General features: G+C 45.7%; 9 protein-coding genes, 5 long non-coding RNA genes, 1 other non-coding gene and 1 pseudogene across 91 annotated transcripts; 6 read left to right on the top strand and 10 right to left on the bottom strand.

Moving 5' to 3' along the window:
- Window positions 1-227880: 227880 nt before the first annotated feature.
- LOC104001367 (uncharacterized) lies at window positions 227881-305054 on the bottom strand. 5 transcript variants are annotated; one of them, XR_010147345.1, is made up of 10 exons: window positions 304901-305054; window positions 291118-291319; window positions 273091-273441; window positions 272218-272766; window positions 270809-271530; window positions 254069-254338; window positions 253508-253815; window positions 246812-246967; window positions 228844-229017; window positions 227881-228175 (listed from the first exon to the last, which is right to left on the bottom strand). It is a non-coding gene; the product is annotated as an uncharacterized LOC104001367 (long non-coding RNA). The 5 variants fall into 5 exon arrangements; XR_008537903.2 differs by lacking the exon at window positions 254069-254338 and having other exon boundaries at window positions 227922-228175; window positions 272218-272760; XR_008537902.2 differs by lacking the exons at window positions 254069-254338; window positions 272218-272766 and adding an exon at window positions 250724-250819 and having other exon boundaries at window positions 227926-228175.
- Window positions 305055-305617: 563 nt separating this feature from the next.
- On the bottom strand, window positions 305618-306742 carry LOC107967364 (uncharacterized). Its single transcript, XR_001707710.3, has 2 exons — window positions 306068-306742; window positions 305618-305833 (listed from the first exon to the last, which is right to left on the bottom strand). It is a non-coding gene; the product is annotated as an uncharacterized LOC107967364 (long non-coding RNA).
- A 14069-nt stretch (window positions 306743-320811) lies between these two features.
- Window positions 320812-323489, bottom strand: LOC101059748 (putative uncharacterized protein KIRREL3-AS3). Its single transcript, XM_016922498.4, is given in 2 exon segments — window positions 320812-323298; window positions 323300-323489. Coding segments are annotated over 2 exon segments (726 nt in total). The 5' UTR covers window positions 323393-323489; the 3' UTR covers window positions 320812-322665.
- Window positions 323490-323495: 6 nt separating this feature from the next.
- KIRREL3 (kirre like nephrin family adhesion molecule 3) lies at window positions 323496-907638 on the top strand. Of its 5 annotated transcripts, none has more exons than XM_016922483.4 (18): window positions 323496-323584; window positions 325965-326380; window positions 768208-768285; window positions 804408-804557; window positions 809611-809760; window positions 857617-857774; window positions 867879-868029; window positions 874729-874834; window positions 881981-882129; window positions 884263-884390; window positions 886041-886167; window positions 890584-890684; window positions 894128-894326; window positions 895846-895881; window positions 899623-899730; window positions 901843-901952; window positions 905408-905494; window positions 906110-907638. In XM_016922483.4, the coding sequence occupies exons 2-18, from the start codon at window positions 326326-326328 to the stop codon at window positions 906551-906553; spliced, it is 2337 nt and encodes a 778-aa protein (XP_016777972.1). In that variant the 5' UTR covers window positions 323496-323584; window positions 325965-326325; the 3' UTR covers window positions 906554-907638. The 5 variants fall into 5 exon arrangements, with proteins under 5 accessions (XP_016777972.1, XP_016777968.1, XP_016777973.1 ...); XM_016922479.4 differs by having other exon boundaries at window positions 899623-899805; window positions 906110-906641; XM_016922484.4 differs by lacking the exon at window positions 895846-895881.
- On the bottom strand, window positions 647939-674168 carry LOC101058507 (uncharacterized). Its single transcript, XR_010147705.1, has 3 exons — window positions 673929-674168; window positions 671312-671388; window positions 647939-648260 (listed from the first exon to the last, which is right to left on the bottom strand). It is a non-coding gene; the product is annotated as an uncharacterized LOC101058507 (long non-coding RNA).
- On the bottom strand, window positions 871597-975961 carry ST3GAL4 (ST3 beta-galactoside alpha-2,3-sialyltransferase 4). Of its 17 annotated transcripts, none has more exons than XM_054661165.2 (12): window positions 975278-975462; window positions 950202-950280; window positions 924933-925008; window positions 924546-924630; window positions 924080-924160; window positions 923754-923851; window positions 923468-923528; window positions 922905-923000; window positions 922603-922792; window positions 921688-921831; window positions 917436-917579; window positions 916446-917123 (listed from the first exon to the last, which is right to left on the bottom strand). In XM_054661165.2, exons 3-12 carry the CDS (start codon window positions 924946-924948, stop codon window positions 917037-917039), a joined length of 1002 nt encoding a protein of 333 aa, XP_054517140.1. In that variant the 5' UTR covers window positions 924949-925008; window positions 950202-950280; window positions 975278-975462; the 3' UTR covers window positions 916446-917036.
- On the top strand, window positions 975566-981366 carry LOC134807285 (uncharacterized). Its single transcript, XR_010147344.1, has 2 exons — window positions 975566-975678; window positions 980118-981366. It is a non-coding gene; the product is annotated as an uncharacterized LOC134807285 (long non-coding RNA).
- A 3894-nt stretch (window positions 981367-985260) lies between these two features.
- On the bottom strand, window positions 985261-1025032 carry DCPS (decapping enzyme, scavenger). 2 transcript variants are annotated; one of them, XM_016922497.4, is made up of 6 exons: window positions 1024503-1025032; window positions 1022041-1022215; window positions 999568-999713; window positions 992683-992796; window positions 987597-987707; window positions 985261-985667 (listed from the first exon to the last, which is right to left on the bottom strand). In XM_016922497.4, exons 1-6 carry the CDS (start codon window positions 1024701-1024703, stop codon window positions 985401-985403), a joined length of 1014 nt encoding a protein of 337 aa, XP_016777986.1. In that variant the 5' UTR covers window positions 1024704-1025032; the 3' UTR covers window positions 985261-985400. The 2 variants fall into 2 exon arrangements, with proteins under 2 accessions (XP_016777986.1, XP_016777985.1); XM_016922496.4 differs by having other exon boundaries at window positions 1024482-1024940.
- Window positions 1025033-1031186: 6154 nt separating this feature from the next.
- On the bottom strand, window positions 1031187-1049135 carry TIRAP (TIR domain containing adaptor protein). 9 transcript variants are annotated; one of them, XM_063782575.1, is made up of 7 exons: window positions 1048782-1048902; window positions 1042142-1042294; window positions 1041374-1041497; window positions 1040998-1041156; window positions 1035707-1036285; window positions 1033922-1035091; window positions 1031187-1031872 (listed from the first exon to the last, which is right to left on the bottom strand). In XM_063782575.1, the coding sequence occupies exons 4-6, from the start codon at window positions 1041062-1041064 to the stop codon at window positions 1035072-1035074; spliced, it is 666 nt and encodes a 221-aa protein (XP_063638645.1). In that variant the 5' UTR covers window positions 1041065-1041156; window positions 1041374-1041497; window positions 1042142-1042294; window positions 1048782-1048902; the 3' UTR covers window positions 1031187-1031872; window positions 1033922-1035071.
- LOC107967375 (uncharacterized) lies at window positions 1034498-1037395 on the top strand. The gene is made up of 3 exons (XR_008537899.2): window positions 1034498-1034631; window positions 1035476-1035520; window positions 1037281-1037395. It is a non-coding gene; the product is annotated as an uncharacterized LOC107967375 (long non-coding RNA).
- Window positions 1049136-1050186: 1051 nt separating the features above from the next.
- On the bottom strand, window positions 1050187-1050284 carry LOC112204931 (small nucleolar RNA U13; annotated as a pseudogene).
- A 3531-nt stretch (window positions 1050285-1053815) lies between these two features.
- On the bottom strand, window positions 1053816-1065187 carry FOXRED1 (FAD dependent oxidoreductase domain containing 1). Of its 23 annotated transcripts, none has more exons than XM_016922489.4 (11): window positions 1064822-1065187; window positions 1062447-1062667; window positions 1061026-1061136; window positions 1060649-1060767; window positions 1059080-1059174; window positions 1058673-1058774; window positions 1058231-1058307; window positions 1057882-1058042; window positions 1055414-1055543; window positions 1054768-1054872; window positions 1053816-1054507 (listed from the first exon to the last, which is right to left on the bottom strand). In XM_016922489.4, exons 1-11 carry the CDS (start codon window positions 1064904-1064906, stop codon window positions 1054253-1054255), a joined length of 1461 nt encoding a protein of 486 aa, XP_016777978.2. In that variant the 5' UTR covers window positions 1064907-1065187; the 3' UTR covers window positions 1053816-1054252. The 23 variants fall into 23 exon arrangements, with proteins under 23 accessions (XP_016777978.2, XP_054517690.1, XP_016777980.2 ...); XM_054661715.2 differs by having other exon boundaries at window positions 1054768-1054869; XM_016922491.4 differs by having other exon boundaries at window positions 1064697-1065059.
- On the top strand, window positions 1065101-1080535 carry SRPRA (SRP receptor subunit alpha). Of its 5 annotated transcripts, XR_010147343.1 has the most exons (15): window positions 1065154-1065425; window positions 1066027-1066110; window positions 1066401-1066564; window positions 1066778-1066938; window positions 1067191-1067350; window positions 1067484-1067637; window positions 1067835-1067926; window positions 1068032-1068150; window positions 1068290-1068376; window positions 1068669-1068841; window positions 1068937-1069150; window positions 1069570-1069733; window positions 1069820-1070013; window positions 1077218-1077644; window positions 1080043-1080535. XR_010147343.1 is itself a non-coding variant. In XM_016922487.4 (14 exons), the coding sequence occupies exons 1-14, from the start codon at window positions 1065309-1065311 to the stop codon at window positions 1070191-1070193; spliced, it is 1917 nt and encodes a 638-aa protein (XP_016777976.1). In that variant the 5' UTR covers window positions 1065101-1065308; the 3' UTR covers window positions 1070194-1071171. The 5 variants fall into 5 exon arrangements, 4 of the variants coding, with proteins under 4 accessions (XP_016777976.1, XP_063639572.1, XP_054517689.1 ...); XM_016922487.4 differs by lacking the exons at window positions 1077218-1077644; window positions 1080043-1080535 and adding an exon at window positions 1070065-1071171 and having other exon boundaries at window positions 1065101-1065425; window positions 1069820-1069918; XM_063783502.1 differs by lacking the exon at window positions 1077218-1077644.
- Window positions 1071452-1122867, bottom strand: FAM118B (family with sequence similarity 118 member B). 16 transcript variants are annotated; one of them, XM_016919873.4, is made up of 10 exons: window positions 1122701-1122791; window positions 1105651-1105719; window positions 1099835-1099927; window positions 1094751-1094940; window positions 1093872-1094124; window positions 1083366-1083593; window positions 1079659-1079787; window positions 1077236-1077521; window positions 1072624-1072683; window positions 1071462-1071988 (listed from the first exon to the last, which is right to left on the bottom strand). In XM_016919873.4, exons 3-10 carry the CDS (start codon window positions 1099863-1099865, stop codon window positions 1071975-1071977), a joined length of 1191 nt encoding a protein of 396 aa, XP_016775362.4. In that variant the 5' UTR covers window positions 1099866-1099927; window positions 1105651-1105719; window positions 1122701-1122791; the 3' UTR covers window positions 1071462-1071974.
- LOC112204955 (U4 spliceosomal RNA) lies at window positions 1120049-1120194 on the top strand. Its single transcript, XR_002938684.3, has one exon. It is a non-coding gene; the product is annotated as a U4 spliceosomal RNA (small nuclear RNA).
- Window positions 1122868-1122883: 16 nt separating the features above from the next.
- Window positions 1122884-1150167, top strand: RPUSD4 (RNA pseudouridine synthase D4). Of its 3 annotated transcripts, XR_008537897.2 has the most exons (9): window positions 1122893-1123081; window positions 1123476-1123641; window positions 1124807-1125008; window positions 1128784-1128877; window positions 1128953-1129097; window positions 1130237-1130334; window positions 1130909-1131335; window positions 1147772-1147921; window positions 1148426-1150167. XR_008537897.2 is itself a non-coding variant. In XM_009424455.5 (7 exons), exons 1-7 carry the CDS (start codon window positions 1122893-1122895, stop codon window positions 1131146-1131148), a joined length of 1134 nt encoding a protein of 377 aa, XP_009422730.1. In that variant the 5' UTR covers window positions 1122884-1122892; the 3' UTR covers window positions 1131149-1132569. The 3 variants fall into 3 exon arrangements, 1 of the variants encoding a protein (XP_009422730.1); XR_008537898.2 differs by lacking the exon at window positions 1147772-1147921; XM_009424455.5 differs by lacking the exons at window positions 1147772-1147921; window positions 1148426-1150167 and having other exon boundaries at window positions 1122884-1123081; window positions 1130909-1132569.
- Window positions 1150168-1153433: the final 3266 nt, after the last annotated feature.

The raw sequence follows: 1153433 nt of genomic DNA, 5'->3' as shown, positions 1-1153433 counted from the left end.
GTCCAGAGGCCTATAAGGGAAAAATAATTTCCTAGGCCTGGCCCAGGGCCCCCTGCTATGTGCAACCTATGGATTTGGTGTCCTGCATTCCAGCCGCCCAGCCACAGCTAAAAGGGGCCAAGGTGCAGCTCAGGCAGTGGCTTCAGAGGGTGCAAGCCCCAAGCCTTGGAAGCTTCCATGTGGCGTTGAGATTGCAGGTTCACAGAAGTCAAGAATAGAGGTTTGGGAACCTCTGCCTAGATTTCAAAGGATATATGGAAATGCCTGGACGTCCAGGAAGAGGGGCCCTGCAGGGGTGGGTCACTCATGCACAACCTCTGATAGGGCGGGGTGGAAGGGAAATGTGGGGTTGGAGCCCCCACACAGAGTCCCCACTGGGGCACTGCCGAGTGGAGCTGTGAAGAGAAGGCCACCATCCTCTAGAAAAAAAGTTAGATTCACCAACAGCTTGCACTGTGGGCCTGGAAAAGCCCCAGACACTCAACACCAGCCTGTGAAAGCAACCAGGAGGGAGTCTGTCTCCTGAAAAGCCACAGGGACAGAGCTGCCCAAGACTGTGGGAACCCACCTCTTGCATCAGCATGACCTGGATGTGATACATGGAGTCAAAGAAGATCATTTTGGAGCTTTAAGATTTAATGACTGCCCCACTGAATTTTGGACTTGCATGAGGCCTATAGGCCACATATTCCCCTAAAATGTGGAAGCGACTTTGGAACTGGGTAACAGGCATAGGTTGGAACAGTATTGAGGGCTCAGAAGAATATAGGAAAATGTGGGAAAGTTTGGAACTTCCTAGAGACTTGGAGGGCTCAGAAGACAGTAAGATGTGGGCAGTAAGACTGCCAATTTATCCCATTTGGAATGGGTATATTTACCCAATGCCTGTACCCCCATTGTGTCTTGGAAAATCACTAACTTGATTTTTTACTTTACTGGCTCATAGGCAGAAGGGACTTGCCTTGTCTCAGATGACATTTTGGACTTGGACTTTTGGGTTAATGCTGGAATGAGTTAAGACTGGTGGAGTCTTGAAAAGGCAAGATTGTGCTTTGAAATGTGAGGACAGGAGATTTGGGAGAAGCCAGGGGCAGAATGATATGGTTTGGTCTGTGTTCCCACCCAAATCTCATCTCTAATTGTAATCTGCATAATCCCCACATCATCGAGGGGTGGACCTGGTGGGAGATGATGGGATCATGGGGGCTGTTCTCATGAAAGAGAGAGTTCTCACAAGATCTGGTGGTGTTACAAGGGACTCTTCCCCCTTCGCTCCTTGCACTTCTTACTCTCCTGCCTCCATGTGAGAAGGTCCAAGCTTGCTTCCCCTTCCCCTTTTGCCATAATTGTAAGTTTCCAGAGGCCTTCCCAACCCTGTGGAAGTGTGAGTCAATGAAACCTCTTTCCTTTATAAATTACCCAATCTCAGGTAGTATCTTTATAGCTGTGTAAGAACAGACTAATACAGAGTGGAAAGGGCAGAGACTAGGATAAACAAATACAACTAAAATAATGAAAACAATGAAGGCCTAAACATCAATACTCCAAACACAATGGTGGACTGGCATATTGTTATATTGAGGGGTATGATTGGGCACTAACACCATTTAAGAGAAGCTATTTCATTTATAGTGTACTCTTGAGTTATATATAAAATTATAAAAATATAATTCCTACAGTTTTATTAATTCAGCTCTGTCCTTTGGACTGAATAAAATGAACTTTATTCTTAATTTATAGAACATCCCTGCAAGAATTTAAATATAACAAACCCGTGTGGCTAAGTTTACAAAGCTATTTAAGTAACAGAATAGCAGGGTTGAACATGAGGTTAGGGTTCATATTGTTCAACAATTCATCCACAAAATGCATTTTTTTCATCTAGCCAAAACACATTGCCTCAAAAAGTGAAGAACTCATGAATTTCCCAAATGGAGAACACCACGTGGCAGAAATAGCTAGAGACTTGAGATAATACTAACACAATATTTCTCAATCATGGCTGTGGCTCTATATCTACACCATCCTTGTTAACAGTCAGTATTGCCTCATAGATACTAATAGTTGTGACTAATTTCATTAACTTCCACCATTTCTCTCTGAAAAAGCTTGGTTTGAGTTGATTAGGAAGAAGCTAATAGGAAAACATATTTCATGGAGTATCATTCTAACAACAAATTTTCCACCTGCCAATCTAGTCCAGCAGTCTTTACCTTTTCACAAGGAGGAAATCTTTTCCAATGACTTAATACAAGGTAAGGCATACTTGGCTATGAGCATGTGTGGATGTCTTCCAAAGCAGAAAAGGAAGAGTGTGGAAAATTCTAGGACCCACATTCTTTTAATACATAATTCAGATATTATAATTAACCAGTTGGGGTGCTCTGGCATAACCTTTTGGCTTGTTATGTTTTCAGCTTATTACTTCAGAGAATAATTTAGAAGTTTTTATAAGTATTTACAACAATGAGGTCACTCATGACTCACTATTGCCAATTTAAGAACCCTGAAGCCTTGGTTTGAGGCTCTAGTTAATTGCATTGAGCTACTTAAGTGAAAAAAATTTCAGTTCTCCATACTCTTTGCAAGTTGATATTTTAATAGTTTTTTCATATTACCTATTTGGCAAGCAGCTAGGATACTTCCAACTCAGAAGACAATTAGACCTTTCCCAGAAAACTGTGGGGTGGCATGCTAAAAGGAAATGGTACATTGAGTCTTAGAAAACCTACTATTTCATTTGGTATCAAAGGGATTGATAAGGTTTGGCTGTGCCCCTACCCAAATCTTAACTTGAATTATATCTTCCAGAATTCCCACATTTTGTGGGAGGGACCCAGTGGGAGGTAATAGAATCATGGGGGCCAGATCATTCCCATGTATTCTCGTGATAGTGAATAAGTCTCACGAGATCTGATGGGTTTGTCAGGGGTTTCCACTTTTGCTTCTTCCTCATTTTTCTCTTGCCACCACCATGTAAGAAGTGTCTTTTGCTTCCTGCCATGATTCTGAGACCTCCCCAGCCATGTGGAAGTGTAGGTCCAATTAAACCTCTTTTTCTTCCCAGTCTTGGGTATGTCTTTATCAGTAGCATGAAAACAGACTAATACAGGGATGTTTTCAGAGTACAGGCATAACCTATACTCTGGATGTATTATCCAGAATAATTTTCTTCTGCTTGTTTCATTTCACCAAATCCTACTGAGGATATATAAATGTTCAGTCTCTTCCAAGATGTCTCCAATAAATATTCCAGAAAATTTACTTTTTAATATTTTGTTTGCTTTTTTTCCCAATCTGTTTACCAGGCTTGTTTTGTTTTGTTTTGTTTTGTTTTAGAAATTGGCTTACCAGTTGTCCTATAACATACAGTTTAGAAAAATGTACAGTCCCACTAGTAGTGGATTAACACATGTCATGATTATCTCCAAAGCTACTCTATAGACAAGTTCCAGTTCTGATTAAGATAGAGCAGGCATACTCCATTCTATCTCCCCCACTAAATGCAACAAAAATTACTGGATAGAATGCACAAAGCAGCTATCTAAAGGCTCTAAAAAGTAAATGGCAGCAGATGCATTGGACAAAAAAAAACCCCAAAACTTTTAATCCAATAGTCCAATAGATTTGACAGTGAGTACCCTAGATTGTTTTTCCTTCCATATCCCCCATTGTTGATTCAAAGGCAGCACAAATCCCAGAGTTGTGTACCACGTGTATACAGAAATAGCTCTAAAAGAAGACTCCTTATTCTGATCTACCAAACAGAGAAAGTAGGATAAACTCTTGTCTTGTTTTCTTCTCTTTTTCCAACCCGTCTCCATTCCCAAAGTGCAATTATTCCACAGCAGTCACTATAGTACTATAGTAGTTGGACCTGACCTTAAAACTGCAAGGGAAGAGGATCATTCTTTCTGATCAGAGAAACTTGGTCCAAAGACTGTGTAGGGAATTTATGTTGCTTTTTTTCCTGTCACTGTCCTCCTACCACTTGCCCCTGGAGGCTGACCAGATTAGGGAAAGTGATCAGCAAAGCACAGAGAGACTAAAGTACCATTTTTTTTTTTTAAATGCCTGGGTGCCAAAGAATGTGAGTGAGATAGCAGAGAGTGCAGAGCTTGAAAAATAGAAAATCCTGGATTCATCTCAACCTGCTCATGCAAGGATATGTCCATAAATGTGCCTGAGTAGGCTCTCAAAAAACCTGAACTGTGCCACTGCTCAGATTTCAGATTGCTTTTGGAAGATGCAGATATTGTACAGATACAAATAACACTCCAAAGCCTTTGAAAACAAAACTTACATTAGAGCTGTAGTCCATGGAAGGTGAGTTTGAATTTTTGATTTGAACCGAACCAGATTGGTTGATGGATAGAAAATAAAAACCAAAAACACAATCTCCATAAGACTTGCAAAAGACTCAGATTTACACAACATATTTTTACAAACATCTAGTATCCAATACAAAAATCACAAAACATACAAAGAAACCAAGAAAATTTAACAATTCTTAAAGTAAAAGACAATAGCAGAAACCAACCACATTTTATCAGATAATTTGAAACAGCTGTTGAAATTATCTGATTAAAAGTTTTAAAGTAGTTTTTATAACCATGACAAAGTAAAAATAAATACTATTGAAACAATCTAAATGATAGGAAGTCTCAGCAGCAAGAAATAGAAGCTATAAAATAGAATCGAGTGAAAATTTTAGAGTTGAAAAATATAATAATTGAGATAAAATTCAGTGGATTGACTTAATAGCAGAATGGAAACTACAGATGAAAGAGTAAGTGAACTTGACAATAGAGCAATTATAAATTTTCCAATCTTTCAAGTGTTAAAAAATAGAGTGATTTTGTATTTAAGGAATAAAGCCTTAGGTACCTGTGAGACAATATAAAAAGAGCTAACACTTATGTTATCAGAATTCCAGAAGATGAGAAGAAAGGTTTTGGTATAGAAAAGATATTTTAGGAAATAATGACTAAACACTTTTTAAAATTTGTTGAAAGACAAACTGGCAGAAAAAGAAGCCCAACAAACTGCAAATAGGACACCTTCAGAGCAATGCATGCCTGGATATATTGCAATCAAAGTGCTAAAATAAAAGATAAGTAAAAACTCTAAAAAGCAACCAGATAAAACCAACATGTTACATATAAGGGTACACCTTTAATTGATTGCAGTAAATTCAAATGACTGCAGATTTTTCATGAATAATCGAGACCAAAAAATAATGGAACAATGTGTTTTAAGTGCTGAAAGCAAAGAACTGTCAACCCATAATTCTATATTCAGTTATTCTATTTCTATTCAGAGATAAAGTCAAAGTCAAGAAATTCTAGGATGAAAGAAAACCAAGAGAATCATTACCAACTGACAACTTCTGAAAGAGCTATTAAAGAAAATTCAAGTAGAAGGGAAATGCTGTTAGAGAGAAACTTGGCATTTTAAGAATGAGGAAGAACAATAGAAATTTTAAATATCTGAATATATATAACAGACTAATTTTCTTATTTTAAATTCTCAAAATGTACATTACAGTTAATGTAATAACCAAAAATAAGTAAGGAGATTGAACCAGCATTAAAAAATCTCCAATCAAAGAAAAGCCCAAGATTTCAGCTCTTCATTGCTGAATCCTACCAAACATTTAAAGAAGAACTAATATAAATTTTTTTCAAACTCTCCCAAAAATTAAAGAGAAGAAATACTTCTAAACCCATTTTACAAGGCTAACAATACCCTGATACCAAAGCCAAAAAAGGACACTATAAGAAAAGAACAAGCCAATATTCCTGAGCATAGATGCAAAAATCCTCAACAAAATACAAACAAACCTGAATCTCTAAGATTAAATGAAATTTATCCCAGGGACGTAAGAATGGTTTAAAATACACAAATCTATGTATGTGTTACATCACATTAGCAGAATGGACAGAAACCATAGGATCATCTCAACAGATGCAGAAAAAGTGTTTGACAAAACTCAACATCCTTTTATGATAAAAACTCTCAATAAATTAGGTATAGAAGGAATGTACCTCAACACAATGAAGGCCATATATGAAAAATCAACAACTAAGATTGTGCTCTATGGTGAAAAGCTGAAAGCTTTTTCTCTAATTTCAGGAACAAGATAAGGAAGCCTATTCTTTCTACTTATATTCAACATAAATACTGGAAGCCCTAACCAGAGCAATTAGGCAAAAAGGACAAAGCTGGAGACATCACACTATCTAATGCAAAATATACTACAAAGCTATAGTAATCAAAACAGCAGGGTACTAATTTTTCAAAAACCTAGTTTTAAAAATTGGGCAAAAGATTTAATCAGGCACTTCACCATAGAAGATACGTGAGTGAAAAAGAAGAACATTAATAGATGCTCAACATCATTAGACAAATTAAAACCATTACACAATGCTAATATACATTTATTAGAATAAATAATTAAAAAGCAAGTATTGATGAGGATGCAGAACAATGAGAACTCTCATATATGTTGGTGGGTATACAAAATGATATAACCACTCTGGAAAAGTTTGGCAGTTTCTTATAAATATAGAATTACTGTATTACCTGACTTACATTAATTTTTAAGGATAAAAACACAGTGTATTTAATCCTTAAAACTTTAAAAAAAAATTAAAACTTATGTTTACACATTCAACAATCAACTTGTACATAACTGTTTATAGTAGCTTATTCATAATTGCTAGAAACTGGAAACAACCCAAATGTCCTTCAGTGGGTGAATAAATGGAACCATTTTTAATGGAATAATACTCAGAAGTAAAAAGGAAGTGACTATCAACACACAGAGTTTGATGAATCTAAGTGAAAAGATCTAGTCTCAAAAGGTTGTATACTGTATGATTCCATTTAGATGATACCTTGGAAAAGGCAAAACTATGGGGAGTGAAAATATGTTAAGTGATTGCATAGGGCAAGAGGCAGATTACGAAAGGACAGCACAAGGAATTTTGTTTTTTAATTGATGTAACTGTTTTGTATCCTGATTGTAGAGGCAGCTACTTAAATCTATACTTGTGTTAAAATTCATAGAGTTTCTCACAGAAGTTAATTTTACAGCGCGTTTATTTTTGAAGTGACATTACAATCTCTTTAATGATTACATCTCTTATTTATACCTCAGGTAAAACTAACAATACTGAAGTTCGTGCTAAGAAAAAATTCATCTATTTCTTTTAAAATTCTGAATAGACAACCATGCAAAAATTGAAACAATTAAATACATATAAATATTTTAGCAGTGCTGTCAAGAAAATTATATTAAGTAAAATGTATAACAAAGTTAATTTAACATGCATTACTGTTATAAAACATTAGTATTGGTTTCCATGGTATGCAGTCCATTTAAATGACTGAATTAGTATTACTTTTCTAATCAACCTGTTTAAAAAATTTCTCTAGTATCTATAATCATTGTCAATATTTTTAATACTAATGCTCATCACACACAAAATTCCTATATTCATATTTGACTCATGAAAAATACCCATATTTGGCTCACAAAAATGAAATATGTCTTATATTTGGGGGCATAAGAAACAAGAGAAAAACTGGAAGTCGCAAACAATAATTGAAGCATCGAGCTATTCAAAAGAAATGTTGGATTGGGTGAAAAAAAAGGAGTTAAAACTTAAAACTTCTATTAACCCACAATGATTTACTGCTACCTACTTCATAAAAGATAGGCTGTTAGAAAATTAAGGGGATACAATTGCAAATAATCAAAAATCTCTGACCTTCAAAGAGAGTCACAGAAGAGTGAGAAAGATACAGTCCATGAAATGGCAGATTCGAATTTTGTAAATTTTAAAGTGTTCTGTGAAATAAAAAAATTATACAATTCAGGTTTTAGTATATGCTATTTCAGACATAATAACAAAATGTATAGGTTTTTATAAAAAGAAGAGATGATTTCTAATTGGAAAGATGTAGGGACTTTTTGGGAAGGAGTGATTGAGTTGAACAATTAGAGGCAAGAGCAGAGTTCAGGCAGAGGCAACAGTGAGCTACAGCACGGAAGTCAAAGAAGGCAGAGCGGGTTTGGGAATGAGTCAGTAGTTTGGCCTGGCTGCAGGGAAAGAATGAGATGAAGGTTGTCAGTGACAGTCTGATGTGAATGACAAGATAAGAAGTCTAATCTTTCTTGTGAGTATGATTGGTGAACAGTAAAGGCTTGGAATGGGCAAATAGTGTGCTCAGAACATTTTTCAGGCAAACTTTGTGGCAGTGTGAAGAACAAATTATAAGAAAGACCAGAGGACTCAAAATTAAGGGACCAGTTGGAAGGTTCTCTAAACAGTTCACATGAGACCAAATCATCCTTAATTAGGGAATTGTCATTAGGAGTGGGCAGGAAGGGAAAGAGTGAAAAGTATTGCAAAAGAGGCGTTGCCAGGTTTTGTGCCAGCCTATCTTTGGCTGGATGAGAAGAGGAAGGGTCTAAGATATTTTAGGATATCGAGACTGAGCAATGGCAACTTGTGATGTCCCTAATTGTGTTAGGTGGCATTGAAATAAATGCTGAAAAAGATGAGTTTGATTGGAACAGGTTTAGTTTTAGGCATGGATTAGGTGGAAATGCCAGTCAGAAGCCCAAGCCTGATGTGAAAGGAGGAGCTCCTGTCCTCTCACATAGAGGCTACAGTTAAATAAGTAAATCAATCAATAAATGAAGTGGAAATGAAAGAGATCATCCTGAAAATGGATAGAATAAGAAGAAGAAAGATTGAACAAACACCTAAATCATATGGATTTTCATAGGAGAAGGAGTCAACAACATAGGTTGAGTGATGACTGGGGTGGTAAGAAGAGCCAGGAAAGTTCACCAGAGAGTTAAGAGAAACCATATAGTATTAAACCATGCAGGATGCTGCTGACTTACTTTTTATAGGCTGGAAGCCAAATTTCAGGTAGACAGAGACATAATGAGAGACAAGAAAGCAAAAACACAGGGCAAGGAGGTTTTAAGCATCAAGTGTGAAAAGCTTTACAAGGACATTACTCAGCCTTAAAGGATAACATGACCTCAACCCACAGCTGGATTACATAAAGAATGGCCCCATTTCTTCTTGGAACAAAATATCTATCCATGCTTGGCCACCAGTACAGAACCATTAAATACCTGTGGCTGTAGTGGAACAAGATCAGGGGACAGGAAGTCACTGTGGGAGGCACTTTTTTTTGATGATTTGCAATCTTCTGGGGAGAAATAATGAAAACAGAAACATTGAAAGCAGGGTTTATCTTCAGCTGGGACCAATTTCCCCACACTGCATTAAGGCAACCAACTTGAGACCAGCAAACTCAGATTTGAGCTCCAGGTATATCTCATTCCCCAGCCATGCGGGTATAAGAAAGCATCACATCTTTCTGAGGTCATGATTTGCCTTTTGTTTTTAAGAACACAGTTACATCATCCATAACAGATTCCTTGGAAAGTTTGTCAGCAAGGTTTTGTGACGTAGTTTCAAAGTTCAGCCTGCAGACTTTGCTATGACAAAGTATTTTTTTTTTTTTTTTTTTTTTTTTTTGAGACGGAGTCTCGCTCTGTCGTCCAGGCTGGAGTGCAGTGACGCTATCTCGGCTCACTGCAAGCTCCGCCTCCCGGGTTCACGCCATTCTCCTGCCTCAGCATCCCAAGTAGCTGGGACTACAGGCACCCGCCACCACGCCCAGCTAATTTTTTGTATTTTTAGTAGAGAAGAGGTTTCACCGTGTTAGCCAGGATGGTCTCGATCTCCTGACCTCGCGATCCTCCCGCCTAGGCCTCCCAAAGTGCCACAGGCGTAAGCCACCGCGCCCGGCCTCATTTCTTATTTGCTATCACCTTCTCTCTAATCAACCAGAGGTAGAAACACTCACCATTTCTGGGGGAAATTATGGATGTGCAAGGTAGACTGGAGAAACTGGAATAGACATCTCTATGGAGCCTCTTTTTTCAGCAGTCACACAAGACAGTGCCCCCATGGGATAGAGTAAGACATTTCACATCCTAAGAAAACAGAACAAAATGCCTCTCCTTTTATGCTGCATCAGTCTCCTCCCCCAGGACTTGACCACTCCAAGACGATAAAGTGGAGTGTTCTTATCTGTGTTTTTGTTTCATTTTACTGCAGTTTTATTTTACTTCTTTGGAGACCTCGCTTGAGGATATTGGAAAAATGCTAAATAATAATCAGGCTGAGAAAAAGAAATGGATTTCCCAGCATAGTGGGTATAAAGAAAACAGGCTTAATTATTGATTCTCACTCCTGCCTTGTTCACACCTCGGCTCACATTCAAATAACTTGAGGGGAAAAAAATAGTTCAGAATCTAGTAAAGCAGAAACTATTCTAAGGCTGTTAGGGTGTCAATTCCATCTTTCTTTAATTTGGAAACGTGTTTCTATGACGTTGTACTAGATCAATAAAGAAAATAGAGGAAGGAAGTTTACCGATATATGATCTGCTGAAGTTGGAGCTTGCCAGATGGCAGACAAGGAGGGATCAGACAGCCTGGCCCATGGGAAGTTGTGAGGCCACTTTTCTGTAGGATTTCCACCTGGTTTCTGTTTGGAAACTGTATTTAACTACCAATTAGAAACCTCAGGGAAATCTTTGGGGTAGTAGCGTGAATCTTGCTTTGGCTTTTTATAACTCTGTGTTTTGACTCTCCCTAGCTTTTTACTAATGGGACCATATTAAAAATTAAACTGTTTCAATTTATGAAACCCATTCCAAACAATCTCCTGGTATATAACGGTCAAATCCAATAAGTTCATTTGGAAGGAAAAATGCATCCGATAGGCATATTATCTTTTCTACTTTCAACATGAAACAGTGGATTTGGGCTTTCAGTGAAAACAAGAAAAAGCCTGAGCTTTATGAATAACAAGAACATGTTTGTAATTGTTCCACAAGCTTGACTTTCAAGATGTTTCTACAAAAACAGAGTGAAAGAAGAGAATTGAGGCAATTATATAGTCAATCTACATGTCAGCTGAGGTCGTCTGTCCTTTGAGACTTACACGAAATTAACTTCAACCACTACTCTCATCTTTAATAAGAAGTCCAATATCCTCTCTGAGATTTTTGCACACATCTGAAATGTACCTTCTCATGGTTATCTGTATTTTTTAATTAACTATTCCCATTGAACTTACATCTCTTCTTTCATGACTGTCCTCTTCTTGTTGCCCGGTGATAACTCATACACCAAGACAGCCCCTTATCCCTTTATTTCCTGAAACTCTATTCTCACAAGGCAGTTCAGTATAACCAATAGCTATTACACTGCAGCACTAAACAGACATGATTTTAAAATTAAGTGCAGTAGACATATATGTTCCTAAACTTGCCTCAGCCATCACTGCCACCAGAAAATTCTCAATGCACATCAATTCTTTATGAACTTAATCTCATATATACCTGAATTTAAGTTGCTTAGACCTGTTTCTTTTTTTCAGAAGACTTCCCCTGTCCTGACATCTGGTTTTCTCAAATAAATGTTACCTTTCATGCAATGTAAATTAACTTTTTTTTTTTTCATTTCATCGTCTTCTTTAGGAGCTGAGGCTGATCAAGATACTTTGTTAAACAAAAGGTGATCATCTTAGGAAATACCACTCTGCTAGGAGCCAAAATGGCAATTGTTTATTATAATGTTCTTAATTGTTTTTTTCTATGTTACATATAGATAAAGCAGACCACAAACTCAAGAATACCTCGATGTCTAGCTATTTTAGACCACAGATGAAGATAATCTCAATTAATTAATTATGTTCCAAATCTTCATTGTATATTTTGTGCTTAGGCCCAGACTCAGACAGCCAACTGTACTAACTTGACCTGTGAAAATAATATTGAATTTGATGTGAGCTCCAGTTAAATACAAATCACTATATATGCGATCCTTTTTCAAGAGCTAAGCAGATTAAATTTTTATTTATATTAAATATAATAGGGAGCAGAGTTTTAATTTGCTAGAGAAAAAGAAAATGTTTCACTCCTTCTTGTTCTTCATGATTACAGCCATATTATATTAAGGAGCCTTGAGAGATATCCCAGCCTCTGTCCCAGCCTCATTCCCTGGCGTATTACTGCTAGCTAGCAAATCATAAACTATTAGTATTTGAAGAAGCCACAGAGGATATCAAATCTTATCTTCCATGGGACTCCCTATAAAATACTTTCTGGGCTTTTGCTAGAAGAATGACAATAGTGTATTTGGAGAACATTAACTATTGGAAAGTAAGGTATAAATGAGTATAAAAACTGTATAATATATTGTATATAATATAAGCTTAGCAAGTGAAATGTCAATTCCTCCTCATTCTTTCCCTAATCTCTTAACTGAGATGAATATTCTTTTTCCTCTTTTGAACTTCCTTCCTTTGTACATGGTCCTACCTCCTGAAGAGAGAAGAGAATCTCTATTTTCTGTTTCTCATGAGAACATTTCAGATTCTTAAAGATAACTGTTTTGCTTTGCTTTATAATTTCTTCAACATTATTTTGCAGCCTTAACTATTCTAATTCTCCAACTCTAATTGTTTTCCTTGGTGCCTAAGACTTAGAAAAAAAGCTCCAAATTTTGTCTAACAAGCACAGAACACTACTTTGTGTCTACAGCTATTAGCACAACCCACATTTTAGGAGTCATATCACACTGTCGGCTTTATCCCACAGTTAAAGTCATCTAAATGTAAATATTCTTTCTTTTCCACCGATGGATGGTTGTTAAGCTGTATTTCCCCTACTCTGCATTTAATGCAGCTCATTTTAAAAAATACAGAAAATTTACTTATATATTTAAACTTCATCCTGTGTTATTTGTCCAACTTGTCAAGACCTTTTAGAGTTTTAATTCTCTTATCCAGAAATTGATTTATTCCTGCTTTGATTTATCTGAATCAGAACCATGTTTTAAATATTTTCTATGATTTTACAAATAATGGTGAACAACACAGACAGCAGCAAAGTCTTTTGACAAGCCCCTACAATCTTCTATTCAAGACAACTAAGATAGCCACAAAGACAACAGAAGCTTTTCTGGCATGTGTCGCTGCACACCAGACACTGTCTCAGGCAGTTTCCATGAGCTCACTTTAATCTTCGTTATTTCCACCTAACATAACTATCCACACTGAAAGATGACAAAACTGAGGTTTGGCAAGAATGATGCAACGTGTCCAAGGTTCACAAATGTAACTAGTATGGTAATGTAGGTAGGTCCATCTGGCTCCCAAACTTAAACTCTTCTGCTGCTTCAACCATGTACAACCTCGTTTGGATATGGTTGCTCAACCAACCCAAACCCTACAATCCCTAACCCATACTTGCCATATTATTTAAAAAGATATCAACACTGTATTTCATATACCATATATTCTTATATTGATATCCAAAAGGATATCAAAGTAAGTTTTGCTAAAATTCTAGTTGCAAGTGAAAATAATCTAAAATCTAAAGCATTATTGTATTAGCTACGTTTTTAATCCTGCATTTTTTAATGACTTGAATTTGGTATAACTTAATTTCTTAACAATCTAAAAATTCTTAGTAATCTTATAAAATTCAAATTCAATTCAGTTGTCTCCTATGCTAAGCACTCATATCATTATTTTATTTTAATTTCCAGGGATTACTATCAATAACCCTAGTCTGTAGTCTGAAATGTGTCTTTTCTCTGTATTAAATAATTAGACAGCTTTTGTCTGTCTCAAGCAGCCTCTGGCATGACCCCAATCCTCAAAGTACATCACAATTGGTTTCCCAATTGATTTTACCATTTTTCCCTATACTCTGGATGTAATTTGTTTACACCAAGTAACTTGAATACAATTTAAAGTTATTCTTTTATCAGCTCTATTGATATTACTGTTTTCCTCTCCTTTCTTCACCTCTGTTCTTCTCCTCTTTATTTTATTTTCTGATTATAAAAGAATAGGGTTAAGCAACAACCCATTAGACAGAGAAGACAGTCAACATGAGTCTTTTTTTAATGGATTGTCTCTAATGTTTCATTATGAAGTATGATGGTAGCTGTTGATTTTCAAAAGATACCCTTTTGCAATTGAAGAATTAATCTTCTAAAACTTGTTTCCTCAATATGTCTGTGGTTTTTTTTTTTTTTTTTTTTTTTTTTTGAAGGGGGAAGGGGAAGGGGAAAGGGAAGGGGAGGGAGAGGGGGAGGAAGGAAGAAAGAAAAGAAGGAAACAAAGAGAGAGGAAGGAAGGAGAAAGAAAGAAAGAAAGAAAGAAAGAAAGAAAGAAAGAAAGAAAGAAAGAAAGAAAAGAAAAGAAAAGAAAAGAAAGGAAAGAAAGTTAGGTGGCATATTGATTGCTATTGGACTTTTTACAGAGTCCTTTCAGATTACTCTGGGGATTTTTTGTACTGGGCTAAGTGGTTTTGTATATTATAATCATGTCTCCCCTGATAATAAACCAGCTTTTCAATCTGCAGACAAATCCTCCTTGGTCATGGTGAATGATTATTTGAAGATTTGATTTGCTAATAGTTAAAGAGTTTTGCATTAATATTTCTCAGATAACTCATTTACAGTTTTGTCTTTTTTTCCCCCCTGGCAGGCGGGGGTTTTCTTGTACAGGTCTTTTGTGGCTTCAAGCTGAAGAAAATGAAGTGGATACCACTCTGTCTTTTTCAAAGCTTTAGATCAGTTTATGTAGCATGGGAATTATCTGCTCTTTGAAATTTTAACAGTAAAATTATTTGATCATGGGTCTGCTACTGAAGGATACTTTTTGATCATTTATTTTCGGTTTTTGTTCAAATCAAAATTTCTACTTGTCCTTAACTTAATTTTGGGCATTGATTTTTTTCCCCTAGGTAATCATTCACCTAGTGTAGTTTTAAAATTATTTAAAATAGCTTGTGTGTAGACTTAAAAAAATTATCTGCTATTATATCCTTATTTTAAAACATATTTTTGCTTTCTTTTTCATCTTGATTGTATTTGTTTTTTGCCTTTTTTATTAATATTACTGTATTACTGTTGTGTTTAAAGAAACAACTCTTGGATTTATTGAGAAATTATATTTTGTTTTTAAATTCATTAAATATCTGTCTTTGTAATTATTACAGGTTCTTCTCTGTTTCCTTTGGTTTATTCTGTGGTTGCTTTTGTAACTTATTCCACAGATTACTAAATTCCTTTATTTTATTGGTATTTTAATAATGAGAGCTTTTAAGATTATTGCCTCAGAATAACTTTGGCTGCATGATACTACAATAATAAGTAATGTTTGTTTTATCTCTATTATTTTTTAAATAGTCTATTATTGTAATTTTGAATTTTTTGTCCTAATAGACTTTTTAAAGAATGTTTTAAATTATCAAATTGCTGGGTTTTATTTCTGTTTGTTTTTTAAACTTTGATTATTAATTTGTGATTTATTATATTGTAACTGGACAATTTTCTGCTCAGTTTCTGATTTAATAATTTTATTTATGAGTAGAATATAATCAATTTTTATACTTATGAAATTTGAAAATAATATATATGCTCTTTGTATACAAAGTTCAATATATCCATGATTTCAAATTTGTTATATTAAAGTCATATTATGTATTCATATTAAAGTTGTTTATTTATTTTAACGTTTCCTATAACAGCTATGTTTCTGTCAAGTTCTCATTTATCTATTTAACAAGTGTTACTAAGCACCTGCTCTGTGCTAGGCTTATTTCTAGGTGTTGGGGATGCAGCAGTCAACCACAGGCAGGAGGACCTCTTGGGACAGGTGGCACTGAGAGGGCAAAATAACTGTTCCAAGGTCATCCAGTAAAGCATATGTAAGGCAGACATATGCGTATGTACATGTATACATACACACATGCGTGCATGATATAAATGTCTCCTTTTAACAGAAATGGAAGTGCTTCTATCAATACTGCACTTTCTATACACATTATTTTGTATTTGGCTTTTTATCATTTTTCTTTTCATTTTAGGTTTCAGTGTGTCTTATTTTATTGTGTCTTTGTAAAAGAAGCTGGGACCACCAGCCAGGCATTTTTCAATGGCTTCAATCCTCCCTCCCTAAATTTTGCCCAGCCTATCCTTTTTAGCTTCATGCTTTTCTTCCCTTCATGTAGAAGTTGTGGCTGAGCTGTTTTACTTTCCCACTCTGCTCTCTGGGTACATGACAATATCCTCAAGCAAGTCACCGCCCTTCTTTATCATGCACCTTTTAGACAAAGCTTCAGGTCCTCTAGGTCCCGTCTCTTACTCCAGCCACAGCTGCAGCAAGCAGCTCCAAGAAGGATTGCACCAACCTGCATCACTGCACCTGTGCGCTATGTCCCCTCCTTCTTGCCTAGTGTCTACTGTGACAACCAGAGTATCCAGTTTTGGTTCTCAACTAGCCACAAACTGCTAAGTGCAGGAGAATGAATATCCAGGATGCCATCCCTGACCACTGAAGGATAGGAACAGATGGATAACACATCTAGCTTTTAGATCTAGGGCAGACAGACGTGAGATCCACCCCAAAGGCACTTCAGTAGCCGCCATTTGGGGTCTCTTAACAGTGACCAACTCTATAGTGCATCTCTGTATGGCTTTTTCTCCTTCTCTGCTTCACATTCTCTGTGCCTAGTGCCTGTTCCTTGGGATCACTTCCAAAAATATTACCTGCATGCAAGCCTTTGTACCAGGCTCTGCTCTCTGGGAAACCCAGGCTAAGACGTCTTCCTTGCTCAATTTCTTGCTCTGCACGAAGCTCTCAAATCTCCTTATGCTTTTTAAAGGATCTTTCTCAAATATTTGTCTTAACACTTTGGCTACTGAACATTATTCCTACAGCCTGGTGCTTTTCTTTTGTGTTTCTACTTTGTGTTTATTCTCCTCCTTCAATATTTAATGTAAGTCCTTTTATAATAGGTGCTTAAGTTGCAGTTATACCAGTTTGTTTAGATTTAAATCTTTTTGCTTTATTATTAGAATAATTTCTGATTATGTGGAATTTTTTTTTCCTGAGTTTTTCTACCTTTCTATCTCTCTTAAGCCATGTTATTGTTCAAGTCTCTTTCCTTGGAATTACACACATACACACACACACACACACACACACACATTCCGATTATTTTTGACTTTGCTGTTCTGAAGTCAAGTCTAGGACTTCAGTAACATCAAAGGGGTTACTCTCTCCAAGGTCCCTGCTGCTCTCATGACATCAACCAGTTTTGTCTCAATGATTAGAATTAAATCCATGCAACAATTTCCTCCTTGTGACTTTCTTTTTCATTTAAAAAGTAAAATAAGAGCATTTTATATTATGACTATGAGAAGATGCTCCACTTTTAGATGTTTCAGACTCTCAAGAGCTGCCCAGACAAATCAAAATATTCTCCTAGGTCAGTGTGTTTCCCTTCAGAAGTTTTGTACTATGTTTAAGATATGCTGAGTCTAGAGTCTGTAGCACCCTCTGCCATTGTTAAACTTCTATTCATTTCTGCTTTTATCTCACATTCAAATATGAGACATCATGTTTCCAATCTTTGACTGACAGATTTCTACAGATATGCGTATCTTAACATGAGACACTATTCTCCTGCCCTTTCAATTAGATCACCTTTGTTTAAATAAGGTACATCCCTCTATTACTACCTTGTAGTCATATTCAAATCCCACTAAATTTCAGTGATACTTCAAAGAGGTTTTATATATATATATATGTGTATACGTGAGTATATGTGTATATACATATACGTATATGTACACCTACACACATATATGTATGTTTGTATCAAAATATAAAGCCATATTTTATTTATGGAGAATGTTCAGTGTCTGGCATATTGATGTCGGAGGCCCACTGATATTGTTTCTATTATATTGATTATTTTCTCATCATTCCTTCCCCACTCTAAGGTACACTGTTTGCTTTCCATAGCATTAATTTTGCAGTTTAATTGAAGCCTTCCTCTCTGACTTTTCTTAAAATGTGTATTTCGTTTATTCTTATCACATTGATGAGTATGTTTCCACATTGTTCCAGGTTTTGAGAAATGTCCTCCACCATTTGCTCAAAGAACATCATTCTTTTATAATGAACTGCGATCCAGAAAAAGAATTTTTTCCTTATTCTCAGTCAGCAGATTATTTCTCATATTTTCTGTTTGGTAATAATAAAATAACAACAATACAGTTATGAATAACTGAATTTCTTCTGTGCTTCCACCATGTTTTTCATGTACATTACATCTAATCCTAGTAAGAACCATAATAAATGAGGACTTTTTTGCCCTTTTTTAATTTAAGAAGACTGAGTTCTCATAACTAGTAAGAAGCAGATCCACCATTCATGCTAAATTTGGCTCCAAATCTTTTGCTCTTTTCACTATCGCAATATATGTACTGATTATACTTCAGAAATTGTTTTAAGGTCCCTTGCTTGTTATTATCACAGGGAAGATAGGAAAGAAACATGTTTTATAAAACCTATGTGTTCAGTCTCTTATCATGGTTTCAGATTCAATAAAGGCATTTTCTAGTTGTCTTTTAACCATATTTTTTTCCTTGTAAAACAAATGAAACAAGTAGTGCTCTGAGTATTTGTTGGTACAGGTGCAGCTTGCCCTGTTGTATATGCGCTGGCCATTTCTGTGTCACCATTGGCATTGTGCTACTCCTATATCTTGTCCTTTTGGGCTCATAATAGGATTCCCTATACCTGCTATATTGCTCTGGGTACCACAGGATGCTGCTGCTTTTGCAAACATCTTAGCTTAGTCCTCTATTGGAAGATAATCTAGCCCCTTAGGTAGCCCTTTTGAGGACATTATATTTACTGCCCAGGGATAGAAGTACAGACAGAAAGATGTACCACCAGTGAGTTAACTGATAATGAAAATAGTTGAACATTGTGAAGTGATGCCCAAATAGAAAACTTGGCGTCAAATCTCTCCAGCCCACTAGCAAAAGTACTTAAGGGGATGAAGAATTATGTTCTATGTTCTTTCCTTACATTAATGCCATTGTTACCTAAAATTTCACTTAATTCATTCTCCCAAGTGTCCACAGTCTGAAACTGGATGTCTACACTGTCAAACTGAGTGTCTGCTGAGCCAAATGGATGCCAAAAGTCAAACAACCTTAATTCATTTTGTGAAGCTCATCGTAGATGAAATAGCTTTGCATGGGATTCAGGGTTTCACCACTTACTAGTTATGTGTTCTTCACCAAGGTACTAGCTTCTCTGTGCCTCCTTTTCCTCATCTTCTACACAGTTGTACCTTAATGTTCATAGCTCCCATGTAAGTCCAAAGCCCCCTTAGGATCTCAAATGTCAATGAACTGTGTGGTTTGAAAATCGGTGAGGATTTCTATGGGTGGTCTAAAAGTTACCAGAAGCTTCCTATCTATTGATACATTACTACAGTGATAGTGAGACAGCTATTGGCTCATGAGTTTGCTGGACATTGCAATTACGTTTTTGGAGGAGAATCCATCTGACTGCAGACCTCAGTCTCTGTCTCTGAAATGAATGCCTACTGTCTTTTGCAGAATCTGCTTTGTCTTTCCTGTGAGAACAACTTTTTCATACCCAATAAACAAGTTATTGGTTTAGTTTTCTTTCCAAAAAAAGGTGAAATACTTTTTAATTTTTTTTAGTTTCCATAAGTTATTGGGGAAAAGGTGGTGTTTGGTTACATGAGTAAGTTCTTTAGTGGTGATCTGTGAGATTTCCATTCATCCATCACCCAAGCAGTATATACTGCACCCAATTTGTAGTCTTTTATCCTTCACCCCCTTCCTACTCTTTCCCTTTGAGTCCCTAAAGTCCACTGTGTCATTCTTATGCCTTTGCATCCTCATAGCTTTGCTTCTACTTATGAGTGAGACCATACAATGTTTGGTTTTCCATTTCTGAGTTACTTCACTTAGAATAATAGTCTCCAATCTCAGCCAAGTTGCTGTGAATGCCATTAATTCATTCCTTTTTATGGCCGAGTAGTTTTGTTTTCTAGGTGAAAGAGGGAAGTAAATATAAAAGGAATTAAGTAACCTTCCCAAAGTCATATGGCCAATAAGTGAGAAAACCAGGATTTAAACCCTAGTCTTCTACACACTAAACCCTCTATTTTTAATCCTACAGTATTATTCCTGTGGAAAACCCCTTTGAAAATATATTTACTAAAAAATAATGCTAGTGCCATACCACAAGGCAAATAAAGTTTAAGAGGAAAGTAGGATTTTGGGAGAATGCTGGAATGAGGTGTGGGAACTTAGTTCTATGTGGAATTCCACATGGGCGAGTAGGACTATGATTTGTACACTGGGAGCTCTGAGGAGGAAAGCTGCAAGAGGAAAACAGCAGCACCATCAGGTAAAAGCTCTATGAGGACAAAATTAACCAATTTTACACATTTTTCTTAGGGTGATGGCATAAACTCTTGAGATTCTTGTTGGGTCAATACCCAAAACATTATCCAGGAGAGTTTACCCTCTGTTGCTTATATAATCAAACTCCAGTCTTACTTTGTAGGAAAAACAATATGTGAAGTGCCCAGTAATCACTATTCTTAATATATATTAACGGATGAGGAGGGGAGAAAGAAATAAAGATAGCAATGGTGTTTGGCCTTAGGACATCATGCAGAACCCACCTCTTTAGTTTCAATATCCCCAATGGACTAGATACTAGTTTTGCTGCATTGATTGCTGTTTCATAATATAAAATTTAATTATCTCTATTATTTTACCATAAGCTTTTCTGCCTTGGGGCCTCTGGCACAGGGTACAGTTAGTAAGAAATCTAATAAATAAAGAAATAAAACACTTCATTTCCTTTTCAGAAGGAAGTTGTGTTTTGCTCTATATGCTTGGAGCTTAAGGGAATTCACTTTAGCTTTCCCAAATATATTTGTTCTTTGGCTCAGATAGGGCAAAGACATCTTCTAGAAGATGTATTTCAGAAAAGCTTCCATTCTGGAGCTCTGAGACTCTAAGTCATGGGAACTATTGTGCTCCTTCCAACAGGGATTGAAGTAAATATGCGTCTCCACACAAGCTCTCAAGGGCTGTTTCTTACTCTTCACATCTTTATTACTGTATTCCCCCTCATTACATTTATGTAGCCCGAGAAGCATAGAATTAAAAGCCCTGACTCTGATTAATACTTCACCCACTTCTACTTTGTTTACCCAATTGTTTTCTTTCGAGTGAAGATTTCAAGACTTAGACAAATGCAGCTTAGCAAATAAAAAACACAGCTTTTGAGAGATTAAAAAAAATGCTATTGAGAATGTAATTGAAGTCAAGCACTAAGCAATGGCCTAAGCAATGAAGAGAAAGAGATGAGATGTATTTATTATTGAACTAGCTGGGTTTTGGGGAATATGTAATAAAGGGTCTGCCATTCAAATATATACTGTATTTCTCAACATCATGTATTTAATAAGTTATTTTAAAAGAATAAATTATGTATATTCTTTAGGCCTGGTGCTATTGAAGATACAAAGAAATCTGAAACAAAAACTTTGCCTTCAAAGGACTAATAAAGCAAGAGTAAATACAAGAAAAGATGCAAAATTGTATTACAAAACAGAATATAGGAATTCCTGAAAAATAAAATGTTGTATCAAAGAGCATATAGGCTGTGACACAGGGATTGGGAATATTTCATGGAAGAGATGATACTTACAGTTAGCTTAGAGAAAGGAATGATCTACAATTACATGTATCAACAGGAATGAATAGTGAACATAATACTGAACAAAGAAGCAATTCCAAGGAAAATATTCAATACAGGTATAGTCTATTTTATAATTTTCAAAAATTAAAATATGTTGTTTAGAATATGTGTTAGTCCGTTTTCATGCCGCTGATAAAGACATACCTGAGACCAGGTAATTTATAAAGAAAAAGAGGTTTAATGGACTCATAGTTCCATGTGGCTGGGGAGGCCTCACAATCATGGCAGAAAGTGAAAGGCACATCTTACATGGCAGCTGGCAAAAGAAAATGAGAGTCAAGCAAAAGGGGAAACCCCTTATGAAACTATAAGATTTCATGAGACTTATTCACTACCACGAGAACAGTATGAGGGAACCACCCCCATGATTCAATTATCTCCCACTGGGTCCCTCCCACAACATGTGGGCATTATGGGAGCTACAATTCAAGATGAGATCTGGTAGGGGACATAGCCAAACCATATCATTCTGCCCCTGGCCCATCCAAAATATCATGTCCTCACATTTCAAAACCAATCACACCTTCCCAACAGTCCCCCAAAGTCTTAACTCATATCAGCATTAACTCAGAAGTCCACAGTCCAAAGTCTTATCTGAGACAAGGCAAGTCCCTTCCAGCTACGAGCCTGTAAAATCAAAAGCAAGTTAGTTATTTCCTAGATACAATGGGGGTACAGGCATTGGATAAAAACGCCTATTCCAAAAGGGAGAAATTGGCCAAAACGAAGGGGCTACAGCCTCCATGCAAGTCTAAAACCCAGCAGGGCAGTCAAATCCTAAAGCTACAAAATGATCTCCTTTGACTCCAGATCTCACATCCAGGTCACACTGATGCAAGAGGTACGTTCCCATGGTCTTGGGCAGCTCTACCCTTGTGGCTTTGCAGGGTACAGCCTCTCTCCTAGCTGCTTTCACAGCCTGGTGTTGAGTGTCTGCAGCCTTTCCAGGTGTATGGTACAAGGTGTCAGTGGATCTACAATTCTGGGGTCTGGAAGATGGTGACCCTCTTCTCACAGCTCCACTGGGCAGTGCCCCAGAAGGGACTCTGGGTGGGGGCTTCAACCCCATATTTCCCTTTTGCACTGCCCTAGCAAAAATTCTCCATGAGGGCCCTGCCCCTGCAGCAAACATCTGCCTGGACATCCAGGCATTTCCATATATCCTCTGAAATCTAGGCAGAATTTCCCAAACCTCAATTCTTGACTTCTGTGCACCTGCAGGCTCAACACCATGTGGAAGCTGCCAAGGCTTGGGGTTTGCACCCTCTGAAGCATGGCCTGAGCTGTATCTTGGCCCCTCTTAGCCACAGCTAGAGTGGCTGGGATGCAGGGCACCAGTTCCCTAGGCTGCACACAGCAGGGGGTTCCTGGGCTTGGCCCAGGAAACCATTTTTCCCTCCTAGGCCTGTAATGGGAGGAGCTGCTGCAAACGTCTCTGACATGCCCTGGAGACATTTTTCCCATTGTCTTGGATTAATATTTGGCTCCTTGTTACTTATGAAAATTTCTGCAGCTGGCTTGAATTTCTCCTCAGAAAATGGGTTTTTCTTTTCTATTGCAGTGTCAGGCTGCACATTTTCCAAACTTTTATGCTCTGTTTCCCTTCTAAAACTGAATGCCTTTAATGGCACCCAAGTCAACTCTTGAATGCTTTGCTGCTTAGAAATTTTTTCTGCCAGATACTCTAAATCATCTCCCTCAAGTTCAAAGTTCCATGAATCTCCAGGGCAGGGGCAAAATGGCACCAGTCTGTTTGCTAAAACATAGCAAGAGCAAGAGTCACCTTTACTCCTATTCCCAACAAATTCCTCATCTCTATCTGAGACCACCTAAGCCTGGATTTCATCGTCCATATCACTTCAGCAGTGTTTTTTGTTTTTTGTTTTTTTGAGACAGAGTCTTGCTCTGTCCCCCAGGCTGGAATGCGGTGGCATGGTCTCTGCTCACTGCAACCTCCACCTCCCAGGCTCAAGCGATTCTTATGCCTTAGCCTCCCAAGTAGCTGGAACTACAGGTGCCCACCACCACACCTGGCTGATATTTTCTATTTTAGCAGAGACAGTATTGCACCATGTTGACCACGGTTGTCTTGAACTCCTGATCTCAGGCAATCCACCTGTCTTGGCCTCCCAAAGTGCTAAGATTACTGGTGTGGGCTACTGTGCCTGGCCCATTATCAGCATTTTGGTCAAAGCCATTCAACAAGTCTCTAGGAAGTTCCAAACCATCCCACATGTTCCTGTCTTCTTGTGAGCCCTCCAAACCGCTCCAGCCTCTGCTTGTTACCAAGTTTCAAAGTCGCTTCCACATTTTTGGGTATCTTTACAACAGCACCTCACTCTACCAGTACGAATTTACTGTATTCGTCTGTTTTCGGGCTGCTGATAAAGACATACCCGAGACTAGGTAATTTATGAAGAAAAAGAGGTTTGGGCCACCGCGGTGGCTCACACCTGTAATCCCAGCACTTTGGGAGGCCGAGGTGGGCTGATCACGAGGCCAGGAGATCAAGACCACCCTGGCTAACGCGGTGAAACCCCGTCTCTACTAAAAATACAAAAAATTAGCCGGGCGTGGTGGCGGGCACCTGTAGTCCCAGCTACTCAGGAGGCTGAGGACGGAGAATAGTGTGAACCCGGGAGGCGGAGCTTGCAGTGAGCCGAGATCGTGCCACTGTACTCCAGCCTGGGCGACAGAGCGAGACTCCGACTCCGTCTCAAAAAAAGAAAAAAAAAAAAAAAGAAAAAGAAAAAGAGGTTTGATGGACTCATAGTTCCACATGACTGGGGAGGCCTCACAATTATGGCAAAAGGCAAAAGGCATGTCTTACATGGGAGCGGGCAAGAGAGAATGAGCCAAGCGAAAGGGGAAACTCCTTACTAAACCGTCAGATCTCATGAAACTTACTCAATACCAAGAGAACAGCATGGGGAAACTGCCCCCGTGATTCAATTATCTCCCACCCAGTCCATCCCACAACATGTGGGGATTATGGGAGCTACAATTCAAGATGAGATTTGGGTGTGGACACAGCCAAACCATATCAGAACACATATACAGATGAAATTAGAAAGAAGAAGAAGACGAAGAGGACAACGATGAAGAAGGAGGAGGAGGAGGAGGAGAAGGAGGAGGAGGAGAAGGAGGAGAAGAAGAAGAAAATAGATGATTATCACAAAAATCAAAAAGTATTATTTTAACTCTGGGGAGAGGCAACAAGATTGGGTTTGTGACCCACAGGAATGACTTCTAGGGAACTGACTATCACATATTCTTAATTACGCTGATGGTTAGTGGATTCTGCTTTATAATTACCCCTTAAATTGTATATAACTCTCTATATGTATGTAAACTACATATATATATGTGTGTGTGCTTTAGACTCTTCTGTATGTACGATGTATTCAAAAATAAAAAAGGTTAAAATATACATATGTTATAATTAAATTTTTAAAATAATATTATAAAATGAAAAATCATTGACCATTGTAAAGATCAAGCTATTTGGGACAATAAGATTATATCATAATGCTATTAGGTCTATATAATTAAAATGAAATTGAACTGAAAAATAATAATGTAATCAATTCGTATTTTAGCATGAGGGGGTGAGCATTAACACCTAAACTAATGTCAACAGAGATTTAAAAAATAGAGAGAGTGATTCTGAAGCTTTGAGGATGGACAAAGCATATTAGTTAGAGTTTTTCTTAAGTCACAAAAAATCCACCAACTATCATAATAAAAAAGAGATGTTATAAGGTTATAGGGATACATCATGAAGTCAAGAGATCTAAATACTGTCAGATCCTAAAAAGACGACCTACACAGTCTGTTTTTCTCTATCTCAGAATCTCTGCATCTACAGAATGAGACTTAAACTATCTTGGTTTAAGCTCCAAATCTTTGAGTACAGCACCCTGGTACATATGCAGGATATTCACATCTTTATCCAATCAATTATGGCATGAGTATGCTATCCAAAAGTAGCCTTCATTTTTGAAAACCTTATTTATTTCTCATGTACCCCAATCTCTCAACTATTCAGCCTCATCCCTTTAAATGATCTTCACCTCTATTATGCTTCAACTATCCACAGGATGATCAGCCACTGTATGTTATAATAGCTGGAAACTCTTGGTCCTCAATAATTTTTGTAAGCAAATCCTGAGAATATGTTATTAGAACATGATTTTTCCACTGTTATCTAGTAGTACTAGTTGACGTATCCATCTATAAAAGGCAAATGTCAGCATGCTTTCTTCAAGATGTATCATAAGCTATTTTCTTTCAGTGAATGGAAGTGTTTGACAGAAAAACACCTTTGTAAGCAAAGCTTAAGAATATGTTATTAGAACATGTTTCTCTCTTCATTGGTACCTATTAGGACAAGTTGACATATGAGGTTATAAAAAGCAAGTATAATCATGCTTTTTAAGATTTGTAAACGTAAGGGGTACAAATGCAGTTTGTTGACATGGATATACAGGTAGTGGTGAAGTCTGAATTTTTAGTGTTGCCATCACACAATGTACATTTTACCCATTAAGTAATTTCTCATCCCTCACACCCCTTCTATGCTCTCATTCTTCCAAGCCTCCAATGTCCACTATTCCCTACTCTTTGTCCATATGTACACATTATTAAGCTCTCACTTATAATTGAGAACATGTGGTAGTCAACTTTCTGTTTCTGAGTTGTTTTACTTAAGATGATAGCCTCCAGTTCCACCCATGTTGCTGCAAAAGACATGATTTCATTCTTTTTACTGCTGAATAGTATTCCATTGTGTACAGACACCACATTTTTAATCCAATCATCCACTGATGGAACCTTAGGTTGATTCCATATCTTTGCTATTGTGCATAGTGCTATAATGAACATACAAGTACAGATATCTTTTTAATAAAATGATTTCTTTTTCTTTGGGTAAGATTTCCAGTAGTGAGGTTATTGAATTGAATGGTAGTTCTACTTTTAATTTGAAAACACTACATACTATTTTCCACAGAGTTGTACTAATTTACATTCCCATCAACTGTATAAAAGCATTCTCTTTTCTCCGCATCTTCACCAACATTTGTTATATTATTTACTTTTTAATAATAGTCATTCTGATTTGTGAAAAAGGATATCTCACTGTGATTTAAATTTGCATTTCTCTGGCAATTAGTCAGGTTGGGCATTTTTTATATAGGCATTGTCCATTTCTCTGTCTTCTATTGGAAAACATCTATTCACATCCTTTGCCCACTTTTTAATTGGGTGATCTTTGAGGTTGTTGTTGAGTTATTTGAGTTCCTTGTGTATTCTGGATATCAGTCACCTGTTGGATGCATAATGTGCAAATATTTTATCCCATTCTGTCAATTGTCTGTGAACTCTTATTTCCTTTGCCATTGCAGCTTTGTAGTATAAAGTCCCACTTGTCTATTTCTGTTTTTGTTGCTTGTGCTTTTGAGTCTTAGTCATGAATTATTTGCCTAGACCAATGTCCAGAAGAGTTTTCCCTAGGTTTTCTTTAGTATTCTTTATAGCTTCAGGTTGTCCTTTCCCCAGTGTATGTTTTTGTTGACTTTGTTAAGTATCAATTGTCTATAAATATGTGGCTTTATTTCTGGGTTCTCTATTCTGTTCCATAGACCTGCGTGTCTATTTTTTTTTTTTTTTTTTACCAGTACTATGCTGTTGTGGTTACTAGAGCCTTGTAGAGTAATTTGAGGTCAGGTAAGGTGATGCCCCCAGCTTTGTTATTTTTGCTTAGGATTGCTTTGGCAATTTGGGCTCCTTTTTGGTTTCACATGATTTTTAGAATTGTATTTTCTAATTCTGTGAAAAATAACGTTGATATTTTGATAGGGGTTGTATTGAATCTGTAGATTGCTTTTGGAAGTATGGTCATTTTAACAATGTTAATTCTTCCAATCCATGAGCATGGGATGTTTTCCCATTTGTTTGTGTCATTCACATTTTTTTTTAAATCAGTGTTCTGTAGTTTTTCTTGTATAGAATATTCAATTCCTTGGTTAAATATATTCCTAGGTATTTTTTTGTAGTTATTGTAAGTGTAATGGCCATTTTGATTTGGTTCACTACTTGATTCTTATTGGCATATAGACATGTTACAAATTTTTGTGTAGTAATTTTGTATCCTGATAATTTACTGAATTCATTTATCAAATCCAAAAGTTAGAAGAGTCTTTAGGGTTTTCTAGGTATAAGATTATATTTTCAGCAAACAAATAATTTTACTTTCTCTTTTCTAATTTGGATGTCTTTTCTTTCTTTCTTTCTTTTTTTAATCTGATTGCTCTGGCTAGAACTTCCAGTACTATGTTGAATAAGGGTGGGGAAAGTGGGCATCTTTGTCATCTTCTAGTTCTTAGGGGGATTAATTTCAAGTTTTCCACATTCAATATGATATTGACTGCAGATATGTTGTTTGGCCTTTATTATTTTGAGGTATGTTTCTTCTATCCCTAGTTTATTGAGGGTTTTTATCATGAAGGGGTACTAAATTTTATCAAATGATTATTCTGCATCTGTCAAGATGATCAGACAGATTTTGACCTTCATTCTGTCTATGGGATGAATCACATTAACTGATTTGTGTATGTTGAACCATCTTTGCATTCCTGAAGTAAAACCTACTTAATTGTATTATCTTTTTGATGTACAACTAGATACAGTTTGCTAGTATTTTGTTGAGGATTTTTGCAACTGTGTTTATTAGGGTAATTATTTTCTAGTTTTTCTTGTGTTCTCACATGGCTTTGGTATAAGATTTTATTTTCAGTGAACAGAGGTGATGTGACTTATTCTTTTACAGTTTGGATGACTTTTATCTCTTTCTCTAGCCTGATTGCTGTGATTAGAACTTTCAGTATTATGTTGAATAGCAGTGGTGCAAGTGGGAAATTGGGGTGATAATAACTTTATAAAATGAGTTAGGGAGAACTCCCTCCTCCTTGACTTTTTGAAAAAATTTCAGGAGGATTGGTATTAGTTCTTTTTTGCTCATTTGGTAGAATTTGGCTGTGAATCTATCTGGTCATGGTTGTTTTTGTTGTTGTTGAGAGATATTTTTAATTACTGACTCGATGTTGCTACCCATTATTGGTATATTCAGAATTTCTAATTCATTCTATATCAATGCTGGGAGGTTGTACGTTTTCAGGAATTTATCCAGTTCCTTTACGTTTTCTCAATTGTGAGCATATAGTTGTTCATAGTAGTCTTTTGTGGTTGTAATATTTCCTTTTTCATTTCTTATTATGTTTATTTGGATCTTCTCTCTTTTTGGTTATTCTAGCTAGCAGTTTATTAATTTTGTTTATCTTTTCAAGGAAACTTTCTGTTTTGTTGCTCCTTCAGGTTTTTTTTTTTTTTTTTTTTTGGTCTCAATTTTATTTAGTTCTACTCTGACCTTTGTTATCACTTTTCTTCTGCTACCTTTGGGTTTGGGTTGTTATTGTTTTTCTGCTTCTTTGACATGTGGCATAGGTTGTTAATTGGCTATTTTTCTATATTTTTTATGTAGGCACTTAACACTATAAATTTCCCTCTTAGCACTACTTTTGCTGTATCCCAGAGGTTTTGATATATTGTGTTTCCATTCTCATTCATTTCAAAATTTTTAATTTTCCATCTTAATTTTGTCATTGACCCAAAGATCTTTCAGGAGCATATTGTTTAATACATATATTTTTATAATTCTGTAAGTTTTTCTTGGTATAGACTTCTAGTTTTATTTCACTATAGTCTGAGAAGATACTTGATATAATATCAATTTTTAAAAATTATGGTCTGTCTTGGAGAAGGTTCTGTGTACTGTTGAGAAGAATGTATATTATGTGACTTTTCCATAGAATGTTTGCTGTAAATAGGTCTATTTAATCTGAAGTATAATTTAAGTCTAGTGTTTCTTTGTTGATTTTCTGTCTTGATATTCTGTTACTGTTGTGAATGGAGTGCTGAAATCTCCACTATAATTGTATTGCTCTCTATCGCCTTATTTACGTCTAGTACTTTTTTTTAAATTAATCTGGGTGCATCAGTGTTGGGTGCATAAATATTTAGGATTGTTACATCCTCTTGTTAAATTAATTCTTTTACCATTATGTAATTAACTTCTTCGTCTTTTTTTTTTTTTTTAACTCCTGTTAGTTTAAAGTCTGTTTTATCAATGTTAGTGTAGTTACTCCTGCTTACTTTTGGTTTTCATTTGCATGGAATATCTTTCCCACCTCTTCACATTCAGTCTATAAGTGTCTTCACCAGAAAGCTGAGTTTCTTGTTAGGAGCTCATAGTTGGTTCATTTTTAAAAAAATCCATTCCACCAATCTATATATTTTTAGTATTGTATTCAATCCATTACATTCAAGGTTAATATTAATATGTGAGGTTTTATTCCTGTAATAATGTTAATCGTTATCTGTTTTGTAGATTCATTGTTTATCTTTTCTTCTGTGTGTTTTTCTTTGTAGTTTGGTGGAGTTCTGTCATGTTACCACTTGATTTCTCTCTTTCTTCATTCTGTAATTATTTTATAAGACCTGTGAGTTTTACACTTTTGTGTATTTTTATAATGGCAAATTTTGACCTTTTATTTCAATGTTCAGTACTCCTTTGAGCATTTCTTGTAGGGCTAGCCTAGTGGTGATGAATTATCTCAGCTTTGCTTCTTTAGAAAAGACTTTAAAATTCTTCTTCATTTATGAAGCTTATTCTGGGAAGAGATAAAATTCATGATTGGCAGTTTTTTGGTTTTTTTTTTCCTTTAAGCACTTTGAAAATAGGATTCCAATCTCTTCTGCCTTGTAAGGTTTCTGCTGAAAAGTCTGTTGTTAGACTAATGAGGTTTTTTTAGAAGTAGCTAGGTGCTTTTCTTTTGCAATTTTAAGATTTTTTTCTTTATGTTGACTTTAGACAATGTGATGACTATTTGTCATGGTGAAGTCTGTTTTGCAATGTATTTTCCTGGTGCTTATTGGGTCTCCTGTATCTGGATATAGAAATCTTTTGATAGACTAGTGAAGTTTTCATCAATTATTTCTTTAAATAGGTTTTCTAAATTTTTACTTTTTCTTCTCACTCTGGAATACCCAATGACATGTATGTTTGGTCACTTTATGTAGTCCTATATTTCTCAAAGAGTTTGTTCACTCTTTTGTGTTCTCTTTATTTTTGTCTGAGTGGATTATAAAAAAAAAAAAAATGTCTTCAAACTCCAAAGTCTCTTATTCTGCTTGGTCTAGTCTATGATTGAAGCTTTCAACTGTATTTTGTAATTCCTTCAATGAATTTCTCATTTCCAGAAATTCTGTTTTATTTTTTAAGATATCTATATCTTTGTAAATTTTTTATTTATATTCTGAATTGATTATTGATTTTCTCATTTCTCTATATTGGTTTTCAGATTTCTCCTGAATATCACTGAGTTTCTTTAATGTCAATATTTTGAATTCTTTATCCAGCATGTCAAAACTTTCTTTTTGGTTAGGATCCATTACTAGAGAATTACTGTGTTCCTTTGCAGGTTACACACACATTGCTTTTTCTTTTTTCTTTTCTTTTCTTTTTTCTTCTTCTTTTTTTTTTTTAACGGAGTCTTGCTCTGTCATCAGGTTGGGCTCACTGCAACCTCTAACTCCCTGGTTCAAGCAATTCTGCTGACTCAGCCTCCTGAGTAGCTGGGATTACAGGCACGTGCCACCAGGCCCAGCTAATTTTTGTATTTTTAGTAGAGATGGTTTTTCACCCTGTTGGCCAGGATGGACTCCATCTCCTGACCTCATGATCCACCTGCCTCAGCCTCCCAGAGTGTTGGGATTACAGGTGTGAGCCACTGTGCCCGGCCCTCATTGCTTTTTCATACTTTCAATAATATTATGTCTTCACATATGGAGAAACAGTCACTTCTTATTTTTGAATTGACTTTTTTTCTTCTTGAGGGTGTGACTATAATATATGTTGAGTAGGGCCATTTAGGCTTCACTTCTGGGTGTGTTCAGTGGTGAAAACTCTACATGATTTCCTTAGTTACCAGTAGCCTTAGTGATGAGTATGGTGGCTTTCTCAAATGCTGGTTATACTGGCAGTGCAGGTGGGTGAGCAAGCTTATGACCTCCTGGGTAGCTGGAGTGGTGTGGAGAATGGTGGTAGCAGAGGTCATGAGAAGCTTGTCTGCTTTCTAAGAGCTGTTCGCTTGTGTCAGCAGATGTTGTAATGGCCTCTGCAGGTTGACCTTCAGGCCAGTAGGCGGTGCTTGCAAGTGAGAGATAGTTACAGCGGGTGATGGCAGTAGGGCTTATGCTTGACCCTTGCCAACCAGGAGAAGAATTTGGGTGTCCCAGGCAATGGGTTTGTTGGTGGAACACTCAGTGGTCTGGGTCCCATGCTCTGCCTCTGAGGCTAGAGGCGATGAATCTGAGCAGGGCTGGGGTGGTGAAGCCTGCAATCAGGTAGTTCAGTGCTGGGCACAAGTGCCAGCCCTTGCCCAAGTCAGGGAGCAGTCCTCTGAGCCATGGAGAAATGCCCCAGCAAGAAGCAAGGCAACTGCTGCTGTGCCCATCAAAACCACACCTGTTCTGCTCTTTTCCCATGAAGAAGGAGAACACCCAAATCCAGATCCCATGACTGGAGCCTATGCCATACTGTACTGTCCATTCTGGCCATGAGGGCTCCTCCCCTGCTCAAGTCCAAATCACAATCCCTAGCTCAAGATGCTACAAACCATTCCTGCAACCCCCACTAGCTGGCGGGTTCCTATACAGCTTGCTATGAGCTAGAATCAGGAATGGCTTCCTTCTGTAGGAGCCCACGTCTGGGAGTATATGTGGGACACTTCCCAGTGCTGTTCCTTTTCACAGTCTCCCAGCAGTCCACCCAGTTAAATTGAAGGCTTAGAAGGTTCAAGGCACTCCCCTGTGACTTAAATTGCATGGTTACCCAGTAGAAATGTGTACTGTGGAAACTCTCTCTCTCCATTTCCCCTCTAGGGATTCACACATGGTTTTCAGCCAGAGCTCACCACAAAGGCTGTGCCCACTTTCTTTTATCCAGTATCTGAAGTTTTCTTTTGTTTTTCTGTTGAACTCCCATGTTTCTTCTTGGATAAAAGCTCACAATGTGAGTCTCTACAAACTATTTTGTTATTAATATTTCCAAGTGGGTGAAGCATACTGACAAAACCTCTATTCTGCCATCTTGGAAAAAAGTAAAAAATAAAATCTCAATATTTTATATTTAATAAATCTTTTTTATGCCAATTTCCTATATTTCTATTTCTTCTATAGCCTCTCTCCTAGTTAATGTGCTCCTTGACTTTGTTGAGAATTCCTGTTGCTTTATTCCACTAATCCATTGTATACTTATGGAGCTACTTGCTTCTTCTACATGATTGGACCCTTAGCAAGCCATTTTACTTATCTTTCCTAGTGTCCTAGAGTTCACGTTCTTGAAGTTTTGTTACACTCACTTAGCTATCCCTAAACTTGGAAAAATGCTACTGTTTGTTTAACAATACCCATCTCTGTATTGTGTGTTAATTTTGGGAGTCTACATTTTAGGAATCTGACAGCCTTCATTCATCTTATCCTGTCTCTTTCCCTGTTGGCCCAAGTTGGCAGTGCTTCTGCTGACATGATATTCTCAAAAATCTTGTGGATTTTCCATGTATGAAATAGGGATTCACATCATTAGAAAAGAGGGTTCTTCACAGATCTTTCCTGTAAAATTCCATCTTTATTCCTTGCTTCTACTAAAATGGTTGAGTGGATCTATTTATTATATACCCAAATATCTTCAGAACAAGATTGTCCCACCATACTCTTGTCCTTCTCTTTAGGGCACACTTTCCTAACAGTGAATCTCCTAATTTTAGCATCTTTTTCAATCTTGATATATTGAAAAATTTCCAAATCATCAAATGCTGGTTCCTTGTGCTTACCAGTTCTTTCCTTGATTCATCTCTTTTCTTTCACATTTTACTATAAGCAACACAGAGAAACCAAGCTGCACTTTCAACACTTTCTTTGAAAATGTTTTTAGCTAAAACTCTAAGTGTATCACTTAGAAGTTCTGCTTTTCACTAACTGTAAGATATAATTCAGCCAAGTTTTCTGTCACCATGTAACAAGGATTCCTTTCCTCTAGTTTCCAATCACGTTTCTTAGTTTCTACTAATCCCTTACCAGAATGTATTTAATGTTCATATTTATAACATTAGATAGATAGATAGATGATAGACAGACAGATAGATAGATAGATAGATAGATAGATAGATAGATAGATAGATAGATATAGCTATTCTCTAAGACTATAGAAGCTTTCTCTACAGTGCTCCTAAATTTTCTGAGCCTTTAACAGATAATTGCCATATTTCTGCCAATTGTCTCTTCAAGGCAATTTAGGCTTTTTCTATCATGCACCTCAAAATTTCTCCAGCCTCTAGCCATTACCCAATTACAAAGCCACTTTCACATTTTTAGATATTTGTTACACCAGCACTGCACTTCCCACTACCAAATTCTGTATTGCAGTCCTAGGACTGGTGTAACAAATTACCACCAATTGGGTTGCTTAAACCAACAGAAATATATTATCTCACACTTCTGGGGGCCAGAAGTCTGAAATAATGTGTTTGGCAGGACCATACCCCTCTAGAGTCTCTGGGGAAGAATCTGTTCCATACCTCTCTCTTAGCTTTTGGTAGCTGCCAGCAATACTTGGCATTTCTTGGTGTGTGGCTGCATTACTTTAATCTTTGCCTCCATCTTCATAGTGTCTTCTCTTCTGTGTATGTGTTTCATTTTGTTGGTTTGTTTTCTGTGTGTTTATCTCAAAATTCAAAATCACTTTGCCTCTCTATTATAAGGATGCATGTGACTGAATTTAGGGTCTACCCGGATAATTCATGATAAGTTCCTCCTTTCAAGATTACTAACTTAATCATATCTTTTGCTGTATAAAGTAGTGTTCATCAGTTTTAGGGATGTGGATGTGGACATGTCTTTTGGGGGCCACTAATCAGCTCACTACAGATTAGATGGAACATATTTCTGAAGATAAAATTATAATCATGCATATTGGAATCATGATACATTTGCATCTTTTTTAAGGAAAAGCTGACCTCTAGTCTGTTTATCTTTTTATTTCCTCCTGGATGACTTCCTACCTCTTTACTTAGAGCTGGTTCCAAAATCTTTTAAAATAAAGATTCCTCAATTCCTGGACTGGAGCTTCCATATTTATTATTTCTTCCATATTTCTTTCATATTTCATCACTTGAATATTACTTTCAGCACATGACCTTGCCTCATATTTTACAAGAAAAATTAAGTCTACCCAGTACAAGTTGCTTAGGATTCTCTATTATCCATTAATTCAATTCATTTGATAAGATACCTAAACTCTTCTAAGTGTTTAGCACATGTTTGTAAATTAAAATTTTTTGAAAAATTAACAAAGTCACATGCTCATAAGGAGCTTACATTCTGATAAGGGGATAAAAAGTAAACATAATAAATTACTAACGTGTATATTAAATGATGGTAAGTACTATGGTAAAGAATAAAGGGCATGGGGGGTTCCTGGGGGCAGGAAATAATAGGTATTGAAATGGGAGTTTTATGGGTCTATTGAGAAGGAGAAATTTTAGCAGGGAGATGACGGAATTAACTAGGTAGCTATCTAAGGCAAAACCATTCAGTCATTTGAAAGGAATAGAGCAAAGGCCCTGTGATAAAAGGATGCCTGATGTCTTTAATAATCAACAAGGAAGCCAGTGTGACTATAGGAGAATAAGCAAAGTGGAGAGTGGTGGTAGATGAATTCAGAAAGACAAGAGGAATGCAGAGAAGGCAGATCAAGTTGAGTCTTTCAGCAATTGTAAGGACCTGGGCTTTTACCCTGACAGAAATAAGAAGCCATTCCAGAATTTTGAGAAAGGGGTGACATCATCTGACACTAATTTTTAAAGGACCATTCTGGTTGCTGAGTTAGAGTAGACTTTGGAGATGAGAAGGTAAGTGTAAAAGCAGGGAGACTGGGCCAGCCTGGTGGCTCATGCCTGTAATCCCAGCACTTTGGGAGGTTGAGGCGGGTGGATCACGAAGTCAAGAGATTGAGACCATCCTGACCAACATGGTGAAACCCCGTCTCTACTAAAAAAAAATACAAAAATTAGCTGGGCGTGGTGGCACATGCCTGTAGTTGCAGCTACTGGGTAGGCTGAGGCAGGAGAATCGCTTGAACCCAGGAGGTGGAGGTTGCAGTGAGCTAAGATGGTGCCACTGCACTCCAGCCTGGTGGCAGAGTGACACAAAACAAAACAAAAAAATAGGGAGACTGGTTAGGAGGTAATCACAGTAAGTCAGTTGAGAGATGATGGCTTGGACCAGGTGGTAACTATAAAGGAGTAAGAGGTAGCTGGATTCTGGATATGTTTTTACGGCAGAGCCAACAGAATTGCTGATAAGGTGTTGAAAAAAGAAGAGTTAAGGATGGCTTGAGCAACTGGAAGGATGGAGTTATTCCCATCTGAGACTGAGAAGCTGAAGGTGAAGTGGATCTGAAAGTGGATTGAGATTTGTAGTTCAGTTCTGGATGTAATAATTTTGAGGGATCTATTACTCAGTCAAGTGGATAGGCTGAGGAGGTAGTTAGATATATGAATCTAGATATAAAAGTCCTAAGTGTGAGGGAGAGTCCTGGACTGGAGTTTCCATATTTCTTATTTTCTTCCACATTACTTCCATATTTCATATCACTTGCATATTTCTCCTATGAGTCCTTTCTCCTCTCAAGACCAAGAGAATTAGTACTCTTCCCAGTTCTAACACATAAGCTATATCCTTGATCCCATTCTTCAGATCTCTACTCCAATTTGTTTACTTAGCTATTTTCTGTTTTCTTTTGAACCACAAAGCCTCTAGTTCTACTTTGGCTGTTTTCCCTGTGCCTAAAATCAAATCCAGGCTTTTCTATCCAAATCTATCCCCTTCTACCTACATTACACAGAAAGTTTAAAATCTCTGTTATTCCTGATTTGTCCTCTTCCTTGACTGTGTCTGTCTCCTGTCTTGCAAGGTTCAAAATATGGAGAGTGTTGTTGTCTATGTTTGATGTCTCTCATTTCCCTGCTTGGCTTATAAAACAGTGCACCCCTGAAGGACTTCCTGTAGTCCAAGATGACAGTTTCATACACTGATTTTTTAAACTGCCACCAAACTAGGAATATGACAAACAGTAGACAATCATCTCCTTTATCCAATGAAAATCTTCCCACGTTAGAAGGAAGACATAGGAGTGGTTCCAAGCAGTAGCAAGTTTAAAAAGTGACTTTGATGCTTTAGAATTAACTGGAAGAATCTGACAGCCTCTCCTATTGATTCCCTCTATTCCAGCTACTGTAGCTTCCTTGATAACCTCAACTACTCCAAGTTCAAGCCTCAGTGCCTTTGAATGTTCCGTCCATTCTTTCTGGCACTCTTCTCCCCCCAGACATCCCCATAGTTCACTCTATCATTTCACACAGGTCCTTGCTCAAATATGCACACAACAGAGAGGGCTTCTCCACCATTTTGTCTAAACTAGAAACTCTATCACTTCTCATCCTTTTACCTGCCTTTCCCCACTTCATCAGCATTTTTAATACCTGACATTTCATATAGTTGGGTGTGTGTTTTATCTGACTCTCCACACTGGAATGTAAACTCCATGAGAGGAGGGACATTGTCTCTTCTGTTTGCTGATGTGTTCTCAGCATTTGAAATAGGGCCTGGCATATAATAGGGCATAATAACTATTTGCAAATGAATGTGCTTGCAGTTGAGGGATCTTGACAGATGTAACAGGTCTTGTGCCCAATGAGCTGAGAGAAAATCTGACCAATAAATACCCTGAATTTCCTCCTTCTTTGATTTCCCTAACGGCCATTAGGACACTACATTGGATGACATCTGAAATGAAAAATCAAGGAGAACAGCAGGACTAAAAAGGAAAATTCCTTTTTACTTCAAATAAGTCTTATAAAGGATCCAGAATTCCTAGTTTATCTGAGAGAGCACCTAAGGTGGGAATATCCATCATTCCTCAAGGATACCTCAAACAAACAAAAATCAAACAATCAAAAGCGGCTTGCAATGCATATGTAGATTCAGGATAAGTTTCATTTTATCCACCTTTCCTGCCAAGCCTCCCTTCCAACAACAAAGTTATCCTTCCATTACAAAAATTCAGGAGCCATCACTATCGAAAAGGTAAGTAAAATACAGTCTGACTTAGTTGAGCATGGGGAAGCTGTTTCAAGATTCAGATCTGATAAGAAAGGCAGCTCAAGTGTAGGGGTGGAGAGCCTCTGAGGTTCACTAGAAGAAAGAGAACTGACAAGGGTGGAGTGTAAATGAGAGAGATTAGGAGAGAGGAGGAGGAAAAATTAAGGGGTGTCTAAGAACCAAGATTATGAGAAGTGGAATGAAGAAGTCGCCTACTAATGGATGTTATTTTCAACCTTCAGTTCTACATATAACAAAGACTCTCTAGGAGACTGCCTCTTTGCCCCCATGCCAATCTGCCCCTTCACTTCCTACCAGCATCACATATAAGCCACTGATGCATGTGGCTCATTTTCTTTGAGCTTTTATGAGGTTTTGGTTGGTAAGACCATCCCACTGTGTTCACATTCTGTTTACCTACAATACCACTATATGGTATTCAATCGAAGGGCATTTGAAAGTGGAATGAAAGGAAATGAAAGCTTGTCCTCACTTTGAATCACATATCAGGAGCTGAAATTAGATCCCACCCACTGAGAAGGGAGAGCCTGTGTCACCCAACAAACTCAGCCTCCTTGGCGCATCCAAAGTTTCACATCCCTGCCCCCTGGGCTTTGGCACCAGGGGTTCCATGGCTGTGCCCAGGATGAAAGCACTGTCCTTAGCTTGCTCTGAGGCAAAAACAGCCTGCTTTTAATTAGAAGCAGGAACCGTTGTTAGATTTCTATTTTTCTATCTTTTTTTTTTCTATGCTCGATGGCATGATGTGTGTTACATATTTAATTAAAGAGGATCTAATGAGTACTTCTAACAGCCCTGGGGTCAGAAGAGCCACTGCAGAGATTCATGCAAATGAGCCAGGCTTTATTGCTTCCCTAGTGAGCAGCAGTGATGTTGTCCAAAATGGCAGAGTCAGGGGGGAGCCCATCAGCTTTCCAACTTCCACAGGAAAAACCCGAGGGGAGGCAAACAAAGAGGTGGGGAGGAAAATTTGTAGGCTTTGTGTATGGGCCCAGAAATAAGTCTAAATATATAATAGTGATAAGTCTAAACTTCTGAAATAAAGTGTACAAATAAGCCAAATGGGGCAATGGCCTAGGCCAGACAACAACCCAAAAGAACCAAGACTCAATACACAGGGACACACTTTTTGACATAGGAAGATAATTAGAAAAGAAGAGTGAAAAAAGGAGAGATAAAACAAAATGTGCTAGGTCACAAGTCATTTGAATTTTATTTTGTGGGAAGTGAGTCACTAAATGTGCTTGCTTCACCAGGCTCTAGTTGTTTTTTTTTTTTTTCCTGAGACAGAGTCTCGGTCTGTTGCCAGGCTGGAGTGCAGTGGTGTGATCTCTGCTCACGGCAACCTCCGCCTCCCAGGTTCAAGCAATTCTCCTGCCTCAGCCTCCCGAGTAGCTGGGACTACAGGCATGTGCCACCACACCCAGCTAATTTTTGTGTTTTTAGTAGAGACAGGGTTTCACCACGTTGGCCAGATGGTCTCGATCTCTTGACCTCATGATCTGCCTGCCCTGGCCTTCCAAAGTGCTGGGATTACAGCACGCTCTATTCTTATACCTGTTATAGCACTTGCCTTGTGAGTTACCAACAGACATATCTATTTCTCCATTATAATCTGAAATGACTCCTCAGCACTGAGGACCTGGTATCTCTCTGCTCCCATGACTCCTACTAATTCCTTCCATGATATCAGGTATCCCACTATATTACAATTGCCTGTTGAGTTTCTGTCTACCCTGCCTGAGTGTAGGTTGATTGAGTGCAGGGATTTTGTTTATTTTTTTTCTCCATTTTATTTTTGTCGTGTTCATGCCTAGCATCTAGCACAGTGCCTGGAATATAATATGACCTCAATTAGTTATTATTGAATGAATGAATGATTGTAATGTAATCAGTTTGATTTGAGGCTATTCTCAGCATACTTAGGGCATCCAAAACAAAGGCACACTTCAAATTTGTCCCTGCAAGCACTAAAGAGTTGTTTAGACTTTTGCTGAGTCCACAGTTTGGCAAATGGGGAATGATATCATATTGCATATTATACCAGAAGACTTTTAAGAAACTGCCCTTTACCTAAGAGACAGAATAAGAATTTTAATGCATTGTCCTTTATTGGAACCCTGTTTAGAAAATAAAATTTAAATATTAAAGACATTTTTTAGATAATTGGGAGATAATTGATATTAGATGAAATTCAGAAAGTATTTTTGTTAGATGATAATGGAATTGAGTTATGTAGAAGACTGTTTTATGGTGATTTTTAAATATAGCTACAAATCCTTTCACAGTCACATTGAAGAGGGGGATCTTTGTCCTTTCCACTTGAATATGAGTGTGCTTATGCCTACTTTGACTGTCAGGATTCAGTGGAACTGATGATTCATAGCTTCCGAGGTGATACCAGAAAAGTCCATGCAGGTTCCATCTGGTTCTCCTAGAACATCCTTCTCTGAAATTCCCTTTCTTAAGAGGCTCCCATTCTGAACCCAAACACATGATGTGAGATGCCTCCCTTCCACGACTGTGCCCAGGATGAAAGCACAGGGAGGGGAAACATTTGGCTATTCCAGTCCACAGGCCCAACTAAACCCAAAGTTTGAATCATTCCTGAGCTTATTTGCCCAGAATCTTCCAGATAATTTCAGTCCCCAGACATGTGAATACTCCTAGCTGAAATTCTAGATATTGTGGACCAGGGACAAGCCATTCCTCTGTGCATTCTTGATGCATAGAATGAGTGTAATGAAACAGTAGTTATTTTGTACCATTAAGTTTGGAGGGGTTTGTTAAACAGAAAAAGTAACTCAAACTGTCCCCATGATATCTTTAACTTACTTTTAAATGGTTCCAAATAAAAGTGGGTAAAGATAGCCAGATAGGTATATTGAACTAATTCAACAAAAGATTGATAATTGTCAAATCTAGATGCAAATATATTGTTATGCGTTGAAATATTTTTCCAACCATTCTGTAAACTTTAAAATTTTCATAACGAAGTTTTTGTTAAAGTGCTTTTAAAAATCTTTCTTCCCCCACCCCTCAAGTTCTTTTTGTCACAGAAACCTACATTTATGACTCATGTATCTCTTTGATTTCTCAGAAATCTCTTTCTCCTACTTCCCTCAGAGCCATTTTCTTTGGTGTCTATGCCTTTCCCAGTGAAAGCAAGAAAAACTTTCTCTCTTCTTTGGTATCTGTTATTTTACAAGGCAGAGGGTTTATTAGGAATGTAAATACTAATACTAATACATCCTTTTTTTCAAATTAATAAAATAATTTTTAAAATTTTAGAAACTACTATGATTAGTAAAACAGAAGACTTTCATTAAATTTGATGTTTATTGGTAAACCTACGGCAAAAACTCCCTGCATTCAAAACTTAAAATTTTCTGAAGCAATGCTACAGATTACTATTCTCGTGAAAGATAGCAAAGCTTGTTTTTAACTGATTACAAGTCAAATCAAAGGCAAAAATAGGGGGAAATGATCTAATTAAAAATGTTTCTTTCTCTGTCCTCTCCACCCCGTATTTCCTTTACTGCATGATTAACTCTTAATAGCCCAGCAGAAATTCTTTCCTCCTTTACCAGCCCCTGGTCACCTCCCCAAATAATTGTACCCCTTACCTCTTGAAGAGCCCTGCTCCCCTGAGGAGCAGAACTAGGGTGAACCTTGGAATCCCAATTCTGTTATAGACAAAATCCCTTACATCTTTGATACTTTCTTTAAGTACTCCTCCCCATGTGGCCACATAAATTGAAAACTACTTTTCTCCTTGATAACACCACTTCCTTCCTATATATCCTTTCCAATAACATGAAGAAGAAGAGGAAGAAGGAGGAGAGGAAGAAGAAGAAGAAGGAGAAGAAGAAGAAGAAGAGGAAGAAGAAGAAGAAGAAGAAGAAGAAGAGGAAGAGGAAGAGGAAGAAAAAGGAGAAAAAGGAGAAGAAGGAGGAGGAGGGGGAGGAGGGGGAAGAAGAGAAAGAGGAGGAGGGGGAAGAGGAGGAGGAGGGGGAAGAGGAGGGGGAGGGGGAAGGAGAAAGAGAAGGAGAAATAGAAGAAGAAGAAATAGAAGAAGCAGCAGAAGCAGCAGCAAGCTATTTTTCACTGAGTACATACCATATGGTGGGTTTTATGCTACTCTCTTTTAATAATTATTTTAATCAATCATCACAGCAATCCCATGAGGTGAGTTCACCATTATTGCTGCTTTAGAGATGAAGAGACTGAGGCATAGGGTGACTGAATAGCTTATCCATGTCCACCCAGTTGGGAAGTGACAGAAACAGGATAGAAACCAGGTAGTCTGATCAAGAACCCATGCTTGTAACCATTACACATATTGTCTTCCTCAGAGATCCTCCTAATAAGCTCTATTTCTCCACTCTGCCACCCTGATCCTGGACACCCAGAACCAGAAGGGATCATTCTGTGTACACCGCAGCATCCAGAACAGTGTCCCTCACCATCCCCAGACATCTGCTACTACTTGAAGCCCATACCATAATGTCCTCACCATCAACCTAGCTCCAGGACACTCACAGCTTCTCCCTTGACATCAGCATGTGAATTCCATTATGTTTCTGCCATCTTTCCCTGGAACTATATGCCAACATTTATTCTTATGATCTCATCACTCTCTAGCACCTTCAGAGACTAGCTAATATATCTACGATCACAGCTGCACATCACCACCACTAAGGTTCTTGAACTTGCAACAATTTTTAAAAATGATTTCTCTCTTCTTATTCTCTACTTCTCCTTCACTGGCACTTCTACTGAACTGGGTTTCTTTCCTAGCCACAAGTTCCAGTAACCATGCCTTTCCTTATTCTCTTGTAACTCCATTCCTGGCTCATTCCTCTTCCTACTCACCTTAATGTTATATGGAGTCATTTCACCACCACTTTCCAATGCCTCACTTTCTGTGACATTTTCTCTTTGATAGTTCTCAACTTTAGTAAACTACCCTTTGCTTTTTCTGTTCGCCCTCCAAGGCTGTAAAATGCAACTAGAGAATTGCATGAAAATATGTTTAATTTTTGTTAGCCATTTTGCTAAAAGGTTAAGTCATTTGAATTGAACTCAGCTGGCCTTTCCATCTCATCTTAATCTCATCACCTCCTTATCTCACATCAGCTCCACATTTCATTCTCCCTGGTAGTTACCAATGCTCCTATTTCTTCATCCATCCAACCCACCCATTTTCTTACCCATCTCATCCCACGCATCTCACTCCCAGGCGATCCTGAAAATTATGTGCTTGACCTGCCATGAGCCTAGAATGCCTTTCTTTGCTCTCTCTCATTCAAAGCTCCTAAACAGAAGCAGTCCATGATTCCTCTTAAAAGAAAACTCACCACCTAGGTTGTTTTCCTACCACTTTCTGCTTTCACAAAGATCTTGCTGTATCAAAAACTCCCCCACCCTTTGTCTCATAGCTTGAGCCATTCTCTCTGCTCTAGCTGTTTTTGCTTTATTTACGAACATATTTCTATCTCTCTTTACCTATAAAATAAAATTCCCTTCTGCTGTCTTGCTAATCTATCTCTTGCTATTTTTAAACTGCTATCTATCCCCTCAACAAAGTTGTGTGCCCCCTCAGTGAAGAAAACTGCATTCATATCCTAACCATCCATTAACTCTTTGCAAGATAGCTTCCTCTTATCAGTCTCTCAAAATGGTACTCCCAAGGATGCCGGTGATCTCTACATCACTAAACCAACAATTGTTTCTTAGCCCTTATTCCCTGACTTTTCTAAAGAATTTAAATCTTTCATTATTCTCTTTCTCATGAAATTTTATCCCACATGGATCTCTTGTTCTCTTTCTTTCTTCTCTTTCTTTGTAATTCCTCTTTCTCAAAATAAGACTCCTGAGGTCTTTTATCATCTGGTTCCATTAGATCCCTTGCTTTTTCTAAGCTCCTGCAAATTGGCACCTCTATGCAAATTTACATGCAAATGCATATTTTCAGCCTCTGCCTACTTTCTCTGGATCTCCATTCTGGAATTGCCAAAGTGCTCCCGGATATCTCCATAAACTGCACACACATTTAAGACCCAACATCGAAACCTGGACCCCCAAAGTTTTTACCATAACTAGCTGATTGCTGTGTTTGAGACCACACACTCCTCAGTACAATAAATCACGAAGTTCTCAAATTTTGCTTTGGAACTCCCACTCCTACTGAATTCTCTCACTAGCCCTTTACCTGGATGTCAATAGCCCATACAGTGCAGCTGTCATCATAGCACTCCTCTGCTCAAGAGCCTTCAAAGGCTTTCTACTGCCACCACATCAAGCCCAGCGTTTTGAACTGTCAATTTCTTCCAGGTTTTATCCACCCTAATTTTTCAGCATTATCTCATCTTCTATTATGCACTTATTCACTTACCTGATAGACTAGTGTTTGAAAAGTTTAAATTATATTAAAAGTGTGTGTCAACATCGTTTATAAAACAATGGTGTCTATCGCAACATACCTCTAAATATTCTGCAGGAGAGTGTAGCGGTTAAAGTCATGGGTACTATTGTCATAATAAAGAAGTTTAGAGTCCTAGTTCAGCCCATTTGGAAGTTGCATGCCCTGGGAAAATTACATAATCTCTCTAAGCCTCAATTTTCTCATCTATAAAATGGGTGCTTTTAAGAATTAAATGAAATAGTGCAAGCAAAGTGCTGCCCACAGTACCTGGCATGTAAGTAGTAGTTTAAATGTTTACTGTTTTTGCCATGTCAAATTGTTTTATAATAGTATCTTTGCTACTTTAATCTGGGCCCCACCCAGAGTTGGCCTCATCCCAAGCCAACTGCATAAGCAAGCAATGCATTTCTATAACAGAGAATTTGGACTGAGTCTCATCAGCCAGTGTCCTATTATCTTTGGTTGGAAGAAACTAACCATGTGATTTACAATCTCTCACTTTTCTGAAGGTCACTTAATTTGATGAGTACAACTGTCCAAAACCAATAAAACCAGAAAATGAGCATCTGAATGTTCTGAGCAGCCAAATAGAAGTACAAGGTAGCTCCCTTACCCAGTGGAGGTTTTTTCATTGGTGTTCTCTGTCCTCTTTAACCCCCAACCAGCTGACCAGGTTCTTTCTGAATGGGAATCAAGTATCTGAGTTCTAGTTCTGAATATACCAGGAGATCTGTGTGTGACCAGGTGAAGGAAATAAATTTTCTGGGCTTCAGTTTTCTTATCTGTAAAATTAAAAAAACAATTAGAAGAATTTTCCCTACTCTCACCTAAAATCCCCAGGAATGGCACATGTTAGGTAATCAGCAAACAATGTGCTCAGTGAATAAATAGCGATGTGAGGCCAGATGAGTTATTAAGAGCAATCACCCTTCAAAATATGGAACAATAATTTAAATCTATATCACACGTTATTAAATACCAGATGATAAGTACCCCGAACGCCTAGGTTCAAAGGATTTAATCATTTCAACGACACCTCTCCATCTTCCCAAAACCCTCGGCCTCTCATAAGAGCCCTTCCTAAACTCTTTATGGCAGCAGTGAGCAGAAAAAAGCAAGGCAGCCATCCGAGTGAGCCAGTCTCTGTGCATTCCCAGCACTTGGGGATCTAACTAAATATCAATAATTTCTCCAGGATGCCCGTTACTCATTCCTTTTAGCATTCAGTGAGGTCATAGAGCGAGGGAGGTCCGTGATGCAGCGCGAGCTTCTGGCTCCTGTCACCTGGTCTGTCTGCTCCTCATGTAACCCCAGCCCGCAAGCAGGCCCAGAGGTGCCTCCCGTGCACGCAAGCCCCTGAGCTCGCTCCAATTGGCTCCAGGAGTCTAGGCCCTCTCTCGGCTGGGAGGCGATGACTGAGGTAAACCTTGGCACCACAAACCCCACAGCCATAAATTTCACTTACATCTAGGAAAAGCACAGGCATCCAATTAAACCCATAATCCTATAAACTTGCCAGCAATCAAGCTCACAGTTTAAAATGAAGACGGACAGGTGCACTCAATCAATACCATCGAGGTTACAGCCTGCATTTTGTAGGCTGCTCCTGTGTTGAATCTTCTGTTGTTCTTGTTGCTGTTTGTTTTCTGCCTGGGAGGAAATGCTCTTGCTTAGTCCTCTGTTACATTGCCCTGTGCTTTGGAGTGCAGCTAAACCCTGAGGCTGACCACATGTGGAATGTGCAGGAGCAGAGAGACCCTTCTTGGTGTGGTCCTGCTCTGCACCCAACCCCATGACCCCCAGCCTGGAAGGCCACTCTCTGGCCAGACCAATGACTTAGACTCCAGTTGCCTCTAAGATATACAGGTAATTTTCTCAGCCTGGGCTTGGGATCTCTGCCCCAGGGGCATCTGACTTTTCCATGGATTTCCTTGACCCTCTAGCTGCCATCATGGGCTGCTACCCACCAGGAACAATTTACCCTGTGTTGGGTTGCTATGACTATGCAATTTACAGGGGAGTTGATATAAAGATTAACATTTGAAAGAGTATTTTTAAAAAGTTCATCGATTAACATTTCAACAGGCAACAGCCCCCTGAAACTACAAGGGGAGAAGGTGTGTGTGACTCCCAGCAGCTTTCCCCAGATGCATCTACCGTCTCTGTGCGTCTTCCTCCATCTCCTTTATCGACTCCATGCTTCTCTCATTCTCTCCCTTCTGCATGACTTTCACTCTCTTCCCCTCCCTCTACAGGTCTCTTCCTTGTTTCCTCCCACTCTTTATTGATTTGACCAACGCATAAGCAACATCTACTCTGTGTATGCCTCTATTTGCATCGCCCCTTCTCTTCCTCTACCCTTGCCCAAAATAAACTTACCTCACCTGATTATTAAATGAAAGTGAAGTTATAGCTTTATTTTCACAGTATCGCCCTTTTTATAAGAATAAAGAAAGTGTCTATACATGCCTCTCCATAGATTTCCTTGATGTTGAATTATCTCTCAAAATTTTTCTTACTTCTCTTATCAATTGAAATAAAGATTCATAATGGAAAATGTAAATGATCAGTAAAGGAAAATACATCTAAGAAACAGACCAGATCTGCCCTTTGACAGAATCAAAAGAGATTTTGGTAGCTAATGACTTTTTTGTCTGCAAATTCTAAATTGCATTCCTAGTCAGGCCTTCTGACTATTGGCTTCCCTGATATGGATGTTCTCTGTTGGCTCAGGTATCAGGGCCCAGTATTTGCCAAGTCTTGTTCATTATCCTGGGGGCATGAGTCATTACAACATACAGAAGAAATGTTCCTGGCAGAATGGAAGTCTGATACCTGCAAGTAACAACATCAAAGAGATAGGAAGGCATTGGAAGAAATCCAAGCCTATTTCTTATGTAAGCATCTATGTTTCTCTTGTCCACAGTTCAGGCAATTCTTGAAGTTGAGGTAAAAAAAAAAAGTGGTTAGGTGGCATAAAAATGATTGCTAAGAAAATCCAATCACGTAGCAATATTCTGTCTTAAAAAGTCATACAACTCACACTCATTAAAAAATTATGTATATTCTCATACCAAGATGATGTTGCTGAAACATGATCCTCACTGGTTAGATCCTCACGCTGGAAGATAACACAAGAACAAGTCTGCTTTTACACTCTCTACCTCCCAGCAGGTAAACCAGAAAATAAACCCTACCTGCTCCAAGTCAAAGAAGCTGATTTGAAAAACATAACTGCAAAATAGGTCTTCAAATGTCAGAGACATTAGACTAACATGAAAAACCACCAGAACCAGTGGTCTACTCCCCTAACCTGGTGCTTCAACTCACATAGTTTTGTTTAATTTTTGAGACAACCTCATGTCTTTAATATTATTGCTATTTCCATTTTGTGGGTGAAATGTCAGGGCCAGAAACGAGATATAAACATGGTTTATGCACCATGCTGCCCCTCCTGGGCTTGGACTGACTTGACATGGATGAGAACTAGTCTAAATGCCATTGGCAAGTGGGCAAAAGATGCAATTATCCAGCACACTCGGTGCTGGAAGAGTAACTGAGCAGCTCTTTTCCCCTCCTGCCTCTCCAAACCTGATGACAGGGCTAAACCCTGCAAAGAGGGTAGACTTCAGCTAGTGTGGATAATCTCCTTCAGACACTGGTGGATGGGAAATATATAGATATATATACTCTGTCATTAAAATAGCCCTGTTTTTCTAAGCTGCTAATAGGATTATTCACAATGTTTAAAGCAAAATCCCAAAGCCTGTTATTGGTTTGCCAAAGAAACTAAGTCCTTTTTTAAAAAAATGTAATCTTTCTATGAATGTTGATTCTGAGTCAGGAAAACAAATGGGCACCAGTTTCTCAGCCATGCCAGGCACTCAGCATCCAAGGACTTCTCGAGTCTAGTGTGCTTCCCCAGTGTTTTCACTAGGCATTGGTCCTTCTGTTGGGCACCTCCTCTTCCTCTCCGTGCCTGGACCGCCTTGCTCCTTCCTTGCACCCCCACAGAAACATGGGATGCATCAAATGCCAGCTCAGCAAGCCTTCCTAAGGTACCTATGCAGATGCAGCCAGTAATTTCATTCTTCCACTTCACACTCATTTGGGATGGTAAGAACACGCAGCTGCCTGAAGGTTATTTTTTAAGTGCTCTTCAGTCACTTCAAGTTAGCATGTTTTCTCCATTAATGAGATTTTAAGGAATTTGAGGACTAAGACAGATTTCTGTTTCTTTATTCTGGATTATGCTATCCCTCTCTCTTAACTCCAATTCTCCATCACCACCACACCTCATGATATGGTTTGGATCTGTGTACTCACCCAAATCCCATATTGAAATGCAACCCTGAATGCTAGAGGTGGGGCCTGGTGGGAGGTGATTGCATCATGGGGGCAGTTCCTGATGGTTTTGCACCATTCTTTTGGTGCTATTCTCATGACAGAGTTCTCACGAGATCTGGTTGTTTAAAATTGTGTGACGCCTCCCCCATCTCTCTTCCTCTTGCTCTGGCCATGTAAGACAAGCCTGCTTCCCCTTTGCCTTCCGCCATGACTGTAAGTTTCCTGAGGCCTCCCTGCTGAAACCAAAGTGCTTACATCCTTCTACTTGATGGGTCTCATATTTTGCAGTTAATGGTAGGAAACTACAATTCTATAATTACAGTTATAGAAATTATAGTATATAATGATATTTCTTTTTATAATATTACTTCTCCTTTTACCTTATTTTATATAGTTGGCTAGCCACTATGCTTCCTGTATGGCCTGCAGAACTGTGAGCCAATGAAACCTATTTTCTTTACAAATTACCCAGCTTCAGGTACTTCTTTATAGCAATGCAATAATGAATTGATACATTTCATGAATATCCCATGTGTTGGCATATGCAAAATACACAGTGCTGATTGATTAGGAGAGTGCCAGGGTCAGGTATCAGCCTTGGCAGAAGGAACTGCTTTTCATCTGAAATTGTGATCATAAGTTCGATTAAACATGGAACATCTTTTTGAAAGAGAATATCCAAGCGAATAAAGACTAAAGAGTGAGCTGCATAGAGATATAATATCTAGAGTGGTCAAACAGTTGTAGACATAGGTTTACGAGGTCTTTTATAGAAGTTATTTATGAAATGCAGAGCAGAGCACCTCTCCAGGTAGATGAATCACTCCAGCATGTTTCTTCTGACTCATCTCTTACTTCTTTTCAGGCTCCATCCTCTTTCTCACCTATATGCCCTATGCCATGGCCACTAATATTACTGAGTATTGCTTAAACATCACCTCTTCTATAAATACCTTCTCTAACCACTGTCTGCACTCCCCACACCTCCACACGTCCCCTGACAGCTGTAGAGCTGTCTCTCGTGCATCCAAGTTCCCATGACACTTTGAGTTGAGCTCTACTTGATCTTCTATTATAATCAATTCATATTCATTTAAAAAATTTCCAATGCCAAGAACATAAAGTAGGACCATAGAGCACATAATAAGTGTTTAGTGAACATTCGAGATATGAGTTGCTGAATGAAGCTGACTAGTAAGTCTTATTTCTCCTAAGCTGGGTTTTATCACCATGTCATTCTCCTTTATGTTTCTACTCTAAGCACAAACTGCTGAAACTGGAGTCCTTCCCTCCTTCTACCTGATGAGCCTCCCATTTTGCGATTAATGGTAAGAAATTACAGTTATATAATTACAGATACAGAAATTATAGTGTATAATTCTATAATAATAGAATATACTTAATAATAGAATTATATAATAGAATATATAATAGAATTATATTTCTTTTTAGAATATTAGTTCCCTCTTTACCTTATTATATATATACTCACACACATAAAAACTCTAGTATGATATAGTTGCATTCTGCCTAGGTGGATGGGGAAGTCCTCTTGGATTGTGTTTGAAGGGTTAGGTAATTTGTCTGAGACATTTGGGGAGAAGAGTTGATATTATGGAGAAAGAGGCAATTAACATCACAAGGTCATTAAACTGGCAATGGAAGAAAGCACTGATTTACATTCCCCCAAAGCAATCTGGGTGCCTTAAAATAGGAGACAGTCAGTAATGAAAACAAAAAAAAAATCTGAACATACCCATTTTGTAGACCCCTTGGGTTTGGATTTCAGTAGAATCTGCATCTTGGGAGGACTCTGAGTCAGTCTGCTACACTCCGATGCCTATGTTTTCAGAGCTAAGTGACACCCAGAGCAGGAAGAGATGGCAGACGTGCTAAGAGGGGAAGGGGAAGTTAAAATGCCAAGAAGAGCAAATTGAAAAAGTGGCTACTCAGTGAGAACTATAAGCCAAACAAAATCTGGGGTTTGGAGACAGCTGGAGAAGAAGATATTGGTTTTTAAAATTTTGCAACAAAAATTTTGATCAGGCAGTTCATCTTATATTAAGAAAACAGAAGCCATCACATATAAAGCCCCTCATCCTCTGAACATCATATGGGCAAATACATTTTTCCTTTATTTATCTTCTTCTTCCCTCATGTAACAATAAGCATCCCATCTACTCATTTACTCTAGTTAAAAAAACAAAAACAAAAAACAAAACAGTTATCTTTGATTCCTCTTGTCTTTCTTCCCCATCAACCATTGAAACAGTAAATTCTTAATACCCCTTGAATCTGTTTCCCACATGGTCCATCTTCACAGTCATTACCTTTATCCAATTGGCCTTTCTCTCTCGCTCTCTAGCCTGGCTGCAATGCTGCTAACCCTTATGCATCCCTAAGCTTTCCCTAACTACCCTATCGAAAGCAGATCCCTTCCACAATTGTCTATTTTTCATAGACTTCTCACAGATTGCAATTATTAACGTGTGTTTTTTAACACACATTATGTTCCTAGATCATACATTAAAATGTAAGCTTCCTGAGGACAGGTGCCATGTGGAACTGTATTGTTCACTGTGTTATCCCCAGAGACCACGATTGTGCCTTGGACATAGTAGGCTTTCGGATAGTTGAGTGAACTCAGGCAATGCAGATAAATTTTAAAATAAAATGTGAAAGTATTGTAATCTTTTTACAAGGGAATGCACTTCTATGACTTTCAGGACATATAACATATTCCTGATGAGACCTAATGTATTGAATGGATAAGACTCATTTATAGTTGGCAGCATCTATTTGTACCCATCTGCATCCCAGTAATTAATGCCAAGTTCTTAGAAGCAGTCTGCTCCCTTAAGGAGGCAGAATTTATGTTTAAATCTGATGTAAGTGGACTGAGTAATAGGATAACTTGACTATATATTGTTTTGAATTGTTCTCTAGCTGTCTCACACGTGAGAGCCTTTTCAAACTGATTGTAAGATCCTCAATAGGGAGGAGTTTGCCCTCTAATTTCTCTTTATTAAAATTCTAGAAACTGCAAACTATTCTTTCCTCTAATTCTAAACAAAGAGCATGCATGAGGTAAGGTGTGTGTGTGTGTGTGTGTGTGTGTGTGTGTGTGTGTGTGTTTGATCGCAATGCTCCACTGCCAGTGTCCCAATCATGCCTATGAATAATGTGCGAGAATCTCGTAGGATCTTTTAATCTAAGTGAAGAATGCATTTCTGCTGTGCTTCCCTGTTATTTTCTATTGCTATTCAGAATAAAATTGAAAAGAAAATGTGGCATAATTTCATATAAATAGTCTGAAATATTAATTCTATGACGACAAGAAACAACGTCTGTTTTGTTCATTGTGGATTTACCAGTCAGCACAGAGCTTCATGTCTGGTGCATTGTAGGTGCTCAATAATAGCAGCTGAACTGATATAAAAATTCCTTCTGGTTTGGATGCTTTCCATAGAATATTGGGTCTTCTTCCTGGCCCAGTACTTACTTCACTGGTCTCATAGTAGGCACTTGCAAAATAAACTCCTGTTGATTTCCTTTGACAGCTTGGGTTCCATCAAGTCAATACCTTCTTATGGGTCCTGTCTCTCCAGCTAAGCTCTTTTGGGGAAATGATATCTTCCCAGCAGTTTCAGTGGCTATGTAGTTTATCTGTAGGCAGCTTTAAAAACAGGCCAAACAAACAAGGGGCTCAGGGATCTAAAAGGATCTTTAATATAGCCAAGCTCATGGGGGCATCCTACAGGTCTGAGCCCTGCAGGATACTCAGGGAAGGACACTGTCCATCTCAACTCCCTCTGGCACTCCCAGAGTTAACACTTTAAGCCTTTATCCCTGTACCTTTTCTGTTCTTAGATAACTCTGAAATGGCTGGATTAAGAATGTCAAACTTGGCCTTTAGGTAATCCTCAGTGCAGAAGTCAGCAGAGTTAAATTTGAAGGGAAAAATGGTTAAAAGATAAAGAAGTTCTGAAGCAGCATGAGGAGTAGGCACTCCTCATTTTGGAGGGACACGGAGACATTTTCAAAAGGCTTCACATCAATTAGGAGGCTCGGTATTTTCCGTCTATTCACCACAGCCCCTGTGGTGTGGGCTGCAGGACTACAAATCAGAAGGAAACCCTGAAGACCTGCCACATTTGGAATCTCACAGCCAGGGGGATCTCTCCATTTTTTCAGCTCTGGCTCTTGGTTCAACAGCCTGGGCTCAGGTCCTGGTGCTGTCACTGGTGAGCTATATAGGATCTTGAACAAATTGCTTCACTGCTTGGAACTTGTTTCTCGCCTGGAAATTGGAAGCGTTCATAGTGTTTATGTTACAGAGCTGTTGTTGTGAGTTTACCCAAAACAATACCTCTTAAGGGGCATGGTGCATATTAAGTGCTTATTCAATGTGATCTATGCCACCACTGTCATCATCTTCTTCATCATCACCTGGAACAGTCCTCATCCCTTTCCTCTCCCTCTACCAGCACAACAGCATGGCCTATCAGGACCCACCATCCTGTCTGGCAGTAATGGGAGGGGGAATCGCTCTCTCATTGTTCTTCCCTCCTGCTATTTCAATTTCAGCACCTGCCAGCTATAGCCTTGATTAGGACACCAGCTTTGAGCCTGGCTACTTGGCATCCTGAACCTTTCCACCCTAAATTCCTCCTGCTCACCCCTTTCTTTTTCACCTTGACTCCAGCTACCCTTCTAAATGCATCTCTACCACTGTGGTCTATTTGGATATCTCACTGTCCCAATTAATGTGTTTGCCACACAGCCCTTCTGGTGTTTTCTGTGTGTGTATGTGTGTGTGTGTGTGTGTGTGTGTGTTTTGAGTGTATGTATGTGTGCACACACACATGAGTGTTTGGCAATTCATCTAATAGACCATCCCTGTAAATACAATAATTAGATCTCTCTAGGGATCTTAAAATTGACTTCCAATATCGAGGTGCTACAAAGACTAAAATTCTGCCCTTAGAAATATTTTCATGTGGGTTAAGCATTGGACTCACCCAGCTGTCTTTTTTAAATGCCAAAATCCTGTATCGGGATCACTCATGTCTTAATATGAATTCAATTTTCAGGTATTTTTTCTTTCATTCAAAGACCCAGTAGGCTAGGCAGGGAGTAGGTTTGTATATGTCAGGGAATGACAAGCTAGAGTCTCCAGACAAACTTCATCTAGGGCCTACTGAGCACAAATTCCTCCTTGCAATAGTATCATCCTTGTCCAAATGTGTTGTTCTAATACTACAAATCTGTCAAAGCTGTTCATGCTGCCACCCCCAAAGCTTCAGAGCTCTGGGAGAGGAGGCTGGGTGCGGGCCATTAACGTTCATTTTTACGACCCACAATATCCATTAAGTCCTGGCCCTCCAGCCACTGCCGGGAGATAGAGGGCATTTCTCTAGAGCTAAGAGACAGTGCGATTATTTTTATGTAACTATCCCTATCCACAGTGAGACACTGTACAGGGCCAAAGCCGTGGTGCCTACTCGGCTCAAAACAGAGGGCAGAGATCTCTGCAAGATCTCAACACAAAACGAAGGAAAACAAATGTTAAGTTTCCAAAACTCAGTCTGAGAAAACTTCATAGACCATTGCCAGCCCAGAAGGGTTGTGGTGTTGTTGTTCTTTGTTGCTTTGTTTGCTTTTTAAACACCCTTAAACTAAAATCCTCCTCCTACCTTTATGTTTGTTGTTTCATATGATAATGATTTTTTGAAGAGTCCCAACCAGTTGTTTTATAGAAGAATGTCTCTTGTATTAGTTTCCTATTGTTGCAGAAGAAATTACCCTAAATTTAGCAGCTTAAAATAACACAAATGTCGGCTGGGCATGGTGGCTCATGCCTGTAATCCCAACACTTTGGGAGGCCGAGGTGGGCAGATCACCTGAGGTCAGGAGTTCAAGACCAGCCTGGCGAAGTTCAAGACCAGCCTGGTAAAACCCCGTCTCTACTAAAAAAAAAAAAAATTAGCCGGGCATGGTGGCGGGTGCCTGTAATCCCAGTTACTTGGGAGGTTGAAGCAGGAGAATCGCTTGAACCCAGGAGGCAGAGGTTGCAGTGAGCCAAGATTGTGGCGTTGCACTCCATCCTAGGCAACAAGAGCAAAACTCCATCTCAAAATAAATAAATAAATAAATAAATAAATAAATAAATAAAACACAAATGTGTCACCACAGGCAGTTTCCGCGGGTTGGAATTGTGGGTCTGGGGCCTCTGCTTAGGGCTTCACTGGACTGAAATTGAGGTGTTAGCTGGGGCCACCTTCTCATCTAAGGCCAAGTAAGGGCCTTCACCCAAGCTCACTCATTGTTAGAAGTGTTCAGCTCCCTGCGGCTGTAGATCTGAGACTGTCAGCTTCTAAAGGCCACCCATTGTTCCCTGCCACGTGGTCCTTTCCATGACACAGCAGTTTGCTTCTTCAAGGTCAAAAAGAGACAGTCCTGCTGCTGCTTCACCCCCAAGGAAAGGTCTAAACCCTTATTTAAGACCTCCTACTGAATGAGTCAGATCACCCCAGAGATTTTTCCAACTGATTATCTTAAAGTCAACTGTTTAGAGGCTTTAATTACACTTGGAAAACGCTTTCACTTTTGCCACGTATATAACATACTCAAGGGACTGACAATCCATCCCAGTCTTCACTGGGTCTGCCCACACTCAAGGGAAGGGGACTGCACAGGGCAGGAGGAAGCAGGAATCTTGGGGTCTGTTTTAGGAATCCGCCTATCACATCCTCCACTTTAGAGTTGTCTGATTTGTTTGATCTATTTCCTCCTGATTAAACTCAAATTAAACACATTTGACAAGGTTACTGATAAGGTGTTTCAAACAGGGTTTCTTATTCCCAGTGCCTCTGGTTTCTCTCCCCAGCTTCCACTCACATACACAGTCCACTCATCCTATCAGAGGCTATGAGGCTCCATTACACTTCTCCTAAGAACATAACAGGAGGGAAAGGTTCCTCACCAAAGCTGGTCCGTGTCTGTCTAATTGCTCTAATCCCACCATGATATTAGCTGACTTGAATGGACACCTCCCCACGGTGTCTCCCATAATAGGAAGTACCAGATACTGATGGATAGTGTAGACCCTGGAATATGACTGTCTGAATTTGAATTCTGACTTCAGCACTTACTAGCAACTGATAGAACTCCCTATTTTCCCATATGTAAAATATAGGTATTGATATCTCTACATCACGTCCACCCTCAATATTTTTAGGGCCTAGAGAACGAGTACAAATGGCAGCCCGTGCATCACATGTCAAAACACTCAAAAGTAGAAATCAAGCCAACAAAGCACTAAATAAAACATGCTCTATCTTCCACCTTGACAAATACACATTAAAAATGACCTGGAAACATAAGGTTTGAGTTCAGCATTCTTGCACCCCATGGAGTTCCTCTCGAAATATGATGGGGTAGGGAAAGCACCCCAGGCTTTTGCCCATAGCTCACTGTCCTACCCTTTTCTCCCCACCCCAGCTCCATCCCATATCACAAGTCATGCAAGCCAGTTGCTGACAGTCCAGCCCATATGAAACTTTCTGTCCATAAGCCACACAGATGGCCAGCCCTTGGCCTAAGGACCTAAGATCATGCTATGGACACAGTCTACCAACAGGATGAACCCAGGTAAGAGGACTGCTCAGAACCTGGATTGGGCTTGGGGATGTTAGAAAATGGAACTCCAGGGTGCCAGGCACCTGGTGGGTATGTCCTCTTGGCCCCATGAAGCAGCTTCATCCCCTTCATACCCTTGGAAAAGGACACAGCTGGAGGCAGGCACACAGGCCAGCTGGAGCGGAGAGTGCAGGTGGGGTCCTCTGTTGTTGGAATCTAAGGGCAACTCTGACTTATCTCAAAAGGTTGTGGTAAGAAATAAATGAGAAAATATATGTTGCTTGTATAGACCAGGGTCTACACATGTGTTAAAAACTTACACGTACCAGGCCAGGTGCAGTGGCTCACTCCTGTAATCCCAGCACTTTGGGAGGTCGAGGCTGGTGGATCACGAGGTCAGGAGATCAAGACCATCCTGGCTAACATGGTGAAACCCCCGTCTCTACAGAAAAAAAAAAAATACAAAAAAATTAGCTGGACGTGGTGGTGGGCATCTGTAGTCCCAGCTACTTGGGAGGCTGAGGCAGGAGAATGGTGTGCACCCGGGAGGTGGAGCTTGCAGTGAGCAGAGATCACGCCACTGCACTCCAGCCTGGGCAACAGAGCGAGACTCCATCTCAAAAAACAAAACAAAACAAACAAACAAACAAACAAAACTTACATGTACTAGACCCTGGTCTACACATGCAACATGTTAATATTGCAATGTACTAAGAGGCTAACTCTTAGTATGTTCAGGTCATTCATCTAGGGATTGAGAATTGCAGAAATAGGTGGGCATATTGCCAGATTCTCCAGCATCTGGCCCTGAATCCCTCCCTTGCACTTCTGCATTTTCTAGCTTCTTCTCAAACCTGAAGGCAAACAGAGAAGGAAATCTGCAAGCAAGATGTTGTATTTTCAAATCAATTTCTGCAGGCAGAGATGATGTTCTGTTCTAAACCATGCGAGTCAAATTAAAATCCCTACATACTCCTCTACCTCAAACAGAGCCTGCCTGATCAAACCAGTGATCACAGACAGGAACAAAACACACACCTCACCGTGTTTGACATCCCAGATCCCTTCTTCATTTGGCCAGTATTCATTCTCTGTCTCTCTGAATCCCTCATTCTGTTTGTGAGTTATCATTAATTACAGAGTAAACCAAGAATACATATTAATCTAGGGGATCTCTTCTTTGAAATGCTTCTTTCTGCCTTCTCAGTTTATAGAGAGCTGTGTTGGGAAAGAAAATGCATCCCTGGCTGGCAAACTTTGTCTTCCTTAGAATTTAGGTGTGATCTATATTCAAATGACAGTTTAATGAGTCTTTTCCTATTTCCAGAAACCTTATCACATCATTAAAGCGTAGAAATGAATAATACATCTAGCAGTTGAATTAAGCTGAACTTGAGACCTGACGCATCTTCAAAGGGGGGAAAATGAAGCAGAGGCAAAATTGAGAGATGTTGAGTTAAAGAGAAGGGGTTAAATGAGGAGGTCACGAGGGGCTATTTTTATTCTGATGTATCAACATAGGTAAATGTCACCAGCATTTTTTAAAGTCTTAAAGTGGCATTTCTATTTCTCTGGGCATGGGCTATAAGAGGATTTCGGAAAACGATCTGCTGCAGCCATCATGGCTAAGGATAAAGCATTTACCTGCCCTGATTTCATTGTGAGCAAGCTGCAAGCTGCCTGCATTAGTGTCCATGCTAATTCTACCCACCTTCTCAGGGCAGGGGAGCTCACAGTGGCTGGAGGCCTCAGCCCTAGGGTCAGAATCTTGCTCAGTCTTCTGGGAGCTGTGTGTCCTTGGGTTGAGTAGCTTGACCTTTTTAAGCCTCCACTTTTTCATCTCTAAAAAGAAAATATAAGTATACCTGCTTTGATAGGTTGTGGAGAAGATTCAATGAGTAATTCTAGAATGAATTAGCGCAGTGCTTGGCACACAGTAAGAGCACCACACTTTTCAGCTATTATTTTTCATTCTGTAATATCTACACATGCAGTTTCCTATGCTGGGAATGATCTCCCTCCTTCTGCCCTTTGCCCAGAGCCACTCTCTAGCCTCAGTCTTCCAGCCCTTTCTCCTTCTAAGAACTCCTACTCATCTATCAAAACCCATTTGAGCTGTTCTCCACTATCACCCTCCCTGACACCCACAGTAAGATCAAGTGCTTCCTTCTCTGAACCTTCTAGATTCTGTTAACATGTTTTTGTTAAGGGAATTAACAAAATCTCAGCAAATTAACACTTTGCTGAGATATTGTGTTTTACGGTGGGTTCTTAGTAAATGTTAGTCAAATGAATCTATATTAATTTTTATCTCCTTCCTGATATTTAGGAATACAGAGGTGACAGTACGTTTCCACATAGCCTCAGGGCTCTCTATGCAATGCCATCAGATGGACATGTTGGTGGCACAAAGCTCCTTATTGCCCCAGAGGGAAACTGTTTGGTAAATATGGCCACAACAGCACATGTTCAAACCTCAACCATGCCACACTCAGCATGTTGGCATAAGAATGACAAGTTGAGTCCTCTTTCGATTTCACTATCCCGGATAAATGTTCTGAAGAGGTTGTAGCTAGGTGTGGTGGCTTATGACTGTAATCCCAGCACTTTGGGAGGCCAAGGCAGGAGGATCACTTCAGTCTAGTAGTTCAAGACCAGCCTGGGCAACATACTGAGTCCCATCTCTACAAAAAATAAATAAAATAAAAATTAGCCAGGTGCAGCAGCACACGCCTGTAGTCCCAGCTACTTGGGAGGCTGATGTGAGAAGATAGTTTGAGCCCAAGAGGTCGAGGCTGGAGTAAGCCATGACCGTGCCACTGCACTCCAGCCTGGGCCACAGAACAAGACCCTGTCTCAAAAAAAGAAAAAAACCCAAAGAGGTGGTAGACCTGAAAGTCACCACTGACTGCTCCTTTTGTCCTACACACCGCACTTGGGGAGCTGCCAGGATCTGTTGGCTCTACTCCCCCACGTTTTCCCATCTTCTTTCTCTGCATCCCTCTTACCACACTCCTGGGATCATGTACTCAACATTTCCCTCAAGGTTTAATTTCTTCTAACTGGCTCCCATCCATCTTATATGGATATGAATAACATCATTCTTATACTTTTAAACACCATCTTTTTTTTTCCTAACAAAAGGAGCCCACACTTCTAGGCTGAGTTAGAAAACCCTTCACACTCTGACCCCAGCTTTCCTTTAGATTTGTATGCTACTACTTTCCTTTGTGAATGTTATGTTGAAGCTAAACCTCTGTGCCATTGTATCTCTGCAGCCAGTGATCTTTTAAATACATAAGTCAGATCACGCTGCTCCTCTGTTTAAAACCTTCCAGTGTCTTATATAATCACATTGGAGCACTGTTTGGCAGTTCCCCCAAAGCCGATCATATGAATACCCTCTGACCTTACAATTTCTCTTTGAATGTATACCCAACATAAATCCCCGCACAAGCTCACCTAAAAAACGTACAGAGCTCTTCAGAACAGCACTATTTGTAGTAGCACCAAACTGAAAACTTCCTAAATGCCCATAACTGTGTAATGGATACATTAGGGATAAATTGTGTTATACTCACACAATACTATACAGCAATGACAATAAATTTTCTAGAGCTATATGCAACAATCTAAATGAATCTCACAAATAATAATTTTGAGGAGAGAAAAGACAAATGCAAAATACTACAAACTGTATAATTCCATTTGTATGAAGTAGAGAAACAGGTGAAATGGGGCAGCATTACCCTTGAAGAAGGTGGTAATTAGAAGGGGTCTGTGGTGAGTTACATTTCTCAATATTTGTGAATTTGAGATTATTAGGAAATAGGGTTTCTAAGCATGCAATTAAGTTAAGGATCTAAAGACGAGATCATTCTGGATTTAGGGTGGGCCCTAAATCTAATGACTGGTCTCCTTAGAAGAGAAAGGAGAGGGCGATCTGAGCCATGCAGAAGGAAGACCATGTGAAGATGGAGGCAAAGACTGGAGTGGCACATCCACAAGTCAAGCAATGCCAAGAATTACTGAAAATCACAGGAAGCCAGGAGAGAGGCACAGAACAGATCATCCCTCAGTGCCTCCAGAAAGAACCAACCTTGATAGCACCTTTGTTTTACCCTTCTGCCCCCCAGAACTGGGAGAGAATAAACTTCTTTTGTTTTAAGCCACCCAGTTTTGATAACTTTTATAGCATTCCCAACAAATATAAGGACACAAGAGGGGCTACTGAGATGCAGATTAAAATTCTGGCTTTTATTCTATGTGAGTGAGTATATTAAGTTTGTGAAAATTCATTGAGCTGTACACTTTCTTATATGTGCACTTTTCAATATGTATATATATACATACATATTTTACTTTAAAAAAGTAAAAAGTATATGTAATTACTCTTTATTCCACTTGAAAGAAGTTTAAAGTCATCATGGTGCAGCGGTGAGGATAAGATAGGTCGCAACAAATGATTCCAGAAAGTCCATGGCAACCGAAGTTTACATCTCACCCATGCAATGGGTCTTTGGGTGATGAGCTGCAGCTCTTCTTCATATCATCTTCACCAACCAAATCCGATTTTAACTCTGACATGAAGCCTGTCCAGAATTCTCTAGGCAGACAAGTGATACAGCAGAAGTGTCTTTCTCCAATTATATTACTTTTATTTTGGCTACTTGCTTGCACATTGATTCCTGGTAGTAGTTGTGAATGCCCGGATCACAAGAACATTGTCTTCATAGAGTGTAGCTTAATGATTGGACACACATATTTTATTTTTAATTTTTTTTACATTTTTAAAAACTTTTTTTGTTGATTTCTAATTGACACAGCAATTGTACATATTATGGGGTACAGATTGCTATTGCGATACATGTATACAAACTGCAATGATCAAATCAGAGTAATGAGCATACACATCACCTCAAACATTTATGATTTCTTTGTGTTGAGAACATTCGGAATTTGTTCTTCTAGCTATTTAAAACTATGTAATAACCTATGGTTAACTGTAGTCACCCTACAGTGCTGCAGAACACCAGAACACATTCCTCCCATCTAACTGTAATTTTGCATCCATTAACCAACCTCTCCCTATCCCTGGAAGCACATATTTTTTTTTCTCAGACTTAATATCAGATAAAGTTGGGTATGAATTCCATCTCTAGTGACCTCAAGCAAGCTAATTAATTTCGCTTAGCCCCAGTTTCTTCATTTGTAAAATAAGGATAGTACTATTATTAAGTTTTTAATATTTTTGTGAAGATTAGCAATGATAGCACACATGTCAAGTTCTTATAACCAAAGCATATATAAGGGGTTCAGTAAACACTGCTTATATATTTAATATTATTGCATATCTACTACATGCCAGGCTCTGATTTAAAGTTCGGGGTTTAGTGGTGAACAAGACCAAGTCCTGGCCCTTAGTGGACTAGGCTGTCATCATTACTATTATTATGGTTATTATTAATTATTACTGTCATTTGCTTACCCAGTAGCTAGCACAGTGCTCAACACCTAGTAGGCCCATGGTAAACATTGTTGAACAAATGGTACCATCCTCTGACTCTGAAATACTTATAACTTCTAGCCCTTATCAAATTTATTCTTAGTATTTTTTCTTCCTTAATCTTGTTCTCATTTTTTTCATGAGTCATCCCTTTAAAAAATTAGTTTTTTGGGTGAGTGTCCGAGCCTAATCATGTTAGCATTACATCCATAATAATCCATGTTAACAGATGCCCTATTTAAAGCAACGATGTGGGGAAATTATTCATCTCATGTTTTTGTTGAAAAAGCAAAACACACAGTAAATTAAGTCTGGTCTTCTTGAAATTATGCATTTTAAAAAAATTGTGATGGGAACAGTGGTGTACACTTTGTACAATGTGGCATTAATTATTCAGTCATTCTGAATACGGTTTCAATTGCATTACATGGAAAAATGTAAGAGCCCTCCAGTGGCCAAATAATCCCTCTCAGATCCCAAGGGTTATTTGCTACAGACAGCATCTCTAACTGAATGAAATGCCTGCTTCATCTTCTGTAGGCAAAGAAAGAGGGCAAGACCTAGTACAGTCCCATTTTCCCATTTTTAAAAAGAGTCTTGTCTGATCTCCAACACTCAGACAAGTTTGAAGCAAATTGTTTTATCTTGTAAGAAGAAACACTCCCTCCTCTCTGACAGCTAACCGTTACAATCTGATAACGCTTTTTTATTGAGCACCTACCGTAGGTCCAGTACTGTACTGAGGGACTCTGTGCAAGAAAATAGCCTATGGAGACAGAGAGAAAGATGCTAGAACACAGAGGTTCTAGCATCCACGGACTGTCCAGGAGACAAAACTAACTCATTTGGGCCATAGAATGATCATTTACAGTGCTAACCTTGATCTTTCTTGTCAGAAAGCATGTTTGACTCTCTCTGCAGGAAAGGAGAGAAAAACTGCCTCATATGAATAAATGACATTTTATTTTCTGTTTACTGAGGGCATTTACTTTGCTAGGTATTGGGGACCACAGGAATAGCAATATAGACATGGTGCCTGCTCTTGGCCCTTCCAGTCTATGGGGAAGAATAACAGTGAATAAGCAATTGTAAAGAGGAGTGATAGATGCTGGAACAAGTAAGTACAGCAGCCGTGAGGGCACATGGAGGAAGCATGGAGCCGAAACTGAGGAGGAAACAATGGTCAGGGAGGGCTTCCTGCAGGAAGTGACATTTAGACTAGTGCCTGAAGTGAAGAATCAATCATTAGCCAAGTGATGAGGTTGGGGTTAGAATGTTCTCGAAAGAGAGAACAGAGAATGTGAAGGAAGAGCAGATGGTGAGAGGCAGGGTGGTTGAGAGGAGGGGAAAAGGCGTGCAGAGAGAAGAGGTGGAAACCACATCAAACGAATGGCAGCTACAGCTAAATAATGGATTACTAGGTGCCAAACAAACACATCCTTCCATCACCCTCCACCCAATCACCATGCTGTCTCATCAGACTTATTTTTTGGTTCTAAATCTCAAATAAATATATGTTTTTATTTTTGACCACGACTTGTCATCCAAATTCAACCCCATCCTCAGGTCAACCCTTGGTGCCAACCTGTTTCTGGTTCCCAGTCTTCATTTTCACATCCAATCCTCCTTTCAGATGGGCATCTTTCCATCACTCGTCTTGGTGGTATATCCCCCAGCCAGCCCAACCCTCCTTGATGATCAGTCCACACCCTGGATGAGCCCCTCTCCTGGGCACAGCCAGAGTTTCTAAAAAGAGTCATCAGTGGCCAGGTGTGGTGACTCACGCCTGTAATCCCAGCACTTTTGGAGGCCAAGGCGGGCAGATCACAAGGTCAGGAGATCGAGACCATCCTGGTGAACACAGTGAAACCCCATCTCTACTAAAAATACAAAAAATTAGCTGGGCGTGGTGATGGGTGCCTGTAGTCCCAGCTACTTGGGAGGCTGAGGCAGGAGAATGGTGTGAACCCAGGATGCAGAGCTTGCAGTGAGCCAAGATCGTGCCACTGTACTCCAACCTGGGCAACAGAGCAAGAGACTCCATCTCAAAAAAAAAAAAAAAAAAAAAAGTCATCAGTGAGGCCTGGATCAGGCAGGAAGGACAAGCTGTGAAACACCCAGAAGGCCAGCAGTGTTGACACCTCCGCCACTCCAGGGCGCTCATTGCTGCTTTCAATATCACCACCAGAATCACCAAAGCACACTGTTGAAAGGGAGTGGCCCCACATCAGTCTTAAGGCTGCACAGAAGAAAATCAGGCTGGTTTGGGTGTGTAATTTGTCAATGGATGAACAGAAAATCTGTTCGTGAAGTAACATTCCTATCTAATGTCACTGTGCATAAGTCCTTCAAAGTTTGAATTAAACCATAGAGACAAGAGAGGGCAACACCCTCTTCCAGATCTGACATGGTTCCACGGCAAACCTTTCCAGGTCTCCGGCCGACCTCATCCTGGTGACTATTAAACCTTCCCATGCTTCACTGCCGTCCAGAAAATGACCCTCAGCCTTCAATATGGAAAAAAGAATGGTTCTCAAAGGAAAGTAAACACGTTTTCTTCTTTCATCACAGAAAACACTTTGCAGGGATGATGAGGAAGGTTACACCTTTGAGCTACGTTAGCCTGAAGGGTCAGGATGACAGGGTCACTCATTCAAACTTGTGCAGAAAGTAATTTGGGCCCAACAGCTTTTTCTCAGTGGAAGGCAAACCCAGCAATTTCCATCAGCCAGAAACACACGTTACCTGCTGCCAGGTGACTTAGCCTGCTTGACACAGACCACGGTGATGTGGGCTCCAAAGGGAAGACACAAGTGAATTTCACCATTGAGGAGGATTTTAAAACCGTCAACAGCACCCCCGGAACTTACAGATCCTCACATGGTGACTGCCCAAACTTAAACGTAAATTGAGCTGTTATCTAATTTCCTCCACGTGCAACTGATTTTTTCCAGGACAAATTTTTGACACAAGGGCTGGTTCAATCTTCAGTAACAAGACCGAGCAGGGTAAGGACCGTGTAGATTCCAGTCCAAACAATTCCAGGTTTTGCTACCTTGTCTGAGGATCCCGGAAAATAAACGTAGTGTTAATTTCATCATCCTCTATTGATTTCATCTTCCTCTCCCTTCCTGTTTTCTGAAATTGTGGTAAGAACACTTAACTTGAGATCTACCCTCTTAACAAATTTCTACGTGCACAATTCAGTATTGCTAAGTTTAGGCACAATATCGTAGAACAGATCTCTAGAACGTATTCATCTTACATAATTGTAACTTTATATCCATTCACAACAACTCCTCATTTTCCCTCCCCTAGCCCTGAAAAACCACTATTCTACTCTGTTTTAAGGATCTTGAAGGAACCCCTACAACTCGATAGCAAAAAAAACAAACAGCCCAATTAAAAGATGGGCAAAAGAACCGAACAGACATTTCTTCAAAGAAGACAGACAAATGGCTTACAGATGAAGCGACATGCAACATTGCTAATTATCAGGGAAAGGCAAATCTTCCCCCTTAGTTTCTGAGTCATCTTGAGGTCAAAGGAGGAGAAAGAGAAAGGTACCAGTGTGGCTCCGGATCTAATGATGCCGTCAGATCGTGTGTGTACGCTGTCTGTATAGAAGAGGGTCAGTGGACGGAGAAATTGGGAGACTGGGATGAGGGGAGCAATCGATTCCAGAGAGCCTACAGTTTATGTATACTGAAAAAATACATACTTTTTTCATTTGCCAGTCAAAGGCTTGAGTCCTGCCTTCTGAGGCTTAGCAGTTTTGTAACCTCAACCGAATCAAGTATTCTCTGCCAGCCTCAGCTTCTTCAACTGGAAAAGGGGAATAGTAATGCCTGCCCCTAGAGTTATTGTGCAGAATCACAAATATAGTAAAGGGGTCAAACACTCCAAATTGACAATAGGACCCAGGCAATAAGACAAACATTGAACTCAGCTGGGTATAACATAATAGTAAACCGGGCACTGGAGCAAACTGCAAAACACATGCTCCACATGAAGGGTTTTTAAATTCTATTTAAAGCAAACCGATCGGTGTGCGTCTGGTTGTCAATCATGGTCTACAGCCCACCAATTTTTAAGCCACAGGACAATGGCTTGCCCTGAAAATGAGGCTGTGGTTGTTTAGCTGTTGCTATTTTCTCCAGAGGAAGCCCCAACTCAGACATTCCAGACCCCTCCAAGGATGGCTGGCCTGCAGCAAAAGCCCGCTTAGAAACCTGGCTGCTTTCTATGTCTCATAGAGTGTGAGGCCTTCCCTCATGGAGCACAGGAAGAACTGCTGATTCACAGCTGAAGCCTGATGACGGCTGGCAACGATCTCTATGTCCACATGCTTCCATAGCTTCCTTTGGCTGCAGCAGCCCTGTGCCTCCCTCCTCCCTCTCACTCCTTCTGTGAGGCCCAATCTAGGGACTGAGAGGATCACTGGCAAGGATGCCCAGCCGAGGACGCAGACCTTAGTGGTCTACAAATCAAGCCTCTGCTCAGGGACGCCTCTGGTTTCCTCTTGCCTGAATTCCTACAGATCAGAGCTTGACCACACCATATGATTAGACTTTCAGGAGAGAAGCTTGACTGCGTCTAGCTATCCAGGAGCTGGATTGGAGTCTTGTAGCAATAGACTGCTGACCTGTAGACAAAGCCAGGAGCAAACTAGGTGAAATTTGCTTTCTCTGTGGAAGAGCCTTTTATCCTGGAGGTTAGAAACTCAAAATAGCCTTTGACTCATGCTGACCCTCCCTGCATGCCCAGGGCTTCCTCCCACTCAGAGAGATCTTCTAATGTGAGGCCCAGAACGAGAAACAGCGAATAGCAGAGGATGCTTTAGGTGTTAACCTTTTGACATTGATCACATCATTATGCCTCATGGTTTTGGAAATACTCAAGCATCTTGTGTCTGGTCTTCACCTGTTATTTCTTCTGGAAGCCCTGAGGTCCAAGAGATTAAATTGGCTGCAAGGGATGATGTTTCATGTAAGCTTGGTGGTTCCACATCCTTGCAGACATATTATCTGGGAGATTTTCAAGGTTAGAATAGAAAAGTGAGTATGGTGAGTCTTTCTCCTGACCTGGGGATTTCCTCCAGACTACAGGAGAAACTCACTCACTCTATCCACCTCCCTGCCTCCACCCAGACGCCATTCCTCCCTACAACATCACTGTCAATCACCAGGGGCTTTAGAACTGTGACCCTTTTATTTATTTATTTATTTATTTTTGAGACAGAGTCTCCCTCTGTCACCCAGGCTGGAGTGCAGTGGCATGATCCTGGCTCACTGAAACCTCCTCCTCCCCCGAGGTATAAGTGATTCTCATGCCTCAGCCCCCTGAATAGCTGAGATTAAAGGTGTGTGCTGCCATACCTGACTAATTTTTGTATTTTTAGCAAAAACAGGGTTTCACCATGTTGACCAGGCTGGTCTCAAACTCCTGACCTCAGGTGATCCACCTGCCTTGGCCTCCCAAAGTGATGGGATTATGGGCATGAGCCACCATGCCTGGCCAGAACTATGACGCTTAACAATGGGCTTCTTCAAAGTCCCCAGTGGAAGTTGTGCAGAAAGCACATGCTTTAGGACTCCCCATGGAAATTCTTACCCAGAAGCCGAAGGTGGAGGGTGCATTTTTTAAAAAATGTCCTGTGGTGGCTGGAACAGGAGCTCATGACTAAGAATTGCTGCTTTAGAGAGTAGAGGAGAGACAAGGGTGTGCCCTGGTGGCCTCTCACATTCTGAGCTTTAAGAGCCAGGGACCATGCCTTCTTAACGTGCCATAGTCATTAGAACCTGTGCAATCTGTTTCACTGGATTGGTCTTTGCACAGCAATTGCTTAATAGATGTATAACCCAAGTAATCAAGTAAGCCGATTAAATCCTCCTGTTTCCTGCAGAAATCATGAGTACAAATAGAGGGGAGACAAAAGCCCTCAACTGAGATGTGTGAGTCTGGACTTGGTCCTATCATCACCTACCCAGATGACCTTGAGCTAGACAGGCACTTGAATTCCTTTCTAATCTTACTTCTTCACCGACAATAAGCTGGAGTTGGAATAAATGATCAGGAAGTTCCTTAGTAGTAGCAAACTTGTGTAATTAAGCAATTATGTTATGGACCTTTAATGAATTTAATTTTTCCTTTCTTTTGGAGTATCAGTCCTTGGTTTCACTGTCCAGCAGCAAAATGATGACCTGGGGACAGTTTTAACTCTGTCATCAGGTTCCTCTATGACCTTGGCTAAGTTTCTTCTCTTCTCAGTGCTCACACGTCTAAGGGAAGATGTTACAGGAAGTAATAAGTGCTAGAAGAGCACCAAAGTCACCAGAATTAGTAGTAAGACAGGTGTGTGTGGAGTTCATGCTCTGACATCATTGACAATATCCTGGCTCAGTCAAGGTAAAGAAAAACCTTTGCTGAAACTCCTGGCCAAGCAAGATTCCTTTCCCTTGTAAAGATTTTGCAAAATAATAATAATAATAATAATAAGGGACAGGGTAGAGGGTAGAAAATGGCTGTATTTGAAGTAGAATCGTGAATCTAAAGAGAATGTTTTCAAAGATTTCTATGATGCATCAGCAGCTCCTTAAAGTAATAGCAAACAGTTTAGATCCATTATTTAGTTTCCGAGGAAAATAAAGAGCAGGTTCGAGTAGAATAGTAATAGTGGATTTAGCTCTTAGTCTCCATTCATCTTCTGTGTCCATACATTTTTAAGACAGGAAAGCATTTTCTCAATTATAGCTGATACATGAAGGAGAGAAGGAGGTGAGCCGGCTTGCCAGGCGCCTTGGTTGTGTCCACAAAATCTGGGATAGGAATGGATGTGTTAGTGGGTGAGATGGCAGCTGAGAATCATTTCTAAGGTACCAGGGGATACCTGGTCCTCTCTAGGCAAGGCCAATCCCTGAACTAGGCCAGGAGGTCTCAGAGGTTTACAGGCCCACTCTGACTGTGCTGGTGCAGCAGAGACACCCTGTATCTGAATTTTGGGGATCTCAGAACTGGAGGGAGGACCTCCACTCTCAGGCTGTGTGCACTCACTCCCCATGTGCACATGGGGTGCTGGGGAGGAGGCTTGGTGTGTCCAGATATGCCTGTTCACAAACCAATCAAACTGCGCAGTGGCCCGCAAAGCCTAGCACAAAGGCCTCCCTGTCCCCTGGGCTACCCTCTATAGACAACAGTTCAGTTGCCTCCTGGAAAGCAAAGTGGGGGATTGGATCTAGCTTTGTGTGCTTCCTTAGCTCGAGGACATGCTGGAGCTCCTGACTGTGGTCTCTCACTGTCTGACCACACTTCCTCACTTAAGAATAGAAATGACTTCACAAACCCAAAATAGCAGTAGCTGTGAAACAACACAGTGAAGTTCAGGCAATAAGAGCCAAATCAAAAAATGGAAAACAAAAGTTAAAATGAAATTATCCACCAAGCATCCAAGGTGGGGTAGGGTCCCCTCATGAGGCTGCAGCAGGAGAGCTGAGGTTCTGGGACTCAGGCCCCCACAATAGCTCTGTCCTAATGAGGCAGCAGAGAAGTCAGATTTATTCATTCTAATACCCTGCTTTGGTCATTTTGTCAAAAGCTTTGAATATGACAGTTTTAGTATTGGATAGAGTTGCTTGAGATTTTTCTACAATCAGGGGCACAGGACATCGGGAATTTCAAAATTTATCCCCTCTTCTGTGTCCAGAGGGATCCATCATCCCCTGCCCATGAACATTAACCCTGGAGGAGGGAGCCAAGGCATCTCCAACCTCTCTCATCTCACCTTTCAGTCCCAATTCCTGCCTAGTAATTATTGCTTGTGATTCTGAGTGGTAATACCTAGTTATCAGCAAGCACACAAGGAGGTTAGCAGAACAGGGCGTCCCCCCGTAGCCTCTTTATTATGTTTTTATGCGTTACTTTGCCCTGTGACTATTTTGAGACAGTGATCTCCTCTCTGCAGGGTGATCTGCTATGTCCAGTCCATTATGGACTACTCCACTACCACCGCAAGCAGGGAAGACTTCAGGAGTCTAGACTCTTCCCTGGAAGAGGTAAAACTGAGCCCCCTTGTTTCCTTTTGGAGTAAGATCTTCACTCTTGAGTTTCTCCTCCAAAACTCACCAGCCCGTGCAGCCTGAATCCTTGCTTTGTAGTTAATGAACTGAATGGTTCTAAGACTTGATCGTTTTGTCGCTCAATTTCCTCACCTATAAAATGGGAATCAATAATATCTACCTCATAAGGCCTCTGTGAGGATTAAACTGAACATGCAGAAAATAAATAAGTCACATAGTAAAGTTTGATTTAGCATCTTGTGTCTTATCACAGTTCAGCAAATAGTAGATGATATTATTATTATTTGCTGTGGTTTTGCTGTACAGTTTAAAATAACTGATATTATGCCCGAAACAAGACTCAACACATGCGCCAGCTGCCCTTCTCCCTGCATGGGGCCACTGTCCCCCAAGCAGCACACCTCACCTGGGTGGGGTACCTGAATGTTGCACACTTCTCCAGCTCAGCCTTCCAGGGCATCTCTTACGTACATGTGACTTTGTCAGTATTAAGGAAAGAACACTCGTTTCTCTCCTCTGCTTCTATCTCTGCTCAGCTCTCACAAACCAGACTTCCAAGGAGAGGAGTTGGCTGGTCAGAACCTGCACATTTACGAGGCACCACTTTAACAGCCAGAGATAGAAATCTCTCATGTTTCTGGGTTTAACCTTTATACCAGCCCCATAAGAGGATATTATTATACCCATTTCACTATTTTTTTTTTTAAGATGGAGTCTCGCTCTGTCGTCAGGCTGGAGTGCAGTGGTGTGATCTCGGCTAACTGCAACCTCCTCCTCCCGGCTTCAAGCGATTCTCCTGCTTCAGCCTCCCGAGTAGCTGGGACTACAGGCATGCACCACCACACTCAGCTAATTTTTGTATTTTTAGTAGAGACAGGGTTTCACCGTGTTGGCCAGGATGGTCTCGATCTCTTGACCTCATGATCCACCCGCCTTGGCTTCCCAAAGTGTCGGGATTACAGGCATGAGCCACCGCGCCCGGCCTTCGCTATGATTTTTAAAAGGTTAGTTTCGTTTAGCAACTTGTCCTAGGCTTCATGCATAACATTTGAGTGGTAGAGAAGGATCTGAGCCCTGTGCCTCTGAGAGGATCAGAGGAGATGAAGTATGAGGAATGCTCTAGCACCATGTGGAACATGCAACCTTGGTAACCCTTCTCCTCCTTCCCTTATGAACTCACATCGTGCTTCCTCTCCTGTCTCTTCCTGCCTCACACCCTGTGCCCAGCCACTGAAAGCTTCTCCCCAGCAGCTGCACCTTTCACATGTGTGTTTTGTCGGGGCAATCCTCTTCTTCCTCTAGCGACCTTCCCCACTCTCCATTTCTAAAAACTCCTCTGATAAGAAACTTGCCCACTTTCCCAAAGGACAGTTGGCCATTTTTTTACTTGGCTCCAATAGCAGATTCCGACTCCACAGCTCTGATGACAAATTCTCTCATTTTTTGATTCTCTCTCTTCCTGGACTCAGAATCTTGAATGCCAGAATTTATGGCTGATTCATTTTTGTAATCATGGCCTGTAGCAGAAAGGCTGGTGCATAGTAGGCACTTCATATATAGTTGTTGAATAAATTGAGGCTATTGAATACAACTTATAGATTCCCATGACTTACTGAGTCTCTGCTGACACTCTTGAGCACAGATAATGAAGGCTGAATTATTAGAGGAATAGCAATTGAGAATCTGGAAAGAAATCCGGTAAAATTCAGGCCCTGCTTTAGGAGTTATCAAATTAGCGCATTGCTTCTCCATGAGCAGGAGGGATTTCAGTTCTGTACAGCTCCCTGAAAACTCTAGCCACCTCCTTCATAGATAAAAAGAATGGTGTGTCGCCACTGCCAATAGCACACAGAGCAGGTCCTGGCATCTTCCAGGGACATCCCCATTGGCTCAATCAGCCTGAAGACAGCAGTGCAGAGCGCATGCGTCAAAAGGTGAACTCCTCCAGGTCTGACACTATGATAGAAAGTTATTGCAGACACTTGAGGGAGGCTCCTTAGACAGTAATCCTGGCTGGGTTTGTGTGCAGCTGCAGAAAACTGTGTGAGCTCCACGAGGGTGCATTGGCATAAATGTACCAAATTCCTATTTTTCTTTTTTTTGCTCTCTGTACCTATTCTCTGAAAGGTCTAGGATGCTCACAAGTCCCCAGCAGCATTGCTGAAAGGCAGATCATGGAAAGGAGAATTTCAAAGGCCAGAAGACGAAGATAACAGAGACTAAGCAAAATAAACAACACATTGGGAATGTATGGACATGACAAAACCAGGACTGAGTGTAAGGAAAAGAGAGTGGTCCAAACCAGTGGGCTGGGAGATGGCACCCTTGTAGCTATTTCCAGAGCTTGGTTCACCCTCTCTGAATGAACATGGACTTAGCATGTCTCCTAATCTATTAAATTGTGAGAGTAGCATTTCATTGTCATAGAAGAAGAAGGAATCCCGGTGATCTATTAGTCCAAAATTCCTAATTTTAAAGATGAGGATACAAAGGCTCAAAGAAATGAAGTGATTTGCACAAGCTCACATGGCCAGTTTGCAATAGACCTGGAATAAGAACCCAAATATCCCTCTCTCTCAACCACCAGGTTTCCTCTGAATCGCATTTCAGATTCTTAGAAGACAACTCTCTCTGCCAAATAAACTTATAGTCTTGCTCTCTGTCAAAACTGGTGACTACAAGGAGTTAAGCACCAACTCCAGAAGGCCAAAGGCTGCTGAGATCATTTGTCTAAGGTTTGTGCCTCTGAATTTGGGTCTGTGGCCAGATGCTGTATTGAACACTGAAGTCAGGTAGTCTCAGGAAGATATACCAATCAGGTATTTGTTTCCTTGTTCATGCTCTCTAACCCCAAACTTGATGAGGTCTCTGGGGATTATTTTCACTGTGGTTTCATTCCTTAAGCCTTTACAATTTGACTTCCCATCAGCTCCGGCCCTGCTTGCCCTGGCTCCACAGATTTGCATGCCCACCCACCCTTACCAAACAGAAATAACTCTTATCCAATGGCCATGCTGCAGATTGCTTCTAAACAGCTGGGCTCAGGGAAAAGCTCTGGGGATGAGTTTGAATCAGGAGTTATCTTCCCTAACATACTGTTTCTAGATTTGCATACACGTGGGCTGGATGTTTTAATTAGCGCTGTCAGCCTGTCTGGTCACAGCTCCCCACTGACTGCTTCACTTCTTAGGTGAGTGGTCAAAGACTATTCTTCAGTGATTAAGTGCTCTGATTTCTACAAAGGGAAAACAATGCCTGGGTGTCTGCATCTTATTTGTTGATTCACGTTCAACAACTGTTTGTCAAGGCCCTATTAAATGTCTGACATTGGGCTAGAATATGGGGATTCTAAGGGAAATGAGACATAGCCCCTGCTCAAAAGAGATCACAGATAATGGACATCCTAACGGACGTGTTGTAAACAGTTAATAGATGATAAACGTGGAACTGGGATGAGTTATGGAAGCACAGAAGAGGGGCATTTTAGCCTGTCCTGAGTATGTGGGGTCGGGAGAGGAGGGTGACCTCCAGTGCTAAGAATCAGGGCTTCCTGGAGGAGGAGATGTTCAAAACGAGTCCCAACGGAGAGGGAAGAGGCAGTGAAGCACAGGGTGTGGTTGGCAAGCCTTCTTGGCAGACAGAACAACACGAATAAGAAATGAAGAAAGGCACCAGCACAGTTGCAGGGTGGGGCATAGGCAATACAGGTTGGCAGCTGAAAATAGCGTTTGGGAGTGTATGAAAGGTAGAGAAGGGGAAAGAAACAATACAGGCAGAGAACTCATCCGTGACATTGTCTAGCATTTCACAGTCTACTGCCTTTATATGCTTTGTCTCATTGGCCCAAAAGCAGCCTCACAAAGCTTATGTAAGAGGTGTGCATCCTTCCTGAATCCCCCAGGGGGCCCCTAATTGCCAACCAAATGAGTCACTGTCCCTCTTCATCCTGCTCTGCAGCACTGCTGCCTTGCCCACCTCCCATCCTCTCTCAGCCTCCAGGATCTTAGTCACAACTCTCTGGCTTTTCTCCTCAATCTCCTTAACACTTATCTGCCTCAGTGGAACCCCCGAATGTTCCCTTTCCCAGGGATTTATCCTTGGCCCTCCTTTCTCCTCGTTTCCATAGCTGCAGTTGCACCCATGTCCTTATAATTACAAAATTCAAACCTCCAGTTTCTCTCTGCTGAGGTCTGGTCATGACTCGCCACCTGACCAAGGGGACGTACACCTGAGTATGAAACAACACGTCACTGAGAATGTCCAGATGTGAACTTGGGATCTCTGCATCAGACCTTCTCTTTCAGCTGTAGTGCTGATTTTTGGAAAACTACATCCCATACTTAATCTACCCAGTCTTCCAAGATGGGAACCTATCAATTACCCCTGAGTCCTCCTTTCACCCCAACCCTCTTCCATCTGCAAGTTGCCTCTTCTAATTCAGAGACGTTTCCCAGGAAAGCTCTTCTCCTTCCGCCAGCCCACCTGCTGCTGCCATGGTGACAACGCCCTGTGTGGATGCCTTCCTTCTGCCACCTTCTCCCCGGGCTATCATGTCCAGTTTCTGAGGGATCTTTCTTTCCATCTCTCACTAGCCCCCTTCCTTCCACCAACAAAAGCAAGAAACAAAGTCTCTTATTTAGCCTGTTTCTCTGATTAACAGTCTCCATTTTCTTCAGATTAAAATTCAAACTTTTAACTAAGCCTGTGTGACCCTCTACAGTGTGCCCTTTGCATTGTTTTCCAGCATCCCCATCTGCATGTGTGTCCATAAACACTGTGCTCGGGCCTGCTGAGCCCTTTCAGGATTTATCATCTGGACACAACCTGTTCTCTCTGCTTGAAGTTCTACCCCTCCCCTGGCGGTCCTCCTGCGTGTACTTACTGCAATATTTTGTTGCATATAGTAGTTGCCTCTCTCCCCAGTAAGACTGAGCATTTTAGGAATACTATTTTCGTCTTATTCACAGTTACATACCCCAAGCCCTGCGTAGTAACTGGTACATAGTAGAAACACCACACACACACACACACACACACACACACACACACACACAGAGCAGTAAAATTAAGTTCAATCCCCCGTCTGGTTGTAGGTCTTCAAGACCTGATTCAAACGTCACCTCTTCTGTGAAGCCTTCCTTGATTTCACCAGGCACCCATAGCAATTTTTCCAGGTCTTTGCTACTCTGTGTGTTATATTGTATTATTATTACCTTTTCTATTAATATATCAATGCACTGAGTTCCTAAAGTATCAAGAACACCACCCAACAGTGCAGCTAGTTCAAAGCTGGAACTCAAAAAATTAGCTGATGTATGAATGAAACATCAACTTACAGAAAGAGAAAGTGAGAGTTGGAGAAATTGCATAATTTACAAAGAGTCCAACAGTGATATATCTGGAACTAAAAACTCCTGGCTCCGGGTTCACAGATACTTCTTTTACAGCAAAAACTAGAATCTCTCATTCCTCCACATAGCACCATCTCTATGGAAACTATCAGCCATCACTCCTCTTCAGGGTAGCAGAACCCTGCAGTGGGCTCACACTGCACCGCACATGGGGCACCCAGCTGTCTACTGGGAGGGATACAAGATACTGACAGCCCCCACTGTGTGCAGCAAGTTATGCTTTTCTACACCCTCTTAGAAACAACTGTGCCTCCTAACAGATACACAGAGCCAGAACCTGCACTTCTAATCTCGACTTGAACCTACATTTGACTCCAGCTTTGCCACTTACCAGCTTCAAGACCCTGAGCAAGTCACACATCACACTGAGCTTGTGTTTTCTCCACAACAGGAATAAAGACAGCCACCCTTCACAAATCTTGTGAAGAAAACAGACGGCAACAACAGTAGTCATATCTACATTTTTCATATATCTTGTTATTGAGTCTCTGTAAATATACTGGCATAGCAGGAGCCCAATAAAGGATAGCCATGAGTGGCATCAAGCTATTCTTGGTCTGTACAACAATCTGTTCTCTTTTTAATGATTTCCCTCAGCCCTGAATTCTCCTTGCCTCTCTTTTTTGGCCTCCTAGACCTTGATGATGTAAGGAAAGAAGAATTCCAATTCAAGTAATGAGCATATTTAGAGCCACCTCTGATTCCTTGTGGACCCACCATGGACACGTCCCGTTTAGCACGGCTTTTGCAAACCATATCATGGTCACTTTTAGCAAAACGTTTTGATATTCTCAGGAAAAAAGACATCAAAAGAAATCCAAGAGTAATGAGAGGTAAACGGAAACCTACCGAAGAGGGTTCAAGGCATTTTCCCAGATGGACTGTGTGGATACAGCTTTTATGCTTCTCCACAGAAAGGACAGGTACACCCCTGGCAGTAGAAATTCAGCCATTTGGTCCGAGTTAGGTATACTTCAGGAAATCCTCACAAATCCTCACAGGCTTAGACACCCCAACTATTATACGGTTATATATTATAAACCAAAAGTTTCCAACTCATGCGCCAAGTGCCCTTGAATGATATGGAGTTATTGCAAGCAATTTCAAATTTGAGTGCTCATTAAGTGTTGTCTCTTGCCTGAAAAAATAGCGCTTTGTGAATACGCCGCACTTATTTTATTTTCAAGTGTATTATATATTGTTACAACAGAAGTTTCTATGTGAAATCATTACTGAATTTATAATAGCTGTTTGCCATTATGAATTTCCCTACAACGTTTGTATTACAAGGATTAATAATAACATAAAATTTTATTGTGGGGGAATTGACAAGGGGTGTGTTCTGCAAAATGTTTGACATAAGAAGCAGTGTCAATACTAGAAAGGTTTGGGGAATCACTCGTATACGTCAGAACCTAGGGTATTGGTGTCAAACTGAGATCTGAGTGGACCTGGAAGGTGGCTTCCCTGAGCACTTCACAAGCACGTGTACCTCACAGGGTGACCTTGAAGAAGATTCTCCTGCTCCAGAAGATGAAGCTATTCAGGTCTCTCTGCCAGCCTAATCCACCACACAGCCCTGGCATGAGATGCAAGGAGAGCTAATCTTTCCTCCGTTCCAGCTGGGGGGCTCAGGGGGTGGGAGGGTGGGGGTGTAGCAGCAGCTGTCAACCAAGAGGATGAGCAGGAAAGGGCAATGGCAGCACCACCCAGGCAGACGTGAGCATCTCTCTTCTGTTCTTCCCGGATCCCTCTCCATCAGCCCCAGATGACAAGTCACCAGCAGAAAGAAAGTCCGGCCAGGAGAACACAGCGGTAAAGAGCAAGGTGACTAACCTCATCAACCATCACAAATTAAATGCCGTCTGTGCAGGAGAGTTCATCCCAGCTTGCTCTGGGAACAGGAAGACAGGATTTTCCATGCTCCGGCCAGATAAGAAGAGACTACGAGCCAGTCAGTCAGCCTAGAAGAGAAAGAGAGGCATGGACTGCACGCACAGTGCGCTTTGTGTTAGGTTGGCAACTAATTGCCAGCTGTACACACTGGTCACTCAGGCAGGTCACGGCTGCCACTTCAGTGACACAAATGTGGATGCTGGTAAACTCACTGAAGGCTCCTTTCTTTCCCACTGAGTGGCAATTTCAGAATAACAAGTCACCGCAAGCCACAGAACTCCACCATGCCTTTGTGTCAGCACTAGAAAAAGGGCGCTATTAATACCTGCTTACCTTCCACAGGGGGGCCGCAGGCTTAATTAAGTGTGGTTTGTGAAGTGCTCTGAGGTTGCCCGATGAAAGCTGAGCTCTCAGTGCAAACTATTATTGTTAATTAATTATTGTCAGCAGAATTATTTACACTGTTTTTTCAGGTCCAGGAGCTTGTGTTTACGGGTAAAAGAATGTTCTCTAACCATATGTCCTGTCCTTTCCTCCCAGCGAAACTATGGCCTATCATCTCTGTCTGTCTTTCTCCTCCGGCTTTCTTCCTTTTCACCTTTCTCATGTTCCTAATGGGAGAGCAGCATATTTAGCCTCGCCTCCTACCCTGGACATAAACAGGCTTTCACAAAGAGAAGAAGATAAATCCTTATTAATGTAAACGTAAGCTGGAAAACAAGAGAGGGATCTGAAATAAAAGATCTGTAGTGTCGGCTAGAAACAGAAAACACAGGATCCCACTGGGGAAAATGTGCAATTAATCCTGGGCAGTACACAGAGCTGAAACATGGAGTTTTTCCGCTAAGATGGTTTCTGCCAATGCATGATCATGACCTCTGAAGAGCAATGATACCCACGATCGGAAGGCATTGGAAATTCTCAGAGCTCGTGAGCCTATTGACAGAACCAGGCATCCTCCTTTATACCACTCCCTCCAACACACACAAAAAAAGCCAACTCAACTTTAATTTTTATTTTCAATTAGTTAGGATAACAATCGTATAGAATTTCTAGAATAAAGCATGCCTCTGAGATTAAAAAGAGGGAGACCAGAGGCATTAGAGGAACAAAGCAACCTGGATGGAACAATGCATGTCTTCCCTTCCTGGCTGCCACCTGGTGCTCACCAGGCTGGCATCTGAATCAAGGGCATTGTGGATGCAAGACAAGAGAATCCCCAGTGAACTGTAGCTTTTATGAATAAATTGTACTTGCCAAAATTGGTCGGTTGTTTGTGGACATTGATTTATTTACTCTGATTCTTTCTGACTGTTATATTTTGGATGGTGCTTACTGATGTGAAAAAGCCATCTAGTACTGCTGATAAATCTAGAGATAACGGCAGAGGTCAGAAAAGTGGGAAGGAAGGAAAAGAAGCTGAGCCTGCCATGCAACAGTAAAACATTTTTATGTAAAGAGCAACTCTCCATGACCATTTCCATGCTATTTTGCCTTATTACACAATCGTAAAATTAGTTGGGTCATTTGCTTGTCTTACTTTTCCTTCTGGAGTTAAGGAAAGAATAGAGAGTGGAGTGGATGGGCTTTGTTTTATCTGAGTGTTCAGACCTTCTTGCTGGATTCCTTTGTTATTCCTTTTCCTTTCCCTCCCTTGACTCTGTGCAAGCATGTGTGTCCATGTGTTCGCATGCATCTGGCTGTGATGGGGGGTGGTGGGAAAGTGGAGAGAAAAGATAGAGGAAGTTTTCAGCATGGCAATGGCTAGCACTGCTAGAGAATGGGACATTTTTCTTGTACTGCTTTGAGCATGCACACCTAACATTTTCAAGGTCGTGTGGATGGAAGTATTCAGTGCCTTCAAGGTGAGCCAGAGCCTCTCTGATTCACTCAGTCCCAGTGCTCCTTTCCACTAGAGTCCCAGTGCCAAGCTTGCATCTGGCGGGCTTTCTAAAAAAAGAGTATTGAACTCAGTTTAACTTCCAGGTGGGATAGTCAGGCTGTCAAGGAGGAAATTTGGGGAGGGGAAGCCAGGACTGAGAGGGTGGCAAGATGCTGCAGACTGACTCCATTTCCACCTCTGGATCACAACTCCTAAAACATTACACCTAAAATAGGTCAACAGGGATTTGGGATAAAGTGGGATAAGCTTCAGTTAATTATCCCAATGAGCAAAATGCCTGCTTTTAAATCCTGAGTTGGATTTAATCACAGGAGCTGAGATGATCTTCCAACATCCAAATCCATTTGGAAATTGACTGGAGGGGCACTCTATCCAAAGAGATAGCTTGTTCAATAATAAGGTAACAAATGCAGCAATTGCACAGGGGCAAGAACTTACAAGGGCTCATCCACGAGCTGACTCCTGGTGTCATTTTAGGTAGCGACACGCCAGACAGAATTAAAGGAGCAAGTGCTGGCTCTGATCCTTCTCCCACAACCTCCCTGACAGGCTGGATCTCCTCAGCAGAACAAACCTCAAATTCAATACAACAGAGACACAAGAAGAGACAAGGAACAGCTGAAATCAATCGTTGCAGAGACATTAATAATAGACGTGCTGAAAATGGGGCAGGAAAGATATTTTAAAACCTCACTTTAAGACACACTTTGTATTTCAAGTTATCTTTACTTTCAATAATCTTACATGAACAAGGGCACAGTATAGCCTGCCCATTTTAAAGAATATGCATTCTCCCCAAGTAAATTGCTGCTAAAGTGCTGACGTTTGCCGTAGATCTAACAACAATTTAGTTTATTTCAAGAACAATTTGAAAATCACCATAGAAAACAGTTTGGTTTCACCTCTGTTGAGGGCTTTCTTATAAAGCTTCCAATTACCTTAATGAAGCAGAGATATCCAGGCCAGAGAGCTTCTGGTGGATTCTTTCCTCAACCGTGGTCCACTCGGTGACGCACACATGCCATCTCCCATTCAAACAGGTATTGTCCATGGAAATCAGGTGTTGAAACTCTACCACTAGGTCTTCTATTGGTCTGCTGGCTTTATATTTTAAATATGGGTTTGTCTGCAGCCTTGCTATGCACCTAAAATCGCATGTTTGTGGAGGGCAAGAACCATGTCTATTTAGGTTTTTTGGTTCAAAATCTCAAAAAGTTGTCCTATTGCTTCAAAGAGTGCTAGGCATGTAGCTGTTGTTCAGTAAGTGGTGATAATGAAATGAATTGATCTAACAAGCATTTATTGAGCACTCAATTTACACAAGGTATTACAATGTCTACAGAAGTTCAAGAGTCTTTTTCCTCAGGAAGCTTTCAAGCTAATAGCAGAGTGGGGCATAGCAGAAGACATATAAATTAGGATGCTAGAAGATAAAAGCAAATGAGTGCTACATCAGTAGTCCAAATACCATGCTATCAGAATACCAAGGAAGAAGAAATTCAATGGAGAAGACAAGTCAGGGGCTTCGCAGAGAAGGTGGCATATGAATTGGATTAAAGCTTTGGTAGAATATGGCAGGAAAGGGATTCCAGGCTGCAAAATCTGGATGAATAGTAGCATAGAGAAATGAAAATGATGGTGAGGCCACACTGTAGTCCTGGACTACTGTCTACTTCCACATAGTGTACCTAGATGGATGTGGTGAGAATCATTCTTTCCCTGCAGAATCATTTCACTGACCTGCTTCTAGAATTAATAAAGTCTCTTCAATACCCAGGAATCAGGGTCACTTGCAGAATCACATGGTTACTCCAGAGCAGGGTCCACAAAGTGATCGTGGGGTCCCAATTCCCAAATACCATGCCAATGAGGACCCTAAACATCCTAGACCTCATTCCTATTAAATCCCTAGCCCCCTGACTCCCACCCCCATGGGCCATCTGAGAGGACTTACACAGTCACAGATACAGAGCTTTCTGCCAGACATTCAAAACAAGAATTTCACCTCTGAGGTGAGAACGGATATGAGAAATTTCAGCCCAAAGAGTGATTTTTGCCAAGGCTGTCATGAGCGCCTGAAAACAGGGGTTTATAATGGAAGTGCCATCGCAACTACAACTACATTGCCGTGGAAGCGTGACACTGTCCTCAAGTACAAGCACTATAATAAGAAGAAGCATTTAAATGATACTTGGAAGGATAACCAGGATATGTAGTCATCTCTTTCTAGATCATCACCTCTCCCAATCTCTCACATTTCCACCTAAAAAGACATACAAGTTTCATGGGGAAAAACTTTGTGCAAGAACAAAAAGTTTTGTAACTGGAGAAAAATCAATTATGAAGGACACTGGTCTCTGACTTGAGGCAACTGTCATAAGGAGGCTGTGATAACCTTGGGGCTCTTGGAGAGTTCACTAGGGTTCAATTCCCTTCTGGCCAGCCCCTGAAACTTTGAGCAGGGCCTAGGTATGGTCCTAGAGCCAGTTATCTTAACATTCCATTGGAGTTTAGAACCAAGGGGACGGGATTCAGCTCTCCTATTAAACAGCACAAAATAAAATGCAATTCTTTGCAAAAGAGCTGTTGGCAATATTAACATCAAAGGGGATTCTTTCTCCAACAATCATATAAACTAGACCTTTGATTTACTTGCATATACCAAGATCATATGGATCATATGGAGCTTCATCAAATTAGTAAAAGTGTCCCAAATCACAGGAGGGAAAAATGGAAATTTACGTGGAATATCAGCTAGAACAAAGTAAGCAGAAAATAAAAATAATCACTTTATAATCTGGAAACTATACATATATATATGTAGTATATGTAGCATGTTGTGTATGTGTGTGTGTATATACATACCATATATATATACATGGTAGGTATCCATTAGTAGAGTTCCAGTCCTCTTTGAATGGCTTACTACTTTAGAGAATAAACCCCTCCTCCACAATTAGTTTGAGACAGAATTTATCAAGGCGGGTTTGATGTCCCAGGAGAAAAAAAAAAGGCACATATATTTGGCAAAGTCTGAGTGGTGAACAACCTCTTACAGTGTATATTTATGCATAATATGGTATGCGTATCTATATATATACATGTATATATGGTATGTATATACATGCACGCACACACATACATACACACACAACACACTACACACTTGTGTACATGTACTCACACCCATATGTGTATGCGTATAAATGTATATATCTATGTATGCACATACATACTTTATACATATGTTTGGTTCAAAAGCTATAAAAAAAACTCTGCATTGCACGTGTCTTATACAAATATCCTTGTGATATAACAGAATGCCACACCAAAATGTCAGTTTCGGTCTTTCTCTCATGCTAGATGAGGACAACTTAGCTAATTTTTTCATGACTTCCTTTCCATTAGCAGAGTTCCAGTGTTCTTTGAATGGTATACTAATTTAAAAAATAACCCCCTCCTCCACAATTAGCTTGAGACAGAATTTGCGAAGGTGTGTTTGATGTCCCAGGAGAAAAGAAAAAGCACATATGTTTGGCAAAGTCTGAGTGGTGAACAACCTCCACTTACAGCATACGTTTATGCAGTATTGGCTCAGAGAAATCCTAGAAAAAAAAAAAAAAGCCAGGCTTGTTCAAACTTGTTTTATTGTAGTCATTCCTACTTTGCTTTTACAATCATTCACAAGAATGCACATGGAAAAATACTGATGTATAGTCAGTGTATACATTATATGCAAGTATCTTGTAGAATTAGAAGCGCAGGTGACCAGAAGTCGGCGGTGTTAAAGAAGCCACATCACTTCTCTGGCTATCTGTTTCTATGTCTTACACTAGAAAAATGCACCTGGCTTCTCTCTCTACCCCTCATTGCATTTGCTCTCTTTCATACCCCTATGGGAGAGCTGGGGGCAATGACAGTGAGTAAAAGGCCCGTAAGTCTGTCTGTTTCTGGGGTGAAGTTAGTGCTCTTGGCAGTAAGTCTAAAGCTATAGTCTCTAAACTATTTCCTCTCCAAATAGATAAAGTTTTAAAATTTCATCTCTGATCTCTGTATCTACCCTCAAATGGTCCCAAACTTGGGAGAATAGAAGGATAATTGTTGGTCCACTAAATTTAACTAACAACAAAAATACTTATTTTCCCCTAAATTCAGTAACATTGATACCACAATATTCAGCTCACGTCATAGGGGTACCATTGAGCATGGCTTTTTTCATAACTGTAGAATGATCTCAGGACCAATACGGTGAACAGAACACATGGAAAGCTCTCCAAGGCATTATTACTCATGAAATACATAGTTTACTGGGCTATTAATGCTTAAATTAAATTATTTGACTTAAAATCCTTTTGAAAACTTCAAATGCACCTCAGAAGTGTGCATGGTAAGCTTCCATTGACTTTCCTGCCCTGACATGAATAAACTGATCACATCTCTTCTTAGAAACAGGTTTGGGGGAAGGAGAGAAAGCAACAAAGCCCTAGCAAGATATTGTAGGGTTGGAGGCAATGTAATAGATGGTACTACTCAGCAGAAGGATGCAGATAAGGAAGGGTGTTGCAGAGTACTCAGAAAAGATAGCTTGACTCAGGCAAGGCACATGCCAATGGCCTTTCCAGACCACATGCCTGTAGGTGCTTCAGAGAAAATCAATCCCTCAATCCTCTTTTCTATTAATAGATAAACTATTCTTCAGGCATAAGAATAATGTCTAAAGCCAAGGTCCCTTTTAAAGAGGATGAATGAAGAATGAACACACATACAAATAAGAAGCTATGCTAGAGATGCAGGTGTCAAGCTCTTGCTGACATGCTTGATAAGAGGGTAGGCTTTGGGGACCAGGAGCTCAACTTCAAATTCCAGCTTCACTGTTTTGCACATGTATAATCTTCATCAGGAAACCTTTTTCTAAGCCTCAGTTTCCTCATCTGGAAAATTATTATGGGTAATCATCTTGTAAAAGTTGTTATGTGGAACTAAGAAAGAACATAACACATGCAAAAGACTGGGCATGTTTTCCAGCAAACAATATGAGCTTAATAAATGTTAGCTGTTATTATTAGTACTTGTACTGACAGTAGTCATAGCTTGAGCAGCTATTGCCACTGCATCCCATTTCTTAACTAGACACTTTGGGTGCATATTCTATAAATGGTGGCTCATGAGAATCATCTTCATATTCAAAAGTATCATTAAGCTTATTCTTCCCAATCTACATATGAGGAGGCCAAAGCTCACGGAGTTTAAGCAACACATCCAAGGTCAATGTTAACTGAGGGAGATTGACACTAAACTGTGATCCTGTTATGGTATCTCCCCAGCTTTCCCCTCTGCTCTCCTCCACTCATTCAAACCTGCTTACACCATCTGGCACAACAATCCAAGACCCTGGGGGACTGTTCACATCATAGAACCCATCCTCAGTGGTCACTTTTAAGAATGCAATAGGCTTAATGCCTGCCACATAGATTTGAAAACTTAAGAATCTGCTTTGAGTTTATAATTCTGCATTATTTTTTGTATTGAGCTTTTCTTAATTGCCTCATTGCTTAGTCATTAACAAATATGATAAGGCCTGGTAAGTTCTTAACTTGTTTTGCTTTGTTTTTGCTAAGACATTCTTTTCTCCCATTTACTCTGGGCTAGATTTTATTTATCACTAGAATTTTACTTGCCAACTACCCTGGCTTCGATCTGGACAACTGCCTTGTTTCTGAAGGTGAACACCATACCTCCTTCCATTGGCATTTTTTTTTTTTTTTTTTGGTCTTTTTTTAAGAGACAGGATCTTCTTGCTTTATAGCCCAGGCTGGAGTGCAGTAGCGTGATCATAGCTCACTGCAGCCTTGAACTCCTGGGTTCAAGCAATCCTCCTGCCTCAGCCTCCCAAGCAGTTAGGACTACAGGCACATGCCATGCTGCCCAGCTAGTTTTTTTTTTTCTTTTTATGGAGACAGGGTCCCACTATGTTGCCCAGGCTGGTCTTGAACTCCTGGTCTCAAGTCAGGAGTCATAAAATTATAACTATATAACTATAATAATATATAATATACGTATTATATAATCACAAAGGACTGGGATTATAGACCTGAGCCACTGCGCCCAGACCCCCCTGGCATTTCAACATAATGGTGATCACTTTGCATGTGGATAAATCTATGGTTGATGGTCAACAAATTATAATTTAAATGAATATCTTCAGTCCATGGCTTCTTTCTCTGAATAAAACCCTTGTCAGGCTGCTCTTAAAACCTCCTGTGGAAAACAGGGACTAAGAATCTGATCTCCTTAAACACTGCCTCTCTTCTTAATAAAGTCCGGGATGAGGAAGCTATGTCATAGTGACATAGTGGTTCTCAGCTGGGGATGATTTTGCTCCCTAACGGGACACCTTGCAATGTCTAGAAATATTTTTGGTTGTCACAACTGAGGGTGCTACCAGCATCTCGTTAAGGACAGTTAAGGGTTAAGGATAGAGATGCTGTTCAAAATTCTGTAATTCTCAGGACAGCCTTCCTTTCCTGAACAGAATTATCTGGCCCAAAATATCAATAGTGCCAAGGTTGAGAAACCCTGTATTAATATGATATTCTAGAAACCACAGACATTTGTAAAGCACTTTAAAATTTACCAAAGGCTTTTGACCATGCTCCCTCATTTGATCTTACAACATTTCTCTGAAGTAAGAAGCATCGAGTTCACAATATTCGTTTAGCTGATGAAGAACAGCCTGAGATGGTGGCAACTTAGCTGCCCTGACGCAAATGCGGCACCAACACTAGAACCCGTGGGTCTGGATCCCCAGTCCACTGCCGAGAGTGTAGACCCACATTACAGTATGGCCGTGCTGTTTCACACGCTATGTATTCTATAACTGCCTCTGTCCAGAAAAGTTTGTGTTGTTGCAAACTCTTCCAAAATCCTATGAATATAACAGGGACCAAATGTTTATTTCATTATCGATAATGTGATAGGGCCTTATAATGTGAAGTTTGTGAGGCACATCTTACATAAATATAAGTTCTACTATTTATGTTTTAAATCAACGAATGCAACCTCACCAGCAAGCAGACGCAATTTAATAGTTGCCTCTCTTCCTTTCATAGCACATGTTACTGGCCGGTGGGAGAAATAATGTTAGTTCATCTGTCAGATTTTTAAAATTCCCACCTGCAAAAAGACCTTCAGTTTTTTGTGTTTTGTTTTTTTTTTTTTTTTTAATAGAGATGGGGTTTCTCCATGTTGGTCAGGCTAGTCTTGAACTCCCAACCTCAGGTGATCCGCCCACTTCGGCCTCTCAAGGTGCTGAGATTGCAGGCGTGAGCCACCATGCCAGGCATCCATTCAAATCTTATGTCACTTCAAATGAGATACAAAATATATACAAGTATGCATAATTTGAAAGAGTGCATATAAAGTGGCATGACACATGTGTCAACATGTGACAGACACCCTGCTCCATAAATATGGTCAGCATGAACTAATACACCCGATCACTGATGTGAGTGACCCCACCCCAGCCACCAGCCCTGGGCATAAAAGGCACAGCAGGCCAATCTCACTGGAAGAAGAGGTGAGTTCAGAGTGGAACAGCACCAAGCCACAGAGTCCGGTGGAGTGCTCCTTCTTAGGTCATCGTGAGTGAGCTCCTGTTAGGGGGTTCATGGACTCCAGGCTCAAGCCCTGCCCGTCACCTCCATAACTCTGCCTGAACTAACTCTGGGCTAAATAAACTCCCTGGCTCTAACCCTGCAGCATTAGGATATTAATTAGGACACCAAGAAAGCTGTAAAAGGTACAGAGATCAGCTCCAAACTTCCACTCCAAGATCTAGCTAAATGTGGCCTGTGCCCAGCAGCTTCCTACCCAGCCCCTCCGCAGGCCAGGCAGGCCTCAGGGGCCTCTCTGCAGACATCCTCTCCTCCCCAACACCACATACACACAAGAGTCCTTCCTAGGGGAGGGCAGCAGCAGCCCCGCCCATTGCAGGAAGCAGGGCTCAGAGTGTATGTCATTTTAAGTCTGCACCATCTGTTCTGGGCCCTCATTATAAATTCATAATGAACATATGTGACAGTTACATCTGTAAAAGGAAAAAAATAAGATTTTTGTGATTTAGGCTCAAGTAGATGCCTTTTGTGCAAGCCAGCATATATTTGAGGTGGATTTTTCTTTATTTTTTGTTTTTATTTATGTTTTGTTTTTCTCCTAATACTTGAGAAACTGTTTGCCACAGATAAGTATTACTTCTAAGCTCTGCCATTAAGCTTAGAGGGATCAAAAATGAGATTCTAGAGCTCCTCGCCCTAAGAATAAGAAATACAACAAAATGAAATAAAAAATAGGTTCCTAACAGAGAATGACAATTGAGTCAGGATGCAACAAGTAATTGTGCTGGAGAGCACGGGCCATGGAGTCAGACACACAGGGTTTGAGCCACTGCTCAGCCACTGCCCAGCTGTGTGAACTCAGGCGAGTTGCTCCAGGCTTTATTGTTCCCCACTACATAGCAAAAATGACACTAGCAGCTCTGTCACAGGCTCATGAGGAGTAGGTGAGAGGAACTAGATGGAGTGATGAGCACAGTAGCAGGCACACAGAGAGGGCAGGGCAGACCCAGCAGCTTTCATCACGGTTCTCAATTCCCCCATCTGGGAGGAGGGTTGGCATTTTATAGATATGCACTAGGAAACAGATCTGGCCTACACCTTCCAGAGGCTTAAACTCATCAAAAGATAAACTGGAAGCTTTAAAATGTGGACAGGTGTTGGACTGTGTATGTGTGTAGGTAGGTAGGTAGATAGAAGTAGATAGACAAGCTAATAATGGATGGGTGGATGGTTGGAAGGATGGATGGGTGGATGGACAGATGAAGGAGAGATGTATCCGTGAGTTTTCACACAGGAAAAATGTGAAATCCAGATGTATCATGCTAATAATGATTATCTCTGTTAATGTAATTGGAGAGACAGGGGAAGAAGAGATTTGAGAAAAACAAACAAAAAAATCAACCTGAATAGGGGCTGTAGGAAGATCTTGGAGACCAGTTCTGGAGATTCAGGGGCTTGACACATGAACGAATGTAACTGAGACAGGGTCTCTGCACCTGGCAGACAGCACGGGGGGATATTGAAGAATGCCCTGGATTCATATGCATATATGTAAGTCAGGTTATGTATATAGGAAACTTTAAAAACATGAGACATAGGATTCACTACCTCACTCACATCCCTCAGGATGGTTTGCTAATCTGGAGAAGCACTAGTGAATCCCCTCCTAACTAGCAGACACAGGGTACCATGAATGTGGCTGGGAAACTGACTACACATTCCCCATCAGCAGCAGTTGTCAGAATGTGCTGAGTCCAGGGCAATACCTGTGTAGGGCCACAGAGCTAGTTAATCCCATCTGAGCACTACTGAGGGGGAGATGTTCGCCTCCTGGAAGCAGGTAGAAAAAGACCCATGACATGTTCATACCACATGGGGTAGTTTTAATGAGCTTAATGCTTCAGTCAGTTGCTTCTGCCCCTAAAAGCAAAGAAAAAGCTTAGAGCCACCTGGTGAATGGTAATTGCTAGCTCTCCATTCGGGAGAAGATCAGGCACAGCAATAATATATTTTTTTTTCCAAGAAGAGGTAGCAGCAGACAGCCAGCAATGTTCAGCAAATACAAGCTCTGCAGCACCAATCAGCACAACGTCGTGCCGAAGGTCAGGACACAGGGCTGAGACAAATCTTACAGTGGTCTATGCACCCAGGGAACTGCACACTGAGTTTGGAGGTGCACTCAGTCCACTACGGTAGCAATAGTGTTTACAAATGGGGAGTCAGAGGTGGGATTGATCCAGACACTGTTGATGGTGACACATGCTTGGGCCTTCCTATCTTTCTCCTCTTTCCTTCCAGAGACCTGATCAATGGAGACACACAGAGATCACCAGCAAACTGAGAACTGAAGAGCCCTCTTGTTTCTCTGGGCAATAACCCTCCCAGCCCAAAATGCAAGGCTTTGAGTAATGGTACAACACAGCTTTTTTGTTGATGTTGAAGTCAAAATGAAGTATCCTACTTCCTACACTATATCAACACCTTGTCCAAGTGTGCAGGGTGCCTGCACAGAGAGAGGAAACGAAAGTCCACTGCACCTAAGCCTCCAAGAAGGCCACAATCAGGGAAAAGGACATTGCTGAACTGACCCCTGCTTTCCAGGTATGCAACTCTATACAATAGCAAATATGGTCTGTTGACCTCAAACTTGGAATATTGGGCTTAACTAGTTCTACTCACGTGAGAGAGGAGTGGACGGAAGGGTGGGGAGTGATTTCTACAAGATTTCTCTGGTGTGGGAAGAGACAGAAAATGTCCTCTCCTTTCTAGAAGAGAAAGCAGGGAAGATTAGTTTCCCTTTCCAACATGGTCACCCCAACCAGTCAGCAATTAAGAAGATGGGGATGCACCTAGAGCTTCCTCTCCTCTCAGGGTCACTTCAGAAAGTGGATGCTGGAAGACTTTGCTGCTCAGAGAGCTATTTCCAGGCTCAGAACATTTTTGACTTCTTCTGCCAGGTTGAGTCCCTCCCTTCCTTCTAAAGTGCTTTCACCCTGCAGCCAAGTAAATGGGTGCCTGGGGAGAGAAGCCACGACAAAGTCAGGGCCCAGAAGACTCTGAAATCCACAGTGAGCTCTGGTTTGTTTGGGAACGAATTCAAAGGTTAATTTTTAGGGAGAACTTCTTGGTATACATGCACACTTGCTCACATGCAAAAACCCACATGACATTTTTTTGTTGCTAGAACTTGGGTTATAGTGCTACAGCTATATCTTAAAGATCGTCTAGTTCAATCCTCTTTCCCAGTTTTATAAGTCAGAGAAATGAGTCCTCAAAGGTGAAATGCTTTGCTGAAGTTCACCCAAGAAGTTAACCTCATTAGCAGAGCCAAGCCAGGATGCAGGCTTTCTAAACCTTGTGGGGTGTTCTTGCTGCCTTGCTGATGAATCTCTCTCTTTCTCTCTCTGTCTCTCTCTGTCTCCCCATATATATTGTTATACAGTTGTATATGGTTACTATATATATATATAAACTTTTGGTCTACATTTTCCATTTTTGAGGGATTAAGTCTTGTCTGCTCCACGATGTTGCTCAATATTCAGCCCCAACTTCTTGCTTCCTTGTCTGCAGTATTCCTCCTCACTCAGGAAGAAAATCAAAAGTGTGATCGGATTAATTTGGGGTGGGATGGTAGGAAAAGAGGATGAAGAATGAAGTCTTACTGTTTTTCCTCCACCACATTTTAAAATTATATGTGAGATGCACTAAAACAAACCTTGGACTGGATGTTTTTCTACTTATCCCCCATCTCCCATCTCCTCTCCCCCCATACCGTGTGCAAATCTGATCCTCTTGGTCCCCTGTTTATTGATCTTTTATGGCTTTTCATGTGACCTCAGGTCTCAGCCCCTGAAGGTCCTCAGACATAATCCAATCATTTAGAAATATTTTAGATTTATGTTTTTATTTAATATAAATTTAATAAATTTCATAATTTTAAATAAATTTTTAAAATAAATTTTATAATTTTAAATAAATTTTAATAAATTTTTAAATAAATTTTATTAATTTTATTTAATATAAAATTAATAAAAGCATATTCTGGGTCATCAGGATGGTCACCTTCATATTACAGAGTACTGTCAGGCAATTAAAGTGCTTGGGATTGTGTTTGTGTTTACAATAGTGATAGTGACAAGTTGTACTTCTTTAATATGAAAAGCTAATGAGAAAGAGCAGAGGCTGGCTAAATACATAAATAATGCTTTCTTTCAAAGTGAAGGTCAAATGACCTCAATGTTCACTATAGGAATAAAGATTTCCCAGTAATTTAATCACAGAGATCTGGTGGGAGAATTGAGTCACCACACTGGACATGGCGATAGATTTATGCCAAACACAAGGGAACTCACTCCATGATTATCAGTAACCCACACATAACCGCAATGTAGTTTAGGCAAACAACCTAGTACACCATATTTAAGTATGTTTTAAATGTTTATTTCATTTGGCTTTTAGTTTCATGTGTTTTCAGTAATACATTCCTTTTGCTTCTCTAGTTTTACTAAAACTACAAGGATGGCATGTTTAATATGTTTGTACATATTATAATACAAACACTTTAGTTACCATTGAAGATCAATGGGTAGGTCAGTCAGGGTCCCCACAAGAAACAGATGGCACATGTAAAAGGATTCACCTGAAAGAAATTTAGTGAAAGGGCTATTCACAGAGGTGTGAGTGAAGTTAAGAAACAAAAACAACAACAATAAAAAATAATAATAATAAAGGTTGGTGAGGAATCCAGCAACTAGCATTGAGAATCCATTGTCACCCTGGGCCTGAAGGGGCAAAGGGAAGCCTTCTGGGGAGCAGAGCTAGAGCAGCCAGAGAAACAGAAGCCAGCCCAGAGCACACAGCCTGGGAGACTGGGAGGAGGCACTGTGGTGCCTGCATATTTCTAGGGTGGCACTGGAAATATTGCAGTAATGCTTCTCTATCACTACGTTCCTGAAGGGCAGGATACCTGCCATAATCACCTTTCTGTTCACACCATTTAAGAGAGTCTGTCATACAATAGAACTCAATCCAAGGAAAATGGGGAAAAGGGAAGGAAGGAAAGAAGGAAAGAAGGAAGGAAGGAAGGAAAGAAGGAGTAAATGAGACCATCTGTGTATCTAAGTTTTGCCATTAGATGAGCTTAGATAATTTGTAGCTTCTCTGGGTCTCATCATTCTTATCAATAAAATGAGAATAACAACAAGGAAGTTCTCATAGATCTTGAGAATACTAAGGGAAGAAAGAAAAGTACAAGCTTCTAGCACAGTAACTGACTTATTAGAGGTCAATAAAAACGCCCATGTATCTATCCACCCACTGTCTCCACACACCCACTCTCTTCTAGAAACTGAAAATATTTGAAAGTCTGATCCAGCCTGTTACCTGGACCTACTTCTGGGCCTCATGAAACCATTGCATGGCCACCTTAGACAGATCTGCTTTGGGGTGTTTGTGTTTCCCCTTGGGAACGAGGAATGCTGCTTGCTTCTTGGCTGAGTGGGAAGGGAAAAAGCAAGATGTTAAAGATACATGGGTAGAAACATATGTTCTTCCAACTGAAGAGCAAAAACCCAGCAGATATTTTTTTCAAATGACTGACTGAATGAATGAATTTTCTTCATTGAATGAATATACTACTTGCATGACTGGTACCCCTACTACACAGCTAATTTTATCCATGGAGGGAAATTTTAGACCAGCACAGAACCCAAAAGAACGTCCGGCCGTATGGGAAGAAACAGAAAGAAGTCAATGCCTGCTGCCTAAAATCAAGTCAAATCAACTCAACCATTAAACTTTCACCTACAAGGTTATTCACTGCTCTGAGACAGCATCCCAGTAATAAGCCAGAACAAGAATAAAATTAACTTAAAACAAGAAGCACTTGAAGAGGCCCTAAACTCGTTCCTGAATTTTTGCTTTTCATGTGAATTCCCAGATGTCCAATGTACCTCTATTCACTGATGCATTTCAGCCAAAAAGTCCTAAATGAATGTCAAGCGTTACTCTATGGGCAGAAAAGGATTTGCTCCCAGACTCATTCTGTTGCAGACATTGAGCCAACCTTGTAAGTCTCTGTTGTAATGAGATAACTCTATAAATACCAGTTATTTTTCAGTAGACTCGACACATTACATTTGAAACTGTGTTGGCAAAGTAGGAAACTTACTAGTTTATATGACTTGGATTTCATAGGTGTGTATGCTGCGGGTACACCAGTAAGTTTCACAGCCCCTCCTGTAGAGTAGGGATCTAAGTACAGCTCCTTTTTATATAATGTAAATGACAGGAGAAAAAGAATAATCCATCTGAGCAAAGAGGGTACAGTGAAGAATTTTTCAGGGATGGAGGAAATTTCTCTGACCTAAAGATATGTGATGTTGCTACTTTTAAAATCTCTACATCTTCTTTAGAATGTCATACTTGGCCGAGTGCGCTGGCTCCCAGCACTTTGGGAGGCCGAGGTGGGTGGATCACATGAGGCCAGGAGTTCGAGACCAGCCTGGCAAACATAGTGAAACCCCATCTCTACTAAAAAAAATATAAAAATTATCTGGCGTGGTGATGCACGTCTGTAATCGCAGCTACTTGGAAGGCTGAGGCACAAGACTCGCTTGAGCCCGGGAGAAGGAGGTTGCAGTGAGCTGGGATCGTGCCACTGCACTAAAGCCTAGGCAACAGAGTGAAACTCTGTCTCAAAAAATTAATAAAATAAAATAATGTCATATGTAAAATCCTGATAACACAGGGCAAGCTCTCATGGAAAGAATACTTTAAAATTTTACAGTACTGTGGCACTTCTATTTCTATCCCACTGGTAGCATCTTATTGCTGATTCATCCATAGCTTGTAAGTGGGTGTGTACTTCAGGTATTTCCTTTGATATGTCCCAGGATTATCACACCTTTCATTTATATTTTGGTTTCTGGCCTTGAATGTACTACTTTGTACCTCTTTTCAGTTTTCCTACAATTTTAATTTGTCGAGCTTATTTTTAATCTTCTTTTTTTTTTCTTTGCAATCAGGTGCATGGTAGAATTATTTTTACATTTTCTCACTCTGTACTTGAGACCTGCAATGATTAGACTATCAAATAGGACCTCTCTCTGAAATGCCACTTGAAACGTGCCTCTGGTCTGCTTGACAATCACTACCTTTCTGGAATGGTCTTGTAAAGGATGATTCAGTCAACAATCAAGATAATAAGTTTTAAACTTATAGTTGATAATATCGTATTCAACACAATAAAAAAACTGTATTGGGACTAAGATCTTTGTCTACTTCATCTGAGAGCCATAATAGGAAACCATGTTGGCTTAGATGACTCACTTTTCCAAGTTCATGGACAGAGTAAGCATCATCTGGAAACATCTTAGAAATGCAGACTCTCAAGGCTGATCTCAGACTTACTGAATAAAAATCTTCATTTACAAGATCCTGATGATTCATAAGCATATTCAAGTTGAGAATCACTGATCTAGATGACCTTTTTATACAGTATCTTATGCTTTCCGGAGAGATTGTAAATTGATAGATTAATGATTTGCCTTATCAATGCCCAGGTATTGATGAAACTGCAATTTTGAAGGTAATTGTTTTTCAAAGATGTCATCACATTTGTCCTCCATAAGGCTTCAGGTAGTTTTCTAGCCCTATACGATTTCCCTATAGAAATATTTAGAAGTTCTGCATCATGAGCTGCATGTATTTCAAACTTTCCTTCCCCACACTAAAGGAGCATTTTGAATAGTTTAAGAGAGTATTTAAAGAAAAAAAAAGAGTGCAAAATTCTTAACTGATTGAAAATAGCAGTGTTTAGAAAAAAACACTCATAAATACACATATTCACATTTACACACACAGTAACTTCATTCATAAGATCCTGGCTCTTGCAATAGCTTTCCCATGATCTCATGAGCAATCACTCCACTTCTCTGGACTATTGGAACTTCCCTGTGTAATGTCAAAAGTGTGGGTTTGGAGTTAGAGCTGGGTTGCCATGCTAACTTGGTTACTAATTACATGATCTTTGGTGTGTTGCTTAATCTCCCTAAGCTTCTGATTTACCCTCTGTAAATAGAAATAATAAAACCTACTTCATATATATTTATGAGAATTAAATAAAATAATGCATGAGAAAGCAGCCCTCTGGATCACGTGGCACACACAAAAAGTAGTTCCTCTTGTTGTTGTTATAAGGATTATAAAATATCATCAAGGTGTGGTAATTAAGAACCCCCAACTCATTTAAAATTTATTCCCAGTACATGGCATTTAGCAGGGGCTTATTAATATAGGTTGAATTAATGAGTAAATAAATGGATGGATGGATGAATGGATGGATCTGAGGTCCCTAATCTGTAAAACTAAATGATTACTAAATCATCTTCTAATTCTGAAATTTTGATCTAAATTTTACCTAATCTCTGGGTTGGGGTTTACTGCTGATTTTCAGAGATGTCTCAATCTTAGAAATAAGAATATGGGCATATTCAGGAGAAAAATTGTGTTATGGGCCTCTGATAAACTTACTAGGCATTCTGGGGGAAGCCAAGGGACAAAACTGTGATAGTACCAGGAAACACATTCAGCCAGTCATTCTGATTGTGAATGTCATCCATTGTTGCTTTCAGCAAACCAGGGATCCAGAAAATAGGTAAGTGCTAATGACCCCAAGGAAAAAGCAGCCTATCTATTTTCATATGCACACCTAGAAGAAATTACACCTTCCTGACAACTTGATTTAGATGAAATGTCATGAGAAAAAGAATGTGCTCAATTTTTCAGCAGGGAGGGAAAAAAATCAGTAGGGAACTCTGCAGGTCTTGGGGGTGAAGTTTTCTTGATATTAAGCTGATGATGCCTTGTATATAATAACAGCCCTTTGACTTTTATTTGTATAAAAATAGTTTTCTTCACAGGCTCATTATTTGTAGTCATTGTCCATGCCTTATCCTGTGCAAAGCAAGAGCTTAGAAAATATTTATTCAACGAAATTATCTCATTTAACCCTCACACTACAATTCTGCATAGTAGCTACAACAGATTTAGGTGTTTTAGTTTACAGAACAGGGTATCAAAGCTCTGGTAGATTTAAAATGTCTCAAGTGCACATGGTAAACAGTAGTAAAGTCAAGTCTTTGGACTCTGGTAAGTCTAAAGTCAATGGACTGACTAGTGTATCACACTACCTCCTGGAGTTACAAAAGCTGGATTGAGACCAGGATTCATTGATTCTATTAATATTTATTGAGAACATGCTAGATACTAAATATATAATGGCAAACAAATCAAACATAATTGCTGCCCCCGGGTAAAGTTGTTAAGGAGCTATAAGCTGGAAAAGGACAAAGAAATATTGCCCACCTCTTACCATGGCTATCCTTTGACAATTAGGCAATTCATTTTAGTTTGAAAAAACCCCATAACTCCTCAAAGGACCCAGTGATAGACTCCCAAGTGGACTAGGCTTATGTTTTGTAACCAAGCAGGTTTACATATGAAACTATCCTCTGTCACTTTTTGGCTACTAGACTTTGGGAAATTCAGGAGTTTTACTTTTCTGAACATCTGTTTCATCATCTGCAAAAAATTGGTACACACTGTATATTGCGGTAACCATGAAAACCAAGTGAACTTTAATACAAGAAAACCACTAAGGTAACGTTTGTCACATAACAGGAGTTCAATACACTTTATTTTTGTTCCCATTACCACATTCCATCCTAAAAGTCAATGGCAAGCACCCTGATTTTCTTCACAGGCATAAAGTCTTATATAGTTTTATATAAACAAACAAAAGAGGAATAGAAAGAAGAAGCAGAGTGATTGGATGTGTACTTGGAATATGACTCTACATTTCAGCAAAGGAGACCAGACGACATCTCTTCAGCAGCCCCTGAGACACCTGAACAGGTGCCCAAAAGAGTTCTTGCTCTGCTGCCCCTGCAGAGCTTGAGCATGGGGTCAGTCATGATTTCACATCTAAGGGCTGCAGAGATAGCTCTTCCCAGAATCCAGAGAGCAGAGTGGACAGTCGCCAAGGGTTTCTGGCTCCAATTCTTCCGAGTGCCTACAAAGAATTCTGAGACTCTCTGATGGGAATATGTTTATTAAAAATGACTACAGTGCTTCTATGATTTGTTCTCAATCTGTCTGTCTATTCTGTCCCACTTTTCTTTTCTCTTTAAACAACCTATGCTCAATCCAAACTGAATTACTCGATTTTCCTTCAATTTGCCCTCAATTTTCATGGCTTGGATGGTGCCGTGTCTTCCCCATGGAATGACTTTTTTCCTTTGCTATGTCAAATCCTATCTATCCAACAAGACCCAGACGAAACACTCCTCTCTTCCAACAAACTTTCCCTGAATACACACCTCTTACCCTGCTGCCAGCTGAAAATAATCTTATCTTGCTCTGCTCTCTTTGCACTTCATACCTACTCCATACTGCACTCTCATTTCCTATCCTGTATTAATGTTATTTCTGTATGTGTTTTATCCTCCCTTTTAGATCTGAACTTCCCCAATGGTGGGAACCACAATTGGATTCATTTTTATACCCTGGTGGAGCCAACCACAGTGACTAACAAAGAAGGCTAATCAGGTGTTCACAAAATGAATGGAATGATGACAGCAGTGACGATGACGATGATGATGATGATCACGACGATGATGATGATGAGCAACTACCATTTAGGAAAGGTTTACTGTGTGCCCACAAACCTACAAACCTACTCTTGGGTTCCTTATACTGCTCATTACATTGAATCCACTCGGCAAACCTTTGCAAGAAGCTACAGTTTTTACCTTTGTTTAATAGATTACAAAATAGAGGCTTAAAGATGTCCAATTACTTACCCAAAGTTACATAGCTAGGAACAGGAATAATAAGGATTCTAACCAAGTTATATTTCTTCAGAGATAATACTAAGAACTATAATAATTACCTTGCTTACCTTCTTTCTTGTCCTCACATTCCTATAATTTTAGGAAAGCACTCTTATAAGTTTTAGAATGATGAAGCCTCTGAAGAAAACTTTCAGACTCCTTTTTTTCCTTTCTTCTTTATATTCCTTTTTCCTCCTGTGTTTCAAAAATAAGGCTTTTAACAACCACTTAATGAAAGGACATTTGTGGTCAATTCTGACCAGAGCAAGACTAAGAGAACAGTGCCTGCTGTGCAGATACATACCTTTGATGCATACCGAGTTCTGGCTGAGTTAAGTGCTTTCAACTTCCCTTTAAAAGGAGTTATTCCCACAGGATTCTATTTAAAGCCCTGCAGATATTCACAAAAGCAGACAGCATGAAGCAGCACTGCATCCCTTGAGGATGGCAGGAGAGGAGGGGAGCCCCAAGTTCCTCTCTTATCCCATAAGTCAAGTTAACACAGTAAGCCTTGTTGCAGAGTGTGGATGCCTGAAAGAAACGGGTCTATGTTCACAGCAGCCAGTGGTCTAATGAGGAGACCCATGGTTACATATGATTAGGGGCCAAAATGGGTGGTTCCAATAAGCTGCAAGCAGAATAACTAGGGAAGGGGAGTTGAAATTATTTTTAAAAAATTAGTCTGGAGTCTAGCGTAAGTTAGGGATGTGATGGTTAGGGTGTGGGATTACAGGATTCTGGAATCTCTGAGCTCTCTTCAACTCAGCTTCCAAAGATAGAATGATCTTTAAAGACCATTCAAAGGAAAGCAGAAGCAGTATAATCTGGGGGGTTGTTAAAATGGTATGGGCTTCATTTCCATTAAAGATCTTAATGCATAGATGGAGAGTTAGGATCTCAGTCATTTCTTGACTTCCCCTAACCTTTGTTGCTCTCCCGTATCCCAGTGTCTCACTTTTCACTGGGTTCATTTTTTAATCCAGGGTGCCATTTTCTTTGTCTTCTGTATGTCCTCAGCTATTTCTCCTCATACTCTCCATACATGAACACAACACATGGGCTTACACTTCGTAGGTGCTCAGGAAATATTTACAGGGGTGATTTGGCAGAGATATATAGTCTCTGTGTCCTTAACACATAGTACATGTTCAATAAAGGCTGATTGGAATGGAATGAGGAGTGTATGGTCAAAGAAGAGTCTTTGGAAGCTCAATGAGCTCGGTTGCCTGATTTTGGATAGCTGTTTTGCCTTGGAAAGAAGGCATCTATTTCCAAATTTGAAGCATAAATTCCATTTAATCTGTGGCATGAACTAGATGGCCACAGCTGCTGTTTCTTGCAGTGGCCAAGGGCCTTGGGGGAAATGGCACCAGTGAGCAGGGGTGAATCAAATGGGCAGGGAATGGAGTGTGGTGGGCACGGACAGGCTCTGCAGCCCTCGCTCCACTTGGTGGATTTTGCCCCTCATGGAAATGATGTCAGAGATGCAGAGACACATACCTCCTGGCACTTTGGCCTTTAGATTTTCCCCAGAAGGGTCTTAGAAGCCCAGTAAACTTTCATTTTAAAAAAAATTATCTAAAAGAGGTACAAATATGCAAAGAGGATCTATGAAGCAGTAGAGTTTAGTGGACTAAACATAGAATTTGGAATCAAAAGCCTGAGATTAACACTTGGCACCATCTTTACACACTAGCCTTGCACCCTTGGGCAACGTCCTTAATGGTTGAGGACCTTGGTTTTCTAACATGTTAAATGGGAATAACAATTCTGGTTCTATCTACCTTTACAGTATACTGTGGTTAATACATGAGTTCATAGAGAGATAAGTGTTTGGCAAAGAGTAAGATATTATATAAATGCAGATGACTTAACAAATACTCACCAAAAAATAACCCTATTGGGGACTTGCTTATAATGTCATTCACACACATCTCACAATACCTCTGTACAGTTAGCATTACCCCAATTTACATGGGAGGAAACTAAAGATACGTATTATTTGCGAGCAATCACACAGCTCACACCTCTGGATTTACAATACCTTACTATCTTTCAGCCCTTTCCCATCTATTTTTTTGTCCATACACCAGTGTAAATGGAGCAATGGCCCCTCCTCTATCTAACTTTCCCCGTGGTTAATGTATGAACTTAATGTTTGAAACTGCAATATGATTACCAGCCTCTGAACTCCTAGGCTTGCTTGACATTCAGGCATGATTCATTGAGCTCTAAGGCATTATTTTAGGCTCTGTAGAAGATTTCAAAATGTATTAGCAGCAGCCTTTTCCCTCAAGGAGCTTACATTTGAAGAAGGAAGACAAAATGAGAAAAAGTATTCATGCACCACACACCACCGAAAACTACCATCACCTGGGGTATTGGATGTTTACTATATTGACTATATGCCAAACTCTCTTCTCAGCATTTTACATAGACTGATTGCAGAAATAAATGAAGACCACTGAAACAATAAGCAATTTATTCAGAGCTAGCTATAGTGAGGGAGTCAACCACCACCACTGGTGTTTAGCAGAGGCAGATATAGGTGGAGGGAAACCTTTGTAGAGAAAACAAGAGAAGGCTTCAGGTGTGTCCTACTTGGAGATTGTTGGTGTGAGCAAGCTGGTGGCAGGCTAACTGAAACAGGGCACCTATGTTACTGGCTAGGGGAGCATAGTTGCCTTTTTCTGGTTGGTCCTGGCTGGAGGTCAAAGCAACAATTAGGGAAACAGTCAAGTACTGATTTGGGGCCAAGATGTAATCAGTACTTGATCACTTCCCTAATTTTTGCTTCGACTTCCAATCAGGACCAATTGTACAAAGAATGTGTCTTGGCTGCCTGGCCTCATTATTGCAGATTGTGGGTCAGAGTTCTATTTGTATTAATGATCTGGCCATTGTCTGTTTGTATAGTGCAGTTTCTCATAATTCATTTAAGCATTACAATAACCACATAACATAAATACTAGGCTATCCAGAGGAAACTGAGGCACAGAGGGATTTATTAACCTGCCCAGGGTCATACAGTTAATAAGAGGCAGAAACATTATTCTAGCCAGACAGTCTCTTCCAGAACCCACATCCTTACCCACTACACAAATAAAGTTAAATAGAAAAAGAGAAACAACATAAAAAGAAATAAGCAAAGGACCTGAGCAGAGAACTTACAAAAAAAAGGAGTGCAATAACTCTTAATATAAAAAAGGATGCTCAGACGCAATCAAATTAAGAGAAACAGAAAATAAAATTACAATCAGATATGTTACTTACCTATCTGGTTGGCAAATATAAAAAAGTTTGATGGAGGGGAGGAGCCAAGATGGCCGAATAGGAACAGCTCCGGTCTACAGCTCCCAGCGTGAGCGACACAGAAGACAGGTGATTTCTGCATTTCCATCTGAGGTACTGGGTTTATCTCACTAGCGAGTGCCAGACAGTGGGCGCAGGCCAGTGGGTGCGCGCACGGTGCGCGAGCCGAAGCAGGGCGAGGCATTGCCTCACCTGGGAAGCGCAAAGGGTCAGGGAGTTCCCTTTCCGAGTCAAAGAAAGGGGTGAGGGACGCACCTGGAAAATCGGGTCACTCCCACCCGAATACTGCGCTTTTCAGACCGGCTTAAAAAACGGCGAACCACAAGATTATATCCCACACCTGGCTCGGAAGGTCCTACGCCCACGGAATCTCGCTGATTGCTAGCACAGCAGTCTGAGATCAAACTGCAAGGCGGCAGCGAGGCTGGGGGAGGGGCGCCCACCATTGCCCAGGCTTGCTTAGGTAAACAAAGCAGCCAGGAAGCTCGAACTGGGTGGAGCCCACCACAGCTCCAGGAGGCCTGCCTGCCTCTGTAGGCTCCACCTCTGGGGGCAGGGCACAGACAAACAAAAAGACAGCAGTGACCTCTGCAGACTTAAATGTCCCTGTCTGACAGCTTTGAAGAGAGCAGTGGTTCTCCCAGCACGCAGCTGGAGATCTGAGAACGGGCAGACTGCCTCCTCAAGTGGGTCCCTGACCCCTGACCCCCGAGCAGCCTAACTGGGAGGCACCCCCCAGCAGGGGCACACTGACACCTCACACGGCAGGGTATTCCAACAGACCTGCAGCTGAGGGTCCTGTCTGTTAGAAGGAAAACTAACAAACAGAAAGGACATCCACACCGAAAACCCATCTGTACATCACCATCATCAAACACCAAAAGTAGATAAAACCACAAAGATGGGGAAAAAACAGAACAGAAAAACTGGAAACTCTAAAAAGCAGAGCGCCTCTCCTCCTCCAAAGGAACGCAGTTCCTCACCAGCAACGGAATAAAGCTGGATGGAGAACGACTTTGACGAGCTGAGAGAAGAAGGCTTCAGACAATCAAATTACTCTGAGCTACGGGAGGACATTCAAACCAAAGGCAAAGAAGTTGAAAACTTTGAAAAAAATTTAGAAGAATGTATAACTAGAATAACCAATACAGAGAAGTGCTTAAAGGAGCTGATGGAGCTGAAAACCAAGGCTCGAGAACTACGTGAAGAATGCAGAAGCCTCAGGAGCCGATGCGATCAACTGGAAGAAAGGGTATCAGCGATGGAAGATGAAATGAATGAAATGAAGCGAGAAGGGAAGTTTAGAGAAAAAAGAATAAAAAGAAATGAGCAAAGCCTCCAAGAAATATGGGACTATGTGAAAAGACCAAATCTACGTCTGATTGGTGTACCTGAAAGTGATGGGGAGAATGGAACCAAGTTGGAAAACACTCTGCAGGATATTATCCAGGAGAACTTCCCCAATCTAGCAAGGCACGCCAACGTTCAGATTCAGGAAATACAGAGAACGCCACAAAGATACTCCTCGAGAAGAGCAACTCCAAGACACATAATTGTCAGATTCACCAAAGTTGAAATGAAGGAAAAAATGTTAAGGGCAGCCAGAGAGAAAGGTCGGGTTACCCTCAAAGGGAAGCCCATCAGACTAACAGCGGATCTCTCGGCAGAAACCCTACAAGCCCGAAGAGAGTGGGGGCCGATATTCAACATTCTTAAACAAAAGAATTTTCAACCCAGAATTTCATATCCAGCCAAACTAAGCTTCATAAGTGAAGGAGAAATAAAATACTTTACAGACAAGCAAATGCTGAGAGATTTTGTCACCACCAGGCCTGCCCTAAAAGAGCTCCTGAAGGAAGCGCTAAACATGGAAAGGAACAACCGGTACCAGCCGCTGCAAAATCATGCCAAAATGTAAAGACCATCGAGACTAGGAAGAAACTGCATCAACTAACGAGCAAAATCACCAGCTAACATCATAATGACAGGATCAAATTCACACATAACAATATTAACTTTAAATGTAAATGGACTAAATTCTCCAATTAAAAGAAACAGACTGGCAAATTGGATAAAGAGTCAAGACCCATCAGTGTGCTGTATTCAGGAAACCCATCTCACGTGCAGAGACACACATAGGCTCAAAATAAAAGGATGGAGGAAGATCTACCAAGCAAATGGAAAACAAAAAAAGGCAGGGGTTGCAATCCTAGTCTCTGATAAAACAGACTTTAAACCAACAAAGATCAAAAGAGACAAAGAAGGCCATTACATAATGGTAAAGGGATCAATTCAACAAGAAGAGCTAACTATCCTAAATCTATACGCACCCAATACAGGAGCACCAAGATTAATAAAGCAAGTCCTGAGTGACCTGCAAAGAGACTTAGACTCCCACACATTAATAATGGGAGACTTTAACACCCCACTGTCAACATTAGACAGATCAACGAGACAGAAAGTCAACAAGGATACCCAGGAATTGAACTCAGCTCTGCACCAAGTGGTCCTAATAGACATCTACAGAACTCTCCACCCCAAATCAACAGAATATACATTTTTTTCAGCACCACACCACACCTATTCCAAAATTGACCACATACTTGGAAGTAAAGCTCTCCTCAGCAAATGTAAAAGAACAGAAGTTATAACAAACTATCTATCAGACCACAGTGCAATCAAACTAGAACTCAGGATTAAGAATCTCACTCAAAGCCGCTCAACTACATGGAAACTAAACAACCTGCTCCTGAATGACTACTGGGTACATAACGAAATGAAGGCAGAAATAAAGATGTTCTTTGAAACCAACGAGAACAAAGACACAACATACCAGAATCTCTGGGATGCATTCAAAGCAGTGTGTAGAGGGAAATTTATAGCACTAAATGCCCACAAGAGAAAGCAGGAAAGATCCAAAATTGACACCCTAACATCACAATTAAAAGAACTAGAAAAGCAAGAGCAAACACATTCAAAAGCTAGCAGAAGGCAAGAAATAACCAAAATCAGAGCAGAACTGAAGGAAATAGAGACACAAAAAACCCTTCAAAAAATTAATGAATCCAGGAGCTGGTTTTTTGAAAGGATCAACAAAATTGATAGACCACTAGCAAGACTAATAAAGAAAAAAAGAGAGAAGAATCAAATAGACACAATAAAAAATGATAAAGGGGATATCACCACCGATCCCACAGAAATACAAAATACCATCAGAGAATATTACAAACAACTCTACACAAATAAACTAGAAAATCTAGAAGAAATGGATAAATTCCTCAACACATACACTCTCCCAAGACTAAACCAGGAAGAAGTTGAATCTCTGAATAGACCAATAACAGGAGCTGAAATTGTGGCAATAATCAATAGTTTACCAACCAAAAAGAGTCCAGGACCAGATGGATTCACAGCTGAATTCTACCAGAGGTACAAGGAGGAACTGGTACCATTCCTTCTGAAACTATTCCAATCAATAGAAAAAGAGGGAATCCTCCCTAACTCATTTTATGAGGCCAGCATCATTCTGATACCAAAGCCGGGCAGAGACACAACCAAAAAAGAGAATTTTAGACCAATATCCTTGATGAACATTGATGCAAAAATCCTCAATAAAATACTGGCAAAACGAATCCAGCAGCACATCAAAAAGCTTATCCACCATGATCAAGTGGGCTTCATCCCTGGGATGCAAGGCTGGTTCAATATACGCAAATCAATAAATGTAATCCAGCATATAAACAGAGCCAAAGACAAAAACCACATGATTATCTCAATAGATGCAGAAAAAGCCTTTGACAAAATTCAACAACGCTTCATGCTAAAAACTCTCAATAAATTAGGTATTGATGGGACATATTTCAAAATAATAAGAGCTATCTATGACAAACCCACAGCCAATATCATACTGAATGGGCAAAAACTGGAAGCATTCCCTTTGAAAACTGGCACAAGACAGGGATGCCCTCTCTCACCACTCCTATTCAACATAGTGTTGGAATTTCTGGCCAGGGAAATTAGGCAGGAGAAGGAAATAAAGGGTATTCAATTAGGAAAAGAGGAAGTCAAATTGTCCCTGTTTGCAGATGACATGATTGTATATCTAGAAAACCCCATTGTCTCAGCCCAAAATCTCCTTCAGCTGATAAGCAACTTCAGCAAAGTCTCAGGATACAAAATCAATGTACAAAAATCACAAGCATTCTTATACACCAACAACAGACAAACAGAGAGCCAAATCATGAGTGAACTCCCATTCACAATTGCTTCAAAGAGAATAAAATACCTAGGAATCCAACTTACAAGGGATGTGAAGCACCTCTTCAAGGAGAACTACAAACCACTGCTCAAGGAAATAAAAGAGGATACAAACAAATGGAAGAACATTCCATGCTCATGGGTAGGAAGAATCAATATCACGGAAATGGCCATACTGCCCAAGGTAATTTACAGATTCAATGCCATCCCCATCAAGCTACCAATGACTTTCTTCACAGAATTGGAAAAAACTACTTTAAAGTTCATATGGAACCAAAAAAGAGCCCGCATTGCCAAGGCAATCCTAAGCCAAAAGAACAAAGCTGGAGGCATCACACTACCTGATTTCAAACTATACTACAAGGCTACAGTAACCAAAACAGCATGGTACTGGTACCAAAACAGAGATATAGATCAATGGAACAGAACAGAGCCCTCAGAAATAACGCCGCATACCTACAACTATCTGATCTTTGACAAACCTGAGAAAAACAAGCAATGGGGAAAGGATTCCCTATTTAATAAATGGTGCTGGGAAAACTGGCTAGCCATATGTAGAAAGCTGAAACTGGATCCCTTCCTTACACCTTATACAAAAATCAATTCAAGATGGATTAAAGATTTAAACGTTAGACCTAAAACCATAAAAACCCTAGAAGAAAACCTAGGCATTACCATTCAGGACATAGGCATGGGCAAGGACTTCATGTCTAAAACACCAAAAGCAATGGCAACAAAAGACAAAATTGACAAATGGGATCTAATTAAACTAAAGAGCTTCTGCACAGCAAAAGAAACTACCATCAGAGTGAACAGGCAACCTACAAAATGGGAGAAAATTTTTGCAACCTACTCATCTGACAAAGGGCTAATATCCAGAATCTACAATGAACTCAAACAAATTTACAAGAAAAAAACAAACAACCCCATCAAAAATTGGGCGAAGGACATGAACAGACACTTCTCAAAAGAAGACATTTATGCAGCCAAAAGACACATGAAAAAATGCTCATCATCACTGGCCATCAGAGAAATGCAAATCAAAACCACAATGAGATACCATCTCACACCAGTTAGAATGGCAATCATTAAAAAGTCAGGAAACAACAGGTGCTGGAGAGGATGTGGAGAAATAGGAACACTTTTACACTGTTGGTGGGACTGTAAACTAGTTCAACCATTGTGGAAGTCAGTGTGGCGATTCCTCAGGGATCTAGAACTAGAAATACCATTTGACCCAGCCATCCCATTACTGGGTATATACCCAAATGACTATAAATCATGCTGCTATAAAGACACATGCACACGTATGTTTATTGCGGCATTATTCACAATAGCAAAGACTTGGAACCAACCCAAATGTCCAACAATGATAGACTGGATTAAGAAAATGTGGCACATATACACCATGGAATACTATGCAGCCATAAAAAATGATGAGTTCGTGTCCTTTGTAGGGACATGGATGAAATTGGAAATCATCATTCTCAGTAAACTATTGCAAGAACAAAAAACCAAACACCGCATATTCTCACTCATAGGTGGGAATTGAACAATGAGATCACATGGACACAAGAAGGGGAATATCACACTCTGGGGACTGTGGTGGGGTTGGGGGAGGGGGGAGGGATAGCATTGGGAGATACACCTAATGCTAGATGACGAGTTAGTGGGTGCAGCGCACCAGCATGGCACATGTATACATATGTAACTAACCTGCACAATGTGCACATGTACCCTAAAACTTAAAGTATAATAAAAAACAAACAAACAAACAAACAAAAAAAAGTTTGATGATACATAGTAGGTGAACTTGTAACTTGAAAAATAGTCTATAAAAAGAAATTTAATAACACCTACCAAAATTAGAGATATGACTTCTTGACCCAATAATTTCATTGCTAAATATTTATTATACAGACATGCTCACACATGAGTGAAATGACATACCTACAAGGATATTTCTTTGTCACATTTATAAAAGCAAACACCGGGAATGACTGACATGACCATCAACAGTGGGCTGGTTAATTTGTGGTACACTCATAATGGCAGGAGTCTATTGACACCCCATATGCCACATGCAGGAGTCTATTCACACCACATGGGCCACATGGAAGAACCTATTCACACCATGTGTACCACATACCTGAGGCTATTCACACCACATATGCCACATGCAAGAGCCTATTCACACCACATGTACCACAGACAGGAGCCTATTTACACCACATGTGCCACATGTAGAAGCCTATTTACACCATGTGTGCCACATGCAGGAGCATATTCACACCACACGGGCCACATGCAGGAGCCTATTCACCCCATGTATGCCACATGCCGAAGCCTATTCAGTCCATGTGTGCCACATACTGTTCTAGATGTTTTACATGTATTGACTCATTTAATCCTCATAACAATCCTATGAGGTGGGCGCTTTCATCTTACCATTACTAGATGTGTCAATCAAGGTATGGAGAAGTTGAGTTGCCCAAGGTCATACAAAACAGCATTTGAAATCAGGCAGTCTGCCTCCAGAGCCTATGTTCTTAACCACCATGTTATGTGGACCAATCAACAGCTGTTAAATAAATGGCAAGGTTCTATATGTCCTGATATATAATAATCTCCAAAATATATTATAAAGTGAGAGAAAAAAAGGGTGACAAGTTGTAGAATGGTATTTATGTGTGTTCATTCAATATATCCATATTTAATCCTATATATATATGTATATATACACACACATATATAAACATATGCAATATATATAGAATACGTATATAGAGTATATACAAAAGGATGTACACCAACCTGGTAGGGGAGATAGGTGGCTGAAGGCCAGAGATAAGGAAACACCATAAAAACTCATTTTTTAAATTTTGGAGCACAGACATGTTTTCCTATTAAAACGTAATTGTCAAAATGTAATCAGCATGTATTACTTTCCTTCTGTAAATCCTTACATTGCTTCCTATTGCACTTAGAACAACCAGCTCCAAACTCCACAGCATGGTCAACGAGACATGGCTGAGCTACCCTGCTGTGTCTAGTCTGTGTAACTCTCCCTCTGGTTCACCCTGCCCCAGCTTCTTGGCCCTCCTTTCCTAGCATAAACATGGCAAGCTCTCTCCCACCTTGGGGACTTTGCCATGGATATTTCTTCTGCCTAGCATTTATTCTCCCATGTTTTGCAACTGCTTGAAAGTGTCTCATACTACAGACCTGAATTCAGCTTCCTGAGCATTCAATGAAAACATTTTTTTCCCTGCTCTCATTATTATCTATCCCGGTACCCTGTTTTCTTTCAGTGTTTTTTAAGTAGCACTACTCACACACTGTAATTATTTTGATTCTTCTTTAATAGTGCCTTTTTAACTTTGTTATTTCCTTTCCAGAATAGGACTTAATGTGCCTTTTTCACATGTTTCTTTTGCATCTAGCACAGTGCATGGCAAATAGTAGGTACTCAATAGTATTTGTTTAATTGTTTAATTAATTAACTGATTAACTCTGTACTTCACATAGAAAGAACCCCAGCATGTAAGGAGATTTGAAGCAAAGGATTTCCTTTGTCAGCCCATGGCACAAGAGGTAGGAGACAGGACGCTATTCATAAGAAATCTTTCATTCACTTATTGAAAGGGGTCCAAAAATCATGAACTGAAGTCATTGCACAGTCTGTGGGGGAAAGATAAGTGCATAAGCTTTGAAGTTAGACTGGCCAGAATCAAATTCCTGTCCAGCTGCAAGTTATGTGGCTTTGGGTAAAAATTACTCAATACCTATGATATTGAATTGCATCATCTGCAAAATTAGGACTATGGAAATACTATGAGCATTGACTAAAATAAAATTCGTAAATCTTGCTTCATGGTAAGTCCTCAACTAATGGTAATTATAAGGACTTCCTCCCCTATCCCTTCCTAAGTGCACACATGGCTTCAGAGGCCAGAGACTGGAGCTACTGATAGCAAAGCCTACGTCAAGGCGTGGTGTCCCTTGCAAGGGCCTGAAAAGAGAGTCTGTTCTTAAAGACGTTATTGCTGTTGCTCTGGGCCTGATGATGATGATGATGGGGCAATGGAAAACCCTAAAGTATGAGAGTCCTTTCCCCATCTCAGGCCCCATTGTATTCTCCTTGCACTGCAGAGCTGCATTTCCATAAATAGCGCATTGTGTTCTAGCAGATAGCTATTTCATTAGTATTTCCCAGGTTCTGTTGTAGTAATAAATTTGGAGCACAATGACTGCATGTCAGGTCCTTTCAAATGCTTTGATTAAAGAGGATTTGGATGTCATTTTTTTTTCTTATTCTTATTCGTTTTCTCCTTGGGCTGTGGAACCAAAGTTGTCCGGATCTTATAAGGCAACCAGGTTATCCGACCTGCCTTATCCCTCCATCCCAGAAGATCAGGGAACTTGAGCGCACCTCAGAGCAGCAGGCTCAGGGATTTCAGGCAGGTCTGGGCACCAGGGCAAGCTGTGCCTGAGGAGAGCTTGAGCCACTCGCACACAGGTCACACTCCCCCTGACAGTCTGTTTGTCATGACTCAGTGGAATAATCAGAACAAGAAGCTCTCTGTGGCAGTGCCCTTGGAGATGGTGCCCTTCCAGCCCATCTGGAAGTATATAATACAGACAGAACAGAGAAGAGCGATGCTGAGATTTCCCGAATGGATTTGCTCAATGCTAGAGGAAGGATGTGAACCCCTGGTGTGCTGTTTTCCTAAATCCAACTTCCAGCCTTTAAGACTTCTTCCCATCATTCCAGCAGGAAGAACTAAGTCAGGGAGCTAGCCAAAGAAAGAAAGAAAGAACTCTGCCAGCCAAACTCATCGGTCTGTCTTCAGATTCTGAGAGCGTGAAATGGAAATGGATGGTATCCAGTGAGCCTGCTCTGATTTTATTATTTCAAAATGCTGTGGACACAGATTAACTCTCTTTGCTTGGTATTTAGCTTTTTTATTTTTTTTCTTTCTTTTTCTTTTTCTAGGGAATGGGAACAAGATGCTCTGTGATAAATTCATTGGACAGCACTATGTCTCCACCATAACTCCTTGGCATGCCTCTCTCATCCCTTCTGGACAGAAATGTTCCATCTCAGCGCCATGTCCCTCATTGAATCAACCCAGACACACTCCTTCAATGCCACCCCAAACAGCCAACTACACTAATCAGGGAGCAGGAAGGAGGCCGCGATAGCAGGGTGGCCATTCCTCTCAGTGCAAGGGCGGATAGCACACATCAATCTCCCAGCAGTCTGTTCCCCATCCTATTGGGATTTCCATCCACTTCACAGTGAGGCAGACAGGCTTTCTCTGGCAATGTTCAGCTGCTTTGCTTCCAGCACCTTGAGGAACCCTGGCAGGAGGTGGGCCACCTAGAATGAGTGATGACACTGGCCTACTCCAAACTGCAGCTGAGGGGAGTCACACTAACACTCCTGACACCATCTGTGCAGGACACAGATGTCCAGAAAGTAGAGAGTTCATCCTGCAAAGCAAACATCACAATGCCAAGGGTTAATGGGAAGAAAGCTATGCTGGGCATCAAGCACTTGAGGCCTCCTCCCTCAATAACAAATTCTCTAGAGTTACTGAGAATATGTGCCAGCCTCAGTTTCTCCATCTCTTAAATGGACTGACTCCAAATTGAAAAAAAGAACATTCATTTTTATTTGACATTTATCATACATTCTTTTGAATCTGTTTTTAATATGTGCAATATATTCTCTTCCCAGGTAGCATAGTATAGTAAAAAAGCAGAATAACAGCTGAGAATAACAGCTCAGTCGTTTGTCAAATGACCTCGGACATTTTTTTTTTTTTTGCGTGCCTCAGATTTCTGTTATTAAAAGGAGATAAGAATTATCAACCCTGGGCCAAATGAGATGATTATTTGAAATAGCCTAAGGTAGATATTCCAAGCAGAAGCTACTTTTGTTACTAACATGCACGGAGGAACTGACTTTACATAAATTTCCAATCCCTTTCATGCCTAGCAGAGTGTTGGCATATAGTAGACGCTCAGTAAATATTTGCTAATTGTTACACTTTCAAACTTCAAGGCAGAATAGAACTGTATCCAACAATGGTGTCAGTCTTGCAGAATGATTTTATAACCCCGTCAGTTTGAGAGAGCTAAGTGGAGCTAAAAATGTTCACGTCAAGAGTTGTAGTATCCAGGCCACTAAAACATTTGATTTTCTCCTTTTCTCCATCAAGTGCCAGCATGTGAGTGAATTCATCTCTATTCTCCATTTTGATGTCTGTCTTGACGTGAAACCCATTCTGGGAACGAGCTGATGACACCCAAACTGTATCCTATTAACACATCCTTCTTTCAGAAACTGCTGCTATTTTACAAAATGCCTTTGGGTGTGTTGCAGAGAAAATGCCTGCGACAAAGGAATTCAGGCTTTGATCAGAATTGTTTTCCTGAGCACTTCTTTTTAGGCACCACAGGACGTGTACTCTGACAACAGATTGACACAGTCATTGGTGATTTTCATCAAAAATCTTGTTATTGCTTCTGTTACTCCCCAAACCTCTGGTCCCAAATACTGTTCCTGTGGTTAGGAGCCACACAAGCGCTCTTGTCCTGGAATGTGCCCTGTCCAGCTCCAATCCCCTTGCTGCCAAGGCTTTAATAGTTTCATAAGGGTTAGTTTATTTCCCGGGCCCCGAATATTCCTGGCCAGGGAAGCTAGGGCCATTTTGCCACCATCTGCAGGTTTAGCCCTACCCCAGCCTCTAAGACTGATTCTGTCCCTAGGCAAGAGGAATACGAGTTCCCTGATTCAGCACCAAGTCAGTGTTTCTGCAATTTCCATCCTAATACAGACAGTCTGTAAATCAGTGACCGGCATTATCTCAGTTATTCTTCTCAAAAACCCTAAAAATAGGTAGTTGTGTAATTCCTATTTTAATTTTGAGAAAACTGAAGCTTAGACAGGAGAAATATCTTGTCAAGTTTCCATAGCCAGGAAGCCAATCTGTCAGACACGGAGCCTTTGATTTTAACTGCACACACCACAGCCTCCCAGCCCTGCCTCTGGTTGTCCTGTAGCAGTTCTGCATGATACCAGTCCTCAAGACAGAGTTTCGCTCTTGTTGCCCAGACTGGAGTGCAGTGGCACTAGATCGGCTCACTGCAACCTCCACCTCCCAGATTCAAGTGATTCTCCTGCCTCAGCCTCCAGAGTAGCTGGCATTACAGGTGCCCACCACTGCATCAGGCTAATTTTTGTATTTTTAGTAGAGATGGAGTTTCACTATGTTGGCCAGGCTGGACTTGAACTCCTGACCTCAGGTGATTCGCCTGTCTCGTCCTCCCAAAGTGCTGGGATTATGGACATGAGCCACTGCGCCTGGCCAAGACTGCATTTCTTGATCCTGATATCTATGCAGGGTGATGCAAACTTTAATAAGCAAAGGAATTGGTGATTTGGGGAATGAAAGAGCTTTATAAAGAAGTTGGCAGGGGTGAGGTGAATTGAAAAGGGAATTCTAGACAGAAAAAAACAGCAGAAATGAAGAATTAGAGAGAAGAGGAGCACAATCATTGGGAGAACCTGAAGTCGCCAGGCTCGTCTAGCATCCAGTCTTCCATAGTTCCATCCTAATAACATCCTAATAACATGGCCAGGGCAAGATTTTTAAGAGAGGACGCTAGAGATGGAGACAGAGCCTGACCACTTAGAACTGCAGGCCACATGAAAAGAAGCCAGAAGTGGGCTATCTGAGCAAGGAAAAACAGCCATAACTTAATGGCGAGATGCAAAGGCAAGCCTGGAACTTAATTAAGATCTATTATTTCAAGTTTCAAAGTGAATCTAAGATCCAGTTTGTCTTCCCCAGGCAGGGTGGGCCAAGCCATGCGGTAGGTAATGCAAAGCTTCTGGCAGGGGAGCAATTTTTGATTGAGACACTGGCAGTCATTCCTGGTGTCCAGCCCTGCATTGACCAGATTCTTAATGGTCTGTGACACAACCTCACCTCTGTGATATCCCTGCCAATAATACCTATTAAAATTAATTTAAGAGAAAATATCAGACAATCTCAAACTCAGGGACATTCTACAAAATAACTGCCCTGTACTATTCAAAATTGTCAAGGTCAAGAAAGACAATAACAGCTGAGCAATCGGTCTAAAATATAAGAGACTCAAGAGAGACAACAACCAAATGCAATGCATGACCTTGGTTTGGATTTTAGATCAAGGAGGACCAATTGCTATAAAGGACATTATTAGAACACTTGATATGAGACTATGGCCTGTGGATTAAATAATTGTTACTTAATATTGATGTTAAATTTCCTGATGGTGATAAATGTAGACTATCCTCGCTCTTAGGAAACATATTCTCTAGAATTTAAAGCTAGAGGGGCAAATGTCACCAACTTACTTCCGAACAGTTCAGAAAAAAATTATATATAAACATGTAGAGAAAAAATAATAAATCAAATAGTGCAAAATATAAACCACTGGTGTATTTGAGTTTGGGCAAACGTACTATTTCTTGCAACTTTTATGTAAGTTTGAATTTGCTTTTAACTATCAGGCTGGATTTTATTTTGTTTTTTTTAAAAAGAGACAGAGTCTTGCTCTGCTGCCCAGGATGGAACACAGTGGCACAATCATAGCTCACTGCAGCCTCAAAATCTTGGACTCAAGGCTCAGCCTCCCAAGTAGCTGAGACTATAGGCACACATCATCATGTCCAGCTGTGTGTTTGAAATTAATACCAACATTTTTAGTTATATAAAAAAACCTTGAGACATATAAAATTGTGGTTCTTTAATCAGCAATTTATTGAAAGACAGACTTTCAAGCCCTATCCCAGACCCACAGAATCAGAATCTACATTTTAACAAGATCCTCAAATGATTTATTTGGATGCACATTCAAGATTGAGAATCTTTGCTGTATCACGTCCAAGGCTAGGTACCCGGTTCTAGCTATCAGGCATCTCAACCACAAATCACCTACAGGCCATGTCCCAAAGTCCTATTCATTCCCAAAACACAACTCAGAAATCACCTTCTCTGTTAAAATGTTTCTTATCTCTGCCCACAGCTTTTTTTCCAGACAATTGTGCTGTATTCAGTGTTTTCCACAGAAATGTTTATTGTCACACATTATACTAAAATTCAGTTTCATTTCTTTAGTAAACTGAGAGGTATTCTTTGTTATATCCTTAACACTGGATCAGGCAAATACTAGTGCTTGAGAAACTTTTGAGAGTACATGAATAAATAAATAAATATTTAAATGAATAAACTCTGCGTTTTCAATCTGCATGTAATATTCACGGCTCCCGAAAAATACTCCTGGAGTCTCAGAATGGACTACAGGTAATTTAGGTTTGAGCAGATACCAGCAGGGAACAAAGGAGCTGGTGGGAAGAGGAGTCACAGCACATAGACGTTCAGCCTCTCAGCCAACGTCGTTCCAATGCACAACAAAGATAGCTAGTTTCAAATTTCCTCACAATTCTTAGCAGTCGTATAATTTCTAGCTGGCTTTATGACCCAGTAAAGCATTGTTACAGTAACAACGCATTGGTCATGTCCCCTTGCCACAAGATGTGTGAGTGTTGTGAAAATACACTAAATAACAAAAGCTAATCTTAGCCAATATAATGGTCAAATCACAGTTGTTAGGGAAAAAAGAAGAAAGGCCAAAGTGGCAGATATGAGGACAGGCTTGTTTGAAAGCACGTGGCATTGTTATCCTCAAGACAGCTCTTTTCTCAGCTCCGGCAGGCACCGGTGGAGATACAGGACAGGACATCAGAAAGCTCGAGTGACTGAAAGGAAAGGCGAGGCTTTGGTTTGGGAAGAATGGTCTCCTCCTCTTGTCTTCAAATGCACAATAAGGAATGGATTTATAATGAGCTGTTTCTATCCAAGAAGTAAAGCAAATCTAAAAGAACCTACTAGTTACAATCCAGCCTCCCCGGTGCTTTCAGTGAAAGGATAATTTGAGATATCAAACTGAAACGTCCATGGGCTACGTAAGGCTATGTGGACTCCAGGTCTTTCAACACAGACAAGGTCTGCTACCATAGTACTTGCAGAAAAAATATTTTATTTTAACTCAACATGGGACTTTTAAAGAATTCCCCCAGGAACAAGGTTTTGCCAAAAACCAGAGCTTAATTTAATGAGGGTGAAAAGTTTAAGAAAGAAATATAAAAGGAAAGTCCTGAAAGGACAGAAGAGATTTGGAGCGGGAACCTGTGCCCAACTAGTTGAAAAATATCAGCGGTGGCAGTGGGCAGATTCAGGCCATTATGAGGTTCTGAGCATCTCAGGGAGATTATCTTCAGCCTGCTGCATGTGCAGGAAGCTTCTCAAATGAGCAAAGCAGAGCCATGCAGAATTGCTTGAGGGTGTGTCTTTTATTTATTTTAACACCGACTATGTGCCGGCTAACTTCATTTGAGTCTGTGAGGTAGGCACCATAACCACTTTGCAGATATGAAGGCCGATAGAGGCTAGAGTTATCTGTCCAAGAATAGACACATAGTTTTCAGAAAGGTCCCAGTTCCCAGCTTGAGGGAGGCCACAGCAGCCTTTGAAAAAGGTATCTCTGGCCGGGCGCGGTGGCTCACGCCTGTAATCCCAGCACTTTGGGAGGCTGAGGCGGGCAGATCACGAGGTCAAGAGATGGAGACCGTCCTGGCTAACACGGTGAAACCCCGTCTCTACTAAAAAAAAAATATAAAAAATTAGCCAGGCGTGGTTGCAGGCGCCTGTAGTCCCAGCTACTCGGGAGGCTGAGGCAGGAGAATGGCCTGAACCCAGGAGGCGGAGCTTGCAGTGAGCCGAGATCGTGCCACTACACTCCAGCCTGGGTGACAGAGCGAGACTCCGTCTCAAAAAAAAAAAAAAAAAAGCTATCTCTTTGTTTATAGAGTAATCACGTCGCATCTCTTGGTACCCCTTCCTACTTACTCTCTGCACTGCTTTGTCCTGTCTGGCTTGCAGATGCCTGCTGTGAATCTTCACGTTGGACTTGTTTGCCTATCTCTTATAAATTTCTCATGTTATTCTCCTCCTTTGATTCAGTGCCCCCCTTAATTCATGACGTGATTTCAATTCCTTTTGGTTTAAACAGAAAGAGCCAAGAGCCCAGGCACCCAGCTCCTTTGTCCATTGCTGGTTCCCAGAGCACCAGCTGAGAGAGAGTGGGTTCCTAGTCCACAGTAAGCCAGGATTTCAATCCAGATATCTAACTCCAAAGCTCAGGTTCATTTTTGTGCCATTCCTTTTTGGACAAGTGGGATTTTGTTTCCAAAGAAAGAACAAGAAGAAGCTCAGTTATGCTAAGTGTGCCAAACAGGATTCAGATTCTGACAATGTTTTGAGAACTTACATTTTGACACCACTGATTAGCAATATGGGATTACTCAAACATTGGCAAGCCTGAAAATTACCTTGGTTCCACTTATGGAGAAAGAAAATCTGGGGCCAGGCACAGTGGCTCATGCTTGTAATCCCAAAACTTTGGGAGGCTGAGGTGGGCAGATCACTTGAGGACAGGAGTTCGAGACCAGCCTGGCCAACATAGTGAAACCCCACCAAGATTGCCTCACTGCACTCCAGCCTGGGTGACAGAGTGAGACTGTGTCAAAAAAAAAAAAAAAAAAGAAGAAGAAGAAAAAGAAAGAGAGAGAGAAAGAAAGAGAGAAAGAGAGAGATAAAGAAAGAAAAAGAAAGAAAGAGAAAGAAGGAAAGAAAGAAAAATATATTAAGCAAGTGAATGATAGATATTGCATCAAAAAGGAGGAGAAAAGAAGGGCTTGGGCAAGGCTCAGCCTGCTCTACTGGTCTACTGGGTAGTAGCAATCTAGAACTGAGTAGAATAGAAGTGGATGAATGAAAAGACCACATTGGGGTCTGATAATATCATAGAAAGGGGAAAAAGAAGGGAAGAAATCAGGGGCTTCATTATTTAATTTTTCTTTTTAAAGATTTTTTTTTTATTATTTTAGGTCCAGGGTTACATGTACAGGTTTGTTATATGAGTAAATTGCATATCTCAGGGGTTTGGCGTATAGATTGTTTCATCATCCAAGTAATAAGCATAGCACCTGATAGGAAGTTTTTCGATCCTCACCATCCTCACAACCTCCACCATCAAGTAGACCCCAGTGTGTGTTGTTGGCTTTTGTTTCTGGTTCTGTTTATGCAGTGAATCACATTTATTGATTTTCATATGTTGAACCAAACTTGCATCCCAGGAATAAAGCCTAGCCTACATGGTTGTGGTACTGGTTTGGGTTTGCTAGTATTTTGTTGAGGATTTTTGCATCAGTGTTCATTAGGGATATTGGCCTGAAATTTTGTTGTTTTTGTTGTTGTTGTTGTTGTTGTTGTTGTTGTGTCTCTGCCAGGTTTTGGTATCAGGATGATGCTGGCCTCATAGAATGGGTTAGGAGGAGTCTCTCCTCAGTTTTAGCTTTTTTTATACAACTGGTAGAATTCAGCTGTGAATCGGTCTGGTCCTGGGCTTTTTCTGGTTGGTAAGCTTCTTACTACTGATTCAATTTCTGAAGTCATTATTTGTCTGTTCAGGAATTCAATTTCTTCCTGGTTCAATCAGAAGGTTATATGTTCCAGGAATTTATTAATGTATTCTAGGTTTTCTAGCCTGTGTGCATAAAGGTGTTCATAGTAGTCTATGAGAGTTTTTGTATTTCTGTGGGATCAGTGGTAATGTCCTCTTTGTCATTTCTTAAGGTGTTTATTTGGCTCTTCTCTCCTTTTTTCTTTATTATTCTAGCTAATGGTCTATCTTATTAATTATTTTTAAAAAAACAACTCCTGAATTCGGTGATTTTTGCATGGTTTTTTTGCATCTCAATTGCTTTCATTTTAGCTCTGATTTGGGTTATTTCTTGTCTTTGGCTAACTGGAATTGGTTTGCTCTTGTTTCTTTATGTCCTGTAGTTGTGATGTTAGCTTGTTAAGAGCTTTCTAGTATTTTGATGTTGGCTTTTCAGGCTGTAAACTTCCCTCTTAACACTGCCTTAGCTGTGTCCAAGTGATTCTGGTATGTTTTATCTTTGTTCTCATTAGTTTCAAAGAATGTCTTGATTTCTGCCTGAATTAAATTATTTACCCAAAAGTCATTCAGGAGCAGTTTGTTTAATTTCCATGTAATTATATGGTTTTGAGTGAGTTTCTTAGTATTGATTTCAATTTTTATTGCATTGTGGTCTAAGAGTGTATTTGTTATGATGTCATTTGTTTTTGTTTTTTGTTTGTTTCTTTTTAAGTTTGCTGAGGATTGTTTTATGTCCAATTGTGTGGTCAGTTTAACAGTACGTGTCTTTTGCACATGAGAAGAATGCATATTCTGTTATCTTTGGGTGGAGCGTTCCATAAATATCATTAGGTCCTTCTGGTCAAGTGTCAAGTTCAGGTACTGAATATCTTTGCCAGCTTCCTGCCTTGATGATCTGTCTAGTACTGACAGTGGGGTATTGAAGTCTCCTGCTATTTTTGTGTGATTATCTCAGTCTCTTTGTAGGTCTCTAAGTACTTGCTTTATGAATGTAGGTTCTCCTGTGTTCAGTGCACATATATTTAGGATAGTTAGGTCTTCTTGTTGAATTGAACCCTTTACCATTATGTAATACATTTCTTTGTCTTTTTTTTTAATCTTTGTTGGTTTAAAGTCTGTTTCATCTGAAATTAGAATAACAACCTCTGCTTTTTAATGTTTTCCATTTGCTTGGTAGATTTTTCTTCATCCCTTTACTTTGAGCCTATGGGTGTCATTGTAGTTGAGATGGGTCTCTTGAAGACAGCACATCGGTGGGTCTTGCTTCTTTACCCATCTTGCCACTCTGTGGCTTTTAATTGGGGCATTTAGCCCGTTTACCTTCAAGGTTAGTATTGATATATGCAGATTTCTTCATGTTATCATGTAGTTAGCTGGTTACTATGTAAATTTGTTTATGTAGTTGCTTTATGGTGTCACTGGTCTATGTATTTAAGTGTGTTTTTGTAGTGGCCAGTAGGAGCCTTTCCTTTCCATGTTTAGCGCTTCTTTTAGGACCTCTTGTAAGGCAGGCCTGATGGTTAAAAAAAAAAATTCCCTTACCATTTTCTTGTTTGAGAAGGATCTTATTTTTCCTTTGCTTATGAAGCTTAGTTTGGCTGCAAATGCAGTTCTTGGTTGAAAATTCTTTTATTTAAGAGTGCTGAATATAGGCCCCCATTCTCTTCCAGCTTGTGTGGTTTCTGCTAAAAGGACCACTGTTAGCCTAATGGGGTTTCCTTTGTGGGTGACCTGCTCCTTCTCTCTAGCTGCCTTTAATGTTTTTATTTTTTAAATTTCTACCTTGAAGAATCTGATGACTGTGCGTCTTGAGAATGGTCTTCTAATGTAGTATTTCACAGGGGTTCTCTGCATTTTCTGAATTTGAATGTTGTCCTCTCTAGCATTGTTGGGGGAATTTTCATGGACAATATCCTGAAATATATTTTCCACATTGCTTGCTTTCAGGGACACCAATGAGTCATAGATTTGGTCTCTTTACATACTCCTGTATTTCTCAAAGGTTTTGTTTATTAGTTTTTATTGATTTTTTTCTTTATCGCCATTTGGCTAAGTTATTTCAGAGAGCAGGTCTTTGAGCTCTGAGATTCTTTCCTCAGCTTGGTTGCTTTTTCTGTTAATACTTATGATTGTATTTTTAAAATTCTTGAAGTGAATTTTTCAGTTCTATCAGCTAAGTTTGATTCTTTCTTAAAATGGCCATTTCAACATTCATCTCCTGTGTCATTTTATTGTATTTCTTAGACTTCTTGGATTGAGTTTCAACTATTTCCTGAATCTTGATGATCTTTATTCCTATCCATATTCTGAATTCTACTTGTTAATTCAGCCATTTCAGTCTTATTAAGAACCATTGCTGGGGAACTAGTGTGGTCATTTGGAGGTAAGAAGACATGCTGGCTTTTTTTGAATTGTTAGAGTTCTTTCACTGGTTCTTTCTCATCTGTGTGGGATAAGATTTATTCATTCTTTGAAGCTAATGTCCTTTGGATGAGTTTTTTTAAATTTTTTATTTTATCTTCTTTGATGCCCTTGGGGGTTTGATTATGTTATAAGGTGGGTTTTGTCAACTGGCTTCAATTCTAGTCCACTCTTGGGTCTTGGAGAACCCCCACCAATTAGTGTCTTCATGCCTGCATTGCTCTTTTTGGATGTTCTGGTCCACTGGGCTCCCTCAGGCAGGAGGAACTGCATTTGGCAAACAAGCCATATCCTTGCTGGGTCAGTACTAAGCCATATCCTTGCTGGGTCTGTTGTCTGTGTGCTTCCTGGGGAAACACAGGGTTGTACCTGCCCACAGAGTTCAGGCAGAAGCAAGACCACTGGATTGAAATTTCTAGCAGGTATAGTCCATCTAACTACAAGAGGCAGGGTTGGGTGGAGTTGCCTATTCTGCTGTTTGGGTGTTTCCAGGGCAACAGGAGGCTGCACCCCTTGGCAAATTCAGGCAAAAGCAGGACTGCTAGGCTGGAAGCTCTAACAGGTACAGCTCACCTGGCTACCAGTGGTGGGGGTGGGTGGGGCCACCCACTCTGAAGTCTGCATGCTTCCTGGGACAACAGGAGGCTGTACCTACCAGCTGAGTTCCCACAGAAGTGGGACTACTGAGCCAGAAGTTCTAGCAGGCATTGCCCACCTAGCTATCAGTGCCAGTGGTGGGTGGGGTCATGCATCCTGCCATCCAGGTCTTTACCAAGACAAGAGGATGCACCCTCCAGCTGAAGTGGGACTCTTCCCACATAGAAGTGGGACCACTGGGCCAGAATTTCTAGCAAGCATTATCCACCTGGCTACCAGTGGTGGTGGCAGGTGGGGTTACCAGATCTGCTGTCTGGGTGTTTCCTGGGGCAACAGGAAGCTGTACTCTGCAGGTGAATTCATACAGAAGCAACACCACTGGGCTGCATGCTCCAGCAAGCATTGCCTACCTGGCTACCAGCTGTAGGGGAAGGTGGGGTCACCCACCCTGCCATTGTCTTTCCTGGTATAACAGGAAGCTGCACCCTCCAGCTGAGTTCATACAAAATCCAGACTGCTAGGCTGGAAGCTCTATCTTGTGTTGCCTGCCTGTCTTCTAGTGGTGAAGGGGAGTAGAGTCACCCATCCTGCCATCTTGGTGTTTCCCAGGACAACAGGAGGCTGTGTCCTTCTGCTGAATTCACATAAGAGTGGGACCCCTGCGCCGGAAGTTGTAGCAAGCATTGCCTCCCTGGCTACTAGTGGTGGGTATGGATAGAGTGGCCAGTGAGTGCAGTTCAAAGCTGGACTATTGGGTTGGAAGCCACCAGCTCCGACTGGCAAGTGGAGATGGAGCAATCATTGCTGCCAGGCACCACAAGTGTGGCCTCTATTGGGTCAATGGCACCAGTGCTGGTCTGCTCCAGCACTGGTCCTCTTGGATTCAAAAGTTGCTCCTGCAATATGTCCAGGTAGCTCTCTGCCTCAGGCTAGAAGTACGGTCAGAGAGTGCAGGAGAGCCAAGGGAATTCTCCCATTCCCAGTCTTGCACAGGTCCCTGTGGAGACTGTGAATGCCCCCAGGGGTCTCATTCACTCACCCCTTCCCATGTTGAAGAGTCTCTCTGACTTCCAAATGAGTCCAGAGAGGCCAATGTCCAGCTTTGCTCCTCTTTGCTCTTTGTGACTTCTGCTGCCTTGATAGATCCTGACGTGGTTTCTCATATGATTGGTTCAGTGTTCACTAGTCTTTTTGTTTCCTCCCTGTGAGAGCAGCTCATGTGAGCTGCTCTAGGCTGCCATCTTGTCCCCCACTTTAAAAAAAATTTTTAATTTCTTTGGTAGATATGGGGTCTCACTATGTTGCTCAGATTGGTCTCAAACTCTCAAATGATCCTCCTGCTTTGGTCTCCCAAAGTGTTGGGATTATAGGCATAAGTCATCATACCTGGCCTAGGAGCACCTGCTTAACCTACTTCAGAGAAAAAAAAAAGAGGAGGTTTTCCAAATATTATACATTCCATGTTTTAAATATTTAAATATTCTTTTATTTATTTTTAGTTCTAAGGAGATAACTGAAAGTTTTGATTTGCACAGTGCTATGTTCTGAATATTTATGATCCCTGAAAATGTATGTTGAAATCCTAACCTCTCAGCTAATGGTATTTGGAGGTGGTGCTTTCATACTGCCCAAAGCAATTTGCAAATTCAATGCTATTTCTATTAAACTACCACTGAGATTCTTCACAGAACTAGAAAAACTATTTTAAAATTCATCTAGAACCAAAAGAGAGCCCTAATATCTAAGGCAATCCTAAGGAAAAAGAACAAAGCTCAAGGCATCATGCTACTCAATTTCAAACTACACCACAGAGCTACAGTAATCAAAACAGCATGGTGCTGGCACAAAAACAGACACATAGACCAATGGAACAGAACGAAGAGCCAGAAATAAGGCTGCACACCTATAACTATGTGATCTTTGACAAACCTGACAAAAATCAAGCAATGGGGAAAGTATTCCCTATTCAATAAATGGTGTTGAGATAAGTGGCTAGCCATATGCAGAAGATTGAAACCGGACCCCTTCCTTACACCATATACAAAAACAAATTCAAGATGGATTAAAGAGTTAAATATGAAACCTTAAACTATAAAAACCCCGAAAGACAACCTAGGCAACACATTCAGGACATAGGAATGAGGGAACATTTCATGACAAAGATGCCAAAACCAAAATTGAGAAATGAGATCTAATTAAACTAAAGAGCTTCTGCACAGCAAACTATCAAGTCAACAGGCAGTCTACAGAATGGGAGAAAATATTTGCAAACTATGCATCTGACAAAGGTCTAATATCCAGCACCTATAAGGGACTTAAACAAATTTACAAGAAAAAAGCATTCAACTCCATTAAAAAGTGGGCAAGGGACATGAACAACACTTCAAAACAAACAAAAAAAATACACATGGCCAACAATCATGAAAAAAAAAGCTCAACACCACTTGCCATTAGAAAAATGCAAATCAAACCTACAATGGGATACCATCTCACACCAGTCAGAATGACCACTATTAAAAAGTAAAAAAATAACAAATGCTGGCAAGCTAGTGGAGAAAAAGGAATGCTTATACACTGTTGGTGGGAGTGTAAATTAGTTCAAACACTGTGGAAGACAGTGCGGTGATTCCTCAAAGACCTGAAAACAAAAATACCATTTGACTCAGTAATTTTATTACTATGTATATACCCAAAAGAATGTAAATTATTCTATTACAAAGACACATGCTTGCATATGTTCATTGAAATACTATTTACAACAGCAAAGACATAGAATCAACCTAATGAGGTCATGTCCTTTGCAGGAACATAGATGGAGCTGGAGGCCATTATTCTTAGCAAACTAATGCAGGAACAGGAAACCAAATACTACATATTCTTACATATAAGTGAGAGCAAAATGACGAGAACACATGGACACATAGAGGGGAACAACACACACTGGGGCCTATTGGAAGATGAAGGATGGGAGGAAGGAGAGGATCAGGAGAAATAACTAATAGGTACTAGGCTTAATACCTAGGTGATGAAATAATCTGTAAAACAAACCCCCTTGACACAAATTTAGCTATATAGCAAACCTGCATAATGTATGCCTGATCTCACTTATATGTGGAATCTAATCAGGCAACATTTTTCTTTCTATGCAGTTTCCCAGCACCATTTATTGAAGAGACTATTCTTTCCCTATTTTGTACTCTTGGTGACCTTACTGAAAATTAGTTGACCATATATGTCTGGGTTTATTTCTAGGCTCTCTGTTCTGTTTCATTGGTCTATATATCTATTTTCATGCCAGTAGCACACATATTGATTGCTATAGCTTCCCAATATTGTTTGAAATGAGGAAATATGATGCCTCCAACTTTTTTCGTCTTTCTCAAGATGGTTTTGGCTATTCAGGGTCTTTTGTGTTTTCATGTAAATTTTGGAATTCTTTTTTTTATTTCCATGAAAAATGCCATTTGAATTTCGGTAGGCATTTCACTAAATTTGTATATTGCGGCTGGGCATGGTGGTTCATGCCTCTAATCCCAGCACTTTGGGAGGCTGAGACAGGTAGATTGCTTGAGCCCAGGAGTTTGAGACCAGCCTGGGCAACATGATGAAACTGTCTCCACAACAAATATGAAGATTAGCCAGGCATGGTGGTGTGTGCCTGTAGTCCTAGCTACTTGGGAGGTTGAGGTGGAAGAATCCCTTGAACCCAGGAGACAGAGGTTGCAGTGAGTTGAGATCGCACCACTGTACTCCATCCTGGGTGACAGAGCGAGACCCTGTTTCAAAAAACAAATTGTATATTGCTTTGGGTGGTATGGACATTTAAACAATATTAATTTTCCAATCCATGAACATATCTTTCCATTTATTTATACCTTTTTCAATTTATTTCACCAATCAACATTTTCTAATTTTCTAGTGTGGCAGATCTTTTACTTCTTTGGTTAAATTTATTGCTAAGTATATTAATCATTTTGGTGCTATCATAAATGGAATTGTTTTCTTGATTTCCTTTTTGCATAAATTGTTATTGCTGTAAAGAAACAAAACCAATTCTTGCATATTGATTTTGTTTCCTGCAAATATACTAAATTTGTTTACTAGTTCATGTAGGGATGCTTTTTTATCTTGGAGTCTTTAGTCTTCTACATATAGGATGATGTCATCTAAAGTAAAAATAATTTTACTTCTTTCTTTCTTATTTGGGTGTCTTTTATTTCTTTTTCTTGTCTAGTTACTCTTGCTAGTACTTCCAGTGCTAGGTAGAATAGAAGTGAGGTGGGTGGGCCTCCTTGCCTTCTACCAGATCTTTGAGAAAAAGCTTTCAGTTTATCCCCATTGATTATTATTATCTCGGAGTCTTTCATACATGGCTTTTATGGTGTTGAAAAAAATTCTACACAAATTTGGTTGAGAATTTTTATTATGAAAGGATGTTGAACTTATTCTGTTAATGTCCTTTATCACATTTACCTATATATTTTAAACCAAACTTGCATTCTAAGAATATATCCCACTTGATCATGGTGTATAACTTTTTGATGTATTGTCAAATTTAGTTGGCTAGTATTTTTTGAGAATATTCACAACTATGTTTATCAGAGATATTGGCCTGAAGCTTTTGTTTTCTTTCTTTCTTCTGTCTTTATCTGGCATTGGTATCAGGGTGAAGCTGGCCTCATTAAATTAGTTTGGAAGTATTCCTGGTCCTAATATTTTTTTAAAGAGTATAAGAACAATTGGCATTAATTCTTCTTTCAATGTTATGTAAAATTCAGCCACAAAGACTTCTGATGCTGGACATTTCTTTCTTGGAAAGTTTGCCCAACAATTTGTTCCGGTTGTATATTTATTGTTTTGTTTTGTTTTTGTTTTTGTTTTGTATTTTGAGAAGAGTCTCGCTCTGTCACCAGGCTGGAGTGCAGTGACACGATCTTGGTTCACTGCAACCTCTGCGACCCGGGTTCAAGTGATCCAACTGCCTCAGCCTCCCGAGTTCGGTTGTATATTTCTTAATTCCTTCTTGGCGGGTTGCACGTTTCTAAGAATTTCTTTCTTTCATCCATGTTATCCAGTATGTTGGCATGTAATTATTCAAAATAACCCCTAATGATTCTTTTCATTTCTGTGGCATCCATGGAAATGCCTCCTCTTTCATTTCTGATTTTATTTATTTGCCTTCTATCTTTTTTTCTTAGTTAGTCTAGCTAAGGGTCTTCCAATTTATTTGTTTTTTAAATAACTGGCTTCTCTTTAGCAATCTAAGGCTCTGGTGCAGTGCTCCCACTATTTTTTATAATCTGAACATCATCTCTTTTTGAGTTACTGAAATGAGTTCTGTGAAAATGCTCAAAAGTCATCTTCTGTATGATGTTTTATCTAATTTTTTCCTTCTTCTGCACTGTTGAGGAAGGCTTGTTTAACTCTATTTATCCCTGATTATTTTGTCTTGAGTTGTAGTTTTTTACATCATGCCTGGGCTTCCACGGGATGGTGAGCAAGTGGGTGCAAGGATCCCTTCCCTCCCTTTCCTCCATTTTCCTTCCTATTCATATATTAGAGAAAAATCTTCTCCTGTATGCTGGTGCTGGGCTTGGCCTCAGGAATGAAGACACAATAGGGTCCAGAGTTTAAGGAGTTCAATTGTTGTTGGGAGAGTCTTGTACATTGAAAATTCTAATGCAAGGTGATGAGGGATATAGTAGATATTGATTTGAGTTTTATTGGCTATTATAGCAAAGTGTTTCATCCTGTATTGGGGTTCACTATAGGAAAGGAAAGAATACACTATTATAAAGCTTATTCTTTATTTTTTTTCTTTCATTCTAACCCACAACTCTTGTGAATTAAAAGAAAAATCTTTTCTTCTTAAGGTATGTTTTTATTTTTGTTCATCTCAAGATACTTTTTAAATTCCCTTTTCATTTCTTTTTTGACCCAGTGTTCCTCTTGTATTTTGACTAGCAAGGCTCTACTCTTCAAATTTCACCTCCATCAGCTCCCCTGAACCAGTATTCTCAACACCTGTGCAGATAACATCTCTTTGCTATGTAGTTTAAGTTGCCTTGCAAATTTCTTTATCTTTTTTAGTGAATGTCTGGTCTTTCCAATAATGTTAGAAAAAATGTGGCAGCAAAACACATGTTTTGTATTTCTTTATATAGGACCCTACATGAAATAGAACTAAGCAAACAGTAAGAATTCAATAATTTTGTGAGGTTAGAGATGATAATAATAAAATATTTACGCAATTATAAATTCAAATGTATCACATCTAATACTCAAACTAGGACACCTATGTTATTATAAATTTCTTCATGGTTCTGAAGAAGAAGTGGCAGTTAAACTACAGAAATTGACGTGAGGGGCTGCTGTATCATAATTTAAACATATATTTTCTTTTTTTTTTTTTAAGTTCTGCTCTCTTCTTTTCCCTTCTCAATGTCAACTAAGAATGTCCTGTGCTCTCCTTTCTCTGTTTATTGGTAATCAAATATATTGATGTGTCTGCTTCTCTGCTCTCAGGAACTTATCTTCTAAGTTACAAAGCCTAATTCTCTCATGTTCCACAAACCAAATCCAAGAATGTTCCTGCTCATATTCCATTGTTTTACAAATTTTCGAAGAGCCAAATGATGTTCTATCATAGACTCCATAATATGCCATTAAATCCAAGCCTTGATACAATTCAAGTCTTCAAAAAAAAAATATAAACTACTCATTCCTGTCACATTTTCAACTGAAAAAAGGTCCATGTCTCTGACACTCAAGGTATGAGGTGGACTCTTGGGAAGTGAGGTACTGGTAGGGCTAGAGTGAAACTGTTGAGTCAGAGCATGAATAAGTCAAAGTTTTGTGTTTCCCAAGGAATTCAACATAACAAGCTTAGGCAGTATAGGGAAGGTTTTGGCACATGATAAAACCACAGATAGAACGTGCCAAAGACTGAATGCTGACGCAGCTGTTGTCCTCACTAGCTTCTTTGTGAATGTCACCTTCAATTCTTCATGCTGTGTTTCTCCATGAGGCTGAACTCAAGGCGACTGGTAATTATAGGACTTACGTCTTCTCATCTTTACAGCCAGAGTGTAAGATAATCTCTTTCCTTGAATTCATTTCAAAAGAAAGGCCCAGAGAAATATTCTAACTGGCTCCACTTAGGTTACATGACCATCCCTGTGATCAGTGGGATCCAATAGCAGCATTGCCCATGGATGGGGTTTCATGGCAGTTCCATAACAGAGGGGAGGCAAACTGCAGAAAAGACAATTGACCTCCACTACATGCCTGTAAGAGAAAGATTTGTTTTTGTTTTTGTTTTCTAATTCGCAAAAGTTATTGGTTAGAAATAAAGAAAGAAAAAGCTTTACAGTGGTGTAAAGGGTGTGTTCTTTTCTTTCCTATGGTAAGCCCCAATACAGAGCTGAAGCATTTTGCTATCATAGCTGATAAAACTCAAATCAGTATCTACCATTGCCCTCATTACATTGCATTAGAATTTCCAATGTACAAGGCTCTTCCCAACAACAACTGAACTCCTTAAACTCAGGACTCTATTTTATCTTTATTCCTGAGGTCAAGCCCAGCACCAGGAGAAGCTTTTTCTCTAATATATGAATAGGAAGGAAAAAGGAGGAGAGGGAGGGAAGAGATCCTTGCACCTAACTTGCTCACCATCCAGTGGAAGACCAGCCATGATGCAAACAACTACAACCCAAGACAGAATAATCAAGGATAAATAGAATTAAACAAGCCTTCCTCAACAGTGCAAAAGAAGTGATTTATTCTCTGGGAAAAATTAGATAAAACTTCCTAGGGAAGATGACTTCTGAGCATTCCTGTTGAACTCATTTCAGTAACTCAAAAAGAGGAGATGATGTTCAGATCATAAAAAACAGGTGACAGCCCTGCACCCAGCCTTACATTGCCAAAAGGCAGTTGCCCTTCATGGCTTATACATAGCAGTGGGTGATTCCAGGAGTCATGGAAGGCCTCCTTTCCCCTTACCTTCATAAAAAGATCTCCCTTACCTAAATGTATTGCCTGAGCATTTTTTTGTAAGGAATAGAGTTTTTCCATCCAGATTAGAGATGCAACTATGCCTTGGAATAGAAACAGAACAGTTATAATAAGAAGTAAGTGACTGATAACAGTCTTGTGTAGAAGCTAATTTTGATAGAAGGAAACTGAGGGAAAAATTGGAGGCATCAGGTACTGCAGATCAAAAAAAAAATACTGCTTCCATGCTCTCATACTCAGAAAGGCAACGAAAGAGGAGATACGATTGAACTAGGCTGGTGGCTGCTGCATTGTCTACTGGGCTGGGAGCTCAGAGTGACATTCCTCCAGAAGCCAGGCCTCTCTGATAGAAAGTAAAATAAGCAAATATTAGCTCCCACCCTGAGTCAGTTTTAGCATGTCTGAATTCCAGCAGATTAAACGCAGGTAGGGGTGCAGCCTGACACTGGACTCTGTGCTTCACCATGTCAGTGGGGATCAGCATTTTATTGAGAATCAAATTAGATCATAAAAAGTAAAGAGGTGTTTTGGCTTAGTATATCTTTTGTCAGAATAATGCAATATAATAAATCCAGCACTTAAAAATAAACTTTTGTCACTGTTCTCAGGTACATGGAGCGATGGTTAATTTTATGCATTAGCTTGACTAGGCTACATTGCCCAGTTTCCAGTCAACAACAGTCTAGATGTCACTGTGAAGATATTTTTTAGACACAATTTAAATCTGCAATCAGTAGCTTTTAAGTAAAGGCGAAGACCCTCCATAATGCAGGTGGGCCTCATTCAATCAGTTGAAGGCCTTAAGAGCAAAGACTGAGGTTTTCCAAAAAAGAAGGAATTCCGCTTCAAGACTGCAACATGGAAACCCTGCCTGAATTTCCTACTTGCTGAACCACCCTGCAAATTTCAAATTTGTCAGCCCCTACAACCGTATGAGCCAATTCCTCAAAATCTCTCTCTCTCTCTCCTCCACATCACTTTTGTGTGTGTCTGTGTGTATTTTATATATAATATATATATATAAATGATACATATATAAATACAAATATATATATGTTCTATTTCTCTGTAGGACCTAATATCCATGATCAGGTGGGTAATTCTTTTAGAGTCTCACCTAAGCTCATTCATGTGATTCTGCTGATCTCCACTGGGCACTCTCACATGTCTCACATGAGATGCCTGCAGACTGTATCTCATGCTCTAGCAAAGTAGCCCAGGCTTGCTGTCAGGCTCCTGCAGGCATCTTATCACAGTGAAGGTGAAGAAGCTAGAAAGTGAACGGAAGACCTTCTGAGGCATAGACTCAGAGACAGCACACCATTGTTTTCACCACATTCCACTAGCTGAAGTAAGTCACAAAGGCTAGTTGAGATTCAAGGAATGGAAAATAGATTCCACCCCTTGATGGGAAGAGTGGCAACTCACATGGCAAAAATTGTGGACCCGGAGAGGCCATTAATTGGAGCAATTAATGAAGGCAATATTACTCCTTTACAAAACAGGTCAGCAAAATCTCAATAATAATTCAGTTATGATCTGCAACCTAATTTGATGACTATCAACCCCTTCTAGTGTTAGGAGCATGTAGCTGTCCTCTGAGTCTTTCTTGAGTAATATCTGCAGCCAGGCTGTGAAAAGAAGAAAGTACTTTCTGGTCAAAGTACCTTGAATATAATAATACATTGATTTTATAATCCTATATATTGATACAGAATTCAGCAGTTTACAAAGCATTTTTACATTTATTATAATCTTTGATATATAAAACCAGGGAAATTCTAAGTGTATAAATGAAACTAAGGAAAAAAGTGAACTAAAGAGAAAGGAAGGCAAGAAGAGAGAATGGAGTACAAGCTTAGAAGTATTTTGGCCTAAAGACAAATGCTAGGAAGGGCATTTCTATGGAGAGTCCTGTGCACATAGGGGATAATTCTGAATTGGACTTGGAGATGGATAGTGAGTACACGGAGATGACGGATAACATAAGGAAAAGTATATGGCACTGACTCTTGGAGCAAAAGAGCAAAACAATATCTTTGGAAGAATTTCAGGAAGAAAATTTTGGTAGGTGTAAGCGAAAGTACATTAAGTGTGGATATGTTTTTATTTGTTCAGCATGAATTTATTTATATCTCTCTCCCCTTTCTCAGAAAAAGGGAGCCATGGTGAGAGAACAAAAGATGTACAGAGAGAGTACACAAGAAGAAAGGAGAAGGGAAAGTCATGCAACAGTTCCTCTGCAAATTGCTGCATTAAGCACCTCAGAAAGGCTGGGTTGTGAGGTCAGTGGGGAGGGATGTGAGCCACGAGGGTGCTGAGCTGCCACATCAGAGCGCCAGTGAACCTGTGAGCTTGCTGTAGCATGCGACTAGGAAAACAAAAGCAGCCTGAGATATTCACAGCCAAGGTTCACTCTGAAATGACAAGAGATTTAGGCAGATGTGTTGGGAGTTTGAACATCACTGCCCCAGTTGGCGTGATGACGGAAGTCCCCTAACAGCTGTCCCCAGAGGAAGTTCAAGTGTTAAAAACGTACCCAGGATGGAACTGTCTGATCACAGCACGCAGGCTCTTCCAATTGCTCAGGAATATCAGGGCAGCAGTTTGATATTTATTAAACACCAGCAGGGTGTCTCTTAGAGTACCAATCCCTATGAAAGCTCAGGTCCCAGCCCAGAGAAATCTTAAAGGCACAGAGCAGAAAGGGAGGCTGGGTCTGGGCAGCCACTATCACCATAAAGTCAGGCTGAACTTTTATGAGCTAGTCATTGGGCAGGGAAGGGGTTGGTTTTAGAAGGGAATGTTTTATTAACCTTCTCCTTGGAAACTTTCCTGCACTCAGCCATCAGAGACAACTCGAGATGATCAGGAAAGGATGAAGCATTTTCTACAGTGGAGAGTGTGAAAAGAGATTGGAAATTAATGATGTTAGAAAGCAGCAGCCACCACAACCCACCCATTCCGGCACGCATTAGTGACAGTTGCTGGCCTAGAGGGAGAGGCTCTGATGAGGACAGATAGATGAAAAAATTAGGCTAAGTGAAACCAGACAAGGAAGTCCATATAAGAAAGCCCAAGGAATGAGAAGTAATTTGCAAAAGTATATCCAATGCTATAGACAAAAATAAATGTGGATGCAGCATTATACCGGGAAAGCACACAAAACTGGGAATTAGAAGAAATTGGTTCAGATTCTGGCTCTGCCACTTACTAGCTGTTACTTAATCTCCTTGAGTCTCGGTTTCACCCTAGTAAATGGGATAATAATCCTAACATGATTATTGTGAGCATCAAAGGAGAAAAGACCTATGAATGTGCCTAGTAAGCTATAATGTAGCTATTCAAATGTTAATGTCCATTAATTGGGATTATCATTATGTTTGATAAAAAGGTGATTCTGACACATATATTTGCATATTCATTAAAAGCTGCAAAAATGCTGATGTTGTAACTGTTGCGGCTGCTGAGGAACCTGTAGCAGTCTAGATGTGTCAAAAAGAAAATTACAGAAACATGACACAAGTAGACCTGCCCTCCCTCTAACGCTGATAAGAAAAATGAAAAACGGACTATATCTTTAGCAAGAACGTCCCTTTTACTGTCGTCAAACTAAATATTCATTCTCGGCAACTATCAGAGCTATTCTGAGACAAAGCAGAGATCACAGTTTATCTCTTGGGCTTTTAATATCCCCCATTTGTATGGATTGAAAAATTGAGGCGCGTGGAGATATAAAGCAGCTTGCACCAAATCCGTGTCTGCTGGAAACAGCCAAGGCTTTTTCCACCCCAGAGAATGCCCCTTCCGAAAGCCCAAGCTCCAGGCTAGGAGCAAAGCACAGAAAAGATGTGAAACATTAAACAAATAAAGGGCAAGTAGGGAAAAGAAAAAGACCATATTCTGAGACGTATTTTCAAAATAAGAGAGATAAATTCTGAGAGCAAAAGATGTTGGGAGAACAAAACAAATGGTAAAATAAATATGAGAAGAAGACAAATTTCTTCTTATAGAAATACAGAAAGTCAAATTCTAAAATGTTAGACAGTGGTTGAAGAAAGGTAAAACTGGGAGAGGAAGATAAACACCAAAGGGCAATAAATCATAGAAATAACACTTCTGAGGATTGTTGTGAATAAAACACACCCCACAAAGCAAGCCTGCAAGAGTAAGACAAATGCAGTGTGACTAACAAATACAGATATCATGACAAGGGTGGAAACCACTGTTTGGAAGATAAATACCCAGACTACCACTGACCGCACTGGCCTTCCCTAGGGAATCCAATTTACATGCATTTCCCTAAACTCTTCCTCTTGAGTTGTTCTCCAGTCTCTTTCTATTCAGTACATGGGTGGAGGTCACCTCTCCCTTTCCTGATAGTGGCTTTCCTTTCCTTTGTTAGTGACAGCTGGGCACCATCCCTGTAGAGAGACTGATCTCCTGCTGTCACTGATAACTTCTCCCTCAGAAAAAGTCAGACCCTGCTCTCTTATTCCCATATCCATGCCCTGTGACATGGAGGTGAACCACTTCAAATATGGCACACGTCATCAGGCAGCCAGGCCACTTTGCCCCCAGCACTGTCTTGCTGCCCTGCCACAGGGCCATCTGAAGCAAGGCTTCAAGCTAAGGTTCTTCACAAGAACTCCACTGCAAGAATCCTTGGGCAAGAAGAGGGACGGTAGCTTCTCATGATGAAATCAAGGCAGTCTTTGAAGTCAGACATACCAACACTTGAAATTCTGCAGAAGTGTAGATCAACTGTGTGACCTTGAACCAGTTACATAAACCCTCTGAGGCCCCTGCTGCCTCATCTCTGAAATGGGAATCATACTCAATACTTTGAAGTAACCAGAAAAACGCATGTGTAAAACATCCAACTGCTTTTTAGGACTTGAAAATGAGAGCGTGTGCAATAATTATGATTCAACACAATCACAGTCCTCTCCTTAAATGTAGGATTTGGGTCCTGATGGCCTGGGACATTGCCATCTCAGAAGGGTCAGAAATACAGAGATTGGGATAGGGAGGTGACACGCCTCTCCCCCTTCAAAGCAGAAATGAGTCAAATTAAGGAAATATGCAAGCATTCCAGAGCACAGCGATAACCATTATGCCTAACCTCCCTATCACACATTACAAATCTACCAAGTGCTGTCAATCAAAAAAGGGTGTAGACTTTGGATATTGGGCATAAATAACAGGATGATAAGAACACATTTTTACTCTGGGAAGCAGCTTCACATCCATTGTCTCACATCGTCATTACCATCCTGTGAAGTAAACGGAGCAAGGTGTATGCATCTCATTCTCATCCATGAAGGACCTGAGGCCCAGAGAGGTTGTGACCTGCCCAAGGTCATACTAGGTCATGCAACCAGTAGGTGGCAACTAGTAAATGGCTCCACATCCACCGCAGAGGATGCCCCTCCCAGCTATGGCCATTTCTCTAGAAAGAGAAACATTCACTCGTGCTTCATCAAGAGAACCCTTGTAGCTAAAAATACCTCATGCAAATGAATTCTCCTTGAAAGAAGATAATGTAACACCAAACAATCAGTGAGGGTGTAAATGCATTTAACACAAAAATGGAGAGCTGAGCAATTGCCTCTATTCTGGCCCTCAGAGTGTGGTCTCCAAGCCAGCAGTACCATGGTCACCTGTGTGATTGAACCAAAAGAGAGGGTCACTATAAAAATGCAGAATCTTGGCACCCACTCCAGACCCAGTAAATCAGAATCTGCATTTTAACAAAACTCCCAAGTGATTCATATGCAGATTAATATTTGAGGAGCACTGGTCTAGAATAAGTCAGAAAGGAAATTATTTTGCCCTAGATAGTCTTGAATTCACCTTGTCAGGGAAGAGTTCTACTTTAAACTACTGGATTTTTAGGATCTACCTAGCTAATTGCCTACATTCACCCCTTCCCTGAGCACATCCATTTAATTGTCTACTTCAATTTCTCTACTTCAATCCCAGTTGGCTCTTTCTTGCCCTGACAAGGCATATGCAATGAGTCCATAGCTGGGGGAAACTTTGCCTTAGAAATAGACTTCAAAGAGCTAAAAGAGGAATGAACTAGACCTAACCTAGACCATCTTAAAGGTATCTTGCATACTGAAAATCCTATGGTACTATGTTTCTATGTTGCATTCTTGGTGTGAGTTCCTTGCTCTATGTTGCTTTCAGAAGAACCTTTACTTGCCTGGATATCTGACACCACCCTACCCTTTTAACCTATTTACCTTGGGAAAAATGTACATGCATAACTGACTGCTCTCCTGGCTACTTTTGCCCTGGATAGTCTGAAGAGTCACCCAACAGCAATTTTCTCCAGATGGTCACTCTTATTTGCACTGCTGCATCAGGGGCCTAGAGCAATGGTTCTTTCAGAATATTCTTGCAAGATGTAGACCCAGTTTCATTTGTTTTGCAAAATAAGGCAGCTATACCTGGCTCTTTCTTCTAATTATATGGGGCCACATTACATCATGCGTGGGGAGGTCTCCAAAGGTCTCACACAAAGGTGCACCATTATTGCACAATATTATTATCCTATTGTCCTTCAATTAAAATAAGTGGTGCTTCAAAATACAGTAACAGCTGCTCCCAGCAGCATCTCCTTGCGGCTGTGTTGCTTGCTTGCTCCCCCAGCTATGGACTCCTTGCAATGTATTTGTGTTCTCAGTTTTCCTTTTTCCCTACAGCCTTTTACATCTTTGTTTAAGCTGTGCTTCACACTCACCATTGTGAAATCCACAGGAATCCCAGAAATGAAATGCCCAATTCAATCCAGAACCAAAAAAAAGCTCAAGGACCAAGAAAATGCTATAGAGTTCTCATACCTGGACCCTGAAGGGCCTTTGCTCTAGGAGCATTTTGCAGCAGTAGCTTTAGGGGGTCCTCCTGCAGTGCAATCAAACTCACAGGCTTCACACGTGGGTCCTACATGAAGCCAGAGGCATGCAGTGAAAGGCAACACAATATGTCAACTACATATGCTTACCACTGGGGAAAAAAACCCAAATGTATCTGACTCAAAAGAAAAGATCTTCATGCTTATTTTCCATGGTATATTTTATGCCATAAAATAACTAGTGTCTGTGATATCATGTTTTATAATAAGAAATATATATTTTGGTCTTCGTCCCATTTCCTGGCATACAGCTCCTAAAACCCTTGGCATCTCTGAAGTGATAAGTGTCTTTTTGTATGCTAATGATAATGGTTAGCTGGGGGCTCCTGGATAGCCTCAGGATGGGGGCTGGTTGCCATGGGAATGTTCAGCCCTACCTCCCACCCCACCCCAACTCCTGGAGCGGAGAAGAGCTGAAAGTTGAATTGATCACCAAAGGCCAATGATGTAATCAATCATGCCTACATAATGAAGCCTCCATAAAGACCCAAAAGGATGGGGTTTGGAGAGCTTCCAGGTTGTTGAACATTTGGAGGTGCTGGGATGGTGGTGTGCCCCAAGAGAGGGTACAGAAGCTCCGTGCTCTGTGCCGCTACCCCCATACCCCTATGCATCTCTTCCATCTGGCTGCTCAATTGTATCCTCTGTAAGATCTTTTGAAATAAACAGGTAAACATAAGTGATGTACCTTCCTGAGTTTTGTGAGCCATTCCAACAAATGCTTGAGCCAGAAGAGGGGCTTTATAGGAGGCCACAATTCATCTCCAGTTGGTCAGAAGTTCAGAGGCCCAGACTTGCCACTGGTATCTGAAGTAGAGGGCAGTCTTGTGGGACTGAGCCCTTGATCCGTGAGATCTGACTCTAATTCCAGATAGACAGTGTCAGAGTTGAATTAAATTTAGGACACCGTGCTGGTGTCTGCCAGAGAATTGCTTGGTGTGTCGGAGTAGGGAGGGAGGACTACACATCACAGAAGTAAAGTCTTGAGAGTATTGTGGTGAGAATGCAGCAGGAGAAAACAGTCAGTGTGATGTTTTTTCCTATTTTACAACGTCAAATTTGGAAAGTAAAAAATAATCAACAGAACCGTTAATAGGTTAACTCTTCATATCTTCTATTCTCTTCTCAAATTTCCAACTACCCCATCCTCTTTTTTACTGTTCACTGATGACCTGGCTTCGCATTGCTCTAAGTGCTCTCAGAGAACTTCCATATACCTGTATCGACTCACATCTGGGCCCTGATTCTGCCCTCCCTTATGTTAACTATTGATGAACAGGGCATGCTACTAGCCAAAACTAACCCCTCACCCTCGGTACCAGATCTCATCACCTCTCCCTCCTCAAGGGTATCACTGTGGAAGTTCTACTCCCATGCATTGTTCCTTGTTTCCTGGGCCATTCCCATTTCCATTCAAACATAATGGAATTTCCACATTTAAAAAATATCTTTAAATTATACCTGCATCTCCTTAACATAATGACCCTTTGTAGTGCACTCCTTTACAACAAAAGTCTCTGGAAGTGTTGTCTATACTTACTGTCTCCAATTTCTCTTCTTGTGTTCCTCCTTGAACACTTTCCAATCTGGATTTCACTCTGTCTGCCTCTAGTAAAACTGCTCTTACAGGGTGAACAATGACCAGAATGTGGCTAGATCCAACTTCTCATTCTTGGTCATTTTTTGGTCTTCATTTTATTTGATCTATTGGCAGCATTTGATAGGATGGATCACTTCTTCCCCCCTTGATAACACCTTCTCCACTTGGCTCCCAGGACTCAAAAGAACACTTTTGGTTTGATCCTCACCGGTGGATCTTTCCTGGTCATTTTTCTGCTTCCTCCTCAACTCTCCAAACTCTAAATATTGTTTGAGCATCCCAAGACTTGAGCCTTAGTTCTATCTATGATAATTCTCTATCTAGATAGATTCTCTATCTATAATCATTCCCTTGATTATCTCATCCACTAGCATGGCTTTAAATGTTATGTGCGTGTGAGTGACTCCCAAATGTATACAGCCAACCCAGACATCTACATTTAACTCCATGCCCTGGATACTCAGAAGACATTACAAACTTAATCATTCCAAAAGCGAAAGCCTGATCTTCCTTCTCACAGATGCTCCTCCCACAATTATTCTGATTTCAGTTCATAGCAGCTCATTCTTTGCTCAGGCCAAAGCCATAGCTTCATTCATGACTTCTTTCTTTCTCTTACACTTCACAACCAATCACTCAGAACTTTTGTTTTATTTGCCATCAAATTGTTGAGAATGTGACTGCTTTTCATCAACTACCCTGTTCTCATCTTGGTCCAAGCTACCATCACTTCCCACCTCCTAAATGACCTCTGGGTTTCTGTCCCTGTCCTCTACAGTGCACACAGCAGCCAAAGTGATCCTTTTTAAAAATATGTTGCATCATGTCACGATTCTGCTCAAAACCTTCTGATGGCTTCCAATCTTGGTTAGTAACTGGGTCAAGTTATCTTGTTTAGAACTCCATTTACACATTTATGAAATGATGATAATAATGGTACCTACCTCTAGGATAATTGTGCAAAGTAACTGCATTAATGTCTGTAACTTACTTCTGACAGTTGCCAAGATATTCAAAATGCTGAAAAGTGTAAACTATCATCATCATCATTATCATGAATACATTGATAATATATTTAACCAATAGGATTAATAATATTGCATGTCCATAAATTATAATAATATCTAAAAGTAAAACAAGGAATTCTGTTCTACTCTTGGTCTGCTTATTTCTAAAGAGCCAGACTTTGATATCAGGCAATGCGCATCGTGAGCCCTCTTGGGCATGGGGCATCTTGAGGGATAAATAAGATTACTCGGCTGGCAATGAAGGTTTCCAGCAGTGGAGACAAAAAGGTGATGACAGTAATAATAACAAAGCCTGCAGGGGAGAAGTCAGTGACAGCCACCAAGAATTCAGATGAGAAATTCATCCTGCACAAGTCTAGGGACATACAATCTCCCGAGCTCCATGATGCCAGCTGTAACCTGTGGCCGCTCTGCCCCCGTCCCATAGGTCACAGAGAACAGTCAGACATCCTCCACGGTCTGTAATTAGACCTCTCCAGTCCCATTTGCTGCTTTACCCCCGTCCTCTCTCAAGCCCCATTTCTGGCCCCTTCCCTAGTCCCCCTGTCCAGCCCCCTCTCCCGCTGCACTGTGCCTACCCTCTGAGAAGAGCTGTGTCAGCTCCTCGGTACCAGCTGGCAGAAAGACCCCTGTGAAAAGGTGAGTGCCTCTTTGTGCTGGCATCTGGCATATTTTTTCTCTATGTGTGTGGTTTCTCTTTTCCCCTTAAATTGACTATTACCATTTTGCTATTTTTTTTTTCTATCCTATCTGAATGGTGTCACTAATGCAGTAAAAGAGAAACAGAAAAAGAGCCAAAGCCCATTAAAACACAACAACAAAATAAACCAAAGCTCAGAATGCTGCGGTGGCTTGAAGGAGTCCTCCTCCTCTTTCCCATGATCTCAACCACCTCCCCACCTCACCAGTTTCTCCCTTCTCTTTTCCTCAATGCTTTCGTTTTCCTTATTTGGCTAACTTCGTTCTCATTTTCCTTTCCCTCCTTCCTTTGTGCCATCTTCCTTCCTTCCCTCCTTGGAAAGATTTCCCTTCACAGCCTTGGTCTCTGTTCCTTTTAACTATCTCATAGCCTATTATTTTTCCTGAGACTGAGTCTTGCTCTGTCATCCAGACTGGAGTGCAGTGGCACAATCTTGGCTCACTGCAACCTCCGCCTTCCAAGTGCAAGCCATTCTCCAGCCTCAGCCTCCCAAGCAGCTGAGACTACATGTGTGCATCACCACGCCTGGCTAATTTTTTGTATTTGTAGTAGAGACTTGTTTCGCCACATTGGCCAGGCTGATCTCAAACTCCTAGCCTCAAGTGATCCCCCCACCTTGACCTCCCAAAGTGCCAAAGGCAGTAGCTCATAGGCTATTCTTACAAGGTCCTAGATCTACTAATTCTTAGAAAGAACAGCATTCTGAGGATACGGTGAAGACAGATATGAACGAAGAGCAAAGGAAACAGGAGACTAGCTAGTGATCCTCATAGAAACCCACTGGACAGAGGCAACAGATGATGAAAGGCAGGTAAAAAGAAGGAATGGGACCAAGAGCTCAGCCAGGGAGAGAGTACTGGGGAGAGCAAAGGGCACAGGGTAACAAAATGGCTCGGCTGCTGAGTTGCTTAGTAGCTAATTACACGTCATTTAACTCTGCGAGCCTCATCTGCAAAATGGGCATCATAAGCCCTACCCATCTCTCAGTGAAGATCAAATGAACAGTGCGTGGCAAAGTTTAATATAAACTGTGATATAAAAGAAGGTATTTATTATTACTAATGAAATCTCCTTTGACAACAAGATATATGTTTACTCATCCTGTGACTCTAGAATCAACAGATGACCTTGCACATGGCAGGCTGTTAAAATACAGATTGAGTATCTCTTATCTGAAATGTTGGGACCAGGAGTGCTTCAGATTAAGAATATTTTCAAATTTTAGAATATTTGCATATACATAACGAGATGTCTTGGGGATGGGACCCAAGCTCAGGAACAAAATTGATTGATGTTTCATATATACCTTATACATAGGACTGCACATAATTTCATACGACATTTTTAATACTTTTGTGCATGAAACAGAGTTTGTGCATATTGAACCATCAGAAAGGAAAGGTGTCACTATCTCAGCCACCCATGTGGACAATCTGTGGTTGTTTGGCATCACCGTAATTTCTTACTTTGAATTTATATGTTCCTCATAAGCAATCCTTTTCTTATACTTATTCACACATAAGTACTTAACAGTAAAAAAAAAATGACATATCATGAATACAGTGAAAAAAATAATGTGTTCAAGGTGACAGAACAACACGGTAGCATCACCAGGTATCTGTGCTGGCTTTAACAGCAGCAACAAACCACAGCAGGCTTTGGTCTCCACGTCGGTGCTCTAAAAAGTTTTACATTTGGGGGCCTTTCAGGTTTCAGAAATTCAGACTAGAGATGCTCAATATGTATTGTTGTCAAATATATCGAACTGAATTCCTCCCATTCTTATGCTCTGGAACCTCTCTAACTGTTTATTTCAACAATAACCATATTTTCTACCTCTCAAAATTACCAGTATTGAATCAAACATGTGCCGCCCTATCATGAAATACCTTCTATGCAGCTCTTAAAAACTGCCTTGTTAATGAGTTTGAATGCCCTAGCAAAATCCTTCTGCTATATTATTGTTTTAAAAGCATGATACAAAACCGTCTCTTTGGTAGGAGTCCAATTATTAGTGCAGTGTATGTATTTAGTATCCAAAATATTAAAACTTCAAAATATAATTATTTTAAAATTTTGATATCCATCACTTCTGCATTGAAAGGTTATGGTCGATTTTAATATTTTTGTCTTTTAAGAGTTTTTGACTGGGCGTGGTAGCTCATGTCTGTAATCCCAACTCTTTAGGAGGCCAAGGCAGGAGGATTGGTTGAAGCCAGGAGTTTAAGATCAGTATAGGTAATATAGTGAGTTTAAAAATTAGTCAGATGTAGTAGCACATGCTTGTGGTCCTAACTACTCAGGAGGCTGAGGACAGAGGATTGCTTGAGCCCAGGAGTTCAAGGCTGCAGTGAGCTATGATGTGTCACCGCACTCCAGCCTAAGCAACAGAGCAAGAAGACCCTGTCTCAGAAAAAAAAAAAAAAAAAGTTTTCAATAATGATTAAGTAACGCTTTCATAATTTAAAAAAAAACACAAAATGCAATTTTAAACAAAGATTACAAGTGCTAGGAACGACTATATGTGCACCTTCTCAATCCTTTCTTACCAATAGCACTGCCTTCTTCTCAGATGATGAGTAAATGTAGGGACAGAAAACCTGTAAGAGACCAATAAGCATGTGAGTTATTTTATTTCTAGATCATGCCTAATTCCTAATGCCTTCATTTTCTCAAATACTGACAACTTCATCTCTTTGTGCAGAAAAACCGGGATTTCATGTTGGTGAATATAAACATGGGACCCCACAGAGTAGAAGACAGAGGAAGAAGGAGGTGTCCACATTCATAATTCACATGAACTTTCTAATGTCTTCTCTCACTCATTTGACAGCTAAGGTCAATAGGTAATTTATTTCTACTTGTCCTTGAAGGAGACATGCTCAGTGACCATTGAGGGAAGTTTAGCAGTTGTTTTAACAGTGCAGGGTTGGCAGAGCCAACATATCAAGGCCTTGTGCAAAGTAAATGTAACCTGGGTAGAATATGGCACCCGACAGTGGACAAGGAGGAGACAAGGTTTATGAGAAACAATTCCTTTCTGTGCAACAGCTGTATTTTGATGTGCTCATTGCTCTTTTAAAAGATATAACTTCTATCCAAACACTGGCTGGTTCACACCAAGCCTCCAATCTTTCCAGAGAGAGTGGGAAAAGCTCTGTCATACTTTTTTTATATTTTTAAGTACTTAAAGGTATCAGTCCTCGCAATCGAACCATACTGGCCCCACTATTTGCGTATCTGGGACCATTTCTATACTAGGTGAAGTATACTGAGAGTTTCTGCTTCAACATAAGTACACAAAAATATCTTTCTAAAAAGAAAGGTTACATATTTTAAACCTTCCAGACACTGTGCGCTGAATCAGAAGAAACTGCAATGTAAAATTATGGTCACAAAGTAGGTCTCCTATGAAGCTGTGACTTAACATGTAACTCAATTACTTTATGGGAAGCTAGCTATCGGTAAAATCAAGTGAGTGCTCTGAAGATAAAGAGAAGTTTCTCAGACTCCACAATTTATCCTGTTCCCCAGAGACAGCATCCGTGCAGAGGAAAACTCATTCTTAGTCCTACCTTTTCTGGAACTCTCTCCCTGGTAGATAATTTTTAAAGCCTCTGAATGAAAATATGCTTATTTTCTAAGGAACCACTTTAGCCCCAGACTCCTGTTTCTTAACCAGAAGAATGGCTTCAAACAAGAGGATATAATCTCAGGTAATATACTTTGGTGAATATGGGATTTACTAAGCTTTAATTTTCTGGAAGACCTTTGGAAAGGGAATGCTGGTTTATAGTTCGAACCTAGAAGTTATCCTAGGTCTTCTTTACATCCAGGATACATTTATTTTGGCGTGACTGCATGTTAGGTATATGCCACTGGGCACCCCACCTCACCTGCCCTTCTTTCTTTGACACTGAATTAATATAAGGAAAGTCAAAGAAAAGTCCTGTGACGGAATCCCAGCCCTGCTGACAATAAAAGTTTCCATGAACATTTTCCCTAAGGCCATCTGATATGTAATATATATCTACCACTCCTGGTGTGTTATTTTTACTTCAAACTTTCACCCAGGCTCACTCAGCTCTCACTAATACCTGAGCCATTTATCTTAGCTTGGACTCCAAAAAGAATTTTTTAAGCTTGTAAGCTTTCAAATTTTGGTTGAATACTGCTCCTTGGACATGTCTCAACTTTCAAAATAAATCTCTTTTTGGTATTGGGTCACTAGGTGCTTTATACCTTCCTACAATGCCATTTATCTTAACCAGTGTGTTTTCTCATTGGCTGTAAAGACATATATGTTGTCTTATTTTGTTCATCTTGCAGTTGACGGCAAAAATGAACTCTGACAGTATAACTTGGTTATTCCTCTTCTGCCATAGTCACAGGAAGAAAAAATAACACATAGAATGTCAAAACCCAGAGAACGCCTGAAGTGTAAAGCTCTTTGTAACTAGATTTTACAACATAAACCACTTTGAGAAGCTTCCAGAATAGCAGGCACAATAGTAAATCGACAGTGCCATCTGCCAAATGGCCTGGAGATGCAGAGAACCACTGGACTCATTAATTATTGATGACAATCAGAGTCAATTTGACTTCATTATGGGCCAAGAAGAGGAAATCATTGAGGAGCTTGTTCTTAATGGACCTGAGTATAATGGGGGATGTTATGGGGGTGGGGGATTCTGTCTCCTCACCTCCTCTCCTCCATCTCTTTGAGAGCAGCATTGTGACCAGAACTAGTTGAAATATCTAAATAATTTAGGCAAAAGTCAACTGGTGGGAGGCCCTGAGTTTCCAAAACCTAATATCTGCCTCTCGGGCTCACAGTTCATTAGATAATTATACTATTCTCGCTTGCAAGGGAGGAGATTGTTAAAACAAAAACTGGGTTTCTTCATGAATGTTTACCTCTGATTTTACGCCCTCTCTCCAGGAGATAATGCAAGCCACCTATCCGAAGATGAGAATGAGACTTAAGACACGCCATTCAAGTGTGGGGATGGAGAGAGCTGCAGGGAAACACTGAGGCTCTCTGTCACAGTTACTCAGCTTCCTGGGCCTTTCACCCAATCCTTGCGTGCAGCCTCTATTTATCAGAGCACAGACATTAGAAAAGAAATGAAGCTGAGTACCATATCTGATTGGAACTGCAGGGGGCTTTCAAGAGACAGGATGCAATTACTTAACTTGGACGGCAGCCAGAGCCTCCACTCCTGTGATCACTCTGATTCCTTTGTATTCCTCCAGCACCTTCTCTAGCACAGTTCATTGCCATCTTCCCATTGGGGCTTAAGAAACGCTTTTGCTTTCCTATCGGTTTTCCTTTTAAGCAATTTCTTCTAACGGAATAGCACCGACCTTGTGATATTCCCTATGTTGCGCAAGTCATTTGGGGAATTACAAGCAAAATATAAGGCGTGATCTATGGTGATCAAGAAATCTGGTCTGTTTGAGAGCAATGGAAAGCAAAAGCAAGTACAAAACTGAGGGGCTACAAGCTAATGCTATTGCTATGCCCAGAAAAGAAAGGGAAGCATACACTCTCTTCTTGGCTACAGGGGACATAGAAACTGATTTTCTTTTGGTCATAGCAATACATTGAAAAATTAACTGGGACAGTGCAGGTGTGGTTTGATTATCTATACTCTCCCCATTGATTTCTCAGTGTGTAGAATTGTTCTCGCTATTTAAATCTACTTCTAAAGAAACAGTTTCCCTAGGATCACTGTTTGGCCAGTGGCTTGCTCAATGTGATATGCCACACAGCAGATCTTCACTCAAAATGAATACGTTTTGACCTTCTAAACAATATGCATTCAACTTGGTCCTGAGCATGGTGGCATTTCACTCTTAGAGCCTGATGTCTACTGACGTTCCTCTCTCATTAGGAACTGTAATCAATTAAATCACAAAAATCTCTTCTGCTCATTTGTTAAGTGTCCTGTGCATTTCACTTATATTTATTCTTTGAAGTCATTAGTTCAGGTTGTTAAATGAACATAAAGTTAATTTAACATTATTGTTAAATCTAATAAAAAGCAAATAAAATGATCAAGGAATGGCTGTACTCATTACTGCCCACTATACAGCTAGTATGGTCCTTCCCAAAATCTACACTGGAAAGATCATGCTCCTTTGGACACTCTTCTTTTGAGACAGGGTCTCACTATGTTGACCAGACTGGAGTGCAGTGGCCTATTCACACACACAATCATCGCACATGAGAGCTTTGAGCTTCTTGGCCCAAGGGATCCTCCCACCGCAGTCTCCTGAGTAGCTGGAACTACAGATACATGTCATCATGCCCATAAAGATCATGCTCCTTTGAAGAGCATGGTAGGAAGACTACCATTTTTAAAAAATATAATAGAGGATCTTCATCACTATTCAAAGTTCTTGCACAGGCATTATTGTATTTGATGATCACAGACACACTCTCAGGCAGGTGTGGCATGTTTTATTATCCCCAGATTCATGGCAAAGAAACTTAGGTTTAGCAAGGTTATGTGACTGGTCAAAAGTCACACCATTAATATCACAGCCAGCTATACTGACTCCTGATCCACTCCTCTCTCTGCTACTATCTCTCACAACATTCCTAGATGCTGGGTGTCCAGAACTGAGAAATTAAGTGACACAGTTTGTATCCCATAGGCTAGCCTGCCACAGCCTCATGAATGCTGCCAGAAGACAGAAAACCCCTGGTTCAAAGATGAAAGTTTATTATCCACAGCAATAGCCACAGCTAGAATAACATCATTTTGTCTTCAGCTCCCATAACCGCAGTTCCCTAAGGATGACTCCTGAACATACAATAAGTTATATTACAAAATAATAACTCTCATTATAGGGAACCCAAGCCTTCTATAGTGGGCATTGAGCATGTTTGCTTTTTGCTCTGAAGAAAGGAAGAAACCTACCTTTCTTTCCAGAGAGATGTTTGTTCTACAAACATCATTTTAAAAGAACAAAGGCAGTCAATATCTCTGTCTGCAAAATGTGCTAAAAAAAAAAAAAGACTGATGGAGAGTTGTCTCACAATACTAAGTGGAGCATGAATTATGGTTTGCTGGTTTGCTCAAGTTTAAGTAGCCTATTCTGTGGGACAATAACTAGTAAGTGGTTGGCTTGGGATTTAAACTTATGCCTTTTCACGCTACATTCCATATTCTACTATTCTATGCTGCCTCTCCAAGACTGAGGCAATGTCTGGAAACAATGAATATTGCTTCATTTATTAAATCATACCTTCTAGTCAACTACATCTCCTTCAGTACTGGTGTAATGGAAACACCAAACATTAACTTCCTATAGATGTATGTTACTCCCCATAAGTAACAGAAGAGATAAAAAGAGTGGATCATGACAACAGATGGACTGTTTTTTGTTTTTGTTTTGTTTTGTTTTGTTTTTTTGAGACAAAGTCTCACTCTGTCACCTGGCATGATCTCAGTTCACTGCAACATCCACCTCCCAGGTTCAAGCAATTCTCCTGCCTCAGCCTCCCGAGTAGCTGGGACTACAGGCGCGTGCCACCATGCCCAGTTAATTTTTGTACTTTTAACAGACACGGGGTTCCACCATGTTGGCTAGGAAGGTCTCGACCTCTTGAGCTCGTGATTAACCCACCTTGACCTCCCAAAGTGCTAGGATTACAGGCGTGAGCCACTGCGCCCAGCCACAGATCGACTTTTGATCTGCTGAGCTATTTGTCAGTAATGTGAGTCCAAGTTTTAGAGCCAAAGAAAATTAGATTGCACTGAATAAAAGAGTAAGCAGACACTATAGTAAGGGGAGGGGGACCAAGACGGGTGGGGAAACACCTGGGGCCTAGGGATTGAATGAAGTAAAGGTAGATACTTACAAGAACAGATTTATGTAGTAGAATATTTGTTTTTATCTTGTACCCTACTGCTTTTGTAGGAGTGGATTCTTTAGGAAAGAAACTGGCAGAAGTACTAAATTTCATTTCTGGGTCTCTATGGTTTAGAGATAGTGGCAAAGCAGTTTAGAGGAAAAAAGAGTCAAAAGATCATACCTCTCCAGAAACTCATCCAAGTCTCAGGAAGGCTTGGGATGTTGCCTAAGATGCTTTGTGCTGCCAAAAGTCAACTTGTATGGCCTGTATCAATGGGGTCTCTTCCTCTTTAGCTTCTAGGTGGGTTCAGCCAACAGGAAGAACTGACAAAAGTCCACAGGGCAGGAGAAGACTACCACCAGAATATTTCCTCTTTCGCCAGCTCTCTCTACCAATTGGCTGCCTCCCATTACCTAAGTTCACCATGCTTTTTTTTTTTTTTTTTTTTGAGACAGGGTCTTGCTCTGATGCCCAGCCTGGAGTGCAGTGGTGTGAACACAGCTCTCTGCAGCCTTGACCTCCTGGGCTCAAGCAATCCTCCCACCTCAGCCTCCTGAGTAGCTGGGACTACAGGTAGGTGCCACCATGCCTGGATAATTTTTTTAAAAATTATTGTAGAGACAGGGTCTCACTATATGTTGCCCAGGCTGGTCTTGAACTCCTAGGTTCAAGGGATCCTTTCGCCTCAGCGTCCCAAACTGCTAAGATTACAGGCTTGAGTCACCATGCCCAGGCTACTCAGGCAGGCTTCCTTGGTCACTACTCTCTGGCTTCATACCTTGACCTCAAGGGAAACCTTTGAGGGTATGCTGCCATCAGAGTAGCATGGAGTAAAGTTCCAGCTCTTGGGTTGTTAATTGGCCTTCACTACTTGTTAGCTGTGTGACCTTGGGTGACTAATGAATTTCTCTGTGCCTTGACATTTTCTTATGTAATATTGCACTAATAATAGTACTTATATTAGAGGGTTGTGTGAAAATTAAATTAGAAAGCCCTTAGTATAGCGCCTGACATGTAATAAGAAGTATTAGTTAATTTTTATCATTGTCATTATTGTTATTGCAATTGTTGTTTTTCAACATCAGTAGTGTAGATAAAGAAGAAAGTTTTGTTCTCAAAGGCCCATTAACTTCTAAAACTGAAAGAACTAGCTAGGTATCCAGTAAATGTCAGTGAACATATGGCCCTGCTAAAATAGAAAATGTATAGGAACTATCATGCTCAGAGTAGCATATTCAGAGTATAGGTTGCAAGTGTTTCAACTGGCATGTCAAATATTAATAGCCCATGTTTAAATATGTTCATTCAGTTCTAGAAAAGATGTCATCTCCATATCAAGGGATTAATATCATTGCGTGAATGTTTCCTCTAAGCTGAGATTTCTTTCACATTATAGGACTCTCTATGATTAATCATTTTCTTTAATATCTTAATAATGTGATAAGAAAATCAAATTAGGCTGCTAGAAATTTCCCATCAAACTGTATTAACTTTGCCTAGCAAAGAGTTCCGTTTTCTTCCTAATGAGAATGCTAACAGCCAGCTGAGTTGGCACACTGCATGCATCAGACAAGCTTCAAGCCACTCTTTTTTGGAGCATGTACTGGAGTCATCTAGGAATGTTTTCCTTTTGTTGTCCTTTGCGGTCAATTAGTTTCCAATGCTTGTCAATTCTGCCTTTAATTTCCTATTATCTGTTCTCTATAACTTCTCAGAGGCCCCCACCAATTCTTATCTAGACTACTATCATGGGCTTCAACAATGGCCCCTATCTGGTTTGTTAATACTCTAATCCATCCTCCATGGTGTTGTCATATTAATCTCTCAAGGGCACATCTCGCACTATGTCATTTCAAAAGTCATCTATGCCCATTACCTACGAAAAGCAGGAGTAGAGGGTACAAGTTCTTGGCGTTCTGTGTGCTGGGTCCCAAATTGCTTTTCCAACCTTATCTTCCACTACTCTCTTCATCAACTTTCTTTGCTAGTCAGACGAGATTTTTTGGCTCTAATGAATATTTTCCCTTTGCATATTTGTGCAATATTTTCCAAATGCATGCTCTACCTTCTCCACCCTGCTGCACCAGGAAGCTGACCTGTGGAGGCTTTCTTGCTCTCGGGATTCTAGCTGGGTTTGGTCATTGGAAACACAAATAAGAGATCAGAAAGTTGGAAGAAAGTTAATATAGGGTTATATATGTTCCTCTACTAAAAGCCACAGGTGCTGTCAGGATGTCTTTCCTGTAAGCTCTCTCTGTATTCTCTCTATTCATGTTCTAGAACTAATCCCTCTCCTTGCCCTTCAGGCAACACCTGGAATTCTAGACCATCCCTTGTCAGGTTTCCTAAAGCCTGACCACCCTTTTTGTACACAATTCCTTTATTAAACTCTCTTTAACTACATAGTTTGAGTAATTTTTACTCATCTAGTCCCTGCTGGGACTCTGGTTGATATGGTAACAGGTACCAGCAGTGGCTCCAAGAAACCAACCCTCAACTGTGATTCAGGGGATGGATTTGAGGAGCACAGGCTAATCTTGCAAGAGGGAAACAGAAACTGATTATCTGACTTTCAGTGGCATTAGGATAACTCAAACTAATACCTGTGGTGGCATAAAACAGGCAGCAGTCAAGGAGCTGTGGGGCTGTAATGACAATAGTGATTCTAAAGCTGTGGGATTGGATGGCACTGCCTCTGACAGCCATACAGTCTACAGGGAGAAGGACATATTGAAGTCCTTCCACTTCCAGCTTAGTACCTGGGTGAAAAATCAAAAAGGCTTCATGACACCTTTGAACACACTTCTCATCCCTGTAGTTGCTGGGCAGATATGGCTGAGCAAAGTCACAGCAGCAATTAAACATCAAAACTTGCCAGGTGTCTTCTGTCAAGGTAAAGACATTGGCGGAAAAGGAGTAGAATCCCATGGCATGAGATGGGGACATTTGGCAGATAAATCAGAAGAGCCTGGGAACTCTGAATCTACAAATCCCTCTGAACCTCTCATTTCCACCCTTATCTAATAGGACCTGCCTTCCCCTGCATAAAATATTTTAGTGACTTAAATGAGGCCATCACTTCACAAGGCAATACTGATTTTCCTGAGGAATCTTTCTCTCCAACTTCCACCACCCACATTGCCTCCAGGACCACAGCAGGAGTTAGATCCCAGACAGAGAAGTATGAGGCCTGACCCTGGAAGGCTTAGCCCACACACAGGAGGAATTGAGGATATCACCTGTTAGTATCGCAGAGTATATAAAGAATGCATGAGACTGGCATGGTGGCTCACACCTGTAATCCCAGCACTTTAGGAGGCCAAGGTGGGAGGATCACTTGAGCCCAGGAGTTTAAACCAGCCTGGGCAACACAGGGATACCCTCACTCTACAAAAAAATTAGAAAATTAGCCTGAGGTAGTGGCACATGCCTATGGTCCAGGCTACTTGAGAGACTGAAGATGGAGAATCACCTGAGCCCAGGAGGTCGAGACTGCAGTGAGCCATGTTCACACCACTGCACTCCAGTCTGAACAACAGAGCAAGACCTTATACCAAAAAGAAAAGAAAAGAAAAGAACTTATGAGAGCAGATTCTAGGTCAGAGTTGCCATTGATAATTTCATCCATCTATAGAAAGTCACAGTGTCTGTGAGGCAGCCTTCTTGCTACAGCTCCTCTCTGAGTTTCAGTAAGGGCCCCTCTTCCCATGCCCCTCGGGCTCAGGGGTGCTGACTCCACACTGCTACTCGCCCCAAGGTACTGGCTGGCTATTCCTTGTTGACTTCTCTTAACCCGGTTATCCCTTGCTGGCTTCCCTTAACCCTGACCACAGCCCTACAACTTTGAGGTTTCCTCAATTATCCTGGTTGTGAGTGTTAATTCCTGCCAGGCCCTGACTGATATACTTTCAAGTTTCATGGTTTCTTGCCATGGTGCTTTCTCTTTGTGCTATTCTGTATAACTGGAAGAAACCTGTTTTTTTTTTCCTTTTACATTCACACTCAACACAGAATATTTCACCTCTGGTCAGCAAAACATGTGTGGGTTTTTCCCACACTGATCAATTCTGTGGACCCTAATAGTTGTCCTCTAGTTCAGTTTTGATTCTGACACTGTGTACCTGGAGTTAGAGTCAGATCCCACAGATTGAAGACTCAGTTGCCCAAGACAGCCTCCCACTTTAGATGCCAATCACAAGTAGTAGGTTGTTCTGTATTCTTTTTTTTTAGAGATAGGGTCTTGCTGTGTTGTCCAGGCTAGTGTCAAACTCCGGGGCTCAAGTGATCATCTCACCTCAGCCTCCCAAATAGCTGGGACTACAGACACATGACCATGTCCAGCTTGTCACCTACACTTGTGACCAACCAGCTATTGAATCAGGGTTCCCACGACCCCCTCCTTGGGTTTTGATTAATTTGCTGGGATAGCTAACTGAACTCAGGGAAACATGTTTACTGGTTTATTATAAAGACACTACAAAGGATACAGATGAACAGCCAGATAAAGAGGAACATAGGGCGGTGTGTGGGGAAAGGGTCACAAAGCTTCTCTCCAGGGGGCACCCTCTCCAGGGGGCACCACCCTCTAGAAACCTCCACATGTCAACTACACAGTTCTTGAATCCTGTCCTTTTGGGATTTTATAGAGACGTCATTGAATTAGCCATTATCAATTATATCATTGGTCATTGGTGGTTAAGTCCATCTCCAGTTCCTCTCCTGTTTTTGGAGGTCTGGGGTGCAGGTAGGACTAAAATTTCCAACCCTCTAATCAATTTCCCTGGCAACCGCCACCCTGCAGCTATCCAGGAGCCCACTACAAGTCTCATTAGAATGAAAGATTAGATCTCATTGGAACAAAGGATGCTTCCTATCACCCAGGAAATTCTAAGGGATTTAGAAGCTCTGTGCCAGATGTTCCTATTACTCAGGAAATTACAAAGACTTAGGAGCTCTGTGTCAGAAACCAGGGTCAAAGACCAAATATTAGAACAAAAGACATTTCTAGTGCCTCTGTCTGCAAGGGTTTTCAGGAACTCTATGTCAAGAACTGGGAGCAGAGACACATATGTATTTCTTATTATTTCACACACTCCCTCTGCTCAGAATCTTTCCCTGCTTGTCCTTCGTTAAAAGCTCAAAAGTCAGCTTTTAAATGAAGCTTCTGTAGCCCTGAAGGTGGTAGTGATTTGTCCCTCCCCGAAGTCATATTGCACTTCCTATATACACCTTATATATTCTTAGCAATTTCTTCTTTGCCTAATGGTATTTCTAAACATGGTGTATTTCCTTTCCCCATCTACAAGCATCCTGAGGGCAGTATTCCTGTTTCATTCTTATTTTATTCTTAATGTTTAATAAATAGTAATAATAACTTTGTTTTTTCTTGTGTTTCAGGTTCTATGCTCCTTGCATGTATTAACTTATTCAATCCTCCAACAAACTTTAGAAGTTACTACTATTATAAAATCTATTTTACAGAGGAGAAACTAAGGCCTGAGTGACTTGCTCAAGGTCACATAGCTAATAAATGGCAGAACAGGCTTCAAGCCCAGCATTTTGGCTGTAAAGCACATGCACTTAACTGCAGTAATATACAGCCTTTGTTACATGAGTGGAAACAAAAGGAAGGATATTCTGACACATGCTGCAACATGGATGTACCTTGAAGATATTATGCTGGAGAAATAAGCCAGTCACCAAAGGACAAATACTGTATGATTCCATTTAGATGAGGTCAAATTCACAGAGGCAGAAAGTAGGATGGTGGCTGTCATGGGAGGGGGATGGGGAATTAGTGTTTAATGGGTACAGTGTTTCAGTTTGGGAAAATGGAAAAGTTCTGGAGATCAATGGTGATGATGATTACATAACACTGTGAATGTGCTTAATGCCACCAAACTGCACACTTAAAAATGGTAAATGTTATGTTATGTGTAGTTCACCATATTAAAGAAAACTAAATATAAATGAGTGGAAAGAAAGAATAAAAAAAGAAACAGACAAATTAAATAACGATGACAGTAGATTTTCGAGTCAATAGTTACAGAAAAAAAAACCTGACAAGGTGAGGCAAGAGCATCTCTTCCCTCCAGTTTCATTGTTTCATTGGATAATCCAGGTAATGCCGCTGCTGTGGCCATGGCTTAGGTTGTGATGTGGAGGCACTGATCTTCCTCATTTGAGGCCACCACATAGCCTGAAGGAGAACCCCAATCACCTACTCCCCACCAGTGACGTAAATGGTCAATTGTCCCAAACTATAAAAGAATTAATCCAAGTATATCCGATTTTCCTCAAAGAATGGTGTTATTACTAGGACCATGGAGAATGAGGGTAGAATTTTATGACTTTTAATCAGTGGATTCCCTTGAGTAAGAGAAAGGCCCCTAAATCCAAATATGGAAGAGTCAGGATGCCTCTTGCTCCCTCTTCTCTCCTATCATCTACCAGCTCTCCCTGGAGATCATCCTGTTCAGTGTTAAATACTCCCTACCTGCCAGTGAGTCTCAAATCCACATCTTCCAGCCTGACCTCTCCCTCCAAGTCCTCCAAGTCCAAGTATATTTCAACTTCCTACCTAATATCTCCACATGATATCTAAGAACCATGTTAAACACAATCTGCCCAAACAGAACTCTATTCAGTCGCTGTCATCCTTCCTCTTACAGAAATCTGCTACTCATCCCAGTCCTCCCCAGCAAAATAAATGGCACTGCCTTCCAATGAATTCTTCAAGCCTTAAGACTGCAAAGTATCTTTAATTCTTTTATTCACCGAATCAACCCACTAATATTGTGACATGCGAGTTCTGGCTACCCTACTTCTAAATCTTATCTCAAACTCTACTACCTCCACCTTATCCGATCCACACTCATGGCTCCCCTGAACTACTGTGGTAACTCCGAACTGGTCTTCTTGGTTCCACTCTTGCCTCCTGTAGTCCATTCTCTGCACTTAGAAGCCATAGATAAAATTTTAATTCTAAAGAATATGATGGCTCTCTCTTGGCTAAAATTCTTCAATGATCTCCCTTTGGATTTAGGTATAATCCAAATTCCAAATGCTGCCTTACAGAACTCGGTGTATTTGGACCTCACCTGCCTCTTACATTTCACCTCTTACTATTAATATTTGTCCCTTTGCCATTACACTGCAGCCTTGCTGGCCTTTTGACTTTCTTCAAGAATGGCAAGCTCATTCTCGCTCTAGGGCCTTGACACTGTTTCCTCTGCCCATACCACCATGCCCCCTCATTATTCCATTCTGCCATCTTTATATTATCCAGACTTTAGCTCAAATATCTTTCTTCAAAGAGCCCTTCTTGGCCACCAAATCTAAAGTAGTCATCTACTTACTTATTAATTTTAATTAATTTCATTGTCTTCATAACACTTGTCATTACTCCTTTTCCCCTTTTCTCTTTCTTCTCCTTCCTTCTTTCCTTCCTTCCTTCTCTCCCTCTCTCCCTGTCTTACTCTGTCTCCCTCAAATAGAATAGAAGCTACATTTGAATGGGAACCATCTGTATCTTAACCATATTCTCCACAATATCAAATAGTGTTTAATACATAACAAGTACTCAATGTATGTGTGTTGATTGTAGAAGGTATTTTGACTTCTGATAAACCACTTGTTCAAATTTAGTATATAATCATACATTTAAATTTATATTTGTGCTCCATTGGGCTTTGAGACTGGGAACCAAACAAGTTACACTCTAGTGTAAGAAATTATTCATAATAGCCAAATATGGAAAAAAGACTAAATACCTATCAACTGGTAAATGGATAAAATGTGGTATGTCTGTAGTATGGAATATTATTCAGTGATAAAAAAGGAATGAATACCGATACATGCTACAACACGGATGAACCTCAAAAACGTAATGCTAAATGAAAGGAACTAGACATAAAGGACCACATACTGTATGATTCCATTTATATTAATTGTCCAGAATAGATGAATGCATAGAGATAGAAAGTAGATCAGTGGTTGCCTGCGGCTAGAGCGAAAATAGGAATTGACTATAAATGGGCATGGGGAATCTTACTAGGGCGATGAAACTGTTCTAAAACTGGATTGTTTTCATGATTGCACAAATGGGTAAATGTACAAAAAATAATTGAATTATTCACTTAAATTAGACAAATTTCATGATACATAATTACTCAATAAAATTTTTTAAAATTAAAAGCATTACTTCCCACCCTCCCAAAATAAGTTTTTTACAAAAAGTAGAAATCCTTGAAAACCACTCTCAAGTAACACTTGTTTTAAGATATGGTCTCTTTTCTATGTTTAAATAACTAAGTAAGTAAATATAATTTTTCTTCAGTCAGGAATCTACAGTTTTTCCATTTCCAGTAACGTCATGCTTAGTTCATCAACTTTTCAGCTTTTCCCTTTCGCGGACACTTGGCACCTCTATTGCTGTAACATAACACAGAGTAAATTAGTTGTAGCTGCAATTTTTAAGGCCCACAGGAAGAGCAACAGATTCCCAGAAACAGATTTTGAAGCAATAACATGTAAAAATATCTCTTATTTTAATAACTGGCATTTTCTAATCTTATCTTTACCAAATTAGTAAAGAGCTACATCTTACGACATTCTTACCTTAAACAACAAAGATACATTTTTTAGTAGGTGCAGCTACCGTTAACATGTGACATCACAAGTCCTGTCCATGATCAAACTCCAAATAACAGGATCTTAAGTGAAGCCTCCCCAACATGAACAGATGAAGTGAGAATGCAGGAAGCATGTGGGGTCAGGTGATCCTGGAAGCATGGAAGACATCTTTATAGCCTTTGGATAAGCCAATGGAGTGCAAAAGGCATGCAAGATACAAGAAACAAAAAAGCCTGGAGGCTAGGAATTGCTTCAAAATGCCAAGAAAGGAGAGTTATCAATGAGAGATAATCCAAGGTTCTCATTGAGTATGACGCTCTTGGTATATTGCCTTCCTGTCTTGTAAATCAGGGGAATAAATATTTCCTTGTCAAAATATTACCCCTGGGCCCAATGTTCATTTATACAATGAATATACACTATGAGCCTACCATATATATCATGGAAAGCTCAGTGGTGAAGTATAGGAGAAACAGTATGGCACGTTTGTTGAGTACAATTGAGAGTCAGGCTCCTCAAGATCAAGTTTAGGCTGTTCCATTTAATAACTATGCAACCTGAGGCAATTTTCTTAACTTCCGTAAGCCTATGTTCTCACTGGCAAAGTAGGGATGGAATATGACCTCTCTCAGAGGAACATTTGGAGAATAAGATAATATGTGTGACATTCTTAGCACAGAGGGTAAATAAGTACTCTGTAAAAGTTACTTTTTATTTCCTAAAAGAGTTCATGAAGACTGGTATTATCTTTTTCCTTAAAAGTTGAAAAAAATTACCAGTGAAACAATCTGGGTCTGGAGTTCTGTCTGTGGCATAATAAATTTAATTTCTGTAATAGATAAAGAACTATTATGATTTTCTATTTCATCTTGCATTAGTATTGGCAACTGCATTTTCCAAAATATTTACTTGTTCACCTAAGTTGTTAAGTGACCTTAAGTTTTTCATAATGTTCCCTTATTTTGAATGTTTGTATGTGTATATTTATATATACTTTGTATATATTTATATGTATATTTATATATTTTATATAGTTATATATTTACATATACATATTTATTTATACATTTATATATTTATTTTTTATATATATACACATATATACATATATACACATATATACACATATACACATATATATACACATATATATACACATATATACACACATATATACACACATATATATACACATATATACACACATATATACACATATATACACATATATACACATATATACACATATATATACACATATATATACACATATATATATATACACACATATATATACACATACATACACATGGTTAACCCTTGAGAAACTCATATTTGAACTGTGTGGGTCCTCTTACACCCTCTTACACTATAGAATGGATTTTCTTCTGCCTGTGTTACTCCTGAAACAACAAGACCAACCCCTCTTTTTCTTCCTTTTCCTCTTCAGCCTACTCAACGTAAAGATGATGAGGATGAAGACCTTTATGATAATCCACTTCCACTTGATAAGTAGTAAATATTGGGTAAAGGATTCCCTATTTAATAAATGGTGTTGGGAAAACTGGCTAGCCATATGCATAAAACAGAAACTGGACTCCTTTCTTACACCGTACACAAAAATTAACTCAAGATGGATTAAAGACTTAAATGTAAACCCAAAACCATAAAAACTTTAGAAGAACACCTAGGCAATACCACTCAGGACATAGGCATGAGCAAAGACTTCATGACTGAAACACCAACAACCATTGCAACAAAAGCCAAAATTGACAAATGGGATCTAGTCAAACTAAAGAGTTTCTGCACAGCAAAAGAAACTATCACCAGAGTGAACAGGCAACCTACAGAATAGGAGAACATTTTTGCAAGCTACCCATCTGACAAAGGGCTAATATCCAGAATATACAAGGATTGGATCACTTTTTGATCCAATCCCATCAAAAAGTGGATGAAGGATATGAACTTCTCAAAAGAAGACATTTATGTGGCCAAGAAACACAATACAAAGCTCATCACCACTGGTCATTAGAGAAATACAAATCAAAACCACAATGAGATACCGTCTCGTGCCAGTTAGAATGGCGATTATTAAAAAGCCAGAAAACAACAGATGCTGGTAAGGTTGTGGAGAAATAGGAACGCTTTTACACTGTTGGTGGGAGTGTAAATTATTTCAACCATTGTGGAAGACAGTGTGGCAATTCCTCAAGGATCTAGAACCAGAAATACCATTTGACCCAGCAATCCTATTACTGGGTATATACCCAAAGAATTATAAATTATTCTACTATAAAGACACATGCACACATATGTTTGCTGCAGCACTATTTACAATAGCAAAGACTTGGAACCAACCCAAATATCCATCAATGATAGACTGGATAAAGAAAATTGGTGCATATACCCCATGGAATACTATGCAGCCATTAAAATAAATGAGTTCATGTCCTTTGCAGGGACATGGATGAAGCTGGAAACCATCATTCTCAGCAAAGGAACACAGGAATAGAAAACCAAAACTGCGTGTTCTCACTCATAAGTGGGAGTTGAACAATGAGAACACGTGGACACAGGGAGGGAAACATCACACACTGGGGCCTGTTAGGGGGTAGGGTCAAGGGGAGAGAGAGCGTTAGGATAAATCCCTAATGCATGCGGGGCTTAAAACCTAGTTTTGACGGGTTGACAGGTTCAGCAAACCACTATGGCACATGTATAACAAACCTGCATGTTCTGAACATGTATCCCAGAACCTAAAGTAAAATAAAAATATAAAAATTAAAAAATAAAACAAAATAAATAAATAGTAAATATATTGTGTCTTCCATATCATTTTCTTAATAACATTTTCTCTAGCTTACTTTATTATAAGAATACAGTGTGTAATACATATAACATACAAAATGTGTGTTAATCAACTCTTTCTTTTTGTTTTTGTTTTTCAAGAGCACTCTGTTGCCCCGGCTGGAGTGCAGGGGTGGGATCATAGCTCACTGTAACCTGAACTCTTGGGCTCAAGCAATCTTCCCACCCCAGGCTCTCCAGAAACTAGGACTAACACAGGCCACCACATCCAGCTCTTTCTCTAGACAGGGTCTCACTACATTGCCCAGGCTAATCTACTGTTTATGTTATCGGTAAGGCTTCCGGTCAAAAGTAGGCTATTAGTAGCTATGTTTTGGGGGAGTAAAAACTTTCTTTTGGATTTTCAACTGTGCAGGGGGATTGGCAATCCTACTCCTCATGTTGTTTAAGGGTCAACTCTATACAAAAAACTTATAGTGATATCCACTCTTATTTCTGATGTTGGTAATTTTTCTTTTTTCTCTTTTCTTCTTCATAAGTCTAGCTAGAAGTTTATCCATTTTCTTGATTTTCTTCATAGAATGAACTTTGGGCTTTATTAATTTTCTGTTTGTCAGTTTTCTTTTTCATTGATTTCTGCTGTTATCTATTATTTCCTTCCTTCTACTTATTTTGGGTTTACTTTGCTCCTCTTTTTTTAACTTCTTAAGGTGCAATATTAGGTCATTAATATTATACCTTCCTTCTTTTTCTATAGATGCATTTTAATGTCATAAATTACCTTCTAGGTACTGCTTTAGCTGCAAACAAATTTTAATATATTGTATTTTACTATCGTCAAGTTATATTTTCCAGTGTCCTCTGTGACTTCTTCTTTGACAATAGATTATTTAGAAATCTGCTTTTTAATTTCCAAATATTTAAGTTTTCTATATATCTTATTATTTATTTATAATCTAATTCCCTTGTGATCAGAGAGCCTGCTCTGTATGATTTTGATACTTTTAAGCTACTGAGGCTTGATTTATGACTCAACATATGGTCCATCTTGGGGAACACACCATGTGCACTTAAAAAAATCTATGCATAGTTGTTTGGTATAGCAGTCTATGAATATTAATTTGATCACAATGATTTATTGTGTTGTTGAGGTAATTCTATATCTTTAGTAGTTTTTTTTTTTTTTGGTCAAGTAATTCTAGCAATAACTGAGAGAAGGATGTTAAAATTGTGATATAAAATTGTGAACTTTTCTATATCTCCTTTTAATTCTATCAATATTATATTCATATATATTAAAGCTCTATCATTAGGTGCACAACCCTTTAATATTGTTATGTATTGTGTTATGTATGAATTCACCCTCTTGTCATTATGAAATGTGCTATTTCATCTCTGGTAATACTCTATCTTAAGATCTTTTTTCATTTGATATTAATATAGCCACTGTAACTTCCTTGTGCCTACTCTTTGTATGTTATATCTTTTTCATTCATTTTTCTTCAAATCATCTCTATCTTGACATTTAAAGTGTATTTCTGGTAGATAGTATATAGTGGTATCCTACTTTTTAAATTTATTTTTATAATTTCCACCTTTTAATTGGAGTGTTTAAAGTCCGCTTATACTTAATGTAAGTTTTAATAACTTTGATTTAAATCTATCACTTTATTATTATTATTCCTGTTCATACCTCTGTTTCTCGTTTCTCATTTTTTCCTTTCCAGACTTTTAAAACATTATTTTCACTTTAGAATTCAATTTTTACTTGCCCATTAGCTCTTTTGGTTATATCTCTTCATTTTATAGTAGTTGGTAGGGATTATGATATATATCTTTAATTTTTAATAGCATAGTTAGATTTAATATCAGACCATGTTATATAATATGTAAGAACCCAGCAATTATATGAATCTATTTACAACTCCCTGGTCTTTTGGGCTTTGATTGCCATATGCATTACATACACATACATTATAAACTCCACAATGCAATATTATAATTTTTACTTAGTGATATGTATTTTTCGAATTTAGATTAAAATCAAACTTGTATATTTCCTCCTATACTTACTATTTCTTGCCCTTTGTATCTTCTGGAAAATCCAAATTTATATCTGAGATAGTTTTCTTTCAGCCTGAACAACTTCATTTAATAGTTCTTGTCATGTATATCTGCTCGTGATAAAGTCTCTTAGTTTTTGTTTATCTATGAACGATCTTTATTTTGTCTTCATTTTAGAAGGATACTGTTAGAATAAATGCTGGTTGGCAGGTTTTGCCTTCAGCACTTTAAGGAAAATTTGTAGTCATCTTATATAATGTTTCTCCAAGTGTTGTGTCATTTTTCTCTCATTGCTTTGAAAATTCTCTTAATCTTTGGTTTTTAACAGTTTGAATTAATGTGCTAGGTGTGATTTTTTTTTTGGTCTTTGTCCTCCTTAGGAGTTTTCAGAGCTTCTTAAATCTGTGAATGTATGTTTTTACCAAACTTGAAAATGTTTTAGTTTTAGTTTATTCAAATAGTATTTCTGCTGCGTTCCCTTTCTCCTCTCCTTCTGAGATTCCAATTACATGCATGTTAGAATTTTGCTATTGCTCCACAGGTCTCTGGGACTTTTTTTTCTTTTTAAAACTATGTTTTCTCTATGTTTTTCAACTGGATAATTTTTATTCCTCCATCTTTAAATATACTAGCACTTTCTTCTTTCTCTTGTCATAGCCAATATGCTGTTAAGCTTATCTGTAGATTTTTTTTATTGTAAAATTTTACTTTACTGTGTTTTTTATTCTAAAATTTTCATTTTATTCTTCTTTATAATTTCTCCTTCTTTGCTGAAATTAGTTTTACTCATTCATTTGTTATGAGTTTATTTTCTTTTACATTGCTGAACACAGTTGTAATAGCAGCTTTAACTCTTTATCTACTAAATCCAATATCGGGTCCAGTCCCCATTGATTGTCCTTTCTATTGAATACAGGTTGTCACATTTTCCTTTTTGTCCTATGTCTGTAAGTTTGAATTGTATTCTAAACACTGTGTGTAATGTATTGTTAAGACTGTAGATTAGTTATGTTTCCACAAAGAGTTTTAAATTTTTTGTTTTAGTAATGAATTAACTGGACTCAGACTCAAAGCTCAATCAATTTTTTAGTGGGAGGCAACTGAAAACTCTGTTCTTTTCTTTATGCCATAGCTGGGGTCCTTAAAGTATGCTCTTTGAATGCACATTTCACAGGTGGCTCAGCTATTTGGGCAAAGTTTGTTTATAGACAGAATGTGAGGCTCCCCCTCTCTGGCTCTCTCCTTTCAAGAATCCCCCTCCTCTTCAATTCTGGCTGCTGCAAATGCTCTGAATTCTGTTCTCTGGTTCTTCAAGATAGGACGATTGAGGTTTTCTATCCAAGTTTATCCCACCTTACTGGAATATACTAGGGTCTGAGCTCAGGGAAAAAATTAAAACAAAACATAAAATTAGAAATGGGATAACGGGTTGAGTAACATTGCAGAAATTTAACTGACAAACCTATACATTAATTAGTAATGTGGGAGAAGTCAAAGATATACACCCAGTGTTGCTTTTGTTTAAAAAGACTTTTTCCTCCTTCCACACACATAAAAGCCAATTCATCCCTCCAGGCATAGCTCAAGCTTCCTTGCCCATTCCACCGTTTCTCATTTCTACGAAACATGAGGCTGGCACTGCCTTAGATTGCTTTTGCACAGCATATATCTTGCATTATCCCAGTTGATTTCAGTCTCTCTGAAATTAGGCAACATGCTTTATACATTTTTGTACAGTTACAATGTCTATCACAGAAGAAGTACTCCATAAGCACTTCTTGATGAGTTTATTATTTCACTAATCTTACTTCATAGTGTCTCTGATAATATAGCAAGAGCTCTGAGGCATCGCTAAGCCTCGCCATGATTTGTATATACTTGCTGAACCTCCTCTCAGAAGAAATTGCTACTCCTAATATCAAAGTTTGTTGATCGATTTATAGTATCAGGTTTTGTCAAAGTTACCCATTTTAAAGGGACAGAAGAAATACAGCACTAAGAAGAGGGAACTATTCTATTTGAGTAGCTAAAGATCTGTAGAAATCTACTGGACTGGTAAATATGTCTCTTTAGAATGGCTCTAGCAATACTATGCTTGTCTCGGATGGGAAAAAGTGAAACCAAAGAAAAGCATTGTCTGTAGCTATAGGGCACTCCCCTTGGCCCTTACCTGTTGACATTGGTGCAAAGAAAATTATATGCAACTCTTAAAAATGTTGATGCACTAGATTGAAGATAATGAATGTTAATCTGCAGCTGTTCACACCCAAAGGCTTCTTAGTATAAATAATGAAATGCAAAATTGTAATAAATGGAGACTGTGCACCTCTGGAAAGTTTCCAGAAGGCAGCAAATTGAAACAGCACAAACCCCAAAGCAGTAGTAACGGAAGAAAAAAAAAGCCAAGATGCCTTGGATCTCAGTGCCCTGAAGAGCTCCCAGTGAGGCCAACGGAGAAGGCAGCTGGAATTCTTTATGGAAAAGTCCATGTCTAGGTTACAATTTGGTGGAGCCTGTTCTAAGATTACATACACACACATACACTTTGTCCCCTCTTGCAAGGAATAGAAAGTAGCTAGTCTTAAGACACAAAAGTCTACAGCCCTCAGCAACTTCATCTCTTCATAATACCATGGATGGCCCAATCGAAGGCAAAGAATTGTTTAGAAAGCCTGTAAACTAAGGACAGATTAGGGGAAGAGCAGAGGCAATGGTGAGATAAGAACAGGAGCACTGCAGGTGAATTGCCCTCCACAGCACTGCCTTACACAGCTCCCCTAGCTACACAGGTGGCAATGCAGTTGAGTGTCCCCTCCGCCTCTCCTGGATTTTGACTAGTGAGCCCTGTATCCACTGTTTAGGAAATAACACCTGAAGGGAGAACCAGGGAGAACATGCGGGATCCTTCTTACTCTAACCTTACAGAATCCTCCAGGACCCTAGGGTGATTCTTTGTTCAACGCAAAGAATCAATTTACTTCCTGGCCTCACTCTCCACTACTTGACAATGAGCTCCATAAGGATATGGGATCCACCTAAGTCATCCTTGTTACCATCGTGTCTAGCAGAACAGAACTTGGCACAGAGCAGGCACACAATATATGCCTCTTAATAGCTTCGTGTCTTGGTTTCCTTATCTATCTTTAAGCATGAATAATTAAAATACTTAACTCACAGGATCTCACTGTTATGATGCATTAAATGAATTTAAACATTTAAAGCATGAAATCAATGCTAGGCCATAGTCAATGTCCAATAAATGATATTCATTATTTTAATAGTTGATATTACTAGTATTATTATTTTGAGATGGAGTCTCACTCTGCTGGCCAGGATGGAGTGCAGTGGTGTGATCTCGGCTCACTGCAACCTCTGCCTCCTAGGTTCAAGCTATTCTCCTTCCTCAGCCTCCCGAGTAGTTGGGATTAAAGGCAAGCACCACCATGCCCGGCTAAGTTTTATATTTTTAGTAGAGACAGGGTTTCACTATGTTGGCCAGGCTGGTCTCAAACTCCTGACCTTAGGTGATCAGCCCGCCTCAGCCAATATTACTAATATTATTACATTAAGTCACTGCAACTTGTCCTTTATGAAAAAAAAAATTGTGATTTTCAAGACACACAAAAAATCCCTCTTTTTAAACATATCCCCCTTATTGAAATCAAAATTTTAGGTAAAGATTAAATATCCTTCGTTAAGAAATTTTCTCCTTTAATTATTGATCTTTCTGAATACAAAACCTTTGAGTGGAGAAACATCTTAAGTCTCTAAAACTTTGGTAAGTTTGAGGGGGGGTTTCTAAATTAATTATTTATTTTTATTTTATTTTGGATTCAGGGAGTATACTTCCTGAATGAGTCACACATTTTCAAGGAGCAGCGAGTGATTGTAGGACCAACATAAAATTATGCAGATTCTACTTTCCCATCAATCCCACCTCCAGAGAAAACCCACCCCGAACTGTAAAATATTGCATATTCCTCAAAGAGCAATTCAACAATTAGGGCCAGGAAAGATTACCAAAAAAGGGCTGGTGTGACATCTAAAGACGCAAATGAGACCTCGTATATAACATGGCACCTGGCTTCGCTGAAGGGGCCCAGATTCTCACTCAGTGCCCCCGAGCCTGGCAGGACCCCAACACGGTTCCAGGCTGTGCCCACATTCTGTTTTCTGCCTGCCGGGAAGATGAAGATTCCCTGTGGGTATTTTCAATCATTCAGTCTCCTCACCTCCAGACTTTAGAAAAACAAGAGGGGGTAGGGATAAGGTTAGAATACCAAGCCTTTCCCCCTACCTCTTTAAGCTTTTCAGCTAGAAAAAAAAAAAAAAAAAGGTAAAAGTGAAATGTTTGGGCTAATATCCAAAGCAAAAAAGAAAGAGCTGAGGCCCTGCAAGAAAGGGTACAGAAAAGGGCCTCTTCTCTCCAGAGTTGAAGAACGAGGCATTTATGCTTGCCAGTGGAATCTGAAGAAAATATATATTTGCTGAAGAGCTGCCCAGGCCCCTGGGCTTCTTAGCTCAATGACCTCATATTGGCTGTTCTGGGCAATCTAGCAAATTCAAACACATAAGTGCTACAAATAGGAACCAACCTACCCCTGACTGTGCCTTCCAGCCCTGAGTAAGAAATGGCAGGAAGAAAGATGGTTCATAAGTGCCGGGCCAGGGAGCCCTGGGCCCCAGTTGTGGAGGATGTGTGCAGCCCTGCCAAGGATAAAAGTCAGGGAAGCTTTAAGTCTCATTGTAGGCCTAGAGGAGTGCAAGAACCTTGGCCGTGACAGCAAAGGTGGGTCCACATAGAAGGGGGTTCACTGAACCTAGTCTGAGATGATGCCGAGTTCTCAGAGGGATGTGCAGGGCTGAGCTAAAAGGCACACGTTCATCCAGAAAGGGGATGGCACTAGGAGGGAATGGAAGCTAAGCCATTGCCGCTGGAGGATCAGAGAGGAAGGGAAGACAAACGGAAGCTTCCATTTGTGAAACAATAGCTGGCAATGGGGCCACCATGGGAAGAGCAACCACAGGCTAAAGCTCAAAGCCAGGCTTTTGGATGACAGAGGCAACCAAATACCCACTGAGAGTGAGTGTTCGGTGACTGGCTCTCTACCTAGCATCTTCCTCTAATCTTCCTAGGGGTCATTTAGCAAAGAATAGAAAGTGCTGGGGCTGAAGAATGACTTTCCTGGGGAAGGCTACTGCAGGGAAGCTGTTTAAGTTCCATAAAATCTGACTCCGATCAGTACATTATTTGCAGCAATATGGCAACAAACCACACATTGTTAAATGTAGAGGAATTTAATAGATTTTTAACGATAGAAAATCAGGGAATCTCTAGACACAAAGGTTTGTTAAACAGTAAATTTAGTCGAAGGATTATAAATTAATAAATGACCCGTGCTGAAAATGAAACTGGCTCCAGAATTTATTCGAAATATATTTGAGTGTCTTCAGAAGCGGCACACATTTTTCAGCCTCCCAATTCAACACAGTCCCCACCATTGCCTCTTGTAATGTCTATTACCTACCCAGCATTGTTGGTATTTGTTCTTTTTTTAATTGATGAGGACCCTGCAACCCAGAGAGTTAGGGGCAGATATGCTTTCACTTTAGTTTGCTTGCTGCCATGCCAAGACACGTCGCTTCCTCTCTGGTAAATAAATACCTATATTACTTATTCTAGTCTCCCAAGGTTTTCATTTCTATACTAAGAATTGAATCATTTTTTGCCTCAAAAATCTGGCAGCACCATTCCTTCCTTTGCATTGACTTTGGGACAGCATTTTTCCCCTGTAGACTGAAGCCACAGCAAATGTTCTGGACTTGAATGAACTTTTCCATCTGGGTCCTTCTGACCTTTCCTGCATTCCTCAAATTCCACCAGATTGTGGAAAAGGTAATAGTGCCTTTTCTCTATTCTGTTCTCACAATTCATTGCCTGGTCCTCAATTCAAGTCTATTACCTTTAAAAGGATCTTGAAGAATTGTTTTCCTTTAGTCAAATCTCAGTTGAAGCAAATACTCTTATTCAAGAGTGGGCTTGAGTCTTATTAGCTTCATCTCAGTATCACCTATTATTAGATATTTATCTCAGCAACTTTGGCAACTAAGTAACTGGCAGTTTGTGGAGAGTTTCATTTTTTGTTACTTAGACAGTCTCTACTTCAGTACCCTTTACTACCCCAAATTAGCAGGTACTTGGATAAAATGTTACAGAGATGAGGCTTCCTTAAAAGCTATAAGACGTGTGTCCATTACCTAAGGGCTGCACTCTTAAAGCAGCTTTCAGAGAAAGGCAGGAAATTTGCCTGAGTTTCTGATCTTACAGCAGCCCTTCTATGGGTGCCTCCATTATTTGATCAAAAATCAAATATTTGAAATCTTTGTTTCACAAATGAAAAATTTAATGAATGAATAAGCACATAAATGAACACATGAATAAACAAAAGAAACAGATAATAAGGTAGGATAGACTATAACTAATAAGTTGAATTGTTCAAACTATCAATTCTATAGTCCTTAGAGTTTAGAGATGAAAGGTGCTAAGCATTGCTTAGGGTGGCCGAAGAGCTTTAGGATGGAAGTGATATAGTTTGGATGTGTATCCCCACCCAAACCTCATATTGAAATGTAATTCCCAATGTTGGAGGTGGGGCCTCGTGGGAGGTGACTGGATCATGAGGGTGGGGTTCTTATAGCAAAACTTGGCTGCATTGTGCTCCTGCCCTAGGAATCTGTGGAGCTTTGAACTTAAAAGGGATGATTTAGGGTATCTAGCAGAATAAATTTCTAAGCAGCAAAGCATTCAAGATGTAGCCTGGCTGCTTCTAACAACCTATACATATACATGGCAGCAAATAAATGACTTTAAGCTGGAACTTACATTTAAAAGGGAAGCAGAGCATAAAATTCTGGAAATTTTGGCAGCCTAGCCATGTAGCAGAAAAGGAAAGCCCTTTTTCAGGAGAATTCAAGTGGGCTTCTGAGAAATCACTTGCTAGAGAAAGCTGCATAACTAAAATGAAGGCAAGTGCCAATAGCCAAGACAATGAGAAAAAAGCTTTGAAGGTATTTCAGAGACAGAATGTTTTCATGGACCAGAACCAGGGCCCAGCTGCCCTGAGCAGCCTTGGGACATGGCTCCCTGTCTCCCAGCCACTCTACCTCCAGCAGTGGCTTAAAACAGCCCAGGTATGGCTTGGGCCACAGCTCCAGAGATTGCAAGCCATAAGCCTTGGTGGCTTCTACATGGTGTTAAGCCTGTGGGTACACAGAGTGCAAGAGTGAATGAAGCTTGAGAGCTTTGCCTAGATTACAGAGGATGTATGGAAAAGCCTGGGTAACCAGGCACAAGCTTGCTGCAGTGGCAGAGCCCTCACAGAGAATCTCTACTAGGGCAGTGTGGAGGGGAAATGAGGGGTTGGAGCCCCCACATAGAGTCCCCACTGGGGCACTGCCTCACGGAACAATGAGAAGAGGACCACTTTCCTCCACAATCCGGGACAGTAGATTCACCAGCAGCTTAAACTCTCAATGTGGAAAAGCCACAGGCACTAAACAGCCTGTGAGAGCAACCTCCGGTTGCCCCCGCGGCAGAGCTGCTCAAGGCCTTGGCATCCCAGCCCTTGCATCAGTGAGCCCTGGATGTGGGACATGGAGTCAAAAGATATTATTTTAGAGCTTTAAGATTTAATGACTGCCTTGCTGGGTTCTGGACTTGCATGGGGCCTGTAACCTCTATTTTTGGTTGATTTCTTCCTTTTGGAACAGGAATATTTACCCAATGTTTGTACTCATGTTGTATCTTGAAAGTAACTAACTTTTTTTTGATTTTACAGGCTCATAGATGAAAAGGATTTTCCTTGTCTTAGATGAGACTTCGAACTTTGGACTTTTGAGTTAATGCTAGAATAATTAAGACTGAGGGGTTATTGGGAAGGCATGACTGTATTTTGAAATGTGAGCAAGATATGAGATTTGAGAGGGACCAGGGGTGGCATCATCTAGTTGAGATGTATGTTGGTGGTGGGGTCTGGTGGGAGGTGATTAAATCATGGGGGCAGATTTCTCATAAATGGTTTAGCACCATCTCTCTTGGTACTGTCCTTGTGATAGTAAGTGAGTTCTTCTGAGATCTGGTCCTTTAAAAGGATTTAGCACCTCTCCTTCTCTTCACCATGTGACTTGAAATCTCCCTTCCAAATCTTGACCTTCCACCATGACTGGAAGCTTCCAGAGGATTCCCCAGATGCTGATGCTGCTACGCTACTCATACGGCCTGTGGAACTGTGAGCCAATTAAATCCCTTTTCTTATAAATTACCCGGTCTCAGGTATTCTTTACAGTGACGCAAGGATGGTCTAATACAGTAAGAAAACTTAGAATTCAATTAATCATCTTCCTTGTTTCCCCGTAATGTCACGTGTCTTATTCAAGCACTCTAAATCTAAGTCACTCAGTTAAGGGAAGATATGGGGAAAGAACCCAGGTCTCTGACTCCCAGGCCAAGGGGCTCTCTAGCTCCCTAGGTGTCTTTCCAGCTGGAAAGATAACAGGGAATTTCTGAGTCTAGCGATGCAAGCATTCCCATTGCCACCTTACAGCACTTTTTAAAAAGTTTTTGTTTTTGTTGTGTTTCTTATTGCAGATGTCAATCTGTGAAGGATAATGCATCTCTTAAACAAAAATTTCACCTGCCATTCTCTTCTCAGGGAACAGCCAATAAATACACATTTCTCTAAAACACATATAAATGGTATAAAAATGATTACCTATCAAGTCAGCTTGGCATCAAAAAGAAAGGTTTGCATTACGCCTCATGCTCAATAGACTGGGGTCATTACAGATATCTGAAGGCTTGACCTAAAAACTATTTTCTTCCTCAAAGAAAAAAAGGCTTTAAACTCGAGGACATATGGCAAGGTAGCAGCAGATAAACTGCAAAGAAAACTGATGTGACTGGAGTCACACATGTTTCTGAGACTGAGAGATAGAGTTAAACAGGGAAAGGTGATGGGTCATTTGACAGGTCAGGAAGGAAAGTTAAAATTATCATGGTCATCTATTCCACTGCTTGCTGTGGACACATTTTCTCCCCTTCCCCACAACTCCAGAGAGGCCACCGTGCACGCAGAGGCCTTCGATCTGGCCTAGGTGGATCCCACCATTCCTTCACAAGGGCTGACAGTTTGATAGACAGATGGCTTGCCCATCGATAGCCCAGACACCCAGCTCTGCAGCCTCACTGGTCATCATCAGCACTTTTAGAAAGGATGCCAAATATATAGAGGAAACAAAGAAAGAAAAGAAGAAGCAACAGTTTTCCTGGAAAACGGTCACAGAATTTGCTGTGGGTGGAGACCTGCCCTTCCTTGCTTACCTTTAATGCCAGTTGAACTTAGGCTTTCCTGGTGAGATGACCTTGACCTAGGGCTATTTTACATCCTGCAGACCAGTAGGGGCTGCTGATCATCTTGTGGGTCATCCTGAGACTGGCTCAGGCCTTGATCTCCTTCTGCCTTCTCCTGGCTGACCCCAGCACACCCAAGAAGCGTGAACTTCACCAGGAACATGTGGCTCACATTGTCGCCATGTGTTCTCCCAGCCTGAGGCTCTTAACCCACCCCTCTGATCAAGGAACCCTCAAGATCCCAAGAAGCAGCCTATGTCTGACTTGTTCGGTCATAACCAGTGGGTAGAAGACTGCAGACATAGACAAGGTATTCAGATGCTTGTTAAATGAATGAATGAAGGGTTATTCCTGTGGGATTCAATGGTGAATCTGGAATTCCCCATCTCACAATCTAATCAGAGCTGCATGGAATATCACCTGTCTGAACCCAGAGTTTATCTATGCTTCCTATGGAAGTTGCCACTCTGATTTACTATAGTTATTTTTAACTTAGTAATGAGCCCTTTAGAGCAGAACCTGTGCTCAATTCATCTTTACATCACTCATGGGATACATGTTTATCAGATACTCAGTGTTCTAAGGGTTTTAGAGAATAAAAAGACAAAACAGGTCCATGCTGTTTCCTCTGGTGTAGATGTCATTGGGGTGGTGGTGGGAGAGAAAGTGTCCCTGATTGAAAGGTGTGGCGAGTGAGTAGAAGTGGATGAGAAGTGAATAATCGTACTAATCACGTGTTTGTTGAGTGCTTACTGTGTAACAGGTTCCTTATCAAATGCTTAGACTCTCAAGAAATAGACATTAGTATTATGCCCATTTCACAGGTGAGGAAACCAACCCAGGCTCAGAATAGTTAAGTTATTAGCAGCGCAAAAGAGCCAAGAAGACATTTCTGATTCTAGAACCCATTTATTTCTCTCTCTTTCACTCCATACATACATGCATGCATGCATGCACACACACACACACACACAATTTTGGCTGAATTTGTCTTTTAGTGACAGTAACCTTTATATTATTTGAAAGACAGTCTCATACGTATAATAAAACACTAATCAACATAGTATTACCTATTTTGTTGAATAAACTGACTTGATAATGTACGACCAAAAGAGTAAATGTGCTCTTTCTTCCACAGTCCCTAAAATAATCACTGTGGATGAATATTTTCTATCCCTGGGGTAAAATTTCAAGAAAATCTATAAGCTGTCTAGGCTCCTTTTAATCACAAAAGCAGTCTCAATGTAGTAATTAAAACACTCAGTCCACTGTAATCATGAAAATGCCATACTTCATTCAACTTAAGAATTCCCCTTAGGGCCAAGTCTGGCTTCCTTTAGGGGCAAAGCCTGAAGTGGGCCGTGGGTGCAATTTCCCTACCCTGCTCTCCCCTTCCTATACCCCACTCCCTGCCCAAGGTGAGATGAAATTAGGAGGAAAAGACACAGTGTTTCATGTAAGGTACAGTTGTAATCTGGACATGAACACTCTCTGAGTAACAGATGTATGATTGCTAGCTTTTTTACTGTTTGTTGAACTTTGTTTAAAAAAAAATTCCTGCTGAGACCCCTGATGCATCTTTCTTGATATGAGCAAAGTCTGTATTCTTGGGGTCAACCCAGGACTTTCCTTTCCGAAACCCAGCCCAGCCAGCTCCCACTGTGGGGATTTTGCTCCCTCCAAGCAAAATTTTCTTTAAACATCCCCAGGCCAGTTCTTGCTGTGGTGTTGACATTTGGGCCCTGGGAAGTATCTTGCTTTGAGGGGAGGGAATAAGGGAGTCATTCCTAACAGCTTCTTTGTGCTGGCACCAGGCAACCGGCAACATTAGCCTTCCTTGGGCAGAAACCAAACACCATTCCTAGATTTCCCAAGTTCTAGAGGGCTCCCAACAGGCTGTCTGAGTAGCCCCTTTGAAGCCTTTCTCATCTGCTAGAAGATAAGAAGAAAGAGAGATGCCTCCTCACTCTAAAAACTCCCTCCTAGCTTCTCAACCTCAGCTACTCCTATGGGCTGGATGTGGGTAACCCCTTCCTATGGAAGAAGCAGTTTCACAGTCTCTTAGCTGGTCCTGAGCAGGTGGTCTAGTACTCCCTCCTGAGGCAGAGCTGCTGGGGTCTGGCCTATGTTCCTCAGCCTATCAGGCCTCAGGGAAGACTGAGCCAGGAGGAGGCTGTTTTACCATCCTGTTACAGGTTTGTATGTGAGACCCTTCCCACCCAGCACACATATTTAACCACTAGTAGCACCACTGTCTCACTTCTGCAGGTGCCTACCCCAGAAAGCTATGTGCATTTCCCTTTTAATATTGAGGTCCAGATTCTTAGCCTTTGCTCTCTATCATGTTTCCACTGCTTGCAAGGGCCATTTTGGCAGCAATATCACAACAAGAGCCACCTCTGAGAGATTGATTGCTCTTGGATATCAGTGTAGTCCATGCTTCTAACTACTAATCAGGTGGGTGAAGTTGGGGTTACCTCTTTATGGCTCTAGAATCCAGAAGGTGGAGAGACGGGAGAAAGAAGGCAAGCAATATGAGAAAGGCTCTTGGGTAAGTAAGGCCAATATTCCTGGAAAAGTTTGGTGGAACAGAAGTGCAGTATGACTTTACTGGCTAATTTGTATCCAATATTGATCTGCCAGACATTGCTCTGACCACTCTATGTGCAATAACTTGATTCTCACAATACTTCTCAGAGGTCTCTACCATCTGTATTAGCTCCATTTTGCAGATTAGAACACTGAGGCACAGAGAGTTTATCTAACCTGTCCAAAGGTAGTAAGTGAAAAACGGGCAGTCTTTCCAGAGCCTGTGCTTGGAAGCACCTCACTCACCTGCCTTTCATAGATACAGTGGTGGGAATTCAGGGGCAGACTGTGGAAGGCCCCTTGTGCCATAAGGAGTTTAGGATCATCCTCTGTCTCAGTAATACCAGGTTAAGAAATGCCTCTGTGGGGCTCTGAAGGTGGGTTCTTAATGGCCTGTTTTTATATAGGCCATGAGCTAACAATGGTTCTTACATTTTTAATGGATTGTTGAACTGTTAGGCAGAGCCAGTGTGGGCATGCAGCTTACAAAGCCTAAAATATTTACTATCTGCCCTTTATGAAAAGTTTGCTGACCCACCGCTGAGCAATGATTCTCACGCTGTGTCATCTTGAATGATTGGGATCTGCAAGGATTCAGTGACCACCGAGGCACCAGAGGGTAGAAGCTGCTAAGGGGAACTCCTTAGCAGGAATCCCAGATTTCTCCTCAGAACTCCCTAAATCGAAAAATTCTGTATTTAAAAAATTTATTTGAGTTCTGTATCAATATTTTGTTTACAAGGATTCTACCACAAAAAGAATGCTGAAAATCCATAGTATGAGTTATAGAAAACCACTGTACGTCTATCATTGGGGAACTGGGCCACAAAGCAGAAAGAAATAGGGGCTGGTAGTGGTGTTCAGGATGAACTAGAGGATGAGAAACTCAAAGTGAGAAAAAAAAAAGTTAGGAAACTATCTTGATAATCCTAGCATGAAACTCTGAAGGAGGAGGACAAGAGTAATGATAGAAAAAAGAAGGAGAAATGTGGGGAACTGGCAGGCCTTAATTAATTAGCACACATGAAGAAATTGAAACCTCAAGGATAATACCACAATTTCATATGTGGGTACCAGAAAGAAAAGGATTCTCTTGATGGAAGTAGATAATATTAGAAGGAAAACTTAGTTTGGATGAAAAGACGTTGAACCGAATTTCATCTGTGTAGTTCAACCTCAGAAGAGAACTCAATGGCTGTCCCTTCTATTGTCCAACCTGGGGATGAAAGGACAAGAAAGAAGAGAGCCACAGAATACTAACCTCGAAACCCAGTCAGCATGGGGCGGTAGGGAGGACTAACGGACACTGTAGCACCAAGATGGCCGGCCATAACCAATTTTCTCATCATTCTCCTTTTCAGGAGAAAAAGGTAGGGTTGGGGCTTTAAATCTTTCTTTCATGTTTTCTTTTTCTGTTATTACTGGTAGATAAAAATATTTTATTATGTTATCAACCAATAATAACAGCAATGACAAGATCAGAAGTTTAATCAGCATAGCTGAAATTATGTTGGGTGTGTTTTACCAACTCCCCACTCCTTCTCCTACACAATGAACCTAAGAACTTTCTCTTCCCTTGAGAGACGGTAACGACCTGCAATAGGTCCCTGATACTGGATTCAACTTCTGGGAAAGAATGCAAACCTTCTAAAGCCAGAAGACTTCAATTCTCTGCCATTCCTTTTAGATCTGTGCCTGTGTCAGCAGGGTACTATTACAACAGGAGACTTTATTACATCTTATCCAACTGTTGGCAAGTTCTGAATCTTAAAGAGAACTGTTTGTAGTACAAAGATTAGAGTGCTCCATAGAATACTAAAAAGGGAAAGAGAAAAAAAAAACTAAGTCATCAAGAAAACTTTTTAAAAACCCTCTCTGCATATGCTTATTTGAAGAGCCTGTATTATGCACTTGGAATTTACTTTAATTATTAACATTGAAGGAAAATGTTCCTTCTAAGCATAGAAACTTCAAAAGGTAAATAGTCACCAGAGTTCAGGTGCCTTTTCCTTAAAGTGCTGTCATAATAGCAGTTGCAGCAATGCAGCTATTTGGACGTTTCATTATAGTTGTTTGTTTTATTTTGTTTTCACTAAATAATTGCAAAGTGCTTTATAAGGAAAAAAACAATCAATAAAGCTTCTACCGGGCTGGGGCAAACTGAGACACGAACTATGATTTGGCCAAAAGTCATTTTGCCAGTCCTCAGGGAATGCTCCGCTCACTACAATTGCCGAGGACTGAGGAGCTGGCTTCCAAGGGAAGACTACAAGAAGGGGTGTGTGTGTGGGTGGCAGCTTGTTGAATGATGAGTATCTGAGACATGCCAAGTATACCAATGCCAGGAGGAAACGGATTGATTAGTGAGACCAAAGAGGGGAGGATACAAAGAGTTGATAGAAACTGCACAGAATCCAGCTGGAAATTTACATATGACCTTAGATGTCCTGTAAATGACATGTGGTTCTCCAAAACAGTCTCCATCATGGACACAATTTAAACCTAAACTGAAGAACACACCAGCCTTCCTTCCCCAGAGACAAGAGAATGACCTGCTAGTTATTTGCCATTTTCACTTGTTTACATCTGCAGCACTGGGTGGCTAGGGTTAGACTTCCTGTTGTGAAACAATGGCTCAGAGGTCAGAGAAGCAGTCTCAGGTAACACTGACCTCTTGAAAGAGGTCAGCATCAATTTTTTAGCAATGGGGCAATTATTTTCCCATCTTGCTCATATCTGGCCACATTTCCTTGCACTCCTCAAACATCCTTTTTCACCTAGACTGTCTTTAACCTTGCTACTCTAAGCTGAAGGATTTCTTTTCAACTGTAGTCTCATGACCTTGCCTCTGTCCATTACATTCTGCCTGTATCTCCAAGAGTGATTTACATAGGAGAGTGTAACATGTATGCTCATATGTCCCCAAAGGTTACCCAGAGATCTGTCACTAGGAAGTCACCTACTTGGTTCAGTTGGGAGATGTACAAATTTATACACACACAAAGTACACAACATATGTCCGTGTTTTTCTATGATTGAATAATTGATGGGTTATTTTGCAGGTGGCTGAATAATAGAAAAGAAAAGACAAAACATGGACAACACTGAGCATTTGTTCACTAATCATTCATTCAACAAACATTTGTTGAACTCCTAAACTCAAAATACTCACTTGTACAGCTCATTCCTCAATGAGCTTGGTTCTACACAGAGTTCAGCAGAAGCAATTATCTAATGAACTTGAGCCTCATTGATTGACAATCTTGGCTAAGCAAACCTTATACCTGCTCTTTTGTTGAATATTTTGCCTTAGTTTTTAGATAAATGCAGCAAAGAATTCTAGTACCAGTTCTCCTTCCAATATCACACACTTGGCCTAATTTCATACTTCTTATTCTTAATAATGCCATTTAATTGGTGCCATCTTAACTATTGTCATTGTCATCAATAAATATTTATGGAGCCACCACAGGATATCTTGTACTGAACCTAAGTCCTTAAAGATTTTATAACCCAGAGGATGTGTAGCCCCTGCCGTCTAGAAGCTTAAGGAGGTAGGTGTTAAACAGAGTACCGAATTAATGGCAGGTGCTGTTAAGAAACTACAGAGCTAACCAAACCCCCTAAAAAGTGTTCTTATATGTAATCAGTTATTTTGACTTACGGAAAATATACTCTCTTCCCCTCCATAACAAGCAGGGAAATAGCTATTTTCTGTTTCGCCCATAGGGATATCTGCATACAAATAATTCAAACAAAACTAAACTTTCAAACTTCATGCTTTCCCAAGGGAATCATCTTTTCTTAGAAATAGTCACTTCAAAGGTTTGAATAAATGTGAGGGTTTTTTTAAACACTGGAAGCAATTTACATTTTTGTGTGTACATTCTCTAAATGATTCTGATCAGATTCAGAGACTTTATCCTGCCAGAAATGTTATGAAAGTGTGAAACTTCTTAGCACAGGGATATCAACCAATTAGTGACAGAAATCGTCTGAGTGTTCAAGCCCCCAAATAAACTTTAGATCAGATGATTTTCTGACTCGAATTCAAGAACTGAAAATAGGAGTGTGTGTTTAATTGGAACCTCTTCTCCAACAATAGCAAGGTCCTTTAAAAGCATAATCATTTCTGTCAAATGTCATTTACAACAATAATTTGACACTATCTTTATCACCTTTACCAAAGTTTACAAAATACTTTCTCACCCAATGTATTTTATTTATGCCCTCTTTAAACAATTCTATGAGTTTGATCCTGTTATACTTCTCATTTTATGATGAGAAAACTAAAGATCAGGCTCAACAAGAATTGCACAGCTAAAACATGGAAGAACAGAATCTTGAAGGCAGATTTTATTTTAATATATTGGAATCTATCCTAAGCTGTTTGGGCCTGAAATTTTCAGATGGTTCTATATCAAGCAGTGTGGGAGAGTAATGGTGATGGTAAAAGAAACCTAAATGATTCAGAATGACAGTATATGCATTACAAATATTCTAGATTAATAGTAACCTTTTTGCATGTCTTGATGCTAAGCTGAACTACATCAATAAAATTTTTAAATTGCTAACTAGTCTTGTCTTAGTAACCATTGAAACCAAGTAATATGAATAAACTAGCAAAGACCTGAGACTCGGGTAAAATCCAGGGCGGATGATCATGGGTATGCATTGATACAACTATGCTAATTGGTAATGTCTAGCTTCCTTTCTGATTAATGAACACTTGCAATTAGATATTAAATGATGTTTTCTATAAGCCTGACTCTAAGCTAGACAGTTTCTGATACTTGAGCTCATGAAATCTTTACAACACCACTCTGCGATAAGGATCAGCCTGTTTTTGTTCCTTTTTTTTTTTGGCACATCTTAAATAAATTGCAAATTTTGTGATGATGATGTTCTGTATCTCACACAGCCTGTAAATAAATTGCAAATTTTGTGATGATGATGTCCTGTATCTCACACAGGCTGTAGCTGTAAGGATACATACTAGAAAAAGCAGAAACCAGCTATATGTAGGTAGAAGAGAGTGGCAGTAGGTATTTCATACTTGGAGCAATTATAATCTATTGTATAGCCATTGCAAGAGAGATTTTTTTAAAAATCTGCTTATCTTCCATTTAGGCTTTATTTGCCTTTGACAAGACCTCTCCCTTAGCATGGTTTTGCATGATACACAACAGAATGCCGATGAAGCATGGACAGCTCTCAGTGCTAGAAATCCTTAGGAAATCATCAGTTCCCCACAGGGACTGGAGTCATTGATTCCCTCCTGGGAACTGCCTTTAGAAAGAAAGATCTCAGAGGAATTTAGAAGAAGCATTAGCTCTGTCAGTAAGCCCAGAGGGAAAAAGTAGAGACAAATTCTACTCTCAATTCAATTTAATTCAGCAAGTATTTATTGAGCCTAACACAGTCTTCAGGATACAAAAGTAGAAGAAGAAGTCCCTGTCCTCGGGAAGCTTGACAGTTTGGAGTGGGGGGAAGAGAGGCTTCTCCCTGAAGGTAGTCTACCTCTCTGAGCCTGTTTCATACAGAGTGAATAAATATCACTTGCCTCTACATGACTGTCTGGATCAAATGACATAATGCATATCAAATACCTAACATATGGTGAGAACACAGCTAAGGCTGGTCATCATCACACAATAATTAAATATCGTTGCTTTATTGACTTGCTGAATTCTTGTGTAAACAAGAATTCTACCATATTTATGAGAAACGAAATGGGTTGCTGATGTGGTGATTGTAATTTGCTTCCTAGCTTAACTTTTGATGACAAAAGAATAAACAAACCTGTTTAAAATGGTCACAAGTAGATCTGCGCACCAAGGATGAACAAGACATATTCCTAAGTGTTTGGGATATATCTCAACATGGCCCACTGGTATTTTCCAGCTGTTCTCTGCCTGTTCTTTCCTCTACCTTGTTCATAATGGTTTGTCAGCTCTTCCTTGTTTGCTATGCACACTTGCTTAGCATTGCAAACACAGATAACCAGAGTACAGTGGTTCTCTAACCCTCAATGGTCTCTCTCTCTCTCTCTCTCTCCCTAAAAAGAATAGAAGGACCTGGATTTACTCTTCCCTTTGCAGTTGTTTTAACTTGGGTTTGTGTTGTGCCTACACATGAATCAAATTTCCGAATATTAAATAAACAAAGCTAATAAAGAATGAGGTTTAGTAGAACAAAGAAAGTCTGTTATCTTGAGCCAGTGACTCGGATAAGAGTCTTAAAGACCAATTAAGAAGGATAATTTTGAAGAGGGAAAAAATAATATGAGCTTACATTTTACCAATGAATGTGAGATGTGTATGCAGGTTAGAAAATACCAGTTGGATGTACTTTATTTTCTTGAATTGGAAAATACCAGTTGGATATATGTCAACTTCACACACACACACACACACACACACACAAACACACACACACATATACCAGCCAGAAGTAGACTTACCCTAAGTATTTTGGGGCCCTATTCAAGAAGAGAACCACATACATGTCTCAATATTTAAAAGCTTTAAACAAACAAAAAAAAACAATTAGTTAAAATCTGTTTCTTTCTGCTACCTTAATAAACATAATTTACAATGACCTGAAATGTCAAGATTTGAGCTTAGAATTGTGGGACTTCTCTGAGTCCACTGTTGCAACCTGGCACTAAGGGAGAACTGGCACCTAGCCTATACTGTCCCCTTCTCTTCCTACCTCTGGATTTGATCCACATGAAGCACCTCATGCACAAGTCTATGGCTCCCCTAGCCTGCACACCAAAGTTCCATTCACACTCACTGCCTAAAGTCTTCCCTGGTCACCTGCAGGCCTAGTAGTGTGCAGATCAGTGGCATAGTACATCCTCAAAAGACACACCAAGGAAGAGGCCCTTTCAGGTGTAGTAAGTGGGCTAAAAACATCTGAGCAGAGACTTTTCGAACCCTCGGTCCCCATAGAATAATCTATAAAAAGGGGTACAGGCTCCGGGTATGCTGAGTCCCTTGCCCCACAGACTCCTTGCTCCACAGAGAGAAGTAGGACTCACTACCTCCTCAAAAAGTAGTCCATAGATTAGCATCATTCACATCACGCAAGAGATTCAGAACTTAAATTTTTAACAAAATTCCCAGGTAAATTCAGTGTACAATGATGGTTAATAAGTGCTGTTCTGCTATTCACAATTGCAAAGACATGGAACCAACCCAAGTACCCATCAACCAATAAGTAGATAAAGAAAATGTGGTATATATACACCACGGAATACTACTCAGCCATAAAAAGGAATGAAATAATGGCATTCACAGCCACATAGATGAAATTAGAGACTATTATTGTAAGTGAAGTAAGTCAAGAACGGAAAACCAAATATTGTATTTTCTCACTTCTAAGTGGGAGCTAAGCTATGAGGACACAAAGGCATAAGAATGATATAATGGACTTTGAGGACTTGTGGGGGTGAGATTGGGAATGGGGTGAGGGATAAAAGACTACATATTGGGTATGATGTACACTGCTCAGGTGACAGGTGCACTAAAATCTCAGAAATCACCACTAAAGAACTTACCCATGTAACCAAAAACCACCTGTGCCCCAAAAACGATTGAAAGACAAATTTAAATAAATAAGTAAATAAATTCCAGAAAAATATAAAAAGAAGGGCTGCTCTGAAGTGTGGAGCCCCACAGAGGTCTGTCTTACCTGCATCTAGGGACAATACTTGCCGTAAGCAGCCTGTACCTCTGTCACTGCACTAAAGATGTATGTACACGGAGTACAAAACCAATGACCCAGGATTCTTCCTGGTGCCTAACCTCCCCCTCCTGATGGTTGGTGGCTAATGATCAATCTGATTTTAGCTGTGAGTCATTCAGCCCCAAATAAGGCTACCCAGTTATTTCAAGTCCATCTTCCTGCCCTTTGAATGGAAGTGGGAGAGCATCAGAGATGATCACAAGACACACAACTTCAATATCAAAGAACATGCCCTCTTTGCTATGATTTTTGTGACTCCAATGCAAAGTAGGTCAAGAAACTCAAAAATAATCAATGTATTTTAAACTGAGTATCAGTTCCCAGGTATCTAATATTGGTTTGCAAAAGCAGGTTTCTTTCCTATTTAATTTCTTTTGGTAGGTACAGGTAGAGGGAGTCCTACTTTATTCCAAAATATCCTTGAGTCATAGCCCCTGGAATCCAGTTACTGAAAACATTACAACATTGAGCAGAGCTATGATTCTGAGCTAAAGGATGGCTATTATTGGAAGGCCCTGCTGCTAGGCAACATTAAGAGTGCTAGAGGGACTTTAAACGGATATTAGGAGGCCCTAAGACATGAAACAGCTCCCCTGACTGTCATGACTCTGATACACAGATCCCTGAATGGGAACAGGTAGAGAGGGCAAACATCATGTAAGACGAGGAAGACCCTGACTTAGAAGACTCTATATTTTAGAAAGATTTCTTTCAACTTATTAAATGCTTGATGCTAAGGTTTTCTGAAGGATCAAAAGGACTTGACCTCAGGTCTTCGAAAATTATCTTCTATTCCAGGTATATCCCTTCAGCTCTAGGTAAGGCAGAAAGGCTGTTTTTGGCATTTCAGCATTATCATCTTTTATGAGCAATTCATGTATACATTTTCCCAAAAGCACAGGATTTGCCATCTTCATTCTCTAACTCGTAACGAAATAGAGACATTTGGAAGATTGAGATTTTGTTTTGATATTTAGAGTGGGAAGACATGTTCCAGAAGGTCCATTTTTAGGAAAATGACTAATTATTTGATTAGCATCATTACTAATAGAACAGGTTGACATAAAGTGGAAGGCAGGGAATTATCAAGTTAATTTATAATTCGGCCCAAATGTGCACCAGAATGACTGCCTTAAAATCCTAACCCACCACATCAATGGTTCTCAAAGTATGACTCCTAGACTTGCAGCAGTAGCATCACTCAGAAACCTGCCAGAAACACAAATTATCAGATCCCACTGAATATGTACATGGTCAAAATCTCCAGGGGCAAGGTCCAGCCATCTGTGTTTTACCAAACCCTCCAGGTAATTCTCATGCATGATAAATTTGAGAACCACTTTGCTAAATCACTGGTTATCAAGCCTAGATACTCATTAAAATCACTCAAGGAGCACATAACAAACACCAATGCAAGGCCCACCTTAGACCAATTAAAACACAACCCATGGGGTTGAGGCCCAAGCTTCTCAGTAGTTTTTAAAGTTTCCTAGGTGGTTGTAATATGCAGCCAATAATTGAGAACCTCTACGCTGAATAATTTTAGGTTTATAAATCTTGCTCTCATTTACTGGTAAGCAAACTTTCATCCATGAATCAGTAGGCCATTTGCAAACAGGGGCATGCTGTCAAAGGCCTATGCCACTGAGGCTTGGTCACAAAGTCAACCTGCACTTTAGATATAACCTAGCCCAAATTCCTGTGTTCCAGGCTATGGACCATCATTTGCACAGCTGCAATTATTTCAACCACGGTTAAAAATGAGAAGGGAATTAAATTAGCCTGCAATCTTTTTGCATGTTTCCAGAGACCATGTCACCTGTCATTTGGAATGAGATGTGCCTCTCCCTCTCTCAGGATGTGGTATAATGAGGTCTCTCTCTGAGCTCTGAATGCAGAAATGTATTTATGGCACAAAGGGAGACTTATGTATTTTCTAAAAATCCTGGCAGCCAATAATAGCCTTGACTGACTCTCTGGGGCTCCAAATGCAACTAGATTGTATTTGGATATAAATCTGGATGCATTGTAATCTTAGCCCTGTTTCCCTCCACTAAAGGCCAGATGGGGCACTGGGGCTTGGAGGGGAAAATAAATAAAATTATTGATAAAATGCATTTAAAAATACTAAACCAGGAAAGAGCGTTTCGTTATAATCTGTGCAAAAATCTCTAAGATATCATGTGTAAGTCCCATCTTGGTTAGTGTACTAATGAATTCTGGGATAACAAAGCTTCTATATAATCATAGCTTGGTGATAACTTATATTTTTTAATGTCATAGAAAGTTGTAGGGAAAATATATTCTGTAAAGAATTTGTCCCAGGGTAAGTAAGAGATTCCAAAACTGTTTAAACATTTGCCATCTGATAAGTCCCCTCACCTCCATCATTTTATCACTCAAGGAAGTATGAATAACAGAAAGAAAAGTTAGAAATGAAACTGACATGCATCAGGCCCAGGTCTGTAATGCATAGGATGACCCTAGTGCTCAAGAAGACCGAAGGAAGGGCAGGTGACAAGCAGTTTTAGAATCACTCTGGCTCTGGGGTGTGGCATAGATTCTGGTAGTTAAAAAGAGTTGACACAAGGCGATATATGAAAATGTTCTCAATAAGTAGCACAATCACTTTAGGAATTCAGAAGAGGAAGATGCATTGAGAGTTGGCAGGAGAAAGTGATTTTTTTTTTTTTTTTTGAGACAGGATCTCACTCTATTGCAGAGGCTCGAGGGCAGTGGTGCAATCACAGCTCACTGCACACACTCCTCACATCTGAGCCTTGACCTTGTGGGTTCAAGGGAACCTCCCACCTCAGCCTCTAGAGTAGCTGGGACCACAAGTGCATGCCACCATGCCCAGCTAATTTCTTTTTTATTTTTTGTAGAGACTGGATCCCACTATGTTGTCCAGGCCTGGTCTCCAACTCCTGGGCTCAAGTGATCCTCCCACCTCAGCCTCCCAAAGTATTGGAATTACAGGCATGAGCCACAGCGCCCGACCAGAAAAAAATGGAATTTGTGTGACATTCTAAGTAGTACCAGGAAGTCCCAGTCCAGTAAAGCATAGCCCCCACTCCTGGCCTTAGCATTCTTGGAAATAATTTGTTTCTAAAAACTAAGCATACTCCTGCAATGTTTGATCTTGACAAATTATATTCATTACTCGTCAGTTGGAACCAGTTATAGATTTGTGATCACATACAGGAGGACATCAGCAGAGGACCAAAGCTGCAGAAGCTGGGTGAGAGAAGCCCAAGGGCTACTGTTCGGTGCCCTGGCAGAGATGGCAGATCAGTGCTGCCATGATTCTTATCCTCCTGGACGAGGGTGACCGATATTCATTTTGGCCACTGCCATTTGGAGACTTGATAAAAACAAAAAAGTATCTGTCCTATAGAGCAAAACCAAGAGTAGCACAAATGCCCTGAAGACATTTTTTTCCAAATAAACTACATGCGTTTGTTTTTCACCATGGGGGTCAGAATCGAAAAGCTAACAGGCTCCAGAGGGATAGTGCATGCTAATTCCGCTGATGGTAAAGGTCCTTTAAAATGCCACTCACGCCTGAAGCGCTGATGAGTTTGCAAGTCGCCAGGCTGGAGGTATGCTGTGCTCACTCCCATTGGAACCCATTAGATGGCCTACAGATAGATGGGCGCTGAACAGTCACACATGCATACACGCCATTCAGAAGTTTAAAAAAATTACTATGCAATTACACAGATTTTCCAGCTCTAAAAACAAGGCTAATGGCAGCCCATTTGCAATCAAGTACAGTAGATTAGTATGGCACAAAGGCAGCTAAACTGTTTAGCACCAGGCTCAAAGCTCCCATAGAAATTACATTTAATCACAATTCACAGAAAATGATGGGGAGGGGTTGTGTTTTATGTCACATACAATGGCTACCACACACCCACTGTGGATGCAGACCACACCCAACCCTCAACCTTACGTACTAAAAGCTACAGAGATGCTCTCCCAACCAGCCTACGGAATATACAGACTCTTCAGGTACTTGTAAGGAAGCAGAGACATTTATAGCTGGAAGTAAGCTTCATTTGACCACTTCCCAACATATGCACGAGACTTCGCATTGTATGCATAAACACATACACATGCACACACACATGCATCATGCTAGAGTGACCAACTGTCTCAGTTTTCCGGGGACACATCTTGCTAGGGTGACCCACTGTCTCAGTTTTCCTGTTTTAATACTAAAAGTTCTATGTCCTGAGAAACCTCTCAGACCCGGGAAAACCAGGTCACCCTAATATACCTTCTCCTGCAATGAAACCTACCGAATCTAAAATGCTAATGTTAGAGCCCCTTCCAAGGAAGCGTGATGCCAACAAAGTCCTGTTCGTGGGAAACACAGCCCTATTACGTAAGTTGGGTTCCTTTTGGAGCTAAAAGCACAACATGCAGATACCATATGAATTTTTACCTGTTCTTGCATAAATCAGATCATCATAGCACTTATTAGAGTTGTAATTAACAATCTATTTAATCAATTGTTTGCTTAGTATCTGTGACTTGCTGCTGTAAGCTTCATGAAGGCAAGGTTGTGATCCCAGGTTTGTTGGCTATTTAATGCCCAATGCCTGAAACAGTGCCTGACTTGCCAGAAGCATTCCACAAATATTTGTTGAATTGAATGAACAAATTCAGAAGAAAAGTCTGTGAGAGTTGTGGTGTGGTGTGCAGAGAGTTTAAACTGAGCGGCCCTGGTAAAGCATACCCTCTCTCTACAATTGACAACAAACCCAGAGAGTCCATGGTTGCTCCTTCACAGGCCCCCATCCCACCCTGCAACCCCAATATCAATCTTTGTTTACTGTGAGGGCTACTATTTCTTCTAATAGTCATAATAATAGCTATAACAAGAAAGTGGTTTGTTTTCTACATGGCAATAAAGTATAAGGTAGAGTCCTCATCCTGTCTCAGAGCGGAGTCACCATTCTTGTGGCAAAGGATATTTGGAGCAGGCTTGTCACCTCTCCACTGTGCTATAAGTCTTTGGAAGGGACAGGCCAGATTCAGTGCAATGGGCTAAAAGCCATCACTACTCTGTTATAAAATGCAGGACATGCAAGCCCAGGCCTGCGTCTGACTCTGGAGGCTGAGCTCTTCTCAGACGGGGCATTTGCTGTGCCAGCAACTCCAAAGCCTAGAGGACCGGTCAGTACTGAGCAGGAGTACAGTGTTGGAGAAATGTCTGTTGGTGGTAAGCGGGAAGATGTAAGAAAAGGTGCTGACTGGAGGAAGAAATAAATGAATGATAACGAAGAGCACCTCGGGCTTACTTTGTCTCCAGTCCTTGCATAGGAGACAGCACATGGTAAGTGTGCAATGACACAAATGGAATATTGGAATTTTCCATTCAAAACTCCACACCTTCCTGAAGTCAGAGGGGAAGAAAACAAAATCACGAATGCTGTGTTTCCTCACATAAATGAAGAAAATTACCTGGCCCCATCAGTTCAGTGGATCAGCTAAAGTCTCATGCTGTGATACAAGTTTCACGTTTGACACAACCTTTTCCTTCTGTGCCCTCTCCAAGAAACCTCAGCATCCAATGGCAGTCTGTCCACTTTATTTCTCTCCTCGTCTATTTAATTTCCTCCTGCAAGACCAGCTGCAGCTCAATTGTGGACTATGTAATTCAATAGATTCGCAGATATGTCTTGAGTCAATTTTAATTCTATTTAAAGGACAGTTGATAGAGTCATCTCTGGGGCTTTTGGAGACGAATTTCATATTCCATACACTGAACAAAGTGGAAGGGAGAAATGTACTTCTCTTTAAGGATATAATGGTTAGGTTTCAAAATGTACCATGTCTGTCCCACTTCTCCAATTCAACAAGATTCAGGCTCAAATTTGGGAAATAATTTAGGAAATGTGAATGGCAAGGGAGGTAGGCATCCATGAATAGAAAGCAATAGGCTGACCATTGCCTTTTGAGATCATCAAAATGGAGCTGGTGGTCACTGTCCTTCTCAGGGATTCCCTACCCCTTACAATTGTTGACTTTCCCTGCATGCAAGCTCTTCCCTCCACCAGGGTGCTAGAGACGCTATTCCTTGCCTTTCCTTTTTTCCCCCTTTCTTTTTTGTGTTTTTAAGGACAGGACCTCACTCTGTTACCCATGCTGGAGTGCAGTGGCGCGATCATACATCACTGCAGCCTTGAACTTCTGGGCTCAAGTGATCCTTCCACCTCAGCCTCCAGAGTAGCTGGGAATACAGGCAGGTGTCACCATGCCTGGCTTTTTTTGTCGTTGTTGTTCATTTTTTGTAGAAATGGGGTCTCCCTATGTTGTCCAGGCTGGTCTTGAACTCCTGGACTCAGGCCATCCTCCCACCTCAGCCTCTAGAGTAGCTAGAACTGCAGGTGCATGCATTCCTTGCCTTTCACGTGTTTTCATCCCTCCATGAGAGCTTCAAGATCCACAGAGCTTCAAGATCCAGCACAAATACCACAGCCACCATGAAGCTGTCTTTCTGTCCCTCCCTTCCACTCATCCCCACACTCACACTGGAAGGAAACTTTTATTAATATTACTTCTCTTGGGGTACTTATCATGTTTTATCTCATATTTTTTTCATTGAATGTATTAGCTTTATTTCCCCAGCTCATGTCCAAGTTCTTTGAGTGCAGGGTTTATATGTCTGATTGATTTGGGATCCTCCTGTGTTAGTCAGGTGTTTTGGTTGTTGGTTTGTGGTTCTAATGGTGTATAATGAATATGCCCAAAGCTTCACTGGCTCACAAGCATAACAGTGACTTTCCTGACTTGGGTTTGAAAATCAGCTGGGCTGGGTTCAGGTCTGCTCCACAGATCTCTCAACCTGGGACCCAGTATAAAGAAGTAGCAGCTACTTGGAGCAGGCTATTCCTGTGTGAATAGCAGGAAAGCAGGAGGTCAGGCCACACCATCAAGTACGTTGAAAGCCTGTGCCACATCACATCCCATGCCACTGGGCAAAGCACGGCACATAACCAAGCCCGAAGTTAGTAGAGAGAGAATATATACTTTGCACTGCAAAGTCATGTGGATGCATAACTTTATTCTATTTACCATACCCCTACAGCCTGACAGCTTCCCATGGTGCTTAAATAGGTATCCAGGGAGGTCAGAGGAGGAGGCACCCACTCCCAGGAAGCTTAACCATGGTGCTCACTGCCTGTCCTTGGCCCAGCACAATTCTAGAGTTTGAGAGCTCAACACACAAGCAAACGAGCAGGGCCCAGTAAATGACTGTGTGTGTAATACAGCCTAGCTCTTGATGTTCCCCCAGCCTGGTGGGTATACAAAAATGGGGCAAGTAGGTGGAGGAGGAAGCAGAAAGCCATTGCTGAAATCTGGCTGAAAAGTTTTCGGGGAAAGTAATTCATTTCAAGACGCTGGTACTAGTGAGAGCATTGCCACTGGCCTTTATTACTGGAGTTCTAGAGACGAAAACAAGATCTTTGCTACTTAAGATTTTCATCCTTTCCTGCTGCTTCTTCCCACGTGAAGTGCTAATCCTCTGCCAGTCGCGTCAGAGCTGCCTCCGTGGCAGGACTCACTGCCGAGTCCAAATACCCGATTGTGGGTTCAGGTGGCGAATGACCAGCAGGTGTGTCTGAAACAGCCAAACAACTATAATCCTGATTTCTCTGGGACTATAAAAAATAAAAAGAGGGAAAGAAAACCGATGCTCTGAGGATGGGCTTCTGCATATAATCAACTTAGCTAAATTCAAAATGTTCTCCCTACGTTCACCCATGATGACCGTAGAGCAAGTAGAGAGAAAAAATGGTTTGTACCCACTTGCTCTCCCTCAAAGAATAAAAGAGAAGAGCCCCAAAGAGGCATGTCATTTTTGGAAGGTCAACAGGGATTCAATGCTTGGGCCAAGTCTAGCGTGCAGAGATGCTGACTTTCAAAGGCACTGTGCTTGTCACCAGACTTCACTCTGGAAAGTGTTATTGTGAAAGCACTTATTCCGCTATTGGATTTCATTCCAGGCAGTGTTCAACTAGGTTTTTAATTGTACAATAAAGTCCATTTGTTTGATGCACGATCCCAACTTTCTAAATTGTGTTTGCTCCTATAGCCTCTAATCCAGGCTGCTCACTGCTCAGTAATTAGTCAAGTCGATCCTAGCCCTTACTGCAAATTAACAAGGTTCTACCAGAATAGGCTTCTGAGGTTTTGATGAGATGAGAAAATAGTTCTCTCTCTCCTCCTCCACTCTCATGATATATGATCAATTTATTTAACTCAAATTGCATTTTCAATAGCCCTGTCTTTCCAGAGTCAGCATGTCTGCTGTAACTTACACTTGCGAAAGGGAGTCAGTGACAGGGTAGTAAGGCTGGAGATAAACTGGGTGGAAATAGAAGTGTTTTATTTTATGCTACCTTGGACAAGCACAGTGACATTTTGAGCAAAGACAACAAAGTCAGTGGTAGCCACAGTCCTCCTCAGCCAGCAACAATTATCAGGGGACTACAGTGTTGTCTAGGCTTTCTGTCCGCTCTCCTAATGCGATGTTATTGGAATAATTAATGTATCTCAAAGTGGAGCTTAGTCCGAGTGGGCATTTCAACAGTATACCGTGTTCCCTTGTCAGATGGTTTCTTTTTAACTACATAGAAAGCCCAAGTGAACATTTACTTCCCTATTATGCCTTAGAAATGAACTTAGATGGCACTAATAATAGCATCACTTTAAAATATAAAGTCGAGAGAACATATTCTCCAGTGTCACCAGTGTGGTATATTTGTCTTCTGCTTAATTTGCCCTCACTGTGTATTATTAGGAGTTAACACTGTAGTTTTGTTTAATAACCAGCTTCACCGCCCATGGCTGACTCCAAACTGATCACTCAGTCCTGCTGATGAAAGTCCTAATTCATCCTTGTTAGAGCAATTAGAGGGAAATTGGATAACCGTGCCACTTCTTGCAAAGGTCTACGTGCAGCTATAGCCTATCCCCCAAGAGGTTAAGCAAACGCTCACTTTAGCTGCAAGTGAAATAGATACTTTCCCTGTAAGTGAGATAGGACCAAATTAATTTAGACTTCAAGAAGTTTTTAAGTGGGAGTTGGAGCTCAGCTTCTTTTCTCCTCCTCGCTCCGTTCCTCTCTCTGCGCACGGCCGGGTTAAATGTTCTCTGCCATTAGAAATCAATTATGATTCCCTGCTATATTACACGCGCTGCCGTGGCAGAGCTACACCTCGGCACGCTGATTTCAGATGCCTTTTCTTCTTGCCCTTGACATTCGAGTGGTAATTTGAAAGTGGAAAACTTCTCAGAGGATACAACACATCCTGTCTCAGACCGATCATGTTTGCCTGATGGGAAGGTAGCCATAGCTGCCTTGGCTTCTGACTGGGAAGATGGTGTTTCTTCTGTAGATGGATTTTCAATCTGATTGGGAAGATTCTGGTGTCGGGGGAGGGCTGTAATGGGCCACAGAGATTAGGGATGGGAGGATTAATGCAAACATCACATAAAATATGTCTGTCAGCATTATGGCAGAGTTGGTTTGAACCCAGAGAAAGTAAAACAAAACAAAACAACAACAACAACAAACAAGTGCCATCAAAGAATCACGAATTTCTAATCCGTAGACCAGCATGTCTGCTATTTTTTTCTGGGAGCCTTAGGTATGTCATTTAACTTCTTAGGTCTCAATTTTCTAATCTGCTAAATGAGAGTCTTGTGATCTCCAGTTCTTCCTGCTTCTGTAACAGTTAGGAATACATTTTATGGCAAGTAACAGAACAAATGGGTTTCTTTGTATCACATTACAAGAAATCTAAAGAAAAGTGGCTATTGACCTTGGTTCAGCAGCTTGAAGTCATCAAGGTCAGCATCTCTGCAATTCTTTTAGATTTTTTTCTGATCTTGCCTCAGGTGATTACCGAAATGGCCACTGCCTTTCAGGTGTGGCATCCATGTTTCCTACAAGAACAAATGGACAAGTAAGGACTCTTCTCCTCCTGAGACTTCGTCTTTCTTAAGCAAGAGATGCCCACCCATCATACTGCTGTTTTACATTTTATTTCCCCAGAACCTGCATTTGGCAACCCATGATACAAGATATGCTGGAAAGTCAATTGTTCAGTTTTCCAGACTCTGTAGAAAAGGAGCCAAAGTAGAAAAGTAGTTCTAAGACTGGGTGCCAATTCAACATGCAGTACCTGCACCCCAGCTTGCCTACTACGCTACCTGTCTTACACACACAGGATAAGGGGATATTTGCTGTTTTTCTCTCCATCTGCCATAGTGGAGACAGCACTTCCCCACCACATGAGGCCAGGTACAGCAGCCAGTACCACGCATGCAGAAGTAACATGTGTCAGCAGCAGATGATGAAAACATTTATGAGCCAGTGCGCACTTCTTGGTGTCTTCTCATCTCTCTACATCTTCATCTAGAGATGTTCCAGATGGTGGACCCCCCATCAGCCCAGATCTGAGGGTGAGGATGAAATGAAGCAGAGCCCCCTGATGGCACACGGTGGATCTACAGCATGAGTGAGATTTAGGGGGGGTCTTGTTATCGCAGAATAACAAAGTACCCTCACGAAACAGGTAGGAAGAGAAGATGTAGTTATTGCTGAAAACTCTACAACTATTATTAGATCTCAATCTGGAGTTTTGCACCTCCAGCTTTTCCTGAGTATGGCCATTCCCTTTGCCCCTTCCTTCATTTCTGTCCTGCAGCCTTAAGAGCTTTGCAAATGATCAAGCGCTACACTGGCCATGGAGACATGATGACAGTGACAATTTGCTGAGATGACTTCCTTTTAGAGCTCTGCAGTCTATGTTGTGATGTGGGACCACATGGAGGGGTTGCTTTCAACATCTTTTTGTTAGGCTTCTCTCTGGCTCCTCAAAGTGGGAAGGGAATGAAATTCTTCCTGGGCTGCAGTACTTGAAATCATTTTTTGTGCTGCAGCCAATGTGATAATAATAACAGCAATGGTTTTGTAACAAAGTTCTGTGGGTTCCATTATCACCATCATCATTACCACCACCAGCACCATCGTCATCATTATTATTATTGTTGCCTCTAATAACATTTGACACCCAAGGAGCCCTACCATAGGGCTGGGGACCTGAAACATACAATCTCTTCCTACTGAACATGTATCTTTGAAAAGCCACTGGGAAAGGCAAGTCATAGAAACCCCAGGAAAGATGCATAATCCTCACCTACAAATGCAAAGAAAGGTGGAGTAGGGGTTTGGAGAGAGAGTGGATTAAGCATTCAGGAAATTTGTTCCTTACTCATTTGTGGACTCCCTCTGTGACCCTAAACAAGGCTCTTGTCTTTAAAGTTCCAATTTCTCCAATGTACTATTAAATATAAATAACACAATGCACTTTCGTATTTTAATAAACTCAGAGAGAAAAACGTTGACCTTAGAAAAATCTAGCTGGTGGTCAATTTGCCGAAGCCAAGTCTGTGGGTGTAGTCAGGAACTTCACAGGCATGGGTTTCTCTACATTGAAGGAGATCCAAGGCTGTGCATATACTTTTCCTGCCCTGTAGGAGCTATTTGCTTATTTGCAAAGAGAGAAATGAACAGGCAAACAGGAAGGGCTAAATAACATTAGGCTATTTATTTGCAAATATGTACAGCCCTGTGGTGTCTGTGTATGCAGGAAGGTATTGAATAGGAAAGACCCAGCAGGGCTGGACGCAGCAGCTCATCAGCCCAGAACTCCTCATTTCCGGATACACACTGTCACACACCGCTCAGATGCATTAAAACTTCATGTCCCTCCCTATGTAGCTCGGTAACAGTCTGAGGTTGGCCTAGGGACATGTCTTACACCTGTACAAGGCAGACTCAGAGGCCCCCTGAGTATTCTCAGGAGCAGCCTGCTTCTTCCCAATCTCTATTCCAAAAGCTGGCATATTCCGTGGGTAAATAGAACATAAGGGTAGTTCGGTCCCCTAACAACTTGCAAGTATCCTCTGGAGGTCAGTTTCCTTTTGAAAGGAAATATGGTATTATCCATCCTTCCTAAGATGCTTCTCCTTTAAGAAGACTAAGGTCTTTTGGGGTTTTTTTCTTGATTTTCCCCCCCACTATTAACTAAGCCATAGACTTCATTGCTATTTCACCAGTTTTTCCATTCGTATTCTGTTTCTGCTTGAAGATACCACACTGCATTCAGTTAACCTGTTTCCTTAGTCTCTTTCAATCTGAAGCAGTTTCTCAGTCTTTCTTTGTTTTTCATAACCCTGACAGTTCTTAAAAGTACTAATGAGGTATTTTATAGAATGTCCCTCAATTTGGATTTATCTGATATTTTCCACATTATTAGACTAGAGTTATAGTGCCGTCTTATCACATATCTGTGGATATGTGGTGACATGGTTTGGCTGTGTCCCCACCCAAATCTCATCTTGAATTGTATCTGCCATAATTCCCACGTGTAGTGGGAGGGACCCTGTAAGAAGTAACTGAATCACGGGGGTGGGTCTTTCTCATGCTGTTCTGGTGATAAGGAATAAGTCTCACGAGATCTGATGGTTTTATAAAGGTTAGTCCCCCTACACAAGCTCTCTTGCCTGCTGCCATGTAAAACATGACTTTGCTCCTCACTCGCTTTCCTCCATGATTGTGAGGTGCCCCCAGCTATGTGGAACTGTGAGTCCATTAAACCTCTTTCCTTTATAAGTTACGCATTCTCAGGTATGTCTTTATTAGCAGGGTGAGAACAGACGAATACATGTGGTCTCAGCATGACTTATCACTGGTGATATTAGCGTTGATCACTTACATGGTTAAGGTATTGATTTCCAGCTTTCTCCACTGTAAAGTTACAAGGGTTCCATGTTCATATTCTATTCTTTAGAAAGCAGTCACTAGGTTCAAGCCACACGAGGAGGTGAATTAAGCTCCATCTCCTGAAGAGGGTGTCTACATATATTATTTGGAGTGCTTCTGTAAGAAAGATTGGCCCCTTCTCCACCTTTTATTTATTTATATCAATATGGATTTCCACATATATATATTTTAGACTTTGGGTTATAATTCAGTACTATGTTATTTCTTTCTTGCTCGGAGTGCTTCAATTTTGGCCATTGGTAGTTCTTTCAGATTGACCCGTGTCCTTTTAACATGTCTCTAGTTTTCTTCTTTCCTACTGCCCTCCTTCCCTTTCTTCTTTTCTTCCTTTCTTCCTTTTTAAATCTTTTAGCACTTTCAGGCTTTCTTGCACTACATTATACTCCAAGCTCATCTTGCCCCAGCCCTATCAGCAGACATGTCTCCAAGGAGCCGTAGTTCCTTTTATTGGAGAATGATATATATTAATAGAAACCAAGATATGGATACTGGCTGTGTTCCTTGCTACTGAGGTGTCGTTGCTTCTAGACCACCTCAGCAAACTGAGCTAGATCATATATAAAAAACTAACCCATGTATGCACACATATCTGCATCTATCTGTAGGTACGTGTGCATACACATATGTGTCTATATACAAACATGAGTTAATACTGTCTCTTGTCCCTGGCATGAATCCAGCACCACGGGGTTTATTCTAGCTTTCTTCCACTTAAAAAAGTTACTTATTGGTAACTTTTTTCTCTGACAGTGAGGAATCTGGCACCCATTACCTAAAATCCATTTACTCATTTGTTACACTCTTAACTTCATTTGAAATCTCCCTAATCCTTCAGTGTCAACTGGGTTCCTGAGTTCTAACCTCTAAGTGCATCATCCACATCTCACTCACAATATTCGCAAGCGTGTTCAAATGACTATCTATTTAATGCCTGCTCACCCTGCCGTGTTGAAAGTTGCCCCAACAGCTGGACCATACCAACTCTTACACCCTGCAAGTATTTACCGGATAAATTAAGGAAGTGGGAAGGCTGACTAATGTGACAGCTGCTTTTTCACAGGTCCTTCTGCCCAGTCCTCATTTGTGGTATTGTCCTCACTATGACGTCGCTCCCCGGGCGGAAGGTTTCTCTAATGAATCCCCAACACTCGATTGCATTATCCTATTTTGTCATCTTCAAAGTGGTCACCATTATCTGCTGCTATCTTGACTGTCTGTTATCAGTCTCCCCACTTAGACAGTAAATGCCACACTGACAGAGACCTTGCTCATCTTATTTACCACCACATCCTAAGGACAGTATATGATCCGAAGCAGATGCCTAATAAAAATTCACTGCAGATTAGCAGCAAGGAGGAATGTTATTAAGATTATTGGTTTTCTCGTATCAATGCAGACATTGACTAGATATGTAATTAGTATTATTTGAAATGTTATTTTGAAATGACTCTGACCATAAATTGTAGACACAACACTATAATAAATGATTCAGGCTTTCTACTGATGTTCTTTGCCTTTTCTCATGGGTGAGTCATTTCTGTAAAATAGGCAGTAAACCTTCTGATGTCACTCATCTCCTCTAGAACCCTACTTAATTTTTAGCCTAAAAAACTCCATCCAAACCAACTACCCTGACCACAAATCTTTTTTTTTTTTTTTTTTGAGACAGAGTCTCCCTCTGTCACCCACGCTGGATTGCAGTGGCATGATCTCGGCTCACTGCAACCTCTGTCTCTCAGGTGCAAGCGATTCTCCTGACTGACTCTCCCAAGTAGCTGGGGTTACAGGCACACACCACCACACCCAGCTAATTTTTTTTGCATTTTTAGTAGAGATGGGGGTCTCACCATTTTGGCCAGGCTGATCTCGAACTCCTGACCTCAGGTGATCCACCCATCTCGGCCTCCCAATGTTCTGGGATTATAGGCTTGAGTCACTGCGCCTGGCCCACAAATCTTATATGATAAGGTGACCTTATCATAAAGATGGAAACAGAAAAAGAGAGTGGAAGGGAGGAAGGAAGGGAGGAAGGGAGAAAGGAAGGAAGGGAGGAAGGGAAGAAGGGAGGGAGGGAAGGAAGAAGGGGAGTGAGGGGGGGAGTGAGGGAGGGAGGCAGGGAGGAAGAAATAAGAAAACTAAATGAAAGTCCATGATAGCCAATGTTAGGCTTCAGTAAGAAAACAACTTTTAACAGATGTAGATTTAGAAATACAGAAAGATCACAGTTTGTCATTTACAGCCTGGTTGGGTTTTTTCGGCATTTTTCTACAATGCTTCTCAAATTTGCATGACATTGTCTGCACAAACTGCTGTTTTATACCCTTTCCTGTTTCCCTTCCATCATCTATCTTTCTCTCCTTTGAAACTTATGAAACAATATAAATCATTCAAAATGCAAACTAACTGGAAATGTGTTGGCTAAAGTAAAACATGAAAAGATTTATCAAGGGGTAGAGATTGTGGGCAGGTTTGCAAAATTCCCTGTTCATAACTAGAGTCCTTGGTCTCAAGTCCTTGGTCCTAAACCTAAGTCTTTCTCTTCAGGCTTTGTTTCATTTATCTGTAAATGCCAGCACTTTCAGAGTTGAAGCTTATTCACTTGGACATTCTCAAATCAACTTTAAAAAAATTTAGAAGGACACCTGGATAATGTTTACTTACCACCACCCCATCAACCAAAGAAATTGTTTCCTGCACTAGTGATGTACTACCCAAGCAATACATCAGAGTCACCTGAGGTATTTGTTTTTAAAAATACAAATTCCTGGAAATCACCGCAGACCTACTGAGCTAGGTAGAGCCTTAGAATACAGGCTTTGGAAACATTCCCCAAGTGGTTCTTATGCCAGCTGCACAGCATTGGGCTGGGCCAAGTACACATAATAAGAGTGTAAATGAGTTCGTAGTGGCACTGTTTAAACTAAATAATAGTCTATTTTAAGAATTAGAACTGTTTATTCAAACCACTAATAAATCAATGTTTAAGTATTCTTTGAATAAAGAAAGTCAAACTTGTTTTCACCACGACCTATGGTAAGAAATATATTTTACATTACATTCTGGTACACTCACACAACACATAGATGTGTGAAATTGTATACAAGCAAATTGAAAAATTCACAAAATAATGCTTATATAGTAGATGATGGAGTAAAAATGCAGTAAGTATCAAAAATGATGCTGATATGATCAAATAACAAATAAAACACGAAAAATGTCCCAAATAAAGAATACAAAAAATAGTCTAGTCAAACCCATACATATTGATTTTGTGACCCACTAACGAGATGTAGTCTGAGGTTTGAAAAATACTAAGTCACTATCTGGAGAGCTTGGCTTCTTCTTCCCAGGTATCTCAAGCACTTAAAAATAACAAAACTGCATTTTAAAAAATCCAAAATTTAGAAACTCTACCCAAATAATGAGGTGCTAGGGAATTTATGAAACAGCTTCAAGCACTTCGGATAAAAATACACTAGTTACGATGTTTGACTGTTTGGAGCACCATTATGTTTAGAAGCTCACTTACAATTTTCCTGTGCCCCACCACTATTTCCCTGCTACTTACTACATTTCCTCCTTCAGTTTGGATCCAGACTTATCAAGTATTATTTTCTCTGTGAAGACCAGAGTCAAACTGACTCTGACCATAAATTGCAGACATAACACTATAATAAACGATTCAGGTTTTCTACTGATGTTCTTTGCCTTTCCTCAAGGGTGAGTCATTTCTGTAAAATAGGCAGTACCCCTTCTGATGTCACTCATCTCCTCTAGAACACTACTTAATGTTTAGCCTAACAATCTCCATCCAAACCAACTACCCTGACCACAAGTCTTTTCTTTTTGCCTCCCATGCAAAGCCTCCCTTGTGCCTTTGTGTGCTGTTAGCTGTGCCCATCTGACCGCTCAGGTTTGATTCTTCATCTGCCCCTCCTGTTGTAAAGTTCATGGGGCCAGAAACAATAACCTCACCTTGACAAATAATGCCAGAAATGCTGATAATGATGGTGATATATTGAATTCATGTTGCTTCCTCTTCCAGCACCTTGGGAGGCCCCAAGATGACAAAAATAGTAGATACAAAAATCCTCATTATTTTAGACCAGAGGAAGTGGGGGAAGGAATTCTGCATTCTCTAAAATCTGAATTAATGAATTAATGAAACTTTAAAATCTGAACATATATAATAAAGTAGTTCTGTTGGATAAAAATAGTTTCTTTTAAGTATGATTAACAATGAAACTCAGGTTTAAAAATCGTTCTTGAATAGAGCTCCTGAGGGACTTGCTTTCACATAAATAATGCTATATACCTAGCATTTCACTGTTTATTCCAAACCAATTTTAAATGCTTGTTTTTATAAGTAGTAATGGAAATAACTAACTTTTATCAGATCAGACTGTTCCCATTTGAGCCTAACAACTGTTCATTGTAATTATCCCGCTTTACAAAGGAGGCAACTGAGATTTCAAGAAGTAATCTGCCCAGAGGTGCACAGCTAATAAATTCTGGGACACAAACTCTAATGTCAGAGGCACTTCTGTCCTTAACACCCCTTCCTAAAGCCTTATTTATGTTATTAACTTGCTTTGAAACCCCTATAAAAGTAAGCTCAATTTCAAACTCTTATGTAACTCACTGGGAATTTGAAAGGAGGTTGGTCAGATTTGGTGAAATGTTACCATAATTGCCTTGGGATACTGGAAATAAAGGAAGGAATTGCTAGGAACAGTTCCATCATTTTAGCCTTTGAGAACAATTCCCCTCTGGACCTTTATTTCCAACTCTTATAAATATTACTGGACCAATTCTTTGGAGGAGGCCACTTGCTCCCACCTCACTTTGACTCAGAGGAGAGTTATTTGCAAAGTTTCAACCAAAGCGGAAGTGCCCTTTTTGAGTTACAGGCCTGAGAAAAATTAACGCGTTTGGGTTTGCTTGGGCATTTTTTGTTTTGTTTTGTTTTGTTTTTAAAAAGTCAAGACCTTTTTTTTTGCTAGCTCCCCCATAAGTCACAAATAGCTTTTCTTTCAAAGTTCAACCTTGTCAGGCTGTTAATCCTCCATGAGGAAAAGCACACGTGATAAGTTTACAAAGGCTTAGCTTTCAAATAAGGAAGTTATTAACTTTTCCATTTCTGTTTGGCCCCCTTCTCAATAGTTCTGGAAGTCTCTTGGACTAAAGAGGCCAAGTGAACCATTTTCTCTGTGACCATTTGCTCATAGCTCTCTACTTTCTCCAGGAGAAAGTGTGCCCAGGATATGAGAAGTCACCATAGACAGCAGAGCAGGACAGGGAAAGGGCAAACCTCAGAAAGGATGCTCTGAGGCTCACCAGACACCTGGGGGGAGGTGGGCTGGACTGGGGGCTCAGGATCTGGTTGGAGACTCTGAGAGGAATGCTACTCATATGGGCTGAAGACATAGTTGAGGCCTCAAATATTACTTGGGCATATTATCTTTCAGAGTCATCATCCAACAGTTAACTAGGGTATTGCAAGAACTAGACTTTCAAGGCAGCTTCAGAAGGGGTATGAAAAAAGAATGAGGGCTGAAATTCAGAAGATCTGATTTTGACTCTCAGCTCCACTTTAGACAGGTCAACATTTCCTGAGCAGGTGTTTTCTCACCTTTAAGAATCCCCACTTCTCAAGACGTTCATGAAAATAATAGCAGCATTGATTGGGTGTCTACTATGTGTCCAGCATTGTGTTGCATGTGAGTTTCTTATTTAATTCTCCCAGCAATCCTAGTAGGTGCCCACTATGATGATCCTCACTTTACAGACGAGGAAGCTGAAGTTTACAGATTAGATAACTAACTTTCAAGAGAACAGAGTTGGTTTTCCAGTTGATACAGTTTAGAAGAGTCCCATTCACTTAGCCATGGAATTCACTGCCTCAAAAAAGGTAATGGGCATGAAAGCATTTTGTAAATTCTAAGGGACTGCACAATAATGCTTACTTGTATTGTCTTATCAGTATGTGACATCCCGAGTGTAATTCCCAGCTCTCAAAGTGACCTCAAAACAAACCCAGTAGAGAAGGGGGAACCATTAACCACTGACTGGTGCAGTTGCTCTCACTTTAGTAAGCCTCCAAATCACCTGGAGAAATTGCGGAAACACAAACTACTGAACCCCAGGCCCAAAGTTTATGATGCCGTCAGTCTGGGGTGGGGCCCCCAAATTTGCATTTCTAACACTTTCTCAGATGAAGTCAATGTTGCTGGCCTGGACCACATTTTGAGAACCACTGGTATAGTGGTGCAAAGCTTCTGAGGGAACTCAGAAGTCAGGCCTGCCCCTTGCTGACTTAATGAGTTTGCTTGCATCTTAATTTTTCTCACCTCCAAAATGTAAATATTATCATTGAGACAGCCAGGTGAGAAGAGCTCCCTCGCAAAACTCCAACCGGCCCGTGCACTCGGGTGCCTATCGGGATGGAGCCACAGAAGTCCGCACCATTTGCAGTGGGGAGGAGCCTGGCCCCTCCTCTTCCTGGGTGGTACCTGGAATTCAATTGGCTAGGTGGGAAGACCACGGGAAGGAAGCACAGTCAAGCTCGCTAAGTCTCTGTTTCCCTTTTTTCCTTTTTGCCCAATAAATTCCATTTTTCTCACTCTTCAAATTGTCTGTGAGCCTTAATTTTCATGGCCGTGTGACAAGGATCCCGCCTTTAGTTGAATTAAGGAAAAGTCCCACAACATTAATATCTACCTTGCAGACTTTCCATGAAGATGAATAGTATGATACATGCCAAGTCCGTAGACTCTTATCTGGAACATGGCGAGCACCGCTGTGGCTGTTTGCATCCTGCTCTCGGCAGGCCCAGCTTTGTTTTCTTAGCAGTTTTCATACCAGATCGTGCAAGAGTTAAATAGACCATCTTAAATCTGTGTCTTTTAAAACCTGTACTTTCATTTTTCATTGAAAAGGCGATGAAGTAACACTAACACGTTCCATCAGTCAGGGTCCCAACAGAAAACAGACGGTATACTCAAAATAGGAACATTCCAGGAGGGTTTATAACAAAGGGACTGTTTACACTGCGTGGGTGTTGGGGGAACCACAAGGGACAGTACAGTAAGCTGGGGCTTAATTGCAGTTAAGCTGATAGCGCCCCTAGGCCACAAGGAACAAGGAAGGAAAGAAGAAGTTACTAAGCCTGGTGAGAAGGAATTCTTTAGAGTTGGCTGCCTTGAAAGAAGCAGTTATCTTTAATCAGGGGACACAACCAGCTCCAGGGTACTTGCCAGGAAGAGAGCCCAGGGTATTAACTCCCTGACCTCACTCTTCTTCCTCCTTCCATCACCTGCCAGAGCTCCCTATTGACTGACTGCTCAAGCCAGAGGCCATGGGAACGAGGGATGAATCCAGTATGGGTGTATTTACTTTCATTGTATTGATTGATTCTGACACCAGCCCTATACTACAGATGAGGAAAAAGGCAGTCTAAGTAACTTGCCTCATGCCACACTGTTTGGGAATGGGTGGGTAGTCAAACCCAGGTAGTCTTATTCCAGAGCCTGTCCACTGAGTCAGCTCAAGAGAGGAAGCCCCAGGAGAAAAAGAAAAGAAAGTGAGATGCGTATTTTTGATTAATATAAAAATATTATCCACTGCATATGGTGGATATTACACAGTTGTGTGATCTAGGGCCTCAGTGACCTCATCTGTCTTGTTAAGTTTAAAAACAAAAATAAAAGTGAACAACGCTGTCTCATTGCTACCATTGCAAGTAGGTAAAACATGCATATGGTAACTGATAATATTGGCTATAATAGGACATTAGGATGATGAATGATATTCTTTTGATTTTCTTCACTTTCTGAAGTTCCAAAATATGGCCAGATTCAACTTACATCTTTTTAGCAAAAAAGCAATCAAATAAAATTTTAAAAAATAAAGTAAAATGGAAGGTGAACCAGGCAATCTCCAAGTTTTGATGAATGCTTTATGTGCCTACAATCTTGATGTCAATCTCCCTGTCTCCCATCTTTTAACATTAAATTAATCCTACAAATATGAATAAAGGTCCACAGAATACATGCCAAACCTGGGAGACTCACACTTTAAGAAAACTCTGGTGGAGGGAGTGAAATGAGCAAAGTATAGCACAATTGCAGTGATGCCCTCTGGAGTGGGAACAGTTGCTTGTACCCTCCTGTTGCATCTGATCCATCTTCTGTAACATTTCCTTGACCTTTCTGAAGGTCATGGAGATTTAGAAGGAGGCTGGGCAAAACTTCGAATATGGGCAGATAATCTGTTTTTGAGGCATCCCTGGCGGACATTGCCACTGAAGCATTCTGGAAATGAGAGTTGGAGTGTCCTATAATGGGTATCCTGCTTGCTAGATAAGCATAAATGTAAATGGCTTAGAAAGAAAACCCTGAGAGGTCAGAGCATGACATTTCAGAGATGCCCCACAAGTAGGCCACAGAGTTCCTACAGGCATGAGGTCATCTTCCACAGGAGTGTACCTGCAGGTGGGTCATGGAAAACCAGACCCACTGCCTCTGTCCTGAAACAGCAAACTGCTCTGTAAGGACCATGTAAAGTCAAGTCTTTGCATTTCTAATTGTGATACCAGATGTCATAATTACAAATATGAGAGGCTAACATGAGTCTATCAATTCTTAATATAGTTATGGCATCTTTTCCTTACGTTCTAACTTGGACAAGTGACCACTTATGTCTAAAGCAACTTCGCGCTATTCTTAGCAGAGAGATGATTTAATCTGGTAAATTACCCAATTTTCACTCAGCATCTCTTCAGGGCACTGAGTCGATGGCCACTCACTGACCATTTACTTTGTAGCTCTTCTCAAACCATGTTTACATAAGAACACTAAATTCACTACAGACAAGGAAAGTGTCTTCTACTTTTTAAAACTTGCAGAGTCCCCAGTGTAGGACTCTATAGTTGGGGAAGACAGGGGGGACTATAACCAGAAGTTAGTAAATCTTAAACTTCAGTGAACTTCAGTGCCTCTCGCAAGAATCTATTCCTATGCTCCATAACGGATTTCATGTTTGTAATTTTGCATTTTTAAAAAGAGTCCCCCAAACTGTATAAATTTCAGACATCACATCCATTACACACTGGATCTACCTGGTGTGTAAATCTAAATATTTCAGACCATTTGTCGGGGGAGGGTTTATATTTCAACTATGTTTAAATAGCAAAAGCCCAGGATATAGGCTCCCTTCATTTATTCAGGCTGATATAACAAAGTACCCTAGACTGGGTGGCTTATAAACAACAGAAATTTAATTCTCACACTTCTGGAGGCTGGAAGGCAAAGACTGAAGCACTGGCAGATTTGGTATCTATCTGGTGAGGTCTCACTTGCTGGTTCACAGCTGGTGCCTTCTCACTGGGTCCTCACATGTAGAATGAGTTCCTTTGAGCCTGTTTTATCAGGGCACTAATCTCATTCATGAGTGCAGAGTTTCCCATATCTTCCCAAAGTTCCCACCTCCAAATACCTTTCAACTGAGGGTTAAGTTTCAGCACATGAATTTGGGGAAACACAAACATTCAGTGCATTGCACAGGCTTCCTCTCCAGAGTTTTCCTTTGCGTTCCCCACAACCTCACCAAGTAGTCAAGGAATGGAATAAGAAGAGGAGCTTCGGTTACCTAAACAGTTTAACGCTGAAGGGTGCCTATACCGACAGACTGTCCGTTAGTAATCAGGTGGGAAATGTGGTCCAACTGATTAGAGACAGTGAAGAATGGGAAGACAGAAGGGATGCCCACCAGGTCCCGAGCTCAGCTCCATGAGTGAGGCTAGCACGGCGGTGAAGAAAGTGAGCTCTGGGTGTGAAACAGCCTTACTCCTTACCAAGTCTGGGACCCTGTGCCTTGTTACTGAAGTCTCAGTTTCCTTATTTAAAAAATAAGAATGAGAATGCTTACCTCTTGGGGTTTTTACAAAGACAAAATGAGATAATATGTGTAAAATGCTCAATGTGGTATCTGGCACATTATAATTGCTCTGTAAACAATAGCATCTGCAGTTATCACTAAACTAGACAAGACAAAAATAAGATCATCTCAGAGAAATGCAACACACTATGTGATATTTTACTTAGCATCTTATATTATTACTCCTTTGCCCCCAACCCTTCTCATGTCTTTTATCAGTACCTCATAGTTATTATAACCTCATGACTATCTTATAAATAGAAAATATGCCACAGAATTAAGGAAAGAAATAAAAAATGATTTTACATGTTGATACAAAAAACAAATTATAAAATCAGAATAATAAATTATATTCCTAGGGAGCCCAAATAGTTCATGGTGCCAATAAAACTTATTTCAGCTTATATTTATTGAGCACTTACTACATACAAGGACTTTGCTGAACACTATGGGACAGTCAGAGATAAAAGAGATTCCCTACTCTCAAAGACTATATAATACACTAGAAAAGAGTTCCCAGAATGAGTTCTTTCCATGGAATACTAGTTAACAGGTGTTACATTAAAAAGGTATATTGTGAACAAATAAATTTCAGAAGCTTCAGATTAAACACAAGTATACAGGCTTTTTCACTATCCAGCTTCTCAGAACCGTTGCCATGCTGATATACCTTGCAAAGCTTTAAGAAAAGAAAAATGACTGCAGCACTTTGCAAATTTGTTTGTTTTTTTGTTTGTTTGTTTGTTTTTGTTTGTTTGTTTGAGATGGAGTCTTCCTGTGTCGCCAGGCTGGAGTGCAGTGGCGCGATCTCTGCTCACTGCAACCTCCGCCTCCCAGGTTTAAGTGATTCTCCTGCCTCAGCCTCCCAAGTAGCTGGGATTACAGGCGCGTGCCACCACACCCAGTTAATTTTTATATTTTTAGTAGAGACGGGGTTTCACCATGTCGGCCAGGATGGTCTCGATCTCTTGGCCTCATGATCCGCCCGCCTTGGCCTCCCAAAGTGCAGGGATTACAGGCGTGAGCCACCGCGCCCAGCCTTGTTTAAGTTTTGAACTCTACTAGCATCATATTTCATAGGCCTAGGGTTCCAGGAAAACACTCTGGGAAACACTGGAGTACATAACTAAAACAAATACACAAATGACTCTAGGACAGATTGAGTGAAGTTCAGTATGTAATAAGAGCTGAGTAGAAACAGCAAATATCCTAGTTAGTGAGATTCTGTAAAGGTGTCGAGGAGACATGGTTTGAGATGGGCCTTAAAGGATGGATCAAATGTTATGTTATTATACCCAGGCATGAGAATTCCATGTAGCAAGGCTAACACAGACAAGGAGAGGCACAAGGCCAAGAGTGTGGAACAGTGGGTTGGCTCCATCCGATTAGCTCATAAAATATTTGCAGTCGATAAGAAGGAAATAAAGTCAGAGAGAGAGAGTGAGCCATGATGTGTAATAGCATGAAACCCACAGCAGAGTTGTTGGAAGTAACCGGGAGAGCTGATCAGAACTTCAGGAAGAAAATTCTGACAAAATGGAAAGACTAGATTGGAGTGGGGAAAGTTAAGAAGTGAAGAAACCGAGCAAAGATTATCTTAACCTCAGCAAGAAGTCATCTGTCCTGAACCAAAGAGGTGACAGCTAAGCAATGAGGGCCAAAACATTTCAGAGAGAAATATTTTAGAGATAAAATCTTAAGAGATTTGATGTCTTCTGTATGTTTTATCATATTGGTGACATCTTCATATAGTTGTAAGTGGTCAAGTTGTACTTACCGAGTTTAAGAGGTTGAACCCAATGTATGTTATTCTCTGCCAGCGTGGTGTCGACTAAGGGAATCTGATCAAGTTACTCATGGATAGGTATCTAAATTCTTACAATAGAAGATTTCACTGGAGGAGCCAGTGACACTGTCTGGTCAGACAATGACAGACTCCTCTGATCCCCAAAAGGTGATTTCTAGGTAAAACTGATCAGAAGGTAGAGCTGAAATCCAATCTGCATTTCTCTTTCTTAACACCTTAGGCTGTTCGGACCTGTGAGGAGCACTGAAACACCAGTCACTTGGAATTCAAGGTTCTGCAACACTGAAACTATATTTAAAACTGCTCCCCACACCATACACAAATAGGCCCTTAGAACAATGCAAGCCCCGGGTCTCTGCCCCCTTGCAGACTAATTGGACAAGGTACAGCATGTGGTGTGTGAGTGTAATTGTTCAGAGGGGCAGCAGGCTCTCTCAGGTCTCCTGACCTGGACTGCACAACCCAGAGGTTGTCACCCACTGCTGCCTCTGCTGAGCACACATGAACAGAGAGGCCTCATACTTCATCCACCAGATGGAAACCTTGCTGCCCCATACTGTGGGTGGCAGATGTTTTCCTGCTTAATTGTTGAAGATTAAGATTTGCAAACCAAAAAGTAAAAATACTTCCCCCAGGCAATTATGGCCAATCAAATCACAGACTTCGGGAAGAAAGATGATGACTACTACAGCAATTCCTCACTTAACTTTGTCGATAAGTTCTCAGAAACTACAACTTTAGGCAAAACACCATCTAACAAAACCAATTTTACTGTAGGCCAATTGATATAAACAAGAGCAAAGTTCCTACGGCATATTTCTAGTCACAGAAACATCACCAAACTTCTAAATAAAGACCCAAAACACTTCTAATAGTAAACATTGAAATACATGTGATCTATGCATTTCAGAAAGATTAGTACAAACAAGTAAGATACGTATTTACCCACCTTTTGGTGAACCAGGGAGTGTCAGCAGTCATAGTGGTGGTGAGTTAAATCCAGGAACAAATGTTTGCAAAGCGGAAATTGTCAGAGAACCTCCTACCATCATGCAGTTCAAAAACGATCAGAAACATGGTGGGCTCCCTGAGCACTTTTATACAGCATCGTTTTATTGTTGTGTATTTGTATTACTATCATAGAATTTATAACTTTTTATTTTATAATTATTGTATTCATTCATTCATTCATTCATTTCCCAACCCGCCTAGTCCAGTCCAAGGCACCAGGTGGTAGCCAGCCCTGGACGGAATGTTCTCTCATGGCGGGGTGCCCATGTACACACACACACACGCATGCGCTGAGACCGTGTAGACATGCCGGTGAGGCTATCAGGCACATCTCTGGGATGTGGGAGGAAGTCCACCTACCCAGAGAAAACCCTTGCAGACATGGGGAGAATGTGCCAACTCCACACAGGATGGATTTCAACATTATAACAAAGGCATATTGAAAGAAACAACGTTATTCTAGGACCTGCTGTACGTCCTCCCTCTCCTTGTAAGTAAATTGCACTCCCCTGAGTTCATTTGGCCACACGTGGATTTGAGTTTCCTTCAGTGTCCATCTTCTTTCCACGTGTCTATTCCAGGAGCTGTGGTGTCAGCCAGAACAGGGAGACTAGGCACTTCTGTCCTCAGGAAATTCATTTATTCAAAAAAAAAAAAAAAAAAACAACCATATTGTAGCTGGGTGTGGGGGCTCATGCCTGTAATCTCAGCACTTTGGGAGGCCGAGGCAGGCAGATCACTTGAGGTCAGGATTTCAAGACCATCCTGGCCAACATGGTGAGACTCTGTCTCTACTAAAAATATAAAAATTACCAGGGCATGGCAGGCATGGTGGCGCACGCCTGTAGTCCCAGCTATTCGGGAGGCTGAGGCAGGAGAATCGCTTGAACCTGGGAGGCAGAGGTTGCAGTGAGCTGCAATCATGCCACTGCACTCCAGCCTGGGCGACAGAGCAAGACTCTGACTCAAACAATAAAAAAGTAAATAAATAAAAAATAATTAAAATACATCGTTTTTATGTCCCAGTGAAAAGCACTGTGCTAGATGCAATGAGAGATAAAAGTGGAGAAGCAAGTGTTAGAAAGATCCCTTCTAAATGAGAGAAACCAGGGAAGTGATCTTTGAGCTGCACTTAAAGACTAGGAAGAATTTTAATAGGCAAAGATGAAAAGAGAGGGAGAGAAATAACAGAGGAAAAGAGGAGGCGAGCAATTTAAAGTCATATTTGGGGTTCCGTATAGTAAACCAGACTGAAGACTTCATGTGAGTAATTATACACAGTTAATGCCTGAATTATGTGAATAGATGGATCTTGGATTATTTGCATGACTGATAAAACAGCAATAAACCTATTTATATTTTATGGAAAATTTGTACCATTTAAAAAGGCTTCAAAGAATTAACTTGGTTGCAGAACAATGCACAAAATCAAATTAGAATTTAAAACACAATCACATATACACACAAACTGTAATTGTCCTATAAAAGGAAAGAATTGATTTATCAGCGATTGTTCCTAATTAGACAAGTCCACTTCACTGTCTGGCTACCCAGCTGGCAAACATAATAATCTTTACACATCTACACTTTGCAAAAATGAACTACAGTTCATTTTAAATCTTCCAGTTTGTTTTTGAAGCCTATACACACACCCTTTTGGATATAATGAGATACATTCTGAATGATAAATATCAGTTGATTAATGTATGCAGAGATTCAGTTTAATAACTGTTTCACAAAAAAATTATTTGACTATTGTTAAATCTTAATAAATGTTTTAAATAATAAATTGGCCTGTATTAATGGCTAGCTATTAGCTCTCCTACTTGTTATTATCTATTAACGTAACTCTTTAGATTTAATACGGTATTTATCATTGTTTATTTCCACAGTTGTTGCTTAGAACTAGTAATGCATTTTCCTTCCTCCAGATTCTCAGAGTTCTTTTCTAATATTAACCATGACTTCTCTCTTTTTCTAAACCTCTGATGACCTCCACCCAAACACAGCTGCACAACTGGGCTTCTTCAAGGAATACTTACTCAAATAAAGAATCTGCTTGCAGAATTCTGCCCAGACTCTCTTTCTAGGCCACGGCTTTGACTTGGTTTCTATCTCAATGACACTTCAGAACGGGCTGCAACCAGTGACTCCTCAGGGGTGACAGGCACCTGTCAGAGGGTCTTCTTGCATGGACTCACCATAAATGTGAACTCCTCTCCCCAGTCCTGTTTTAATAACCAGGAGATTGAAGGGTGCATCTAATGAGAAAGCTTCTGAGGCATCTGGGCACAGAAGTGGTCAACAGCACACACGTCCCATGGTGCCAGGCTGCAGCCCCCTGCTGGCACACCTTTCCCACCTGAACCCTCAGAACAGGTCCTGGCTCCTTTAAGCGCCTCCAGTGAGAATTCAGTAATTGTCTCCGTGGAAAGTATGAGTTCCCCCCAGTGCAGCGTGATAAATCACGGATAATAATAGCTCTTTCCAAAATAATCCTTAGGCAGAAGCAAAATCCAACCGAGAAGGTTGTTCAGAGTCAAAACGTAGGACCTAGATCTGCCGTTTATTTAGCTCTATAAATACATTGAGTGTTTCCTTTGTCACCGCTGTTGACATAATGTATTATTATTACTATTCAGCTATTATTCCCTTAATGCCTATATTTTTGTCTCTCTATTTCCTGCTAGGCCTTCATTCAATGGGTTGACCATCCACTTTTAACCCTCAGTCTTCTACTGACCAGATTTCAGTTCTAAGCCTCTCCACTTTTACCACCAAGAGTCAGTACCATACTTCAGGGAGATTTCTAGAAACAACATCCTAGTGTGAGTGGAAGAGATCCAAGATTCTAAATTTTGCTGATTTTCTCTCCATAGTGTCAGGAATATCCAGAGACAGATTTTTTTCCCCCAGGCATAATCCCCATAATATTTGTTCTGTCATTTTCACTGTGTAAGAACAAATGGAACTTTTTATGTCTATACACAGGGACCCTCAGAATGACTCCCAGCACTGTTCGAAGTGGAACTTGTCATCCTGAATTGCCTGGGACTGGTTATAGTGTGATTCAATTGGCAGAGATATGGAAGCTTTTCCAAAAGAGTAAGTAGACAGTGATTCATTATCTTGTTCACATTCATGATCCTTGGTGGATGCCTTAGCACTCTCTGGAAGACCTGGCAGCCCATCCTGGGCCCCTGCATCCTCTACATTGCTGCACATAAAATCCCGCCTATTATCTCAAGTATAGCTACCCATTGCTGAGTAGGTCAAGTCCCAGCATTGAGTACTTAAAGCTTTAAACCTAGGTTTCCAAGACCCCAGGTTATTACCTCACCCACAATTTCATGCCTTTCTTCTTTTCGATTTATGGAGAAAACCCGAATCATAATTCTATTTTAAAAGATCATAAGGCAGATTGTTTAGTTTTCCTTCTTTAGAGTGTAATTATTCCTAATTCCACAATTACTTTGCAAAGTGACAGTGTAATGATTAAGAGCACTCTCTTTGAGCAAATTTTTCTTATCACCAAACTCTATAAAAATTTAACTTCCTCCAAAAATTATGATGTTGTTGGGTAGTTTTTATTAGACAATTTTGGGACTTGAAAATTCTTTTTGACTAGTTCTCCTATACTCCAGCACATATATAATTATAACTAATTGCTTCTCTGCACATTCCCCTTTTCTCTGGAAGGAAAGAAATAGTTTTGGGAAAAATAAGAACAGTGGGAAAAGGAGGGAGGAGCCCTTTTCTTTGTTAATTGTACGGGGCTGACTGCATGTCTAGTGTACAGTTAGCATTTCAATCAGCACATCTTTTCAAGTTGTGGCTCTGAACAGCTGGAATGTGCTATGAAACATAGGCCAGGATAAAAGGCCATAGCATTGTATAGCTTCAAAACCAGCAATCAATCAATCACATGTGCTCCTGCAAGCGCACACACACACACTGGGAGGTGGAATTGAACTATCTCAGGGGCTGTCATTATGCTGAATGATATGTGCTTTACAAGCATGTGAGTTGGCAAACCTATGCTCTTGACCTTCTTCAAATGCCAAGTCAGGTCTGAAATCCAAGTCAGAAAAAATGTGGAAAAACAAGTAGCCTGATCGATCAATCAGGTATGTGTCTCCCAGTGACCCCATCATTGATCAGACACACTCACGGTTTGGAAAATCAAGCTGCAAGGTTTAGGTGCGTCACCCAAATGTGAGCCTGTGTTTGAAGATGACAGATAAGGTTCAGGCCTCAAGACATATGTCCGGAGAGCCCATGGCTGTCAGAGGAGCAGACTTGCTTGGCCATTAGCTTCCTCCCATTACCACAACTGAATCAGCCTCTGTTTTGGGGGCAGTTGTTGCAGGTTAAGAACAGAGCTATCCCTGCTTAGCCAATTATAGTGGAAGGCTTACAGAAAAACACATAGCCCGGCATTTGATGGAGACCAGAGAGATGAATAATTCCTTGTACTTGGGTCTCTTAATTATCTGAGATCCAATGAACTCTGGTTAACCTTCTCTTCATTATTTCTGACCCCTACTTTCTGACTTTGGACACTAGAATTGGGAGCTAAAAACTGAAAGAAGGGCAAGGAGCACATTCTCACACAATTTCCAGGAGAAAGTGCCAGGAAGCTTGTGAAACTTCCATTTTAGCAAGCCTGAGAGGTGGGAATAAGCCTCCCACCACCCGTGTGTGCATGTGTGTGTGTGTAACTGTGCTGAGTTCTTCCTAGACATTAGCTCATGCAGCCTCCCAGTCCCCAGTGAGGCAGGTAAAAAGCTCTGATGCCTATTTCACATGCATTGAATGTCAACAATGGAAGTGTATCCATGCAAACCTCAGAGAAATTCACGGAATTGAGGGAATCGTTTTTCTTGATACTCTAAGATCTCACTGGCAAATATGGATTATATCCCAACTGTGTGCATCAAATTGTTCTGAGTGAAATTGACATACTGGGAAAATGGGAGATACAGTTTTTCTTCTTGAGGATCTAACACTCTCAGGTTGGGAAATAAAGCAATATACATATGTAAGGCAATTAGAGAAGAAAATAGGGCAACATATCTCTATGTGTGAGAGTTGGCGTATAGGCGGAAATTGCTGCTGAAATCCCACTGCCACGCCTCAGTAGAAGACTGTTGTGGTCCTTTTTTGTTAATGCCACAAATACATTTGTTATGTATGGGCTTCTTCAAAGGACTGCTGTCATAGGACTGCTGTCATGACTTCTATGAGAGCAAGACTTCCGCGGTTTTCTTTTTGAGACTGTGGAACTGCTCTCCACACTTGATCTCTGTTGGAGTCCTCCAGCCCAAATACCACAAGGACAAACATATGTCCTAGAAATGGCTGGTGACCCCGCAGAGATGCAGTTGGCACCCTGAGGTGTTCCCGAGTGGGCAGCTGGTGGCCTCCAGTTGGGAGGGCGCATTTCTTCCCGTGAACTTGCTTGCCTCGGTTCTTCCATTAATGAGTCCATGGGTCAAACGAGGGGCGAAGGTGAAGCGCGACTCCCCGCTGCCCTCGGCCTCCCGCCTTAGGGTTGCGGAGGGGAGCCCACAGGGCCCAGCTAGGCGGGGAGAGGCGTTCCCCCCTGTCTCTCTGTCAAAAAATAAAATAATAATAATAATAATAATAATGTCGATGATGAAAAACCCATTATGGCTTGAGGGTGAAAATAACGTTTTCATTCTAAAGTCCATGTGAGGCATCAAGGCATCTTCTGATAGAAAATCATGAACTTGCACATCAGGAAGTGCAAAGACTATTTAATCAAAGCCTTAAAGAAGATCAAACCTCGTCATAAGATGTTAAATATATATATAATGAAAGCAGATAAGAAGAGTTTTGGGCTGTGTGACCTGAATCTGAAAATCGGAAAAAAGCCTTTTAGGTTCTTCCACTACAAGGGAAATATGTCGTTTTTTTTCTCGCTCAGCAATCCAATTTACTCACTGCAGTGGGTACAAGATACGACTTAAGCAGCATTGCCAGTCGGATAGCCTGGAGAACCAGAGTGCTCTCACATGTCCCTTGTTCTCCACACGGTTTGTTATTGACTGTCCCTGTTTTCTTATTTTGATTCATGTTATATATGACTTTTAAATGAAAGAGAGACAATGAGGAAATTCCACAATATGTGAATGAGTAGGTGTCATGGAAAGAATAAACAGGGTCTAAGAAGGATATGGGGACCCCTCGTTCTGGCTCCTCAAGTGGCTCCAGGGTTCAGGTCTTCGCTCTTAAGACCAGGCCAGGTTCAGTTTCACAGAAGGTAGCTAGAGGGATGCAGGAGCACGTAGAAAGCTTGTAGAGAAATCAGGGGGACAACAACACAATGAGGGCAAGGGCAAGGACTCAGGGTGGACCACGGTTTTAATGCCAGTGATGTTTGCATTTGTTATTATCATTAATATGTTGGCGTGATGGTAGGTCATCAATACCATTGCTGGATACTGTGGGTAATGTACAGTGGGAAAATATTAATACCAATAGTTATCATTAAGCATTTACTATACACCAAGGATGTGCTATACACTTTTGTAGGTTATATATAATTCTCTCAACAACCCCTCAAAATAGGCATTGTTTAAACCCATTTTGCCCGAAGTGTCAGAAAAGTGATGTAACTTGATTGAAGTCATATGGTTAGAAAGAGCAAGACCTGGAATCCACCTCAGATAAGCATAATTACAGAGGTTTTACTCTTTTTTTTTTTCTTTTTTCCTTTTTTTTTTTTTTTTTCCTGAGATGGAGTCTAGCTGTGTTGCCCAGGCTGGAGTGCAGTGGTACAATTTCAGCTCACTGCAACACCCACCTCCCAGGTTCAAGCAATTCTCCTGCCTCAGCCTCCCGAGTAGCTGGGATTACAGGCTCCTGCCACCACGCATGGCTAATTTTTGTATTTTTAGTAGAGACGGGGGTTTCACTGTGTTGGCCAAGGCGGTCTTGAATTCCTGACCTCGTGATCTGCCAGCCTCAGCCTCCCAAAGTGCTGGGATTACAAGCATGAGCCACTGTGCCTGGCTTTACTTTTTTACTTACTAAATAATTCCCACAATTATTTTCAAATATAAGCAAAAAAAAAAAAAAAAAATCTAGAAATAGCCAAAGAAATCTATAAATTGTGCAGAAAAGTAGTTGTGTTTTCCTGTTTACAGTCTACAGGCAATACTTGGTGTGTGCTTACATTCTCAGGCCCTAGTGGCTGCCATTCCTTATCACAAATAACTTATTATCAAATCCATCCCAGCAAAGCCAAGGTGAGTAATGGGCAGGGCTTGGCACATTCTGGCTCCCACGGCACTTCCTCATAGAGAAGAGCAAGGGTCAACTAGCAAGTAGGCTACAAGCTGTGGCAGCAACCCCATCCCTCCTGGCGTACCTCAAGCTTGTTATTCTTTTGTAATGTCTTTTTCCTGCAACATGTTGCCAGATGACTGTTTTTCCGCTGTTTGCTCTCCAGGCTCCCTTGATGAAGGCAGCCGCTGTTGTTCAATCAGATTTTACCTGTAAAAAAAATCATGGGGTAATTTCCTAAGCCTCTTATATCCTGCTAGGAATGGCTCTATGTATGGTTTAATGGACAGGCAAGCACGTACACTCCTATGAGGTATCAGTGCATATAATACATACATATATATGTATACACACATATAACACACATATATATGTGTGTGTGTATACATATACATACATATGTATACACACACACATATATGTATACATATAAAAATACCCATATATGATACGTATTAATAGAATTCATTATTACAGCATAAAAATTTACATTTACATTTACATTTAGATGTGCTAAGGAGATGGAACAATATGGAGGAATCGTAGCCATTCAAAATTATTTGAGGAAGTTTTACTGGTGGAAGAAAATGAGTTCTATGCAGATTTTGAAAGGAGGAGAGAAAAGATAAAATGCACATTCCCACCATGAGAAGTAATCATCAAGTAGTAGTGAATCAGGCTGACTATAGAACATGAGTTTTGATATGTTTACAATTTATCTGAGGACAATAAATAATCCATGCTTTAAAAAAAGAGAACAAAAGTAAAGCAAACAATATAAGACATCCCATAAAATGCACTGCTAAGTTTTGTGTTCTACATGAACTTTTTCTTTCCTACCACCTCCCGGGGGAAAGGACTCCTCTGCTGTGGAAGGAGAGAGACGCAGGACAAATGCTGGGCTTCTGCCCTTCTTTGGCTTCCTTATCTGGCTTCTTCTGAGCCCAGGTCAGACCCAGGAGATCCCTACAGGAGATACACGCAGGACACATCTTTCTAACCTAATACTTCTTTGGAAGTTATCAATGTACTGACTCCTACCTGGAAAAGGGTGAAAGATGAAAGTAAGAAATGCTATAATATCTGCCTATGCCTCTCTCTCTCTCCTGCTCCAACCTGTCACCTCTGACAAAGAGAGTGAAAACATGTAATGACAGCCTTGGGAAGGGGAGGATGGTTGCTGACTGGGCTCTGCATTCTGTGAGCAGTGGTGTTTGTCCCTGATGCCTGGGCTCCAGGGTGGATAGGGACCACTGCAACTTTGGGATAGTTCTTCTCACTCTCCTGGGAAATAACTTCTTTTTTATAATCAGCAGATATACCCGAGGGCTCACAGAGCTTTAAAACTTTCATCAAGAAGCCTCCCGCTACTTGAGGGAAGTTGCCTTTAATCTTCTCATATCACACACACATAATCAGACGCACTCAGAGATTATGGATCCAAATCCTACGGAAAGCCATTAGCACACTGGTGACCAGAATGAGGAGCTCTGGATGCCACCATATTTAGACACATTTCTTATCTTTCTAGGGCTTCTTGCTACTTCCTCATCTCTGTAGCTAGATCTGGCTTGGGGAGAGAAGGCCACCCAGGTTTTCTGAGTACCTCTCTGTATTAAATCCTTCCACATTTGTGATCTCACTTAATCCTTACAACAAGCCTTCAGGGTAGATAATACTATTATCAGCCTTACTTTATCAAGGAAGAAACTACCTTGCCTAAAATCAAACAGCCAGTAGGGGTTTGAGTCAAGGGCACATTGGTCTGATCCATGCCCCAGACCCCTTCCACCACAGCATGCTGTGAAGACAAAAACTGATGCTAGAACAGAGTTAGCCAAAAGAAAGGCATTGCCGATGTCAGGCAAAGCACTTTGGAAAAGGAATGTCTGGGTAAGTGGGGGTTTGATGAATCAAGCATTCAGCACAGGTCAATTCAGGATTGTGGAGGCAGAACTGGCCCCTGAGCTGAGGGTGTGGCACAGAGCAGAGTGCCCAGCTCCAGCAGGGTCCTAGGAACACTCTGGTGCCCTGTTGAATCACACTGATCCTTCTCTAGCCCAGGGCTCAGGTCTTTGTGCCTTCAGCAAGACAGTGAAGCAGGAAAGCTGGACCTTGATACATCCTTCCACCCAACACGCTACCCTCTCTTTCCCTCTCTTTTCCCCTCCCATGATTGTTTTAAAGATGCATCCCTAGAAAACTCTTCACCTGTGTTGTTTTTATCAACGTTTTATTTTGTTGGATGTACTTAGTCTTTGTTTCTGCTCTTCTCCTAACCTTGGATCTTTTTTGCATCCTTCTCATCATTGCCCCTTTTGCTTTCTGAAATATCCCCCAACTTCTTGCTCTAATTTCCTATCTATTTTTCTCTTCTGAAATACGAAGGAGAACAAAAGAATAAGAATGGGAGCCATCCTTTGCATCTCCCTGAATGATTCATTATTTGATTTTTTTTCATTACATTCTTTGAATGAGCTTCATAAGATCTATGGTAACTAGATACCCCATTTGTGTCAACTGTTCTTTTGATATGTTGGCACTGTCTAAATAAGCATTTCAGAGCACCTTCATTCCCCTGTTTTTGTTTCACAAACCTGGTGGTTGGGTTTCCAGCTAAAGGAAGAAGAAAAGAAAGAAGAGGTTTGCAGAAAGATCAGACAGGCAGAGAGCAAGCCCTTGTCTAGTCCCTAGGTTACTCAGGCCTTTGTTTTGTTTTTGTTTTTGTTTTTGTTTGAGGGGAGGGGGGAATTGGACAACAATTCACTGTTTTTGTGTACACAGACACTTGCACACCCACACACATTTCAGACTGAGAATATCAGTGTTGGACAGGTACAAAATCATATAGACCAGACCATTCATTTCAGTGATGCAGAAACTAAGACCCAGAGAAGCAAAGTAGCTTCTTAAGATCATAAAACCAACCAATGGGTAAACTGGAACTAGAATCCAAGCATCCTGACCCCCACATTTCAGAATTTTTTCTACTGACCTGTCTAAAGATGGAGCTCTGAATCTTTCTGACTTCCCTTTTAGTGATCATTTTTGGCTCTATTATCCATGAACTTATCTGAAGTCTTCTGGAAGCTATTTCTGTTTTCAGTGTCATGCTCCCAAGCAAGAGTCTGAAACCACTGAGATGGAGGAAGATAAGAATGTGAAGGGGTTTATTTTTGTGCATTCTCAGATCCCTGACCTCTTTCCTCCTGAGGGAGTCAAGGGCCTTACAACTTAGGAGAGAGATATAAAGGCGAAGGACTTTGTTTTGGGAGGGGCTTCAGGGCAGGCCCTTTGTTAGCATTTCCTGGGAAACCAACAATCTTCCTCCCATAGGTAGCATTTGGCAGCAGACACAGATATAAAAGGGACTTTAATCTGACTCTTATCTTGGACGCCTGTCCAGTTCTCACATCGTAACCCTCAGTGAGCTTCGTGTAGAAGAGGCAAGTCAATGGATGTTTCAGCCAGAGCCTGGCTTGCTTCCCCATTCTCATTTCCTCATTACTTCCTGGCAGACTTGGGGCCAAACTGCCCAACTAGCTTCTAAATATTGTAGGAACACACAGTAGAAACCAGCCAGTTCCTTCCCCAGGACGAGATCATGAAAGAGTCAGGAACAGAGCCCCAAGGGCCCGGATTCTCAGGCCACCAGAGCAAGCTCTGGCTTTGTTCTGGGAGAGGTTGTCTTTGCCTTAGTCAGCTGCTCAGAACGGAGAGATTTTCAAATGTCTCTTGAAAATCAAAAGTTGGGAAAGGTCTTCTTTTTAATGATCTAGGCCCCCTCCTGTTAATTTCCCAGCAATGTGGCCTTTCATCTTTCCTCGGGTTCAATATAAAAGGGCCCGGATCTGGTGGAGAAATAATAGGAGGAGGGAGATAACCGCAGGACTTGGGGCTGGATTTTTTCCATTTAAACTAGGAAGATACTAGCGGCTTGGGAGATTTGCATAATTAAAGGAGCCTATCGATGCAAAAACTGGGGTGACTGGGGATGAGAAAAGCCACGTAAGGGGTGTGGGGGGGACAGAAAGAGAGGAGTGCTACAGTAAAGAGAAATGACAGCTGGTGCCATGGGGAAATGAACCAAACTGTTCTCTTTCTTCTTAAGGAAAATTATCATTTCAACTTTGCTCAGTCTTCTCTGTGACCACTTAGAGGAAGGAAGGCTCCCAATCTGCATGTAAATGGAATGATTTCAGGGAGCACAGGACAGAGAGTAGACTTTCCCCCTCCCACTTCAGGAGAAGGCCATGAATACATTAAAATTGACAGCCGTTCTTTGCAAACGCAGAGGGTTACACTCACCCATTTCCAGCGGCCCTGACAGGCCACAGGCTTCTGTGATTTTGTTTTAGGGATAGAGAAGGTCCTTTGCTCAAAGGAAAGGATCAAATGCTGTCTGGAACTCTACCATTCAATGTAATTGAACTTCTTCCATGTCGCTTTGATCTGTTTTTAAAATACTGATGTCCCAGGAGAAGAGGCAAAGCTCTCAGCTGTTATCAGTCCTCTACATCGAGGTATGATTGGGAGCTTTGAGAAGAGGTTTTCATTCCTTTAACAAATACTAAAAGCAGCAGCTGGAAGCCGGCATCGTGCTTGGTTCTGGGGATGCCAGAACAAGGAAAAGTCCTGGCCTGAAGAAGTTCACAGTCAGTGGGTTTTGCTACTCAAGGAAAGGGAAGGGGCGCCAAGTGGAGAAACAGACAATTTGAGCTCTATGGAAGGATGGAAGGAGCAAAAACAGGGAGCAGAAGAGCACCGAAGATATGCTTTTTTTTTTTTTTTTTTGAGATAAGGTCTTGCTATGTTGCCCAGGCTGGTCTCAAAGTTCTGGGTTCAAGCAATCCTTCCACCTTGGCCTCCCCAAAGTGCTGGGATTAAAGGCATAAGCCACTGCACCTAGCTGGAAGATACACTTTTATGACATTTCTATGCTTTTCCATTTGTGTCGCAAGCTGGTCCCATTTCTGATAAATGGCTCCCTGTTTGACTTCCAAGGATATAAAGCACCTCTGTCCTTATCCCTGCTGTAACTTGAGAGAAAGGCAGAAGGAGAAAGGAACTGTAAACACACACCTGGACTTTTTTTCCCCTAAATTTCCTCCACTCCCACCCCTCAGGGCTGCTTTGCTGCTAAAAGCAGAGTCCTGTCCTCTTATGAAAATCTCCCCTCCATTTTGCTTGGTCAGCATTAGAAGGACTGAGGACTGTGCCTTTTCATTAAAATTATTTCTATTTCTGACAGTCCCCTAGGTGGGTCACAGGACAGGCACCTCCATCCAGGGCTGACTGATGGTCCTCCTGCTGCCTGTTCTGCCTTCATAATTACTTCTGGAGCTGCCACATGACAGCCTGCACAGCCTAGGAGCCAGGGCACCCCGTAAACCCTCCAAGTGTCCACTGGAAATGCATAGAAAGGTCTTGAAGTTGAGGGTGAGTGGGGGCTTATGGGGAGAGGCACACGCCTCTGTTTCACAGAGAGGGTCCGTGTGAAAGAACCCTGGGGAGCCTCCCGTCCTAGGCTTCCAGAAGAGATGAATCAGGGCCCACAGTGTGTGTGGGGGGGCGGGGGGCCTCAGGTCCTCAACAGCCTGCAAAACTCACCACCGCAGCAGCACATCCTAGCAACATCGGCTTCTCATGTCACTGCATTGGCCCCACAGGAAAGCTCCTTATTTCATGCCTTCTGAGAGATGTATTCTGAGTTCTGGCTTTGCTGTACCGGACTTAGAAACTTCCAGAGGTGTTAGAGACTCTTCCATGGGACAAAGCTCCTTGTCAGGGGATGGCAGAGTGTTGGCACCATGAGTCCTCTTGGAATGTCCCAGGAAGGTTGTTATCCTTTCCCCTGACTATCTAGTGGGGCATTGCAAGGACTGAGCCGTTTGCAAGAACTGAGCAGTTGCCAGGTAGATCAGCAGAATTTTGGAAGTCAGCCTTATTTTAGAGCAGCCAACATTTTTGGCACCAGGGACCGGTTTTGTGGAAGACAGTTTTTCTATGGACTGGTGTGGTGGTGATGGTTGGCGGGGAGGGGTCAATGGTTTCAGGATGATTCAAGTGCATTACATTTATTGTGCACTTTATTTCTATTATTGTTACATTGTAATATATAATGAAATAATTATACAACTCACCATAATGTAGAGTCAGTGTGAGCCCTGAGCTTGTTTTCCTACAACTAGATGGTCCCATCTGGGGGTGATGGGACACAAAGACAGATCACTGGACATTAGATTCTTATAAGGAGCAGGCAACCTAGATCCCTGGCTTGCATGGTTCACAGTTGGGTTTGAGCTCCTATGAGAATCTAATGTCCCTGTTGATCTGATAGGAGGCAGAGCTCAGGCGGTAATGCAAGTGATAGGGACCTGCTGTAAATTCAGGTGAAGCTTCACTGCTTGCCCGCCTGCCACTCACCTCCTGCAATGCAGCCTGGTTCCTAACAGGCCATGGACCAGTGCCAGTTCATGGCCCCAGGGGGTCAGAGATCCCTGTTTCAGAAGCATAATGGAGCTTCTGAAGCAGCTTTTCTTGAAGAAAGGCATTTTTCAGAGGGGCTTCTCCTACAAGTCATCTCTATCTTGATACAGGTGCCAGAAACCCATGGCCATGAGCCGACTGTGTTTACTCACTTATTCACCCATTGGTTTGTGTTAAGCAAGTCTGAACCAACTATGTGGGTCCAGTGGAGGATGCAGAGATAAACAGGATGAAGACCCTGCCCCCTAGAAGTTTACTACCTAACAGAAGCCGAGACATCACCGTCTCCCTCCTGGAGCTGATCTTCATAGAGCAAGCTCTGGGCACTGTCCTTCCTGCTTCACAGATGTTATGTCCTGACCCCAGGCAGATCCACGAAGCAGGAACTGAGTAGCCCAGGGTTGCAGGGTTTGCCAACACTAAGGTTGGAAGCTGGTTCTCTGCCTAAAGAGCTCTTGCTCCTAGCCATCATTGAACACAGACAGTGAGGTAGGAGTGGAATCAGGTGCCCACAGAGGGCTGTGCCCATTCAGAGAAAAGACCTGTCACTCATCACTTCCGCTGCCACAGTCTCTGTCAGAGGGCTTTGGAGAGCTGTTTCCGGCTGCTCCACCAAAAGCACCTGGCAGCTTTCCTGGGCCAGCATACAAACAGGGACAAAAAGACACGCCATTTGGATTGGCCCCTGTGTCCAAGAACAGGACATATTTTTCACTCCCTGGCTTCCCAAATACCCCAAGCTCTCTGCCTCCTAGAGGTGAGATAAACATTTTAACTGGGGGAGGCCTTAGAGAGAACCTAGTCAAGTTATTCACTCACATCCCCTAGTTCACAGGAAAGGAGATTGAGACTCAGGTGAGCTTACCATGGGCCATAGTCAGAGGCAAGGCAGGACCTCTAGCCCTGGGTCCTGGGCCCCAACCCTCTGCTAACCCCCCACCTGGAGCTCACCAGAGAAGTCTTAATGCAAAGTCGGACATCTCAAGAGACGGGAGTGACTGGCTTTTGTGTGTGCTATCTACTAAGTCAAATTGGGCCATAAGCAGTGATTCGGGGGTCTGAGCTCTTGTCAATCTTGCCTCTTCCCAAGCCTGACACTTCCCAAGCCTAACACCAGATTCTGAAAACTCCCACTTAAAGGAAATCTCCCTCGGCTGATTAGCTCTCTGCTTTATCCTAACCAACAGCCTTTATTGAACACACTCTGCTAAGCTAAAGGTCTCTGGAGAATTGATTGTACAATCCTTGCTCTCCTATTCATAGCCTGGGTCTCCGGGAACACCTGGACTGGAATTCCCCTAGACGGTCTGGTTTCCACTTTCCCTCTTCTCAGCCCCATCAATGAACATGCAGCAATGAGAACTTGGGCATGTTTTGAAACTAGCCGGATCTGGCAATCTGGAGAGCGTGTCTGTAACATGAGCTCCCCACTGCCACCAGTTTCCTGAATGAGGACCCAGGGCCATGCTAGTTTCGATTTGGAGAGAATGCCTTACCTAGGGTCATCTTCTTAGCAGGAGAGGTTGTGGAAACAGCAGGCACCATGACATGAGGGGATGGCTGGGGTGGAGATAACATCCCCGACCTGAACAGCAAGCGAGTGATTTACAGGCCTATGAGTCTGGCACCTGATTCAGCAGAATCCCTTTGTTTTATTACACCCTGTGAAATTCAATCATTCCCAGGGAAGGCCTTTTGCCTGGGAAGGGGGAGATTCAGGCTCTGGTTAAGTTAGGATTAAGTTGCTGATTTCAGCAAATGAAAATTAATGACAGCTGCTTGTCTCCCATTTGTGGGGGACACCTGCCGAGGTAACTCAGCCTCCCCAGTGTCAGGATGAGGGCTTGGATAAGTTCTTGAGGCAGGTGATGCCATTTGGATGCTTTAGCGCACCTCGCCCTTACCTCGTGGACTCTGACATTTCAAAGGGTGAGTTTCCTGCTGGGGCTTATTTTCTTCCTGAGTCGGCACAGAAGGGAGGTGAGGGTTGTAGAGCCGAGCTCGGGTTTCTCAGGAACTCTCCCCCTAGGGCTATCGTGCAGACTTTTGCAGAGGTGGCAAATCACTTACATGTACATAGGCATCACTATTTTCTTTGTGTAAAGCTTGGAAACATCTCCTGCCACCTACCCCGCTGCAAGGGTTTGTGCAGTCTTCGTTTATTCCTGCTCAGGACAGGGAGGAAGATGGCTGCTCTCCTTAGGGGTGGTATAAATTTTGGTCTCCGGGTATCTCCATCTGAAATGCAAATACAACTTAGGCCAATGCCTCATCAGGCAACACATTAGCCTGGCTTAATAACAATCAACTGAGACAAAAAAATGAAGCTTAGCATCCACAGTAATGATAGTATCTATCATCTATTGAATAATTACTATGTACCAGGTGCTATGCTAAGCTCTCTACAAACAATATCTTTCTTTCCTTTTTCCCTTTCCTTTTAATCCTTACACAGCTCTGAGGCAGGTATTCCATTTTACATTCAGAAAGGTTTAGCAATGCATCCAGAGTTACACACCAAATAAGTGCAGAGTCAGGAGTTCAACCCAGGCAGTGGGACCCCCTCACCCTTTGCTACAGGTGCTTAGGGTTGCAGGGAAAATTAGGAGAAAGAAACAGAAGAGGAAGGGAGATTTTGCTTCAAGGGGAGATGGGAAGGAACAAAAAAGAGCTTGATGTGGTTGAACAATTAATGTCCTTAGGGTCACACAGACCCTTGTTGATACCTCAAAAGGAAAAGCTCCTCCTGCTCTGTGGGAGCTTAGGCTGTAATTCACTTGTCTCTGATTGTCACTTTCTTTATCATGGTCCCCTTTTCCCTTAGCACTACAGTGGGTGGCTCAAAAACACTCCTGCTGCTGGTCCCACATCAATACTGTGAAGCAAATATTATATTATTCCATTTTTTTAACAAGGATCCTGAGATTAAGCTGGGATAATTAACAGGCTGATAGTTACCCAGGAAGTGAGGAATAGATTTATCATAATGATAAAATGAATTCAAGACCAGTATCAAGCAACGGCAGACCTCAATCCACTCTTCCTGGTCTCTCCCTTAGCGTTTTTTCTTTCTTTTTTTCTTCTTGGTCCAGCTTTATTGAGGTATAATTGACACATAAACCTCTGCGTAAGGGTTACTTTCTCTTGGTAGCCTCCCTGATCTTTCACCTCTTTTTATTCTCTTCTAAAAAGCTCATGGTATGTTTCACACTGTATTTTAGTACCCACTCAATTGTACCTTTAGAGTCAGGGAATGAGTCTTTTCTACTGTTATGCATTCTGGACCTCATGAACATTAAATGAATGAATGAATGAATGAATGAATGAATGAAAAAATGAATGAGCTTACAATGAGAACTAAAATAACATGGGACACAGAAGACATTCAAGAGATTAGCGCCATTCACTCCCTTGGCAAGAGGTCAGCCTCAATGGAATCACTGCTGAGTGCCTCCAGAAGGTGAAATAACAGCCGTCTAGGACAAAGAGACTATTCAAAGATATTTCCCAGTGTTGGCGACTCTGGTTTTTGGTCTAGGGCAGAATTGTCCAGTGACAATGGGGTGCTTAAAATGTGGAGCTTCTCAAAGGCAGCCAGCAACTTCTTCAGCCTTGCACTTCCCAGTCATGGGTGAATGTTAAGTTGACCTGAAGAGGTGGCATTCCTCCTTAGTCATTGTACGTGCTCACCAGGATGCTAACCTCATTCTGAACCAGTGCTGAGGTCATGGCAGCAGAGGTGAGTGACCACAGCTCAGCTGTGACAAGAATAACTACAGCCCAGCCAGATGGTAAAGAGCAGGTGAGTCTGTGGGAAGGATCTGATCCATGGAGCCATCAGCCCTAGGACCTGACACTTTCTGAAAAGGAAGGGCCTACGAATAGTATCCCAGGAAGGTACGGGGGAGGCGAGTGGGGATGGAGGGACAGGACAAAGACATGCTCTGTTACCACTGCCCTTATGCAAGAGTCCCTGTTATCTTCACAGCAACAGAGTGCAATGGTTAATGTTATGTTTCAGCTTTTTAATTTTAGTGCCAATTATCCCAGTTATTATTTATTCAGCCTAACCTTTGCACCTCGCTCTACAGCGGGTGGCTCAAAAACTTCCAGTGCTAGGCTCTGCAGCAATGCCATGAAGCAAATATTTATATTATTCTTTTTTACAAATGAAAATCCTGGGATTAAGCTGGGATAATTAACAGGCTGATGGTTACCCAGAAAGTCAGGAATGGATGCGTCAGAATGATAAAATGAATTCAGGACCGGTGTCAAGCAATGGCAGACCTCTTTTCACTCTTCCTGGTCTCTCCCTTCACTTTCTTTTTTTAAATGTCCAGCTTTATTGAGGTGTATTTGACACATAAAATTTGTATGTATTCAAAGTGTACAGCATGATGAGTTGATATACATATACATTGTGTAATTATTACCACAATCAAATTAACACTTTCATCACCACACATAGTTATCGTGTGTGTGTGTCCGTGTGTGTGTGTGCACGCATATAGGACACTTAGGAGCTACTCTCTTAACAAATTTCAAATAAACAGTATCATATTGTTAACTATAGTTAGCAAGCTATACATTAGATCCTCAGAACTTATTCATCTTATAGCTGAAAGTACTTGCCCTTTAACCTACTTCTCTTCCCTTTTTCCCCAAACCCCAGGCCCTAGTGATCACCATTTACTCTCCTTTTGAGGGTTTGACTTTTTTTTTTTTTGATTCCTTATGTATTAACTTGACTAGGCTAAGGAATGCCAAGATAGGTGGAAAAACATTATCTCTGGGTATACCTGTGACAGTGTTTCCAGAAGAGATTAGCGTTTAAATAAATAAACTAAGCAAAGAAGATCTGCCCCCACCAATGTAGGCAAGCATTATCTATTCCTTAAAGGGCTTGAATAGGACAGAGAAGCAAAAGAAGGATGAGTTTGCTCTCTCTCTCCTTCAGCTGGGATGTCCGTCTTATCCTGTCCCCCCGACAGTGGCACTCCTGGCCTTTGGGCTTCGACTGAGTTGCACCACTGGTTTTCATGGGCCTCCAGTTTGCAGACAACAGATCATGGGACTTTTCCACTTCCATAATCATGTGAGCTAACCCCTCATAATAAATCTCCTATGGGTGTCATTTCTCTGGAGAACCCTAACTAATAAACAGAACAACCACTTAAGGACCAATTCCTCCTCTTCAACTTCGTTTCCCTCCCACATCACTCCTGCCATCCTCCCAGCTAGTTTATCTCCACATCATATGTATCCCCTCAACTACTCCACAAAGAAATATGTGGTGGAAATACCAAGAAAATGAGTAAAGCAGAGATTGCTATGTGTCACCCACTGATCTGAGCTCTCACCAGAACCAAGAGAGGTAGGTACTATCATTCTCCCCATTTTACAGGTGAGGAAATCGAGACTCACAGAGGTTAAGTAATTTGCCCAAGGTCTTTCAGGTGAGGAAGCTTGGAATCAAACCTAGGCGGTCTGGCCTGAGAGTCTGTGTCCATGAGGGAGAGGAGGAGAGGGCAGGGAAGGGGTAAGGGGATGTTGTATAAACAGGAAAATGAGAATGCTGGTGAGCAGGCAGAGTGGGTCCCAGGAAAGACACTCTTTAGCCTCAGCCTCTCATTTGTATACATCTGTTTCTAGCACCAGCTAGTGTGTTGCTTCTTAGGGAGCATGATGTCAGGTGTGTTCTCTCCACCTGCAAGGCAGCAAATGACGAACTTTGTCCTCCAGGTAAATGTAAAACTTATTCCCTCACCTGTCAAGACCAGTGGGTAGAGATGCCTGGCTGCCAGTCTACATATGCATTCCACAGAGCATGCTGGAAGTGAGCTCAGGCATTGAGCCTCCCAGTACCTACCTTTCTCCTCTGTACACACACACACACACACACACACACACACACACACCCCTCACCTTAGGGCTCTGCCACAAACATCAGCTGCTTCCCCTCAGCAGGGAATGGCGAGGGTCACCCTGTGTCACGAGGACAACCTTCCTTCCTGCGTCCCTTCCTCACCCACATTGGCTTTTGACAACCAGGCAGATATATTTCAAATCACTTTTGTTTTTCACTGAACAAAGAAAAAAAATGTCCCTGTCATTGTTCACTGTGCTGTTGCTTCCTCCTATTAGCTCTGCTAAGATGCACCCAAAGAAAATACAAGTGCATACAATTAGCAATGGAAATTATTAATAGGAGCAAGAGATTCAGTCCATTCTACAAGTAATTCTGTAGTGATTTTAGTAATTGATAGTAATTAAACACTAATTAATTCATTTCCTGACTAATGTATTTACTTTATTTATGGGTATTCACTTTAATTGCACTTGTTTGCATTCCTTGGGTTAAGTAACACAAATTTACTGTCTTTTCTGAAAATATTTATTTGGGCTTCTTTAAGTCATTCTTTGAGAGTGTGTGAGAACAAAGACTAATTGCTTTGAATTGCAGCTAAGCACATTGATTTCTTACTTTGGAATGTGGAGCTAATGAAAAGTGAAGCTTTTCTGACTTCTCGGTTGGGCCTTATCTTCTTTTACCTCATTCTGGTCCAGCTGTCTGGCAAACAGTCTCTCTGCTTTTTTTTTTTTTCAGAAAAGATCTGGGAATAAGTTGCACGTGGACCTGAAACATCAGGGAATAACAGCCCCACCTTTGGGCCTCACTTGCAATAAGCAGGATGAGCCCGGAGAGACATGGCAGACATGTGTCTGTTCTTTGGGTTGAGTGGTCATTAGCTATTTCAGTAAGACTCCCAAGACTGGAAGCAAAGCGCTGAAGGCCACCCAGCCCGCTTATCTCTCCCTATTGGCCATGTGGTCTGTCTTCAGACACTGCTCCTGAAGGGCACTCTCTTGATATTTCACCTCTGAGCAGCTCCAACTCTTAGAAATCCTTCCTCACACTGAGCCTACATCTATCACTTTAAGATGATCTTCCTCCCTGCCCAGCCCCACCCGGACCTGCTCTACTCATAGGGCCACAGAGAGTAAGTCCAATCTCTAATCCAAAGACCAGCCTGTCTGACACCTCACAATTTACATGGTGGCACCAGGCACTCCAATTTGTTTAAGTATTCTCATGTAGAATATTTTATTCTACAGCATCCTGTTTGCTGAAGGAACTCCAGCCTATTTGCATCCTCCCTAAAAGATGTGACTGGCTATGATCTGACTATCGCAACAAAAAATAGAAATGATCTCTTTCAGTCAAGACTCTGTATTTCCATTAATGACTGCATTAACTTGGGTTGTTCATATAACAATAACTCCTTTGAGTTTTTAGCAACAGGCAGTGTGATGAGGGTTCCTGAGATCTGTTATGAATAATAGGTAAGTCAAAAGTATAAAAGAGACTCTAGGTTACAGAAAAAGTTTAGAAATTCTAGCCTGGACATCAGCTCTACACAAAGTAGTTACTCCTTTTGGCCCATTTTGCCTTCCTTTTTAAAAACATTTTGAAATATTTAATTGATAAATAAAGATGGAATATATCCAAGGTGTACAATGTGATGATTTGTTATACATATACATCGTGTAATGAATGTCACAATCAAATTAATTAACACATCCGTCATCACCCATACTATATAGTAGAGCGCCAGAACTTGTTCATCTTATAACTTAAAGTTTGTACCCTTTAACCAACATCTCCTCAATTATCCCAAGCCCTTGACAACCACTATTCTACTCTCTGCTTCTATGAGTTTGACTTTTTTAGATTCCACATGTAAGTGAGATCATGTGGTTTTTGTCTTCCTATATCTAGCTTATTTCACTTAGTTGTCCTCTGGGTTCATTAATGTCTTCAGAAATGACAGGATTTCCTTCCTTTTTATGTCTGAATAATATTCCACTGTATATATGTACCATGATTTCTTTATCCATTCATTTGCTGATGGACACTTCGATTGCTCCCATATCTTGGCTATTACAAAAAAGGATGCAATGGATATGGGGTGCAAATATCTATTTGAGATACTGATTTCATTTCCTTTGATTATGTGTCCAGAAGAAGGATTGATGGATCATTTGGCAATTTTATTTTTAATTTTTTGAGAATCCTTCATATTGCCTTTGATAGTGGCTTTACCAACTTACATTCCCACCAACAGTGTGCAAAGATTTTATTTTCTCCTTACCCTCACCAACACTTCTTTCTTGTCTACTTGATAACAGCAATCCTAAACAGCATGAGGTGATATTTTATTGTGGTTTTGACTCACATTTCCCTGATTATAAGTGAGGTTGAGCATAATTTGTTTTATACAAAATTATGTTCCACCTCAGACTGCCCAGGAGCAAAATTGATGAGGGGCCAACAACTGGCAGAAAACCTGCAGGATGAGGGTGGAAAATATGTCTACAGTCACGATGGATTGTTTTGGCAGCAATGTTGTCCTTTCATTGTGCAAGACTCCAATTCTCCCCTTCATCCTGGGAAGAGAAGGAAGACAAGGTAAGAGAGCAGTGACTGAAACCAGAAGGGACAGGAAAATTGGGGGTGGGTCTGTCTTCTGGGAAGTCCTGAGATGAATGTCTGTGAAAAGTACATGACAATGATAAAAGAGGAAATCTCATATATACTTAATACCTACACCTCGGGGGCCTCCCCATGATGCCAAGTTCACATGCATCATTTTTTTTTTCACTGTGGGGCAGTGGAAGGGCTAATTGGTCTGGATGAAGAGACAATGAGAAATGAAGGCTCTGCAGCAGGCTCATTGCTCATTCACTGGCCTCTGTAGCTACTGGGGTCCTTGTATCTGATGCCAGAGCCTTACCAGAGGAAGGGAGTGGAAGGCCAGGGAAGAAGAAGCCAGAGGCTTGGGCCAGGAACTGTCCAGCCAGGAAAGTGCTGAATCAGCCCTCACCTCTGAACATGGAGGGTCCATGGAAGCTGCTGCCAGGACCTAACCTCTGGAAATACACCTTTCCAAGGTGGGTAGGAAGTGGTGGAAATAGCCACACAACCAAATTATTACAGAGTCATAATTGAAGTTTAAGCTGCTAAAAGAGTTATGTTGGAGAACGGAGTGGGCTGCAGTGATGGAAGAAAGCCCCATTCTAAGCCTAGGGAAACACACGTTCTTGATAGAGGTTACCTGGATACACAAAGGAGCAGGATGGCAGGAGTGATCATAATTTCCTTCTGTGGTTGATGGAGCTTCTTCTCCATTCGGAAGATAGTCCTTGACTTCCAATTTCCTTATTATTGCTTGGCCCCATAGAAATTACTTCCATTCTATAAAATAACTCCTGCCTGGCTATCTTTGAAGCTGCAAAAGGAAGGATTTTCAACTATGTAGAAGTGAATGTAGCAGTAATACAGATGTGTGTGCATTTTAATAAAAATAGTGTGTATGTGTGCATGTGCACACCATCTATAGATACACAGATGTGTGTGGTTTGGTCTTATCAGCATTCAGTGTAGAATTTGCATCTGCTAATCAGTTCAGGATACAGAAAAGTAGCTCTTCATAGAAGAATTCCATTCCTAGCCAGCCGGCTGTGAAATACTGTACCTGTTCCATAAAGACAGGCCTGTTTTCATCCCTTACGCGCACACACACACACACATACACACACACTCATGTGACCCAGGCATGCCACAAGGGAAATCAGCTAAGAATTCTCATGACAAAGTCTGTGAAGAGGGAAAAAAAAATCAAGGTTCTTTGAATTTAGTTTTTTTATGAACTGGAATGAGGTTTCAGGACCAGAATCTTTAACATGTTGTTTTATAATTAAAGAAGGAAGGCAGGAAGGCAGGCAAGGTGAGGGGAGGGAGGGAAAGGGTGGGAGGAACAATGGGAGGAATGCAGTCACAGAGGAGTGTGCCTCATTCAATAACTGTTAAATGAAAAATAATAATTATGGGAATAAAGTGCGCATGACCAACATATAGGCCAAATCATCTCATCCTCTTTGCCTCTCTCATCATCTTTGGAAGAGTGGCATTTAAGTATTGACTGGAGTTACATCCCCTGAGCCATCCCTCACTGGGATTGGGTTCTGAGAGTGTAATGTTAACTAAACTTTAAGGAAATGAGAGCCTGAAAGAGAAACGAAATCAAATGCAATATAATAGAGAAAAATGATGAGACACTATTAAGAATTAAGTCCATTATCCTATTTGTTGCTAAGGAGGATTCTTTGCCTTGGTTTCTTGTCCCAAACTAGTTCCTTTCCACATTCAATATGAATTATGTATTTGACTAAATTTAGGTAAGAAGATTCCTAACCCAGAAAAATAAGCAGAACACAGTCCATCCTATTTAAAAAGAATAATTCAAATGGGTAATAAAGTGCCATCCCCACCATTCGGTAGAGTATATGCTGGAACAAACTAAATACTCTGACCAGCCTTCTGCTCAAAATGTGTTTCATATTCAAGAGACTAATTACTGAAAGGCCCTCATTGACATGAGGAAGAACTGGAGCAAAGCAAGTCACCTAGTAATTCCACACCTATTGAAAGACTCGAGGCCTAAAATGAAGCAAGATTTGCTGAATACACCACACAGAATCAAATCAAGGTTCAGAAACCAAGCTCAGGCTTTAAGGAATCAAAATAACCATGAAGAAAACATTTTGTTGGATATCCATTTGTTCTGATATATGATGATTCTTCTTATTGCTGTCTCCTGATTGACAACTTCATCCCATTTCTTTTCTAGTCCCTACTTATATAGTACCTTCCCCCTCAAAACACTCAGATATACACTCACAGGCATGCACGTGCTTGTGCCCATGTAAACATACCATCTTCATGCACAAAACTAGCTGTTTCTCTTCATGTATTGCTCTTCTGTCTATGCTTGACACTATCAATCATCCTCCCCTCCTTGGTTACTGAGACACTATCTCTCTTCTGTTTTCTTCCAACTATGTGAAATTGAATATACCAGTAATCTTAATATGTGTGAATTTTAGTCTAAACTGTGTGTGTATGTGTGTGTGTGTGTGTGTGTGTGTTTGCGTGTGTGCTCATGCACAGGCTAGCTAGAGACAATATACAGATGTGTTTCTACCTCTTTGTTCTCCTTCCTCTTTTCCCTCATCCTGAATATAGATATTTAACTCTGCCAGCCCTTTAATCCTTCCTCTGTATCTTTTCTCTTAACAAGGCATTCACTTTTAAGGCTTCCATTAGCCCCTCTGTAAATATGATCGTCAAATTTAACTTCAGTTCTGAAATCAGTCCCGAGTGCCACTTCCAAACGTTCAATGATTTGCTGAAGTTTTCCACCTAAATGTTCCCACCAGCACGGTAAACTCAACACATGCCAAACTAAACCCACCTTTCATCCTTTACCCCAATCAAAAAAGAAATAAGCTTTCCAGGCTGTGTTCCTTATGTGTGTTATGACATCTCCATCATCTCAAGCCCCATACCCTCGTCATCATCTTTCCATTTTTTGAGCTTTGTCAATGTTGAGTCATTCATATTTCCTTTACCAACCTCTGCCACCACCCTAATTCACACAATCCTTATTCATCTGGATTACTGTAATAGCCTCTTAACTACTTTTCATGCCTCTAGTCTTCTACATCTCTAATTTGTTTTACAGATCCCTACAAAGTGATCTTCCTAAAGCACTACTCTGATTATCTTACTGATCTGTCTCAAAAACATCCCATCTCCTGATACACAAGATCCAAAATTTAAGCTTCCTTAATTTGAACCCAGAGTTCCCCACAATCTAACATAGACAGATCACATCTATCACCCTCCCTTCACCCAGCCCAGGTGTTTCGGCCAGGCTGAACTTCTTGCTATTCACTATATATCAGCATTTCTAGGTATGTGCCATTGTCCCACGGGTTCACTCAACCTGGAGAGCAGTGTTTATTTCCACAGGTTCAAATCCTTTGCTCAAATTCCATCTCCTCCTAGGAGTTATCCCTGATATCCAGCTGAAAGCAAGGTTATATCCCTCTGCTCTCATTTTATTTATTCCTTTCCTGACCCTAATCATTTTCTTGTTCTTTTCAACTTTTATTTTAGATTCAGTGCATACATGTGCAGGTTTTTTACCTGGACATATTAAGTGATGTTGAGGTTTGGGGTACAAATGATCCCATTACCCAGGTACTGTGCATAGCACCCACTAGTTAGTTTTTCAACCTTTTGCCCATCTTGCCCTCCCCCTTCTCATAGTCCCCAGTTTCTGTTGTTGCCATATTTGTGTCCATGGGTACCCAATGTTTAGCACCTTCTTATAAGGGAGAATATGTGTATTTGGTTTCCTGTTCCTGCATTAATTCACTTAGGATAATAGCCTCCAGCTGCATCCATGTTGCTGCAAAGGACATATTTCATTTGTATGGCTGCATAGTATTCCATGGTGTATATGCACCACATTCTCCTTATTACATCATCGATTGGCACCTAGGTTGATTTAATGACTTTGCTATTGTGAATAGTGTAGTGATGAACATATAAGTGCATGTGTCTTTTTGGTATAAATGATTGTTTTGTTTTGGATATATACTCAGTAATGGGATTGCTAGGTCAAATGGTTGTTCTGTTTTAAGTTATTTGAGAAATCTCTAAACTGCTTTTCACAGTGGCTGAACTAATTTACATTCCCACAAACAATGTATAAGCATTCCCTTTTCTCCACTGCCTCACCAGAATCTATTGTTTTTAGATCATTGTTTGAGATAGATCTTGCTCTGTCACCCAGGCTGAGTGCAGCGGCATGAACATGGCTCACTGCAGCCTTGACCTCCTGGACTCAAGCAACTTTCCTGTCTCAGCCTTTTGTGTAGCTTGGACTATAGGTATGTGCCACCACACCCGGCTATTTTTCTGGTCAATTTTTATCTTTTTTTTTTTCTTTTGGAAAGATGAAGTCTCATGATGTTGCCCAGGTTGGTTTTGAACTTCTGGACTCAAGTGACCCTCCTGCCTCTGCCTCCCAAAGTGCTGGGTTTACAGGCATGAGCCACTGCACCTGGCCTTGACTTTTCAATAATAACCATTCTGACTGGTATGAAATAATATCTCATTGTGATTTTGATTTATGTTCCTCTGATGATTAGTGATGTACAGCATTTTTTCGTATGTTTGTTAGCCACTTGTATGTCTTCTTTTGAGAAGTGTCTGTTCATATCACATGCCCATTTTTCGATGATGTTATTTGTTTTTATGCTTGTTGAATTGTTTAAGTTCCTTATAGATTCAGGATGTTAGACTTTTGTCAGATGCATAGTTTGTAAGTATTTTCTCTTATTCTTTAGGTTGTCTATTCTGTTAATAGTTTCTTTTGATGTGCAGAAGTTCTTTTGTTTAATTGGGTACCACTTTTCAATTTTTGTTTTCACTGGAATTACTTTTGAGGACTTAGACATAAATTCCTTCCCAAGGCCAATGTCCAGAATGGTGTTTCCTAGGTTTGCTTCTAGGATTCTCATAGTTTGAGGTCTTACATTTAAATCTTTAATCCATCATATGTTGATTTTTGTAGATGGTGAAAAGTAAGGGTCCAGTTTTATTCTTCTGTATATGCCTAGCCAGCTATTCCAGCACCATTTATTGAGAGTGTCCTAAAAAAGGGGAGTGTCCAAAAATACTGTCTATTTTTGTCAACGACAGATTGATGTAGGTGTGTGGCTTTATTTCCAGGTTCTCTCTTCTGTTTCATTGGTCTATGTGTCTGTTTTTGTACCAGTATTATGCTGTTTTGATTACTGTAGCTTTATAGCATAGTTTGAAGTAGAGTAATGTGATGCCTCTGGCTTTGTTCTTTTTGCTTAGGATTGCTTTGGCTATTCAGTCTCTTTTCTGGTTCCATATGAATTTTAGGATAGTTTTTTTTCTAGTTCCATAAAAAACAACATCAGTAGTTTGATAGGAATAGCACTGCATCTGTATATCGCTTTAGGTAGAATGTCCATTTTAATGATACCGATTCTTCCAATTCATGAACATGGCATGTTTTTCCATTTGTTTGTGTCATCTATGATTCATTTTGGCAGTGTTACGGATATTTTAACTCCTTGGTTAGTTACATTTCTAGGTATTTTATTTTTTGTGTGGCTATTGTAAATGAGATTGCATTCTTGATTGGGCTTTCATCTTGAATGTTATTGACGTATAGAAATGCCACTGGTTTTTGTACATGGATTTTGTATCCTGAAACTTTATTGATGTCATTTATTAGTTCCTGGAGGCTTTTGGCAGAGTCTATAGGGTTTTCTAGGTATAGGATTATATCATCCATGAGGAGAGATAATTTGACTTTTTCTTTTTCTTATTTGGATGCCTTTTATTTCTTTCTCTTGCCTGATAGCTCTGGTTAGTACTTCCAATACTACGTTGAATAGGAATGGCCAAGTGGGCTTCCTTTTCTTGTTCCAGTTCTCAAGGGGAATGCTTCCAGTTTTTGCCCATTCAGTACGATGTTGGCTGTCGGTTTGTCATTGATGGCTCTTATTATTGCGAGGTATGTTTCTTCAATGCCTCATTTCTTTGCGGGTTTTTATCATGAAGGGATGCTGGATTTTATTGAGAGTATTTTCCATGTCTATTGAGATGATCATATGGTTTTTGTTTTTAATTCTGTTTATTTAGTGAATCACACTTATTGATTTACATATATTGAACTGACCTTGCATACCAGGAATAAAGCCTACTTGATCATGGTAAATTAACCTCTTGGTATGCTGTTGAATTCAGTTTTCTAGTATTTTGTTGAGGATATCTGCATCTGTGTTCATCAGGGATATTGTAGTTTTCTTTTTCTGTTGTGTCTTTTCCAGATTTTGGTATCAGGGTGATGTTAGCTTTATAGAATTAGGGTGGAGTACCTCCTCATCGATTTTTTTGGAATAGTTGCAGTAGAATTGGTACCAGCTTTTCTTCCTATGTCTGGTAGAATTAGGCTATGAATCCATCTGGTCCAAGACTTTTCATTGGTACAGGCTTTTAATACTGATTCAATTTTGGAACTCCATATTAATCTGTTCAATGTTTTAATTTATTCCTGATTCAGTCTTGGGAGGGTATGTGTTTCCAGGAATATATTGATTTCCTCTAGATTTTTTAGTCCATGTGCTTAGAGATGTTCATAGTACTCTCTGAGAATCTTTAATATGTCCATGGGATCAGTTGTAATATCACCTTTGTATTTCTAGTTGTGCTTATTTGGATCTTCTCTCTTTTTTTCTTTGCTAATCTAGCTATTGGTCTAGTGGTTTGGTTTATTTTTACAAAAAAAAACAACTTTTGTTTTCATTAATTTTCCTTGCTACCTTTGGGGTTAGTTTGTTCTTGTTTTTCTAGTTTCTCTAGGTGTGATGTTAGAATGTTAATTTGAGACTTTTCTAGCTTTTTGAAGTAGGCATTTAGTGCTAGAAACTTTCCTCTTAAAGGCTTTTGCTGCATCCCAGAGATTTTGGTATGTTGTATCTCTGTTTTTATTTACTTCAAACTTTTTTTAAAAAAATTCTATCTTAATTACATTGTTTACGCAAAAGTCATTCAGAAGCAAGTTGTTTAATTTCCAGATAATTGTATAGTTTTGAGAGATATTCTTGGCATTAATTTCTATTTTTATTCCACTGTGGTCCAAGAGTAGAGTTTGTGCGATTTTTTTTTAAGTTATTGAGAGTGCTTTATGGCCAAGCATGTGGTCAACCTTGCAGTATGTTCTCTGTGCAGATAAGAGAAATAAGTATTCTGTGTTTGATGGGTGGAGTATTCTGTAGGTATCTATTATGTCCAAATGGTCAATGTCAAGTTTAGAATTTCTTTGTTAGTTTTTTGTCTCGATAATCTGTCTAATGCTGTCAGCAGGGTGTTGAAGTCTCCCACTATTATTGTGTGGCTATCTAAGTCTTTTTGTAAGTCTAGAAGTTTTTTATTTTCTATTTTTTATTTCAGTAGTTTTGGGGGAACAGGTGGTGTTTGGTTGCATGAATAAGTTCTTTAGTGGTGATTTCTGAGATTTTGGTGCACCCATCACCCACACAGTGTATACTGTACCCAGTGTGTAGTCTTTTATCCCTTACCCCCCCACCCTTTCCCCAGAGTCCCCAAGTCCACTGTGTCATTCTTATGCCTTCGCGTCCTCAGAGCTTAGCTCCCAATTACGAGTGAGAACATATAGTTTGGTTTTCCATTCCTGAGTTACTTCACTTAAAATAATAGTCTCTAATTCCATCCGTCTTGCTGTGAATGCCATTATTTTGTTTCTTTTTTATGGCTGAGTAGTATTCCATGGTGTGTGTGTATGTGTGTGTGTGTGTATATACACACATATATATATATCACACAATACATATATATATGTGTGTGTGTGTATGTATGTATGTATATATATATATATATATATCTCACATTTTCTTTATCCACACTTTGATTGATGGGCATTAGGGCTGGTTCCATATTTTTGCAATTGTAAATTGTGCTGCTATAAACATGCATGTGCAAGTATCTTTTTCATATAATGACTTTTTTCCTCTGGGTAGATAGATACCTAGTAGTGGGATTGCTGGATCAAATGGTAGATCTACTTTTAGTTCTTTAAGGAATCTCCACACTGTTTTCCATAGTGGTTGTACTAGTTTACTTTGCCACCAACAGTGTAAAAGTGTTTCCTTTTCACCACACTCACACCAACATCTACTATTTTTTTATTTTTTGATTATGGCCATTCTTGCAGGAGTGAGGTGGTATCACATTATAGCTTTGATTTGCATTTCCCTTATAATTAGTGATGTTGAGCAATTTTCCATATGCTTCTTAGCCATTTGTATATCTTCTTTTGAGAATTGTCTATTCATGTCCTTAGCCCACTTTTTGGTAGGATTGTTTTATTTTCTTGCTAATTTATTTGAGTTCTTTGTAGATTATGGAAATTAGTCCTTTGTTGGATGTACAGATTGTGAAGACTTTTCTCCCACTCTTTGGGTTGTCTGTTAACTCTGCTTTACGGCCAGCTTTTGCTGTGCAGGAGCTTTTGAGTTTAATTTCGTCCCATCTATTTATCTTTGTTTTTGTTGCATTTGCTTTTGTGTTCTTGGTCATGAAGTCTTCACCTAAGCCAATGTCTAGAAGGGTTTTTCTGATGTTATCTTCTAGAATTTTTATGGTTTCAGGTCTTAGATTTAAGTCTTTGATCCAGCTTGAGTTGATTATTGTATAAGGTGAGAGATGAGGACCAGTTTTATTCTTCTACCTGTGGCTTGCCAACTATCCAAGCATCATTTGTTGAACAGGTATATTTTCCCCATTTTATGTTTTAATTTGCTTTGTCAAAGATTAGTTGGCTGTAAGTGTTTGGCTTTATTTCTGGGTTCTCTATTCTGTTCCATTGGTCTATGTGCCTATTTTTATACCAGTACCATGCTGTTTTGGTGACTATGGCCTTATAGTAGAGTTTGAAGTCTGGTCATGTGATGCCTCCAGATTTTTTTCTTTTTATTTAGTCTTGCTTTGGCTATGCAGGATCTTTTTTGGTTCCATATAAATTTTAGGATTTTTTTTTCTAGTTCTGTGAAGAAGGATGGTGGTATTTTGATGGGAATTGCATTTAATTTGTAGATTTCTTTTGGCAGTATGGTCCTTTTCACAATATTAATTCTACCCATCCATGAGCATGAGATGTGTTTCCATTTGTTCGTGTTGTCTATGATTTCTTTCAGCAGTGTTTTGTAGTATTCCTTCTAGAGGTCTTTCACCTCCTTGGTTAGGTATATTCCTAAGCTTTTTTGTTTTTGTTTTTTTGGTGGGATTTTTTTTTTTTGCAGCTATTATAAATGTGGTTGAGTTCTTGATTTGATTCTCAGCTTGGTTGTTATTGGGGTATAGCAGAGCTACTGTTTTGTGTACATTAATTTTGTATTCTAAAACTTTGCTGAATTCATTTACCAGTTCTAGAAGCTTTATGGATGAGTCTTTAGTGTTTTCTGGGTATACAAACATATCATCAGCAAACAGTGACAGTTTGACTTCCTCTTTATTGATTTGGATGCCCTTTATTTCATTCTCTTGTCTGATTGCTCCTGCTAAGACTTCCAGTAATACATTGAATAGAAGTCATGAAAGTGAGCATCCTTGTCTTGTTCCAGTTCTCAGGGGGAATGCTTTCAACTTTTCTCTGTTCAGTATAATGTTGGCTGTGGGTTTGTCATAGACAGCTTTTATTACCTTAAGGTATGTCCCTTCTATGGTGATTTTGCTGAGGGTTTTAATAATAAAGGGATGCTGGATTTTGTCAGATTCTTTTTCTGCATCTGTTGAGATGATCATGTGGTTTTTGTCTTTAATTCTGTTTATGTGGTGTATCATATTTAATGACTTGCAGATGTTAAACCATCCCTGCATCACTGGTATGAAACCCACTTGATCATGGTGGATTGTCTTTTTGATATGCTGTTGGATTCAGTTAGCTAGTATTTTGCTGAGGATTTTTGCATCTATGTTCTTCAGAGATATTGGTCTGTAGTTTTCTTTTTTTGTTATGTCCTTCCTTGGTTTTCTCTATCCTGTGGAATAGTGTCAATAGGATTGGTACTAATTCTTCTTTGAATGTCTGATAGAATTTAACTGTGAATCCATCTGGTCCTGGACTTCTTTTGTTGGAAATTTTTCAATTATTATTTCAATCTTGCTGCTTGTTATTGGTCTGTTCCAAGTTTCTACATCTTCCTGGTTTAATCTAGGAGGGTTGTATGTTTCCAGGAATTTATCCATCTCCTCTAGGTTTTCTAGTTTATGCACATAAAGATGTTCATAGTAGCCTTGAATAATCTTTTGTATTTCGGTTGTATCAGTAGTAATATCTCTTCTTTCATTTTTAATTGTATTTATTTGGATCTTCTTTTCTTTTCTTGGTTAATCTCAATAATGATCTACCAATTTTATTTATCTTTTCAGAAAACCACCTTTTTGTATTTTTGAAAAATAAATCTGAGTGCTCCAATGTTGGGTACATATATATTTGTAATAGTTACATATTCTTGTTGAACTTAACCATTTATCATTATGGGCCCCTGATCTCACTGTCCGTTTTTAGTGTAGTTCTTTAAAGTTTGTTTTATCTGATATAAGAATAGACCCCTGGTATTTTTTGTTTTATTTTTGCATAATAGAATGTTCCTCAACCCTTACTTTGAGCCTGTAGGTGTCAGTACTTGTGAGATGGCTCTCCTGAAGACAGCAGATGGATGGGTCTTGTTTTTTTAGCCAACTTGCCACTCTGTGACTTTTGAGTTGGGTGTTTAGACCATTTACCTTCAAGGTTAATGTCGATATGTGAGGTTTTGATCTTGTCATAAAATTATTAGCTGATTGCTTTGTAGTTTCTATTGTGTGGTTGCTTTATAGGGTCTGCAAGCTATGCACTAAGTGTGTTTTTGTGGTAGCAGATTTCTTTTCTTTTTATGTTTAGAACTCCTTTAGGGATCTCTTGTTAGACTAGTCTAGTGGTAACAAATTCCTTTAGTGCTTGCTTGTCTGAATACACTTTTATTTCTCCCATGTTTATGAAGCTTAGTTCGGCAGGTTATACAATTCTTGATTGGAATTTCTTTTCTTTACAATGCTAAAAATAGGCCTCCCATCTCTCCTGACTTGCAATGTTTCTGCTGAGAAGTCAACTGTTATCCTGCTGGAGATCCTTTTGTATGTGATCTGACCTTTATCTCTAGTTGCCTTTCAGATTTTTTTCTTTAGCATTAACCCGATGACTATATGCCTTAGTGATGTTCATTTTGTGTTGTATCTCATAAGTCTTCTCTGGATTTCTTGTATATGGATGTCTACATCTCTATCAAGATTAGGGAAATTTTCTTCAATTATTTTCTCAAATATGTTTTTGAGGTTATTTGCTTTTTTCTCCTTCTCTCTCAAAGATTTTGTTTAAAAAAATTTTCTCTGTATTTTTGTCTGGCTGAGTTAGTTCAAAAGACTGGCCTTCAAGGTCTGAAATTTTTTCTTCTGCATAGTCCTGTCTATTGATAAAGCTTTAAATTGCATTTCAAAATTCCTTGAGTTTTTCTATTCCAGAAGCTCTGATTGATTTTTCACAAGATTAATCTGATTGAAGTTTATCTCTTCTTTCCTTTCCTGGATTGCTTTGGAAGTTTCTTTGTGTTGATTTTCAACCTTGTCTTGGATCTCATTGAGCTTTCTTGCAATCTATGCTTTGAATCTTTTATCCATCATTTCTGAGTTTCCATTTGGTCTGGGACCATTGCTGGAGACATAGATAGTGTGATTCTTTGGTGATGTTACTACATTCAGAGTTTTCATGATGCCTGAATTCTTGCACTGGTTTCTTCTCATCTGCAGATGCTGGTACTTCTAATTTTTTTAATTATTTTTGTGCAGGTAGGATTTTTTTCTTTTTCTTTCTTTCCCTACTGTATTATTTTTTCCTTCCTTTTCCTTTTCCCCCCTCCTAGAGGGTGTGACTGCAGAGGATGCTAGGTAGTGTCTTTTGGCTTTGCTTCTATAGCCCTATGTATTTCTTTTGGTAGGTTTCATATTGGGCTATGCCATTTAACCTATAAGCCAATATATGGCACTTATAGATATAAGCCTGCTATGGCCAATATGGCTGGGGATATACTTTATTCTGACAGAAGATCTCTGTTGCCTCTGGGTTGATTCATGGAACGCACCATGGTCTGAGCCCCCTGCTCAACCCCAGGGAGGGCAGGAGCCACAAAAGGCAGGGTCAGACTGGGAAGGTCCACCTACATCAGGTCTTATGATGGCAGGCACAAGCACCAGCAATGAGGGAGAATCCAGTGGGTGGCCACCAAGTGCCTAGAGGTGTACTTATGCATGGAGCTGAGAAACCTCCTCAGCACCAAAGTCTCTGCATGGGGATGAGGGCAGCCTAAACTCCATGAGAGTAGGTGATCCAGATGCCTGGAGATCTGCCTGGGCATGGAGCACAGACAGCCCCTGCACCAAGATCTCTGCACTGGAGGGTTGGAGTGACTCAGGCTGCTGATGCAGTCAAGCAGGTGTTTCAAATGCCTGGAGATCTGCCTGGATGTGGAGCACAGAGGGACACCCCACCCCATACCAAGATCTTCACACAGGAAGGGTAGGGTGGGTCAGGCTGCTGATCTAGGTGAGGGGGTTCTTCAAATGCCTGGAGATCTGCCTGGGCATGGAGCAGAGAAAGCCCCGCTGCACCATGATCCACGCCCAGGAAGGGTAGAGTGGCTCAGGCTGCTGCTCCAAGCAAGTGGGTGCTCTAAATGGCTGGAGATCTGCCTGAGGGTGAGTTGGAGAGGGCCCCATGCACCATGATCTTAGGGGAGCAGGCTGGGACACCTAGCAATGTCACATGCAGACTGGTTCCAGGTTGCCAAACTGGCCCTGGCTGCAAGTCGCACCACCCAGGAGAAACTGCAGCTCTAGTAGCTCTCCTCCCACCCCCAGTTTGCTATGGGCGAAGAGGATAACTCCAGCACCTACTGCTGAAGCACCTTCCACAGTTCTGGCTGTGGAGGCTCCTATCCTGCTCAAGAGCAGGTGATCCAATCTCTGGCCCGAGACTAAAATGCCTGCATGGCCATGATGCTAGGTCACCAAAGAATGGCTGACTTGTTATGCTCCTGGATTAAAAACGGCATCCTGCTGTCAGTCCCAGTCTGGAAAAATGCCTGCAGCTTCCCCCAGTGTCTTTCCCTCACAGCATCTTGAAGCCTCTCTCCAAGTTAGTTCCAGAGCTTGGAAGAAACAAAAGTGCACCCCTTCCACCACCCCTTAGCTTGGGTTACTTGGATCCCCAGCAGAAAGGTGAGTCAGACAGAGGCTCTTTTCCTCTCTTGTGTACTGAGGCTTCACCGACTTTTATCAGCCAGTCACTTTTATTTCGGGCGCTGTTTGCCAGTGTTCTCCTTCCTGGGATCTGGGATGTCCTTCATGATTCCAGTGGATTCTCATTTTCCGTCTTGAATTAAAGCTCACGTGGTTGATCTTTATGTACTATCTTGCTATTTCCAAGTGGCTGAGGGATGCTAAAAATCTCTAAACCACCATCTTGGGAGGAAAAAAACTCAACTTTGTATGAAAGTTGCATGGAAATATCTCATCCCCTTTAGGAGACTAAAAGCCCTTGAAAGAAAAACCTGTATCTGTATGTGACACACAACACTTGAACACATTAGTGCTTAATATGTACTGAATGAGCACATATTAATGCATGCATGGATTCATATACTTGTATGAATACCATGCCTTGCTCACTAAACATACGGTCATTCATGGAGACAAAAACATAAATAAATCACCGTATAAATCAATCACTTAACCATGCATTTACAATATGCTCATGGTAAGAGCTGTGCATTTGTAATTGCATGCCCATGTGTACTCGTGCTTGAAAAAAAAGAAAAATGAACCCTTTGAACAAATGGGCAATGACTTTCTCTCTCTGAGTACTTCAAGTCATCCTAACATAGGCACCTGTATGAAAGAAAATGAAAACCCTGGTGTTGCTCTGAAAATGCCAGGTCAGATGAAAGAGCTGCTGGGACTGGAAGAAATCCATATGCATTGGCTACATGTAAGGACTGGGGCCAAGACAGGCTGCCACTGACGGGGTAAAGTAACCCAAGCTAAGGATGTGCTTAGAGGGAAGAGAAGTAAACTACAGACAATTCCAGAATGGCTCTAAATGGCAAACATCCTCCCAAATATACAGCAAACAACATTGACATGGCTGACGTGTAGAGGTTGTGTGTGTGTGTGTGTGTGTGTGTGTGTGTGTGTGTGTATTCATGGTGGAGAGGAATACGAGAATGAATGAATGAATGAATTCAGAGCACCCTGATAAATTCCCCCAGGATAAAATCCAAAGCATCTGCTTCTAAGAGATAAACAGAAAGCTCTGCTCCTCAGAGGCATGGCCAGTGGCTGAACACAGAGCTAATCTCCTCTGCACTGGGTCCCAGGCACCATGGCAAATGTGTGTCAAAAAAAAAAAATATGGAGGTAAAAAAGAGAATCTCACTAAAGGCAGTAATGTGAATTCAAATACTCTTTGCAGTTTGGATGAAAGCAACCAAAAGTGATGTTGTTTCAAAAAGACTAGAAGCACTAGAGCAGAGAAATAGATTAATTTTGGCTGTGGAGATGAAGAGGACTCCCTGGCTAACAGGGTGGGGCCCGGCCAGCTGCCAATGAGCATGAAAATGCTGTGCATTTTCCAAGCACTATGTGTTCCTCCATGGGCTTTCCCATTTGTTGTGTCATTTGATCTTCCAAGCACCAAGGTGAGCAAGCAATACAGGGGTTGTTACTCCCCTTCCATGGAATTTAGCTGATGCCCAATATCCCCCCAGCCTGGAATCCATCTCCTTTATGACCAATCCGTGATTCAGGGCAGTGCTTCTCAAGCTTTAATGTAAACATGACCTAGAGTATGCACATACTGAAATTCAGATTCCAACTCCACAAGTGTGGGATACGGCCTGGGATTCTGCATTCTAACATGTTCCCAAATGAGCCCCTTGCTGTAGGTGTGGAATCATATAGCTTTGGACACCATATCCATGAGCGCTGGGTTTCCATAAAAGGTTATAAGCTTTTCATTTGGTCAGACATTTTTTAAGCTACTAAAATCCTAGGCCAGATGTCACAAGTAGATCCCAGTTAGGACTGAGTTGTCTTTAGCTCCCAGATGCATAATCACCTGCAGAAGACACCTTCTCAATCCCAATTTAGGACCCTGGAAAAGTCCCAGCCCCTCTCTAGATTTCCATTTCTCCATTTGTGCAAAATCAAAGCACATCATCTCCTAGGCCCCACATGAAGAAGCCCAGAGAGGATTTCTTGTTTGGATTTATTTGACTATGATAAAGCCCCCCAAAAGGTCCTGGAACACTGAGACTCCATAGAGAGCTCATTTCCATCAACACACAAGGAAAACATGAAGAACCTCAACATACTCCATCACCATCTTCATCCCCCACCCAGGGTGAAAGAACAGGCACGTTATCACCATCCAGTCTTTCCTGGGAATGACAGAATGCCAAAGGCGGATCTTACTCGGCATCCCAGAGCAAGGTAAAGATTGATCCGAATGCCCTGATTTGTGACCCTACACAATAGCATTAAGAATACAGAGAAGGTCCACTCCAGATCCTGTTTGCCTGGGTGCCACCAGCAGGGGCTGCAGAACAGCAAAGCTTTGCTGCCTGATTCTTCCTCTGGAAGCTTCATCCCAGAGGGGCACCACTAGATGCCAGCCGGAGCTCTCCTGTATGAGGTGTCTGTCAACCGCTGCTGGGAGGTGTCCCCCAGTCAGGAGGCACGGGGATCAGGGGCCTAGTTGAGGAGTCAGTCTGTCCCTTAGCAGAGCTCGAGTGCTGTGCTAGGAGATCTGCTCAAAACCACAAAAAGATATCATCTCATGCCAGTTAGAATGGAGATCATTAAAAAGTCAGGAAACAACAGATGCTGGAGAGGATGTGGAGAAATAGGAATGCTTTTACACTGTTGGTGGAAGAGTAAATTAGTACAACCATTGTGGAAGACAGTGTGGTGATTCCTCAAGGATCTAGAACCAGAAATACCAATTGACCCAGCAATCCTATTACTGGGTATATACCCAAAGGATTATAAATCATTCTACTATAAAGATACATGCACACGTATGTTTATTGCGGCACTATTCACAAGAGCAAAGACTTGGAACCAACCCAAATGCCCATCAATGATAGATTGGATAAAGAAAATGTAGTACATATACACCATGAAATACTATGCAGCCATACAAAATGATGAGATCATGTCCTTTGCAGGGACATGGGTGAAGATAGAAACAATCATTCTCAGCAAACTAACACAGGAACAGAAAACCAAACACCACATATTCTCACTCATAAATAGGAGGTGGACAATGAGAACACATGGACACAAGGAGAGGGGCAACACACACCAGAGCCTGTCAGCCGATGGGTGACTAGGGGAGGGATAGCGTTAGGAGAATTACCTAATGTAGATGACGGGTTGATGGGTGCAACAAACCACCATGGCACGTGTGTACGTGTATAACAAACCTGCACGTTCTGCATATGTATCCCAGAACTTAAGTGTAGTTTTTAAAGAAAGAAAAGAGTACAGAGGAAAGACCAGTTCCCAAGTAGCCCCCTCACTGACCAAGCACAATGCCTGCATTCCATATTAAAGCATAGTCCGTTAAGTCCTTTTCAGCCTCAGAAATGTATTTCTACAACTATAAACATTCCTGGGAGGACTGTTTAATACCTCTGAACCTTAATCATTTAACAAGATCGAGGGCATTTATTTATTATATTTCTTGTGACAACTAGCTGACACAAAGGCACTCCTAGAACAGAACGAGGAAAGGGCACAAGGGGTAAGAGAGGACCCCTAAAAGTACCCACCAGAAGTCACCAAAGACTACCATTGCCTGCTTCTCAGCTTTGCGTAAAGTCAGACCTGTTTATACGCTTCCACCAATACCACCCTGAGTCTCTGGATGGTCTTCAGAACTCACAAAGATGCCCTGTCCCGACACGGCCTTTCTTCTACCCTGCCCCACCCATGCTAAGGCTGAGCTATGCTTGTTCCAGCTGTGCAGGAGACTCCGTGCTGTTTCACAGGACGTGGCTTGGGGACAAGGAGATGCAGTTCCCTGATGCAGCGGCTCAGCACTGCACAAGCGCCCCCTCATGCAGCCTGTTCTCAGCAGGGCCCACTGAGAAGACGACAAAGAATGAGAACTCCAGCATCCTGATTCCCCACTCCAGGGCCCGCCGCCTTGGCCTCAGAGCCAGCACCAGACGCCCTTCAGAGACCGCAAACCTCCAGGAAAAATTAAATCCTCACAAAACACCCTTTAATTTTATCCACTTGCCTTAATGAAGGTTCTGGTATTAATGACCTCAGAGGCTTTTTGTCTGACAGTTCTGCTGGTAACTAAACCCTGTGCTATTTCCCCCGCCCAACAGCCTGAAATCTCAAGCGTCGCCTCTAATCTTATTTTCTATTTCTGGGCTATATTGCATTAGCACCTTTTTATTTCTCCTGGCATGTTTGACAGTGAGTTCAGGCTAGTGAGAATCATCTCTTTGTGCTGGCAAATAGGGATTGCATCGGCTGTTTGAGAATAATGACTTATAGTTAAAATTACCCCCAGGATGTCATAATTACATGGTTGCAGCTTTCTTCTTTGACAAGTTGGAGAGGCGGAGTTCAGGTGGCCTACGGGAAGTTGCTTGGGGTGGAGGAGAAAGATGGATAAACAAATGTGTACCCAGAGCCCCCCAGGAAGCTTGAGGACCTAGAACAGAGCCTGAAGCTACAGCATGCTGTGAGCAGGCAGGAAAGAGCTATTCAGCCCCATCTGCCCACCTCCTGTGCACACACGCACACACACGCACACACATGTTCCTTCTGCCCATCCAGAGTTAAAATGAAAGGGCCACTGCACTAGCTTCACTGAGGGTGGCATGATTTTCAGGATCCCCCAGACTCCCCATAACCATGAACATCACACCCTATGGGGTTTACTGCAGTATCTGAAATTTATAAATGAAACACCCCTTTGACCTAACTCATTAAACAAAAGGTCTCTGCTAAAGCCAAGCATTATTTGGGAAGGGTTTCATCATTAACATTAGCAGTAGGTTAGGTTAACTCATGGTATTCTGCGACCAATGTTTTCACACTGGCTTTTAGGAGTGAAATAAACATTCTTTTCCATGAACCACATGGCAGAAGACAGTGGGCACATGGTGCTGTGGATGAAACTCTGCCCACTCAGCTCCCACTCCACCCCACCCCACCCCAGGGACTTCCAATGGGGGAGGCTGCTGGGATTCTGGCTTGACAGCCGTGCTGTCTAAGCTTGTAGCAGGGCATGTGGGGGAGAGCTATGGAATTGATGAGTTTTGATATCCAGAGACTAGGAAAGGCAAATGTTGAAACGATGATTCCTGTGAAGGTAGGAGGACGTCAAAGGGGAAGGCCCTGCCACCTGCCAGGATGATGAAGGTCGTGGGCCAAGGGGGAAATGGTGAAGGGTCAGGAAACAACTAGAAATAGGACCAGAGATGAGAGAAGCACACCTTAGGAAGGGACAAATCACACCAAGGGGCTGGGACAGCCTAGTGGTTGTGAACGTGGCCTTTGGCTCCATTGCCCGAGTGATGGAATGAGGCGGCATCGACCCGAGTGTCGGCAGGCAGATTACTTAACTTCTCTGTGACTCAGTTGCATCATTTCTAAAATGAGAAGGATAACATTACCTAAACGTGTTAGTGTAGGTGAAGTGCTGAAAACACTGAGGCCCATGGCTTGTCCTTAATAAGCAAATGATATTAATATTATTTTCATGTAGCTATTATTGTTAAAACTGCTCCCCCAGATTCCCAATTTTTATCTTGCTCTTCTCCCTTGGAAATCTCCAAAATGCTGCACCCGCCCCTGAGGAAGGGAGACAGGGGAATATTCCAGGGGTGATATGGAAGCTGAATTGGTTGAGTACCAAGGAGCCACAGTGAGGCACGAATGAGTGGATCCCAGGCATTTATCTGTCAGGAAGGCGAACAGGAGCCACAAGGGGCCCTAGGAAGTGAGGTGGGGCACATGGGAAAGAGGATTTTTTAAGCACTATTTCTAATCTGTGTAATTACTGCTGTTGCGCCAAGGCACAAGTGCGGAGGAACCTTGTAGCCCATATTTTTGTTGTCGTTGTTTTTGCCTCCATTAGAGAGACCTTGAGACCTCCCTCAGGTTTTGAAAGAAAATTACATTATTTTCCTGCAGCAGGGCAGACGCAGCATGCAGGAATAAGCCTGCATTACAGCCTCCCAGGATTGGCAGTTGAGGCTTCAGCAGACACAAGTGTGCGTCAGGCCGTTTTTGCAAATGACACTAATTAATATGGGGATTAATGAAAAAGCAAATGCACTTCGGCTCCTTGATTGAAATCCTAAATGCTCTCCCAGACACTCCCGTATTTCCACATGGGCTTTGGCAGCCGCTTGTGCTGGGACAGCTGTCTGACAAAAGACGCACCTCACATGGTCCACAGTCTCCTTGCCACTTCTGTCACTCCAGCTAACCTGTCACCTAAGGGCCTGACCCACGTTTCAGCTGGTCTCAGATCATGGAGGGTGCAGCTACAATCAGCACAGAGGAAAGAGGCAAAGAGGTGGTATGATCTCATGCAAGGATCCGGAAAACACAATTGTAAGGCCAGCTTTATCTTTTACTATTCAGGGTACCTAAACTGAATGTCCTCCACTGTTATAATAATAATGACACTGCCCCATGCACCTTACAAGTAATGGGGAAGAACTGTGGCAATGGGTGCTGAAGAGCTTTTAAACCCCAAAGCATTGCACAGATGTGATTATTTGGATGGTACTCAGAGACACAGAAGGAGGGGAAAATCGATCCTGCAATGCCACAGAGCACAGTGGAAGTCTTGGTAGAGTAGAAGGGGAGAGTCTCTGGCTAAAGCGGAGGTCAGGTGAACAGTAATTTATCTAGTGACAGCTGTACAACTGTGGGACTAGAGACAGCCCCAGAACAGGCCAGACCAGCCCTTTTTCCTGACGATGAAGATGTCCCCACAGAGACCTTCCTCAGCTTGCCCTTCCCTGATGCTGCCCTGAGGACCCCAGTCCACAGGGAGCTCTGCCCCCACCTCATTGCAAGTGGTCAGTTTTCTTTCTTCTGTGTAGATATCTTGCTACCTCTCATGTGCAGTAAGATCTCTGAGCCTCTGTCTGCTGTATGCTGTTCATTTATTCGTGTTGGAATGCCCCTGTGACACCAAGCCCATGGCCTGGTGCATATACTAGGCTAAAACGCAGATATTAGCCAATAGCCTGAGCTGTTCTCCCTCATTCTTGCAGCACCTGGCTATGTAAGGATGCCCTGGCCTCTCCGTTGAGAAGCAGATGATCTGCTTTGCTATAGCTCCTTGCCTGCAGAACCTCATTGAAAGCTTGACCCAATCCCCTTACCAAGATGCCTCTGCTCCATCACTGCAAAGGCTGGGCTGGGGGCAGGAGGATGGGCAAAGGCTCTACACAGGCACAGACGTGCTCTTCTCTTGAAGAGAAGTGACCCCTTTCCCCCACCCGTCCACACCCTCCAGAGAAACAACTAGGACAAAGCTTTGCAGTATGGACATATGAGGAAGTGGTCATTAAAAGATGCGGCCTCAGGTCAGCAGACCCAGGTCATGATCTCTTTATCATTAGGGATCATTCTCTCTTCATCTCTCTGAGTCTTAACTTCCTCATCTGTGAAATGAAGGATCTGAACCAGGTAATCCCTGCAGTTCCTCCCACCTCTAAGATTCCTTGACTTACCAAGGAAGATGGGAGGGCAGCCAGGAATGACATGAACCTGGGTTAAACCGAGTCTGTCCCCACATGTTGGGGCTTTATTTCTGCAGAATTCTCCACCCCAGTCCCTTCCCAAGCCATGGGCAAAAACAGCTCAGGTAGTAATGAAGGTGTGGCTATAGCTGAGCAATTGGATTTAAATCCCACAGAGCCATGGTGCTGGGAAGAGGGGCTGCCCTGGGCAGTCTATCAAAAGACCATTCCAACCAACCGATGTCTTATACATGGGTTTACACACATGCCCTTTATTGTGTCAATTACCCATCAATAGCATTGTTGAAATCTGAAAAAGTATGACTTATGAAGTTGTGCTAAGAGAACATCTGCTTATTACTTATTTCCCATCCTTTTTTTTTTTTTTTTTTTTTTGAGATGGAGTCTCGTTGTCACCCAGGCTTGAGTGAAGTGGTATGATCTCGGTTCACTGCAACCTCCACCACCTGGGTTCAAGCAATTCTCCTCCCTCAACCTCCCAAGTAGCTGGGATTACAGGTGCCCACCACCACTCCTGGCTAATTTTTACATTTTTAATAGAAACTGGTTTCACCATATTGGCCAGGCTGGTCTCAAACTCCTGACCTCAGGTGATCTGCTCTCCTTGGCTTCCCAAAGTGCTAGGATTATAGGCGTAGGCCATCGCACCTGGCCTTCCCCATCATTTTTGCAATATCACTTTGCTATTTGTATACAGGCCAGAGGAAGAAGAGGATTGCGTAGGAGGCTTTATCTACACTCCCATTCTCTTGCTTTGTTATGGCTGTGAAATAAATCACATGATACTCTGAAAAAAGAGGGTCAACCCCTTTTAGGGTTGGCAGCTGGTGTTTAAATCCTGATTTTGCCTCTTTCAAGCTGTGTGATTTGGGACAGGTAACAATTGCCCTGATCCTCAGTTTACTCATTTGTTAGTTATTTGTTTATTCATTTGTTAAATTCATTTGTTAGATGACATTTATACCCTATCAGATATGATCGTGGTGAAGATTAAGTGATACACTTGGCCCCCAGCATATTGTAAGTGCCCAGTAAATGGTAGTATAGGTATAAAAGTAGAAGCCAGAATTGCATGTGGAAGTCAGACCGGGGCCACCTTAAGTTTAACCCTCCTTCTGAGTTCCAGCCTCTTATTGTGAAAGCTTTTAGGTCACTTTGTTTTAAATGGAATAAATCTTAGAAATTATCCTTCAGGATCAAAATTATCACAGGTGACATATTGGGGTCCAGCATTAACTAGGCTGACTCCAAATCTGATATTCCCAGGCTTCTTTGGGTTGCTTTTTTTTTCCCCCCCATAATACAACCTCTTGCTCCATTTCTTCTAAAGTAGGACCTTACACCCTGTGCTCCCTGGGCTTCCATATCATGCTGCCTCCCAGGCCCCAGCTCCAGGCTGTGACCCCTCTATTCCAGAAAAATGCAAGCAGTCTGCTCTCTTGGCATATTAAAGTTGTGTCATAACACTCTTGAGATGGCAATTTCTTTTCTGTTGTTCTGTTGAATACATTTTTAAAGAAGATTCCCTCGGCTGCTGGCTCCTCGCTTTTCTTTCTGGTTAGATGCAATAACTACAATCTTGCACATACTTACAAGTCAATTTTCCTTTAATGATGATTTTACCTGCTCTGAAGCTTATCAGAAGGAGGGTTCATGCACCTCAGGTCTCGGCTTGAAGCTTTCAGTGGGCCGCGGCAGCTGTTCTATAGGCAGTTGCACCTGTTTTGAATGTCATCAATGTAATGCTAATATGCAGAGCAATTTGTGATGCAAGAAGCCAGAACCAACAGTGAAAGAATTGTGTTTAGGATTATAAATCACTTCCCCATCAGCTGCTGAGCTTCCTTTGGGATTCAGCTGAAGAGGTTCTGCAGGCAGTGGGACCCTGCGGCATTCCCTCTACTAACTTCTGTTCTCTGAGAGAGGGGTTGAGAGGGACCTTGTTAAATCTGGGCAAGAAGGAAATAGAGGTGGTTAAAGTGGAATAGAGACCATAAGTGGAAGTAGGGAGGAAGGGAAGGAGAGCACATATGAGGCATAAGTCCCCAAAGAAACTTGCTGAGATCTGCTTTAGCAATGGCTGATAGCATTTGCAGAGGTTTGAATGGAGAGTTACAGAAGGGCTGCTCTACGTCTTCCCAGGAAGAAAGGCTCCATTGGGGTTCATTCGAAACTAAAGTCTATAATCCTCATCTCAAGCAAGGCTCCACTTCAAAGTGTTGCTCTTGTGACTTTGAATTAGCCTATTTCCATTAGCAAAACAGGAGGGGTAAAAGTTCAGGGTGCAGAACGAATCAGTGATAGTCTGGTTAGTTCAGAAGCTGAACTTCTTGACTTCCGTGGTCCTCCTAAAATGCAATCAGGGCATGGCTGCCTCAGTGAACAAGTCTGTAAAATGGATCCAATCAATTTAATGAGGGACCAGGCCTGGAGAGTTTCTCTCTAATGAGAGCTTTGCTGTTTATTAGGACCAAGCTCACCTCCTCTCTTTTTCTGAGGAAGAATGTGGCTGGATACAGCATAAAACAATACACAAGCACAGGACGTAGCTCTCAAACAACCACCCTTTATGTCACTTAAGTTGCATGCTCACCACAAATTCAAAATAAGTTTGGAATTAGGCTGGAATACTTTAGGCCCAAGCATATAATTCACCCTGGGTTTGGCAGTGCTGGTAACCCAGAATTTTTTGGAAAGTTGTCAGAGAAGATTTGGGTTTGGTGTGACAGACACAACAAGCTGAAGAGGGCAGGTAGAGAAGCTACTTTATGTCTAAGCTGCTCCTATGCAAGAGTTAAATGATGGTTGCTGTAGTCCATCAGCTTCCTGGGATAAACAAGGTGGGGCTATCTGCTACATGCAAGATGCCCGTCAACATTCTGCTCCCGCAAGAGCTTCTGTAGCCATTAAGAGCTAAATAAAAGCATGAGGTGGCATATCTCAAATGCAAGACATTGGTGCTTGAGTGCTGCAAGATTTGCAGAGAAGAACTTTTAGTCGGGGAGGGAAAGAGGAACTGAAACCTGATCTGAAATGTGAAGAATTACAGTGGAAGTAGGGGAGGGCATTTCAGGCAGAAAGAGTGGCGTGAACACAGTGTGGCGATAAGAATGAGTATCACACCTCAGGGAGACATGGGGAGGGCAGTACAGCCTAGAATGAGAGAGGCCTTGGTTATGGGGGAGCAATCAGGGCAGGCTACCAAAAGGGTCATGAAGTCACCATGCAACACAAAATTAGAAACCCTAAACCATCGGTCTCAGCACTGTGGGCCTGAGATGCAGAGAGTGGGGCATGGGGTGGGGCACCCACTCACAGATTTACCACCTCAACATGCAAGTCTGTTCCCACAGCTGCAAATAGTCTATTCTAATCAACACTAGAGGGGGTTAGCTGCCAGCATGTGAACCCTCAGGTGTCTGCAGTAAGGCAGCTGCACTAGCGCCACACACTCCCAAGCTGACTCATACTTGTGTCTGGTGACAGCTGGGTCTCATCTGTCCTGAGAACAACAATGAGAATCACCCAGAGAGTCTGTGCAAGAATGTCTCCTAGTCCAATTTCTGGTATGATTGTTTTCAAAGCTGCAATAGAACTCTAGTCCCCCTGGATTTCTTGAGGAGAAAATAACAGTTATTTACTTATTGAGTCTATTAAAAATGCACCCATTATCTGAATGCCTCTAGGCAACCGCACAAAAATACATTTTTAAAAAGATGAGAATCCAATTAAGCAAAGATGCAGATGCTCCTGCAGCAAGTAGGCCAACGAGGCTGTTCCTGAAGGGTGGATGACAGCCCAGGAGCAGGATACCCTTGCTCGCCAGTCAGTGCACCCAGGTTCCTCTAAGCCAGAAGGGGAGGAGCTGCAGAGATGCAACCGTCCACCCTGTGGTTTCCCATTCTCGTGCTCTGTTTCTTACCAGCCTTGGACTTCTACAATAGCACTCAGACTGAGCTTAGTGTCTGTGATGAGGTCAGGAAGGAATGCAAGGTAGCTAAGGTAGAAACACCTAGGTGGGAGGTTTGGAAAATGCTGTTAATTAGCTGCCTTGTATGTTATTTTGGCTTCTTGCTCAGCCACAATCTGAAACAGTTTTACAGTAGGCTCTACTGTTCCTACAGAAACCTTGTGAGATAGTTAGTTATCTTGCCAAAACTCGCATCTGATGATGTCACTCCCTACTGAGACTCTTCCCGGGTTCCCGATGCTTTAGGGTCCAGATCCCTCCCTCACATGGTATGTGTTGCACTTTGTGGTCAGACTCCAGGCTAACTCTCCTCACACACCCACCCCAACCCCACTCTAGTCACACACAACTATCTGTAGGTCTTCAATCTGTTTCAAACTAGTCTACACCTCTAGGTCTTTAAAAGCTATCTTATCTCTATATTATCAGTATCATACCTTCTGCAACTGGACACTTTTTCCTCACCCTTCAGGTCAGCAGAGGCGCCATCTACTCCTGGAAGACTTCCCTGGCCTTCCTTTCTGGAACAAGTGCTCCAAGTCCCGGAGAATCTGAGCACACTGTATTGTAACCTCTTGCTGACATGTCTGTCTCTCTGGTCAGAACGTGAGTTACTCAAACAGCAGGTCTTGTCATTCTGCTTAAGATTCTCTGTGCCTAGCGGAGAGCATCAAAGCTAAAATGAAGTCTTCCTCTGAGACCTAGTACTGAACCTTGAGTTCTTGAAACGTCAGGCTCTCCTCTCCTGTAAAATAGACATTATAATATTAACTGCTGCCTCATTTAAAAAACTGTGAAGATGTAGTGAGACATTAAATAGAGACAACAAACCTCAGCATCTTGTGCCTGGTGCATGACCATTGTCGACAAGACAGAGGGAACAGATACGTAGCATATGTCATTCACTTTTTCCAAAGAAGAGACTGAGCTCAGAAAAGCGAACTTACTTGCCTGCAGTTGCACAGTAGATAAGAAAATGGCAGAACTACAATACAAACCTGGCCTTAGCTGGCTTCAAAATCCTCCTCATTTTCTGTACCATTCACAAGCTCTGCAGACCAGAGATACAACTCACTAGCTGATCTCTGCTCAAATGGCAAACCCAAGGCAAAGTCACCCCCTCTTTAGGAAAATTCAGAGTTTTGGGTTCTGCTGGCTGAAGAATTCAGAAAACTTTCTTCGCCTTGATTCTCTATGGCAGTGATTCCAAAAACATTTGTTTATTTCTGTAGACATAGTTGTTCATATCTGGGAAATAATTTTGTTTACTGAAATAAGCAATGGACAGGGAGTCAGCTACTACTCAATAAAATGGCATTATTTAATCAATTTTTTCCCAACCCTTCCTTTTCCCCATTGTAAAATAAAGATTTTGGAATGAATCACCTCTATGGTCCCATCCATCTCTAAACATCAGTTACATATGTGAAATAAGACAGTTAATGCATCCCAAAACTAAATTGTTCTTGAATTGCCCATTCTACCAAATAACACACATTTCTGCTTCCCTCCTTGAGTTTCAATTATCCGCACCTATGAGTTTGTTGCTGCTCTCCACCAAGGTGAGGTCACAGTGGTGAGGTCAGCTAGGGAGAAAACATTCGTGTCAAATACAGATGGGTCAAGCCTCCCTAAGCTCCACAGTCTCCTGGGGAGAGAGAAGCAGGTGCAGGACATGGAAGCTACACTTTTCCCCAGCATCCTGCTCAGAGGCCAGCTCTTCTCTGCTCCTCAGGTCCAATGAGGGGATTATCCTGGAAAAGGAAAGACTTAGGAGAACTGACACCTCCCATCAGCTACACTGCACAACATTGATTCGACTGTGGGTCCAGCAATTGCTACTAAGAGACCATTCTCCACGGGGATAGCAGCTGTGTTTGCATTAACTGTCTAGGGTGACCTGCCCTCCCCAGGGGCTCCCGCACACACTCAACCCCACAGCCCTGCTCAAAGAGGGTTTAACTTTCAAGGAAAGAAGCATGTTTACCACCGATGTGATCATTCACAGAGGGAGCCTGAGACCTGCGTCACCAGTGTGATCGTTCACAGAGGGACTGGCTTTGCTGCAGCTGTGAATATCATTGTCATAAGCTTGTCTCTGTCTGGACTGGATCATGGAGAGTCATCAGATAACCCTCCTTACTTGTTGTTAGAGTCAGGGAGCTACCATTGAGATCTCACATCTACCCTAGGCTGCCCTTTATTTACTGAAGAGAAAGCCCCTGTTTGCCGGCACCATCACTGTGGCTCGGCTCGGATGATGCACAGATTGCTCTGTCTACCATCACATCATCAGCATTTCTTCTATTCACACTAGTTCCATCCATCTGGATAGGTTTGTAGTGGAGATGAAATAAATTAATACCTGCAAAGCCCCTACAACAATGTCTGGTACATAGTAAGCGGTACAAAAGTATTAGTTGTTATTTTTATTTATTCACTGCAATGACTATGTAGGGAGCACTTACAAAGTGTTGGGAAGTGTACCAGGCATTGAAAATATAGCAGTGGACAAAGGCGGCCTGCTTCCTCCTAGCCCTCAAGGAGCTTAGATTCTATGGGCAGAATCTATGAGCATTCACAAAGACTTTCCCCAGAGGATAAAAAACCTGCCCTGTGAAGTGAGAAGAGCAGTCATTCAATTTCCTACTTCCCGAGGTGAGATGTGAGCTCAAACTGACCTGCTGCTTGAGAGGCAGGGGAGGGGACCCACCCTCTGAGCCTCCCTTTGAGCTTATCAAGGCAACCGACGTCAAAGCTGGTCCCTTAGACTAAAAGCCTATCCCATGTTGTTTCAACCTCATGTTTATCTACTGAAAAACCAATTTTCGTAAGACCCCCAGATTGTGTCTCCTAGCAGAGCCTTTCCAGTTAGAATTAATCCCCAAAAACAACCCTTTCAGCAAAATTCTCCGTGAGAGTTAATATTGTCAACTTTATTGGATTGAAGGATGAAAAGTATTGCTTCTGGGTGTTGCCAGAGAAGATTAACATTTGAGTCAGTAGACTGGAAGAGACAGACCCACCCTCAATGTGGGTGGGCACCATCCAATCAGCTGCCAGCGTGGCTAGAAAAAGCAAGCAGAAGAAGGTGGAAGGGGCAGACTTGCAGAGTCTTCCAGCCTTCATCTTTCTCTTGTGCTGGATGTCGAACATCAGACTCCAAGTTCTTTGGCTTTTGGACTCATGGATTTATACCAGTGGCTTGCCAGGTGCTCTCAGAACCCAGGAGGCGGAGGTTGCAGTGAACTGAGATTGTGCCACTGCACTCCAGCCTGGGCAACAGAGTGAGACTCTGTCTCAAAAAAAAAAAAAAAAGGAACAGTGTACACCTCTCCCCACTCTGGTTTGGCCAGAGACTGAAGGCTGCACTGTCAGCTTCCCTACTTTTGAGGTTTTGGGACTTGGACTGACTTCTAAACCAATACTGGTTTCCTTGCTCCTCAGCTTGCAGACAGCCTATCATGGGACTTCACCTTGTGATCGTGTGAGTCAATTTTTCTTAATAAATTCTCTTTCATATATACATATATCCTGTTAGTCCTTTCCCTCTGGAGAACCCTAATACGTTGTCCTTTGTCAATAAAAAAAATTGAGAAAATGATCCCATGGCCACTCTCAATCACCCCATTTTTGGTGCCCCATAAAATCTTATTATTAGGTGATGACTTGATGTTAAAAGGTCAGTCTCTCCACTGCAGCTAAAACATTTCACCCTGGTCTCCTTTTCACCAGACATGGAGAATAGCCACTCAACACCCTTCAGTGAATACCCCTGGGAGGAGCGCCCAGACCTCTGAAATGCCAAGCATATATCGCCTCAAGAAAGTCTGGAATTCCTCTTAGGAATTGATTTTAATTGATTCTTCATTCAACAAATATTGAGTACATAGTATACGCTAGGCAGTAGGGAGTGAAAAAAATAATAAACATTTCTTCATTCAAGTAGCTCACATTCCTGAAGGGAAGAAAATGTAGACAACTTACAATACAGTTGAATGAGTTTGATAATAGAAATATGCATCTAGTGGCTCCTTGTTGCAGGGTAATTTGTTAAAAATGTTATACCATTGTTGACAGGCTTTTCATCCTCAACTACTGCTGCTGCCCATCTTCTCTGGCAATTCCCTGGATATACCATGTTGATTAATGCCTTCACCTGCCATGTCCTTCCCTACTGCTCCTTGTCCATATAGCAAACTCCTATTCATCCTTTAAAACACTTTTCAGACTATTCCAACCTTTTTTTTTTTTTTTTGAGATGGATTCTGGTTCTGTTGCCCAGGCTGGACTGCATTAGTGTGATCTTGGCTCACTGCAACCTCTGCCTCCCAGGTTCAAGCGATTCTCCTGCCTCAGGTGCCCGAGTAGCTGGGTCTACAGGCGCACACCACCACGCTCAGATAATTTTTTTGTATTTTTAGTACAGACGGGGTTTCATCATTTTGGCCAGGATGATTTCAATCTCTTGACCTCGTGATCTGTCCACCTCGGCCTCCCAAAGTCCTGAGATTACAGGCTTGAGCCACCACGCCTGGCCAACTATTCCAACCATTTTAAGCGTTCCCTTTTCTATACTATTGCTTTACTTTTCCATGTTTCTATTTTCACACATGATGTTCTATAAACTAATGAATTATTTGCGTATTCACATTCTTTACCACACCATATGTTTCTTCAGGGCTTAATACAGTACCTAACCTATAATAGATATTCTTAAATGTTCATTGATGTATATAAGATACAATAGTAATACTACTATGACCACCACCAATAACTACTATTTTTGGAATTTTTATTAGCCAGGCATTATGATAAGTGGCTCATGTGTATTTCTTCAGTTTTTCCTCAAAACAACTTTGAAGTATCATAGATGTCATCTCTAGTCAGTTATCTTTTACAAATAACGTGTTGTATAAATTATTACTCTCCTCCACTTCTCTCTCTGTCTCTCTCTCGTACACATACATGCAATCTTATAAGCCATCTCAGAACCTCATTTACTATTTTTAGGAGTTCATAATCTGACTTAGCTACCTCACTTCTGTATTCCTACCGTACCCTGTATATGTCCATGTAAGTGCATCTTAGTCTAGTATAACTATTGATTTGGTTGTTTGCTTCCTTCTTTAGAATGTAAATTCCTTGAAGTCAGGCATGACCCCTTCCCTTTTTTATCCCAAATGACTATCATGGTGCCTATAATATAATAAGTGTTGAATAAACATGTATGGTAAAAGGAAAGAAGAAAGGAAGAGAGTAAATAAGGGAGAAAGAGCAATATTTTCCATGGACCAGCTGAGTTGGTTCATGGAAAACAGTCAAGCAAAGGAAAAACAGCAAGATCAGGTGGCGTATTGGTATCTTTAATCTATAGGTAGCTTCTAAAAAATTTGGACATTTATAAGTAGTGAGTTATCGATCACTTGCTATATGACAATCATCCTCATTTTATAGAGAAAAAACTAGGGAATTTTGGTGAAACAAATAACCTTCATATTCTCAGTTGACCTTAGACAAAGAACTCTTTTACTTCTACCCTATTGCTTTAACTCTTGGATCCAACACTTCTCACTGACAGCCCCATTGGTCTCTTGCATGCTTTATTTCTCCAAGCAAAAGTGGGCAGGACCAATGGAAATTGTGTATGTATCTATTTGTTTAATAACATTTCTTACTACCAATTCTGTTCCAGGTCCTCTACCAGGCACTGGGGACACAGGATGCAATCCTGTAAGAGCTTTTCAGAAAGGTAATTGTACACCATTTTCGTGCAGCCTACGATTGAGACCATCCAAAGTTATCACATCAATGGTGGAAACACCTATGTGCTCAGGTAGCCAATACAGCTTTTAAACCTACTTAAGAGCAAGCAAAGAGAAAGAATAAACACCTGACATTGAATTGGCCTGGGATTTTCGCCTATGATTTGGAGTGACTTTGGGGGAAACAAGTTAGGCATAGACAAATAAATGTAACGTGTCCACATGATTTTTCCCACATATATTAAGCTATCATTTTATCTATGATAAGTGCATTTCCAGAGAAAATCTCCAGATTCATTAGAAGCCACTTACAAAAACCAGGCAACTTGCAGTTCCTGCTACCCATATTTTGTTATCTGACTTGTAGCCAACCTCCTGCAGATCCCAAAACTCATCATTTCCCTAAGACACAGAGGGAGGGGTGGGTTGAACTCATAGCTCCCCATGGAGGAGAATACTCAGAGTGGGCCCACAGTCCTCCCCGGATCTCTTTCTCCATCTTTTCCACTAATAGGTACAATGCAACAGGTGCATCACCCTCCTCCCAGTTCCCAACTTCCACGCGAGGCCATTTCTCAAGGTTGGTCTAGTCCCCAAAGAGCCACTCACTAACTCCCAACTGGTTAGTTTTACATGGTCAGCCAGATTCCCACCTAAGCTGAGGAGAAGGAAATCCAGCTCCTTTGGGGGTAGAAGCAAGCACTTTCCACCCCTCACCCCGCTGCCCCATCTAGAGGCACTGATTCTCTTATCCTTCACCCTGTGACCTCTCAGACACCTGTGGGAAGGCCCCAAGCAAGTATCAATGGATCACCCAGTACCTGATACCCAAAGCGCTCCCCACCCACCTGGGCTCCTCAGACAGCAGGAAGGGGATTATAACCTGTAATTTCTCATCTCGGTTAGCAGGTAACAGGCTCCGATAACATGGCATCCATATGGCGTCACCCCTTCTGTTGAGCACAATTTTAGGGCAAGATTCATACCGCTTCTCTCTGCGCTCAAAATAGATGCCCAAAATTGGGATAGAATTTACATAAGTTGGCTGAAGAGACTGTGTTCAATTAAAAAGCTTTTGTTGCCAAGGAATTTTTTTAGTTGATACATATGCTCCTTTATTGCAGTCCTTTGGGGGGAAAGATTTCAGCACTCTCTCTTCTCTCTCTCCATCTTCCTCCTGCTCTGCCTCCCCCACTTAGTAAATAAGGAGGGGGGTGGATATCTCCCCGGAAGCTGAATGAGCAGCAAATGAAGAAACCACCCATATGGAAATAACAGGAACCCTGACCCATGAGAAACAGAAGCCAGTGATGCCCTCTTGCCTAGCCTGGGGCAACGCAAGCCAAAAAGCTCTTCTCTGTGTGTATTCTGGCCTCTGCCCCAGAAAGAATGGGTCCTCCCACTTGCAAGCACCATAAATCCAATGGGATGTGTTTTCCACGGCACTGACACTGAAGTATGCGTTTAAAAATATTAAGTGTGTTTTTTCAGTCATGAAATGATACCGTTCTTGTGCAAAAATTTGGGAAACAGAAAAGTATAAAGGCAGAAAAAATTCACTGGCAATTTTACCATTCAGAGAACTCTTAACACCTCGGAGTATTTCCTTCCAGCCTTTAGTGAAACTGTGTATATTCACACAAATCTGGGATCGTTAAATATAAATACTTTTGCATCTTGGCGTTTTTGTGGAACATCGTATTGTAATTTCCTGAGCATTTTTCTATATCAAGTACGTTTTAGGAACAGCACTTTTAATAGCAAAAAACTATAAGGTACTTAACCATTTCTCTATTGTGGATATTTATGTTATTTCCAATATTTTGTTGCTATTTTACTTAAATATTGCTGCATTTAACAGCCTTGACTCTCGGTATGCATCTGGGGTTACTTCTTTAGGATAAGTTTGCATGGGTTATGATATTCCATAGAGAAGACGAGGTGCCCTGAGCTTTTTACTTGCTGCAGGATTGGTTCATCTTATGATTAATGTGTGCATTTTTTACAATGCCTGTTTAGCATCAGAAATGATATCAGTGTTAAAGAAAGTAGTTTGGTTGTGGAATATTTTCCCATGAAAAGCTAAATAACCCTAGGTCAGATATCTGTTGTTCTTGCCTGCTCAGCCTCCATTCCCCTCATTTCTGTTTAAGAGTGTACACTTCGGCAGGGCGCGGTGGCTCACGCCTGTAATTCCAGCACTTTGGGAGGCCGAGGTGGGTGGATCACGAGGTCAGGAGTTCAAGACCAGCCTGACTAACTTGGTGAAACCCCATCTCTACTGAAAATACAAAATTAGCCGGGCGTGGTGACATGCACCTGTAATCCCAGCTACTCAGGAATCTGAGTCAGGAGAATCTCTTGAACTCTGGACGCGGAGGTTGCAGTGAGCTGAGATTGTGCCACTGCACTCCAGCCTGGGCAACAGAGTGAGACTCTGTCTCAAAAAAAAAAGAAAAGAAAAAAAAAAAAAACAGAGTGTACATCTCTGCCCACTCTGCATTCTTGCGGTTCCAATGGAGCCTAGTAAGCCCTCACCTTCAGGTTTGGAAGTAGCTAATCAGGTCACAGTGAAGGGTGGGCATTGGAATTTTGTCAGGAATAGGACAGAGGCTCTCTCATTCCTCTGAGATTATTAATCAGGTGGAACATAAGCCCAGCAATGCTAGGAACCATCTCTGCCCCCACATGTAAAGAGTCTACTCAAGAACCAAACCAACCTTGACAAAAACAGAGCTAACAAATTGAGATAAACAGACTCCTCACAACATTTATAAACTCTGATCTACCTGTGCCTACAGCTAGCAAAACTACACCCAGAGATTTTGCAGTTACGTGAGCCATGAAATCCCTGTTATTACTTGAAATGATTTGAATTTGATTTCCATTTGGTACAATCAAAAATGTCCAGCTAACACAGACAAGCTTCAAGGATCAGAGGTTTGGGCTCGTCATACCTGTGTCATCTGCAAATAGGTTACAGACAAACTATGTGATCATCTAACACCTGCTGTGAGTGGGGTTCTGTGCGAAAATCTGCAGGTGAAACTTCAGTAATTCCAGCTCCAGTCTTCTAGAAGTGTAAAGTCTGGCAAGGTGACAGGTTAAGAACACAGAAAACAAGCTAGTGCAGAACATGGGACCATGAGGGAGGAACAACTGGATGTTCCTTAGGATGGGCCAGTCCTGCTGTACTGAAAAATCATTTTGTTATGGTGGGATTTAATTTAATCCTTGACATGTTGGTGGAGTTTTCATGAGTGAAGGTAGCAAATGAAGGAATAGCATGCCAACTAAACGAAGCAGGAGCGAAAAGGCAGAAGCTGGAAAGTACTACTGGTAAGCTAACACTGAGTGTGGAACTCAAAGGGACCTTTGTCTCTCCCTTGCAAAGTGTCAATAAGCCATTAACTAAAGAGGGAGCTAACCATTACCTGGAGTGTTATTATTATGAGATTATAACTGCCCTGAATTACATCTTTCAATGACGTATTTCAATTATTTTCTCACCTACTAAACAGAAGGCTTCTTGAGGTTAGGCATAGCCTTTACTCTGTACCCCCAGCTCTCGGCATATTGTCCTATATTCTGTGGGTGTTCCCAAAAGATTCATTGACCACAAAGTAGCTTAAAGCTCATTGCAATGTTCAACTGAACACAATCTAACAGACGTTACAAGATAAAAACGTCACCTTGTGTCAGAACTTTTCTTGGAAGTAGAGCAGGCAAGTGAGCACATCCGTTGTTTTCAGCCACTAAATGCTCTTTGGCTCTGATAAGTGTCTTTCATTTTCCGAGATGATACTCCTGACCCACCATGCAAGACCTAATAAGCCACCTTGCTTGTAAATAAGAATGCAATACCAATGTTGCAAATTAAATTAATTACCCATGGGCTTTGCTTTATTTGTTCTTTTAGTTCTTCGAGCCAGCCACACTCTTTTCCCACTTCCTGTCATGACCTTACTAGATGTTTCTATATAGCTCTTCTAATATCTGACCAGGTGCAAAGCTGATTGGTGAGTTTTCTGGGCAGAATTTTCTGGCCCAGGGTTTCCTAGACATTTCTGATCATGAGAATCACCTGGGGAGCTTGGTAAACATGCAGATTCCTGAGTCTCACCTTTGGAAATCCTGATTCAGTAGGCTTGGATTGGGGCTGAGAAATCAGAGTTCAAAACAAGCACCCGAAGTGACACTTTGGATAAATTTAGAGAACCCGGCAACTCAACAGAGCTATGCTGGCTGTAACATGCTAATTAACCGCAATCATGAGCAAGTAGTTAATGTGTATAAAAGTAGTCCCATAACATGGAAAGACAACTGTCAAGAGAATCAGATATCATAGACTCAGATTCTGACTCTAATAATCACTGGCTGGGTGACTTTGAGCAAATTACGTAACCTCTTTGAACTTCTACTTCTGCCTTTGTCAAATGCAGAAGGCATTACTTGCCTCTTTCCCTCCACGGAATCTAATTAGCTGATGCATGTAAAAGTGTATCATCTATGGGAGGAATTGTCAGTGTGCAGTCTTGGCTGCCAGCAGAAGCCATACGATGATGTGTTTGGTGGAAGAGATGAGATAAGCCTCACCACAGTTGCCAGGGATTTGTAAATATTAGCTCCACAGAACCACTCATGGCACACTTGTCCAATTTTGTGCCAACACAACAAAGCTGGAAGGTCATCTCCATAAATAACAATTAGCATTTATTGAGCACTTACTCTACAACAGGCATGATTCTGGATTAATTATTCAGATTCATCAATTTAATCCTCATATAAGCTCTGTGAAAAAAAGTCCTACTTTTACTGCCATTTCACAATTGGAGAAACTAAGCTGTAACTTGGCTGCAGTTAAATAATCTACCTGAGGTAAAACTGAGGCATAGCTAAGTGACCTATGAGAGGTTGCACAGCTGTCAAGGAGCAAAGTGAGGCTTTGAACCCGGTCTGGCACCAGAAACCCTATTTCAGTCCCACTAAACCAGGGTGATTTCTCAAGGTGACGGATACTCCCCACAAGGAAGGGCAGAATGTCCAAGGTCTCCAATCATCTCTTTCATTACTCCTCTAAAAAAAATGCCAAAGGTGGTAATTTCCTATAGACTACCAATTCATATCCATTTGCCATCTCTGGAGTTCAGTTTTTCCCCCAAGTGTATCTCAATAGCTATTACAGAATATTGGATCTTGGGCGGGCACGGTGGCTCACGCCTGTAATCCCAACACTTTGGGAGGCTGAGGCGGGTGGATGACGAGGTCAGGAGTTCAAGACCAGCCTGGCCAAGATGGTGAAAACTCATCCTACTAAAATTGCAAAAATTATCCAGGCGTGATGGCGGGTGCCTGTAATCCCAGCTACTCAGGAGGCTGAAGGAGAGACCAGCCCAGGTGACAGAGTGAGACTCCATCTCAAAAAAAAAAAAAAAATATTGAATCTTAATGGAATGTTAGCAAACATTTAGTCTTGGTGGGTCTCAAACTACAGCCCCATATACAAGTGTTTTCCTACAAATTGGTACGGCTCTTGTTTTTAGAATAGCACCTGCCTTTCAGAAAAGCACACACTATGTACTGTGGCATTGTCTATACCTGGACATTTCACAGCTGTCTGGCTCCTAAACATACTTGAATGTGCTCCTTTAATCAAGTCCCACCCCTCAAAGAGGAAACAAAGAGCCCAGACAAATGAGAAGGATTGCCCAATTTCAAAGCAAATTAATGGCTGAATCTGGAATAGATCCCAGTCTCCCAACTCTTAGATCACTGTTCTTCCAATCCATGACGGGAGAAATCATGGCAGTTTCCTGGCCATCCCCCCAAAAACAGGAAGCGCAGCAAGAAAGTGTGATGACAGCTGGAGACAGGGGACAGGGAGCATTTCCTGGTTCCCAGTGAATAGACTTTTGTTCATTCTGATGGAAGACAGGACAGGACAGGAGCCCAGAGAGCAGCCACTTGCCCCAGACAGTGCCCAGTAATTGTAATGGTGCAGCTGGGAGTCATTATTGTCTTCCTGGAAAATGGGAGCACTTAGGAAGGGCCCCCCACCAGCCCAAGGAGGCAGGAGAGTCAAGGCTGCCAATGCAATTGCAGCATTTTAATTGAAGCCTGCAAGGAAGAATACAGGAGACTGGCCGCTTTCTCTTTGGCCTCGCAAAGAAAGGAGAAGGGGGGAGGAGAGTGGCACAAAGCCGCCTCTCCCTGGGCTGCGTTCAGGTTGCCATCTCAGAGAGGCTTGTAGCTCTGGAGAACTTTTAATAGAATTCTGCCGAATGAAATGGGCTACAGCTGTTTGCCTTGATAAATATATTTTATGCTACATGCCTCAGCCGCCATCTGTTTGCTGATATGAGCACTTCTTCGTGGCAACTAAGGAGAAGTCATCAAAAGGCATAACAGGAGACGGGTTTGGGAGCAGGTAGGGAGGGTGAGGAGAATGGGACAGGGGAATTGTCTTCAGGCCAGAAGGAGCCAGCCTGGGATAAAGAAGATGGGTGCAGGCTCAGAATAGGGAAGTGCACTGGGCAAGGCAGATAATCTACCTCCCATGCACTCTCCAGTGAGCTTTCGGCATACCCTCATTGTCTTCAGTCTTTCCTCCCTCCACCGCCTGCCTTTAGCCTCTAAAATTTAAACCAAGATGAAGAAAGGAAGTATAACAGTGCCACTTCCCAGCCAGCACTGGCCAATGGCAAGCATGCCCAGTGGCCCCTGGTAAGAGCAGCTGCTCGCCTAAGTCAGTCCCAGCCAACGAGGGGTCTCGGTTCCCTGCACCTAATTCCACTGTTCACTGAGCAACAGCTTCCAGCTCCTCTGCTCATGGCTGAATGCCCAACAAATATGGATGGGGCAGAAGCTAATGCCCCTGCCTGCAGGTAATGCAACCTAGTCAGGAGCCAAAGCAAATCAAGGAGAAGTTTTGGAGCTCTTCTGCCAAGCCTTGTAGCCACACAGCTACCCACCCCTGCGTGGACTGGAGAGATGGTTCGCATATGCTTAGAATGGATTTGAGGTGGGAGGCGGGTGAGGGATGAAAAATTACCTATTGGGTAAAATGTACACTATTTGGGTGAGAGTTACACTAAAAGCCCATGCAATATATCCGTGCAAGGAGACTGCACTTGTAGCCATTAAATCTTTAAAAATAAAAAAAAATAAAAATAAATGGGACAAGGTATAAGACAAATCACATCATATGCTTCTGTCTCCAAAGCTGCCTAATTTTTTAAAAGGCAAATTCTGGTTACTATGAACGTTAAGCGTATCCTGAAAGAAAAAACAAAAGGAACCACAGTGGCCCTTGAACAATATGGGAGTTAGGTGCATTGACTCCCTGCACAGTCAAAAATTCACTTATAACTTGACTTTCCTAACACTTCACTGCTAATAGGATACCATTGTCCGGAAGCCTTACTAATAACATAAGCACACAACTTTGGTCTCTAAAATTAAAACCAAGATGAAGAAAAGAGTTGTAACAGTGCTACCTCTCAGCCAGCACTGGCCCACAGCACTGGTATACACATATTTTGTATGTTATATGTGTTATATACTGCATTCTTACCATAAAGTCAGCTAGAGAAAATACAATGTGATTAAGAAAATTTTTTGAAAACAAGAATGGCTATGAAGCAGGAAAGATGTACCCATTATGGGGCTCTAAAATATTTTCATGAAAGACAGTAGATTTGCTCACTCTTGAACCATCAAATCAAGAAAACACAGGAATTACCTTAAGAGAAACCAGCATCCTTGGGGAACGGCTAAGATATTTAGATATTTCTGCTTTCTGAGCGCAGAGTCTACATGAACTTGCCTTCCCTCCCCTCGCTTAGGAAAAAATGTGAGAGGCCCGTGTGACTCACGGCTGTCCTGAGTGTTTCCTATTTCTGGCATCCCATGGCATCACCTACCCATCTCTGTCTCCCACATGCCAGCCCCTCTGCTGTTCCACTCAGAGAAGCTGAGCCTGCCCGGAAATGGAGTAAGTGTGTGTGGATCCCACATAGCACCACCCAGGAGCAAACTGAACCCCCAGTGTGTCTCCCTGTCCCCTGCTCCTTCCTCTGTCCCTAGCTGAGTCATGGGATTGGGGAAGCTACCACTCAGATTCCTCCTGTGAGCAGCACAGAGACAGAGTGTCCGTACAGCTGCATCCCATACCCTCCTTCCATACCCCATTGAGGCTATGAGCCTCTAAAATAGCTGGCTGTGGAGCAGGTTTTTGATGCTTGAGGTTAGAGAGGTTATTATTCCTGGCTGTGAAGAACAAATGGACAGCTCAGAGACATGCAAAGCAAAAGGAAAACTGGGTAGCTGAAGAGGGGGTACAAGCTTCCAAAAACACATTAGTCACAAACAAACTGGACCGCGTACCCGCTGCTCAGTGCCACCTCCTCCGAGGACGTGGGCAGGGTGACTGCTGGTGACATGCTCTGAGAAGCTCTGACAGAAGGCACTAAATCATTGTGTACTGAGCATTGTGATTTTGGGTCCAAGAAACCAAATGCTTTGGATGAGCTTCAGAACTGCTGGCTGTTCACCGCAGCCAGAGCAAGCCTCCGGCTCCGTCGAAGCACCAGCCCCTGGTATTAATAAGTGTTTCCATGGCACTTGATATTTTGCAATTATCTTTTCTAACACGTCTGCCTTAGCAGAAGTAGCAGGCCAAATGTGCATTCTTCTGCCCTCCCTTCTTCCTGCCAGCTTTTGAGGAAGCCATCCTGGCTCCCCTGCACACTGTGAGAGGGGATGAGTAGGGGCCACCACTGGAAGGGGCCCTGAGTCTGCAGCCTCCTCCATCCCCACTCACTGCCTGGCTCCACACCCACCTCTTCTTCCACTCTTTCAAGGCCAGCTGAAGCCAAACTCCCTCAATTCATGCTTCTATTTATTCATTCAGCAAATACGTGTCGAGCACTTACTGTATGCCAGGCACTGCTTCAGGCATCAAAGATACAGCAGTGAAAAAAAAAAAATTCTCTGTCCTCATGTAACTCACATTCAATTAGGAGGTAGATCATAGGCAGTTAAATATTTAATGCTATGAGTAAAAATAAATCTGGGTAAGGGGTAGAGAGGGATAATATTGTAGATCTAGAAGTCAGAGGGCTTGAGATCTGAGCAGAAATCTGAATAAAATGAGGGAGCAAGATAGGCAGGAGACCAGGGCCCCTTTGCATAAAGACCCTGAGGTGGGAGCACAGCAGGTGTGGAGAAACAGCAAGGAGGCCAGCTGGGCTGGACTGGAGCCCTTGTGGGGAATGTGTTGTCATGGTAATAGATGTGGCCAAAGAGGGAGCAGGGACTCTGACCAGAAGGCTTTTCTTCTCTAGCGATGATTGGACGCCCTTCTTTGAACTCCTGTATTAGCCCTGCCCCAAGTGGTTCATTTGGGCCTTGTCTGACACCTGCTTCATCATTTCATACACTTGTGCGTTCTTTACCCAAAGCAGTTGAAGTTCCCCCAGATTTCCTAACAGATCTTTTCCAAGCCCCATGGTCACCCCAACCCTTCCTCCTTTCTAACTTGCCAAGCTTCTTTCCATTGCCTCCTGGAATCCAGATGTTACGGACAAAGCACACCTCCTGGGTTCTATGGTTCCTTGAACCCACCCAAGCGCTTAGCAGCACTCATACTTTCAGCTTTCATTTTAATCAGACAGTAGTTCCACTGTTCAAATTAATCTTAAACAGCAATCTGTCTTTTGAGAAGGCATTTATGTATTCAGCAGTCATTAATTTATGCATTTAACTTTAAATATTTTTAAATTTACTTTGTGATTAAAAAAAGAAGCATCTGGAAACTATGCTAGATGCTGAGGATAAAGGGATGAGCAAGATAGCAGCAAGTCTAGTGGACAGATAAATGAGAATTAGAGAAGTAAATGCTAAACAAAAAAACAAATGAAGTGCCATGAGGCCACAGAGGACAAGGCGATTCGTATTTGATTATTTTTGGAGAAGACAAGGGAAGTTTTACAGTGGGGACTGACATTATAGGTAGGGATTCAAATATGTGTAGGCTCTTTCCCAAAGCCGCCCTCCTACTAAAGCAAAGTATCTCTCCTCTTAGTACTCCTTCCAGACAAGGGAGTGCAAGACATTAGAACAGGGGTCCTCAACAGGCAGTGATTGTGTCCCCAGGGACATTTGGCAATGTCTGGAGACATTTTTGGTTGTCATGACTGTGGGCAGGAGAGTGCTACTGGCTTCCAGTGGGTAGAGGTCAGAGATGTTGGTAAACATCTTATAATGCCCAGAACAGTTCCCCAACAATGACCTGGGCCCAAAGGTCAGCAGTAGTGCCAAGAATGAAAGACCCCATGTTAGAAGTAAAGGGAGCAACAGGAGCAGAGGCATCAGGTTGCAGAACTGGCCTGGCAAGTCAGAAGGGCCTGGCAGGCCTAGGGAACAGTAGAAGTTCAGGTGTGAAGCAGAACTATAGAGTAAACGAACAACGTGGTAGGAGATGAGGCTGGAAATATAGGTACGAGCCAGAGAGAGAACGGTCTTATTCACCAAGCTGTGACATTTTGCTCCATAGGCAATAAGGAGCCAACTAAAGAGAAGGCTGAAGTAGGTGAGAACAACAGCTGGCAATTATTGACCCGCTACTCTGGGTCAAGAGCTTCATTACATTACTTACTCCTAACAAGAGAGGGACACACATAGGGCAGTTATTATTATTCCTACTTTACACATCAGGAAATAGAGAAACCAAAGCCCATAAAAGGGGAGTTGCCTGCCCAAGGTCAGCCTCAGGTTTGGTTACAACAAAGAACCCAGATTCTGGCCAAGATCTATCTAGCACCTGGGCCACTAGCCTTACTGAGCAGAATAGCCTCCACCAGTCTGGCCTCTGCTGGGGCTGTGAATCCACACTGGCTTTCATAGAGAGCCATCCCCTCATCCCCAGTGAACTGTAGCCACAGTGTTCTGTACACAGAGGTGCTGAACAAGACCCTTCTGAAGGAAGGGAATGCTGGATAACACATAAATCCATTTGGAATCAATGACATTCATTGATTCCATTCTTCTACCAATTGACATATTCTGGGCCTCAGAAAACATGTTTTAATTACCTCTAGAGAAAAATTGAGCATTTACTGGCCTTTTCTCTTTTTTTCTTTCCTTTTCTTTCTCTTTTTCTTTTTGTTTCTTTCCTTTTTTCCTTCTTTTCTTCCTTCATTCCTTCCTCTTTCTTTTTTCTTCCTTTATTTTCCTTTCCTTCTTCCTTTTTTTTAGGTGTGGTTGGCAAACTATGATGTATTCACCAAAATTAATTTCCTTTTCCTCCTGAGCACATACCCAAACTACACTTCCCAGCGCCCTCTGTGGCCATGTGACTGAATTCTAGCCAATGAAATCTCAGTGAATGCTGACTGTGCCTCCCCCGGGCATGGCCCATAAAACCACTCATGTACTAGTCCTGCTCACTTTCCCCAGCTGCTGCCACACAGAAGATGTGAAGGGCATATGGTTCAGTAGAGACACAGACAGAAGGACCACGTGTCCCTGGGTCCCAGGGAGGCTGCCGGCCAACCAGTTATGTATGCATTTGTCTCAACATGAATAACAAACTTTTGTTGGGTTAAGCTACTAATATTTGGAAGTTGTTTGTTACAGCAGATAAATTTACTTTCCCTACCTAATACAGGCAGCATGGGCGAGAGATACAGCACTTAGAATGGAGTTCCTTGCATGCACAGAAAATTCAAACAAGTGGCTTCTTACACTGAAGTCCAGTCATAGGCAGATACAGCAGCCATCAGGTACCAGTGTCCTCCTAAACGTCTGCTTTAATACCTCTAGGATGTGATTCTGTCATCGAATTTGCCTCAAGATCCAAACAGATGTCCACATATTAGGCAGAAAGAAGGAGGAAGAGAAAAATCGTCCCCCAGCTGAGTCAGCTTCATTGAAGAGCTTGCCTGAAAGCCCCACCTGATGACTTCTACTTACCTCTGATGGATGGGCCAGGCCCACTTGCAAGGGAGGCAAACAAGGTGCATCATTTTCCTTGATATCTTGTTTCCCAGGGGGAAGAAGTCAACATTCAATTAGGAAGAAAATGGAGACTGCATATTGGGTGGGAAACTAGGAGTCTTTGTTAAAAGGGAGGGAGGGAATAATGGTTTAGGCTGAGAAGATACTGCCCAGACTAGTGATGTCATTTTCCGCTCCCCTCTTAAGTGCTGGGCTGTTTCTGGCTTCAGCAGCCTATGGATGGGGAAAAGGCGTGGGTCTCTAAAATGGCTCTGCCCTGGAAGGAGGGGCTAGAGAGCTGAAGTGCCTGCCACCCCATCCTCTCTTGCTTGATTGCCTCTAAGACAGGATGCATCCCACTTATCTCTTGCACTCAGAACAAGCTCTCTGCACACTCACTCTCGCGTCTCTTTCCCAAAGCTGCCATCCTACTAAAGGAAAGCATCTCTCCTCTTAGTACTCCTTCCAGCACATCTCCCACAAAGGGGAAGCAGCCGGGAAGGCTCCTGGGAAGGAGCTGCGTTGGCGCTCCTGATCACTGGCTGCTTTCACTCCTTCACACTTAACACCATAAAAACACACATCTCCTGCCACGAGACTGAGCCAATTTCCAAGTCATATGTGGAGTTATTGCTGCTTTCTCTGCCTCTCCTGCTTGATGTTGCTAAATGCTGTTCCCTGTGGCACTCAGCACAGGCCTGCAGGGAGAAAATAACACAGAATTAACCCTGAACATAGGTGTGGGGGTGCAAGAAAACCAGATTTACCAAAATGAAAATAATAAAGGGCCAGTAATCACCCCCTTAATGTTAGCTCTTTGGGGTGCCACATGGGGGAAAAACTGTGCTGTATTTTCCATTTATAATCAAATGCACTCAATTAGTCCCTCTTCTTCCCACCTGCATGCCCAGGCAGTAATGGCAAAGAGGCAAGCTGAAGAAATGGAAATCAGCCTGCCCTGGCATCTGTCCCCCAGGTAAACAAGCATGGAAGGAGAAGGACCATCTAACTGAACAATGCACTGGTCATGAGCCAAGGCTGGCTCCAATAGCTTTTGCCCTGGGCACTCGTATGCTGAGATTTCAGGCATAGACTTTACATAGTTCGGCATAATTCAAGATTTGACAGCAGGTTGAACTGCCTCTGTTTGTCTTCTCTTATTTCTATTTCATCGTGTCTGATTTCCTTTTATCCCTCTGCTATGAGAACCATCAAGGATACTTTGGTAATCTAGGGCAGCACTTCCAAATTTTTAATGTGCTTATACACCACTTGGAGATCTTGTTAAAATGAAATTCTGATTCAGTAGGTCTGAGGTGGGTCTGAGATTCTGAATTCTAACAAGCTCCCAGGTAATGCCAATGCTGCTAGTTCATGGAGCATACCTTCACCTTGATGTTCTCGGCAAATAAACTTGTATGGGGTGAAGCAAATGAGATTTGGAGATCTGTTTGTTAGAACAGGATCTAGAAGGCAACCAGGACCTTGGATGGAAGACTTGTGCCTTTTAGAATTGCTGATTCCTGCACCTCAAAAGTTCATGTGTCTTAAGACTTGGAGGTATATTTAAAGCCAGAGCACTCTGACAAATGACTCAGCCATGCAACGTCAAGATGTCTATGAGAATAGACTTGTTTCCAAGAAGCATCATTGATTTTACACAGGCTATAAACAGGTGATTCTTCACTGGATGGTAAAACTGTGGAGAGTTCTGCCTGCAAGTGGCATCCCAAGCAGAGGGGCCAAAAAACCTTATGCTTCATTCCTTCTTTGATATCATCAAATGGCTTTGTCAACAGCATCTCAAAGACTGATGACCTGCTAGGCACAGTGGCGCACACCTGTAATCCCAGCACTTTGGGTGGGTGGGGTGGGAGGATCTCTTGAAGTCAGGAGTTTGAAGCCAGCCTTGGCAACAAAGTAAGACCCTGTCTCTTGAAAAAAAGAAAAAAAAAATGAGGACCTTGGGGAAACTAAGGCAGAACACAATGTGCTCAACAAAGCACAAAAATCTGAAGGCCTTTTCCATGTAAGCTAGCCTCACAAGGATCACCTGGCAATGTTAGGAATAATAGAGTCCAGCCCAGTACTACCTTTCAAAGTGCCCATGACCACCTTACAAGCACACGTCAGCCGTCACGTGAAAGGGCCTCTTGAGTCTGGAGCTTCTTTAAGGACAATATCCAGAGCCACTCACTCCTCCCAGTTTTTTGCTACTCACATAACCTTCTCCCTCTTCTTCTAGCCACTGCACTCACCCTTTTTCTCCCAGATCTTCCCAGTTGTTCTTTGGTTTGTCCTTGCTTCACTCTTGGGATATGACACACTCTACTGTCTTCCCAATGACAAAACCCTGTAACTTCAGCTTCTCTTGTCTCTATTTCAGTCTTTGGAGTAAGAATTACATCTTTCGGCCACCTCAGGGAAGACTCTTCCCACACCAGATTCTCTCCAGGTTATATCATCCGCTCCATCATTTCAGTTATCATCTGTGTGCTGAGATATCCCCAGTCTACATCTCCAGACCAAACTTGTCTTCAATGTTCCAGACTCAAATATCCACAGGCACATCAAATTCAACATGTTCTCAGCTGCACTGATCAGCAAGTCTGAAAGAACAAAAAGAAGAGAGGAAAGCAAGAAGGAAATAAAGAACTCGCTTTTTCATCCCTCACCTTGTGAAATGACTCAGTGGCCCATGCAGCTGCTCTGCCAGACCCCTGGGAACAATTGGCGCTCGTCCCTCCCTCATCCTCTGCCAGGTCAACCCACTTTTAAGTCCTGTGACTTCCATCTTCTAAATTGCTGAGAATCTGCCACGTTTTTGACTACTTTGGGGTCTTCACACAATGCTTCCCCCATTACCCCTGCTTGGGTACTTTTCCTTCTCTTTTTAAATGGTTTACTACTAATCTGCAGGGCTATGTTCCAACTTGCCCTGACTCTGCTACAACGCATTATTTATTATTATTATTATTATTATTATTATTATTATTACTGAGTGAGTAACATGAGAATGTGATAAATGAATGCTAAGTGAGTTGGAAAAAGCCATTAGGAAGTTAGACATTTTAACAGGAGATACATTGCCCTTGGCATTCATGTCATTTAAGCAACACTGCAGGGGACATGGATATTTTCCCCAGGAGTATGATTCCCAATTATTCCAAGAAAGAAGAACTGCCCCCATGACTCAGCACAGAAAGCAAACTCTGTCCACTGGTGATGCCTTTTTCTCTCCAGAGATCAGGTCCCTGTAGGTGAAAGTTTACCACACAAATTCCCCTCTGACTTATTTCTGGTCAGCAGGGAGCTAGGAGAGATGAGCAATTATATAGAAGAGGTTAATGAGCCCATGTGCTGGCTGTTTCAGACCATTGTTTCTCACCCTTTCTTTGTGCCTCTCATCCTTCTGCCTGGGAACACCTCTCATGTAAATCATTCTAGTCCATGAAATGCAGCCCAGTTTTCCATGGCGCCTTATACTGTCTGCCTGAAAATGCTTTATAGAAGCTAATAAACAAGGCAGACAGGTTGCATGATGTTGCGTGAACTAGATTCTCAAGACTTGATTCCCAAGTGCTGAGTCTAATACTTACTCATGACATGAAGGTGGGCGAGCTCCTTAATATCCTCAAGACTCAGTGCCTCCATTTATAAATCTGATCCCTGCCCATCACAGTTATGCTAATCATCAGAAGTAATATTGACATTTTATAAACTCTAAGCCGTGCTGCAAAAATAAACGTTACTACTACTGATGATAATTACAAATTATAAATAAGTTTTTGTGGGGAGCTGGTTACAAATTGTTCCAAAATTATTAAACATGATCAGAGAAAAAAAATGAAGCAGAGGGAAGATGACAATGAGTCATAAGAAGAAGAGAACAAAGATACCAACATGAGAGAGTTTGGTGGTGGGAAGGGGCTGGGGGTGTCAGGAGGTGGGGATAGAGAAGCAAGCAGCGTCAATTCATGCAGACCCTTGTAGACCATGTGAGGGAGTTTGGATGTTTTTCTAAAGATCATGGGAGAAATCAAAGTGTTTTAAGAAAAGGAGCATCTGGATAATTTTTCTTTTTTACTTAAGAAAGTCGCTTATGCTGGGCGCGGGTGGCTCACGCCTGTAATCCCAGCACTTTGGGAGGCAGAGGCAGGCGGATCAGGAGGTCAGGAGTTCGAGACCAGCTTGACCAACATGATGAAACCCCGTCTCTACTAAAAATACAAAAATTAGCCAGGCGTGGTGGCACGTGCCTTTAATCCCAGCTACTTAGAGACAGAGGCAGGAGAATTGCTTGAACTGGGGAGGTGGAGGTTGCAGTGAGCTGAGATTGCGCCACTGCACTCCCTCCTGGGCAACAGAGTGAGACTCCGTCTCAAAAAAAAGAAAGTCATTTACACTGCAATATGAAGATTAGACCCGAGTGAGGTGAGACCAGAAGCAGAGAAACCAATGGAGGACTCTAGCAGTGACTCAAGTGAGAGATGGCAGTGGCTGGCTCTGGGAGAGTGGCACTGGGGGTGAAGAGAAGTGGATGGATTCCAGAACTAAATGGGCAGTAAACTTCAGACATCACAATCTCCTCTCAGAAATCTCAGCTCAGCAGCTACAAAGTACTCCCACTAGGAAGGCAGACTGGATTAGCAGGGAGACAAGACACCAAACTTGTAATTAGAAAATCTATATTTGATTCTTTGACTTGCAGTTGATTAATTAATTCTTATCATTAGCTAAGTGGATTAGGCAAGTCACTTAACCTCTCCAATCCTCAGTTTCCGCATCTGTAACATGGGCATGATAATAATTGCCCTGCCCCACTTGCTAAGGTGGTTGTAAAACTCAAACCAAATATAATGAATGAAGATGTGCTTTGTAAATTGCCACACACTGCATAATTGTAAAGCAGTCTGAGCATTCTTCAGAGACCCAGTCAAACCAAACACAAAAGGAATAGACACAAGAGGAAAATGAACATTCAGCTTCTAATCTGGTCCTCTTACCTGATACTTCCTTGGCCTATCTTGATTTTGTAATAGGCCAAGGTTTATTTCCATGGTTCCTTATATTTTATAAAGCTTTTTGTGGTGAGAAAACTTTGGGAAAATCTTATTAGATACAGCAAAGATCAAAATCAGCACAAAACTCACATATAAAAGCCTTAGCAAAAAAATAAGGATTTCTCTAGAGGCTCTATATGTGCTTAAATGGTGCAGAGAGCTAAATTGTGAAATTACAAATGAGATGTGGAATGGCATATTTGATTATACAGAGTCATCTTCAATGCCTCATAACATGTAAGAAATTTGAGAGACTGTTTATCCGGCACCGAACGCCAGGAGGAATCTGCAGAAGAACTGAGCGAGTTCTAATAGGGCATTGAGAAGACAGAGGGTAGGTTTCCAGAGGAGCTGCATGGGCTCTTCTTCATGCCTGAGGCCCTAATCCCACTTTCTCCACCATATTTCAAAGGCTCACATGGACATTATTTGGTTTGACTCACTGGAGAATAAACAGAAAGATTAGCTCTGTTTTTCACAGGTAATGAGACTGTGTCATAAAACAATTATAAGGCATGGTCTGTACTCTCAACCAATTTATGACCTAATAGGGTCCAAAGATAGCCCTGTGATATAAAGAGCTGCCCTACTCAGCCCAGTGCTAATGTGGTGTTCTATACCTGGTGGGAGACAGGGCAGCAGAGGCTTTGCAGCCTGGCCACCCTGGAATTAAATCCTGACTCTACTACTTACTGGCCTTGAGGACTCGGATTTCCTCAACTGTAAAGCAAGGATAGCAATGCTTGCCTTAAAATGCTGGTATAACTAAATGAAATATCATGATACATATAGGGTGCATAGCCTAGCGCCCCCACACTGGCAGTGTTCCATAGCTATTAACACACCACGTGTGTTACAGACGGCCCTTATGACTAAGGGTGTAGTGGAAAGCATCCAGTGACCCAGGGGCTGAAAAGAAGGGAGGACTTGGCCTCCTTTGATTCCTAGGTGGCACCTGAGTCCTAGCTACAGTATCCCAAGATTCAAATGTTATAGTAACAATGTTGACAACTGAAGAATTCTGCATTTCTCCAAGTAGAAGCCAAGACAACCAGACAAAAGCAGTTGCCCTCCCCCCAACACCCAACTTCTGTTGGAGCATCCAGAGCCTATCTTCTGTCCCCACTTATAACCTTCACTTTTCTGTCTCTGCCTCTGGCCATGGGACCTCAGAGGAACCAGAGCTGCTGTGCCGGGTCCATCTGCAGCAGACCAGCCCCTGGAGCTGCTGACGCTGCAGCAGCACCCAGCAGGCAGGTGTGTGAGAGGCACACACAGAAGAGAACAGATTGAGAAGTGCTTTGGGACGTCTCTGGCACAGATGCAAAGGCAGAAGGGGAACTTTTCTCTGTGCTCTCTCTTTCCACCCCTCCTAGCAATTCAAGGAGAAGGGTGAGAGATTGGAGATTGGAGCTGTTCGTCTGAATCCAGCAATGTCCTGTGTCTCCTCTTCAAATCCACGCAAATGATAATGTGACCCTGGAGGTCGACATCCATGCATATTTATTAAAGCCCATGTGTAAAGGTCCATGCCACTCCCAACCACATAAATTTATATTTTGACTATAGAGAGAATATATTAACTCAGCACAGAAGACAAAATAAACAATAAATCTATGTGTGTGGCCAGGCACCGTGGCTCACACCTGTAATCTCAGCACTTTAGGAGGCAAATGCAGGCGGATAGCCTGAGCTCAGGAGTTTGAGACCACCCTGGGCAACATGGTAAAACCCCGTCTCTACTAAAATAAAAAAATTAGCCAGGCGTTGTGGTGTGTGCCTGTAGTCCCAGCTAGTCGGGAGGCTGAGGCATGAGAATTGCTTGAGCCCGGGAGACAGAGGTTTCAGTGAGCCAAGATGGCGCCACTGCACTCCAGCTTGGGCTACAGAGTGAGATTCCATCTCAAAAAAAAAAAAAAAAAAAAAAAAAAAAAAAAAATCTGTGTGTGTGTGTCTGTGTGTGTGCACAAGCTCATGCATATGTTGAGATAGAAGGGATGGGGAGATAGGACACTTACATATTTTAATTTTACTTTACTTCTTAATCAGTTCTAAATGAATAAGGATGGGACTTACAGATAATGAAGAAACAGGACAAAGATATAAAGAGAAATATTTCTTCTACTGGGCCCTCTTGCTTTTCTTCATGCCATAACTACTTTCCAAGAAGAGTCCACAACAGCATTACAGCATTTCCTAAAATTTGTTGCATTTTATAATTCTTGCACACACACACAGATGCACACAAAATTTAAATGCCATTTCTCAGTCTGAGGAGTTTTCAGACTCTGCCTAATGTCTCAGCTAACTCAATCAATAGGTATATGCTAAACACCTACCATGTGCAGCATACTGTACGAGACATCCCAGAAGACACAACACAAGAAGGCACAAGATTTTCCCTGTGCTTATAATCAGTCACGAAGCCCCACTGATTTGCTCTGCTAAATATGTCCCTAATCTGCCAATCCCTCCCTGTGCCCTTATCATCTTTTTTGCAGACCTCCTACCAATGAGCTCGGCTGCCACATCCTCAATCCCCATGGTCCTGACTCAGTCCTCTGCTTTGCTTAATATTCCTGTTTGCATCCTCAGAGACCTTAGGCTTATGTTTTCTGTAGCACTTACCATATGGTATTAAAATCATGTGTTTTCAGATCTGCTGCTCACCCTACACTGATTGTAACACCTTAAAGGTCTTTTTACCCCTTTAGCACATAGCACAGTATCTACCGCTGTCAGTATCTGCTCCAGTAATGACTGCCCACCGGTGCTCAGCCTCCATCCAACACGTTCTGCCATGTGTTTTATCTGCTCATGTATCCAACAACCTCCCTAACATGTAGGGACTCCTCAAGGATAGGACCCAATTCATCTTGGAATCTCCCGTGCCCAGGTGGCAGCAGGCTGCAAGACTTCTCTGCAGATTTGTTTGAGGCCTGGGCCATATTGGGCCATGAGGCCCCAGGCAACTTTTGTTATATCATGCTGAGATGTGAGGAAAGGGATGAGCTGAAAGGGAAGGAATTCCAGTTTAGATGCTGGATAATGACATAATTTATGGATGAACTAATGTCAGTTCATTGTATTTTCCCCAAGTTTGTATTTTGAAAATTTTTAAACCTGTGGAAAGTTGAAAATATAGTGAAAACCCATCTTTCATTCCCCTTGATTGCTAACGTTTTGATCTGTTTGTGTTCTCTCTCTCTTTCTCTCTGTGTTTGTGTATTTATCTCCCTCAGTTGAATATTTTTGCTAACCCATTTGAAAGTTAGTTACAGATATCTTAAATTTTCTAAGAACTAGTTATGAACAAATGAAAGCATGAATGAAGCCACACGTGAATCCATAAATTTCTGAACTCCTTTCGAGTTCTCTATGGCTCTTTTTAACTCTAGGAGTTGCCGTGTACCACAAGAGCACACCGAAAATAAGCACCCACATTTCACAGGGTAGGGGATGGAGGAGATAATTTTCAGCTAGAACAGTTGGGAAAGGTTTCAGCTAGGCCTGGATGGGGAAGATTTGAATATACTTACGAAGAGGGGAGAACATTCCAGGAGGAAGGGAGTGCAGCAACAAGGTACAGTGGGCAGGAGAAGCAAGCCCTCCAGGCACCATGCTTACTCACTATCTGATTTGTGTGGAAAATGAAGAAATGAGGTTGGCTTTTTTACCCTTCTCATTTCTCTTCATCCACTTCAGAATTCTCAGAGCTAGCATGTTATTCAATTCTTTCGTCACATGCGATTCTTCATAACATAAAGTTTCTGTGGTAAGGTGGGAGGGTCATAGGGTGACCCATGGTCCCAGTTTGGCCAGAACTAAGGGTTTTCTGGGACTCAAGACTTTCAATGCTAAAACCAGGCAAGTCCCAGGCAAATGAGGATGAGATGATCACCCTAGCCCAACTGCAGAGATGGAAAAAAAATGAAAGAAGCCTGATAAAACTTTTAAAACCAGTTTTCACCCCTCTCCTACTGTGGGCCCTAGTTCCTGGTCTGTTTTTAACTTTGGGGACAAAAGGAAACAGTTTTAAAAGTGAAAGAAAATATTCTTTCTCTCCAAGAAGTTTTCTCTCATGCCTTCCCCTCCTAATTTAGGTTAGGTGCACTACCTCGGTGCTACAATATGAAAATTGCTACCATGCATTTACCAATTATTGTGTGGCAATAATCTGTAGTCTGTGTTCCCCAGATACACAATCCACTCTTTTTTTTTTTTTTTGAGATGGAGTTTCACTCTTGTTGCCCAGGCTGGAATGCAGTGGCGCGATCTTGGCTCACTGTAACCTCCGCCTCCCAAGTTCAAGGGATTCTCCTGCCTCAGCCTCTGGAGTAGATGTGATTACAGGCATGCGCCACCATGTCCTGCTAATTTTGTATTTTTGGTAGAGACGGGGTTTCTCCATTTTTGTCAGGCTGGTCTCAAACTCCCGACCTCAGGTGACCCGCCCGCCCTGGCCTCCCAAAGTGCTGGGATTAGAGGCGTGAGCCACCACGCCTGGCCAATCCATTCTTTAGTAGAATGGACTGTGTCTTATCTTTGCAGCTCCAATATACAGTACAAAGCAAGCAACCCAGCACATATGTGTTGAATGAGTAGATGCATTTATTGGTTGGTTTATTGTCTGGTTAGATGGTCATGGCTGGTTATGTGAATATTCCACAGTAATAGTGGACCCATCCAAAAGCAGTTGGTGGGCCGGGAGCAGTGGCTCATGCCTGTAATCCCAGCACTTTGGGAGGCCGAGGTGAGTGAATTGCTTGAGGTCAGGAGCTCGAGACCAGCCTGACCAACATGGTGAAACCACGTCTCTACTAAAAATACAAAAGTTAGCTGGACATGGTGGCACACGCCTGTAATCCCAGCTACTCAGGAGGCTGAGGCAGGAGAATCGCTTGAACCTGGGAGGCGGAGGTTGTAGTGAACTGAGATTGCCCCACTGCACTACAGCCTGCGTGACAAAGTGAGACTTTGTCTCAAAAAAAACAGTGGTTGGTGTACACCTTTCTCCTGGAAACAATGAACTTTATTTGCAGTCTCCATTTTATAAGGAAGGCTGGGGCAGCTTTTGCTGCCGAGCAGAAATCTGTCCTGTTACCCCAGATTTTAGTCTCAGGCATTAACTCTCTAAGCAGCAGGGCTCATGAAGTCTTAGGCCACTGAGGCCCTGAAGCTCCCCAGACACTCTTTTAGGTTCAGTGATGAGCCAAACAGCTTCCACGAACAGTCCCTGCTTGTGCAGCAGCAGAGCCCAGAGGTGGCAGCAGGCTGCAAAACTTCTCTGCAAATTTGTTCGAGCCTGGGCCCCACTGGGCCATGAGGCCCCATGCAACTCTTGCTATATGATGCTGAGATGTGGGGAAAGGGATGAACTGAAAGGGAAGGAATTCCAATTTGGATGCAGGATAACGACATAATTTATAGATAAACTAATGCCAGTTTATCATATTTTCCCCAAGTTTTTATTTTGAAAATTTTAAAACCTGCAGAAAGTTGAAAATATGGTGAAAACTCATTTTTCTTTCTCCTTCATTGTTAACGTTTTGATCTGTTTGTGTGTGTGTGTGTATGTCTCCCTCAATTGAATATTTTTGCTAAACCATTTGAAAATTAGTTACAGATATCTTAAATTTTCTAAGAACTAGGGTATTATCCTACACAAGCATGATGTTTTTTGCATTACCAAGACATTTACTTCCCAAGATATTATTACAATAATATTACCTAAAATACTGTCTATATATACATTTTTCTAATTGTCTTAATAATGTTCTTTATAACTCTTTTTCTGATCCAGAATCCAGTAAAAAAAATCATCTATTGCATGTCATTGTCTTTAGTCTCCTTAGTCTATTTAATCTAGAATGGTCTGTTACTTATTTTTTTATTTCACTTTATTTTATCTTTCATGGCTGATAGTTTTGGAGTTCAGGCCAGTTGTCTGGTAGAATGTCCTCTAATCTAAATTTCTACATTTGTTTCTTCATTATTGAATTCAGATTAGACATGTTTGGCATAAATACTACCTAGGTGGTGTTGCATATTTTTCATCCCAGCACATCAGGAAGTTCACAATGCCATTTTGTGTCAATATTGACAATAATCCTACATGGGTGTCAAAAGTTCAGGAGCAGGAACTAGTGAGGCAGTCATTTCCTTCTGTTACTTGGTTAGGGTGATGTTAGCCAGATTTCTCCACCATAGATGCTCCATTACCCTCTGTAGGTAATGAATAATCCAGGGAGTGAGACGATGGGACTATCCCATTCTCTAATAGCATTCACTCATGCATTAATGACCTTTGCCTGAATCAATTATTCCATTGGTTGCTGCAAATGCTACCTCTTCTAATTCTATCACTTCTACAAGTAAAGGCTGAAATTTTTCCGTGAAGAATACCACCACCAACACACATACACATATACTTTTTTTTGTTAACTTTTTATCTTGAAATAATACTAAGCCCACAAGAAGTTGCAAAAATATTACAGACAGATCCAGCGTACCCCAAACTTATCTTCCCCTAGTGATAATAACACCTTCCATATTATGTTATCAAAACCAGGAAATTGACTCTGGCACAACGTGATGAACTAGACTACAGATCTTACTTGGATTGTACCACTTTTTAAAATGCTAACTTTAATTTTAATTTTTTAGTATCCCATTGGACTCTATGTTTATTATGCTATACTCCATTACCATCATTATTCTTTTTGATGCTCACATTGTCTCAAGTTTAACTAGCGAGGACTCCTTCAAGCCAGCTCATGACTTTTTTTGATAAGCCTCCATCTGTCTTTCAGCTCTCCTTTGCTTTCTGGGACAAGAAGATGTTCCAGGCTGCAGAACTGTAATTAGCCCTGTCTCCAAGAAGTGTTGGTTTCTTTTAGCAGGGAATGGTATTTAGGAACTAAGATCTGGGTATTCTGGTAACCATAAGTTCTGATGTCCAGGCATATGTCCTGATCCCAGGTCCCATATGCCCACTGCTTACTGGACATTTCCATGTGTGTAAGCACTACAAACTCAACATGCTAAATACACTTTTTTTAATCCCCAAACCTGCTGTTCCTTTCATAAGCACAAGTCAAAAACCTCAGAGCCAGCCTTGATTCCTCTCTAATGTGTGATCCATATATCCAAACATTGGGTCATGTATGTTTGTCTCCTAAGTCTCTCAGCACTTGCCCAGTTTTCTCACCTCTATTGCCACTGCTGTAGTCCAAGTTGCCATTTCTTGTCAGGATCATCTCAATAGTCTCCTGGTTTCTTTACTGCCATTCCTGTTCCCTGTCCTTGTTCCTTCAGTCCACCCTCCATGTAATAGCCGGAGTGATCTTACTAAAATATAAACACTTTGATGCTTTATTGGCTTTATTATAAAAACTAAGCTTCTTAACAAAACTTGCAAGAACTGCCACACATCAGGCCTCATCTTTACGTCCTAGTCATATAAACTTATTTCTAAGTTCTGTCCCACAACTTATAAGAAGTGTACTTCTTTCACTCTCTTCACTCGACTAGCTGCTTTACTCAGCCTTTAGCTCTCAGCTTAAATGATCCTTGCTGCCTGCTGTTCATACCCTCATGTAGTCCTGTCTCGCTGAATCATGGCTGTTCTGTGTGATCAACAGAATACTGTGAAAGTGACAGTGTGGGACTGCTGAGGCTAGGTCATAAAAGACATCCCAGTGTCAGCCTTAGCCTCTCTTGGATTGCTCACTCAGTTGGGGGATGCCAGCCGCCATGCTGTGAGGGCACTCAAGCAGCCTGTGGAGAAGGGCATGTGGGCAGACACTGGCCTCTGCGCAGCAACCTGCATCATCTTGCCAGCCATGGGATAAGCCATCTTGGAAGTAGATCCAGCCAGCTCCAGGTCAGCCTTCAGATGACATCGCAAAAGATCCTGGGCAAGAACTGTCCATCTATGCCACTCCCAAATGTTTGATACACATAGACTATGAGGGTAATACATGTTTATTGTTGTTTTAAGCCAATTAAAAACAAGAAACCAAGTGTGAGTGTTAAGTGAACTGATTGCCACTGGAGTTTGTTGCTTCTAGGCCATTTCAATGGACACATCTGAGTTTAGACTGATTCTTCTCATTGGAATTAAACATCCAGGATTCTTCCTCATCTTTCCCTATCCTATGTCTGCATACTCCTTCTCTCTGATTCCTAACACCATCAATATGTTTAACTCATTGGCTCAGTCCTACAACATATTCAGAATAGTTTGGGGATTACTGTACCAAAACAACTACCAACAACAAGCTGACTAAATACATTTAAGATGCTGTTACAGATCTTTTTTTTTTAGACTATCACCCACTAAGAATGTACAGTCAGAATGCTGCATTCAAAAGTTTTTGAATTAGTTATTCACTTTCTGTACAGTTAGGTTGTCAATTTGATATATAGTTGGCTTTCTTTGTTTCATTTTATATTCAGCTTTAAGATTTGCTTTGTATTCACCCTTACTGATTTGATTTAATTTCATTTTAACATACGGTATATAAAACATTTATATGATTTATATGTCAAAGTTATATTAAAAGGTATATTCAAAAAAGACTCAGTACCATCCCTAACCCTGCCACCCATTTCCCACACACCCGAAATAGGCAACCATTTTCATCAGACTCTGTTTCATGCATCCTACATTTTTTTTTGGAAAAAATAAGCAAATAAGTACATGGATTTAGAGGGTTTTTTTCTTTTTTTCTTATACAAAGGATAACATACTATATGTATTCGTTAACATCTTGCTTCTTGCCCTTAACAACATATCCTGGAAATCATTTCTTATCAGTTCATAGACAGATGCTTTATTCTTTTTTACATTGTGTGCATTGTGTTGTATGGATGTACCACAGATATGCAACTTATCTACTACAGAAGGGCAACAACAATTCCAACATTTTGTTACAATAAATAACGTCTCTAAAAATTACCTTATCACTAGTGGTTCATGTTTGTGGAAATGTATCTCACAGTAAATCTCAACAAGAAGAAGTGCTAAGTCAAAGGGTAAATGCATAGTTTTCCTAGCTATACCACATTCTTCTCCCTGGAAACCGATCATTTTACACTCTCTGCAGCAATTTATGAGTGTGTCTGTTCCCTGACAGACTCACTGAAAGTGTGTGTTGTCAACCTTTAGAATTCTGCCAATCTAAGAGGCAAAAAATAGTATCTTAAGTGTAATTTTGTTTTTATATCTCTTATTATAAGTAAGTTTGAGTAATTTTTTGTATGTTTAAAAGCCATTTGCATACATTTTTCTGTGGAACAGCTATTTATTTTGCTTATGTTTCTTTCAAGTTTTTGGACTTTCATCTCTTGATTTTCAAATGTTCTATGTGTATTAGGGGGATATTAGCCCTTTCTCTGTAATGGCTATTGCATATACTCTTTCCAATTTAGTTACTTGTCTTTTGAATTTGTGAAGTTTTTGCCATGCAAAAATTCGGGGCGAGTTTGTTTGTTTGTTTGTTTGTTTTTTGAAACGGAGTTTTGCTCTTGTTGCCCAGGCTGGAGTGCAGTGGCGCAATCTCGGCTCACCACAACCTCCGCCTCCCGAGTTCAAGCGATTCTCCTGCCTCAGCCTCGCGAGCAGCTGGGATTACAGGCACGTGCCACCATGCCCGGCTAATTTTTGTATTTTTAGTAGAGATGAGGTTTCACCATATTGGTCAGGCTGGGCTCAAACTCCTGACCTCAGGTGATCCGCCTGCCTCGGCCTCCCAAAGTGCTGGGATTACAGGCGTTAGCCACCGCACCCAGCCAAAAATTTTGGGTTTTAATACAATGAAATTTGTCAGTGTTTTCATATATTAAATCTGGATTTTGAGTCAGGGTTAGCAAAGCTTTCTCCATACACATAAAGTAATTTATCCATGTTTTCTTCTAGTTCATAAAGTAATTCAACCATGTTTTCTTTAGTACATTCATGGTTTCATTTTTTTTTTTTTTTTTTACATTTAACTCTCTGATCTGTTTGGAGTTTATTTTGGGAGAGGGTGTAGGATATAAATCCACTTTTTTCTTTTCCCAAATGGTTATCCAGTTGTCCAACCCTTTATTACTTAAAGTCCATCTATTTCCCAGTACTTCTTAAATTTGGAGGGCTTCTACACTGCAAGGTAAGTCCTACAGTGAATATTTGTCATGTCAAAAGAGAAACCAACACATGCGGGATTTTCTTTCTGTGCCTGTTCAATATGAAACATCCAAACTGAAAGGAAGAGAGGATACTGATAAAAAAGGACCAAGAGTTTGGAACTTAGAATTTCTAAATGTACATACATTGCTTAATATTTTTAAGCAATACATGATCACGGCAAAGATTTCAAATAGTATGAAAGTTGTACAGTGAAAGGTAAAATCATCTTTCTATATCAGATTACAGCCTTTCTAGAAGCAACCGCTGTTGTCAATTTCTTATGCATCCATCCAAAGATGATATATGCTTTTGGAGAGAGAGAGAAAATGAGAGAGAGAGAGAGGCTTTAAATGAAAAAGGAGAAAAATGAATGAATTCATACCTAATGCGAGACCCTTGGGTATTAAGCACACACACATTATCACACTTTATCTCACAACGGTCCTCCTGCTTCTATATTTTTATTCCATCTCACAGATGAAGAATTGAGGTTCAGAGAGGTAAAGTGACTTGTTCAAAGATCTCAGCTAGTAAGTATAGGATGCAGATTTGAATTTCCACTGTCTTCTCTGTACCATGATGTGAACATGCAGGGAGTGGGTGGTCACCACATGGAAATGGCTATTTGGAACTCTTGGAGGCACACTAAGAGCAGCGTTTATAGCCCCCCAAAATGATTTGTCAGTAGGAGGAAAGGGGTATCTGAGCTGCGCCAAGAAATTAACATATTATTTCATATTCTTGTGCTACTTGTCAGGAGCTCTTGATGATGGTAAGGGTGGCCTGAAACCTCCCATCCCCAAACACTTTGAAATTTTTGTAAGCCTTGCTACCAGGAGAGAAAAAAAAAAATCAAAAGAAAAACTGGATTGTGTCAAGAAATGTTAGCAGCTATGACTCAAAGATATATAGGGGGGCAGATCTGTTGACTCAGAAGGGTCCATTTCTTAGTCACTTAGCAGCTTTTGCCACACTTTAATATTTTAGAGAAAGAAAGAGATTTACAAAGTGGTAGGGGGAGGTAAAAATAAAAGATTGCAACAGAAGGATTTGCTTCACAACAGCAGTTCGTGGCAGCATGCAAGGAAAATATAGAGGAGAAAGCATTGTTATGCTATTCCAGAGAGAGGGTTTTTGAATAGGAAGCAGACGGGTGTCAATTTCTGTATATTAAAACATTCAAAACACGGTTCCATTCTCACAGAAGTTCTCTCTATTGTAGTGAAAATGTATTTTCTTTCTTATCCTTATGAATTACAGACTCTGTAGAAAAGTATGCATTAAAAGCAGGGGTTATGGGATGTGGGGGATGCACCTCCCCTGGAAAGTTCACAGGCTGTTTTCAGCTCCTTGGGGATTTTATTGCTGTAGACTAAGATCCTTGAACTACTTCATTCCCTAAGATACTGGAATGATTTACTGGGATGGGACCCTCCAATAAGCACTTTATTGGGCAATGTCAGAGATCAAGTTTCTTGACCATCCTGTCTATTCCCATCCAATCCCCTATCTACCAATCCCCAATTGTCACCACCACAAAAGATTTTGGAAGCAATAGAATTCAAGATTCTGTCCCTGAGCTTTACATGTCTTCATTATGTCTATTCTGTTCCCCAACTCCAACCTGCCTTTCTCTTGCCTTGCATGGATGCCCATCTTTGCATGGATGCCTACATTTGCCTGGATGTCTATCTTTGCCTGGATACCCATCTTTGCATGGATACCCATCTTTTTGCACGGATGCCCATCTTGTTGCATGGGTGCTCATCTTTGCATGGATACCCATCTTTTTGCATGGATGCCCACCTTCGCATGTATGCTCATCTTTTTGCATGGATGCCCATATTTTTTGCATGGATGCCCATCTTTTCATAGATCTCCATGCAATCAGCTGTTTTCTCAAGGGCAGGCTCTACCCCAGCATCTACCCTCTGATCTCTCAGCCTTCCATTAATTATCCTTTTCTCCACCCTTTACCTAATTTCCTCCAACTTCTTCTCTACTCAGATTCTAGCCAATGAAATATGCTCTTCTCACTTAGATCTTCTCATCTCTACAGTCAGGAGTATTTCTCTGCTCTTCCTAGCAAGGCTCCACCCCTCCTTCCCATTTAAAAATTCTGCTAAAAATCCATGATTTATAGTAAATATCCCTCGAATTTTCCAAATGTTTCAAATAACTCCATTCTCACCCCTTAGCATCTGTCTATCAATCCATCAACTAGCATATTTATTAGACACTTGCTATGTGCTAGACATTGTGCTAATATCAGGGAAAGTGACATTTGTACAGTGCTTTCCATTTGGAAGGCATTTTCACATCACTTTTCCTACTTGATCTCCACAACAACCCCCAAGGTAGGAAGGGCAGAAATAATTGCTAATCCCATATTGCAGATTAGAAAGCTAAAGCCCAGAGAGTCAGATGGCTGCTAGGAAGTGGCAAAGCCAAAATTACAAATACACATCTTGTTTAAAAGCTTAGGACTGGGTATCAACCATAAAGCATTATGCATGTGCCCATGCATGTACCCCTCCCCCTAGCCCCTACCTGACACACACCATCTATTTTTATAGTTTTCGTTAGTTGTAAGCATGTTTTTCTCCGTTTTTCTAAAGTGTTTGTTCTGTCTTCCCTTTAATCAATGAGGTCCCCGTGGACTGGAGCTCAGAGTGGCTCTGTGAGCTTGGTGCTGAAAGGGGTAAGGCAAGACAAATAAATCCACAATTCTTATGGGCAAAGTTGGATAAAGGTTTCAGTGTGCACAGATGCACTCCCATCTGAAACGGGAGTGTGAGGCGTCTCGAGCCAGTGCAGGTGGGCTCCCTGGTGTTTTACCCATTTAATAAGTATCAGTGTTTTCTGGAGCAATTTCCATTCTGTCAACACAGCACTGAATGAATCAGCTCTGCAGTCTCCATCACAGTCACATTCCCTCCCCTTCACACAAAAGCTAGTGTACATGAAAAGCCCCCATAGTGGGCATATAATTATCATCCAACTGCAAACCCATTTCTCAAGGATCCTTCCCCATTGCTAGAGAGCTGGATTAATCAGCATGGCTCGCAGTGGCTTTTGCATCTCTTAATTTACTACCAAGCACTCCTTGTCTCCTGAGACGAGATGTTTTGTTACGTGTAATTAGACCATGCACGCAATCCTACATGGGACTTGTTGTTTTTGCACAGGAGGATTACAGAGCTGTCTCCAGGTGGGGAATGGTGACATGCTGTATGAACAAAGGTATGCTGCGTGTTCATTTGCAAACCTCCACCGGTGTGGCACAGGCTCTGTTGGGGAGATGTTAGGGCTGGAGACACACGTGGGCTCAGCTCCTCCGATTAATTGTCTGGGGCCCAGAGGTTCAGAAGATAATGGCTGAAGCATATGGTTTCTCCTGCTTCTAAGGTTGTCTGTCTCCTGAGACCAAGGCCAGGAACAGCCACCACAGGGCTGAAGGGCCTGGCAGTGACTTCAGCACCAGCCTTCCTGGGACATAGGCAGGGGGCTGGAAAATCCCTGAGTAGAGCCGCCTCTGATTTTAGGGAAAGTGGAGGGGGCTGGGCTTTGAAGGGGTGTCCCTGAGGGCCTTGCTCCCTGATCCTGGGACTTTTCCTTGTGACAGTTCAGCCCTCTCCTAATACTCAGCATCCTCTGAAATGAAACTCTTGAAGCGCTCTATTACACCAGAAGGAAAATGAAAAGAAAGGACTGAAGCACTCCAGCCTGTTTCAAAAACTCTTCACTGACTTGCTTGAAACCTCCACTCATGGCTCAAATTGTACTAGAAAAAGCTGTTTGGCATTACAGCAAGTCAGTGAAAAATATGCTATGTTTACTTTTTCCCTCAGCTGTTTTGATTTTCCTGTTAATGATCAAGAAGAAGGGTCTCCCAGAATCACTTAGGATCCAGTGTTTTACAGAAGCCAGAAGCACGCTGGTGGGACCGGAGGAGAAAGACATTCAACACCAACCACCAGGCCATCATTAGGGGGCACTAGGCTGTAGAAACGCTTCAGATCAGAGGTTCCTGGTTCCTACTTCATCACTCACTAGCTGTGTGACCTTGGGCAAGTCACCTAGCTCTCTGGGCCTCCATCCCTTCGTACATCTGAGGATGATAATAGCAGTAGCATCTGACCTACCTCTGGGGCCTTGGTAAAGATTAAATGCGATCATGGAAGTGAAAGAGCTTTGTAAACCATATTCCCCTATACAAAGGACTGTCCTTGTTATTAATAATAATGGCCCTTCCTGCTGATAATAGCTCTCATCTGGGAGGTGGGGTGGGGTTGCTTTTCCAGCAATGCCCGTCTCCATTACAGCAGAGCCCTTTGTGAAGAAACAGCACCGAGGAGTGACTTGCATGTGCCGTGTCACTCACCAGGTGACATCTCAGGAGACAGCAGTCCAAGGTGCTGAGGAGAAGTGCTACGGCATCCTGTCCCTCAGGTTTGACACAGCATAATTGTTTTGACATAAGATGGAATTTGTCCTCGCATGGGTCAGGATAAAAGCACAATACTGATGCTTTTCATCTAATTTCAATTACAGTCATTAAAACCCTTACTCCTGAGTCAAACCTTTCCAAAAAGCCATCAATGACAGCCCATTACAGATGAGTTATTTATAGTGGTGCATGTTAATTTTACAGTACCACAGACAAATGATTCATGGCTTGGCATTAGTGAGAGACATCATTCACTGGGCTGAGTGATCCCTGACATAACAAGCACCGCTCTGTATCTCTACAGGGACGATTCAAGGCCTCAGACTTAGAGGTCAGCCCCTGTCTGGCACAGAATAGCCAGGGCATCTGGGCCTTGACCCACTACCCAAGGAGACATTCTGCTCTACGGAAGGAAAAATGGGACCATTTGCTTGGGGATTGGAGTGTAACATCCAGAGGATATCTGGCTGAGATGATATTTGGCTTGAGCCAGACATTTGGCTTTTCTTCTCAATTTATATCTATTCGTATGGGCCTTTAGGAGACCTCATATTATTTGCTACTATTCAATAACTTGGAGGGGATATCTGATACTAACCTGGACTTGATGGAAAAAGATGTCTCTGGGGCCATAGAAAGCCCAGAATCCTTTTATCCAAACTGCTTCAACCTCAGGTTCATAAGTGCCACTTTGACTGATCAATAGCGGGCCTCTTGATTCTTGGTCTATTTGTAGCTGAAATTCTCCCTGTTGATTAAAAATTCACCAAGAGGCAGCCTGATGTGACATTTATGAGTTCCTGGAAGTCCATAAATGTTGAATGTTAGAAATTAGCACCAAGTTTTTGAGATGATAAAAAGCAATAAGCAAGCAAGAGGACTAATACTCGACACTCCTGTATTTTCACTGTCTATCTGTGCAACCTCAAAGCAAAGTGGAACTAAAACTTGATACAAAGCACTTCTGTGTTTGACTTAACCTTCATGTCAATCCCTACCTCTAATTTAAACCCCCTTCTGAATAAAGTGGAAATAGGCCTGATGAAACTATCTGACTCCCCTATTTCCTTCCAACTTTGTAACACTTTGTCAAATAGTACTTTGCCCAAGGTCCCTGCTCTATTTTAATACCAGCCATGATAACAAACGTGGAAATTGATTACTTCTCTTTCTTTGTATAATAGTATCTCTGCAATCATTGGGAAGGTAGGTTGGTAAAAATAAATGTGTGACCTCATTATTTTGGAGTTTTCAACCACAAGACTGCTTCATACAATACCTATGAATATTTTTTTTCAAGTTACTTCCTACCCACATCCCAGCCCTTTCCTGAACCTCTGTTCCCTTCTTTTAGTGGTTTCTTCCGATATTTCTCTAACGTTCCCTCTGTAGACCTTCTTAGGCATTGATCATGTTCTGGGATCTTTCTGCACTGCCTGGGAGGCCTTGTCTAGTCCAGGTTGGAGTCAATGAAGAGAAAGAGAAAGTTAAATACTAAAGCTCTCATCAAGTAGCCCAAATGCCATTCTACTTATTTTACCGCATGTCCATCCAGAGAGAGGTTTGTACGTGGAATTTCAATTCTGATGGGTTGCTGGTATATTTTACAAAATATAATGAAACATTCTTCTTGACTCTCAGATGTGAAAATTTAGAAATATGTTTCATTATGTCCTGATGAAGGAAAGAGCAGTGATTAAGTGGACTAGAGCCAAGTATTTGGGATTGACTCTAAGCTCTACCATTTACTAGGTTTATGACCTTGTTCCTCGACCTCTCTATGCATGAATTTTGTCCTCTGTAAAATAGGGCTATGATAGTACCTGTCTTATAGGGGGTTGTTATGAGAGAGCAATTGAGCCAATATTTGAGGACATTACCCAGCAGGTACTAAATACTGTATAAATGTTTGTTAAATAAGAAATTTTTAATTTAAAAAATATTTTACAAAATACCACTGCCCACTGTAAGACATAGTGCTAGGCACTGTGAAAATGTAGGAACCTGACAAAACATTATGTCAGCCATTGAGGACGGTTTCTGGAGAGGGAGAGAAGAACACTCAGATAACTGAAAGAGCCAAGCTGGCATGAACTCTGTGCAGGTCTACTCACACAAATGCAATGAAAATACAGAGTAGGGTGGGACTGCTCAGGCTATGACTGAGAAGATTGCACAGAGGAGATGGCATTCAAGTTGTTTCTTAAAGGATGAGCAGCATTTCCAAGGGCAGGATAGATAGACAATGGGGGGCTGTGGTAGAAGGCTATTCCATGTGTGCCCAGCACGAACACAAAACCAAATTGCTACCACCCTCCACATTTATCAATCCCATATCTATCTCCTATACCACCCCCTGCCAGGTCTATCTGCCTTTCTTCCTTGTTTCTACCTGTTCTTCCACTTGCAGCTCTACCCCTGGCCTCTCTTTTCCTCCAGTTATTTTCTCCTTATTTTATCTCTCTTGTAATCTCGAAACCAATGCAGGCAATTTTTAAATAAATCAAATAATATAGAAAGGTATACAATGAAAAGCAAAATCTTCTTTCTCCACCTCCTACTCCCTAGAGGTAAGACTGTGTCACAGGTATAAAACATGGACACAAATTCTTGACACTTCTGCCTCTGAAAGGCAGAGTTTATTTCCCTCCCCTTGAATCTCAGTAGGCTTACACTGCTTCAACCCATGGAGTAGTGTAGAAGTGATGCTGTGTCTTCCAAATCTAAGTCATAAAAGACCATGAAGCATCTACCTTGTTCACCCAACACTCTCTCTGGGAGCGTTGAGCTGCCATATAAAAAACTCAGCCTTGTTGGAGAGGCTACATTCTGGCACGCTGGGCCTAGCCTTTCAACCCCAGTACTTGTATAGCTACTTCTCTTAGTTAACATATTCCATTACACAAATACACCACAATCTATCTAAACACTCTTCTAATGATAAATACTATAGTAGCTTCCAGTTTTGTGCCATTATCAATATCAATAATTCAGCAATGAACATTCTTCTCCATACATTGTTGTGCATTATATAAGTACTTCTGCAGGACAAACTCCCAGAAATAACATTGCTGAACCAAATAGTATGTGATTAAAAAAAAAAAAAATTGGATTGATATCATCCAATTGCCCACCAAATAAGCTGTGCCAATTTAGACTTCTGGTGGTACATAAGAATGCCAGTTTCCCTATAACCTTACCAACACTGAGTATTATCAAACTTTTTAATCTTTATCTTTCTGATGTTGTCTCTGCCTTCATTATGATGTGCCACAACTGGATGCCTTGTAAGCGAACTATCCTAAGTATAATGTGACCTTACCTGCAAACCCATGGAGCTCAGGTACATATGGGAGGGGGGTTATTCAAGATGGTAAAGGAAAAAGATAATGCAAAACATCAAGCTATCAATATTTCAGGTGAATGAGCACTAATTTAGCATAAAGATGAGCCACAGAACATCACAGACTTGCAGGGCAAATGTGTCAGGACATAATGAAATTCAGCTCAATGACATTCTGTTAATGGCAAGTGTTATCTGAAGTCCAGAATGACCCAGTTGGTTGGGGATGTAAGGAGTGGGGGAGGGAGGAAAAAAATGAAGTTCTCTCAGTTAATCAAAATGCTCACTGGACAGCTGGCTATAAATGGAACATTTTGCAATGATTGATTTCAACCTGGATGACTCTGAGGGACATTCAAGAATAATGCTTCTCAAACCTAGCTGCCCAGCAATATGACCTGGAGTGTTTTTTTTTTCAGAAAAATATAGATATTTTCCTCACATTCACCCCCAGACACACATGCACTCAATCACCATAGATTCTGATTCAGTTGGTCTGCATTTTCAACAAGCCCATCAGGTGGTTCTGAGACAGAACAAAGACAGGAACTCACTCCGTTGCCCAGGCTGGAGTGCAGTGGCATGATCAGGGCTCACTGCAGCCTTGACTTCCTAGGCTCAAGTGACCCTCCCGCCTCAGCCTCCCAAGTAGTTGGAAGTACAGGCATGCACCAACATGCCTGCCTACTTTTTGTAAGGAAAATTTGTGTAGAGTAAAAAATTGAGCTTACATCAGAATCACATTGGAGATTTATTAAAACACAGATTGCTCAGCTTCATGGCCAGAGCTTCTGATTCAGTAAATCTGGAGGGGTACCTGAGAATGTGCATTTAAAACAAGCTCCCTGATGATGCCAGTCCCGGGACGCACCTTGAGGACCACTGACACACCAACAGCACCAGCAGCAGCAGCAACACCCGGGAGCTTCCCGAAAATGCAGAATCACAAGCCCCTACCACTACCCATGATGCCTGCCAGTAAAGGCAATCATAATATCCTTTCTACTTCACTCAGTTTCTGATAAGCCTATAGAGTGGTGCTTCCCAAACTTATCTGTACATGGGGTCACCTGCAGAGCTTCAAAAATTAGTAATGCCTGTGCCTGCTCCCCCAAATATTGTGATTTAATTGGTCTGGGGTGTGTCCTGGGCTTTAGACATTCTTTTTAAAGACCCTCAGGTGATTGTAAAGTGCCAGCAGGTTTGGAAATCACTGTTATAGGCTATATTGATTGAGTGCAGACAATGAGGTGGGAGAGAAACTGTTGTCTTTTGAAAACTCAAGCGAGCCATCTTACAATTGATTATTTATTTATTTATTCATGTGTTTATGTATGCAACAGATAATTACTAAGGACAGACTGTGCCAGTGCTATGCTAGGTCAAAGAGGAATAGTACAGCCCCTGCCCTCATAGGGTTTCTAGTCTAGGAGAGGAGATTCAGATGGGTAAACAGACAACCAAGTCATGTGTAATTGTTCTATGGTAGTGCTGTGGGACATACGAGGGACAGGCACAGAGCCGTGAGTCTTGCATGCAATTACATCTCTCAGATTCAGGAAATCAGGTGGCAGTTCTGACATGAAGTGCATGTTGTATTCACTCATTCATTTTTTATTCATTCATTCAACAAATATTTAATGAGCATGGGTGTCATGCACCTATCATTGAGCTAACTGCTGAGTAAATTACAAATGAAGCGGCAGACTCAGTAAACATAGAATCTCATGCTCCTCTCAGAATTTTTGAACTTTCTAGTAGAGTAGATATTTCTTGTCTTTACCTGCTTGTCATTCATTTTTCCTTCTGGTACCAGTACTGAGAATTTCTTTTGGGAAACAGCTTGTCCACACTCCATGTTGTCTGGGGAATCTCCTCTATTTTCTCCAGACTATCAAATCTGCTTGACTCTTTTCTTATCTTGGGAATTAAACCAGGTATGTGACTTTTGGCTATCTTGTGACCAATGGATGGAGGGTAACAATGAAGCCAGCATGAAAGAGAGAGCCAGGAAGCAGAGACTGCATCTGATGACACTATTTGCCCAGAGGAAGCCATGCCTCTATCTTTGCTACACAGGCTAATAAATTCCCTTGGGGGCCTAATCCAGTTCGAGTGAGCTATTCTGTTATTTGCAACTCGAAGAGTCCTAACTGCTCGACCTAAAATGGATTTTTCAGGAGTATTTGCTTTTGTGATTGAAATATAAATAAGCCCATTAATATCTGTTCATGAAATGCTCTGTTTCCTGTTTTATAAAAATATGTTTTGTAGAGATTCTATTCTAATGTCTTTAGGTGTATAAATGGTATTCTGTAAAGTAAATCAGATCATAAGCTCAAGATGTTCTTAAGAAAAATTATTTAAATGATGCTACACCTAGTTAGCAGCTGCCAGCCAAAGCTCAGAGAGCATATGGAGAGAAAGATTCCAGGTTGTTCTACTCGCCTTCTAACAAAAGCCTGAGAAACCTTCTAGGTTTGAAGAGAGTGGGCTGGGAGCTTTCACTTTCTGGGTAGCATTTCTGTGTGATTGGGAATCACAGAAGAAGAAGGGGGCCAGCGAAATGCTGGGAAGATTGTGAAGTGAGCTAGAAGACAGATTGTTAAACTAAGGCTATCTCTTCACCAATATTGCTGGTCCTTCTTCTAGGCATCTCTCAAATTGTTCTCTCATTTCCAAACATCCTCACATTTTTGTCCAAATTCTCATCATGGTTATCTTAAACTAATGTAAAAACCTTTCAATTATTCTTCCTCATCTGAAGGAGTAGCATTTCCGCCTCCAGGCACACTCTTCAGTCCTTCCTCCACACCGCTGCCAGAGTGAGCCAATCACACGACCAATGTAGAAACCTTCATATTTGTCCCCTCACCAAGAGAATAAGGTCACGATTTCTGCCAAGGTATATTTATTTTACCTCTATCTATCTATCAAACCACTACATCCAGTTCCCAGAATGTGCTAGGCTCTTTCAAGTATTCGTGCCTATGGTCATTGCATCCTTACTGTCTAGAAGCCCACTAGGAAAATTCCTCTTCACTCTTAAAAAACACATTCAGACATTCCTTCTTTAGGAAGCATTTCCTTGAATCCCTCTACCCTTAAAGTTAATCCCCCCTCCTCTGTACTTCATTTATAATTTCTACGTATATTTTTATTCCCTAACATTCTGTTGTTATGTGTTTGTCCTTTTGTCTAAATTTGAGCCCCTTTAAGATAAGACAGTTTCTTATTCATTTCCCCATCTCTAGTACTAAGAATAGTGCCTGATATATAGGAAGCACTCAGTAAATATTCAATGGGTGAAGTTGCTTGCCTCTGTCTCTGAGTCAGTATTAAGGACAATTTAGAAAGGAGCATTCTAGCAATCTAAGATCAGATCAGAATTAAGTAAGGATGGAATGGATAATAGCTAAGAATTTGGAATGGATAATAGCTAAGAATTAGTTATAAAAGTTTATCCACATGTTGTCTTCTCTAAAAGATGATCTAATTTGTATGTAAGGCTTACTATATTTTGCTTTTGCATTGGAAGCAATATATTGTGACTAATATCTAAAAACCATGTATTTTTAAAGTGTGTAGGTTTGAGTTGAAATCTGCATAGAAATTTCAAAAACACACATACGTATACCCAAACATCTTCTAGTTCATTCTAGGAGAAAATGAGATTCTAATTACTTACTCTAAATTAAGTAAAAATATCTAAGAAAAAAATGATTTTTTTGAAAAAAAAGACATTGCCTAATTCCTGTGTATGCAAAATTAAAATTAACTAGTTGAGATCATCTAGGCTGAATCCAGAAAGGTCAGGATGAGCAAAGGAAGAGAGCAAACCCTTGTCATGATACTGCCATCGGATTCAGGTGACTGGCTTCCTGAGTGGTGATGTTCAAGCAATCCTGCCTAGAGACAGGGGCATAAACCACATGGCCCCTCAATATTTCATCTGCATCTACATTCACTCTTGTTGGATGAGCATTGAATCTGGTTTGTGTTCATTCCTGGTAGAGTTACAGTATCACGTTAAACTAGCTTCAGTAAAACAAGGAAAAAAAGCAAGCAATAGGGAAATGGAGATTGCCTTGTAAAATTGGCAAGGACTTCCACTTGCTTTTTCCTGGCGCGCTTAAATTCAAGGCTTGTTTTAATGTTCCAGGAGCCCTATTTTGCCACTGACTGACACTCAGTAGAAAAGACAAGGAGTTTAGGGGGCAATTTTTCCCTATTTTACTTCTTTGTTTAGCATGTAAATTTCCTGGTTAACATAATGAGATTAGCTTCGTTCTGCAGTGAAAGTGTGGCTTCCCCCATGCCAAGACCACGAATCATGTTCATAAGTACAATAAATACTTGTCTAAAAATCCAGCAATTAAGAGACAAATATAACGACCTGGAATTTCTGGATTCTCCACCAATCTAATTACAATGGCAGTGAGAGGACATGTATCTAATTAAACTGCCAATCACACCAAAATTATATGCATCCTATTTATGCAAATATTTACTCTCGTGGCTGGAATCAGCCATTTTGGCAGGGGAGGCAGCAACTGGTAATTAAAAAACAAGTGGAATCAGGTGTCTCCACAAACAAACTAAAGTGACTTTGCTCTACTTAGAGGCTAAAACACATCTGATTCTCTTTTTTCTTCAAAAAATTTTATCTTTTTAGTAAGGAATGCACACACCATAAGTATATTATGTGGCTCAATCAATTTTTCCAAATTGAATACAACCATTTATTAGCGCCTCACAAGTCCACCTATTTCCCTTTCCAGGAACTGGCCCTTCTCTTCCCAAGGATAACAACTATCCTAACTTCTATTAGAACGATTCGGTTTGGACTGTTTTTGTCCTTTACATGAATGGAATCAAACAGAATGTGCTCTTTAAATGTGTGTCCTCTCTCACTCAGCATGACATGGTGAGGTCTATGCATGCTGTTGTGTGTTACATCATTCACTCCCACTGCTGAGCAGTCTCACTGCATGGCTGTACTACAGTTCCTTTATCAGGGCTGCTGTTGGCATTTCACTTGTTTCCTGTGTGCAATTCTTGTAAGTAGTGCTGTCATTAACATTCTAGAACATGCCTTTTGGTGAAATATGTTCACAGGTCTGTTGGGTAGCTACATAGGGTGGTAGTTACTGGTTCATAGGTAACTCATATCTTCAGCTTTCACCAATGTTGTCACACAGCTTTCCAAAGTGGCTGTAGCAATTCATGCTTCGACAGGCATGGTGATGCCAGCTACCATTTGAACGCTTCCGACATTCATCTTCACAGCAGACCCATTTTCAGATGAGGAAGCTGAGGTTAGGGGATGTGTCAAAGATAATACAAGGTAACAGCTGGGGCTGCAACCTGGGCCCTTGTCCCTGGAAAGCTGGAGCTCTTAATCCCTGTGTTCTTGGCCTCCCAGATGTTTTGATTTGGTGTAAGGTACTGAATACACCTTATTCTTCATCTATCTCCTGAGCTCCTTTCTCTCTTCTTTCTGCTTTATTTCATTCTGTGGGGTTTGATGACTTTACTCACCTCTACCAATCCTTTTTATTCTCTTAAATTTCTCAATCCAAGTGACAAAAACTTCACTTGACTTGCAGGGAACTAAATTCTCGTTTTCCTTCCGTCTCAGCTGCCTCCTTCTCACTTCCTCAAGCTCTGAATGTGGAAGTGCCCCAAGACTACCCTTTGGCCACCCTGCCTTCTCCCTTGGTGACCGTGGTGACTATTACTACCAAGTACTCCAAATGTATCTCCCTCTCTGGCTTCCAAGTGCATGATTGGGTCATGTTTCCTGTATCTCCTGACACCTCCTATACTTGGCTAGGGCCATGTGGCTAGTTTTGTCAATGATTTGTGAGTGAAAGTGACACATGTCTCTCCTGAACTAGAATTTCATTGCCAAAGCAAACCCTCCCAAGTTCTCTTCCCTCTCCTTGTTTTATCTGCCTGAGTCCTGGAGTGAGAAAAGTGGGGCAGAGCTCTAGTCAAACCAGGTGGACATACAGTATAAACAAGAAAGAATGATTTTGAAATTATAGGCCATTAAGATTTGAGGTGGATTCGTTGCCATAGCATAAACAAGTTTATTCTGATACAATAAAAACATTTAGTATTGTGAATTTAGTTATAATCTATATTTTCATGGTTCCCAAATTGTATCTCTTGGTTGATCCTGAGCTTTGAACTCCAGACCCATTTATTCTACTGTCTTCTCTGAATCCTCTCTGGGAACACTAATATACAACTCAAACTTGTCATGTCCAAAATGGAATTCTTGATCTCCCACCATCCCCCAAACTTGGACCATCTATAATCATCCATATCTCAGTTAATCACAGCTAAAATATTTTCATTGCTCAGGCCCAAAATGCAGGGGTATTCTTGTCTCTTCTCTCTTGCTTATGCCCCACATTGAATTCATCAGTAAATCATGCATGTGGGCTTACTTTCAAAATATATCCTGAATCTGACCCCACCCCCACCTTGGTTATCTAATTCTAGATACCATGGCTTTTTCAAAATTCATTCTTCTACATAATGGCATTTTTACCACCCTTTCTTTGAAACTTTCTCACAACATTCCATCTTATTCTGCCCCCAACCTTTGTGCATGACATTGTTTCATCCTGGTTCTTGTTTCTTTCTTTCTTTGTAATTCTCAGGCCACTTTTTCTCTCTCACTTTAGCTTCCTAATCTTTCCAGAATTCTATTTCCATGAGAAAATAAGTGCTCTATATGGCTCCAATTTTTATTTTTATTCCTGTCTCACAAAATGTATGTATAACAATGATAGTACTGGGAATGATTTTAGGAGGTATATGAATGAATATTTGTATTTTAACAGTCATGATTTTACTTTAATGTGTCTGAGACAAAATATAACTAGCATATAAAGCCCGAGATTTTACAGATATTATTGCTTAGATGGAGGCAAACAAATCAGTTTAAGTTGAATTAAAGTAAAAATTAAATCAACAATGCTACAGTAGGTATGAGATGGGGAAAATGTAAGTAGTACACAAATGGAGATAAGGAAACTTCAAAGAGTAAACGCAGTCCATTCTCTTTAGTGGATCAATAATTCTGACGGTCACCTGGAAAGATCCACTGGGGTGGCCCTCCATACCCTCAACATTAGGAAATAAACCTCAGATTAGCTTTTCCTCTGAAACCAGTTCCTCCACTTATTCAATGATGCCCTTATTTTAGTAGGTCAAGTCCAACAACTAGAAGTCATTTTGGGCTCATTTCTCTCTTGTGTCCTTTTTATTCACTAAATGTTTAAACACTGAAATGTCTATCACATTTGCCCTTTCCTTTTATTCTCATTAACATCATTCTAAGGGATGACCTAATTACCTCATACCAAGATCATTGCAATGACCTCCAAACAATTCTCCTGCTTCCCTCTGAATTCAATTGCATTCTGCCAGTGCCCTGGAAACATCCTTCCCATGTTCAAATGTTCTGGTGTTCAGTAGCTCCTTCCGAAAGCCATGTTTGTGATCCCTAACCCCATGCTAGTAATAATGCACATTTATTGAGTGTTGTGTGCTGAAAGACTTAACAGGAATTTTCTTATTTAATCTTCATGACAACCCTGTGAAGTAGCTACCATAGAAAAGGAAACTAAAGTTTACAGGTTAAATGATTTGCCAAAAGTGGATACATGACAGAGCCAGAATTTCATCCAAGTAGCATAAGACCAGAATCTTTACTATGCTGCCTTTCAATAAATTTAACATCATTCCTCATATGAGACCCTCTGTGTCCTCTATTCTATTTTATTTTCCTTCATTCATGAGAGTCTCATTTCTGCAACTATCAGGCCTTTGTCAAGATCCACCTGGGTTTTGATTTGCTACCCCTCTTACACACACACACACCACACACCGCCTTCTGAGACAATCTCCAAATTGTACCTCTCTTTTGAGACCCAGCTCAAGTTCAACCCTTTTAGTCTCACTAAAACCAGAGTTACCACTGGAGTAAATAGACGTCTGTCCTTTCATATCCAAAGTTTATTTGCCCCTGGTCCTGAATTACCGAGCTCGAGGTACCTGATATGAACTTGACACTGTGGACAAATAGGGCAAAATAAAAACAGCGACACCCCCATGCTATGAATAGCAAGCAGGTCCCTTTATCTCCGAATTAAGAGGATTTCAAAGTAATGCAAGTGGATGCAGTTCAAGGCATTGCTTTTCAAGTTTTTAATGTGCACAGGGTCTCTTTCAGCTTCTAATTCTTTGTGCTTACTAGACACTCAGTAACTGTAATAACACAGGTTGATTGCCAGAAGTATCAGTATTTCACAGAACAAAGAGCCGGATATGAGTCCTGCCCAGAGAAATCATGGCTTAATGGAACATTTGGTTGAGCAGGACACTTTTGGCTCACTGATCTTTTTTCAGTTGGTAAACTCATTCCTTGAAGTGTTGTCCACAGAGAGCAGGAAAAGAAATATAGATGGTAAAATAAGTGGTCTCTTCCGTCCTTTTTGTGTAATACAATTGCCACAGAAAATATCATAAAATTAGGAAGAAACTTGGATATCATCTAGTCCTCCGCCTTCATTTCAGGAATGAGAAAACTAAAGCTCTGACAGGTAAGTGATCCACACGGTCACATTCATGAGTCGCAGATTCAGAATCAGAACCCAGGACTTTGAGTCCCAGTGTGGCTTTTAAATCCTGACTACACCTAGTAGAGTTATTAGCTTTGTAAACGCAGACAAGTTACTTACTCATTCTGTGTCAGTTTTCTTAGTTCTGCAATGAAGGTAATATTAATGATTACACACATTTTAAAGAATTGTCATAAGAATCCAGTAAAGCCAAATGAAACAAGTAGTGAGCAAGCATCAGCACATAACAGGTGCTCAATAGATGTTCATTTATTTCCTCAATGGTTAAGTCAGCTGATGTCCAAGAAGACTCTAGAAAACACATGTTTTAGGAAGGTGATGTAAATGTTGAACATATCACACAAAGTTTCTGCAAGTCTAGGAGAACCTTGAATTCGGAGGGGAAAAGGGAGGCAGCAGGGAAAGGGAAGGTGTTGAATGGTGAAGGTGTCTGAATAGCTTGCTTTTAAAAGGAAGAGGTGCATGTCAGCTGGGTGACTCATGAAACACTAATTATATTTTTTATTTTTGTTATACCTGCAAAACAAACAAACCACTTTTAGCAAAGCTAAGCTTTATGTAGACCCAAGAAAAAAATTGCCTAAGTCTCACATTAATTGCTTTTAAGAAATACTTTTAAGTTTTTGATTTCTTAAGCTGTTATGTGAGTGTTAGAGCCAAGTCATAAGGCAGGTGGTGACTTCTAATCTAGGGTGAAGACAGGCAGAGCCAAGGGAAGTTGTTCCTGACTCTTCCCCACTATTGTAAGTTAGGGTCTCAGGCCCCATACAGCATCTGTGTTTAGCACAGGGTGGGCATGGTGCCTGATCCTGGCTAGGCTGCCACACTCCAATCTACGTTTGACTTACTGGGGCCCCTTCAGAAGGCATTTTCTCTGAGTGCCTCTTTTGGCCCTCTGGAGAATATGAATACCTGCCCTTGTTTGCTCTGGAGAATATAAATACCAGGACAGGGGCTGTGAGGGCTGACAGCAAATGGTCAGGAGAATACTGATCTTCCAAAATATTTTGAGATTTTAAATTATAAAAAATGTATATATACATGAACGTATAGAGAATAATTTAGCATATACCCACATGACACTCAGATTTAACACGTTAATTCTTTGTTCCCATCTGCTTTAGAAAAAAGTCTGAAGTAAAAAGTCACAGATAAGAACTTCCCTCTTATCATTTCTTTTTCTCCCTCATCAAAGGTAATCATTACCTTGAAGGTGGATTTTCTTTATATCCATGTTTATATTTTTACTACTTAGGTATTCACAAACAATATATAATATCAATTGGTTCCTAAATAATTTTTAAGAACACATAACCTTTTTGTAACTTGCCCTTTTCACTCAACACGTTTTTGAGATGTATCTATATTGATGGAGTTAAGTCCATTAATTTTAAATTCTAGAGAATGTTTCTTTATATGAATGGACTATACTTCACCCATTACCTTATTGACAGACATTTAGCTTGCTTCCAATTTTTTTGTGATTACTAAGAAGACTGCAATGAATATCTTTGATCATATGTGTTTGTGTACACAAACAAAGATTTTTCTCTAGGATATACATCTAGAAGTCAACTCCTGGAATGTAGGGTGTGCCCATCTACAGCTTTACTAGATATGGACAAACTATTCTCCAAACAGGCTGAATTAATTTACAGTCCTTTCCCTAGTTTATGACACTTCCTCCTCAATGCTTGATATTACAAGATTTTAAATTTTTTTCCTAATTAGATAATTGTAAAAATGACCCCTCTTTCTTTTTGACTAAGAAGTTTGCACATTTAAAAATAATTATTAGCATTTGAACTTCCTCATCTGTAGATTTCTTGTTCATGTTTTTTGTCAATTACACACTTGTATTTAAATATGCATTTGTACACAAATAATTTTGATATTCTGGAAAAGACCCCTTATTAACTGTGTGATATTGATTTCCATGTTCCTGAACTTTTGATTATTCTATTGAGCGGATTCAAATGTGAGAGCAGCCATGGATTCGCTCTCATGTTCAGCATTGCCCAGGTACAGTCTGTATCGGGCAACCACGGGAGATCTGTAAAACAATTTTGCAGAGTGGTTACAGCACAGGAGTAGGGCTCAGAAGCCCCGATTTCCAATCTCAGTTTGATCACTGATTATCAGAGAGTTCTTAGGAGGCTTTTTCCTCATCTGTAAAATCACAACATTAATACCAGCCTCAAGAGCTTTTGTGAGAAGTAAATCAGAGATATAAAATCACCTTGCAAAGTGCTATACAAATGCCAGCCATTATTAGTAGCAGCAACCCAAATGCAAGTTCATCGTATTAGTCTGCTCAGACTGCCATGACAAAATGCCACAAACTGGGTGACTTAAGCAACAGAAATGTATTTTCTCACAGTTCTGGAAGCTAGAAGTCCACTATCAGATGCCACCGTGGGGGGTTCTAGCGAGGGCTCTCTTCCTGCTTGCAGATGGTCCTCCGCCTTCTCACTGTGTGCTCACGTGACCTCCTCCTTAGTGCAAGCCGAGAGAGGGACAGCTCTGGTGTCTTCCTCTTCTAAGAGCACCAGTCCTATTGGGTCAAGGTTACACCATTATGATGTCGTGTAACTTTTATGACCTTCTCACTGGCCCTTTCTCCAAATCCAGCCACACTGGGGGTTAGGGCTTTAACATAGGACTGTTTAGGGACACACAGTTCAGTTTTCATAGCAGTCATGGTAGATGGTTGCCTGTTCATTTGTTTCCAAATAGACTTAAGTTTCTTAATCTTAAATTCCTTCATTGGGGCTTGGAGACCTAGATACGAACACCATTAATTTTGTGAAGAAGTTATCTCTGGCTTACTCCCTTCAAAGGCATTATTATTATCAAACCAAGGGTTGACCATTTCTCCAACTGTCGTCCCGAAGGAACAAACCCTGATTGTCAGCCATCACCCTAGACAGTGCCAGCTTAAACCTGATTATGTAAAGAGACACATCAGCACTGTCTTGTAGCACTTTCTGTGCTGATATACACGGCCTATAAAATGGTTTATGAAATCTGCACTGTCTAATACAGTTGCCATTAGCTACATTCAGCTATTAAGCACTTGACACATGACCACTGTGACTGAGGAATTGTATTTTTTATTTTATTTAATTTCAATTAATTTCAACTTAAATAGCCGCATGTGGGTAGTAACTACAGCATCAGGCGGTGCAGGTCTAGATCATTTGTACTCCCCAGTCATGAAGTGACTCCTTCAGCCACTGATTTCTCCCTTTCATTGTGTGGTCTTAGATCCCAGAGTCTGTGCAAGGTGGTGGCTGGTGTCTTCCTATTTTCTAACAGGGACATGTGATGACAAAAAAGAAAAAGAATGGAAGTTCGGAGCTGACATCAGTATTGTGAATCAGTGGATGGGTGTGAATGGACTGAGAATTAGGAAGTCAGAGAATGGCATTAAGGAGCGATATAAAGTAAGGAAGGAGAAAATTCTGTGGAGATCGTCTGCGTAGAAAGTGCAGCACTAGCGTATGCTCCAAAGGTCAAGCATTTGGAAAACATCAAGTTTTTACCTTTTCCATTTTTCTTTTACTTTCAGGAAATCTGTGAACTAATCCTTAATGATAGAGGGTTTCCAGATTCATGATGAAGAGGCCCCCGTGCAACCACTCTGAACTAAAACTCAGCATGCCTGAAATGAGAAGAGAAAAAAAGCAGTCATTTGTTACTTCAAAACGTTTCAGCTTTTAAAATGATTTTCCCTGGGTCCCAAATAGGAACAGCTCACAGAGGGGGATCACGAAGGCTGGACAATCCAATCACAGTCAGCCAGTGACACCTGCCATCCCAGGCTTCCATTCTGCCCCCAGATTCCATTAGGAACAGGCCAAGGAAGGTTCACAAATGCAAATTCCCAGAGCATCTGAAACCAAGACCAATCTGTTCAAATGAGCAAGGTCCCCTAGGCTCACTGATGAGAGAAAACAATATCAAAGCCATTTATGGAAGCCATGATTCTGAATTGTTGGTCAAACCAAAAGACAGGATGGCCCAAATATGCTCTGGAAAAGCAGGTTGTAAAGCACCAGCTTTTTGATCAGGTGAATCTCTTTTTTCCCCACGTGGAAGAACATTTAGTGGTATGGGTAAATATTCATGATAGAAAGCAAACTAATTTTTCTTTGACCTCAGCCATGTTGAAAATTTTGCATAGGAAAATATTAGGATACATCAATACTGCAGGTAGTTATCTTATTTTCAGTTATTTTCTTAGAGAATTTTTTGGATTTTAAACTTTTCTAAAGTGTACATTTACTTATATGACAATAAATATATATACAAGCATAAGATGACTATATTCTGTTTATATTTTTTGGAAAGTTCATTTTCCATTGAGACTTTGTCTTTTCTTTTTCATGATACTTCTATAAAAATGCCAGTTTCTTTAGAACCAATCAAAATATGCAGAATAATTGGACTCTTCTTTTTTTAAATTTTTATTTGTTTTATTAATTGACAAAAATTGTATCTAAGGTGTAAAACAGGATGTTTTGAAATATGTTTCCATTGTGGAATGACTGGATTAAGCTAATTAACATATGCATTACTTATCTCACATATTATCATTTTTGTGGTGAGAACGCTTAACATCAATTCTCTTGGCAATTTTTAAGTATACAATGCAATGTTATTAACTATAGTCACAAGGTGTTCAGAATCTTGAGAGCTACTTCTCCAAATGCTCAGCCTACATTTTCACCCCCGTCTCCTCTCTCTGGCTCATGCCTGCCACTCACACACTGGCAAATCGTGTTTACTGTATTTGTGATTGAGCAAATGCCTTTGTGTGTCTGACAACACAGGCATTCAAATTATGAAAACTCTTTATTGTGCTCAGATCGATAGGCCAAACCCACATTTACTTTTTAGCTCAGAAAAAGCTTTCCGTGTTCCCCACTAATGGCCTTTAACATCTGTGCCAATAACCGTCAAGCCAGGACTAAATGTCTCAGAGCTTGAGCAGGAAGGTGGGACGGGGGCCACAGGACCAGGTACACCTTCGTCTAACTCGTTAGAGTTTTAAAGATTCAGAAGTCCCAGAGGAAACCTCCCCTTCCAAAATATCCACTCCTCAATGCAGCCACTCATCCACTCCCTCCTTCCTGCTGAAAACACTGCTGGGGGCCGCCCGTGCCCTTGTCTTGTGTCTGGCACGTCACCAAGCCTTTCCAAGGCAGTGCCAGGATCCAGATTACCACCGTGACACAATCTGGGCCCACATCATAGAGGAACAAAGGCTGTAGGGATCCAGGTGACTTTTCCAAAGTCTTGTTCTAACCCTATTACTCACTCAGTGGGCCCAATTGCCATTGTTATTTCTTACCACTCATCCTGGCTTCTGGTCTGAGAAGAACAAGAACAAGCAAAGTTTGCAGAGTGATTTACAATTAACCATGCACTTTCTCAAGAATTCACTCTAGTGGCCACTCCCTGCTCCATTACCCTGGGCCCTGGACAAACCACTCCCTCTCCCAGCCACTGTTTTTCATCCATTTTGTGGGGATCATAATAGTCAGAGACCCCATATGGGTATTGGAATATTTGGAAGAGATAACATATTGTGTCCTTAAAAGGGCCACTGTGGCCAGGTGCTGTGGCTCACACCTGTAATCCTAGCACTTGGGGAGGCCAAGGTGGGTGGATCACTTGAGGTTAGGAGTTCAAGACCAGCCTGGCCAACATAGTGAAACCGTGTCTCTACTAAAAATACAAAAATTAGCCAGGTGTGGTGGTGGGTGCCTATAATCCCAGCTACTTGGGAGGCTTAGGCAGGAGAATGCAGTCTGGGTGACAGAGCGAGACTCCGTCTCACAAAAAAAGAAAAAGAAAAAAAAAAAACCACTGCAGGGATGAGCGTGTGCTGAATTTAATTCCCCATCTCTATTAAAACTTACAGCGAGGAGTGAGGTAGAACTGTTTTTTCACCACCCCATCTCTCACCTCATCTCAATAACAACAAATCATAATAGACTTAACACTATCCATGGTGGCATTGGGGCATGTCTTGCGCTTATAGATTTGAAAAGAAAAGAAAGAAGGGAAAGTCTCAGTTGGACTGTAAAACAGTGGGGCGGAGAAGAGCTCAGGGCTGTGTCATGTCTCAGTTCGGCCCAGCCTGGGCACCTTCCACATTTCTCTCTTCCCTCATTCCCTGACTAAATTGCTTTAGGAACTCACCTGCCCCTCTGAAAGTCCAGCCTGGTAGGGTCCAATGCCCCTTGCATGATCCACAATGACTCCTTAGTGTTTCCCTAAAATCCCAGGTGTCCTGTCGTAGCCACAAATTTGCAGACCCACGCATACCTCCAGGTGTTGCCATCTCCTTCTTGCAGGCGTCATCTCAATACGCAAAGACAGCTGCGGAAGACAGGAGGGACTAGGCTCTACTTTCAAAAATGCATGTCACAGTGGAGGTAAGCAGCTGAAGTATTTTTTTCTTTGAAAGATACAGCACTTGTCCCTCCCCACCTCCTATCTTCACACGCTTTGGGGTGACTGACCGATGACTCACTTGTTCATTCTTCCTGGCGATTCCTAAGACTGTGCAGGGCCTATCAGTAAAAATGTTGGAAATCTTGCAGTGCTGAGCAGGACTATGTCCACCTACTGGTGAGAAACAGGAAGAGACCCTCGCAGGAGCCCAGCGAGGGAAGGCTCAGGCCATGCAAGAAACTGTCAAGAAAACCGGGACATGGATCATCAGAATAAAAGAAAACCAGACAAAGAAAGTTATTCTGAAAGGAAAGACAGTGTGTTTGGGGGTAGAATTTGCTTCGAGTTATCATTGCACATGGAAGATTTAAAGGAATTTCTTTCCCAAAAGGCCTGAATTTGAAACATCAGATTCAAATGTATAAAAAACAGGGAAGGTGGAAAAATCCAGTACCACAAAATTGTGGATTTTAGCAAAAAACTGATCGTATTGTCTGCTTAGATTTTTAAAAATTGGACAAACATTGAATGCATCTTTGTTCTTCTGAAAAAGTCTGGCCACCAGGGATAATTTTCAAGCCCGTCTAAAGGACCCGAGCTTCAGTCTCTTGTGTATACTTACCCCAGTTGTTACATACCTACAGCATGTAGGCAAGGCCCCTTCCCAATCTCCATGCTGCAAGTAGGAGAGAGAGCTATTTTTCCCTACGCATATGTTGATATGCAGGAAGGAGGACAGCACTACTCAGTGCAAGCTGTCCTATTGAAGCCTCGTTTCCTGTCAATCTTCCTTTTTTTTTTTTCCATGAAGCTTTAATTTTTTGCCACAGCGCTTTCTTCATTTTAGTTTCCTGCAAACCTCAGGAAATAGACTGAAATTAATATCGTCAGATGCTTCCGAAAGTGCTGGCTTGGCGGCATTGCAGAACGCTTTCGGATGCCATTTTGGGATCAAAATATACCAGTTATGCACCATTGTTTGTAAGAGAGATCTGGGAAAGAATTGTGTCTGAGATTGGACCAAATTGAAATGTAGGTTAAAAAAAAAATAGGAATAGAGACCTGAGGTCTCATAATAGGCAAAGTTGGCAGGTAAGCAAACTGAAAGAGCAAGCTAAGAAGAAAACACCTTCGGGGTCACAGTGGCCTCGCAACGCCTCATCAGTGTGGGAAACTGAGGCAGGGCACCTTTGCTCCTGTTTTCCATATAAACTCTGATGCTTTGAGTAAGACATTCATGCCCTAGCGCCTCCAGATCTGACTCCAGAGAGAAACATAACGTGTCAAGTGACATAAAAAGAGATAAAGATATTCTTTATTAGAGCATGCACTCTGGAACTATTAATGTGTTGGGGGACAGAGCTCCCAAATCCTAGGTTTTCTCATGTCTCACAGGCCTCAAGGAGCACCCAGTCAGGGATGAGGCTGGCTTAATTCCTAATGCCAGCTCTGCCCCTGGCTCACCTTCACACTTTGAGCAGATCCCTGCTTCTTCAGATGGCAGTTTCTCCGTCAGGCTAATGGGGAGAGATGACACACACCTCCCTTCTTCACAGTGCAAGGGCATTGCAATGATAAACTTGCAACAATTATATAAACATGCTTGGAGTTCTTGAGGGGAAAAGTGTTAACATGAATTGAAGTTATTTTTATTGTCGTTGGCTTCTACGTCTACGGCTTCCTAAGAGTGATAAATAAAGCCATGCACAATTTCTACATCTCCAAAAATCTATTCAATACCTTTGTAATATTGAAGAAGACCCAGTCTTTTTATATTCTTTGTATTTTATTCACTTTTTGGATCAGTCAGCCACAACTTCTCCACAGAGCACAGCCCCCACCCAATCAATCTGGGAGACCCAGTGATTTCACAACCAACACCTTTGTCTGCATTTCTATGCCCCTGATTCACGATCTCACCACCTTCTACCTATCCAAGCATAATAACTACATCACTGGCTTTCCTGCTCTGAGCTCTCATCTCTGCAGGCAGCCTCCACATTTCCACCTGCCATCTTCCTAATATGTTGCCCCAGTCAGGAAACCATGGAGCTGGATGATCCTTCAGAGAATTTCTAAGAAAATCTGTATTTTCTAATTGAGGATGCAATTCCCAGAAAAGCTAAGTGAATCACCTTGAGTTACCTGGCTATCCTCGGATAGAGCTGAGCTCAAAGCAGCCAGATCACCTAACACCAGGTCTTTACTTACTATGTCTAGGGATAGAGCTGAACTACAGGTTAAGGCCCCTGACCCCATGTCTGTGCTATTACTTCTTAGGCTTCAGTGGTTCCACATATCCTATACCATAAACTCAAGCACTCAAGCACTGAGCTAGTATATGCAGCTTCATATAGCAGAAATATGACCACAGAGGCTGGAAAAATTGGGCCTTATTTTTCTCACCTAAGAAGTCCAAAGGTAGGCCTTTTGGGATGGATACTGCTGTTATAGGAAGTCATCAGGAACCAGGTTCTTTCTCATTCCTTTCCTGCCCTCCCAATTGTGAACTTTTGCTTCAAGGTCACAGGATGTCTGTTCTGCCTCCAGGCCTTGGTTTTGCATTCTGGATAGGAAGATGGAAAGAGGAAAAAAGAACAAAAGCCATGGGCTATCTGAGTCCCTTTTTATCAGTCATACTACAGCTTTCCCAGAAACCTCACCTAGTAGATGCCTGCATACAGCTTGTAGGTAAGAACTGGGTCACATCATGCTCCTATACCTACCTGCAAGGGTAGCTGGGGAAGTTCATCATTTTAAATGAACATGAGGCCACTCTGAAAAAACATGGATGGTGTTCTGTTAGTAAGGATGAAGCTGGGAATGAATACTGAATGGGCAACTGCAATCTCAGTCCCAAATACCTTAGTGTTGATATTCAGTATTTTATGGTCCAACCCCAGTAGACTTTTCCAGTCCATTTCTCACCCCCAGTCACTCAGTCTGTACCCCAACCATTCCAGGGCCATCCACATCTCCCACACATGAGCTGTGCCTCTTCGCCTTTCTGTTTCTGCCCACCTCCTTGCCCCCACTTCTTTAAGACCCAACTGAAATATCACTCTGCTTTCCTTAATATTCACCATAAAGAGTAACCTTCCACTTTTTTATTCTCCCATAATATACTGTATTTATCTGCATTACAACACTAATCACATCTCAGTTTAAATTATAATTTGCTTTGCACGTATCTGTCTCATTCAGCAGAATATAAGCTTCAGAAAAGCAAAGAGCATATCTTGTTTATATCCAGGACAAAGTCTAAAATTTTGTGTGTCCCATAGTAAATTTCCAAGTGTTTATAATTTAAATGATTTTTTTCACTTTGCTTGCATGGTGAATAATGAATCAAAACTCACAGCTCATAAAATGGTGTGAATAAAAAGACTGAGACCTCCCATCTCCCTGGAATAGTCTATCAATGCCCTCCTAGAGGCAGGGGGATGAACCCTGGGTGGGTTTCTCTCCCAGCCCATGGAGTCTATGATGGTGTCAACACCCAAAAGAGCAAGACTCTCCAGGTTCAGTGACTGGTACTTTACTCTCCACCCTTCAAGCCCTAAGGACATGAGGGTGACATGGACAACACTTTCTTTGCCCTTTTGATTTAATCCTGAGCCTAATGAAATTCTGCCAAGGTTTCCTTTCCTGAACTGTTTTCATCTCTAGTCTGAATCTCTATTAGGCTGAAATGATGGCTATTCTCTGTATCCACACCCACCATCACACCATCACTACCACCACCGAAATTCATTATCTGACCTTCTCCACTTTGCTCTGTGCCCTGAGGTGCTGATCCTGTGGAATTCGCTCCAGATTTCTTTTCTGTCTGATTTCCAGTTGGGCTCAGCCATCAGTCACAAAGTGAGATGGGAATACAGGAGGAGGGGGAGGCAGGAGTATTTCTCCCGCTGCTCCCTTCCTGCTTCAGTGCAGAGTTATGCCATTGGCTGCATCCTGTCCCTCTAGGACTATAGCTCCTGACAGGTGGCCCTTCCCCAATGGCCACAGTCTCAACAGGCTCCAATAACACTCGTTCCTCCCTCACTACTCCAGGGCTTACGATTGTTCCTCGTCCCTGAGTGCCTCAACACCCACTCTAACCCTGCCCACACCTCTATAAAGAGTCACCTTATGAAATGTTATTCAGAATCTCATCTGAGCACACCTTATTTTATGCCAGGAATCAGACTGACATGGCCACCGAGGCTTTTGCTCCAGACTTGCGTTAAACCCTTCCACATGATGAGAATCATTCCAAATTTTTAAACTGGCTCCATAAGCACATACCCTATGCTGGTTTCCAGAGAAGCCCTGAGTAGTGATTTTCTTGTGTTCTCCCAGGACTGAGTGAATCATCACCAAAGACTTGATTGTTCCTACAACTGCATCAAAAAGTCTTGTACATTTAGGAATCTCCTTCTCCGATACAAAAATAACAGCTCTCCTGCATAATTTTATTGCTTATGTTTTGGAAGATGGGGAGGGGGATAGTAGATAAGGACCCAATGGATGACAACGTATCTGATTCATTGGGTTTGAAACCAAATAAATTTAAGAATGCTTCCTCAAAGACCATCTCAATCCAGAGTAGAATAATTTGAGTATAGAAAGTTTACCTAATAAACATCAGATGATCATACCATAAACTCAGAATAAACCCTTTTCTGCCTTGTTTGTGTGCTCCTGGAACCTCCAACGCCTCCATAAGAAGAGCACCTTAAAACTCCTTCCTTCCTTATTTCCTTCCCTCTTCCTTTCCTTCCTCACTCCTTCCTTCCTTGCTTCCTTTCTTCTTCCTTCCTTCCTCCCTCCATCCCTCCCTCCTTCCTCCCCTCCTTCCTCCCTTTCTTCCGTTATTTTGTCAGTAAAGGGGCAGTAATGGGCGGCATACCATTAAAGTACTTGCACATTTTTGCAGGTAGATAATGACCAACAAATGTGGGCTTGATCATGATTAGTTTGAGGTCAGGATTGCCTTACTCCCTGAGGCCAGCTGATCATTGTTTACCTAAAAGTTTCAAGAATTAATGTTTGGTCTCTTTGCATTCCCTACATTTGGGCGAGGCTGGAGACTCATTGTGGCTCATGTTATTTTCGGCACCCTCACCTTTTCCCTTCTGCCCCCTTTCCCTGACCTGAACAGCAATTACTGCTTTACTGGGAGGCTGGATCAGATGTGGATGGATGAAAGAAGCAAGTCTACCCTGGGAAAGCAGAGCACAAAAGGAAATGAAGACTTCAATTTCTGTTTCCTTCAGGCATATTTAAGCAGGTTATCATTAGAAAAACCTGCGAGATATGCGAAATTCGAAGAAGATGTAATTGCAGAATAATACATACTATTTCTGATTCTATTTATGCATGTGCATGTAGAAACTCCTTCTTCTATATGAATTCAAATACATAACAAAAGACTAGGAAGGTCCACACCAAACTGCTGATAATGGTTACCCCTGGGAGTAGATTTGGAATGAGGGTGAAAGACATTTTTTTCAGTATTCACATTCAGTATTCTTTTGTAATCATTGATTTTTTTCAAAATGAGATTGTCTTTTTTAGTTTTTGCTTACATAAGTAATATACGGATTCTATCACCAGTAGTGAATTTTTTAACAATTTTTTAAGTATTTTCTTTCCCTTATGTTCTAAAAGGAAGGACCAAATTATTCAAAAAGAAAGTTTTAAAAATTAAGATTTCTTCATTTGAAACACATCCTCTGTCATTTTGGGGTGTCATTGTGCTTCCTGATCATGATTTAAAATAGATAGTAGTGAATCATCTTCCATAGCAAGTTTGACTCAGTCAAGTAAAAATGGTTCAAAGGAAATCAAAATTAGGAATTAATCTTCTCCTCTATTACCACAGTGATGCTTCTCCCATAGGGTTTTAATGCTTGTGTTTTGGAAGATGAAACATGAAATGGAGAACCATGGGGCAGTGGGTATCGGGGTCTTTAATTTAACTGGGACTAATGTCAGATTTGAATCCTGTTTCTTTCTGCTCTGAGGCCCTTGGTGAAATGCTTCTGTCCAAACACAGAAAATGCTTCCTTTTCAGAATATCTGTGTCACTGGATCACTTTTAGTTTCCCTTAAAAGCTTATACTGTTGTACTTTATAGCTCACCGGACTATAACAGATTCCTTGAGGACAGAATGGATATCTTTTTCATCTCTGTGTTGCAAGTGCCTATATGAAGCGCCTTACACAAAGTGGGTGCTCGAGAAATATTTGTGGCATGAACATTTGAGTGAATCAATAAATGGCTGGCTGAATCCAACAATCAGTGCCTCTGTGTTGGGTCTTCAACTGCGTTGGAAGGTACTTGAAGTCAGAGGACTATACGTCTTGAACCTTCTGCATCCCCTACAGTGCTTTGAGAAAGTAAAAATTCAACAAATGTTTGTTGATCAATTTCCCTATTTTAACAGATGATAAAATATGTTCACAGAGATTTATATTTTGATTTGTTTACCAGCCTACTGACAAGCAAGCCAGGGAGAGAAGCATTCTTTCCCTCATTTTGTAGATAATTCAAATTCAGATGAGGCACAGAAAGGTAAGATGTTTGACAAATGCAGGGAAGGGAGATTCACCTCCTGAACATTTCAGGTTACTTTCTGGCGACCTTTCTGGCCCCCTCAAGAGCCTAGTGTTTTCTGACTATGTGCCTTTTCCTTTCCCATGGGGAGCAGGCCAAAGCTCAGTAGAGGGTCCATTGCTTGGTAATCTCAGAATTTCAGGTAGTTAAAGTGGAAAGTGGCAATTCTTAATTAGGTAGTAATAGCATAATTATTTGAAAGTGCCTTATAATTACATGCCTCCTCTCCAAGCTCCTTAGCTGCCTTGACTGGGATCTCAAGTTCCTGTCTCCTGCCAGTCCCATGTCAACACAATGCCTGGGCCAGGCATTTACCAGAGATGGTTGTGTCTTAATGAGGGAGAAACACTCCAATGGATTCTCTCTCAAAAACTCAGAACTCATGGTCTATCATTGCTACCACACGGAAAGCTCTAGTTCAAATCATCTTACACACTGGCCAGATCAATGAGATGGGAAGTTGAGAGATCGCTGTGGAGCAATTTAATCCAGGTGCCTCTGGAATATTTATTACAAAGGGACTCAATGACCTCATTAAACCATCCCAAGGATTCCCCTCGATGTCATGTGCAGTTCTTCATTATTTCTAACTTCCCGTCCCATGAAAAATGGGCTTTCTATTGGTTTAGACTTAAAAGGAAAGAAAAATCACCATCACTCTCCAGCACAGAAAATCTTTCTACATTTTTCCTTCCTCTTGAGGTGGAATGTAGCTCCAAACTGACAGCCTCTGAGCAAGCAACATACCCAAATATCAGGGCAGATTGCAAAAGCAATCAGCTCAGGGGAAAAGCAAGGGAGCTGTCAGTCAGTAGCATCCATCTCCCATTTTGAAACATGGCTGACTGGATGAACACCTCTTCTCAAGAAAGGAAGGACCAAGGGAGTCATTAATGAAAGCAAGAAACTCAGCTTTACATCTCATTCAAAAGATGGATTCACTCCCCTCCTCCCGATCCAGGTGGGTGAGTTAGTTTAGTGTGGAATTCGTCTGCCCTCACTGAAAACTCCAGTTAGGCAATGAATTATTCCAAGTAAATTAAGTGTATTGATCCCCTCCCCTTTCTGACACTTTGCAGATATTGCTATCAAATCATGCTCCGTGCAAGTGTCAGTTTTTGCCACAGACATCTGAAGAAGAGAACAAATATTCTCTTGAGTTTCTCAGAGTGTAGTAAGTACTTGTGGAGTATAATAGGACATGAGCAGACCAGGGAGTGACATATGCCTGTGATGAGCCTAACTGGCTACCTTGTAATCTCTGCACACTCAGCTTATGAGAAGAGGGTCACTGGTTTACCCCTGGGTTCTTCAGGTAAGATTAGGTCAAGGTCATGGGTTGCATTTTACCTTTAACCACTTTTTATACAAATGCAAATGGATCAGAATGAAGATCAGGCAGAAGAGTATAGATAAAGATTGTGAATCTATCACAGTTCTGGGGAAACAATCAGATCACATACTCTATGCGTAGCAGGTAGTGCAATACTTTTATAAATGGTAAGGAGTCAGTCTCCTTCAAGGTGAAGGCATACATTATTTTGCCAGGGTCTCAGTTGAGGACTTGCTTCTTGTGGGTTCATTTTTCTTCCCCATTGTTATGGACTGGATGTTTGTGTTCCCCCCAATTGCATGTGTTGAAATCCTAAACCCCAGTGGGATGGTATTAGGAAGTGGAGCCTTTGGGAGGTAAATAGGTCATAAGGGCAGAGCCTTACAAATAGGATTAGTGCCCTTATGAGAACAGACAGGAGAGCTTCCTCTCTCTTCTCTCTGCAGCATGAGGATACAGATGGCCACCTGCAAACCAGGAAGCCCTTACCAGACAGTGGATCTGCAGGCACTTTGATCTCGGACTTCCAGCCTCCAGCACACTAAGAAATAAATTTCTGTTGTTTAAGCCACCCAGTCCATGATATTCCATTGTAGCAGCCTGAACAGACTAAGACTGTCAGATTCATCTTTTAATAATGATCAAACTCATCCTTTTTAAAATAATAAACTCTTAATCCTCCAAAAAAGAGGTCCTTTTTCACTATTATCCAGTTGAACTGTCTTTTTTGACCCAAAACTACCATATTAAGGCTGTTGAGTATTCTAAGGATGAATGGTCTAAGGATAAATCAGATATCTGACAACCGTATACTATGAAGTATTATTTCCATCCATATTAAAGCCCTTATCGCATGTGGAAATATTACGAATGAAAGGATATGATATCTGAGTTTGCTTCAGAATAATCCAGTGAGACAGAAGGAAGCAGGGAAGATAGATAGAACAGTATTTGCCATAGCTTGGTTATTGTTGGGGTCAAGTGATGGCCCATGGTGGTTCTAATAACATTGATTCTCAAATGTAATATGCATCAGAATTATCTAGGAGTTTTGTTAGAAAACAGGTATCTGGGCCCCACCTCAGAGGTTTTGATTCAGGAGGTCCCAGGGTGGTGCCTAAAAATTTGCAATTCTCAGGGGATGTGATGCTGTTGGCCCAGGGACCCCTTGTTGGGAACCACTGTATTATTCTATATCCTCTATTTTTATACGATAAAAAAAACCAATTTTGTTGTGCCAGTAAGAGCTAGCACAACAAAACAAAATGAAGGAGGAGTCTCTGCCTCTGCCTGCTCCCAATCTCAGGCAGACAGCAGCTGAAGAAGACAAAGAAGAGACGCAGACCTCAGAAAAACACTGAACCATCAACTCAATTCAAATTGGACTGAGTGTGGAAAAAATCAATGTTGGCTTTCCTCATTTACTTTGAACCTATGTCTGCATAATTGTTATACAGTATGATAGCTTCTCAGCTGATTTGGGATTGTGCCATTAAGAAATATGAATAAGCCGGGTTTCTTGTTTGTTTGTTGTTGTTGTTTTAATGCAAGAGCTAGAGTTAGGCTCTTGTATAAATCTTGTGATTTATACACACGGATGGCACCACTACCCACATTTACCTGAACGTGGGTCGGGTTCAAAATGTATAGTCAGGAATCTTTCTCTCCAGTCCTTCAGCTGCGTATCCAGAAGATGGATATGAAATTTCCTAGATCTAGTTTGATCTAAAGGCATCAGCTGATGAAGAAAGAAAAGTTCAAGCTTGGGATTGGATGCTCACAGGAAGGACATCAGGAGTTTTTGCTGAATTTTTCTTTATTTAAACACCATTAGCAAGCAATTACTATACGCCAGGCATTGGGCCATATATACTCTAAAACAGGCAAAAATAAATTCTGAAAGGTGGTCCTTGGCCTTAAAAATCTCATCTCTAGTTTGGAAGGTAAACATGTAAATAAATAGTTAGCATATTGACAGTTCTATAATAAGAGTTTATAAGAATACTGTGGAAACCTAGATGAATAGGCAATTCGTTTTTGACTGAGGAGAGGAAGGGGTGAAGTGAAGTTCTCATGGATGACATTCCAGCTGATTCTCGAGCAATTAGTACCTATTTACTAGGCAAAAAGACACAGGAAAGGAGAAAGACACACCAGGATGAGGAAACAAGTATAAGAAAGGTATGGAAAAGTAACAGTGTCTGCTGTCTCTAATCAATAAAGAGGAATTTGGCAAGGCTGAGGTTCAGGCTATGAAGGAGGGAACTGGCAGTAGGACAGGAACGCTATGTTGCTTTGACACTCCCTATATATCATGATAACAAGTTTATGCTCTATCTTGGTGACTACTATGAACTGAATTGTATCCTCCTAAAAGTCATAGGTTAAAGCCCTAACCTCCAATGTGACTGTATTTGGAGCTAGGGCTTTTAGGAGGCGATTAAGGTTAAATGTGGTCATATGGGGGGGGGGGGGGTCCTAATCCAATAGGACTGGTCTCCTTATGAGAAGAGGAGGACAGACAGATGTCTCACATTTGAGGACAGGCCATGTGAGGACACAGCGAGAAAGCAGCCATCCACAAGCCAGGAAGAGAACCCTCACTAAAACCTGGCCATGCTGGCATCCTGATCTTAGACTCCCAGCCTCCAGAACTGTGAGAACATGAATTTCTGTTATTTAAGCCATCCACCTATGATATGTTGTTATGGCAGTATGAGCAGATCAGGGCAGAAACCATCCACATTTTTAAGCAAGGGGATGATATTACAGAACTGCATTTGGAATGCACTTATGTGGTAGAACAGTAGGTTAGGCAGTGGAGAGGGTCTTTGTTAGTCTGCAGACTAGGCAGTGAGTTGAGGATGCTGTAAGTTCAGGTAGAGATGATGAAAATCTGGTCTAGGGCTGAGTAATTTGGAATATTTGGGTAGGAGGCACATTGATTGCTAGCATGGTAATAGAAAAGTTTTTGGGTGTGTATGTAAAGTTTTGTGTATATATGAACTTATATAACTTTGCATGTTACATATATTACTTAAATCTAATACGCTAATATATATAATTTTATTATATAAAGATGGGAAGGAAAAAGGAATACTGTATGTAATAAAGAAAAAGAAAAGTAAAACTTGTCATCTAAGAAGAAAGCCTAAAGGAACTTTGAGTGAGATCTTTCACTCCCTTGGCTGCTATAAAAGTTTACTAATTTATAACATAGGTAGGGGGTATGGGGGATGGTTCAGGGGAGGGGCATGAAAAAGAAGAATGGAGGAAAAGAATAAATGCAGTATAATTTCTAAGACTTTGAATATCACAAATGAGTCATGTAACTGGAATTTCACTTTGTCTTCCAATAATTTCCACATAATTAGCCTATTCATATCCACAAAAAGAGCACATGGCATATTCCAAAATGACACACAACCTGTTTCAAACCCTGAAGAATGAAGCTGAAGCTTGCCTTTGGTGCCATCCCCAGAGCTTGTTGGAAGGTCCTGGCCTACGCACCCAGCCAGCAATGACACAAGGCATGGAGCACTGCCATCTCCTTTCATAATATTTCTTATATCTTTTCTTCCCTGTAAATTACACACTCTTCAGGTATTTGCTGAGATAGAGAATGCAGCTCCCATGTGAATTGAGTACCCAGTGCCCTGCATGCATGAGCGTGTCAAGGCTAAACAGGTCTATTGTTCTTAAACAGTGCTGCCGGAGAATTGTATCCTTGTGCAGAATGATGCTGAAGAGATAAAAATATCTTTCATTTCTTTAGTGCCATGCCTCTTAAAGTGTGTTTCCACATTTTGCAAACTATATATAGGCTAAATTCATTACCCATCCTCATAAAATACAGCCAGAGCAGTGGCAGGCACATGCCAGATGTTTGACAATGGTTTAACAACAGAGGGAAGAATAAGTTAAATTGGATTCAGAAAACAGGAAATAGAATGTGGGGCACTAGGTAAAACTTTACCATTCATTCAGCAGTACGTAGTGAGAGCCTACTGCCTACCTGGGTAAGAGCTGTGGAGACGGCTGTGAACTAGAGGGGCGCTGTCCCCACCTTCATGGGGCTGCCAGGGTATCAGAGAAAATACAGGATTAAACAATTTTTACTGTAAAGTGTGATTCACATTAAGACAGAAGACGTACAAGGCATCCTTGTCCTCGCTCCCTTTAAAGGAAGTCTTTTCCAGTTAGCCACTCCGGCATCACCACTCCCTTACTTTAATAAAATGTTTGCATTTTGCATCCAACATGGTTGTAGATGTATGTTGAAGGAAGTCTGTCCTGGAACCCAGAACCAAGGCTGGATGTGGGGTCTGGTTCTGGGGAAAACAAGGAGATAAGGGAAAGACAATGAGTTCAGTAAGTTGGGGAAAGACTGAGGGTGCTCAGACTGAGTAGAATGAACACAAAGCAGTTTGAGGAAAGGTCAGAACCAATGACAGTGGAGAGGCCCACACAGATCTCAGGGTTGTCACTTGCTCACTTGTTTTTTTGGGGATGGAGACCCACCACTCGAAATAATCTGCCCTAACACTGATGGCATTAAAGAGCATTTCCATTTGTCTCCATGATGAAAGGTGTGGCCTCTGGAACAGAAGACAATGTGATTTTAGGATTCTGAAGAATCCTGGAGATCCACTGGCTCAAACACATCATTTAATAGATGAAGAAAGGTGTGCCCAGGTTCATTAAGGGGCCACATTGGTTAGCAGTGGCCAGGCCAGCGCCACATCAAAAGGCTCACCAGACTCCCTCCATGAGGCCTGATCCTCAATGAATCAGGGGAGCAGACAACCTGCCCTTCAGGGGATGCTTCTGAAAGTTGAATATCTGGTTCTCTGAGCCCTTTCCCTCTACAATGGAAAGACCAACTGCAGGGAGCAGGGGTTAAGGTCTCGTAATCCACCTACACAGAAGTAAGCAAGAAATCTGGTTCAGATAAATGAAAAAGAAATAGGCTAGAAGACTGTGACTGCCCAGGTCATAAAGGCTGCCACCCAGCGAGGACCTCTGACGACCATCTGGTCTCTGGAAGTGTACGTAGCTTGGAGTCCTTATTAACTTACCTACGACTGGAGAGTCAGGTTACCCTGAACTCCCAGTAGGAGGCTGTTCAAAATGTGTTAAATCCCTGGACAAAAGAGGTTTAACCAGTACTGGCAGGATATATGAAAAACAAAAAGGGAATGCGGTTTCTAATGTATCTCTGCAACAAATACTGTGAAGAGGCATTAAGCAGGCAATTCTCTGTACATGATGACTGCCCATCTCTTAAAAGAGCCGCTCCCTCTTCTTGGTGATAATGGTGTCTCATGAACACAGAATAGCTGTGACTGTGAGCCCGGCCAGCATGGCAGTGGGGGAGATGGAGAAGGATAGGACAGTGGGGACACTGGGCCCAGGTGGGGGCCCTGGACTGTTGCCTCATCCTGCAGCTTTCCTGCAGGGCCCCAAGCAAGCTAACCTAGAAGGATGCATCTCTAATGAAAAGGAAGGGCCCAGACAGATGCCATCCAGGGCAATTTCTCTTATTAAAATGTCAGTGAGATGTTTTATAATATTTTCCCACATACAGACCTGTATATACCTCTTTCCAACTAGAGGACAAACTTTCCAGGAACAGGAATTCTCATAGTCATTCCACATGTCTTTAAGTATCCAAAACAGGCCTTTGAACAAAGCGAGGGAATAACACATGTTAGACATTGGGCTGACAGCCACGAGGAAGGTCAGGAGAAAGTGGCGGTGAGCTGAGGTCTGCAGTGTGCCCAAAAGCCAGCCTGCTCCGAGCACTCGACAGCCGTACCCCTCACTCCTGCACCGGGACCCAGAACCTTGCGCATCACTCTCTTCGTCCCAGAACTCAGAAAACCCTGGGGGCAACAGGCAGCAAGGCTTGGAAGAGCAGGAGAGCAGGGCTTGGACGCTTTCCGGGGGAGCCTTGCCCTCCTGTCACTTCTTGGCCAGCCAGCAGCAGAACCTGGGGCCGGCCGGCATCCTCTGTAGGCTCCCGCCTCCGCGCGGGTCTGGGCCATCCAGCTCCGGCTCGCCCCGCTGGCGGAGGTGGGGGGCGGGGCCAGGGGCTCACAGGACCCAGCACTTGGCACCCGAGGCTTGGGGAGGGGGCTGGGGACTGATGGATTCGGCCTCCGGACTCCACGCCTGGCGAAGAAACGCTGGAGAGGATGCCACCTGCTGGCATCCCACCGGCTTGCACGGTGGGCACAAGAGACCTGGAGCCAGCCTGGATGTGCAGAAAACCAGAATTCGGGCGGTTTTCCAAGTTGCTGGCTTTCGGCTGTCTCTGTAGGGCTGCTGCCTCCACCGACTGTCCAGAGACCCCGTCCCCCGCGCGCCGCCCCCCGGACGCGAAGGCTTCCAGCAGGGGCGGCGGTCTCTCTCCTCTCCCCTCTTGCAGCGCACTCCGAGGTCTAGGGACTCTCCGCGCTTCTCCATCAGGTGGAGCCGTCGGCTCCTCGCCGCCTCCCTCCTCCTCCCTCCCCCGGAGCGAACCGCGCGCAGGCCGCCTTGCAGCGCCAGGAGGCTAACCGAGCCCCCGGAGGAGGTGAGGCCGCGGGCAGCCGGGCGGAGATGGCGGGGCCGCCGTCGAGGCTGGCGCCAGAGCCCGACCGGCTGTGGGTCCTGCAGGTACTGCTCGCGTTCTCTGCCCCACGTGGTGGCTGCTGAAGATTGCCGTGGGTTTTCCGGCACTCAGGCTTGATACGCCTCCTGGTCCTTTTAGAGGCGGGCAGCTCATCACTTAATCCAAGCTTTTTCTTTCTTTCTTTCTTTCTGCGGGAGACGGGAGGTTACAGGGAGGGAGTAGAGGGGAGTGGAGAGGGGAACAGCCCCAGCTGGCTGGGTGGTGGGGGTGAGGGGGATGCCTGGAGCCAGTAAGGGGGCCATGAGGCCAGTGTTGGGGGCCAATGGGAGAGCGAAACAAGATCCTTCCAACCTGGATCTCCCAGGCCCACCTCTTCTTTCCAAGAGTCAGTGCGAGCGTGGAGTGCAGACGCCTGTACGTGTGCCTGATTATTGCGTATTGCACACTTCACTAGCCTTGTGACCCTGGTTTTGTAATAGTTCCCTCGGGGGCTGAATTAAGCAAATCTGGGCCCTGGGCCATTGAGGAATTAGCACTCAAAATTAAACAACAGCTTAAAGGATAAATCTTTAGTTAAAACATCAAATGTTGCTACCTTTGATAGAGAATCTGCATTCTAGTGTTTGTCTCATTCCCTGCAAGAATGGCACGCAGACACCTGAAATTTCTCCCCAATAACCCCATAGGCTTAATGCAAAGCTACTACTAAGGTGACGGCGCTATACATAGAGTTATTTTCAGTCTTAATGTGTTATTTGGCATATGTTATTTACAATTATTTTTTATCTCCTCTGTGTGTTTCTGATTTGCCTCTTCCATTTATTGCATGATCTGTTACACCAGGCTAATGGACTCAGGCTCAGCTGACACTACTTCAGTAACTTGTTTGTTAATTTAGCTAATGGGCTGCCTCTTTTGTGTCCTTTTAGTTTCTGTTGCTCAACATTTCTGTTTCTCCTCCCAAAGTTTGCTTACAAATTTCCCTTTGTTATGTTTAACAGCCTCTAAGGGATGCAGTTAAATAAACTATTAAGTTAAGAATAGAAAAGTCAACAAAGCAGACACCTACTAATTTGTAGATCTTTGGTGTCAACTACCAGGTGTCAGCTCCTACAAGCACACTTCTATATGCCCCTGCTTCTTTCTTTCTTGTTCACAAATACCAAGGGATAATTTTTTAAAGTTAACATCCGCATGGAAACTTGGAGTTGGAATGTGCCTTGTAGTGAGCAGAGTCCTCAAAAGATGTGCTACTACTGAAAGAGGAAAGGCTAAGAGTTTCCCAAAAGACCTCCCCAAGGTCCAGGGACTGAAGACAGTAGTGATTGATTTTAGAATTCAATGCTAAATGGCACGTCAGCGGAGCGTCTTTCATTTTCCTCTCCTCTCTCTTTACCTCTCCTTCTCACAGTGCATAACGTTGAATATTTTTCTGTGTTGCTTTGTTATGTCCTTAGAGTTTGCATCTTGTGTGTATACTCTGCTTGCACACTAGATTATGAGCTTCTGAAGGCATGGTCTGTGCCTATTATTTTGCTTCCCTCCATGGCCTGCTTATACCAAGCATGCCTAAATGTCTATTAAGTAAATAGACCCAGATAAATTCATGTTGATATCCTGGAGGAAATCGAGTTTGATTTGAGTGTGGAGTGTGAATTTCATGATAGGTAAAAGACTTGAAGATCCTTAGGAGGCAGTTGCCTATGACCTTGGCCTCTCCTTCGCAATTGGACTCACAGCACCTCTTGGAGAAAAGACAGGCTCAGAGTGATGGAGCGCTCATTAGAGGAGAGGCTCTGAATGCAAAGACAGGCTGCTCCCCTGTCCTCGTTAGGAAATGCACAAACCAGGATAATGATAATAAATGGGTGTGTGTCACAAGCCTACTTGCCTTCCCTTTAGTTCCTGCATTTTGTCTTCCAGGAGCAGTGCAAAGCAAACTAAGATCCAAATGTTCAGGTTTTATTACCTACCCCCCCACCACCACAACCACCCACCCACCCACAGGAAACTCTCAGAAATGCAAAGCATGCTTATCTCTCCTCCAACTCCGAGCCTCCCGCTGCACACATTGGCCAAGTCCTTCCGAGGGAAAGATGCGCACCCCCCCTTCCTAGTTCCCTTTCAGCCCAGTTTCCAGTTCCTTTGCAAAGGCAGGGCATGCATGTTTTTGTGCACATGCATGTGGATAGTCATCCTTAACTTCACTGTTAAACAGGACATCATGTGGACAGAAAGTCACAGCTCCACTCCAAGCTCAAGATGCCTTTTGGTCAATAATGGTGACAAAAGCTGAATTTTTCCCTATTTAGGGAAAAGAAAGAACACAGCCGTTTCCCCCACTGTCCGTTTTGCATAGATCTCCTTTTTCCGAGTGTTTCCTCTTTAATTATGACCTGTCTCCCCTCCCTCTCCCCTCCTCAGCTTCAGTGAAAGGAGTCCTTCTGTCACTCGTCACTAGCTCGCTCGCTCACTGTGGGAGGAGCCCGCCTGAGGAAGCCGTGTGTCTGGGATGCCAAGAGCCAGAGAATGGATCTTCTCCGAGTGGGGACATTGCTGACAATCCCGGCTTCCCGAGGCGGCTAAGAACAGGCAGTTTGTGTCGGCTGGCTGCAGATACCCAGAGGCACAAAGAGACCGAAGCCACCCGGAGGGACCCACGGACGGACAGATGGTAGGCGCGAACCCGAGAGGACCGGCGGAGGCTGAGCACCGAGAGCCGCCAAGGAAGAGAAACTAACCACGGCCAAGTTACCCCGCCGGCTTTCCTTCGCTGCGCTAAGGAATGAAACCCTTCCAGCTCGATCTGCTCTTCGTCTGCTTCTTCCTCTTCAGTCAAGGTAGGACCCCTGCGCTGCTGGAGTTGGAAGAAAGTCGGCTGGGTTGTCAGGGCGCGGGAGGCTGTGGGCAGGAATGTGGGCAGGCTTCGGGAACTCGGACTGATGGATGCGTCTCTCGGTGCCGGGCTGAGATGCCCTGGCATTGCCTCTTTGCCTTTGCGAATGCAACAAAATGGTACTGTTTATTTTCCTTTGGAAAGAAGGGGTATGGGAGGGGAGGGGAATGACTTTCTCCTCTCACTTGTCAGTATCCAGCTCAAACTCTCCAATGCAAATGAATTCTTTATGCTTCTGGTATGTTAATTAGGTAGTATCTCTGTGGTTATGCCGCTCTGAACTTCTGGGCACCTCCTCTCCTTCAGACCCAGGCCAGGGAAGGAGACGGCAGGGAGGGAGAGCTTGGTTTAGGTGGATATTTCAGCTTGAATAGGGTCTGACTTGCACAAGTGTATTCAAAAGCGAATGTGTGTGGTTTGCACCGTTGAAAAGGGGGTTGCAATTACAGAATGTATTGTGGGGGGTAATTTGCAGTGGTTGGGAAAAGCTTGTAAAGAGTTTCATTGAACGTCATCAAGTTCCCTAAATTAGGTTGAATTCTGAATCCTACACAGCACTGAATTCAGGGTATAAAATGCAGTTTCGCCCGTGGTGCTGATTGTTTCCTTTCTGCAGCCTAGCAGGGGCAGAGAAGCAGGTGGACTCTCCAGAAAGAACTTTGCCACCTCTAGGCTCCTTGCCACTGGGAGCCCTGGGGCTGGTAGTGGTGCAGAAAGGAGAGGGAAATTCGGGAGAGGGAATGTGAGTGCCTAGTTAGCCAAAGGCATCGAAAGTCACCTGTGGAATTGAGTTTGGAGGGGCAAGTACATGGGTTCCTTCCCACTCTTTTGGAATGCCAATGCACCTCTGCCATCTGAGGCTGCATTTGTGCCAACCAACACAGCTCTTAGAGGTGCAAGACTCTCAGAAAAAATCCACAACAGAGCACGTCCATCTGTTGATTAAATGAAGGGTAAAAGTTTTCGAGAAAGCAAAGCACCGCCATGGGTGGCTGGCTTTGCAAGCAAACAGCATGTCTTCTGTTTCTCCCCTGTCGGGGAGAAGCCAAATATAAGCAACAACCTGGCTTCCTTCTTCTGCTCTTCCACCCGTGCTTGTGGTCACTGCAGACTTTCTCCTTATCTGTGCAGTTCACACTTTGCTTCTGGTCCTCCTGATGAAACCGAAGGGGCTCCTTCTTCATATTTGTATGTGCATACTAATGCCTGTGTATAATGATAATGTATGTACACACACACACGCACTCATGTGTTCATATGGTTGTGTGCTTCTCACCAGGGCTCCCTACAGCAGCAGGAAGATAAATTGCCTTCCCCAGAGTTTCAGGCTGAATGAATAAGAACTCTCTCAGAACACTGGTATAGAGACAGGTTCAGTTATATCACCATTTGGTAAGATTACCCTCTTTCTTGGATGTGTATGTGCTTGCTTATGAGCACACACACACACACACACACACTCCCATTCGTCTTTGCTTCTTACCAGTTCACTCAGGAAGTTTTGATATAGAACCCCTGAGAAGGAGGGAATCTTCCAACCAACCCCCCATAAACACACGAACTCACATTTGCATGGGACCAGTGCATGCTTTAATCAGCCTTTTGTGTATTTAGAAGCTTGATCCGTGATACTTATGTAGATTGGCATAAGAAGGCTATAGGTGTCTAAGTACCTCCCTGGCCGTCTGAATCATTACAGTGTACATCTTCTGTTGTGCTTATTTCTTTCTTGGTCTGGAGCTGTTTCTTGACTGCTTCATGTGAATCTTTAAATATTTACCTATGGAGGTTAAATGCTCTGTTTTATCTACCCCGAGTCCTGAGAGCGCTAGGAAGAAACCATAACATCATGCAGTTCTTAATGCCTTGTGCTCCTGGAGTGTTCTGAGCTTGGCCATCACTGTCCACCCTACCAAATGGTAGATACCTGGTCCAGAGGCTGGAAAACAGGTCTAAGCAAAAATGAGGAGACCCAAGTGGACATGGCTGGTCAGATACCCTGCATCCCTGTACATGGTGTGCTTCTTGAATAGACAGTGTCCGCCTATGGGAATTAAGGGGTCCAGCCATCAAGTGGGAAGGTGTTTTATGGACTTCACTGCAATGTGATATGGTTATCTTTTGCCTTGATCTGTGGAAATTTGTTCATGTGGATGTTGTTTTGAGCACTATGAATTCCCCAGAGGATTCTATTTGACCATCTTCACATATATGCTTAGCTCATTTACTGTGCCCCACCCCTACCCAGTGTCATGCATTCATCAACTTATTGGATAGAATGCATCCATGTCTAACAGGTCCTGGGAGGTCTAGCCCACATGGCTCTAAATGGCTTCCACTGTGATCCCCCGGAATGAGGCCTGAGGTTACACCCACCCCCGGCACCCTCACACAGCCACCTGCTTGACCCCTGCCTCCTGCATGCTGGGATGCCTCTCCCAGGAAATGTGAAGAGACTCAGGGGATGGCCTTTCCCTCAGAGACAACAAATGTCCAGGGTTGTTTTTAGTGCCTTATCTGGCACTCCGATGACATGGCCATCTGCTGTCCAGCACATCTCACCGTGGGAATCTGCATGGCACTTAGGAGTTTCTGGGAACAAGATTCCCAAGCTCCATGCTCCCAGTATCTTGGTCCCCGTGCAGACAGAGTGCTCCAAGCAGTGCTCTCAAGATAAAAATAAACTCTTAAAGTCCGTTCCAGCCATCCTTTTCTTCCTAATTTGTCAAATGTTTGTTTACCTTTACTTTTTCTTATAACCTTTTAGAGAGACAGAGAACAGAAATCAATGTATAATTAATATCAGTAATATGGTGGGTCCCTATTCTTTGAAAGTTTGGGCTTTTTATGTAGATTGAAATCAAGTATTTCTTTATCTTTCTTAAGGTGGCAGTAGTAAGGCTAAATAACATTCCTCCCGATTCCACCCCTGCCAGAGTCCCCAGGCCTGGCTCCCAACAAGGGAATGGAGAGCTGCCAGTGTGTATTGCTTGTGGGCTTCTCCCTTGCTGTGGATGCCTCTTCCCTCAGCTGTCAGGACGGTCATGCTTTGTTCAAAGAGGGATAATGTCACAGCACAATTTGCCTGCTGCTGAGAATAGACATGTTCTGCCCCTGGGTGAAAAAATAATCGATTCTTTTGTCATCCATAAACTTAGAGCTTGCTATATTTTTTCCTGTTTATCATTGCAGTTCACCCACAACTATTTCCTTCTGTGCCCTCCTTAAGCTTCAAGCCCCATCCCATCCAGCCTGCACATGCACAGCTTAGGTAGCTTGGAGGGAATAAGGTCCTAGAGGACTGATGACTCCCTGCCTCCAGGGAGATCTCCGATCTCCACCTCGGAGACAGGGGAGACAGACAGGGGAGCCACAGTGGCAAGAACTTGGCGCCTTCTACTCCAGACACTCGCTCTTAAGAAAGGTGGTCTCTTCCCCACTCTCTGGCATTTTGCTCAGGCATTCCTAGAGCGGCCTGTCCTGCCTTGTGATTCTGTGGTTCTGAAGGTTCTAGTTCTGCTGAACCCAGATCTTTTGGCTTTGCATGCACACTGTACTGTATTGGGGTAAAAGTGAAAACTTGCATTTACCTCTTAATGGCATCCCTGAGCTAAGGATGCATTTGAGGTACCATCTCCCTATTGGGAAGAATCTGAGCAGCCCACTTGCTCTCCTGCCTGGCTGGAAACACCAAAAGGGGCTGTCAGCAGCTGTCAGAGGGCAGAGGGTCATGGTGATCTGAATCTCCTAGGGAATAGAAAGGCATCTAGTAGACAGAAGGGTAAAATAGAGTGAACAGAGGGAGCCAGCCAGGGTGAAGGGAGCCATGGAGATGACAAGAAGCATGGAAAAGGAGGAGCCACTTCAAGAGGCTTGAACTAGCAAGGAGTTCCCTTGGGAGGGGCAGGGTTGGGGAGGCATCGGAAGAGAGCCTGAACACATCAGAGGTGGCCTAAAGAATGGAGGGATCATAGGGGGTACAGGCAGAGAAGGAATCAGCAAACAAAGTGGGGAGTGAACAGCAACTTTGGAAACACTTACACTCACTCAGAAATGTCATAAAGCAAAAGATGAGGGAAGTAATGTGTGTTTCTCCCTCCTACCAGAACCCCAAGTGGGATGACGTCTTGTCTAGAGGAAGAAGAATCAGTTCTTTTGTGCCAGAAGGTCAATGCACAGCTGCCAAGGGTGTGGGACCACTTCTTTAACAAATCTTCGGGTGGGGAAACTGGGGCATGTCTGTTGGAAATGGGGGTGGTTGCGTGTCTGTATCCCAGTAGGGAGTCCTCAGTTGCCAGCCAGACCTATTGAGGATGGAAAAGAAAGTCCCTAGGGGGAGGACGAGTGGGGTGGGGTCAAGGCCTTCACATTGCTCTAAGAGGATACCATGGGGTCCCCCTCTTGGGTGTACAGAGGAGGATTTGGCTTGGAACAGGCAGCGGCAAGCTAGGCATGGTACCAAGGAGCAGCCCTGCCTGGTGTGTGCCTGTGTTGGTGGAAGCCAGGGCCAGCAGGAGATGGGGTGGAGGAGGATATTAGGCCCGAAGATGCAGTTTTTCTTTTTTGTTCAGCCCAGTGGGGGTGACTTAGGCAGCATTATATTGCAGACCCAAAAAAGCACATGAATAATCCAGAGCAAATTGAAGAGATTTCAATAGCAAAATAATAACAATACTAATGATACCTTTGATTTGTGGAGTACTTTTCTTCCAAGGAGATAAAAAGATAAACTGTTTTGGAAACATGGATGACGAAAAGAAAATTGCCCATACTGGAGGAGTGAGGAGGAGGGCCAAAAGCACTGGTTTTATGGTCTTGATATAGACGGGGGATGCTAAGGGGGCTAGAGGGGCATAGGCATTATTTTGCAGCTAAAATCCTTATCCTTGTAAATTGTCGAGATGACCTTAGGTGAAAAACAGTGCAGGCATTTTTTATTGGGGTCCATTAAGAAACAGAGAGGCACTGAACTCGTCCTGTGCCTGGGAAGAGGGGTGTTCTAATTCATCAGTGGAGAAGGTCAGTAAGATCATGAGCATGCTGGAATGCACACTTCAACTCCCCCCACCACAGTGATCTTGACTTTAATGGTGGCACTTGCAGCAGAGTGATTGGAGCTCCAGTCTTGCCTCGAGGCCAGCGGACATCCCAGCACTCTCGGAGCAGGGTCGGTGGGAGCAGCTGCTCTGTGGGGCTAACAGTTCCCTTGGATTTCATATCCCATCACAGCTATTCATAAGGGAGTCAGCAGCAAAGCCAGCCAGTATACTGCACCCAGGTTGTAATCGCTTCATCCTGTATTCCAAGTAGAGTGGGATTTTTATTTCCAGTTAGAGGAATGATGTGAGAATCGACTGCACCGAGACACAGTACTGTTCCATACGTCATTGCATGTCATTTTCTTTTCCCAAGAGAAAGTCAGAATTTACCCAGTTAGAAGTGCATGTCAAGTAAGAACATAGATACCTTATAGATCATCAGAATACTTCTCTCATGGTCGGGGAAGGGATACTATGTCCTGCCATCTGCCAAAGCTTTATTATGAAGCACGGAAGGGCTTCAGTCCTCTCAGAAGGCACACTGTGCCATAGAGCCAAGGGTCACAAGAGGGTGGGGGATCTTCTCCCCCATTGAACCTCCCCCTACTGCACGTTAACTTTCATTCACTCATAGCTTCTAACCCACTGAAGGAGCTAGGACCATTATGCTTTTTAATTCTTTTTCTCCTCTCCCAGTGGTAAAAATGAGTATTCTGGCTGTATACTTCTAGAAGTTGGTAAATGTCAATATTGGATAAGTGTTTCCTTTATATCACTGCAATTTAGCATAAGCTGCTTGGAAACAAATGTCTTCCATAAGCATACAATGTTTCAGTGAGTACACAGTCAACACCACTATGAACATTAAATAAATGTCAGCTATTCCTTGGCATACTTGGTAACAAGTTAAAGCCATGGAAATAGCGGCCAGCATAGGTGAATCTGCTCTGTGTGGAGCTGTTCTGTTGGGGCATGAAGGGTGGAAAGAGGAAGTCATCCTTCTTCTCCTTGGAAATAACTGCAAAGGGGGCAGCCAAACATAGACACCTGCCTGCATCCCCTGGACAGGTTTTTCCTGGCATCTGGAAGCCTTCCCATGCCCTCCTGACCCCCTACTGAACACATACACACACACACACACACACGCACACACCACTTAATGTTAAATCAGTGTGATATCTCCAGAATCAGCCACTTTTCTCAAATGGGAGCTATGCTCTCACCCTACTGTTTGCCTGTCTTCATAGGCAAAGCAAAGTAGATTTATCTGAGGCTGATTTTTTTTTTTTTTTTGATAATTGAAACTAAAACTGCAATGGATGGCCTATGTATGTCAGTATAAGAAAGGATGCGTGCACATCGTGCTGAATTATCTAGATGGTCTGCTCACTTGGCCTGTATTCATTGGATGGTTGTTGCAAGTTCAGATTCTTTTTAACTTACGCCTGGACAACTGGAATCTGAAATCTGAGGCCAAGAGTTGCAGCAATAACAAACAAACATCGCTGTCACTATTCCACATTTTCCCCCAGGGGCTCCACATAGTCTAGTGTCTCAGTGGGTGAAATATGCTGTTCCTTCCTTTGTGATCAAATACCATTTTATGACACTAAGGCTCAGCCCTTGGCCACTCAGCCAGCACTCACTGTGGGCCTCCTATGCAGTAGGCACTGTGCTGGGGCTTTTGATGCAAAGATAATGAAGACCATGTTTCTGCCCCAGAGCTCTTAGTCTGGTTGGGGAGCAGACACTTCGATTAAGGTTACAATATGATGGGTTCAGAGCTGTCAGAGTGTTCTGAAAACAGGTGGATCAGCAAAGGCATCAGAAAAGGTTGCACAGAGGAGATGACATCATGCTTGATATTATAGGATGCTCAAGAGTTCTCTAAACGAAGCATGAAAAGCGATTTCCAGTCTCTTACATACCTTACAGTGTATGCAAATACCAAAGGCAGAAGAGAATGCGATATGTTCAGAAGCCATGGGCAGTATGATGGCTAGAGTGCTGCTGTGTTAGGGAAGTGGGAGAGGAAGCTTGGGAAGGGAAGAGTCAACTTGTGAATGGCCATGGGTGCCATTATACATCTTTTGAGGATGGATTGAGATAATTAAGTAAACACCTGAGAAACATTGCTAGTAGCCTATGGGTTTGTGGTCCTCTCTACATCACGGGTTTAGGGATCAACATGTTATTTTTACTTCTTGGTATTTCTTGTGTTTCACATGGGGCTAAAAATGTAAAATTGAATGGAAATATACTTTTTAATCTTTCTTTCTAGCTGATGGATGAAGTGAGCAAGAGAATAAGTATGGGGGGAACTGACCTTAATGGTTAGTCCACATTCCAGAGAGGAGGCACAGAAGGATGGTGGGTAGATGAATGCCAGAATGATGTGTTAGCTAAAGAATGTGGAAGAGAAGAAAAAAGATCATGGAAACACACAGAGGCAGGACTGCTGGCTGCACGCTGGACTTGAGCAGAAAGAGTGCATTGAGGAATGGGATTTGCCAGTTTGTGGATCCCCTTGGCTAGTCAGAGGCGCAGGCAGCCTAACATTGAAGATGAGTGCTAACCAGAAGGGGAAACAGCACTGGAGTAGGTGAGCACAAAAACCTAGGGACATTTTGCTGATGATGTCTTTCTTGTTCTCAAGAGGGAAGCTAAGTTATACTGGCTTTAGGGAAACCCAGGTTACAAGTGAAACGATTCTACTCAGAAGATGTTGGAAATGTTTTACAAGGCTCTGGCACTGAGTACCCTTTCATTTAAGAGTAGAGAATATCATCAGATCTACCTGTATGTTCCACACTTTGGCCTGTTCTCTTCAGGAACTGGTAGAGGCTAGCAGGACAAGCTCAATGGTGAAGCAAAACCCCGATTGTTCAGCAAGAAAGAGACAATGTTATTTCCATGACTGCGGATATGTAAGTCTCAAGTCTAAGGCTGGCCCACTGAATAGTCTCTCATTGCTGAGAGTGTTCTGACTCACGGTGGAATTCAGGCCATCAGGAATGTAGGAGTCAATTCCTGAGAAATGGGTTAGAGAGTAGACTAGATGACGTCCAAAACCTCTCCAACTGTAAGATTCTCTGAATATTATCTCTTAGCAACAATCTATTTATTTTGGATGACACATTTCTAGGGGGTAGGTGATGCATTCTATTTGCTCTTTGCCAGCAAATTTTCTTGTAGGTGCCTGGCAAATTCTTTTGGTTGTTGAGGGTGTTGTTAGTTGTGGCAGTAATTATGTTCTTATCATGATGATGGTGATGATAACTAGCATTTGTGTAAAGCTTCATAAGTTGCAGAGTGGCTTTCACAAGCACTACCTCATTTCATCAGCAGAAGTAATGAGAAGTGGGCATTATTGCTGTCATACCCCCAGAGAGGTTACTTTGCTTGACTAAAGTCATTTTCAGTCTGGTTCACTTATTCATGTGCCTTGATGTTCCTCAAGATGCTGGTACATCCAGCTGTTCCACATCAACACTAAAAAATGCAGGAGAGTATCCTAAGCTGTGGTGTCATAAGACAGGTCATAGTCTTATAATCTGTGGCAATCCCCAGTGTCTAGGCCTGGAAAAGGATTTTAGGGAGCTTCCTATGAAAATCATGCATCCGAATCCCAGGTCTGACCTTCGAACAAGTAGGCAGCATTGTAGTTCAATTTCTTTTTTATTCCAGACTCTTTCTGAGTCAGTTTCTTTATCTTTCTGGCATTCAGTTTTACCTCGGGGTACAAAGTTTCCAGAGGAAATAACAGGCCAGGCTTTGGGGCTGAAGAGTAATTAAGGACATACTGCTTGAGTAGCTTCTTTTGTGGCTGTTCTGACAAATAATAATAATAATAATAATAATAAAAAGGAAGGAAGCAAAGGCAGGGACTTTGCTTCTCTTAATTGGTTGATTAAAATCCAAGTCTTTCATCACCCTTGGTGTCTAGCACACTATTGGGCACATAGAAGGCTGTGAATAAGTGTGGAAATATTGGAATGGAATGAGGGGTAATGAGAGGAGAAGCCAGCAGTGCTTGTAATATCAGCACATGGAGAGATGCTGAGAGGGCCCTTGGCAGGAGGCAGAAGAAGAACCTGACTAAGTGAAGTGTGGACGTGCCCTGCAGGAAGTTGTTCCTTTCTGGAAGGCCTTGAATGCACTTTGGGTCACCAGAGACAACGCCAAGAGAAACAGCCTCTGCCAAGCCACCCACTGCTCAGCTTCAACAGGAAACCATCGCGTCCTTCTGTTCTTTAATGCATGTCAGTGCCCATTTCTGTCAGTCACCTGCAAATGTCACAGGTGACTCGGCTCTGGTGCAGCGTGACAGTCCACCTGTCACCTTTGGCAATGCTGGGAGCAATGACAGCTTCAGAGTAACACTGGGGCCCGGTTGGTTCATTGCGCAGGAAGCTTAGCACTTTCATCCGGGAGTGGCAGGAGGAGTGATTCCCACCCTTCCCTGCCTCACTGACCTTGTGGCAAAGAAAGCAAAACCACCACTTAATCCCTCAGTGGTTGCGTTCCCTAAATCCTAGGACCTGCACTTTTCCTGCGTCTTGCTAGAGGACGCTGGGGTCCACCCCACATTCACAAGGAGTTCTGTTTCTTCAAGGAGATGCCCTCTGAAGCCTTTTTCTTACATAGGAAGCTGCACCTGAGTGAGGGGCAACTGCGGAGGCAGAGAGGAGCTGTTCTTTTGAAGCCGCACCAAGAGCTGGGGCACTATTTTGGGCCCTGACGCCAGGTGAAGGCTGCAGTGCCTCAGTCAGCCTGATGGTGGCAGCAGCAGCGCTTGCAAAGCCCTGAACCTGCCCAGAGAGAGCAGAGCCCGGGAGGTCCCTTAGGACTGGGAAGGGGAAAGCCTAGTGGCTGCCGGGAGCTGGGAAGGGACAGGAGGGATAGGTGGACTCTCCTCCTCGCCTCTGGGTGGTGAGGGCAACGTTACAGATGGCGGCGGCTCTCGCAGGAGGCGGGTTCCTCTCTCCTGATTCTGCAGGGTGTGAGGGTGGAGTGTTTGAGGGGATCCGGATGAAGGGTGGCAGCAGCTAAGGGGGTACAATTGCAAATGCCCAGAGGGGCTTGAGAGAGCTTCAAAGAGAGGGAGCGAGGAAGCTCAGCCCACCACACGGGTTTCCCTGCCACAGGGATGATGTTTCTCTCCTGTATGTGAAGCTGAGTCCTCCCCAGCAGGGGGACCGCCAGCCCAGAGCCCCTACCTCTCCCTAGAGCCGCCTCCAGGCCTGTGCCCCCTGCCCCGCTCCAGGCGTTTTCCCTTCCACAAGGAGTGATTCCACCCTTCCAGGGTCAGGGAGCCAATATTTCTGTTGTCATTCCCCGCAAATGCTGAAAAAACAAAACAAACAGATGCTAAAATGAGGCTTCATTATTCCTGATCTCCTGGGCAGGCTGTGGAGGTGCCACTCTGTTTTCACCTCTGGATGGTATCACTAATTTCCAACGACACCATTATAAAAAAACCACCACGGGCCGTGGTTGTTTGAACATCCTTCCAGGCAAGATAACTGGATCCTGGCCACAGGCCCTGGAAACAATGGCCTTCATGCTGCAGGAGAGACACCGGGGGAACGCTGTTGGCCCTAAGACTTCGTCATGCCTTTCTTTACCTCCAAGGGGGTGGCGGCTCGCCTTTTTTGCCACTTGATAATTGTGACGAGATGTGTCTGAGATCCCAGAGTTGATCCACAGGCAGCGTGAACTAAGATAGCGGGAATAGAATGAAGGAAAGGTGCAGCCACCATGGGAACAATCCACTCCCTTGTCTGGTCTGCAGCCTGAGTGGTTGGTAGAGCTGGCGGTTTATGTTACCTTTGGCCTTTCATTCGGTTTTTCTGAAGTTGCTGGAGGGATTTTCTATACGGTGTGCTGAGACCCCAGCAGCTTCCCTCACCTGACTCACCATCACAGTCCCTTGCAGCTCTCTCTGCATCAGGGTGAGCTGCCACTGCCCCCTTTGTCCCCACAGTGCCAGCCTTTCTGGGCAGTGGAGTTGGGCTGAAGGCAGGATTGCTGTCTTCATTTTACTGATAGTTCTACTAGCAAATGCCAGGTGACTTCTTCAGCATCTCTTGTAGAAAAGAAAACTTTTGCATAAGTTTTGCAAAACCTTATTTCAAACTGCAGAGTTGATGCTACAAGAGTAGAAGAGGAAACATAGAGCTGCATAGTTTGAGAATTTACTGAAAATAGTGGGGACTGAGCTCCTCTTCAAATTAAAAGATGTTATACCAACGAGGTGTTTGACCTTGGCCCTGCTGCCCCCCGACCCCTTGATTTGGCCACTTTTTCCCTTTCTCCTTTCACCAAGAGCTGCGTTAGTGTTTTGGGATCCCTTAATAGAAAGCTGAACTGGGGAGGGAGGAGAGTGGTGAGAAAAAAAATCAAAACCTGTAATGGTTTCAGTGTGCTGGCCTCAGCATGTTTCTCTACCCCCAAAGCCTTGTGATTGCTGAATGGGGACCAGCCACGGGGAGATGGTACTGAGGCCTATGGCCAGGTCCTCTGCTGAGTTTTGCATGCATTCCCTTATTACATCCCCTAGCAATCTAATAAAGTAGGGATCCTTAGACCCATTTGCTGATGAAAACTACTGAGGCTTAGACAGATTTGGTAACTTGCCTGAAGGTCATTCGACTGGAGAGTCAAAGACCTGCCAATCAAACACCCTTGTGCAGACCCCTTAAAGCCCTTGCTGCCACTCCGTTCAGGAGCCACCTCCAGGCCTATGCCCACCTGTGCCCTCGACACGGCTGTGGAGGCACCAGTATTTCTGAAATTCTATTTTCTGAAATTCTTCAGGAAGGATTTCAGAAATACTGGTGCCCCGACAGCTGTGTGACTATCAGCAAGCCACAGAAACCCCTGCCCTGGCCAGTGGGTCCCCTCCTTCATAGCTTGTAGGATTTGGGACGGAGAGCTGATAAAAATGGAAGAAAACCTCTTCCCCCAAACAAAAGCTGAGTAAGAATTTGAGAAGCTTTCCTCCATGGCTAGCGACTGCTCTCTGCCTCCACAACCCACTTCCAGTATAGCTTAACATTTTGAAAGCCAAATGCTGATTTCTTAAAAAGAATTCATCATCACCCAGCTTCCCTTCAGTGGATTAAAAAATAAATAAATAAATCCCATTCTGCTTAGGGAGAGTTGAGCCTTGTGGTAGCTGTGTGCTGGAAGAATGGAGCTACTCTACATAAAAAGACTTTCTGGGACTTCAGAACCCTCCTTTTCTGTCAAGTCTAGAATAGTAAAAATATCAGGAGATTACGTGTTTCTGAAATGATTAATAATGGTTATTGGGGGAAATAAAAAGACTCTTAGAATGTAGGAGAGCCTGAATGTCATAGAGCCTATGATTCTTTTCACTTTGGTCTCGGCTGGTACAACTTACCTTGTGTCAGAAATCATTTTAGAAGATGGCACATGTCTACCCAGGCCATGCTTAAAATTGTAATATTGGTTTAAGATAGACACTTACGATAAACTAGCAAAACATGAAAGTTCTTTGAAGTTTTCAAAGCTCCTTTAGATCGAATCAGAGCAATACAGAGGAGGAATGCAAGGAAGATAGATCTCTGCATAGAATACTTCAAATGCCTTCTTTTTACTTCAGTGGGACATGCCGTCATATCAACACAGCCTTGGCAGCTGATGCCAGGGTTCCAAATCCATATCGATGCTCCTTTCTCTGGGCATGAGCTTTGTTTTGGGTGTTCTCTTCATCAGATTGGGACAGAGGTTTTTGCAGAGAGAAATCCATACTTTACAGGTGAAAACAGCTGAATACTGGAACTGGTCAGAATCAAGACATACCAACCAGAAAATCTGAACACTTACGTCTCTTGTTTGTCTGTGAAAATAACAGGAAATCTACCTTTCATTCTTATTATCAACAGATATACTAAGATCCATGCCATTGTATTCATGCCAAGGAAAGTTTGAAAATACATAGACAGTTGTATTTTTTAGTTAAATTGTCTTAGTCTTGTTCATTGTTGACTTTATGCGTACTATAGACTCTGCTAGATTTGCTCACTCACAATTACAATGGAAAAGGAATCTTTGTGGGTCAGTGTATCCCCCTAATTCTAGGTGTAGACTCCCTTTGTGTGTTCCTGACAGGCAATTATCTCACATATCAAGGAAGTATTAGGGTCTTTCTATGGTTCCTGGGTTATCTGAGTTCATAGATTCTCTATCACCGTGGTTCTTCAAGTGTGGTCTGCAGGTCAACTTGGAGATTGTTAGAAATCCCCATTTTTGGACCCCAGCCCAGACCTTCTACATCAGAAGGGTTTTGACCAGCAGCCTGTGTTATATCGAGCCCACCAGCTGCTCCTGAGGCCTGCTCAGCTTTGAGCACAGGTGCCATCAAGGCTGAGTCTTGCTTCCTTATGGTGTCCCCTCATTTTCACCTCCATGTGGACACTGCTGATAGTAAGTCTACAAGGGAGTCGAAAGTCACTTTCTAACCAGAGAATTTAAGGTGACTCATGGGAGCTGCCTCTCATGTTTTCATGTTACATCAGGAATCAGGATCTGTCCTGAGCATAGGAAGCCAAACTTACGATAAGGTCATACCTATGATGTGGAACACAGCAGCTATACCAATCCGTCACTGACATCATTGCCTTCCTCTCACAACTGGAAAGAAATCAAGAGCGCTTCCTTTCAGCATGGCTTTCCTCCCTGTCCCACCCCAGTGGAACCCAGGGAAGCAATGTCATAATCTATGTTGACAGGGAAGAATGTCTCTAAGAGTAGCCATAGATTTTCTTCTACCTGCACTTTAGAAAGTTGATTTTAAAGTCAATGCTGTACACCAGAGATGCTCTTGTCCATAAAGGATAGATTTTCTGTTTTGTACAGTGAAGAGATTCAGAATGTGTATAATAATGCACCCCGAGAATTCTTGCTCTGTATTTTTAAAAAAATATTCAAGGTCAATACAACCACAAGTATTGATATTCACTTCATTGTGAACTGGGATCTGCTAGCTGCTTATTGTCATTTAATTTTTCAATTCATAAAAAAAAAAATGCTCTCATCACTAGGCATCTGGGCCTCTTTTTTCAACCCAAATCACCAATGGGAAACCAAATGCATGAGCTGATGAACCCAGCAACCGAGAGGGGCTTGGGGGGAGCCAGCCACAGATTTAAAGGCCCCCTCATCCCACAGTGGATGCCGTGTACACCCTGTGTGCATCCCCAGGTGGCTGGGTACTATAGTGACGGCAGAGGAAGGGGGAGAGGCACAGGTGGTGGATTGTACAGCCAGAGAGGAGAGACAGAGAAACAGAAAGACTAAGTGAGCTGGCGTGTTTGCGAGATACTCATTTTAGGCTTCAGGAGATCACTAGGCTATATAGTGTCCAGAAACAACAGCTTTAACTCTCTCCCATCCAGTAGGGGGGTCATGAAGGCACATGCCTTATATTCAAGGTTTTGAAGTTTCCTTTCATCATTGAACTATGTCAGTAGCTCCACCTTGACAATAACCAAATCACCAGCTTTGCACAGAGTTTGCTATCTTCTCATGGGTGTATGTTCCTTTGACAGCATCCCGACACCTTCAGGACAAAGAGTCTCAGAATGAAAGTCTCCCCACCCTCTCATATGCCCCTTTACTCCAACACACGGAGCCGCTGACATTGTCCGAATGTGCTCTGCTCCCTTGTGCCTCCTGTCCCTCTGGAGTGGCCATCTCCTCTCCCCCAGGTTAGTCTAGATAACTTCTACCCTAAAGACTCAGCTCCTTTTGCCTCCTGGTGGAAGTTTCCTTGACCTCTCTCCCCACAATCTAATTTAAATGCCCTTCCTTCCTTCTTCCACAGCGCCCCAGGAAGCCTTTTGTGGCTCTTACTACGATTTATCCACATGGAGTGTTTCTGGTCCGCCTTCCCTTCCATATTGTGAGCTTCCTGGCGGCCAGGGCTGGGTCCTTCTCACCTCCATCTACCGTGCAGTGGCTTTGTTGGACTTGGGCGCAGAGTCAGATACAATCAGTATTTCTTACATGGGAAAAGAGCATAATGTGTCAGGGATTCTGGACAACTCCTACCTTTCTGTGCCCAGCATTTCACTTGCAAACCCATGAAAGTGTTTTATCAGAGAATGTGCTCTATTTATCATTATTATTGCCTTTTACAACTCGAGTACCTATGAGCACCGAGTCCTCCTTGGGGAAAAGGTTATCACCTAATTTAATCCTTCCTTGCATGTATATAGTATTTCATAGTTCCAGAACACTTTCACATTAATTATGGTCTTCCTCCTTCAATCAACTCTTATCCTGCCTTTAAAAAGTAAGGAAAATAAGGCCAGGTTATTTTAAGTGGCCTCTCTAAAGTGATACAGGTAGAGGTTGGGAAAGTTAAAATGAAAATCCAGGAGTTCAAATCCAAGCCCAGGGTTCTTCCATCTCCCTCCTCCAGGTCTCCTCCCTGGGTTCCTGCCCCCGAAGAGTATGTGCTTAGAGGGTTCTTGGCAGAGGAAGCTCCTGGGGGCACTTCCCGCGTGCTCACATGGAGCTTGGTGGAGTGAATACCTCATTGAGAGGCAGGAGAGCAATTTGTGCGGGGAGCTTGGACAAAGTTCCTGGTAAAAAGTGATGGTTGATTCCAACTATGGCACAAGGGTCTCTGTGCAGAGGCTAGGGGAAAACTGCTCTTGACTGAGGCCCTCTCTTGTAAATGAGGCATAACAAAGAGAACATAATAACTCCATTATAGTAAGGACTTAGCGCCTGGCAGCAGCCAGTGAGAATGGCCTGGAAGCTTTTCCCAGGGCAACCTTTTACTGGGTCCATAGGCTGTGACCCCCCTGCACTGCATCTGCCATGAAGTGTCCGTCTGCCCCCCTGTCAATCAAGGAAGACCTGCTTGAAGGCATAGAGCACTCATCACAACTCCTCATCCTCCAAGCACGTGACACAAGCCCTAGAGCAGAGGCTAGACAGGCTACAGGCTCTGTCACTTGCCTGGTGCATGGCCTTGGTATGGAAGAGGGAAGGAGCCTTTTTCTCCTCCTTGACTCATGAAGTTGTTGTGAATCTCCAGAGAGAATACCTTTTTGTGAGGGCTTTGAAACTCTATGAAGGGCACTATTCAGAGGTGAGGTACTTGCCGTCCTCTGGGTCAGTGTCTCCAGATGTGCTGAGCTGGTGCCCAAGGTCAGAATAGATCTGGTTAGCATCCTCAGTCTCTTTTCAAGACAAGGTGCCATGTGGCTTTCTGGGCATGCAAGTTTTCTCAGTGGGGCTCATGGGGAGAATTAACCTCTAATACCATAAAAGGCATCCATTACATGCAATGAATTAAATTATTTCCTATGCATCTAAAATGATACTAGATACATACTACTTTTGGGAGAAGTAAAAATAGTTAATCATATTATTCTCGGGGTTCTCTGGTTCAGAGGAGGAATCTCAGTTGAGAAAGGCTATGTATGGAGTGTATTTGTTTCCCAGTGCTGCTGTTAACATGTTACCACAGACGTAGTGGCTTAAAACAACAGAAATGTACTATCTTAGCTTCTGGAGGTCAGAGGTCTAGAATGGATCTCACGGGCTGGCATCCAGGTGCTGCAGGGCTGTTTCTTTCTGGAGGCTATAGGGAAAATCAATTTCCTGGCCTTTTCAGGCTTCTAGAGGCAGAGTGCCTACACTCCTTGGCTCTTGGCGCCTTCCTCCCTTCACTCCAACCTCTTGCTTCCATCTTTACCTCACCTACTACTGACTCTGATCCTCCTGCTTCTCTCTCATAAGGAACCAAGTGATTATATCAGACCACAGAGGATAATTTAGGAAAATCTCTCTCTCTCAAGACCTTAACTTAATTACATCTGCAAAATCCCTTTTGTCCTGTAAAGGGATTAGGACATGGCATCTTTGGCGGCCATTATTCTGTCTACCACAAGAACCAAAGGCAGACGTTAGATGAGCCCTCCCTTTCAGAAGAAAATATAGGCTTTCCTATCCTACCTCTCTGTGTAAGAAATCTGTGCCTCAGCCTCACTACTTGTAAGTTAGAGAAAATGACCTTCCCCAGTGTATATCTATTGGGATTATCAAATAATAGGTGCTTAGTACAAAATGGTTATTATAATATTGTACTTACAAGTAGCCTCACTACTTATAAGTTAGAAAAAATGACCTTCCCCATGTATATCTATGGGGATTATCAAATAATAGGTGCTTAGTACAAAATTGTTATTATAATATCATACTATGACTTGGCACAAATTACGCTTACATAATCAATGGAGTTACTACTAGATGCAACTATCATTGGGTCCCATGGGGGAGAGATTAGGGGGCGCATCTATTAGATGCTGTAGTTAAACCTCACTAAATGATTCTTAACAGCAATTTACTTTGGCTTTATTAGTCTAGAGTGTGAGAACTCTCCTTTAAAATACTATACACCCTGGCCTCCTCCTGTCTTTGGAGTAATTGAGATGAAATAGAGATAAGCAACAACAACAGTGTTAAAGAAAGGATGAATGGGCCCTGCGTTTGTCCATGTTTGATTTGCTGCAGGGTAGGAGGCTTACTGCCTGCACTTTGATTTTTCCCTCCTTGTCTGCTTACAGCATTGTGTTTCTGGCATTTGGCTGAGGATCTGGCTAGAAAAGAATCACGCCTGGAGGTCTTGGGCTGGGGGAATGGGTAGAAACAGTACGTGGAAGTAAAGGAGAAGTGGCAGCTCCAGGATCAACTTAGGTGTCTTGCTGCAAAGGAGAGATACGATGATAACATTAGATGCCACTCATTGTTGCCCAGGTGTTGAAGTTCAGTTAATGTACTTTAAAGGCTTTATGAAGTCTCCCTCAGGTTTGAGAAGATTTAAGAAATTAGGGAACTTAGTCCCCTCCCCAGTGTCTTCCCACCAGATGCATCAAGACTCCATAGAAGACTTGAGGCTGTTAGGCCTGAAGGCCAGTGTGCCCAGGCTAGGGCCAGCCCCTGAGCCTACAGATGGGTCTCTGAGTCCAACCCCTTGCCCACACCCACCTTACAAATCTCTGACAGCTCTACCTTAACAAGCCCAGAGAGAGAAGCAACCAGTAGACAATGATAACATCTTTAAATAGGTTTCTCGAAGGTTCAGCCCTTGAGGAACCTGTGTCCAGGAAAGGTTTAGTTGCTGTTAAACAGTTGCAGGTGGGAGCATTGAGGCTGGGTCTGGATCTCTGGGCTCTGGGGAATTAAAAGAAAGAGACAAGCCTGAGAATGATTATAATCCCATTATGCAGAGCTTCCCCTATTTATTTCTTCATATGGATGCATTTGTATATATTTGCATTTGTTCTATCTGATAATATGCATAGAATTCAAATTGAAATGACTTGAATAGATTTGAATATTAATGAGGTGTTTAAAGGCTGTCATCCCAGCAGAGCCCCCAGGCAAGGGAGTGTGTGCTACAGAAGCTCAGATGGCTCCTCCAGGCACTGTCAACAGAAACCCCAGGCCTGGAGCTGGGAGACACCTTGGAGAGAGGCCCTCTTTGGTAGAAATGGGGGCCTTCCCCAGTTCCCCAGGCACCAAGCTCAGGAACCTACTCCAAGGACGGGGGTGCATTGATAAAAGCCCCCTGAGCATGTGTGGCTGAGACCTCCTCCGACACCTAAATGTGTGGTTTTAACAGTGCCATAAAAGGCAAGATGTCTTCCCAGATTAAGAAATACCTCCTTGCCTTTGCTTCATAGAGTCGGGTGGTAGAGGCAGATCTCATTTCAGTGAAACAGGGACCATGTGTTTAGCTCTTCCTTAGTGACTTAGGAAGGTACTGGACTGTCTTCTGCCTGGAATCCTAAGCTACACCACATATAACACCTCCTGAGCATTTTCCTACAGAATAATGGCGATTAGGCAATATGCTGTCAGTGGGCCCAATGGCCATCAGCCTCCTTCTTCAGGGTCTCATAAGAAATCACTTGATACTGGTCACTGCAGCCATCAGCAGTAACATCTGTAGCCTGCCTGGGTCCTAGGCTGAACACTAAGAACAAATAAAATAGAACAGCTTGCAAAAATAAGAAGGTCTTGCTGTGGTCCAATGGGCCACACTTTCCTTCCTTTGTCTAAAAATCCAGGTGACAGGTTGTCCGGAGAGGTACGTTTGTGGTATTAGACTTCAAATATCTAGAACTCAGCATCAAGGCTTTCAGGCCAATCATGTAAGAATAGTACTTTGTAGCAATTTAAATTGAATAATGATAGTCCACGGTACAGAGATCTAAGTATACCATCTCTCATTGCTAAGTACTGAGGATGAAAATTTCTAAGTGATCTCAAAATTATCTTATTGTGTCCTAACTGAATCTTGGTTCTTTCCACGTTCACACTCCTAGCACCCATTCTGGTGGCTAATTCTGAGAGTAACAATGAAAACATATTTGTGAGTTGTTGATTTTCCTGACCGGTGATGCTCTCACATGTAGCCCAGTATCACTTTTAATACAACATTCTAAAAACTAAACTCATTATTTTCTCCCCAATTGGGGTCCTAATCTCCGTAAAGAGCATCCTATATTCCCAGCGCTTAGTGTGGATGCCAAGTCACCAGCCTCTTTCTCATCTCCCATAACCAATTAGTTCTCTTGTCATGACACATTTTAATCTCTATTGCCTTTCACATGGATCTATATTGCCTTTCCATTTTTCCTTCCATTGCCCTACTCATGTTCTCCAAAACTATTATAGCACCCTATCAAGTTCCTCGATTTTTTTTCTCACAGTCACCCTTCACCATTGTCATTCATTACCACTTGTATCTTCATAGGGTACACAATTTACTCCTCCCCTTCTCAGCAAGCCCACTGGCTACCCTTTGCCTGTAAAACAAAGCCCCAATACCTTCACTTGGTATCTGACACCTCCATCCTCACCCAGCTTTGAAGGTCCCCTACAATCTGTAGATACTTGCATTTGTTCTATCAATTCATTCTGTCTGGCACCAACTCTCTTTCCAGCACCCATCTTCCTCTCCATCCCTCCTTGCTCTCCAAGCTTCCACCAGAAAAAGAATATTTGATGTTCCCTGGATATGCCATGCCTTTGTATCCTTGCTTATGCTGTTCCCTTAGCCTAAAATATCCTTTTCCTCATCATTTACTGAAATACGCTTCATATTTCAAGGCTTGGCTCAAAGGTTACCTCTCTGTGTAGTTATTTCCTGTTTCCCACTCACAGTCACTCTGCCCTTTCTTCTCTGCCGACATAATGTGTATATTCTATCCTTTCATGTGTTCAGTTCTGTCCCGCTTGTTCTTGACTTGATATTTTCCCAACTCAACAGTAAGTCCTATAAGGAGAGAAACTCTAATGTTTTAAAATTTTTCGTATCATCTCTGACAGTGCTCAACAAATGTTTAATGAGTGAGCAAATGAATGAATGGGAAAGATACCATATTATGTTCTCAGCAGCATCCTTCTGGTCCAGCCCTTGCACCCTCTAAGAGCACCTGGTTTTCTTGAAAAGATGCTGACGTTTCTTAAGCACCTGCTACAAAGGCCAGGTCCTCTCCTATGATTTCATTTAAGTTTTCACAGAAACACTATGAAGGAAACACCCTTATTTCTATTTTGCAGACGAGGAAACTGAGTCTTAGTGAGGTTAAGACATTTTCCCCAGGTCATCTCTCTAGTGGATAATAGAGCCAAAATGAAAGCTCAAGCCTCTATCTCCGCCTCTGGTGTCCTTCACTCCCCAAGAGCCACCTCTCTGCGTCAGCCAAAGAACAACCAGACTCTCACCTTCCCCAGACTTCGAGTCAGGCTTCAGTGCTCTGGGAGAATGAATTTCCCGCAAATCAATCCTGGATGCAGTTATTATTTTATAGGGATGTTGTAAGTTGATAAGGTAGCTGTTATATGTTAATAGCTATTGTAATGTTGTTCTTAAGGCCTATTACTTGTGCTAGTTTGTATTTTAATGTGTGCAAAGGTGATTACAACTTTAATATGAATGTTAAACCGATTAGCTGATTTATATGTAAAATAAATAAATAAAATGAAACTCATACTCTCATTTCTATTCATTTCTCTCTCCCTTTCTCTCTTTCCCCTCTGCCCAAAGGCAGATGTGGTCTGTGGAGCATTGACAATGGAACAAAAAGAGAGTGTTTGCTGAGTGATAAATAATGGTTATAGACGGTCTTTTGTTCCGGGTGAATTCGGACTCTATGTCCTTAATAGCTGTTTGTCTGAGAGTTTGCGCTTTTCACTGTGTTTGGGAGTTCAGTTTTGTTGGAGAGTTGTACATTTGCCATTCTCCCCCTTGAAATTATGTTTCCCATTTCTGGCAACCCTTGTTGTTTTCTCAGTACACACTGGGAAACCTGCCAAACTTTCAGAAAGGCAGGTGTACCCCAATGTATTCAGGGACACAGGGCATAGCTGGGAAGCCAGGTAAGAGAATAAGCACCCCGGGTGCAGAGAGGTAGGGACCCAGGGGACATCACATATGGTAGCTCCTGTGGGAGCAGACACTAGGGATGCCTAGCCCACCTTGGGGGAACAGAGCTCAGAGAAACTCCCACCATGAAGCAAAGCTCCAGGGCAGAGTGGACATTAGCTAAGAAAATGGGCAGAGAGCGGGATGAGGAGAAGAGGGAGTAGCAGGTGCTAAAGCCTGGGAAGCATGGGAGAATGTAGACCACTCGGGGACCCACACGGAGCTGGGCGTGGCCAGAACCAAGGAGCTGGGCGTGGCCAGAACCAAGGAGCATCAGTGGCTGAATGCACTGGGCATAGACCTGGAAGCCAAAAAGCTTTCTGGCCAGGGCACGTAAACACAAGAATATATTGTATGATAGAGGGAGCAACCTGTTTGAGGTTACCAGGGGACTTTCCTTTAGGACATAATTGCTGCCAGGGGTTGGGTTAACAAAGAAAAGAATGCAGGTTCATTCCAGAGGTTCCACACATAAGAATGGAGGAAACCTAATTGGCTAAAGTTTGAAGGGAAGGTGAAGAACACGCCCACCACAGGGGAGGAAGATCTGACACAGGAAGAATGTTGGTAGAGGAAGTGGAGCAGGGTCACCTTTCAAAGAAAATGTTGGAGAAGAGGAAGGGCAGAAGCAACCCTGAAAGAATCGCATAATTGATTACCTGCATGCCCTGCATCATCATAAATTTAAGTAGCACAAAAATCCAACGCCACAATGTGCTGACCATTATCCCTGGGGCTTGTGGCCACAGGCTTGGAAGGAGGCACTGTTGGTGGGCTGCCGTGCTGGAGAAGGAGGCTGTCAGTAGACTGGCAGCAGAGTCGTACTATAGAAATCCACTCAATGGAGAGTGGGACATGTCGTGCCCAGAAACTGAGTGAGGACACCAAGAAAAAGGAGACAGGGATGCCTCTGACTGTGTGGTACACAGGAAATTGATGCTCTTTCCTGATCCAAAATATCAACCATACATCAGGCACAGGAGCCAGTTCCAGCCAGGGTGGACAACTTCAGCTCTCCAGACACTGGTTGGAAGGCTGGTCCTGCTGAAACAGTGTTCTTGACATACTTTTTAATTGCCTTACAAGCAGCTTGATCATTCAGAAGGTTGGGGAAAAATCAATAAGGGACTCTGTCACTCTGGGCTCAAGTCTAACTCATTTTCACTTTTTCAACAAATATTTATCGAACACCCACTATGGGCCAGGCATTGTGCCAACAAGGTATAAACCTGATGAAATGGACAGGTGCATAGTAGGCATCAATAAATGCTTGTTGAAAGAATACAGGAATGATTGAATTAATATAATGGGAATCTCGAAAGAAAGTGGATGCTAATCTTAGGAATCCATAATAAAAACAGGACACTGGGCATGGCCAGACCCTGATCTTGGAGGATCAGGAGCATCGCCAGAGGCAGTAGAAAATAAACAATATGAAAAGCTGGGTGATGAAAAAGAAAGGTGGCTCAAGAAAGATGGCAGCTTCAGTGTTTTGACAGCACCAAACGAATGATCCTGATGAAGAAGGAAAGGGCGGCAGCATCCAAAGAAACCAACCTGACTGCGCAGACACTCTCCAAGGAGCTCAGGTTTGAAAAAAAGGTACAAAAGATGGCAGGCGGGGCACCTGGCAGAAGAAGAGGACAAAAGAGGCGCAGGAGCCTGTAACAAAGGTGCCAAGTGACACAAAGACCCAGAAGGAGCTGAAGTCTGCAGAAAAAGAAAAAAGGAAAAGAGAGATTTTTTTAGGTTTCAAGAAGGAAGAATAAAAAAGGCAGTCCTCCCTTGGGAAATGCAGCATGATGTTTATCAGTTACAGAGAACTTCTTCTTAACTCTCTTGGTACTCGCTTTCCTATCGTGCTGTTCATAGTTGAGGGACGATCAGCTGAATTGAGAAAGAATTAAAACTTGAGATAGGGGATGTGACAGGAAGAGATCATACAAGGTGGTGGTTTAGAGTCACCCAGATCAAGGATTAAGTGCCTAGCTCCACCGTGAAGTAATAACCTTATGCCAGTAGTAACCTCCCCTCTCCTTTACCCTTCTATGATGTAGACATATCAAGAGTATGTATGCCATAGATTTGTTAAGTGGATTAAATGATACGCTACAAGTACAACATATTATCTGACACATAGAAAAATTCAATAAATATTAACTATCACTATAATAATGATGATGCTTATGGTATGTTTAAAACAAATCTGATTACTAGATTCAACAAAATTAACTTCCCAGAACACTGAAACCATTTGAAAATATGAACCTGGTACCATTCTGGGTGAATAATAGTCAAGAAATACTGCAAAATAGGAGAGTCTGGAAAAATGTCACACTTTTTAAAAAAGTAAAATTGTAGATGACAGTAGATTCAGAAACAGTGGACAGGTAAACATCATATGAATCTCCAGAAAAGAATCTGCGGGAGATTAATGTAACGGTTCATAAACACTCAGAAAATAATCTGTGGTCCCTGGAAGCTACCTTGGGCTTGCTAAAAGCAAGTGATGCTAACATCTCATTTAAGAAAAATAATATGTCATTATAATTTCATAATCTGTCTCTCCTTTGTGATGTTGTGTTATTCACAAATTTGATAAACAAATTTTCCTCTGTCAGGTATATTGCAGGGTCTTAATTGGAGGAGTGTTATCTTATTGAAATCTCAATATGAGCTAACAATGTGGCATGGTGACAAATAATGTGCTTCTCAGCATCCTCTGTAGAAAGCGATGTGTTCATCAGGAAGCACCCTCTGCTGATGTGACCCACATCTGGAATGGGTATGCTCTGTCCTGAGAGCCACACCTTAGCCATTTACAAACTGGGGCATATACTGAAGGCTTGGATATGGGGACGGAGGGAGGGAGGAAGGGAGGGAGGGAGGGAGGGAGGAAGAGAGGGAGGGAGGGAGGGAAAAGAAAAACCTGGGAATTATGTAATATGAGGAAGGTGGGAGGAACTTAGCCAACTTAGCATTATTAAGGCAGAAAAGCAAGACTTAGGAGTTCTTCAGGCTTATTGTGCATGAGAATCAACTGGGGTGCTTTTTTTAAAATTGAAGATTCTAGCTGCTCCAGTCCCTAGATTTGTAGAGTCTGATTAATTAGTTCCAGGAGGGCCCAGAAAATTGCAATTGAACTACCATCCCAGGTGACTGTCATTCTTAAAGAAAACTGGCTTAGAAGAGAACACTATAACTGTCCTCAGTTAGATAACAAGCCTCTTTTATGTGGAGAGAGCAGAATTCTAATCAACAAATCTTCCACTGGACTAGCAGCTACTGGAGGGTAGGAATAACGGTAGTCCCACTTCTGTACCCCTGGTTGTGAATATTGTTCTGGCACACAGTAGGTGGTCAGCAAATACTTATTTAAGGAAATTTCAGGGGGGTAGGAGAAAGAACCTTGCAAGAATGAAAGCTTCGTGAACATGAAGTAAGTGGGCCTCGTGGGCAGTCAGCCCTCTATTCACAGCTGTCTTGACATGGAGGATGGATAATAGTGCATCAGAGATGACATAAAGGGGTTTGCTGAATTGGAAGAAAGCCTCAACTAAGGTGACCTCCAGGACTTTCACATTCTTACCACTCAGTTGAAGAAGTACAATACAGTTAGGTGCCACATAACTGTTGGTCAAGGACCGACTGCATATATGACGGTGGTCTTATAAGATAATAATAGTGTTTTGAGGCCAGGCGCGGTGGTTCATGCCTGTAATCCCAGCACTTTGGAGACAGAGGCAGGCAGATTGCTTGAGCTCCAGAGTTCGAGACCAGCCTAGGCAACATGGTGAAACCCCACCTCTACAAAAAATACAAAAATTAGCCACTGCACTCCAGCTTGGGTGACAGAGCAAGACTCCATCATAAATAAATACATACATAAATAAATAAGTCACATTAAGCCTTTAAAAATATATACAAAAATTAGCCAGGCATGGTGGTGCACACCTGTAGTCCCAGCTACTCAGGAGGCTGAGGTGGGAGGAAGACTTGAGCCCGGGAAGCAGAAGTTGTGAACTGAGAATGTGCCACTGCACTCCAGCTTGGGTGATAGAGCCAAACCTTGTACACTGGAGCAACAGGCTATACATGTAGCCTAGGTGTGTAACAGGCTATACCATGTAGCCTAGGTGTGTAACAGGCTATACCATGTAGCCTAGGTGTGTAACAGGCTATACCATGTAGCCTAGGTGTGTAATAGGCTACACCATCTAGGTTGGTGTAAGTGTACTCTATGATGCTTACACAAAGACAAAGTCCCCTAACAATGCATTTCTCAGAACGTATCTCTGTTAAGTGATGCATGACTGTTATTGAAAACATTATTTGACTACAGCACAGAAATAATGAAGTCAGAGAGGTCTAGATAGGAAAGGAAAGATGGTGATGAGCTCTATAGAGAAGAGGAGTAAACATTTGAAACACAAAGAGATGGACAAGTCTGTGGAAGCATGTTGCATAAAGCACTTTAAATGTTTTACTTGTGGAGATGGCATTTGCAATATTTTGCATCTTATGTAACTGAATTCAACCCCTAACGTGCAGTGAGTACCTCCTATGCACAGAAAGCAGAGTTAGATGTGGCACCTGCCCTCAGGGAGCACACAGGACAACTAAAGAGAACATGAGCCCTAGTCTTGCCCTTGGAACATGAATCTCACTCTTCTGGTAGGGAGAGAAAATGCAAGTACCACAAGGGAAGGACATTATCTGTCACATAAATTGCTATATTCCCAGGATTTCAATAGTACCTGGCACAGTGGGAGCAACAATAAATATTTGATGAATGGATGAATTAATGCAACTAACATGTATTGAGTCCCTCCTTGCCAGGCAGTGTAGTGCATACTTTGTGTATATCATTACTCTTAATTCTTCCAAACTCTGTAAAAAGTATTATTATTCTTGTTTTACAGATGCTGAAATAAAAATGCTATTGAGTTGCTTGCCCAAGATCACAAACTTGTAAATAACAAAACTTAAGTTCTGAAGTTGAGTTTTCTGTCTCCTAAATTCATGCCATTTCTGCTACACTAGAGTAGTTTTGATAGTTCTGTTTTCAGACAAGTGACTTGAGATTCAGAGAGGTAAAGTGACTTTCTTAGGGTCACCATGATAGTCTGTAACAGAAATGGATCTAGACCTAAGCTCTGAACAATGATTTCAGCAGCAGCCAGAACTCTTCATCACTTCCAAGTAGTTGACCTTATCCCCTCATGACTTGATTCCCCTGACCCCTGCAGTCCCTTGGCCTTCACACAGAGAAGGAATGCATGCCTTAGGCAGCTCTCTATGCAACTGAATGGTGGCCCCTGAGGCTAAGTCTACATTGGTTGGGTCAGCTTGAACTTGGCAATATGGGACTGTAATCTTGGTGATATAGAAGCCCTAAGAAGACTCCCTCAGCATAAAAATGAGCGGAATTGTATGCCAGGGGCCATTCAGCCTGTTATTCAGAAACCCGTGACTAACATGCTCATGCAGATTGGCCTCGGAACTCAATTTCTGTCTTTTTTTTTTTTTTTTTTTTTCTCAAAACTTAGAGTTGGCAGTGGAATAAGTTGTCTGCTAAATTGTTCTCCAGTCTCTCTGGGTTCAGCAATGCCCTTAGTTATACAAATATAATTCCCATTGACTTTGGCTGGCGTCCTCCTTGAGTGAAAGGGTGAGTAGAATTTAAGGCTATCAACTCAACCAGAGCAGCACATTGTTCATTCTTTTCTGTCCCTTTTTATGTGCACGATGGAGGAAAATGAAAAAAGGACTTTTTTTCCTTTTTATTCCTCTGCAGTTGTTTTTAGCTAGGTGCACCATAACATTGATCAAGGTAAGGAAAGAAGAATATGTAGGGAAGGAAGAGAAGGTGTGTGTACATACATGTGGCATACACGCAATCAAATACGGACACGGCGTCAGGCAGGGTCTTTAATGGCAAGCAACAGAAGCCAACTGGCTGATTTAAATGGAAGACAACATTGGGCATGTCAGAAGAGCTGAGGAGCCAGGCTCTGTGGTGGCCTAAATAATATCCCAGACCATGGTCAGAATGCCTGCTCCTTCAGTAACATGACTGTATTGATCTTTCCAGAGCAGCCAGCTCTGCTGGAAGGAATATTGGCCTACCCTTTTCTCAGCATCACTAATTCCTGTGGCTGGGCCTGGATAGTGGGTCAGATTAGCAGTGACGGAATCATGGTGGCTTGCACTCTAGCTGCAAGGGAGGCTGGAAAAGCTAAGATTAGAATTTGTCAGCTTTTGCATAGAGTGGGAAGGAGTCCTTGTTTCCCACAAAGACTCATAGAGGGAATAATTTACCCCCAATCTAGGAAGCCAAAAGGTATAGCAAATATCCACCCTGACACATCTGGAGACTTTTACCCTGATTCCTGGGGGAGATCAGTGTGTGCGGAAATGTGTATGCACAGTCTTCTCTCTCTCTCTCTCTCTCTCTCTCTCTCTCTCTACCAGACCCTCTTGCATAGGCACCAGGTCTAGGGAAAATTTACAAATTCATTTTACCCTGTGATATTTTCCAGTGAAAAACACACTGAAGCATCATGCCCTCTAACTCATCTGGAGATTTCAACTTTCCAAACAAGAGAAATCAGATGAGCTTCTGTGTCACTTCTGCAGCAGTGGGTTTATAGTTATGAATTGGATAAAGGGCCATGTAAATTCACAAACACTAATTCTGTCTATCCTGGACTGACTGGATTTTTCTGACATTGCTCTTACCTCCTTGAGTTCAGTTGCTTGTCATCTTTTCTGTACCAAGCACTCAGCCCAAGTCACCCAGAACAGGCTTATTTGGAAAATCAATGCAAGTGAATCAAAATAAGTAAGATTTTCCTGCCTCTTCCCTGCAAGCTTTTTGAATGGACTATAGGAAAGATGCAGAGGACCGTCTTCGAGGCCCTTTGCTAATTTGGGTTACAGACGATTTATGACAAGTTCCTTCCCTAATAATATCTTACATAGGGCCCAAAGTGAAGAATCGGACTGATGATATTTTCATTTCTGTGGTTCCTTTCAGTGCTCTCACTACAGGAACTCACTCTCCTATAGGACTGCTGAGTTAATGTAATGTGATCATATTTTTATGGGTGCCGAACTCAGTAAGAGAGAGACTCAATGATGCCAAAGGTCAAATGACAGCCTGGGAAGACAACACCCCGAACAGAACATAAAAACCCTGTCCAGCTCCCAGTGGTTTCTACAACTCTCATTTTCACACCTAGCTCTTATCTCTTCAGAATTTCCAAGCAATTTGTAATGATTACAATCTTTTAGATAAAGATCATTATTCTCAGGTTATAGCTAGGAAAACTGGGGCACTGAATGAGTTGCCTCTGTCACCTCTATTCATTCAAGAATCAGAAGCATACCTTGATGATTTTTCACTAATGGTTTAACCTCCCAAACGTTACCCTTTTCATAATGTTTATTCAGTTTTGTTTCTGGAATTCATGTCATCAGAAATGTAGATAATACTCTCGTAAATAGTCAAAAAAACACCTAAATAAGAATCTGCTTCTTAGAGGGAAATGACAAGAGATGGGAAGGAAGGCAAACACTGTTGAGAGTGGGGAACAATAAATAAAAGGAAAATGGAAAAGCAATGTTTACTAAACATGTTAAATCCTAAAACTACCTGTGCACCTCGCAGCTACTGTAAGGGAGACTGGTGGGTGGGGGAGAAGCCATAGCACCGCCATGTGCTTCTGTTTGTGGTTCTCCTGCTGCGTAGATACCTGGCAGCAGGTGAGCCTCATCGGGTCCTAATTTGCAAGTGTTTCTATGGGTCCTTAGATATCGCTTATTTGAAACTAAGAAAACCTTGTTCTCATGGAAGCAGTGTTCTAAATTAAATGGAGTTCCTTCACTAATTCACAAAATTTTACTTAACTAGGGATGTGGTTGAAATGCTGTATGTTTATCATTTTACATATAATAGAAAAAATCCCATCACAACGTTAGTAAATTCATTAGCAATTCGGTAACTGAGTACACAAAAGTAAAAGCAAACGTGTTCTGTGATTTGATACTTAATAAAAATCAGATTTCCTTAGATGACAATATACTGGTACAATTCATGACTTTTTTCTGGACCCTCTGTGGGGTTGACAGGGCACTGTAGGGGTTTTAAAGATTGAGGGTACTGGTTACTTTTTGTCTAATGTCGCTACACACCTAGGGTCTTCTGTTTATTGATACAACTATCACTTAACCTTATGCCTACCTATTTGTGTTTAATGTAGTTTTTAACAAAGAGCAGTGTTTCATAAACAAGATAATGTGAGAGAGAAAAGAAAGGGAAAAAAAGAAGGAAAAGAAGAGAACTTCCTGAGAAAGCTCAAATTAAGAAAAACAAAAAGGAAACCAAAGGAAATGAGTAAAAATACGGGAGAAAAAGAGTGTCTTAAGTGGAATTAACTGAGCTGTGAAGAGTGAAAAACTGAAAGAAGAAAGAATTTTTCAAATGCATGATATATCCCTGAGGGGGCAGGGGCAGTGGTAGAGAGGCTGCATTTTCCTGTTCCGTCCCTAGGTGACAACCTAGGGCAGCTTGGCTGTGACTGGTAGAAGAAGGCTAATTTTAGCCAGATTTTCTTTCGTATTGCGTTGTCTTAACTCAGATAGAGTCATACACTAGTCACATTAACACAGAACTTCCTTTGTTTCCCTCAATGGTTTTGCTGGAACTAACTACCAGCCCTACAAAATTATTTTATGTATGTGTTTGGACTCCAGCATTTTGCATTTCCATGCAGTCTAGAGTAGAGAGAAAGGAGAAGAGAAGGGAAAGGCCCTCTGCTACCTTTTTCCTTCATTCAATGGCAGAATCCTGGAAGGCACCAATCTCCAGCTTTGAAGGGATCTACAAAAGTGAGCCAGGTCCCACCGCAAAATTATTCAAATGAGCCTGTGTCATCAAGGGCGTGGAAAAGCATCATGGCTACCATCACAGTTCACCCGAGCCTTTTCACTTCTTACAGGTCTTTCCTGCCTTATTCACTTGGGTAGGCTGTGCCGTGGGGATATTTCTTGTGTTCTCCTGTGGGATTGCTTGGCTGGCTCTGAACACACCATGCTCCATTGCTACCCACAGCCTCCGCCCTCAGGAGACGTTCTTACTCCCTCTTCCCCTGGTTCATACCTGCTCATTCTTCCAGATACCGCTGGGTGTCACCTCCTCAGTGGCTTTTTTCCCTCCTCTGAGTTCCCATAGCACCCCAAACTTACCTCCACCTTCACACCTGCCACACTGCAGGGAATTGCCCAGACGTTTTCCCCAGTGGACAACTCTCTCCTTGGAAGGCCAGCATTCCCAAAGATAGGACATCTGTCTATCCCTTCATTCCCTGTGTCCATGGGAGGCACTCCATGTCTATTGTGTCAGTAAATGGAGTGAATCGCCCCTTGACTGCGGTATCTACGGACTCTTTTGCCCCAGGCCTGTTTTCGCGGTTTAGAAGTCGCTTGATTGGCCCCTGAGCGCCCTCCTCTGTCTTGAGCAGGAGATGACTGTGCAATGCACCTGATTCCCTCACACGCCAACCTCAGACGCCCCCCCCTGAAGTGTTACTTCTGACATCTATGCAAGGAGAGGCAGGGTTTTCCCGTATCTGCAGAGATACTCAAAAATATAACCACTCCTAACCTGGAGAATCGAAGGGACCTCAGAGGTTGTCCAGTCATGCCCCGTTTTTTACAGATGAGGGAACTGAGTCTCAGAGAGGTACAGTCCTTTTCCTAGAGTCACACAGTAAGCTAGTTGGCAGGTGTGGGACTGGGACTTTCATCTACTGCCCCTGCCCCTTTCTCACTGCAGAGCCCCATCCTGTAGAGTTCCTGATTTGTGGATACCAGAGAGAGCCTGCACCTGGGATTGAGTGACCAAAAGGGGCTGCCGTGTTATAAATGGGCAAAATAAATATAGCAGTTTACCCAGCTTAGAGCAGCTTTCTTCAGGAGGAGCTGAGCACATTTAATAGGGCACTTGTAAACAGGAGCAATTTGAATAGTTTTTCCAGCACGCTGTTAGCATTTATATGTGCCCCATTTCATCTGTAATCTGCTTTTACAAGGCGCTGGTGAGCCTTTGATGGCAGCAATGAATGACCCAGACAGCTTCATCCCAAATGTTCAAACTGAGCTGAAAATTTGGGAGAATCTAAGGTATTCATCTCTGTAAAAAATCCAAACCCATTGACTGAAATTGCTCTTCTCTGTCCTGATACATTAGCTTTTCCTTCCTTTCTTCCCCCTTTCTTTCTTTTGCATTTTGCCATTACCATGTTCTGGTTATTGCCTACATCTGGAGCATGGCAGCTGTCCTGTAATATGCAAGCTGTGGCATGTAATTTGGAGAACTTGAATACACATATCTGTTAATTAAAAAAAATACAGAAGCATGTTTGTCAGCTTGTAATTATGTAAAGAAGAACACCAACTCCCAAACTAATTTGAAAAGCAAAATGAAAATAACTTTACCAGCAGCTTTACAAAATCCAACAACTCTACATTTAGCTATTAACTTTTTTCTGAGTATCCCAAAGTCCTTTGCAAATGTCTATGAAGTTTCTTTGGGGGAAGCAGGTTGGCCTAGTAAGATAGGCAGGAAAATAGGGCTTGGCTGGTAGTCAGGTGGCTGGTTTCTGTTGTTTGTCCTCTTACTATAAATCTGACAAGATTTCTCAACCTTGGCATTATTGATATTTTGGGCAGGGTAATTCTTTGTTGTGAGGGGTTGTCTTGTGCATTGTAAGAGGTTTAGCTACCCAGTATGTGCCTGTAGCACCCCCCCCTCCCCAGCTGCGACAAGCAAAAATATCTCCAGACATCGCCAAGTGTACCCAGGGAGGGAGTGGGAGAAAATCGCCCCCACCTGAGAACCACTACCGTTTTCATTTGCTGTGTAATGTGAAGAAAAAGAGCCCAGGGTTTACTTTCAGAAGGCTTGGGTTTGAGTGAACATTGCCTCATTCTGAGGACACGATCCTGGCCATTTCTCTGCGGTTGCTTCTTTGTCTCTGAGATGGATGTAACAAGTCCAGTGGTGGCATTTCTCGGGGTTACTGTGAAGATCAACTGAGATGTGGAGATTTTTCAAATATAGAAAAGGGCACCTGAAGGTTAGATGTGATCATTATTATTATTGCAAGGCAGCTCCCGAAGTGAAAGGCTGCAGTTTGGAGGCCACAAGGCAGATCTTCCCTGTGGGAAGTTATTCCCTGGTAGGAAGCAACCTGTTGACTTTGGTCTCATTAGCACGGTGCTCTCCTGTTCTCTAAGGTTCCAGGGGCTGTTAGAACTTGCAGTGCTCTTTGGAGGGATGTGCGGGCATGGTGAAGGAGCACCGAGGAAAGTAAAATTGCTGAAGAAAAGCTAATAGAAATAGAACAGTGTTACGCACAAAGAGGAAGAGCTGGACAAAGGGTTCCAGTCTCTGCTCCAGGTGTCAGAGGTGTTTGAGCTACTCAAGCTATTGTCAGGTTGTACAAACATTGAGCTCCGGGTCAGAGAAAGTTTCAGAGTCATTTCTAATGGCTTTTGAAAGTAAAGAGATTGTCAGCTCTCTGGGCTTACAGAGAAGGCAGGTAGATGGATAAGATCACCTCTCAAATGCCCTTCTCGCTCAAGAATTCTGGGATTCTGGGTTTAGGGCTAGGTCTTCTGCAATCTAAACAGTTTCTTATTTAATTTACAGATTTCTGTGGACTGCATTTATAAATAACAGTCATTCTTGTTTACCGAGGACAGCTCTGTGTCAGAAAGTGTGCTGATTGTTTTAGGTTTATTATCTTCCTGACAGTTCTGTAAGGTAAGCATTATTCCCATTTTACAGATGAGAAAACCGAGGCATATACAGGTTAAGTAACTGTCCACGGAGCAAGTCTGTTGGTATCTTGGCCATGCTAGTTAAGAGAAGGGTCAGTGGCATGTCTCTAGACTCAAAGCACCTAGCCACCTCCAGAATGAGCCCATTAGTATGCCCTAGAGAAGAGTCACTGAGATGCTCCTCACAAACAGAACTAACACGTCAGGCACACCACCTAGGTCTCCTTCGAGAATACACCACGGTTCTGCGGCCTAAAGTGTGAAGGCCAGGCAGTATGTGAGAGTTTAGGAGGATACCATGATGTAAAATATAAAGCAAGGATAGGAGGGAGAAACTGACAGCTTGAGTGGTGCACACTCAATCAATACGCCCAAGATAACAATTTCTGCAGAACAGCAGCTTGCTTATTCAGGTCCCCAGGAGACGCATGCTGCTCTGACAATCGGCAAAAATTCTGACTCGATACAGATCTTTTCATCTCCAGCCTGCTTTTGCCGACTTTTTCCTTTTACATTATTAAATATTAAACCCTGTAAACACTTTCATTTGTCTGTACCTTATTGTCAGTCAAATTACCGTTTGTAACAGTATCAGATCATATTGGTATCACTTACTTCTCTGGGTAACAGCTACAATTCCAAAATCCTATCGCAGGATAAAATAATGAGGTATCTAAGCAGCTTGGGGTCAAAATTCCTAAATTCTTTCCTCAGACCCTGGCATCAGCTAACCATTTACATCTCTTCAAGTCAAATTTTTTCCTTTTCAAGTGAACCAAATGGTCACACTCTCAAGACCCCATTTGATCCTTCCAACAGATTTAAAGTAGATTGAAGTAACTTTGAAAACTCTAAATTCTACAAGTTGAGGCCAGTCCACTCAAGTACCTACCTGTGGATTACATGAGCACAACCTCAAAGCTGCTGACCTGATACCCACACACATCGAGTTCTGTCACCTGTCTAGCTATCATCGCTGGCACTCTGGAAGCACTCACTCTTTTCTGATGTTAACTCTCCAGAGAAAAACAACAAGGCCAACATAAAACACGGGAAAATAACGCACTGCAAAGTCAGAAGGAAATAATATTTATTGATCTTCTTTTGGCTGAGGTTTCGATTATCCATGGCTCTGACCTCTCCATCAGCAAAGATAACCAAAATTTTATAATATTTAAAGCTCAGTTTTGAGACAATGCAAAAGCAGGGATCACTGGATCCGTGAATTCAAATGGCAATGATGCACGTGTTAGTCTTTCACAATAGGGTTCCAGGATACTGGTTTATCAGTACCAGCATCTTGTTACTGAGAAGAGGTATTGTATGAGAATTAGAATGTGATGATAATGACTATGCAAATACATGGATAAACCAATCTGTTCCTTCCCGGTGACCACTAACACACTCTTCACTTCTTAAGAGTTGAGTACTGATGTCCAAAGGTAGAGTTTATCATGGGTAAATGCCGAAAAGCATCTCTGTAAATAAGCAATACAATTGAACAGCCTAAGTAGATTTGTGAACAATGGGATATAAATTAACTAAATGAAAGTAATCGAACCAAGTGGACTTATTAATTTGACCAGGAATGTTAATTAAGACACTGTTCTGTAGACCTTTGCTCATCCCCAGAGCTCCTAACTCACATTTATCTCCATTTTATCTTTCTGTTCTTGAGCCGCTTTTTCTGTGGCCTAGGTAAAATTACTTAACTTTTTCTTGGCTCTAATATCCCATCTGTTGAGTTGGGAGTACAACACTTTTATGCATCTGCTAGAGGGAGGTGCACTTTAATGAATGTTTGGAAAGTACTTTGAACATGAAGTGCTTAGTATTAATATTGCTTTCCAATGCCCTAGACAATCTAATGAAATAGTATCTTAATCTATGTCACAGCTAATTCATTTTCGAACTGAGTCTACTCTATACAGATTTCTGTTTGAGGGTCATTGGGAAGATTTATTCGCCTTGGGGCAAATATTGACCTCCTGAGCCTCCATCAATATTTACCTCTTGGGTCAATAAATCTCAGTGTTGACCTTGATAAAAGTCAACATCTGCATAGAACCTCAGGGTCTTCTTCATCTGTGCTGCCTCGTTCTGAGTCTGTCACTTGATTCTGTTCTAATAAATCCTATTTGCAGGAGTTTGTAGCACAAGCTGTTGGCAGGCCCTCAGGGGGTGAGGTTGCTGGGTGTACCCCTGGGCATTTGTGCAGAAATGCTGAGGAGAGATTATTGTAGTGTTTCTAAGAGAATTCCTGATCTTAGATTCTTATTTCTCTTCTTTGGAGGAGGGGTTCTAGGAGGACCTACCCAACATGGTATAAAGTGCAGACTAGGCAAACTCCTACTAGAGTCTGTCACACTGACAATTATATTCACTGAAGAGCTAAAACTATCCATCTATGGGGGAGAAGGGGGTGTTGCCCACATGCCACCCAGCCTGTGTCTGCAGATGTCAGACAGTGGCCACCAATCTGACCATGCTAATCAATAACTCTCTTCATGATGGAACAGATGTGTTGCTTTCACCCCAGATTATGAATATGGCTGGAATAGTCTATCAGCTGGGCTGGAATCCTCTGCTTTGTATGTACAGATTTAGTCATTCAATAGCTGTTCATTGAATATTTATTAAGAAACTACTGAGCCAGGCCCTGTGCACAGATGAAGTTTTTCTCTTTCTCAAACCCTGTAGTTGCCCACTAATTGCTAGAGATGGAAAATGAAAAAATTCATGAGATAGGTCCCTTGCACTGAAGGGATTTGAAAGTGTAGTATGGATACAATTGAGTGGCTTTCTAATTTTTTCTGTACCTCCCCTCACTCAAATACACATCCCTCTTCCGTTATGGACAAGTGCAGGTGGGGAAATGGGACATGTGCAAATTTTTGGCATTGGAGTCATATCCTGGCTGGGCTGAGGAAAGTCATTCACTCCAGGGGTGGCACTTTTAACCACTTTCAGGTTAATCATCTCCAGACATGTTGAAGTAACTCATTGTTTGTAGTCCTCAGGGAGTAGTCAGGGAAATTGCCTTGGCTGAAGACGTAAGAAACACATTTCATAAGTGTAAGAGGTATAGGAGGCCTTTTGGGGTATAGGGAGATGATATCCAAAAGGAAGAAGGGCAGTTGTGAAATTCCAAATCAATAGCATGCCTGCTGTGTTTATCATGTTTTGTCTTCGGGGTTTGAACTTAATTGCTTTCCATATAGATTCAAGTGGAGAGGATGGTTCATCACAAAGCATTTTGTTCAGAAACGTTGCACAGATAAACAGATTTCTAGAATAAATGTATGTAAAACTCAAAACCCTGTCCAACACGTCTTATGATAAATGAGACTTTTTTATGCATTTCCAGTTGATTTATCTTCTTTTAATGGGCCTATTTGCAAGCATCAGTGCTTCCAAACTTTCAAGAATCTGTGTGTGTGTCTGTGTGTGTGTCTGTGTGTGTGTGTGTGTGTTCTGTTTGGTGAAGGATGGCAAGGGAGAAGGCTAACACTTCCTTTATTTCAGAAAACTAAGTGTTAAAAGGCTAGATCTCTTCCACAACTGTTCCTGTCTTCTCCATTATTTTATCAGTGCTCTCAACCATTTAGACTATAAAAGGTTATTTTTTATTTGGCTAGATCTTTCCAAACACAGGAATACCTCAGAGATATTGCAAGTTTGGTTCCAGATTACTGCAAGGAAGTGAGCATTGCAATAAAGGAAATCGCACAATTTTTTTTGTTTCCCAGTGCGTATAAAAGTTATGTTTACAATATACCATAGTCTATTAAGTGTTTAATAGTATTATGCCTAAAAAGCAATTTATGGACCTTAATTTACAAAATCTTTATTGCTAAAAAGTGCTAACAATCATCTGAGCCTTTAACGAGTTATAATCTCTTTGCTGGTGGAGGGTCTTGCCTTAGTGTTGACGACTGCTGACTGATCAGGGTGGTGGTTGCTGAAAGTTGGAGTGGCTGTGGCAATTTCTTAAAATAAGACCACAGTGAAGTTGGCCATATCAATTTGAATGTTCCTTTCACGAAAGATTTCTCTATATCATGTGATGCTGTTTGACAGCATTTTACCCACAATAGAACTTCTTTCAAAATTTGAGTCCATCCTCTCAAATCCTGCTGCTGCTTTATCACCTAAGCTTATTGGATATTCTAAATCTTTTGTTGTCATTTCAACTTTGTTTATAGCATCTGCACTGAGAGTAGATTTCACCTCAAGAAACCACTTTCTTCGCTCATCCATGAGAAGCAACTCCTCATCCACTAAAGTCTTACAAGATTGCAGCAATTCGGTCACATCTTCAGGCTTCACTTCAAATTCTACTTCTCTTGCTGCTTCCACCACATCTGCAGTTACTTCCTCCACTGAAATCTTGAACCCCTCAAAGTCATCCGTGAGGATTGGAATCAACTTCTTCCAAACTCCTATTAATATTGCTATCTTGACCCCCTCCCATGAATCATGCATGTTCTTAACGGCATCTAGAATGATGAATCCTTTCCAATAGGTTTTCAATTTACTTTGCCCGTATCCATCAGAGGAATCACCGTCTGAGGCAGCTAGAGCCTCGACTAAATGTATTTTTAAATAATGAGACTTGAAAGCCAAAATTACTTTTTGATTTGAAATAGAAATCAGAATGGGTGTTGTGTTAGCAGGCAAGAAAACAACGTTAATCTTGCATATCTCCATCACAGCCCTTGGGTGACGAGGTTAAGTGTCAATGAGCAGTAATATTTTGAAAGGAATCTTCTTTCCTGAGCAGTAGTTCTCAACAGTGGGCTTAAAATATTCAGTAAACTAACCTGTAAGCAGATGTGCTGTCCTTCAGCCTTCATTGTTCCAATCTACTCTGCACAGGCAATAGGATTTTTAAAATGATAAATGAGCATTGGCTTTAACTTAAAGTCAGCAGTTATGTTAGTCCATAATGAGAGGGACAGCCTGTCCTTTGAAACTTTGAAGCCAGGCCTTGACTTCTATTCTCTAGCTATGAGAGACCTAGATGGTGCCTTCTTCCAATAAAAAGTTGTTTCATCTACAGTGAAAGTCTGTTGTTGAGTGTAGCCACATTTATCAAGCATCTTAGCTAGATCTTCTGCATATCTTGCTACAGCTTCTACATCAGCACTTACTGCTTCACCTTAAACTTTTATGTTATGGAGATGGTTTCTTTCCTTAAACCTCATGAGCCAACCTGTGCTAGCTTCCAACATTTCTTCTGCAACTTCCTCATCTCTGTCAGCCTTCATAGAATTTAAGACAGTTAGGGCCTTGCTCTGTATTAGGTGTTGGCTTAAAAGAATGTTGTGGTTGATTTCATCTTCTATACAGACCACCAGAAGTTTCTCTATAGCAGCAATAAGGCTGTTTTGCTTTCTTGTCATTTATGTATTCACTGGAGTAGCACTTTTAATTTACTTCAAGAGCTTTTCCATTGCATTCACAACTTGGCTGACTATTCGGCACAAGAGGTCTAGCTTTAGGCCTATCTCAGCTTTTAACAAGGTTTCCTCACTAAGCTCAGTCATTTCTAGCTTTTGATTTAAAGGGAGAGACATGCGACTCTTTCACTTGAACACTTAGAAGCCTTTGTGGGGTTGCTAATTGGCCTAATTTCAACATAGTTGTGTCTCATGGAATAGGGAGGCCTGAGGAAAGGGAGAAAGATGAGAAATGGCTGGTTGATGGAGCAGTCAGAACACACACCACACTCATTGATTAAGCTCACCATCTCATATGGTGTGTTTGTGGCACCCCAAAACAATTACAATATTAACATCAAAGATCACTGATCACAGATCACCATAATAGCCATAATAATAATGAAAATATTTGAAATATTGGGATAATAACCATAATGTGAGACATAAAGTGAGCACATGCTGTTGGAAAAATGGTTCCAATAGATTTGCTGGACAGAGGGTTGCCACAAACCTTCAAGTTGTAAAAAATGCAATGTCTGTGAAGAACAATAAAGCAAAGCAAAATAAAACAAGGTGTGCATGTAAGTGAAAAAAAATACATTGATAAATAGTTGAAAGGAAAGAGGGGGTGGAGTTCTTCAAAAGTAATATCTACAAAATCTGAATTTTTTGCTTAGTTGTCAGCCTTCTGTCTGGCGTTTTGTAGGGTATCTGAGGCTGTGCTCTCTCTACCCATCAGCCAACTCAGCAGTCTTGTCTCTGGACTACTAGTTGCTGCCTGGAACCGCAATTCAAATCAGATCCGTCTTGATGAGTTAGATTAATTGATCTTCAGGAGTTTTGCTCTGTGCTTGTCTTTTGAATCAAAGTCTTAAGATCCCAGGCAGTGAGCATTGGGAGAACTTTAAATATAACCTAGGGCCTCTTTAGAAAAACTACGTTTGGTTCAGTGTCCTTGGCTGGATATCTGAAAATGACAAACAAACCCCAAAACAAAAACCTTCTATAGCAGAGTTTGTCCTATCCCATGGTAGGTAGTTAGGATATTAAACTACCCTGCTCTTAAGATGACTGCTTGTTTCTGTTTTCCTCATTTCAAATTTAATCAAGGAGAATTTGCCTTTTATTTATTTATGGCAAACAAATTGACTTCTATTTCTGTTTCTTGTCTCCTGCGTCAGGCCAAGTTCTTATCATATGCTCTGCCTCCTTCCCTATACCCCATGGACTTCCAAGGGAAGTCATTCATTCATTCAATCATTCATTCAGACGTCAGCCATGTGCTAAGTATCTGATATTGGCTAAGTACATTGCTGAGAACTGAGGGATTAAAAAAACAATAAACAGTGGATCAGTGAGGATTCCTACCCAGAAGGAGTACAGAATCCAGCGTAGAAAGGCTTATACAAACATGTGCAGTGAGTACGAGCAATGGTGACACATGGTCTATAGCAGTGCTAATGGCCGTTAAGGGAAGGGGTTAGCTGTGAAGGGGTCATGGAGGCACAGTCCACATCCTGGAGGACTAATGGGATTCAGAGAGTGTAGAAGAGGTGGCCCCCAGGTTGGGTAATGAGTGAAAGGTAGGGCAAGGTGTGAAATCAGGAGCAGCGGAGGAAAAGGCAGGCTTGTGTAGAGAGTGCTGCCATCTCCTTTGGACAGGCTGATTCAGGAGAACATTGAGATATCCAAGGAGGAATACCGAGATGATGGCTGAATATATGAGGTTGTATCTTGGAGTTCAGGAGGGATCTAGAGTGATGAGAAACATTTGGAATTTTCCAGCATAAGTGTGGTCTTGGGAGCCATTGAAGTAAGTGGGATTATTCAAGTAGAGCATGCAGAGTGAGGGGAAAATGCTAAGACAGAACCCTGGCTAAAACAACAACAACAACAACATTTAGGGGTGTAAGAGTAAGGGGTTTCCAGCAAAAAATAGAACCAATTGTGTGTGTGTGTATGTGTGTGTGCACACTCGCATGCACGTGCACATGTGTGTCTTTATCCCAGGTAGATAATACAGAGACAGACTAGATAGATAGATAGATAGATAGATACACAGATAGATGAGAAAGAGAATTACTGTTTAAAAATTGGTCTGTGTAAGTATGGAGGCTGAGAAATATCCAGATCTGCAGTTGGAAAGCTAGAGACCCAGGAGAGCTGTTCTAGTCCACAAGCTGGCACAACAGCCAATGTTCTAGTCAGAGTTTGTAGGCAGGGAAAGACTGGTGTCCCAGCTCAAGGCTATCAGATAGGAAGAGTACCCTCTTATTCAGGGGAGAGAGAGAGAGAGAGAGAAGTCAGTCTTTTTTTTATTCAAGCCTTCAACTGATTGAATGGGGCCCATCCACATTGAGGAAGGCAGTCTTCTTCACTTAGTCTACTAATTAAAATGCTAATCTAATCCAAAAACATCCTCACAGACATACCCAGAATAATGTGTGACCAAATATCTGGGAATTTTATAACCCAGTCGAGTTGACACATAAAATTAACCATCACAAGGGGCACTTAGAGGAGGAAGAAGGGACAGAGAAGACTAAGAAAGTATTAAAAAGTAGGAGAAATGCTCTAATTTATAGGAGGAATCCCCAAAACCACCCTAACCACCCTTTGCTAGGGATGTTTTGCATGAGTGTTTGAGTGCCTTTATGTGCACGAGTTATCATGATTAAGCAGAAAAACTATGTGTGAAAGACACTGCACTAGGCACTGTAGATGAATTCACAAATGAAGACCATTTCATACCATCAAATTTAGTGAAAGAGGCAGGCATATCCCTGGATAGAAGGAAAGAGTGAGTGAACACACCCAGGTAGGGATGGGGCTGACCCAAGTGCTGAGTGTGGCTGAATGTCAGGCTGGCCAGTCTCAGGATCTTGAATGTGGGTCTCTGTTAGACCTCATCACTCACTGTGGCTGATGAGAAAGGGCCCCCCCTGGGCCAGAGGATGGGAGTTGGGCTCAAATGGAGGTGCCTCTTATAGACACTTGGCCAATGTCAGAAAGAGGGTAATTCTATGTAACTCACTTAGGATCTGGGCTCCTCTGGGGACATCTCCATGTTTCCAATGTCCTGTCTTTGTGCTTAACTAATGGTCACAATTACACAATTATTCTTTCATAGTCACACTCCCAGACATCCTTTTATTATTATTTTTTAAACTGCAACTACTAGAAGAAATCAGTTAACATTTGTTGAGTGCCAGGCACTGTGTTGTACATACATTATCTCCTTTAACTCTTTTAGTAACCCTTTGTTATAGTGCAACAAAGCTACAATTTCAATCCAGGTGACCTCATCAGAATCTGTAAGGCTTTCAAGATGATAGAGGATCCCCATTTTTCATTGTGCCTTGAAAACTGCAAAGTAACACACAATTGAACAGTATTATGACTGAATGGCACAGCAGCCCTTGAGATAGATGGCACCCTGAACACTTTACAGAAGAGAAAACAGAAGTTCCTTGAGATGATTTGTTGGTGAATGGTAAAGTTGGCACCAAACCCAGGTCTTCAGACATCTAGTTCTGTTGACACCAGACATCTGGTTGTCCGCCTATGCCTAACTGTCTGTGTACACAGATGTCAAGGTGACCCGACCTTAGAGCTCTCTCCTGTCCAGGCAGAGGTCAGCACTGACTCAACAGGTCACCTACTCCCTGCAACAGGTCCAACCCTGCCTCCTTCATCTTAGAAACTTCTCCCATCCAAGAACTCACTAGACTGCCATAGTCCAACTCACTAGACTGCTCCTTCTTTGACTCAGAAATTGCAGAGCTGGCAGTGCTAGAGGCTCTATTCTTGAGTACGCTGAATATCAGGTAGGATGGATCTGAGCTCTCACCTTCCCGTGGCAACCTTTGACAAGCCTTTTGCAATAAAAAATTAAATATTAATACTCAACAATTAATCTCTGACTTGAAAGAGCCATATATACCATATGTGTAACCCCTGGACATTTCAATTTCCAACCTGCCCAAGTAAGATAACATCCTGAAAATGAAATGTAATCATCAATTAGCAGTGTTCCTTAGGACAGACTGAACTGCAGTCATGAGCAGTTTTCACGACCTGAGCAATGGCTGATTATAAGGGAGCAGCCAGAGAGTCAGAGGAAGAAGAAAGATGAGCATTTGAGCCTTGTGATGTGTAGAAGAGGCTGGAAGTTGGAAGGCCAGCTTTCATGAACCACGAGCTAGCTGTGTCCTCACGGGGCTGAACTCTGTTAATTCATCAGTCAATAGCAGTCATTGGCTCTGGCACAGTGGGGAGACACCATAGAAGCAGGACATGTGTCTCCTGTATGAAGACTTTGGAACTGTGCTGCAGAATCAGATCGCGTGCATGTGAAGCAGATTAAGAACACAACCCAAGAGGCGTGCACACGAGTGCAAATTGAAACAGGGCCTGGTGATCCTGGACCTGTTTTCGCACCTCTGTGTCACCAAGGGTGACAACTAGAATTGCCTGGCAGCGGTTGTAAAAAGTGCTTGTAGATCCTTGGCAAGGAGTCAGCAGGCCAGAACGGTGCATTGTGGTTTCTTATTATATTTAATGGAAAACTGAAGCACTCGGATATTTCCAAAGTGTAATTTGTTCTGATGGGTAGGCAGACAGTGGATTGGGCTGCTTCACTAGGGAAGAGGCAAAAATAAATTAAACAAATTAATGACTGTGACACATTCCAGGGGAAAGAAAATGCGATTGATAATCCAACCCCCTAACAAAAATCATCATTTTTACTGTAGTCACGTCTCCTTGGGCTGCTGCTTCTTGTGGATATTTCTAAAGAAAACTTCCTCTCCAGTCATTTTCTTTAGCCCAATAAGCACAGTTGCTAATTTTCCCTCATTTGGAGTTTCCGCCTGGAACCATATGCCATTAAAATGCCTAGACATGTGGAAATGGACTGATGAAGATATGAGGAGACAGGGAGTTTCAGACGAGGAGAGACTTTGTCAGATGGAATGACTCTGACCTCAGATTCGCTAACCAAAGGAGAAAGATCCCTCCATGGGAAGGAGTAAGAAGGAGAGCTGAGCGCAGTCTCTAGGAAAAGTCCAGGAGGCATTGGGAAGGGGAGGAAGCATCGTGTTCCCATGCACGGCTCGATGCCTGGCCTTCAGCAAGTGCTCATTGGTTGAGTAAGTAAGTGAACGAATGAATGAATGAACGAATGAACAAGAGAGATGAGTGACTGAAGTAGAGAGGCGGCAGAGTCTAGGAAGCTGGTAGGAATGGGATGCACGACTTGCAAGCAGTTGGGCATATGTGGCACTCAATGACAGAAAACAACCCTGAGAGCCCAGCAATGGGTCCCTGAAGGCAACATGGCCCCGTTGTTCCCTGTCCCTTTTTTCATAGAACGTTTAACATTTTGCATTTTATTGTGTGATTCAATTCATGTTTCCAGGGTAATACTAAAAATACTTAAGAACTGGGGCATCAGTGGTGCTGACCAATCAAAACAGATACAATCAGAACGGAAGCCGGCAGTAAGAACCCAGCACTGCCATTCAGAACATCAGCCCTGAATGCTTCTCTCTCACTAGAGCTAAGCTTTCTGAGGACGAGCATCATGTTCGTTTTTAGATCCCATTAAAACACCTAGCTCAAGCCTTTGGTATAAATGTAGTTCTTCAGTGCACACACTGTGCCTGGTCTGTGTACAGTAGCTACTTAATAAATATGTGTGGTTGGGGGAGCAAATGATGGAAGGAAAGAATGGATTGGGGTGGAGTGGGATAGAATGCAGCAAGGAAGTCTCCCTGGCCAACACACACTGGAGGACAAACCACCTTCGCCCTGGAATCCACATCAGACCACCTTCGTGCCTTGCCATGCAGGGAAGGGAGGGCAAGGAAGATCCCAGCCCATGGGCGGCCAGGGCATTTCTTCCAAAGCACTTTCCTTGGCTTGGGTGCGTAAATCTGTTAATGCTCTCCAACCTCCTCCCCTTTGTTAGGGAGCCCAGTGTATTAATTAAAAACCACGGGCAGCTGTAAGTATCTCCAGAACAAGGATTAAGCCAGCTTTCTGTCAATTGCTTTCAAAGCCATTGCTGTTTGCTAGAGAAATACTTTCTTTCAGGGTTAAAGCAACTTGCTTTTCACTTTGCCATCTCCTTCATTACCGCGTTACCCTGTTGGCCCCTTCCCCTAATTCATGCTTGAAACCTACTGCATTAGGAAGCCCACAGTGAAAAGCCACACGCCTGCAGCAGTACCCCCTCAGGCAGACGTGGCCTTCAGGGCACAAACATCATCAGAGCAAGGCCAGTGTAGAGAGAGGGTCAGTTCTTCCTGCTTCAGCCAGCCTCTCAGCCTCAGCTGAGCTAGGGCACATGTAACACATCTGTATGAACCACTGGTCAGATGTGCCAAGGAGAGGGAATGCAAGAGACAGAGTTGTTGCCCACACAGTATGTTTGAGGTGCGTCTTCTTTCTGCTTTCATTACCTAAGAGCTGCTGCTTGCCGTATGATGATAGGTGAACACTCCAGGAGATAAATTTCTGCCTTCTATGAGAAAAAACTTTCTGATAAAGTTGTTCAAGGGTAAGCCAGGCCATCTACAGAGATGAAGCCTACCACGGTAGGAACTCAATATATGACTACTGTTAAAATGAACTGCCTGTGATATTCTACTAGATGACCTCTAAGGGTGCTTCCTAGGTTGAAATAAAGTGTTGTGAATCAAGCCATCTTGTAGGGTTTGGGAAGATGCTCTCACCTTCATCACAGACAAGGTGGGTTTGCGCTTTCTGGGCCATCTGCTCTACCCAGCTTGGATAAAGGCCTAGAGGAGGATGAGGGGGTGGGGAGGAGGGAGATAGACAGGAGGAACAAGAAAGGCAGGGCATAATTAAGCATTTCTGAGGCCCCAGATGATTTGTAATTTACAGATCCTTCATGTTATCAGCAATGAATATTAAGTAAATCAATAAATTCTTCATCGAAGTGATAAATAATCAATCGGCTATAATAGCACAAAATAAGTCTGAACTCAACTCTAATGTGACTATAAAATAAAATGTCCACTGTGAGGCAGGGCTTTTTTTTTTTTTAAGAGGCCTGATGAAAGCTTCCCAGAATTCCTCTATAATCCTTGAGTCCAGGCCGCAGTTAACGCTACATCCTCCAGTACTTACCTATAAGTGATGACCTCAATACCTCAATACCACCCCCCACCTCACTCATTTGGAAATCCCAAGAAACCACATAAGGTATTAGAGGCACTCACAGACCCCGGGGAGAATTAGACCCCGCATGTACACATGCACACACATGTGCACACACACCCCTGTGCACACACACACAGGCTCACACCTCTGACAGATGTGCATCTTGTCGTTGTGTCACTCAGCAGATTGCCCTGTGAAATCTAGCCTCAGCAAAGAAAGAAAGGGGAAAAGAAAAGATCTAAATCAGAGTAACATAAATAAGCGGGTGGCAGGCAGAGAAAAACCCAAACAACTAACAACACCAGGGAAAAGTCACTGCAGAATTTATATAAAAACAGTATATCAGAAAAGCTGCTTGAGAGACCTCTGAGAGGCAGAAATCATGAAAACTCTTTACTGCTAGTCTGTGGTTTAAATGTGTAAGAATTACTCTTTTGCAAAAAATTGGAGAACAATTTGATTATTTTCTGTCAGCAATCAGCCTTTTTATCTTGTCATCGTACTTGGTCGTTCTCTCTCTCTATCTGTCTCTCTATCTCTCCCAAGTGTGTGTGTGTGTGTGTTTGATCCACATTTGCATCCATGATCTTTTTTGCAGGCTCTCCTCTTTGGAACTATCAGCATGTTTATTATGAAAAGATGAACAAAACTCTAGTTATTCTTTTTTTATATATATACTTTAAGTTCTGGGATACTTGTGCAGAATGTACAGGTTTGTTACATAGGTATACACATGCCATGATGGTTTGCTGCACCCATCAACTCCTCATCTACGTTAGGTATTTCTCCTAATGCTATCTCTCCCCTAGCCCCCCACCCCAAAACAAGCCCCAGTGTATGATGTCCCTTCCCTGTGTTGTTCAACACCCACTTATGAGTGAGAACATGTGATATTTGGTTTTCTGTTCCTGTGTTAGTTTGCTGAGAATGATGGTTTCCAGTTTCATCCATATCCCTGCAAAGGACATGAACTCATTCTTTTTTATGGCTGCATAGAATTCCATGGTATATATGTGCCACATTTTCTTTATTCAGTCTATCACTGATGGGCATTTGGATTGGTTCCAAGTCTTTGTTATTGTGAACAGTGCTGCAATAAACATACATGTGCATGTGTCTTCGTAGTAGAATGATTTATAATCCTTTGGGTATATACCCAGTAATGGGATTGCTGGGTCAAATGGTATTTCTGGTTCTAAATCCTTCAGGAATTGCCACACTGTCTTCCACAATGGTTGAACTAATTTACACTCCCACCAACAGTGTAAAAGCATTCCTATTGCTCCACATCCTCTCCAGCATCTGTTGTTTCCTGACTTTTTGATGATCACCATTCTAACTGGTGTGAGATGGTATCTCATCATGGTTTTGGATCCCTTCCTTACACCTTATACAAAAATTAACTCAAGATGGATTAAAGACTTAAATGTAAGACCAAAACCATGAAAACCCTAGAAGAAAACCTAGGCAATATCATTCAGGACATAGGCATGGGCAAAGACTTCATGACTAAAACACCAAAAGCAATGGCAACAAAAGCCAAAATTGACAAATTAAAGTTAAGAGCTTCTGCATAGCAAAAGAAACCATCAACAGAGTGAACAGGCAACCTAAAAAATGGGAGAAAATTTTTGCAATCTATTCATCTGGCAAAGGGCTAATATCTAGAATCTACAAAGAACTTAAACAAATTTACTAGAAAAAAACAACCCCATCAAAAAATGTGTGAAGGATATGAATATTCTTTTTTTTTTTTTTCAAGACAGTCTTGCTCTTTCGCCCAGTCTGGCATGCAGTGGCATGATCTCAGCTCACAGCAACCTCCACCTCCCAGGTTCAACAGATTCTCCTGCCTCAGCCTCCTAGTAGCTGGGATTACAGGCATGTGCCACCACACCCAGCTGATTTTTGTATTTTTGGTAGAGACAGGGTTTCACTATGTAGGCCAGGCTGCTCTCGAACTCCTGACCTCAGGTGATCCACCCGCCTCGGCCTCCCAAAGCGCTGGGATTAGAGGCATAAGCCACCGCGCCCAGCCAAAACTCTATTTATTCTTAAGCCCTCATTTTTCCTCTATCTCCTCTCTTTTTTTCTGTCCTTTCCAAGACAGATCTATATGATGAATACATATCTATTTCTCCTAAGTAATTTTGAACTCTGGCTCATCATGGATCTTTTTTAAAGCATAATTTCCATTCTTCTTTCCCTTTCCCTTTCCCTTGGTCAATTGCTTCTTTTCTTGAAATAAGTTCATCACTACAGATTTCAGTGAAGTGGAAAGGTTTTCCAGGGAGCATTTAGCCAATTCATCTGCCTCTTTGCAGGACTAGTTGGACCCAGCGACTGGTGGCTCCTGCCTTTGTTTCTGTCACTCAAAGGCTTGGTTCTCTTTCTGGTTACCTTGGCTCCAGCATCTCATATATTAACAAAATGATTGCCACAGCTGTCTTCGCTTAATGCCTGACACTTGAAGTTCAATTACTCATTCCATGAAGAGAAGGAGAAGGTAGGCATGCATTTCTCATTGGGGCCTCAGCCTTATACCCTGGTGTCCCCCTGACACAATAAATTCTTCCTATTCAGGATTGTCTGCTATTCTGTATCATTCCTAAGCAGAATACAACCATCTCCAGCAGCAGATACCCCCGATAATCTCCTCCTGATACCTCCTTCTCACACTGATCAGTGAGACGTTACTGAGCATCTACGGTGTGTCCTTCAGTGAGCCAGATGCTGCGGGCAATAAACTGGAAAATGTAAGACATGGTTTCTACCCCTCTAAAGCATATGTTCTAGTTAGAGAAAATGTAAAAATATGAGAGTCCATTATCAAATACCCAGAGCATCTCAACGGATGTACTCGCCTATCTTTTCAATCTCAGGTCTCTAGGTTGATAGGCCTTTTCTGTTTCTTCTGTTTTGTCTTAAAGCAAAAGGTGCAGGCTCCTCTTTTCTGAAGCTATCCTTATTACTATGTGTGCCTTATCCCACATGGCAGGTAGAGAGATGATGGCCCCCCAAAAGATATCCACATCCTAACCTCCAGAGCCTGGGATTATGTGACCATACATTGCAAAGGGGCTTGGAAGATGTGATTGGGTTAAGAACTTGGGAACATTTCTGTCTGCTGTCCACATCCAGAAACTGTTTTTTTTCTTAACAGAACACATGTCTTTGATCTTTGTCCTACCTCTGAGTAAGTTCTTTGCCCTCTTGGGGCAGAAATAATCTCTCTAACTGGGTTGTTCTTAGAAACTCCCCTTTATTTGGGAGGATTAATCTTTGTTCCCTCAAAGGACCTTTCAGTCTAATCTTCTTCATCAGTTTTCTAATGAGGAGCTTTGGTGCTCTATGCAAATGGGACTCTTAAGAAGCTGTTCTAGATTCCAGAATCCCCAGGCTAAGAGTGCAGACAGGTGGCTCTCCACCTCCTCCTTCATCTGTGTGATGTACAATGGGAGAAGAAAGGGAGCAGCAGTTGGTGAAGGCATCCACATTAAAGAGGATGTAACTTTCTACATGGAGAAGAAAAATGCCTTTTGTAATGCACTAGGCATGAGTAGGGACCTGAAGTCAAAAATAAGAATGAACAATGGGACACCATTGTTACCAGATGAACTGTAACATTTTCAAGATAAGTAATGAGTTAGGTAAATGGGGCCAGATTCTGAAAGATCTTTACCGCCTGCCCGTAGAGGTCAGCCTTGGTATTGTAGACATTGGGTGTCCCTGCATGTTTTTTGTTTTTTTTGTTTGTTTGTTTGTTTTTGTTTTTGTTTTCAGATGGAGTCTTGCTCTGTGGCCAGGCTGGAGTGCAGTGGCGCAATCTCTGCTCACTGCAATCTCCGTCTCCCAGGTTCAAGTGATTCTCCTGCCTCAGCCTCCTGAGTAGGTGGGAGTACAGGTGCTCGCCACCATGCCTGGCTAATTTTTTCTATTTTTAGTAGAGATAGAGTTTCACCATGTTGGCCAGGATGTTCTCTATCTCCTGACCTCATGATCCACCTGCCTCGGCCTCCCAAATTGCTGGGATTATAGGCTTGAGCCACTGTGCCTGGCCATCCTTGCATATTTTAAGGGTGGAAAGTGATCTAATGCTTAGGTTTCCATTTAAAAAAAAACAAGGAAGAAAAAAATAGTGGTCAAATGTCTTACATTCCTTTTGGGCCTATTGCGTGATTCATCTTGAACCCTAAACACACAGACGTGCAGATTTTCTTGGATTATTTATTTTGGTTTTAATGTACACAGTGGAGAACTCGATGTGAGCTTGGCTGGATGCTTTAGAGGAAAGGGCTGTGTTGTGTATGCATCTGTTGATGCAACTGGTACCCAGACCATCTGTGGGTGGTTCCTGCCATTCTTAGCAGCCCTTCTCTCTTGGAGAATGAAGTCTCCTACACTGAGTCAGTTGGTGGCCACTGAATTTTATTTTGGGAACGTGTCCTAGATACAGCAGGCTTCCCACTCACTATGCAGAAGAGAATGCCTTTCTAGAAGAGGATTCCGATTTGTCTAACAACAGCATGCTGCTCAGGCAATCTCTCCCTTTTGTTGATGGCTGAATGGAGAGATGCTCAGCTTCTGATCTCCAAGGGTGAGAGCATCCAGGCAAAAAGCTTAGCAGCCTGTCGTGCTTCCAGGCGGAAATGCATCTTTGTGTCCCTCCATGGGGAGGGGCATGTGCATGAGCATCTCTGTGTTCCAGAAGCGTATGAATCAGAACATTTCAGAACTGGAAAGGATGTGAGGGTCCAAAGCCTACTAATCACAGAAAGTCCCTTTAGAGCAGTTCTGATAAAGAGTCATTCTGCTGCTTCTTTCTACCTCCCCCGACAGAAGACCCACCACCTCACAAAGATTCCTAGGCCATGGTAACCACATGGTGAGATCACCCAACCACAATGATCTCATGCGCTGCTTCTGTACAGCACTTCTAGTAAGAGTGTGAGTTCCATGTCTTAAAAGCTCACCAGAAATCATACCTGTAGACCCAGCAAATTCATATTTAGATATTTGAGGCAATATATGAATGAATAAATAACTGTATAATATTCCTCTCAATGTCCATTAGTCAGGAGATTATTTAAGCAAATTAAAAATCATCTTGTAGAATAATAAACATTAATATAAAAAGCCAAGAATGGCTAACATTTTAAACACTTGCTCTGTGCCTGGTGCTTTTCCTGGAGCAGTGCATGTTTCCTTTCAGGCATTCTTCTCCTAGCCCAGCATGTTATATGGTATATGTATATGGGATTATGTTTTGGAGGCTGTAGGGTTGGGGATTATGTGGACACTTCAGAAGCTTTGAGGGTGAGCTCACATCTCTTTCCCTGGCTTCTGAACTCCTCCCCGTATCCAGCTGTCTGCCTTGCTGGAGTTGAACTAACCATTGTACCACTTTGTTTACCCTATGGATGGCGTCAGTCACCTTGTATTTCCATCCAGTCAAGGCAGACTCCCTGAGGAGGTGGAAATCCTAGCCAGATTTTGAAGAAAGCAAAAAAGAGCACTGGACAAGCTCTGAATAAGGAAACTGAGTCCCATAGATCTTTTAAATGCTTAACTGCTTTTTATGCTTTTTGGGAAGCCTAAAATCCCTCATAGTTTTCTTGATCTCATAACCCTGGGGAAGAACTATGCTAGTTCTTTGGGCATTGCACTATGAACAAGAGTCCCTGCATGGTATTTCTTGTCTACCCCGCTGTTCTCTTAGCTCTGAGCATAGCACTTGACATTCTTGGACCTTAGCTAATACCCTATGGTTGGAACAGGACCTAGGCTCCCCTGAGTTCTCCGTTGTACTGAGATCCCTCTATAAAGTTGGACAGGTTCAGGCCAAAGAGGTTTTTTTTATGCTATTCTTGAAATTTGACCAACTTTTTCATTATCAAGTATAATTTCAATAATATAGAATTGGTTTCTTATTAAATCAAAGGAGAAAGACATCAAGCGTGGTAGGTATTATACTTTAAGTTGATTATAAAAAGCATTTATTGAGGGTTAACCACTAGGCAATGGATAGAAAATCAATTACACGGTAGTTTAACATCCAATAATATGTATTTTAATGAACAATTTGTATTTAACATCTCTTATGAAATAATGAGGTGCGTTGGAGTTTTGGGGTAGCCAAGCAGCAATTGGGATATCTGAGTTAACTCCTAAAGAGCCCAACACCATATTTTATCAAGTAGCATCTCATGGCTTCACAGTTCCAGTTCACCTCCCATTCCAGCATCATGGCCCCTGACAGCATGAACAGCCACACAGATTCTGAGAGCTACCTATTTAGACTGAGGTCAAAGATTATACCAATGTCTGATTAGTCTGAACAGCCAGCCATTGTTTTGGAGAACACCCTAAGGTGATGCTGTGCATTATGACGTCAACATTTCCAGATTGTTTTAGCTAAGTGAAAAGCCATGGGATCCCTTTTTAATCCCATCTCAGTCTGCAACAGCTATCCCATCCCATCTCTCTATTGTTTGCTGCATGGTCTCACACATGATATGTGAAAATCTGACTCAAAGTTCTTTATCTTGAAGCTGTGTTTATATGTTCCGTGTGCACATAAAACTCAACTCAGTTACTATTCGTCCTTTTCCTTTTAGCTACGCTGTCAAATCAAATGTGGTTTCAAGATAGGAAGGAGCTGTCCAGTTTCTAAATCCGCCAAGACAGGCACACTTCCAGCTTCATTGAAAGTTGGTCTTGAATTCCTGGTCACTACGTCTGCTCTGAGTAGTGCAGCAAATGTTTTCAAAAGGGTTCACAGTTTGCTTCTCTGGAATCAGGTTGTGGTAGAGTCCTTCAGCTTAGCCAATTCACAGATCTTTTGCAGAGTTATAGGAGAGGTGAAGGAGAGAGCAAAGAGTGGAAGACAAGAAGAAAATAGCAGTGTTCAGGTGGCAATTGAAAATGAGAACTAGTGAAGCCTGGAGAATACAAATGACTATTTCATAGTGAAGGGGACTGCCATGGAGATGGTTGGCTCATAAATGGGAGGAGCTAAGTTGGAAAAGGACACTGTGAGGGAGGGAGTTATTGATTCAGAAAACACTGGCTTTGGCTGACATTATGAGGATCATGAAAACCAAGCTGAGGTAGGCATGAAAGTTAGCAGTTAGGAACTTGGGCTCTAGAGCCTAGCGGATAAGATTTCTGGTTCTTTCTGCCATTTGCAAGCAGTGTGCCTAGGAAGTTATTTAACCACTCAATGCCTGCACATTCAATCTCTGTATGGTGATACCAAATACCTAGTTCAAGGCCCACCACACCCTAGTTACACAATAAATAGTGGTTGAACAATGTACAGTGATACCTACTTATATGGTTGTTTCGTGAAGATAAATTGCAACAAAACCTGTGTAGAACATTCACTCTGTTGCCTGACATATAATAAGTACAAAATTAATAAGAGTAGTGATTATTATTACACCTGTTATTAGGATATCCAAGCATTGAATTTTTTGCAGCCATTTAATCTTATTATGAAGTAATGTCCTTCCTGTTATGGATATTGGGACATATTTTATGAGCTCTTATCATAGTAACTGACATAAAACATGTTCCCAAGATATGTTAAATAAATGAATCAAATAATGTATAGAGTTTTAGAGTGGAAAGTCACCTTACTTAACATCTAGTCTAGTCTGTAGATTTTATGGCCATTTGTATTAGTCCTTTTTCGACTGTGTGTAAATAAAGTCTAATAGCATTTTATTAATGAAGAAGCTGAGGCCAAGGTGGTTTGAGTAAGGTGATCCAATGCATGAGGACCAAACCAGATCAGTGGTTTGAGTAATGTGATCCAATGCATGAGGACCAAACCAGGTCTTGCAACTCCCAGTATGGTGGCATGTTGTAGCAACCAAATCTTCCCTTCCAGATGACAAGAGTGGCCAGCTAGTAGCAGAGTCTGGAGGCCGCAGTCTGGGGCATGACCACTCATTTTGCAGTTTTAAGGGATTTAGGGTCATTTTAAGGGGAAAAACTGCAACTTGAATTCTGGCATCTAAGCTTAGGGTTCTTGCTCTCACAAGGGGCTTGAGCCTTAGTTCTAGGGTCCTGGGTTCCAGCTCAGAAATCTCAGCCATTCTGGTCAGGATTTGTGACTACCTGAATTTCTAAAACACCCAGCTCAGTCTCTGAGATTTTAACGGGCTCAGATGGAGCAGCAGTCACCACAAGACTTCCATCCAGGGAACTCTGACCAAAGGCTCTGATATATGGTGGATGCTCAGTAAGTGTTTGGTGAATGCATGAATGAGGCAATGAATGAACAGTATTTTAGAACTAAAAGGGACCTTAATAGGTCTCAAGTGATGACTACAACACCAATATCATTCCAATTATTAATTCCAACAGGGCAACTCTTAACATACTAACAGAAGCTTGGAAAACGCAGACTTTATAACCGTCAACATGCTTATTGTTGTCAACGTTAGGATGATTGATGGCCTACCTGGGATTCTGTTCCTCTCTTTTCCCGCCATCATAAGGAAACTTAGGTGAGAAAGGGTTAAGTTAGGAACCCTCAAGGAGGAGGGAACATCTGTCTGTTGTGAGTCTAATGAGGCAGGTGATTAAGGTGAAGGTAGTTTTGCAGCTTCCCCCGAAGGCATCAGGGGAAACCTGAGATCTGTTTCCCCACAGCCTGGGGGAACAGATCTAAAGATTTGCTAAATTGCAAGCATAGATTTAAATGGTACTGAAGGGCCCCAGGCCACGTTCTTCCAGTGACCTGCAGAGACACGGGAGAGCATGATTTCTCTTTAAAGGAGTGAACTGCTGGAAGGAGGGTGAGGAAGGAGGCTTAGGAAACCACTCCCCAGTCTCTGGCATTCTCCCGCCTCTGCCCCCCACAGCCTGTCAGAGCCACACTTGTGGCTGAATGTTGCTGATATGTAGCTGAAAAGCTATAGACACTGAGATGCCTGAGAAGGATCGCAATGGTTTTGCCATTACAAAAATCACATTGGACAGCAGAAAGGTGGAGGTGGGGGAGCTGAGAACACGGGCCTGAGAATCCGCAAATATGTCAAAGCAGTTTTGTCATTGCCAAAGCAAACCTAAAGCGAAGCATAATGGAGAACTCGAGGCAGATAAAGTCTGTCACTGAGATTTAATTTGTTTCAGAACTGAGAGAGTTGCGGGGGCCCCAGTTCTTGATTGGAGTGGACAGCAAAGAGGTGCAAGCGCAAAGGCTGAAGCTATTCATCCCACATAGGACTCCGGTAAACCAATCAGATAAACCTCTTCATTAGGGTCCTGAATGAAAGGCAAGTGGAAAGAGGGCAGAACACAGCCTGTAGATTAAATCTGGTCAGAGCCAATATCTGACAATCCCCCATGCTGTTACCCAAATGAAAGCTAATGCAGCTATGAATTAGCGGCCCCAGGAGCAATGGAGAAGGGAATTCAATTCTCTCCGAGTCAGCTCCAGTCTAGCCTGAGAGAGGAGCTGGGGGAGGCTGGTGTCACTCTCCCCAGGTTTGCAGGTGTGGGTGTAGGGGAAGGTGGCAGAGGTGCAGGGAGCCTCACTTGGGCTTCCTTGCCCAGTGGAAGTCTCAAGGCGTGGACCACAGCTGTGCTTTGTCTCAAGTCAGCCCACTGGGACAGGAAGGCATGACGGTTACTGGCACCCCGCGTTGAGCTGTGCCTCTTCTGGAAGTTCTCAGTGGCAACCAAGCCCCATGCCCTCCAAGAGCATTGGTTTCATCCTCTCACCTTCCTGCTGCCATCCTTGAACATTACTCTTTCTTCACAGTGAGCCCTGGACAAAGTGCCCTGGCCTGGCACTTGATACTGTGAAGGAGGAAAAATTTCTTTCCTCACTTATCCCCGGGTTCATGGCAGAGGCTCCTGTAACAAAAGACAGACTAACCAGAGAAAAGCACACACATATGGAATATAAGTCTTACATGACACAAGAGCCTTCTTAAGGGAATGAAGACCCAAAGATACAGGGAAACCTGTGCATTTCTATGCTTAGACTTGATGAGGAATGGACAGTGGTGGAGAGATATAATAGAAGGACCAAAGGGTGTAATCTGATGATGGTAAGCTGGGGAACCTAGCAAGGCCCATTTATTCAGATTCCTCTCTGTGTCCTGGTATCTTCAGAGATAAGGATCTTCCTTTCCTCCGGGTAGGGAGCGCACCTGAAATGAGAATCTTACCACCTGCTTCAGGGGAGAAAGGCGAGGGGAAGGTGAGAGCAAACTTCCTGCCTCTGCTGTTTTGTCAAATGCCAAGGTGACATATTTTGGTATGTCCCGAACTGCATCAATATCTAAATTAAGAAGTCTCCACCTAGACCAAACCGAATGATACTATGTCCCCCTCACCTCCTAAACCTTGAGATTAGCATTTCCTCACTTTGTTTTCTCTCATTCAAATAGGGTATCTCTAAAACTCAGGGGGCATAGGGAAATGTGGCAGCCTTCCTTTCACTATAGGAGGTGGCCCTTTAATGCCTCCCCTGGAGGCAAAGCCTGCCCTTGACCCCTCACATCAGTCATTCTGGCCCTGGTGACCCTGCAGTCATGCCCTTTCCCTGCCTTCTACCCCAGATGGCACTTACGCTCTGAGATGTATTCGATATGAATGCTTTACTGTTCATTTATCGTTCAGTCTGCTGATTTAATCTTGTCCTGGGCTCATCCTTCACCCATGCTCCATGGCGTTGTGTAAATATGCTTGTACACTCCTAATGGGCAAAGCCATCACATCTAGGCAATTCTGTTTGTACAATGCAATCTATAAAGGGGACTTCTTTTGATGATGTCAGTGATAATGGTATCAGATTGTTCCGAGGAGGGTAGAGAAATACTGTGATTAGTTCCAGGAGTAAGGCGTTCCGTGGTGGAGATGGAATCTCCCTCCACTCCTCCCTGGAACAGGGCTTTAACTGTAATTGAGTGGGTGAGAAGAGAGAAAGAATGACGGTGAATGTTTTACCATGGGAGCTGCTTAAGGCTCAGAAACACCTCAAAAGCCAATCCTGAGACCCCAAAGAGAAGGCCCCAGTGGAGCAGGAGCAGCACCCAGGCCTATGGCACTGATGAAAACATTTATCAGAAATCTGTGCCATCAAGAGCACTGAAGCAGAGGCTTGTCCCAAGAGACTTTGTCTGCAGTGGGTGGGGATTGGAGGGAATATCTTAGAATAAAATCTTTTAATGTTCCTCTCCACAGTCATATAGCCTCCTTAATATGACAAATCAGAGCTCCTGACATACTTTACTGCCTGCATGTTAATGAGCCGAGCCTTGCAACAGAGCCATTTGGGGCTGTGGAGGAGTTTACAAACAACTTGGTTTTGAGGTTCTCAGAGAGAGAAGGAAAAGGGAGATTGCATGGAAAGCAGAAATCCTGGAAGGGGTGGCTACCCCCGGCAAGCTCCAGGGCTCAAGGGAGTGCCTCAAGGGAGCGCATCTACTCTTGGAGTGGCCACACAAAGAGTGCAGGGGAGAAGGCCAGCATGTTCAGACCTCTGAGGTTGCATTACACTGAAGGACTTGGTTCATCAAAATGTTATTCAAAACGCCATCCAGCACATGCCACATGACTTCTAGGACAAATGCAGTTGCTTTCCTGTCTGGCTGTCACTCCACAGTGCTTGAGTGACCCCCTCCAGCTGGAAGAGCCAGGGACGACATGGACCTGGGCAGCCGGGACTTCCACAGAAGGGCCAGCTTCTGTTCCCTGAATCCATGGCTAGGGTTATGCCTTGATCTCTTGTTAGCCAGGTTTCTGAGGTCACTTTGTTACCTTGTCAGAGTGATACAGTGGGCAGTATGAATTGGGCCCTTTAGAACATGAGAAAGTACGTTTTTCATGATGATGATGATGATGATGACATCATGTTAAACATACTCAGTGTTTACCGTGTGCCAGGCGGGATGCTAGGGGTTTTAGATACACTTAATTCTTACTCAGCTATATGGTTGAGAATACTATTATTCCAATTTTATTAATGAGTAAACTAAGGCTCAGAGAGATTAATACCTTGATTACAGCTATGAAGCTCCAACAGGTGCAGGGCTTCATGGGCGTACGCTCTATTCCAGAAGACTTGAGCTGGGAAGGTACCACCTGCCCCCACCTTTCTTTGGCCAAAGCCTGGAAAACTGAAGTGACCTCTGCAAGGCCACACCACTGGAAAATGACAGAGCTGGTAAAGGCCAGTTCTTCTGAACCCTGCTCCTTTGTTCTTTTCAGACTGGCATACTCATTGTCACATTGTCTTGCAGTTTAGAGTGTCACAGAGTTTTATGTTTAAGGAACTTGTTGATGGCTTGCATTGAATAAAGGGCACAACAGAACTAGAACACCTAAAAACTAGAAAACAAGAGGGAAAGTTTTGAGCCCACTGAGGAGTTTGTTACACTGAGATAGATCCCTGGAGGCCTACCATCCTCCCCAGGGCACGGCCCCTGATCTGGGGATAGCACCCTTCATCCAGCCCACTCTGGGAAGACTGCGAGAGTTGCAAGTATTTTGTTCTATTCCAGGAATCCTTATTCATCCAGGCTTGAATCAGAAGACTAAGAAAGGATGAAGAGGTAAGGGTAGAAAAATGACCAGAGAAGAGTCCATCCCTCTTATTCACCTGAGTATACCCATTGTCTAGGCTGCCGGAATGTCAACGTCAGTTTATGCACCATGCAAGGCTGGCTGCCTGAGAATCACCTGGTGAGTGATTTTAAAATGCAGATTCCTGAGCTCCACTTCTGGAATTTCTGATCATGAGTCTGGGTTAGGACTCATCTCTATATACTTCTAATTGCTTCCCAAGTGATTTTGATTATTAGCAGACTTGCAGCCACTACAGAGAAGGCTCTAACAGCATCAGACAAATACAGTGAGACTGGAGAGATCAGGTGGCAATTTTGGCCAGTTAAATAAAAGACAATGGAGGGTTTTTTGTTTGTTTGTTTTTACTATAACTGCTGGGCCACTGCCAAAAATGATGCTGAGGGTGAGTCTAACACTGAGAGACAAGAGGAAATGGACTTGTGGGTAAGATCTAGTATTTTTATGCAGATGAAATTTTCAATAATTACCAGTTCTTGTCACACAAGAATGCTCAATTGAAATAACATCATGAATGGTGTCTGAATTATCTAGATCAATTCTCCCGTATGTGTTGTTTTCTGGTAGTCAACAGACTAAGCTTCAATCAAGCTAGGTAATTATCTGGATAAGTGAGACAACTAGTAATAGCAAAACCCAAATCTACAGTAACCCAGACATAAGTGAACTCACTAGGACAATTTAGGCTGATGCAGATGGAGGAGATGAAGGAACCAGAGTACAGTATCCAAATAGTTTCATGACAGTCTTGGCTCATGCGATACTGTTACACCAAAAGAAAAAAAAAAGAAAGAAAAGAAAAAAGAATTACTGCCTACAGAGGAGTAAAGAGGTAGGGACAAGGCTAAGTAGAAGAATTCTGAGGTCATTCCTCAGTGTTCTAGCTGGAGGCTCCTAAAGCATTATGAGCTGTGTGGTCAAGTTCAATACTAAGAACATGGCCTTAGAATGTAAAAATGAATGCCCACTTCCAGGTATGGCTGAGGAGGGTGAAAATGCATGCACCCACAGACACACACACACACACCGTGGAAATGAGGAAAAGTTACTTCTCTCTGTTGTAAATTTAAATGCAGTCCAGAGTAGTGAAGGCCGTTTGTAAGGTCTGCTGAGCTAATGGATTCATAATGACTTTTAAAGCTTCACTCGGGTAAGAAATACTGTTCATTTTTTAATTGCATATAATTATACTTTTTCATAATCTAGGGCGGCATAGCAAAAGTAAATCTACTGGCTTAATTATAAATCTTTTTATTATCTGGAACCCTGCTGAAATAAAAGAAAAAAGAAACAACTATTGTTTTTCCCATCTAGAAAAAAAGGATATATTTAAAAAGATGTAGGCTCAATGTTAAATGAGTTATGATGCTTTTGATGAGAGAACACTGATTTGTTGCACGTTTGACAATCCTTTGAGAGAAGGCTGTCTGTGGAAGTGCTAGGGCATTCTGACCTGCCTATGGTCCAAACTGCTGCTTTTCTTGGGGGAGTGGGCATTTGATGATCTGTTCAATGAGCTAAATGAGTCCATTTTATCCCTAGAGATGGGCTCTGGGAAAGCCTGTAGCCAGAAGAGTCTGAAGGTTGGTAGAGTAGGATAGAGGAGTGACTTTTCACTTTTGGTGAAAAGTCAGAGGAGGTAAAGTCTAATCAGATTTTTATTTGTACTGGGTTTCTCCTAATGATTGTCCCAAGGCCCCTGTATGACCCTGTGGCTCACTCAAGTTGCCCAGAGTGACCTTGGGAAAGAAGACACACCTCTGAGAGACACAAGATGATAACTTGGCAGGAAGATTCATTACGTTCATGGTGATAAGATTTGCTATAATATCAGTTTCATATAAAGTAGAAATGCTGACTCAATCATATAGAGGGAAATAGCAGCATTTGGGAGGACCAAGGGCAAGTTTGGGTCTAAACAACCCAGTCTGAGGGAAGGGGAGATGCTTGCTCCTCACAAAGGTACCGGTGTGATCCTCCTAGTTCACCTGTCCTTTTTGTCTTACCTCACAAATCGAAGTGATGCTTGCAGCCTACCAGAGGAGCAGCCTTTCTCCTGGAAACACCAGTTAAGGTGGCCAGGAGAGTCCCTGCTAGCATTGGAACCTGTGAAAATAAGGTAGCCTCTCAGCAGCACCATCTAGAACCCTACCTGACAGAATCTGAGGCCTGTCTTCTCCCTAGCACAGAGTTCCATGATCCCTTGAAAAGACTTCTCCATCAGTTCTGGATGCCCCATGTTTAAGAGAACCAATTACTTGTCTTTGATGGGGGAGGACAGAGCATCCAGAAAGAAAAACTAATTAAGCGCTTGAAGGTGGAGCAGCCCATTGGGCCTGATGGAGATAGATGATGTTGCCCATCTCAGAAGGGAGAGATTGCTTCTGGTGAAGAGAAAGCAGTTTGCAATTAACATCTACAAATTTCTCTGAACTGGTTTTTACCACCCTCCTCTAAGTCCAATCCAACATGCACAGACCCCCACAGCAGCTCAAATCTACTAGAAACTACCAATACTATCCATACATTGATAACAACAGGCATCACTGCGGGTCCATACTATGTGTGCCTGGCGGGGCGGGGCTCGGCTAGGAGCTTCCTTCTCACACTGAAGCTTTTTCCCTGGCAGGCACCTAGGCTGATCTTTACCCTCTACCTAGAGACTTCTGTCTCGTCCTACTTGTTCTGGGTTCCAGGCTGCTGTCCTTAGGCCTGGTGCTGACAAAAACTGGTGTTTTAATTGTTACCCCCTCTCTGGAAGAAAGCTGATCTCACATATCCCGTAGAGATTTTCGTAGGCACTGTGCATCTTGTAATCAGTGTGTGTTTTTTCTATTTTATTTCTATAAGATACAAAAGTGGTTGTAAACAGTGAAAAGACAATTGTGTCTAGAAACTTTCTTTATGTTACAGTTCAGAGTATGACAGTTGCAACACACAAGCAAATATTATGAGTTTGGCTAGCTAACCTGACTCCCACTAGCAATCATCCCTGCTAATTTCCTATACATAATGTTTTTAATCAGTGGAGACCTAGAGTAGCTGGTTGCCTAATCCTAGGAAGTATGTTTTATTCCTTTAAGCTTTCTTCATAGCAGGCAAGACACATGCCAGTTTAGAATGGTGGCCCTACCACTTACTACCTATGTGATCTTGAGCAATTTACTTGACCTTTCTTAGTCTTACTGTGCTTATCCATAAAATAGAGATAGTAACACTCAGCCTGCATAGTTGTAAGAATTAGAGAAAATATGCCAGTCAAGTGCCCAGTGTCATTAGAGCCTTGACACCACTTGGAACCCAATAGGTGGCTTTTGTGGTTGTGGCTGTTATTAACTCTGTTATTAAATTCAGGAAACTGAGCGCAAGTTGCTGGCATTTTGACCTTGGTTTGATGGGTTGCAGAGTTTTTCAAAGACTTACAACTTTTTGCATCTGTGAAGTGTGACTAATAATTCCTACTTTGCCAGGTGGGTATAGATTTGGCAACAACAAACAGAAAACCCAACCACAATGGTATAAACAAGTAGGGATTCATTTGTTTCTCTTAACATGGCTTCTAGGGAGATGCTGCCAGAGTTGGTCCAGCAGTTTACCCATGTCAGAAGCAGCATCTCTGTGACTCTTTGGGGTTCTCTTGGCCCTTTCTACCCACTGCTCCCCTGGCAGTACCAACATGACTGCTGTGGGTTTTTTTTGGTTTTTTGTTTTGTGGGACGGAGTCTCGCTCTGTCGCCCAGGCTGGAGTGCAGTGGTGCAATTCCTGCTCACTGCAAGCTCCGCCTCCTTGGTTCACACCATTCTCCTGCCTCAGCCTCCCCAGCAGCTGGGACTACAGGCACCTGCCACCACGCCCAGCTGATTTTTTGTATTTTTAGTAGAGATGGGGTTTCACTGTGTTAGCCAGGATGGTCTTGATCTCCTGACCTTGTGATCCACCCGCCTCGGCCTCCAAAGTGCTGGGATTACAGGCATGAGCCACCGCGCCCGGCCAACTGCTGTTTTTTTATGTCATCATCCTTGTTTCAGGCACAGAGGAGGGAAAAGAGGAAGAGACCGAGTATCTCTCTCATTGTATCAGTAAGGCAAAAGCTTTCTCCAAAGCTCCTCCAGGAAATGTATGCTCACGTGTCCTTGACTGGAGCTGCGATAATGACGGGGCCTGTCAACCAAGAGCGCCTGCCACATCTGCTGATAGAGCTGCTATGGGAATAGATGAGCTAGTGTATGTTAAGGCACTTTGTAAGTGCTTTACAAAAGTAAGTTATTATCCTTATCCAAGCCCTTGTACAAAGGAGAGGCCAGTCAACTGGCAAGTGATAACTATATTGCTTAGGCCTTTTAACCCACACTGAGATAAATGGGATTTGGAAGGCAGTGGTTGTTTCAGTACTAGTTGACGGGTCATATCCTCTTTCTGGCTAAGCTGGAGGTTATCCTGTTTCATTCTGCCAGTGAGATGATGCTTGGATTGAACTTGGTGGCTTCAATTGTCTCTGCTTGATGTAAGTGTGAGGCTATGTCCTAGATAAATACAACAACAGCAGGAGGTATTCCTGAAAGACACATTCACCAGTAATGGGGTTATGTTAAATTAATCATAGGTAGTGTTCTTAGTGTGTGCCCTCCGCATTCGTGTACCCTCCTGACATCCTTAATAAGCATCTGCTATTCCTTAACAGCTTTATTGAGGTATAATTTACATACCATCACATTTACTGTTTTAACTTTGCAATTGAATGAATTTTAGTAAATTTACACAGTTGTTCGGACATCACTACAATCTAGTTTTAGAATAATTCCATCTCTCCCAAGTGATCCCTCATGCCCATTTGCAGACCATCTGCATTCCCACCCACTGCTGTGGGCAACTACAATTCTATACTCTATTGCTAGAGATTTGTCTTTTCTGGACATTTCGTATCAGTGGAATTTTATAATTTGTGGTCTTTTGTATCTGGTTGCTTTCACTTAGTATGTTTTTGAGGTGCATCCGTGTTGTAGCATGCATCAATATGCATTCAATATGCATTTGCTTTTTTTTTTTTTTGCTGAATAGCATTTTATTGTATGGATAGACCACATTTTGTATATTCTTTTACCAGTCGATGGACATTTAGATTTTTTTCCACTTTGTTGCTCTTATGAATAATGCTGCCGTGAACACTTGTGTACATGTCTTTGTGTGGACATATGTTTTTATTTCTCTTGGGCAGACATCTAGGAGCAGAATTGCTGGATCGTATGGTAAATTTATGTTTTTAAGAAACTACTGAACTATTTTCCAAAGTGGCTGTAACATTTAACATTTCTACCAGCAATGTATTGAGGGTTCCAGTTTATTTACATCCTTACCAACATCTGTTATTTCTGTCTTTTTTATTATAGCCATTCTAGTGGGTATGAAGTGGTGTCTCATTGTGGTTTTAATTTGTATTTCCCCAATGATTAATGATGTTAAGCAGTTTTTTATGGGCTTATTAGCTATTTGTATATCTTCTTTGGTGAAATGTCTTTTGAAGATTTTTTGCCCATTTTTGAAAATGTAGATTTAATTTTTAGAGCAGCTTTAGGCTCACAAGAGATTGAACAGAAAGTACAGAGGTCCCATATATGACCCCGCTCCTGACAAAGGCACAGCCTCCCCCAGTATTGATATCTCACACCAGCCAGAGTGGCCCATTTGTTACAATTGATGGACCTCCATTGACACATCATTACCACCCGAAGTTTATAATTAACACTAAGATTCACTCTTAGTGCAGTACATTTTATGGGTTTGAACACATGTATAATGACTTGCATCTACCACGTAGTATCAAATAGGATAGATTCACTGCCCTAAAAACCCTCTGTGCCCTACTTTTCATCTCTTCCTCCCCACAAACCCTGGCAACCACTAATCTTTGTATTATTTCTATAATTTTGTCTTTTCCAGAATATCATCTAGTTGGAATCATATAGTATGTGTAGCCTTTTCAGATTGGCTTCTTTCACTTAGTAATAAGCATTTCAGTTTCCTCTATGTCTTTTATGGCTTAATAGCTCAGTTCTTTTTAACACCAAATAATATTCCAGTTGTCTGGATGTACCACAGGTTATTTTTCCATTCACCTGCTGAAGGTCATCTTGGTTGCTTCCAAGTGTTGGCAACTGTGAATGAAAATACTATAAACATCTGTGTGCAGGTTTTTTGTGTGGACCTACATTTTTAACTCATTTGGATAAATACCAAGGAGAATAACTGCTGGAACATATGGTAAGAGTATGTTTCTTTCTTTTTTTTTTTTTTTTTTTTAACTGCCACACTGTCTTCCAAGTGGCGGTGCCATTTTGCCTTCCCAGCAGCAGCGAATGAGAGGGCCTGTTGCTCCACATCCTTGCCAGCATTTGCTCTTGTCCTGGGTTCTGGATTTTGGTCATTATAATAAGTATGTAGTGGTATCTTATTGTTGTTTTAATTTGAAATTCTCTCATGACAAGCATTTTTTCATATGCATATTTGACATGCTTGTATATCTTTGGTGGTGTCTTTTGCTCTTTTCTTTTCTTTTTTTTTTTTTTTTAAGACGGAGTCTCGCTCTATGGCCCAAGCTGGAAGCTGGAGTGCAGTGGTGTCACCCCAGCTCACTGCAAGCTCCGACTCCGGTGTTCCCGCCATTCCTCCAGAGTATCTGGGACTACAGGCACCCGCCACCATGCCCAGCTATTTTTTGTATTTTTAGTAGACACAAGGTTTCACCGCATTAGCCAGGATAGCCTCGATCTCCTGACCTCGTGATCTGTCCGCCTCGGCTTCCCAAAGTGCTGGGATTACAGGCATGAGTCTCCACGCCCGGCTGTCTTTTGCTCATTTTTAAAATCAAGTTGCCATTTTCTTATTGCTGAGTTTTAAGAGTTCTTTGTATATTTTGGATATCATTCCTTTGTCAGATATGACTTTTGCAAATGTTTTCTTCCATTCTGACCTGTCTTTTAATACTCTTGAATTTCTTCCATTTTTAATGGCATTACTTACTTATTATTATATTTTAAGAGTTTCTTATATGTTCTACAACAAGTTATTTATGAAGTATATGATTCATGGAATTTTCTCTCAGTGTGTGGCTCCTCTTTTCATTTTCTTAATATTGTCTTTTCAAATGCAGAAATTTTTAATTTTGTGAAGTTCACATTCTTCATGTTATTCTATGGATTGTGCTTTTGGTGTGTATAGAAAAACCCAAAGTCACAGTGGTTTTCTACTATATTTTCTTTTAAATTTTTGTAGTTTTATCTTCTACATTTATGTCAATATCAATTTGGGGTTAATTTGTGCTTGTGGTATGAGGCCAGGGTCTAAGTTCATATTTTTGCCTGTGAATGTCTGGTTGTTTCAGAACCATTTGTTGAAAAGACTATTCTTCCATTGAATTATCTTGGTACCTTCTTTAAAAAAATCCCTAAATATAAGAGCTTAATTCTGGGCTCTCAATTCTGCTTCATTGATCTATATGTCCATATGTCTATAGTTTTGTCAGCACCACACTGTATGGATTACTGTAACTTTGTAGTATGTTTTAAAACCAGGAAATTTAAATGCTCCAACTTTGTTCTTTTGCATTTTTTTTTTGTCTTTTCCAGATCCTTTGCATTTCCATGTAAATCTTAGAACTTGATTATCAATTTTAGGGGAGAAAAAAGCCTGTTGAGATTTTAATAGAAATTGTGTTTAACCTAAAGATGATTTGGGAAGAATTGTCATCTTAACATTTTTTAACCATTAAAATGGAATGTCTCTCCATTTATTTAGAACTTCTTTAATTTCTCTCCATGTTTTTGGGTTTTTTTTTCCTTTTTGGTGGGAATTGTACAAGTATTTCACTTCTTTTGTTAAACTCCTTTCTAGAATTTGATTATTTTAATGCTATTTATGCTATTGTAAATGGAATTGATATCTTAATTCCATTTTTGGATGATTTCTTGTGTGTAGAAACCAAATTAATTTTGTGTATTGATCTTGTGACCTTGCTGACTTCATTTATTAGTTCTAGTGATTTTTTTTGTAGATTCCTTGGGATTTTTTTACATATGAAATAATCTACAAATAAAGACAGTTTTCCTTCTGCTTTCCTTCCAATCTAGTTGCCAAGCATCTGATATTGAACTTGAAATTCTTTAAAACACGCAAAGAGTATAAAGGAGGTTCCCCTAAGGCAGATAACGTGATGACTTGAAGGAGGAAGGGCTTACAAATTGAGACTAGAATGACAGAAGGGACCAGGGAGTCCCTCATTAGGCTGCAGTGAACTTAGGCTCACTCACTTATTTTTCAAGGAGTAAGGATAAAGAAACTGCCATGAGAAAGACATGCCCAGGTTTGATGATAGGGACTTTGATAGTGGGACAGGAGATGGAGTATTGTTGAGCTCCTTTCAGAGAAATTGAACTACACAGCATTTTTCCTTTGTCCTGTGAAGAAATGGTTTGTTCCCTTCCAATTAATTTGGACGTCTTTTTCTGTTAAGCAGGGACTGGCTGATACCCCACCCCTTCCAAATGCAGATGGAGTAACAGGGGCACAAGGTAACCAGTTGAACAGCCAAGAAGGCCTTGTGTACATGAGCTTATCTGCAACTGCAGCAGTAATTGCAGATTCTAACTACCGTGTCTCCTTCTCTCCAGCGAAGTGCCTTTTAAATAATCCCTCATTATTTAACAAGCATTGGCTGTTATGGCTATGTGAGCTGTTATCTATTTATGTTGATTATTAATAAATTATTAGACCATATTGTGCGGGTTTTAATAACTCCATAAGAAGAGAAACGTGGCCAGGAGGTGAAATCTCAAGCAATTACAATTTTGTAGGTTGAGTTTATTTTTTTCTAACACATAGAAGCTGTTCACTTACAAGTAAATTAAATACATAGGCCTTTTGCCCTTACTTAGGATTCTGGCCATGCGAAGAGCCGGGACTCACAGCAGAAGCACATTTCCTGGCCTGAAGAGCCTGCTGGGGGTGGCTGTAGCAGGGACCTTCCAAGACAGGGACCTGCTGCTTATTGGGTTCAATGCATTGAGACTTACCCTTTCTGTATGGGCCGAAAACCTTCATAACGATACTAATGTTGATGGTCATATCTGTGTGAGGTTAAGCAGAATTTTAAAATGTGCTATTTGAAATCAGTCTTGAAATAGGGCCCCCCTCTTTCGGTGTCCAAGACAGGAACCTGCTGCTTGTTGGGTTGAATGCATTGAGCTTTGCCCTTTCTGTGAGGGCCGAAAACCTCCGTAAAGACACTGATGTTGATGCTCATAAGTGTGTGAGGCTAAGCAGACTTTTAAAATGTACTATTTGAAATCAGCCTTGAAATAGGGCCCCCCTCTTCCAGAGGAGACACAGGAAGCCACACTGCTCCTTTCACGTGCATGTCCTTTCTTGTCGGAGACAAACAGGCGAGAGGCTGTTTGAGAATCAGGATAGGAGTGTCAGCAGAGGGGATTCTTGATGAACTCTGCTCTGGGAGGTCAGGCAGAGGCAAAGAATGCACCAGGCTTCAGCCACAAAATGGAAATGGACTCAAATCATTTTCTTGTCAGCCAGGATTTCAAAATCAATACCAAGCCTCCTTGATAAATTCTTATTCTTTCTCTTCTTTTCTTGCTGTCTGCTGAGGGTGATGATGAATTTTCTTCTCCAGGTAGCTGTGGAAATAAAATCCTTATGCCCTCCTTGGTATGAGTATGCCTTGTCCATCTACTCCTATTGGGGTGAGAAGGCAACACATGTCCTGGGGCTCCCTGGGTGCTGGCAGCCCTCAGTTACTAGCATCATTTGTCACCATCTTTTCTCTTTGCCATAAGGGGATTGAATCCACCTTTCTGGCCTCATTGCTACTGTCTGTAAACTGGTGACAATCTTCCCCAGAATGCTGTAAGGAAGAATGAATATGGGTATCTGCCACTATTCCATATCTAAATTATTTAGACAACTAGGACTTGGAATCCTCATTCTTATACTTGCTACTAGAAAGTAGATTTGGACATAAAACAGCTTCATTCTCTAGAATGACTAGCCAAGAGGGCTTACTTAAGGGAGCCTTCAGAAGAACGTATTTAAGATTGTCTCAAAGCCTGGATGCCACAATGCTATGGGTTCCCGGAAGACAATAAAGTCCATCTTTATATACTCCTTCCCTTTCACATAACCAGCAGTGAATGCTTGTGGAGTGATTGACAGGAAAGTAGGGTGGGGTAGGGAGGAAGGAAGGAAAGAAGGAATGTATGGAGGGAGGGAGGAAAGGCAGGTAATAGATTCCAGTCTATCCATTCATTCATTCATTCATTCAATCTTGATTTCAGTACATCCTATGTGCCAGACACTGCGATAGGTTCTGGAGATAACAACAGTGTCCAAGAAACAGGCCTTTCCCTCAAAGAGCTTACTGGGGAAGCCAGCAAGACCAGCAGACGAACACAGGTAGTGCACATAAGTTCCATGCTGAGATGAGCACAGAGGCCTGTGGGAACTCACAGGTAGGGTATCCAACTGCCCAAAGCTTTCTGAGAGAAGGTGCTGTCTACACTCGTCCTGTATGAGAGTGGGAGATGGATAGGGGAATTCTGGCAGAGGGAACCGAATGTGAAAGCATGCAGAAAAAATGGCTGTGGCATAGCCTGGCAAATCCAGGTCATTCAGGATAGCTAGGAGGAACATGTACAGAGGAGGCAATGGACATTGGGGCAAGTACAGCTCTATGTCTGCAGACTCTGAAGAGCCTGGTCAGCTGTGTGCAGGGGTAGGGACACAATCCTGGGATCACTGAGCAGGACAGTAACACAGCCAGATACCTGATTTAGTAAGACCCCTCTAACTGCACTGGATATGGAGGGGGTTGGGGGAGCAGGTAGAATGCAGTGAGACAATTGGGGAAGAAGCTGGTGGCTTGGACTGAGGTGGTAGCCAGGGGATGAAGCAATCCAGTGACCTACTTCCTATCTTCAGCAGGCTTCCTTAGCTGAGGGCCCAGACAGACATGGCAGGGAAGGGCAGAAGATTTAAACCAAGAAAGTATATTTTCTTAGAGAAGGAGAACCATCCTGATGCAGAGCTCTGGAGCATTTAGGAAAGTTAAGGGCAGACTGGCAGCTACCTCCGCAGTAGGGCAGTGAGATGATGGGGATTGAGCATGGATTTGGAGGCAGCCTGGAGCAGCCCAATTCCAATGCTTTGAATATAGGCACAACAGGCAAGAGTGAGCTCCAGACATCGCAAAGAATGGTGGGAGAGAGGGCTTTCTTGGGAGAACACAATGAGGTTCATTCATGAACTTCCCAAGTTGCTCCTGTTACCACAGTAACATGTCAAGGGTTTAGCAGATCTGGAAAGAAAAAAAATACACACGCATACAACAACCCTGAGTTACAGTACTCAAAGCAAATTAGGTCACTGTTACGAGTTATTAATTTTAATGCATTAAGAAAAGTGTGCAGGGGAGAGTGAAGAGTTTTTTTTTTTTTAAGCACACAAATGGGAATCTGCAAAAAGTACAATAATTATGCTGAAAAGCAAAGTGAAGTGTTCCATAAAATATAAGAAATGAACAAATTACACACCCCTCCTTCCTCCTCCCTCAAGTGTACTTGGGAATCGGTGAGGTGGGGGTGGGGTGGCTCCCCCACAGCCCTCTGATGCAATTATGAGCTCTCATTTCACCTCTTTGTGTTATGTCACATGGTGTTACTTAAGCCAAGCTGAAATTCAGCAGTGGAAAGAGAGCGCGGAGGAGCATTTTTCTGGGCTGAGTTATGTTTAGCGTGGAATCGCTCTTAGGCAAATGTGCAGCCTGATGAATGGAAATCGGAAGCCATGAATAGATTCTCCAGGAACTTTCATACCCAAGAGGACTCCAGGCAGGCTGGATTTTTGGTTTCTAGGCCTGGGCGACTCACTGCCGCAGCCTGCTTCCTGGATGGAGCTCTGGGTCTTGCTGCTGCAAAACTGGGTCAGGGGCCTCTCTGGCTTGAGGAGGCTCTGTTTACTTTTACGTGGTCTTATTTAGCTTTCGGTTTTTGGTGTCTTATTTTTATTTGTTTTCTGCTTCTTAGGTTTTGTTTCGATCTTTTTAGGCAAGTCAGAAAATTCTGCATTCCAGACGGCAGCATTTGTGGAACTGACCTCCTTCTTTCTGTACACAAAAGGCCTCTCCCCTTCACTCTGAGTCTCCGCCTCTCTTCCTGTCCACACCCTCAGCACCCACAAGCCTGTACCTTCCCTGTCTTGACTCCCTGTCTGGATTTCATTCGGATCATTAGCTACATTTTGGACCTGGGAGGAGGCTCTGGGACTCATCCCTATGCTATGACCACATCTTGTCACTTGACTTCCTGGAGACTTTGACCTCTCTGTCCTCCTTAAAATTCTATTCTCCATTAGCTTGCGAGATGCTTTGCTCTCTTGTGCCTTTTCTCCTCCCTCTGACCACGCTCAGTCACAGTTGGCAGATGTGTCCTCTCCACTCTGTAAACCCAGCTCCCTGCCCACGTCCTTGAAAACTCCTAAGGGGTATGTACATCTGAACTTGACCTCTGTCTTTCTATCTCTGATTTTTCTCTCTTTCTTCTTTTACTCTCTCTTTCTGTCCATGTTGATTTATTTCATCCATTCATTCTCATAGTTTGACCAATCATGGGTTTGCTCATGGCTCCCAAGCCCATAGTTTGGCCTTAACCTTTTACCTAAGCTCAGAGAAATAAATTAGATACCACCGTCCACATAGCTCATAAGCGCCACAAACTTAATTCTTCCCTCTCCTTTGTGACCTCTTCTGCCTCCAAACCAATCAACAAAACAAACCAACATTAAAAAGAAAGAAAATAAAACTCTACATCTGCTGTGTTCCTTATGTCCATTAAAACATCCTCTTCCACCCAGTCGTGCTGGTGAGGGTCTTTTGCATTAACTGAGACCTTGCTCTCCCCCAAGCATGGCTAACACTTCTGAAATAGCCCCAGTCCTGCCTTTTCCCTGATTTTCGCCACCACGTCGGGGTCCCAGGCTTCAGCCTCCAGCTCATGACAGTGTCCGCCTGCAGGGCCTCTTTTCTCAAGTTCATTCCCTACACTAATTTCAGAGCTGTCTTTCCAAAACCAGCCCTGATCAGGACAATCCCAGCCTCTGGACCTATGTCTGGGAATCGCTGCCCATTGCCTAAAGGATGAAGTAGGAAGGATTTCAAGGCCCAAGGACATCTGGCCCCAGTCAACTTTTCCACCTCATTTCTTCCCCACCTCTGCTCTAGCCCCACATCCACCATTCCCTAAACACTGGGTGCACATCCAGATATCTGAGCTTTGTTCCTGATCTTCCCACTGGTGGAATCTATCCCATCTCTTCTCTACCTAGCAAACTCCTGCACATCCTCAAGGCCAGTGAAGCTCCTATGCAGAGTGAATCTCTCTTCTCTGGGCTCTTTTTAAAAATACATTGACTGTAGCACTTATGGCAATGACTTGTGTGATTTGAGCACATTAGATTCTGAACTCCTTGTGAGGCGCCATCTTGGAGCCTTCATCCAGCCTGGAGAAGCACAGGAGCACTCAACAAATATTGGTTTTTTATGTTTCCTCATTGAAATTCTCCACTTATAAATGAAAAAGTTATGAGCTTTCATCATAAGCTATTTAAAACTGTAGATCCCCAAAGTGGCAAAGCCTAAGTGAATTGCAAGGTGGATGTGCAGGACCTCCTGCCTGGACAGCCGTGTCTGGATGGTGCTGCCTCTCCACATTCCAAGGCCACACCTTCTAAGAAGAGCTACTCTTGAGATTTTGAGAATGTGGGAAAGCCCCGGGTGGATATCAAAGCACATTCCTATGCTTGGTTTTTCTGTGAATGCTGCTGAAGATTCAGGAGGTGGAAGACAGAGGTAGGAGGAAAGAAGCACTGGAAATCTTGGTTGCTTTTCTACTCTATTGTTAGATGGCTTAGTAAAAAGCCACATTTCTATAAAGTTTTCCGTAATGTCCGCATTTTCTGTAAAAGTAGACCAAAGGCAGAGTGGTCAAAGGAGACCTTTCCTTTTTGTATTTATTAAAATAATGTATTCTTGTTATAATAAAGAGAGAAAGAAAAATGTAAGCCTGGTACAAACTCATAGAAGCCTGGCAGAGCTAACTCCTAGCATTGCAAAGTTGAAATAATTATAGAATGGTGTATATATAACTGGGCAAGACACATAAGTATGAGTGTGTACACACACAAAATCATAAACTCAACAAATATTCATTGAGTAACCACTGTGTACCAAGTGCATAGTGTGTTGTGTGCATGTATGTGTGTGCATGTGTGCATGTGCATGTGTGTGTGTGTGTGTGTGTGTGCTTACTCCCCAGGTGTCGTGTGCTGCAGTTGGGAGCTTTTCATTTCAGTCATTTGGGTAACCCCATCTCAGCTGTCCTTAGAACCTTCTGGACAATGAAAAGAAAGGCAGATTCTTTGATTCCAGAGGCTAATTTGGCCAGTGAGTGGAAAGCTTTATTTTAATTGATTCTACCTTTCAAGATCCAAGTAACCTATAATCTCAGCTCGATTGCCAATATTTTGCCTGCATCATGCCTTAGCCGTTAGCATGCAGATAGGGCAGGCAGAGAGCTGCTGTCATGGCTCAGGATAAAAAGGAAGAGCAGCTCGGGGTAATAATCTGCTTTTGATTTTTTTCTCTTCCTTTTCCTATACCCTCTCTCAAATCCACTAAAATGGGGGAAAAATCCATAGCGATTAGAAAAACTTCTGACCAAGGCATCTTTCTCCTTTGCTTTCATTTTTTCCGCGCCCTCTTTAGTATTCAGAAGCCACCCAACATCAGAGGTTTCCATGCTGCTTGGCCGTGCACTGCATCCCAACCACAGAGCAGGGGGGAAATGCTCATAGGAGATTTGCAGTTCCTTTCAAGCTCATGCCAGGTGGCTTCCATCACACTTCCAGGCGGAGCTCTGGCAGCAAGTCACCAGGGCAGGAAGGGTGCTGGTGAGAGGCTTCTGCAAAGGCAAGGGACGCGTGTAGAGACAGAAGCCCAGCCGAGTCACCCCTCATAGTACCAGCTCCTCTGAGAAGCCTTCCTGCAGTCTCTCAGAGCCATGACCTACCTTGGCAGAGCCCAGGGAGGAAGGTGCATGGCTCCAAAGAGAGCTGCTCATTACCATATGACAGGGAAATATTCAATTGAGCATAACTACAGTCAGTGGCAATGTGGGGTACTGTGTTAGGAATGCTTAATGTTAACTTTCGTTCTCACAACCCACTGGCTAGATCCTCTTTTCCCATCTTACAGAAGAAGGAACTGAATCGCTGCACAGAGGTCACACATCAAGTAGATGGTCTATCCAGAGTTCAAACCCAGGTGTGCCAGGCCCCAAGTTTTCGTCTGCCACCCACCTGTCCTTTGTTGCCAGGCAGTGTGCACCTCCAGCGTTCTACTTACCAATCATCTCCTCCACTCCTGGAGCGATGGGCTGAGGCCCAAAGTGATTGCGTGGGTAAGGGGTTCGAGGCAGAGGGGCGTGGTGGTTAGAGTCATATAAGAACATCATGGGAAGACAGCCAGCTGTCTCTGCCCATGACTGAGTCACTGCAGTACATAGGATGAGGTATGTTTCTGGATAGGACACAGATGTCTCAGATCCGGGGGTGTCTGTTTGCTGTTGATGTCAACCTGGCAGAAAGCCCTGTTCTCTGACTGTCACAGATAGAGGAGGAAGGAGTGCCTGGGGACATGCGGTGGCAGGAGAGGATGGAGAAGGCCGGTACCTGGGCTGGTAGGGAGGCTGTTGCAGTGCAGCCATGCTGCCTGGCACCTGTGGCCAGACAGAAGTGCAGGAGCAGGGAGGGTGGGAGTAGGCAGCAGAGGCGACCACAACGTTCTCACCTTAACCCAGTCCCTGGAAGTGGCTCCGGGATGCTGGCAGTCGTAGACCCAGTGGAGAATGAAGCTGGATGGCTGGTGGCCATTGACAACAGGAAGACATACTGCCAAGGAGGAGAGGGCAGAGCTGGCCAAACTCCCAGTCCCTGACATCTGCTCTTCTGCTCAGCCCTCATACTGAGCTCAGCTCGAACCTGACAGCCTCTTCCATTTAGTTCGTAAATCCCCCAAGCCGGCCTCAGGCAGCCTCTGTGTCTCCAGGCCTATGTCATCATAGGACAGCCATGAAGCTTTCCTGATCACTGTCCCATCCCTTCTTCATTGCCATGCTCCCCCCGCCACCACATGCATCCTGGAAAAGAGCAGGGCCTTCTGCAACCAGGGCTGCCTCATGTGTGTGCCTGCTCTCTCATCCTGTCAGGACACATGCATGTTAGATCCCACGGCACCAACAGCCTGGGGAAGGGAAGGGAACCTTTCTGTTACCAGGGGGTTGCAATGGTGTGCGGCAGGTGGAGACATAGCAGAGCAGGTGCACCAGCCAAACCCTTGCAGGGCTTTGCACAATCCTGTGACCAACACCCCCCCCCCACCTTTTTATGGTGAGGAGGAAGCTGTGCAAAAGTGTACATCTCTCTCTAGGACAAGTGTGTGAGCACCCCTTTTCCCTTTGCCCTAAGGGCATAACTCCTAGGACTGTTTTTTTTTTTTTAATTTTATCCCATCCTCCTCCACTGCAACACACACACACACATAAGCATGTACACACACACACATACACAGAGCCACAGTCACACCAAATATTCATGCTGTTGGGGAGTGCATCATGCTAATAACAACTTTCATTCTCAACATCAGAGAGGCTAACCAGGAGGGTTGAGGTGAGGGTGTTAATGGGGCAGGGATGAGCACACAGTAGGCATCCAGTTAATCACCTTGGCTGAGCAATGGCAGAAGCCAGGGTGAGCTCAGGAACAGCCATATTTGCTTGGAAAGGCAGGGGTTTTAATAGAGCAAAGCTGCTCCTTTTTCTTTAACACTTCTCCAAATCCCCCAACAGCCCTGCCTTTAAATCAAGACTACTCTGGGGCCTTCTGGGAGGGAGTCAGCAGCAGCTGAAGCGCAGTCTGTGGGTCGGGTGTGTGAAGCCAAAGATGTTCCTTGTTGCAAATGGGCAAGTACAATAATGGCACAGGATTAATGGGTGTTAGACTTCCCGTGTGCCTGGAAATCCTCTTTATTTTAGATCCCAATTATTTTTCATTGAACACATATTTTTTGAGTACTTATAAGGACCTGGTGTTATGCTAGGTGCTGGGAGACAGCTTTCTGAAGGGTGTAAGCAAGAGAACGAGACAAACCTCATTTGTGCTTTGAAAGATTACTCTCTGTGGTGTGGAGAGTGAGCGAGCTAGAAGGGAAAACTGAAGGCGGGAAAACCAGTTGCATGGATGCATTCAGGTCAAAGGTGATGGTGGCCTGAGCCAGGGAAATGGGGAAGGAACCCAGGGGACAGGATCAAGAGCTGCCTGGGCTACCAGCCATAAGACCACTGCTTATCAAGTGTCTACAAGGCACTATGACAAGTACTGGGAATAGAGAGATGAACAATATTTAGAAGTAAGATTAGAAGTAAAAGTTAGTGACTGGTCATAGGGGCTAAGGGAAATGGGGAAGCCTTGGATGATGCTCTAGCCTCTGGCTTGAACAAGCGGGTGAGCCACATCAGGATCATGTGAAGAGAAGAAGGTTTGGGGGAAAAGCCAATGAATTTCACTTTGGACACATTTGAGCTGGAATTACTTGTGAAGCCTCTAAGTAGAGATGTCCAGTAAATATTCGGGTACATAGGGCTGGAGCTCAGTAGAGAAACCTGTTCTATGGTTACAGAAAGGATCTGGGCAGAACTCTCAAGATATACCATCACCTAAGAAGTAGGCAGGCCAGGTGCAGTGGCTCACGCCTGTAATCCTAGCACTTTGGGAGGCCGAGGTGGGTGGATTGCCTGAGCTCAAGAGTTCGAGGCCAGCCTGGGCAACATGGTGAAACCCCATCTCTACTAAAATACAAAAAATTAGCTGAGTGTGGTGGCAGGTGCCTGTAATCCCAGCTGCTAGGGAGGCTGAGGCAGGAGAATCACTTGAACCCTGGAGGTGGAGATTGCAGTGAGCTCAGATCATACCACTGCACTCCAGCCTGGGCAATAGTACGAGACTCTGTCTCAAAAAAAAAAAAAAAAAAAAAAAAAGAAGAAGAAGAAGAAGAAGTAGTAGGCAAAAGAAGAAGGTCCACAAGGCAAGCTGAGCAGAAACATCCAGAGAAGGAGGAGGAAAACCAGGAGGGCATGCTGCCATGGGAGCCAGGGCATGAATGCTTGGTGCAAGGGCACCGACTCGAGGGACGCAAAGACTGCCTGGTGGTCACAGGGACTCAGAGTCATGAGGCCCTTCACAACCTCGGCGAGAACCATCTGGGAAGAGGGTAGACCTGGATGCCAGAACACTGCGGATTGTGGGAAGAGTGGGTAAGAAATGAGTCCGGGAAATGCAAGGAACTCTTTCAAGGGGCTTGGTATTGAATAAGAGAAAATAGGGCAGTTGCTGCAGAGGAAAGTGGAGTGAAGGGAGGTTGTTGTTGTTGTTGTTGCTGCTGCTGCTCCTGCTGCTTTTTGTTTGTTTTTAGGGTGGGAGAGACTTGCACATAATTTAGAGACTTTCCCTACTGAGAAGAAGGGGAGATGGTAAACTTGACAGAACAAGGTCCCTAGAAGTGGGAGGGAAAGGGGTCTGCAGAGCCAATGGAGGATGGAGGGATTCACCTTGTGTGGGAGGGAACGTTACATGCTTCTCATGTAAGGGCAGGGAAAGTGGAACGGTGGGCACAGATCAGGCACACGATGATGAGTTTGGAGATGGACATGGAGGAAATACTTATCTGTCGGCTTCTGTTTCGTTTAAGAAGCAAGAAGAGGCCTTCTACTGAGAGTAGGGGTGAGGAGATGCAGTAGTAAAGTTTATAAAGTGGAGAAGGTTTGATTCAGCCGTCATGGAGAATGGATGATCTGACCACAGAGGCACACAGGGACTGGAGGCAGCATGGAGGGGCCAGTTGAGGAGGGAGATCATACATGACAAGCAGGTTAGGATTAGCCAGGGCTCACTGGAGGAACAGAACCAATAGATGATAGAGATAGATAGGTAGATAGATAGATGGATAGATAGATAGATAGATAGATAGATAGATAGATAGATAGATATAGATAGACAGATGATAGGAAGACAGGAAGATGGATGGATAGATAGGAAGATAGATAGGAAGATAGAAGATAGATAGATAGATAGATGGATAGATAGATAGATAATAGATATATAGGATGACAGAAAGATAGACAGATGATTGATAATAGATAGGAAGACAGGAAGATAGGTGGATGGATAGATAGATAGATAGATAGATGACAGATATAGATTGATAGATATAGATAGAAAGAAAAAGAAAGAAAGACAGACAGACAGATAGATAGATAGATAGATTACAGATAGATAATAGATAGATAGGAACACAGGAAGATGGATGGATAGATAGGTGGATAGATAGGAAGATAGATAGATAGATAGATAGATAGATAGATAGATAGATAGATAGATAGATAGATAGATACAAGACAGGATGAGGGAATTTATCAGGGGAATTGGCTCACACAATTATGGAGGCTGAGAAGTCCCACAATAAACCTTCTGCAAGGTGGAGACCCAGGATAGCCGGCAATGTGGCTCAGTCCATGCCCAAGGACATCAGAACCAGGGAAGCCAATGGTGTAACTCTCTGAAGGCCTGAGATCTGGGGGAGCCCCTGGTGCGAGTCCCAGAGCCTATAGGTTGGAGAACCTAGAGTGCTGACATCCAAGGGCAGGAGAAGAAGGGTGCCCCACCTCCAGGGGAGAGGGAGAGAGAATGTGCCCTTCCCCTGCCTTGTGGTTCTATCCAGGCCTTTAGCTGATTTGATGGTCTGTGCCCACAGGGGGCGAGAGAGATGCAAGTGCCAGTCTCTTCCTGAAACACTCACACAGACACACCCAGAAATAATGCTCTACCAGCTATCTGGGTATCGCATAATTCAGTCAAGTTGACACCTAACATTAACCATCACGGGGGCCAATCTGAGTGTTGAGGTAATTTTGTCCAGCAGCTCTCAGCATCCTGGAATCAGGCAGAGAAGGCCAATTGTAAAGTGACCTAGGCGCGGGGTTTTCTAGGAAGGTATGATGTTAGGACGAGGATGTAACTACAAGGTTGAAGTGATGGACCATGGAGTCTGAGCTGGTTGGGGAAAAAAGTGATTGCACAGGGGTCTGTAAGACAGGGAGAAAGTAGAGAGACCAAAGAGGAAGTTTAAAATGAGATCAAAGAACATATCTGTCTTAAAACATATCCTGAGGAATAGCCAAGTAAGATCAGGAAAAATAGGATGCTATGGGCAGAAAATCAAATGTCTGAATTTATCCTTTAGGCAAACAGAGCACTGACACCGCCTGGCAAGAAAAAGTGAGCAGCAGTAGTATCTCTTCACATGAAGATTTCTTTAACTGGAATCCCAAATCCAGATCAAATGGACTAAATTCCACAGTGCAGTGGGGATCTTCACATTGAGGGAGATTTAACTCCACCTTTCGTTCATCGGTTCAATGATTTGATAGCATGATTATGGTGCTGAGCATTTATCTTTGTCTAATCAATAGATCTCTTGGGATCTAAAGATGCATCTTATGGTGATATAGACAAAAGAGGCATTTATAGATAAAGTCAGCCATGGGAGAGCATATCAGATTGTGCAAGAGCAATAATACATGGAAGTGAGCAGCATGAGTTTTGGGGGCAGATTCTTAACCAAGCCACTCCCTGTCTGTTTGACTCTGGGAAAATTACTTCATCTTTGAAAACTTTCATCTATACAATAAGAAGAATGACAAGTGACAAGTACGTCATGGGGTTGATATGAAGATTACATGATATAGTTAAATGATAAAATTAAATGCTATCATTATAAACACATTTAGCATCATATCAGGTATGTAGTCAATGTTCAATAAATGACACACAATTAGTAGTAGCATTGTTACTGCTTAGTAGTATCCTCCTATTGTTTAGTAACAATATTGTTACTCTTAATACTGTAGTAGTGCAGTTACACTATTGTTACTGGAATATTCTGTATTACCCCAGGCCTGCTCCAGCAAATCCTGTCTGTCCTCTTTGGAACTCTTAACCTCTAAAACTCCTTTGCATGTAATCTGAAAGTCATGCACACCTATTTAGCCCCATGCTTATTGTGCACATATCAGGGAAAGGGTTTCTCTCCCAGACCACAAAGCCCTCAACTGTGTGAGTTCAAGAGCTTCTGCACAACTGGCGTCACCAAAGTGAAGCATGTCCTTGGCCACTGCAGCTTAAGCAACCAGAATAGCCCAACCCCAGCTCTGTTATCTACTCCAGCCAGAGAATCAGGCTTGTCTCTGATGTGTTGCAGGCCTTGGGTGGTGACTGGACATCAAGGACCTGGTTATCAATTATTCTAATTGTTATTCCTCACCGCAGCCAGAACAACCAAGGTTTAAAGTAGTTTCCATCCTCCAGATCTGTAAACTTGCCCTTGGCTTCTTGAGCCAACCATGCTAGTTTAACAGAAGTGATTTTAATTACTCAACTGGAACTACAGAAAGGAGGAAGTGAGGAGAGTATGTGGCTGTGATCAGTGTTTAACCAAGGGGCCCAGCTTGCTCCTGTCTTAGGGGCAAAGACATTAATGATGGCTGCACCTACCACAGCGCTCAATCTCATCCACAACATGGGAGCAACCACACTGAGAAGTCAGGCTTAACGAAACCCACAAAAGCACTATGCCTTAATTCTACAAATTACACATGTATTTATCACTTGAAAGGTATGAAAACCTAAGTTGATGTTAAAAAATCGTATCTCCTTGGGTCTGTAGCAATACATCATATTATATATAATATAGTATTAATACACATAATAATACATGTATACATATATATAATACAAATAATAAAATAATATGATGTAACAATACATATCTTATAACATATGATGTTATAAAATCATATTTCCTTGGGTCTATGCAATATTGTTACATTGTTAAAATACATGTAACAATACATTCCCCATCTGGTGTCATAGGAATGTCTTGGCAGCTAGCTCCCCATTCTTTATAACATGCAGACATCAGGAAGGCCTTGCACACCCTGCAATTGATTACAACGGCTGCCTGGCATCCAATGCAGAAAAAGATTTTGAAAAGGGGAACTATCCTTGATTAGTAATGTCTGCCATGTCACAGAGATGAAGAATGGAATAGCCTTTCTATGTATTTGCAATCCCTTTCTTAGATTATAAACTCCTAGGAGGCAGAGAATGTATCATTTTAGTTCTCTGTGTAAATGTACCTAACCTATGTCATGAGTGGATGATGGTGAAGAATGTTTATGCAAAAACGTAATAATTCAGCTAGTTAATTAAAATCCGGTAACTGCCCTCCACCACAAGCTTGCTTATCACCCTGTCGGAGGAACAAGCAGCTTAGTTTACAAAGACTTCACTCCTTACGCTAAAACTAACTGGATGGTGTAAAGCACTGTCGTAAATATTCGGCACCAAATTGCCAAAATAAATGCAGGGGGAGGTACCATGGTGTGGCAAAGTCTTCTCTTCTACTATTAAATCATGTTTATTTGCTTACTTGCAATTCACTGGATCTGCCCAGCATCTGGGGATGTTGCTGAGGCCCAACTGGACACACACATGGGAGGGAAGCATCATGATGAGCGAGTAGGCAATGAACATTTCTTTTGCCTCAGTAACATCCATCTCCCTCAAGTCGTGTGTTCTTCAAATGCCATACCGTGAATCTCTGTCTTCCCTCTGAGAGGCATGCATATCATTATGGGCCAATCTAGTATTTCTGAGAATGCACAAAACCAGTTTCCCAGGCAGCAATAAACATGCCAGAGATCAGTGTGGAGTCTTATGGAAACCCAGCTTGGAGAGATGAGTCACAGCATCTAAATTCTGCTCCATCACTGTAAGATGTGTCATCACACACCAAGTGAAATCGAGTTCAACAATTACCAGAGCGTGCAACTGGGGTAGAGGAGGAAACAGAAATGTCACTGTTTTTACCATCCCGTTCTCCAGAAACGCCACCTCAATTCTGAAGTCCATGCCTAAGGTTAGACAATGAGTGGAGTGGCAGAAAAGTATTGGCTGCCAATGGAAATAGTGGCAACCACCTCACTATTGGTTTCTAGTGTGAGTGGTTTCTAGTATATGGTTTCTAGTATGTAGTATACATATATGGTTTCTAGTATGAGTGGAAGCAACTCATACTAGAAACCAGATTGCACCAGGTGATCATTACTCACTCCCCACACAGCCTACAACTGAGCAGTGCTCTAAGGGAGGCAGGATAGGTGTGGAGGTGCTAAGTGGTTTGGAAAGATTTTTGTTGTTTGCAGGTTTTTCCTTGTTTTTTTTTTAAATTTTTTTTATTGTGGTAAAATATATACCACATGAAATTTGACATTTTAACCACTTTTAAGTATACGGTTTAGTGGCATTAACTATATTGACAATGTTGTGCACCCATCACCAGTATTTATTTCCAGAACTTTTTCATCACTCTAAACAGAAATTCTGTACCCATTAAGCAATAACTCCCACTTCCTTCCCTCTCAGCCCTGATAACCTCTAATCTATTTTTTATTTTTATGAATTTGCCTATTCTGAATACTTCATACAAGTGGAATCGTACAATATCTATCCTTTTGTGTCTGGTTGATTTGATTTAGCATAATATTTTCAAGGTGAATCTTTATCATACTGTGTATCAGAATGTTATTCCTTTTTATGGCTGAATGATATTCCATTGTGTGACTATATCATATTTTGTGTTTGCATTCATCTGTTGGACACGTGGGTGACTTCTACTTTTTGGTTATTATGAATACTGCTGCAATGAACAATGGTGTACAAATTAAAAGAATTTTACATGTATAGGGTGGCCAACTGTCCCCGCAGAAACAGCCGTAGGAGAATCAAGCTGGGGGACATCCTGTCCCCTTTTGATTATGCCTTACAGCTGAAGAATCAGGCATGAAGAGAGTCTGGGACACTGGACTAGGCACATCACCCTTCTAACCCCTTTCTTTCTGCAGGTGTATATATGAGAAGTTTGGACCATGTAACTATTGCTTTATCCAGCTCCAAAATCTCTTTTCGAAACCTAAATTCATACTTAGAAAGACTCCAGCTAACCTTCATTCTAAGTTAGAATATCCCCAGGTTGGAACTTCCTGTCCCATGATCTACATTGGCAGGTTTTTTGTTTGTTTACTTTTTAATGGATAGCAAAGGCTTCTGCAGTTAAATCACACAGCCTGGCTTTCTGTACTGATCAGTTGAGTTTGATACCCTAAACATAGTCTCGGAGGATGTTAAGAAGTGTCTTTCTCTCTCCCTCATATTCCTTCATTTTGCAGTTCGTAAACTATGGCCTTTCTGAGTTGTCCTCACAGTATGGTCCCAGGGCCGGCAGTACTGACATCACCTGGTACGTGTTAAAAATGCAGATTCTGGCGGCCCACCCTTGGCCTACAGAAGTGACATTTTGAGGGTGGGGCTCAGCAATTCGTGTTTTAATAAATCCTTCAGGTGACTCTGATATATGCCTAACTCAACCTTCAGAAGCACTGGTCTATATGAAAACAGCACATTCTGAGACTCAGGTGATCTGAAACCTACTCCAGGTTTACCACTGACCAGCCATAAGATCTTAAGTTATTCCATATCTGGGCTCATCTGCTTTATAAATAATCTACGGATCACCCTACCTTCGCTACTCATTCAGGGTATCATTAGAACGCTATTAATCACTAGGTGTGGAAGCACTGTGAAAGGCTGTATATGTTTTACATATGATTAGAATTTTATTCACTCATTCATTCAACAAATATTATGCATCATCTACTATGTGCTGGAGACTGTTCTGTGTCTGGGGGAAGTTGCACGAAGAGAGCAGATGAGGCCCTGCTGTCATGAAGCCTATATACAGACTGGAACCTTTGTGAAGAATTTTTTTTACATTTGCAAATGGTTATGTGACCCATTTCAAGACTAGGTTCAGATCTGTTAAGAGAATAAGAGAATGTGAAATGCTCTTACCTAAAGGTAAGATCACTTTATGTCAGAAATAACAAAGAATGGGTTGACTACAATGTGACTAAAACAGTTATCAGCTACCAGGAGAGAACTTACAAAGAGATTTTGAAAATACAAAGCTGAGCCTTGGCCTGATGAGGGCAGGAGAGTTAGATGAGTGGTACTTTAGTGCTCATTCAGCTTCCAACACTACAGTTCCACCCTCTTCATGTGAGTCAATGATACTGTCTCGCTTGGACAACACTGGATTCTACAGAGAGGCAAAGGAAGCCTATGATGCCTGAATTCGTCTCTCAAATCACAGTTGACCACGTCTCTCCTGTCTGAGATCTGGGCCCGATGAGGATACACAAATCTTCATCAGCTTGACGGATCTCAGGACGAATGTTTAGAATTGGGGATTTAATCCTTAGCACCATTATTTACAAGCAGTGAGCTTTAAAAAAAAATACAGAGCTGAAATTCAATTTCCTAATTTTAATGAAAAGAAATGAAAAATATGCTGGGGGCGGGGGAAGAATGGCTCAGGAGAGTTATTGGACTTCAAAAACCCTCAAAAATCTTTTAATGATGTAAGTGTAAAGGAATCAGAAACATACTGATGAAATTCCCCTTGATATCCACATGGTGCTTACAGATTCTGGAGGGAAGATTCCAGCAATGAAATCTGCTGTTTTTTATCAAACCCAAACCATTTGAGATGCCTGGTGAACTCCAATATGGTGTAATCATGTCTTTTTTCATAACAATCTCTTCTCCCCAAAGCCAGAAGGGGAAGGAAAGGCCTAATTAAAGAGCGCTGGTTTTTAAGGTCAGAGTCTTAGGGGGGTGTCCACTTGACATCATCTGCCAAGTTGTTTGTGGTGTTTACACTGACCCACAGATGTGCTGTGAATATACAAAATTAAAATGTTAATTGTCTAATCTTGTGCTACTTTTCAACGTACATTTGGCAAGACTTGTTGCATGTTAAGTTCGAAAACAGTAAATTTCCAAGCTGTCATAATATTGAGGTCTCATGTGTGTTACTTGCTCTGCATAATTAATTGTAAAGTGATAATTTGTACACTAAGATATTTTCATTCAAATATGAAAGTGAAAGTCTCAGCATCTTTGCCTCCGGCAGACAGAAGAAAAAGTGGCGTATGCTACCCAGGCATTCTCAATGTCCCTCCTTTCATGAGATCAGCTGACAAGGTGAGCTGCAAATCTTCAGCTCAGGCTGTGACACCTGTCTGCTGTTAACTCTATCCAATGTCATCTGGCACTCACCCATTCTCCCATTCTTGTAGGCCATCCCAGCTAGTATACTCCTTTCCTCTGAATTCTAGTGTCCTCACAATCTGTATGGGCAAGGTATTCCAGAATTCTGCACTCTCTATAATTCTTTCTGGTGCTTGCTGTGTTTATAAATTCTCTGAGAATGGAAACCATGTCTCATCATTCTTTATCTTCCAAATCACTTTATAGAGTCCTGGGAATAGAGTATTGCTTTGTATATACTTCTATGTTAGAATCCCAGTAACCTAGCCCATGTCCCTCTTTCATGTCACAAGTGGGCTGTGGGTCAGCTGTGGCCCTACTCCACGTGCCCTTTCCTTTTAGGGCCCTGGCCACAGGCATAGCACCTATCCGAGACATTCCTTCCTCATGACAGAGGGCAGGAATTGGCCAATCCAAATCAGACGCTTGCATTCAAACACCTGCTCACATGTGGCATCACATTCGCTCATATTCCATTGGCCAAAGCAAGTCACAAAGCCAAGCAAGAGTCGATGCTGACCTGGCAAATAGTTGGAAACAAAATATAGTCTACCGTAATGCTGCTGACTTGTTGTCCTTGAGGTGGAGAGGGTGACCTATTGTTCATGAGTATGGACAGATGTGCTGCCTAGCAATGAGCTTCCTCTGAAGCACACTGATGAGGTGTCAGCCACACAGACCCCTCCTCTGCTATGCGGTCCCCAGACTCCACCTGCACTCTACTCTGCCAGGCCTCTTCAAAGCTTCTTCACTCAGCTCTTATGTGGTAGTCTCTTTCCAAGCAGACTTGAGAGGAGGCACTTTTTCTTATGGAAGGCATTCTTTGGGCTTCTAATAAGAGAAACTGACTCCAATTGACTAAGCAATAAGCAATTTTGTTGACTAGCATAACCAGAAGGTCAGAGTTAGGTACCGCTTGATGAAGGCAATGGGTCTCTTTTTCTGTCTTTGTCTTAGCTCCTTCCTCTTCATGGACTGCCTTTTTCCCAGGCCAGCCTCCTTCATGGCCATCAGATAGCTGCCAGCTGCAAGCTGGGCAAGACACTCTGCGTTTACAGTCAGTCGGAGAAACTGTGTGGCTTTCCATCCTCTCTCTTAAGAGTGAGATAATTGGTCAGACACCCTTCAGCAATCCTCCCTTGCATTTCATTAGTCTAAAAAAGGTCACTAGCCCCATTCTGAACTGAATAGTGATGAGGAGGTTAAATAGCCCTGAGAACAATGGACTCATCCAGTGAGCTGGTCATTTCCCTAAATAATACTGCCACTATGGAAGAGAAATGAAATGGATTTTGAGGAGTGACCGCCTTCCCCAACCATATTTGGAAAACCTTGTGTCACCTGCAATCACTATTGACCCTAACTATCTCATGGAGAAAGGACACTGAAAGATGGATGATGTGTGCTCAGCTGTCCAGCCTCAGCTCCAGGTGTTACAGAACAGCAGCGTTCTAATCTTTGGGTAGTTAAGGTCAGAGGAACATTCTACATTTCACCTGCCTAACAGTCACTTCTGGTAACTACATGTGCTCAGCTGAGTCTCTTCAAGGGATCTGGTGGCTCCTTAAGGCATTTCCTCTCTTGACTACTTAGACTGATGGGTGCACCCCAGGTGTCACCACTCTGCATGCCCTCCTCTGTCATCACGATAAAGCGTCATTGGTAATTATGATCATGAATGGCCAGTAGTGGCCAAGAAATTTCATCACTAGGTTCCATTATCACGCCAAGTTCCTCTTGGCTATACTTCACCTGCCATGCCGGCAGGAATGGAAGGAGAGTCTGGTAATTAGGCTGATACAGCAGGATGCTCTGTTGTGCCTCACATTTGAAACAAAGACCCCAGAAACATGATGAACAGCAGGGGCAGGAGCCCCATTGCTACCCAGCATGGCCTCTTGAAGGAAGGTGAAGTTCTTCTCCCTTCTCCTGTTCATCAGGATCGTATTCCAAATGAATAGATAAGATGAGTTATTTCCATCTCACAGCTCATGGTGGGTTGCTTATTTTGTAGGTGAGTGTGATATGTTCTTGGTTGATGCCTACTGTTAGGGGTGCTTAGGACTGGAGCCATCGGAAGTGCTGAACCAGCTGGAGGAATGTGAGCTGGAAAGGGGTAATTAGTGTGGAGAGAAGTGAAGAATTACCACGAAAGGTGAGAGACATGGCCCAGGGAGGTGAAGACAGGAGAGGGAGCTGAGGGAGGACCAGCCCAGGGCACATGTGGGCAGCACCTGCAGGTCCTCAGAGCCACTCTGGGCCGGTTTAGCCTGCTTGAAGGTGAAGGGTATCTGCACATCTCCAGGGAGATGACCATGCTATTGATGGCTTGTGCTTTCATTCCACCTTGTCCTTCTGAAAAGAGGGTTGGTCACTGGGCTGTCCTTGCCAGAGGCTTGATTCACGACATCTAGGCTTCCAGACTGCCAGGGGTCTGAAGGATGATTTGGGGCTCTCCATGAGTATGTGGGCTGGCAGCTTCTCTGCAGGGCTTCCTTCCCAGTCTCTACTGAGTCGTCCCAGATGCCGTTCTTTTTTTTTTTTTTTTTTTTTGAGACGGAGTCTTGCTCTGTCGCCCAGGCTGGAGTGCAGTGGCGCGATCTCCGCTCACTGCAAGCTCCGCCTCCTGGGTTCACGCCATTCTCCTGCCTCAGCCTCCCGAGTAGCTGGGACTACAGGTGCCCGCCACCACGCCCGGCTAATTTTTTGTATTTTTAGTAGAGACGGGGTTTCACCGTGTTAGCCAGGATGGTCTCGATCTCCTGACCTCGTCATCCGCCCGCCTCAGCCTCCCAAAGTGCTGGGATTACAGGCGTGAGCCACCGCGCCCGGATGCCGTTCTTATGGACACATCCCACCATCCGCTGGGGCCCAGAAGAGGAAACTCCTTCCTGACTGTCATTCTCTTCCCCATCACCTCCTGCCACTAACACTTCCTGAGGGGTGGTCCACAGGTCAGATCATTACTGCTGCGGGGAGAGAGGAGGGGCACAGCAGAAATCTGGGCTGAGCTTTCCTGCCTTGTTGGTCTGTGGCCAGTGAGGCCGTGAAGGTGATTTAATGGCTGGGCAGCTTCGATTCTAGAGTGCTGCTCTGTCTCTGCAGCAGAGTACACATTGGATTGGGCCATATGGAGACTTCACCAGCAGATGCACTGGCGGCTTCCCTCTGTCTGCAGAATCTCCATTAGGTTTTTTTAATTAGACAAATGTCAGTGTTTTATTCAGGGTGGGAAACTGTTTTCTAAGTTTGACAACAATGCCATTTTCAAAGAAGAGTCTCAGCATGGTGGCTGCTTTTTATTTGCTGGCCTCCTTTCTGTCCATGTCTCCTACTTGGAGGGGCCATGTCTAGAAATATGCAGTCATCATTGTCATTGCCAGCACCACCCTCTCTTTCTCTCTGTGTCATCCCTTGAAGCTTGGGGCTGCTTCTTGCTTCCCTCCTGCTCTCTTCTGTGCCAACCCTTTCTGTTCACGGTGACTTTCTCCTCCACAGAAGATAAAATGCAGAAAGAGTCCCTGTGGCCCAGGGCAGGTGCAGAGGGTGATATAAAGCCCACCTTTCCTTCCCCCGGCAATGAGAACATCTGTCTTTCAGTCTTGCTCACTGCTAAGCCCAGGGGTCTAGTCCAGCATCACTGCTGGGCCTTCCTGCTGCTGACATCATCTGAGAGCAAGGATACCTGGCAGTCTCTGCCATCAGAGATGTTGTCCCTAGCAGGTGAATGGAGCCTGACACGTGGGAGTTTACTGCATTCTATCAGAATAAAGAGGGGCATCTTCCAGCTAACACATTCATGTAGGTTAGTTTGTTGGGGTTTGAACCCTAGTCCAGCTGCCTTATTGGTTATGTGATGTGGAGTCCTAAAGGGGTGGAGAAACTTGCCCGATTTCCTCATCCGTATGATGCGTATACACTATTATTTACCTCGTGGGATTCTTGTAAGAATTTAGTGAGTTAGTTTATGAAAATCCCTCAACATGGAGCCTGGACCTTAGTAAGCTCTTAGCAAATAGTAGCCAGCCTCTTCACTGGAAATACCCACTAACTCATGAGACTGACCTTTGTCCTCAAATCCTTGTTATGCTCCTCTTGGCTCATACAGACAACTACAAAGTCCTAATCAGAAGCTTCAAGATCTTTTCTACCCACTAGGCCCCAACCCCAAAAAGGCCTTAAGACCACCCCCAGTGATCCCTTCTCTCCAGCCAGCCCACTGTACCTTGGCTGCCTCTTCCTGCATCTGACAGCCTTTTTATAAAGGTCTGTGTATCCATCAAAGGCTGCCTCCCTTCCACTGCTTGAGCACTCAAAGTCCACCTCCTCCAGGAAGTCCTGAGATTAGTCTTTTCTAAGCCCTGGACCTTCTGGGAGTAGAAGATTGAGCTGTGTGTCTAGTCCAAGAGAATTAAAACACTATAAAGAAAAAAATAGCTGGTGATGGACTCAGGGCCAAGTTGGGTTTGTTGCTTTGAGTTCAGATAGACAATTTAGGCTGATTTTAATGACTCTGAAATGTTTTATCTTTTACAACCCTGGAACTGCTGCTCTGCAACCTTAACAAATTGCCCGCTTTCCATCCCTCGCTCCCTGTCATCTTCAGTTAATACAGGGTCCATTAGGAGTTGAGAAACTTATTATTGCAATAAAAAAAATATCCTATCCATATCACAGACCATATATCTGAATCTTGCATAACACCCTCACAGGGATTAATCCATATTTTAACCAAGTTTTTTATAATGGCGGTGCTTCAGCCTCATGCACAACTGTTTTCATGAAAGCTGAGACAATGATGGCAAAAGGTCATCTCTGAGGTCAAGATCCTGCCTCTCCTAGGGTTATGGAGAGCAAAGGACATTTCTCCCTTCTCTGGTAGGCTTCCCAAGAGACTCCTGGCCTGCTGAAAGGGTGGAGGACACCAGAGACAGGTGCTGTTGCGACTCCATTCAGCAGAGCCCTTTCTCGGTTGTTAATTACCCACGGGGTGTATTGTGGGCGGTGTATCTCAACTCAGAGCACTCTCTTGTCCTCAGAGCCATGCCCTGAGAGTTGGCGCTTAGCACGTGCTGAAGGAATAGGCATGGCTCTCACTCTGTGGGTATGCTGGGAGCTGGGCACCGTGCCTGAGGTGGAGCTACAGATATGCAAGGATGAGTGCAATGCGTCCTTGCTCTCTTGCCTTGAGGAACTCTCAGGCTAGTGAAGAAGTCCACACTTGATCCCAGGGCCACACACTTATAATGTAAAGAGTCCCAGGCTGGAGCCTGGGTTTTAGTGCCACACCTCCCATGAACTCCTCCCTCTCCGACCCCATTCCTTCCCTGCCTGAGAAGAGAAATTAGGTCTCCCACACTTCATGTTCATGGTGACCTATGTCTTCATGGTGGTCATTCAGATTGCAATTACAGTCGGCCCCCTGTGTCGCCTGGGTTCTGCACCTTCAGAGATGATTCAACCAAGTGAATAGACAATATTTGAAAAATACAAATCAACAATAAAAAATAACACAAATTTAACATAACAACTTTAAATAATATAACAAATTTAAGTAACTGTTTACATAGCATATATTTTTATTATGTATTATAAGTAATTAGATATTTAAAGTGTATGTGCTTAGGTTATATGCAAATACTACACTACTTTATATCAGAGACTCGAGCGTCCGCAGATTGTGATACCCAAGAGGATCCAGGAACCAATCGTCCTTGAATAGCGAGGGATGACTGCATATATTTGCCTGAGTCTTTGTTCAACATTTATCTTCCTACCTAGACTATAGGCCTCATAAAAGCAGAAACTATTATATTTAATCTACTGTGGAATCCCCAGTTTCTGGTGTATGGGAAGCCCTTTAATACTTGTTAAATGAATGAATTTGTGATTTTGAGCAAATCACTTACCTTTTGTGACCTTCAGTTTTCTTGATAATACCAATAGTAATAGCCAGTGTTTCTAGAACGTTTACCCTATGCCCTGCCCTGTTCTAGGTATTTTATATAATAATTACAATTAACCTTTACAACAACCCTGTGAAGAAGTCACTATTATTGTCCCCACATTGCATATGAGAAAACCGGAGCACAGAGAGGTTAAAGTGACTTGCCCAAAGTCACGCAGCTGATCAGAGATGGAGGCCAGTTTTGAACACAAGCAGTCCTGCTTCGGAGTCCTTGCTTTGGTTGGACGAAATGATCATAAAGATCTCTTAGTCTTGGCTGGATAAAATGATCATAAAAATCTCTTAGTCTTGGCATCCATGAATGTCAAAGCAACCGATTGGAATATCCACCTAGATTTATTTATTTAATAAATATTTATCAAGGGTCTATTATGTGCCTAGGCACTGAAAATACGGCAGTAAACAAAACAGATATTTGCCTTCATAGGACTTGCATTCTGACGGGAGGGGGCAGGATCATAAACAACATACATAACAGATTTATATGTTAGGTACTGATAAGGGCTATGGAGGAAAAGAAAGCAGGGAAGAATTTGGGGGGTGTCTTTTGGGTGGCGGTGTGACATCACAGGAGGTGGTCAAGAAAGCCTTTGTTGAAAAGGTGGTGTATGAGTAAAGATCTGAAGAAAGTGAGGAGCAAGCCACGCAGATCCCAGGGGAAGAGCATTCCAGGCAGAGGGTGAGCAGACGCCAAGACCCTCAGGAGGAAAGGGCCTGGATGTGATGGGGGAACTCAGAAGTTCAGTGTGGTTGGGGCAAAATGAGCCAGAGGGGAGAATGGGAGGAGATGAGGTTGCAGGGCAGCAGGGGCCCGATCCTGCTGACTTCGTGTCCATCTCGTCACTTCAGTCTCATTTCCTGTCCTCAAGGCCTGTCTATCCCATTAGACTAGGGGAAAAGATGCATTGATCTTTATAGCTCTAGACTTTAGCTCCAAACCTTGCCATAGTTGGTACTCAGAACGCTTTTTGAGCAAATGGTAGAAGAGCTCCAATACTTTAAAAAGAGTGTGGTTGCCAAAGTTCTCTTATGCTTCTCAACCTGTCCTTCCAGCAAAAAGTCTCTTTGCCTGGCCTGGCGTCTGCAAGACATCTTTTTCTTATAGCTCACTGTGTTGTCTGAGGTCACTGTGTTGTGTGCCATTGGAAATGACCCTGCCTTTCAATTTCCTCTCTATCGCGGCCTTCACAAAGTGTTGGGGAAACTATGATATTCTTTGATGAAAATACTCATAACTATATTTGACACAGATCATGATCTGATAAAATGCAGACCCCTCCCTCGCCTAGGTTCCACATCGTGTTCAGGGCATCTTCACAGTGGACTTGGGAGGCACCTGGAGCTCGGGTCCACTCACCTTATCCAATCAGTGGGGGTCTAGGGAAAGAGTTCAAGGGACATTTCCAAATGGAAGGTAGGTAGTTTCATATCTTAACCAAGTCTTTAATTCAAAATTTAGATATTCTGACAATGGTACCAGTGGGATCCTTTATTGCCTGATTCATTTATGGTGTGGTGGGCCCCATGAGGAATGGGTTGACATGCATGAGAGCAGTGTCCTTGTACAACAAAAGGAAACTAAGGATTCCTTCCTAGGTCTGCTTCCCTCCTGTCTTTCAATATCTAAACAATGAACCTTTCTAAATGCTTTTTCTTTATCAAATGGAATTACACAGAAAAAGAAAATGTAGGGCTCAGCCAAGCCACTCTGACTTCCCTTCGTGGACCTCAGAAAGGCAAAGCCATCCTTTCAGGAGGCAGAGCAGACGTCCCAGGAAGAAGCCACAGGCAGCCTTGCACTGTGGGCTACAGAGGAGGTGCTGGGGATCCGAGTGCAGTGCAGACTTTCGGGATCTAATTTGCCTTATAATGGGTGCAGTTCACATCTTCTGGGTTTAATGCTAGTCCTGATTTTTGGTGAATATCATGTTCCCATACATGCTAAAAAAACAGTGAAAGGAAAGGAGATCTGAAGCGAAAACAAAAACAAAAAACAACGCTGTTTTTCATGGCAGGGGGGTCCCTATCCACTTCTCTGCTGGAGGGAGATTAAAGTTACTGGGCAGAGGCAGCAATCAAATAAGGTTCAAGGTTCTTGCCATCTGGTAGGGGCTGTAACATGTCTCTTTGGGAATAACCTTGCTGCTAATACTTCCGTTCCTTAAGCCTCAGTTTCCCTCTTTTGATAAGACTGATCATTCCAGTTCTCCCAATACCTCCCTACCTTTTAATGCTTATTTTTAAGAAAGCAAACAATGAAAAGTGGCTCAGCAGTCACACAAGGCGTGAGGTTTGGATTTCCGAGACTGGGAGCCATGTCTTTGAACATCCTGCTTCTTGAGCAGTCAGTCCGCAGAAAGGGAGCTGTCAGAAAGTCTTCCAGGGAACTGGAGTGTACAGAGAGAAAAGAGAGCCTATCTCTGAGTGAGGGAATTCAGAGAGGGGCAGGATGGGCTGGAGTGTGCTCCTGCTGCAGTGTGATTGGAGCCTGGGGCTCTGCACACCTCCCGGCCTTGAAGTCGGCCTGGCATTTTGTTCTACAAAGCATCTGCTTCAGCAGATAAAATGATTTTTGACCTGGAGACCTGAACTGACAATTTTGTAGACAAACCCCAAACAGAATGGCTCTGCCTGTCAGCCTGTTTCATCTCCTCCGTGCATCCTCACTTAGCTGTGCTGCACCAGGAATTTTGCATGGCTGGGTGCAGACAAAGGAACCCCTGAAGTGCTTTGGGGAGTCATGTCCCCACTGGAGGCTCTCCCCAGTGTGCTCGTTAGGCATCCGCCCGAACTGGCAGCGGCAGATAGGGCTCTGTGCTGTCAGGCTGTGGCGGTACACAGCAATTCCATCTCACATAGGTCTCTGGTGTTCTGTTAAGGGTTCATGGCCAGACAGATTGGAGAATGGAGACATGCCATTTAGCACACCGAATCACACACCAAGCCACTGTGCAGGATGAGGCTTGCAATGCCCTTGCGGGTCACAAGCGGGACAGGTTCGATAAGGCCCAAAAAGAAAGATCCCTCTCCCCACCCTCTGACCCCTGAGCAATGAACAGTAAATGCCACATATTGCCTTATGGGCTTAGACTCTTAATGAGAAAGACATTATGGAAAGACCTACCTAATGTGTAGCCCTCTGCCAAGTTGATGCATTGCAATTATTTAGGGCTCTTTACCCCAGGATAGCATCGTGTAAATGAGAAAAGAAGGCAGTTGAAGGTTAGAAGTTTCCCATCAACTCCCAGGAATCCTGTATACCTGGTGCAGCCCCTCAGCTTGCAGCCCCCTCTGGAAGCATCTCCTTCACTAAAAAATATCACCCACCCTCCCCTTGCCATGGAAGGTGATTTATTGGAAGTAAGCCAAGCCCTGCCTTCAAGTAGGGAAGCCACGGAATCAAGCCCTGTTCCTCCTCTGCAAGCTGAGCTGTGTGGTATGAGAACCTTCTGTTGATGACACACAGCTGTCTTCATAGACACCAACCATCATGTTGCCCTTTTTGCCAAACCAGGGAATGACCCAGTCTCTTGAAATGTCTCTCCCCTCTGAAGCATTGCCACAAATACCCATCTGAAGATGAATTTTTTTACACACTATTTCTGTATCATCATCATCATCATCATCCCCATCATGGATAGTCAGTTATTTATTATATACTTAGCTATACTTGGAGTTGTCCTAGATACCGTCAAAGAACATTTTTACAGTTTCTCTTCTCTGGGATCTTAATGTCTCTGAGGAATAGCATTGATGCTTACAGACGCAAAGAGAATGCTACAAATATTGAGTGAACATAGGATAAAAATAGACGAGACAAGATTAAATATGTACATTATGCATACTTCCTCCTTTGACCCCCTACCCCCAAGCTATAGCTGTGCTAAACTGTAGCAGGAGACAGATTGTTCTTGGTATAAGTAAGAACAGCCTTGTAAGACAGATTATTTCTTTTCCTGCTGTCAAAAACATGTATTTAAAGTCATTAGTAGGAAGCCATCAGCAGCTGAGCTAAGAAGTGTGGCTAAGAAGTTTTAAGGAAATGTTATTAGGAATGACTTCTAATTCATAAAAGATTTTCTGACCAAATATCTGCTATGTTAACATTGCTTTGGAGCAGGTTCCTTTTATCAGTTGCACTATCCCCACTAGTGATCAGTCTTATTGCAGTCAGAGATGCAGTAAACATCAAGACCCAATTTAACTAGCAATGGCAAAATAGCAAATAATCATGAGTTTGGGGGCTTCGGGCCATAAAATACAGACATTTACCTTGAATGTAGATTTAAACCATCTATGTGTTGTGCTAAATGAAACTTGGAATATGTCATCTGAAGTTCAGTGTCCAAATGATAAAAATAGTCCTGAAAACTTTACCTGTGTGTTAAAAAGAGGCTTCAAAGGGTATGGTCCTCTTAGAGTGAGGCAGTTTTTTCTATGCCATCTTCATAAAATCATAGCAATTTAGAGTTGGAAAGGACCTTCAGGGTCTTGTAATCTGGCCTCCTCCCAGTGCAGAAATCCCTGCTTGAGAATTACCTCCGGGCCAGGGTTGAGATGTGCTATCTACCAAGGGGATAGCTATTATAGGGTCACCTTGTAAAGAGCTGGTTCTGCTCCAGGGTGAACCAAGGGATTACTTTCATTGTTGGGCACCTGAAGCTAATGCAAGCCTACCAAGCAAGGTACCCAAATAATCCAGTCTCCCTAGAGGGGGTAGCAATAGAACTTCTAATATATTAAATTGCCTTTGATTTAGGACCGTCTTCTTATTTTTTCCACCAGCAACATCCATTGTTATGTTGACCTACTAAGGTGATTACAGAAAGCGTTGGTGGCCCAACATATCTCATTTTCATCATTGTCAGCCTCCTGCAACTGCAAGCTTCTGAACATGTCATAAATCCAATAGACCAAATGTCTCCAGGAGCTCAGCAAAGAGGCTACAGCTTTTTTGTTTCCACTTAGGCCAGGGTTATGGGTAGTAATAAACTCAGCAGTCAAGGCCAGAAATGTGATAATAGTAGGAAATGAGAAAAGAGTTAGAGAAAGAAAAGCTAAGTCGGAAAAGCGCTCAGCTCTCCTTGCTTTGCTGAGTTTTCAAATTCATTAGCAACCTCAATTATTCAATTCCTCCATTTTAATCTCTAATTAAACATTGCCACAGACACTGTATCCATGGAGGGTTGAATTTAAGTGGCCTCTTTTTAATAATTGTGCAACTATGATCCTTGCATTGTTAACCCAGAGAAAAAGAGGAAAAAAATTAGTTTAAAAAAAAAAAAGAAAAGAAAAATGTGAGTGCCTAAACTTCATACCAAATGGTAATTGCAGAGGGACGTTATTTTCCCTCTAAATATAGCAAAGATGACTACAAGGCTTCCAGCATTTTTCTATAATAATTTCTTAAATCAGAAGCATATTTGCCCATGAGAGAGTGCTTTACCACAGCTATTCTTTTTTAAATAATTAGACAAGTAAGAAAACAATAGGCAAAGGTACAATATGCTGCTGAGTAAATGATGCTATTTTTTGCTTCTTTCACAAGGTCATAGGACCCTGGGCTTCCTTTTTTTAAAAAAAGGATTATTCAGATGAAGTAATGAAATAAATATAGGCAAAGACATTGGATGGTAGCATTTTGCTATCTGGATCTCTGTTTATTTAAAGAAAAGTCTTTCTGAGAGATGAGGGTGCAACCATGTAGCCTCAGAAGGAAATGTGATTAAAACACAAGTAGGGGGAAAACAGAATACAAAATTGCATCTCTTCCATGACTATAGCCCTGTAAGAACTAGGTTTTTCCATCCAGAATATTGGAAAGGAGCTGTGTCCCAGTGTTTGCCCAGCATCCTGTCTGCTTCCTAACATACTTTGTAGGTTTCCTCATTCATCTGCCTCAATAGATTGTGGACTCTGGAGGAGAGGGACTTTGCCGCACACTTCTCTATATCCACAGGGATTAGCGCCTTGCCTGACACATAGCAAGAACCAAACAAATGTTTGTTAAACAAATTCACTGCATTAGGGGGATATACTTATGAGAGCATTCTTTCACATTCTGTTCTATAAAACTTTAACCTAGTTTCATAAGAAATATACATTTTAAAGTCATGAGCAACTATATATCCCATAAATATGTGCATATAGGTGTGTGCATGCACATATTTCAAATAGATTAATTCAATCCAAAGAATTGGAATAAATGTAAGCCAGAAATGTTAAGCAATGGGATCCTCTTCCTCTATAACAAAGACACGAAAGTGTGTGCCACCTCACCAGGAACTGGATTTCTTTTGTAGGATATCTACAGCCCTTCCCACAGTGGGTATTTCCTTGCCAGCATCAATGACAGCACCTTTTGGTGGACGAGCTATCAGGCCAAGTAGCCCCAAAGCCCTGTGCATGCTCCAGGATGATGAGACCACTGGAACAAGCCTCCATAGCTCCTTCCAACTGGAAGTTGATGCCCAGGAGCCAGGATAGTCTTTGCAGAATCCGAGTGCAGAATCCAACTAACACCTAGGGGGTGTTAGTCATTCTCCTGCATAAGAGAAGAGTGGAGAGGCAGGGCCCGGCCCTATGACCCTTGAGACATTCCATGCTGCAGTTGGGGTGTGCCCGAAGCCACCTGGCAAACAACTGGTGTCACTTTAGCTGCGAACTCTAGGATGGCATTAGTTCCAGGAAAACTCACTGGTTGTTTCTTTGTTTCAAGGAGGAAAACCAGTTTTTGAAGGAGTTTGCTCTCCAGAGCCATGAATATTATTCAGGTTATCAAGTGAGGAAGGGATGATTTTCAAATTCTGCCCTTAAAACACATACAGTCATGTAGGGGAGATGAATGGGAATTGCAAACCCATGTTCAAGGGGTCATCATCTGTATGTGGACATCATATATGATGGCTTTAGACATCCAAGTTGTGACTTAAATAGGATAACAGTTCAGGTGCTTTCAGCACCACCAAGAGGTTGCCAGCAGGACCACCATAGTCCCAAGCCATCACCCATGCTTTCTGCAGACAGTATCCTCCATCGTTGCTCACTGAATTGTTCCTGTGCTCCCTCTGACTCTTCACATTCTCTTCCGGAGAGAATGGAGCTGGATTTGCTGAGACTCTGCAGATTTTCCAGACTAGCAACTAACTATCTCCTCTCCAAGAAACCCCCTGCTCCCCAAGGAAGAAGGGACTACTTCTTACCACAAGGGTGAAGATGAGTCATTTGTCAATACTTCAACAGAAAAGAAAATGGTGAGAGCTAAGCACCTAAAAGAATCGTTAACTTGAAGCAGGTTCTATGTGCTGTGCTGGTTATAGGAATATCCCAGAGTCTTTTTTTTTTTTTTTTTTTTTTGAGACGGAGTCTCGCTCTGTTACCCAGGCTGAAATGCAATGGTGCGATCTCAGCTCACTGCAACCTCTGCCTCCCAGGTTCAAGCGATTCTCCTGTCTCACCCTCCTGAGTAGCTGGGGTTACAGGTGTGCGCCACCATGCACAGTTAATTTTTGTATTTTTAGTAGAGGTGAAGTTTCACCATGTTTGTCAGGCTGGTCTCGAACTCCTGACCTCGTGATCCACTTACTGTTGGTCTTTGTCATTGATTTATAACTTGAGTATCCTTCAGGTTCCTATCTTTCTATCCTCCCCTTCCAACTTTCCCTTTTTTCCTACAGTTTTACATACAAAAAATCAGTTACTTGAGTTAACTTGCAACTGTTTTGAAAATGTCTTTAAATAAGTACAATGCATTCCCTCAAACAGAATACTCTGAAAGAGCTCAACAGCCCTGAAGATATACAATCAATACTTTGCCTGAACCATTGATACCCTTGCCCATCACTTAAATATCATTACAGGAAAGATTTCAACAAGATCACGGCATATTATACTTTAAAGTTTGACTTTAAAAGATGCCTGGGCTTTGCTGAAAGGCATTAGTAATGGAATTCTTTATCTCTGAGCTTAATTTATTCTGAGGAGAATAGGGCCATTATCTTAAATCTATTTTTTTTCCAACAGAGAAAACAGGCCTCAGAAGTCCAGCACTCACAAAGAAATCATTGTTTAATTACTTTTTTGTTTAACTCTTTGCAGAAGGAAAGGGAATTGGAGAAGGAATATGCATTCCTATCAGGTTGTTATCAATAAACATGCAGGCTTTCTTTTTTGTGTTTGTTATTTCTATTTCCAGAGTTCTCTGAATTTCTCACAAGCCGGAACTGCTTGCACTCAGGGAAGACTCTGAGTAGTTCTAAACCCCATCTGAATCACTTTTCCTCTGATCATTGGTGGTGAAGGCGTCTTTGGTTTGAATAATTCAAGTGATCCAAAACTGAAGGGCCGATGTTCTAGTAGTAGGTGACTTGCTATAAATTAGGCACATGAGAGCTGTATGTTTACACACATGGGAACAGATACACTCACATTTAGTTTCCTGACCCAAGGAGTGTGTCTCCATTGTGCAAAACAATTGATTTGGAGAGCAGAGAAAGTGACCCACCAGCTAGCTATTCCTTTTACAAAACAACCACTGCCATGCAATTAATATGACTATTTGTTACTTCCCCTCATCCCAAATTTGCTGAACTAAAGAGCGGTTTTGGCTTTGTAGAAGATTTGAGCACTAGGAAAGCTCTAAGAAGATGTTCTGTGTCTAGGAGCTCTTCCAGAGTCTCCACTCGCTTACTTTTTTCTGTTCTAAAAACTCAACCACTAGGCCTCAATGACAACATTTTTGGCCCGGTTTGAGGATTACTTGTAAACTACATGGTGTACCCAGTTGTTACAGAACTTCAGGGGCAGCTGCTTCACTAGCCCTAGCTAATCAACCTTCCTACTCAGCCTGGACTTAATCAACCTTCCTGCCCAGCCCTTTCACTTGATAGCACCTTTTGCCATATCTGTTTCCAAACCTCAGTCCTTGATTTGCCCAATCAGATATGCCAATTTGTGACAACGGAATAGCCTTTCAAAGGTTGAGTGGTGATCCAGATTTGAGGAAGCTTTGCCTTCCTTGTCTTTGTTTCAAATTGGTTAGATGGAAGGAGAAAAGTGGTCACCATTTTAATTCTCAGAAGAGGAAGTTAATCAGTGTTCTGCATCTGACTTTCACCTCCCTCCTTCCTTTCCTTTGTCAGTTAGGATAGGTGACACTTCTTTTCTTTTACGGCTATTATCAGAGATTTTCTGTTTAATAGTTGCTGGGTCACATTTTACAAGTGCAAATGACTTCGATGACCTCCATTTACTTTTTCTTAGCTATCTTCATGTCTACAAGGAGTGAAAGGCTATAAAGCATTCAGGCAGGCTCCTGTTTTGATCAGCCTCTCCAGGTGATCATTATACCCAAGTCAAAAAGTCAATGCACTCCCCAAATGAGAAACATATATATATAGGAAATCTCCCTTTTACAAGATCGTAGTGCATCTCCTGGGTTTTTTCCCATCCTTGTGAGTCAGTTAGTTTGTAATTGACTCTCTAACCAGCCTTCCACCTTCTGTTAACCTTTATTACCTATAGTTAAAGGGACCTCAGGAATGCGAGAGACCCCCCCCAACTCCCCTGCGGCTTTTAAGTCTCATCTTAACAGCATCCCCCTCTGATTGTTCAAGAGGATAAAGGAGGTTTGGAGGACAGTTGGGAAAGGGGGCCTGGATTGTAGCCATCAAAATCACCACTTAAGTTGGCATTTATTCCATGTTCTAAGTTATGTGCTATTTTTTAAATTGAATATAAGCTGCAAAGACTTGAGTTAGTCATATTTCTCAGCTTATGACACATCATAACCCATCTAAGAACTCTCTTTTTTTGTATTTTCCATCTTCGTCTCTGGTCCTCACTTCCATTTCCCTTCCTTTACCCCCAGGTAACTATTCTATGTTTGATAAAGGTCTTCGAAAATATATGTAAAGTACAGGGTGTTATCTATATGCATGATTTTAATTTACCTAAAGGACATTGTGCTACAGATATAATTCTGTTTCTGCTTTCAACTAACACTGCTTTTAGGAATTGTTCGCATTGTTAGGTATCTGCCCACTTCATTGTTTCTAATTGCTGCATTCACAAAATTTCATTATCCATTCTGTTTTGATGCATCTCTAGGTTGCTTCTAATTTCCCACTGTGTGAGAATCCTAGCATTCATACCACCAGACAATACTTACTTATGTGCCTTAGGATATATGCATGCACAATTTCATTAAGTACTGCCAGGAATATTCTAAAATATCCGACCAGTTTATATTCTCAACGCTGGTTCAGAGGGGTTCCAGTTTCCCCACCTGCTCCCCAGTCCTTGGTATCCTTCAGTTTTCTAATTCTTGCTAACCTAATTGGCATAAAGTAGTGTTTCATTGTCCTTGTTACTAATAGCTTTGATCCTAACTCTTTACTTCCACCTGTCCACGAGATAGGCGACTGTGGCATCAGAGACTGGAACCAGGGCAAACACCACCTGGGAATGCCTGAAATAAAATGTTTGATTCTACAAGACAGTTGTCCAAACTTCCCAACCCATGTGAGCTCCAGGCCACACAATGACTGCTAAGATTCTGTAGGAATTCAGTGACACAATAGTGCTAGACCAGCATGGACAGTCCAAGCTCCCACCCACTCCCCCTTCCCAAGCAGAGGCAGAATGATGTGTCCTCTGCAGTCCCAGCAGCAACTCGAGGTGCCATACATCAGTGGATATGTGCAGACTTACTTAGTTTAACATTTCTGTCAAAGTAACCCACAAGTGCCATCTTATCAGAGGATCAATTTTATATCAGAGGGTCATTAAATTCTTTTTCATGAGAATAAAATGGGCTTTTGCTGCTGCATGTTGTACTGCTGCTCGTCCGAAACTGGAGATGAAATCAAAGTGGAAAAGATTTAACCAAATTATCTATCTTCACAAAATAAGCTTTGCTGCAAATGTATTTTTGATGTGGTATTGTGCAACATGGAGAGAAGAGAAATAAAAATACCCTAATGGTCTGCTATATACAAACAGGAGGATGCTGTGCCTTTAACCCTCTGTGGGAGCTGATTTCCTGTTCTACTCCTTTTGGGGGTGGTGTTAGATGGGGTTGACAGGTGAGTGACAAAGGTCCAAGTTCATGATGGACTGTTCTGGGGTACAGTTGAATTGCACATTCATTTTTTTTTCCCCAAAATAAGAGAACGCTTGGGGAAGGGTTTCCATTTTCTATAAAGTTAAATACCTTAAAGGGAAGCCTGTCCTAAACTGTATCATCTCCCCCTCATGACTGTCCCCTCAGTCCTGGACATTCCAGGACTGATCTCCTCCTCATGAGATTCCCCGCCAGCCTGGGAAAACACTCAGCAGGTTCTGCCACCAACCTGGTGTCCTGGGGCCAAATTGCTGCCCTTCCCCATGGGACCACCTGTGCTCCTCTGACCCAGGGTGACCAGAAGGGTTTGCTTTAGTTGTGGAGTTGTTTGTAGCCCGTATTCGTGAGATGATCTTTCATATTTTAATAACTTGGATAAGAGCAAGAGCAGGGAAGAGAGAGGAGAAGGCTGCCTACTAGGGATTTTTGGTACTTGGATGGTCTGCTCTTTCCCTGGCCTCTTCTTAGAATCTTTTGATGCTGCAAAGTCTTAGAGTAACAAAAGAAAGGAGCCAGAAATATCAAGCAAAAGAAATGGCAATGCCTGTTAAGATCCCCACTGCGTGTGAAGCACATGATGATATGTGAATGGGGGTAAGAGTGGAAGCTATGAAAGAGGAGAACACACGCTTGGGTAAGATCTGAGCAGTTACATAGTTCTAGAGTTGGAACACGTGGTGAGAATGAATCTCCACAGGTCAGAGGCTGCCAGAGAGCTTGCTGTGGCCATGGAACCCCTCCCCTGGGTGTCTGAGAAGAGCAATGGCCCTCAAAAGAATTAAAGTCCCAGCCATTCCCTCGGTCTCCCATGCACTGCATGGTGGGCACTGAAGCCCATGGACAGGCCCCACGTTCTCTACACAACTTTCTAGGATATTTGCATCATCATTCCATTCACTAGGATACCCTTAGCTCTCCTGCTTCTCAGATTTTGATGTTTTTCTCATTCAGAGTAAAGATTGGAAGTCTGATGACAGCATGCCTGTCTGTAGCTCTGGAAAGGGCATGGGCATCTCAACAGGCATACAGGAGAGCCACAAAGAGCATCTCAGAGACCAAGGTCAAATGTGGAGAGGAGTCAGAGAAGCCCCTGACCTGCTCAGGTTTGCTGGGAGATGCTGCTATTTCTCATGGACCATGTTCATCCTTGCAGACTAGCAGAGTTCTGTCTTGGATGGTATAGGGTTAGTTTCTTAGGTATCCAACTGCCTAGCAGTGGATTAGAGAACTCACAGAGTCCTGGGGAATGACTTCTCTCTGACTAATGAAGGCCTTGCCTTTAACAGGTCCAGCTTTTTATTTGCTATAAGCTATACATGTGCTCTTCAGGGATAAACAAGAATAGAAAAAACTACTTGCAAGATAAGTAAGAGAAATGTAATCCCTGAGTGGGATGAAGGTGCTTTGAAATGAATGGGGGATAATCCTTTTGTTGTCTATTACAAATGCACTTTATTTCTGCATTATCTAGCTATGAGAATTTGCCATTCGCTCTAGTGACAACACTGCTGCAGTTTCTTCTCTTTATGTCACATTAAGTGAGTGCTGCAAGGAGTGTTTATTGCCTGGGGTCTGAGGCAGCCACCTACTGGGGGCAGCTGGGTCATGTGGTCACTGAGGTTCCTGACAGAATGAGTTCTGAACCAGGCTCAGGACAGCAGTGAAGGGGAAGTTAGGGAGGTGACCCTGTGAAGCTCCAACCCCCACCAGCTCCAGAGGCTGGGGAATGCAACACTCCGTGCGCGGGAGCCTTCAGTAACCAGAACAGTAGTAACCCTGTCCCTTGCTGGGTCTAAGACCTAGAACTAATGTCTCCCTCTCAGGTTCTGGCCTTCAGTTCCCTTAAAAGGATGGCAGGAGAATCCCAAAGGCTTGTCCCAGAGCATTGCTTTGGAAGTTCCTTTCTTCCTCTCATCTCTTCCCTCATGCCCTCTCTGCTTTCCTTCTCCCTTTCCTTCTTTCTTTTTTCCTTTTTTTTTTTTTTTTTTTTTGAGAGACAGTGTCTCACTCTGTTGCTGAGGCTGCAGTGTACAGTGGTGGAATCTCCGCCTCCCGGGTTCAAGCAATTCTCCTGCCTCAGCCTCCCAAGTACCTGGGATTACTGGTGCCCTCCACCATGCCTGGCTAATTTTTGTATTTTTAGTAGAGACGGGGTTTCACCGTGTTGCCCAGGCTGGTCTTGAACTCCTGACCTCAAGTGATCCTCCCATCTCAGCCTCCCAAAGTGCTGGGGTTACAGGTGTGAGCCACTGCACCCGGCCTTCTTCCTTTCACAAGAAGGAAGCTCCATGTGGGGAAGCAGCCATCCTGAAGCACTAGGAATCGTCACAGGCTGCAACATTTGAGAACCAAGAATCTCTGTGCCTGGGAGCTCCTTGTTTTAAAGCCCGGTCTTTCCTAGGCTAATCCTGTGACTCTTGCAGAGTGCTCCCCTTGAAAATCCCCAGAGAGGATGGAATACACTGTGAATGATCTTATCTCAGGACCCTCCTACATGCCTCTCTCTGCCTAGAATGGCTTTCCCTCCACTGTGTGTCTAGTCATTTCTGGTCATCCCTCAGAGCTCAGCAGAAGTATCACTTCCTTTAGGAATCTCCTGATCCCCACTGAATAGATCAGGCCCGCTATTACTTCATAGCATCTGGAACCTCTTTATTATACTTAACACGATTGATCAATTGATCGATTTTGAGACAGGGTCTCTCTCTGTTGCCCAGGCTGGAGTTCAGTGGCATAATCATGGCTCACTGAAGCCTTGACCCCTTGGGCTCCAGGGATTTCACCTCAGCCTCCTGAGTAGCTGAGACTACAGGTGTATGTGACACCACACCTAGCTTCTTTCCTTCTTTCTTTCTTTTCCTTTTTTTTTTTTTTTTTTTTTTTGAGATGAGGTCTCATTATGTTGCCCAGGCTGGTCTCGAACTCCTGGGCTCAAGGGATCTGCCCACCTTGGCCTCCCAAACTGTTAGGGTCATAAGCATGAGGCACCATGCCCAGCACTTAACACGATTTGAAATAAGAATCACTCAAAGCATTTGCTGCCTGCTGTGGACTCCCCACCCTGGGCTGTAAGCTCTGGAGGCAGGGATGATACCTGTCTTGCTCACCATGACACCCCTACACCTAACACAATGCCTGGACTATAGCTTCAAGTGAGTAGAAACCCAGCAAATAAATGAAATTAAGACAACCCTAGCTTTCTCTACTTTGCGTGTATTCCCCTCAATTCATCACTTCCTTATTTTTCCTTAAGAGGAAGGCAGGAAGTCTGAGCCCCAACAATGTCTCTCAAACCCACACCACCCTGGGGGGCCACCCCAACAGGACGAGGTGGACGTGTCAACAGTGGAAATGTATTTTGTCATGTTTTCCAGCTGCACTGGGGGAGAGCCTGCTGAAGCTGCTTGAGTCTCAACACTGTCATACCCGCCATCTCATTATCTACAGCCACATCTAAAACCCACATGAAATACCAAGTCACACGCGGCTCTGGGAAAGACATTTTACAGAGACCATCTTATGAGTTTTTAATCTGCCTCCTGAGAACTTACAGTCTAAGAAATAGAAAACTGATTCCAGTAAACATGCCCAGAATATGCTAGCAGCAAGATTAAAACATGAAACTATGAATGTTAAGGTATTTATAACACACATCGTTTAATAGGATAACATTTTTCTTAGCAGGAAGGAGCACATTTAAGTGCATTCAGACGTGGGAGAGGGAGATTGGCCAGCTAAGGAGATTGGACAGTGTGGATGCAGAGCTTCTAAGTCCAGAGGAAAACAAATGATCAGCTCACGGTGACCCGGGTAGCCGGGCCTTCCACAGCGCTGATTCCACAGTCTAAAACTTCTAGGCCTTCAGGTGGCCGGTTCAATGTTTCCATTTAGGTCATGAGCTCGGCAACAAATTAAGTAAAGTGTCCCCAATAAATGCTAATAAGCCCCAGGAGGAAACAGGGGCATCCCCACGCATACCAAATGCACTCATTAGCATCCCTGCTATTATGAAGAATAGCAAAATGACCTTGCAATCATTAGAAGCTTAAAATGCTATGACTTAAGTTTAGAAGGATACATATTACATTGTAAAACCTAATTAGTGTTACCTTTGCTAATTGCTGCCTGGCACTGAACTGGATAAAATCAATGCATGACGGATGTTCCGGGGCATCAGACATAACCCCATCACTATTTTTAAAAGAAGTAAAATTATAGAAGAGCCTTTTGAAAAGGTGTTTTTAACTGAGTTGTTTGACGGAAGTGAGGGAAGCGTGGGCAGTCCATGCATTTATTTGTATGAATCCTAAATGCTGAAATTTTCTCCCGAGAACGCTGTTCTTCTCCTGTACTTCTTTAATGTAAATGCGAGGATATCAAACAACGGGGGAAATTACGACAGCGTCAAAATCCAACCACAGCATGAAAACAGCTGTGCAGGGATATAGTGAAATCCTATCCCACAGGCAATTAGAATACTCAGCCCTATCCTAGCCCGATTCTGCAGCAGGGATGCCAGGCAGTGCTCTGTGTCTAGGAGCAGGTTCATCCACTAGATAAGCTCTACCCGAGCCTCTCTTTTGTCCTCTGTTGAGTAGGTCTCGAGGGCTGTATGCACTACCGTGGAAATGTCAATGAAGCCAGACCCCTTCTGCTATCTGGAGGCTGTCATGGCCATAGTGCTGGGGGCATAGAAGTCAGGTCATGCTGTAGTTTCTACTTGGCTACTGGAGATGAAATCAACCAGAGAAAAAGGGTCATGCCTCCAGCCACACCTGCCCACCGGAAACACACACACATAATACATGCACACACGTAATACATGCACACACGTGCACATGCACACACACGTGCACAGAGCCAGGCCTTACTTCTAGCTCTGCTCAGCATTTGTAATAAGGTTGTGAAAAAGAAAATCATTTTCTCAGGGTTGCTTTTTTTCCTCCTTAAGGATAAATAATAGCTGATTTTTCAAGAAAAAAAAGCTGCCACTTGTGCCTCTCCCAGGGCCCCTCCTGAGCATATCCTAAATGGTACAGATTAAAATCGAGTCATAAAACTTACAAACCACAAGCAGTGAGAAAAACAGTTGGGAGTTCTGCTTCCACAGTGGGTCCTGAGGAGGGCTGGGGTCCCCTGGAGTCCCTCAGCTTCTGCTGAGCAGGAGGGTACGAAGGGGATGAAGAAAACAGAGCAGGCAGGGACCACCCTCAGGCATGGCAGCCCCTCTTAGCTATTTTAAATATTGTTCCCTGTAAAATTTCAATTAGGAAAGGAAAGCATCTACTGCTAAAAATTATTGGAAGATCACCAAGAAGCCATTGAGGCCAAGGGAGGCTAAGTGGCCTCTCTCTGGTGCACAGAGACACTGATAGAGCCAGGACCAGAATTCAGGCACCCAGAGTCCAGCATTCTGTCTCCAGTTGGGCACGGAAGGAAGGGGAAGGGAGCCAGCCATTCCCAATGCTGGCAATGGCCTAGAATTCCTAGGCTTCCTGAAAGATATCAAACCCCAACTTTGTTTTTGCAGATATTCACATGTATTCTTAGGCAAGATTTCTTTCCCTGGGCTAGATGTCCCAAGGACCACACTCCTCTGTCCCTTTCAAAGAAAAGACAGACCTCACTGGGGAGTCCTGGATTGTGTCCACTGCTGCTGTCACTGGAGTCTGACCCCAGCCCTGCCCATCTCCAGGGATCGCAGAAACTGCCAGCCAACTTCCTTTGAGTCAGCCGGTCAGGGCTGGATCTTAGAAGCCAAGTTGCTTTGGTGTGATTTCTGAAGTCTGTGCATTTGCCTTAGTTGTCAGGCCACTGGCTTCCCTGAGACTGGCTTCTGCCGTTTGCTCCCTGACAGTGATAGTGTTAACAGGACAGACTGACAGTCGGAGCACCCTGTGCATCTCTTTCCAAGGAATCCGTCCATGGCAGGGACTGTGGAGCCCTCTCAAAGACAGCCACTTCGCAGGCATTTAGTAGGACATGGGCTCACCTCTTGCCTCCTCTTCTGCCTTTCCTTCCAGCTCCTTGCCCTTTACAATAGCTGAAGATTTTTTTAAGTGGAGCTGCTGATAATTAAAATTATATCTTTTTTCCACCAATGTCTGAAACTCTGGGAAGTCATTATCAGAGTCAGACAGTGATATTTTGATATCCCAGGATCTTTTTGATATAAGGAATAAAGTTCTAAGGCATGAGAAGATAGAGAGCCATGCTATTTCCTAATCACCCTTTATAATTTGCAGTATCTTGGGACGCTTCTCAGATGTTTCCACTGTGGCTTATGTACACTTCAAACCCATGTGCCGTTAAATGCAGAAGCTAGGTACTGAATTAATAAAGGTAGCTTCAAAAGCCCACCTCTTTGGCAGGCTGAAGATCTAAGGGCAAACTCAAAGAGGGTGATGGGCCTTTGAAAATTACTAAGCACAAACAATAAACCTCATTAAATAAAGGCAGCAGAGTGGGCTCAGAAATGTAATGAACCAAGCGGGGGACCAACGGCACTGGAATCAGCCTGGGAATTAACATATCAGGGAGCTGAGGCTCAGGTTGAAAGAAGGGATTGTGTTTTGGAAAATCATGTGACTCCTATTGAAACAACGCTGAGGACAGTGGTCGGGAGGATGCTGGGGCAGCGCTGGGCACAGGCAGGCCGCTGTGGTGCTGGGACTGGGGGACGCTCATGTTTGCAGTCGTCTACTCTCTCACTCACCCAAGTGTCTTCAGTAGAGTCTACAGAAGGCAGAGTATTTGGGCAGGGCATGTAAAGAAAGAGAAAAGCTGATAGAAGCTGCTTGGCCATCGAAATGAACTCCTTTTGCCAGGATGTGCAGCCACGGGACTCCCACAGCACCCCTCCAGGTGCCTTCTGTCCACAGCCAGGGAGCAGGAAACTGGAGGGATTTGGTCACCATTAAATGGCAAAGTGCTTGATGAGATCCTGTTGAAAATTGAGCAGCAGATTGGACAATTAGAGTGCCAGACCAGCACGTGGAGTTTTCAGAAATAGATGGGAGTTGCTGGATAATAGGTCACATTAGGCCACCACAGGAGCACGCAGGACTGCTCAGCCTCTGGGCCCCAAGCTCTTCCCTCTAGACTCTGGCATGGCCAGTGCAAGCCCTTTCTCGGCTATTGTTGCTCGTCAGGGCTGACTGTCTTAGGTATGAGGCACTCTCTGAAGGCTGCTCAGGAAGAAGACCCTTTCTCTTTCATGAACCTGCCGGGAGCCAGAAACCATTCTCCTCCCACTTTCACCCCTCAGCTCTATCCCCACCTCCCCAATAATTTTATCTTCATTTTAACTCAAGAATTTAACTACAGAGATTGCACTGACCCATCCCCCTAGAATGAAAGGACACAAGATCCTCCACCAGATAGTTATTTGTGATTGTGGCTGGGGGTTTATTTAAACTAATTTTATTATTCATGACACTGACAATTTATGCAGTGAATGCAATTAGAGGCTATGATTGGCTGCCACAGCTAAGGGCTAAAAGTGCCACTTCCTTGGATATGCAAGGAAGAAAGGCGAAGAATGTTAGAAAAATAATCAGTCATGGAGATATTTTTTATGAAGTGATTCCCACAAACCTTGATTTTTAAAAAAAGCTAATTTAATTTCCCTAACACCCTGCAAAAGATATCTAATTATCCACTCTTAAATTGCTCTCATAATTTTTCCAAAGTTCTCTATTGTTTATGCCTTTGTGAGTTCTCCTTGTCTACAAGCAAAGAAGCTGTCGTCTCAATGTGCAGGTTCCAATAAAACCTACTCAAAATGATTCTTCCCGAAGCTGTGCATAGAAGCCCTGATGTGGCCTGTAATATATTTGTCCATTTAATCAGGAAATATTTGAGAAACAAGACTTGAGTGGTAATCATTTAGAGTTCTGGGAGGAGAAGAGGGAATTGACTTTTTTTCTTCTCCTTTTTTTTTTCCAAGAAGAACAATTTTTTAAAAATCATTGGACATCAAACCAAAACAAATCATGGTGCCTCCACACAATGGGATATTCCTCAGCAGTAGAAAGGAATAGACTACTGATCACGCAGTAATGATGACGAATCTCAGTGTAATTATGCCAAGTGAAAGAAGCCAGCCAAAAGGTTCATATTATGTGATTTTATTTATATGAAGTATTTTTTAAAAAGGCAAACTAGCCTTTCGAGACAAAAAGCAGATCCCTGGGTACTTGAGGGGCAGGGGGAGAAAAATGAGGGGGAGGGAAAAAGGGAGGGGTCACTAAGGGGCAAGAGAAAACTTTGGTGGGGGTGATGGACGTGTTTGCTGTCCTGATCGTGGTGATGGTTTCCTGAGTGTACACACGGCAGAACCCCTCACCTTGTATACTACTTTAACGACGTTGTTTATTGTGTGCAATCATACTTCAGTAAATCTGTTACAACACAGGCACACCCCTTGGGTAAGTCTTGGCTCCACCATTTATCTAAGTATGGGATCTTAATCTCCGTGGACTGTGGATTACTCTGTAAAATGGGAATGATAAGGCCTTCCCTGCCCACCCCATAGGAGTGTTAGGAACATCAACATGAGAAAACAACAGCACCAGCAATCCAGGTGTGTATACATTCATAAACTCACAAATGGGTTTCATCTCCTTTAATCACTGTCGACAATGAAATGGGTCAGTGCTACTGCTCTAGGGCCTGGTCTGTTGTCTTGCCCACGGTCAGTCTGCAATGTTTATTGAATTGAGCTGAAGGACACTTAGTAAACCTCGAGCAGCGTCACCTGGTCTAATTACTATCTTTTTAATGAACTTCCGATTGGGAACCATGGAATCCTGAAATGATACATCTTGGAATGGGAGGGCCTCATGAGAGTCTTAGCAACACATTCTAAGATAAGTGGGACTTGGCAAAGTCTAGTGCCTGATTCAGGGCCTCTGGTCTAGCCTTTATAAATAATGATTAATGAAGGAAAGAGCAGTGTGGGGTGGTGATCAAGACAGAAGTCCTAGAAGTTTTTTGCGCCCTCCTATGCTCTTCCCTGATTTGTAGGCAGCCTGGTAAGAATCTGGCACGGGCCCTGGTGAGAATCTGGCACGGGACCTTTAAATTCACAGCACAGCAGAGTGGGATTGAGGTAGAAGAGCTGAACTGAGCTCCCTCACTTCAAAGACTCCTCTAGGCCCCAGAGAGCTCTGAATTGTAAATTGTCTGATGTCAGCCTTTGTGGCTGCTGTCTAGTGTCCCAAACTCTCAGAATTTTCTCCCAAGCTTCCTGGCAATCAATTCAGCCCACTTGATCACACACCTGCCTCACTCCAGTATGTGCTGTAGGTTTGTTTATATCACTCTTTGCGGATTCCAAAGTACTCTCACACAGTAGTTTTTACTTTCAGTCCTCCCCTTGGTACTGTGGGTGTATAGCATAGGTCCTATTGATTCCTGTTTATGGTTAAAGGAAGTGATGTCCACATTAATACAAGATTTGCCCAAGACCACTCACTGAGCAAAGAGGAGAGATAGGAATCAAGCTTCTACCTTCTGACCCCTGTTCCCACCCCTTCTCTCCTGTGCTGTGCTGTCTCATTCCATCCCCAGGGAGACAGGTGACCTCACCTATGTTTAACTGATTCTGAAGGTTACGCCTATCTTCATTTTTCTAATATGATGGAGAAAAGTAATACTTACATTGGTTACTTAGCGGTTGAGTAGAGATGAGATCCTGCCAAAGGCAGCCTTCTTTTCACTGTACCAATTCTATTTCCAACATTTAGTTAAATCTAAACATTATTTCAGCCATGTGTGTTATTCTGCTGTCTTTACATTCTTGGCCACATTGGGGACCCTTGGTTGGTAGGGGTGGGAGAGAGGAGAGGCTGGGAAATGAAAACCTACTCAGTAAGCCAGCCCAGATCCCTGCAGTGAGGGGTGGATTACAGAACAACATGCCTCACAACTTGCTGAGGAGAGAGCAGTGACCCTTCTGACTTCATAAATTTGGAAAAAGAACAGCACAGAAGCTAAATTTGGGCAGCGGGGAGAATTCTCCTTGGAAAGCACGCTGACCATGACCATAATCAGTAATGCTTCTTGCTTCTTAGCCTCCAGTCCCCAAAGCATCTCCCCTCCGTTCCACTGACAAGACATGCTTGTCTTTTGGTCTTAAAGTGATGAATGCATGCTTGCTCTAATACTCACGGGCTGCATTCAAAATGGAACCTGGGCAATTATCAGGAGCTTTGGACAGTCAGACTCGGATGTTGCAGATGACATGATACCTCAATTATTCAGAAGCAAACATTTCCAAATTGCCTTCTAGAATTTGGTGTGCAGTGCATCTCATGTGGGTCCCTTCATGCACCCTCCTGCTGTCCCCCTGTGCTTTTCCTGAATTCTTCTGGGAGGGGAGTCAAGGTGAAACCATATGAGATAGGGAGACTGAGCACTAACTCACGTGTTCACCTTAGGTTTTGACTTTCTGGAGCATGCTCAGAACAATTATCCTTTTTTCTTGAATGTTGAAAGTTTCCTTTTTCCCCTGAGGAGACATTTCTGAAACTGATCACCATTGGAATGTGAATTTTCCTGTCAAGAGTGGGGCAGAATAAGGAATGTGACCATTATTCTCAGCTCATAAAAGAGGCCTCCCTCCAGCTGTTATTCAAAAGACAATCTAACCCATTCTGGCACTGGGTCACCCTGAAGACTGGCATTCCCTAGTCAAGGACCAGCCCAATGCTTAGTTCATGGGACCAAGCTGTCAACTGATTGCAGAGCTTGGCTCTCCAGCCCAACTGTTCAATAATGCTCTAATTAACTACAGAAAACTTCAGAGGACCCAGCTAACTATAATTGAGAGATCAACAGAGGCTGCATGAAGTTAGATGTGCATACTAATTACTGAATTATCCAACACCTGTTTTGGAATGTAGCACAAAACATGGCTGTGTTTTCAGGCAGAAGACCTTCAGTTTAAAAATGAAGTTTATCTTTGGTGAACAAAGTTAACCCAGACAAGAAGTAGTGAGCCCACTTCTTGTCTAATGAGCCATATTTTTTTATTAGCGCTGGTAGGAGATACAGTGGGGCTGAGGCAGTACAAATGAAGCCAGTCAATGAAATATCCATGCACTTAGCCCTTAGGAGAGATTCCGAAGAGGCAGTGTGGGGTTGCTGAAAATAGATATTAGTGAGTCCATTATCATCATGCAGGGAGCTATACTTAGGATTTGTACACTTCAGGGCTATCTCCCAACATTGAGACATTTCTGCACCCTTTGCATCCTCAGAGCTGGGTTTGCAGCACCATCTGTAAGTATTCGTGGGTCAAAACCACTTAGCCTCTTCACTAGGACTAACAGGAATGTCATGTGGGCAGGGAGTATCAAAGCACAGCAAAAAGAAAAGAGTGGAAAAGAGTCAAGACGTTGAGCTAGAGAAGAGCAGATGAGAACGCAAAATTAAAGTGAGGAACGCATTAAATGTGGGAAGAAAGAAAACTCTTTCTTAGTCATATTTCTTATCTTTACTGATTAGGTTCAATATCCCATAATCAGTTAATGTAGACAGTGGTAAAATCATGCTTATCTGTGAGCCTCACACTTTTTTAGATGAAATATTTGTTGCCAAATAGAAAAGTGAAACCTCTTTCAAAGCCCAAAGTACCCTAGAATTAGACAGCACAGTGGGGCATGCCTGAGGCATACAACCTAAGGTAGCTCGGGAGCCAGCCTGCTGCCCTCTGCTCTGTCCTTCAACTAAGTGATACTCTCTTATTCAGAAAAGAAGGGACGCCCAGTAACCATGAAAGAATTACCTGCTAGAAAAAAATAAGGCAGATTCAGCATTTCTGGCTTTTTCTCAGTTATTTCTCAGAGAATAACTTTGATGATGATAACGATGATGAGGTTGACGATGATTAATATGATCATTGTATTCACAAACAATGCAAACGAAACTTAAATAGATCTTAGGGATGCTGGGATTCCAGGATTATCTGTACTAAACCTGTCTTTCCTAAGAAACCAAATGCATTTGATAAACATATGCCTGAAAATTTCTCCAAGTGTCCATTTTGAGAACATACTCTATGTTTTCATGTTGCTGTCTTTCTTTCTCTGGGGTGTTCATGAAGCCAACATGGACACTGTAGAAGATGGCACCATGCTGGGATTTTTTATGCTTCCCACTGTGTTCCCATTTTGGGATCCAGTTACACTTGAAAGATCTTGACTTCACACAGCCCTGCATCTGGGATCTTTCTCAATGCTGAAATGTAAAAAATGAAAAAGTAAGTAATTGTCCAAGAATGAAGAATATAATACCCATGGCCATCTATGGGCATCATATTCCTCTCCCATATGCAAGGTCTTTGAAATAACTCTATTTCCTACCACTGTCCAATCTGAATCCAAGGGCCTTCTCTGTTAACTTGGATTTGTGGAAGAGTCTTTATGTTTAAAATACAATATACAAATCTCTTAACCTATTGCCTTTTCACTCAACATAAAGTTTTCAACTCCAAATGAAGTTTAATTCTGCAGACTCTGTCATGTGTTGACTGTCTAATTGGAAGCCGTTCCATTGCCAAGCAACCATTGGTTGCATTTCTGATATCTACTCACTACTGCAGCTCTGTACTGAAAGATGGTTGCTATGCTTTTCCACTTCATTAGCCTCCACTGAGAGATGACATCATTGCTTCTGAGAACTTCCACAATCTTGGCAAATCTCCTTATCTCATTTCTCTAGAAGATGCCTCAAAACCTGTCATTTGATGAATCGATTAATTAGTTTCCTGGGTCACGATCCTTGCTTGCTTATGCATTTGTTATTTTACCCCGTGGCGTGCTATGTTGTCTTTGACTTTAGAGAGGTGAGACCTTGCCTCCCCTTGTGGTGTGTCTGTCATGAACCCAGTCGGCCTTCCTCAGACCTCTCCTAGCTATTTTCCCAGGGATAGACCCTCATCCTGGTGGTCACGCTTTATAGATTTGCAATTCTCTCTGTGCTTGAACTTTGAGCCCAGAGTATAAACTTTTTAATGCACATGTATTGGGTCATACCTGCAGGTTGGGCTGACTTTATGTTAATATGAGTAAAGATGCGTTAAATAACAGAGGGCTTAGGGAGGCCCATCGATTGGCACACTCTAGAACCATGCTTCTCCAATGACAATCCTAGAGCTGCTTCCAGCAGAGTCATCTGGAGGGATTGTTTAAAATGCAGATTCTCAGTGACCACCTCCATGTTACTGAACAGAATTTCTGCAGGTGGACCCAGGCTTTTTAACAAGCTCTGCAAGTGAATCTTATACACACTGAGAACCATGGTACTAGAGAACTTTTTCTAATTAATAGACTTGAACAATTTTGTTTACTTATCCATGTAGGCCCAATGCCTCATAGAGTGTTAAGATTGAAAAGCATCATAAGGATCATTGCAATCACTTGTCAATCTCCCCGGGTGGCCAGTCACCCTCCACTTTAATACCTGCAGGAACAGGGGCTCATGACTTTGAGAAGCTTCCATTGTTGAACTGCTCCAGTGATCAGAAAGTTCTTTGTATCGATTCAAAACCTATGTCTCCACCTCTCCATTCCAATTTTGATTCTGGGTAATATAGGATGGCCATTTTTTAATATAACATACTTTCTAACATTGGATCTTTAATTTCAAACAAGCATTTTTTTAGTACCTTTTAGAAATCTATAATCCAGCCTGTGTACGAGTTCCAAACATAAGTTCTGAGACTAATGCTTGTCCAGGAGATCCTCACAGTGTGAAGTGGGAATGGAAGAAGTCTATGTGTAAGGAAGTAAATGCTAAAATAGAGGTTTTATGGGAGTGCTGACGTAAGAGCAATACATTCTTCCTGGAGCAGTCTCCACTGCAGAAAGTGACTTTACCCAAACTTCATCAAAATTTGGATTTTTTCCAGGTGGAGAAGATGAGTTAAGGACGTTTCAAGCAGAGTTGCCAGCATGAGTAAGGTCATGGAAATTGTGACAGTGACCATGACCTTTGGAAGTAATGCAAAGTCCCGTGTGCCTAGAACATAGATAGAGAGGGATGCAGGAGAGAGAGGTGACAGGAAGTGCGACGATGAGCATTTGTTGGGAAGAGGTTATAAAGTTCTTTAACTGCTGTGCTGCTTGAAGATCTCTCTCCTACCACCTCTGGTGACCTGCTTTGCCTTTCCAAGTTGCCTCAATTTCCTCTTAACTATTCCTGGCTTCTCAAGAACTCTCTATAGCAGATGATGATCCTCCTGTCTCCTGCTCAGCTGCCAAGGAGTTAGGCTCCAGATTCAGTGTCTGACTCAATTAATTTTCAGAAGAGAAAGGCAAAGTGAATTAAAGTAACAAACCCTACCTGCTGTCACTTAAACGAGGAGATGTATTACTTTTTACTACAATGATATTTGCTACAACGGAAGAATCATGCACATCCATTGAAGTTAGAGTACTGGCAGAGGGGCTCAGCAGGCAGAGCTACTGGGTCTATCTAAACAATCACCCCTGTTGTCTCTACTGCACAGTCATTGAATGTCCAACAAGTCATATTCATGGAGGTGAGGGTCTCTGAACCCATGGTTCTTGAACCCAGAAACTTCAAATGTTTCCAGGTTTGGCTGAGTTTTGCAGTTTCTGCAGAAGTGGAAGGCTGCCACTCAAAATGCACCATTAGTCAGTCCAAGCATGGGATCGAAAATTTTCTTCTAGTCATTGCAGGCACAAAAGGGGGATTAAAGCAGCTCTTTGCTGCACTTTAGGCAGTCGAGAATGTCAAAGATTGGCTCTTGCCTTTGCAACATTTGTTGGCAGCACCAGAAAGCATGAAAAATAATGGAAATAAGATTACTGCAGACCAGAGGATTGAGGGACGTAATTCCTCCCTGCATTCTGCGTTCTACTGGGATGCCTCCAGACTATCTCTTTGTACCAGGAGCCAGAGCGTTTCTCCTGGTCACAGTTGCATGGGACAGGGTGGACAAACCATCTCTACATTTTGTAACAGCAAAATGCAAATAAGTAGGGATGATTTGTGTTGCTATTTCAGTTAACCAAGGAGGTGAATTTTGTAACAATAAGGATAGAAAGAGGAGGTTCAGCAATGGATGTAGGCCCATTCTTCTGCCCTGCTGCACACAGCAAGGTAAAATTCTAAAATGTGCCCCATACTGGAAAGAATATCTGCAATCATTAATCTAAAGGAGAAGGAGATGTATGCACCTGCTTACACTTTAACAAGTGGTTGGCAATTTTTAGATACATTTGAAAGGATCCTTCAGTGAAAAGTGTTCTCAGAGAAAGTCAAGAGGGCAGGAGTCAGGGTGAACAAAGTTTCCAGGACCGAACTGCTCATTTCCTAGATGTTCCAGAGTACAAGGAAATGATCATGGGAAAAGACCTGACCAATCAGGGGCCTATTTAGGGCTTGATCCCCCCTACACACACACCCATATATACGCACACCCCTACATACATGCACCCCAGGAAGGCTCTCAAATGGGCCTTGTATCCCTGCAAGCACTAATTAGTTCATTCTGATTCCCTAGCAGTTTTGGCACTTGTCCTTTAAAATCAGACACCTGTTGTTTTGGTTTTTTAAAGTTGCATTGGCCGGGCTCAGTGGCTCACATCTATAATCCCAGCACTTAGGGAGGCTGAGGCAGGCAGATCACTTGAGGCCAAGAGTTCGAGATCAGCCTGGCCAACATGGTGAAACCCCGTCTCCACTAAAAATACAAAAATTAGCCGAGTATGGGGGTGGGTACCTGTAATCACAGCTACTCAGAATGCTGAGGTGTGAGAACTGCTTGAACCTACAAGGCAGAGGTTGCAGTAAGCCAAGATTGCACCACTGCACTCCAGCTTGGGTGACAGAGTGAGACTCTGTCTCAAAAAATATTAAAATGATTTTTTTAATTGCATTAAGAGCTTTAAGAAAAACTAGCTCAGCCAGTGGCTGTGACAGATCTAGGCTGGGACTTCCTATGTTGGTGACCATGACCAAGGAAAGTACCGCAGGGCTTGACGCTGACTGATTAAACCAGGCCAGTTGGCTGGGAGACCTGGTCTGAATTGAGTTTTCACAATGCCAGCCCGTTTGTGGGCTCTGCAGCCTTTAACAAGGGCACTGATCTGAAGGAACATGGGGAGAGGGAATGGGGTCTGCTGGCCCCAAAAAGAAGCCCCATTAACAGAGAGGGGGAGGGGGAGTCGCATGCAAAGTTCAGCCGATTTATGCCACTTGGTTTCATTCCAGCTCCTAAAAGATATATTCCTCCTATTAGGTACATTACAGTGACACTGTGATTGGTGGAGGGGAGCAAAGTACTTGTCAGCAGAGTGAGTATTGGCTGTCACTCCTGTTATCAAGCTGCCTGCTTATTTGCAATTTTATTTTCAGATGTGATTGACAGCTGGATGGCTCTGACATTCTCAGCACAAACATACAGCCTGTTATTATGTTTGCATTAACATTTTGATAAACACACGGTACAGCATTGGAAAAGTAATTACATGTCATCACTTCAGTGCTTCATCAAAGAAAAGTTTACTGTGTAATTGCTCTGTGATTTACCTAGGTAGAATGTTTTACATTCCACAAAGTCTCTTTCTATTTAATAGTTTACATTTACTCTTTAAAATACACAATATCCCTTCCCAGGGGCTTCCTTGGTCTAAAATAAACTTGGCAATATAATTTAGCTTTCCATAAATATACTTAGATTTTACTGTGGAGTACTTTTGCATAATAGTTATTTAATGCTAAGTGTAAATATGCAGTGCATTATATTGGCTGAGCTATCAAAAAAAAAAAAACCACAACTTTTGACAACAAGGAAAAATAGGATATTGTTACCTTGGTTTCTGCATTAAGAAAAGGGCCTTTTGCTCTTATATTTATATCCATGCTTTTCACAATGACATCTAATTTTACAATAAAGTGACTTGAGCTGAAATGCCTAGCAGTAGAATCTAAAATATTGGTTCTTGTTAGCGTTTAAAGAGCTCTTCTGATGTGGCAGTGAAAGAGGTATTTTGGAGGAAGGCACAAATGATTGCAGGGTACTTTGGAACCAGAGACGAAGGGACGATTTGACTGATGTTCTCTCAGTGTGATCCTTCTGAACAGTTGGATGTCTAAGAAGCAAAAGGTGGGGGTGAGTGGGTCAAAGAAAACAGTTGTCGAAGAGTCCCCAGCAGAATCTTCAACTAGAAATTGCTTTTGTGGTTGATATTGGGAAGGTACTTCTAGATTCCAGGCTCTTTGTAATTATTGATGAGCAAACACAGCCGCACCCAAGGTCAAATAGGCAAAGCCTTTCCAGGATACTTAAGGATAATTCGCACATCTGTATTGGCTAATCCATTCATCCAAGAAAGGATAGGCACAGAGAAAGGAAAGAGAGGAGTAGGGCAGCCAAATTGCTTTCACAATACCTCATGCCTTTAGCTTTTCTATCTCAAGGAATTTCCATAGGCACAAGACTTCCCAGTACCTACCATGGCTTTCTTCTTGAATAACTGAGATGGGGGCGGGGTGGTGGGGGAATGGTCTGTTCTGAAATGGGAGCACAAAAGCAGGCTAACCACTCAGTGAGGGGCATGATGTTGTTTGTCTCTGGAGACAGAAGGTTCTGGGTCATAAGACCAGTTGAGCTCCTTGAGATGTCCTTTACCATTCCTCTAAGTGGTCTCTTGGCCAAAGGATAATTCTCTCAGATGACCCACTCAGAAATGTGCAAAGGTTAAATGACTGAACCACAAATATCAAGGCTATCTGTCCATTCTTTTGAGAGGCCTCATGGCTACATGGAAGGTGTCTTGGAGGTGAGAGAAATGGGAGAAATGGAAGAGATTATAGCCTGGACTTGAAAATGAAGGTAAGAAACTCACCGTGAGACCAAAATAAAGAGGAGTGGTGACAGGATCAGAGGGAAGAAAGGACCATGGTGTTGATCAGAAGGACCTATAGTTATCTTAACGGCATGACATCAAATCAGCTGGGGCCCAGGAGCAACTGCAACCTCATCAGCTGCTTCTCCGGTACAGCTGGCTGCCACAAAAAAGAAAGAGTTGAAACATGCATTTCCAGATGTGTATGACGGTTCAGTAATTCCACGTTAGTGTATATTAATCCTTTCTGGAAACTGGCATTAACTCAGCTTCAGCACTAGTCTAAATAAACACATCAGCTCTGAGAGCAAGAGCTTCTTTGCATAACAGCTGCATATAGCATCTGCATCCTGGTTATAGGTTCCCTGTACATTACCTCTGTGATGAGCTCCAGTTTCCCTCTTTACATTTAGCTGGACTCAGACTATTTCCTCCTTTTGCTGTCAGTGATGGGAAGAAAGATGCCATTGTAATTGCCAGTTGGCCTGCAGAGTAATGCCCTGTAATTGACAAAGATTGCTTAGCTGTAAGGAAGAAAGATACACTGATTAGGAGAGAGATCGTCTTTAATATTGCATTTAACCTGCACTCTTTTTTCCCCTTTCCTTTTCACCTGAGCCCTGTCAGGGATGTCTCACATTCTTGGCCACGCCATTTCTCTTTGAGGACGAAAAAAGAAGTGTGGCCAGGTCCACAAGGGGACACTTGGTTTCTCGGAGTAATTTCACTGAGTTGGGAGGCTTAAAAGCTTTAATATGGATATATGCTGAACTATCCAAAAACAGAATGTGTTTCCCATCACATTTAATGTACCCCTTTGACCTGCCAATCCCAGAGGTGGCCAGAGCTTACACCATTTTTCATCTGTGCCTCAAATTACTAGGTCAAATCTTTAGATCTTCATTATTCTTGTTTTTTTTTTCTTTTGCTCCTGAATTCAGGGTTGTGTTGCATTTTTTTCTTTGAGAATCACATTGACTTTTATTTTTTGTAGAGAGCTTTAAAAAATCGCACTGTTAGAAAAAATTTATATATGGGTTAAAATGCATTTTTCATGTCCTTTCATGCTCTATTGATTTTTTTCTCTCGTTTTTCTTACAAAAGAAAGTTTTAGTGCAGTTTTGAAAAAAATAGTAGTCAGCAATTGCTCCCTCCCCCAGGAGTAAAAATACTGGACATCTTGCTTAGAAATGCAACAGTATATATATCTAATGGGGGTGGGAGGTGGTGAGACCCCATTAGTCACCTGTAATACAACCGTTCTCACTACACTCTATTTTAATAGCTGCAGGGGATTTTTAACTCGCCACCATTTTTAACTCTGCAGTAAAGTTTAAATGTCCTACAGGGAGTTTTTGATGTGCTTATGGGATGTTCAATCTGAAGACAGAAGAATTTTGTCTAAAAGCTGACACTACCTAGAGAATAAGTATTTATCTGTTTTCCATCAACTTACCTACCGGCCTATCTCTCTGTGAATGAAAGGCCATAGGGTAGAATTGAAAAACACTGAGTTAGAAGCCTGGGGTGTCCAGGTTTTCATCCCACTTCTAAGACCTTGGACGAGTCACCTCCATATCTTTGATTCTAGGTCCCATCATCGGTGAAGTGAGAAGCTTGGACTATGTCTCTAGGGGGGAGTTCCAGCCTTAACACGCTGCAACTGTTTTTGCACCTATTATAATAATATTCTGCTTTTCCAGGCACAAAAAACATGTGGATGATAGGTTCAAGATACTTCTGTTATTACATACTACTGTACATCACTTTCTCTGTTACATTGTTCCTGTCATGCCTGTATTTTTATACACCATCCTGTGCCCAGAGTTATTTTAGTTACAATTCAACTAAGTTCTCTCCCTGTTCAAAATTATACTTGCACATGCGCCAGTTATGCTAGCCAAATAAAATTGATAAAACGGGATAATTTTTCAAATAAACCAAGTCAAAAATGCTTTCATCTACATCAATTGATTCTGGAATTATTTTAGCTCTAAATATAATGAATTTCATTTTTGGAGGTAGACCTTGAGTCCATATAGGTGTGGATGGGAAGTTGGGGAGGGAAGTGAGTGAGTGGAGGAAAGAGATTCTTTCCATTGCAGGATTGCAGACTTTCACTACAGACTGCTTGGGTTTCAGAGACCAAATGATCTACTTCCTCTGCCCCGTTACTGACCAAACCCTGCACAACCTGACTTACATTTAACTTGAATGTACAGAAGCCACAATATTTTGAAAATGCATGTATATATAGAACCCTCTTTTGCTATCTGAGCCCAGTTCCAGATGTAATGCAGCTCTTGGCTGGCTGGAGAAGAGAACTCTTCTCACCAGTGGATTCGTGCCAGTGGCTGTCAACTAAGAGGCATAACAGTGCTCCTCAATCAATGGTCTCTTAACAGAGCTGAACGTCTGCTTGTCCTCCTCTTTCTCATTTGGAACATCTGTCAGATCTCCTTGTCGCCCTGCAAGAGGTCCCCAGCCCTGCTTTGGCCAAGCGCCACAACCAACCTTTATTCTTATGCAGACCTCAGCAGCTTGCACCCCTTCCTTATCTGTTGTTCCTTTTCCTGGGTGCCCAGTAATATAACTCTTTTTTTATGAGTTCAGTGATAGTCTGTCTTATAGGTTTCTGCAATCTACTGTAAGGGTTATCAATTGTGAAAATTTTGGCTCCATAAAGAAGACATTCTTTTTGTATTCATTAAAAACATATTTATGGCCGGGCACAGTGGCTCACGCCTGTAATCCTAGCACTTTGGGAGGCTGAGGCGGGCCGATCAGGTCAGGAGTTCAAAACCAGCCTGGCCAACATGGTGAAACCCCATCTCTACTAAAAATACAAAAAAATTAGCTGGGCATGGTGGCAGGTGCCTGTAATCCCAGCTACTTGGAAGGCTGAGGCAGGACAATCGCTTGAACCCTGGAGGTGGAGGTTGCAGTGGGCCAAGGTTGCACCGCTGCACTCCAGCCTGGGTGACAGAGCAAGACTCCATCTCAAAAAAAAAAAAAAAAAAAAAAAGCATATTTATGAGTGTGTACTGTGAGCCAAGCACTAGGATAGGTGTATCAGGTGCAACAGTGAGCAGGGATAGCACAGTGTGTCCCCACTTGCCAGCTATGTGGCTTCTTTCTCCCTGGGTGTGCTGTAGGATGAAATTATCCAGATGGGCACCAAGCATCTTTTTACCACATTGCTATCTGCTTCTCCACATTTTTCCTTTCTGTAGTCCGTGCCTTCAGGCTGAGAAACTGAGTCTAGAGATCGTTGCCTCCAGCAGATCTGTTTCTTCCTGAACAGCACCTCTGCAGGTCAGCCGCAGCAAATCTTGGTCCATGAAAAGAACTTGCCAATGCTTATTCTTGAGAGAAAAGACCTGAGCTTCATTTCAGTTGTCTGTTGAGCTAGTAGTATTGGGGCCAGAAAGTTCTGAAGAGCTAGTAGAAGACGGCTGCCCTTTGAAGTCATTATTTCCAACACTAGGTCACCTCCAATACCCCTCCTGTGCCCCTCCCATCACCAAAGCCAAGCAGTGCCATGCTGCACTCCCTACCTCCAGGGAACCCGAGATTCAATTTCGGTTTCACCTCCCAGCCTTTGCCTGTTTCTAGCATCTCATGATATAGGGACAAGTTCTCTCAAGGGATGCCATGTTTTCCCTCAAAGTATTCATTTCATTAACAATCATACTGTGTTATTATGTTTTCCCTGTACTATTCTATAGATCATTTTTATTATGTAGATACAAACTCTTTGATATTGTAATTGTGAAGTACATATTATGAAGACAAATGCATCGGGCATAATGAGAATGGATTGCCAATAAAAGTTGAAAAACAATGAACAATTTTTAAAAGCAAAACCTTATCCAGAGCACTGTCACTTTGAATGCTTGCTAGAAAGCCCACTGGATGGAAGGAGTTTATTTTTAGTCTAATGTTGATAAAGGTTTGACTTTGGTAGCATCTTAATTATCTGATAAAAGCCAGACTCCTCTGCCTTGCTCACCTCTAATGTCTAATGCCTTCTGCTGGCATTAAAATTATTGCCACGACTCCAGAGAGAGAAACGAGAGATAGCCGCATTGCATTTCCAAGATGTGAATTAGAGTTTAAAGAGTCACTCAGTTTTGTTTAAACAAATTACAAAAATAATGGGTTGCCCTTAAAAGCTCTGTTTCATATATTGTTATCCTTCACTTGTGACACCCCTGACAGTGTCATTCCCCACATTATGTCTCTCATTTTTCACTAGGGGAGAAGAGTGGTTTCTGGGGGATCTCTTCAGTGTTTTTTTTCATTTTGTCCCTGGTTCTGAAGAACAGAGAAAGGACAAGGAGAAAATGAGCCAATGGCCTACGCTTTGGACACAAGGTCATATATGGAGGGTGTGCTGAAGACTATATTGGTTGATTGGTTGACTGGTTGGTTGATTGATTGATTGATTGATTGATATACACTTGCCACCTCTAAAATCACACAGGATTGGGGTAATGGATTGGGGCCCAGACATGGAGATGAGGAGTCCCCTACAGGACAGCGAGTGTTCTTAGACATAGGGAGGAAAAGGAAGGGGCAGACACAGACCTCTCCCGATTTAAGGCAGTGAGACACAGGGGAGCATGACATGGACTCGGTCCTTGGCTATATGATCTTGCCCAGGTCTCCACCTCTCTAGGCCTGTATGTCTTAGTCAGAAAATGAGGAGGCCAGACCAGGCTGTGTCTGACGTTGCTTCACCTTTGATGTTTCATGAGCCTCTGGGGGCTGGAATCTATGCAGCCACCATTCCACGCACAGCCAACTGGGATGCTTAATTCTAAAAACCTCCCCTCTCAAAAGGAAAGTGTGCCAGTTTAAGTATTTGAGGAAACATTTTGTAGAGGGTTGACCCAGTTCCCACATTAAGAAAATAATGCCCAGGCCCATATGGCTAATTCCTTCCCAAACTGTTTGTTTGCCATCATGCAGACCTACCCTGAAAATAAAGCGTCTAGTTGAGTTTCAGAATCCAAATGGAGCAGAATGCAAATGAGTGAGATAATGGTGAAAAGTACATTTACTTTGAAAATTCTTCCGGGTGCAGTCATCAGCAGCACAGGCACCGGCAGTGCTGATTTTTAAACTACACTGTTTCATGATTCGAGCTTCTAATTTTTACCCTGAATAAGAGATGCCTCTTGTTGCAAGGCTCTCCCCACTCCATTCTTTAACTTTTTTGCTTTGGCAAGCACCTACCCTCATAAGCATGGTTGGAGAGCTGAAATATCAGAATTTTCTGCCACGTCTCAAGGGAAGGGACTTTTGACCCTACTGTAAACCATGACCAAGGCTGGGGAAGTTTAGGAGAGTTCCTGAGACCAGGTAGCTAGCTAACTCAGAGACCTTTCGATCTAATGCCAATGGGGAAGGAGAAAATGAGAAAGCAATGAAGGCTTGGCAAATGCTATCAGGCCAGAAGGTTTCATTTAAGTAACGGTTGGGGATAGGTGCCTTTGCATCACCTTAGTACATCAGATCTGCACAGGAAGGGGAGGTGCAAAGATGTGGACATTACTGGGTTTGTCTTGATGGTGCAAACCACCAGGCTGGGGAGATAGAATTCTTAGAAAAAAAAGTTTTTAGCAGGAGAGTTAGAAGTGGAAGGTGGTCTGGGTGCCCCAATATGTGGCCCTGCTGATTGCATTAATCTTATAATTCCATACGTTGGTGTTCTTGTACACGAGGTAGGCAGTTACTGCTTCTTTGCCTGAAAAAGCATTTTTGTCCAAGCACCCAGTCAGCCAAGTGAGGGATACTGTTGCTCAGTGTATGGATGAGGCTGGACAGATGCCTGGACTCCTGTTCACCTGGAGGCAGCTCTTCTTTGTGGACATGAGGTGTTCCGGACATGTGTGTGCAGGGTATGACTCGCCCACTCTTCTCCTCAGCTTTTAATACATTGAAAAATAATTTTTCATGAGCTAGTAATTATATAAAAATTGCTTTTGCTTTAAACAAGAATTATGCTTGACTCTTGTGAGAAAAAAGAAAAATGCACAAAGGGAATCATTAATTTTGAATAAAAACACATACTTTCCTGCAGCCAACAAAGGAGGGAAATGTGAAATTGGTGTTTTCTACAAACAGCCCGGCATCGCTCCCCAATCTGTTTGCTTGATCTATTATCCAGTCACCCGCAAAGTTGAATGTCTTGTTTGGCCTGAATCTGACTTTTATTCTTTTCCCTCTACCTATTTTTTAAGGACTGTGTTATATGCATACCTCAGCCTTCATTTGCATCACATTAAAGTAAAACATTTTAAATTTCTTCACAGCAGAAGTAAATCTGACAGACTTTATGAAGCTATTATACCTGCAGGTATTTTATACTTTTAAAATACATTCTTGTCAAGCTATCTTAATTATATTATTATATGTACTTTTGAACTTGTATTCACTATTCCATGATATATTACACTTTTGACAGAGCCGTCCTAAAAAGCTACAATTTATATCAAAGTTCTTTGGCTGAACAAAGATGTATCTGTTATGGATTCTGGGGGAATTTGTTAATTTCTGTGCCAGAATGTATAACCATTGAGGGAGCAGGCTGCTTTAATTTTCCATCCAAGTGATTATGGGAGAAGAACTTGACCTCCAGGCTGTGTAGTAACTCGGCACAGCTGGTGAACAGTGGCCGTCACTTAGATGCCCAGGAGGCCTGCTCCCAGAGCTGGGCTACCTTTCAAACCCCAGTTGTCATGGGGTATTATTCAACACACTATGGAAATGGAGAGCTGATCAGTATCTAATTTACTTTCTCATTCATATTCAGCACCATTCTGGCAGCACAGAGCAGGAAAGTACCCACACTGACAAAGATGAAAACAAGCCCAGGATGGGGTGGGATAGGAGGGAGACAGAGAAAGAAAAGCTAGACACTCTGGAGCATTTTTTCAAAGATAACAAGGCCTAAGGTCCCTTAGAGGGGCTGTTTGATGTAAATGATGCAGGTGAAGTGAGCCCCCAAATTGGGGCTTAGTCCAGAAGGGTTCTTGGCTTCACCCAGGAAATAATCCAATGGGGAGATGATGGTGAAAGAAATCAGTTTGCAACTTTATTGAAGTGGCAGCATACAGTAGCAGCAGGGGAGCTGCTCCTTGCTGAGCAGGGCTACCCCATAAGCCCCGTGCCCATGCCCAGAGTAGCAGCATATGGGCTGCTGACAACTGTGTTTATACCCCCTTTATTTACATGCAAATTAAGAGGTGGTTACTTAGATCTTTCTAGAAAGGGGCAGGGAGTTTCTGGAACCATACAAGGTAATTTTTAGGTCATTGCCATGGCATATTGATGTGGCATTTGTAAAGTGTCATGACACTACTAGAAGTATCTTTTTATGTTAATGAGCAGTAAGGACAACTAGAGGTCACTTTCATCACTGTCTGCTGGTTTTGGCCAGCTTGTTCACTGCACCTTGTTTCTACCAGATCCTGCTCCAATCAGCAAGGTGACAACCCAGGTTGTGACCACTGCTGGGAAAACAAGCTCTGCTGATTTCCTACCTCATAGCCACTGTCTGCATTAAGTACAAAGTCCAGGGAACTGTGGTGAAACAGGAGGATATCCTGAGTCACTCCAGTCACGCCTCCTCTTCCACTCTCTGACGGCAGGGTGTCCTACAGATGTAAGCCCCATGAAGACAGGCACTGGGGGTTTCTTTGTTCACTGGTGTCTTCAGTGTTCAGGACCTTGATGAGATGTGTTGGATGAAAGTATAGCTGGTTTCAGTGCCAGACTCAGGTCTCCTCTGATCACTCCTCACCTCCCTGCTCCTGACCCAAGAAAGACAAGCTCCTTTCTGCCCATTATCATGAAGATGCTCAAACAAATGCCACAAGGGTGATTCCTGCTTCTTCAAGGGAGAGGCTACTGCAAATGACCAAAAAGCCCCTTTGCCCCTCAATAATCCAGGTTTTCTCATAGTAGATCTACAAGGTAACTCAGCTCTCCTGAAAGGGTCCAGGAGAATGACTACTTTCAGCTTTATTCAGAAGCCTCATACCTGTTCTTGGATAAAAGTTTTTCTTCCTTTCTTTCTTGTGGTTTTTCAAACTCTGTGAAGTGTGGAAGAGTTTTGTGCAAATATGAAGCCTTTGAAGATTCAGAGAGGGTAAGTGACTTACCCAAAGTCACATAGCATAATGTAGCATGAAACAGGACCTAAACAACCCAGCATGCCTGCCATTTGTGCTGAGGGCCTCCTTCTTGATTTTCTCTCAAAGGTGGTCCTGCATGTCCCTCCCCACTCAGACTTAGAAGTTCTTTATGAGCGGTGAGGGGGAGTCACTTATTTTTGCTTATTCTTCCTTCCAAAGGACACACAACTCAAACTCAGGTGTCAGAGCAGACGGCAGTGTCCTCAGCATGCTTTGAGTGCAGTACACAGATGTTTGAGGGATGAATTGATTCCGAAGAGTACATTTGGACTGTATTTGGCATCATCTGCTCCTTTCATCAAAAGAGGCTCCGTGGATGCTCTTGATGTCTGCTCCTGGCTCCAGAGCCAAAACTAAGCCAGCTTCCAGGGCCTGGGCAGACCTGCTTCTCTGGAGCAATGAGATCCAAGCCTGTTGTGGCCATGTAGAACAGTTTTGGTCCAGTCTTTCTGTAAGGTAGGCAGAAAATTTCTGTGCAGGGAACCCACTTCCAGGTCTTGCCACATGTACAGAGGCCCAGATCTACACTGGAAGTGGGGAGGGGCAGTGCAGGAACTGTGCTCTGGGTAGCTGTCCTCCTCTGTAATGGCAGGAGCTGGGTATGCCTCGTGACCTCTTGGACTCCTGCTCACATTATCACTGCTGCCTTCCCAGATGAGCTGTGCAAATAGATGGCGGCCATGAGTGGAATTGGAAACGAGGTTGGAGGGAGCTTCTGTCTGTCCAGTTTGGGGCCTGCCAAGCCTGGCATGGTGAGGGTATGGTGGAGCCAGGAGGGGCCACTATGGGAGCCGGGCCAGGAAGCTGCATTCTACTGAGCCTTTTACCTCTTGCAAGGACCTGCCTTTCAGGAGACTTCCGTCTCTAAAGGCCAGGGATGGAAGCTTCAGGGAGAGCTCTCCAGCTCCTGTTTAGCTGTTTGGTTCAGACCTAAGTGGCGAGCCACTTGACTGGATGGGGCCTCCAGCCAGCCACGGCATTGGAATCCAGCCTGGCTCCTTCACTGCCTTTCATATTGATGTCCATGACAATCCCAGCTGTCTTGCAGTCCATGGCACAGGCAGCCCTGGCATCTTGAGGAGGGTGTTCAGTGTGGTCCCTGGCAGAATATGAGCCTGGGGCAGACAGGATGTGGCTTTAGACAGTGAACAGGGAGCCCTGCCCCAGGGCATACAACCCTGTGCCCCACACTCGCCCACACTCACTCCTGGTCATTAATCACAGTGCTCATGGGCCCCTGTTTCAAAGGAAGTGCCAGCTGTACATGGACCCAATGAACTTTACTCAAGATTAGAGGACTGTTTAGGGGCATTTGAAATGAATTGTGGAAAGGACATTTGTGAGACCATTTGAAAGGTCACTCAGGGGTGGTACAACAGGATAAATAATGAACCCATTACAAGGTTCTAGTGAACCACTGTGGCCTTGGGAACTGAATTTCATCACTTCGGAAGCCAGAGAAAGGCACTGGAAATAGCTTTGCCTTTGCACAGAGGGGAGTTTTCTTCTGCTTAACTGGATCCAATTAGAAAGTGATTCACCGAACACTTATTCTGTGCGAGGGTCTTACAGTAAAGACTCAGTGTGGCAAGGCCCCTGTTTTCCAGGACTTTACAATCCTAGTTGGGAGTGGGGTGAGGTCGGGGGTGTGTAAGTTGAACACTATGATGAGAGCACCCTGAGGCGGATGCAGCCAGCTCCCTGTGAACATGGACAACATGACAGGGCTGGGTCTAGACACTGGGAATGGGTCCACCTGGTTTACTAGACTTGAGCTGAACCCATTTGTACAATTAGAGGAATTTATCTATTCACCAAATATGCATATCTCTTCAATTATTAAAGACTACCATGTCCTACTTTCAGTCGCCCAGAAATAGACCCTGCAATTCCAGTGCCAGTAACTCATGTCAGAGGTGATCCCTGGAGACACTGCAGGAGAGTGGGCAGGAAGACAGGGAGCGAAGGTAGGCAGCAACAGTTCCTTATCCAGCAAGTCATGAGTATGGCAGCCAGGTCTCATCCTGTACAGAATAGCCCTCAGCGTCATCCCCACCAAGGGGCAAGGAAGCCGGGTGTTCATCCCCCCACCTCCCTCTGTCATTGGCTGAGGGCTGCATTTGAGGCATTAACTACCCAGGGATTCTGCCATGTCCTGCTAGGAAAAAAAAAAAAAAAAAAAAAAAAGCCCTCAGGCAGAGGGTCACCCATGTTCACCACAAACAGCTTTTTCTATGTAGATGCAACAAACTGAATGTTTATGTCCCCTCAAAATTCATCTGTTGAAACCTAGTCTCCAAGGTGATGAGATTAGGAGTATTAGGACGTGGGGCTTTGGGAAATGATTAGGTCACAAGGATGGAGGCTTTATGAATGGGATTAGTGCTTTTATAAAAGAAACCTCAGGGAGCTCTCTTGCCCCTCCAGCAAGTGAGGATACAGCCAGAAGGCAGCTGTCTATGAAGCAGGAAACCAGGCCCTCCCCAGACACCTAATCTGCCAGTGCCTTGGTCTTGGACTTCCCAGCCTCCAGAAGTGTGAGAAGTAAATCTCTGTTGTTTGTCAGCCACTCAGTGTATGGTATTCTGTTATAGCAGCCCCAAGCAGACTGCCAGTAGAGTTGAATGCTGCTGAGAGGATAAGAAAGGGCACTAACAGCATCAGAGACAATAACAAATAATGATCGGCCCCTACATGTGGATGGAATCCGGGCTTATAGTATATGACACTCCTACACTTTACCCTCCTAATCAACCTGTAAGAAAGACTGAGCAAGCATCAGAGCTTAGTAGTCAGGAGTGGGAGAAAAGGCTAAATGAATCCCAGCCCCACCATTACAGTCACCAAAGAGGGAAGGCTGTGAATCAGGGGCAACTTCCTTCTCCCAGCCTTCCTTTGCTCTCCACCTAGGGTGACGTGGCCCTCCCTCAAAGCCCCACCAGCCACACTTTCTCCTGAGCCCTCTCCAGCCTTGCTGACGACCCACATCGATCTACAGGGTCCTCTAACGCCCTTATCCACACTCTGCCCCACACAGCCAAGCCCTCGTCAAGGGCTGCCCTGCTGGACCGCCTGGTGCAGCTTCTCCCAATCTGAGCATTGCCACCTTCGTAACAGGAATGTTTTTCCTTCTCTCTCACCCTCCATGTGTGTGGTATGCCATAGCACATGCTTAATAGACATCTGACTGGTTAATTTGAAGTAGTCCAATACGAGACTCTCCTAAAGACAAACTGGCTATGCTCTCCCACCCCCGCTTCACACCCACCCCCCACCCCCAGTCTTCCTTGAGAGCTGTATTACTCAGACATTTCCATAATGGGAAGAGAGAGAAGTGCTCAAGTCAGGGAGCTGTCTGGCCAATCAATGAATGATCAAGTTTATATTGAATGCCTATTGCATGTCTAGCTCTGAGGTTAGGTGCTGTAGGGGATACAGATATATAAGACATGCATGGCATCCATGGGGAGTCCACAGTTTTATTGCAGAACTAAACTCAAACCTAAAAATCAATTACCTTAGAAGTCATACTGGACTGAGCGGCAGTAAAAATTGTGGTTAAAGGCTCATAAAAAAGGCAGAAAGTCTGGGTTCAGATTCTGGCCAACTTACATCCTAGCTGAATGTAGCTTTAAATAAGTATCCAAGAGAGGCTGTGCCTTCATTTCTTTCACCTGGAAATATTAACAGCACATCCTGATGGGGCGTGGCACTCGGTAATCATTCAGTGAAATGTATTAATGTTATTAACTAATACTAGTATTATCTGTTATCTAATCCCAGTCATTGCTGACTTGAAGTGCTATGGAAGTTTGGGGAAGTGACTCATCAGAAAGGGCTGGCTGAGTTACAGAAAGAGTAACAGATGGAGTGGGTGTTAGGTTGGTCCTTGAAAGAGTTTTGGAAGTGGGAGAGAGGAGAAACAGCATTCCGAGCTGGAGAACAGCCGAATGGGAAGCCTGATGGCTAAGGCAGGCCGTGTGTAGAACCTCGAGGCACCTGGACCCATTGGAGTGCAGGTAATGAGAGGAGAGTCCCAGCACAGGTCCTGAAGACCTGCTATTGAAACGGGAGAATTTCCTTTATCCCCATGGCAGGCTGTGTGACAGGGGTGTGGCTCCTGCATAGATGCCCCGCTGCTCAAACCCCTGGGGGGAGCAGGCAGACAGGCAGATTGTGGGGAACATTTTTTGGGCTCCAACCCCAAGGCAGCATGTAGGTTTGAGTGTTTACAGCTCCTGAAGCCCCAGTGGGCGTGTGTTACAGTGTGCTCTTTCAGTTTAGCTGTCCGTTGGCAGCTTGTGTTAACCAGCTCAATTAGACCCTCTGCCTTATCTCAAGGACAGAGGGCTTTCTGTATCCTGGGTTCTTGCCTTAGTGTACTGGAAAAATCAGATCCCATGTGGGCTTGGAGGATGAGTGCAAGGTTTTATTGAGTGGAGGTAGTTCTCGGCAAGGTGGATGCAGAGGCCACAAGGGGAATGGAGTGGGAAGGTGGTCTTCCCTGGAGTCAGGCCACGCAGTGGTCAGACTCTCCTCTGACCAAATAAATTCTCCTCGCGTCTGCGTCATTCTCGTCCTGCCGTTGATGGCCTGCCAGCGTCTGCCACTGTGTCCTTCTGCTGGTGTATTCCTCCCTGCTAGGGTCTCGGGGTTTTTATAGGCTGGTCAGTGTGTGGCGGGGGCGGTGAGGAGGGTGGCAGGCCAGAGTGGTCTCGGAAAATGCAACCTTTGGGCGTGAAAACAGGAGTGGCTTGTCCTCACTTAGGCTCGTGGGCACAGGCCAGAGGGTGGAGCCCTCCCCAGGGACCCCATCCTTCTTCCTGCACTTCCCGGCCCCCCTCCTATTTCACTGTCACTGGCAAGGAGCGATTCCATTTGCCTGGGGAAAAGGTGTTACGTCCTTAGTAGCATGGTATCAGCATGGTTTTGAGAAGATAATTCTTACAGGGGTGCAGGATGGATCTAAGTGAGAGGATCTGGGAATGAGGAGACTATACACAGGCTGTAGGGAGGCAGCCCTCCCTGCCTGGCCAGGCCAGGTGGAAAGGGAAGCAGCATCTCCCTGCAAGACATCAACCACTTTCCTATCCTCTTTCTTCCTAACTGTGGGGTAATCTTTGGCTTCTCCGCAGTGTTTAGATAAGGAAGAAAACCCAGTCGGCCTCCCTCCCCCATCACTCTCTAGGATCCAGGTCCAGATACACAATGGAAGCATACATATTTCTCTTTCTTCTCCTTCTGTGCTCCAAAGACAGGCTGACACTGGTAAATCACTGCAGCAGGCTTTAAATGATGTATGAAATGAACAATCCCTTCCCTGTGTATTGGGAGCCTCCCGCCCAGCAATGGGCTGTGTCTACTGGGCTGGCTACTGTATTATTCAGCGCAGAGGAGGCAGCCGGAAACTCGGTGGAGGTGAGAAGCTTGGGATCACAAGGAAAAACAAAATTAAAATTAAAAAAAAAGAAAGAAAAAACATGTTCTGAAACATATATAAGTCTTTTTCTCTAGCTCTCACTTTTAAAAAAAAAATTCTGCTGAAGTTTTTTGGAAAGGAAAACTTCTGTACTTCTTTGTGCATGTTTCTTCCACCCAAGTCCCTGCTCTCATTCCTTAAATTCAAAATAGACAGAAACAGAGACTTCGTCGATCCCTCAGGGTCCTGTACAATTGGTCACATCTCTGCACGTTTCTCAAAGACCATGTTCAGTTCAAACTCTTCCTTGTGAGCATCAGGATGTCCACTGCTGAACAAGGTGTGCAGACCTCCATGAGGGACTTCCCACCTGAGCTCCCCACCCCCATGGGATTCTGCTGTGGTGGCCCTGCAGGGTGTGCAAGCACCGGGGCATTGTTGCTTCGATAACCCGAGTCTGCTGACTTATACCACAGTATCTGCTAATCCCAGACTAAACACATCAATGACCCGCTCAGCAAACTCTATTGGTACAGAAAGCAGCAGGCAGCCTCAACTCAGAGCAGCCGCCTCTTGCACATCAGACTGAGCTACAAATAGACTGAGAGCCTTCTTAGTCTGCAGGGAGGGTGAGCTTGGTCAATTTGCTTTTAGCCGATGAAATAATCATTGACGTTTAGACAGACTTCTAATCTTGGCTCAGAACAGTCAAGAGGCATTTTAGCTACAGATGGTAAATGGGTTCATACAGGGATATATTTAGCAATGTGGCCCAGGGACAGAAGAGAAAGAGGCCTTGGGATCCAGGAAACTGGTCCAAGCTGGAGGCACCTTGATTCCTGGAGGCAAGTCACATAATTCCCTGAGCCTTATAACAAGTGCCCCAGGTATGGGTGGGTTCATGCACAGGTGCTTGCAGGGAGGAGTGAGGAGGAGCTCTTTGATCCAGCCATGGAATCATGAACAGGACATGTACTCTGTTCACACCTAAGGCCAGTAGGAAAACAGGCAGGTGAGCAGATGATGGTGGATGAGCTGCATGGGAAGGATGGTGTGGTATATGCATGATGGAGAGGGAGGATCCAAAGTAGCTCTCGTGGCCTGGATTTGAATCCTAGCTCCATCAGCTTTAGAGGCATGCACTCAAGGCAATTTATTTTCCCTCTATTCCTGTTTTCTCGTCTGTAAACAAGGATAATTCTATACCAAATGTGTGGGTTTACAGTGAGAGATGAATACATGTGAAGCACATAGTGCAATTCAATGTTGGTTACTACTTCTTGTGGAAAAAGATCAAGCAGGTTGATGCTTAATTCAGACTGGAGTCTGTGAAATGGAGACTACCCAAGACCAGTTCAGACACATAGCCCAAGTCTTATATTTGCTGCTAACAGGAGTGGGGCAATGCACCTTCCCAGAGAATAAGAATTCCAGAACTGTGCCACCCTCACCTCTACCGTGTGGCTGTCACATGTCACCATGGCCAGGCAGGCATACTACAAGCTGTGCAGCCCTCCTGGTCCCACACCTGCCTTTCTCCAAGTTTCACGGAGGAAAAAGGAGGGGAGATGCTCCTTTATCAGCACCCTTGGAATTATTTTGGAAGCCACTGTCCCCTCATGTAAGAGACAGAGATCCTGGGATGGAGTGAGGTACTGGGTTTGAACTTTGGCACTCCAAGTTCATTGCTGGGTTCAGTTTCCTTATCCCTAAAATGAGAATAATAACTCCACCTTCTCCGCTTCACATGAAAAATAGATAAGGAAGGGCTTTTATAAGTTGCATCCTGCTCTATACTTTGTAATATAAATTGTCTGGTCAGACCCTCTCTTCAGCCAAGTGTTCAGCTTTAAGGAGGATGCCCGGTTGGGGAGGAGCGGAGGAAACCAGTACCCACTTCACCACCTGTGTCATCTGAACCAACCTGGCCAGCACTGGGTTAACACATGGTGTAGCCAGGTAACAGGGGTCCCCACAGAACTTGTTCCTGGCCCCCTGGCTCTAGGAAAGATTTGGCAGCCAGGCAAGACCTGCAGCCTACCTTTGTTGTGTGAGCTTTGGCAAGGAGGGAGGCAGGGCAGAGGAATACCACCTACTTGGGATTCCCCAGAAGCCTGTAAAATCCCCCCTGAAAACCCAACTTAAAGTGACTTTAAGGATCTGAGCTTCACTGATTCCATTCCTCTTTGTACCTCTTTGTTCCTCCACTACTACACTGCTACACACAGGCGCACATGCACTCAAACACACACTCACACACGCACTCACACTCACACGCACTCACACACGCAAACGCACTCACACACGCACTCAAACACACACTCACACACGCCCTCACACACGCACTCACTCACACAGCACTCACACACTCACACATGCACTCACACACACGCACTCACACACTCACACGCACTCACACACGCACTCAAACACACACGCACTCACTCAAACACACACATGCACTCACATGCATGCAAACACACTCGAACACACACTCACACACTCACTCAAACACACACGCACTCACACACGCACTCAAACACACACGCACTCACACGCACTCAAACACGCGCTCACACACACACACGCACTCAAACACACAAACACGCACTCACACGCAAACATGCACTCACACACGCACTCAAACACACACACACGCCCTCACACACGCAAACACACAGCACTCACACACACGCACTCACACACACGCACTCTCTCACACACACACGCACTCACACACACGCACTCACACACACGCACTCACACACTCAAACACACTCACACACGCACACACACACTCACACTCAAACACACACGCACTCACACACATGCACTCAAACACACACACGCACTCACACACTCAAACACACTCACACACGCACTCACACACACACGTGCACTCAAACACACACACTCAAACACACACTCACGCACTCACACACACACAGGCACCCATGCACACCTCCCCACATATTCATACTTCTGGAACCCCAGCTTGGCCTGTGCTGTCTTTTCCTGAGCAGCCAGGAAGAGGAGGCTGGAATCCCAGCACAGAACAGCAACTGAGCAGTCCTCCAGTCTTCCCCCACAGGTAGCACGTTCCAAGCCAGCAGCCCAGGTGCTGCAGAAACACCTTCGTGCTGTGTTCCACACTTTCATGTGGGGGAAGCAGGCAGCAAGTCACCAGCAGCCAGCCATCAGCAGGAGGTGCTGACAGCCTTTCAGACAGCAGGCAGAGAACAGGAAAGAGTGGGCCAGTCCCTAACCATCACACTCCCTAAGCCTTGAATTAACACCTTGTCACTCACAGCTCTGGTATCCCAGTGCTGGCTGTCATGACCACAGAGCAGGTGTGATGCTCGGGCTCTCTGTGGTCAGAAAGCCACAGTGAGAAACTGCCAGCAAAGCTCCCATTCTGTCTGCTTCTCAAATGCCTGGCAATGTAGACCGGGCCTCGAGTGTCTACACTGTCAAATGCATCACTCTCTGGCAGATTGATTTCTCTGTGGCTGTTCTGTCTCTCAGCATCATAGAATGCCAGAACTGGAAAGGACCTATTGTGTTATAGATGGAATAATGAGGCCTGATGGAGTTAGGGTGGACGGTGGGAGTAGTCGATAGTGGCTGGGGAAGCCAGGTGCCCTGCCTCCTGGTGCGACACTCGCTCTGTTGACGCAGCGTGGAGAGCAGTGAACCTCTTCATTCATCAGGGCTGCTCACTGCCCAGAAGGGACAGGGGCTAGAGTCCCCTTTCCAAACCTGCTGCCCATGGGCCCATGAATGTTAAACTAACACACCTGGTATCTGCTCAGATGGATCAGATTTACCCAGCGGAAGAAAAGCAGCTCCCAGGAGGAATGGAGTTTTTGTCAATACCCACAGCAGAGGGCTGGCTTCATTTCCAGTAAGAGTCAGTGAAGCTGGGAAAATTACTCATTACAATTTTATTGATATTCACTTCACTCTGCAAATGACGTGGGAAGGTTCTGACAGGATGTCTTAATGGGACTGGCTGAGAATCCATTTGGGTGGATGTGGGTTAATGGGGCTGAAGAGACTACAGGGTTCAACTGCGTCAGCCCTATTACCCTAGCATCTCCTTTATCATCAGGAGCAAAACAACATGTGTAGTATGAACAGCATGATGCTAGGGGAAGAGCTCAGCTCAGGAAACTCCTGAATGTCTTTTCAATTTCCTCCCTCCATCACCTGGACAGCATGGAACGCCTTCACTCGGCTGTGGCTTCATTCCTCAGGGCCGCTAACTGCTCACTGCCAAGAAGGGCAGGGCTGGAGAGGTCCTTTTCCATGCCCAGGTGCCTACGAGCCATGTTCATGTGCACTCAACTGGTCTGATGGTAAAGGTTTAGAGACAGGTGCCCAGAAGCTTATCTTCTGCAGGAAGGTTTTGTATCACACGGTACAGTCCATGTGCCTCAACTGGTCTCATGGTAAAGGTTTAGAGACAGGTGCCCAGAAGCTTATCTTCTGCAGGAAGGTTTTGTATCACATGGTACAGTCCATGTGCCCCCAGACATCCCTGGCAGCCTTTTGGACATCCACACCTCAAGGACTATCCTCGAAAAGCAGTCAGTCCACACTCCACTTCAGATCCACGTCAGCAGAGAATTCATAACAGCTAAATGCAGATTTTTTTGACTGCCAGATAAAACGTGAATATACCAGCGTACATTTGCATAGCTCTCTGTAATTTACAGAGGGCTTTTACATGTATCATTTCATTTGATTCTAACTGATATCCTGTGAAATAAGTAGGGCCAGAGACTTTTTGTGAATTTTTTATATTGGTCATTTGCCAGTTGGCACACTCAGATCCATTCCCCACTATTCCCTGTGAACTCCACCTCCCAAACCTCCTGGCCAACTGGCTACCGTGTAGGTTCAGCCAACGGAAGGCACTGTCAAGGGGTTAGAGAGTAGAGGATGGGAGAAGTAGGGTACTGCATCTCTCTATCTCTGGCCCGTATCACTTCTAAGAGAGTAGCTGAGTCTTCTGGGTGGTCCCAGTTCCCACTGGGTGGTCTTGATTCCCGAGTTCAGGAAATACTACCTCCTTCCTTTGTACCTCTAGCCCGGGATTGGCTGCCTACTGCTACTAACCTCTGGGCTGCCTCACTCTCCCTTGCAGACACCTGCATGGGTGCTGTTTTCCTGCCTGCAGCCTAAATGTTACATTCCCAGAAATGATGACACCAAGCCTTCAAAGAGGTAAATTAATTTTCCCAGGGCAATGCAGCAATCAAGAACAATATCCTTAGTACAAAACAAGTTTCCAAACATCCAGAGCTTTGCCCTTTTCCCTACCCATGTGAGAACAAACAAAACGAGTACACAAATTAAAATAAATCTAGAGAACCCAGAGAGAAAGGCCACACACATAAAGCAGGAGGGCACAAAGGAGGGAGAATTTGTTTGCCTCTGGTAGCACCAGGAAAGGCTTTGTATAGGAGGTGGCACGTACCAAGAGTGGTACAAAGGAGGTAGTATTTCTGAAACTGCGAGAAGAATCAAGTGTAGGATCACTAAACTTTCAATGTGTCCGCGGGTGCCGTCTTGCATTTGTACCTCTGCTCTCTCCTTGGACATTCTAAGAGTCTCAGCCTCTCTCCTTTGGACCAGGAGAGGAGTCTCCTCACTGGCCTGCCACCCATTCTCCACCCTGTGGTTGGGAAGAAATCTCTCAAACACACAGCCCCCCAAGCCATTCTTCCGTCTAGAAACCTTCAACAACTATACGTTGTTTATAGGGTAGGTCCCAACTCTTCAGCCCTAATCCAAGGCCTTTGGCTGCCTGGCCCCTCTGCCTCCACGCAGCCTGCTGCCTGGCCACACCCAGAGCAATCACTACATCTTGAGAAGGTCATGCACTTCTCCTCCTTTGCTCAAACTCTTCCTTCTGCCTGGAATGCTCTTCCTCCCTTCTTCATTCAGCAAATTCCTTCCCAACACCTGAGGCTCTTAAATATCACTTCTATAACTTTCCCAGCTTTTCTGCCTGAAACATAAATAAAGGCAACCTTCTCTGTGCTCCCAGACCCATTGCCCACGCCTTTATTAAATTTAATCAGATTGTCATGTCATTACACATTTAAGTGTCAGTTCCTACCCTCTGGGAGCTCACAGTGTGGTGTTGGAGAACTTTTATATTCCCAGCACCAAGCACCAGCAACAGGCACATCACAAATGCTCGTTACCTGTTTGTTGTATTGAAATTAATTCCAATATCATCCCCCCTCTTTCTCTCCTTATCCTCCTTACTCCCTTCCTGAATTCCTGCTACTTAATCTATTGGTCAAAAATGTCTGTCCCCTTTCAGATTACGCTTCTCAGGCAATAGTAGAACGTCAGAGTTAATACAGCTCTAAAGGTAAATCAGAGCAGAAAAGAAGTAAATGATGAAGACAATTCCAAAAAAGAAAAGATTGGTTTTCAACTGAGATATGTAGAGATAGAAAGGAGGGTGAGGTAGGAAGGAGTGATATGTTGCCATGGCCAAAAACAGAAATAGCAAGACTCAGGTTAAGGTTGGTGCTATAACAAGCAACCCTAGCTGCCTCATGGACTCTCGGTTCATCCTCCTTCCTCTCCTCAAACCTGGTTCATTTGGAGGTCACTTTCTCTTCCAAGAAGAAGAGGAAGAAACCTTGGGGAGAAACTTATTTCCACACCTATGTTTCTTCCCCAGTTGAGGTGTAGTTTTACCTTTAATGTCAATTCAATTTATGTATGTTTTTGTCAGAGTTATAAGCCTTTTCCATGAGTGTTTATGTGTGTGGCTTCTCTCATTAGATTATGAACGAGCTTTTGCAGCTCAGATATAGTTTGGGGGTCCCCTCCTCCTCCTCCTATTGGCCTAGCTTCCTCCTGTCCTTTGAGGCTGCTATCCATTGTCCAGTTCAGTTGCTCTTTGTTTATAGAATGGCTTGTATAGCATCATGATTCAAAGTGTGGCCCCTGGAACCAGATTGCCTTGGTCCAATCCAAGCTCTGCTAAATGTTGCTCAGTGACCTTGAATAAGTTGCCATGTGTCAATTTCCTCCTCAGTAAAAATGGGAATAATGATAGAAGCTCCCTCTTGGGCCCATCGTGAGAATTAAAGAAGCTAATATATTCCATATTTGCTTTTATTATCATTACCACGTTTCACCCCCAGACAGCCTGCGTTCCTCTCCTCTTCCCATCCTTGGAACCAAGGACAGGGCTCCTTTCTCTTTGGTATATTATAAAGTCTCTTTTATAAGGCTCTACCTGCAAGATAGCTCAGCAAAGGTCAACAGTTATCTCTGCAGAACTTCTTTAAGAGAGTGTTTGTGCCTCAGCAGCACATGAAGTCAATTTGTGGGAAACCAGGAACCCTGTACATAGCTGGAGTCTTCATCCCTCAGCGGCTGCCACTTCTCTCCTAAATGCCACAGCCAGGAGCAGAACCTCAGCCTTGTTTAAACCATGCTTCTTTCCTGAATTAATCTTTTTCCTAGGAAAATCCACTGTCCCTTCTAACAACCTGACATCCAGGTGAAGAGTGTTCTGCCACTCCAGCCATAAATAGCACTATGACTGAGATGGCTTTGAGGACAGTCTTTCCCTTAGCGTCATTTGCAGAAGACACTGCCTATCAGCTGTCTCTGCACAGAACTGTTTACACATCTTTCATCACAAGCATTTCTGCCCCTCTTCTGATCACAGAACCCATACAGAAAACCACACACACACACACATCACAGACACTGCTACTGACCTCTTATGAGATCAAAGCCAAAATATGAGTCTGCCTTGTGAATGACAGAGGAGAACTCACACTGGAGGTGTGTGCATGTGGAGAGAGAGAGAGGGGGGAGAAAAAGAGACAGAGAGAGAGAGATTGCTAACTTCTTAGGAGGTGAGAACTGAGAGATTATTCTCTTTTGCTGACGACAAACAGCACCCAATGGCAAGCATATGCACCCTGCCACATCATCCCAGCCTTTCTGTCCCTCCCACGCACACCCTTCTCAGTATTTATGATGGATCTTTAGTGTATTAAGAAGAAAAATGCATTTGGCAGCACTAATGTCTGCTGTTTAAGTCCTATTGCTTCATCGAACCTGGCCTCTCATAGTCACAGGCTCCAGAGCAGCCGTCAATGGGATGTGCATCGTCCTTCAAGGTTAATGAGAGAAAAGCTCCCCTGGACAAGTCTAGTCTATATTTGTGTATTCTGCTGCCATGACATGATGGTTGAAATGGACCAAATTGCTTCCCAGCATGAGCCCACAGTCACATTTCTCTGGCCTTCGTACAGGAGGCTCCTGGCACATTTGGCGAGGCAGTTCGCACGGTAAGTGGGGACCTGGCTGGGTGCCAGCATGTTAGAGTGGTAAGCCCATTATTTCTTTCATCTGCAGCTTGTGCCCTGAGCCCTGTGGCTGTCTGGGGCAAGGCTGAGGCACGACACAGTGAATTTCCCCAAGGTGTGTGTATACAGAGGATAGCGGTAGGTTTCTCATCCTTCATGAGCCTCCCACTGCACACAGCCACCTGCAGTCCTCCTTCCATTCACATCCCAGGCAGCTAGAGGGCCCAGCCTCACCCCCCCACAGCCTGAAGACTTTCCTCCCACACGCATTGGCTGCTTCCTTTGGAATCAGGCAAGGAAGGGTCTGTGATAGAAAAACGGTCGACTCTGAGGTCTGGAAGACCTAAGTTCAAGTCCTGGAAATGCTGCTTCTGCTTTAAGACATATGACCATGAAGGAAATACTAGTCTCAGATCAATCCCCAGAGGCAGACCCTGAGCAAGGATTCCTAGGCAGATGCTCCCAGGAGAAACAGGAAGAAGAAAGGGAAGCAGAATAGAGACAGGGATGATGCCAAACAGAAGTGTGATTTTAAGTAAAGTCCCAGTCTCAGCTTGATCCTGCTGGGAAGCTCTAGGATGTAACATATAGCTTAGAGTGTATCGGACTTTCTAAGCAAATACTCATCCTCCCACAGCAATCATTGGCTAAATAAACTGCCAAGCAATTCCTGTTCTCTGCAAGTTGGGGCAGGCAGGAGGGTGAAGCACCTGGGCTGGCCCAAGGGCAGCTGACAGCACACAGTCACAGGTGGGGTCCATTGGAGCAAGGCACACAGGTGGGTGGGCTGGGCACCCAGGACTCGAGAAGAGATGTTGGGGGGTTGGGAGGAGCATCGATCATGTGCTCTCCACCCTCTCACCCCGCTGGGCTTCATGTCATTCAGTGTATGGAGGAGGCAATATGTCTACCATAAAGTTGATGTGAGAATAAAATGTGGCCTCAAATGCAGATGCTCTCTCACCTCATATGTGCACGTAAATGTGAGTGCCTTCTTTCTCATAAACCTTCAGGAGACAGTTCCACTCAGTTAAACTGGATGCTCATGCTATAATGTTAGGTAAGAAAAAAATCAAAATATAAAATGTTATCCCTGGCATGCTCACCATTTCATAAAAATACAAAATATGGGCCCAGCGCAGTGGCTCACTCCTGTAATCCCAGCACTTTGGGAGGCCGAGGTGAGTGGATCATGAGGTCAGGAGATCGAGACCATCCTGGCTACTAAAAATACAAAAAATTAGCTGGGCATGGTGGCGGGTGCCTGTAGTCCCAGCTACTCAGGAGGCTGAGGCAGGAGAATGGCCTGAACCCGGGAGGCAGAGCTTGCAGTGAGCCGAGATGGCGCCACTGCACTCCAGTCTGGGCGACAGAGCGAGACTCGGTCTCAAAGAAAAAAAAATATATGTCTGTGTATATATATACATATATATATATATATACTTAGAAAAATGTTATCAGAAAATACTCAATATGCTAATAGTGATTATTTCTGGCTGTTGAGATTATGAGTTATTTTTCATTTTAATTTTATACTTGTCTGATTATTCTATCATGAGCAAGTGTTACATTTATGTTAAATCATACTTTAAAACATGAAGACTTAGAAAGATCAAGTAGTTTAATTAAATAATGTGAGAAAAAAAATTTAAAGGCCATCTTGTCTTCACTTGTTCCCCGTTCCAACATTTCAATGCAGAAGCAAAGCTGCGAGGTAGACAGATTGTTATCTTTGATTAGTTCCCATCCTGGTTATGTGTTTGTATTTTAATGAAGATCTTGGTGGATACTGTGGCTTAATTCCACAGGTTTCATTACTGTGGAATTTTCCAGAGCCTTTACCATATCAAAGTGCATATGGCTCTGCAGAGACACATACCCCACAAAGTGTTCCCCAAACTTACTTAGCATTGGAACCCTTTTTGAAAGGTGCATTTTAGGGACTTTCATCCCAGGAACCAACTTTGGGAAATACTAGGCTGCAGGCAGAGGGAAGATGGGGCTCTCCAGTGTCCTTTTCAAGAAATTCAAGGGCAAGAACACCTTTTGGTGCCTCCAAATCTCCCTATGTAGCCCCTGCTGGGTCCATAGGCCCTGTCCCCTCCTGCCTGCCCACAGCCTAGACCAGGTCCAGAGAAACCCTGATGAAGGACCCCAGAGGGCATAGAGATGGTGGTGGGAGGGAAAAGGGCACAGACCATCTCCTAGAGTCATAGGTTGGTCATGTCAAGTCTGGCATTAGACCTCATGCAAACTCACAGCCAGGGAAGCAAAGGAGGATAAGCTCTCAGGACTGGAAAGGCTGGTGATGGAGCTGATGGGCAAGCCTGCCCCATCTGGCTGCCAGAGCCTCACCTCTCACTGAGTCTCACACATGATAATGTCTCACACATATGATAATGCTACTTTTCATGAAGCAGTTCTGAGTGGAAGAACAGCAAATTTGAAAAATAAGTGTATTAGTTCATTCTCACATTGCTATAAAGAACCACCTGAGACTGGGTAATTTATGAAAGAAAAGAGGTTTTGTTGACTCACAATTCTGCAGGCTGTCCAGGAAGCATGGCTGGGGAGGCCTCAGGAAAGTTAAAATCATGGTAGAAGGCGAAGGGAAAGTAGGCACGTCTTAGATGGCTGGAGAAGGAGGAAGAGAGAGAAGGCGCAGGAGCCGGCATTCCCCACTTTTAAACAACCAGATCTCCTGAGAACTCACTTACTATCGCAAGAACGCAAGGGCGAATCTGCCCACATGATCCAATCACCTCCCACTAGGGCCCTCCTTCAACATAGGGGATTACAATTTGACGTGAGATTTGGGTGGGGACGCAAATCCAAACCATATCAGTAAGGTTGCAGGAGGGGCTAAGAGCAGTTTCTCTGACAGCCAATCTCTAACACCGTGATGATGATGAAGTTTACAGGCTCGTGAGCCAGACTGCCGCTGGGATGACTCCTGCCTCTGCCCTGCCCTGGGCCTTCGGGCTGGGGCTGAACATCTCTGTGCCTCGGACTCCACATCTGTACCACAGCCACGACTTAGAGACAAGGGTGAATCTACATCTGTGAAGGACTATAACGAGGGCTGTGGCTAGTTATTCCAAGTAGAGAGAAAGAGATTGAAATGACTGCAGAGGATGAATTGGACCCTTTGTGCGCTGTTGGTAAGAATGTGAAAATGGTGCCGCCACTGTTGAAAACAATATGGAGGTTCCTCAAAAAATTAAACATAGAATTACCATATGAACCAGAAATTCGACTTCCAGGTATATACCCAAAGGAATTGAAAACAGAGATTGAAACAGATATTCGTACATCCGTGTTCATGGCAACATTATTCACAATAGTCAAAGGTGGAAGCAACCGGGTCATCTATCAATGGACAAATGGATAAACAAAATGTGGTCTATATTTACAATAGAATATAATTCAGCTTTAAAAAGGAAGGAAATTCTGGCCCATGCTACAACATGGATGAACCTGGAATACATGCTAAGTGAAATAAGCCAGACAAAGAAGAACAAATGTTGTATGGTTCTACTTATATGATGTCCGTGGAGTAGTTAAATTCATAGAGACAAAGTAGAAGGTGGTTGTCAGGGGCTGGAGGTAATGGGGATGAGGAGTTAGGATTTAATGGGTACAGACTTTCTGGAGATGGGTAGTAGTGGCATATTCATACTGCATAATAATATGAATGTACAATGTACTTAATGCCACTGAACTCTACCATTAAAATAGTTTAAATCATAAATTTTATTTTAGTGCATTTTAACACAGTTTTTAAAAAGAAATATCAACTATTAAAGAGCAAAATAGAAAACCAAAAAACCACACACCACATACACACACACACACACACACACACACACACACACAAGAAACTTATTACTGGAAGAGTTTAGGCCATATGTTAACAGGAGCTTTGTTTTTACTAAAAAGAAAAAAAAAAAGATCCACAATCAAGACTGGAGAACCCTTTTCCCTGAATGCTTTAAGAGGAGACTTGCATGAGATGATTCATGTGCACTATTTGTTGATGCAAAGGGTTGAATAATTAACCTTGAAGATCAGTCACCATGCATTTATTAATATGTTCTGCCCCACCATTAATATCATTAACTAGACACTGAGAAATGTATTCTTAATCTCTGAAATGTAAAGTCCCTGTCATATACTTAGAATGAAACATGCAGAAAAGTTTTATGCAAAACTGAGCCGGAGACCTTGAAAGGAGGTCAAGGAAGTTTTGTTTTGTTTTTTAAGTTTATGTGAAACTTATTTTGAGAATTACTTTTTCAGAATTGTTATAACTCCATAAAAGCATATGCAGGGTGTCAAAAACTTGGCGAGAGCATGGGTGAATATGAAGAGCTGTCTTAGGCTGGGGAAGCTGTGGGTGGATGTTTTTCCTATTTCAATTTCTTTTGTGGCATCAAATATTGTTTCAGTAATAAGTAAAATTGACAAAATGATAAAAATAACATTTGAGAAACTAAACTCATGAAAAGCATATTAAAACTGACATCACTTCTTTTACCCATTTAAAAATGCAGAAATGGAGATTGAAGTTAGATAAAAGCAGAATGTACTTCTTGTTATAAATGAAAACAGTCTGATATTAGAGATTCAAATTATGGCCACAAGATAACTCCATGGCAGTTCACAGAATCGATAAAATTCCAGTTTGTTTGGAAAGCCAAGTTTCCTATATGCCAAAATACATATTTTGTAAATTGCTTAATTTACATTTGAAAAGATCAAATCTTAATTCTTCGAGAAGCTAGTAGAAGGATTGAGAGACACTGAAGGGAAAAAACACACACAGCGATTTAAACAGCCTTTTTGGTTCAGCAGTATACACAGTTTGATTGAAATTGATAGCATTTGGAAAAAGGAAGTATTTTTCCCATTTAAAAAAAAAAGCAACAACACAAAAAAACTTGCACGACACAAAAAACTTAAGTTACATGAAGTTCCTGCTGTGAGCTTTTAGTGACTCTAGGAAGGAATAACAGGTTTCCCCGGAGAAATAACATCCCAAGGAACTCGGCAAATGACACAGAAAGAGCTTCTGCTCCCTGGACATTCCCTGAGGGCATCTTGGTTCCCGTCCAGCTGAGGATGGTGCAGCCTCTGCTCAGGGAGTCCACCTGCCTTCCAGAGCTGGACAAGAAGCCAAGAGCAAAGATCCCAGGGTTAAGAGCCTGCCATTGCCTTGCCGGAGGACCTTTAGTACAGTGCCTTGACCCCATGCCTCAGTTTCTCCTTTGAAAATTACTGTGATAAAAGCACAACACATGTTTTCAGCTCAGACGTAATGTCTTAAATTTGTATAGGGATTTGGAGCTTCTCAAGAGCTTTCTTTACTCACCTCATCGTGATGCTCCCAGCTCTCATCATATTAAAGTAGAGATAGCTCAAGCTTTGGAGTCACAATGCTGGTTGACCTTCCCAGAGGACTTACGGTCTCCAGATACTATATATATGGCACATAGTTGGTACTCAGAAGTAGTCAGTTTCCTCCTTTCCTACCATGCAAACTGGTATGAATAACATTTTGTTATGCAAATGGGCTTAAGAGAGATTAGATGATTGGTCTTAGGCTAGATAAGTAATAAATAGTAGAGCTAAGATTATAGCCATGATCGGCCGGGCGCTGGTGGCTCACGCCTGTAATCCCAGTGCTTTGGGAGGCTGAGGTGGGCGGATCACGAGGTCGAAAGATCGAGACCATCCTGGCCAACATTGTGAAACCCCATCTCTACTAAAAATACAAACATTAGCTGGGCGTGGTGGCACGCACCTGTGGTCCCAGCTACTTGGGAGGCTGAGGCAGGAGAATCGCTTGAACCCGGGAGGCAGAGGTTGCAGTGAGCCGAGATCGCACCACTGCACTCCGGTCTGGGAGACAGTGCTAGACACTGTCTCAAAAAAAAAAAAAAAAAGATTATAGCCCCAATCTTCTGAATTCATGTGCTCACGGAAGAGTGGCAAATGGAAAGCCAGTAGGGTCAGGCAAGGAGGCTGCAGGTGCAAAGGCCTCTGTGCCTGACTTCCACCCGCCCCACTCTCCTCGAGGTAGAGGAGCCACGGTCTGCTTTACAGCAGCTAGTGAGTTGCCCGGCTTGTTTATATGCTCCATCTGCCCATGTAGACTTTGATGGCCTCCAGGGAGCTCAGAGAAATGATCCAGCTTTATGCTGTCCCATCAAAAATGGGCAAATAAAGAGCTTGCCTCCCTGCCAGGATGTCTTAATCGCTCTCACTGGAAGCCTGAGTCCACAATTTGCATCCTGCAGTTTAGGAAAGACAGAAAACCACACTGGAAGATAGAGAAGGTGGCCTGAATAAAGACACCTTGGTCTTGGTGGGGGTTCAGGATGTGGTTCCCAGGGCCGGGCAGAGAGGACATTCGAGATGTTCTCTCTGTCTGAAACACGCTGTGTGGCGTAAGAGTCGGGGAGTAGATAATTGTTCCAGAGTGCCTCCCATGGCATTCCCCTCAGGAATTTCAACAATAAATCACATCCTTTCATTTACATGTAAATATTTGCACATATAGCACCAAGGTGATATCGCTGAGAAAGGAGCAATCAAGAGAGGTACCTTCCCTGCATGGACTCAGTCACATATGCACCCCAAATGTCTGAATCGGCTTTTCAGGACCAGTAGTGTCCAAGTGATGCTCTGACCTCTGGTCTCAGACATTTTCCAGTGAGCCACCAGCACATCGTCTAGGTGAAGTGACCCACACACTCTACCAAAATATGGCTCTTTCATTCACTATGTCACCTTAAAGCACAGTACACATTCACACAATGGCAGTCGGGTCCTAAGTGTAATTGGACATTGGCAGAATGATCTGAGATCAAAGCCTTCTTTATACAGAATTCTTTTCCTACCCAACCCCACCAGGGACAGTTCAAGGCCCTATCACCTTCAGAGAGTGCCTAGTGAGACCCAGGTGGGCTGACCATATTAATTGGCTGAACTTTCAACAGCTAGTGCTGCTCTGCCTCTTACTTGGTTGGAGTTAAGGTTTATTTTGCAGTGTTATGTGTGACTTGGGCCTGTCCGGTAACTGTTAGTCTTTTGTTCTGATTGCTGCTTTGGCCTGGCTGTGGATATGGGATCTCCTAGTGAACCAGTTGAAGGTTTCTCCCAGGCAGAGTACTCCAGGATCCTAATCTATTATCCTCAGGTCCCCTGCACAGCTGAGGCCCCTCACAGATGAGGCTCCCAAGTCTGACATTTCAACCAGTTGAGTCCTTCCTTTTATTTTGGGGATAAGCAGTGGCTGGAACGCTGCCTTTTGAAGTTCCTGGTAAAGTCTTCCTCTGTTGGCAGCAAAGATGGCTGCCACTCACTCTTGCCCCTTGACCCTTAGTGGTTTTTATGATTAGCTCATGATCCCTGTGGAAGGCACAGGGAACCCTACCCTGAAGCAAAGTGTTAAAGAAGAGGCAGCAGTTTGGATAGAGGAGGAGTTGGGAGAACCTATGAGGACAGGCCTGGAGGACAGGTCTGGGTTAGCTTTGCCTCTACCCCAACTCAAGGCCTAGAGCTGCCAACAAAGGGAGCCCACCCAGCAGCTCACTCGCAAGCACTGGGAGGGCAGGTGTCTGAGGGCAAGCCTCTCCCACTACACAGGGCTGCCCACCACAACAACTGTGGTGTGCATAGAGTGCCAGCTATGCCCTCTCCACCTGCACTTGCCCTTGTGAAAACGGAAGTTAATAAAATCCATCTGATAGGGTGGTCATGGTGCTCAAAAGAGATCATGTGGGTGAAATATCTTTGGAAATTCCAAAGTGCTCTGCAGATGGGAGCTGTTGTCTCCGCGATGTTTGCTGTTTCACTCTGACTCCTTCACCCCAGGCCCAGGCAGTGCCAGATTACAGGGACCCCCGCTTTGGTGGCTAAAGAAAGATGTACTGTTGATACCTGACAAAAATGGATTGTTTGTGATTACGGTTCAACTCTTATTTCAGAAAGTGAAATGAATACAACGTATGCCGGTCATGGACACTAAAAAGCATTTTCATATCATTTTGGGAGGAGTTGTCAGCTTTGATTTATTAAGTAAAGTTCTGAGACAGGCTGCTGGTATTCTGTCAGTCTCCTGAAAGTGGATGGACCTCACTGCTGTCTGTGCCATGGTGAATGTGCGTCCAGGCACCTCCATCCTCAACAGGTGCATCCATTGGAAAAGCCGCACCTGTGCCTCCTGGGTGCTGCCCATTTCACACCGTCTCCACCTTCTGTCTCTTTCCTTTCTCTGTAGTGCCCCATCATGACCATCAAGTGCCCGTTCTCCCCACCGCCCTTTAGTCAAATGTCTGTGACTAGACATCTCTGCGTTGCCCAAGCCTTTCTCCTTCTGCAGCTGATTTCCGGTCAGCAGGGACAGGGGAAATAGAAAGCCTCTACCTGAGCAGGTGGCCATCGGGACCCCATTCCTTTCCCAAACTGTGTGGTCCTGTTACTGGAAAGGGGCCTCGATCCAGAGAGGGTTCTTGGATCTCACATAAGAAAGAATTCAGGGCAAGACCATAGAGTAAAGTGAAAGCAAGTTTACTAAGAAAGTAAAGAAATAAAAGAATGGCTATTCCACAGGTAGAGCAGCCCCAAGGGCTGCTGGTTGCCCATTTTTATGGTTATTTCTTGGTGATATGCTAAACAAGGGGTGGATTATTCATGCCTCCCCTTCTGAGACTGTATAGGGTAACTTCCTAACATTGCCGTGGCATTCGTAAACTGTCATGGCACTGGTGGGAGTGTAGCAGTGAGGACGACCAGAGGTCACTCTCATCGACATCTTGGTTTGGGTGGGTTTTGGCCAGCTTCTTTAACACAAACTGTTTTATCAATAAGGTCTTTATGACCTGCCTCTTGTGTCGACCTCCTATCTCACTCTGTGATTAAGAATGCCTTCACTTACTGGGAATGCAGCCCCACAGGTCTTAGCCTTATTTTATCCAGCCCCTATTCAAGATGGAGTTGCTCTGGTTTAAACACCTCTGACATTTCCCAACTCCCTTTTATAAGAGAACTCTTAATCCTAAGGGTTGTAGAGGAACGAAGATCCATCTTTTGTAACTTCTTCATGCTGAATAGAGGTGATGATATTTTTGCCAAACTATGAAGGTCTCTTGTATTCAGGGTAGAGAGGAGCTCAGTCAGAAACCTTTGGTATGTCAAGGGCCATTTATAACTCTTCAGTTCCAACAAAAGGTGATATCTGGAAGAGTGATAATTATTCAATTTAAGAAAACATTGAGTAAGCTTATTCTGCATTCCTACACAGAGAGTCCAACAGCAATATAACAAAATAAGCAAAATTATCCCATGTAAACTAAATTAGAAGGCTTTCCATGAACTGGGCAACTGTTGGGAACCAAGCTGATATGGAGTTGCTAGTTGATTCCAATATATGTCCAGGATTAGAATATTGATCCAATCCACATTTTTACATTACTCAGACCTCTTGTTTCTTCTGAGTAGCAGCCTGAGATCACTGGTTGGTTTACAGGAATAAGCGGGGTCAGCCTACATTGCAGGAAAAAAACAAACAACTGATGAGACTGGAATTTAATAACAGGTATACCATAGTTCTTGAAACATAATTTTTCTCTCTCCAATTTTCCATTTTCACTAAAGACAAATCATGGTAAGACTGATTTACTTTATTTTACTTGGCCTGATTATTTGTATAAAGTGCAGCAAGAATAATTATTTCACATAGGCTTTTAAAATTGGCTTTGATGAAACTCTGTTCCATAAGTAATCTCAGATAAGGCTTTTTAAAAAGCCAAGCCCTGCTGTGGGTTTGTACCCTCAAATACCTATGAGTTGGGTAAATTACCCTCCTTTTGAGGTCCCAAGACGACTTGGGCTCCTAGACCTGTCAGAAAGTGACATTCTTTACTTACCACAGGTCAGGAACCGTATACAGGGACTGTGTAGAGAAGGTATGAGGCCAGTTTCCCAAGGGGCTTTCATTGGCTCTATAAGTTTGATTCCTTAAAGAAAGCACACCATTCCAGTCAGAGACGTGGTAAAATAACCAGTTTCTCCAATTGTGTCCTGTTACAAAAGAAAATAGATTCTTATTGCACTTATGCAAATAACTATATTGCCATAAGTTAAGAACACGACTAACTTCCAAATTCTGAAGCAATCAGGTAGAGGGAAACAAATATGTTCCAAATTCTGTTTACAGGAGTGTACTTTACTCAATTGCTTCAAGCTGTAAATAGCTCAACAGAAGAGTTTTCTTAACTCTGAAAAACAAAGCAAAGGATTAGCAATGTTTTAAACAAAAAGTTAAAAAAGATTACTTCAGACTTCTATTAGTTTACTGTTAGTTTAGTCCATGCAGTTAACTCCTATTCTGCTTGATGTTCATGAACATTTCAGCTCTCCATGAGTCCTGAAAGTTTGTTCCTCCATTCTAATGTCACAATCTCCAAAGTTATCAGAAACTTGCATTTAAGAGCACCTGTTAAGGTCCTATATTGATTATAAGCCATCTTTTTTTATAAGCCACCTTTCGAAGAGGATTAAAACAAGACAACAATTGTCTGTGGATGACAAAATGTTTAGGGCAGCCACAGTCAAAAACATGACTAACAAAGAAATGTGGTTACCTCTGTGGCATACAATGATTTTATGTAACAATTCTTATTATTACTGATAATCTACACCAAGTCCTATCAGAATTATAGGAGTTTCACATAATTTTGGAACACATACCAGTAAGATATTTATACAAATACAGCCCAAAGAAAGCCAAATACCATTTCATATTTGACAGTGCTTCCTGTATGATTTTTATACCAAAAAAGCCAAATTTCACCCTTCCGTTGGTATACTATTACTGTTAAACCCTATTCTTAATAAAAGCTTATAGATAAATCTATCCAATTGTAATGTCTGACCATAAGGTAAGATCTTCATAAACCTTTTATAACCCTTTGTAATTTTGTTAAAGAGCAGATTATAAGCAGGTTTTCACTCTAAGAAAAACTCATTATGCTTTTATTCAAATGTTTAATTTATGGAAAAACTGTATAATACCCCCTTAACTTTAGCCAATATGTTCACACACACAATTTTTTTACAAGATTAATTTTTTTACAAATCTTTCACAATTTGTTCAACTGTTCAGTTTTATCTTATCTAACTTAAAACAATCCTTTAAACCTCCAAACTTATGTAAGAAATCCATATTCTCACACCTTCTTATAATCTTTTACCAAAAATGCATTTTACTTTCTTTATACACCTTGCATGTGAAATTTTTTTTTGTTTGTCTGTTTTGTTTTGTTTTGTTTTTAGTAGTCTCAAATACATGTCACAATGTTAACTCTTAGCAATTTTTACTTTTGGTGAAAACTGTGGTAAGTAAGGGATTTTCATTATGTACTAGGTGTGGAGCCTGGGACACCAGACAGAAGACCAAATGTCTTTATTTTACCAACAATCTTTAAAGTGATTTTTATTTCCCAAAGATTACTGAAGTTGTGACCTAAAAGGCATGATAATTTTTATTTTTCTGTTAAAATATTTGATTTAAGCTTCTATTATTTTTAAACGAATTAATTAAAGCTCTTTCATATATAAACATCACACACATAACATATAAATACACAGACAGATGGAAGAAGATCCAGTAGTTGTAAGATTTTTCATTTGCCAGTTTTTAAGTTTCTCTTTAAAGCATGAAGTTTCTAGGGCCTAATAAGCAGGCACAACTGGAAGGCAATACAGATCTCCAGAAATTAAGGTACCCATTTTTATACCAGATCCTGAATCCCAAAAAGGGAATCAGCCCATTCCCAAAAGTACGTTTCCTACCTAGTTACTACACACCAAAACTCTCTCATAATGCAAAGTAATTTCTGATATCCCCAAAAGTTAAAACTGTCAGATAACACAATGCAAAACAGAACAGAACCTTAGATTTTGAGAGGAATTGATCCACTTTTAATTCCTGAGGTTCCATGAGGAAAACAGAGGTTTTCTGTGTTTTTTTGTGTGTTTTTTCCCCCCAGACAAGGTCTGTGGTGCCTCCTCTGTTTTTCCCAAGGAACTACAGGCTGTTGGAGCCTGAATATCTGCTTTTAATTAAGATGACTTTTAACTATAGCACTCTTTTAAAAGGTCCTTTAAATCTTTTTTTATCCAACGTTAGCCATGCCAAACAGCCAACATTTCTTTGCTCAGAAACAGGAAAATTTAAGGTAATTCATAGAGGGGAAGAGAATAAACAAATGGTAAAGGTCAAACAGATATTAAGCCAAGAATAACCCATTCTCTAAGCTGGGAATTGAACCATGAACCCAGGCTGCCATTCTGAAAAGAGAAAGCACGGCCACGTGGTAACAAGATCAAGCTTCTAAGGACATGGCTGACCAGTTTTCCGGGCCATCTTGAACAGCAGGTTTTTGGGGTCCTAGGCCCTCATTCTATCCTAAGGTACCCCTCTTTATGACAAAACAGTACAAAAAAGACACACAGAGCATACCAGATTCACTGCAGCTTAAGATTAGCCTCACGAATTCTTTTTCTCATTAATAAAAACTTTGAACAGAGGAGATAAACAGTGATTTTTACCATTCATTCAACCAGTTTGCACAAAGAGAGAGAGCCCAGAAGTCTGATTGGTAAGAAGTTCTTACCCTTTTGCCAGCATGCCAGGCTTCTGGGTTCCCTTTCCCTGAGCAGCCCTAGTGACCCAGCTCACTGCACCATAGCCCTGGGTGCCAAGCTGCAACATAAGAGAAAGTTATCTTTTTCCATTTTTCCAGAGCAAAATACATGTGACAAAACATAGACACTGGCACTCTGCTTAGTACTCAATATCAAACTGGCAAGGCCCAAACTTGCCCCCAGTTGGGCCCCATCATCGTTAATCCACCCTCTGACCAGGAGTTTCAACTTGTGGTCCCTGGCCAAGATGGTTGCCCTGAGTAACAGAAAAGATCAAAAAGAGAAAGAGAAAAAAGGATTGTGCACAGCAGGGTGGGGAAGGCAGAGAGCTCAGAGAGGCCAGAGTAAGACCCACCATTGCAACAACACTGACAATTTCAGGTGGCTGCTTTTTGGTAGCAAAAGGATCTCTTCCAGCAGACCTGTTGGCTCTCAAGTTTCCCTTTTTTAGGGAGGAAAAAGCTCCCCATGTCCCAAGATCCTATACATGCTTAACTCTGTCACCCATAGCCTTCAGCAAAGAGTGCCAAGTAAAATAATCCAAAGAGAATAGCAGTTAACATCCTATAGTGCCAAACCCATTCTTAGCTGAGAGAGACTTTACCAAGAGAGGCCTCTAATTCCCTAAATCTTAGGAAGGACTCTAACCTTCCTAAGTTGGGCCTCAAACTCAAGTTCGGTCAAGTGTCCTTGCCTTTTATGGAGAGGAGCCTTTAATGGTTTCTGTCTTAGGAGAGACTCCAACTGCCCTAAGTTGGGCCCCTAACCCAATCCCATCCTTTATCTGGGTACCCCACCACCTACCCAAAATCTGCCAATCAGTGCTGCAGTCTATTTCCTTTGGGTTGGAGGTCTCCTCAGTATCGTCCCTTCCATGGTTTGCCAGAAAGATGTTACCACACCACACTGCTTACCCAAGGTTAGCCTTTGGGTCTGGGGTTTCCTTAGTATTGTCCCTTCTGTGGTCACCAGAAAGATGTCACCAGACCCCACCACTTACCCAAAGTTAGCATTTGGGTCGGGGTTTTCTCAGTATTGTCTCTTCTGTGGTCACCAGAAAGATGTTACCGGACCCCCACCACTTACCCAAAGTTAGCCTTTGGATTGGGGGTTTCCTCACTATTGTCCCACCTGGGTTACCAGGAAGATGTTACTGGAAAGGGGTCCCCATCCAGACTCCAAAAGAGGGTTCTTGGATCTCGTGCAAGAAAGAATTCAGGGCGAGTCCAGAGCATAAAGTGAAAGCAAGTTTATTAAGAAAGTAAAGGAATAAAAGAATGGCTGCTCCATAGACAGAGCAGTTCTGAGGGCTGCTGGTTGCCCATTTTTATGATTATTTCTTGACAGTATGCTAAACAAGGGGATTATTCATGCCTCCCCTTTTGAGCCCAGGTAGGGTAACTTTCTGATGTTGCCATGGCATTTGTAAACTGTCATGGCAGGGGTGGGAGTGTAGCAGTGAGGATGACCAGAGGTCATTCTTGTTGCCATCTTGATTTTGGTGGGTTTTAGCCAGCTTTTTTACTGTAAGCTGTTTTATCAGCAAAGTCTCCATGACCTGTATCTTGTGCTGACCTCCTATCTCATTCTGTGATTAACTTACTGGGAAAATTATTTTAAGGCTAAATAAGTTAGCCTTATTTTACCCAGCCCCTATTCAAGATGGAGTTGCTCTGGTTCAAACACCTCTGACGGTCCCACTCACTAGCTGTCGGGACTCCAGTTATCGCTTAGGCATGCTTTGGGTTGATTGCATAGCTGACTAGGCTGGAAGTCTCTGTGGGACGAGACTGGGCAGATCACAATTGAAAGCAGGACTTTGGGAATGGAGTTTCTCCCCAGTAGGATATACGGCAGAGTGAGTGAGCTCACCCACTCCAACCTCCCATGAAATCTCACTCACTGGAAGCATTTCTCATGCACCTTTACACTTGGAGATCTTCCAGATTGCCTTTGACTTTGAGGCAAGATCAAAGCCTGTCTCCAGCCCTGCAAACTTGCCTTTCATACTGATGGGGACACAGTTTGAACTGCATCAGTGGGTTTTCCATTAGTGTTTTTTTCTTGTTTTTGTCTTGCTCAGAGACCGTATCTTCCTCCCAGAGAGCTGCTCTGTGTCATCACTTGCTGCTCTGATAATGCAGGATATTGTCCTAAAGGGCAGGTGAGAACGAGGACACTGTTATATAGAAATGTGGGCCAGCCCCTCAGTTTGACTTTGGATTGTGTTCAGTTAGGCAGGGAGTCCAGGGATCAGATGAACTCAGAACTCACAAGTTCCTCACAGCACCAAGTAAAGGCCCTGCATTTACAGAAAGAAAAAAAAAAATCTGTGATGCTTGGTCCTTCTGAACTTGACCCATATTCTCTCCGATGGAGAGGCCAGCTCTCAGTCTGACTGAAAGGATATGATATTGAGTCAAACTCATGGTCAGCCCAGTGTTCTGTCTATGACAGGGCTCAAAGGGACATTGGCCATTTGGCAGGTGGCAGTCCACTTTCTGTGAGTAAATGTGTCCTCATTACCAATAACATTAACTGGCCCATTACAGCCCCTAATTGTTGCTCCATCACCTCCATATCACCTGCAGTGGGAATGAGGTCTTCAGTTTCATTTTATAAACCAACATGTGTAGGCCAAGCCAGGTCTGACCCTGAAGCTCTGCAAAGGCAAGACCATCTGTCCCACATGAGCACTGTGTTCCTAGGATGAGGTCCCAAGTGAAGGTGGATGAAGGATATTGGGGGACTTAGTCTGAAAAAGAAGAGGATGAACCCCAATATGGTCATGGTCTTGCAGTGGATATATGCTTATGGTGAGAAGGAAGGGGCCAGGTGTCAGCCCTCTCCACTGAGAACAGAGTAGATAGAAGAGGATTTACATTACAGAACCCTGAGAGATTTAGACTTGATATGAAGGGAGGTTTTTTTCATGGCAAAGAGAGTTACATTCTAAAATGAGCTCATAGAAATTCCTTAGAAGTTCATACATGGCCGATTGAGCAGGGGCATCCATGTGGAAAGGGACAGTCTGGACCTGATATCAATGTGCTGCCTCTGTCTGTTGTCCTGAGTGCAGAGTCCAGATAGAGCTCCTGACAGAGCTGGCCCTCCGAACAGCAACCCCTCACAGGCAGGCTCAGCAGCTCCCCTTCCCTCCTCACCACCTCCTCTGAAAGCGCTCTCTTCTCTCCTCTGCCGTGCCTCTTCTCTGCTGCAAAGCTCAGTGGACACGCATCCACTCCTCACCCTACCCCATCCTCACCTGGTGCAGGGCCTGCCCAGGGCTGATCCAGAGCTGGAGAAAAAAACGAGAAGCAAGGTTACTCCCTAGGACTGTTATTGTGCTTCCTTATTTCAACCCAGTGGCCCACCTTGACGATGTATGAAGCCTTTGTTTTTTCCTGAAGGATTTAAGTAGGAAAAAAACAACTATTGGGTAGGTGAGCATGACTAAGACCTTTGGGGCCTGTTGAGATTCAGAAGACCACTGCCAACAACAATGAAAGAGGATGCCTAGACACTGACTATGATGAAGATGATGTTGTAGGGTGCACAGGAGCTAATAAGTCTCAGGTTTGTTGCTGCAATTAATTGCAATGTAATGGATATAACTTTCTTTCAATAAACAAACATTTGTCAAATACTTATGGAACTTGGTCCTGGGAATACAAGATCAATAAGATGGACCTCTGCCTTTGAGGGCACAGCCATCCATTGGGCCAGACTAACCTGTAAACGAATAATGAATTACAGCAATCTTATGGTGCCATAGAGAGATTTATTCAATAAGCTCAGACACCACAGGAGAGACTTTTTTTAGGAGGGATTTATTTTTGAACGCCTTCTACATGCCTGGCATTGTGCTGGCTGCTGGGGATATGTGGAGAAGAAGCAGACATAGGCCTTGCCCTCCTGGGGCTTCCAACTAGGTTAACACGCCTCACTCTGCCTAGGGAGCTCAGACAAGGCTCCATGAAGGAGAAGACCCAAGTCTTGAAGCAAGAAAGCTGTAGTTGTTCCAGACAAACGGGATGAGGGCCCTCTAGACAGAAGGAACAGAATATGCAAGAGGACAGTAGACCCCTTTATCTGCAGGGGATATGTTTCACAACCCCCAGGGGATGCCTGAAACCACAGATAGTCCCAAACCCTATATACACTATGTTCTTTCCTATCCATACATACCTATGATAAAACTTAACTTATAAATGAGGCACAGTAAGAGATTAACAACAATCACATAATAGAACAATAACAATATGCTGTTGACAGTTTCACAAATAGAAGATTCATTCTTACTATAGATGTTAGCAACCTGAGTGTATAATTTTTTCCTTCCTAATTCGAGAACTTTCACTTTTTCACTTATAGAAAGCACTTTACAGCTTCTTTTTGGCATCTCCAAATTGCCAGCATCACTAATCTTGCTCTTTGGAGCCATTATTAGGTAAAATAAAAGTTACTTGATCACAGTCACTGTGATACTGTGAAATTCAACCTGAAAACCCAGAGAGCTACTGAGTGACTTACAGGCAAATAGCATAGACAGCCTGGAGAAATTGCACAGAGGGATGATTCAAGGTCTGAGCAGGATGGAGCTGTTTTGCACAAGATTTTATCACGCTACCCAGAATGGCATGCGATTTAAAACTTAGGAATTTTTTGTTCCTAGAATTTCCCACATATATTTTCAGTCCACAGTTGTGAGAGAACTGAAATCGGAGCGTGAAACCTTGGATGAAGGGGGACTAATGTGTGTAGGTGGGAAAGCGTGGCCTTTTGGAGGAAGTTTATAAAACTTCCCTGTTGATTATTTTCTAACTCCATCCCCAACTGCCCTTTCAACTCAGATTCTCAGATCCTATGAGTAATGGAAAATAAGACTATGGAGATGTGGCCTGAAAACATTAACTGAGATCCTTAAACTTGACCCTGGGCGCTGAATGTTCTTGAAATCTTTGATTTTCAGTGAGCCAATCCTTATGCTCATGAGCTTCCTACAGAAATCATATATAAACCAACAAGCAACTAGTCCGGATTTCCTTAGGTTCTAGAGTTGAAATATGCATGAGATGCCTCTTTCCACTAAAAGAAAGATCAAAATAATAACTCTGTGCTCAAACTCTGCATCTCCAATATAGTGTGAAAAGGCAGAGATTACCAGGGTCAGGAGACACCCATATAACTTAATTTCCATAATGAATCTTATTTTTTAATGTATCGCTCTGCCAGGCCAGATTTCTCAACGTTCATGTCCCTAGTGAGAAGTCGATTATGTTTCTCTAGCTGTGTACACTTTCCTTCCTGCAATCAAGAGTATAGAATGCACTCTGTACAAAGTGCAGCAGGAAGAGGATTCATCCTTGTCCACTTAAATATTCATGACAGCTTGCATTTTGGTTCAAAAAGACACTTGTTTATTTAGATAAGATTTAATTTATTCATAATTTACCTAAATTTGCAGGAGCGTGCATGTACGTTTTAGCGTATAAGTAGCGTAATACATAAAACATTACCGAAGCATGCAAATTGTACAGTGACAGCAGAGGAACCCGCCTGGATGTTTCAGGGAGATAACACACTTCCACCACAGCAAAGACCTTCACACAATGGCCTCGATTGTTTGCCTGTAATATGCTGACTCATCATTGTCTTTTTACCCAAGGCAAACCAGTCATTAAAAACAAAATGTATGTAATATAAAGTGATGTTGAAGAACAGCTTTCTGGAACCAATGCAGCGTTTCCTCCTCTCCTCCCTGATCAGGAGTCATTTCCTGCATTGATACACATCCAACCCCTTTTCCTCCAGCCCCCCAACAAAACAAAACACAACTTTTCAATGCCCTTTCCATTCCCAGTTAATTAATGTCAACCTTACATTTATATTCATTTATTCAACTAATAATCTTCATCCACGTGTTGCATGTAAACACTATTCTAGGCTATTTCAGCAGCCTCATAGGGTGTCTTATCTTCCTCCCCCAAAAGACAATGAGCTCTCTGAAGGCAGGTGCCTTCACCCCAGTATTGCTGCACCCAACCTTGACTATGGTCTGTTTTACATGATCAATACATGTTGATGATCTTGATCATTGTTTTTCAGCAGCATATGGAAATTTCTAGAAATACAGGCACAAAGGCGCTCTCCATGAACGCTGTTTCTGTGAAAAACTTTTTCATGGCTCATCGCTGGCTAGAGGCATGACATACTCTTCAGCCTGACCCGTACAGAAGAAGAAAAGCCAAGTCCTCCCTTGGAGGCAGCCCATGCAGTACCTCTTCCTCCTTGGTATGCAGGTCTCTCCAGCCACAGCACTGTTTACAGGCCTGGGAGCAGGAATGTGAGAGACACAATCTGAAGTGAGCATAAGATTTAAAGGAAGGGAATTTGTTTGGAGACTTTGCTACCTAGAGGCATTAAAACTTTATCATGCCAAACAAGTCCCGTTTTTCTTTATTTATGGATCATATATTTCCCCCCTTTATTACTGCCATACATTTTTCCAACCTGACAGCTGATAACACTGAAAATTCACTGCTAGCAAAAAATTCCATTTACCACTGTCTGAGATAATAATTTCAGAATTAAAGGAAAAAAATACATATACATCTATATGCAAAAATATCCATATTTATTGTTAGCCCTTGAACTCATACTCCATGCTGAATATGGACTCAGGGTTTTGAGAATCACACTTGATCAGAGGGAGGCGCTTTAAAAAACAGAAACCTCAAATGTCCCCTCTTACCCATTAACTATTAACAGGGAAGAAATATCAAAGCAGGTTATCTTGGTTTCTCCAGAGTTGGCAAAATTTAATTTCAATTTGTCAAATGTGCCACTATGGCAGAGATTTCTTTTTCCCCATGATTTATTAGAAATGTTATAGAAGGTGCAGTCTGGCCCTAGAGTGATTTGAGCCAGTCTTCTTGTTGAAGTTTCTTTTCCTTTGGCTCGCTATCCAAATTCACAGGAAGGGGAAAAATAACCTAAGAGATAAAAACCACAAGGGGGAAAAAGAAAGAGAGAAATCAATGTATTTTAAACATGATGACAGGATGAGTCGTTCAAATTGCTTCTGCACATTGATTTAAAGCATGCCCAGTAGAAACCTCTATTATATTAACAATCCTTTCCCTTCATTTCAATCATTGTAGTTGCTGTATCTTATTACCTTTCAGACAGATGATGTCCAAATATAATGTTGAGGGAGTTTTTTTGTTATTATTATTTGTTAGAGGGATGATGGGCAATGACTTACAGGTCTGGGAACAGGATTAGTAACATAAATAACGTGAATTCCAAATAACCCAAGATAATGATAAATCAACTATGCATTTAACTACAGATTATATCCTAGACCTATTTCTGTAAATGGCAGTTCTTTGGGGCTTTAGGAGTGTAGAGAGATAGGATGTATGCCTGGACATAGACTGCGAGCTGTGAGAAATGGATAGCAAGTTGCTGTCCCATGTGAAATAAACAAAGCTTCCATTGTGAAAGGTAGTGTTATGCTTTGACAAAACCACCTTTAATCACAATAGTTTGTCACTGAGGTACCGTTGCCAGACCACTGACATCTTTTGTAAAATTACTTTTAGTTAGCCTACCTATGCTTCAGTTCAGAGGAGATGGAGTCATTATTCCCTGTGTTGCTGTGACACTTTCATAGCAGAGTAAGTCCCTGGATGTAGCGAGGATTGGAAGAGGTGGGAAGAGGAGTTCTTTTAAATCTGGACCTGTGTCCTAGACAAGATCCGATTCCCTCGTAATTATTGTGGAAGTAATTCCATGATAGAGACTCCTACCCACCAATTCACCAGGTTTCTGTTCCACTCTGAGTCTAGACATGTCCTTATCTAACAAGTTCATAGTTTTGAATTCAGAGTTTTGAAATATTATCTCAGCTATATTTGATAATTTTCTTCTTTGTACTCAAGGAAAAAGAAAGGAGATTAATTTGTATTGAACATTTACTAGCTGTCAGACACAGAGCAAGTGTTCTTACATGTATTGTCTCCCTCAGGGTTCTAAGGCTGGTTTTATTAAACCTATTTCACAGTTGAATAAACTGGATTTTAGATGAAGTTATCATTTACCCCAGGCCACACACTTGTTAAAGACCAAGCTTGGATTTGAACCCAACTGGCTTTTTAATCCAAAAGTTCTATTCTTTCCTCTAAACCACACTACTCTGAAGCTGTTTGTTAGTTCATTCATTCAACCCCCCGCCCCCCAAAAAAATACTTAACAAATATCTTCTATGGGTCAGGCCCATAAATGTCTGAGGGACTGAAAATACCAAAGCAAGGACCACACTGACCCAACCATTAGGGGTCTCAGGTTCTGTTAGAAGGCAACACACAAATAAGTTTGTTGTTCTGTAAGAAGAGCTACAGCAAAGTCAGGCACAGGATGTAATGCGAACATCTGTGAGGCTTCCATGACCACCAGGTTCAGGGAAAGCTTCCTGGAGGATGCAGCCGTATGTCAAATCTCACCATGCAACACTTGCATGCTTCATCACCCTGGATAACGTCCACCTTGTGCACTAGGAGATGATAACTCTTTTATTGACTCATTCTGCAATGAGGAGTTAAGGAAAAAATTCTCAACATTTTCTCTTCTCTCCACAAGTCATATGCACAACAAAAAGTTGGCTTTCTTGCTACCATATTGTTTCATTTGGTAAATAAGATAAAGAAAAAGAACTTTATCCTCTAGGAGTCTCAGGTAGGCACCTTTAACCAGATTGTCAATACAGTAAAGATGTTTTGAACTGTTTAGTTTAACTTAAGTTCAGGCACTTGTTCATCTTCCGTATATTGGCTTGGCTCAGATCCTTATCATATACTTTAGAATCCTGGTAAGGGCACAAAGGCTGTTTATCAAGGCTTCATTGGAGTCAGGATTTATATCAGGGAGGAACCTTAAAGGTATCAGATTGAGTAGTTTTCCTGTGGCATCTTTGTGTGAGTTATGCCAACTGAACCATCAGAATGAATAGGTCTCTCAAGAGACCACATTACTTCTGACATCAACTGCAAGGGCAAAAGGGTCCCCAAGCCACTGTCAGGTTTGATAATTTTTGAGAAGTACTCACAGAACTGACTGAAAACTATTGTTTGCACCGTTAAGGTTTATTGTGGGGAAATGATTAAAATAAGCTACAGGAAGAAGAACACAGGAAAGCATCTGGAGAAGTACAGAATGCAGAGCTTTGTCCATCTTCTTCCTCTGGAGTCAGGACATGTTACTTTCCTGGTATCAATGTGTAACAATTCATACCAAGTATCGTCAAAGACGGGGCAGCTTACCTGAACCTCCGTGTTCAGAGTTGTTACTGGGGCCCCACTACAGAGGCAAGCTTGATTGATTGATTGCCCATATGGTTGATCTCAGTCTCTAGTGCACTGGTGCCTCGAGAGCCAAAGCCCCCACCCTAAATCGCATTACTAGACTATCCAAGTGTGAACCAAATCCCCTAGGCAAAGGAAGGCACTAGAGACACTAGCAAAGGTACTGGCAGAAGCCAGACCTCTTTAGGGGATTATATTCTTTACAACACCACACTTCAATACCCATCTCCTAGGTACACTCCTTCATGTAGAATCTGTGTCCCCCTCTGAGCCCCCATAGCACTTTGTCCATGCCTCTGTTCACACTGATGATATTATAAATTCCTTGGGACTAGGGACCACATCAAAATTCTCATTCTGCCTCCAATACTCGGCACATATAGGATCAAACACATAGTGGGCATTTCATAAATTTTAGTTGTGTTTGTTTAAAATTTGATAGGGAAGTCCATCTTTGGATTTGCAAGGAGCTTGAATCTTTCTGGCTGCTCTGCTTTTCTTTTCTGGCTGACTTATGGTTTGTTTTAGTGTAATTCTTTTCCTACATTCAAGTTCAGGACATCACTCATTGTTAAAGTTTCTACCAGCCTATTTATTCCTTGGCTATACCTTAGCATCCACAAGGGGTCAAAGAACCTTCTTAAACCTGAGCAAGTGCCACATACCTTCTTGGGCATGTCAGTGATGTTTATAGGAGACAATTATTCCCAAGCCCTGGGAGGTATAGAGCCTAAAGCAGCTCTACTTTGTTTTGAATTGTTTTCTGCATGGGGTGTCATTATAAAACATAAGTCTTCAGGAGAATTCAACTCACTAAGGATTAATCACAGGCCTTTCACTGGGAAACTCCACGATGGTAGAAACAGAAAATTTCAAACAAAATTATGTTCTGGAAAGTAGGGAAGTGGCAGGGAAACCACTGCAAAACACACAACTGGAGGCACCTGGGTTGTTTCCCCCTATATCTGTTTGTTGTCCTGTGTTTGTTGGCATGTGGGTGGAGCTGCCACGCTCTGAGCACGGTCAGTAGGAGGAACACTGACAAAAAAGCAATGATTTGTTTGCTGTGAGCTTCTAATTATGTGCCAGCTGTGGTGCATTCCTTGTGTGTCTGGAATGGTGGCACAGGCCAGGGCCGCAGGGCCAGCTGCACAGATGAGAGTGCTTTGGCAGTGCCATTCTATGCAGTCCAGCATGGGGTACGCCGGTGAGGAAGGCCTTCAAGGATGTTGCTGAGACTCCTGTCCTGAGAATTCTCTTCTTTACAAATCAGATAGGGCAAGACTCTTAGACGTCAGAATTTCAAACCAATCGCATCTCAAAATAATTTTTTGTCACGGCATTCACGTGCTCTTGAGTGATCTGATTTCTAATTTTTCCTCAATAGTGAGCAGATGAGATGATCGCCAATGTCATCAGTTTTTTCTCTTTCCTGCCAGGAGCCAGAGTCTGATAGAAAGGATTCTTGGGGCTTCTGAAAAGGCAAATAACTTCCACATTGTATCTATGAGTCAGGCTTTTCTCTTAGGCCCAAATTGGATAAGATGTTAACCACGATACCTATTAATAGTTTCAGCCTAGCTCTGACTCATTCTGGTGGCTGCAGTTGTGTGGAAAGTAAGCCCTGGAAAGAAATCAAAGGCCCACCCAAATTCTGGGCCAAATGACCTATGACAACTTCACCTCCCAGCTTGCAAAACAGAGATAATGTGCTGGGATCAGAAAGCACTAAAAAGTGCCTCCAGGAACTAGAAGCGAACCTCAAACTGCAACTTAAATTTCTTTATGTATTGCAGTAGGTTACATTTTGGTGATATTTAGGCTATTCCTGGTACATAATTATAAAGTAGAAAAAGAATCTTAAATGAATAGAAGACAAACTTTCTCCCAAGCACTGGTACATTTGGGTCAATGCATTTGGAGACATGGACGCTGAGAGCAACAGAAGTTGCAAGAAAAGATGTGGTCAACTCCAAGGGCTGAAACAAAATGTAGACTTGCAAGGGAATAAAACTTTAGGAAGCAGCAGGGTGTTAATTCTCCCTCATAAATCTGGAGTCAGATATAGGCTGAACCTCATTTTCAGGAATATAAGACTTAATCAGACCTGCAAAAACAATGAGCAAAGAGAAATGTGACCCTCAGGAAGATGGGCAATGTGTGATTTGAAATCAGCATTTGTTGAACAGCAGCAGGGAGCTGTGTGTGTCTGCAGCCTGTCTGCCTACCTGGAGACATGCAGCGCTCAGGGGCTAAAGGTGTGAGGCCATACATTCATTGTACATATTAGCACATCACCAACTGTCTTCATAAAGAAATTCCAATTTGCATGTTTCAGCATGAGGAAACACTTTTGTGACTCCCATTCCCTGGCTCTCCAAAGGGAGGGCTGCTGATATTCAAAGGGTGCCAGTTAAGTGGGAGCCACAGATGAGTGGATAAAGAGACACACACTTGGCTAATACAGCAAAAGGTGTGCAGGTGGAGGTGATCAAATGCATCTCTGTCAACAGGGTTGCATCTGGCTGCGCAGACCTGCAGTGGGCAAACTGGTCTTAGAGCCACCAGTGAGTCCAGTCTACTATAAATTATTTTAACTTGCACTTGTGTGTGCCTTTTTGTAATGTGTGGGTGTGCCTATTTCATGCTTCTAAGGGCTCATTAGCTCTGTAAATAAAATACTTAACTGAGGACAGGGAAAACTGGGTCCCCATTAAAGCAAGCTTGCTTCGTCCTTGTGCCTTTTGCAGGAAGTAGGGTGGTGCTGGGTAACAAATCACTTCTGTTTGAAATAGTTGGAGACAAGCATCTAGGAGACCAGATAAGAGAGCCTGAATGATCCTATTATGAGGATAACAACAGTGAGAAGAGTCTATGGACAGCCGCACACAGACACATTCCGTTGATTTAAAGGTGGTGTGGCAGCCTGAAACGCGGAATTCTCTGCTTCAGTTTGCTTCAGTGCAGACCTTTAACATTATTTTAACATAGCTTGATCTGTGCATCATAGTGAAGTCTACTCGAACAAATCCATGTTAAAGGGAATATGCCGTCTGCACACCAAACAGAAACACGAAACACTGTTAGATCCTTGAAGAATCGAAGCACAAGAAAGGCGTCCAGACCAAAAAGGAGTAGGTTTTCTATTTCCCCAGTTGCTGCCTCCTGAGCCACACTGACCCTTTCAAAATCTATGTCTGCTCATGAAAACATTCCCAGCGTGCAAGTCCAAGGCTATTTCTGAGAGCAGAGCCCTTCCAAAGAAGACCCTTCAGGACCACACATTTGCAACAGTAATATTGTGGCACCACAAGCTTATCTCGCGATCTGGCTCTGCCATAATGAGATAAAGAGCACTAGCTCTGAGTGGTTTTGAACATGCAAGGAACCTGCTGTCTTCAAATACAGTCCCGCTTCAAGCTTTCCTCACGATCATCTCAGCTCTGGGAAAGGGAGGAGGTTGCCTTTATGTACAAGCATTTCCAGGGGTCTCCTTACAGGAACAGGTTTATTTTAAAGCTATTACAACTTTCACATGTTTGTTTATTTCCTCCATCACATTTATCTCCCTGGCGTGTAATCATTGTGAGAGATTCACTTTCAAAGCAAACATACATTGACCCCTTGGCCTTACACTAGTAGATGCTCAGTGTGCACATTTAACACAGCACTGAGCCAAAGGGAGGAATGTCTGTTCACACAGCGTGTGTACCTAGGATCATCCTTATGTGCTGTCAACTGTGAGAATAACTTGACCCTGTTGTCCCATTTGGACTCCCTCTTGTTGTGGAATCTGGGACATGTGGCTCATTTTCCTCATCTTAAAAGTGTAAAGGCAGAAATACTTGATAAGGAAATAACATTGAATTTTTCAGTTTCCAATATTTAAGTAGTATAAAGCCAATTAAATATAAAGACTTAAGAAGCACATTATCTGTACAGTTTAGAGGGTTAGATGCATTAATATCTGTGTGTCAACCAGTTCTATGCCAGGAAGGCAATTTCTAAACAATGTTTTACAAATAATGAGACATTTCAAATGCTCAGCCAAGAGTATGATCTTGTCATTAGTCCCTTGGCCATCTGTTATGTCAAACCCTCACCTCAAATTGTTTCTCTAAATTTACAACTTCGGGTTCATGCTTTAATAGAAAGGTATTAGGATCCCCTCAGGAAATACTATAGGCCAAATATACTTCAAAAAAAACACTAGAAAATACATATTTTCTGTTGCAAGTGACCCCTTTCCAACTTCTAAATTTGGGGTAAAAGTCATTCAGGGACTCATTCTGCAATTGCTGAGTCAATTAAGGAGGTTTCCATGTATTGCTTCTAAGGTGTCTTGGTCCTCTTAGAATTAAATGTACCTATTTGCTTGAAGAAAGTGGTTCAAAGAATGCTTTCAGTCAGGGCAAGGTTTACCTGATGTCTGGGATGGCTATTCAAAAGAAAAGTGGTTGGGTAAAGAGAGAGAGAGAGAGAAAGAGAGAGAGATAGAGAGAGACAGAGAGATTGACTTAAGAGAGAGAAAGAGAGAGAGACAGAGAGAGACACAGAGATTGATAATAAATATTGAGCATAGCCTCCAAGAAAGCTGTGCCCTGATTCAGTCCAACATTTCTCTGGCCATCACCATCCTCATGGAGCATTACCTTGGTGAAGGTGATCTCACACCAGTGAATAGGTGGGATAATAGTGACCTCAAAATTGAGCCTAAGCCAACAGCTATCAGTGAGCATCATGCCGGGTATTTGATACTTACCCAACATCCTGAAAGTAAATATCACTGTCCCTGTTTTACAGGTGCAGACAGTGAGGCCCATACAAAATAAACAATTTGCTTGAGAACCAAGAGCTAATAAGTAGCAGTACCAGGCTTCAACCCCAATCTCCTATGATCCACAGTCCATTCTCCTAACTGCTATGCTGGGGGTTTAGCATCTGTGAAATCTGGGGTGATAGTAATGCCCAGGGTGGTATTATTCACATCAATGAAGGCATATGTGGCCATACCCCTTGCCCATAAAGCAACATCTTGGTAATTATGTGATCTTTTTTCTGATTGCTCTAATAAAGGAACAGGGGTTACAAAATGCATGGAGGCCCAGGATGTAGTCATTAGTGACATAAACAGTGATACCCCTCCTTGGCACAGGGAGTGCACTATTTGAGAAGAAATCATTTCAAGAGCTTTCACATTCAGCTGCTATGCTAAGTTAGTTTTGCATCCAGGCAGTTAGACAATGAATGCATCTGGCACGAACACCTTCCTAAGTGCCTGCCTGTCCAATCCCTGCTTAGCTGGCTCTTAACAGCCGCTCTAAAATCGAAACACTAAGAGATGACTGTCACCGAGCCACCTGTAGAATCCAGGGATGCAAAAGGATAAGTCCCTCATTTAATTGTAAATGTGAGCTCCTTGCAGTCCAATTCAGAGGCCTGTCACTTAGAAATGTTAATGCTATTTATTGTAGCGTGCATGGGATAATGGCATTTCTCAACATCTGTTTTCATTAAAATTTCCAAGTTGCCTTTGTGTTCCATTCTGTGGGCGCCACTTGGTAATGATGCTGTTCATACTTATGAAGCAGGAGGATGGAAAGTGGCAAGTGGGAACCCAAACACAATGTTATTAATGAATATTTGCAGCTGCTGGTGGGACTTGGTGAGAAGCTGCCAACACTGGTGACAGAATTCATCTTGTAAAATGTACCTATGATAAATATTGACCAGAGTGATTAGCAAGGGTTGTTCATTCATGAACAACTTCCAGGTAAGCCAGCGATGTGATTTCCAGCAGTAAGGGGATGGGTTTTTTTTCTTTTGCAAGGCAACCAAAGGTTTAAGATCATAACATGGCTATTAATGCCATACTCTTGGATTTATTTTTGTACCTTGAAAGGTTTAGTCTGGAAGAAAAACAAAAGAGGCAGAGTGCTTGTGTGGTTAGAGAAATAACTGTGGAAGGACTCTGCACATCTTTCCAGACTCAGGACAAAACACACTCCCTCCCAGCAGCCTTTCTTGGCAAATCCAGTCTTCTGAAACCCTCCCTCTACATTCCCGTCACACTTGTCTGACTCTGTTACACTCTCTTAGCATTTAATCAGAGTTTGCCTTTTAATGATAAAGGTTTTCACATGTGTATTTCCTTGTTTCCTATGTATACTGTAAGCTCTTCAAACATACCCATTCTTACCTCTCCTCTTCCTATTTTGACCACACTATAGTCCCTATGCTTGGTCCCTGGCACCCAGTAGGTTCTCACTAACTATTTCTTGATGAATGCCAATGTAAATGAACACATAAACATTGGGAAGTAGGTTTCCCAATGCAAACGGTCCATCTGTAAGACAAGGATTTTAAGTAACTCCAGGGCAGGTAAGAAGGTAGTTTGGGGCACAAGACCACACTGAGGTCCTTGAAATCACACAGGCAGCTTACTCTACCTCTGAGCTGGATTCTTAATGCCTATGGAATATAGTGGGTGAATCTTGGTCAAAAAGATCTTTTTAATCAACTAGGATTGATTAGCAAAAGTTATTGATTCATGAATGGCGTACCCGCAAATTGATTCTTTTTCACATCTATTTCGTTGTCTTGTAACTTTTACCCTTTACCTTTTATGAGATGCAGAAAAACCCTCTTGGCTTTGCCATTAGCACCCGTGACAGATCCTGTTGATCCACCACTGATTTTTAGCCTGAACTGGGCTGGACACTCCACAGGAGCTCAGGCTCTCCTCCTCCTGTTTCCATCTTGCTCCTTCCCACCTTGGAGTCTTCGCCAGCACCATGGAAGTCCCCTCAGCCTTCATACAAATATTCCCCAGGTATCCAGAAGTTACTGCTCAGGGAACACTTGCAGGGACAGGCAGACAAGCTCTCCAGCCTCCTGTCCTTCAGGGACAAATTTGGGAGGCATTCTGTAGACTTCCTCAGGGGTCCAGAGGAATCACAGCAGTGGCCTCAATACTGTCTCTCCTGCTGGCTTCTCCTGGTTTCCCATCTCACTGTCCCCTCTCCTTCAGATCTGCTTCCTGGGATCACCTCCCAATCTACCACCACCACTTTCAGGGGAACCCAACTACTCAGTCTGGCTAAGCTCTGATCTTAAAAACATAAAAATTAAATAAATAAAAACTCTTAGAACTAAGACACCTAGATGGGGATGCATTTCAAAGCTGGCACTTTTAAAGGTTGTGCAGTCTTTCCAGAAGCTGCCATTGATCAGGCATTCTTAAGCGTGACTGCAGAGCCTACGTGCAAGACTAGGACAGGGATGCAGACCTAAGGAAGCACCATTCTTGGGTCCGGTGAGGGCAGATCTGTACCCAGCAGAGTGCACCCTTCATGTTTGCTGCTTTGACACCTGTCTTGCCTCCCACTCCCCTGGTCCTGCTGTTTACCAATCACATTGGACAACCACACTCATTTTTAGAATTCCATATTATTTTATACTGCCACATTCTAAGAAGTCCAGATCCCCTTATTCAATGACTTCCAAGATGACTTTGTAGGAGAGACTAAGGCTTGATGTGGGGAAAGTCACCCCAGATGAGGCCAGGAGACCTGCCTTTCAGACCTCTCCTCCCTGCCACTACCTGGGCCACCTCAAGCAGGTCGCATCACCTTGCCAGCATGGCTTCTCAGCTCAGAATAGGGAAAAGAATGTGCCCTCTAGGGTGTGGGCGTTGGGATTAACTGGGACCCTGCTTGTTAAAGCACTCAGTAAACTGAGTAATAAACAGCATGGGTGATGAAGAATCGGAAGAATTACCTCTTTTTAAAAGTACTGGCATTTAGCAAATATTTACCGTATGTCATGCACTTTATTAAATGCTTCACATACTTTATTTTACTTAATGGTCATAATAATCTTTGAGGTAAGTCATATTATCCCCATTTTACAGATGAGAAACTGTGTCAGAAAAGATAAGTCACATTGCTCCCAAGGTCACAAATCCGCTAAGATTGGATCCAAGTCATTCTAATTCCAAAACCCAATGCCCTTACCATTGTGTCATTTATTGGAACATTATCCAGTGGCAATCAGATGACAAGGCAGTGCCCTCTCCTCTTTCAGAGTAGTTCAGATAAAAACAGGAAGAAAATTGCCCCTCTCTGCTGCCTGTCATTTGAAGATCTCCTTCCCACACCTGGAACCCCTTTCACTTACGCAGGTGCAAGTCAAAGTAAATGACACACCTAAACTTACATACCCAAATGATTGCTATCGACTTTAAGGCAGTCACTTTGGGATATGCCCACCTATGTAATGGTGCAGCCATACGTTATATGGTTTTAGAAATCCTTTAGAATTATTTTCAAAACTGGTTCAAATGAATATCCTCTAAAGTGCATTACTGTTTTTCTCACCCCTAGAAGAGGCAATATTATCATTCTCTAAGGTAATCTAAATTGCCCCCCAAAAATGTAATAAAATCTCTGAATCAGCCAGGTGCAGTGGCCCATGCTTGTAATCCCAGTTCTTTGGGAGGCTGAGGTGGATGAATCACGAGGTCAGGAGTTCCAGACCAGCCTGGCCAATATGGTGAAACCCCATCTCTACTAAAAATGCAAAAATTAGTTGGGTGTGGTGGCATGCACCTGTAGCCCCAGCTACTCGGGAGGCTGAAGCAGAAGACTCACTTGAACATGGGAGGCAGAGATTGCAGTGAACCAAGATCGTGCCACTGCACTCCAGCCTGGGCAACAGAGCAAGACTCCATCTCAAGAAAAAAAAAATCTGAATCTGGGAAGACTTCCATATTGATTCTTAACATTTGGGGGCTCTGAGGGGTGAATGTCATTTTGTTCCTCTCTATAGCTTATCTAAATACCAAGCAGTAAAACAGGAAAATACAGACAAAATTAAAGGCAGCTTGGGTGGGGAGCACCCCAAAAGCAGAACAAGGAAAGCCCTCTGCCCACCATAATCCCAGCAGCGTGAAAAGGGAGGCAGATGACCTCTGCTACTCTGCCTCATTTTCAACACTGCAGCAAAGAAGCTGAGGAAGAAAGTCTTCCCTCTGCTGGAGAGACTCTAGCGTCAGAAATTAAATGTCCTAATGACAACATTTGTTTTGGGGGAGAGCACTTTAAGCATCGTGATAGACACTCATTTGTTGCCAGTCTAAACATTTGAATCCTGTCTCACAGCTACATTCTTAGAGGTGAGTAGAAATGGTGCTATCAGGTTGAAACCCCATAGGCTTCTACCTTGCCGCAGACCAGAACACAGAACTTTGGAGGAGAGCCAGCTTCTGTGTGGAGTCATACCTCCCAACACCTCCAACACGTATTTCCCAAAACTTCTTAGCCGTGAAAGTTCAAAGCAGAAATAACTTCCATGTAGAACGTGGAAGTTCAAAGCAGGCCGAGAGGAAGTTGAAAGCAGAAATAATGTTTTAAAAAATTGGAGAAGGTTCACAGGAGAGAAAGAATGATGCTCTGAAGGCCAGAGAGACAAAGGGTCCCACTTAATAAACAGCAATAAAAAAATAGCTGATGATTGGCTGCATGGTCATATGGGAAATCAAGGAAGTCAGTAATCATGATGAGGAAATCGGTTTTACATCTGTGACTAGTAATTCATTTATTCTCCATTCATTCAATCTGCAAGCAGTTACCGAGCATCTAAATTTTTCCAGACAGACAGTTAGGTGTTAGGGATATAGAGATCATCAAAACCAGGCAGAATTCTGTCCCATGTGTGCACTATCTAGCAAGAAAAGCAGGTGTTAACTTAATGACCACACAGACAGAGGTTTCACAAATACCGTGGGGAAGACATCCAAGAGCTGGGGGCAAGCGTAATGGGGTGGGGAACTATTCAAGCCTTCCTTGGAAAGGGGGCATCTGATGGGTGACTAGGAGCTAACCAGGCTGAGAGGAAGGACTGGCACTCGAAAAATTCTGCAGGAAGGGGAGTGACTAGAAAAGGCTGAACCCAACTGGGAAAAATCCAAAAGGAAGATTCTCCTTGACATGATTATTCCTCAAGAGGGTTGCAGAATCCCCCCTTGGAGAGAAAAGGACAACCTGATTAATGTATCAACTCAGCGGCCTTGTGTGACCTTGGGCAAGTTACTTAATCCCTCTGTGCCCCAGTTTTTTTATCTGTGAAACGAGGATAGTGGAAGTACCTACCTCATTGGGTTGCTGTGGGGATTAAATGTGTAAAAATACATAAAGTGCTTGACCCAAGGGAATCACAGGGACCAATGAACCTGGATGGTGGAAAAATATCGCATTTTATTTTCAGTAACTTCTAACAGGAATGTAGTATTCCCTTTCCTTGTAAGTATAGACAACAAACCCAGTGGTAACAGCAGTAGCCTGTATTTTTATCACCATTTAAAATCTCAGGTATATTCAGATCATGTTAATGTTTTTGCAGAAATCTCAAAATGTTATTTATGCTCATCACTACTTGAAATTACAGTCATTATTAAACCTTTGCTAGATCTCATTATTCGTTGTATTAATAAAGAAGAAGGCACATTACCATACCACAAATTTGTTTTTTAATATTTTTATAATTGTATTTCAATGTAATAACTGGCTTTTGTAATCCTAGGTATTTTGTTTTATATTCATATTTTAAAACATTATTCTGAGAAGGGGGTCATAGCGTCACCAGGCTGTCAAAGTTTAAAATTCCTGTCCTAGGTCAAGTGCACAGACATGAAGCATAATTTCAAGAGGCATTTTATGCCCAAGTGCTTCATTTTGATTGGTCTACATACAGCCACATTACCTGTAGCTACTGGTTGGTGGAAAGTACCCTAGACTGGGTCAGGAGCCCATATTTATCATTGGAAATCACTATGAAAGGAAAATAAATCTCAGGACCCCCAAATCACTAAGCCAAAGGGAAAATTCAAGCTGGGAACTGCATCAGTCAAACTGTCTCCCATTTTATTCCTAAATAAGATAACTACAAAGATTAAAAAGGCTACATACGTCCCTCACAATTTGTCCACTAGGAGAGGAAATTCCTTGTGGGCCTCAAGATCTTTACCCTAAAATGGTTCTGTTGAATTTTACCTCCGACAGTGTAAATCAATAGCTTGTCTTCAGAGGTGCGGGACAAAAGACAGAACTCTAAGTCATCCTTCTGCTCACCTGAGACAAATGCATATCTGATTGCTTCCTCTCAGGTAAAAATGCAGATTTACTGAGCTAGACCAAGGCATAAATGGTTATTCTTCTACCCTCTCTCACATATAATTGTGTATTCAGTGAAAGGCTGATCAAAGACTCAAAAGAATGCAACCATTTGTCTCTGATTTACCCACACCTTTTAAAAATTTCTTCCTCTTTTCCTAACATCGTCCCTTTCCCCATTAAATATTGAAGCCCTCAAAATCATCTTTGGAAAAAGGCACAGACCTACTTCCTGGGCATGCGTCCTTAAATAAACTTTCTGGATCGATTGAGACCTGTCTCAGCCACAGCTAGATGTGTGACGTTGGGTGAGTTGTTTACCCTCCCTGAACTTGAGCGTACTTATAACAAATCTTAGGTAAATAATACCTAGCTGCTTCACAGAGCTGTTGTATGAAATGAAGTCATTTCTGTGAATGCACCTGGCACAGGTAGGCACTCTGTAGACTGTTTCTGAATAGGATTCAAGGCTGAGGGTCCTTCAGTCCATTTGCATATGCAGACATCAGCTTGCAGGATGAGAATGCTTGTTTGTCTCCCTCCTGCTGGGATGCCTGGGGACAGTTCTGACAGCTAGGTGCCAAGAGGAAACCTGTGCTTCCATTTCCAGCCCTGTCCCCATGGGCGAGCCACGCTGAACCAAAGAGTTCACAAAGATCAGCATGAAAAGGGAAAACAATTTGTTCAGGGGCCCTAGAGTCAGACACTCAGCATGCTAGGCTTGTGGGGTGTTTCAGCTTTCATCAGCATCAAGTTGATCTTATTTTGAGAGATGCTAACGAATCCAGAACAATCTACAGGTAGCTCCAGCAAGATACCCCCTGGCTCTTCACCTGGTCCCTGCCCACCTGTCCCAGCCTCCCGGAGTGTGCTTGGCACCAGGGTGCCTGGTCTGCTCCTTCAGACCCACCTGCCAGCTTGAGCCCCCTACTTCACCTGGGGCACTGTAGCAGCAGAAAGCTTGTTTTCCTTTCAGACTTGTCAGATAGGTCATTGTTTCTTTTCCCCTCTCCCTTCTTTTGTTGTTTTCTATCTTTCTGAAGATTAATTTACAGTGGCTGAAAAGATGGCAGATAGAGAAGCCTGGAGACTGATTTCCCCCTATTTATCCAAGGTCCCAGCCTGGTGCTAGCAGTGACAAACCATGTCCCCCACTGCAGGGACCCACCAATGAGACCATCCAGGCTCTGGAGTTAAATGGATTCTGCTCTCTGAGGAGCTCAGAGCACTTTAGAAACATGAGCTCATTTAGGGTCCATTCTGACCAGGATTCAAAGTGCCCCAGGGTCTCCCAGGACACAGATGTCTAACATAGCTGCATTCCTGCTGAGGCCATTCTGCCTGCCTAGAGTCAGAAAAAATGGAGGCATAAAGACCAGGTTAGATGAGCCTGTAATGAAAAGCAAAGGCCCTGGAGGTTAGATGAGCAACTTTCAATTGCACCCCCACTTGTCCTCCAGGCTTTGGTTTATCCCTTAGCTGAAGTATAATGCTTTCATTTCAAAGCAGCAAAAGACATCAAGTATATGAAAGTACCTAGCACCAGTCCTTCTAAATGGTAGATAATCAATGTTAGTAGAATCCAGAATGGTTAGTGTGAGGCAGGCCCATGGACTCTGGATTTGCTGAGTTGCCTCAGATGGACCATTTAGTCTCTCACATCTCATCTGTTTCTCACTCCCTGAGTTCTCTCCAGTGAGTATTAAATACTCCAGCGAGTATTAAAGATGAGTGGTGGATTGGAGATACTCACAAATTCCTCGACATTCCTCCGTTTAAGAGGTGGGGTCATTGGATCCCATTGAATCCATATGGTATACCTGACTGCTTTGACCTATAGTATACAGTGGATATAACACTGTGTGAGTTTCCTGGCGCAGGTGTGAGTCTCTGGAAACTTACTAGAAGCCCCGTTCTGAAGAAGTCCAAGCAAGCCACTTGGAGAGGCCATGGAGAGAGAACAATGCTGGCCAGACCCTGGCTTTTCCGGCCAGCCCAACCCAGACATCAGCTTCCTCACCCTCCCTCCTGCTCAGACCAGCTGAGTAACTCTGAATGACTTTAGTGGATGCCACGTGGAGCAGAAGAGCCACTCAACCAAGCCCTGCCTGAATTTCTAACCCATGAATTATGAGCTATAATAGTGGTTATTTAAAGCCACTAAGTTTGGGGGTAGTTTGTTGTACAACAGTGAAAGGAAAACCTCAGTACTATATGAGTTGCAAAAAGACCCCAGGGTCAGATCACCTTTCTTAAGGAAATATATAAATTCCTATTAAAACAGGAACTGGGCAAAGCCTAAAAGGGCAGGGCCCCTTGAAATTTGTGATATGTGCCTATATTGTAAGCAGAGCTACTGAAATTAGAAGTTCTAGAGCACTCACCAAGGCTCCTTCTCCTTCCCATACAACAAATAATAAGCATAGTTATGTTTGAGAACATACTACATGGCCAGTCTATGTGCTTTATATAATAGTAATTATATAATAGTAATACCGTTAGCCAACACTTCCAGGGCCCTTACTATGTCTCAGCGTTCCAACACTTCATGTGTACTAGGCAATTCCATAAGATAGCCATTCTTATCATTCCCATGTTATACTTAAGAAAGCTGAGGGACAGAGATATCAAGGGGCTTGCCCAAGGTTACAGATCAAGAAAGCATTGTAATATGTCATTCTCTCATTAACTCTGCATTTGCTTCCCATTGTTGCTGTAACAACTCACCACAAATGTGGTGACTCACAACAACACTAATTAACTATCTTCACAGTTCTGGAGGTCAGAAGTCCAAAATGCATTTCACTGGGATGAAATCAAGGTGTCTGCAGGGCTGTGTTCCTTCTGGAAACTCTAGGGAGAATTTGCTTCCGTGCCTTTTCCACCTTCCAGAGGCTGCCTGGATTCCTTGGCCTATGTCCCCTAACTCCATCTTCCAAACCAACTAGGGCTGGTGGGATCTTTTGCACCCTGCGTCATTCTGACCTGAACTCTGCTGTCCCTCTCCTCCACTTATAAGGACTCCTGTGATTACACTGGGCCACTGAGATGGCCCAGGATACTCTCCTCATCTCAATTTCAGCTGATTAGCAACCTCAATTTCATCTGCAACTTAATTCCCATTTGCCGTGTAACATAACACATTCACATTCACACATTCATGGATGTCTTAGGAGGGGGTGCATTATTCTGCCTACCTCACCCTATAAGATGGGAATAATGATGTCTCCCCTTTTATAAATGAGGGAGCTGGGGACCCTAATAGTTAAATAATTTTTGCCCAGGTCACACATATCAAATGTCACTTCTCCTGAAAACTACAAGGTCCCAGGTTAAAAAGCAAGAATATCCAAAAATGGCCAGGTAAACCCTTTCCAAAGGCAGGGATGTTGGTTGGAAGTTACATATATATATACACATACATACTGTGTTTATCCATTGACCCATGAAAATCTAATATTCTATCAGCTTTACAGTGGTGAGAAGCACTGCTGGGGGGTGTCCCCCTGCCAGCTTCTTCAGCCCTAACAAAAGGGAGAGAAGGCTTGTCTAGGAAAACCCCTCTGAGATTGCTTGCTTATCTGTCCCTGAGAATTGAAGAAACAACATTTCTCATATCCACTAAAGCCTTCTGATAATGAACTCTGCGGTAAGGGGACTCCATTCATAGTGAAGCCACAAATCATTCCAGTGCATCAACCTTTTGCAGTCCCAAGAGAGATAAAGAGGGAATGTTTTGGAGTTCTTTAAAAACATTTTGTGCGCCCGTGGTATCTCAGACCTAGTAAGCTCGAAACACACCCATCCAGCACCTTGGGGGCACGCCAGGTCCTTGAGATATAAAACCTTTAATCCTCACGAAAACTCAAGGTAGCTGTCAATGTCTCTTACCCATAGTTTCCACACCTGGAAAAGGGGGATAAGTATCCTCTCCACAGCTATAACGGCCAGTGAGTGACAAAAGGAGGATTCAAACCCAGGGCTGTTTGGCTTCAACTCCAGCTCTGGCCTCTGCGTCCTGCCTCCAGCCTGCTGCTGTGCCCGCTGAGACTCTGCTTGTGCCTTGTCCTATCTCCCACCACATCTCCCACCTGTCCAGACCCTCCCATCCATCCTTCCAGGCCTGAATCAACACCCTACAACTTGCCTGCTATGAAGCCTGCCCCAGCTGCTTTAAGTTTTTCTGCTCCCTCCTTCAACAAAATTTTTTTACCTCTTATCGTGTGTTTGTATTCTTCTCTGTTCTTGGGTCTTATTCATTTCCCCAGGATAGATTATAAACTCCTCTGGGTCAGAATCCACACCTTATATAGTTATTCCACTTGGGATCATCATGGAAGCTGCCATTAGCTCTAGCTGCACAGATCTTCTGTGCGTGTATCTTTTCCTGCAGGAAAAGGTTGGCTTGCTTTATCTTCAGACCTTCTTGGTTACTTTTTTTTTTTAAAGGCTTGCTACAAAGCTTCATTCAGAAAGTTCAGGAGCAGGCCTCGCAACTCTGCAACTCCGGGTTAACCCTGAAACTCAGCTATCTGCCTCCCTCTGCAGCATTCTCTCTAAACTATGTGCTAGCTGAAATCACTCTCATCAAGAAAGTATTCACATGAACGAAATGAATGGGGCAGGGGGTTTTTTCTGCTCTGTTCATTGGTGTACCCCCAGGACTTAGAATAGTGCCTAGCATCTGGTAGGTGCTCTAAAAATCTTACGTGAACGAATGAGAGAATGAATGAAAGTTGTTGAAAGCACTTCAAATTTCAGATGACTATCTTAATGAGCTGTTCATTAAATAAATAACCTAATTAGCCGTAATCAAGTGGAACCCAGGTGTCCTGGACCCTGATCAAGTGTGGAAAGTCCAACTCTGAATGTTTGGGGTGCGTCGGGAGAGTGGTATTCTTAAACACTCTCCCTGGATAATTCTGATGCTCACCAAATTTCAAGAGCCACTGTCTTACAGAGAATTGTTAGTTATTGGTAGTGAGTCTGGTAAAAGGCTGTAAGTACATTGGCAGATTATCTGCAGGTACAATCCTCTTGACAGGCCTAGGCATTGGCCTCAGTGATGCCTGTGGCCTCTGCTCACCAATGTGTATGTGAGCGTTCCTGCCTCCTCTAGTGTCTTGCAAAGTCTGGCCTAAGCCCCGCCCAAAGCACCTAATGCCATCGTACCTGCAAAGCAGATGGCCAACGTGCTCTTAATTGGGGTGGCTGCATCCATCTAATTGGGAAGCTGCCTGGAAGAACCATCTATCACTCCTGCCGGTGACAAATGGCAGGAAGGAGCAGCCTCCCACACAATGGCCCTGCCAACTCCTGCTCCTCCACACCTTATTATGCCTGAGAAATTAATATTCATGTTGTTTTGTCTTGACAAGCAGGGCAGAGTGATGTCAGGTAGTTGCTTCCCTTGTCCTCCTTCTGCACATTCCCCTGAGCGGCTCTGGTAGGGCTGAACCTCTGCTGGGAAAGCCTTAGTGCCTCTCAGCTGGGGACAGAACAGTACCTCCTGCGAGATGCTCTCAGGGGCTTGGCTGAGCCTGGCTGACCGGACCGTCGCCTCAGGCTGCCCAGCATGCTAGGGACCCAGATTATTTGCCACCCTCTGATGTCATATCTACAGGTCTTGCATCTCTACCCTCTTTTCACTGGGCTGGTTGGGGTCCAGATACCTAAAGCTACTCACATATCTCCAACATGCACATGGCTGCCACCTTCCTCCCCAACTGCCTCTACCCCTAGCGGCCTCGCCCACCAACCAGGTTCATTTCAGTTCAAATAAGTGTATTGAGTGTTCCCCACGGGTTAGGCATTGGACCAGGACAGGAGTGTAGGGGATACGTCCCCTGCTATTGCCATCTAGTACATGTCTCATGTCTAAGGAAGTCAAACAGCTGTAAAAATTTCTACAGAATTTGAAAACCAGAGACCAAGCTGCAGGTAGAGGCTGACCTGAAATCAACAATTACAATAACTTTTCAGAGTCTACACAATGGGGAGAAGACAGAGTGTTTGCAGGAGAATATCTGTCAATCAATAAGGATGTGTCTTTCTGTAGTATTTTCTAAGCTTTCAGATAAGTCTAATGTTCCCTCTTCCCAACAAACACACACACACACACACACACACTACTACTACTACACAATTTCTGCTTTAAACAGCATACATAGTAAAGAGGAATGGTTAATATTTTATTGAAACTCTATAGTATTCTAGGTATAGACATGTTTTTATTTAATATATGCAACAACTCCGTAAAAGAGATGTTATCATAAGTAGTGAGGAAACAGGCTCAGAGAGGTTACGGAAGGTGCCTAAAGCCACACAGCTAGTAAATGGCAGAGGCAGGATTCAAGTTCCTTCTGCATTATGTGAAAGCCTATTGAGCCTCTTCTATTCTGCCACACTGCCTCCCTAAAATCACTTACTTTCTTCACTCTTCCCATTCCTAAGTCACTGTTTGCCTTATTGATGGGCCAGAAGCAATTGCAAACAGCTGTCCTATAATCTGTGCCTTTCCTTTCCCCGGCTGTGAAAACACTTCGTCTGGCACGCAGCTGGCTTCTGTCCTGGCTGTGCAGTGTCCATGGCCCTAGACACTTAGACTCACCTTACAAGCTGATCTTTGACAGATGCTCTTGCCCCCCTGAGACAGCCACCATGCCAGTTGTCTGCTAAGTCGAGGCATCCTCGAAACGTTCCTAATACTCTAATCAAGATTGATCTGTCCTTCTGTGGAGCACGGCCACTTCCTTAATCAGCTTGGGCTCATTTGAGCCTCTCCTCCTGCTGAAGCCTCTGATTCAAGAGCTGAGTGGCTCAGCCAGAGCCAAGAGGACGGGGTGCCAAGATCTAGAGCTTCCAACCCGTGGGTTGTAGTGGGTCCACATAATGACCCCCTCAGCCTTCAGATCAGGGTGGGGTTGGGACAGCCAGAGTGCCAGAGTCACCTCTAGATATGGGTCCATCACATGTTTATTCCAGCTGCCCTACAAATGCTATCATTAGCTAGCGTGACAGGATGTGAACAAGTTAGGGAAGCTCGGTGGAGCTCCCTGACCCCTCTGGGATCTGGCATTGGTCTCATTGCTCTTCTGCATGTCATTTTACAAGTGTCATTTTGCAGCCACATAGGCTGGAAGGATGAGAAAGCAAGGCATCCTCTTCTGGGCATGGGACAGGGAGTACCGAGCAGGGGTTCCAACCATAGGACACCAGAGGACTGGGGATGCTAATGCCTGATTGGTGGGAGAAATGGGAAGGTAGAGGCCTGAGGATATTGCTAAACCATCCCCTTCTGTCCCCCACAATGAGGAAGCTGAAGCCCTCAGTCACTCGCATCCCATGGCCAGCATGCCAGCTAAGTCACCATCAGCTTCTGTTGACTGGCTGTCATCATCACCACCATTTTCTATGGTACACTGCATCCTCTTTCCTTGGAAACTCATTCTGACTCAGGCAAATCCTCATTTCCTTCCTTTTCAGTTGACAGATGCAAAAGTAAACATCCTCAACAGGGTGAGCTGTTTATCCCCTCTGCCTCCTCTGGTCTTAGATGAGCTGTTTTATACACTTGGCTTTATTGCTGTTTATCCATGGTCCAGCTGCTTAATTTTTTTTATCTTTCCTATTAATTTTAATAGTGTTGGCTTTCCTCATTTGTTATTTTTCTCCCTGCAAACCTACAAGTACATGCTCTTTACCTTAGCTCTATTTTTAATGCAACAGGTTCTTCCTTCCCTAAAGTAACGTGTTTCCTTTAAACACCCATGATATCTACATTTGTTTAACAAGGCTCTGCTCAGCTGTTCCTCTGAGGTGCTGAGTCTATGATTAGAAGCAGTGCTGTGCTAATGCCATTTCCGGGTGCCTTTTCAATAAGTCACTTATTTCTCTTCCCTGCGTTTGTTTCCTGAACGATTATTGATTGTGGTCAGCCTCCTGCGGCTTTCAGAGTGGCTTCGGTCTGTAACAACATGGAGACCAGGCTTTGGCGCAAAGAAGAGCCTTAGATTTTGCTTTCATGTAGCCACTGACCTGCCTGCTGGGGTGCAGATGGGGTTGGTGAAAAGGAGGAGATTAAATAGTATCCTTGGAACTTTGTGAGCACTTGGGAGATTCCTGGGTTACAGATTTGTACTCAGGTCTGGCCTCAAAATTCAGCCTGAGAGATTATAAAATGGAAACATAGCCAGGACTTTATTTCTCCACAGCGGGTCTCTAACTTTAAAATTCTAAGCAGTTGTAACATAATTCAGAATTGAGGCAGTGAATCCAAGCACAGAGAGATCAAACCTGCCATCAGCCCACTCCTAAATAATATTGCCCATTATCATACTATTGGCTTGTCAAACCATGGAATCTTCACTCAACTTCAGGAAACGTAAACTCGGAAAGAAGTCTTCCCCTTAAAGGAGAAAAACAGTTCACCTATTGTCTTTGCAATTGTAGGATAATTGAGCTGACATGCATTTGAATTATAAAGAATACATACCGTCCTTATTTGTTATTTACCTACTTTCTAATTTTAACATGTAGCACTAGTGATAATTACTGGCATTCCATATTTATACAAAACTAACTCTTTCTTAAGACTCCAATAGGGCAATTATCTTTATACAGTATATGCTGTTTTTCTATAAATGTTGAAAATTCAATAATTATCACTAGAACTAGCAATGGCATTTTGAATACAAATAAATAACAAGGAAAGAGGTTATTTATTCATTAATATTCAAAAGACACACTAATTCCTCTTCATCTGTAGTGGATGAACTCAGCTCTGGATCTGTAAGAACTTTACTTAAGCCAGTTAAAACTGTCGTCGTGTGGTTTTTGCTTATTAAGAGTCAACAAGAGCTGCCTCAAAGGGAAAAGAGAACAAGGAATATACCTCATGATAAAAATAATAGCTCGGCCGGGCACAGCAGCTCATGCCTGTAATCCCAGCACTTTGGGAGGCCGAGGTGGGCGGATCACGAGGTCAGGAGATCGAGACCGTCCTGACTAACACAGTGAAACCCCGTCTCTACTAAAAAAATACAAAAAATTAGCCAGGCGTGGTGGCGGCTGCCTGTAGTCTCAGCTACTCGGGAGGCTGAGGCAGGAGAATGGCGTGAACGTGGGAGGCGGAGCTTGCAGTGAGCTGAGATCGCGCCACTGCACTCCGGCCTGGGCGACAGAGGGAGACTCCGCCTCAAAAAAATAAATAAATAAAATTATAATAGCTCACATTTATGAAATGCTACTACGTGCCAGATACTGTGTGCTCTCAAAATTTGTCCTGTTCATCCCCTCCACAACCTCACAAGATAGCGGCTATCCTTCCCCGTGTTACAGAGAAATAAGATGAGGGTTTAGAGAAGTTAGTTGTGTGCCTCAGGTCACACAGTGGGAGAAGTGAGAGCTAAGAACAGAATCAGGGTGTGTCTCATTCAATAGGCTTGTCCCTTCCTTCCACGTGGAATCTTGAGTAGACCCAAGTCATCTCTTGATGCCCCCATCCTTAACTCAATCCAGAAATATCGTGTGCTAAAGGTTGTTATGGAAATGAACTTGTAAAAGCTAATTGCTCCTCATGGTCCCGGAGAATAAAGACAAAACTGCAAGCCAGGTGTCTTTTGTCATCCGTTTTTAAATAAGCCAACACCGTAAGAGACTTTCTTTTTTTTAAAGCTTTACACCCAAAAGAATGGATCAACAGGTTTAGGTGTTCTGCATGTCAATGATGAATCCTTTAAATTTAGGGTACAACTGCAAGAAGGTGACCTAAAGGAATCCACCTGTTTATTTCTTTTACTTTCTTCTTTTCTCTCAACTTTTAAGTTCTGGGGTACATGGGCAGGATGTGCAGGTTTGTTACATAGATACGTGTGCCATGGTGGTTTGCTGCACCGATGAACCCACCACCATCACCCAGGTATTAAGCCCAGCATCCATTAGCTATTCTTCCTAGTGCTCTCCCTACCCCAACCCCCACCCCCATCAGGTCCCAGTGTGTGTTGTTCCCCTCCCTGTGTCCACGTGTTCTCACTGTTCAGCTCCTACTTAGAAGTGAGAACATGCAGTGTTTGGTTTTCTGTTCCTGTGTTAGTTTACTGAGGATAATGGCTTCCAGCTCCATCCATGTCCCTGCAAAGGACATGATCTCATTCCTTTTTATGGCTGCATAGTATTCCATGGTGTATATGTATCACATTTTCTTTATCCAGTCTATCATTGATGGGCATTTAGGTAGATTCCATGTCTTTGCTATTGTGAATAATGCTGCAATGAACATATGTAGTGCATGTATCTTTATAATACAATGATTTATATTCCTTTGGGTATATACCCAGTAATGGGATTGCTGGATCAAATGGTGTTTCTGACTGTAGGTCTCTGAGACCACAATGGTTGAACTAATTTACACAATGGTTGAACTAATTTACACTCCCACCAACAGTGTAAAAGCATTCCTTTTTCTCCATAATCTTGCCAGCATCTGTTGCTTTTTGACTTTTTAATTTTTAAAAAAAGCCATTCTGCCTGGCATGAGATGGTCTGTCATTGTGGTTTTTATTTGCATTTATCTAATGATCAGTGATGTTGAGCTTTTTTTCATATATTTGTTGGCCACATGTATGTCTTCTTTTGAGAAGTGTCTGTTCATGTCCTTTGCCAACTTTTTAACGGGGTTTTTTTTTCTTGTAAATTTAAGTTCCTTGTAGACTCTGGATATTAGACCTTTGTCAGTTGAATAGACTGCAAAAATTTTCTCCCATTCTGCAGGTTGTCTGTTTACTCTGATGATAGTTTCTTTCGCTGTACAGAAGCTCTTGAGTTTAATTAGACCCCATTTGTCAATTTTTGCTTTTGTTGCAATTGCTTTTGGCGTTTTCATCATGAAACCCTTGCATGTGCCTATGTTCTGAATGGTATTGCCTAGATTTTCTTCTAGGGTTTTTAGAGTTTCGGGGATCCCACCTTTTTTTTTGCCTTTGTTTCATCACTTTGTAGATTCTGAATAAGAAGCTTTAAGGGCACTATTCACTTATTCATATTTGAGACCTCTTTGCTTGAAATTCACCACATATGTGAACCTCAATACCAATTATCTGTGCTCCTGGGTCCTAATGACTAAATGGTTAATGTTAGTCAAAATGGTTATGAAGATATCAAGCTCTAAATAAACAGGGGAATTCATTCTTCAGTAATTCTTTGGGCAGAATTCCCACTCAATGAAGTGGATGTCAGGTGGACAAAATCTCAAGGTAATATTTTGGTCCAGAATATTTATAACTTTTTAACCAAAAATATCATCTTGGCAGTGCAAATGTGTGATAAGGAGCTTAGTGAGGGACTACCCCAGGAGCAGCAAACTACGAGGATCCAAGGTCCCACCAATTCATTTGTTTCATACACAGGTGGGAGAGGTGCTTTGGACTAGTGAACATGTTTTTAATGATTTTGAAGTGAATCCCAAAGCCTTATTAATGCCCCAGTCACAAAGGAAAACAAGACTGCAAATGCCTTCATCTTCATGCCTCCCAAGTATCTGAAGGCACAGTCCTTGAATCAAGTTATTTTCAGCTCAAACGAGTTGCTGAATTATTTTCACTAAATTTTTTCTACCTCCCTAAAGCCTTGCAGTTATTACAAGGAGACACGAGCCCTATTTCAATGATGGAAGTCAGTTTCTGAGTCTAAACTGGAGAAAACAGGACTTGACACATAGTGAGCTGTGGCTAATGAAATGGAGAAACAGGCACTATTGCCTTGATCTGCACATTATGTTCTGCAGTGTGGTCGCACCTGGGCCGTGAACTGCAGCCCAACACCCTCCAATGAGAGCCCAGCTTCCCGGTCACAGCAGAGGTGCGCAGATTCCCATAGGCCACTTCCTTTAGATGGAGCCATGTCCTTGGGCAAGTAAATGGGAAATAGAGAAACAGAGCCAGACCCAGAAATTGGATCACTGTAGAAGTTGATTGAAATGCATTGCTTGATTGCCTGAGCCTTGGTCTCAGTGAAAGAGTGACAGAGCCACTCATCCCAACAAAAGGACCCTGATGCCCAGTGTGGTGCTGTATGGACAAAGGCCCAAAGTCAGGGCGGACTAAGAAAATCTAGTTACTAACCATTGCCTTGCATCTGAAATCTACAGCTTGCAATCTAGTTGTCAAATTGTTGTTAGCATTTGTGAAGTGTCTACTGTGTGCCAGACACCGTGTGGAGTACTGGAGTGGCAGAACTGACTCGTGTGCATCTGTCTTGCCTTTCATGGGAAAGATGCTCAGGGTTCACCATTCTGTTCAGTGGACAATATTAATTGTGGAGTGGTGTCGGAGTTCAAGAAGTGCTGTCACTGAATCTGAATAAATCCTGAGAGGAGTTCCGTCTGCCTAAACCACCAACGGTTAGCCTGGAGAGCATACTTCGTTTTCCCCCAGTCCTTCTCATTATCATCACCAGCCACATCTACAAAACAATAGTAATGAGTGCCTGCCATATACACAGCACTATCCTAAGGGCCCCAAAGTTCCAAAGTAAGGAAATTAATGATCCTTTGGCCTTCTTCTTCTTATGATCACAATAGAAAGAATGGGTTAAATAGTAGCAAATGGCAAGCAGTTTCCTTAATGAACAGAATCTATTCTATCTGGTCATCAGGATAAATTGTTCTTACGCATATTGAGTTTGAAGATTCTCTAATCCCGAAAAGTGCCTTAACCTGCTCATATTTGCCACCAACAATAGAAGGTCTGCAGTATGTCAATACCAGTGCTGGGCGACGGGGAGGGCTGAATTCAGAGATTGTCTCTTGACTGTAAATTAATGTTTGAGGGCTTGATCTGATTTCTCTTAGAAGTTCATTGCTGGCCGGGCACAGTGGCTCACACCTGTAATCCCAGCACTTTATGAGGCTAAGGCGGGTGGATCACCCGAGGTCAGGAGTTTGAGACTAGCCTGGCCAATATAGTGCAACCCCATCTCTACTAAAGGTACAAAAATTAGCTGGGCATGGTAGCAGGTGCCGGTAATCCCCGCTACTTGGGAGGCTGAAGCAGAGTAATCTCTTGAACCTAGGAGGCGGAGGTTGCAATGAGCTGAGATCATGCCATTCCACACCAGCCTGGGTGACAAGAGCAAAACTCCATCTCAAAAAAGAAAAAGAAAAAAAAGAAGTTCATTGCTAACGTTGCATGCTGTGAGGGAAGGGTCAGCTGTAGCTGGCACCGTCCCCGTCCAATGCACAAGTTGCTATTCATTACTTATGTATTTGTCCAGTTTGTCAACAGCTATGAGAATACTCTATGTGCTAGACACTTTTCAGGGTTCTAGGGATGCAGCAATTAACCAAAATTCAGACACAGCCCCCTACCCTTTTGGAGCTTACAGGCCAGCAACCACACAGAGAATTCAGACAAGGACCTCGTAGCTCCATAACAGTCACTCGGTTCTGGGTCAAAGTTCTCTCTGAAGAAAGAGGATGAAAGCGGGTGGGAAGGGTACTAGGGACACCTCCTGGAAAACAGAAGAATTCTCAGCAGGAGGAAAGAGAGAATTGTGAACTGTCAGGTGGGGTAACAACACATGGAGTTGCTAGCTGGCTGCTTAAGAGCCTGGCTGCTGCAGGAGCTTAGAAGGGGATGTCAACACTCCTATTTGGCCCTCAGCAGGGCCACCAGGTGCCCAGGGGTGTAGCCAGGGAAGGCAGACAGCCTGGGTGGCCAAGAGAACGAAGCAGATGGGGTTTGTCAGACCGGCCGCAGGGCTCATTAACGTACCACCTCCTCCCTGCACACACTCCAGTGTGCAGACACACACCCACAGCTGTCAGGGAGAGAGCCCGGGCTTGAGGGGCTTAAGACAACCTCCAGAACAGCCATCATATTCTCAGGGTTTCAGTCAGAACTGCAACCACAGCTGGAAACTGCTCTCTGTTGCTCGGCCTCCCTGATCCATTTGGTGTTTCAGACTCAGTAGTCCATGTGGTCTTCATCTCTTCCCATTACTCCTCCAAACAGATGCCCATTTTATAAGCCATTTCTGCGCCTTTCCTTGGGAAGCAATTTCCCTCTTCAATGTAAACACCTCTGGCTGCAAGCAGCCTCTAAAATGCTAGGGATGCTCAGGTGTAGGGCCTGAGCACAGAGCTGATCTCTGGCCTTATTGTCTTTCCTTGCGGTTCCATACTCCCACTTACGGGGTGTTTGCAAGCTACTTAACCTAACAAGAGGAGCATGTTAGAGCTTGGAAACATGTGGAAATCCGAGATTCAGGAGGGATCCAAAGGGACTTGGGGGTTTACATAAAATATTTTTAAAGTGCTGACCAGAAGAAAGGCCTCCCAGCAAGTCCTTGTGGGTCTGCAGAAAGCTAATATATGGTAATCAGGGCAGTGTGAAGCTGCTGTAAGTTTCGACAACATAACAGGGAGCTTATCACTGATTTCCACTGTTGCTGCATATTCCTGGGATCCTGGCTTGCTGGAGAGGTGTGAATAGAAGACTTATTTTGTATTGTTAGATTGTCAAGGCACTCTAGAGCAACAACTTTCAAATGATAACTTTCCAAGCTTACGGAAGTTGTGAACTATATGCTCTTAGTCCAGTGTGAGCAAGGGGCTGACAGCACTCCCCCTCCCCATCATCCTTCACTTTGCTGCTCCGGTGCCCTGAGTGGTCAGTGACTCAACACGCTGCCTTTCCCAAACCAAACTGGGCCATCATTAAGAATGAGAGACATCTATTTCGAGCCATGAAACAAGCTGAGGCGAATGACATGTCATCACAGAGAGATAACTTTTTCACACCTAGACCCCCAGAGCCCCAGGACAACCTCGTTTGCCAAAATTCAGACCATCTCAAGTTAACTGGATGTGAGAAAAGATTCTGGAGATTGAGTGGGGAAGGGAAGGAGGGAGATGCAAGGAGACAGGAGACAGTATCAGGAGGGTTTTGTCTGTAATCCCACCTTAACTGGCCATGTAGATCTTGGAGAGGGCAAATCTCTTCTCTAGAGGCAGGGATGATAGCAAAGCCCTGTACAGGGTGGGGCCTTAGGCACTGTGCCCCTAACCTCTAAGCAGCTAGTGACTTCTGTGAGTCCTCTAACCTCTCCAGTTAGCATACAGCGATTGAATTAATTAATTAGTTAAACAAAGCTCTCAAATAAAGTTACTGGTCTAAAGACAAAGGAATGAGGCTATTTAATTTGTTCTTGTTGCCTCTCCCTTCTTTGCATTTGCTATTACTTATAACCCTTATTATTCTACATGGCACTGCAGTTACTTAAGTACCTGTCTACCCTATCTCCCTTTCAGAGTCTAATATCCTTGGGGGGCACGGTCAGTTCCTTGTCTGTCTTCTGTGTCACCCAACATACATTGTACTTAGTATGCACCTAAATAAATGGTCATTGGATTGAATTGGGGTCCCTCTTATTAACAAGACCTATGGCTTTATAACGCGCCTCCTAGAGCACGGAGGAGATTCCATCTTCTCTTCAGACTCCTGCCCAATTTCATTTGCTCCTAGGGCATGTGAGTCAGAGCTTGTTTTCATGACTGGGTGACCCTCCTCTGCTCTGCCACCCCTTAATGAAGGTTTTGCTGAAGCCAAAGGCTCCATGTTGTGAGACTCTGTTATTGTAGGGTTGCTCATGACTGCTGAACAACTAGCCATGCTTGCGGGTTTATTATTAGAGGCCTGTACACAAGGGCTGGCTCCTTGCCTGTTTTTTTTCCTAAGGCAAAGAAAACAGAATAGTTGCATTTGTTTTTTGGGGAAAAGAAAAGAACAAGAGATTTTGCAAACAGTTATGAATAAAGCAGAATCAGTCCATTCTGGAACCTCCCGACCTTGACAGTGGCCTTCTCATGCTATATAAACATTTGTTTTGGGTATTTAATAAGCTGCCAGCTGACAAATTGTAGAACTTTTTACAAGAGCCCCTTATCTTTTCTAGAAGCACTGAGATGGCAAAATATATTCTCCGTCTCAACAATTCACTCTATATTTGCATGTGGAAATTGGAAAGCAAGTTGTTTTTCTTCGTTTGCATGACAAAACTCAGACCCCAAAATACAATTCCGCATTTAATCTGAGATGGTTAAAAAGCGCAGAAAAAGGCCCCAGCCCATTTGGCTCCATTTTGCTGCTGATGTTTCTGTTGTTACAATTAAAATTGATTTATAAGGCTAAGGACATAAAATACCTTTTTGTATAGCCCTGCAGTAAGCCTGTGGAGTCTGCTGCCTCAGGAGGTCACTGGGAAAAAAGCAGACCCCGTGAAAAACTGCCTTTATCTTAAGGCCTTAATAACTGCTCTACATCTTAGCAGAGCCCTCACACCGCATTGGGCAGGGGAGGGGGAGTTAGCCCTGGAGCAAGGACTAAATTGCTGAAATGACTCCTTGAAAGCCGCACCGCCATTGTAGCTTGCCAAAAACAGGTCATGGAGCCTCCTGGAATAGAAGTGAAGACATTTAATTTTCAAATAAGTATTCTCTTTTGCTAATGACTCCCCTGAAGGGACCTCTTACTCCATGGATCCTTCTTTCCTTTATGCTCCCAGCCTCAAGATGAGGGCCCCATTCTCCAAACTACATACAATTGCTCCTCAACCCCAGGTCAGTATCTGCAGCCCTGCAGCTGGCCTGGAGAGCATCTGCCACTTGCAGTGCAACATCTTTGCTCACCTTCCTCCTAATCCACACTAGTTCAGACATTCATTCTTTCCCCATTTATCCAGTGCTGAGCCTCACACAAATGTGCATTTGGGAAAAATAACACCATGCCAGGCACTGAGGGATACGGATAAAAAGGTTGCAGCCCATGGCCTTGGGTATATTAGTCACACAACTTGAGCTTCCTTTCATCACCTTCCTATGAGGACTATTATTTGAGACAATATATGTAAAGTGCCTAACAGAGTGCCTGGTAGTGGGTAAACACTACATCAGAGATAGCCATCAGCAGCACCCATTAAAGGGCTCTCCAACCACATCGGAGTAGACATGTAGAAGAATCTCAGAAGCCTCCTAGAAATGGGTTAAAGGACAATTTTTCAAAAATCCAGGTGAATGGTAAGGGGAAAAGCACTCCAGGCAGGAACCATGACAAGTTTAACAGCATGGAGATGGGAAAGGGCACAGCGTAATTGAGTACCTGCACGAGGTTCCGTGTGTCTATGAATGCACGAAACCTGTGTTCCCTACCGTGGTGCCCATATCACTGGGAGATTTGGGGTGACTTTTTATATTTTTATATTGAAACACACTTTTAAATTTGAATAGTTAGACATGAATGGTTAAACACATAGCTAATGAGGTCTCAACCACTAGAAGCCAAAATACAGGTTAGAACATGTGTACATGGCAGAGTTTCATTCCCCAGGTTAGTCCTTTCTCCTGTCATCTTTCCCACCACATGGAAATGTGCCCATAATTCACCTTAGTGACCTGGCAGTTTCCTGTGCTCCATTGTAAAATTTCAGATGACATTTCTTTGTTAGAAGTATAGGATTTTATCAGTGGGAGTCAGAGAAAATAAAATGTTAGCAGGAGGTGGGGCCTGCGGCAGTCAGCCTACGTCCCTTCCCAGACCACATCCTACTCCCAAACATGCTTGGGAACTTGGAAAAAGGTAGTTATCCTTGCAGGGTCTCAGTTTCATCCCCTTTGAAGAGTACAGCGTGGTTATGTGGCACATATGTGCCATGGAATTCTATGCAGTCATAAAAAAGAGTGAATTCATGTCCTTTGCAGGGACATGGATGAAACTGGAAACCATTATTCTCAGCAAACTAACACAGGAACAGAAAGCCAAACACCACATGTCCTCACTCATAAGTGGGAATTGAACAATGAGAATACATGGACACAGAGAGGTAAACATCACACACTGGAGCCTGTTGGGGGTAGGGGGTAAGGGGAGGGAGAGCATTAGGACAAATACCTAATGCATGTGGGGCTTAAAACCTAGATGATGGGTTGATGGGTGCAGCAAACCACCATGGCACATGTATACCAATGTAACAAACCTGCACGTTCTGCACATGTATCCCAGAACTTAAAGTATAATAAATAAATAAATATACAACATGGTTAATATCCAATCCTTACCTAGTAATGCTCATATTATCCCTAACTGATAGGTTAGGAGTTGGAGACACAGCCAACACATGGTCCAACTAGGAGTTCAACTCAGGGAGTATCACTGAAAAACCTGTGACAGGAACTACTACATGAAACTGCCATATCTAGCTGGAGGAAGGAATTCTATAATTACTCAAACTTTTTGAGTTCCCTGTCATGGAATTATAGAATCTTAGGACTGAAGAGGACTAATTCTCCTGCCAACCCACCTAGTTTACAGATAGAGATCTGTAGGAGAAGATGACTGCTAGCCCAGGGCCCCAAGGCTATTAGGGACAATGAGAGGCAAAGGAGGGCATTTGAAGGCAATATGTCCTTTTTATTAGCCTCACTATTAGTAGTCATATTGTTGTTGTGAGCACATGAGGGAGAATGTTATTCATGGTTTTATTACCTCCATGAGGCTCATCAAGGCTGAAAAATCAAGACAATAGCTTTCCCTGAAGATCTTAGCTGGCCTTTCATCTTATTCAGTCCCCAGCCTCTCTTTGTGTCTTTTTGCAGTTTAAACTCAAATTGGGATTCAAAGTCTGGATGTTTGTACAACTGCCGGGCTGGTGACTATTCAGGCATTTAATTTGACAGGTGACAGATTTGATGTGGATTTTTTAAATTTGTTGATGTCATTGAAGGGAGGATTTGGGGGCACAGGCACATTCAGAGGACAGTCAAGGGAGAGGCCGCACGGAGAAGGTGGAGGGGATGGCACGGCACCTGCCCAGGCCCACTGGGTTGGGTTTGACTCTCTGGTCTGCTGGGGGCTGAGTGGGAACTTGGATGAAGAAGCTGAGCAGGAAAACCGTGAAAGACAGAGACTATCAAGAATTCCCTCCTCCCTTGGTTTTTCTTCCTTGCTTCTCTTCCTCCCTCCCCCTGTCCTTCCCTTTTCTTTCTTTCATTTACATACATAGTAGTAAATACAAACGTAATATCTATTACATACTTTGTACTGTGGAGTTTAGCAATCACCCTGAAAATAAATGTTCTTCAGGTGACAAGATGATAGAGTGGAAAAGCCTTGTTTAATTTATTCATTAATTAATGGATGACAACCTAGAGACAGTCTGCAATCAGCTCAAGGTTTCTTTTCCTGTGATGGGACAGCGCACCTGACTGAACCTTGGGGTTCAGAACAAAACCAGATGAGATGGGCTGAGGCTTGTGTGGGAAACTGTCTAAAGAGGTGCACTAGGACCTTTGAGGAGCATAAGAGCATCTGAGTAATTAAATCTCCTCCACCCAGTATGACTCGTAATAGGGTAATCTCCTTTCCCTCTCCATATCAATGCTCACTGATGAATGGCAGCCCTTCTCCTGACCTTCAGTATGAGCCCTAATTTCATAAACAAGTCCTCTATAGTTTTTAGAACACTTGTCATCACTGCATTGTTTCATGTATTAATTTATGAAGGGATTAATCTGAATACAAAGATGTTACCTTAATACATTAATGTATGAATACATACATGCACACACATATAACTCCTTCATTGCAGGTTACCACACACCTACGAAAACATTGCAGGTTACCACACACCTGCTAAAACTCCTCAGACCCCATGAACTGTGCTCCTTAAATGATAAGCCAACTTTTCTGAATCTTAATCTCCTCATAACCCTTTCCCACAACCAAAATGATTGTGGAGCCGACCTCATCCACCCTCTGATCTTAACCCCTAGCCAAAAATTGTGGAACAAGTCACAAGAGTGTGAGTCTTGACCTTTTTTGTATCAGTGGTGCCTTTGAAAACCTAAGGAAATCCTGAAGCCTGCACTCAACATAGTTTATCCACTCTTAGGGATCTGAACATTCTCAGGTTGTGAGCCACTGCTTGGAAAAAAGGTTGTGATCTATGATTTTCAGTTACTTTCAGCCTACAAACACTCATGAATTTTTTAAACAAAAAGAAGTGACAAATTAAAGCAGGGAGGTATATTTCATAGCTCCTTTCTCTTTCCACTAAAATGCTTTTGCCAAGAGATATTTACTCATATACTTACTTCCTCCTCCTCCCCAACCAAAAACCAGTTTCAGAAATATTTTTCAAGGTGAAGTTCAGTGGAGGACTCAGACTCACTTCTGCTGACATCTTCCCACAAGAGTCTAAGTGGGTTGCTATCTTTTTACTTTCCACAAACAAGAGGAGATTTACCATAGGAGAGAATCTTTCAGTTTATACACATTTCCCTTCCACCCTTATGTATTTTAGGAAGAAAATTGCCACTTATTTGTACAAAGTAAATTGGCTTATGCTCTGTAATAGGCTTCTCCACTCTCGCCTCTGCCAGGAAAAGGTCATCTTCAGACTTTGCACTCCACAGAACTCAGAGATTCTTGACAGCAAGTTGAGAAATCACACACTCCTAAACTGTAATTTCCTTCACAGATTAAGACCTCAATGGTCACAGGTTTTTGGTTTCATCAGGTTTATTTCCTAGCGTGTTGCTGGCTATTGACTGGGATATAAACTCTACCTCACATGCCCTTATTGAAATACAGCCAGAGTGTCTGAAACACACACACATGTATTCCCAAGCAAACATGCATGCCTACATACTTACAAACATGGATGACACATATATGCACACATAGACACATGCATAACCACAAAGGCCACTTGTCTTCCCTCTTTGGTTTGGATAACTCTTCAAGGTAGCACTCAGCTATGTCTGACCACAAAGGGCCCACTTCCAATTTGATGTTATTACCCATTGCCTTGGCAACAGATATAGATGTTGTATGTGTGGCAGTAGCATCCCAGGTCCCTATGGAGCTCTTACCCTTGAGTGTATCTAGTTGATAGCTAAAACAAATTGAACATAAAACAAGCAGGTTAGAAACGAGGTAAAAACTCCATGTACTGAGTTGGGGGGGGCGGTGTGGGGACAGCACAGGTGACAGCCAGCAATTGCCCGAGGGAAGAGTGTGGGGAAAGTTAGATCAATCATTCTGGGGTGGGAGCCCTCTTTTCATTAAGAGGCCATTTCCTCCAGCTAATCTCAATCTGATTCTACAGTAGCCAAATACTATAATCTGTGTATTTTGTTAACACCACTAACAGTGGGATTTATTTATACATGTACAATAATAAATATTTATTTTTATGTATAATACATATATATGATTGAGAGAATATATATTTTTTTCTTTGGAAGGTAAGAGTTTCCTAACACCAATCCTTTGTTGACACCCTGTCCTCATGCGACTAGGCACCTCTCCAATGCACCTCTCATACCTTGCTGCTTTTGTACACACGGTTTCCTCTACTTCCAATGCCACTTCTCCAATTCTGTGCCTGGTGATCTCTGTTCCTCATTTTCAGGGCCCAGCTCAGTTGTGTTCATCCCTGTGTGGCCTTTCCACCTTCCTCTAAACAGCACGGACGTCTCACACTTTCTTATGAAGTCCCCTGAGCCATGAGCCTGCCACCGCTGGAGCATATGTTGCGTTTAATCAGTTAGGGCTGGACCCCTCAGACTGGGCACTGCAGAGAGCCAGGTGTGCCCCCTCAGTCTCTTCTCAGTTCCTCAAAGCACCTGGAATCTTATCTGGGCTGGCACTTAATTTTCACGTGAATGGAGGAATCAATTAGCTAACTCTGTAATACCCATGTAGGAAGCTTCCAGGGAATACAGCTCCCTTACACAGTAAGTCCTCACTTAACGTCATTGATAGGTTCTTGGAAACTACAACCTTGAGCAAAACACCATATAACAAAGCCAATTTTCCCACAGGCTAATTGATATAAACAAGAGTTAAGTTCCTATGGCATATTTCTGGTCACAGAAATATCACTGAACTAAACAAAGACCAAAATACTCGTAATGTTAAGCATTTTGAAAAAGATCTATATATACATTTAAGAAAGATTGATTTAAAGAGTAGGATAATTACTTATCCAGTTATTCCAATTCAGGGTTGCAGTGCTCAGAGTCTGTCCCAGCAGCTCAGGGTGCCAGGCGGGAGCCAGCCCCCGACAGGACACCCTCCCATCGCAGGTCACTCACACACACACATGCCCACACTCACTCACACTGAGGCCATGTAGACATGCCACGTCACCTCATGTGACAGCTTTGGGATGTGGGAGGAAGCTGGAGGACATAGAGAAAATCCATGCAGACATGGGAAGAACGACGTCACACAGACTATGGACCCAGCTGGAAAGTGATGTATTTTTCTCATCAATGTTTTAATTAATGGCATTGAACGATCACCATTATTCACAGACCTTTAGTATAGCGAAAGCTTTTCTCCACGGGCCGCCTGGCACTAACGCCATCTCCCTGGGCTGCTTTTCCTTTGTTTCTGCCCCCACCTGCCTTGACCATGGCCCACTCCACCTGGAGAATCTCTTACTCCTCTTTGGTTAACTTCTCCAGGTGAGGTAGGGCCAAGGCAAAGAGGAAGAAAAACTGCGAGCAGATGGTTAAGGCACCTGGTAAATGACAGTCATAACCTGTGACATTAAAACTGAATTTCTGAATGTCTACTGTCCTGGCCATTCTTCCTCACAGCCACAAATGACTGGCAGCACCATTTGCCTATGGAATAGCAATTAATCAGGTTTCAACCAACTGATTTGGGGGTGTTTAGAGACAGTGAGGTGAAATCTTACTTTTGCTTTTCTTAGATTTTAGGATACTGATTCAATTTTATTTTTAAGAGACAGCGTCTCACTCTGTAGCCCGGTTGGAGTACCATGGTGCAGTTAGAGTTCACCGCAGCCTTGAACTCCTGGAATCATGCGATCCTCCTGCCTCATCCTCCAAGTAGTTAGGACTACAGATGCACCACTACTCCCAGCATGACTTTGTATTTCAAACAAATATTAACTAAGAATTTATTACAGGCCAGGAGCTATGCTGTCCACTGGTGTGTCTGCCACTTATTCCTTTCCCACTTTCTAGGGTAGGTGTAACAGTTCCATCTCACAGACGAAGAAATGGGCCAGGAGAGAAAGTGCCTGGCCAAGGTCCCACAGCTGGTGAGTGGCAGAGCAAGGATTTGAACCCAGGGCCTCTCGTGCAAACCATGCGCTCTTTGCACTGCATCCTGGTGCTAATATGGCTCATATTGGGGTAGAATTGTTTTCTCATCTGACTTCCACATATGAGAGATTTGGGGATGGTTACCCCACACAGAAATACTCTGAGTTATGGAATTTGTCTTGAGATTTGTATTCAGGGGCTACCTCATCCCCATCGGTGACTGTACCTATGGCAACATTACTCCAGCAGCTCACATGGTGTTTGACTTAAAGTGGAAACTCAAAACATTTGAGTAAATGAATTGATGAAAAATGATGTATCAGGCTGATGTCCCCAAAGACCCAAAAATTGTCAATTAACTGTAATCCTTAGGATAGAAAAGAGAGCTAGTGTATTTAAGAAATATTTTTCATAAAAATTGAAATGTAAAAGGGGTGGAGTTTCTCATTAATTCCCAATTATGCAGAATATATTTAGGTAACCATAAATCTACATCTTTTTCAAGCACTCAAGTTAATCAAGGTTTTTCTAAAAATCAGAAAGCCCAATGGGATTGGATTTTTGCAAATGTCAGGTATGTGGGCACGCATGCACCACAAATATCAGCTGCTATAGCAGTGTTCCCCATGTCCTCACTCCTAAATGTCCCTGTCCCTCACCAACCTCCAACAGCAAGCAGACATCCTATTAACCAGAGCTTCCCACAGCTGTGGCTCAGAATGCAGCCACTCTGCTCCACCATCCCATTATCCCCCATCACAGCTAAATCCGCTGAGAAGTGATACCTGGGCTTCTAGTTTGCTCACTCATTGTCCAGGGGTTGAATGGTTCTGTGCAGCCAGAAAGCCTGGAGTTCACACCTGGCTGTAGGGGTGGCCTGTTTGTGTGCCAGGAATAGAGTGTTGCATTTCCCTCACTAATGCAGCTGAAAGGGTGCCTGGAGCTCATTATTCCTGAGGTAATCCTGAAGGTTGCACTATCAAATGCTGTTTGCAGGCAGAAAAGGGAGGAGAGAAGGATATTTGAGAATCCTAGCACTTTTTTATGGTACATACAAGAGGTATAAGGTTACTGATATTTCACTGCAGTTGAATCTTAATTAAGGGAGAAATCCTTCCCTGGAGACCTCCCTACCTGCCTTCTGTACCACTTACGCTAATGCCCTAATGAGACCGTTTCTGTAGCCTCCAGTCTTCAAGCTCCTCTGACCCAGGTGATCACAATGCAAGCTCCAGCTTTATTGTGAGAACCTATCTTTCCCCAGACTAGAAGGCAGAGCAGGAGCTCAAGCAAGTGGCTGAGTGCTCAGATGAGGACACAGGGCTGCTCCAAGGCCCCGGGATACCAAGTCACAGGCTCTTTGTCTCACGGAGTCAGATTCTAAATGGCCCAAGTTAATTAGTCTTCAGCTGGTCTAGATTACTTCCCTGAGATCACCAGTACATTCTTGGTGATGCCAGACCTGAGTCATAACTGATGTGTCCTAGATGCAGCAGCGGGGCCCAGCCCCTGGAGATCTGGTTAGAGGTGGCCTGCAACAGTGTCAGGAATGGTCCTCAACTTTGGTTCACAAAATAATGCCAATGCTCAGAGCCCCACCCACAGAGATCCTGATTGATTGAACTGGGGAGTGTCATTTAACTCCTGAGATGATTCTACAGCAGCTGGAGTTGAGACCACTTACTGATGCCTTCCCTGAGTCCCAGCATCTCACCATCCCAGCCAGGCTCCTGCGCTTTTAGGTGTATTTGCTCAGTTACTTCCCCAACCCCTGGAAAGCAGACTTAGCTCCTTTTAGTGTCTCCATAAGAAATCACTCAGGGCAAGCCTTCCATTATTCTACTGGAAGTTAATAAAAACTGGGGGCAGAGGGGTTTCCAGGGAGGAAGAAAAGGTTCTGCCATCTCTCTGGTTCTCCCGGCTCCTCCTGCTCCACCCCGTTCCTTCCTCCTGGCTCCCTGCTCTAAGGAATGAAACCAGATTCTTCCCTAGTTTTCTGCAGAATGGTGAGTTCCACACGGGCTCAAGTTCCTAGGAGTCTCACCTTCTTTCCCCAAGCTCTTATCATCTTATTTTTCCAACAAAATTCATAACTCAGGAGAAATTTGGGGGATAGCTGACGCACATGCACACACACAGATACACACATGCACACACACACAGATGCACACAAAGATACATTCACAACACAGATACGCACATGCACACACAGATACACGCATGCACACACACAGATACACACATGCACACACAGATACACACATGCACGCAGATATGTGTACACACAGATACACACATGCACACACAGATATGTGCACACACAGATACACACATGCACACACAGATACACACGTGCACACACAGATACGTGCACAACAGATACACATGCACACACACAGATACACACATACACACACACAGATACATGCACGCACAGATACGTGCACAACACAGATACGCACATGCACACACACAGATACACACATGCACACACAGATACATGCACAACACAGATACGCACATGCACACACAGATACACACATGCACACACAGATACACACATGCATGCACAGATATGTGCACACAAAGATACACACATGCACACACAGATGCACACATGCACACACAGATATGTGCACAACAGATACACACATGCACACACACAGATACACACATGCACGCACAGATATGTGCACACACAGATACACACATGCACACACAGATATGTGCACACACAGATACATGCACACACGAATACACATGCACACACAGATACGTGCACAACACAGATACATGCACACACAGATACACACATGCACGCACAGATATGTGCACACACAGATACATGCACAGATATGTGCACACACAGATACACACATGCACACAGATATGTGCACACACAGATACACACATGCACACACGAATACACACATGCACACAGATACACACATGCACAGATACATGCACATGCACAGATACACACATGCACATGCACACACAGACACACACATGCACAGATACATACACATATGCAGATAAACATATGCACACACGCACATGCACACACAGATACACACATGCACACACAGATATATGCACAGATACACACATCACATGCACATGCACACAGATACATGCGCACAGATACACACACATGCAGATACACACACATGCAGATACACATGCGCACACACAGATACCACATGCACATGCACACAGATACACACATGCACACACAGATACATGCACACACAGATACACACATGCACATGCACACACAGATACACATATGCACACACAGCTACCACATGCACACAGATACACGTGCACACACAGATACACACATGCACACACACAGATACATGCACATACACAGATACACACATTCACACACAGATACATGCACACATAGATACATGCACATGTGCAGATACACACATGCACACACAGATATACACATGCACATGCACACAGATACACACATGCACACACAGATACATGCACACACAGATACATGCACACACAGATACACACATGCACATGCACACACAGATGCACATATGCACACACGCAGCTACCACATGCACAGAGATGCACGCACACAGATACACACATGCACACACAGATACACACATGCACTTGCACACACAGATACACACATGCACATGCACACAGATACACATATGCACATGCACACAGAGATACCCACATGCACATACAGATACATGCACACACACAGATACACACATGCACACACAGAGATACACAGAGATACATGCACACACACAGATACACACATGCACACACAGAGATACACATATGCACATGCACACAGATACACACATGCATGCAGATACACACATGCACACAGAGATACATGCACACACACAGATACACACATGCACATGCACACACAGATACATATATGCACACACACAGCTACTACATGCACACACAGATGCACGCGCACACACAGATACACACATGCACACACAGATACATGCACATGCACACACAGATACACACATGCACATGCACACACAGATACACATATGCACACACACAGCTACCACATGCACACAGAGATACACATGCACACACGGATACACACATGCACACACAGATATACACATGCACATGCACACACAGATACACACATGCACATGCACACACAGATACACACATGCACACACAGATACATGCACACACAGATACACACATGCACACACAGAGATACATGCACACAGATACATGCACACAGAGATACATGCACACACAGATACATGCACACACACAGATACACACATGCATATGCACACAGATACACACACGCACACAGATACACGCATGTACACACAGAGATACACACATGCACACACAGATACATGCACACACAGATACATGCACACACAGATACACACATGCACACACAGATACACACACATGCATACAGATACACACATGCACACAGAGACATGCACACACAGATACACACATGCACACAGAGACATGCACACACAGATACAGACATGCACACACAGATACACACATCCACACACACAAATACACACATCCACACACAGATACACACACAGATTCACATAGGTACACACATGCACACACACAGATACACACATGCACACACAGATACATGCACATACGTGGATACATGCAAACAGATACACACATGCACACACAGATACATGCATACACACATGCACCCACAGATACATGCGCATGCAAACACATGCACACAGAGATACAGGCATACACACAGATACACACATGCACACACAGATACACATGCACACACAGATACATACACATACACAGATACACGCATGCACACACAGACACACATGCACACATAGATACATGCACACATATGCAGATACACATATGCACACACAGATACACAAATGCACATGCACACATGCACACAGACATACATGCACACACAGAGATACACACATGCACACAGATACACACATGCACACACAGATACATGCACACACATATATGCACACACAGATACACATATGCACACACAGATACATGCACACACAGATATATGCACACACAGATACACACATGCACACACAAATATACACATGCGCAGATATATGCACACAGAGATACACACATGCACATGCACACACAGATACATGCACACATGGATGCACACACATATGCAGAGACACACATGCACACACAGTTACCACATGCACATGCACAGATACACACATGCAGATACACAGATACACGCATGCACACATATGCACACATAGATACATGCACATATGCAGATACACACATGCACACACACAGATATACACATGCACATGCACACAGATACACACGTGCACACAGAGATACATGCACACACGGATACATGCACACACACAGATACATGCACATGCACACAGATACACATATGCGCACACACAGGTACACACATGCACATGCACACAGATACATGCACACACAGATACATGCACACACACAGATACACACATGCATATGCACACAGATACACACACGCACACAGATACACGCATGTACACACAGAGATACACACATGCACACACAGATACATGCACACACAGATACATGCACACACAGAGGTACAACATGCACATGCCTACAGATACACACATGCACACAGAGATGCATGCACACACAGATACACGCATGCAGAGACACATGCACACACAGAGATACACGCACACACAGATACATGCACACACAGATACAGACATGCACACACACAGATACACACAGAGATACACACATGCACACACAGATACACATAGGTACACACATGCACACACATACAGATACACACATGCACACACAGGTACATGCACACACACACAGATACACACATCCACACACAGATACACACATGCACACACACAGATACACAAAGGTACACACATACACACACATACAGATACGCACATGCACACACAGGTATGTGCACACACACAGATACACACATCCACACACAGATACATGCATGCACACACACGGATACGTGCACATGCACACAGATACACAGAGATGCACACATGCACATGCACAGATACACACAGGCACACACAGATGATTCACACACTCACAGTTGGTAGTTCGTAAGTCCTTTCGTGTGTGTCCCTGCATGTGCTCCCCCGTGGCAGGCCCACTGTACTCTTTGTTTTGCAGATGCAGAAACTGAGGCACAGCGTGATTAAAATCACAGAGCCACTACAAAACTGAACCCAGCTTTAGACCCCAAACCCATGTTCTTTCTTTCTATAGCATTTTGCTTCCTCAGTCAAAAAATGTTTCCCAGGCTAATGCTGCTCCGTATGGTTTCTCTAAGGATATCCCTTATGCTAACCCCAAATAAGTGGCCACCCATCCATTAGAACCTTAGAAATCAAAAGGACCTGGAAGAACCTGGAAGGGCAGGCCACAGTGGGAAATTTAGAGGCTCTACATGTTAAAAATATTATGGGTTCCCCCACACTCCCCCCTGAGCTCCAGGCTAAATGTACTTACAAATAATACTAAGCCATAAAGCCAGCACAAGGAAACCCTCCAATGTTTTGCTTTTCCTAATGATAATTATTTCAGTGAAATATCAAATGGAAAATTATTTCCATAATGTGTTTACCTAATTCTTTGGTTACCTCTGCCTTTCTGGGGTCCAGAGAATTCATTTCTGCCATCCACTGGATACTCAAGCCCTGGACAAGAATCACAGGAGGCACCTTGAACATCAGCCAGCAGGTTAGGAACCCCAGCAAGCAATAAGGGAGGGTCCTGGCAAGGGAGAAATCTGGGAAAGAAAAGGAAGAATCAGTGTGTTCTGAGAGAGGAAGGAGCTGTGCACCCGGGATCTCAGAGAGGGAAGGCCACCTGGGGCCTCTCCAGGCCACCCTTGGGGGCTCATGAATCAGGGAAGCAGAAGGGGGATGCACAGATGCTGCCTGGAGCCCCCAGGCACAGGAACATCTTTCCTCTCCACCTGGCTGTGGTGGGTGCAATGAGCCATCACTTCCACAGTCATCAGATTCTCACAGTGGGGAGCAGAAATCCACCTGGCCCCAAGATATGAGCCTTCCTCCTCCTCTCCAGGAGCACACAGGAGTTAGCAAAAGCACAAACAGCCCATGTGTTACTTTGCAGTGTCCATAGGCCCTCAGGATCAGCATGTACATGCAGATGAATCATTTTGAGCAAGTCAGAATGCAATTATTTCATTTTTCTTTGCATTCTGGATTGTTGATGTTTAGAAATAAATTGCTCCCAGTGCTTCTGATTTACAAGGACAAAATACGAATGCAGAAAACAGGTTCAGTGGAGTGATTTGAATTTCCATTACAATTACAGTTCTTTTCAACCATATGATTCTGTGCTTTCCTCATATACATCGACCCAGTGCTGATTGTGCTTGACTGCTGAGACTCCCGCTGCCAGGGCCCCATCAGAAGCCCCATCACACAGCCCCAGCTGTCACAGGCTGTGGAGTAGATTGGGACTAAGTGCCATGGTAAGCTACTAATAAAACTGGAGTGCCCCCTCAGAGCTTCTTCTGGGGATCACCATGGGAGAAGGGTGTGGACAGTTTAGCTTCCCAGGTAACAGATGAATCGGGCTTCTGCAAGCAGAAGTTGAAGGGCCCCCGACACTGACCAGCAGATTCTTCCAACCAATAACAGCCGTGCCACCAAAACTATCAGCATCCAGTGCTTCTCTGTGCCAGATATTACGCTGAGAATCAGATGCATTTGACGCTCAACACAGCTCTGTGAAACAATGTTGTTATTAGTCTATTTCACAGATGAGAAATTGAGTCTCAGAGAGGTCAATAAGTGGCAGAGGTGGGATCTAAATTCAAATTGGTCCCATATTCAGAGCCTAGGCTCATATTCCCTGCACAGTAACACAGCCCCAAATTCAGTGCCACATCCCCAGACCTCTGGTTTGCTAACTCCAGGTGGCCCCGAATGTGGGCTCTGGGAGATCTGAATGAGGCTTCTTCTTCCCTCCCGCAACAGACAGCTCCTCCAATAGTGTGCAGAGAATCTTCACAGGATCAGCCTTTCTGTCCCCAGCCCTGATATGACCTCCACCCCAGAAACATTCTCCCTGGTCTCTTCCCCACTTCCTGCTCTGTGCTAGCTCACAACCCCAATCAGGCAGATCTTTTTCTAAGTCCGAGGGCTCTGCCAACAATCAGATTTTCATGTACTCTACCTAAGGTGCAGCTCTAGTTGGAGCACCAACATTTTTAAAAAGCAGGGGTGGGAAAAAATCAGCCAGGTGCAGTGGTACATGCCTATAGTCCCAGCTACTCAGGAGGCTGAGGTAGGAGGATAGCTTCAGCCTGGGAAGTTGAGGCTGCAGTGAGCCGAGATCATGCCACTGCACTCCAGCCTGGGCAACAGAGCAAGACCTTGTTGCAAAAATAAAATAAAATAAAAATAAAAGAATAAAAATAAATAAAAAGCAGGGGTGGGGGCAATGCTTAACACAAGAGGGCACTTGTGCCAACATTTCTAGTGCCCAGTTACCCAGTGGGCACCTGCTAGGCACTTCACATGAGGAAGGAGGGGAATTTCAGATGTCAGCAGCAGATACTGGAGGCTTTTCAAATCACACCATTCAAGTAACTTGCTATATTTAAGGTGAAGGCCAGTTACCCACAACTGCGCATCCCCTCCTTCAGCCTTCCTCCACACCCAATGCTGCGGGACAGGACCGGCAGAATGAGATCCTTCCATCCAGGACAATCCCCAGCCCTGATGCCCTGGGTCAGCCCAGTCTGGGATCAGCAAGCCAGGGAACTAACATGGTTCGAGCCCCTCTCTTTTCATCTGGTCAAGTCCTTGGTTTTTTTGTTCACCATTTTAACATAGAATCAGTCTGATTTTATGTTGTGTCTTGCCTTTTTTTTTTTTAACCCCTTCTTCCCTTCATGACCTCTAGAGACTGAAAAGAATGTTCAGGATTCCAACTTTATTGCATTAGCAAAACTAAAATAAGATCCATGGACCCCATGGATAAAAATGTGTCCCATTGAAAGGTTAGTCTAAATAACAATTTAAATGAAGACATGACAGTGGAGTGGCTTATTACTGGCTGTACGAATGGCAACATAAGCAGACAAGGTACTAGTTCAACGTGAAAAATGTACTCTCATTTCTGATTCATGCTTTTCCCAATGCCTGCATGAGCCTTTATCCAGGGTGAGGACGAGCCTGGCAGTACGGAGGCTGGCCGGGCATGGGGTATCTACATCCCCCTCCAAAGAGTTGATGTACGCTCTTGGGGTGCACGGGCGGAAGAAGAACTGGTGGTTGAAGTGGCTCTGTAATTCTTTTTAATTAAAAAACTTCATTTTTTTGAGGATTTTTAGGTTTACAGAAATATTGAACAGAAAGTGCAAATAATTTCTACATATTTCTGGCCAGGCACAGTGGCTCACTCCTGTAATCCTGGCACTTTGGGAGGCCGAGGAGGGTGGATCACCTGAGGTCAGGAGTTCAAGACCAGCCTGGCCAACAGGGTTTTAGTAGAAACCCCGTCTCTACTAAAAATATATTTTTAAAAAAATTAGCCAGGTGTGGTGGCACATGCCTGTAGTCCTAGCTGCTCAGGAGGCTGAGGCAGGAGAATCACTTGAATCCGGGAAGCGGAGGTTGCAGTGAGCAGAGATCACGCCACTGCACTCCAGCCTGGGTCACAGACTGAGACTCTGTCTCAAAAAATAAAGTAAAATAAAATAAAATTTATATGTACGTCCTCTCCCTCCCAACCTCTGCCCTGGGTTTCCCCTATTATTAGCATCTTGCATTAGTGTAGTATATCTGTTGCCATTGGTAAGCCAATAGAGATACATTGTTATGAATTGAAGTCCCTAGTTTACATTAGAGTTCATTCTGTGTGCTGTACACTCTATGGGCTTGGCCAAATGTATGATGACATGCATCCACCGTTACATGATCATACAGAATAGTTTCAGTGCCCTAACAAACACCTGTGCTCCACAATTCATCTGTCTCCTCCTCCTCCTGCCCAACCCCTGGCAAACACTGAACTTTCTTTTGTCTGCCTTTCCAGAATATTATATAGTTGACATCACACAGTATTTAGCCTTTTCAGACTGACTTCTTCTGCTTAGCAATGTGCATTTAAGTTGTCCATGTATTTTTGTGGCTTGATAGCTCATTTCTTTTTATCACTGAATAAAATTTCACTATGTGGAGGTACCACAGTTTATCCATTCACCCAGTGAGGGACATCTAGGTTGCTTTCATTTTTGGCAATTATTAATAAAGCTGTTATAAACATTCATATGGAAGTTTTTAGGTGGACATAAGTTTTAAACTCCTTTGGATAAATACCTAGCAGCACGATTGTTAGATCCCATGGTAAGACTCTGTTTCATTTTGTAAGAAGGTACCAAAGTGTCTTCCACGTGGCCGTACCACTTTGCATTCATTCCAGGGATGTTCCTGTTGTTTCTCACCAGCATTTGGTTGTAATTAACTTTCTGAAAACACCCAGGTTAAAACATTTTTGTAATACAAATCAATATTATTGGACATGTTCCCTATATTCTCTCATGTGATCTGTGTTACCACCCTGTGAGGGAGCTTTTATTATCCTTATTTTATAGATAAGGAGACTGAGGCTCAGAATGATTATATGAAAAACCCAAGGTTATACGAAGTGCTCAGAGCAGGGGCTGGCATCTGGTCTTCTCCCTAAAAAGCCCATGTCCTCTTGAGTCCACCCCACTGAACAAGCCTTCACAGAGAGCAAGCAGAAAATACTGTGCAGGGAACCATGGCCCAGGCTGGCATGATCTATGAGTACTAAATTATCCAGGAGATAGACAAGGTAACTGCTAAAGACACCTAAACATCTTTTGAATGAAATTTGATACTTAATATTTTATTTTAAAAATTAATCCCAGCCATCATGAGAAATATCTGAATTCTGTTGGACTTCCTTACCATTATTTTATGTCTTAGAATCACATATATTTTTAAATAACATAAGAAAGCATACTATAATATTTTCAGTGTTTTAGCCTTTAAATTCTTTAATCCAGCCCTGCTCTCTCCCTAGTCAAATTATCTCTCAGTCTATCACCAGCATTGGAAATTCAACCATTAGAAATGCACTCTTTCAGGCCGTTATGTAACTTTTCAGATTTTCAATAGGTGCCTATTAAAATCTAGGTACTGGGGGAGAATGAAGAGAAGCAACATGTGTATTTGGATTGCAAATTTATTCACAGTGGAGCTCAGTCATGCAGAGGAACGTGAGTTCTTCACCTCTGCCTGTTCCTTATCTGAGTGTCTCATGAGCACGCTTCCGGTCCACTCCAGTAATCTTGGTCCAGTGCAATCATTTACGCATTTTCCTTAGTTAATTCTCAGTCATTTTGGGTGAAATAGTTTAGTCTCTCAAATTCCAACCTCTTCCTTCAACTGCTCCCTCTTAGGAAGGACCTGTGCTCTCCTTGCCTTGGTTCCTCTGTGTGAGTCACTGCCAGTGACCTGAGTTGTCCACCCAGCATCTGCCGTGGCCATGCACCTTCTGCAGGAACTCCCTGCAAGTGTCATCTGGGCTGGTGCACCTGTTATCATCTGTCTCTCCTGCTCTCTTTCTCCTTCACTCTCTGGCTAACTCCTTGGACCTCTAGCTGAGCATGCACATCCAAAGGAACTAAGAGCTGTTTGAAAGAACAAAAGTAACCCTTCCTAGCCTGACTGCTCACTCCACCCAGATTGCCTGCACTGTTCAGGACTACAACCTTATTGCATTAGCAAAACTAAAATAAGACCCATGGTCCCCAGTGAATACAACAAGAAAGCCCCGTGCACTGTGGCTTTCTTCCAGAGTCTAAAGGAATTTCCAGTGACTTTTACATGCCCTGGCCTGTTGTCTCACTAAAAAGGTCATTATCTTGTCCTCTGCTGTTTTGCAATAAACCTTACAAGACATTATTGGAGGTGGGTGGGGGTGGGGAGCTAAAAAGGTATCAGTTAACACATGTGAGATAGTGAACACTTTAATTTTATTGTGTAATATTTGAAAGGTCCAAAGGAATACACACAGCAGAGATGTAAGCTTAATAAGGAAATGGCCATCTGTGAACCCCCCAATAGAAGAACCAGAGCTTGCCCAGCCCACTCCTGTGTCATCCTTCTCCATCCCCACAAGTAACCACTCTTTTTCATCTTCTTATTAGTTTTTTGCTATTGTTATTGGTAGCTTTATCACACGTGTATATCCCTAAACAGTATAGTTTAGTTCTGCTTGCTCTTGAGCTTTATAAAACTGGATTAAGACTTTATATAGCATTTTCCAATTTGCTTTTTCCACTTCGTATCATGGTCTAAGATTTATCCATGTTGTTACTTGTAACCATTGTTAATCGCATTGTGTGCATATAACATAATTTATATATCTATTCTCCTATTAATGGGTAATTGAGTTGTATCCAATCTGGGCTCTGTTATAAACAATGCTGCCATGAACTGCCTTGTATATGTTTTCTGATGGAGACAATAGGATTTATACCTGAAGAATTGCTGGGCCGTTAGACAGGTAAAGATTCAACTTAAGAGTCCAGTGGAGTCCAGTGGTTACGTACACAAGTTTTGGCACTAAACTGCTTGGTTTCAGCCTAGGCTCTATCGCTTGCAAGTTGTGTGACTTGGGGCAAATTACTTAACTTCTCTGCATCACCATTTTCTCAACTGAAAAATAACGGTAATAATAGGACCTATCTCATAAAGTTGTTTGAAGGGTTAAATGACTACAACGTTGCCAACACCACTCATGATTTCATCTTGTGTTTACAACAACACTGTGAGGTGGCCATGATGATGTCCGTTCTACAGATGGGAAAGCACTGAGGTTAAATGACTCACAGTGGTCTGCTAGCTAATGAGTGACAGAACAGGGATCTGATTCCTGGCCCACCTATCCTCAGAGCCGGGTTTATTTACATCTCGCTGCCTCCCATCGTTAACATTCTGCTGGCTCGATTCCTTACTAGCCAGCTAAGAGCAAGTCTTCCCCAAAAGGGAGGCTGGGGTTGGGAAGGTCGGCAGAGGCACCAGGAAATGGGGGAAAGTGGCATACAGAGAAGAGGAGAACCACACCACCAATGAATTTCACCTGTTTTTCTTTGAAAGCAGCCCCGCCTTCCTCCCCCAGGGCCCCTCCTGTTCCCTCTAAACTGTTTTCACAGCACACAGCAAGTGTGAATCAATGCTCCATCCACATTCCCATACCTCACACTCTGAGAAACCGCCCCTACAGCCCCACAACTGTCCCTCCACCTGCTAAAAGGTGTCTACAAGCAAAGGAAGTCTTCTAGAAATCAAAGAAGGCAAGGTCTGGCCATCCCTCTCTGTTCCCTCTCCCTCTTTCACTGGGCTCAGACTCATTCACACCTGGCCTGGCCATGGGAATCTGGGCCCCTGGACCCTGTGGCCTGGATGGCTGACCCCTGGCTATGGGCTTCGAAACTGCACTCAGATCCCTTTGCCTACAAAAGGCTTGGCTCCAGCCTTCTCCCATCAGTCATTTATTTTCATAAGTGCCCAGTGAATTCATTTCTTTGGAAAGAAGGGCAAGAAAAGGAGATGGATCTGCACAATATGTAAAATTTTCTGCAAATGCCGTCACCATCAGGAGTGGCTGGGCTTTCACTCCGCATAAGCTGAGGCCAAGCTGAAGCTCCCATGAGCAGAAGCCTGGGAAGCGGGTAGCTGGCTGCATGCAGCCCAGGCCAGGGACGATGAATTGGAATGTTCTATTATGATAACACCTGCCCTCCCTTTACGATTTAATACCTCAACTATTTCTCATCTCATCAGGTCAACAAATACCACTAAATTCCCTGTACAGGCCCCCCAAAATGTACTCTTTCCTCAATAAGAGGTTTCCTAAACACAGACTTTTCTTCTGAAACAGCCAGGCAGCGCTCAGGAGGCAATTTCTGATCTTTTGTTACCAAAGATGGTTTTTCCTTCCTGTCCTAACGGTAGAAAAAGACCTTTTCAAGGATCACTCATTTTTTCCTCCCAAAGCTAAGAAGTGACATCATGCTCATTTGCATTCTCATCGGCAAATCCTCCACACCACCTAGTTTGCTCAGTATATTATTTTATTCATATTTTTTAAAAGAACACAGGCCATTTCTAAGCAGAGCACAATAGGCATTGTTCTTGTTTATGACGGTTCCATCCGTCATTTGCCCCCTGGGAGCAGGAACAGGAGACAGTGGCAAAGCCCAGCTTGTGGTAGATGCAGGACAGAGACGGGGGAAGAGCGCCTCCACCCAAGCAGACGTGGCTGCTCCACAGAGCCGAGCTCCAGTCACTCCCAGCACAGCAAGGCTCTTCCCACGTCTGCGATTAGGGTTGGAAATCACTCTTTCCTCTGACTCTGCTCGTGAACTCATCCCTGGTTATGTTGTTTACGTTCACCTGAAGCTGGGTGCGACACAAGCCAAAACAATAGGAAAAAAATAATGGATCACATGGTTGGGTGGTTGCCTAACAAGTATTTTTTTTAATTAAACATGAATTGAGCACTAACTATATTCTAGGTATTATGCTATTGAATCCTTACAGTAATCTCATGAGTTAAGTGTTACTGGTCCCGTTTTATAGATCAAGAAACTGAGTGTTAGGAAGGTTAACTTCGATGACCAATGTCATCAAGCTAACCAGGGGAGAGCCTCTTGCCATGAAGACTGGGAGGCTATGCTTTTGTCTGGGAATCCAAGGCTCTGGGCCTTTCCTGTTCTTCAACCAGTCTTTATCCATCCATTCATCCAACAGAGCATGTGGACTGAGTCTGTCTAATCAGTCAGTGAATGCTTAAAGCCCAGTGCAATGTTCGGTGACCTCAGATTGCGGAAAGAGAGGCAAGAGGACAAGAAACAAGTGAACAAATCTGCAGGTCATGGGAAGACCACTCCAATAGAGTGGGTAAGGGGAGTTAGGGATGACACTCAGGTTTCCTGCTTGAGCAACTAAGTAGACAGAGGTTTCAGTTACTAAGACAGAGAAGACTAGAAGAGGATGTGGTGTGGGGAGAATAATGAGACATCAAAAGGTTCAGGACTGTGTCGTTTTGAGGTCCTATGAGACAGGCCAGTTAGCAGTCGGATATAGTGTAAAGGTTCGGGCTGAAGGTATAAATATGGGAATTGTCAGCTATATTTTTTCAGAATTGAGATTACGAAAGAGAGTACAGCCCAGAAAGAGAAAGTTCAAGGACGGGATTCCATATTTAGGGAGTGGAAAAGAGGAAGAAGCTAACAGGAAGACTGGGAAGGGGCTGGAAGAAAAGTGTGGGCAGAAAACCACAGAGTGCATGGTACCCTGTCTCCATATTGAAGAGAAATGAATCTGGAGAACTTTGGACTAGGCCGCTGTGGTGGAATGCTTCCTACAACTCCGGGGAGATGGAGACAGAGGGACCTCAAGATTTGGCAGTTTGAGAGACTGGCAAGGGTCTTAAAAAGGGCAAAACAATTTTTTGGAACCAGAGAGTAAAAACCAGAAAGAGTAGGCTCAAGAGTGAATGAGAGAAGGTGAAGTGGAAGCAATGTGTACAGACAACTTTTTCCAATTTTTCTAGAAGGGGATACAGAGAAGTGGAATGGCAGCCAGAACAGGGTGAGGTCCAGGGGAGATTTCAGGAGTGAAGGATAATTGAATATGGGTTTGCTCACTTTCTGCTTTGTGGGAATGGTCCAGGGAAGGAAGAAAGAGCTTCAGATGCAAGAAGGAGAGGGACTGAGTGAGGGAGGGAGTCCTTGAGAAGGCGAAGGAGATGGGGCACTGCACATGGCAAGGGTTGGCTTTGGTCATGAGAAATACTAAATTTAGGAGAAAGGAAGAAGAAAAGATGAACATTTAGCACACCTGCATTAAGTGCCAACTGTATGCCAGGGCTGCTAGGCACTGGGGAAGCAAAGGTGATGAAGAGTAGTCCATGCCCCTAAAGAGCTCATGGTCATATGGGGAAGACAGACACCTGTGTTACAGCATCATCGCATGCAGTGACAGAGCTATTCAGAGGACATTTATGGGAGCAGGAAGGAAGGGCACAACCCAGCCCACCGTTGGGTCAAAGAAATCTTGACAGGGATTTGTTTGACTAGGTGCCCAGCCTCGCACTCCAGTAGATGCTTAATACATGACACTCTTTGATAATAATGATTATTTACAATGCTGATTTTCTACACATGGAGGTCATGATTTGGGAACTGAAATCTACCAAAGAGTCTATTATTTCTCTCTCCTTGCCCTGTGATGCGGATAATACAACATGCAGCTGCCTGGATGACTCCAGATTGAACTCTGACAGCCTCCAGATCAAAACAATCAGTTCCTTTGATAGCAATTGTAGGGCCTTTGTGGTCTATAATGTGCAGGACTGGTGATGATGGGTCTGGTGAGGCTAAGCAGACTTTTAACCCAAGACATAGCAACTGCAGCACAGCCTGGCAGAACATAGGTCCTTCTTCCATTCTTAAAGCAGCCCTCAGAGGTGAGCTTAATGCTGCAGGCTTCTCTCCGGGTGCATACCCTGAGAAGTGGCTGCACTGTTCCCTTGGACTTCTTTGACAGGAGTGTTTGCCACTCTGCAGAGCTCCTGTTAGAACATGGACAGAGGAGGCAAGGGAAGAAGCACAGCCCTGTCTCAGTCTCAAAACCAAGGGCCACAGACCCTGCAGAAATGTCAAATGCAACTTGCATACCCTGTCTGAGTAGCACAGTGGGGAAAAACCATATCTCAGCAAGTGGAAGTGGAAGCCCAAATATATGCAAAAGAATTGGGGCTTGGAGAGCAGCCCTGGGAGGCAACGTCCATAGGAATGAAAAAGAGATGGTTAGAAACGATTTCCTTCCAGATTGTGCATTTGTCCCAAGCCCAACTCCATCACCCACTCTTTTTGCACACAATGTCTAGCAGATCTTAGATGCTATGGGAGGCAGAATATTGTCATGGCTAAGAGTATGGGCTCCAGAGCTGGGCTGCCAAGTTGGTCATGGATCAGCTGGGGCAATTGACTTGACCTCTCTGTGCTTCAGCTTCCCTGCCTTTAAAATGGGGGTGATGATGATCATAGAAGCTACATCATAGAGTTGTGAGGATTCAATAGAAGAGTGCCTGGCACATAATAGATATTTGATAAATACAAACTTAATGAATGCCAAGAAGAAGCAGGGTGAAGAGCAGATATGTCAGAGTAGACCTGCTTCCATTGTTAGAAGACAATGCAGTGAGGCCAATTCATCAGGAGTGTTCCCTTCTAAGGCAACCTGTGTCTGCTGGCTGAGGGTATGACAAGCTCAGAAACAAAGACACAAGCTGAGAGCATTTGTGCTTCACTGGGTAGTGAAAGGGAAAAGAAATAACAAGAAGCAAGTCAATTATATTCCGGAGACTGGCTGTCCAAGCTGTACCATCCCTTCCACCTAACCAAGGAATTGAAAGAACATTTACATTCATTAAAAATTTATCTTTCCAGGAAAAAAGAACCAGACTTTTTTCCTCTAGTGAAAAACATGAAAAGAAGATGCCAGAAGTTTGCATGAAATGTTGGGTCTCCCTTCTTCAGCTTTGTCAAGAAAAACAATATGGAGAAAGTTCTGCTGTGTATTTGGGATATGTTTATATTGATTTGGGTGGGGTGGACTATATTGTTTTTAGCATTTGGCAATGATTTAAATTATGTGAATAATAAATACCATCAAATTGCTGGCCTTTGCAATATTATATTATTAATTGTGCAAACTCCCCACACATAAAGCAGGCTGTCTTTTTCTGGTCCATGTCTTGCAAATCAGAGTCCTGAAAATTTGTGCCATAGGGGAAGAGAAAATCCATCCGTGTGGGGGTTGATTGGCTCCATCATTTCATCATTCTGTCATCAGGTGTTCTGTCTTGTGAGTGGCCCTCTGGCTGAACTAACATTATGTTCAGCCCACACTCCTACCGATCACATAACTGGCCCCTTGTGCTGACCCTTTCCTTGCCATTAATGCAGGCAAAAGCCAGAACCCATTGCTTTATCAGCTAAGATTTCCTCTAACTACAGATAAGGGAGTGTGAAGAGAGCCCCTGCCTCTCCCTTCCAACCCCTGCTCACAGGAATAGCAGCTCCTGCTGCTCATTAGGAAAGACCAACTTTCTGCCCTGTCCTCCCTTCCTGCAGACCCTCCATCTCAACCGACGGCCTGGCCAGTAGCCTCAGCCCTGTTAGGAAACCAAATGAGGGCTTCATCCAGAGTGCCCTCCAAGCAGACCAACAGAGATGCCCAGACCAGGCCAGCTCATGCTTCATGGTTTCAGCCCAAGGAGCCCGGTGGCAGCACATTTGCTACTGGGCTGCCAGGCTGTGAGCAGCATGCAGGCCTAGAGTTGGCCTGTTTTCCTCAACCAGCCTAAATGACAAAACTTCAGTCGTTTTGATAAGAAAAAGTTTCCCAGACATGATCCTGGAGGAAGTCAGTGTGTCTCTGTTAGGAAACCATTACACTATTTTTTTCCAGGCCATGTTTATTTTAATGCTATTAATTTTTATGAAGGTTATTTTATTATTGATGACCATTATTATGTTTTTCTACAAATAAAATGGAATGCTGGTCTACTATTAATTGCATTATGAAACAGGAATTAACACATTTTAAAAAAGTTTTATTATAATGTAATATTACCACATTCTAGAAAATTTGGAAACCAAAGAAAAGAAAAAAGAATCAACTCAAATCCCACCTGTCTGATACAAACACTATTAGCATTTCGGTGAATTTCCTTTGAGTCTTTTTCTTATGCATATTTTAACATGGTAGTAATTATCTTTACTCATATTTTTATCTTCCCCTTTTTTCACTTAGCATAGTTATCATATGCAATTTTCATATTATATAATTCTCATAAATGATCATTCTAATGATTCCATAATATTCCATCAAGTCTATGAACCATGATTTATTTAACCATTTCTCAACTGTTGAATGTTTAGGCTGTTTTTGCTATTACCCTCACAGATTTTTTAGTGCTTAGGATTATTTTCTTGGAATAGGTTGACAAAAGTGGCATCACTTACTGCACCAGAGGGCATGTACATTTTTTTGACTGCTGGTACACATTGCCAAATTGCTTTCTAATCCACATTTTAGCTTAGCTGTATTCTGTAGGCTTTTTTTTTTTTTTTTTTTTGAGATGGAGTCTCGCTGTGTCACCAGGCTGGAGTGCAGTGGCACAATCTCGGCTCACTGCAATCTCCACCTCCTGGGTTCAAGCGATTCCCCTGCCTCAGCCTCCTGAGTAGCTGGGACTACAGGTGCACACCACCGTGCCCCGCTGAATTTTTGTATTTCAGTAGAGACAGAGTTTCACCATGTTCGATGATGGTCTTGATCTCCTGACTTCATGATCCGCCCACCTCAGCCTCCCGAAGTGCTGGGATTATAGGCATGAGCCACTGCACCTGGCCTTCTGTAGGCTTTTTAATCAGCAGTGTTGTTTTATATTTTGGAGGGACACAATAGGACCCTTACATTGCATCAGACGGTAACACCTGGGCTCTCCTGCCCCTTAGAAAGAAGGCTTCTTGAGAAGCCCCTCCTACTCCCCTGGAACGCTTCATACCACAGGGCATGTGATGGACAAGGAAGGGACAAGTGAGGCTCTGACCATGCAGGAGGTGGGGGCAGTCTTGGGAAGAAACATACTGGTGCATTTCTTTGTAAGGCTGAAAAGGAGAAAATTAATGTCAGACTTGGCATGCATAACTCAAAATGCTTGTTTCTGCTGTATTAAGATACTTCCATAAGGAGACACCTGGCTTGCTGTCACCAGGCCACGTGTAAATGATGAAAAACAACTCTCTGAGGACAAAACTCTGGAGGAATCCCTCTCCTTTCCATCACTCTCCCGGCCCGCACCTGCCACGTTCCCTTGCCCCCACGAGGATTCAGTAGAGTTTAGTATAAGATTCTCCCCTAGTTCATCTTCGCAGGCAAAATGTGATTTGAGGACACTTTCTCCATAAGAACACTATCCCCATTAACACACTGGGCTTTTCTACCTCCACACAGGTAGGGAACCAGAGCTGTAACTCTCCGGGCTTGGAAGGAAGTGCTTCTTGACAATGAATTCATTGATCATGGATGTTCATGGGGTTTCTCCTCGACAGTCATAGGTGATCCTCTGTAATCTATGATGTAATTGACTATGCTTTTATTTCTAGCACCAATTAGTACTATGTTCAGATGCAGGACAAGTGCTAAGTAAAATGGTGATAGAGGGTAAGTCTGACTGTAGGACTACCAAGGTTGTACAGGTTGTTCACTGCACAAGGGCACCCGATTGAGGACATAAGCAGAGATTGACACCCAGGCTACTAGCCTCTAACCAAGTCAGATACCCTAACATGAGGCTATGTTCATTCCTAGCACCAATTAGTACTATGTTCAGGTGCAGGACAAGTGCTAAGTAAAATGGTGATAGAGGGTAAGTCTGACTGTAGGACTACCAAGGTTGTACAGGTTGTTCACTGCACAAGGGCACCTGATTGAGGATGTAAGTGGAGACTGACACCCAGGCTACTAGCCTCTAACCAAGTCATGTACCCTAACATGAGGCTATGTTCACTTATTATTATTATTATTCTAGCAGTGCCCTTTTAAAAGCTAACCTTTTTACTTGAGAGTAGTTTTAGATTTGACATACATAAAAGTTGCAAAATAGTACAGAGGGTTCCCATATACCCCACACCCAGTTTTCTCTATTGTTAACATCTTGCATTAGTATGGTACATTTGTTATAATTAATGAACCAGTATGGATACATTATTATGAACTAAAGTCCATACTTCGTTTACATTTCCTTAGTTTTTACATAATATCCTTTTTCTGCCCCAGGGGCTCATCCAGGATACCACATTGCATTTAGCAGTCTTGTCTCCTTAACCTCCACGTGGCTGTGACGGCTTCTCAGATTCTGTTTGTTTTTTATGACCTTCGCAATTTTGAGGAGTACTGGCCAGGTGTCTTGCAGAGTGTCCCTCGATGGGGATTTGTTTGATGCTCTTTTCAAGATTACACTGAGGTCGAGGGGGAAGACCACAAAGACAAGTACTGTTTCCATCGTATCCTATCAAGGGTGTGTGCTATCAACATGGCACATCACTGTTGCTGCCAACCTTGCCCACCTGGCTGAAATAGTGTTGGTCAGTTTCCTCCACTGCAAAGCTCCTCTTTTTCTCTCACTTTCACACTGTATTCTTTAGAAGGAAGTCATTATGTGCAGCCCACGCTTAAGGAGCGGGAAGCTATACTCTACTTCTTTGAGGGCAAGGCATCTACATGAATTATTTGGAATTCTGCACTGGAGTCTATCTATTCTCCTCCATTTATTTATTTCTGTATTTGTTCCTTCAGTCATCTATTTACATCAATATGGACTTGCTTTGGATTATACTCCAACACTATTTTGTTGCTAAAGCATGCCATCTTTGGTCAACAGGAGCTCTTTCAGTTGGCTTCTGTGTCCCTTTGACAGACCCTCATTAGTGTGGCTTTTTTGGAAGAGAATATGTTATGTGTCGGATTGTGTCCTCCTCCTCAAATATAATATGTTGAAGTCCTAACACCCAATACCACAGAATATGGCCTTATTTTGAAGCAGGGATATTGCAGATGTCACTAGTTAGGATGAAGTCATGCTGGAGTAAGGTAAGCCCTTAATCCAATGTGACCAGTGAGTGTCCTTATAAGAAGAGAAGAGGGACACACAGAGAGAAGAGGGCCATGTCACCGCAGAGGCAGAGATTGTAGGGACACATCTACAAGCCAAGGAATGCCAAGGAATACCAAAAATCACCAGAAAACAGGACAATGCAAGGAAGGATTCTCTCCTCCAGGTTTCAGGGGAAGCATGGCTCCGCAGACACCTTAATTTTTAAATGTGCATTCTCCGGAACTGTGAGAGAATAAATTTCTGTTGCTCTTAGCCACCCAGTTGTAGTTATTTGTTATGACATCTCTAGGAAACTAGCACAGAGCACTTCCTTATTTTCTGGCACTACAAGATGCTCCAGTTCATCTTGTGTATTTCCTGATCCTGTGCTAGAATTGGCCATTTCTTCAAGGAGCCCTGGTTCCTTTTATTACAGAGTGGTATTAGAAACCAAACTCTGGATTGTTATGTGTGCTTGTTGCTACTGTAATGTTGTTGCTAGTAGGCTTTCTCAGGAGATATAGCTGGGAAATATCTGTGTGTATATTAGCCCTCACATATACATAGCTATAAATATTTCCGTATGTAACATCTATATCTATATTAAGCTAAATATAAGTTCATACTGATGTCTCCAACACTAATTCATTACCACATGGATCTGGATCATTCTAGCCCCCTCCTTTTGCTTATCTGTAACCTCCCACTCCAACAGTGAAACGCCTGGCTCCCACCGTCTGCCATCCATTTACTTAACTGTTCAGTTTCAGTGCACATGTACAGCATATAGAATTGTAAACCTACGAATTTCTTTTCTGAATTAATACAAAAGTTGCTAATTCAGCTAGTGGCACCCCTGCCTCCTCTCCAAACTGAATTTCCTCCCAGCTGAGTTCAAGAGCCTGTACTTTCTCCTTCATCTTCTCTAATACCCAAACCTAGTCTCACAAAGGGAACTGCTATCAGTTATTTATATCTTTGTATTAGTCTGAATAAGCCAGGAAAAGCTGCAGGAACAAATAAACATCAAAAAATCTCAGCTTAGCACAACAAAGCATTATTCCTTATTCCTATCAGATTCCAAGGCGCGTGGGCAGCCCTCTTCAACTTTTAGCTTTATCATTTTGAACTCGTGGCCTCTAGAGTAGGGACAGGAGGGAAGAGGGGCTGAAAGATCACACAGGACTCTTTAAAGTCTCAGGCCTGAAAGTCACTTTTACTCCCTCGACCCAGATGCCAATGGCCAGAACTCAGTCTCATGGCCTGAACCTAATTCCTAGGAAGGCTGAGCAATGCCTGTCTTCCTGTGAACCCAGGAGGAGGAAATTATATGCTGAGCACATCGCATTGTCTCTGCTTTAATCCTAGTGTGAATTTTAGTCAATGTGTTAACTTTCCCCAAATCTTTTTTATTTAAAATCTTAACTTTGTAACAAAAGGTCTTGTTTTAAAAGGAATTTTAAGCATTCATAGCCAAGGGAACAGGGAAAAGAAGGTTTAGGGAAATTTTCAGCAACCCCACCTTTGAAAATCTATCATATAAGTGGCCCCTATTTCTACCAATGAATAAGGTCATTTTTGATGATATTCAATTTTTTTAAAAGCAACATCATTCCTTTTATTCTTGAGAGCTAAGATGGTAAATCAAAGTGGGTGAGCCGGGTGGCCCATAGAGCCCTTTGGTGTCCTTGCGTGATGCATGGACCGAAGGGAGTTTAGAAGCACCATTCAAGGGCACCTTCCACAATGTGATTTCTGCTGCTGTAAGAGAATAAATGTTTTTAATAGCAAAGGAGATGAACCCCATTCTTCATAGAATTTTAGTGTCAGGAGGAACCTTAAAAATGAGGTCCAGATAATTTTCTAATGACACAGATAAAATGCTTATGATAATTTAACATTAAAGGGAGGGAGCATGAAACAAAATTGTATACACAGTATTATTTCACTCTCTAATACACCATGCACAGAGAAAGCAGAATACACCAAAACACTGGTTTCCTCTGGGTAGTAGAATAATGGGTGTTTTAAATTATCTTGTTTATATCTTTGTATGTGTTTTCTAAGCTTTCTGTAACGAGTATGTGTGACTTTTGTAACCTGAAAAGGAATGTTAAGAAAAAAATTTTAAGGTATTCAATCCAACTCATCTCCCCCTTGTAGAGATGAGGAAACTGATGCCCAGGGAGATTAAATTATGTGTCCAACATCACACAGATATTAAAGTGAAAGGTCAGGAGCCAAGTTAGAAAGTCTTGCAGACATAGACTAAGAACCCAGAAAACGTCACCCCCACTCACACTCACACCACATGCACGTCCACACCCACCCTTTTCACCCTCATCTAAAGTTTCCAGAGTTAAAATTGCTTCCTGGTCCCTGCCTCTGTTTCAGCCCAGAGGCCTGGGAGCTCTTGCAGCTGCTAGCTGTATCCAGGGAGAAAATACAAACTTTTATTTAGCATCTATGATAGATTTAAACTCATAACAAACTAAGCCGTAAGGCAGCTTCATCCCATTTTATAGATGAAGACACTAGGGCATGCTCATGGTTGCCAGTGGCAAAGCTGAGAAGCCTCCCTGCTGTGTGGTGTTTTTGATGCATATTTAAAGCTCCATATATGTTTGTTGATTTCATGTAAAGACCACAATTGTATCCTATTCCTGAGACTGCAGGAGGCTTTCACATCCTGCCCTGGATACACCTGCCAGCCTAGCACAGGTGGCCTGGCTTGTGTCTCAAGGAGATGGATCTGTTGCCAGATGTGGGCATCTGGGCACCTCTGGGTACTCGTTTACCTTTGCATGGGACATCCCCCAAGCTTGATGTTCTGTCGAGAGGCTGCTCGGGGAAGATATATACTGATGAGAAATCTCAGCCCCCAAATTCATTTTTCAAAGAAGCCAAGCAAATCTGGTGATTTATTCTCTGTCATTCTGATCCCAGCATATGTTCCACATCAGGTAAGTGAGATAGAAGGGATGGTTCAGCAAACATTAAGTTAAAAGAAACCCTGTCAGGCTTCCCCATGAATAGCTGGTTTTTATTTAAAGCCACAATGTCATTAATTACATTCAGTAAAAAGCTAAGGCTCTCTCCTGTGCCACACTTCTCTAGTGGACTCGGAAGAAGATAGGCTGCTCTTACACATCTGCAGTCCACACGCCCACACTAGCTGGGGTTTCTGTTGCTTCCTTATCTTCTTCCTTCTGCAGTCTTTTCCTGTTTTCCTTTCATTGAACCTGAATTTCTCCCCGCTTGTCTCTCCCCTGTGCTTCCATGTCCATCTCCCCTATCCTACTCCCTTTCTGTGTCTTCCTGTACTGTGCCTCCTGCTTCTCCCTCTGAAGTTCAGTCCTCCCTTCCAGATACAGCGTGGGGCTCCCTGTTGAAGCCACAGAGCCAGACTCAGCCGAGCTTTCCCCACTAGATGCTCCCGTGGGCTCTGCCTCTCGTGATGCACCTACCCTCTCTCCTTCCCTGCCAGCTCTGTTTCTTCCTAAAGGCCCAATGGTAGCAAAGCACTTGGTTCAGCTGATTCTGCTTGATCCTAAGACAGAAGTATTATGTATATCAGTTCATGGAAACTGGAACACCACTTGAAAAAGGAGAAGGCATCATAATGATGGCTCAGTAGTAACCAATAGTAACTACGGTGGACAGAGCCCTGCGATGGCTAGACAAATGGAAGGAAGAGAGGAAGGACATTATAATTTTGTTCATTCATTTGACAAGCATTTATTAAGCACCTACTGTGTCCTAAGATTGACGCCAGGTGTTGAGACTATGGACATAAATTTTAAAAGGTCCTGATTCTGAACAGCCTAGCTGGAGATATACACATAAAAACAATTATTACAGTGCAATGAGAGATGTGTTATAATGATTGGGCAAGATTTTCTGGGAATATAGAAGAAAAGGATTGTGTTGCTTGGGTGGGACAAGTAGAAAAGGCTGTCAACATAGGGAATTGTTTCCCAGGAGGCAATTCTGCAAACAAACAAGGGAGGAAGGGAGAAAACAGGTTTCAGGGAGAGAGAATGCCCTGTGCTGGGTCACAGAGGAATGAAGGGCTGAATCTTACTGGGTGGCCCACTGGGAGAGCATGGCTGGGACCTGGGTGAGCTGGGAGAGGTGAGATCTGTCGGGGATAAAGCTGTGGGATCTCAGGGAATGTCATGGAGCCTTCCAAACCTTACCAAGGAGTCCAGACTTCCATGTACGGACAATGAGGAGCACCTGAAGATGTGTAAGCAAGGGAGCAACATGCTCCATCTTACATTTTTGATCATTCACTCTGGCAGGTATGTAGATTGGCTTATCAGTTTCCAAGACAGGAGACTGGATTTAGCCATCCAGATAAGGGATGATAGGGCTCTAAGCACAGCAGCAATTCTGGGCATGGAAGGCATTTGTTGAGTTTCTGCTGTGTTCCAAGTTCCGCGCTAGGTGCTCTTACATGTATTACCTTGTGTGTGTGTTCAGAAACAGGTGAACAACTGCATAGCTCATCTTACCAAAACTGCGTACATTTACCTGGTAGACTATAAAATAACAAGAATGACAGTTTTTCCATGCTGGACTTATATAAATGGGTCCTTGAATGGAATGGAAATAGCTTATCTTGGTGTTTACATGGGCCCTGCATGATAGCTTTTGTTCACAAAGAGCTAACATAGCACTCTCTGAACATTACTAGCAGGAATGTATGTTGGTAGCACCTTTCTGGAGAGCCATGTGATCACACCATTCAAAAGCTGTAACATATGCATTTTTGTGTTCTTCCAGCAGTTTCTATTCTAGAAATTCAAACGAAGGAAAAATCTGGGATGTGTGCAAAGATTTCAGTTAAAGGGTATTTACCGCAGCATTGTTGTTATAGCAAAAACATAAAAGCAATACAAATTCCAACAATTGAGGATTGGCTTAATACATTATAGCACAACCTCACAGTTGCATAGCTTGTAGGCATTAAATGCTATGGTGTGGAAGTGTATTTATGGACATAGAAAGATGTTCCCACTGATTTAGGCCCTCTTCAAAGATGCAGTCTCCATAAAAACGGGTGATTGCTATGCAAACACAACTTCAAGACAAATCCCCTGGCCTCCTCTTGCACTAGTTTCCAAAATATTTTTAAGTGAAGAAGCAAGATACAGAACAACGTGTATAATATGATCCCATTTTAATTAAAAAGAAAAAATATGTGCATGTGAATCTCATGAATATACAACCCTAGAAAGGGTGCAGGATATCCACTGAAATGTTAAATGTATTTATCTCTGGGTGGGGAGGTCAGGGGGCTGGCATAATTTTCATTTTGCTCTTTTGGATTGTCTATAGTTTTTCTTTTTTTTTTTTTTCTACAATGAGCATGTATTTCTCATATACCAGGAAAAGAGAGTAGGGGGAAGCCCTCCCCAGTCCTTGCAACCATGCAGCAGGCTAGTCTGCTCCTTCCTATTGCTTCATTTTTCCAGCCATCCTGCTCAATGGACTCAGTATTTCTATCACCATGGAAGGTACCAGGTATACAACGATGATTCAACATGGTTCCTGTCTTCAAGGAGCCCACAATCTAACAAGAAGGCTGATCTAGAGATAAATAGTTACAGCATGGTGAGGAAGTATATTTATGGACATGGAAAGATGTTCACACTGATTTAGCCCCTCTTCAAAGATGCAGATGGTAAACCAGTGATAGAAATATCTACGTGGTTTTATGTGTTCACAAAGGGGTCTGATTTTATCCTGTAGGTGGTAAAAAGTGACTTGCTTTGGGCTGCTAGTTCTGTTCTCCATGAATCATTCTTGTCTTGTCTAACACATGGTGGGGAAAGAGGCCAAATGATAGGATGGAAAGAGCCCTGTGCTGGGAGTCAGCTCTGCTCTGGCCTTTTAACTAACCCTGGAATGCTTTGGGGTTTTTTTTTGAGTAAAACCTCATCATTTGGTGTCCAAGACCCTTCTCTGTCTGGCTCCAACCTACATTTTCAGCCTCATCTCTTGCCATTGCCTTCATTAACTCTGTGCTCCTGCTTCATACCTGAATTATCACTGTTCCCTAGACCTGCCAGGCCCAGTGCTTTGCACATGTTGGTTTCTTCACCTCAGCAGTATTGACATTTGGGGCCAGATAATTCCTGATTGTGGGGGACCATGCTGTGCACTGTAGGATGTCTGCAGCCTCCCTGGCCTCCGCTTGCTGCGTTCAATAGCATCCCTCGGTCATGATAATCAAAAAAATACCCAGGCATTGCAATCCAGCAATTAGCAAGCAATACACTCCACTGTGCAAGATGGGTCCAGTTTGGTGGCCCTGGACGTTCCTATACTACAGTCCTACTGGTTATGCTGTTCCAGGACCCTGTGGAAAGGAGAGAGTTTCTCTCCTGACATCTGAGGTTTAACACAGCTCACAAATGGCAGTCCTGACATTTCTCAAGAAGCCACATGGGGCATCTGTGATTGCAAATCCAAACTTTCAAGACTTTTGGAGGCTTCCCATGGGCACCGGTCTCCTGCACTCCATTTGGACTATCCCAGGCAGGGCCAGGAAAGCTGGGACACTGCTGGCTGGGTATGAGCCCCCATCTCTCAGGGCTCCTCTGAAAATGCTCCCTTCCCATGGGAAAGAGCAGCAGGGAGAGGACTTGGTGAAAGAAGAAATGGTGTTGGTGTTCCATAAGCATTCCCTCTGTTCTCCTTGGATTACCACAAGGTTTTAACAGTTGACTTCTGTGACCCCACAATCCTTTGTTTGTCCCAGAGACTTGTTCAACTAAAGTGTTTCTGCAAGCTTTTGAGTCATGCTAGGTCCTATTGCTAGAGAAGGACTCAATCTCTCTTAAGGGACCTGCATTAACCCTACCGACGGCTCTGACACCTAGTAGAGACCTGTCTGCAGCCAGTGTCCTGCAGCACCATATCTCTGCTAAGATACATTTTCATGACATTTGCATATCATTTCATTTGATTCTCACAGCCACCCTGAGAAGGAGGCATCAGCGCATTTACCAATGGGAAACTGGTTCAGTGAGGTTTCATGACTTGCATAAGACAGACCTGAAGCCCAGGTGTTTTGACTCTCAGGCTAGTGTTCCCTCCATGGCACTTCAGCAAACTCCACCGGAAGCACACATTCCCTTCCAAGTCCTCCAGCTCCTCCCTGTTCAAAGAGCATGAATGGAGCCTAAGAGAGAGTAGGGCTGCCCCTGAAAGCAGCCACAGGAGGGAAGCCACCTGCCAACCAGCCTGGACCAGCTTCTAGAGGTCAGGGCTCCCGGCAGAGCTGGCAGAAACTCAGGGATCCCCTGCAGTGAAGGTCACCCCACAATCCCCAGGCCAGGCCTGACTTCCCTCTGGGGGAGCTTCCCCAGGCTCCCACTCTGCTGTCTCAGGAGTGTGGCCCCCAATCCAGGAGCCCCAGCTTGCAGAAAGTACTGTCGTCCATCAGCCTCAGCCATTGTACCCCCCCCCCCCAAGCCATAGGGGTCAGAGGTCTCAAGGCAGCCTCTTTCCCAGAGTTTTTCAGGCAAAAAGAGCACGGACATTGCCAGTGTGATGTGTGGAAGAGCCCATGCTTGGATTGAGAAGATAAGAATTCAAACCCCAGCTCCACACCCCAGCTCAATTCCCTCGTCTATAAAATGCACATAACAGCACTTCCACCTCCAAGATCTGTGTCAGGCTAAAAAATAAAAATTGAAAGAGCACATACATAAGATAATTCCCAGTATGTGGTACATCAAAGGCATTCTTTTCTTAGGGAGTATTTCTTGAGCACCTACTATGCACCGGGAATGCTAATAGCCCCTAAAGACCCAGCAGTGAGTGAGCCAGGCAGGCCCTGAACTGGGCTGTTCAGACTCATTTAGAAAGATGAACTGGGGGAGCTGGAAAGGAGGGTCACAAATAAGGCCAAGCCTGTCGTCACGGGGATGAAAGGAGAGTAACACTGTCCTGGGACTTATATTTGTCTCACAGGGAGTCAAGATGGGCACCCCCTTCAAGGAGTTACCAGCCTTCATCTCCTCCGCAAAATTTGCTTTATTGGAAGTGTCCATCCTGGCAGGAAAAATATGCAGCCTGGTGTTTAACTCAGTGGGACTGGGGAGAATTTCTTTTTGCTGTCAGGAACCAGCTTCCAATGCCTCTACCTGAATTTTTTAAATCGATCAACTCCTTACGTGAGCATATCTGGCACACAGCTCCTCATGTTGCCTCCCATGGCTGGAATATTCTTTTACAGATAAACTGGGAGGTGAAAGGCAATGAAGTCTAAGAAGGGGAAACTGTTCTCGGACCTGGGGAGTTCGGTATTTGTTGGGTATTTGCCCCAGCTGCTCGGGAAAACTAAAGCCTAGCAGACAACTGGTTACCAGTTGCATATTGGGGAAGTCTGTTATTATTTCCTTAAGACAGACTGCATCTAGGAGTTCTCAGGTACAGCAGGGGTTCATCCTGGAGTGCTGTGGGGTGGAGCAGCTTATAGGCAATGTCCAAGGCTTGTTACAGAGCAGACAGGAGCAGGAGCAGCAACTTTAAAAATAGAAGCTTGAGGGAATATGAAGCTGGGCTCAGCAGGAGTCAGGCTGTCAGCTTGGTGGCCATTTAGGATGCAGATCCAATTGGTTCAGAAGATGGGTCAGCGTCTCTGTCTCCAACAGAGCCCTGCACTGGAGAAACCAACCCAGCCCATGGGCTTAGTTGTCCAAAGGAGAGTTTTTTTCAGCTGGACCTGAGAGAACTTGATGAGAGCCCCTTTTCTCCTCTGCCCTGGGGAAGGCACAGCTCATGTAAATGCAGCGTTTGGGTGCAGAGCATGCAGGCCAAACCCACGCTCAGCCCCACCGTTTGCATACTGCACACTCAAGCTGCTCCAGGCCTCAGTGAAGGCATGCACACTGTCCTGGGTCCAGGTAGCCCAGAGCGTGGATGACCAAAGCAAAATTCCATTAAAGTCAAACCAGATCTCACCCATAGCTCTTTGTTTATCTGAGAACAAAGTCAAAGGCCAAGGAGGCCCCACTCTCCTGCCACGGGGGAACCAGTGTGCAAGCTCTAGGCACCTACTAGAGGGTACAGAGGTGGCCTCCACAGTGGACTCGGAGTTCTTTCCCCCTTCTTCTGCAATGAGGGGTTTCTTCCTAGGGCCTATTTTCCTGCAGGGTTAGAGTTAGGTTTTAGAGCCCGTTTCCTTAACCCTCTTCTCTACTTCCTATCCCAATTCATTTTTTTTAAAAAAAAAAAAAAAAAAGCTTTACTCTCTACTTATTTATGTTGACATGAAGATTAAATACAAGCTCCTACATGCAAGTATCCAACAGAGTGGCAGCCACAAAGAGGTATTTCTCCTCCCTCCTTTTCTTCAGCCCTTGACGTTCACTCACTTTACCCCAGGGACCCCATCACTTTTTTCTCCAGCCGGAGACTCTTACCCTGTCCCTGGCTTTGTTCCTATTTGATAAGATATTCAATAGTAAAAAAGAGTTAAGAGTGGACAAGTGCACAACCTCCTCACCTCCCTGGGGTTTGTTCTGCTGCTTGCACTTTTAAAAGTCCCAGAAGTATTCAAATAATTTGGAATCACATTCTGTTTTTACTTTTCATCTATGCATCACTCACTAAACACTATCTGCCAGATTCAGTATTTGGGGCTGCAATAATAGAGATAAATAATATATGTGGGCCCCAGCCTCCAAGGAGCTCACAGGAAAACACACACACAAACACACACACACACACACACACATACAGCTTGATGTTCTTCCTATGGCAGAAGCTAGTGTGCTCCCTGTAAGGAGATCATTATTCCCACACCTCTGTGATCTAGGATCTAGACCCAGCTCTAGCACTCTTTGGCTTTGAATTAGTCAGGATTCTCCAGAGAAACACAACCAACAGGAAGCGATATATAGAGAAAGACAGATTTATTTTAAGGGACTGGCTCACACAACGATGGAGACTGGTAAGTCCAAAATCTGCAGGGTTGGCTGTCAGACCTGAGGCCCAGGAAGGAGTCCACATTGCAATTCAAGTCAAGAGGTCGTCTGCTGGAGAGTTCCTTCTTGCTCGGGTGAGGCCAGCCTTTTGTTCTACTCTGGCCCTGAACTGATGGGACAAAGCCCACCCACACTGTATTGACTTCACTCAGTCCCCTGATTGAAGAGTGTTAACCTCATCCTGAAACACCTTCACAGAAACATCCAGAATGTTTGACAAAACATCTGGGCACCATGTCCCAGCCAAGTTGACACAAAAAATCAATCATCACAGACCTATAAAATCAATGGATTAATGTGCAGTGATTTTGAAGATTCCCTCATTCCCAGTATTTTAGGAGCTAATGGCTTTGGTCAACAACAGTCTTTTCCTTTAGGAACTCTTTGGAGAACCATGATACCTTTAGTGGCTTTCACAAGATCACTGATGTCACTAAATGTTTCCATAGCTTGCTCACCCCTACCTTAGTCCACATGACAGAACCCCAGGACCTCAGTCCTGATGTCCGTAAGAATCACTGGGGAGATTGTTGGCCAAGCAGGTTTCTGGCCAAATTATGAAGATCCAGATGCAGTAGGTATGGTGCTGGCATTAGGGGCAAAGGCTCAAAACCAAGGAATCAGAGGAAGAAACTCCTCAGGGCAGGAGGAAGCAGAAGGCACCACGACGGCACCCCCAGAGGCTGCAGTGACTTCCCTGCTGGCCTGTGGCCTCTCCAGAGCTTTCAAGGCTGAGGCAGTTAGGGGGTGGACATGAGTACCAGGAGAGGGATGCTTTTTGACAAACATGAGTTAGCAACTTGTCACTTGCCTTTGCTCTTTCCTGCCCACGTTGATTCTGCTCACCTGCCCTTCCCATCCTGTGAGCCACATTGACTGACTCTGGAGGTGAAACACACATGTCACACACATGCCATTTCAGGTCATCAGAATAGCAGAGTTGTCAAAAGCTGTTAGAAGCCGAGCGGCTGAAGCATCCTCCTCCCAAACGTCTCCCTCAAATTATAAGCCATCCCCGCACCACGTGGTGCTGCTGAGCCTGGCATTCCACCTGCATGCCTGTCACTTGCTGTTCTCTGTCCCTGAACCGGTCTTAGCTGCCTTGAATTTAAGAGTCTGGTCTTACAAACATTGACCCAAAAAATATTGACATTCTTCCTCAACTCCCCTATCCAAATCTTAGCACTGTTCTTTCTGATTTGTAGTGCATCCTCCCTCCCAACTAACACTTGGAGAATTCAGCAAAACCATATGAACCTGCTCAGGTTTAGGAATCTAGAACAGACCAGAGCTAAGACGTTAGTGAGAGACTACACTGGTTCTTCTGCCCTGAGAATGAGCTGGCACCTCTTAGTGCTTTAGAGCTCTGACAGGTGGAAAAGTCATGGTTTCCCGACAGTGCCTCCCCTCCTCTACCTCAGACAGAAAGCAGGAGGAGAGGAGGCATTTAGGAAAGCTGGACTGCATTCGAGGGCATTAGGATCTAGCCAAGGCAAGAGTACGTCATCTTCTATTGCCGCACGCTCAGCCTGTCAACAAAGGAATTGCAGAGATGAACTTCAGGTCTCTATTTCAGGGTAGATGTCTGCAAGATACCATTCATGCCTACCTGGATTAGCCAGTGCCAAATCTGTGGCTTCACATGAAAACGTTTTTTTAATAAAGATGTTGGTGGATCGTCAGATAATCTTGTATTGGTCACTTCCAATGATTCATTATCACCAGTAGAAGCCAGTCATTCATTCAGCAAATATTTATTAACTGCCCATGGATAGAGATCAGGAGAAGCACTGGTAATACAGCACTGAATGTGAAAGACAGTGTCTCTCTGCCCTGGTAAAACTATTTCGGTTGGTGCAAAAGTAATTGCAGGTTTTGCTGTTACTTTTAATGGCAAAAATTGTGATTATTTTTGCACCAATCTATACGGCAAAGCCAAAAAAGATGCAAAGAAATTATCAGATAAATGGATAATTAATAACAGCTTTAAATACCATGAAGGAGATTCCAGGCAGGGCACAGTGCAGGGAGCATTGTAGAGTGGAAAGGAATATGGGCTCTGTAAGCAGGTATTTCAAAGTTCAAACCTCATGTCTGTTAACTGCACTCAAGCAGGTCATTTAACCACTCTAAGCCTCGGTTTCCTTATCTGTTTAAAAAAAAAAAAACAGTAAGGGAATAAAATTCCCTTCCTTGCCAGGCTATTTAGGGACGCACTGAGACAATGATTGTAAAAGCAGCTAACACAAGACTTGGTATACAACACTCTTTAATAAATGATCGTTCTGGCCAGAGGAAGTGGCTCATGCCTGTAATCCCAGGACTTTGGGATGCCAAGGCAAGCGGATCACCCTGAGGTCAGGAGTTCAAGACCAGCCCGGTCAACATGGCAAAACTCCATCTCTACTAAAAATACAAAAATTAGCCAGGCCTGGTGGCAAGCACCTGTAATCCCAGCTACTTGGGAGGCTGAGGCAGGAAAATCACTTGAACCTGGGAGGTGGAGTTTGCAGTGAGCCGAGATCGCACCACTCCACTCCAGCCTGGGTGACAGAGTGAGATTCTGTCTCAAAAGAAAATAAATAAGTAAATGCTCCTTCCTCTTTCTGCCCCTTCCATCTTCAATGAGTGCTGATTTTCAGTTCCCTTCCCTGCTCTGGGGCTCCGTATGAAGCCAAGGAAAGGGCTTCAGGAAGAAGTCAAAGTGAGTCTTCTTCAAATGCCATCTTTGAGGATGAGGTCTGAGGGTCACAGCCTGGAGTTGAGGGAGTGTCTCTGTGCAGAGTGTCTGAGTGGAAATATCAGGTCACTCAAAACCTGTGCATAACAGGCCGCCTCCGTAATTACTTGCAACAAGAGGCACGATGTCCTTCGCCTTCCGTTTTACAACCATCAAGGCATTTTTAAAAAGATTCTGTTAATTGCCATTTGCAGACAATTATTATCTATTCAGAATCCCCTGGTGCAAATGAATCACACCATACATCCTGTCTGAGCTCTCTCAACCCACTCACTGACCCCCAGTGTCACTGCGACTGTAGTGACAGGAACAGTGACTGACGGGCAGGGATGGGGCAGAAGTCTTGGGGGCCAACCAGAAGACTTTTGCGGGTGTCTATAGGTCAGGGTGAAAATCAATTTATGATCTCTCTCAGGCATATTTAAGGCAAGACAACAGAAAGGATGTGAACGGGTAGATTCTGCTTGTAACTGAAGAAGCAAGGGGAGGTGGGCCCTTGACAAGCAGGAAGCAGGGAGGCTCCCCCAAATTCCCCCCCAACTCAGGCTTCCCACTGGACTGCTCAGTACCTGTTCTAAGTTGAACTGCAGTTTAGCTGGACTCAGAAGGCTTGGAATTGGGGGAGAAAAGAGGCTTCACACACCTACCCAGAGCCCAACCAGGATATTTTAATGGGATCTGCACATCCGCCCATACAGGGATCTGGGAAAAACAACTATAATCAACAGCTAATATCCACAGAGCTCTAGCTATGTGCCCAACACTCTGCCAAGCCAACCCCCCTGGGTATGTGTTATTACCTTTATCTTATAAATGAGGAAATCAAGACTCAGAGAGGTTGAGCAGGTTGCACAGGATCCTACACCTCATCAGGGCCAATATTCAGACCCATATCCACGTCGTCTGATTCCAGAACCCCAGCTGGAAACCACTGCACCCTCCACCTTGCCCCTGGAAGCTATAAGATGTGAGCTCACCAAGGACAAATGTCTGCTTGCTTGTCCTTCACAGGGCCTAGCATTGTGCAGGATATTCAGAAATCATTTAATTAAAAGTTGCTAAATGAAGGAAAGAAGGCTTGAAAGACAGGATTGAGAAATCTGTCCATGCATTCAGTGGTAAATGAAAATATGCAAAATGCATGAATATCATATGCAAATCAATACCTATCGTTCTCATTAACTGTTAGAGAGAAGACAGGAGTGCACGGTTTTCACGGGGAGTGGGCCCCTCTTCTTGACGGCAATATCTATCCAATAATGTCTCATGTTGACTTGGACAGATATTGCAGGATTTGTGAGACTCTGGCCTCTCTTTATCACCAAAATTCTATCCATCCTTCAAGATTTGCTTCCACAGAGCCTACCCTGACTACCGGCCCTTATCAAATCTATTAAGCCCCTACCATGTTGCAGGCTACTCGCTAGGGAGGACACATAAGCAGGTAATAGCAATGTATTACACCGTGTGCCATATTAGAGATGTGTTGAAAGCGTAGGAGGAAGGGAAAGCAGTGACTGGCAGAGATGGGACCTGGGGGAAGAGGGGAAGCCTCACAGAGGAAGAGATACCTGACTTAGAGCTCAAAGGCCCCGAGGAGTCTGACAGGTAAACAAGATGCAGAAAGGAGACCCCAGGGGACAGCCTATGCAGAGGCATGGAAATGTGCTGCAGAAATGTGTATTTGGGAAACTACAAGTCGTGATCATGTAAAAAGATGTTGAGACACAAAGCAGATCATGTTACTTCTCTGCTTACAACACTTCACTGGCTCCCACGCATGTGGGAAGCAACATCGCCTTCTTGCCATGGCTCTCGTGCTCCATGGAGCTCTATGTCTGGTCTCCGCCGACTGCTCAGACATCCTGCCATACCTCCTTTCCCCAGGACCATCAAGCTTAGCCACAGTGACCTTCCTTCTATTCCTGAAGGCACCTGGCTCATTCTCACCTTAGGACCTTTGCACTTGCCCTTCCAGCTGCTTGGAACTCTCTTTCTCATTTTGAGGGATGGGCTCTCCTGTGCAGGTCTTAGCCCAAAGGTCACATCCTCCAAGAGTCCATCCTGACTACCCCATCCAAAGTAGTCCTCCAACCCACCTCCAGTCCCTGTCTAGCTCATGCCCCTGTTTTTCTTTCTCCCTTGCACTTCTGACTGTTGGAATCTGTCTTGTGTATGTCTAGTCTTTTTATTGTCTGTCTCTTCAACACACACTAAACCAAGGATCTCATAAACCAAGTTCATAAGATCCTTGGCCTGCCTGACTGATTCATAGGCATTTCCAGACCTGGGACATGCAGTGCCTGCATACAATGGGCACTCAGTATTTGTGGGATAAGTGGATGGACGGACGGACGGATGGATGGATGGATGGACGGATGGATGGATGGATGGATGGATTGAATGGATGGATGGATGGGTGGATGGATGGATGGATGGATGGATGGATGGATAGATTGGATAGATGGATGGATGGATGGATGGATGGATGGATGGATGGATGGATGGACGGATGGATGGATGGATGGACAGATGGATGAAATAATGAATGACAGTTGCCAGAAATGGCTGATAAGAGGGATCATAAAATTTTGAGGATGGAGAGACATTTCAGAAGCAGAACACAGGGCTTTGGATGTAATGAAGATTATTTGGACTTCACCCTATGGTAGCTGATGGGGACATTACTGAAATTGTCATTCCTACCAGACAATTTAGCATTTGATTATCTCTTGCCTTGCACTGGCTTCTGACAATTTCTTATGCCTGAACCTTATCTCACCAATCAAATTGTCAGCCACATAGCATTAACAAATTCTTGCAGCGAATTCTATGCAGTGTTTCAATGTCCATTATTTTACTGGGTTCTTATGGCAAGTTTCCCCTTTCAGCCGTCTCTAGCATCAGGCTGAACATACATAGATTCTCAATAGATATCTGCTGACTGATTTAATATCTGAGGGGATTCCTTAAAAGAGTAAAAGGAAGGAAACTAACATGTATCAGCACTGCAATGACCTGAACCCTGGGCAAGGTGCTTCACATATTTGGTCCCTACAGTGGTCTATACAGTGTATGTCGTTATACACAGTGTATATCATTATACACAGCCAACAAGCAACAGGGCCAGGGTTCAAAACTAACGCTCAGGGCTCTTTCCGCTGTTCCCTGCTGCCCTGGAATTAGTTGTCTACATTCCCGGCTTTAGGAGTCCCTGGGAGTGTCTGTCCCAGAAGCTGACTTGGTAGCCACAACTGAGGCAAGAGCTCAGGGTGGGGGTCTCTCTCAGGTTTCTATAGCTTGATCACCACTGACATGAGTTCTGCCCCTTGTCCCAAGCATGCTACCAGCTCTCTCCTGTCAGATTTGGTAGAAAACGCCCTCTGCCTTTCCAAGAGCTCCTCTGACCCTTGGGCGGGATGTCAGGTAGGAAAAGCACTGGGTGGGAGGCTGATTCCCAGGCTTGCTCTCTTCTTGTGTATTAGTGTAAACTACTGGTCCTTTTGTCTCCCAGTCTTTGCACTGATATGCTTTCACACTCAGAAGGAGCTCTGGGGCCCTCTGGGCCAGGCATATCTCTTTGTCACATTAAATCAGCCCTGTACCTCTCATGTTGAATGCCCTCTTACCCACAAAGAGCCACCAAGTACCCCCTCCTCAATGCAGAGTCTCTAATCTATGTGCCTAGACCAGGCTCTTGTGGTCAAACATGACTAGCTCTTTGTAATAGACCCCAGCCCTCTGTGCCTCACTTTGCCCCTATGCAAGACAGAGCAATCTCTTTCTCTTACCTCCACAAGGGAGCCCTAGGAACTAATTACTGTAAGCAAATCACTTTAACTATCACAATTATCAACAGCACTTTATGATCCCCAGTCAGAAAGATGATCATTAAGTTTTACAACACCCGCCTCCCCCAGGCCAAGGCAGAAAAGTCAATTCTGTAAGTGCCTATTGAGATTATCAAAGCCCCAGAAAAGAACTTCCGTGTGTACACTCCCCATTTGGGGAAATGGTAATGGAATGATACTACTGGTGCCACCATGAGGCACAATAATCTCTTTTGGATGGTTCCCCAAGACCCAGAAGATACCACCACCTGCCCTGGAAACCTGTTTGCCGAGTTAGCAACACGCGGTTGTGTGCTCGCTTACCTTTTTAGTAGAATAAAAGAGAAAGAAAAGGGACAATGCCATACCTAGGGAGGAGAAAAGAGAGAAAAAGCAAAATAGCAGAAGATTCTAACTCTACCCCTCTCTCCCCAAGTTTTTTCTTCTCCGTGTAGGAGTGAGTGTTCTAATTCTGCAACACTGTCATTACTGTAATGGGTTTGGCAGGACCATATTATAGCACCAAGGCTGTCAGGAATGGATGACATGCTGTCTGTTATGGGCTCCTACTGTTCTCAGCCAACCGAGGGCCAGGAAGACAAGGAGAAGAGAGGGGAGGAGGAGAGAGGTAGAGACTCCAGTTAGTGTGGGCATCCTAAGAGATGATTGTTCTAGCTCACTCACAACATTAGCGATGAAACGATACTAGATATCATCCCAGGAGGGCTGGCAAAAGCAGTGAGTTATGGGAATTTGGAAGTAAACAGCAAAGCAAGGAGGTGAATTTGCTCAGCTAAGATCATTCTCCCAGCATGCCCAAGCTCAGGTAGCTGATGATGGATTCTGTAACATAAAGTTACAGTGGAAATTGTAGAGCACTTGATTATGGGGCTGGAGGGGAAGGGAGGGGCTTCCTTGCCCAGGTAGCAAATTGGGAGTTGGGGGGAAGGATTTAACTAGAAAAAGAAATGGTGAGCTTGAACCTAGTTAGAGTGCCTGGTGTTATCATTTCTTCACTTTTCAGCTAGGCTGCAGGAGCCAGGAACAATTAATCCGCCTGAGGAGTGAGTTATGTTGGACTCTCCTGGCTGAGGTCAGCTTTGTTGCGGGGTTGCTTCTTCGAAAACTGCCTGACTCCCTTTGCCTGGCCTTCGACCTCATTAAAGGGAAGGCCAGTGAAGAAAATTATAGTATTGCCTTCTTACTGGAGCCCGAAGGAAAGGGGCTTTCTTAAATAAAAATAACTGTAGTAGTAAATAATGGTGACCCAGCAATTATCAGAACATTGTTTATTCCACAGCTAAATGCAGGAGACACAGACCCGTTGAGATAAAGCATTATGAACACCTGTAATAAGGAAGAGTAAAAGCCGTATGCTCTGGGAGGGTTGGTTGAGCAGGCATGGCAGTGGGTTGCTGGTTTCGTTTTAGATTTCTCCCCCCACACACACCTCGATCCTCAGGAGGACCGGCCAGGTGTGGGCATTGGCAGAGGACTCTTCATTGTTGTCTCATTAACGTATGCAGTGCCTGTGGCCGAGAGAGATACTGGCAAGTGAGTGGGAAAAGAACACAGAGGCTTAGCTTTGTGGTGTTAGGGTGAGGGTTTGACTCTCATGTGTAGATAAGCTTGAAGACAATTTTGACAAGATTCTTCTTATTTCCCCCTAAGAAGGTTGCTCATTGTCATGGTCTCCATTTTACAGATGAGGAAACTGATATTTAGTCAATGAAAAGAACTGGCAGAGCCACGGGGTATAGTTGGGCCAGGGTATTTGGTGACCATCAAGGGCTTCTCAGTTACCATTCTGCAACCACAGATGGCTTGAAGATTCCAGAAACTCTTTGTTACTCTCTGATCTCCAGTAAATGGTCTCCTGTCCATCTCTAGGAATGTCATGATTGCCTGCTTTGTATTCTCTAAGCTGATACCTTTTACTTTTTGACCTGTACACTATTTGTACCCTCAAAAGTTTCCAAAATATAGCAAATAACCCTTGCACTTGAAAAACCAGAGCTGAGATATTGACATAAGTGACACATAGGTGGTTCATTGAAGAGGATCCAGGCCGAGAGTAGAGGACCCCTGCCAAAGGCCTAGTCCAAAGGAGAGCTGCCCCTCTGAGTTCTGAAGTTGGACTGTGAAAATAGCCGCGTTTATATGGCCCCGGAGGCTTACAGCACAGGCCCTAAGAAGCTGGATAGTATGTTCCACTCATGTGTGCAATAACATAAAAGCGGCATTCAGAGCCTACACTGAGAGAGTTTGCACGTGCCCACGTGTGCATGTGCTAACCAAAGATTAACTAAACTGTAACTCATAGAATGAGCAGGGAATTGTTTTGGGGATTGAGATCCAGTTGTTACTGGCGCAGTAAGAGCTGCCAGGAACCTCATGAGGCAGCGGCGGGTGCAGCAAAGAAGGTTGTTGAGCATCAGAGGCGCATATGATGAAAGATCCTCACTGCTTCTGGAAACGGTGTTTCTCTGCGAAGTTGATCTTGAACCACACAGCCCCGAATCCACACTGCCACCTATCTCTAGGACAGAAATGTGTAGCTTCCATTCGATGCAGGAGTCAGCCCAATGCTGTCATTTTTTTTTCCATCTGTATCTAGCTAAGAAAGAGGTGGCAAGAGGCAGGGCGCCTGACAGAACGGACATTTGCCAAGACAGTGGGTGCTGCCGTGGGCCCATTGACCAGAGCGACCTGCTGTCTGATGCCTTTCCAGGAAAAACTGAGTTATGTTTCATTTTGCCCCAGGGTATGTGGGTGAGTGGGTTAGACAGGGGAAAAGTTAGCATTTCATTCATTCTGATCTGAATGTCTTTTAAAACTCAAATGGCATGCATAATCTTCCACTTAATTAGAGCTTCTGAAATATCACTGGGCATCTGTATAACCCACCTTTCCTTGCCCTCTACAAAGAAGGAATGATGGGAGAACTATGCTGTGGATGGGGAGGGGAAGGCAGAGTTGTGGGGGAAAAAAGATACAGGAAAAGAGAGGAAAAATTCAGGGGGCAGAAGGTAAGAGAGTGGGAATGTCAACTGAAAACTAAGTAGGATACTTCATGAGACAGACTGCTGTTTTCAAAGTAGGAAAGGAGAGGGGACACCAGGGAAGCTAGAATTTACTCAGTGCCTACCATGTGTCAAGTGCTTTGTGGACAAGCTTTCCCTACATTTGAGAGGGGTGTTTCTGTTGTTCCCATTTCACAAGTGAGAAAACAAAGGCTCAAAAGTGTGGGAACTCATTGAAGGTCATGCAGCAAGTATGGGGAAGATAGATTTCAAACCCGCGCTGGCCCCACTGGCCATTGCCTACCTCCCACCTACTCTCGCTGGGCCTTGGTCCCTCAGCCTGGGCACATTTCTTGGGTAACTTGTTCCCACAGATTCTGTGTGTTCGGGTGTCATGTGGCCCGAGAGAGACTAGAATTCTCAAAAGAAGGACCCCACCATCAGTCCCCTTTTTAACACCTCCCACCCACTGCACCCTCATGCCCTCTCCCTGCTCCTCTCCCCCTGCACCAGAGCACTGTTGGGTGCTGAGCAGATGGAGGAAGTGAGGAGCACTGCCCTGCCCAGCCCTTGGCACAGATGTGGACTCTTGTTTTATGTATCGAAAGTGGCACCTCAGCCATGAGGCTGGTCATGGAATTGTCACATCACAGAACGCCGACATTGGGAGATGTTCCAGAAATCGTCTCATCTAGCCCCCTCATTTTGCTCAGGGAGAAGAGGAGTTGTTCAAGATCACACAGCTTGCTGACAACAGAGCCAGAATCTGCTCTCAAACCCAGTCCTGCACTCTTCTCTCAATGCCAGACGAGGATAGGAATATGTTTGGAAGTTGGGGCAATACTCCTGGGCATAGCCCCTCTCTACCTACCTAGTTATGCTCTCAAAGTTGAATCCCAGGATCCCTGAGGATGGGTGGCCTCTGAGAGTGCAGCCCCACAGCTGTCAGCCACAACCAAAGGGAAATGAAACAAAGGAGAAATTTGGGGTCAATCGTGAGTTGCAGACGCTATTGCAAAAGATGGTCCCAAATTCAATAGAGTTTTGCTCGAGATCCCACTTGGCATTAAGCCACAGATAGCCTGCCAAGCAGGTTGACAAAAGAGACTGTGACATGAGTCTACGCTCTCAGGTATTCCACTGAAGATCTCCAGAGCAAAGGTCTCCATTGAGGGCCATGTGACAAAGGCTCAACTTAACAACATTGAAACCAGAAAAGACCTTATTGCTCTGTCACTAGCATCAGGAGGTACACAGAAGAGCCTGATTTCCATCTCTGAGTCCACAAGGGTTGCTCCAGCTCCCACTGCTGTGACCAGATTCTGGTCAACGGGGAGGTGAGAAACAGATGGGAAAGGCTTCATCTGGAAGTTTTACACAGCCCTTCTGCTCACCTCCCATTGCCCAAGACTTGATCACATAGCGGCAAGGGAGGCTGGGGAATGAAGTGCCTTTTCTGAGCAGTCTTATTTTCTACTGATATTTAACAGTAGCTAAAGAAGAGTAGAAGAATGCATTTTAAAGAACGCTAGGAATTTTTGTCTCAGTTGGCACTAGTTCTAATAAATGTTGCACATCTGCCTTGGGTACCTAACCTGACCTGGTTTTGTAGTCAACTGGTCTTGCCTCAGAACAGCACTCACCAGGGCATCTGCAAAAGGAAAGATGAGTAAGCCAAGGTGAACAACCAGGAGACCAGACTTTATTTATTTGTTTGTTTGTTTGTCTGTTTGTTTATGACAGTCTCACTCTGTCACCCAAGCTGGAGTGCAATGCTGTGACCTCAGCTCACTGCAACCTCTGCCTCCAGGGTTCCGTGATTCTCATGCCTCAACATGCACCTGGTGGTAGCCAGTTGCACACCACCATCCCCAGCTAACTTTTGTATTTTTAGTAGAGATAGGGTTTCACCATGTTGGCCAGGCTAGTCTTCAACTCCTGACCTCAGGTGATCTGCCCCCCTCAGCCTCCCAAAGTGTTGGGATTACAGGCTTGAGCCACCTCACCCAGCCCAAACTATATTTAATTATAGGAAATTCACAACTAGATATCAGAAAATGAGATTGAAAGCGGGGAGCAGCTTCCTAGGGAGACTTCTTCCCAAGAGAGTTCATAGGAATGAAGATAAAACCAAGACAAACTAGTGCAGCTCATAACTCTTCTCTAGCCCCCAGGGGCTGAGTGGGGCCCACTGATCTACTTCATAAGATCTGGTGATATACACAAACTACACCATAATCACATTTATACAAGATTCCTTAGAAGAAAGAGTAACTATGTCTCAGAGTAATAACAGTGTAACCATATAATCTGTCCTTTGAGTTAGGCATGCATTTAGCTTCCAAATCCTCTTCCTGTTTACTAATCTTGACACTTCCCAACATTTACATTGCACTGTCAACTGTTAACCATGCCTTGAAAGACAAAGGAGCAGGGCTGGGACTGGGGTTGTCTTGCTCCTCCTCAGTGATGAGGCAGGAATAATGGACTCTGGACACTGCCCTTTGCTGGGGACAAGCAGGCAAGTTGCCATGCCTCACAGGCCCCAGCGAGTAGGAAACTCCTGAGAAGCCAACTCATCACAGTCCCCTCTGGTGAGCCCCCAGAGAGGTTTGTGAATACCTTTGCCTGGGCAGAGTGCAGGGGCCTGACAACCTGACCACCATTCCTTTCCCACTGGGTCTTGCAGGGTCCCGAGTCCCTGCAAACACCATATCTTCCCAGTGTTTCCATTCTTCTCAGAATGATCAAGACAAGTATTCCAAGCCCTAGTAGATTCTTCAGAAGAAGCAGGCAGGAGGAAGTGAGCCACCTCCACACCCATTCCATATATCCTCCATGGTCCAGCAGTAAAGAATGCCTAGAGCAACTGGGCTTCATCTTCCCTCTTTCATTTATGTTTAACGGTATCTGTCCTGGAGGGTGTCAGTGGATAACAGAATAAAGCCTTCCCTAACCACTCCAGACCAGAGTGATTACCCTCCATTAATGGTAATTCCTAAAATGTGCCTTGCAACTTTCCAGCCTATAAAGTGTTTTTCCACATCCGCTGTTTCACAGAATCCTTAAAACAATCCTATCAATAGGTATTATTATTCCCATTCTGTTGATAAGCAAACTGAGACTCAGAGAGAGAAGTGGTTTGCCCAAGGCCACATAGCTGATAAATGATGGAGCTGAGACTGGAATCATAATGGTCTGACTTCAAGGTCTAGGGTCTAGACTGCTTCCAGTATATCACAACAGCCTCTCAACTCCTGCAGATTCTGAATAGATCCTGAATAGAGCTCTCCCACTTACCCATGTCCTGCTTTGTGACGGTGCTTCTGTATAGTCTTAGGTGTGTATTTAACTCCTCCAACTCTTGTGCAAGCTCAATGAGAACAGGGACTGACTCTTCTTTGGTGTTTCTCTGGATCTCTCCAGCAATAAGCTCAAGATTGACCATGAAGCAGCTTCTCAGAAATGAATGGGGTATTTGTTGATGTTCCCCAGAAATGCGAACTGAAAAGACCAACTAGGTGAAACATTCTGAAGTGAGACAGCAGTTAGGCTGAGCATAGAAGGCTCCTCTCTCTATGAGTTCTCATCTCTACTCCCACTGCTAGAGCTCTGTTTGAAACATATTTGATGATCTAGGTATCTCAGTAGGGCAGCAATGAACAATAAATAGGAATCATGAGTTTGCAGCCTCTCGAAATTCCTGCGTGGAGACCTACGGGTGACCCCCAGACAGACAGGAGGGAGGAAAAGAAAATCTCAAGATTGCCAGAACTATGTCTGGCACATCCTAAACACCCAATAAATATTTGTGATTGAATGAATGAGAGACAAGAGGACAGGGCCAGTGGGGATAAGAAGAAAACTGTGCTAGATCAAAACCAGTTGCCTGGGCAATCTCAGAGGTCTTTCTGTCTGTGTAGGGAGTCCTGGGGTTGCGCTGGGGTTGGCATGGGATGTCTGTGTTAATATAGGAAGCCTAGGTACTCAGGCTTGTTAAACTAGTTTTATTTCCTGCTACTTCTTCATCTTGGCCCTTCCTCTCTGACGTGTCTCTTATTCTAGATGTATTTTCCTACCCCAAAAAGAATTCAATCTGTGATTCTTCACTTTGAGAGACTATATTTATAACTGTAGGAAAGTAAATTTCATTATTGTCTGAATAGAAATGGGTGCAAGATGTTAGATATACTTATGTCTAGTGCCTATAAGCAGGCTTCTTTATGCCATGGAAATACCTTCTCTAACAATATAATTGTAGCTACAGCTAATGAGCTTGTCCCTCTAGAAACTTCTCCTTAGAAGCAGGCCATCTTCCTGGCCAGCACGATGCTACGTGTTGTCTAATGATCTCCACAGATTTTTCCTTTGTCACTAACATCCATCAGTAAAAACTATGAGCATACCTCCAGAATATATGCATTTCTCTGTAAATTATATACACGTGCTCTGGTTCTAATATATGACATGCATTAAAAAACATACCCATGGCCGGGTACAGTGGCTTATGCCTGTAATCCCAGCACTTTGGGAGGCTAAGGCAGGCAGATCACAAGGTCAGGAGTTCGAGACCAACCTGGCCAATATGGTGAAACCCTATCTCAACTAAAAATACAAAGATTAGCCAGGCATGGTGGCGGGTGCCTGTAATCCCAGCTACTCCGGAGGCTGAGGCAGGAGAATCATTTGAACCTAGGAGGTGGAGGTTGCAGCAAGCCGAGATCGCACCATGAGCCGCTGCACTCCAGCCTGGGTGACAGAGCAAGACTTCGTCTCAAACAACACAACAAAAATACCCACAAAGTAGACATTATAGAATTAAGAAATAAAATAGTTTCTTCCTGCATGCAGAAGGGTCAAATGACTCCCTGGGGTGTACATGACCCACTCTGGAGGCCGTTGGCTTACACAAGACAGCAACCAATGCACCCAAAGGAAATATAATCAAAGAAAGCATTTTAAATTGTTTTTCTTGGGTAGCTCCTGTTTCCCAAATCAGTGCTCTAACATCTAATTCCAAGAGGTCTCATTCCATTTTGTAAGGGTTAAAAAAATAACAGCATGCCACACTTCATATCGGTCAAAGCTTTTTCTGCTACGGAAGCAATTTTGAGGGAGAAATTGTCATCTAGCGCCACAGCTATGCAAATGCGATAGTTATTTTTGACACTGGTAAATAATAGTTCTGTATGCACTGACACTGTTTCCTTACCTTATCATGCAAGGTCTCCAGTCATAATTTAGATGTTTGTAAGTGATTAGCATTTTGGGGCAATGGCAAGCAATTTGTGCGGTGTTTCCCATCTATCTGCTACCTTGAAAAGGTGATTAGCACTTTGGTGGGGAGAGGGGAGGGAATGTCTCACAAATTGCTTCTTTGATCAAGGCAAATCAAGATGTCTGATGAGATGACTGGCTGACATAGGTATACAAGCCATACCCTGGGCTGTCCCGTGCTCAGATTGGAATTAACGAGGGCTGCCTTTATCAGAAATTCATTTGACTTCTCTTCAAATGGTTGGCAAATAACTACCCCTCAAAATAGTACTACTACAAATTACTTGATGCAGAACCAAAATAGAATGAAAAATACACATGTGACACTGGTAATACAACAAACATAATACTGTTATAAAAATTTCTAAAAAGCTGCAAGATAGCATTTCCAGCCCACTCTAAAAATAGCTAATTGAGAAAGATTCCTTTATGCTAATGTTCTTAATTGCCTGGGCAGCTTTATCGAAAAGTCATTTAGTGGCTGGCTAGTACTTTGAGAGTCTTAATAGCCAAATTGGAGAGCTCAACTAAGTAACGTCACAGCAGGAACTCTGGTGTGCTCCTACATGGCGACACTGGAAGTCTTTCTGGCTAATTAGGGAATCAGTCATTATGCAAATGAGCACCTCCCGATTGGCAACAACTTATGCTTTTCCCCACCACCCTTGCAAATGATACCAATTGAATGGTTGGTTGCCATCCCATACAGAATAAGAGAATGACAAAATTTTAGAGACAGCCCCCTTTGGAAATCACATGGTCTAGTATCTCAATTTACAGATGGGGAAACTGAGTCTTCAGAGGTGGAGATCCTTGACTAGATTTCCTTAGTTAGCCAGTGGTGAATATGAGCTAATTTCCAGGCTTTTAAAAGAACAGTAGACTCTTTTTTTTTCTTGCCTTTAATTTTTATTTCAATCTGTAAATCTTGGTATTCTGCACATAGACACTCATGAGCCCTATTATAACAACACAGAAATGAAGGTTGATATAATGAAAAATGTCACCAGATCAAGGATTCAAAAGACCTATAATTTGAGGGGACCCTAAAACTGCTGGGCCCCCTGCCTATCCTGTAGGTCTCAAGCCCTTTCCCATAGGAAATTGTCTGTGTCTCCTAATACTATCAAAAAAGGAAATAGATGTGACTTTCCTGGGCCCTTGAAATACCTTTCCCACATTGCTTAGGAAATGCCCAAGGATTTTCTTTTTCTCCCAGAGGTCTGAGCTGAGGCCAGTGGTGTCAGCCATAGCAAATTTGTATTATGAAACCTCTGCACTTCTGAATTGTTGGGGCTGGCTTTTTCTTTTCTTCTCTTTTCTTTTTTTTTTTATTTTCTTTTTCCAATTCCCTTTGTAATCATCTCAAAGCCAAGTGCTCATTTCCACCAGAACTTTAAACATTGTGCCTTTATGTAGCACAGCTTTTAATTTTCCTCCCTAACAGAAGTGATTGTTTATGTTGTAAATGCCACATTAGTCTCCATGAAATGGAGATGGAATTGATTTTCATTTCAGAGATTTCACAGCTTGCCCCAGAACTTTATGCTTGATTGCCAATGCTCAGAAATGCATGGGCTTCTGAGAGGTTCAGAAATGATGTGTGTAACATGGCATATAAAAATGTGAGAATTGGAGCCGCATTTGTTGGAAGACAGACCCCTGAGTCTTGGTGGATATGTCTGGCCAGGCACTCAAAGAAACCAATGTCTTGAGTGCAGGTGGCGCCTTCGAGAAATGGACTTCAGTCCCAAGTCAGCTTACCCACAATACCACCAATTTTCCCCACCAGTGAATTTGGCAGGGACACAGGGATATACTGCAAACGGAATTCAGAGTATACACTGCTCAAAGCAAAGGAAGGAGAAAGCTGTGCTGGCACATTGGGAGTGGAGGTGGAATGGAGAGCAGATGTCAGCTTGACCCAAAAGAAAGGCTTTATTCTCCCCTCTCTCCCTGCTGACTTCAGAGCCGCATGCCTCCTCCTTGGGGAACCTGTTGCATGTAACTACTGAAGCCAAGATGAGCAGATGGCTCCACTCTCTTCCAGGGATGTGAGATAGCGCCACTGGCATTCCAGGGGCCTAGACCAACGATACATCTGTCCTGGTCCTGGTCAACTGTTGGCCTGATCATCCGGAAGACACGTCTTCTAAGGGACCTGCCATACTGGCATGGGCCTTGTACTCAAGCCCTCCTGGAAGCCCCTTTCTCTGCAAGAATTCCTCCAACACCGGAGGTTTTAGAATACAGATGACATTCAATACAACACAATGAAGACATTCATTATTATTCTATTTACCATTTGTTAAATTTGACAGCCCATTTTGAAGGGTGAGAAGAACAACATCTCAGCACATACAATTCTCACGGCAGTGTTGGGGGTGGAGTCGTCTGCTGGAAGACATCATGGGAATCTTATTTTGAATGATTATCATCATTGTTAATTTGAACATTTCTACTTAATTATGTCTGGCTTCATCGAGTTATAAATATGTATATATTAATGTTAACAATATGAGCTTTATTGGCCAAATACATAATCGGTGATTAAAACAGAAATCTTCCAATATGTCTAAAGCTGCCACTCTCAATGGATCATAAAGTATAAAAGAGCTCCCATTCCATTGCTAGTCAATTAATGATACCTGTTCTTATATCAAGATAACACCTAGATGTGATTGAAATTCCGAGTGAGTTTCCAAAATTAGGTGCTGGGTGCTCAGCTCAGTCTTCTCTCTCTCTCTCTCTCTCTCTCTCTCTGTTTTTTCTCTCTCCCTCTCTCCCTCTCTCTCTCTCTCTGCCTGAATGGCAGATGGCGAGCACGCATTCAGGGTAGTGGTGAGGGGGTGGAAAAAGTGCAAAGAAGGGGCATGGAAAGAGTTGCTTGAAGCTGGCAGGAAGACACATTCTGACAAGGAGAGCTGGAATTAGATTGCTGCCAGGGGAGGGCTCTCTGGCAACAAGAATTGGGGGCAGGGGTGTACAGGCACTCAGGGAAGTTGAGAGTGTCAGCATGCAGACCTTTCCTATTGTAGGCCTTTCTCTTATTCTCCATTTTTTCGTTTTTGTTTTTTTCTGTTTTTTTGTTGTTGTTGTTGTTTTGTTTTTTTACTTTCTGGTGTGTGTCTTTTTTAAAGAGAGCAATGGGAAGAGGTGGCTTTATCCAGTCTGGTTCTCATTTTGCATCAGAGTAGTATTGATTTTCCACCCATGACTGCTGAAAATTAGAATTTCTTCATGAAGCTGGGTTCTTTTCCTGTCATGTTCCCTACCTTTTTAAACACGATTACCTGCACTTCAGGACTTCATGGCTAAAATTATAATGAACTTCTCCACCCAGCCTGGTGCAAGGGATCAAGAGGCAACTGCCTGCAGGGCTATGTTTGTGGCTACAGGAGGGCAGGCAAGGGCCTCAGACGGGAATAAATTTTTTTCCCTCTGGTTACTTAATGCCCTACCTTTGGGCCACAGACTTATTGACTTACTACTAATTTTCTTGTCAGGATAATTCTTCCAATCAAGATTTAAAACAAACTAGGAGGTTACTAAAGTGCTGGAGATTAAAGCCTAATGCTTTTTTTATTTGATTAAGATACTCTTATCTGGGTTCCTTGGGCCCAATTTAAACTCATACAAACCTTTCTTAAAGGGCCAGCCCTGTTTGTTTCAAGCAAACAGCTTTTCTTCACGTCCGCCTCTCTTGCTGTGTATTTGCTCACCAGGAAGAAGAAATAAATTATTCCCACTGCATCAACTTTCAGGCAGCTGCTCAGTACAATTTTCATCAATGTCTGGCCATGGAGAAAGAGACCAGTCATTTCCTAAGTGGTGATTTGGGGTGACCTATATTTTAGGAAACTGTTGGATTCACCATCAGCTTCTATCCTTCCAACCTGTAGACCCAAAGCCTTAATCGAGACCTGCACTTAGACGGGAGTTATTAAGAAGGAGAAGAGAGAAGACAACTCAGAAAGAAGACAACACAGCCACCTGACACCACTGAGTGCGCACGAACTCCCTGGTGACTTTAAAAATGATCCCTTTAATTTATCTCATATCTCTATTCTTTGCTTCGCAGACGATCCCCTTCACCGGTATCTAGCAAAGACATGCAGTTTGTAGGCCTTAAACCAAGTAGACTCTGCCCATTTTGTTCTGATATTTTCTGTGCATGTTAATTAGCATTATCAAAAGAAAGCCCTTCAACCAGGCATCCAGCCTAGTTACACGGTCTGAATTGAAGACCAGAGACAGACATATAGAGAGTGTAAAGTTAGAGAGGTACGTTCTGAGGAATGCTGTTTTCAGCAGTGAACATCTTTATTTTCCATCAAGTTTTCTTTTAATCTCACTTTCTATTAAAAGTCTTCTCAAAGCTAATGCAATAAATTTAGATCTGTAGCCAGATGCAAAGCAAAACTTTTGGCAGGGACTACTCTATCAAAAGACATTGCAAATGAAATATGCTCTCCCTTGGGGATTATTCTACAGTTTAATTTAATTTGATATTTCAAATTAAATTAATTCAAATGGTTATGCAGTTTCCAGGGAAAACAGACTTCATTTATGAGGTTCTGCCACCAAATTGTTTAGCAGCCATCATATATCTTACATTGTTAACTAAGAATGATAAATAGTGACAAAGTAGGCTATTCCCCTCATTTCCCAGTCCCAGTCTGAAAAGGAAGACACATAAACCATTCCAACACCATACACTCCCTTCTTGGGCAGCATACATATTTATTAAGACCATTATAGTTAAGACTAATATGATCCATGGACCCTTCTATCTAATCATCTCTAAGCATGTAATGAAGATGCATGGAGCCTCATGAGGGAACAGATGTGATGATTCCCATTTTCTAGGTAAGGAGACAGGTGGTGATGAGATTTACCCAGCATCATACGGAGAACTGGGGATGGGAGGCAGGAGCTCAGATCCAATGCTCAGGTTCTCAGTCCTCTCCTTTATAGGGTGATACTCCATTTGTCACCCTTCCCTAGATCTTAATATAATCTGAACTAGATCTCCACTGTCCAAGAAAATAGAACACTTGAGTTGTTATTGAGTCAATGAATCAACACAGACATTCCATCTGGAGAGCTGGAGAGAAGACTCTTGTCCCCCACAATTGTCTTTTATTTCATTTTATTTTAAAAAATCACCATGCAATCCAAAAGCCTCTTTTTCAATTGTGATTTTTGCTTGTTGTTTTTTCCTAAGTAATCTAAGGAAGGGGGCCGTCTACATCCCAGTAGTGCAGGATGGAACAAAGTGGCTCCTTGGAGTAACTGAAGCACCCTCCTGTCTGGTTCTGGAAGGCCTGGCTGGCTGTGGATTGGAGAGGAAGCCATGGAGCCCCTCTGAGGCAGCCCCAGATGCTCTGTCTGCTCTGAGCCAGGTCACTTTGAGTGGTGAGGCCTCCTCTGGTGTAAGGAGCGGGCAAACAAACATCTACCAAGATTTCATGCCCTGGGGAACTTTTAGCCTATTTGTTTCTCCTGTCTTTCCTAGAGCAGGTTTTATTGGACGAGTGCTGGTCCTCGAGTTCATTCACCCCATGTCCCTAAATGGTGACTTGAGGAAGGTAGAATATTTGTGGAGGGCTTATATCTCCATCATGATCTTTGTACCCATGGGTCACATAAAACCCCAAGGTTTCTCAGCTAAAACAAAGCAATATTATCACAAGAGATTCTGGAAGAGCTCAGAAAACTGGGTTCATGGCAGCCTGCTACCACTTCCTTCAACAAAGGGCACATGTTTTATACAAAGAAGAGGGCTTTTCTCCATCAACATTTCCGTGCCTCCAACACCACCTTTCCAGCTCCATTTCCTCCTGAAATTCCCAAGGAAACATGCAAAACCAATTGTTTCTTTCCATGCTCTTCACTTTGGGAAAGTTCTCGCTCAAGGGTACAGCTGGGAAAATCCATGAATTTAGATTTCTTTGTCAGGAGGAATTGAATTTGCATTCTTTCACATGTGAATCTTGGGAGGCAGTGGGTGGGGGGGGAATAGTAGTCATTAGAGTGCCAATGAGTCACTAAACTATAGATTCTTAGAAATTGTACCCAAACTTGAGAGAGTTAAGTATTCTCTAATTCTGCATCAGTTTTCAAGAACAACACTCAGTGGTCTTATTCCGCTGTAAGAATAATGCTATTATGCAATTATTATTATTAGCACTGTAATGATAATGTTAATTCCATAGCTACATAATTAACTCATCATCCAGTTAGCATCTAGGATCCCTTGAACTCATAAATGCCCAACTAATCCTGACGTTTTTTAAAGCCATCATTTCAACTCTCAGGAAAGGAATCTGCAAAATCCAAAAGTGAGGAAGTTCCTAATGATAGTTTCAAAACCCAAGACCCATAGACAACTATTGGTTTAAGAGAATAATGGGAGCTACAGTGCTTCAAGAAACCCCCCCACCAACCCACGCTGAGCCTGGGAAATCCTTTCAATACATTAGCTTACCCCGTCTTCATAACTCAGTGACAGGTATCATCATTGTTCCTATTTTGCAAAGAAAAAGCTGACACACAAGGAGATGAAGCAACTCAGTTGAAGTCACACACCAAGGCAGAGCTGGAATTTGAAGCCAGTTCTTTCTTACTCTAAACTCTGCATTCTAAGCTTGGCATGATGGCTCATGCCTGTAATCCCAGCACTTTGGGAGGTCAAGATGGTAGGATCGCTTGAGGCCAGGAGTTTGAGATCAGCCTGGTCAACATAGCAAAACCCCATCTCTAAAAATATAAAAATAAACAAGAAATAAACTCCACACTCTTATGATAATATTCTACTACCTTGGCTAACAGAGAAATACAAATTTTGGGGTATGGACTATCTTTTTTCCCTATTTAGCCTCTTTCATTTGACTCTTTTTCTCCTCTATGGTTTTCCCTTCCCATATTCAGATAGACACCAGGATCCAGCAATAGTTCTCACTATTTTCTTTTTTTTTTCCTCAAAAAGAATATTTAGTGAGGATCCACTTGTAGCAGATATTGCGATGATTACTTGTGCAGCTTTTTAACCAGTGGTCACTCTTGCCCCCCTAAGATCTCACATTCCAAAATCATCGTAACTCTCTTAACAAATGGCTGGATGTGTAGAAAATCATCTCTCCCTGTGACGAATGCTAAAAGAATCAAGTGTATTTGGCTAGCAGAAGAGAAACTTGAGCAGTGTTTTTAAAACAGCTTTCAAGTTCATAACAGAGATATTGAAACCTTCCCAGCTGTTCTCCTTAGCCAGCAAGAATGGAACAGAAGGAAAAGTGGTTCGCTCAAAGCAATAGACATTCTGCTTAGGCATAAGAACTTTCTGGCTGTGAAGAATTGTGAGACAAGGAGATGGTGCATCCAGGAAGGTTGTCCTTGAAGACCTTTCAGAATAAGACAGCTTGCTTCCTTTTAGACCTAGAGGAGTGGATTGAATGAGCTGAGGGGGAAGTTCATCCAGCCTGAGTCCTGTGGCGCTACAGGATGCATTCCGACAGTGTGTCTATACTGTTGACATGAAGTTTCATCAATTCTCCGGTAAATTCCACAGCATTGACATAAGATAAAATACATTTGGTCCAAATCATTTAAATTGATTTTCCTGTCCAAATCACATGTGTACACATCCATATGGATAAATTAGACAAGATCATATTAAGATAATAAACTTAATTGGATTTATAAAAATCTATAAATGTGTTTAGCACCTTAGGGAGAGGTGCCCTGCAAATCAAAGCCATCCCTAAAGTGATAACCATCATGTGTTTTATTAGTACTCATGAAAATGGAAAGAATATATGAGCATCAGTCACTGAGGACCTGAGTTCCAACGTTTGCACTACCATTTGTTAGCTTGGACAATCCATGTGATATAGCTAGGTCTCAGCTTCCTTACCTATAAAATAATAAACATTATACCTACTTCCTGGTGTCAGGGAACCAGAAGCTGGGGAACCACTAAATTAGATGGCATTTGTAAATCACACAGCAGAATGATTGGCAACACGGGTTGATTCTTTCCCACTAAAAAGTTCTGTAGAAGCTTTTCCACTAGCCACAGCTCAGGCTAGTGACCCTGGCCCAGCCCAGTTGCCCTAAGAAAAGCCTAGCTGCTACATTCACTGATAAGTTCATACTACATTCTTAAGTCTCTCAGCCAAACCTCTCCAGTCCCTTCTGTTTCTAAAGAGGGTAAGAGTGTTCCTCTCTGGCTAACCTCACTTGAAGCTTCACCGTGGGCTTCGAGCACCTACACGTAGGAGCATCAAACATATTTACAACCAGAGTGCCATAGTTGAGAACATCCTCATGCCACCTTTAAGGAACAGAAATGTGTTCAGTGGGGTGGCTACGGAGAAGGAAGTACCATAGCAGAAGTCCCGAACTGAGAAATAAAGGCCCCAAGTTCTGGCCCCAGGTTTGACAAAGTGGCTTTGGGCAGGTGGCTTCACTGCTCTGTGACTCAGTAGCAATGATTGTGTATTCTGTGCCTACTATGTGCAAGGCACTTATTTATTCCATCCATTATCTTCAATATCCACAAAAAGCCCCCATTTAAGTAGCACAGCCTGCATTTTACAGATGAGGAAACTAAACTGAGGTTCAGTAAAGTCAGGAAACTTCATCCAGAACCACTCATTTCTAGTAAACAGATGAGCAGACCTGAAAACCCAGAATGAGTGACATCAAAACGCACACTGGTTTCTCTACACAGCCCTGATTCGGTCTCCACACGTAGAAAATGAGGTTAGACAACAATCTCTAGGGTCTTCCGTGGCCTTGAGAGTTGATAAATCTCATTCTGGACTTCCTAGCTTCAGCAGGCAGCCTGAACACGTTGAGGGTCGGGTTATGAAAATGATCACAGCAGTCACTTTCACCGGCCTCACCTCCACCCCTTAATATTTGTCTCCTTTCCCCTGTAAAGACTGGGTGGACTTTTTTATTTTCTTCTCGGAAGAAGAATTGCTGACTTTTTTTTTTAAGAGGGACTTTTTGCTGGGGTGGGGAGAACGAATGGAAACAGAAGACTTTGGTAGAGAAGCCACTTGAAAAATGATCCTATTTCCTTTAGAGATGCTCTTGTAATATAATTATGAGCCATCTGTTAACCTCCTCTCCCCTTGCACGATCTTTCTGGTTCTCAGCAGCTGATGTCCCCAGGAGCAAAGCGGGGAGGATGGGGAGATGAGGCTCTTTTGATTGAGCACCGAGGAATGGGGTAACTTGAACCACGCAAGTCGGAGCAATTTAGAAAAGGTGTAGAAAATCCAAGCAAGACATAAATACCAACAAATGTTCTAGGGATTAGCAGATAAGTCGTATCGGGAGAGAGCGAGAGAGTCAAATTTATATAGTTGAGAAAGGATCCGGCTCAGCGGGAACACAATCACGGTCTATAAATACCTCCACGAAAACAGTCGAAATGAACGGAGGGAATTCATCACCGACTCCAAAGCAGGGAGGACAAGGTGCCATAGCTGTCAACTTGGAGCGGGAGATGGAAAGCACAATAGCAAAAAGTTCATGGCTCAGAGGAGTGACTGGGCAGAGGCCCAGACTCTCCAGGGAAGGTGGTCGCAACCCCCTGCCACCTGGAGACTGCAGGGAGAGGAGATGAAAAGCTGACAGGAACAGGAGTCTAAGAAGGCCCAGGAAGGTTGGATGGAAGTCACATAAGAGGACCTAAGCGGCTCTCCCACCTACGAGGCAATGAACTGAGAAGGAATTACTTGGTCTTGCAAATTGCTTGGTAAATACACCGAGTAAATCAAAGAAGCTCGTTTCAACAACACAGTAGCTAGGCACTGGATAGACTGAAGCCTACAGATTACAAAAGGATCCCATGCACGGTTTCGGTGGGCAGAGAGGCTTTTATCACAGCGATGGATGGCACACGTGGCCTGGTTTAATCCTCATTTGTTACCACGAAACGCAGCTTCCCTTGCCAGACCAAGGCCGAATCAGCCTTGGCCTTCCTGCCCCTGCCCCCTTCCCGCAGAGGCCTCTTCTTTCCTGCCACAGCACACGATTCCCTCCCTTCCTGCCCCGCCCTTGCCCTTCAACAATATTAATGGTCCCTGCCTAAGCACTTGAATGGAGCCAGGCCTCGCCTCCACAGAGCCTGTTTAGAGATGGCCTGAAACGCCTGCTGGGAATAATTCTCGCCGTAGGCAAGCTCAAGAATTATTGATGAAATAACCTTTTGGGGCCTGAGTCTGGGGTTTTGCAGATGCAATGGCAAGATTATTGTTTAAGTGGGGACTTGATCAGGCGGTGACCTAGAAAACATTTAGTTCTTTTATTGCTGTCACAGTTTCCTGGGGCTTACACTGTCTTCTGCCGCTGAAGCCTGGGCAAGGGAGTAAAAGGAAGTGGCTGGTGAAACAGTGAGATTGTCTGCACACCCAGAAGGCCAGAAAGCATCCAGGCAGCTTCTTGCCCCCAAATGATGGGCCCTGGGCCACCTCTGAAGTCACTGGAACGGGAATAACATAAAAACAATTCAGCTTTTCAGTGACTGGCCATTTTCACCTTAAAAGGTGAACCTCCTCAGATTCAAGGAGCAGATAAATCAGTCACTAGGGAGGCAATTATTAATGGAAGAGCCCTTTACAGGGGCCACGATGCTAGGCACGGGTCAGATGGAGACTGAGAAAGAGTAGAGCAGAAAGTCACCTGGGAAGGCCGCATCTAGACCCTGTGGGATAGGGAGAGACCGCAACGCCTGTCTGGAGGGGAGTCTTCCAGCTGACCTGAGGTTGCTAAGGGGCAAGGGCCACTGAGAATCACTTCTACAAAGGACAGCTCTGCCAAGCAGGGGAAGGGGAACAGGGGTTCTCGCATGACTCTCTGCACACAGTCATTCCCTCACCGCATTCCTTCACTCACGGCGCTGAGTGCTTACTCTGTGACAGGCACTTTGCTAGGTTTGAGATTCCAAAATAAATAAAACCGTTTCTAGTCTCAAGGAACTCAAGGGAGATGCACTCTCAGTTATACCAGGTTCCTAATACCACGAAAGAGGGATATACAGTGCCTTTTCTGTGAGCACAGCCACGACCACAGAGAGCACTGCTTTGCAGAGAGGTAACATGTGAGCAGGCCTTTGATGGATGAATAGGAGTTTTCTAATTAAGGAAAGACAGTCCCAGGTAGTGGCGATGAGGTTGTATGACTTAATCAGGGAATGGTAAATGGTCTGGGATAACTGGAGTGTAGAGGACATAATGGGGAAGAGCATGGGACGACGGTACTAGCTATCAGTATGGAGGCCTTACGCTACACTAGATAATGAGCAAAGAGCTCTATCCCCAGTATTTTATTTAATCCTCATACAACAGCCTTTGTAAGTATACACTGATTGTGTTATTTACTGAGGGTTACAACTTGTCAGGGCAGAGTAGAGGTATGAGGCCTGCTGGCCTGGGACGAAGCCAGGAGCCAAGCTCTATGCTATGAGGCCAACTTGCTCATTTGATGGGGAAGGAAAACAAGTTAGCTACACAGCTGAGGCGATTCCAGTCGTTTTAGGAAAGGTCTTCAATGCCTTGTGAAGATGTCCAGAACCACTGGAGGTTTTTAAGCCAAGATGGCAGAAGCATGTCTATGCTTCAGAATATACCCTGGAAGCAGCCAGCACTAATTAGAACAGAGCACACTAAAGGCAGAGAGACACTGTCTATCCTCAATGTGGTCCACAAACCACTCCTCTCAGGGCCACGTGAGGCTGTTCCTCCTGAACCAGAATCTCAAGGGGAGGGACTGCAGGATGTGAGTGTGTGAGGAGCTCCGCAGGTTCTTGCTAAGCACAACGGGGTTTGGGACCAAAGAGTTGAAAAGGGGTTGCAATACTTGTAATACTCCAGGTTAGAGATAACGAGGGCCTGAACTTGAGCAGACCTCGTGGTCATGTAGAAAGAGGCAGGTCAGAACTTTCATAGAGATACACCTGATCATAGAGATCAGGGTGTGGTTAGGTGAGGGAGGGAGAGGGGGGACCAGAATCAAGCTCAGGTTTCCAGATTGGGTGACTGGGTGGCTGGCAATGTCAATGTAAGGAGGTTGAGGTTTCATTTTGAAAATTGTGAGTCTGATGTATCCGCAGCATATGCTAGTAGAGACGTCTGGCAAGTCATCTGAAACTCAAGTGTGGAGCTCAGAAGACAGGGGTGGTCATGGCCAGAGAAATGAATTAGGGAGTCTCAATGTATTGCCACCTCCTGCTGAAAGCTGATCCTGAAGTCCCAAGCGGAATTACCCCCACTCTCCTCTGCACTTCCATGACACCTTGCACAATACATATCACACTTTGTTGTATTTGTTTTACATAGTTTTTCCTTTAATAAACCACAGGCTGATTAAAGGCAAGGGCCCATCATTCATGTTCATATCCCCAAATGCCCAGGACGGTGTCTGGCACATAGAAATTTCTTTTCAAAATTGCCGGATAGGTGAAAGAGAATAAGGAATGTAGACAAAATTAAGAAAATCTCTATGGACCCTCAGGGACCACCAACATTTAAAGGGTGGGTAGAAGTCCACAAAGAAACCTAACAAAAAGCAGATGGAGTGGCAGGAGAGAAAGCAAAAGCAAACAGTGACAAGGAGGAAAGAGAGATACAAACCCTTCAGGAATGGCAGGGTGGCCAACAGCTTCAGTTGTTACAGAGGCCAAGCAGGCTCCAGCTAGTCATAGTAACCACTAGTGTGCCCCTTTCAGGAGTAAGGCAGGGAGGGACTTGCACATTGATAAACGCCCAACACCAAGCCTGGCCTCTGGAACTTTCAGATGTCCTTTTCCTTGGGAATCCATGCAGTCTACATCTTGGAGGTGAATTGTGAAGTTATGGAAACCCACATTTCAAGCAATGAATGATCAAAAGAATCCAGAGAGCCACTGCAGGCTAAGCTCTCACCTACAGCACCAAGGGGGTGAAGCTCAGTGGTTAGACCACCTGACACTACCTGAATACCTTTTTTCTTATCTCCCCATCTCCTGTTTTGGCTTTCATGCCAGTATCTTCAAATTTACAGGGGAAACAAAGAGCCACTGGAAGTAGCCGTACCAAGTATTCACAGTAATGCAACCAGTTATCTGAGGGTTTTGTTTGGGTTTTGTGTTTTTTTTTGTTTTTTTTGTTTGTTTGTTTGTTTTCCATCTTGATCTTGCTTCACTAATCTTTCTTAGCTCATGTGACCACATTGTAAAATTCCATTTTGTCTTTTTTTTTCAGATGTTGAAATGTGAACCAAATGCTGTTTTTAATGAGCTAAGCAATTGTTCAGACTTCTTCCCCTCCCTCCACCGTTTTGAATTGCTATAGCATGTACTACAAAGCTTCATTTGAAAGCCTGCAATTTCAGAGTGGTTTTCTTTAGGCAAAAGAGGCTATCCTGTATCACAGAGATATCACCACAGCTGAAATTCAGAGCCTTTCGGGGGAGAAACCAGTATGTGTGGCCGGGAGACTAGGGATGGATTTGGAAGGAGGTCCCATGAGATCCTCTCAAGGGAAGGGCCACAGGGAGGTGATACCTGGCATGGAAGGAGGTGCCCAGTGGTGACCAGGGTCTCCCTCTTGAAACTGGACCTCTAACCAGAATATGCAACTACCCAGTGGACACTTCCAGCAAGACAGTTCCCATCACCTCCAACCTAATGTGTCTGAAAGTGAGTCAACTTCTTTCCTCAGTAAACCAGTTCTCAGCTACTTTTCCCACCTTTTTTTTTTTTTTTTTTTAGCACTTACTATGTGGCAGACACAATTTATTGTGTCAGGGACAGAGCAGGCAACAGGGCAAATACAGTACCTGCCTCATGAAGCCTATATTCTAGCAGGGAAGGCAGCATTCAAAACATTGACATTGGCATGAGCATTATAAAGAATAGTAATACGAGTACTGTTCATCGGGTTCTTAGTTTCCACGAGACACTATTGCCAGCACCATGGGGCACACGCCAGGGAGCCCTGGCTTAGCCTGGAAAGGCTCTGAGTGCTTTTCCTCAGCCCCATTTAGTGGCTCTGTCTGTTCTGTATTGTTCCAGATACACACTTTGAAAATTGAGGTCTCTGCTGCTGCTTCCATACCTGCTTCCTGATCAGTCTCCACAACTTGGTGCTGCTTCCATCAAGATACATTTCGCACCTGCCCCACCTCTCCATTTCCTTGTCCCCGTCTAGTCCAGCAGCCTGTTCTGCATGTCTGGGACAGTATGACAGTCCTGACCTCCCTGCCTCCAGCTTCCCTTTCATCCTCTCTGGTCAGCACACCTCCTGACCTTCCAGAAAAGGCTGATCCCCTGCTCAACATCTCAGTCATTGATTCAACAAATGCTTATCAAAGGCTTTCCACCCATAAAAAAAAAAGTTGTGTGTTTCAGAAGACAAACCAATGTCCATTTTGTCCCTTGACTGGCACCCAAGGCCCTTCTGCCACTGGCAGCCTTCCATGAATGGCCTGTCCACCACTTTCCCAAGCACAGCTCCACCTTCCTGGGCCCTCTGCCCCTTGGCTAGTCCCCACTTTCTGGAACATTTTCTGCTCCTCTTCATTTCTGCTTATCAAAATTCTGCCCATTGCTAAGGCCCAAATCTAATGTCACCTCTTCCATGAGGCCATCCTGATGAAGCCAAGCAGAAATATAGTAGTCTCCCCATCACTAAATTTCTTCTGAGAAACGTATACACTGTACATGCATGCATGCTGTGGGTCTCACACACACTCATATACATACCACACACACTCCTACAAGCTCCTAAAACCCCAGGAATCTGTGTGTATTTGCCATTGGTGAGCCGTGGCTATGTTCCAGGAACTGTGCTGAGCAACTCAGCCAGATTATCTCATGTAATAATCAACCATCCTATGAAGTAGGCACCATAATCATATCCCCATATTAGAGACGAGATCAAAGAAGTTAAGTAAATTGCATAAATAAGGTCACACAGCTAGTAAGTAGAAAAGTAAAGATTCAAATCCAATTCTTACTTAATCTCACATATGTAATATTACACTGCCATTCGTCCAACAAGAATTCTTCTTTAAAGATTTAAATACCCCATTTGCCTTATATAGTGCTTTGCATTCAATATGCATTCACAATTATATTCCCAATACCTAACACAGAGCCCAGAACATCTCCTAGACATGCAGTAAATACCTCTGATAGCATGGATGAAATTATTGTTGAGTATCATGTCAAACCTCCTAAATCAGAATAGCTGAAATTGGGGCCTCAGAGTCTCTAGGTTAACAAACATTCCAGGTGATTATTATAGCCAGCCAGCACCTGTTGATAGACTAACATGAAGCTAGTCCAGGCTCACCGTTCTATAAATAGGGAAACTGAGGCCCATGGTAGTAAATGACTTGCCCCTGTTTAGCAGCACCCACCTCCCATCCCCAAGTCATCTCTTTGTGCTGTTTTGTTTGTTTGTTTGTTTGTTTGTTTGCCAACTACTCTAATTTCAACCTAGCTGTAAGATAAGATACAATACTAACATTGGGCAGAAAACAAGCCCATATCTCCATCTGCCCTGTCTAAGGGAATCTTAAATTGATTTTCCTGTCTCTTCTCTCTGAGGAGGTCCTCACTGATGGCCTCATCTCAGATAAGCTGAGCAGGGGACAGCCCCTGGGCAGCTGACCTAGAAACTCCAAACCACAGCAAACCAAGTTTTTGACCTGAAAGTGCCTGGTTATTGGGTTTTGTTTAATGCAGATCCATCATCTTCAGAATCTTTTTCTTGCCTCTTCAGAGAGGAGCCACGTTGCCCAGCAACGAATGTGCCAGTGATGTGGCAAAGTTGTTGATCAATAACGTTCTAGCTGCCTAACCTCACCCTGAAGCTGTGTTTGCCTGCCTGGTTCTAAAGTCCACTGTCTGCTGATTTCTTAGCTGCTAGGTGATATATATTTGAGAGAAAATAAAATTTGGAGTTAGACATACCTAGGCTGATGTCTCAGTTCAACCATGTACTGGCTATGTGACCTTGACAAGTCACTTGCCCTCTCTGAACCTGGGTTTCCTCATGCCCATGGTGAGGGGAGCTTTATGGGAGAATCTCTTGTTCTTTCCAGTTCTGAGATCCATGTTGTGTGTCTTATGACCTGGGGTGTGAGATGCTTCTGTGAGCCACGTTCAGCCTGACGAAGAGATTGACTTCTGCTTCGTGTTGGCCATTCCATATTATCAGTCCAGCTCACTGAGGCATGAAAATAAATTAGAACCACAAGCAGGTTAGGATACACTATCCTAAGAATACCACACTTCTCCCAACCCCCAGTTTTGCTTTGGTAATAAACTTCCCTTGCATACAGACAGACAGCAAGACTCTCTGGGAAATCCTCAAGAAATGCCATCCATATGTTTTTGAGTCATTTACACTGAACCCATCATAATATTGTTCTTTGAAGATCCATTTACATTTGTTCTAAAGGCTTATTTTAAAGCTTATGCAAATGAACAAGATTAAGGTTGCATTCTGGAAGCTGAAACTGGGAAATGGGAAGTTCAATTTAAAGCTTGGTGTAAATAGAGTTTCACATGTGTTCTAAATAGTTCTCCCTTCTTAGCACAAGCGTCCTCCATTCAACCTCCTGGTACCCCCAGACCAACATTCTCTGCTAGTGAAATGCTGAGTGGTGGAGTTAAGGTTAATGAAAAGAGCGATGGAATGGTAGTCTCACTCTCCCCCTCTCACCTAGCCGTATGGCATTGGATGAGCCATTGAACTTTCCTATGCTTCATTTGGGAGCCATCCAAGACCTCAGTGGTTCCCAAATGTTAGCTGCATTAGAATTGCCTGAGGAGAAGATTCTGGACTTCTAACCCTGACCTACTGAACTACAATCTCCATGAGCAAAGCCCCACATTCTGAATTTTTCACATCCTCTCCACTTAGGGATCTCTCCTTTCTATGCACAAGAGTCTGATTTGTTGCCGAATATCCCTTTTCAACTTATATTCCCCTATCTGCTTTTTAAACTTTCCGATGTACTAAAAGTTCCCATTCATCCTATGGCCCCTGTTGTGGACTCTCAGGTGTTTTCTTTGAAGATCAAGACGCATTTGTTGAACTCTGGTTAGATGAAAGAAATCATTCCTTGTCACCCTCAACACATGGGCATGGGATATCTGAAGGTGGAGTTCAGTGTCTGGCTCCGTATGAATTACAGAGACCTGCAAGAGTCATTGTGCTGGCCCCACGGGAGCCAACAGACTATGAACAAACACAGAAATAGTAAGTATTAAGTAAGGGAATTGAAAGACCATAAAGACTGTATCATTAAAATTATATGCATATTAATATCCATATCACAGGTAGGTGATGGGTGAGCAGCATTATGGGCATCTAGATTAAAACTTGGATCTGTGCTCCAATGGCTTGGGAAAAGTGGAAATGGAGAACAGAAGGTGAAGCACAAACAAAGAAATTAGCAAAGTGACAAGAGCCCTCTGCATAGGAAAAGAGAGTCTGTCTTTGACCTGAATTGCCTCTTCCTGTTGTTAAGAAGAGAGAGTTGGCCTGTGTTATGTAATGCCAGGAGACGGTTTTCCATTCCGGGTCTGCAGGAATGAGCTCCTTTTGGTGGAACCTTTTCCCTGTTCTGCCACTTTCCTATTCTCACTCAGCCCCAAAGTAAGCACTATCTGATGATATTTCCAAGAACCTTGTCACTCACTCTACCATGGGGGACTCTCTTGGAACAATGGATATCTTCTTTCTCAGTGAGTGGCTTTTTCCAAGAAGCATGACCTCATTTTAATGTAAATCTAACAAGGATTACCCTCTCTGCTCCCAACAAGGAAAGGATATATTTTAGCCCAGCAATGCAAAAATACAAATTTATCTTTCAGGCCATTTTTGTGCTCCCTGTCCCTAGCCCCACCCCCTGTGCCCCATCAAGACACCCTACTAGAGCCCCTCTACTAGCACCTCCCCCTTGGAGCCACAGTCAAGCTAAGGGATTATTATCTTATTGGCCTTCCCTCTCAAGATAAAAGGGGATGCTGGGATAAAGCGATACTTTGCCCATAGGAATACATCACAAATATAAGGAACATGTCTCCTGGGTAGGAGAGGGATCTGTGAGTGGGGGGGCTTTTGTGTCACACCCAAGTCAGAGGACCTAGTGACCACCAAAGGCTGGTCTGGTATATCCAGAAAGACTTTTCTCCAGACAAATTCCAGACCACTACTGCAGCACCAAACACAGAATGAATACCATCTCCATGAGTTTAGCAATGCAGCACTTTAATTTCTTTCTATCCTGTTTATAAAATCATATTCTACGCTGTTGCTTCACTTCAGCCCCATCTGCATTTTCTTCCATTAATCACCGTAGAACTCCCCCACTATAGCCTTTATTACCTGCTCAAAATGAATGTGGAGAGAAAACATAATTAGATGCCACCTCTAAAAAATAATATCTTGAAAATAGAGCAATGACTTAAATTAAAAAAAGAGGGAAGAAAAAAACACAATTTGAACTAATGGGGCAAATTACCTCAGGTTAAACTGCATTTTAAACCAGCTGTTTCTTTCTTTCTTCCTTTCTTTCTCTGCCCCCTCCCTCCATACACCCTACCCTCCAGTGAGTCATGACAAATTCAGAGTGCAGCTGTATGGATGATTAGATTTCCTCATCTCTGCTGAAACAATGAAATATTTCTATAATACTAAACCCGTCAAACTGATCAAAGTGCAGTGTCAAAATTCTAAGTGCTCCTTCTTGCCCAATCCCCTCAGCTCTGGCAAAATGGAGCACATTTTATTTGCTGGCCCAAAACTCCCTGAGGTTTTTAAACTCTGATACATGCTGCCTGATTTGCAGTGTTGGCTACGGTTCTCCTTTAGGTGTTTTCCATCATCTGCACCAGTGACCAGAGCATCCCTTGTGGGCTGGTTTGCCGGCATAGTACCCCCACACACACCTTAACTGTGGTTTCCTTATCCTCACTCCTGCCCAAATTACAGACGTTGTTAACATGCTGTCATACAAAGCCAGGTGACATACCTTCAGGAAGAGTATGAACAGGCCACTGTCAGCACCAGCTGCCTGGATCTCATCATTCCTTAAGACCCAGGTAGGGCAGATGACGCTACCTGCACCTGGCACACTGACTGACAGAGCAAATACTACTCAAGAGCTGTTTCGCTTTACCCAGATCCCTTCATGTCTCAGGGCCTCAGTGTCTCCATCTGTAAAGTGAAAGTAATTTAGTAATGTCTACCCAGCCTCCTACACAAGGGTGTTATGCAGAGGAGGATGAAGCAATTTGCAGAGAAGCCCCATAACCATGCCAAAAGGCAGTCGAATTAATACTATAAGTATCACCTAATGCTCTGTGGGCAAGTCATATGCAGAAGGCTAGAAATTCACATCAGTGGAATTCACACCTTCAACAATAGCACGGAACGGGAGGAAGGGTTTGGCTTTGGAGCCAGACCAGTCTGGATTGGAGTTTCCATCCTGCTAATTTCTAGCTGTGTGGCCTTGAGCAAGTTACTTGGTCTCTCTGAAAGCCAGTTTCTTTATTTGTACCGTTTGTATCATATATACCCGCATTTCAAGATTGTTGTAGAATTAGATAATATATATCTGAGCCACCTGGAACACAGTAGGCAGTCAAAAAAATCATAGTTTGATCACCGAAGGTGCTTTGTTTAGGACCCTGTGTGGAAGAATAAGAGACTCCTCTGCCTGTGAGGATTGTCTGGTGTGACACCACATCAGGCCTCCGAGGTGGGTGGAAGTCCATTTCTTCTCGTCTTCATAAACTTTTCTTTCAGGTAGCTGCCTGCTAATGCAGCAGCAAATCTCTCTGGGTGCTTTAAGCCTTCTTGTCCTGAGCCCTGCTAGGGCTGAGAAAAACACAAAAGGACATTTCTGGGAAGGGAAAAGGAGAGAAGGAGCCAAACATGGGGTGGCTATGGTAACCTCATTTCTCAGCAGATGAGAAACCAGCTCCAGATTTACAGATTAAGTGCTATTAATTACCACCCAGCAAATATTGAACCACAGTGTTGCACTCTTAGGGGGAAAAAAAATAGGAAACTCAGTCTGAATACTAACGGACTCCATTAGTGCTCTGTGCGAACCCCGCGTCACACACAGTCCTGCCTTTGGCACTGAGGACCCAAGCGAAGTCCACACAGAGCGTATCAGGTGAGGCCAGCCTGGGACCTTCTGTGAAACCCACTTCCAGCTGCAGCCCATGACTGGGAATCTCTGAGTGAGGAAGCAAGAGAGCGCTCACCTGCTCAAAGGAAAAGGACCAGATAAGGCAAGACAGGGGTGGAGGGGGCAACAGGGGCTGTTGGAGTCTACTCCCCTATGATTAATTCAAAATTAATTAATTAATTTCATTCCCCTATGAATGAAAATGCGTTGGATTTTGTTCCTGGGCTTAGATGTTGGTGGCACATGCTTGGCAGCTGGCATATCAGAAGGTCTAGGTATACTCGTGTATTTACATTCTCCTGCCCTGGCCAACCTTCTGCAAACAGCAGCCCTCACTAAGGAGAATGATGGTTACCAGAAGCTGGGAAGGGTAGTGGGAAGGGAGAGATAGAGTGGGATGGTTAATGAGGACAAAAATACAGTTAAATAGAAGAATAAGATCTAATATTCAGTAGTACCACAGGGTGACTGTAGTTAACAGTATTTTAGTGTATATTTTTAAATAACTAAAAGAGTAGAATTGGAATGTTTCTAACACAAAGAAATAATAAATGCTTGAGTTTATGGATACCAGTTATCCCGATTTGACCATTACATGTTGTATACTTGTGTCAAAACATCACAGGTACCCCATCAATATATACAACTATTAGGTGCCTATAATAATTAAACATTTAGAATTAAGAAACCGAAAAAAGCCTCCTCCAGCTCACCGTGTCTAAAAATGCCCCCCTCTACTGGAGGATTCCGAGCTGGGGAAGAGGCAGGCATGTACTGTGTGTCTCGAGAGTCTCTCACTTTTTCCAGCACAGGTATTACTGCTATCGTCGTACCAGCAGGGAAACAAACTGAGACTCCGAGCTGCTGCAGATTTGCCCAGATCCTTCCCCAGAATCCATGGGGCGGTGTGACTCAGGAGACCATCGTCTGTCCCCTCCACTCCTTCCCCAGGCCCCCAGGACTGTGGAGACTGCCCGGGCAGTGATGCAGGCATGACAGAGGAGGGGGGACAGTTCACTCCCTCCTCTGCCCTCTCCCTGCCCACTGTGCCTGGTGCCCTCTCTGTGCTTTGGAGCTGGGATCCACCAGCACCGTCTTTGCCCTGAAGGTGCATCCCTGCTCCTCCCTGCCCCCTTCCTGAGCCCCATGCCCATCCCTGCTCCTCCCCACTCCCTTCCCGAGGCCAGGCCCCAGCCCAGTGTGCTGACAGTCACAGTTGTCTGGCAAGCCGGCCTCCAATCAGGGGACACATTCATTTTCCCCTTGGCAAGCACATCCCCACTCAGCACCCTCTCAGGCAGATTCCACTGAATCTACATTAGAAAATTACCAATCAGAGCAAATTGGGAAACTTACTATTTGAGAAAACTTTAGCTGTTTTTACTTTTCCCTGAAATCTAAATAAGGGCACTGCCCCTGAGAATAAAGTTTTCTGATGTAACCAATTGCTGGCTCCCTGGAAAACTAAGTAGGACCTTTCCACACCATGCTTGTGACAGCCAGTCTGGGGCACTCCCTTTGAGCTCTTTTTCCTGGGCAGCACAGGGTGGGGGAGGACTGTGGGGGATGTATGGTGATTCCCAGCAGCCTTTGTCCAAAGACATTAGCATGACCTTTAACCTTACCCACACCCGGGTTTTCTTATCTGTAAAATCAGGAGATTGGTCTAGACCAGGGTTTCTCAACCTCAGCACGAATGACGTTTTGGGTAGGATAATCCTTGTCATGGGGGCTGGCCTGTGCATTGCAGAGTGGTTAGCAGCACCCTGGGCTCCTCACTGGAGGCCAGGAGCAGGTACCCCTACTCCCCCACTTAGTTGTAACAACCAAAAATATCTTCAGATGTTCTCAAATGTCCCCTGGGGACAAAATCGCCCCCAGGTGAGAACCACCAGCCCAGATGATCTCTGAGGGTCCTTCCAGCTCTCCAGTTCTCTGTTTAGAAAGTGATATGAACACCAAAAACAGCTTGGGTTGAAATGTCACGGGGACCTCTCATCAAATCCTGGCTCTGGCATCTACGTTTTAGCTGTGTATGACTTGTCAAATGATTTCACTTCTCTGAGCCTCGGTTTGCTTATCTGCAAAATGGAGATGATAGTGCACATTTCACAGGAGTATTAAATGAGGAAATGTGTGTAAAACTTCTAGCATATAGTGTATGGCCCCACAAATGGTGCTATTATTGCTGTGACTACAATTGAAAGTAAACCAGACCATCTGCTCTCTCTAGACAATCCCTCTTGTGACCAAATCCACAGAAATGCAAGGTAGCCAGCAGCAGTAGCTATGGAAAGAAAGAAACTAATAAATGTATTCAACATGTACTCTCTGCTAGGCACTACACTAGGCAGTTTCATAAAAACTCTCAAGCTAAGTCAGGACTAATTGAGGATTCATAAATGCAGTAATAACCAAAAAATAAACCCAGACCTCTGCTGAATTGCCAATGCCTGGAAGGTGGGGGTCTGGAAATACTGGGATGTTTATTTTGTACCTTCAGTATCAGGAAGGATCCCCCTTATTTTTGCCATTAAATTAAGATTATCCATTCATCTGTTACCCATGATAAATGCCGTATCTGAGAAAGGAAGCAACGGGAAAGTAATTTTTAGCTGGATTTGTTCACTCAAAATGAGTTTATGTCTCCTCTTTGGTTTGGTTCTGCCTAAAGGGCAATTGACTTCAGTTCCTACAGAAAGAGACAAGGAAATAATATCTGTCCTTAAACCAGAGTTACAGGTTTTGATATCCACTTCTTTCCCATTTTCTGGGGCCTGACAGCTGCCTGTTACCTCCAAAGCCACCTTCTCCAATAAGCCCCAATTCCCCGACGCACATTATTGAGATCATATCCCTGGTCTGGGCTGCCCCATGAGAGGTTTTATTCTTCAGTGGAAGTATTGATCTGTCGCCAGTTACAGGCCTAGTTTCTATATTAAGTGTCAACAAAGAGTAGGTGGAGGAGGTGGGAAATGGGGCCGGTGGAAGCTCTCTTTCTCTGTCTCCCCAGTTGGTCATGCATCGGTCTCTGTTGTTCTAGGATCCCAGAGATGCTTACCTGGGCTTATTCTTCTCCTTGTCTTTGCTATTATTCCTTCCCGTACTCGTCAACCTTGGATTCACGTTCAGACCCAGCTAATGTTACTACCGACTGCCAGTTTCTGTCATGGGTTTTATCTCATCTGGCCCTCACGGAAGGACATTTTACAAGTTTTACAGAGACATAAAAGGTGTCATCAAAGGCCCCAACTAGCAATTGGTAGAACTGAGTTTGCATGTAACCTCCTAGCCCCGAGTTCCAGTGCATGTTCCTCCGTCGGGCAGCAGCCAACAACAGTCCCATAGGAAAGCCCTTGCTTTCTGAGGATGGGTAAACGCCCCGTTATGAGCCTCCCTGCCAAACTGCTATGCTTGCTGCAGGCAGTGCACATTGACCCTGCCCTTGGTCGGAGCCAGGCACAGCTGGACCAGAAGACAGCACCGTTCCAACCACAAACCCCATCCTGCCACAATTAACACTATCCTCCCCAACCACCCCTAACTCCCATTCATCCTTCAAGAATCGTTCAGAAAGTACCCCTCCAACGAAAACTTCTCTGACCTGCTCATCAGTCTCCACCACTGTGATTCCTTAGCACTTTGACACACTCTGTTACTGACCATATCACACAGTCTCCTTTATCACTTTCTGTAATTCCTAGTACATAGAATACTAAATTTCTTTTTTTTTTTTTTCTTTTGAGACAGAGTTTCACTCTTGTTGCCCAGGCTGGAGTGCAATGACATCTCGGCTCACTGCAACCTCCGCTTCCCAGGTTCAAGTGATTCTCTTGTCTCAGCCTCCCAAGTAGCTGGGATTACAGGCACGCGCTGCCATGCCCGGCTAATTTTGTATTTTTCGTAGAGACAGGGTTTCTCCATGTTGGTCAGGCTGGTCTCGAACTCCTGACCTCAGGTGATCCACCCATCTCAGCCACGCAAAGTGCTGGGATTACATGCATGAGCCACCGCGCCTGGCCAAGTATTTCTTAAGTAAACAAATGGATCACTGAAAAAACAGGGGGAAATCTTGAAGCAGATCATGAACACAGTATTTAAAGTATAGCACTTATTTATAAATGACCCCACGAACCTGCCATAGATCCCAAAAGTAGAGCTTTTTTTCTGATGAAAGCATGGGACTTGGGAGAGAACAGCCGTGAAATGCCTATTTTCTTTACATCCACTAATTGATTTCCATTACTGCAGTGCTTCCCAAACTCCAGTGTTCAAACAAACCACCTAGGGATCTTGTTCTAATGCAGCTTCTGCCTCAGTAGTTCTGGAGTGGGGCTCCCAGGTGATCCTCATGCTGACGGCCCACACCTTGAGAGGCAGACGCTGACCTCTTCTGGGCTGCTTCCCACCTCACCTGAAGTTGCTGGCCTGTCACTCTGTGCCTGCAGCAGGGCCAGAACCCCCTGGCATCCCTGTGCCATCTGGGTAAAGCAGCTGTCTGCTGTTTTATTTATTCCCTCCCATTATCACTGGGGGAAGAGAATCCATAGGCATGACACATCTTGTTTACAGCAAGTCTCAGAAAAGTTAAAACTACAAATTTTTTTCTAAAAAAGCAGCAACCCGTTCAAATCACACATGTCAGGGAAAAAAAGGGCTAAGGGAAATTCATAAAATATTAAATGACACTGTGTCAAGACACAGAAAGGGGCAGGACGGTAATTAAAGTAAACAGCACATCAAAACCCTGGCTAAAACTGTTATTTAAATTGAAAGTAAATGTAGGAACTGATCATGTAGCCTTGTATAAATGTGTTTCAAGAGCCTTTTAAGAATATTAATGATTATGGAAGTATAATGGCTGAATATCAATGATCGCTTTTATAGCAAGTGACAGCTCAGAGAAAGAAGGAAAACAATCCAGATCCTTCCTAAGATGCAAACTGGTTTCATCTCCCCAGCGCATTGCATCCTTTCAAGGGACAGAGAGAGGGCTGGGGAAGAGGATTAAGGTGTCTCAGGTGTCTTGAGCTTACGATGCACCTCCCTTGTGGGTCTGAGGGATGAGAAGCCATTCGGAGAGGGGTCTTGACCATGACTGAGGTCCTCATCTTTCTCCTCTGAGACATCTGCTGAGCTCCAGCTGTGTGCATACCCCCCGGGGCCTCGTTACCATCTCTAAAAATACTTACCCACCTTGCCTTAAAGGCTCTGAAAAGTTCAGCCCAATGCCAAAAGTGAAACTGTAAAGTTTCATAACTGACTTTTCAACAAAGGGACTAGAAATTACACTTTTGAATTGGAGGGTTGCACTCTTACTTCAGAGGTGAAATGCTCAAAATATCTCAAGCTGCCTTCAGAACCCCAGGACTCATTTTTTCCTTATTCACAATGGGAACCAATTTTCCTCCTTCCACACTGCATTTCACCAAAGTCTTTTGCTGTATCTGTGAATACAATGGGAGGGCAAGCCCTTTGAGTCCCAAACAAAACACTTAAGCATTATTCTTTAACTTCAGTCCAGCCTCTTGCTATCGTCTCCTTTGCTTGGTTTTCTGGTAAGATAAGGGGTTCCCACTGGCCTTTTCCACTCTGCAGTGCCCTGGGGTTAGATCCCAAATTCTCCTTGGAGTCTCCTTGGGCATAAACTTCCTCTCAGCATTACAAGGTTACCTTCCTCAAAGTGTCTTCTCTCCGTGTTTTCTCAGATGGCCACCAACCCAGAGATGGTGTCCTGGTTCAGAGCCAGGCTGCCCAAGTCAACTCCAGAGAGCAGGAATTCAAAGGAAACAGTCACTCTCTCACTGTCTCTCTGCAGCTGACTACGCTTTCCCGAGACGAGCAGGTATATTGGACTGGCTGTTGTTATGAGCTGTTTAGTCCTAACTTGCTTAGTAGAAAACGTCATCTAGTCCAGTTGACCAGAGAGCGCTAGGGTTTTGATCACAAGTCCAGCTAACAATGAAGCATTGCTTTGCTTTCCTTTCTTTGTGTGCTTATTATATTTTCTCAGGGGTCCTCATGAGAAGGGGTGGCTATTTCAAGGACAGAATCTGGCCATTCCTGCATCCTTGGGCTCAATACAATAATTCATCAAATTATGTATACACATTTATATTATAAACTGCAGAATCATTATGAAATCACTGTATTGTTAATAATAGTTTCCTATTAATTACTCTATCGCTCTAGCCATTACTTATAAACCTCCTTCCTAAATCTCTGGCTCAGATTGCCATTCCTGTAGGAATCCTTAGTCTCCAAATGGAGCAGATTGTAAAGACCCCAGGCAGGGCAGCAAGGAGGTGAGATTAATGAGACACCCCTCCCCCATTCCTGGCACTCGCTGGAAACCAGCAGAGAAGCCAGTGAGGTCCCACCCTTCCTGCAGTGATTTCCTTCACCCTCTGGCAGTGACTTCTCTCTCTCTTTGCTGCTGGGGGCACAGTCCTCAGTTGCTTCCTCAAAGAGCTGCCTGCATCAAAGTAGCTACTGTTTCCAGCATCTTTCTTTTGCAATCCTTTTTGTTCCTTGCTTTTGATCCAGCATATGCTGGAGGGCCAAGCTTTTGTCTTTCAGCTTGTGAGTAAATGGAAGCACTTATGGAGGCAGCAGCCACCACATGTGATTAGTTTCTTGTTGTTCTCTAACTGGGAGCCAGATGGATCAAGTAGCTCAGGACCTAAAACTGACCTACTTAGAGCCATCAGGTCTGATGAGGTGAGCATAGCTTGGGAGTCCGAAGACCTGAATGCCAGTCCTAGTCCTTCCAGCAACGAGGTGTGCAAATTTTGGCAAAGCTTTCTTCCTGTGTGCATTCACTCACTAGACATGGTGCTAGGCATTGGGTCTGTAAAGATAAATAAAATCACATCTGTGACCTCAAGAAGACTGCAGAAACAGAAATGTGAAAGGTAGACATGAGAATACGTACAAGCTGTGGTAGAAGCATAGCCAAGAGAAAGCTTTGTCCAGGAAATGGTATTCGGGCTGAGTCTTGAAGGACTAAGTAAGCTCTGACCCAATGCAAACAGTGGACACAGCGGGATGGATCCTGGGATAGGGTCATTTGGGACCTAGGCAGTGGCCCAGAGGTATGGAAGAACATGATTTACTCAGAGAACGGCAGATTATCTAGTACTGCTGGGGCATGGACTAACAGGAGAAACGGAAGGTGGGTCTGGAGAGTTGGGCAGGGCCAGATCATAGGGAGATTTGTAAACTATGCTGAGAAGTTGGGAAATGGAGACATGCAGACGGATTCATTTGTAAGCTAAGCATTCTCGCAGGAGGCAGCAAAGAGAGTGGCTTGAAGGGGAACCTGATTGTCAGAGACACCAGTTAGTAAAGTATTGCATGTTGGCTGGGCGCGGTGGCTCACGCCTGTAATCCCAGCACTTTGGGAGGCCGAGATGGGTGGATCACGAGGTCAGGAGATGGAGACCATCCTGCCTAACACAGCGAAACCCCATCTCTACTAAAAATACATAAAAATTAGCCAGGCGTAGTGGCGGGTGCCTGTAGCCCCAGCTACTCGGGAGGCTGAGGCAGGAGAATGGCGTGAACCTGGGAGGCAGAGGTTGCAGTGAGCCGAGATGGCACCACTGCACTCCAGCCTGGGTGACAGAGCAAGACTCAATCTCAAAAACAAAAAAAAAGAAAAAGAAAAGTATTGCATGTTGTAAGCCAGGTTTTCTTTACCTGGGGACTACCGCCATTTTGGTTCTTGGTTGCAGGGGCCGCCTGGTGCATTGTATCGTGTTCAGCTCCATCCCTGGCCTCTACCCACTTGATGCTAGTAGCAACCACTTTGTTGTGACCATCAGAAATTGTCCCTGGACATTGCCAAATGTCCCCTAGGTGGGGAAGACAAAAATCACCCATGGTCGAGAACCACCAGTCTAAGCAAACTTATGTAGTATGGAATAAGCTCAGAGCTGCCAGGATGGGCACAGGTTGAAGATACCTGTAGGAGTCAGGTTGAGAGGAAGGCATGATTGACCAGACGTGTAGGGTGAGGAGAGGGTGGAGGCCAGGATGGCTCCCTGATTTCTGGTGGACAATTAGGGGATGTTGACGGTGCAGAGATGATGAGAAGAGGGAGGAGAAAGCAAGTAACTCATTTGGACGTGTCACACTCAAGGGGCCTGTGGGCCCCCATGTGGATGGGGCTAGTCGGCAGCGGGTTCTGCGGGGCTGAGGGCCAGGGCCAAGGGCTAAGTGGAGACATGATGTAAATGTCTCTGGGAGTGATGAATCTACTTTGAGGAGGGGAATTCTGAATGAGAAGACGGCTGGGGATAGAACCTAGGGACATCAACATTTAAGTGGCTGGGGACAGGAATGAGAGTCAGGACGGGGACTGAGAAGGAATGGAAACTCCGGAGGAGGGTGTCCCAGAAACAAGACAACAAAAGAGAGTTTCCTGAAGAAGGAAGCCATCACAGAGCCAAATGTCACAGAAATGTCAAGGAAGGGAAGGGCAGAAAACCGTCTGCCAGATACCTCAAAGGACTGGTTTAGGAGCAGAGGAGCCTATGAACTAGAAGGATTTGGAAACAGTTAAAAGCAGCAAACATGGTGTGCTCTTAGTGATTATGATCAGGGGCTCCCTCCATTGTGCTTCTGGACACAGGAACCTCCCAAGCTCATAAAATAGCAGGGGACCCTGAGCTGTGAGCTTTTCTCCTGTCCAGTGGAGTGCCCTGGGCCCCATGAGTATCTACGGAGGGCCCCCAGGTTCACACCCACCTGTGAGCTCCTGGCCAGCACTGCTTCCTTGCTCCAGCAGCAGAATGCCAGGGAGCTGCTCCTTTCTTGCCTTCCAGCCTCATTGTTTACAGGGACAGTACCCTGGCATATTGCAGGTAATCACTCCCTGAGGCTGCAAAGGAGAAGCACCTATTGACCCTTTGACTCCCCCTGTGACTCTGGAGGACTCTGGGCAATCTAGAAGAATGGCGCCAATTTCAATTTCCTGTCTCTCCTGCAATATGTCCCTAAAATGAGCCTTGTGGCACCTTTTGTTCCTCACCAGGCTCCACTTCCTGTTTCTTCTTCTATATCTTTCCACATTTTATCCATGTACTACCTCTCTTCCCTAAAAGAATTAGATTTGTTGTTAAGGCAGCGCTCTTGTTTCTTAGAAGTCTGCTTCCCAAGAAAGGCTGAGCCACAGTCTACTGGGTCTGTCCTTCTTCATGACCTCTTAGACTCACTCTTCATCTTTTTGCTCCAACCACGCATTCCGCAGGACTCAGTCTGGACTAAGGAGGCAGCCATTCTGCTAGAGATGAAGGAAGATGGCCCAGTTGTGTTTTCTGGCCTAGAGGGTACTGCCCCTCCCCAGGGCCCACTCCAAGCCTGCAACAGGCATGCCTGCCCCAAAAGCCTCCTCCTCAAGGTCTCCTCAGCAACAGGACAGCCCACTGCCCAGCCATTGCCCTCCTCCCTCTGCCCCGAAAGCTTTGGAGCTAGCGTCTGCTTCCTGATTACACATGTCACCTTGAGAATGGGGCAGCGTCTATGGGGTGCAGGGAATTCAGGGAGGCAAGCTCAGGCCTTCCTCACTTGAATTAATGCAGGAGAGAAGAGAGGCCATGGAGCCAACACAGAAGGGACCTGGGGGCCCTCCCAGGGGACAAAGTTACTTACTGAACTGAATCCTCCCGCTTAAAGCTTAACAGGCTTCACTCCACTGACAAGTACTCAGGGCTTCTCCTGCCTCCTTTCCCCTCCCTATACAAAGAGTCAAGGTGGTCCAGGTTCCTGTGGGCCCTACACTGGCCCCACTTCAGCCTGGAAGCTAATTCCTGTGTGCAGCAGGTGGCAAGCAGTCTAACCAACATCATCTCACTCAGGCGATCAGACACCCTGAGCTCCGCAGGGGCCAGGCAGGGTGCTTGGCCCTGGGAATAAAGCAGTGAGTAAGACGCACCCCTTCCTGCTCTGGAAGCCTACACTCCTGTGGGAAAGCACACCCACGGTCAACATGCTTTAACACGGTGGGAGGTGGGACACACACTCTCATGCACAGTAGAGGCATGTGCAGCATGCCACAGGAGAACACTGAGCCCCCGGACACCCCACCAGGGAGGTGATATTTCTCCCTGGCCTGCAGATGGGAAAGCTGAGGCTTGGGGGCTTCAAGTGACTCACCCAAGACTACAGAGCTATTTAGAGGTCCTCTGACCCTGCCCCTCCTGGTGTCCCAATTATTTCATGGGGCCAGCCACCACAGCTGTGACAGCCACACCTTGTCCATCTGTGACCTTGCAGCCTCTTTACCCTGCTGCACCCAGCCCCTCTGTGACTCTGATATACCAGTCACATAATGGATTGCCTTTGTCCCAGTGTCATGCCAGGTGCATCAGGAGGCTCTGGCTTCTCTCAGAGCTGGTGGGTGTGGGGCTGCGGGAGAAATGCTCACCCCCGAGGCAGCCCTACTTCAAGCCAATTCCTTCCCTCCGGGTCTCCTCATCATCGGACTCTGGGGACTCAGGGCTTCTGATCCGCATCCCACTGCCTGCAGATGTCTCTCCCAGGTCTGCAAGGGATTCTCACTGAGGCACAGTTGTGTCCACATGCTCATTCCCCCACTGAAAGTCCTTCGTTTAGTTCTTTTGTCCTCACAGAGACAGTTAGCGTTTCCGTAGCAATTGTGAAAATGGATGGAGCTAAGTCAAATCTGATTTTCTTTGGGAAGAAAATCGAATTCTCCACTTTGTGAGGCAGGCAGAGAGATTAGAAGAAGGAGGACCACAAAAATGCAGCTCACCCAGGGTGGGAGGGCCAGACCCCCCCAGGGAGCTGGGAGGAGAGCCGTGTAGCAGGGAAATGCCTGCTGGGCAGGGTGCAGGGTACAGCTGTTGCAGACAGCTGAGCGCCTCCCACCTTCAGGCCTCCAGACTTACCATGGACACCAAGTCCTCCAAGTTGAGATTCAGCCTAAGCCAGGGGACCACTGTGAATTGTTTATGCATTTAAGTTTAAATCTGTAAGGTCTGTAGCCTTCCTTCTCAGGTTGAGGCCACCAAAAAGACATTTCTGGTGGGGAACACTTTCCGAGGGGTCTGGGAGGTGAGGAAGGAGAGGTAGCTGAGCTTCTGAGAAGCAGCCTGTGATGGCGAAGCCAGCCTGCTGTGTGCAGGGAGAGTGGCCGGCCGGCCTCCACGGGGAACAGCCACAGAAGCTGCCTCTTCTGGAGCCACACCCAAGTGCACAGGAGCCCTTGCTGTTTCTCAGTCATTTCATGAACATGAATGGAGTGGTTTTTATGGACCAGGCTCCATGCTAGGCACTGGGAATTCAAAGCTAAGTCTCTGCCTTTCAGAAGCACTCCATCTGCCAGGGAAGATGATGTATCTAGATGAGCGAAGGTAGGCTATGCGGAAATCTGTGCTGGAGGCGTGTCCCAGAGGGTAAGGCGGCTCAGAGAAAGAAGCAGCTGACCTCCCTGTGTGAGTGAGTGAGAGGTAGAACCGTTCAAGAGCCGGGACATCACAGCCAGGTCTTAGAGGATGAATAGGAGTTTTGCAGGAAGAAAGTGGAAAAGCAATAGCACAAGGAATGGCAAAAGCAAAGACGCAGGGCACAAGAACGCATGGCATGCTCAACACATTGGCATGTGTAGGCCAATACAGAGTTTTGCTAGGAGAAGGGAAATGATAGGAGTGGGAAAAAACAGCTGGAAAGGTAGACTGGATCCTGTCATAAAGAGGCATCTTGTGGCTGGGCGCAGTGGCTCACATGGCTCACACCTGTTATCCTAGCACTTTGGGAGGCCAAGGTGGGCAGATCACTTGAGGTCAGGAGTTTGAAACCAGCCTGGCCAACATGGCGAAACCCCAACTCTACTAAAAATACAAAATTTAGCCAGGCGTGGCGGTGCACGCCTGTAATCTCAACTACTCAGGAAGCTGAGGCAGGAGAATCACTTGAACCCAGGAGGAGCAGGTTGCAGTGAACCAAGGTCGTGCCACCGCACTCCAGCCTGGGCAACAGAGGGAGACTCCATCTAAAAAGAAAAAAAAGGAGGCATCTTGTGTAGTTCAGACTTTTTCATAAAGCCAACAGGATAGCCCCAGAGAAGTCCAGGGAAATTTCTGAGGAAAAATTCTAGAAAATATGTCAGAGATCTTTCATTAACTTGTAAGGGATTTGAGACTTAACAGTTCCCCTAGAATCACTGAATGTCAGAGCTTTAAGAAACAAGAAAGTCCATATTTGTGGTTGTCAAGCCGGGTTCAGTGGAGCCTTAGGGTTCCACAGAAGGGCCTTAGAGACCCACTCCAGGACGCTGGGGGTTAGAATGGAGGGAGGGCACTCAGAAGGGCGTTCTCCAGGGCCCTGTCCACTGCAGTCCACATGTTTCCATGCTTATCTTTATAGATTTGCTTTGATTCATTCAAGAAGTATTTATGGGGCATGTCCTCTATTTGGGTTATTATAATTTGATTGGAAAACTTACATCACCAGAGAAGCTGGGGGTGAAAGTTACTGACACAGACCAACTGCCTGATTTACAGATAAGGAAACTGAGACTCAGCAAGGGGAAGCAACTCGACAAAGTCCCTCAGTGAGTTGGTGGCCAATCCTGATGCCTCCCCCCATGCTCTCTGTAGTCCCTGGCCCTGCCTTTGTGCAGACTGGACCCAGGGCACAGAGCGCCACCAGCCCTGCACATCCACCCCAGCAGCAGCCTTGCAGCGAGGGCAGAGCGGGCTCAGGGTCCAGCCTGCAGCAGTGCACCCTGACAGGCCTCCTCCAGACAAGGACGGCCTCTACCACCATCATCCAAGGAAGGCAGGAAAGCCACTGAGCACACAAACACACTCAGAAGAAAACGGGGGCAGCCAGCTTGGGGATGAGCGGGGGCAAACCCATGGGCATGATAATGTTTTTGTTTATGGACAGGCAACAATGAGATGTATGGAGATGTCAAGAAAGAAATGCCCATGCGGGTGTTAGGACGGTTTCCAAACCATGACTGATTCCTTTGTGCCCAGAGTCAGCAAGTCAGGCAACTAATGCACAGGGCACTGAAATGAACCCTTTTGTTTTGCTTTGATCGCTCCTGATAGCGCACTCTGCCAGAGATATCATATCTTTGATCTCTTGGCACTGATGCTAAGTCTCTGGAGCTCACTAGCATCTCCTTGAGATTAATTCTTCATGGCATACAAGGCACCACGCTGTCCTCTCCCATACATCACACTGGGTCATGTGACTTTCTGGCCTGCTGCCTCAGTGGTTACCCACAGGCTTAAGAAATAACCCCTAATGTCCTGCCTTCTCCTGGCCACCTCTCACCTAATACCCACATTGGTTAAAACCCCATTAAGCAGGCACCAGAAGACAGGCTTTTGATTCCTGACTCGGCCACTTTCCACTGAAACCCCTCACCTCTCTGAACCTCTGTCTCTTCATCTGAAGAACAGAAATAAGAATATCTACTCCTGCACCTAGCACACTACCTGACACAAAGTCAAGGTGCAATAAATACTCATTAAGTGAATGACTAACTGACCAGTTGATCTATGATAAAGAGGAATGCAGGAAAGTTGTTTTTATGGTTATTCAAAATCTATTAGTAAGAACCCTTGGCCCATAGGCAGGTCTAATAATCCTGACTCTTATCTAATAGTAAGAACCCTTGGCCCATAAGCAGGTCTCAGTCTTGCTTCCCAGTCTCAGCATTCAAAAGATGCCTCATTGGAATTCAAACGGGGAGAGGGAAGTTTCAAGAAGGAAGGCAGCTAAAACTATACCTGAATTCAATCTCGACATGACATATCTACAGAGCAGCTGAAGAAACTTCTTCATCCCTCGGGGACAGAAACGTGTTGCTTCAGCTGGAAATTCATGGAGCCCACCCATCTCAAGGGCAGTCCCTCCCAGATCCTGCCTGGATGTTTGGAGAGGGCTGATAGGGAGTGACATGGCTCCGAACCTCCAGGGTGTCCATCTGCTGGCTCACTCACTCTGCATCTTGTCCATAAGAGATACAAACTATGAAAATAAGTCTGCATGTGCATGTGTGTGGGTGTGCATGGATCTGTGTGTGTACTAGTTGGGGCCTGTCTTAGGATCAGGTTAGCATATTACAGCACAGGTGTTTGAAAGAAAATGAACCAACCTGCAGGAGACAGGAATCAGAAATCTTACACAGAAAGAGATCTTCTCCTTGCCATGGCAGAAGCAACCTGCCTCTGAAGGTTGAAATGGGGGTGATGTTCTTCCCCACATTGTCTCTTAAGTCAAGTGGGAACAGTTGGGGTAGGTGGTGATCTGCATCTCTATCTCCAGAAGGAGACTTGGTTTTGACAAAGAGCCAAGCAAGACACAAAGGCTCAAATGGAACAGCCTCAGCATTTCTCTTTTCATGTGTGGCCTTGGAGCTGCCTACACTTCTTTTAATCATCATGGAGCTTATGAAAGCAATCAGATCATTGGTCTAGTTTTCTGCAATTATGATCTTGAATAGAAGAAAATTCCTAAAAACCCTAGGCAGAGAGAAAACAATGATGGTTTTTACCTTCATTTAAAGTATTTTGAGTATTTTGTTGCTCGTTGAACTTTTTCCAAAGTTCTGAGTCACAAAGAGCATCTGTGCAAGTCTTTTCCTTCCATCTTTCCTTCTTCCCTTCTCTTTTCATATTGTATCATTTATGTAACTCAATGAAAATTAATTCTGCATCTATTATTATGTCATCATGGTCTAGGTACTAGGAATATAAAAGAATGACACAGTCACTGCTTTCAAAAATCTTACAGTATAGAAAAGTAGAAAATGTTATGTTTGCTGAAGTTGAGATCCACTAAGGCCTTTATTTTAAAAGCATAGAAGAGAAGGGTTTAGGAAATGCTTTCTTGCCTACTAAGGGAGGTGTGAGGTAAATGTTGGCACCAGCTGCTTAATGATGCCACAGAGCATGTGTGTCTGGAGGCTGAGGAGAGTTGATTTTTTTAAATTGTTACCTCTTTATGCTAGAGTGAAATGAAACAGAGCCTGTCCCCTCCCTTCTTTGCCTATTTCTAGCCTCCTCTCCACAGCTCCCACTAATGCTGTGTTCTCTGGCTCAGCACTGTTCCCTTTGCCTTTCATTCTACTCCACAAACATAGCTTAGCCCCTACTAAAAGTGTGTCTGTCTCTGCTAGGAGGGCTGTGGAGGTTTCAGTGGGGGAAATCCAGCTCTGTATGCTAAAAGTACCTGCAATGTGTCAGGGCTGCAGGCTCTGAGATAGATGCCTGGGACGGAGACGAACAAACCACAGTCCCTACCCACTTAATCTCAGTCAAGTGGAGAGTCCAACATGTGTCAAATACCGCAATACCTACCGTACACTATGTGCAGCCACAGAAGACTGTAAGAGGAATAGATGAAGAAAGGCCAATTCCACCGTGGGAGACAAAGGATAGTTTCATGATAGAGGTGACGCTTGAAGCTTACCATCTAGTAAGAGAAATGAGATTTCGTGCGGAAATCACCATGCTGCAAAGGAGTGCTTCCTGAAAAGTGATATTTGAGCTAGGCCTTGCCAATGAATAGAATTTTCAACATTCATTCATTCATCCAACAGATATGTACTGAGTAGTTGTTTTCCCAGATAACGGGGAATGCAGTAATTCAGAAGACAGACAAAAATCCTTGTCCACATGGAGCTTACATTCTAGTGGGGAAGACATAAAGTACATGACATGCATGAGTTAGAGCACGGCTCAGCACAATTTTCCTGGAAAAGGCTAATCACTAGTCAGTAAACATTCCAGTCTTTACAGATCTTGTGGTCTTTTTTGCAACTACTCAGTTTTGCCATTGTGGCATGAAAGTAGTCATAGACAATACATAAATGAGTAAGCATGTCTGTGTTCTAATAAAACTTTATTTACAAAAACAGGGAGTGGACTGAATTTGGCCCCAAGGGCCATCGTTTGCCAACCCCTGATACGGTGTAAGTTAGATAGTCAGAAGAGCTAAACAGAAAACATAAATCAGGAATAAATAAATACATACAAGAAATGTTGGAGAAAGGGCTTCAAATTTCAGTAGGGAAAAAAATCCCCAAAAGGTGAATGAGACTTCCTGTAGGAAGTGAGGGAGTGAACCATGCAGATGGCCAGGAGAAGGGCCTTTTGGGCAGAGGGAACAGCTAGTCCAGACCCCTGGGGGTGGAATGACTCTGCCATGTTCAAGTGTCAGCCAAGGGCTGATGACTGGAAACAGGATGTTTTCAGGCAGATAGATTGGGATGGAGGAGAGAAGTGACAGCAGGTGCTTGAGGAACAGTTTGGCAGGAGCATGAGGTATATACAGTAGAGTTACAGACAGAAGACAAGGCTGGAAGTGGAAATTATGACATATCATTGGGAGCCTTGACTGCCATGCTAAGGGGTCCTGACATTGTTCACAGGGAAGGACTTCCATGAGAACCCTTCGCTTCTGACCAGAGCACTCACAAATGGTTCCGGAACACAAAAAGGCTTTTGGACTGTGAGGCTTTTTGACTGTGAGGCACCATCCCAGTATCAGCCACATGGAGCTGTCCTATGTCAGGGACCGTGCTGGTGACCCAGATGGCTCTTCACAGGTGTGAAGCTGCAGCTGTCCCTCCAACGCACCCTGTTATCATCCTTCCTTCAGTATCAAGGCCTCCTTGCCAGACCCTAGGGGAGCGTGCAGTTATGGGGGCTCAAGCTCATCCCCTGACTTCTCTCTGCAAATCCAAAATGAAGCCTTGGCCTTCAATCTCTGTCCTCTTGAGCAGGCTTCTTTGCTATTGCCAGAGAGGCACCTACTCTGTGCCATGCACTGTGTTAGATGTCTTGTATGTGTTATCTTATTTATTCCTCATGATTCCATTTTTTTTTTTTTTTTTGAGACGGAGTTTTACTCTTGTTGCCCAGGCTGGAGTGCAAAGGCGCATCTCAGCTCACCACAACCTCTGCCTCCTGTGTTCAAGCGATTCTCCTGCCTCAGCCTCCCGAGTAGCTAGGATTATAGGCATGCACCACTATACCCAGCTAATTTTGTATTTTTAATAGAGAAGGGGTTTCTCCATGTTGGTCAAGCTGGTCTCGAACTCCCGACCTCAGATGATCCATCCACCTCGGCCTCCCAAAGTGCTGGGACTACAGGCATGAGCCACCATGCCCGGCCTCATGATTCTTTAAGGAAGGTGCTGTCTTGTGGAAACTGAGGCTAAGCACAAGCAGTGTCATCCCCACAGTCAAAGCGAATGAGCACCAGAATTTGAGACTAAGTCAATCTAGTCTCAAAGTTCTTTCCAAATCACCATGTTGTTTCTCATTCAGTCTGTCTCAGAAAACACTTTGGCTCTCAGCCGAAATTGTTCTCATTTCAGGGCACCCTCCCTTGCCAGCTCGGCTGGTGCCCAATTAGCTTCTTCCCTAGGAATCCCAGTTTCTCTCTCTCCCCTCTCTCAAGCACATGAAATAGACCTTTCTCCCAGACTGTTCCCTGCCCCTGCCCTTTAATGTATGACTCCAGATCTTCCTGCTCTCTGCCCTTTCCTGGACACTCCTCTCCTCCAGGTCCCCTCGCTATCTTCTCCCACCTTCTCCCAGGCTTCCTCTTCAATGCCAGCCCTACAGCATCATTTGCATGTGCCCTGGCCCAGCCACAAGCCAATTCCTTTCTCTCTCATGAGGGTGATCATAACTGGTTTGCCTAGGACAGTCTTGGCTTGTGCCTGCAGCCCTAACATAACTATGATAATTATAACTCTCATTCGCTCTCAAGAGTGTCTGTGTTTGGGTGGTGAATGTCTTCACCTACACTGGGCATGGGAGTGAACTAATTTAAACTCCTCAGATCTAAGTTGAAAGTAATTTTGTTTTTTGCAATTTTTCACCCACCTAATGCTTTTATTTCCTTAGATACACCCTGCAATCTAGCATATTTCCTCTAGGTCTGATTTTTAACCAGAGTGGTAAAATCCTTCTTTGAGGGATTTGAGACTTCATTGGCATTTAGAACTTCATATCACTAGGGAGCCAGGCAGATACAGCCCCACCATGCAAACATGGCATCTCCTGCATGCAAACACTGCCGTGAGGGCTGGTGGGACAGGCAAGGACTGCAGAGTCTCACCAGGTCTAAATTCATCCCCTCAGCAAATATTTATTTGGCACCTACTATTTTGAGCACTGGAGATACAGTAGTGGACAAACACATTAAGCCCCTGCCCTCAAAGAGTTTACATTCAAGTGGGAGCTCAGACAATTTACAAATAAATATATACTGTGTCAGGCAATAAGTTCAATGAAGAAACATAAGACAAAGTCAAGAGGCAGGAAAAATGGTAAGGACCAAGAAGCTGAAGAGGGAGCCTGCAGGTTGGCTTAAGAAAGGAGGTTAGTTCAGCTGAAGCAGATGAGTCAAAGGGGGATGGGTAGGAGCTGAAATCAGAGGCAGAGGGACCACACCCTGACCCTAAGCCATCAGAAGTTTGGACAGAGGAGCGATCAGATCCAACTGACATTGCTACATTGCGTAAGGATGGCTGTGGCCACTGGGTTAAGAAGAGGCTGAAGCAGGGAAGAAGCAGGGCGTCTCTCAGGAGCCTCAACAGATGCAAGGTGATGCTGTCTTGGACCAGGGTGGGGGCAGCAGAGGTTGTAAGAAGTGGTCATTTTCTGGATAAAAGATTGAAAGATAAAGTATTAGAGAAAGGCATCAGGGATGACTTCTAAGGTTGTGGCCTTAGAAGTCGCAAAAGGAAGGCTAAGTTGCCATTGGCTGAGATAGGGATGATTTTGACAGGATCTAGTGGGAGGGGCTGTGTGGTGAAGGCAGGAGTTGGCTGTGGATGAGTTACATTTTAGAAACCTAAGAGATGTTCAAATGGAAATGCCCAGCAAGGAAGTAGACTTCAGCATGCGGGTGGAATGAAAGCCATGGGACTAAGTAAGATCACCTAGGCAGTGAATGTAGACAGCTCGGAGAAGCCCTGAGGTCCTCCAACATTTGGGAATAATAGAGATGGGGAGGAACTAGCAAAGGAGATGGAGAAGGAGTAGCTGTGAGTAAGAGTAGACCCGTAAGAGACTGCTCTCCCAGAGGCTAAGAGAAGAAGGCGTTCAAACAGAAGAGCTGGCCATTTGTGTCAACGAGGAGTTGACCATTGGATTTGTCAACATGGAGTCATTGGTAATTTAGGAAGAAGCCGTTTCAGTGGCGTATTTTTAGATTTGAGACAAAACCAGAATAAGTGGGTTACCGAGTGTCGGAATGAAGGGAAATGCGTTTGTCTAGATGAAGGAGACAGTGAGAGACAGCTCTTTTGAGTTCTGTAAAAGAGAACACAGCAAAGGAGGTATAGCAGGGGGAAAACAAACATGAGAAAGGCTTCTCCATTTTAAAAAAGTTAGAGATATTACAGCATATTTGTAAGAAGATGATTAAATAAAGGGGGAATGATGACTCTGGAGGGAAAGGAGACAAAGGTTTGGATCAACGCCCTTGAGTGGGAGAAGGGGGCTGGGATTCAGCATCAGAGAGGAGGGCTTGGCTTCCTGGGGCAGAAAGACTCAGTGAGGCCCCCTGGTATCGTATCAACGGGGCTCCTGGCCGGGGTGGTGTGACCCTAATCCCTAGCCGCTCTGCCCATAGCTTCCCTGCCCCTGGTGAACTTGGCAAATCACTTATTGTCTAATTCTTAGGTTCCCCATCTTAAATATTAACTTACCATGCCCACGGCAAATGATTATTATTGAGAGTAAATAAAATATGTGTAAAGCACAGCACTTATCCTTAATAAGTTAAAGCTAGATCCTTTCTACCTTCCTTCCCCAGTTTGCCCTCCAGCATTTCTCTGAGGACCTCTGACTCATCCAGAGAAACTTGGATGGCCCTTCTGCTGCTAATGCTGCTTAAAGGCCAGCAGGGCCAAAAGCAGGCACAGCCAAGCGTTTCCAGTGCCCCCAAACACCCTCGTCCTTATATTTGTCTCAATAGCTTAGTGTCTGTGATTTGGTGAGTCATCTTTCTATGGCAATTTTTCATTTCCGTGCAGCCTCTTGGAGTTGGGTTCCGCAACTTGCACCTGCATGCAGCTAGGATCTTCAAAGAGCTGCTTCCCACTGAGTGAGCCCAGCCAGGGAGCCCCTGCCCCTCCCTCAGAGCCACAGCACAGAAGAGGTGGGTGTCTGGCTGCAGTTCTGGGTGGGCCCACCTGCCTGAGCCTGAGGCAGAGGGCAGAAATGTGGCTGCAGGAGATGGAAGGGTGTGAGAGAGCCCAGAGCTGGGATGCAAGCCCTCCTCTCAGCGCAAATTCCGGTGATGCTACCTTGCCCAGGTAGGAGATCATTGAATCTCTTACCCAGAAAGACAAAGCTCTTGTCATGAGGCAAGGGATGTTTTAACTTCTATCCATGAACCTCCCAATGAAAAAATGTAAAGTTCTGTCAAAACAGGTTAGCATATTAGCAATCACGGCTCACTACCATCTGTATTTGTTCCATTTGTGCCGTTTATGATGGTTATCCACATTAATTATTTCACTGCTAAAGTCCCTTCTAATTTCTGAACACTGTTATTTCTAAGAAAGATGGATATTAAATATGCCACACATCAGCGCAGGGTGGCATTACAGCATGCCATTAAATTCAGATGCTGAGGCTCGGCAGAAAATAATTTTGCTATTTGTAATTGCAATAAAGTGTTTTATGTTGTGGCTCAACATGAAGAATGGCACTGATGGAAGCTGACTACTTAGTTTGGCAATGACCCTGAACTCATTAAAACAGACGAGAACCACTAGGTGGGGGTGACTGGCCAGCAGGAGGACAGAGATGAGTGAGGATGGAGGACAAGGTGTGTGGTGACAGCCATTCCCAAGCCTGGCCACGCCAACCTGCCTGAGCAGAGTCTACAAGGAACAGTTCCCCGCGAGAACTTCCAGAGCATCTGAGTCAATAGATCTAGGGTAATAGGGTAAGACATAGCCAACAGCTGGAACATTCTATCACTGCTGGTTCACATAGCCACTTGTACAACAGTGGCACCTTCAGAGCAGTGACCACTGTCAAAGTACTTGAGTTTATAAACTATAATCACACTTCCACTATTTCATTAAATAACATGACAGCCTTGGACGGGAGCTGTTATTGTTAGCATATCCAAGACACCATAGAATAATTAGCTTCTCTCCTAACTCCCAACCTCAGGCTTCCGAAAGGATGCCAGTGGGTTCAACAGCTAAAGTCCAGCGAGGACAGCCTTGAAGGTAAGGACCAGCGTGAAGGTCTAAGGAAGGCAAAGAAATCTCCCTTTGTGGTGTTCTTTGTTTTAAAGTGATGTTTGAGATGGTGATCTGACCTGGATGAGGAAGAATCAAATGCTTCTTCCAGATCCCTTCCAGTTCAAGCACGTGTTCATCCTCCCATTGGTCATTCATCTGTCAAAAACGCACCCAACCATCTTTGATGCGCTGAGCTCTATGCCTGCCCTAGGCTCATTCCCGCCTTCCCAGGTAACCAGAGCAAATGAGTCAGCAGCCAACAAGCAGGGGAAAGGAAGCAAAACAGGCACCCACTGCAAATAATGGGTGGATCCCATCTAGATGAGGTCCGGGATAAAATGAAAATCAGCTAGAAAGAATCAGCTGTTACTCTCCCCCACACTTCCCCCCCCCCCCCCCAACACACACACACTCACACTCACACTCAGGCTAGTAAATACCTTCTTTGACTGATAGGGCCAGTTTTCAGATGCATTTGGCTGTTTCTTCCAGGGTGATAGCTCCCCCTGGTGTTTGGAGGCCCAGGTTTTCACAGGCCACAGTGAGTGTGCCCAGGAATCTTCTGTGCTCCATCAGTATCACTTAGATGGGAGCTAGAGATCCATAAAAGTCAGTCCCTGCCTGTTTCCCTGGGATGTGGCTGACCTGTGTCATCTGAAACAGGCTTTGTCCCCTGAGCTCCAATCCTAACCTCCCTACAGCCTCAATGCTGTGGTTCTGGGCAAAGTTATTGAAACTCAGAGCACCCATCCCTCACCTATAAAAATGAGGGAGATAACACCAAGGCGGTGTTAGCATGAGATCAAATAATAACGAAATGACACCTAGCTCAATGCGTGACACCTCGCAGGTGCTCCATACATATTAGCTGCTTTGCTCTTCTTAGTTTAAGAGTTTCAAAATCTTGCTCTCCAGCTCCCTCCCTTCCTCTTTCTTCCTCCGCCTCCCTCTCCTTCCCAAATCTTTATTCTAACCTTACTCTTTCTTTCATAGCTCCCTCCTATCTGTTCCTCCTTCTCCCCTCCTGTCTCCCTCTCCCTCTCTCCATCTCCTTTCTTCTTTTTCCTTCTTTCTCATCACCTCCCACATTCCCCCTCACCTCTCTGTCTGCCTCTTTTCCCACACCTCTTCCTCCGCCCTTCTCCTGCCCAACCTCGTGCCTAAGAACTAACATTGGGTGTATGGAGGGTACTCTCTGAAGATAAATTGCATCCTGTGCCAAGTCAGAGAGGAGCCATTTTTCCACTAGTCAATAACCCTGCAGATTGCTCTTGCATTCTTCAGAGGAGCACCAAGGGCTTTCCTGCGCTCTTGACGGTGGAACACTGGCCTCTCTGCAACCGTGTTCATCGTGGATGGTGTTTGAGCATTCTCTGTCTTCCCTCTTGCTCTTGTGCAGTCTCTCTGATGTTTGCCTCCCCCGCATTCTCTTTCCTCCTTTTGCCTGCCCTTCTTTTATTTCTAATCTCATTTTTGCTCTTCTCTTTTGTATGTTTCACGTGCTGTAGTCCCTTTTCCTCTTGTTTTTGATTTGCACAATGGCCCACGTTCTCCTATATTCCCAAACTGCATTTTCTCAAGCAGCCTGCAATATTTCTTCCCTGTCACTGTAAAAGCTTTTTCATCTTCATTTGGAGCCATTTGCCCTGATCATTTCTTTCCTTAAGATCACAGTGATGAGCCCATGTGGGCTTGAGCTGTCAACAATCCCCAGGAAAGGAGAGCACTGACTTAAAACTTGCATTTTAATTTGGAGACCCCCTCAGAGGCTGGCTAGGGCAGAGCGGAAGCACAACAACTGTCCCAGACCAGCCCTGGTTGTGCACTGAGATCTTTGGGAAGATCTGAAAGGAAGGAACCTGAAAATGCTGAATAGTTTTCTTCCCCCACAAAATAGATGGGGATAGCCTGAGTAGCTCAAGACTGTTTTTCTCAACTGATTTCTTCCTCTACACAGTTCCCTTGAAAGAGGAAATAAACAATTATCAGGTGGCAAAACAGAGACTCTATCAGTTGTCTGGGCATTGTCACAAGGTGAAAGTGTCACAGGCTTGCACAAGAACCTGATCATTAGGAGTGTGGAGTCCCCAGCCATGCAGCCACACAGAAAGGTGGGGTGTGAGTTTAGAATCTGAGAGAAAGATGAAGCCTGAGTCTTCACCCTGTGGCTTGACGCCTCGGGTGCCTGGGATGGGGAAGCAGGAGGAAAGTTCATGTAAGTAAAACTCCGCTGATCACCCAGCAGGGGCCTCCTTCTCTATGGTGGGATTTGGTACATATGCCCCCACCTCAGGCAGCTCAGGGATATCCCACATCTTCCCTCAAAGCAGACCCAGAGACAAGGATTCAAATGCAAGTAGTTTGTTTCAGGGGGCGATCCCAGGAAACCCTGGTAGGGGAGGGAGGAAGTGAGAAGGAAAGGAAGGAAAGATGCCAGTAAAGGATTCATCATCATGTAAATACCACTGTGCGACTGGCAGTCAGCCCACCGTGCAACTCTGGGACGTGGCATTCTCCCCAAGGAGAAGTGAGGAAATTGGGGCATTTATCCCCACCAGCCCCACACCCATCATGTGTAGAGGGCTGCCTCCCAGGGCGGAAACTCTCCAACACGTGCCATTTGCCCAAGACAGAATAAGCATGTCCCCAAATGCCCCCCATCACATCTCCCTGACTCCATCACACCCGCTGTCCCACAGAGAATCGCAGGCATTAGCACAGGTTTCTTCTGCATGTCTAGTTGAATGCTAAGGGGCTGTGGCCAGAGCTGCAACAGCATCAGGGCTCAGCCTGGGCCACACGCTCCCCTCTTTATGCTGCTCTAAGCCAGGGGTCTACACGCTTCTACAAAAAGCCAGAGAGTAAATACGTTAAGCTTTGCAACCAGAAGGTCTCTGTTGCAACTCCTCCATTGATTATGTCATTGTATTGTGGCAGAGAGGCCAGAACTGTGTAAGGCAGGTAAGGTGCTCTAGGTACAAAATTGAGGGAGGCACTGACTGTTCGGGCTGTGGCTTGTGCACCAGCCTGGGAGTGAGGGTCTCCTTCAGTATTGCACCCTGGGCACCTCCCTTTCCCCTCCCCAGCCCTGGCCCTATGTGATGCAAAAGCTGCTCTACCCAATACGAATGCAGAGGGCGTGGCTGTGTTCCAACAAAACCTCCTTTACAAAAACAGTCAGGGAATCAAATTTGGTCTGCAGTCCTTAGCTGACCTGCCCTACCTAGCCAGACTGGTCTTTTAGGTCCTCCAAGCACCATGCTCCCCCTGCAACCTATTTTCAGATGCTGTTCCATGCTCCCCACTCAACACCTCACCTGGATATTTCCTACTCGCCCGTCAGCCTCAGGTTGAACATCACCTCTTCAAGGAGGTCTCACCCACTTCCGGCCAGGTCAGATCCCCCTAGGGAACCCCACACCCTCCACTCTCCCTCAGCACACTTATCACCATGGTAATTGCATCGTTAATTGTGTCATTTGTTGTTGAATGTCTGTCGCCCTCTGCAGAATGTACACTCCCGTCAGTTACCAGAGCCTGTTGCGTCTACTTCCTAATAAGCCTGGAGTCTTTCCCTCCTCATCACCTCAGCCAGCGCAGCCCTGTCCCAGGCCTTCATCGTTTCTTACCTGGGTCTCTGCAATGGCCTCCTGCCCGATCTTCCTACATACCTTGAGGCATCCTGGGGCTCCCCTTTACCTCCATGAGGATGTCCAAACTTCTAAGAATGGCATAAAAGGCGCTTCACATCTGGGGCCCTGCCCCTAGCCCTGCCCTCATCCCCTCCCCACCTTGGCCCACCTGCTTTGCTTCAGTGATGCTGCCCTGCCTATTGTCCCCTACTTCCTAAATGCATGAGGCTCTCTCTGGCTTCCAGGCTTTTGCATGGGCTGTGACCTCTGCATGGAGCCTCCTTTCTCCCTTTCTGCACATCCCAGCATCAGTCCGTACCCTAAATGGCCTTCTCAGACCATTCATCCTCACAGCCCCAACTCCTCCGCTCTTGGTTAGGAATCAGCAATGTGGGCTTCCACAGCCCCCTGTGCTTCCTCAGTTTCAGGTTTCTCACACTTTGTTATAGCTATTTACCTACCTGCCACTCCTATGAGAGAATGAGCTCCCTGAGACGAGGAACCTAGCACCCAGCACCCAGTGCCTAGCACCTAGCACCTAACACTCAACACCTAACACCTAGCACCTAATACCTAGCACCACGCCAGAGCTTCGAAGGCACTCAATAAATGTCTAGTAAGTGACCAAAAAGCCTTGGACACCCAAACTGGTTTCTTTTCAGTGACTGGTGCGGGGATCTGAATGGCCTCTGGACCATTTTTCATTTTGTAGGAGGAACGAGGATGACAAAAACGGGTCGTGGCCAAAAGCACTGTCTCCACCTACTTTTCTCTGCTGGTAGCTTTCAGGTTGTCGCCAACCTCAGAAGCCCACAGTACCAAACTTAAAGGCCCTACCCACTTTCCCTCCTCTTGAGACTCACACCATGAGTGGACAAAAGCCGTGGCGGGTGATCCTCACCTGCCTGCGTCCTGCCTCTGAGGGAAAGTTTCCCGCACCCGGAGAATGAGGTGGCAATATAGACCTCCATTTTCTCTTCTCCTCCCACATCCCTAGGAAAAGGGGGCAAGCCAACATTGACCAGAACCCAAGGACGGGCGAGGGGGAGCAGGCGGCAGGGGTGCCCCAGATTGAAGAGGCGTGGCCTTTCGCCGGCACAGCACCATCGGGGCAGAGGGCTCTGAGGGGCTCGGCCCTCCCAGACCCTGCCTCACTCAGAGAGGCCGCCTTGGGAATTGCTTTGATAAGTGAGGACAGCCCCAGCCCCCCAAAATGCATGCGCGCGTGTGCGCGCGCGCGCGCACACACACACACACACACACACACACACACACACACTCGCCCTTATCTGGAGCACACATTTCCTTCGGGCCCGGCAGCCAGCTGTACTGTCACTTTCGTGATTGCAGATAATTCACATTCAAACAAACTCTGACTCACCAGAGACACAGAAAGAAAATGCTACTAGAGTAGGAAAGTCGCTGCGCGCTGTTTTGCTTTTCCTGTTCCTGGCATCTTTCATGTCGGAAGAGGACCACTGGGAGTGGGGCGTGGCTGGCTGACGGCAGAAGGCCCGGACCACCTTGCTAAGAAACAGTAGTTCAGCGCCACTGTGGAGTGGCCTTCCTGGACCCCAGAGGAGGCGTTTCCAATGGAGTGTCGGCTCTTTGGTGTCCCTAGAATATCCTTTTTTTAGGGATGTTCTGCTTTTTGTAATGAAGCGGCTCCCACCGCCGCCCATGCATCAGGCTCAGTGGAGAGAGGGCAGCTGGGAGGGGAGGCTCTGTGGCTTGAAGAAGCCCTTTGCTGGCACAGCATCCTCGCACAGTGGGAACTGGTTAAAAATATAGATTCCTGAGCCTACTGAATTCTCACTTTACTAAATCAGACCTTTTAGCTCATTCCTACTAAATTAGAATTTCTAGGGAACTGGACAGAAGTCTTTTTTGTTTAATTTGACAGCTAACATGATACTAATTATGCTATTTGGGAGCTACTCATGTAATACATTATTTTTTGTTGTTGTTTTTTGGTTTTTTTTGAGACGGAGTCTTGCTCTGTCGCCCAGGCTGGAGTGCAGTGGCGCGATCTCAGTTCCATGCAACCTCTGCCTCCTGGGTTCAAGTGATTCTCATGCCTCAGCCTCCCAAGTAGCTGGGATTATAGGCATGAGCCACCACCCCCAGCTAATTTTTGTATTTTTAGTAGAGGTGGGGGGTTCACCATATTGGCCAGGCTGGTCTCAAACTCCTGGCCTCAGGTGATCCACTTGCCTTGGCCTCCCAAAGTGCTGGGATTACAGGCTTATATAATAAATTATATCCAGAATTCTCTTTAAACTTAAGCGGTTATGTGCTCGCGCATCAGGCAGGATGGAGATTGTCATGTTGCAGTAACTCCATTCCTTCTGCCACCCACTGAATCCATAAAAAGATGGAGCAGAGACTTTTCTCTAAGGATGCAAAAGCACTTTAGATTCTCCTGCAGTCACTGTTGGTAACCTGAATTCTCAGAGTGTTTGATGATTCAGTGGTTAGGTTGATTCGTGTAGACCACAGATTTTTCTTGGGGGAAAGTGAACTTAGTTCTCTTTGCCCCAAGGAAGGGACACCTGAAACCTAGCTGCCCTTGGCCGTCCCAGCAGCCACCATCCTCATCACAGCCTGCACATTGTGAAGAGGCCTATCAGGTTGAGACTACTGTCAAGGCATTAATTAAAGTTTAATTAATTATTAAAATGATAATTACTGAGTTTTAGCAACTCCCAAATAAGATTTGTGTTTGTGGCAGTTGTCAAACTGTAGTAGTTCTGTTCTTAATAATCAGTTGTGATCTGTTTGACTTGGTATCACTTTTCTTATTTAGCCTAAAACAAAACTTTATTTGAGACACTTAATTATAAGTGAGGCTGATTTGCTTTCCTTCGGGGCACCAGGGACTCTGAGTCCAAGTGGGATGAGAGGGGTCCCCAGCTGAGGACAGGGAAGGGGTGCCTGCCCTAGTAGATATGGGGGTGATGGTTATTCACAGAGTGCATCATTAAGCAAAATAGTCCTCCAAGCTCCCATCTGCATCCACGTTAACTGGAGCTTTAAAGACTGTATTCTCATCTCGTTAGGAATCTCGGCATGCCATGAAGGGTTACTTGAAGGCTATTGAACAGTCGTGGGAAGCTAAAGCTACTTCCCACTCAGGTACTTCCAGAACCACGCTGAACTTCAACAGGAAGAGGAGAGGGCTCAACGGGAAGAATGGGGTGCCACACTGAGCTAGCTATCTCCCTTCTCTCCTCAGCTTTGTGAAGTCCTGTGTTCTGACCTCATGAGTTCAGTGAACATGCCCCCCTAAGACAAGGCACTGCTCCGAGAAGCCACCTGTTGGTCAGGGCCCTGCTGCCTGTGGACAGATCTGGGGTCCACTGATGCCAGCCCATCTACTGATGGACACAGGACAGAATAGTAGAATGAGCATGGGCTTAGTGAGGAGGAGATTGGGATTCCAATGCCAGACTTGATACTCATTATGTGTGTCTCCTAGGGACATTTCTTTCCACCCTGAACTTTGGGGCTTATATCTCTAAAATGGCTGTGACAGTAACTTCCTGGCAGGGCGTGTGTAAGGATTAGAGATAATGAATGCAGAATGTTCACAGCGTAGCCTGGTGCTTGCTGTATAGAAGATGCTCAGTAAGGTAGCTCACATCATTACCTACCCTCATGCCCCAGTGCTCAGCCTCTCCAGCTCCCTTGGACAATGCCTGCCCGGCCTCCTGTATTAGTTTCCCCGGGCTGCTGTAACAAAATACCACGATCTTGTGGCTTAAACAATAGAAACTTATTTTCTCACAATTCTGGAGGCAGGAGGTCTGAGATGGAGGTGTCTGCAGGGTTGGTTTCTCCTGAGGCCTCCCCTTGGCTTATAGATGTCTGCCTTCCCTCATCTTCACATGGTCTTCCCTCTGTATCTCTGTGTCCAAATTTTCTCTTTTTATAAGGACACCAGTCATGCAGGATTAGGATGCACCCTAATGACCTCATTTTAACTTAATCACCTTTTTAAAGACCCTATCTCCAAATATAGACACATTCTGAAGTATTGGGGCATATGAATGTTGGGGACACAGTTCAACCTACTCCCTACCACTGCCACCACCACCGATTAGCAGGTGTTTGCCTGTACTTTAGCCAGTTAGGTGTGAACTCTGTCTTTCCTGTTTGGCTGCATCTTCTGCCCGGGGGTGCTGCCCCTCCACCCCTACTCCCAGGGAAGAGATAGGACTGACTGGAACCCCAAAGGTCATCTTGGGATAGAGGAGACGATAAAGCCAACTAGTGAAGGCAGCCATATTTTGGGGAGAGTTCTGAATGTCAGGAAGAGGACTTGAAATTGATCTAATAATTTCTTGACCTTTTTGCTTAAGGATAATCAAACACACTTTATATGGTCGTTGACGGTATTAAATGAAACAAGCACATAGTGTAACACAGTGGCCCAGCACAGTGTAGGCTCTCCTCTCCTTCTCTGTTGATCAGAAGGGATACGCTGAGGTTGGTGTTCTAGAAAGATCCACCTGGCCGTGATAACACAAGCTGTCCTGGGGTGGGGGCAGAAACTGTTGGATTAGCGCGGATCAGGACAGTAATAGTGGAATAGAGAAGAAACCAATTCAAGAAACAGCCTGAAGGAAGAAACACTGAGTTTAATGACAGTTTGGATATGAGGAGAGGAGAATGAAAAAGGAAGGGAGAGATCACAGCTGATCCCATAGCCTTTGACCTGGCTTAGTGATGATTGGTGCATTTGGTAGGAACGGGAGCTGGAGAGCGGAGGGAGGAAGGTTAGTGAACTCCTCAGAGATCATGCTGAATGTGCGGGAGGGCCCTGGAGGCCCGGGAGAAATGGGAGAGGAGGTCCCGGTCCATCAGCAAGGAGTGCCCAGCTGGGAGTGCCGCTCTTGGCTCTCGAGTTCGCCGGTGCCTCTCCTGGACGTTCAGCCGAACGCCCTCCTTCCTTCCCCACCCCGGAGCCCACGTGGGAACAGCAACTTGTTAATTAAGCTGTTGTTACTGATGGTGATGACTCCTGGTCTTGTGTATCCTGGGCCAGGGTTTGATATCTGAGATAAAGGACTCTATTTCCAGTCTTCCCCTCCAAAGAAAATAGGGTATTCACAGCTGAATTACAGAACTACTTCCCCATTTTCCAAGAGAAAAACAAATAGAATTCCTAAGCAGGAGCACTTTTCTGGCTAAATGCCCTTGGTGAGGAGTACATTGTTATTCCAGTATTGCTTATTCAGACTTTCTGAGCCTTCTCAGATGCTTGACTTCACATCCGCATTTTGCCCGCTTTGGTAGCAATAGAACATTGTAAACTGCCAGGAAAAAGCAGCGGCACAGGCAGATGAGTTTTCAGGCGGCATGAATACTTCTGACTCCCTGACCAGGGAGTCCTTTCACACGGGAAAAGTCAGTGGAAGAGGAAGATTGAGTGTGTTTCTTTCTGATCAAACGGCGCACGGATACCCTGGGACCTATGGAGATCATCACCTGCTTCAGGGATGCGGAGGGGAGTATTGCCAATCGCCTGTTGCACGCTCCACCGACTTGACCCCGCTACCCCATGTAATACTGCAAGCGAGCGAACAGGCAGGAGAATGAATGCATGGGGATGGCCCACAAAAACATAACTGCTTTCTCAAGGGAGGCAAGAAGGGTGAAGTTTTGGCCCAGAGTGGAAGGATTCCTAGGAAAGCCAAAAAAAAAAAGCTCATCACAAGGACCAAGAGGAAGCACTTAAGAGCCATTATGGGAAGGAATTTTTCTAGTCTGGGAGAAATGACCCAGGGAAAGGAGACTTTCTAAAGAAGTGCTGAGAAGAATCCACAGGGGGAAAAGAATGAGTTAGATGAGAATTTAAATGGAAGCATTCTATCCGGGACTGACAGTACAGGCTGAGTACCTTAGCCCCTGGCTCCAACAGCGAACAGCAGTCTCAGAGGAAATGCAGACTGGAAAGGCTAAGAAGCAGCCTTCAGTATTGGCATATGAACAGAGAGAACAATGGACTGACATAGAGTATAGACATAGGCCCAAATATATACCTGGGCAGTTAGTATATGGCCAAGCAGTGTTTTGAAGCAGTGGGGGATAGATCAATGATCAATGAAAGCTATGGGCAACTAGCTAGACATTTGTGGAGAAAAAATTAGACAGGATCCCTTCCTCACCCCTTGTAGCAAGACAAATTCCGCCTAGATGAAAGACGAAACCATAAAATCAGACAAAAATAAAATGTGTCAGATGTATATATGTGTGATGTATGTACAGTCAAAAGCCAAAAAAAAAAAAAAAAAAAAAAAAAAGCCATGGGCAAGGTGTCTTATGTCTGCAATCCAAACACTTTGAGAGGCTGAGGCGGGAGGATCACCTGAGGCCAGGAGTTCAAGACCAGCCTGGGCAAGGTCCCCATCTCAACAAAAAATTTAAAAATTAGCCAATGTGGTGGCATGCACCTGTAGTCTCAGCTGCTTGAGAGGCTGAGCCAAGAAGATTGCTTGAGCCTAGGAGGTTGAGATTACAGTGAACTATGACCACACCATTGCACTCCAGCCTGGGTGACAGAGTGAGACCCCATCTCTTAAAAAAAAAAAAAAAAGTCAAAAAACAATCTGTGGAAAAAAATGTATAGCACAAATGACTGATAAAGAGCTAATTTCTTTCATTTGTCATCTAAGAGTTCTTACAGTTCAAAAAGGAAAAAGAATTATTAAAATTCAATACAGAAAAAAGCTCTTATGAACCAGTAGAAAAATGGGCAAAAGATGTTTACAGAAAAAGAAAAATATAGCGGATAAACATATCAAAAGATGAACCACTTCAATTGTTATTGAAGAAAAGCAAAATAAATGATTTTTAAAAATTTATTACACAACCGAAGATGAAAGGTTTGAGCATATCTCCATGTCCTGTGTACAAGGAAGTAGGGAATCAGGCACATTCATACCACTGGTGGCATGGTACCTTTGGAAGAGAATTTGTCAATGCCTATTAAAATTTTAAATTTACATGTCATTTATTAAGCATTTTGTTCCTAGAAATTTAACCTAGAGACATATATTTATACATGTGAACAAATATCCACACACAGGATGTCTATTGCTGCATTTTTGCAAATAACTAGATAAAAACCTAATTGTACTTAAACGATATTTGCATGTCCCCAGTACACTTTCCATTATACACATAGCTGTACATTTACCTATTAAGTATGGTATTAATTAAAAAGAAAATGGTATAGCCAATCAGAAAATTACTAAATATTTATTTAAATGAATCAAATATATCTTCATGTTTCAGTTCTCTATTTCTATGTGACAAACTATCCCAAAATATAGCCACTGGAAATAAAACCCACCATGTACTAACTTTCATGGTTCTGTGGCTTGGCAATGTTCAGTTGAGTGGTTCACCTGCTCCGTATAGTGACATCGGGGGCTGCAGTCATCTGAAGGCTTGACTGGGCTAGAAGGCCCTAGTGGTTCACTCACATGGCTGGTAATCAGCACTGGCTGTTGACCAGGAGCTTGACTTATGTTTTTGGCCACTGCCTCCATTTTCCTCCGTGTATATTTCCATGTGGGGTAGGCTTCTCACAGCACAGGGGCCAGATTCTGAAAAGGAGCATTCTAAGTGACTGCAAGCAGAAACAGCAAATCTCTTAAATAAGTTTTTCCCAGAAGTTACGCAGCATCACTTCCTCAACATTTTAGTGGTCAAGGCAAGTCACAGTGCCATGGCGGTTCTAAAATAGGAGAGGTAGCCTCCACCTCTTTCTGGGAGGAGTGGCTAAGTGTTTGTAGCCATCTGTAATTTACCACAGTGCATTTTCCATTCATGCACATATGCATGGCTATGCATTACATATGCATATACACTTGCACATACATACTGTTAGACCATTCTTACATTACTATAAAGAAATACCTGAGGTGGGATAATTTATAAAGAAAAGAGGTTTAATTGGCTCACAGTTCTGCAGGCTGTACAGGAAGCATGGTGCCAGTATCTTCTCAGCTTCTGGTGAGGCCTCAGGAAGCTTCCAATCATGGCAGAAGGTGAAGCAGGAGCAGGTACATCACATGGGGAGAGAAGGTGCAAGAGAGAGGGAAGGAGATGTCTCAGACTTTTAAACAACCAGATCTCATGTGAACAAACTGATCAACAACTCACTTATCACCAAGAGGTTAGTGCCAAACCATTCCTGAGGAATCCGACCTCATGACCCAATCACCTCCCACCAGGCCCCACCTTCAATACTGGGGATCACATTTCAACATGAGATTTGAAGAGGACAAACCTCCAAACTGTATCACAAAGACATATATAAAATTTGCAGAATGATGCAAATAAACTGTTTATAATTTTGGCACGAGTAGAAAAGGACTGACATCTTTGTACTGTTTGTATTCTTACTATAAATGTGTACATTTTTTGAATTAAGAAAACCTTTTTTTAAGAAAACCAAATGTATGTATTGAGCCATAAAAAGCTATATTCAGTGGGTAAGATATAAATTTACCACCCACAAATACAGTTCTGACCCAAGAGTCCTCCCACTCCAGTCATACAGCTCTGGAGCTGCCTAGAGCTGGCTGACAGTTTTTAGCAAGGTGGCCAGACATACAGGGCAGAGGCTTTCATCCCATGGCATGGTCGCAGGAGGAGAATACTGCTTCCCTTGGGTGATGGCCTATTGAGAATCCCAGTATCTTCCTTTAGGAGCCGCTCAGCTTGTTTTGTCACCAATTCTGATGTGGTTCCTGTATCAAGCCTTTGGACTGGTATAGGTAGCTAGCCCAAAAGTGACCTGCTAACGCAGACAGCCAGGAGCCATCCTGGAAGCGTGGGCATCAGGAGAGACTCAGACTTCCTCACTTAGCCACAACTCATGAGAACCAAGACATCCAAAAATAGAGCCCTGTCTGTGTATGGAGAGTCAGCCTGAGCCAAATACGCACGTGTACAGGGACACACAACACAAATAGGACAGCCTTTTAGAGAAAAAGCCTGCAGAGCTGTGGCCCCAAATGCTGAAGCTGCACTCCACCAAGGTCTCTCAGACAGACCTTCTAAGTGACAAGACTGTGAGCCCCTACAGCCAGCTGGGGCTGGTTGCTGCAGTCTTTTGCAAGCCTCTGTTCTGCTAGTACTCACTTCTCCCCGGCCCCACCCCACCTCCTCTCTCCTGCACTCCCCACACCCCGACAAACATGCTTCCTACCAGCTGCTGTTCTGCGCTGCTGTGCTCACTTCATTCTGCAGTTAAGGGGAACAGCTGTGCACATGCATGCACATGAACGGATATGATGCAAATGTGTGTGCTGTGTAAATACATGTTGCTCAGCTGGATGGGCATGTGCAAATGTGTGGGTGTGTGCAGGATTGTGTGACAGCCTTCTGGGCATACATATCAAGAGCAGGTGCTAAGTTCAAGTTGTAATATGTGTCTATGTGTGAATATAGTTATATCTAATTGTGTGAGTGTATATAAATAAGAGAAGGGGGGAATGATTCTGGTAGCAACATCTCTGAAAAGATGGGCACAGTGATTCCGGAGAGTGAGTTCAAGCCATCTGACAGACAATTCCATTTCTTCTTCCTTTCTGTGAAAGGGGAGGAATGCAAGGTATGTAGATGTCCCCAGCATAACCGCTGCCAGCACTGGCCCTTGAGTGAGATTAATGGCCTGTGTTGGGGGGACTTCCCAAGGCAAGGATGACAGAGCCAAGAGAGAAGGATCCAACCACATTCTGCAAGGGCTCCCCATTCTCTTTCCTGCCCTCTGAGACAGGGTTTCTGGCACGGAAACACTGGCCCAGGCAGTCAGAGGGCCCAGGCTTAGGAGTCCTGCCTCCCCTGCCCGTGGGCCTCAGGAAAACAGACATCTCTTTTGTATCATGAACGAAGACTAAGTGTGAACTTAGGAGTCAGCCAGCCCAGCATTTGGATTACAGCCCCATCACTCCCGATCTGACTGACCTCTGACCGATCACTTAATTCCTTTGGCCTCAGTGTTCTCACTTACAAAATGGGGATGAGATATAACAGTACTTACCTGATATAGAGTGGAGGGGAGGATAAAATGTAAAGCACTTAGCACAGAGCCTGGCACATAACAGCTGATCAATCATTGGTAAAGTCACTGCTCCTGCTGATGGTGATGAAGATGATGATTTTGTTTGCTGCTCACAAGTGCCCCATGAGCAAAGGTGCTGCAGAGAGCAGCTCTCAGGAGCACCATTCATCCACAGACCATGCAAACGGCAAGCCTTGGCCTTGTGCAGTGCACAGCCTGCAGCAGCCTCATGGCAGCCCGGCCTGTGAAGTAGGTCAGATGGAGTAAATGGCAGGAAGCAGCACAGCTGGAAGGAATCCAGGCCTACTGGCTCTTTACAGTGTCTCCTGCCCCAGCCCAGCCACCCCCACCTGACCAGGATTCACAGCCCAGAGAATACGCCATCCACTACTCACCCTTCTCATTTAGGTCCATACTCACCATAAACCATCCTCCATCCTCCCTGCCACTCTGAAAATAAAAAGACTCCTCAAGAGGAAAAAGCAACAATTGCCCTCAGGGGCCCAGCCAGAAGAAAGCATGTAGCTGGCTGACCTTGCAAGGAATGGAGGCAGAATGGGAGCTTGCTCCCCTCCTACAGGCTTTCTCCTCCTGGGAACAACTTGGGCACAGGATGGCACCCAGTCCTGTTGGTCTTTCTTCAGGGGATCACAGGCCTCAGATCAGACACACACACTCTCTGCAGAGCATCCACCTCCTAGGGTGCACATTTAAAGTGTGGTCAGAGATACAGCGGGGTGCACCAGGAGGTGGCTGGGCAGAGAGGGCCCTGTCCGTGCAGGGTGGGACGAGGCAGGGAATCTGCCAGCCTTTCTAGAGTGCAAGTGTTTTCCATTCAGCAGCCGCTGTGTGTTTTGTTTTGCTGTGCTTTGTTCTGAAAAGAAGTCAGCGTGTCTGCTGAGGCCTTAGGGCTCCACGGTGAGAGGAAGCTGGTGGAAGCCAAGGGTTGGGAGATCTGCCCTCCTCCACCTCTCCCTGACGTCAGCCTCTCAGCAGAGGCTCTGTCATTGGAGCATCTGGGGTTTGAGTAATGGGAACAGTGTGGCTAATGCCTACCTCGACTCCACATGAAGATGTGACATTTGCAACAATCATCATAATCATCATGATGTCATAGATTTGTGGAGCTCTGTGCATTTTTCAAGGAAAGATTGCTTTCTTTCATTCGTTTTTCAGTACAACCTTGTAATATACCTGCAGCTACCATCAATAGGGTACATTCTATGTGACAGGCCCCTGCTAGGCATTTTATATGCGTTATCATTAAATTCTCACAACAGGTCTACAAATTAGAGATGATTTGCTCCCGTTTACAGATGAAGGTTTGGACAGGAGACAGAGACCTTAGCAGACTACCCAAGATGATGGAGCAGAGCTCAGATTTACAGTCAGGTATCTTTGGCTCCAGGCCCACTCTCACAGCCATTCTGCTTTACTCATAAGTTAAATAGGGAGGTAGGTTATTACCCTGTTATAAAGAAAGGAAGGAGACCTAAGTAACTTGCCCAAGACCACACAGCAAGTTAATGACACATCGATACCCCAGGACTTGACTAGCACCTAAAGAACCTTTTAGGCACTCCCTGAAAATCTTTTATGGCACCTCCGTAGGATGGTTGTTTTCCCACTTTACAGATGGAAAACCTGAGGTACAGGGCAGAGAAGGATTTGTCCAAACTTCTAGCAAACAGTAGGGGCAGGGCTTCTCCCCAGGCTGGGAGTGGCTCCAGAGCTCCGCCCAGGTGCTGCCCTGGGAGATCCCAGCCCACCTCCTCCACCCTCTGACCTCCTCACTCCCTTCTCTGGTGAAGGGAGCTCTGTGGGCCTCTGCTCCTCTTTTCTCTGTAGCATGCCATGAGAGTTTCTAAGCAGAACAGAAAAGACTCTACTTTTAAAAGTGCCCAACCCAGTGACTTTCCAAGGATTCTTCAGTTTCATGATGACTGGACACAGGCTGAGAGATTGCAAGCTCCAAGCCACCAAGAAGAAAGAGCTATTGATTGGGAGCATTTCTGCCCAGCTTCCTCCCTGCTGTTCCTCTTAGATGTCCTTTTGTAACAGCGTGAACACAGTCCCCACTCCCTCTCTCACCAAGACTGAGAGAATCCAGGGGGCTCAGTGCTGCTCAACGTGTCACGTTGATGCTGGGGATTTACGCTAAGAGATGGATGCAAAGACCAATCACTTGTAACATTGGCATACCCAGGAATTCATCATGAAGGGGTGTCACACACATGCACACACGCATACACACACCAATCACGCAATTCATTTATTGTCAAAGAGACTGTTACTGAGAAATGAACCTTGATGTTGCAAAGTGATTGAAATGCATTGAGATAATTTCATTGTAGCTACCTTGTTCAAATGGCCCTTTCATGACAATGCAGTGTGGTTTCTGCAAAGAGACACTGACGTATGTTCAGGCTTTCAGAAGCTATTTTGGGATGAATGGGCTACTGGGCTGGCTTTGTGGGTTCTCGTTAAATGAAATAAATCTGGAAGCCTTAATTCTGGCTTTGTCTACATGGCCGGATATAAGTTTCTGAGAAGGGCTGAGGCAGGAGCTGGGTTTAAAGGAACTGAGCTCATTAGCCCAAGACTGCTGAGGAGGGTGTGGGGGGTGAATGCCTGTAAAGAAGATCTCAGAGAGATATTTGCCCATCACAAAGTCAGGCCTGTTGCACATTATGGGGTGGGGAGAGAATGACAGGCGGAGAGGTTTCACCTGCTGAATAGCGGGATGAGTCTCACAGAAAAGACAATGCCTGGGCTCCTCAGAGCCCCGGCTGCTTCCTGAGGCCCACTCCCCAGCCTTCTGAGAATGGGGTCCGCCAGAAAGGCTAGGAGGTAGAGGATCGGCCAAAGGTGGGGCCTCAGCTGATCTGGGGACAGCAGCAGAGATTAGTAAAGGGAGATATCAGGTTAGTGCAAAAGTAATTGCAGTTTTGCCATTAAAAGTAATTGCAAAAACCTCAATTGCTTTTGCACCAATCTAATAATTGTATGTGGAACACAGTGTGGGGACCTCACATCGTTTTCCAGTCCTGTTCTTCAGAGTGTTCTTAAGAAGAAAGCAGCTGTAATGAAGGGGAAAATAAGGTGGTACGCTGCCTCTTCCAATGTGCCACACTGAGTCACACAGAAAAATGTGTGTGTACCTATACTTGTTTCAGAAAGTAGGAAATAAGGATGTCAAGTTACTGCTCTGAAGTCACAAGTCACTTCGGTTCTCTGAATATCTCTCTCTCTCTCTCTTTTTTTTTTTTTTTTGTGACAAAGTCTTACTCTGTCTCCTAGGCTGGGCTGCAGTGGCACAAGCATAATTCACTGCAGCTTCAACCTCCTGGAATCAAGCCATCCTCCTGCCTCAACCTCCCATGTAGCTGGGACCGCAGGCATGAGCCACCACGCTCAATGAATTTTTTTATTTTTTGTAAAGATGGGGTCTCACTTTGTTGCTCGGGCTGGTCTCGAACCCCAGAACTCAACTGATCCTCCCACCTCAGCCTCCTGAAGTGCTGGGATTACACACATAAGCCACCATGTCCGGCCTTATTTTTATTTATCTGATAAAAAATATCAATGACTAATCATCTCACAAAATTGCTAAGATCAGAGATAATGTATGTGAAAGTGTTTAGCGAATTACTTCGCAGGCCTAAACTATAATAATAATAATGCACATACTAGAATTATAATTATACATACAATTTTTTCTCCTTAATAAGCTCTGGCTCTATACCATCTGATACACTCATCGCTAGCCACATGTGGCAGTGAGCATTTGAAGCATGGCCAGCTCAAACTGAAGTATGCTGGAAATATAAATATATAGCAGACTTTGAAGACATTACCTAAAAAAAGGTAAAATAGATAACAAATAATTTTATAATTATAATCTATTGAATTAATAATATTTTGAAATATTACTAAAATAAAACATACTATTCAAAAAATTTCACATTTCTTTTTACTCACTGAGTGTGGCTACTAGAAAATTTAAAATTGCAGCTGCAGCTCGCATTATATTTCTATTAGATGTTACTGCCATAGAGAATTGGAAACGTGTTGTATTCAGCCTTTACTGCACCTTGTGGAAACACTATCAGTATTTGTCGAATGAAGTGTGATGTGAGTCAACTCTTCTCCCCATCCACTCAGCAATTCTGGGGAAGATGCGGTTATGATATCGGGCTATGTGAGGACAAGCTGGATGGAGGGGCTCTGGCTCTGTCAAAATCGCCTCTGTGTGACGTTTCCTTGGCCCAATCCACATCTGGTGAATAGGTCACACCTCGTGGCACCCACTGCCACCACCACACCTCTAGCCTTCAAGATCCTCTTGGGGGCATTGGCCTTCATTCCCCTTTTTGACCTGTCCTGCCTCTCTCCTGGCACCCCTTCCAGTAACTACTTAGGACCCACTTATTGGAAAGGAAAGGGAGAAGAGCTGGGATGTGATTTTTCACATGAAAAGAAAACTTCCTGATGAAGAACCTGCAGGCAGCTCCCAGCCCCTTAAGATCGCAGCTCCTGCCCGTGGAGCAAGCAAATGGGAAGCTCTGTACCTCCTGCACGAAGGGCAGTGACTTGGGCGGGAAACCTGGAGCCTTTCCTACTGGGCTCTGTGCACGAGGCCACCTGTCTTCTCTGGAACTCACTGCCAGAGCAGGGAGAGAAGCCAATGGCAGTTGGAGTCACTCAGAGCCCTGGATTTGGGCGCTGGGCAGCGCTCCTCAGGCCAGCTGAGCTGAGCTAATACATGGCCACAGACACTCCCCCACCACTCCCGGCTGGCTTCTTCTCTTTCATTTGCCTTCCTCTTCCTCCTCACGCAGCAGAACCGTGGCCTTGACACCTAAGACACTCTAAAGGGATAGCCCTGAGCAGATGCTCTTATGGCTTGCCACCTGCGGGACGCACGGGCCGGTGTCTCTGCCAGCCCCTCTCCCTGCAGCCCCTGACCTGTGGTCTCTCCAGAGCTGACCTACTAAGACAAGCCAGCAGATGAGAACACCCAAGGTGGAGGGTCCATGTGGCCCTGCCTCCTTTGGACTTCATAATAGCGTTTGGAGAGATTATACAACTTTTTAAAATAGAGTCTTAGCAGGCCTGGGAGAGGGATTTGTCTCCCTGAGTGTTTTTTCTTCAGGATATGTGTCAGAAGGATTCTTAAATCTTCAAAAACCCCTCATCTCTCCGTGAGCATGAGAACGTGGTAGCAGTAAGGCACAGTAAAAAACCTGCTGATAGACAGATGGAATGGTGTAATTATACGCAGGAGGGAGAGAGGGAGCGTTTGCTGAAATTATTAGTGTGGGCAGACAATTAGAGGCTTTTCCAGAAGATTACACTTTTCCCTCCCATCTGCGCTCCATTTAGGAGTTTTTACATTCACAATGCTATTTCCTCCTCAGCTGTGCCATTTGCCATTTTGCCCAAATTATTATTGTGCTTGACTTTGCATTTGTTCAGACTTCACCAGCGTTGCCATCTTCCCTTCTTGGCACTTGCTCAGTCTCTGAGCCTCCCTGGCTCTCTCTTCTCATCACTTTCCCTCTCTTCTTCCTTCACTCTCCCTTCCTCCCACTCTCCTCATCACCAACAAAGATCCTCAGATGACTGTCAAGAGCAGGGCTGCTTGTTTGTGGTCTGAGTAGGACTTGATTAATATCCACTAATAGGGAGGTGATCAGAGCAATCATGGGACCCACCCGGAGGCCCCGGGAGAAGCTGAGTCCCCGGCAAGTGAGGCTGAATGAGCATTTAGGATTTGTGGTTTGGACTGGGAGGAAAGAGCCACTTTTACCTGAGTTCAGGTTATTAGGGTTGGTCTAAATCTTCTGACCTCTTTTGGATCTAAAGCTGTAGATCCTGGGGCCTCATCTCTAATCACTATTCATGTATTCATTCATTAAACAAAGAGCCACTGAGCATCAGTTGTGTGACCGTCGCAGGACTTAGCACTGGAAAGGTAGAGTAGAACCAGCATTCATTGAATATCTCCTCTGAGTCAGGGTCTGTGGGAAAAGCTTTGGCAACTGGGAACTATTACCCTCATGTTCTAGATAAGAAAACAGGTTCCTAGGGGTTGAGTGGCTTGTCCAAGTCAGGGACTAAGTGCCCACCCTGTGCAGTGAGCCGGCAAGGCCAGTGCTGGCTGCAGTTCACCCCAGGGCCTAGGGCAATAGAGGAAGTCCCGCCTTCTTGTAGTCCTGTCATCTCCTGCATAAACAAGCACATAAACAATTACAATTGTAATTAAGGAGGGCTGTGAGCCAGGTGAACACAGGTCTGGGGGACCAGCGGAGGAAGTGACTAAGCCTTTATTTGCAAGGAGGCTGAGGGGAACATGCTAAGCTGCAGCCCAAAGGAGGCAGAGTCGCAGGGTAGAGCACCCTGAGCAAAAGAACAGTGGGTTTGTGCAGGCAGTGGCTGGAAAGGAAGGAGATGACATTTATTTAGTGCATTTTTTTTGTCATGTTTAAGTGCATTATACCACTTAATCCTCAGGGCAGCTCTTAGGTAATCTCCATTAATACAGATGAAGAAACTGAGACTCAGAAAGGGAAGATAATCTGCCCGGAAAGCAAGTGGTACAGTAGTGTCTGGATGTAAGCCCTAGTCAATCTCATTCCACAGTCTAGCTCCTGCCCTGTTTATGTAGAGAGCTGCAGTGTGTTTGGACAAGAGGGGTGTTCGGCGTGTCCACTGGCGGTGCCTGCAGGAAGACGGTGTGGCTTTGGGAGAGAGGGAGCCTGATGTCAACTCGCCAAGGGCCTTATGAGCCATGCGACGTGGTTTGAGCCACCCTTTCGGTACTGTGGCGCCTCTGTGGATTCCAGCTCTGGTGTGTTGATCAGCAACGTTTGGGGATCACATGGAGGATGGCAGAGGTGAGGACCTGCCTGGAGGCTGAAAGGTGGGTTGGACAGTGGGGCCAGATGTTGAGGCAAGAGGCCACATGCCTGCGTACAGCTGTGGGAGTTTGCAGGCTGCATGTGGTATCTCATAGGAGGCTGGGGATTGGGGAAAGGCAGGAGTTAAGGGTAACTTGGAAGTTACAGGATAAGAAATTGGATGGATGATGTCACCATCAACCACGCAAGGGAACCAAGGAGGAGAAGGGTCAAAGAAAGGGAGAAGGGTTAATTAAGCAATAAGGAAGCACTAGGCCATCCAGGCTTTTTTTTTTTTTTTAATTGAGATAGAGTCTCGCTCAGTGGCCCAGGCTGGAGTGCAGTGGCCGGATGTTGGCTCACTGCAACCTCTGCCACCCAGGTTCAAGCAATTCTCATACCTCAGCCTCCCAAGTAGCTGGGACTACAGGCACGTGCCACCATGTCTGGCTAATTTTTTTTTGTATTTTTAGTAGAGATGGGGTTTCACCATGTTGGTCAGGCTGGTCTTGAACTCCTGGCCTCAGGTAATCCACAGGCCTCAGCCTCCCAAAGTGCTGGGATTACAGGCATAAGCCACCTCGCCCGACCCATCCAGGCTTTCTTAGCAAAGCATATGAGGAGGCAGCAGTGTCAGGGAACTGGGCAGGTTGCCGTGAATTAGAGCTAACCCAACTCTTTCCCCACCAAAAATAAATTTAAAAATAAAGTTTTCCAGGCTGTGGCTCTACGCTGGCCATCAGCTTGCTTGTCTTCATGGGAAAAGGAAGATTCTTCAGGAATCAAACTCCCTCTCCCTGCCTCCTTCCCCTCTCTCAGAGCTCTGTCCCAGCTCCTTCTTGCAATGCAGCAGAGCCCCCGAGACACGAAAGCTCACAGACAGGCAGCCAGACACAGGCAGATGGCCCTTCATCAAGGAATTGGCCCTCGTCATCCTGGAGCAGGAGTCAATGCAGCTGACTCACAAAGGTTTCAGGACAAGGACACACCAGTGTCTCTAGAAGTATTTGCTGAGCCTGGAGAGACAGCGGTGCGGTGAGCAGAGTTATAGAAGGTGGGGACTTGGGAAATGTGGCAGGGACTAAGGCCAACTTTACCAATCACTTGGAGCTCAGATGCCACGTGACTTAGAGACTTTTTTTTTTGGTAAGGCTAATCCCAATGGCTTTGGGATCTCTGTGAAATGGTACGGTTAAACAATGGAAAAGCACTGGGCCAGGAATCAGGAAACCTGATTGCAGTTCTAACTCAAACACTAACTTTGTGATCTTGGACAAGTTGCTACTTCCTTTCTCTGAGGCTCAGACCATCTGATCACACAGATAAGAGAACCCCAAAATACCAATGAATTAGAGCAGGGATTGGCAAACTTTTTCTGTAAAGGGCCAAAAAGTAAATACTTTGGGCTTTGTGGGCCCCACGGTCTCTTTCACACCCATCCTGCTCTGCCGCTGTAGCAGGAAAGCTGTCATAGATGGTTCACAGACAGAAGGGGGTGAGGGATGGGTTCCCATAATGCTTTAGCTACCGGAACAATAGCCCGATTCAGCCAGTTTGCTGACCCCTGCTATAGAGCATTCTAGGCATTGAGACTCGCATCTCATCTCCCAATCAAAGCAAAGGAGTGAGGGAGCCTTCATTCTTTTTGAGTCAAAAGGCATGGGTTAAGAAAATGAAGATAGGTTGGGGACTTACCTGTCTCTTCCAGTCCCCATTCCAGCCGCCCTTATAAGGGAGTTTTACATTTAGTGAGCATCTACCTGATACTGAGTAAGCACTCTCATATATATAATGAATTCCATCATCATTATTAACAACAGCCCAGTATTCACCTCTCTGTAGAGAATTTTTTTTAAAAAAGGTGGCTCATAGAAGTCAGTACCTGCCCTAAGGTCACAATGCTTACAGCAGAGCCAGATTAAAGTTTGATTTGTCACCGCCATTCATTCATCCACAAGAGCAGATTCCTCTTTGTGTGAAGGCCTAGTCAGCACCCCCAAACCTGCCCTAGAACAGCATTCCCCACACCCGCCTGGAGCTGATGGAGGCCTGAGCAATCATTCTCCACGCTCGCCCTGCTTCCTCTGCAGTATTTTCCTTCCCCACTTTTAAATGTCACGGAGCGTGATGCTGACACAATCAGACAGAATCCCCAGTCCAGACAGCCCCACAGCCAGGGGAGACACAACTCCGGCACACGCTCACTAGGATACAATGGAAAAGTGCAATTCACTTTAAATAGATTCCCATAAATAAGCAATAAAACAAGAACAGCCATTTGCAGTGAGCATTTCCAAGGTTTGATGAGCTAGGAGTTCGGACTGGGGGAAAAACAAAGAGACTTTTTCATTATTTCCCCATCCCTGCAATTTTCTTTTACTGCCTGACGACTTTGAAAGGAAAAAAAACGCATGTGGCTCCCTTAGGGATGGAGCCCATGCTCCCATCTCCTGCTGCAACTTGCCAATTCAACTTCCAAGTTGTCCTAGTGTGACTGTGAGCTGTGCCGCTTCCCTCCGCCTCTTCAACCTGTGGCTGCCTGGGCCCCAGCTCCTTCCTCTACTGGCCTGCCCAGACTTCTGGCTTAAGTTTTGAGGGCCCGAGAAGACAAGGTGGGCAGACAGGGGTGGGATCTGGGGAAGGGGCAAGGACTAGGAGGCTGAGCCCGAAGGATCCTGGGTTTTAAAAAGGTGTATCTAGGTGTTCAGCGGAGTGGGGCTGCAGCCCAGGCCAGAGCCTGGTTGGAAATGTGTCCGTTTCCACTCACTTTTTCTCTGCTGCCAGATGCGACTTTATCACTAGAAGGTAATCCTGCCCCAATTTACATTAATGTAGAAGGCTACATACGCTATCACTGGTGGACAAATGAGATTTTCCCTTTGGAAACTCAGCCTGATTTGAGGCTTCCTCTGACTATGGGTGTGTGTGTGTGGGTGTGTGGTCACAGGCACTCACATGCATGTGCATACAGATGTAACACACTTATGTGTTCCCCTGCCATGACTTGCACGCTTTTACGGCATGCCGGCAGAGTCTCTTTCTCTCCTTGTTGACTTTCAGATGCATTCTTCATCTCCTGATAGCCAGTTTTTTTTTTTGTTTTTTTGTTTGTTTGTTTGTTTGTGTTTGAGACAGAGTCTCACTCTGTCACCCAGGCTAGAGTACAAAGGCGCAATCTCAGCTCACTGCAACATCTACCTCCCAGGTTCAAACAATTCTCCTGCCTCAGCCTCCTGAGTAGCTGGGATTACAGGTGTGCGCCACCACGCCCGGCTAATTTTTTTTGTATTTTAGTGGAGACGGGGTTTCCCTGTGTTGCCCAGGCTGGTTGCGAACTCCTGATCTCAGGCAGTCTGCCTGCCTTCGCCTCCCAAAGTACTGGGATTACAGGCATGAGCCACCGTGCCTGGCCCAGCACAGCTGAGTTTAACTGCACTCACTCATCTATCTGCAGTCACCTGGAGGGTCACCTAGAGGGTGGCTGGTCTAGGATGGCCTCACATGTCTGGTTTCCGAGGGCGTGAGCAGGAGCATGCAAGCTTCTTGAGGTCTTGGCTCAGCACCAGCACAGCCTCGCTTCCACCACAGGCTATGGGCCAAAGCAAGTCACCAGGCCAGCTCAGATCCAAGGGCTGGGAAAACAGTCTCCACCTGTTGGTGGGAAGAGTTGCAGAGTCACATTGCAAAGCGGGTAGATCCAAGGAGGGGTCACCTGTCCCTGGTAATCAACATCCTACTTTCTGTTTTTTCTATGAATCTGACTATGTTAGACCCTCATAGATGTGAAGTCATACAATATTTGTCCTTTTGTGACTGGCTTGTTTCACTTAGCATAATGTCTTCAAGGTTCATCTATGTTGTAGCATATGGAAGGTTTTCCTTCCTTTTTAAAGCTGAAGAATATTCCATTGTATGTATATACTATATTTTGTTTATCCATTCATCATTGATGAACACTTGGGTTGTTTCCACCTCCTTTTTTTTTTTTTTTTTTTTTTGAGACAGAGTCTCAGTCTGTCACCCAGGCTGGAGTGCAATGGTGCAGTCTCAGCTCACTGCAACCTCCGCCTCATGGGTTCAAGTGATCCTCCTGCCTCAGCCTCCTGAGGAGCTGAGACTACAGGTGTGTGCCACCACACCCAGCTAATTTTTGTATTTTTAATAGACACAGGGTTTCTCCATGTTGGCCAGACTGGTCTCGAACTCCTGACCTCAAGTGATCCGCCCGCCTTGGCTTCCGAAAGTGCTAGGATTACAGGCGTGAACCACCGTGCCCAGCCTATTTCCACCTCTTAGCTATTTATTGTGAATAGTGTGGCTGTGAACGTGGGTGTGCGAATCGACACCCTGCTTTTAATGTTTCTGGATGTCTACTCAGAAGTGGAATTGCTGCATCAGATGGTGGTCCTATTTTTAATTTTTTAAGGAACCTTCATTGTGTTATCCATAGCAGTTGCACCATTTTACACCACCACCAACAGTGCACAAGGGTCCCAATTTCTCCACGCTCTTACCGACATTTGCTATATTCTGGCTTTTCTCTATAGTGGCTATCGTAATGGGTGTGAGGTGATACCTCACTATCATTTCGATTTGCAAATCTCTGATGATTAGTGATGTTTAACATCTTTCCATATGCTTCTTGGCCATTTGTAAATCATCTTTGGAGAAATGTCTATTCAAGTCCTTTTCCCATTTTTTTTAAATCTGGTTATTTGATTTTTTATTGCTGTATTTATGTATTTCTCTTCAATACTATAATAAACATTCTTTAAATTACCAAACAAACAAGAAAACTAGAGTAGCAACATCAATCTTCAATGCATCCTTTCTCTTCCTCTACCCAAAGTAACTAAGCACTTTCTCGAATCTTATGTTCATCATTGACTTGCTTTCCCTTTTTCCAAACAAAGTTTTACTACTGCTACATATATTTTTTTTTAAAAAAGAAGAATTTTCAGTTTGGATTTATTTTAACTGTCTACAAAGGGTATCATGCAATATGCATTCTTCTGAGACTTTTTTCACTTGAATTCTGCTGCTAAAACTAATTCATATTGTTGCATGGGACTATTGTTCATTCATTTTGACTGAGGTTTATTATTCCATTAAATAGGCAAACCACAATATATTGATCCAGTCTCCTGTAAGAGAACATTTGTATTGCCCCCAAGTTTTGCTTTATATAAATAGTGCTGAAATGACCGTTCTCGTACATGTCTGCTGGTATACGTGAGAAAGAGTTGCCCTTGTCTGACTTCCTAAGAGTGGGATTGATGGGTGATGGAGCATTTGAATGATCAACTTTACGAGATCATGACAAAGTGGCTGTACAATTTCTCCTTCCCATCAGCACTGCACAAAACCTTCTGCAGATCCACACTCCCTCCAACACCCAATACTGTCATACTTCCATACTCTTAACAGCCAAGTGGGTGAGACTGGTATCTCTTGTGCCCTTGATATGCATTTCCCTGATCATTAATGAGGTTGAACATCCCATCATATGTTTATTGACCATATGTGTTTCTTTAATCCAAATAAGAATTTCTGTTCATCAAGACACTGCAAAGAAAGTGAAAAACAAGTTAGAAACCAAGGCAAGTTCTTTGCCACACACGTAACTGACTTTGCACAGTGTGAAGAGCATATACAAGAGCACAACTCACTTCCTAGGAAAATGGGTAAAAGAAATGACAAGGATTTCACAGAAAATCCCCCAGTGCTTACTGTGGGCCATAAAGGTGCACTTGTATTCACGACAGGAGCTACTGGTAAAGATTCCTCGACATCAGATAAAAGCTTCTTTAATGTAGACGAAACTTTCTAAGGCCTTGTCCTTAGCTGGTTCAGGGATTAGTCAGCGAAGCCTGCATTCCCTCTTTTGCCAACTGGAGAATTCACCTGAGTCCACAGAAGGTGTTCACAGTGACAAAAACTCCAAGCCCAAGATGCTCTCACAGATGGTTACCTAGGGACACCCAGAAAACCCCAAATCATAAGGCACAAAACCGTCATCCTTCCCCAAAGAACCAGGTAACATTTTCCCAACCAGAGCCCTTCCAGGTTAATCCCAGGGGAAGGGAGGTGACTTCCCATCATTATCCATCCACTGAGGGAAGGGGGATTATTTTTCTTGCCCTAAAACTGCTCTGAAACTAATGGGGGAAAAAAAAACCTGCTTAGAACTAATTTCTTTCAAACATTCCCTGGAGCCAAAGAAATGGTTAAGTATTTAGGTTTCAAAGAATTTCCCTGCTGGGGTGTGGGTTTCTGATGGAGAATACAGAGATGGGGTATAAGCTATCAGCAAATACATGAATTAAGGCGCATAAACACTCACTGCCAGTGATCTTACGCATAGTCCGCACTACAGATAAAGCCAGGAGAGGTCCCATTCTGAAGTAGTGCAGCTGAAACTGGGGAGGTTGAGAGACTGACACTGGGAAAACATCTTAGTCACACAAATGGGTGTCATGGCTTTCTTCTCGGGCCTCCTCCAGTGACTTAGGAGATACTGCAAGAGGGAAAGTCTGAGCAAGAGGAAGGCAGTGTGAGGCCGGGAGAAAAATAGGGTCTAAAAGAAGCATCAACTCTCACACTCCCATCCCTGTTTCACTAACTAGCTTTCTAAGATGCTGCTTGCCATTTGCAGTTAATAGCAAATGTCTTCCCATATTTATTCACTTACCTGCCAAGGGCACCGATTCTCTGCGCAGCCATGTGAAATCTGACTAGCAGATTATACTTTCCGTGCTAACCTGTCTTTCTTGGGAGGGCCTCTGCTGAGACCCAGGTGGCCAAAGAAAAGTGACAGGAAGACAGGTAGCTAGTTGCACTGACTTGAAGCGAAACTGCGTAAAAGCCAGGCCCTTGCAATGCAGGCTACCAGAGCAACTGGCTAACAAGATGTCTCTTCCCATCTCCTGGCTGGGTTTGGATAGAATAATCAGGCATGTCTACACTTGGGAGTGTCAAGGTAAGATAGAGCCAGGTGACAAGAAGGCAGCTGGGAACTCTGAAGACTCATCCTCCTCGGGTGCATAGGAGACCTCCTCTTTGGAGCTTGCAAGGAGCAGAAATGGCCTAGCCCTGTGATCTCCAGCACGCACTTTGGACAGGGCTGTTAAATGATAGATCATGAGACGCAAGGCTGGGGACTCTGGGCTCCCAGGGGGTCTGGGCAGCTCCATGGCCTGGTCAGCCTCATCTTCCAAGGTGTCTCATTCTTCCAAGTCAAGATGGGACAAATTCCAATACCAAATCTTAATCTCACAAGCCACTGGGAGAAGGTATTGGCCATTGGAAAATCATCTTTCTTAACTATTTCCAGGATTTTTTCTAGTTCCTGAAACAACAATTCTCAGACTGTTGATGTTTCCTGCAAGATCACAGTGGGCCAGTTTATCACCTGGCAAAGATCAGGCAGCTCATGCTCAATACGTTATTAAAATACTCTCTCTCTCTCTCTCTCTCTCTTCTCTCCCCCTTACACTCACACACATAGTTCTACATAGCTGCTCTATGGTCAGCCAAATAAAAACAAGATTGAGAGCGGAAAAAAAAAATCTTCCTGTCCTACCATTTTCTTGCTTTTATTTCCTCCTCCCTCATCATCTTCCCATTCCTCTTCAGGGCCTAAAGAGCTCTGAGTGTTCATTGTTATTAAGCAGAAATTTCTTGTGACAGCTATCATGTCATCTCTCAGTCTTTTAGAACTGACAGAGACAAGAAGAGAGTTTATAAAATACCCACATTTCCCTTCTTACAGAAAACTGGGACAGCAACAGGGCTTATAAAATACACACTGCCCCCTCCTTACAGAAAACTGACTGTATATATTCAAAGCAAGTAACAATTTCTCCTTTTATTGTTTAATTATGAGCTGACGCAGCTAAGATAAAGGCCCAACCAATCCAGGGCTCAAAAGTGCCAATCATTCTCTGCAGAAAGCTGAGGCTAACTCTCTCCTTTTATTATATTTGTTATGATTTTAGTTTGTTCAGCAATAAATGCAATATTGACGTTTAGCTCCTAGAAAAAAAAGAAAAAAGAAATAGGCAACCAAAACATTGTTAGCTTCAAATATTTGAGAAGTTTCCAACTGGGGGCCATAGGTGTTTTCTTACTCTCTTTTTAATTTTATTTCCCCTCTATCCCCCACCCAAACATGTCCACAGAGGCATGTCTTCCAGTCAACAACTTATTTGCAATCAATATCGCTTATGTACAGCATGCACACAATCATGTTCCAAATGGAAAAGGAAGGTGATTGAATGCACTCATCAGAGATCATCTGACTGTGGCCAGAGCTGGGTGAAGAGGTAGCCAGAGACCAGAAGTGGGACAGGCTGCTCTTGGTACTGCTAATTTACAGTGTTGGCAATAAGGCCAAGCTCTCCACCTCCATCCATCTTCAAGCCCAAATTATTTTAGGCCTCTCGGAATTGACATACTAGCAGAGGCAGGAGTCATTCCTAAAGAAGTTATGCATCTTCTTCCCCTTGACATTTTCATAAATAAAATGATTTCTCTCTCAAATTTAACTGGCACTGGAATACCTTTGATACACCTACAGCCCTTTATTTCCTTTTTCTAGATGCTTTCTTTTGCTGCTTTGGGCCTAGGAGGGCTTTCTCCCTCGCTGGCAGTGGAGCCTGTGCCTTGCACGGGCGTCTCTTCAAGGCTGTGCTCCCGTGGCCATTTCACCACATCTCTCTTTGCCTGTCATTACCTGCAGACTTTTCTAGTTTCTCATTGGACTGAGCACTCTGAGAATAGGGGCCTCAGAGCATTTATCTTTGTATCCCCAGCATCCAAAACAATGCCTGGCATGTAGGAGAGTGCAATGTAAATTTGTTGAATGAAGCAATGGGGAAAAATATCAATGATTTACTCTATCAATCAATGAACTGAGCATGCAAGAGATGGTAGCAGAAGAATGTCTTAGGAAGTAGACCTCCTTCAAACTAATAGAAAACCCTGCAATTTCCCCCATAGTGTTTCCAGAACTAGCAGCTCCTTGGGAATATCTAGAGGTTTTGGTGTGGATTTTTGTGAATTCTTTACAGGAGAGCTTCCAGCTGGGTGAGATTGCCTGCTTTCTTGGGTATCAAGGTTAAAAAATATAAATTTTTTAAAACTCTGGGCTACGTAAATTTGGGGATGTTATGTTGGGAGGTATGTGTTGATTTTTCCCTCTCTGTGCTAATTTGAAGGCAATTTTGTGATGCAAATGACCCAAGCTAGGGTGACTCTGAATTTGCTTAGGCAAGAAAGCCAGGTGTGAAAATAAGGACTAGCTCACTGCCTGGCGCAAGGCAGGGCTCGGCACGTTTGATGACAGTGTTGTAGGTGTTACTTAGCTTATTTCTGGGGTATGGTTCTTTGATGCACCCATTCATGAACTTGAGCCTTCTTAGACATACCTTGAACACGTGTTGTGATCTTGATCCCAACCACACTTGCAACCTCACCTCTGGCCTGTCATCCTCATCATCCTGCCTTCTAGCCACACTCCTCTACTGCAGTTCCAGGGATGTCATCTCTGTCAGGCCTTCTGAATGTGACTCTTCTCAATGTGACCTTCCTTCTCCTCTTATCATCTGGATAACTCCTTCTTATGTTTCAAAATTCAGTTTTTCTTATGTTTCAGGATCCAGGCATGGTGGCTCACACCTGTAATCCTGGCACTTTGGGAGGCCAAGGTGGGTGAATCACTTGAGGTCAGGAGTTCGAGACCAGCCTGGCCAACATGCGAAGCCCCATCTCTACTAAAAATACAGAAATTAGCCAGGGGTGGGAGCAGACACTTATAATCCCAGCTACTTGGGAGGCTGAGGCAGGAGAACTGCTTGAACTGGAGAGGCCGAGGTTGCAGTGAGCCAAGATCATGCCACTGCACTCCAGCCTGTGCCACAGAGTGAGACTCTGTCTCAAAATTAAAATAAAATAATAAAAAAATAAAATTCAGTGTAGGGTCACATGCGCAGGAACGCACAGTCCCTCCCCACCCTCCCCGCTCAGTGGCCAACACTGATCCTATCAGAACATTCAGCTTGGGACTCCCTTCCTTTGTGTATCTTCCATTCTCTTCCACAGACCCACAAGGCTTATAAAAATAGGATGGTGTCTTCTGTCTCTGCAGCTCATCACCAAGCACAGTTCCTAGAATGGTCCATAAATGTTTAGTAATGAGTGAAAATATGTGAGTGGACTAACAAAAGGATGCTAACCTCCGTAAAAAGGCCACCAGTCTGGAGCAGGCCTTGGGAAAGCCGTACAATCCATGGAGACCTGCCTCCACACCCGCGCCACACGTGAGAAAGCCCCTGCAGGTGGGTGGGCTGTGGAGGAGAAGCTCAACACAAAGGCAGAACGCAGAGACCCTGCCAGTAACTCGGACCACAGGGAAGGAGCTGCTGATGGACTCGGGGGCCACCTGAGGCAGGGTTTGCTCACACCTCAGGAACAGTGCCCACAGAGCCAGAGTAGACAATCCTTTCCTCAGGTCTACCTTGGCCTGAGAAGAAGCAGGTGAAGGGAACTGAGGCAGAGCTGGGTGGAACAAAGGAGTAAGCTGTGCACATGGGAAGCAGATTCAGCATTGAGCACGCACAGGATGCCACATGAAGAGCCCAGCATGAGGGAAAAGGCTCGAGTGGCCCCGATCCAGTGGGTCGGCCATCTGCCCCCAAGGGGCGTGGAGCCACTTTTGCAAACATCACTGAATGTTGTGAGGGCAACAGCTCTGAACCGCCAAGATGCTGCCGACGGTGGGGAGACATTTGCCGTCATAGGCAAGATCTCAAAATGAGATGGAAACGATGTGTCACAGCACTTTAACTCAGCCATGGTATTTTGGAATGTTTTAATTAAGGTTTATCTGTTACCATTATGACTGTAATCCTGGGAAGTGCCAAGCCTGCCCTGGCAGGGGGAAGAGAGGAGGAAAACATGTCATAATTAAAATAATTATTAATTTAATCTCATTAACTATAGATTATTAATTATCACTGCTATTATTATGCACTGGGGGCAGACCCCTTTTCTGAGCCAGTCTCCTCAGCTTGTGTGGAGGTGGGAAGTTAGCAGTGTCTGAGAAATCCCGCTCCCTCTGGTAAGGCAGCTACCCCATCTCCTTCCCAAAGAATTTCTGTCTCCAGGTCTCCTTCAAGAAGTTCTCCTGCACAAAACCCGCCCAGTGCTGGGTGTGAGGCAGGCCCTGTGTGAGTATGTTTTGTTGCTCAATTGTGTGTTCATGTGACCCCAAGCATCTGCCGCCTTGCCCCTGACTCCCCAGAGCAGAGCTGGGGCTATCCTCTGCTCTCAGCACATCTTGAGCACACCTCTCAATCCTTGTCACACTGGGCTTCTTCGAGGTCCCCTTGCACACTTGGCCATGACCTCCTTGAAGAGATTGACTATGTCCTTCATCTTTGTATTTCCTCCAACCTGCCTTTCCACTCCAGCATCTACAGGAATGTGTGTCTAACGTTCCTTCCATATTAGAGGAGGAGAAGAGGAAGGAGAAAAAGAGGGAAGCCAGAAATGAGGGAGACAGGAAGAGAAGAGGACAAAAGGGAGGGGGGAGACAAGGACAAAGAAGCCTGTCCTGCTGAGGACCATTAGTGACCAGACCATCAACTTCTCCCTCTTCCCAGGTCCCTCCTGCCGTGGTCCAAGCCAACACTACCTCTCCCCTCCCGCACACTCAACCTGCCGCACCTTTCCTTTCTTTGGAGGTGTTAAATGACTAATGAATACCAAAGCAAAGTGATTAGGTGGCCTTTACAAGCTTCAGTACCTACCAGGATAACTATAAGTCACACTGGCATCATAAATGCCTTCTCAGAAAGTGCAGACAAAGGAGGAGACTGGCCCAAAGAAATGAATTTAATTCTAAGTGTCCTCTCTTTTTTGATCATCAGTGAGTCGATTCTGACTGGCCTGGTAGGGGAAATTCATCAGAATACTGAAGTGACACATCGGCCAGATGAAATCATAGCATGGCAGGCATTGTGGACACCTGTGGTTTCCCTAACACCCTCAGAGCCCTGAGGCTTTGTGGAGGCACCTTGGAACCACTTTGGAGGGGCAGGGAAGCCAGTTCAACCAGGAGGTTTTGCTTCGATGTGTTTTTAATGTATCACTTCTTTGTTTCCATTGGCTTTGTGATAAGGATTCTGCTGTTCAAAATATCAGCAATGTTGAAAGCCCCAATCTAGTCTAACTCCCTCTTTCAGAAGGGCAGAAATGGGTCCAGCAAGCCCAGGGGCTTTCCCAGAACGGGCACAGAGGCAGAGTCTGCAGCCTCCAGCCCGGCTCCTCCCACCATATTGCACACACCTCCTTCCCATCAGCCCTGCACAGGGAGAGTCCAGTTCCAGGGCTCTGGGCAGCCCTGCCCAAGGTACTCCCCCAAGATGCCATCCCACTGAGCAGGTGGCAGGGTCGCGGCTGTCAGCAGATCAGACAGTGCCATGCTAAGCTGCCTTGGGTATGAAGGCGGAGCTGCCCAAAAACCCAGAGCCAAACCCTGGGCCCTGGGTCCCACCACCCTGTAAGGGACCTCTGAGGCCACAGCCCACGACAGTCCCTGAAAGGGGACCTGGGCAGGAGTGACTCAGTGACCCCGGTAGATGGATGGTAGGTGGACCCACGCGCGTCTGGGGCCTGGCGAGGGTTTCAAGACGGCTTCCTGTTTCTACCACATAAGCAGTTTGCATCCCGAGAGAGGAGGCTGCCAGGCCTGCTGAATGCAGTCTAATTGGAGACATTCACTCCTCATAGACAAAAGGGGTGATATCAGCACACTGATTTTCAGCTTCTATCCTTCAGAGCCATGTTCCTGAGGTCTCTGTGATCCTTATGGTTCTGCCATCAATGCCCCGGCCAATCATGAGCATTGGTTGAATACTTAGTATTGTCAGGCAATGTGCTGAGCGTCACGTGCCAAATCTCCTCCAAGATGGGTGCCCTTACTCTTCCCATTTTGCAGATAAGAAGGAAACGGTTAAAGAAGTCTAGTGACTTTCCTAAAGTCATGCAGAGACCCTCGGTGAAAGCAGTGGATGCCCAGACCCATTTCTCAGAGTTGGATGGGACAGTGTTTCCCTTTGTGGACCACGGCCCTCTGGGGAGCTGTCCAGAGACCGCACGGTCGATCCCACTTACTTGCAAACCATCAGACTATCCACACGTTCTAATACTTCACAACCCCAACTCTACTTTCCAGATTTGGTTCATGCCCTTGGAAGTAGCTCCCAGAACTCCCAAAACTATTCTTGTTCTTCTTAAATCCTAAAAATCAATCTCTCCCTGCTGTATTTTCTTAATATTTCCAATACCCCTAAAGAGTAACAAAGTAACCCGGTGCTGTGGCTCACGCTTGTAATTGCAACACTTTGGAAGGCTGAGGCGGTAAGATCACTTGACTTCAGGCAGTCAAAACCAGCCTAGGCAACATGGTGAGACCTCATCTCTACTAAAAATCAAAAAAATTACCCAGGCATAGTAGTGCATGCCTGAAGTCCTAGCTACTTGGGAGGCTGAGGTGCGAGGATTGCTTGAGCCCAGGAGGTCATAGTAATTTAATGGCATCTTAGGGTGAATTACTTTACCAGATTTTCTATCCTCATAGAACAGGGATCCCCAGCCCCGGGGTACCGGTCCTCAGCCTGTTAGGAACCAGACTACACAGCAGGAGGTGAGCGGCAGGTGAGTGAGCATTGCCGCCCGAACTCTGCCTCCTGTCAGATCAGCAGAGGCGTTAGATTCTCCTAGGAGCACCAGCCCTGTTGTGAACTGCGCATGTGAGGGATCTAGGCTGTGTGCTATGTCTCTTATGAGAATCTAACTAGTGCCTGAAGATCTATGATGGAACAGTTTCATCCAGAAACCACCCCCTACCCAGGTCCATGGAAAAATTGCCATCCATGAAACCTGTCCCTGGTGCCAAAAATGCTGGGGACCACTGTCTTTAAAAAATTGACAAAAAAGCTCCGCACTCAGAGGTCATCACTCATTTGAGGTGAAAAAAGGCCTGGTAAAGGAGTGGCAGGAAAAAACAAATATTGATTGCACACCTACTCAGTATCACCAGATTCATCTCAGTTCATCCTCCCAGCAACACTGGGAGGAGGATATTATCATCCTCATTTTGCAGATGAGGAAACTGTGCTTCAGAGAGGTTAAGTTACATGCTCAGTGTCACCCACTCTAACCTAGAAGGAAGAGAGGGCGACTATGCATAGCAGAATGCATAGGAGGGAACACATTTAAGAAGTGTTTCAGCAATTGATTTTGAGTCTTGCAGAGCCCACAGACCTAGTACACAGAATCTGTGCACACACTCCACAGCAGCTCTGTGATGCCCACTCTTCCTTCACCCAGGTCCTAAATATGACCTTTTCGGTGGTCACAGGAGGGAGGAATATTTTATTGCTTTGCATCAAATAAAATACAACATAGAACTTTAAATCTGGAAATGAATATAAAGATGTAGTCCAGTCTTGACATCTGGTCTCCTGATTCCCAAACTCATCTGTTCTTTCTTCCTTCTGAATTGTGTGTAAAATCTGTTGCTGAAAAATTCTGAAAAATCTTTCTGTTGCATGATTTCATCTTCCTAAACGTACATTTGATTTGTTTGCAAAGTACTTCTTGTCCTTCAGGACCTGGGATTCTGAAACGCAGATTCCTCAGGAATACTGATCCAATATTTTCAGCCTCATAGAACCCTGAAACAGAAGAGAATGGGAGTGGAGTTAACACTAAGAGAAATTCAATTAAACAAATGTTTATTGATCACCTACTATACACGAGGCACCAGGCCAACTCCAGTGACAACAATTTGCAAATCTCAAGCACTGATCTCCAGTGTGTGCTTGATCTGGTGTGTGTGTGTGTGTGTGTGTGTGTGTGTGTGTGTGTCTGTATATACATTCCCAGGAGCACACACATGGACAAGTTACTACAGCCCCTGCTCCCAAGTCCTCCACTTTTCCTATGATGAACTGAAATGGATAAATCCCCATAAACTGCCTCCCTCATGAGCAACCTTGGAAATAAGTCCTATTTACAAATATTTCATCAGCCCACGTACCTCAAGCTTCGTGCTCCCCTGATGACTGTAGGCAATAACATAAATAAAACTCCGAATGATTTCTGTCTCCTGCACATCAATCATCACTTTTCCTGGACAGGTAGGCAAGTGATTGCATGTAAGGGTAACCTGGAGGTATGAAGGGAAGGTCTACAAATTCTGGACACAAAAACCCATGGCTTTTGGTCTTAGACCCTAGGCAGCCTATCTAGGGAAAGAGTAAGCTGTATCCAGGCGAGTGACAAGGGGGACCTTTGGGAAGTTCCTGGCATTATTTCTCACATTTTGCCACCTGGGAGAGAGCTACAAGTCCCTTTAGTCATTGCTGCAGGAAAACATTTTGACATGAACTCTCATACATCGTGACGGAGGTTAGTTACCAAAATGCACACATTTGCCTTAGCCGGTTTCATTTACTACCCTTTAAATTATTTCTCAGCCTTGCAAATCTTGCTGTGACAGACAGAGCAGTGGGGGAAACCACTAAGTGTTCATTTTTCATATAATATATTCCAATCCTGTTAGGTCGTGCTGCTGAAGGTAATATTTCTGGCATTCATTTAATGAAATTGACATTGATGAATGGTTAATTATACAAATTACATTCTTATTAAATCCCCTAGAATCAGTGCCTTAAAATTTCCTAGCTATGGGCTTCTTATGGTTGATACCTTTTTTTTTTTTTTTTTGCTCTAAGTATCTCCTCTGTTGGCTGCTTTAAGACTCATTCTGCATATTTTTCTTCCTCTAAAAAACTTTGAAAAGCATTAAAAATCCCCTAGTTAAGGCAATTACTCCAGATAAGTTAATCTTCATGGGATGTTTAAACCCCAGTCCTTGCATATGTTTATTCTGACTTTTTTTCCCTCTCTAGATAGTTCCTGCCCTAAAGGGCGTAAGAGGGAGGGGAAGACCCTACTACCTCCTGCTGAATAATGGTCTGATGGGCTGGGAGGGGAGAGAGAATCAGCATGTGGCCAAGTCCCTCTGTTGGCTGCTGGCTATATATATATATATATATATATATATATATATATATATACATATACATATCTCCAGTAGAAGAGTTGATGAGCATTGGGCTAATGGGTGTGGATCAATACGCGGTCCCTTGCATGCTAAGTACCATTAGCTGGCACGTTTCCAAGAAAGCAGCCTATTTTTTGCCTTTTCACTGAGGCTAGGAGGATGAATCATATTCATTAAGAGATCTTTTGTTTTTTCTGTTGCCCTCACTGGTCATGAAAGCAACCGATCTTTGCTGAGCATCTGTTATATGGCCAGCACTGACTAGGCACCTCCAGGAATTAGAATAGTCTCAAGTAGTTCACATGTGTTTTGAGAAATTCATCTCAGAGAACAATTGCACACTTGGAATGTTTTCTTTAATGAGGAGAAGCAACAGAAGTGTTTCTGGGAGAACCAGACCCAGGTTTCAAAGCCATCTTAACCTTGCTCTGAGTCTTCAAATGCCACGGAAGGAGAGGCTTCCTGCTTTGTACTCAAAGGCTATGAGATGGGCTGCACACAGGCTCGGACTGGTGGTCTTTTAACTCAAATTCTCTCTCTGGGACCTTTTCCCTTCATACACATTTCACTTTTTGGCCATCCAATTGGCTGGGGCAAGTTAGGTTAGCTAAACTAATTTCAACCCGGGCTACTTGGAGTGGGCTGAGGCAGGTAAAAAATATGCAATTTTCAATCACCAATAAGACTGAATTTCACCTTATTTTAGTGGGTCATGTGGAAAAACTTCGTGATTTATACTGAGTACTATTATGCCAACCAGACTTTAAGTAACACTCATTCCCAGAGTTCAGTGTTGAGATGAACTGTCTACAAAGTCACAATATTATGATTAATAGTAATAACTCTCTAGTCAGAAAGACTTGGATTCAAATCTTAGCTCTGCTCTTTCCTGGAATAGGTGTGTGACCTTATACACTTAAAACTCGTGTCCTCCTTTATAAAACAGAGGTCATAGTAGCTCCCTTAAAGGGAACATGTTTTGAAGCTTCAAAATGAGCACAAAGCACTTAGCAAAGGACATGCATATGCTGCTCAATAAATGGAGCCATTTAGATTATGTAGGTATGTTTCTCAGCTGCAAGGAACATAATGCCCTTCTAACTGTGGCTTCAACCACAAGGCTGTATATTGTTTGCTTAACAAAAGGTCCAGAAGTAGATGACCCCAGGGTTGGGCTGTCAGCTGGGTGATGTAATCATGAACGTAGGCTCTCCCTGGTGATTCTCCACCATCCATGGCATGTTATGTTTTCATCCTCATGCTCACAAGATGGCAGCCCAAACTGAGTCATCACATCCACATTCAGGAAGAAGGGGAAGAGGGCAGCACCAGCAAGTTCTCATAGTGTGACTTGCCATTTTGTCAAAAAGCAAAGCATCTTTCCCAGAAACCCCTCAGCAGAGTTCTCCTTATATCTCATTGGTCAGAACTTGGCCAAATGCTCAGCTCTTCAGGAGCAGGTGGGCAGGGGAGCAGGAAGTTGGGAGCGGCTTTTGAGTAGCTACATCATTGTAATCAAATTCAACCTCAAACATTCTCATGCAAGCAAATGAGTTAAAGTCCAGCCATCTTTCCTTTTGCTGATTAAAGGCTGTATGGCCACCTCCACTGATATCCTCTCTCTGTGCAGGCTTCACCACTCCCCTGCCAGAAGCCATGGCAATGGGTGAGACTGGGCAGTGGACATAGGGTCCTTTTCTCCTCAAGTGTAATTAATTCTGTAAGATCACTCCCTTAGCAGCAAGGCATCTGACTCCACCATCATGACCCAGGAAGAACATTCCTTCTCCACTTCTTTTTTTTTTTTTTTTTTTTTGAGACAGAGTCTTGCTCTATCGCCCAGGCTGGTGTGCAGTGGCACAATCTCGGCTCACTGTAAGCTCCGTCTCCCAGGTTCATGCCATTCTCCTGCCTCAGCCTTCTGAGTAGCCGGGACTACAGGCGCCTGCCACCATGCCTGGCTAATTTTTTGTATTTTTAGTAGAGACAGGGTTTCACCGTGTTAGCCAGGGTGGTCTCGATCTCCTGACCTCGTGATCTGCCTGCCTCAGCCTCCCAGAGTGGTGAGATTACAGGCGTGAGCCACCACGCATGACCCCTTCTCCACTTCTTATCTCGGCCTTCAACTCCACACACCCATCTGTGCTGGAGTCAGCATGTGCAATCACATATTACTAGTTTTAATTGTATAGCAAGGGAGAAGATGGGAGATATTAATCAGGTGCTGTAAGCTCAAAGAGTGAATGTAATAAATAGACTATTAAGTTAACCAAGTTTTCAGCTTCACTAGTGAAAGCTGCCATCTATCTTGTGTGGTTTTCTGCATGCTTCATTACCGCGTATAACCATACTGAAAAAATATGCCTTATCCTTTATAATGAGATGATAAGTTCCCTGCAGTGGATGTAACAGGGCCTGATTCTGAAGCTCCATGAAGCTGGAGCCTGGGGATGGGGTGTGTCTCTGGGTCCCAGGGCCTGACACTGAGGCTGATGACAAGACAGGGCTTGGTGGTGACAACAGCCATAATCATCTGGTTGGGAACATTCCCAGGGCACCAGGTATCTGAGGGCTCGGGCCACTGCCACTTCCTCTGCCTCGTGGAGATGCAGTAAAAGGGGGAGGCTCACTCCAACCAGTGGACAAATGTGCAGTTGTTCCTGGAATTAGCTCTGTCCTGCTTTGGTCCAGGGGGCTCCCCTGGACTGATTCTGGGAGGACCCACTCGTGCAAGCTGCTGGTGGATTTTTTGTCTTCACACCCCCATCCCAGCCATGCTTCAGCACCTAGCACAGCGACAGCTCAGCGAATGCAGCCAGACAGAGCTGGGTGCCCCTCCCTGTTCAGCGTGCTTCCACTGACTGTCGCTGGGGCCTCTGACAAGTCATTTCACCTCCGAACCTCAGCACTCTCAACTGTAAAATGGGGTTGATAAGGCTGGCTTTCCAAAGAGGTGGTGAGAATTAGAGGAGATAATAGATAGCAAAGCACCCAGACTATGCCAACATCCTTTCTCCAGAATGGAGATTTGGTTATCAGATGGGAACGTGCAATCCTAAAAAGTTACAGTCTATGGTTCCATTTATACGAAATGTCCAGAATAGGGGAATCTATAGCCTCTCCTCATTAATCCATTAGCCAGAAAGTAAATTAGTGGTCGCCTAAAACCCAGGTGATGGGGAGGGAGAGGCTGAGGCTAAGGGGATAGCTAAAATGTACAGGGTTTCTTTGGGGTGATTTTAAAAGGTTCTAAATGGACTGTGGTGGTGGTTGTGCATATCTGCAAATATATTAAAAATCACTGAATTGTATACTTTAAGTGGGCCATATGTGAACTGTATCTCAATACAGCTGTTAAAAAAAAAAAAAATCTTTGAGAGGCCAAGGCGGGAGGATCACTTGAGCCCAGGAGTTCAAGATCAGCCCTGGCAACACAGCAAGACTCTGTCTCTACAAAAAATTTTTTAAAAATTAGCGTGGTGTGGTGGTGCACGCCTGTAGTCCCAGCTACTCGGGAGGTTGAGGCAGGATGACCGCTTGAGCCTGGGAGATCGAGGCTGCGGTGGCCTGTGGTTGAGCCACTGTATACCAGCCCAGATGACAGAGGGAGACTCTGTCTCAAAAGGAAAAAAAAAAAATCAGCTCTAAAGAAAAATAAAAAGTTGCAGTAGTAAAAACAACACCACATGTTGCCATGGGAAGCCCTGGGTCATATATGGGGCCCAGATGCATCTTTGGCTTAGGGAGGCCAAGGCAGTTACCTCAAGTCCAGGCAAGGAGAGTCCAGGGCCACGTCTGAGTTTCCTGAACTTGAGAACTCAAAGACCCCTCAGAATACGTATTCACAGACTGCTATGGGAGGTTCTTTAAAGGACTCGCAGCATCTCCCCCCAACTCAAACAAAACAAAACAATACAACATCTGCAGGTGCAAATTTGAGAAACACTGGTCAGAGAACAGCCTCCGTGTGGCCAACTGCAGAGCCAGCCCAGTGGCCCTGGGGGACTAGAGAGGCCCCAGCGTAGGAGAGAATTCTAGCCTGAACTGAGATAGGACAGATGGGACAGACTTCACTCCAGGCTATGAAAGCATCTTCTCAGTCTCTGCCCTCCAGAAGCTTCTCTGCCTCGGCCTGGCCCTGAGTGTTTCCCTCCTGATGGTTCTGTGCTTTCTTTCCTAGCTGATTTCATCTTTGCCCGTGATAGTTACTAGCACCTTGATGCTGATGACACCCCTGCTTGTAATCTCTAATGAAGTCTCTCTTCAGAGCTCTAGACCTACATGGCCAAACAATGAAACACCTGAATGTCCCCAAACCATCTGAAATTCAGTATGTCCCAAACTGGACCTGGCATCCTCTTCCTTTCTCAAACTTCTCCCTCCTACTGGATTTCTTATTCTTGGTGGTAACATCATCATCCATCCAGCTTCTCAAACCAAAAGCATGGAGTCATCAACACCTCCCTCTCCTTCTATCTTTCAGTCAACACATTCATTCAATTCTGCCTATTAAACAGCTTCCTCTTCTCTGCTTGGATTACTGCTGTAGCCTCCTAAGTGGTCTCCAAGCTTCCAGTCTCTCCTCATTAATCCATTACCCATACAGCTGCTGAAGTGATCATTTCCCTGCTTCAAATGACTTCCCGTTGCCTACAGAATAAAGTTCAAATTCCTATGCTTGGCTTACAAAACCTTTCATGAGCTGACCCTGTTAGTTCCTTTTTACTCCCTACTTCCACCATGGTTGGCTCCCAGTCATCCAGGAAGCAGGCTCTTTGTTCTTGGGAGTGGCAAAGACAGTAGGCATTGGGATGGCCCCACATTACATGCTGGTGATTGACCTCTTGGTCTCCACCACCCCCAGATCCCCAGCTAGAGAAAAATTATCTAATACTGCTGCCTGCAGGTTTCAATCCTATCATAACAAACTTCACTCCCTACTACCTAACTCCATCTCTCAGCTCCATGTGAAAGCAGAGGTAAGCCAATGCTAAATGTTGTTCATTGTAACCTCAGTCCAAAGTTGTGGGCTTTTAAAATATAGAATTGAGCCATAATTAATTACATGCCTGGTGCATAATCACAGAGGAAAGCAAGAAAGACCCAGCCCATTAGGTCAAACATGCTGAGTGCTATGGAATGTAGAAAACCATTTCTAAAGACATAAATAGTAGCTGGAAACATAGAAGGTCAGATCATTGCCTCTGTTGGGCTTGATTATATGAGACTAGCATGTAAAGGCTCCAATGCCAGGATGGTATGTTTAAGAGATAAATGAAACCAGCAGGAATGGGTGGTGCTGACATCATTCTCCCCAGCATCGAAGAGGCCCTAAGAGTGGGGCCTGGCAGGCAATAAGCTCCAAGGTGAATGCCTTCCACAAACACTGAACTGGGATGTGGCCCAGTAGAGCCAAGAGCCCCTTCTTCCTCTTGACGTGAGGCAAATCCCATCAGGTGCTTATTGGTTAACACGAGGTGCACCACATCAGCTGGCTCCCCACTATTCAGGTAAAAATAAAACTCACTACGCCATCTCCTCCAGCCATCCAAATGGCACAGACACCAGTAATGTGTTTTTATGGCTGGCCCAGGCTGAAGGACTGGTGGGAGTGTGCAGAGTAATAAGCACATCAGATTCTTAGAATCCATTGACTGTGACCAGCAATTAAGTAGAATTTAAAATTCTTAGCTCCTAAGAAAAGATGACAACTCAAAGCCCCTGCCATCCTTCTCCACTAACTCCTCCAAATGCCCTTGCCATGAAATTTGGAAGAGAAATGAAAAGAATCTCCTTTTGTAGGTCCCCAAGCAGTGCAAGGGCTGTTGGTGAATGTCAGTATTGGGGATGATTTCTTGCTTGGAATTAGGAAAGGAGATGGGCACTGGGCCACAGTGTCAGGATTCTGAGAGTAGCTGGGTAGGCTGTTGTTGGATGCTCTATCTGACTGGGGACTGAGCAACAGTATTCTTCATCCTGCTTATCATCTTTACTGGCTCAAGCCCTTTGTTTATGCTACCTCTTTGTCTGGATGTCTTAGTATGAAATCAGGACTTATGAGAACAAGGTCTGGCACATAGCAGGTGCTCAGTAAGTGCTTGCAAAAGCTATGAAAACCTGGATGGAGATCACCTAGTATGCCTTCAAAATCCCATCTCCTTGTGACATAAATTGGAGATGAATCTCACAGAGAAGCAGAAGATATAGTCTTTGAAGTCTCTTCCAAGCAACAGAATTCCCAAAACATTCATGAGAAAAGAGGAATTGCCCTTGCCTTCTTTCTGTAACATTCCAGCAGAGCCAAATGGTTTCCAACGGAGATTCTAGGAGCATTGAAGATGAGAGCTTGAAAGGTTCCTGGCCATCCTCCGGCTCTCATGCAAATGTCCGGTGAAGACACCATGGCCCAGAGGCAGTTAAGGGGTTACCCATATTACACAGTTAGCAGCAGAGCTATGACCAGAAGTAGCTTCATTTTCAGAGAAGTGTTCACATAGATGGGCCCTCCTGGCCTGTACTGAGCTCCGTACAGAGGGAGAACCCTCCACCCTTCCAGTAGTTTAACTCACGCAAAAACCCAAATGTGAAGGGAGGAAAATCTATCCCGGTGTTTAGAGCTTCTTTCATTGCTTCTATGAGCAGGGCAAGGATTAATACATTTCTCAGTGGAGGAAGATCTTACAGACCCAACCTAGACTTTTTCCTGGATTAGGAGACTATTCCCCACACTCCTCCCTGTTCTGCTCCAGGACATCCCATGGAAGGCGCACGTGTGATGAGTGAGGCCCTGAGCCCTCATTTGTTTTTCATTCCCCAGTCCCTGTGCCAGCCCTGACTGTGGTGGTGAGTGAAAACACAGATGAATTTTGGAAACATGGTAAGAAGCAATTATGAATTCCTTGCCTTTAGGAGCTTTCTCCTTCCCCTTGGGTCCTGAAAATCAGCATAAATTCCTTGGTTAGGAGAAGCTATCAAAATACTATCCATCTGGATCCAATTTCCAGAGCTGCTGGGCTCCAAAGTGACCAGAGTTAAAGGTCTATCCATAAATTTTCCTCTTGGTGCCACCTGCCTGAGCTCAAACTCTGCCTGCAAGCCACCTGTCCTGACCAGATAACAGATGGGACTGGTTCAGATTCTGAAAAAGCAGCACAATTCTCTCACTGACCCACCAACCTCTCCACCCTTTCGAGCCAAGTGTGGCCTCATTTCTTTGAACTTGGTTTATCTGATCATCTGCTTTCCTGCATCTTTGCAGGTGTAGCTGTCTGCATTCGCGGAATACAACCAATTTGCCCATCACCCAGATCTGCTTTTCATTTGGTTATCCTAGCCCTCAACTGTATTCCTGCTTCCTGGCTCCAGCTCTACACTGGGGGACCATTTCTGTCTTTAATATTTTCCCCAGAGATGGAGGAGGGCCAGGAGATGAGGAAACTCAAGCCTATTTGTTATGCTACTTTCTATAATTTGATGAAGGGCAGATTACTGAAAACCGGCTTAAGAAATTTTGAAACTTAAGGTTAACGCAAAGCAATTGAAACACTAATTCAAATACGAGTGAGGGAATTGGTTGGTTAATTAACTAGATTGTTAGTTTAGGTCCTTAACAAGTAAGGGAGGAACTCACTGGACATAGAAGAAAAGAGACACTCTAACAGGTACCTGACTAGATAGCAAATTCCCTATGTACTCTTAGAGCTGTTGGTATTATTCTTTGTATCCTCCCAGCTCCATGCTGGGAACCGAGGACGAAGATCCAATATGTATATTTTTATTATACCCTACCACCATTACAGTATTGTACAGAATATTTTCACGGCCTTAAAAACATCCCCTGTGCTTCATCTATTCAACCCTCTCCTCCGCCCACGCCCCTGGCAACTACTGCTCTTTTTCTATAGTTTTGCCTTTTCAAGTGTCATATAAATGGAATCATTCAATGTTTTTTCAGACTGGCTTCTTTCACTTAGCAATATGTATCTAAGATACATCCGTGTTGTGGCCTGATAGCTCATTTCTTTTTATTGCCGAATAGTATCCCACTATATGGATTTATAACAACTTTATTTGTAGTAAAGTGATGTCAGCACCACCCTGTCCTGCTGGTTTCATTTATCTCTTAAACATAGCCTCCCAACTTTAGGGCCTTTATATACACACTAGTCTCATATAATCAAGTCCAACTGAGCCAATGATCTGAACTTTTATGTTTCCAGCTACTGTTCAAGTCTTTAGAAATAGATTTTTGCTATTCCACAGCACTCAGCATGTTTGACCTAATGGGTTGGGCCTTTCTTGTTTTACTCTGTGATTATGCACGGGGCATGCTATTAATTATGGCTTAATTGTGTATTTAAAAAACCCAAGTTTATTAACCCATTCACTTACTGGAGAACATCTTTGTTGCTTCCAGTTTTGATGATTGCAAGTAAAGGTACTATAAACCTTCTCGTGGAGGTTTTTGTGTGCACATAAGTTTTCAAATCAGCTGGGTAAATATCTAGGAGTGCAGTTACTTGATCATGTGGCAAAACTATGTTTAGCATCATAAGAAACTCTCAAACTATTTTCCAAAGTGGCTGTACCACTTTGCATTCCCAGCAGCAATGAATGAGAGCTCCTGTTGCTCCATATCCTTGCCAGTATTGTCAGCTTTTCTGGATTTTAGCCATGCTAAGAGGTGTGTAGAGGTATGTTGTAATTTTATTTTGCATTTCCCTAATGACAGATGCTATGGATCATCTTTTGATATGTTGCTTTGCCATCTGCGTATCTTCTTTGGTGAAGTGTCTGTTCAGATCTCTTGCCCATTTTTTAAGTTGGACCATTTGCTTTCTTATTGTTGAGTTTTCAGGATTCTTGGTATATTTTAGATGTAAGTGTTTTATCTGATATGTGATTTACAAATATTTTCTCCTGGTCAATGACTTGTCTTTTTCACATGTTAAGAATGTCTTTAGCAGAGCAAAAGTTTTTAATTTTAATAAAGCCAAAATTTTCAATTTTTTGTTTTATGGATCATGCATTTGGTGTAATATCTAAAAACTCATCACCAACCAGGCATGGTGGCTCATGCCCGTAATCTCAGCTACTCAGGAGGCTGAGGCAGGGGGATTTTTTGAGCTCAGGAGTTCAAGAGCGGCGTGGGCAGTACAGCAAGACCTCGACTCAAAAAAAAACAAAAAAGGAGAAAAACTCATCACCAATCTAAGGCCATAGATTTTCTCCAGTGGTTTCTTCTGGAAGTTTTATTGTTTCATGTTTTATATCTAGGTGTATAATTCATTTTAAGCAATTTTTTATGAAGGATGTAAGATCTGTGTCTAGTCTCTGTTTCTAATATAGATGGCCAATTGTTCCTCCACCATTTGTTGAAAACACTGTCCCTTTATTTGTGTGGGTCTATTTCTGGGCTCCCTATCCTGCTCCACTGATCTATTTGTGTATTCTTTCACCAATATTATACTGTCTTGATTACTGTGGCTTTATATTATAGTAAGTCTTGAAATCAGGTAGTATGAGTCCTCCAACTTATTTCTTATTTAGTATTGTGGTGACTGTTCTAGGTCCTTCGCCATTCTATACAAAATTTACATTAAGTTTGTTGTATCTACAAAATCATTTCCTGAGACTATTTTTGGTATGGAGGAATGCAGTTAATTTTTTCTTCGTTAAAGACACAAATTTGTATTTATCTTTCTTCATTCCATTCAGTAAAAGCTAAAATGTAGCCTCCAAGGGTGGGGCAAGGTAGGCAGCTTACCACGATTCCAACTTTCTATTGAAAAAATTAACTTCTGTTTATTCACCTTGTATCCTACAATCTTGCTATATTGACTTATTAGGTGTTTTTTTTTACAGATTCTTTGGGTTTTTTACGTAGATAATTATGTTACCCGAGAATAAAGACAGTTTTATTTCTTCCTTCCAAGTCTCTACACTTTTTATTTCTTTTACTTATCTGATTGCACTAAGCTAGGACTTCCAGTACAGTGGTCAATAGGGGTGGTGAGAGCAGATATTCTCACCTTGTTCCAATCTTAGGACAAAAGCATTCAGTCTCTTACCATTAAGTATGATGTTAACTCTAGGTTTTTCTTATACTCTTTATATTAAGTTAGTGAAATTCTCTTCAATTCCTAGTTATTTGATAGTTTTTATTATGAGCAGGCATTCGATTTGGTCAAATGCTGATTTTTTAAAATTATTATGCCTGCTATGTGGGGCATAGATTTTAGGTGGCAAGGAGAGAAGCAGGGAGACCAGTTGGGAAGACTAATACAGGAGCTCAGGCAAGAGTTGATGGAGGCTTGGGCTGGAACGGTGGCAGTGCCGAGAAGTGAACAGATTCTGGATGTATCTTGAAACAAGAGCCAACAGGACATGCTGATGTGTGGAATGTGCTGGGAGAAGGAATGGGAAGAGTCAGGGGAGACTGAGGCATGAGCTTGAGCAACGGGGTGGATGGTGCTGCAATGCACTGACATGCTGAAGACTGGGAGAGAGACAGATGTGCAGGGTGGGGGCTACAAGTCTGTTTTGGACATGTTACAGTTTTCGGTAATTATTAGACCTCCAAAAAAAGATTTAGGAAGACAGTTGACTCTACAAATCTTTAGCCCAAGGGATAGGTCAAGACTGGATTTATAATTTAAAAAATCATCTGTATCTCAATGGTATTTAAAGCCTTGGAATTTCATGCAAAACCTTGAGAGAAAAATGTAAATGGAGAAGAGAGAAAAGCCCACGAGGAAGTGCAGGAGTCCTCCAACATTTACTGGCTGACTGGGTAATCTGACTCGTGGGAGGGCTTGAATGAGTCAACCACGGAGTTAGCAAATGTTCCATGTGTGCTACTGAGATCTGTACCCATGCACTGGAAAAGATGTATTAGTCCGAACCAGAAGTTAAAAATCTAACCGCCCACGATTAAGCCCTTAAATACATAGATATTACAAGCATTAACTAAAGATATGGAAACATTGGGGATTATGTTAGTGGGTTAAAAATACATGGGATTAAATAGGGAAAAGTTTTCTAGAGGACATGATCCAACACCTGAGAACTAAAGGAGAGGTAAGTGTCTCAGGGAAGGAGGAAAATCTTGCACGTGTTTGAAATACCCTGAAGGAAAGCTTCACTCAGTGCCAGGATCCCAGATCTAGAGACCCCTTTTACTTTCATCTGTTCAATGGGTCTAACAACTCCCAACACTAGTCACTAAAGGGAATTCTTGCCATAACAAACAAGATGAAGATCCGTATCCCAGAGAAGCAAAAAACCAAAGCAAAAACAAAACAAAGAGCAGACAAGTTGGGAGCCAGAAATCCTTTGATCAGCTCCATACTTGCAAAGCTTTTACCAAGAATTGTCAAAAAGGGATGAAAATTGGGATGGAAAGCCCTAACAGGTGAATAAAACTTCAGGAGTCACTGAAAACATGCATTCCCTCATCCTGGACACTCTTACTGTCAGTACCCAGCACCCCAACGTGGGCAGGAAAGGAACGGCTCAAATTTTCTTAACCCTGCAATGACCAAATGCCTGTAGGAATAGATTCTTAGCTGCACGCTCAGAGCCAGGGGTTTAAAATGGAGCCAAACATTATTAAAAGCCCAGGTGAGCCACCTAGGAGAATTGAACTTTTTTGAAACAAAGAAAGAGAAGAAAGAAAGAAAGAAAGAAAGAAAGAAAGAAAGAAAGAAAGAAAGAAAGAAAGAAAGAGAAAAGAAAAGAAGGAAGGAAGGAAGGAAGGAAAGAAAGAAAGAAAGAAAGAAAGAAAGAAAGAAAGAAAGAAAGAAAGAAAAGAAAGAAAGAAACTTCCCAACAGCTCTTTATAGATTTGAGACAGCAAATGGCATGCTATCTGAGAAAACCGAGAAGGGGGGCCTCTCTGTCATCCTAGAGAAGCGGGAAGAAACTAACGAGGAAGAACAGGAAGAAAGGCCATCATTCCGGGTGCAGTTGACAGGGCTCCTCTTCCCCAGGGGCAGCTCCCTAAGCTTAGACAGCCGGTTGGACTGTGGGGAAAGGGAAGCCGTCTGGGGAGAGGAAAAGCCACCTCTCTTCTACAGCCAGGGTGTTTTATTCTGAATGGTTATATTCCCCCAAATTCATATGCTAAAATTCTCACCTCCAAGCCTACGGTATTAGGAGGTGGGGACTTTGGGAGGTGATTAGGTCATGAAAACGGAGTTCATGAATGGGATTAGTGCCTTTGTGAAAGATGTCCAAGAAAGGCCTCTTGTCCCTTCCACGATGTAAGGACACAGAGAGAAGGCACTGCCTATGAAGAAGCCAGCCCTCACCAGTCACCAAATCTGCCATCACCTTGATCTTGATCTTTCAGCCTCTAGATCTGTAAGAAATAAATTTCTGTTGTTTATAAACCACCCAGTTTATGGTGTTTTGTTATAGCCGAAACTGACTAAGACACAGGGGCTCAGCTATCAACCCCTTATGAGGGCCTGAAATTGTTCAGACACAGAAGATTCCCAGCTGTGAATCACTAAACGGTGTGACCAAACAGCCTTGCCCCTTGCCCCAGAGAAAGAAGCTACAGGATTTTTCTCCAAGATGCAAGAGCTCCAGGATTTTAACTGCTTTGTCCCAAGATCAGAAAACACCAGTCTCTTCAGATCAGCCAGATCTGTGGCCTTTTGTGCAGCTTTCAGAGGGTCATCCCACTCCTACCCAAAGTGAAGACATTTCCCTAGATGTCACTGGCCTTTTTTGTTCTTAAATTAGTGCCTCTACACACACACTTCTCAAAAATGGAAGCTGTAAATATCCCAAATGAGGCCCCAAGAAGGGTCTCAGAATCCAGGTAGGGTGACCATTCACCTAAGCCGACATGAGTTGAGAGTGTGTCTGGGAAAAGATCGTAGAATAAATTGATTGCTGAGTCCATCACAGCAAAGTAGAAGTTATTATAGCCATGGTGCCCCAGAGAAAACAGAAAAGACAGCCCTTCTCTCCCTATTCTCCCCCGATCTTCCCTTCACCTCGCATTGGGAGTCAAAAGTTCATCCTTAAAAACCCACTATTTTCTAGGCAATTGCCTTCTGCAAAACTCCATTAAACTCATAGACTACACCTATGTGCAAACAGCCCAGCTCATTCTAAATCCACATTATTGTTGCTCCAGCAGCCATTTCTAGGCAAGCAGTTTTGATCAGAAATGTTTGTCAAGCAACTCAATATCCAACTGTGTGTGTACAGTACTTCTGAAAGATATTTGCAACTGGAAATTGTGTAGAGTTCAAGGGAATGGAAATGGACTTTTGCTGCGATTGAATTCATTAGTGGCACATTCTCTGATTGTCTTCTTTTTTTATTTCCTGTAACTCTTGACTTTCAAAGTTATTTACTGAGATGCTTTGTCCTCCATCATGGAGTAGTCTGGAGCTTTTTTTCCTTTGTTTTTTAGCTTAAAGTGATATCTCTCCCTGAAATAAATTGTACAAAATGATGTAGAGTTCTTGGAAAATTAAAGTGCCTTGTTCAAAAAGACCCCTAGTCACTCAAGCCTTTCCTTGGCTCCACATCAGGGATCTGAATCTTGTAGGACTAGGAAATGCTGACCCTGAGACTGTTGGCTAAGCCCTCTCATTCCCCAGGGACCTTTCATCAAACCTGTATCCATCCCAGACCCAAAATGAATATACCTGTACCAGCAATGGTGATTGATCAACAGAGAAACTCAGTGACTGGCTCCTCAAAAGCATGGTCTTTTATTCTTCTGGTGAAAGACCTCCTAGCCAATATAAATAAAAATGGGAAAAGCAAAAACCTCACCAGAGAGAAAAAGAGAGCTCTGTTTAACCCTGAGTGTTCATATCATGCAGTAAGAAAATAAGCCAAGTTGGTAAAGAGACTCGACAAGCAGGCAGCACAAATCATTGATATTGTTTTCCTTGTGCCATGTAAGTGAGAAGAAATGTTTCTTCATTGTTTCTACATGAAGAAAATGGGTTATTGTTCAATAAACTTGGCTGTAACTTTCTTATCATTAGATTTGTCCCTTCTTGGTAAACCCTTAGAAGGCTCAGCAATCCTCTAAGAGCTGTAATGGTAGGTGGCCCTCTATTTTTCAGGAACTGGTTAGACAGTTGGTGGATTACCCCCACTTTTTCTTTCTCCCCTTTCCCTGGTGCTTAAGTACTTCCTTGCTCACTCTTATCCCTGCAGAAAGAGGAACGGGTGCCTGGACAGGAGGTAAAACCCAAGGCTGTCCATTATAGATACAGGGAGGAGGATAACAAGAAAACCTGAAATAACTTGCCACATGACAATTGCATTCCAAGAATCCACACTCTTCCTGCGGAACCAAGATCCTGCTGCACTTATTTATTAATGCTTAATGGTTCCTCAACTTCTATGATACAGACAATGCAGTAGGCAAGTGGTTCTGAACCATGGATGCAAATCAGAATCTCCGAGGAGCGCCTTCAAAATAAAAAGGTCCAGATCATAGTTGCAGGCATTCTGATTCATTAATAGCAACAACGCTTTAGACTGACACAGTATAAGTATAAACTACTCTAAGTTTGTATATATTTTTACCTCATGTCATCCTCACAATGGCACAAGGTGATGGGTCTATTATGATTCCAGTTTTACAAATGAAAAATGAATGCACATAGAGATTAAGAAACCTTCCTGAGGTCACACAGCTAAGTGTTGCAGGCAGACCTCAGGTCCACATAGCATGTTTCCAAAGTCTATGCTCTTCACCACTGGGGCTGAAGCATGTGCCTCAGTTCATTTGGGCTGCAGTAAAAAACGATCTTAGACTGAACAATAGAAATGTATTTCTCACCATTCTGGAGGTGGAGAAGTCCAAGATCAAGGTGCTGGCAGATCTGATGTCTGGTCCAGACCCGCCTCCTGGTTCATAGACGGCACCTTCTTTCTCTGTTCTCACATGGTGGAAGAGGGCAGCTCTCTGGGGCCTCTTTCACAAGGGCACTAATTTCATTCATGAGGGCTCCACCCTCATGCCCTAATCACCTCCCAAAGGCCCCACCTCCTAATAGCATCACCTTGGGGGTGAGGATTTCAACACATGAATTTTGGAGAAACACAAACATTCAGACCATGACAGCATGTTCTCATTGAAATGCCTCCTGAAACACACACCTGGCAAAGAGCCACTGTACTCAATCTTATTTTAAATATTCTTATAGTAGAATTTTTCCCCTCAGAGCTGGCAGTCTCAGTGACAAAACACACGTGTGGCACAAACAGAATGTGTCAACTGCATCATCCTGCTGTGTTTGGGTTTTCTTTTTAATGGGCTCTGTTTTTCCACACATGGACTGTTTCATCAGTAACAGTGTTGAGCCTCACCTCAGGCAGGTGGAAGGAAATCTACAACAATTTTTTAAAAATTTATAAGGAACTACCATGTAATCTGCTCTGCACTTAGCATAGAGGATACAAGCTGGATAAAGTAGAGTGTCTGCTCATTGTGAGAACCGAAAGAACGCACTGCAAAATAATCATCATGTTATGAATAATGTGTCGAAGGCTGCAGAGTAAGAGCACAGTTCATTCTGCCTGGAGGGGACAGGTTTCACTCTGGACACTGTAGAGTGAGCTCCAGCTACCTGTGGGTGAGGCAGGGAATGCACCTGTGTCTAAGGGCATAAGAGATTCATAGATGAGGAAGTAGTGCCATGAGGCTGCAGCCAGGGATGGAAAGGAAAGTGTCTCTATGAGATGTCATTGAAACAGCCTCCCAGGACCCTGAAACAAGGACATCAGCTTCCTAGATGTCCCATAGCCCAGAGAGCAACAGTGGCCATCTCCAAGAGAGAACTGGCTTTGGCATGCAGAAAGGGCACGTCGGAGCTGGTAACAATGGTGATCCTCTGGGCAGCTCTGCTATAGAAATGATCCTCAAGAGGTGAGGCCTGAACTTCTTCATCCCTTTCAGTATCCCCAGTTCCAACAGAAGATCTGTGCCTTCCCTGTGCCTGAGATTGCTCTAGCCCAGTATGACAGAGCTGTTTCATTTAGAGTAGGCAGGTGGGAGGAGGGAGGTGCTTCTCAGCACTGGAAAGTCCATGTCCGTGTGGTCTCACTAGACTTCACTCTCTGCCTCTGCGTGTCTCCTCTCTTACTCTTGCCCTGCCTGTCACGTAGGACAAGGATAGGTTCTGTGTGAGCCTCTTTGTACTTTGCCTGCTCTACATAATTGGTGCTGGGTTGATGATCATAATGATGGTAAAAAAAAAAAAATGCTAATGGCCCCAGCAAAAGCCTGAAACCTCACTCTGATCCTCAGAATGGTAATAGAGGATAGGAGGTGCATTATGGATATCCCCATTCAACTTGCTCTAAACAGCTCCAGTATTAATGGAAATTTTAATGAAAAACTAAGCCTCTATTAGGTTGTCATGCAGAATTCCCACAACATGCAGAGTCTGGTTAATTTCCCTTGTGCCAGGGGCACAGGCTCAAAAGCACAGACACACACACTCTCAGGAAAATTCCTTCCAATCTCCAGACCTTGTGCTTTCCCCTGCTAGCCCAACTCTAGGGCTTTACAGGACTGGGGTGGCTCTCCCATGCTTATAGTCAGAGCAGGCTCTGTAATTCCTCATTCCCCATCTTTCTTGCTCAACAATCATGAATTGCCAGAGAGCTCCAAAGGGAGCCTCCAAGGCTCTCACTCTCCTTTTGTCGCTCAGATGAAATCTGTAACTGGCTCCAGGATGCAATGGGTTCAGAGGCTACAAATCTAAGGGCCTAGGAGCTGTGCCTCCACATTGCTGGACTCCCCTGACATGTCATGTGCCACTTCCCTGGGAACCTGCCATCTCCAGCTATTAGTACATTTTCCAGGAAAGCACAGAAGCATACGCTTCCATGAGATGTTTTAATTATGACAAGCGAATCCCTCTCCCTGTGTAGTAGAAACCAGCACCACCTTAGAGAAAACCAGGAATTGTAGGAGATAAACAATCAAAAGCTTTGTCTTGTTAAAGCCAGACATTGTAATCCCAGCACTTTGGGAGGCTGAGGCAGGCGGATCACGAGGTCAGGACATTGAGACCATCCTGGCTAACATGGTGAAACCCCGTCTCTACTAAAAATACAAAAAATTAGCCAGGTGTGGTGGCATGCACCTGTAGTCCCAGCTACTTAGGAGGCTGAGGCAGGAGAATCGCTTGACCCCGGGAGGCAGAGGTTGTGGTGAACGAAGATTGCGCCACCGCACTCCAGCCTGGGTGACAGAGCGAGACTCCATCTCAAAAAAAAAAAAAAAAAAAGCCAGACATGATATCAAAACTTCCCCCACATCCCTCTCCTGCCTCTCACACTCCACACTCCCCATACTCATCAGTCCCACGTGTGGAGATGCCCTGCACTCTTCTTGCTGGTTCTTCCCTTGCCAAGACCGGCAGTATCACTGACATCTGCTCTTCCACAGTATTTCTGCCAGAAGGGACAGTGAACAGAGAGTATGGATTCCTGGCTCCAGTTCTGAGTAGAAATACATAAGTAAGAATCAGAGAGATGGAGCAAAAAAAAAAAAAAAAAAAAAGAAAGGACTTTGGAAAAAGTAAAATCCTACACTCTAGAAAGTTAATGTTGAGAACCCATTTGAAGTTGGGGTGACCCACTAGGTCTTTTCTTCTTTTTCTGCCTCCATGTGACTTTCTTGTCACATCACACAATGTGCTTTGCTATCTTCAACTGCTAGGATTTGAATGTTTTTGACTCCTCCAAAATTCATGTTGAAACCTAATTGCCTCCAAAATTCAGGTGTTGCCAACGTGACAGTATTGAGAGGTGGGGCCTCCAAGAGGTGATTAGGCTATGAGACTTCCTTCCTCATTAATGGGATTAATGCCCTTATGCCAGAGGCTTTATGCAGTGTTTGGCTAACTTGTTCTAGCTTGCCTTTCACCTTCTGCATATAAGGATGCAGCAAGAAGGCCCTCACCAGACCAGATGCCAGTGCTTTGATCTTGCACTTCCCAGCCTCTAGAACTGTAAGAAATAAATTTCTGTTTTTTGTAAATTACCCACTCTCAGGTACTCTGTGACAGCAGCACGAAGGGACTAAGACACTAACATTACCAGTGCACAGCTTTCATAAGCCTCTAGTGCTCTCCAAGGGGCCTGGCCCTGTTTTCTGGTTTCTTTGATGGTCAATGGGCAGACTCCCCAAAGTCATTTACAATTGTTATGGTAATGGGCTCTTAGTCATAGCAATGCATTTTTCCTTTTATGGGTCCCTAATGCTGCCATTCAGCAGTTGCCCGAAGCCTCTGTGACTAGCGATAGAAACACCAGTGTGCCCTGGGTAACTCACTTTTCATGAGGTAGACTGAGCACATTTCAGACCCTGGTTGAATAAAAACTACTAGGGGAAAATCAATCTTATTCCCTTCCTCTCAATGGGCGTTTTGGCTCTCTCCTTTTGTCTCCCTTCCCTTCTTTCCTCTTTACCCACACCCCATCTCCCACAGTCATTTATTTCCTGTCATCCTGTAAAGAAGAAGAATGCTCTTTCGAAGGCTGGGTTTGATCTTCAACTTTGTGAACTGAGCCAGAGCCTCCTGTTTTCCCTCATACCACTAAAGAGGCTTTAGCTCGGGCTGTCTCAACCCTGCTTGCAAGTAAAATCTCCTAGGTGATTTTTAAAATTATTCATACTGAGGACCCACCCCTGACCAATTAAATCAGAATCTCTGGGGACGGAGCCTGGGTATCCATAGTTTTCTAGCTCCCCCAGGTGATTCTAACATGCAGCCAATGATGAGCACCACTGTGTCTAGTGCCATATCTGAAGCTATAGACAGCTGTCCTCAGAAATCCATCCTGGAAATCTTCACAGTTAATGTCCTCTGGTTTTGATTAGAGGTGGGCCCAGGGAGTTGACTGGGCACAGATGAAATCAGCAGACCCTCTAGCTATTAGCAACACACAGAAAGGACTCCATGAGCACAGATTAACCCTAGACATAGGCTTTCTGACCTTCTTGAGTAATGTGCCTCCTCCTTCAATTATCCTTCAGCCCAGGTGATTCATCTCTCATCATTATTTGGGACAGAACACAGAATTGTAAAAGTTGTAGGGGACTTCCCTCATTCTTCTTGCAAAACGCAGCTGGTGAGATTGTCTGACAATAGTATCTGTTCTCTTTGTGATAAACAACACACAACCAAACAATACTTATCAGAAACTCACATGAGGCATGACCCTCTGCTAGTTGCTATTTTTTCTGAGACACAGTGTCTGTGCCATCTGGGAGCTTATGTCATAAGAAAAATGACACCATCCAAAACATGGTTACCCAGAAGGCAGTTACAACATTGTGCTTTCTATTTTCCTTTTTTCTTAGTATGTTTTGGTTTTAAGATCTATTTGGGGTATTTCACCAAGATGTTATATGACAGAAGACACTGGCCAAGACACATAAACATCAGCGGTTTCTTTAGAGACTAGGTTTCTGTAAAGACTTACTCTTTCCAAGCCTTTCATCTGGCCTCAGATGATCTCCCCATTGGCCTCTATCTCATCCTTACTCTGCAAAAGTCAAAGCAAAACACAGTTGTTTGCCAAGCCTCTATCCCCTATAGCTGCCAGGATGGTGTTAATATACAGCCCAAGGGATACCATATTGCATCTTTTATTGGTCTTGGAATGGCTTCATCCTTTACTAACCAAGCCTCATCTTTCTCAGAGTCAGTGCATGTTCTAGCTGTGGGACAGTTTTATGGTTTACTGACTTGGCAATCAATGTGACATGCTGAACAAGATTGCTTCTCTGGCCTGAGAATGGTCAGGTCGTCCTTAAAAGTTTGCTCCTCCAATGGGCATTCAACCTGACATTTCCAGCCATTTACTTGGCTCTCTCAGGGAGCCTGTATTATACAGGCAATGGGTTCCCTTCCTGGAAATGGTCCAAGACACACAGTCAGTTCTCAATTAGCCATGCTAATGGAAGCAAGCAGCAGTGCAGACGATCCAAAATAGCAGATTATCTGAAAATCATTTTTACCAGCTTTGGAACAAATGCAATTATGCAATGCACGTCAGTGTGCACATGTGCCTACGTCTCAGCAGTATCATGTTTTCCATGGATTGTCTGTGTCTTATGTGCATTACAGTTTGCATTCTCTGAGGTATCATCATTTGGAAGTGAAAGTAAGCATCCCAACTGCACCACAAGTGACAGAGAAGCCAGAAAATAGAGTAAAAGTGATCCCCAGGGTATTTACAGAGGCAATGGAGAAGGGCATGGAGCTCTATTTCAGTAGTCCTGTGGCCTCACAGTTCTCTTCCCCCAAAGGGCCTCCTTTGCCCTTCACATACCCTGGCATCGGCTGGTGCCCACTGTCTGCCCCAGATCCTAGCAGGGCTATCGGGAGGTCTCCAAGCCACTCCACAAGCTGCGCAGTTGTCCCTGCTTAGTAGCAACCCCAAATTTTTATCATGCTTTTCAAGACCAGAATGCCACCTAGAGGGTGGAGCTTGCCAGATGCTCTTATACAATAAGCACGAGGCCACCTCCAGCCTTCTTTAGATGTTTTCTGCAAGTTTTCGAGTTGCCTTTAAAGGCAACACTTAGTAGTATGTTTCTCAAACTTTATTGAACATAAGAATCACCCACAAGCTTGATTTAATTGCAAATTCCTGGGCTGTGCTCATAGAAATTCCAGTTCAGTTGTCTGGGGCATGTTCCTTGCATTTGCATTGTTGTCAAGCACATCAGCCCGTGGAAGGCATCCTTTGAGAAGCTGTTTAGAGAGCCATTCTGACTCTGCTTCTGATCTGACTTCAGGCAGCATCTTGAGTGAAGGTGAATGTTCGCCTTTTCATGACCTTTAATCCTCCACAAACCACTCTTTTTTGTCCAAGACCTATGTGTGATGGGCCAGCAGAGACAAAAGGATGTTGGCACACAGGGTGAGACAGTCTTTATCAGGTGGGCTGGACAAAGTAACTAGACACTTGGACCAGTGTGCCTTCCTCCCAGCCTGACTCTATTCAGAAATTCATGGGCAACCCAAAAGTCGCAGGCTTCTTAGATGATATAACTAATAATAACTAATAGTATAACTCCTATTTTTTGAGTGCTTACTCAGTGGCATTATGATAAGTGTTCGATATGAATTTTCTCATTGAATTCTCTTAATCCTATGAGGTGTCACTCTCATTTTGGGAGGACCCATGGAGAAGCTATCTCAGCCTTTGCAGATCTAGTTTTAAAATAAGAGAAAAAATAAATAAACTCACCATGTCTGAGATTCTTGAAGAAAAGACAGCATGTAAAGCAGCTAATTATTATTAACATTCATGACTATATCCTTGCAGGCAAGAGGGAAAATGTATGATTTTCCGTAGTTTTCTAAGAAGTGGTTTAGACTAGAGCAATTAGCTAACCAATTGGCCAGTCTAAATGGTTTCCTGAAATTTCTCTTGATGGATGCCCACTGGCCTCGTCTCCTTGTGAGATAGAAGGGTTAGGTCCATCCAACAGCTGTGACCAACTGCCTAAAATGGGGTTGTCACTTTGGACAACTTCCCATGCTCCAAAGATCAGGGTGGACAAAGTAACAAGTCCGATTGTTTATGTGGTCATTGACTTTCTAAAATAAGCAGTAAGATTCATGGTTACATAAAGGACTCTACCTTCAGTAGATTAACCAAACATCAGTCTTGCAGAATCAAGCAGGGTCTGGTGGAGGAGCAGGAAGTGGAAGAAAAGCCTAGAGGCAACAAGAAGGAGAAGCTGTTGACATGGCACCTTAAAGACAAAGAAAAAGTCTTAACGAGATGCAAATCCCATTCAGGAAAGCTCTCCGAGTCAGTAATTAAAGTATATCCAGCAATGTAGTGCTGGCAAAGTATAAAAGATCAATAGGTTAAATACTTTATGTTGTTTAATCAGATACTTAGCACAAATCAAACATTACCTTACTGAGGTTATTAGGCTAAATGAGGGCACTGCAGTGGTGAACATTCATTACTGAGACACCAATGGATCATGAAAATAGCAAGGTACATCTGAGTCACCTCCAGCCCTGAGATGAAGTATAAGGAGGCCAGAAAGCCTTTAGTCACTGCATCTGTGCTTTTTTTTTAGGAGTGGCTTAGGAAGTTGGGGTTATGAGTTTCCCTAGATAATTAAGCATACCACGTCTTGAAAGGTATAAAAATAACCATCTCCTCAAAGCTGGGTATACCCACTGACATGCAAAAATGATGTAGATATCCACATTATTCGAGATCATCAAAAGCTTCCTTATTCTTCTTGTATGACAACTGCTTGTTAGTCCATGCATTACCACTACAAACATGGCAGCATTTGGGTATTGAAGCTGCGAGTCTTAAAGAAAAGAGATTCAAAGGAGAAGGAGGGGCTAACTCGACTCCTCCAGAAATGGGAGAGCTGTGACAGACACAAAGGGATTGGGTGAGCCCCAGGCTTTGGCAATGCCATCTTCTCTGTGAAACTGATGGGATCCAGGAGGAGAGCTCTGTGGACTGGTCATGAATTGCGCTCTGCTGGGCTGGGTGGTCTTGATCTGGTCAAATTACCTTCTTGTCTCTTCTGGTAGATAGCAGTAAAGCCTGATTGGAATTTCTCTGAAAACTAAGGGGAAGCAAAAGAGGAAAAAGCCATAGAACTACAAAAGCATTACAGTGACTGAACACAGCACAGGTTTCTACATGGACACAATCAGAGTTGCGCAGGTCCACCCAGCCCATGTGCAGAAATGCCAACTGAGTCTCATTCCCTCCCAAGCTAGCGCAGTCCTCTTTGGGCTGGGGACGGACCATCTCTGTGTCATTGTCTCCATCTCCCTACTCCACCTCACCCCCAACCCATCTACAGGCCCTGAGTTCCCACACGTCCCAGCCCCACACTGGGTGAGAAGAGGAATGACACTGCCCTTCTTTGCTAAACAGCATGTCCCAGTCTGGCCTTGGTTCCTCCAGCACTCACCTCTCAGACCTGTGCCCTGCCACATATGGAGGTTTCTCCTGATCCATGTCTTTCTGGGTTGGTTTGCTTGGTTACTAAAACATGTTAACTGGCTGGATGTCATCAGGGCTCTACCTTTTTGGAACTGGCCCACTATTTCTCTAATATTTTAAACCAGCAGTTGTCTAATTAGGCCCCTCAGCGCCTTGAGATTCCATGAAGATTTATTTATTTATTTATTTATTTATTTGGGATTGTCATTTTATTCTCCTGAGAAATTATGCATGATCCATTATAAAATATATAGGTAATACAAAGTTCAAAAGCCTGTCATGTTTATGGAATAAGCAAATGAAAATTAAACATAATACAGTGTGAGAGAAAATCATGGTTTCATTTATTTTTTCTGTTTTGGTTTTTTTTTTTTTTTTTTGAGACACAGTCTCACTCCATTGCCCAGGCTGGATGGAGTGCAGTGGCATGATCTCAGCTCACCACAACCCTAGCCTCCTGGGTTCAAGCAACTCTCATGCCTCAGCCTCCCAAGCAGCCAGGACCACAAGCACACACCACCATGCCCAGCCAACCCCTGTATTCCTAGTAGAGACGGGGTCCCACCACGACGGCCAGGCTGGTCTGGAACTCCCAGCCCCAAGCGATGCACACACCTTGGCCTCCCAAAGTGCTGGGACCACAGGCGTGAGCCACCACGCCTAGCTAGTTTCATTTATTTTCATAAGAGATAGGTTATGAGTACATGATGTAAAAGCTTAAAAGTCATCACCAAACTGTGCTAAAGATACGGAGAAATTATTATGCAGGGAGAAATCTGTGCAAATTCATCTTCTTACTCAGTATAAGGTGGTAAAAGCATGAAGATTTAAACTGCCACTGTGGGTAAGACAATCAGTGCAGGGGCTGAGCAGGCAGTGCCCAGGAACATGCAACCACTGTCACCTGCTGCCTTATCCCCCACTTATGCCAATTTTGTATGTTGAGATTCCATGTGAAGTCTCATTTTATAAAAATCTACTTAAGGTGAAAGGTTTGGAAACCTAGGTTTTCCAGAGACTCCAATAATAATATTATTCTATTTTCTTGCCAAAACATACAAAATAATTATAATTTTGAAGGCTTATTGGGTGCTAAGAGTTTTCAACATATTATCTTATTTAAATTATTTTGCAAATGAAGAAACTGAATCATGGATGTTATGGTTAAGAAACCAGCCTGATATCTCACAGATATGAATGGCAGAACCAACAGGCATCTTTCTGACTTCAGAGTCCTAACTCTGTAGCCCTCCCTGACCTCACTCACCTGCAAACATTGCTCCTGGGAACATCTGTGTTGCTGGTTCCCGAGACAGCACTAGTTTCTTATTCCTTTGCACAGCATAGATAAGGTACAGTCCCAGAATCTAGTGAATCCACAGGACTCTCCTGGCTCAGGTTCCCATTTCCACACACTTCTGGAGGATTCTAATTAGCTTCTAAGGCCTCCTCTCACCCCTTCTTCAGCCCCACCCACCTTTTAGATTCAACAGTGTTTCATCATCATGATATCTTAGTCAGTGCAAACAGTGTCAGGAACAAAAAATAAGAGAAAGTCACGTTGTCCTGGAAAGCCAGACAAGAACTGACTGTTGCTGCCCTGCTGTCTTGCTATTGCTTCTCCCATTTTGGTAGAGTGGACAGAATTTTTATCATGCTGTTGCCACACAGAAACCTGAGCCAAGACAAGCCTAAGAAGACCAAGCCACCAGGACTGTCCCCCTAAATCTGCAGCCCCCTGAAATGCTTGAGACACAGCCTTCATAAGCCTCTCCCAGAGTGGATGGGCACACACTACTCCCGAGATGACAACTGCATTGTGAAAACTGCAGATCTGCGCCCTTTGCAAAGTGGTTCCAGTCCCCAGGGTGACACACAGTAGCTGCCTTCCCTGGGCAGGAAGAGAAACAACTTGAGGTGGGAGGGAGAGCTTTCGAGTTGACAAGTGAAGTGATTTTTAACCTTCCAAATTCAGTTGTTTGTGGGGGGAGTGGAGGGGTGAAGGAGAAAAGAGGCAGGCTTTTCAGGGAGACAAAGGAGGCATTTGTCAGAGCAGAGAGCTGTGCAAACCCACCGAGGATTCAGGCAGTTAGCACCTTGGCAAGCCCCTGCCTCTGCAAGCCCTGACCTAATTTTGAGAGATACTGCTCACATTGTTTTCCAGATAAAAGCAGGCAACAGCGAGAGCTCTCCTGGGTGAGGCTTTGACATCAGGAAAAATTATCCTGACTCAAGTGACTAATCTCTTTTCTTACCCCTTTCCCTGTACCCCAACCCTGCACTTTCTTCTCCATCTCACAAATCTTCGGCAGAGCTGCCAAATCACAGCCACCAACACGGAGAGAGACAGATGTGCTCCACCACCACCTGCCCACAGTGGGGTGAGACCTGTGTTCAGCACAGCCTGTGCCAGCTAGGAACATCTTTCGGTGTCCTCCTTCCTCCTATGTAAAATCTGGCAGTTTGAGCTATCATGTTGAGGACAGGATAAAAGCAAGGAGCGGCCTCTGGGGTGAATGAATGGTCCTCTGCAGACTCCTGGCCTCTGACCCAATAGGCTAGTCATAATATTCAGGGGGAAGCAAAGCCTTTAAAGAAGCAAATCGTTAAAACACTCAAGGTTGTAAAAAAAAAATAAAAAATAAAAAAAATAATGGTTGAAAAGCATTGAAGCAGTGTAGAAAAAGATACACAATATCCATTGACCTTCAAGAGTCTGAGGGGCTCAGACCTCTCACGATGTCGGCTGTGTGGTTGCCCATGTGGAGAGGGCTCAGGATGTGGGCCAGGCTAGACAACCCCTCCAGACAGATGCAGGACATAGCATTAGGGTTACTGTGCTCTGGGGTGAGGGAAGGACATCTATCTGAAGCAAAAGCACTTCCTACATTACACATGCTCTTCCTCTTTAACTGTTACCCGTAGTTTCTTCTCAATGGAAACCCTTTCTTAGAGGTCTTCCCAGAAAGGCCAATCCTATCTCCCTCCACCTTCAATATTGCAGAGGCAGATGCCTGGAGGTAGGAGAAAAGGAGAAGCTGCCCATTTAAAATTCCTTTCACTGTTGCATTGCAATATGCTGTGAAAAGAAAAAAAAAAAACTTTCAGTTTAGGTATCCTAGATCCATCTTCTTGGGGTTGACTTTACATTCTATCACTGAAGTGGTAAAAGTCCTAGCTGCTAAGTTGCTCATCCTTTAGCAACTTCTAGCAATAAAATCAGTGTCCCCAGTAGAGGTCTTCCCCGCCACCTGTCAGGTGTCCCAGCCATGAGCCCTCGCTCACCAGCCTTGTGAAGCTGAATGCAGATACCGAAACACAGCCAAACTGATTCTCAAAGTAGAAATTCATGTGTCCAGAGGCCCTTGAAACTGGAAGCCCGTGATAGGGAGATTCAAGGACATCAGATTCTAGAATCGAGGGCTGTGGCCTCGCTGTGACTGAGGGTGAGATATGTGCTGGGCGTGGGGGTCACCCTCTAGGCAGAAGTGGTATCACCTTCCCCTGAATCGCATGGAGGCAGCTACAAGGTCTATTTTTCAACTCCTCCCTTTGGTGCAACTAAAAATGGCTATAGAGGAACAAAGGTGACATTTTCTGTTTGATAGCACCAGAGACGAAAAAAATGCCAGGGGCATCCCTGCCCTTCTCCACCTTCTCAGGTTCCACCGTGCACATTTTATGGAATGTCCGTGAACTTTGGGGCTTGGCCTCGGCCTTGCCATGTCTCACGCAGCCCCTCCCGTTTCTCATTGCCCTGGCGTGTCACATTGAATGCTGCCAGGAGAGAGTCGGGCCAGAGTGTCCGTGTGACCTTGAAAAGAGCTCCTCCACACGTGGTCCTGGGGGATTGGAGTTTGCAAAATGCCACTTCCGGTGTCGCTTTTTTCTCATTCCGTATCTGGTGTTTATATTGCTCTTTACATCTTTCAGAACCGTTTCATATCCATTTCCTGATTTGAATTTCATGACAACCCCATGAGGTATCATTATCTCCATCTTACGGCAAAGACGGTGAGGCGCTAGAGAGTGATTCCCCACAAGGTCAAATGCCTACTTACAGACTGAGGCAGCACAGGGGCTTGGCTTCCTGGGCGGGTCCAGCTGGTGCCTCTTCTGCCACCCCAAGCCTGCCCATCCTTCACTGAGCAAGTCAGTCGTTCCTCTGCCTCTGCAAAGCCGTCATCCTCAGCCACCACGGGCCCCAGTACCGCCTCCTCCGTTGGATTCTGTAGATAGTGCACTGTCTGCCTCTCTCACTTGCCTAGTTATTCCATCATTCTCTTGTTTACTTAACTTTTCAGTTGTGTACATATATTCCTCACAAGACAATTACAAACAAGGTGTCTGGCATAAGCTTTATTATACCTGCTCTCTTTTTCCCCTCCCCCACCCCCACAACCCAACAAAACCCAATTAAGAGTGTAGGAGACATTTAACAAATACTGGCTGCTGAATGCATGAATGAATGACTTTTTTAATCAAATATAAATTAAACTGATGTCTCACCCAAAGCAGAACTTCTTCTTGCATTAATCTTTGTAGGGCTTTTTCTACTGGCAACAGGGGACCAGTGAGGTGGCTGGTCCTCTTGTTGTTGGTTCACGGAGGAAGATCTCAGGGAGGAAAGTTGAAAGGCCTCTGTCCTGGTGAATTGCCTGGAAAGTGAAAATCTGAGATTCAGATTTCAAAAAAGAGTAACTCTTTGGTGTGGTAAGGGTAAGGGTAGGTGATGGGGTTGTAATGACAGCATTGATGTTTGGGAGACTGTGGGGATTACAGAAGGTCATGGAGCACAGAGATCAAGGACCAGGCTTCAGAATCAGACATCCTTAGGAACCCAGCCCTGCTACCTATAGATTGAGTGGAGGACTTTGGCAAATGGCCTGACCTCTTGTCCACAGCCCCCTGACCTGTGAAGTGGAGATAATGATATTCTCTACACCATAGGGCTGTTATGAGGATGAAATGTGTGAGCCAAATATCTAGCACTTGCCTACCATTTAGAATGGGCTCAAGGCATGGTAGCTCTTGTTCCTACCACGATAGACTCCCTAGGCAGGCTTGGCCCAGGCTTCCTCTCCTGTCTTGGTTCTTCTTTGTGCCCTAAGTAAAGAAGATGGTTTATATCCATCAACCCACAGAGACCCCAACCCGGGCTTTTTGGCCAGCGGGTGCTGGTTTCACACAAAGAACAAGGGGTGGGGGGTTAACAGACGCCGGAACTCAACCAAAGAAGCCCATCCCTTCACTCTGAGGGGCTGAAATTCCAGCCTGCCAGTGACCTCCAGAACCTTGGGTTTTTTAAAGGAATCCTCTAGACAGATCAGACATACTAGTGCCTATCTTCCTCCTGGCCCAGAATTGATGAGCCCTCACCATTTCATCTTTTCTTTGGTTAGCACAAGGATGAACTCCGCTTTTTGCCTCATTCTCCCATTGGCATAATGACTTACCCTACCTTCATTTAAATATCTGAATTCAGAAACTTTAATTAGGGACTTCCCATGACTTTATGGAGGTGTCATGATTAGACCTGTTATTACCACCCCAAATGGGAAAATTGAACATCCACTGCTTTATGAACCCTTCATCACAATTAATGCTGTCTCCAAAACTTCTCATTTATTGGGTTCTCTGGTATAATCATTCCTAATATGTGTTTCAAGACCTTGTACAAGTACAAATAATTTAAACTAATTAGCTTATTATAAAAAAGGAATGAAAACAAATGACACATGAATGAATTGTGAGGTTTCATATGGAATTAATATCTCCATAATACCCACAAATTTGGTAAATTCATTATGCATCTATAATCAAACCTGATAAATCCCCTAGATAATTCAGAAGTAATTATGCATGAACTGCTGCCACTTATTTGAAAGTGCTACCAAAATAAGAGATTTATTCCCAAGATCCAGTTAGGCTCCAGGATAACTAAGACTAACCTGACATCTCCTGTCAAAATCAGCCATGAGAAATTACACTGACTCTGCCCCCCTGGATGCTGTCCACTGATATCTGGAAAGAGTATGCATGGTTCTCAAAAATAGTCCCTGTTTGAGACATGGAGTGGAGTTTATCATTGGAATTTGTGAGATTTGGGGAAGATGGAGAGGGATTCCCAGTTGGAATAATTATCAAGACTCAATGAAACACACAAACTGTGCACCATCCCACCAATTCCCAAAAGACTTTCTTAGTCTAGCTGAGAAATCCTATAGCAAGGAACAATTTTCTCATTTAGACGTGGATTGCAGTTCTTTTCTGATATGGTTTTGCTGTGTCCCCACCCACATATCATCTTGAATTATACTCCCATAATTCCTATGTGTTGTGGGAGGGACCCAGTGGGAGATAATTTGAATCATGGGGGTGGTTTCTCCCATACTGTTCTCATGGTAGTGAATGCATCTCATGAGATCTGATGGTTTTATCAGGGATTTTCACTTTTGCATCTTCCTCATTCTTCTCTTACCACTGCCATGTAAGAAGTGCCTTTTACTTCCTGCCATGATTCTGAGACCTTCCCAGCCATGTGGAACTGTAAGTCCAATTAAACCTCTTTTTCTTCCCAGTCTTGGGTATGTCTTTATCAGCAGCATGAAAACAGACTAATACAGTAAATTGATACTAGTAGAGTTGCTAAAAAGATACCCAAAGATGTGGAAGTGACTTTGGAACTTGGCAACAGGGAGAGATTAGAGGGCTCAGAAGAAGACACGAAAATGTGGGAAAGTTTGGAACTTCCTAGAGACTTGTTGAATGGCTTTGACCAGAAGCCTGATAGTGATATGGACAATAAGGTCCAGGCTGAGGTTGTCTCAGATGGAGATAAGGAACTTGTTTGGAACTGGAGCAAAGGAGATTCTTGTTATGTTTTAGCAAAGAGACTGGCAGCATTTTGCCCCTGCCCTAGAGATTTGTGGAACTTTGAACTTGACATAGATGATCTAGGGTATCTAGTGGAAGAAATTTCTAAGGAGCAAAGCATTCTAGATGTGACTTGGGTGCCATTAAAGGCATTCAATTTTATAAGGGAAGCCAAGCATAAAAGTTCAGAAAATATGCAGCCTGACAATGTAATAGAAAAGAAAAGCCCATTTTCTGAGGAAAAATACAAGATGGCTGCAGAAATTTGCATAAGTAATGAGGAGTCGAATGTTAATCCCCAAGATGATGGAGAAAATTCTCTAGGGCATGTCAGAGGTCTTCGTGGCAGCCCTTCCTATCACAGGCCCATAGGCCTAGGAGAAAATGGTTTCATGGGACGGACCCAGGGTCCCCACGCTGTGTGCAGCCTAGGGACTTGGTGCCCTGCATCCCAGCCACTACAGCCATGGCTGAAAGGGGCCAATGTAGAGCTCAGGCCATGGCTTCATGGGGTGCAAGCCCCAAGCCTTGGCAGCTTCTATGTGGTGTTGAGCCTGAGAGTACACAGAAGTCAAGAATTGGGGTTTGGGAACCTCCACCTAGATTTCAGAAAATGTATGGAAACTCCTGGATGCCCAGGCAGAAGTTTGCTGCAGGGGTGGGAACCTCATGGAGAACTTCTGCCAAAGCAGTGCAGAAGGGAAATGTGGGGTCAGAGCCCTCATACAGAGTCCCTACTAGGGCACTGCCTAGTGGAGCTGTGAGAGGAGGGCCATCGCCCTCCAGATCCCAGAATGGTAGATCCACCAACAGCTTGCACCGTTCACCTGGAAAAGCCACAGACACTCAATGCCAGCCTGTGAAAGCAGCTGGGAGGGAGGCTGTACCCTGCAAAGCCACAAGGATAGAGCTACCCAAGACCATGGGAACCCACCTCTTGCATCAGCATGACCTGGATATGAGACCTGCAGTCAAAGGAGATCATTTTGCAGCTTTACAATTTGCCCCACTGGATTTCAGACTTGCATGGGCCTTGTAACCCCTTTGTTTTGGTCAATTTCTCCCATTTGGAATGGCTGTATTTACCCAATACCTGTACCCTCATTTTATCTAGGGAGTAACTAGCTTGCTTTTGATTTTACAGGCTCATAGGTAGAAGGGATTTGCCTTGTCTCAGATGAGAGTTTGGACTGTGGACTTTTGGGTTAATGGTGAAATTAGTTAAGAATGTGGGGGAATGAGGGGAAGGCCTGATAGGTTTTGAAATATGAGAACCTTAGATTTGGAGGGGCCAGGGGCAGAATGATATGGTTTGGCTGTGTCCCCACCCAAATCCCATCTTGAATTATACTCCAATAATTCCCACGTGTTGTGGGAGGGACCCAATAGGAGATAATTTTAATCATGAAGGTGGTTTCCCCCTTACTGTTCTAGGGGTAGTGAATACATCTCACAAGATCTGATGGTTATATCAGGGGTTTTCACTTTTGCATCTTCCTCATTTTTCTCTTGCCATCTCCATTTAAGAAGTGCCTTTCACCTCCCTCCATGATTCTGAGGCCTCCCCACCCATGTGGAACTGTAAGTCCAATTAAACCTGTTTTTCTTCCCATTCTCGAGTATGTCTTTATCAGCAGCGTGAAAACTGACTAATACATTTTCCAACATGACACACCTGAAATTGTAGGACTCTGATTTTAGCCACTCATTCAACCAGGCAAAATGAATTTTCTACCCTTTGGGCTACCATATTTATTTCTAGCTTTCTTAAAACATAGCTCATTATTTATTTTTAGATATAGTTCCTATTTGATCATGTGCTTCTTGAAGATTATCACAGCACTATTTATTACATGCACTCATTACATACATATATGTGTTCAACAAATATTAAATATCTGTGCACTAGGCATTGATACATCAGTCAATAAAACAAATAGCTAAGACTTCATGGGGCTGACATTCTAGTGGAGGAGCCATGAAATGAACAAATAAAGATGAATCATGTCAGATGGAGATAGGCACTCTACAGCCAGGCAAAACAGGGAGAGGGATATAAAGTACTCCTATAGGGGTGGGGTGCACATTTTAAATAAGATGGTCAGTCCCCAAGAAGGTGGCCACCGAGCAATGTCTTGAAGCAGGGGAGGGACCGAGGACAGGACATCCCAGGCAGAGGGAACTGCATAAGTGCAAAGACCCTGGGGCAGGAGCATGCCTGGTGAGTTTCAGGAACAGCAAAGAGGCCAGCGCAAGTGCACTCATCCATTCTCTCATTACTATAAAGAACTACGTGAGACGGGGTAAAAAGGAAAGAAGTTTAATTGACTCACGGTTCTGTAGGCAGGCACTGCTGGGGAGGCCTCAGAAAACTTACAATCATGGTGGAAGGCCAAGGGGAAGTAGGCCCATATTAGATGGCCAGAGCAGGAGGAAGAGAGTGAAGGAGGAGGTGATACACACTTTCAAACAACCAAATCTCGTGAGAACTCACCATCATAAGAACAGCAAGGGGGAAATCCACCCCTGTAATCCAACCACCTCCTACCAGGCCCCTCCTCCAACACTGGGGATTACAATGTGACATGACATTTGGGTGGGGACACAAATCCAAACTGTATAAGCAAGCAAAAGGAAGAGTGAAGATTAAGTCAAAGTGTAACAACGAGGCCAGACCCCGGAGGGCACCATGAGTCATGGAGAGGGTGTTGGCTTTCATTCTCAGTGAGATGGAATGCTCTGCACCGTTCTGAACAAAGGAACGGCTCCCTCTGACTTAGGTTTTTAAAAGCACTACTCAGACTGCCCTGTTGAAACTAGACAGCAGAAGACAAGGATGGAAGCTGCGAGACCAATTAGGAGGCTCTGGCCGCCATCCAGGCACAGGGTCCAAGTGACTTGGACCAGGGGGTAGCCTTGGAGGGGCAAGAAGACCAGATTCCAAATTTACTTTGAAGGAAGAACCAAAGGGATTTGCTGACAGATTTGATCTTCGCTGTAAACTTTTGGGCTCCCAGCAGAGTACCTTACACTAAAAGGTGCCTGATAAACGTTTGCTGAATGAAAGGAGTAAACGTATGCATAAATGAAGTATTCAAATAACTTGGACCCTGGTGAGAGGGGTGGGGTTGAGTTTGATTAGAGGGAAGGGTATACTTCATATATCTCAGTCTCCCTCCTGGGGCTGGGTTTCCTTACCTAGCAGAAACTCATTAAATATTTGTTGGATGCGTGAATAGACAAGTTAATTAAAATGGGCGTGCAAGGCTTGGGAGCTTATTCTGACTTCCAGCTAGAAACCCCAGCAGACAAGCACTGGGGCTTGGAGATTTTTCTTTCTATAGCTCCTGGCAGAGTAGCAGGGGTGAGCCTGGGCTCCCTAAATATTGTGAAATGCTGTCCATGCTGAGGTCCCCATCAGACTTGCCTAGAAAAGTGCCTAAAATGCAGAGTGCCGAGCCTCCTGTTTGTCAGTGGTTGGAAGATGAGTAATACTTTCTAAATGCTTAAGTGTCATCATCATTACTAAATTGCTGTAGGAATAAAAATTCAGTTTATACCATTGAGGATCATTAAAGTCTCTTCTGAATCTGATGCCAAAATTGAAATAATTGGCTCATCGGTGGTGCAACATGGGATATGACCACATCGGCTTGTGGGGAAAAACGTTGTCTCAACATGAAGAAAAGAACAGGAGCTTGGGTAGGTAGATTGGTTTTGTTGGCAAAGAATTGCTACATTGCAATTACAATTGACAGCATAGATCATGATTAAAAATACTTGGGGTGGCCGGGCGCAGTGGCTCACTCCTGTAATCCCAGCACTTTGGGAGCCCAAGGCGGGTGAATCACTCAAGGTCAGGAGTTTGAGACCAGTCTGGCCAACATGGTGAAACCCCGTCTCTACTAAAAATACAAAAGTTAGCTGGGTGTGGTGGTGCATGCCTGTAATCCCAGCTACTCAGGAGGCTGAAGCAGGAGAATCACCTGAACCCAGGAGTTGAAGTTTGCAGTGAGCCGAGGTCATGCCACTGCACTCCAGCCTGAGCAACAGAACGAGACTCTGTCTCAAAAAAAAAAAAAATACTTGGGGCACAAATTTAGAGTTGCAGAAAAATAAATGGATTTTGCAATTAGACAAGAGTTTTAAATCAATTGGATTTTCCAAGGCATGGTTAAATTTTGTTTCAAGAGGTCAACTGCAGATCAGAAATGCTGATACCCAGTGCAGGGAAGGCACTAAACAAGAACAAAATAAATAACGATAATAATAGATTGAGCTACAGTCTAAGAACAAAGATGTGTTTTAAATGAAAATCATTATTCACAGATGCTAGAGCACAAACCCAGACCGATTCAGTGCTGACTCGAAGGTACAAGGGGGACCCACTGGGCGATCATATCGCGAACCTGCAGATGCTAATGCTGACCTGTTTGGGGGGTGGGGTGGGTTAATTAGCTGCCGGCTGTAAAGCATTATTGCCTTGCTGAGTATTATTATTTTAATAAAAGAGGCTCATGAAAACGTCTCTGGTGGTAACTCATGAAGAATCATTTTGAGGACAAGAGTACTCGTACATCATTCCAAGTGCCGCCTATGTATTTGAGTATCAACAAAAAATTTACTGTTTAAACATAAATCTCTGGGAGAAGTTGAAGTTAATTAAAAAGGTTTAACAGCATATGCATTAGTATTAGCCCTGGCCCTCTTTAGCATGGAAGGAAGGAAAGGAAATAAAATAAGGTGTGTGAGGAAGCGGTAATGTAGGCATTTAATTAAATGTGGTCCAAAGCATAGGCGAAGACACCACCTTATCTGCCATTCAGTGCAACGAGGGAGAATGGGAGGCAGGGAAATGTTCCCTGAAGAGCTCTGTGTGTTTTTAATTAACAAAGGCTTTGAGAGTCCTTCTTACCTTTTCTTCTTCAGAAACCTAGAATTTCACCTTGTGCCATGATGCTTCCATTTAGATGTGGAAGGCCTCTGGTGGAACACTGTAGCCCAGTTCAAGTGCATATTCTGATTTATGCCCGGCTATTACTCATGAATTCTTTCATTCATGCCACAAATATTTCTAGAGCTCTCAGTCTGCATAATGCAGGGTACCCTGTAGCCTGAGAGGCTGCGGAGATGGTCTGGTCTCTGCCCTCAAATGGCTCACGGTGGAAGGAGAAAGGCTGGCATACCAGCAGCACCGTGTGGTAAATGCTCTGGGAGAGAAGTATTCAGGATTTGAGGACCACACATGAAGACGCTGGAGGTCTTCATAAAAACTGAATACTGCAATTGGCCCATGACCACAACCGCAGGGAACTCAAGTTGAGAATATTTCATTAGCATTTGAATTGTTACGATGTCAGTCTGCATCCCTTCACTTTCTGGTCCCACTCTATCTTCCTCCAGCTTTTTCCTTCATAACGCCCAGTCTGCACCCCTCTTGCAATATATTCAGAATATGCTGTGTTCACTTCACCTCTGCTCATTTATCCACTCTCCCATTGACTGAAATGCTCCTCCCACTTCAACCCCAACCCCTCCCTCAAGGTTCATCCCAAGTCCTCACTTCTTCCAGGGCATAGATTTTAGCTCTCCTGGGCGGCAACGGTGCCTTGTAGGACTTGGCACGTTCGCTGTTTGTCAGGAGGGCTGGTCAAAGGCACCAGGCTCAAGCTATTTGTGACCAGCACCACACATTTTAGCACTTAAAATATTTGCTAGCTTTGTACATCTATAGATTATTATTTGTTCCATAGATGTTCTTTGACCCTCCAACTTAAAAACTTTAACTCTTTGAGGCATTTAATAGGAGATGGATAAATTCATCCTGCATATTCTTTTCCCCAGACTCACTTCAATTTCAGCAATTTGCCCCAATATTTCCATCCACTGTACCATCTCTTTATTCTTCTCACCTCATCTGCAGGTTTTCTGGACATGACTCGATCTTCCTCTAGGATTTTAGTACCAGGCTTTCAGCCCCCACCCCCAACCCATGTCTTCACCAGCTTCATCCTTGGTGATTTCAGTCCTCCCAAGCCTCTGACCTCCTCAGGTCCCAGCAGTCTTCCCCCAAGTGACCTGCATCTACCCCATTTGCATCTTGAAATGCACGACTCAAAACTACTGAACATTCAGCTCCAATTGTCAAAGTTCTTCTCTGTCCTCACTCATTTTCTCACTCCCTCTTGACCTACTTTTTGGCCTTCCCTTGGTCTTCAATCTTTTCATCCTTTCCTATTTTCCCACTTCCCTTGGTGGCTCCAGTCCCTGAACTCTATAAGCCTCACGTTTTACCTCTACTATTAGTAACACTCAGCTTTTCGTCCTTCTGCCTACTTGATTTTCCAGTCCCCAGTTCTCATAGCCCACTATTCACTGGATCTACTTCAATCTACCATGCTAGTCCCCTAAATCAAGAGTTATTTTAGCCCCTTTTCAATGACATCCTTTCCCACACCTTCAGCCATTAACCCTATGAGGCTGATGCCACTTCCTTATATCTAGTTCTGGACGATGGCCTGGACTGTAGGCACATAGTTCCAGCTAGACTGAGCATCTGCACTTGGTTTCCTACAAGGTCCCTAACTCTCCATCTAGCACATAGCTTACCTTCCTGCAAAAACTCTTGCCTTTTCTCTGTGTTCTCGAGCTAGAGTTGACATCATGATCTTTTCAATTCTCTCTCCCTAAATGCTCAGGGTCAGCTTTGCTCTTCCTCCCCTCATTCTCTTCATCTTTTTGGTCACCAGTTCGTAATAACTCTTTTCTATTTCCTCCATTTCTACTGTCACCAGCTTTGTTAAAATCCTCACGTAATCTCACTGAGATTACTGCTGCCTCCAAACTCCTCTCCCTATCTCCAATTCATCTTCAGTACAATCCTACTCATTGTGTTGCCACATTGATCTTCCTAAACCACAGTTATGCCTTGCTCCAGAATCCCTACTAATGCACTTTTGCCCAAGGATCAAGTCTATATCATCAGTGTAGAGATAAAGATTTGCCATGATATCGCCTCAGCCTACATCTTCAGTCCTGTTTCCCACTAGTCACCTTTCCCTGAACCATGACCTCCTCTTTTCCACTTCAATACTCATGTTTTTTCCCTCTGTCTGAAATAGCTTCCATCTGTATGTGTTAAAATCCTCTTCAAGACCATCTCAAATTCCATCCTTCCTGTAAATTTTAGCCCAATCTCTTCAACTATTGATGAGCTCCCCTCTGTGTTTCCCTAACATTTTCTTTATTTGTAATTCATTAGTTTAATATATATTAATTTATTGAGCATCTGCTATGTACCAAGAACTTTAATATGCATTATCTTCTTTAATTCCCATGTTAACCCTATGAAATAGATACCATTAATATTCTTGTTATAGAAATAGGAAAATTGAAGCTATGCTTGTTTACATTTTCTGCCCAATATTACAGAATTAGTAAGTGGCAGACTCAGTTTTCCAATCTGATTCCAGTGCTCATGACATCTGCCCAGAGTTGTGTCTCCTTTATTACAATATGCCTTGCATTGGATGGATGGATAGATGGATGGATGGATGGATGGATGGATGGATGGATGGATGGATGGATGGGAGGGAAGAAGGGAGGCCAAAGTACCTTTTTTTACCCTTTTACTTCGTAGGATCCTTGCACTCTGGAACCATGCTTGGTTCACCTTTGAATTTCTCACTTCAAGCCTGACACAGAGGAGATGCTTGATAAATATTTACTTTGTTCAACTGGATGTACAGTTCAGAATTTTGCACATACAAAATCATAACCCTTGAAGGGACATAAAGACATTCTTTCATCCATCCCCCTGCCTCCAGAAGGCTGTTCTTATGTGACTCTGGTTCTAGCCTACCCCTTTTGTGTCATTCCTCCTACAATTGCAATCTGCCATAACCACTTTCCTTTCCTGTAAGATGCTCTTGACCTTTATGGGACTTCTTCTTTGCTCCTTGGCCTACTTCTAAGAGGTTCTCTTGGAGATGGTGGTCACCCAAGAAAATCAAACATGTATTTCCTAGAGTAAGAGTTTGCTTGGAAAAGGCAGAGGAAAGGGGATGGGGAATGGAAAGCGCAGGGCAGAGTTAACATTTCTAGTGAGTCTAGCTTGGGCTAGGCCACATTGTAATGTGCTTTCACAGAGAGGCAATTTTCTTCCCCTCCTGTTCCCTGTAGGAGTCCTGGAGTAAATGCAATGTTATCTCCCAGGAAGGCATTGCCTAGTGTGGGCATAACCACAGTGTTTACAGGGAGACTTGGCGCAAACAGAGCCTCTTGCTGGTCTCAGAAATGGGGAAAGTGAGAACTAACCACCAACCCCAATGAGACCAGTGCAGGAAGGATTTTGAAGTTTGGACTAGAAGGCAGGAAAGCATCTGTCAAAAATCTATTACTTGATGCACTAACAAGATTGTTGGAGGTCCCTCCCCTCCCATGGGTTATGGAGATCCACCCTTTCCAACGGGGCCTCTGGCTCTCTGTGAACAGCCCAGCAGTGGCTCACTGGGATCTGGGCTCCATCTGCAGCATCTAAGGACATCGGTACATTTCTGAGCATTTCAGAAGGAAGCTCCTCCCCACTAGACACCTACTTTTCATATAATGGAGAGAGGATCCTTCCCTAACTGCCACTTGAAGTTGCAGAATTGACACGTTCCTGACCTGAGAAAGAGTGGAAGTTGAGGATGTGCACATGTAAGCAAGGGGACTGTGGTGGGAACCTCAGTGAGTATTACGTGGTTTTAGATGGAATTGGATTTACTCTGAGTTCTCACATATGCTATAAATGCATATATAATGGTGTATTTACATAGCATAATAAATGCTATGTAAATATGCTGGAGCCTCTGGGTACAAAGACAGAAGGAGAAAGACTTGTGTTATGTAATAGGGGTATGGAGTCAGCTGCAAGGGTGCAGTGGGACATGATGCAGCCACTATCCCCATAAGAAGCCAGGAGGCTGGTGTTGTAAATGTCTGCGACCTGTAAATGTATTGGTGAGACATATCCCACTGGCCAGAATGTTATTTGCTCACAGTTTAGGTGGTAATAGCAATTTTCTCCCTTCCTGTTGTTGCTAATGTCAAAGGTATCCTTTTACCTCAGGTATTTGTAGCCAGAATCTGTAAAACTCATGACACCCTGCACCCTGATCTGATGAGAGTGGCAAGTAGCTTTGTGACCACCAAGAGGCTCTTCAGAGACAAGGCCTGGAGTAGAGACCCTGCTAAACCCAGAACCATGACTGTAACAACCATCTGAGCAACAAGTGATGAGACTCGGGCCAAGAAAGTAGCAGAGGAAGTGGTGAGAGGTGGTTGGTTTATAATATATTTTGAGACAACAGGCTACATTGACAGATTGGATGTGGGTGTGAAAGGAAGAGAAGAGTCTAGGATCACTCACTTCAAGTTTCCTGGTCTGAGTAACTGGAAGGATAAAATTGCCACTGACAAGTTTATCATCTTCTTCAAAGATGAAGAAGACCGTGAGAGGGGCAGGCCTGTGGGAGAAGACCAGGAGTTCTTTTCGGAGCATGTGAAATTTGAGATGCCTGTTACACATTGCAAGTGGAGAGGAGGACTAGGCAATTGGATAGATGAGTCCAGAGTTTAGGGGGTGGTCTAGGCTGTGGATACAAAATTGAGAGACATCAGACTACAGTCGGTGTTTAAAGCCATAAGATTGAGAAGAGATCCAAGGATTCCAATATGAAGGTCAAGGAGAGGAGATGCCAGCAATAAGTCAGTGACGTAGGAGGGAAATGACTAGAATGGAGAACCCAGGAATATTCTTTCATGCATGCCTCCCTTCTGAGCGACCCCTCATACAGAGTTAGGCATAGTCTTCAACCCAAGGGTCCCATGGTTCATTCCAGATTCAGAAAGAACCCATGTGAAACAGCAGCAAGTAAAATGAGAGGGTGTCTTTTTAAGACCATGCTGTAAGGTTCAGACTAAATGCTACGAGGTGTATTAATCTGACTGCTGGACCCTCTTCGCCACACATTTCAGGTACAAGCAGCCCAGAAGGAAAAAGCTGACTTAATTCAGAGGCCAAATTCTTCTCTCAGATCTATGCATGTAATGTATGCAGGGAACAGACTGGAATGCTTTTGATGTTGCTAATCTGAACTGACAGTCTGTTTGCTAGTTCCGGATGAGGACGCCTTTTAATTCTGTGTGTGCGCGTGTGCGTGTGTGCACGCACACGCGCGTCTGTGTGTGTGTTGTGTTCAGTTAGTCTTGACAACCTCCTTTCCCAAACCAAAGTGGGTCCCCAGGAGCCCCACATACCCACTGCCCATGGCTATTCCTCAGGGTGGGTCAGTTTCCACTCTACAAATGACAGGAGCTCTCGGGGACCACTCACCAGCTGAAGGGTGAGTGAGATAGACAGAAAATCATAGAGCTTCTATGCCTTATTTTTTTAGTACAATGCAGGGTAAAATAAAATAGTACTGGCTTGGGAAGGTGGGAGATTAATTGTCTTCTCTGGGCACGTTCATTTCATATTCATTGTCACAGTACTGATCGTAATGAAGTTATTTAGTATTCAGGCAGATGTCACATCAAGTTCCTCCATAGATGTTTTACTGTAATTTAGCATAAGTTAATGGATATCTATATTAAAGTGTTCCCAATTAAGCAAGTGGCCTTTCTATTCTACAAGCCAGATTGGATTGGATGGCCATGAAGTGTAAGCAAACTAAGCCTTCTCAGATCCCAGCCACAGAGGTCAAACCTGAAATGAGTTTAGCTCCTTCTTGTGTCTATTTCACAAGAATCCTAGTGGCTCAAAAATAACTTTGTAAATGACTGATCCAGACGGATGAGTTGGAAAGTGGGTGATTGATGGGCCCAATATATTTGAACAAAATCAACACCAGGGAGAATATTAATTGTACAAGTAGGGCCAGCTAGCAGAGCAGACGAAAGAATAGAGTCAGGATTAGCCGATCTCATCTCCAGCTTGCAGAGCCCTGAGACTTTCAGCAACTGTCCTGGGATGCAATTGGTGGTTGGTTAGCATCTGCCTTCTTAACTCTCCTGGATTAGAAGCTGCCACATTGGAAATGGTTTATTGAGCTCAGTAGAGGTTACTTTTAAAGGCTTAAGGGATTGGGTTCCATTAAAAAATATATACAAACAACTTTTAAATGAGGTTTGGTAAAGCAAAGGAACGTTTTTCCTTTTGCTTACCCAGAGGTACAAAAAGAAAAGGACCCAAAAATCCAAACAGAAATACAAATAGCTGCCTAGATCTTCACTGGAGACAGGCCTGATTCAGTCAATATGTAAGGTTTCTTTTTTTAAAATGTTATCAAAAGGTCAGAGCCAGTGGCCTTTGAAGGCAAATCTCATCTGACAGGTGGCCCTCCAGAGCTTAAGTTTCCAGATCTATTAGCACCAAAGTGTTTCTCTTAACTGGGCTTTGGGATGATTGGGGGGCTGGCCAAGTCATGAAGAAACTGGAAACTTTGGCAATGCAGCCCAGGACTGAGAAACACCAGCGGGATAAATAGAGATTCCTTTCAAATTACTTGTGAATCTTAATTCATTCAATTAAAAAAAATCATTAAACTGTACTGTCCAGCCCCCGGGGATGCAGTGGTAAGCAAAACAGAGCTTACATCATCTAGAAAAGGAAATAGGTAATTACTCAATATCCAGACATTGTGCCTGCTGTCACTGGGGCCATGGGGAGACGGGGTGATGCCTGGGTCATTAGCCGGCTCTTGAAGACTAAAGTCCTTTCACATAGCGATTCCTCCACAGCAGCAACCTTCTCACCAAGGTTCCTACACTAAATGAATTTCAAGCCCTCAAGCTGGGCTCCCGTTCACTAAAGCTCATCTAAGACTACAACTGCCCACCAAATAACTGCAGTGACGTGAACATATAGGATAAGTGAGGGAAAGATACGGAGGGAGAATTATCCATGGACTGTGGGGCTACCCACCCCAGCCCGCCTAAGGCAAAACAGCTGCCTCTTCATCTGAATGCTTCCGCTTTTTGTTAATATTCTCCACATTTATGTGGTAATGATTTCTATGTCTAATGCAGATTCTGTGAGACTAGGCCAGACTCAGTATAGAACACAGAACAACTCTTGGGTTTAGCTCAGCAAGAGGACTGGTGAAACATCAAGAGTTCCTGGGTGCCCTAAGGAGAGGACTGACTTTAGTTGCAGCCAGAGGACAGACAAGTACGTTTTTCCAACAACAGGAGATGATGGAATGAAAAGGGAACATTGTGGAGATTTAGATTCTTTAAGAACAAGCAAGGTGTTTCTATTCCTATCTCTCTGGCATGTTTTAGGAAAATTCTGTCAAGAGGAAATGGGATTACTTAAATGTTCCAAATTCTCAAATTCTGAGAAGTCAGTGCTAAACCCCAAAGCAAAGCCCATTATTATTCCTCTTCTGAGCTTCCCATTCCCAGCACATTACAATGCTCTACAAAAATTTGAGTAAGTATAGATTTTACAGGTTTCCATTTGTTGAGCCTTAGTTCCACACACACACCAATGAAAGCAAACTCTGCAAAGCTAAATTCTCTCCATTCCTCAATATTTAAGCATTTCCCTCTCAGAGGAGCTGCCCCTGCTGCTCACTGACTCATGCTCCCACTGTGCTCTTGGCATGTTTTCCACTGTACGATGGTCATCGGTTTACTTGCTAGTCTTCTCAGCTATCATGTGTATGTCCTTAAAGCCCAGTGCTAGGCTTGGCACATTGTAGACATTGTGTAAATGTTTCGTAGATGGATAGATGGATAAATGGATGGAGCCACTGATTATTAGTTTTTGCTAAGGAAAACCCTCCTCTGCATTTTTATCTTTTTTTAAGTGACCATCCGCAGAGATATCCAGACTTAGACAGAGAAGGTTCTCTTAGGTTCTCCATTCTCCAAGTAGATTTCATCAGCCCAGACAGCACTAGCCATGTTTTTATCAGGATTTAGATGAGTCATTTTTTTCTTTGAATTGAAATAAACCTGTAGGTTGAATTTGCAAGAGGAGAAACTAGCTAAATGTGCCCACCAGGGTTCTGGACAAATAGGCAGAGGCTTGGGCAGGAGGCTGGAGGCTGGGAGGGAGGAAAGTACCCAGAGGCTGACCCATAGTGCTATGCAGGAAGCACAACGTCTGCAGTGGGAAGATGAGGCCAAGGGCCAGTGGAGGGAAAGATAGTGTCGGTAATAGCATTTGGAACATGCAGAAGAGGGAAGAAGCGAGAAGAGGATGATTACAACATGATTCACTAATGCTGCTACTGCTAATTACTGAATTTTCCCAGTTACTCTGAAATCAGCCCATATGGAAATCAAAACTCAGCATACCAGTGAGGAAGTTCCATTCTCCACCTCCAAAAATAGGTCCAGCTAAAAAACTTACTTTAGTCTAGGTTTTCCAGAGTATGATGAGGCAATGGCAGTAACAGAGTAGGGGAGTAGGGAGGGGCTGAGTCATCCTGCAGAGGAGGCAACTCACCACCCTGATCTCTACCCCTCCCCTAAGCAGGCATTGAGACTAGAGAAGTGAGGAGGAAGGGAGGTAGCCTAGTATTATTAAGTGCCTACCCTCCTAGGGACTTTCACATCGCCTTTTTATCCCTCAGTCATCTCTTTTTATCCTCCAGTAATGCCATGATGTAAGTGTTACTTTCATTGTATTGATGTGACAATGGCATGCAATGGCATTAAGTGCCTTGCCTAAGGCTATAGAGTAAGTGGTTAAACCGGGATACAAATTCAAGTCCAGATCATCCGGACTCCTAGTTGGCATTATTGCTGCATCCCCTGCTGTTCTGAGGTGGTACAAAGGGCCTAGCTTAGCCCATCAGGCCACAACCGTAACCAGCAAAACAAAGGTCTCAGGCGGATACCAAGACACAGGAAAGGGTGCTGGCAGCAGAGCAGGCAGTAAGCTGGGTCCAGGAGGGCAGAAGAAAAGACAGGAGACTAAGGTAAGACTCAGAGAGCAGTGAGATCTGGGGGGCAGGATGAGGGGCAGACACTCAAATGTCTGTAATGTGAGCCCAACACGAAGGCAGAGCTGCCACATATCCAGTGGCTTTATGCCTTTTTTCTATCAGGGTTAATTCCAAGGTTTGGGCATCACAGACTCTCAACAGAACAAGTGCCAGAAGGGAGAAAGAGGAAGGCACTCACTTACAGGGCATCTGTTAAACGGCAGGTGCTGGGTTACCAGTCTCTTAATTTTATCCTCCCAATTCTTTGAAATGGGTATTTCCTCCGTAGCAAGCAAACACAACTAGCTCAAGAAGGAAATAACAATAATAGTCCACATTTATTGAATGCTTAGCACATGCCATGCCCTGGGTATGCCATAAGTATCCATTACTTTATAATGCTAAGGATAGTGCTATTACCCTTCCCATTTTTACAAATGAAGGAACTAAAATTCAAAATTCTATATGACTTCCCCAAGGTCCTAAAAATAGTAAATGGCAGAGTTGTGAGGTAGCCCCATGTCTGTCACTCTAAGGGGGCTGGTCTTCAGAGCAGACTTTGCCTCAGGGGCATTCAAGTCTTACAGGAATCACGTCGCTTCCTCCACTGATCCCTCCCGCTACCTGTAGGTCTGCTGGCCCTGCCCATGACCCAAAAATAACCAAGTTGTTCCCTAGAATGGTTTGTTATTTTCATATTGGGAATGAGAAACAAAGAGGATGTCTTGAGGGAGAAGGACAGGGTGTCTCATTCATGGGACACACTCTGCCTTTTACCTGGTATTTTTATACCGATCGCCTCTTCAGATTACCACAACAATTCTTCAGATCAGTAGAACAGGTATTCCCAGCCACATTTTACAGATAAGGAAGCTGAGGCCTCAAGAGCTTTGATGACGTGAGCAGATATCCAGCTGGGGTCAAAGCCACATCTTAGTCTAGGTGTGTCTGACTTGTGGCCCAAGATCTCTGGTTACTCTGGGCTGGCAGGGGGGCTCGTTGCTGGGGGTGTACAATGGGAACCCAGCATCCAGCCTTCTCCTCCCTCCCTATCTCCTCCTCCAGGCCATCAGCCACTGTTCAGCCTTCTGTCCAACTCTCCCATGGCTCAGAAGCCCAGAGGTGCTGAGGGCCTTGGAGCCAGCCAACCAGCCCAGCCCTTTTAATGAGGAAGCTTCTCTGCTCCCTCCAATCCATAACATAACCCTGAGGTCTAACCTCTGTATATATCACTCACCTATGTGGGACCAGGGAGGAAAAACATGGAGTGATTTGCTCTGGACTGAGAGGGGTTACCTTCTGCCTTGGAGGGAAGCACCTGGCACCCCCCATGAGTGGATTTAGAAGGGAAGCCTCTCTGCAGTAAGCAATGCCCACACTTGCTGTGCCTGCCTAGAGGTGGAGCTGTCCAGCCCTGCCTCACTGCAGACCCTTTTGTTGGGTTCAAGGTTCAATCCTGCTCATTGAGCAAAAGGTCAATCCTTAAAAGAAAAAGTGTTCTTTGTGCTCATTCTCAGACTATATTACTCCTGATCGAGGAGAAGTTTAGGGGCAAGAAGAGCCCAGAAGCTGGAAATGTCCCCACTTGCTGAGTGGAGCAACTGTAGACCAGAGCTGTGAGAAGTGCTGTGCTGCTTTCTTCCCTGGGTGCATATACCCTCCCCCCACACTTCCCTAGTGCAATCAGTCCCCTTGAAGACAGGAGAGGCAGTGAGGCTTAGTGGAAAGAGCACCAGCAAGGGCCGCCGAGAGGGCGCAGACCTGTAGCCTAGGACCGAGGATGGATATTTGCAGGAATTTGATTCTTTACTGAGCAGGGAGCAAGTATTCTAGGCTAGGGGGCAATGGAGTGCAAGGGCTTGGTGAGAGAGGACTGCATTCCACCCAATGCACTCTTTGCCAGGTGCACACAGCAGGTACAAGGGACCTGGTTCCCTTTAAGTCTTTTTTGAGACAAAAGGCAAACCTTAAACCCTGAGGACCCAAGAGTCAAGCTTCATTTCCCCTGCAAAGCTCCCCCCAAGCCTCTCCAGCCCAAGTGGCGCCTCCACTCAACTCTACAGAGACTTGTTCCGAGTCCATTAGCTGCTACACCTTGATCAGGTCCAGAAGGGTCCCAGGCACCACGAGAGAGGGTAGATGTTAGCCTGGGGGGCTGAAAACTATGGTATTGTGATGAGCACAGGCTCCTGGCTCTCACTGGCCAGCGGTATGATACAGGGAACAATGGCACCTTCCACATTTAATTATTGTGAAGACTGCATGAATGCATGGAAAGTGCATGTCATAGGGTCCGGCACAAAGTAGATGCTCAGCTGTTAGCTCTTGCTGCTCTCACTGTTCAGGGAAAGTAGAGTAGGGTCTGATTCCACCTTACTCAGAGCCTTCAGTACCGGTGAACAGAGCAACACAGACAACACACCCAGTCTGCATGTAAATTGGCCTTCGACACTGGATCACCCCAGAAAAAGAGAACGTGTTCCCTTCCAACTGGAGCTTTGGAGGAAGCTAAGCCAGATTAGCACACCTGACCCCCAGAGCAGGAGGGAGGGAAGCCCCAGTGCACTCAGGTCTCATTCATGTGGACTACGCTGTACTTTCTGAAGAGGTGGAAGGAGGTAAGAAATACTGTATGAAGAGGGACATTGCAGTGAGAACATGACTAAACCATGTGAACAAAATCTCTATTACTTATGCTCTTCCTGTTCTTTTCATGTCTACACTGTAGATACGTTGCCAGTACCTGTGGTTCTGCCTAAATAAACATACTTCCGGTACAAAAACATACACTGATGGATGATGGAAAAGGAAGACAAGACAGTGTTTTTCTTAGGCCCTTTTCATTGCTGTAAAGGAATACTGGAGGCTGGGTAATTTGTAGAGAAAAGAGATCTATTTGGCTCATGGTTATGTAGGGTGTGCAAGAAGCATTGTGCCAGCATTTTCTTTTGGTGAGGGCTTCAGGAATCTTCCGCTCGTGGCAGAAGGGGAAATGGAGCTGGGATGTGCAGATCACAGAGCAAGAGAGGAAGCAAGGCGAGGGGGAGGTGCCAGGCTCTTTTCAACAACCAATTCTTGTGGGAACGAAGAATGAGAACTCACTCACTCCCAGGAGCATGAGAATGACACCAAGCCATTCATGACAGATCCATCCCCACAACCCAAACACCTCCCACCAGCCCCCACCTCTAACACTAGGAATCAATTTTTTTGTTTGTTTGTTTCTCTTTATTTCTTCTAAAAACAAGATACGTGTGCAGACGTGCAGGTTTGTTCCATAGGGATATGTGTGCCATGGTGGTTTGCTGCACTTATTGACCCATCCTCTACGTTCCCTCCCCTCACCCCCACCCCACAACAGGCCCCGGTGTGTGTTGGGAAATCAGATTTTAACACGAGACTTGGGACTCGGCATGGCCAAACATACCATACCCAAATCATGGCAGTGCTTAGACTGGATTTTAATAGAGAATGATTTTTTAAGTTTATTTATTTTTTTTAGACAGGGTCTCACTCTATTGCCCAGGCTGAAGTGCAGTGGTGATAGAGCAACCTCTGCCTCCCAGGTTCAAGTGATTCTCCTGCCTCAGCCTCCCAAGTAGCTGGGACTACAGGCATGCACCACCACACCAGGCTAATTTTTGTATTTTTAGTAAAGAAGGGGTTTCACCATATTGGCCAGGCTGGTCTCAAAATCCTGACCTCAAGTGATCTGCCCACCTCGGCCTGCCAAAGTGCTGGGATTACAGGCATGAGCTACCGCGCCTGGTCTTTTTTTTTTTTTTTTTTTTTTTTTTTTTTAAGTTTAGACTCCAAGTGCCTGGGCATTGGGAGATAAAAATTGATGAGGAGACATTAGTATACTTGTTACAGCAGTGGCTAATATGCAGTGGAGGAGGCTTGTGGAGAGAGAGAGAGAGAGAGAAAAGAAGAAGAAAAAGAAAGGAAAGGAAGGAAAGGAAGGAAGGAAGGAAGGAAGGAAAGAAGGAAGGAAGGAAGGAAGGAAGGAAGGAAGGAAGGGTAGGGGCTATCCAAGGTGCGGACAACAGCCCTTATAGCCTTCTGTAGCCTCAGTGCCTAGACCACCTGGGGGTAGAAACGAGGGGTTCCACTGAGTAGCAGGCTTGTCCAGAACTGGACAGCTGGAGACAGAGGCTGGATTCAGAAGGCTTGAAAGGACTACAAAATAAGGAAACACAAAGATGCCTACCTTCAGCAGGATGTATCAACCCTGTCACACACAGCAACAGTAATTGTCTCCCTGCAGAGAATGCATGCCCAGGTCAGCTCATACCTGTCATGGAGTGGGCATCTGAGCTGCAGCTGGCCTGCCTGAGCAGACATGTCAGGACTTGGAGGAAATGGAGGGTGAGGGAGAGTATGCAGCAACGATATGAACAAGAGTTCAGGCAGGCTTTACAGGATTCCCACCAGGTTGGGTGGGAGGTGCGGACATGCTTCTCACCCATGTTTTCTGGCATTCGCAGTCCCTCACTCAATTGCCCCCTCCCCAGGGCTGCTCTTGGGCAGGACAGAAAAGCAGCTGCACAGGGAAGGAGGCTTGTGGCAGGGAGGAGGGTGAGCAAGAAAATAATAGAGACAAGAAAGTAAACGCTCCGTGCTGAGAGTAGAGAGAGGAGAGGGTAAGAAGGCAATCTGTGTTATTGCCAATGTGTCAGTCACAATTACTTACGAGTGGGAAAAGTAATAAAGTTACATTATTCACACATTACGTGTAACAAGCTATTCAGTGCTGCCTTCCTCCGAGCCAAATATTGTGATAATTTTAGAGATCATAACTTAATTGAACAATGAATTAATAATCTCATGTGTGGACATTTTCCTTTCGTCTGTGTGTATAAACCAAAAAGCCTGAGGTTTTCTTCCCATTCTCTGGGTCACACCACAGTCAGTGAAGCAAGACATACACAAATTTCTCACCCCAGGGAGAGACCCACAAGGGCAATTCTTTCTGTATCTGAGGTTTCTGCAGCCCAGAAGAAGAGCCCTGATTAGAGAAATTCAGCTAAAGACTCATAGGCATTGCCTTATATCTGTGGTCCTCAAAGTGTGAGACCACACCAGCAGCATCAACCTGACCTGGGAATTTATTGGAAATTCAGATTCTTGGGCCCCTCCCAGACCTCCTGAATCAGTAGCTCTGGTAGTGGGGCCCGGTAATCTATGTGATGGCCTTCCAAGTGATCCCGGTGTCAAATAAAATTTGAGAACCACTGCTTTATGTAGTCTAGGTGGCCTGGAACCCAAGAGTGAGGGGTTTCTGAGAGTCTAGGAAGCCATCCTTTCCCCCTAAATGGCTCAAAATCAGAAAGTAACAATGAGAAAAGTGAGGCAAGGTACATAATCCATAAGACCAGGAATCAGGTATCTAGGCCTGCATCCAGGCTTCCTGACTCTGGAGAAGTTATATAGCCTCACAGAGCTTGTTCATCTGCAAAATAAGGATAATAATTTCTGCCTTTTGTGAGATTGTTGTAGGAATAAAATGAGCTAATGGATTTGAAACTGCTTTGAAAGCTACAAAGTGCTAACAAAAGTAAAGGATTGTTATTATGTCAATACAGGAAAAGGCTGTGACAGCGTGACATGTACTCCTGCTAAAGATGCAAATCACCTCAGGGTGAATTGGTCCTGCCTGCACCACCCCCACACACTTCTCCCTCAGGGTGTTCTCTCCTCACCTCTCTCCATCTCAATTTCCCACACACAGGGACCCACCTGCCCTGAGCAGAGCTAATGGAAGTGTGGCTTATGGGAAGGAGGGATGGAATCTGCTCAGAATCTTCCGATTCTGCATATGAACAAATTCAAACTGTCTGTGAATAGGTGCCTTGTGCTGGGGTTTAAGAATTCCAGTGCGAATGCCATACTTTCTGCTTCAAACTCTGGCTCTGACATTTGCCAGCTGTGTGGCCCTCATCAAGCCACTTAGTTACTCTTTGACCCGGTTTCCTCATGTGTAAAATGGCAGTAAACACTAGAGATCTGCTAGAGATCTGTGAGAATGAATTCAGATGATATTTGCAAGCTGTGGCACCTAGAGGTTGCTGAATACATAGCAGAATGAATGAATGAATACATACAGACTGATTGCACAGACAACTGAATGAAGAGGGAACATGAAGTAGCTACTGTGTCACTGTGTATGAGAAGAAAGGTTGGTTTCATATTTTGGTGTGGGGAACACCAGGCAGGGATGGAAGCTGACACTTTAGGCAGGACGTGTCAAGGAGAAAGGGCCTCTGTCTCCTAGTTGGTCAGGAGCCTTGACTCGGGTGGAGTGGGAAGGAAGGGAGACGTCTGTGAAAGAGTGATCAGGCACATAGTGTCAGGTCCAAAGGGCGGGCTCACCCTGTGGAGTTGCCATGGGTGGCAGTTCTAACTGGAGTTCAGCGCCCTGTGGGGTCGAGAACACCAACCCACACATCAGGAAAAAGGGCCAATCAGGAGTCAAAGACAAGCTCTTAGGCTGGGAGTGAGGCATGCTTCTAAAACCTTAGGGCCCTGAGGCACAAGCAGGAGGCAATCAGTCTGCTAAGCCAAGATCAGAAACCCTACTCAGAGGCCAGCTCCAGGCAGAGGTAAGAGGTAAGTCATCGCTGGATAAGGAAAAGCCTGAGAGCTTGACTGACAGAGAGTGTATCTGAGTGGAGTTTTTCCCAGTCCAAGACCAAAGCCCTACTCACTTCCCCACAAGATCCTTGAAGCCAGGTCTTCATAGTGAACAAATAGCAAAAGGGGCAAGGAACAAAACGAGGAGAGATTTCCATCAATTGGTAGAAAACCTGCTTTAATTCTTTGCTAAATATTAGTTGAAGAGAACGTGCCTCTTAGATTCTGGGTAAGTCACTCAACCACAGTGGCCTTGTCTATAAAATGAGAATGGCATCATAGCCCAGATGAAAACATGTTGGGGAGGAATAAATCCCCACTCCCACCTCATCCCACACAGAGAAGGGGCTTATATTCCATTCGACACAGACCTTTGGAGAAGTCCAAAGACTATCATCAGTTCCTGGGAAACAAATTCACAAGCACTTTTCCAAACCCAGTCCGTCTATGTGGAAGTAGGGACGTTTATCACCCACCAGACTACATTGCATTCCACATCAGAGCTAGGATCCCAGAAATAACCTGAATAATCCCCTCTGACCATGTGTCTGGTGCGAAGGAACCAGTCTGGAAAAGAACAGGTGATTCTATCAGGGTCCTGGCAGAAAACAGACAATACACAGAAATTGGGGAATCTGGAGAGTTTAATAAAGGGACTGTTTACAAGGTTTTGCTCCAGGAGTAATACAAGGAAGAGTATAGTATCTTGGGGTTAGAAAGAGTGGCAGCAGTGAAGGGACAGAGTGGCTCATAGAACCAGGAAGGAGAGCATCTTTTAGAGAAGGCACCTTTACGAGGCACCGTGAACTTCAATCAAAAGACACAACCAGCCCTGAGATGATCTCACAAAGAAAGCGCCAGAAAATACAGTCCAACCTCATTTTCCTATTTTCACCCATGTCCTGCCAAGGCCTCCTCATTGGCCAGGCCCAATCTGAAGCCTATGGCAAGGAAGTCTGCTGCTGGAATCCACACAGCTCAGATTCCCAGGGCGCAGGGCAGGGTGGACATGGATCTGGAGGAGCACGTGGAAGGCATCCAGCCAACGGTCCCTCCACCCCTAGAGAGAGCAGTGCAAAGTCCCTCACAGCTGCTCTGCCACCACACTCCATTTAGCCATTTGGAGAGAAAAGTATCGTGAGAGGCCCCAGAAAACACCCCTTTGGCCCAGAAGTCTCCCAGCTGGCCCCCCAGAGCTCCCCCCAGAGCTTCACTACAGGAAGCTCACAAGGCTGGCAGCTGCCACTCATTCATGAGCTCTCTTAGAGCCCCACTGTGCTTCCTGGGGTGAGGACATCTGCTTGGCTGCAGGCAGCACAGTCCTGGTCCGCCTCTACCCACATGTGCACAGTCCCTGTCAAACCCACACAGCACGCCCAGCTGAAGAAGAGCACCCAGTCCCCCAGAGAGCAACTCAATCAAGGGAAATATGAGACGCACATTTTTTGCACAGGCCTGGTCCAGAAGCAAGACATGTGCATCATTGGCAGGGGTTGGGGGGAGGTGGTGTTTGGAAGAGACAAGGGAAGAGGAAAACTAAAAAGACAAGCATTTTAATTAAAATCTTCTGCCTGCATTCCATGGCCAGTCATTCCTGGCTCCCTTCATTAGGACGTGCCCTTTAAATGCTCATTATCAAAGATTTACAAATTGCGTGGGTTTGGTGCCTCTGCTGGGCTGGGGAAGCCCTGCCTCCCTGTGCTGTCAGATGCTTTCACAACATCCTCAGTTGCTCAGACTCTCCTCAGGATGGACCCTGCACAGGCAGAGCGAGCAGAGGGGGCAGTAGAGGCGAGGCCCTGGCTCCAGGTAGCAGGCTGGGCTCCAGGAAATCTGATGAATAGGAAAGATGGGAAGGGGTGAGATAAGAGTGCTTAGTATTAGTCTTACAGGAGAGGCAGAGAGAATGACAGTCAGTTTCTATTCTCTGCTGGGGACAAAGAGGAAACAGATACACACTGCCCAAGGAGACTGGGCTGGATCTCAGAAGAAGGCTTATAGAAAGGTTGGCAATAGAACAAGTTGCTGAAAGAAACTATGAAACCACCCACCATTGTTTTGAGAGCTAGGAGAACGGGATATACTGTTCGTCCTGCTCAGCAAACATTCATTAACCACCTACTATGTGCTCTCATGGGTACAAAGTTTAGGCATGTGCTCAAAATCCAGTGGGGGTGGGCTAAGGTATGTCTCCTCAGTCACTGTGAAGTCAGCTCCCTGCCTCCACAGCCTGGAAGATACTCCAGCAGCCAGAGAAAGAAGAGTGCTTCCTTCCGGAATGTTCTCATTTTCCTTCTCACAGAGAAGGCGAGGCCAGGCTGGAGAGAAAGAGTCTGGCAGGATTGGTGGGTGGTGAGCAGGTCTTGATGAGTGCTCAGACAGTGCAGTGGGATGCAGGCCAGAAGCCTTGGAGGGGTGGGCGAAGTGTGTTCAGAGGGACCAGTCTTGCCTGAGCAAAGACTTCTCTCCGATAGCCCCAAATTACAACCATGCCCTGGCTTGATTTCTGTAAAATTTAGCATTTTTTATCCTTCAGAATAGTATAGGTCATTTGCTCATTAGAACCACTCAACAAACTTCAGGATAGGTAGAGCTGGGATCATTCCTGTTTCTCAAACCAGGAGACCGAGCCTTGCTCGGTGGTGGGAGAGACAGAATGAAGATGTGGGTCTCCCAACTCCTGGGCTGTTTTCCTGCCCACACTGCTACCCACCTATCCTCTCACTACACATGGGAGAGAGAGAGGCTCATGGTGCTCAGATCCAAGCCCTCCACTGGGGCCTGTGAGTTCTCTCTGAGCATCTGACATCCCTCTAATCCTGCCAACACCCCCCATAAAGAACATTCTTCTCCCTCCCTCCTGCCGCCAATGCCATCTCCCTTCTCTGGAGCTAATGAGGCAGCAGGCCCCACGCAGGGTCCCAGTGACAGCTGCTTGAGGCATATTTACTGAAGCCAACCGCTGGACCTGACAAGACATGTTAATTAGGAGATGATGTACCACGGTAGGACACATCGGCCACATGGCAGCTGGACTGGCAGCGTCAGTCACCATGGAGCCAGGGAGGCTGCTATGACATTCTTAATTAAGGAGAAGCTTGTTCCCATCACCAGGTGACAACCCTAGACTTGGTGAAGATGACGCCACTGGTTGTCCCAGCAAGGACCACCCAAAAGCCAGCCTAAGCAATAAGGTTTGCCTAAAGGGCTGCCTATAGGAACACAGACCAGGTCACCATGCTTCAACATGGTTTTCAAGGCCCTTGGCCACCTGCTCCAGCCTCTGTCTCCTTCCTCATCTCCCCCAGGAATCCTCAGCATCCTACAGCCACCTCTCCCAAATAGGTCCCTTTCACACTGTGTGCCCTGGCTCTTTCAGTTCCTCAGTCTGAACTTCTCTCACCTCCACCTCCTTATGCTTATATTGAAATACAACTAAAAATGAAAGATTCCACTCCAATACTGCCTTTATAGAGCTCTGCCTCATTCCTTCACACACACAGACGCACACATGCATGCACACACACCTTCCTTTGAGGCTTCAAAACTGTGGTTATTCTTTTTTTTGTTTTATTTTTTCTTGAGACAGTGTTTCACTCTTGTGGCCCAGGCTGGAGTGCAATGGTGCAAACTGCAACCTCCGCCCCACTGGGTTCAAGCGATTCTCCTGCCTCAGCCTCCTGAGTAGCTGGGATTACAGGCATGCGCCACCATGCCTGGCTAATTTTTGTATTTTTAGTAGAAACATGGGGTGAAACATGGGGTGGAACATGGGGTTTCACCATGTTGGCCAAGGCTGGTCTCAAATTCCTGACCTCAGGCGATCTGCCCACCTCAGCCTTCCAAAGTGCTGGGATTACAGGCGTGAGCCACCGCGCCCAGCCAAAATTGTGGTTATTCTTTAACAAGACTTATCAACAGGCTGATAGGCACCGGTGGAGCAGTACCAGGGCCGGTTGTTAAAATAATGAAATATTTTTATACTGGCTGGTCAGTAGTCACCGCTGCAAGCCCCCTTACTCATGTTTCTCCTGCTATTCTCAGACCCTCCTCCAAGACACCCCCTACTGTCCAGCTACCAAAGAGTTAATGGTTGGCACAATGGAGCCCTCCAGGCCTCTGCTTCAGCCTTGTGGCCTGTGTGCATTCTGACTGACCCACGCACATGCCATGCTGGTTACTGAATGTTTCAATATCCATGCTGCTTATAAGGCTGGTGTTGATCAAAGTCAGGTGTGCTGGTTCTTCATTAGAATGTCAGACTCTGTTTCCCAAGGGAATACATGTTTGCATGTGTTCTCAGGGCTACCATTTTCAAGGGACATGGTAGTTAAAGGGCACACCCAGCCCCAGAGACTCTCTCCAAGACCCCAGCATGCTGCTGAGTTGAAGGACTGTTTTTCTGCCTCCAGTTCTCAAGCCCCCAAGGGTCCCTCCTAGACCCAGGACTATAGAAACATGTATCTCACAGGGCCAATTTATTTGCCCTATACCCTACTGATAGTCCCTACCCCAGCAGGGTTCTGATTCCAGAATCCATTCATCCATTCAGTGAATAAACTTATGTAGTACACTTACTGCATGCCAACAAGAGGACAAAAATGACAAAGACACAGCCCCCAACCGCAGAAATCCAAATTCCAATGCAGGAAGATACACAAGAAAATAAATCAGTAAGTTCAATAGGAAGGCTGTCATTATGCAGGGGTAATAAAGGGATAAGCAGTGTTCTGTGGGGTCTCAGAGAAAGGACCACTCATAATTCTACCCTGGAGATGTGGGGATGGTTTCCTGGGATGGGATAGTAGAACTGGCTCTTGAAGAATGGGCTGAGAGACTGGATTAAGAAAATGTGGCACATATACACCATGGAATACTATGCAGCCATAAAAAATGATGAGTTCATGTCCTTTGCAGGGACATGGATGAAATTGGAAATCATCATTCTCAGTAAACTATCGCAAGGACAAAAAACCAAACACCGCATATTCTCACTCATAGGTGGGAATTGAACAATGAGATCACATGGACACAGGAAGGGGAATATCACACTCCGGGGACTGTTGTGGGGTGGGGGGAGGGGGGAGGGATAGCATTGGGAGATATACCTAATGCTAGATGACGAGTTAGTGGGTGCAGCGCACCAGCATGGCACATGTATACATATGTAACTAACCTGCACAATGTGCACATGTACCCTAAAACTTAAAGTATAATAAAAAATAAAAATAAATAATAATAATAATAATAATAAAAAGAAATATATAAAAAAAAAAAAAGAATGGGCTGAGGTTTTCTGGGCAGCAGGTGGGGGAAAGATGTTCTAGACACCAGGAATCACTTGTATAAAATATTCAGGGGGCAAAGAGCATAAAGTGGTCTGCTATGTTCCAAGTGCTGGGGACAGGAGGGGCAGGACATCATCACACTGCAGGCTTGGGGGAGAGATTGTGAATATCATGCAAGGAGTTTATCCTGTCAGCAGAGAGGGGCTGATGGAGGTCTTCATGCTAGGGAGTGACAAGATTGGATTTGTCTTGTTTCAAGATAATGTAAGCAGCAGTATGGAGAATGAATTGGAGTGTAGGAAAGATTGGGCAGTCTGCAGAATTTGACTGAAATGAGATTTGTTTGGGAATAATTGATTCCTTACAATGACCAACCCTGAGATTTTTACAGAGCCTTTTTGGAAGAAAATATCGCTTGTTTCAGGCCATATACTCAAATGATTTCCAGAGACCCTACCTAAAGGTAACTGAGAATAGACCAGGGGAAGCAATCCTGAGACCTGGATTGTAGCCCAGTCCATGACCTTGAGGAAGCTGAGTGACCTTGAGGAAGGCATGTAACCTCTCTGAAAGCAGTCACTGGAATCGTGCACTGAAGTGGTCACATGCTCAGATCAAGTAGGGCACAGGGTAGAGGCTGTTAAGATTAGATAGTAGTTTTGCTGCATTATCATCAGGGATATGTAGTGTTTCCAACTGAAGAGGGGAGAAAACCCATCCTATTCCCTGAAACAGGGTATGGTATGAGCTCCTAAGGCCCAGCAAGCTTCCATAATGGGAAGCGTGCCCATGCCATCCAACAATCAGTGACCTTGTGATGAGTGACTAGGAAATGCCATCAGCAGTCCCTGCCCCACCCCAATTTCCACCATCCTTACTGATGGTAGGTCTGGAGAAAGTGCAGGCTATCTCCCCAAGCCCTGGGTCAGTATCCAAGGGGCCCTTCCATCAGCCCTGCCCTCCGTAGTTGGCTTCAAGTCAAGCATCTGGAGGTCGCCCTGCATTACATCATGACACACGTTATTGATGCTCGGGAATTACTCAGCCCTTTGAAAAATCACAGCCACAATATTTGTCTCCATTAACATCCATGGCAACACTTCAGTGAATCAATAGGATACTTAATGCTGAATTACACGACATGCCTAGGCAGCTTGCCTCTGCTAAGCTTAATCCGTCAGGTGAATAACACAGTAGAGTGTTCCAAGAGCACTGGGAAGGCACCCGGAATGGGAAGGGGAAACCAGGGTTTTTACACCATTATAAACATACATTTGCTCACCTGCTAGAAATGAACCACAAATTCTCGGTCTTTCCAATTATAATTGTGTTTTGAGCACCTGATGGTGCTTTTCTCATCTCTGGTGTAAGTGATTCATGCTTCGTGTTCTAAGAAATACCTCAGGTTTGGTTTTGTTTTGTTTTGTTTTTTCCTAGTGGAAATCAGAGGAGAAGAAAAGAATGATCTGTTTGGGGAGAATAACTGATGATCCCAGCTGTACAAACTTATCACCATTCTCTGATCCTCCTATCTTTCATTCTGGCCTCCTCCCCGCCACACCGCCACCCCCTGGCTCCCTATGTTCTAGTTCTTCATTCCTAGTGACTTGACCCAAAATGCCATTTTCCTTGTTAGTTGCCTGATCTGCCTTCCAGGGATCTCAAAGCACTAAATCAACATCCATCACCAGCAAGGATGGTCCTTCCCAAGCCACAGGTGGAAAAACAGTCATCACAGGTGAAGAGATTAGCTCTTCCCTTCTCCTTGTCTGAGCTGTTGGATCTTTCTGACCAGTTCAAGGGTAATTCACAGAATTCACAAAACTGCTCACCGTTACTTTCTCAATGAATAAAAAGAGGTACCTGCCAGCCCCTTCTGGACTGGGGTTGGGGAGAGGCATAACTTTTATTGCCAGGTTCAACAGAGGGCCTCAACACAGGGAAAGGGGTTTTCTGTAAGTTGGTTTGTTCATTTTCTTGAGAACCTAGAATTTCTATGTATATCTTTGTTTTCTAGCTTAGTATTTATTCAATGGCTTTCTCCTCGCCTGCTTTGTCTGGTCTTGTGCTTTCTGCTAAGAAAGCAATCAGAGCTGCCCTGCACACAACCTGGTCCTGACCACAGGTATCCTCCCCGCATCCTTGCTGGCCCATCAGCTGTTATCCCTTTTACCTTCCTGCTTGTTCACTCTTACCTGGTTTCCTCTTCCATCATGCAAGATTCACACAGAAGTTTTTCTGATCATTCCAGTGGCTACAAAATCTCACCAGCACACAGAGCCGCGTACATCACAGAATACCAACATAGTTCCTTCCTTCAAAGAACTTGGACTTACAGTGAAGGAGCAACAAGCTGAGAAGAGCACATTAGAGGGGTGCCCAGAGATGTGGGAGAATTCAGAGGGCTCCCTTCATCCATGTGTCGATCCCAGAGGCCTGCTCATACACCACCAAGGACAGGCCTGGTTTCCAGGGAGGCAGTCTGTTTATGTGCAGAGACACTTTGGCTTCCCATCCTCATAGCATGTGGGTAGGTTTTTCCACCCATCGAGATGAGTTGAAGGCGAAGAAAACTGTCCTGTTAGTGGGTTTGGGCTCTGTCACCTTAGACAAATGATGACCTATTTCTGTTTTCTTATGTCTAAAGTGGAGCCAAAGTCTCTTGGGAAAATCAGTGAGATAACTAGTGGATAACGCTTTGTAAATTGCAAATATCATATTCATGTAATTAAGAGTCTAGGTTCTGAGCATCAGATTGCCTGGGTTTGAATTCTCGGTCTACCACTCTCTAGCTGTGTGACCTTGGGCAAAATACTTAACCTCTAGGTACTTCCATTTCCTCATTATGAAATGGAGCTAATGATAGTATCTGCTTTTCATAAGGATGAAAAGAATTAATATAGATAAAGCAAATAAAATTGTGCATGTAGTTAACTCTACAAAAAGTATAGTTAGCACTGTAAAAAGTGTAGCTGGTGTGATTATTTTCTCCTTTTAGAGTTTGAGTTCCTAGTAGTCAAGAATCTAGTCTCCACTGAAGTTTTGTGGAATTTTATTTGTTTTTTTGTTTTTTGAGACAGAGTTTCGCTCTTGTCGCCCAGGCTGGAGTGCACTGGCGTGATCTCAGCTCACTGCAACCTCCGCCTCCAGAGTTCAAGTGATTCTTCTGCCTCAGCTTCCTGAGTAGCTGGGATTACAGGCACATGCCACCATACCTGGCTAACTTTTGTAATGAAGGTGCTGAGTTATTTGCTGGGGCCCTGATAAGAGTGTGTCAGATCTTGGGACACAGTTGCTGCAGGGAAGGCTCATCAGTAGCTACCTTTCCTCCAGAGGGACCAGTAGCACCATGGCTCACAAGCCACAACCGACTCCTCTCCTCCCTCCAGACTCCAAGGCAAGAGAATGACCTCAAATCCAGAGAATGGGGATGCAAAGTTCAACTTGAGATAAAATGTGTCACCATTTTTAACATTTAGAAGGCACCTTGAAAAAGTAATTAAAACAGCACCCAAAGGTGCAATAACTTTCTCTAAGAACACCAAGTTCTCTACTGGCTGATTTAGCAAGTGAACAATTACTGTATGCAAAACACCTTGTAAATGCAGTGTGAGCCACAAATACCAAGAGAGATTAGCAAGGATAGCAAAATAATGACACAAATGAGATACCTAATCTGTGGCAATGCCCCATTACCACACCCACCACCATTCACCCAGCCCATGGGCAGCACCTCAACTGTCCAGAAATACAACCAACAGTCCCAGAGACTACAATGTACCTTCCCCACCCCCAGACTCCCACCACTGTCAGCAGCCAACAATGAGCATTTTTTTCATCCATGTTAGGTAAGATAATTACCTTCAGAAGGTTTGAGAAACATGATGATATATCTCATTTTATATAGCACATTAAGGCTAAAATGTAATGCAAGGCATTAAAACAAATCTAAAAATATAAGGTAATGTAATAAAATCAATAGGGATTATTAGGAGTAAAGTGTTATATCTGAGGCAATAAAGTCTTGGAATTCCAAGAAAACAATGTTCTAGTAAAACTATAATAGATGACTATGATTTAATCACTTGGTAAATAATGTGGTGTTTCAATGGGTTTTATAGTTTCGTGGTATTAAAAAAAATGCACATTAGGGATTCAACCAAGATGGTTCTTATAAAGAGTGTATCTAAGAGTAGTATCATTTTGACAATTTGTGCTTTTAAATAATAGTTTATTATTTTATACATGGATCTACTTTTTAAGCCTCTCACACGCTTTTAAGATATCACTTACCATTAGGCTATCACTCTGCAGATTCTCAAGCCTTTGAGCACATGAAATTAAATTATTCAGAACATTCTTCCACTTCACAGAACAAGCAAAAACTTGGGAATTCCTGGAGGAACCTGATTTTCCTATTTTTCCTTTAGCTGGGTACTAATTGCAAGACATCCAAATACTGAAATTAGAAAGCCATTTTGCTTGAAGTTCTCATCACCTATTTAAGTAACCCAAATCAAAAAGGGTTCTCCCCATCCCCCACTCAGAGCTGTTCTGAATAGTCAAATGAAGATTAAACTCTTGATTTAAGTAGCTACATCTTAGCAGTAATTAACACGTACATCAAATACTTTTTTCCTTTGATATGATATGGTACTAGAATTTAAACCCTGATGAAGGTGCCAAAATTAACTGCAATGGGAAATGAATAATAATTCTTTTAAGATGACTTTGCCCTTTGCATTTGCTTACACTCAAGCCCTTTCCAGTCTCTCTGTGCCCTGCTCTTAAGAAGTCTGCAAGTCAGGCACACAGGTCAGTTCCAAAGACCTATGAGTCCAGAGAAGAGAGGAAAAAACAAAAAGCCTCTGGTCTTAGGCCTATTTGTCAGTATGTTCTCATCCAGCAAGTGGGGTACGGCCTTCCTCACTAGTTGCTGCTCCAAGAAGAAAGCAGAAGTTATCTTCTCTGGGTTTGGATGATTTATTAGAAGCTAAAGAAGGAATTTAAAGTGGGGTATGAGGCAGGAAGAAGAGATCAAGAGACCTATAAAAGCATTTGAAGAAGGCAGCAAGGGAATGAATGTGGGACCAGGAAGGAACTAATTGTAACATCTGCTTAGTAGAGAAATCCTTTGATTTAACTTCCTAGGGCAGTGGTTCTCAAGGAGGAGGCTCTGCTTGAGACTTTAATGAGAGCTATGGACTCTCCTCCTAGAAATGCATACACAACACACATGCACAGGCACCCCATAGACAATGGTGTGTGGTGTATGTGGGCCCTTTCATGGACCTAGAGCCTCACATTAAGAACTACTACTCAACAAAGACTTAGTCTAATACTTTTCATTAATGGATGTCCTTGGAATTCACAGCCCCTCAGAATCCTGGGCTGGTGAAAGAGTGTTTGGTACTGGATGCCACATGTTAATAAGGACATGGACAAGCAAGAGATTTGCTGATAAAGAATGATCAAGATAATGGGTCTAGAATCCACCTTGGGTCTAGAATCCAAGGATCAATTCAAAGAACAAGGGAAGTTTAGAAAGAACTAAAGGGAACTATAATAGCTGATTGGAAAAATTTTAAGAAGGAAGAAAGTAGCCTTGTTTTTGTTGTTTGGTTTTTGACCAAGTGTTATAAGACCACCGGATTCGATTGCCCACTGTGTGGGCAAACAGCAAAACAGGGGAAGTTGCAGCAGAGAGAGAGTTTAATAATCACACGGCAGCCAAACGAGAGGAAACCTTAAATCCGCCTCCCCGAGAAACTTAGGATGGGATTTTTAAGGAGTTTGATTTTGTAAGGGAATAGGGGATCACTAATTGGTCAAGAAGTGAGGAATGAAGTCATGGGACAGGGAGATGAAGAAACCGCATGCCTGTGCTGGGTCATTTCCTTGATTGGGGGTCTTAAGACTGGTGGGCATGAGCCATTCCACTGGATTTCAGGATCCTAAAAATAACTTAAGTAATTCTTGAGTAAAAAGGTCCAGTGTCAGAGTTTCTATCTATAGGAACAATGGGAAAGCAGGTGGTCAGCATGCTGTGTGACTCTTGGTCAGTCAGCAGCTGCTAGGAAGTGGGTCAAAGTGCACCAGTGCACCCTGGCCAATGCCTAACTACAAATCCGCCTAAAGTCTGGTTTGTAATTCTCATTAATGTTGTGAGGACAGTTTCATAAGGGTCATTACTTGAAGAACCAACTTTGATCAGTAGAAGAGAGAACAGTCCTTCCAACAATTAGAAGTGCCTCCTGCAATCCAGTCTCCACATAGGATCTTTTTTTAAAATGTGAATCAGATTATGTCATTTTCCCATTCAAACCCATCCGATGGCATCCCACCACACTTAGGATAAAATCCAAAGCCCTCGCTATGGCAGGTGGGCCCTACACCATCTGGCTTCCGCCTTCCTCTCTGGGCTCATCTCCTCCCATTCTCCCCCTAGTTGATTGTTCTGTCCAGGCTATTGGGCTTACTTAATGTGCCAAACTCAGTCTGGCCTCAAAGCTTTGGCATCTCCTGTTTCCTCTGCCTTAAATCCCCTTTCTCCCAGATCTTTGGAAGGCATATCCTTGTCATTCAGATCTCAACTCAGTTGCTATCTCTTTAGCAAAATCTTCCCTGATTATTCCATCTAAAGGGATCCCTATGGCCAGACACCCTCTAGACCGCTGTCTCATTATCTCCAATGCATTTATCAGCACCTGAAACTCTTTGTTATTTACTTTGTTTTCAAGGGCTTGCTTCTCCAACTAGAAGTCAAGATCTGTGAGAACCAGGCCCTTGTCTGGCCTGCCAGGTTCTAGAATAGTACCTGACACACAGTGGACACGTATTAAATATTCCTTGGGTGAACAAATGCAGGATCAAACAGTGGACCTGACGCCTCGTGGAGTCATTAACGAGTCTTTCATTAGTAGAGGAGGGTGATTCAAGTCACAGCCCTTAGCAGGGATGCTCTGGGAAGACTCTTTGTGTTGAAGAGGTAAGGGTGAGTGTATTAGGTTGTTCTCGCATTGCTATAATGAAATATCTGAAACTAGGTGGCTCATGCTTGTAATCCCAGCGCTTTGGGAGGCCAAGGCAGGTGGATCACCTGAGGTCAGGAGTTTGAGACCAGCCTGACCAACATGGTGCAACCTTGTCTCTACTAAAGACATAAAAATTAGCCAGGTATGGTGGTGCATGCCTGTAATACCAGCTACTCAGGAGGCTGACGCAGGAGAATCGCTTGAACCCAGGAGGCGGAGTTTGCAGTGAGCCAAGATTGTGCCACTGCACTCCAACCTGGGTGACAGATGACAGAATGAGACTCTGTCTAAAAACAAAAAAAAAGAAAGACAAAAGAGACTGGGTAATTTATAAAGAAAAGAAGTTTAATTGGGTCCTGGTTCCATAGGCCGTACAAGAAACATGGCGGTTTCCGCGCACATGAATCTCAGAGCTAAAAGGTAGAGTTTGGCTCACTAATATGGTTTGGATCATGTGGGTAGAGTTCTCATGAGTGAGTTAGCACCACCCTGGCCAATGCGTAACTATAAATCTGCCTTAGCATAGCTGAGGCCTCAGGAAACTTACAATCATGGCAGAAGGTGTAGGAGAAGCAAGATGTCTCACATGGCCAGAGCAGGAGGAGAGGGGAGTGGGGAGGTGCTACACAATTTTAAACAACCAGATCTCATGATAACTCACATACTCACTATCATGAGAACAACACTGAAGGGATGGTGCTAACCCATTTATGAGAACACCAACCACATTATCCAATCACCTCCCACCAGGCCCCACCTCCAACATTGAGGATCACAACTGAACATAAGACTTGGGTGGGGACACAGATCCAAACCATATCCAACTCTGCTTTTTACCTCTGAGATTCACATGTTCATAGCCTCATGTCACAGAGTAGAAAGAGCACCTGATTTTGAAGTCAGACAGATCTGAGTTCAAATCTTAGTTTTGCTACTTATATACAGTGGGACTTTGAGCAAGTCAGTTAACCTCTGTGAACCTCAGTTTCCTCATCTGAAAAATGGGCATAAAAATGCCTATCTTGCTGGGTTGTGGGGAATGTTTATAAAGCTAATATGTGCAATGTACCTAAAACAGAGTCAAATCCCTAGTAGGAACTCAACAAATGGCAGCTCTAGGTCAGCATTCGTGATTTGCTCTACAACCATCAATATTCAATGAGATGGCTGATTTGCTGGCAATATTCAAGGAAGAAAACTATTTAGAGGGCATATATTTCTTTTCCTGAGAAAATAGTATGTCTCTTAAAATTATTTTTGAAAGTAGATAAGTATAAACTTTGAAAACCAAAAATCAAAATGAATGTCCAACCTTGAATTTCTTTTCCAATTATCAGTTTACCCATGACCTAGATACAGCCCCAAACTTCTCTGCAGTGAATCTAGTGATTCCCAGCTCTCTCCTCCTGCCCCTCAGAGTTATAAGAGAGAAGAGGCCATGTTTCTTCACCGGCTGCCATCTAACTGCGTGGGCGAGCCCACCAACCAAATCCATTTTGTTTCATGATGACATCACCTTTCCAACTTGCAAGTAACTCAGCTTCTCCCATTCTGTGGGTCATGTCTGCAACCTCAGCCTCGTCAGGCTAACAGGCCCACTAGAATCTGTGGCCATTCCCCAAAATTTATTTAGTGACTCAACAAAGCTGTTTGGCTGTGAAAGCAAACTCCTAAGCCCCCAACCTCCAACCTGCCTGCTCTGATGGAAAACTGGAAGATCACATGATGTGGTAAAATAAACAATTTTTAAGTCATGTTTAAGTAAGACTTTCTGGCTTTCACTTATAATTTAGTCTTTAAAACATCTATGAGGCCAGGCCAAGTGGCTCACACCTGTAATCCCAACACTTTGGGAGGCCAAGGCAGGAGGATCACTTGAGCCCAGGAGTTCAAGACCAGCCTGGGCAAAATAGTGAGACCCTGCCTCTACAAAAAAAATTAAAAATAGCCAATCACAGTGGTGTGCACCTGTAGTCTCAGCTACTTGGGAGGCTAAGGCTCGAGGACCACTGGAGCCCAGGAATTCAATGCTGGAGTGAGCCATGATCATACCATGAAACCTCAACCTGGGTGACAGAGCAAGACTTTATCTCTAAACCAACAACAACAAAAGCCCTGTGAGCCTCAGTCTTCTCATCTGTAAAAGGAAAATCCTATCACCCACTCTGTGTGTTCATTATCAGAAACAAATGGGATGATGTATTTTAAGCACTTGATTCTCAAATGCTGGCTCCCTTTTTTGTGCTTACCACTGCTACAACCACCACCTAACCCCTCCAGAGAGAGAGTTTTCTGGAAAGCCTCTATGCCCAACCAGGCTAACAGGAGGGTCATGACTGAATCTGACTTAATTTTCTTTCAAGTTAAGACTTGATTTGGGCTGTGTTTAAGAAGAACGCACAGCTTGTCAGGCTGTGCACCCCATTTGAAAGGAATCACCATTCCCATGAACTTGTTTCTCCCCCTCTTTCCTTTTCCTGTCTTTCCAGCCAATTCCAGCCCCTCTCCCATTCATTCTCCCAAGCCACCATTTCAGCCTTCCTTGCAGCCGCCCATGAACGGGCAACGCCATCTCAGTAATGCATTTCTTTCTGTGCCTTTAGCTATGCCATCACTTTGATGAAAGATTTCCTTGGAGCACCTGCTCCTTCCTCAGCTGCTTCCACCCTCTGCCACGTACGCTCGGCCGTGTAGTAATGCAATCACTGTGTCTGTGAAATGAGCGGACACACTAACACAATGTTTCATAACCAAAGCAGTCATGCATCTCCCCACCCACGCACCCCACGCACACACACCCAGGGCTCCTCCCTCCATCCTGTCCTGTCCCCGGGGGCATACAAAGAAGTCTGCTCCCCAGACATATGACCAAAAGGCTTAATGCAGGCAAGTGGCAGAGGAGGCCGCAATACTTATTACCTGGAAAAGACCATAACTGCTGAGAGAGCACTGCCATCCCAGAGCCTATGTAGCCAAAGGTAGTAAGGCTCTGCCTCTGGACCGGGCCAACACCTCACTGGAGGAATGTGGGGTAGGTGGCTGATAGAGCAGTAACTGGGTGACCTCAGACTCTAAAAATCTACTCAGCTCCTGGCTCCATCATCATCTGGGACTGTCCTAACTCAATCCATACTTATTGCCATGGCACAACTAGGTCCCCCAAGTGGTTGTCTATCTTCAGCTTGAATACCTCCAGGATCCTGGTGGGCAGGGTTGCATGATGGTTAGGAACACAGGTTTTTGAGTCAGACAGACCTAATTTCACATCCAGCCTCTGCTACCTACTGGCTGTGATTTTGCCCATTCCTTAACCTCCCAAAGCTCTGGTTTCCTTAACTGTAGAGTGGGGTAATAAATATACTTACTTCTAAAGCATTAGGAGAGTTAAACAAGATAAAGCAAGAAAAGTGATCTGCATAGTGGGCATTCATGACAGTAATTAATAATCACAGGAATGACAATAAACATTTATTGAGGACTGTGCCAGGAACTGGATTAGGTGCTGAGAATACAGAGATGAGAAAGATGTCGTCTCATTGTAGAGAAGACTGTCATAAAAGCAGGTGCTAAGGCAGAGGTATGCACGGGGAATATGAAGCACAGCTCTACATTACAATTCTTCCTCATAATGCACCAAAATGTCTTTCCCTGACTCTCTACCCACAGACCTGAGTTCAGCCCCCCAGAGCATCTCAAATCACTCCAATCCCTCTTCCACATGACAGCCTTTCAGCCTCTTGAAGACCACAAATCACGCCTCTCCCCAAGTCCCCCCTTTTCTAGGCTAAACAGTCCCAGTTCCACTCGAAAAATAATAAGTCTACCTTATCTCTCTACATGACTTTCTCCAAGGAACAAAGCTATTTTACCAGCCCCAGCTCATCCATCTTCTCAGCACCATGAGCCCACAAAGAAAGGAAGATTTACCTGCCCCAACCCAGACCTGATACTAAGAGAAATTCAATTCCATTCAGGATCTCCCCAGAGTCTCCCAGTGGAGACACCTCGAACCCCAGCACAGAATCACAATCCTGTGATTGCGGCCCACTTGTCTGCAAATACATCTCACCAGCCTTGGCTGGACTGACATCACTGCCCAGCTCATAACACTGAGGAACCAGAAATCTGGAGGAACATCTGAGATCACCTGCACCAGGGGTCCTCATCTCTGGTTTGATGATAGAACCACCTGGGCAGTGTTTAGTAGAGACACCAATGCCCAGGTCCATGCACCCTCATGAGAAAGTCTGATTTAATTGATCTAAGGGCCTGAGTATCACTGTAGTTTTCAAAGCTCTCCAGGGCATTCTAATACGCAGCTAAGATTAAAACCCATCCATCTTAGTTCAACCTTTCCTTTTGCACTTGAGAAAACAGCGCAAAGAATGGAAGTGAGTTGTCCAAGGTCACAAAGCTACTTAGAGGGAAAAATAGGATTACAACTCCTGGCTTCTGACTTCCAATCTAGTATCTCTTTTACTAGGCTACCTGGAAATTAACATTCTGACTTAGGAACTGGAATCTAAGGGGTATGCCATTGATGCCATAGAGAAATCGACAATAGATCGAACTTTTCCAACCCTTAAAGCGCACATGTTAATCCCCCTTCTCTTTTATAAATCTTCCCTACTCCCCACTTACATCTGTACCCTGTCTTAAAATGTGATGTCAAAATGCCACCCACAAAGGGAGAACTCTATTCAGTTTTCAGCCAAAAGAATTACACAGAAAAGAACCTCATCATAAATCAAGAGCCAAAAGCAATTCTTAAAACCAAATTAAGGTCCTGTGCATTCAGCAAGGCCTGTTTAGAAATCAGACCTTCAGGTTCACTCCCCTGCTAGATAAAGGCTATGGGGAAAAAAGCAAAAAAAAAAAAAAAGCAACAGTATTAACATTCCAGAAATGCAATCTGAAATAAATAAGTGATATTTTCTGGCCAAGGTAATGCAAGGGTTTTCGTTCCCAATGTGATGGAGCTACTTTACATTTTAATAAATGCACATCGAGAAAATAATATTATTGCTCTGATATTGGGAGATTTGTGAACATAAAATATTAGAACTTGTCAGGAAGGCATTTATTTTCTTTTTCCTTCTTTCTCTACTGCAATATTCTTTCACCTAATAGAAGATGATTACAAAAATAATTATATCAAACAGTAGCCAACACACACAAAATAAATGGGAAAAAATGAAGGTTATCAGGCATTGGATGACACACATGAGCAGGGGAAAGCACGTGTCCAAGCAGGGGGAGGTAATTGCACATCAATCAAATGATTGCAGAGTGGGTGGAAAAAATTAAGGCAACTAAATGGCTGCTGAATGTTCTGATCCCAGATGCAAATCAGAACATGGATTAGAACTCATTAGCCAAATTATCCATCTCCAATATCCGTGTGAAAAAGCCAAAACTGTAGCTGGAGTTCTGTGTTGGAGAAAATCATCTAACCTTAAAACACTGCTGTGTGCGAGCCTGTAATCACGAACTTTGGGATCCACAGCCAGTTTCTGATGGTTCTGGGACCCCTGAAATGATGTATATTCACACATATGCATTTATCTGGAGATTCCATGGTTTTTAATATGTTTCTAAAGGAGTTCTTTATCAAATAAAAATTTAAATGTAAGGGGGTGGACACTAAATTGGCCTTTCATTTTAAAAAGTCAAATAAAAACTCCTCAGAAAGCAGTTTGGCGGTTCTGCAAAAATTAAACATAGAGTTACCATATGACCCAGTGATCCCACTTCTAAGTATATACCCAAGAGTACTGAAAACATACGTTCACACAAAAACTTTACACAGATGTTCATAGCAGCAGTATTCACAATAGCCGAAAAGTGGAAACAGCCCAAATGTCTAGCAGATGATGAATGGACAAAATGTGCTTATAGCTATGCCATGGAATGTTACTCACCCATACAAAGGAATAAAGTACTGATGCATGCAGCAACTGGGATGGAACCTTGAAAGCATTTTGTTACGTGAAAGGAGACGGACACAAAAGGCCACATGTTGTAGGAGTGTCCAGTATAGGTAAATCCACAGAGGCAGAAAGTGGGTTAATGGCTACCAACGGGGACAGAAATGGGGAGTGATGGGTGTGGGGTTTATTTTGGGGGCGATGAAATTGTTCGAAAATGAGGTCATGGCCATGGTTGCAAAATGTTGTAAATATACTTAAAACTACTGAACTGTCTATTTTAAAGGGGAAAATGTTAAGTTATATGAACAACATCTCTTTTTTAACGAATGTACTTAAAAAAGACTAACCCCTAAAGCTTCCAAGTTCATGAGACAGTTAGTAGCAGAGCCAGGTGATAGGATGCATAGAGAACACAAGTATGAGATCAAGAAAATTAATCCAAATTGACACCACATTTATTTATTCAAATACTGAGGGAGCATTTATTCTATGCCAGGGGTGTCCATATAATACTCAAATTCTGAGGGAGCATTTATTATATGCCAAGGGTGTCCATATAATACTCAAATTCTGAGGGAGCACTTATTATATGCCAGGGGTGTTCATATAATACTATAGTGAACAAATAGACACACTCCTTGCCCTCTTGGAGTTGATATTTCAGCAGGAGGAAGACAGGTTACCAAATACACACCCAACTGCGTAAGTCCATCAGTGACGTGAGTTGTGAAGGAGATGCACAGGTAACATGAGAGTGCACAGGGGCTGACTGGGCTGGGAGGCTTGCTTGAGGAGGTGGGCTCCAAGAGGCAACAAGCACACATGTTGAAGGAACTGAAGATCCACGTGGACAAAGTCACCAGAGAAGGACAGAGGGCATCGGCAGGTCCTAGAGCGACAGTAGCACCTACGGTTGATTAAGAATCCGGTGTTCCAGCCTGATGAGTCCAGCCGAGGTGTGATCCATTCCTGAAGCATCAGCCTGGCGGGGCTGTGGATCACAGAGGCAGCATCCACATGCCAACAGCCTCTGGGAGGCTACCGTGTTCTTGGCAGCCAGAAAAAGACTCTGCGATCAGTGAACCCAACGTGCGTGCAGCCCAGAGAGCAGCCATCTGTGGGGAGGGCACGGGAATGCAAACGTGGACAAATGACATGACAGCCACCTTTGGACTCTGCAGGCCATTCCCCTCACGACACCTCAGGATAAAGGGAAGAGTAGGAAACTAAGCAAGTGGAAAACAAAGGAGATGAAGTGGGAAACATGAAACATGAAAACGTTGTCCTCAAAGTCCAGTATGAAGGAGGAATATAGCTTCCATGTATGTGTGTGCATACCAAGGACGGCAAGGAGAATGCACTGATGGATCAATCAGAAAGACCACCCTCAAAGAGTGAAAGCAGCCTAGTTCTACAAAAGTCATGATCTCTCAAAAGGAGTTAGACACCAAAAATGTCAATAGAATTGAGAAGGAAAGGAATGGGAGAGGGTGCGGTGGTAGGAACAACAGTAATAGCAGCTAATATTCACCGGGCGCTGTGAGCCAAGAACGTTACATGTATTCTCTCATTTCATTTCCCCACGATCCTTTCCTATGACTATTCCCACCTCCCAGATTAGGTCTTTGTGACTTCAGTTGAGGAACTTTCCCAAAGTCACACAGCTCAGGAGTGGAGTCAGATTTTAATGTGGGCAGTCTGTCTCTTGCACCTGTACTCTTAGCCCCTAAGGCAAATGGTCTCTTTTTTCAAGAATCTTCATCGCAGGTTGTTCAGAGGCTTTCAGATGTGTCTAGCTTCCTCCTGAAGCTTGGAGATGTATGTTGAAAAGTTCCAGCTTCCAAACCCCCGCCCAAGTCAAACTGCTAAGGCCAAGAATATCTTGGTCTAAGTTCCACCTTAGACTTCTGTGAAAAATGATATTCTCAGTTCTCTGAGTGAGAAGCTTCTGCCCCGACCTGCATGATCTGGGGAGACCACTGAGGCAGCTTCAACTGTCTAAGAAAGAAACTGCTCTAAGAGAGATGGAGAGCCCTCCAAGAGATCCCAGGGAAGGATGGATTTCTCCAGCAAGCCCCTGCTCTCCCTTGCCCTGTCTGTAGTCCTGGCACCTGCAGGGAAGAGAATACCTGCTTCAGACATGCACGGTTTGCTCCTTCTCCCCATGTGATTATAGCACCAGTGCCTGGCATTTGTTGAGTGTTCTACGCCCACAGACCTCCAATGCAAACATTCTCTCTCATTATCCCACATTCCCATGAGGTTGCAGGCTGGGCCAGGTTAGTCTATCATCCTAAGTATGTCCCTTCTGTCCTTGAGCCTAATGTGTTCATTTGTGAATATGAAGCATTGCTTGGGAAACTGTTAAAATCCTCTTACAGTTCAGACAAGCAGGCTCATGCCTGTAATCCCAGCAATTTGGGAGGCCAAGGCAGACAGATCGTTTGAGACCAGGAGTTCAAGACCAGCCTGACGAACGTGCCGAAACCCCCATCTCTATTAAAAATACAAAAATTAGCCAGGCGTGGTGGTGCATGCCTGTAATCCCAGCCACTCGGCAGGCTGAGGCAGGAGAATCGCTTGAACCTGGGAGGCGAAGGTTGCAGTGAGCCGAGATCTTGCTGCTGCACTCCAGTCTGGATGAAAGGGCAAAATTCTGTCTCAAAAAAAAAAAAAGTTAACAGCACAGATTTTGGAGTCAGGTCAGGCCTAACTTTGTAACTGAAACAATGTGTGACTTTGGCCTCATTTACTTAACCTCCCTGGGCCTCAGTTTCTTCATCTGTAAAAGGAAGATGATCATTACACCTTCCAACAACATTGGGTTGTTCTGAGGATTCGTTGAAGTCATCTACATAAAATTCTTATCCCTGTGCCTATCGCATCATCAGGTTCTATTAATGTTAGCTGCTGTTGTTCATAATCAACAGAAAAAAACTGACACAGTAAGAATGTGCTGGAGCTGCGAGTGGCTCTCAACTTTTGCTGTATATTAGAATACTGGGGAGCTCTAAAACCTTGTAGTCACACCCCCATACCAATTAATCTGGAATCTCTGGTTGTCAGGTTTTACAGACCTCTCAGATAATTCCAATATGCAGCCAAAGTTCGGAACCCCCAGAACGGGATCCCAGTTCCAGCTAGATTTTATTCAAGTGAGCATGCATCGGAGGTCCCCCCAGAAAGGAGCTGAGCTTAGTGCAAGGCTGTCTGATCTCAGGCACATTCCCCTGCCCCTCTCTCCCAGCAGGCCCCCCACACACTTAACCTTTCACGAAGCCTCTGGGCCTCACATTCACTTCAGGTAGGCTGCAAAGGAGACCGTCCTCATACATGTCCCGAGGCAGGAATAACTCTGGTTGCTTAACCACAGTTGTCACACTCAGGAGAGACGAAAGGACATCATAAATAATAGATGCTACATAAACAAGGTCCAATTAACCCAGCCACCAGCCCGGGGGGAAGACATACATTAGCCCTCTCTGCAAGAGGCTAAGGAGAGACATTAGGGAAACTGCCTGGAGCTTCACAGGTGTGGCTGGAGAGTCTCTCCTTTTGAACCCAACCTTCCCCACACCCCTTTCCTGAGGTCCGGTCTCAGAGCGGGGGAAACAAACCCAACCTGGGCTGGGCGGTGGTCAGGTCTCGCTGCAGTGCTCCTCAATCCAGCACAGTTCCATGCAGAGTTGAGTGGGCAGTAACTTTAGCCCTGTCTCCGGGTTAGTTTTCCATTCTCCTAGCATACTAATTGCATCACATTTCTCTTCTGCAACAAATACCCCTCTGGCCTGATTGTTTCTGCTACCCACCCTGTACTCTGACCCACAGGAAGTCATTTGTTTCTCAGGGCTAACAGCAAGCTGGGCTCCAGAGCTGCTTCTCCATCCCCTCCCCTCCTGTCCTGGACATAGGTCTCACCAGGCATCCCCATTGCCCATCTCCACTCCAGAAGTGCACTCCCAGCAGTTAGGCCCCAGGAAATGCAAGTCACCTGTGCCAGTTAGCAGTTTGCCAGCAGGCCCAATGCTCTGCCTCCAGGAGGAGTCCTCAGTGCCTCTGGGACCACCATCCCTTAGCCAGGGAGGGCTGGGAAGGGGGTTCCTACTGCAGCCACAGGATTTTGTGTATGGATTAGTCCAGGGTGATTATTGAGCTCAGAAGAAAGCAGCTCGTGATTAAGGGAGCCATTTGGGGAGGGGAGAGGAGGGAAGAGGAGGGGAGTTTCTCAAAACACCTGCCTGGGAACGCACTGGAGGAATGCCAGGCGCACACCTCCCACAGACAGAGGAAGGGCACCAGGGGCTAAACGTGGTGGAAAAGCAAGGTTAGTGAATTTAATGAGGTGATCTTAGGCAGCTTAATTCAGCTCGATAGCCTGGGGCTAGAGGAGGAGCCCCCGCACAGGAAGTCAGAAGTTGGGCCTGCAGTAATTAGATTTCACAAATGCTGCTGTTATTCAACACGTTGTTCCACACGCCTGCCAGGTGGATAGGAGGCTCCCAGCGGGGGCTTCTGAGACCGCCCCCTTCAGCTGCCTCCTGCTTTTCTCTCCCACCTGTCCTGGCCCACCATGGCCCGCCCCCACCTCCAGCTGCATTCCTGGAATTGGCACCCAGCTCAGACTCCACCTGGGCCCACCCTGTCCCACCTGTGGGGTGGTCTAAAGGGTGAGGATGGAGCAGCAGCCACCAACCCTCCCTCCTGGGTTGGTAAGAGACAGCACGGCAGGCACGGGAGATGGTGAGAAAGGCTCTGGAGACAGCTGACGTGCTCGTTCCTCGGGCCCCTGCTGAGATGGGCCCTAGTGCCTGGGTGGATCCCTTTTCCCCAGACTTGCAGCTGCAGAGCTGACCCAGTAGTGATGTTCGTCCTTGCAGTGGGTGGCAACTCTGTCTTGATTGCAAGTGCTCAGCAACGCTCCCTATTCATCTGTGTACCCTGCAGGGCTAAGCAACTCGGCCCTTCAGCAAATCATTAGGACTAAGTTTCTCCATCTGTAAAATGGCTAATTGCAGAAGGCCACACAGCAGCAGGGACCCAGATCAAGCTCTTGCAGTAGGGAAGCTTTGTTTTGTCCTCGCTAGCAGCTGCCCTAAGTGTTACAACTCAAAGGGCAGAGGAAGCCACTTAATGCCTACATGATAATAACAGCGATCAATTAATAATGGCAATAATGGTCTTTGAACGTGGAGTGCTGCTTCTCTCCAGCGGGAGCCCAGTTCCTGCTCCTGAGGGACAGCCCCACCTGCGGAGAGGCTGCTCCCTCCAGTGGAAGGAGGTGGTCATGGTCACCGAGAGTCAGCTCTGAGCCAGATGTGGATCTCTCCTTCCTGATCTCTCCTCCAGCCCTTCCTCTCCCAGCCAAGAGTACTCATATTCACATTAGAAAGCAGCCCCAGCCATAAGAAACCCGTTCTGTCTGCCCAAAACCACACCAAATGTGTTATGGCGACTTCCTCGCCTTGCCCCTCTGGCCGCAGTTTTTCTTCCTGTACAAGGAGGTGAGCCAATCTCGGCTCAGCTACTCCATCATTTCCCTGGGTTTAGGGAGTGGAAGCCCCCAGGTATTTTCCTGGCTTTGCCCCTCCATCCACTCTGATGACCTCCTGGGAGGCCCTAGCTACTCATAAGCCCCACGACAAGCTCTGTGGTTGGTTCTTGGCTGCCAGAGAGAGCCCCTTGGAAGAGAACAACTGCTTAATAAGGATAAACATGTGGCATGCAATTTAAAAACCCTGGAATACCCGGCCATGTGATAGGCAGGTTCCAAAGCTGCTTACTTCAGCTAGAAAGCACTGCCTGGCCACCCCCGCCCCTTCCCATCATCTGAGCTTCTCGCCTTTCCCATCCAGAGTCCTCCCTTGACCCCCCAAATCCCTTCCCATCTTTAATCAGTCTAAGCTTTTAAAGAAAGAAAAAAAGAGTGCAGAAGAAGGCCAGCATGTAGATGTATGGCACTTAGAGATGTTTTAAGGCCCCTGCAGAGTTCAAGGAGAATGTCCCAAGAATGTTAAGCATGCTCCCTCCCCTGGGTCTCTCCCCTCACTGCCAACCTTGAACCAAGTTATGCAGCTTGGAAACTGACTGGAGTCCTCCGGTTCCCTCCCTGGAAGGTCGAGGGTCTCGGCCTGGCATCAACCCCTGGGGTGTGTAAGGTCATCTGGGATGTGGTCTGGAGACCACCCTAAGGTGGGGAAATGTGGAAGGCAGTTCCCAGAGAGCCCGGACTTCCCTCCCCCATGGCCCTGTGAAATCGACAACTTAATAATTCTTAACATTTATTGGGTCTGTGTTCCAAAGGATGTACATGTCATCATCTGCTCACTCCTCACAACTCCATGAGTTAGGTATTATTTCCCCGTATTTTACAGACTTGGAAACTGAAACACAGAAAGATTAAATAAATTCTCCAGAGTGACACAGCTAGTAAGTGATACACCCGAAATCCAAACCCACACTCCAGATCCACTCTCATAAACACCATACTAAACTGTGCCTTCATAAAAATAATATTTTAACATTAATAATACTAGTGACTCTGATTTGAGTGCTTTAGATGCTGGGTGCATGCTAAGAGCTTCCCATGGCTTATGCTGGAATGCTCGAAACAGGCTCTATGAAGCAAATATGATTATTAGCTCCATTTTACTGAAGAAATGGAGGCTCAGGGAGATTGAATAATTGACTTAGTTACAGAGATAATGAGTGGTCAACTGGGATTCCTTCCCAAGATGGCCTGCGTCCCTCTGGACCACACTATGGCTCACTGCCCCCTGCCAAAGGGGCCATTCTGTGTGTCACTTCCCTGAGGCAGAGAATGAACAGGAGGAACCTCCAAGGTTCCCTTCTGCCCTTTGTGCCTCTAATTTGATCCCAGAGGAAAGATGCAATGAGAGGACTCCCTCTGCTTAACTCCCAAGAGGGACCATGTCCCATGCCCTCCAGACCTCACTCTCTACCCATATGCCCCATGCTTTCCCCACCCCATTCCCACTCCCAGCATCCCTACTCAACTCAGGCGGGCCGCACAGCTCCAGGCCCAGCATGATGGATATGTGTGGCCAAGAATGGCAATGTATTTATTAAGTGAAACCGACAACTTTCATTAACCCAAGTAGACATTATTAAAACGCGCCGGTTGTCTCTAGGAAATGAAGTGCCCAGCACAGGCTGTGAGCAGAGCTCCTATTTGCGTGCGCCAAGCTGCTGAGTGTGGGTTGTGCCTCCCTCCTGGCATCCTGAGTCTCATCCATCATGTCCCATGAAGTAGGTCCCATCCTGAACCCCCACACCACTTCACAGCAGTCACCGCAGGACTCCTCCCCCTGAGCCTCAAATCCCAGACCCGAGTGGCCTGAGACCTGGAGACCATGGGTGCTCCATTGCTCCCACTCCCGGCGCCTGAAGATGAAGCTGCTCACTGGGACCCTGATCCTCTACATTAAGTGCAGCACATTATACCTGCCTGGAATCCTGGCAGTGACTAAGGAGGCACCAACTGCAAATGTGACTTCGTAAGATCCCAGGAGTCCGTCCCTAGATATAGTTATCCATGGGGCCCCAACCTGCTGCAGATGGGAGAGCAGGGAATCCAGGAGAAAAGCCAAGAGCGTGGGAGGAGCCAAGGAGAAAGGGCAGGGCCAAGAAAGGCCACACCCTCACCAGGCTCGATGCATTGTCTGCGATTATGGGTCTTTGTTGAGGTGAAGGAAGCAGTAATAATAATCTCATCTGCCACTTTGCAATTTACAATGCACTTTTACATATGCCGTTTCATTTGCTCCTCCTAAGTGTGCTATGAGGGAGAGAGCATCAGCCCGATTTCTCTTTTGTCCCCATGAGGAGAGGGGGCTTGGGGTTACATAATTCTGCTGTGAGGGTCTGTGAAGTTAGCAGGTTGCAGCTCTGGGGTGAGTCTAGCGTTGCTTCTCTGAGTCACCTCCTTTCGAAGATCTCCTCTTTTATTATGTTCCAAACATGGACACCTGGCAACGCTCAGACACGCTTGTTTAGAAGTGGGCCATTCTGCGCAGCCTCAGACCCCCTGCTGTGTGCACCATGGCTCCAGGCAGTGTGCTGTGAACACCCACCCACCCCATGTGGCCCAAGGACACACCTGTAAGCCAACGGATCAGAACCCTCCAGCCGTAGAGGCAGCAGAGGATTTAGAGTGGCCAAGAAGGACTGTACTAACACTAACTGCGAACGGCCTGGTCCTCAGTTTCCCTGTCTGGACAGTGAATTTCTCTGTAGGGCTGTGGTGAAGACTAAACGAGATATGGTATACACATTATCTTGTACAAGCCTGGCACATGGTACATGTTCAACAAATGGCAGCTCTTACTGTTCTTATTAAAGAATGCTAGACAAAAATGCAATGCAGCCAGTATGTATGGAATACTCGGTTTCATCCTAGCTTAGGAACAGAATGCCTCAGACCTTCAGGGTGGTCTTCCTGCCCATTCCCATGTGTACACTCACCCCTGTCAGCTCTGCGTCCTCGTTTTCGGTTCAGAAATACAGTGGTCATAATACTGGACACCCGGAGGAGATAGCACAAGGACAGAAGCTATTGCTTATTCATCTTTGATTTCCACAGCCTAGCATCTGGCCTCATGTGAAGGATTATCAGTAAATATTACTGAATGGATAGAAGGGAGGGAGGAAGGAAAAAAGGGAGAAAGGAAAGCAGGAAGGAAGGAAGGAAGTCAACTGAAAAGTGAATGGATAATGTGAATTGTGGCATTCTTTGGCTGATTGGCCATCTCAGAACAGATTCTGGTTCCTCTTAAAGATGGGACCATGATGTTGATCTCCAGTCTCGGGGCTAGTGGGAGGAGCGGGGGCTATTTGGGGAGACATGGGTAAAAAGCCTTGTATCAGGGAACACGAGTTCTCTCTCCACTCCCTGGCTTCTCCCATACGTCCCTTCCCATCAGAAACCCTGGTCAATCCGGAGCTACCAGCATCCCAGGGCCAGGTGAGGCAACAGCCCCAGCACACCTGCCCAGGATATGGCTGCTACGCACCAGGCAGGGCCCAGAGAAACATGCAGCCGTGTGCTGCCAGAGAGCAGATGCAGCAGCGCTGGGCACTGAGGCGTGGCTCCAGCACAGATGCTCAGGGGGCCAAGACCCAAGCATGTTCCTCCCAGTTCAGCATGTCTGCAGAGACAGGGTCAGGAGGTGAGGACCAGACAGGGGCCAGCCATTGAGGTTTCTGTGTGCCCCCTCTCTCCCCTTCTGTGGCCCTCCCTGCTTAGTCAAGGCCCCCATATCCTTGGTGCCATCTGCAGCTTCCCCAGTCCTACCCTGTCCTGCCCATGATGCCCTCATTCCTGAGGCTCCCGGGCAGCTTCTGCCCCCTCATTCACTGGGAATGAGGGTTCTCATCACAGCGGAGGGAGGTATTTCTCCCCAAACGAGTTGCTGTGAGATGATGCCAGGAGGGCGCCGAGGCTGGCATGAGCCCCCACTTGCCTGCCCATCGGTATTCAATGGGAATTTATTGTTTTAATCAAAGTACTATGCTAAACAGGGAGTCCTGGGATCCTTGCCCTGGCATGGGGCCCAGCAGCTCCAGGAATCTGTAGGGGGATCTCTAAATAACAGTCCACAGAACACACAGTGGATTGATTCTTTTTTGGAGTGTGGCAGACCCCTCCCCTGCAGGGTGACGGTGGGTGAACTTGGAGGAGCATGTTCTAGGGTTCCTTGGTCTGAGCTAGGAGAGAGAGTGTCTCCTATTGGTCTCTATGCCTCAGTCAGGCCTCCAATCATTACTTCTTGAGACCTCTGTAGCCATAGCTGAGCTGGACAGGCCTACCTGCCCCTTGCCCTGCTGTGCTTTCCTGAGCTGACCTTACCATGGCCTTAAACTTTTCCAGAGCAGCTCATGAAAAGCTCCTCCCTTCTTACCTGTCCTCCCAGCCCCGCGAACTGCCCCCGACAGAACAGCAAGCTCAAGCCCAGGGCAGAGGGGTTTATCAAGGCCGTGGTGCCAAGGTCTCAGTAAGGGTCATAAATTGGAAGCCTGGCCCAGGTGATGCGGATCCACAGCTGGGGCAGGGCTTCAACCACGGGGCCACATGCCTGCCTTTCTGTGATGGGACTGTGACAGACGGGAGAGATCAGAGGCGTTCAAGCCAAAGGGAGGCAGGTCCCAGTTATGTCACTTCCTAGCTGTGTGACCTCAGGCAGAGCACTTGACCTCTCTGGGCCTCTCCCTCATCTGTCAGGGGAGGATGACAGCACAGGATGGTTGTGAGGATCGAGTGAGATAAAGTATATAGACTTGCATAAACGACGAGGCACCGGACAAAGGCAGGTTGCTATTACTATGGCTTCTGGGGCCCAGGTGGAAAGGGCAGAGGACCAGAGGCCAGACTTCTGGGAGAAGAGCTAGAAAGCTCAGTCCCTGTAGATAACCCCACACACCACGGGCTCCATAACCCCAAGACCCAAAAAGCCCCCAGGGCTGTGGCCTCCCTGCTGGAGCCACCTCTGACAGTGAGCACACAATGAGCTCCCTTCTTCAGAGCAGCCAGAGTAGGCTTTCATCAAAAGGCAAAACAGAAACGCTGCCAGGGCTGACCTCTTTGCCACCGCTCCTGGGGAAAGACTTTGTTTTGCGAGAAAGGAGGGGGCTACTCCTCCTCTCAGTAAACAAACTCAGCCATTCAATTAGTTCCTGCGAGGTGTTGATCATGCCACAGGAAAAGGCCGCAGCCCCTGCCTCGCAGCGGTCCGCTTCTGTGACTCTGTCAGGCAAATCAAAGAGGCGGCCTCAGGTGACCTTGTTTCATCTCAAACACACACAGGACCCCTTGTCTCCTCAAACTCATGCTGTCCCGTATGCAGGGTTCTCAGGCCAAGACCTCCACCTTTAGTCCAGTCCTTAAAAACGGGAGATGGCACGAGGGAATGGAGCTCCTAGAAATGGGCGCGGCAGGGGATGGAATTCAGGGGGATGAAACTCCAAACAGGTGTCCAGGATGTAGGTGGGGAGGGCGAATGGCACCGCAGGATGCATGAGAAGAATGGAGGAGGGGCGGCAAGTGGGCAGAGGGGGCCAGGACACTGCGAGGCCTCCTTTCTCTGGTTCTCTCAGGTGCCATAAGGAGAAAACCTGGTGGAGTGTTGAGGTAGAAGGCTTCTGTTACAGCCATCTATCTCCCATAATTAGCCATTTAGGAAGAAAATAGCCTTCAAATTCAAAGGTAAATTGACTTACATTGGGATAATAACGTTTGATTGAGCACGGGAAGTTCATCTTTAGAGTATGAGAGCAAACAAATTGCTTTTCTTCCCTGGTGCTTGGAAAGAAACAAGATGAGATTGCAGGTGCTCCCGGAGCTGTGTTCCCATCACCTCAGGGCATTAGCAGGCCCAGGGCTGAGCTGCAAAACCCAAGATGCCCACGGCTGCCGCTCAGTCTCTCTGCCAGTTGTTTTCTGATCCTTGTTCTGGAGGGTTTTAAAATTATATTGCATCACATTGATGCAGCAATCAGTTATTATTGTCAACAAGAGCATGAAGAGACATAAATTCTCTCCCTTAGATAGAGGCTGGTTCATAAATACATTTCTTTATTGCTTCCTAGATTGGAAAGATTGCTCTGTGCTTTGGCTTCCTGGAACATCGGGGGGCTGGGAGGACGGGGGACAAAGGGTTTTAAATTTCGCTTCTGACTAAGATTGTGAAATCCTGGGTAATTTCCTGAAGAGGTCACTGGATGCTGACCTTCCTGGGGTAGGAGATCCATGGAGGGGTGAGAGAGAGAAGGGAATATGCAAATAATTAAAATAGAATGCTCTGATATGGACAAAACTGATGGGTGACTGGGAGAGGAACAGTAACCCTAACTGAAGAAATCAGGGTCTTTTTTCCCAGAGGAGGAAAGTTTAAGCCAAGCTTTGAAAGATGAGACATGGAAGTGAATGATCAAAGGTGTATAAGGAGCCCTTCCTTGAATACTTTGGATTCTGGCAAAAATTCAAATTTTACTTATCTTCCTAGTAGAAACCAGGAATCATCTCGTTGGAGCTCTATTTCAGCTATGTCTTTCTTCCATTTTTTCTGATCATGTATGTTTGGAGTAAGAGTAAAGGGATTTGCACCACCCATAGATTTGAGTGTTGGAGTGGGGTGGTTGGTGGAGTTGGGTGGTGCACATGCACAACCCAAGTGGCTAGCTCGTGGGTATGAAAGGTTTAAGGACCTAGAGTTTAAATACAGAGGAACAAGGCAAGAAACACATTTCTTCTTAGCTAATAAGGACCTATATTAGTTATCTCTTGCTGTATTAAAATTAGCAGTTTAAGACAATAGACATTTATTACCTCTAAATATATGTGGGTCAAGAATCTGGGCACAGCTTAGATGGGCCCTCTGCTTCAAGGTCTCTCCCAAGGCTGCAATCAAGATGTTAAGTCAGGGCTTTACCATCTCAAGGCTTACCTGGGGCAGGGTTGGCTTCCAAGCTCACTCACATGCTTGTCAGTTGGATTCAATTCCTTGTAGGCTGTTGGATTGAGAGCCTCATTTGCCCACTGGATACTGGCTACAGGCTACACTCAGTTCTTGCCACATGGGCCTCTCCAATATAGCAGCTTTCTTCATCAAAGCAAGCATCTGAGAAGGAGAGACAGAGAGAAAAAGAGAGAGCCAACAGGACAGAACACGCAAACTAGTCTTTTATAACTTAACTAGAGAGGTGATAGCCCATCACTCTCGCTGTGTTCTATTGGTTAGAAGCAAGTCACCAGGTCTAGCCCATACTCAAGGGAAGGGAGCACACAGGGGTCTGAAAACCAGGAGGCAGGAGTAATTGGCAAGCTGCCCACCATGGGACCTTGGCTGTCAAGTTAAGTCCCCTGATGCAAGTCTAAGAAAATAGAAACCAGCTGGGGTCAAGCCAGGAGCAGAGCCCTGGTCTTCTGGCTCTTTCTCCAGGGCCCTTCAACCACAGTGAAGGTTACACATCAGAGGGTCATTACTGTATGGACCAGAGACGGGGGAGTTCCTGGAGAAGCCTGATTAGAGCTTCTATATGCAAGAGCTATAAGCAGGTCCCCTTCAGAGGCTTGTGGGGATACCAGGTATCTTGGCTAGGCATGAGGAGTGACAGACCCCTAGAGGCTTCCATTTGATGGAAAAGACAAATGGGCCCCTACTTTCTATGTGGGCCTCTATGTCTCTGACTCAGATCCAGCCACATGCCAGAAGAGAAAGGGGGTGAAGCAGAGACCCGCACAGGGGAGCTAGAGGAATAAACAGCCCAGGAAGAGCTGGTCACCTTTTCATTTTAAGAGTTAAAGAGAACAGAGAAGAAGAAGAAAAGAGTCAGGCAATGGAATAGCAGGTGCAGCCAAAAGCGTGCCTGCCTCAGAGAGAGTCCATTAGGGGCCAAGACACCGAGCAGGGACAATGCGGCTGAGACAATGGAAGCAGCTGAAAAGCCCTGGAAATTGGGTGTGCAGACTCCCGCTTCTGGGATGTCTTAACAGATTAATAAGGCTTTTGAGGATTTCTAGAAACATTTATATGAGTCAGAGCCCTAAGAGGGGCCAATGTGGGGTTCTTTGAAGCTTCTCTTTTAGCAGCTTGAAACAGCAGATGTCTCTGCACCCAGCAAGGAGGGGTGAGGCCTGGGCAAGCCGGGAAAAGCTATTGTGTCTCTAGAAAATGGGAGCCCACAAGGGGACTTTATAACAGCCATTGAAGTCAGAAGGCAGGCACATTTCTTAGTTTGGGAACAATTATCTGGCCAAACAATGGGAGGGAGGCAGCCACTGCTCAGGCACAAAAACCACGTGATCTTCAGACTGGGGTTGAGAACATTCTAGGAAGCCTAAGAGTGAGCCCTACAGGTCAGAAGTAACGCTTGCAAGACAAAGCCAGAATTATTATTCCCACTGCAGAGGTAAGGAAACCGAAGCCCAGAAAAATTAAGTGACTTGCCCAAAGTCCCTCAGGAGTGAATGACAGAGTGGGCAATCAATGTGTATCAGTTTGGCATTCAACTGGCTGTAGCAGAGATCCAAAGTAAGTGGCATAAGCAAATTAGGGGTTTGCTTTTCTCTCACATAAAATGAAGACCAGGAGTAGATGGGAAGCCCATCCTTAGCACTGGCTTCCATTCTTGGGTCATACCTCATGGTCATAAAATGGCTGCTGAAGCTCCAGTCATCAGCCCCACATTTCAGGCAGGAAGAAGAAACAAGAGGAAAGGACAAAAGAGATGCACCTCCCAGGTGAATCAGCCATGTTTAAAGAAGCCTACCAGTGATCTCTGAATATTCGCATTAATCACCTCTAGCTTCTTAAGGAAGGCTAGGAAATCCATATTTGGTTAACTTGGGTAACCTGCCACACCAACAATGAAAGTACTGTAATGGTAAATAAATGGGAGAATGTATATTAGGTAGGCAAATAGCACTCTTTGCCCCAAGACCCAAATTTCCTGAATCTAAATCCAAAATTCTTTCCACTTCCTACATGGCCTATTGCAAACATGAACAAAATGTGACACACACTACTGAGCACTTCCAACCCCTCTGACCCTAGCAAAGTCACTGAACGCTTCACCACTCAGAAAGTCCCGCTCTTCAGACATTGGCGTGAGCCAAGAACTCCGGGAAAATATTCTTGCGCCTGCTCATTAGCTATTGGCTGGTCCAAATCTCTTCTCTAGGAGGTGTGGTCCACTCTGCTCAAATTACCTCAAGTCTCTACTTCTTTTAGGGGTATAAGCCAGGCACAGGTCTTTGCTCTCACTGTACAATCCTCATAGGATGCTATGGGTGACTTAAGTGGCTGCTGTGCTCTGTTTTAGACAGAACTGTACTTCCAAATGATACAGTACTGATCAAGGTAGGTAGAAAAGTGAAGACAGGAATGGGTGCAGAGGATGGTGACCAATTGCATACATTTTTGTTAATTCCCCAGCCATCAGGGGTAAGTTGCCACATTCTGCCCCATTGCTATCAACTTTTATTCCATGTCAGGGACCACAAGGGCTCCGTTTTTCACTGGCACAGCAAACAAGAGGCTCCACAATCCTCTGTCGGGGAAGGCACTCGAGAGAACCTTGGGACCACTTGCCCTTTGAGACCGAAATAGTTTGGAGCTCCAAGTGGGAACTGTGAAGCTGACGGCAAAAGAATGTGACAGGGTTGTTCTTCCCACCAGCTTCCTCTTTCCCTGTTTCCAAATTTCTTCCTGTGACATTTCAAGTTACAAGGCTCCCATCTCAGAACTTTGACTTTGAATGTCTTTTCATATTGGCCTTAAAGAAGATGGTGTCGTCAGTGACCTTTTTAAAAGACCACGGGGACTTAATTAAAAACTAAACTTGGCCACTTAATTCAGATGGTCCTGTCGACTCCTCGGCACTGATGTGAACTCAGCCTTGTCAGCTTGCAGCGGGCTACTGGCACTGCCCTTTGGTGTCCCGACATTGCGGAGCTGCAGAGTGACAGGCGGGCTCTGGCCCAGGCTCCAGGACCAGCGAGGCTGCTCTTGACAGAGAGGGCCCCCTGCCACGGAGAGCCAAGGGCTCTGATTGGGTGGGTAGTTCTGGGTAACTCGTGCTGGGAACGGCCCTCCAAAGGGAGAGAATGGAGACACAGGGATTTTGGTGATGGCTAGTGTAAATCAAGGGAATTTCTGAGAGGTCTGTCTGGCTACCACACTCCAAAATTCTCCTAGGTCCCTGTTTTCCTCTGAGTGACTTTGTAAAGAGACTAGAGCCCATATAATGCCCCATCCTGCTTCCTCCTGCTGCTTTAAAGATTCTAGAAACTGGTAGATGGATCTGCAGACACTCATCCTTTAGGCCAGGAAACTGCAGCCCGGGCTCTGTCTCTCTTGCCCAAGGCTAGAGGCCATCAAACTCTTCTGGAAGACCAGGCTGGATGGTTGATTCAGTTCTTATTACCTTATTAATAGTTGCTTTCATTCCCCCTTCCTGGAAGAAGAAAGCTGGGCTCAAGATGCATAGGTGAGCTGTGAAGAGCTGTGAGCTGTGAAGAGCTTTGTGCTCCTAAGACAGAATGTAGAGCTCCACACCACACAGAGATACCTCCTCCCCACTCCCGCATGCCTGCCAGAAGTCAGGGAGCAGAGTCACTTCCCAGAGAAAAACCATCTCTTCATTACCTAGCCACATCAGATCACTGTCAACTCAATGCAGCTAAGAAACATGGCAAGAACATATCTTGGCCCTGGGGCCGAGGTCATCACATTCCTACCTTCCCCCCTTCAGAAGGGACTGAGTACAGTGAAAGGAGACCTAGAGTCTGGCACTTCCCTCACTAACTGGCTGTGTGACATTGGGCATGTTACTTTACCTCTCTGGGCCTCACTACCACCTCTAAAAATAGGGCTAATAATTTGTGACTTATCTGCAGATGATGATCTTGTAGGTTTCCTTTCACTTACGTTTGTTTGACAATGTACTCAGCATCTACCATATGCCAGGTGCTGCGTTAGGTCTAAGGACGCGGCAGTGAACAGAGCATTCTTGTTGGTTGCTCCATGGGCATGAACACTGGATGTCAGAGCTCCTGGGACTTCATGGCAGGTGACTCTCGAGATTGGTGAACAGCCTATGGAGAAGGCAGCTCAGCCACCAGCCAGGCTCGTAGGGCTTTCCGTTGGGTTCACCAGAGCCTAGAACAGACAGATTTATCCTGGGAGACTTTCCTGCCTTCCTAGGGGCCAAGGGCTCCCCACCTGCTTGGAGACCTCAACCACTTTCCTCTGCTCCTAAGGGAGGAAACACAGCACCAGCCTATATTGTGACCCTTAATCATTGTTTATTACAATTCTTTATGACCATAGACACACACCAAAGAAAGCCTTTGAAAACCAGGTGCTGCTTATGCCAGCAGAGCTAGAGAAGGTTCTGGAAAGGATGTCCTGGCTGGCGTCTGTCACTGCTGGTCACCTGGAGGCTTTGTATGCCATCAGGGCTTGTCAGTTCTTGCTGTCCCCTATCGCTCCTAAGGGGGCGGTGTGGCCTGGCTGCAGGTGCCTGGTGGCCACTGGGTCTCCCTGGGAGAAAAAGAACTCATTCTAGTCCTATCTCTGCCACTGACTAGCTGTGTGGCCTTAGGCAAAGGACACAGTCCTGAGTCATAGCCGCTGAGTCCTCAGTAAGATGATGCTCACAATGCATCCCTTACCGGTTGCTGTGAAATTAAATGAGATAATTCAGGTAAACACTTGGTAAACTAAAGAGGCTCAAATCAAGGCCAAGTTTAGGATGAGGAAGACCTTGATAAGGGAGAAATAGTCCAAGATCTGAGTCATCAGCTAAGACAGGAGCCACACAGAGCCCCCCAATCCTGGGCGATAAACCTGGGACAACTAGCCTGCTGGGCTCCACTTTGCCAAGGGCCCTGCCAGCTCCTACACTGCCCCCAGCTCCGGATCTCTGGAGCCAGGCTGGAGGGGAGGCTGACTGCATTTCTCCGGAGCCAGGCTGGAGAGGAGGCTGACTGCAGCTCCTTTGTCTGCCCAAAGTGGACATCCACCCTCTTCAGCCCCTCACCCGCCACCCCCTCCACAAGTGGGTTAAGAGCCTTGGAAAGAGAAAAGAAGGTCGGTGAAGTGGCTCTCGAGTGCTCTCAGCCGGGCTGACAGCCCACAGGCCTTGTCACCATCCCCACAGCTGCATGGAAACAGTGCCACGGCAGCTGGGGGAGCTCTGTGCCCATCTTCAGGGCACGCTCAGGACGGGGTGCCCCACGCCTCACAACCCAGAAGGCCCCTGAGGGTCTGAGGGCCCAGGGCAGCTGCAAAGTGACTTTCACCAGGAGACACTGTTCCCCCTCCCAGGGGCGGAAGGCCAACTGGGGCAAAACGCTGAGAAGCACGTGGCGGAAATGCTAACAGAAAAGATCGAGCAGCTCCCAAATGCAGGTTCCATCGCTGAGGCTTCAGAATTTTATATGAGCTTTAGGACAACGACCCCTTCTATGTTCTATTCAGAGTCTCTGCCTTTCTATGAGGACCTGTGGCTGGACCAGAGGGGAGTTGGCCAGGAGCATGGGTTAGAGAATTTAAGAGCTGGCCTTAGAGATAGTTTCTGCTGCGGCCTCATTGCACTCTTAAAGGCACCACTCGTGAGGCCTCTGAGGCCCAGCAAGGATAAATGACCGCCCAGACCCTCCAGCAGTTGAAGGCCCCATGCTATGTGGAAAGAAAGAAGGAAAAACGAGGCTAAAGGAATTCAAAAGTTACACAGCGAAAAAAGTGGAAGGAGCTGAGATTTGACAGTTTCCAGCAATTCCAAACTCATGTTCTTTCTCCTACACCCTGTAGCTTCTCCAAGAAGATTGGAGTCTAAAGGGGGCAGAGTTTCCTCGAGGAGCTTCTGGTCCAGTGAGGGAGATGGAATTCATCCAGTTGGAAAGGACCATAACAACAACAAAAAAATCACAGTACGCCATGAAACCTGTGGCTCCGACCCAGCCCCCAGCCCTACCCTTCACCTTACTGTTAGTTTTCACCAGCTCCTCCATCCTTCCCTCCCTTCCTCTTCTGCCTGCCTTCTTCTCCAGGTAGATGAGTCCCACAGCTTACTTCAGATCTCAGGGCAGAACCTGTGACCAGGAGGGAGGGGTGGAGGATGGGAGGAGGATACACTGTGCCAATGGACAGAGGGAAGGGAGCCTGGGGATGTGATTTCTTTTCCCCAATAAAGCAGAAAGTGAAAGGCAGGAGTTTCTGCAAATGTCATCTCTTTGTTCTCTCTTTGTGATTTGTCATCTGCATCCACCACTGAGCAGAGTACAGACCTGACCTTGCCCTCTGGGTGGAGGGGGACAGTTGTATTGCACCACTGGATCCCCTGAGTCTCGCAGTGATGGCAACGGTGCAATGGGCTAACCTGAGCAGTTTCCTGGAGGGGTGATCTGAGAACCATGACTCAGAACCTGGCTTCCCAGCTTCCTAGGGCTCACAAATCCTCTTGAGAATCTACTGAAAGCTATGAATGTTCTCTCTCCCTAAGGCTTATATGCACATTCACTCAGAATTAAGGATTGCACAAGTTCTGCAAATAATTCCACTCCGTGCAGGCCCAGACCCCATGGATGACCCCCATTCCAGATTGTCTCATGCATACAGGGCAACGTGGCTATGGAGAAATGATCAGCAGACAAGCAAGTCAGAGGAGAACAGACAGCAGGCCATAGGTCCAGCCGGGTGTTCATTGCCCACCTGTACCCAGAGGGGGTCACAGCAGGTTGGGAGGTACTGGCCTGCCTACTGCATCCACTTAGCATGAGGGCCCCTCCCTGGTCCCCACAGTGGGCAGGGAGTGGCTGTGGCTTGGAGCTGGGGACAGTGTGATGAGGCTGCTTGCTGCCATCAGCCAGAGAGAGCTGGTGGCGTGGAAATGCTGGCGCCCCTGAAGCCTCCCGATAACGGTGCTAAATAAAGGTAATTTTCAAGTCACCAGTTAACAATGGCTGAGCGCGCAAGCAGTGACCGATGAGTCAGTCAATTACAGGATGAGCTGTGGGGGAACTGCTCTGAAGAGCCTCCTGGCCCACGGTCTGCATCCACACAGGGGTGACCTGCAGACGACAGCATCCTGGTTCCGTGGTAAGCATCTGTTTCTCCAAAGCCCTGGCTTTTTTCCTATTGGAGACCCATTCAGACAAGCTGCAAGTCGGCTGACGGGGTGGGAGCTGGAGGCTTCAGGCCTAGAAGCCCTTTGTGCAAGCCTCCTAACGTGGCTGGACCATGTGCCTGCTCCCCTCAGCCCACCCACCCCAGCCAGCTCCTAGCCCCCTCACAGGAAAGAAAGGTATGCCACGCCCAGCCCTCTGCTCCTGCATCCTGCAGGACTCTCTCTGCAGCCTGCATCGGTTCTCTCAACAACAGGCCTTTTCTGCCTGAGCTGAGAGTGTCTTGCTCCCAGCCCTTCCCTGCTGTGACCACACCCAGCTCAATAGCTTTCTCTTCCCAGAGCACACAGAAAAAGGCCTTACCTGGGACTGGTGCCAAACTCACGTCTTCCCCAAGGCCTCCCCTGATGTGCCTCCTGGGCTCCCCACCCTGGCTCCCTCCTCCCTTCCCTCTGGCCCCAGGCACGCTGTTTCCCGCACAGCAGGCATGCAGAGTGTACTGTGTGGGTTTTTTGCCATGGTCCTTTCCATCCTGATGTATTCCATCTCCCTCAATGGACCAGAAGCTCCTGGAGAAAGCTCTGCCCCTTTAGACCCCAATCTTCTTGGAGAAGCTACAGGGTGTAGGAGAAAGAGCCTGAGTTTGGAATCACTGGAAACTGTCAGATCTCAGCTCCTTCCACTTTCTTAGCTATGTAACTTTAGACTTCCCTTGGCCTTGCTTTTCTCCTCCATATAAAGGGAACAATGGTACCTTTATAGTACTGTGTTGTTATAAGGATTCAGACCTAGCATTGTATAATAAGACATAGTATTATAGGGATTAAGACATAGTATTTCTCATCCATATAAAGGGAACAATGATACCTTTATAGTATTGTGTTGTTCTAAGGATTAAGTTATGGTGTTGTTATAAGGATTACGACAATAACTGTTTGGAAAGTACCTAGAACAAGGCCTGAGGCATCATAGGCACCCAGCACATGCAAGTCCCCATCCCAGGGGCTCGACAAAAGGCCCTGGAATGTGATTTCATGGCCCACCTAGGGCTGTGAGCAAGCCCTCAGCTGTCCCAGGGACTCCTCTCTGCAGAGTCCAAAGGCAAGCGACCCCCAGCCATAGCACTGCACCCTGAAGGATGTGACAGGGGTGGGAGCTGTTGGCCCTATGAGAGGCCTGTGTTGCTTGGGCTCCAGGGGTGGTGAGAGGGCCCAGCTGCTGACTCAGGCCTGCCTTTCCCCCTGCCAGGACTTCCTACTTAGTGGCCAAGTGTAAGTTACTTAAACTTTCTGAACTTCAGTTTCCTTACTGGTAAAACAGAGCATGGTCATACATATGACAACACGGTATGAGCTGTAAAGAGCCTGACTTAGTATCTAGGACATGGCAAGTGATGAAGAAATTGTAGCAATATTTGTAGTTCTCCTGTTCCTCACCCATTTCAGGCCTTCAGGACAGAGAGCTTTCTCTGAACAGCCAGATCCTTCTAGAAGCACTACCACCCTGATGGGGCCCCCAGAGCTGACCTCAGGTCCAGGTGCAAGGCAGAGCATGGCTGGTATACACGAGGCTGGACAGGAAGAGCATGTCTGAGATCTTGGGCAAGATGTAGAAGCGCTCTGAGCTGCCATTTCCTCATCACTGGGAAATGCAGGTTACGTGTGCAGTAATGCCCTGGCTGTTATAACCAGCCGGGGCCAACCTTGCACAAACCTCCCACCAGAACACACAGGATTTCACCCTAAGGGATGTATGCCTTTAGGTTAAGGGATTCTCTTGGTGAAGGATTGTTACCTGTGGAATACGGCTGGTTACAAGCGTCCAGCCAATTGTTAGATGTTAACACCTTAATACAGCATTTGAATCAGATCACTTTTGGGGTGTAGGTGTGGGGGAGACAGGATCTCCCTCTGTCACCCAGGCTGGAATACAGTGCTGCAATAACGGCTCACTGCAACCTCCGCCTCCCGGGCTCAAGCGATCCTCCTGCCTCAGACTCCCAAGGAGCTGGGACTACAGGCACACACCACTGTGCCCAGCTAATTTTTGTATTTTTAGTAGAGACGTAATTTTACCATGTAGCCCAGGCTGGTCTCAGCTCCTGGGCTCAAGTGATCTGCCCGCCTCAGCGGCCTCCCAAAGTGCTGGGATTATAGGTGTGAGCCACCGCACCCAGCCAGATCACTTTCTAATAAGGCAAATCCTCAAGAGAATGGGTGAAATGAGACATACAGGACAAATTTTGAGGAGAGAAGGAGTGGGGAGAACAGGGATGGAAGACCTGGCTAGGATGGCCAGCGAGGGAGTGGTCCCAAGAAGGGCGGCTCCCGCTACCGAGGTATCTAGGAGGACAGAGACTACCAGCTCTGTCCCCAGCCTCCTTGAGCCTGGTGCAGCAGCCCCCACAGGCACAGCTCAAGCCCTAATTACACCCTCCATCACTCTCCCACTGAGGCTGAAATGGGGACAGATCACTCACCGTGCAGTGGCAGTGACCTTCACAGACCATGTCTCCTCCTTCCAGCCCCACCACTTAGCTGAGACCATGTTCTCTTTCGTCTGCTGTGTCCACAGTGAGCCACAGCAGGGCCACATGCAGCCATGGCAGACACAGCCCTTGAGGTGGGGACCGCTGGGGTGTTGCAGACCTCAGCCACACAAAAGGTGTGCCACAGCAGCTAGTTTCTAGAAGACTTAGGGATTTAAGGCAGAGCCCTGCAGACAGGGCTGGCTGAAGAGCCCCATAGGAGTCGACTCTGGGAGCTGGGGGCCCAGGAAAGTGGGTGTAATCTTAGACTGCATTAATTGCAAAGCAATTTTTAAAACAGAGGGAGGTGATGTTCTTCTGGGCTTTGCTTGATCGGGCTACATCTGGAATTTTGGGTTCAGTTCTAGAAATCAATTTGAAAGGGGGTATTAACAAAACGAATAACCAACGTAGTTAAGGTCAAAAGACCATGTCAAATGAGGAAGAGGCAGGCCTGTATAATGGTTAGGTATGCAGCCCTCAGAGTCTGGTTCCTGGGTTTACATTTGAGCTCAACAAATGCTCAACAATGAAAGCCAGAGTTAGTATCCATACTGGTGTTGAGATCAGCTTTCAAAGGACTGTGGCATGTTCTGCTGCAGTGGCCCTGGCTGGTATTCAGAGGGAGCCCCTGCTCCTAAGGATGGGGCACAGTAGAAAGAGGAGCGTTCAGGAGTAACTGAGCAGAGCCTCAGCCAGCAGCTGGGGCACTAGGCAAGGTCCAGCCCCAGCCCCAGGAGGCAGGGATGAAATGCCAGCAAGGTCAGGTGAGGTGGCAGGATAAAGTGGGTTGAGTCACTGACACACCTCCCAAGCTTCAGTGACTGGTGCACTAGTAGGGAAACTGAGGCTGGGAGGTAAGGGGCTGCACTCACGCCCTATAGGTACATCTGTGTCACGGATCAGTCAGTGCCAGAGCGACGAGATGTGCTTTGGGTTCAGAAACATGGGAGCACTTATCCCAGCACTGCTGTGTGATGAGCTGTGTTACTATGCACCAGTGACTCGGCCTCTCTGAGATTCCATTTCCTCCTCTGAACACAAGGGTACCTACATGGTTAAGACCAAGGGGAAAAAACTTAACAAGACAACTGACACACATAGCTCTCTCTCAGTTTCCCAAGCCCATGGTGCCCTGAGTCCCTGCCTGCTGGTGGGCGGGCGGAGGGCGGCTGCCACAGCCCTGCCTGCCTGGACCAGGAGCAGCACAGTTCCCGGACAAAGCTGGCCACAGTGCCCCCATCCAGGAAGAGTCACTCATCCCCACACCCCACGCAGGCTGTAGCTTCTGTTCCCCTGCACGCAGACGCTGCCAACAGCCCAGACTCCTTCAGCTCTGGAGGGCTTGGAGGGCCCTTCATCTGCCATTGTGTTATTTGTTGTCCCTGTTCTCATGATGAACAGAGGAGAAATATTGTCTCCAGCCAGAGCCGCAGGAGGCAGACACCTCGAGAGGCAGCGGCTCCAGGGCAGCAGTAATTGCTCTGATTGGAAGGCATTTCCTCAGGTTGCTGGAAGGGACCGGGAGAGGCAGCTAGTGTGCGGGTGCCCTGGGTTCCAGGAAAATCCTGGGGGCTTGCAGCCCCCTTGAAGAATGAGTGCCAGGCTTCACGGCCCAAATTGCTGTTCTCTCTTTCTCCCTGCAGCAAGCTCCCTGCTGGAGTGACTGATGCCCTCGGTCTCCCCTGGTCCCCCCACCACCGCCACCTTCTTCCCACCTCAGCTCGCTTGTTCTCAGGAGACAGAATTCCAGCCCTACTCATAAATCCATTCATTTGACGTATATTTCCTGAGCATGCCTCCTAACTGCCAAGCTGTGCTCTAGGTGCTTGGGATTTATCAGGGGATTAAACAGCTCCCTGCCCTTGTAGGCCTTACCTTTGAACCAGGGAGACAGATTCTAAACAAAAGCATAATAAATTGGTAAATTATATAGAATGTTACAGCATGTTCAATGCTATGGGGAAAATAGAGCAGTGGAGTGAGGAGGATTGGAGTGCCCAGGGCGCGTGCAAGGCTTAGGACTCCAAAGGGAAATTTTGGCAAGGACTCCTCCTCTCCTTCCCCTCCCTGCCTCAGGGCCCGCAGCAAGGCTCCACCCAAACCCCTCCAGGTCGCTATCCCAGGGAAGGGGAGTCCCCAGTTCCTATTCCCACCCCTATCAGCCAGCATAGCCCTCCCAGGTAACTTGCATTTTGCAAAGCACTATTAACATGCAAAAAAATCCTATTTAATCCTCTCTTCAAGGATACCTGTGGCTGAGTACACTTATTCCCATTTTGTGGATTAGGAAACTGGGGCTCAGAGAAGCTGAGTATCAAAGGGCAAGGCCACACAGCTCTAATAAGTGATAGAGCCAGACCTTGATCAGGACTTTGACTCCCCATCTGAGCTCTTGGCCAGTGTTACTCTCATGTCCCTGATCTCATTGTGTCCCACAATGATTCCATGAGCCAGGGAACAATAAAGCCCATTTTGCTGATGGGAAACTAAGACTAGAGAGTTTAAGTAACTTGCCTGAGGTCACACAGCTAGCAAACGGCAGATATAGGACTTGTCCCCTATCTACCTCATGGCCCAATGCTTTCCCCTGAGCCCTAGATCTGAGTCTTCCAGTCCACCTCTCCCTTCTTCCTAAAGCCTTCCAAAGACAGACCTCTGCCCCTCCCTGTACCAGGGCCCAGCTCTCCTTAGAGTCATTCATTCCTTGCATTCACTCACTCTCATGAAAACTAAAAAGAAGTGAAAAGATAGATGGCAATAAGAATTGTGTTCAACTATTTTACTTAAGTCATAATCATTCCTAATCTAAATTTGCTGGAATGTATTACACAACCTAATCATTCACATATATTGTACTGCGGTTTCAATTTAGTGAAAAGTAAAAGCCATTCAGAGGCAGAAATATGTTAAATGAATATCTCCCAGATTACAGTCCTTCAGCGAGATAAAGTGCAGCCGGATTTTTATTTTGATTCAGGGACTGGTGCTGCCTGCTCCTCTTTCAGTTTGGGTGCATTTCTGGCTCCTCTTCCACACACAATGAAAGGCTGGGGGAGTCGAGAGCACAGTGAAGACTGCAGGCTACAGGGTTGGTGAGAGGGAAGCGCTGTGGGTTTGGGAATGTGAGGGCTCCATGACCCACTGCTCCAGATTGGAAAGCTGCCCAGCCAGGGTCTGCAAACTACTCCTGGCTTACCTCTCTGCCTCATGCCTCACAGCTTCCCCTGCAGCTCTGCCCCAGGCCAGACCAAACATGCCATCACCGGAGCAGAGTGTGTTCTTTCTGACCTCCCAGCCTTTGCACACGCTGCCTCCACAGCCTGGAACGCTCTGCAGCCCCCGTCTTCATCTCCCTGTCTCCTATTTGTCCTTCGGGTTTCAGCTTGGATGTCATGTCCCCAGTGGACATTTTCCAAGAACTGCCATGTCTGGTGAGTGGCTCTCCCTACACATCATCACAGTGCTCTGGACTCTTCCACTGGAGCATCCATCACACTGCATCGTCGTTGCCTGTTGATTCATCTCTCCCACTGACTCCCAGCTCCCTGAGGCAGGGACTCTCTCTGGTTTACAGTTGTGCCCCCATGCTTAGCCATAGTAAGTGTTCAAAGGACGTTTATTGGCTGAATTCACCATCCCAAGCCTTCGAACAGTGACTTGCCCTTCTCCCAGTAATTTTAGGGCCCTTGCTTCATGCCTGCCTCAAGATCTCTCTACAAGCTGGGTCAGTTTTTATCCTCACCTGGATGGTTGGTTACCAAGGAGGCCCCAGCAGAACAGTGCCCAAGTGATGCAAAGCTGTGTCCCAGCTCCTGACCCAGTGCCTTCACGGTGCCACCTTGTATCCGCTACTTCAAAAGGGACAAGTGGCAGCACCCAAGTCCTCACAGGCCAGAGAAAGTGACGAGGCTTGATGTGGCGTTGTAAACATTGAATCTGAAGCCAAAAGACCCGAGTTCAACTGTGACTTCTGCTATGTATAATTTATGGCCCTGAACGAGTTACCTAATTAATCTCACTGAGCCTCAGGTTTATAAAATGGAAAGTAACAACACCGATGCCTCTAACTGTTGTTAGGAAGAACTAATGACAAGCAGAAAGAGGGCGGGGATATGTGCTTAGAGGCAGCAGTGCTCCTGTGAGTAGAGAGGCCACGAGACCCTTCCCCCAGCTCGCGTTCAGTGAGAGGGTCTCAGCAAGACAGCTTCGTTCTTGATGGTAACTATCCAGTCCGAGCTGGATTACCTAATTACCTACTTACTCCTTCATGATTTAAACCAGGGAAACGGCAGCGCTAAACAATGTGATTTTTATTGATTTTAGCTCTATGTTCCTCATGAACAAGGACACATGAGGAGTGGCCGCTCTAATTCAAGGTCCTCAGGTGCCTTTTCTGGGCCAAATGTCTTGCTGTGTTTTCCCTAATGTGCGCTGTAATCTGAGCTCATTCCTCACCTCCCATCATCTGAACGCTGCCACGTCCGGGGAGGGATCCTGTGGCTGAGTAATGCGCTCCAATAGAGAGTTTGTTTTTAAAGAGAGGAAGTAAAGAATAATGTTCCTGTTCCAAGCTGCTGAGGGAATTAGGAAGGCAGACGGCCATTACTCAGGCTGGAATCCTGCCAGGGCTTATGATATCATATTTATTTGCCAAGAAAAACATCTCCCTCCTCTGTCTCAGGCAGCACAGGGAAGCTGAAGCCCAACTCCAATCACGTTCCGTGCGGGAGGTTTAAGACACACAGACGGAACTTAACGAGAGCGACGGTCGTTTACATTGATGGAGTACCTTTTAGCTAGATGGCCCCCCAGAGTGTGACAAGCCTTCTGGACAGACGAACAGACACCGGCGTAGAGTGCTAGGCCCCGCATCCCTTTGTTCCCACGTTCCGCAGGGGGCTTCCCCCGGAGCCTCTGCCACTTGGCATGAGGGTGGAACCCTAAGCAGTTTTCCTATCCGGTCCGCTGCTTCCAAACTCTGTTAAGAAAGCAGGAGATGGGAGCGAAGCCTCTTGATAAAATTCCACAAACTATCCTGGTGAAGGTTAATTCCTGGCCGGGCGCGGTGGCTCATGCCTGTGATTCCAGCACTTTGGGAGGCTGAGGCGGGCGGATCACACGAGGTCAGGAATTCGAGAGCAGCCTGGCCCGCAGGTTGAAAACCCATCTCTACTGAAAATACAAAATGTAGCCGGGCGTGGTGGTGAGTGCCTGTAATCCCAGCTACTGGGGAGGCTGTGGCACAAGAATCACTTGAATCAGGGAAGCAGAGGTTGCAGTGAGCCGAGATCTCGCCATTGCACCATTGCACCCCAGCCTGGCTAACAGAGACTCTATCTCAAAAAAAAGAGGCCGGGCGCGGTGGCTCACGCCTGTAATCCCAGCACTTTGGAAGGCCAAGGCTGACGGATCGCGAGGTCAGGAGATCGAGACCATCCTGGCTAACAAGATGAAACCCCGTCCCTACTAAAAATACAAAAAAATTAGCCGGGCGTGGTGGCGGGCCCCTGTTAGTCCCAGCTGCTCCGGAGGCTGAGGCAGGAGAATGGCGTAAACCCGGGAGGCGGAGCTTGCAGTGAGCCGACATTGCGCCACTGCACTCCAGCCTGGGCGACAGAGTGAGACTCTGTCTCAAAATAAAAATAAAAAAAAAAAAGAAAAGAAAAAAGAAAAAGTTTACTTCCTTTATGATGCACTCCAGAGAGCTCTACAGATGAAGCCACAGTTGTCTGACATCTGGTATTATTGAGTTAAGTGCCCATCATTGGGGTTGTGGCCTGTTGACAGTGACCCATGTGTGGTAGTGGCATCTGGCCTGCAACTTCAAGGGTGTCACAGTGGGGAAGCTCTGCCCCAGATCTAAACGACACCCCACCTGCTTCACCTTCAGTCCAGTTAGACACCAGAGAGAAGCTGGTAGTGTCATTGGTGGTGTTATTCTGAGTGCCCTGGTACAGGAGGAGGAAAGTTAAGCCCACATGGGACAGTGAGAAAGGCCACCTTTGCTCCCCTCTGCCTGCCTTTGCAGCCAGGCTCGGTCATACCCACAGGCCTGGGCTGAACTGAGGAGCATAGACAAAAATGAGTTTTCAGACTACTGGGGGCTTTGTATGGGGAAGAAAGGGGCCCATCCTAGAGTCCAGGAGAGTGAGGAGCTACAGTCAGAGAGGGCAAACCTTGACAAGTTCCAGGGGTAGGCAGAAGAGTGCATCCACAGGCGCTCACCAGGCAATGGAGAGGTGTTGGAATAAGTTGTATAGGATCTAGATATGGCAGCAAAGAGATGGGAACGCCAATGCCCTAACTCCGGGGCACCAACTGTCCACACTGCCTGCAGACTGTGCTCCCAGGCTATGTTGATGTCTGTTTTCCTTGCTCAAGCACGCAGCCCACGCCTGCAGAATTCATCGGGTGCCCTGGCTGCTGCCACTGCTCAAATTTTACTCACGAGGATGGCTTTGTGACGGATACATCATCTCATTTTCCTGGAAGTCCTGAGGGGCAGCCACCAGATTGTGCACGCTGAATGTCAGCTACGTTAAGCTAACACATTCACATCATTGAAAACCCTATTTACACATAATAAACATGGGGATAGTTGCCGCGAGGAAATAATATAGTATTGATTAAAACAATGGCCTGTAATGCCTTCTGAAAGCCTGCAGCCACCAGCAGCCTCCACAGCGGGTTGCACACAGGCAGCCTCCCTACCTGGCTGCCTCGGGCCTGCCGTCAGCTGTCACTTTCTAAATGGAGAAGACAGGCATTTCCCCGGGCGAGGGTCGTGACAGCAGGAGCCTCCATTTAGGGAGTCCTCGCTGCGTGCCAGGCACCGTACTGAGGGCTTGCTCTCCTTTATCCCCATAGCAGCTCCTCGAGGTAGATGGGATCATTCTTTGCATTTTACAAAGAAGGAAGCAGGCTCACAGAGGAGTTAAATGTCTTGCCCAGGGTCCCACAATTGATAAGTGACGACGCTGGGATTTGAACCTAAGTGTGTCTAACTCCACAGCGCATCCCGTCCTCCTCCTGCTAGACTCCTTCGTATATTCATTTTCTATCTTGATATGTAAATATGTGAACAGAGAAGCTCCTGGTGCTCGTGCTGAGGCCCTTGGCAGGGTGTTATCATTGGTTCAGTGGGGGATGGTCTGTGACCAGCTCAACCTCAGCCATGATCCCAGCTATCCTAAGCTGAGGAGAAGACCTGCTGTTTGGCAGAACTGGAGATTTCAGAGTCCCTGAAATAGGAAATCTCATTTTAGAAAGATGGCTTATTGCCCTAGAGCTGCTGGCAGGCCTAGAGCGGGGGCATATTTTCCCTGGTAACCACACAATACCCTTGGCTGAGAAACAGTCCACAGTGAGCTGAGGATAGCAGGAAGGTCCAGGACCACATCTGACATGATGTGTCAGATGGAGAAGGCTCCAGGAGCACACAGGAGGTATGGGGCCTGGGGAGCCAGCTGTCCACATCCGGAACCACATGTTTCCATGATGGTGGGTAACTGGTGTGGATGGGAGAGATGGGAGGGTCTGAGTATCAAGAACAGATAGCAGTGTCCATCTGTTAGCAGTGAGCATTTCTGCTGTGCTCTGCCATTTACTGACTGTGTAGCTTTGGGCAAGTCACTTAGGCTATCTAAGCCCTCATACCAAAATTAAGGATAATACTTCTTCAGTACGTCAGATAATTAAGGATAATACTTCTTCAGTGCATCAGATAATTAAGGATAATACTTCTTTAGTACTTCTTCAATACGTCAGTGTTGCAAGTGCTTAAAAGGAAAATATGTTGCTGCATGAAGCACTGGCCTTTAACAGTCAGCACTCAATTAAGGTCAATCCTGATTTTACAACATGTTTGCAAATACTTGGTGACCTTCCCCTCCCATCCTCATGGGGCTTTAGACCTGCAGAAGCCCCAATCTTCTGAACTCAGTTCTCACCCCTTCCCCACCTGACCTGCAGCTAAGGTCATCCATCCGCCTGCTTCTCAGCTGTCCCTGCCGTGCAGTTCAGACTGGGGAGGTAAATGGGCAGATTTTTGCATCTGCTGAAATCCTTGCTTCACTGGGTTTCATTTTCTTCCACTATAGCGGAGGATTTCCACTAAACCCCCGAACCGTGTCTGGATTATTGCTTCCGGCAGCATCAGGGGAATGCGTTCTGATACCAAACACCAGAGGCAGAAACCCAAACCAGAGCTTAGCAAGGCTGGTGAAGGCACCTCTGTGTTGCCGCTGGTGAATCTCAGGCCCACTAGCAAGCAGTGCATCCTTGCAATGCACAATGGCAGGAGCTGGTCCTGGTCTGGCCTGACTGGGAGGACAGGCCATGCAAAGAACGCTCAGTTGAGAGTATGCCCCTCGCTTGAGAGATGAGAAGACAAAAGCCCAGAGAGGCTCCACGATTGGCTCAATATCACCCAGTAAGGCCAGAGGAATCACACAGGCAAAACCAGGGCCAGATCACAGGGAGGAACCTGGCTTTGGGGTGGGAGGATCTAGGTTCCAGCCCTTCTGTCACATAGCCGTGTGACCTTGGGCAGGCTGCTTAAGCCCCAGGAGTCTCTGTTTTCCCATCTGTGGAATGGAACAATGAATACATGCCCTTGTGTAACTAGGGATCCAGGAGGCCGGGTGTGGTCTGTTACCTGTGCTCAGTTCATAGCTGGCCCCGTTCCAGCACCTTCCCCTTGTCCCTTCCATTCCCTTCCATGCCACGTCAGGACAGCAGAGCCTCTCGTGTGTGAGGTGCTTCTCCTCCTACTCTGGTTCTGAGACATAACCCTGGTTCAAGAGGAGACTCCTGTCTATTACAGGACATGGTGATTACAGTTAATAACAGTGTATCCTATAATTGGAAATTGCTCAGAGAATAGGTTTTAAATGTTCTCACCATGCACAAAAAAAAAATGATACATATGTGAGGTAATGGATATGTTAATTCATTGATGTATTCATTCCACAATGTATGCTTTTATCAAAACGTCTTGTATACCATAAATAGATCTACAACTTTTAGTTTCAATTTTAAAAATAAATGAAAGTTTTAAAATTGAATATAGGCCAGGCGCGGTGTCTCAGGCCTATAATCCCAGCACTTTGGGAGGCTGAGGAGGGCAGATCACCTGAGGTCAGGAGTTTATGACCAGCCTGGTCAACAAGGTGAAATCCTGTCTCTACAAAAATACAAAAATTAGCCAGGCATGATGGCGGGTGCCTGTAACCCCAGCTACTCAGGAGGCTGAGGTGGGAAAATCACTTGAACCCAGGAGGTAGAGGTTGCAGTGAGCTGAGATTGCACCACTGCACTCCAGCCTGGGCAACAGAGTGAGACTCTGTCTCAAAAAAAAATTCAATATAATGTGACCAGCTCTAAACCCCCCACTAACTATAGCAAAATTATATTTGAAAATTTAATCAATGAGAGGAGGCCCCAGAGCTTCTGGGGCGCTGATTTTATCTGCCACCCTTCATTCCCATGGCTGCTGTCCTGCCTCCATGTTCTTTAAACTGGCATTGCAGGCATGGTTTGAGAAGGGCTGTCTAACCCTTTCCAGAGCTAGGACCTGGCATTTACATGAGCACCTACTTCACCATAGGCAGTGGATCTGCACAAAAGAGTCATTTATTTTTGAAGCACATGCAAAGACTGAAAGGGGATGATGCCATTGAGATTCAAGTGCAACCCGGAGACTGTAAAGTCAAGGAAGAAAAAAAAAATAAACAGGAAATTCCGGGAACAGGTAGGGCCAGGTGGGGATGGGGAGGGGAGGTTATTTTAGACAGACAGAGTCCAGGGCAAGTTCTTCCTTCCTGAATCAGAGGGGAAGACAGGGCAGAGCAGTCCTGGACCACACGTGGCCCTGCTTGTCCAGGGTGCACAGAAACTGTGCCAGGCCCCCTCCTGCAGGAGGGCAGTGCACAAATGTGCCAGACAGCACATGGGGCTGGGCCAGGGAGAACTAGAGGCTCCATCACAGGAGAAGAAATTCCAGGCTCCACCCTCTGTGCTCAAAGCCCTCCACGGTATGCCTCCACTGACCTTTCTAGACTTCCCTGCACAGGCCCTGCCTTCCACTCAGGGCCCCCCTTGCCCATCGCTACCTGAACCCTTGGCTCAAGCCATTCCTCCTCCTAGAATGCCCTCCTGCTGTCCGGCTCACCAGTCCCCAGCAGTCTAGGTGGCCCAGTCTAGTCCAGCCTCCTCCACGAAGACCTCCCTGGCCAGCCCAGCCGTGGTGTCTTTGGCTATCCTTTGTCTCCCCAACTGTGGGTCTCTGGGGGCTGAAATGTTATCCAGCGCATCTTTATGCTTTCAGCTGTGCCCCGTAACTGGCCTCTCCAGCAAGTATGTGTTAAATTCCTACTGTGGACCAGACACAGTGACAAGTGCCAGGTGTTAAAAGATGACTGGGGGCCAGGTGTGGTGGCTCACGCCTGTAATCCCAGCACTTTGGGAGGCAGAGGCGGGCGGATCACGAGGTCAGGAGATCGAGACCATCCTGGCTAACACGGTGAAACCCCATCTCTACTAAACATACAAAAAATTAGCTTGGCATGGTGGCGGGCGCCTATAGTCCCAGCTAATCGGGAGGCTGAGGCAGGAGAATGGCGTGAATCCAGGAGGTGGAGCTTCCAGTGAGCCAAGATTGTGCCACTGCACTCCAGCCTGGGTGACAGAGCAAGACTCTGCCTCAAAAAAAAAAAAAAATGACTTGGCTCCCTCTTTTAAGGACCTCACAATTCAAGGAGACAGACAGGCGAACAGAAAAACATCACGCAGAGGTGGAGAGAGGCAGGGGGTCATGAGAGCAGAGAGGGTGGTTGGGCACGTTGCTTACCAGCAGTGGTAACCTGGAAGCATTGTCCAGATCCAGGTGCAACTCTAGATACAAATGCCATCCAACCTCAATGCTCCCCACTCTAGGGCCACAGGTGCATTTGCCTCCTTTGTACCCTGCCCTGTTTTTTCTGCCCCTTTTCTCACTCTCTGTCTCCCCAGTTCTCCTCTTCCACTGGCTTCTTGCATGAACCCGGACCCCATTTGCTCATGAGAGAAGTTATTCGTTAAATTAGAGAGTGGTTCCTGGGGACACTGAGCACTCTGCAGAGAAAAGGCACAGTAGAAATCTAATAAGTAAATCAGAGGGCTAAAAGCTCAGACAACAAGCAGGAGGATTTAGGAAATGAGGAGCTACAGTCTCAGGTACCCGAGGAAGTCATAACTGACAGAGCAGCTTGCACCCCCTGGCCCTGGATGCAATTTAAGAAATTGGATTTTATACTCACCTGCGTTTGGGAACTAACTACCCTCCCACATGATAAATCCTAAGGCTCTTGGTGGAACTCCCTGGGGCCCGCACCAGCGTCATCTGTTTTAGACGACCCGTTCATCCTCCAGGATCATCAATGGCTGGCAGGAAGGGAGGACCTCTCCGAGACATTGGTGAGCTCTGGTGCAAAGACCTTTCTTGGCCATGGCTTCTCGGAGGCAGCACACGGACCAAGCACGGGCTTTGGGTTTGATCCAGGTCTGGTTCTGTTGCTGTGTGGCCTCAGACAGTTGTCTCGCCTTGCTGGTCCTCAGTGTCTTCATAAGTCACATGAAGACAAAGTCCCGTCTCTAGGCATGGTGAGGATAAGTGAGAGAGTGTGTGAAAAGTATTTTGCAGGGTAGATACTTGCTGACAGATGGTCAATACGTGATGGCTTATTTTCACCTTGGAATCAGTAAGTCCAGCCTAGGTGTGGTAGGAGAGCCTGGAACTTTTACATCTCCAGGGACAGGGGACAGTCATTGAGACAGAAGGAGCAGGACTGGTGCTGAGTCAGAAGTCCAGAAGCCTGTTGGTCAGGAAGTTTGCCATACCCATTGCGAGAACTCTCCATGGGTGTGAGGCGGATTCTGAGTCCCTCCCCCAGGACCTGAGCAGACAGCCTGTGTACATGCATACACGCTCACCCACGTGCCCCACATGCTGTCACACATTCATGATACTTACTGTTCACAATGTGTCCACCCACAGGGACACGCCACACCCCAAGTTCTCACCCCGTCCCCACCTATGTGCACAATCCACACTCCCGCTCTTATTAGCAGGTAGGCACAGAGTCACGTTCATGTGGAAGTTCACGCCAAGACCAAGATCATCCCTTTTCTTTCCTAGCGTGTGAACCAAGGATCTCTTCCAATGAATTCCCATTTTGCCCTCCTCTTTCTTTGTGAGATACTGAGGAAGGACCAGGGAATGAAGCCAGAGTCTTGCATTTGCAGAGAAGCTGGAGGGGAGAGGGAGGGAGCATTTCCTGGGCTGCAAGCATCCCAGGACCCAAACATCTTAAGGGTTGTTTATTTTGGAAAAGAAAAGATTGTCTGTTAAACTTCTCAGTAGTCGGGTGGAAGAGGGATTAGTCTCATTCTGTGTTGCCTCACAGTGCAAATTTGGGACTAATGAGGCAAAGTTGCAAGGCTGTAGGGAATATTTAAGCTCAACATAGAAGAACTCTAAAATTATTTAAACTCTCCAAAAATGAAAACCACAGCTTCCAAAGTAATGAGCTCCCTGTCTTTAGAACGATCCAAGGGAAACCGGTGTGACTACTTCTCCAAGGTGCTAAAGGGGGAATCCTTTAGCACTGGGTGTGAGAATGGCAGTGATTAACCTCAAAGACACCTTTTGTTCAAAGAATCTAGAACTGGGCAGTTTCACACAGCTTCTCACTCAGCTATTCTCTCTGAAGGTAAGGATGACGTCTAGACCAGAGAAAGGACGGTTAGTGTCTTTTTTTTTTTTTAATTGAGACAGAGTCTTACTCTGTTGCCTAGGCTGGAGTGCAGTGGCACAATCTCAGCTCACTGCAACCTCCGCTTCCCGGGTTCAAGCCATTCTTCTGCCTCAGCCTCCCGAATAGCTGGGGTTACAGGCACCTGCCACCATGCCTGGCTAATTTTTTTTTTTTTTTTTTTTTTTGGTATTTTTAGTAGAGACAGGGTTTCGCCACATTGGCCAGGCTGGTCTCGATCTCCTGACCTCAGGTGATCCACCTGCCTCGGCCTCCCAAAGTGCTGGGATTACAAGCATAAGCCACTGTGCCAGGCCAGCGGTTAGTTTCTAGGATGCTGGTTGTCAGCTAGGACCCCCTCCCCACTCTGAGTTATCAGACCCAAATTTGTCCAACAGATGCCCTGGACCTTTTTCCCAGAGACGTGGTATTCCCTGGGTTTTGTCTCTGCCCCCACCCATCGACCTGACCTGAGCGCAGAAGTCCTGATACTAAATTTGTTTCAGGTGACATTTTGATGAATTCAGACCCAAACTCACTCAGCTTATTGATCCTAGAGAAAATGTTCATCCTTTAAAGACCACCAAACTGCATACTTAATCCATGTGCCACACACCGGGTCGATAGGAAACGCGGCTAAGACAAACATTTTGCTCAGCCCTTTATTGAAAGAGAGCTCTGTGACATTCTATTTCTCTCTTCCTTCCACGTGGACTGAGCACCCCACCCCCCACCCAGAGGTTGAGTGGCCGCAGCAAAGGCACGGGTCTTCAGTTATGGGAGCCCTTGAGCCTCTCTCAGCCTCAGTTTTCTCATATGAGAAGCACAGGAAGCAACAACTCCCTCCCCAGTTACAGTGTGGACTAAATGGCATAACTGTGTGTGTGTAAAGTGCCCAGCAGATAGCAGCATCTCAGTAAAGGCTCATCTCTTGTCCTTCCTTCTGCATTCCAGTAGGGAGAGCCTCATTTGTGGCTCAGGAATCCCTTGCTCCTCAGCTGATTAAAAAGGACCCTCTCAGTGTGCATCAAAAATCTAAGTGCCCGAGAAGAAAGGAAGCAAATTAATGAACTCATACATGCACGTGCACCCACATTCAAACCAACTGGTGGTACCAAGCACCAGCCACGCAAGGCCAAGCTGTGGTGGGAGGCACACTGCCAGCCTGAGAGAGGGTTTGGTGACAGCATTTTGAAGATGGAGATGCTGAGGTCCAGGGATGTTTAATAATTTGCCCAAACCCACATGAAACTTCCTACCTCTAAATTACGTGTAAGGGAAAGGAACTAAATAGAAGCTGTCTAAAATGGAAGCTCGGGAAGGCAAAAATTCTTCTCTGTCTTGTTCATCACAATATCCATAACAGCCAGAACTGACACAGAGTGAGCTCTCCTTGAATGAATGAATGAGAATGAATGAATGAAATTAGAATAAACTCAAAGATAAAAACCTGAATGACTGGAAGGTTAACTACATAAAGCTGACCCGTACCTGAGGCTGACTTATAGTTCTGTAAAAGGAAGGACAAATGAAGGTAGGAGGAAGGCCCATTCTCAAACCAGCAGAGAAGATCTCAGACCTCAGACCTCACCTTGGCCCCCAGAATTTTGAAGGGACACACAGTGCTAAATCAAATATTAATCTGTTGAATATTAGAGTAGATCATCCCTGTCTGTGGAGTTACTCGTCACATACACATGTGCACTGAGTGCCTACTATGTGCCTGGCTCTGAGCCAGGTTCTAGAGATTAACAGAGATGGTTCCCACCTCACAGTCTGGGAGGGGTGGAGCAAAAATTCAAAACCGTGGTCGCATCTATAAGGGAGTCTCATAGCAAAGGTATGAATGAATGAAGAGGTATGAATAAGGCAGTTGGCGGGGGGTGGTGTCCAGAGGAGGGGATGCCCATCTGCAAGGGTAGGGGTGGAGGAGGCCACACACAGAGGAGATTCTTGGGGGCTCTTGAACTATGAATGAAATGTGATGCTTGAGAGGGGTGTGAGAATCCCTGATAGAAGGAACAGCGGCCCCAGTAGGACAGCCACCAGGCAGCCCCTTTCTCTGAGAGCTGAACAAAGCTGTTCCTTGAGCTGCTGTGGGTATTAACTCTAACAACATAGCAGTCTCTATTCAAGCTACAGAACTGGAATCCTCAGGCTAATCTTAGAGTATCTTATTATTTTCCTGACTTCTAGCATACCCCTGTACTTTCTAATAATATATTATATTTGTAAGTAAGTACCATTTATAGGGGCTTACAATGTGTCCGGCCTTGGTTCCATACATTTAGACAGGGTTTAGGAACACAACTCTCTTTACCCTTCCCTCCCAGTATTGTACATACATTATCTCCAGTCCTTATTGCAGCCCAAGACCTCTCCATTGTACACATTGAGGAGACTGAAGGTGGATATCTCTGATCAAGAGCTAAGAGGTGGTTGTGACACCCACACTACTGTGAGAAGGCCCCAGGGCTGTGGGATCAATGGTCCAACCTTCCTAGGCTGGCTTCTCTTGGCCTCAGGAGCCAAGAGAGAACCTGCCCCGACTGTCGAAAGCTTTAAGCCAGGGTAGCATAGAACTTCCTACTCCCCAGGCTTCTTAGCTTAAGCCTCTTTTTTTTAAACCAGGCTCCCTCACTGTGTCCTCTGGCCAGAGAACTTTCTCCAGTTGAACAAGAGGTATAAATTCTCCTGCAGTTCAGGCCCTGGGCCACCGGCCTCCTCCACATTGCCATGACCACCCTCTGTGGACTGACAGAGCCTGAGTCAAGAACCCCAGTGGTTCATAGGGGTAAATAGGTCCCAGAGACACACTGATCCCCACCTCCCATGTGCACCGAAAACCTTGTAAGCATGATTGTTCCAGAATAGACCCAGGAATTGCCAGTGTGGACCCAGGTATTTTCTCGTACTATTCATTCCTATTCCAAGAAGTATTAAGCAGCTCATGAATAACCAAATGAATGGGTTGGCAGGAGTAGGTAGGCAAGGGTGGAAGTGGTTCATAAGCAGCATTTTCTCTTCAAGGGAGATTTAAGTCTAAGGAGCCATCTCAAGTCTGGAATTCCTTCCCATTCTCCAAATGTGTCCACACATGTAAGCACACACTATCCCAGTCACCCTCGTCCTTTGCTCTGGTGGGGCTGCTAGATTGGATAACCCCAAAAGGGGTCACTTCTCTGGGACTCAGCTATTGACGTGCAGGGTCTGTGCAGTCCTTGGCATGCCTATTAGCAATCTGCCTCCCACTGGGCTGGCCTCGTGGTAAATAAACTTTCATGTTCTTATTGAGTGATGGCTGGTGGCTCAGAATCACTCCCCTGGAGCTGTTTGAGGTTGATTCCATACTCAAAGCCATCATGCTCTCCTTTGCCCACTCACTGCTGAAAGGTTAACATTAAAGAGAAGAAAGGAGCTTTGATTTTTGTTGCTGGGCCACCAGCTTGGATTTGGGGCTCTGAAGGAGGTGGGGGAGTTTGGTTTTACCCCAAGCGTTGTGGTCAAATCCCAGCCCTGCCATTAGCAGCAGGGTGATTTTGAGCAAGGGAGGTTGTGGAACCTCTCTCATCCTCAGTGTCCTCCGTAAATGTTTAGGGTTAAAGAAGAACATGTATTTACTTCTTCAACTGCAAAGCTCTGCAGGTGTGTTAGTTGCCAATAATACTCAGTTAACCTGGTTTCCACATTCTGCAACCGATGTTCTAGTCCCTCAGAATGAAGCCCCTTGTCTGGGGCCTGTAAGGGGCTTCCATGGAGCTTTCTGGAATGTGTGGACTTTCCATAAAGTATCATCTCTGACAAGAACAGAATGGGTAGAATCAGGAGCAGGGTCCAGGCCATGACTGGCAGGCAGACAAAACTTCCCCTGCAATCTTGACCTTAACCCTGTCCCAGCGATATCCCCACAGCAAGAGGTCCCCCCGCGGATCTGCTGCCACCCTCTGGTCTGTGTTATTCCTTTCCTCTCTTGACCTGAAGTGGGAGAGACTGCATTTGAGCTTTCTTGTTTTTGAAGACAAAAGAAACATTGGGCTAGGGCCTCCATCTAGCTCTCTGGGTAGCTAGATAAATAATTACTAAATAAATAAATAAATGAAAATAAACAAAGCCTCCAATGAGTTTGAATTGCTGCCTTGCTGAGAGGTAACTGGCAGATTCAATTTAATTATAGGATACAGCGTCGTAATGGGGTATGTAAGGCTCAAGGAGGATTTCAGTAATGGGAGGACAGCGGGGTTCCCTGCCTTTTCCGCTGGGTCCTCTCCTAACCCCACCGCCTACTTTCCCTCCTCGCTGTGTGGGCTGGGGTGGGTGGGGGAAGCGGGTAGCTGCCTGGGCTTGGCTCTGCTGTTGGGGAGATCTCACCAGTTCCTCATCCTCTGCTCCTCACCAGCCTCAGCTCCCAAGGTGGCCCAAGTTACAATGCCCTAGAGGACAGTCCTCTCTGCGGAAACGTGTGAGGGAGGAGAGACAGCAAGGAGAGCTGGAGAGCCCTCCCTCCTTCCACCCCAGTGAAGGTGCGCAGCATTCCTGGGTGAACAGGACCCACCCCGCGAGGCAACGCATGCCCACTGGACTGTGAACCAGGCAGCTGTGACTGTGTCTTGGCTGGGGGCAAGGACGTGCTGTCCCCTGGCCTCCCTCCTGTGCCGCTTTTCCACCCAGAATGTGGAGGGGGCATTCCCAGCCCACTGGACCTTAGCCCACCCATCTCCACCCCTAAAAACCCTGCACTCCCCACTCGCAGGACATTTTGTTCTTCTCTCTGCCCTCTTCCCTTGTGCCAAGTGAGAGCAGACATCTCCCCCTACCCCTACTCATTCGGCAGCATGTGAGGGGCTTGAGGGCAGGGGCTGGACATTCCTGCCTGACTCCAGTGATCAATTCTTTAAAGTCAGCGTGTGGCCCTGCTAGGACCCTCTTCAGTTAATCCTCAGTGATCAGAGTTTTATGTGGGCCATAAATAGGTGACAAGAAGGTTTGTAAGCCCATCACTAAATAGCAGCCCTGCCCCTGCTGCCTGCACACCCTGAGTAGGCAGGCATTCTCCACGCTTCCCCACCTCACCCCACCTCCCTGCCTCTCCAGTCCCTGAGAAAGGGGCTTTCCAGGAGCCTCACTCCCACAAGGGCTTCTCAGTGCTCCTGACCACCTGACAGTGATGCCCGTGACTCCATCAGCAGCACCTGCTTGGGGGGGGTCCCCTCTTCCCACTGGGGTCTCTGCTGGTCAGCTGGGCTGTGTGCATGACATTGGGACCACATCCTGGAAGAAGGGCACAGCAGGCCTGGGCTCTGGAACCAAATGGGCCTGGGTTCTAATCCTGGGTCCTCCAATTCCCAGTTGTGTGACTTTAGGAAAATTGCTTGGCTTCTCTGAGCCTCACCTGTACAGCAAAGCTAATAATCCACACATTCACTAATCTGGGCAAAGACTAATTTCACAAATCAGTCTTGTATGTATAACCTGTTATTGGGCCTCTGGGTTTGCAAAGATCTTGGCCTCAAGAGAACTGTAGGGGCTGGGGAAGGGAATACTTGGAGGCAGGCTGGGACTTTGCCTGCCTCCTTATTGCCTTCAGTCGTAGTCTTTTGGGAACTCTTGGTCCTTCTAGAAATAAGGAAAGCAGAAATGCCTTTTCCTGCCTGGCCTCCCAGCCATGATGGACTGAATGGACCAGGCTGAGCCTCCCCAGGGGTAGGACACATAGCTGTCGAGCATCTGGCCCCATTCAAACACTAGTCACGACTTCCAACTTTCTGTTAGGAAAAGTCTAACAGCCCTCAGGCATATGGCTTTTGGCAGCCCCTGTTCCTCACAGGGTGTGTGGAAGACAGACTGGAGGACAGGAATGGCCTTCATGATCCTATTTCTCTGTTCCCCCACCTAGCAAGTAACTCATTGGAATTAGACACCTTAAATCAGAGACGGGTTGAGGCATCCTTGTACATGGGATAAAACTGTTTCCCATAAAATTCTTTAACCAACATTATTTAACATCCCCCCGCCCCACCCCTCTCACAAAGGGATTATACTGGAAGTCCAAAGAATCTCATTCGTGATTAGCTTTACTAACCTCAGCACTTACTAGCAATGTGACCTTGGGGAAGTTTTGTAACCTTTTGGATCCTCGGTTTCCCTTCTGTCAAATAGGAATAATAACAGCACTTACCTTATAGAGTTTTGATGAGGAATAAAGAAGGTAAGGCATGCAAAGTACTTAGCCCAGAGACTAATGAAGCATAAGCAATCAGCACATGGCAGCTTTCATTGTGATGGTGAACTACATGAGCCTGGTCCCAGGTGGCAGACACTTGGTGATGCTGGCCAAGGGAGAGGGGCAAGGCTGGGCTGCACCCAGCCCCCAAAGATAGTAACCAGTGTCCCACTTTCAGTGTACAGAGGAGTGGGGTGAGCTCTGCCAACCTTGGGTCCCATGTTGATGGCCAAGTGCCCCAGAGAAAGCTGATGGCTGTGTCGGAATTCCAGGCAATTCATCAGTTGGGAGAAAGATCCCAGGCAGTGTCTGAGGGTAGGGGAGGAATCCAGCCCTCCAAGGAGAGAAAGATGATAAGAGCTAGGCAAGGTGTCAAAAAGCCAGCCCAAAGGGCTGAGACTCTGAATTGGTTAGGAGTCGAATCTCACAGAGAATGGAGACAGAGCATGGCACGATGCACCAACAAGCACCAACATGGAGGTGTACGGCAAGCCTCACCATTTGCCAGCTGTGGGACTCAGGACAAACTCCTCACTCCTCTAAAGTGTCAATCTCTCACTAAATAACAACAAGGAGAATAACACCTGTGATCATAAAGGTGTTGTGAGGGTGAAACGAGATGAGAAAAGTTAAATGTCCATTGCAGCTCAGCAAATGTCTGCTGTCTCTTTTCCCACCTGAGATGTACAGACTTAAGCCAGTGAGCAGAGATTTGGAGAAGCCGAAGGATAGATGACCACATGGGCATGTAGATTTCCTGCAGGCACACAGGATCTGAGACATAGCAGCACAGATAATTCTAGATCCCACAGCTGGTGAAGAGGAGTTGCTGATAATGCCTGCCTTGGCCGCATGGGGGATAGAGCTATGCCAGCCAAATAATGGCATGGCTAGAGCAGGCTGGAGAAGGCAGGGCTGGCAAAGGGTTACCCCAGTGTTAGGCACTGCCACTGCTTACCAAGCTGTAAGGTGCTGATCGGCACTTGATCAGCAGGTGTGTGAGGGAGGCTTGCTGCCTGCTGGAGCTGGTGAGATGGGCTGGCGGGTCACAGCAAGTTTTTGGAATTATCACAAATGATTGTCAACTCTTCCTAACTGACAATAACTTGACATGAAATGTTATAGAACTCATTACTTCAAAAACTTAATTTAAGACCACAGCTGTTTCAGAGTCCTCTTATATGAATTTAATTGGTATGTAATAGCATAGTTAATTAAATACGAATCAATAGTTTAAAACAACTAATTGATATTTAATATGAATGGGGAAAAACTTAGTTCTAGTATAATTAACTCATATGAAATAAGCAATGAAGTAGCAATTATGTCTTTACAACAATGTAAAGTTTATAGTTATTTAATAAACTTAGAATTAGCAAGCAATGAGATCCAAAAATTATAAAACAGGTATTATTGGGCTAATTAAACATTTATCACTTGTCCTGGAGGTCCAGGGCCAGGCACTAGTCAGGATTAATATACCTTTGCTACTCTACCCTTCAGTCCTCTTTATGATAGAGGTTGATCAGAAAATTATGATCTTTGCATGATGTATGGGCATTATTATTGCCTGGGATATGAGTAATTATGCTGAAAATAGGAGTAGGCAGAACCGATGCAGAAAGCAGTTTAGCAGAATCAAAATGAAAACTTTCCAAACAGAAGACCCCATCATTCTGCAATCAGAATGGCATCGCTGGGCAGAATGGCTGCTGATGGCTATTGATAGACAAAAACCAATGAGAGGGCCATTGGTAGACACCCAAAACAAAGACAAAACTAGGGACAATCTCCAGCTTTCAAGGCCTTTTGCAAGGGCCTCCCTCACCATCCCACAGCCTGAAGCTCTCTTTTCCTCCTGGGGACTCCTGCACTAAGAATTGCCATTCATGCAGAAATAATTTGCGTGCTGCCTCAAGACTTTCTTTACCGAACTATTACCTGTCTCTGACTTTTAGTTACCTTTTCTTAAGTATATGTCTTGTATAGCCAACTGGATTATAGTATCTTTGGGCTAGGAAGTTTGCCTACTATTTTTTTCTCTTGCACATAGTGCCCAGCACCTAGTGGCCTCTTTGTGAGTGTATGTGCATTGGACTTTACACCAGTCACATTTATTGATGTGTCCTGCTTCCAGAGGGGTAGGATTAATGCTTGTAGCAGAGTCTACCCACAGGATCCAACTGCTGTTTCCCCCAACAAAATGTTTACCCTCTGAGGTCAACGCAACTGGTTAAAAATATTTCTTCAGCCTAGAACTCCTTCTCACACGATCATCCAAGTCCTCTTCACTTTAGAACCTTGTCACCTCGAACACAGGAAGTCCAGAAATGTACCATTATCACCTGTGACTTAATAGGCTTCATCATCACCCTACTCTGATACAGACATGCCTCTTTGTCCATTATATCCCACAAAAGACACTGGGGTCATCCTTGCCCTCTTCCTCTGCTTGACCCACTCTGTCACTTAGCACCACTGTCTCTTCCTGGAATGTCTCTGATTCATCATTTCCTCTCCATTCCCAAGCTCTCTGGTTCCTTGGCCTCTCCCATGACAGCCACCTGGCTGGTCTTCCTGACTGGCCTCACATTTCCAGTCCATGTCACTGTTGGCTACATGCTAACCTGGGAAGTATGCAACCTAATAGTTCATTATATCACCCTGGAGAACTCACTCCACCTCTCTGCATCTCCACTTTCATATCTGAAAAAGAAAAAAACGAGGGGGGTAGAATTTGGTATTTTGTTTCTATTTATTGAACTCACCCTTATTAGGTACTTCATTCTGAGCACTTTTGCCCATGTGTTGGCTCATTTGCTTTTCATATGAATCATGTGAGGAGGGTCTTACCGTTAGAATCAACGTTTTATAAATGAGGAAACCAAAGCTCAGAGAAGCCTAAGAGTTGCTCACTGGTAAGTGCTGGAGCATGGCTCCAGCCAGCTCTGTTAGTTCTGAAACCTCCCCTGCCCCATGTGGCCTCCCTGTGAGTCCAACCAAGCCCAGCTGGTGTCTCCTCCAGATGATCTCAGGCACTGTCTGGGGAATGGGAGCTATTTTTTCAGCCCCTCCCCTGCTCTCTATGTCAACGTGGCAGGGATGAATGTCAGGATAAAACTGAGGGTCCTTCCCTTGCTTTCTGATCTCTGGCCATCTTCAGAGAGCAGGAAGAAGCAGCAGATGCAAGCCCACCATCTCCCACCTGGAGTATGGCAGCGGTCTCCCAGCTAGCCTCCCTTCTCTGAGCTCATCTCCCATCCATCATCTGCACCAGTGCTGAAGGGATCCTTTATGAAATGCAAGTCTCACCTGTCTTTCCCCTGCCTAGCATTCTGCGTGGCTCCCACCTCCTTTAAGAGAGAGCCCAGACTCCTGGGTGAGGCTCATTGGCTACTCCAGGATCTGGTCCCTGGATAGATCTCCTGTCTCATCTTTTTTCTTCTGCTACAGCCACACCAAACTGCCTGCCATTAATTTCTGTTTCTTGTTTGATAGGCTTCCAGAGACATGCTCGAGTCTACTAGCTTCAGGTGGGAAGTGGTTAGTCCTCAGCAAGCACCCCTGAACTGTTGTGACTGGGCAACTTGGGGACAGGACAGGAAGGCCTTCTACAAGCAGCCATCCAGATGCACTTGATGGCCTCAGAAATGGTGAGGTAGCAGAGGCTGGTGCCTATCCGTTGTCACCGGCTCCATCTGCAGTTACTTGAGGGCACATTAATGTCTGAACAGGGCAACCAGGCAACCAGCAAGTGCTGTCCTGGCCAATACGGTCCTCACCCTGGAAGCAGGAATGCTAATGGCATTCCAGCTTGCCACTGGGTGCCAGGCCTCTCCCCACCTTCCCTCTTTCCTGTCTCTTGTGGCCGCCACTCCCATCAGATCTTAGCCACCCTGGGGTCTCCTTAGCAGAGTGTGATGCTGCTCCCTGCAGGCAGCTTTGTGCTCTGGGGGCTGGGTTCCAGAGAACCATGGCCAGTGGAAATTGCCAGGCCTCAGAGAAGACCCACTCCTCCCTGTCCTGTCTGTATTCATTTGCTAGGGCTGCTGTTACAAAGTACCACCAGCTGTGGGGCTTAAACAACAGAAATGTATTGTCCCACAGTTCTGGAGGCTGGAGGTCCAAAGTCAGTAGAGTTGGTTCCTTCTGAGGGCTGGGAGGGAAGGATCTGTCCCAGGCACCCTCTTTGGATTGCAGATGGCTGTCTTCAAGTTTTTATGGCGTCTCCCTGTATATGTGTCTATCACTAGATTTTCCTCTTCATAAGGACACCAGTCACAGGATAAAGGTCCGTCCTAATGACCCCATTATAACATGATCACCTCTACAAATTTCCTGTCTCCAAATAAGGTCACACTCTGAGGGACTGGGATTAGGACTTCAATGTACGAATTTGGTGCAGGAGGGGAACACAGAATTGGTGAGGAATTCGACCTATAGCACCGTCCCAGCCCACACCGCTGATCTGTGCTCTAGTCTCTGGCCTGTCTTGATTTGCAGCATCTGCAGCTCTGCGACCCCGTACTTTACCCTAAGAACCAAGCCAAAAATCAGCCGTGGGTTCCAGCATGGGCACTATCACCAGCTAGTGTGTTGGCCTTAAATTGTCACTTTACTTCTGAGCCTCAGTTTGTGCAACCAAAATGAAAGAGATAATTTCTGACTTGCCTGTGTCACAGAGCTACTTACTGTGAGCATCTAAAGAGAAAGGGAATATGACAGCGTCATTAAAAAATAAGTATCCCACAAATATGAAATAATACCACCGTATCACTACGTTACCAGTAAGAATGAAGGAATTCTAAGGCTAGAAAACATCCCATCCGCACCCTCTGAAATGGAAGAAAACCCATCCCATTTAAAAAGCCATCCCCTTTTATTTCTCCCAGGAGGAAATCCCACTATGTTATCTAGGCTTCTCTTCCAATGAGCTACAAGTTTCATTCACTCTACAACCAACCTCTGCTAACCTAAACCCACTGTGCTACAGTGAAGCCCACTTATTTTCATTCTGACCCGAGTCAGAAGGAACCCTTCACAGTCCCATATTTTGTAGCCAGCCCTTTCATTAAGTCAGCAGACTGTTCCTGAGCACTTACCATGTGTCAGGCACTGTGCTTGGTCCTACGGGCTCAGAGCAGGAGAAGGCACAGTCCTGACACTTCAGTTGCTCAGAGTCCAGAGGCCAGGAGTTCCCAAGGGTGCAAATTTATCTTCTCCCTAAGAAACATACCCTGCTCCAATCCATTTTTCCTTGCACAGGCGGTATTCCTAAACCTTCCTTGTTCCTGGGACAGTGACCTCCACTGCCCCACCTGCAGGTGACCCTGCACTTCCTTGCTATGAACTTTCCTTTTAAGCCAGGACTGACTCCTTTCATGGTAATTATTTTTCCATAGCCACCTTTAGAGTATCTGGGTGTTTCTGCTACTGATAAAGCCAAAGACAGCACCCCCAAAGCCTACTTGGAGAAGATCCCATCATCTTACTGTTCCAAAATGTGCATCTGTGATCTGACTCTCCCATTCATCTCCATGCTATGGGACAAGGAAGGTGACAGTCTGGTGGTGGCTGATCTACCTCACAAAGAAAGAGATTCCTGTTCTTTCTATCATGTTCTATCATCTCTCTCCTAATAACCTAGTTAGTTTGGCTTGGTAGAGTCTCCCCAAGCCAAAGCAATTGCCTCCTGCTTCCTCCTGGTTCTCTCTGTGGTTAGTAGCTTGGACAATATTCACCTCCCCACTTGGGTTTCCAGCATCCCCTCCCTTCCCCCACTTCACTCCCTGCTGGCACACTCATGTGAACCCAATGACCTTTAATTTAGCTTTGCAAATCTCTCCAAAGGACATCCCAAATTTTCATATATGGACAATTAACTAATTCTCACTTCACTCATCCTCCAACCTGCTCATTCTTGCAAAGATCCCAGTAGCTTCTCCCCACTTCTCTACAAAGTCTCAGTCAGAGAGCCCTCGCACTTAATAAATTTCTGCAGTGTGCTTATTAGCGCCTTGTAATGTAGCCGCCTAAATAATTAAGACTAACCCACACGTGTCAAATTAAATAAGCCAAATACATTGAGAAATTGCCTCATTCTCAATTTCTTTTATTAATCAGGTTTTTTAAAACTTCTTTTCCTGCTCATTTGCAAAAATCAAACATAATCAGTGAGACTCTTAGTTATTATATCATAACCACTTGTCCACACAGCCTCTCCTCAAGCAGTTGCCCAGGGGGGTGTCCTAGTATGTGGCATAGGAGAGGTTGAGTTCTCTACCCAACTAAGATAATCCAGAGTCAACAGATTGCTCACACTCTCTAAATCTGTAAGAGAATTGTTTGCCCTTCCATTTGCCTGAGCGTTCAGTCACAGTCCAGAAGGCCAGCTGGAACATTGGCCTAAATCCATCCAGTATCTTCTGCCCTCCCTACTCAGTGCTCCCCTGCCTCCCTCCCAATCTCCTGGATTGAGTTTGGGCTTAGTCCAGGAGCCCAAACTCCCTTTCTCATTAGGAGCCATTGCTGATGTGCTTTAGATGGGCATACGAAGTCAATGGCAAAAATATAATAGGAATTGTCAGCAATTGTATCATTCTAATGATGAACAATGCGTGTGCAATTACAATGGGCTGGTTAACTCTGCCTGTCGTCAGCATGTTGAGGTTTCAATACAGTCTCCCTCGAGAGGCTATTGTTCCAGGGAGCTCAGCACCTCCTCGCAGCTTGTACTTCCGCTGGCCCCCTCCTGGAAGGCTGCATTCCTGCCTCTTGAAGGTGGTTGTTAGAAAGAATCCACAAATACAGTAAGTAAACATCAAAGGGGCTTTGATCCATGAGGCCTGCGACAGAGCAGGAGCCCCTGAAGAAAGGGCCAAGGCCTTGAATGAGGGAACTTAACATCGTCAATTTGGGTGCCTGAGATGTAAGGCCGTTTGAAGTGAGGGCGGTTTGGCTGAGCCTTCAGATGCCAGTGTGGAGGGGAAGGAAGAGAAGTGAGTGCCTTTGGAAACAGTGCCCTCAGATCTGCTTCTCTGCTCTTTATTGATAGTCAATAAACCCCTTTAAAGAATCAGGAGATCAAAGCCAGCGACTTCCCTGGGCCGTGGCGTTCTGCCACCTCCTGCCATGTTTTGTTTTTCTCTAGGGCAAGAGCCCCTGAGCTTGACTTATCTGTGTCTCATGGGCCCTGCACTCTCTTTCATCCTGCTACGCTTGGTGGGTGGACCTGGGCTGCAGACGGTGGATGGAAGCGGAGAAAGAGGAATGACCCACTCTGTCTATCCTCTTGAGCCTAGACACTGACTGGCTGGGTTCAGGGAGACAGTCGGTGTCGTGGGAGAAGGTGCTGTGATGCATCACTCATTGGGACCCTCTTTCTCTGAGAAATCAAGGGAAGGAGCAGGGAGGAGCCCAGAAACCCTGGCAAGGGCCAGGAAGAGCTGCAGTCATATTCCCTCTTCCAGAAATCAAATTCCTTATCTATTTACCAAGTTTGTGGCAGCTGACACATTTGTAAGACTTCTATGCTACAAGGTGGGGTGGGGGTCTAAAACAATCGTGGGAAGTCATTTAACATGGTTGAACCTCAATTTTCCCATCTGCATAATGTCAGTTGCAGTGGCCCATATGCCCACCTCAGTGAGTTGTTTGGGGGTAGAGGGGGTCAAAAAAATTAGTGTGCTATTGCTTCAGAATCCATAAAGTGATTAAGATGAATCAGGATAAAGCACAAATACCAGAGAGGAAAGCTTGCCTTCTTGTGAGGCAGATGGACTCCAATTTAATGCTCACACACACAATGGACACTGATTTACAAAATACTGTGCAAATAAAAAAGTTATCTCTTGCATTTGCTACCTGGAATTGTTATTCCATCTTGTTTTTCCAATTGGGTCAAAGCCCTGTGGAGTCTGTGTCTCTCAGCTATCTCGACCCCTGTGCTCTAAGTCTACATTTCATAAGTGCTTGATGATGGTGCTAACTTGGGCCTTGATATAGGAAGGCACAGGAATCTCTAGCATCAGAAACGCACCCTCTCCAAAAGGTAGAGAGAGCTCTTCTGCCTATACCTTAACCTCTGTGTCACCCCGCTGCCCTAAACTCACGCAATCACTTCATCCTCCTGAGTCACCCACAATGTCTGGTTGCACTGTTCCATCCTAGACACCACTGGATGGATTCTGCATCATCCCTGGCAGGTCTGGCCACAGTCCCAAGTTGATCTGAGCATAGTCCCCAAGCCTGAGATACAAAGGGCCTCAATAACCCAGAGTTATGTTTATGAGCATGGACTCAGAGCCAGACTGCCTAGGTTCAAAGCTCTGGCTTTACCACCTGCTAGCTCTTTCATCCAGTGCCACTAACTTCATATATCTATAAATGGGGATGATAGAAAATGGGGAAACATCCTTCACAGGGTTGTTATGAGAATCAAAATGAAGAATTGCTGGCTTAAACTTATGCCTAGAACATAACAATTTCCATATAAATGTTGGCTAAACAAAAGCACCTCTGTTTATAAGAGCAACAAGCTCCACAGCCCCCTGCAGAGGGCCCCCCCACAATGCCTGACCTGTTCCCATTCCCAACTCACCCACCTATGCTTCTCTTCCAGAGCTGGGCCTCCAGAAGAGAGGATGCTGTCTGGTGCTGGGCTACATGGCCAAGGACAAGTTTCGGAGAATGAATGAAGGTCAGTGAGATCCTCCCCATTGTCTCGGGAGTAATCTGGAGGGAGGAAGCTCTCCCCTACAGCCACAGGACAGAGGAACCAGGAATAAGAACCTGGGACCTCTCAGAAGGGGACAGTGGGAAGACCAGTTTGGTTTCCATGAAGCCATTTGTACAATCACATGGGGAAGCATAGTGAATGCCTGAAACACAGGATGCTGATTCAGGAGCATTTTCTTTATGCAATCTTCCCTTCTCCCTTTGTGTCTCCTACTTCTCTTCCTCTCTCTTCCCTACCATTTCTTCCACACCCCACCCCACAGCCAGCCCAATTAAATCTGCTCCTATTTTCATTTCTAATCCAGACCTCTCTACCTGCCTCCTCCATAACTCATGTTTCTTGAATGCCTGTTGAATAAACAGCACTATACAGGCACTTAGGAGAATACTAAAGAAGAATATGGCAATGTCTTTATTCCCAAAGAACTTACCCTAGGAAACCTGCCCCCTTTCCCAACTCCACTGACCCTACCCCTCCCTCTTACTCAGAGGCCATTCTGTCTTCCTCTTGCACTGGCTTCATTGGGTCACTGAAGGCTTGAGAAACGTGTTGACATTGGCATAGAGGCTGGGAGGAGGAGTGCTGTCACTTACGGGTCTGCTGTAATAAAGAACCAATCCTCTCCATCCCTAGCCATCTGTCTCCATGCAGCTAATAACCCTCTCCATCAGATGCCACAGACTATTTGTCAGGATTCAAAAGTAGATAAACAATGGCTGGGGATGCCATTTATTCATTAAAGTCAGACAAATGAAGCCTTGGCTCCCACCAGCCATGCTTGCCATGAGCTGGACCCCTCCCCTTCCAGGGCCCAGGGCCCATGTCTCCTCATTCCCATTCCAGCAAGAAGGAGGCAGCTTCTTTCTACCATCTCTATCCCCATAGCATGGTCTCAGTGCCCTCTTTCCAAGCTCCTCAGCTGTCTCTCCTCCCAACCCCGACCACGACAACCACATCCCCGTGCGCTCCCCATGCCTGAGACTTTGCCAGCTGTGGACCTGTTTCCAGCACCCATCATGGTGACAATCTGACAAGAGTTAGGCCAGCACAATTAAGCACAGGAAGTGATCACCTCCCCCATTTGCTGCCTGCCTGAAAGAAGCCAACAGCATCAAAAAGCTACTTCCCATTTGTAGGAACCCCATGGCTGAGTACAGCCAGAGTTGGGGGCCGCATTTTCTGTGTCCTGCCAGTCAGTTGCCTTTACTGACTTTTCTCTTTCTCAGCCTCCCCTTCCCTCCCCAACACCATTGCCTTGACAAGACTGCTAGGCAGTAACTCCTAATTTGTGGGAACTGACAGCGTGCCTCTGTCCATGGTGCTGAATAGACATGTTCTCTTGCTGGCGATGCTCATTAGAGAAGCTCGAAAGAGGTTTGTAGGGATTGGGGAAGCCAAAAAGTCAGGAGCTGGGCTGGAATTGAAACCCATAGCTCCAGATATCTGACCTCAGCTTCTGGGTGGCTGAGGAGATGAGGGGATGGGATGCAAGCTGAGCCAACATGTGTGATGACTTAGAAATCTCAACTAACAACTCAGAGACAGGGTAAGAGGAGGGTGAGGCAGTGGGGCAGAGGAGAGACACAGGTGGGTCAGCTTTGGCTCTGGAGAGCTGGAAGGCAGAGGTGAAGGAGAGGGAGGGCTCTGGAGGGAGGAGGCTCCTCTTCTTCCACTCCAGCCAGCCTTGCTGCCCTAAGTACCACATTATACATTTCTCTCTCTCTAAAGCTCATACGCCCAAACTCCAACACGTCTGCAGATAAGAAAGGCATCAGAAAGCATGTGGAGCTGTTTTATATTTATAATTATCTCATACCAATACTCAAAATAATTATAATTTCCACATATTAATAATTAAAATGGAATAGCAGCCATGACATACATCAAGAAATAGAAATCTCTGTCCATGCTACACAACACACCTTGGTATAAATTGAACAATTGGTAAAATAGGGAAAAACAATTATTTTTCTCCCAGTTTCTAGGATTAGTGAGATATTAGAACAATTAGCTTCTTCTTCCCTTAAAGATAAGTTGGTGATCATTGTATTTCCCATTTAGAATAAATATAAAAGACCTACTTGTGCTGTATTAAAGCATATTTGTTCTGTTTAACAGTATCTAATAGGGTGCCTGTCACCCAGGGAGAAGTGCTTCCCTATTTTATTTGTTTTCCTGTTAATTTGGTGTCCTTTTATTTTCTTCTCTCTCCACTCCTCCCTCCTCACTACATTCCAAAAAATAACAGCTTGAGAAGGAGCAAGAGGAAAATAATGAATGAACAGGAGCTTTATAGATCTGGGGTTTATCATAAGTTAGAGTAATCGCAATTGGTGCCGTTAAACTACACAAAGCAATAAAAAGAAAATGCTATTCAAAGATCATTTAAGGAGGCATGTGATAGTCAATGAGAGGTTTGCTCTATTTGGGAGTGCTTAATAGCTTCATGGATAGAATCTGCAGTCTTTGCAGGAATGGAGGTGGTTGGTAATATATGGAGAGTGTATGTGTGTGTGTGCGTGTGTGTCCTCTACTGTGTGGACTCAACACAATTGAGCCATCAAAAGGAGATACAAGCAGAAATCAACAAAGGGCAGGCAAGAAAGGAGGAAGTAAAGACAGACTAGCCATAACAATATCACACTTGTTTGAGATCATTGTCTTCATGTGATTAAGCACATGTGCTTTATATAGGAACTGCTGATGAGTGATCATTCAGTTATTCATCAAACAGTCATTGAATATCATAAAAATAATACCAATTTCTTACAAGTGCCAGAATTGTTCTAAGCACTGGAGCTATAAAAATAAGACACAAGCCAGGCACGATGGCTCATGCCTGTAATCCCAGCACTCTGAGAGGCCAAGGCAGGCAGATCACTTGAGGTCAGGAGTTCAAGACCAGCCTGGCCAACATGGTGAAACCCTGTCTCTACTAAAAATACAAAAAAAATAATAACAATCAGCCAGCGTTGGTGGTGTGCACCTGTAGCCCCAGCTACTCAGGAAGCTGAGGCAGGAGAATCGCTTGAACACAGGAGGCAGAGGCTGCAGTGAGCCGAGATCCTGCCACTGCACCCCAGCCTGGGTGACAGAGTGAGATTCCATCTAAAAAAAAAAAAAGTAGAGTAAGACACATTTTCTGCCCTCAAGGAGCTCACAGTAAAAATACATCTCAGTGTATGTGTCACCTCCACAAAGAGATCCTGCCTTCCATCTACCTAAATTACACAGACACCCCTCTCCCTGCACCCTGTGCTCATCACAGCAGCTGGTGTGTGTATCGAGTGGCACCTATCATGATGTGTGATTATATATTGGTCTGCTTCCTCATGTGCTGTCAGTCCCATGTAGAGAATCAGCTGGAGGAGGGCAAAGACTCCTGTTCCTTCCTCTCCTCTCCCTGGGCCTTCACCCAGTGTCTTGCACATAGGGAGTAGTCGCTCAACTTTCATTTAGGTAATTAACTAGGGCCCTGAGTGACAATGGAGGAATGTACAAAGTCCCCGCAGGTGTCAGGTAGGTATTGAAAAGGAGCGCCTCAGATAGAGCACACAGATGTGGAACAGTCCACAAAATGGTCTCCCTGTTTTGGGTGATTCCTAGAGTCTACCTTGGTGCTCACTCTCAGGCTTTCTTCCAGTTCCAGTGCTACAGCCCCTCCCTGGGAGTAGGGTCCAGGCAAGTCGTGGAAGCAGGGCTGGGTGAGGAGGCCTTCCCCAGGGGTAGTTTCCCTTCTTTCTGTACCAGCTCTCCTTCCTCACCCCACCTACTGCCAGCCCATGCTCTCAGGATATCTTTAAGTAGATCCAGTTTGCTCTCACTGGTTCCTCAGCCACATCTCCAACACACACATGAGCATGCACACACACATACACACACAATGCACACACCTGCATGCATATGTATACATGCACACATGCATGCACACACCTGCACACATGTATACACATGCACACATACACCCACATGTGTGCACACATGCACACAACCTTCACCTCCCCTTCCTGGCCCTCCCCCTTTATGACCTCTCTCTCCTGGAGATCCAGACCACTCACCTTCTCAAAGCACGTGGCTTCCCCAGACCTGATCCTATTCCCAGGCAGAGTAGAAGGCTGTAACATGTATCAGGGGAGGGGCTGTGCCTGCCTCAGAGAGCTCAGGCCTCCTCCATGTTAGACCTGTCAACAACTCTAGAGATTACAGTGCAACCCAATAACACAGCATGGCCCAAGAGCATGCAGCAACTTGCCCGGGGCCCATATGAAGTGGCTGGAAGAGCCAGGACCACAGCCCAGGGCTCCAGACACCCAGGGCTCTTAGACTTCTGGAAGAGGAGGCTGAGACCATGAGCAGAGGGAAAGCCTCTAACACTTTAGCTTGGTTTCATTTTTCAGGGTGGCTGGAAAGAGAGGAAGTGGCAAGGCAGGGAGAAGAAAGGGCAGAACACAGGGAAAACTTGAGTTGATTTGCAGAAAATCAGGGAAGACCTGGAGTGAGGGACACAGACCAGAGAAGACCATTCCTGGGGGACCAGAAAAGCTGGCAGGCCACAGGACTCTTGAGAAGGGGAAATGAGGAAGAGGATATTTAAAGGAGGGAAGAAGCAGAGGCACCCAAGTTTTGACCTCCCCTTCAGCCATCCCCCTGGGGCAGAGGGGGGCCTGCACAGGAGGGTACTCCTCCCTCATACTGGTGCCTTCTTGGGCTGCCCATCAGGGTGGGTGTCGGTTTCCGTGGACTTTCAGCATTGCAATGATGTCTGCTTCAAGAGACCAAGGGAGAGCAGAAATGCCTCTGGGTGCTGTCCCTTTCATCTTTCAGGACGAAATACTTGTGAGTGATTAGCAAAGGCAGCTTTTGCTGACTGGAGACCTCTACCCTGTGTGGGAAGAGCTGGAGCACCCAGGAAGGGGAAAGCTGGTTCCATAAATAACTAGCAGCCTCTTGCATGGCCCACAGCTCCCGAACAGCACCGTGGTCCCAGTCCAGGCTCTGTGTGCAAGTGCCCCTCCCCCACAGCACCTGTCCTCACTTCCCAGCCTTACAGGGGAGTCAGAGCCCTGGGAGGTTGAGAATCTCATTTCTTTGACAGCTCTAAAGTTCTTTATGATGGCGTGAGAGCCTGTTCTTTATGCACCCTTGTACACTAACAAAAAAAATGAGTCTAAAGCATCTACTGTTTCCTCGTATAGAAAGAGAGGTGCCCCACAGCTGGGATGTGTAGTGGGAGGAGCACTTAAGAGTGAGGAGCTGGCTGTGTGGGCAAGTCCCTAGACACTAAGATCTCAACCTTCTCATGTGCAAAATGGAATCATGTTTCATAAGATGACCTGTATGTCTCTAAAATGTGATGATTCAAAAATCTATCTTGGATCTCAACACCCAGCCCACACCCTGTTCTCACAGCCCATCCCATAATTTTAAATGTCTTGGTCACCAAAGGAACCAGTACAAAAAAGTCAATAGACTGGCTTTCCTTGGCAGCCTCTGAAGGTGGATCCGTGTTTCTTTCTCCCATCTGTCATTAAGGGTGAACTCAGTCCATATCAGCTATATGCTGGGTGGCAGGGAAAGAGTCAGGCAGGCCTGTGGGATGAGCTGTGCTTTTCTCAGGGCAGAGGGGAAGCAGCAGGCCAGGGTCCTTGGCCTGGGGACCTGACCCAGGGATGAGCAGGCCTCCCTGCTACCGGCAGCACTTCTCACTCTGTTGCAGCCATACAGTCTGGCTCACGCTAAGGGCCACAGTCATTTTCCTGAGCCCATTCCTCCACTGCCTGCCGAGCCCCCGGGATGTTGGCTAATACCGTCATTTTGTTAGTTGAGGCTTTGGGGTGCATTTTTTCTAAATTCATTTTTCTTACTGATGTGTTTTCTTCCACTGGGGCTGCAAAGCCCGTTATTTGTATAATATCCCTGTTTATTATTTATGGCAAGAGTCAGATTTACAGGGCACTTTATGATTGTTATTTAATTCGCTCAGTGTCTTGGAACAAGAGACCTGCCGTTTCCACTCTCCAGCCAGGATCTGAGGGAACATTCCAAAGCTTTTTCTCAGCCCATTCCTCCAGCCACCTTTCCTACCTCCTACCAGGAGTCCTGCCTCTCTTAGACTGTGGACCCCTAAGCTGCAGACCCTGCCAAGTTCCTTTTTTCTTTTTTTCACCAAAACAAGGTTTCATTCTGCTAGAGTGCAGTGGTACCATCGTGGCTCACTATAGCCTCCAATTCCTAAGCTCAAGCAATCCCACCCCAGCCTCCCAAGTAGCCAGAAGAACAAGCATGCACCACCATGCCCAGCTAATTTTTTAAATTTTCGTAGAGACAGTGCCTCACTATGTTGCCCAGACTGGTCTCAAACCCCTGGCCTCAAGCAATCCTCCCATCTGGGCCTCCCAAAGTGCTAGGATTACAGACAGGAGCCTCTGCACCCAGCCAAAGTTCCTTTATAACTTCCCTTTCCCTCACACTCATATCCAATCCTCAGCAAGTCCTAGGGATGTTATCTCCTGAGTGCCTCCTGTACCCACCCTCCTCTCTCCATCTCCTGCCACCACCCTAGACCCTGTCCCCAGCCTCTCTCCCCTGGACTGCATCAGGGCTCTCCTAACTGGCTCCTTGCATCTATCATGCCCAATCCCCATGCCCAGGTCGTTTTCCACACTTTAGCCAGAGCAGTGTTTAGAAATGCAAATTTGACCATGTCGTGTTCCTTTTGAAAACATTTCAATGGCTTTAAAAAAAAAATACTGAAGGCCGGGCACGGTGGCTCACGCCTATAATCCCAGCACTTTGAAAGGCCAAGGCAGGTGGATCACCTGAGGTCAGGAGTTTGAGACCAGCCTGGCCAAAATAGTGAAACCCCACCTCTACCAAAAACACAAAAACATTAGCCAGGCGTGGTGGCACACAGCTGTAATCCCAACTACTTGGGAGGCTGAGGCAGGAGAATCACTTGAACCTGGGAGGCGGAGGTTGCAGTGAGCCGAGATCGTGCCACTGCACTCCAGCCTGAGTGATAGAGGGAGACTCCGTCTCAAAAAAAAAAAAATGCTCACATTATTAGCATGTTCTACAAGGTGCCACATGATCTGGTTCCTACCTACCTCTGACCTCATCCTACCCCCTTAAACACCCTGCGCTCCAGTCACATGGGCCTTCCTGCTGCTCCTCAAGCAGGGCCCCTGTCATAGGGCCTGTGTCTACCCTGCTCCCTCTTCTTGGGGTGCTTGCCACGCTCACCCCATCCCCAAACCCTTCACCTGGTAATTCCCGCTCATCCTTCAAATCACAGCTCAAGTCTCTGCTCCAGTGATGCCTCCTCTGACCCATCCCTCCTCAGTCAAGATCCAGTTCCTGTGTCACATGCTCCCGTAGAACCAGATCCTTCCTTTCAGAGCTCTGAGCTCAGTTTGTACATATACATTCATATTGCAATTATTTACTAATGAGATGGGATAATTCCCTTAACCTTGACCCTCTTTGTGGGTGGGAACTGGAGTGGCTTCTTTCACTCAGCCTACCTCTGTCCACTGCTTGAGAGAGGGAGTGTGTGAGCAAGCAAGTGCAGGAACCAGAGGGAATGAACACTGGAACCGGCCAGTCACTCATCTCTGGCAGAAGCAGGCTCTGTGCGGCCCCACAGCAGTGTCCAAGCTCCTGCCCTCTCGGCACCCAGCTTCTTGTCCAGTGTCAGGAAGAATCAGGTCACATGAACAGATTGAAGGGTAGTGTATGCGGAGGATTTTATTGGGAGATGGAAGGGGCTCTTGGCGGAATGGGGAGTTGGAAAGGGGATGGTGCAGGAAGAAGGCAATCATTCCCTGAAGCTGCACTGTCTGAAGTTAGCCTCGTCTATCCATAGTCTCCGATGCCCAGTTGCTGCCCTGCTCACCACTCAGCCACTTGTATCCCTGACGCTCAGTCGCTTGTGTTACTCTGCCAGCTGAAGTCTTTTCATGGGCACAGGATAGGGATGTGGCAGGCCAAAAAAGCAACAATTGGGAGAAAAATTGAGTCACCTGTTTTCACTAAGGGCTGCAGTTCCAGGCTTAAGGGTGGGGTTTAGCTGGGAGCCCAGTTATTTTGTGTTAATAACACCTGTCTCCCCTACCAGTCAGTTGGCTCTGTTTGGTCTCCATTAGATCCCAGGAGCCAAACATAGTGTTTGCATAGACGTTGACAGCAAAGTGAGGACAGTGACCTTCTCTGCCCCTAGTCAGTAGCTCCAAGATGCTGGGACTGGATAATTTGACAATCATAGACTTTTAAAAGAAACATTGGCAGTCACCTGGAGAGGAGGAAACCAAGACTCAGGAAAGGGATGTGATTCATCCATCCAGAGTAACACAGGCAGCAGGCACTTGTCTTGGTCCCCAGAAAGTTTACCTCCTCTTGGGAAGACTCCATATACTTCTATGGAGCAATTCCTGGGGCTTATGGCAAACACCTCTGAGCACCTCCCAGCAGTAACTGCTAGGACTTCGGACTAGAGAATTTCCACTTGAGGGCATTTACTGCCTTGCTATGAAACCTTAGCTGTCTTGGAAGGTGGGTGCGCAGGACCCACCTGAAATACTCATCCTATCTTCGGTGATGTCAGAGAAACATTCTAATGGGGACAGCAGTGCCCAGAAGAGTACATAAAATGGAAATGGTTTCTAGAGGATCGTGCTGCCTGTGGAATTCAAGGACAAGACACTCTCAGGCAGGGAGCTTCTTCTACCCTAGAACTGACTCTGGAACTGTGTGAGGTGCTGCTAGATTTGATCAACACGTGGACAGTGCATTATGAACAGCTCTTGATTGACTCAGGAGCTGTTTGGTTGACAGACAGCAGTTCCAATGTGAATGGACACCAACCTGTTTTGAAGGTTACTACTTTGATCAGACAAGGTAAATACAGGTCTGCATATGAGCTGAATTGCATGTTGTTTTCCTAATAGTGATGGAAAAAAATGAACAATGGTAGAGGCCTCTGTGTTTAGGTTTTACTGAATCATGGGCAGTGACCAATGGCCTGGCCGAGTGGCCAGGCAGAAGGGCAATGGAAACCTGGCCTTTTAATGGGATGCCCATGTGGAGCACAGCCCTATGGAAATTTGAGGAGTGCATTAAAGCAGAACAAGTCAGTTCCCATCAGAAGAACTCCCTTCAAGGTTCAGAAGGTGACGGGAATCGACACGCAGATAGCCCCAGCTGCTCCCTTGAGGTGGCCACCTGGGCTCATGAAATGGGTAGATATGGAGGCACCGCAGCAGTGTAGAGATGGGCTGAATCTGGACATGTTCCCTTTGCACCCTCTCAGGCACATAATGCCAGTAAGAGCTATTCTGTCTGCCAGCAAGAGAGACAGAGACTGCCAGTGGCTATGTGGAACATTCCCTGGTGGGAAGGCTCTAAACACAGCTAGCAAGTGAGACTGGTGCTGCGGGTCTACAAATGGGTCTTGCCTAGAATAGACACTGACTCTGGAGTGGGCTTTCCTTACTCAGTAGAAGATAGAAGTGCTCAGAGTGTCATTTAAAAAAAAATGGAACAGAAGATATTGTATGCATTTGGACAGCTGACCATCATTTCTTCAGACCAAGGGACACACTGTAAGCCCATAATGTCCAGCAATGGTCAGAGAGATCTCCTTAGAGTAAGAATTTGATAGAGAAATACAACACGCTATTGAAATATTGGTTGTCTAAAATGGGGACATAAAAGCATGAAGGGCTGGCTTGCACGCCTTCACGAGTGTGCTCACACACACCATGAGTGGTACTAGTGTCCCCACTAGACTTTTTCCTCTGTTTTTCTGGCTGATCTGGGGAAGAGGATGTGGGAAGGATGCTAGATAACTATGCAATTCTTGCTAAGGAAGGAGTACACTGGTATAATGACTATTTTTTTCTTTCTCTCCCAACTCAGCTAAAAAAAAAAAAGCTTTTCTTGGCCTGGCACGGTGGCTCACGCCTGTAATCCCAGCATTTTGGGAGGCTGAGGCGGGTGGATCACCTGAGGTCAGGAGTTTGAGACCAGCCTGGCCAACATGGTGAAACCCCGTCTCTACTAAAAATACAAAAAATTAGCTGGGCATGGTGGCAGGTGCCTGTAATCCCAGCTACTCAGGAGGCTGAGGCAGGAGAATCACTTGAACCCGGGAGGCAGAGGTTCAGTGAGCCGAGATCGTGCCATTGCACTCCAGCCCAAGCAACAGCAAAACTCTGTCTCAAAAAAAAAAAAAAAACTTTTCTTTCTCCCCTATGTGATGCAGTGATCCCGGGACCAGGGCTGCAACTACAAGTGCTGGAAACAGAGATAATTTCTAAGCAAAAAACTGTCACTGTGTTTTTAAACCTTATGTCAGAATTCCTAGGGCCCTGATGGGGGTGGGAGGTGCCTTCACCCTGTCTAGCAAAATTAGGGCTAAGAATAAATACAACTAGGGGGCCTGGTGGTAAAAATAGTCCACTAGTTTGGAACTTACGTAACCTTCCCGGATATGAGTGGGAATGGACTGAGGGGAGGCACTGGCTGGACTAGTGCTGCCAGCAGCCATCTGGACCACACAGTGGCCGAACCCAATGTCCCTTCCAAAGGTGGAAAAGTGCAGGTAAAAAATAAATGACTAGTGGAGAAAATGAGGAATAATACCTGAGAGTAAAGAAATGAAAAATGGGTTATAAAATGAAGGAAATCCAATACTACATTAACAACTGGAAAGAGTCTCAAACCAAAAGAGGACATTGTCTCTTTGCTTGGTATCCCCAGATGCCTGGAAGGGGGAAGCTGTGTTTGCTGGGACCACTTCTGGTTTTGGAATCTTTTCTTCAAATCTAAAGAAAGCCTGCAGGCTGGGCACAGTGGCTCACGCCTGTAATCCCAGCACTTTGGGAGGCCAAGGCGGGTGGATCACCTGAGGTCAGGAGTTCAAGACCAGCCTGACTAACATGGTGAAACCCCATCTCTACTAAAAATACAAAAATTAGTCAGGCATGGTGGCGCATGCCTGTAATCCCAGCTACTCAGGAGGCTGAGGCAGGAGAATCGCTTGAACCCAGGAGAGGTTGCAGTGAGCCGAGGTCACACCATTGCATGCAGCCTGAGAAACAGAGTGAGACTCTGTCTCAAAAAAAAAAAAAAAAAAAAGCCTGCAAACCTGAGTGGCCTCACCCTGGGAGACATTCATGCAATACAGTGCACTGGACTAATTGTTAAATGATCATATATATTCTTTTGCTGTAAGGGATCAGTGGTTGAAAGTCAGGGCATGGCCGGAGGTGTGATGATGTATCTAGACATGTTTCTATATAGAGGCGCATGGGGTGGGGGGATTTCATCCACGGTTCCCGGCTCATAACTCCCATAGCCCTTGCTACAGTCTTTTGCCATATGTTGGGTGTGTTAGGCCTCAGGGGCAGGCCTCGGGAAACAGGATCTCTCTCCGGCCCTCCTTTCCCCTGCCCCATCGCAGGACTCTAACTTTTCACCACTTTCTGATTGTGGGTCTTAAGACCCTTCCCTGAGAGAGTCCCGCCTCACACCCTAGGGGAAGAAATGCTTCCATAAAAACCCAAGAGGACTGAGTTTCGGGAGCTTCTGGGCAGCTGAGCATGTAAAGCTTCCTGGAGGGTGGCGCACTCAGGGAGGGCATGGAAGCTCCTGCCCCTTCCCCCCAAACTCTTCATCTGTATTCTTTGTAATATCCTTTAGAATAAACTGTAAACATAGGTAAGTGTTTCCCTGAGGTCTTCGTGCCACTCTAGCAAATTAATCAAACCGAAACAGAAGGTCTTGGGAACCCCCAACTTGCAGCGGGTCTGCCAGAAGTTCTGGAAGCCTGAACTTGTGACAGGTGCCAGGGTGTGGGGGAAGTCTTGGGGACTGAGCCCCCAGCCTGTGGGATCTGACACTATCTCCAGGTAGACAGTGTCAGAATTGAATGGGAGGACACCCAGCTGGTGTCCGCTGCTCCCACCTGTTTGGCCACAGAGGTCTCCTGTGTGGACTGTTGTGGTGAGTGTAGAGGAAAAATGCAGTTGGGGAGAGTTTTCTCCAACATTTCACACCCAGCTGTTTTTGTGGCTGTTTTGGTTCTGGTTTTCCTTTTATCATTGCGACTAATATTCTTTTTTTTTTTCTCTCTCGAGACAGAGACAGAGTTTCGCTCTTGTTGCCCAGGCTGGAATGCAATGGCATGATCTCAGCTCACTGCAAGCTCCGCCTCCCACGTTCAAGCGATTCTCCTGCCTCAGCCTCCTGAGTAGCTGGGATTACAGGCACCCACCACCTCACTTGGCTGATTTTTTGTATGTTTAGTAGAAACGGGGTTTCGCCATGTTGGGCAGGCTGGTCTCGAACTCCTGACCTCGGGTGATCCACCCGCCTCAGCCTCCCAGAGTGCTGGGATTACAGGCATGCGACTAATATTCTTAACGTAACCCTGTGGCTTAGGAGTAGGAGAAATCTAGATTCAAATCCCGGGTGTAGTCAGGGCAGGCTTAGACCCCTATCATTACAGATTCTCCAGGCCAGAAGGGACCAAAGGTCATCTGGTTCCATATCCCTGCCAAGTACCATTGTGTGTAAAGACTGTGAACACGGCGGCATGCTCATTTATTCACCAACCCTGTGTCCAGTACCCGCTCTGTGCCTGGCGCTGTGCATGTAAAAACACAGTCCCTGCCCCCAACGATACCACTGTCTTGCGGGGAGAGACAAACACGTCAGCAACTACAGTACAATGTCGCAGTTGCGGTAACCGGGTATGAATAAGTAGCTATGGAAACAGAGAAGGAGAATCCAATCACACTGTAGGCCAGGAGAGGAGTGTCCAGCATGGCTTCTGGAGAAATGAGCCCTGTGAGATGTTTTATTCTAAGAGGCTGTTGCAACCTATGCTTGAATCCCTCCAAAGACAAGAAACTTGCAGCCTGCCGAGGCGGTGGGCAGCTCCTCAGCCAGGCTCTCCAAACACCACACCCCTTCCACCCCAGGAGGCTGCAGTTTTCGCATTCTAGCTTTACTGATGACGAGGGGACCCAGTGACTTGGACAGCAGCCACTGGCAAGATCCTGGGGTCTCCACTATGTCAACTGCACCGGGGAGGCCTCCTTTCTTCTCTCTGCTTCTTCCTTCCATCCCCAGCCAGCCTCAAAGGCTTCATCACAGAATTCTTTGAGTGCTGAGACCCTCCCCCAGCCCTCTCCCCAGGGTCTGAAGAAAGCCCCAGAGAAGTTGGAATAAACGAAGGTGCTTAATGGCTTGCGGTGCCATAAAGTGTTTAGAGCCGTGCGCTGGAATGAGCAGGTTCAGGCTCAGATGAATTATCCAGGGCTTTTATCAAAGGGAGTCAATAAAAACCTGAAGGAGCTTGCCCCACCTCCACAGAGTGCTCATGTCACAGTGCCGGGCCCTGCGCTCTGGAAGTAGGAACCAGGGGGCCGCGTTTTCCCCCCAACTCCATCTGCTTTCTTCCCCGTGCCTTCCTTTCTGAAATGTATTCGTTTCTATGGAAACTGTGTTGTTACTGGTATGGGAGGAGTTTAATGACATTCAGAAGTGCCAAATCAAGTCCATTTATATAATGGTTTGAAATACACATAATGGCCTATGGAATATAGGACACGGTGACAGTTTCAGTAACTGTGTACTGAGTGTGGGACAAATAGAGCAATGGAATAGTCCCCACCTCCGAGTCAAATGCACTAGGAATAACCACTATTCTTAGTACTAAAGAGCAGCACTTCTCAACCATTATTCATGAAAGGATCTCAAAACACAACACTAACCTGCTCTCAGCTCATAGAGAAAGGACCCTGGACCTCAGCTCCTCTGTGCCTGCCAAGGTTTGACTAAACATTAGGTGGGGAAGGTACAGAGGTGTGAGTGTGGCTGTGGATGCTTCCAGATGTGGAAGGGAGCAGGTATTCTATCTCGTTGCTCCCAGGACCCACCCACGTGGTGAGCCCACTGACGTCATTGCCTCGATTGATAGTCACCCCTGCGCTGTTCCTATAGCTCATTTCTGCTGGATTCAGAGATTCATCAGCACCCACTGTGTACACAGAGATGAATGACACATGGAGGATGCCCTTACCTTACCTCAGGTTCCCCTGGAAGCAGACCCTAAGCAAGAGCGCTAGTGTAGTCATTCCTCATGAAGGTGCAGAGGTGCCAGCGGGAGGGTTGGAAATTGACATGGGAAAGGAGGCATCGGCATGGGGGGACCCCAAACCTGCTACCACTGTGGGCAGCCAGAGCCCAGTCCCAGTAAGAAACTCTGAGAAGCGCTATTGAACACCACCTCACAGCTAGGGCACCCAAGCGGTGGGGTATTTCTGCACCAGCTCCTGTAGGGCATGGGTGGAGTGCTGCTGGGTGAGGGTGTTGTCTCCCAGCAGGTCTGGCCTGCTCTCTGTGAGGGCACAGTGGCCTCCGCAGCTAAAGAGAAAGCCCTCGAGAGAAGGGGTCCAGACACCGGCAATGGGAGGTTGGCCTGAAGACGCGGGATGGTCAGGCCTGCAGATACAAGTGGGCACTGAGAGAGTCAGCGGCAGCCTGCAGAGAACTTCAGGTCCATTGGGGAGATGGGCATATAATAAAATGGCAGAAGGCAGGGCGATGGGAGAACTAAAGAGAGGTACAGATGACAGGCTCGTGGAGGACTGGAGGTGGGAAGCTATTTGTTCTGACTGAGGGGCTCCAAAAAAGCAGGGGAAGAGAGATGGAGCTGACACACAAAGACGAGGGCCAAGGAGGGCACTTTTGCACACTTGCACCATCTAATCCTCACCACGTCACAAAGTGGGTAGTGTTATCCGCATTCTGAGGAGGAAGAAACAGAGGCTCAGACAGATTAGATCATCACCTAAAGGCACACAGATGTTAGAGTAAGCCAGCTGAACGCCAAAGCCTGGCCTTCTTACTTCCACCCTGCCTCGGGAGCTTTGTGTCTGGGCGACGAGGATAGGGTGACTTCCCCACCATCGTCCAGGGCAGACTTGACTAAGCCCCTATTGTGGGTCCCTGTTGATTTTTCCCCATGGCCAAGGACTGCCGTCCCCAAATCTCCCACCATTCACTGACCACAGACCCCCCACTCGGCCACTCAGGCAGCCCCTCTGATCCTGCCCCAGATATGGGCTGGGCTGACTGTGCCTAATATTGAGTGAATTTTCTGCACTGCCCAGAGGGAAAGAGAGGACACAGCCTGAGGAGGGGAGCTTCAGCTCTAGTAGTCCCCAGCAGTGGGTCCCCTACACCGTCCTTACCCCTGCACGCTCCTCTCCCAGCCACACTCTAATCCTCACTGCCTCCAAACACACGGGGGAGGAGGGATCACGCGTACACACAGGCAGCATTTCTGTAGCATGTTAATAGGTTTTCCGTCAGATGCAGCCTTCGTGATTAGACCCGGTGGGGAGAAGCTACATGAGACCTAACAAAATGAGAGTCTTTCCTGCAGAACTTCTCAGAGACACTAATACACCAAAGGCCATGGTAAGCCACCCAAAGGGGATATGACTCACAGAGTTCCCAAACTCATTTGACCACAAAACATTTTTCCTGCAGCATGTGTCAGGACTAGTGGTCCCTGAAATCCACTTTGGGAAATAATGTTTTAGAGCCCAGATCCGCCACTAACTGGCTGTGTGAGCTTTGTCAAACAAGAGTAAATCATACCTGCCTTGTGGGGACCCACCAAGTAACATGGGTGAACACTCTTTATAAACTTGTAAAATACTATACAGATTATTTATTTGTGTGAAGCAAACACACTCAGTGTCCCAGAGAACCTTTCCTTGGAGGTCAAACAAACAAATAACAATAATAATGTTTTTTAAAAATTAGTTCTGTTCCTGTCTCAGTATATGACTTTGACCTTGATCTCTCTTGACCTCTATGTTCTCATCTGTGAAATGGGTATACTCATGATGCTAGCCCTCTTTCCTCCATGCATTTGTTGTAAGGAGAAAATATGCATCACGATTGTGTGATGCTTTGAGAAAAAAGTATAAAGCACCACAGGATGCAAGGCTTTATTATCAGAGATCCGGGTTAATAGCCCCAATTCAGTCCCATTTGTGCTGAGATCAAGACAAAAGGTGTGCTGGGGAGGGAAGGGGCTAGTGAGATAAATAAAAATGACTAATAGTCTTCATCCATATTTATGATGTTAGGAGACTTGCATGAGCATGTCACCAAGGAGAGAAAATGAATATTTTATGAGTGAATGCTGAATGTTGTATTAAGAAGAAATGGACAGAAAGCGGCCCGCTTGCCTCTGCCCCCAGGTTGTGCTGGGGAGGTCAGCACAGGCTCTGTGCCTGGTCTCCAAGGAGCAGGGGCAGCTCATCAGGAAGGATGAGGTCAGTCTCCCAGCACAGACTGGGAGCTGTCCACGGTGGACTGGTGGCAGCAACCTTGCCCTGGGAGGTAGGAGAACTAAGACCCCACTCCATCTACCAGCTGGGAAGCCTTGGGCAAGTTACCATAACCTCACTGGGCCTCCATTTCCCACTGTAAAATGAGAAGATCAACCCTGAACAATTGTGAGGTCTAAATCCAAGCTCAGCTGTTTGGAGGAGGGTTTTGTAATGCACACAAGTGGGAAGTGTTATTATTCATGTATACACTCAACATTTATTGAACATCTACTATGTGCCAATCACTGCCACAGCCCCTTATTTATCATATATCCTGTGTGCCAAACACCACAGTCATTACTTTACACACATCACTTCATTTAATCATCACCAGAATCTTGAGAGGCATCTATTATCACTCCCATTTTCCACATAAAGAAAATGAAACTTAGGAAAGACAAATAACTTGCCCAAAGCCACACAGCTAGGAAATAGCAGAGCCCAGGACTGTATGAAGCCAAAACCCTGAGTTCTACATTAAATGGCCCTTGCCTCAGGTACTTCTGCAGCACCAGTGGAGGCCCTGCCCTGCAACCCTTGAAAGCTCTTCCCTGTTCTACTCATGCTCTGTGCTTCCTACCACCAATGCCCCTCCAGAACCAGAAGAGAAAGCCTTGCCACCTTCTGTCTGGGCCCTCATGATACCCTCCTTTATTCTCCAACCCTGCTCCCTTCCTTCTCCCTGAAGGCCTGTTCTCCATAATGCAGTCATCCAGGGGTTCTTTATTTTATTTTATTTTATTTTTAAAAATTGAGACAGGGTCTCACATGTTGTCCAGGCTGGTCTCAAACTCCTGGGCTCAAGCAATCCTCCCTCAATGGCCTCCCAAAGTGCTGGGATTACAGGCGTGGGCCACCGTGCCTGGCCCAGGGACTCTAATTTCCATCCCTATTCATCTCTTATCCCAGGCAGGCATCAGGTGGTATAAAGACTGAACACCTCCCACCCCTGAAAGCAGCAGGGACAGATGGGGCAGTGCAGGGTGAAGCTCAGCCATGTCTCCCCGCTCCAGATAGATATCTCTGGAGGCAAAGACGGCTCCCCTTGGTGCCAGCTCAAAGCTCCTGGCTCACTCCCGTCCACCACACAGCACGAGGACACCACTATCTCTGCAAATCTCTTCCCTATAGGGCAGTTTCATGTTATCTTGGCTCATTCCTTCTCCCGAGATGAAGAGATTGTTTTAAACCTGCCACCCCACCAGCTCTGCTCTTGGCTTCCAATGCCATTAAGTTTCATTATAACAAATAAACACCACAATGACATTTATAAGTTACCACTGAGCACAGAAGCACAAATATGAAGCAGATAAACTGCATTTGATCCAAATAATTACTGCAGGCAATATTGGGCTTAGTCTGAGCTGGCAGCCGGGTACCAAGTAATTTATTAGATTGCGTAAGGCAATGTTGCACGTTGAGTTTTTCATTATTGTGTCTTTTCCCCTCTCTGTGGCCTAAATAGGTTAGAGGAGTTTAGACAGTGCATGGCCAAACAAAGACAGACTTTGCTCAAGCAGATTAAGGCCAGGAATGTCGGCCAAGTGTCCAGGAATGGCTGCTTCCCAGGCAGCAACGGACTTGCAAGAGAAGAAAGGGCTTAGGCGATTATCTTGATGCTGCCAACCAAGGACAGCTCCCTGCACTCCCCACCCACTGGCCCAGATACAAAAAGCAGCCCCGTGGAGGGAGTAAATAAATGACAGGGCCCATTTACTGTCCTGCATGGAGCCCCCAGGACACCGACTCTGGGTTCCTGCTGCAGACTCTCAGCCAAAGACCCTCTATGGAAAGTCCCTTCCATAGCCCCAGGTAGCCCCCGGCAGTCCCACCCCCAGTCCCAGACCTATCATCCTGCAATAAATCAAGGGAAGGAAGCAGTCTGCCAGCCAACTCTGCAAAACAAAGCGAAGAGAACTGGCTGCAAGCAGCCGCCTCCCTGCCAAACCCAAACTCATAAAGTTTGATTCAAGGGGTTACAATACCTCCCATTCAGAATCCCTCCTGCCCCGTTCTTCCAGCCTTAGTAAATTACCCAATAAGCAGCAAGGACCTGCAGTTATTGTGCAGTTAAATGGTATTTGCCCCGTAAATTCTGAGCAGAGTACTAACCGTGATATACAGTAACTAATTACAGACATGAATGCTCTCCCCAAGATGCCGAGTGTTACCAAATATCGTTGCGTTTAGGAGAGGGGGGTTGAAAGCTGCTCTCTTCTCTCCAGTGAAGCCATGAGTAACTCTCTTATTAGAGGAGCTGTCGCCATCTCCAGGGGCACTCCATGCTGGAAAATAGAGTTGTCCTGGGGAGCAGACAGGAGTGGGGCCACATGCCCATGTGCTGCCCCCTGACCCCGTGCCCCAGCAGAAGGGCCTAGCAGGTACCGGCTGGTCCTCCTTGGGTCATCTCACAACAAATAAGTGGCTCAGCACCACGGTGGCAGTGGCAAAGGCCCAAGGCTCCAGCAGGGCAGGAAATGGAAGTCATTATTCACCCAGCCCAAGGCCGAGCAGAGAGAGCTATGGCCAGGGATCGGCCTTTGCAAAGGGCTTCTGAATAAGGCCACACAGGATTAGGGTTAAAAGTGGTGCCGACGACTTTTGCCCTGAAGTATTGGTGACAGAGCTGATCTCAGCCCCAAGGGCACCATGGGAGAGGTTTCCGTGGTCTTCAGGTAGGGCAGGGGCTGTCCTATTGGCTTCCCATCAGCTTTATAGCTGTTTTTGGAGCTCAGCTGGGGGCAGGTAGGGGGCACAGTAGTGAGTCTCTGCTTTCTGAAGAGGAAACCACACAGATCAAACACCCTCTGCTGACCGGCTACTGTTGGGGGAAAAAAAGCCAGGCCTGGAGTCAAATGGCTCAAACCCTACCTCTACCACACCCTGTGACCCTGGATGTGTTAGTTAACCTCTCTGAGTTTCCTTGTCCATAAAATGGGAAAGATTTTCCATTTCTCAGGATGGTGGATGTGAGCCAGGGCTACACCTGCTTCTAAGGAGTTCTGTCCTGCTGGAAAAGCAGAAAGCTTCCCCTCCTAGGCTGGGCGTCTCCGGCAGCCCTCACACTCCCTCTCCATCCTTTCAAGGGGCTTCCAGCACAAAACCTTTCCTTGACAAACATCTCTACTTCCAACAATCAGAGAGACTAGGGCAGTAATGGCAAGTTAGTTTTGCTTTGTTCTCTTTGATTGATGCAGACCAGCTGAGGCTTTGCAGGACCTCTGTTTGGGGGGTGACTGGAGAGGAAGGGTGGAGTAGAATAGGGCAGAATTGGGAGGGTATATTCATGGGGGACATCTGGCTTGGAGCTGTGATATTCAAGTCTCTACATGGGGGCTGATGATGGGACCTGCTCCACGGGGTGCTATGAAGGTGGATTAGGTAAGATAATGTATGTGAAGTGCTTTGTATCGGAGTTAGTTGTGGTTAATATCCCAAACCCACCAGAAGACGGCCCACAATCCCAGGGCAGTGAGAAGAAGTATCACTTTTTTAATTAGGACACATATATAGTCAGCACTCAATTATCTGTTGGCAAATTGTCCCCATTCCTGGCAAATGCTATCACCAAGTTTGCTTAATGAAGTCCTCTGTTAACATTTCACAGCTTCTTATTTTGCTCTTATTTGCATAAGGTCCAAAGGGAATAAAAGTCCTTTAAAGGCAAAATCTGTTAATATCCCCCTCCCCTCCTAGATAAGGTGTGAGCCATAAAGACAGGAGATAGGGAAGGTGGGGTGCACCTGACTGTAGCTTTGGGCCAGTCCCAGAGGTGATGTTCTCACTTCAGCTCAGTAGGAGGCAGAGAGGGAGCCCCACCCTTGGGTTGAGTGATTTTTTTTTTAAGTATGAAAAATTCCTAGAACATCAAACATATCCATATTCAAATGTGAATATCAAAATGCATTCCAAAGTCGAAAATGAATGTTACTTAGGATTATTCACTGTTTGGGATTGTCCATCATTTTAGATTATTCACACCCTTGCTCTTCTCCACTAACAAAGATAATTAAGAGTTGACTGTATTTGGTCTCCAAGAGGGGAGAAACCCAGGACATTGCCCCAAGATGGTCTGTGTCCAGTTGGGAACAACTCCAGGAACCATGAGAAGACTCCTCTATAAGCACCAGGTCTGAGTTGTGATTCTCCATGCAGGCTCAGAGAGCAAGACCAAGGCACCTCGTGCTTCAGACCAGCCTGCCTGAGTCACTCAGTGCACGCCGGGTGGGCCTGCTTTCACACCGTCAGTGGGACGTAGCCACGTGGCCCTTCACAGGACACCTGAAGAGCATCAAAACCGCACAGGGCCTTTGGAATCCTTGAGCATTGCACAGAGGGTCCTCAGGGCCCGCTGCAGGGCTGCCAAGGGCAGGGCTCGGTCCTTCCGGCGCTGCCTCAGCTCTGCCTCCACCGTTTTATACATTGGGATTCCCTGTGAGACTTCACTGACAAAAAGGGTTGCATGAACTTTCAAAAGGTGTGAAAATGCCTTCACTGTGCAGTGGGAACATCAATGCGCACCCCGAGAGAGAGACAGCCACTTGATCAAGGCCACCCAGTGACAGAGCCCGAACTAGAAATAACCCAGGCCCACAAGCCTGTGCTGCGGGCACACAGCAGTGCCCTTCGGATGTGGCCCAGAAACCGCCTGCAGAAGGATGACCCAGAAGCTATTAAAATGCAGATTCCTTGACCCAGCTCAGACCCACTATCCCAGAATCTCTGAGTTGGAGCCCAGGAAACTGTTATTTTTAGCCAGTCCCCCAGGTGATCCTCATGCACATGGAAGTTTTAGAACCGTGTCTGACTGACAAGGCTATAGCAGCATAAATGATTATTTTGTTTACTTTTTTTAATGTTTAGGATATAGATCTGAGCCCCAAAAGGCCAAGTGTCCTTGAGAGATTTGCTTTCACTTCTTTGCACCTTGATTTTATTATTTTCAACCTTAGGACCACCCCCCACCCCCGAAATAGGACTTTGGATAAGTTAGAACATCAAGCATTAGGGTTGGGAGGAAGGCACTTAAACCTTGCATTTTACAGATAAGGCATCTGAGCCTTAGTTAAGAAGAGTCAGGCCCAAGGGCACACAGCTAAGAGGTGGCAGAGGCAGCATCAACTGGTACCTTCTGGGCCCAGGACAAGGACAAAGCTTCATGTGTCCATACAGTACCCCTTAGACATGGGAGCAAGAGGTGCTGGGCATCTTGGAGTCAGCCAATCCATGACCTAGCCTCCAGCCTCTCCTGGTGGTGCCCACGCTGATGCCCTCTGAGAGGGGTTGATGGGCACTCTGTCTGCTGTAGCCGAGCCTGCCCATAGCCAAGCCTGCAGCTCCCTCTTGGGCTAATGGCATAGTTCCATCCCTGCCCCTTAGTGCCACTCTCTTCCTTCCATGCTGCTCCAACACATCCCAAGGTGCCGGCTCAGTGAGGGCACATTCCAGTCAGAAGACACAAGAGCCTGAGACTCAGAGAAGAAAGGGGGCTTAGCCAGGGTCCCATGGCTGGCCAGCAACAGGCCTGAGACCACAGCCAGGGTCTCTGCTTCATGCGCTGTCGAGCATCTCCCATCTCCACTCCCCCACCATAAACCCACTCTGCTATGCCCGTCCTGTCTCATTTAGACCTCCAGGTGACCTCGGGCAGGGATGGATGGGCTCCGTCATGGGCACTGAAGAGCCTATATTTCCAGCAGCACTTATCAGTGTCTTCGTGACATCCAGGCCTTGGCTGGATCGATGGAAGAACCCTCTCCCTGCCACTAATGAGTACAGTGCAGGCTCTGGCAGGGGCCGCGAGCCTGATCATCAGTAGGCAAAGGATTTATAGTGACTTTGGACTCACCCTGCCTCGGCCAGCCCGATTGCTCTTCGTTAAAGATCCACACTGTCCAGGACAACCTTGGTGGATTTTGTGTCCTGGGAGAGAAGTGTGAGGCTGGGAGAATCACAGGCTGCCCACACTGGCTCAGCCCGGGTGAGGAACAAGCATAGGGGAATGTGCCCTCAGACTTTCCACCCCCTCATCCAGCCCTGGGAATAGCAGTCAGCCTCTTTTTCGTAAGTCCAAGTAAAATTCTAGTGCAATTTCTGTAATGTTCATGAGACTGGCAAGCTTCTCCTTACGTGTGTATCAGAATCAAGCTACCAATGGCTGCAGGTGGCGATGCTGGGATGGAAAGTGTTTCTTTGTCTCTCTCCCAGTAGAAATCAAGGAGAAACAGACAATACAGAAAAGGCCCTGTCTTCTACCCCTGCCTGGTTCTTCTGGCTTCTCTGTTTATATTTCCAATCCCAGTCTAAAGGGAGAAGATTAGGTTAGATGATCTCTTGCCATCCCGATAGGGTTCAAAACCTGTGCAAACCTCAACAAGAGTTAGATGTTTCACCCAAGGCAGCTACTCCCAACACTCCCAGACTGGAGTAACCTTGTCCCTCTTAGATAGTCACAACAACATCTATAACTTTCCATATTTGGAGTTGAATTATCAGGTCAACACCAAGTGAGAGGACACCTGAAAATACTTCTCCTACTGCCTGACCCATAGGGAGTGCTCAGTCAGTGTGAGTTCTTCACACCTCCTTCCCAGCTCCAGAACCATTGACCCAACTACATCTGGGACAGCATCACCTGGGGGATTCTGGACCCCTCTCCATCAACACATTTAAAACTGAACTCACTGCCTCACCTCAAGCCCGCTTCTCCTCCTGAGCAGCAAATGGCTCCTCCATCGTCCATTCACACTTTCATCTTCCTCATCCCCGGTCAAGTACTATCAGTTCTACCCCCAAATGGCTCCTAAATCCATTTCTTCTTTCCATTGATGCAGCGTTAGCCTGAGTCCTCATGACAGCAAAACCTTGCTGATCAGTCTCCCTGTCTTCAGATTATCCTCCTTCATTCATCCTCCTCGCTGTCATCACCGTGATCTTTCTAAAACTCAGATCTGAGCATGTGGGTCAAAAACCTTTGATGACTTCTCATGAAGTACAAACTTCCTGGCACACGTTCAAGGGCCCACATGGTCTGACTCACCAGGACTTTCTAGATTTGCGCTCTACTAAGAGAGTCTGCACACACATGCTCCGTGCACCCAGCCTGCTAGGCTTGTAATGATACTGCCAGCTGCCATTATGGAAGGCAGGCAGGGCTCTGTGCACATCACAGAGAATGACCTATTTCATTCTCACAAACAACTCAACAAGTATTGATTGCTAAACCAATGGAGAAACTGAGGCTCAGAGGGACTAAGCAATTTGCCCAGGGACCCACAGCCATAATGGCAGGGTCAGAGATCAAGCCTAGACCATGTGGCACTGCTGCTTTTATTCCATGAACACATCTGTTCTCCACACTTGACGTAAGCTGTTCCCCATTCCAGGGAACATTCCCACCTTGTCTTCATCCTGGCCATTTCAGAAGCCAACCCTTCTGTGACTCCTTCTTTGGGACTTTGTGCCTCACTCTGACGCTTATGGTGTAGAGCTTTTTATTCTAGTTTCTTCTGCACATATTTGCCTCCCCGCAGCTCCAGAGCCTACTCAGCGGAAGACATATCAGCCCCTTCTGCACACCCCACACCCAACCTGGGGACTTGGAGATTGCTGAGGTGGCTCCTGCTCATGCCTGAGGCACCATGGCATCCTGAGAGCTGAAACAGTGACTGAAACCCCCTAGAACCTCCATAAAAATCCATTTTTATCAGTCAATCAGTGGGCCAGAACATACTCTATCACCCCCAATCCTGTTCCCCTGAGCAGTCACCAACTGGGCATTCTGGAAATTTCTCAAAGCTGATCCTCCTGCGTTAGATGCTGGCCCTGTGCCGAGCAGCAGGAACACAGCAGAATTCAAGCCTTGGGTTTTGAGGTATGATCTGAGTCACGCTGCCCTTGTCTTTCCCACCCTACCCGATATTGTTCTGATGTCACCAGGAGCCACTGAGCTGACTTCTTCTCTCCTTCCCTTCTTCCTATTTGCTTGCTTCTCTGGAGGGGCAGCTTCCCTTAATCTCATAAGAGGCAATTTGCAAGCTCCAGGCTGGGAGAAAGCTGGCAATAAATATCCCCAGTATAAGTATTCTTAAGCCTTCTCCAATTGGTCACTAATAAAAGGCAGATGGTGACATTTGAGCCCTTTTTGCATGGCTGACCCAACACTCCAGGAGGCTGTGAAGCCAACCTGGATGAGCAGAAGAGGCAAAGCCAATGGGAGGGCTCACGCACTGTCTCCTGCACCACCCATGCAGGTTTCTAATGGGTGCAACTTCAAATTTGCAAAGCCTCCATTCTCAGCCTTGGGACTCTGCAAGACAGGTGCTGCTCTGGCCCCTGTTTTAACAGTCCCAAGCTCAAGAAAGAGGCAGAGCCAATGGGAGGGCTCACCCACTGTCTCCTGCACCACCCATGCAGCTTTCTAATGGGTGCAACTTCAGATTTGCAAAGCCTCCGTTCTCAGCTCTGGGACTCCGCAAGACAGGTGCTCCTCTGGCTCCTGTTTTAACAGTCCCAAGCTCAGGAAAGACTTGTGGATAGTGACGAAAGTAAGAATGACCCTTTGTGAAACACCTGTCTACCAAGATCATTTACATATAAAACCTCTCATGCTCACAGCAGCTTTGCCAGGGAGGCGTGTCATCCCCATTTTTCAGATAGGGAAACTGAAGCTCAGAAAGGGTGAGTCACTGGCCTCAGATCACACTGCTAGGTACAGGACCAGAGTTCCTTCCTAGGCCTGACTGACCCTGTGTTCTTCCTACTGTCCAGGACCCAGGCTCCGACAGGTGACCCATCGGTTAGGTACTCCAGGCAGGTGACGGAGGGTGACCCATCACTCATGTTTTTGCTTATATTTTTTTTCCTACCCCAGAATGACATTTCTCCTCCATCACTTTCCCCATATTATGATTCCTCCTCCAGGATGCCTTCTCTGCTTCCTCCCCACAACTCCCTTGCTTGAAGCAAGATTCTCTTAAACCCCTGAAAAGCTTTATATGACTTCTCTATGAGACCACTTTATCCCTTGTAATCCAGTAACCTGTGGTCAAATGTGACCATCCAAGACTCTCAGTGAGTTTCACAGAATGTCCTGAGAGTTGAGGGGTACAGGCAGGGTTTCAGCTGGGCTGCCCACACTCACAGGCATGCAGGCGGGTGTGTGCATGTGTCAGCACCAGGCTCCTTAGAAGCAAGGACAAGCATTTCCATCCTTATATTAGTGACCCTCACTTCCTGTCCAGGTCTGACTGGGTTTAATCCTAAGGGTCATCTGCTGCTGGAACAAAGGCCAGGCCAAATAACCAGTGGAGAAAGGGGAGGCAGGGATTGAGCACACCCTTGAGCCACCTCCTGCCTGCCTCTGAGCCGCCTCCAAGCATGGATGGAAAGAGAACTGCACAGGGGTTGGGTGCAATGGCTCATGCCTGTAATCCCAACATTTTGGGATGCTGAGAGTGGGAAGATCACTTGAGGTCAGGAGTTCGAGACTGGCCTGGTCAACTTGGTGAAACCCTGTCTCTACTAAAAATACAAAAATTAGCCAGGCATAGTGGCACACGCCTGTAGTCTCAGCTACTTTGGAGGCTAAAGCAGGAAAATCACTTGAATCCAAGAGGCGGAGGTTGCAGTGAAGCCGAGATCGCACCACTGCACTTTAGCCTGGGCGACAGAACGAGACTCAAAAAAAAAAAAAAAAAAAAGCATTGCCCAGGGCCATGAGGGGATACTCAGCACCCCCGATCCCACATCAGGCTCCAGGGCAGAGTCTGCATCAAAGCTTTATCTCCCCTGTTACGCAATCATCCCAAATCCCACACTCTTTGTACTAGTCCATGCTGCCCTGTAGATCTGTGCCTCTCACCACCACTGTGGAACCACAGTGCAGAGACATGTGCCTATGGGGTAGCAATAGACTTGGGACAGTGGAGTTCCAGAATGCATCCCTAGAAGATTTAGGGTGGGTGGCAGGGAGGAGTAAGCAACGGCTCCTCTGAGTCAGATCCCAGCCTCTATGGGCACCAGGATACTGGGCCACCTTCCTATCCGATACACACACACACACACACAGACACACACACCATAGTACCAAGGCCTTTGGACCCCAAAGACGAACCAGATCACTGTTCCTTCCAAAGTTCCCCAAGATGGCCCTGCCAGGGCCTATGCTTTCCAACATTCTGTAAAACTAAGAAAAATTCATTCAACCAAGATCTTTTTTTTTGAGATGGAGTCTCACTCTGTCCTCTAGGCTGGAGTGCAATGGTGCGATCTCGGCTCACTGCAACCTCCGCCTCCCAGGTTCTATGGATTCTCCTAGAAAAATTCATTCAACCAAAATCTTTTTTTTGTGATGGAGTCTCACTCTGTCCCCTAGGCTGGAGTGCAATGGTGCGATCTTGGCTCACTGCAACCTCCGCCTCCCAGGTTCTATGGATTCTCCTGGCTCAGCCTCCTGAGTAGCTGGGATTACAGGCATGCACCACCATGTCCCGCTAATTTTTGTATTTTTAGTAGAGACGGGGTTTCACCATGTTGGTCAGGCTGGTCTCGAACCCCTGACCTCAGGTGATCCACCCGCCTCAGCTTCCCAAAGTGCTGGGATTACAGGCGTGAGCCACCATGCCCGGCCCTCAACCAAAATCGTAAGTGCTTGGTAAGGAATAGAAGCAGCAAATGTCTGGCTGGAGAAGAGGTGGGGCTGAGGCCAATTCAGTTAATCCCACAAACACACCCACGTGCACACACACACACACACACACACTGGACCCAGCACCCTGCAGTGCTGCCCTAAGACCATCACACTGAGTGACGTGGCCCTTGTAATCTGCACCTTCCATGGCAAAATGACTCTTCCCCCTCAGGAAATAATTAGGGATTGAGGGGCAACCTCAGAATGGGGCCACAGGTGTGCAAGTCATAGAGAAACATGGGGTCTTCTGCATTTCAATGTTTCACTGGAAGTTGGTGGAGACTTTGGGAGCCAGATGGTGATGGTTCGTTCCGTGATAATATGTGCTGCGAGTCCCAGAAAAGAGATTAAGATGAGGGCGCTGCATCCAGGTTGGAAGCCAGGTGGGCTGACAGGAGGCAGGAGTAAGCGCAGGAGGGAAATCTAGAGGGGGCTTTTGGGAAGAGCAGTCAGGAGGAGTCCCGATGGAGGAGGATGGGGAAACAACTGGGGAAGACATCCAGCCCCACCACTGATCTGAGGATGCCATCTTCCTGCTCCCAGCTCTGCCCCATAACCAGAGCCCCCAAAAGGCCACCAAATGCTCCACCTCCTGCCCACCTCCCTAGGCCAGGCCACACCTGTCACTGCTGCCGCCACCTCCACACTTCCTCCCACCAGCCACTCACCAGCACTGGCAACAGTGCCAGCTGTCCTGACTCAGGGACGCCACGTGGCCCATCAGGACAGGGTTCATCCAAGCCCCCCTCCCCTTTATTGTTCCCAGCCAGAAACAGCCACTGCTTCCTGCAGTTTGGAGACAAGGCTGCAAAAGGCCCTGCCTGCTCAGCACCTCGACCTCCTGCTCCCACTCCTGATGCTTCTACCTTCTCAGGTAGGGCGGAGAACTTGGCACGAGGGGGCGGCAGACCCAGGCTCTCCTCTGATTCTGCCACTCTCCTCAAAGGGAAAAGCAGCTGCCTAACCCAGTGGTCTAAAGGGCCCCCGGGACAGATGGCGCAGTGCTCTCTCAGCCCCTGCAGGCCACAACAGCCTGGGTGTGCAGGGGAGACGCACAGGCTGGGGGCAAGCATCCCAGACAGGGACTCTCACTCAGAGACAAAGGGCTTTGTCTCAGAACCCTGGGACCCTGCCCTGCAGAGCCTCTCCCTTTCAGGAACATGACCTACCTTCCAGGCGGCAAGCAGGAAGGTGCTTCTGCAGCCACCTAACCAAGCAAATGTGGGAGAGAGACCGCTGTGTTTCCCAGGCCCGCTCCTCTGCCCTGCCCAGGCAGGTTCACGCACACGCAGCCTTTTTCTACTAATGGAGGCTAGTTCAGCGCCAGTCAGATGTGGAGCCAAGCCAGCCCTCATTGGCCCGGGAGACACCCCCTACCCCTTCCACCCCAGTAGCCCCCTTGCAGCCCTGGGGGAACATTCTCCCACCTCTTCTCCCCCACAGGGCATGGCTCACAGCAGCTGGCCAAGGCTTCCAACACCTGAGCTCACCTACCACAAACACCAGCCTTGAGACCCACCTGAGAACCCATGGATGCTACACTGAGGTCCTCCTGCAAAGAGAATACATCCTTGTCTTTAGTGAAAACTGTCTCTTCAATAAGTCATTGGATAGTAATTAAAAGTCCAGCCTTGCCTCCCCCTTTCACACCAATAGAGAGCCACCTGCCGTTCCAGGTCACGCTTCCTGTCGCCCAGCCCTGTGGAGCTCAGCCTGTGGCCTGGTGTTCAGGACAGAGGGTGGCTTTGAGAGAAGAAGGTCGGTTTCCCCTGAGCATTTGTTGTGAGCCAGCCCCTGAGTCAAGTGGCCCAGATGCATCCTCTCTATCTCCACAAGGTGGTGGTATTATTGTCCCCATTTCACAGATAGGAAAATGGAGGCTCAGCAAGTTCATGGAGGTGCCAGGATTCAAACCCAGGTCAGTCTGATTCCTGAGCCCCATTCATTACCACTGCACTATCTGCCTTCATCCCAAGGGGCTTGTCCAGTCCAAATGGTGAAGGGAGAGAGGGGTTCTTTGGAGTGAGTGATGTGGTTGTGAGGGTCAAGGGTGACTGGAGGACCTGCAGGTCTGTGCTCACCTTCTCAGGGAGCTAAAGAAGGTGAACACAGGCTTCAGTCACTCTTGGATAGCTGGTCAACTCTGATCCACCCGGAGAACCGTGTTCACGAGGACGTTATACACAGAACTGATGAAGTGAGCTAGTGTACATTATTCTTCCTGAGTTTCCTTGAGACTTTTCAGTACTGGCCAAGGGCAGCAGGAGAGGGAGGTCTAAGGTGGGTTCTATGAGTTCCTGGGGGCAAGGACTAGAGGCAAAGTGGGCGAAGTCCAAATAAGGACGCAAAGAGGCTGCTCTGGAACCAGACTACTGGGCTCATATCCCTTCTCACTGCCAGTGCTGTGGGCCCCAGGCAACCTCATCTTCATGTAGGTGTGATACGGTACCTATCTCATAGGACTCTTTAGCCAGTCAATAAAATAATCCAGGTAAAGCTTTTATTATATGCTTGACATTCTGTAAAAGTTACCTATTACTAGCTAGGCATGGTAGCTCACATCTGTAATCTCAGCACTTTGGAAGGCTGAGGCACAAGGATTGCTTCAGGCCAGGAGTTTGAGACCAGCCTGGGCAACATAGCAAGACCCTGTCCCTACAAAAAGTTAAAAAATAGAAAAGTTAGCAATTACTAATTTTATAGCAATAAAAATATTTATGATACATAATTATAAGCTATATTATAATATAATTATATTAAATAACCATTTTAAGTAATAATTATAAGTAATGGTAACTAGTACACCTCCTTTCTTTTAATCTTCCTATGGTGGCCAGTACTAAACTTTACCCTCAACCGTTTCAGTGTTACTGACCAATAGGTGAAGAGGAGCCTACACACAGAAACTGAGGGAAAAACCAAGAAATCACTTTTCATTCTAAAGATCTTCTACCTCCCTTTAGATCATCTGGGCCAGGCGTAGTGGCTCACGCTTATAATCCTAGCACTTTGGGAAGCCGAGGTGGGCAGATCACTTGAGGTCAGGAGTTCGACACCAGTCTGGCCAACATGGTGAAACCCCGTCTCTACTAAAAATACAAAAATTAGCCAGGCATGGTGGCAGGTGCCTGTAATCTCAGCTACTCAGGATGCAGAGGCAGGAGAATCCCTTGAACCCAGGAGGGGGAGGTTGCAGTGAGCCGAGAACACACCATTGCACTCCATCCTGGGCGACAAGAGCAAGACTCCGTCTCAAAATAAATAAATAAATAAATATAAAAATAGATAAATAATCTGAGTAGGCTGCCTTGTTGGTGGAGTGAGTACTTGCTTAAGAATCAAAATCTGGGCTTGAGACCCTTGATTCAACAACCTACATCGGATAGTGGTGAGAAAATAGGGCTGTACCCGGACCATTGGGGTTTGAGTGACATCTGAGCTAATCAAGTGAACTTGTGCAAGTCCCTGCATTTCTGTGAGCCTTGGTTCATCTATAAAATGTGGGTAATTACAGCTAATCTGCATGCCAGAAACAACGTATACAGCCAAAGATGTGGCATCAAGTAAATCTTCCATGAACAGCAGTTATTTTTTTCTCCTGTCAAGCCTGATTCCTAGAGACTCCAGCCCACCCTGTGATTTCTCACCTTTCTCCTGTGTGGTGTGCTCTGAACAGCATCTGCCGGGTTAGTAGTTTATAATGCAAAAGCAATTTTCCTGTAGTGACCACCAATCTCAGCAGACCAACCAGAGCAGGCAAACTCTAAGTACAAAGGCACATGTGACAGACGTGTAACCGGTGCTCACCCACAGCTGGGAACACAAGACAGAAAAGATAGCTGTGGCCCCTGCCCTCAAGAAGTGTACACTGTTTCTTCCTTATTTCTGTTTCATCAGCATCTGACATATAGTAGGAGCTCAATAAAGGTTTGGAGAAATTGATGAAAAAGAGGCAAGATGAGAATATAGAGAGAAGACGAGAAAAAAGAAGATTCCATCTGGGTCACAGGAGCTGCCTGGGGAGAGAACTGGGCCTTCAATGATAGGTGGGGTTGCTTAGGGGGGGCCTTGGGTGGGGGAGCCTTGGGTGGGGGGATGCAGTGCATCCCAGGACAATGAAACATCGAGGAGAACTCGAGGCAGGTGACCTTAGTGACTAGCCAGCACAGGGGTGCTGTGGAGCTCCCAGGAAGAAAAGGAGCTGGATTTTGGAGATTAGAATCCAGCATGGGAAGTTGGGCGTTGTCCCGCAGAGAGTGGAGAGCCATGAGAGGTCCCACCCCTTAAAAGAGGGGAACCCTGAAGCAAGTGGTGAATTAAGAAGGAAAATCCAGGTTCAGCACATTAATGGATCAGGCAAAGAGAACATTCAGAGTCTGTGGCAAGAGCCCAGGTTGAGGCAACGAGAGCTTGAACTTGGGTGGTAGCAGTGGGAATAGAGAGGAAAGGGGAAGTCTGAGAGATGTACAGCCTGCTGGGCTAGGCTTAGTGATGGTGACAGACTCAAAACAAAGCATGGGGCCGGGCATGGTGGCTCACGCTCGTAATCCCAACACTTTGGGAGGTCGAGGCAGGTGGATCATGAGGTCAGGAGTTCGAGACCAGCCTGGCCAATATGGTGAAACCCTGTCTCTACTAAAAATACAAAAATCACCAGACATGGTGGTGAGTGCCTGTAATCCCAGCTACTCAAGAGGCTGAGGCAGAAGAATCGCTTGAACCCGGGAGGCAAAGGTTGCAGTGAGTGGAGATCGCACCACTGCACTCCAGCCTGGGCAACAAAGTCAGACTCCGTCTCAAAAAACAATAAAAATAAAAATAAAGTATGGGAAGGGGAGGCTGCACCGGCCGCCAAGGCTTCACACCAGGGGAACATCATCAGGGAAAATGCGAAGCGGAGAAGATGGAAACCCTGGGCCAGTGGAAGGTGCTGGGTGTGTCACATCTCCACTGAGAGCAGGACCCGAGCCTGTGAGGCACCTACTCTGTGCTCCATCTGAGACGCCCAGGTGTGATGGGGAGGGGGCACGGCTGCGAGCTCCTGGAGGGGTGGCCAGGCCTGTTCCCCTGCTCCTCACCAGACAGCACAGTGCCTGCCTCACAGCAGGGTCCGGTCAGTGTGTGTGTGGAAGAAACAGGTTCTCAGGAGCTCACTGTCTACTTAAGGCACTATCCAGGAGGCTGCAGAAAATGACCTTGGGCTCACTTGCATTTCACTTCTTTGGAGTAGAAAAGAAAATGGGGAAAATAAAGCAAGTAGAGGCCAGGCATGGTGGCTCATGCCTGTAATCCCAGCACTTCAGGAGGCTGAGGTGGGAGGATCACTTGAGGTCAAGAGTTCAAGACCAGCCTGGCCAACATGGTGAAACCCTGTCTCTATTAAAAATATGAAAATTGGCCGGACATGATGGTGCATACCTGTAATCCCAACTGCTCAGGAGGCTGAGGCAGGAGAATCACTTGAACTGGGAGGCAGAGGTTGCAGTGAGCCAAGATTGCCCCACTGAACTCCAGCCTGGGCGACAGAGTTAGACTCAGTCTCAAAAGAAAAGAAAGAGTGGGTGGGTGAGGAGCATTAAGAAAGAGTGGGTGGGTGAGGAGCATTCTTCTGGCAATAACTTACATCCATGGCTCAAAAGCTGTGCTCTGAGGGGCTCTTGAGCCCAAAGGAGAGGCCCTAAGATCTGTCAGATGGATAAAAAAAAAAAAGTGGGTTCCATCCCTCCATCTCCACCTTCATCCAAAGCACCTCAACTTTTATCCACTCTAGATACTCAGTAACAGTTTAAGATTCATTTGAAAAAAAAAAAAACTCATTGGTTTAAAAGAGAAAAGTAATTATAGTGACTCAAATGTAATGTGCAAAAATTAAAATTGGACTGAAAAGGGACATTGTCAATTAGAGTACTGTCTCCCATCCCCAAAAATAATAATTTGTGAATCATGTCCTTTGGGTGGATTTTTCCTGTGTACTCATCTTCCCCAGAAACAGTCTTTCCATAGAAAAGCCAAGTGGATCCAAGCAGACAGAATGCGAGAGGCTCTAGGAAGGTTTTTTTTTTTTTTGAGACCGAGTCTCACTCTGTCACCTAGTCTGTAGTGCAGTGGGGCGATCTTGGCTCACTGCATCCTGTGGGATCCTACACCTCCAAGCCTGCTCAGATGGCATCGGGAGATGCTCCCCCTCGAAAGGCCCTCTCCTGCTCAGCCCCATCCCGTCAGGCTCCTTTCCTACAGACCCCAGGTCTTATTCCAGGCATCTTGTGCCTGCTGCCACCCCTGGCTCTGAGACACCCACCAAAAGGGTCTGTGGCCACTCAGAGTCCACCTCCATGGCCTGCTTCAACTGATCCGCCTTCCCAGCGTTGCCTTCCTCCAGAGCCTGGTTTCCATGGTGATAGCCCCCTCCTCTCCCTGGGGGCTCCAGCCAGTCCACAACTTACCCTTGGCCCTCGGATGCTTCTTGCACCCCACTTCCCCGGGGGCCCTCACCCAGTACCTCCCGCACCTTCCTCCAAGAGGACAGAGGATGGGGAGAGACTGGGACAGTTACCCACTGTGGGTGCTTCCTAATAATGGACATCTCAGAGGGCTCGGGCACTGCTTCATTTAAGGGGCTCTCATTATAACCCCCTCCACGTCCACCTGACAACCTGATAATTCTCTCTGATAGCACAATCTTTGGCAGTTACTGCAGCTGCTTTGACTCTGTCCTTCTTGCAAGAAAGATTTTGAGATAAAAGGATGAGCTGTGAAATCATCATTAGAGTAAAAGGAGCCAGAGAAGGAGTCCTTTCCACCCACCCCCTCCCTCTCCATGCTGCCCCTCACCCTCCTCCCCTGCTTCCTCCTCTTCCTCTCCCTCTCCTCTTCTCTCCCACGTCCTCACTTCACTCCTTTGCTCTCTCTCCAGTCCCTCCCTCCTCTCCCCTTCTCCTCTCTCATCTCTTCCCTCCTTTTCTACCCTGTTTTGGTGCCAGAAACATTCTAATTACAACAGAGAACTTGAAGAGACAGAGAGGAAAAAAAAACCTACCATACATAGCTGATTAAAATGTCCTATGAAATCTAATTTGTAAAGCTCAAATCAGAATAAAAAGTGTTACTCCCACAATTCAAGGCCAATTTGATTTTTAATGAGACTCCTCGGAGACCCTGCCAAGATCTTGTCAGGTTGTGAACTCGGCCACCTTCCTGCCTGTCCCCAGCTCTCCACTGTGAATCTGCACCCCTCCTTCTGGGGAGCCTCCACCCCAAGCTCTGCTGCCATCCAAGCTCCCCTGGGTTGATACACACCAAGTGTCTCCCTCTTGGGGTCATCTGTTGCTGAGAGCTCAGTCCTAGGTGTGGCCCAAGCCTGGGGCTTTTTGTCCCCAAGATGGGCAGCAGCCAGTGTCCAGGACGTCTGTGGCTGCCCCTGACTCTCCCGGGTTGGGGAGGAGAGGCCACAGCATCAGCAGCTGGAGCGCCAGGTCCAGTTTTGCCTCGGTTAGGTCTGGGTCTGTAGAGCAGGTGGTAGGAAAAAGGGAGGGCTTGGAATGCAGATGAGCCCCTGCTCAAACCCCCGCTCTACCACTCATTAGCTGCGTGACCTTGAGCAGGTTACTGTGCCTCTCTGATCCTGGTTTCTTTGTTGTAAAATGGGGCTTTTTCTGCCCTGAAGTATAATTAAGTGGATTACAGGAGGGGTTGTATGAAGTACTGGTTGTACTGTGGGCCAGATGCTCAGCAAATGTCAATGTCCCATTGTCCACTCAACTGTGGACTCCCAGGAGACACAGATCACATCACACCTCTTCATCAGCAACTCCCTCCAAGGCCAGGCTTGGGGATCTGCACACAGCATAGCTCAGTAGGGGACAGCATGGTCTTTGGAGCCAGAAAGACTTGGATTCACCGCACCACCCACCCCAACTCCCACTAGACAGTTCCCTGGGCAATTCAGTTAACCCTGAGCCTCCGTTTCCCAAAGTCCTGTCAAATGGGGTTGACAATGCCCCATTCGAGTGTTGCCACGGTGATAACTAGAGTCAGGGCATGCGCCGTACTTGGTGAGCAATTCACAAGCACAGCTCCCATTACTATTTTTCACCTCCCTGTGCCTCATTTTCCCATCTGGAAAATGGGGATAAAAATAGTGCCTACTATTTTTAGGTTGTTATGACGATGAAAATATTAATGAACTAATATTTTAAAGCCTCAAAACAGAGCATGGCATCTTGTAAGCATTGTGGATGGGTTTGTTTAATAAAATAATGTCAACTGACTCTCTTCGATGATTCTGGCCATCTCGTTTTGAGGAGGCATGGTGTCCATAATGATTTTTTCCCAAGTGATTGTGAGGCTGGAGTAAGGTCTGCTGCAGAAAAGAAAGGGACAGGGAGGACACAGTAGGATGGCACGCCTCCTCAGCACACCTCCTGCCATACTGCACCACCACCGACCCCTCTGAACTTGGCCCTCAGCCCACCCCAGGAGCCACTGAAACAACAAAATGATTTCCTGAATTCTCAGGTTTAACCAAAGCCGCACCACTCTCCATCGACCCCCTTCTTAACACACAGCCACCACAGAATGCTTCTAGCTAGAGGTCTCTCTCTCTCTCCTGTTTCTGCCCTGGTGTGGGACTGCATGCCCAGCACATGGCATTAAGTAGGAGCTCACCAATGCATGGGAAGTGGCACGTCCCACAGGTGGAGGGAGATGGCCCATAGGGAGCTGGGGTGTGGCTAGACCAGTCCATGTGTTAGGGACTGATGGGCAGAGGGGCTGGAGCTGGGAGCCAGGCCCCCACAGGAGGGAATAGAGCTGGGGCTGAGACCAGTTAGGAAGCTCTACCAGACCCTCAGCAGGAAAGCCAGGTGCTTCAGGAGGCTCAGTCTCCTGCGCCAGCCCTGCTCTGCTTCCGTAGCTGGAGGGGAGCCTTCTCGCCCCTGTAGCCGGCAGGTAACTGACCATTGTGTTTGTCTCCTTCCCAGGCCAAGTCTATTCCTTCAGCCAGCAGCCCCAGGACCAGGTGGTGGTGTCGGGACAGCCAGTGACGCTACTTTGCGCCATCCCCGAATACGATGGCTTCGTTCTGTGGATCAAGGACGGCTTGGCTCTGGGTGTGGGCAGGGACCTCTCAAGTGAGTACCTCCAGACCTCCTGGGGTGGGCCTGGGGCCATCACTTCCTTACTCACCCATCCACCTTCCTAGGGAGCACCCATCTTCACAGGTGTCTGAGTATCAAATCTCTAGCTTTCACTGCAACTCCTCAGGCAGAGTCAGGCTAGGCAAGCACTGCACCCAGCATCCCTAGACTCTGAGGGCCCCTGATGTGCATAATGAACCATAAGCAAACCCTCCTTCTAGCGGTGGGTCCTAACCTAACTCGACATTGCCCTCAAGCATCTACTCCAAAGTCAAACATGATTCATGTAAATTCCAGTTTCCAGAAATCAAGTGTTCCTGTGTCTTGGCCCAAGATGTATCCCCCATTTATTAAGGCACAATGATTAAGGAAATACAAGTCACAACCTGGTTCTTCCAGGCTTCTCACCCATTAAAGGGAACCAAGTAAACTGAAAACTCACAAAGACACCTAGTTGATCTTAGGAGCCATCACGAGATGGGAAGAAAAGACAGGAAGTATTAAAAATAAATTTCTAACTATGTTCAGCTTGGGCAGGCTGGTGTTCAGCAAAGCTACCCTGGGACAGGCAGTGAGAGTTCCCATGGTTGTTGATGGCTGACACGTGAACTCACTGGCCAGTGCTGACAACAGATTATTTGTTAACTATTGTGAATAGTGATCCCATAAGACCATACAGATGCTTTTCCAATCCATCCTCTTCCCTGGAGAAAAAAAAAGAATGGTTCATCCCCCTGGTCACACACCCTTCAGCTATCATTATTCTGTCCTACAGGTAGGCAGTGGTTGTTTGCTAGGCTTGGCGTACACAGTACAATTCACAAGCAGGGACCCCTGGGTGTCATTCCCCTGTGATTTGGGAATAGCTAAGGGTGGAGGAGGAGAGAAAAATATTATTCAGCTGAGAAGTAACTTTGCCTCTCGCATGGTGTACAGCTGTAGGAAAATAAAAATCGAAGTGCACTCAGGAACATGATGGTTGGGAAATTAATATTTTTAAATGTGAGTTATGTCTTGCCAAAAATGTATATTGAAACATTATAGCAATGGTCAATAGCAGGCACGAGGTTTGAACGCTGCAGCCCAGCTGAGCATGGAAAAAATACACAAAAATATCTCCAAAATATACTGTGCTGCCATAAAGTTTAACTGTTATGGGAACCAGCCAATTTCAGAGACTCCGAATGCCTTTACCCTAGAGAAACTCAGGGAATGATACAACCTTCCCAAACTAGAATAGTTCATGCACCGGATGGCTCTGAACTGGGATGAACACTGCCGCTAGTTAAGGAGGCTGTCTGGGGTCCCGGTCAGTGGGTTTCCAACTTCCGTCAGGGACTGGGGTCTTGCTGGGTCAGTGGCCAAAAGGAGGCTCAGGTCAGCAGGGATAGTGCATACGGTGGTCATCTCAGCATGGATAACTGACCCTCTAGCATCCAGTGCCATGAATGGCTTTCTGGGATCCAGGACTGGTACCTGCTTAGGGCTGCAGAACAATGGCCTCTGACAAACTGGGGCCTGTGTCCTCTCCAGCTTGACTCGATTTGCCTCTCCATACAGAGCCAATGACCTCAAACTCCTGATAAAATACTTGCCCTGTATTTTGTCACTTGTCCCAAAAATAGCATCATGGCAATCATGATAGATACTTACATGCTCAATTAACTCTGCTCGCTTGCCTGATGTGGAAACAGGCAGGACAGCCCTCAACTCAATTCAGCAAGTACTTGTAGAGCCCTTAACACTGCGAAAGCTCTCCTACAGGGAAACTGAGGCCCAGGGTTGAGGGATTTCAGCCTGCTACATCTCTGTCCTCTCCCACTGTAACCATGTGGCCCCCCCTGAATCTCCCAGAAATGATACACTCCTTGAAGACCTAAATGTTTTTCTAGTCACCAAAGCTGGAATAACCAGTCAAAGAAAATGATTTATAAATGCACTTCTTCATATTGATAGAACATTTTTCTTCTAAGAAGCTCAAGTACTTCGCAGACATTATCTCATAAATCTACAGCGATCCGGAGGGAGAAAAGAAGGATTTTCCCCTTTGTTTGACAGGTAAACAAAGTCACAACTGAGAAAGAAATTGACTCAACTATATAACCAATCCCAGCACATGAGACCTGCCTGTTAACCCCAAAGGGTCCAGATACTCTGTCTGCTCTCCCTTCTAAAGATGAAGACCTCTTTGGCCACCTGACCTTATGACTTACCTTTCTCTTCATGTAAATTGGCATTTATAGACTACTTACAATGTGCCAGGCACTTTACATAGATTATCCTATTTAACCTTCACCATAACCTTATGAGGTACTGGTATTGTCCCCATAAAATGGGGACTGGCACATAGTAAGTAGTCTATGAGGCACAAAGAAGTTAAAGTAACTCACCCAAGACAGCAGAGCTAGGAAGTGATCCAGCTGGCATTGGAACCTGGGCAATTCGACTATAGAACCCAGACTCTAAGTAATTTTGCCTCCTTTGGGAGTAGCAAGAGAGAGTAATGATAATGTGGAAGGAGCTAGAACTTTCTCAGAATCTGTGCTTCTGAGTCTGATTTTCAAAGATGCTGCCAGTCCTTGGGATAGCATCACAGCTCGCTGCCTAATTAGGCAAATACAAACAAACCCATCACTGATGTTTTCAGCAGCTCGTGAGAGCAAAATCCTGCTGCTGATAGCTTGCAAGACAACAGAAACAGAAGCTCCAGCCAAGATGCCTGCAGGGGACCAGGGACTAATCACAGGATAGTGGGATCCAGAGGCTGGGCTGGAGGGGCTGCGGGTAGCCAGCCAGCTACAAGGAAGGCAGCGGCAGCAGGGAGAGGACTGGGCTAGAACCCATTTCCAGCCCCTCTCCTGGCCCTGGGGGGAGACAGCTTAACTTACCTGGGCTCATTCCCAAAGCCCAGCAGGAGGTGGGAAGTGTGGGCAGGAGGAGAGGCAGTGCTCTCAGGGGTGCAGCTGATGGCCTTGTGAGCTTTTCTGGCCAGGCCTGCACAGCTGGGGAGGACAGGGCCATTTTATTGCATGATGAGGATGGTAGCCATGAAGACATGAGTCTGAAGGGCCCGGCTGCACAGGAAGCACTCCAGAGCATGCCAGGAAGGCTGGGAGAGGATCATCACAGCTACCTCGCCTGACCAGGAACAAGTGCTGGTGGCCCGTTGTACAGCCCACCCCCAGGGAGGCCTGCCCCACCTCCAGAAGACCCTTCACTTATGGTGGTGAGAGGGGCCTTCAAGTTCCTCTAGTCTGATCTTTCACCCGGTGTAGAAATCACCTCTGCAACATCCCTGAGAGGCGATCATCCAACCTCTGCTTGAATACAGCCAGTGATGGGGACCTCACTACCATCTCTGGCAGCCCAGATCCTTGTTGGATACCTCAAACAGTTGAGAGTATTCTAAAGAACCTCCCCATGTGAATTCTGCCTGTTGGTGCTGGTGCTGCCCTTGGGAGCTCGGGAACATGCCCAACCCACACTGAGAGACTGTTTGAAATACTTGAGGCGAGCTCTTGCAGGTCTCCCTGCCTGTCTTTGTTCTGTCTCTCTCACTTGCTTAAGCCCTCATCTTCTCTTTAAAAGGCTGAATGTGTCCCATCTCATCCTCCTACAGCACCCATCTGAGAACGCTCCCTGTGTGGTGAGGGTCCTTCAAAAGGAGGAGCAGCCTGGGGCTGCCAGAGGGGAGTAGAAGCCGAGGGTAGCCTCTGAGGAGAGAAGGGAACTGGGACAGAGATGAAAGACAGCGGGGATTGGAGTCCAGTTGTAAATCCACACACTGAGGGACTCAGGGGAGGGCAGACCTCAGTGAGGAGATGGATGGAAAGAGAAATAGGGAGGTTTAGGGCCCGAGACCCAGGAAAGAGAGGATCTGCCCAAGGTGGCCAGCTACAACTTCAGTTGGCATTTATATTCAACCCCACACAGCAGCAGGAACGCTGATTAATGATTTATATTCTCAAACTTTTATTTATCTATTATTCATTGCCCATGGCAGAAGGGGCCCCCAATTCTTAAGCGTCCTGAGCACTTCATAAGTGCGTCACCAGGCCCTGGGGTTTCTGGCGGGACAGGAGGAATGACTAGACAGGGTCCACTGTGACTCAAAGTGACCCGAGGTTCCTAGACACTGGAAGGGCGGGCCTAGATTTCTACTTCCTGTCCATCCTGAAACAAAATTTTTGCAAAGTCACTCTTGATCCTTTTCCAAACATTTCTCTTTTTCCTTCCTTCTCTCTCTGACTGTCTTCTTTCTGTAATTCTCAGCCTGGGTCTCTCTGTCTGTCTGTCTCTCTCTCTCTCCTCTCTATCTTATCAAAATGCATGTCTGCTTGGTAGACCACAGTGCTGAGCACACCGCTTTCCAGAATAATAAGCCAGCGGTGTCTGTCCATGCTTAGCATTTCCATCTCTTCTCCCTCTTTCCTTTCTAACAGTGGCTCCTCCGATTTTCCTAAACTTGAAACCAACAAGACCCTTACATGGCCGGGCATGGTGGCTCATGCCTATAATCCCAGAACTTTGGGAGGTTGAGAAGGGAGAACCGCCTAAGTCCAGGAGTTCAAGACCAGTCAGGGTGACATAGTGAGATCCCATCTCTACAAAAGATTAAAAAAATTAGCCGACGTGGTGGTGCATGTCTGTAGTCCCAGCTACTTGGGAGGCTGAGGTGGGAGGATCGCTTGAGTCTGGGAGGTGGAGGCTGCAGTGAGCTATGATCCTGCCACTACACTCCAATCTGAGTGACAGAGCAAGACCCTGTCTCAAAAACTAACAAACAAACCAAATGCCTTTATACACACACACACACACACACACACACACACAGAGAGAGAGAGAGAGAGAGAGAACCAACACCTTCAACGCCTTGGGAAAGCTCTTGCATTTGTGCTCCTTGCACTGAGATCAGAGCCCTGAGCAATCACCTGCTCTGCCAGCCTTGTAGAACGGCCCCTGCTTGGGTCCCCCACTCTGTGCCTCTTTGTCATGGGTGTCCCCTCCACCCCACCCCAGCTCCCTGACCTGCTTGTTGTCTCCACAGGTTACCCACAGTACCTGGTGGTAGGGAACCACCTGTCGGGGGAGCACCACCTGAAGATCCTGCGGGCAGAGCTGCAAGACGATGCGGTGTACGAGTGCCAGGCCATCCAGGCCGCCATCCGCTCCCGCCCCGCACGCCTCACAGTCCTGGGTAAGAACCATCTGCACAAGGGGCTGGGACACTGCGTGAAGCACCAAGGGCTCAGCTCCAAGAGGGTATTTTTTTGGTCAGACATGGGGAGACTCCCCTCTGGGGATCTGCTCCAGACACTGCTGCTTCCACAATATCCATGCCCACCTTCCCACCCAAACGGGACAAGCGAAGGCTCTTTCCCTAGTAAACCAGACAGCCAATGCCAGCGGACTCAGTCCAACCCCGGCGTGTTTGATGGTGCCTTAGGCAGCTAATGAGGGCTCCTACATGCTTATTTATTCCATCAGAAAGCATGCTCTGCACACGTTATCTAGGCTAGGCTCCGTGCCAGGAAGAATGTGGCACAGGCTGTGGGTCCCTTCTTTCTGAACTGACCCCCACTCCGGTGCTAACAAAGCCCTATCTTTCCACCTTCTCTGTAGAATCAGCCCGATTCTCCCCATGATTCTAGTATCCATGTGGACACCAGTGACCCCCGTGACTTCTCCACCCCTCATTGCTCCCTGGGAATCCTGGCTGACAGGTCCTTCCTAGGAAAATTCATTTCAGGTCCTTATTCCAAATCATACTTTTCCCCTTGGTCTTTCTTCATCTTATGTTCCCAGGAGCCCAGCGCTCCTGGATCATCTTGCCTGAAGACAGGGGAATGGGCTCGGTGACCTCTTAAACCACCTAGTTCTGATTTAGAGTTCAGTCCCGGGAGTCTCCCTCCTCTGGCCAAATGTTACCGAGGATCAAGGCTGCTGAGAACCAGGCCTTGCACATAAGTCATGAGAGCTCACATTTGCCAAGCAGTTCACCGTAGCTCTCCAGGCTCTTTCAGGCACATGACCTCCGCTGTTCCTGACGCTGCTCGGTGGGACAGGGACTGTTACCCCAGATGAGATACTAAGGCCCACAGATGCAAAGAGCTTGGCCCATGGGCTCCTGGCCAGGGCTCCAGGTCTCCCTGCCCCACCTCGCTGCCCCCTTACACATGAGTCTGTGCCAGGCACGCGTGCAGGAGGGAAGTGGGAAAGCCCGGGCCCACCCCTTAGCAGCTGTTGTGAAGGTTCGACAACAGGGTCAGCAGCTGGGGTGCGGCCTCCTCTCCTGGCAGCTAAAGCACACGGCTGCTCAGAGATGAAATATTTAAAAGCGTGTCAGGTTATCTTCAGATCTACATGGCCAAAGACACCAGGGCAGATTATTCCAAGCAGTGCAGCAGACAGGCCCCGGAGGACCACTTACCAAGCTCGGAGCTTGACTTCTTGAGATGCGGGGGAGGGACTTGGGGCCAGCCTCAGAAACCTCCTGCAACCTTTGAGTCTCCCCAGGCCTGCGATGAAAGGAATGAGAAAATAAACCTGTTCCAGCGGGGGTAAATAAGTTGGGATTCCATGGCCGGGAAGCGGGCCTTCCGAGGAGTAATTGGGGTATTAAAGGCAGCAGCGCCGTTCTCATTTCTCCCAAGACGGTGACTAAAATGAGAATGAGTCTGCCATGTGGTGTGGGGGTTGTGGGAGGAGAGGAGGAGGAATTAGGGCCTCATATTGTTTCTGATTTTGAGGATTGCAAAATGCCAGAACAGATTTGCTAAGTTGTAGGCTCCTCATCTTCAGAGATGGCTCAGCCCCTCCATCCTCAGAAGAATCTGCCTCTACCGACTCATACACCTTCTAGAGGGGCCAGAGGATGCTGGAACCACAGGAACCTGAGCATTGTCCACTCCTCTGACTTCACAGGAACCAAAAATAGGTGGAGCCACATCTCATCCTTAAGGCTGTATTGACTTCCCCAGTCCTGACATGATCATTACACTTCCTTTCCTCTCAACTCTACGTTACGTAAAAAAGTCCAACGTATTAAAAGTCCAGATTATTTCGAATGTTTTACAGATGAGAGAATGGAAACTCAGAGAGGCAAAGGCACTCACAGGAGGTGACACAGCTTAATTAACCTTCAAAATCAACTCCAGATTTTTCAGCTTCAAGCTCTTTGCCTAGTCTCCTGTTCCCAGTTGCCAGCAGCATCTCATCTGTCTGGCTGGTGAGGGGCCAGGCTTCTCAGAGCAGGGCCTCAGGATCCAACCTGAACAGACCCGATTTTGTCTTAGGTCATGTCTAAAAGGCATTCGCTCCCCCTTCCTCTCTGGTGGCATGGCCTGACACCGCCCTCTGGGCACAGAGCTGGGTTTGTATGGGGGAGATGTTTTATTCAAGTCTGGAGATCAGCGGAAGGAGGGCAGAGGAAGTTCCCATGATCCCCAGCAGGATCCCCTCCGTGAAATTCCTGAGAGCCAGAAAGGGAGCCTCAGCCAGCATCTTGTCCATCAGCCTTTCAGGCAGCTCCACAAAAACCATTCATCCTGAGCAAACTAAAACCCCAGGCAAGACAGTGCTTCCCAGCACTCTGCCTGCAGTCCTCGCTGACTCCCTGGGACACTCCCAGGTCCCCAACCCAGGTGGTCTTGCAGGGCTCCGCCTGGCTGAGTGTCCTGGGGTATAGCACCCCACCTACTGCTCTGCAAGGAGGCCCCCAGTGCAGCAGCTGACCCAGCCAGCTGGAAGGGGACCCCTGGTCTGGGGAAGGGGAATGGAGAGAGTGGCTGTTCCCACAGATGGGGGAGAGGTATTTCTGCTCCTTGGCCCAGCCGCCTTCCCTACCAAGACCCCATCTGCTTTGCTGTGACATCTCAGCCCGGGAAAATGTCCCAGCCAGTTCCCCAAGGGGGGCTGCCTTCCCTGTGTTCCAGGAATGAGAGAGCTTCCTAATTTAGTCTGTATTTGCCTGAGATAGATTTTTAATTAAATAAAGTAAGAGCCTGATTAGAACCTGCGGAAGATGCGAAAGCAGAATCAGATGGTATTCCGGCAAAATTGCAAAGCAAACACTTTGGCTAGAACAGAGGGAGGCCCCCGGGGGTCTTCCATCGAAGTACCAAGTGAGGAGGGCAAATACGAGAGATTATATAGCCAACAGATGTGCATTGTTAAAATATGCATCTGCCGGCAGCGTGCTCAGATGAAGCCAGAGGGCCAGCTCGCAGAGCTGCTGGGCCCTAGGGAAGGCATGGGGACTCGGCCTGGCAGCCAAGCCTAGAGTCACAGACACATTAATTAGCGTTGTGTTTCCAGCTCTCAGATGCAATCAGGCAAGGAGCAACTTCGGAGCTGAGCATTTGTACCTCGGGAGGCAGAAGGAGGGAGCCAGGAAATGAGGAGGGAAAGACGGGGGAAGGCCTTGAGTTTGCAAAGCTGAGAGAGGCAAAGACTGGGGATTTTAGGTCAGGTCAATCAGTGGTCAGGCTGCGTGCCCTCTGTGGCCCAGCCAGCTGCCAAGGACTATGGCTTGACTCAGCCCAGGGTCAAGACAGGCGTCTTTTCACCTGCAGAACATCTGGAGAATCACGGCGTCACGGAAACAGCATTAGACTTAGAGGCAGTGGTCTTGGTTTTACCAGTGTCCAGCTGTGTGACAGTGGCCCTGATTCTCAACCTGGGTCTCAGTTTCCTCATCTGTAAAATGAGAGGTGGTGATAAATAAGATGATCGCTGAGAACTGTCTCTCTCCCAAAAGGCCATGACTTCCACTGTAAGGAGTCCAACATGCTGTACCAACTATTTTAGGAAATTGGGCCATCCCTCCCTGGAACCAAGATTGGCGCAGTGACCGAGGCTTAGAAGAAAACTGATTAGGGTGGCTTAAACAGCATCCCACTTCGAGGCTGGGAGATAGGACCTCTCCAAGTCCTATTCAGCCCTGGGGGCCTTGGCTGTGGACCTCAAACCCTGGTCCTCCCTGCAAAGGATCCCCCCCAACCGCCCCTCTGTAGCCAGCTTCCACATAGACCTAGCGCTCTCCGAAGACTCAGTTTGGTTGGGCATCAGAGGACCTCCCACATGTGCAGAGAGAGCTGTCATGGGGTAGGAAGAGCCCTGGGCCAGGAAGTAGAATATGCTCTTGCTGCTCACTAACTGGGTGACCTTGGGCAAGGTCCTTAAGGCTGGAACTGGGCCTCTTTGGCTCAAGCCTCTAAAACCAGCATGAATGAATGAATGAATGACGTTTCTGGTTCTTCATCTATAAAATAGAGGATTGAAAATACCAATGTCATAGAATTGTTGTAAACATTAAACACTCTGTCTGTCTGTCTGTCTGTCTCTCTCTCTCTCTCTCTCTCTCTCTCTCTCTAACAGTGAAGTGTCATACACTTTTTTGGTTTGTTTTTTGTTTTTTGAGATGGGGCCTGGCTCTGTCGCCCAGGCTGGAGTGCAGTGGCACCATCTCGGCTCACCGCAACCTCCGCCTTCTGGGTCCTCCTGCTCCAGCCTCCTGAGTAGCTGGGATTACAGGCACGTGCCACCACGCCTGGCTAATTTTTGTATTTTTAGCCATGCTGCCCAGGCTGGTCTCGAACACCTGACCTCAAGTGATCCACCCATCTTGGCCTCCCAAAGTGCTGGGATTACAGGCGTGAGCCACCCCGCCTGTATTTTAAAGTTGTGCACACATATACATGCAGACTGCTCCTTCTTCCACCTACAGGAATCCCAGGGTTGAAAAATATTGAAACTGTCCCAGGGTCAGAGTTGTAAGGGTGGCATTACACTTGATCTCTTCAACTTCCTGGAAACTTGGGAAGCAAGGTGTTGGGACATCCAGGGCAGAGAGGAAATGGTACCAAGGATTTGATCAACAAATGTTTACTGAGCACCTGTTATATGCCAAGCACTAGTCTAGACACGTGGGATTCATCAGGAAACGAAAGAGAAAACCATCCTTGCCCTGGTGGAGCTTGCATTCTGGCAGAGAGCAGGCGGTCGATAAGTGATGCACGGATTAAACCATAAATTGCATTGCTGTACAGGATGTGAGGTGGTAATAAATGCTACGGAAAGGAAAAAGTAGAGCAGGATGGGGGGATCAGAAGTGGGAGGAGGGGAGGTTGGCATCAGATTAATTATTAAGAGGGGCATTTTTCCCAGTCTCCCTCCTCATTTCCCTCTTCTTCCTGGCCCGTTCTAATATTAACTCTGCTGTCTTGTGGCTCCCGTTAGAAATAAAGCTTCCTAAATCAACATGAATTATTTAAGAGGGAGACTAAGTCAATTCAAATAAAGAGGGCATCTTTTTAAATGATGTCAAGCCCCAAATAGTGAGAGAGGAAAACAGATAAGGTCCAATCTGTGACGTGTCCTTAACTAGTTTGTTTTTCAAAACCACAAGCTCCCTTTGCCACAGCTCTACCAGCAGAGCTGCAGGGCCTCCTCAGCCCACCGCGTTGGCAGCCTCCCCCAATCTCCCATCCATGAATCTTCTGGGGAGATGGGTCCAGAGAACAGTGGTGAATAACTCAGAGTCTGCCAGCAAGGGAAGGCAGAGCTGGAACAGACCTCGAGGGTGCTGGCTTCTAAACCATTCTTCCAGAAACTGGTTGCAAGAAACCCATCCATAGTCACCCTGACATAAAAAGGCAAATCAGTAGGTGACAGTCTGAGGGGTTCTTCAGGGGCAAGAAAGTGTCCCCACAGAACAAAACCCAAGCTCCCTGCCAGGCCACACAAGGCCCCCCGAGGCCAGCCCCCAGCTGTGTCACCAGCCTCAGACCCACCGCCAACCTGCTCCCGCACTAACAAGCAGCTGGCATCTCCTTCCGCTCACCAAGCCTCTGGGCCCTCGCTCACACTGTGTTTCTTCCTGGAGTGCCCTTCCTACCTTTCTTCCCTTGGCTAACTTGTGTTCAGCTGTCAAGATTCACCTTAGACAACTCCTCCTCCAGGAAGCCTTCTCTGGAGCCCACATGGCCTGACTGTCCCCCTGTGGTCCTTTTCACTTCCTTAGGCATCTTTTTTTTGAGTCAGGGTCTTGCTCTGTCATCCAGACTGAAGTGCAGTGGCACTATTATGGCTCACTGCAGCCTCGACCTCCCTGGCTCAAGTGATCCTCCCACCTCAGCCTCCCGAGTAGCTGAGACCACAGGCATGCACCACCTCACCCAGCTAATTTCTGTTTGTTTGTTTTTTTGTTTCGTTCTGTTCTGTTTTTATAGAGACAGGGTTTCGCCATGTTACTCAGGCTGGTCTTGAACTTCTGGGCTCAAGGGATCCACCCACCTCAGCCTCCTAAAGTGCTGAGATTACAGGCGTGAGCCATCACGCCCAGCCTCCTTATGCACCTTGATCACAGGTCTCAACACGCTATGTTGAGAGTAACTGTTTTCATGTCTGTTTCCCCCACCGGGTCTCCTGGGAGCATCTTTCATCCTTCATGCCTAGCACAGCCTAGAATCACATACTGGGTGTTCAGTAAATGTTCTTCATGGCAATTGAAACAACAAGGCTTAGGGAAATTTTAGGGGGAGTTTACACTGAATCTGATGACAGAGAACAGAGCCTGGCAGATAGTAAGCCCCAAACACGGATGACAATTGTGTTGTGTTGTGTCGTGTCGTGTCGTGTCGTGTCGTGTCGTGTCGTGTTGTGTTGGAGAGGCAATGTGGCTTTGTGGCTAAGCGCCCGGCCTCTGGAAGCCAGATTGCCTGCACTTGAAACCTAGCTGTATCATTTTGCCACTGGTGTGACCTTGAGCAAGTTATTTAACCACTCTATGCCTATTTCTTTCTGCGTAAAATGAAGGAAATAATCATAACTGCCTTCATGGGGTTGAAGAGAGGATTTAATGAAATAATATATGTAAAACACGTCTCAGAATAGCGCCTGTTATGCAGCAAGGCATAGCAGCATTGGCTGCTAGTATTATAACTGTTTTCATCATTGCTATTATTGCACAATGTTATGAGACACAAACAAGCAACCCCTGCATCCCGGGGGGTCAGACTTTGCTTCCTAGAGAAGTTTTCCCATGCATCAAGCAAGGCAGGAAGATGTGATTCCTGCAGGCCCCTCCCAGCAGGCTGCACACCTGGGAAGAAAGGCAGAATTGATTTCCTTATCTGCTTATTAAGCGTGTTTTGCCTGGGCCCTGGCCTGGTCTTAGGTGCTGTATCTCATTTGTGCTGTGTGGCTGTTTCCTGCAACATTCATTACCCTGCAATCACCCCCAAATAGCGGTAGCAAACGAGCCAGAGACGGAAGACAGGAGCAGAAAACATCCTTATCTCCTGAGGTTCCACATGGGAGCTGTGTCGGAGCTATTGTACATCTCGCTCCCCCTACACACACCCCACCCCTGCCACCAGCTCGCTCCCAGCTCCCTTCCTGGTAGCCCAGACTACCCCCATGTCCCCTGGGCCAGATGCAGATTCCCCTCCTCTTTCTCCCTTTGGCCACTGACACCACCTTAGCCTCCCATCTAACTCGGAGCTCACCTGCTGGGCGGGTGATAAAGTGAGCAGAGCTGGGGGCCATGAAGGGTATCTGAGGCTGACATATAGTCTCTCACCTCTAAGTTATATTATAGCTCCCTGAGGTCCACCCTGTGGGTTCAATGCCATAATGCCACGCTGAGTAGTTGCTGTTGGGGGCCAGATGAGATAGAAGGTCTCCCTGGAGGTCTTGCAGCCATTGAGTTGAGGTGTGCGGGTCGCCCCAGCCCTGCCCTCCTGCTGCACTCCAAGGTCGCCCCCCACAATCTCCCTGCCCCCATAATCTGCATGTTACCATGGGCAGGCATGGCCTCTGTCTCTTTACCCACTCCATCTCCCATCCTCATCACAGCCTGGCTGGATGTCAAAACTCTCCCCCAGCCTGGGGTCGTCCCTCATGTTGGGAAATGAGGTGGGGGCAGGACACTCAAGCATTAAACGACTTCCAAGGCCCGGAGGAAGAGAGGATCCCTCAGGGATGGAGGCAAACTCAGCGCATCTTTTCCCTTCCCTGCCTGAGTGTGGAGAAGGGCAGGCAGGAGCCTCTCCAAGAAGGAGAAGACCTGATGCAAGGAACGCACAGCCCCACCCTACCCCAGCCCGTGCCACCATGAGCGATTTCTGGAGGGGCCCAGAAGCTCGACACTGTCTATCCAAGTGCCCACTCGCCACTGAAATCTGGGGGTAGCATCCCAAATGACCATCCCCAGGGCCAGCCCCCATACCCCACCCCCAGCATCTTTTGCTCCCAACACCAGGACAAGGGAAGCTGGGGAGGTTCTTAGGAGCCCACTCATGGTCTACTGCTCATGGAAGGGGTTCAGCCTCCTGCTGTTGCCTGGCCCCAGTGCCTGCACCCCCATCACCAAGAGACAGGCTCTTCAGGGCAGCCCTGGGAAGTTTTGGAGTGTGTCACCACCATCCCCAGGGCATTGGAAACTCCAGACCCAAGCAGGACAAACGGCCCTCACTGGGTCGCTGGGATGCATTCACTCCTGCCCCAGTCATGCCACCATCCAGCTGTGAGACAGGGGCTGATGATGCTTAATCTCTCAGGGCCCGCCCTCTCCATGGTGGAGCCAGTAGCAGAAGAGATGAAGTGTAAACCCACTTCACGGGTTGACTGTGATTCTCTCTCATTTGCTCATGATTTGGGGTTGGGGCATGAGGGGCATTGTTCCCTGAGTTCCTCTTCCCTTGCTCCTGAGAGCAAGGATAATATACCCTTCAGCTGCTGGAACCAAGCGTGACCCTGGGAGATGCTGAGCAGGCTCAACTGCTTAGCAAAGAGTGAGCTCAGACTGTGGAGATTTGCAAAAGTCAGGACCTCGATCCTCGGGTGTCTGCCATTTGACATGGAATCATCAGCTCCAGGGCTGCAAGTGAAATCTAAGCCCCTTCCTATAACATGCAGGGGGCAGCTGCCTGGAGGAGGCCCCTCACCCACTTACCCCTCATACGGCTGCTCCTCAGGACTGGGTATCTCTTTCAGCATCCCCACAAGCCTGCAAAAGCACAGCAAGAGCCCACCTCTGTCCTGGTGCCCTACTGGGATCCTCAGTCTGGAAGCCCCGCTGGCCACTGACCATTGACAGGATTCCCCATTTATGCGCCAATCATAAGGATACACACATGGACAGCTTCGCCTCAAGGACAAATGCACTGGTGCACGCAGGTACTTAACACACATGCCTCAGAGCCAAATCATCAGTGTCGCCCTGATAGAAAGACACAAGAACATCCGGTCAGGGGATCAGTCACTGTTAGGAAATGGACACATTCTTGGAGGCCTGAAGTACTGACCCTCACTCCTTGTCAGGCCCAGGAAAGAGGGGGGTAATGGAAGCACAGACTCATCGGCATGAGGCCCTGTTTCTCTACTGATTCCCCCTCATCTCATGAAATGGAGGAGGAACAGAGCCAGAGCCAACTGAGGGAGGGGCAGCCAGCCAGTCCCACGTGTGTGTTCACCCCTGTCCCGGCTCCAGCTTCCTGGGCATCCTGGGTGTCAAACCCAGGACGCTGTCTGAGGCCCGCCCTGGGGGAAGCCCAGGGGAGCCGCAGCTGCACAGGGAGCCCTCTGAGGGCTAAAAATAACCCGCCGCTTCTCCGTTCCGACCTCAGCCCGGGCCCAAAACAAGGGTTTCATGGCAAATTATGGATTTAAAACTGGCAATGAATCTCCATTACAGCATGAAATGAGAAAGGAAAATGCCACTAAATGGAAGCCTTCCCCGGCAGCCAGTGGGGTGAGGGAGGGGTGTCATCCTCAGAGGGAGTTTAGGGACAAAGTCACACAACCCAAGGCAGACTCGCGGAGGCCAAGCCTGGAGAGAAAGAGAGGTCCTGGAAGATTGGCAGGGGCCAGAGCCTAAGGGAGCCCCCACTGTTTCGGGGCAGGATAGGACACCACAGAAGCAGAAGACGCAATGCCCATGAGCCGGGAGCCAAGACTAACAGCTATGGTCAGTGTCCTGCAGAGGAAAGATGCATTGCTGCCTTTGCAGTGGGAACGGCCACAGCTTTGTTATCTTGCTGCTGTGATGGGACCTGTGTTGTAGGTCCAGTGGAGAGAGGTGTTTGGGGACCCATGACCGACTGCCTCTCCAGGCAGCCTGGGGGGTCCACTCTTTGTATAGCTCTTTTTTTTTTTTTTTGAGATGGAGTCTCCCTCTGTCGCCCAGCCTGGAGTGCAGTGGCGTGATCTCAGCTCACTGCAACCTCTGCCTCCCAGGTTCAAGCAATTATCTTGCCTCAGCCTCCCGAATAGCTGGGACTACAGGCATGAGCCACTGCGCCTGGCCTGTGTAGCTCTTGAAACCACTCCTCATCATGGCATACCTGGTGACATCCCTGCAGACTCTAGAGATGGAGGCACAACCAACAACTCTCTGTTCTGCTCCAACACACACACACACACACACACACACACAGCACTGCACATCTCCAGGGAGCCCAGCCACTGGCCCTTGTGTGTTCCTCTCCTCCCAATTTCAGCCATTTACTTCCCTATGTGCACTAGCCCTGGAGGCACCAGGACAACTGTCATGATTTAACTCAGGCCATGGGAGATGGGAGTAGATGAAGAGGAGCAACAGCAGAGAGAGAGTTGAGCAGTCAGTATCTCCAGCAGCACCAGACCCAATCCTTGGCCTGGGCAGCCTGTGATTGGTCAGCACCATGGCCAGTGCAATGTCCCTGAAGTCTAACAGGGACGCAGTACCTGTAAAAGATATAAGAGAGATACTGTGTACACAATTTTTAAAAATGAGGAGGTTCAGCTCACTAAAGAGAAGATGTAGGGGAATAGGGTCCCTCCCAAATATCTAAAGAAGCACAATAGATATACTCTGGAGCTCCGGAGGATGGAAACAGAGCCAGGGTAGCTGGGCACAGTGGCTCACACCTGTAATCCCAGCACTTTGAGAGGCTGAGGCAGGTGGATTGCCTAAACCCAAGAGGCAAAGGGTGCAGTGTCTGGTCAACAGTGAGACCCCTATCTCAAAAAGAAGGAAGGAAGGAAGGAAGGAAGGAAGGAAGGAAGGAAGGAAGGAAGGAAGGAAACAACGTCAGGGAGGACATTTCTTATCTCAATAATTAAAACTAACAGAGTTCAGTTCAGTAGTAAGCTTCCTGTCTCTGGGAGTATTCAAGCAGAAGCTGAGTTTTCTTGCATGCTGTTTCTATAGGGAGGAAATAGATTCATCTCCAGAGACGAGACGATGGCAGCAAGTCTGCCAGTTCTGGAGCTGAGTGAGGTCATGGGCTGGCCCAAGAGAGGGGAAGATTCAGAGAGAAGAGAGCCAGAACCATTTAAGGATGTTCCTTTCCTATCCAGCTGTCCCCAGAGCAGTTTGTTGCAGGCTCTGCCAAGACAATTTCAGCCCCAGGTGAAATATTAGCCCAGATCCAAAGTTCTCAATTTGAGCAGTGTGTGTTTTCTTTTTTTTTCTTTTTTTCTTTTTTCTTTTTCTTTTTTTCTTTTTTCTTTTTTTTTCTTTTTTCTTTTTCTTTTTTTTTTTTTTTGAGACAGAGTCTTGCTCTGTTGTCCAGTCCAGGCTGGAGTGCAGTGGCACAATCTCGGCTCACTGCAACCTCCGCCTCCCAGGTTCAAGTGATTCTCCTGCGAATCTCCTGGGATTACAGATGTGCACCACCACACCCAGCTAATTTTCTGTATTTTTAGTAGAGACAGGGTTTCACCATGCTGGCCAGGCTGGTCTTGAACTCCTGACCTCAGGTGATTCCCCCACCTTGGCCTCCCAAAGCGCTGGGATTACAGGTGTGAGCTACCACACTGGGCCCAATTTGAGTGCTGAGATATGTTGGTGCCTCTGTGGTGGCAGGATGCCACAAGGCAGGAAAGTGACAGATAGTTGGAAGCTGTTGACTTTAATTCAAAACTTTACCATTCTGCAAACTGCTGGCAAAATCTGGGTCCATCATGGGAATGTCACATTTATGAAAACACACAGAATGGCTGGGGAAAAAAAGGAAAAAAGAGGATGGAGAACCTGATATGTTCTTTCTAATGTCAACCTCATGACCTACATACCAGCTAAAATAATGTCTCAGAGTTTGGACAGAACGTGAAAAGGTCAGGCACTGAGTGTTCAACACAGCTACCTTCCTGGAGGAACTCCACCTGAAGCCAAGCTTGGAGGGTGGCAGAGACGTGATTGAGTATGAAGGAGGGGTGAGGGCATTCCAAGCCTGAGAGTTCACCTGGGTGAAGAGCAAGGTGAGAATCAGTCCAGGCAGAACAGGGCTTGTGAGTGAGGGTCCCCAGCAGGAGCAGAAGGTATATCCCATGAAATGATGAGAAACGGTGGCATGGTGTCAGAGCAAAAAGCTGGGGGTTTCATCAGAGATAAGATGCTCGTGCCTAGGAGACTGGCTTTCACTCATGAGAAGTTCTGATAAGTACTAGGAAAGACAGGGACTGGACACAGCTTCAAAGCCCCCATTCAGAGGTCCTGATGGTCCCAAACTCTGGGAGCTGCACCCTGCATGTGCCCCACTAGGCAGGGATGAGGAGATCTAAGTTCAGCCACACCTTCTATGCACAGAAAGGGCAGCCTGTGAGTTGCTTGAGTGGAGAGAAGAGAGAAGGGCGAGGGTGACGCTGGTGAGCTGCCACTCTATGACAGGCACTGTGCTGGGGAACTCACTCGCATGCCTTCATCTGCCCTCTGACCAACTCTGCCAGGCAGGTCCCGTGTCCCCTTTTACGGATGGGGAAGCTGAGACATAGAGGCTCATTACCTTGCCCAAGGTCACACGCAAGAAAGGTAAAGAACGAGAATCTGAATGCAGTCGCTTCTGGCTCTGAAACCCTTGCCCTTTATGCTCAATTATGCCCCTCTTCTTTTCCAAACTCCACTCTCTCTGCTGCCTGACTCCCCCTAAAATCATCACTATGATACAGGTTTCTTCCTAGCCCCTGGGAACTCCAGGAGCCCTGCTTGAACCCTTCCACCATCCCAGGGCTCATGGAATCGGGGAGTTGGCTCGAAGAGCAAACCCAAGGCTTCCAAAAACCCTTCCTGGCAGCCCCTCCTCCTCAGATGGACCTGGGGAGCCCCGAGATCCGCAGCATTCATTTGCCATCCCATTCAGTATCATCCTCTGGGCGGCCACCTGCTGCGTCTTTCTCCATCACTCCGAGCCTCTAAATTGTTCTGTCCGTGTGAAGGAGGTTTTTCCAAGGGGGAGGTTCATAGGCACCCAGAAGCCTCCATCTCACAAAAATAAATAGCTGAGACCCACAACCCAAAAAAACTGGCTTCCAAAAAATGTGTCGCACTTTCACATGTCGATCCAGGTGTTTATAAATGTTTATATAAAGGAAGAGGTTTTCATGTGAAAATATGTCAGAAACAATGTTAGCAGCTGAGAGATCACCCAGCAGCTTCAGTGGTGCAGGCAAGAAAGGGAGGAGAAGGCTGATGGCCACACAGCCACCCCCTAGCAAGGACTATCTCTGCCCCACCCCCAATCCCACTGCTCCCTTCCCCTTTGTCGCACACAAACGAAGTCACTAGGCTGCTGGAGAGAACTCATTTTAAAGATGAGTCAACTAAGGTCAACAAAGAAAGGAAATAGCTAGAGGCAGCACGAGGCATGGGCAAGGGAGAGCTGGTCCTCTTACTCTTCCAGACAACGCTGAGCCCTAGCCAGGGTCCCCCGGGACTTCCCCGTCTCATGTCCAGGTTCAGCCCAAAATGCTAACATGGCCTGGGCAACAGTTCTGCTAAGAAACACAAGAAGATGCCAGAAAGACCCTCAAAAACCTTTGATTAGATAATTTTAGAGACGAAGGAGCGCTTTAATCCAGAATTCTTCGTTCATTTCATCTTTCAGCATCTGTATATGTACCTTCCACATGCCAGGTACTGTTCTAGACCCTGAGAATATACATTAGCGATGAAAACAGACTTGAAACTCCTACCTCCGCGAAACATATTGTAGCAGAGGGAGTTAGACGAAAAACATAACAAGAAAACTTTATAGTGTATTAGAAGGTGATCAATGCTATTCAAAAAAAGTAGAGCAGAGTATGAGGGGTTGGGTTTCCTAGGGAGAGGGGGTGTTGAGAGGTTGGAATAGACCTCATGGGGAAGTGGCCTTTTTCTTTCCCCTTATTTTTTAACAGCTTTATTTGGGTAAACTCTACATTATCATTAAATTCATCCATTTTAAGTGTACAACTCAATTATTTTTAATAAATTTATAGAGTTGTGCAACCACCCCCACAATCCAGTATTAGAACATTTTCATCACCCTAAAACGGTCCCTTGTCAATCCTCACTCCCACCCAGTCTCAGGCAACCAATGCAGTGCTTCTTGGATTTGTCTTTTCTGGATATATGGTATGAGTAGAATCATATCATATGTGGCCTTGTGTGTCTAGCCCCTTTCTCTTGGAAAAATGTGTTTGAGATTTGTCTGTATTGTAGCATGTATCTGTAGTTCACTTCTTTTTATTGCTGAATAGTATTCCATTATATGGATATACCACATTCTGTTTATCCATTCGCCAGTTGGCAGACAGTCGGATTGTTTCCAGTTTGGGGCTATTATAAAGAATGCTGCTGGCCAGGTGTGGTGGTTTACACCTGTAATCCCAGCACTCTGGGAGGCTGAGACACGTGGATCACTTGAGGCCAGGAGTTCAAGACCAGTTTGGCCAACATGGCAAAATCCAATCTCTACTAAAAATACCAAAAACAAAAAAAAAATTGTTGCTATGAACATTCACAAACAAGTCTGTGTGTGGCTATATGTTTTCACTTTTCATGAGTAGATTCCTAGTAGTGGAATGGCTACATAATATGGAAAGTTTATGCTCAACTTGTTAAGAAACTGCCATGCTGTTTTCCAAAGTGGCTGTATCCATTCCCACCAGCAATAAATGAGCATTCCAGTTTCTCTACATCCTTGCCAACACTGTTACAAGTTTCAAGTGGTATCCATTATGGTTTTAATTTGCATTCCCCTAATGAATAAGGATGTTGAGCATGTTTTGATGTGATAATTATCCATTTGTGTATCTTCTTTGGTAAAATGTCTATTCAAATATTTTGCCTAGTTTTAAATTGAATCATTTGTCTTACTATGTTATAGGAGTGCTTTATAGCCTGGATACAAGTCCTTTACCAGATATACGACTTGCAAATATTTTCTCTCAGTTTGTAGTTTGCCTTTTCCTTTACTTAATGGTGTCTTATGAAGCACAAAAACTTTTAATTTTAACCAAGTTCAGTTTGATAATTTTTTCCTTATAGATTGTGTTTTTGATATTGTCTCTAAGAAGTCTGCCTAATCAAAGATCACAAAGATTTACTACTGTATTTTCTCCTATAAGTTTTACAAGTTTAGTTTTTATATTTAATCTTGATGCATTTTAAGTTTTAGTGATTTGTGAAGGCCCTAAATTCATTTTTGCATACAGATATCCAGTTGTTCCGACATCATTTGTTTAAAAAGACTATCCTTTCCCACAGTGAATTTCAAAATGGTTCCAGCTATTTTAGGTCCTTTGCATTTTCATATGAATTTTAGGATTAGTCTGTCAACATCTGCAAAAAAATGGTTGCTGGAATTTTGATAGGAATTGCGTGAAAGCTATAGATCAATTTAGAATTAATTGCCACCTTAACAATATTGAGTATTCCCATCCATGAACATGGAATGCCTCTTTATTTTTTTACGTCTTCAATTTTTCTCAGCAGTGTTTTCTAGTTCTCAGTGTACATCTTGCACTTCCTTTGATAAATTTATCCCTAAGCATTTTATTATTTTTGATGCTACTGTGAATGAAATTTTCTTAATTTCATTTTCAGATTGTTCATTGCTAAGATTATATATAGATGGTGTATCTATATGCACACACAATTAATTTTTGTGTATGACTGTTGGATCTTGCTAAACTCATTTTTTTTTAAAGAGATGGAGTTTCACTCTTGTTGCCCGGGCTGAAGTGCAATCGCACAATCTCAGCTCACTGCAACCTCTGCCTCCTGGGTTCAAGCAATTCTTCTGCCTCAGCCTCCTGAGTAGCTGGGATTACAGGCATCCACCACCACGCCTGGCTAATTTTTCGTATTTTTAGTAGAAATGGGGTTTCACCATGTTGGCCAGGCTGGTCTCGAACTCCTGGCCTCAAGTGATCCACCGGCCTCAGCCTCCCAGAGTGCTGGGATTACAAGCATGAGCCACTGTGCCTGGCTGATAAACACATTTTTTAAACCTAAGAGTTATTTGTAAATTTAAGATTTTCTGCATACAGGAGCATTTTGTCTGTGAAGAAAGATAGTTTTACTTTGTCTTTTCCAACCTAATGCATTTTTGTCTTATTGCACTGGCTAGAACTTACAGTACAATGCTGAATAGAAATGGTGAGAGCAGACATTCTGGCTTTGTTTCCAGTCTTAAGGGAAAGCATCCAATCTTTCACTATTTTAAAGTATAATGTTAGCAGAAAATGTTTCACTGGTGACCTATATCAGGTTGAGGAAGTTTTCATCTGTTCCTACTTTGTTGAGAGTTTTTACTACACATCGTGTTGGGTTTTGTGAAATTTTTTTTCTGCATCTATTGAGATGATAATATAGTTTTATTTATTACTCTATTAATATAGTGTATTGCAGTAATTGATTTTCAGATGTTAAGCCAACCTTGAATTCCTGGGATAAAAATCCCATTTGGTCATGGCATATAATCTTTTTTTATATGTTGCTGGATTCAGTTTGCTAATATCTTAAAGGGTTTTTATCTAAATTCATGATGGACAATAGTCTATAGTTCTCTTTTCTTATAATATCTGTCTGGCTTTAGTATCAGGTAACACTGGTTTTGTAGGATGAGTAGGGAAGTGTTTATTCCTCCTCTATTTTCTAGAAGATTTCATAAAGGATTGATATTATTTGATAAAATTCACCAATGATGCCATCTGGGCCTAGGGCTTTCTTTATGGGAAGATTTTTATTAGTCCAATCTCTTTACTTGATATAGGTCAATTCATATTTTTCCTCTAGAAGCTGACCTTGTGTAAACAAAGACTCATAGCAGTGAAGAAGTCAGCTGTGGATCTTAGAGCCAAATTTCTATTTGAAGAGAAAATCACTCATGGAAGGGTTCTCAATAGAGGATTGATGGGATCTGAGTGATATTTTAAAAGACTCACCCTGGCTGCTAGGTTGAGAAGAGACCATAAGAGGACAAGGGAAGACAAGAGCCTCTGTTAAGAGGCTCTTGCAGTAATACAGAGAAGAGATGAGGGACTCAGGCTGGAATAGCAGCAGCAGAGATAGTGGACAGTTACTGTGAGAGAAAGAGAGAGGTCACAGATGATGCCAAGGTTTTTGGTGTGGGGCCTTTTATCCCCACAAAGCTTGAACGCAATATTCAGAATATATGTGCACATTTCTGGGGAGTGGTTTCACATTCTCAAAGGAGTCATTCAGTAAGACCCCAAAAGTTTAAAGTTTAAAATTTAAGATAATCCAGACCAATGTCTTAGCTCAGGCTGCTATAACAAATACTATAGACTGGGTGGCTTAAACAACAAGCATTTATTTCTCCAGACTGTGTCTGGAGCCTGGAAGTTTGAGTTAAGGGTTCCAGCATGAGAGAAAGAGGGAGAGGGAGAAAGAGGAAGAGGGAGTTAAAGGGAGAAAGAGAGAGAGGGAAGGAAGGAAGGAGAGAGAGAGACAGAGACAGAGAGAGAAGGAGAGGGAGGGAAAGAGAGAGAGGGAGATTCTCTCTCTTCCTCTTTTAAGGGCACTAATTCCATCAGGAGGGTTCCACCCTGATGAGCTTAATTACCTCCCACTATCTAACCCTAATTACCTCCCACATCATCACAATGGAGGTTAGAGTTGCAATATATTAACTGCAGCCAGAGGCCATCACAAACATTCAGTCCACAGCAAACCACCTCTTTGTTTTTAGGAAACTATGGCTCAGAAGGGTTGGGTTCCTTCCCCATGGCCACCCAGCTAACTAGTTGTAAAGCTAGGGCTACCCAAATGTTTTTTATACCACACTGGAGACTTGCCTAGTGCTGCATATCAGAACCCCTCCCCCTCAACAAATGAAACCCATTCGTCCCTGCCTGGATCCCCTAGGGGCATCTAGGGGAGAGAGCAGATATTTAGAGATGGTTCCTCCTCTGCTCCCAGGCCAGGGTACCTACCCGAGTGCCCACATCCACTTTAACAGCCACCTGCCCCCTACTCCATTGCTGCCTTTGGTCCACCCAGGATCCACAGGTTCTGACGCCCCCCACCAGGAAGATCTGAGACAGAGCCTTGCTGCCAGCAACACTCCCTTTTCCCACCAAACCACAGAAAAACAGCAGCTTATCTAAGAGAATGAGAGCCCTTGGTTTCTATCTGTGTGGCAATCTTATCTAAACAGGTTCAGGTGGCAAGAACGAGGGAGGAAAAATAATCAAGGGGAGGCAGGTGAAATGCTGACATTATTATTACTTAAGCGCTGCAAAGCTTTTAGTTCATGTTTTTATACTGGTGACACCCAGTGAGGGAGAAATCAGCTTGGCCGATTATCTGAGCCGCACACCAGCTCACCCCAACTCCTTGCCACCTATAAATCTTATTAAATGGATTCCATCGCAAGACAGAAAAATAATTAAGGCGAAGGCAGGTGAAATGTTGATGTTATTACTGTAATGCAACAGCCTGCTTAGTTTCTACACCAATGAAATGCAACTGAAGGAAATCAGTTTTAAAGATCACCTTTTGGAGATGCAAATCGGAGAGCCAGAAGCTGGGCTTAGAGAAGCAAGAGGCGTCAAACTAGGAAACATTTCCAAGTCTGCGCCAGTCTCTTAGGGGCTTTTAAGCCCACAATTTACCTTTCGACTGCATTCTATTTTCTTGCAAATACTTTATTTCCCACTTATTTATTGACTAGAGAGGCACAGCACCAAAAGAGAAAAAGGAAGAGTGATTCTCCAGCTGCTGGTCTTAAAAATCTATAGCAGAAAATGGTTCTCCGGAGGGAGGTTTTTAGCACTCGCTGTGAACCAGGGCTTAATTGAATTGCTTTCCCTCTGAGGTGTGCCTGCCCAGAAGGGACAGCTTCTTCTGACTGTGCCTGGGCAGGAGGAGCTGTCCTGTTTCCTCTTGCCAGGAGGAGTGGAGGAGGGGCTGTGGGCAGCACAGCCAGGACAGGTCCCAGGAGCTCTCAAACTGTGCTTCCCTAGCTGGTGTGCTGGTCCAGTGCGGTGAGTGGATGCATCCCCTGTGCTAGGCAGCATGAGGTCTGCCCAAGGTGAGGCCCTTTTCAAGTGGGCAGAGAACTTTTGAATGGCTGAACCTGGATTCCTATGCAGCAGCTGACAATTAAGGGGAGGCCAGGGCAGGCACATGGATGGATCCGGTTAGCTTCCGGAGTATCTGTAGAGTTTTTTACATTCATTATCCATGTTTAAGATTCTGGGGGTTTTTATATAAAAAAAAAATTCTGATTTCTGGCTTCTCTTACAAAGACCTGGTCAGCTTATGCCTGTTTGCCTGCTTGCAAACAATTATGTAATGGCTGCTCCCTTGGGCGGGATGTGGCCCACCAGTCCCTGCTCATCCGTGCTTACCTTGGCACCTGGGTGCATGTAAGTCACTGGTATCGATGTTTTCCACCCCTTACCTGGCCCACCCCAGACACGGACCTGCCTTCAGGAAGCTCACAATGTGGGTGGGGGTTGAACTAGGAACAGAAGCGAGAAAAGGAGGCAAAGGCAGGCAGAGGCGAGCAGTGCCCGGGGCCAGGCGAGTTGGCAAGTGTAGGCTTTAAGGAGGGTTTAAGTGAGTTTGAAAGCATGAGTGGAATTTGGACAAATTAATTGATTTGTCATAGATGAGTGGGCAGCGTGTTCCTTCCCTGCTAATAACTGCCCTATTTTAAAGAGCCCAGAACTTGGAGTTGAACAGCCTGGGTTCAAATCCTAGCTTTGTCACGCACCGCCTGGGATGAAAATGCTCCCTACAATGTGTAGCACATCAACAGGACCCAGGACGGGCTGCGGTAGAATCTGCTCGACCTGCGCTCTGCCTTCCTCTCCTGGGCACCCTCGCTCCCCAGAGGAGCCTCCTTAGTCTCTAAGACTGCACCCCAGGTCCCAAGCTGGCTCCTCTCCCTCTGCAGCCCCGTCTTCCCCTCTTAAAGATGTGAACATGGAGGAAATGAATAGGCTTTAGAACTACAACTGAGGCATTCAAGCTAGGGCCAGAGCCAGGCTGACTCCTGGGTTTACCTGGGTTCACCCAACTGAGCTTCCTGCCTGCAGCCTCAGCCAGTCCTCCTGGACTCCTCAGACCTGCAGAGAAAAGTGTGGGACGGCCCAGCTGTCCACCAGTAGTGTCCTTGCACTGGCGATATCCTGCCTCGCACAAGGCTCACAGCAAGGAAATGAAACCCAGAGGAGGAGGCTGGGAGAGGCAGAGCCAGGAAAGCTACACGGAGATGTCTCGGCAGCGGGTGGAGGGCGTCAGAAGGGGAAAGGCTGACATTTGGGATCCGCGTGCAGATGCAAACAGGTGGACAAATGCAACAGACCAGCAGCAGCCATTCGAGAAGCTGTGAATGAAGTAAATTATACTTGAACTCCTCACATGGTCAGGGCGTGGCATTTCCCCACTTAGTCTCCCATTCTGGTTAACAGAGAGTTATGAGTATGCTCATCTGGTATCAGCACTGAAAAAAATAAGAATGCAGTGAAAATATATCCTGTTTTTCTTTTCTTTTTTTTTTTTTTTTTTTTGGATTTAGAGTCTCACTCTGTTGCCCAGGCTGTAGTGCAGTGGCGCGATCTCAGCTTACTGCAACCTCTGCCTCCTGGGTTCAAGCAATTATCTTACCTCAGCCTCCCAAGTAGCGGGGATTACAGGTGCCCGCCACCACGCCCAGCTAATTTTTGTACTTTTTGTAGAGACGGGGTTTCACCATGTTGGTCAGGCTGGTCTCGAATTCCTGATCTCAAGTGATCCACTCGCCTCGGCCTCCCGAAGTGCTGGGATTACAGGCATGAGCCACTGTGTCCAGCCACATCCTGTTTTTCAATTAAATTAATGTGAGTCGCTTGTGGCCAGGCTCACCTGACACCAAGCAGGCTTTGAGTCTGGACTCTCCAGGCTGCCCTACATAGTGGGTCTCCAAGGTCTCTCAGCTGAGATGCACCAAGCCACTAGCCACAGTGGCTATTTAAATTTAAATTAATTCAAGTTAAATAAGACTAAAAATACAGCTCCTCAGTCAGTCACGCTAGCCTCACATCAGGTGGCTTTGGGGAGGCTGAGATTCCTGGAACTTCTGGCCAAATTCCACCTAATCATACTCCGACAACCCAACAGCATCTAATAATAAAGATGGGTTCAAGGATCTGGACCTGGGGAACTAGAGGTCAGCTTCCCAGAAGCATTTACATTGAAATCATAGTGCAGTCAGTGGGTAGAAGCTTCCCATTAATACATTCACTCGTTTATCCTTCACATCTTTATTAAATGCTTACGATGTGCAAAAGCATTGTATCAGACCCAATGGGAAGATGCAGAAATAGCAAAATGCCCTCTGTGCCCTCAAGGAGTTTACGGCCAAAGGAGGGAGAAGACATATAAACAACTCACTACCATCCCAGGCAGGATAAAAGAAGCCCTCGAATATATAAGCACAATACTGAGGAAGTGTTCATTTCAACTCAGAAAATCTGGGATGACTTCACAAGACTTCAGTAACGAGACTTCAGTAACTACCGAACTCTCCCTTGGTAGAATGGGTAGGATTTTAGCAGCTGGAAAATGAAAACGTAATCATAGTAACAAAATCAAAGGCACAGAAAGACGCCCACCCTGCCCCCACTCCCTAACGTGAGCGTTTGGGATGTTTGGCGTGCAATGCTTGAGCAAGTGTAGTCGGATGTCAGCCCAGTCAACAGGTTGGGGCTCAGTGGAAAGGGCTTTGAGCCACGCTGAAGCATCTGAATTTGGCTGTGGGCAGTGTGGAGCCGTCCTAGGTGTTTAAGAGAGCTCATCGCCTGATCCGAGGGTCCCAGGAACAGAACCATGCAGGGTATGGGGCATGAATCTGAAGGCAGGGAAGTGTTGGGTAGTTAGGTCCTGTTAACAGAAAGTAAGTAGGGCAACCGGGAGTTTGCAGATGCTTACTAACGATGAAGAAGAAAGGGGAAGTCCCGAGGCAGGAGGCACTAAAGTGGGGCGGAGGGTGACCCGATGGATTTTTGTTAGCCAGGGGACTCCTAGGTAAAGCCTTTAATCCCATTCAATGCAATGACGATTCCAGCAGAAATATCCCATGCTGCCTGAGCAACGCACAGCTTTTTTTTTTTTTTTTTTTTGAAACGGAGTCTTGCTCTGTTGTCCAGGCTGGGGTGCAGTGGCACAATCTCGGCTCACTGCAACCTCCCTCTCCCAGGTTCAGGTGATTCTCATGCCTCTACCTCCGAGTAGCTGGGATTACAGGCATGTGCCACCACACCTGGCTAATTTTTGCATTAAATGCTGGCCATGTTGCTCAAGCTGGTCTCAAACTCATGACCTCAGGTGATCCACCCGCCTCCACCTCCCAAAGTGCTGGGATTACAGGCGGACCCACTGCACCCGGCCCACACAGCTTCTTTAATAATCCAGAAGTTTCCATGCGTCGAGGTCCTGAGCCTGTGAAGAACTGGCATTTACTGAGGGCCCACGCAGGTGCTCCTGTGGGAGGGGGACCCAACCTTAGGTGCACAAGGGAAGGTGCTCCTCCCAGGAAGCAGGATACTGGGACGCCAGGCCAGCTCTGTCCCCATGGACACACCATTCCTCTCATCACTGAGTCTCCTCTGCTTGTCGTCACAGGGTGCCAGGTCACAGGCCCCTTCCCCTCCTGGCTGTGACACTTGGCATGCCCCGGAGACCATTAGCACCTCTCTGGGAATATTTAACTGAAAACAATTTCTAGTCGGGATCTGTTATAATTACTAATTAGATCTGATTATAATTATCTCTCGCTGCCACCCCTTACCTGACAGACAGGATAGTGTGATGCCTCGTGACAATTAGCAGCAGGTCTTTCCTGATACACTGGCTGATTAGGAACACAATCGCAGGGTCGGGGGGAAGAGCCTGGCTTATTAAAGAGAGGCTGCTGTTTACTGAGGAATGTTGTGAGCAAATTAGATTAAAATTAATGAGGGGGAAACTTGGAGTGAGAAAATGGGCGTTTTTTTTTTCTTTTTGTCTTAGCTGATGACATCATTTTGGGGGAAGAAGGTAAATCCTCTTTTGTGCTACCCCTCTCTTCCCCTCCTCGGGTTTTAGGGGTTTGATGGCCACCCCAACTCTGCCCCCTTTCACTCAATCAGCTTGATCCAGACCAGTGTGATGCAGTAGAGCTACTAAGCAGGCTTACTGGCTGTGTGATTTGGGGCAAGTCATTTACCCTCTCTGAGCCTCTGCTTCCTTGTCCATAAAATGGAGAAGACACTTTTTACTGAGCCAGATGCCTAACTCACTTATCTGCAGGGCCTCTAGGAAGGTTAGGAAGGGGCTGTGTGTATTCCACGGGGGCCCACAAACTCTCTGGGGATCAGAGACCACGGCTTAATCCTCTTGGAATCTCCAGGCTCAGGCCCAGGCTTGGCACAGAGAAAGTGCTTGGTAACTGAAGGAGGAGCTACAGTAAACTCCCACCCAGGACCGGTATAGGGGCCCCTCCCTCCCCAAGAGAGCACCTGGAGGTGGGGCTGAACATCAGTAGGCATGCGTCCATGTGCACTGGCGTGGCTTCTTCATCTGGTGAGAAAAATCAGTGACTTCTCAGTTCAAGCAGCTTACCAGAAGTGGGAAGGCTGAGAGCCCGCTGTGCAACCAGAAGAGAGTTTGCTCACTTCTCTGAGCTTGAGCATCTCCATCCAGAGAGAGTTCCCTGCGATAACAGATCCCAACTAGAATCTGAGCTGAAGAGCAGAGGTGAGCTCTAGCAGCTCTGGGAAGAGTGCGTTGTGTGGCCCTGGGGCCACTGTAGGCTGGTGCACTAGGAGACCAGAGTTATTTGTTGGAAATGCTCAAATTACCGGAAAGGCCTCCCTTTGACTTGCAATATGCTGGTGACTGGGAACAGAGATGGCAGGCACACAGAAAATGACCCCCCTTGGTGACATTTTGGGGAAAAGGGAGTCTCTCTCTCTCTCTCTTACTCTCTCTCGCTCTCTCTCTCACACACACACCCTGTCACACAGACACACTGTCACACACACTCACACTGTCTCACACACACTCTCTCACACACTCACACTCTCACACACACTCTCTCTCACACACTCTCTTACCCATGCACACTCTCACACTCTCGCTCTCTCTCTCACACACACACACACACACACACGCACAGCCAAGCAGGCTTTAAGCCCAGGTACATGCAGAGCCTCGCATGCCTCTGTGTCACGTGTGGTCCTGTATGCAGCTGCTCTGGCTAAGCACTGGACCCCACTCCCTGACAGGATTCCCAGGCTGGGGTGCATTTCCTTGGCCATTTCCCTACAGCAAGGGTGGGCCTCCTCCTCCATTGCTCGGTTCCGCCCACTCTCATTGGCCTCCAAGAAGCAATTCTGGGACATTGAGGCACTGGAGAACTGGCCCCAGCGTCCAGAGGCCCCAGAGAGAAGTCTCCTAGATTTGTGACCTGTGTCTCAGTCCCCTGGCTGAGCCCGGCTTCCCCAGGCCTGACTCCCTGCCTACAGCCTCAGGCCTTGAGTTCGCACGCAGGCCCTCCAACTTTTCTGAGCGCTTCTGTTTGGGTTTTGGCAGATACAAGAAGCCAAGAGTAGCCCTCAGTCTCTTGACACCTACCCCAGACTTAGCCTCCTTCTCCAGGAATGTCCCTCCACCCCACCTCCCAAGACCCTGTGGATGTGGTCTTCCTTCCCTTTGCCTCCATCACACCCACCCCTCCCTCCAAACTTGGCCGACACCTTGGGTTCTTATTTGTGAAGGGAATGAGAAGAAATGGCAGCCATGGGGTGGCAGGGAAGGCACTGAACTTATCATCGGAATTCCTAGGCCCTAAGACTGGCCCTTTCATTTTTCAGCTGTGTACCCTTGTCCGAATCACTTAGCCTCTCTGACCCTCAGTTTCTTCATCTATAAAGTGAGGACTAAGAATGCCTGGCTTACCAGTGTTCAGGGTTATGGTAAAGAGAAAGATGAACGTGTATAGAAAGCATTTTGCAAACAGCACAGTGCCTCTCAATGTTCCGAGCACAAAGTACCTTTGAAAGTTGACTGGCTAGTTCTGCAAAATCTGTCTGGTTGTCAATTTCTGCATAACAAATCACCTCCAAGCTCAGTGGCTTAAAACTACAGGAATCATTTCTTAGCTCTCACAGTTTCTGCAGATCAAGAAACTGAGCCTGGCTTAGCTGAATGGTTCTGGATCTCTGCAATCAGACATAGGAGGGGCTGGGGTCACATGTCTGTTGCCTGGGCTGTGCAGATGCAAACAGCTAGGGGCTGTAGCGCTGGGGTAGTAGCAGTGCAAATACTGAGAAAGGATGATCTGTGCATGTTTCAAAGGTGGAGCCCACAGCAATTAGGATACGAGAGAAAGGGCAAGTCAAGGACAATCCCAAGGTGTTTGGCCTGAGCTCCTGGTAGCATGCAGTTGCCATTTGCTGAGTGTCAGGACTAGAGTCCCAGCGTCCTGCGCCTCAGGCTGCTGCACAGCACTGCCTTTTACAAGGAGAGCGGTGAGAAGGGCAGGGAGTGCCCACATGGGCTCAGAGAGGGCAGGTGAATCTCTGAGTGCCCCTCCTCCTCCATGGTCCTGACTGTGACCATAAGTTTCTGCTTATACCTGGTGTCACAGCAGGGAGGACACAACAGGGTCGCTTCCTTCCTGAGGCATCTGCTGCTGGGGTGGCGCTAGACCCGGAGGAGGAAGGCCAGGTATAAACAACAATTCAGGCCCTCATTCCTAGCAACACGTCCACACACACAACAGCCACAACCAGAAACCCGGCCAGCAAGGATGAGCAGAGACGAGGAACACAGTCGAGGGAGGCTTTGGGGAGAAAGCAGAACCACCTGGGGTCAGGCAGGGAGGTCAGAGGGTGCTAGAGGTAGGGCGCAGAGAGGGAGGTTCATGTAGAGGATCTCTGGGGCTCAGAGGGCAAGAGAGGCTTGGGCCAGGGGACAGAGGGCCCGGAAGTCAAGCTGATGGGTCACACTGCACTCTGCAAACAAGGGAAAGCCACTGGGAGTTCCTGAAAGGCAAGGAAGAGCCAGTTTGCGGGCCCTGCCCTAAGTGTCCTCCTCCATCTGTCTCCTCTCTTCCTGCTAGTCCCTCCCCACCCACAGCACAGCCCAGGGTCCGAGCAACAGGCCTTGGGACTTGCCTGGAGGTCAGGGCCTAAGAGGGGCCAGCTAAGTGCTCAGTGCCCACTGGAATTGGCCAGTGCACAGCCTAGCCACCCTGGTTGAACCTCTCACTCCTCTCCAGACACCAACTTAGAGCCTACAGGAGCGTCTGCTCACCCGGCTTCTCCCCGTCCCACGCCACCCACATCCCTCAGGCCCGGGGCCCTTGTGGCCTGATTAAGGTGAGTGTCATCCCACAGGGGTCCTGATGGATGAGCTCGGTAGTGGCTGCCCGTCTCTGTCTGTGGGCCTCGGGAGCCCATCCATCTTTCCTTGGCAGCCTGCGCCTGTCCTAGCGCTCACCGCCCCAAAACAGTTTCAGGCCTGAACACACCCCAGGTGGGTCCCAGGGCCCGAGGAGGGATTCTTTTCCATTTTGTCCCCACCAAGGACAGGATAGAGAGGCAGCTTCCCTCTCTGGGAACAAAATAAAACTAAGTTCAGAGTGAGGCATCATTCTCAGGCACAAAATGTAAAGGGTCAAAAAAACTCAATAATCTAGACAAATAACATTTTAAAGCAATATTTTTAAAAATCCAAATGAATATGAAAAAATCCATGATAAGCAAAATATCAAAATATTAGACAAAGATAGGATCAGCAACAGCACCAAGCCAAGTCACAATAGACCCTGCAGCAAGAGGGAAAACATGCGCCTCATTTATATTTTTAAAGTATTCTTTAAGTGGTAAATTGTTTCCAGAACATTGAAGTAGTTGGAAAAATATTGAAACATTTAAAAGCAGGTGTATTAAAACCCACAACATTATGTTACACTTAAATATCTTATTTACAGCAAAAACAGAATGTATTTCATTTTACTTTCCTGGCTTTAATGGAAGCTAACTCACCAGTAATAGTAATCATCTACTTCTTTGCTTATCTCATTTTCGACTGAGAGAATTAGCATTTTGACCATTTCTCTTGACCAAGTGACCATCTTAAACAATTCTTAATTAACTGCAGCTCCCTAATCCTGTCTTTACTTAAAATTGTGATATTTTCCTCATCGTGGATATTTTTACATTCGTTCTGATTTGTTTAATTTGCATTAAGATATTATTTATTTCCATTACTGGGGTTTTGAGTACACCCTTAAAGTTTGTGCCCGAGACAAGAGCCTCACTCACCTCCCCACTAATTCCAGCCTTGAGTCAGAGAGGTGGTGCTGGACGGCCTGCGCCCAGCCTGAACCAGGAAAGGATGGTTCCGGGACCCAGAACCAGCCCTGAAGGAAGGGAGAAGTAGGAATGAAGCAGCTCTGGGCCAGCGACTGCCCTGTCACCATGTGTTTGTCCAGGCGGGGCCAGCTGGGGACAGAGTAGAAGATGCAGGCTGCTGTGGGTGAGGAGGGCTGTGGGGAAGCCTCTCTGGACTTGAAGTTCAGGTTCAGCTCCAATTCTCTCTCTTTTTTTTTTTTTTTTTTTGAGACAGAGTCTCGCTCTGTCGCCCAGGCTGGAGTGCGGTGGCGCGATCTCGGCTCACTGCAAGCTCCGCCTCCTGGGTTCACGCCATTCTCCTGCCTCAGCCTCCCAAGTAGCTGGGACTACAGGCGCCCGCCACCACACCCGGCTAATTTTTTGTATTTTTAATAGAGATGGGGTTTCACCGTGTTAGCCAGGGTGGTCTCGATCTCCTGACCTCGTGATCCATCCGCCTCAGCCTCCCAAAGTGCTAGGATTACAGGCGTGAGCCACTGTGCCCGGCTAATTTTTTGTATTTTTAGTAGAGATGGGGTTTCACCGTGTTAGCCAGGATGGTCTCAATCTCCTGGCCTCGTGATCCACCCGTCTCGGCCTCCCAAAGTGCTAGGATTACAGGCATGAGCCACCGCACCCAGCCCAGCTCCAATTCTCATTGCATGATGCCTGAGAGGCATTGGGCTCAATGCCTGTGGTCCCCACTGAGCCCTTTCCTCCTGAGTCCAGGAGGGCTGCTGCCTGCCCTGAGAGGCCATGAGATAGAGGCAGGTTGCTACTCTGCCTACCTCACTGCCTACCTCACTGTCTTTGTGACGCTCCAGGTCAATCCCTGCAGGGAAATTGCTCTGCAACAAGCAGTGCCAATTCCTGCCCCCTGTCAGTTAGCTGCAGCACCGAGGCTGTTCTACGGCCTTTTGGGTCACTCAGCCCACGGCCAGGAAGCTCTGCTGCATGTCTAACTTAATTCCTCCACCCTCATCCCCTGGTCTGTCTTTTCTGGAGACCAACCTTGCCATCTGCCTGGAGGTCTCTATCTAGTCCTGCCCCCTCCCTCTCCAGAGCATCCAAGAGGAGGAAAGAGCTGGGTCTCGGGGCAGGTAAGAAGCCAGTCCTCCCTGCACGGTCCAGCTCAGAGCCCCCTCAGCATCTTGATATTTCACCATTAACAGTCACTGAGGCATGAACTGCTTGGAAGAAAAGGCCCTTTCAGAGTCAATTTATCAAAGTTTGATAGGAAGTCATAAAAATGGCCTGGTGGCTGTTCCCCTCCAACAGCTGAGGTGAGGCTTGCTGTGTGGCAGTGGCAATTAGCAGCCTCATGCCCTCGTCCTCCTCCTTCCCACTCCAGCCCCATGCTCCCCTAGCCCCTCGGCCCCTACAAATAGAAACACCTCTCAGAATTGGACGGACAGGGGCTAACTGGGAGCAGGGAAGTAACTTCAGCAAAACTAATGAGGAAGTACTTGAGTGGACAGGGGCTGAGAGGGGCTTTGCGGAGCCACAAGGTGCATCCCCCTGCCTTAGAGTCATGTCACCTTGTCACATCCACCTCATCCCTGATCGGGGGTAGGGGAACAGGCTTGGGAAAAAGAGGCCTGACCTCTCTTCCCCAGCTGTGTCTCCAACAGTTCTTCCAGATGTCTAACCTCACTCCCTCATGCTGCAGCCTGAGCCCATCTTCCCCTTTCAGTGAAGAGGAGACTGTCTATAGATCACCCTCCCAGTTCCTCGGTGGCCCTCTGCAACTTATCCTTTTGTCCATTTTATAAGCCCGGAGGAAACTGGGGTGAGCAAGGATGGGGCCCTTTGGCTCACTGAAGGGAAGTGAGAAAATAAAAGTCCAGATTCTGAAATCCCTCTATCAATACCCCAAATCTCCCAGGCGTGGTGGCTCACACCTGTAATCCTAGCACTTTGGGAAGCTGATGCGGGAGGATCACTTGAGGTCTGGAGTTCGAGACCAGCCTGGCCAACATGGTGAAACCCCGTCTCTACTAAAAATACAAAAATTAGCCAGGCATGGTGGTGCGCGCCTGTAGTCCCAGCTATTCAGGCAGCTGAGGCAGGAGAATCGCTTGAACCTGGGAGGTGGAGGTTGCAGTGAGCCGAGATCATGCCACTGAACTCCAGCTTGGGTGACAGAGCAAGACTCCATATAAATATTAAAAAAAAAAAAAGAAAAAAAGAAAAACATCCAAATCTGTGTGTGGGGAGCACAAAGAAATGGTAATCTTGGCTGCTTTGGGCATGTTGCTCAACTTCTCTGCACCATGCTGGAACTCCTGGGTCTTCTCTCTGGGGACAGACATGGGCAGGTGTTCCTGATATGGCCTCCTTACCTGCCCCAGACCTCGACTCGGGGGACAGACAACACTGGAGTCCAACAGTCTGGCCCAGATGGGAGCAGAGAACCAGGATGCAGGCTTTAGCCAGAGTCACATGGCCTTGAATTAGTTCTCAGCCAGCCCTGCAGGAAGAGAGGGCGCTTTCTTTCCCCCTGAGAGCAAGTGTCCCCACCCATCACACAATAAAGCACCCGCTCAGAGCCAGCACGCGCCCGCCCTCCTTGGGCTCACATTACATTCGGACACCTGAGCAGAGTTCCAGGCTCACAGGCTTCTGGCCTTCACTCAGCCTTCCTGACCCTCAGGTGGTTTCACTGCCATGCCCACTTTCAGATGCAGACGCTGACGCCCGGGGAGGTGCAACTCGCCAGAGTCCACGCAGCTAGAAAGTGGTGGCCTGGAGACTCAGGGCTTGTCTTTGGGATTCCGGTTTCAGGATTATCTGAAGCCCTCCCTTCTGTTCACACAGGACCCCTTTCCACTACGGGATGGACCCAAAATCCAGACAGAGCCCTGCCCCATTCTCCAAAGAGACAACAGGCTCTCCTCCACCCTCCAAACGCCCCCTCCCCAGGCAGGTGGGCTGTGGATTCTCAGGCATTTGTGGACCCCCTGCACCCTTAAGAGCAAATGAGCATCCCTGCCTGACCTTGCACTCCAGAAGGAAGCAGTGGCGTCTTCCTATTTGACCCCAAATGCTACTGCCGGCTCTGCTCTGCCCTTGGAGTCCCAGACTTGCAAGAGATGAAGAAGGCAGACCCATTCTTTGGGAGACGAGGAGGGAGGAGAGACAAGAAAAGGAATGAGCATTCACTGAGCCCTGTTCTGGGGACTTCACAAATGCCATCCCATGGAACTTCCCCTAACCTTCACAGAATTATTATCCCTCTTATTTTATGATGAAGACACAGGCTCAAATAACTAATTAATGTATCCAAGGCCACGCAGCCCAGAACCGGGAGTCCAGGAGTCACTCCCAGGTCTCACCACAAACACAGCTCTGTACCCCTGGCCCAGTGGCTTGTTCATTGAGGTTGTATCTCAGCCCCCAGGATTTCTGAGCACCCGTGGAACACAGGCCTACATGGTCTTTTCTGAGCACCCATGGAACACAGGCCTACACGGTCTATTTCCAATAACCTGGCTCATGGACAGGGCCAGGCTGAAGAATACTTCATGGGGAGAAAGCTCTGCTCACCTCTCCCTAGCAGCTGTGTCCAGTGAATGCAAATTAATGCTAATGGGAGTCTAAAATAAACATACACAGAAAGTAAAGCTGCCTTGCCTCCCCCGCCCCCGCCACACACACACACACACACACACACAATGCATTCCAAAGCCAAATGCAAATAATAATTATACACCAGATTTGGGTTATGTATGCCTCTGGCCACAAACACGAATGCCCATCATGGGAGCTAACTGTGACTTTAAGACACGCCCAAAACATTTCACTTCAAAGCAACACTGGACACCTCACCCCATTCACTCCTTGGAGCAGCTCATGGGCTGCTTCCAAGCAACACGTCTCATTTTCCCCAACGTATGCAGCACTAACACGCCCAGATTCCTGCACAGTGCCAGGGATGGAGATCTGAGCTGAGACCCACGTATTTTAACCCAGACTGATCCCAGTGCACCCACTGCAACTCGACACCATCCTGTTTTTTGATAGAGGATCCGCCATGAACAACACACTTTCCATGGCAAGTGAGTTGCTCATCAAAGCTGAAAGGGAAGCCTCAGAGAGAGCCAGCAAAAGAACAGAGGTGATTAAGGATCCAAGGGCTGCTAGGCCTAGCTGATGGGCCCCTGAGAAAGGGGTGGTGGAAGGTGGAGAGTGGGGAATGCAGAGGGGAAGGGGCATGTCCAAGGTCTCAGGAAAGCCAGGGGACACCAGCTGTCCTGGGTCCAAACTTATGGTGATTCACACATCTGCATCCAGCAATGCCCTTATGGACTACAGATCTCAGCGTCTCCCAAAATTGACCCAGGAATCCAAGATGGAGTAACAATAGGGCCATCAGGAAGCTTTTGGAACATAGCTGACACTCCATGCTTATCAATGTGTCCTAGATCTGCGCCTCCCAAAGTATCCCCTCTGGAAGCTTTGTTTTCCCCACCTAACTCCCACCTGATGCAGGCATCTCTTCTTACCCTTCCATCATTGATGGGGTGCTCATCTGTTGAGCACCTGCTCCGTGCAGGCTGAGCTGGGGCAGGAGAGAGAGACAAAGAGGAACATGACAGGGCTGCTTCCCTTAGGAAGCTCCCATCGAGCCAGGCACCCGGGTCCAGCCAGCAGTGATTCCCATGCAGCCGGCTCTCCATGGCAAACGCAGCGCATCCATCTACAGCTTCCGTCCTGCTCAGCCCCATGCTGAGGTCCCAGGCTGAGCCCTGGGATGCACCCCAGGATGAGACTGCTGCACTCCAGATGCCTAAGCGCAGTCTAGTGGAGGTCAGAGGGCACATTTGAGCAAAGACTGAACATCGTGTAGGTGTCCACAAGTCAGGAAAGGAAAGGAAGCGCAGTCTCGGAGGAGAGAGCCACAGATCCAGGGTCGGAGGCCCGTGGCTACGTGGCTGTGGCCTGCGGCAAGGATCCTGTCTCCCTGGCTGGAGACGGGCATGGGGTAAGGCTGCAAAGGTGGCCAGGCCCGGGTGCTGTGGGGCTTTGGACACCATAAGCAGAGGGACAACTTGATTAGATCGTCATTTTGGGGGGATCCCCTGTGGGGAACAGGTAGGAGCAGGGAGAGGCCAGAGGAGAGCAGTCACCTAGCAGGCTTTCCCTGTGTGGCTCATGGGTGGTGGGAGGGTGTGGGCTCCAGCTCACGGAGCCTCCATCTGCAGCTCCCTGGGCCACAGGCCAGGTCACTGGAAGCCGCGGCTCCTTCCATGTTGCTTCTCTTCCACTGCACAGATGCATTTGGTCTGAGCTTCCTTGCCACTCTGCCTTAACCAGGGGAGCAGCTCATCTTCACACAAGAGAAGGCAGTGGGTCTTCAGCAGCAGCCTTTGTCTTCATGCTGACCAGCAGGCTGCCTCCACGACTGAGGACCTAGTACATTTTCTCCTTTAATCCTGCATTACTCGAGGCACGTATTAGCTCCACTTTACAGATGAGGAAACTGGGGCTCAGGAAGGTTGATAAACTTGTTCAGGGTCACCCTGTGGGATCATTCCCAGCTCTGTCTGAGAGCAAAGGCTGTGCCCTTTCTTCACCTGCCTGACATCACCCACCAAGGGCTGGAGATGCAGGGGCCTGGGTGGCCCCAAAGCCATCCCCACCAACACCAGCAAACTTAATTGTAGGGATGATCAGAGCCAGATGAGGAGTCCCTCCCTGCCCCGGTGAATAGGTCTCAGATGAACATAGGAGGCCCACAGTCCCCTCCTTACCCAGTAACCAAGCTCTTCTTATTCTGAATAAGGGGCTTATTCTGATCGTAAGCACTCTAGTGCCAAAACCAGCCCCATCCCACCTCAACAGTGATGGAGCGAAAGAAGACACCCTGGGGGAGAGGCCATTCCCTCCCTCCACCTCCGCCTTCTGTGAGCGGCACCCCGTAGTGGAAGCTGCGGTGCTACCAAGTTTCTCTTTACCCCTTTCGGGACAGGACAGAAGGACTCATGCTGGAGTGCAGGGCGGCCAACTCCCTGCTGAGTTCCACTCTGGAGTTGTCTGTGGCTAAAGACAGGAAGCTCACTTCCAGTGACTGTCCCCACAGGGTATAAAGGCCAGGCCTCCCTCCCCAGAATGGGGCAAATGTGAAAAATGAGGAACAGAGGAGATTTCAAAAAATAACTATAAGGCCAGACTGTAGATGAGAATTAAAACACTTTCATCTAATGAGTTCTAAAAATATTGCCCTTTTTCAAATGTAGAAGCTTGTACTTCTTGAGAAAAAACAAAAAAAGAAGAAGGCTCAGGTCAGAAAAGGATTTTGACTTTTTCCTCTTAGGATTCTGGCAAACAGTCGATCTGGTAAATTTGCATAAAGTTGAAAGGTATATTTTAGTGATTTTCTGGGATTCTCTGAAATGAGTGTTTGTAGCAAGAGGCCTAGAGAAAGTGTTTTTCTTGTTTCCTTCCTTGGAACACTGCCATTTGGTTTTATGGTCCTCCATCCCAAAGGACTGTGTGTCTCTCCCTACATCCATCTTCTTCCTGAGCAGGTGACTTGCACCCCACGCCCCGCCCTGTGTCTTTGCCTCTTTGCCTGTCTTTTTAATTTTTGCCCTTCTGTCTCATGGTCACCTCTCTATTCCCTCCTCCTGCCTGCCCTGCTGGCCTGTAACCAACCAAGATATGGAACAAATGCATGCTTTTATCTTGCAAAACACAGTATTCCTAATCTGTCATCTCAAAAGAAAGCTACTGGAATGTCTTATGCTTATTTTTTAAACCCCTCAATGTAATGACCATCTTCCTGTGCCCCTCCATTTCTGTTAAGACTTCTGAGGCTCCAGGGTATCGGTAGGCAGGATTTCTACCTGGCCTCATTTTCGTCCTTACTGAAACCATGAGGCTCGTTGAGGAGGTGGATTAACCGGATGGGGAGCCCATAGCAAAACCAACCATATCAGTTCTGCTTCTATTTATGGGACCAGCGGGGACACTCCAAGTCCCTGCCTGGCCCTTTGCTGGGTCAGGATGGCTGCCTTGATGCTATTAAAGCTACCGAAGTGAACCAACGCAGATCCTCCTGCTAGCACAGCCTATGGCACCGCAGTTAGGACTGAGTGGTTGGGGCAGCAGGATCTGAGCCAGAGTCCTTGCCAGTTGCATGACTTGCCCCAAATGTTTTGGCCAGCCTATGCCTCAGTTTACCCACCTATGAAATAAGGCTACTGCAAGGGCCCACCATACCATGAAGCATGGATTATACAAGTCCACGGCAGCCACCATGATGGGCTTTTCCCACCAACCCAGCTGTGTTGAGCAAAAGAGCCCCCAAATCAGGTTAAGGTCGAAACCAGCTGGAGAGCTTTGTGAGCGGCTGCAAGGGGGCATGTGCCGGTTATTCCTGCAAACACACCTAAGAAGCGCTCTCACCCATCCTGCAGCCATCAGCATAGGAGCTGGGCTGGAGAAAGGAGAAAGTCTCTCGCTCCGCAGGACTGGGAGGGTGAGTGGAAGCCACCCAGCACCACACACTGGCCTTCCTGCCCCAGCCCTACTCACCCCTTCCTCTCTCCAGTTTGATGCACTCCCCCACCCCACTGTCCCTTCTCTGCTGGCCTCTCCCAAGCCCTCTCACCCTTGCTGTGCAGACGGCGGCCACATAGCACCCTCTGTCATCTGGAGCCGGCACAGGCACACTGGTCTGCTTGCGTGCAAATCACTGCAGCTCCCTTCTCTACCCACCTCCCTTCCTCCACTCCGCATACAGCCTGAGACTTACATCCCTGCTCATTATTAATGAAACGTCTGTCTCCTCACAAGTAGCTCTGCCCTGAGATGCTCAGACCCTCTTTCAGGGTTTAACCAAAAATAAACAGGACACTCACCCTTCCTAATTTAAGGAGCGAACCAAGCCACTGCTGACTTTGACCCTGACAGCACCTGGCTCCCTTTCCCTGGCCCACTGGACTAGCCCTCCCTCCCTTGGGGTCTCCTGCCTAAAGGCAGCGGGGTTGCCCATCACACCTGTACAGCTGTGGGATCTTTGGGTCTATGACCTCCTTGTCATCGCTCTGGTGGTTTAAAGGTGCTTTGAGGCAAGGTACTGACCGTTCCCTCTCAGGAGTCCAGGGCTGGGCATGGAACAAGGTAATAGCAGAACAAGAGGTGGAAACAAGCCCATTTCACATGCAATATGCTACTCTCTGCCCCCATGTGGAGTTACTTATTGAATAAACAACAATAATACTAAGAGCTAAAATTTAGTGGGTTCTTACTACAGTGCCAAGCTCTGGCACAAGACACTGCATAACTCTTACATGAACTCATTTAAACAGCACACCAGCCCTGTACAATAGCTACTATAATATCTATGACATTAACATCTTCCAGCACAGAGAATTTGCACATGGTCACGTGGCCAGTGAATGACGGAGCCAGAAGCCCAGCCAGGCACTCTGACTTCAGGGCCTCCCTTCTTATCCCCTAAACAATATGAGCTCCAGCTGAGAAGTGGGCTTCCCAGTGCCCCAAACCTTTGCAGGGGACCTCTGAAGTCAGCTAGTTCAGGGTTCCCCCCACCCCCAGGTTAGGAGCAGAACTGAAACAGCCTCCAGCACACCTTCCTCTGAGCTACATGCCATCATCCTAAACCTGCGTCTTGCTCCTTGTTCCTCTTTTCTCTCTGTCCCCAACCTCCTTGGAGACATGTCTGTGCGATTGTGCTGCCAAATATATCGGATGCCACATCCTTTAACAATCCCACTTGTGGCCGGGCACGGTGGCTCACGGCTGTAATCCCAGCACTTTGGAGGCTAAGGTGGGCGGATCACCTGAGGTCAGGCGTTTGAGACCAGCCTGGCCAACACGACGAAACCCCATCTCCACCAAAAGTACCAAAAAATATCAGCCAGGCATGGTGGCAGGTGCCTGTAATCCCACCTATTTAAAAGGCTGAGGCAGGAGAATCGCTTGAACCTGGGAGGCGGAGGCTGCAGTGAGCCTACATTGCGCCATTGCACTCCAGCCTGGGTGACAAGAGCGAGACTCTGTCTCAAAAAAAAAAAAAAAAAAAATCCCATTTGCATCTTGCCCCACATCTTCTTAATATAGACCTAAGTGGAGGCAGGGAGGGTCTGAAGAGGGGGAAAGCACACCTACATTAATTAAATCACATATATGTAATTAACACATCTACAGGATTGCCAGATAAAATACAGGATGCCCTGTTAAATGTGAATTTCAGATAAACATACTTACACTACCATTTTTTAATTTATCTGAAATTTACATTTAACAGGGCCTACTGTTCTTTGATTTGCTAAGTCTGGAAACCCTACCCATATCCCAGCTCTGCTGCTTACTAGCTATGTGATGTTGGGCCAGTAACTTGACTACTTTGTGGCTGGTTCCTCACCTCCAAAATATGCATCATCATTGTATCTACCTTATATAGAGCTGTGAGGATTAAAGGATATTTGTAAAGTACACAGAAGAGTTCTTGCTGCGTGGTAAGCCCTATATCAATGTTAGCTATTATTCATATTATTGGTGCTGTTTTTTTATGACTGCATCCAAGGTAATATACTAGGCAATGGGAGACAGGCAAAGAGGCGCCAAGACTCCTACCCTGCAACTGTAGGGAACCTGAAACAGGTCCACAAGTCAATGCAATAGAGATGTGGTGAGGACCAGTGTAAGAGGTGCTCAGGTGGGGAGGGAGCTTCTAATTCAGTGGGATCAGGCAAGGCACCAGGCAACAAGTATTGATTAAGTGCTCACTATGCCAGGCACTGTACTAAGTACTAGAGAGAGAATTTGGCAAGGACCAGCCCTCAAGGAGCTCACAGCCTCAGGGGAACAGCAGGTGGTAATGGCGCCAGGCACCGCATGTACCTGCTGAGGCGGGCACATGGTCTTATGGCAGTGCAGAGGCTGCAGGTGGGAGAGTCAGGGGTTGAGATTGAGAGAAGACTTTGTGGAGGAGGCGACAATAGCCTGAGTCTTAAAGAATAACCAAGAGTTAACAAGGCATGATAGGCCTTCGAGCTGATTGAAAAGAGGCTGGGATTCCAGCCAGTTAAGACTCAGGCAAGGAGATTCCCAGCAAAGGGAACTTCACAAGCCAAAGCGTGTATTTGTAAAAGGGCAGGCTATCCTCATAGAAGAGTCAATGGTCACACAGGAGAAAGCTGCAGAGACGAGACCTCACTGGAGAGAACCGGGGAAGGCCCCCATGATGAGGAATTGATTTTTGTGCTGGAGCAGTGGGAACCATTGAACATTGTGAGCAGCAGACCGAGCTTCCAGAACAGTCACCTTGCCATAGTGGAGGGAGAATGGATCGGAGGGAAGTGGAGAGACAGTTGATGCCGTGGGCCCAGTTCTGAATCAAACAGCAGGGGACTACTGGGTTACATCAGTTAGCTTTTGCTGCTGCAGGGGAGAAAAAGTAATATATTTTCCTCATTCATTACAAGGTTTGCAGCTGACACCCGTGTAACAAAAGATAGATTAACAAGAGAAAAGTGCAACAGATGTATTTAACCAAAGTTTTATGTGAGCTTTCAGAAATGAAGGCCCAAATGCCATGGGAAAATTGTGTATTTGTAGGCTTATGTTCAACAAAGAATGGGCAGTTGTGCAGAAATGTGATTGGACAAAAAAGGGGGTATGACCTCATGGTAACAAACCGGAAGAACTTAGCAAGGCCTTGCCTGCACTCCTCTTGGAGTTCCTGTACGCCGTTTCCTTCCTCTGAGTATAGGGCAGGATCCCTCTGGAATGAGGATCTCATGACCTAGTTTCAGGGGAGATGGGTCAAAGAATTTTTTACAGCGAGCTCTCGCCCAGGAAGGCAGGGGATTGGAGAGTAACCTTTCTGCTTCTGCTGTTTTCTCAATTTCTAAGATGCGATATCTTGGAGTATTGTGTTCTGAGCGCAGATACTGCATAATAAGCCACTCCAAAACTGTGAGTCAGCAATCTGGGCTGAGCTCAGCTGAGACGGCTCATCTCTGCTCCACGTGGGGCTCACATGTGCCCCTGCAGCCCATAAGCAGTGTGTGCCTCAGTTGGCACAGAATGTGGGGGGCCCAGAGGGAGGGGATGCCAAGCCAGGCAGGGCAGCGTGGAATCACCCACGGGAGGAGCAGCAGGGTCTTCACCCAGCTCCCAGCAGGGCAAAGCAGGGAAAAGGACATAGACCTCTGCTTTACCAAGGGGACAATCTGGGACTTCTAAGTCCCAGCTCCCCTGCCCGTCTATCGCCTTTCAAAGGAATGAGCGCAGTCTGCTTAGAGAACCAATAACACGCCGCATCATCCATCAGACCCTTTACAAAGCATTTTCTCATGTTACATCTTCCTTGACCCTGGCAACTATACAGTGAATCTGGTTTTGTTATTTTATTTCATATTTTACAAATAAGGACACTGAGGCACAGAGAAGCTAAGCAGTTTTCCCATGGCCACAAGCCAGTAAACATAGCACCCAGGATTCGAACCCAAGCTGCCCGACCTTCAAGTTAGCAAAGCAAAAGGAAAGGGGCAGGCCCGGCACGGTGGTTCATGCCTGTAATCCCAGCATTTTGGGAGACCAAGGCAGGTGGATCACCTGAGGTCAGGAGTTCGAGACCAGCCTAGCCAACATGGTGAAACCCCATCTCTACTAAAAATACAAAAATTAGCCGGGCGTGATGGCGGGCACTTGTAATCCCAGCTACTCAAGAGGCTGAGGCAGGAGAATCGCTTGAACCCAGGAGGCAGAGGTTGCAGTGAGCCGAGATCATGCCATTGCACTCCGGCCTGGGCAACAAGAGTGAAACTCTGTCTCAAAAAAGATAAATAAATAAAAAATGGAAAGGGGCAATTGGGGAAGAGCGATTTACTCCAACAAATGCAGGTGGCTCTTATCCACAAGGAGGAATTGAGGTAAGAAGTGATGAAAAGCAAGGCCGAAGAGTCAGCAGTGGCCAAGAAGTTCAGACTATTTAGATGGCAATGAGGGACTTTCAGAGGATTTGAAACAGAGGAATGCTAGACATTCAGCACATGGTGGGTGAATTACTGGTTGACTGGATAGGTGAATATTCAGACTTCTGTAACAGTCACTCTGGAAAAGCACAGAGGACTAGGAGGTGGAGGGGAGAAGCACTATTGTAATCCAAGCACAAAAGGATGATGGCTGAGCCAGGAAGCCTGTGGGAATGGAAAGAGACAAATCTGAGCGATACTTCAGAGGGTTAACCAGGCTAGTTGGCAAGGCAGGGTGACTGAGAGTGGAATCCAGAAAGACCCCCAGATTTCTGACTTGGTCCCCAAACAGTGGGGCCATTCTCCAAAATACAGAATATGGGGATGGATGGGTGTCTGGGAGAGGTGCTGAGTGTGGTGTCACACCTGCTGAGCTTCGAAGGCCCATGGACAGTTGGGTCATGACTCTGGAGCTCAAGAGAGAGGTCTGGCCTGAGATGCTTCTTTGGAATTTATCAGCTTAAAGATGTGAGTTGAGTTCACAGAAAAGTGAAGGTTTTCCATTAGATAGTGTGTCAAATGAGATATGGCCAGCAAGAGCTAACTAGGGAAGACCAGCATTTAAGGAATGGGAAGAAAACAAAAAGTAACAACCAGAGAGGAAGGAGAAAAGCCAGGAGGGAATCCCGGAGGCCAATTTAGGATGTATCTATTCCCTGCCCAGTGTTACTTTCCTTCTAGTACTTATCAACACCTAACCTTATATTATGTATGTATTTGTGTATTCATTTATTGTCTGTCTCTCCCACTAGAAGGTAAACTCCACTAGGGCAGAAACTTCTTGTCCCTAGTGTTTAGAAAGGGCCTGGCGTATAGTAGGTGCTCAATACGAATTTCTCCAAACATTGTTCGGCTACCACTGGGAAGCTGACTCTTAAAACCAGGTCAGCTCCCTCTTGTCTCTACATCCTGCAGTTCTCCATTGTGGCCATTAGGTGGCGCATCTGTATAAGTGAGGAAACCGGAGGCTGGGATTACACGCGGCCCAGAACCTGAGAACCGGGCAAAACCACAAAAGGCAGCAAGGAGCTGGGCGGACTACAAACAACATTCGTCCGTTCCCTTAGCAGACATCGCCAAAGCACCAACTGCGAGCCAGGCTCATGCTTCCTGGGGCCCTCTGAAATTCAGATTGCGGGGAGGGAAGGGAGGAGAGTACCTGCCAGGTCTGAATGCCCCCTGGGACAGGCAGAGAGCCTGCTTCGCAGAGCTGTAGGGCCAGGACAAAGGCAGGGGTTAATGGAAGGGCTGCTGCAGCTGCAAGGATAGTCTGGGAGCTGCTCTAACTCCAACAGAACATGTTGTAGGGTCAAAATCTCGAGTCTAAATTCCAACTTCACCACTTATGGCTGTGTGGTCTTTGCCAAGTAATTTGCCCTCTCTGAGTCTCAGCTTCTTAACCTATAAAATGAAGACCCTAATAGTCCCTGCCTCAAAAGATATTGAGAATAAAATGAGAGGACCTTGGCTCAGCACTTTTCACACAGCCACAAACCTAAATATTATTCCTAAAAATTAGACATAATAACCTACATTTGTATAGCCTTTTACAATGTTCTCTGTGTATCTTTCATATTGTAAGGTAATCCTCATGATAACCCTGCAAGATAGGTATTTTTATTATCTCACTTCCCAGATAAGAGGATTAAGGTTGTCGGATTATATATCTTGTCCACTATCATATGGCTCACAAAGTGATCGACTCAAGTCAAGTTCTGCTCAGCAAATGCATATGCCACCCTGTGCCCTGTGCAGCAGGCAGGCACTCTGCTGGGAGATGGGGATCCAGATGGAGATCACGGTTCAGGGAAGAGACACACACAGAGAGATTTCCATAGGATGCGGTAGCTAGTGAGTCGGGGGATGCCCAGGATGCTGTGGGATCATAGACAGAAGCCCTATACACTTGGCCCAACTGGCAGATTCTAGAAAGGCCGCTCAGAGAGGGTGCCCTCTGAACTAAGTCTCAAAGGGTGTGTAAGAGTGACCCAGGAGAAGACCAGTGGTCCAGGAGAACGCCAGCATTCCAAGCTAAAGAAACGGCATACACAAAGGAAGCTGTTCTGAAACAAGATCGTGTAACTCCAAAGCTAGTAAGCAGGGAGCAGTCTGCCCCTTTCTCTGGCTGGGCCCGGGGGAGCGAAGGGAGCAGGAAGCCTGTGAAGGGATCAAGGGTCCCCACACGTGCTCTTTGTCCAGCGAGCCTTCCCTTCATAGCACTTGTCAGTTTGTCATGATTTCTACCTCGGAACCCTTAGAGCAGCACTCCTCCAGCTTGAAAATGTATGTGAATTGTCTGGGGTCTTATCAAAGGCAGATTCTGACTTAGGAGGTCTGAGGTGGAGCACAAGAGTCTGCTTTTCTAACAAGCTCCCAGGAGGTGCCAAGGCTGCACACATGTCCATCTTGGGCACTGGCCTGGAGTGGCAAGGGCCTCCCCATCAGCTCTAAGATGGCAGGCCGTGTATGGCTTCACTCAGCTATCATAGCCTCAGCTTGTGACATGGAGGAGGCTGGTGAGAGAAAGGTTGGGAGGGAAGGAGGCAGGAGGGCAGGACAAATGGCAGGCTGACTGCAGGGCTGCAGCGGGGAACCTGGGGATGGAGAAGATGCTGAAGGTGTGGGAGATGCACCCCGAGGCTTCGGCATCCTCCCTCCACGGTAGTCAGTGCTGGAGCTCCTAGCACCGACTCTCCCAGAGCCCCTGGGTCTGCGGCAGAACAAAATCAAAGAACCCACGAACGTCCTTCTCCCCACTCAGCCAAGTGTCTCTGATCTGTCACCATGCTCGGCCTGCCGCCCTCTCCCATCCTGTGTTCCAGACAAATCAGAGGACAGCAGCCACGGAGAAACAGGCTGAGAACCAGCTCCCAGCACCAAGCCCCCCTCAGCCAGGCTTCCCTCTCTCGAGGAGAGACAGGGAGCACCAACCCTGATGCCACAGCAGCGCAGAGTTCCTACAGCGCTGTCCCAGCTGCCTCAGAAGGGCTCCTGCTTTGCGCTCCTCCCTCCCACTACTCACGCAGCCCGCTCCCAACTGTACCCAATGCACACACACATGCATGCACACACACACACACACACACACACACATACACATGTATACACACGCACACACATACATACACATATATACACGTGTATACACATGTATACACACGTACATCTACATGCACATATATACACATACATATATACATATACACATACATACACACATACACACATATACATGCATATACATATACACATACACACGTGTACACACATACACATACACACATATACACACATGTACACACATATATACACACACACACATACACACACACAAGATTTAAAACGCTGACCTCAGAAGCCAAAGCCCATGATAATCGCCCCCCGGCCCCATCCCCACTCCCCTTCTGAGATTCTTTTATTTAACAAATAATATTCAACAAATATTTCTTTAGCGCCTACTGTGTGATACAGCAATATCACAATGACCAAGATAGATAAGGTCTTTGTTGTCCTTTCTAGAACGGTGACAGATAATAAATGAACCCAGTGATCCAGAAAGTGCAGGGGTGGGTAGTGGAGAATCACTGAGGGGCTCTTGAAGCTGCACCTTCATTGACAGGAAGAGCCAGCAGAGTGAGGAACAGGAAAGAGCATAACAGACAGACAGGAGCAGGGCAAGCCCGGCCCCGGAAGGAGCTGGGTTTGCTGAGCAGCAGAGACACAGTGGGGCCAGGGCCTGCTGCGTAAGGAGTGGTTGGAACAGACCGAGGCCCCAGGGGCAGCGAGGGCCGTAAGTGCCGGTGCTTGCAGGCAACACCTACTCTCCTTCAGCGGGAAGCCCCTGGAGGGTTTGGTGTTCGTGATAGACCCACTCTGCCAGCATTGTGGGGAACTCGCTGCTCATTGAGTCAAATGAGAACCAGTCTTGCTCTCCAAAGGGCTGGGTGTCTATGAGGTTCTCCACCATGCAGTATGGGGGCAGGAGGGTGGTGCTGCTGGTCCCCCACCCCTCCAGCTGCCACCGATCAGCCATGCTCAGAGACCAACCATCCCAGGCTGATGGAGCATCGAGGAATTCCTGGAAGCCCAGCCAGGTCTCAGTTGGGTGACCAAGTGGACACTGGAGGAAATTCCCTCAGTGCTGTCCTTGTCCTGGCACCAAGAGAGTTTTTCCAGCCTGCTCAGACGAGGCTGGCCAACCTGGCAAACTGTCTCTAAAAAAAGGGGAGTATAGAGGTTAGAGAGAACCGTAGTGCGTGAAATAGATGAAAGCTTTACCTCTCCAGTTACAGCCAGGATGTGCGTCCCAAGCCCACCCTCACCCTTCTTTGCTCTCATCACTGGTAACTTTGGGTCAGCCTCTTGTGCTCTCTGGCCTCAATTTCCCTCTCCCCATGCCGCCTCTCCACCCGAGACCCCATTGTCTTTGGCAGCAGAACTTGGGGAAAGCTTTTGGGGGCTCCCTCCCACACACAGGGAAAGGGACGGGTGCCCCCACCGCCCACCCACACAAGGCAAAGTCTGCAGAGCTGGGCAGGTAGGGGCAGAGCAGGGAGGGAGACTGAAGCTGTCTGCTCCAGTCCTGGCCAATGGGAGAGTAAACTGTAAAGAGCTCAGCATCCCGTGATGATGTGTTTCTTTCATAATCAATGCCCCAGGAGCCAGCTGGGTGCAGGAGTGTCGCTCAGCCACCCCCGGCTAAGGCCGCACTGTGGCCTCTCAGGCCGGCTTCCAGCTCTGGGGACCCACTCTGCCTGGAATCCGCTCAGTCCTCCCCAGGCCTCAGTGCCCCAACAGTTAATGCCATTTTTTTCCTGACTGACAACAAGCACAACACCAAAACAGTCAACTATTTTTATCTCCGGATTAATCACGAAAAGGCTAACGCTTCCACCTTCCTTGTGATTAAAAATTAGAAGCCCAAACTCTATAGTGGTTGAGGATAATAACCAATCCTGCGAGGGGGTGATGAACAATACATCTCCAGGCGGGGACCGCTCTGAAACTTCCTCCCCTCGCCACGGCCTGGCCCAGCCTGGCCGCGTCTCCCCTCACCACTGCCTGGCCCAGCCTGGCCGCGTCTGAATGGGGAGGTAATGAGAAGCCCCCTTCCACACCAGACACAGCTGCCAAGAGCGACTGCTGATTTCTCTTCAGCCTGCTGGCCCCCAAACATCCTCCCTCCTCACCAACCCCCACCCCCCCCGGCCCCCACCCCCATCTGGTGTGCAGTGAAGCGAAGACCAATCAATAATGCATGGCTACATGAATACCCAGCATGATAACCACTTATTTGGGAAGATGTAATCAGGCCCCATTCTGAGGGTGGATGTATGTGCGTGGCTGTGCGTGTGCCTGAGCACTCCCACAACACGCCCCACTCCCTCCTCCCTCGTCCGCGCTGCCTCTAATCCGATATTCCAGTAACACAACACTCCAGCCACAAGGAGGAAGGGCCCGTCCTCTGGGTCTTGGATTCTCGGGAGGCCTTGGTGGCTGCACTGTGCTCAGAGCAAGCAGAGGCTCCTGCCCCTCAGCCGAGTCCAGAGCCCAGAAAGCTGGTCCTGCCATGGGACCCCCTGGGGAGCTCCCCGAAGTCCTGATGCCTGGGGTCCCCTCCAGAGACTGGGACTTGGCTGCTCAGGGTGTGGCCCGCAGTGAGGTTTTAAAACCTCTGCAGAGGAGCATGCAGTCAAGGCTTCAAACCCCTGTCCAAGGCCCAGTAAATGTCTGTGCTGGAGAGCGGTCAGCTCCCAGATCCTCTGAGCTCTCACGTTTGCACCTGAAGCCACCCTGAGAGAAGGGGCTTCCTGCTCCACCCTCTGCTCTCAGGCACTTTCCACAGTCACTGGGAAGGCTGAGGCCCCAGGCATCCAGGCTGTCCCCAGGGCTCCACGTGGCTCTTTTTCCAGGCCCTCAGCTAGCTCATGGAGCCCGAGCTCCTCCATCCTGGTCGGGGAGGCTGCCTTGAAGAAAGAAGGGTGAAGGCTGGCCACCGCTGAGCCCTGCTCTTCCTGCTGGAAGTCCCCCACCCACCGCGTGGAGATGCAATTCCCCTCCGCCACAAGCGGTTGCACCCACCCCCACTTGGTGGAAAGCCCTGAGCCGCCTCCGTTTTGCCCTGTGGCCAGGCCCACCCCAAGGAGGCCCATGGGCACTAATGAAAGGGTGTGGGGTGGGCGGCTGGGGGGTCGTCTTCTCCATCCATCCCATTCCTGCCTGCTTCCTCTCGGCTCAAGAGCCCAGGGCCAGGCAGGGTCGCCTGAGGCAGACTCTGTTCCTGAGCCAGGATCTCGGTGGAGTCCGGGGCTCGCTGCCCCTGGGGTCAGTGATGGCTTCTCGGAAGCCCTGGGAGGTTGCTTATTCCTCAGGAAATGGCACTGCTGTGCTGTTAGTGTGGGAGCAGGCCTCCAAGGCTGGGCAGGGAGGGCAAGGCAGCTGTTCTGAAGGTTTGCTTCTTGGCTTCTTACCGGCCCCCATGGGGGCTTCCTGTCCCTCCTGGAGCTTTCACAGAAGCCGGAGTGGACTAGGAGAAGGGCTGACGGGGCGATCCCCTGAGAAGGGGAGGGAAGCTCCCATGCAGGCTGAGGCTGGAAGGCTGAGCCAGTGGAGTCAGGACAGGCCCGGAGCTGTGACTGTTCAGCTCTGAACTTCTCCAGCCCAGAGCCCCGAGCACAGAGCCTGCATAGAAGGGTGGGTTTCTCTGGCCACCAGGCAGAGAGGACCCTTTGTGCTAGGTTCCCACGCCCCCATTATCCAACTACCCCTTCTGTGTTTGCTGTGTACACAGACAGCTCACGTCTTGATGTGTCCGGAGGCCCTGGGCCTCTCTCAGCCTCCAGAGCTGGTGGGCCCAGCTCCTCCTGGGGTAAGGGAAACAGGGATTCCTCAGAGGACAGTCGCCTCACCTCCTGTCCCTTCTGTGGCTTGTCCAGGGAGCAGCAGAGGCCTGAGACTCTCAACGTGTCCCCAAGCACAAGCATGGGAAAGGCCCCGTGTCCTAAGGCAAGGCACTTCAGATTTCTGGGCCTCTCCTCCAAACCATGATCATCCACCATCCTTCAGCCCATGGTCCTCATTGGAATCAAAGGGTGACCCCAGTGAGGCCAGCAAACGTCAGTGGAGTTTCCCCAGCACAGGGCTCTGTGCTGGGCACTGCGGAGACCGTGCTCCGACGCGGATGGCCCTCTTCCTGGCACTCAGGATCCCTTGACGGGAGCCACCCGTCTCTGACCCTACTACAAAATGCAGTGGGAAGGCTGGGACAGGAGAGAATCAGGCTGCCTCTGGGGACGAAGGGGCTGGAGCCGCTCTGGAGGAGTGAGGAGCTCAGGAGATGCCAGCGCTTACACAGCCCTCCGAAGCGCTGGCTCCACTGTGAAGGGCTGCCCTGTACCCTGCTCCCTGCCAGGGAAGGGGCCGGCCTGGTGCTCCCAGGTTCCCTGGGCCTGGCCTCCAGCCCTGGCTCTGCCACCATGTGACCTTGAGCCAGTCACTAATCTTGCTGGAACTCAGCTTCCGGATCTGTGTCATTGGGGTGGTAATGTTGACCTCACCAGACTGTTGTGAGGACTAACTCAGACAGCAGGTGTGACAGTGCTTCATTTAAAGAAAAAAGAAAAGCCAGGTGCCATGGCTCACGCCTGTAATCCCAGCACTTTGGGAGGCTGAGGCGGGTGGATTATCTGAGGTCAGGAGTTCGAGACCAGCCTGGCCAACATGGTGAAACCCCATCTCTACTAAAAATACAAAAATTAACCAGGTGTTGGCCGGGCATGGTGGCTCAGGCCTGTAATCCTCGCACTTTGGGAGGCAAGGCAAGCAGATCACCTGAGGTCAGGAGTTCAAGACCAGCCTGGCCAACATGTTGAAACCCCATCTCTACTTAAAATAAAAAAAAAAAATTAGCCGGGCATGGTACCATGTGCTTGTAGTCCCAGCTACTTGGGAGGCTAGGGCAGGAGAATCACTTGAACCTGGGAGGCAGAGGTTGCAGTGAGCCGAGATCATGCCACTGCACTCCAGCCTGGGTGACAGAGAGAGACTTCATCTCGAAAAAAGAAAAAAGAAGTTAAAAAGAAGCCACAGACATCGCCTGGGCCACAGAGCTCTGCTTCTGGGTCTGGGAGTGCAGGCTGAGGCTGCTAGCCCTGTCCCCTCTTGACAGGCCCTGAGCAGGGATGCGATGACTGGCAGGAATATCCTCCACTGTAAGCACGCAGTGCACATGTCAGGGATCACTGTGGGTGCTGCTCTCATCATTACGATACAAGCGGATGATGCGTTTTATTAATGTATGATAATTATTGTTTGTCGTCATCTCCACAAAATCCTCCCAGCCTGCCTGCCGTCCTGCCCGAGGGGGGAGCCTCGGCCTGACCTCACTGCTTCTCTCCCCGCAGTGCCGCCTGATGACCCCGTCATCCTGGGGGGCCCTGTGATCAGCCTGCGTGCGGGGGACCCTCTCAACCTCACCTGCCACGCAGACAATGCCAAGCCTGCAGCCTCCATCATCTGGTTGCGAAAGGGAGAGGTCATCAATGGGGCCACCTACTCCAAGGTGAGGCCTGGAGGGGAGGGGGTGGGTGTGGATGGGCTTCAAGGGGAGTGGGTGGGGAGGGGGCTAGGTGGACAGGGAGTTGATGGGGAGGAGGCTAGGTAAGGAGGGGGCTAAAAGGAGCGGGGGCTGGATTAGGAGGGGACTAGGAGGGGTGAAGGTTAAGTAGAGAGGGGGCTAGGCGGGGGGCTAGATGGGGGCCTAAGAGGAGAGGGGCTGGGGGGTTAGGTAGCAAGGGGGATGGTGGGGGGCTGGTTGGGAGGGGCTGGGGGGGGTTAGGAAGAGAAGAGGATGGTGGGGGCTGGGGAGAGGGTCTGGGGGAGGTTACGTAGAGGGGAGGATAGTGGGGGGCTGGTTGGCAGGGGCTGGGGGGTTAGGTAGAAAGGAGGATAGTGAGGGGCTGGTTGGCAGGGGCTGGGGGATTAGGTAGAAAGGAGGATGGTGGGGGGCTGCTGGGGAGGGGCTGGGGTTAGGTAGAGGGGGGATAATGGGGGCTGGATGGGGAGGGAACCAGCTGCCCTGTCTCTCTGCAGCTGTCCCTCTCTCCTGCCCCTTTTGGTTTCTCTCACTCTTTGTCTCCTTGTATCTTTTTTTGCTCTCTCACTCTGTGTCACTTTTTCTCATTCATGCTGTGGTTCTCCTACTCATTTGTATGTGTGTCCATCCTTTTATCTGACTTGTGCTCTCTCTCTCTCTCTCTCTCCTCTATGTCCTAGGGTAACTGCTGGGGAAGACTCTAACAATAGTCCATGGTCAGACGAGGAGACTCAGGAACAGTAGTGGCCAGGGTCTAGGGGTGCAGATAAAATGCAGGATGCAATCACAGTCTGAATGTTTGTGGCTCCCAACATTTCTGTGTCAAGATCCTAACCCCCAAGTATGAGGAGGTGGGGCCTTTAGGAGATGATCAGGTCATGGGGGTGGAGCTTCATAAATGGGATCAGTGCCCTTACAAAAAAGAGGCCTGAGGGAGACCCCTTGTCCCTTCCACATTGTGAGGACACAGTGAGAAGAGGGCATCTATGAACCAGGTGTCTGTCCCTCAACAGACAACAAATCTGCGTTGATCTTGGACTTCCTGGCCTCCAGAACAGTGAGAAATAAATGTCTGTGGTTTATAAGCCGCCCAGTTTATATATCTTGTTATAGCAGCCCAGCTGGGCTAAGACAGATGCCCAGTTAAATTTGAGTTTCAGAAAAATAATAACTTTTTAATATAAGTATCTTCCAAAAACTGCATGGGACATACTCACAAGCCATACTTATACTAAAGAAAATAGTCATTATATATCTGAAATTCACATCTAACTGAGTATCCTGTATTTTATTTGCTAAATCTGGCCACTTTCCAGGGCTGCCAGGTGAAGCCGTTTAGGCTCCACCATCTCCAAGGTGCCTGGCTCAGGGGCCAGGGAGGGCTGAAATCCAGCCCATGATCCCTTACCCAACAGCCCTTGCCGTGCTGTGTCTACCAACAGGGGTTCTTGTCTCTAATTCACACACGATACCAAGGGCTGGAAGCACCCTGAACTGGCCCCTGTATTAATTGTGTCTTTAAAATGTTGTGTATTTTATGATGCTTTGACATCTGGGGCCTTGCAGACCCAGGGAAGGACCAGGGTAAGCTAATTCCTGGAGATAGCAAGCAGGCTTTATATCAAAGCAGACCAACCAATCCGGAGCCCAGGCCCCCACAGCCTTTTTTCTTCAGGCTCCATAGTCCAGGACATTATACCCCTACCCTAAATCTCCCCAGGGCCACACATCAGACCACCCCTACAGCTCAGGGCCCAGGGAAATTATTCAAGCTATCCAATCTTAAACCTGCTGAGCCACCAACCCTACCTCACCATTCCTTCCTATGAAAGCGAGCCACAACAGAGGCTGTGCCCACACTCTCCCCACACCTCCCACCCCGGCCCCAACTGACCCTGGGGCCTCCCCTTCCTCTGGGAACTGTGAGTAGCAAACTGTCTTTTCTTTTTTTCTTTCTTTTTTTATGTTTTATTTATTTATTTATTTATTTTGAGACAGAGTTTCACTCTCGTTGCCCAGACTGGAGGGCAATGGTGTGATCTCATCTCACCGCAACCTCCACCTCCTGGGCTCAAGTGATTCTCCTGCCTCAGCCTCCAGAATAGCTGGGATTGCAGGCGTGCGCCATCATGCCCAGCTGATTTTTTTTTCTTTTTTTGTATTTTTAAAAGAGACGGGGTTACTCCATGTGGGTCAGGCTGGTCTCAAACTCCCGACCTCAGGTGATCCACCTGCCTCAGCCTCCTAAAGTGCTGGGATTACAGGACTGAGCCACTGCGCCCGGCCACAAACTGTCTTTTCAACGGCAGTTGTCTCCTGTTCTGTTGGCCTCCCTCTACCTGAATAAAAACAAAATTCTGGGTACATTTTTAAACAGCCCCCACCAAACTCCACTCAACAAAACTGTGCATAGAGTCCCAGATGGGGTTAATGTACCACAGAGCCTCTAAGATGAACGAGGCCTTACAGTATACCTGGGCCAACCTCTTTTGTCTGCAGCTAGAAAATTGAGGCCTGGTGGGGAAGTGACTGTCCTTCTCAGTGGTGGAGTGGGCAGTGCCAGGCCTGGAACCACAATTCCTGACACCCTGGCCTCTGCCCTTGCCCATGCTCCTCCTAGGGCAAGCCGGCCCCCCAAGCTCCGCAGCTGGGGGACCAGCCTCCAGAACGCCTGCTCACCTCAGGTCTGAGGGTTTTCCTTGGCCTCAGAGACTGGGGAAATACACGGCCTGGTTCCCCCCACCCACCAGTCCTCTAAGCAGTCCTGGAAAGATAAGCAGGGCCTTGGTCATCCGAGGATGTGAGGCAGGCCCGTCCCCACTCTGAGGGTGTGTCTTTCCTGTCCCAAACTGACCACCTGCCAAGAAGTCACTCCAGGGCTGCCGATCAAAGAACCCAGCACCTGGTGCCAGAACCCAGGGCAAACTCCTTCCCTCAGACACAAGTCCAGGGGGAGGGAGGGATGGCTGCCTCTTGGAAGACAAGCCTCTCCCTTATGTCCTGGGCTGAAGCCACCCTGTCGTGTTATGTAATACAAGGATATAACACAGAGAGAGAGTTGTCCAGAGGAGAATGAAAAGGAAGGATAAGGGCTTTCCTTCCAGTCTGAGCACCTGTCCTGTCCCTCCCTGAAGTTGGGCCAGCCTGGCCCCTAGCAGAGTCAATGTCCTGCAGAGGACATATGCCATCAGGTGGAGAGAGAGGTCAGGGTCACTCTGCTGGACCTGTCCCAGGATCACCTCGAGCTCAACATGTCATCCTTGTCTACATTGTGAAGGCCCCTCGGAGAGCCTGGTACCATACTACTGCACAGCAGGGCGGGGGACCCGATCCATGCTCCTGGGCCTGTGACGGGAACGGCAGCGCCAGGCAGTCGCAGGCCTGGGTTCCAGCTTCCACTGCATAACCTCAGGCAACTCACTCCCTGGGCATCTGTTTCCTCGTCTGCAAAATGAAGGTGTTGGATCAGACGCTCCAGAAGAGAAACAGATTCCTCAGGGGACAGTCACCTCAGATGGTCTCCTGCCCCTCTGTGGCTTGTCCAGGGAGCAGCAGAGGCCTGAGACCCTCAGTGTGTCCCTGGACATGAGCATGGGAAGAAGCCCTGTGTCCCAAGGCAAGGCACTTCATTTCTCTGGGCCTCTCCTCCAAACCATGGTCATCCACCATCCTAACTGTCCACCCCACGGCCAGTGGTTCTCATGGAGACCAAAGGGGTGACCAGCAGAGCCAGCACACGTCAGTGGAGCTTCCCCAGGCACGGGGCTGTGTGCTGGGCAGGGAGAAGCTACAAGCCTGTGATGTGGAGTATACCCAGTAGGGTGCACAATCCAGGGCTCCTATGGAGCAGGCTCTGGGGGCTGTCCGAGCCAACCCCTCTGCTTCCCCTCCCAGGGGCCCAGCTCACCCCCTCCTCCCCCAGGGCTGCAAGGAGCCCTGCCATAGGCCAACAGCACTCCTGACTTCCCCAGAGAGGCTACATATGAGGAGGGACCAGAGCATCAGCTGCAGAGAGGAAGAGAAGCTGGGAGCACACACAAAATCAGGCAGCCTCCAAGGACCCCAGAAAAGACCCCTCAGGGCAGCCCTGGCTGCTGTCGGGTCTGACGCCCTCAGTGGCTGTCACATGGTGGATGATTATCCCCGTGGGCTCAGGAGCTGGCAGCCTGAATTTGGATCCGGGCTCTGCCACCTTCCAGCTGCGTGACCTCACCTTGCTGTGCCTCCCTGTCCTTGCCATACAATGGTAACGACAGCAGCACCCACTTCAAGGGGTGCTTGTGAGGAGTTGAGTGAGAAACACGCCTGGCACATAGCGAGCTTGCAACAAGCACTGCTGTTGGGATTGTCACCCCCTCACTGGATCCACACGGCTGCAAGGTCCACCCCGCTGTGGACCTTGCGTTTCCCGTATGCAGACATCGGTGTCATAGTTAGGCTGGCCACATGGTTCTGAAGGCCTAGCTCAAACCTGGGATCCATAACATAACATGGTGACGTCACCCTCTGCCTCAGTTTCCCCAGCTGCAAAATGCAATGATAATGATCACGGATGTCTGTTAGGGTTGCAGAGTGACTTACAAGAAATTATGCATCGGAAGCACCCTGTCAAGGGCAGGAATAAGGACTGGATAAATGTGAGCTACTATTATTGGCTCCTGTCCCACAGGGGGAACCCCAGTTCCCTGCCCCAGGGGTCATACAGCTATTTCATAAAACACCAGGCCTGTTCTCAAAGTTTCTGGGTTGCTCACCCACCATTCTCTCTGTGACTCCACCATGGGACCAGTAAGGGAGGGATGAGCCTCAGCCCTGGAGGGCACCAGGCCCCTTCCCCAGGAGGAAGGGCAGGAGAGGAAGCACCCAGTCCCTCCCCCAGCACAGGCTGGCCATGCTTCTCCTTAACAGGCCACTGTCGCAGCCTCCAGGGTGCAGGGCGAGCCATACTGCCGGATGGGGCCTTGGGCAGTGCCCACTGCAGGCTCCCAGCAGGTGTCGGCTGCAGAGGCACGGAGCAGGAAAAGGCCCCTCCAAGCTTCTTCCTGGAGACTCAACCCTGGGCTGTCTGGGGACAGTGGGTTCCTTCCCTGTTCCTCATACTTCTGAGGGCCTGGCGCCAGAGTGGAGACCACATTCTTTCTTCTGGAAAGCCCCCAAGTCCACACAGCAGGGGAGGAAAGATGGATTACGGAAGAGGAGGGGCGAGAGGACAGGCTGAGCCCAGAAAGAACCCTTCCTAAGTGCAGCTTCCTGCCAGGCAGGAGGGTTGCAAGGTCTTAGCACACACAGTCGTGTCTGTGTCTGCTTGGAGCCCCTTGCCCTCTACCCCTACCACCAGGACCACTGGCCTCGCCTTTTACCACCTTTGCTAAGAGGAGCTCTGGAGACCCCACTCAGGAAAGGGATAAGTGCCCACATGCATAGGGCCCTCACCCTCCACTGGGCACCCCCTCCCTGGTCACTCACCCATCACCCTGCATGTATCTGCCCAGCTTAGGGGCCTAGAGTCTCTACTGGGTGTGGCCGAGGCTCATCCTGGCCTTCTCTGTGAAGGGCACCCCTCTGGCCTCTGGCCTCAAGGCTGGATGCAGGGACTGGGGCAAAAAGCACTGTGCATCCTCCACCTGGCCCACACACCCTTATTCAATCCAGGTGGCAACCAGCCCACGTGGAGCCCCAGGCAGCTATCAAAAGGGGAAGCAGAGCTATGATTCTTTTTTTTTTAAAAAAAAAAAGGGACCCAGCAGGTGGGGAAGGTGAGTAGCGGGGAGAAGCCAGGCGGCCTTGTTGCCAGGCAATCACTCCTACTCTCGGCCTTTCCAGACTGTTTGCATATCAATGAGCATCCCATATTTAGCACCAGTGCTTGGGCCCCCACCCCTTGTCTGCCCTCCAGCCCACCCATTTCTGAGAGCTCAGCCTGGCTCTCCACTGCCCAGAGGAGGCCCTGGGGGCTTTGGAAAGAGCAGAGTGGCCAGCCACTGCCACCCAAGCAGGAAAACCATGGGGTGGGGTACACTGTGTACAACCATACCCGGGAAGACCAGCCTCCCAGGCCAGTGCTGGGGAACTAGAGAAGTGAGTGCCAAATCCCTGCCCTTAGGGAGGGGCAGTGGGGGTGGGTGCACAGCCCTGAGGCAGCACCTGAGCAGGCAGCGTCCAGAGAGAACCTGGGGCCCCGCAGAGTCACGGCAGTCAGTGGACAGAGGCCCATGAACACCCAAAGACAAAAACAGGTACGCGCACATACCCACGGGGGTGTATGCCCCGGCACGCTCGTTCCCGGACACATGCTGCACACATGCCATCTATATGCCTGCCCCTGGCCCATATCTGCACACACAGGAGCTGGGTCCTCGGGGACTCTTGGGAGCCACCATGGCAGTCACATGGGCAACCTGGGCGACCCGGGGGCTGGCAGCACGTTAGTGCTCACCACACTGGAGGGAGGCCTTGGAGGCGGTGGCTCCCACAGTGAGTGGCCCACCATGAATAACTCACTTCCTTCTGGAGCTCACCTGCAAGGCATGAAGCTTTCTGAAGCAGGAGGTGGGAGGTTCAATGCCCATGGTGTGTCCCCAGAGCCAAGCTCAGTGAAGGGAAGCAGGGAAGGGAGGGGCGGAGCGGAGCTGCGACTAGAACCTGCAGATGATAGAATGTTCTCCTGGACAGTACCTTCAAGGCTGCAAAGTCCAGAGGCTCCATTTGCATATGAGAAAAGTGACAATTAGGGGAGATTCATTTCTGAAAAGGAGTGAAGCAAAAGAAAAACAAGAGAGGCGAGATCAGAAAGGAATGGGGGAAGAGAAACCCGGGGGTGCAGATCCCCCGTGCCCCTCCACATCCCGCCCTGTCCTGCAGGTGCAGGGCTCCCTCCAGCCTTCCCCCTGGGCCCCCCAGCTCTGTCCCACCTTCCTCCCCTCAGTCGTCCTGCAGCAGAGCTGGCAGACCCAGCCTTCCTCCCTGGGATACCCGCTGCACGGGGCCTGGGGTCCCCCGCGAGCTAGGGGCCCAGGAGGTGCTGGGACCTTCCACGGGGACAGAGAGGGTGTTGGTGCTGGGGCATGTGCCTTCCCCTCACCCTCCTTTTGTTTAATGAACACATCTCCCTTTTTCTCTAATTAGGTGGAACAAACAACTTGAACCAGAATTTTTATTTCCCAGAAAAGCACACGCCTGGACCCAGTAAATATGTCATTAATCATCATTCCGAGGCGGAGGAGCACGCTGGGTGCAGGGAGGAGGGGGAGCAGTCAGAGGGCCTAATTAGAGCTGGGGCCCCTCCCTCCCCTGCCACTGGCACCCACCGCCCAGAGCCCATCCGTTGGAAGGGCTCCTGGCAGAGTCAAGCTTATGTAAATGTCCCTTGTTAGCACAACGGAAAAGTAAAGGAGAAGAGAAGAACAATACCGACCCGCTCCTCACCACCTCCCCGCCCCTGCGCGCTCTACCCGAAGTCTTGGTTTCATCCAGGAAATTGTTCTTATTATCACTTGGCTATTTATAGACTCGATGAGGTCTGCTGAAGAGCCCAAGGCAGGGTGGTAAAGCGGTGCCAGCTGCTGCTCCCTCCCCGCCCGGGCTTTGGCTTAGGGTTCAACTTCACTCCTCTGCCCGATTTTGCTGGCCCCGGGGCCAGTGGTCCTGCCCCCGGCTTGCTGCATCTGGCCACGTCACTCTCCTCCAGCCCCTCTGCCCAGGGCCGTGGCTGGCACCCTGAGTCCCAGGCCTGCAGCTGCACCGCGTGGCTCTCTAGAATGTCACAGTCCGGCTTTGCCTCCAGCAAGATGTGCTGTTCTATATAGAGGCTCTGGCCCTGTTCTCCTGACGCCACGAGGTTTGCCCCAAGTTGAGAAAAACCTCACTGAATTAAGGACCCAGAATGTGGGGTTCCAGGAGCTTACAGGTTTCTCCCTGTGGCCCTAACTGTTCCCATCTGTCCTGCCAAGAGCACGGTACCCACCGTCCAGCACCCCCGGGGCTGCGGCAGAGGCTGTGGCTCAGGGTTCACCCATTCTTAAGTGCAAATCCTAGCTCCACCCAGCAAGTTCCCGGCTCACTTGGAACACAGGTTTCTCTTTGGCTAATCAAAGATAATGCTGCTGTCTTCCGGGGCCCTCATAAGAATTAGAGACATTGCCATTGTCACTTTATGGGAGGTTTTGAGGGAGGAGTGGTCTGTTCATCTACTCCCTGGCTCCAGTCGGGGGAAACAGGACTGCACCCATAGTGAGGTCCCTTCCTAGTACCTCCTAGTAGCAGAAGCCTTTGCATACTGACCAGACCCCAATCCCAACCTGGAAGTGCACCCCCACACACACTCAGCACACCCTCCCCGGGGTGCACCTGACTTAGTGTGCCCCAAAGTGATGGGGAAGTAGCTGCAAAGAGGAACAGGAGAGGGAAGGAGGTAGCAGCCACAATGGGGAACTAGCTTCGGAATGACATTGTGGCCCAGTAGAGAAAAGCAATGACCTGGGAAGGTGGGAGACCAGCAGTTAAGATGGGTTTGCTTCCTAGGGCTGCCATTACAAAGCACCACAATTCGGTGCATGACACAACAGAAATCAATTATCTCACAGTTGTAGAAGCCAACAAGTCTGGAATCAAGGTGTCAGCAGGGCTGTGCCCCTCCAAAGCCTCCAGGGGAAAATCCTTCCTTGCCTCTTCCAGCTCCTGGCAGCTCCTGACATTCCTTGGCTTGTGGCAGCATCCTTCCAATCTCTGCCTCCACCTTCACCTGGCCTTCTCTGTTTCTCTCTGTCTTCTCCTCATCCTCCTCTTCTCCTCCTCCTCCTCTTCTCTTTCCCTTTCTCTTTATCCTTCTCCTTCTTCTTTTTCTTTTTCTTCTTCTTCTGAGGCAGGGTCTCACTCTGTGGCCCTGGCTAGAGTACAGTGGCACAACCTCAGCGCACTGCAGCCTCAACCTTCCGGGATCAAGTGATCCTCTCACCTTAGCCTCCCAAGTAGCTGGGACTACAGGCACAAGCCACCATGCCTGGCTAATTTTTTAATTTTTTTCTTTTTTTTTTTTTTGGTAGTGACAGGATCTTCCTATGTTGCCCAGGCTGGTCGCCAAGTCCTAGGCTCAAGCAGTCCTCCCACCTCAGCCTCCCAAAGTGCTGGGATTACAGCCATGAGCCTCCACACCCAGCAGACTGTCTTCTCTTCTTCCAAGGACACCAGTCATTGGGTTTAAGGCTCACTCTGAATCAGTATGACCTCATCTCAAGAGCCTTAACTAATTACTAATTGCTTAACTAACTGCAAAGACCCTGTTCCCAAATAAGGTCATATTCTGAGGTTCCTGGTAGACAAGAATTTGGAGAGGACACCATTCAACCTGCTGTAGGAGCCTAGTACTTATTTCAGGACCAACTTGAAGTGTGAGTTTGGTCAAGCTCCATAGCCTCTGTCTAGCCCACCTATTTCCTCCCCTATCCAACGGGAGATAATGGTATCTGTCCCACCTATGGTTTGATTGAGACTCTAACGAGATCAGGGAGTGAAACGCTTTGGAAAGTTGAAAGGATTTATATAGGCAAATAATCGAAAGGTTGATGTGCACTGATTCTGCCCATATCCCCACCCACTCTGACTCCCATTCCCCAAACTGTGCCCCCTCTGCAGACTGTCCCCGCTCAGGGGCCACAGTCTCTGCTGGTTGCAAACCATCTCGTTGCTTCCTACAGAGCCTGAGACTGTCACTCAAGCACCAGAGGCAAAAAGATGTGAGTTCATTTCAACATGGGACCTCCCTGAAGCCTGGTTTCCATGAAACCCATCCTGGTTTCTTTTGTGCTTTTAGCATGTGAATCCAGGCTAATTTTCACATGATGGAAAACTGTCTAGTTCCTTTTTCCTTCCACAGCCCAGCACTTAGCCAGGCCAGGGAGCCAGGGGTAACCCCCGAGCTCTGCGTAGACATGGGCAGCCCAGGTCTCCTAAGCTGAACCCCTCCATCCACAGCTCCCCCTTCTGTCTAAGCTGGTGCTCGTTCACCCCCAACCCAGGCTGGCCACCCCAGCCAAGCGACATGGAGCTTTCTCTCCCCTCTCCCCTTCTCCCAAGACCCTGCTTCGGGACGGCAAGCGGGAGAGCATCGTCAGCACCCTCTTCATCTCCCCTGGTGACGTGGAGAATGGCCAGAGCATCGTGTGTCGTGCCACCAACAAAGCCATCCCCGGAGGAAAGGAGACGTCGGTCACCATTGACATCCAGCGTGAGTACCCACCCCCTCCCCCAACCCAGCCCTGCCAGGCCCAGGGTGAAACACCCAGCAACCCTGACCATAGCCTGGCCCATCTGATAGCAGGAAATGGGTCAGGCAGCTCTGTGGATTGGCCAGCTTGTAGATACGGACAGGAAGGACCATCTTGTCTTCCTTACTGTCATGAGATGCAACCTCACAGATGAGGGTCTTTCGCAAAGGACATCTTCAGGCCACATTTCAACACCTGTACAAGGTGGGACTTTCACACCAATAAATACGGTCAGCTGCTGCCTCTGCTGGCCTAGCCGGTGGCCCCTCTGTTGGAGGGGAAATCTGAGTGGAGATGCTGGTATTTGAAGGGTCCCCAGGCTCCAGAATCGGCAAGCAGCGCTGTGCTCTGGAGAGGGTGCACCAGCCACTCTCATGGAAGGGTTGATCAAGGGGACAAGAAGAAGGAAATCTACATGTATTATCTCATTTAATCTTTTTTTTATTCTTTTGAGACAGAGTCTCGCTCTGTTGCCCAGGCTGGAGTGTAGTGACGCAATCTCGGCTCACTGCAACCTCTGCTGCCCAGGTTCAAGCGATTCTCCTGTCTTAGCCTGCCTGAGTAGCTGGGATGACAGGCATCCATCACTACACCCAGCTAATGTGTGTATCTTTAGTAGATATGGGGTTTCACCATATTGGCCAAGCTGGTCTCAAACTCCTGACCTCAAGTGATCCGCCCGCCTTGGCCTCCTAAAGTGCTGGGATTACAGATGTGAGCCACTTCGCCTGGCCTTATTTAATCTTTACAACAACTCTTTGGAGAAGGTGCGACTGTGGTCCCTACCTGGGAAACTGAGGCACCGAAAGGGTGATTAACTTGCCCAAGACCACTTAGGTAGCATAGATTTCCAGAGTCCACCCTGGTAACATCCTCTCCACCCTCCTGCCCAGCCAGCCCTCGGTGGCCCGTGTTAGGATTCATGTTGACAATTATGATGCTTCAGGGCTCCACCAGCATCGCATCCCACAACCACCTAACAGAGACCCCTGAAAGTCTCCTAAAAGTCTCCCTAAGGTGCCTGTCAGCCCCAGAACCAAGAAGAGCTCAGCAAGGTGTTCCAGGGGCCTTCCTCTCAGGACTGGATTAGTTCAGTTTAAAGAGTCAGGACTCAAAAGTGGACTTCTCTCCTCTGAGATCCCCTCCCTGCCGCCAAGCATAACGCTACTGCAAGCAGGTGGCTGCTTCTGTCCCGGGCTCTGAATTTCAAGGCTGGAGCTGCAGGCTGGAGCTGCAGGCTGGCATTCGTGTCCTCCTTAGCCTCTTACCCATTTTAAAGCAAGTGCATTTAAAAACACTTCCTAACAGCCCTGATTTCTCTAAGCCTTCTGGATTCTGGGCTCCGAGTGTCTCTCCAGGGACCTGGAGTACAGAGATGGGGTCCAGGTCTTAAGGTTCTGAGAGCTCATCTTGGCAGCTGAGAGCAGAAGTTCCCAGCCAGTGTCTAGAATCCTGACAGACACCATTTAGATTCCAGAGGGCAGAAGAAATGGTTGAAAACCTCAGGTAGGCTCAAGACACCCACACACAAAGGCTGAGTTCTTGGGGCAGGGGGGGACTTTATCTTCACTGTCTTGCCACCAGCTATTAACAAACATCTCTGTCCCCCCTACAACCCCCGACATACCCCTGTACCAAGGAGCCTTCTGGCATCCTCATTCACAAGGAGCCAGGGCCGCGGAGCTCTAGCCAAGCCTAGAGCTAGGGTGACTGAAGGAGGCCCCGGGGCACACAATGCAAGGAGGGCTGGCCCTGAAAGTGAGGCCAGGCCTCCTTAATCTCCAACCCTCGGCTCTTCCCCCTCACTGGCCCTGGCCCTGGCCTGGGTCCTGGGTCTGAGCACCGCCTCCTCCTGTGTGGTGAGCAGCCACATGGAGCAGTAAGCCCCACTGGAAAAGGTAAGATGCTGCGAAGCCAGGCAGTCCAGCATCCACGACGGCTCCACCACGCATGGGTGGGCTGGGCCTACGCCTGTCACATCACCCTAGGGGACTCTGGTTCCTTGTCTGATTTGGTCAAATGACATCCAAGGCCCCTTCTTGCCTGAGGACTGGCCACGGATCAGAGCTCTCTGTCCAGATGCAATCCAAATCAGGAAGGGGAGAGGGAGGGAGACACAGAGCATCCAAGCTTCCTACTTCCAGGCTGCCATTCGATTCACTGCCACCACCACCACCCTCCCTTCTTCCCCAGCCTGTCCCCAACCTGATCAGGAGGCCTGTACAAAATGTTACAGACTCCTGGACAAAAGTGACAATCTAGCTGGCCCCCTGCGACAGCAGCGTAGGTCCTGGCAGGGAGAGGTGGGAAGAAGCAGTTTCCTGCTCCAGGCATTACCCCAGGAGAACCTCTCCAGGCAACGGGAAACTCGCCCTCCTAACCACAGCCCACCCGGCCTTCTGCACTCATGCCCACAGAATATCGTTCAACAGGGTGCAGGTGACAGTCTGCATCCAGAGGACACTGGGTCTTGCTAGGCCTCTGGGCCCTTTCTGGCTTCCTTTCCAAGGACATCTCAGCCACCTTAGGAGGCGTCAGAATGAGGTCAGAGTGACACTTGGGGCCCAGCAGCCCAGTTTCCCAGACCAGCCTGGTCCAAGGCAGTACTGGGTAGTGGTGAAGGCCACAGCATTCTTCCTGCTTTGAACTCTCTGCCACTTACTGAGTGGCACTGACCCGGTTAGTTAACCTCCTTGTGCCCCGATTTCCTCCTCTGTACATGGAAGTAATCATGCTTACCTCCTAAGGTTGCAGTGAGGATTAAATGAAATCCTTCCTGTCAAGCCCCTAGCGCAGTGTCTGACACGTTGTGAGTGCCCCACACCTACCAGCTGCTGTCAGGACACAGAGCCATAGGTGAGTGGTGCCCCTCATCAGGTGTCCCCACAGCCCTAACAGGCAAGGGATCTTCATCCATTTGTCCCCGCGCTCACTGCCCCTAGCCTGAAGGTGCTTGTACGTGCTTGCCAAGCAAAGCACACATTCTCCACCCGCTCCCTCTGTCCTTCCCCCTCCTCCTGCTCCAGCTCCTCCTCCATTTATTCGTTTGTTCATTCAGTCAGCATCCAACTGTTTACTAAGGACACCATGGGCTGCATCAGAGCTGCCTTTGTGAACCTGCTCATTTTCTCAGTCAACCAAGAAGCATCCAAACTCAGCAAAAGCACATTTGTTGTTTGTTTCTCTTGGTCTTCATATGTTACCCAACGGAAGACAAAGCCCTCAGATTGAGTAATGGGAGAGAAAGCTTAACACCCCCAAAGCCTCACCACATCTGGACTCTGTGTCCAGCTGCCAAGTTTCAAATGAATGTGCTACAAAATCACTGAGTCATGAAGATTCTCTCTTTTCCTACCCTCTCCTCCATGTAATACTTCCCCTGAAAACACACACACATGGACACACGCACACACAGGCGGATGGAAACACTAACAGACTCTCAGCTGTAACATCTGTTCAATGTGATCTCAGTTCCACCAGCTACATCAAAGCTGCCCTCCTGCAAGTTATGCTGCCGACATCACAAGTGAGATTAAAATCATGTTTAATAGTTGGATATGACGTAAACTATTTATACCTCTGGAGCTTGGCAGACTCCTGAAAATGTATATTCTGTACACCAGCAGAAGTGGAGAAAGAAGCTTGGGCACCTCTGGTCTTGGGGTGGAGGTGCAGATAAGGCCAGTGAGTGTGGAACCCTTGTGAATCGCTTCGGGGCAGGTGATCACCAAAGACGATGCTAAGAGGAAGGGAAAGTGCAGGAGAGCAGCCTCACGAGTGAGCTGATCATGGCAGGGGCGTGATGAGGCATCGGGCAGCAGGAAGGTCCTACAGCAGGTGTGTGCCCCACCTCCCTGCCTCTCAGACCTCATCACTTTAGAAAAGACCCCCAGGTGAGGGAAGGGCCTCCTGGAACAGCCCCCCAAGTTCTGTGGCGGGTCCCTTGAGTCTATGGGACTGGCACTCACCTCCTCAAACCAGACTTGGGGTGGGTACTCACGTCCCAGCGTTGGCCTTTATAATGCGAGGGCACGGGCCAGCAATGCGTTTGGATCCAGGTGGCGATTCCCAAGCTCCTCTGCCCCACCGCCGCTTCTCCAACCCACGGCGAGATGCAGGCTCCTCCCTGGGTGTCCATGTTCTCTAGGTAGGGTCCCACGGACGCCCAGATCAGCCAGCCAGCCCTGCATGGAAAGAGGGCTGGAACTCCTGATTCAGCCTTGCCCTAGAAGCTAGGGTGCAGCTTCGAGGAGAGGCCACGGGGTTCTGGGGGTGGGAGGAGAGTTCTCGTGGCTATTCCTTGTCACCCCCTCTTTGTGACCACTTGAATTATGCCTTACAACTGGGATTGAGATCACAAGTGAGGGCACTTCCCTTGTAATTCCCCACGAAAGGCAGGCAGGCCGACCGCACCAGGAGCAGAGGTTTCCTGGATTTGTGGTCCCCCGTCCGGAACTAGGGAAAATGTGGGAGAACAGGCTCCCCAGCACAGTCAGCCACCTGCTACTCAGAAAACAGAGTTCTCTCCCCAGTGCCTGCAGACACCAGCACAGCCCCTGGGGCCATCTCCCAGGCCAGCTCCTGTGCCTGGCACTAGGCAGGGAGGCAGGGTCCTCTTGGGCACCAGCAGGAAGAGGGCAGCTGAGCAGTTATGTGATCCCAACTCCAGGGTAAGGCCGGCTCGGTCTGCAGCTGAGAGGCTGAGTGTATGACTCTCTGAGGGTCTCAGGACCCCACCATAGTCCCAACCAGAGCCCAGACCAACTGAGCCAGCTGGGGCCTTGCTCCCTTTGTGGTGCCCCCATGGGGACCGAGAGAGACCAGCATTTTTCCTCATTGCCTCTGAGAAACTGGCTTCTTTACTTCTTTTTCTGGAAATGGGCTGGACCCCTAGAAGTCCTCGTGACTTTCCCACAATTTGCTCTGCTTGTTGGTGGGGACTGACCCAGAAGATGCAACCCAGGGCCCAGCCTGTCCATGGGGACGAGGTCCTGGGCTGCCCGCTCAACTCAGCCAGACCTCTGGGCCATGACAGGGAAAAAGGATGGGAACTGGCTCGTTATCCCCCATCCCTCGGCGTGTGGACGCCCCGGGGGTGCCGAGGCCTGGGGGCCACCAGGATCCCAGCAGCGGGGGTGACACCAGCCTCTGGAGAGGATCCAGAGCCAGCTGCCCCTGAGCTGGGCAGGGCCAGGCTGATGGAAGCCCTTCCCACCTCTCTGTCTCTCTGCTGCAGCCCCCTCGAGCTGTTTCCATCTTTCCATCCTGCAGCGTCTGCTCCTCCTTCGTATCTCTTTTCCTCGTTGTTTGACTTGGTCTTTCTCTCTAACACCCTGTCACTGTCGGGCCCTATGTGCCGGGTCTCCGTGGCCTTTTCTGCTTTTGGTCTGAAATCCTTGTCTGATTCACAGTCTCTGCGAACAGGTCAGTCTCTCCATCTCTCCATCACTCTGCCCTCTGTTTCTCTAGATTTCTCTTTTTCTCACCCTTTTTCTGCACTTCTCAATTTCTATGCATGTGTCTTTCTGTCTCTCTGCCCATGTCTCTCCCTGTCCCTGTCACTTCCTCATCTTGTCTCTCTCTCTCTCGCTCTACACACACATACACACACACATACACACACGCATACATACATACAAGCATACACACATATACACATGTATACACATACACATACACACACGCATAGACACACATACACACGTGCATACACACATACAAACACAGGCATACACACATACACACGCATACACACACATACACATATATACACAGAGACATACATACACACACATACACACATGCATACACACAGACATACACACACACACACATACACATACACACATGCATACACACATACACACACATACATATACACACGCATACACACACATACACATACACACACACACACACATAATCTCTCTTCCTCTATGGTCTCCATGTGTCTCCTCTGTGTACATGTCTCGCTGTCAGCCTCCGGTCCCTTCTGTGTGTCTCTGTGTGTCTCTGTGTCTCTGGTTCTTGTCTCCCTGCCTCTTTCTCTCCCTGACTTTCTGTCTCCTCCCCTTCTCACCATTTAGCACTTCAGAGCCTGGCGTCTTATCATGTGAAATGAGGAAGCGAGCCCCGGCCTGGGGAGCTGAGGCCGTGTGCCACCAGCCAGGACTGAGTGGAGATGATTAGGCTGATGAAAGGGTGTAAATGCCGCTTTCAAGTTAACAAATGCCCCAGAACCTTTACGGAAAAGAGATAATAAACAGACATTTCAAAGACAGTCTGCACTGAAGTGAGACTGAGTGTCCACGCGCCCCTCTCTGCCCTGCACCCCTCTTCCCACCTCTCCTTCCTGGAGTATTTTGTTCTGCCCAAAAGTTGGAGGATGGGAAACCCCTGGGCCCAAGCCTGAGGCTTCCTGGCTCGGGGTTCGTGTCCACGCCAGGCCCCAAGTCCACGGGGAGGCCCTGTTCCCACCTCCAGGACTGTCTGAAGCAGGCACCTCCCATGGAGCCCCCAGCTTCCTGGAGACCACCAGGGCGGGGGCTGCTCTGAGGGTCCCTGGGTGGTGGAGTCTCTGGCTGTATCCTCCATGTCGCCCAGGATCTCCCTGCCCCCATTCTTTCTCCGGTCTACAAGTGACTCTCCTCTCCCTGCAGACCCCCCACTGGTCAACCTCTCGGTGGAGCCACAGCCAGTGCTGGAGGACAACGTCGTCACTTTCCACTGCTCTGCAAAGGCCAACCCAGCTGTCACCCAGTACAGGTGAGAGTCACCGCTGAGGGGGCCCGGCCTGGCCACTGGCCCCCACCCCCGTGCCTCTCACGTGGGATGTCACTTAGGGTCCTCAGCATGGCTGCAGTGTGTGCCTAGTCCACATCGCCTGTCCAGTAGCCTTCTTCCCTTCCTCTTGCACCCGCCTGCCTGCTAGCGGTGTGGACCCTTCCTCTCCTCTGTGCGTGCACGCGCCCTCTTCCACTGGAGGAAGCAGGACTCACACCTTCTGCTTGAATAGCCTGATTATTCCACACTCCAAACATGGGGAAAAGGCTCAGGAAAAAAAAAAAAAAAAACGAAAACAAAAAAAACCCAGAACAACCAGGAGAAGCAGCAAGATCAGAACCTCCATTCTAGTCTTGTGCCCATCAAACTGGTTCACCTGGGTAGATCAGGATGTCTGGGCCCCGGCCCAGTCCAGTGAGCATCCGGGATCACATATACTCATGGCCCCTGTGTGTCTCTTGCTCACAACATGGATAAAAGCACCACTGTTTGGTTGGTTGGTTGGTTGGTTGGTTTGTTTGTTTGTTTTGAGACAGAGTCTCGCTCTGTCACCCAGGCTGGAGTGCAGTGGCGTGATCTCAGCTCACTGGCAAGCTCTGCCTCCTGGGTTCACGCCATTCTCCCGCCTCAGCCTCCCAAGTAGCTGGGACTACAGGCGCCCACCACCACACCCAGCTATTTTTTTTTTTTTTTTGTATTTTTAGTAGAGACAGGGTTTCACCGTGTTAGCCAGGATGGTCTCGATCTCCTGACCTCATGATCCACCTGCCTCAGCCTCCCAAAGTGCTGGGATTACAGGCATGAGCCACCGCACCCGGCCAAAGCATCACTGTTTTTGTTTTACTTGTTTCTGCCTTGTGACAGAGCTTCTTGAAGGCAGGAACTGCAATTTAGTCACTGATGGCTCTCAGCATGCAGCACAGCACATGGCATAAACCACATGCTCCTTAGATATGTCTGACTGATCCAATAAACACACGCTTCCTCTGGGCGCCTTTCTGCCTGGGCACTGTCACTGCGCAAGACTCTAGGAGACTAAGTGACCTTGGAGGCACTCAAGGGCAGACTCACCTCCTTTTGGGTGCCACATGGAACTTGCCATGGCCCTGACTCAGCCTGGTATCTTTCCACCAGACCAGGCTTGGTGGTGGAGCCCAGGTGTCACCTCTGCCATTGATCTCGGCCATTAAGCTGCAGCATCTGCAAAGGCCAAGGATGTTAATGGTCCCAGCCTAGGAAATAAGCCGGCCTGGGGGAATGGAGAACAGGGAAGACAAGAGCCAGTGTGGCCCCCGCGGGCAGAATGGAAGGAAATGGGCCACAGGGACAGCCAGGGATTCAGGTTGGACATGAGGAGGTGCTCCCTGCAGAGTGCGTAATTAAGCAGCACTGGAGTCAGAAACCCAGGCAGAGCCCAGAGTTCCTATCCCCAAGGATATTTTTAAATAGGATGAAACCCATTTGTCCTGTCCAGTTTAACCATTTGCTTGACTAGAGTCAGAAGAAAGAACAGATGACCTCCAGGGTCCCTTCTGAGCCGGGGACTCCAGGCTCCCCAGAATCATGTGGGTCCAGCCAGGTCCAGGGGGCAAGTCTGGTTTGGCTGTGGTCTGGCATCTATTCAGAAGCCACTGAAGATACAAGAGAGGCGCCCAATGAGACTCCCTGGCCCTAGGCTTCCACGCTGCACCTGCCAGGCCTGGGTTTCTCCATACAAGTTCAGCTTCTCTCCTCTGTCTGCTCCCAGGTCTCTGCTCCTGGTCCCTAAACACCAGGTACAACATGCCCAGAAAATACCTGTCATGCTAGCTTCCCAGGGCAGCCCTTCACACCCACAGACCACCCGGCAAGCACCCCTATTCACCCTCACAGCCACCCTTAGAATGCCTGTTGGGCGCCCCAGAGACCAGGACACACAACTTTCGACTTTCGTTTCTCCTCACTGCCAGGCTCTGGTCACCTGGGGTCCTAGTGATGGGTAGTCTGGGCAGACAGCAGGGCTGCACGCCCTGGGACCTGACCCCTCCACCCCCAGGCCTGCCTCCCCCACCCACACCTGCCTACTGACCCAGACAGCAAACACCCAGGAAACCAAGTGCTGGGCCTGATTCCCAGGGTCACCAACCTCAAAAAAGCAGAACAGCAATAATAGGAAAGAGAAGAAGGTGGGAGGAGAGGCGAGGTCACCGCAAAGCACGTATGAGAAAATGTTAACAACTGGTGAATCCGGGCGATGGGAGGGTGGCAGTTAATGGGACTATTCTTACAACTATTCCGAAGTTTGTTTTTTGCAAGCTAAAAAGTTAATGAACAAGCAGAGAACATGCGGGCTTCCCCAGGCTACAGGTGGCCTGTGGGTCCTCCCTTTCGTACTCCCCTGGAGCTCACAGTATCACAGCCGGCCCCTCCTATACCAAGCAGGAGCTGGGAGGGGCAGGGAGGGCAGGGTGCCCTGCAGAGACTCACTAGTTCTTCCTGGTCACCTTCCCTCGTGGCCTTCTGATTAGCGAAGGGCCCTGAAAACACCTCACTGAGGAGTCATCTCCCTCCAGGACTCCAGAGGCTTTCAGGGAGCCCCTCCGGCCCCCAGGTTAATGCCAGAGAGCCAGAGTGGCCTGGGAAGGGAGGCGGTGGAGGGGCCACGGAGAGGGGAGGTGGTGGGCGCCTGCACCCACCCACACTCGCTCAGCCCCTTCACTCCAGCAAGGTCTCACCAAGCAGCCAGGTGTTCAGAAGCCATGTTGGGATCCAAGAAGAAAAGCCGTAAGCAAATCTCGTCACATAAGTACATTGATTTTTCCTAACTGACAAGATACAGGAAACTTTGTTTCTTTACCTTCATTCATCTTGATAGCTTCCTCCCTGCTCTCACTAAGAGGCTGTCATCTCTGAAGCTAGAGATAACGCCCTCCTCCATCCCAGTGCCTGGAAAGGAGGCCTGGGTGGCATGGGGATGTCACTGCAGATGCTCCTAGGGACCAGGAGCCCAAAGTGCTTTGGGGCCCTTTCCTCTGAGAGTCTCTCAGTGTTCCCCAGCAGATAGCGGGATGTGGCCCCCCCACACGAGATGAAACCTTGGTCTATTTGAGGACAACCTGGCGGCTGTGACACGCCAGCCCCCCTGATTCTGTGATATAAATAATTAATCCTCTTACATTTGTTCAGACCAAATTAGACATTGATTGGGAGAGGCTTAAGCTGACTCCACTTTCAGAGGGGCTGGGGGAGGTGAGGAAGCAACAGTGAGTTGGGGGAGGTGGGTGGGGAGAGGGGAGGAGACAAAGAGGAAGGACAGGGAAGAAGAAACTGCACCAAAATCAGAAGAGGCACGAAGAGGGTGGGGCGAGACTCACTCTTTAGCTCTTGGCCTGGATCCTTGGCCAGCTGCGTGGATGCAGTGGTTTGAGTGTCTGTGCTTTTGGCAGGGACCTCTCAGAGGGTTTTTCAGTGCAGGAGGGGAAGAAAGACCGGCTGGGCGAGATGTGAGCTGGGGGCTCTGTCGGGTCCTGAGGCACCTCCCCAAAAGACCTGGCTTGGGCTCCTGCGGACCCAGCCCCGACAGCGGCTCCAGTCCTCTTCCTTCTCTGGCTCCCTCACCATGAGAGGAGAGGACAGGGAGGGCAGGGAACCTTGGCTCCCGGAGCCAGCAGCAGTTCTGCTGATTACTTGGGGCCAAGCAGGTGGGGCTTCCACCCTCCATGATGCTCCTGGTGAGGGGCCCTGGAAGGAGAGGAGAGGCGAGAGCTTCTCCAGGAAGCCCTGAGGAAGACGCATGCTTGGCCCTATCACCTGGGCCCAAACCCTCCAGCCCCAGCCCGGCACCCACAGCTGTGAGCAGCCAGGGCTCCCTGCCTTCCCAGCCCAGCCAGCTGCCTGCTTGGCCTCACGCTGCATCCACCACCTGGCCCCCTCGCCTCAGCAGGGTGAAAGGAACTGCGGGGCTGGACACACTTCCCCAGCTGTGCCTGGAACTGAATTCATTTGCCGCAGGCAGGGGCCGGCCTGACTCTTTTAAGTCTGGTCATTAAATCCAAGTTAAGAGATTGAAACGACACATGAATAACTCATAATGGTTTGTTGGGAAGCTCCTTACGCTCTAAGGGAGCTATGGTTTGCTCTGTTGTTAAACTACAGTTGTTATTATTAATTGTGTTCTTAATAATTACCCAATATTAATTTGCAATAACAACTGCTTGGTGCCAGCCTAGGTGTTCTGTCTGATGCCAAGAAACAGTCGTCTCTCGGGGCTGGATGGGTCAGACGGAGGCAAGAAGCTAATGGAGGGAAGGGCAGGAGACGGCGTCTGTGGTGCCAGGAAAGGCTCCAGGAATAAGATAAAGGGGAGGCAAAGCAGGGGAGCAGAGACACTGCAGTTCCAGGGAGCAGTGGCTGTGGGGTGACGCTTCTGGAGGCAACAAGCCTCTGCAGCTCTGGAAAGACAAACTCCCCATAGACACTTCAACTGTAACAGCATGAAGAGAAGTTCCGTGGTTTCAAAAAAAAGAATGTTGATCAGAGTAGGATTAAACCAGGGGAAACGGAGAACTCTCTCTCCCTGGAGATCCGTAAGGAAGCCCCCAACTTCACATGCATATGCACGTGCTCACACATGCACACACTCACACGTGCACACACACGCACATATGCACACACTCACACATGCACACGCCCACACATGCACACATGCACACGCCCGCACATGCACACATGCACATGGACGCACATGCACACATGCACACGCTCACACGTACACACACGCACACATGCACATGATCACACACATGCACACATGCACACGCTCACACATGCACCCACTCACAAATGGACACACTCACACATGCACACACATGCACACACTCACACATGCACATGCCCACACATGCGCATGCACTTGGACACACACATGCACACGCTCACACAGGCACACACATGCACACATGCACATGCACACACATGCACACATGCACACGCTCACACATGCACACGCTCACACATGGTCACACACATACGCACACACATGCACACGCTCACACATGCACACTCTCACTAATGCACACAACCACATGCACACACATGCACACATGCACACACGCACACATGCACATGGACACACAAGCACATGCACACATGCTCACACATGTACACATGCATACACACGCACACACGGCCACATTCACACATGTACACATTCATACGTGCCCACATTTACACATGCACACACATGCACATGCACACACACATGCACACATGCACATGGACACATGCACACACGCACACACATGCACATACTCATATGCACACATGCACATGCTCACACATGTACACATGCACATGGACACATGCACACACCCACACATGCACACGCTCACACATGCACACACGCCCACACACATGCACATGGACACACACGCACATGCACACATGCACGTGGACACACACGCACATGCACACATGCACACACACGTGCACATGCTCACACATCTATACACGCATACACACATATGCTCACACTTTCACATGCAGACTCACATGCACAGATGCACACCCTCACACATGCACACAGTCACACATGCCCACACTCACACATGCCCACATTCACACATGCACAAACTCGCACATGCACGCACCACACACGCACCATGCACATGGACACACACACACACTCATGCACACACACATGCACATGCTCCCACATGCACATGCTCACACATGCCCATGGACACACACATGCACACATGCACATGCACATTGACACACATGCACACATACGCAGATGCACACACTCACACATGCACACACACCCACACACATGCACACATGCACACACACACCCACACTCGCACATGCACACATTCACACACTCATGCACACATACACATGGACACATACATGCCCACACTCACATGCACACACTCACACATACCCACACTCACACATGCACACTCACACATGCACACATGCACATGGACACACATGCCCACACACATGCACACGTGCACATGGGCACACACACATGCACACACGCACATGCTCACACATGCACACACAGGCACACTCACATGCATATTCATATGCACACGTGCACACATACATGCACACATTCACATGAACACACATGCACACACATACATGTGTATACACATACACCCCTGTGAGGCTCCGTTGCTTTCTGCACACAGCAGGCGGCTGGGTCACTGGTCCAACACAGGGGTCACTGCCCCAGAGCCAGATCCAAAGCAAGCCAGAGGCCTCCTGTCCTCCCCTATTGTGTGGTACCGATTGGCCGACAAAAGAGACTTCCGACTCACATCCCCTCACCAAGCCAGTGCTGATGGAGCCATTGCCTCAGAGGAGCAAAGCCAGGCTGCAAGGGCAGAGGCCAGGCAGGAAGAAGAGCAAGTGCCATCCAGGGAAACTAGGAGGACTTTCTGGGGCGAGGAGACACCATGCAGAACCCCATGGAAGCAGGAGGCAGAACAGGACAGGAGAGCTGAGAGCTTGTCGAGAGGAAAGAGAGGGGCAGCCAGGGCTACTCACTCACGCCACTCCTCCTGATGGGTATTAGTATTCCACTGTTTGGACGGGAGATGGAGCCCCTACAGCATACCTCTCCTACAGCTTCTCGCCTTGTCAGTGTGTGTGTGTGTGTGTGCTCGTGCACACGTACGAGGATGCATGTATGGGCATGCTCCGTTTGACCCTGGCCTCTGAGGTCATGGACTTGGCCTCCTTCTTTTCCAAAGGGGCCCATGATCCAGCTCAGAGCAGGACAGCGAGCTGTCTGCCCACTGACATTTGGATTTTCCATCGTCTAGCCAGCAGATGGGCTGACCAGCCGAGTAATCAACTCACCCCCTCCAGAATAACCCACTTGTTGAGTGCCACTGACTGCCTGGTGACCACAAACCAAAGCCCACTGCCTTCACAACCACCTGGGTGGGAGCAAAACCAACTCTTTCTGAGCCCTTGAAGTAGCCCCTCTGTGAAGATTCCCCTTGACGGACCCCAGAGGACTCCCCACTTGCCACGCAACCCAGGCCTCATTTTTCCATGGGATGGATGCGTCCAGCTCCCGGAGGGTTGGCCTTGCCACTCAAGGCCCACATCAGCCCCTGGCCTTTGTTGCAGGTGGGCCAAGCGGGGCCAGATCATCAAGGAGGCATCTGGAGAGGTGTACAGGACCACAGTGGACTACACGTACTTCTCAGAGCCTGTCTCCTGTGAGGTGACCAACGCCCTGGGCAGCACCAACCTCAGTCGCACGGTTGACGTCTACTGTGAGTGCAGTGGTGCAGGCTTCCCCAAGCGAGCAGGCATCCACTGGTTTCTGCTTAGAGCTGGAGAAACCAGGGCTAGATTCATTGCACACAACACAAGCTTCATGTGTCATGAGCGTAGGATGGTTTGCACTCGACAAAAGCTGCTTTGTGCATTGTTTCATGTTTATTTCAATCCCTATCATGACCCCATGAGTCAGGGTCTTGGCTGGGGCTGCTATGACACGTTACCATAGACTCGGTGGCTTAAATGGCTGAAATCAGGGTGCCATCGTGGTGGGTTCTGGTGGGGACTCTCTTCCTGGCTTGCAGGCAGCTGCCTTCTTGCTGTGGCATCCCATGGCAGAGAGAAAGAGAGAAGCAAGCTCTTGGGGCCTTTATTCCAAGGGCATTAATCTCATCACGAGGGCTCCACTCTCATGATCTAACCCCCGCCCCTGCAAAGCTCCTCCTCCTACTACCATCCCACAGGGGCGAGGATTTCAACTTACGAATTGCAGGGTTGACGGGGGACACAAGCATGCAGGACATCATGGGTAGATATTTATTCTCATCCTCTGAATGAGGAGATGGAGGTCTGAGGTCACACAGTAGGTGGCCGAATGAGAACTGAACCCAGGCAATGACCAAATCCATTGCCCATTCACACATTCTGCTGCCTTCCACTGAGGGGACTCACAGACGTACCTTCTTTTTCTTTTTCTTTCTTTCTTTTCTTTTTTTTTTTTTTTTTTTGAGACAGTCTCACTCTGCCACCAGGCTGGAGTGCAGTGGCAAGATCTCTGCTCACTGCAACCTCCAACTCCCTGGTTCAAGAGATTCTCCTGCCTCAGCCTCCCGAGTAGCTGGGACTACAGGCACTTGCCACCATACCCAGATAATTTTTGTATTTTTAGTAGAGACAGTTTCACCATGTTGGCCAGGATGGTCTCAATCTCCTGACCTCGTGATCTACCCACCTCCGCCTCCCAAAGTGCTGGGATTACAGGCATGAGCCACCGCACCTGCCCATCCCCTCTTATTCACTGGAGGTCCAGCAGGGACCCACAGCAAGGCAGCGCACTGCCATGGACTAGCTGGCTGGATGTGTTCAAAACAAGCATCCTTAGCTCATGCACTGCCCCTTACAGTTTTAAACTTGCTTTTACAAACTTTAAAAAATCTGGCCCTCCCCCTCGCCCTTGAAGCCTCCGAAGAAAGTGCTGTTACTCCCTTTTTACATCAGGGGACTAATCGCAGTCTCCTGGCACCAGGCTTCAGGCTCTGTCTGCTCCCTGGAAGGAGCACTCTGAGGCCTGCCTGGCCACGGTCGGACCCTGGTCCTGGAACCCGCCCCCCCCCCACGGCCCCCACTGTGTAGACCAAGCTTGGTCTACAGGAGGCTCCAGACATGCTGGGGAAGGTGGAGAGGAGCCTGCATTCAGCTCTTTAATGCTTAGGAGAGGGGTCGGAAGTGGAACCCAGGGCTGCTCTACTGCAATGGGGGTGACACAGAGGCTGGAACGGCTGTAATAGGAGGGTGGCCTGAGAGCACCGGGTGGGAAACCCTGGGGGAGGAGGCGTGGGTCACGAGAGCCCTGCCTTCATCACCCTGCATCTCAGAGCCCCCATCCCACCCCAGAGGTGCACCAGTCACTCGATTCCAGGTCACGAAGGCTGAGGCTGGAGGAGATGGCAGCTAGCTTGAAGGCAGAGGCATGAAGATCCCAAGAGCCCAGATTTCCAGGGCAGGAGGAGGGCCCCTGCCCGCCACTGGGGTGGAGGGGCTTCCGCAGCTTTCTAGCACCGGGCGTGATCCAGACAGAGGGAAGGGGATGAGAGCCCTGGAGGTAAATCCAGGAGAACCTGGTCTCCAGCACCTTCTTCCCAGGCCCCACGCTGCCGACCACCTCCATGGGCCCAAGAGAGGCGAAGCCTCAGGGAGAGGGGTCTCCTCCTTGCTTCCTGAGTCCCACTCCCAGATCCCAGACCCCGCCCGGACATAAGACTAAAATGGAAGCGACTGAGGTGGCACAAGTACCCCACTGCCTGCCTCCCCCCAGTCAAGGTCTAGGGGGAAAAGGAGGCAGCAGCAAGGAGGATCCCAGAGCTCCCCACCCACCTGAACCTGTCTCCTTCTTCCTCGCATCGCAGTTGGGCCCCGGATGACCACAGAACCCCAATCCTTGCTCGTGGATCTGGGCTCTGATGCCATCTTCAGCTGCGCCTGGACCGGCAACCCATCCCTGACCATCGTCTGGATGAAGCGGGGCTCCGGAGTGGTGAGGCTGCAGCTCAGACCTCGGGGCACCCCTGGCAGGGGGCGGGGACAGTGGAGCAAGAAGGAACTGCTGCCCAGGCCCCTCTCACTATTAGACTAGGGGAGTCAGCCTCCAGTGTAAGCCACAGGGAGAAAGATCCCAGAAAGAGGAGGGGGAACCCAGGCACCCCCATGTGCCTGTCCCACCCTGAGCACATTCAGCCATTGCACTCTTGCCCTGTCCTAAACCTTACAAGAAAAGTAGGTGGTCACCAATGTGCTGGGAGGGAAGGCACTAGAAAGGCTTTTCAAGTGGGCACAGTGGCACACACCTGTAGTCCCAGCTACTCAGGAGGCTGAGGTGGAAGGATCACATGAGCTCAAGAGTTTAAGTCCAGCCTGGGCAACGTAGCAAGACCTTGGAAAAAAAAAAGAGAAGAAAGGAAAGAAAGAAAGGAAGAAAGGAAGAGAGAGACAGAGAGAGAGAGAGAGAAGGAAGGAAGGAAGAAAAGAAAGAGAAAGAAAGAAAGAAAGAAAGAGCCTTTTAAACTTCCCCCAAATAAAGCCACCCTTAGCCTTGGACTTGGGCTTCACTTTCCTGTGTTCCTTTTTTTTTTTTTTTTTTTTTTGAGATGGAGTTTTGCTCTTGTTGCCCAGGCTGGAGTGCAACGGCGTGATCTTGGCTCACCACAAACTCCGCCTCCCGGGTTCAAGTGATTCTCCTGCCTCAGCCTCCTGAGTAGCTGGGACTATGGGTATGGGCCACCACGCCCAGCTAATTTTGTATTTTTAGTAGAGACAGGGTTTCTCCATGTTGGTCACACTAGTCTCAAACTCCCAACCTCAGGTGATCCGCCCACCTCGGCCTCCCAAAGTGCTGGGATTACAGGCGTGAGCCACCGTGTCCAGCCTTTGTGTTCCTCTTTTAAGACGTATATATTCTTCAGCGCATAAGAGATTGTCAGATGTCCTCACATAGGAAGGAACAGGGAGAGCCCCAGGTAGGGAAGCAGGGGGACCAGAAGGAAACCGACCTTTGTGTGGCCTGTTATGTAGCAGACGCTGCATTATCCTACCAGGCTCCATACATAGAAAGGGAGCATCTGAGAAGATAAGTAACTGACCAAAGAGACACAGGTGTTCACTGCTGGAGCCGGGATTCGAACGCAGACCAAGCTCATACCAGAGCCTGTTTTCATCACTCCAAGCTATATCCCAAAGGGATCCTGAAAATGACTCTCAAAACAGGTCCAGGAGCCCCCAGAGAAGTTCAGCTGTAGGATCATGTCACCCATGGCTAGCCTGGGAGAGGAGAAGCCACCGCAGGTACAGGGAGGTTCCTGTAGGAGGAAACCTGGAAGTCCCCAGGCAGGCATCCCCCTCCTCCGGCACATGTGCCCCCACATGCCCCCAGCCCACAGGGCTGCGCCTGGGATGTAACATCCTCAGTCACACGGGGCGGCCTCTCTGCTGGTGCAGTCTCCTCTGTACAGCCCACAGGCATTGTCTGGGCCAGGAAACTTTTGGCCTCTTTCCTCCCCACCTTGCTTCCTACTGAGATGCCGGAGACTGCCTCAGTTACCCCAGGCCAGCCTCTCAGCTGCCTTGTTCCCAGAGACAAGAGTGCACCCCTCCACCTGCTCTTGGCGTCTGAGCCTGCCAATTCTCCTAGGTCCTGAGCAATGAGAAGACCCTGACCCTCAAATCCGTGCGCCAGGAGGACGCGGGCAAGTACGTGTGCCGGGCTGTGGTGCCCCGTGTGGGAGCCGGGGAGAGAGAGGTGACCCTGACCGTCAATGGTAAGACCCTCGCTGGGGTGAGCCAGGCCTGAGGGAGGGAAGAAGGACCTCAGGCATCTTGGCACCAGGCATAGCCCCAAAGGAGCTGTCACTGGCTCTGGGCCTTGCTGTCACCTCCAACTATGGGTAGACAGCAGTTAGGTCCACCTCCTGGATTCCCTGTCAGACGCAGGCCGAGGGAGGAAGGGCCTGGGTAGTTTCCTAGTCACCTCTCTTTTTGTTTGTTAGCTTTGAAGGGGTCTCAGCCCTGAGAGTCGTGGGTGATGAATTTTATCCTGGCCAGGAAAAAAAGCATCAGAGGTCACTAGGCGGCCATCGTGTCCACCCTTTCATCCACTCACCATGGCCTTGGCCCGTGAGAATTTTTTGTTGCTTTTTGTCTTTTGAGATGGAGTCTCGCTCTGTTGTCCAGACTGGAATGCAGTGGCACGATCTCAGCTCACTGCAACCTCACCCTCCTGAGTAGCTGGGACTATAGGCACGTGCCACTACGCCCAGCTAATTTTTGTATTTTTAGTAGAGACAGGGTTTCACCATTGTTGGCCTCCAACTCCTAACCTCAAGTGAGCCACCTACCTCGGCCTCCCAAAGTGCTGGGATTATAGGCGTGAGCCACCTCTCCTGGCCCCATGAGAATTTAAGAGAGCATCTCTGCAGCTCCTGATCAGCCTCTTCCCAGTGCGTGTGAGTCACCCCGCCAGGGAGCCCTGTCACCGTCTCCACGAGGCCACGTGTTCAGGGGCCCCCTTGAGGGCAGGGAGCATGTCTTATTATATATAATAAAAATAATTGCAGCAGGGGAGTATTTTCACGGTGGGAGTTAGTAGATGAATGACTGTTACATGAAATATGTAGGGACAAGGGCATCACACCAGGCCTGAATGATGGGGTGTAGACAGTCATGGAGAAGCTGAGACCTGGCTCAGGCCAGACCCAAGAAGGTTGTGGCACCAGGACGCAAATGCGGACGTCCCTGCCCTATCTGGTGCTTTGGCCACAGGCAAAAAGCAAAGCTGCCAGTTCGATTCCTCTGCCGTTTCCGAATGCTCCCCCCTCACCTCTGTCATGCCCACTGCCCTTTGGGAGGCCCCTGTTCCCACCATAGCCTGACTCAGATCAAAACCCCAAAGCTCTGGGCCCCTGCAGGAACTGAACCACCAACATTTGCAGGACATCTGGGTCCTGGCCCCAGAGCAGGGCCCTCCTGAGGTCTCCAAATTAGCTCAGTGGGCTTCAGCTTCCTCTCTACCCAGAAAGCCACCTGCTGATGGCCTCATCTATTCTCCCCTTCGCTAGAAAACCAAAACCAGCTTGGTGTCTCCTCAGCCATACCTCTCTGCTGTCTCCATTCACCAGCTCCCCCCACACCGCCCCGCATTTCCATTCCTCTCCCCCCACCCCAGAGTCATGGCAGCCCCCAAGGGAGGCTGAGTCTACCCAGACCCCAGCACGTTCACAGCCACCTGTCCTGGCAGAGCCCTGACTCGGAGCCCTCCTGCCTTTCCTGAGTGTCCCCAGGATGCCACCAATAAATTGGCACTGCAGGGCTAAAAATAACAGCATCTGATCGCGCCTCCGTATATCCATGGCAACACAGGCTGCAGCCTTTTCCTTTCAGCTCAGGTGTCTGACACTCGGCTCAGAGCTCCAGGCCCCAGTGAAATCAGCGGCCCTCCACACAGCCCGCGCCGGCCAGGGCACTCGGAAGTCAGGCTGTCTGTGCCTGCAGCCGGCTCTGCTCTGCTGGCCCTATGACCAGCCAGCCCGGGACCCTCACACTCACTCATGCACTCCAGGGCCCCCAAGCCTGGAGCATCAAATGAGCATTGGCGTTTCTGGGGAAAAGCAGGTGGATAAAGGAGGAGCTGACATCTGCTGTCACTTTAGACGTTCAGACATTTCCAAGGGAGATTTAAAGAGATTTCTTGAGGAGAGAATGCCCCCTGGGGAACACAGGCCTGGAGGGACATTTCTCTTGGACGGGGAGGGCACTGAAACCCGGGCCCTGGCGCTGACCAAGGTTGAATCTGCACTCTCCAGGTCTCTTTCTCTCCCCTCCTCTGCCTCCACCCCTGCCAGCACAAGCTCCCCGAGGCTTCCAGGCAGAGAAAAGCTGGAGGGATTGGAGGGAAGCAAAGAAGCTGCTTGTTTATTTCTTGACTAGGGTGGCCTCACACACCTGGAGGCAGGTGGATGAGTTCAGTGGCCCCGGAGGGGAGCGCACCAGACTTGCCAGGGGGCGAACTGTCTGCCCCTGCTTCTGCAGAGCAGGCAGAGGGAGGGGGGACGCCCAGTGGATGGGACCTGGGCATGGGCTGGAGGGAGCTGGTGATATGAAAGCATTCAAATGAGATCAGGTTTTTATCGCGACAAATCCCAGCCTTGGACAACTGCTGGCCAGCGCAGCAGTCCTTTGGGAAAGAAATTGGCACAGACCTCAACCGATTTGGCTCAAATCAGGTATCTGCAGGAAGGGGAGAGAAATCTTACTAACCCTCACCCCATTTCCCTTTATCCTGGTTTTCATTTTCTTTTAAGAAGCAGATGCATTTGATGATGGCTTTTAGAATCATGAAAACCCCTCAGGGAATTCCTAGCTCCCGGGAAGCACAAGGAAAAGGTTGTGTGTGTGTGTGTGTGTGTGTGTGTGTGTGTGTGTGTGTGTGTGTCTGTGCATGTTGGGTTTTTTTTTTTTTTTTTTTTTTGAGCTGGAGTCTCGCTCTGTCGCCCAGGCTGGAGTGCAGTGGCGCGATCTCGGCTCACTGCAACCTCCACCTCCCAGGTTCAAGCAATTCTCCTGCCTCAGCCTCCCAAGTAGGGAGGCTAAATACTAAATACTAAAAATTTTTGTGTTTTTAGTACAGACGGGGTTTCACCATATTGGCCAGGCTGGTCTTGAACTCCTGACCTTGTGATCCACCCGCCTCAGCCTCCCAAAGTGCTAGGTTTCTAGGCGTGAGCCACCGCACCTGACCAGAAAAGGTTTTATATTATCATCACGTTTTAGTCCAGCAATAAAACAAAGCACCATCCGGTTCCTAAAACATCAATCTCCTCATCTTTTTGGGTCCTAGACCTGTTGGAGCTGAAGGATTTTTAGGAAGGAGGGCAGCGCTCAGCCCATTCTTAAAGCCATGGAGGGTCCCCCACGCCCACCTCACGCTGCCCCGAGCCCTTTTGCCTTCTCAAACTCAACAGAAGTCACTGGAGTGTCTACAGTACCTTTTCTCCCTTGGCTGAGAGCTACTCATAGAAATGCAAATCTGCTTTAATTAAGGTGGCTAATAAACAGCAATTATGTTTGCAGCAATTTTTGTTTTGTTCCTGCATAATTCTGTGTGTTCTCCAGATGCGTTGCTCCCGGCTCTCTTTCCTCTGGTATCTGCCATCTAAGTCCCAACTGTGACCCCAGGGATTGGAAAGGGAGCATGACAGTTTCCGTCCCTACACCCATCCTTCAACCACCCAGCCCAGCCAGGAAGCCAGCAGAGCCCAGGCTAAGCTAGCTGCTCCTTCTTTTGTCTTTCACGGCCAGGCAGGCGTCACAGGAGAAAGACTTGGGTTAGGTAACAGGCGGAACTGGACAGGAGGCGCTGGGGAACAGGCTCCCCTCCACCAGGTGAACTCTCTTGGCTGTGCAATGTGGTGAATGAGACAGGCGCTCTCAGAACCTGACACCCATAAACATGTGCCACACTCTGTGATATGATAATATTGGGGTCAGTTTGGGAGCCATGGCCTCACTTGGGCAGTCTGGGTATGGACGTGGAGGCAGACAAGATGATGAACTGCAGGACCTCCTGAGACACAGGTGGGAGGAGGGCTGTGAACACGGCCAGCGCATGCATTCCCCCTGTCCGGGGTGATTCCCGCCCTAAGGAGAGGGACAGCAACCATTTCTTCCCGTTGGCCCGTCTGGCCGAGCAGCTCCCATTTGTTAGGCAAGGGCGCCCTCTACTGGATATCTGAGAAAGGGCTTGCAGGGGTGCCGCTGGCTGAGGCGGGGGAGTCTTCCTTCATCTAGACACCTCCCCACCCCCTCTGCAGGCTTACCACCTCCTCCCTAAAGCTTTCCCCGTCCGCCAGATAGAATTATTCTCTCTCCTCTGAAGTCGGTTAGCACTTTATCTGCACCGCTCCTGTGGTACTAACACTCACCACCTTTTATTACAGTTATTTGTATCTTCTGGGGGTTCTGACTTAGAAGCATTCGCTCATGATCCCTTGAGAGGTTTATGACTGAATGCCTAATTTATCTCTGAGTCCTCTACCTTGCACTTTACCTTGCACATACAGGCCTTCGGCAAATGTTTGCTGAATGCTTGGATTAATGAATACACTTCTGAACCCACCCAAGAGGGCGCCAGCAGGGACGTGCCCTTCCCGGGTGCCTAATGGGACGCTGTTTCTCAACAGGACCCCCCATCATCTCCAGCACCCAGACCCAGCACGCCCTCCACGGCGAGAAGGGCCAGATCAAGTGCTTCATCCGGAGCACGCCGCCGCCGGACCGCATCGTGAGTGCTCCAGGGACGGCGGGCGGGGGCCGGGCCAGCAGCCCGACAGTCACTTTTGCCAATACCTGGGTGGCCAGCCAGGCGGTGCACACCTCCGAGGTTCCTCTTTCTTGCTGAGGAAAATTATACCTGCCTTGGCTGTCTTGGAAAAGCATCGTGAAGACACAATTGCAGGCCTTTCTCAGAATAGGCAGTGCTCTCCCAGGGTTCAGCTGCCATTCTGCTGAGCTCTGACATGAACGGCTCTGACCAAATTCCGCAACCTAAGGGCAGAGGGGCACACGAGGGTAGTGGAGAGAAAAGACAAATGACTTCTTCTCTTCCTGGGCTCCAGGCCAGTCTTTAGCAAAATCTTAGAGCGCAGGTAATAGTTAGCAACCCCTTTCTGTGCCTCCTGGAGCCCTCCTTGCCAGGTCTCCGTGGCCTTTACTGTCCATGGTAGCCTGCCCTGTTGCCTATCAATCGTCCCCTCTAAAGTGACCATTCCATTCTCTCTCCCTTCCTCAAAGAACTTATCCCTGCAATGCAGCTAAGGCAACTGAGGAGTCCACCCTCAGCGCCTCCTACCAGCTATCTGCTTGGTTTTTTTGTTTGTTTGTTTTTTGGGTTTGTTTGTTTGTTTGTTTTTTGAGATGGAGTCTCGCTCTATCACCCAGGCTGGAGTGCAGTGACGCAATCTCGGCTCACTGCAACCTCCACCTCCCAGTTCAAGCAATTCTCATGCCTCAGCGCCTCTTGAGTAGCTGGGATTACAGGCATCTGCCACCACACCTGGCTAATTTTTGTATTTTCAGTAGAGATGGGGTCTCACCATGTTGGTCAGGCTGGTCTCAAACTCCTGGGCTCAATCGATCCTCCTACCCCAGCCTCCCAAAGTGCTGGGATTACAGGCATGAGACACCATGCCCAGCCAGTATCTGCATTTTTTTAAAGGGAGGGTCTTACTGAGCAGGGAGCCTCATGTCTGTAATCCCAGCACTTTGGAAGGCTGAGGTGGGAAGATCGACTGAGCCCAGGAGTTTGAGACCAGCCTGGGCAACATAGTGAGACCCTGTCTCTACAACAACAACAAAAAAATTAAGGTGAGGGCAGAGTCTTTTTTTCCTTCTTTCTTTTTTGAGACAGAGTCTCTCTCTATCACCCAGGCTGGGTGCAATGGTGCAATCTTGGCTCACTGCAACCTCCACTTCCTGGGTTCAAGCAATTCTCCTGCCTCAACCTTCCAAGTAACTGGGATTACAGGCACCTGCCACCACACCCAGCTAATTTTTTTGTATTTTTAGTAGATAAGGTTTCACCATGTTGGCCAAGCTGGTCTCAAACTCCTGACCTCAGGTGATCCAGGGGCAGAGTCTTGTACTCAAATCCGTCTAAAACTGGAGGGATCTCAGGCATGAAAACAAAGAAAAGTGAGCATTGTATAGCACTACTCGGGGAAAACTTATTTGTAGTAATTCCCAGTGTATGGCAAAATCCTGCTAGAAGACTGTCCAGGGGTGGAGTGGGCAGGGCAGTTGTGCAGGGAGGGTGGGGCTGGCCCAGATGTGAAGCAGCTGAGGTCACCCCTAACCCGTGCATGCGGGGGCTGAGACACCCAGGCTGCACCAACTGAAACTGTCATCCTGTAAACTAAGATATTATTAGAGTATTATTGCTGCTACACGCTTTCTCAAGCATTCAGTTCATTCACTGTCTGAAAGATTCACAAAAAAATTGCAAGAACTCATGAATAAAACTAATACCTACGCCTCCCCATTCACTTTGCTTTTTAATGTTTTTAATTATAAATGTAACACATGCTCATTGTCAAATATTCCATTCACTCTTGGACATTTTCACACCTTCTCTCCAGAAATATCTGATTCTAGGCCAGCGGTTCTCACTGGCCCCAGGGGACATTTGGCAGTGCCTGGAGATATTTTGGTTGTCATCACTTGGAGGATACTCCTGGCACCGGGTGTGTAGAGGCCAGGGTGCTGCTGACATCCTGCAATGCCTGGGACAGCCCCACAGCCAGGAATGGGTCAGTCCAGCGTGACAACAGCAGCAAGCTTGAGAAACTCAGTCCCTCTCATCAGCCCTGAACCAGGATATACAAGGCGCTTACACGATGAGGTGCAGACAGTGTATGTGGCCGGCTCTGAAAACTGTTAACCAGCAGCCCTGTAAACTAAGGCACACGAAGGTGATCGCAAACACAGCTCTGTAGACACATTTCTCACACAGACATACAACATCACACAGGTAGACGCGTTCATGGGGCTGCTGTCCTAACTCACACCCGCCCAGGCAGCCACAGTCCCGGGGGGCATTTGTGTGGAGGCACAGTGCGCAGGCCAACAGGGCACCCACTTTGCCCAGAAAGATGCTCCCCAGGCCCCTTTCTGGGATAGAAAGACCCTCTGAGGATGCCCCAGAGTATGTGTGTGTACATGTGTTTGTGGATTGTGTACATGTGTGGTGTGGGTGTGTTACCGTGTACATGTGTCATGGCATGTGTGAACATGTATATCTGTTGGTAGTGTGTGTACTTGTGTGTGTGAGCACATGGTGTGTGTGTATGTCATAGTGTGTGTACCTGTAAGTACACATGATGGTGTGTATGGCGAATGTGTGTATGTGTTGCAGTGCGTGTTGTGGTATGTACATGTGTGTAAGCATGCTTGTATTGTGTGTTGTATTGTGGCATATGGTGCGTGCATCTTGGTGTGTGTGTGCATGTGTACATGTATTTCGGGGAGTGGCTGTGTGTTGCATGTAGATGTGGTGTCGTGTCTGCCATGTGTATGTACATGTCTGTATCATGTTTTTAGTGTGAAGTGTGATGTGCATGTACTGTGATGTGTGTATGCATGTTGTGGCATGTGCACATATGTGCAGGCATGTGTGCGATGTGATGTGTTGTGTGTGCTTTGGTGTGTGCATGTGTTGTGATGCATGTTTATGTGTGTTGTGGTACATGTACTTGCATATGCATGTTTGTAGTGTGGTGTGTGTGTACAAACCTGTGTGTATACACATTGGTGGTATGTGTACGTGGTGATGTGTGTGTTATAGTGGGTGCACACTTGTGTGTGTGCAGAGCTGTGTGTACACATTTGTGGTGTGTGTAGTATGTATATAAACGTGTTGGCCATGTGTGGGGAGCTGTGTATAGACGTGTGGTGTGTTTGTGTGTTGTGTGTGCACATGTGTACCTGCATGTGGGTGCCGTGTGGGATGCTGTGCATGCCCATGTGTGGTGATGCGTGTTGTGTGTGTACCTGCATGTGTGCATATTTGTGGTGTGTGGCATGTGTGCCTGCATACATACCCGTGTGCACATGTGTTAGTGTGTGGCAGTGAGCATGAACATGAGCAGGACAGTGGCACTGTGACTCTGGTGTGGGCGTGTCCTGGGCCCCTCTGGTGGGGTCTCCTCCTGATTCTGCGCCCCCGGGCAGGCCTGGTCCTGGAAGGAGAACGTTCTGGAGTCGGGGACATCGGGGCGCTATACGGTGGAGACCATCAGCACCGAGGAGGGCGTCATCTCCACCCTGACCATCAGCAACATCGTGCGGGCCGACTTCCAGACCATCTACAACTGCACGGCCTGGAACAGCTTCGGCTCCGACACTGAGATCATCCGGCTCAAGGAGCAAGGTGAGAGCTGCCAGGGCCATGAGGGAACGATGAACGATGGCACCAGAGGGCCCTCTCCTCACCTAGGTCAGGGCACGGGTGGCTGCAAGGTGGGCCAGGGCCCAAGGACAAGCCACAGTGCTCTTCCTGGCTGACCACACAGCCTAGCCAGCCAGCAGCCTCCTCAGCCAGGCTCTCACTGAAGCAAGGGGCACGAGCCTCCACCAGGAACCAAGAAAGGGAAGAACACAGCTCAGAGGGGCAGCCCTTGAGGGCGATGCTTCAGTGGGAGGTGACCACAACAGTGAGCAGGCTGGTGGCAGTGACAAGCTGCCCAGCAGCCTCCAGAGGCCCTGGCTTCTGTGCCCTGCCCTCTGCCATGGGCCCTGGTCTGACACCAAAGTGTCGTGCCTGGGTGGAGCGTGGGATACACTGGCATGGGTGTGCTGGGAACCTGGCCCAGTCACAGTTAAGATGACAAGCCCATCCAGTTACTCAGACAGAAGTCCCACAGAGGGCACCCAGGCTAAAGCTAAGGGGTTAGGCTTGCTTGTCCAGATCCCTAGGGTCGGGGGCTGAGCTCAGACGACCTGCAGACCCAGGAGGCACATGGACCCCTGTACCTCAAAGGCAACGCTGGGCAAAGCAGCCAGGTGGGTGAGAGGGAGGAGGCAGGAGGAAGAAGCCTCACCCCACTGTGCCCCCATGCGCTGACGTCCCAGCTCCTGGTCAAAGAGGCTCAGATCTCCAGCGTCTGCTCAGAGCTCTCAGGCAGAGACAACAGGATGGGGAGCCTTGGAGGGGCACGGAGGGGTGGCTCCAGAAGCCCCACCACAGCCAGCAGCAAGCCGGGTTCTGAGAGGGGCAGTTGATCTTGCCCTTTTGCCAGCAGGGGCTAAGCCATGGTGGACCAGGGATTCGTGCTCAGCTGGGCCTGGGCCTCTGGATGGGCCTCGGGGGCCCAGGAGGCCTCAGTCCTGACGGTCTCTGACACCCTCTTAGGTAAAGGTCCATTCGCAGGCTGTCAGGCCCAGCAAGAGATTCTAGGCCAAGTGGGTGGTCTCAGCTGGGCCCCCAGGCCTCAGTGGGCCACACCAGGATCACACCTATGGGTCAAATCACACAGCATCTCCCAACACCTCTTCCCTAATAGGTGCTGCTTTGCATAATGCTTTGCACATAATTTGCATAATATCATCCACACATCATCCCAAACCTTCCTGGTCCCCTGTTGCCTACCCTCCGTGTCTTCCCCTTGGTGCCCCCATCCCCATGCCCTCCCCCGAGTGTTCTCACCCCAACCCTCCCAGACCCCTCTGAGACGTGATCTCTCTCCGGTCCCTAGCCCCTCCAGAGTCTCTAAGTCAGCCTGAATGAACTCCAAGTTCAGCTGGGCTAGCCTGGATCTGTTGGGGGTCCCAGAGACATGACTGGGAAAGGAGCCCCTCACCCAGCCCCCCTCAAGCAGCTATATTCCCAGTCCCACCCCACCCTGGCCAGCCAGGCCCTGGCTGTAGACGCTTGCTTTATTTCCAAACAGGTTCGGAAATGAAGTCGGGAGCCGGGCTGGAAGCAGGTACGGAAGGAGATGATGAGAATGGCCCTGGGAAGGGGGGAAGGGACTTCTTGGCTAGCTGGGGAGGGAACCCAGCAGGGGGTAGGGAGGCCTGTGCTGGCCACTAATGTCTCTGCCCTCCCCCGTCCTGAGGGTTTAGTGTAGTCAAAGCAGTGGGGAGAGGAGGTCCCAGCCAGCTTGGGCCTAGGGACCCCAGAGACCTGTCTCCTGCCTGCCGCTGGAACCCACAACTCCTTCCTCTCTGGGACACTGGCTCTTGCTCATCCCCGCTCCATTCCTTCCATCCTTTCTCTTCAGGAGCCCTGACTCCTGGCCTCTGGGGTCAGCTGGCCCCTGTCCTGACTGCCTTCTGCTTCCAGGCTCTCTCCGACCCTTCCCACTTCACATCATCACCAGCTTGGCCACTGCTTCCCAGGACACCGGGGGCCCCCAGCCCCTGCTGTGGCTTGTGCAATCCATGCTTGCTGTTTGCCACCCCTCCCTACTCCTGCAGTCCCCATGGAAGTGTCATCTCACCCCAGGCTGAGGCTGCAGGGCAGCGCCTCCCTCCCCAGGCACACGCAGCAAAGCAGTCATCAGGCCCCCTGGGCGGAGTTGCTCTCAACCCCACCCCGAGCAGAAAACCAGAAAAGAGAATCAGGACCAGCAAGCCAGCCTCTATGGCCATGCTGAAGACTTGAGTGGTCCTCCATCCCAGGCCTCCTGCCACACTGGCCCCTGGCCTCTGTTACCTCCTCAACAAGCTCCACGTGGGATCCTCATGCCCCTGCCTCTGCCCCTCCTGGCAGACATGCCCCTATCAGAGCACCAACCCAGGGCACAGGTTGCTCACAGAGGCCCCTGCAGCCCATGCTGGGGCAACCCAGAAAGCTGCCAGCCTCCCGCTGCCTTCTCCCCGGGTCCATGCTAGTGCTGAGGGTGGTGTCTCCTGTCTCCGTGTCTCCTGTGTCTGCTGACACTCATCCAGAGCTCCCCAACACCTTCCCCCCTCGGTGGCTGACTCCTGGTGCCTGGCACACCTCCTTGGATGGAGGGGAGGCTGAGTGGGGACAGCCCCTCCCTCCAGTCCCTCTCCAGGAGCCATGCAGGGAAGGCTCTGTGCAGAGAGGAGGGGCCTGCACATCGCCCTAGGCCAAACCTCAGGAAGCCAGGCAAGGAGGAAACACACACAGGCAGGCTGGGGACTGGGAAGAGATGGCACCTCGGGGCACTCGCCCCCACAGGACCCCCTGCTCTCCCCCTGCCCACCTCCCTGGTGACCGTTGTCCAGCTAAGAGGGCACCCCTCCCCCAGCCGTCAGCAGCGTGTGGAAACGTGGGCTGGGGATCCCAGGATAGGAAGGCACCTTCAATGCTGCTGCCCAGCTCTCCAGGGTGCAGACAAGGCACTGAGGCCCAGAGGTGTTAAGAGCTTTCCATGGACATGCTTTGGCTCTGAGTTCCGCTGAGACAAGCCCTGTGTTTTTCCAAGGAAACTTACTAGGAATCTGAGGAGAAACCAACCCAAATCAATCCAATTCAAAAGCAGAGAACCAATGAGCTGCCACAGCAGTTTCCCTTTCTTCATGGAACTAAACCTAGAGACATTGTCGTCTATTGGTCAAGGCAAGCTCTGCTGGGGCCCAGCCCCTTTTCTTAGTCTGACTGTTGAACCAACGCGAGCACCTCGCGTTTCAATCCCTAAGTGTCCACCATTCCACCTCCTCTTGGTCCCCTCCCTGTCACCCCTACAGCTGTCCTGGCCACTAATTGGTAGGTAACCAATGGCTTCGTGTGCAAGTCCTGGGGTGGCAAAGGGATGTGCCAGCTTAACCAGCAACACTGCCAGCCAGGGGCGCCAGCTCCCTCTGGCCGGAGGGCAAATGGCTGCCACCCTACCCCACCCCTCGATACCTCCTCCCAGCAGCATCTTCAGAGGCCAGGGTTTGAGGTCTTTCTCCTCCCTTTAAAGAAAAAGACAACAAGAGGCTTAAAACCCAGAACTGATACCTAGCTGTCCCCACTCGCCCACACTGATGAACGCAGGGTAGGCTGGGGAGGGGCTCAGTCTTTAAAAGGAACTTTCCTGGCCTTTAAGACTGTGAACTGCTGATCGGGAACGATGGCTCACGCCTGTAATCCCAGCACTTTCGGAGGCTGAGGCGGGCGGATCACCTGAGGTCAGGAGTTTGAGACCAGCCTGGCCAACATGGTGAAACCCTATCTCTACTAAAAATACAAAAATTAGCCAGGCATGGTGGCATGTGCCTGTAATCCCAGCTATTCGGGAGACTGAGGCAGGAGAATCGCTTGAACCCAGGAGGCGGAGGTTGCAGTGAACTGAGATCGTGCCACTGCCCTCCAGCCTGGGTGTCACAGCCAGACTCCATCCCAAAAATAAAAGACCGTGAACTGCTGGTGACCCCTTCCCAGGTAACAACAACAGCAAACACCAAACAGGGCTGGGTGCCAGGCTCTGCCCCAAGGCCTCTGCCCACATTCACCCAGCTCAAGCCCATAACAACCCTCAGAGGGGCCGGTACCATTATCCCCATCCTACAGATATAAGAGAGGCAAAGTCAGTTGCTCAGCAGAAGGAATGGAGCCAGGACTCGGAGCAGCAGCAGTCTGGGCGGTACCGAGCACATGAGATGTGGGGGATCTCACATGTCACTCTGTGGATGGAGCTGGACAGGGTGGGAGTGGGGTGAGTGGAGGGGTGGGGGCAGTGAGAGGAGACCTGGATTGACCCTGGCTGGGCAGCTCCTGTGTGTCCTTGGCCAAATCACTTGACTTCTCCGGACCTCAGTGAGAGCCCCAAGCTCTCCCTGCCCCAGCATTCTCTAGTTCTATTCCTGATGGATTCCTCAAGGCCCTAAATCATGTGCTCAGACCCCACTTGCAGCTGTAGAAGGGCCAAGGCTGTGTGGAAGATCACCCCCGACTCCATCCTTACCCTCCCTGTCCCTACCCCCACTCGGCTTGGGCAGGAGACAGGCCGCAGAGACTCAGCAGGGGTGAGGGCTTGCCTGCCCGGTGTGTGGGCCTCTCTTGCCAGGAGGGGTGCAAGGATGCTCAGAGGGGCAGCCTTGAGGGAGAAGCTGCAGACCTAGAGATGGAGGGAAAGGGGCCTCTCTCCTTAGAGAGGTGGCAGTGGAGAAGCTGTAACCCTGCTCCCTGGACCCTGAGACTTGGACACCTGAGGGCCACAACTGATGCCCAGCAGACCTGCAGGGAAGCTACTTAGACCTGCAAACACTAAGAGCCGGATGTCCTCTATATTCACCCGAGAAAGGGAAGGGAATGAGAGAACATACTGAACAAACAAGGGCAGTGACCATAGTCATTTTTCCAAAAAAGCCAGGGCCTATGACTCACTGGCCACTGTGTGATAGAGCATTCCTGTTTAATGCCAGAGAGAGCTCCATCGTGCCAGCCCCACCCCTCGTCTCCGGTCTTCCTGTCCCCTGGCCCTCCCTTCTCCGTGTCTGCCTGCCTCGCTCTCCTTCCTCTGCCCTTTACCTCAGTTCCCCCGCCCTCTCCTCCACCCACCAAGCCCCTGTGTCCTCCACCCTGGTCTTTGCAGTCCCAGCTAGAGCTGACCCCAGTTGGACTCGGCCTGTGCCTGCCCAGGCCCCACTGAGGCATTTCCCAGGAGGGCCCCATGTGGCAGGGGCTGCCCCCGCAGGAACGGGGTGAGATCTTGGGGGGATAGTAGGCCATTCCCCATCCCTCGTCAGCTGTGCCCGCTTCTCTCCCACAGAGTCTGTGCCGATGGCCGTCATCATTGGGGTGGCCGTAGGAGCTGGTGTGGCCTTCCTCGTCCTTATGGCAACCATCGTGGCGTTCTGCTGTGCCCGTTCCCAGAGAAGTACGGGAGGGAGATCCGGGATCTCAGGGAGGGGGACAGAGAAAAAGGCCAGGCTTAGGCTGCCCCGGAGAGCAAGTAAGCAGGAGTGCAATGAACAGGGGGCCTAACAGTGCTGTGAGCTCCTGGGGCAGGGAGTGGGTCTGATGCATCGGTGTATGTGAGCCTGGGCAACATGGCGTCTGGCAGAGTGGGCACTAGGCTGAGGTTGACCTGGGCTAGACTGAACTTCATCTGCAGGGCAGCCAGCATTTTGGATTGAACACATAGCTCTTTCAGTCAGGAACTGTACAGAAAGATAGGGGGAAAAGCGGTTTGTGGTTTGATCCTTGCTCTACAAGAGCTGTTAGTCTAGAGAGACCCCATCTCTACAACAAAATAAAAATAAAGAGCTGCTAGTCTCACCAGAAAAGCAGGTCATTCACACAGCTGTGGGGGAGTGGGTGGGGAAACAATAAAGGAATTGCTTTGAGCAAACTTTTAAAGGTCTTCAGTGATTACCAATAAAATTCTAGTGTTTGTGCATGCTTGAAGAATTGCGTGCACCGAGGAGATAACATGTGAGAGATTGGATGGCAGAGAACAGGTGAAGACAATGGAGACACAGTGTTCCAGTCCCACCTCTTCTGCCACATGACCCTGGGCCAGCCACAGTTATTCCAGGCCTGTCTCCTCATTTATAATGAGGACATGACTCTGATGGCCCCATCTGGCACTAACATTATATAAGTGTAATGCAAAAAATGAATCGCCAGAATGGGTCTGCTCCTCTGCCACTCGGCAGCCTGCACATGTTTGAAGAAAGCTGTTCCCCTTGCATTTTCTGCACTCCGAGCTAAGCAGCCTTGGCTCTCAAGACCACCCCAGCAATGATGTGGTCTCAGGACCTCCATCACCACCGTCTCAGTGGAAATTATAGGGAAGCATACAAATATATACACATACGCATATATATACGCATATATACACATATATATACGATTTTTTTTATATAGGGTCTCTCTCTTTTGGCCAGGCTGAAGTGCAGTGACACGATCTCAGCTCACTGCAACCTCCGCCTCCCAGGTTCAAGCGATTCTCGTGCCTAAGCCTCCTGAGTCGCTGGGATTACAGGCGTGTGCCATCATGCCTTGCTATTTTTTTAATTTTTTGCAGAGACAGGATTTCACCATGTTGCCCAGGCTGGTCTCGAACTCCTGGCCTCAAGTGGTCCGCCTGCCTCGGCCTCCCAATGTGCTGGGATTACAGGCGTGAGCCACCGCACCAGCTCCTCAGGAATTTCCTTTTTTTTTTTTTTTTTTTTTGAGACAGAGTCTCGGCTTACTGCAGCCCCTGCCTCCCGGGTTCATTCAAGCGAGTCTCATGCTCAGCCTCCCGAGTAGCTGGCATTACAGGCACCCACCACCACGCCCAGCTAATTTTTGGATTTTTAATAGAGATGGGGTTTCACCATGTTGGCCAGGCTGGTGTCAAACTCCTGACCTCGTGATCTGCCCACCTCGGCCTCCCAAAGTGCTGGGATTACAGGCGTGAGCCACCGCACCCAGCCAAGAATTTTCTAACAGAGCTCTCCAACTAGAAACAGCCTGCCTCCTGCAGAAGTAGCAGTAAAGCTTCCATCACGGAGGCGTCGACAGAGAAGCTGCCCACTGCCTCAGGGGCGTTTCTCTTTGGATGGGGGTTGACCATGGGCACTGTAAGGTCCCTTCCAACACTGAGATTTATGGTTCTATGAATGGAGGGATTAGAGCCCGCCTGGTAGAGGAGGTCAGAGAAGACTTCTAGAAGGAAGTGAGAATTCAGTAGGATGAAAAGGACCTAGCTCAGTAAGGTGGACAAGTGGCTGAAGACGATCTTTCAAGCCAAGGGTGCATGGCTGAGGGGCACGTGACAGGAGCCAGGCCGGCCATGGGGTCAGCCTCCTCTGAGGCCCAAACACCCACAGCATCTCCATATGGAGGTTCTATTGGTGGGGGGCTGGTGAAGCTGCTGAGTTCAGGGGCTGGAGGGGAAATGCAGAGGGTGGCAGGGCAGGGGCAGGGGACTGCAAGGGAGCTTGACATCTCAAAGGTAAGAACTAAATCTATCATCTACACTTTACTATTTTATCTCCAGATCTCAAAGGTGTTGTGTCAGCCAAAAACGATATCCGAGTGGAAATTGTCCACAAGGAACCAGCCTCTGGTCGGGAGGCTGAGGAGCACTCCACCATCAAGCAGCTGATGGTAAGAATGCAATTACGCCCCATCCCATCCTGTGACTCCATTCCCAGAAGGTCCTGGGACTAGAGGCTTCTCAATGAACTAGATGCTTCCAAAAAGCAGAGCAGCGTTCAAGATGCCCCCTGCCCACCCCACAATAGGTGAGGCACACACTCTCAGCCAACAAATGTGAGTGTGTGCCTGCTGTACTGTGCTTGTGTTCTGGCAGACTCAAAGACATCTAAGATGCAGTCCAGGCCAGGTGCAGTGGCTCACGCCTGCAATCCCAACACTTTGGGAGACCGAGTTGGGCGGATCACTTGAGATTAGGAGTTCGAGACCAGCCTGGCCAACACGGTGAAACTACATCTCTACTAAAAATACAAAAATTAGCTAGGCGTGGTGGTGGGCGCCTGTAATCCCAGCTACTTGGGAAGCTGAGGCAGGAGAATTGCTTGAACCCAGGAGGTGGAGGTTGCAGTGAGCTGAGATCAGGCCACTGCACCCCAGCCTGGGTGACAGCGAGACTCCATCTCAAAACAACAACAACAACAACAAAAATGCAGTCTACCCTTCAGAGAGCCTGGCTCTTCAGTAAGGAGAAAAGACACATGCATAAATTGCCACAATATGTTGTTATATAACATATAATCTCCTCCCCTCCCCCGCACACACACACATAGCTATTATAGATATTCAATACATGTCCCTCTCCCTCATCCCCCGCACCCCACCAAAACAGTCTGCAAGAAACACAGGTTCCTCCTTGGGGACTGGATTGCCAGTCAACTCATCACTTCTCCAGGCACATCAAGCCTGCTCCTCCTCTTCCGAATCCCCATTTATGGGCCATCATCTACCCAGCTGTCCAAGCAGAAACCTAGACAACCATGCTAGAAGTTTCTGGTTGCCTCGGTCGTAACATGTTGGAGTGGAGGCAGCAGAGCAAGGGATATAGTAGATGGGCTTTCTGGTGCCTCCATGTCCTCATCCATGAAATGGGTCTGAAAGCCACAGTATACAGGGCTGTGGTGAGGGTGAAGTGGACAAAACTCAGAAGGGCTTGAAGCCCATGGAACACAATAAGTGCTCAAGAAATACTAGCGGTTTATGTTGCTAGAGGGTGAGCAGCTGCTGCTGTGTTCATCCCGGGGTCTTCGGAGACTTACACAGGCCCTGGTAGAGGCTCACAGACGTTTACTGAATCAAACTGACTTTTCCCTCGGCTACGCTTTCTCTCTCCAATTGATTTCCAGGTCCTGTCAATTCCACTTCAAAAAGTGTCTCAAATGTGTGCCCCACCTGTCCTCCACCATCACTTCTTTACTTCCGGCCTCATCATTGCTCCCCTGGATGATTACAGCAGCCTCCCAGTTGGTCTCAGCCTTGTAGTCTTTTGTCTCTTTTCTCAATCCACCCTCGAGAGCCTTGAGAAAGCAGCCTTTCTAAAATGCAAATCTGGTCCTGTTACTTGCCCACTTAAAATCCCTCGGTGGCTCCCCACATCTGCTGGACAAAGCCCAACTTCCTGGTGTGCCATCAGGGCTCCTCAGTGCCAGGCAACCACCAACCTCTCCAGCTCCATTTTCCGGCCAAGTACATCTGGCCTTCCAGACATGCCAAAGAGCTTGATTCCTGGCCTTCGAATCTTTTGGACTTCAAAGGCCTGTGCACCGGCTGTTCTCTCTGCCTGCTAATTTTGTCTGTTGAATCTCACATTCTCCCATAACAATCAACTCCAAGATGTTCCGGGCTTGTCCTCCCCACCCCTGGCGGAGCTGTGCACCTTCTGCTCTCCCAAAACACTTTATATGTGCCTCCTTTATAGTGCATTCCCCCAATTCCATGTCAGCTTCCCCAGTTATCCCAGAGCTCCTCAAGGGCAAAGGTCATGTTTCTGAGTCTACGCTCATCTATTTCCCCTGGGGCCTAACACAGGGCCTGACACTGTTAAAATTAACACAGTGGAGTGTTTAGTTTTACGAGGGAGGAAACCACAGCCTAGATGTGAGAAGGGATGACGTCTCTATACTTAAGCTTAATCATGTGTGTCCTTCATCCCAAATGGGACCTTGAATTCTCTCCCATTGGGACATTCTGTTTGCCTCAGACTGTCTCCACATCCCTTAGTCCAAATCCACAGGCAAGAGTGGGGGCAGCTCAGTGTCAGGTGGGAGCAGAAGGGACCTGCTGAGGGCTCTGGGCTAAGCCATCCCTTGAGGATATCGTCATTCTCGCATTCCCTTCACCTCCTGGCCCCAAGACAGCCCCATCTGCAAGAAGGGGCAGACTTAGAAGTTGAATCTGATGGGAAAGAAGGTCTCCAGTCCAGACAGTGCCAGAGCATTTACTGGAAAAATGAACCGCATGGTCTCCTTAAGTGAGGAGGCAGCCGGGTGGCCGCACTTTGGCTGATTCTACGGGGCTCCAAAAAGAAACGAGGAAAGCAGGTTGCAAGGGAGAAGAAACATCCCGGCCCAGAGAGTAGGAGGGAACCTACTACCTATACCGTGCAACTAGCAGAGACACATGGCAAGCCTCTCCTGTGTCACAGGTTAAGCATCACTGTGGTTATTCAGATTAATTCATATGCCCACTGTGTGTGGAGTATGCTTTTTCATCTTATGTCTAATAATTTTATTAATTTTCAGTAATTTAGAGCTAAGCCACTTTGCCTATTCATTCAACATATACATACCATTTGAAGCAGCTCTATTGTATATCAGGCACTGTGCTAGGCATTGGCAAATCAAATAATTAAGAGATTCCATCCCAAAAGCAGGCAAGGTCAGTGACCACAACATGCAAAGCACTGAACCAGGTGTGGGAGGACCCAGAGACAAGCAGGAAGTGATCCTTGCCCTCAGGCTGTTTGGCATCTCTAAGGAAGTTAACTTTTCATGAGAATAACAGGTGTGGCCCATGTCGCCAGCATCTCAGATGGTTATTCCTTGTGACTCCCTAAGGCCTGCACTAGGCCTGCACGCTGGAAAAGAAACTGCCCTAAGGAGCCTTGCCATGCCCAGTGACTGACATTCTGAAATTATTTATCTACAAGTCCATCTCCCTGATGAGCAGAGCTGTATCTTAATGTACGTTAATCTGTGGATCTCTGGTCCTTAGCAGAGCAACTGGCCGGCATTTTACAATAAACGTTCAGTCAATGGAATTGAATCAGCCATGGGAGATCTCTGGTGATGCCCTCGCCCAAGCGAGGAAAGTATGGCCTCGGATACCTGCCCCTCGCCTCCCCTAACTGCCCCTCACCTCACCTACTCACCCACCCCCCCTCAACTGCTTCCCTGTCTCCTAGGATGGGGCTCCAGGAACTCATCTTGACTCTTTCACATGGTCCAGGCAGTGAGGGGTGGTGGGGGTTATACAGGGCAATCTTTTGAGTTTCTGATCTCATCTTTTCCTTGGGGGAAGTGGAGGTTTAGCCACCTCCTATCTACTGAGCAGCCTTTGTTGGGTTGCAGATGGACCGGGGTGAATTCCAGCAAGACTCAGTCCTGAAACAGCTGGAGGTCCTCAAAGAAGAGGAGAAAGAGTTTCAGAACCTGAAGGTAAGAAGGGCCCCGGGTTATAAGACACTGCCATGGAATCTGGTCTTTAGCTCTGATGGCCCAAACCCCAAATCTATACAACAAATGACAGCAAGTCGGAGAAGAAAAGGTCAGAGGCCAGCTTGGTGGCAGGTGCCCGTCCCTGCCTAAGGCACCTGCTCTCCCTACCCCAACGCTGAGGAGGCTGAGAGAGCTAAGGCTGAGACTCCCCAGTTCTCTTCCACAGCCTCCTCACATGTAGATTCAAAAATGAAGCATCCATGTTCTGGATAAAAACAATTAAAAAGCCTGACTTTCAAATGACCCTGCATTGCCCTGACATAAACCCAGTCAAGAGCCTCTGCTTCCCTCCTTCGGCCCTCAGCCCTCACCCTTGCCGTCCCTCCCCTCCTGGGGTCCGCAGTGCCCCTTCTGCCATCTCCTGTTCAGTGTCCTTCTTCCCCTGCACCTTCCCCGCAGCTGTTCACCCCTGAGTTTGCTCCCTACCAGGTTGTTCCCTTCCTCCTGTTTTCCCCCTTCCCTCCCCGCATAAGGGGACGGGCTCAGCCTGGAAACCCCAGCCACGCTCAGTGGAGACTCCACCAGGTGACGCTCCTCTTCCTCTCGCCCATCCAGGACCCCACCAATGGCTACTACAGCGTCAACACCTTCAAAGAGCACCACTCAACCCCGACCATCTCCCTCTCCAGCTGCCAGCCCGACCTGCGTCCTGCGGGCAAGCAGCGTGTGCCCACAGGCATGTCCTTCACCAACATCTACAGCACCCTGAGCGGCCAGGGCCGCCTCTACGACTACGGGCAGCGGTTTGTGCTGGGCATGGGCAGCTCGTCCATCGAGCTTTGTGAGCGGGAGTTCCAGAGAGGCTCCCTCAGCGACAGCAGCTCCTTCCTGGACACGCAGTGCGACAGCAGCGTCAGCAGCAGCGGCAAGCAGGACGGCTATGTGCAGTTCGACAAGGCCAGCAAGGCTTCTGCTTCCTCCTCCCACCACTCCCAGTCCTCCTCCCAGAACTCTGACCCCAGTCGACCCCTGCAGCGGCGGATGCAGACTCACGTCTAAGGATCACACACCGCGGGTGGGGACGGGCCAGGGAAGAGGTCAGGGCACGTTCTGGTTGTCCAGGGACGAGGGGTACTTTGCAGAGGACCCCAGAATTGGCCACTTCCAGGACAGCCTCCCAGCGCCTCTGCCACTGCCTTCCTTCGAAGCTCTGATCAAGCACAAATCTGGGTCCCCAGGTGCTGTGTGCCAGAGGTGGGCGGGCGGGGAGACGGACAGAGGCTGCGGCTGAGTGCGCTGTGCTTAGTGCTGGACACCCGCGTCCCCGGCCCTTTCCTGGAGGCCCCTCTACCACCTGCTCTGCCCACAGGCACAAGTGGCAGCTATAACTCTGCTTTCATGAAACTGCGGTCCACTCTCTGGTCTCTCTGTGGGCTCTACCCCTCGCTGACCACAAGCTCTACCTACCCCTGTGCCTGTGCTCCCATACAGCCCTGGGGAAAAGGGGATGACGTCTTCCCAGCACTGAGCTGCCCCAGAAACCCCGGCTCCCCACTGCTGCTCATAGCCCATACCCTGGAGGCTGACAAGCCAGAAACGGCCTTGGCTAAAGGAGCCTCTCTCTCACCAGGCTGGCCGGGAGCCCACCCCCAATTTGTTTGGTGTTTTGTGTCCATACTCTTGCAGTTCTGTCCTTGGACTTGATGCCGCTGAACTCTGCGGTGGGACCGGTCCCGTCAGAGCCTGGTGTACTGGGGGGAGGGAGGGAGGAGGGAGCCTGTGCTGACGGAGCCCCTCGCCGGGTGTGCCCCTCCTGGGCTGTGTGACCCCAGCCTCCCCACCCACCTCCTGCTTTGTGTACTCCTCCCCTCCCCCTCAGCACAATAGGAGTTCATATAAGAAGTGCGGGAGCTTCTCTGGTCAGGGTTCTCTGAACACTTATGGAGAGAGTGCTTCCTGGGAAGTGTGGCGTTTGAAGGGGCTGGAGGGCAGGTCTTTAAGATGGCGAGACTGCCCTTCTCAGCTGATAAACACAAGAACGGCCATCCTGTCTTCAGTAAGGCTCCACGAGAAGAGAGGAAGTATATCTACACCTCACCCCTCCTAGTCACCACCTGAAATAAATGTTAGGGACACTACTCCAACATGTTTGTTCTGTTCTTTTGTTCCTACAAAGCCACAGGAAGAACCCAAGAGCTCATAGAATGCGTTGGGAACCCAAGGTTCTCTGCCCTCCTTTGATTCAATCTTCCTAGACAATAAAGGCATTTGATAGCTCTGATTGTGGTGGCAATAAAACCTACAGGCTGACTCCTCTCCTCTGTGGGTGGACCCAATCCAGAGGACGTGTGGGACTCACCAGCCACCTGACTCAGCCAAATATAGCTCAGAGGCAGAGTGGTCACACTAGATACTGGCCAGGCCGTTCTGGACCCTTCCTCTCAGCAATATTCTGAAGGCAAAGTTCCCTCCTCTAGAGGTTCAGAGAACAAGACCCACTGGAAAGAGTCTAGAGCACCAGGCACCCTAACAGTTTAATATACAACTCAAATAGTGTTCTAAGAAGGGCCTCGCTTGTGGGAAAGCTTGATGTGGTCATGGCAGATGGGGTGGATAAACAGGGGCAAGTTAGAGTGCTCGTTGAGGGAGTGGGATTCGAATGGAACTTTAAAGAACCCAAATTGTCCCTAAGGTGTGTTGGAGGTTCCTTGTCAGTTTTAAACCTTTCTTCTCCAACCTTCCCTGGTAGTTCTTACCCATCATGGGAACCTTCATCACACCAGTTTGTGCTTCTTTCCAGACACTGATTCCTTGGATGGTCCCAATCCACAGATTCTATACACAGCCTACACAGCTCCTCCACTCAGAGGAATTTTCTGCTTCGATCATATTTCCAAGTGCTTCGAAATTTCCCAGAAACCTGGCTATCTTCCTTTGCAGCCCCCAAGCCTGAGGGAGTAAAAACTGATCAGAAATGTTAAGTGTATGTCCACAGCCCACATTCTGCTGCTGGTACCATGCTGGCCTAGCATAGACATGAGGATGCTGGCCCCTGCCCTCTCTAGGTTAATCTCAGCAAGCTTGCTTTCTTTCTTTCCATATATGTTTTCCATTGGCTAACAGAGAAAAAGGATCCAAGACCATATGCACAATGCCTTGGTGTGCTGGAATAAGGAAAAGATGACTTTAGAGGATCTGTTCATTTACTTCTCTTATTTCTCTTGGTCTTCCCACCTTGGATATGGGTAGACCATTTACCTCCTAGTCCTCAACACAGCTGACCCTACCCCTTGCTCCTGCTACACACACACACACATACACACAGAGTGTGCACTAATAGGGTGGAGGTGCCCATTCTTCCATTCTTTCCTGGAAACCAAAATTATAAACGAGAAGAATGGGGAAGAAATGTGTTCTATAAAATAAGCCCTTCGTCCTGTCCCTCAGCACACCCAGGTTAAGAATGTGGACTGAGCAGAGCGCACCGGGGCAGCTGCAAACACTAGGCTGCACGGCGCCCAACCCTCTTAGCACTGTCCAATGCCCAATGCAGCAAAGAATAGCCCAAGGGATAGGAGGTCACAAGGATGATCTTTGTGAGAGACAAGAGCATGGAGGGAAAAAATGAGGGGGATCTGGAGGATTCTGGGGCATTGAGAAGCCTGAACTGAGCTGAGTACATCCCTCAGCTGTCTCCAGCACGATCTGCTTCTCACAAAGGAGTGGGGGCGCAGAAAAGCTGGTGAAGGGAGATGCTAAAAAACAAAGGCAGTGGGAAGCCCCGAATTCCACCATAGGTGATTTCACATTAAATAAAATGAGTGCTCTACATTTGTAATCTTATTTAATGCTCACAATTCTACGAAGTATCACCATTTTACAGATGTGGGTTGAGGCTTAAAGAAGCCAGAAAACTTGCCCAGCGTCAAGCGCTAACGAGTGACAAACATGAGATTTATACACACATGATTTCTGTCACAAGATGTTTGCGCCCTACAGTGAAAACTCCAGGCCACATTCATCCTAGAATGTGGCTGGAAGTGGCTGATGGTAAAGACCATCTGCTAGCATGCACTCTGGGGCAGGCCGGGCGAGGACAAGCACAGCTCCGTTAGGAAGGCAAGACTGGCGTCCTCCACCCTAAGTCCCCAAATGACCCGGAAAGACCACAAAGCCCTGGGAAACAAAGCTCTTCTGTGTATCAAATCACCCCCACCTCTACCAAGGACGGCAGCCAGTCTTCCGATAGCTTTAAACTTCATTACTGGCTCAGAGTCACTGGACGGAGGCCCAGTCTCTAATTCTCAGGTTCAAGATCAGTCGGCCAAGGCCAGGGTTATTTCCACCACCTCTTCCACTTTCAGGGAATAGGAAGTACTTTCAAGTGAAGAGCAAAAATGTCACATCAAATCCATTTCTGACGAAGCCTTTTTGAACAAATTCTATAAAGCAAGAGGCCATGAAGCCGATTTTAAGTTTCCAGAATGGAAAGGAGCCAGGGAAATGAAAACAAACATGGTGCAGTCCTTGGGAGATTTCTTAGAACAGGAGAAAGGAGTCAACCAAAATTCCGTTTCTCACTTCCTGGTTGGAGAGGAGTACGTGCTGCTTGGGTCATTTGCTATTATGGAATCAGAACCGAAGGCACAAGGTACACACACACACACATACACACACACACACACACGTTTGATTAGTTCTTCCCAGGTATTATGTGTGCGGTTTGTCCTGGCACCAGAGGAAAAAAAAAAAAAGACAAAAGGGAGTCTTGAGATTAGTTTCTTCTCTGGGAGCTTTCTCTATAAAACACACTTTTTATTGAAATAAAAATATAAAAACGTAAATAAAGACTATCTTAATTTGCAAATAGATTTTTATTTTAAATGCTCCTTGGTGTGCACATCTAAAGAAACAAACATCTAGATGTAGACCAATGACAACTAAATCTTAAATTTCACTTCCCCTTTCAAAACGGCTTTTGAAAACCTCTTATCTAAGTTGTTCTTAGGAACTGTAACTACATACCAGCAATTTGCAGCTTTCAAATCAAAATTAGCAGCAGTCTCTGGGAGTCACTGATAAAGAGCTCATTCACTGATAGCCACCTCTCATTTCCAGTGAGCCTCCAACCATCCTTTCCCCAACTCCTTATGTTTCAGTGTTCCTAACCAGGTCATAAACTGAGAAAAATTTTAAAAAATTTAAAAACTCCTCTTCTTTCTAGAAATAAAGAACTGTTTTCCTGGCCAAGTCCATGTTTGCTGCAAAACCATTAATTCTTTCCCTCTCTAACCGCCATTCTTCCTTGGCCCTCCTCCCGTCCTCGCTAACAGCAAGTTCTTTGATATACACTGAAAGCTTTCATTACTACAAGCCCTGTAAGTCTTCCTACTCCCACAGCCTCCATCTTTAAAAGGCCTTCTGTGAATATACACCATTCACAAGATACGTCATCAAATTGTCATCTACATCCCTGGCTATATTTATGCCTCTGCCAATATCTGCCTGCCACTCCATGTTCCCAGTGCTTTTCTCGGAAACAGTCCACTTAGCCCACCCACGGGCCTGAGACAGCCTCAACCCCTGAGTAGAGAGCTTCCTTGAGTTCCCTGATTGGAGAATACCAGACAAGAAATAGCATTTCTTTCCGCTGTTCCTTAACCTTACGGCCCTTGGCAATATCTTGGAATGCTGAAAACATTCAAAAAATGGTTCTTTGTAACTGTCTTCTTTATGGTGAATCTAAACTATTAATGCTCAAAAAGAAGGTTAGTGAGGTCTCAGGGAGTCCAGATGTTCCTGGAAATAACTGGAATTTAACTAAATGGAGCTTATCTGAAATCTATACCCAGTTATGCAAGAGAAAAAGTACTATTCTGGATAGAAGCTGAAGATAGGAAGGGATTCATCCCTCTGAAGATCACTTTCTTTTTTTTGGAGACAGACTCTCGCCCTATTGCCCAGGCTGGAGTGCAATGGCACGATCTCGTCTCACTGCAACCTCCACCTTCCGGGTTCAAACGATTCTCCTGCCTCGGCCTCCCGAGTAGCTGGGATTACAGGTGCCCACCACCATGGCCAGTTAATTTTTTTGTATTTTTAGTAGAGACGGGGGTTTCACCATGCTGGCCAGGCTGGTCTCGAACTCCTGACCTCAGGTGATCCACTCGCCTTGGCCTCCCAAAGTGCTGGGATTACAGGCGTGAGCCACTGGCCCCGGCCTGAAGATCACTTTCTATGAGACAAAGTCCAGGTGGACTAAGTTCAAGCTACCACTTTAACCTCCTTTGCAAGGAAATTAAAGGGCCAGGCTCTGCTGCCCAAGGACTAGGAAGTATATTCGTGACATTAATGGGCATTGCACTTCAGAGAAATACTAAAAGAAGAAGGCAAGTAGAGATAAAGTGATGCAGACAAGGATTTAAGCAGAATTTTCAGATAAGAGCTTCTTATTTGACTTTTAACAGAAATTAAAAGTTTCTCTAGCTCTCCTGCCATGCAAGGGCTCCATCAGTGCAACATAGTCACTGAGAAAAAGAGCACAGACCTGAAGGCTATCTCCAACCAGACTCCACCAGCTCCATGTTTAGTAAGAAGAGAAACGGGGAGACACTCCTTAAGTGTGAAAGTTGGTGATGTGTGTAAATAGTGTTTTGGGAAGACTCAGAATGATAGATGGCTCTGGACTAGCTCAGTTCAGCAATTCCAACTCCGATCCCCTAGGGTTGTTTCAACATCTGAGCCTGCTCTCATTCTCTCCACCCAACACCACCCTCCCAGCCTTCCAAGGCTCTTGAGAGGAAGCTATGTCTCTGTTCAGGGGGTGGGTGTTTAAATTGTTACCTTTCCCTGGGAACCCAAAATGGGGCAAAAAACAGCACCCGCCTCCCAAAGTTCATTTTTCCCTAAAAAATTCTTGCCAAGCCCTGTTGTAATAACCCTCTTAGCACTGGGGTCTCTCCCACCTGCTTCACACCATCTGCAGTCCCTTTAAGTGAAGAAGTGGAGCCTTCCCATACATTTGAGCTTCTCAAAAATCTGTCATCTAATGAGACTCAAGGTTCATCTCTTCTTATTTATTGGGTACAGGATCCCAAAAATCTCTAACAAGAGAGATAAACTCAATGAGATTGAACTGGACAGGAAAACCAGCTATAACTACAGACAGACACACACCCACACGCACACCACGCACATACTCCTCCTTAAACTTTTCAGTCAGAAAGGTCTGATTTCTTGGAACCACATCTAGTACAGAATCATGGGAATGTTGGAAACTAACAGATAGTTTTCCAAAGCTATAATGAAGACTTCAAAAAGGTTGGAGAGATTAGACTAGAGCTGACCAACTCAGGTTATACTTCTCAACCTTTGTTTAGGAATCTACTGTGGCATGCTAGGTACCATTGAAATGGATAATGTCTCCCAAGAAATCTCTTTCCCCAAGAATCCCTAAAGGTGTCCGACTTCAACTTGAAAACCGCTAACAGCCGAGCGCGGTGGCTCACGCCCGTAATCCCAACACTTTGGGAGGCCGAGGCAGGTGGATCACCTGAGGTCAGGAGTTTGAGACCAGCCTGGTCAACATGATGAAACCCCATCTCTACTAAAAATACAAAAATTAGCTGGGCGTGGAGGCAGGCGCCTGTAATCCCAGCTACTCGGGAGGCTGAGGCAGGAGAATCCATTGAACCTGGGGGTCGGAGGTTGCAGTGAGCTGAGATCATGCCATTGTACTCTTGCCTGGGTGACAAGAGAGAAACTCTGTCTCAAAAAAAAAAAAGAAAGAAAGAAAAAGAAAAAGAAAGAAAACCACCAATAGAAAGCAGTTTAAACACTATTCATGGTTTGATTATGCAAAGCCTGTGTTGCAGTCATTTCACTGATGTCTTACCTTCCCCTACCTAGCTTGTGGGTGATTTGAAGACAAAGACTTTTCTGTAACCAGCCATGTTACTCACTACCTGGCCAAGTATTTGGCCCTACAAATGTACCTAACCTGTTTCATACCCTCTGGCATTTTCCATGATGCAAGGCAGCTTTCCAATTAATATTGATATTATACTTTACACTCTACAAAATGTTTTTAGGATCATATTCCCATTAGGTCCTTAAAACCTCATTGTGAGAGAGACATGCATAATCACTGTTCTGCAGATGGAGAAGCAGAGGTTTACTCGGCTAAACGACAGAGCAGGGAGTTGAACTCACGGTCCAACTGTCCCTATTTGGTGTGCATCGCACCTTACTGTCTCCCACAAAAACCTGTTCCAAGCTCAAACTCCTCGTAGGCTAGGCAGCCTCTGGAGGAAAGCAACGGAATGCATTTATGTCCTTGGAAAATGTAAATAAAATCTTTAGCATCCAAAATTAAGGCACACCATGTGATGTGAACACAGAGTAACATTTACAAGTGTTCCCGCGCTAGAGACCTTGACTCTTATCCTGCCCAGCAAGGTGACGAAGCGGGGAGTCCCTTCTCTCCTCCGGGCCTCAGTTTCCCCTCTGTGGACTTCCAGGATCTAAATTCGATGGGACAGAGCTCTTCCACTCCCTCGCAACCTAAGGCAGTTTCACCCCAGCCTCTGCGATGAACCCAAAGCAGGTGGCATGACCGAGGCCCAGCGAGAGTTCGGAGGGGCGCGGCCCCCTAGTCCGCCCAGCCTCCCCTGAGCCTTCGCCAAGCCTTGAGCCGCTTGCCAGGGAGGGGCCGGCCTCGCCTGAGGCGGGGCGCCGGGGCCAGCATCCCGAAAAGCGCGGGGAGGAGGCCGGCAACCTGGACGAAGCGCGACAGACCCTGCGAGATTCCGGGCGGGTTCCCACGGCCGCGAGGGTCGGCGCGGCGCCCATGCGGACAACGCTTGCACGGCCCTGACGCCAGGGCGGGGCGATCTACATCAGTAGCTCCTCCCTCCCCTGCCCTGCCCGCCCCTCCGGAGAGGAAACTGCGCGTGCGCCTAATTAACGCCGCTCAAGGACACTGGGGTTTAGCGCAGGCTTTACACGCAGGCCGTAGAGTCAAGAGGCCCGTGCGATGATCCTGCTGTCCCCAGCAGCCTGGGTGAGACCCAGGAATCTCTATTCCCAAGTCTCCCTAGGTAATTCTGAGATAAGCGGTTCTCCTTAGCTGGACGCACCCTTTTGTTGCAGAGAAATGACTGGCCCACGTTCTTACAGAAAAAGGCGACAGAGGCTGGTGGAGAACCCAGATCTCCTGACTTGCCCTCAAGCATGTGCCCTACTGTGCTCTTTCCCTTCCTCATTTCCAGGGCATGGTTTAATCAGTCCCAGGCAGGCTGGCAGGCAGTTCATTCCCGTTGGTTGGGCTAATTGAAGACTGAAAGTCCCTTTCCCAGAAAACCAAAGAACCCCATCCAACAGCCCCACATCAAAGCCCCATTCTCAGCTCCGACCCTTGGCCAGTATTGCCTCAATCTGCGTAGGATGTTGGGCACCCTGGAGAAAGCTATCCCCACCCCCCAAGCAAACAATGGTCTATTTGGGTATACACACACCCCGCATTCACAGTCTTCGCAGTATGTGAGCAGGAAGGACTGTCCGCACACAGAATCACAAACAACCCACCAAGAATGTAAAATGCTCCCATATCTACATGTGTGCGTGTGTGGAGTTTAGACGGGTCTGACCCACCCCTGTGTGCCGGATTCTGGCTTGAGTTTAGGCACGTTCAGTAACAGGCAGTGGCCTCAGTCCAGGCCAGCTGGATCATGTATGCAGACAGCCATTCTCAATGGCCCCGGATGGGAAAACGGACACTCCCTTGCATCTCCACATGAGCGGCAGCTGGGGACGCATCAGGGTGAGCAGAGTTGAGATCCCCACACACTCACAACCCCTGCTGTCTGCAAGCTCCCTCCCCAGGACACAGCCTTCAAGACAAAGTTTGCCCGTGTGGAGGGGAGTGGGCTTGGGGCTGCAGATGCTGGGGCTCTACTCGCTCTCAGAACCCCCCTCTCCCCTGGCAAAGCAGCCAGGCTGCTGAGAGAGCAGCCCTTCTGTTCCCTGGGAGGGTCCTTCGGGCCATTCTGGGGGATGAAGTGTGTGTCCGCAAGGCCATTCCAACGCTCTGCGGAGAACCATGTCATCTTCCTCTGTTCCTCCCAAACTGCTGCCCCTCTTTATCTGTCCTGTCCCAGCCTGGCTTGTCTCAAAACCTCAAGGCTGCAACTCTTTCCGAGAAAGCCAGGAATACAGCTGCCAGTTCCATTCCCCAAGTGGGGAGTTCCAACTCTCCCTCCTGGCTCCAGATGTAAAGGAACAGCTGTGGGGTGGCAGGAAGCCCAGTTGGCAGCTAAGCAGGATCTGGGAAGATGGAGAACGAAGGCGGGCGAGACAGGCAAACGGCAGGATTGTTAGGATTCTAAAGACCTAGGAAAGAAACCGTTTCATCCCCTGGCCCGGCAACTGGCTGTTAGGCCTTGCCAAATCCCTTCCACGCTGCCCTCCAGGCCTGCCCATCCCATCCTGGCAGCCTGAGCTGCTGGCAAGATCTTCCATAAACTCCATTTTCTGGTTCCCACTTAATCTGAGAAGGGAAACTTGGCTTTCTTTGTCTGACCCCACCCCTGTCCTTAAAACACATACCTCCCAAGCATGAGATTTGGGTAACTGAAGAATGGTGGGGAAGAGAGGAAGGAAGGTGGGAAAGGACTCTGGCACTCTCGTCTGGCATCCTCCAGCCCCTCCCTCCTCTGGGCAGTAACCCAGGGTGCCGGGTGCCAGGCTGGGTGTCTGCAGACGGGTGCTGTGAGCACCACTCACTCTCCTGCTATGCCAGGGTGATAATGCATGACCGGGCACCCAACACTGGACTCAATAAGTCATTATTTCCTGAGTGACCATGCCCTGCTCTGGTCTAACAAGCCTGCCCACTGCCACACCCTGTCCCATGCCTTCCCCCACCTGAAAGGACACAGGACATCACAACTGCTTCCGTTTTAGGAAAAATAGTTTAATGGTAGGTTTGTAACCTCTTTTCTAGATGAGGTCCCCTTCTCGGTGGAACCCCCACACCAGTGCTCTTCCCATGCCTGCTGGGAGGTAGCAGCCCCTCTCTGGAGGGCACCCACCCATTCCCAATGCCCCTGCCCTCCTGGGAGGCCAGTGCCGTGTCTAGGCCTTGGTGGGGCCATCGCTGTAAGTTTTTATAAAAAGTGGGCAGAATTCTCTACTGGCCTCTTTCCTGGATGTGTGGGACCAGCCCACAGCACCTTCCTACCCCTTAATTAAATAGCCCATTAAATAATCTCTTGGTGCTGGCAGAGAGGGGGTGCCACAGCAACGAGCCCCCTGCCCTGGCCGGGCTCCCACGGCTCCAGCGCCCCCACCCTGACTGGATCTCGGCTCCATAAGAGCAGCCAGGGGCATGGCCTCATCTCAGACCTGGCCAGGCCCAGAACTCCCTCCCCAAGAGGGGGTGAGTCCAAGTGGGTCATACTGGCACCAGCCACCCCCACAGCCACGGATGGGGGTCACCCAGACAGCAGAGTAGGCAACCGACAGGCTACAGCTCTTGCCCAGGTCAGAAGGACGTGAGGTTCTTGACAGCTCCCATCTCCAGCATCCGCTTAATGGCCAGGGCCTCTTGGGAGACATTATGGCCTGACCCCTGTAGAGACAGCCAAGGAAATAAACTGAGGGACTCCCAGGGACCTCTCTGTCCCCAGGAAAGTCTCCCTGCCCCTCCCAATGGCCCCACACTTCTTGGGAGCTCCCTTCCCCAGGCTGGCTCTTGGAAGGAAGACAAAGCCCATGTGGCTGAACATGGAGGATGCTGGCCAGAGAGTCCAGGTGCCTCGGTTCCAGTTCTGACTGCAGGAGCCACCTCTGGGTCTCAGCACTGCTCCCACTCACCCAGTGCCCCTCTGACTGTCTGCCCGTCCACGCCCTGGCCCACCATGCTCACAAGCCAGGCACTTACCGCCATGGACTTGAGCGTGATCTGCTCATAGTAGTGAATGGTCTGCTTCTTGTTGTAGGCGTCTGGGTAGCCAAAGCCGGCAATGTGCACCAAGTCACAGAGGTGGAGGGCCAGGGTGATGGCCAACAGGCCCGTGGTGGGCTTCTGAGGAACAGGGGCAGGAGGGTGTTAGTGGGAGCCCTGCTCCTCCCACCATCATCTCTGCCAGCGCTCTGCAGTGGAACTTCCTGCAGTCACGGAAACGTTCTCCATCTGCGCTGTCCAACGAGACAAGCCACGAGCTAACGAGCACGCAAATGGGGCCAGTGCAGCTGAGGAACTGAATTTATTTTATTAAATTTTAATTAATTAAATTGTAAATTTAAATCGCCACATGTGCTGGGTGCAGTAGTGCATATGCCCATAGTTCCAGCAACTCAGGAGGCTGAGGTCGGAGGACTGCTTGAGCCCATGACTCCTGGGCTGTCGTGCGCTAAGAATGCACCAAGAATGCACCTGTGAAGAGCCGCTGCACTGCAGCCTGGGCAACATAGTGAGACGCCCCCCCCATCTCTAAAAATAAACAAATATAAATAAGTAAATAGCCACATGTGCCTAGCGGCTACCATTCTGGATGGTACAGCTCCATACATCTGGGGGAGGCCTGGGGCCTCTAGAGATAAGACTAACAATCAGAATGACAACCATCTCCTATCAGTTACTTTTTTAACACTATGTGCCAGACACTAAGTTTAAGTATTTTACCTACCTACTATAAAACATTATCTCATCTAGTCTCACAAAAACACTTGGAGGTAGCTATTATCATCAGCCCCATTTTACAGATGAGAAAACCAAGGCTTACAAAAGCGTTAAGCAACTCATTCAAAGGAAAGGAAGTGTTCTGCCCTCCTCCTTGGAGAACCTGACCTCATTCAGAAGACCTGGGTGCTCTGACATGCACTAACTGTGTGACCCTTTATGGGGGTGGCGCTCTATTTTTTTACAGAGATGGGGTTTCACCACGTTGCCCAGACTGATCTCGAACTCCTGGGCTCAAGCGATCCACCCACCTCTGCCTCCCAAAGCGCTGGGATTACAGGCGTGAGCCATGGTGCCTGCCCTCTCCTTTAAAGCAGGCCAGCAGTACCTTTCCCATCCACCTTACTGGCTGCTCTGAGAACCTCAGTTGCTCATGCCTAATTCATCCGCAGTGATGGGCAGCCTGATATTCTCACTTCTCCAGCCCCGCCTTCCTCCGCTTCAGCAACCTGCTTTGCACACAATTTCAGCTGCCCATACCCATTTGGGAGCCTTTCCTGGACTTCATCAGGCCTATCGACATGCCAGCTTTCTCCCTCTCTGAGCTCTCCTGTCTTCTCATCTTCCACTCCCTGGCTGGGCCTTCTTTTTCCACCCTTGTTGCTTTCAACACCAGTGTGTTATCTCATCCAGTTGGGCTGAGCCACACTTCCATGGCCTTCTAGCCAGCTCTGCCTGGACAGTCTCCTTACACTCACCAAATTCCTCCTCTTCCTTGCACTCTCTCTATTAGTTAAATATGTTACCACCCCCCGCCCCCCACCGGCTGTCCAAGCTAGAAACCCAGAATTGGTCAGAAATCCCCCAATTCCACCTGTAAAATATATAAGGCAGAACCATAAGAGAACCCCAGTGACCCTAACCCTCATGTAATCTCCTCCCTGGCGCATGTGGGGAGCCCATGACTATGATGCGATTACGTGACGTTACTTTATATGGCACAGTTGAACACAAAAGGAGAGGCTGTCCTGCTGAGCTTGACCTAATTACCTGAACCTTTAAATCCGGGTGTCAAGATCAGAAACGGAGGTCAGAGATTTGAAGCACAGAAAGGATCTATTGTGCCGTCGCTGGCTTGAAGATGAAGGCTGTACGGCCAAGAAATGTGGGCCACCTCCAAGAGCTGAGCGTGGCCCCCAGCCTCCAGCTGACAGCCAGCAAGGAAATGGGGACCTCAGTTCTACAATCGCAGGAACCGAATTATTTCAACCACAAGAATGAGCCTGGAAGCAAAATTTTCCCCCAAGCTTCCAGATGAGAACTGTCTGGTTGACACACTGAGTCCAGCCTTTTGACACCCTAAACAGAGAACCAGCAACACCCTGCTGTTCTGATCTACAGGACCATGAGCCAGTACATGGGTATTGTTTTAGCCTGCTAAACTTGTGGTATTAGTTAGGGAGCAACAGAAAGCTAATACAGGCCAGGCGCAGTGGCTCACACCTGTAATCCCAGCACTTTGGGAGGCCAAGGCGGGTAGATCACCTAAGGTCAGGAGTTCGAGACCAGCACTCCTGTGTTTTGTATTTTCGTAAAAATACAAAAATTAGCCAGGTGTGGTGGTACATGCCTGTAATCCCAGCTACTTGGGAGGCTGAGGCAGGAGAATCACTTGAACCTGGGAGGCAGAGGTTGCATTGAGCCAAGATCACCCCACTGCACTCCAGCCTGGGTGACAGAGCAAGACTCCATCTCAAAAAAAAAAAAAAAACAACCAACACAATGTTGAGTCCATCTCCTCCTTTTCCCTTCCCACTGCCAGGAGCTGGGTTCAGGTCCTCGCCCTCTCTCATCTCCCTCTCCAGCCTCCTCTCCATCTGTAATCCTATGAATGGCATGAAACTCCTTGGTGCCCTTCAACGCCACTTGTACTGGAAACAGTTCAGTGCTGGAGGAGCCGCCTGCCCTGGCCAAATGGAATGCCTTTCCCCAGCTCTCTGCCTGATCCTTCCAGGCCCGGCTCCAGCACCACCTCCTCTGGGGAGCCTCCCAGACATCTCTCAGCAGATGTCTGCCCCTCCTCTGAGATTCCACGGCATTGGGAACAACTCTCCATTGTGGAATTTTATCACCCCACAGTGCAACCTGCATTCTTACTCTGCTAGACTGAGGTCCCTTAGAGCAAGGAGCACAACTTCCTCGCCAAGCAAGAAGACTCGGTGCCTGGCATTGAGCAGTCACAAAAGCAGACATTCAACACAGAACATGGAATAACAGGAAATGTTCAGTAAACAATAAAATCATTTATTCAAAATCTGGCAAATATTTAAAGGGCAGGCCCTGTGTACCGGTCTCCAGAATAGGTATTTTACATCATTATTATTTTTCAAACTCCTACAACAGCCTTAAAAGGTCATTATGGATATTATCCCACCACACAGGCAAGAAAAACAAGGATCTGAGCAGTTGACCTGCCAAGCCCCACACAGTACACAGCACAGCCAAGCGCCATACCTGTGTCTGCTGGTGCCTGTCTCTCACCATCCCACACGGCCTCCCCGAGGGGCTCCAAGATATGGGTGGAAGTACTTGGGAAGCTACAAAGTGGGTTAAAGCCCACCAGCTGAAGACCACCAGGGCACTGCACTCAAAACCATAACTTGCTATGGCTCAAGGACATCAGGTTAAAAAGAAGAAACACATAACACATAACTTGTGGTCAGACACAGTGCCTTACACCTGTAATCCCGGCATTTTGGGAGGCTGAGACACGAGGATCACTTGAGGCCAGGAGTTCAGGACCAGCCTGGGCAACACAGTGAGACCCCCATCTCTACAGAAAAATTTAAAAATTAGCCAGGCGTGATGGTGCATACCTGTAGTCTCACAGCTACTCAGGAGGCTGAGGCAGAAGGATCACCTGAGCCTGGAAGTTTGAGGTTACAGTGGGCTATGATTGCACCACTGCACCCCATCCTGGGTGGCAGAGTGAGACGCTATCTTTAAAACAAAACAAAAACCCATAACTTGCAAAACTACATGGACTCCCTGAATTGACACACCATACCAAATCATGACATGCAAGACAAACTGTTTAGCTCCAACTCTTATAACTCGTTCAGACTAGTGTTTCAAGATAAGATCACAGATGAAGTATCTAACAGTAACTCTGCATGGCTCAAGTTGTTCCACAGATCAGACCACTGACTGTTCCAGCAGCTCCCCAGTTGACAAATTCTGACCAGCGCCTGCCAAAACCATCCTCTCACACCAGCCCCTAAACCTGATCCAGGCCGTCCCCATCCCTCCCCACTTAGTAAATGCCCCTTGGTTCTCTAAAGTGTGCACTCCCCTTTGCAGCAGCAACTTTAATGACAGGTGTGTTCCTGGAGGGAAAATGCAAACCCCGCCTCTGTTATGGGATCCTTCCAGGGCTTCCTATGCCCATAGGAACATTCCTCCTACTTCCCGCCCAGGATCCTAGCCCTCAGGCCTGACTTCCCATCATCACCTGCTTAATCTTCCGTGGCTGTTGCATTGGCAGGCTCAGCAGTTTGTCAGCTGCAATCTCCATGAAGAAGGGGTTGAGAATCCGAATCTGTTTAGGGTTGACATCCCAGATGAGGGGAGGCTGTTTCCAGAAACCCTTTCGCACCTAGGAGGATGGGGTCAGAAGAGAGAGAGAGAAGCGGGTGAAGCCCGGTTTCTCAAATCCAACCCAGTGGTCCTCAGCGAGGCGAGGGGGTCCAAGTGATGGCAGAGGCCTTCAGGAGCACAAGGTGAGAGGAAAGGGAGGTGAAGTCTGTGCCACAGATGGGAGACCAGGAGAGGACCAGGGAAGGAGAGGAGGAAAGGCACCCCCTCGGGAGGCCAGGTGACCAGGTGTATAGAGCGGAGGGTGTAAACCATGGACCACTTCCAAGAACATCCACACAGGTAGAAGGGACTAAAGTTTTAGGCTGTCTAAACACTTGACAAAAATGCCAGATGGGACAGTTCAGCCTGTGACCGGATGGCAAAGTGATGTAGTGAACTCTTTCTGGGGACCATCTGTTTGGACACAGGCCTCATTGCTCTAACCTGCCCTCAGCCTGGAGATGGCTGCTGGAGGGTTGCTCAGCTCCCGAGTTCCTCACAGGCAAACACCTACTCGGAAAGCTTTCCTGTCACAGACACGCCTGGAGCATGGGTGCCTGTGGCTGCTGCCACCTGACGCCTGCAGGCTTTTATACCCAGTTGCTGGGGCAGCTTATCGGAGCACCACCCTTGGAGGGCAGCCTAAGGCGCTGACTGCCGGGAGCCCAGTTCATGCTGTCCCCGCACAGCCTCTTTAGGACTGCCAGGCGGACATCAAGGAGCGTGAGGTCCTGACTCGGGCAGCGTCCCCGCCGCCAGGCCTCAGCTCCCAGTCTGTCCCCCAACTTACCCGCTTCTTATCACTCAGGATGGTCTCAATCCAGTGGAAGTCCATTGCCTTGAAAGCTACCAGGACGAGGAGTGTGTCTGGGTTGTTTTCTACTTTGGGGTCGAAGTGGGCAGATTCAGGGTAGAAGAGACGCATGGTGGTCTTGGAGCCCACGTCACCCTCATAGCCAGCCACTGGGGCATTGTTCAATCTGGGGGTTGGGAGGAGGATTCCCATCACTAGAGGCCTCCTGGGCCTGTCTACAGTCCCTGGCTCGGACATCCAGTTCCCAAACAACAGTAGGAAGAGACAGTCACACACACCTGATGACCACATCGTACTTGTTGATGGCATCTCCCAGCGAGCTGTTCCGCAGCCGGTGCCCGTTCCCCACGACCACACAGCGGCGGCACCTGAGGCTGCCATAGAAAGAGGAGTGGTCTTTCTATGTCACCCCACACTCTACCCCACGCTCGCTGCCCTGGATCTGCCTGGGCCCATCTCAGGACCACTTCCTAGGCCCCCTCAGCCCCTGGTCCCCATGAAGCAGGCATCACCCCGTGGTCCTGCTTAGGGTCATGCTGACTTTACAGCCCTGGGCTTTATAAGAGGAAGAGACTACGCAGAGCACAGAAGAGGGCAGAGGAGTGGAGGGAAGGCACGGGGGGTGTATCAATGAGAAACCCCTGCCCCACTGTTGCAATACCCTCGAGCAGCCTCTGCCCACTCTGCACCCAGATGCCCAGGCTAGGCTACCATGAGAATTGGCTGGGATGGTACCAGTCCATGACTGTTTCACAGAGCAGGGGGGTGGGGAGTGGGGGGAGCGGGCAGGAGGCAGGAAATAGGAGAAGGTGCCCAGACTGGAGTCAGAGTGCCGCCTTACCTCTGGATATTCTTGGGGATGGAGGAGCTGGTGATGGCTAGCACCCGGAGGAGCAGATCCTCTACAAAAAGAACCAGGCGGAGGGACTGATGTGACAGATAGCATTCTGAAGGCTGCCTGCCCTCCCTCCACTGCTCCTCAGAGCGCTGGCTGCCTTCTTCTTCCCCTGACCCTGGTACCCGAGTCAGGCTCAGAACTTGGGCACTGGGGCCGTGGACGGCAGAGAATAGGAAGCAACGTGGTCAGGGTGAGCCCATGGTTCCCACAGAGCCGGGGAGGAACTTACCACTCCCCTTGGTCCCATAGGGCAGCTCGTAAGCAGATGGCGTCTTGACCCAGAAATAATCCTCAAGCCGCAGGAAGATGGGCTGATCCCGGGAGTAGCTGCACAGAGGTGAAAGCCGGGTGGGGATGAGAACAGAATTAATCTTGATGTCAGAAGCAGGGTTAGGCCCATGACTAATATTATAAGGCCTTCTCTTCCCTCCCTGGCTTCACCTAACCCATGTCCACCAACACAGCTGCTCTTTCCATCTACTCCCCACACTGTGAACCCCTCAATCCCAGCTCGCTCCATGCCCTGCTCTACCCTCCTCATCCTTAAGTACTTACTTGCCAAAGAGCTTAGAGGCCTTGCTCTCTGCCTCACCCTGGAGGCACGGCTCCTTCTTCTCTGGGATGGGAAAATAAAAACTGGAGAGAAAAAAGGACAGGAGGCAGAAGCCCCAGTCAGACCCAGGGGCCCATGTTCCAGGCAGCCTAAGTCTTCTCCCACGGCATGAAGGTCCCAAGGTGCCGGGGAGGAATCATCTCAAGTTAAGTTCCACTTGGAACCCAAGTCCTTGAAGATCCAGGTCTTCCTGCCCCTGCACTCCCTGGGTGAGGGCCCAGTGAGACATCCCAGGCCCTACCCCCAGCCACCCTCATGGAAACACTCCGTACCAGCAGCTGAAGGGATGAGGTCATGTGCTGGCTCTTGGAACCTTCCTGCCCTACTAGGTCCCCCGCTCCATGATGCTCCATCCCTAAGCCCTGTCCCTGACAAGAACCACTGGAAGGACATGGAAGGTGAACTCACAGCTCGATGTACCTGTCTTCCCGGGAGATGGAATACCACACCATGACGACCAGGACCAGAGCCAACATGGCCAGGAGCTTCCAGCCTGCAGGACACATGCACAGAGGAGCTAGAGGCAGAAACAGGCAGGTACAGCCCCCGTCCACCTTCCCACCTGCCCCCTTCTGAGTCCCTCTGACCCCTAACTCAACAGAAGCAGTCTCTGGCCCTCTCCTGGCCCTGGCTGAGGGCTTGACCCTGATTGTACCCACTGTCCTTCAAGATGAAGAGAAGGGCCCCTGGCTCCCTGTCTGTCCCTCCACAGCCCCCAGAGGTCCCAGGATCCTGCTGAAGACGGCTTCTGGAGGCCTGTCCTCCAGGGTGGGGGAGCCCTCGGACGACACTCACGGGACTTGCTGACCATGTTTCTCAGCAGGCAGCAGGATTCCTGGGGAGAGCTGTCATCCCGGCTGCCTCGGGCCACCTAGGAAATAGGAGTCACAGGTGTCTGGTCGGCTTCACAAACTCTCCTGCCTAGACACTGGAGCAGGACACACCCACTGTCTGCCCCTCCCTTCCACCAGAAAGCAGGAAGCTGCTCCCTGGGGCAATCATCCTGAGGGTGAGCTTTCTCATCCAGGATCCTCCTAACTCCTCCAAGAGCGGCATCAAGGATCCAGGTGAGCCCTGCCACGGAAGGGAAAACCGAGGGTCCAGCCCTCACAGACTCGGTCTCAAGCCAGGCTGGCCTACTCCAGCCTCTCTGGTGTGGTTCTTCTCACCATCCCCTTCTGCATTTTGACCCAGGAAGGGCCAGCTCCAGGAGGCAGACAGCTACCCCCGCCCACTGTTGAGACGAAAAGTTAGCCAACTCACTGTGTGAGGGCTTGAGTCCTCTTTTACCCAACAGAGGGTCACCTATTCTCCACCATCCAAGGCGTCCCTTGGTCTGGTCATTGCCTGCCTCTCTATCATCAATCCAGCCAAACAGGTCTGCTCAGGTCAGGGGTCAGGAGTGAGGGTGGGGCTATGACATGGTCCTCATGAGGCCTCCTTGATCCCTTCTAGATCCTGACCAAATGCAAACAGTGCTCACGCCTCCCCACCCAGCCATGGGGTAAGCTCAGGGAGGGAAGGTGTTTGAATGGGGAGCACAGGGAGCTGGGAGGGTCTGGCTGGCCAAAGAGAAGTCAAGAGATGCTTCCAGTAAGGGTTAAGACAGTAAGGTGAGGACTGTGCACGGGAAGGGGTGAGCTGCTGTTCACCCCTGCACACAAGCAGAGGCTTCCTCACAAGCACCAGCTCAGCCAGGGCCACGCTGCAGAGTCACTGCGGAAGACATTTCTGTAGCTTCTACAGCCACACAGAGGCACCAGATGCCAAGTGCCAGTTTCTTCCATCCACGCCATGCTTCCTGATGATCTGGATCAGAAGAGTCCCTTGGACCACTTCCTAAAAATACATTTCAGGGCCCTTCCCTGGAGACCAGACCACCTTGGTCAGCCTGAGTATGGCCTGGGACAGGCATTTTCACAAACAGCCCATGTGAGTCCGACGGTTGATCAGGAAAGGGAGGCAAGCACTAGTGTTTGTGCACCAGTGGAAACCTTCCATGTTTTCATAGGGGCTGGGGACAGCATCTAGATGAGGCCTGGTCCATTTTACAAACCATTAACCGATGATCCTGAGCTCTGTCCTATGGTGGAGTCAGTGTCCTGCTCCCCAGTGGGCTCATTCCCAGGCTCTGCTCTGAACCCACGAACACTGAAGGATCAGAGTCTTGAGTCAGAGGAGACAGCCAGGCAGGGACCAGGGTCAGACTGCCTCAGGAGAGTCAGAAGCACCATCCCCAAACCCCAGAGGGGATGAAGCCTAGTCCTGTCCAGTAAAGAAAAGTGATCAGTTTGTAATCAGCAGGAGTCCCCAGTTAAAGGTATTGTCCTAGTAACTCCCCCGACAGCTCTTCTGAAAGGGGCGTGCCTTACCTACCCCTCACCCCACAGCAATCTCTGAGTCGTTCCCTACACATGGCCCTCCTCGCCTTCATAGCTTTTCCCATCTGTCATCAGCTTAGTTACTTGTTTTCTTTCTGTCTGTCTCCCTAATTGGGATATAAGCTCTGTGAGGGTTGGAATTGGGTCTGTCCTGTTCGCAGCTCTAGTCCCACATGTAGCACGCTGCTTGGCACACAGTAGAGTACATCAGAAAGTACTGAATGCATATCAGGTTGGTTACCGTGGACAATCACACCTCCCTCTCTGACCTGCAGTTTCCTCGCTGTCAAACTGAGAAGTCAGCCTATTCCCACTGCTCAAAAAAGGCCAGATCAGTCCCATGGGCACCCCAGAGCCCAGACAAGTGGATTCTTTGGCCCCTTCCAGACCTATAAAATCAGAATCTGCATTTAAACACGATACCCTGGCGATTCATATATCTGTCCGAGTTTGAGAAGCACTGGTCAAGCCTGATGTTCTTGATTATGGCTGAAGAAGAGACTCACCTGAAGTACTTAAACAAAAAAAATTTTTTTAATGAGTATTTGGGTCCCAACACCTAGAAATTCTGCGTTAATTCATCTAGCCCAGCACTGGAATTCGCTGAAGCCCGCTGGGTGATTCTAAAGTGCAGCCAAGGCTGAGAACCACTGGTGTGGATGATCTGTGGGTGATGTGAAAGCACACTTCTCAAACCTCGATGTGCACGCTGTGCCCTCAGAGGGTGCCAGATGCGGTGCAGGGCAGGCGGGGGTTTGCATTCTAACCAGCTCCCTAATGGGAGCTGCGTGGCTAGAACTACTCTTTTGAGTTGCAGTGCTCGGAACCAGGATCCCTCCAGCTCTAACATTTCAGGACCTTACGAACTGCAGCCTCTCTCACCCTCCCTGCTCCCTCTCTCCATCTTCCTTGCATGACCAGGGTGCGTTTCATCTTCCTTTGTATTCATAGGTCACAGCATTGGCTGCACAATGCAATGACCTGAGGAGCTTAAACATATAAAGTCTAGGCCCCACTCTCCACGATGTTTATTTAATTGGTTAGGGGTGGGGCCCAGGCATGAATAGGGAATAGTAAAACAAATCAGCGCCGTACCTCCTCTGTGATTCTAAAATGCAGCCTGGGCGGGAAACACTACAAAGAGCTCATTTCACCTTTTGTGAAAGACAAATACACAGGTATCCTCCAGGGCTGCCTTCCAGGGAAAAACCTTTGGCGTCAGAGGTGAGCAGCGTCAGAGGTGAGCAGCGCTAACCAGTCTTGAACAACAAGACAATTAGCCCTTCTTCGACCTCTTCCCCAGTAAAGTTCTATATTGTCTTGTCTTCATTCCAAAACAGCGTCAGTGTTGCGCTAAGCAAACTGGGCGAGTCTTAGGGCTTGCTCGGCTATACCCAATCAGGAATTTCACGAGCCACACCCTCCCCTTGTGGGGCTGAGGGTGAGGATTGCTCAGCGGCCCCAGGCATTCCAGGGCTTCCAGGGCTGGCTGCTGCCTCAAGACAACATGGTGCCTTTTCCCAGCAGCCACCCCACATTGCTGGTCTAGCTCTGAGCATAAAGGGCAGGGGAAAAGCCACAGTAGAGTATACCTGGGTGGGAAAGCAGGCATCGAATCCACTCATGTCCAAGGGGACCAGCCTCTCACCAAGAGGCCAGCTCACCCAACGTGCTGGGCAAAGGTGCCCCCGGGTAGGAAGACAATCTGCTGTTCTTGGTGCTCTGCCAGGAACCAAGATGTCCCTGGCCGAAGGGAGCTGGTCAGTTCTGCCACAGAACTTACCCAAGGGCAGAACTGGGGGACAAGGTGAAGAAATAAGGCCCAGTGGAGGCAGAAACCATGCCTCCTGCTGCCCCAGCATTCACAGCCTAACACACAGTGAGTACTCAGCAGGTACCCGCCCAACCAAGTGGGGCAGAACTAGATATGCCCCCAGGGGCACAGTATGATGCCCAGCCCCTCAGAGCCCCTGGACCCATAAAAGCGATACAGCTTAATGTTCCGGGGAAGGGGTCTGGGAAGACCAGAGGGGCAGAAGCTCGCGGTTTACTTGCTGGTTCTGTGATCATAAGCGACCACTTACTCTTACTGTCCTCAGTTCTTCTTCTCCTTCTTCTTCTTCTTCTTTTTTTTTTTTTTTTTCAGACAGAGTCTTGCTCTGTCGCCCAGGCTAAAGTGCAGTGGTGCCATCAGCTTACGGCAACCTCCGCCTCCCAGGTTCAAGTGATTCTCGTGCCTCAGCCTCCTGAGTAGCTGGGACTACAGGCATGTGTCACCACGCCCGGCTAATTTTTGTATTTTTAGTAGAGATGGGGTTTCTCCATGTTGCCCAGGCTGGTGTCGAACTCCTGGCCTCAAGTGATCCACCTACCTTGGCATCCCAAAGTGCTGGGATTGCAGGCATGAGCCACCACGCCATGCCATCACTGTCCTCAGTTCTGTAGGGAAAACCTGGAGCCCCTGTCTGCCTGCTGTCTACCTCTAGACTCTCCTACCTCCCCTCTTTCCCCCAAATCCTTCCACCTAGACACCAGATCCACCTCACCTTCCCAGAATAGTTCCCAATCAATGACTCCTCTTTTCCCTGTGTCTCCCACCTCTCCTTCTCTATTCTCTGACTTACAAACATGCTCAAGTCTCCTCTTCCTAAAATAAACAGCAAACCTCTCTCTGCCCTATCTCCTCCTCAAGCTACCCCTGCATCTCCCTCCTTCCCTCAGTGATCAAACTTCTTCCCCTCTACTACACCCTCACTTCCTACTCTGTCCCCCCACCCCTACGCCACTCCCTCCACTCTTGTTTTTATTCTGAAATTGCTCTTGCTGAGGCCAATGACCTTCTAATTGCCAAACCTAAGAAAGGTCTATTGTCAGTCTTCACTGCGCTGCTCAGAGGCCTTTGATGCTGTTGGCCATGCCTCCTCCTTGGCTTCTAGGTCAAGGTCAAGATTCCCTTCAGGTTTTCCTCCTGCCTCCGGGACAGTAGGCTCTGCTGCCGGGGCCCACCTTTTTTTTCTTCTTCTTCTTTTTTTTTTTTTCTGAGAGGGAGTCTCCCTCTGTCACCCAGGCTGGAGTGAAGTGGCACGAACCCACTGGAACCTCTGCCTTGTAGGTTCAAGTGATTCTTGTGCCTCCCTAGTAGCTGGGATACAGGCATCCACCACCATGCCTGGCTAATTTTTGTATGTTTAGTAGAGACGGGGTTTCACCATGTTGGCCAAGCTGGTTTCAAACTCCTGACCTCAAGCAATCCGCCCACCTCAGCCTCCCAAAGTGCTGGGATTACAGGTGTGAGCCACCGAGGGTCCACCCTTTAAATGCTGGCATTCTCGGGGGCACTGTCCTTGAACCTCGCTTCTCCCCTGCCACACATTTTCAGGGGACAAGTTTACTCATTTTCAGAGGTTTAACTACTATTCATACACTGATGATTCAAGCTCTTTATTTTCAGCGCTAATTTCTCTTCCACACTCCATCCTAGTATTTCTAATTTTCTAGCTGGATGATCTTAAATTCCTCAAATGGAAGAAGATGTTCAAAGCTGGACTCTCTCCTTGCTCCCAACCCCCATATTATCAACCCAGTCTCCCAACACCTCCCTGTTTCATCCCCCCGTGGTTACTAAATATTATCAGTTCTACCTCCATTTGCTCATATTCTAGCAAATGCTTGCAAAGCTCCTTACCACAGGCCTGGCATCATAGGTGAAACTGGGGATGTCGGATTTTACAAAACTCAGCCCCAGTGTGAAGGTCACATTGTCTAGACTCTCAGAAATACTTCACAGAGCAGCCCTCCAGCTCCTCTTCCGGAGCCACAGCCTGGTTCCAGATCCCACCCCAAGTTACAGGCTTCCTAACTGGTCTCTTCACCACAGCTGTTTCCTCACTCACGCCCCTTCTTCGAAACTGCCAACATGGTATCCTTCTAAGAAATGATATGGATCAAACCACCCTCTTGCTTCAATCACTCCGCACTCCTTACATGAAGCCAAGGTTCCTTAGCAGGTAACCAGGCCCCTTCAGTCTGCGGCCACGAGAACTGCAAACGCATCTCTTACCCTCCTCCCAAGCACACTAAGGGAGCCACCATTTCCCTCCCACTGTAGCTGCCACATCCGTTTTCCACCTTTATTAAGGTGCCTGCTATGGTTTGAATGTGTCGCCCAAAGTCCAAGTGCTGCAACTTGATCCCCAGTGCAACAGTATAAGCAGGGCCTAATAAAAGGTGTTTAGATCATGGGGCTCTGCTCTCATGGATGGGTTAATGCCATTATTGTGGAACTGGGTTCCTTATAAAAGGCCAGTTAGGTCCCCTCTTGATCTGTCTTGCCATTCCACTCTCCACCATGGGATGATGCAGCAAGAAGGCCCTTGCCAGAGCAGCCCCTTGATCTTGGACTTCCCAGCCTCCAGAACCATGAGCCAAATAAAATTCTATTCATTATAATATACTCAAGCTGTGGTATTCTGTTACAGCAGCACAAAATGGACTAAGACAGAAAATTGGTGCCAAGAAGTGGAGAGGGGAGAGGAAAGCAGGGGAGGGGAGGGAAAGGAAGAAAAGAGAGAGAGAGCAGAGAGGAAGGAAGGAAGGAAGGGAGGGAGGGAGGCAAGCAGGCAATAAAGAGGGATTAGAAGATCTGTAGGGAAAGTCTGAAACTTCTTAGACTAAGTGGTTGTGATCAGAATGGTGGTAGAAATATCGATGGTAAAGGCCATTCTGATGAGGTCTCAGATATATCTGAAGATTAAGGTACTGGAAACTGGCATAACAGTCATCCTTGTTACAAAGCAGCAAAGAATGTGGCTACATTGTGTCCAGGTCCTCAAACTGTATAGCAGGCAGAACTTAAGAGTGATAAACTAGGCTATTTGGTGAAAGAAATATCTAAGCAGCAAAGCATTTTGGTTGCTGCATGACTTATTTTAACTGTATACTGTAAAACTTGAGAAGAAATAAATAATTTAAAGATGAAACTTATAAAGAAAAGCAGGGTTGGGCGCAGTAGCTCACGTCTGTAATCCCAGCACTTTGGGAGGCTGAGGCGGGCGGATCATTTGAGGTCAGGAGTTCGAGACCAGCCTGGCTGACATGATGAAACCCCATCTCTACTAAAAATACAAAAAAATTAGCTGGGTGTGGTGGCACACACCTGAAATCCCAGCTATTAGGGAGGCTAAGGCAGGAGAATGGTTTGAACCCGGGAGACAGAAGTTGCAGTAAGCTGAGATCGTGCCACTGAACTCCAGCCTGGGCAACAGAGTGAGACTCCATCTCAAAAAAAAAAAAGAAAAGAAAGAAAGAAAGAAAGAAATTTATCATGAAAAGCGAAACAGAACTGGAAGACTGGAAGGATTCTGAGACTGGCCCTGTAGTAGAGAATGAAAGAATTTTCAGGAGAGGAAAGCAAGGGTGCAGGCATGTTACCGTTTGATAGTTTAATAAGAATATTAGTATGGACCACTTGATAAGGAGATTAGTATTGGCCAGAGCCACAGTTTGATAAGGAGATTAGTACGATAAGAATGAAGCCAGAGGCTATTCATCAAGAAAATGAGAATGATCCCAAAGGTACTGCAGAGATGACCTGTGATCACAGCTCCGGCAGTGCCAAAATCTGAGGGAAGGAACTATGTCAAAAGCCAGGTCTTGGGAGCCCTCAGGACCTGTGGCTCACTGTCCAGGGCCACCTCAAGTCTCTGCTCCCACATTTGGGCACAGTGCTCCTCTGCCTCCCCAGCCATGGCTTAAATGGGCCCAGGTGCAGCTTGACCTACCATTCTAGAAGGTGCAAGTGGTGAGTCTTTGTGGCGTCCCACATGGTCCTAATGCCACCAGAGTACAGAATGCAGGGGCTATGGGCCTGACTCCCTCCAACTAGATTTCAAAGGATATTGCGGACAGCCTTGGGACCCAGGCAGAGACTGGTTGCAGGGTCAGAGCCACCACCAGGGAGCCCCCTGGAGGGCAATGCCCAGCAGAACTGTGGAGTCTGAGCTGCTGAGAGTCCCCAGGAAGCCTAGTGGAGCTGTGGGAGTAAGGCCGTCCTGACACCCCAGAACTGCAGAGCTACCAGTGTGCAACAGCAACCTGGGGGAGCTGCAAGCATGAGACTCCAACCGGTGAGAGCTGCTGCATGGAATGAGCCCAGCAAGGCCAGGGAAGCAGGGCTGCCGGAGGCCTTGGGGGTCCAGGTCCCTACCCGAGTGTGTCTGGAAGGCAGGACATGGAGTCAATGAAGATTATTGTCAAGTTGGGATTTAGTATTGTTCCCCCTGCTGGGTTTTGGAGTTGTCTGGACCAGTTGCCCCTTTCTTCTTGCCTATCTCTCCCTTTTGGAATGGAGTATCTGTCCTATGCCTGTCCCATCACTGTACTTTGGAAGCAGACAACTTGCTTGATTTCACAGCCCATGACTGGAGGGGAATTTGATTCAGGATGAACCTTACCTTGAGTTTTACCCACAGCTGACTTAGATGAGACTGTGGACTTTGGACTTTTAATGTGGTGCTGAAACAAGTAAGAATTTGGGATTACAGGTAGGAAGCAAATGTATTCTACATGTGACAAGGACATACATTTTGGGGACTGGGGCAGAATGCTATGGTTTGAATGTGTCCCTCAAAGTTCATGTGCTAGAAACTTGATCCTAAATGTTAACAATGTTGTGAGGTGGGGTCTCATAAGAGTAGGCCATGAGGGCTCTGTTCTCATGAATGGGTCAAGGGCTCTGTTCTCATGAATGGGTCAAGGGCTCTGTTCTCATGAATGGGTTTAATGCCATTATTACAGGAGTGGGTTCCTTATAAAAGGACAATTAGGCCCCTTCCTGCTCTCTCTCTCCACCTTGCCCTTCTTCCATCCACCATGAGACAATGCAGCAAGAAGACCCTCACCGGATGTGTCCTCTAGATCTTGGACATCCGAGCCTCCAGAACTGTGAGCCAAATAAACTTCTGCTCCTTATAAATTACCTACTTGGTGGTAATGGCAGCACAAAACAGACTAAGATAACATCCTAACCCTCCACATCCCGCTCGCTGGGACCATCCCACTCTGGTAATATCGGGCTGAAATGGTTCCTCTCCTACGAAGGCTTGACTTATACTTCCAAATGACTGATGTTTTGGTTCCCATGAGACGTTGTTTATACCTTAATTTCAGCACTTAGAGGTAACAAACTTTTATATTATATGAGGTTTTCATGTCTTGCCCACTATCCCATGACCTCTGAGATTGGAGACATTTTTATACCAAGAGCCCACCAGAGTTAAGTGTACTATAGAATATGCTTTATGGTACAATGTAACTTTTTGTGTTATATCATTCTGTGCTTTCCTAGCTTGCCTAAATGACCTCTGTGGTCAGGAACTTCTTTGTATCTCCAGATTCTATTAAACTGCCAAGAATGTAGCAGATGTTTTATAAACATCTGACAAATAAGTAATAACATGTGAATAAAGATGTATTGCATGTTCCACTAACAACTGAAATGTACTGCACGCTCAAAACGCGAAACCAGGATCTCTCAATCTCTGCACCACTGACTTGGAGGGGCCAGAGAGTTCACTGTTGCGGGGTCTGTCTTGTGTATTATGGGATGTTTAGCAGCCATCTCTGGCCTCTACCTACTAGACACCAGTAGGAAATCCCTCTTCTCAGGTGTGACAAAATGTTTCCAGACATTTCCAAATGCTGAGGACCACTGTGCTAAACATTTCTAAGGGCTGTGAAAGTGTTAAATATGATCTTGACCCTGTGAGTTCAACACGATAATTACCTCCATTGTACAGTCAGGAAACTAAGGTGGGAAAGGGGTCAGTAACAGGCCCAGGTTGTACAGCTCATGAGGAGCGGAGCTGGCGCTGGAATTCTGGCTCCTTCAGCCAGAACCCCCACATCCTACGGCTTCTAAAACCATCCCGTGCAGACTGGCTCCCTAGACTCCACGATCCCCGGGATGTCCACCCCTGCCCTACACAGCAATTAGGGGAAGGGGTCTCAAGCACATCCAAGTCCTTTGAAGGCTCCGCACAGTGACGAAGAGCCTGTCGAGCCCCTCCTCAGCCACGCTTCCGCACGAGACACAGTCTCTAGCCCCCACAGCCCCGGTGCTCTCTGGAAGCTCTGCAGTACGTGTTCAAGGCACACAGCTGTATTCGTGGGACCACTAACGCCTGCCAGATGGACACCAGACTTCCATGAATCCGACCATTTTTTGCAGCCACATCCCACCACTGGCACGGACTGACTCTCTCCGCTGTAGGCCAGGTCTCCCGGGCTGCGGACTCCTCTGGCTCCCCTGCCGAACCTCAGCGCGGGCCTGGGCTGTACCTGCTTCCACACACTCCACAGCCTGTCCAGGAGTCAGTTTCCACGGTGTCTGCCAACCCACAGCGATTCCTCTCGGCTTAGTGTCCGCTGCCCACGTTCTAGAGGGGACTCAAGCTGGACTGTGCATTTGACGTCATTAATACAACTGCCAGGTACAGTGAGAGCAGGCTACGGGCTGGGGAGTTCTCCCACAGGGTTAGAATCCACCCGATCAACACTCGGATACAGACGGTCCGCTAATTGCAAGTCCCAAGAACAGACCGGTCATCTGTAAATCTCCTCCTCAGCCCCAAAACCTCCATGGACTCTTCTCACTCATGGGGAGAGCCCGGGTCCTTGCTCTGACACACAGAGACACACGTGCTCTACTGGCCAGCACCTCCTCCCTCCTTGCCCAACTCCTCCCAACACAGGCTGCCTGCGTTAGTCTGCTTTCGTGCTGCTGATAAAGACATGCACGAGACTGGGAAATTTATAAAGAAAAAGAAGTTTAATGGACTCACAGTTCCACATGGCTGGGGAGGCCTCACAATCATGGCAGAAGAAAAAAAGTACATCATACATGGCAGCAGGCAAGAGAGAAGGAGAGCCACGTGAAAAGGGAAACCCCTCATAAAACCATCAGCTCACCTGACACTTACTACCAGGAGAACAACTTGGGGGAGAACACCACCATGATTCAATTATCTCCCACCAGGTCTCTCCCATGACACATGGGAATTATGGGAGCTACAATTCAATATGAGATTTGGGTGGGAACACAGCCAAACCGTATCACTGCCCAACCCACACCAGCCTCACCAGGTCTAGGGGGCTAGCTAGGCATGCTCCCTCCTCTGGGCCTTTGCGATTTCTGCTCACTCAGTCTAGAATGCTTTTCTGTAGACATGGGCCTGGCTATCTCTCTCCGTCCAGCTCTTTACTCAGCTTCTCTACTTCCCAGCAACAACTCCACACACCCAACACTGCAGGTCCCCTCCCCTGCTTGCAAAGATGTTTCTCTTGTTTTGCTTGCTGCTGTATCACCCATGTCAACAATAGTGCCCGGCACCCAGCAGGCTCTCAATACAAACGTGTTGAATTAATAAATGGATCTGTTCATCGGATGGCATTGCCCCAGTGCAGGTGGAACAGAGTGGAAGAGGCAGTGACAGTAGGTCAGATATCTTCTGGCCCCTGTGGCACAGCCCCTGGCTGGACGCTGCAGCCTCACCCCATCATTGAACACTGTGATCACAGCACGCCTGGGCATGGGGAGGCTTCCTGGCTCATTAGAGTTGGCAGAGAGCACAGTGAGTAACTGACCAGCTAACTGCCTCAGGGTCATGCATGAGAGGATGGAAACATCTCTCAAGCTGTCTGACCTTAGAGGGAAAGGAGCCAGACAGCCTTCCACCTACAGCAAAAGAAGACTCTCTGTTCCCACCCTCGGGCTCCACAGGCTACCCACCCGCCCCCCCTTCTGCCCCTGCAGCCTGGCACTGCAGACTCCTGTACAGAAACATTGTATCACCCGTTTATCAGCTGCCAGTCACAAGACACCAACCACTTGAAAATCATACCCAGGGCAGGGCCCCGTGCCTCATGCCAGTAATCCCAGCACTTTGAGAGGCCGAGGAGGGCAGATTGCTTGAGCTCAGGAGTTCAAGAACAGCTTGGGCATCATGGTGAAACCCCATCTCTACAAAAAATACAAAAATTAGCCGGGCATGGTGGCATGTGCTTCTAATCCCAATTACTTCAGAGGCTGAGGTGGGAGGATCACTTGAGCCCGGGAGGTGGAGGCTGCAGTGAGCTGAGATCAGGCTACTACACTCCAGACCAAGTCAGATCCTGTCTCAAACAAAAAGAAAAGAAAAAAGAAAATCATATCCTGGTGCCTGCCTGAGAGGGGCAGAGGCTTTGAATTCCCTTCTCAGGGTGAAAAAGCTGAAGCCACTGTGACGAGGTGGGAGTCAGGAGAGCAGGGCCAGGCCCAGGATACAAGAGAAATCCAGGGCCTGTGTGGACCTGCCCCAGGTCCTGGTCAGGGGCTCCCGGGTGCTCCTCCCTCCCAGGAGAAGCAATGCACCCACCCCAAGGATCTAAAGCCAAAGGTACCAGTGTCTGGGGCTGGAATCTGGCTTCCCACCAGCACAGCCAATCCCCTGCTTCCAGCACAGCCAGTGCCCTGACTCCCCTGACCCCAGATGCCTGCTGTGAGAATGGTGGACTGCACCAGCCCCACCACATCCCACTTGGTCACCCCAGTCCCAGGCCACCGAGTATTTGCAATGGGGCCAGTCCACACTGACATGTGCTTTAAGTGGAAAATACACACCGGATTTCAAAGATTTAGTACCCCCAAAAAAGAATAAAATATCACCTTCATTATTTTATACTCATCCCATGTTGAAATGCCAAGATTTTGGCTATATTGGGTTAAAATATTAAAATGAATTTCACCTATTTTTACTTTTTAAAACCATGGCTAAATTTAAATGTTTTAAAAGTAATTTAAAATTACATGTGGCTTGTATTTCTGGCTCCCATTCTATTTTGACTGGACACTGTTGGGCTAGAAAATCTCCAGGATTCCTGCTAGCTCACACTTCCTATGACCCGAAGACAGTGGTGTCCACCCTCAAGTGCCTACTGGAAGCACCAGGAGAGTTTATTAAGCTTCATCGGCTCCCAAGGCTCCACTTCAGAAAGGCTAAATTAGGAGGGCTGAGATGCCTGTGGAGGGGTCCCGCTTATTCTGACTCGTTTGACTCTGATGTGCAGTCAAAGCACATCAAAGTCAAAAAGACCTCACTCTCCCCCTGTCTCCATCCCCCTCCTCCTGAGCCATCTGGGCCCTGGGTATGGAAACACATTCAAGGTGACATTGCTCCCCCAGCCCACACAATCACCTCTACTCTGCCTAAACCCAACCTCTTCTGGACCCCCTGATATCCTGCCCCAGTGCCTGCAAGGGGTGAGCCACCCAGCTACCCACCTCACATACCTTGCCAGCCCACGCAGTTGGGCAGCCATGTTTGAGTTAGCAAGCAGGTCAGATGAAACTGGTTCACCTGAGCCTTCTCTCCTCTGGCCAAGACCTGTGCCCTAGGCACTGGCTACTGAGACTAAACCCTGTCTCTGCTACTTGCAAGGCATGTGACTGCAGACTCTGCCCCGTCTCTATAAAAATAAAAATAAAATTAGCTGGGTGTGGTGGCACACACCTGTAGTCCTAGATACTTGGGAGGCTGAGACAGGAGGACCCCTGAGTCCAGGAGATCGAGGCCGCAGTAAGCTATGATCGTCCCCCTGCACTCTAGCCTGGGTGACGGAGGGAAACCCTGTCTCAAAAAAAAAAAAAAAAAGAACAGGAGTTGGTCGTGTTACAAATGTTGAGAGGTCTGGAATCAGTGGTTGGGACCCAAGCCCAGACCTCTCTTCCGGCCTCCTCTCCTCCCAGCCACAGTTTCCTCCCTGCATGGGGTTCAGACCACCCAGTCCAGAGAAGCCTCCTCACTCCCCCACATCCAGCTCTGTCACATCATGCTGCTTTATTAACTTTGTGGCAGTTAAACCACACTGTCCCAAGTACCAATTAGACCGCACACTCCCAGCAAGCAGGGACTTCTTATGTCCCATAGTATCTCCAGCACTAAATTTAATGCCTGACACATGGTAGATAACTGACCAATATTTAAATGAATGGAGGTCTGAATTCATCAGCAAACAATAAGATGACTGTGAGCAGCAAGTTTCATCAAGTTAAAACAAGCCAGGCTTATTCTGAAAAGACCTGGGCATCTAAGGCACAAGGGGCTTGCTAGAAGCTCATACTGGAAGCTGGCAGAGCCAGCACACTTTCTGCCAAATGCATGTCGATGAGCTCACAAGGACCTGCTTTATCCCCAGGCAAATGATGTGGCTTCTGCAGAACTGGAGGTTGTCATGTCCGACTGATCTTAACCACTTACCAGCTCCATGTCTGCTGCACCATATCAGGAACTGATGTCCGACAGTAAACTCTGTGCAGTCCCAGGAGAGCTGCAGGCTTGAGGACACCCTAATACCCAGGAAATCTCCTTCCTTCCTACTTACTTCCTCCTAACGGGGGTCAACCTGAGATGAAACCCCAGGACCAAGCCCCAGGAAGCGCAAGGTACATGTGGCCTCCAGGAGGAGCCAGTGAAAAGGGGTACGGACTCAGGCCCACAGGCCAATCCAGCCTCTGCAGTCACTGGTCAGGTGACCTTGACAATCTCAAAGCCTCAGATTCCTCATTTGTAAATTACGTGTAACTGCCTTCAGGTCAGTGGTGTTAAGGAAAATAATTTTATATATACACATACATACACATACACACACATACACACACACACACACACACACACATGACCAAGTTATCACAGGTGTTCTGAGCCTCAAAACACACCCCAGTATTTCCACTTCACAACATTAGGTATGGGCCAAACACAGAGCAAGAACTCTGTATCTGGAGGGTGTCAGTGACGCTGGGTTCTGCCCTCCCCAGACACATGGCAGCCCCTCTCAATTCAAGCACTGGCCCAGCCCAACAAAGAGAGAGATCCACTGCCACTGGCCCCACCACGACCCCAATCACACTCAGCTCTCCTCCTGGCTGCTGGGTCCACACCAGATGCTACACAGGACCTTGTAGCAGCCAGGGGAGCAAGGAGAGGCACTGCCACCCAGGCTCTGCCCTGCACTGAATGCAGATCCACCTACTGAGACAGACTCAAGGACTCATTGTTGGGGTTAGGTAGGAGAAGGGGTGAGGAAAAGGAAGGAGACCACACTGGGGAAGTCACACTCTGTCTTTCCAAGAGCCGCACCTCCTAAAGTCAGCACCCAAGCCCCTGATTAATCGCTCTCCGAAACAGCACCCCCACTCCAGAACAGACCTTTTCAGAACTGTTCCACCACTCAGCAGGCACAAGGTTGCTAAGTGCTCAAGACATCATGCTTTGAGCAAGTCAGGCATAATGCATGCAATCAACAAATACTTGAATATATCAGCACTCCCATAAAACAAAAAGAAAAAAAAAACAAGGAAGCAAAGGGAAAAAAAGCAAGGGACAGGATAGGATCAAGCAACTGCACTTCTGGGTATGTTCCCAAAATATTTGAGACCAGGATGTCAAAGAGATATCTGTACACCCGTGTTCACAGCAGCATTATTGACTTTGCAATAGCTAATGTGGAAGCAACCCCCAAGCGTCCATCAGTGGATGAACGGATCAACAAAATGTGGTCTACGCATACAATGGAATATTATTCAGCCTGAAAAAGAAAGGAAATTCTGCTACCCGTATGGATCAACCTTGAAGGTACTATGCGAAGTGAAATAAGCCAGTCCCAAAAAGACAAGTCCTGTATCATTCCACTTAGAATAGATACTCAAAGTAGTCAAACTCACAGACACAGAAAGCAGAATGGTGGCTGCCAAGGTCTGGGGGGAGACGGAAATGAGGAGTTCTTGACTAGTGGGTAGGATGTTTCAGTTTGGCAAGATGAAGAGAGTTCTGGAGATGGATGGTGGGATGGCAGCACATTCTGAAAGTGCTTAATGCCACTGCACTATACACACAGAAAGAGTTAAGATGGTAAATACAACCTCGTGCTTGTGCATTTTACCATAACAACCACCAAAACAATCAAAGAAAAAAAAAAAAAAGGCAAAGAACACAAAAAGGCAATTCACAGATTAAACCCAAACACTTGGTGGACATATGAAAAGATGCTGAGGCTCACTCGTGACCAGGGAATACATATTAAAACCAAATCTCATTTCCACATTGCTGGCAGAAGTACAAATTGACACAAAGGCTTAGAAGAGCACTTCACAGTATCTAGTGAGGCTGAATATGTGCATATTTTACAATCTGGTAATTCCATTTTGAAGTATATAAGTACAACCCACTCCAGGATATTTATTAGGCAGTGCTGCAATAGCAAAAAAAAAAAAAAAAAAAAACTGGAAACACTATCATCAGTACAGCCATGGCTATATACACTGTGCTACATTCATGCAACTGAATACTATATAGCCATGTAAACTGAAGAAATCAATCCATATGGGTCAATTGGGATAAACTTGAAGACATAATGTTAACTTTTTTTTTTTTTGAGACAGAGTCTTGCTCTGTCATGCCTCCCGGGTTCACGCTATTCTCCTGCCTCAACCTCCCAAGCAGCTGGGACTACAGGCACCCCCCACCGCGCCCAGCTAATTTTTTTTTTTTTTTTTTTTTTTGTATTTTTAGCAGAGACAGGGTTTCACTGCGTTAGCCAGGATGGTCTCGATCTCCTGACCTCGTGATTCGCCCGCCTCGGCCTCCTAGTGTGCTGGGATTGCAGGCGTGAGCCACCGCGCCTGGCCCATAATGTTAACTTTTTAAAGTCATGCCTGTAATCCCAACACTTTGGGAGGCCAAGGCAGGAGGATTGCTTGAGCCCAAGAGTTTGAGACCAGCCTGGATAACATAGCAAGATTTCATCTTTATTTAAAAAATAAAAAAATAAAATAAACAATTTAGCTGGGCTTGGTGGCTTATGACTGTCATTATCCCAGTTCCTCAGGAGGCTAAGGTGGGAGGATCACTTGAGTCCAGGAGATGAGAGGTTGCAGCGAGCTATGATCGCGCCACTATACTCCAGCCTGGGTGACAGAGCAAGATCCTATCTTAAATAAAATAATAAAAGTAAAAACTTATGTTTAAAGGTGTTGCAAAAACAAAGTATGCATCCAAAAACAACATTATTTGTGTGTATAAACAGTGTGTGCTTGTGTGTATGATGAAAGAATGAAATACAGGTTGACACCCAACTTTAAGTGATAATTATATTCTGGGGAGATGGGGAAGAATAAAAGAGGTCACAGGGGCATGTCTTTGGTTCTCTACTTGCAATATTTTATTTCTTAAAGGAAAAAAATCTAACGTCATATGAGAGATAATATTCCCATTTGTTCAACCTGGCAGATTATCACATGCAACTCTGTTACATTAATATTTATACAGATGAGATATTTTCATATTAATAGAGATAGTGAAGAAATATAAATTGAGAAGCTAAACAAGGAAAGATGAATATATTCACCTACATAAAATTTAAGTGAGACAGACAGCAAGTGCAAGAGAGAGAGGGAGGAGTAGAGAGAAGACAAATGAAACACTTAAAAGACAACTGAGCCCGGGTGCGGTGGCTCACGCCTGTAATCCCAGCACTGTGGGAGACTGAGGCGGGTGGATCACCTGAGGTCAGGAGTTTGAGACCAACCTGGCCAACATGGTGAAACCCCGTCTCTACAAAAATTAGCCAGGCATGGTGGCAGGCGCCTGTGATCCCAGCTGCTCAAGAGGCTGAGGCTGGAGAATTGCCTGAACCCAAGGAGGTGGAGGTTGCAGCGAGCCAAGATCGTGTCATTGCACTGCACTCCAGCCTGGGCAACAAGAGCAAAAATCCGCCTCAAAAAAAAAAAAAAAAAGACAACTGAAAAACTAAAGTACATTTGCAACCTATACCTAACATATCAGGTAAATTCACTGAGCCTATAATGTGATCACGTAAATCAGAAAAAAAAAAAAAACAAGAAACCTAATTTAAAAATAGGCAAAGGGCCGGGCGCAGTGGCTCACACCTATTATCCCAGCATTCTGGAAGGCCAAGGTGGGTGGATCATTTGAGGTCATGAGTTCGAGACCAGCCTGGCCAACATGGTAAAACCCCCACCTCTACTAAAAATACAAAAATTAGCCAGGCATGGTGGCAGGTGCCTGTAATCCCAGCTACTTAGGAGGCTTGAGGCAGGAGAATTGCTTGAACCCAGGAGGTGGAGGTTGCAGTGAGCCAGCATTGAGCCACTTCACTCCAGCCTGGGAGACAGAGCGAGACTCTGTCTTAAAAAAAGAAAAGAAAAAAGAAATAAAATAAAATAAAAATAGCCAAAGGACATGAATATTTACCTTAATGTAAAGAAATGAATGGCAAATAAGAAACTATGGTCATCTACATCTACAAATTCCAGCGTGATGGAGACAGCATATTTCATTCATCATAACAGCACAACACAAGAGACCTGAGCTCTCACAGATGTACTAGGAAGAAAAACTAGGGCTACCTCTCAGAGGGAATTTGGCCCATGGCCAGAACTTTATTCTACAAAGTTTCCTACATTTCCACAGACATGTCTGTCAGGATCTTCAACAGCACTTTTTCTAAGAGCTTAAGATGGAAACAACTTGAAATCTGCTCACAGACAAGGAAACACTATGGAGCTGTGAAAAAGAGGCTGCAAACCTATGCGTGCTGGTATCGTCTAATCTCCAAAACATAGTATCCATAGCATCAAAACTTAGGATGGGTGAAAACAATGATATCCATATCTCCAAATGCACTTTCACAAAACAGTTACATGCATACCCAGAAATGTCTGTACACGAATAGGTTTACTCAGAAGGATGCAAAACAAAGGCTATGGCCTCTCAAGAGAAAAGTCCTGGGGGTCAGAGGTCTTGAATGAGAGTGACTTATGCTCATATTCCCATTTGTACTGCTTACCTTTATAATTTTTTTTTTTTTTTGAGACAGAGTCTTGCTCTGTAGCCCAGACTGAAGACCAAAGGCCCAATCTCAGCTCACTGCAGCCACCCACCAGGCTGAAGCAACCCTCCCACCTCAGCCTCCCCAGTGGCTGCGACCACACGCACATACCACCATGACCAGCTAGTTTTGTAAATTTTGGAGAGATGGGGTCTCACCACGTTGAACAGGCTGGTCTCAAACTCCTGGGCTCAACTGACACGCCTGCCTCTGCCTCCCAAAATGCAAAGATTAAAGGTGTGAGCCACCACACCCGGCCTGCTTACCTTTTTCAAACTGGTGACAGTGATACCCTTTCAAATAAAATTTGATTTAAGAAAAGGAGGAAGAAAAAAAAATATTGAAATCTCACACTTGGATGTGAATTCTGGACCAACCATCACTTCTGTGAGTGCAAACGACCTTTCCAGGTGTCAGGTTTTCTTTTGGGTAAATGGGATTTTAAAAATGGCACTATCTGGAAGGGAGGTTGTATGAGCAGACAATGTAGCTCCAAAGACAATACTGAAATGGAAGCAGCTGATCTCAGACCCTAGAACACGCATCACCTGCGCCTCTCACTAACTAGCCCTACTTGCCCTCCTTGTGTCCTACCCTGAGGACAGAAACAGCAGGTGGCAGAGCACCAGCCATAGTATGCACCCTGGGCAATCACGGCCTGGCCAGGGCGGCAAGTGACGCTGGGCTCCAGCCCTCCCCCTACTTGCCAAACTGTATGCTCTGGTGCAGGGCTTCTCCAACGGGGTGAGGGAGGCGGGGTGTGTGTTACCGTTCCTAATTTACAGGAAAGTGCTGTAGAGATTAGCAGCAACACCATTCAGAGCAGCTAACTTCCTCCTCTCCTCTCCAAGTCAAAACAGCGCAGTGCAAAGATCTGGATGTGCACAGGCCTGGGCGTCGCCAGAAGCACCCCAGGGGAAGCTGGCAGAGCCACCCACCAGTGTTTGTCTTCCTCCATGCCATTTCCCCTGTACTCACAAGGATACCCTTCTCATGAGCAGGTGTGGCTTCTGCAGAGCTGGCTCCAGCCACCTTTTGTCCAGCTGTACCCACGTCCTAATTCCGGCACAGCTGGCCAGCCCTCTCTAAAGTGAGGTCACCCACAGGACTAACCTGTGTCCCAGGAGAGCCACGGAGGTCACATCACTCCTTCCCTACTTGTTCCACAGAAGGGCTACTGGAATAATACCGCTGTCCCAGCGCAGGCTGGGGACCCCAAGGCCTCCCCAGACTGTGAGGCTGGACAGGTCAGCAGAAACAGGAGCCACAAGGCCTGTGGGCCGAATGCAAGCAGGGAGGGCACTGACTCGAGCACTGTGGCAGGACAGAAACAGGGTGACATGCTGGACTCATGGCATTCATCCTTGGGGGGCACAGACACACGGCAAACAGGAAATGGTGGAGATGACGGGACAATGACAACCACAGGACCACTAACACAGGGCACAGGGGCAGAGAGTGAGGGCCACCAGCCCTTGGCCACTGGGGGGATAGAACCATGTCTCTGAGGAGCTGGCTATAAACCAGAGGCCTACATGAAGGGCAGCCATGGGAAGATGGGGTAGGCAACAGAAGGTTCCAGACTGAGAGAAGTGCCCAAGACTCTGAGCTTGCTGCGTGCAAGGCACAGAAAGTTCCATATGGTGGCAGACAGCCAGGAAGGAACGGGGGTGCCAGGGAGGCCACGGGGACACGTGGTATAGATGTCACAGGCCACCCTAATAGCTCAGATTCTAAGTTTGGGTGTCATGAATGTCACTGGGGGGCATTAATAACAAAGAGTGACACCACTGGATTAGCTTTTTTTTTTGAGACAAGGTCTTACTATGTTGTCCAGGGTGGCCTCAAACTCCTGGGCTCAAGGGATCCTCCCATCTCAGCCTCCCAAAGTGCTGAAATTACAGGCGTGAGCCACCACGCCCTGTCCTGAATTCACTTTTAAATCATCCCTGGGGCTGTGCTGCAGCTGCTGGCATAATCTTACTGAAGTTTTCAACAAATTGATGGGGGAGTACTCTTTCATTCTCATTTACAGAGAAGAAAACTGAGGCACAGAAGGAATACATTAAATGTCCCAAAATCAGACAGGTCGAAAATAGTGGAACCAGGATTTAAAATTCAGCCAGAACTACTTTTAATCTCTATACTCTATGCACCCATGAAATTTGGGATGAGTTGTCTGGAGCTCAGAAACTCACCAGGTGGGTCAGGCGCGGTGGCTCACGCCTGTAATCCCAGCACTTTAGGAGGCCAAGGTGGGAGGATCATGAGGTCAGGAGATCGAGACCATCCTGGCTAACACAGTGAAACCCTGTCTCTACTAAAAATAAAAAAAAATTAGCCGGGCATGGTGGTGGGCGCCTGTAGTCCCAGCTACTCGGGAGGCTGAGGCAGGAGAATGGTGTGAACCCGGGAGGCAGAGCTTGCAGTGAGCCGAGATCGCCACTGCACTCCAGCCTGGGCAACAGAGCAAGACTCCATCTCAAAAAAAAAAGAAAGAAAGAAACTGACCCGGTGACCTGGACCAGGTACTTAACCTCTCAGAGCCTCAGAGTCCTCGTCTTTTAAATGTGGATAACAGCAGCAAGTCCTCAGAGGTGTCCTGAGTCTCAAAACATATCCTGGTATTTAACGTCCGCAGCCTCAGCAGGGGCTGGGCACAGAACAAGCACTCAGGACGTGGAAGGTGCCAGCAACACCTGGTCCTCCCTTCCCAGGCACAAGGCAGCCCCTCTCCATTCAAGCTCTGTCTCAGCCCAGCAAAGAGAGGGGTCCTCAGCCACTGCCCCCACTACTACCACAATCATACTCACCTCTCCTGGTCCATATGTGACAAAGGACCTGCCACAGCCAGGGAGACAGGCAGAGGCACTGCCACTCCCACTCTGCCCTGCCCTCGACTCAGATTCACCCATGGCCCAGTCTCAGGAGACGCTGCTGGGGTGTGGTGGCATGCAGAAGGGGAGGGGGAGGAGGCCCCTAAGGAGGTGGCTCTCCATCTGTCTGTCTGGGTGTAGCACATCCTGGAACTGGTGCCAGGCCCTGACCAGTTCCACCCCATTCAGCCTTCCCAGAAGGGCTGGCACATGGATCCCTCAGCCTGACCAGACACCAGCCTCCTGTCCGTGGTGCCCCCCACACCTGAGCAGAGTCCACTTCCAGAACAGTGCTGCCTCTGCAGATGACACACTCTATCCAAACCCGGTACCCCAAAATCCCCCAGCAGGGACAGCAAAGGCAACGTTCAGCCCTGGAGTCCCTACACAGGTGCCACAAATTCCAGCCCTGCCCCACAGTACAGCCTCTGAATTCAGGCTCTCATCTCTGGTTTTGACTGTCTTGGAGCACCTGACATCTGGGCTCAGAAACCCCTGTCCTCTGCCTCACTCGGCAGACCTTGTACTCCCACCTCCCATCACCAGAACAACTGCTGGGCACTGAGACGGACACCATGGTCAGCCTGGCACTTGATGAACAAGTTTCTGGAACTGTGCAGCGGAGGGTCCGAGGGTCCACACCTGAAGTCCCATTAGTCCCATTAGGAGCCAGCAGGGTTAAAGGGGTTGAGCCGGGGAGTATCGAGGCAGGCTCGCCAGAGGAGAGGGCCCTGCATTGGGAGGGAGAGTGGGGCAGGGCCCCCAGATGAGGACTCGGTGAAGATGAGGGTGGGCAGGAAAAGCAAGCCCTCCGCTTGCAGCAGCCTGTCCCCAGGAACAGAGAAGGCGGCAAGAGAGCCCCTCTCCAGTTTGTCCCCCGCAGGGAGCCCACCCCCTCAGAGTAAAGGTGGGCCATGAGGGAGGGAAGACGAGGGGAGGAGGGGCCTGTCTAGGTGTCCAGGGCCCAGGCTCTGCGCAGTAGCCCCTCTGGTGAATCTGCCTGAACAGGCACAGCTGCATCCACACTCAGAGCCTGAAGGCATAGACAGCCCCTTCCAGCAGCTCTCTGGTCCCTGCAGCTCACACCGGCCCTCCCATGTCAGTAACCTACACAGGCTCCTCCAGCACAAACACACTAGTCCATACTCAGGCGCCCGCAAGCTTGGTCACACACACACACCTGCCCACATACACCCACCTCTCAGTCCTCCTCCTCTCTGCCCCCGCCCCCCATGCCCACATACAGCTTCCGGGGCTTGAGGACCCCCCCAAGCCAGGGCACTCTTTTCCCCCATTCCTCAGGGCTGGCCGGGGGCTGGGCTCAGCTGCTGCTGCTGCTGCTCTACCTCCCTCAGGCCCACCGGGTTCCTCCCACCCCAGCTCTGGCTCCTGGAGACTCTGTCAGCTTGCAGGTCCCCGGAGCTGTCACCAGGCAGCCCAGAGCCTCTAAGGGGCAGGGAGTGGCTGTGCCAGCCCTCAGGAACCTCGTTCCTCCAAAGTCACAGAAAGGGGAAACCTGGGCTCCTCGCCCTCTGCCCAGCCAGGCTCAGCTCCCAGAAAGATTCTGGCACCTGAGAGGAGACCTAGCCACGCCTATGAGCCCCACAGGTGTGTCCCCAGCAGGCCTGGAGAGTGTCCCAGGGCAGCCTGTGGCCATTTGGCCGAGGGTACTGCAGAGCCTGCTGCCCCATGGAGGGCACTCCCTGGCCCGGCACCCACACAACACACACTCACTGTCCTCTGGGCCCGTCTCAGCCTCTCTGTACCTGTGCCCAGTCCCAGTGACAGGGACTGTCCTCTCAGCCCACCCGGCACCCAAATCCAGGAACCTGCAAGGCCTTCCTCCAGCTGCCCCGCCAGCCTGCTCACACTTTCTGGGCTCAAGTCCTGAGGCTTTAGCAATTTCAGGGTCATCTGCACCCATAACTGGGGGGGTGATGGGAGGGACAGATTCCCGCCTGTCAGGGCCTGGTCACTGCCTAGGGACAGAGGATTCCAGAGCCTACAACTGGTTCAACAGGTCTGGGCTATGGCCCACACCCACCTCTGCACACAGCAGCCAGCCCAGGGTCCCATGGAATACCCCAGGGCAGAGACACTAAATAAACTGAAGGCGATGCCAGGGGTCATGCCAAGTGCCTGAACTCTGGCTTCTCCATCATCTGTGAGGCCCCAACCCCATGCCCTGCGTAATCTAAGGTCCTGGCCAGTGCCTCCTCCTCCTCCCAGCCCTGAGGAATCATCCTTGTCCTCAAGGTAGAAGAGCTCGGCCCTCAGTCCCCTGCAGCCTGGGATGAGCCCCACCCTCAGGGCTGGTGCACAACCAGAGGCTCTTCCCAAGGAAGCCTGGGGCCAGAAAACCCAGACACTGAGGCACAGACCAGACACAGAGCCTGGGAACACCCAGGAGAGCATGTCCCCCAGGGTCCCAGCCCCAACCAAAGCTGGGAGAGCTCAGAGCCACCCCTTGCCCCACAATCCTCGTGGCCGCCCCGTGTGGCTGTTTCCTCCTGCCCAGGAGGAGCTGAAGGGATCTCGGCCCAGGACGTGATCCTCCCACCCCCACCCCCGAGAACACACCCAGGACTGGCAGCTCACCTGACCCTGCAGGGCTGCCAGTCCAGCTGTGCCCCAAAGAGAACATTCGCTTCTTGCTCTATTTGGACAGCTGCAGGGTCAGCGATGCTCAGGAGAGAACGTCTGATCACAGAGTGGGGAGTGCGGTGATCAGGGCCACAGGCCCTCTGATGGGGGTGGGCCAAGGCCAGAGCTGCATCCCTGGATGAGTGGGCTGGGAGGGGGCCCGGGACCAGCCTGGCAGGGCACAGGGAAAGGCTGCAGTTATTCTGCCCTCCTGAGCACTACAAAAGGAGTGGTCAGAGGGATTCTGGAACCAGGGCTGGGGCCTGGGGGAAGGCAATGGAAGCCAGGAGTGAGGGAGGAAATGGATTCCCCTTTTAATGGCATTTATTCAGTTACAGGCTGCGGCCAAGGAACAGCCTCCCACGTCCAGCCCAACACCTGACCTCACCTCACCCCAGACAGGTCCCACGGCCCCTCCTCAGCCCATCCAGGACTGGTGGGAAAGGTCCAAAGAAAAGAAGACAAAGCATCCACAAGCAGAGGTCGGTGGCTGGACTCCACCCTCCCCTCCCCAGGAAGCAGGAGGCAGAACTGCGAGGTCAAGACCAGCACTTCCCCCTCCTGCTCCCACCCTCTCCTCCTCTCTGGCCCTCGTCTCCTGCCCTCTCCTCCCGGTCCCTGTGTCCTTTCCAGCCATCCCATCCTGGTGTCTCCTGGTCCCCATCTCCACCTCCTCCTCCTTTCCTCCTCTGCCCACAGCCCCTGGTTATGTAAGGGGCTTGGGAACACACAGAGGGAGCTTTGTTGTCAAACCAAATTCATATGGAGCCAGAATGGGTCACAGTAACTGGTGCCCATTTTCTCCATCCTGCAGGGTTGGGACTCCAGGCAGGGAACCCCTACACACCTCTGTTTTGGGAGGTGGGGGGATGAACACTGGTCCCAGGGCCCTCGGGCAGCTGAATGGGTGGCCAGGGATCAGTCTCCACTATGAGAGACCACAGCAGGGGAGCAGCTGGTCTCTAAGGCCGAGCAAAGCCACAGTGCAAAGCCAGGGTCTCAAAGCCAACAGAGGCCAGCTCTGGGCTAGGGGCAGGACAGCACCACAGGCCCAGGTTGGGGAGGGGCTGTGCACATGCAGAAGTGCACGCCATGTTCTTGTCTATGCAAGGATGCATGGCCATATACCCTCTCTCACACACTCATCTGCACACTTCCAGGCACGCATGTACAGACAGAAATGCACGCATCAGCCCAAGCACAAAAGGCTGTTGTGTGCTCACCTGGATATGGTCTGAGTAAAAGTCTCCCTGCTTTGGCCAACTCCCTCCATTCCTGCAGATTCCTCTGGGGCAAAGAGGTCTGGAGAGAAGAGGGTGGAGGTCACCAGTCAGGGAAGCTCCATGCGGCAGCTCTTCTTTGGAGACGCTCAGGCTCTAGAAAGATGAAATCCCACCTACCTGCCGAGGAGGTCTCTAGTGCTAGGGCAATTCGCTTTATTTGACAGGTTATCCACCAAATAAGAGTTTACAGACCTGACGGCACTATCATTGCCCTCATCACTCTCTCTTCTGGAAAGGCTGAATGCAGAAATGGTATCACAAAACTAAAATTAGCTAAATTAACAGAGTCAACTGAATTACCTTGGCCAAAAGAATTATCACCGACCTTTATGGCAAGAACATCAGCCCCTAGGGGAACACATAAAGTGGCCCTTCACGAAATAAATACTGAACGACTTGTGCCTTTCATAACAGAACTTCATTTATCCACTCTACTGTTGGCTCTGATGTGACTCAATACTGCAAGGTCTTGATGTATGATGCCAAAGTATATTCCACCAGGTGAAGGAGGCTTTCTGTGACCTGCCTATTGATGATCCCACCTTACGTGACCTGGAATCTGGAAACTGGATCTTTTTTTTTTTTTTTTTGAGACAGTCTCGCTGTGTCACCCAGGCTGGAGTGCAGTGGCACAATCTCGGCACACTGCAACCTCTACCTCATGGGTTTAAGCGATTCTCCTGCCTCAGCCTTCCAAGTAGCTGGGATTACAGGCATGTGTCACCACGCCCGGCTAATTTTTGTATTTTTAGTAGAGATGGGGTTTCACCATGTTGGCCAGGATGGTCTCAAACTCCTGACCTCAGGTGATCCGCCTGCCTCAGCTTCCCGAAGTGCTACCATTACAGGCGCAAGTCACTGCGCCCAGCCAAGACTAGCTCTTTTGTAAAAGACAGCAGAGAACAACTGCCCTTGAGCCCCGTTGAAAGACACTACACCAGTTTCAGTTACTATTCTCACCGTAGCAAAATGTCAGGATCTTGAACCTTGGGTACATGTTTCACAGCTAATGAGAGCTCTCTTAGAGTTTTGGACTTGTCAACCCACATGTGATTTAAAATTAAGGATACCAGGCCGGGTGTGGTGGCTCGTGCCTGTAATCCCAGCACTTAAGGAGGCCAAGGTGGTTGGATCACCTAAGGTCAGGAGTTTGAGACCAGCCTGGCCAACGTGGTGAAACCCCATCTCTACTAAAAATACAAAAATTAGCCAGGTGTGATGGCAGATTCCTGTAATCTCAGTTACTCAGGAGGATGAGGCAGGAGAATTACTTGAACCCGGGAGGCGGAGGTTGCAGTGAGCCAAGATCGTGCCACTGCACTGCAGCCTGGGCAACAAGAGAGAAACTCCGTCTCAATAATAATAATAATAATAATAATAATATAAAAATAAAATTAAGGATACCCAAGAGAAATCCTTCCATAAAAGTACATGATATCATGAAATAGACAGAGCTTTCCCAAGACAATGAAACGAGACTCCATGTGGCCCCCTTCCATTGACTCCGACTTGTTTTTGTTTTGTTTTAGCACAAAATGTTCACACTTTTATTTTTGTTAGGGAATTTCATTATCCACACTGAATATCCTCTAAGATCTACTGCTCAACATGAAGCCATCCTCGCTACTAAGCAAAGCAATTGGTGGCTACGTAATCCTCTAGATAAATGGAAAGAATCACAACTAATATTAGAACCTGCTCCCATACACACTTGAGTGAGCAATTCAGGAAAATTATGAATTGCTATGAAAAGGGTTGGTATCCTTCCCTTGGCAGTTGGCTGATATTTATGATCAACCAGTGTAGCTCTGGGAAGAAGCAACAGAGGCAAAGGGATGGCCTACAACTACGATTGATGTCACTAATGGTAACTTATCTCTACGCACAGAAAACATGAATGGAACTGGGCCGAATCTGGGCAGTGTTCCAGAATCCCTCTGTAATCAAATTCTTAGGTTTGACACAGATTATGAAGACTAGATTCCTACATGAGACACATAAATAAAATCCGAACATGACCATGAAAGCCTCAACCATATCATCAGAGAACTTACTAGAACTAGACATTGGTTCAATGGAAATGCTACAGGAAAACTGTATGCCTCAATAGATCCACTATATAATGTAAATAACAGTCTTGCTTATTGGACAGATCAATGCTCAGGTCATATTTGGAAAGAAAACCAATCATCCCTTTGGGGGGCCGAGGCGGGTGGATCACGAGGTCAGGAGATCGAGACCATCCTGGCTAACACGGTGAAACCCCGTCTCTACTAAAAATACAAAAAAATAGCTGGGCATGGTGGTGGTGCCTGTAGTCCCAGCTACTTGGGAGGCTGAGGCAGGAGAATCGCATGAACCCGGGAAGCGGAGGTTGCAGTGAGCCAAGATTGCACCACTGACTCCAGCCTGAGTGACACAGCAAGACTCCGTCTCAAATAAAAAGAAAACCAATCATCCCTAATTGATGATGGCATACAGTCATTTTATCAAATTCATAGAAATGTTTTTTGTTCCTACTTCAATTGAAACCATAACCATTCAACGTGGCGCTGTGCAGACGCAGATGTGACGGAGAATAACCATGACATTCGTATCACCCCCAACTCGTGGGTAATAGGATGCACTTTGACCCTTTCTATCGATAACACTGAATTATTCATTTTATGCAGCAACAAAGTATATAAAGGTGTTCCACCTAGCCAGTCTGGATCTGTGGCGTGGGCTATCTTCTACCTAAAATGACTAGATATGACTCTTCAATTGCCATACAAATCCTTAGAGTCATTTGTACATAAAGTGACCCCTCACAAAAGAGAATCATAATATCCCAGACACAGTCTTATGAAGGGGTTCTGGATTTCATACTTCTGTAAGAGCCCGTTTCTCTCAGTTGAGTGAATTGAAAAAAATCAATTAATATTTTACCAACTTCTGAAAAAGTTTAAATGACACTTCGAATTATCTTAAGCAGTACAATCTGGGATGAATGAATTGGCCTCAGTAGTACTATACAATAGAAGACTTCTTGCTACTTTAACTGCTCAAAAAGGGAGACCTTGTTCCCTAATTGGTAGAAAGGTGTTGCTGGCCAAGCGCATGGCTCACGCCTATAATCCCAGCACTTTGGGAGGCTGAGAGAGGTGGATCACCTGAGGTCGAGAGTCTGAGACCAGCCTGGGTGAAACCCTGTCTCTACTAAAAATACAAAATTAGCCGGGTGTGGTGGCACACGCCTGTATTCCCAGTTACTCAGGAGGCTGAGACAGGAGAATCACTTGAACCCAGGAGGTAGAGGCTGCAGTGAGCCAAGATCACACCACTGCACTCCAGCCTGGGCAAGACAGAGTGAGACTCTATCTCAAAAAAAAGAGAAAAAAAGAAAAAAAGAAGGTGTTGGCCAGGCACGGTGGCTCACACCTGTAATCCCAGCACTTTGGGAGGCTGAGGCAGGTGGATCACCTGAGGTCAGGAGTTCAAGACCAGCATGGCCAACATGGTGAAATCCCATCCCTACTAAAAACACAAAAATTAGCTGGGTGTGGTGGTACACACCTGTAGTCCCAGCTACTCAGGAGGTTGAGGCAGGAGAATCACTTGAACCTGGGAGGTGGAGGTTACAGTGAGCTGAGATTGCGCCACTACACTCCAGCCTGGGCGACAGAGTAAGACTCGATCTCAAAAAAAAAAAAAGTGTCATTTTTATGTTAACAAATCAGGTATTACCAAAAACTTAAAATACCTTAAAGAACACACATGGGTTTTTCATTAGATGGGCACTGCCTTCTCCATTGATTCACTCAGCTGGTTAGGTCTTGGCTCCTGGGAATCTTTGCTCAGAGGAATTTTTCAATCCTTGGCTATTATTCTCCTTATAATTATTATGTTTACCCCCCTGGTGCCTTGTATTCTCTCAAGGGTTCTAAATGATTTCCAACAGCTGCTCAAATATCAAACAGTTACCATGAGGATCATTCAACTTGAGGAAAGCAACACTGACTATGTAACTGCTAACTGTGGCCATGGAATTCTCATCCCCAACCTACCTACTGATGATGACAACAACATCTACCTGACTCTTTGTCCCAGTGACTACATTGGTGGTGGTAACAGAGAGTAATACTGTGTCATCTAGTCACACTATCAGCTTGCTGAGAGAATAACCAAAAGCAAGGAATTGTTAAAGCAAAATTTGGAGACCAGGCCTGAAAAATTCCTTACCAAACAAAACCAATGAGGCCTTAACAACAGCCTTAACCTTGCTTAAAAGACAGCATAATCAAATCTTAACTGGGGTTATTTATGGTAAATGCTTCTGTTTGACACAAATAAAACTTCAGCCAATCATAAGTAGCCAACTAACATATGGTTATGTGACTAGGAAACTCCCAACAAGGTAAACCAAACAAAGCAATTTTGTAATTGCAACCAACTAAATCAAATAAATTCTTCATTTTGCTTTTACATTCACCCTCCAAACACCTGCCTCTGAAACTGTCATTGGGCCACTAAACCTCTTTCGGTTTTCTGTTTCCCAATTCACTTCTTACACAAATAAACTCTTTAAAATATTATTGTGCCTGAAAAATTCTCTTTCACACAGGTAATATATTTTATTTTATATTTACTGGCTTTCAAATATTGCCCACTATCCTGTGACCTCTGAAACTGAAGACATTTTAATACCAAGAGCCAATCGGAGTAACTTACTATAGAATATGCTCTATGATATAATGTAATTTCGTATTATATAATTCTGTGTTTTCCTATCTTGCCTGTGAGGCTATGACCTCTGTGGTCAGGAACTTCTTTATATCTCTAGATTCTATTAAACTGCCAAGAATGTGGCAGATGTTTTATACACATTTGACAAACAATAATACGTGACTAACAATGTATTGCATGGCGAATTAACAACTGAAACAACGTACTGCACGTTCACTTTGTGCGAAACCAGGATCCCTTACTCATAGCCAGGGCAAAAAAAAAAAAAAAAAAAAGGAAGAAAACGAATCAGGATCCTGCAATCTCTGCCCCACTAACTTTGGGGGCCAGACAGTTCATTGTCGTGTGGTCTGTCTTGTGTATTGTGGGACGCTTAGCAGCATCTCTGGCCTTTACCCACTAGACACCAGAAGGAAATCCCACTCCCCAGGTGTGACAGAATGTTTCCAGACATTTCCAAATGCTGAGGACCACTGTGCTAGATGCTTCTAAGGGCTGTGCAAGTATTAAATATGATCTGGACCCTGTGAGTTCAACACGATAATTACCTCCATTGTACAGTCAGGAAACTAAGGTGGGAAAGGGGTCAGTAACAGGCCCAGGTTGTACAGCTCATGAGGAGCGGAGCTGGCGCTGGAATTCTGGCTCCTTCAGCCAGAACCCCCACATCCTACGGCTTCTAAAACCATCCCGTGCAGACTGGCTCCCTAGACTCCACGATCCCCGGGATGTCCACCCCTGCCCTACACAGCAATTAGGGGAAGGGGTCTCAAGCACATCCAAGTCCTTCGAAGGCTCCACACAGTGACGAAGAGCCTGTCGAGCCCCTCCTCAGCCACGCTTCCGCACGAGACACAGTCTCTAGCCCCCACAGCCCTGGTGCTCTCTGGAAGCTCTGCAGTACGTGTTCAAGGCACACAGCTGTATTCGTGGGACCACTAACGCCTGCCAGATGGACACCAGACTTCCATGAATCCGACCATTTTTTGCAGCCGCATCCCACCACTGGCACGGACTGACTCTCTCCGCTGTAGGCCAGGTCTCCCGGGCTGCGGACTCCTCTGGCTTCCCTGCCGAACCTCAGCGCGGGCCTGGGCTGTACCTGCTTCCACACACTCCACAGCCTGTCCAGGAGTCAGTTTCCACGGTGTCTGCCAACCCACAGCGATTCCTCTCGGCTTAGTGTCTGCTGCCCACGTTCTAGAGGGGACTCAAGCTGGACTGTGCATTTGACGTCATTAATACAACTGCCAGGTACAGTGAGAGCAGGCTACGGGCTGGGGAGTTCTCCCACAGGGTTAGAATCCACCCGATCAACACTCGGATACAGACGGTCCGCTAATTGCAAGTCCCAAGAACAGATCAGTCATCTGTAAAACTCCTCCTCAGCCCCAAAACCTCCATGGACTCTTCTCACTCACGGGGAAAGCCCGGGTCCTTGCTCTAACGCACAGAGACACACGTGCTCTACTGGCCAGCACCTCCTCCCTCCTTGCCCAACTCCTCTCCATGGAGGCTGCCCCACGCACCAGCCTCACCAGGTCTAGGGGGCTACCTAGGCATGCTCCCTCCTCTGAGGCTTTGTACTTTCGTTCACTCAGTCAAGAATGCTTTTCCGTAGACATGGGCTTGGCTATCTCTCTTCATCCAGCTTTCCTTTTCTCTATTTTTTTTTTTTTTTTTTTTTGGAGACAAAGTCTTGCTTTGTCATTCAGGCTGGGGTACAATGGTGTGTGATCTCGGCTCACTGTAACCTCCAGCTCCCGGGTTCAAGCGATTCTCGTGCCTCAGCCTCCCAAGTAGCTGGGATTTCAGGCATGCACCACCATACCCAGCTAATTTTTGTATTTTTAGTAGGGACGGGGTTTCCCCATGTTGTCCAGGCTGGTCTCGAACTCCTGACCTCAAGTGATCTGCCAAACTCGGCCTCCCAAAGTGCTGGGATTACAGGGGTGAGCCACTGTGCCTGGCCTCTTTGTCCAGCTCTTACTCAGCTTCTCTACTTCCCAGCAACAACTCCACACACCCAACACTGCAGGTCCCCTCCCCTGCTTGCAAAGATGTTTCTCTTGTTTTGCTTGCTGCTGTATTACCCATGTTGACAATAGTGCCCGGCACCCAGCAGGCTCTCAATACAAATGTGTTGAATTAATAAATGGATCTGTTCATCGGATAGCATCGCTCCAGTGCAGGTGGAACAGAGTGGAAGAGGCAGTGACAGTAGGTCAGATATCTTCTGGCCCCTGTGGCACAGCCCCTGGCTGGACGCTGCAGCCTCACCCCATCACTGAACACTGTGATCACAGCACGCCTGGGCACGGGGAGGCTTCCTGGCTCATTAGAGTTGGCAGAGAGCACAGTGAGTAACTGACCAGCTAACTGCCTCAGGGTCATGCATGGGAGGATGGAAACATCTCTCAAGCTGTCTGACCTTTGAGGGAAAGGAGCCAGACAGGCTTCCACCTACAGCAAAAGAAGTCTCTCTGTTCCCACCCTCAGGCTCCACAGGCTACCCACCACGCCCCCCTCCCTAGCCTGGCACTGCAGACTCCTGTATAGAAACATTGTATCACCCGTTTATCAGCTGCCAGTCACAAGACACCAACCACTTGAAAATCATACCTTGGTGTCTGCCTGGGAGGGGCAGAGGCTTTGAATTCCATTCTCAGGGTGAGAAAGCTGAAGCCAGTGTGAGGAGGTGGAAGTCAAGAGTGCAGCCTGGGCCCAAAGTAAAGGACAAATCCAGTGCCTGTGTGGACCTGCTCCAGGTCCTGGTCAGGGGCTCCCCGGCACCCCTCCATCCCAGGAGAAGCAATGCACCCACCCCAAGGATCTGAAGTTAAAGGCAAAATTGGGGAAGTTGCACTCCCCACCTCCCATCTTTCTAGATGCAGTACCTCCTAGAATCAGCACCCAAGTTCCTGATTAATCCATCTCCAAAGCAACACCCCCTCTCCAGAGCAGCACCCCCTCTCCAGAACAGACCCTTTCAAAGTTCCTCCGCTACTCAGCAGGCACAGGGGTGCACAGTACTCAAGACGTCAGGCTTTAAACAAGGTACAGTGCATGTAATCAACAAATACTTGAATATATAATATCAGTATTCCCACGAAACAATGAGAAAAATCATGGAATCAAAGAGAAAACAAGAGACAAGATAGGATCCCACAACTGTGCTTCGGGGTATATACCCCAAAGAACTGAAACCAGAATATCAAAGCGATATCTGTACACCCATGTTCATAGCAGCGTTATTCACAATAGCTAATGGGGAAGCAACCCAAGTATCCATCAACGGATGAATGAACAAAATGTGATCTATGCATACAATGGAATATTATTCAGCCTGAAAAAGAAAGTAAATTCATGTAAAGGAAATATTATGGAGTTTTGCTGTATAAAATCCAAAGACGGCCGGGTGCAGTGGCTCACACCTTTAATCCCAGCACATTGGGAGGTCAAGGCACGCAGATCACCTGAGGTTGGGAGTTCGAGACCAGCCTGACCAACATGGAGACACCCTGTATCTACTGAAAATACAAAATTAGCCGGGTGTGGTGGTGCATGCATGTAATCCCAGCTACTCGGGAAGCTGAGGCAGGAGAATCGCTTGAACCCAGGAGGCAGAGGTTGTGGTGAGCTGAGATCGCACCATTACACTCCAGCCTGGGCAGCAAGAGCGAAACTCTGTCTCAGAAAAAAAAAAAGAAAGAAAAGAAAAGAAAAAAAGAAATTCTGACATACACTGCAACATGGATCAACCTTGAAGACACTATGCAAAGTGAAATAAGCCAGTTACAAAAGGACAAATATTGTATCATTCCACTTATAGGAGGTACTCAAAAGCAGTCAAACTCATAGACACAGAAAGCAGAATGGTGGCTGCCAGGGACTAAGGGGAAAAGGAAATGAGCTATTGACTAGCAGGTAGGATGTTTCAGTTTGACGAGATGAAAAGATTTCTGGAGCTGGATGGCGGGATGGTAGCACATTCTAAATGTACTTAATGCCACTGAACTATACACATAAAAAGGGTTAAGATGGTCAATAGGTCAACAGAACCTTGTGCTTGTTGCATTTTATCATAACAACCACCAAAACAATCAAAGGAATAAAAAAGAACACAAAAAGGCAATTCACAGATTAAATTCAAACACCTAATAGACAGAAAAGATGCTCAGGTTCACTAGTAACCAGGGAATACAGATTAAAACCAAATATAGTTTCTCACACATTGCTGGTGGGAGTACCAGCTGATACAAAGGCTTAGAAGAGCACTTCACAATATGTAGTCAGGCTGGACACGTGCATACCTTACAATCTGGTGACTGCATTTCCAGGCATAGCCCCGAGTAACCCTCCCTTGTACGGGACACCCCATTCAAGCATGTTTATTAGCAGTGTTACAATAGCAAAAAATGGAAACAACTTAACTATCGTCAGGAGAGGGATGGCTACATAAGCTGTGCTACATTCATGCAACTGAATATTATATAGCCATGTCAACTGAAGAAATTAATCCATATGGGTCAACTGGGATCAACATGAAAACATAACATTAACTTTTTAAAGTGTTGCAAATAGATAAAGGATGAATCAGAAAACAGCACTAAGTTTGTGTATATTTGTAAATAGTGTGTGCTTATGTGTATGATGAAAGAATAGGCCAGGCGCGGTGGCTCACGCCTATAATCCCAGCACTTTGGGAGGCCATGGCGGGCGGATCATGAGGTCAGGAGTTTGAGACCAGCCTGGCCAACATGGTGAAACCCCGTCTCTACTAAAAATACAAAAATTTGGCAGGCGTGATGGCGTGCGTCTGTAATCCCAGCTATTCAGGAGGCTGAGGCAGGAAAATCACTTGGATCTGGGAGGCAGAGATTGCAGTGAGCCGAGATCGCGCCACTGCACTCCAGCCTGGGCAACAGAGTGAGACTCCATCTCAAAAAAAAAAAAAAAAGGAATGTGGGGAAGAATAGAATAGATCATAGTGGCACATCTTTAGTTCTATACTTGTAATATTTTATTTCTTAAAGGAAAAAATATCTAATATGGGATAAGGTTCACACTTGATAAATCTGGCTGATTATCACATGGAGGTCTGTTATATTAATTTTTACATATTTGAAATATTTTCATATAAAAAAAAAGAACGAGGGCCAGACACAGTGGTTCACACCAGTAATCCCAGCACTTTGGGAGGCCAAGGCAGGTAGATTGATTGAGTTCAGGAGCTCGAGACCTGCCTGACCAAAATGGTCTCTACTAAAAAATACAAAAATTAGCCGAGCGTGGTGGCACATGTCTGTAGTCCCAGCAAATCGGGAGGCTGAGGCAGGAGAATTGCTTGAACCCGGGATGCAGAGGTTGCAGTGAGCCGAGATCGTGCCACTGCACTCCAGCCTGGGTGACAGAGTGAGTCTCCATTTCAAGGAAAAAAAAAAAAAAAGGAATGGAGATTGAAGAAATATAAATTCAGAAGCTAAATAATGAAAGATTAATACACTCACATAAAGTTTAAGTGAGATAGAGAGCAAGCGAGCAACCTCATACTTAAAAGAGTAAAAAACTAAGAAGTGCATTTGCAAGATGTACATATATTAACTTATCAGTTAATTCCCTTAGCCTATAACATACTCATGCAAGTCTACCCCCCACTCCCCAAACAACGAAGGAACATAATTTAAAAATAAGCTAAGGCTATGAATATATACTTTACTGTAGAGAAATATAAATGGCACATAAGACATTTATCTACATTTAAAACTTCCAGTGTGGTTGAGATACCATTTTTCACAAATAGTAACAGCAAAAAACAAGGGTCCTGAGCTACACAGTGCTGGGGGAGTGTGGGAAGCAGGACCTCTCACAGAGGTATGCTGGAAGTGAAAAACCAGGCCACCTTCTGGGAAGACATTTCACAATATTTATCAAAATACCCTTTACCCCGGGGCTTCCATGCCAGAAGCTTATTCCACAGAAAAGTTTCCTATATTTGCAAAGAGACTTGTCTGTTAGGATCTTTACTGCAGCACTTTTTCTAACAGCATAAGATGGAAACATGAAATCTATGCACAGGCACCTGTTTTAAAAAAATTAGGCACACACAATGAAACACTATGCAGCTGTGAAAAATTGGATGCAAATCGATGCATGCTGATGTCAACTGATCTCCAAAGCATAATATTAAGATGTAAAAGGCAGGTGTAAAACAGTGATCTCCAAATGCACTTTCACAAAAGAATTACATGCATATTCAGATACATCTTATGTGAATAGAGTACTCAGAAGGATGCAAAACAAGGCTATTGCCTCTCAAGAGGGCGGGCGGGAGAGTGACTCTCTCTCATATTCCCATTTGTACTGCTTAACTGTTTCAAACTGATGAGTGTGATACATTTTCAACTCATAATTTGATTAAAATAAAAAAAAGGAAGAAGAAAAAATAAGGAATGTAAATGTTGAAGTCTCACACTTGGACCTGAATTCTGGACCAACCATCACTTCTGGGAGTGTGAATGACCTTTCCGGGTCTCAGGTTTTCCATTGAGTAAATAGGGATTTTAAAAAATGGCACTATCAGCCAGCACGGTGGCTCATGCCTATAGTCCCAGCACTTTGGGAGGCCAGGCGAGCGGATCACTTGAGGTCAGGAGATCGAGACCAGCCTGGCCAACATGGGGAAACCCTATCTTTACTAAAAATACAAAAATTAGCAAGGCGTGGTGGCACACACCTGTAATCCCAGCTACTCGGGAGGCTGAGGCATGAGAATCGCTTGAATCCAGGAGGCCGAGGTTGCAGTGAGCCGAGATCACACCACTGTGCTCCAGCCTGGGCGACAAGAGTAAAACTCTGCCTCCCCCCCCACCCAAAAAAAAGAGAGACAGAGAAAGAAAAAGGCACTATCTTGAAGGGAGGTTGCTTGAGCAAACAACGTACCTCCAAAGACAATTACTGAAATGGAAGCAGCTGATCTCAAGCCCTAGAACACGCATCACCTGCGCCTCTCACTGACTAGCCCTACTTGCCCTCCTTGTGTCCTACCCTGAGGACAGAAACAGCAGTGGCAGAGCACCAGCCACAGTATGCACCCTGGGCAATCACGGCCTGGCCAGGGCGGCAAGTGACGCTGGGCTCCAGCCCTCCCCCTACTTGCCAAACTGTATGCTCTGGTGCAGGGCTTCTCCAACGGGGTGGGGGAGGGGTGTGTGTGTTACCGTTCCTAATTTACAGGAAAGTGCTGTAGAGATTAGCAGCAACACCATTCAGAGCAGCTAACTTCCTCCTCTCCTCTCCAAGTCAAAACAGTGGGGTGCAAAGATCTGAGTGTGCACAGGCCTGGGCGTCGCCAGAAGCACCCCAGGGGAAGCTGGCAGAGCCACCCACCGGTGTTTGTCTTTCTCCATGCCATTTCCCCTGTACTCACAAGGATACCCTTCTCATGAGCAGGTGTGGCTTCTGTAGAGCTGGCTCCAGCCACCTTTTGTCCAGCTGTACCCACTTCCTAATTCCGACACAGCTGGCCAGCCCTCTCTAAAGTGAGGTCACCCACAGGACTAACCTGTGTCCCAGGAGAGCCACGGAGGTCACATCACTCCTTCCCTACTTGTTCCACAGAAGGGCTGATGGAATAATACCCCTGTCCCAGCGCAGGCTGGGGACCCCAAGGCCTCCCCAGACTGTAAGGCTGGACAAGTCAGCAGAAACAGGAGCCACAGGGCCTGAGGGCCGACTGCGAGCAGGTGACTGACTTGGACACTGTGGCATGGCAGAATCTGGGATTTCTTTTTAGTAGAGATGGGGTTTCACCATATTGGCCAGGCTGGTCACAGACTCCTGATGTCAGGTAATCCTGTCTCAGCCTCCCCAAGCGCTGGGATTATAGGCATGAGCCACCACACCTGGCCCTGGATTCACTTTTAAAAATCATCCCTGGGGCTGTGCTGCAGTTGCTGTGCATAATCTTTTGTGTGTGTGTGTGTGAGACAGTCTCACTCTGTGGTCCAGCCTGGAGTGCAGTGGAGTGATCTTGGCTCACTGCAACCTCCACCTCCTGAGTTCAAAGGATTCTCCTGCTCAGCCTCCCAAGTAGCTGGGATCACAGGCGCGCGCCATTATGTCCAGCTAATTGTTGTATTTTTAGTAGAGATGGGGTTTCACCATGTTGACCAGGCTGGTCTCAAAATCCTGACCTCAAGTGATCCACCTGCCTTGGCCTCCCAAAGTGCTGGGATTACAGGTGTGAGCCACCACACCTGGCCTGCTATGCATAATCTTATTGAAGTTTTCAACCAATGGATGTGGGATTACTCTTTCATTCTCATTTACAGATGGGGAAACTGAGGCACAGAGCAAATACATTAAGGGTCCCAAGATCAGAGAGCTCGAAAATGGTGGAACCAGGATTTAAAATTCAGCCAGAACTACTTTTAATCCCTACACTCTATGCACCTCAGACCTTCAGAGTCCTCATCTTTTAAATGGGGGTAACAGCAGCAAGTCCTCAGAGGTGTCCTGAGCCTCAAAACACATCCTGGTATTTAACGTCCGCAGCCTCAGCAGGGGCTGGGCACAGAACAAGCACTCAGGACGTGGAAGGTGCCAGCGACACCTGGTCCTCCCTTCCCAGGCACAAGGCAGCCCCTCTCCATTCAAGCTCTGCCCCAGCCCAGCAAAGAGAGGGGTCCTCAGCCACTGCCCCCACCACTACCACAATCATACTCACCTCTCCTGGCCCATATGTGACAAAGGAGCTGCCACGGCCAGGGAGACAGGCAGAGGCACTGCCACTCCCACTCTGCCCTGCCCTCGACTCAGATTCACCCATGGCCCAGCCACAAGGGACGCTGCTGGGGTGTGATGGCATGCAGAAGGGGAGGAGGGGTAGGAGGAGGAAGAGGCCCCTGGGGAGGTGGCTCTCCATCTCTCTCTCTCTTTCTGGGTGTAGCACATCCTGGGGTTGGCGCCAGGCCCTGACCAGTTCCGCCCCATTCAGCCTTCCCAGAAGGGTTGGCACATAGATCCCTCAGCCTGACCAGACACCAGCCTCCTGTCATGAGCGGTGCTCCATCTCCACCACGGTGCCCCCTACAGGCAGGCCTCCCACACCTGAGCAGAGTCCACTTCCAGAACAGTGCTCCCTCTGCAGATGACACACTCTATCCAAACCCAGTACCCCAAAATCCCCGAGCAGGGACAGCAAAGGCAACGTTCAGCCCTGCAGGTGCCACAAATTCCAGCCCTGCCCCACAGTACAGCCTCTGAATTCAGGCTCTCGGCTCTGCTTTTAAGAGTTTTGGAGCAGTGGTTTCTGCGCTCACCCTGCCTCCTCCCGGAAGGAACCCTCATCACTCGGCATACCTTGCACTCCCGCCTCCCCTCACCAGAACATCTGCTGGGCACTGAGACGGACACCACGGTCAGCCTGGTGCTTGATGAACAAGGATGTTTCCAGACCTGTGCAGCTGAGGGTTCGAGGGTCCACACCTGAAGTCTCATTAGGAGCCAGCAGGGTTAAAGGGGCTGAGCGAGTGAGAGGCAGACTCGCCAGAGGGGAGGGCCCTGCACACGGGAAGGAGAGTGGAACAGGGCCCCCAGATGAGGACTCAATGAAGACGTGGGAAGCAGGGTAAGGAAAGCAAGCCCCACCCCTCCCCATGTCAGTAACCTACACAGGCTTCTCCAGCACAAACACATTGGTCCCTACTCAGACACCCGGGAACCAGATCACACAGACACAGGCATGCGCACACACACACCCAGCTCTCAGTCCTCCTCCTCTCTGCACGCCCCCACCACCCCATGCCCACATACAGCTTCCAGGGCTTGAGGGGCTCCCCCAGCCAGGGCACTCTCTTCCTCCATTCCTCAGGGCTGGCCGTGGGCCGGGCTCAGCTACAGCAGCTGCTGCTGCTTTACCTCCCCCAGGCCCACTGGGTTCCTCCCACCCCAGCTCTGGCTCCTATAGACTTTGTCAGCTTGCAGGTCCCTGGAGCTGTCACCAGGCAGCCCGGAGCCTCTAAGGGGCAGGGAGTGGCTGTGCCAGCCCTCAGGAACCTCTTCCCCCAAAGCCAAGGAAAGGGGAGGCCTGGGCTCCTCACCTTCTGTCCAGCAAACTCAGCTTCCAGGAAGAGTGGCTCCTGACTGGAGACCCAGCCACACCTATGAGCCCCACAGGTGTGTCCCCAGCAGGCCTGGAGAGTGTCCCAGGGCAGCCTGTGGCCATTTGGCCGAGGGTACTGCAGAGCCTGCTGCCCCATGGAGGGCACTTCCTGGCCCGGCGCCCACACAACACACACTCACTGTCCTCTGGGCCCGTCTCAGCCTCTCTGTACCTGTGCCCAGTCCCAGTGACAGGGACTGTCCTCTCAGCCCACCGGGCACCCAAATCCAGGAACCTGCAAGGCCTTCCTCCAGCTGCCCTGCCAGCCTGCTCACACTTTCTGGGCTCAAGTCCTGAGGCTTTAGCAATTTCAGGGTCATCTGCACCCATAACTGGGGGGGTGATGGGAGGGACAGATTCCCGCCTGTCAGGGCCTGGTCACTACCTGGGGACAGAGGATTCCCAAGCCTACAACTGGTTCAACAGGTCTGGGCTATGGCCCACACCCACCTCTGCACACAGCAGCCAGCCCAGGGTCCCATGGAATACCCCAGGGTAGAGACACTAAATAAACTGAAGGCGATGCCAGGGGTCATGCCAAGTGCCTGAACTCTGGCTTCTCCATCATCTGTGAGGCCCCAACCCCATGCCCTGCCAGGCCTCCTCCCTGGCAGGTCTAAGGTCCTGGCCAGCACCTCCTCCTCCTCCCAGCCCTGAGGAATCATCCTTGTCCTCAAGGTAGAAGAGCTCGGCCCTCAGTCCCCTGCAGCCTGGGATGAGCCCCACCCTCAGGGCTGGTGCACAACCAGAGGCTCTTCCCAAGGAAGCCTGGGGCCAGAAAACCCAGACACTGAGGCACAGACCAGACACAGAGCCTGGGAACACCCAGGAGAGCATGTCCCCCAGGGTCCCAGCCCCAACCAAAGCTGGGAGAGCTCAGAGCCACCCCTTGCCCCACAATCCTCGTGGCCGCCCCGTGTGGCTGTTTCCTCCTGCCCAGGAGGAGCTGAAGGGATCTCGGCCCAGGACGTGATCCTCCCACCCCCACCCCCGAGAACACACCCAGGACTGGCAGCTCACCTGACCCTGCAGGGCTGCCAGTCCAGCTGTGCCCCAAAGAGAACATTCGCTTCTTGCTCTATTTGGACAGCTGCAGGGTCAGCGATGCTCAGGAGAGAACGTCTGATCACAGAGTGGGGAGTGCGGTGATCAGGGCCACAGGCCCTCTGATGGGGGTGGGCCAAGGCCAGAGCTGCATCCCTGGATGAGTGGGCTGGGAGGGGGCCCGGGACCAGCCTGGCAGGGCACAGGGAAAGGCTGCAGTTATTCTGCCCTCCTGAGCACTACAAAAGGAGTGGTCAGAGGGATTCTGGAACCAGGGCTGGGGCCTGGGGGAAGGCAATGGAAGCCAGGAGTGAGGGAGGAAATGGATTCCCCTTTTAATGGCATTTATTCAGTTACAGGCTGCGGCCAAGGAACAGCCTCCCACGTCCAGCCCAACACCTGACCTCACCTCACCCCAGACAGGTCCCACGGCCCCTCCTCAGCCCATCCAGGACTGGTGGGAAAGGTCCAAAGAAAAGAAGACAAAGCATCCACAAGCAGAGGTCGGTGGCTGGACTCCACCCTCCCCTCCCCAGGAAGCAGGAGGCAGAACTGCGAGGTCAAGACCAGCACTTCCCCCTCCTGCTCCCACCCTCTCCTCCTCTCTGGCCCTCGTCTCCTGCCCTCTCCTCCCGGTCCCTGTGTCCTTTCCAGCCATCCCATCCTGGTGTCTCCTGGTCCCCATCTCCACCTCCTCCTCCTTTCCTCCTCTGCCCACAGCCCCTGGTTATGTAAGGGGCTTGGGAACACACAGAGGGAGCTTTGTTGTCAAACCAAATCCATATGGAGCCGGAATGGGCCAGCGCAGCTGTTCCCCATTCCCTCTGCCTTGGCAGGGTTGGGAATCCGGGCAGGGAGCCCCTACACCCCGCCATTTTGGGAGATGGGGGACAAACACTTGCCCCAGGGCCGCCAGGCAGCTGAATGGGTGGTCAGGGATCAGTCTCCACTGTGTGGAACCACAGCAGGGGACCAGCTGGTCCCTAAGGCAGAATAAAGCCACAGTACAAAGCGAGGGTCACAAAGCCAATAGAGGCAAGCTCTGGGCTGGGGCAGGGCGACACGGTGCCGGGCCTGGGAGGGTGGGGAGTGTATCCAGACCCTCACACAGAACACTGTTGTGTGCTCACCTCAATGGGGTCTGAGAGTAGAAAACTGTGTTGGCCAACTCCCCTCATTCGAGCAGCTTCCCCTGGGAAAAAGAGCTCAAGAGAGAGGAGGGTGGAGGGTTCAGGTCCCAGGCTAGGGAAGCTTAGTCAGCCCATCTTTGGAGACCCTGAGGCCCCAGAAAGACAAGATCCCACCGTCCTTTGCAGGAAGATATCCAAAGAGTTGCATGAGGGCTCAGGAGCTGAGCTAAAGATAAAAGCATTGCATACTTTGGGCAGGCACTGTCTCTTCGCCAAACTCAACTCCTGGAAGAGCCATTTTCATTTGAAAATGCTGGAGCTGCCAACAGGAGGAGCTGACTCCTGCTCCCATGGGCTCCCAATGAAGGCTCTCCTGAACATCCCCGGCCTCCAGGCAACCCAACCCAGCCACCCCCAGAGTCCCAGTTCCACTATGAGGACAACCTGAATGCTGAGGCTGGAGAAAAAAGGCAGATCAGAGAAGCAAGGGCAAGGAGAGAACGCAGAGGAGGCAGAAAGGAAGGAGGAGGGATCACTGAAGATGGTGAGAAATCTAGGGGTGGAAAGAGAAGGCAGACAGAAAGGGATTGAAGAAGAAGAGCACGGCTCAAACAGGGACAGGAAGGAGATGGGGGCAGGAGGTCTAGAGAAACGGCCCACACTGCCTGTGAGGACAATCTCCCATACTCCATCAACACCCGCTCCTCGGCCAGCCCCTCATTCAGTCCAGCCCAGCTGGGGAGGGATTTCTAGACCACTCATCTTAGCCCACCCAGTCCTAGGGGCCTGGAGAACAGACCAGCTGAATGGGCCAGGCATAAGGTAGGGGCTGGAGAGGCAGAGAGAGAAGGGTTACTCCTGAGGCTCAGCCCAATTACCTGCTCCCTGCCTGTGGGGAGAGAGGTGCTCTGTGACCTTAAACAACTAAGTTACTTTTCTGAGTCTCTGCTCCCTCGTTTGCAATATGACAGCCAACCTCTGAGGCCTCTCCCGGCCTAAAAAATGTTTGTTTTGTTTGTCCATCACCAGGCTGTGAGACGTGGCAGATACTCTTACCCCAATTAACACAGATGCTAATTGAGTGCCAGAGTGCAAGACCTGCCCGAGGTCACATAACTGGTAAGTGGACGGGGACAAAGGATGCCAGGACAGCTCCTAGTGAGCCACCTGCCCCTCTTCCCCTGGGCCAGAAAGTAGACCCTCTTCAGTCTCTGGACCCCACCCTGGAATCCCAGAAAAGCACACCAGCCAGCATTTATAGAGTGCTGGAGTCCGGGCACTGGATGTTATCTGAAGCGTTATCCCATTAAGAAGTGTTAGCCAGGCGGAGCACGGTAGTTCACGCCTATAATCCCAACACTTTGGGAGGCCGAGGCAGGTGGATCATTTGAGGTCAGGAGTTCGAGACCAGCTTGGCCAACATGGTGAGACCCCCCATCTCTACTAAAAATACAAAAATTAGTCGGGTGTGGTGGTGGGCACCTGTAATCCCAGCTGAGGTAGGAGAATCTCGCTTGAACCCGGGAGGCAGAGGTTGCAGTGAGCTGAGATCGTGCCACTGTACTCCAGCCTGGGCAACAGAGTGAGACTCCGTCTTAAAAAAAAAAAAAAAAAAAAAAAGGAAGAAATGTTGGCCAGACACGGTGGCTCACTCCTGTAATCCTGGCACTCTGGGAGGCTCAGGTGGGCAGATTACCTGAGGTCAGGAGTTGAGACCAGCCTGGCCAACACGGTGAAACCCCATTTCTACTAAAAGTACAAAAATTAGCCAGGAGTGGTGGCACACACCTGTGATCCCAGCTACTTGGGAGGCTGAGGCAGGAGAATCACTTGAACCCAGGAGGCAGAGATGGCAGTGAGCCGAGATCGCACCACTGCACTCCAGCCTGGGCAATAGAGCCAGACTCCATCTCAAAAAAAAAAAGAAGTGTTAATTTCTCAGAGAAGGAAATGGAGGCTACAGTGGCAGGCTGCAAGCTGTATCCAAGGCTATGCGTGGAGGGAAGGGCTGAGAGCCTCCAACCTGCTTCTAGGAATACAAATCTCACAGCTCCATACCACCACCTCAGGCACTATCCCCAGAACCACCTACCTTTGGTTCAGCCTGAGCCCCACTGAGGTCCATGCTGGGGTCACCCCAGCACAGGGTTCCCTCCCTGTCACAGGCATAGGACCTGCAGGGAGTGGAGAACACAGGGGGAGGAAGGGGGAGGAAGTGCCGGTGCTGGGTGGCCACGGAGGCTTCCCAGGACTGGGGCTTCAGTTGATACTGAAGGACATTTGCAGTCTAGCAAGGTCATTACCAACAATGCCCAAGCCATGTGAGGCAGCAGAAGCAAAGGCGAGGAGGTGAGACCACACACGGCATGCTACCAGAAAATGAGAACCACAGGGGGGTCACAACTGGAACTCAATGGGGGTTTTCAAAAAAAAAAAAAATTAAAGCCAAGAAACCCTCTGTCACAGTTTCAAAAAAAAATTGAAGTGGAAACGCAATATGTACGAGGAATAAAAGTGGAGCTGTTCAGGAGGAGGCAAATGTGGGTGAACCCCTCGCTCTTCCAAAGCTGTCACTCCCTCTCAGGACCCAAGTGAGGGTTCCACCGTAGGGGTACCTTTCTTGGGCCTCAAATAAGGAGAGGACTGACATAGGGATTGGAGCTGAGGTCAGGACCTGTCTGCAGGGACCTGAAGGTTACTAGGGAGGGGTGATGGGTAGAGAAATGTGGCCAGCCGACCCTGTGGTGGGTGGAATGGGGCATGCACTCCTCAGGGGACAAGCTCCTGCCCATCCTCACCTGGGTTCCTGCCTGCCTCTCTGGTGTCTGAACAGAGACCCCCAAGGTGGCAGCACACAGATGGGGCCAGATCTTTCTCTGGCAAACAGCTCAACTGGCAAAAGGGAAACTTTTTCCCTTTGCCCTGGGAGGAGGAAGCAAAGTAAAGATGCAGCAAAGACAAATCGGCATACCTGAGCTGCATTTCCATCACTCACCACACAAGAATCTATTGAGTGCTTATTGTTTGCTAGACATCACTCCAGGCATTAAGAAAATACACCAGTGAACAAGACAGACACGCTCGGCTGGGCACGGTGGCTCACGCCTGTAATCCCAGCACTTTGGGAGGCTGAGGTGGGCGGATCACAAGGTCAGGAGTTCGAGACCAGCCTGGCCAACATGATGAAACCCTGTCTCTACTAAAAGTACAAAAATTAGCCAGGCGTGGTGGCGGGCGCCTGTAATCTCAGCTACTCAGGAGGCTGAGGCAGGAGAATAACTTGAAACCAGAAGATGGAGGTTGCAGTTAGCCGAGATCGCGCCACTGCACTCCAGCCTAGGAAACAAGAGCAAAACTCTGTCTCAAAAACAAAACAAAACAAACAAACAAAAACCAGCCTGGGCAACATGGCAACACCCTGTCTCTACAAAAAATAGAAAAATTAGCCTAGTGTGGTGGCGCATACCCACAGTCATGAGCAAGTCAGCTGCCTCCTCGCCTGCCCAGAACTCCGCGGATCCCTCAGCCTCTGCCCTCGTCAGTCCCTTGCATGACTTCCCTCCAAATGATCAGAACCCAGTGGGAACCCAGGGTATACCCCGGCTGGCCCCTAATTCTCTCCTGCCAGGAATCCCTCCTCCCAACCTGAGCAACCTCTAAGAGACAGGGAGGGCTGCCGGTGCGGAGCTTGTCTGTGGGCAAAACAGCTCACCATGTTGGAAGGAGAATTGGGTCTTTGGGAGCCTCTCTGGCCTTGAGCCAGCCCAGGACGGGCATCAAGGAGGGCCAGGCAGCCAAGGTGCTTCTGCCTGGCAGGAATCAGGATGCCAGACGCCAGGAGCAGCCACTTTGGCTGGGTTCCCTGTGCTTAGACCCCATAGGGCCCCTCCCCTTCCCCACGTGTGGCCGTGGTTGCCTTGCAGCCATGTGGGCGGCAGCCACATTTCCAAAGGAATAGGAGCTGCAGGCAGGCCAGATGGAAGCAATTGCCAAGGGAAAGCAGCAGAGGTGGGGGCTGGGGAGGCTGGGAGGGCCCACGGGGAAGGAGGGAAGGAGGGAAGGAGGGAGGGAGAAGAACCTTGTCCTGCCCCGCCCCGCCCAGCTGAGAAAGCGGACAAGCGTGTGCTCAGGGTACGGGCCCGGCCGGGATGTGGGGTTCGGGAGAGCACTCAGAGGTCAGGGTTTGTGTTCCACCTTTGACACTAATACACTGTGGCCTTGAGCAAACCCCTTCATGCCTTTGAGCTGGGATCTGTTTCTTCATGGGGCAAAATGAGCAAACTCCAGGGGGCAGTTGAGAACTGGGCTGAAAAGTAAAGGTTTTGGAAGCAGGCCTGGATTTGAGTCCTAGCTCAGCTGCTTACGAGCTGTATGACCTTGGCCAAGTAACTTAATCCTTCAATCCTCCATTTCTTCATTTATAAATGGGCTTAATTACAGGGTTGTGTGAAGCTCACATGAAGGGATGTAAAGTGTCTAGCACATCTTTTTTTTTTTTTTTTAAGTTTATTGGGCCAGGCTTTTAATAAGTGCCTGATTGCTAAATGGTAATATTTTTGTTATTTGCTGAGGCCATTTTCATTATGGGGACAGATGTACAGATGTTCACCCATGCTGCAGTTGGCAGAGGACGCAGAGCACAAGTAGGGTCGCTGCAGACCAGCATTCCCTAGCACTCTCCAAACTGGTCCCAGCACTCTTTGGGGCTGCCTCCCCTAAACAGGAAAGCAAGATCCTGCGGACCCCAACCCCCATGCACAGGCTTGAATGAGCTGCAGGTGGGACAAAGGAACTCTCCTACTCAGGTGCTTCTGGGCTTCTGCAGCCAGGCCTTCCTCACAATCAAGGCCCAGGTGGGAAACTGGAGGCCCAGCCAGACCCACACCTCACTTCAGCCCGAGCAGCAGCAACCTCCTCCCTGCTGGGCCAGCAGTGGCACCCAGGGCTTCAGTATAGGCAATCCAACCATCTTATCACATCCTATCACAGGGCAGTGTGGGGTACAGGGGAACAGAGATGGGGTTGTGGCCCGGCTGTAGGTCCCAGGTAAAGGGCTCAGCCAACACTAAAAACCCACAGCTCTGGACACCCACACCCTCTAACCCCGAAAAGCAACAACCCAAGCAACCTTTGGGGGAATTCAGCCCCTGCAGGGCTCAGGGGCTCCAGTCAGAAGCTGACCAGCACTTGGCTAGGGCCTGGGCATCGCACGCTGCTGCTCTCACGTGAAGCTACACTGACCACTTCCTCAGTCTGTAGAATAAAGGACATCATTCACACACCTCCCTCCCCGAAATGTGGCAGGGGTTGGGGTGATTCTGAGGCCAGGGACAGCCAGTAGTCCATCCAGGGCCACTCAGGACACTCATACAGAAGCCTCTGGGAAGGGGGCAACAAAGAAGAGGGGGTTAATAACAAGAGTCACCCAAATCTGCCTACACTCACCATTTCCTCCCGGCAACCAAAAGCTTCAGGTCAAGGTCGTGGGTCTTGAGTAGGAAGGAGGATCCCAGCGTGAGGGGAACACGGAGCGGGAGCTAAACCACCAGCAGCGGCCTGCTGCAGGGAAACGTCCAGCCGGCCCAGTGCGACTGAACTGAGGGGGCAGGAAGCAGGGGCTGTTTGCTCGGGGTGTCCCACCCTGCACTGCTGGACTGCCCCGCTCTCCAGCATCTAAGGTCCATCTCCGAGGGGCCAGGAGCTGGGCTAGGCTCTAGCGGCTGCCTTGATGGCAATCTGTAGGCTTGGACTTCAGACCCCACTTGGGGCCCAAGCTCCCTCTCCATCCCCTGCGGGCCCCGCAGCCAGCTCCTTTCCCTATCGGCCCAGGGTCTGGAACTTGGCAGGCACGGAAACATTTGTATTAGTCCAAGATAGAGGGATCCCTTCCCTCCAACAGATGGTGCAAACCTTTGAGCCATTCTGAGAAGAATTCCCAATTCCATTGGGACAACCCCAGGAGCAGCCTCTCTGAGGAGAGACCCAGAGAACGTGCCCAAGTCAGACCTGGGGTAGCCCCCAAAGCAAGGGCAGATGGTGGCCAGTGGGGAGTTAGGACAGAATGACAGCTCAAGATGGAGCACAGAAAGGGGGTTTGGCCTCTCTGCTCCTGCTGGGGAAGGGAGCCCTTTCCAGGATTAAAAGTCCAGAAAGGAGCAGATTCTTAGTTCTATCCAGAAAACCGGATTCTAGGAGTCTAACGAGGTTGGGAGGCTGGCGGGGGCACGGCACTCTCTTCCTGAGAAGCAGAGGGCCAGTCACTGCTTCCCGTAGGGAAGGCAGCCCAGAGGCACCTCAGCCTGGGCCGCCAGCTCACAGAGAAGGCGGCCCTGTTGTCTCTGAACAACAACCCATCCCCAAGCTAAAGATACCCACTCTGCCCAAAGTCCAAGCTGGCAATTTCCAATTCACTTTTCTAACTCTTCCTTCCATGTGCACCCTCACAACCTCGGTTACCATCTTGGAGTCTGGGGGATCTGGCCCCAACTCCTGGCAAGCTCCCTATGTCTTGACAGAGCCCAGGGCCCATGGGGCAGCTTAGGATCACCCACCCAGCGCAATGGGGCCAGGCACAGGAGCAGTCTGGGAGTGGGCCAGGAGCAGGGCAGGGAACGGTCAAGGGGCATTCCCAGACCAGCTCTCAGCAAGCAAAACAGCCTCCCGAGTTCATTTCTAGGCCCCAAACAGCGGGCACGTCCCCGGAACCCACTCTAGAATTATCGGGCAGCTTTGGAGAGTAACAGCATGGGAGAAATATTACCAATAGTGAATATTTATACAGCTCTCCCTCCGTGCAGGCGCCTTTCAAAGCACTTAGCACATATCAACTCATTTAAAATCCCCCTGGCAGATGCCAGGGCCAGGACCTAGAGGAGGTGGAGTCTGTAGGACGGGTCCGGCACAGCTCAGGAGAGAGTGACACGGGTGTGTGTCTCTTGTGAGAACTCAGCCTGTACCAGGCCTGTTCCCAAAGTTCAAAAAGAATGAGTCCGCCTGAGCCTGGCTTCCACGCGGTACCCGCCTCCGGCGGTGGAAAGTACAGGCTGCCCCAAGAGGCCTGTGGGGGGTGCCAGCTTGTGGGTGGCCATGAGGTCAGACAGGGCACAGCTGGGCACCCGAACACTGCCTACACTCCCAGCCTTCTGGCAGCAGTTCCCTTAAGCCAGGCCCTCAGGACCCAGGCTGGGGAGCAGAGGAAGCAGCCACAGTAGGTCAGGCCTCAAGCTGCCCAGACAGAGCCTCCCCACCAGGACTGGGAATGGAGGGGCAGTGCTGGCAGACATGTTGGCAGTTCTGGGCTGGCCGGGAGGTCCCTGCCAGCCAGGTCCCCGAGGAAACACCCACAGCAGACAGCTGAGCCCACTCCCCCCATCGCATCCCTCCCACTGCTCACCACCCATGCAGCTCTGAGGCACAGTGGCCTAGGCCTGACGACCCCCATAACGTGGCCCTAGGACCCTGGGCACAGGCGGCCTCCCACTGACAACTCCACCTTTGGGTCCTGCTCAGCGACCTTGCGACTCCTGCACACAGGCGGACCCCGCAAAGCCTGTCACCTCCAGCACAGTCAGCTCCCAAGTGCTGGACCTGACCGGGGTAGTTGTGGGAGAAACCATCGCTCGAGGATGCTGGAGGTGGGGGCCGCCGCTTCAGTCCGGGCGCAGGGCTGGGGGAGTGGGGGCGGAAACTTTCCGCAGGACTGTCCCGCTTGCTCACTCCAAGGGAGCGGAGAGGATCCGGCTTCCCGCGAAAATCTGGTCCAGGGAAACGGACCCCGGAAAGCAGCTCCGCAGGGCTGTGGCAGCCCCACCCCGACCCGCGCTGCGCCCACGTGCAGGGCCCGACCCCCTCCGGGAGGCGCGGCGCCGGCTGGGGTCAGGCGGCCGAGGACCCCGCGGCTCCCCGCCCCGCCCCGCCCCGCGGGCCCCCGCGCACCGCCGCCGCGTACTCACCCTCACGGGTGGAGCGGGGCGGGGCAGCACGGTTCCGCACGCAGCTCCGATCCGCTAGGCGCACCGACCGGCGGCGCAGCGCTGGCGCGACGGCTCGACTCGGCCCGGTCCCTGTCCCGGGCGCGGGTCCGGCCTGGGAGCGGGCGAGTCCGCCTGCAGGGGAGGCGGGGACCCGGGCCCGGGTTGGGGGCGGGGAAGGGGCTGGACACGCTTGCGCACACGGCGGCCCGACTCCCAGGAGCTCCCGGGAGGGGTAGAAAGGGCGGGGTGGAGGAGGGGGAAGGGCGGGGGTGATGCCGCGCGGTCGCCGGCTTGGGATGGTGTTCGCGCCTCCGAGACCCGGACAGAGGCAAGCAGGGGCGCCGTGGGTGCCAGAGAGGCGGAAGAGGAGGCCTGATGGGGTGAGCACAGGGCCAGGGCAGGCACTGCCTGTGAATGGCGCCAGGGTGGGTATGCCCAGCGCAGCCAAGGCGCACGCTCCCGGGAACAATGAGAATCAAGAAAGGGTGCAGTGCTCTGTCCCACGGGGAACGGTGTCCTTCCCTCACTGAGGAAACTGGGGCAGGGTCCTGTTCCGGGAGCCTATGCTTCCCATGCCCCATGCACGCAAGGCAGCCAGTCAGTCCCCTGGGCCCAGACGTGGGCCCTTCCTCTGCTTCGGTTGGGGCCTGCTGCCCCTAAACTGCTCTCTCTGCACCCCTCACTTGCATACTCTTTATCTTGGCCTCAGAAAGTTTCTCAGTTTCCTTTCCGTTATTGAAGGCGCCAGGCATCCTGTCTCCAGGAAGAAACCCCTGGGCCCCTGACCCTGGTTCTTTGGACCCAGGCATCCCCCCAAATAAACCTGGGAACTGCCCAGGCTGAAGAACAGTTCAGAAGTCACCCTACAGGACAATCCACAGCCCCTTAGGCCAGTCCCTTTCACAGGTCAGCACAGTGTTTCCGGAGCCCCACGTATGAACAGCCCAGTGCCGGGAGCGCCAGGGGCTCCAAGGAAAGTATCAGACCCATTCCCTGTCCCCAGGAAGCTTACCATCCAGCGGCACAGAGAAGGCTCACCATGGACTCCATTCAAGAACGAGGCAGGATAGGATGTGAATAAGTGCAAGGTGTGAGTGACTGACAGTAAGTGCAAGGGGGTTCAGAGAAGTGGCAGCTCCAAGCCTGCTTCTGCTGAAGCTGGAGGGCTTATCTGTCAAGAACCCCCAACTCAGGAAGCTCTGCTCCAAGTGAGCTGAGTAAGGAGAGTCTGCCTCCAAGTTGTTCCTCTGCAGTTGACTGTGCTCCATCCTAAATCATTCCTTGCACGGGCAGAAGCTGTTTGGCATTGCACCAGTGTCTGATTTTGTTTGAATATGGTGCCTTTGGCTTAATCAGTCAGACATGCATTCAACAACTATTTATTTATTTATTTATTTATTTATTTATTATTTTGAGACAGAGTCTCGCTCTGTCGCCAGGCTGGAGTGCACTGGCGTGATCTTGGCTCACTGCAACCTCCGCCTCCCAGGTTCAAGTGATTCTCCTGCCTCAGCCTCCCGAGTAGCTGGGACTACAGGCGCGCGCCACCATGCCCAGCTAATTTTTGTATTTTTAGTAGAGACGAGGTTTCACCATGCTGGCCAGGATGGTCTCGATCTCTTGACCTTATGATCCGCCCGCCTCGGCCTCCCAGAGTGTTGGGATTACAGGCGTGAGCCATTCAACAACTATTTATTGCATGCCATCTCCAGGCCTGGAATTAAGCTGGGTATAAAGAACACAATGACTAAGTCCCTGCCTCGGGCAAGTCGAGGAAGACGGAAGAGCCTCCTTGTTCTACAGATGGGAAGACTGGCCCAAAGGGAGTAAGCAGCTGCCCTTCATAACTAAGTGAATCTGACAGAACTGATCCAAGCGTCAGCCCAGCCTCTAAACTTGGCCATTTGATGAACTAGATCTAAGCACAGTTTGCAGTTCTTGCCGTGAATCACGTAAATGTCACTCTACCAGAAAATGGAACTTAAGAACCAGCATTTGTTCCTGGAGACCTGAGTTCCAACTCTTGTCTCTGCCACTAAATAGCTTTAGTTTTCTTACTGGGGTGGGGGGAGGGGAAAGGAAATAACTGCTTATTCAAAGGGCTATTGTTGGCATTAAATCAGGCAATGGATGCGAATTTGGTCTGAAAGCATAACCTGCTATATATAAGTGTGTGCTGTTACTATGCAGGTGGCGTGCCTTTTCTAACCTATAAGCTGTATTCAGGCCTCTCCCCCAGCTTATCCCAAGCCTGGTTACTAGGTGCCCAGAAGCTAACCGTAATTCTGCTCCCCTCAGGTTAGGCCACAATGTGCTTACTCATGATGATCTTTTCCCTCCAGTTTCTTAACAGCATGGCCACAAGCTTAGCTCACTGCCTAGAAGCCATGTCATCTTTGGGGCAGGAGGGAAGCAATTCTGGTGCCTTTCTCCTCTTCTCTTCTCTCTTTTTCTTTCTTTCTTTTCTTCCTTCCTTCTTTCCTTCCTTGCTTTCTCTCTCTCTCTTCTTGTCTTTCCATCTTTCCTTCTCCTCTTCTCTTCTCTTTTTCTTTTTCTTCCTCTTTCCTTCCTTGCTTTCTCTCTCTTCTTGTCTTTCCATCTTTCCTTCTCCTCTTCTCTTCTCTTTTTCTTTTTCTTCCTCTTTCCTTCCTTGCTTTCTCTCTCTCTCTTCTTGTCTTTCCATCTTTCCTTCTCCTCTTCTCTTCTCTTTTTCTTTTTCTTCCTCTTTCCTTCCTTGCTTTCTCTCTCTCTCTTCTTGTCTTTCCATCTTTCCTTCTCCTCTTCTCTCTTTTTCTTTCTTTCCTTTCTTCCTTCCTTCTTCCTTCGTTCCTTTCTCTCTCTTTTCTTGTCTTTCCATCTTTCCTTCTTTCTTTTTCTTTTTTTTTCTTCCTTCCTTCTTTCCTTCCTTCCTCTCTCTCTCTCTTTTCTTGTCTTTCCATCTTTCCTTCTCCTCTTCTCTCCTCTCTCCTCTCTCCTCTCCATGTGCTTTTTTGGCCCCAGGCCCCCCTTTGGTGCAACTACAACACATGATGAGCGGCTCAGCAAGAGGCAGTAGGATGGGATAAGCAGGGCTTTGGCCCATGGGGACTGTTTCTTTTGGATGTTAACTGTGCCAAAGTGGGACCAAGGCAACCAGAGGAACATCAGGTCTTAGTCCCCTTCCAAGCCATCAGTGCTGCCTCCATTCCCATTTCCTTTGCCTCCCAAACTCTCCTGTGTTTCTGCTTGGTGGAAGTGGCAGGACACCTCTGTGCTGGGGCAACCAGAGGGGCCTCAGGAGCAGAGGGAGGAGCAGGTGCATCTAGATCTGGGAAGCCCTGGCCCTGCGGCCCCTCTCTGGCAGGAGTGGGTGTGAGCAGCAGCGTGGAACAGCTCCTGTATCATGTGCCACGTTAGCATCCTGCCCACCAAGAGGAGGAAACAGCAAGATGTGTTTGAGGAAGAAATATACCCCATCCAGCATCTCAGATGATTTTAAAAATAGCAACTCCAGGATGGTATTTCAGCTCCTATTTTTATCAGATTTATATGGCTGGACCATGGAGCTGAGCTGTTCCCAGGGTTCTCAGTAGCAAGGGACATCACTCTTGTAGTGTTAGCTGAAATGCATTCCAGGAACCTGTAGGCTGAAAGAGATCCTGAGAAGTCATTGCAAACAGCCCCTGCCTCTGTTTAGGACCACAGTCAGTTAACCACCAAAAGTTTACGGCTTTTTTCCTTGAAACCTCTTGGTTGGCCAGGAGTGTTGGCTCATGCCCGTAATCTCAGCACTTTGGGAGGCCGAGGTGGGTGGATCACCAGAATTCGGAATTTCGAGACCAGCCTGGCCAACATGGTGAAACCCCATCTCTACTAAAAACACAAAAATTAACTGGGCGTGGTAGTGGGTGCCTGTAATCCCAGCTACTCAGGAGGCTGAGGCAGGAGAATCACTTGAACCCGGGAGGCGGAGGTTGCAGTGAGCCGAGATTGAGCCACTGCACTCCAGCCTGGCAACAGAGTGAGACTGTCTCAAAAAGTAAATAAATAGAAACTCTTGGTTCCATGCGTAGTCTAGCATTTTGTAGCACTTCTAATCACGAAGTTATTTTTAATATTTGTTTGGTCTGTTATACAAAATGTAGACTGGATGGCTTATAAACTACAGAAATCTCTCACAGTTCTGTAGGCTAGAAAGTCTAAGATGAAGATGCCAGCAGTCTGCTTCCTGGTTCATACAAGGTCATCTTCTCACTGTAACCTCACAGTGAGAGGAAGGGCCTAGGGGTGACTCTGGGATCTCTTTTATGAGACACTAATCCCATTAATGGGGGCCCCCCACCCTCATGGCCTAATCACCTCCCAAAGGCCCCACGATTGCCTTGGGTGTTAGGATTCCCACATATGAATTTTAGGGGAACACAGACGTTCAGGCCATAGCAAATATCTTGCCCAAATATCTCTAGTTCCATCCTTTTGGTCACTCTCAGACCAGAACATTTACTGAGTGATTACTATGTCCCACAAAATTCTTATTTAACCCTCAGAAAAACCCTCTGGGGGAAGCATTGTTATCACTCCTATTTCATGAGCAGTTATGTAACTTGCCCCAGATAAGACTTGGTTATGGCACAAATTCTGTGTTGGAGCCTTCAGACCACTCTGCTTCCCAAGCAGGGGAGGAACAGAACATTAAAGATTTTCTTGGCCTTGGCTTTCATTTCTTCATCGTGGTTCTGAAAGGAAAATTGGCTACAGTCCTAAATGTATGTGTGGGCCCACGCTAGCAGCTCAGCTCTCAGTGCCAGCCACACTGAGCCCTGGTCTCCCTAACTTCCAGGCCTTTACTCTGCTTGTCATTGAGCTGATGACCAAGATCCAGCCTAGAGCACAAGAAGACAAACGCTGCGTGATCTCGTGTGTAGAACCTAACAAAGTGGAACTCACAGAAGCAGAGAGTAGAATGGTGGTTGCCTGTTGGAATGGGGAGATGGTCAGAGAATGCAAACTTTCAGTTGGATGAGAGGAAGAAGTTCCAGAGATCCATTGTGCCACATGGTGACAATAGTTAATAACAATGTACTGGGCGGTGGGGGGTGGCTTACGCCTGTAATCCCAGCACTTTGGGAAGCTGAGGCAGACAGATCACTTGAGGTCAGGAGTTCTAGACCAGCTTGTCCAACATGGTGAAACCCTGTTTCTACTAAAACTACAAAATTAGCCAGGTGTGGTGGTGTGCGCCTGTAATCTCAGCTACTTGGGAGGCTGAATCGCTTGAACCCAGGAGGTGGAGGTTGCAGTGAGTCGAGACTGCGCCACTGCCCTCCAGCCTGGGTGACACAGTGAGACTCTGTTTCAAAAAAACAAAAAAAAGCAATGTACTGTATACTTGAAAATTGCTCACAGGGATTTTAAATGTTCTCACCATTACAAAATGATAAATATGTGACATAATGCATATGTTAATTAGCCCGATTTAGTGATTCCACAGTGTATACATATAACAAAACATGTTGTACACCATAAATGTATACTATTTTTATTTGCCAATTAAATATTTTTTTTTAAAGTTTTAGCCTGCAGGTTTAGCTTTTTGGGGCTGAAGCCCCATAGCCCCCTCCACTTCAACACACTCATCAGCATTGTAATTACTTTGTAATTAATGCCTGTGTTCCTACTAAATTGTAAGCTCCACATGAGCTCTGCCTCCAGGTGCTTGCAAAAAAACCAAAAGGGGGTGGGGGTAGATGCTCAAAACCTGTTTATTAAATTGTATTGAAATTGAAACGCTTGAAACAGATTTCATTCCTGCTTATTTTCTAACAGTGGTTAAAACTTGGTAACTTCAAGTTGACATGGATTTCAGAATTCAATGTAATTTCAATAATATTATAATAGAACAAACTTAGGGTTGCCAACATTTATTTTGCTAAGCAAGGCTATTTTAAAAACAACTATCAATAATTATCTTATTTTAAAAAATACATTTTAACCTTATATATACATGTTTGGAATAAAAACAGTCCTTCCTGAGAAGGAAGAGTTGGCAGACCTACATCAATAAAATAAATATATTCAAATGCTTTGGATATGGAAGTATTACGAGAGAAACATTTTCAAGTATTACTTCGTATGTAGTTGTTTCTTATTTCTCAGTTCGGGGATCTGTATTCAACAGGGACATGGAATATGGAGCCTGAGATGGTATTTTTCTGTTTCATGTTGGTAAATAGAGACCACTCAGCAATTTTGCTCTATTAGGAAAGTTTGAGGCAAATGGAGAGAAGCCAAGGAACAATAGCAGTCATGCCTCCAACTGCTTCTTTCCTTCTCCAACCAAGCCAGAAAGAATGTAGGCCAAGTATTGGGGCTAAAAGCCAGTCGTGGAGCCGTCCAGGATTTATCTAGGAAGGGTGACATCTGCCACTGCTCCAGCAGAGCGGGGGCATGGCATGCTTCTGAGGGCACACAGTTCAACACATGAGGCACTCTGCAGCACACAGGACCAAGGTGTCATGCTGCCAGAGGGGCTGGCATTTGCCATTTTGTCAAGGCAGGGCTGCAGCTTGTGGCTTGCTCAGGACAGAAGGATGTTGGGTTCTTACGTGATAGCAGGAAGAAAGCATGAGGTAGAGGGGCTGGTCCTTACTCTCCATCCCCTGCATGAGATCCAGGAGGCCTCATTCAGAGCCTAGCTCCGGTCCTCCATTCGCCACATGTTTTTTGAGCACTTATAGGTGAGTCACCACCCTAGGTTCTGGGGAAATGGTGAACCAAGGGCCAGAAGTCTCTGCTTCCTGGAGCTGACGTTCACTCCATAATGCTGGACAAGACATCCTGAGCCCATTTCTTCGTAAAAAGGAACGAGAATGTGGGTCATGAAATGATCTGCTGTATGAATGTAGGGTTATAATGTTGCTTTGTCTCAAAGGTTGGTTTGCCGAGCCAGGTAGTGTCTTAGGGGCCAGGGATAGAGAGATAACTAAAACAAAGCTCCTACCCTCAAGACCCTCTCAGTCTAGTGAGGAAAGCGGAGAAACTCACAAATAGGAATAAAAGGAGGCACTATATTGCAAAGCTATCATCTTGAGTTAACCCGGGAGTCTGATATGAAGGTCACCCTATAAAGACAGACTATGCTTTTGGAGTCTCAACAGGACTTGGCAGAGCGGCCAACCCTGGTGCACTCTAGACCTTGAGGGTGATAAGCCCAAAGAGGGTTGGATTGAGGGAGGGAGCTGCATGGGGGCCGTGGCCGGCAGGGTCCCTGGAGATTACAGCAGCAGAGCACTGGCTGGCTCTGAAGGGGAACCCTTGCCAGGCCTCTAGCAGAGGCTTGTCTTTCCATGTACAAGAAAAGTTAAGTGGTGAGGCCTGGAGAGGGGCCCCCTTCTGTACTGTGGTGAAGATAAACGAGGCTGGGAGAGGAGTGAGGGGACGCTATCCCAGAGAGGCTCCTCCCCACAGAGTGGGCAGAAGGAAGACAGAACTGGCCAGCCCCTCGGGGGAGTCGAGAAACCTTCCAGAGTGTGGGTCCCTGTCTCCATGCCCTGCCTCTCCAGACCTGAGAGCCTGCCCTCTGCAGTGACTGCCAGCCTCGTCTGTCCTGTTGGGTGAACTCTGTCCCATCTCTCTTGCCCCTCAAACGTTTATTTATCCAGTGTCAAATTCCTACCCACCTTCCTCCAGGGGCCAGGCGCTACGAGATGAGGGGAAGGAACGGCAAGGTCAGCGGGAGCCCGTGGAGTCAGACCCTCCAGCAGCACCGCTGGGGGCTGGGCAGGAGGGCATGGGCTGAGGCTGCAGGGAAGGGCTGCTCCACAGGGAGGCCTCCCTCTGCTCCGTGGCAGTTGTGGTGCTGGAGATGGAGCCCGTGTTTGCTTGTTGGGACCACATCTGCTTTCAGAGGGGAGGCGGGTCACTTCTTTCCCCTGGACCTGGAATGGGCACAACTGCGACCCAGGGAGCATTCCTGCAAGCTGGACACTGCTCTGGGAGAAGACCTCCATCCAACCTCCTGCCAAGACCCCAGCAGCTGCCAGTGTCACTGCCCACAAAAGTATTTGCTTAGCCCAAGAAAGAGTCAGTCAGATGTGTGGTGGCCATGAAATGGATCCTGCTGATTCTCTGTCAGACCTCCCTGCATTGGTCACTACCTCAAAGTTCCTTGGCTGCAACTCCATGTTGCCTGAATCTAGGGACTGTTGAAGTATTGCAGGGGCTGGGCGCGGTGGCTCACGCCTGGAATCCCAACACTTTGGGAGGCCGAGACGGGTGGATCACCTGAGGCCAGGAGTTGAAGACCAGCCTGGCCAACATGGTGAAACCCTGTCTCTACTAAAAATACAAAAATTAGCTGGGCATGGGGGCGCATCCCTGTAGTCCCAGCTACTCAGGAGGCTGAGGCAGGAGAATCACTTGAACCCAGGAGGCAGAGGTTGCAGTGAGTCGAAATTGCGCCACTGCAATCCAGCCTGGGTGATGGAGCGAGATTGTCTCAAAAAAAAAAAAAAGAGCTGCAGGGAAGAATGGCTGAGTGGAGGCCAGTGGCTTCGTTGTGCCTCATCTGAACTCCCTGAAGGCTGAAGCAGGTCCCTGAGGCTTTCTGACCACACCCTCCACTCCCCAGCTGTTTCTATTTTTTTAATTTTTTTTTCTGAGAGGGAGTCTTGCTCTGTCACCCAGGCCAAAGTGCGGTGGCTCACCGCAACCTCCGCCTCCCGGGTTCAAGGGATTCTCCTGCTTCAGCCTCCCAAGTAGGTGGGATTACAGGAGCCCACCACCACACCTGGCTAATTTTTCTGTTTTTTAGTAGAGATGGGTTTCACCATGTTCGTGATTCTGCTGTTTCTAAGGAGTCTCTCCCAGGGCCATGGGGGTCCACAGCAGGCCCTGAGACCCTGAAGCAGGTTGGCTGCACCTGGGCTACCACCTGCAGTAAAGGGGCTAATCTCTGAATGAGGCTTCCTGGTTCTCAGGCAGGGGATGGAGAGTAAGGACCACCCACTGTGCCTCAAGCTTCCCCCCTGCTATCACTTAGGAGCCTGCCATCCTGCCATCCCTGAGAGCTTCCCAAGCAAGGCACAAAATCCACAGCCCTACTCTGACAAAGTGGCAGACACCAGCCCCTCTGGCAGCATGATGCCTTGGTCCTGTGTGCTGGAGAGAGCCTGTGTGTTTACTTGTGTGCCCGCCCATACAAGCCATGTCCCTGCGCTGCTTGAGCCCTGTTGGTTGCCTAACTGCTCATCAGCCTCTGACGCTTTGAGGTCCCTTCCTGGTCTCAAGATCCTCTGAACGTCTGCCTCTGATAGGCCTTGAACCCGAGCCGCCTCCGGGCTTTTGTATTCAACTGCAACCATATCATTTGCCCTTGCTGATTCACTGTTTTGCACTTGATCTTCTGGCTGCTTCATATGAGTCTGTTTTGTCTTCCTGCCGAGATAAAAACTGAAGGCTGGGGACTCGCTGACCAAATAACAGAGCAAGGCAGGCTTTTCGGGCTTGCATAATCTGATTCTTATTAAAACCCGCCCATTTCCAGGCACCAAGCCCCTATCCTCCTCAACAAGAAGTTTATCAACAGGGTTGACTGACTCACAGGGAGGTGTGACCTCACTGCTGGAAGGAGGAAGTGCCATCAGAAACCTGTATAGATAATTTCCTGAAAGGTTCCAAGTTTGGTTTTTTGGGGAACTCCTCAAAGGAGAGGTGGATGGCAGGGGAAGGAGGAGGGGTGATGGGGAGGAGCAGAATAAGAAGTTGTACAAACAGGAGAGGCACAGAGTGGGGAGAAGGAAGCCACCACGGACGGCGAGCCCTGGGGCTTGGAGAAGGCCCTCGGCACCCTTCCAGGGCAGCTCCCACCTGTCAGTTGAAACCACCACCTGGAGACTTTCCACCATTCTCAAGGCCTTCCCACAGGTTCTACCCACCCACTCTCCCCCACCATCTGTCTGCTTCCCAGGCCACGCTGTCCACACTGAGTGAGCCCGCTAGTTTATTCAATACTAGGAATAAGCCGGTACAAAATACATTTTTAGAAAATTCACTTGGAGATAAAAAATCTTGTCCCCACTCCTCCCCCAATCCCACACATCTGTGCTCTTCTGCCTGAGTTAATTCAGCTTTGCTGAGCCTCCTGCAAGAGCTTGAGCAGGGGGTCGTCAGCCCTGAGGGCGAAGGTGAGTGTGCGCTGCTGGTAGTGCCTAGGGTCACACTCCAGGTTCTCGATCACCTCAGCCAGCAGGTGGGCCCGCTCCACGCCTGAGCCGGGGGCCTCGAAGCCCAGGGCGGTGAAGTGCACATGCAGGTGGTAGTAGGAGGGCAGGTAGTGCAGGTATACTCGCAGATGGTCTCCCTTCATCCGGTAGCGCTGCAGGATGGCCTCCTGATGAGACAGGGGCAGGCAGGTCAGGAGTCACCGTGCTGCCTGAGGCCCAGCGCCATGTCCCCACCTAGACCCTCCTCCCATCTGAATCCTGGGTTGGCCTGGGACAGCTCATAAAAACCCTACAAACAGCTCTCTACCTGCTGTCTGCTTCAGCTTCCTCTGTCTTCTAGTCTAGGAAATCCACAAGTGCAGGTGACAGCAGCAAAGCTGAGACTCTCCCAAAAGAAGTGGGGAGCGGCCTCAATCAGCATTCCCCACCCCAACGTGGAAAAAACACTGGCTTCCTCAAACAGTTGCTGCTGGGAATCTTGGAAGGCCCAGTGTCTACAGACAAGCCCCAGATTCCCAAGACTATGGGGACTTTCATGATTTAGAAGCATTTCATCAGTCATGAAGTGGATGGGAGGAAGCCTCATTCTCTCTTTTAGCATAGGACAGGGTGGAGCTTGGAAACAATGAAGTTGGGGATGGGGCTATGCTGAGAACTTGGTGAAAGAGCAGGGACTGTGGAAGGGGTGTGGGAGGGGCTGCTCCCACACAGACCTGGCGAAGTCTCAGCGGGCTCCTTGCAGAAGAGGAAAGCATTGACTTTGGCCCTGGCTCCCTTTGCCCACCTCCACCTTGCTCAGGGGTGGGTCTTTTTCTACCAACCTCCACCTTCAGGAGGCTGTGAGGCATAGAATTAAGCGGAGACTCTCATCTCCATTGTGGGCAAATCCCTGAGGTGGTCAGAGGTGAAGAGAAAAGTACTAGGGCCTCAGTGGGCTCAGTATATACCCCAGAACTGTGTTCTGCATTTGGAGCTCACCCCAGGAATCCCTGCAGCAAGGCGAGACCAGGGCCAAGGCACCCGAGGGGCTTCCTGGAGTAAGTGAGGTCTGTCTGCCAGAGTGGAGCTGTCTGAGCTGCTAGGGCAGGTCAAAGTGTTGGCCTGGCATCTCCCCAAGAGAAAGACACCATTCTTTGCCATTTGTAATATCCAGAGACTGCTTCAGGATCTGAACAAGTCACCCCACAAAGATAAAGGCAGCCAAGGGGTGGTGCCGTGGGTGAGCAGGAGGGAAGATAGATCGGGGCCCAGCAGCAGGGGAAGCTGGGTGTGGGCAGAGCCTTGCCTCCAGGTCTGCATTAACACCTCGAAGCATCACTGGTCAAAAAGGGGCAAACCTCTCTCCTGGCTGGGCATCGTTGTGACTGCTAGCTCTGGCGTGTTATGCAGATCATCACATTTCAGAGTGGAAAAAAGACTCAGACCCAGCCCCTTAGGATGGTGGATTTAGAAGGGACCCATCTAGATAATGTGGTTCAGGGAGGTGAAGTGACCTGCCCCAGGCCACTCAGCTGGTTAGGGTCCAAATATCAGGCCAGGACCACACCCAAGATTCTAGACACTCTTCCCCCATCTCCCCGTGCTCCTGGGATCTGTTTAGAGCCCCGATAATTTCATTCAATTCAACAAATATCCCAGAGAGAAAGTATCCCAGAACACCAGGTGCTACAGAATTCAGCCTGTCTTCAATCTAGACAAGGAGACACACGTGTACACACATATCGAAGTCATGTGCCCATACTCCCAAGAAACTCTGGCATGATGTGGTTGTCATGGTTGTCATGAGAGAGACAGGTGATCCTGGAGTAGGAGGGGCCAAGACTTAAGGACCAGAGTCTATGGGGTGAGGGGTGGAAGTGCATCCCAGATGGAGAAAGGCCGAGGAAGGCGTGTGAGGGTGAGGAAAGGTGGCAGGACCAGGGACAAAGAGCCCTGCTCTTCAACCTCAAGAGCCTAATGGGGTCCCCAAGACTGGCATCCAGAGAGAAGTCTCTCCAAGATGGACTCTGGGAAGGGTGAGGAAAGGGGCCCAGGAACACACTGGAATCTGAGTCTAATTTCTCTGAGCTTCCACGTGGTTTGGTGAAGCCACTCACCTGCCCCTGGTGGAGCATGTTCCTGAGCAGCGGCAGGTGCTCCGGAGTAAGGTCGCGTAGGGATCTGATGCCCCGGCGATGGCAGATGGCGATCAAGTACAAGTCATCGAGCTGCGTAGAGAGCAAGGGGAGACCAGGCTCAGCAGGGAACAGACCTGGGGAGGCTGCCAACCCTGGAGTTCTCACGTAAGCCAGGAAGCACCCACCCCTGAGGCCTACAGCACCAGGAGAAACCCCGCAGGGCATCTGCATACCCTGGGCGTGTGGGATGGTCTTAAGGAGCAGGCCTACTGTGTACGCTTCTTGCTAGAGAATACCATGTGAGAGTTCTTTTTTCTTTTTTTTTTGACAGAGTCTCGCTCTGTCGCCCAGGCTGGAGTGCAGTGGCGCAATCTTGGCTCACTGCAACCTCCGCCTCCTGGGTTCAAGCGATTCTTCTGCCTCAGCCTCCCAAGTAGCTGGGACTACAGGTGCGTGCCACCATGCTCTTTATATTTTTAGTAGAGATGGGGTTTCACCATATTGGCCAGGCTGGTCTCAAACTCCTGACTTCATGATCCGCCTGCCTCGGCCTCCCAAAGTGCTGGGATTACAGGCATGAGCCACCGCGCCCAGCAGAGAGTTCTATATACTCACTCCCCAGAGCTGTCGGGGTAGGGAGCCAGGAGGTTCAAGAAAGAGCAAGGGCAACTCTCTCCCTCCGAGAGTTTACAGTCTTATCGCATGTATGCGAGTAGCTCTACTGTAAGACACAAAATAATCCCAGTGCAGGAGGAAGGAAAGACTCTAGCTACCTGGATGAACCCAGGAAGGCCTCCTGGAAGAGAAGGCAGAGGATCAGGTCTAGAAAAAAGGTAGAATTTTGAGAAAGGGTATTCAGGTAGAGGAAACAGAGCAAAGACTCGGAGGCAAGAATGTATAGGGTACAAATGTATAGGGCATAGAATGTATACGGAAGGGGAGAGGAAGCAACTTGATTTGTTTGGAGTCAAGGCCCATGAAGGGGTGGAGTGGGGTTTGAAGGCTGAGAAGGGAGCCAAGGGCCAGCTCAGCAGCACACACAACACCAGGGCAGTTAGCTTGTTTCTCTCTTCCCCTATCGCACAGGATACCTTCCTGCTGTCCTTCCTGAGCACAACCTGGCTGAAAACCTGGAGGTCACAACAGTACAAAGAATCAAAGTCAAGATCTTGTGCCAGAGAGCAAATGAACTCTTCCTCTTGCTGAGAAAACCCACCCTGCTCACCTAAACCCTGGCCTTGCCTGGTAATTCCATCCATGCGCCTGGAAGGCCCCAGACATCAAGGCTCTGAGGGGCCAGGCACGGGGAGAACCCAGCAGTGCCCTGCCCTGCAGTCTGAGCTACCAGATTCCTTGTGGAGATAATTTGAGGACCATGACTCACCCAACCACATTTCCTGGGGCCTCAAATTGAAAATTCAGGATGGGCTTTTCTATATGACTGGCTGATATCCAACTATGCCATGGTCTTTACATGCCATGAACATTCTTTCCTGCCAGAGTTCTAAGAATCTGTGTTCTCTGCCTTAGACCTTCTGCAGATGAGCCCACAGGAAGCTCCACGTGTAGCTGAGCTACATGCACCAGGCCTCAGTTTGCCCCAAGTCCCCTGTGTACTCTCTCATGGCCTGTGGCCAAGAAATGTACTCTCTCACTTTGGACTTAGGAGTCCAAAGAGAAGCCCAGAAACAAAATTGCTTGAACTTGAATTTGTGTGCGCGCGCACGTGTGCACATGGTGAAGGTGTATGTTTTCGGCTGTTCTATGCGTCACTGTCACCGAACTCCCAAATAATAGTAACATTTGTTTAGATGATGTCTGCTGACAAATCACAAACACGACGCTAACTCGCAACTCTCTGCTCCACTGGCACAGAATAGGGCATGGAGCCTGGTGCTGGGTGTCAGCCCATGGTGTTGGGTGTCAGTTCACAGGCTGGGTAAGGGAGGGAAAATAATCCATTCTTTGATATTAGACATGACCCAAAATTTCCTGCTGGCAGCCAAAGGGCCTCCTCGCTCAGAGAAGTCATCTGAAAAAAGCTAGCCCAGGGGCAGGAAAGGGCCTCAGGCTGGCGCCCCAGAAGGTGGCCCATCAGTCACTCTGGGAAGACAGATAGACATTGTCAGTCTCTTTTTACGAGTCAAGACAGTAAAGTCAAAGTAATAGTTTCCTGGCAGGAAGAAAGAGAATTGCTGGAGCTTTGGAGAGCCATCTCTTAACCTCTGGGGTGACTCAAAGGAAGAGTTGCCTGGTCTGAGAACTTTAGACCAAAGAACTTAAATCATGTGAACTGAAAATGCATGTGTATCCATATATACATGTACATATATGTTTATATACCCAATATAGAAAGGTTACCAGAGACAAAGAAATAGCAACAATAGTTGTTTTGGGGAAGGGAAAGGAAGGGCTGTGGGGTGAGGAAGCATACTTTCACTGAATATCCTCTGTACTGTGTGCATTTTTGCCACATGCATGAACTAAACCTACAAGAAAATAAACAAATAAAAAAAAGGACACACAGGTGATCCTTTAAGAGAACAGAAGAAGGGATGTTATAACCTCTAAGGAGGCACAGTCTCTAGCAAACAGGCACCTGATAAATACATGTTGAATGGATGAAAAAATGGATTATCTCTTTAATTCAGGGCCATCAGTTTGGAGACAGTAACTTCCAGGACCAGTGGCAGGAGGAGATTCAAGGTGGCTAGGAAAGCTCCTCAAAGCAAACACCAGGGTGCCTCCCTATCCCCAGCCCTTCCCTGTCCCAAAGACAAAGGATAGAAGCCCAGGCATGGCCTATCTTCCTGCTGGATACATTGCCTAATTCAAAGAGAGCTACCAATTCAGTGCTGTCACAAGTCAAAGATTTGAGACGCTAAAATACAGCATCATCAAAAGTCAAGTAAGAATTAAGGTCGGGCGTGGTGGCTCACGCCTGTAGTCCCAGCTACTTGGGTTGCTGAGGCACGAGAATTGCTTGAATCCAGGAGGTGGAGGTTGCAGTGAGCTGAGATCACGCCACTACACTCCAGCCTGGGCAACAGAGTGAGACTCTGTCTCAAAAAAAAAAAAGAATTAAGCAAATGTTAAGAAGGACCACACCTGCATCGCTATGAAGCAAAGTGTGACGTTTAAGCTGGCCCTTTCATGACCCTTGAGGACAAGTAATTCCAGCCCTGTGGCTGGCAGCCAGAGTGCAGCTCCTAAAGTCTTTCCTGTCTTAAAGGGGACAGAAAAAGGGAGGTTCCACTGGCAGCTGAAGCAGAGCCTGGAGGCACTGGGGTCAGAAGGACGGCAGATTTCTCTTCTCTGCCGTGGGCTCAAATGCATTCAGGGCTTCTGGAATACAGACGGACAAGTCTATTGTTGTCCCTCCATGACCTTAAGACTGCGATGCCCTGGCAAGCTCTTCAGTCTTCAAGAGTCTGGTGCGGCAGAAGGTCCTCCTCCTACCCCACACCTCTATGGCCCTGCTGGGATTCTCATTAACAGTGGGCCCCGCCTCCTGTGACCCAGGCTCTGACCCCGGATCTCTAGGTGCAGGGCAGCCCCACAGGACAGATGGGGGTTTGCAGAGCCACCACTCAGTTTGAGACAAGGGACCATCAGGTCCTACCTCTTCAAATGCCTACAGAGCCAGTCCTGGCTCCCTCCTTCAAGGCCTGAAGGTGGCACAGGCAGAGAGAAGCTGCAGGGAAGGGCAGAGTGGATGCAGGCGTCCCCTTAGCCTCTCACTGCAGCGCCCCACACAAGGAGAGCCCTCTTCTTTGAACTTACTTGGCTCTAGGGAATCATCGATCAATGCTGCAACTTTGGAAAATCCCTTCAAATTCTTTCCCACCCCTTGGGTCACATTTGGGAATTCCCACAAGCCTCTTGTCAAGAGACGAATTATGCTCACTTGCCTGTGTAACCCTGAGCCAAAATCCCACCCCTTTATCCCACGTCAAAACTGAAGGCATCATGGGCAGCCACAACTGGGAAAGCACAGGGAGCGAGCCCGCGGAGGGGCAGACGAGGCTCACTCCAAGGCACCTTCTCTACAAGAGTCTCTCCAGCCTTTGACGAGTGCAGAAACTAGACGGGCCCACCGAAAGCAGAACGGCACATCTGAGCCTGGATTACTCCACAGGTGAAAGTGCAGGAGAGAATATGTCTGTCTGCTCCCAGCGCCCATGCCTGCCTGCCTACCTCGGCCTTATCCAGGCCCTTCTTCTGTTGCAGGCTGAGCACAGCCAGGTTCCAGTCTGTGTTAAGAACAGCACTCTCTGCAACACAGTGGCTCTGCCTGTTTCTGACCCTGTCAGGGTATAAAAGCTTCTGATACTCTCAGGTATAAAAGAGGTGGTGGTAAGTGACAACTCTGGTGGTGGGCTGGTCTGGGAGAGACAGAAGGCCACAGGGAACTGGAAAGGGATACCTGTGAGGGAGGACGGCTCCTCCCAAACCTGCTCCTTAGGAAAGTAGGAGAAGCAGAGGTGCTTGGAGAGGTGCTTGGAGAGGTGCTTGGAGAGGTGCTTGGAGAGGTGCTTGGAGAGGTGCTTGGAGGCAGGGCACGGGGCCCAGGGGCCCAGGTGGAAGTCTGGACTAAGCTACTCCACAGCTCGGGCTGAGGAGGAGATGCCTCGGGTTGGTCACCATGGTTCCTGCCTGCCAGTGCTTCAGAACACGGGCCTGCCTGGATCTGCTGGTGTCAAGGGGAATGGAGAAAATGGAAACACCCCACCCGAGGGCTCCAGATGCGGGTGGAAGCACAGGTGGCTGCCCAGACCACTTGGCTGGTAAGGAATGGCCTATGTAGTCATGGGCACAAACATCACCCCATTTTACCTCCTGGGTGGGAGGACAGCCAGAAAGGGCTTTAAGCTGACCCATTAAAGCAAAAGCACTTATGTATGACAGGTATCCACCCAGTCCCCACAGAGAGCTCAGGCCAACCCTTGTTGGTTAATTATAATCTGCTTAGAGACAGGCCAGCGTGAGAAAGAGGGCAGTCAGAAGGACCAGCACTTACAGCAGGGTGGCCAGAGACCAGGACATTCCAGCCAGAAACCTTTACCTGCTGTTGGTTCCACTTGAGGTCAGGGATGAGGACAAAACCATCAGAGGGATCTGGGTTCTCGAAAACAATCCGGTCCGCTTCAGCCTTCTTGTCGAGAATGTTATACACCCACTGAAAGGAGGGGGAGAGAGATGGTTCACAAATCCACTCATCACCCCTTGAGAGATACCCCAAACTGAGCTCGGTGCATTCCCTGGCCTCTCCAGGAGACAGAACCAAGCCATAAAAGGCCGCCACGCTCAGAGGATCTACATCTGGGCTGCCCTGTCCCCAAGCATCTGTTCTTAGGGGTCCAGAAGGGACTTCCCCCTTCCCACTCCAGCTGGCACTCAGCCATGCGTCATCACAAGGGTCTCTGCAGCTTGGATGGGGCCAGGCTCTTCCTGGTCAGCATAGTGCACATGCTCTGCGGAGGCTTCACAGACCCAGGCTGTGTCTGCCCTCTATAGCAGTGACCCCCTCCACCGCTCACAGGACTCAGGGGAAGAGCTGCCTCCATGGATCCTATTTCACTCTATTCAGGACTATGGGGCAAAGAGAGGTAGGAGGCTGAGGGCACCGCGGTTTCCTTCTGTGGAGGGGCCAGCTACCCACCAGGGCAGTGAGAGCCTTTGCCTCTAGCAGCTCATGTGTGCACGTTTCCCGCCGCGCTGGGATTCTCATCAGCAGTGGGCTCAGCACCTCTGCCCGCCTGGAGCCGCTGCAGATGCCGGTTTATCAGCAGTCTCTGCTGACACAGGCCCCGCATGGCAAAGCAGAAACGAAAGCTATGTAGAGACACAGAGACAGTGACCTCACCAAGACCTTTCAGGGCTACCCAGGGCTCCCAGCCCTTGTGTCACCCTTGGATCAGCTGCTGTCAACAGTCTGCAGAGGACCTTTCCCAGGCCTGTGTTGACCCAAGGACATCACTTTACAGAGATGGTCCTGGAGGCCTGTCTGAGGTTAGGAGGCTGCAGGAGGTTGGGCTGAGAAGGACCCTGAGCTCACAGGCCTCAAACCCCAGTACCCCCAGCTCTCCTCTACTTCCCCCAGCTCTCAGGGCCCTTTGCAAACATGAACTCATACAGGACAGTGAACTCTGCCCTACATCTGGGGGAGAGACCTGCTAGGAAACCAGAGAGGGGAGTGGCTGAGGACATACTACTGCCCCTTCCTCCTCACAGTCAGAATGGTCTCCGAGCTCACTGATGTAGGAGAAGGAGCCATGGACACGAGGTGGGATGGGGAGGCCAGGGAACCGACACTACCAGGCAGCCATCCATGGTCCTCCTTCCACTCCCAGAAGTGCTGGACAGGTAGCATCACCGAAGGCTAGAGGCACGGGGACTGCCTTACGGTCCGCACAACCTCACACCTTGAGCCTGGAGGGCTGAACACACTGCATTGCATCCTCGCCTCTCAGCTGGGATGGACTGGGGGAGAGGGCAGCTGGGCCTCGAGGTCTCCTGCAACTCTCTACCCACAGGAAGCATTTCAGCTCAGAGGGCCCCAAACCCCTCACAAGGCCCCAAACCCCTGACAAGACCCACAGGCCGGTCACAATGTGGTCCATTCACAACAAAAGACAGGCAGTTCCCAAGAAACCGAATGAGGCCCCTTCCTGGGAGGGGTCTGGAGGACACCCGGCAGCCACTTCCTCATGCAGTGCCGGGGCCAGAGCAATGCATGGCCAGTACATCCACAGAGGCATTTCCTCTCTGACCTGAAATCTCCTGGGAATGTGATGCCAGAGGAAGAAGCCAGCGGAAATACAAGGGAGGGAGGGAGACGGCATTCCCTACAGAGAGCCCCAACGCACCCCATAAGCAGGCCTCCCCACGGCCTGCCCCTGATTCACAGAAAAGGGGCATCTGCCTGTGACTAGTATAAGAGTGAGAGTGAACAGGTTCTGAGCCAAGGAGACCTGGTTTCATCTCCCAGCTGTCACTGGGTGAGCGACTGATGCCTCCTTTGTAAAATGGGGCTGATGATATCTACATAAGGGTGGTGAAGGTTTTCAGAGAACACGCACATGAAAGCACCTAGCACAGCCAGTATAAGGGAGACCCCCACGAGTGGCAAAGGTGGTGGGATGGTATGCCAGAGGCTACAAAACTGACTGGGGACAGGAAAAGAGGGAAAGGCGGTGAGAGCAAAGGAGGTGGTGAGAGAGGAAATAAGAGCGGGGCTGGAGGACGAGTGACTGCAGGAAGGAGTGATGACTGTGAGAGCAGCTGCACTCTGCCTGGCACTGCTCTCAGCGTCACAACAACCCTGAGAGGTGGCTGCTATCATTGTCGCCATTTTTTTTTTTTTTTTTTTTTTTTTTGAGATGGAGTCTTGCTCTTTCGCCCATACTAGAGTGCAGTGGCGTGATTTCGGCTCACTGCAACCTCCGCCTCCCAGGTTCAAGCGATTCTCTTGCCTCAGTAGCTGGGATTATAGGTGCCCACCACCACACCCGACTAATTTTTATATTTTTAGTAGAGACAGGTTTTTTTGTTTGTTTTTGTTTTTTGTTTTTTCTGAGACGGAGTTTCACTCTTGGCTGGAGTGCAATGGCGTGATCTCAGCTCACTGCAACCGCCACCTCCCAGGTTCAAGTGATTCTCCTGCCTCAGCCTCCCAAGAAGCTGGGATTACAGGCGTGTGCCACCACACCCAGCTAATTTTTGTATTTTTAGTAGAGATGGGTTGCGCCATGTTGGCCAGGCTGGTCTCAAACTCCTGACCTCAAGTGATCTGCCCACCTTGGCCCAAAGTGCTGGGATTACAGGCATAAGCCACCGCGCCTGGACATTGTCCCCATTCTACAGGTAAGAAGAATGCAAGTGCAAGGAAGTTCACGCTGGGTCAGCCAATTCCAACCATGAGTATCTGGCTCCTGAGCCTGCACCCTGGGCCAAGGTACATCCTGTCTCCTGGGAGAGGCCTCTGGGACAGTGGCAGGGAGCTGCATCCACGGGAAGCCTCCAGGCCAGGGGCCCAGATTAAAAAAAAGGAGAATGAAAGAACAAAATTCACACAAACACAGAGAGCTATGTAATGGGGAGTGCCACCATCTGAAACCACGCCCAAGAACTTGGCCAGCCCTGCCGATAAACTGGGCAGAGGGTGATGCCATCAGCTTTCTGCAACTCACCTGGCTGGACTTCTTTGCAGTAGGTGACATTGGCAGCTCCCTCGGTACCCTCTCTCCTGCCTTGACCTCCCATGAGACATCGTGCTCCTTCCTCATCACCTCCTGCTCTCTGCTTCTGCCTGCTGCCTTGCACTTCCCCTCCAGCCATGTGTGGCCTGGCCACATCTCCCAGGTGTCTTAGCTCTGCACATTGCTGTGCCTGTCCCTCTGAACAGTTACCTGGAGTAGAGAATGGTGGCTGCCATCCTGGCATCATTCTGTGCTGGAAACAATAGCAGGCACATGATATATGGCACCTCTCTCAATTTCCACAACACCCAGGAGGGAGGAGCCGTTAGTTACATTTTTCAGACAAGGAAACCGGGGCTCCGAAATTAAGGACAATGTCACGCTGCTCTTAGATGACAGACTGAGAATCCAAACACCAGGCTGAGGTTGAAGTCTAGCTGGATGACTCACAAACAGACATTTGTAACTAGATGATCTCAAAGGCTCCAGATCCAGACATCCCACTGCAGTTTTTACTGGGAAGTTATAAGTACCTCACATCTAAGGAGCCAAATAGTATCTCTGGCTTAGGGCACAGATACTGGGACCAGACTGCCTGGCTTTGAGACCTGTCTCCAAAAGGGCTGCTGTGAAGAATAAATGAGGTGTGAGGCTGGGTGCGGTGGCTCACACCTGTAATCCCAGCACTTTGGGAGGCCAAGGTGGGCAGGTCACTTGAGGTCAGGAGTTTGAGACCAGCCTGGCCAACATGGTGAAACTCCGTCTCTACTAAAAATACAAAAATTAGCCCAGCGTAGTGGCGGGCGCCTGTAATCCCAGCTACTTGGGAGGGTGAGACAGGAGAATCACTTGAACCTGGCAGGAGAAGGTTGCAGTGAGCCGAGATCACACCATTGCACTCCAGCTTGGGCAACAAGAGTGAAACTCCATCTCAAAAATAAATAAATAATAAATAAATAAATAAATAAATGAGGTGTGATGCACATAAATGCTTAGAGCAGTTCTTGGACTATACATAGTAAGTGCTCAATAAATTCCAAACTGAACTCACTGTCTTCCATGCAAACCCACTCTTCTGTTTCTGTCCCCTATACTGGGTCATGAATTATCCTTCTATCCACTCATCACCCAACCTCTTCCCTCCCCTCTCCACGTCAACCAGTTGCTAAGCCCCATCCAGCCCTGTGAAGACCTACCTCTTAAATTGCTCCAGAATCCTTCCCCACTGTCCCTACCTTGGTTCAGACCCATACTGGTTTTTCCCAGTCTTCCTGTTCTATGCTCACCCCCACTCCACCAATTAATTCTGCAAATCGGGCCATATTATCCACATGCTTAAAACCGTTTAGGGCACCCTCACTGCCTATGGCAACTGTTCTCACATCTGATGGTTGTCAGAAATATCAGAGAGAGAGAGAGAGAGAGAGAGAAAGAGAATTCCCAGCTCCACTCCCTGAAGGGTGACATTCAGCAGATATGGAATAGTGCTCTGTGCTCGGTATTTATGAAAACCCCCAGGCAATCCTGATGGTAAGCAAGGTTCAGGAACTCCTGGCCCCCTGGACAAAGTCCATGTGCCTCCGCCTGGCCCCTGCCTACCATCTCAGTGCTGTCTCCTCTGACCCTCCAGCAGCCCAAGCCCCAGTCACACCAAACTCCTTGCAGCTCCCCCAAAGCATCGGATGATTCCAGCTCTGTGTGCCTCTGGACTTGCTCCTCCCTCCCCTTGTGCACCTGGTAAACTTCTATTTGTCCTGTAAGACCCAAGGGGAGGATCCTCTCCCTGTGAAGTCCCAACTGTCTGCGCTGGTCACTGTCCCTCTGCATCACCACGGTAGTTCATCTAGGCATCAGAGTGCTTATCCCATTGTCACAATTGCCCGTTTACAAGTCTATCTTCCCTGTTAGACTGTGAAGATCCTGTCTAGGTTTCATCATCTTGGTGACTCTCCAAAGCCTGGCATAGGACCAGGTCCATAGTAGGTACTCAGTAAACATAATGAGTGTTGCCAGTTAAGCTGAGTGCTTGTAAACTAGAAATAGCCAAGAAGGAATACATGAACGGCTCCCGTCAGTCAGGAGTTGGAAGAGTAGTGGAGTTTTCATTGTGCTCTTCTCCGAATGGAACTGCATAATGGTATATAATAAGGAATACACATGGCCAGGCACGGTGGCTCACACCTGTAATCCTAGCACTTTGGGAGGCCAAGACAGGTGGACTGCCTGAGCTCAGGAGTTCGAGGCCAGCCTGAGCAACATGGCAAAACCCCATCTCTACTAAAAGTACAAAAAATTAGCCAGGCATGGTGGCAAGCACCTGTAATCCCAGCTACTCACACCAACCACATCAGGGCTTCCTTACTTGAATCTCAGGTCTGCACAACCAGCACAACAGAACAACGGTTCCAGGAGATTCCCTAGGACCCTGAACAGCAGAAACTCTAAGAAGGTGGAGACATAGTTCCTTTTCACTTGGAAAACAGAACAACTGCTGGGACTTTAAAAACAAACAAACAAACAACAACAACAAAAAACAAGTCAGCTTGAGCCAGATGCACCCCACGCAAACTGCTGCCCAGGGAGACCAGGGCTGAACCAGGCTGGGGAAGGGGGCTGGCAGCACACAGGTCTCCCAAGGAAACGTCATTCCTGCAGGCCCTGTCAGCCTCCCTTTCCTTACTCCTGTCAAGTACAATTCACCTTGCAGTGCCCACACACACAGCACACCCTCCCTTCTTCTGGGCCAGGGAGGAGTGGCTGTGAGTTCCTCACATCACAACACCCTCCACCACAGTGACCTGAATCTTGGGGAGAAAAGTGAGAAATGCTCAAAGAGAACAAGGGTGAGTGATAAAGACAAGGCACAGTGTCAGAGTCAGTGAGTGGGCAAGAAACTGACTCATCAATAAGCATCAATCATATTTAACTCTGAGTACTCACATGGGGCCAGTTCCAGGCAGAGGCTCCAGTTGGCGCTGGGCCTAGGCCCAGGGAGGAGTCAGGATCTTGGAGCTAAATGGCCTTGCATCTGGCCTGGCCAGACGACTGCCAGCTTGTGAATGGAGTCCCTGCACCAAATCCCCGGGGCCAATGGGGTCCTGCCTTCTTTTGGACGAATGCAAGGGGGAGTCGGTGAGGGAAGAGTTTTTTCCTCTGAGACTGAGATCCTGCAGGCCGGTTTGCCGCAGGTGAAACCAGGAATAAGAGTCTGGACAGGGTGGGACTAACTCAACATCAGCCTTTTACCCATTCATGGACCCAAAGCAATGGCATAGTCATCCTGAGGCTGGATCAAGGCTACTGCAGAGCAGACACACATTCTTCCAAAGGACTGGATTGCTTTGAGGTCCCCAGAGAGCCTCCATGGCATGCCCAAGCACATCAGGTGGGACCAAGACCAGCATCAGTTCCCCCACCCCCAAAGCCTTCTCTCGCCATGCGATATAAAATGGCAATTGCCCGCCCCAGGCCTTCTGGTCCCACTTATCCTGTCTATTTCTCTCTGCAGCCCTCATTATCTCACAGAGCACACAGATCCTGAGATATCTGTGTATGGTCACACACCGTGTGACTGTGCATGGGATGTAAGCTGCACAAGGCGGGGATTCTGTCCGCCATGCTCTCTACTGTACCCCCATCCCCTCGCCCAGCACAGCGCCTGGCCCCTAATATGACCCCAATAGACACTCGTAAGAGGAGGCACCAGCCACGGGAGCAGTGCTCTGCGTCTGAGACACGCAGCCAGTCACCTGGATGCTGAGGCTCTGGGACTCCAGGTGGGGTAAAGTAATGTTCCTGTAGTCATCTCCCGTCTCTCGGATCAGGCGGAGGTCCTGGCGCAGGTACTTCTGCAGGTGCTTCTCTGTGGCAGGGTAAACCACAGTCGTCTTTACATCTGCAATGACACAGCACAGCCCGTGACAGGGAAGCAATGCCCACTCTCTATGCCACAGGCACCACGGTGAGGAGAGAACTCCCACCCTGGCTTTGATTCCCTGAGGGAAGCCAAAATCCAAGAGGATCATGCACCCCAGATCCACTCCCACAGAGTGCCTTGTGCCACTGCATTCACGAGCTGAGCCACACTCAGAATCTGGAAAACACAAGGTTCTTACCTGTGGGTCACTGGGCCCCTCATCAGGCAAACTCCAGCCCTTCCTGCTCCATCTTCCAGGCACAGGAATGAGAGGTCTCTAACTCTTCTCACATACCAAATTTCTAGGTATGTGGCTTTCTGGACCCAAAGCTGAAAATATGGCTTAAAGGCCGGGCGCAGTGGCTGACGCCTGTAATCCCAGCACTTTGGGAGGCCCAGGCAGGCGGATCACCTGAGGTCAGGAGTTCGAGACCAGCCTGACCAACGTGGAGAAACCCCGTCTCTACTAAAAATACAAAATTAACCGGGCGTGGTGGCACATGCCTGTAATCCCAGCTACTCAGGAGGCTGAGGCGGGAGAACCACTTGAACCTGGGAGGCAGAGGTTGCAGTGAGCCCAGATTGCACCATTGCACTCCTGCCTGGGCAACAAGAGCGAAACTCCATCTCAAAAAAAAAAAAAAAAAAAAAATATATATATATATATATATATATATATATGGTTTAAAGCCCAGTAGTCCCCTTAATGACGGGCAGTGCAGCAGAGCGCAGTGGTTCCAGGCACAGACTCTGCAGCCAGACTGAGTTCAAGTCCTGGCTCTGCCTGCTCCTTATTTTATTCTGAATGGGACCTTGGCCCCACCCGGGAGCACGGTTCAGCCGTTTAACCTGTTGGTGCCCCTACTTCTTCATCTGCCAAATGACGATAGTAAAAGCTCCTGTGTCATAAGGCTGGGAGGATTAAACAAGTCAATTACCTGTGAAGTTCTTAGAACAATGTCTGGCACACAGTAAACACCACATAAGTGCTGTGATGTTTAATCCAGGGTTTCTCAATCTCAGCACCACTGACATTTTGGCCTGGATAATTCTCTGTTGCAGGGGCTGTCCTGTGCATTGAAGGATGTTCAGCTGCATCCCTGGCCTCTATTGGGATGTTAGTAGCACCCTCCCCAAGTTGTGACAACCCAAAATGTCTCCAGACATTGCCAAATGTGTCCCCTGAAAGGAAAAACTGTCCCCAGGTGAGAAGCACAGTTTTAAACTAGAAGGATGTCTTGCAGTTTTCCTAAACAGACTCTAGGCTAGCTTCCTGGTCCAAAACCACCTGGTTTTGGTTAAGTCCTTTCCTTTATTTTTAAAAACATCTAGTACAATTGTCATCATTACTCTAACATGTATACATGGTGTTTTAACATAGATCTTAGGGGTATTTCCAAATCAGCTTGGATCTTTCTCAAAAGACCCATGGTTCCCTCTGACTTTCTTAATCTGGGTTCGGATAGGCTCTCCCAGGGAAACCCGAGGGAGCTGAAAACCCAGCGGGCACATTTCACCACCACGAAGTCCTCATACTCACTCACACACCGCAAAACCCAGCTAAGAACTATCAACCTATACTTTCATATTTGGTTTGAGGTCATAGGTGGTTTTAACCCCGCTTTCATACGTCAGTGAAGAGGGTGGGCTGGGACTCAAAAGAGTCATCCAGTATCACACCGTGAAATGTGGCAGAGGCGAACCTGGAACTGAGGCCGTCTCACCCTAAAGCCAGCGCTCCTGCAACACCATAGGCTACTTCCAATTTCTACTTCCAAGTCCCAGTGGGGATGCACAGAGATGACATACCAGGCACGTGGCTTCTGTCCCATCAAACACCCAAGGCCCTCAGCTCTGGGGGGCACAGCAGCACAGTGGGAAGACATGGATGCTGGCCCCAGGCTGGCCACATGACTCTCCATACTGGCTGTGTACCCTTGGGCATGGGGCTTAACGTCTTAGAGCCTTGGCTTCCTCACCTATTAAAGGGTGGTCATCAAATCTGCCTCACAGAGTTGTTTACATTCAATAAAACATGTCAGCTGGATCACTGGAGTTGCTAAATAAATGTCACCCAATCCTGGGAATCCCCGGATCTGACTCTGAAAAGGGGGCATGAAGGCCTCCTCACAACTCTCTGAGGAGCAGCAAAATACTCTTTCTTGCTTCTCACTCTGTTCTCTAACAGCTCAGCGTCATGGGTCATGGGCCAGAGGTCAGAGGTCAGGCACACCAAGATCTCAAGAAGCGGGAGACTGCTTGAAGTAGACTGAACGGCACCACCTTGGCCCTTGCAGTGGACCTGAGGGAAATCCATACATCTGCAGTGGAGCTTGGTGGATGAGAACAGAGATTTTGGAGCCAGTCAGCCTGGGTGCAAGTCCTGGCTCTGCACTTATTAGCTGCGCAACCTCAGGCTAGTGACTGACCCTCTCTGTGGCTTCAGTCTCCTGACTTCTACAATCTGGGGTAACAATAACAGCACCTACCTTCCAGGGCTGTTGGGGGAAGGAAACGAGTCAGTAGAAGGAAAGATTCAGGAAGTGCCTCACATGGAGAAAAGCGCTCCCCCCAGGCTAGCCTGGATTCTCTCCACTGTTGCCTCAGTTGCCTGGGTTGGGCAGTGGAGCTCCCTGAGAGTGGGGGCGAGATGGGCAGGGCACAGAGGCAGAGCGGGCGCTGGAGAGCAGCCGGGTTCTGCGGGCAGGGTCACCCAGCCGGGCTCCCAGCCTGGGGCTCCTGGCTGCTCCAGATCAGAAAGCCACCCAGCCTGTGAGCATGCCCTGGTCTGCCGAGGCCTGTGGGAGACCTGCCCCAGCCACCCAGGGTGCAGGGAACCTGGCATCTCACCCAGCCAGCCCCTCCCGCCTCCCCTCAGCAGCAAGAGCATCCACAGGCGCTTATTTTCCAACTGCTCACTTCCTGCCATCCTCCTGCCTTTCCTGAGGTGCGCCTGCAGGGATGGGAACGTGACTGCAGGACTCTCAGAGCTCCCCACGTCCCCCTAGAGCACTCACTCCTAAGGGGCCTGGCTTCCCTCAGGTCTCCACCGAAAGCCACACTGAGGTGGGGGCTGCCACCCTCAAACTGTCCCCTGCTCCACAGCTCCTGTGCTTCCTGCCGTGGACTACGAGGCTGTTGGTCACCTCGCCCTGGCCCTCTTTCCACCTTCATGCACTGCCTCTCTCCCGCTTGGGGCCTCTGCTCCAGCCGCGCCGGCTCCCCACTGACCCACTAACTCACGTCAGCCATGGTGGGCTCCTCTCGGGGCCGTGCACTGGCCGCTCCCACGGCCGAGCTGACCCTCCTACCCAACGAGCCAGGCTGCTCCTTGCTTCATCCAGGCCTCTGCTCTGAGGCCAGCTCCTCAGGCTCGGTCAGCTCTGGTAAAACAGCAGCCCTAACCTCGGGGTCCTCTGTCTCCTCCACCAGCTTGCTTCCTCTTCACTTCTCACTCCCTCACAGCAGCAGGTGGACGGACTGTCTGACTCCCCAACTACTATGCAGCTTCCGGAAGAAAACAATTTGTCCCCAGCACCTGGAATAGTGCCTGGCATACAGTAAGCACTCAGTAAATACTTAGTGAACAAATGAATCAATGAATCTGGCCTTTTCGACTTAAACCCAGGAAGAGCATTTTTGTCCCAGATGAAATAAAACCTCTTTGATACAAATCAATATATTTCCTAATGCTAAGGTTTACGATGGCAGCCAAAAAAACAATGAACGCTGGTGTTTACCTCAACGCCCGTCAAGATGTTGACCTGCAGCTGAACTTCAGGAGGAGTTTGGTCAGGAGTCAATGCTCAATAAACAATCAAACCATCAGGTGAAAACACGTTGGGAAACAGGATACACAGGCACAGTCTCAAAAATATCTCCCATAGATTACTTATTAATTACAAAGGGAACACGAGTCGCTTTACGGCAGCAAAAGGCTACCACCTCGGCCAGGCCATGGGCGTCACCGTCACCCCTGCTGGGCACGCCGACATCATGTGCCTCCCGATCATGTGGAATTCTGGCCAAAAACGCATAACCTGAGTCCAGTCATGAGGAAATATCAGCAAACCAAAATCCAGGGGCATTCAACAAAACTAGTGGCTTTATAACACTACAAAAATGTCAAAGTTAGGAAGGACAAAGAAGGCTGAGGAATTGCTCCAGATGAAGGGAGACTAAAGAGACGGGACTAAAGGGATTGGATTAGATCCGGGGCTGGGATCCGGGGAGGGGCGCCCTGCACTGAAGCAACTGGCACAACTTAAGTATGGACTGTATGTCACAGAAGTCTCATACGAATGGGAAATCTCCTGAAATTAATAATTTTACCCTTTTTTATATCCACCGTTATCATTATTCTATGTATATGTGGAGACAGAAAAAGCCAATGTGACAAATGTTAACAGGTGAAATCCTTTTATTTTTATTTATTTATTTATTTTTTTGAGACAGAGTCTCGCTCTGTCGCCCAGGGTGGAGTGCAGTGGTGCGATCTCGGCTCACTGCAAGCTCCGCCTCCTGGGTTCACGCCATTCTCCTGCCTCAGCCTCCCAAGTAGCTGGGACTACAGGCGCCCGCCACCACGCCCGGCTAATTTTTTGTATTTTTAGTAGAGATGGGGTTTCACCGTGTTAGCCAGGATGGTCTCGATCTCCTGACCTCGTGATCCACCCACCTCGGCCTCCCAAAGTGCTGGGATTACAGGCGTGAGCCACCGCGCCCGGCCAATATTTTCAATTCTCTGAAATAATTTACCAAGTAGATCAGCAGATAGGTATTCAAATTTCCACCAGAGCATAAAACAGAAATCATTATGCACAATTATTTGTCAGTTAAAAATAAAATTTAAAAATTATACTAAAAAAAAATTTTGCTACTGCAATCTGTTATGTGAATACAATAACTGTAGAAATACAACTTTAGGGCTGGGTGCAGTGGCTCACACCTGTAATCCCAGTACTTTGGGAGGCCAAGGCGGACGGATCACCTGAGGTCAGAAGTTCAAGACCAGCCTGGCCAATATGGTGAAACCCCATCTCTACAAAAACACAAAAAATTAGCCAGGCATGGTGGCTTGCTTCTGTAATCCCAGATACTCGGGAGGCTGAGGCGGAAGAATCGCTTGAACCTGGGAGGTAGAGGTTGCGGTGAGCCGAGATGGCGCCACTGCACTCTAGTCTGGGCAACAGAGCAAGACACCATCTCAAAAAACAAACAAAAAAACAACTTTAGGGTCAGGTTTGGTGGCTCATGCCTATAATCCTAGCACTTTGGATCACCTGAGCCCAGGTTCGAGACCAGCCTGGGCAACATGGCAAAACCCTATCTCTACAAAAAATACAAAAATTAGCTGGGTGTGATAGCACATGCCTGTAGTCCCAGCTACTCTGGTGGCTGAGGTGGTGGGAGGATCGCTTGAGCCTGGAAGGTCAAGGCTGCAGTGAGCTGTGATCGTGCCACTGCGCTCCAGCCTGGGTGACTGAGCAAGACCCTCTCTCAAAAAAAAAAAGAAAAGAAAGAAATGCAACTTTAATACATTTAGAATTGTTTGAATGCCTTACTTGTTCAAAGAACTTTCTGCATCATGTGTATTTTTTTAACCATTAAAGTATACCTGCTTTGAAAAATACATGCATCAGCTTGCATATATAACATTACAATGGAAATAAACACAATGTTTCTAAAGCTGAACTTTCTACCGCTCAAGGTAAAACAATAATTGTATTTTGAAAATTGTTTCCCAGATAAGAGGATTAAAAAGGTCTCTTGTAACTACTGGTAACAGTACAGAATTATCAAATTTGTAAACTGTGAATCACAAACTCAAGTTGTGTCCAGAGACATGGTGCAAGCAAGATATATTTTGAGACTTGAAACATCTGAAAACATATTTATTCTACTGTCACACTTAGGAATTTGGTGGCTGGGTGTGGTGGCTCATGCCTGTAATCCCAACACTTTGGGAGGCTGAAACAGGGGGGAAATCTATTGAGCCCAGGAGTTCGAGACCAGCCTGCGCTACATGGCAAGACCCCATCTCTACAAAAAATAATAAATTAGCCACGTGTGGTGGTACCTGCCTCTGGTCGCCACTACTCGGGAAGGTGAAGTGGGAGAATCACTTGAACTCGGGAGTTTGAGGCTGCCATGAGCTATGACTGTACCACTGGACTCCAACCTGGCAACAAAGTGAGACACTGTCTCAAAAAAATTTTTTTGCTTCTTGCTAAAGAATTTTAGGATAGACTGGCCAACATGGTGAAACCCCGTCTCTACTAAAAATAAAAAAAATTAGCTGGGCGTGGTGGCACGCGCCTGTAGTCCCAGCTACTCAGGAAGCTGAGGCAGGAGAATCACTTGAACCTCGGAGGCAGAGGTTGCAGTGAGCCGAGATTGTGCCACTGCACTCCAGCCTGGCAACACAGCGAGACTTCATCTCAAAAAAAAAAAAAAGAATTTTAGGATAGAAAGAAAATCTGAATGCTGGCTGGGCATAGTGGCTAACACCTGTAATCCCAGCCCTTTCGGAGGTTCAGGCAGGCAGATCACCTGAGGTCAGGAGTTCAAGACCAACTTGGCCAACATGGCGAAACCCCGTCTCTACTAAAAATACAAAAATGAGCCGGGCGTGGTGGTGTGCGCCTGTAATCCCAGCTACTAGAGAGAATGAGACAGGAGAATTGCTTGAACCCAGGAGACGGAGGTTGCAGTGAGCCAAGATGGCACCGCTGCACTCCAGCCTGGGCGACAAAGTGAGACTCTGTCTCAAAAAAATAAAAATAAATAAAAATAAGAAGATCTGAATGCTGTTGTTGTGGAGTCTGAGATCATCATGATGCCCAGTTCTTTGTGACCTGTTTTCTTCTGTCTCCAATGCCCTGATGGTGTGGTTGGATCTCAAAGTGGTTTTATCTTCATCCATTGTGCTAGGTAATTGCTGAGCCCTTTCAATCTTAAAAAATCATGTTCTTCAGACCTGGGAAACTGTCTTGAATTATTTCTTTAAAGACCTTTCTTCTTCATTTTCTCTGCCTTTTCTTTCTGCAACACCCATTTGGATATTTAACTTCTTGGATTCAGCGTCTGACTTTATCTTTTCTCCATCTTCCATCTCTTTTGTCTTTGTGCTCGACTTTTAAGGAAGTTTTCTTCACAACTTCATCTTCTACTCTTCTATTTTTTTAATTTTCCATTTCTGCTGTATCTTTAATTTCCAAGAGCTTTAATAAAATTCCTTATTGATAATATTCTTATACATTCAATATAGCAGCTTAATTTCTCTGAGATTAATTATAGTTCTTGAAATGTCTTCTCCCCACACAGTTTCTGTCTCCTCTAGGTTTCTTTTCCTTCCCTTCTTTTTCTTGTCTTCTCTTTTTCAGCTGAGGCTTTATTTAGAGTCTGCTCACCCTTGCCTGTCCGCTCCCTCCTGAAGGGCAGCTCTGTGGGTGTCGCTGTGGTCACCTGGAGCTTCGTGTTAAGGTGGTCAGGCTGTTCCTTTGTATTAGGGAACCTCAATAGTTTAGGTTTTCTCTCGGGCTGGGCAGATTCTCCACAAATGACTTCCAATTGCACATATGGAGCTATAAGCCTGGCTGACAGTATTCTGGGGATGAGAAAGGGCAGCAGCTGGATGGGGGCCAGGGGATCATGGCAACACTGAAAATGCTCAAGGTGTAAACATCCACTCATCTCTCCACACCTCAGTGCCCTGACCCCACTCTCAGCTGTACCTTGAATCTCTTCCAGACCTGGTGTGTCACCCTTTGTGTGATTTTTGTTTTGTTTTTTTTTGAGACAAGGTCCCACTATCACCCAGGATGGAGTGCAGTGGCGCCATCCTGGCTCACTGCAACCTCTGCCCAACAGACTCAAGTGATCCCCTTGCCTGAGCCTACTGAGTAGCTGGGATGACAGGCATGCACCACCATGCCTGGCTAATTTTTGTATTGTTTGTAGAGACAGGGTTTCCCCATGTTGCCCAGGCTAATCTCCAACTCTTGACTCAAGGGATCTGCCCACCTCAGCCTCCCAAAGTGCTGGGATTACAGGAGTGAGCCACCTTCCCTGGCCACCTGGTATGTCACCCTCTCCAGACATTTCTGCTGTACTCTCCTGCTGGGGCAAGGAAGGAACAAGTTCCATATGAAATGGGAAAGCAGACTTGAGGGACTGCTGGCCAAGGTGTCATCTCTCAGATCCAGTTACCGCTCCTCCCTACGTATCCTAGGTTTGGAAATTTTGTTGTCTCCTCTCCTTTTTTTTCTGGAGACAGGGTCTGGCTCTGTCTCCCAGGCTGGAGTGCAGCCTGTATGTCCTGGACTGAAGTGATCTTCCCGTCTCAACCTCCCAGGTAGCTGGGACTATAGGCGCACACCACTACAACTGGCTGATTTTTGTATTTTTTGTAGATATGGGGTTTTGCCACGTTGCCCAGGATGGTCTCAAACTCTTGGGCTCAAGCAATCCACCCACCTTGGCCTCCCAATGTGTTGGGATTAGGGGCATGAGCCACTGCACCCGGCCCTTGTAGTCTTGATGGGTTAATTTTTTTTTAAGAATATTCCTTTAATATCATTGTCAGAGCAGGCTATAAAGGAAGTAGGTGGGCATTCAAACTGTCCCCTTTGCACTAGAAGCCCATGTCCCTGTCCTCCTGTCTCCCTTATGATGCTTTACTTTCAATCTTTGCTGTTTGTTGCCACGTGACATACTTGCTTGTTCTTTAAGATCATCTCCAGTGGAACATCAAGTCCACGAGAGCAGGGACTCTGTTTCGTATACTGTGTGTGCAGTGCCTAAGATAACACCCGACACTGATTAGACCTCACAGTACAGTCTGTAGAACAGAATATATTATGGCCAGGCACCGTAGCTCACGCCTGTAATCCCAGCACTTTGAGAGGCCGAGGCAGGTGGATCACTTGAGGTCAGGAGTTTGAGACCAGCCTGGCCAGGATGGTAAAGATGGAGAGTCAAGACTGCCTCACTACACTCCAGCCTGGGTGACAGAGCAAGATTCCATCTCAAAAAAAAAAAAAAAAAAAAATCTGAAAGGACACACTCTGAGATGTTAAGAGAGATCAATCCTGGATGATGGAGTTATATATATTTACATATCACTTGTGTAACAAATATGTTAAAAGGAAGCTACCCCTTAAAACTGAGCCCCAGAGATGTTGAGTAATTTGCCCAAGGACACACAGCTATTAATAGTGGCAGAGATGAGATATGAACCCAGGCAGTCTGGTTCCTCTATGCAATACTCCCGTATCCCAAAGGCCCAACCTCTTTCGGGCCGTTCCTAAGATACCTGTGGTGGGGCCATGTTTTCCAAAAGCAGCCCTATCAGATAGGAGAAACATGACTAGTTCCAATTCTTCCTAGAGACACGTAAACAGCTGTCAGCGAAACCAGAGGGCAAAATGAGGTGCCAGAGCAAGTGAGGTCCAGACGGGGGGTGTGGTCAGACATGCAGAGATGACACTGCTCATGCTCTGCTTGTGCCCTCCACGATGCTTCCTGGGGAGCTCAGGGAAGGAGAGTCCACTCCCCTGAGCTCTGGAGAGCCGTGTGAGGACAGCCTTACCAGGGGATACTGTGGCCAAATGCTGCGGGACAGCAGGTTCTGGGGGGAGCACAAAGAGACGGAAGAGGACCTTGTTTCCAGACTGGCTTACAACTAGAAACAATAGCTGTTTTGGCCTACATTTGTGGTACCATCCTGTCCCCTACCACCTCCCCTACCAAGCATAGCAGTGTTAGATTATGGGGTGGGAGGCATGAAGGGGGAAGTCCCAGAAGAGGGGCCTGGTGGAGTTCAGGGCAGCAGCTCTTCATCTACAGGATGTTCTAGCGGCGAGAATGATGATAGTGATGCCTCCAGCTGAAAAGCGCCCCTCTAGGCATATGTTCCTTCTCTCTGCAGCTCAGATGAGCAGGCTGATGTGCCCCGGACTAACACAGCTCTGACTTGTCCATCAAGACCCTGAGGATCTGCTGCAAGCCCTTCCCTAATAAATAAAGCCACCCTTTGTCCCCCATCTAGACACAAAAGCCCAACTGCTCTCAGAGGTGGGAGGCAGGGCTATCTAGAGGAAAGTTAAGAGCAGCTGCCTCTCTGCTCCCTGCCAAAGCTAGCTTAGCCAAATCCCCAGGAAAATGCTGCTGCACATGAAACATGAAAACACAAACCACAGACAGTCTGCTCTCCTTCCCATACACATGTTCAAACAAGACTGCTTTCCAGCCGTTGCTGATGGCTTCTACAGGATGAGCTCATCTCTATGGCTCAGTCTGTGGCTTTTGCTTCCCCTTTGCTCGGAGGAGCCAGCTTAACTTATTTAACCCAGATGTGCAGGCCCAGGAGCACTGAGAAGAAGCAACAGCAATGCATGATCTGAGTCGAAGCCCACCCGCCATCTCCTCTCCACAAGAGCCAGGCAGAGGCAGCCAGGGACGGGTCAGATAACTGGACTCCGTGAGGCATGCCAGAGAAAGCCTGAAAGAACGAGAGGTTGGTGGGAGGCTCTCCTGGATCTGCCTTCTCTTTCCTCCTCTGTGGGATGTCCCCTGGCTAGGCGACACTCTCCTCAGCCCTGGCTGCATGGTAACGGGGAGACCAGGCCAGAGGGTGGAGGGAAGGCTGGCTGCCGTGGATCTTAAGTCATCCTCTGGTCCCAGGCCAAGCAAGGCAGGGTGTTCTCTGTCCTACATTACAGAAATACTGAAAGTGCTCAAGTGAAGCCCGAAGAGACCTCCACGTCAAGGATAAACACGGCTGAAGGGTGTGGTCAGGATCCTACTGGAAACTTCAACCACTCCACAGCAAGCCTCTAACCACTAATTACCTGTCTCTAGGAAAGCACAGAGCTGCTATTAGAGACAGAGGAGAGGCAGACGCTGACTTTAGCAAGACCCTGGATCTGACAGGCTTCTTGTACAAACCCTCAGCTCCTTCCCTCCCTCTCGCTAGTCCTCTGAAGTCCAGAAAGCAGAGGGGGTAGGGAGGCAACAGCACCTGATGGCAAAACTCCAGGGTCTCCTGGCCCACAAGCAAATTTGGTAACTCCAAATGCAGCCCTGGGGTGGCAGGAGAGGCCCTCAGTTACAACGGATAGAGAGTGCGAAACGCGACTTCAGGATGGCTGTGGGGCTAATGGCACTCTGCAAAGCTCCGCGTGAACAGGAAGAGCAAGAGCTAATGTGCAGTGTGTCAGGGAGCTATAAAGTGACAGGCTTGGCCTTAGAGCCGCGAGCCCCCCCACTTCTCCACACACAGAAAGAAACTATGCTGGGGTTGAGCAGACCAGACCACAATAAAAGCTGTAGGCTGAACACTCCAAAATATGGCCTCTCTCAACTTCCTGCCTGAAGGCGTGTCTTTAATTCACTCTGAAAGGGGCACGGGTACCAAGTCTCAATGAATGTCACTGGACATGCCACACTGTGCTGCACTGTGAAATATGAGTGAACTCATGTGAATCAGCAGCCATTGAAAGAAACCAGCAGCCTGAATAAGGATGACCAAGATAAACAACCAGATCCCAGAGGAAATAAAATAATTTGAGGGTCAGGAGATAATTTTAAAAATAATTCTAATTAGTGTGCCAGAGAGATTCAACACAATTTGGCCTCAATAAAAAAAGAAAAAAGAGCAAAATGCTGTGAGAATGAAATAATCAGAGAACCAGAGAGAGGAGAATTTAAAATATGACTGTCAAATTAACACCTTCACTAGAAGGTCTAGAAGACAAAATGCAGACAATCTACCAGACTATAAGAAAGAGGCCGGGCGGCCGGGTGCAGTGGCTCACGCCTGTAATCCCAGCACTTTGGGACGCCGAGGAGGGTGGATCATGAGGTCAGGAGATCGAGACCATCCCGGCTAACATGGTGAAACCCCGTCTCTACTAAAAAATACAAAAAATTAGCCGGGCGTGGTGGCAGGCGCCTGTAGTCCCAGCTACTTGGGAGGCTGAGGCAGGAGAATGGCATGAACCTGGGAGGCGGAGCTTGCAGTGAGCTGAGATCGCGCCACTGCACTCCAGCCTGGGTGACAGAGCGAGACTCCATCTCAAAAAAAAAAAAAAAAAGAGGCTGGGCATGGTGGGTCACACCTGTAATCCCAGCACTTTGGCAGGCTGAGGTGGGCAGATCACCTGAGGTCAGGAGTTCAAGACCAGCCTGGCCAACAAGGTGAAACCCTGTCTCTACTAAAAATACAAAAAATTAGCTGGGCGCAGTGGCGGGTGTCTGTAATCCCAGCTACTTGGGAGCCGAGGCAGGAGAATGGCTTGAACCCGGGAGGCGGAGGTTGCAGTCAGCTGAGATCACGCCACCACACTCCAGCCTGAGCGACAGAGCGAGACTCCATCTCAAGAAAAACATGAAAAAAAAAAAAAAAGAATGTACTTCAGCTAATCAAGAGAGTAAAACAAGAAAGAAACAGACGTAGAATACAGAAAACATCTAACTCACAGAAGTTGCAAAAGGAAGTCTCAGATTGAGACCTGAACAACTTGCTTAAAGAATCACCTGTCCAGATTGGAGAAGCAGGAAAGAGCTTTCTGGAAACAATGTTACCAGCAAGAAAGGAAATATGATGTAATACAAGGTGTCCAATCTTTTGGCTTCCCTGGGCCACACTGGAAGAAGAACTGTCTTGGGCCTTACATGAAATATACTAACACTAACAATAACTGATGAGCTGAAAAAAAAAAAAAAGAAATCACGGAAAAAATCTCATGTTTTAAGAAAGTTTATACATTTGTGTCAGGCCGCATTCAAAGCTGTCCTGGGCTGCGGGTTGGACAAGCTTGATGTAATGGATTATCACACTGGATAATTTCAAGAGCAGAGTAAAGGTACATTATTCCTTTAACCACAATGAAAAAAGAGGCAACTAAAAACTCCATGAAAAAGTAAAAGCTAATAAAACAGTGGTTCAAATATGAAACAAACTAAAAAGCAGCATGATTTGAAGGACTGTTGGAATGCAAGAAAAGAGAATCCACTCGACCTGGACATCAAAAGCACTCTCCAGCCAGGCGTGGTGACTCACATCTGTAATCCCAGCACTTTGAAAGGGTGAGGTGGGCAGATCACTTGAGGTCAGGAGTTCGAGATAGCCTGGCCAACATGATGAAACCCTGTCTCTACTAAAAATACAAAAATTGGCCTGGTGTGGTGGTGGGCACCCGTAATCCCAGCTACTCGGGAGGCTGAGGCAGGAGAATCGCTTCAACCCGGGAGGTGCAGGTTGCAATGAGCTGAGATGTACCACTGTATTCCAGTCTGGACAACAGACTGAGACTGTCTCAAAGAGAAAATAAAGCAATCTCCTTTGAGTGGCATGGAGATGATACACTGGGCAGGTGGAGGAAAAACTAGAAACTTAGCACTCTGGTTGAGCATGCATATTAATATGGCCTCAATCATGTAAATACTCCTTAATGGTTTTACTGGTTTTCTTTTGTCTCTTTTTTTTTTTTAAGAGACAGGGTTTTGCTCTGCCACCCAGGTTGGAGTGCAGCGGCATAATCACAGTTCACTGCAGCCTTGACCTCCTGAGCTCAAGCAATCCTCCAACTTCAGCCTCCTGAGTAGCTGGAACTACAGGCACATACCACCACACCCATCTAATTTTTGTATTTTTAGTAGAGAAAGGGTTTCACCATGTTGGCCAGGCTGGTCTCGAACTCCTGACCTCAAATGATCCACCTGCCTCGGCCTCCCAAAGTGCTGGAATTACAGGCATGAGCTACTGCACCCGGCCCAGAAATATTCTTTTTATTTTTTTTAATTCTTATTTTAGGTTAAAGGGTACATGTACAGCTTTGTTTACAGGTAAATTGTCTCGCAGGGGTTTGGCATAGAGACTATTTCATCACCCAGGTAATAAGCATAATACCTGATAGGGAGTTTTTTGATCCTCTTACTCCTCCAACCCTCCACCCTCAAGTGGGCATTTAGGTTGATTCCATGTCTTTGCTATCATGAATAGCTCTACAACGAACATATGTGTGCATGTGTCTTTATGGTAGAGCAATTTTTTAAAATTTTTTTATTTTTTTATTTCAATAGGTTTTTGGGGAACAGGTAGGAACTTATGTGAGTAAGTTCTTTAGTGGTGATTTCTGAGATTTTGATGCACACATCACCTGAGCAGTGTACATTGTACCTAATGTATAACCTTTTATCCCTCACCACTCCCCACCCTTTCCTCTAAGTCCCATGTATCATTCTTATGCCTTTTCATCCTGATAGCTTAGCTCCCACATATGAATGAGAACATACAATGTTTGGTTTTCCATTACTGAGTTATTTCACTTAGAATAATATTCTCCAATTCCATCCAGGTTGCTGCAAATGCCATTATTTCATTCCTTTTTATGGCTGAGTAGTATTCCATGGTATGATATATACCACATTTTCTTTATCCACTTGTTGATTGATGGACATTTGGGTGGGTTCCATATTTTTGCAATCGCAAGTTGTGCTGCTATAAACATGTATGTGCAAATATCTTTTTCATATAATGACTTATTTTCCTCTGGGTAGATACCTAGTAGTGGGATTGCCGGATCAAATGGTAGATCTACTTTTAGTTCTTTAAGGAATTTCCACACTGTTTCCCGTAATGGTTGTACTAGTTTCCATTCTCACCAACAGTGTAGAAGTGTTCCCTTTTCACTGCATCCACACCAACATCTAGACTGAATAAAGAAATGTGGTACATATACACCATGGAATACTATACAGCCATAAGAAAGAGTGAGATCATGTCGTTTGCTGCAACATGGATGGAGCTGGAGGCCATTATCCTAAGCCAACTAAGGCAGGAACAGAAAACCAAATATGTGTATTCTTACTTATACGTGGGAGCTAAATGTTGAGGACATACGGACACAAAGAAGAGAACAACAATCATTGGGGAGAAAAGCGGCTGGCCCAGCCATCCCCACACCCCAAAGAAGGGGAAGCATGCAGAAATGAAAGTCCACAAATGCCTAAAACCCAGAAGTAGGAGGCTGAAACCAAATACCTTCACTTCGAGAACTGTGACTGAAAACTACACTTCAGAATGAGGATGGAGCCCTTGAAATTCATGGGACGATCTTTCTAGTCCATCTAAGGACCTGCCAATTTGTCTTACCTTTCAACTGGGAAATTCATTATACATATAAAACACGGGTGTGTATGTATATAAAATATGTACCACTTAAAGACCTAAGTAAAATAAAAAGAATACATATGCTCAGAACACACTATCCAAGAAACAGAATATAACCAGAAATGTAACATTCTCTCTGTCCTGCCCCACCCCGACCAAGGATAATCACCTCCCTGATTTGGGGGTTAATCATTTCCTTTTTGTCCTCATAGTCTTATTACACATGTATGCATCCCTAGGCAGTATATTGTTCAGTTCTGCTTGTTTTTCAACTTTGTACCATTTTAATCACACCATGTGTATTCTGTGTCATGCTTTTCTTGCCCTACATGGTGAGATTTATCCTTCATTGATACAGGCAGCTGTAGTTCATTTTCACTGCTGTAGCCAGGCACTGTAGGACTATACCTCGGTTTATCTACCTACTCTACTGTTATTTGATTGTTTCTAGTTTGTTCTATCATTAACAATGCTACCAAGCAAACTCTTCTGAGAATGACTTGTCTTTTAAAATGCTCCTTCCAAACAAGTCCTCACCCCTCCCTCAGGAGGTCCGGGTTTTGCCTCTGCAAATAGCACAGGGCGGAAAACCCTGGCCTGTGGCTACAGTACCGGGAGTTCCCTGCAACCAGAGAAACAATTCCCAGGATCCCATCCCTCTGCTCCCCGCCCTGGCCTCACTCACAGATGCCTGTCTCCTCTTCTGAACTTGAGATTTCACCTCCTGGTTTACATGGGGAAACAATTGGCCTTTTAAGAGGCAGCCTGGATTTCTGAGTCACACCCCTCTCCCTGCTATCTCCCCCTTCTTCCCCAGGTAAAAGAGAACAGACCGCAATAAAGGGCTCCATTGACAGGCCGCAGGGTGACAGCTATGGCAGAAAGGAGATGCAGGCCCTGCCCGGCCTGGAGGGTCAGAGGAAGCTCTCAGATGCCAGCCTTCGGGCCATTAGCTCCTCACATGTGCCACACAGCAACAGGAAGAAGAAAGGAAACCTACCCATGGGCAGAGCCAGTCACTTTTCCATGTTATATATATTATTCCATTTAAAGCTCACATAAATTGAAAGGTGGAAAAAAATAACAGGCAACACCATAATTACACTTATTGGACACAGACCATATGACAGCTACTGTGCCACGTGCTCTATACACCTTCTCTTAATGGGTCCTAATCCAGGACAGTGGCCATGAAGTCAATTTAGGGGATTAAGACCAGCATTTTAAAAAAGGAAACCAGCTGGGCGTGGTGGCTCACTCCTGTAATCCCAGCACTCTGAGCAGCCAAAGCGGGCGGATCACCCGAGATCAGGAGTTTGAGACCAGCCTGGCCAATGTGGTGAAAACCCATCTCTATTAAAAATACAAAAAATTAGCTGGGTGTGGTGGCAGGTGCCTGTAGTCCCAGCTACTCAGGAGGCTGAGGCAGGAGAATGGCTTGAACCCGGGAGGCGGAGGTTGCAGTGAGGCGAGATCGCACCACTGCACTCCAGCCTGGGTGACAGAGAGAGATTCTGCCCCAAAAATAAATAAATAATTTTAAAAATTAAAAAATAAAAAAGGAAACCAATAAGGCTGAAACTAGATAGGAAATACTACAGAGTATGCCATAGCGGATGGGTAAGTATTGTTTAAAGTTTCACTTCTGGCCAGATGCAGTGGCTCACGCCTGTACTCTCAGCACTCTGGGAGGCCGAGGCAGGTGGATCACCTGAGGTAGGAGTCCGAGACTAGCCTGGCCAATGTGGTGAAACCCCATCTCTACTAAAAACACAAAAATTAGCCAGGCATGGTGGAGGATGCCTGTAATCCCAGCTACTCGGGAGGCTGAGGCTGGAGAATCACTCGAACCCGGGAGGCGGGGGTTGCAGTAAGCCAATATTGCGCCATTGCACTCTAGCCTGGATGACAAGGGCAAAATTCCGTCTCAAAAACAAACAAACTAACTAACTCAATAAATAAAGTTTCATTTCTATTCATGTCTATTAGTCCATGTGTAATAGACCATAATGTGAAACATATCTCTCACTGCGGGCAGTGGCTAAAGTTGTGAAAACTTCCTTATGTGTTTCATAACCAACCCACTGAGGTAAGTTCAGTTTCTAACCTAATTTAACAGAAAATAACTGAAGCTACTTCCCCAACTTCATCTGTAGTACACACCCCTGCCACCATCCCACCCCATCACTCCTGACATAACAGCCTCGTTTCTGTTCTTCTTTCCATCCCCAGAACACGTGCTATTCCTCAGCCCAGAGTGTTCTCCCCTCTTTGCACAGCTGGCTTCTTCCCATCTTTCAGGCCTCAGCCTGGGTGTCAGCTCCACTGCAGAGAGCCCTCCTAGAGCCCTGGTCTGAGTAGGCTCTCTCCTGCTCATGGCCACTCAGACATCTGCTTCCTTGTCTGCTGTCTGCCTTCCCCACTAGAACTGCAAAGACAGGGAGACATCGGTTATCTTCACCAACACAGACCTTGCTTCTACTAGAGTAGCTGGCACATAGCAGACACTTCACATTTGTTAAATGAATAAAGAAATGTCCCAGGTCCTCATGGTTAGCAAATGGCAAAGCCAGGATTCGCACCCAGGTCTGTCTGACGTGAGGCTTGTTCTCAGCACTGGCACTATGCTAAAACTCAGAAACAGCATGTTGCTGCCCCAGTGCACACCATGAGAAAGCATGAGTGCCCCAGTATGACTAACTCCTAAAGCCCATGCTCTCTCCATTATGTCATTGCGATGGACATTGCAGCTGGAAGGATGAGTGGCTCACAGGAGCAGCCTCTTGCAGTCAGCTGAGAACGTGGAGGGGATAAACGAATGAGGAGACTACAAAACCTCCAGACTTGAAGAGAAAAAGAAAGTTGCCAGTGACCAGAGGAATACCAGAAAAAAATCAGCTGAGCCCATGATTTCTACTGTGGCCAGCTCAGAAATGAGGGATGGGGGCTCCCCTAGGCAAACAGTATTCTAGGAAGGAGGTCTAAAGAAGCAGCCAGAGACAGCAGAAAAACTCAAAGGCACAACCGTGCAGGGGGACAGAGGGCTGAGGCTGCAGGAACTGCACATTCAGGGCCCTCGGGGTGGGCAGCATTGAGTTGACTCCAAGGCTGGGACTGGAGAGGGAGGTCCCAGGCTCTGACTTAGCTGGCCTTCCCACAGAGGGGACAGCTGGAGTGGGCCACAGGACTATTTTGGCAATGCTGCCACCTTGTGGCTGTGGAATGCCCAGCCCACAGGAAAACAAATCTACACATAGGTCAGTTTGTGGGTTCATTCTTCACTTATTGAAAGCACCTAATATGGGCGACATGGCTCCAACCTTCGAGGACCTCACCCCTTATATCCAGGCAGTGACCAAACTCTCCTCTTTTCACCACTATGTCCCCACCCCTGACCCCAAACAAGACTGTGAGGACAAGGATGTTATCTTACTCATCTCTGAAGCTACGGTACGCGGCATAGGGCCTGGCACATGAGACTAATAATAGCAGCTACTACTTAATATGTGCTCAGTGCTTTTAAGTACATTAGCGCATCGGATTCTTGAATTGCACCTATGAGACCTCCAAATGGAGATGTCAAGGAGGGCTTTATTTCAATATGAGCCCGGAGTTCTTGGAGAGGTCAAGGATGGAGAAATAAAGGTGGGCGTCGCCGGCATACAGATGGTGTTTTTTTAAAGACCAGTGCCTCTCAAAGTTTTACGTGCATATGGCTCACCAGGGAGTTGTGCTAAAATGCAGACTCCGATGATTCTGTAGTCTGAAATGGGGAGGAGATTCTGTTTTACCAGACTCCCAGGTGGTGCGAATACTGCTGGTTCACAAACCACACTTTGAGTGGTAAAAATCTGGAACAGAGGTTAACAAACTATGGCCAGCTGGACCTCTATTTGTACAATCAGCAAACCAAGAGTGATATTTTCATTTTCACAGGGGTTGAGAAAAAGAAGAAGGAAGGAGAAGGCGGAAAAGGCAGAAGAAGGGGTTGGGGAGGAAGATGGGAGGAAAAGAAGAAGAGGAGACAGAGACCATTTGTGCCTCACAAGGCCTAAAATATTTACTCTTTGGTTTTTGACAGAAAAAGTTTGACAATCCTGACCTCGAATATCACCCAGGGAAAAGGTATGCAGCTAAACAAGGGAGCAACTGGGCCCTGAAGCAAACCACTGCGACTTCCAAATCCCCATCCCTAGTTTTGGTAGGAAAAGCAAGAGTGAAAGGCACCGCATGTACAGTCAGCCCTCCGTATTGTGGGTTCCATATCTGTGGATTCAACCAAATGAAGAATAAAAATACTTAAAAAAAGAAGGACATTGCGTCTGTATTGAATACGTACAGACTTTTCTTGTCATTATTACCTAAAAAACATGGTATAATAACTATTTACATAGCATTTACATTGTAGCAGGCAGGAGATGTGCTTAGGGTACATGCAAATACTACACCATTTTATATCAGGGACTTGAGCATCCACAGATTTTAGTATCCAAGGAGAGTCCTGGAACCAATCCCCAGTGGATACTGAGGGATGACTTATATACCAAGAAGGCAGGAAGGCCAGGGGCAGCGGCTCATGCCTGTAACTGTAATCCCAGCACTTTGGATCACCTGAGATCAGGAGTTTGAGACCAGCCTGGCCAACATGGTGAAACCCCATCTCTATTAAAAATACAAAAATTAGCTGGACGTGGTGGTGTGTGCCTGTAAATCCCAGCTACTCGGGAGGCTGAGGCAGGAAAACCACTTGAACCTGGGAGGCGGAGGTTGCAGTGAGCCAAGAACGTGCCATTGCACTCCAGTCTGGGCGACAAAAGCAAAACTCCATCTCAAAAAAAAAAAAAAAAAAAAGGGCAGGAAAAGAAAAGATGAACATCTGAGGCTCCCAGGTGGGTGGGGGTGGCCCTGGAGACACCTGGGGTTCTGAGTGGGAACAAGGACTTGTGGTGGGCCAATAACCCACTGCCTCTTTCAGTGCTTATCTTGGGAAAAACAATAGAAACAGAAAGGGCGAGCAGGGACTACCTCCACTTGTGTGCAATGCCACAGAAGGACTGGGAAAATAAAAAGGACAGCCTGTGAATTCCACAGGGTTCATCTGTCGGGCAGAACCTTCTGAATTTTGGCCAAGGGTGGGGAGGGTGGGTAGAGGGATTTCGGAAGGTGAGGGAAAGGGTGTGGCAGTAAAATAACAGCCCCCAGAGCCTGCAATGCGGGGGGCCACCCCAAGTTGTGTTTGGCCACGGTGCCTTCTGTCATTCTTCTGCCGCCCTGTGCTGAGGAATACATTTGCTTAAACGTCAATGCCTGAGAAAGTAAATACAGCTGTCCATTTCCATCAACTTGCACCAATTAATCTGGCTTTTGCTCAATGGAAGACAAGGCTGTTTTGCATTAAGTCATGAAAGGTTTGCTTGTCTCACCATGAAGTGTTCACATATTTCCAAAGGACAACAATAGCACCCTTTCATGGAGGGCAGAAAAGAATATCTATCAAAAGACTGTGGGGCAGGATATCTGCAAAGCCAGACTGCTCTTAAATGCTGGAGGGCAAACAAGAAGACAGAAGGATATGACAAAGTCACCATGTGCTGCAAAACAAATTCCAGAATTTGCTGGTTGGAAGGAATCTTTAAGGTCAACCAGTCTCACTCATGTTTCCAACAAAGCTGCCTACAAAATCTAACCATCTTGAGAAAAAATGCACATGTCACACCTGGCTTTTGGCATGGAATATTCTTTTTAATAAATTAAGAAATGCTTGCAATGAAAAACAAATCTCTGCCTTTTAACCCACGAGTTCTTGCCCTTCTCTCCCATCCCCCTTGATCTCACTAGTTGTCTCTCCCACCAGAAAGTAGGTTCCTTCAGGGAAGTGACTGATTTTTGCAGCACCAGACACACTGGCTGGCCCACAGAATGAGTATGGTGAGCAAGACCCCAGTCTACTGAAAAACCTTAGCTTTCCCGCCACCTACTGGCTGTGTGATTTTGGACAAGTTATTTAACCTTTCAAAAACCGGTTTCCTCATTCGTAAAGTCCTCCTTACAAGAGGGCTGTTTTGAGGATTAACTGTGTTAATACATGTAGATACAATAGTAAGGATTTCCTAAGTGTTGTTGACAATTTTTATCATTCAATTAGTAGATTAATCTATTATTCTGGCTGGGCACGGTGGCTCACACCTGTAATCCCAGCACTTTGGGAGGCCAAGACGGGTGGATCACGAGGTCAGGAGTTCAAGACCAGCCTGGCCATGATGGAAACCCTGACTCTACTAAAAATACAAAAATTAGCCAGGCGTGGTGGCGGGTGCCTGTAATCCCAGCTGCTCGGGAGGCTGAGGCAGGAGAATTGCTTGAACCTGTGAGGCGGAGGTTGCAGCAAGCCGAGATCGCGCCACTGCACTCTAGCCTGGGCAACAGAGCAAGACTCCATCTCAAAAAAATATATATATATTATTCTATCCCATGAATCACACTCTCTCCCTAAAACATACTACACTACAACAAGGTTTCTCTTTTTTTTTTTTTTTTTTTTTGAGATAGGGTTTTGTTCCATCACCCAGGCTGGAGTACAGTGGCACAATCTCAGCTCATTGTAACCTCTGCCTCCTGGGTTCAAGCGAGTCCCACCTCAGCCTCCCAAGTAGCCGGGATTACAGGTGAACGCCACCATGCCCAGCTAAATTTTGTATTTTTAGTAGAGATGAGGTTTCACCATGTTGGCCAAGAGTCTGGTCTTGAACTCCTGACCTCAGGTGATCTGCCCGCCTTGGCCTCCCAAAGTGCTGGGATTACAGGTGTGGGCCACCATGCCTGGCCAGGTTTCTGAGTTTCAGCACTATTGACATTACTTTGCTGTGGGAGCCTGTCCTGTACATTGTAAGGTGTTTAGCAGCATTCTTGGTCTCCACCCACTAGATGCCAGAAGCAACACCCCACCACCACCCCCGATTCTGACAATCAAAAATGTCTTCACCGATGGCCAAATGTCCCCTAGGGAAGTAATCTCCCTATTGTACTAGAATATGCAAATCGGGTATAGAGAGTCTGGTCACCATACCACCTAATTTCCCATCATCCCATTCTCCCTCCATACAGCCACCCTGGCCACCTCTTGCTCACCATTCAGTTGTCTTGGAGGGAACAAGTGATAGGTGCTGTAGATATCATTGGAGAACTGCAATTGGAGCTCAGGGCTGCCCGTCAGGAGCTGAGCCACCTGTTCCACCTGAAATGGCGTCTTCTCCAGGATCACAACGGCATCCTCTCCATCCCCATCCCCAGAGGCCTCATTCACCTGTGAGCAGAGGCATCATCAGTGGGCTCAAGGGCAGAATCACGATGAGACTCTGGAGAGCAAGACAGAAGCTCCCGGGGCCTTTGAAATCCCAATACTTGGGATTTCCTTCCCTGAAGTCTTCCCTCTGGGGAAGTCTAGCCAATAGCACTCACATTTCACATTTCTTTTCTCAGAGAAGGCATCTCTTTTTTTTTTTTTGAGATGGAGTGTTACTCTGTTGCCCGGGTTAGAGTGCAATGGCACGATCTTGGCTCACTGCAACCTCCACCTCCTGGGCTCAAACAATTCTCCCGCCACAGCCTCCTGAGTAGCTGGGATTACAGGCGCATGCCACCACATCTGGCTAATTTTTGTATTTTTAGTAGAGATGGGGTTTCACCATGTTGGCCAGGCTGGTCTTGAACTCCCGATCTCAAATGATATGCCTGCCTCAGCCTCCCAAAGTGCTGGGATTACAGGTGTGAGCCACCATGCCCAGCCAGAGAAGGCATCTCCACCCAAATCCTTGTGGCAGTTCTCACACCTTTCTTCCCCAGAATACAAGGCTTCTCAGTTGTCTTCCATTTTAGGCTTACAAGACCTCTGTCAAGTTCTCCCCATTTCAGAAGATGAAAAACAGACCTTGAGTGACTTGCCCAAGGTCACATGAACAGTCAGCATTGAAACAGAAACTAGAACCTAGGTCTCCCAAGTGACTCCTAGCTCGAAGGCTCTCATGACTAACACCTCCAACAGGTGCTGCACACTGAAGACAGCTGGGGTGAGAGAACCAGACAGAATCGCATACAAAAAAACAGAAAACAAGAAACAAAAACAAACAAACAACAAAAAAAAAAAAACAAAAAAAAACAAGGCCCAGCGCAGTCGCTCACGCCTATAATCCCAGCACTTTGGGAGGCAGAGGTGGGTGGATCACCTGAGGTCAGGAGTTCAAGACCAGCCTGGCCAACATGGTGAAACCCTGTCTCTACTAAAAATACGAAAATTAGCTGGGCATGGTGGCAGATGCCTGTAATCCCAGCTACTTGGGAGGCTGAGGCAGGAGAATCACTTGAATCCAGGAAGTGGAGGTTGCAGTGAGCCAAGATAGTGCCATTGCACTCCAGCCTGGACAAGAAGAGTGAAACTCCATCTCAAAAAAAGAAAAAAGGCGGGTGCGGTGGCTCACGCCTGTAATCCCAGCACTTTGGAAGGCAGAGGCAGGCGGATCACCTGAGGTCAGGAGTTCGAGACCAGCCTGGCCAACATGGTGAAACCCCCATCTCTACTAAAAATACAAAAATTAGCTGGGCACGGTGGCGGGGGCCTGTAATCCCAGCTATTCGGCAGGCTGAGGCAGGTAGAATCGCTTGAACTCGGGAGGCAGAGGTTGCAGTGAGCCGAGATCACATCACTGCACTCTAGCCTGGGTGACAGAGAGGAGAGACTCCGTCTCAAAAATAAATAAATAAATAAATAAATAAAAATTTAAAAACCAGATACACACAGAGGCATGGAAGCCTAGGCCAAGGTTCCCTGATCCTCCCAAAGGTGAGAGTTCCTGCTAGTAGTTCTGGGGAACCCCCTTATCTGCCCTGGCTAGTCCTCCTCACTAGTTTCCGGGGAACCCCCATATCTGCTCTGGCTAGGCCTCCTCACTAGTTCCTGGAATGGTCTCCATCTCTCCTCAGCCCCTGCCAGATTGCTGAGCACGTTGGTATTGGAGCAAGCTGTGTGTATCTGTCTCGCCAGAAATATTCCGTAGTCCTGAAGATCAGGGATGGTAACTTTCGTCTCCACATCCCCAGTACCTAGTTTAGTGTCTGGCATGCATGAAAGTGCGTGCGTAGAACTGAATTAACAATTATAATATATTGTTCTCCTGTTACGGCTGAAGTCGCGTAAGGCAGAGATCACATCTCCTACAGTCTCATGTCGTTTCCACGGACAGGGATGAGCGAGACATCTAACATTTACTGGGTTCCTAGTCCCTGTATACATAAATGGATGATGAATGGCTTGGGGAATGTAACATGTGATCTTTAATCTGCAATGCACTCTCCCAGTAGATATTTCTAGTGGAGACATTAGAAAAATTAGAGCTAGATGTGTTCATTGCCTTAATTTCAAAGGCAATCTTGCCGCCTTTCACCGCCCCTCTATGCATTCTAGTGGCGCACTCCCGCCTCCCCCGAGTGATAATGATTGGTATTTTCCAGCCGAGATCCGAAAAAAAAAATCTGCCTCCGAGGCGATGATTGGTTCACTGCTTCCCGCATCCCACCTCAGGGTTGCCTCCGGGTACCTTCCCGTGTAGGAAAATGATTTTGTCCCGCGCAGACTCCCTCAGCACTTTCTGCAGTCTGAAGCCGGAGAACGGTAAGCGGACAGGAGCACAGGTACCATTTCCAACTCCTGCCTCCTTTTCCTCTGTGCTGGCGGCGTGGGCCTCCTCCACGTCCAATTCGCGCTTTCTCTTGCCGAGTTGAGGAGCTGCGTCCGCCATGCTGCCGCGGAGGCGGTGTGCGCCTGCGCCCCCTGCGCTGGCCCCGCCCCTAGCCCGAGTCCAGCGGCCTGGCTGGGCTGCTAACTCCTGGCCTACCCTGCTCTGGCACCCGCTCCTGCGGGCTGCGTGCCGCGCATGGCGGAGCCCGCTGACCTGTCCCAGGGCGCGCCTTTCAACCAAGTTACTGCCTTTGGCCCCGTTGTGGTGCCGGCCGGCCTTCAGGGAAGGGAAAAGAAGGCTGAGAGTCCCGAAAGCGGCGGGCTAGAGGTGGCTGCGCAGTGAAGAGGGACCCGCAGGCCCACGCCCGGGAGTGGGAGCCGAAGACGCCCTTGGGCCACGGGAGTGTTGGAGGCCTTGTTTGAATACTGACATTTTAATCATAGTTACACCGACGTTGACCAATTATCGGGGAAGCAACGTTTCTGACGCAAATCCGTGAGCCCATTTGATTCCTTGGTCGATTTTTTATACCGAGTATTTAAGCCATTTCCATTTTTCTCCCATTTTAATTACTTTGCAGAAATTTTCATCGTGGTCAGTTTTTTACTTTGTAGACTCAGTACTTCTCTGCTGACAAGAAAGGTAAACGAATATGGCCAGAAGAACCATCTCCATCACCCACTTATTTCCGGGCTAGAGGCATCCCCCTCCTCTCTATTTTGTTTACCTGTATTTCTGCCCTGCTACCCAGGGATATGATTTGCAGTATGATTCGTCTCCCAGGGTTTCGTTTCTCTTTTTTTTTTTTTTTTTTTTTTGCCATATAAAATTATTACTTGTAACTTCTGCTGTTGAGGGTTTCTTTGGTGACCATTGTTTCTGGTTAGCCCGTTTTTCACTGGTGTTATTTAACAGATCTAAATTTTGTGAAGAGTTGGTACTTACGGACGGGCGCGGTGGCTCACGCCTGTAATCCCAGCACTTCGAGAGGTCGAGGTGGACGGATCACGAGGTTAAGATACCGAGACCATCCTGGCCAACATGGTGAAACCCCGTCTCTACTAAAAATACAAAAATTACCCGGGCGTGGTGGCCCGCGCCTGTAATCCCAGCTACTCGGGAGGCTGAGGCAGGAAAATCGCTTGAACGCGGGAGGCGGAGTATTGTAGTGAGCCGAGATCGCACCACTGCTCTCCACCCTGGCGACAGAGCGAGACTACGTCTCAAAAAAAAAAAAAAAAAAGAGTTGGTACTTACATCGCTTCAGTCAGCCACACATTTATTTTGCCAGTGATTTGAGTTTAGGTTTTCAGACAGATCTCATGGGTGTGGGACAGTTTTTGCCATTCTCAACATTAGCAACAAGATGCAATTTACAGTCAGTTTTTGGTCAATAACAAAGTGTACCATGTGTTAGTTTGATTTTTGGATTACTTCTACCAGAAATATAGATTAGGAGTTGGATAAAAGACTACTTTGGGCCAGGCGCGGTGGCTCATGCCTGTAATCCCAGCACTTTGGGAGGCCGAGGTTGGATCACGAGGTCAGGAGATCGAGACCATGCTGGCTAACATGGTGAAACTCCGTCTCTACTAAAAATACAAAAAAATTAGCCAGGCGTGGTGGTGGGCGCCTGTAGTCCCAGCTACTTGGGAGGCTGAGGCAGGAGAATGGCGTGAACCCGGGAGGCGGAGCTTGCAGTGAGCTGAGATCGCGCCACTGCACTCCAGCGTGGGTGACAGAGCGAGACTCCCTCTCAAAAAAAAAAAAAAAAAAAAAGGACTACTTTGTGTGTGTGTGTGTGTGTGTGTGTGTGTGATGCAGAAAGCATTATTAGGAGAGACTTAGGATCTGTCCCCCAGGCTGGAGTGCAATGGCGCGATCTCGGCTCACTGCAACCTCTGCCTCCAAGGTTCAAGCGATTCTCCTGCCTCAGCTTCCTGAGTAGCTGGTATTACAGGCGGCTGCTACCACTCCCGGCTAACTTTTTGTATTTTTAAGTGGAGTCAGGGTTTCACCATGTTGGCCAGGCTGGTCTCGAACTCCTGACCTCGTGATCCGCCCGCCTGGGCCTCCCAAAGAGCTGGCATTACAGGCGTGAGCCACCGCACCCTGCCAAAGTAGCTATGTTTTAACAAAAAGAGCCCATAATTGAGAGCCATGAAGTCGGGCCCCAACACTGACTAGCTGTGCAACTTTGGAAAAGTCTCTTAACCTTTCCAGGTCTCCATTTTCCATGTGCCAGCGGCTATTAGTTCTAAGCAAGACAACGAGGCCTCTTCTTTCATAAAATGTATATTCAAATGGGGTACATGAGGTAAACAAGATAATGATTAAGTACTGTTTTTTGTTTTGTTTTGTTTTGTTTTTTGAGACGGAGTCTCCCTCTGTCGCCCAGGCTGGAGTGCAGTGGTGCGATCTCGGCTCACTGCAAGCTCCACCTCCCGGGTTCACGCCATTCTCCTGCCTCAGCCTCCCAAGTAGCTGGGACTACAGGGGCCTACCACCACGCCTGGCTAATTTTTTGTATTTTTAGTAGAGACGGGGTTTCACCGTGTTAGCCAGGATGGTCTCAATTTCCTGACCTCGTGATCCGCCCGCCTCAGCCTCCCAAAGTGCTGGGATTACAGGCGTGAGCCACCGTGCCCAGCCAAGTACTGTTAATAGGACAAAACTGGACAGTGTGAAAGAGCCTGGGGATAGGAGCCCCCCCCCCCCCTTTTTTTTTCTTTGAGACAGAGTCTCACTCTGTCACCCAGGCTGGAGTACAGTGGTGCAATCTTGGCTCACTGCAACCTTCATCTCCCATGTTCAAGCGACTCTTCTGCCTCAGCCTTCTAAGTAGCTGGGATTACAGGCGTACACTAGCACACCTGGCCAATTTTTGTATTTTTAGTAGAGATGGGGTTTTGCCATGTTGGCCAGGCTGGTCTCAAACTGACCTCAGGTGACCTGCCCATCTCCCAAAGTGTTGGGATTACAGGCATGAGCCATCATGCTCGGCCAAGCTCTTTAGATAAAATGATCATGGACAGCCTCTCAAAAGGTGACATTTGAGCTGAGACTTGAATGATGAGAAGGAACCAGCCATATCAGCCATATGAAGAGCCCAGGCACAGTAAATATTAGCTGTCAAAGACCCTAGAGCAGTAATGTGCTTGACATTTTTAAAAAATAGGAATGACCGTGGGGCATGGTGGCTTACACCTGTAATCCCAGCACTTTGGGAGGCTGAGGTGGGCGGATCACTTCAGATCAGGAGCTCGAGACCAGCCTGACCAACATGGTGAAACATAGTCTGTACTAAAAATACAAAAATTAGCCGGGTGTGGTGGTGTGTGCCTGTAATCCCAGCTACCTGGGAGGCTGAGGCAGGAGAATCACTTCAACTCAGGAGTTGCAGGTTGCAGTGAGCCAAGGTCGCGCCACTGCACTTCAACCTGGGTGACAGAGCAAGACTGTCTCAAAAGGAATGACCTGTGTAGCTAAAACATAATGAGCAAAAGAGAAACATTTGAAATGAAATAGTAGAGAAATGTATTCATTAGCGGCAAAATTAATCAATATGGGTATAATTTTGATTAAAATATAAAACCAGAATTCTACTCTTCAAAAAGGCCTGGCTCATGCCCCACGTGGTGGCTCATACCTGTAGTCCCAGCTACTTAGGAGGCTGAGGTGGGAGGACCACTTGAGCCCAGAAGTTTGAGGCTGCAGTGAGCTATAATCACACCACTGCCCTCCAGCCTGGGCAAGAGAGCGAGGCTTTGTCTCTTAAAAAAAAAGAATGCCAAGGAAAGGATGAGCTCATAGGAAGCCTCAGCTACCAGAGGTTCTATTAAATACCAGACCTCAGTGTGAAAGGAATCTTTATGGTAGTAGTTAAAATTCATTTCCTCAGTTACACTAGCCACTTTGCAAGTGCTTGATATCCACTTGTGGCTATCGTATGAGCACAGATGGAGAACATTTTCATTATCAAAGGAAGTTCTACTAGACAATGCTGTATTCGCTTACTCATTTATTATAAAGCCCTGTTCAATTGTTTTTCAGAAATCTTAAAATTTCTCCCACGCAAGGTGCGGTGGCTCACGCTTGTAATCCCAGCACTTTGGGAGGCCAAGGCGGGTGGATCACTTGAGGTCAGGAGTTTGAGACTAGCCTGGCTAACATGGTGAAACCCCATCTCTATTAAAAATACAAAAATTAGCTGAGTGTGGCAGCAGGCACCTATAATTCCAGCTACTCGGGAGGCTGAGGCAGGAGAATGGCTTGAACCTGGAGGCGGAGGTTGTAATGAGCCAAGATTGCGCCACCGTGCTCCAGCCTGAGTGACAGAGCGAGACTCTGTCTCCAAAAAAAAAAAAAAAACTCCCAAATCTTTTCTTTTTTAGTCTAAAGAAGGATTGGATACTTCCCAGTTCCATTTCAGGGATTATGACAGACTAAACTGAAAACAAGTCAGCTACAAACTACCCGAACATTCTGGATGTAAAATTTAAAACATTATTTTAGTTACGTTGCTGAGCTCTCAAAAAAGTAAAATTTGCAGGAACCAAAAATGATGTGGGAGTTTGAATCTATAGAGTGGTAAGGGGATTTTTAAGGTGGAAGCTATTTTAAGGGCCGTTGCTGATCTCTAGACGTCTAGGACCCGATTCAAGGGACAAGAGACAAGACCTGAGCTTATGTAAAGAGAAATTAAGATACAGAACTTTCTATAGAGCTAAGAACCCTGAAGGTCCACTAGCTCAATGAAGGGGCCAACAATTTTTTTTTTTTTTTTTTTGGATACGGAGTCTCACTCTGTCGCCCAGGCTGGAGTACAGTGGCGCGATCTCGGCTCACTGCAACCTCCGCTGCCTGGGTTCAAGCGATTCTCATGCATCAGCCTCCTGAGTATGTGGGATTACAGGCACCCACCACCACACATAGCTAATTTTTTTGTATTTTTAGTAGAGACGGAGTTTCGCCACGTTGGTCAGGCTGGTCTCGAACTCCTGACCTTGGGTGATCTGCTCGCCTTGGCCTCCCAAAGTGCTAGGATTATAGGCGTGAGCCACCATGCCTGGCCAGGCCAACTATTTATAAAAAAGAAAAATGCTGCCCTACTAAAGGAGAGAAGGTGATTAGGAAACTTGCCTGCTTCAACCGCTGTTCCAGAGGGGAGAAGGAAAAAACCTCCTAAGAATTTATAACCACAGATGATTCTTCATGCAGACAGACTTCACATTCATGATTGTGTACATGATCCAGGACACTCAAACTGAAAAATCTACTTAAATTGGTCTTGTAGTCTTTATTGACTGTTTCTACCAAATTGACTCCAGGAGAAATGGAAAATCTAATTAGATCTATAACTCTTCAAGACATTGAAATTACAGCTTTAAATTTTACAATAAAGAATATTCTGGCCAGGCATGGTGGCTCACGCGTGTAATCCCACTGCACTCTGGCCTGGGCAATAGGGCAAGACTCTGTCTCAAAAAAAACCAGAATATTCTAGGCTCAAATGGTATTACAGATGAGTCTACCAAACATTCAAGGAGCAATTAATTCCAATCTTAAATTCTTCAAATAATAATTTAAAAAAGGCTGGGTGCAGTGGCTCATGCCTGTAATTCCAGCACTTTGGGAGCCCGAGGTGGGTGGATCGTGAGGTCGGGAGATTGAGACCCTCCTGGCTAACACGGTGAAACCCTATCGCTACTAAAAATACAAAAAATTATCTGGGTGTGGTGACACGCACCTGTAGTCCCAGCTACTTGGGAGGCTGAGGCAGGAGAATCGCTTGAACCTGGGAGGCAAAGGTTGCAGTGAGCCAAGGTTGCGCCACTGCACTCCAGCCTGGGCGACAGAGCAAGACTAAAAAAAAAAAAAAAGAAAAAATTATGTATCAGAAAACCTACAACGCACACATTTAGTGGAGAAATGTGTGAAGCATTCCTTCTAAGGAATGAGACAAGGATGGCTGCTATTGTCACTTTGTTTTATTGGAGGCCTTAGGAACCACACAAGGAACTAAAGTTTTTGTTTTCTTTTGCAAATTGTATGACTGTTTATAGAAAATCCAACAGGACAGGTGTGGTGGCTCACACCTGTCATCCCAGCACTTTGGGAAGCCCAGGCAGGCAGATGGCTTGAACCCAGGAGTTCAAGACTAGCCTGGGCAACATGGCAAAACCCCATCTCTACAAAAAGTACAGAAAAATTAGTCAGGAGTGGTGGCACAGGCCTGTGGTCCCAGCTACTCAGAGGGCTGAGATAGGAGAATCATTGCTTGGGCCCAGGAGGTCGAGGCAGTGGTGAGCCATGATCACGCCACTGCACTCCAGCCTGGGCAACAGCAAGTCCCTGCAAAGTTTATAGTCATATAGAATTAAGTAATTCAGCATGCTGCTTAATACTAGATCAATATGTGAAATAAATTACAATTCTTTATATCAGTAATAGATAAAAATGTAAAATTACCCTTTACAACAGCAACAGAAAATATGAAATGCTAGGGAATAATTCTAATAAAAAGAGGAGCTGACCAATGTGGAAAAGATAGAAAGCTTTATTGAAATACACTTAAAGACATAAGTAAATGGAGACATACTATTTTTATGAATAGGAAGACTCATAAAAATATCTGTTTTTTCAAAATCTACAAATTCCATGTAAGTCCAATGAAAATACTAACAGGTTTTTTCCTGGAACCTGATGGTTGAATAAACAATTTATATGGAAGAGTAAAGGAACAAGAAAAGTTAAAGTGATTTTTGATGGATAAGAAGAGCAGGAAGAATTGACATACAAATGGTGCAGGCTTATTAAAAACATCAGTGAACAAGGCAGTGTGGCACCAGCACAGGGATACACAAACAGATAAAGGGAGGAGACTGGAGAACCCAGTAACAGCCCCCCACGAATGACAATATGTGACAGCAGTGACATCATAATCAGTAGGGGTGGGGTAAGGATGGACTAGTCAGTCAATGATGGTTATTTAAATAGAAAAAAGAATTGGATCTTTGACTAAAGAACAACAAAAACCCAAACAAAAAATCCAGGTGGATTAAAGACCTAAATATGAAAAGAAATACAGAAGAAAGCAGATGTAGGGGGGGACTTCCTGAGTAAAACACAAAAAGCACAAAGTAAAAGGTAAAATATTATTTTAGGCTGGGCGTGGTGCTTCACGCCTGTAATCCCAGCACTTTGGGAGGCCGAGGCAGGTGGATCACCTGAAGTCAGAAGTTCAAGACTAGCCTGGCCAATATGGTGAAACCCCATCTCTACTAAAAATACAAAAATTAGCCGGGTGTGGTGGTGCATGCCTGTAATCCCAGGCTTAGGCAGGAGAATCACTTGAACCTGGGAGACAGAGGTTGCAGTGAGCCAAGATTGCGCCATTGCACTCCAGCCTGGGCAACAAGAGTGAAATTCCGTCTCAGAAAAACAAAAAACAAAACCAAAAAAATTTTAATAAGTTAGAGATGCATACTTAAATATTTAGGAATAAAGTGATTTCTGAGATTTGCTTCAAATGATCTTGTGGGGAGTGAGAGATATGAGTAGGGTATTATTGATAAAAGAGTAGCTCAGAGTTGGTAATTGTTGAAGCTAGCTGACGGGCACATAGGGATTCATCAAACTTCTTCCTTTCAGTATATGCTTGATTTTTTTTTCATAAAAATGATGAAAAGGAAAAAAAATAACAATAGGTTACCAGTTTTCATCCACCAGATTAGAAAACATTTAAAAATCTGATAACTGAGTGTTAGCAAGAACATGAAAAAGTGGGAACTCTTAAACACAAATTGTAGGAACTTAAATTGGTACAGCCAATTTGGAAGAAACTGTGGCATCTTCTAGAAAAATAGTATGTATATTCTTTTTTTTTTTTTTTTTTTTGAGATGGAGTCTCGCTCTGTCACCCAGGCTAGAGTGCAGTGGTGCGATATCTCAGCTCACTGCAACCTCTGCCTCCCAGGCTCAAGCAATTCTCCTGCCTCAGCCTCCCAAGTAGCTGGGATTACAGGCGTGCACCACCATGCCTGGCTAATTTTTGTATTTTTAGTAAAGACAGGGTTTCACCATGTTGGCCAGGCTGGTCTCAAACTCCTGGCCTCAAGTGATGCGCCCGCCTCGGCCTCCCAAAGTGTTAGGATTACAGGCATGAGCCACCACGCCCAGCCCCAGCAGGATTTTCTAGGCTAAATCCTAGAAAATCTTGCTTGTGAAAATGTACAAAAAAGTTCAGAGGCTCATTGTTTTTAATAGCAAAAACCTAGGAACACCAAATACCCATTTGGAGAAGAATGTGTAACTAAATGGTGGCATATTTACATCGTGGGATGAAAGTGTATTATTAATAACTGGCATGTCATCCATCCGCATGGATAAATCTCACATTTGGTGAACAAGGAAAGGAATCTGCAGAATACAAACGCTGTAATGCTGTTTACATAAAATATAAAACCATGTAAAACTACACAGTATGCTGGTGGAGGTGCATACATATGTAGTAAATGTATAGAGAAAAGCTAAAAGCAAGAAGTTCAAAATTCAAAATGCTGGTTATTTCTGGTGGGGGAAGGGGAGACTGCAATTCAGGGCACAAAGGGACCACTATAAGGGATGATAAGGTTTTGCTTCTTAAACTGGGTGGTAGGCACATGAGTGGACATATTATTTGTTAATCCTTTTGTGCATAATAAAATAATTTTTTTTCTTTTTTTTGAGATGGAGTCTCACTCTGTCACCCAGGCTGGAGTGCGGTGGTGCAATATCGGCTCACTGCAACTTCCGCCTCCCAGGTTCAAGCAATTCTCCTGCCTCAGCCTCCCGAGTAGCTGGGACTACAGGCCCATGCCACCACACCCAGCTAATTTTTGTATTTTTAGTAGAGATGGGGTTTCACCATGTTGGCCAGGATGGTCTCGATCTCTTGACCTTGTATTCTGCCCACCTCAGCCTCCCAAAGTACTAGGATTACAGGCATGAGCCACCATGCCTGGCCTTTTTTTTTTGAGACAGAGTCTTGCTCAGTTGCCCAGGCTCGAGTGCAGTGGCGTGATTTCGGCTCACTGCAATCTCCACCTCCCAGGTTCAAGCAATTCTCCTGCCTCAACCTCCCGAGTAGTTGAGATTACAGGCCCCCGCCACCACACCCAGCTGATTTTTTTTGTTCTTTTAGTAGAGACAGGGTTTCACCATATTGGCCAGGCTAGTCTTGAACTCCTGACCTCAGGTGATCCACCTGCCTCGGCCTCCCAAAGTGCTGAGATTACAGGTGTGAGCCATGGCGCCTGGCAAAATAGTTTATAATTTAAAAAATAAATTTTCTCTTTCTAGAACTAGAGATAGAAAAAATAATAAAAATTTTTTTCAGCAAAAGAGGGGTCATGATAGGGAGAAGTGAGAGGGGGGCACAAAAGTACACATTGGAGGAAATAATGAAATTCATTTCAGTTCAACAACAAACTTACTGAGAACAGATGAATGAAACCTTGCCTGTCCTATAAGGAATACAGTCATCTGCCAGAAGAAAAATGGTGATTCTTCCCAGTCCAAAGGTGAAGATGGTGACTGTGAAAGTATCAGCTTTAGCCAGACCACTGATGAAGCTCCCAGATGTCACAGCATCCATGGGCTTGTGATCTCAGGTGAAGGCGTTGAACCCTGAGCCCTGGATTCCCATCTCTTCACTTGCTCCCTCCACCACCCCACCCCCATATTCAGAATGGCCTCTAGGCTTCTAGGTTTGTGTCTTTAATGGCACCTAGGCAATAAATAAAAAATACAGTGCAGTGCTGACTGCATCTTCCCTACAGCTCTTTGAAGTGAATCGATGTCTCTGGGAAGAGGAACAGAGTAGTGTGAGTGTGAAGGACTGGATTCTTGTTGCTTTCTCCTGACGCCCATTCCAGGGTTTCCCCAGGCAACTAGGAAGACCATCCATGGTGAGGCCTGCAATCTAGGCTTCTTGCTGATCAGTCAGGTGAGTCACTTCTTTAGGAGGGATACCAGTGTACGCCAGTGCCCAGTTCCAGGGGAAGACAGAAGTGGGCACCAGGCTTCCTGTCCAGTTAGGCAGGAGATGAGTCCTGCTGGCCATCATTGATCAGTACCACCTCCTACCACTTCCAATTTCTGGCTTCCTCATGGCCTTCTTGGGGAGTCCCCAGCTTCCTCATGGCTTTCCTAGGGGGAATCCCCAGCTTCACGGCCTTCCTGGGGGAGTCCCCAAGCTCTCCATGGTCTTCTTAGGGAGCCCACAGTAATGGAAGCCTGATGGGTGCTCTGATCCCAGGGTCACGAGCAAAGCGCTGCGACTCACTCCCTATACCTCTTGTCACATTTGTGGGAATCCGAGGCCCTGCATGGGTTTTCTGTTTCTAGCTTTACTCCAATTTCCGGGGTCCCATGATATAACAAGTGTCAACTGAGTGTCTGCAGATCTGAAAGAGACCAATCACAGCGTTGTCACACCTCCCAAACCCAGCATCTGTTTTCCCCAACAGGTCCTGCCTCTTCTATCTTTTTATCTATTACCACACTTCCAAACCTACTGCAATAGCATGGCCCTCCCCAGATACACTTATATGCACTTCTTTCCTATTATTTTGCATCATTTTGCCTTACTAAACCAATGTCCCTCCTGGCACCTTCCCAGCTCTTGATGGACATCTCCAGCCTGATCTTAGAGAAACCTAATGCTATTACTGTTACTACTACTAGCTATTAACTTGAGGAGCTGATTTGTGCTAGGCGCTGCCTGTTATGAATACATGTGCTAGGCCATGTTCTGAGCCCTTAGTGTATATACTGTTCTCATTTCATAGCAATGGAAACCTGTTGGTCAGTGAGGAAACCAAGGCACAGAGCGGGTGAGTAACTTGACCAAGTTACTTTTTATGGGTTAATAAGTGCAGGAGCCAGGATACAAACCCCGACAGCCTTTTCCAGAAGCTGCGCTTTGAACTACTAGGCTACAGGGCTGTCTCCTAAAAGTCAAAGTAGATCAGATACTGTAGCTGAATCCCGTTCCCCTTCTCCCTCCTGTAGTAGCTTACAACGCATGACAGCTTCTTTGACTTGACGAAAGCCACCATCAGGGCCCCTGCCATCAACGTAGTACATGAATCGGAGCTCAGGTGGGTAGGCAGCTCTGCTGAGGCCCGACAGCAGGGGGATGGTGCAGCCCTCGGCCCCTGGAGCCTCGGTCAGGGCCTGCAGCATCTGGTACTTGCACCAGGGGTCCTGAAGGAAGCCCGGCGTGATGAGCAGCACCCGGCAGTGACTACTGCTCAGTGCCTGGCACAGCTCGGACACGATAGCGCCGCCTGGGGTTGCATCCCGGAGTTGCAGGAAGCAGCGCAGGCTGGCAGTGCTGCCTTCCAAGTAGGAGACCAGGTCCTGGGCGGCCACCAGGTCTTCCTCACTGTGGCACACGCAGACGTCATAGTCTTTGCTCCAGCGACTACTGCCGCTGTCACTCGCGTGTGTGGGTGGCAGGCTGGGAGACGTGACTGAGCTGAGGCTTGGGGGTAGTGGGCTGTCCTGTGAGGTAGGCTGTGAAGCATCGCTGGAGGTGCTTTCTGGGGAGTTGGGCCTCTTCTTGGGCTTCTTCAGCAGGGTCTGCCTGAACCAGTCTGTGGGGGAGAAACACTGCTCAGGCCTGTGTGTTACCAGGTGCCCTCTCACTGCCCACACAGGGAGGAGCCCCACCTCCCAGGGAGGACAGACAGACTGCAGCCCACCTCCCTGCACTGGGAAACATCTTATTCTCAGAGACCTGTTGCTCCACTATTTTTTTTTTTTTTTTTTTTTTTTGAGACAGAGTCTCACTCTCACCCAGGCTGGAGTACAGTGGTGCGATCTTGGCTCACTGCAACTTCTGCCTCCCAGGTTCAAGCGATTCTCCTGCCTCAGCCTCCTGAGTAGCTGGGATTACAGGCATGCACCACCACACCTGGCTAATTTTTGTATTTTTAGTAGAGACGGGGTTTCACCATGTTGGTCAGGCTGGTCTTGAACTTCTGACCTCGTGATCTGCCCGCCTCAGCCTCCCAAAGTGCTGGGATTACAGGCGTGAGCCACTGTGCCCAGCACTCTATTTTTGTTTATTTTTTGGGACTTGCCTAAAAGTGCCCTCTAAAGGTAAAGGGTTTGGACGTGTCAGAACTCTGGAATCCTTATGTGAGAGTGTTCCAGCAGCCTGGTTAAGAGAAATGGCCTTGCACTACTCCAGGCCCTTTGATATCCGGTACCCCCAGCCCAGCCCATCTTAAGCAGAACTTCCCACTAGAGCTGACTAGTCAACCACTGGGAGTCTGCAGGCAGAGCTACGTTATGCTAGCAAGGATCCATCAGTCCTGAAGCCCACTTTCAGCACTGAGGGGAGGTGGACTTAAATTAGGAAGGGCTACGTATACAGGAAGGAAGGGGTACGGAGGACTGGCATCTGTTTGGCCCCAAGAAATCCTAGATTGTCGCTAAATGGGGAAGAGGCTACTGCTCAGAGTTGCTGAGGAGCGGAGAGCTTCGTGATTCAGAACCCACACTCTGGCCCCTCTCCCCTCTCCCCTCCCCCCTCCCCCCTCTCCCCTCTCCCCTCTTTCCACGGTCTCCCTCTGATGCCGAGCAGAAGCTGGACGGTACTGCTGCCATCTCAGCTCACTGCAACCTCCCTGCCCGATTCTCCTGCCTCAGCCTGCCGAGTGCCTGCGATTGCAGGCGTGCGCCGCCACGCCTGACTGGTTTTCGTATTTTTTTGGTGGAGACGGGGTTTCGATGTGTCGGCTGGGCTGGTCTCCAGCTCCTAACCGCGAGTGATCCGCCAGCCTCGGCCTCCCGAGGTGCCGGGATTGCAGACGGAGTCTCGTTAACTCAGTGCTCAATGGCGCCCAGGCTGGAGTGCAGTGGCGTGATCTCGGCTCGCTACAACCACCTCCCAGCCGCCTGCCTTGGCCTCCCTAAGTGCCGAGATTGCAGCCTCTGCCTGGCAGCCACCCCGTCTGGGAAGTGAGGAGCGTCTCCGCCTGACTGCCCATCGTCTGGGATGTGAGGAGCCCCTCTGCCTGGCTGCCCAGTCTGGAAAGTGAGGAGCGTCTCTGCCCAGCCGCCATCCCATCTAGGAAGTGAGGAGCGCCTCTTCCCGGCCGCCATCACATCTGGGAAGTGAGGAGCGTCTCTGCCCGGCCGCCCATCGTCTGAGATGTGGGGAGCACCTCTGCCCTGCCGCCCCGTCCGGGATGTGAGGAGTGTCTCTGCCCGGCCGCCCTGTCTGAGAAGTGAGGAGACCCTCTGCCTGGCAACCGCCCCATCTGAGAAGTGAGGAGCCCCTCTGCCCAGCAGCCACCCCGTCTGAGAAGTGAGGAGCGTCCTCCCTCCTCGTCTGGGAGGGAGGTGGGGGGGTCAGCCCCCCACCCGGCCAGCCGCCCCATCCGGGAGGTGAGGGGCACCTCTGCCCGGCCGCCCCTACCGGGAAGTGAGGAGCCCCTCTGCCCGGCCAGCCGCCTCGTCCGGGAGGGAGGTGGGGGGGTCAGCCCCCCGCCTGGCCAGCCGCCCCATCCGGGAGGCGAGGGGTGCCTCTGCCCGGCCGCCCCTACTGGGAAGTGAGGAGCCCCTCTGCCCGGCCAGCCGCCCCGTCTGGGAGGGAGGTGGGGGGGTCAGCCCCCCTCCCGGCCAGCCGCCCCATCCAGGAGGGAGGTGGGGGGGTCAGCCCCCCGCCCGGCCAGCCGCCCCGTCCGGGAGGGAGGTGGGGGGATCAGCCCCCCGCCTGGCCAGCCGCCCCGTCCGGGAGGGAGGTTGGGGGATCAGCCCCCTGCCCGGCCAGCCGCCCTGTCCAGGAGGTGGGGGGAGCGCCTCTGCCCGGCTGCCCCTACTGGGAAGTGAGGAGCCCCTCTGCCCGGCCAGCCGCTCTGTCTGGGAGGGAGGTGGGGGGGTCAGCCCCCGGCCCGGCCAGCCACCCCGTCCGGGAGGGAGGTGGGGGGGTTAGCCCCCCGCCTGGCCAGCCGCCCCATCCGGGAGGTGAGGGGCACCTCTGCCCGGCCGCCCCTTCTGGGAAGTGAGGAGCCCCTCTGCCCGGCCAGCCGCCCCGTCTGGGAGGGAGGTGGGGGGGTCAGCCCCCCTCCCGGCCAGCCGCCCCATCCAGGAGGGAGGTGGGGGGGTCAGCCCCCCGCCCGGCCAGCCGCCCCGTCCGGGAGGGAGGTGGGGGGATCAGCCCCCCGCCTGGCCAGCCGCCCCGTCCGGGAGGGAGGTTGGGGGATCAGCCCCCTGCCCGGCCAGCCGCCCTGTCCAGGAGGTGGGGGGAGCGCCTCTGCCCGGCTGCCCCTACTGGGAAGTGAGGAGCCCCTCTGCCCGGCCAGCCGCTCTGTCTGGGAGGGAGGTGGGGGGGTCAGCCCCCGGCCCGGCCAGCCACCCCGTCCGGGAGGGAGGTGGGGGGGTTAGCCCCCCGCCTGGCCAGCCGCCCCATCCGGGAGGTGAGGGGCACCTCTGCCCGGCCGCCCCTTCTGGGAAGTGAGGAGCCCCTCTGCCCGGCCAGCCGCTCTGTCTGGGAGGGAGGTGGGGGGGGTCAGCCCCCAGCCCGGCCAGCCGCCCCGTCCAGGAGGGAGGTGGGGGGGTTAGCCCCCCGCCTGGCCAGCCGCCCCATCCGGGAGGTGAGGGGTGCCTCTGCCCGGCCGCCCCTTCTGGGAAGTGAGGAGCCCCTCTGCCCGGCCAGCCGCCCCGTCCGGGAGGGAGGTGGGGGGGTCAGCCCCCCGCCCGGCCAGCCGCCCCGTCCGGGAGGGAGGTGGGGGGTCAGCCCCCCGCCCGGCCAGCCGCCCCGTCCGGGAGGGAGGTGGGGGGGTCAGCCCCCCGCCCGGCCAGCCGCCCCGTCCGGGAGGGAGGTGGGGGGATCAGCCCCCCGCCCGGCCAGCCGCCCTGTCCGGGAGGTGAGGGGCGCCTCTGCCCGGCCGCCCCTACCGGGAAGTGAGGAGCCCCTCTGCCCGGCCAGCCGCCCCCTCCGGGAGGGAGGTGGGGGGGTCAGCCCCCCGCCGGGCCAGCCGCCCCATCGGGGAAGTGAGGAGCCCCTCTGCCCGGCCAGCCGCCCTGTCCGGGAGGGAGGTGGGGGGTCAGCCCCCCGCCCGGCCAGCCGCCCCGTCCGGGAGGTGAGGGGCGCTTCTGCCCGGCCGCCCCTACTGGGAAGTGAGGAGCTCCTCTGCCCGGCCACCACCCCATCTGGGAGGTGTACTCAACAGCTCATTGAGAACGGGCCATGAAGACAATGGCGGTTTTGTGGAATAGAAAGGGGGGAAAGGTGGGGAAAAGATTGAGAAATCGGATGGTTGCTGTGTCTGTGTAGAAAGAGGTAGACATGGGAGACTTTTCATTTTGTTCTGTACTAAGAAAAATTCTTCTGCCTTGGGATCCTGTTGATCTGTGACCTTACCCCCAACCCTGTGCTCTCTGAAACATGTGCTATGTCCACTCAGGGTTAAATGGATTAAGGGCGGTGCAAGATGTGCTTTGTTAAACAGATGCTTGAAGGCAGCATGTTCGTTAAGAGTCATCACCACTCCCTAATCTCAAGTACCCAGGGACACAAACACTGCGGAAGGCCGCAGGGTCCTCTGCCTAGGAAAACCAGAGAACTTTGTTCACTTGTTTATCTGCTGACCTTCCCTCCACTATTGTCCTGTGACCCTGCCAAATCCCCCTCTGCGAGAAACACCCAAGAATGATCAATAAAAAAGAAAAAAAAAAAAAGAACCCACACTCTGGAGTCAGGGACACGGCTTTGACTGGGGACTTGCGGACCTGTCTTAGTTGCTGAAAGTTAACTGAGATAATGCAGTGTCAGGTATGTCAGGGAGCCGGGCCTCTTCTTGGGCTTCTTCAGCAGGGTCTGCCTGAACCAGTCTGTGGGGGAGAAACACTGCTCAGGTCTGTGTTTGGAGTATGGGATTCCATAAGGAGATGAAAACAGCTTCCCCAGCCTTTGATAAGGACAGATAGTTGTGGTGGGGATTGATTCATTTTCTCTCTCTGCTTGGCTTCTCCTCTAAATGGTTCTGGAACAAAGATTTAGACGACAAGAGACAGTGTTAAGCACTCAGCACAGTGGTTTCCAGGCTAGGAAAGCTAGCTGAGCAGGCCTGGAAAACCTTTGAGCCAAAAGGATAAAGATCTGGCTGAGCTGACGCAGGCCTCCCCTCCTCACTCTCCACAAAGCATCCAGGCCCTGAATTCAGGTCAGGAGTTCCCCACGTCAGCCTTCCTGCGTCTCTCTGAGTTTGGACCAGGCAGGCCTCCCACCGCGCCCTATGGAGGCTGAGCACTACACTCAGGAACACAGCAGAGTCGCGAGTCCGGTTCCACTCACCAGCCATCTTGCCTAGAGGCTTCTTAGGCCGAGAGCCAGGAGCTGGGAGGGAGGTCGATGATGCCATAGCGTGGGGGTCAAAACTAGCCCCGTGAGACCAGGCATTGGTGAAGGGGGAGGAGGGAGGAGACCCAGTCTTGACCTCATGGAGCAGCCATCCTATAGAGGGCAAAGAGAGAGAATCACAAAGGCTGCACTTACCCTGCTCTCATTCCCCATGGATGAGCTCTGCAAAGTTCTGTTTCTCTCCTAATGCCTGACAGAGGCTTCTTCTCTAAATGGGTCCTTCATTCCTCATGAGATTAGGGCCAGACACGACTGTGATTGGAGCTGGATTCTAGATAAAGCCAAAGCTGTGTAGTGTGGTCAGACTTACAGGGTATGAGCTCAGCATGACCAGCTGAGGAACTGTTCTCTCCTCCACCTGGCCAGGAGGATATTCGGGATCTGGGGAAGGGCAGCTGGCAGGCAGCTCTTTAGAAGGACTTCCTATGTAAGGCCTGAAATGGCAGAAGAAGGACAGTTGCTATTTGGACAAATAATTATGTATCCAGATAGACAGAAGCTGAACAGTAGAGAGAGAGCACATGCAGGAAATCTTGGGAGACTTTTCCTCCAAGTCTGCCTCCCCCTGAATAACTCCATCCATAGACCCATCGCCCCTGCAGCCGTCAGCTCAGGAAGGTCATGTCAAAAAGTGGTACAGACTGCAGACTGCAGGTAGAGTGCCTGATTCTCATCTCTGGTTAACCGTGACCTTTGGCCACCTTGCTAAACTCGTTTCTCCATCCGTGAAATGGAAGTACTAGAGCCTCCTTCTCAGCATTATTGTGAAGATTAAATGAAATAATTTATGTAAAGTCCTAATGGTGCCTGGCATGTAATAAATGCTTAGAAAATGTGGGCTACTATGTATATAAAATAATCTAGATATTGGAGGGATATATTATGTTCATGGTTTATAAAACTTGTAATGTTAACGTTTCCCAAACTGATCATTAATTCAGTGCTGTTCCAAAGTCTAGAAGATTTTTGTTTTTTAGGTTTTTTGGTGGGGAGGTTGTCAGACTGCTTCTAAATTTATGTGGAAATACAAAGACCCAAGAATCCCTTAGAAAGGCAACCTGCCATGTTCTCTTCCCACCGTAGTGACAGAGGATGTCCCTGATGGCGGACACTCTTTCAGCCTTAAGTTTCTGTGGAGCAGAGCCTGTGGGGGCTGTAGTATTCTAGTGACACTTCTCCTGTGAAAGGCTGGCAGAGCAACTGGCACAGGGCTGCTTTCTCTTTGGTGGATCTGTGAGATCAAAACAAACCTGAGAACTCATGGAAGCAAGTATTATTAGACACACTAAAATAAAAGGTTTCAAAATTTAAAGAATGTGGCCAGGCACAATGGCTCACGCCTGTAATCCTAGCACTTTGGGAGGCCAAGGCGGCGGATCACCTGAGGTCAGGAGTTCAAGCCTAGCCTGGCCAACATGGTAAAACCCCTGTCTCTACTGAAAATACAAAAATTAGCTGGGCATGGTGGCAGGCGCCTATAATCCCAGCTACTTGGGAGGCTGAGGCAGAAGAATCTCTTGAACCTGGAGGCGGAGGTTGCAGTGAGCTGAGATTATACCACTGCACTCCAGCCTGGGCAACAAGAGCGAAACTCCATCTCAATAAAAAAAATTAAAGAATGTCATTCTATGCTGCACATTAATGCTTTGTTCACTGATGCATAGAAGACAAGGGATGCTGAGGATTTGTGATCATATATCAAAGTTCAAAAAAGAAGGAGAACTTAAACCATAGCAGCAAAGGAGGCAGAGCAAAGAGTTGGAATGGGTACAGGAACCAGAGAAGACATCTGAAAAAGCAACACAGCTAAATGTGAAGCCACCAAAAAGGCACTGGATGTTGACTATGAGTATGTATATGAGTTTCTTTTCTTTCCCAATATGCTTGGGATTTCAGACAGCCTAAGTGGTAGGCTGCAGCTAGGGCCGTTCAGGATGCCTTTTTGCCCCCAGTAGTAAACATGATGTCACTTGGTTTTTGCATTATTGAAATATTTTTTCAATTGTTTTAATTTTAATATTAATTATTTGGCCTTGGTGCACTTGTAAACTAGAGCATCATTTGATTTGTAAATATTATAAAGGTTAAAAATTAACATAATATGTTAATCTACTTAATATATGTAGATTTTAAAGTTTCAGTTTCTCATTTTATGAAATGACTTGCCCTTTTGGCAACGCATGCTAATTGGGGGAAATTGCTTTTCCATTGCTTGGTTAAGAAGAAATCCAGTTGTCCAGCAGTATATGCCACCAGAAGTACGGTGGTATAAGCCCTCATGAGAAACATGGAAACGTTTTAAAGAGAAAAATAACAGCACCTTTGACAGGATAATTGAGCAAGATGGCAGGTAAATTCCAGTAACCATACACACTGCCTACTTCCTGGAATCCAAGACGCCATGCACCTTCCCTGTTCCTTTTCAGTTCTTTTGTAGCTGGAGCTGTGGAACTGCCACACATTCAAACACGTGTTAATCTTTCCAAGACCTGGTAACTGTCATCATATCTTGAGATGTGGTTGACAAGTAGGTAAGGTAATGAACCCAAATCTCCAACTGGAAGCTCTACTCACTAGGTCTGCCTATTCTCTGATTTGCTGTGTGGTCTAATACGCAGTCGCTTTCTTTGTGCTTTGAAAAAATTCATAAAGTAGAATCATACCAAAAATACCCACTTTGTAAGAGCTATGACTTGATAGAAAATTAGTAAAGGGAACGGGCTCAGTGGCTCATGCCTGTAATCCCAGCACTTTGGGAGGCCGAGGTGGGCAGATCATGTGAGCTCAGGAGTTCCAGACCAGCCTGTCAAAACCCCTTCTCTACTAAAAATACAAAATTTAGCCGGGTGTGCTGGTGCTCCCCTGTAATCCCAGCACTTTGGGAGGCCGAGGTGGGCAGATCATGTGAGCTCAGGAGTTCAAGACCAGCCTGGCCGACAGGTCGAAACCCTGTCTCTACTAAAAATACAAAAATTAGCCAGGCATGGTGTCGCACACCTGTAATCCTAGCTACTTGGGTGGCTGAGGCTGGATAATCCCTTGAACCTGGGAGGCAGAGGTTGCAGTGAGCCGAGATCGCACCACTGTGCCCCAGCCTGGGTGACAGAGCGAGACTCGATCTCAAAAAAATAAAGAAAAGAAAATTAGTAAAGAATTTCTTTAGAAAAGAAGTAGCACAATACCTTTAGTGCTTTCTAGAATGCTTTTCCAATATTATGTGCAGAAATTGATGTAAAGGAAACATTATGGAGTTTTGCTGTATAAAATCCAAAGTGGGCCGGGCACAGTGGCTCATGCCTGTAATCCCAGCACTTTGGGAGGCCGAGGTGGGCGGATCATGAGGTCAGGAATTTGAGATCAGCCTGGCCAACATGGTGAAACCCTGTCTCTACTAAAAATACAAAAATTAGCTAAGCATGGTGGTGCGTGCCTGTAATCCCAGCTGCTCAGGAGGCTGAGGCAGGAGAATCACTTGAACCCGGGAGGTGGAGGTTGCAGTGAGCCGAGATCATGCCACTGCACTCCAGCCTGGGCAACAGAGCGAGACTCCAGTCTCAAAAAAAAAAAAAAAATTCCAAAGTGTATTTAGTATCCAATGTCAAACTGGTCTCCAATTTCTATTATATAGGGAATGTACTGGAGCCTGTGAAGGCATATAATTAGAATATGTATCTCTTAGAGTTCATATTCGATTTCTGTTAAGCAGGAATCACTATCTAGGGTAGACAGAATAGTGGCCCACAAAGAGGCCCACATCCTAATCCCCAGAACTGAGAATATGTTACCTTCCATGGCAAAAGGGGATTTGACAGCTGTGATTAAGAACCTTGTGATGGGGAGGGATTCCTGGATTACCCAGGTGAGTTTAATGTAACCACAAAGATCCTTTCAAGAGGGAGGCAGGAAGGTCTGAGGCAGACGAAAGAGCTGTGCCAAGGGAAGCAGGCGGCAGTGGGATGCAGGTGGCCTCTAGAAGCTGGAAAAGGCAAGTCCATGGGTTCTTTCCTGGAGCCTTCAGAAGGAGCACGGCCTTGCTGACCCATCTTAGAACGGCAGGATAATCAATATGTGTTGTTTGAGGCCACTAAGTTTGTGGCAATTTGTTACAGCAGCAATAGGAAACTATGTGTCTGATTAGATCAGGCCAATGAATGGAGAAAGTATTGGATTTCAGTTGAGTGCTAAAACCTGGTCTGTTTAAAGGTGCAAATTGTTTGAAACAGTTTTTACATCTTTAAATAAGTAAATTACCATCTACGCTTCACCTGACTTTGACTTTACATTTAAAAGAATTTTGGTTTCAAAGGCTGTTTTGTTCTCAAACACTTGCTGAAACATTTGGGTAGGATTAATTATGGTTTGCAGGACAATGTCACTTAAAGTCCTGAATATAATTCATTTATAGCTTGATAGACACAATACAGTGTTCTCAAAGAGGTTTGTAGACTATGGTGCAGACCTAGGGTGGCCCCCTGTGTTCACACCTGGGACTGTGAGAAGGACCCATGACTTTCTTTTTTTTTCAGACAGACTCATTCCATTACCCAGGCTGGAGTGCAGTGGCACAATCTCAGCTCACTGCAACCTCTGCCTCCTGGGTTCAAGTGATTCTTGTGCCTCAGCCTCCTGAGTAGCTGGGACTACAGGTGCTCGCCACCACATCCAGCTAATTTTTGTATTTTTAGTAGACACGGGGTTTTACCATGTTGACCAGGCTGGTCTGGAACTCATGACCTCAAGTGATTGGCCCGCCTCAACCTCCCAAAGTGCTGGGATTACATACAGGCATGAGCCACCACACCTGACCTTTTTTTTTTTTTTTTTTTTTTCCAGAGAGGGTCTTGCTCTGTCACCCAGGCTGGAGTGCAGTGTTGTGATTACAGCTCACTGCAGCCTCAACCTCCAAGGCTCAAGCAGTCTTCCATCTCAACCTCTAGAGTAGCTGGAATTAAAGATGTGAGCCACCACACCTACCTAATTTATTTTTTTCATTTTTTAATTTTTCTTGGTACAGACAGGATCTTGCTTTGTTGGCCAAGCTGGTCTCTTAACTCGTGGCCTCAAGTGATCCACCCACCTCAGCCTCCCAAAGTGCTGGGATTACAGGCGTGAGCCATCATGCCCAGCTTTAATTTTACTTTTATCTGAGTCTTCTTGCTAGGGAAGATTTTTTAAAAACCAGACTCAAATAATACAACTATAAGGGGAAAAAATGATAAAATAAAAAACATTAGAATGAAGAACTTCTGTTCATCAAAAGACATAAATAGGAGAATGAAAAGGCAATCTCCCAAGGGTTAAAATGTTTAAAAATATATATCCAGGGCTGGGTACAGTGGCTCACACCTGTAATCCCGGCACTCTGGGAGGCCGAGGCGGGCGGATTACTAGGTCAGGAGTTCAAGACCAGCCTGGCCAACATGGTGAAACCCCATCTCTACTAAAAATACAAAAATTAGCTGGGTGTGGTGGCGGGTGCCTGTAATCCCAGCTAAAGCAGGGAGGCTAAAGCAGGAGAATCGCTTGAACCTGGGAGACGGAGGTTGCAGTGAGCTGAGACTGCACCATTGCACTGCAGCCTGGGTGACAGAGACTCCGTCTCAAAAATCAAATAAAAAAATATATACACACACACACACACATATATCCAATAAATGTCTTATATCACAAATATTTCAAGGACTCAATGGAACTAGTAAGACGACAGAAAAATGAGCAGAAGAATTGAGCAGGCACTTCACAAAAGGAATATTCAAATGAGCAATAGACATAAAAACAGTTCATTAGTCATCAGAGAAATGCAAACTAAAACCTCAATGCATCACTGCTGGGCACTCAGCCAAATGGCTACAGAGAAAAAGACTATCAAGTAGTGGTAAGAGTGTGCAGGGATGGGAACTCGAACACTGCCGGTGGAGAAGTGTTTGGCCATAGACTAAGATGAGCATACACACATCAGCAATTTCAGTCCTACGAATATACTCAAACAGCAGTGCTTACATTTTTTTTTTTTTTTTTTTTTTGAGACGGAGTCTCCCTCTGTCGCCTGGGCTGGAGTGCAGTGGTATAATCTCGGCTCACTGCAACCTCTGCCTCCCGGGTTCAAGCGATTGTCCTGCCTCAGCCTCCCAAATAGCTGGGACTACCGACACCCGCCATCACGCCTGGCTGATTTTTGTATTTTTAGTAGAGACGGGGTTTCACCATATTGACTAGGCTGGTCTCGAACTCCTGACCTCGTAATCTGCCTGCCTCAGCCTCCCAAAGTGCTGGGATTACAGGTGTGAGCCACTGTTCCCCGCCTGCTTACAGATGTTTACCAAAAGACATTCACAAGAATGTCTGTAGCAGCAAGATACAAAATAACCCCACAGTGGAAACGACTGTCCATCAACCCGTGTCCAGTAGAATGGATAAATAAATTGTGGTCTAGCCATACAATGGAATATTATATACCAACAAGAATAAACTGCTAACTAAACATGGGTGAATATCACAAAACATACTGAATGTCAGATGTCACACACATAAGAGTACATGAAGGGCTGGGCGCGGTGGTTCACGCCTGTAATCCCAGCACTCTGGAAGGCTGAGGCAGGCGGATCACCTGAGTTCAGGAGTTCGAGACCACCCTGGCCAATATGGCGAAACCCTGTCGCTACTGAAAATGCAACAATTAGCCGGGCGTGGTGGCAGGCGCCTGTAACCCCAGCTACTCGGGAGGAGGCAGGAGAATCGCTTGAACCCACAAGGCGGAGGTTGCAGTGAACCGAGATTGCGCCACTGCACTCCAGCCCAGAGGACAAAAGCGAAACTCCATCTCAAAAAAAAAAAAAAAAAGTACATGATGTATGATTCCATGGATGGAAAATCCAAAACAGGCAAACCTATTTTATGGCGTTAGAAGCCAGGGATGTAGTCATGTTTAATTGATTGCTCTGAATCAGGAAATGTGCATGTTATGGAAAATGGTTGAGCTGTACACTTAACGATTTGTGTGCCTACATATCAACTCTTTTAAATCTAAAAAATAACTAGATGTGGTTCCCTCTGAGTCATTCCTGATCCTGGTGTCCCCTAGGTTTGGTGTTTCAACGGGAGTTCTCCACACTTCCCCCTCTCTGTTGCACTTCTAGGGTATGCTGTGATTCTAGCGTACCTGTCTGTCCCCTGGGGACCAGAAGACTGGATCTGTCTGGTCCACCGCGGTCACCCTAGTCGTTGGCACAGTGGCTGCCCAGCCCGTGTGTAGCTGCCCATGACTGTGGTGTAATGCCTCGATAGGTCCCTGACCCTAACTAATATTATGCACTTGCTGAATCACTGCCACAATGACAACCCGAAGAGCAGAGGAAGAGGCTGTGACCGGAGCAGAGAAGAATGTGAGGAGAAACGATATCCACAACGCACTGAGCGCCAGGCTTTTCCAGCGAGGCAAGCGAAAGGGGAGCCGCCCCGCGCGAGCTTCTTTGCGACAGAAAAGGTGACATTCTCCTCGGAGGGCCCTTTCATGCCACTTGCGTGTTGCGGGTGCCAGAAAGGTGAAGAAGGGAAGCGGATGTGCCGCCAGCAGGGCAAGGCCGGACCGGAGGCGGCGCGGACCCCTGCGGCTCTCGGTGGGGCCGGGACTCTGGGGCCCAGGCCGGCCGCGCTCCGTCGCCCACCCCACGGAGCCCCGCCGCGCCTCCCGGTCCCCCGCGACCCCGCCCCGGGCTCACCTGCGCGCGGGCCCCGTTGCGATGAGGGCTGCGCGGACTGCGCGGGCTCCGCGGGGAAGAGCAGCGCGCAGGCCCCGCTCTCCGGAAGCGCCGCCCGCCGCCCTGCCCCTCCCACGCCGCCAGGCCCAGTCCAGACCCGGGAGACTCTCGGGCACGATCCGGCTGCGGGAGACGCGGGGCGGGGCAGCCCCTGTGTCCACTGCGGCCCGAGCCCCGGCCAGCCTGGCTTCTGCATGACTCCGGGCTCCCGTCCTCTCCGCTAGCTGCGTCGGGGCGGTCCGCAGCAACTCGGAGAGAAGCCCGTGGCCAGGGTCCCCCGGCGCCCACCGTGACAACCGGAAACCTGGGTTTTGTTCTAGGCGGGGGAGAAGGGAAAAAAAACACCCTATTCCGCCCATTTAATCCTCCTAACACCCTGCAGGGGGGGGTGTTCATACCTTTTTCCTTTTATACAAATGAGAAACATGAAGCTTGGAGAGATGGAACTTTTCCAAAGGTCACACACAGCGAGGGGTGTACGGGGCTGCAGTGTAGGAGGGGCAGACCCGGGCGGCAGCTGGGAAGCCAGGCCGCAGCGGCCGCCAGTTCCTGTCCCAGACACTGGTTGATGCCGATGAGGATGGAAACCCCGTCTTATGCCAAAGTGCTTTCTTTGCTTCTCTAAGCGGTGATCCCACATGGGCGTTATGAACAGCGCTGCAGTATGCTGCAGAGCCGCTGCAAACAGCGTGGTGTAGGCAAGATGCTGGAAGTCCTGGGTGAAAGAGATGCCTTTGCCTCCCACTTCTGAGAGCTCTTCAGATGTTCGTGAGCGCTGTGAAGCACCTTGGGTAGAAGGGAACGGAGCATTCCCCACACTTGTTTCACTCTACAAGAAATGTGAATGTCTTCCCGAGCGTCTTGCTCCAGGCCATGCCAGTTTGGGAAACCCTATCCTAAAACTATGTGCACGAAATGCTGGAGGGTGGAGGTAGTTTAATTAGGCCATGTAAGATTCATGATCTCCCCCTCCAATTTGATTTCCTCCTTTTCTCACCAGCCCGCCAAAGCGGATGAGCTGCCCATCCTGGGAGAGCTCTGGAGTCAACTGCCTGGGTTCACAACCAGCGCTCATCACTTACTAGTTGTGTGGCCTTGGTGAAGTCACGCAACTTTTCTAGGCTTGCTTCCTTCATCAAATTATGGTGTCTGGTTGTTGGTGTTCTTGCAAGGATTAGATGAGTCTACATAAAGTAGATCAGGCACTTGGCACTGCACCCAAATGCCCAGTTTGCTTTGACTCTACCAAGTACACCTCCGCCCAGGGCCCTCCTTTTCCCCAACTCCGCTCTGCAAAACGCCCTTCTTCTAGCAAGGCCTATTTTTGGGTTTTTTTGTTTGTTTGTTTCCTTTTTCTTTTTTTTCCCATCACACGGGTAACAACCCTTAACAAGGTTTAAGGGAGGCACACCTCACACGTGTGCGTGAACACCCAGTCATCATGCTTATGAGCTACAAAGGGATCAAGGCCCATTTTTGCAGCTTATTCAGGAAAGCTTTGCTTAACCCAGCCCTTCCCACCTCCATCCCTCAAAGGCCATAGTGCTTTTCATTGTAAAGAGCATGTGCTCTGCTGCTTATCTCCCACTTTAGAGTAAAAATTCCCCGAGGCCAGGGATGGTTCTTCAGGCTCCAGCCAGAGCAGAAGGACACTCGAGGAACACTCAGATAAACAGGGCTTGACGGCTCCAAGTATGGGCCAAGTGTTGGGACAGCTGAGTGTCCAGCAAGGATGAAGAAGGCTTGGTCCCAGCTCTGCACAGCTCAGGGGGGAAGACAGATGCACGGAGGCGATGGTAAGGGCTTGCCCACAGCTTGAAGTACAGCCCTGTGGGAGGACAGGAGAGTTGCTCAGTGCTTTTTTTTTTTGAGATGGAGTTTCACTCTTGTTGCCCAGGCTGGAGTGCAATGGCGCAATCTCAGCTCACTGCAACCTCCGCCTCCAGGGTTCAAGCAATTCTCCTGCTTCTGCCTCCTGAGTAGCTGGAATTACAGGCACACGCCACCATGCCCGGCTAATTTTGTATTTTTACTAGAGACGGGAGTTCTCCGTGTTGGTCAGGCTGGTCTCGAACTCCTGACCTGAGGTGATCTGCCCACCTCCGCCTCCCAAAGTGCTGGGATTACAGGCCTCAGTGCTTCTTAATAAACATACTACTCAGTGTGTGGAAGGGAGCAGCTTCTGGGTGAGAAACACTTGAAGGCCTTTTCCCTTTTGCCCTGAGATTGGAATGTCCGTGCTGAAGGGAGCAACTGGCTGGCACCTAGGGGAACTTCACAGGGTCAACCCGGATGTCAGCTTGTCCCTCCTGCGTATCCCTGGCAAGTTCCTTCCTGTCTTTCAGCACTGCCTTCTTCCTCTTCTGGCTTCCGCCTTAGGCCTGGCCCCCTCACCCCAACCTCAGGGGCTTCTGCTGTTACCTCACTGGTAGCACATCTCCTCCCCTGCCATTAGTAAAGCCCACCTCCATCATTTCTTCCCTCCCTTTCATCCTTCTCCACAAAGGCCACTTTTTCTGTTGTTGTTTTTTGTTTTTGAGATAGGGTCTTACTCCTTCACCCAGGCTGGAGTGCAGTGGTGCCTCACAGCTCACTGCAGCCTCAACCTCCAAGGCTCAAGTGATCCTCCTGCCTCAGCCTCCCACGTATTAATAGCTGGGACTACAGGTGCATGCCACCACGCTTGGCTAATTTTTGTATTTTTTGTAGAGACAGGATTTTGCCATGTTGCCCAAGCTGGTCTCGAACTCGTAGGCTCAAGCGATCTTCCCACCTCGGCCTCCCAGAGTCCTGGGATTACAACTGTGAGCCACCGCGCCCGATCCCAAAGGCCACTTTCAAGGCGGAGTGGGCAGTTTACCAGCTGTTTCTATTCCCATTCACTTCTCCTTCTGTGCAAGTGTCCACACCTCAAATTCCACTGAAACTGCTCTTCTTGAGTGAGGCCACCACTGACCTACTTGGGACCGCATCCAGCAGGCACCGTGATCACTTCCTCCTTAGCTTCACGACACCACACTCTCCTGGCTTTTCTCCTGTCTCTGTGGGCACCTCTTCAGTGTCCCCTTCTCTGGTCTGTCCCTTAAATGTTGGTGGGGTCCCTCCAGCTTCCCTCCTTGGCCCCCTACTCTACCCTCTGGGGTGATGCCATCCTGTTCCATGATGTCCACATCACTATCTACAGCCCAGATCATCCCCCAAGGACCATGCCAATCAGCCCAACCCCCTATTTGAGGGATGTCCTACAGGTACCCTCATTCACCACATCCCAGACTGCACCACTCACTCTGTCCCTCACTCCGCTCCTCCCTGGTGCTCCTCATCTCTGGGAGGGGTAGAACCTCCATCCAGAAACCTGGCCATCCGACTTAACCCACTTCTTGTTGCTGGCGTCACCCTGGGATCCATCTGATTCTTGCCATGATGGTTCAGGCACTCCCTGTCCCTGCCACACGGACTGCAACCACAGCCTCCATCTGGCCTCCTTGCTGCCTGCCTTGACATCCTCATCTGCTCTCCACAAGGTCACCCAGGTGATTCTTCTAAAAGGAAAATCTGATCGTGTTGCTCCTGTTTAAAACCCCTCAGTGGCTCTAGTTCCTCTTCTCGCACTCCACGATCCAGGCAGAAACAGTCACACTGAATCCTGCTGTGGTCTGAATGTTGGTGTCCTCCCTAAAGTCCTATGTTGGAACCTGATACCCAATGTGATAGTGTTAAGAGGCGGGGCTTTTGGGGACGTGATTAAGTCATGTGGACTCTACCCTCATGAAAGGGACGAGTGTTCTTAGAAGAGGTTGAAAGAAGTTGCCTTACCCCTTCTGCCATGTGAGGATGCAGTGAGAAAGCACCATCTTCGAAGCAGAAAGCAGGCCTTTACTAGACATTGAATCTGCTGGTGCCTTGATCTTGGACTTCCCAGTGTCTAGAACTGTGAGCAATACATCTCTATTATTTATAAATTACCCAGTCTAGGATATGTTGTGATAGCTGCCCAAGTGGACTAGGACAAATCCCTGAATCGTATTAATTCTTGTCTCTGGGCCTTTACATATGGTTTGCCCTCAGCCTGGATCCTCCCTTGGCCACCTTGCATTCACTTCACTAAATGCCCATCCTTTAGGTTCAGCTCAGAGGTCAACTTCCCTCGAGCAGCTTCATGGAGAAATCCCTTTGCCACCCTCCTACTCCCACCCTGGGTGAGGTGTCTGTGTTGTGTGCTTATGCCAGCACTGTGGGGGTCACACTGTATCTGATCTAGGGGTGAAGGGCTAGGAGGGGCAGGGCTATGAAAGTTCCAGCAAAGACATGACTATGTTTTGCTTGCTGGTGTATCTCAACATGTGACCCTGACCCTGGCCAACAGCTGGGCTGAATAAATTTTGGTAGAATAGATGGACAAACCCATCCCTCTTCTTTACAACCAAACTCCCCGCAGGAACTCAGGAATGGGAGGCACTTGCTTACAAGCAAGTGCCTACCACCTAGGATCTAAGGACTCTGTCTGCCATCTTGGAGCCTGTGGAGGCTTGCTGGGAACAGGAAGGCTGTGGTCCAAGGCCATTTTTGCTGGCTGTACGTGTGGTTTCCAGAACCAAAGGGGGCACACAGCTCTTCTTAAAATTTCAGCATTTATGCCTGGGATGAAACTGAATTCTATTTGGGCAAGAGATGTGCTCATGTACACAAAGCAAAGAACCACACAGCGACTTCTGGTGGCACACCAAACAAAACCAGAGTAATCTGGGAAAAAGTAACTTGGGTTCACGGAAACAGTGGCATGGTTTACGCCAAATTCCCAATCTTCCTGCTAAGACTATGGACACAGAATCTGTGTGATACTGCACCGCTCAAGGATTTAACTAATGAAAGGTGGGTTTGTGCTCGTGTTTTGTTTCGTTTTTTTAAAAAAAACTCCCTGTCCTGGCATAAGGCTAATGGGGTGCTTCAAAAGCTCCTGCTGTACAATGAAAGGAAGAGACAGAAGACTGGAGGGAAGGAGTTAATTACATGTATTGATTAATGGATAGGGTAAACAGACGAAAATCAATAAACCTGAGCCAGGCTGTCCCAGAGTGCTCCCATGCCTGGGCTCTGTCTGCTAAGAGGGTCAGAGGCAGTCTTTCCTGGTCAGTGCCAGGATGGAGCCAGTCCTGGGCCAGGGTGATCAGGCCTCCAGATGGATTGCCCTGGTGGGTGACATCAGCATGGGCTACAGATCAGTCCTAGGATCCCGCTCATCACTCGCTATTGGCCTGGGCCTCAGTGCCTGTGCCTGCCCAGCCATATGGGTGCAATGGCCTGCCTGAGAGGAGAGGACACTGGGGAGGGGGAGAAGGCCTGGCACAGTGCTAGGGAAGATGGAAGCAGCAAAGAAGGCTGTGAACACAGCCAGGATGCAAGCCAGTGGAGCCAGTGCAGAGCACGCATGCTCAGATGATGTTGTTCTCCTGGATCTTCTCTCCCAAGTAAAAGCGGGTAAAGAGGAAGGGGCTCAGGTCGATGGTCTGGAACCTGCCCTTCAGTACCATCTCTGCTACAGCTCGCCCAACGCCAGGGGCCTGCTGGAGCCCGTGACCACTGAAGCCAGTAGCAAAGTACATGTTGACAACTAGCGGGTGGGGGCCCACCACGCCATTCTGGTCAAAGGTGTTGTAGTCGTAATAGCCGGCCCAGGCGCTCTGAACCTGTGGGTGCACAAAACACTGGGGTTCTCAGGAAGGCTGTAGCCACACTCCATCCTCACTCCTCCTCAGGGGTCAGCACAAAGTACCCTCTACCTGCTGCTGAGGGGTCTATGGGATGGGATGTGTCCAAGAAATTCCTTAGCAGTTGTGACATGGAGGGACTACGGCAGTCACAGGTCCGAGGGGACCAATGTGCTCCACTGTCATCTGTCCCATCCAATGTCCAAAAATAAAAAGGAAAACCAGCCCTTGCCAATTACCTTCAGAGTCTCAAAAGCTGGGACCCTCAGGGCCAAATGGGGCCACACCTTGTCCTGGAAGAAATCATGGTCCACTTCCAGGTTCGCCGGGTCCGGTTCTTCCTGCTGGAGTGAGAGGTGGGGACAACGCTTACATTGCCTGGGACACAAGGACAGGCCCAGACTTGTTTAACAATCCCTGTGCAGGTAGGGGATGGGGAGAAATGGTCCCAGTTCAAATCTGGAGGGGGCTCTAATATCAATTAACACAGCACACAGCCCCCCAAAAAAGGCTGATTCTTTTTCTTTTTTTTGAGATGGAGTTTTGCTCTTGTTGCCCAGGCTGGAGTGCAATGGCTCAATCTTGGCTCACTGCAACCTCAGCCTCCCGGGTTCAAGTGATTCTCCTGCCTCAGCCTCCCAAGTAGCTGGGACTACAGGCGCCCAGCACCACGCCCAGCTAAGTTTTGTATTTTTAGTAGAGACGGGGTTTTGCCATGTTGGTCAGGCTGGTCTCAAACTCCTAACCTCAGGTGATCCACCTGCCTTGGCCTCCCAAAATGCCGAGATTACAGGCATGAGCTACTGTGCCTGGCCAAAAGCCTGATTGTTTCGTGACAATTATTCTATGTCTCCTTGCCAGCATGTCCCACCCCACTCAGCTTACCTCAGTGGGGCTACGACCACCTAGGTAGTTGCTACCTAATCCTTCCCGGCGAAAATAGGCTCCACTGGTGTCTGCAACAAGCGGAGTCTCTAGGCCTGGTCCCTGGGGGCAGTGCCACACATACACATACCTGCCACAACCAGTGCGGTTACGAACTGCAGAAACAGCATGGCCGGCAACCCTCCCCAACCCCGTCCACCCCGCACCCCACACACCCTCCCCAACCCTGTCCACCCCGCACCCCCACACACCCTCCCCAACCCCGTCCACCCCCACCCCCACACACCCTCCCCAACCCCGTCCACCTCCCACCCCCACACACCCTCCCCAACCCTGTCCCCACACACACACACACCCTCCCCAACCCCATACACACACACACACACCCTCCCCAACCCCATACACACACACACCCTCCCCAACCCCATATACACACACACCCTCCCCAACCCCATACACACACACACCCTCCCCAACCCTGTCCACCCCTACCCCCACACACCCTCCCCAATCCTGTCCCCACACACACACCCTCCCTGACCCCATACACACACACACACCCCCTCCCCAACCCCCCCACATACACTCTCCCCAACCCAACACACACACACACACCCCCTCCCCAACCCCATACACATGCACACACACACACACACACACCCTCCCCAACCCCCCCACATACACTCTACCCAACCCAGCACACACACACACCCCTAATGCAGTTATGAACTGCAGAAACAGCATGGCCTGCAACCCTCCCCAACCCCGTCCACACACACACACACACACCCCCTCCCCAACCCCATACACACACACACACACCCTCCCCAACCCCATACACACACACACCATCCCCAACCCATATACACACACACCCCCTCCCCAACCCCATACACACACACACACCCTCCCCAACCCCATACACACACACACACCCTCCCCAACCCCACACACACATACACACTCTCCCCAACCCCATACATACACACACACACACACCCTCCCCAACCCCATACACACACACACACCCTCCCCAACCCCATACACACACAATCCCCAACCCCATACACACACACACACATCCTCCCCAACCCTGTCCCCAGACACACACACCCTCCTCAACCCCATACACACACACACACACACCCACCCTCCCTCCCCAACCCCATACACACACACCCACCCTCCCTCCCCAACCCCATACACACACACACACACCCTCCCCAACCCCATACACACATACACACCCTCCCCAACCCCATACACACATACACACCCTCCCCAACCCCATACACACACACACCATCCCCAACCCCATACACACACACACACATCCTCCCCAACCCTGTCCCCACACACACACACCCTCCCCAACCCCATACACACCCTCCCCAACCCCACACACACCCTCCCCAACCCCACACACACACACCCTCCCCAACCCCACACACACACACCCTCCCCAACCCTGTCCCCACACACACACACCCTCCTCAACCCCACATACACACACACACACACCCTCCCACTCTCCCCAACCCCATACACACACACACACCCACCCACTCTCCCCAACCCCCCCCCACACACACACCCTCCCCGACCCCATACACACACACCCTCCCCAACCCCATACACACACACACCCCAACCCCATACACACACACACACACACACCCTCCCCAACCCCATACACACACACATACACTTTCCCCAACCCTACACACACACACCACACACACACACACACCCTCCCCAACCCCATACACACACACACACACCCACCCACTCTCCCCAACCCCATACACACACACACACCCACCCACTCTCCCCAACCCCATACACACACACACACCCTCCCCAACCCCATACACACACACACCCTCCCCAACCCCATACACACCCTCCCCAACCCCACACACACACCCCCTCCCCAACCCCACACACACACACCCTCCCCAACCCTGTCCCCACACACACACACCCTCCTCAACCCCACATACACACACACACACACCCACCCACTCTCCCCAACCCCACACACACACACACACCCTCCCCGACCCCATACACACACACCCTCCCCAACCCCACACACACACCCCAACCCCATACACACACACACACCCTCTCCAACCCCATACACACACACATACACTTTCCCCAACCCTACACACACACACCACACACACCCTCCCCAACCCCATACACACACACATACACACTCTCCCCAACCCCATACATACACACACACACACACCCTCCCCAACCCCACACACACATACACACTCTCCCCAACCCCATACATACACACACACACACACCCTCCCCAACCCCATACACACACACTCTCCCCAACCCCATACACACACACACCACACACACACACACACACACACACGCTATCCAACTTTGATGTCATTTCTTTCTTTCTCACCAACCTCCTCAGCTGTCCGGAGGGCAGTTACCTTTTCCTCGGCTCCACAGGTAGCTTGGTGCCCTGCAGGGTGCCAGGCGGCCCCTCTCCAATACCAGCCAGCGCTGCGATTTGCGCAGACCAGGCTCCGGCTGCGTTGATCACAATGGCGCATTCCACAGGCTGGTACTCCAGGCTGCGGTCCATCTTCACCTGCAGACACCAGAGGGTGAGGGGTGGGAAGGCCCGGACCACACACCAGGCACCCTGAGAGATGCACTGCTTCCTGAGCCTTAGTTTACCCATACTGGAAAGTGGGTCAAAGAAAACCAAAACAAGGAGAGTCACTACCTTCCCTGTCCCTCCATTTTGGTAAAGGACATCACAGACTAGAAACTTACGTGGACTTCATGGATCCTTTTCAACACCACCGCTTTGTCATCTGTGGTCAACATGCGTTGAGATGAAGAGACAAAACCTGCAGAGAAGAAAATGAAAAATAGGCCGTAGAGGTGCTGAAGAGGAATGAAATGGGGATTTCACTGGTTTCTTAAGGAAAGAAAGCTGGAAGGATGGGAGCTTTCCCACAGACACTGAAGCAAACAGAGATGAGGGAGCTGGCATGAGCTTGGCCACACTCTGACAGGACAGTGCTCAGGTGCAATCATCAAGCAGATCACAAGTCACAACGCAGCTCAGTGAGGAGCCTAGGTCAAGATGCCTAGGACCTGCTCTCGGGGAGAACCCTTTCCCCCTCCAGCCCTTGCTTAGCTTGTGAGTGAGAAGATAAGACCTAGTCTAGGCCTATGCCCCGGTTGCTAGAGGAAACAAGCTCAGACTCACGTGTCACCTCTCCCTGGCAGAAAAGGACTCCCAAGGACTGGACCTTTCGCCGAAGCCCCTGGAGCAGACACCAGGGGTCAAACCAACCTTCGTCCTCCATCCCTGTGATAAGAAAAAGAGAACTCACAAAGAGGGATGAGGACTTCTGCTCTTGGATTGTATTTCCTGTGCCCCCCAACCCCTCTCTAGGGCTTGTAAGCCGGGGAAGATCATCTTAACCAACTGAACCACAGAGACAAAGCCTGCTGAAGGACAGAGAACTACCATGGCCCAGGGCAGTTCCCGTGACACAGGAGGGAAGTGTTCCTCCTTCAGCTTGGCTGTGGAGTACCGAGACTCCCAACGTGTAGCACCCCTTAGTCTCCATCTTCAGGAAAAAAGCTGTCCCCTCTGCAAGCAAGCCTCACCATAAGACGCCAAAGCCACTCCCTCTGTGTTTATCCAGGGAAACTTGTTCCGAAGCTGATCAGGAGACATCAGAGAAACTTTGGCTCCCTCCTGCCTGAGATAAACGTGTGGGTCGGTGTATGTGTGTCAGAGAGGGGAGTGTGCAGGGGGATGATGTATGGACCCCAACTCCACAAGTGGGGAGTCCAGCTCAGTCATGTCACTTCTCTGCCCCAAATGCCCCTATTTTTCCTCATTGCTGAGTGGCTGAAGACCAAGCCTCCTAGTCAGGCTCTTCAGCCTTGACTGCCTTTCCTTCCCTACTCCCTTGTCTCCCTTCAGCACACAGAGCTCCCTGCTATCCCAGTCTATTCCATGACTCTTTTTTTTTTTTTTTTCAATGAGTCTGGCTCTGTCACCCAGGCTGGAGTGCAGTGGCGCGATCTTGGCTCACTGCAACCTCCTCCTCCTGGGTTCAAGCGATTCTCCTGCTTCAGCCTCTGGAGTAGCTGGGATTACAGGCACACGCCACCACACCCAGCTAATTTTTGTATTTTTAGTAGAGATGAGGTTTCACCAGTTGGCCAGGCTGGTCTCGAACTCCTGACCTCAGGTGTTCCATCTGCCGTGGCCTCCCAAAATGCTGGGATTACAGGCATGAGACATTGCACCCAGCCTATTCCATGAACTTTCACAACAAGGTGGTAACCTTGTTCCCTCCACTCCTGCCTGGATCCACCTCCTCTCCACTCCTTGTACAATCCTGTTCCTGAGCACAGGTATCTCCTCTGGGACACTGTCCCTCAAAGGCAGCATAGCGGACACACCAACAGAACACTCACAAGCCAGACTGCTGGCTTCAAATAAAATCCCACCGCCACCACTTACTAGCGCCTTATGCCTCAGTTTCCTCATATGTAAAATGGGGATGTTCTGATGATTAAATGAGTTAATATCTGTACAGCGTTTAGGATATTAATTGATGTCACTGTGAGACTTGGGTGTTTGTTAAATAAACATACAAATAAAGCCTCTGGCCATATTGCATCACAAACATGCCCACCCTCACCTGACCATGAGAATCACTTAGAGCAGGGGTTGCCAAATCCGACCTGCTGCCTGTTTTCTTAAATGAGCCACACTCCTTCATTTGCACTTTTGTCTATGGCTGCTTTCATGCTGTGATAGCAGAGTGGTTGGAATAGAGACTGTACGGCCAGCAAAACCTAAAATATATACTATCTGGCCCTTTACAGAAAAAGTTTGCTAACTCCTGACTTAAGGTTCTTGTTAAAAACCCAGATTTGTGGGCTCCTTCCCTAGAGATTCTGGTTTATTAGGTCTGGGATGTGTTCCAGGTGGTTTTCATGATCTGACAAATTAGGAAGCACCTCGCAGTGTTTTGTCCATATCCGTGGTACAGCACTCCCAGGGCATTGCAGGTCTGTGTATTTTCTTCCTGACACACTGAGGTCCTAGACCGCAGGGATCTGTCTTATCAACTCCACTTTCTCACTTCCTAACCTGGTGCAGGAGTCACCCAACACCTTTGGCTGCCAAGCAGCTAAGAGGCTGTGCCAGGCACCCACCTCTGCACTTTCACGTCGCTCTCCATGGCTGCAGCATCCTTTTCTGAAGCCAGCAAGAGGTAGCCCGAGGGGTTGAACCGGAGGTCCAGGGGAGGGGCATCGACTACGGCCAGGTACTCCTGTGTGCAGAGAGAAGCTCCTGAAAGAGACTGACTTAAGGATGCCAGAAAGAGTTTTCCTGCCTTCTTCCCCCACAGCTCCCCAGGCTCAGTGCCCCAGACCTTGCGGCACCACCACTAGGAAGAAAGGCCAGGGTCCCCCTCTCCTAGTTGGCTGACCCATTCTTGCTCTCTGGCTACCTTGCTAGCTGGGCTGCTCCCCACTCTGGGCTAAAGGAGGGGTAACCACCCCAACATCCCGGATATCACTGCACCTACATTGATGTTCCGTAGAAAGCTGGCTGAAAAGAGGGAGAGCTGGATGTTCTCAGGCAATGAGAACTGCTGACAAATCCCACCTACTGAGAGCCCAGTGGAGGCCTGTGAATACTGTGGAAAGACAAGAAGAGTTGAGGTAGACCAGTACCCTATCACATGTGACTAGAGTACTGCAATGAAAGCTTCGAGCTATACACCTAAAGTTGAAGTGGAGTCCTATTTGCAAGTCTATAATCTAAGACCCATGTGTAAGTCAACTTGAAGGCAACGGTGTTTAAAATCATCAGCAGCGGATGTGCAGAGCAGAGAGGGTCAGTCATCTGGAAAGAGCTGACACAGTGGTACAAAATGGTAATGGCCTGGAAGTCCAAGGGCAGGCGATTAACGTTTGATCTACCATTTGGAAAATGAAAGGTTATGATTGAAGTAAAGTAGCAAGACTCGTGGCTAGCTGGCAATGCAAACAGGAACATCTAAAGTGTAAAAACCAGCCGGGTGGGTGGCTCATGCCTGTAATCCCAGCACTTTGGGAGGCCGAGGCGGGCTGATTGCTTGAGTTCAGGAATCCGAGACCAGCTGGGCAACGTGGCAAAACCCCATTTCTACAAAAAATACAGAAATTAGCCAGGTGTGGTGGTGCATGCCTGTGGTCCCAGCTACTCTGGAGGCTAAGGTGGGAGGACCACTTGAGCCTGGGAGGTGGAGGTTATACTGTACTCCAGCCTGGGCAACAGAGCGAGACCCTGTCTCGAAATAAATAAATACAATAAAATGCAAAAAACCTCAGAAGTAACGGGACCCAAAAGAAGCAAGTTGAGGGCTGGGAATGGTGGCTCATGCCTGTAATCCCAGCACTTTGAGAAGCCAAGGCGGGCAGATCACTTGAGGTTCGGAGTTCGAGACCAGCCTAGGCAACATGGTGAAACCTCATCTCTACTAAAAATACAAAAAATAGCTGGGCATCAGGGTGTGTCCCTGTAATCTCAGCTACTCAGGGGGCTGAGGTGGGATAATCACTTGAACCTGGGAGGTGGAGGTTGCAGTGAGCTGAGATGGTGCCATTGCACTCCAGCCTGGGTGACAGAGCAAGGCTCTGTCTCAAAAAAAAAAAAAAAAGAGAAAGTTGAGACACTTAATTATAGCTTGAATGCAGGCTCTCATGACCAGAGCTATGAGATCTTGAAAAATCCAATATGGTGATATCTGCTTTCAAAAGAACAAACCTTATTGCCAAGCTTCCTGGTTCGACTGAGGAAGAGCCTAGGAAAATTTCTCAACAAAGTCCAAAGCACAATCTCTGTCCGTTGGACCCCCCGAGATTGAGGTCTTCCCCTCCTCTCCTTCCCTTGTCGCTAGAGTCCTTAATAAAATGAGTCATCTTTCTTGCCCCACTCATGACTCTGCCCTACCCCAGACCTCACCGTGTGGTCCCGTTCCACCACTAGCACTCGAATAGCACCTCGTCTGCTCTCCAGCTTCTTCAGCCAATAGGCCACAGACAAGCCAAGCACCCCACCTCCCACGATCACCACATCCGAGTGCTCGGGAGGCAGGTGGCTGGTGTCTTGCAGTAGATCACAGGACCTTCCAGGCAGGATCGACTTGATCTTCTTCTTAATCTCAGACACCTTTCCATCCCAGTCTGTGGGATGTAGTTAGGGTCAGAGGGCCAAACATTTCCTTCCCACATGGTTGGGGGGTTGGAGGATGGGCACAGGAAAAGGTGAGCTAAACAGACACATGAGTTGGCAGTCCCCACTGTCAGCCCATCTCATAAGGTCACCTTGCACCCAACAGTGTTGCCACAGTTTTCTGAATAGTCCACATGCCATCAGTCTCCCTTTTCATGCATTGTGCCAAGCACTGCAAGATTCAATTTCCTAAAATTAATTTTCTACATTACCTCCTGCATAGACCTCTCCTGATCCCAACTCACATATTCAACTGCACTGTCATCCCCACTTGGGTCTTCCAGGCCTTGGACCAAGAGGCCCTGGCACACCCCAAGTCACGGCACCCTCTGAAGCATGGCACCGCTAAGTGGTGCCATGCTTATCCTGGATATCCATCACCACCACCAAACCTACATTTATATCCTATCTATAATCAAGTCCTGCGGGCTCTGGCTTCCAAGTAACTCCTCAATCTGTCCCCTTTCTTCCTCTGCCACCATCATCCTAGGCCAAGCCACTATCATCTCTCAACTGGACAAATGCAAAAGCATCCTAACTGTTCCCACTGATTCCCCGCTTCCATCCCACCCCCTGCTGTGAACATGTTTACAATATAGCTAGAAATATCTTTTCAAAACACAAATTTAATCACAAACCCTCTTGCTTAAAACCCTCCAATGAGTTTTCCATTACTCTAAGAACCAAAGTCCAAAGACTTAAACACAGACTGTAAGATACTGCACAATCTGGCTTCTGTTCATCTTATCCTCCCCTACACTCCAGGCCCTTTAGTTCCTTGATGGCACCTTATTTCCTCCCACCACAGGGAACCTACACGTGCTCTCTGCTTTTAAACTGTGTCCACTTCCTTGCCTAGTTAATTCCTTGCTTGGGAAAGCCTTTCCTGACCCCCAGACCAGGTCAAACTCTACATGATCTCTTGGACACAACTGCAGTTTGTATTGTTACATACTCTAAAATCCATGAGGGGGGAGGCTGTGTTTACCTTCACCACTGAATCTCCAGCCTATCGCAACACCCGGCATATTCTAAGTGCTCAGTAAGTATCTTAAATAAATGAATCCTTTTGCCATTTCATACCTCACTCAAACTCTTCTCAGCAGCACTGGAATCTTTCTTTGGTCTGGCCTTAGCTTACCTGTCCACACTACATTTCATGCTACTACTCACACCGTCTATCTAGATGGCTTTTGCCAGTTCCTTGCATAAGAACAATATTTTTCTCCTAGTCTGCACTCAGTTATTTAGAGACTGGAACACACACCTTTCTTAAGCCAGTAAACATCCTCCAAGGCTGATCTCAGTTCCCACCTGCTCCATGTACTTCTACCGTTATACTAGCTAGCAGTGCAAAGCATTAAGTTGAGTTCTAGCTAATTTTTTTTTTTTTTTTTTTTTTTTTTTTTGAGACGGAGTTTCGCTAAGTCGCCCAGGCTGGAGTGCAATGGCATGATCTCGGCTCATTGCAACCTTCGCCTTCCGGGTTCAAGCGATTCTCCTGCCTCAGCCTCCCGAGTACCTGGGATTACAGGAGCCCACCACCACACCTAGCTAATTTTTGTATTTTTAGTAGAGACGGTGTTTCACCATGTTGGTCAGGCTGCTCTCGAACTCTTGAGCTCAGGTGATCCACCCGCCTCGACCTCCCAAAGTGCTAGGATTACAGGCCCCGCGCCCGGCCTCTATCCAGTCTTGAACTGGCCTACTGTCTATTGAAATTTTCCCTCTCTAGGTACACTCTAGCCATTTTCCAGAACATTCACTGAATCCCGTCTTCTCTTCACTCCTTTACCGCAACAGCACTAAGTACAGCATCCTGAACACGGGCAGGACTTAATGCACATCTGTGCCACCGATTATCAATCAGTCTGACTGTAAGCTTAAATGGAGAATGATGTGAGACCTGCCACCTGAAAAGGGCCGCCTTGGGAGCCATACACCTGCACAGCCCCTACAAGCTCTGGTAGGTAAGCTTACCCCCTTCCCCAAGCCGACCCACTGTCCTGCCAGTGTGGGCCATGGTTTCGGGTCCTGAAGGACACACAGTCGGAGGTTGGGGACAACCCAGAACCACAATACCCTCTTGTGGTCCTCAACTTTACCCAGAGAAAAGCCTCCTCTGCGCGTGCCTGGCCTCCGGGTCAAGAGGCCCCGGCCCATGCCGTGCGGCAGAACCCTCCGAATCATAGCCCCTCTGAGCCCGGACCCTCTGAAAGCTGCACTGCTGCCTCGCTATTATCGCAGCCGTCACTGCTCCGCGCCAAACGCCATTCAGACGAGCGCGCCAATTGGCCAGCGGCCCTCAGGGCTCTGCCCCGCCCAATGCTCTAGGTGGCCGTCTCCCCGTGACCTCTCCTGGAGCCCCACCCAGGCCCGCTCCCACCCGCCATTGGCTGGCCTTGCGATACGTCAGTCCTGCGCGCCCCCGGGCGGAGATGGGGAGGGCACCCGGCGTTCTGAGCGGAAGTACGGTTGAGCCGATTTCCGGGGCCACTGGTGTGACGTGTCCCGCGCTTGGCGCAGCAGGAAGCGGCGGCGATCGCGGCCTGAATTCCCGGCGCCGGCCCCAGCTCCTCTGCCGCTGCCGCCATGCTCGACTTCTTCACCATTTTCTCCAAGGGCGGGCTTGTGCTCTGGTGCTTCCAGGGCGTTAGCGACTCATGCACCGGACCCGTTAACGCGTTGATTCGTTCCGTGCTGCTGCAGGTACCGTCCCCGTGGGATCAGAACTCCAGGGTCTTCTTTCCTGACCCGATCCATGGTCCCCTTCGACTCTATTCCGCGCCTCCACCCACCCTCCCCGCCCACCTCAAACTGGCCACTCACGCGTAACCCGGACTCCGCTTCGTTTTCTCGTCCCCTTCAGACTACCCCGCAACTTAATGACGGCCCCCACCTCTGGTGTCTGAACTCTAGCCGAATTCCGGCGCCTTTGGGATTCTCCTCCGCTCCTTCTATTTATCCCCAGCAGCTTGGTTTTGTTGTTTCGAGCCTAGGTGAAATAACAGATGGGAAAACACCTTTACAAAACTAAATGGTGTATAGCTGCTAGTAATCTGATTGTTTATATGACTACTTCCCTTTTGGCTCCCATGTGTCTTGCTCTCTCTCTCACCTTTTTCCCCCAACTTGGTTATCTTATTTCTGGTGGAATGCCAGAGAGAAGTGCCCCAACATCCTCTTGTCCTGGGGACAGATTTGAGTTTGGGGGAAATGTTTGGTTCTTTCCCAAAGGTTATCCAAACCCAGGGCCCAAACCTGGGTTTTCTGGGGATAGTCTGAACACTGAGACATACTCTTTCTCCAGGAACGGGGAGGTAACAACTCCTTCACCCATGAGGCACTCACACTCAAGTATAAACTGGACAACCAGTTTGAGCTGGTGTTTGTGGTAAGTGGGGTGTTGTAGAGGGACGATTGCATTGTTAACATAGTCCTGATTATTAAGAGAACTCTGATTAATTGCAGCCAGTGTATATGATGGCGTAACTGAAAAAACTAGAAAGGTAGATGGGGGAAAACAGCAGCTACTGGGCCCAGGCAGGGAGCTTGGCTGCCTCTCAGGACAGGGAAACCGGCCAGGTAGCTGAACCTATCTCTGAAAGCCAGGGTTGAGTTGGCGTCCCTCCATTCTAGGCTAGCATGTAAGCAGATCTGTTGGCTGTTTCTTCCCCTAAACAGGTTGGTTTTCAGAAGATCCTGACACTGACATATGTAGACAAATTGATAGATGACGTGCATCGGCTGTTTCGGGACAAGTACCGCACAGAGATCCAACAGCAAAGTGCTTTAAGTTTATTAAATGGCACTTTTGATTTCCAAAATGACTTCCTGCGGCTCCTTCGGTGAGAGACCTGCCTTCTCTAAAATCAATTTATTTCCATGATTTGATGACCTCTCTGAAGGTGGTTCAAAGGTGGTAAATTAGTGTGTTCAAAGACATTCCTAATTTGCTACCCAGTTCTCATTGTCCTCTTGGGTGTGAAAGTCCTTTCTCTGGACTGTTATTTTTCCTTCTGCACGGGGTAGAAAGATAAACCATTCTCTTTTTTGTTTAGTGAAGCAGAGGAGAGCAGTAAGATCCGTGCTCCCACTACCATGAAGAAATTTGAAGATTCTGAAAAGGCCAAGAAACCTGTGAGGTCCATGATTGAGACACGGGGGGAAAAGCCCAAGGAAAAAGCAAAGAATAGCAAAAAAAAGGGGGCCAAGAAGGAAGGCAAGTTTGAGTTCTTTGGATATACTGGGACATGAAAGGTGTTAACACGGTGCTAAGGACTGAGGTGGTCCTTCCTTTTGTCATTGCTTGCCTGCTTCTCACTCAAATGGTCACCATCCTATAATCCCCAGGCCTTGTGAACTCCAAGATGTTTGGTCCAAATTTCCTTTGAACAATTTGGAAGACTTTTAGCCATTGTCTAGTGGTTGGGATTGGTCTTCTTTTTTCTTCAGTGAGTTTTTTCCCCAACAGGTTCTGATGGTCCTTTGGCTACCAGCAAACCAGTCCCTGCAGAAAAGTCAGGTCTTCCAGTGGGTCCTGAGAACGGAGTAGAACTTTCCAAAGAGGAGCTGATCCGCAGGAAGCGCGAGGAGTTCATTCAGAAGCATGGGAGGGGTATGGAGAAGTCCAAGTGAGCACTCTTTCTCCAGTACTCTCAAAATACTGTTATCTAGACACAATGGGTGCAAGGGAGTTCTGGTCTCTGGCTCATGTTTCCTTACCTACTTCTCCACCATAACTCTTTGTATCATAACCTGTTGCAGCAAGTCCACGAAGTCAGATGCTCCAAAGGAGAAGGGCAAAAAAGCACCCCGGGTGTGGGAACTGGGTGGCTGTGCTAACAAAGAAGTGTTGGATTACAGTACTCCCACCACCAATGGAACCCCTGAGGCTGCCTTGTCTGAGGACATCAACCTGGTAAGAGGTAACAGGGGTCAAAGTGATCTTTAATAACAAATTGGGAGGAAGTAGAGTGTGGGAACGTGATACTTGGATTTGAATGAGGGGTAAGTTATACTTGGAGCTTCCCAAAATGAAAGAGATAGAGCAATGTGGACTTTTTCCTCAGAGACCTTAGTGTTCCTGACCCCATATCCTTTCCCCGTATCTTCCAGATTCGAGGGACTGGGTCTGGGGGGCAGCTTCAGGATCTGGACTGCAGCAGCTCCGATGATGAAGGGGCTGCTCAAAACTCTACCAAACCTAGGTAGGGGAATTTCAGGTGGGGGTTGGTATATGCATCTGCAAAACTGGTAAGATACAACTCCTGCCTACTGGCTTTATGTGTATTTGTAATCTCCTGTCCCTGCAGTGCGACCAAGGGAACACTGGGTGGCATGTTTGGTATGCTGAAGGGCCTTGTGGGTTCAAAGAGCTTGAGTCGTGAAGACATGGAATCTGTGCTGGACAAGATGCGTGATCATCTCATTGGTAAGTTCTGAGGACCGGGCTGACTCATATTCGCGGGATAGGGGTAGTTGAGAGCAGAATCACCTAGCATTTCTCACTTGTACCATAAAGATTGGTCATTGCTGACATGGAACTGACATACCTGTTCCCCTCTCCTCAGCTAAGAACGTGGCTGCAGACATTGCCGTCCAGCTCTGTGAATCTGTTGCCAACAAGTTGGAAGGGAAGGTGATGGGGACGTTCAGCAGTAAGTACTTCCCTAAGTGAGAAAGTGCTTATGTGTAGGTTAAGTGCATAGACCTCAGTTCTTATTAGGTATGTGACTTTCGGCAAATTCCTTAACCTCTAAACCTCTGTAACCTAGATTTTAAGGGTTATTGAGAGGATTCAGTGAGTTAGTCCTTGTAACGTGCGTCTGTTCTGGATTTCTGGGACAAGAGTCTAACTGTTTTAGTCCCCTTAGCTCAGAAAGGTGTTAGGCATTTTTGAGAGCATTCCTTGAGTTTCACAGCTGCAACCTCCTCCACCTCCCCTTTCAGCGGTGACTTCCACAGTAAAGCAAGCCCTACAGGAGTCCCTGGTGCAGATTCTGCAGCCACAGCGTCGTGTAGACATGCTCCGGGACATCATGGATGCCCAGCGTCGCCAGCGCCCTTATGTCGTCACCTTCTGCGGCGTTAATGGAGTGGGGAAATCTACTAATCTTGCCAAGGTCAGTGCAGTTCCCCAGCCTGTCGCTGATATTTCTGTACTTCTTGTGTCTCAAAATCCTGGCTTTAGGTGACTTTTCTTACTTCTTTTTCACAGATTTCCTTCTGGTTGTTAGAGAATGGCTTCAGTGTCCTCATTGCTGCCTGTGATACATTTCGTGCTGGGGCTGTGGAGCAGCTGCGTACACACACCCGGCGTTTGAGTGCCCTACACCCTCCAGAGAAGCATGGTGGCCGCACCATGGTGCAGTTGTTTGAAAAGGGCTATGGCAAGGATGCTGCTGGCATTGCCATGGAAGCCATTGCTTTTGGTACAGTGCATGGGAAGTGTGGGGGCTTATTTGGGGTCCCTTTTTCTCCTTGGGTTCTCTTGGAATTTGCAGAAGATCAGGCTTGTGCTACTATAGACTCGTTGCTCAATTACAGTAAAAAGTCAGATCAGTTACTTGCCATGCTCTGCTTTTGGGTAACAGATGTAGTTGCAGGCAAAGCTAATATACCTTAACCAGAGAAACCTGAATTTGGTCACCTTCATCCTGTTGTCCTCCTTTTCCTGAATATGTCTGGTGATGGCCAAGCATATAATCAAGTTTTTCTCACATTACCTTGGAACCAAATCCAGAGCCCAAGACAGTGAACAGGTAGCCAAACTAGGACTTTTTGAGAGGAAGCTGGGAATGAGCATGAGTGGTAGTCCAGGTGTTCAGAGTTGACTACTTTCTTTCTCTAGCACGTAACCAAGGCTTTGACGTGGTGCTGGTGGACACGGCAGGCCGCATGCAAGACAATGCCCCTCTGATGACTGCCCTGGCCAAACTCATTACTGTCAATACACCTGACTTGGTGCTGTTTGTAGGAGAAGCCTTAGTAGGCAATGAAGCCGTGGACCAGCTGGTGAGAGCGTGGGCCCAGTTCCCTTTACAACTTAAGCTTTGGTCAGTTTAGATGGTTCTTACACTTCTATCACTTTTTCTTTCCAGGTCAAGTTCAACAGAGCCTTGGCTGACCATTCTATGGCTCAGACACCTCGGCTCATTGATGGCATTGTTCTTACCAAATTTGATACCATTGATGACAAGGTAAACGTGAGACTGGAGGCTGGAATGGGCATCCTGCACGAAGGAGCTGAGGCTGCAAGGAAATCTTGGCTCCAGCGCTTCCTGTTCCTGAGAGGGTGAGTGAAAAGTGGGCTTGTGTTGATGGGCTGTCCTCTTTCTCCACTTAGGTGGGAGCTGCTATTTCTATGACGTACATCACAAGCAAACCCATCGTCTTTGTGGGCACCGGCCAGACCTACTGTGACCTACGCAGCCTCAATGCCAAGGCTGTGGTGGCTGCCCTCATGAAGGCTTAACGTGGCTCTTGCCCAATACCAAATCGCCGCTTTCCCCACAAGCCCTTCTTCCTGTATCAAGAATGTGCTTTAGAGTATGTGAGCAACCTGTCTTCAGTGTAGTACAAAGGCAGAGTGAGGGGGCTTGTGGCTCCTTCCAACCCCACTCCCCGTTCAGCACAGCCGCCATCTGCAAGGAGGGCCTAATCATGTTACAATCACTGCCCACTGACCCTCTCCCAGCGGGCCTCCCCGTTCCTACTCAGGCACCCCCTTCACCCTGCCTACAGACTCAGTCTTATTACAGCTTTGACCAATGGTTGGAACCCAACACCAGAGCTTTGCTAATAATTAGTGTGGTCAAGAGCCGTCTAAGCCTAATGAGTCCCAGCTGCATTAGGTTAAGAGACTCTTCCAGAGCCAGCGCCAGGTCTTGAATGGCACCTCTCCCTAGGATACACAGCCTGCAGGTCCCCGGGACCTGGACGACACCCGCCTCACTGTGGCAGTGTATTGCCTGTTAATTGCTGCTAATTCTAATTCTGATGATGACTCCTACTCCATTGTTTACCCCAAAGCATCAGCTAGGCTGGAGTGATATGTTACAAATGAGCAAAAGATGAGTCCTTGCTTCCCTCAGAAATAAAAGGAGCTCAGCTGCAGCGTTGCATTGGGCTTCTTGGCCTCCCAACTCTTCCCACTCCCAGAATCCAGAAGTAAGCTCTGCATGTTCCCCTTCCTGGGAGGAAACCAATTGTCAGAAGGATGTATGATGACCCCCTCCCCTCCCATCCTTCACCTCCTAAGCAGTCCTGGCTTTTCCTCATCACTCCCCTCTACAGTGCCTGGTAGACAAGTGCTACATTGAAGAACACAAACCTCTTGTTAAGACTTGTCCTGTAGCTTGATATTACAGATGTGCTATTAGTGCAATAAGGTGAAGGCTGTCTGCCCAGAGAAATAAGTAATTTATATAAGAAAATAAATTTCATAAATAAATTGCCTTTTAGGTCTTGGAGTTCTTTTATACAGGATTCAAAACTAAAATTCCACAACACACTAACTGTAGTTCTAGGGCATATGTATGGTCAGGACAACAGAGCAGAAGTTGATAATGCTCCGAGGAATCAGGTAAGTAAACGGTTGTCCTGAGAATGAGACCACTCCACCCCAAGGAGAAAGATCAGAACCTTTAAACTTTGGGTTATTAAAATTAAGCTTATTAGTACCTTGATGCAAGTTAGAGTTTCTTACAATGACTCTAAAAGTAGAGCCAGGGTCCTGGCAAGTAAATGAACAAGCTTTTAATACAGCTTAGTTATGTAAAATACTGTACACTGTAAAAGATCTAGAAAACTAGAGCTTCAAGTCATGTTTTAAAAAAGCCATTAAGCTTAATTGAAAAACCAAGTATAGAGTACAAAACTGCAACAAGAGCCACAGCGATTCCATGGCATCTAGACCCCGAGTCCTTCATGCAGAGCTGCAGCTGGTCAGTGGAAGTATCACATTGGTGTGCTGTGTGGACACAAGCATGTCCAGCCTGGGGAGTGGGTTGGGAGCTGCATTTGGGTCCTGCTGTCACTTTTATTCTTGAACTTGAACAGGCAGCAGAATATCAAGAACCAGGTGGTATGAAGGATTACGCTGCAACATTCCCCCCTCTTCTACCCCGCCCTTCAACCTCTGGCTATTGTTACTTTCTGGGAGTTGTGTTGGGTTCTTGTAAGTTTACTTGTTAAACACTGTCTGTAGTAGGGCCTTACAGCTTGGTCTAAACGGTGGTGATCTCTCTAGCTCGCTCATGTACTACAGCCTGTAGGGAGAAAGAAAAGAGAACAAAATGAAGTTTCACAAAACAGGTTTATGCATCGGAAGCTGCAGATACTTAAGTCAATCCTAACCCTTCAGAAGGCAAGACAGGAGATTCTAGGAATCTTGTAATTTATTTAAAATTTTATTTACTTTTTAGAGACAAGGTCTTTGTCACCCAGGCTCAAATGCAGTGGCACAATCAGCTCACTGGGCTCAAGCAATCCTCCCACCTCAGCCAGCAGCCGGGACTATAGGCGCACAGCACCAGACCTAGCAATTTAAAAAAATTTTTTTTGTAGAAACAGCATCTCGCTATGTTGCTCAGGCTGGTCTCAAACTCCTGGGCTCAAGCAATCCTCCTGCCTCAGCCTCCCAAAGTGCTGGGATTACAGGCCTGAGCCACCACACCCAGCAGTACTTTTTTAAAAAAATTAACTGATCACTGCACTAGATTGTAATAGACTTGATAGGAAAAGATAGAATCCTTAATGGGTAGGAGAGGAAAATCATTCTCTATAGTGTTTTTTAAAATTTGGCAATGTGAGGTCCAAAGTAACATTCTGTATATTCTTAACCAAGGACCTAGAAAGACTTTCTGCTACAGAGTGATAAATAGTAGAATAGGAAACAGTATACCTCTTATTTCACTGTGTGCTGCAGATGAGCCATTTAGCTGACCTTCTCTCACCATCCCTGCTAAATAGAGGACATCAGCATCAGACATTAGACTGAAAAGCTAAAACTATTAATAGCAAAAAGAAAACTAAAGGGAGATGAGGACATATGGTACGATTGAAAAGGAATGGGTATTTAGAAATGAAACAATCATTGAGAAGATAAGGAGGCAGAGAGGATAAACGAGTAGTCTTTAGACTTGCATTACCTAACAGGGAGGCAGTGAGTTTCCACAGTGCACTACGATTGCTTATAGACAAAACATTTTACATTTTACATTTCACATACAGGCAACATGTGTCTGCTGTCCCTAAACAGTCTAGAGGGCCAAGTTTAGGTAAAAATTCAATCTCACCAGGGATGAGCAAATGGCATGTGAGTGAGCAACTTCAAATACAAGAGTGAAAAGCAGCAGAATACTCCCACAGAATAAAATACGGTAGCACTAGCCATATGCAGCTACTTAGTTTCAAATTTAAAATTCCATTCCTCAGTCACACTAGCCACATTTCAACGGTGCACCAGCCACATGTGGCTCCTATGATACTAGACAGTGAAGATTATACAGTATTTTTATGACTGCAGACAATTCTACTGGATAACACTTGGCATAGATAATAGTTCAGAAAAAGTAAAAAACTGAACACATGGAAGAAAACAGTCATTAGAAATATGGTCAATTACAGTATAAACAGGCATGGTACTCAAATATACAAACTGATATTACCCTCGTAGAAAACAATTTAGCAGTATTTATAAATTACTGAAATGTTCCTGATCTTTGACCTGATTACAGTGAGAACTCATCAAGGAAATTACTGGAAAAACTGAAGAGATACAGATGTTATTTTCACAACATGACTTAAAAAAACTGGCAAAACAAATATCAGACGTTGCCTAACAGGAATAATTAGGTAAACTGTAACACCCCTACTGGAATATAAAAGTCAATTAAAATAGTGGTTACGAAGATAGGGATGTGGGAAAATGTACGATCCACTACTGAATTTTCAAAGGACCAAAAAAAAAAAAAAAAAATCACTATATTTTGTTTACAACTATGAAAAAATGCACAGGGAAAACTTCATCAGAAATGTACCAAGGCCAGGTGCTGTGGCTCACACCTATAATCCCAGAACTTTGGGAAGCTGAGGTGGGAGGATTGCTTGCACTTAGGAGACTGAGAACAGCCTGGGCAACATGGCGAAACCCCATGTCTACAAAAAAATACAAAAATTAGCTGGGCATTGTGGTATGTGCCTTTAGTCTCAGCTACTCGGGAGGCTGAGGTGGGAGGATCGCCTGAGCCCGGGGAGGTCAAGGCTGTGGTGAGCCATGACTGTGCCATTGTACTGCAGCCTGGGTGAAAAAGCAAGACCCTGTATCAAAAATAGTAATAATAATAAAATAAAAATAAAGCTGGTCCAGTGGCTCACGCCTGTAATCCCAGCACTTTGGGAGGCTGAGGTGGGTGGATCACGAGGTCAGGAGATCGAAAGCATCCTGGCTAACACAGTGAAATGCCGTATCTACTAAAAATACAAAAAATTAGCCGGGCGTGGTGGCGGGTGCCTTTAGTCCCAGCTACTCGGGAGACTGAGGCAGGAGAATGGCGTGAACCCAGGAGGCAGAGCTTGCAGTGAGCTGAGATTGCGCCACTGCACTCTAGCCTGGGTGACACAGAGAAACTCTGTCTCAAATAAATAAATAGGCCCGGGCATGGTGGCTCACGCCTGTAATCCCAGCACTTTGGGAGGCCAAGGCGGGTGGATCATGAGGTCAGGAGACGGAGACCATCCTGGCCAACATGGTGAAACCCCATCTCTACTAAAAATACAAAAAATTAGCCGAGCATGGTGGTGGGAGCCTGTAGTTCCAGCCACTCAGGAGGCTGAGGCAGGAGAATCACTTGAACCCAGGAGGCGGAGGTTGCAGTGAGCCGAGGTTGCGCCACTGCACTCCAGCCTGGCGTCAGAGTGAGACTCCATCTCAAAAAAAAAAAAGTACCAAAACGACTGCTTGTATGGTAATGGATTATAAGAATTATTTTTCTTTTTCCCACTGCTTGATTTTTCCAAAATATGTGTAACTACATACTACAGAATCCTTTGAAGACAATTAATTTCCACTATGCAAAAGTGAGTATACAGCACGATGCCAGGCACATAGCAAATGCTCAGTGTTAAAAAACAAAATAACAGCAAAAGACCTGTAACCTCTTATTAGTCTATATCTACAGAGACTCAAAACATTATGCAAGGGTGAAAGATAAGGTTGACTCGTTTCAAAATGAAATGATGTTTTAACCTGAAACTGCTCTACTACATTTCACATGACAAACTCAGCTGACCATTCCCATAAAGCACTCTGGCCATACTAGAAATCCTTGATTTTGTTTAAAGATACAGAACACCTTAATGATGGGTAACTTCGGGGAAAGCTACTCTGGTAGGAAGCCTACACAGCTAATAAAAGAATTTGTGCCATTCCACAATAGCAGTTAAGGTTCCTTAGAGCAATCTTAGTGCACTAAGGAACCTTACTGCTTCTTTGTTATGTAATGCAACAGTCTAAAGACATATTTATTTTTTGCTAAGATTTAGTGCAACAGAAACAGTTATGCAGACGGATTTTGCTGTTTTAAACTTTAGCATCTTTCCTCAGCATATAGATCAAAAGAAATATGTAGAACTTGGATATGTATGTCTTGTTAATGAAAACAACATGTGCAACAGAAAAGCCTTCTCAAAGTCTCAAGTGTGGGCAAACAACAGCAGGAGAGTCTAGAACACTGCAGGACACCAGAAAAACTCATTTCCAACAAAGAATAGTAAATAGTTTTCACAAATGAGACTTGTTCATGTGGTGATGGCTTTTAAAAGTCTGGTTCCATCAAAGCATAGCCATGGAAGAAGCTGTGTAATTTTTCATTACAGGAGAATTCTACTTGAAGCCATCTGATTCAGTTAAGAAATCTGGGGATGATTTGATTTAGGAAAACTGCTTTATGTTTATTAAATTACCTGTATGTTATTTATTTTAGAAACAGCATCTTGCTTTATTGCTTAGACTGTAGGGCAGTGATGCAATCATAGCTCACTGCAGACTCCAACTCCTGGGCTCAAGTGATCCTCCTGCCTCAACCTCCCAAGCAACTGGACTACAGGTGTGTGCCACCACACCTGACTAATTTTTTGCAGAGACAGGTTCTCACTATGTTGCTCACACTCATCTTGAACTCCTGGCCTCAAGTGATCCTCCCACCTGGGCCTCCCACAGTGTTGGGATTACAGGACAAATTACCTGTACTTTTGCCCTCCTAAGTTGCATTCAGGTTGACAATGAAAATACTTACATAAGTTTTCAGGAAATATTCTGTGCACAACAGCCAAGTTTGGAATTAGACGGATGAGTCACACTAGCCATACTCTGGAGCCTGGCAATGTGAGGTTTTGAAAAAGCATTCTTCAGTTTAGCTGATACCAAAAATGTTTGTGTTTTGTGCGGTTACTGGGAATTTGCCTGCAGCCACTAATCAGCTGAATCTTTAATCACCATTTTGCTCTTTATTGTTAGAATGTGGAGGTAAAATATCAAGTGTATGATACCCCTATCCTCTGACTTGAATATCACCATTATCCGTTTCCAAATAGCATTTCTAAAAGTTAGTTTTCTGTTTGTAAATATAATACATAATCATCATAGAAAATGCCAATACAGAAACCAAAAAATCAACACTTTAAATCCTACTAAAGATAGCCACTTAATTTAGTAAACATTCCAGATATATTTCTACACGCACCAAAAAAAAAAAAAAAAAAGTACAATTCTATATGAATATAGCTGACCATGGTATTTACAACCTGCTTTTTCTTCCTTTACTCATATGTCTCTAACTTTTTTTTTTATGGCAATGAAAACATTTTCCCTTCTATGGTTTCATTGTATTTCATCAATTAAATAAATATTGGCATATCTGTAGAATCTCCACCAATTTTAGGATCCTTCCAATTTTTTGCCACTACATTCAATGGAGATTACATTCCCACGCATGCATCTTTGTACAATTGTGTGATTGTGCAATCATCCAATTATCTCCTTATGAGAAACTTCTAGGATAAATTGTTTTGATGGGATTTCTAGGTCAAAGATTTGAAAATTTTTGTTACATCTTCTAATTTATGGTCATAAAAGTTGTACTAACTTTACCTTTCCACAAATACTCCATGAATAAATTTATTTTCTCACAGCCTTAGCCAAAACTGAGTGATCTTTCTTCGCTATTTTGTAATCTAAATTCAAACTGCATTTCATTGATAACTAGTGAGGCTGAACATCTGTTTTCTTCATTCTTCCTATGTCTATATTGAACTGCTCAAGTATTCCTTTTTGTCTGTCTTCCCATAATCCAAATGGCACTTTAGTCTAACCTGAAGACTGTGGCCTCCTTTACAATTTGGTCAGTCATTACATTCCTCATCTTGGCAACTATTTTGCCCCTCACATCACAAATACACAAAGGGCTGAAGAGCTGTTGTTCTCTGATTCCCCTCAGCTTCAAAATGCATCTTACCTGATGTACCCCTTGTGGAGATCTCACATGTCAGTCGCTTGAAATATTCTGGAAGATCGGCATAGTCATCTCCATAGGAGATGACTTTAATCCCCTTGTCCAGCATGTTTTCTCGAAGCTTTTTGAACTCATCTACGTCTCCTCTCCGAACCAGCATGAAATGTTCTAGGTCAGATTTATGCTTGACAGCCTCCAAGAAAAGGGCCTGGAAAGTGGTGTCATCCACAGTCCAGCCACAGCCCAGGAAAAGAAATGACTTGTTTTCGTAGAGTTTCTGAATTTCTCTCTGGAAGGAAAAGATACAACATATTGACATTGTGAAGACACACTCAAGGCAAGTCTGAAACAAGAAGGTCATGCTACGTTGAGCAGACTGTGATGACGAATTAAGCAAGACTTAAGTGGGTTGGTATGTCTCATCAAGGAGTGTGATCTCTTGCTTATTGCTGTAACTTGATGATCGGTCTAAAATGTTATCTTTACCTGCCATTCTTCTGTAGGCTCTCTAATCAGCGTTTCATAGAGCTGGTGTCAGTGTACTGGTCCAGTAGTTTACTTCTTTATTTTTTATGCTTTATATATTTTTTGAGACGGAGTCTCACTCTGTCACCTGGGCTAGAGTGTAGTGGTGTGACCTCGGCTTACTGCAATCTCCACCACCCTGGTTCAAGTGACTCTCGTGCCTCAGCCTCCCGAGTATATTACAGGTGTGCACCACCACACCCAGCTAATTTTTGTATGTTTAGTAGAGACGGGGTTTTGCCATGTTGGCCAGGCTGGTCTGGTACTCCTGACCTCGAGTGATCCACCCACCTTGGCCTCCCAAAGTGCTGGGATTACAGGCGTGAGCCACTGCACCTGGCCAGTAGTTTATTTTTTTATTTTTATTTTATTTTTGAGACAGAGTCTTGCTCTGCCACCTAGGCTGGAGTGCAGTGGCATGGTCTTGGCTCACTGCAACCTCCTCTGCCTCCCAGGTTCAAGCGATTCTCCTGCCTCAGACTCCCAAGTAGCTGGCATTACAGGCACCTGCCAGCACGCCCAGCTAATTTTCCTATTTTTAGTAGAGACAGGGTTTCACCATGTTGGCCAGGCTGGTCTTGAACTCCTGACCTCATGTGATCTGCCCGCCTCGGCCTCCCAAAGTGGTGGGATTACAGGCGTACTTTTTTAGATTTATGTGCCCAGAGGTCATTGTGCAAAAAGTAGGTCTTCATATATCTTAATACTTCCATTTCTGGACCATATTTGCCTTTTTTTTGTCTCACAAACTGAACTGTGAATCACCAGAGAAGATAATTCCATCATCGGATTTGCTCAAGGAAAGGCGTTTGATACTTAGAACATCAGTATGTGTGTGTATATATATATATATACACACAAAAACACAGAAATGACTGCCTAAGGGATCACTCAATGTCAGAGATGGATGCAGTTATGGCAGATGTTGGGAAAGAATGGGTAAAAAGAAAAAAAAGTCCCTTGTGCTTTAGACAATACATTTTCTCGGTCTTTTGCCTCATTATTTAAAGATGCTATAATCTATATGACCCAGTCCTGAAAATAGCAAACAAGATTCTTAGAGCTGGGGGGCAGCGAATACTTCTGGTTTGAACATGTTTATCTGAACAAGTCGAAAATGTGCATCCCAAAAGATCAATAAGCTTTTCACAAAGAGTAAGTGTGAATAAATGTGGTTAATTCAATATAAGCCCATTGCCATTTATACAAAGTCTCTTTAGAATGTATTCTCTAGTAGTGGTTGGTTTGTTAAGAAGCTGCCTCAATTATTTCTGACACAGAGAGGACTGTTAATAAACCAAATGATGATAAAGGGTACTAATGTATCCTTTGTATGTGAAGATGGTGCCCATGATGACATGCCATCTGCTGGTTGTCAATTAAGTACAAACAAAGATCATAGGGTTTGACATCTTAAGAGAAGTTCTACATTTCCTAGACAGCATGCACACCCATAAGTTAAGAAGCACAGGAAGAACGTCTGACTTTCCAGTTTCTTTCTTTTTTTAGAGATAGGGCCTTGCTCTGTCACCCAAGCTGGAGTGCAGTGGCTCTAGACACAGCTCACTACAGCCTTATATTCCTAGTCTCAACTCATCTTCCTGCCTCAGCCTCCCAAGTAGCTGGGACAGCATGCACCATGATGCCTAGCTAATTTTATTTTTGTAAAGACAAGAGTCTCGCTATGTTGCCCAGGCTGGTCTCAAACTCCTGGCCTCAGGCGATCCTCTCCCCTTGGCCTCCCAAAGTGTTGGGATTATAGGCATGAGCCACTGCTCCTAGCCCCTGACCTTCCGTTTTCACTTAATGAAAAGAAGATGTTCCCCTTTAAGATCTATGGCATATTTAGAGAGATTTCCCAGGAAGGAGTTCCTGAGACCAGCAAGATCAGCCCCACTCACCATGACTTCAGTGTTCCTGAGCACGTTCTGATATCCAGCCGGATGAAGGACAATGCCACTAGGGTTGGTGTAGACTCCGTGAATATGCAACACGCTCAGCTTACGCTTCTCCTGAGCCCACTCTAGGACCTGCACAACACACATATAGCCCAACCAGCTTGGCAGGGCTGAGCACCTGTTTAAAGGTCACAATGGGCAAGAGGCTGTTTTGAGGACTAGACTTCTGACATAAACTCTCTAGCTTCATGATATAGGACAAGAATGCAAAACCTGATGTGGTCTAAGTTTCCACTTCAGGAATGACTGTCAAGAATGATGGCAACAAATTTGGTGATTTCTCTTTGAAAGTAAGCATCAAAAATCACAATTTGTCATAATTTGCAGAAACAACAGGGACCCTCTGCACTGGTGGCATGCATGAGAGCTATGGACAACTGCTTCAGTGATCGCCCCAAGAAATCAAGCCTCTGCATCCAGGCCCTTGTGTGGTCCCTCTTCGGAGTGACTCCAGGCTAACCACATGGCTTGCTTTTAGCCAATGGGATACTAGCAAACACACACAAGCAGAAGCTTGAAAAGTGCTGGCACAAGAAGTCTTACTTCTCTTGTGTTACTTTTGGAATCCAGCTGCCATGCGAAGAAAGTGAAGAAGCCTGGGCTAGCCTGCTGGGACATATATGGCCTGGCCAATTGCTTGCAGGGAAGTATGGTCCCCTAATATCACTCAGCCCTGGTGCGGCCATCAGATGTCTGCAGGTATGTGAAGAGGGTGCAAAAATCAGCAGAAAAAATGCCTGGCTGAGTCACTGAGCCCAGTTCAAATTGTTAATGTACTTTATCATGGGCAGGTAAGATATTTGTTGTTACAAGCCACAAAGTTTCATGGCCATTACTTGTACAGCAATAGATAAGTGATAGAAAAATCACTTCAGTCACCTCTGAGGAACCTAAAAGGCTGCCAGCGAAGAACAATCATTTAGACAACAGCGAATGCAATAGCCACCTGATTCCATGGCTCCATTTTCCCAAGGACTGGAGACAGCATACATTTATTCTTATCACATTTTGGAGAAATAGGCTATGAATCAGGAAAGTAGTCAAGAGGCACAGAGATTTAGAATTTGAATGTTACTAGGCCCCATTCTGACTACCAGTCAATGTCTTTAACCATTAGACTGCAACACTGCCCCTAATGTGGGCTGAAAATACAATGCAAATCTTGAGGCCCAAGGATGAAATGAGAAGGAAAACATCAAATGTGATAGATATCCTTAGCTTTTAAAAGGTCCTTATGCTTCTCATATCCATGAACACACTTGGTCATAATCTTTGGAAATTTTATCACAAATAGCATAGAAGCTGCTAGTTTTAAATTTTCAATCATTTGTTTGTTTGTTTTTAGACAGAGTCTTGGTCTGTTGCCCAGATTGGAGCACAGTGGCGCAATCTTGGCTCACTGAAACCTCTGCCTCCTGGGTTCAAACGATTCTCCTGCCTCAGCCTCCCAAGTAACTGGGATTACAGGCATGCACCACCACTCCCAGCTAGTTTTTGTATTCTTAGTAAAGACGGGGTTTCACCATGTTGGACAGGCTGGTCTCAAACTCCTGACCTCAAGTGATCCACCCACCTCGGCCACCCAAAATGCTGGGATTACAGACGTGAACCACTGTGCCCAGCCTATTTATTTAGAGACATGATCTTATGCTGTCACCCAGGCTGGAATGCAACAGTGTGATCACAACTCACTGTAGCCTCGACTGCCTCAGCTCAATCAATCCTCCTGCTTCAGCCTCCCAAGTAGCTGGGACCACAGGCAAACACCACCATGCCCAGCTAATTTTTAAACTTTTTGTAGAGATGGGGTCTTGCTATGATGCCCAGGTTGGTCTTGAACTAGGCTCAAGTGATCCTCCCGCCTCAGCTTCCCAAAGTGCTGGGGTTACAGGCCTGAGCTGCTGTGCCCAGCCCAATCATTTATTAATCAAAAAAAATTTACCAAGCACCTAACTGTCATATTTGAGACATGAGGGTTGTATTTGAGCTATGAGGGTAAGAAAGACTAACATGATACCTATCCAAGTGAAGTTACTATTCCTATGGGGTAAACAGTCAGAAAACAGATAAACAGCCAAGATAAAAACTGTGCTGGGTGTGGTGGCTCACGCCTGTAATCCCAGCACTTTGGGAGGCTAAGGTGGGCAGATCACCTGAGGTCAGGAGTTCGAGACCAGCCTGGCCAACATGGTGAAACCCTGTCTCTACTGAAAATACAAAAATTAGCCGGGCGTGGTGGCAGGTGCCTGTAATCCCAGCTATTCGGGACGCTGAGGCAGGAGAATCGCTTGAACCCAGGAGGAGGAGGTTGCAGTGAGCTGAGATCATGCCATTGCACTTCAGCCTGGGCGACAAGAGCAAAACTCCATCTCAAAAAAAAAAAAACAAAAAAAAAAACCAAAAAAACGGCCAGGCACATGCCTGTAATCCCAGTACTTTGGGAGGCTGAGGTTAGCAGATCACCTGAGGTCAGGAGTTTGAAACTAGCCTGACCAACATGGAGAAACCCCATCTCTACCAAAAATACAAAATTAGCCGGGCGTTGTGGCACATGCCTGTAATCCCAGCTACTCAGAAGGGTGAGGCAGGAGAATCACTTGAACCCAGGGCAACAAGAGCGAAACTGTCTCTCAAAAAAAAAAAAAAGCTGCAAGTTAATACTAAGTGCTACAAAGGAAACGGACAAGAGACTGGATCAAAAAATAAGTATCCAATTTAAATAGGATGGTCAGAGAAGGTCTCTCAGGAGGGGATCCCTAGGTTGAGAGTTATAAATGAAGAAGGAGCTGACCATACAGAATATGAGGGCGTAGGCGGAAGACACTTCGGCCAGAGAAAACTAGTCTTCATGGGGCAGCTTTTCTCTAAATTCAATTCCCTTTAAATCCTGCCATCAAGGTCAGCAAAACCACAAGAGTGGTATTTCAGCTACCACTCTGGCAGGGGCAATACTGTAGTACTGAATGCCAGCGGGCAAATCACTTGTCTATTCAATTCTACTTAGTTGGGCTCTAAATTGGACATAAAGGCAGATTCCTGAGGAAAACAAAGTGTAGGAAAAAACATTACAAAAATCACAGAGTAGGACAAATGAGACTTTAAGAACTCATCTCATTAGCCGACACAGATCAACATCTCTAGTTCAATAATTATGGTAGGTACAGTATAGACTATGCTAAAACAAAGTGCTGAGGTTTCCACTAAACATTAACCTCAATTCAGCCATCACTTGGCCTGGAAGTTGTTCTTCCAATCAGTATAAAGTACTTTTCATACATTTCCAATAGATGCCATAAAAAAAAAGTATCCTAAAATAGAACCAGTATTATCAATATTACACCACTCAATACTGTCGAGTGCTAAAGAGATCTTACAGTTCAAGTGACTTCCTCTAATCTTGCTTTAAAACTGGGTGAAATTGTCAAGAGTCATAGAACTGAACACTTTTAAGTTCTATGCATTTTACTGTATATTGATTTGATCTTTAAAAAGAAAAAAAGAAAGAAAAAAGAAAAACCAAAACTCCAACCAGGGAAAAAATTTTTCCTTTCTAGCTCTACATAAATACCAATATACCAACTAGAAAAGAGCTTTTCTGATGAAGATAAAATCCACTAGCCTGAAGGAGGGACCAATGCTTTACTTTTTACCTTTTTCTCATCAGTAAGGTCAAGGGATTCAAGCTGTTTCCCCTGATCTGCTGCATACAGTTCCAAGAGATTATCAAAATTTGTAGTTAATACGAGGGCTCCATTTTCCATCAGGTGGAGAACTGACTGAAGTAGCTGTTTTCCAGAATCTTCCATCTTTGACTCCAAGTCATCAAATACTTCATATAAACAGTCCTTGAAAAATGTGGATCGAACATTACTGGTACGCTGAGGAGGGATTTGAAAAAAGAAAATTAGTCCAAAGTGCTTTGGTAGGTCAGTTGTTTTAGTTACAGCAGTAACAAATTTTGAAAGAATATTTTGAATTCAAAACAGAGATAAAGGCCAGGCGCAGTGGCTCACGCCTGTAATCCCAGCACTTTGGGAGACCGAGGCGGGTGGATCACGAGGTCAAGAGATCGAGACCATCCTGGCCAACGTGGTGAAACCCCATCTCTATTAAAAATAAAAAAATTAGCTGGGCGTGGTGGTGGTGCCTGTAGTGCCAGCTACTCGGGAGGCTGAGGCAGGAGAATCGCTTGAATCCGGGAGGCAGAGGTTGTAGTGAGCCAAGATCGCCACTCCAGCCTGGGCAACAAGAGCGAAACTCCATCTCAAAAAAAAAAAAAAAAAAAAAAACAGTCAACTACTATTGAAGGTCAGATACTTTTTTAGATTTGTTATAAAAAATATGGTGCTCTTTTCTTGTCTACCCAAATCACAAATCCATTTGCCCTATGATCTAGCAGTCACATGTATCCTACAAATACAATTTCAAACAAATGAAATGACACATATGAGGTTATCACTGCATCATTATTTTATTTTATTTTTTATTTATTTTTATTTTTCTTGAGACAGAGTCTTGCTCTGTTGCCCAGCCTGGAGTGCAATGGCACGATTTTGGCTCACTGCAACCTCTGTCTCTCTGGTTCAGGTGATTCTCCTGATTCATCCTCCCGAGTAGCTGGGACTACAGGTGCGTGCCACCATGCCTTGTATATATATATACAATATATATAATGTATTGATAGTGTCTGTGAGTCAGAGTACAAAAGTATATATGTAGATATACATATATCTATCTATCTATCTATCTATATATATATATATTTTTTTTTTGAGATGGAGTCTTGCTCTGTCACCCAGGCTGGAGTGCAGTGGCGTGGTCTCAGCTCACTGCAACCTCCGCCTCCTGGGTTCAAGCAATTCCCCTGCCTCAGCCTCCCAAGTAGCTGGGATTACAGATGCCTGCCACCACGCCAGGCTAATTTTTTGTGTTTTTAGTAGAGATGGGTTTCACCATGTTGGCTAGGCTGGTCTTGAACTTCTGACCTTGTGATCTGCCTGACTCGGCCTCCCAAAGTGTTGGGATTGCAGGCGTGAGCCACTGTGCTGGCAAATACGTACTACATTTTAACACCAGTTTTATTATTACACACACCAATAAAAAGGCCTGGGTATACAATCACATAATCACGGGTGTGGAACATATTTTCTTGCTTCTAAGAAAAAGAATACAAAGGTTAAAACCTGGGGGAAAAAAAATCCAGGTCACTTATTTTAATTAAGTATCTTTTAGACCTATTTAAGCTACTAAATCCTACATATCAACATAGGAAGGAAATATGATTCTGCAACTGCATTGATTTCCTCAGACTCAAAATGGAAGTTTGTCTCTTTTTTTGAGTGAAGGTCTGGCTCTGTCACCAAGCTGGAGTACAGTGGCATGAACGTGGCTCATTGCAGCCTTGACCTGCTGGGCTCAAGCAATCTTCCTGCCTCAGTCTCCCAAGTGGCTAGGACTACAGGCGCACACCACCACGCCGACTACTTTTTAAATTTTTCGTACAGACAGGGTCTCACTATGTTGCCCAAGCTGTTCTCAAACTTCTGGCCTCAAGTGATCCTCTTGCCTCAGCCTCCTGTGTAGGTGGGACCACAGGCGTGTACCGCCACACTAGGCTAATTTTAAAATTTGTGTAGAGATAGGGGGTCCCACTTTGTTTCCCAGGCTGGAAAGTTTTTTTCTCTTAAAGCAGATGACCCTAGAACTAAATTTGCCACCAGTGGCCTTTATAAGCAAAGACAAAGGAATGAAAACATAAACAGAGAGGCTCAGTAGTCAGAAGGAAATGCCAAACTCCCACACAACTTCTAAGGGCCTTTTCCCATTCATCTAAAACAGTGACCTTCATTTCCTTCTACCCTGAAACTTAGTAAAAACAAGAAACAAAAAATTGGCATGGTAGCTCAAGCCTGTAATCTCAGTTTTTGGGAAGCTGAAACAGGAAGATCACTTGAGCCCAGGAGTTCAACACCAGCCTGGGCAACACAGGGAGACCCCATTTCTATTTAAAAAAAGAAAGAAAAAAAACCTGTTCCCCCACCACCTCCCGCCCCAGGGTTATTAACATTTCTAGTGCATCAACTATGTGCCAGACATTTTATACACATTATCTCACCTATTCTTCACAAAGCGACACAAGGAAGTAATATCCCAGTTTCACAGGTGCAAAAACAGATGTTGACAAGTTAAGGGATTTGTGCAGGGTTCCAGTGCATTTAAGTGACAGAGTCTGATTCCAAAACCTAAGCTCTTTGCAGTGAATCTGTAATGTCACTTCCCCAGTATACGTTAAACTGGCTCAGTAGATAGGCCTGTTAACCCTGCCATAGTACTGCTGAGTTGATACTGTTAGATTTGATTCTTTTCTAATATGGACATTTCCAAACACACACAAAAGTCAGAAAAGTACATACAAAACAAAACATAATCGCGATACTTCTATCTCACCTAAAAAATATTAATTCCTTAATATTAGTGTTTAAATTTCCCCTAAATATATCATTTTTATTATTAAGTTGTAATAGTTCTTTTTTTTTTTTTAATTTTCATTTTTATTTTTATTGATCATTCTTGGGTGTTTCTCACAGAGGGGGATTTGGCAGGGTCATAGGACAATAGTGGAGGGAAGGTCAGCAGATAAACAAGTGAACAAAGGTCTCTGGTTTTCCTAGGCAGAGGACCCTGAGGCCTTCTGCAGTGTTTGTGTCCCTGGGTACTTGAGATTAGGGAGTGGTGATGACTCTTAACGAGCATGCTGCCTTCAAGCATCTGTTTAACAAAGCACATCTTGCACCGCCCTTAATCCATTTAACCCTGAGTGGACACAGCACATGTTTCAGAGAGCACAGGGTTGGGGGGTAAGGTCACAGATCAACAGGATCCCAAGGCAGAAGAATTTTTCTTAGTACAGAACAAAATGAAAAGTCTCCCATGTCTACTTCTTTCCACACAGACACGGCAACCATCCGATTTCTCAATCTTTTCCCCACCTTTCCCCGCTTTCTATTCCACAAAACCACCATTGTCATCATGGCCCGTTCTCAATGAGCTGTTGGGCACACCTCCCAGACGGGGTGGTGGCCGGGCAGAGGGGCTCCTCACTTCCCAGTAGGGGCGGCCGGGCAGAGGCACCCCTCACCTCCCGGACGGGGCGGCTGGACGGGCGGGGGGCTGACCCCCCCACCTCCCTCTCGGACGGGGCGGCTGGCCGGGCAGAGGGGCTCCTCACTTCCCAGTAGGGGCGGCCGGGCAGAGGCACCCCTCACCTCCCGGACGGGGCGGCTGGCCGGGCGGGGGGCTGACCCCCCCACCTCCCTCTCGGACGGGGCGGCTGGCCGGGCAGAGGGGCTCCTCACTTCCCAGTAGGGGCGGCCGGGCAGAGGCACCCCTCACCTCCCGGACGAGGCGGCTGGCTGGGCGGGGGGCTGACCCCCCCACCTCCCTCCCGGACGGGGTGGCTGGCCGGGCAGAGGGGCTCCTCACTTCCCAGTAGGGGCGGCCGGGCAGAGGCGCCCCTCACCTCCCGGACGAGGCAGCTGGCCGGGCGGGGGGCTGACCCCCCCACCTCCCTCCCAGACGGGGCAGCTGACCCCCCACCTCCCTCCCGGACGGGGCGGCTGGCCGGGCGGGGGGCTGACCCCCCCACCTCCCTCCCAGACGGGGCGGCTGGCCGGGCAGAGGGGCTCCTCACTTCCCAGTAGGGGCGGCCGGGCAGAGGCGCCCCTCACCTCCTGGATGAGGCGGCTGGCCGGGCGGGGGGCTGACCCCCCCACCTCCCTCCCGGACGGGGCGACTGGCCGGGCGGGGGGCTGACCCCCCACCTCCCTCCCGGATGGGGCGGCTGGCCGGGCAGAGGGGCTCCTCAATTCCCAGTAGGGGCGGCCGGGCAGAGGCGCCCCTCACCTCCCGGACGGGGCGGCTGGCCGGGCGGGGGGCTGACCCCCCCACCTCCCTCCCGGATGGGGCGGCTGGCTGGGCGGGGGGCTGACCCCCCTACCTCCCTCCTGGACTGGGCGGCTGGCCGGGCGGGGGGCTGAACCCCCCACCTCCCTCCCGGACGGTGTGGCTGGCCGGGCGGGGGGCTGAACCCCCCACCTCCCTCCCGGACGGGGTGGCTGGCCGGGCATAGGGGCTCCTCACTTCCCAGTAGGGGCGGCTGGGCAGAGGCGCCCCTCACCTCCCGGACGGGGCGGCTGGCCGGGCGGGGGGCTGACCCCCCCACCTCCCTCCCGGATGGGGCGGCTGGCCTGGCGGGGGGCTGACCCCCCCACCTCCCTCCCGGATGGGGCGGCTGGCCTGGCGGGGGCTGACCCCCACCTCCCTCCCGGACGGGGCGGCTGCCGGGCGGAGACGCTCCTCACTTCCCAGACGGGGTGGCTGCCGGGCGGAGGGGCTCCTCACTTCTCAGACGGGGCGGCTGCCGGGCGGAGGGTCTCCTCCCTTCTCAGATGGGGCGGCTGGGCAGAGACGCTCCTCACCTCCCAGACGGGGTCGCGGCCGGGCAGAGGCGCTCCTCACATCCCAGACGGGGCGGCGGGGCAAAGGCGCTCCCCACATCTCAGACGATGGGCGGCCGGGCAGAGATGCTCCTCACTTCCTAGATGGGATGGCGGCCGGGCAGAGACGCTCCTCACTTTCCAGACTGGGCAGCCAGGCAGAGGGGATCCTCACATCCCAGACGATGGGCGGCCAGGCAGAGACGCTCCTCACTTTCCAGACTGGGCAGCCAGGCAGAGGGGCTCCTCACATCCCAGACGATGGGCGGCCAGGCAGAGACGCTCCTCACTTCCTAGACGGGGTGGCGGCCGGGCAGAGGCTGCACTCTGGGCACTTTGGGAGGCCAAGGCAGGCGACTGGGAGGTGGAGGTTGTAGCGAGCCGAGATCACGCCACTGCACTGCAGCCTGGGCACCATTGAGCACTGAGTGAACCAGACACCGTCTGCAATCCTGGCACCTCCGGAGGCCGAGGCTGGCGGATCACTCGCGGTTAGGAGCTGGAGACCAGCCCGGCCAACACAGCGAAACCCTGTCTCCACCAAAAAAATACGAAAACCAGTCAGGCGTGGCGGCACGCGCCTGCAATCGCAGGCACTCGGCAGGCTGAGCTGTAATAGTTCTTTATACATTCTGGATACTAGATTTTTGTCAAATATGACCTACAAATAATTTCCTCCATTCTGTGGATTCTCTTTTCTTTCTTTCTTTTTTTTTTTTTTTTTTTTTTTTTTGAGACGGAGTCTCGTACCTGTTGCCCAGGCTGGAGTGCAATGGCGCTATCTCGGCTCACCACAACCTCCGCCTCCCGGGTTCAAGCAATTCTCCTGCCTCAGCCTCCCCAGTAGCTGTGACTACAGGCATGCGCCACCACGCCCAGCTAATTTTGTATTTTTATTAGAGATGGGGTTTCACCACGTTGGCCAGGCTGGTCTCGAACTTCCGACCTCAGGTGATCCGCCTGCCTTGGCCACCCAAAGTGCTGGGATTACAGGAGTGAGCCACTGTGCTCGGCCTCATTTTTTTTTCTTTTTTAGAGCCGGGGGTCTCACTATGTTGCCCAGGCTGAGGTACAATGACATGATCATAGCTGATTGCAGCCTCGAACTCCTGGGATCAAATGATCCTCCTACCTTAGCCTCCCAAGTAGTTGGGATTACAGGTACAAGCCCACTGTGCCTGGCTCTGTTTTCACTTTCTTGATGACAACCATTACAGCACTTCCGTTTCAAATTCTCATCATGTCCAATTTATCTAGTTTTCTTCTGTTGCTTGTGCTTTCAGTGTGTGATCTAAGAATCCTTTGCCATGCTGCCTTAGTTACTGTGGCTTTGTAGTAAGCTTTGAAATAAAAAAAAATTTGAGTCTCCCTACTTTGTTCTTTTTCAAGACGGTCTTGGCTACCCTAGGTCCCTTGTAATTTCATATGAAGTTTTAATTTTTTTTTTTAGAGACAGGGTCTCACTATGTTGCCCAGGCTAGAGTGCAGTGGCTATTCAGACACAATCCCACTACTGATCAGCATAAGAGTTTTGACCTGCTCCATTTCCAATCTGTGTTCGTTCACCCCTCTTTAGGCAACCTGGTGGTCCCCTGCTCCTGGGAGCCCAGAACTCCTGGGCTCAAGCCCTCCAGCAATCCTCCTGCCTCAGCCTCCCAAGTAGATGGGACTACAGGAGCATGCCATGGTGCCTGGCTCCATATGAATTTTAAATCAGTTTGTCAATTTCTACAAAATCAGCAGCTGGATCCTAATCTGTAGACCAATTTGCAGAGTATTCCATCTTAATAATATTAAGTCTTCTGATTCAGGAACATGGCATGTCTTTCCATTTATTTAGATCTTCTTTCATTTCTTTCAGTGTTTTGTAGTTTTCAAAGCATAAGTTCTCCACTTATTTATTTTTTGAGATGGAGTTTTGCTCTTGTTGCCCAGGCTGGAGTGCAGTGGAGAGATCTTGGCTCGCTGCAACCTCCGCTCCCAGGTTCAAGTGATTCTCCTGCCTCCACCTCCCGAGTAGCTGGGATTATAGGCACCCGCCACCATGCTCAGCTAATTTTTGTATTTTTAGTAGAGACGGGGTTTCACCATGTTGGCCAGGCTGGTCTCTACCTCCCGACCTCAGGTGATCCGCCCACCTCAGCCTTCCAAAGCGCTGAGACAACAGGCGTGGGCCACCGCGCCCAGCCTTCTGTACTTCTTCCGTTAAATTTATTCCTAGCTATTTTACTATTTTTGATGCCAAGTGGAAGAATTATTGTTCACTGCAAGTGTATAAAAATACTATTTTCATATATTGATCCTGGATTCTCCAACCTTGCTAAGCTTGTTAGTTCTAATAGAGGATAACCTAGGATCCTCTATAGACTACATCATCTCATCTGCAAACAGAGGCAGTTCACTTCTTCCTTTCCAATATGGATTCCTTTATTTTTCTTGCTTAACTGCCCGGTCTAGAACATCCAGCACCATGTTGGACAGGAGTGGAGTGGGAAAACAGCCTTGTCTTGTTGCTGATCTTAGTGGAAAAAATCCAGTCTTTCACCATTAAATATGTTAACTGTGAGTTTTTCATATACGGTCTTTATCGTGTTGAGGTAGTTACCTTCTATTGTTTGCTATTATTCCTTCATTTGTAGAGTGTGGCTTTTTAAAAAAAAATCATGAAAGAGTGTTGCATTTTGCTAACATGTTTTTTCTGCACCTACTGAGAAAATCATGTGGTTTTGTCTTTTATCCTATTGATATGATGCATTATATTGATATGCAGACTTTTTTTTTTTTTTGAGACGGAGTCTTGCTCTGTCGTCCAGGCTGTAGTGCAGTGGTGGGATCTCGGCTCACTGCAGCCCCTGCCTCCCGGGTTCCAGCAATTCTCCTGCCTCAGCCTCCTGGGTAGCTGGGATTACAGGCATGCACTACCATGCCCAGCTAATTTTTGTATTTTTAGTAGAGACAGGGTTTTGCCATGTTGGTCTGGCTGATCTCGAACTCCTGACCTCAAGTAATCTGCCCACCTTGGCTTCCCAAAGTGCTAGGATTACAGGTGTGAGCCACTGCACCTGGCCTGATATGCAGATGTTAAACCAACCTTTCATTCCCCAGAAGACTCTGACTTCCTCATGGGTACTGCATTCAGTCTGGTTGTACTTTGTTGAGGATTTTTGTGTCCATGTTCCTAAGAGATCCTGGCTGGTTTGTAGTTTTCCTTCTTTTTTTTTTTTTTTTTTTTTTTAGAGGCAGACAGGGTCTTGCTCTGTCACCGAGACTGCAGTGCAGTAGCACGATCACAGCTCAGTGGAGTCTTGAACTCCAGGGCTCAAGTGATGCTTGCGCCTCATCCTTCCAAAGCGTTGGGCTTACAAGCCTGAACCACTGTGTTTAGTCATTTTCATTTCTTCTGATGTCTTTTGTTTGGTTTTGTTATCAGGATAATATGGGCCTCATACAATGAGTTGGAAGTACTCCCTCCTACTCTATTTTTTAGCATAGTTTGGGAAGAATTTCCTCTAGCCCTGTCAAGCAATAATCTACTTTCTATTCTATGGATTTGCCTGTTCTGGACATTTTATATGAATGGAATCATACAATATATGTCCTTTTGTGTCTGGCTTCTTTTACTTAATGTTTTCAAGGCTCATTCATGTTGTTGTATGGGACGAGCACTTCATTCCTTTTAATGGCCAATTAACATTGTATGGACAGACATTTTGTTTCTCCATTCATGAACTAGACATTTGAGTTGTTTCCACTATTTTGGCTATTATGAATAACGTTGCTATGAACATGAGTGTACAGTTGCTGCATGAATATGTTTTCCATTCGCTTAGGTATATACTTATGAGTGCAGTTGCTGGTTCATAGAATCACTGTTCAACTTTTTGAGGAACTGCCAATCTGTTTTCCAAAGCAACTGCATCACTTTACATTCCCACAAAGGTTCCAATTTCTCCGCATCCTTAATAACACTTATTATTGTCTTCTTGATTCTAGTCATCCCAGCGGGTGTGAAATGGCACCTTGCTGTGGTTTTGATTTGTATTTTGCTAATGACTAATGATGCTGAACATCTTTTCGTACGCACTTATTGGCCGTTTGTGTATCTTCTTTGGAGAAATGTCTATTCAACTACATCGTTATTTTAAAATTGAATTATTAGCCTTTATTAAGTTACAGTAGTTCTTTATAGATTCTGGATATTATACGCCTATGAGATATGTGATTTGCTAACATTTCCTCATTCTGGAAGCTGTCTTTTCACTTTTTTTTTTCTTTCGGTAGAGACAGGGTCTCACTATGTTGTCCAGGCTGGTCTTGAACTCATGCCCTCAAGCAGTTCTCCTGCCTTGGCCTCCCACAGTTCTGGGATTATAGGCATGAGCCACCATCCCCGGCTCACTTTCTTGACAGTGTCCTTTCAGCCTAACAGTTTTTAACTTTGGAGAAGTCCAGTTTATCTATATTTTTTTTTACTTTAGTTTTTTGCATTTTTGGTGTCATGTCTAAAAAACCACTGCCAGATCCAGTCATGAAATTTTAAATCTGTATTTTCTTCTAAGAGTTTTACAGTTTTAGGTATCATATTTAGGTCTTTGATCCGTTTTTAATTTTTGTAAAGTGTATGGAGATTCCATGAACTCTTTAAAACCCCATTAATTCCTTTTTTTTTTTTGAGACGGAGTCTTCCTCTGTCGCCCAGGCTGGAGTGCAGTGGCACGACCGCAACTCAGTGCAACCTCCACCTCCCGGGTTCAAGCCATTCTCCTGCCTCAGCCTCCTGAGCAGCTGGGATTACAGGTGCCCACCACCACACCACGCCCGGTCCTAGAAGCCTGATTTTTAAGATTTTAAAGCAGGCTGGGTGCAGTGGCTCATGCCTATAATCCCAGCACTTTGTGAGGCTGAGGTGGGCAGATCACTTGAGGTCAGAAGTTCGAGACCAGCTTGACCAACATGGCAAAACCCTGTCTCTACTAAAAATACAAAAATTAGCTGGGCGTGGTGGCACATGCCTGTAATCCCAGCTACTCAGGAGGCTGAGACAGGAGAATCGCTTGAACCCAGGAGGCGGAGGCTGCAGTGAGTCGAGATCGAACCACTGAACTTCAGCCTGGGTGACAAGAAGTAGATTCCATCAAAAAAATAAATAAATAAATAAATAAATTTTCAGACAAAGCAAGACAGGGAGTCCTTTTATCCAACTCAGTTTGGTAAAATAAGGTGCAATTCCTTATAAATATTTTGACTTATTACCTCTAAAAAGAACACTAAAAACTGGTTTTGTTTCATGTATAAAATGATAAAATTATCTCCAATCTTTGTGGGATTCCATACAAGGCATGGATGCCACAGAACACAGCTTTTATAGTAGTGATGCAGGAAAAAAATAAATTCAAAACACAGTGGTAATTTGTACATATAAAGTCCTCAACATCATTTCTCTCTCATAGACACACAGTGAAATGGGGTTAAGATAACTGTCCTGAGTAGGGTCCATAAACAGACATTGCGCAGAAGAGTCAAATGTTATGGAAACCTACAAGCTGTAAATGAATATCCCTGTTACATTTGGCATGCTAGTTTTGACAGCCAAATCATGCTAGTTGTGATAGTTAAATTTTAGGAAATTCCAAATACTGTGGCACATACTAGGGTACTCACAGGAGAGAGTTTCTGGATAAGGTCATGGGCAACATGGACCAGGTTCTTGTCTTCATGGAGACATTTCTGAAACTTTTTGCTCTCCTCATCTTCTAAAAGATCAAAATCAATGGCAGCATCCAGTAAGGCCTGAATTAACCCCTTCCAGGATTTGAGGGCTGGAACTTGGGGCGCAACTGCAGCACTAATGCCTGTTCCAATCACTAGCACAAGTTCTCGAGGCTTCTTAGTTTTTAAGCTTGGAAGCAGCTTCCTATAAAAGCAAAACAAATGAGAGGATTGGAATATCCAATAGATATGAGGCACACAGAAAGACTGTCTGACTCAGGTTACAGTTTTTAGCTAACTTTTATAGTTGCAAAGAAGATGAACAGCAGTTTTTGACACCTTTCCAAAGCAGTTTAAAGAAAACAACCAGAATATTGTGTCAGTGCCTGCTGAAAAACAAGTCATAAACCTATTTCAGGAATCCCAAAACCAATCTTAAAATCAGTTTTCCCTTCCTAGTCCTCTCAACCTAAGAAATTCCACTAATATTAGGAAAAGATCCAAATAGACTATAGCTCAGCTGACTTCTGCCAACTAAATTATATTTTAAACCAGTATTAAATTTCAAAAGAAGACGTTTGATTTGTACTCTAGAAAAAGAGAAAAGAACCCCAGGACAAATTAAGTTCCTATTATTGAGAAATGTAAAACACTAGGGGAAAGGCAATACAAAATTTAACTCTGAATTTTGTAAACATTAACCTCAGGCAAAAAAAAAAGAAAAAAAAAGTGGCCAATAGAATTCTGAAAACACAGGAGCCCTACATACCTAAATAAAGACATTAACTATTCAAGGGACATGACAAAAAGTGAAAAACATTCCTTTCTTACCATGATAAGCAGAGACAGACTTCTCTGTCCTGAGGCCCATATGTGAGACAGCATGGGTGCTCATTTTTGTTTTTGTTCCCCTCTCTTTCATTCTGGAGACCATCCCCGCTTGAAATATGTTCCTTCACATTAATTTTTGCTGATGGCATGTTCCCCTCCCCTGAAAATGGCTTCTCCCCAACCTTTTTGTCTAAATAATAAAATGGAGAGGATCAGCATTTTGGCATAACTCAAGAAAGGAATAGCACTTTCAAGCCTTGGGAAACCTGGTTTTGGGGACGCAGCCTCTAAAACTGCTTTCCCTAACCCGAGCTTCTGCATTCAGTCATTCAACAAATATGAAAAACCGAGGCCAGGAGCAGTGGCTCACGCCTGTAATCCCAGCACTTTGGGGGGCCGAGGCGGGCAGATTACTTGAGGTCAGGAGTTCAAGACCAGTCTGGCCAACATGGTGAAACTCCGTGTCTACTAAAAATACAAAAATTAGCTGGGTCTGGTGGTGCACACCTGTAGTCCCAGCTACCAGGGAGGCTGAGGCAGGAAAGAAAAACCTGTATGTACCAGACACTACGGGAGTCATGTATCCATGAACAAAATGGAGTCCCTGATCTTGAAAGATCAGTCTACTAGAAAAGACATTAATAACAGATGTTAGAAGCAAATGATGAAAAATGAGTTTCAGTTCAGAGCAATCAAGATAGTGAAGCATACACAAATCCACATAAACAAATATACACACACATAGAAAATTTCTAGGATTCAAGAGATGTATAAATAGTGGTTAAATGAGGATAGTGGAGAATAAGGACTTTTTACTTTTCATTTTATACTGTTGTACTGTATTTTTTTAATATAACATATAGATTTGAACTATAATTCTTCCTAATTAAGACTTCCAATTTGGCTAAGTGCAGTGGTTCATGCCTGTAATCTCAGCACTTTAGGAGGCTGAGCTTGAGCCCAGGAGTTTGAGACAAGCCTAGGCAACTTAGTGAGACCCCATCTCTACCAAAAAAAGAAAGAAAGAAAAAGAAAATTAGGCACGTCTGTAGTCCCAGCTACCTGGGAGGCTAAGTTCACGGGAGGATCACGTGAGCCCAGGAGGCTGAGGTTGCAGTGAGCTGTGTTTGTGCCACTGCACTCTAGCCTGGGTGACAGAACAAGACCTTGTCTCGAAAAAAAAAAGAAAAAGATTTCCAGTTAAAAACAAAACATTTAACAATTGTGTTTTATTACTGGTTCTTTGTAAACCGCCAAATAATAGTTACTTTTTTTTTTTAGCGGGTATATATACCTAAAAAGTAGGCTAGGTAAAGATGACAGCAGACAACAGAGGTCAAAGGGCAACAACATTTTACCAATTGTAACGCAAAGGCCGATTCCCTTGGTAGAATTTTGGGAATGTTCATGTACATCTAAAGGTAGAGGGGCTGGTGGGGCTAAAATAGGAGAATCACTTACAAGCCTTTAACAGTTACAACTTTCAGCAGGCTAGAGGTTTCCCTTCTGCAGAGGTTGACCAGAGGACTATATCTGAGAACACTGCACACAGCTGAGGGTGGGGATTAAGTAAAAGTCTGTATATAAAATACAAGATTTCCCCCAACTCTCTTTCCCCAGAGGAAGCTTTTCAGACTCTAGGAATCAACTCTGTACCTGCACCCCTATCCCCCCATCCAGTTAGGAAATGAGGAGGATTCCTCTTTCAGGAAAATGGCCAGTATGAGATGAAAAACCTGCAGATTCTGATAGGTGGGAATTCCTTAACTCTACATAGAGTCTGGGACCAAGCCCCTTATGTACACACAGATTCTCCAATTGGCTTTTTTTTTTGAGATGGAATCTCGTAATCTTGGCTCACTGCAACCTCTGCCTCCTGGGTTCAAGTGATTCTCTTGCTTCAGCCTCCCGAGTAGCTGGGATTACAGGCACGTGCCACCACACCCAGCTAATTTTTGTATTTTTAGTAGAGACGGGGTTTCACCAGGTTGGCCAGGCTGGTCTCAAACTCCTGACCTCAAGTGATCCGCCTGCCTTGGCCTCCCAAAGTGCTGGGATTACAGGCGTGAGCCACCGCACCCGGCCTCTTCCATTGGCTTTTTAGTGTTTTCTCTTAAAAATGGGCAGACAAACAAGGGTCACCTCACATCTGAGGAAAGCCCCCAACATAACAGTTATACCAAACAAACTAGCAGGTAGAGAGAAATCTGAAGGAAACAAGAGATAGTATGGGAAGGAGAAAAAAAAAATTAAAAGAAAACAATGATATCCTCACATAGATTTTTTCTTTTTTTCTTTTTCTTTTTCTTTTTTTTTGGAGACGGAGTCTAGCTTTGATGCCAGGCTGGAGTGCAGTGACACAATCTCAGCTCACTGCAACCTCTGCCTCCCAGGTTCAAGTGATTCTCCTGCCTCAGCCTCCCGAGTAGCTGGGATTACAGGCATGCGCCACCACGCCCCGCTAATTTTTTTTTTTTTTTTTAGTAGAGACAGGGTTTCACTATGTTACCCAGGTACCCAGGATGGTCTCGATCTCCTGACCTCACGATCTGCCCACCTCGGCCTCCCAAAGTGCTGGGATGACAGGCATGAGCCACCGAGCCTGGCCTAGATTTTTTTAAAATTGGCCAGGTGGGGTGGCTCACGCCTGTCATCCCAGCACTTTGGGAGGCCAAGGCAGGTGGTTCACTTGAGGTCAGGAGTTTGAGATCAGCCTGGTCAACATGGTGAAACCCTGTCTTTATTTTAAAAATAAATAAATAAATAAAATAAAAATTAGCCAGGTGTGGTAGAGCACGTTTGTAATCCCAGCTACTCAGGAGGCTGAGGCAGGAGAATTGCTTGAACCCGGGAGGCAGAGGTTGCAGTGAGCTGAGATTGCACCATTGCACTCCAGCCTGGGCAACAGAGCGAGACTCCATCTCAAAAAAAAAAAAAAAAGGCCAGGCGCGGTGGCTCATGTCTGTAATCCCAGCACTTTAGGAGGCCGAGGCAGGTGGATCATGAGGTCAGGAGATTAAGGCCATCCTGGCTAACACAGTGAAATCCCGTCTCTACTAAAAATACAAAAAATTAGCTGGGCATGGTGGCGGGCGCCTGTAGTCCCAGCTACTCGGGAGGCTGAGGCAGGAGAATGGTGTGAACCCGGGAGGCAGAGCTTGCAATAAGCCAAGATAGTGTCACTGCACTCCAGCCTGGGAGACAGTGAGACTCTGTCTAAAAAAAAAAAAAAAAAAAAGCATCTGTGAAACATAAACAGAGTGCTATGAAAAAATGAACAAACAAAAAGACTTCATAAATCAAAAATAACGCAACAGAAATTTTTAAATCCACAAGATAAAACAGAGAACCCCCGAGAAAGCTAAATTTAAGAAAATGAAATGGGGGGGGAAAAAATAAAGCAACACATAAAAAATTAGAGACTTAATACAAGAAGTCCAACATATGAATAACAAGAGTTTAAAAAAAATGTGGAATAGAAAAAACATTGTAATGGAAAGTATCAAAAAAGTAATATAAGTCAACTTCTCCAAAGTGAAGGTACTAGTTGCCAGCTTTAAAGAGCTGCCCGGTGTCTAGATTCATATGACAAGATACATCACTGTGAAATTTCAGGTTACTGAGAATAAAATAATGATCCTTATAAGCTTCTAATGAACAACAACAACAACAAAAATGAAACAAAACAAAACAAAAAACAGGGAAAGAGGTCATACAATACAAAGGATTGGGAATCAGAACAGAGTGGCTATTTTGGCAGGAATACTCAGATGTTAGCAGAGTATGAATGAGAGATACTAAAAATTCTATACTCAGTCAAACCATCAAATGAATGTAAGTGTATGATAAAGACATTTTCAAATATGTCCAAATAATTTTCTCCTATGGGTCCTTACTTAGGAGGCTATGCAAGGACATGCTTCAGGAAAATGAAGGCATGCACCAAAAAAGAGGACATGAGATCCAGCAAACAGAGAATCGATACAGGAGAGATGTAAAGGAAATTATCAGGATGATGGGAATGGGAAATAGCAAGTATCAGGAACGCAACAGGACTGGAGAACAAGTGTCCAGAGTAGACTAGCGTCCAGAAGGAAGAATCCATGACACAAACCAGCAAGTTATCAGTGTGTTTCAGTATAGCTAGGAGATTTATTCTTCTGTCAGAGCATGTGAGAATACATTGAAAGCAAACAAACAAACAAAAAAGACAGTCTTTAATGACATAAGAAAAAAAATGGGCAAGAAAGGAAACATAATCGTTACACATTAGGCTCAGCTATGAATACTATTTATACAGTCGTAATAATGTAAATATTAAAAGTGGATTGAACCAGGCCGGGCACAGTGGCTCACGCCTATAATCCCAGCACTTTGGGAGGCCGAGGCGGGTGGATCACGAGGTCAGGGGTTCGAGACCAGCCTGACCAACATGGTGAAACCCCGTCTCTACTAAAAATACAAAAAAATTAGCTGGGCGTGGTGGCAGGCACCTGTAATCTCAGCTACTCAGGAGGCTGAGGCAGGAGAATTTCTTGAACCCAGGAGGTGGAGGTTGCAGTGAGCCAAGATCGTGCCACTGCACTCCAGCTTGGGCGACACAGCAAGACTCTGTCTCAAAAAAAAAAAAAAAAAAAAAAAAAACGTGGATTGAACCAAACACTGTGACACAAATATACAAGAACATGGGGAGAGTGTGTGGAGTGGCAATACAGAGGGAGGAGTCATGAGAGCAAAGCAGTCCTTATATTCCATACTCGGAAATCAATAAAACCAAAAAACTAAAAAGCAGCAATATATATAGTATTTTAAAACATGGATGTCAACATTAGAAGAAACAGATAAAGTTGAAAGTGATTATCTCTGAGGAAGGGTGGACTTTGAAATACTGATTTTAAAAACTATGTACCTGTATTGCCTTGATAAAAAATAAAAATTAAATCCAAAATAAAAATAATTTAATTTTGAGTATGAAGGTCAATACTAATTAGTGAAAACAACTGATATAGAAGGTATAAGTTGGCTATTTTTCTTTCTCTCCCACTAATGGTAATTTACTCTGCTGATTCCCTTCTCTTGTTTACCTGGGCTTTTTGGTGGGAGGTTCGCCATCATTGAAGAATCCAAAAATCTCGTCTATATCAGAGGCCTGGCTCCCTGTAGAAGCCATCCAGTTTCTAAAATAGATTAAACACCATGGACCACAATTAGATCTGTAAAGTATACCATTCAAAATAGCACATATATTAAACAGTTTTAAAAAGCTGTATACCCTTAAAGGTGTTTTGGAGGTGCCCCCTACTTAACAGAAATTTGTTAATTAATGAACATTCTAAACAAGGAACTAAATTAAATTAGTCTAAAAGAAGTAATCTGGAAATTATAGGACTTTGGTGCTCCATACTACCATCTTGCTTCTGTTTCTGAAGGCCTGCCCCCAAGTTCCCACCAAAAACAGTGTCAACTCATCTCAATTACTGGCCATCACTTTGTAGAACTTAAGAAAAACCAGTTATTCTCCCACAAGATAGGTTTGCGGCCAAGACTCAGGGGATAAAAACCACCCATAGATAAGTGTATTAATAGCCCCCAATTACCCACTTACTCTCAGCTGAAGAAATTACTGAGTTAAGAACAGAACAATCAATACTAATTTGCTGAATGACAAACATTCTCTGTTGTTGGACGATGGTGACCTTGTAGCCAGTGGGGCATGTCTCTCTAACTAAACATGAAGTGGACTTCAAATCAAGCCACTGTGATGACTGGTAAAGGTATCATCAAGCAAAGATGTATGAAAAATGGCCAATTATATTCGGGTGCTGGAATAACTGGCAAAAGTAAATAATTACCATGGATTAGAATGAATACTATAAAGTTCTAAGTGCTCAAACTTTAGCAAACTTGTTAAATCTAAAGACTGTGAATTTAAAAATAGTAATAGTATTTTAAACACACACACAATATAGAAGACAATACATACTACCACCGTTTGGGGTGTTTTAGTACATTCCACTGGCAACATATAGAACTGAATTACTAATAATTACTGGAAGTTTAATGTTTTATTAGAAAGCCCTTTTCTTTTCTTTTTTTGAGACAGGGTCTTGCTGTGTTGTCCAGGCTAGAGTACAGTGGCGCCATCTTGGCTCACTGCAGTCTCGGCCTCCTGGGCTCAAGCGATCAACCCACCTCAGCCTCTCCATTACCTGGGACTACAGGCACATGCTACCACATCTGGTGGAATTTTGTACTGTTTGTAGAGAGGGGGTTTTGCCATGTTGCCCAGCTGGTCTCTAACTCCTGAGCTCAAGTAATCTTCCAGCCTTGGCCTCCCAAAATGTTGGGATTACAGGCATGAGCCACTGCACCCAGCCCAAAAAAGCCTTTTTCTTTATTAAAACACTAAGTTTCTAAATTAATTTTTTGTGGTAAACAGAAGGCTCACAACCTCACCCCATAGTCCATCACACGCAGTATAATTCTTCTTTATATCATAATCATAAGGTAAATAGAAATAATACAATCACAGTAGTGAGTTAGGAAGTAGATCATGTTTCCAGTCAAATCTTTGATTCTGTTGGTGAGAAAGCTGGGGCTCAGGAGAAGACAGATGAGTCACTTATCTCAGTAAATCCTGCCTTAACACAACCATGTAGGTTTTTCTGGGTTTTTTGTTTTGTTTTGTTTTGTTTTGTTTTTGAGACGGAGTTTCGCTCTTGTTGCCCAGCCTGGAGTGCACTGGCGCAATCTCGGCTCACTGCAACCTCCGCCTCCCGGCAGTTGCTCCCTTCAAGCGATCCTCCTGCCTCAGCCTCCTGAGTAGCTGGGATTACAGGCACGCGCCACTATGCCCAGCTAATTTTGTATTTTTAGTAGAGACAGAATTTCTTCATGTTGATCAGGCTGGTCTCGAACTCCTGACCTCAGGTGATCCGCCCGCCTCAGCCTCCCAAAGTGTTGGGATTACAGGTGTGAGCCACCGCGCCCAGCTGGGATGTTTGTTAAAAGTATATATATTCTTGAAAATAAAGTTAATTCATTAAATTAAAAAAGTTTGTTTCTAGGCTCTACTCCAAAATTACAGAATCAGATTCTCCAGAATCTTCAGAATCTTCCTTCAAATAGGAAACACCTAAATAAGATGCAAACTTAATTTTTCTACAATGCAACAATTTTGTTAAATATAAGATGCACATGAAGTATACCATTAAGCCATCTTCCCTTAAGTGTAATAACTTATTACAGTCTAACGACTTCCCAGTTTGCTTATAACAATAGCCAGGTTTTAACTGTCCTTAAAATATTTTTATGAAGTTTTAACTTATGTGACTCACTTCCGATTCTAAAAGTCAACACTCTAGAATGGTGAACTAGGGATAGAATGTGTTTACTTCTTCCACACACAGGACAATCCATTAGTTTGGGGATATATATTTTTTTAAGTTTTTTAAGGAAAAAAATATTTTTTAAGTTTTAAAAAAACTTTAAAAAACTTAAAAAAATATATTTTTTAAGTTTTTTTAAGGAAAAAACTTAGGTGCTTAAGTTCTTTTCTTAAATATGGTTCTATAAACCCATCATCTAAACAGATTACATGCAAGTAAAAACACTATATTGAGAGAGATGAAAGTAAAATGTAGAGGGAAGTTAATGCTTATTAAGTTTTGAAGATGGACATCTTCAGAATTCAATGCTCAATTCAGCTACTAAGCCAGTTTACAAGCTCTTAACTACATGCCATGGACTATTTATAAACATTAACTCATTAATCTGCATAACCTTACGAGGCATTGTTCTTACCTTATTTTACAGATGAGAAAACTGAGGCACAGAAAGATCAGGTACTTGGTAGTACCAGTATTCAAACCATGGCAACTGTGCCTCTCAAGTCCAAGTTCTTAACTACACTATTGCTAAACAGGAAATGCTCAATGGAACATTTCAGATTTCAGATTTTTTGGATTAGGGATGCTCAACCATTAAGTATAATGCAAATATTAAAAACAAAACAAAACAAAACAAAAAAATCCCCTAGAAATCCAAAACACTTCTTTCTGCTCACAAGCATTTTAGATGAGGAATAATAAACCTGTATTAACTTTTCAGCCAAAAACAAAACCAAAACAAAACAAAAAACCCTTAAAGTCCAAAACTATCAACAAAGGAAGCGCCTGCATTCTAGAAAGGGGATTTACTTGAAGTAATCCCAAGTAATCCTTAACAGCTGCTTGTTAACTAGGTACTCCATTGATGCAATCTTGGCAGTCAACTACATTCAGAAGCTGGGAAAACTACTTTCTCCAGTGACAAGCACTATTTGTTATATACTTCTCACTACCACTTATCCACCACAGCCTAGATCTGTCCTACCATTTTGTCCTGGAAATTACGTAAGATCGTTTTTGCTGGATTCTATTTCTGCCAGATGGTTAATTCATGATGTCTAGACCTGAATACTAAGCTTTCTGACTTATTTCTTTACACAGTCAACTTTTCTGAAGGTCCATTCCAACTACTATTACTTTAAAAAATTAAATATAGCCAATTGCTTCTGACTGAGAATGTTTAGGGTCTTCTTATTCAGGTACTGAATGAGAGGTAGCTCAGCATGCCTACATTACATCCAATCATATACTCATCCTGTTTTCTAACAGAGAAACATATTTTCTTTACCCTAAAGGATGCCTCACATGATACAATCTCACATGTATACCCCAGTGGCATATAAGCACAAACCATATTTTATTCCTTCTAGAGTACTGTTTTCAGGGAAAAAAAATCAATTTTAGCATGTACCCTAAACAAAATGCAGTTATTGCTAAAGAGCTTCAAAGCTAGTTCACACTTTAATTTTTTTTATGTGATCACGGTTTGAGTTTTCATTTTTGTGGGACTTGCTATGTATAGCAAAAATGGAAAATGTTTTTCTGCCACAAGAAAACAAAGTCAATTACCTGTGGCAGTGTCTTCATTACCTCAATTACTGCTAAGCCACTGAGAAATCCTTCAAGGCCAATAGAGTACAGCAAAATAAAAGTCAGATACTTGGTAAAAGATGAGCAAAGTAACAGCAACCTCATTAACAGAAATGTTAAGGCTGAAGTCTTCATATGAGACAGAACACTTGTACTTTGAAACCTGTCAGCTTGGCAGGAAATGTAATGCTTCTATCTCTGGTGGATGAAAAAGGAAAAAGGGCGAGTGTTCTAGAAAAAACCCAGAAGAAATATGGTAAAGGGACAAGAGAAAAGGAACTGGTTATCCAAATGAAATTAAGTTTGCACACAGCAGAGGACCTGTGGACTTGAAAACATCAAAGAATCCCAGCAGCTCTTGTTTTGATAGCATCTTGGTGCTAAAAAGATAGCAAGCTCTGGACTTCCCTTCACTTGAGAATCAGAGTGAGGTCTCCCAGCCCGCCTTCTTCATTCTGAGCTATGTTTCTCCTGTAAGTCCAGTGCATACTCCTCAACTCAAACAAGTGACATGCCAGAAGGAGCTCAGAGTAATACACTTGGGTATATTAGCAGACGAAATAAATCAAATGGAGAGAAAAATTCTAATGTTTTAAAAAGTATTTTTGCCTGGAAATAAAAGATCTACAATTACCAGCTTGAGAAAGTGGTACGTTTCTTGCTGTAAAAGGATCAGCAAGCTTCCTCCACCCCCTTTTAAAAAATAAAAGTGACTGGAATAAAGAATGGTTTATTTCTCTAGCATAAATATAGAAAAGGGTTAACTTCATTTCTTAAGGGAAAAGAGTCATCCTCTGACTTGAGAAGAAACCAAACCTTTCTAACTGTGGCTCTTGGACTAATTCCAACACATCTGGGTTTTTAGCAACTATCGGATTTGGGAGGAAGGGAAAGATACCCAAAGTGAAGTACTACTAAAGAGTTCTCAACAAGCTTGTCAGTAGTGAACAAATTAAATAAAATCCTAAAGACTTTGCTTGGGTAGTTGATGAATTCAGTTCCATATGTAGACTGCAGCCTTTCCCATCAGTGGATAAAGCAAACTCACGGTCTCCTCTATCTCAGCACACAGGGAGACAGGAATCATGTCTAGCTGTGCCAAGATCTGATTCCTCTGTGGATCCCAGTCTTGAAATATTTCATCTATGGTGAACTCGATTGGCTCCTAATTTTATCCCTTAGCATGCCTGAGACCCTCTACCTTCTGTCAGATAAGATCTGTATCACACTCATTTCCTGAACATGTGCTTTAACAGAGTCACTGAGGAAATGCCAGACTGATGCCACTTGTTCTTGCCATTTTACCAGCAAACAATGACCCCATCTGAACAAGGTAAGGAGAAAGACCTCACTAGAGGTAAGGTTTCTGAAAGACATTAAGGATTGAGAAGAATAACCCCAAATTCTAGAATGCCCTTTAACTGAAGCCCCCAAAATAAACCATACTGGTATTCCAGGCTCAAGAGCTCAGATGTGGCTGGACACGGTGGCTCACACCTGCAATCCCAGCATTATGGGAGACCGAGGTGGGTGGATCATGAGGTCAGGAGTTTGAAACCAGCCTGGCCAAGATGGTGAAACCCTGTCTCTACTAAAAATACAAAATTTAGCCAGGTGTGGTGGTGGGCACCTGTAATCCCAGCTACTCGGGAGGCTGAGGCAGGAGAGTCGCTTGAACCTGGGAGGCAGAGGTTGCAGGTAGCCGAGATGGCGCCACTGCACTCCAGCTTGGGTGACAGAGTGAGACTCTGTCTCAAAAAACAAAAAAACAAACAAAAGAGCTCAGATGTTGCTTGTTATTTTCTATTATAAAGCCAAAGTAGCGCATATGTATAGGCAACAAAAGTGTTTCAAGAAGAAATAATGAACAAATTAAAACCTAATTTGAATTAGAAGTTGGTGACTGGAGGTGATGATTTTACCGTGCAAAGAATGACAACTTCTTTCTTTGTCACTGCTTTCCTCCTGTGCAGCTTCTGAGAAGGTATATCCTGAAAATAATGACACATGTTGCTAAGGAAGGAGACTTTTAAAATATCAGATATTTCCCATAGATCAAGTAGTATGATCACACAAACAATTCCATCATAAATGGCATAGGTTATTCATTAAAAATGAAATTGAATAACTCTTTAAGGGCAAGATAACTCTTTAAGGGCAAGATAACTCTTTAAGGACTCTAGTGAGTCCTTAACAATTGAATTTCTACTACAAAAATAGTGTGGGTTACCTATGGGAAATAACCCTCAGTAGCTTACTTTTATGTCAACAGAGTAAACACAACATACTGCGTACAAATGCAGATTCTTCCAAGTCTGGGGCATTCCAGAAGATGCCATCATTATAAAGGATATTCTCTATGAGGTAAAATTTGAGGCCAGGCGCGGGTGGCTCACGCCTGTAATCCCAGCACTTTGGGAGGCCAAGGCGGGTGGATCAAGAGGTCAGGAGTTCAAGGCCAGCCTGGCCAAGATGGTGAAACCCCATCTCTACTAAAAATACAAAAAATTAGCTGGGTGTGGTGGTGGGCGCCTGTAATTCCAGCTACTTGGGAGGCTGAGGCAGAGAAGTGCTTGAACCCGGGAGACAGAGGTTGCAGTGAGCCAAGATCATGCCACTGCACTCCAGCCTGGGCAACAGAATGAGACTCTATCTCAAAACAAAAACAAACAAACAAACGAAAAATTGACAAGTCTTAATGAAGGGAAGACTTTTCTGCCATAAAAATTAAAATGGGCTAGGCCCAGCGGCTCACGCCTGTAATCCCAGCACTTTGGGAGGCCGAGGCAGGAGGATCACTTGAGCTCAGGAGTTTGAGACCAGCCTGGCCAACATGGCAAAACCCCGTCTCTACCAAAAATACAAAAGTTAGCCAGGTGTGGTGGCACACATCTGTAATCCCAGCTACTCAGGAGGGAGGCTGAGGCAGAACTACTTGAACCCAGGAGGCTAAGGTTGCAGTGATCTGAGATTATGCCACTGCACTCCAGCCTGGGTGACAAAGCGAGACCCTGTCTCAAAAAACAAAACCCAAAAAAAAAATGTTTAGCAAATATATTCCACTTAATTTTCACCCCTTTTCACTTCCTTGCGGATTTCCAACTTAAATAGAGCTGAAAATTAAAAACAAGTTTTTTGGCTGGGCGCAGTGACTCACGCCTATAATCCCAGCACTTTGGGAGGCTCAGGCAGGTAGAATGCTTGAGCTGAGGAGTTCAAGACCACCCTGAGCAACATGGCGAAACCCCATCTGTACCAAAAATACAAAAATTAGCCAGGTGTGGTAGTGCATGCCTATAGTTCCAGCTACTCGGGAGGCTGAGTTGGGAGGATCACTGGAGCCTGGGAAGTCAAGGCTGCAGTGAACCATGATCATGCCGCTGCACTCCAGTCTGGTGATAGAGTGAGAACCCATCTCAAAAATAAATAAATAACAAATTTTGAAAATTAAAAAATTTTACCATTAAAAACCCTCAAGTGTAACTGACTGTCTGTAGTGATTAAGTGAATTCACTTGGCTGCACCAGGTGAAATATCTTGGAGGTCCCCACACTGTGAGCATGGAATCCAAAACCATTGATAGCAAAACCAAGAACAGAAGGATAAGAAAGATATGAAGTAGATTCGTGTTACAGTTATTCTTGGAATTAAAAGGAAAATAAATGTTTTACAACATGAAGAGGTACAAAAAAGTCACTCAAGTTCACTTCATTCATTCATTCATCGTTACACAATTACTTTCGAGTTCACATTCAAGTGTACAACATTTTAGACAGATATAATGGATTAAAAATAATTGAATAAAAACCCATCATAGGTTTAGTTATATATAAAACCCAGTTATCAGAGTAGGAACTAAAGAAGGATTTATGAATAAGCTTGTGGCTGGGCACGGTGGCTCATGCCTGTAATCCCAGCACTTTGGGAGGCCAAGCAGGTGGATCATCTGAGGTCAGGAGTTCAAGACCAGCCTGGCCAACATAGCAAAACCCCATCTCTACTAACACTACAAAAATCAGCTGGGCATGGTGGTGGGTGCCTGTAGTCCCAGCTATTCGAGAGGCTGAGGCAGGACAATCGCTTGAACCCGGGAGGCGGAGGTTGCAGTGAGACAAGATCATGCCACTGCCCTCCAGCCTGGGTGACAGAGCCAGACTCAGTCTCAAAAAAAAAAAAAAAAAAAAAGAAGCAGCTTGTATTGTTTGAGAGCATTCAATTTCTCTCTTTCAATTTATCATTCAACAGTTAATAAATTTAAGTCTACAAAATGCTAGCTAGGTGGTTTTTTTTTTGGACGGGGTCTCACTGTTGCCCAGGCACGATCATAGCTCATTGCAGCCTCCACCATCAGGCTTGGTGATCCTCCCTCAGCCTCTCAGGTAGCTGGGACTACAGGCGCATATCACCATGCCTGGCTAATTTTTTGTAGACACGGGGTTTCACCACGTTGTCCAGGTTGGCCTTGAACTCCCAGGCTCAAGTGATCCACCTGCCTCAGCCCTCCCAAAGTCCTTCAGTTACAGGTGTGAGCCACTGCACCTGGCCAATGCTGGGTTCTTGACCTTCCTATTTAAAATGGCAACAGAACTGGAGGCCAAAAAAGGTAGTTGCATTTCCTTTTAAAGAAAAAGAGAGTAGACTAGTAGATTTGGGGGTGATCTATATGCAGTCCTGCCTGGGGGAAGGAGAGAAAAGGCCTGTTAAATTTCTGAAGGGCCTTTCTAACTCACAGTGATAGGAACTTGTACCATGTTCCTTTTTGGCTGTGAGAAGAATGTAGACTATTTTTTGCCTTCCATGCTTCTGAACATTTTATTTAGTAATCTTCTTCTTTTTCTTTTTTTTGAGACAGAGTCTCACTCTGTCACCCAGGCTGGAGGGCAGTGGTGCAATCTCAGCTCACTGCAACCTCCATCTCCTTGGGTTCAAGCAATTCTCCTGCTTCAGCCTCCCAAATAGCTAGGATTATAAGCGCCCACCACCACGCCCAGCTAATTTTTGTATTTTTAGTAAAGACAGGGTTCCACCATGTTGGCCAGGCTGGTCTCGAACTCCTGACCTCAAATGATCTGCCTGCCTTGGCCTCCCAAAGTGCTGGGATTACAGGTCTTTAGTAATCTTACTTCACTCCAACCTCATAGAAAACTAAGCTGGAAACAACGAACAGCAACTCACAAAAGAGGATTCAAACTGACCAACCATGACAAATTGGGAAAGGAATCAATCTGAAGCTTAAGAAACTACAAAAGGACACTCTACTTACAAAAAATAAAATTCAGAAACAACATGGGAAAGGATTAGCTGTGGGCAAGTATGACTGGAACAGCTCTAGCGATCTCACTGGAGAAACTGGGTGTGGCTCTTTATAAAAAGTATTGTGCATGTGAAACCAAGACAATGCTGATGCTCTACACCCACAGAATACACGTGATGTACACACAACTTGGGCAATATTCTACTATAGTGGGTATTGATTATGACCTTATGAAAGTAGTGTGCCAAATTTAAGATTGGAAACTTAGGGAACAAATGGAAAATTTCACTGTGTCAAAGAACAGAAAATGTGGATTGCCAAATAAAAAATTGAAAAGGATCTGGTGGTACTGAGCTCGAAAGAAACAAGGGACCTGAGAAAAGCTGCTCTTAAAAGGCAGTTCCCCCTAAGCCCACAATCGCTGCCTCTCTTAAGATGCCAAGTGCACTTGGCAACTTTGCCATCCTCTGCTGCAAAGTAGAGCCTTTTGGCTTCTAATCTGGAGATCTAGAAATTGGAATGGCAAAAGTCTTCAGTTTCTTATTCACATAGAAGAGATCTTGTTTGCTCAGCTGCCCTATGAACTGAATTTAAGGAACATTTGCATTATTTTGGAATTACCTAATTTGAGTTAAGACATGAGTCTGGGTGTTTATAGGTTACCATCTGCAGAGCATTCATGGGATGGGAGATCTCTGCCTAATTATTCATCTGTTTTGGCTTATGAACTTTTTGAAACTGACTGAGGAGAAACGCATTCCTAGAAAGCCAAGATATTCTCACATACCCTCCCTCCAGCTACGCTGGCCTCTTCACTGTTCCTCAAACAGGCCTGGTACACCCCGACCTTGGGCTTTTCCTTTGCATAGATCATTCCTTCTGCCTGGAATGTTCTTTCTCTATGTATCTGCACAGGTTTCCATGCCTTTACTCAGATTGTACCTTCTCAATGATGCTACTCTAACCATTCTATTTAAAATTATACCCTCCACCATGTTAGCTGTTCTACTTTTTATTTCACAGCACACAGCACCCTCTAACATACCAATTATATTTATTAGTACTATGACTCTACTAATTTTTTTTTTTTTTTTTTTTTGAGACAGGGTCTCGCTCTGTCACCCAGGCTGGAACATGGTGGCATGATCATGGCTCACTGTAGCCTTGACCTCCACGGGGCTCAAGCAATCCTCCCATCTTAGCCTCCCAGTGCTACAGGTGCATGCCACCATACCCGGCTAATTTCTTTGTATTTTGTAGAGACAGGGTTTTGTCACGTTGCTCAGGCTGGTCTCAAACACCTGGACTCAAGCAATCCACCTGCCTCACTCTCCCAAAGTGCTGGGATTAGAGGCGAGAGTCACTGGACCTGGCCCTAATTATATTTATTGTTATCTGCCTCCTCCACTAGAATGTAAGTCCCCCAAAGACAGGGGTCCTTTGCCTGTTTAGTTTATGGATATAGTCTAAAAGTGCAGAACAGTGCCTGCCACACAGTAGGCATTCAGATATTTATTTCACAAACTAACTCAAACGAAAGAACACCCTGTAACTGCTTTTAATAAGGACCATAAAAAACCATGTTAGTTTTTAAATGGAACAAATGGGAAAACTGTGTACACAAATAAATCAATATTCAGACTATCATTTTTTGGATATGCCAATCGTCCTAACAGTGAATGTAGTCTGATTCTAGCAGGCAGAAGAAAACTTCAACTTAAGGTTCCAAGACCATTGTCTGGCACCAAAACATTTTATATATAAATCACTTTATAACTCAAGTCTCTGATGTCTACTCTGTAAACTGGTTTTTAAGGGTTGATTCTTAGGGGAAGAACTATTTCTGGCAAATGATTCAAGGGCATCAGTACTTTGAGCTAAGAAATCAGTTTCTCTTATTTTACATATTAAATCTATCTAAAATACAATTAGAGAAAAAAGAAAAGCTTATGTAGCAGCAAAAGATTTTTTTTTTTTTTTCGCTCTTTCGCCCAGGCTGGAGTGCAGTGGCGATCTCGGCTCACTGCAAGCTCCGCCTCCCGGGTTGACGCCATTCTCCTGCCTCAGCCTCCCGAGTAGCTGGGACTACAGGCGCCCGCCACCACACCCGGCTAATTTTTTGTATTTTTAGTAGAGATGGGGTTTCACCGTGTTAGCCAGGATGGTTTTGATCTCCTGACCTCGTGATCTGCCCGCCTCAGCTCCCAAAATGCTGGGATTACAGGTGTGAGCCACCACACCCGGCCCCAGCAAAAGAAATTTCAAAACACAAATTGGGTTAAGTCATGTTTGAATCATTCCATGGCTTCTCACTGTGTTTAATAACATACTCCTCATCGTGGCTACGAGACCTGGCATGATCCAGTGTCCGGCATCCACACAACATCCATCCAGCCCCCTCCCTCCCTCACTGCGCTCTTGAGGCACACAGGCCTCTTTCAGTTGCTTGAACACCCCCCCTCCCCCGCTCCACCTCAAGTTCCCAGCTGCAGCCTTTCCTCAGAGTGATATTCTGCAAGGGCCTCCCCACACCCTCCTCCTTGGCATCTCAATTTAAATGTTACCATCTGTAGCCTGGTTTTCCACTCCCTTTACCCCAAGTTCTTCATTTATACTTCATCTCCTAGTTTGTATCTCACAGTACTTACAATTATTGGCCTCTCCCACAAGAATAAAAGCCCTTCTAGGGTGAGTACAGTGTCTAATTTATTTATCATCCTATCCCCATCCCATAGCATAGTTCCTGTTGTAAAGTGTGTATACGGTGCAGAAGAAGTTCAAACATTCGCTGATCGAATGAGTGTGTATCTACCATTAATTAAAGTCTAAGGGATCAACTGATATTTCTAATTTTCTGAGCTGCAAAAATTAGGATGAATTTGGGAAGGTTGTAGTATTTTCTCTCATCCAAACAAATACCTTCCGTGCTGATATCCACCACTCACCTGTTTAAAGCTGTTCATCCCTAAACAGAAAGATTCTCACCTGCTTTGGAGGAGTTTTTCTTTTAGTTTTTCCTTCCTAACAACAAGAAATTAGGATCACACAGTACTTTTGTTGAAAGTCTATAGATTTGTTTCATAAAACAAAGCTACATGCACTTTCCTCTCAGTCCACTTCCATTTGTAGTTCTCCTGTGGCCTAGCCATGATTATATTCTGTATATGCTTGTAGAATTTTAAAATGCTAGGAACTGAATTCATCACAGATGACTACATCTTCACGTTCAAATATCTGTTAAACATCCAGCACTGTGCTAAGAATATTAGTATTGCTGCATCCAGTTCTCCTCCACCAAACACTACATAGCATTGACAGTAAGCCAGGCACTGTTTTCCACACTTCACAAATATCTGCTCTTCTGTGAGGTAGATGCTATTATCATCTCATATCATAAATGGTATAGACAATGAAACAGAAGCACACAGATGTTAAGCAGCTTGTTAAAGGTCACACGACTATTACACATTAGACATGGAGTCAGGGTTCATGTTGTTAAGACACAAAACAATACCATCTCACAAAAATGAACAAGCCGTGGGCCACACTCTTAACAAGTCTACACCTTTGGAGAAACAGAACTATAAACAAATCTTTACAACATGTTTGTGCCAAGTTTCACATGCCTGGATGAGGTACCAAGGAGATGAGCACTTCTGCTTGAGGAAAATCAAGGAAAGCTTTATGGGAGATAAATACCCTTATGGCAAAATTCAATGAAATTGTTGGTGTTTATCTTCCTCTGCCTCCTGAAACACCCAACACTGAAGTCCATCTCGCCTTTTCCCGGTTTTCCTCCCTCCCCTCTAGTGGGAGGTCTTCCCTGTTTCCTAAATGCTGAGGATCCACAGGGTTCTCCAGTCTATTCCCTTTACATACTCCCTTCCCTTCCCACCCCATTCACCCCTAGATCTTAAAATACCAACTAAACGCTAAGGACTCCCAAAACGCTACCTTCAGTTCAGATCTCGGTGGTGCTTCAGGCCCAGGAGATAGCCATGTAAGTTTCAGTCAGGCAGCCCTTCAATATTGAAAGGTACTTTCAGACTGTACTTCATACTTAAAAGCCAAAAAACCGTTCAACAACCTGCTCCTTATCCTAAGTTATACAGATCTCTGAATAGTAGAAATAAGCTATGTGATAATATTTATAGGCCATTATTTCTTTCTTTCTGTTTTAAGCACCAACATATGTATTTACTGATTTTGGAAAAACTGTCATATACTTCAGAATAATGTATTCGGATCATTTCTAAACAAGAGAATATGAACCAAAGGGAACCCAGGGAAGAAAGTAAATCTGTAACCTTAAACTAGCATGATATTCTTTTCAGGATATTCTCTTTTTCCTAATAAAAATTAGCCAAAAATTAATATTCTTTTTCTTTGAGATGGAGTCTTACTCTGTCACCCAGGCTGGAGTGCAATGGCTTGATCTCAGCTCACTGCAGCCTCTGCCTCCCGGGTTCAAGCTATTCTCCTGCCTCAGGCTCCCCAGTAGCTGGGACTACAGGCCCACGCCACCATGTTTGGCTAATTTTTGTATTTTTAGTAGAGACAGGGTTTCACTATGTTGGCCAGGCTGGTTTCAAACTCCTGGCCTCAAGTGATCCACATGCCTTGGCCTCTCAAAGTGGTGGGATTACAGGCACGAGCCACTGCGCCCGGCCTACTATTCTCTTTGATCTGAAGAAGAACTGAGAGCTGAAAAGCACTGTTTAGATCTGAAATAAGAATCTGAAAGCTCTTTAAAAAAAAAAGGCATTATTTGTCACAGAAGCCATCAGAACAACTACAAAGACCAGGTTTCTTAGGAGAAATAGCTCTAAAAACATTGTTTTGCCAAGCAGGTAGCATCAGTCTTTTTTGTTTGAGACAGTCTTGCTCTGTTCCCCAGGACGGCAAGATCATGGTTCACTGCAGCATCAAACTCTGGGGCTCAAGGGATCCTCCTATCTCAGCCTCCTAAGCAGCTGGGACTACAGGTGCGCACCACCACACCTGGTTAATTTTTAAATTTTGTTGTAGAGATGGGCTCTTGCTATGTTGACCAGGCTGATCTTGAACTCCTGGCCTTGTCAAGCAATCCTCTTGCCCTGGCCTCCCAAAGTGTTGGGATTACAGGCATGGGCCACCAAGCCCAGCCAAGCATCAGTCTTAAAAAAAAAGCGGCCAGTGAAAACAATTGAGGGTATTAAAAAAAAAGAGAGAGAGAAAACAGAAAGCAGGTTAGGGAGACTAAAAACATACTTTCATAAGGAAGTGAAGGAGGTCAGTGGAAGACCAAGGAGGACTCCCAGGGAGCAGCCAGAAAGCTGGGCAGCCTGGGCCCAAGGGAGGCAGGTGGAGACTTCATTCAGAAAAAGAGAGCACCTTTCCCCCAGATTTGAAAGTAACAGATCACTGCAGGAAATATGCAGAAAGAGCAAAATGAAGCCCCCCTTCCTCCAACGTGGAGCTAACCACTGCTGACATTCGGATTTATGTGGAGAAAAGCAGTTTTTAAGAGGAACTCTCGGAATAAGTCTGAGTATCTTGGGTTCATGTTCATATCAATTCTAAAAACTTCATTCATTATAGTTTGCCCCTGCTTTCACACCATAAATCTCCATACATATAAACCCCCTTTAAAAAAAATTCTTCCTTCAATGTCTTATTAAAATTAACTTAAAAAAAAAAAACTCAAGCAGCTCGAGCTGCTTGAGTTTTTTTTTTTTAAGTTAATTTTAATAAGTACAGTAGTGCATGTTTTCTGCAGTAGAAGAAAGAAAGAAGCAGTCTATTTCTAGTGGCTGGGGGTAGGGAGGTGCTGGGGAAGAGCAGGAACCTAGGAAGAGTCAGCAGAGGGTAGCCGCGCCCCCCATGGACGAGACTCCTGAGGAATCCATAAAACTGCGAAGTACTAAGTTCTGGCAACAGATCTCAAACCTGCTCCTTAGCAAGAGAGCTAAAAAGAGAGTGTTTCTTATGTACTCTGTTAATTTGACTCTTAAGGCATATAAACAATAGGGAGACCCTGTCTCTACAAAAATAAAAAACTTAGCCAGATGTGGTGGCATATGCCTATGGTCCCAGCTACTTGGGAGGCTGAGGTGGGAGGATTGCTTGAACCCAGGAGGTCGAGGCTGCAGTGAGTCATGATCATGCCCACTCCAGTCTGGGCAACAGAGAGAGACTCTCAAAAAAAAAAAAAAAAAAAAAAAGATAAACAAGAGCTGAAGGATAAGCTTCCAAAATAAACGAGGAAAACAAGAAATCTGTGCTTTTCCTTATGTGATATTCCTGTGCTGCATTCCATGACACTAAGAATATAAAACTTGATAACTTCTGTCCTTACGTGTTTACTTCTTAATCTTTTTCAAAGTACCCTATTAAAATGGCAACAGAGGAGTTTTTCTTTTTTCAAGGTATAAAACCAAGAATGTGAGGTGCAGGAGATAAGCATTCAATTTTTCAATGAATTTTTGGAGATGGAAAGCAAGCTTTAAATGCAGATCTGAAAATACGGATTGGCATAAAGTCTATTTAACTAATGCGCAAATTCTCTTCCTCACCTCCTATTTTCATCTATTTTCTCCACCCCCAAATCCAGAGGTTTAAAGAAAAATGAACTGAAATCTGAAATGGGTCTGGAGTAAAATACATCAGCAGGAGCAATGAAGAACTGAAAATACAGATTATGTCAAAAGATGCATACTAAAAGGTTCTCCAAGCCTCCATCCTTGTCCCAGCAACCAATGCACTGTCAGCTAAAGAAATATTAGCAAACATATACATTTGTACAAACATACACACAAAATCCATATATACCAGCCACCCTATAGTAATGGCCACCACCCAACAAGACCCACGCTGGGAACTTAAAATAACAAAAAACAAAACAGAAATGAACAGTCAGAATCATGAGACATTCAAAGAAATCCCACAATAAAATAATTCATTTATTCCTTAAATTATTAAGCATCTATTCATCGCCAGGCACTGTTTCAGAGGCTGGAATTATAGAGGTAAACAAAAAAAACCCAAAATCCCTACCCTCATAGAATGTTTATTTTAGTGGTGAGGGAAACAAGTAAATAAATATGTGGGATGCTAGATGGTGGGAAATGCTTCTGGAGAGAAACAAAGCAGAGAAGTGAGATGGGGGTCTGCACTTCTCAATCCAGTGCTCTCTTCACTGAGGTGACATTTAAGGAAAGACTTGTGGATTCATCCAAAGTGAGGTGTGGGAGCAAGTCGCTGGATATCTGAGGGAAGACACATCCAGACAGAGGCACAGGTGCAAAGGCCCACATCACCTGGAGGAAGTGGAGCCCGTGCAGAGAGGAAGAAAACTCAAATACTCCAGCGGGCCCTCTGAGCCCACCATATCCACATAACAAGAATGGATATTACAAAAAGGTATCAAAGAAAAATTAAAGATTGAGCGAAAAATCACAGAAATAGTACAAGAAAACATCCCGCAACTAGAGGACGTGAATTTCCAGAATCAAAACCGTCTGTGAGAAGCCAGCACAACAGCTGAGTAAAAGACCCATACCCTGGTGTTAATACACATCATAAAACTGCAGAACACCAGAGACAGAGAATATCCTCAAAGCTTCCAGAAGGGGAGAAAACAAACAAAATACGGTCACGTAAGAAGGATTTAAATCACCACGTCTCTAGAGCAATTACAGATGCCTTCAACATTCTGAGAGAACCTTATTTCCAATCTAGAATTATACAACTGCCAAACTATCAAATAAGTGTGGGGGAAAAACCAGGTCATTCAAATACTTCTTAGAAATAACTGAAGTATATGCTTTTAAAAAATAAAGACATAAGCCCAGAAAGAGGAAGATACGGTTCCTGCACAGGAAAGGGCAGGTCCAGGAGGACCCCAGGCAGCAGTTCTTGAGAGCAACAGTAAAGGCAGGAGGAGGAGGGGGCAGGGCTCCAATAAACAGGTGATACATTTGAGCTCACAGAAAATGTTACTGATAAGAATGTGACAAATATATTGGAGCATTTGGGAAAAAAATTAACAGTAGGTACATGAAAAACACAGGTGAAAGCCAACCTACACACCAGGAGGAACACACTGTAATAGATCATCCAGCTCAACAGTGAACAGTATTTGACAGAGGTGTAAGTACATAAAAGCTACCTGTTTTAGCAAAAAATTACAATAGAACTATATTAGGGGATAGAGGGCATGGAAAAATAGGAAAGTGGTGGGATGCAAGAGCTAAATACGAATCTATCGCAACAAGAAATCAACAGGCCAAACATGAGGGGAAAACCAAGAAAGAATAACAAACCAACTATTTAGCAACAAGAAGATACAGCAGACTCTCAAAAAAAGTCTTTTTGTTCAACATCGTTTTTTCATAACATTGATGAGAGAATGATTCCTGGCTGAGGCCACCCGTTTGTGTGGAGTTGGCATGCTCTCCCCATGTCTGTGTGGGTTTTCTCCAGGTATTCTGCTTTCCTCCCACGTCTCAAAGATGTGCCTGCTAGGTTAGCTGGTGTGTCTAGATGGTCCCTGTGTTTGTGTGTGTGTGCATGCACACCCTATGGCATAGACAGCGTCCTGTCCAGGGCTGGTGCCTGCCTTGTGCCCTGAGCTGCCAGCATAGGCTCCAGCCACCTGTGAGCCTGAGCTGGAAAATGAATGAATGAATACAAATTACCGGCAAATAAAAATCTGCAAAGTCTATGGTAATCATCCAAATGCACAACAATAAATGATGTGGCACAAAAGCTCTCAGCGAGCCTGCCCTATTGGTGATTGATTGCTTTGGAAATGAGTATGGTGGTAGGAAATGCTTCTGACAATTTTCACTTTGCACACATTTATTCCTTGATTTAACCCACCACCACTATGACTGCAGTAACTCACTGACTCACCAAAAAGTGGGTGAAAATCTTACTTGTGTCAGTGTTTCATATTAGAAATGTTTGGGTCTTTATTTAGAAATTGGGTATGTTTTTGTGACCAGAAAAACGCCATAGAAACCATATGGTAAAACTGGTTTTGTTATATCATGTTTCAAGAATACTGACGGTGTTGACCACTTACTGTAAAGACAGAGGAAAAGAGGAAAACAACTGAGTGGTTGCCTCTATAGAATGGGACTTTGAGGTAGGGAGGGCAGAGAAACGGTTTTTGTTTTGTTGGGTTTTTTTTTGATGACAGAGTCTTGCTCTGTCACCTAGGCTGGAGTGCAATGGTGCGACCTCGACTCACCGCAACCTCCATCTCTCCAGTTCCAGCGATTCTCCTACCTCAGCCTCCCAAGTAGCTGGGATTACAGGCACACGGCACCATGCTCAGCTAATTTTAGTATTTTTAGTAGAGATTGGGTTTCACCATGTTGGCCAGGCTGGTCTTGAACTCCTGACCTCAGGCAATCCACCTGCCTCAGCCTCCCAAAGTGCTGGGATTACAGGTATGAGCCACTGGACCTGGCCTGAGAAACTGTTTTTTAGTTCCAAATCTTTTATTACTATTTGACTTTTAAACTGTATTACACAAATTACTTTTTCTTTCTTGAGATGGGTCTGTCTCTGTCACCCAGGCTGGAGTGCAGTACTGCAATCACGGTTCACTGCAGCTGCAGCCTTGAATTCCCGGGCTCAAATGATCCTCCCACCTCAGCCTCAAGGGTTAGTTAGGACCATAGGTGCGTCACCATGCCCAGCTAATTTTGTGATTTTCTGTAGAGACTAGGTCTTGCTATGTTGCCCAGGCGATCTCAAACTCCTAGGCTCAAAAGATCCTCCCCGCTAGGCCTCCCAAAGTGCTGGGATTAAGGTGTGAGCCACGCACCCCACCCCCATTTAGGAAATTTTTTTTTTTTTTTTTTTGAGACGGAGTCTCATACTTTCACCCAGGCTGGAATGCAGTGGCGCGATCTTGGCTCACTGCAAGCTCTGCCTCCTGGGTTCACGCCACTCTCCTGCCTCAGCCTCCCGAGTAGCTGGGACTACAGGTGCCTGCCACCACGCCCGGCTAATTTTTGTATTTTTAGTAGAGACAGGGTTTCACCGTGTTAGCCAGGATGCTCTCCATCTCCTGACCTCGTGATCCGCCCACCTCGGCCTCCCAAAGTGCTAGGATTACAGGCGTGAGCCACCGCACCCGGCCAGAAATCTTAAAAGTATATTCCAACACCACTCAATGAAGTAACCTCCAAATATAAACATTAGCTCAGTGCAAAAAGTTAAATTCTGGGGACAAGAGCAGAATCCAGTTTCTTAGTATCAATGCTAAATGTATTCAAGATAAATCTGAAATAAATCCCACTAATTCGGGCTGAAAGAGAAGTACTTCAGTATCAGTGGAAAATCTTCATAGACTAGAAACAGAGTTGCAAAAATCTTTTAAATGACAAAAAACTGAAGCCCAAATTATTTGTTCAAGTACACAGCGGCTGAACTGGAACTAGTCCCACATCTCCTGGCTCCCAATGACTGTACTTTCCAGGGCACCTCCCAAGAGTTCCTGCTAATTGCCTCCTTTAATCTCTCTAAAACCATAAAACAATGTCCAAGTACTTCCCGCTCTTCAAGGAAATGGAATCGCTGGTTAATCTGCAACTAGCAAATCACAGTTTGAGGAGGTGTAACTTAACTTTATGCCACTAATTAACCTTAAATTTGTGATAAACGCAAGTTCCTTTATTAGTTAGTCCTTGTTTGTTTATACTTGCGAAATACTAATGCAGCCTTTTTGTTCCTGAATAGACTAGGAAATATCTTTAAAAAGAAACCATCAAGTTCTTCTTTATATGGTTACTTTAGGGGCACATATTATGATATATCAAAATCAATGTAAATAAGGCATGTTTGAACAGAGCCGTACTCTGCAAGAATGAAGAAATCACTAATAGAATTTCCTTCCTTGTTCTAAGAAAACATTTAGACAAGAGGAGTTCCCAACAAATGGACTGTGACATTGGCGCAGAAGTGGAAAAGTGAACTGCCTAAAAAAGGACCAGTTGAATGAGGAACAGGGAGGAGGCAATACAGAGGTGAAAAAAAAAAAAAAAAACAAAAACAAAAAACAGAAACAAAAGAGTTTTTTGCAGTGGCAGTATTGCAGCCAATGAGGTTTATCTGAGGGGTGATTATTGCTCTTTGAAAATTGAAAAAAAAAAAAAAAAGACATGACATTTGCATACATTCTTTTTTTTTTTTTTTTTTTGAGATGGAGTCTTGCTCTGTTGCCCAGACTGGAGTGCAGTGATGCGATCTCGGCTCACTGCAAGCTCCGCCTCCCGGGTTCACGCCATTCTCCCGCCTCAGCCTCCCGAGTAGCTGGGATTACAGGCGCCTGGCTAATTTTTTTTTTTTTTTTTTTTTTGTATTTTTAGTAGAGACGGGGGTTTCACCATGTTAGCCAGGATGGTCTCGATCTCCTGACCTCGTGATCCGCCCGCCTCAGCCTCCCAAAGTGCTGGGATTACAGGCGTGGGCCACCGCGCCCGGCCACATAAATTCTTTATACTGAGAACAACTCTACTTTAAATCACCAAGTGCCTAGACTCACCGGAGAAATATTAAGGATGTCATAACTTATGTACCCATACTGGCTAAAGCTGTACTGTCATACCAAACAAAAACTTTGAATTCTTTACATTTCTCTACAAAGTTTCAACAAGACAAACCTAAAAGTTCCTTCTCCAGAAAAAAGAGACCAATATTTTTATTCTTAGTCACTAAGTGTGTGCTTTGAGTTAACCTGAAACCCTAGAGCATAAGCTCTGTGTCACTAGCAATGACATTTGAGTTGGTTCTTCATTTTGTTTCCCGCCACAGAAGGCCAACTCTGCAAGAACAGGTGTAGTTTCTTGAATGCCATAAGGTTAGGGTAGAAACAGGCTCTCCCATCCCCGACACAAAACCATAAAAGTCCTGTACCCAAAACAAGTTTTTAATTAATGTAATGATATGAATTTAAGTCCCGATGTCAAAACTTCAGGGTCCTTGGAAAAGGGAGCTTCAAGTATCTAAGTAATATGTGATGTTCAAGTGAAATTAGAACCTAGGTCTGGAGCATGGAAGGTAATAATTCTTTTAGGGTGGAATTTCTCAACTTTTATAGACCTCTGTCCTACTGGTAAATTTGCAGGGGGTGGGTGGGAACAGGAGAAACAGATGTTTCCCAATCTCCCTTGGAAATCTTTGCATTTGTATCTGGATCTGCATTTACACCTGCCTTATAAGAGAAACGTACACAAACCTTGCTTCTTTCCTACTTTACAAATACATCTGCCTCTACCTTCATTCTTCAGGCCAAACATTGACAGAAATAAGACAATTCAAAATGTTCAGACACACCTAGCATACATTTATGATGCACTTCAGCCATCTAACAGATATTGTGAGTTTACTATGTGCCAGGTGAGTGGATTAAAAAAAAAAAAATTCTTCCAGGGACTCACAGATCAACAGCAGCTGCCAAGAGTACGCCTTGACCTGCATAACTCAATTAATTCAAACTCAAAGGAGTTACAGTGTAGGGGAAAAAGACCAGACCTCATCACTGACCACCTAGATTGTAACTAGTTTTCCTACTATCAAACCCTTTCCTTCCCCACTATCAAACCCTTTCCTTCCCCATCTGTCCTGCATTCAACTGCCAGATTCATTTCCAGAATTCCACTTTCAAGGAGTCTCTCTGCCCTACTCGAAAAGCTTCAAAGACTCCCCACTACGTATCACCTCTAGTTCAAACTCTTCAACTTGAGTCTTCTATGAGTAGCTCCACCTGATCAACTTTGTTTCTTGTTGGTACGGCTCCCTTCTGCCAAACCCTTTAGGAGGTGTAGAACCCAAATCTAATTCAACTACCTATTCTCTAATAACTCCTCAGGCAGCCTTCATTCCAAGCAGTCTTAAAAAATTGTTCCTTCTATCGTCACAGATCCATTAGTTTTCAGGACATTCTTTCTGAACTCAGCATAAGCTTTCCTCTTAACAAATGGCAGGTATATCCCAAGTTATTTTTAACACTACCATCCCAAACAGATGTTTATCTTCCCAGCCACCCCTGAGTGAAATCAGAGGGAGTCGCCTGCAGTTCGGGCAAGGGAATCCCAACATCGCATCTCGTGAGAGGAGGTATGGTGTGGTTGCAAACTATGGAGAGGAAAAATAAAGGAAACAGGAAAAGTGAAGGTCTGTGCTCCGTACTTTCAGCTTTTTCTTTAGGAGGAGTAGGGAAGGTAGGGAGGAGACCCCCAAGAAATGAATTCTTGAGGAAGGGCAGAAAAAACACTCACAGTGCTTCCTAAGTAGGAAATAGGTGCTGGGGGCCCTGGATAAGGGAAGGGGCCGTCATCCTTAGGAGAAGGGTACGGGTTACAACGCGAAACAAAGAGGCTGGGAGTTGGAAGATGAAGGGTGGAGAGACTACAGAGATCCGGGCATCCGATCAAGAGGGTCCCCGACGCGTCCCGCAGGGGACTGGCGGATCACCGGAGATTCAGTGGCTAAGAGGGACGGCGTCGGTGCCTAGGAGGGCTCTGGGGCGAGCGTTTATGGGACATCGCTCCTAAGGGGGCGCGGGGGCGGGGAGGAGTTTTTGAGTGGGATCGTGTACCAAAAGGAGAAACGTTTCTCAGACCAGTGCTCTTCTTGAACGGAAATCCCGGGGACGCAGAAAACGTTAAACCGTTGAGGCACCGGCATTTCCCAGCCCCAGCCCGGCTTCCCTACACACTCACCGAGTCTCCTCCAAACGCCACTGCTCCAGCTGCAGCTACCGGCCGGCGCAGCCGCACTGAGCGCGCACCGTCCCCACGTGACTCGCCCAGGCCCCACCCCGCACCACATGACCTGCAGGGCCCCCCCACTCCCGCCTCATTGTAGTCGCCCTTCTCCACGTGGTCTTGGCTCGCCCCGCCCTTCCTTGTAAGATGGCGGCGCGCAGGTGGAGCGCGTCGGGCCCCTGGATCCGGGGAAACGGCCAGGGTTGCGGGAGTCTCTTCACTCTCGTCTCAAAGCCATTTTGTTCCGCTGCCGCTGCCTCTACGGCCATAAATGCCCAGAGATTAGCAGAGAAGCTCCGAGCCCAGAAACGGGAACAAGACACAAAGAAGGAGCCGGTGAGTCCGAAGGGACCAGAACTCCCAAGAGGCAGTGCGCTCATTGGTTTCCCAGACGGGGAGTAGGTAGGAGGGTCCTCTGAGTGAAAGCGTGTGAGTCAATAGCCCGGACGCAAGGTGGGAGAATGGGGAGAAGGCGGAGGGGAGGGGTCAGTAAGGGTACGGTGTTTTCCCGTGAGCTGGATCTTTGGCTACTGTCAGGCTCAGTCCTAACCACTGCGTCGGTACGCAGGTTAGACAGATGGGTATCTCTGCTCTCAAATTACTCGAAGGCGGCGCGGGTCTGATGCAAAGATAGTCATTCCCTATTCAGATTCTCACCCAGACCTTTATGGAAGGTCTTCTCCACGGCTTCCGCACCAGGCATTCCCCACGGCTCCTTCTTTCTCCCTAGGTGTCCACAAACGCTGTTCAGCGGAGAGTGCAAGAAATAGTGCGGTTCACACGGCAGCTGCAGCGAGTCCACCCCAACGTGCTTGCTAAGGCACTGACCCGAGGAATTCTCCACCAGGACAAGAACCTTGTGGTCATCAATAAGCCCTACGGTCTCCCTGTGCATGGTAAGGACCATGCGGGAAAGGTGGAGGGACCTGCAGCTGCTTTCTGCTACAACCGAGGAAAACTGAGACGTTACTTGTGGTGCACTCTAAAGCCTTGCATTCAAATTAATTAAACTTTTGTAAACTACCGTCCAATATAAGGAACCACCGAGAACACAGAAATAAATAAATAAGACAGTCCTCCCTTTCTAAACATCTGACAGTAAGCAATTCGTAGAATACGCTGTGTGCAGACTACAGGGATCGCTGTAGAGATATACAAAGGCTGTGTGGTTCTAGACTAAAGGTTATCTTCCATCAAAACTGGGAATGAGAAAATGATACATAAGAAAAAAGGGTGTGTGTGTGTGTGTGTGTGTGTGTGTGTGTGTATGTTGGAGTATATGTAACATACAACCCCAGAGTGACTGGAATTTAGTGGACCTTCAAATGTGTTTCAACAAATGTTGCATGTAGTTGTCAGGGACAGCTGAAGTGAATCAGGAAAGATTGATTTAAAAAATGCATTTGTGAAAGAGGGAAAAGGCCCATTTTAGCTAGAAGAAGGTAATGCTTTTTGGGGAGATACGGAGATAGTTGTTCATAAAGACAAGGAATTAAATCACATCACCAAGTGTTTGTATAATTTTTTTCTCTCTTTATTTTCGCAACAGTTTTTTGCCTTTCCATTCCCCAATGAAGTTGTTTTCCAGATATTTACATTTTATAACGAGAAAGCAAAGTTGGAAAGAGAAGTAATGTGTCCAAGGTCAAAAAAATGGCTAGTAAGAAGAGTAGAGTAGAACCCCAGGAATGTCTAACCCCGAAGTCTATCCTCCTAATCACTCTTATTTAATGCTTCTCGAAGGCCTCATGGTTTTGCAAAGTATGTCTGAGAGGACGCCACATGCTCTAGAATGGTGTTTCTCAAACTTTAATATGCTTCTGAATCACTTGGGCAGCTTGTAAAATGCAGATTCTGACTGAGTAGTCTAGGTTGAGAGCCTGAGATTCACTTCTAATAAGCTCCCTAAACATGCCATTGTTGCTAGTCTCTGGACCACACTTCAGTAGTAAGGCTCTAGAAAATATTGACAGTTTATCCATTAAGGGCTTTTCTCCCAAGGAGAGTTCTTTGGCGAGATCTTTTCCTGGCCGCTCAAACCTTTGGCTTTTTCCTTCTTAGGTGGCCCTGGGGTCCAGCTCTGCATCACTGATGTACTACCTATCCTGGCAAAGATGCTTCATGGCCACAAGGCAGAGCCCTTGCATCTGTGCCACCGGCTGGACAAGGAAACCACAGGTGTAATGGTGTTGGCTTGGGACAAGGACATGGCACATCAAGTCCAAGAGTTGTTTAGAACCCGTCAGGTGGTGAAGAAGTACTGGTATGAGGCCTGCTGATGGCAGTAGAGGTGGTATAAGTGGAGGCATTTCTTTCACCTATTTATCCATTAAAAACAGAAACTCCCATTAATAGAAGGCACTGCACTATGACCTGCGAGATTATAAAAAATATGTGAAACAGCTTTGGTGCTTAGAATATTAAGTCTGATAGAACAGTGGTTCTTAATTCTGGTATACATCAAAATTATCAAAAATTAATTATACAAGCATGGGGTGGACATGGTGGCTCACGCCTGTAATCACAGCACTTTGAGAGGCAGAGGTGGGAGGATCACTTTAGGCCAAGAGTCGGAGAACACCCTGGGCAACATAGTGACACCTTTTCTCTATAAAAAGTAAGAAGTTAGTCCGGTATAGTGGCACATACCTGTAGTCCCAGCTACTTGGGAGGCCAGGGTGGGAGGATCACTTGAGCCCAGGAGTTTGAGGTTACAGTGAGCTATGATCACACCACTGCACTCCAGCCTGGGTGACAGAGTGAGATCCTGTCTCTAAAGAAAAAAAAATTAATTAATTATACAAGTAATATATGATTTTATTCCCATGCTAAAAATAGTCAAACAACAAAGATCATGTGAAAAACTCCTGGAGAATCCACCCATTCTGCCATTCTAGTGTTTTCTCTTGAGGTAACAACCCATGTAATCAGTTTGGTTTTTATTCCTCTGGTTCTTACTCAACGCATTTACATATATGTCTAGTGTATACAGTATACGCGTGTGCGGCGTACGCAGTATACGCGTGTCCGGCGTACGCAGTATACGCGTGTCCGGCGTACGCAGAATATGCGTGTCTGGTGTACGCAGTATATGCGTGTCTGGTGTATGCAGTATATGCGTGTGTACATATGTATGTACACATATATATCTATATATATATCACATTGTACAATTTACATTATACTTTTTTCCCCTGCTCAACTCTATGTCTTGGGGATCATCCTGTGTTAGCACATAGAGGTTTACCTCAGTGTTTTTCATAGAAAAAAGATGCGTGAGCAAAAAAGAAACCCTCTATTCCCCATCTGTGCAGTTGCCTTCCCCAGCATCAATCACTGTGACTGGTGTCTTCTGTAAACTTCCAGAGTTATCGAGCATATATAAGCATATTACTGTATGCTAGTGTATTTCACACACAGTTTTGTACCCTACAGTTTTCACTTGGATCATATATCTTAGAGCATTTTGTGTCATACGTTTAGAGCTGTCTCCTTTTTAATTGCTCTGTGAAATACCGCTGTATGGATGGATATTTAGGTAATTTCTCATTTTTTAGAGCCTATTGCAAAGAATATGTGAATGTATTTTTAAGATAAATTTCTAAAAATTGAATCGCTGAGCTGAATGGTTTATATATTTAAATTTTAATAGTACTCACATTGCTCTCCACAAAGGTTTTTTATCAGTTTACATTCCCACCAGCAGTGGTGAGTACCCACCTCCCCTTATCAGCCAAAGCATCTTTAAAGGGTTTGCCACTGTGATAAGTTAAAAAAAAAAAGATATTTTCTATTTCCTTGTATAAGAGTGATGTTGGCTATCAATTTACATGTTTTTTACATGTTTATTGGCTATTTGAGTTTCCCTTTTGGGAACAGACTGATTATTTCTTTTGCCTATTTTTCTACAGGGTTGTTTATTATTATTATTATTTTTTATTTAAGACCGTGCCTGGCCTTTTTTTTTTGAGATGGAGTCTTGCTGTGTCACCCAGGCTGGAGGGCAGTGGCACAATCTTGGCTCACTGCAACCTCCTCCCTGGTTCAAGTGGTTCTCATGTTTCAGCTAGCTGGAATTACAGGCACATGCCACCATGCCCAGCTAATTTTTGTATTTTTAGTAGAGATGGGGTTTCAGCCTGTTGGCCAGGCTGGTCTTGAACCCCTGACCTAAAGTGATCTGTCCACCAAAGTGCTAGGATTACAGCACTTACAGCTCACAGGCGTGAGCCACTGTGTCTGGCCCAGGTTGTTTATTCTTTTCTATTTGATTTGTAAGTATTCATTTTATATTTTGAATATAAAATGAATACTTAGTCCTTTTTAGATTACAGATTTTGCAGATACTTTATGAATCTGAGGAACCCTTTAAAAATCTGTATGATTGAGACTTACCCACAGAAGTTCTCATTCGTAAGTGTGGTGGTTGTGGGGATTGGCATCTGTATTTTAAAATTTGATATACAATCAAATTTAAGAACTATGATAAGATTATGGAGAATGGAGGAATTTAGGACAGTAGCTAAGACCTCAAAAAGATGTGTGTTCAACTCTCAACTGTGTCATTTAACAGCTGTGGGGCCTTGGGCAGGTTATTAAATGTCCATAAGCTTTGTTTTCTTCATCTGAAAAATGGAAACAGTAGGATTTATGAGATAGTTAAATAAGATTGATTCTTGTGAAATGTTTAACACAGTACCTAGTTCATAGGAAAAGTTAAAAAATAAAAAATAGAGACTTATTTTTCTATTCAAGCAATCAAAATATTAAGACTATAAAATACATGTTATGTTATTTGTGAAAAATGTCCATTAAGGTTCAAAATTGGTAACCATTCTCGGTATCAGGTTCATGGAGGAATTGAAATCAATCAGTTGGGTCTTGCTGATTGAACATTCTTGAGTTGTAGTGTCATATCATTAGGAAGGGCATTCTTGTCACAGAAGATCTACAAAATCTGTAAAATACGATAAAATGTACCAGATAGTAGCTGAAACTGAAGTGGAGTGTCTGCGTTGTGAAATAGTGTGTGTGAGTAGGATTTTGACCCCTTGGTTAGTGATTATACAACCGACCACCAGGTACCCAGATGGACTTTTCCATCATTGACCTGAAAGAGGCATAAATTTACAGACAGATTAAACAGTCTTCTACCTGTCTGTGAGGTCATGAGGTCATGGGAGGGAGAACACCAACAGAAGTGATTTGGAATGAGTTATTGAGTTGTGGTTGTGGTACCTATGACTTCTTTCTTTCTTTTTTTAGACGGAGTCTTGCTGTGTCTCCCAGGCTGGAGTGCAGTGGCATAATCTTGGCCCACTGCAACCTCCACCTCCTGGATTCAAGCGATTCTCATGCCTCAGCCTCCCAAGTAGCTGGAATTACAGGCACGCGTCACCACGCCTGGCTGATTTTTTTTTTGTATTTTTAGTAGAGATGGGGTTTCACCATGTTGGCCAGGCTGGTCTTGAACTCCTGACCTGAAGTGATCCACCCGCCTTGGCCTCCCAAAGTATTGGGATTACATGTGTGAGCCACTGCGCCTGTCCCCTGTGACTTCTTCGGGTACAGTTCCCTCCTGTTTTACCTATGTGGCAAATGAGCCAGGAACGGTTCTCTGATTGTTTTATTAGGTTCATTCATCCAATTATTCATTTGTTCATTTACCATGCAGTCAGAATCTACAATCTTTTATTATTTGAAAAAAAAATACAAAACTATATTACCATAATTTTATTTTAACTGTACATATCCATTTTTAAAGGCTGGAAAGACCATGTTATTAATGTAATTTTTTTCTTTTTTTACCCCAAATATTCTACAATTAGCATGTGTGACTTTAGTAGTAAAAAAGATAAGCTTGTGAAATCTATCAGCTCTCAGGCTAAGCATTACACCAAGAGAATCTTGCACGATCCTTCAATCATAAGAAATCACATGTTAGTGCAGAAGGTCCAGCGTGAAATCCTCTAAGTGGCCAAATCTAGGAGTTCTTCTCTGGCTTGGTTGGCTAAAGCAGTGATCTGTGTCACCCCCAGGGCCATCACTGTGCATGTCCCCATGCCCTCAGCAGGAGTCGTGGACATCCCCATTGTGGAGAAGGAGGCGCAGGGCCAGCAGCAACACCACAAGGTGGGCGAGCAGCCTCCCTGAGGCATGGGTTGCTGCTCTTCCTTGGGAATCATATCTTGATTTCTTTGGCTTCAGATGACATTGTCCCCGAGCTACCGCATGGATGATGGGAAAATGGTGAAAGTGCGGCGCAGCCGGAATGCGCAAGTTGCTGTAACTCAGTACCAGGTGCTCAGCAGCACTCTCTCCTCCGCCCTCGTGGAGCTCCAGCCCATCACTGGTGAGAGTGTCACTTTTCCGCAGTGGGATCACAAAACCCTGTGCCACCAGGTTTTGTCCAGGGCCTCGTTCTGAGCAGCTAGTAGTGTGGCTGACTTGTGTGAGAATGTGCTTCTGGTGCTGATCTGAGGCCGGGGACTCCCATAGAGATGGTTGTGGCTAGCAAAAGAATACAAACAGGTTGAATGCCTCTATTTAAAACTGTGTAGAGTGGTTCCTCAAAACGATTAAACAGAATTATTGTAAGATCCAGCAGTTCCACTTCTGGGTATATACCCCAAAAATCAAATATTTGCACACATATTCATAGCAGCGTTATTCACAGCAACAAAATGTGAAAATAATCCCAGTGACCATTGGGGGATGAATGGAGAAACAAAATGTAGCATACACATAAAATAGAATGTTATTTTCAGCTTTAAAAGAATTAAAGGAAGGGAAATTCTGACACATGCTACAATATGGATGCACCTTGAAAACATTATGCTAAGTAAAATAAGCCAGGCACAAAAGGGCAAATACTATATGATTCCACTCATGTGAGGTACCTAGAAGAGTCAGATGTATAGAGACAGAAAGTAGATGGTGGTTGCCAAAATCTTAGGGTAGGGTAAAGGAGGGGAGATAAATAGGGAATTGTTGTTTAATGGGTCCAGAGTTTCAGTTTGGGAAGCTGAGAAAGTTCTAGAGATGGATGGTGGTGGTGGTTGCAAAAACAGTGTGAATACACCTAATGTCACTGACTTGGCATTTAGTATAATGCCAGTGGTTAAACCAGGAAATTTTATGTATATGTTACTACAATTCAAATAATGTGCAAATCAATACTACTTATGTAGTAAAATTACTAAAAAGTTAGGGTAATGGTAGACGGCAAGTTCATGATAATGGTTATCTATGGTGGAAAGAGGGAATTGTGGTGGGGAGAGGTACTTAGAGTATTTACAGCGTTTACTTCCTAAACTGGCTGGTGCTACATAACTTATAGTTTGCTATATTATTTGTTATACTTTATTATAGTTGGGACTTGGCCAGTTTACTGCACTTTGATGTAATACGATTTGAAGCAGATGCCAATACTGGTATTGTTTCTGTAGCTCCTCACGAGTTTTCTCTCTTTCTCTCTCTCTCTCTTTTAAGGAATAAAACATCAGCTTCGAGTTCACTTGTCTTTTGGATTGGATTGTCCAATCCTTGGTGATCACAAGTACTCAGACTGGAATAGGTTGGCCCCCCAGGTAATACTAATTTGACCCAATGTGCAGCAGATACGGGAGAGAACTTAGGCGTTCCTTTTCTTAAAACTCTGAAATGAGTTACAACAAAGCCTACTGATTGTCTTCAGACATGATACCAAGCTCGTTATCTTGATTTTAGAGAAATTTAGGAGCAGTTGGTTACTGTCCTTGTGGAACTGCAGGATCTGTTAGTGAAAAGCTTACTGTTACATTTGTTTATTCAGATTTTGTTGGGAGGCTGTGGACAAGGGGAGGGGTGTTTCTGAAGGCTGGGAGCAGCTTTTCATGGTGCTACTAAAAAACCGCAGGGAAAGCCTTTTCATCCTTATACCACAGCCCATTCTCTTGTTAGGCCAAAAAGCACTGGCCAAAAAGAATGTCTTTGGTGTGGTCATTTTTCCCTTACCTGAGTTCTGAGCCCTTCTTAGACATGCCACTGAAGCAGACTCTCCATTACTGTGTCTTCCAGGGGGTTAGTTTTGGTTCCCTGTAAGTAGAAGTGCCCTGACCTTGCATGTTCATCAAGGGTGGACTGTTGGCCTTGCTCTCAAGGGTCTGTCCTTTCTTTGTATAGAAGCTGTCTGTGGGCACCCTGAAGAAGCTGGGGCTAGAACAGTCGAAGGCCCGCTACATCCCCCTTCACCTGCACGCCCGGCAGCTGATCCTGCCTGCCCTGGGGTCCGGGAAGGAGGAACTCAACTTGGTCTGCAAACTTCCTCGCTTCTTTGTGCATTCCCTGCACCGCCTGCGTTTAGAGATGCCAAATGAGGATCAAAATGAGAACAATGAAGCCAAGTGTCTGGGAGCACAGTGAAGACCCTGGGAGCACCCTGGCACCTGGGAGCACAGTGAAGACCCTGAGAGCACCCTGGCACCTGGGAGCACAGTGAAGACCCTGGGAGCATCCTGGCACCTGGGAGCACAGTGAAGACCCTGGGAGCACCCTGGCACCTGGGAGCACAGTGAAGACCCTGGGAGCACCCTGGCACCTGGGAGCGCAGGTTGGCCCCTGAACTGTTCTTTGTTTACAGGACTCTGCTAACTTCTCACTTGGAACAGACTGCGTAAGAGCCAGGTGGGATAAGGTAAAGCAACTCAGCTGCTACAGGGCTTTTAATGGAGAACAAAGTCTATTTACTGATAGTTTGGCTGCACTGTGGAAAAGCCTGCTGGAAGTCTCCCTGCCGTGGGCTCTCATTGCCAATATGGAACAGAGCCCAGGGCCAGGCAGACTGGGGCAGTGACTGGAAAAGGAAAACTAAAGGTCAGAATCCGGGATCAGGAATTGTTTTTATCCAGCAGTGAAGCTCTTGAGCTCTTAAGAAGGTTCCCGTGGTTGGAAAGAACATAATGGTTAACAAATATCACAGCATCCAGGGATTGCCCAGCTATAGTGTGGGTGCCCTACTGAACTCTATAAGGGTATTGAGTGTGAGGTTGAGGTGGGACATTTGCTGAGCAAGGAGAGCCGATGTGAATGGCAGGCAGATAACATGCACACATGAAGCTGGCTGGGTGTAAGGCAGTAGCGGGGAGCAGCATGCTATCTAACAGTTGTTAGCTCCAGCTGGTTGTTGCCATGTGGGAATGGATTTTATCATTTCTTCAGAGAAGCTGGAAACCTAGATATTTATGTGAAACCTCCCAGTGTATTGCCAACTAAATCAAATTTTTAAAGATGCTTAGGCACCTAAGCAAATAATAGTTAGAGGTTGAATTTGGTCTACAGGCTAGCAGTTTGCAGTCTATGTTTAATGAATGGTATGGAAGTTTGGGGAAAGGTGCCATCTTGAAAATTCTGGATCAGTGGTTGGCATTTTCGCTGCGTGTAGTATGTATCCTTTCTAGACTTGGAGATGGCTTTGGTTGGTCCGTGAATGTAGTTATGAGAGTGCTGCCATTAAAAAATCAAAAATCTCTATTGTGGAAGCATATCTTCTGTTCTTAGGTCTCAGGAAGGAGAGGGCTATACTGAACACCATTAGGGATAGATGGAAATGACCTTGGCCTCCCTGCTCAGCTGGTCCATCTAGTTTCCACCTTGTTTCTTGCAAACAAATACACCTCACACTACTTTTTCTTTCTGACAGAGTTGGAGTGACAGCACAGTTAGGGGGGTACACCCCGGGACAGTCTTTATATGTTCCCTCTGTATAGATGATGCCACTTTCTAGCCCTTTCCCCGTCTCCATGATACCCATTACTGTGCATAATAAATTTAACTTTGAAAGCACAGACGAGATGACTATATTTGTTTATATAAGACCTAAATATTTTTGCTGTTATTTCTGTTTCTAGTAAACCATGCTAGTCAAGAAAAAGGAACAAGAATGTGACACTTAGGAAATAGTGATAATTGACATTAATTCAGGGAAACAGATGAACAGGAATACCCACAAGAATGGAGAACAGGCTGGGCGCGGTGGCTCACGCCTATAATCCCAGCACTCTGAGAGGCCGAAAAGGCCGAGGCGGGCGGATCACCTCAGCCCAGGAATTCGAGACCAGCCTGGGCAACGTGGTGAAACCCTGTTGCTACAAAAAATACAAAAATTAGCTGGGTGTGTTGGCACACGCACACCTGTGGTCCCAGCTACTCAGGAGGCTGAGCTAGGAGGATCACCTGAGCCCAGGAGGTTGAGACTGTAATGAGCCATGATTGTGCCACTGCACTCCAGCCTCGTGACAGAGTGAGACCCTGTCTCAAAAAAAGGAGAACAATCTTAGAGGAACAGATGATGGAAATAAAAGAATTGGAAAATGTAGAAAAGTAGGAGCTAGTCAGGATACATTTTGGAGAAGTAACAGGTGATTTATATTCTCATATTCTCATATATAAATATGGTCTTCTCCAAGATGTAAATCTAGTCTTTAATTTGGCAAACTGAATATTTACTAGGCTGAAGGTATCTGGGGATATTCACTCATCTCAGGGAGCTCTCTTTAGCTGGGAAAATTCAGTTAGCTGTGTGGTTTACTGACAAGTAAGTGTGAGGCGGGACTGTTGTTCCCCAGGCGGGCACGTTGGAGCTAGACTGAGAACCAGCTGTGTCGTTCTGTCTGCCCGGCTTTGTCACAAATGCTGCCCTACTGTTCTTCGTGACTCTTTAGCGCTTCAGTGCTGGGTTTTGTGTTGGTTGCTGAACTGGGAGCTACCAAGCTAGTGACAGTTGATTTTTTGAGAATTCCTAAGCTTCCCTGGGATACGGGGTCACCACATTGGAGACTGGGGCAGATGTCTGCCCTGCTGCACCTTCCCAGACCTTTCTCAAGCCGAGGTCAGCGGCTCTGTGCCCCGCAAAAGGGCTGTCTTCTTTAGTGTCGACTGACTCATGGGGGTGCTTAAGGACCAGGACAACAACCTCATATAACCTAGTTGATCTGCAGCTTTTAAGCATGCAGGGAATGTGATTATAGCTAGGCAGAGTAAGCTGAAATGCTCTTGTATGTTGATTCGTTAGCCATAAAAGTATGATTTTTTAAAAATGTGTTTGCGTTTTAAATAACTTTTATTTGTAAATATGGAATGGCCTTTTAAAAATTAATAGAACATTTAAGCACACCATAAGAAACATCAAATATTAGGTCATGTCATCTGCTTGTAATTAGTTACCATCTGAGCTTGAGAGGGACCTGGGTTAAGAAGCGTGGTAGGCTGGGCATGGTGGCTCATGCCTGTAATCCCAGCACTTTGGGAGGCCGAGGCGGTAGGATCGCTTGAGCCCAGGAGTTCTGAGATCAGCCTAGGCAACTTGCCGAAACTCTGTCTCTACAAAAAAGTACAAAAATTAGCCAGGCATGGTGGCACCCCTGTAGTCCCAGCTACATGGGAGGCTGAGGCAGGAGAATCACTTGAGCCCAGGAGGTTGAGGCTGCAGTGAGCCATGCTGGCGCCACTGCACTTCAGCCTGGGTGTCAGAGAGAGACTCTGTCTCAATACAAATTAAAAAACAAAACAAAACAGTAAAGCAGTGTGACAGATTTGTCTGGAGTCAGATCCAGTGTTGGGGTCCCAGGGTGCTATGGTCTGGGAACAGATGCTGCTCCGGATGTGCAGGGAGGACAAGGTGTGGGAATCTGCTCGTCACGTCAGGCCGTTTAGCCCAGGACACTGGCCACAGAGGTGGGACCCAGCCTCTCTGAAATGGGAGTCGGGCAGGGGTGGGGCACCCGCTGGTTTCTAAACCTTGTTAAATGCAGATCTATTGAGGGTTAGGGCTTCAATATATGAATTTTGAGCGGGGAAGGGAAGTGGACACAATTCAGTCCCTAACACTAATTATTATTTTGATATTTTCCCCCAACTATTTAACAATGTAAAGCCCATTCTTAACTCACAGGTCATACAAAAACTTATGGCAGGCCACATTCAGCCCACGGGCTATAGTGTGGCTGCTTATATTTCTTGTAAACGATGCTTCTCGAGATAAAGGGACAGGAATGTGACACTTAGGAAGTGTTGATCTTTGACTTTAATTCAGGGAGACAGATGAAGAGGACCCCTGGTCTTATGGGTGTTTGACGAAATCCCAGGTACCCAGGAAGGCACCACAAAGGGACCAGGCACTAGCCCACATGCCACAGGTGTCAGCTGGGAAGACGGGGAGCAGCTTGAAGAAACCACGTAGCATCCCACACTGCTGCCGTAGTTGGGCAGGCAAGGGTGAAGGATGATGAAGTTCTTCCTTTTCTGTGTTTTCTTAGGCCTAAAGAAAGGATTAACATTTCTCTGATTCTTAGTGGGATCTGGACTGCCTGAGCAGTGGGTCTTGCTAGGTACAGTGGCTATCTTTTTTTTTTTTTTTTTTGAGACAGAATTTCACTCTTGTTGCCCAGGCTGGAGTGCAATGGCGTGATCTCCACTCCCCGCAACCTCTGCCTCCTGAGTTTAAGTGATTCTCCTGCCTCAGCCTCCCGAGTAGCTGGGATTACAGGCATGTGCCACCATGCCCGGCTAATTTTGTATTTTTAGTAGAGATGGGGTTTCTCCATGTTGGTCAGGCTGGTCTCAAACTCACAACCTCAGGTGATCCACCTGCCTCAGCCTCCTAAAGTGCTGGGATTACAGGCGTGAGCCACCGTGCCTGGCCCAGTGGCTATCTTTAATTACTGACAATAATATAAGAGGAATTTTACCCCAGGTTAGTGTGGCCTGAGAAATGGGTTACACAGCAAAGGAGGTTGGAATGTGCCTAAAATGAACTTCATCTATTTTGAAATACTGATTAGAGCCAGCTAAAAGATATGATTTAGTATTAAGTCATATACAGTAATTAGTATAAGAAAATGGGCTTCTCAAATTTCTATTTTTATCAAAGGTCTATATGCACGTGATTTAAAAAATCAAGAACTATTCTGCTCAAATGACTCTGGTTAAAAAAAGAATAAGAAAAAATCAAAATGAAAAATCAAGAACTAAAGGCTTGCCATGAAAAGCAGCAGCTCCTTGCCCACGTGGGGATTTTGTTTGCTGTGAGCTCTGGGAGGTGCTTGTGCTCAGCAGAGGGGGGAGGCCGGCTCTCCCAGTGCCCCTTCTGGTGGCAGCACTGGCTCTTCTGCTCCAGGAGGCAGCTTTTGGGTAGTTGGTTTTTTTCCGTGCTAGGCATGCCCAACCTAATAAGCCCACAGAGTGCTTTCTCAATCCTCATATCACACGTCTTTGCATTTGATAACCGAATTGCCCACTCTGAGCTCCTCACTCGCTTTGATTCCATGAACTCCTCCTGCATTTCCTTGTCTGACCTCCTTCCAGGCTCCTTGAAGGGCCCCAGCATGGTGCCCCCCAGAGCTCCATCTTGGCATCCTGCCCCTCTCCCAGAGGGAGAGCTGGGCCAACTTGGGAAGCCTCTACCTGTGTGCTGATGACTCGCAAGTCTGTCTCTGACCTTGATCTCCCCCTTGAGCTCCTTATCTTCACATCCATCTGCCTGTGATCGTCTCCCCTTGGGAGCTCCCTCTCCGGGCCTGTTGCTCCTGTCCTCTTACCTGCCTTAGTTTAGATGACATCACCAGAGACCTGGGAATCACCCTTAACTCCTCCCTCGCACCAGTCCCCAAATCCAATTAGCCACTAATTCTTTGCCAGTTCCATCTAAAACTCTTCTCTTAAAATGCACTTCCCTCTTTAATTCTAATATCTCCTGAGTACCAATTTCACCGTCCCCACCCTTCAGCTATGATGGGATAGGTCTGGGAGGTGGAAGGGCATAGTGAGTTAGAAATAGGATCATAGGCAACCTGCACCAGAAACCAAACTCACAACGGGCTGTTGAGACCATCCCCAGGTTCCTGGGGATAGAGCAGTGTGGGAGGGGGTACCTGTTTTAAACAGGACAGGCAAATAGAGCAGCCTCCCACCATGTTTTCTAGGTCTGCTGTCCTTGGCTCTCTGGACTGCTTTTAGCCAGAGTGCCTGGTAGGATATACAAAAACATGGCCTCCTGCTTGTGCTTGTGCAAAGCATGCCATGTGGATGCAGACAGCTTTCTCCCAGTGCGGTGCAAAATCTGCTGGCTCAGGGCAATGTAATTCAAACACCAGCTACCCAGCGTTAGGCCAGATGTCACAAGTTAACGGCACATTCCACAGGACTTGCCTCACTTCAGACACCAGCTGCAAGCTCTGGGGTTTCCCAGCCACCTGTACTTCTGACCAACTAGCTATGAATTCAAGAGTGTTCACAAACCCCTCAGGTTTGATCATTCACTAGAATGACTCCCAGAACTCAGCAAAGCACTAGCTATGCTTACTATTATGGTTTTGCTGTAGCAATAAAATGGCATGAATCAGGACCAGCTAAAAGAAGAGATGCATGGGCAAGGTCTGGGAGAGTCTCCAGCATGAAGCTACCATGTCCTCTGCCCACCGTGTCACCCTCCCAACACATGGATGTGCATCACCAGCCAGGAATGTCACCCAAGCCCTGGTGTCCAGAGTTTTTATTGGGGTTTCATTATGTTGTCATGGTTGAACTATTGGCTACATTGTTGAACTCGGTTCTGCTGGGTTCAAAGTGCCAACCCTCTAATCACATGGTCGGTCTTTTTGCATGGCCAGCCTGAAACTACCCATCCTGAAACTAAGGCCCCACCGTGAGTCCTCACATTTAATAGCATAAACTATTAGGGCTCATGATGAATAACAAAAATGTTAACATCACTTGGGAAATTCCAAGGATTTAGGTTCTCTCTCCCAGGAACCAAGGACGAAAGCAAGGCAAATTATTATAGAACTCTGAGTTTTCCTCTCCATCCCCCACTCCCTTAGTCATCTCTTGATGTCCTCTCTTAGGGATCCCTTCACCTTGCTGTCCCCCAGCAAGTGACCAGCCTTGGTGGCTGTCTGCATAGATGCCCCTGTTGGTTGTGGCCTTAGGATCCTTTCAGGCAAGAAGCCTTGAGATATTTCTGTTCACTTCCCTCCTGGCACCTGCTGTGGAACACTGTCATCTGCTGCCATCCTTGCAGTGGGAAAGGGATTTTAATCAGGGGTGATTATACAGATGGGTGAAGTTCTTCTTTCCCAGGTATTTTCTTTTTTTTTCTTTTTTTTTTTTTTGAGACCAAGTTTTGCTGTTGTCCCCAGGCTGGAGTGTGATGGCATGCTCTTGGCTCACTGCAACCTGCGCTCCCTGGGTTCAAGTGATTCTCCTGCTTCAGCCTCCCGAGTAGCTGGGATTACACGTGCCTGCCACCACACCTGGCTAATTTTTTGTATTTTTAGTAGAGACGGGGTTTCACCATGTTGGCCAGGCTGGTCTCAAATTCCTGACCTCAGGTGATCCGCCCGCCTCGGCCTTCCAAAGTGCTGGGATTATAGACATGAGCCACTGCGCCCGGCCTTTCCCAGGTATTTTCACATGCTGTGAGGGCACGGCCATGGTGACTTGTACTTAGTCAGATACACCCCGAAGGCTCAGCTGGCCCCTGCCTTCTCACCACCGTCGAATCTGTCCACACACATGCCCCTACCTCCTAGATGTATCTGCATCCCGAACCCCTGCATTGTTCATATGAGTTCTCGAGGACTAACCACCCTCCACACCTCTTGGGCTGTTTGCCTACTCCTGGCTCACTCTGTCGGACCTTCAGCAGAGGACTGCAGAATGCTTTGTCAGGAAACACAGGAGTGTGGAGACCAGCGAGGAGGCCGACACGGTCCTCTATGCAACATGTGACGGTGGCTTCCACTAAGCTGTCACTCCCCATTCCCACTCCCAGCCGTAGACAACTGCTAATCTATTTTCTGGAAATAGAAAGATTCTTATTTCCCTATAGATTTGCCTATTTTAGATGTTTCATATAAACAGAATGATAGAGTATGTGCTCCTTTGCCACTGGCTTCTTTGAGTTAGTGTCATGTGTCCAAGGTTCCTTCACAATGTAACACATGTCACTCTTTCACTTCTTTTTTTGTTGTTTTTGTTTTGAGACAGAGTCTCGCTCTGTGGCCCAGGCTGGAGTGCAGTGGCGTAATCTTGGCTCATTGCAACCTCCGCCTCCTGAGTTCAAGCGATTCTCGTGTCTCAGCTTCAAAAGTAGCTGGGATTACAGGCGTGTGCCACTATGCCCGGGTAATTTTTGTATTTTTAGTATAGACAGTATTTTGCCGTGTTGACCAGGCTGCTCTTGAATTCCAGGCCTCAAGTGATCCACCCACCTCGGCCTCCCAAAGTGCTGGGATTACAGGTGTGAGCCACAGCACCTGGCCAGTATTTTACTTCTTTATATTGCTGAATAATATTTCATTGTATTGATATACCAAATTTTGTTTATCGATTCATCAGTTGGTGGCTGTTTCCGCTTTTTGACAATTGTGAATCACGCTGCTTTGAACATTCATGTATAAGCTTTTATGTGGATGTGTATTTTAACTTCTTGGGTACCTACCTAGGAGTGGAATTGCTGGGTCGTATGGCAACTCTGTTTCTAGAGCTGCCAGACTGTTTTCCAAAGGGGTTGCACCATTTTACATTCCCAGCAACAATGTATGAGGGGTCCAGTTTCTCACCAGCACTTGTTATTACGTATCTTTCTGATTACAGCCATCCTAGTGGATGTGAAGTGGTTTCTCACTGTGGTTTTGATTTGCATTTCACTAGTGGCTAATGATACTGAGCATCTTTTCATGTGTTTGGTGACTATACATCCTAAAGAAATATCTATGCAAATCTTTTGCCCATTTTTAAATTCAGTTATTTGCTTTTATTATTAATTTGTAGGAGTTCTTTATATATCCTGGATTCCACTTTTTTGTTTGTTTGAGACAGAGTTTCGCTCTTGTTGCCTGGGCTAGAGTGCAGTGGCGTGATCTCGGCTCACTGCAACCACCGCCTCCTGGGTTCAAGTGATCCTCCTGCCTCAGCCTCCCCAGTAGCTGGGTTTACAGGCATGCACCACCATGTTCAGCCAATTTTTGTATTTTTAGTAGAGATGGGGTTTCGCCATGCAGGCTGGTCTCAAACTCCTGACTTCAAGTGATCCCCCTGCTTTGGCCTCCCAAAGTGCTGAGATTACAGGCATGAGCCACTGCGCCCAGCCTGGATACCACTGTCTTATTAGAGGTATTGTCTGCAAATATTTTTTCCCTTTGTGTTGTCTTTTCACTTTCTTGATTATATTATTTGTAATAGGAAAGTTGTCGATTTTGATGTCGTCCAATTTTTCCTTTTGTTGCTTGTGCTTTTGGTGTCATATCTAAGAAACCATCACCTAATAGAAAGTCTTGGAGATTTCCTTCTGTATTTTTGTCTAAGAGTTTTCTAGATTTAGGTCTATAATCCTAAATCATTTCTGTGTGTGGTATAAGGATGGTGTCCAATTTTGACTGGGTAGCCAGCCGTCCTAGCACCATTTGTTGAAGTCTGTTCTTTCCCAAGTGTAATATTTTTGTAAGTTGTGATTTTTGATGGTTACACTGGGTCAAATATAGACAATTTCATAGGGTAAAATGTAGTTTTATTACTGTATTAATATGAACGCAGTAAAATGCATTTTCTGATGTTGCCACCAGATGGCAGCAGTACTCCAGCTTTTATCCCTCTCCAGGCTAAGCTACTACAAAAAATGGGAACATGATTTAATCGAGTATGAAGTATCCCGCACAAGAGCCTTACCATCTTTTTCTAACCCCCTGATAACCCTCACCGTGGCTACTCCAGCGTTGTAAATCTCGGCCCCCTACTTTTTTAGCTAGCCTGACGCTGGGTTTTCTGTTCTCTCGTGTAGGATGGAGTAGTAGGAGGTCATGTTTTGGGCTCTTTGAGTGAAGTTGAAATAGAATTTGATTCCTACACACTCAGTGAGAAGAGTGTTACATGTTCATTATAAAAATGTAGAAAATATAGTCAAGCTGTCCTCAACTACCCAAAAGCCTAATAGGAACAGGCATTTACCCACTACGTGAGCTCAGTGTAGCTAAACGTCAAGCATTCTTAGCTCTTTGCTGATTTAATTTTGGTTTAAGGTAGTAAAAAGTTGCTATCTCTGCTGATCAGATGCACTAATTGATAGTTATGTACAATTTTCACTAAGCACAATCAGGTAAATGGATTATTTCCCTGCATTATTTACTAAATAGTGGAGAGAAAGTAAGAGAGTGACAGCTTGGATGCCTCTGCTACAATGATGTGTCTTCGACACGTAAGTGTGTGAGTGCCAGCCCCGGCTGTTCCCTTCATCCTCTGCTGTTCTTGGGTGACGAACTTCCCCAGGGCAGGCCTCACTCCTGCCATTCCTGCAGGATCCTCTGCCGCTCCCACGGCCTGTCTGACATGGACTGAGGGGTCCTCAGACCCCTTAGGTCTCTGCACATCTCACCTGCTGCGCCTGTGGGCCTCTGAACCCCAGCATCAGAGCTACCCAAGCACCCTCTTTCCCCAAGGCAAGCTAACCAGACTGTCCCAGGGAGCCGTGAGGGGGACCGAGAAGTGGGCAGCCAAGACAGCCTCCCATGCAGGGAGCCCACCGAGGCCCAGCTCCGACCTGGAGCCGCGTCCTCTTTCAGCAGGCTGGGAGCGATTACCGTCTGTCCATCAGCAGCTTCAAGGAGCCAGTGATGACCTGGGCCATTCAGGGAGCCAGCCTGGGGGAAGGGGCTCCCGCTTTGATGTGCTCAGCGAGGTCAGAGAGCAAGCAGGGGGGAGGCCCACGGGGAGAGCGGCTGGCACTGCCTCCTCTCCCATCCAGGTTTCCAGGAAGACGCCAGCTTGTCCTCATCACCTCTTTCATCTCTCCGTTCTCTGGGGCTGGTTCTTGTCCTCTCGGGCCTCCCTGCCGCCCAGGTGGACAGCCTTGGGCCCCTCATCCCAGACCTCCAGCCTGTGTTCCGAGGAGCTTGTGGTGGCCAGACCCATCCACCCACTTTCTCTGTAGTTGGCTTTAAGGGGCATGTGGTCATCACTTCATGCATACAACACCGCTCTGAGGGTCAAGCGAGAATCTCCCCCTTGGAATCAGGGGCTCCCCATGCTGGAAGGGGACTCAGGCTGTGGGCATCACCCCCATGCTGGGATGCTCCAACTCCGTTGCTAACAGACAGCTGCCAAGCCTGGGCTCACTCACTCACAGCTGCCAGGGACTCACTGGCCACTGAAGGTGCCACCTTCATGGGAAAGAAGACAGAGGAAAAGAGAGGGCGGGAGCTGGAAGGTGGCAGGAGGACAGAGAGGGAGCGAGCCACTGTGCCCTGGGCTCTGTGCGGTCCTCCGAGCCTCTGTCTCACACCAGGGCCTCGGTCAAGCCGTGTCTGAAAGGCTGCCAGCCCGTCCTGGCCCTGCCGGGGAGTCTGGCCTTTTTCCTGCCTAAAGTTACAGAATTTTCCAGAAGTATCCTTGGGTTTATTTTCTGGAGTTATAAGCCAGATTTCCCTTGTCACCCTACTTCTCCAGCCTAGGAAAGAAAATTCCAAGAGAGAAAGCAAGCAAGAGGCTTAGAGGGCCTGTGATCACAGCTGAGACTCACTCTTCCTTTCCCTACTCCCACACGGACCCCCGAAAGCCAACACTTGTGGTAATTTCTGCATTCGACCTTTGTGGCCTATGTGGAGCCTGTTATGTTTAAAAGCTCCCCATAATAGCCTTGTGAGGGATATACTATTCTTCCTTGTTTTTATTTCCATTTTACAGATGATGAACATGAAGCCCAGAGTGGTCCATTGATTTCCCGAGGCCACATCTGTACACAGCAGAACTAGGTTTTGACCCATCCGTCTAACTTGGGAGCCCCACTCTTAACCTGTGTTTCTCCAGTGAACCAGGTGCTGAGAGACCAAAAGAGAAGTCCCGATTCTCCTCTCTCCAGCCTTCCCAGATCCCAGCCAGGGATGAGCGAGTGTACACTTGGAGCAGGAAGGCAGGTCTCCTAATGGAAAGACAAGGCAACTGGGTTCTTTTTAAATTCTGCCGCTAGCTAGCTGTGTCACCATCTTTCCAGACCTCAGTTTCCTCACCTGTAAAATGGGCAGTTGAGACAAAGTTGATGATCTCAGTCTCTAGATAAGACAATCTCTGAGATCCTTTCTAGTTTCAAGACCCTAAGTCTGGTTATGCCGAGATTACTTATTCGGGAGAAGACACAACACCCCTAATCCCTTACTAGAACCCACAAATTCAGCATCTCAGAGAAGGGCAGTGTAGAAACTCAATGTTTGGATCCAGTTTAGAAATCCAGACTGTACTTGGAAGTGAAGCCTCCCAGAAGGGACCTGGACATCGGGCCTTTTACTATCCTGCCCGGGCCCTTCCCGTCCTTTCTGGGGCCTGGCATCCCAGGCAGTGACTGGTCACACTGCAGCTTGCCATAACAAAATATCACAGTTTGCTGGGGCTGCCATAACGAAATATCACAGCCTGGGTGGCTTAGACAACAGAAATTCATTTGCTCATGGTTCTGGAGGCTGGAAGTCCAAGATCCAGGTGTTGGCAGGCTTGGTTTCTCTGGAGGCCTCTCTGTTGCTGATGGCTGCCTTCTCTGTGTGCGCTCACACAGCTTCTCCTCGGTGTGGCCTGTGGTCTGATTGCCTCTTCTTACAGGGACACTGGTCAGAGTGGGTGAGGGCACGTCCTCGAGGCTCCATTTCAATGGACTCACCCCCTTAAAGGCTTATCTCCAAGGGTCGTCACATTCTGAGGTACTGGGGTTGAGGCTTCAACACAGGAATTTGGGAGAGACAGTCAGCCCATAGCACACACCAGCCACTGCTGGGGAAGGTGGTCACAGCAGCAGAGGCTGGCTTCTATCGGACACTGGCCGCGAGCCAGGCACGGTGCTGGGGCTGTGCTGTGTAAGCTCATTGAATCCCGCAGTGCTTCCACAAAGGAGATATTTCAGAGATGAGGAAATCAGCTTGGGCAGACTGCCTGAGGGCACGCACCTAGAAAGCCAGGAAACAGGCCTGGACGCATGGCCTTACCCACGGTGCTATGTTGCTGCCCGATTAGATTTCTAGCACTTTCTCTAGAGGAGGAGGGTCATGCGGTTACGCTTTTTGGGGCCATTAGTCTGTTTTTCTAGAGTCCTAATGGGAATGAAGAACAGCCCTAACTCTGCTATTCTGACTGTAGTTTGGGGGAGAACTAGGAAAGGAAAAGCAGAAAAAGGGGGTCAGTTCCTCCACACTGCATATGGAGAAGGGCATTCCAAGCTGAATTAGTGGCTTTGACTCCGGAGAGGGCAGGCCGTGCCCAAGTGGTTGTTAGAACCTCAGGAGCACATGTGAGGAGCTCCCAGGCTAGCTTAGGAGATGGCCTCGGAAATGGGAGGGGGCACAGTTGTTTCCCAAACTGGGCGGGACTTGGGGAACCCCCATCTGGGATTGTCCACCATAGATGTGAAGACCAAGGGCTCAGGGAGTGAAGGTCATGGCAGATACCCCCAGCCAAGGTGGCTGGCCTGGGAGTGGGAAGATGCCAGGAGAACACAGCATGGCCAGCAGCTCCCTGGGGCTGTCCGACAGCTCCTGAAGGGCCTTGGGTTCCACACGGAGTGTGGGGTGGTTTGAAGGTGTTGGCATGAAGCCAGTGCTCCTTGGTTCCTGGTGTGGGGGCCAGAAGCTCAGAATACTGGGGCTAAGGGAAGCCCCTACATCTGACATCAATTCCTTTCTCTGTCCCCAAATGGGGGCTGGAGTGGGGAAGGGTTGAGGTTGTCATGTCCAAAGCTCTTTCCTTCTCATCCTCCTAAGCACCCAGCATCACTCATCCCTGGACAATTTAGCTGCCATCAGCACCTGCTGTTTGGTGCAGAAAGAGGGGAAGGGGAGGTCAGAGGAGGGAGGAGAGCAGAGGGGACACCAGAGGCTTTGTTCCCAGGTGCCCACCTCCTAGGGAGGGAGGGGTGGGGGTCAGTGGCAGCCCCATGCCCTATCTGGCAGGCAATCCTGTGTCTGAGTTTGGGAATTAAGCTGTCCTCACCTCTCCAGCATGAATGAGGCCTGGGGGACTGTGACAAGAGCTGTCAGTGCTGGTATCCTGTGCCAGTAATCGCTGAAAAGGCCAGGCAGCTCAGGACGCCTGGGAAAGATGGGATGGAGAGGGCAGGGTCCAGGGCCTGCTGGGGAGGGGCCAGACAGGAACACAGACACCTTTGTGTGCACCTGATCAGTGCCAGCCACTGGCTGCTTCCTGTCGGAGGGGCTTTGTCCCTGTCCTGTCTCCCGTGCCTGGACTTTAGGCAACTCTGGGCCTAGGGCCACATCCAACCACACTGTGTTCTGTCCCCAGCGCTTGCTCGGGGCCAGGCTCCGAGCTTCCCCTGAAAGCTTGTCCTGGAGGGGATTGAACTTCAAGGCGAGGCAGGTGACGGTGAATGTCTTGACGGCCCTCAGCAGATGGGGCTTTTACTGAGGTTGAGTTTCTTTCTGGCAAGAAGTTTTGGGGACCAGGGTTCTAGGCCGTGGGCCCCAGCCCAGCTCATTCCAAAACCATTAGGCCAGGTAACCGCAGCAGCACAGTGGGGCCAGGTGACAGCTGCAGCAGCTGCAGACAGCCTCAGTCCCCAGCGTGCTGACATGTTAGAAGTACACGTCACTATCTCAGCAGTCAGCCGCCACATCTGGAACTGCTCTCGGCCTCCTCTAATTGCCTCATTATTTTCCGAGGAAAAGCGCCCCCATCCCCAGCTCTCCGTTGCTGTCCCTTCCCTCTGGCCTGTCCCGAAATCCACCTGAATGAGCCCCAGACCAGGGTTTGGGATTCTATGGGGAGGGGAGGGCATCTCTCCAACTTGCAGCCCCTAGAAAAGAGAGAAACCACACATGGACCTGGCTTTGTCCCTGGTGCCCGGAACGCAGGGTCCTTGAAGAATTCAGGTGGATCCCTTGGGACACGCAAGACTCTGACCCCTCTTCCTGTCAGCAAGTGTCTGTCATGCACAACATTGTCTGAAACTAGGGAGAGGGCAAGGAAGCAGAAGATACAGTTTCTGCCCACAGTGCACCTGCCATCTAGGTGGAAAGACAAAAAGGAAGTGGAGAACCAGTCAGGCGAGGTGTGGCTTATAATCCTGACCACATCTCATTTGTCCAACCATCACCTAGGGGCCCGGGCTATGTGTTGGCCGTAGTGGGTGTCGCGATGCAGCTGTAGCCCTGTCCTGGAGCACCTGACATGTTTCAGAGAGATTGCAGGAGAGGCACCCAGGCATCCAGAGATCACTAGCAAAATGCCGATGCAGCCTGGGTGGGGAGGGGGCCTTCATGGGGACCTGAGAGCTTTCAGGTGGAGAGAAGGGAGGGGCATTCCAGAGGAAGGAGTGCTGTGGTTTCTAGATGTGTCTGCAAGTAGTGTGGTGTGTTACTGCAGTGTAGAGCTTGGGGCAGGGAGCGACATGGCTGGAGAAGTAGCAAACTTGGGGAGCTTGGATCCTGACCCATAGGGGAGGGGAGCACGAGAGGGCAGAGGTCAGAAAGCTCAGGGAGGGGGAGGTAGGTAGCACAGAGCTGTTGCGGAGTCAGGGCCATGGCACACCTGGAGGCCTGCGCCGTCCTGATAATCCTCTCAGCCGGTAACTCAAGGACCCCTCCAAGCAGCAGACAAGTTACCCCTCAACATCAAGACACCCAGAAACTCCCCGGCTTCAGCTCTCCCTGGGTCTCAGGTCACCACTTAGCCCAGCTGTGTCCGGTGCAGACCTGGAAGGAGTGTGGGAGGATCTGTTTGGCTGGTGGGTCTTAGGGTCCTCTTTTTTTTTTTTTCTTGAGATGGAGTCTCGCTCTGTCACCAGGCTGGGGTGCAGTGACGTGATCTGGGCTCACTGCAGTCTCCACCTCCCGGGTTCAAGCAATTCTCCTGCCTCAGCCTCCCGAGTAGCTGGGACTACAGGTGCGCACCACCACACCTGACTAATTTTTGTATTTTTAGTGGAGACGGGGTTTCACCATGTTGGTCAGGATGGTCTCAATCTCCTGACCTCGTGATCTGCCCACCTCAGCCTCCCAAAGTGCTGGGATTACAAGTGTGAGCCACCCTGCCACCCTACCCAGCCCTTAGGGTCCTTCTTGTACTTGTTGGGGGCTCCTTGTTCCTGGAAGCCCACGGTCTCCCCCACCTGCCCAAGGTGGGCCCTGGGTGGGCCACTCTCAGGCCCAGCGACACGGCTGGCCTGTCCTGGGAGTCTTTGCAGCCGGAACCTCAGAAAGGATGGGGAAAGCTTGGAGCTGAATGTAGGGTTCCAGCTGGAAAAATTGGAGGGGAAGGCACACTCCATCCTACCCCCAGCATCAACTGAGGCCAAGAATTCTCCTAACAGGGCCTGGCTCCAAAAGATGACAGGCCGCCCATCATCTGCCAGCCTCTGTTGTGGTCCCTGCAACAGTCTGTGTCCCTGTCTGACTCTCAGTGTTTATACATATTCATCTCTCTGTGCCCCAGCATGTGTTCCCTGGTTAGTGCCTTCCCCTTCTGTTAAGATTGCACTCTCGTCCCCTCGCACCTGCCTCGCTCCCTGCCTCTCATTTTCTGTCTCTTATTTTCTCTCTCCAGTCTCTCCTTCTGTGTTAATTTCCCTTCTCTCCTCTGGGTGGCAGCTTCGGCGCCATCCTCTCTTCAGCCTCCTTTTCACTGGGGAGAGCCCCGCTTAGGGGAGGCCCAGCAGCGGCCCCATGATGCAGGGGTACTGATGAGGGTGCCTGAGCCCCCACAAGACCTGTGTGGGAAGGCAAGGAGGGATGGGCAGAGGCGAGGAGAGGGTGGTGAGAGCTACGGGCAGGGCCTTGGTCAGGGAAGTGAGGAACCTCCTTCACCTCACCCAGTCCCAGCCTGGGACGCCCTTCACAGAGACGGAGGCAGGAATGGCGCTCTTTTCTCTGGCATCCTGCAGCTGGGGCTCTGTGGGGCCGTAGTGGACTTCAGCCTCTGATGGTCTCCACCAGCTCCTCTCTCAAACAAACTGAGCCTGCTCTGCAAATGTTTGATGACCGGTCCCCTATGCCTCCCTTCCAGCCTCCCCAGGCCCCTGCTGTATAGAAATGCTGAAGCCTCCACCACTCAGAGATGGGCACCAGCGCTGCGCTGAGTCCAAGAGGAGCGAGGCAGGCCTCTCCTGTTGCAGGGGAGTGGGGTGTACGTGGGACCCTGGGGAATGATCCTAAGGTAACAAAGTTGGGACGCTTGGGTAGCTCATAAACTGGCGTGAAGACTAAAATGAAATGGTAGGGGCGACTCCAGTCATGGGCCCCTGGGCATAAGGCACCTCAGCACTTCATGATCCCTCAGCCGGAGCCCGGAAGCCTTCCTTGGGGGAGGTCCAGCAGGCGTCCAGCTGTCCACTCCCTGGCCTCGCCCGGCTCCCTTCCCTTGCTGGACACGTACTGAGTCACCAGGCCTGCTTCTCCCCAGGCTTCAGATGTGCAGGTGCGCCCCTTCCACTCGAGGCCTGGTGTGCGGCTTCTCTCTGCTCCATCACGGCCCCTGGGCCTGGCTGGCTAAAGCCCCTGCTTCAGGTCCAGACTTACAGGTTCCCATCTCCCCAGAAGCCACCTGTAAACCCTGCTGAGGACCTCAGGTCCTTCTATGTGGTCTAACAGCCCCCATGCCTGCCAGCCTCCATGCTGTCATCATAATTGAAGTTAACTCTGTTTAATTTTTTTTTTTAAGACAGGGTCTCCTCGTGTCACCCAGGCTGGAATGCAGTGGCACAGTCATGGTCCACTGCAGCCTCAACCTCCTGGGCTCAAGCTGCCCTGCCTCCTCAGCCTTCGAAGTAGCTGGGACTACAGGCGTGAGCCACTGTGCCTGGGCAGAGTTAACTCTGTGTGACGTTCTGTCTCCATTGCCCTCTGTGGGTTCAGGAACACCGACTGCACAGCTGCAATGTTCCAGTCGTTAGCTAGGCTCTTTCGTGTGGCCTGCTCCATTTAATCACCTCGGTAACCCCTTCATAGAGGAGGAAACAGAGGCTAGGAGAGGTGAAAAGTCAGCCGGGGGCACACAGCAATCGCTGCCTTTTCTCCTCCCCAGGACTCTGAAGGGATCAGCACTGCTTTCCAAGTCCAAGTTGTGCTGCAGCAACTTCACAAAATGCCACTTTTATGCATTTATAAACACCAAGTTTAACAAACACGTGTTGAGTGCATGCCATACATTAGGCACTAGGCAAGTCTGGAGTATGGGTGGGCATGTCCAGCAGGTCACCTGCCCATCTCTGGACCACTCGATCTCCAACCCAGCCTCTGTGTGCCGGCCAGGGCTGAGCGGGAGGGACCGGGTGTGGGGTTGCGTGCGGTGGGCTGGGGGTGAGGGTGGGGTAGGGGTGGAGGGGGACCGGGTTTAATGAGGTGACTGCCACTTGTAAATGAAACAGAAGGCGGAGCTGCTTGTGTGAACCTTGACCTCTCCTGTCCAGCGTGCCTTTCATCGGGAGCTTTATGAGCAGCCGCTGTGCTCCGGGACCCACCGCAGCCTGGGGGAAGGCAGGGCTGGTCCCAGAGTGGAGAGGAGGCCGCCTGGGGGAGGGGTGCAGGCCCGGCTTCCACAGAGCCCTGCGCCTCTGTCGTCCCTCCCAGGAGTTTTGGAAAATAAATGGGTGGGCTGGATTTGAGAGGCGCTGCTTAGCACTGTGGATTGCACACTTGGAGACCTCTGAGAATGCACATTTCCAGGCCCATCCCTGCCGCTTCCGGTTCAGTCGGTTTGGTTTCGGGCTGGAAAAATTGTAATTCTAAAAAGCTCTCACAGTGATTCTTAAAACCAGTCAATTTTAGGAGCCACAGTCTTGCAACACAAGGTCATGCCAACTCCAACACAATCTTCAGCTGGGATTTGAAACCCCAGTGCTCAGGGGTAATCGTCACCCCGTTTACTGAGTGTCCCCACGTACTGGACACTGTTATCTTGCAGCCGTTACCCATCGGACCCTCCAAATAATTCTGCAAGGTGGATGGGATTGTCTACAATTCACACATGAGCCAGAGATTAAATAACTCAACCAAGGGGATCACTTCTCCGCCTTTTGGCTAAGATCAAGTGTAACTCAACCAAGGAGAAACAGAACTGAGATTCGAAAATGGTTCATCTCACTCCAAAAGTGCTCTTGTCAAGCAGATACTCTTTATGAAGCTTACGTAAAGGTGGCCGTTCACATGGAGATCTCCAGAAACCCAGAAACTGCAGGAACCCAGAAATCACTGTCTTATTTTATTCTAAGTGCAGCCCCTGGAGCCAGCTTTGGACATCATGATTAAAGACAGCCCTGCAGGGCAGAGGCACCTGGATGGCTTGTTCTCAATTTCATCCCCAGTGTCCAGCACAGGCCTGGTACATAGGAAATGCTTGGGACATGCTTGTCAAATGGGTAGTAAATACTGACCAAAAGAACAAAATAAAAGGGCCCTGGATACAAAGCCTAAGGCGGCCGCTTCTTCATTGTACACCTCTGCATCCAGCAAAAGAGTTTTCCTTTCTCTTGTGAGCAGAGGAAGTGGGCTTGGCTGGAAGGAGTACAGTTCTGGGGAAGGGCCCTGGGTGTGACCTACGAGAAGAGCAGCTCCTGGAATGGAAGGGGATGCCCTTTCCCCCTGCCCGGCCGACCTCTTGCTGCATCCACGGGCGTGCATTTCAGTGGGGCCGGCCCTCTCAGTCCTACTCTTCCGGAGAGGGTGCTCTCAGGAGCTGCCCACACCTGGGGGCCCAGGCTCTGCGGTGCCCTCGGCCCCATGCAATGTGATAGCAGCCTCAGCTTCATTTTGCCAGTGCCTCATTCATCCAAAAATTATCTATCAAGCCTGGCAAGGTAACCATTGAATTGCATGCTTTAAATGTGTGAATTGTATGGTACTGTGAATTCTCAAGAAAGTTATTAAAAAGAGAAAGGAAGAACCTTATTTTCTAGGCTAGAGATTCTTAGGGCCCTTGAACCCACTGAAGCTCTCACCTGTAAGGCTCACACCTGTAATTCCAGGTGTGACACCGAGGCAGGTGGATTGCTTGAGCCCAAGAGTTTGATACCAGCCTGGGCCACGTAGTGAGACCTCATCTTTCCTATTAAAAAAAATTAGCTGGGTGTGATGGCATGCACCTGTAGTTCCAGCTACTTGGGAGGCTGAGGTGGGAGGATCACTTGAACCTACGAGTTTAAGACTTCAGTGAGCCCAGATTATGCTGCTGCACTCCAGCCTGGGCAACAGAGTGAGGCCCTGTCACAAAAAAAAAAAAAAAAAAGAAAGAAAAATTATTGAAAAGAATGAACTAGGCTGGATGCGGTGGCTCACACCTGTAATCCTAGTACTTGGGGAGGCCGAGGCAGGCAGATCACCTGAAGTCAGGAGTTCGAGACCAGCCTGACCAACATGGTGAAACCCCATCTCTACTAAAAATACAAAAATTAGTTGGGCATGGTGGCAGGCACTTGTTATCCCAGCTACCTGGGAGACTGAGGCAGGAGAATCGCTGGAACCCAGGAGGCGGAGGCTGCACTCTAACCTGGGTGACAGAGCAAGGCTCCATGTCACAAAAAAAAAAAAAAAAAAAAAAGATTTAGTGAGCACCTCCTCTGCCAGGCACTAGCTATGTAAAGAAGAAAAGATGTGGTTTGTGATCTTAAGGAGCAGAGCGGCTTGGGCACTGAAGGAGGTGGGAGGGAATGAAACGTTAAGGGGTTGGGATTTTTCACCCTGGGAGGAAAAGGCTGAGGGTGGCAAGGGCTACAGAGGAATGTCACCTTTGCCTTACATCGAATTGTAGAGGGGAGAGGCCCAGACCCCCTGCACTGAGGATGGGCGAGATGGAAGAGGAGCCATCTTATCCATGCTCAATGGAGGGCCACCAGACCCGTGAGAGGTGGCAATGCCCTTTCCTGCTGAGGTATGAACAGAACAGAATGAAACCTGTCTGCTGAGGAAGGTGGATGTGAAGCCTTCCTGCAGTCTGGACCACGGCTTCAGAGACCGCTGGAGTGCTGCTCACCCCAGGAGGCGTGACAATTCTATCTTTAGGTAAGGGGTTAACGAAATTTACAGTATCTTACAAACCAGGATACTTTTGAGAATGAAATTTGGCACTCAATAATCACACCAGGGCTGAGTGCAGTGGCTCATGCCTGTAATCCCAGCACTTTAGGAGGCCGAGGTGGGAGGATCACTGGCATCCAGGAATTAGAGATCATTCTGGGCAACACAGTGAGACTCTATCTCTACAAAAAACAAAAAAAAAAACTAGCCAGTTGTGACGTGCACCTGTAGTCCCTGCTACTCAGGAGGCTAAGGTGGGAGGATTGCTTGAGCCCAGGAGGCTGAGGCTGCAGTGAGCCATGATCACCACTGTGCTCAGCCTGGGCAACAGAATGAGACCCTGTCTCAAAAACAAGACAAAACAAAACAAAAACCACACTGGAACATCGGGTTTAAACCAAGGCTGTCCCCGCAGGTAGGCAGCAGTATGGTCATTCTACCTTTGAGTTACTCCAGCATTGGAGTTGAGGGCAGTAGGAGCCAGGGATCTGTGTCCCAGTTAATGCCTGGAGCAAGTGGCAAAAGCAGCAAGTGGAGCCACTGCCGGCCTCTCGGGAGGCCTGGAGGGACAGCCTGGGAGGGGGCAATCGGGGAAGGAAGAGGGTCACAGAAGGGAAGGGTCTGAGAATAGCTTGAGCCAGTGGCTCCAGGCTGTGGTCAGAGTGGCTGCCCCCCAGGTGAGCTGCGGCTAACCCAACTCCACACCACTGAGTGAATATTAAACCGGCACACAGGAAATGGACTCTGGGCGCCCCTCCCCTCCATACCCCGACTCCCCCAGGGGAGGTGCAAAAGGGAAGCCGTGAGGAGGCTCTCCCAAACCTGAAGCCCCAACTCCAGCTCATTCTGAGGACAGGGATTCTTTTTTGTGGCTTGGAGCCTTTGGAGAGTCTCAGGAAAGCCGCAGGCCTTCTTAGAAAATGCACAAATGCTCCCACAATTCTAGTTTGTAATTCAGTGGGTTCATGGGCCCTGAGTTAAGAATCTGTAGCTCAGAAAATGAGGTTCTCCCTTTCTCTCTTCTTAAAATAACTTTATTGGGAATTCACAATACCATATAATTTACACATTTAAAGTATGCAATTCCATGGTTTCTAATATATTCACAGAATTGTGCAACCATCACCACAGTACATTTTAGAATATTTTCACCACCCCCAGAAGAAACCCTGCACCCCTTAGCCAAAGCCTCTAATCCCCTGCCCCCCAATTCTCTCCAGCCCTAGGAGACCATTAATCTACTTTTTATCTCTAAAGACTGGCCGATTCTGGACATTTCATCTAAATGGAACCGTACAGTAAGTGGTCCTTTGTGTCTGGCTTCTTTCACTTAGCATAACGTCTTGAAGGTTAATGTTGTAGCATGGATTAGTACTTCACTTTTTTCTTTTCTTTCTTTCTTTCTTTTTTTTTTTTAAAGAGACTGGGTCTTGCTCTGTCACCCAGGCTGGAGTGCAGTGGCACGATCATAGCTCACTACAGCCTTGAACTCCCGGGCTCAAGCCTCAGCCTCTCCAGTAGCTGGACTTACAGGAGTGTGCCACTATGCCTAATTGTTTGGGTTTAAAAGATTTTTTTTGTAGAGGCAGAGTCTCGCTATGTTCCCCAAGCTGGAGTTGAACTTCTGGCCTCAAGCGATCCTCCTGCCTCCCAAAGTG

The sequence above is a fragment of the Pan troglodytes genome, chromosome 9 (assembly GCF_028858775.2).
Source record: "Pan troglodytes isolate AG18354 chromosome 9, NHGRI_mPanTro3-v2.0_pri, whole genome shotgun sequence".
Classification (NCBI taxonomy): domain Eukaryota; kingdom Metazoa; phylum Chordata; class Mammalia; order Primates; family Hominidae; genus Pan; species Pan troglodytes.
The sequence above is the reverse complement of the archived record's forward strand: the minus strand, read 5'-3'. Positions and strand labels throughout refer to the sequence as shown.

Coding starts and splice junctions, on each gene's coding strand:
- RPUSD4 (XM_009424455.5), top strand. CDS start 1,122,893: ATGGCGGCGCGCAGGTGGAGCGCGTCGGGCCCCTGGATCCGGGGAAAC. Junction 1,123,082..1,123,475: donor AAGACACAAAGAAGGAGCCG/GTGAGTCCGAAG, acceptor CTTTCTCCCTAG/GTGTCCACAAACGCTGTTCA. Junction 1,125,009..1,128,783: donor CAGGTGGTGAAGAAGTACTG/GTATGAGGCCTG, acceptor TGTCACCCCCAG/GGCCATCACTGTGCATGTCC.
- DCPS (XM_016922496.4), bottom strand. CDS start 1,024,703: ATGGCGGACGCAGCTCCTCAACTCGGCAAGAGAAAGCGCGAATTGGAC. Junction 1,022,216..1,024,481: donor TACCCGGAGGCAACCCTGAG/GTGGGATGCGGG, acceptor CTCTGCTCACAG/GTGAATGAGGCCTCTGGGGA. Junction 999,714..1,022,040: donor CCCTCCAAGACAACTGAATG/GTGAGCAAGAGG, acceptor GTGTCATTGCAG/ATGTAAAGACGACTGTGGTT.
- ST3GAL4 (XM_054661164.2), bottom strand. Junction 923,001..923,467: donor ATCCCCAAGAATATCCAGAG/GTAAGGCGGCAC, acceptor TTTCTATGGCAG/CCTCAGGTGCCGCCGCTGTG. Junction 917,580..921,687: donor AGCCACGGAAGATTAAGCAG/GTGATGATGGGA, acceptor CCTGTTCCTCAG/AAGCCCACCACGGGCCTGTT.
- FOXRED1 (XM_016922489.4), bottom strand. CDS start 1,064,906: ATGATTCGGAGGGTTCTGCCGCACGGCATGGGCCGGGGCCTCTTGACC. Junction 1,058,308..1,058,672: donor CTGCCAGGGAGAGGTGACAC/GTGAGTCTGAGC, acceptor TCTTCTCTGCAG/GTTTTGTCTCTTCATCTCAA. Junction 1,055,544..1,057,881: donor CCTGTGGAGCCGAGGAAAAG/GTAACTGCCCTC, acceptor TGGTTGTGGCAG/GTATGTGTATGTGTGGCACT.
- FAM118B (XM_016919873.4), bottom strand. CDS start 1,099,865: ATGATGGCGAACCTCCCACCAAAAAGCCCAG. Junction 1,094,125..1,094,750: donor GTCTGTCTCTGCTTATCATG/GTAAGAAAGGAA, acceptor TTGCTTTTATAG/GAAGCTGCTTCCAAGCTTAA. Junction 1,077,522..1,079,658: donor TCAGGAACACTGAAGTCATG/GTGAGTGGGGCT, acceptor TTTTCCTTCCAG/AGAGAAATTCAGAAACTCTA.
- SRPRA (XM_063783502.1), top strand. CDS start 1,065,309: ATGCTCGACTTCTTCACCATTTTCTCCAAGGGCGGGCTTGTGCTCTGG. Junction 1,067,351..1,067,483: donor AGGGGTATGGAGAAGTCCAA/GTGAGCACTCTT, acceptor AACCTGTTGCAG/CAAGTCCACGAAGTCAGATG. Junction 1,068,377..1,068,668: donor GGTGATGGGGACGTTCAGCA/GTAAGTACTTCC, acceptor CTCCCCTTTCAG/CGGTGACTTCCACAGTAAAG.
- TIRAP (XM_016919851.4), bottom strand. CDS start 1,049,016: ATGCAGAAGCCAGGCTGGCCGGGGCTCGGGCCGCAGTGGACACAGGGG. Junction 1,041,157..1,048,781: donor GCAACGGGGCCCGCGCGCAG/GTGAGCCCGGGG, acceptor TGCCCTCTATAG/GATGGCTGCTCCATGAGGTC. Junction 1,036,286..1,040,997: donor GCCTCTAGGCAAGATGGCTG/GTGAGTGGAACC, acceptor TCTCCCCCACAG/ACTGGTTCAGGCAGACCCTG.
- KIRREL3 (XM_016922479.4), top strand. CDS start 326,326: ATGAAACCCTTCCAGCTCGATCTGCTCTTCGTCTGCTTCTTCCTCTTC. Junction 326,381..768,207: donor CTTCTTCCTCTTCAGTCAAG/GTAGGACCCCTG, acceptor CTTCTCTTCCAG/AGCTGGGCCTCCAGAAGAGA. Junction 894,327..895,845: donor CATCCGGCTCAAGGAGCAAG/GTGAGAGCTGCC, acceptor ATTTCCAAACAG/GTTCGGAAATGAAGTCGGGA.